At 37.5% G+C, this 1,153,433-nt stretch overlaps 7 protein-coding genes, 2 long non-coding RNA genes and 4 pseudogenes across 31 annotated transcripts; 5 read left to right on the top strand and 8 right to left on the bottom strand.

The window, feature by feature from the left end:
- Positions 1-1,590: 1,590 nt before the first annotated feature.
- ATP8B4 (ATPase phospholipid transporting 8B4 (putative)) lies at positions 1,591-259,250 on the top strand. Of its 3 annotated transcripts, XM_038009971.2 has the most exons (29): positions 1,591-2,182; positions 10,756-10,847; positions 14,254-14,316; positions 40,131-40,189; positions 67,777-67,890; positions 70,544-70,642; positions 76,047-76,108; positions 103,540-103,612; positions 112,251-112,321; positions 116,391-116,473; positions 125,448-125,606; positions 131,376-131,464; positions 133,984-134,180; positions 141,009-141,217; positions 151,771-151,814; positions 185,235-185,400; positions 188,091-188,279; positions 195,957-196,072; positions 198,769-198,933; positions 199,915-200,026; positions 201,760-201,865; positions 217,557-217,704; positions 220,561-220,744; positions 221,296-221,519; positions 239,680-239,763; positions 242,559-242,804; positions 251,059-251,197; positions 255,177-255,307; positions 257,036-259,250. In XM_038009971.2, the coding sequence occupies exons 4-29, from the start codon at positions 40,133-40,135 to the stop codon at positions 257,315-257,317; spliced, it is 3,549 nt and encodes a 1,182-aa protein (XP_037865899.2). In that variant the 5' UTR covers positions 1,591-2,182; positions 10,756-10,847; positions 14,254-14,316; positions 40,131-40,132; the 3' UTR covers positions 257,318-259,250. The 3 variants fall into 3 exon arrangements, with proteins under 3 accessions (XP_037865899.2, XP_072868268.1, XP_072868267.1); XM_073012166.1 differs by lacking the exon at positions 1,591-2,182 and having other exon boundaries at positions 10,656-10,847; XM_073012167.1 differs by lacking the exons at positions 251,059-251,197; positions 255,177-255,307; positions 257,036-259,250 and having other exon boundaries at positions 1,592-2,182; positions 221,296-221,410; positions 242,559-242,664.
- A 21,353-nt stretch (positions 259,251-280,603) lies between these two features.
- FAM227B (family with sequence similarity 227 member B) lies at positions 280,604-801,980 on the top strand. 7 transcript variants are annotated; one of them, XM_038009969.2, is made up of 19 exons: positions 280,605-282,355; positions 321,398-321,763; positions 324,818-324,912; positions 445,828-445,991; positions 506,859-506,981; positions 510,368-510,421; positions 516,965-517,196; positions 518,812-518,879; positions 531,991-532,026; positions 532,813-532,917; positions 534,220-534,318; positions 541,044-541,145; positions 564,198-564,324; positions 609,541-609,678; positions 749,923-750,020; positions 753,397-753,557; positions 793,984-794,061; positions 798,507-798,576; positions 801,686-801,980. In XM_038009969.2, the coding sequence occupies exons 5-19, from the start codon at positions 506,931-506,933 to the stop codon at positions 801,782-801,784; spliced, it is 1,518 nt and encodes a 505-aa protein (XP_037865897.2). In that variant the 5' UTR covers positions 280,605-282,355; positions 321,398-321,763; positions 324,818-324,912; positions 445,828-445,991; positions 506,859-506,930; the 3' UTR covers positions 801,785-801,980. The 7 variants fall into 7 exon arrangements, with proteins under 7 accessions (XP_072868260.1, XP_037865897.2, XP_072868258.1 ...); XM_073012159.1 differs by lacking the exons at positions 510,368-510,421; positions 793,984-794,061; positions 798,507-798,576; positions 801,686-801,980 and having other exon boundaries at positions 280,604-282,355; positions 753,397-753,570; XM_073012157.1 differs by lacking the exons at positions 324,818-324,912; positions 793,984-794,061; positions 798,507-798,576; positions 801,686-801,980 and having other exon boundaries at positions 753,397-753,679.
- Positions 317,831-497,642, bottom strand: DTWD1 (DTW domain containing 1). Of its 5 annotated transcripts, none has more exons than XM_073012164.1 (5): positions 497,525-497,641; positions 493,226-493,544; positions 486,249-486,392; positions 483,791-484,049; positions 317,831-318,452 (listed from the first exon to the last, which is right to left on the bottom strand). In XM_073012164.1, exons 2-5 carry the CDS (start codon positions 493,487-493,489, stop codon positions 318,385-318,387), a joined length of 735 nt encoding a protein of 244 aa, XP_072868265.1. In that variant the 5' UTR covers positions 493,490-493,544; positions 497,525-497,641; the 3' UTR covers positions 317,831-318,384. The 5 variants fall into 5 exon arrangements, with proteins under 5 accessions (XP_072868265.1, XP_072868266.1, XP_072868262.1 ...); XM_073012165.1 differs by lacking the exon at positions 317,831-318,452 and adding an exon at positions 455,314-466,148 and having other exon boundaries at positions 497,525-497,640; XM_073012161.1 differs by lacking the exon at positions 317,831-318,452 and adding an exon at positions 468,449-468,775 and having other exon boundaries at positions 497,525-497,639.
- LOC103245653 (E3 ubiquitin-protein ligase RLIM pseudogene) lies at positions 318,463-323,744 on the bottom strand (annotated as a pseudogene).
- Positions 630,417-695,542, bottom strand: FGF7 (fibroblast growth factor 7). Its single transcript, XM_008016651.3, has 4 exons — positions 695,124-695,542; positions 693,980-694,532; positions 632,631-632,734; positions 630,417-631,544 (listed from the first exon to the last, which is right to left on the bottom strand). Exons 2-4 carry the CDS (start codon positions 694,263-694,265, stop codon positions 631,350-631,352), a joined length of 585 nt encoding a protein of 194 aa, XP_008014842.1. The 5' UTR covers positions 694,266-694,532; positions 695,124-695,542; the 3' UTR covers positions 630,417-631,349.
- LOC103245648 (uncharacterized) lies at positions 718,589-741,856 on the bottom strand. 2 transcript variants are annotated; one of them, XR_012091489.1, is made up of 4 exons: positions 739,414-741,856; positions 730,489-730,624; positions 728,813-728,940; positions 718,589-722,710 (listed from the first exon to the last, which is right to left on the bottom strand). It is a non-coding gene; the product is annotated as an uncharacterized lncRNA (long non-coding RNA). The 2 variants fall into 2 exon arrangements; XR_502006.3 differs by having other exon boundaries at positions 728,831-728,940.
- LOC103245647 (signal peptide peptidase-like 2A pseudogene) lies at positions 754,696-755,892 on the top strand (annotated as a pseudogene).
- On the bottom strand, positions 779,984-795,210 carry LOC140710462 (uncharacterized). Its single transcript, XR_012091490.1, has 3 exons — positions 786,555-795,210; positions 786,221-786,431; positions 779,984-785,890 (listed from the first exon to the last, which is right to left on the bottom strand). It is a non-coding gene; the product is annotated as an uncharacterized lncRNA (long non-coding RNA).
- GALK2 (galactokinase 2) lies at positions 801,858-964,987 on the bottom strand. Of its 7 annotated transcripts, none has more exons than XM_008016647.3 (10): positions 964,744-964,987; positions 926,908-926,996; positions 905,272-905,395; positions 886,328-886,418; positions 882,924-883,070; positions 848,035-848,133; positions 846,393-846,545; positions 836,738-836,948; positions 809,976-810,177; positions 801,858-802,421 (listed from the first exon to the last, which is right to left on the bottom strand). In XM_008016647.3, exons 1-10 carry the CDS (start codon positions 964,761-964,763, stop codon positions 802,214-802,216), a joined length of 1,344 nt encoding a protein of 447 aa, XP_008014838.2. In that variant the 5' UTR covers positions 964,764-964,987; the 3' UTR covers positions 801,858-802,213. The 7 variants fall into 7 exon arrangements, with proteins under 7 accessions (XP_008014838.2, XP_008014837.1, XP_008014836.1 ...); XM_008016646.3 differs by lacking the exon at positions 964,744-964,987 and adding an exon at positions 950,583-950,925; XM_008016645.3 differs by lacking the exon at positions 964,744-964,987 and adding an exon at positions 950,566-950,744.
- LOC103245644 (NADH dehydrogenase [ubiquinone] 1 alpha subcomplex assembly factor 4 pseudogene) lies at positions 962,329-964,734 on the bottom strand (annotated as a pseudogene).
- Positions 964,988-965,009: 22 nt separating the features above from the next.
- Positions 965,010-996,522, top strand: COPS2 (COP9 signalosome subunit 2). Of its 2 annotated transcripts, none has more exons than XM_008016644.3 (13): positions 965,010-965,235; positions 977,320-977,433; positions 978,096-978,173; positions 982,573-982,698; positions 984,780-984,869; positions 984,991-985,068; positions 987,699-987,873; positions 988,104-988,282; positions 988,405-988,457; positions 991,164-991,261; positions 992,401-992,483; positions 993,206-993,264; positions 993,882-996,522. In XM_008016644.3, the coding sequence occupies exons 1-13, from the start codon at positions 965,182-965,184 to the stop codon at positions 994,024-994,026; spliced, it is 1,332 nt and encodes a 443-aa protein (XP_008014835.1). In that variant the 5' UTR covers positions 965,010-965,181; the 3' UTR covers positions 994,027-996,522. The 2 variants fall into 2 exon arrangements, with proteins under 2 accessions (XP_008014835.1, XP_072868257.1); XM_073012156.1 differs by lacking the exon at positions 965,010-965,235 and adding an exon at positions 971,284-971,443.
- Positions 996,523-1,001,710: 5,188 nt separating this feature from the next.
- On the top strand, positions 1,001,711-1,132,726 carry SECISBP2L (SECIS binding protein 2 like). 3 transcript variants are annotated; one of them, XM_073012154.1, is made up of 20 exons: positions 1,001,711-1,002,452; positions 1,014,888-1,015,005; positions 1,034,178-1,034,302; positions 1,082,030-1,082,208; positions 1,084,119-1,084,443; positions 1,086,761-1,086,896; positions 1,091,615-1,091,844; positions 1,092,120-1,092,144; positions 1,092,800-1,092,915; positions 1,101,168-1,101,302; positions 1,103,366-1,103,446; positions 1,104,005-1,104,172; positions 1,104,319-1,104,460; positions 1,108,337-1,108,506; positions 1,109,280-1,109,412; positions 1,111,764-1,111,926; positions 1,120,308-1,120,528; positions 1,121,411-1,121,565; positions 1,124,799-1,125,018; positions 1,128,437-1,130,055. In XM_073012154.1, exons 4-20 carry the CDS (start codon positions 1,082,093-1,082,095, stop codon positions 1,129,117-1,129,119), a joined length of 3,219 nt encoding a protein of 1,072 aa, XP_072868255.1. In that variant the 5' UTR covers positions 1,001,711-1,002,452; positions 1,014,888-1,015,005; positions 1,034,178-1,034,302; positions 1,082,030-1,082,092; the 3' UTR covers positions 1,129,120-1,130,055. The 3 variants fall into 3 exon arrangements, with proteins under 3 accessions (XP_072868255.1, XP_008014870.2, XP_008014869.2); XM_008016679.3 differs by lacking the exons at positions 1,001,711-1,002,452; positions 1,014,888-1,015,005 and adding an exon at positions 1,031,715-1,031,819; XM_008016678.3 differs by lacking the exons at positions 1,001,711-1,002,452; positions 1,014,888-1,015,005; positions 1,034,178-1,034,302 and adding an exon at positions 1,073,626-1,073,854 and having other exon boundaries at positions 1,128,437-1,132,726.
- A 15,185-nt stretch (positions 1,132,727-1,147,911) lies between these two features.
- On the bottom strand, positions 1,147,912-1,148,918 carry LOC103245660 (keratin, type II cytoskeletal 8 pseudogene; annotated as a pseudogene).
- Positions 1,148,919-1,153,433: the final 4,515 nt, after the last annotated feature.

The following is a 1,153,433-nucleotide window of genomic DNA, read 5'->3' as shown; positions in this document are numbered from 1 at the left end:
GTATGTTACTTCAAAGATTTGTTGGATCTGTTTCTGAATGGGAGGGAAATTGGTTTCAGTCACTCAAGAGAAGGGGGCATGGTGGGCCAGGAACATTATTAGTGTACTGTACTCCCATCACCTGCTGAGGTAAGCAGGTTCTGAATAGCTACTCTGGGGTGCAGGAAGAAAATACTAAAACTTTGAATTATCCTTATTGATCTCATCCCTTTAAAATGTCTGTTTATGCTGTTTTATGGCATATGGAAAGGATATGCTTGAGGAATACTGTCCTCGAGAGAGGAGGAGAAGGCAGGTAGTTGGATCAGAATGAAAAGAACTGCAGATGTGGAGTAGCTCAGAATTCAGAGGTCTCATAACTGCCCAATGGGTTCTCATTGCCTGCTGCCTAGACAGAGCCAATTTATTAAGACAGGGGAATTGCAACAGAGAAAGAGTTTAATTTACACAGAGGCAGCTGTATGGGAGACAGGATTTTTATTATTACTCAGAGCAGTCTCCCTGAAAATTTGAGGATTGGGGTTTTTAAGGATAATTTTGTGGGTAGGGGGTCAGAAAGCTGGGAATGCTGGTTGTAAGAGTTGAAGATGAAATCACAGGAGGTTGAACTGGGTTTTCCATGCTGTCTTCTGTTCCTGGTTAATTCTGTAAACCATTCAGAAGCAACATGGGGAGGTTCAGAATCTCACAGCCTCTGGCTGCATGACTCTTAAGCCGTTATTTCTAATCTTGTAGCTAATTTGTTAGTCCTACAAAGGCAGACTGGTCCCTAGGTAAGAAGGGGGTTTGTTTGGGGAAGGGCTGTTACCATCTTTGTTGCAAAGTTAAACTATAAACTAAATTTTTCCCAAAGTTAGTTCAGCCTGTGCCCAGGAATGAGAAGGACATCTTGGAGGTTAGACGCAAGATGGAGTCAGTTAGGTTAGATGTCTTTCACTGTCATAATTTTCTCACTGTTATAATTTTTGCAAAGGTGGTTTCAGTCTCCTATCTGTTCTGATTAAGAAAATGTAGTCCTCATTGGATTCTGGAGAGATAGCAGTTTCTTGTTACTGTGGAACCTTGGTAGGAAAAGGCTCTTGTTTCTGTGAAAACCTGAGGGCCCAGTGTGAGGATGTTCCAGGAGAGTGGAGTTGACAGTGCGCAGGGGATTAGCTTGCTCTGGTGATAAAGACATGATTAAAATCTATTTGATTTCAGTACTTAACTGGCAAATCTGATGCAACTTCTGGAAAATTCCTAGATGGCTTCAGGTATATTTAAAAGAAGCCATATTCTTCCTTTTAAAAATAGATATGCACCAAAATATTTTATTTTCATCTAATCCCACTTTAACGACCAGAACCCCCTTAAAAGCAATTCCAAACTAAAAAATGTAAAACCGTTTCCTATGGGCATTTGTTCTTTGGTATCATCAGGGTTAATGTTTGCATCCTCTGTGCTGAAATTAAGGATGTTGGGAAAGAAGTGTCATTGCTTTGCCTACTAAATGTCTCTTGAGTATGCTTAGCTTTCATCCATAAGAGAGCTGAACTTCCCTTGTGATGATTAAAAAAAAAAAAAAAAATGACAAAAACCCACTGCTGATTCTTTCATCTCTGCAAAAGCAGGTGGGAACTGCAAAGAGATTTGCTTATCTTGCACAGTCAAGGGCTAGTAAAAGTTTGGTAAGCAGACCTGGTAGCTGGTGTCCCCTTCCACAGTTCATTTACATCCTTCTGAATTCTTGATTCCCATAGAGGAAGCCATCCTCAGAAGCCAGCCTCTTGGGATTTTCCTTTTGTTTCTCCAAGATTAACCAGTTCTGTCCTGTCAGAGGAGCAGGCAACTAGGGAAGGAGAGGCTCTTCAGGGCTTTCAGCATTTTTGCAAGGAGTGCTTTTCTCCCTCAATTCCTCACTGGTAGTGAAGCTGCTTTGTTGTAACGTCTTCCTCTTCTTCTGATGAGATGCTGATTCTGATTGCCATCTAGCAGCTTCCGGTGGTGGTAAGTGGTCAAGAGTGTTTTTCCGGGACTTGATCTCAGGTTTTCAAGAATACCCCCTAGAGACCCAGTCTGTGTTCTGTATCATCCCTCGAGCTTTCAGAGTAGCCTTGCTTTTCCCCTTGACATGGTCATGTTTGATCTTCCTGCACTGCTGGGAAATCTTCCTTTTGGGGGAGAGGATTAGGTCTGGGTTGAGGTGAGTAGATGGGTAGCATTCAATGGTTAGTGAGATGAAGTGGAAATTTAGCAGTGGGCTGGTTGGAACGATCTGTTTCTTTTCTCCAGATCCCTATTTTTTTTTTTGCTGTTTTCATCTTGGTGACTAAGGTTTCACAAATATTCTTTATTATTCTCCTTTTGTGAAAAAATAAATTTGGGGGAGTTAGTTGGAAATGGGAGATAGGACATTTTCTTTTTTGTTGTTTGAAATTTCTATTTTTTATTCTGTTAGCATGCCTATTAAATGACCAATGACAGTAGCATAAATGTGCATTTCTTCTTGGTTTGTAGGTCTTGTTCACTTCCTTTGGTAGTAGTTGGTTTTATTTTTTTCATGGAGTTTGTATCCAGTGCACCTATTCAATATATTGTTTATGGTCAATTTATGCTTTAGACATGAACAGTTTGCACTGAGCTAGCCCTCTGCGGTTTGAGGGTTATGTTTTCAGTGCTAAAATTTGTCTGAACAGAAAAAGGTATCCTTCTAGTTGTTTTGTTTATAGGCAAGAGAGTGTCTCGGGTCCCTGGTTAACAATTAGCTGTTTTGAAGAAAAGAAAACTGGTGAAAAACATTAATTGGAAGCCGAAGGCTTGTTAGAAAGGAAATGAGGAAATAGAGGTGTTCTTGTGGGATTACCAACACCTGTGCCCATGAAGCATCCCCCCTTTTACTCAGCTGTTGCTCCATGCTGGCCTTTACTGCAAAATGTAATCTCAGAGTGATTTCAGTTTTGATTTTTAAAATTTATTTTTTATTTTTTATGTGATGTGTAATAACTGCACATATTTATGGGGTACATGTGATATTTTGGTATATGCATACGATGTGCAATGATCAAATCAGGGCAATTAGCATATATATCACCTCAAACACTTATCATTTCTTTGTGTTGGGAACATTTCAAATCTGCTAGCTATTTTGAGATACAATAAATTAGCATTATCTATTGTCATCCTACTGTGTTATCAAATACTAGAATCTGTTCCTTCTATCTAACTATATGTTTGTACCCATTAACCAGCCTGTCTTCATCCCCTTCTTCCTCTTCCCCTTCCTAGCCTCTGGTAACCACCATTCTCCCTCTCTACCTTCATGAGATTAACTTTTTTAGCTCCCACATATGACAGAGGATATGTAATATTTATCTTTCTGTGCCTGGCTTATTTTGCTTAACATAATATCTTCCAGTTCCATCCACGTTGCTGCAAATGATAGAGTTTTATTCTTTTTCATGGCTGAATAATATTCCATTGTATATAAATACCACATTTAAAAATTTTATTCCTCAAGAATAAACATAATTGCTTCCATATCTTGGCTATTGTGAATAGTGCTGCAATAAACAAGGGAGTGCAGATATCTCTTCAATGTACTTATTTTATTTCTTTTGGATATATTCCCAGTAGTGGGATTGCTGAATCATATGGTGGATCTATTTTCACTTTTTTTGAGAAACCACAGAGTGATTTATTTTAACCTATATTGTGTCTGTATATTGTCTCTGCAGAAGTCTTTAAAAATGAGGGAACAAATGATTTTTTTGTATCCCTGGAGGATTTTTTTGTGGGTGGGAGAATTTATTTTGTTCATATGTGGCATATTGAATATTTTCATTTAGTGGGAAAAAAGTTAACTCACCATCTAAAAGTAAATTGGAAATTGTAGCTCTCATTGAAATTAAACTTAATGTATGTTTGGCTGGATACAGTGACTCACGCCTGTAATCCCAGCACTTTGGGAGGCTGAGGCGAGCGGATTACTTGAGGTCAGGAGTTCGAGACTACCCTGGCCAACATGGTGAAACCCCGTCTCTACTAAAAATACAAAAATTTGCCAGGCATGGTGGCGCATGCCTGTAATCCCAACTACTCAGGAGGCTGAGGCAGGAGAATTGCCTGAACCGTGTGGTGGAGGTTGCAGTGAGCTGAGATCAGGCCACTGCACTCCAGCCTGGGTGACAGAGCGAGACTCTGTCTCTAAAAAAAAATATAAAATAAAAAAATAAATAAAAAACAAAACTTAATGTGTGTAATCTAGATTCTTGTATAGCATGAGTAAGAATTAGAAACAAGTATTTATTTTTAGAATTTCTCATGAAAAGATATTAAAAAATGGTAACCCCCTAGCAACATTATATATTTCAAATATAATACAAATTCTTGTTAAATATTACATATTGATTGTTATGTTTTTGGAAACATGTTCCTTCCTTTAAAGCTACCTTGCTTTTCTTTCTCCTTTTATTTGCTCAACTGAAATTTGAGTACCTACCCAGTGCCAGGCACTGTGCTAGATGCCTGGGGGAAGAGGTCACAGAGCGAGGGCCACAGCATTTCATTTCAATGGATCCTTCTCTGACCTTTCTTTTGCAGTTGAGCGCCCTCTAGAGTTCTGTCCTTGTTCCTCATCCTGTCTTTTCCTCACCTCTCCTTGTTCTTTCTGGGTGAGGTCATTCATTCCCCTTGACTTCACTCCTTCCTTATATGTTGATGATTCCAAGTCTACAAATCTGTTTGTCTTTTGTGCTGTGAAGATGTTTTCAATGATCAAGAGGTATTTTAAGCCTACATTTTCAAACTAAATTCATTATTCTTTCATCCCAAAAAAATTTCTTCTGCCCCTCCACCTTCTCCTCCTTTTCCCTTCACTGCTGTATTTATCATCATAGTGGCACCTCTATTCCCTCAGAGTCCCAAGGCAAAAACCTGGAAGTCACCCCAGATTCCTCCTTGTTCTGCATCCAAACACACAGACCGTTTATTTTATTTTGAAAAGACGGGATCTCACTATGTTGCCTAGGCTGGTCTCTAACTCCTGGGCTCAAGCAATCCATCTGCCTCAGCCTTCCAGCTGGGATTACAGGCATGAGCCACCATGTCTGGCCCATACAGATCATTTATCATTTATAAACTGCATATTTAACTATGGAAACATTTCTAGAATTCAGCCCCATTTGCCAGTTGTCATTGCTCCCCCATCTCCTTTTCTGCCAGCCCATACTGTGAGATTAACCTTCCTAAAATCTCTGACAGCCTGGACTGGCACAGAAAGACAAAAAGGAGCAAGGATAATGGAAAAGAGGGCTGAATTCTAATTGTGCCATTCTACTTAGATACCTCTTCTGTCTCCCTGCAACCTGCAGGAGCAACCACAGGATAACAGGAACCACATAAAATGGGGATAATGATAATTCCTGCTCATAGTTTTGGTGAGGACTGAATAAGACAACACACGTCAAGTGCTTAGCACAAGGCCAAGTCCCCAGTGAATGGCAGTGATGATGAGGACACTGATGAAGATGATCCTGTCTTTCAGAATCCAGCTCTTACCTTCCTTGCCAGCCCCATATCACTGCACATTCTTCCTGTGCCTGTATGATCTGCTTGCCATGACTATCACTGCTCCCCAAACCTTCCTTCCCTTTCATAACACTTGGCCTTTCCTCATGCTATTCCTTTAACTTGTCCTTGCCTTGTTTTGTTTAGCAAGCTCTTCCTTTCCTTTCAAAAGGACTCAACTCAGAATTGCCATCTGTGAGGTCTTCGCTGACTCTGCAAAGCAGGCTGGGTGACTGCATTCCCTCTGCCTCCATAGTTCTCCATCCCTCCTTCTACCATAGCCCTGCATTCATCATCCTTTTTAAAAATATTTATTTATTTATTTATTTTGAGACAGGGACTTGTGTGTCACCCAGGCTGGAGTGAAGTGGCGCAATCACAGCTCACTGCAACCTTGAGCTTCTGGGCTCAAGTGGTCCTCCCACTTTAGCCTCCCAGGCAATGGGACTGGAGGTGTGAGCCACCATGCCTGGCTAATTTTTTGTGTTGTTTGTAAAGACGGGGTTTCGCCATGTTTCCCAGACTGCTCTCAAACTCCTGGACTCAAGAGAGGAGATAGGGGGCATCTGCTTACCTTGGACTCCCAGAGTGTTGGGATTACAGGTGTGAGTCACTGCGCCTGGCCTACACTCACCGTTCGAATGGTCTTTTGTGTGTCTGTCTGCTCTCATCTTCCCCAGACTGTGGGCTTTCGAAAGACTGGAAATGAATTTTTGCCTCCCTCATGCCCAGCCCAGGTTAGATATAGACTAGGCACCTGATAAGTCTTTGATAATTGAATGTCAGTAGAGGGAGGAGATGGTTCTCAAATTTGGTAGGAGGTTTTCTCCATGTGGAGAGTTAAAAAAATACATTTTAAGAAAAATAAAAATAATAATCGCTTTCCCTTATTGAGTACTAACTTTGTGGCAGGAGGCGTTGAGCTAATTTCTTTATGGGAATGGATTGGTTTAGTTTTCCTAGTGATCCTATGAGTTGCTCTGAGTCCACAGAGGAGAAAACTGGAGCTTAGAAGGGAGGGGAACTTACTTGAGATTCTAGGGTTAACAGGAGCAAACTTGGGCGGCCTAACCCCAGCACTGGCGGAGCAAATAGGGAAGTGAGAAGAGGAAGGAAGATGGCCAAAGCAGGGTTGAGAGAAGAGGGACAGGATGAGGACAAGGAGGGGAAAATGAGAAAGAGACCAGCAAGAGCAGGCTAGGAAAGAGAAAAGAGAAGGAAAAGAGATTCCTAGGAAGGAAAAGAGAAAAGGAAAATAGAATGCATTTCTATAAGTGCTTCCATTGTTTCCTGAAGTTTTGATTGAAGTAACTCAGGAATAGAAAACCAAACATTGTATGTTCTCACTCTTAAGTGGGAGCTAAGCTATGAGGATGCAAAGGCATAAGAATGACACAGTGGACTTTACGGACTCAGGGGGAAAGGGTAGGAAGGGGGTGAGGAATAAAGGACTACAAATTGGGTGCAGTGTATACTACTCGAGTGATGGCTGCACCAAAATCTCACAGATCACCACTAAAGAACTTACTCATGTAACCAAACACTGTTTCCCAATAACCTATGGAAATAATAACAATAATAAAAAAAAAGAGGAAACCAGGAAACCAGGAGACCAAGAAGGAAAATGAACAGGGGATACGTGAGAGGAAGAAGGGCAGCTTTGAAATGTTGTGGCTGGGTAATGGCTGCATGACTAGAGTATAAAGAGACTCCTATATGGACATGACAACTCACAACAATTAACCTGCTATTTGTTATACAGGAAATATAACAATAATTTATTGTTGAGGCATGGTAATTGCATATACCTGTAGTTGCAAGCCATTTATAAATTTGGCCTTTTTTTTTTTTTTTTTTTTTTTTTTTTGAGATGGAGTTTTGCTCTGTTGCCCAGGCTGGAGTGCGGTGGTACGATCTCAGCTCACTGCAACCTCTGCCTACTGGGCTCAAGTGATTCTCCTGCCTCAGCCTCCCAAGTAGCTGGGACTACAGGCATGGGCCATCTCGCCCAGCTAATTTTTGTATTTTTAGTAGACATGGGGTGTCTCCGTGTTGGTCAGGCTGGTCTTGAACTCCTGAGCTCAGGTGATCCACCCGCCTCGGCCTCCCAAAGTGCTGGGATTACAGGTGTGAACCACCGTGCCCGGCCTTATAAATTTGACTTTTACACGCGCCCACACATACACACATACACAGATTTGCTTAATATTTTTTTTTACTTCTACTTTTGTACAGTTCCTACAATCTACAAGCACTGTGGCTGCTGTTGGCAGCTGTCACCAGTACCGAATAGAATTATCTCTAGTGCCCACCGTCACACTCACACTCAAAGCTGCACACGTTCAGGGCAGAAGCCTGGGCTTGTTCCTTTTCTCTCACTGGTCTTAGCTCTTAGGCTGAGATTTCTCTGCTTCATCTGGATCGCCAGTCTCTGGGGTCTCATAGCTGAGTTTCAGTTCCCCAATCCTACCTGATCCTCAAGGGACCAGCACTGGGGCTGCAGGTAGTATTTTGGGTTGGCAGGCAGGGATGCCTGTGGGTGTGATAGCAAGGTCACCCCTACATGGGTCCCAAGGTGGGAGGACTCTCTGAGGCTTTGCTCTTCAGGCTCTGGGAACCTAGGGCCAGAGGGAGGAAAGGGGAAGGGCTGGGCAGCTGGAGGAGAGACGGACTTGTTCCTTCCTCCTGTCATCCTTGCTTGCCATCCTCAGGCTGGGCTCCTGCTCAAGCCCACACTGGTGCAGCCCTCACAAGGAGCCTCTTCCTCTCCATGCTTCGTTGGGTTAGTCCTCAGAGAGATGTTGGGTTGGGATGGGAAGCAGGGGCCTTATTGAGAATTGTGAAGAAACGTTAGGGACACGGAAAGGAAACTGGGAGAGAAGGAGATGGAGTAAGAGGAGAAAAAGTAGACTGGGGAGGTGGAAATGAGGTGGAGGGAACACACTTTTACGGAGTGAACTGTTCATATCTGTGTACTTAACCTCACACAGCTTGGAGGAAGGCATTCCCATCTCCACTTTACAGATGTGGAGATTGAGTCTTAGGCAGGGTACGTGACTTGCTCAAAGTAATGCTAGATAGAAAGCCACTGAGCTGGGACTTGAACCTTGCTATTCTAAAAGTCTCTCCTGTGTAGAACTCTGTCTCCAAAGAGGAGAGGAGGCAAGCAGAACAGAACAGAGAAGGGAGCATAGAAAGAGATCTAGGGTTGGGTACATTGGGTATTGAGTCGGGGCTTGGGCATGTTCCATATTGGGTCCCTTTGTCTTTGGCCTGCTTTGTCCTGAGTCTTCAGAGAACTGGAGAACACCCACACCTAAAGGAAGTAGAAGATCCCCACCCTGGTGGGAACACTTCAGTTCCTCCCTAGGCTCTCAGATAGGAGACAGGCAGGGAGGGGCTCGCCTGGGCAGGTCTCCGGGCCAGCGAGGTGGACTGCCAAGGCTCTGCCTGTGCTTTTTCCTGGCCTCCACTGCTCCTGTCTCTTTCTCAACTGCCCTGGCTCCTTCCTTTTCCCGTTCTTTTCCAATCTCCTCTAATTCCTTTGCTTTTCTGTCACTCTACTTCATATCTTCAATCTTTCTCTTTCCACTGGCCCTAACCCCTCAGTTTACCACATGCCCCCTAGCTCCTCACTGCAAACACAGCTTCTGTTTAAGTCCCATCATCTGTTCACCCTTATGTCTGTTTATTTATTTATTTGTGTAGAGACAAATAAATAAATATTTATTTGCTCAGGCTGATCTAGAACTCCTGGATTCAAACAGTCCTCCTACTTCAGCCTCCCAAAGTGTTGGGATTACAGGCATAAGCCACCCTGCCCAGCCATTGTCTCCTTTCTTTTATTGCAGAATGTCTTAAAGGAGTTACACTCGCTGTCCTCATTTGTTCCTAATGTTTATGCAGAAACGTTGACAAAGAGACATCAATGGTCTGCCTTTAAGATAACTAATATCAAATGCACACTCTCATTATGTGCCCTGTCCCCAGGACCCACCCAGGTTGGCTCTGAGGTTTACAGAGCGTATTTGCCCCAGATTCTGTAATGAGTTAGTGGAAAAAGCAGGAATCCAAGAACAGGGTGTGTGGCCCCAAAGGACAGGCTTCTGACCACCATGTCCTGCTTCCCCATCCCCCTGAACAGCTCTGAGGGCTGTTCTCTTGGATGGCTTTTGGTGAGTTTACTATGGCCAGAGTGGGCCATTTGTCCTGTAGACTGTGGACTGTAATTCAATAGCACACCCAAAACAGATCTTTCTGGGGGCAGATTAACAGTAGCTCAGGAAACTGATGGTATAAAATAAGAATGACAATTTATTAATTTAAAATACATACTCTGTCAGGAGAACCAAAATGTTTACTCCAGCATGACAAGTGCATTCTTTCCCTGTGGGCAGGCTTCTGTGGGAAAGCAGATTATTATCAGCAGGTTGCTTGGTGAGCATGGAATCAGAGCAAGGGGAATTAGCTGTAATAACTTGATTGCTGTAAGGCCTCAGATCATTAAAGAGACTCTCCATTATAATCTTTTGCTTAAAGTGTTGCGTCACCTGCACCCAGATGTGCCCATTTTCACTGTAAGAAGAGACTTCCTTGTGGAAGGCTGATCTCTTCCTCACAGGATGCTTAAGTAGCAGTTCCAGCATGGAGGTCTTGTTAATCAATCTCAAGGTGTCTAAAACCAACTCTTTAATTTCCCTGCACAAACTGGCATCTTCTTTTGACTTTGCTATTTCTTGCATTAGAAAATTATTTTCCGTGACCAAGATTCAACACCTAAACCTGAAATGTAAAAAAAAAAATTATAGAAGTGCGAATTTCAATCTTTAAAACAAATATGCATTACTTTTTAAAATAAATTAATATATGTAAAGTCCTTAGCTATTATTTGCTACATTCCTCTCTCTACTTTCTCACTCTTCCCTTATTAAAAACAACCCTCTAGGATTTTCACATGAAGAAACTACCATTTTAATCCCTGGCATAAGATGAAGCTAAGGGAAAGATAAGACCCATCCAGCAGCTTTCCTTTTTCCATTTCCTCTACTTTGAGGCAGTTTTTAAGAAGGAGAACTTATTCTTGTAAATATTGTTTGCTTCAGTACTTGTAAAGGGTTAAATTTCAAAATCCTAAGTTCCTGCTTCTAGAGCTAGACTTGACTTTAGCAAACCTTTTTCTTTCAACTGATTTTGTTTACTCTATTTCCTTAGATCTTTACTGTTCCAAAAGTTCAACGAAAGATGACTTTTTCTTTACTCCGACAACCTTTAAAGGTGGAGCGAGTATCAGTGGTGGTATTTCGGTGAGTTGATAAATTTGCAAGAATGACAGGACTAAATGTTGCTTCTAGAGTTAAACTAGAATCTGCTACATTACTATGAGTCCTCTGTGAAGTATACCTGATTGCCATTGCTACTAGTAAAAGACTGGATTTGAGGAAACATGGACTTGAATGTCAATTCTTATTTTTTCGATGTTACTTTATGTTTTAGAGAGTGACAACACTTGACTAGGATCATTAATAAGAAACAACTTCTGGAAATCTTATAGAAATATTGTTTATTTCATGCAATAGTGATTATATAATTCCCATGACAGAATATTTTCTACACAAGGAAAAATGGCTAAAATTGAAAAATAGATTTATTCAGTATGTTCAAAATAAAAGGTTTCAAAGACACTTTGGAAGATGGTATTGGAGAAATTAACAATAGCAACATAGCTGTATGTTTTAAAAGTAATTTTAGGAAGAATATGGAAGAATATGACTTTGCTTTATGTTTGAATGTCTAGAAACTTTTAAAATGAGAAGTGCTAGCAGGAAGATCTAAAATAAGATAGAGAAGAGGTTACACGGATATTTTCTCCTTAGTTACCTTATATTACACAATTGTATTTAAGTTTGTCTTTGTTATCTGTTAGTACCAATCCCGCAAACCAATCTAGCAAACCGATAAGGACAAAGAAAGGATAAGCTGCCAAGTGCCTGGTACTTTGATTAGCTTTCTGAGAGATAAATGTCTTCTGTCTGCATTCTCATTGCCACTGTTTGGGTACAGAATCCCCTTTCTTTTTCATCTTGCTTAAAGGATTGTTCTTCTTTTCCTCTGCTCTGGGGACTCAGCCCATGAACACAGAACATGTTGACTTAGTCCCACTGGAGAATTTTCAAACCCTAACAAGTTGACTTAGAACTTGCTGATGAGCCTTTACCCTCTGGCCAAGTGGGGCCACCAGATACAGATGTCGTTGTCACAGAATTCATTCACCTGCCCAATACCATTTTGTATTTGTTGCTATGACTATTCTGTGAAACAAAAACAATTTTGTTTTTTGTTTGAGTATTTTGTGAAACAAAGAAATAACAAAGTCCTTCACCAATGAAAACTCACTTGTGTCTGTGGTATTTTTCACAGGAAGTCTTTACCGCCAAACATCCTTTTTGTGTATCTTCCTTTATAACTATAGTGCCTCCTCTCCCCAGATTTGCTCATTTTCTCTTCTTTCTTCTGCTCTTCAATTTGCCTGCAACACTCTTCCTATTGCTAACCCGGTTTTGCTCATGCTTTGAGGTTCTTCCCAGGCTGAAGATAAGGGTGTGTAAGAAGATAGGGACCAGAAAAAGGGAGGGAGCAGCCAAAAAAGCTGCAGCCACTCCAGCTTGAGAAGGCAGATCTGAAACATTTTGGGCCTGGGGACTGGGGTCTGGGATCCAGGGAGGGATAGTTACTAAAAGGAAAGTGTCTTTTAGCATTTGGAAGCCCTTCCTCCATTTCTTGTGGAAATTAATCTTTCATTCAACAAGTGTTTACTGAGCATTACTATGTGCCAGACAGGCATTAGATGCTAGAGATACAGCTATGGAGCCCTGTCCTAAAGGAGTTTGTGGAATAATAGAAAAATAGCCAATATAATAGAAAAATGTATTCTAGAGTGATCGGGGCTCTCACATGGGCAGTGCCAGGTTCTACGGGAACACACAGGAAATGCTCCTCCTATTTCTGATTTGGGGAGGTTGGAGAAGGCCTCCTAAAGGAAATGATATATGAGTTGCCATTGGACAGATGAAAAGGAGCTAGTCTGATAAAGGGAGTGGAGACAGATGGCTACAGGCAGAGGGAAGAGCATGTGTGAAGGCTCCCAAATGGAAAGAAGCTGAGTTGTATATTTCTAGAGTGCAGACATGAGGAGGTGCAGAGAAGCATGGGAACGGGGAAGGAGAGTGATGAGGAATCAGGCTGGAAAGATGAGCAGGGACCATGTTGCAGAAGGTCCTAGGAGTCATGTTACAGCTTTTTTCCTGAGGCCAACAAGAGGTGTTGGCAGGGTTTTTAGCAGGAATGTGACATGATGCCATTCTCCTTTCATAATGATGACTCTGGCTTTGATGTGGACACTGGTCTACAGGTGGCCACGCCTGGAACAAGGGAGGAACATAGCGGGAGAGCAAGCACTGGTCAGCAGGCATGTCCTGGAGATAACCCACTGCTTGGGGCTGGGGTGGGGGAGTAGACAGGTGGGGCTAGGAGGCATGGTCTTGGGCAGCCTTGCTGGCAGCTGATTGAAGGTGCGGAGGGAGCCACAGGGGAGTTACTGATGGAGTCATATATGATGACCTAGCCTTGCTTTTAGCAACATCTGGCAGCGACACCCCTATCTCCTTGCTTGGATTCATAAGTTTTAGTTACCTGGCCCCTATAAAACACTGGGTCCTGCAAAATATCAGTGACCCTGTTTGTCAGGCATACCCCAGGGGCCAGAAAAGGAAGAAATGGTCTCAGGCTTTTTAGACTTCTTGGTGATTTGTAGTGGAGAGTGCGTGTTGATGAACTTCCTCTGCAACCTCTTTTCTTGTAACTACTAAGCCATAAGTGTTGTTCTTCCCCTTCTCTGGTCACCATATGACTGACCAACTTCTTCTTTATGTACGTTGGCTGCATCCTGCCACACCACTTTCCTGAACAGGAAACAAACCAGTCATTTTTTTTTTCTAACTGAAAGAGCATGCGGTTAGTACCTCTGCCTGCACCGTCATGTGTTTGCAAAAGTGCGTTTATTTCCATGGTATTTTGGGTTTTGAATGTTTGAAATCACTTGTTTGCTCCTTCATTTCTCATTCTAAATCTCTAAGAGTTTACAGAATGAAGGAAATTAGACCACATGTAGGGAAAAATGAAATCTAATAATGATATTATTCTGGTTTTAAAAAAATAACTGCCCAGAGAAGACTACATACATGAGAATAAATTGAGGGAAAGTTTTGGATTGCATTTTGTTTCTCTAGAGCCTGGGCAGTAATTTCCTCTTACACATAGCTCTCGAAGTTCAGTTGTGGTTCTCAGCTATGGCTTGTGAAACAGTCACCTATGGCACTTAAATAAAAGGCAGATTCTGAAACCTCACCCCTGAGATATTCTGATTCACAGGATTTGAGATCTGTTTCACTCAATTTTAATGCCAAATTGAGTGGCATATTTGTGCTTACCTTGAGTTGTCTCATATGGCCTTTAAAATACAAATAGATTATTTTTGTACATAATTATTCTTATCTGGCTAGACTAAAGCCTGATAAATTCAATCTTTTGTTCCTTCCTGTGTCAGTGACTTCCTAGTTATCTAGATTTGTCTAGGAAGAAAGTTAAAGGAGGTAAATTTATAGTTATTGTGCATTTTTCAGATACTAATATTGCATACTTCTGTTTTGTTAGGTTGGCCCCCTATTGAGACCTGGTGAAAGATCAGGTAGTTCTACAGTAAAAAGAAATCGCTTGGTAAGTTTTGAGTTCTTCCAATGATGCAAAGTGATGTTTTAAAAATATAATTTTAATTTTTTCATGGAAGTTTAATTTATATACAAAAAGCACACAGGTCTAGGTGTTCAGCTCAATGAACTTTGATGATTATATACACCCATGTAACTACCAAGGGTGTATAAAACAAGATATAGAACATTGATTTCTATCACCCCAGAAAGTTCCCTTGTGCCCCTTTTCATTCATTCTTTCTACACCCATTGTGACTGTCTTTGGATTTCTGTCAGATCAGTTTTACCTACTTTTGAAATGAATATAAATGAAATCATACAGCATGTGTTCTTTTGTATTGCTGCTTTTGCTCAGCATAGGGTTTTTGACATATACCCATACAGTTGCATGTATTAATAGTTTGTTCTTCATTTTAAATCTCAAAGCAGTGTTCCATTGTGTGAACACACCAACATTTAAAACAGAGTTCATATAGTTAGAAATAATTTTGGTCATGATCGCAGAAAACACACTTTGGTTTTTTTGGGTTGAGTAATTTGGTAGAGTAATTAATAATATCATTAACACTTCAGTTTACTGAATCCAATTTCTTTAATATAGCATCCACACCAGAGAGTACTGATTTTCTCTTTTGTCTCTAGTCAGTCAGTGACAGGCTACTGTGTAATTTTTCCTTCAGTGGACATGAGTCCAACCTATTACGGCTGTTTTCTTTATTTTTGACCATAGACTCTTTAGAGACTAAAGGCTGGATTAGAGTTTACATAGTGCTCTGTCCCTCCTTCCAATATCGTCCCTGATAGGTGGTTAACCTACTTCCACAGGTAATTAGAGCATGATACATTTCATTGCCTTGTTAGATACTTATTCATTGCAACATTCAGTCTTATAATGAGCTGAACTCTGTCTCAATGTGGTTCCCACTCATAGGCCATTAGTTATGCCCTCTGGGGCAATATATTCATATTCCCAATGGTAATCAGGAGTCTAGAATTATTGTCACCCATTTTTTTCAAGTAAAATGATTTAATTATATTTAATCTTAATAGTGTAAAGATAAGATTAACTGACTTTAACACAAACAGATTTTCAACAAGACCCAGTGTTGCAAAATTTTGATATGTTCTAACATGATCTAAGATCCAAGTCTCATTCTCTTAAACAGTAATTCATATGTATATGTGTATGTATATATTAATGCATATATGTAAAAGTAGGTACTTTTTGGAAATAAAAACAAGAAAGCAGAAGTCACCATAATCATGCTGCCTAGAGATAAATACTTGAGGTTGCTGTGTTGCACAACTTTACAGGGCTCCAATTATAGTGACCTCTATTAATGTATTTGTATATATTGATCCAGATATATATCCCCAAATGGAATTATCCTGTACATTATTTTGAAACTTCCTCTTTAAACTTAGAATTATAATCAAAGACACCTTTTATGTCTTTAAACATTTCTCAATAACATTATTCTTACTTACATTTCCCCTAACTTTTAATTTTGAAAATGTTGAATGTTACATAATTGAAAGAATGATATGATGAACACCCATAACTTAATTCTACAATTATTACTGTTTTGCCACATTTGCTTCCTTACTGTCTGTCTCTTTTTCTATACAAACACATTCCCTCATGTGTACAAACACACACATGGGGTCTTTTTGTTTTTCAAATTTCAATAGGATTTTGGGGAACAGGTAGTGTTTGGTTACATGAATAAGTTCTTTAGTGGTGATTTCTGAGATTTGGTGCACCCATCACCTGAGCAGCATACACTGTTCCCAATTTGTAGTCTTTTCTCCCTCACTCCCCCTCCCACCCTTTCCTCTAAGTCCCCAAAATCCATTATATCATTCTTATGCCTTTGCGTCCTCATAGCTTAGCTCCCACTTATGGGTGAGAACATACAATGTTTGGTTTTCCATTCCTGAGTTACTTCACTTAGAATAATGGTCTCCAATTCCATCCAGGTTGCTGCAAATGCCATTATTTCGTTCCTTCTTATGGCTGAGTAGTATTCCATGGTGTATATGTGTGTGTGTGTGTGTGTGTGTGTGTGTGTGTGTATATGCCACATTTTCTTTATTTGCTTGTTGATTGATGGGCATTTGGGCTGCTTCCATTTTTTTTGCGATTGTGAATTGTGCTGCTATAAACATGTGTGTGCAAGTATCTTTTTTGTATAATGACTTCTCTTCCTCTGGGTAGATACCCAGGAGTGGGATTGCTGGGTCAATTGGTAGATCTACTTTTAGTTCTTTAAGGAATCTTCACATTGTTTTCCATAATGGTTGCACTAGATTACATTCCTACCAATAGTGTAAAAGTATTTCCTTTTTACCACATCTGCATCAACATTTATTCTTTTTTGATTATGGCCATCCTTGCAGGAGTGAGGTGGTACTGCATTGTGGTTTTGATTTGCGTTTCCCTGATCATTAGTGATGTTGAGCATTTTTCCTATGTTTGTTGACCATTTGTATATCCTCTTTTGAGAATTGTCTATTCATGTTGTTAGCCCACTTTTTGATGGGATCCACTTGTTTTTTTTCTTGCTGATTTGTTTGAGTTCCTTGTAGATTCTGGATATTAGTCTTTTGTTGGATGTATAGATTGTGAAGATTTTTTCTCCTGCATGTGGGTTGTCTGTTTGCTGACTATTTCTTTTGCTGTGCAGAAGCTTTTTAATTTAATTAAGTAACATCTATTTATGTTCGTTTTTGTTGCATTTGCTTTTGGGTTCTTGGTCATGAAATCTTTGCCTAAGCCAATGTCTAGAAGGGTTTTTCTGATGTTATCTTCTAGAATTTTTATAGTTTCAGGTCTTAGATTTAAGTCTTTGATCCATCTTGAGTTGATTTTTGTATAAGGTAAGACATGAGAATCCAGTTTCATTCTTCCACATGTAGCTTGTCAATTATCCCAGCACCATTTGTTAAATTGGGTATCCTTTCCCCCCTTGATGATTTTGTTTGATTTGTCAAAGATCCATTGACTGTAAATATTTAGCTTTATTTCTGGATTCTGTATTCTGTTGCATTGGTCTACATGCCTGTTTTTATACCAGTATTACGCTGTTTTGGTGACTAGGGCCTTATAGTATAGTTTGAAGTTGGGTAATGTAATGCCTCTATATTTGTTCTTTTTACTTAGTCTTGCTTTGGCTATGTGGGCTCTTTTTGATTCCACATGAATTTTAGGATTGTTTTTTCTAGTTCTGTGAAAAATGATGGTGGTATTTTGATGGGAATTTTATTGAATTTGTAGATTGCTTTTGGCAGTATAGTCATTTTCACAATATTGATTCTACCCATCCATGACCATGTGTTTCTGTTTGTTTGTGTCATCTATGATTTCTTTCAGCAGTGTTTTATAGTCTTCCTTGTAGAGGTCTTTCACCTCCTTGGTTAAGTATATTCCTAAGTATCTTTTTTATGACTATGATTAAAGGGTTTGAGTTCTTCATTTGATTCTCAGCTTGGTTGCTGTTGGTGCATAGCAGGGCTACTGATTTGTGTATATTAATTTTGTATCCTGAAACTGCTGAATTCATTTACCATTTCTAGGAGCTTTTTGGAAGAGTCTTTAGGGTTTTCTAGGTGTATGATCATGTCATCAGCAAACAGCAACAGTTTGACTTCCTCTTTACTGATTTGGATGCCCTTTATTTCTTTCTCTTGTCTGATTGCTCTGGCTAGGACTTCCAATACTGTGTTGAATAGAAGTGGTGAAAACGGGCATCCTTGTCTTGTTCCAGTTCTCCAGGGGAATGCTTTCAACTTTTCCCTATTCAGTATAATGTTGGCTGTGGGTTTGTCCATAGATGGCTTTTATTAACTTAAGGTGTGCCCCTTCTATGCTGATTTTGCTGGGGGTTTTAATCATAAAAGATGCTGGATTTTGTCAAATACTTTTTCTGCATCTATTGAGATTATCATGTGATTTTTGTTTTTAATTCTGTTTATGTGGTATATCACATTTATTGACTTGTGTATGTTAAACCATCCCTGGATCCCTGGTATGAAACTCACTTGATCATGGTGGACAATCTTTTTGATATGCTGTTGGATTTGGTTAGCTGGTATTTTGTTGAGGAGTTTTGCATCTATGTTCATAAAGGATATAGTTCTGTAGTTTTTTTTTGTTATGTCCATCCCTGGTTTTGGGATTAGGGTGATACTGGCTTCATAGAATGATTTAGGGAGGATTCTGTCTTTGTCCATCTAGTGGAATAGTGTCAAAAGGATTGGTACCAATTCTTTGAATGTCTGATAGAATTCATTTGTGAATCCACGTAATCCTGGACTTTTTTGTTGTTGGCAACTTTAAAATTACCATTTCAATCTCACTGCTTGTTATTGGTCTGTTCAGAGTTTCTATTTGTTCCTGGTTTAATCTAAGAGGGTTGTATATTTCCAGGAATTTATCCATATCCTCTAGGTTTTCTAGTTTATGGGCGTAAAGGTGTTCATAGTGGCCTTGAATGATCTTTTGTGTTTCTGTGGTATTGGTTGTAATGTCTCCTGTTTCATTTCTAATTGAGCTTACTTGGATCTTCTCTCTTCTTGGTTAATCTCACTAATGGTCTATCAATTTTATTTATCTTTTCAAAGAATCAGCTTTTTGTTTCATTTGTCTTTTTTGTGTGTGTGTTTTTTTTGTTTCAAATTCATTTAGTGTGCTCTGATCTTGGTTATTTCCTTTCTTCTGCTGGGCTTGAGTTTGGTTTGTTCTTGTTTCTGTAGTTTCTTGAGATGTGACTTTAGATCGTCTATTTGTGCTCTTTCAGACTTTTTGATGTAGGCATTTAATACTATGAAGTTTTCTCTTAGCACCGCCTTTGCTGTGTCCCAGAGGTTTTGTTAGGTTGTATCACTATTATTGTTCAGTTTGAAGAATTTTTAAATTTCCATCTTGATTTCATTGTTGACCCAATGATCATTCAGGAGCAGGTTATTTAATTTCCACTTATTTGCATGGTTTTAAGGGTTCCTTTTGGAGTTGATTTCCAATTTATTCCACTGTGGTTTAAGAGAGTACTTGCTATAATTTCAATTTTCTTGAAATTGTTGAGACTTGTTTTGTGGACTTTCATATGGTCTGTCTTGCAGAATGTTCCATGTGCTGATGAATAGAATGCATATTCTGCATTTGTTGGGTAGAACGTTCTGTAAATATCTGTTAAGTCCATGTGTTTTAGGGTATAGTTTAAGTTCGTTTCCTTGTTGACTTTCTGTCTTGATGACCCATCTAGTGCTGTTAGTGGAATATTGAAGTCTCCCACTATTATTGTGTTTCTGTCTATCTTGTTTCTTAGGTCTAGTAGTAATTGTTTTATAAATTTGGGAGCTCCAGTGTTAGGTGCATATATATTTAACATTGTGATAATTTTCTGTTGGACTAGTCCTTTTATCATATAATTTCCCTCTTTGTCTTTTTAAACTGTTATTGCTTTAAGGTTTGTTTTGTCTGTTATGAGAATAGCTACTCCTGCTTGCTTTTGTTGTCTATGTGCATAGAAAATCTTTTTCTACCCCATTTCCTTAAGTTTATCTGAGTCTTTGTGACACACAGGTTGCTGTTGTTTTTGTCAAATGTTGTAGACATCATGACACTTACCCCAAGTGCTTCAGCACACATCCCCTAAGAACATGGACTTTCTCCTGCATACCCACATTATCATCACCATATCCGAGAAATGTAACATTGATAAATAGCATATATCCCATTTTTTACTTTCCTCAGTGGTCCCCAATACATCTCATCTTTTGGAATTGGTTTTAATTTTTGGTACAGTATCCAATCAGTGTTCATAAACTGAATTTGGCTAATTCCTTTATTTTCTTTTTATTATTTTTTAAATTATACTTTAAGTTCTAGGGTACATGTACACAACATGCAGATTTGTTACATATGTATACATGTGCCATGTTGGTGTGCTGCACCCATTAACTCATCATTTACATTAGGTATATCTCCTAATGCTATCCCTCCCCCCTCCCCACAATATAATTTTTCATTATTTTGAATTTTGGGAAAGTCTAGTCTAACCATTTTATTGAATATTCTAGCATGGTTTAATTTCTTCTAAAGTAATTTGGGTTAAACATTTTTGGCACAAATACTATGTACATAACATTTGTTTTTTAATGAACAATTCTTTAATTAGTTAATTGACAGTTTTTTTGATGAGGAATGGAACTTGTTAATCCTTCTGACACAGAACTTCATTTTACAGACAAATAGTAATTGCTACGTAATCAGTCTAAGTTTTGGCTGTGTAACTGTGTCTGCATTCGCTTCCTGACGGTGACTGGCAGAGAAAGCTGAGGCCAGTCACTTCTTGGACTTATTACAATGGCCCATGACCTGCAAGACTGACATGTGATGAAATGATCACCATCATTTGTATCATCATGAGTGGGACTGACACATCTTTAGATGACATTGGTTTCTGTAGATCTGGCAATAGTCTGGAGAGCTTTTTATTTTAACCTAAAACATGCATTCATTTATTTAGTCACTCCACAAACATTTTTGAGTCCTTATAATTTGTGAGGTAGCACCAACCTTGACTTCAAATGGCTTTTTACATTTCAGTAAAATATATGTATTCTCACACAATTTTTAAGTTTTTGGTATCAAGGATAACTTAAAAATAGTTTATTAAGCATCACTGTAAGTGATATATTTGCCTACAAGTGGTATCTTTGCCAGAGGGGCACAGACTGAGATCTTCTAATCAGCCTGGAGTTGTCAGAGGGAAAAATCATGCAGAGATGATATTTTATCTCAGTGAGAAAGTTCATGTCTGCAGCCTTTAATAAAGGTGCACTTACATTTGTATGCTCTTTCACAACATCATTGGGATGCGTAGGACGTTGATGATGTGTTTGAAAATATGACAAGCTAGCCACGGGTCTTGTGGGGAAATAACAACTTTCTCCCAGATATGCTTTATTCTTTATTATCTCCATATTCAGATGTCTTGCATTCTTTAAGATGTAAAAAGTTCCAGCCCCTTGACTCAAATGTTTAAAATATTATTATTACAGTCTATTTTCTGTTTGTTTTTTGAAATTCACTCTTTCCTTATGGCTCGTATGAGATGCCTAAAGACAAATTGTTTTAAAATGTACGTGTGACGTGGTGCAGTGGCTCACACCTGTAATCTCAGCACTTTGGGAGGCTGAGGTGGGATGATCGCGTGAGGTCAGGAGTTTTAGACCACAGTGGCAACACAGTGAGACCCCTGTCTCTACCAAAAATTTAAAAATTAGCCAGGCACGGTGGCACGTGCCTGTAGTTCCAGTTCTTTGGGGGACTGAGGTGGGAGGATCACATGGGCCCAGGAGACTGAGGCTTCAGTGAGCTCTGATCGTGCCACTGCACTCCTGCCTAAGTGACAGACTGGGACCTAGTTTCTAAAAAAAAAAAAAAAAAAAAAAAAAAATTAGAAAAGAAAAAAAATTGTACACGTGCTTTTCCACAAAGCAGTCAGGAAGGATGTTGTTTATGGGTAAAATACCTAATTCAGATCTCATTAGTTTAGAAATATGGGAAGCAAAAGAAGTACATAATTAGAGGCCTTCTTTAAACCAGCTAAGCTGTTCTTTATTCCAAAATGTGGGGGTTATGGAGCCAGACACATTACTGCCTTAGTATGTTTATGGGGTGTAGGGTAGGATGAATCAGACCAGGGCCGTGTGTGTCTTCTGTGGGCCCAGGCACTTTTGCCTTTGTGGGTCCCTTCCTCCATAAAAACATATTAAAAATTATTTTTGATGAATATGTCAGTATAAAGACAAATACAATCCAGGCTAGATTCATTATTATGCATCCATTACTATTATATTCATTTTTCCTCTGGTTTTAAAATAAAGGAAAATTGAGACAGTTTTGTGGGCTCTTGAAAATATCATGGGCCCTAAGCACTCTGCCTACTATGCCTCCTGGATAAGTCAGCCCTGAATCAGATACACATATTGGGCTGAAGTAGCCTTCCAGAGAGCAACTCTGTATATCTTGGGGAGAAGAGAGACAGTTTCTTATGCTTATTTTTGTGAACCTACATATAGAAAGTAGTTAAATATGCTTTTATTGGCAGTGGTGCTTTCAAGTTATTATTGCCACTACAAGTTTAAAAACCATGTGGTAGACAGGGCTTGGTGGCTCATGCCTGATATTCTAGTGCTTTGGGAGGCTGAGGTGGGAGGATCACTTGAGGCCAGGAGTTGGAGGCCAGCCTGGGCCACATAGCAACACCCTGTCTCTACAAAAAAATTAAAAATTAGCTAGGCATGGTGGCATGGTTCTGTACTACTCGGGAGACTGAGGTAGGAGGATAGTTGAGCCCAGGAGGTCGAGGTTACAGTAAGCTATGATTGTGCCATTGTACTCCAGCCTGTGTGACAGAGTGAGACCCTATCTAAAAAAAAAAAAAAATCACCTGACAATACAGAACTGTATGGTACTCGTATATTTTCATGACACAACCAAAATCTTTAATTTTTTCTTGCCAACTTGTACATACTGTTTGAGTTTAGGTGACTGTGACATAACAGATCAGTAGCATAAGAATTTACTGGGTTTGGCCAGAGTGGGTATTATGGGTTTACAAGGCTCTGTTAATTTTCTGTAATTGTCCTTTGTGAACGCAGTTGATGCATGACAGAAACAACATGAGTCAGAAGTGATGGGAGTGAACCTGGTTCTACTTACCAGGCGTTGGTATTCAATCCTCTGAGCCTCAATTTTCACATTTGTAAAATTGGGACTAATGTTTACCTCTGAAGGTTACTGTGAATATGAACATAAAATGAAATACTATATGTGAAGTAATCATAAATTATAAAAGCACTATGTAAATGTTAGACAGTACTGATTTCATAGATATATGATACAGTTCATTGATTTCCATGTTTTTCTCCTGAAAACTCCTAATTTCTAAGTTTTACTAAAACAGTTTTGTCCAGTTTTATGGCTGACATGAGCATTATATATACAGGTGGGTTTCCTATTTACTGAGGTCACTTGTATGGGACTCTGATTTCCAAGAGGATACCCTGGAAGCCTCTTCTGTACCCTCTGGGACTCTTTCAAAAGGGTTGTTTACTTATGGTGACTCTCTAGAGGCCTGCCAGTGCAGTGCAAATGACAGTGGTCAGTTGCTTTGGTTGAAGTTTATATACCTGCTTCTCAGGCATTTACAACGACTTCTCTTACAATAAATTATCACGTCTGTTTAACAAACCAACAGGCTGTAATAGGACCTAGGGGTCATGAAGGTTCAATGCTAACAGCATTTTGGAATGTATTATTTTTGGTCTACAGTTGGGGAATAAAGTGTGTATTTTTTTTTATATATATAATTAGATTACATAATACCATAAACATTGCTTTGAGCATATATTATTTATCAGGTAATATGCTTTTCCTTTGATAGAAGGTGATAAAAAAGATGAATAAGACATGGAACCTACCCTTATAGGTACCTTATCAATGCATATAAAAGTATTTTTATTTGTATTAATTTATATGTTTAAAGAGTGTTATTTCTCATTGGATTTATCTCTTACAGAACAATAAATCCAAAAGCTGTTTTCTCAAGTAGATTTTCAGTTACATTTGTGAAGGAATTAGTTTTTGTTTGAACTTGCATTTCCTCTACCATAATAATTTATTTTGAATTGCATCATGTTTTTAAAAGTCATCTATTTTCTTAGTTTGATTGAATGAGGCTGTTGAAATGAAGTACCACATGGTGCTGGCCAGCTGGTCAGCTGGCTTCACAAAAGCCCTCTCATAACTTTGGGGTTCTATTTCCTAATGAGTTCTCTTCTGTGTTTTAATAACTTTTTGGTGTCCAGAGAGAAAGGGCATGGGAAATTATCTTTGGTTCCACTAGAGATGAGAGAGAAACACCTAATCTCTTCCATTTCAGTATACAAAAATTCTGTGCAAAAACATGATTGAAATTGTTGTAGAGACTGAATCCTTGCTGCTTGTTATAAATATTGCAGGGCATAAGCCTTCCATTTGTAGGTTCATCAACTTTTATGATTGGGAGCGATGGGAGGCAGTATTGCAGTCCTTAGTCCTAGGTATGGTCTAGAATTTATCCTGTATTTAAGTCACTTTGGAATAGAAGTTTTTTTCTCAGACAGGATACACTATATATTTTTAAGTCTTGCCCCATAGTTATAGTGCAGAGATATAATTAGAAGTACAGATAAGAGATGTCTTCTGCCTTTCAAACACTTTCCAAGTTTGTGTACTGCTCTAACTTTATTCACATAGAACAGTCTGTTTTATTACTCAGGATATGGGCTAGATTAGGATGCTGTAACAAACCACCTGGCACAGAGGACTTCCTAAAGAGAAGCCCCAGGGACTGTTCCTCCCCACCACCCTTCCCTCACCTCTCTGTGGAATTGGGGGAGAGTGGCTATTCTCTCCACGAAAAATCTTTTTTTCTTGGGTTTCATGACCTTCGTGCAGATTCTTCTTGCTTCTCAGTCTGCTCTGCCTCTGTCTCCTTCATTGCACCCTCGTGGTAGAATTTCCCCTGGTTCAGTCTTCTGTATTTTTCTCTCTGTTCATTTTGTTCCTCAGAGAACTCCTCCTCTGTCTTGGCTTCTGTTCATCTCTATGGAGATGACTCTTAAAACTATGGTGTTTATTGTGAAATCTTTCCTAAACATTATATGTTAATTCCAACTGTTGCTGATTTTGATTTAATAGTTTTATCAATATAGCTTTAGATTGCATAGAATGAGAAAACCTGGGAATTAGAAGAAACTTCAAAGTCAGTTTATCCAGCTTTATTTCTACTTTGATAATCTGTTTCTAGAGTGCTGATGAGTATTTTCCACGAATATTGCTCTAACAAGTAGCTCAGACATCTAATTTGGGAGCTGTCTAATTCTCTTTCTTTTTCTTTTTCTTTTTTTTAGAAACAGGGTCTCACTCTGTCACCCAGGCTGGAGTGCAGTGGTGATCATAGCTCACTACAGCCTCAAACTCCTGGGCTCAAATGATCCTCCCACTTCAGCCTCCCAAGTAGCTAGGTCTACAAGTGTGCCACCACACTTGGCTAGTTTTTAATTTTTTTGTAAAGACAGGGTCTCACTATGTTATTTAGGTTTGTCTTGAAGGCCTGGCCTTAAGTAATCTTTTGGCCTGGGCCTCCTAAAGTGTTAGGATTACAGGCCTGAGCTACTGCGCTCAACCTCATTCTCTGTTTTGACAGTAAATTCAACCATATGTCAACAGAATTTCAGATCCTTGTAAAGTTTACTTTCTGGTCTGAATTTTGGAATAACACAGAGTATTTGTTCTTCCATCTACCTTAAAAATAATCAAATATTTGAAGATCTCTCTCATTTTTCCACATGCTCTCTTTCTTTTGCTAATATTCTTTCTCTCTTTCAGTCTCTGATTTTTTGGGTAGACACCTGCAAGTTTTCTCTAATATATGATGACATGGTTCATAGTTTTTAGACTCTCAGTATGTTACCTATAATATGAACTTCACCAGGGAGGGGCTGCTGTCTTTCTCATTTTTGACCCTGCAACATGTAGTATGGTGTGTGTCACTTTGTTCTAGAACCTGGACATCTGTTGAGTAGATGTTTGAATGAACACATCATGATCACAAAACTTTTTGATGCTCTTGGCTTCTCCAGTGGCTTCTGCATTGCCTACAACTGGGTTCGATTGAACCCAGTTCTCAAGATGCAGTCTGACTTAACTTGGAATGGAGTGGTACAAGATTCTGCTGATCCGGAATTTGGTTTCTGCTAAGATTATATTAATAGCTTTTGGGAATTTGTACTTATGGCTCACTGAGCTCGCAGTGAAGGCAGAAAAACCATGAAAGGGTCTTGAGTCAGGTGTTATGTTTCTGTATTTATTAAGTTGATGTAGAGTCATTGAATTAGTCAGGATTCTCTAGTAAAACAGAATATATATGTGTGTATGTATGTGTGTGTATATATATACACATACACAAATATATACAAATATATGTGTATATATGTCTATGTATGTGTCCAAATATATACATATATGGATATGTGTATGTATTTATATATATTCATATATATTGTATATATAAATACTATATGGATTTGCCTCATATGATTATTGATGCTGAAAAGTCCTGATTTGCAGTTGGCAAACTGGAGACCCAGGAGAGCTAGTGGCATGATTTCAGTCCAAATACCAGCAGGCTTGAGACCCAGGAAGAGCCAATGTTTTAGTTTGAGTCTGAAGGCAAAAAAAAAACTGATGTCCCAGCTCAAAGGCAAGAGGAGTTCCTTCTACTCAGCTTTTTGTTCTAATCAGCCCTTGAGCTGATTGGATGAATCCCACACACATTAGGGATGGTGATCTGCTTTTTGCTGCCTGCTGATTAAAATGTTGATCTCATCCAGAAAGACCCTCACAGACACACCAGAACTATGCTTGACTAAATATCTGAGCACCCTGTGGCCAAGTCAAGTTGACACACAAAATTCACCCTCACAGACATACTTTAGTTTATCAAGATGTTTTTGAATTTGTGTATTTCTCCTTTTGGTTTGTCAGGTTTTTCTTTATATATTTTGAGGCTATGTTATTGGATGCATACAAATTTAGAGTTGTTGTATAGTCCTGGAAGATCAATCTTTTGTTACTATGGGATGACTCTATCTCTAGCAGTGCTTGTTGTATTAAAGTTTAATTTATCTGATATGAATTTAAAGAAATAAAAGGCCCTCAACCTGCATCGAGTTCACATTCTGGGGGCGGGGTGGTGCGGGAGGGGGAGCGGCGCAGGGCAGAAAGACAATCAACAAAATAAATGAATAAATAATCTTCTACATTGGGTGGGAGTGTGCTGCAGTTTCAAAAAGGATAAGCATGGAAGGCTGAATTGAGAAGACATATTTGATAGCAGATTTGAAAGAAGTGAGGCGGCAGCCATGTAGATATTTGAGAGATAAGCATGCCAGGCAGAGGGAACAGCAAGTGCAAAGGCCCTGAGACGAGAATGGACCTGGTGTGGTCAGGGAACAAGAGACCACTGAGACTGGAGTTGAATGAAGATGGGGGACAGTGGTTGTCAGGGCTGGATCCAGGTTTTTTTTTTTTTTTTTTTTTTTTTAAAGATAGAGTCTCACTCTGTCACCCAGGCTGGAGTGTAGGGATGCAATCTCGGCTGATTGCAACTTCTGCCTCCTGGGTTCAAGCAATTCTTCTGTCTCAGCCTCCTGAGTAGCTGGGACTACAGATGCCCACCACCACGCCTAGCAAACTGTATTTTTAGTAGAGATGGGGTTTCGCCATGTTGGTCAGCGTGGTCTCAAACTCCTGATCTCAGGTGATCCACCTGCCTCGGCCTCCTAAAGTGCTGGGATTATAGGTGTGAGCCACCGCACCCAGCCTGGATCTAGGTTTTTTGAAGCCTTAAGCTAATACAAAATACAAATTCAGGTATAATAAAAAATATTTATTTAGAGTGAGAAAATCTCTATAAGTTATAATTTTGAAAATATGAAAAATACCCCAAACATCCCAAAATTCAGAAAAATAACACAATAGCTTCATTTTGCTGAATGTGCCTTTATATATGTTTTCTTTCTTTATTTTTGGCCTCTTATTTTTGATTGCCTCTCATATAACAATTATTTTGTTACAAAATTTTCTAAAGAGAGACTTAGATAATACAATTTTCCCTTTGGTATAGTTAATTAACATTAATTTAAGAATTATGATAGCTTAGAAAAAATTTTCAGCTTTGTGACTTCACAATGTCACATAAACATTTAGAGTGGTCAACCTTGGAAAAACTTTCACCAAGTTTCTTTCACATATGAACTGTTACAGATATACTTGCCATAAGTAGTGCTGCTATAAGTAGGTTTATGCTGTATAGGCACAGGAATTCTAATGCATTTTATTCTGTGAAATCCACATGAAAAAAGAAAAATATGTTTATTATACTTACTAAGTATAATAAGCATATCATGTCACACATTAAGTATTCATCAACTCCTAGTCAAAACAGAATTTATCACCTCTCAAGAATTTGAGGAGTATATATGTAATATATAATATATACATTTTATATTTAATTATATTAATATATTAAATATTACATATTTAATATGTAATACATACATTATATATAATATATAAATGAAATACGTAATAAAAATGTTTTACATATGGATACGTACATATCCGTATCCATATACTTGATACTCCTCATATTCCTGATAGGAGGTAAATTCTGTTTTAACTAGGAGTTGATGAATATTAAATCTTACACATACAATTTTACACATCTGATGATTGGGAGAATTCTGCATAGGCTAACTTCTAGCTCTATATTTCAAACCTGCAGTCTCTTCCACAGTTCACACACTTCTAGTGCCAGTTGCTGTAGGATGTGATCATGTTGCCATGTGACCTCGGGCCCTGCATTCTTATGTTATGGCACTGCGTGGATCTGCATTCCTGACCACCAATAGCTTAACTCTATGTTGAAGTAACTGTGAATCACATAGATAGACTCCAGGAAACACAGACTCATGTAGTTGTAACCTGTTTGCTCCTTATCTGGATCCCAGCAGCGCCATCTGATATGAGGCAAAGTGCGATGGAAGGAACGTTAAAGTGGAGGAGATGAGGGTCTTCGCCCCCTGTGGCTAAAATATTTGACTTTTATAAACTAAGAAAAAAGGACTATGCAAACACATTTCTAGTGCTACTCCTCGGGATGAAATGTGCAAGTGAGGTGGGCTGAGGCTTGTTTAGCTTCATGGTAAGTCGCCCTCTGGTGGTGATGTGAGGCCAGGGAGGTAGTGGGGTGGATGTGTAAAGATTAGGCAGGACCGTGAAGGCCTTGGTCACAACTGGCTTCTGTGTCTTTAGATGAAGAGCTAGTGGATGGCCTTGAGTAGGAGAGAGAGATAAGACTTGCAGTAGGCAAAATAATACCCCTTGCTCCAGTGGCGTCCCAGAACCTGTGAATACTTTACCATATATGGCAAAAGGAACTTTGTGGATGTGCTTAAGTGAAGGGATCTTGAGGGTGGTAAGAATATCCTGAATAATGGAGGTAGGTGCAGTGTAACTGCAGGGGTCCTTATCAGAGGGAGGCAGGAGGGTCAAGGTCAGAGAAGGAGATGTGACAATGAAAGCAGAGGTCGGACTGCTGTGGGCCATGAGCCAAGGGATGTGGGCAGCTTTTAGAAGCTGGAAAGTCAAGAAATAGATTCTTCCCTAGGGCCTCTAGAAGAAACTCAGCCCTGCTGACACCTTAATTTTAGCCCTGTAAGACCTTTTTCAGACTGCTGACTTTCAGAACTGTAAGATAATGTTTATATTGTCTTATACCACTAAATTCATGGTAATTTGTTAGAGCAGCAATGGAAAACTGGTAAAATTCTGACAGGAGCATTCTGGCTGCTCGTTGAGAATAGATGGTAGGGGGAAGGGGCAGAAGACCAGAGGGGAGGCTGTTGCAGTATCCTGGGCAGAGGGGATGGTGGCTTGGACCAGGGTGTGTGCAGAGGAAGCCTGAGAAATGGCCGGTTCTGAGCATTTACCAGAATCTGAGCATTTACCAGAATTCTTTTCTGCCTCAAATCCTGGCCCCCTTGTGTCTCTTTTTAAAGCCTTATTACCTGATTGTGTCATGAATAGATAAATAAAGTGAAGCTCCTATTTTTTTGTTGGTCTTTTCACACTTGGAGTGATATTAGAAGGAACAGCTGAAATGAGACTGTGGTGATGTCCTCTTTTAGTGTCCATATTTTTTACCCCATCTCAGGTGGCAGACCGTCTCCACCAAACTGCTTTTCATTACATCACTGTGGTGCAGTTTGGATCAGGTGCCTGGCAAAATAACCCTGCACACCGCATGGTTTGTCTATGGCTACGTAAGCTCCTTTCAGAGCTGCCTGGGACAGGCAGGGATGCTTTTTGGCCACCCGTCTGGATATGATGTTCCTTTTCTCCAGTTGCTGTGGCTCTCTGGCCTCTCTTCTACATCCTTGCTATGCACATATCTGTGGGCATGAAAACACTTTGAAGGCAATCACTGTCTTATTTGTCTTTGTTTTGTCTTTGCTGACTAGCTATTCTAGCTAGATGAGCAGCTCTACTAGCCTTGCTCAAAGGAGCTCAATAAATATTTTCAGGATAACTCACTTTCCCTTGGCTCTAGTAAATTTTATTTGCCATATGGATTCAGGGAGCTGAGATGCAGAAACCAATATGTATTAAAGAAACTCGGTTTATAGCCTCATGCATCTTAAAATGACAAACACGAATTGAAAGCTTCCTGTGCGACCCCTTAGGTATCAAGCAGAGAAGTGTTCTCTTCAGAGCTCCTTCTTGCCTGTCTTTCTTTTATGCCTGGAGTTATTTCTTCTCATTTTATGACAGGAGGCTTTCTTGGCCAACCCTTAGGTGGCCAGCCTGTGTTTTACAAAGGAAAACAGCCTGTGTTTCACAGAGCCTTCTAGCTTCTAGGCTCTTATCATCTTTGGGACAGATGCTGATTTTTTTTTTTTTTTCTCTTTGAGTAGAGATGATACAGAAAGAAGGAAATGACTATTTCCCATCTTTAGAGAAAGCATTCTGTTATTGGTTCCGTCCATAAAAATACATTTTTTTTTTTGCTATAGATAATCAAATTGTAAAAGAATATAGATAGAGAATAACAGATCAGAACAGGCACATATAAAAAAAGTTTCAAAGAAAGCAGTCAGTTTTGAACAGAAGTATTCTCAGCGAACTGCCCAAAGTCTTCAAGGAGAGAGGAAACACGCCCTACAGGAAGGCCTTCCCGGTGCAGCAGAAACCAACCCTGGACATGATGAAGCGTAGGAAGTGTCTGGGCCATGAGGTTGTTTGGGATGGGGTATATGATTTGATGTACATCTGGAGTATTGCATTTGATGAGAGGCTCTTACCCCTATCTTTGACCTTTGGACCAAGGCACAAACCAAATTGCAGTGTCCCAGTCATCTATGCACAGTACCACCACCATCTCCTTATATCCAGAATCTCCTCCGAGCTTCTTTTATAAGGGACACAGTTCTGTGTTTGCATTCTGACTCTACTGCATAATCTTGCAAGGACTCTGTTTCTTCCCCTGTAAAGTAGGGCTGGTAACAGCATGTACCTAATGGGATTGTTCTGAGGATTAATAAACTAATGTGTGTGAAACACTTCATGTAGTATCTAGCTTGTAATAGGTGCTCAATTAATGTTAGCTATTACTATTATCATTATAGTAAGTCTTAAATCTCTAGTCGTGAATCTGTACTTATAGAAAGCTACATGCTGAGGGTTTATATGGAGATTGTATTAATTTTATGTGTAAGTTGTATAATCCAGCTTATGTATCCTAGAAGAGGAATGAATAATGAATTGTTAAAAATTTTACATTTCTTTGTGAAGCTATAGTGAGCCCTGGGAGGAATAAAGCTCTTAAATCAAATTTTCCAGCTATCTGGACTTGATGAGCAAATTGGCTTAGCCAAGAGGAAAACAAACCCAAAGCCCTTTAGTATTTGTTTGAATCCCCTAACTTTGTTTCCAAGCTCTCTTGTGAGGACAAGCATAAAAAAATTATGGGAAGAGTTTTTTTTTTTTTTTCCCTTCTATTCTCTTTGGTTTTCTGCTTAAATGTCAATATGTCCCAGAAGCTGCAGGTCACCACTGGGTTTCAATAGGAAACCCCAACTCGGGACACATATTTTTCAATTGTATCAGAATGTGTTCTTGGAGTCAACTCAGGAAATCTTGGAGGCTGAGGGACTCTTTTCTTTAAAGCTCTCCCCACTCATTGTTCTTTCCTCATGTCTTTAATGAATTGCTTTGGCTTCCAACTACATGGACCAGATTATGAAGAATGAAAGAAAATTAAGAAAGGAAGAAGCTTAAGTTATTGATTTAGCTTGAGGAAATTTTTCAGAGATTTCTGACCCAACCCCAAAAACCCCACAATCACCCTAAACCCCAAATGACACTTCATGTTTGGAGACATTCTTCAGCTTTTGTATCGGTACCAATCTTGCTCAGGAAATACCAGTCTATATCACTGAGTTTTATATAGGGACCCTGAATGCTCTGTGGTGCTTCATCATTTCATGATTTTGAGGGTCTACAGCCAAGTGCCTGAAGCTGTTTTCTAAACCACATTTGGTGAAGGACAAAATGCTCTGGAGTTAATTAAAGAAAGACTGTTGTATTTGTTAATTAGGGATACATACTTGCTATGATCGCTCATAGATCTAGTGGAAACTTGCTAACTCTTCGCTTTACTCTTGCTTTTATTAGCAGAGTTCATGCATTCACTACCTAATCTTAAATACTAAGGTGTTACAAATTGTTCACAAACTGATTTTTAGGAAAAGGTTGTAAATGGCTTGTTTTCTTTTGTCTACTGGAAGTGGAAGTTGGATAACATATAATTTATTATATTATGATGGAGAAGTGCTCAGATTAGGAGTTGGGTGTTGCCTTTGAGGACCTGGAGTAGAATCAACGGGTATTTGCCAATTTCCATTGAAAATATTTGAAACGTTCCTTCAAGATCTTCTTGGGAAATAATCATATTAGCAACTTTAAGACTGACTATTCAAGCTTGAGTGATTTCCTTTTTTGCCCATTTACTAGTTTTCAGGTTTTTTAAAAAAGGATTTTTCTGGTATTTTTCTGTTTACAATGTATTTTCCATGTATTTCCTCATTGAATGATTATAACACACAGAGGCATTATTTTACTGAGGAACCGTAAGTAAGAAGAGGTATGAGTTAAAACGTGCTTGTATAGGTAGTTGCAGAAGGATCATTGGCTCTTGTTGCCTCAAGGTCCAAGCGTCTTTTTATTTCATGAGGACTCTCTTTCTTTCTTTCTTTCTTTTTTTTTCTTGAGACGGAGTCTCCCTCTGTCGCCCACGCTGAAGAGCAGTGGCGCCATCTCCCTCACTGCAAGCTCCGTCTCCCGGGTTCACGCCATTCTCCTGCCTCAGCCTCCCGAGTAGCTGACTATAGGCGCCCGCCACCAGGCCCGGCTAATTTTTTGTATTTTTCGTAGAGACAGGATTTCACCATGTTAGCCAGGATGGTCTCAATCTCTTCATCTCGTGATCTGCCCACCTCGGCCTCCCAAAGTGCTGGGATTACAGGTGTGAGCCACCCTGCCTGGCCTATGAGGACTCTTTCATCAAACTCTCATTTTTATGGGTCCTAAAAATCTTCCTAACAGGGGAATAACACCTTAATTGAACTTAAAAATTTCTAGCAGAGGGCCAGACATGGTGGTTCTTGCCTGTAATTCCAGCACTTTGGGAGGCCAAGGTGGGAGGATTGTTTGAGGCCAGGAGTTCGAGACCAGCCTGAGCAACATAGTGAGACCCTGTCTCTACTTATTAAAAAAAAAATTCTAGCAAGATAGTATTATGTCCTCTCATCTTTTAAACTTGTTTCTTAGTGATCTGATTATAATTTTGGATGTTCTGTCTGTATCTCCCCTTTCCAAATGGAAAGACGAGCACAAGTAGATATAGTTTTGTTTTTAGTCATAAACCGGGAGTGACTTTAACAAACCATCAGCCCTATGAGATAATTCTTTTTTTCCAGGGAAGTAGGGAGGTATAGATTAATTATTCTGAAACTGAGTTATTCTTTTTGGTAAATGTTCCCTAATATTTAACTGGTTTATAAATGATTACTTCCTAAAATAAATGAGGTATCCTCATTTAATTATCTTTGAGAATATGACTGGAAGTACATGGCTTAAAGATAAGCATCCAATGAGTGCTTCATTGCTATCCTATTTGGTTGAGGAAGGCATCAAATTATATTGGGTTTTATGATTTTGGGGGATTTAAGGTTATTTTCATCATCCTATATGGAGTAGCAGTTTGAAGGCTTACTTATCTATTTTTCTATATTCTGGAGCAGATTCAAAACAAATGTCTAAGAGATTTCTGCCTCTGCTGATGGCTGTTATCTTGGATCACTAGAATGACAAAGGATGGCTTCCTTCCTATCCAAGCACATGTTTTTGTTAGGCTCCTCAGGTGTCAAAAAATGATGCAAATGCTATTACCAACTTGATCTTCTTTTGAGTCTTGTAGTCAGCCAGCAATACAGTGTAGCAGCATTCCAGGTATGTTCCAGGAAGTTCAATATCAAGCTCATGGTCACGTAGTATTTAGTACAGTGAAGTTGATAGAAATAAGAATGATTACTCAATGGACACATAGCTTATGCATTCTTTCAAATATCCCAAAATATATTCTTGGATTTAATCAGATCAACAGAGAATGAGTACAGAGACCCCATTGTAGGCCTCTCTCAATTGTGTCTTGGGATGATATCCTTAGGGATGTTGCAAAACATAGCTCCAAAAACCTTATTTTATGTTCTTTATATCAAACAATGACTTCCTTATGAGGATTTCTTAGGTAAATTAATGCCTGAGGCAAGAATTACTAATAGTTGTACTTTTCCTGAGAAACTGATTTATTATTAGCTACCAGAACTACTAATAATTGCACTTTTACTGATAAATTGACTTTACTATCTCACAGACTTTGTAAAATAAAGGGCAATAGACAGGCATTCCTTTATTCTGTAGCATTTGTGGCACACCTGGATCAGGTGTGTGGGTCATTGGATTAGCCATTTTTATTATCATTCTTGACTCTGGTTGGTTATCATTCTTCCTTCTGTATCTTCTTCCACCCTACTGTACTTTAAACATTTAAACAAATATTTTTCCTCTTGTACATTCTTTTTTGTAAAATTTTTTATTTTAATTTTTGTGAGTACATAGTAGGTATATATATTTATGGGTTATGCATGAGATGTTGATACAGACATGGTGTATATAATAATCACATCATATAAAATGGGATATCCATCCCCTCAAGCATTTTCCTTTGTATTAGAAACAACCCAATTATACTTTTAGTTATTTTTAAGTGTACGATTAAATTATTATTGACTGTAGTCACCCTGTTGTGCTGTCAAATAGTAGGTCTTACTGTTGTACATTCTTAAGTAGCTGTTTTGCAGATGGTCGTTGTCTGTAAACACTTTTGCAGAGATGTCTTTATTTCCCCTTCACACTTGATTATTTGGCTGGGTATAGAATTCTAAGTTTCAAAATATTTTTCTTTGAAACTGAAAAGAATCACTCCAGCGTCTTCTAGCATCCTTATTGCTGATGAGAAATGTCATATTGGTCTGATTCTTGTGTTTCAGGCTAACCATTTTTTTTCTTTTGGAAGCTTTTGGGATTATCTCCTTGTCCTTGGAGCTCAAAATTTTATGAAGGTTTGTGGGTTCATTTTCATTCATCCTGATTGGTACTTGGTGGCCCTTTCACTTTGAAGAGTTACTTCTTACTCTGGAGCAGGGCAGTTTTCTTCTGTTTACTTGATTGTTTTCACCTATCCATTGTCTATGTTCCCTTATCGTAAGTTTTTTTTCCCCCACGTTTTCCTTCTGTTTGTCATTTTGATATATATTTTGTGAGATTTATACAATCTGATCTTCCATCTTGTCCATTCTACTCTCTAGTGTGTCCAGTAAATATTTTTAATTCTAGGGACTTTTTCTTGTTCTCTATTTTCTTTGTTTATATTAGCTTGTTCTTGTTTCATGGATGCCATGTCTTCTTAAATATCTTTGAGGTGCTGGGTACGGTGGCTCATGCTTGCAGTCCTAGCTATTCAGGAGGTTGTGGTGAGAGGACTTTTTGAACCCAGGGATTCGAGACTGCAGTGAACTACAGTTGTGCCACTGCATACCAGCCTGGGTGACAGAGTGGTATGCAGTGGTACAATCTCAAAAAAAAAAAAGTATCTCTAATAAAACCTATATATCTATGTATATATATTCAAGGCACTAATTAGAATTAAAAAGAAAAACCAATCCCCTTTTTCTACCTGTATTCAGCATTATTTCTTCTTGTCGAATCCCTCTTTTTTGTGCTCTTGGTTTTTCTCAGCTGTCACTGATTTGTATTTATAAATAAAGGACTAGATAGATTAGTGCCATTGCAAGGGTCTTTTTCTCTGCCAGGCCTCTCCTTTGAACAGGAGTGAGCAGCCTGCTGACAGAGGCTTTTCTGTGGGTTAGTCAGGCAGTCTGGCAAATCCCACAATGGCCTCAGTCGGGCAAGGTTTACTAGGGGCCAAGTTGGCTATACCTGCTGTAGAGGGGCAGAGCTCTTCCTTCTCAGCCTGAATACCCACCCTTGGTTTCCCCTCCGATGTGTTGCCTACTCTCTTTGTGGGTAAAGAAGGGTGTGAGAGATCTCAATTGGTTCAGTTATTTTTTTTAATTACTCTGAGGTGGTAATATTATTTATCATCAAATGGAGACACTTTTGAGAATGAAAGGGGAACCTATCAATTATTTTGACAAGGTAATAGGCATAACCTGGGCCTGTCACCCTGTCCATAACATACTCTCAATCTTCGTATTTACCAACTCTGAATTTGGAGCTGCTCTGGGCTCACTGGGAAGATTACTCTTCTAATTCTTTTGGCTAGAGTTACTTCTGTCTTTTTTTTCCCAGTCAAAATGATCTCATCTGCTTTCTATTTTATTCTCTAGGCTTTCTTCAAAATTTATGAACCTCTGCTAGCCACTACTCTTGTTTTCCAGCACTGTTGTGTTTTTAATTTAAAAAAATGTTTTCTGTAATTTCAGTGGGACCTGAGAAAGAAGGGAGGAAAAAGACATACTCAACTTGCCATCTTAAACCAGAAGCTCTTTTATCTCTTTTAGTCTGCTTTAAACATGCTGGTTTACTATATTTTATACATCCTTATATATTGCCTTACTCCTTTTTGGAGGTGGACACATTCAGTGATAATTGTGCAGGTGTGAGCTCACACTGGTAGATCATCAACCCCTTAGTGACTAGTTTCCTTTCATTCCTCTTACGTATGGAAGGATCCCATGATGCCTATGAAGTATCAGGCATTAGGTCATTGAACCTCTGAGCCATTCTCAATTTGTTTTCAGCTTTCTCTTTTTCCAGGATGTGACTTATTGCCAAAAGGTCTTTATATCCCCTCATACACTATGGTAGCACAGAGAAGAAAGTTAATTCCTACAAAGATAATTCAGGTGTAGCATAGTCAGGTTAAAGACAGAAAACTGTAGGGATTTAGAACCAAAGCCAGTATTTTGCAGAACTTAATGAAGGGATGCTAAATTTTCTGCCAGAATTAATCCAGGAAGACTTAGTTCAGAAAGATGATAATTAATAGAAGTAACAGAGGTAACAATTCAGACTTACTAAGAAGGATTTAGAAGAAAAAGTGGGCTTCTTGGCTGCAATCAGGTTTTGTGGGACAAGAGCAATTTGGATACCTGAAAGAAGATCCAAACTGACCTACCATAGAAACTACTTGGCTGCTTTGGGAATGGGCTAGTCCCTATCCCTGTGGAGTGTGATTACATGGAGATGCTGGGCAGGATGGTTTCTTTTTTTTCTTTTTTGTTTTGAGACGGAGTCTTGCTCTGTCACCAGGCTGGAGTGCAGTGACGCAATCTCGGCTCACTACAACCTCTGCCTCCCAGGTTCAAGCGATTCTCCTGCCTCAGCCTCCTGAGTAGCTGGGACTACAGGCACGTGCCACCACACCCACCTAATTTTTGTATTTTTAGTAGAGATGGGGTTTCACCATGTTGGCCAGGGTGGTCTTGATCCCTTGACCTCGTGATCCACCTGCCTCAGCCTCCCAAAGTGCTAGGATTACAGGCATGAACCACCACACCCAGCCCAGGATAATGTCTATGTGGCTCACAGAGTCAAGATTCTGGTGTTTGGAGTGGGTAAAATTAGGTAGAGAACTATAGAATTCTACTGTTGGATGTGCTTCATATAAATGTGAAATTTTAGAAGGATCATCATCTGAATGTATATGAACTAAGCTAAATCCAATTAATATATAATTAGTATATCTGATTTTTGTTTTGCTGCTATAATCTACAAATTACACGCAGCATACCAGTGGTCCAGGTTAACCTTTTGCCATGCAGAAGGAGCTCTCGCTTCTACCATCCCAGTAATATTTTTTGCTTTCCTGACAGCAATTTTACTACTTCTGGGTTATGGTGGTATTATATAAATAAATTATCTAGCTTTTTAAGCATTTAGGTTCCCTCACCCTTCAAAGTACCACTTTGGGATTTGATGTTTTAATTCTTTGTTGGGGCATCAGCAAGAAAGAGAGGATGGTGCTTTTCAGCCAGGGTTTGAAATGTTTTCTTCAGGTGGGTGAGTGGTTGAGGGGTTGCTTTCTGGTGGGTTCTGGATTTCAAAGTTACAGATTAGGAGCAAGCCCATTCAGGTATCATCAACTATTGATGTCAGCCCAATATGATTCTTATCAGCAATTAGTTGAGCCATACTAGAAAACAGGAACTATCATAGGGAACTGGCTTTATTAGATAGGCAAGAAGGAAACCATGCAGGTGGTTACTGGACAGACAGAACACCCTACAAATAGTAGAAAAACAGCCATAACCAAAGACAGGGTGTCATTTGTAAGGGGCAGTCCTTAGAGGTGACCTTCAGTCTTGGGAGTTGAACTACCAGGGCTACAGAGAGATTCCGCCCGGACTTTTGGAAAAAATTTGTTCTTACAATTCATGGTGGGTGCTACAATATATTCCTTCCTTCCTTCTCTCCCTCTTCATCTCCCTCATTTTCCTCGTCTCCCTTCTGCTTCCAGCTCTTCTTTTTCACTTTCCTTTTGCTCTTCCCTGCTCCATCCCCAACATGTGTCTCCAAGTTACTTTCCACCATGCAGTCTCCTTTATCTCTCTGGTTGTGCCTTCTCCAAACTCAGACTCTTACTGCAGTCCCTCCACCTTTTACCACCTGTCACCTACCCAGTTGGAGAATTATGGGATTAAGGGAATTTAATGGTGAGAGGGTCAAGTCACTCGCCATGAGAGTCCAGCATTGACACCTTGCTGACTCTTTTCTCATAGCTTTCATCATTCCATCCTAAATCTTCGGTCAACTCTGGAAGTAACTCTTCAGTAAACATGGAGCAAGAATTTGCTACCCTTACTACAAAACTTGTTCTGCTGGTGTTTCTGGGGCACTGTCTTTTCTTGCCCTCTGCAAATTTTTATTCTGCACTGTCATAATCTTTGGATTTATTGTCCTTTTTATATTGTTATTTGTACTGGTGTTTGTGTTTGCTTTCAGAAGAGATTTTATTCTTTGGTCACTTCCAGCTAAGGGCAGGTCTCAGTTTCCTGATTATGTGTCATTCTTCTTAATATGCCTGGGCTGCTTACAAATATCACCTTTGGTTCTATGACCATAAAGTCAGTGACCTCACTGGCCCCTTCTGTATGGTTTTATTTGGCTATGTTATATTTTGTGACTTTGTAGCAAAAAACCCCACAAAACACTCCTTGCCAGGATGCATTTGACTTTGTCAGCTCCTTCTCTTAGGAACCACTTGAAGTTAAGAGAAAGGGTCTTTGCGGTGCTGGAGGGACATAGAAATTGGAGACGCATAATGTTTTGCTTTATGGTTGGCATCAGGAGGACAATGAGAAACATTGTAGCTTTCCATTTTGTGACTTTCCAACACATGTTCCAACATGTACACTGGAAAAAGCCAATGCCCTTCAAATTTGAAAGAAAAGAATTCTTGCAACCTTAACAACAAAGCAACCTAAGTGATGTTGTTTTAATGAGTTATTTGTTTCTGTCGGCCTACAGTTTAATTTCATACCTGATTTCTCTCTCTTTAGAAATGGAACGGATTGTGAAAGCCAATGACCGTGAATATAATGAAAAGTTCCAGTATGTGGTGAGTAAAACACACATAACACATGCATACTGGAATAGGTCTTATCTAAAGACAGTGGGATGCATGTCTTCTAGAACTGTATGACTTCACCAAAAACTTTATTCATTGGCCCATTTTAACAGCAAGGTGCCATATGTTTCCATAAATACAGATCTTAGTAATGTTTACAAACTAATTATCTCCCACTAAGAGTAGTTGGCATGCTTATTGTCATGGGAAGATGACAAAATCTCTTCTTTCTCAAGAATTGATGTTTAGCTCAATTTGGTACCCATCTGGTTAGTAGAATACATAGGAATAATATGAAAATGGACCTTTTTGGTAGCACTTGGGGATGGATGTAGTGACATTAGCTGGGGGTTGATGAATGGCATTTGAGTGATTTTCTCTAAGCAACTCAGGCTGAATGTGGAAAAATATGTGTAAGATAAAGTTCCACTCCCACCATTCTGGAAGACAGTATGGCAATTCCTCAAGGATCTAGAATCAGAAATACTATTTGACCCAGCAATCCCATATACCCAAAGGATTCTAAATCATTCTACTATAAAGACACATGCACATGTATGTTTATTGCAGTACTGTTTACAATAGCAAAGACTTGGAACCAACCCAAATGCCCATCATTTGGGCATAGACTGGTTGAAGAAAATGTGGCACATATACACCATGGAATACTATGCAGCCATAAAAAAGAATGAGTTCATGTACTTTGCAGGGATATGGATGAAACTGGAAACCATCATTCTCAGCAAACTAACACAGGAACAGAAAACCAAACACTGCATGTTCTCACTCTTAAGTGGGAGTTGAACAATGAGAACACAGGGGCACAGGGAGGGGAACATCACGTAGCAGAGCCTGTTGGGGGCTAGGGAGCTAGGGGAGGGATAGCATTAGGGGAAATTCCTAATGTAGATAATGGGCTGATGGGTGCAGCAAACCACTGTGGCACGTGTATACCTGTGTAACAAACCTGCACATTCTGCACGTGTCCCAGAAGTTAAATATATATATATACACACACACACACACATATATATATAAAATATATACAAATATATATATATATGAGGCTGGACTGGGTGTGGTGGCTCACACCTGTAATCCCAACACTTTGCGAGGCCAAGGTGGACAGATCACAAGGTCAGGAGTTCGAGACCAGCCTGGCCAATATGGTGAAACCCTGTCTCTATTAAAAATACAAAAGTTAGCTGGGCATGGTGGTGGGTGCCTGTAGTCCCAGCTACTCGGAAGGCTGAGCTTGGAGAATCACTTGAACCCAGGAGGTGGAGGTTGCAGCAAGCCGAGATTGTATCACTGTACTCCAGCCTGGGCAACAGAGGGAGACTCCATCTCAAAAAAAAAAAAAAAAAAAAAGAAAAAAACAGATAAAGTTCCCAGGTCCTGAATGATTGTATTTACAGAATGATTATATGTTGGGCTTTAGGCTTATACTGAACAGTTTATTTTAAGTGAGGATATTTTTCATTGACATAAGGAATATTTATTGAATGTCTACTAAGTGACTGGCACTGTCTTAGGCTACAGTGGTGAACAACTTCATGAATTACATCATGGGCCTTCATAAAGTTCTTATTCTTCTGTGACTCTATCTAAGTTGCTACCTGGAATCTTTTATAAGCTCAAAGATAGATAACTGGTAGAGTTGTTTCTGTAGGTGATATGTGGCCTGTAAGACCTGTTATATGATTGTGTTTACTAGCACATTTAATGAAATAAAGTCTCAATTCAAAGAGGGGTTTGACGGCTATTAAAGCATAGAAATACGAGAGTCCCAGGGCAAACTTTGGCAGTGTCCATTAGGCACCAGCTAAAGGAGAGAGAATGTTGGTAATGGAGTTTTTTGTGTGTTGTTCCTATTGGCAGATCTTTCCCATATATGGAGATGGGTGCATTGGGCTATTAAAGCTTGATTAGTTATTAATTAATCAATTATTAATTGATTAATTAACATTAATATGTATTAATATTTAGGAGAGGTAGCTAAAATTTCTCTTTTTTCATGCTGTGCTAGTCATGCAAACTTGTGTTTATAATTTGATTTTCAATGTAGGTTTCCCTGTAGTAATTCAATATGCCATCTTCATGATAGATTTCTCATTGTAGAACAGTATACTGACACACTCTGATTTTATTCATCAATCTTGTAAGCTTGGTTAAAGTAAGTCTGCTCTTGAGACAAGAAATCCTTCTCAGGAGGCTGATAAACATGCTTCTTAGCTTGGGAGAGGGAGGGGCTATAATTCCCCAAGGTGACAAATGTCACTCTGTATGGCCTCCTGACATATGGTCATTCAGCCCTCCTGGTGAACACCAGACTTGGCCCCATGCCTTTCCATCCATTCTACAGCCAGTCCTTTAACTGTAGAGAATGACCTCTGAAAGTCTTGACCATCAAGTCCCAAATCAGAGAACTAGATACATGTATATTTAAGACCTTGAGAAAAATACCCAGTAATAGCTAATCTGCTCTGGGATAATTATGCATTTAAGTACTTGGCTTCATTTACTTGTTTTCCAATATATAACAAGTATTTTCCTTCTGTGAGTCATAACCCTATAAGGAAAGCCTTATTATGTTTGTGCCTTGTAAAATGATATGCTCTTTTCAATTTGCAATTATTTTTGCTTAATTAATGGAATATTGCAGACTCACAGAGAAGCATGGGGAATAACAACATACCATTTGCCTACCACCCATATTGAATAGATGTTAACAATTTGCCATTGCTTCAGATCTTTCTTTCTTTTAAAAGTCATAAAATGCTAATGATATAGACATGATTTTCTCTTGAGCTTTCATGATATTGAACAAAAGCGTGCGCATGTGTGGCTGTGACTGTTTTCTGTTGGGTTTTCCTAATAATGACGAGGCAGTAGAAGAGTACCCCGTGGCCACAGCAGATTGAACAAGGTAGCTCTATCTCTGAGTTAAAACATACCAAGATGGGCTGGGCATGGTGACTCACGCCTGTAATCCCAGCACTTCGGGAGGCCGAGGCGGGTGGATCACGAGGTCAGGAGTTCAAGACCAGCCTGGCCAATATGGTGAAACCCTGTCTATACTAAAAATATGAAAATTAGCCAGATGTGGTGGTGTGTGCCTGTAGTCCCAGCTACACAGGAGGTTGAGGCAGAAGAATTGTTTGAACCCTGAAGGTGGAGGTTGCAGTGAGCCAAGACTGTGCCACTGCGCTCCAGCCTGGCGACAGAGTGAGACTCTGTGTCAAAACAAAACAAAACAAAACAAAACAAAAAAAAACCGAGATAAAAACAAAATCCACTATGGAGTAGCAAAACTAAGAGTGATAGCAAAAGTGGAGAAAGAAAAGCTACAGAGCAGAGAGGGGCACAGATATCCCAGAATAAAGGACTTCCATTGTGGCTTAGAGGGAATGAGTTCCTGCCATGCTTCTAGAAGGAGCATGGGACCCCCCACTACACCTAGGTGGTGTTGCCTTGATTCGGGAACACCCAAAAGGCTGACTGACTGTGCAGTCAGAGGGCTGCGGAGCCTCTCTCAGCTTCAGTCTATTCTGCTGTATGTTGGGGATAATCAAAGCACCTATTTAATACAGTTATTGTAAGGAGTAAAGTAGAATAAAATACGACAACCCTGTGAGCTAGTCTAAGTAGAGCTGGGATTTGAACCTATGCCTATCTGATTTTAAGCTTTTTTTTTTTTTTAAACCGCTAAATGGAATATCCTTTTAAGAAAGGCAGCGTTCTGGTGTCTTTTGCTCAGTCTTGCCCAGCTTTAAAGAATATCACTCCAAATGGAAATGAATTTGGAGACATATCCCAGGGAAAATGTTCATAATAATTAATAAAGATAGTGACAATGATAGCTTAAAACAGGTAGGGCTCACCATATGAAAGGTATGGTTCTAAGCACTGTACTATATTAAACTTATTTAATCTTATAACTAGTCCTTGAAGTACTCTTATTTCTTACTTTTTAATTATATTTTTTAAATATATGAAAACATTAAGCCATTGAGGTCTCACTTAAGTGACTTGCTCAGGGTCACACAGATAATAGCTCACATTCGTACAGCTTGAACCCAGCTGTGTACCAGGTACTTTGAACATATTTCAATCTTCCACAAAACCCACTGAGATGAAGATCGGGCTCCATTTAGTAACTTGTCTAAGTCATGCAACTAAAAGGTAGCAAAGCTGGAATTAAAAAAAAAAATTATACTTTGAGTTCTAGGGTACATGTGTACAATGTGCAGTTTTGTTACATATGTACACGTGTGCCACATTGGTGTGCTGCACCCATTAACTCATCATTTACATTACGTATATCTCCTAATGCTATCCCTCCCCACTCCCCACACCCCAGGACAGGCCCTGGTGTGTGGTGTTCCCTGCTCTGTGTCCAAGTGTTCTCATTGTTTAATTCCCACCTATGAGTGAGAACATGCGGTGTTTGGTTTTCTGTCCTTGCGACAGTTTGCTGAGAATGATGGTTTCCAGCAAAACTGGAATTCTAATGCAGATTGGCCAGATTCTAAAACTTGTATTTTTTTTCATGATGTCATGTGGCTCTTTTGAGCAATCTTGGAAAACAAACAAAATACAAACAAAACAAAAAACCAATCAACCAAACAACAACAAAACAAAACAAACCCCAATTACTTTGCCTTTCCTCACATAAATACTGGTAAAGTTCTTATATTCTAAAGACAAAGGTAGATAAAGGAGATACACAATTTTACAATGTGAGGCTAAGCATGACCTTAAATATTACCCTGGGCTTTTGTAGGTAAGAATTTAGGAGAAAAATTTACAGATAGCTCTGATAAGTTGTGCGATTTCCAGAAACATTAAACCTGGCCAACCAAACTTTTTTCCTGGAAGGCTGGCAGAAGATACCTCAATACCTCGAGAACCTTCACTTATCAACAAATTCTAAAGCTGCAAATCACATTTTAGGACGTAGCACAGGCTTAAAAATGATCAAAAGCACTTTTGAGAAATAAAAGGTTTAGAACATAAAAGATAAGGTTAATGATTCTAAGTCAAATTAATGTGTAAATTAGACATGGTATTGTGAGAACTAGAAGGTGAAAACATCAAATTACAAGAGGGATTTAGACTGCCAAAATGTGTAAGACAAAATGGGATTGAAGAGGGAGAGTAAGCCAAGTGCTAGAATTATAATTCTCATTAGAAGGGAGTTCAATGTTTTCTTGGTTAATAAAAGGAATGAATAATAGAAGTAGAAAATAGCTATATTAAAATATGTTAATGTTAATAATGGTTAAAAGAAAAATTGTGAGTGAGTCAAACAGACTCACTCCTGTTAAAAAGATTTCAGAGTGAATGGTAGAAGTGATGAAAACAGTTGAAGTTGTATTAAAATGTATTAATGTTAAAAGATGTCAGAAAAAGTGTTAGCTTAATTATAGCTATTTTCTGATTTTGTTTGAAAGTTCAAAAAAAATGATGGAAAGCACTGGTTCCCATTGATTCTTGTTCTCTCACTCTCTGTCACATAGGCCCAGGCATGATCTATCCCCATTCAATTCTCTTGAACTTTAGCAGAATTTGAGAAGGGAGATGAACTCATTTGAGTGATGAGGAACTTATCCTGCCTCAAACTCAGAAACTTCAGTAAAGCCAAAACACTTAATAAATTTTATCTGAATATATTTAATGCACAAAGGTAGATGGGCAGTTTTTAAAGGATTTTTTTCCTGAGTGGAATTATTGATCCCGTTTAGGAAGTGTATAGGCTTATGTAAATTGATGAAGATTTAACCAGTAGTTTTCATGCTTAGAAAGAAAGAGTCCCACCTAAAATTATGATTCTAATGCTATAATTTATTCCTAGAATCTGAAAACGCCTTGTTGATATCCTAGTTATTGGATGAAATCTATTGCTGCTCTCATGATGTTTCGTGGTTGGTAAAACAATGCCCATTTGGATTTTCCAAAGTGTTCGTTCAGTGCAGCCGTATGGTTGAGTGCCTCCGACTCCCAGCAGCCAGTGCCACAATCACACCACTAAGGCTCCTTGCAGCATGAACTCCTTGTATTTCCCTCCCGCCCATTTATACAGGACTTTGTACGTTTCCACAGTCAGCAAACTTCTCTCTCCTCTTAACTCAGAATCTAAGTGGTTGAGAGTAGAGTAGAAAAACATGGTTCACCATCATTCTCAGTGTGTGAGCCGAGATGGTCACTGGGCCTCTTTAGGCCCATGTCATAATAATGTATCTGTGTTTCTCTGAGAAAAGACTGGCTTAATAGGAAAATTTCCTGTTCCTGTGTGTGGGGTGCATAGACCATTCATTGTCCCCTTTTATTTAATAGAAATAAAAATAATTTTCAAAATTTAATATTCACAGAATACCTGCTCTATACCTAACAACATGTATGTTTGTTGCCTTTTCCTCATTTATTTTCCAAAGAATGTTTGAGGCAACGTGCAAAAAGCATATAAAGTTCAAAGGGATAACAATACATGAAGAAGCTAGTGTAGGCAGAGTATGTTTAGGTGGGCCCCAAAGTGCATGCTACAGGACCTGCCTGCTTAGACTAGCAGTGTATTGAGTGCTACTGGAGCTATTAAGAAAGGGGGTACAGGCCGGGCACGGTGACTCACGCCTGTAATCCCAGCACTATGGGAGGCTGAGGCTGGCGGATCATGAGGTCAGGAGATTGAGACCATCCTGGCTAGCACAGTGAAACCCCATCTCTACTAAAAATACAAAAAATTAGCTGGGTGTGGTGGCGGGCGCCTGTGGTTCCAGCTGCTCGGGAGGCTGAGGCAGTAGAATGGTGTGAACCCGGGAGGCGGAGCTTGCAGTGAGCCGAGATTATGCCATTGCATTCTGGCGACAGAGCGAGACTCCGTCTCAAAAAAAAAAAAAAAAAAAAAAAAAAAAAGAAAAAGAAAAAAAAGAAAGGGGGTACAAATTCTGCTTTCTACTTTCAAGGAGCAAATATAATCTACTCAGGAAGAGAAGCCCAGCACACTAGAATGAAACTAATAATAGTCAAGAATGAAAAGGTGCTGCAAAATTCTAATTTTGTGATGTGGCCTGTAAATGCTAGAGAAAGGAGAGCTCAAAGTACGTGAAAATGTTAGGGAATGGGAAATGATTCCTGCCTTGTTTGTTTATTTGTACCACCGGTGTTAGCAAGGAGAGGCAGGAGCAAAAGCCTGTAGTTGGACCTTAGACTACAGGCTAAGGGAGGTGAGAGAGTGTCATGAGGAATTATGGCTTGGGTAGGTGACACCATACTATTTAAAAGAAGAGTTTAAACATGAGGTAATTGGCTCTCAGGGGCTGGGAGTCACAAAGTGAAAAGGGATTTTATTTGTCCTCCATATAAAATAGGCCAAATCCCCAAATGGAAATGGCCAGGTTAATATGGAACAGAAGTTGGGTGTGGTAGGAGCTGTAGACTTAGGAATATCGGCTGGAAGCATATTTGACTTTAAGTTAGGAGAGAAGTGGGACTTGTTAAACAGTGAGGGAACTTGCTAAATGTGAGGTATGGGGTGGAAACTCAGTTTGTTAGAGAGTGGGAGGGAAAGAACTTAAGAAGGAACAGAGGACAGCAAAGATTGAGGTGAACGAAGAGAGGACAGTGGAGGAAAGTGTTAAGGAAGGGAACGTCTCAGGAAAGAGGGAGTGGTGAACAGGTCTAATGGTAGGTGCCTATGAGGTTGAGAACTAAGAGAAAGCATCTTTAATAGAAGGAAGTAACTGGAGGACCTCAAGAAAGCAGTTTTAATTTTTTAAGAAAGTTGAGGTTTGACTATCATTCTCAGCAAACTATCGCAAGAACAAAAAACCAAACACCGCATGTTCTCACTCATAGGTGGGAATTGAACAATGAGAACACTTGGATACAGGAAGGGGAACATCACACACCGGGTCCTATTGTGGGGAGGGGAGAGGGGGGAGGGATAGCATTAGGAGATATACCTAATGTAAATGACGAGTTAATGGGTGCAGCACACCAACATGGCACATGTATATGTATGTAACAAACCTGCACGTTGTGCATGTGTACCCTAGAACTTAAAGTATAATAAAAAAGAAAAAAAAGAATGAAATAATCGGAAAAAAAATCAAAATGCAGGTTTGCTTTAAAACATGAAATTCAGCTGCTGTTACTGTCCTATGTTATCACCCTAAGTTGGTATTGGGATTGGCTTTATGTAAAACTTGATTATGAAGAATAAAATCTTCAAAGAAAAAAAAAAAGTTGAGGTTTGAAAGTCAGAGGGCAGGAAAAAAACTGTAAAAAAAGAGGGAGTTGGGTAGAGCTAATTCAATTAATAGCTTGCAATAAAGAGAAGAGAAGCAGTGTAAAAGCTTTCAGGCTCACTGAAATTTGGTCAACTATTTTTTAAATCAATCTTTTCACATATTTTGGCTTTTCAGATATGTATTTAAAATCCATGGAAAGATAAAACTCTGTGAATATTTTCTTTGGGGGACTCTTGGGATATCACAGTGTTGAGACACATCCCCAGACTGATGGGACATTTGAGTCTGTATTCTTCTTGAGCAGCATAGCTGTACTGCCCACATGATGTGGATCCTCATCTATAGGCCTGATGACTGGACGCACCAACTAAAGAGTACAGGTGATGACAAGCAGTGTGACAAGTTGGAATTAGTCATGGAAAGCACCAGTAACTTGCATTTGTTATGGGTTTCTGGTTGTTAGTTGTTGCTTTTTTGTATTGGGGCCTCACCATAGTAACAGTGGCTTTTTAGCAAACATTGAAAATGGCTTCTGTTTTGTGTGCTGTTAATATCTGTGTATGTTATTCTAAGTTTGACATGGCAAAGGTTTGAATTTTTTCTTTATAAATAATTTACTTGTAGGAGAAAAGATATTTTTTGGATATGTCTCAAATTCATTTTCTTTCTGGATTCAAGAGCATGAAAGCATAAATTTTTTTTATCTTTTTGAGATCTGATTTGTTTAAATAGTGTTATTCTTTGGCTAAGCTTTCGTCTGATTTCTTGTTGCCCTAATTTAGTTTGCCTGTTTTAATCTTTTTTTTTTTTTCCTGGCCTCTGAATTTCTATTCCTAAATGTTCTAAAATGGTGCATTAAAGTAATTAAAGAATCTAGGTAAGTTCTCTGAGGTATTTGTTTGTTATTTACGTGTTCCAGGCTTGAGATAATTTCATAAACTAGTTCCCATTCCATCTGCTTTGAGAAGTAAATTTTAAGTAAAAAAAATACAGATTTGGCTTATTTATTTGTTTTTACTTTTACTTTGTTCACTGCAATGTTACAAAACTGAAAAGTATACAAGCAATACGTAACTGGAATTGTAAGAGTTAAAATAAGCAATTTTTGATGATAGAATTTTGCTCTATTATAGCTTGGCTATAATGGAATAAATGTAAGATTGAAAAATGAAAAGATGACATAGAAAGAAGAGTAAGTTACTTATGAAGAAGGAACTATAAATGCAGTTTCCTTTGCTGGCAAATAGTTCGTGAAAATAATCCATAAATCAACTGTGTGGATGAAATTGGGCAAGTTTAGTAACAATTGAGAGGTTAACGGAAAAACCACGAACCCCAACGGTTTCAAAGTGGTTTTTATCTTGTTTTGCAATCTTCTTTACTGGACCAAATTGTCTGGTTCTGGGAATCATATTGCTAAAAGATGGTAACAATCATATTGTACATTTTGTTGTTGAAAGGTCAAATGATTTATGTAACAAGGTAGTCTTACATTCACGTCCACTATTATGAAACTAGTGCCCAGATTACTGTCACATTTTAGACCTGACTTTCTATGTAGTTTCTCTTTTTTTGACAAATAAGAATTATATATATTTATAGTACACAACGTGATGTTTTGAAATATGTATAAATTACAAAATGGCTATATCGAGCTGATTAACATATGCCTTGTCTCACATAACTTATTTTTTTTTGTGATGGGAACACTTAAAATCTGCTCTCATAGCAATTATCAAGTGATATGATTTGGATCTGTGTTCCCACCAAATCTCATGTCGAATTGTAATCACTAGTGTTGGAGGTGGGGCGTAGTAGAAGGTGACTGGATTATGAAGATGAAGTTCTCATGAGTGGGTTAGCACCATCCCCTTGGTGTTGTTCTCATGATAGTGGGAGTGAGTTATCCTGAGATCTGGTTGTTTAAAAGTGTGTAACACCTCCTCCCTCTCTCTTTTGCTCCTGCTTCAACCATGTAAGATGTGCCTGCTTCCCCTTTGCCTTCTGCCATGGTTGCAAGTTTCTGGAGGCTTCCCCAGAAGCAGAAGCCTCTCTGCTTCCTGTACAGCCTGCAGAACCATGAGCCAATTAAACCTCTTGTCTTTATAAATTACCAGTCTCAGGTATTTTGTTATGGTAGCATGAGAATAGACTAATACATCAAGTATACAATTTGCAGGTTTACTTCAAAAGTAAGCTACTTAGGCATTAAACTTGAAAATACTTTAATACTTTAAAAATGATCCAAGACTTGGGCTATATATGTGTCAATAAATCTATGCCTATTGCATGAATGTGTGCACAGGGGTAAGGCTGTAGTTGTGAGGAAGTATATACAGTTTTGTAAGAATGTTTTTGCTTGAATAATGAAAGACTATTCTCAGAGGAATTAAGCAGAGGACAGCAATCAGAGTCACATGCCGAGATGGGTGATCTAAAGCTCTGGCTCCTGATACCCTTGACTTGGTGTCTCTAGCAGTCCTGATTGTATTGGGTTTTATGTGTGCTCCTTGGTTGTCAATTCACATCTTTACAGATCTGGCTGTTCAGGTGTCATCTAGGTATGTAATCGATGGTGACATCATTGTGTCCCAATTGTCCAAAAGTTTAGAGAAGAAGGGCTCTTTTTTTTTTTTTTTTTTTTTTTTATACAAAAGGAAAAACCTGATTTCTTAGGTACTGCAAGGAAATTAGCCTAACTATAATACACTGTGGAATTTCAGTGTGGAATTATCCTTTAAAGCTTTTCCATTCAACTCTCTTTACAGAATTCTAACCAACTCCATATCCTGTCTGGGCTTATATCCCTCTAGAAGAGGGGACCTCATTACCTCCCCAAACAGCCTTTTCTGTGTTTGGGTAGTTTTAATCATTAGGTAATTTTTCCATCAGTTGAGCCAAATTGATATTCTCTTGCTTTATTTTCCATTATTTTAGCTTTTCTTCAGAGACCAAAGCAGAGCAAACATGTCTTCTGTTTCATGCAATAACACTTCTGATATTTGTGTTTAAAATGATCAAACACGAATTCATTGAATAAACAGATCTCCAGGAAAATCACCTGCTATTCCTTTTCTATTCAAAGAGCCTCAGCTTTTCTGTAACTTCTTCAAGTGGGTTCCTCCAAAGTCAAACACAATAGTCTAGAATTTAGTTGACCATCTTGAAGTAGAGAAAGATGATTAATACAGTCTAAGACTGCACTATCTTTTCAGTGACTGTTGAATCTATTAATCTCAAATTATTTTTATTGTTAATGACAAGAACTGTGTCACATTTATCTCCATATCTTGCTTGTCATAGGGCTTGTTGGCACATAATAGGCACTTACTCTGTCATTAAACTATTCCTTTTATTATTGTATCTATGCAGACTTAGCATATCTCTGCATTGTCATTGATAGTTAAACAAATGGGTCAATTAAATCAGAGTTTTAGGGGTGGAGTCCAGGCATTTTTTTTTTTTTTTTTCTTAAAGCTCCCCTAGTGATTCTAATGGGCAACCTGGATTAATCACTGATCTAAGTTAGTAATAAAAATACTGAGCACAACACAATTAAGAACATAGCCATGCATCTTATCACTAGAGACCTCCCTATAGGTTGCTGTTGGGCCATTAATCATTACATCTTGTTTACTTAACTATTTCCAGTTTCTATAATGAACTGTCCTTGCTGGCAACCCAATTTTTGTTTAATTATGTAGTAATATTGTTCTTTGTCTTAATAAGCAGAAAGGCTTTTGTTTTGTTTTGTTTTGTTTTTAAAGACATCTATTATAGTAGTGGTTTAAATTACTTCTACATGTGTGGAAGCAGAAGGATAGAATGAATAACTGAACTTTGAAGATTCCTCCCCAAGTCGTATCCCTGTGATTCTTGCAAACCACTTAGTACCATGTGTGATATTTCAAAGATTCTTGTAGACCCAATACCACAAAAACGCCATTGTCCTAAGAAAGACATTTTTGAGGTTAGAAGCACGAGTGAGCTGAACTTCTTTACAATGCTTTGCAGAAAAAGAAATGCTTTTCTAGGTGAGAAAATTAGCTAACAGAATATTTGATTTTTTTCTCCCTTGCACTCTGATATGAGAAAATTAATAAACTGCATGTTGTGCTAAATAATGTGAAAAATCTATATTTATGCGAGTGCCTATCTTCCTTTGGCAAAAGAACTTCTATAGGTTATGTACTGAAAATTATTGTGATGCGTCATTAATTATGAAAAATTATATTAACTCATGTTATTTTCTCATAAGTGGAATTGCCTTCCTCTCATATATTATTTTGTATTTTTTCCAGTTGGGTTTTATCAGCCATGTTGTCTTAGACTGTTCTTGCATTGCCGTAAAGAAGTACCTGAGACTGGGTAATTTATAAGAGGATTAATTGGCTCGGTTCTACAAGGCTGTACAGGAAGCACAGCAGCATCTGCTTCTGGGGGGGCTTCAGGAATCCTCCAATCATAGTAGAAGGTGAAGGGGGAATGGGCACATCACATAGTGAAAGTGGGAGCTAGAGAGTGAATGGGAAGGTGACACACACTTTTAAATGACAAGATCTCACTAGAACTCACTATTGTAAGGACAGTACCAAGGGGGATGGTGCTAAGCCATTCCTGAGAAACCGCCCTCACGATCCAATTACCTCCCACTAGGCCCCACCTCCAACACTGGAGATTACATTTCAATATGAGACTTGAGTTGGGACACACATCCAAACTACATCGCATGTATTGAGTAATTCTTGCTTATCACTTTGTTAAATGCTCTAGACACTTAAAAACGTATAAGGTCTCAGCCCTTCAGGAGCTCTTGGAATTTTGAGATCATTTCACACACATAAATGAAATAACAGTATAAGACATTACAAAGTTAAGTAATGTTAGCTTATAATAAACATTTTCACTGTATCTGGGTAAGGAAGACAATTTTCTAGGAAGAGATAAATGCATTTCTTAAAGTTGTTCACATTGGTAATAAAGGTCTTTCAAAGAGAGTGAAATAATGGTAAAATACCATGTTTCATTTATGTAGTGTGAAAATGACCTGACTTGGCTTGAAAACTTCCCAATTTGCACTGTACTTTGAATCCCTGTCTGGATTTGGGGAACCATTTGGCTACTCAGAAAGTCATGTGCCAGTCACATTTAAGTAGATCTAAACCTAAACTGACTGAAGAAGATGATGAGCTCACTGAAAAGTACTTCCAGGGTATATTGGAATTGAATGCTTTAAATATGAAAAGCAGTTGATTTTTGTTGTTTCTTTAATTCAAATGTGAATTTTATATAGGCTTATTGAAATCAATAAGGTATTTTGACATTGGAATAGTTTTGAATTTATGTTTTGTCAACTAATAGTTATTACTAAATTCCTGAAACCATTCAGGGCCTATATGGTATTGCCTGTGCAAATGATGCCTATGCATTTTGGGATGTACATTTTTTAAAAATAAGAATTTCTTTGATCCCTATTCCTTCTCCTTAGCCTGCTATGCTCCTTCTTGCTTCCACATACCTGTGGAATTTCCTCCATGGTTCCTTTGTTTTCCAACTTGATGCTTGATCTGATCTTTTTATTTGCCAGAGCTTAAATTGAAAATGCAGGGAAAAATATCTGATTTTTCACTTATTTTTTTCCCCTTCCAATATACTTTTCTTAAAGGATTGAAAATGAAGTCTAGAAAAATATCTTCAGCTGAGCCAAAAGGGCACATCGTACTTCTAGCCTAAGTCCCGGAGTAAGGCATTTCAGTGTTTCACCTGTGACACTGATTCGACTCCATGGCCTACTGGGGGAATCCAGTACCTCCTAAGGTTCATAGCCTTTAGTGCAGAAATGGGACTCCCTTGGCTTTGTACTAATTTAACTTACATCAGCTTTTGAAAAAGCTGCATGCAACCTTTCCTATATCACAGCAATCATTGCGTATCAAAACTCTTAGAGCTCTTTAATACTCTGCTTCTTAAAGTGTGGTCCACAGACAGACCAGCATCATTGGCCTCACCTAGAGCTTGTTAGAAATGCAGACTCTCGGCCGGGCGCGGGTGCTCACGCCTGTAATCCCAGCACTTTGGGAGGCCGAGGCGGGAGGATCACGAGGTCAGGAGATCAAGACCATCCTGGCTAACACGGTGAAACCCTGTCTCTACTAAAAATACAAAAAATTAGCCAGGCATGGTGGTGGGCACCTGTAGTCCCAGCTACTTGGGAGGCTGAGGCAGGAGAATGGCGTGAACCTGGGAGGCAGAGCTTGCAGTGAGCCGAGGTCAAGCCACTGCACTCCAGCCTGGGCAACAGAACGAGAGTCCATCTCAAAAAAAAAAAAAAAAAAAAAAAAAAAAAAAAAAAAAAAATGCAGACTCTCAGGCCCCACCACAGAACTACAGGTGTATCACTGCATTTTAACAAAACCCCAAATGATTCGTATACATATTTGAGTTTCAGAAGTTCTGAACTGATTCTTTCTTCTTATTTTAGTTAGTAGTGCCTGGAAGATTTTGGCAAAAGCAAAGAGGTGGTGGTGGGGGCAGGACGGGGAAAGTATGTAATTATCAAGCACAGTGCTAGGCACTTTACATGTATTATCTCATTTCATCTTCACAACAACTCTGCATGGTAGGTGTTCCCGTGCAAATTTACATGGGGGAAATGAAGGATTGGAGGAATTAAGAGAAAGGTCACTTAGTTGATAAAACATGGAATCACTTTTCAGATTCAGGACTCTGAGCCCTCACTTTTTCCTAAATATCTCTTGGGAAAATTGTGCTCACTCAAGTATTATTTAACTGGATTGTTGTTTCATTGTGGTGAATATGAGTAGATTTTTTGGGAAAAATGTCTTCAAGAGGTTCTTGAAGCTTTTCTGAAACCGGGTTTGTGAGGAAGGTCTTTGTTCTTAACCTGTGTGTATTAAGTTTAAGGCTTGAGGTGATGTGTCTTGTTATATAAGTAGTTCCTTTCAGTACAGCATGTCTGCCTTCCCTCCCTCCTTCCCTCCTTCCTTCCCTTCTGCCTTCCTAGTGGCAGCTTTTCTTTAGTTCTGGAATCAGAAAATTTCCTAGAAACCCCGGGCATGCCGTGGGCCATGGCTCTGGCTCAGCCAAGGCAAGTGCCTTTTAGCCTTTCTGGGTTTCAGTTTCCTTACTGAGGGCAACTCATTTTACAGTACTGGAAATGACAGTTGTGGGAAGAGAATACCTAAAGCAGGCTTGATATCTTGTGGAGTTATAACAAGAAATATTAACCATTTGGGGAAAACCAGTTTCTAAAAAAGGGCTCAGGCCACAGACCCCTAGGTTTTGCCTCCTCCAGCCCTTCAAGTCCCTTGTCTCATTGATAGCACCCCTGGTGACCCTCAGAGGGAGGGATACAGGGCACAGTCATCTATCTATTCCTCTGACAAGCCTCCTGATTTTGTTCCTCCATACCCTCTGACTTCTCTGGCTTCTTCCTCCTGAAAAACTGACACACTTGCATAAGTGTCTGGATAAACTTTGTTTTCTAACCCTTATGCCAGATGGAGCGAATCAGGAAGAGGAACATGGATGAGGAATGCACTAGGGAAGAGGATTATGAAGGCAGTGAAATGAGATGGTAGAGGAGGTTCAGGAGCTGCAGCTAGAGCCATTCATTCATGGAACAGGGGAAAGGATCTGGTTTGCTTTGTTTCACAGTTTTGTACATTTACAATTATTCCTAGCTGGCCTTCCTAGTGATGCTCTGGTGGATCATTAACTATTAAACAACTAAGTCACACTGTTATTTGACCTGGAGCCTGGTACTTAGAGTTGTTCCCGTAGAAGTGGCTCAGCTGCAAATCAGTTCAGTGACTTAGAGGATCTGGCCTAGTGAGTTTTGATTGGAGACTCACTGTGCATCTTCTCACCGTGCAGCTCTTGCTCTGCTCAGCATCCACCTCGGCTTCTTATTGAATCTCCGTGTTGGTTCCTACAGAAGACAAATGCCTATTTTTGTATATGTAATCAGGGAACGTCATTGTCAGTCCCACAAAGCAAATTTATGATAGTCTTTATTTAACTCAGACTAGCTCAAGCGTAACCTCAAATTTGGTGAAAATTCATCAAATCCATTGTGCATGATATAATCACAAAAATTAAAGAGTGGCACTTTATTCATAGATTATTATTGATATGTTTTAATGATAGAAGATGCTTTAAAACTCTTCTTTTCCCTGCCCTCCCCTACCTGCCCCATGTAGAGAATTTTCCTTCTGTATTTCCCAGTCTTCTCTCCCTCTCAACACCTCTACTCCCAAACAAAAGCCACTCAGCAAACAAAAAACACAAAGCCAGGGGTTGTGGGTTTGTCTGAATGTAGATTTACTCCCCAGTCCTGGCTGCAAAGGGGCTGGAGACCAGGAAAGGCTAGGACTGTTGCGGGAGAACGCCTTCATGAGTGGATCAGGGTCCCAGTTGCTCCAGTACCCCCTGGGCATGGCAGAGAGTGCTCACAATTGCATGCACTTTTTCCATCTTATCCTTAGGGGTTCAGGAGAAAATTGCGTAGCTACCCCTGAGGTCGTGTTATTTATGTAGAACTCTAGTATAAGAAGTAGAGTGCTAGGGAGGATTAGACTGTGTATAGTGTGCTATTACAGCTCTTTGGTTCTTTGGGCAATTCTTTATGGGTGCCTTTCCTCATTAACTGGACTTTTCTGTTGTGTCTTTCTTATTGTTGTAAACATTGAGGTCTTGAAATTTGGTTTAGTTCCCAGACAGCAGCATGAATATGGTCTAATTTTCAGACCTAATAAACAGAGAAATCTACCTGTACTAAGTTGTCCAAAGAATCCCCTGTAGTTCAGGAAATGGGCTTGAACAAGCCAGCTCCCACCTCAACTCAAAGAAATGCCCACTCTGATCATGTAAGATCCCTAAAGCTCAGGCTGAGATGAATTTGTGGACCAAAGCTGAGGTCTGACTCCCTAGATCCCCAGCTGATTGAAAAGGAGGAGGCGTAGATGAGCTCTGGCCCAGCAGAGATAGGAGGCAAACAGATCATTAGCGATGCCCCAGGGAAGTCCCACTGAAACACAATTTTTGCTTTCTTTTCTTTTTCTCTTTTGTATGTCTTCTTGTTTTCTCTCTGGAGAAGGCATATACTAGGTCTTTTTCTCTCTCTTTCTCTTTCTGTCTGTATTTTCAGTCCTTTTTTAGATGTCACAAAAAGAAAGTAAACATTTTATTGCAACTATTTAAAATGTTATATGCCTCTAAACACCCTGGAGAAAAAAAAATAGTGTGATTAAATTAATCTCAGAGGGAAATTTAATTTGTTCCCCTGATAATTATCCAAAATTAGTTCTTTGTAGATAAATTACTATTCATAGGCCATTTACTAGCTGTAGAACTGCCTTTCAGACACTGGACCACTAAATTAAGGCTGGGGGATAGAAAAGAGAATAAAGTTTGTGACACTGTCAGACAGATTTGCGTTGTGGGGAGACGGAGGCCTGAAAGTTTTCCTGGCCACTATCTCTGTTCCTAAGGTCTAGATGGAAAATAAGCTCCCTAGACAGGCCCAGCAATATTCTCCCTAGATTGAAAGGACTGGAAGTGACTGCTCCGGCTGATTGAATTAATGTGAGCCCTTCACTGTGATTTAGTTTAGAGAGGTTCTATTCTTCACCAGAGTGAAGGATGTCAGATGAGGGCCAGTAAGTCCATTAACCAAAAGACAGTCTAGAGACTTCCTAGTTTCTGACTTGTTTCTCATGAAACACCATTTGGGAGAACACAGGATTGTACAAGACTTGCTTTTATAGGCAACCCTCACAACTGTTCTAAACTCAGTTTCCTCATCTGTAAAATGGTGCTGAAATAGTCACAGCTCATTGGATTTTTTTGAGGACTGCCTGAGATGATGTACTTACAGTGTTCAGCATAGACCCTGGAGATGGAAGGAGGCAACACCATTATCTGGTGTTACTGTATGACCCAGAGAAGCCATGACATAGAAAGTCATATGTTCTCCATTCTGTGCCCAAGTCTTGGTGAAACATGATCTAAAAGGTGGAGGCACAGATGAGCTCCTTTGTCCATAACAGTGTTTAGTCCATAGTTTTCAAAGGTTTTGAGCATGTTCCTCACTTGTAAAAGTAAATTAAATCTGACTGAATGTGGTGGCTCATACCTGTAATCCCAGTGCTTTGAGAGGCTGAGGCAGGAGGATCTCTTGAGGCCAGGAGTTCGAGATCAGCCTGGGCAACATAGTGAGACCCTGTTTCGGTAAAAAATTAAAAAAAAAGAAATTAATCTGTATGTGTGTATACATATAGACAATGCATACATTGTACTATTAATATTTATATACATGTGTATACACATATATGCATGTGTGTACTATATATTATTTTTACTATAGATAATGTGTATTATATTGTCTTTGTTATAGGTATATATATACACATACACATATATTATCTATAGTAATTAAATATTAGTAACATTAACATTTTTAGTTAAAATATACATGAAGTTCTTTTTTATTTTTGATAGCCCAAAGGATTCTTTTGGGCACCCAGGAAGCGAGCACCCTCTACGGGACATGTATTCCCACTGGTCTCACCAAGTAGGGTAATCTTGATACTGCATTAACCTGGAAAATCAAGCAAGAAGGCTTCCTGAGGGAGTCTTGGCAGGCAAGGTGCTCCTGCTCTATTGTTCATTATTTTTGTCATAGCATTTGATGATCACCTCCTTAAATTGTGTCATCAGTTTACAAGTTTATTGTCTGCTTGTTCCTGCCTCTGTCCCCACAACTAACATACCAACTTACTCGATGAGGGGAGGGTCTTTGCTTAGTCATGTCTATAGCCCTGGCTCAATAACATTATTGCCTGACATACAGAAGGACTTTAACAAAAATTAGTTGAATGAATGAATGGATGTTGGGGGATATGTGCCCTCTGCTCTTTCCTTCCTCATACACGTTTTCTGCTCAAGTCTGGGAGCCCAGACTCAGGAGAATGTTAAGATGATGGTGGTGGTGGTGGTGATGATGAGTGTAGTCATTATTGATTGACACTCTCTGCAAAGCCTCTTCTGTGGTTGAGGCTTCCTCAGCAGAGTTCATAGAAGAGCACTGTTGTCTTTCCATTGCCCCTATCCTGGAAAGCTGTGGACTCTGCACCAGGCAACAGTCAGCTGATACTGAGGAGCCTCCAGGGGTTCTTCCTGGTATCAGTGAGGTACCAGATGTCTAATCTCCAGGTCCCATACAGGCATTCTTTTGAGATCTTTGCATAAACATGGGTGATTCACATATTTTCTGAGTGGTACAAATGCCTTTTGGCTACTTCCTCTTTTATGCCAGTAGTTTGTGGACACAATCCCTTTTTGTTTTTTATTTTATGGCTTAGAGATAATCTCTCCCTTATTAGTCAGGATTATTTCTGTCTCTGGAATCTGGATCGTACCATAAAAATACTGTATCTGCCTCCTTTTGTGGCAAGAAAAGCTAGATGTTTTCCCCTTCAAGCTCTGGAAAGTTACTTTTTATAGTTGTCATGATGTACAAATGTCTCATCAGATGTGGGATGATGATTTGATAGTGAGGAAACTGTGGTACTCATTGCAAAAGCTCCTGGGGCTTGTGGGACTCATAGACGTAGGCAGTGTCCCTGGACAACTACTGAGCTCATTCGGGTTTAAGCCTTCTGGGATGCATTCTTTAAGACATAGAGATACAAGTAAGCTATTATTTAAAAAGCAAACTGATCTTGCATGTATTATGAATGCTCTTACCTGGTGTTTGGTTGGTTGAGAGTAAAAGAAAAACCAACTCAGATTGACTTAGTTTGAGTTGAATGAACAGATCATATAACTGAAAAGTCCAGAGATAGGGCTAGTCTTGGGAGAGGCTCGGTCTAGTTTCTTTCTCTGCATTTCTTGGCCCTGAATTTTTAGTGCAGTTTGTTCTTGGCAGTCTCCCCACTCATAGCCCCAAGTTGCTGTTAGTAATCTGTAGGGCTACTTGTTTCCAGATTGGAATGCAATAGAAAAGAGAAAGCTTACATTATCAGCAAATTTCGGAATTGACGTAGTTTATGTGCCAGTGTCTGAATTCCAAATTGTAATTAGGAGGGTGGGCCGTGTACTTGCCTTAAGCTAATTTGACCCTGGAATTATGGATGGGAGATGAATCTATACAGTTCAAGGGACTAAGGAACTTGGCACATTGTTTAGCTGATGGGGAGAGGAAATAGTCAAATGAATGTTACATATGTCATTAACAGGACTGAATTTAAAGTGCTGAGATTGGTTTTTGGTATATTTGGTAGTAGATGCGTCTCTTACTCTCAAGATACTAGGTTAGTGTCCATTACTGGTTGCAATAGCCATTAGTGACATCCATTAATGTTTCTAGCTTTCTGTCTTTTGGACACATGGTGACTCTTTTGACCAATAAATTGTGAGCATTTGGGTTGAAGCATTACATATGAGAGTGGGACTCTTCAGAGCTTCTTTTTCCTCTGGTAATATACCTTGAAGCATTGAAGATGGTGGGTGGTCCATTACGAGTATCTGATGAGCAGACTCATGTTGGGCAAGTAGCATGAGCAATAAATAAACTCTTACTGGGTTAAGCCGTGAAGATTTTGGAGTTATTACTGTAGCATAGCCGGTTATCCTGACTAGTACATTGCATTTATTGATACAGTTGAATAATTTGGGGGTCGCTCACAAAAATGCTATATTTGCATAATTCTTTCAATTTAGCAGAAATGCTTTTACGTCTATGCTCTCATTTCCATGATAGTTCTATAAATATATGAGAAACGTTATTAGTTCCATTTTGCCAGTGGAAAATTGAGGCAATCTCCCAAATGCTCCAAATGTTTGTTAATATAACAGAATTTGTTATTTTCTATTTGCTTTGTTTACTTAAGCAATACACTTACTTTGTATGTATAATGAGGATCTCTAGAAAAAATAATACTTCCCATTTTATTAATACTTTATTTGGTAGCCCATCTCTGAAAAATTTGTCATTTTTACTTCATTTTCTTTACTTTATTCCCCACCTTCACTCCTGCCCCCGCCCCCCACCAAGTAGTAAATGTTGGAAATACAAAGGACTTTGGCCATTGTGCTTGGGTTGAAAGCTAAAGTAAGGGAGTAGTTATGCATACTATTTGTCTGCATTGAGCTTTATTAGGGGCCAAGAGAATCACTCTTGAGGGGAACTGAAAGAGAATCCAAGGAAGCTGTAAGCATATATCAGGCAATAGAACAAGGGCTGTGCCTGAAGAGCTTGACTAGAGAAGAAAAGGTAAATATACTGAATTTCCTTTGGTAAGAAAGTGGCAGCAGGCTTGAAATGCAGACTGCAAGAGAGAGCAAGGGCAGATTACTCTGAAAGCAGAAGAGATAACTGCTTTGCAATGAACTGGGGCAGCACAGCGGTGAAGAGCGTAGGCTCTGGAGCAGAATGTCTATTACTAGATCCAAATCCTGGCTCTACCACCACTTACAAGCTGTATCACCTTGTGTAAGTTACTTAATCTCTCTGAACCTTGGATTTCCCTTCTACAGAATGGAAATAATAGTACCTATTTCATAAGGATGATGTGAGGATAAGATGAGCTATAAAATGTAAAACTCTTAGAACAGCACACATAGTAAGAACTTGACAAATGTCAGTTATTATTACTATTCATGATCGTTCCTTCTGCCACCACCCTGATCCAAGCTGTGCATCATCTCTCACCTGGACTAATTCAAAGACCTCCTCATCGCTCTTTTCATATCTGCTCTTGTGTCACTACTGATTTGTTCTCCACTTAGCTAGGGTGATATTTTAAAATAAAAATCTCAACAAGTTACTTCTTTGCTTAAGACGTTTCAGTAATTCCCCCTTCACTTATGATTTTGGTCTTTATTAGTCTTTATAATAAAGACTCTTTTGGTCTTGATAATAAGGACTAAAATCCTTAGTATGTATTCTGAGGAACTACTCCATCTAGCCTGTTTGTGCTGACCTGTGCAGTCCAGCCTTGTAGGCCCTCTTCTAGATCCCCAAGTGTACCACCTTTTGCCCACCTAAGGGCCTTTGCATTAAAATATTTTAGAGAAGCAATGACGTTGCCTTCCAGGTGGAGGGTTCTCTACTGGTGTGACACTTCTCTCCCAACTCCATTACCCACTCTGCCACATGTGAGATGAAATCATTGACCGGATGGGCCAATCTTGAAGGAATAACGGGCCTCAGCTCATCTTTGCCCTTCTCCCTCGTGGAAGCACATTTTCCACAGGGAACAGGTGCTTCCTCTCGTTCATTTATGGGGAGGCATTTTCCCACTATGTGGGATCATACCCGGGTCTGGCATCACCTGTGACTGTGAGCCCAAGCCTACTTCATCGTGGAATCTATGAACCTTCCTCCTCACTAACAAGCTAATGCTATGGCCTCTAGTTTGGCTTTTATCGGCACCAAAGAGGCTTCGTGGAGTCTCCTCCTTTTCTTCTGGATTGGGAAGTTTCTAGTCATTCATGGTGGGAAAGTACTTCTGAAAGGATAGTGGTGAAGATCTTTCTGTGCCTTATTATGAAATGAATTGGACTCAGATTGGACTGTAGGCCCATAGCCTATGAAATGACTAAATATTAATGTGCCTGATTTAAGGTCTTACCAATACAGTACTCATATGCTTGGACAGGGCAGTGGAAATGGAAGCGTGTTTTGCTTTTGGTTGAAAAACAAAGAAAAGTAGATTGGCCCAGAGATTTTCCAGGAGGGGGAGCCCTTGTTCCTTGTTCCCATTCAAAGCTGTGAGGGTTTGCATCATCTGTGACTAAGTTACAACAGAACAAAAACAATCATTGCTATATGTCAAGCTAAGCAAATAGGAGAATATTGTCATAATTTCTGTTTGGCATTATTACTTTATCCCACAGAATTAACTCTTTACCTATATGGAACTCTGTTTTGTAGGAGAGTTTCTTTATAATTCCTACCGTGGTTTTGGTGGTTATAGACATTGTATATGTCCTTTTGGCAAGATGCTAGGCTAACCTCTATTTTAGTTTTAAGTTAGAAGGAAAATATAAAACAGAATTAGGAATACGAGCTCCTTATTTAACTGTATTTTCTCCTTAGCTTTAATCTTCCCCATTCTTTTCTCCAAGTCCTTTCTTTAGAGAAACATGATTGACAGTACCCACACCCTATTTTGCAGTGTGTTAACTTCTTGAGTAGTTAACGTACTACAATACCATCATTATTAGCTTTCAGAACAGTTTTCAGTACATTAGTGTGCATCAGACCAACTAAGCTGGAAACTCTTCTCTTGACATCTCTTCTTATTTTCCCACAACTTGTAGCACAAAACTGGACACCTTGATTCCGGACAAATGTTGTATTAGTCTGTTTTCATGCTGCTAATAAAGACATACCTGAGACTGGGTAACTTATAAAGAAAAAAGGTTTAATTGATTCACAGTTCAGCATGACTGGGGAGGCCTAAGGAATCTTAGAGGCATGTTGGAAGGGGAAGCAAACACGTCCTTCTTCACATGGAGGCAGCAAGGAGAAGTGCTGAGCGAAAGAGGGGAAAGCCCCTTATAAAACCATCAGATCTCGTGAGAACTCACTCACTATTGTGAGAATAGCAGCATCGGGGTAACCACCCTAATGATTCAGTTACCTCCCATCGGGTCCCTCCTATGACATGTGTGGATTATGGGAACTATAATTCAAGATGAGATTTGGGTAGGGACACAGCCAAACCATATCAAATGTTAAAAATGATCGTTTAACAGATGACCGGATTTTAAAAAAACAGATAGGAGTGATGGCTAGGAACCAGGGTAGGTTCACCTAAAACAAGTTACCCCAAACGAACCTAATTCAAAAAATATTATTCTGGGCATGTTGATTCTGAATTTCAGTAATATTTGTCACCCCAAATTTCTCATGTTATTTTTGTGGATAGGATAGAATTAAGCCTCAAAGAATATAGTTATATGACTTTACAAATGGTTAAATAAAACATATTTAATACGTTTTATATAATACCTGAAAAAAGTATTAACATTAATTTGTAGAGAGATCTCTGGTAGTTTGCCATAGCTTTATTGGTTTAATTAAAAAAAAATTTTGGTACATTTAGCCTTTTTTAAAAATGTGTATTTGCCTACAGCTTTAGAAGAATATATAGAAGGCATGTGTTTGAAATTTTCTGATGACATAAAGCTGGGAGGAATATCTAATGCTTTAGATAGTACACTCAAGATTAATTTTTTTTTCATTAGGCTGGTGTAATAGGAAATATGAAAGATGTTATACAGAAATATTTTAAAAACCAACTATAAATGTATAGGAAGGGAAACATGATTTAATAGTGATTTATGTAGCAAAGATCTAGGAATTTTTGTTGATTAAAACTTAATATGAAGACATAGTGAGACACAGTTGCCAGAATGCCAATGAAATCTTTGGACATGTCAATATAATAGTTCAGAACACAGAACATCAAAGTCCTTACTATATATAGACTTGTTGAGCCTGCTCTGCAGTTGTGTTTGGTTCTGGGCATCATGTTTTAAGAGAGATGCAGAGAAGCTGGGATGGATCCAGAAGAGCCTGACTGGGAAGAAATGCCTGTAAAATAAATCATGGAGAATAGTTGAAAGGTTTGGGAATGTCCAAGTCAGCATAAGTATTTATGGGAGTCCTATGAGTGGTTTTCAAGTATTTGAAGTTTATCAACATAGAAAGGCCTTAGACTTGGTCTAGGTGACCCCAGGAATGGAATTTGCTATGTGGCAAGAAGACACTTCTCAAAAGAAGACATACATGTGGCCAACAAATATATGAAAAAATGCTAAATATCACTAATCATTAAATAAATGCAAATCAAAACCACAATGAGATACTATCTCACACCAGTCAGAATGGCCATTATTAAAAAGTAAAAAAAATAAAATAAAATAAAATAACAGATGTTGGTGAGGTTGCAGAGAAAAAGGAATGCTTATACACTGTTGATAGGAGTGTAAATAAATTTAGCCATTAAGGAAAATAGTGTGGTGATTCCTCAAAGAACCTAAAACAGACCTAGTATTTGACCCAGCAATCCAATTACTGGGTATACACCCAATGGAAAATAAATCGTTCCACCATAAAGACACATGCACTTGTATGTTCATTACAGCACTATTTACAATAGCAAAGACATGGAGTCAACCTAGATGCCCATCAATGGTGGACTGGATAAAGAAAACGTGGTACCTATACACCATGCAATACTACACAGGCATAAAAAAAGAATGAAACATGTCTTTTGCAGCAGCATGGGTGTGGCTAGAGGCCATTATCTGAAGTGAATTAACACAGGATCACAAAACCAAAGACTGCAAGTTCTCACTTATGAGTGGGGTTAAACAATGGGTACTCATGGACATATATGGCAGCAATAGACACTGGGGATTACTAGAGTGAGGAGAGTGGAAGGGTGGGGGTAATGGTTGAAAAACTACCTACTGGGTACTAATGCTTGTTACCAGGGAGAGTGGATGTCCCAGCTCTTGTCTAACTTGGAAGAAAGATTTCAACCAAGAGACAGTAGGAAGACAGTGAAAAATTTTATTGAAAAGAAATATAGTGTAAAGAGCTTATTGTAGGAAAAAATGGGTACACCTCAAAGGAGGAGTGGGATGATCCTGTGCGAAAACAGTTCCAAAGGTTCTGCGCAGGGAGCTTTATCATGTTGGATTTTTCTGCAAATTACTGCCCCTGTCTCAAGTCTCCACCTTTCTCCTTTGCCTCGTTTTTCCTGCTCCTGCCTTAACTCCTCACCTAGGCTTGTGGGACCCTCCCTTACTGTTGGTTAATGTGCATGTGTGGGCTGGTGATCAATACAAATCCTGTCTGATGGTGGCCCTGCTCATTGCTACCATCCTAGAAAGGTTGTATAGTGGTCAAATCTATACCTGTTGGGCCCGCATACCTCTTTGGAATTTCCTTATCTGTCCTAATTTGTACTTGTGGTGCCAGGTTTCTCTTGGTAATGTCCCCTTTGCCTGTCTTTTTCCTTTTTTTTTTGGAGGAGTCTTGCTCCATCACCCAGGCTGGAGTGCAGTGGTGCAATCCTGGCTCACTGTGACCTCTGCCTCCTGGGTTCAAGTGATTCTCCTGCCTCAGTCTCCTGAGTAGCTGGGACTACAGGCATATACCACCATGCCTGGCTAATTTTTGTATTTTTAGTAGAGAAGGGGTTTCATCATGTTGGCCATTCTGGTCTCGAACTCCTGACCTCAGGTGATCCACCCACCTCTGCCTCCCAAAATGCTGGGATTACAGGTGTGAGCCATTGTGCCTGGCCCCCTTTGCCCTTCTTATTAGCATGTTGCTAACGACATTCTGACATTTTAACTGCAGAATGAATGATTATTGGGGTGTCTTAAGAGGCATTCCGTGGTGTTTCTTTCTGTATGGCTACCTCCTCTCTCTCCTACCCACATATGATTAAGTGCTGCCAACCCCCACAAGCATTAGAGATGGCATTAATATGCAAATTTTGGGTGGTCCCTCAGGTGTCAGCCTTCCCAGAGGTTTCCTTTCCCAGGAGCTCCCCTCCTGTTCATGTCTAGCCCTCTACCCACTCTAACATGCTCTTTACCTGGTGACAGGATCATTCATACACTAAACCTCAGTGACACATAGTTCTCTCATGTGACAATCCTGCACACATGCCCCTGAACCTAAAATAAAAGTAGAAAAAAAATAGTTGTTAAAATTAAAAAAAGAAGTTACAGGGAGGCAGATTTGGATTTCTCATAATAAGGACCATTCCAGCAATTCCCATTCTGAAATGGAGACAGGCTGCCTTGTGAGGCAGTCAGTTTCCCATCACAGGAGACCTTCTAAGAAAGACTTAGGAGCCCCTTGTCAGAGGTATCTAAAGGGGTCATGCTTTGGGAAGGTGGACCAGATAATTTCTGAAGTTCCCTCCTGCCTTGCAAGCCCCAACAGGAAGGAACTCAGTACCTGCATACAGTAGGTACTCAAGCAATGACTGCCAAATAGTTGAGTGCCTGACTCAAAAATCTCAGGGGTAGACTTTTGCATTTGATACATATTTTGTCACAGGTGAATTTATGGCATGGACCAGTAATTTCACCTAGTATCAGGAGCGTATCATCTTGGGGAAAATGAAGGCTTTGAGTCACACAGAGTTGAAATTTCCTAGATAACTGGCTTATCTTTCTTACTCTGGCTCAGGCTTGTAGGTTTTAGAGCTATTTCTGATAATGAGCAACGCCTTGCCCCAAACTAACATGATGCTATTTCTTTTTCAGGATAATCGTATCCACACATCAAAATATAATATTCTCACCTTCTTGCCAATTAATTTATTTGAACAGTTCCAAAGAGTGGCGAATGCCTATTTTCTTTGCCTTCTGATTTTACAGGTAATATTTAGGTTGCATTTCTTTATTATCTGTTTGTTTAAAGTATTCATATACTTTAAAAAAGTAGGTCAATTTACTTAGCTAAGTGTTCGCGATTAGGTAAAATCATCCTTTATCAGATTTTTAATCTTGTTGTTGCTGTTTCTCTTCACAAATGTGGGAGGGGTAGGAATGGTTAAAAAGTAGTACATTCATCATTTTAAACACTGAGGTCACTTTAAAACACAGCCTTGCACTTTATTGGAACCAAACCAGAGCCTAATAATTACTGTTCATAGCCTCCCTCCTTTCTCTATCTCCCTCTCACATCTACAGGGTGGGGATTGCCAGAGTTGAGGCAAAGAGTCTTAGCTGACTAAGACTGAGTAAGTTGCGGAGCTTAATTTTGCACATTTAATTTTCATTTAAGAACAGTGACATATTTTTAATATATGTAAAGTAAGTGATGATGCTATATGTTATTTCACTGTAGGGTGACTACTTTTACAGTTTTGAATATTTAATTGGTAGTTAATAACCTTTGCTTTTTCTCCCGTCTGACTAAAATTTGCCCTTAAATGAAATTTCAGATTTTATGGATATTTTGGGAAGGAAAAAATATAAATCAAGGAAACTACATACATATATACACATACATACTGTACACACACATAAATAGTTCATGTTAGCCAGTTATTTACCTAGTATTTATGTTAGCGTACTTCAACCAGATCAAACTGGTAGGTCGAGAATGGCTAAGAAGTAAGAAGATGGATTAGATTAATAGATTTGAGTACTGTTTTCTCTTTAATTGAATATCTATTTAAGAATCTTTATGTTTTAAGTGACAGAAATCTTAGTTTAAGCAAAAGACGAATATATTCATGGGTATCTCATTTCAAGTATTACTGGATTCATGGGCACAGTTTCATCAGGATGTGGCTTCTCTTCTGTATTTTTTTTTTTTTTTTTTTTAACACATTGACCTTTGTTAGGTAGGCCCTTTCTACTTGGTGGCCCTGACAGCTTCCTAGTTCCAACTCAAGTCAGAGAGATAGAGAGAGCAGGGAGGGGAGGGGGAAGCGGAGGGAGAGAGAGAGAGAGAGAACGAATGAGGGAATTACTTTTTCTGTTGCTCCAGCAAAAGTCTTGAGATTAGTTCTGATTGGAGCTATATCTTCATTCCTAAACCTGTTACTGTGGCTCAAGAGTTTGATTCAGTAATTGGCTTAACCAAGATCATATGCCAAACCCTGGATCCATGGTAGAATCAGTTTCCTAAAATTATGTGGACAGAAAGTGAGGGGATATGATGTTTCCCTAAGAAATAGGAGTATATTTGAGAAGAACTGGGTGCTGATCAGGAAAACAAAAGCCAACAATGAATAAACACCTTACTATTTATTGAAGAAAGCTTAGAGTCCAAGATTTCTCCTCCCACCTCTCCCCATGAAATCGTTTTTGGTTTCTTCAAGTAACACTTCACACCATTCCAGAATTTTGAATTCATTTCTCTAATGGCTTTCTCATTTGTGGCCAAAGGCTCTTCTTCATAGAATATTATATATAGAAGGGAACTTTGGGATGATTCAGTCTAACCTCTCCTTTCTTTATTGATGAAGAACTTAGACCCAGAGAGATTAGGTGGTAAGGCTTTCACTGTGAGTTGATGATAAACTAGGACTAGAATTTAGCTTTTCTGACACAAACTCAATATTTTTACTGCTACATCAGAGGCTTTTGAGTTTTTTTTAAAAAAGTCTTATGTAGAAGCTACTGTATAAAATCGATTTAGAGTTGTTTTGATGGGGCCTGATCTTTAGCCACTGACCATCTGTACCCCATCCTTTCCTGCCTGATGGCCCTGAAGCAGCTCCAAAATGAATCCCATTTGAAACCACTTGTCTAAGAGATTTATGTCACTGTGTCTCTCTTATGTGAGTGGCTTTGGATGTATAGGCACAAGGGAATAGGCCCTGGAGTCCAAGAGACCTAGTTTCAAATTTTAACAGTATGTGATCTTGGCCCAGTTGCATGATCTCTTAGATTCTTCATTTATAAAATGGGGACATGATACCCAGGTCTACAACATTTCCTGACTCCTGGTCACCAGTCATAATGTAGTATTCTGTGTTGTGTGCTGGGGGTACTATTTATGTGGAATACAAACCTTCTGGGATTATACAAAAGCAATGCTAGTAAGAATCTAACTCAGTGAACTTTTCCGAGGATTAAATGACATAATAAATGGAAAGTACCTGGCACAGTGTCTGGTGCAAGGCAGATGTTCAAATAATCTCTCTTTGGGAATTGGTAAAAAGAGTAGTTAGTAAAATTGTTAAAAGTTGAGATGAAAAGCTGAAAAAGATGGGTGAAATTTAACATATTGGAGAAAGTGATCATCTGTGAAAGATTTCAAGAAGCTTCTTCCCTTGCTATAAAAATTTCAGTTTTCAGTTAGGTAGTTTGAAAACAAGTTCAATAATACTTCTACTTTATGTGTCTTACAACCAAATACAAACACTTAAATTATTGAAAGTCAATCTTCATTTGTAAAAATAAGTCAATATAACCCCATTAATTTCTGCTAAGTCTTATAAAATTAAATGACACAATTTGGAAGATATATTTTCTAACTTTAAAAGCCCTAAACTATTTGGAATGTTTGTTTCAGCTAATTCCAGAAATCTCCTCCTTGACCTGGTTTACCACCATTGTACCTTTGGTCTTGGTGATAACTATGACAGCTGTCAAAGATGCCACAGATGACTATGTGAGTATTTGCTCTTGAGCATTCTTGAGGTCTCAATTTCAGTTATGGCTTCTCAGAAATAGATAATGAAGATACATTTGAAATTTTGAATGAAGTTATTTTGGTCAATATCATATAAAGCTATTTTGCTATTTGTTTGATGATTAATACAGGTACCATAGAACCAGAGCCTGTTTAAAAGCAAGAGGGTTTCAATAACTAGATTCACTTTCTTCTTTTATAGATGAGAAAACTAAAGCCTAGAAAGAGCTAATGATTTGCTAATAATATGACCAATTTGTGGAAGAGCAGAATTAGAAATCAACCTGTATTCACTCAGTGAAGTGTTACTTATTCTTTATCACATGTCTTTGTTTAAGTTGTGAGAGTTGGTAAATATTAGGTATTCTCATACATGCTTGTCGTTACATTAGGAATTACAAAGTCAAATATAGTTCACCCTTGAATGATGTGGGAGTTAGGGACACCAATTCCCTGTGCAGTCAAAAATTCGTGTATAACTTTTGACTCCCTCAAAATCTTTACTAATAGCCTATTGTTGGCCAGAAGCCTTGCCAATAACATAAACAGTTGATTAACACATATTTTGTATATTTATTATGCACTGTATTCTTACAATAAAGTAAACTAGAGAAAAGAAAATGTTATTAAGAAAATTATAAGGAAGAGAAAATATATATGCTATTCATTAAGTGGAAGTGGATCATCATAAAGGTTTTCATTCTTGTCATCTTCATGTTTAGTAGGCTGAGGAGGAAGAGGAAGAGGAGTGATTGGTTTTATTGTCTCAGGGGTTGCAGAAGCAGAGGAAGGGGAAGCGGGAGAGCAGGCACACTCAATGTAGCCTTTAGAGAAAAAAAAGTCTGTGTATAAGTGGACCTGTGCAGTTCAAATTTATGTTGTTCGAGGGTCAACTGTAGCTTCAAAAGTCAGGAAACTAATGTAAATAAGTCAAGTATAAGGCAATAGATAGTTTTAAAGTCTGCATAACCCAAAGGAAGTAATTCTCAGTCAAAGACAAAACACAGTCTTGGGAAAACCAAACATTCTAAATCCAGACAAATTATATTTTCATCCTGAGTGATTACATGTGCCCCCTCAATAACTGTCTAAGCCAATGAGTTACAGGTTTATATTCCTAGCCCAAGTCACTCCTCTGAGCTCACACCTATATTTCCTGTTGCCTATTTTTAACCTATCTGTGTCTTTAAAATGGTTTTCTTTTAGACAGCATATATAGTAGGGTAATAATTTTTAATAAAATCTGAAAATCTCTACCTTTCAATAGGAATATTTAACCCATTTATATTTAATATAATTATCATTATGATTGGGCCATCTATCATCTTGCTGTTGCTTTCTATATGCCCCATTGGCTCTTTGTTCTGTTTTTCTCTGCCTACTTTTAGATTAACTGAGTATTTTTTTTTGTGATTCCATTTTATCTTTATTATTGGCTTAACAGACATACTTTTTCATGGTTGTTTTAGTCTGTAATAGTCTATCTCAAGTAATCCGGCTTCAGAACACTGGCACTTACTCACCACACCCCTCTGTGCTAAGCTATATAGATAATGCAAAAATGAAAGAGACACAAAAACTGAAGTTAAAAAAAGCTTAACATTCAATAGAGGGAGATGGATCATGTACATGAATAACAATAATATGAGATAAAAATGGTGTGAAATTCATAATTTAAAAGAACCAAAGTGCTTTGGTTCTTTGAGGAAGGAAGATGACCTTCAGTAGCTAGATTGATAACAGAGGTGGGATGTGTGAAAGAGAATTAGGGAAGACATTATGGAGAAAGTGGGAACCCACTCCTGCTAAGAGTAGTTGAGTATGGTAAAGACATATGGGAAGATTTGTACTTATCAAGTTGGTTTATGTGATGTTTCCTCATAGTTATCTTACATATAATTTTTTGATAAATCAACAATTTGATGCAAGTCATTTTAAAATAGCACACATACACACAAATAATGTACTTGTCTTCATATATCATTTTTTAAAGAATACACAGGATACACTTTTCATTTCTTAATGAAATTTCTAGCCTATTTCATGGTTCACATTTTGACTATAACCTTTGAGATTAGTTTTTTTTTTTTTGAAACAGAGTCTCACTCTGTTACCCAGGCTGGAGTGCAGTGGCATGATCTCAGCTCACTGCACCTTCTGCCTCGCAGGTTCAAGCAATTCTCCTGCTTCAGTCTCCTGAGTAGCTGGGACTACAGGCATATGCTGCCACACCTGTCTAATTTTTTGTGTTTTAGCAGAGATGGGGTTTCACTATGTTGGATTTTTTTTTTTAATTTTAATTTTTTTTTTTTGAGACGGAGTCTCGCTCTGTCACCCAAGCTGGAGTGCGGTGGTGCGACCTTGGCTCACTGCAACCTCTGCCTCCTGGGTTCAAGCAATTCTTCTGCCTCAGCCTCCTGAGTAGCTGGGACTATAGGCACGCACTATTACATCTGGCTAATTTTTTTGTATTTTTAGTAGAGACGGGGTTTCACCGTGTTAGCCAAGATGGTCTCAATCTGACCTCGTGATCTGCCTGCCTTGGCCTCCCAAAGTCCTGGGATTACAGGCGTGAGCCACTGTGCCTGGCCCTGGATTTTTAACAAACACATAGGATCCATCCAAAACTGATGAGTAATATCACATTAAAGTGGTTAGCTTCGAATGTTCCTGGAGTTCACTGATTCCTGTGAGGTTGCCATTGTTCAAGGTACTTTGGGAGCTCTTCTTATAGAATTGTCTTCTGAAGGTCAGTGTACAAGGTAGTTTTATGACTTAATGGCTTCACAGTTTTGGAAACAAATGCTACTTCTCAGCCTAATCAAAAACCTTATCAACCAGACATGCTTTCTAAGAGTGGCTTTCTTATATTTCAAAACATAAGACATCTCATTATGCCTTTTCAAATGACATAGAGCTTGATTCTCAAAGGATAGAGAACATTCTGAAGAATGGGCTATGAGCTCCAGAGGTAATTCTAAGAGAGGAAATTTCAACAATCATTTGAGCAATGGCATCTTTGGAGTAAATATGTGGTTTTTCCATGTTATCTGATTTTTCAGGGAAATGGCCTTAAAGGTCTTCATTATAGTCACACTTCATAGAAGAATAAATGGTAGAGTAGAAAGTATATTGGCTTTGGAGAAAGACACCTTACTACCCTACCAGCTTACCTTACCATGTACTGACAGTTTGACATGAAGCAAATGACTTAACTTCTCAAACATTTCCTTTTCTGTATAACATGGCCAATGACACCAGCACTGTTGGGAAGACAGAATGAGATGATATGGGTAAAGCATCAGGTATAGAACCTGGCTCACAGAGAATACACAATGAATGTAGCCCTCTACTCACTTTCTTTCCTGTGGAAGTTCCCCTCTATGACTTCATATTTAATTCTAGAGGAGAAATTGTCAATAATAGTCAGGCTGGGCTTGAAACTACCATTTCTAATCCTTCCAGGCTCCATCTACTCCAATATCAAGTCCTCTTGGTAAAACCTGAGCAGAAGTAGAAGTGGTTGCATCTCCCAGAGAGTGAACTGCTCAGCTTTTGGGGGATGAGCTGACTGGTCTTTTTCTGTGATGTTTAGCTGGTCAATTTAGGAGATTTACGTGACTAAACAAAAAGTCTCCTTTTGATTCCGTTGCAGTTAATGCTTGAATGTGCCTTCACTTTTGTGATGTTATGTGCCAGTTCATTAACTGGACACCTTCACCAGTCAGGGTCTTGGCAAAACACAGAAGTCACCCTGAAATTGGGTGGATTGGAGAGTTTAATAATGAAGGGATCATTTACAAAGGGTGTGGGCAAGGAAAAGCAGCTATGACAGCAACATGGGTGGCAATACTACTAGACCTAAAGAGGCAAAGGAAGGAAGCAGTGACCAGATATGGAGATGTATTTGAGGCCTGTTTGTAGCAGCTGCGGCTATCTGTGGAAGCAGCCATTGCTAACCCAGCTAGAAGAAAGCCAGGGGATAAATTCCCTCATTTCACTCTTCTCTGACCCTCGAATCTTCTGCCAGTACTGTCTGTTGGCCAAATCTTACCAGAAGTCAGAGGGCAACGACCACAGAGCCCAGCTTTTCATGGCACAGGGCAGAATAGAGAAGAATGCCATGTAAATATTGTGGAGGAGAGAATATTCAGCAACCCCTCCAAATTATGCACTCAGATCAAATGATGTTTCCATTTCTATTGTTCTACTAGTAGAAAGAAGTTTTCATGTCAATGGGTGACGTGACTTAATTTACTCCTTTATCAATATTATAAACTATTTTTATGTTAACAAATGCTAAATAACTTTGTTTTCTTATTTTTACTGGTAATATCTATTAACTTATACCTGCCATTCTGAGTTTGCACTGGGCATAGCATAATAGAAAGATTGGGATGGATTTGGGAATGCTGTAGAAAAAGGAAAAGAGCTGGTTGAAGCATTTTATATTTTGTGATTTTGACACAACATTTTGTATTTAAGAAAAAAAGAAAACATTCTGATGATTAAAATCTATGAAATCAAAGTTTCTGGCTCCTGAACAGACTACCCCATTCATCTGTGCACATAGGCTAATTTGCTGAAATAACTGTATTATAGCCTATTACTAATGGTATTACTATTTTCTCTATATTACTTTTGTTTCTCTTACAGCCTACTGCTACTACCTGATCATGACATTTCACATAGAAAGACTTACCTGAATGACTCCTAATTTATGAGCATAGTAGAGAGCTCTTAATAGATTCTTTCAAGCTATATAAGATACTTATATTTCTGGAGTATACAATAAGAAATACAACCATTTGGACATAAATCGCAAATCTGCACCAAATGTGTTTCAGTATTGGATTCTAATTTTTGTTTTTAAATGCTCAGTACTTCATAAGATCACTGTTAACAATTAGAATTTCTGGAGAATAAAAATTCATGTTGTTACAAATAACTTCTTGACTTCAAAGAAATCCATAAAACAGAAAGAATGATGTTCTAATAAAGCATTGAGTACACATGGGAGAGAAATGGAAGCCCCATTCCTTGTTAAAGACATCAAAATTAATACATGGTTTTCTCTGGGACTATAAGGTACAGTAGAGAGCATATTGTCTTCTTAGAAGCAACTAAACATGTGCGGAGATTGGAAGAGTACGTGGCTAGCCTTGTTGTTTCATTGGTGACATCCAGAGTGTAATGTAGTGAGAAGGGTTTTGATTTAGATTTAGAACATGTAGAGCTGGGTTCACAGTAAGCCAAAACAGTGTCATCTTAGACCAATGACAGCACTGTTTAAGTGGATGAACTCAAAGTATTGCCAGTGTGCTTATTTGGGCTGACAAAGTACCTTGTAATGTGTTTTCTCACAAACACTTTGATTTTTCAGTTTCGCCACAAGAGTGATAATCAAGTGAATAATCGGCAGTCTGAAGTGCTCATCGACAGCAAGTAAGACATACGTTTTTTGGGTTATTCTGAAAATTTCTAGGACCCTGAAACAGCTCTTGACAATTGGTGGCATTCTCTTTTAATTAGATATATGATTCTTTTTGCCCTTTATTAAAAATTGAACTTTAATTCCATTTTATCTTCATGGCTTTCTTTTATGTTTAGCAAATGCTTCTGCTACCCACTCAACTTTGACTTCAGATTCCTTTGGAGTACCTTTTGTGGAACACAGACATATCTTTGTCACTTTCCATTTCTAGATCCAATACTATTTAGAATTGGTGCCTGTGGGGTTTTGTATGTGGTAGATGTTTCATGAGTATGTGAATTATTTAATTTGGTAATCTCTGGGGAATATTGTAGAGAGACTTCTGACACGTTACTGTATCAAGTGATAGTGATAAGAATTTTGTATTCACTTGATAGTGGAATTTAGATGGACCACCTACCATAGTACAAATTTTTCATTGCTTTTATATTCATCCATCGATGAAGAAAAAGTATTTTTGGGAACAGTACTAGAATCAGAAATGCTTTGAAAACACATGTGTTTATACACAAATGATAGCAAAAACACCTCCAGAAAACTTAGCAGAGGTAATTTTAAAACTTCTTTCCATAATTTCTTACTCTCTTTTTCGCTATCCACCTCCTTATTTTTTTGCTAATGATAACATGTGGCAAAGTAAATTTTAATGATGTACTTAAACATGGCAGTCAATCATATCAGGCAATGATTTTGAATCATTTGTATACTGTGAAGAATGTAATTTTTAAAGAGAAAATCATAAAATGAATTAGCCATATGTGAGGGAAAATGCTAAAGATATCAAGAGGGGCTAGGTAGCCTAGGCAATCCATGGTGATATTGAAGTAATCTCTATAACTAAAATATTGACTGATTACTAATTACACAATGAATACCTACAGCTTTTCTTTTGACTTGTTTTAGAAAATGATGTAAAAAGGACAGTGAAGAAAAATGATCTTAATCTAAAACCATAGTTTTAGAGACAGAGCCTTGGAAAGTGTGATCCTGGTGTGACATGGATAAGCCATAAAGGTTCTTGGACCCCCATGGTTCAATTCCGGGTTAACGGGTTTTGAATCGTTGCCACCACAGTGTGGTGTTAAAAGTATGCATTTTGCACTGAGAGACCTAAGTATGAGTTTTGTCCTACTCTGAATAATTCTGTGGTCTTGGGAAAGTTTTAAATCTCTGTTAGCATTGGATTTCTCCTCTGTAAGGTGGGGTTATAATGGGTTCTCTCCTATGGATGGAGTTGCTGTGAAGGTTAAAGGAGTTCTGTAGAACGCTTGGCCCAGTGTCTTGTGTGTTGTTAGCATTCTCCATGTAGTCTTGTTACTTCTTTAAAAGGCTCTTTATAAGACAGAGTGTGTGTGGTTTTGGGTAGTACTGCTGCATATCTTGACTTTCTCAAGTCTGAAAGTTCTGACTGGGTATTAGATCTGATGTTAATATGTTCCTTTCCCAAGGAACATCTAATCATCAGTCTCATTACTTTGAAGTCTCATCTCATATAAAGTGTGTTAAAAGTAACTACACTTACATAGTGAATTTGAACTAATAACTCTAGCATATCTTTTATTGTCTCTCAAATTACCAGTCAAAATACCTGGATTGTGATAGATGTTGGGGCCTCTATTTGGAGGCCATGAGATTAATCCAGTAACTTAGATATTCAGAAATTTGATGACTATATGTCTCCCACACATGGTGGCTATAATTATCATTATCATTTGAAATAGTATTAGTGTACTTTCTTGTGGTTTTATTTATCTTTTTGTTAATTCCTTGTGAAATAGTATGTCTTTATAACTCAATATGGTGTGATGTTTTGAAAAGCATTGTTGCTGATCCTGTAAAGTTGAATTGAGAATGGAACGGAGTATTTTTTAGGATTCAGTGAAAAATCAGGCAAAAATGTCCATTTGAGAGATTACCCACAACCTTGAGCTCCTCTAGGGTAGGGGTCCTCTCTCTTGATGGTGTTTGTGTCCCTTGAGCCTATCACAGTATCTGTTGAATTTTCAAACTAAGCTGTAACAAGTGTCCTCGCAGAGAGGGCAACCTACAAGACAGGCTTGTTCTGTTAAATTTTGCTAAATCCCATCATTAGCCAATTCCAGTGCATAGGATGGTAGTTTCTGTAGAATGTGCTCAGGCTATGGAGACTGGCTTTTCACTTTTTGGATTTTGAGATATTGGGGAAATCAAATGGGCTTAGATCTGAACTAGTACAAGGAGTGTTGAGTCCTGTGGAGTTGGTGGTTATGGAGGATACTCTTGGGGTTCTGCCCAGATCTGCCTGTCTTCCTGTGCTCATCCCCAAGCACCCACGTACATTACTTCTAAGAGCTTGCACCTGCCACTTTCTTCATGGCATGGCCCTTGGGATATTGGACCCAGTGACCAACTGGGGCAGGCGTGTGAAACAGCAGCTCCCCTGCCTCAGGTTGGACCAACTCTGAGGTGTAATTTGCACTCCTGAGTGCCCCTCGAGCTTGGGCTGAGGACAGGACTTGCCTGCAATCATGTTCTTGCTTGGTTTCTTTCCCTTTCCTGTATCACTTCTCATCTCCTTTCCCAGTTTCTCCTAGAAATACTTTCTTAACGAACCACTTGCGTGTGGATACTCATCTCAGGATCTGCTTCCAGGGAAGCAGGTATAAGATAGTAGTTAATGCATAATTAAGCCCATGGCAATATTAAGAGAAAATATTTAAAAAGTGTTTTGGCCCTATCCTTGGCATCTGTGGGCCACAATTCAGGAATAAAGTAAAATGGCTGGAGGGGATCAGGGCCCTGGGAGTCCAGGTGTTACTGGGGTGGGTGTCACATTGGGTTGGGCACTGCCAGGTGCTCGTGGCTTCGCTTGTGTGTTCCCGGCAGATGGTCTTGGGCTTAAGGTCTTCAAACTAGGGCAGGAGCCATTGGCATGTCCTGGAAGGAGGCAGGGCATAGTCGGCTTTGGAGAGGAGGACCCTAAAGGGAAGAAAGTGGGATGAAAGTAGCAGTCAGGAAATCTGGGTCTTTGTAAGTGATTACTGTGTGACTTTGGGCAGTTGATTTTCCTTCTGGGCTTCAGGTACCCCTTCTCCTGTGATCAGGAGCCAGGAAGGTGGGTGGCTACATTCAGATTCAACACGTTTATTAACTACTGTGTGTGGGCCCCAGTACTCCTACACTTAAGTCTCATAAAACATTAAGGTGTGGGTAATAGTGCCCCAATTTTAAAGATGAGGAGATTAAGGCCCTGAAGGGATGACTAGCCCAGGGTTTCATGGCAGGTAAGAATCTACATTAGAGTTCTATCCATTCATGATGCAATGTGTCAAGTGTGGACTTTGTGGTCTGATCAAGTCTTCTCTATTTATTTTATGTTTGAAGGGCTTTGTATATAATCATAGAAATATAAACATCATTATGTAATATATATGTAGTTTACCTATATGTTAATATACATATGTAAATACACACATACCTCCACACTTTCAGTGCCTGGAGCATTACTAATTAACATTCTTAGCACCATGTGATTTATAATGTAAACCTCAGCCACGATATAATTATGGAAGTGAAACCCTTCCCTTATTAACTTTCCTTTACAATTGCACTTTTTTTGTTTTCTTACTCTATTCCTTTCAAATCAGGACAAATCTTCTGCCTTTGCAAACTGTTGTAATATGTGAAAGTGCTTAAGAAATGGGTGTTCTTTTAGCTTTTGGTAAAATCTTTTGATGACTTTTGTTTTAAAAGTAAGTAGCGGTGACATGATTCCTTATTGTGGAAGTTAACGTGACTGCTGCACAAGAAGTGCACATTCTCAGCCCTAGGCTACAAGATACTGTTGGCGAGTCTGTGAGTACCAATACATACTTAAATGTTTCATAAGAGGATGTTTCCTCAAGTCATGCTAACTATTCCTGGCTACCGTGGGAGCAACTGGGCAGGTGAGGGGCAAGTGAGAGGGATCCTGAAAGTTCCTGCAGAGGTCACCTAATCCCATGCTCCTCAAACTGGACATCATATTAGAATCACTTGGGGGAGTTAAAAAATACCCACATCCCATTTGCAGCCCAGAGCAATTAAACGAGGGTCTTGGAGATGAGGCCTTGGTGTTTCTTAAAGTTTCCAAGATGGGTCTAACATACAGACAGGTTTCTGAGCCTCTAATTGAAGCCATGTCTTTACCCATATCTGTCTGTTTATACTTATATTTTATGTCTGATTTTAAAAGACATTCAATATCCAGGTGTGGTGGCTCATGCCTGTAATCCCAGAACTTTGGGAGGCTGAGAAGGTGGATAACCTGAGGTCAGGAGTTCGAGACCACCCTGACCAACATGGTGAAACCCCATCTCTACCAAAAATACAAAAATTAGCTAGGCATGGTGTCAGGCACCAGTAATCCCAGCTACCCAGGAGGATGAGGCAGGAGAATCATTGGAACCCGGAGGGGGAGGTTGCAGTGGGCCAAGATCATGCCATTTGTACTCCAGCCTGGGCGTTTTTTTTTGTTTTGACACTCGAGGAAGGGAATTCCATTTAATCCAAAAATGGTAAGCATCTATACACCATTGGTGGGAATGTAAATTACTCAGCCACTGTGGAAAGCAGTGTGGATATTTCTCAAAGAACCTAGAACAAGACTACTATTTGACCCAGCAATTTCATTATGGGGTATACACCCAGTGGAAAATAAATCATTCTACCATAAAGACACTTGCACACATATGCTCATTGCAGCGCTATTCACAATAGCAAAGACATGGAATCTTCCTAAATGCCCATCAATAATAGACTGGATGAAGAAAATGTGGTGTATATACACCGTGGAATACTACATAGCCATAAAGAAGAACAAAATCAATCATGTTCTCTGCAGCAACATGGATGCTGCTGGAGGGTATTATCCTAAGTAAATTAACACAGGAACAGAAAACCAAATACCACATGTTCTCACTTATAACTAGGGGCTAGTTATTGAGTACACATGGATATAAAGATGGGAACAATAAACATTGTGAACTACTAGAGAAGGGAGAAGGGGAGCAGGACAGGGATTGAAAAACTACCTATTGAGTACTATGCTCACTACCTGAGTGGTAGGATCATTTGTATCCTAAACGTCAGCATCACACAATGTTCCCATGTAACAATCCTGCACATGTATCCCCTGAATCTAAAACAAAAGTTAAAATTATTAAAAAATAAAATAAAATGATAAGCCTAGTTTTTCACATAATAAATATTTTAAAAAGCCAAGGATTCTCTGTTCATTCTTCCAGGGTGCTAGAACCCCTTCTTTGTGTCATTATTAACAAATAGAGTCCATATCACTTCTTAACATTTTTGCTTCTCCAACGTCTTCTAAACTTAACATTTTGCATTAGAGCAGTCTGAGATCAGATGCTTCAGTGCAATTACCCTTTATTTAGTCGGGATATTTCCCTGACATTTTTAGATTTTAAATTGTACTTGACTATAAGCTTTTTGTGCAGCGTTCTACTTTATACTTTCCTGCACATTGATAAACTTTGCTTAAATCTCTGAAGCTCTCGTAGGCCTGTTTCCATCAATCTTATTCATTTTTGGAAACTGTGTGTATTATGGGGAAAGGAAGGAGCTTTCTTTTACTACTGCAGAATATTGTCTCTGCACTTTCCAAGTCTGGTATTTCCAGAAGCTGCATAATTACATGAACAAACATACTCTTTCAATAGGAACAACAACTTGTTTAATCAACTTTTCTAGTTTAATTGAGTGATGACTCCCATTGGATATTAGGATTTAAAATTCTGTTTCATTTTTTCTTTGGTGTATATTTTTTTCCTTTATAAAAGCAGCATATATTCATTAAGAGAAATTTAGAACAAACCTGCACATGTGTCCCAGAACTTAAAGTAAAATTTAAAAAAATAAACATTTGTTGAATCAAAAAAGTATAATACATATAAATCCCCAAACAGTAACAATTGAAAACAATTTGAATATGTTTTATATTACAATAATTAACTATATAGCATTTAAAAGTAAAGTATATAAAGTAGTAGTTCTGGTCTGTAGCATCTTGATAGCAAATTTGGGTATTGATTCAGAGGGGTGGCTAGCAGATCCTTCAGGCAGCTAGGAAGGACCTATTCCCACTTTCCTTGTGCTTCCAGGTTAGAGGCATGTAGACCTATGGTCAAGAGATTTATAATTTGTTACTATATTCTTGGAAACAACGTACCCCGGAAGGTGGTGGTAGCGGGGTGGATATATATGATATTGCCTTCTGGTGGATTTTATCCAGTGTGTCAGTCTTGGGTAAGAGTGAATTATTACTCTTATTAAATATTCTCTTACTTTTTCTATTTGAGCACCTGCAACAAAAAATCCCAAAGATCATTGAACTCAGTGTATTTGCAGCTGACACACATTTTGTGTGTATGTGCAACTTGTAAGGGGGAGAGTGAGATCTTGTTGATCACATGGGATAATTAATGTACCCTCAATTGCGTTATTCCGTTTCAATTGTGGGCTTAAAATTAGAGTGGTTAAACACAAGGCACAGGACCAACTGCCTGAGTCTTTTATCTCCAGCCCACCCAGATTATGTATATATTATGAGGGTACCATTAGGGGTAGGGGAAAGGTATTTTGGGTCTATAGGAGCAGACTTGCAGATTTGAAAGGAGATTTTGAACAGAAAAACTTGATTCTTTTTTTAAAAACCATATTAATAAAACACACTTTTATGGGTGTAACAGTGACACCCATAACAGTGAGTTCAGAAGCAAGCTAACAAGAGTGGTCTCAGTGCTTTTTGAACTCAGTGAAGTGGTTTAAAAATTAATATTCAACTCACAGTAATACTGCTTCAAAAACAATTTTGCCTTCAATAAGTTAATTTCAGTTTCTTAAGTCTTGGACTGATCATTTCTTGGGCAGTTTCTGGTTCTCAGCTTTGCAGATGGAAGGGTTCCTTTGCCAATGGGCTGGTTTCTGTATGTGAGCCGTGACATTATTGTCGTTCTTTTAAATGATTTTCCACTGTAATCAGTTATTATATTGCATGAATACAATTTTTAAGGATTGAATTTCTAAATGGTGACTATTTCCCCAAATGAGGTGCATCTTGACATAACAGGAAATTATAACACTTTCAAAACTGCACATGGGTTTTCAGTGGCATCTCTTAATTTCTTTTTAAAGTTTATGTGACCCAGATGTTTGCTGTTCTCTTTTTCTCTTCTTAAAGCTCCTTCAAAGAGTCCTCTCCCATAAAAGGCTTAGAGGGCAAGGTAGAGTTGACTGAAGAATCTGTGGGGGAGAAACTTGAGGAGCTTTATTTCATATACTCCTTAGCCAGCAACATGAAATCCTGTTTCAACATTTTTCTTCACCGAAGTTCTCCTCCTCAGTTTTTGACCTTTTTAATGTCTCCTTCCCCCATTCTGTGCTCAGTGTAGCTGGCTCTATTCTCCCCTCTCTCGGTGTCTGGGGCACCAATCAATTAGCTCTTCAATGACTGACCTTTGCTGGGGGGCCAATTCTATCAAAGGTTATCATTCTGAGACAATGATATCCCTGCCACCAGCCTCCAAAAACTGGTATTAGCCATCCCCACCTCATATGTGTGCACCCAGAGCACCCAGTGCACCTGGAGTACCTCATGCTTCCTTGCACCTATTGCTGTCAAATAAGAGTCTGTTTATTTGTTCATCTCTTCCCCTAGACCCCAGACTCCTTGAGGGCAGTGACATGGGTCCTAATAGTCCATGTGTCCATAGCACCTAGCACAGTGGCTGGTACTCAGAAGTGTTTCTTAAATATGGGATGGATGGGTAGGTGGATGGATGGGTGGATGAAAACCATGAATCCCTGCTGCTACTCTCAATGCTCCTATAAGACCTCTATCATATCCCTGAGGAAGCCCTAGCACATGCTGATTGACACTGAGCCAACTGGATTATTGGAATGAAATTCGTCCCCTGTTACCAATAGAGCCTCTTAAATCTCCACTGCTGTTTGTGTGCTGTCCTCCATGAAGCCCTCTCCAAACTCAATTCCGCTTCTCAATACTTAACTTTTCTTCTTTCCCCCTGCAACTCCATCATACTGGACTGAACACTGGACATTAAGCAAATTTAAAATCCAGTTAGTGTTTATTGTGAAGGAATGCCAAGATTATGGAAAATATACTTTACTGCACCATAGACAGTAAGTTCTCACTTAACGTCATGGATAGGTTCTTGAAAACTATGACTTTACGTGTAACAAAATGTAACAAAATCAAGTTTTTTCTCACCTATACTATAATAAAAGACTTTGAACTCAACAACGTTATTTGAGGACCTGCTGTATGTTGTTTCACTTAAAGTCACAGTTTCCAAGAACCTATCAGCAATGTTAAGTGAGGACTTACCATATTCTCCATTAGAAAATACCATCAACTTTCTTCACATCTTGAAAATCTATTCTTTCTCCATCATTAGAATCCATTACCTTCCTTCTTCAATATTCAGTATCACTCTCAATTATATTTCTCAGTCTTCCTCATCTCACAGCTCTTCCACAATACCACTGCCAGTCTTCTTTCCATATGTTACTGATGATGTTACTTTTTACAGTAACCCAAATTTCCCAGGTCCGTTTGAGTCCTTAGATCTGATTTAGACATCATTGCTCTTACTTTCTGTGCTGTCTACTTCTATCTTTTCCTTTTCCTTCCAGTATTGCACATCTAATTCTTATCAAAGATCAGTAAGTAGAGAGAATTAGAAAGTGCCTAACATGGAATAAGGAAATAGATCTCAGGTTTTTAGAAAACTGGTCAAGTTTAAAAACGTTCCAGTGCTCCTGAGTTATAGCTTCAAAGCACCATTCCCAACCAGGTTCCCAAAACCTACCAAGATTTTTTACCACCCAGCATTGTTTCATCTACAGAGCCTGTATACTGACAAGAACTTTTGAGAGCTGTACATTCCTAATGAGATGAGTCATTTTGCTCCGCACCTTACCCAGAAGTAAAAACAACAAAATGTGAGAGTATCCTGGCAATTCTACAGATAAACCTATCCTGTACCATATACATATGATTGCATTATATTTGGGGAAAACATTATATCTTATTAAACTCTGTATCCTCAGCATATTGTAGGTTGGTGCAAAAGTAATTGTGGAATCACTTTTACTTTTGCACCAACCTAATAGCATTCTGCCTGACACAGAGTAGGCAGAGAATAAGTGTCTACTGAGTGAAAGAATGAACAAATGAACAAACATAGACCCTCTCAAGTAAAAACTAAAAACAAGTGAATATTAGTCTTCTAGGGCTGCTATAACATGTCACCACAAACCATGTGGCTTAAAAACAAACCATCACGAACCAACTGCTTTAAAACAACTTTGACCGGGTGCAGTGGCTCACGCCTGTAATCCCAGCACTTTGGGAGGCTGAGGCAGGTGGATCATGAGGTCAGGAGATCGAGACCATCCTGGCCAACACGGTGAAACCCCGTCTCTACTAAAATACAAAGAATTAGCCAGGCTTGGTGGCGTGCACCTGTAGTCCCAGCTACTCGGGAGGCTGAGGCAAGAGAATCGCTTGAACCCAGGAGGTGGAGGTTGCAGTGAGCCAAGATCACGCCACTGCACTCCAGCGTGGCAACAGAGCAAGACTCCATGTAAAACAAAAAAAAAAACAAAAAAACAAAAAAACCCAAAAACAAACAAACAAAAAACTAACAAAAAAGCTCGGCAGAACTTTATTCTCTTGCAGTTCTTTAGGCAAGAAGTCCAAAATCAAAGTGTTAGCGAGGTTGTAAACCCTCTGGAGACTCTAAGGGAGAATCTGTTCCAGGCCTCTCTGCTAGCTTCTGATAGCTTTAAGCATTCCTTGGCTTGTGGCTATGTAATTCCAATCTCTGCCTCCACCTGCACATAAGCTTCTTTTCTGTGTCTCTTCTTTCCTTCTCTTCTCTCGTAAAGACACTTGTGGTTGGGTTTAGAGTCCACCCTAATCCAAGATGATCTTACCTCAAGATCTTTAATTTAATTATGTCTGCTAAGAGCCTTTTTCCAAATAAGATCATATTCACAGATTCTGTTGCAAATACCTTTGTACTATTCAACCATGACAGTAGGATGTAGTATAAAATAATCTCAATTATTTTTAAAAAGGAATATTGTGTAGAGAAGCAGAGAGGAAAAAGAAGAGGAGGAAGCAAAGATGGAGGAGAGGGAATCATAAAATTCAGCCACAAATTAATTGTAGTTAACTCTGATCTCGGTAGCAAGATCAAGGGCGATTTCTATGTTTTGTTTGTACTCTTCCAAGTTTTCTTAATTTACTACCGACACCAATTAAAAATGCATGGAAGAAATTAACCCATTGAAATCATGTCAGGAAGTGTGAAGCAAAATGCCCCTGTAGTAAAAATTTGCTGGGAGGAAAAATTGATGAGAAATAGCCAACAAATGCTGTTAAAACATTTGTTTGGTTTGGTAGAGACAACCTTTGAGCTCTGAATGAGACCACATTTCTTCACTATAATATTTTGATCTCTTTTAGCTTTCAGATTTTAAGATCCTAAGAAAACTTTACGTTTTTAAAATTAATGTTCTAACATCTCCGAGGCCTTTGTGGTTGAGGTTTGAGTTTGTTTGTTTGTTTGTTTTTTCAAAAGAAATTCTGGATCTCCTCCCAATAACAACTGAGAAAAGATGCATAAACCTATTTTTTTTTGAAAAGAGAAAGAAAAGAGTTTTAAATGGTACATAGAACTTGGTGTATCTTTAACTTCAATTATCATCTAAGTAAGATAAATGCATCCTGGTTACAAAAGACCCTGCTATTTTGGTGATTCGCTGCAATAGATTTGAGTTCAGAGCTGAGGGAGAATCAAACTACTTTGTGTAATAAGGGGGAGGTGAGAGGGTGGGGAGAGCATTGGAGAACCCGGGAAGAGGTCAGGCCATAGAGGATGACTAGGTCTTTACAGGCTTGTTGAAGAGGGAGGCTAAGAATATACTGGATGAAAAACGAGCCCAAATCCACCATCTCCTGTCCCTCCAGCTATGTGCTCTGGTGCAATGTGGTCCATCACAAGTACCATCTTCATATGCAGGCTGCTCATTGTAAGACTCTTGGGCAACATGGCAGTGAGAACCTCTGTTGTCTTTCTACCCCATAAGGCAGGAAGGTGTTGGGAAAAGTCTACTAGCCTGGTGTCAGGAGGCTGTGGTTCAGTCCTGCTCTGCCATGAATTGGCTACATGACTGAGGACCAAGGACTTGAGTTTTCTCATCTATGAAACAAAGATATTGGATACCAGTCATTTTCAAACATTTCTTTTTCCAATAAGCAGAATTCTTTTCAAATGAAATCTTATGTACAGTGCAGTTGCTCAGAGCGGGTGCCGTCGGCTGCCCTCTCACCCTGTGTGGTAGATCTTGAGGATCCCCCACAAGCATCACAGCACTGGATGGTACCTCTGCACATGAGGTCTGAGGACCGCCTGCATCTGAATCACCCAGGTGCAGATTCCTGGGCTCTTTCCCAGACCTCTTGAATTAAACTTTTTGGGTCTGGGACTGAGGACTGTATTTTTTAATGAGCACTTCATGGAATTCTCATGTACATTGAAGTTTGAGTACCATTGGGCCAGATATTTCAAGGTCCCTTTTAAGGTTTAAGTACTGTGACTCTGTGATCCTCTTCAACTTTGGTGTAATGGTGAGGAGCCAAAGAACGGAAGTCAGTGACTCCAGCTGGTAAAAAGATTTAACAGAAAATGGGAGATTTGAAGTATGAGGATGGATTTGATGGTAATAGTAATAGAGATGACAGTGGAACAGAAGGGTAGGATATAAAAGTTACAAAATGGATTGGGTAAGAAAGAAGAGCTTTAATCATAGAGTCTTCCAACAATGAAGATAAATCATATTCCAGATGGAAGAAATTGTAGCAGAAGGTGTCAGGAGACAATTCAAAGCATGGGGCTACTAGGGTAATGTCCTGACCATATTCCCACCGTCTTTGTTTGTCTTGATAATAGCACTCTATTATATCACGGCACATAGTGTCATAATGGTGTCCTTAGCTTTCATTTACTTGCCAATCTTTATGGAGTGCATCCTGTGTGCCAGGCATTGAGCTAGATTCTGCAAATACAGGTCAACCCAAACAGATATGTTCTGTGCAATCACAGAGCTTAGTATCTGGTCAGGGAAGTAGGCAATAAAATAGCCTTGCTAAGTAGTGTATAATTACAAACCAAGGCAAGTGCTGCTAAGGAAAAGAGTGTGGTTCTAAAGAAAGGTATTTTTTATGGGGGTTGGTAGAGGTGAGGTGAAGCAGTTTAGGAATGGGTTCTTTAAGGGAGTAGTACATTTGAGCTGAAAACATAATGATGACTAGGAGTTAACTAGGCAAAGGTGGTGATAGGAGTGGGAGCAATGGGATGAGAAGAATTCCAGACAGAGGGAAATCATGTGCAAAGGTCCTGTGGAGGGGAAGGAGGATGGTGATTATGAGGGACTGATTGACAGAAGTCCAGAGAATAAGGCGGAGAGAACAGCAGCAGCAGACAGGGCTGGAGAAGCCATCAGAGGCCAGACTCTTCAGGGCCTTCAAGCCTACATTAAGAGTTTGGGTCTTCTTTCTCATAACAGAGGGATTGTGTGGAAGGATTTGTCTTTGGAAAATCTCATACTTGCAAGGGAAGAAGCTAATGCAGAAGGGTCAAGATAGATATGGGGAGAGGCTAATTGCCTACTGCTATACTTGTCTGTCTGTCTGTATTACTGCTGTGACTTACTTGAGGCTGAAGCAATCTCCATATTCCCATGTAGGTGATATGCAATAATTACATGATAGTGGGCCAAATGCACTAAAGTGAATTAAATAAAGCCTGTTGGAGAAAAAGCAGAATATATTTTAGACTCCTCTTTTCTTCCCTGCAACTAATATGGGGCAAGGAGAAGTATTCATATATTGTATGTTTGTGCACATTGCTGCATGTGAGAGTGTGAGGTCCTTGAATACCAAGCCCATCTTTACCCTAGTGTTCTGTGTTACTGGGAGTCTCTTGGGCACTGCTAGAAATTAACATGTATGGGACAGTGTCTGACACTTAAGGAAAGGGTAGGGTTTAGGTCTGCCTGGACTTCATTTCTTAATTAGCAGAGCTTAAGATACGATTTGAAGCAATGCTTACTGTTTCATTCGCAGCTGCCCCCAGGTTGCAGCACGTTGGGCAAGCCAAAATGTGACAGGCAGCCCTAGACACCTGGTGGAGAAGCAGGAATAGACTTGCTGGGGTTTGCGGTGGACATTTCCCTCACAGAGGCACTTTTTGAATTGCCTGGATGACGAAGAGTGTTCACCCAGCTGGCCTCAGCTGGTTACCTTGCCCCTTTCCAGGCATTTGTGTTCTTACATGCTTTCCCCTTTCACACTGCTAAATTTAAGGCTTCATTTTCAAATCAAATGCTCATCTGGCTGACTGCCTCAGAAATCACATGTGGAGTGCTGAGAGACCCAGGCAGGGGATGGTGCCCTTGGTTTTGGAGAGTAGGTCTGGAAACCATATGAACTGTAAATAGTTTCAAAATGTGAAAAAAATTTAAAGCTCTGCCAAAAGGGAAGAGCTGAGGTTTTTTTCTTTCTAGGCTCAGTTATTAAGTATCTGTTGGAAATTACCTACCTCTATCATACAATCTGTTTACTCTCTCTGTCCGTCCAGGGTGGACAAATCCAGACTTAACCCCCATGAGAACTCAGCTCTGCAAATGCTTGCTTTATTAGAAATAAGTTTTGGGGTCACAGAACCATAGTTAAACTGCTAGATACATAATTTTTATGGGAATTTACTTTTTTTCATTTAATCCTTCCTTTGAAACTTGAGTAATACAAATATCTTAATATTTTAAAAAATAACAGAACCTAATTTTCCAGTAAGAACAAGACAAATAAAACATGAGAAAAGGTACATGGCTTCCTTAATTTGCACGCCATCAGATAACTAATGTGCTAGAGTATCACTTCTCATTTTGAGAAATATTTTTCAGCGTATGTCCTATTTTCTTTGTTGGACTTTCTCATTTTCACCTGATCCTTCATTATAGTTTAAAAAGACTTTTTTTTTTTTTTCTGCCTTTGGTCTCAATTTTTGTGGGTGCAGAGGCGAAGAGATGCTGTCATGCTTTCCACACTAGGATACCAGGGGCATTTTTCATTCTGTTTTGATGGTTATCTTTAGATTCTTTTTTCTTGCTTTCTCTGTATTCCAAATTTTGTCTTTGCTCTGTATCTCATTTCTTACTCTCCTTCTAAGGATGATGAAGAAAGAACATTGGAATTGAGATCTAAAGAGTGATAGGAAAACAATAAGCAACAGAGGCCCTATTAAATAGGGAACATTTTAGAGTATTAGATGCCCAAAAATGTAGGGATTAGAGTTTATGCAGACAAATATGCAAAGGACTGTGGTATAAATGCTTGTAATTGGCCTGCAGATTTTTTGGTGTTAAATTTCAAATCTGGTACTGATAATGTCAAACTAATAAAAGTTTTACCCAAATGTACCTAATTATGGCCACAATCACTGGCACGAAATCTCCTGATTAACCAAATTGAAAATATCGTTCCCAGTAGTGGCTCTTGCGATTAAGAAAGGAATTCAGAAGAGAGAAGATTGCTTATACATATATTTAGACATATTTTTACAGACTATAAATAAGACCATAAGGTCTTGAAACCCCTTGATAGCTAGAAAGCGGAGAGGGCTTGGAGGAGTGTGAGGCCAGCCTGTCATTGCTATTAAGCAGAAAAACTTCATCCTGGAGCTGGGTGGAGCATATAACTTAGAGTGTTTTCCAGAAAGTAATTAAAAGGGCAACTTTCTGGCAGAAAGTTTTCATCTTCCTAATAGAGAAAAATGGAGTCACTCCAGGCAAAAAATCATCATATAGATATATCCAGAGAGTAGAAAAACAACCTAGAGACTTTGGGGTTTAAGTAGTGCCAATGAATAATGAAGGCATTGCAGTAGAAAGTCTTTATTATTTATCTTATTACTAAAATATGAGAAATGGAACTGCCATTTGATATACCATCCCTGAACCCAAGGCTTTCCCCCGTTCCAGGGACTTACTGTGGTCAACGGAGCATGGGGAAACAGATTAGGACCTTTACTAGAGGCCAGGTTTACCCAGGCCTGATGGGTTTGGAAATAGAGGATTTTTGGGGGCACTCTAGTTCATGTCATAGGTTGGGCCAGCGGAGGGTGTCGCAGTTCCTGCTTACACTCTAATCCTATTGGCTCGAATTGGAGAAAGTGATAGGGCTCAATAATAGAGCCATTTTTCTTGGAGTCATTTGAATTATTGTCCCAGCATTGTTAAGAACAGACATAGCATGGATGCTCTGAACCACAGGAATCTTCAGGTCTATCTTATTTCTGCAAATACTGAGTATCTCCCATGTACCAAAGATGATTAACATAGCATTTCTGTTTTCACAACTCACAGTTTGTAGGAGAGGGAGACAACCAAGTTTTTAGTTTCAATATAATGTATAAGAGGATGGATGTGTTGATGGACCGCAATGGAAGCACTGAAGAAGGGGTACTTAGGCCTGTCTGGGGAACAAAGGAGGCTTCTGAGAAGTGAGTTTTTATCTAAAATTCATCAACTAAAAATGTGAAAAATTCAGAAAAGTAAAAAGGTCTGCTTTTTAGGGAAATGTATTATCCCTTGTTGTTGCATTTTTTTTTTGGCAAATATACATATATGCAAAAGAGCCCATGCAATATATGCAATCTTGTTTTCCACTTTTTTCTTTTGGAAAAAAGTTTTTCTTTATTTCTTTTATTGTCTAAACCATTATCCTTTGCCTTGCAATGATTCATGCTGTCCTTACCCTCTTCCCATACTTTGTCGTTAGCTTTGTTACACTTTCTTAGGGTCTTCCCAGGAGACATAGCCATGTGAAACTATTACTCATGTCAGCTCTAGAACTAAATATGCTATGCACACATTATGAGTGACCACATAAATAGCTAATCTGTTCAAATATTCATTCACCAATATGTATTGAGCCCCTACTATGTGCCAGGCACTTTCCTATGTACTAAAGGTACAGAAATGAGGAAGCCAGATAAATCCCTGCCCTAGTGAACAACATTCTAGTGTGGAAGACACATAATAAAATGTAAATAAATAATATGATTTCAAGTAGTTGTAAGTACAACAAAGAAAACAAAATAGGGGAATAAGATAGAGAGTGATGGGATGGGAGATGAGGAGATGATTTTAAAGAGGGTGGCCAGAGAAGGCCCCTTGAAGAGGTGATATTTGAGCTGAGAGGCAGCTAGCCGTGCCAAGATCTTGGGTAGAAGAAACAACAAGTATAAAAACTCCAAGGTAGAAATGAACCTGACAGTAAGATGTCTACTCTGGCTAGAGTATTGTGATAAAGGGGAGTGCTGAAGGGCTGGCAAGAGCCAATTCCTAGAGGTAGTGATAGAGAATTCCAATTTTATGTTAAATGTGATGAGAAGCCAATTGGAGGGTTTTCAGCAGGAAAATTATATGAACAATAAAAAGATTTCTCTGGCTTCTACGTAGACAGTAGACAGCAAAGAGAGACAAGAGCAGAATGACAGTGACAAATTTTGTTTTCTACTCTTGTCCAGGTATGATGGTGATGCCATGGACTTGAATCTTAGCAGTGAAGGACATAAACACAAGTAGAATCTTTTCTTTCTTTCTTTCTTTCTTTCTTTCTTTCTTTCTTTCTTTCTTTCTTTCTTTCTTTCTTTCTTTCTTTCTTTCTTTCTTTCTTCTTTCTTTCTTTCTTTCTTTCTTTCTCTCTCTCTTTCTTTCTTTCTTTCTCTCTCTCTCTTTCTCTCTCCCCTCCTCCCTCCCTCCCTCCCTCCCTCCCTCCCTCCCTCCCTCCCTTCCTTCCTTCCTTCCTTCCTTCCTTCCTTCCTTCCTTCCTTCCTTCCTTCCTCCCTCCCTCCCTCCCTCCCTTCCTTCCCTTCCTTTTCTCTTTTTCTCTCTTTCTCTCTCTCTTTCTCTTTCTCTCTCTCTCTCTTTCTCTCTCTCTCTCTTTCTTTCTTTCTTTCTTTCTTTCTTTCTTTCTTTCTTTCTTTCTTTCTTTCTTTCTTTCTTTCTTTCCTTTCTTTCATCATAATCACCATCACTCATGGATTTTCAGACACACATGCATACATAAATAGAACAGTACAATGAATCCTTTTCTATGTATTACCTAGCTGCAGCAACTTGCTATTCTTGTATACTTGTATACTTCTTGCTATTTTGTATCCATTTTTATTTTTTTATTTTCTGGGGTATTTTAAAAGCAAATCCTATATGTCATATTCTGTTATCCATCAATACTTTAGTATTTATCTTGAACATATATGGACTTAAATATATTTAGCCATACTACCATTACTACATTTGACAAAATAGCCATAGTTCTTTAGTAAATATCACCTAGTACCCACAGACTGAGATGTATTTTGAGGGCAGAGGCAATAGGAATGTTGCTGTACTGGGTGGGTTTGAAGAGAGGCATCAGGAAACCTAGTTGTTGGCTGAGGTTTCAAGATGGAGAAAACTGGGGAAGAAGCATGTGGTGGTGGTGATGGTTGTTTACTGCCTGGTCTAGGAAACCAGAATTCTATCAAGATATTAGTCATTCTGTAGTTGCATTATTGAAGCTTAGGAGAGAGATGTGGGCTGAAGAGATAATTTATAAGTCATCACACTTTGGGAACCTGAGGCAGGTGGATTACCTGAGGTCAGGAGTTTGAGACCAGCCTGGCCAACATGGTGAAACCCCGTCTCTACTAAAAATACAAAAAAATTAGCCAGGCATGGTGATGGGTGCCTGTAATCCCAGCTACTTGGGAGGCTGAGACAGGACAATCGCTTGAACCTGGGAGGTGGAGGTTGCAGTGAGCCGAGACTGTGCCATTGCACTCCAGCCTGCCTGGGCAATGAGAAGGAAACTCCGTCTAAAAACAAAAAAAACAAAAAAAAAAACAAAAAAAAAAACCAAAAAAACCTCATCCAAGGCTGATTACAGTGGCCTATGCCTGTAATCTCAGTACTTTGGGAGGCCAAGGCAAGCAGATCACTTGAGAGCAGAAGTTTGAGACCAGCCTGGGCAACTGGGCAAAACCCCATTTCTACTAAAAATATAAAAATTAGCCAGGCATGGTGGTGTGCACCTGCAGTCTCAGCTACTCAGGGGGCTGAGGTAGGAGGATTGATGCCTGGAAAGTCGGGGCTGCAGCAAGCAGAGATCATGCCACTGCACTCCAGCCTGGGAAACAGAGACCCTGTTTCAAAAAAAAAAAAAAAAAAAAAAAAAAAAGGTCATTTGGCCACCTAGGATGAAGATTCTGGGCCCTACGTAATGGGGAGAGGAGCTCTAACTCTCAGGCACTCTAAAGCTTGAAGATGGGCAAAAGAGAAAGGGCTGGCTAAGGGCATGAGAAGCAATGACTAATGAAATAAGAGGAAAACTAGTTGGATGTTCTGGAGTTAAAACAAAGAAAGGGTTTGAAGAAAGAGGGGTGGCCAACTGTGACAAATAAAGTGAAGACTGAGAACTGATCATTGGATTTAGTAACATAGGATGACCAGAGTGGTTGTAGTTGGAAGGATGGAGACAAAATCCTGATTGGAGAAAGCATGGACAGTGAAGAAGTAGAGAAAGTGAGTGCAGATAGCTCCTTTGAAGACTTGAAATCAAAATCAGAATGTACAATCCTTATAAAGAGGTGCTTCATAATAATAAAAAATAGCCACAATATTTTAAATGTATGTATTTTACAGTTTACAAAATGCTTTAATGAATTTATTTCATCTGAAAGTGTTTAAATGTTAGGTGGGTTATGGCATTTTAAAGACCTCGGTTTTCTGAATAAAGACATTCTGAGGGGTTGATAAGAGCCAGTTTTGGTAGGTCATGGCAGGGAATTCCAGTCTCAATCAATATCTTGCCTGAAGGCTGGTTGGTGCTGAAGCTTGGACTCCAGTGCACGTTTTCCAGTTCTACAACACATACTCTTCTACTATGCTGCATTATTTCCTTCATAAACAAGGGGGCCAATGTTCTCTTCTTTAAAGGTATAAAAGTTAAATTCCAATTTCTGGTCCATTCTGAATAGAATTTGGTTTCTGCAAGTGTCAAGATTGTTCCTAAAAATTCATCCTCAAAGAACAGAGTCTTACTATAAAATTTCTGGGTTTTTGTTGAAATGACCCATCAAGATTTGTCATTCATGGATTTACATTGCCTCGAACTCTGTTTCTCCTCATAATGAAGGTGCTGAGGGTACAAAGCTGACGGTCTAATGACAGGAAGTACTCTGGTAATTGTAAGCAAGAAGATTTATCCTGGTCCTGAGAAAACTATGAGTGACATAATGGTTGAAGCTTCAGCGAGTAGAGATGTTTTACCCATGATTATAAATAAATCCTGATTGAAATCTGTTGGCGTTGATGTTAAGCCATGATTCTGAGAAGACAAGCCTAGAGGGACCAGAGTAATACAGTCCAGACATATAGTTTTCTGATGAGCTCACCATTTATGGGGACAAAACTTGGAATATATTGAGAAATGAAAGTTAATATATCCTTTATTAGACAGTCTTTCTGGTCTATCAGTTTTCTCTCTGGACTTTTGATGACAGCTGTATGGCAAACAATCTAACACTGAGTTCATTCTGAAGTGCAGGTATTCTTCATTGTTGATGGGAAGAATATCCACATACTCCAGGTATCAGAAGACAGAGATAGTTTAGATGCGGTTATTTAAGAGCCAGACTTATATTTTTCCACTAGTCTCCAGGTTTTTTGATAACCACACTCTGTATCTAATACCACTTGCAGCTCTGATACTCAGCATAGTGTCTAGATTAGAGTGGTCATTTTGTACACATAAGAGTGGTCTTAAACTCATTAATGAAGGGTGATGATACAGCATATGCCAGTGATCAACTCATTAAGAATTCTAAGGCCAAGCTCGGTGGCTCATTCCTGTAAGCCCAGCACTTTGGGAGGCTGAGGTGGGCAGATCATTTGAGGCCAGGAGTTCAAGACCAGCCTGGCCAACATGGCAAAACCTTGTCTCTACTAAAAATACAAAAATTAGCCAGGTGTGGTGATGCATGTCTGTAATCCAGCTACTCAGGTCGCTGAGGCACGAGAATAGTTCAAACTCAGGAGGTCGAGGGTGCAGTGAGCCAAGATGGTGCCACTGCACTCTAGCCTGGGTGACAGAGTGAGAATGTCTTAAAAAAGAAAAGAAAAGAAAAAAAAAAGAATTCGACTTTTGTGCTATCCCATTTTTGAGGAACTAGGGATAATAAACATTACAACTTATTTTAAAGTGACATCTTGAAATTTTCTTAAAAAGAGTTTGGGACAATATTACTGCTAACCTAATAAGTAAATTAACTCCTGATATTCCAGTGATACCTTTAATTGTACTTTGTGCTATAAAATCAGAAATGCTGTTTCCAGAATGTTAGGTTTTCTGGCCAGAGCAAACCACATCACACCAACACTTTTGCTTTGTGTTGCTATGGCTTGTATTATTAGTTGACATGTAGGGCAGCCAATATTTTTTTTCTAGTTGAAGAGACATTAGGTTATCACTTAACTTGGCTCTGTATAGGAAAATTGATTGAGACTATCACTAGAGGCAATGAAAAAATATAACATAGACCTTTTATCCTGGAACTAAGATATCCAGGGTTTCTTCTCCATTGGAAACTATCTTCTTTTGGGGTATTTGTTTTTTTCAAAAAGAGGAGAATTACTTGTGGTTAAGCTTAGTAAGAGTGAATTCTCTGATTTTTTCAAAATAATGTGTGACTACTTAGATGAAGAGAATAGTTGATCTACTTGGCTAAGGTGGTAGTACATTTTTAAAATCAAAATATGTTCTTCATGTAAGAAAGATTTTGGGAACAGTGATTTTTTCCTATAGACATTATTCTTAGGATAGTTAGGTAGTCAGTGATTATCTGTAGAATATTTTTAATGGATAGATACTAGAAATGTATCTTCCAACTTTATTCTACTGTTGGCAAAGGAGGTGAATCAGATGACCTCAGATTTTACAGATTTGTTTTCCCCAAAAGTTTTAAACTTGGATGGGGGAAGCACAAAGATTCATGGCAACTTACCTGCATTAACTTTATAGTATTGAAATTGAAATGACAGAAAGGTGAAGCTTAGAATTAAAAAAAGGAATATTGGTTCACATCTGTCATCTCAGCACTTTGGGGGGCCGAGGCGGGAAAATCACTTGAAACCAGGAGTTCAAGACCAGCCTGGGCAACAAAGTGAGACCTCCCCTGCCCCCTGACCCCCAAGAAAATGTTATAAATACATGAAGATGTCAATAGTAAATCTGGGAATGGGCTCTCAGTTTGTAGTGGATGTTTTGCTGTGCCACCCATATCCCCCCTTAGGACTGCAGAACATGTTTTCCCAGCTGTCAGGAGTGCTGCCCACATATAACTTTCAGCTGGCAGCCCTCTCTGGGAATTGCCCTTGGCTGACTAGAGTGTTTTGTTTGACGACATTCCTCCTTTTTGGGGTCATCCTGTATCCAATGACTGAATCATGCCATGATATAAAGTCCTGCTCCCTTTGACCCTATTCTAAAGGCCTGTTGCAGCTCCAGAGCTCTCCATGGGTGTGGCTGTTGCTTTCACTGTGGCTGCATCAACAGCCCAACTGCTCCCTCTGCCCAGCAGTGCTTCCTTCCTCTCTTACAGGTGTTAATCCCAAGAGAACTTGCCAATTAACCTCTTATACACAAAGCTCCCTCTAAATCTACTACCCAGGAATCCAACCTAGACCAATAGCTCTGTTTTCTCCAAGGTCAATCTAAGATATTTCCTCTAGCTTTCATAAGTGAGAACAGATGGAATAGTCTTTCTCTGAAATCATTTTCTTTTGAATTCCTGTGGCTTCATAATCTATAGCCATCTATTCACAGAATCCTACTAAGAATCTACAGAAGATAGAGTCTTAGGAGGTTCATTTGGGCAAGGGTTTCAGTTTAGGAAAATGATGAAAGAGAATACATTTCCTGTACAACATTCAGCAGGCTTATTGTTCAGGTAAAACTTAGTGAGTTGATCATTTTTATTTTCAAAATAGGAAGGCTAAATTGTGTGTCTATTTCTGCATCTGAACAATGCACAATAGGATTTATGTAAATTAGGCAGGGCATCTGTAAGATTGATTACTTTTTCTCAGCAAATTGTTAAACTAAATTCTCTATGCTGTAGCACTACATCTTTCATCATCCCCTCTTATTCTCACCCTCCTCCCTGGCAAAATTGGTGAGAGAGCATCTTCAGCAGCTGACCAGAGACCTCCCTGTGTGATTTTTGCCTCAGCATAAGCATTTTGCTAAAATGAAGGGAGAAAAAGGGGAAACATCTGCATTCTTTAAAATAAATAGATTCCAAAGACATGAGCATTATGTTCATTCTCAGTGTAATGAGATCCTGTTCACCAGTCTGTTATTAGGGGATTAGGGCCAAGCTGTCTGTTTTCCTCTAGCGCAGCTCTGATGGTGCTGGTATTGAAAAGAACCAGAAACTGCTGCTGTCCACTGAGTGTTTGTGTCAGGGGATCATGATTGCAAGCTGTCTTTGGATTAACTGGTTTTAAATGCCAGGAGTGTGCACTGTTGCCGTGATTGGGTCCTTTCAGCTCCTTAGGGTCCAGTCTTTTTCTATATAGCTAATACATAATTACTCTGGGAAATAAAGTAAACAGGAACAATAAATATAGATTTATTAAGAGCATGAGCTTTGTAGCCAGATAAACTTGGGTTCTGGTCCTAGGCCTGCCACTTACATGTGACCTTGGCAAAGTTTTCTTCTATTACTTCTTCTTTTTCTATTCTTCCTTCCAGTTGGCCATTAAAATACTAATATGTGTAATGCCAAAAAATTTAAACAGTACAAAAGAGCATAAAATGGAAATGAAGTCTCTCTTCCACCCCAATTTCTCTCTTCATTTTATTTCTCTATTGTCAACCACAGTAGTTTCTTGTGTATATTTCAAGAAATTTCCTATGCCTATAAACATGTATAATATATCCTACATGCACTTACTTCTTTTTACATTACCCAATAATGTAACTAACAGCATATTTCATATTAGCACATATAGACCTACCTTATTCTTTTCAGTGGCTGCACTATATTCCATTGAGTGAATGAACCATGATTAAATAAGTGTTTCATGGTACATCTATCTAATTCCTCTTGATGGACATTTTCGTGGCTTCTAATCAATTTCTGTTACAAATAATGCTGCAGTAAATATCCTGGTACATTCATATTTGAGTACCTGTAGGATCAGTTTTCAAAGTGTGTGGTTATTTAAACTTTTGATAGATACTGCAAAATAAGGCAAAGATTGCATGAACCTCAGTGTCCTATTCTATAAAATGGGAGTCAAAACAATACCTATCTCTAGGACTGTTGTGAGAATTAAATGAGATAAGATACATGAATAGTGTTGCCAGATGTAGCAAATTAAAATATAAGACTCCGTTTAAATTTGGATTTCAGGTAAACAATAATAATGTTTTTGTATAAATGTGTCCCAAATATTACATGGAATATATACTAAAAATAATTTGTTGTTTATCTGAAATTCAAATTTAATGAGGTGCTATTTATTTTATTTGGCACCCTATACATGAAGGGATCAGTACAGTCCCTGGAATGCAGTAAGCACTAAATAAACGTTGGATGCTATAATTCTTTTTAGGCATTCAGGCAAATGCTATCATTCAACAAATGTTTTTGGAAATGATGATTCTATACTCCTTAGTTTATTTATCATTCATTCACTACATACTTACTGAGTGCCTGCTGTGAACTAGGCATTGTCCTCAGGATAAAGTCCTCAGGATGAAGTCCTCAGGATGAAGTGGTGAACAAAACAAAGTTTATCAGCAAGGGAATACTTTTGAATGTTATAGGGCCGACATATGCTTGAGATTAAAGAAGAAACCAAGCTCAGCGTAAGTGGATTGATTGGTTAATTAGGGGAGGTCAATTATATTGACCTTTATTATCTTCTGTCTCTAGTACCCCAACACTTCTGTAGCTTGTGAGGAAATCCCCTTTTCAGGAATCCATGTTGCTGGTGGGAAATCAGGAGCATTAGAACATGGAAAGGATGACCTTGATGAACCCATTGAAAATCCCCTCTTGTTTCTTAAGCTTTAGCAATACACTTGCAATATTGCTTCCAAAAGTGTAGCTTAAGGTCAACACTTGATTTTCAGCTTCGAAAAGCAATGGTCTAGTGACATGGAGCATGGTAGGTGCTGCCTCACTCTCAGACTTTCGTTTTCTCAAGGAGATTTTCAGCAAAGTCTAGCAGCTCTTACCTTGCTATGCCTCATCAGGAAGAAGCAGGTACAGACCAGTTTATCAAAAATTATTAGTTGCAGTTGCTATCTCTTACCTCCTTTTCTTAGAACTCAGAGTTCTGAAAGTAGATATATAGTGGTATATTTTTTAAAAAATTACTTCAAATAATTCTAGTTGCTGTTCTGTGGCAGTTAAACTCCATATGTTTTATGGCGCCTTTGGAATTTAAATTTTATGAATTTTTTACTTGGATTTTGGCTTATTTAGCAATTGGCTTGTGAGTTGCTAAGGTAAAGTCTATCTCATTATCCCATATGTATTTTTAAAAAAAACCTGATTCTAGGATGCATTAACTAGATTATGTCAGAGTTTTATACTCTGAAATAATTATATGATGCTGAAATTTGAGCCACATTTTAAAATCTTACAACTTCTCCTTTCTTTGCAGAATATTCATATACTGCAATTAATCTACAGGAGCTTTTACCTTTTGACAACGGCAAAAGCAAAGTTTGAAGGTGCTGAGTCTGTGGAGCCAGTATCACCTTCACAACCCAAAAGGCCATCCTATGTCCCTCTAGAAGAGCTGTGGTGCAAGATTGCTTTAAACACGAACCCTGAGAACAGCTGCATCACACATGTAGAGCCAGGGAGTGTCTGCTTTCATGTTTCAAGTTGGTGACAAAACCCAATCACCATACAGGCTAAAATTTTAGAAGTCTAGAAATATTCTGAAGATGAGTTTTAAAGCAAATAATTTTGTCTGCCCCTCCAGTGCTGCTGGGACATTTTTTATGTATTGTTGTCAGTGGTGGTGGTTGTAGGTAGGACAAGAAAAATGGTTGGATTCAAAATATAGATTATTTAAATTCATTTACAGGTCTTTATCAGTTTATGCTTATTCAGTAAGTTTGAGTACTTCTGTTGCTATGACCCTTAGTGCTCATTAAATGTATCTCTGAGTTCCCAGTTAAGTATAGTTACATATATCAATATTTAATAAGGTAGAATAGGGAATAACATAAAAACTCCTCTGATTGTATTCTACATACTGATTGTTCTACAGGGTTATATTCAAGTCAGAGGTTAAGCAAGACATCTCACACAGCCTGTGGCTTACCAATATCTCCAGGCTCTTTTTCTGTAAACTCTAGTTACATTTGTAGAGTGTTACTTTCTCCTCTTTAAAATAATCTGTTTTGTACTTCTTTTTCTTACTCTTTGTTCAGTTTCTGATAACTTTGTCAAGTCATAAGACACCTTCCTATCATGATCTTACTTTGTGTGGGCTGTGCTTTCTTCTTGTTAGGGTGCTGTCCACAAATCTGAAAAGTGTGTCCAATTGTCCATTGTACAGGTTATTGATGAAGTAGTTTGGATTGTGCTAGGCTCAGCGTCAACATCCAGGACTACTGCCTACTGTTTCTTGTATGATCCTTCCTAGAGCTTGTACTATACAAGTTGGAAGAATAAGAGTTTGGAAATAAAATGCAATATCATCTCAACTTCTTCCTGAGGCAGGTGCACTTTCAATAGAGACTTCAAGGCAATTTGGTAGCAGTGCAGTTTCCAAAAATGACACAATAGCCTTCTCCATCCACTCATGCCTATTTTTTCTGAGATACTGTTTGCTGAGAAGTGTCACTAAGGTGCCAGAGGAGGTGTCTCTAGGAGAAATTAACCAGCACGTAATTCATACCTGTAAAGATAAACGAGATTTAGAAGGCTTCCTAGGTTCTTCTATTGTTGTCAAATTAGATAAAGTTCAGAAAAGTGTAGCATTGGAAAAATGATTGAATTCTGGCTAGAGATGAAAATACTGCAACTGAAAAATTTCCAGAACAACATGTACTTGGATCTGTATTAAAGAAAAATTCTTTGAGTGTTTAAGTCAAATGATCCAGCAGAGTTGATAGTGTGAGGCATATTTCACAGTTGAATAAATATTTAAAACTATTTTCCAGGCTATAAAACAAGTAAATTAGGTTAATTTTTTTTAAAGTACAATGAAATTAACCTGTCCACCTCAACTTGTTGGGCAAACCTGCTCAACTCATCCCAACCTTTTCTCTTAGAAGGGAATCTCTGAGAAAGAAATGTGATGAAAACTTCCAAGTTAGAAAACAAAGCTGGTTTACATTTCAGGGAATTTCGGAAGGAATGATTAGCATCGTGGTATACTGACCCAAGTGGTCTGTATCCAGAGGGCCTGTCTGGTTTTGGGCAGCCCTGACTAAGTTGTCACCAGGGGCCAGATTCAATGGACACAATAGCTTTTCATAATAAACCCCTTTGAACTGGGTGGAAGGGTGGGTTTGGGGCTCCATCGTATACATGAGCTGCACAGAAAGCAGTGCAGTAGGTTGACCATGTTGTTCTCTATTCTGAGCTGCTGTCCTGTTAGAATGCCACCAAGCCTGTCCTTCAGCCTAAATGCTGGTTTGTAGGTGGTCCTTCTCATTCAGTCTTCCAAGGCTTCTTTTATCATGCTTTGTTGTTCTTGTCCTTTCCAGGCTTTAACATATTTTTCCTGTTGCATTTTAGCTGTTGCTCTGCCTTGCCACTGTCTCCTTCACTTTCTTGCCTCCAGTTAAATAGACTTCTGAGGCAATGGCAATGATGTTTCTGTATTAATAAAGAATTTGAAAAGAATGTCGATGACTAAAATTTATTGAGATTTCATGACTGCTGCATAAAGCTGGCACCATGCAGGTGGTGGAAAGCGTGCTCAGCCAAGAGTTTAGCATGTTGAGTTTAGCCCAGGAGTACCAGTAACTCACTGGGTATCTTTGGGCAACCACTTAACCTCTCTGGGCCTTTGTTCTCATGTTAATGTAAGGCCATTTTGAATTTAACATACTAGGAAAGTCTCGTCTGCTTCCTCTGTTATATGATGCTACATTGTGAATACATTCCCTTGGTTGTACTTCTGAGTCTTCATTCTTGAAAAAAATTAATTTTGTTTTTGTTTTTAGACTACAGAATGAAAAATGGATGAATGTCAAAGTGGGGGACATCATTAAATTAGAAAATAACCAATTTGTTGCTGTGAGTATTCAATATTGTTTAAAGAATTTATCGCAGATTAAAGTAGCCTATATATGTAAGTATTTACATTTGCAAATTTAGTAAATCCTTACTAATCTGGAATAATTATCTTCAGTATTAGTAAAAAGTCTCAATTATAAAATATTTTAAAAGACATTGATTTATTAGTTTCAATAACATGGTAACTCACATAAGGTTGAGTGAGTATCACCTTGTCTATTTCCCTAGGGATCTTTTAAATTAATAGGAACAAAAGATTTTAAATTAGAAAACCAATATTTGATGTAAATTAGAGTTTTTAAAATGCTCCTGAGTATTTTAAAAAGTCTGTTCTCACACATTTTGTGATTAGTACTGTTAATATCCTGATTAGTATTGTTAATTTACAGTATATTTATAAAAAAAAAAGCTAGAGAAAGAGAAAAGATATGTTTCTTCCTTAAAAATTAGAAAATGTGTATTGATTGTGCTGAATTAATAACGTGTTAATTAATGAGATTTTACTTAATCAAATATACTATAATTTATATACTCAAGTGGCCTATGTTATAATTTCCTTAATAAAATTCAAAGGATTAGTCTAATCACTAAAATATATGCAACTAACTATAGTTCAAATTAAATTTAAGGTAATAAAAGTTATTGAGATCAGAGATTAAAAATTCAAGTTATTATATTGTTTATGTCAAATATATATTAGATTACATATGAAATTTTTTGTGTTGAGTGCTATTTTGTGTATCAACTTGAAACATTTTACCACAGGGGAAAAAATATGGCCCTAAGAGTTATTTACAAGACTACTCAGTTAAGACTCCTAAACATTCACTTTCAGAAGCAGTCTTCTTTCATTAATGCACCATCTGTGTATACTGAATTCTCCAGGACAGCCCACACTAAGGAGACTACTCAGTAGACTGGTCATTCACAAAAGAGTTCACACTTTTAAGTAGAGAAGTGCTTATTTCTCTGGTAACTGCAATGCTTTGGAAAATAGCTGGGAACCAAAAATAAACAAAAAGGTGTCGGCAGCCAAAACAGAGGTCTCAAAGTCCACTCTGGGTTAAGCTCCTCATAAGTAGAACAGTTTGCCAGGTTCTCACTCGCAATCTATTTACTTTTATTTAAGCCGCAATTTAAATTTGCTTGTCCATCTTGTTTTTCAGCTCATTAAAGATTAGAAATAATACCCTGGAAGGTGGTGTCTGTTAGAACATACTGTGTGTGTGGAATCAAGGTAGATCCAGTGTAAGGGCACTAGATGGGGAACTGGGTGAGAACTGAGGCTTTGCTCTATTCCTTCAGTGACAGCAAAGACTTTATCTTCTTTGTCTTTGGTTTGTCCATGTGTCAAATAAGAAGCTAGAGCACTACAGGATCTCAAAACTCCCTTCCGTGCTGTGATTCTCTGTGTAAGCTGACACCAGACTATATGATTCTTGCAGGCAAAGCGCATATTGATTTGCCTGTTCTCCAACACTTGGTATCATGTTCCATCATCAGGGGCATTTGGTAAATGTTGGCTAAATAAATAAGTATTGATCTTTGTAAGAAAGAAGACAGGAAAAAAAAAAAAAAAGAAGTGCATATAAATTTACAAAAATTCAGATGTTCTGGGTCAGTGGGATACCAGTAAACAGTATCTGCCCTAATTAAAGATTGCATATGTTCAGGATTCTTTGTCTAAGAAGAAAGGACTCCAGGCAACTCATTCGAGTTCTACTCTCAGTTAAAATGATTACAATGAAAGAGTTTTGGTGCTTCTAAGTGGATAACCTTAACTTATAAAAAAGGGACGTGTGGAATTCTAAGATGTGTGCATTCAAATGTTTTTGGCAACGACTTTAGCTAGATAGTGTCATAATAGAGAGGAATTAGCATAAACCTATATATGCCACACACTTAACTATCATATTATTTGGAACTGAATATTTCAGGGGCAATGCTAGGTATGTTTTTTACTTCAGGTATTCAGTGAAAACAATGAGTCCTAGGAGCCCCATGAATGTGCTCTAACAAGGGGGATCCTCAGACCGGACTCAGTCTGCTCATTTCTCACATTTTTAGGAGTGGGTCCAGAAAAGAAGCAGTCAAATCTATGTCTCAAAGCTTTTAACTCTGTGGTGCCTCGTGGCCAGCATATCTAGACTCCAATCGGCACTCTAGCCTTTATATTTGAATTTGTATTTTCCTTGGACTTTGTTTTTAATTTAGTTATATTTTCTATATTATGGTATGTATGCTTACTTGCTATTGCAAAAGCATCAATGAAATGAAATACAGAAGGCAAGCACAAGTGCAATTGAAGAGCAGAATATTGAATTTTAATTAATTTAGATTTAAATAGCTACGTGTGATTTGTGGCTACTGCATTAGACACACAAATGTAGCCTTTTATGGTGGTTCCCATGATGGAGTGAGAATGCTTATTTTCCACTCTTCCTCCTGTTTTCATTTGGAGGGACGGCACCAAAATAACACTTTAAGTGTCTTTCATCCACTTGCTCACTCCTCTCTCCTAGGAGTGACTTCTCGGATTGGTGAGTTTGGGAGCCTGGAGTGGTACACATGACCTAGGTGATGCTTCCTTAATTCTTATTCTTTTTGAGCTGCACCTGTGTGCAGAGAGTCCGTTCTGCTCTGCTCTTCCATGCCATCAATGTTATAGAAACAAATCCCTGTGGTGGGGGTAGTGGGAGGGCCAGGGAAACTTAGAGCTTCCAGCATCTGTGGCTCGATAAGTTTGTCTAATAGGGGTGAAGCCCATTTGGGCCACAGACCTAAAGCCTGGTCTTTATCAATAATAACAGCTTTATCAAAAAAAGATGATATTTTTATCTCCATTGTTCTCTGTTTGACTCCTACAAATGTAGTTCTGTTGGCCTAATCTTTGAATAACCGAGGATGGCAGTCCTTCAAAACCACCTCACAGCACCTCTTGATTAGATAATTTTGTTCAAAGTTTTCCCATGACTACCTACTCAGCACCTACAAAACCATTTTCAAGGGCAAGAAAATTTTTTTTAGGTGAACCACTGGAATCACTTAGGAGTACTAATATATCTCCCTGCACTCTGGTATGAGCTGGCAGGGGCTTCAGAGAGCTTGTATTTGGGGGGCAAAACTTATGAGACCCTGAAAGAGTCCCACTTAGGAGTTATACTGAGGTGGATTTTGGGGGAAACCAGGTCATGAAGGTCATGAAAACAATACTAGCATTTATTGACCATATGTCACATGCCAGACAATATTAACAAGCACTTTCTGTGATTAACTCATTTAATCCTCACATTAGCTCAGTAAGGGTAGGTTATATAGTATCCTTATTGCTCTCACTTTACAGATGAGAAAACAGAGGCACAGTGCCATCAAATAGCTTGCTAGTGGGACATTCAGGAGTTAAGTCTATGTAATCTAGCTCAAGTGCCCCCACTTCTAACCACTACCATTTGCTGTTCCTGACTGCATTGGAAAAGTCATCCTCATTGACTTGAGTCTGGGCTACCAGCGTTAGGGGCTCTGGGCTTGGATGCTGGAAGCCAAGTGATCAGAAAATATGTTGTGCCCAATGCAGATGCATAACTTCTGGCTGTTCAAACTTAGAATTTGCAACCTGATTTATGTCAGTTCATCAGTAAACTTTTAAGCATGGAAAAAAAACTCACCAGAGATTGCCAATTAGCTGGCATATTCAGAAATTACTTACCTTTTTATTTTTATTTTTTAATGTAGCGAACCCTCTTGTTTTGCATTTGTATATACATTTTAAAATTCAAGAATACTTTTGGGCTGAATTGCCAGAATTCCTAGGTTTTTGGGGCGACCAGGAAAAATGCAGAGTATAATTCAGATACCATAAGGAGTTTGACTGGCATTAGAAGAACCAAATACATTTTGTTAGAAAAATATACTGCAGAATTCCTGATACTACCGGAACTCGGACCATGGGAGCCAGGTGTACCTTTCTCCTTCACTGACAGCAGTGCTCCTGTGTTGTTTCACTTTTCTTAGCTGGTGGTAGAAATAAAATCCTTACTGGGCATGAGTATATTTGAACATTACCAGAATTGAGTTGTTTAGCTTGTTTGAAAAGTCCTTCCTTTCCCTCCACAAAAAAGCATTCATAGAATTGTTGTTTTAAAACCAAGGCATTCTTCTGATACAGGAATTGATAGTTTTACCCTTTGGAAATGATAGGGCTAGAAAGATTAATTTGACCTAAACTCCAGGTGTGACTGGGTGGGCTTTTGCTCTTTCTTGACTCATCAGGGAATTTCATCTATTCTTTTTCAACACCTTTCTTGGATGCACTTCCAGAGAGGCCTTTTTTTTTTTTTTTTTTTTTTTTTTTTTTTGGTGGTCTCATTGCCCTCATTGCTCTTTTAAGTTTTACAGCTTCAAGTCAGTTACTTGTTGTTCCAACCTATTTGCTGTAAATAAACCATCTCTATCTTTCCATCTCTTTCTGTGTGTGTGTCTCTCTCTCTGATATATATCTAATTGTCATATTTATATGACAGTAGAAAGTGGGGGTAAATATTCAGGCAAGGATTTTTTTTGACCAGAGGAACAGCCTGCCTATTAATAAATTTTATGATGTCCATTATTATTCTCACACTTCCTTCTCTTCTTTATCACCATCTTTTTCTTATTCTTCTCAAATCACTGTAATTAGAAAAACAATGATATATCTAGTACATATTAGTAACCAATATGCATTTATTGGACCTGAAATTTAAATTTTAAATACAAATGTTACCTGTCACCATACAAACTTCATTTTTAGAATCTCATTCTCATTTTTTGACTCAATACATGAGCTATTTTGTTTTTTATTTTTATTTTTGGATTATAATAAAAGATAATGTTGTAGATGATAGAGAAGATAAATAACTCTATGTGTGAGAATGGCCTAAAAATAAAAGGAGATCCAAAAGTGTTCAACTTAATTCTACAAATTTATCTTTCCATCAGGTCATGGAACCACAATCCAAATATTCTTTCACCATTGTGGTTTTGATTTTTGAACGCCAACAAAGCAAAACAAAGCATAAAACAAAGTGAAATACTTTCTGTTTTTCATAGTTTTGTGTTCCAGTGATTTAGTAGCCCACCAGAGGAAAAGAGCATACATTTTGGGATCAGAAGTTCCGAATTCTAGTTCCAGCTCTGCAATTTAAGCTATGCGTGTCCATGAGGATTGCGTTAAGTCTCTTGGGCCCTTGGGTTCCTCAATGACTTTGGAAGGGTCATGGGCTTTACATGAGTTAATTTAGTTCTTCTGGTGGGTGTGGTAGAGTCTATTCCTCCCTCACTCCTGGGCCAGATATGACCTCCCCGGTTCCTCATCCATACAATGGGAAGAATACTACTCACAGGGTTAAGAGAGTAAAATGACACAATTATGAGAGAGGGTTTTATAAATCCTTAAATAATTGTATAGCTTTAAGGTGTTATCGTTGCTTTACATTTTACTTTATTCTTTAACTCAACAAACATTAATTATGACTAATAAACCTATGAAGACAATGCCTTTGGCTCTGAGGACCCAAATATGTTCAGTGCATTCTTTTCAGGTTCCCTCTAATGGGAATATTTGTTTTCTGTTGCCCATGGAAGCTGGGGAAGGGGCGTTGTATTGGAAAACACTGGTTCCATCATGGAGGACATAGCAGAGCCTCTCCTGGCAGAGCAAGGAGAAAAGGCACTAATAATTCACAAAAGAAAGTAAATATGGGGCATATAATAGGTGGTTCTGAATGGAATTAATGATATCCTGGCCCACCTGTGAGTTTGGATATTCATGCTTTTCCTTTCCACTTCTTTACTCCTGTTAGTCATTCTGCCTTGGGGACCTCCTTTCACTGCATCTAGAATCTTCCATGATGCCCTTCCTCAACTAGCAATCCAATGTTGCACTCTCATTTGCACTCCCTTCATAGCACTTTGTTAATAAGGCTCTTAGAACCCTTATATTCTGCCTTTATTAAACTATACAAATCCTTGAAGCAAAGAGGTTTTGAATCATTTTGGTATCCCTTGCAGTATATGCCTCATACTGCCCAGATTCAAATCCTGGCTCCTCCACTTACTGTGTGACCTTGAGGAAGTTACAGAACCCCTCTGGGCCTTACTTTGCTCATCTGTAAAGTGGAGATAACAATAGGACCTGCGCTATAGGATTTCTGTGAACATTAAATAAAATAGCACTTGTGAAGCTCTTAGGACGGTGCTGGACACATAGTAAACCCTCACTAAATATCAGCTACATTATTTGGAATCATAAACGCCTACATCTGGAACACAAGTTTCTGGATCAACTAGGAATTTGGTCCCTGTAGGATTTACTGGAGAAGTCAGTTTGAGGAGGCCTGCTGTGAGACTCAGAGTCCTGGGGAAGGTGGGCCCCGAAATCCATGTGTTGCTCCACTCCTGGCACAGCACCTCTGGAAAGGGGTGACAAGGGATGAGCAGGGCTTTTTCTGCAGCTCTCCTGCCCTTTCCTTTTCACAATTATGACTGAGTGCACTAGAAAATAGGCCTGCCTGCATGACGATGAGCACATTGACCGCTTATCCTCCTGGCCCCCCTGGGCCTTCCCTTCACACTCCCTCCTCAACCACAATGAATTAATGCCTTGAAGGATGAGGTTAACAAAAGGGAACAGCAGGCCTCAGCAGAGGGACAGGGAGAAGGGAGGATAGATGAAGGGAGTGCAGCATGGCGATCACAGAGTAGGAAAGCCGGAGGAAGGTTCACAGAACATCAAAGAGAAAGGTGGTAACTGGGGAGATGGGCGGAGGTGGGGAAGGTAGGCGTCTGGGTCCCAGAGAGTACAGTGAGCAGGAACAGTTACCCTGGAACCTGTGGGGGTCAGCCTGTGGGAAGCTGGGTCACTGCTCAGGAGAGAATCTGACCGCCAGATGGCAGTGGCGCCTCAGTCACATGTTCCTAGCCAGCTGTGTGCAGGGACTCCTCCCCTTGTTTACCATGGTGTGAGTGTCAATGCAGCCCTGCCCAGTCTTCAACAGTAACACTGGATTTGAGTTTCAAAGAAAAGCAGCTCTGGGTACAAATAGGCATCTTTCTCTATACTTCATAACTGTATTCAGTCACAGATTCTTAGGATTAGAGAATTTTGGATTTTGTTTCAAATGAGCCTTTTAAGCTCAGGGGAGGAGAGGCGCAGGCCCACAGACTGACTATTGAGCTCTTTTCCTGTTTAGTGCCTTGTGCCTGCTCTTATGCATTGAAATTTAAATGTGGGAAGTAAGATCAAGGTGAATTTTCAGAAAACTTTTTTTTCCCTTTAAAATCAGGATGGGTAGTTTTTGGTCCAAGAGCGACATTACTTTCTTTATGTGGCTTTGCTCTGTTCACAGTGTGACAAGTCAGAAAATTTCTGCCTCAACAAGCTTCTGTGGCTCTTTGATTCAGAGTTGTGTAAGAGTCTTGGTAATGCAAACCCGCTTATTCCTTTAGGGGCTGTCACAGGGCATTTTTCCCCAGCTCTGTTTTATTCCAATCCCAATTTGGACAAAACCACACACACATACACACACACACGCACACACACACACGCACACACGCACACACACCCTATTTTTGAGTTGCAAATTTAAAAGCTTGAGACTCAAGAAAGTAAATCGATTCTAAATTTAACCCCCAAGACTCAAGAACAAAGCATTTCTAATGTTTTGAAAAACAAAGGTAAGAAAATTTCACAGATTTGGAATACCAATCATAGATTCAGACATAGCTAGAAAATTGTTAGGCTAATGTCTCAAACTAAATTGCTAAAATTTAAGCCAATTCTTTTTAGATATTCAGACTCTTCAAAATTTTATAAAAACACTTATTTTTAAAATAAGTTTAGAAATTTGAAATGAAATCGATAAGCACTTTACCAATTTAGAGAGCTACCAGGATTCTGAAACTGAATTGTGATAGGTGATTTGCAAAGCTCAATTGGACGTCAGAATAGAACTGTTTATCTCTGAAAAACCCAAACTACTCAGTCTCTGATTTCTTCCCACTGCCTTTAACTACATTTTCTCTTCTGTCTTGCTCTCTTCCTTAGTCCCTACTGTATCTTAGCTCTCCTTTCTTACTTCCTACCATCTTTTACTTTTTTCTTACCATCTTTATCTCTTTCTTAACTTCCTTGCCTCTCTTATTTTTATTTTATTTTTTTAGTTTCCTCCATCTATTTCCCTTCTGTTTTGTCCCCATCTCCTTTGTCTGCTCCCTGTTTTTAACTGATGACAGTAGGTAATTAAAGTTTGTGCATATATTTCCAATTATTTATTGGAGAGAGTTTTATGTTAGTAATTATCAAAGCAAGAAAATAGAATTTATATGTTTCATTCAAAAAAGGTGAATCAAGTGGTTATTAATTCATAGAATAACTCCTTCTCTTATTTATGTTGTGATAGTCAAGGGGCATATAAAGGACGAACAGGGAAGAGGGAGGGTTTGGTTCAGGGCATATGACATAGAGGTAGAACAAGATCTCACTTCTTTTACTTTGTTTCTAAGGCTCTGTTGGCTCGTTAGTAATCAAGAGGAGATATACTCAAGAAGACTTTCAACCAATCTAACTTCTCAAGTATTATTTTGTTATGATTTTTGAAAATAGGCTGATTTACTTCTCCTATCAAGTAGTGAGCCACATGGTCTCTGTTATGTTGAAACTGCTGAGCTTGATGGGTAAGTTATTAAAATTGGAATAATTCAGTTGGTTTTCAATTTATTTAAAAGTAATGTCTTTAGAGATAAGACTTAACCTTGTTCAGTATCTTCTTGGGAGACATAGGAGTTTACATCGCAAAGTCCATAGTTAATTACTCTACAGTAATTTTGAAACTATCTTTTCTCTTAAATTTATTTTCTTGCAGAAACAGTGAGCTAAACTTATATACAGGAATAACTTTACACAGAGAATCTTCAGTAAGATTCCTCAGATGTTTTCAAAAACAGTTTCTGCTTGTTTTGATTTCAAGTGATTTTATAGGGAAAATGAGAGGGGTAGAGATCAAGATTCCCTGAGGAGGGAAGGAAGGACTGATGTTACTTTAAAAGGCAACCTTTAGGAACTGTGTCAAATGAAGACATAGGAAAAGAAGAGAGAAACAGAATATGATGCAGTTTTGATGTTGATATTAATTTATAATTTAGTTATAGACCATATAGCAGTTCAATTTCAGAGGATTTAATTTGTCTGGCATAAAAACATTTATTGAATGTTTACATTTTAATGATAGTATGTGTTTGTGTTCTTTAGGTGGAATTTATCATTTAATCCTGATATAGATGCTATATAAGCCCTATTGTACAGACAATGAAATCAAGGCTTAGAGAGCCTAAGTAATTTGCCCAAAGCATCTGAAGAGTGAAGCCAGGACTCGAACCTGGCAGTCTGACACCAGAGTCCATGGTTTTAACTGGTGCCTTCCAAATTATTGCCATACTGAGCTATTCAAATAGTGCTTTAGTCTGTGGGACCCTACTTTGGTCAGAACAGTTTAGACACAACTAAAACAGTTCTGAGAGGAACATTTATGGCATACATTTGAAAAGAGAAAAATTCTCAAATAATCTCATCATTCATCTAAAAAACCTAGAAAACAGCAAAATAAACCCAAAAGAAGCAGTAGGAAGGAGATAATAAAGAGCAGAAATAAATAGACTTGAAAACAAAACAAAACAAAAAAATAAAGACAATCAACAATACAGAGCTAGTTCTTTGGAAACATCAATACAAGTGACAAACCTCTAAGAATACTGATAAAAGAAAAAAAAGAAGACACAAATCAGCAATATTATGCATGAACAATGGCAATTTGGCAATTTGGTATAGATCCTGAAGACATTATAAAGGTAAAAAAGAAATACCACAAACAACTGTGCACACAGAAATTTGACAATTTAGAAGAAATGGACCCTCTTTCTCAAAAAAAACAGACTATACACTTAATATGACATAGATAATTTGAATAGCTCTATAAGTATTACAGAAATTGATTTCAAATGTAAAGTATAAAAAGCTTTGAGAAAAAAAATAGGAGGTAATCTTTGAAACCTAGGGCTGGCTAGTCAGATTCTTAGACTTGACACAGAAGACATAATCCATAAAAGGAAAACCTTGATAAACTGGACTTCATGAAATTAAAAATTTTTGTTCCACAGAAGTCCCTGTTAGAAGGGCTTAAAGATAAGTTACAGACTAGAAGAAAATATTTGTAAACCATCTATTTGACTAGGGACTTGTATCTTGAATATATTTTTTAAAAGCTTCTTAAAACTCAGTAGTAAAAAAACAAACCATCCCATTTGAAAATGGGCAAATGACATAAAGAGACGTATCACCAAAAAGGACATACAAATGGCAAAGAAGCACATGAAAAGATGCTCAACACCATTAACTACTGGGGAAATACAAACTAAAACTACAATGAGACCTCACTACAGACCTATCAGAATGGCTAAAATAAAAAAGAGTGACAACTCCAAATGCTAGCAAGGAAGTAGGGAAACAGGATCATTTATTTATACATTGTGGGTGGGAATGTAACATGCTACAATCACTCTGGAAAATGGTTTTGTAGTTTCTTAAAAACTGAACATGCAGTTAACATACAGCCCAACAATTTCACCCCTGGGCATTTATCCCAGAGAAATGAAGACATGTTTGTACAAAAATCTGTACATGAATGTTTATGGTGGCTTTATGCATAACATCCATAAATGAAAACAACTTGAATATCCTTCAATAAGTCAATGGTTGAAAAAATTGTGGTGCATTCATACCATGGAATACTACTTAGCAATAACAATGAGTGAACTACTGATACATGTAACACTGGATGAATCTTCAGAGAATTATACTGACTAAAAATAGTCAGTCCCAAAGGTCACATACAGTATAATTCTGTTTATAAAATTTTGTCTTTTGAAAAGGCAAAATCATGGAAATAGAGAGCAAATTAATAGTTGCCAGGTGTTAAGATGAGGTGGGAAAGGCAGGGAGGTGGGTATGGCTATGGAGCACAACCTGAGGGATCCTGTGGTGATAGAAATGTTCTGTATCTTAACTATTTTGATATCAATATCTTGGTTGTGATGTTATACTATGGTTTTGCAACATATGAAACTATAGTAAGATGCAATTCTGAGTAAGGGGGATACAGCATCTTTTGGTATTGTTTCTTATGCTGAAAATGACTTTGAAGTTTATCAAGATACTCAGGCAGATTAAGGAAGAGTGTGGAATGACAATGAAGGCATTAATCAGGAGTCTTGAAAAATACTTTTTAAAAGTGTCAAGAAGGCCTATGTGTGATTATTCTTACTCTTTTGTTTTTCGCATTTGAAGGTAGAAGTGAGATAGTGGAGAGGATCCTGAGGAAGTAATTCAAAATGATGACAAACTTTGATAAATGACATGATGTAGATTAGGGCTAAAGAACTAGGGCTATCTGTCTTTTTTGGTGTGACTATTTCAGTTATTTGAACAGTTGTTTAAGTGGATGGACATGTTGACCCTTTAGCCTCTCTACCACTTATCTCACTCTTGTCCATCAAGCCAGCTCAATTTCTGCTTCATCTATGAAGTTCTTGACTATCTCAATTCCTACTCATCTCTGCCTCCTAGGAATCAGCAGGTTTTGATGAATAAGATTACTTTTAAACAAACTAGCTTCAGTTATACATCCAACTTAGTCTTTCCTGAAAAAAGCTATTTTAACAATGAGTATTCCTTGAGTTGGACTCATATTGTCCTACATCATTGTGAAGTTCATTTACGGAAGGTTAAGATTGGATGCCTTGTTAGGTATCCGCTTTTTGGCTGTCTAAAATGAGTTATTTCATGGGTTTGCACAAAATTCCACACAGTGATGGTTGCTTTTTTACCTACCACTTGTTTTCCCCAAGAGGATGACTATCCTTTTGGGGGAGCATTGAGTATCTTGGGTGACTCGGGTATGTATTTAATCAATATTTGTTGACTGAATGAATGTATCACTAAACATTTCCATAAAACATAGAACTCTGATAACTGATCTTAAGCTACAGTGTAAGAGAATTAGGCTGAATTCAGTGAGAAAACTGGGATGGTAAGCCCTTAAACACAAGACATAAGTGATGGCCATAGAATCTTAACTGCTGGCCATTTATGAATATCAGAGAGCCATCTGTCCAAAGTATGTGTGGTCCCACCTATAAGAAGATGCACAACTCACTGTGATTTGCTAAGCTTGTGTAGGTTGTCTATTTTAGATGTATGGGTTTCTTGGATTGATTCTCCAAGAAAATGAAAGCTGTATTCCTTTTCCCATTTAAATTTCAGCTACTGTGAAATTAGCCATGACCATCTTTTGCAAGTAAAACTCCTATGTAGATAGTAGACTCTGGAGTGATATTAGCTTCCTTTATTTGGCAACTGTGTTCCTATTCCGAATGTGTTTTGTAACTCATGCATGATGTCTGAGTAGGTTCAAATGAAACCATATTTGTTATGTCCTCTGTTCTTTCAAAATGCAAAACAGATCAGTGTGTTGTTATAAAGATGTGCCATGGGTAGAATGCCAACTCTTAGGAGCCCAAGAAGCCCTGCCCACTTTCCTGAAACAGTGAGCGAAGTGTGAATGACATTCAAAGGAGAGTTTCTTGGATCTCTTGGGTTTGGCTTTGCATGTGCTACACCCACCTGATTGCTTTGGTCGGATGCTGTTGGCTGTTCCATATAAAAATTCATGTCATGTCAATAATTTCACAGGGAAACGAACCTAAAAGTCCGCCATGCACTATCAGTTACTTCGGAACTTGGAGCAGATATCAACAGACTTGCAAGGTTTGATGGTAAGTATTTTAAACAGATAAACAAACAAAAATCTCAAACCCAAAAAGCAAAACAACAAACTAATTATGTGAGATCCAACTTATGGTTCTTTTTATTTGGTGGAAGGACATAAAATTCTCCAGGCATCAAAGCCTGTAATTTATTCTCACGCTAAAGAGAGTAAAAATATTTGCCAAGGGGAGAATGGCTTTATTAGTTTATCGTTCATTTCATGCTTGTTTCCTTTTTAAATATCATTTACTTCAATCCCATAATATCCTTTACTTGCCTAATGTTGGCCTCCCTGGAGCCATATACAGACTTGCTGAGGAGGAATATTGGCCACCCTTGTATTTCTAGCTCTAGGTCTAACCACCCGTCCATTTCCTGGCTCCATAACAAAAACTACCGGACCTCAAACTTCATGAAGACAGTCATCCTGCCTCATATATTTCTGTACCTTGTACGGCGCTTGGTATAATGTCTTGAAGATATTAGGTGTTCAAGAATAATATTCTGATTTATTAATCAGTTGGTCATCTGTTGACTTTTATTTTAGACCATGGTTTCAGTATTTCCATCTTCATGCCATTCAGCTGGTCCCTTGATCTTCAGTATAATCTCTCTTGCCTCTCCTTTTCTACCTATATCTTGTTCTGTTCTAGTAAAGTTATTCTTAAGTTGTCATGGAACAACCGTCAGATGTTGTCCATTCTAGGGATATCTGCATTTATGATTAAGACACCACAGAGAAACGCAATACTTCAAGAGTCAAAGGAAAGAAACACTGATTGTAGGATTTTAGGCACCATAATAGACTGCAGAGAGAATCTTTGGAGTCTCTCTTTCACTCCTCAATGGTCTCCTGCTTTACCCACTTGTCAGTCTGGCCCAGAATATTAGTATATCCATACAGATTGGCTTTATTTACTAATAGATTTTCATGAGTTTGAGATAATTTTCCAAAATGTGTTTTTGGGGGATCCACTTATGGAAAACATGGATAAGGGTCTTAGCATAATCACATGAGTTAAAGCACAGGAAAGTTTATGTTGTAAAGTTTCTCCAATGCAGAGCTTGGAGCTTCTATTGCCTGTGCTTTGCAGTTGCTTGTAAACTCTGTCTGGATTCTGTTAATATTTTAATCTTTCTTAAATGAGTGCCTTTATAACAGATGTTTATAGAAAAAAAATTCCTCCAAATTGAGATTTAAGTCAGGGAGTAGCCAGGAAACTGAATGGTCCAAGAAATATTTTGATTAGAATAAAACAAATTACACATTTTCTACTAAGTAATTTTTTCAATGAAATTTTACTGTTATGTGAATCCAAGAAAAGTAAATTGTGTTCATGAATCAAAATACTTGCTTAAAATACCTCATTGAATATTTATGGAGTCCTAAAAGGGCCACCTAAATATAATTTACTATTACTCATTTCTTTCCTGGCAGAGTTGTACCTTTATACCTCTATTGATCTACGAAGAGGTAGAAATTCATGAGTTTTAGTGTTGCTAACCATCAAAAAGCAGAGCGTGATTGTTAACAATTATTTAGGTCCCATTCTTTCTTAGATGTTTGCCCAGATAGGCTACACTATGATGCAGTTATAAACAACCCTGCAATCTTAGTGGCATAAACACAGTAAAGGCTTATTCTTGCCCATGTCACATTCTGAGTGGGTTGGGTGGCCTTCTCTGTCATGGAGCCACAGTATCTGGACTAATGGCATCTGAGGTCCCTGCATCGGGCAAAGGGTAAGATGAAAGAGACACAGTGGTTTTTAAATTCTTCTTCCTCTTATAGTTCATTGGCTAACATTGTCACCTGGCCCTGACTTAACTGCAAGGGAGGCTAGGAAATAACAAATATGAATACTTGTTGAGCATTAACTGTCTCTACCACACCCTCCAAGAATCATGGCTCTGTAAGTTGATGCCAGGATAATGCATAAGGAGCCAGGCTGGATTAGGTGGATTTCTTACATGGAACTACAGGACTGGGGCTAAGTATCCCTCTCTTCAGCATGACTCCTTATACTCTCAATCCACCATACCCTGCTTGGCTTTTTCTTCTTCTTATAGCAGAAAATGAATAAATAGTTATAAATTCCAGTGTGGGGCAAAGAGGAAGACCAGCATCAGGCCCCAAAAAGACATGGGAGGGCAAAGGAAAGGCCTAACGTAAAGAGACTAGGAAGGGAGTGTGAAACGATGGGGTGAGGAGGAAGCTTAAGCTTCCTGAAGTGGCCTTGTAGGACTGAGAAGGAGTGCTGGATCCTCTCCTCCTGGAAGGCAGGTGTCTGGGAGAGGGATCAGCTGGCATGGTAGTTTTAAAATGTCTTTACTTCAGATCCTTTCTGATGTAAGAAACTGGAACACAGTAGCTCCATATTTAAACCAATACAAGGGGTTTTGCTCAGGCTGAAAACACCTTCCTCCTCTAAGATTTTACAGATGAGGTAACAGGTCTTGAGAAGTTAAAGGACTTGCTTATATATAAAAATAGCCATTTAAAAATACTTCACAAAATTTACTTTTAAGGTGTGTTAATAATTATTACTTACTAGATATGACTTGAATTTACTTCATACAGAATGGGCAACTCACCAAATCTCCAATGAATGATTATTTTCCCCAATAAAGGCAACACAGAGCCTCCCTTTTTTATGATTATATATACTTAAACTGTGGTCAGCTTTTCAGAAAACATGTAATGCCAAATTCATGAGGCTGGTACACTTCTGGGCTAAAATCCAGGTTTCTGTTAAGTTTACTTTTTCGTTTTAAAATCTTGGGCTGCATTTCAATCTACCTTAAAGTTCAAGGCAACAGGGTGTTTTATGGGTTTATTCTAATAAATAAAAAATATAATTTCCTGTTTCTAAGAAAGCATCAGAAGAATGAATAGATGAATTGAAGGAAAATAAATTGGAAACAATATACAAATTAGATTCCCCCCAGTTAGCAGCCAAATTTAAAGACCAAGAGGATGATGCAAGATGTGGCATGGAAGCCTTTGAAAGAGTTACGACAGTTAATAAACCCTAAATCCTTCCCATGATTGCTCTTGCTTTCCTTGACCTTCACTTATTTTCTCCATCCACTTCTTTCCAAGCCCTAATTTATGCATTTCAATTTTAATATCACACACACACACACACAAACACTCCACTATCCGCACATGGTTTTCTAACTACTCCATTTCACCATTCTTCTCTTTCCTTCCTGTATTCTTTTTTACTGTTCTCATCTCATCTTCCTCCTTCACTTTTTATCTTAGCTATTTTCTCCACCTGCGGTGTCACTTTTCTGTCGTTCTTTATCTTTGTTTTAATCACTCTCTCCATAGTAATTGGTTTAAGTCTTTATTAAGTACCTCCAAAGTACAAGATGCAAAACAAAGTATGTAGAATTATAAATGATCTCTCCATATATTATCCAGGTTCTTTTGATCCTTTGCTCCTTGTTCTTTTCCTACTCCCTTTTTTGTGTTTTCTTTATTCACCTTTGTCCTAATGAAATATCAGTAGATTACAGGTTTTCCTCTGGTGATTGGAAAAAGACTTTCTTGACTCATGGGAATCAAAACCAGATATTGCATCCTTTAGTTTAAATTAAAATAAGATATCAACATTGTGTATGTTTGACAATGACCTGGCTAGCTTTGGCAAAGTATAATAGATGAGACAGATATGTGAGGCACACTCTTTAGCATGTTCTATCTGTGCTAAGTATATGTTTTAATTTGTGACTTCTGGGCAAATCTGGGTATGGCATTATTTTTGCTTCTGGTTACTGTGTGTTTTTTCTTCTGAGACTTGCCAAATACTTTCTTTAGCACCAAATTACAGTTTTCTGTCCTTGAATCACAAAAGCACATCTTCCAAGTATCTAAAGACCTGAATTTCCCACTCCTATCCCCAGAGAAGTTCCCACTGGGGACTCCACGTTTCGGACACATAGGGTCAGAACTTAGATGGGTTGAAACCTCAGGATGTCTCTGGTAAGTCTCTCTGCCTCCTCACTTTTGCATCTATATTCAAAGATAGTGTCTTTCTGGTGGGCTGATTTCTTTCATCCATATGTGTACAGTCACCCATTATTCATTTAGCAAATGTATGTTTAACACAAGGCCAAGGGATTTGTTAAGACTAGGATACAGTGGTTAATAAGTCAGGCTCAGGCCATGCTTTTTTAGAGCTTATTTCCCAGGGGAGAAGACAGACTTGAAAAAAGTCTCATCCCTAAAGAAGCCTTTGATACGGTAAAGGTCCTAAAGTTCTCAGGCCCTAAACTTGATGTTGATATGTGAGCAAGAGCTCACTATGTACCAGGCACCATGCTGAGTAATTGCACACATTATCTTGTTAAACCCTTACAACTCTTGAAGGAAGAGATTATTGTTAGCTCAATTTATGGATAAAGAATCTGAGACCCAGGTAGACTGATTAACTTTCCCAGTGTCATATGGCTGTTAAGTGGAGAAGCCAGACTATGAACCCTGGACTTTTGGCAAAGCCTATTTTACAAAGGACACAAAAGGACACAAAACCCCAGGTTGTAAACCGAAGTAGAAAGACAGCATTGGAGAGTTAGGGAAAATTAGCACAAGAGCTTAGCTCCTGATTAGGGAAATAAATGAAATTTTAAAATATTCTAAACCCGAAGGTACAAAATTAATTACCAGAGATCAAGTCCATCCAGGACAAGGATGAGGTCATCATATTTTTAAAACGTAGCAATGTTCTCAGTGATTTTGAATGTCAAGATCCCTGACAAGAGTTTATAGAAGACTTGGCCAAATGTAGAGATCAGTGCACACGAGAGAGTTGGGTTTTGGCAGGTAAATCCATTTATTTGAAAAGTTCTCATGCAAATATTTTTATACATTTCAAACATCAGAAAAAAATGATTTATGGTCTCTTGAATTTTGTAAGAAAAGATACATAACTTGATCTAACATTATAGATCAAATATAATATAAAAAGAGATTGAGTGGGCCTTGATTTTCATGTTAAAGTCTTATGGGAATTGAAAAGCTTTTATAAACAAGTAACTGAAATACTTGTCAATTATTATTATGTAAACTGGACATTCTTATTCCTTGGGGAAATCCCCGGATGTAAATTGTCGAAATGTGTTTAAGAATCTTTTGCATATTGTTACTGACTGAACTGAGATCTGTTTTCTGCAACTCCTGACAAGTTTACATATTTTGTATGACTGTTAATGCTGAATTTTGAACCAGGGAAAGGTTGACTCTTTATTCAGGAATCCTTGTATATTTTGTGGTTCTTTCTAAAGAATAGCATGTGTGTAATTAAAACATGGAAAAATAAGCATCTCTTTTTGGTTAAAAAAATAAAATAGCTTGGTTAGCATCTTGTGAGTTTTTTTGCTTACCAGATAGCTTTCCTATTCACCTGGACAGGAGCACACCCCAACAGCACAGCTGATGCATGAGGCATAGATCCATGTAAAGGCAGAATCTTTACTGCTGGTGCCGACATGCCATTATGGTGGTAATGATGGATGGGTGAACCTTGACAGTTGAAGAGTAAAGAAGCTTTAGAAAATAGGAAGGTGACACTCTTCTTTCTAAGAAAATGAATAAATATTTGTCACAATCATCAGGGCAAACAGTAGTGGGCAATCTCTAAATGCTAAGAAACTCTTGGCTAGAGAAATTATTGAACAGCAATATTGATGTTTTATTTGCTGGATAATTTGTCTTATGGAAGAGTTGCAGTACAGATAATCAGTAACTATTTCTATTAATAATGTACGTGAAGAGATGAAGCCAGCTTCTCTGGAAAATCATAGAATATTGGGCACTGAGTTCCATTTTTATGATAAGCTGCAGACTTTCTCTTTGAGGTTAATACTTAACTCGAGAAGTCTGTCGAGTTGGTAATTAACCAACAATCCGGCTGACTAAATCTAGAATGCTTAGGAAGGTCCAGAATGAGATCCTGTAGATTTTTTTCAATGTGGGTCTAGAGCATTTCTGTGTGATTGTCAAATGGATAGATTGCAATCTGCTTTCATGTCTTCTCTTCAGAGGGGCAAACAGATATGAGCAGCTAGTTTGATTGTATTTACACTTCATTATTGATGTGATTTTCTTCCAGCTTTATTATTGCCCATTGAAGATGACTTTGTGCTCCAAATATGTATTCAATAAATGACTATGTGAGAAATGATGCGATTTTTTCCTAAACTGTTTCCTCATCGATTGTCAAACTGACCATTTACATCCTCTTTCTCTTCCCTGATTGAACTAGCAAAAGGAAGAAGGGTCCTAAGAGAGCTTCCCCCTCATCCTTGTTATGCTTCATGGCTAGGCTCTCATTTTGGTTGCTTCTAATGCATTTTAATGCTCCCACCTGTTTTCAGTACTCTCGGATCTACTCGGCTCCTGTTAGATTTAGGCCAGAAACTAAGCCCCGCCAGTTGTGCCTCGGCTATTTGGTTTTCTAGTCCTTCATTACTATCATGGAAATATACCTACTTTGTCCATTTTTCTTAGATCTGCTCTAATATCCATCTCATCTCTTAACCTCTCTCTTGAAATCATCTGAAATTTTTTCTATCCATCTCTTCAACAAAGATCCTATTATGTAGATAGTGTAATAGTTTATAGGAATACAAAGGTGAATACAGTGCTCCCTTCAAAGGAATCTGTTCATCCCTTTTGGAAAGTGGTACAAAAGAAATTGGGAAGTGTGTGTTTTATGCTAATAGAGCTTAAAAAGGGGAAGCCGAGCACTTCTGATGATAAAAACAAATGTAGTTTGGCTTTGTTCCCACCATTTTGTTTTGACTGGGGCCTGTATTTAGAACTTACATCACCGAGACCACACTCTTTGAGAAAGGCTGAATTGGGGCTTAGCCTCCAAGAACCCAGGCAGTACCCCTTGGCCCTACTGCCTGTTCCTGTCTAGAACCACACCCTTGGTGTGAGGCCAGCGAGGAGCGAGCCAACGTGTTTAAGGCTGTATTTGCCTCCATGTCAGTCTTTGCTTACGACAATAAAAATGATCAAATGAACCTGTTTTTTATATTCCTATTGGCAGGGATTGCATATCATGTTGTTTTTGCCCAAAGCACATTTTTTTTTTTTTTTTTTTAAATGGCTCAGTTTGAAGCCTGAGAAATTGAGTCTTGGGTCAAGAATCTGAAATAAACTTTAAGTGTTGCTGTTAACCTGTTATTTTATGTCGATTTTGCTGGTGATAGCCAATTCAAGATTTTATAATTCAGAGTGAAAATTGGTCAAGAAGAAAAGATATTGAATTCTGAAAATGTCTCCTCATCTACAACATAGTTGTCCAAACAACTTGAGCCAGTTTAAATCAGTTTTAATTTACTTTTTACTATCAGTGATAGGCCATAATTGAGCTAACCAGAATTCAGCCCCTTCCCTTGGCAAGGTTATTTGTCTTATCCAAATCCTCCTGCCAGCAGTCTCTATTTAGCAGTGGGAAATAGGGATGTCTGGGAAACTGCCAGTGAGTGCCTAAGTGGAGAGGCTTTAGGCAGTACTTTTGTTATACTGGGGAAAGACAGGTGGAGGTTGGAAAAGCGGCCCTGAGGCCGTGAGTGAGTCCCTCATTCCTTTCACAGTTTTATTTGCTTTTGCTTTTTTAATGCAAGGGCTGTTAGTGATCTGGTTGATCAGGAGTGACCAGTGGCCATGTGGCAACTGGTTGCTATTACCTCTGTTTAGTAGTTTTAAAGGGAGTATCCTAGGGAGAAAGGGGACCCACCTAAGAAGCCTCTTTTAAGTTCAGATGGCAGCTTGGAGAGTGGATGGAGTCAGTGTAATATAGATCTCTAGGCTTACTTGGTCCCCTTTCTCTTTAATCAGCGCTAAAGATACAGTCCCCTTTTTATTTTCCAAATGCTACGTTTTATGTTCCAACTTGCCCTTTTGACTTCTGATTAAATGTGAATGTATTTTTGTTTGTTTGTTTTTGAGAGAGAGAACTTTGTAAGTACTAATCTCACCCCCAACCCTGACTCAAATCCTGACTGGATCTAACCACAGCTTCCTTTTTCATATCTCCCCTCTCTTTTTTCCTTCCTTCCTCTGTTCCTCTCTCCCTCCATTCTGTTCTTTTGTGTCTTTGTACTCATTATGTATAAAAATTTTTCCTCACCTTTTGCAGTGGATATGTATATTAATCTAATAGTTATGTTTTGTGACAGGGTCCGTGAAAGATTATTTGTGGTTTCTTTTTCTATCTAGAGAACCCCCATCCTGAATGTATATTTTCATATTGAAATAATGGAACGAATTGATTCGTTGATTTGGAGTGGGCATGCCTTTGGTTTGGAATTAAAGAAACTAGAAACATCTTCTAGGGGCAAGTTATATGGTGCCTTTGAGAGTCCCCAGAACTCTGAATCTAATCAAGATAAGAAGCATAGAACAGCTGAAAGGAATCACACGCATTCTCAGACACATGTGGCAAACAAGGCCCAGGTTTCTTTCTGGTGGAATACAGTAGGACCTCTGAAATCCTGATTATGAGCTTAGAAAGATGGTTAACTTTTGTTGTGAGACTGGAAGTATGCTATTTTAAACTGTGTAAAAGTTCACATTTAGCTGAAAGAGATGGAATAAGAGAAACTTTTAGGACAGTCACTGCTTTATCTTTCCAAAAATTATTTGTTATAAACTGGAAGTAAAGATATGCTCTTTTTTTTTTTTTTTTTTTAAGGAAAAAATATCCCATGGCTCTTAAGGTTTCTGTTGTTATTTGTTTTTTTTTTTTTTTTTAGTTTTTATTTGGACAGTACAGAAAACTGTGTTTCAGAATAGTTGATGGCTTTCCATTTCTCTACCTCCCAGCTTATTTTTTCTAGCACAATTCTGTGTATGTAACCCCATGCTGTTAAAGGGAAACAGTGGTAAAACAGTGCTGTGGGCTTCTGAAGAGAATTTTGGGTGAGTCGTAAAGAGGTTTGTTTTGTTTTTTTATTTTCCAGGGATTGTTGTCTGTGAGGCGCCTAACAACAAGTTAGATAAATTCATGGGAATCCTTTCTTGGAAAGACAGCAAGCACTCCCTCAACAATGAGAAGATAATCCTGAGAGGCTGCATCCTGAGAAATACCAGCTGGTGTTTTGGAATGGTTATTTTTGCAGGTACAGCATGTCACCCAGCTCTATGGGAACCTTTCCTGCAACGTACACCAGCACAGTCTACAATTCTCCAAGTTCTGATGAGCACAGTGCTTTCATTCCATGCAAAGTAATGCCCTGGAGCTGGCTTCAGATTGTAGGACACCAGGAGAAAACACCATTGCTCTGAAAAGAGTCCAGGTGGCCCTGCTGTATGAGGAACTACTGCCATCTTATTCTTAAAGATGCTGGAGTTTTAACTAGACAGTGGAAGCTAGATACCTACTGCTTAATTTTTCTTTATTAACCCCATCTTAATCACCTTTGTCATTTTATGTATGAATCTGCCTTTAAAGTGGGTAAGAGTATGAAAGAAAGCCCCTGGCTGTGCAGTTAATTTTGTAGTTTGCAAAGGTCAAGCAGACCTTTTGGAAAAGGCTTCTTGATCCTGTAATCATTTCTGTTTATATTCCATAACTTTTTCCACTGTTCGTAAATAGGAGAGTGGGTTCTGGAAAGACTGTGCATGATGGAGGTGGGTGGGGTGGGGGGAGGTGCCTCTTACTCTTCTTGCCCACCATATTTCTTTTCTCTGCTTTATTTATTTAGGCCCAAGGTGGCCCTCTCTTGCTAAGAAAGCTTACAGTAGCACCATTTCATAAAGCCACTCAAATTGTACTCAAGGCTTCAATTACCAGCCCTTGATTTTAAAAGTCCTGTTTATTGTGACACCAAATTAAGATGTGTTTTGGGCCTCTTGACTATGTGCAATCAAAATTGGAATGTTTTTCTTAACTGACCTTCTTCAACAACAACAAAGTGTTCATTAAAATCTTAAAAGTGTTCCAAACCTAGAATTGTTCTCCCAATTCCTCTAAATATTGTCAGCTGTCAGTGTTATCAGTGCTCTTGCTGCTTGGGGCACTGCCGTTGTAAAGACCTGGGAAATCCCTAGAAATGAGCTTTTATGTTTTAGTTGGGGAAATAAACATATGATCATATATTTCGTTACACAGATAAAGAGAGAGCTAAGCTTGCCCATGAACATTCCTTTAACTTCCTACTTAATGATGGGGAAATTTCGTGGTCTTCTGATGGGAAATAGCCTCTTGACTTGCTTCCTGTCATCATAGAGATAGAAGTGCTTCATCCTATGGATGGGATAAAGCCCCAAACTTTGCATTTCTGTGATCTTGTTTGGAATGGCTAATTCAGGACTCAAGTTCAGCTACAATGTTTCATGCTAGGGCAGCTGTTGTGAACTACTGAGAGACCAAGTTCTTCTTTGTAAGGTTCCTTTATGGGAAAATGCTCTGAAAAACATGGAAGTTGGCTGGTAAGTTGAACAGGCCTCCCTCCAAGGAATTGTAACAGAAAGTTCACAGAATTTCGATTGGGCAGACCTGAGTTTGGATTTATTACTATTTTTTATTTATTGTTATTATTTTTTTTACCAGCTATAGGACTGTAAGCTTTGGTTACTTACACTTCCTAAGCTTTAGTTTTTTTCTGCTGTAACATGGGGATAATAATGAGTACATTAGAGTCATTTTAAGTGCTCAATGAGATAATGCATATGGAAAAGGATGCTTGACAAATGTTATTTTCCTTCCTTTTCTGCTTCTCCCTCCTTTCAAATTTAATTCAGAGCACCCAGCCTGCTCTCTACGCTGAGAATTGGAAAAACTTAGTGCTTTCTGGACTTTGGCAGCAGGCAGCAGGGAGAGAGGGAATATCCCCTTCTCTTGTGATTTGGCCACGGTATTCACTTGCAGGGGACCTTATCAAGTGGATATTTGTAAAGCAGAGCATGCCTGCATTGACTTTAGTCTGGTTACAAATGTTGGTAGAAAGCTTTATTAGAATGCTGGCAAACAGAAGAATTAGTGGTTGGCTTCGTCAGTGTCAGAGATGTACAAACGGATGTCGCAAAACCTCTAAGTCTTAAGACATTTAGTTGGGGAACTAGTTCCAGGTCAACACCTAGGTCTAATGAAAAATATCCAATGAATTATTAAGTATTCTTTCTGTATTATTACTCTAGTTATACCTACCACTAGAAATTGTGCAAGGAATATAGATGACACAGATATGGTTTGCTTTACAAACGTATTATTTATGAAGGTCTAATATATATTAACAGCTAGGCTACACTTCCCTGGTAATGCCTTCTTTACGCTTAAGAGAGGAGAAAATCTTGTTTCTGAGGGCAGGAATTATATTCATTTAAACAGTCTCTAGGAGTCTGTACCATCTTGAGTGCACACTGCATTTTTGTCCTAGATGTCTTCTGTTTGCCTCTCCAGATTTCCTCTCACCTTTTTCCACCCTTCTTTCTGCCCTAGGAGGCTTACTTGTGTGGTTTATATTAATAGGTTACCTTGTACTTCTGCTTCTGGTTGGGCTTTGTCTCAGGGCTCCCTAGGAGGAGATCAAAAGGAGAAAGGAGATTACAGTCAAGGTATTTACTCCTCCAGGCTGCATTCTTGTATGGTAACTTCAGGCTGGCCAGATCTATCAGCAGAAGGCCACTCTTACTCTAAGGGCTGCAAATTCCTATCACCTCTTTCCCTTAGGGTCCAGTAGCCATTCTTTCCCTTCGTCCCTTCTGGCTCAGATGGAGAAACAGCTTGATTGCTACATGCCCTTTGTTAATGCACTAACCTTTTATTTCCCCTATAATCCCACCTATGCTTTCTGTGAGGAGTTCCTTTATAAATAAACCTCCTCCAATTATCTTTATTCGATGTGTCATCTATTTCCTTTTAGGATCCTGAATAAGACACAGTCTTAAATATTGGTTGACTATTTCATATAGTTTTAGAAAATAGTAAAGACCAAGAACTTTAGAATTACTTATGTCGAGGTTCAAATTCTCACTCTGACACTTACTAGATGAGAAATCTCAGGCAATTTCAATTCTTTAAACTCAGTTTCATTATTATTGAACTGAGGATAATAGTCCCTAATTTGTTAGTTTGTTGTAAGCATTAGTTGAGATAATAGGTGAAATGTAGATGTTCAAAAAATTAATTTACTTAAAAATTAATTTACTTACAAATTATTTATTGAATATCTACTATGTGCTGGGCATTATCCTACTTACTCATTGGGGATTAAAAATGTGAACAAAAGCAAATGTAGTACCTTCACTCGTATGATTTTCAGTATGGTAGGAGAGAGAAAGAGGTATTCGTCTCAAGCCAAAATCATATCAATGGCCAAGGCCCTGTGGCAGGAGTAAGGAAAGTGAGGTCAAAAAAGAAGACCAGTATGGGGTATGGAGAACACATGGATATGGGACTGGAGACATGGATAGGGGCTAGATCACGCTGGTGGACCTTGTGGTCAGTATCCAGAATTTTTATCTTTATCCTAAGAGCTTCGGGACACCATTGTAAGTTGTCAAACAGGTGGGGTATATATGTGTTAATTGTGAAAGGCTTAATCTTGCCAAAACTGTTTGTAATGTTTGTAAATAGACAGCAGGTCCTGGGGTTGGGGAGGAGGAAAAATATTGGTTAGTTTTGGGGGCAGAGTGGATGCAGGGAGACAAAGTTTCTAGGTTTTTACAGTTGAGAGATGACGGTCCTTCAGATTAGGGCGGAGATTGTGAAAGGAAAGGGAAGTAGATAAATTCAGAAGGCTTTTAGAAAGTTGAATTGACAACCTTTGATGACCAGGTTTGAAGGTGAGGATGATAAAGGTATCCACTATGACCGAGGTTTCTTCCAATCTTCACAACTGGACGGATGGTGATGATACTGAGATAAGAAGCTTGGAGGAAGATTGTAAGCTAGATTGGACAAGGGCCACTTGAGAAGCCTTAGAAGAATCCAGATGGAAATATACAGGCAACACAATATGTAGATTTAAATATATGGATTTAGACCTCAGAGGAACAGCATGAACTGGGGATACACATCTTGTCTATATTATTAAAACTATTAGTCTTAAAGCTACGGTCTTAGGTGACATTGTCCAGGGAAGATTGAGTAAGAAGATAAGGTGACCTATGCCTGAGTCTTAAGGATTCTCAGTCTTTAGTAAGTGGGTAAAGGGAAAGGAGGGTAAGTATCACGGAAGACAGGAAAGGAGCTACCAAAGAGGTAGGAAGGAAAGCAGGAGAACATTATAACACAGAAGCTAAAGGGAGAGTATGTTTCAAAAAGATGGAATAGTCAACAGTGTCAAAGATTGCTGAGTGGTCAAGAAGTTATGGAGGATATTGATGATAACACCAGATCTGTTTTGGTGTTGTGATTGGCCCAGAGACTAGGTTGAGTAACGAGTGGGAGATAAGAAAACAGAGGCTGTTGAGTGCAGAAGATTCTTTCAGGATCTTTGACAATGAGAAGAAGAGATGTGCATATAAACACTTGTGGTTATATTTACTTAAGTGCTTAACAATCCATAAAGAGGATTCCTTATTAGTCTGTGTGCATTTGTGTGCTTAATGGAATGTACATTTTCAGCACCTAACTGGTCTTTCCATATTTCAGTTTTTAGCAACCACAAACTTTATGTGTTTTTTTTTAAAGCCTATGGCACCAAGTATCCCCAGGCAGTCTCCCATCCAAGTACTAACCAGGCCTGACCTGCTTAGCTTAGCTTCTGAGATCAGATGAGATCAAGTATGTTCAGGGTGCTATGGTTGCAGACTATTTGGCCTTTGTGATCTTTACCATAAAAGAAATATTTCCCATCCTCAATGTTCATATGATTTTAATAAATGATTCTGAGAAAATGTGGGTGGTCTCCTATACACAGCAGTAGCTAGGAATAGGACACTGGGGTGCAATTTCCAACTTAAGACAATGAATTGTTATGAAACCTCAATTATTGCTTCTGTTTTTCTCTTACATAAAGGAAAGTCTTTTAAGGATGTGCCTATCCTTCCCTGACTTCTGGAGTGGTATATAATTTTGGGTGTACCTCCTTTTTCTCCTTTCTTTAATTTCCCCCTTTCTCCTATATTAAATGGCTCTATGGATTGAAAATCATGAGAAGACTATGTGGAGAGGAATTAGCTTTAATTAAAAACTTAATTGCTTTTATTTAGCGTTTTCTCTGTCCACAAGGAATTTCTTTAACAATATTTTTCGGTATTTTTATTTGTTCATCATCTGATAACCCACTTCTAAAGCAGTTGATTATATGCTTAGAATTCTGGGAACAAGGCACTTATCATGGGATAATGTAATTACCTGAAATAAATCTAACACAACGTTTAAGACAGTTCTTGTCTTTGCAAAAATTACATATTATATACATGCAGTATACGATACACAATAAAGGTTTAAATTACTTGCTTATGTATTTTGGGGGCTATTCTAGTTTCTCCTTCAAAGGGACCTCAAATCTTTTTGGGAAACAGATCTAGAATTTGATTTCTTATTTTTCCATTTTTTACCTTAGTGTTCTGAATTGCTTTTTAATATTTCCAAATTATTCCTCACTTTTCTTGACTGTGTTATCTTTAACTATGTCAAACTAGAAGCCTATTTGTGCGTAGACTTTGAAATAATAGCTTTACTTAAACCTATCAACTACAAGTTCTGACTGTATTTATCCCGGTCTAAGAAGACCACATCTCTTGCAGTTTCCAGGATTGTTGTTAACCTAATTGTTGAGAATCGTATACAATTTAATGGCCCTTGCTCTTAATAAAAGTTAAATTATTGTGAAAAATATATATTTTTTTCTTTCAGAGACATTTGATGTGAGCAATAATAAGAATAAGAATACATAATCATATCATTTCAAAGTTATTTACTTTTTTTGTTTTTGCAGGTCCTGACACTAAACTAATGCAAAATAGTGGTAAGACAAAGTTTAAAAGGACAAGCATTGATAGATTGATGAATACTCTAGTACTATGGGTAAGTTACAAAACTAGGCAATATCACTAGTCATTGTTATCTTAATATATTTACTGTATCTTGCTGGGAATTCTTTAAGAAGCCTATATTCTCCTTGTGGAGTTTGTTTTTGGGGATTTTGCATTTGAGGCTCAGTCACACTGCCTTCTATTTTCTAGATTATGCTAATTTCTCAATCAGTGGTAGAATTTATCATGAGAGGTAGGTTAGTGTTTATGGAAGTATTCATGGTATTGCAAATTCCCCATATCCCAAGGATTTGTTTTTGGAAAACCAAACATAGTTTTTAAGGCAGTTTGGTGTTTTTGTTATCTTACTTTTTTCAGATCCTCTATACATAGCTTATGGTGAGCAGGGCTGGCTTCATGGGTGTGTAATCTGTGTAACCACACAGGGCCCCACACTCAGAGGGCCTTATGTTTGGTTTATTGAACTTCTGTTGCCATCTAGAAATTCTTAATACTTTTAGAACAGAAGGTCCCACATTTTCATTTTGTACTGAACCCTGAAAATTATGTAGGTGGTTCTGGTTATGAATCCTTTGAGCCCCACCTCACAGTTCTCCTCCTTCACAGAGACCTCTAACCTCCTTAGCTCGTGATTATCTTTCTCTTATGAATTTTTTTTTTGTTTTTTTTACTTCTGATTCTTTTGAAATGATCTTCTCTACCACCCGATTACCAAAAATATTCAGATATTCCTTACATTCCATCCTTTTGTCAGTTAAGCCTGTGCTACCTCTTATTATTGATATAATATCTAGTCTTTGTGTAATACTTTGTCTGCTTGTATAGGGGTAAAATTCGAAGACAGCCACTTTAAAATATAAAGACTGTGACTTCAAACCATGTTTTCACATGTACCCTATCACAGGTTCACAATCATAAAGAATCTGAGCTCAATATGTATTTGCTTACCTGATATGTAATAGTTGTACTCTGAATAAGGAAAGAAGGAAATTAGCACTTGCTGTGCACAAAATATTGGCCAGGCTTTGTGTTTTACTTTCAGTATCACCTGCAGACCTGGGGTTTTCTCCAGCAATACCAGTCACCTTCATACAGAGCCTATGAGACCAAGAAGACATGCCCATAAGGGTTTGTTACCCTTCTGCCCCCAAGGAATTTCTCATTTCAATAGCCCTGACTCCACTTCAGGGCATGCAGGGTGTGTCTACCCACCACAGAGCAAACTGACCCTATCTTTCATGCTAGAAAATAGGATGATCCATTGGGGAGTTATAAGCCAAATAAATTCTTAAATTATGGCATTTAATGTATTTTACATTAAATTTTAATGCTCTAAAGTCATGTTTAATTAATTTGTAGTCTCAGCCATTAAAGAGGATACTATAATATAGGTACCAAAGTCATAGAAGTTTTGGGGATTCACAGTCCTACTTTTCTCTCATATATGGTTTTCTAATATACTTTAAATCAGACTTTTCCCAATCTTTTCTTCTTATACACCTATTCTTACATGCCCATATTATGGAATAAGGAAGAAAGCAGTTCTAGAATTTCTGAATATTCTTTCTTGGAAGAAAAAGGAAATAGAGGAAAATCCATTTCTGTTCTCTAGCCCTACTCTTCCCTCAACATTGGCTGGTCTCAGCTCCCAACATAGTGTGACACTCAGCTGAACAAAGTCTCCGCAACATCTTGTTCAACTCAGGTCTTAACCATGTTCACTGAGTTTGTGGCCTTTCCTTTCCCAGGAAGGGTTTTAGACTCACTGTAGATTGACCTTGTTGTCTCTCTAGTTGTTATACCTACAAATATGTGTTTTTCTAATACTGTTACTAATAACAATGTAAGTGTCTGCTAATGGTTTTCAAGTTGCTTCCCACATTTTTATCCTAAAAGTAAAGTATACATGTCATGAAGTGTTTTAGTTATCCTTATATTTCTTGTTGACCTCAAGTAAGGATTGTGCAGCCAGACCTATAGCCAAGAGACTTGGTTAGTCTGAAATTGTTCTTTATCACTGATATTTTCTTTTGCATTTATGCATTGGGTGGCCATATAATTTATCATCCAAACAGGACACTTTTGAAGGTGAAATGCAACATGATTACTGTTACATCTGGACAATAGTTGTAAACTGGGGCCATCCAGGACAAATCAGTGCATATGGTCTCCTTTAATTAAGCCACCTAAATATACCTACTTACCACAAATTGAGGATGTGAAGTTGTTAACTATGTGAACATAGACAAGTTACATAGTCTTTATGGTGCTTCTATTTTATTTTGTTTTTAAACTGTAAAGTGGGAATAATGACTGTTCCCATCTTAGAGCATCAATGGGCAGATTCAGTGAGAAAATGTATGTAAAATATTTAGCTGAGTTCCTGACATAAAAATATGAAATTTTATTCATATGATTAATGGTAAGAAGAGGTTTGCATACTTGCTTTTCAAATGACTATTTCTTGGAGTTAGACGCATAATTAGATCATGTTGATATGACTAATTTTGGGTTCAAGTTAACCTTAACCAGACTTCTATCTTATTTCAGATTTTTGGGTTTCTGATATGCTTGGGAATTATTCTTGCAATAGGAAATTCTATCTGGGAGAGTCAAATTGGGGACCAATTTAGAACTTTCCTCTTTTGGAATGAAGGAGAGAAGAGCTCTGTGTTCTCCGGATTCTTAACATTCTGGTCATATATTATTATTCTCAATACAGTTGTACCCATTTCCTTATATGTGAGGTAAGATGAGAGTTTATATTTTAATGAAATAATTTCATCCAAACCTTTGTTTCCAGTAATCATTTTTGTTTGTTTTAAAATTTCAGCTGTGCAATAGATGTCTTGCTCTTAACTGCTTATGATTTGCGACATCTGTTTCAAATGGGACAGCTTAGCTGTTTAATCTGTTTAACTTTTATGTTTTCAAATTATAATAAATGTGGTTTATTTTCTTCTTGATTTGATTTGGTTTTTTAGAAATGTTTTTCTCTGTAAGACATGGACTACGATATAATCTCATGTAAGCTGATCAATTAGAATCGGTTAATTTTGAGTAAGAAAAGGAGGAACATTGGGGAGATCTATAGAGGGGGTGCCTCTTTGCCACTAGACTGGCTCTATGGATACATGGATTCAGGTCCTGTTCTACCACTTACTAGCTCCATAATCTTAGGCAGGTAACTTCGTCTTCTAGTGCCTCAGTTCCCTCATTTTAAAAATGAAGAAAATTATAGTTCTACCTCATAGGATTGTATGAGGAGTGAATACATGCCTATAAAGCTCTAAGAATTCCTAACACATTATAAAAGCTTAATGAATATTAGCTTTTCCTATTATTATTAGTAACTATAAGTACGTACATAAAGGAGTTAAAATATAGTAGGTGATGCTAGTCCATTGTAAGATAAGAAGTATGATTTATAACTTCTATTACAATTTGATCTGTCAGGATTAGATTTGATCCCATAAATTAGAGCTAAGGTGGTCTCTCTTTTTGCCTCTCTGTCTCTCTACATACACAAAGAACACACACACACACCTCTTTATTTAGATACATGTATATGCATATATGTATATGTATGTGTATTTGATAAGTCTTAGAAATTGGCCCTAGAATCTGTACCTGAGACATTCTTGATCCCGATCCTAACAAGACTGAGCCAGACTGTCCCAAAAACACTGAAGCCAAGATGGGACTTGGTTGTTTGACACTTCTCATCATCAGTACTTCAACAATACACAAAATCATCAGCTCTAAATCCCCACTTATTTTTATGCACCCCTTTTTATCTCTCTTCAAAAACCTAGCTATGATGAAGCAAGGGAAGTTTAATGCACAAAATCCACCCTTGTTTGGATAGTGGTCAGGAAACTGAAATGCCAAGTTGTGGGAAATTGACTTGAAGTAGTGGCATGTGGCCACAATACCACAAATTGCTTTGGGCTCTCTGGAGCTGTGGTCAGAGAGGCTCTATTTAAACTATATCCTACTGGCTCATCTTTGATTTTGAGGACCTCTCATGCTTGTATCCAATTATAAAGTCTGTAATAAATCCTGCTCTTTACCGGAAGAGCTACAGTCAGCTTTTATAGCATTCCTTTATGTCCTAAATGAATAATAAATGTGCATAGTGGCTTTCCATCTGCACATATGCAGTTTCATATGTCCTCACGAAGGACGTATATTCTGTATACGTTCTTTCTTGGAAGAACATCGGCATTTTCATTTAATGATTTGAAAGATTGATTTTTTTTTTTTTAAATACCAAAGGTAGATTCTCAGTTTGGCATTCCTTATACTTCTAATGTGCCATGGTTCATTAGACAGAAAACGTATTTGTAATAGTCCAAACCCAGTTTCTGGTCTTGGTACTGCCACTAAAAGCTGTGTGACCTTGGAGAAAGTGCTTGACTTCTCTGTGCCTTAGTTAGTTTGTCAAATATGTGCTTCCCCATTAAAAAAAGGGATTAAAAGATTAATTTCTGAGTTGCTTTATCCTCCACATAATGCCACCTTACCTTTAGGTAACATTTATATATATATATATATAAAGTGATTCAGCATGATACTTTATCACTTAAAAACTACTTTCTTATGCATTCTTATAATTTTAAAAATTATTAATGTTCTGTAATATACCATGAAATATGATACCTTAAAACTCTGTGAATGCTTTTCTCTTTTTTTAGTGTTTTATATTTTACACATCCACATACTTTATCTCATTCATGTTGCCCAACAATCTTATGAAGTAGGATTTGCTGAACTGCTTTCAAAATGATGAGAGGATTTGCTCAGGATCGTGAGCTAATGAGGGACAGAAGTCTTCTGAGAGTTGGGACAGTGTTTTCCTCTATCCCTAAGCTATGTATGATTTATTACTCAGTGAAGAAATCAAAAGAAAAAAAAGAGTCTAGAGTTCTGTCCTTGTTGTAAGACATGGACATTACGAAGATAAATGAGAGCCTTTCTCTCGCCAAATAAGTACAGTGATTCTGATCTTAACTCGAGGGAAAAAGCATTCCAAGGAATTTCAGGTTACGCAGTCCTAAAGATTGAGACATAGAAAAAGAGAACTCCCAGGTATTTCTGTCCAGAATGATGAAGACCTTCTGCCAAAGCTTCTATTAGGCTTTAGAATATGTACAAAGAGTAAATTAGTGCCATATGTCACTTGAGGATAGAAGTTCAGTATTTGCTTTGAATGGTTAACAATTCCAGGCGAGGAAAGGACATTTATTTTGGTAGGATGTTTCTATGTTGTCAATTTGTTTATCTGTTGTATTAAGGCGGACCCAGCTACAGTTTTTTAAAAAATACATAATCTTAAGAAATGCAGCCATTGTTTCCCCAAGGAATTAGCTTTTGAGTGTTCTTTCCAAAGTAATAGGAGTTCACTTCTGTGTTGCTTGTTTTGCCCAAGACTGGGTGAAATTATAAGCTCTGTTCTGCGAGTATTCAGGCAGAAAACACTAAGTGGCCAGAGTATGCTAACTCTGAATATTTTTCTCCTTTTCTCTGCTATTGTAAAAGAAAGAGCTGAATGTTCCACTGTGGTTCTTCTGAATCCTCTTTTCCCAAACAAAAACAATGCCTATTTTCTCTTCAGACTTTTAAGCTCTAGGAATTTGAATAAATTTTGAATACTTCCATTGGCTTGTACTATAACACAGAACAGTCAAATTCTGTTTCATTCACTTTGGTTTAAGATTACAGGGAACTACTCGATTTTCAGATAAATAAAAAACTTCATGGTTTGTATTGTGACCCTCATAATGCCATTCTTAAGACCTGGTCTGCACTGGCTTTCCCAAATCCCTGAGTTCTAGTCTTGGCTCTGTGGCTAATTATTGATGTGATGTTGGGTTAGTCACTTTGTCTCTCTAAGTCTTAATATCCTTATTGGTGAAATTAGAGTCTAAAGAGTTAAAATGCATACACCCAACACTGATTGACTGCCTCTGATGGGCAAGATACTACCCCAGCCCGTTGTAAGTGCTAATACTTTTTGAGTGAAAGGAATAAGGAAAATAAAGCTGAATCAGACTAGCTATCGAGGAATTTACTTGGAGGGTGGGGGTGGGGTGGGATGCAGACGAGTAAACCATACATGAATATAAATGAATAAATAAACAAAGAGTGTGAGTTATGTATCTTAATATTATATCACACTCTACATAGTCACAGTGTAATTTTAGGGAGAAAAAAAGTGCTACCATTCAAATAGTTAAAAATGAATTGGCCCCAAACCTCTTTTGGGGAGGGAAACGTAGGTATGTCATGTACTTTTAGAACTTGAAGTATAGAATTTAATAACCAGAAACGATTTGAGTGTCATCTAGCCCAACTTTCTCACTCTACAGATGAGAAAAACCAAGGATTAATTTCCATTAAGATCAGAAATAAGCTATGGTACCTGCTATTACCGTAACTATTTTCTACTGTTCTGGATATCCTTGTTAAAGTACAAAGACATGAAACTGAAATATCCATGAATGAGATAAGACGTGAAACTGAAATAAACCTATTGGAAAGGAAGAACACAGATCATAATATGATTATAAATCTAGTCAATCCATAAGAATAATCTGTAAAACTTTCAGTAGGATAATTTAGTTATGTCTAATTATGAAAGTAACATTACAAAAATTAAAAGCTTTATTTTAGTACAACAATTTAAAAACTTATCCTATCAAAAAAAAGTTTAAATTCTGCCCTTTGTATCCATGGGTTTTGTATCTATGGACTCTACCAACCATAGATGGGAAATATTTGAAAAAAAAAAGGATGGTTGTGTCTGTACTGAACATGTACAGAGTTTTTTTCTCGTCATTATTCCCTAAACAATACAGTATAAGAACTATTTACATAGCATTTACATTGTATTAGGTATTATAAGTAATCTAGAGATGACTTAAAGTATGCAAGAGGATATGGGTAGGCTATATGCAAATGCTATGCCATTTTATGTAAGGGACTTGAGCATCCTCAGATTGGGAGTCCTGTAACCAATCCCCCATGGATTCAAGGGACGACTGAACAAATCTATAAGGCTATGGTATGAACCTATGTGAAAAAGCAAAACTAAACTACACTAAAATTCCTTAACTAATTGAGGTACTTTAAAAAATGGAATTCCTAAAAAGATTTGACCTTCTCCTTGAAGTTGTATTTAAGTTTATAAAATATCAGTTCTTTTCAAATAATTAAGAGTTTAACATAGACCTAACCAAAATCTCAAATAAATTTTGTAGGAAAATTAATACATTTATTCAAATGTTTACTTTGATGAATACATTGATTCTATCAGGAAAAATAAATGGGTGATTATAGTTAAGAGTTTTTGAAGAGGAAGAGAATAAAGGTGATTTTGTTTCTTCTATGTATTGCCAGTTATTATAAGGCTACAGTAATGAAAACAAGAGATGCATTAAGTGTCATATCAATGAATAAAATTGAAATCCATAAATCAGATGGTAGTGAGTAAAATGATTTATTTGTGACACAGAAAGCATCCCAGCTTAATGGGGAAATGATTGATTGTTCAACAAATGTTGATGTAACATCATCTTTTTTGGAAAACTTGAAATTTGCTCCTCATATGTACATCAAACTTTCAATTTCAATCATAAATTTCAATTGGGATAAGTAATTATGAAAAAAATCAATAAAAACAAATAAAATATAGATATCTGTATATATAATATTGGCATAGATAAGGCTTATCTAAACAAAACTACAAAACAAAGTATAAACTTTTGATGAATTTGATCCTTTAGAAACAGAAAACTTCATATCAAAAAACTGGAAATAAAATGAAAAGACCATCAGCCAGCTGTAGTGGTACATGTAGTCCCAGCTACTCTAGAGGCAGAGGTGGGAGGATCGCTTGAGCTCAGGAATTTGAGGCCAACCTGGGCAACATGGCAAGACCCCGTCTCTAAAAAAAAAAAAAAAGGACAAGTGGCCAGGTGCAGTGGGGCACACCTATAATCCCAGCACTTTAGGTGGCCAAGGTGGGTGGATCACCTGAGGTCAGGAGTTTGAGACCAGCCTGAACAACATGGCGAAACCCCGTCTCTACTAAAATTACAAAAAAATTAGCTGGGCATGGTGGAGCATGCCTGTAATCCCAGCTACTCTGGAGGCTGAGGCAGGGGAATCGCTTGAACCAGGGAGGCAGAGGTTGCAGCGAGCCAAGATTGCGCCATTGCACTCCAGCTTGGGCAACAAGAGCAGAACTCCGTCTCAACAACAACAACAAAAAAAGACAAATGATAAATTGGATAAAATATTTGCGTTGTTTTTTTTGACAGAATTAATAGACTTAATAACTATAGAATTCTTACAAATCACTAATAAATACACTGGTATCAGAATAGGAAAAATAAAATAGGCAGATACAATTAGATAATTCCAAGAAGAAATGTCACTGGCCAATAAAATTTGAAAAAAGTGTTAAACTCATTGATAAGAAATGCAGTAAACAATAGTGACATAGCTTTTGAATTTGCATATGGTGAAAGATAATTCTTAATAATCTGATGTAGAAACTTACGCTGCTATGACGTTTTTGGAAATCAGTTTGACATTATGTATGACATTGAGCATTTGGAGAGTTCATACACTTTGCCATAGAAATTTTGCTTCTGGAGCTGGGAGGTCATAAATGATTACTAGAATGTAGTCAGAATTATATTAATAATTAATTATTGTAATAATTACCATAATTATGTAATTAGAATGTGACGCAACACTCTTTTCATGGTAAACGGGCAGAATGGTATGACAACACATGCTGTTTTCACTCAGTATCTGTTATGGTTTGGTTCTGCTTCGTGGAAATACTATTTTCTATCTCTTTTGGCAAAGTGAAGCCACATCAAACAATGTATTGGAGAGAAAGTTCTCAACAGCACATTTCTTTAGATCAGACATCAGACAAACATCTTCAATAATAATTAGTTTCCCCTACCACAGAGTTCCCCAACTCCCAGGCCACAGACCTGAGCTCCGCCTCCTGTCAGAGCAGTGGCAGCAGCATTAGATTCTCAAAGGAGTGCAAACCCTATTGTGAACTGCGCAGCGGTTTATATATTGCAATGTAATAATAGAAATAAAGTGCATATTAAATGTAATGTGCTTGAATCATCCTGAAACCATCCACCTTCCCCTGATCTGTGGAAAAGTGTCTTCCACAAAACTGGCCCCCAGTGACAAAAAGGTTGGGGACCACTCCTATCATATAGGAGGAGACACAAACTAATACGCTACACACAAAATCTCCACTGGGCCTGTTTAATGTAGAAAACCATGAAACATTCCCTAAAGCTTTATCCTAAGCTGGCTTATTGCTTTATGGTGTTGCAGGAAATGACTTGGAAAAGTTTATAAGCAGAGTCTGCTGAGAAGCTTCTGAAGATCCCTGTGACCTAGGGACAAAGCATCCACATTTTCCTCTAAACGCTGAAGACTTTGGCAGACTTCTTATTTTGGCAAAATATTGTATGTTCTGAAATTAATGGAGCATTTCTTTTTTTTTTTTTTTCCACTTTAATGGATGACAGTGTGGAAGTAATTCGTCTAGGACACAGTTATTTTATAAACTGGGATCGGAAGATGTATTATTCTCGAAAAGCAACACCTGCAGAGGCTCGGACGACCACGCTCAATGAGGAACTGGGGCAGATTGAGTACATTTTCTCCGACAAAACGGGTACCCTCACTCAAAACATCATGACCTTTAAAAGATGTTCCATTAATGGGAGAATCTATGGTAAGAGACACAATTCCTTTCTCTTAACGGTATTGTTAACAATTTCTTGAATAACTGACCCCGTTAAAAAAAATTTTAAAATCCAAAACAATCACTGGCTTTCTTATTAATACGGCACCATCAGCATCTACCATATAGATGCTGGTATGCTTGGCAGACAGTAAATTCTCACTGAATATGTATTGGATAAATGTTGAGTAATTTACATGAAACTTTGGATTTATTGCCATTTATGGATAAAGAAGAGGGTTAGATATGATAACTCTCTGAAGTTCTTTCCAGTGCTCTGTGGGATTCTTTATTATTATTATTATACTTTAAATTCTGAGATACATGTGCAGAACGTGCAAGTTTGTTACATAGGTATACATGTGCCATAGTGGTTTGCTGCACCCATCAACCTGTCATCTACATTAGGTATTTCTCCTAATGCCATCACTCCCCTAGCCTCCACTCCCCAACATGCTGTGGTGTGTGATGTTCCCCTCCCTGTGTCCTTGTGTTCTCATTGTTCAACTCCCACTTATGAGTGAGAATATGTGGTGTTTGGTTATCTGTTCCTGTGTTAGTTTGCTGAGAATGATGGTTTCCAGCCTCATCCGTGTCTCTGCAAAGAACATGAATTCATCCTTTTTTATGGCCGCATAGTATTTCATGGTGTATATGTGCCATATTTTCTTTATCCAGTCTATCATTGATGGGCATTTGGGTTGGTTCCAAGTCTTTGCTGTTATGAATAGTGCTGCAATAAACATATGTGTGCATGTGTCTTTATAGTACAGTGATTTGCAATCCTTTGGGTATATACCCAGTAATGGAATTGCTGAGTCAAATGGTATTTCTGGTTCTAGATCTTGAGGAATTGCCACAGTGTCTTCCACAATGGTTGAACTAATTTACACTCCCACCAACAGTGTAAAAGTGTTCCTATTTCTCCACATCCTCTCCAGCGTCTGTTGTTTCCTGACTTTTTAATGATTGCCATTCTAACTGGCATGAGATGTTATCTCATTGTGGTTTTGATTTGCATTTCTCTAATGATCAGTGATGGTGAGCTGTTTTTCATATGTTTGTTGGCCACATAAATGTCTTCTTTTGAGAAGTGTCTGTTCATATCCTTTGCCCATTTTTTGATGGTGATGTTTTTTTTTTCTTGTAAGTTTGTTTAAGTTCCTTGTAGATTCTGCATATTAGTCCTTTGTCAGATGGATAGATTGAGAAAATTTACTTCCATTCTGTAGGTTGCCTGTTCACTCTGATGATAGTTTCTTTTGCAGTGCCGAAGCTCTTTAATTAGGTTCCATTTGTCAATTTTGGCTTTTGTTGCCACTGCTTTTGGTGTTTTAGTCATGAAGTCTTTGCCCATGCCTATGTCCTGAATGGTATTGCCTAGGTTTTTTTCTAGAGTTTTTATGGTTTTAGGTCCTATGTTTAAGTCTTTAATCCATCTTGAATTAATTTTTGTATAAGGTGTAAGGAAGGGGTCCAGTTTCAGTTTTCTGCATATGGCGAGCCAGTTTTCCCAACGCTATTTATTAAGTAGGGAATCCTTTCTCCATTGCTTGTTTTTGTCAGGGTTGTCAAAGATCAGATGGTTGCAGGTGTGTGGTGTTATTTCTGAGGCCTCTGTTCTGTTCAATTGGTCTATATATCTCTTTTGGTAGCAGTACCATGCTGTTTTGGTTGCTGTAGCCTTGTAGTATAGTTTGAAGTCATGTAGCATAATGCCTCCAGCTTTGTTCTTTTTGCTTAGGATTGTCTTGGCTATATGGGCTCTCTTTTGGTTCCATATGAAGTTTAAAGTAGTTTTTTCTAATTCTGTGAAGAAAGTCAATGGTAGCTTGATGGGGATAGCACTAAATCTGTAAATTACTTTGGGCAGTATGGCCATTTTCACAATATTGAATCTTCCTATCCACAAGTATGGGATGTTTTCCCATTGTTTGTGTCCTCTCTTATGTCCTAGAACAGTGGTTTGTAGTTCTCCTTGAAAAGGTCCTTCATATCCCTTGTTCGCTGTATTTCTAGGTATTGTATTCTCTTTGTAGCTATTGTGAATGGGAGTTTACTCATCATTTGGCTCTCTGTCTATTATTGGTGTATAGGAATGCTTGTAATTTTTGCACATTGATTTTGTATCCTGAGACTTTGCTGAAGTTGCTTGTCAGCTTAAGGAGATTTTTGGCTGAGACGATGGGGTTTTCTAAATATACAATCATGTCATCTGCAAACAGAGATAATTTGATTTCCCCTCTTCCTATTTGAATACACTTTATTTCTTTGTCTTGCCTTATTGCCCTGGTCAGAACTTCCAATACTATGTTGAACAGAAGTGGCGAGAGAGGGCATCTTTGTCTTGTGCCGGTTTTCAAAGGGAATATTTCCAGCTTTTGCCCATTCAGTATGATATCGACTGTGGGTTTGTCATAAATAGGGTCTTATTATTTTGAGATACATTCCCTTAATACCTAGTTTATTGAGAGATTTTAGCATGAAGGGGTGCTGAATTTTATCAAAGGCCTTTTCTGCATCTGTTGAGATAATATGTGGTTCTAATCATTGGTTCTGTTTATGTGATGGATTATGTTTATTGATTTGCATATGTTGAACCAGCCTTACATATCAGTGATGAAGCCAACTTGATCGTGGTGAATAAGCTTTTGGGCATGCTGCTGGATTTGGTTTGCCAGTATTTTATTGAGGATTTTCGCATTGATGTCCATCAGGGATATTGGCCTGAAATTTTCTTTTTTTGTTGTGTCTCTTTCCGGTTTTGGTATCAGGATGAGGCTGGCCTGATAAAATGAGTTAAGGAGGAGTTTCTCTTTTTCTCTTGTTTGGAATAGTTTGAGAAGGAATGGTACCAACTCCTCTTTGTATTTCTGGTACAGTTCAGCTGTGAATCTCTCTGGTCTTGGACTTTTTTTGGTTGGTAGACTATTAATTACTGCCTCAATTTCAGAACTTGTTACTGGTCTATTTAGAGATGCAACTTCTTCCTGGTTTAGTCTTGGGAGTTTGTATGTGTCCGGGAATTTATCCATTTCTTCTAGATTTTCTAGTTTATTTGCGTAGAGGTATTTATAGTATTCTCTGATGGTAGTTTGTATTTCTGTGGGATTGGTGGTGATATTCCCTTTATCATTTTTTATTGTGTCTATTTGATTCTTCTCTCTATTCCTCTTTATTATTCTGGCTAGTGGTCTATTTTGTTAATCTTTTCAAAAAACCAACTCCTGGATTCATTGATGTTTTGAAGGGTTTTTCGTGTCTCTATCTCCTTCAGTTCTGTTCTGATCTTAGTTATTTCTTGTCTTCTGCTAGCTTTTGAATTTGTTTGCTCTTTCTTCTCTAGTTATTTTAATCGTGATGTTAGGATGTCGATTTTAGATATTTCCCTCTTTCTCCTGTGGGAATTTAGTGCTATAAATTTCCCTCTAAACAGCTTTATCTATGTCCCAGAGATTCTGCTACATTGTTCCTTTGTTCTCATTGGTTTCAAATAACTTATTTATTTCTGCCTTTATTTCATTATTTACCCAGTAGTTGTTCAGGAGCAAGTTGTTCAGCTTCCATGTAGTTGTGTGGTTTTGAGTGAGTTTCTTAATCCTGAGTTCTACTTTGATTGCACTGTGGTCTGAGACTGTTTGTTATGATTTCTGTTCTTTTGCATTTGCTGAGTAGTGTTTTACTTCCAATTATGTGGTCAGTTTTAGAATAAATGCAATGTGGTGCTGAGAAGAATGTATATTCTGTTGATTTGGGGTAGAGAGTTCTGTAGATGTCTATTAGGTCCACTTGGTGCAGAGCTAAGTTCAAGTGCTGAATATCCTTGTTAATTTTCTGTCTTGTTGATCTGTCTAATATTGACAATGAGGTGTTAAAGTCTCCCACTATAATTGTATGGGAGTCTAAGTCTCTTTGTAGGTCACTGAGAACTTACTTATTTTATGAATCTGGGTGCTCCTGTATTGTCTGCATATGTATTTAGGATAGTTAACTCTTCTTGTTGCATTGATCCCTTTACCGTTTTGTAATGCCCGTCTTTGTCTCTTTTTATCTTTGTTGGTTTAAAGCCTGTTTTGTCAGAGACTCGGATTGCAACCTCTGCTTTTTTTTTTGCTTTCCATTTGCTTGGTAAATATTCCTCCATCCCTTTATTTTGAGCCTATGTGTGTCTTTGCATATATCATGGGTCTCCTGAATACAGCACAGCAATGGGTCTTGACTCTTCATCCAATTTGCCAGGGTATATCTTTTAATTGGGGCATTTAGCCCATTTACATTTAAGGTTAATATTGTTATGTGTGAATTTGATCCTGTCATTATGATGCTAGCTGGTCATTTTGCCCATTAGTTGATGCAGTTTCTTCATAGCGTCGATGGTCTTTACAATTTGGTATGTTTTTGTAGAGGCTGGTATGGGTTATTCCTTTCCATATTTAGTGCTTCTTTCAGGAGCTAAGGCAGACCTGGTGGTGACAAAAATCTCTCAGCATTTCCTTGTCTTTAAAGGAGTTTATTTCTCCTTCACTTATGAAGCTTAATTTGGCTGGATATGAAATTCTTGATTAAAAATTCTTTAAGAATGTTGAATATTGGCCCTCACTCTCTTCTGGCTTGTAGGGTTTCTGCAGAGAGAACCACTGTTTGTCTGATGGGCTTCCCTTTGTGAGTAACCTGACCTTTCTCTCTGGCTGTCCTTAACATTTTTTCCTTCATTTCAACCTTGGTGAATCTGACGAGTATGTGTCTTGGGGTTGCTCTTCTCAAGGAGTATCTTTGTGGTGTTCTCTGTGTTTTCTGAATTTGAATGTTGGCTTACCTTGCTAGGTTGGGGAAGTTCTCCTGGATAATATCCTAAAGAGCATTTTCCAACTTGGTTTCATTCTCCCCATCACTTTCAGCTACATGAAATGTAGGTTTGGTCTTTTCACATAGACCCATATTTCTTGGAGGCTTTGTTCATTCCTTTTCATTCTTTTTTCTCTAATCTTGTCTTCATACTTTATTTCATTAAGTTGATCTTCAATCTCTCTGATATTCTTTCTTCCACTTGATTGATTCAGCTATTGATTCTTGTGTATGCATCATGAAGTTCTCGTGCTGTGTTTTTGAGCTCCATCGGGTCACTTATGTTCTTCTCTAAACTGGTTATTCTAGCTAGCAATTCGTCTAACCTTTTTACAAAGTTCTTAGCTTCCTTGCATTGGGTTAGAACATGTTCCTTTAGCTTGGAAGAGTTTGTTTTTACCCACCTTTTGAAGCCTACTTCTGTTAATTCGTCAAACTCATTCTCTGTCCAGTTTTGTTTGCTTGCTGGTCAGGAGTTGTGTTCCTTTGTAGGAGAAGAGGCGTTCTGGTTTTTGGAATTTTCAGCCTTTGTGCACTGGTTTTTCCTCACCTTTGTGGATTTATCTACCTTTGGTCTTTGTTGTTGGTGACCTTCGGATGGGGTTTTGTGTGGACATCCTTTTTGTTGCTGTTGATGCTATTCATTTCTGTTTGTTAGTTTTTCTTCTAACAGGCCTCTCAGTTGCAGGTCTGCTGGAGTTTGCTGGAGGTCCACTCCAGAACCTGTTTGCCTGAGTAACACCAGTAAAGGCTGCAGCCCAGCAAAGATTGCTGCCTATTCCTTCCTCTGGAAGCTTTGTCCCAGAGGGGCACTTGCCAGATGTCAGCCAGAGCTCTCCTGTATAAGGTGTCTGTCGACCTCTGCTGGGAGGTATCTCCCAGTCAGGTTACCCGGGGTGTCAGGGACCCACTTGAGGAGGCAGTCTGTCCCTTAGTGGAGCTAGAGCACTGTGCTGGGAGATCCGCTGCTCTCTTCAAAGCTGGCAGGCAGGAACATTTAATTCTGCTGAAGCCGTGCCCACAGCCACCCCTTCCCCCAGGTGCTCTGTCCCAGGGAGATGGGAGTTTTATCTATAATCCCCTGACTGGGGCTGCTGCCTTTCTTTCAGAGATGCCCTGCCCAGAGAGGAGGAATCTAGAAAGGCAGTCTGGCTACAGAGGCTTTGCTGAGCTGTGGTGGGCTCTGCCTGGTTCAAACATCCCGGCTTTGTTTACACTGTGAGGGGAAAACTGCCTACTCAAGCCTCCATAATGGTGGGTGCCCCTCACCCCACCAAGCTTGAGCGTACCAGGTCAACTTCAGACTGCTGTACTGGCAGTGAGAATTTCAAGCCAGTGGATCTTAGCTTGCTGGGCTCCATGGGGGTGGGATCTGCTGAGCTGGACCACTTGGCTCCCTGACTTCAGCCCCCTTTCCAGGGGCATGAACAGTTCTGTCTCACTGGCATTCCAGGTACCACTGGGGTATAAAAAAAATTCCTGCAGCTAGCTCGGTGTCTGCCCAAACGGCTGCCCAGTTTTGTGCTTGAAACCCAGGGCCCTGGTAGTGTAGGCACCCGAGGGAATCTCCTGGTCTGCAGGTTGTGAAGACCATGGGAAAAGCATAGTATCTGGGCTGGAATGCACCATTCTTCATGGCACAGTCCCTCAAGGCTTCCCTTTGCTAGGGGAGGGGGTTCCCTGACTCCTTGCACTTCCTGGGTGAGGCAACACCTCACCATGCTTCTGCTCACCCTTCGTGGGCTACACCCACTGTCTAACCAGTCCCAGTGAGATTAGCCAGGTACCTTAGTTAGAAATGCAGAAATCATCCCCCTTCTGCGTTGATCTCACTGGGAGCTACAGACTGGAGCTGTTCCCATTTGGCCATCTTGCCCTGGTCTCCCCAGCTGTGTGATTCTGTTCTGTAGTGCTCAATAGAACCATGTCCTAGGGTGGTCAAGTTCTTGATTATCTGAGTTATCTCAGTAAGGGCAGCATTTTATACTTGATTCCTATCAGCTCTGGGGTTTATGTAAGTGCACAGGGTTTTGGGAATCTACTATTCATTTACAGGGCTGCCTTGAATGGCCAGATAAGCTGTTTCATTAATACCCACTTCTTGTTTGTGTGCTTTTCTCAGAATACATGCTCTATATTTGGCTTTTCAAGCATTCTATTTATATGTGACCCTTGTCACCCCAACGCTGGCCGATTTGCATATTGTTCCTTCTGCTGAGAGCACAGAGGCTCTGCAGAACTTTCTGTGGATTCCTCTGGTCTCCCAATGTCCCTTCACAGGACTCTGAGTGTCCAGTTTCTCAATACAGAAATCTCAGGAAGTAAAGGAAATCCAAAAAAGAGGGAAAACCTTTCCTTTGTCCCCTGATGGGAAACTTCATACATTGCCAAGTATTTTAAAGCAAGATTTGACCCTGAACAAAACTAAGAAATAGAAGAAGTTGATGTTTGCAATCTCCTACTTTTTGACTTCCTTTGGTTACCCACACCCATATAACCCGTGGTCATTATGGTTTCCTCAGCTGTCTTCCACTCTCAGTTTCCTCTCCTGTCTTCTCTGGTAGTGGACAAGATGATTTCCAACCTGGATTTCCACAAGCCCACAGTGGTATTGTTATATCAATATATTAATCTTATATCAGTATCATAATGGCTGGTAAATAACAGAACCTTTCCTTAAAAAGTTTCCATTGGACATTATTTTCAGAGGCTTTCTAAAAATATTGCTTTAACCCAAAAAGTAGTTTAAATGGGAAACTTTTAATCAGAATATTGAAAATATTTTGAATTTTGGGGACCTTTGGGATTTTTTTTTTTTTTTTTGGCCACATATTGATCTAATAATACAATCACTTCTAGGAAGCAATCTTAAAGGAATTATCAGACATGTGGACCAAGATTCATTTGTAGAAATGTTTATCACATTTTGTGATAAAGGTTCTATTTTTGGAGAAGGCCCTTGACTTTCACAAGATCTTTGCAAATCTCCAAATTCACAAATCCCATGATAGCTTGTAATTCCTCTCATGAAATGCAGGAAAGTAACTTAAAGATTTAAGTGATCCTTTAGACTCTTATTTTATATGCTATTATAATTTATAATGCATTTATAATACCATTAAAAGAAATTCTTACTAAAGCACTCACAGAATGTTTCAGAATCATTTTTCCTTGTTTTCATACAAGTTGGGCATATTAATATCACAGATGCAGGCCTTGGGAAAATGTAACATTCGACTGTAATTTATCTAAATCTTCTATTTCCTGGGTAAGAAATATTATCTTCTTAGGCAATTTTTCTTCACTTTCATCACCAGCCCTGTAAATGGGCTTTTATTATAGGGAGGAGGCAGACCATTTAACACAAAGACACATTTTTTTTTCTTTTTCTTTTTTCCATCATTTTATTAGAGTGACTGCGTACAGGGTAACCACTAGAGCATAACACAGTGAATTTGAGATTTAAATTCCAGGTGCTAGGCCAGGTTCATTCACTAGCTCAGGGACTCCTCCCACACCACAGCCATACAGCATTCCAGATTCAGACCAATGCCCCAGAGAAACAACAAATAGAACTGCTTGTCGAGTGGTTGGTGCTCATAGCATTGTATAGCGAAGAGAGAGAGAACTTAGATTAAAAAACCCACTATACTTACTTTAGTTTTCATTTAGTCATGTCATTTTGAACCATTCTTTGGTTCTCTTATTCATAAAACAGAATGAAGAGCTTCACTTTGCAAGTTTATTATAAGGATCAGTGATAATTTAAAAGCCTGGCACAGGTTGATTCAAGTAACTCTTTTTGTTTTTTTTTTTTCAACTTTTAAGTTCAGGGGTACATGTTCAGGATGTGCAGGTTTGTTACATAGGTAAACGTGTGCCATGGTAGTTTCCTGGACAGATCATCCCATCACCTAGGTATTAAGTCTAGCTGTTCTTTTAGCTGTTCTTCCTGATTCTCTCCCTTCCCACATCAACAGGCCCCAGTGTGTGCTGTATCCCCCATGTGTCCATGTGTTCTCATCATTCAGCTCCCACTTACAAGTGAGAACATGCAGTGTTTGTTTTTCTATTCTCATATTAGTTTGCTGAGGATAATGGATTCCAGCTCCATCCATGTCCCGGCAAAGGATATGACCTCATTCCTTTTTATGGTTGCACAGTATTCCATGGTGTATATGTACCACATTTTCTTTATCCAGTCTATCAATGATGGGCATTAGGTTAATTCCATGTCTTTTCTATTGTGAATAGTGTGGCAATGAACATCTGTGTGTGTGTATCTTTATAATAGAATGATTTATATTCCTTTGGTATATACCCAGTAATTGAAATGCTGGATCAAATGTTATTTCTGCCTTTAGGTCCTTGAGGAATCGTCACACTGTCTTCCACAATGGTTGAACTAATTTACAGTCCCACTGTAAGAGGTTCTTTTTCTCCACAACCTTGCCAGCACCTGTTATTTTTTGACCTTTTAATAATAGCCATTCTGACTGGTGTGAGATGGTATCTCATTGTGGCTTTGATTTGCCTTTCTCTCCAATGATCAATAATGTTAAGCTTTTTTTCATATTTTTGTTGTCCTCATTTATTCTTCTTTTGAGAAGTGTCTGTTCATGTCCTTTGCCCACATTTTAATGGGAGTTGACAGGTTTTTTCTCTTGCACGTTTGTTTAAGTTCCTTGTAGATTCTGGATATCAGACCTTTGTCAGATGGATAGATCACAAAATTTTTCTCTCATTCTGTAGGTTGTCTGTTTACTCGGATGATAGTTTCTTTAAGTCACTCATTATTATTATAAGAAATATAATCCTGGCAAATAGTATGAAACCTTCCAATGCCAAGTAAAAATTAAAAAAAATTAATGCCTCACAATAGGGAAAGTGAAAGTAAATTATGCTACATCTATAATCATGGGCTACTATACAACGATTCAAAATAAGATTCAAAACAATTTGATTGATAGGATAAATTCTCATGGTTAAAAACTGTAAGAACAAGAAGTTTATGAACAATGTGGTGAATATATGTGTATATAAAAATACACAATGAAAATCATTCTACAAATACTAGTTATTTCTGGATGAAGGGAAGTGATTTTTATTTTCTATTGTAAATGTCCCCTATTTTCCATTATACCTGTAATAAGTACATATTAGCTTTATACTAAGAAAAAAGTTATTTTAAATTTCTGGCATATGGGGGGCTATGTTATCTGACTGCAGAAAGTACTGGCATTGTTTAAGGTTTACATGCTAATTTGACCTTGATATTACACAGATGTATCTGGCCCAGACCAAGATAGGCAAAGTTCTGCATTGCGGAGAATTGATCTGGCAAGGGTATAATTTTGGATTTCTCAACAGTGGGAATAACGTGGAAGAAATTTGCCTCTTGCAAATATCATAGATAATGTAATAACAGAATGATAACATTTACAGAGAAACATGATTGCTTCTTTTTTGTTTTAATGCCTACTGCATTTTAGTCCTATCTTGGGTAAACACGAATGTCTCACTGCATAATTGCCATATTTAGGGTTACAATTTGAAAACACTCCTAAAACCATTCCCCTGTTTAAATTCATAATGCCATTTGGTAATGGTGATATAATAAATAATAAGTGTATTCCTTAAAACTAAATGTCTAATCTAATTTCAATTTCACTTTTAATTCTCAATTTTTGTTTTGTCAGGTGAAGTACCTGATGACCTGGATCAGAAGACTGAAGTAACTCAGGTGTGGAAGTGATCAAGTTTTATTCTTAGTTTCAATTTCAAATTATATGTGGTTTTAAGAAAATGATAAACTTTTAGTGTCCTGATTTCCACTAAGACCAGATGAGATACTTAATGCATAACATTAAAAAATAGATTAATATGATTCAGAATTCCTTCTTATACTACTGAACCAACCACAGAGTTCCTCCTGTTTTTTATTCTTGAGATATTTATGCAGATACAAGGAATCATATTTCCTCACCTTTTACATAGTGGAGAAATATAATTACATAGGTGGTGGCATAATTTACATAATGTTCTTCAACTTTCTCAACAATATATCTTGGAGATCTTTCCAGATTAGTTTTAAAAAAGTACTTTCTCATTCTTTTTAATGGCTGAATGGAATTTTGTTATATTGATGTTCCAAAATTTATATGAAGACATTTAGGATTTTCAATATTTTTCTAGTAAAGAAAATGCAGCAAAAAAGCCCCAAAACTGGATACATATGTTATTTCACATGTTAGAGAATATAGAATCTGTTTCTAGAAATAGAATTGCTAAATCAAAAGATATATGCATTTGTAATTTGATAAATATTGCAAATTGCCTTCTTTAGAATTTATAACAATTTACCCTGACACAAACAAGTGTAAGAATGTCTGATTTCCCCCACTCTCACCAACACGTTTTATCAAAGTTTATGATCTTTGGTGAGATTATATGAAAAATGGGTACATCAATATTCATTCTAATTTTAACTTCTCTTATTATAAGTGAGGTTCAACATGTTTTCATATGTTTGAGAGCTAATTATGTTTCTGTAAGTTTCTGGTTCGTAAATTTTTTACCCATTTTTTTCTATTGGGTTGTCTATTACAAAAATTAATTTGTATATTTCTATACTGGGGAAAATAAGTATTTGTCTGTGAAATGAGTTTTATGTATTCTTTTCACAATTTGTCATTTGTCCCATGATTATTTTTTCTGGTATTTTTGCCATGAGAAATATTTTATTTTCATGTAATTGAGTTTATCACTTTTTCCTCCATCACTGAGTTTTATGTCTTAGATACAAAGCACACCATCATTATAGAGTTAATGTTTTACGTTTAAATCTTAGATTCATTTGGATTTTATCCTGGTGTAGAAGGTAAAGCATAAGTCCAACTATATTTTTCTCCAGGTGATTACTGACTTTACCCATTTATTTAAAAGCCTGTCCTCTTTTTCACTGATTTGGGATGTTACCTTTATAGCATGCCAAACTCTTGTGTACTAGATCTATTACTGAATTTTTGATGTGTTTTCTTTCTATGCATATGTTAGTATCATACAGTTTTAATTGTTGACAAAGGCTGGGTGTGGTGGCTGATGGCTGTAATCCCAGCACTTTGGGAGGGTGAGGTGGGAGGATCACGTGAGGTCAAGAGTTTGAGACTAGGCTGGCCAGCATGGTGAAACCCTGTCTCTACTACAAGCATAAAAATTAGCCAGGTGTGGTGGTGGATGCCTATAGTCCCAGCTACTTGGGGGGCTGAGGCAGGAGATTTGCTTGAACCTGGGAGGCAGAGGTTGCAGTGAGCTGAGATCTCACCACTGCACTCCAGACTGGGAGACAGAATGAGACTTCATCTCAATAAAAAAAAAAAATTATTGACATTGACAAGGCTCTAACATTTGGTAAGACTAATTGTTTTTCAGTGCTCTTTTTTTTTCTGTAGATTTCTCTGAACTGTTTTGCTTAAACTTTCCTCACGATTTTTTGTTAGAATGATGTTAAATTTATTGATTATCTTAAGAAGTGTTAATATGCTTATGATGTTGAATCTTCTTATCCAAGAACATAGCATGTATTTCAAGCTACTTAAGTCATATTTTGTGCCTCTCAGAAGCATTTTCAGGTTTTCTGCATAAATACGTTACTCACTAAAAAAAATTATTCCCAGGTATGCAATTAATTTTGGGGGGTTCTTTGAAACCAATGAGAACAAAGACACAACATACCAGAATCTCTGGGACACATTTAAAACAGTGTGTAGAGGGAAATTTATAGCACTAAATGCCCAGAAGAGAAAACAGGAAAGATTTAAAATTGACACCCTAACATTACAATTAAAATAACTAGAGAAGCAAGAGCAAACACATTCAAAAGCTAGCAGAAGGCAAGAAATAACTAAGATCAGAGCAGAACTGAAGGAGATAGAGACACCAAAAATCCTTCAAAAAATCAATGAATCCAGGAGCTGGTTTTTTGAAAAGATTAACAAAATTGATAGACTGCTAGCAAGACTAATAAAGAAGAAAAGAGAGAAGAATCAAATAGATGCAATAAAAAATGATAAAGGGGATATCACCACCAATCCCACAGAAATACAAACTACCATCAGAGAATACTATAAACGTCTCTACACAAATAAACTAGAAAATCTAGTAGAAATGGATAAATTCCTGGACACATACATGCTCCCAAGACTAAACCAGAAAGACGTTGAATCCCTGAATAGACCAATAACAGGTTCTGAAATTGAGGCAATAATTAATAGCCTACCAACCAAAAAAAGTCCAGGACCAGATGGATTCACAGCCGAATTCTACCAGAGGTACAAAGAAGAGCTGGTACCATTCCTTCTGAAACTATTCCAATCAACAGAAAAAGAGAGAATCCTCCCTAATTCATTTTATGAGGCCAATATCATCCTGATACCAAAGCCTGGCAGAGAGACAACAAAAAAAGAGAATTTTAGACCAATATCCCTGATGAATGTCGATGCAAAAATGCTCAATAAAATACTGGCAAACTGAATCCAGCAGCACATCAAAAAGCTTATCCACCATGATCAAGTGGGCTTCATCCCTGCGATGCAAGGCTGGTTCAACATATGCAAATCAATAAACGTAATCCATCATATAAACAGAACCAAAGACAAAAACCACATGATTATCTCAATAGATGCCAAAAAGGCCTTTGACAGAATTCAACAGCCCTTCATGCTAAAAACTCTCAATAAACTAGGTATTGAGGAGACGTATCTCAAAATAATAAGAGCTATTTATGACAAACCCACAGCCAGTATCATACTGAATGGACAAAAACATCCCTTTGAAAACTGGCACAAGACGGGAATGCCCTGTCTCATCACTGTTATTCAACATAGTGTTGGAAGTTCTGGCCAGGGCAATCAGGCAAGAGGAAGAAATAAAGGGTATTCAATTAGGAAAAGAGGAAGTCAAATTGTCCCTGTTTGCAGATGACATGATTGTGAACAGGCAACCTACAGAATGGGAGAAAATTTTTACTATTTACCCATCTGACAAAGGGCTAATATCCACAATCTATGAAGAACTTAAGCAAATTTACAAGAAAGAATCAACCCCATCAAAAAGTGGGCAAAGGATATGAACAGACAATTCTCAGAAGAAGACATTTATGCAGCCAACAGACACATGAAAAAACGCCCATCATCACTGGCCGTCAGAGAAATGCAAATCAAAACCACAATAAGACACCATCTCATACCAATTAGAATGGTGATTATTAAAAAGTCAGGAAACAACAGGTGCTGGAGAGGATGTGGAGAAATAGGAACACTTTTACACTGTTGGTGGGACTGTAAACTAGTTCAACCATTGTGGAAGAGAGTGTGGCAATTCCTTAAGGATCTAGAACTAGAAATACCATTTGACCCAGTCATCCCATTACTGGGCATATACCCAAAGGATTATAAATCATGCTGCTATAAACACACATACACATGTATGTTTATTGTGGCACTATTCACAATAGCAAAGACTTGGAACCAACCCAAATGTCCATCAATGATAGACTAGATTAAGAAAATGTGGCACATATACACCATGGAATACTATGCAGCCGTAAAATAGAATGAGTTCATGTCCTTTGTAGAGATATGGATGAAGCTGGAAACCATCATTCTGAGCAAACTGTCGCAAGGACAGAAAACCAAACACTACATGTTCTCACTCATAGGTGGGAACTGAACAATGAGAACACTTGAACACAGGGTGGGGAACATCACACACCGGGGCATGTCGTGGAGTGGGGAGAGGTGGGGAGGGATAGCATTAGGAGATATACCTATTGTAAATGATGAGTTAACGGGTGCAGCACACCAACATGGCACATGTATACATATGTAACAAACCTACACGTTGTGCACATGTACCCTAGAACTTAAAGTATAACTTAAAAGCCCTAAAAAATTTTTATTTTTCTAAAGTACAAGTTGAATACTGAATTTAGCAATACCCCTTTGTCACCTATGAGGATAACAAAATATTTTTTCTTCCATGGATCTATTAATATGATAAATCATATTAACAGATTCAATTTTATCCATATTTTCCTGGAATAAATGCCACTTGTCATGTTAAACTGTTTTTTAATGTGGTACTAGATTCTGTTTACTAATGCTTGGTTTAGATATGCACATTGATCTTTGTAAGAGACATGGTTCTGCAGTGTTCTTTTTTGGGGTAATAATTGTTTTGCTACCAATGTTATATTTGCTTTAGAAACACAGATGGGGATCCTTCCTTCTTTTTGTATTCTGTGGGACAGTTTACATGAAATCAAAATAATGTATGCCTTAAAGTTTTCACAAAATCCCCCTATAAAATTATGTTGACCTGGTGCTATTTCAGGTGGTAGCTCTTAGATAATGTTCTTATGTTCTCGTCTACAGTAGTTATCTGTTTAGAATTTCTATCTCTTTTGGAGTGATTTGGAAAATTATATTTTCTTAGACTATTGTCTAATTCAGTCAGATTTTCACATTTATTTGCAAACACTCATAAGTCTTTTAAATTCACATTTATTTACAAAGACTCGTAAGTCTTTTAAATTCACATTTCTTTTCACATTTATTTGAAAAGACTCATAAGTCTTTTAATTTCCTCTTTATCTGTGGTTCTTTTTATTATTTATCTTTTGTTTTTGTCCTTTCCTGTCTTGCTTATGTTAGCAGTTTAGTTGCCCCTTTCTCCCACAAAAAAGTATAGCTGTTGGATTTACTTATTTTTTTTCCTGCATTTTAATCAATAACTTCTGCTTCTTTATTAATGCCTTCTTCATTCCTTAAATTTTTTTTTTGTTTTGCTTTTTCTTACTTCATACTTGGATGCTTTATTTATTTTTATTCTTTCCTGTTTTTTAAGAATACAAATATTTAAGGTTAACAATTTCCCCCTGAACGCTGCTTTAGTTTTATTATGTATATTTTGGCATGTAGTTTAATAAGGTATTTTAATTTTATTTTTATATGATTATTTTATCTTTATTTTTGTCATATCAGTGAGTTCAAATTGAACCATTGAGTTTGAACCACAAATTTTTAAGGAAGAATTTAAAATTTGCAGATGGTAAGGGCTTTTTTCTCCCTAATTTTATTGCACTTTTAATGCAAGAATATATTTTTATTGTTTCTACCTTTTAGAATTTATTGAGGTTTTCTTTGTGGCTTAATAAGGTTAATTGTTATTAATGTTTCAGGACCCTTAAGAAGAAAGTACTTGTATTCTCTTTTCATAAGGTAGGAATTAGCTATGTATAATTTAGCTCTATCTTGTTAAAGATATAATTGGTCTTCTATATAATTATTTATCTTTTATTTATGTTAATCTGTTTGAGTTGAAGAAGCTAATTAAACTGTTCTGATCATACTGTCTGTCTATAGGTCATATATATACCAAAGTCTGTTTTATTGAGTATTGGTGCTAGTTTTTGGTAACATTGATGATCATAATGGTTTAACTTTTATTATGAATTACGGATTTTAACATTAAAAGTACTCTTTTTTGACTCATTCAATTCTTCTTGGCCTGATTGAAACCTCATTTGATGTTAAGATAATTATTTTTGGGTATTTTTCATTTATATTTGCCCACCTTTTATTTTCAAAGTTCCTGAATTACTTTGATTTAGGTATATCTTTTGTGTAGAACACAGGGCTGTAGTTTGCCTTTGCTTTAAGTTCCAATCTTTTAATGAGTTTGGCTCATTTATGTGGGGCTATACCTTGTCTTGGTTCTGTTACAACATTTTAGGTTATTATTTTTTGTCTTTATAATTCTTAATAATTATTTCCTTATATAGTCTCTTTCTTTTACTCTGTGTGTGTGTGTGTTTCTTGTAATATTTAAGGAAGTATTTTATTGTTTCTGTACTGTATACTCTCAAGTGTTTACATAATACTTTAAATTTTTTCTTAAGGCAGTGTTGATCAATTTCCTAATATGAATAATGATGAGATTATTATTTCTCTTTCTTTTCCTCATATTTTCCTAATATTTTTCTTAATAGTACTTTTAATCTGAAATGTATATTAATTTCTATGAGTCGATTTGCAGCTTTAAATGATATTTTTTCATTTTCAGATACCAAAATAAGGAAATCAGCATGTTCTTCCAATTTCTTTTAGCAATCTTTTCATGTAGTCAAGTGTGTAATATTTGCATTTTTTTGTCATCCTAATCTATTGGTTTTAGACCTATTTTTCCAGCTAAAGATATTTTATGTTCACCACTAACTAGTCCCTTTCTCAGTTATCTCAGTTTTTTTTTCAGTTATTTTTCCATTTGGCTGAAGTTTATCCTCTAATTTCAAGAATGCTTCATAAGAAATATCTGTTCAGGCCAAGTGTGGTGGCTCACACCTATAGTTACAGCACTTTGAGAGGCAAGGTGGGAGGACGGTTTGAGGCTCGGAGTTTGAGACCAGCTTGGGCAACATAGTGAGACACTGTCTCTACAAACAATAAAAAAACCCAATTAGCTAGGCATGCTAGGGCACACCTGTAGTCCTGGATACTTGGGAGGCTGAGATAGGAGGATCACTGGAGTCCATCAGTTCCAGGCTGCATTCCAGCCTGGGTGACAGAGTGACACTGTCTCAAACAAAATCTGTTCAGAACTATTTGTTGACTTTATATTTGAATGGCAGTTTGTCTATAAACTCTTTGGGCCAATTTCTTCTCTGGATGGTTTTAGGGAAGTCCAAGGCCAGTGTGTATTTTAGAACTTACTAGTCATATAATAATACATACACTTATTTTAAATATTTTAAAATTTAAAAACTTATAATGCAATTGTGTTCAAAATTTATTACACGAACAAAACAATCTGTGATTAAATAAGTTTCTATGATTCTGGGACCAACATAAGTAACTGAGTGTCTTGTATATAGGTGATCTCATATACCTGGATAAAGTGTATTATTCTACAATCTCTAAGACAAAGCATCTGTCGAACTTATTTCCCATCGAATGTTTTTGAAAAGACATTATTACAGGGATAGTACTTGAGTCATAAACTTTTAAAAGTATATAGTGTACATTCCAGAAGTCAGTAAATTAATAGGTATCTTATTTACTATTGGATCTTTTCCCACTATTTTATTCTGTTCTTTATTGAATTCCATTGTATTCATTTTGTTTCTATTTTTTACTCTCAACAAATTTTTAAGTGTTGAGTATGGTATTGTTAACTCTAAGCACATAGCAAATCTCTAGAATTTTTTTTTTTTATGTTCCATGTCTGAAACTCTACACTAATTGCACAGCAAATCACCTTATTCCCATTTACCCAGTATCTGGCAAAAACCATTCTATTTTATGTTTTGATGAGTCTGACTACTTTAGAGACCTCATAAAAGTGGAATAATTCTGTATTTGTCCTTCTGTGACCAGCATTTTTCATTTATAATAATGTCAAGAGTCATCCATATTGTAGCATGACAGGATTTCCTTCTTTTTTATGGCTGAATAATATTCCATTGTATTTATCTATCACATTTCCCTTATCTATTCATCCGTTCATGGACATTTAGGTTGCTTCCACCTCTTGGCTATTGTGAATAATGCGGCAATGAACATGGGAGTGCAAATATCTTTTCAAGATCCTGATTTCCATTCTTTTTGGATAGATAAGGGATTGCAGGATAGTATGGTAGTTTTATTTTTAATTTTTTGAGGAACTTTCATACTGTTTTCTACAGTGACTACATCATTTTACATTTCTATGAACAGTGCACCAGGATTCCAGTCTTTCTACATCCTCAACAATACTTGGGATTTTCTGTTCTGTTTGTGTGGTTTTTGTTTGTTTGTTTTCTTTCTCCCGCTTTTATTTTAGAATCAGGGTACATGTGCAAGTTTGTTACAAAGACATATTGCAGAATGCTGAGGTTTGGGATACAGTGGAACCCATCACCCAGGTAGTAAACACAGTGCCCAAGAGGTAGTTTTTCAGCTCCTGTCCTCCTCTCTCTATGCTACCTCTAGTAATTCCCACTGGCTATTGTTCCCATCTTTGTGTCCATGTGTGCCCAATGTTTAGCTTCCACTTATAAGTGAGAACATGTGGTATTTGGTTTTCTGTTTCTGCATTAGTTTGCTTAAGATAATGGCCTCCAGCTGCATCTGTGTTGCTGCAAAGGATATAATTTTGTTCTTTTTTTAATGGCTGCATAGTACTGCGTAATGTTTATTTACCACATTTTTAAAATCCTATCCACTGTTGATGGGCATCTGGGTTTATTCTATGTTTTTTGCTATTATGAATAGCAATGTGATAGGCATATGGGGGCAGGTATCCTTTCGGTAGAATGATTTATTTTCTTTTGGGAATATACCCAGTAATAGGGTTGCTGAGTCAAGTGGTAGTTCAACTGTTAGTTTTCTGAGGAATCTCCAAATGGCTCTCCACAGTGGCTGAACTCATTTAATTCCCACCAAGAGTGTGTAAGTGTCCCCTTTTCTCCACAGCCTCACCAACATCTGTTGTTTTTTGACTTTTTAACAAACATTTTTCTGACTGGTGTGAGATGGTATCTCATTGTGATTTCGATTTGCGTTTCTCTGATGATGAGTGATAATGAGCATTTTTTCATGTTTGTTTGCTACGTGTACACTTCTTTTGAGAAGTGTCTGTTCATGTCCTTTGCTGACTTTTTAGTTAGAATATTCATTTTTTACTTGATTAGTTAAGTTCCTTAACAATTCTGGATATTAAGTCTTTGTTGAATGCATAGTTTGTGAATATTTTCTCCCAATCTGTAGGTTGTCTGTTTACTCTCTTGATGGTTCTCTTGCTGTGCAGAAGCTCTTTAGTTTAATTTAATTAGGTCCTACTTATCAATTTTTTTTTGTTGCTGTATTAGGGTTCTCTAGAGGGACAGAACTAATAGGATAGATGTATATATGAAGGGGAGTTTATTAAGGAGTATTGACTCACACAATCACAAGGTGAAGAGATTGCTAAGTTTGTGCAGAAATCACAAACATTCTTTTACACCCACAATAGGCAAGCAGAGAGCCAAATCATGAATGAACTCCCATTCATAATCACTACAAAGAGAATAAAATACCTACGAATACGTCAAACAAAGAATGTGAAGGAGCTCTTCAAGGAGAACTACAAACCACTGCTCAAGGACATAAGAGAGGACACAAACAAATGGGAAAATATTCCATGCTTATGGATAGGAAGAATCAATATCGTGAAAATGGCCATACTGCCCAAAGTAATTTATAGATTCAATGCTATTCCCATCAAACTACCATTGACCTTCTTCACAGAATTAAAAAAGCTATGTTAAATTTCATATGGAATCAAAGAAGACCCTATATAGCCAAGACAGTCCTAAGCAAAACTAACAAAGCTGGAGGCATTGCATGCTACCTGACTTCAAACTATACTACCAGGCTACAGTAACCAAAATAGTGTGATACCAGTACCAAAACAAACATATAGACCAATAGGGCAGAAGAGAGACCTCAGAAATAAGACCACACATTTATAACCATCTGATCTTCGACGAACCTAACGAAAACTAGCAATAGGGAAAGGATCTTCTATTCAGTAGAAGAAAACCTCGGCAATACCATTCAGGACATAGGCATGGGCAAAGACTTCATGACAAAAACACCAAAAGGAATTGCGACAAAAGCTGAAATTGACAAATGGGATGTAATTAAACTAAAGAGCTTCTGCACAGCAAAAGAAACTATCATCAGAGTGAACAGGCAACCTACAGAATGGGAGAAAATTTTTGCAAGCTACCCATCTGACAAAGGTCTAATATCCAGAATTTACAAGGAACTAAAACATATTTCCAAGAAAAAGACAACTCCATCAAAAAGTCGGCAAAGGATATGAACGGACACTTCTCAAAAGAAGACACTTACATGGCAAACAAACATATGAAAAAAAACCTCAACATCCCTGATCAGAGAAATGCAAATCAAAACCACAATGAGATACCATCTCACGCCAGTCAGAATAGCAATTATTAAAGAGTCTGGAAACAATAGATGCCGGGGAGGTTGTGGAGAACTAGGAATGCTTTTACACTGTTGGTGGGAATGTAAAGTAGTTCAACGATTGTGGAAGACAGTATGACGATTCCTCAAGGATCTAAAACCAGAAATACCATTTGACCCAGCAATCCCATTACTGGGTATATATCCAAAAGAATATAAATTATTATACTGTAAAGACACATGCAAATATGTGTTTATTGCAGCACTATTTACAATAGCAAAGACATGGAACCAATCTAAATGTCCATCAGTGATAGACTAGATAAAGAAAATGTGGTACATACACAGCATGGAATACTATGCAGTCATAAAAAGGAATGAGATCATGTCCTTTACAGGGACATGGACGAAGCTGGAAGTCGTCATCCTCAGCAAACTAACACAGGAACAGAAAACTAAACACTGCATGTTCTCACTCATATGTGGGAGTTGAACATTGAGAACTCATGGACACAGAGAGGGGAACAACACACACCAGGGCCTGTTGAGGGGTGGAGGATGAGGGGAGGGGACTTAGAGGACAGGTCAATAGGTGCAGCAAACCACCATGGCACATGTATACCTATGTAACAAACCTGCACGTTCCGCACATGTATTTTGTTTTTTGTTGTTGTTTGTTTAAGAAGAAATAAATAAAATTATCCAGTCTGTGAAAAAAAAAAGAAAAAGAAAAAGAAAAAAAGTAGGGAAGCTGACAGTGCAGCCTTCAGTTTGTAGCTGAAGGCCTGAGAGTCCCTGGCAAACCACTGGCATAAGTCCAAGAGACCAAAAGCTGAAGAACTTGGAATCTGATGTTTGAGGGCCAGAAGCATCCCGCACAGGAGAGAAAGATGAAGGCCAGAAGAGTCAGCAAGTCTGCTCTGTCCCACTTCTTCTGCCTGCTTTATTCTAGCCTTGCTTGCAGCTGATTCGATGGTACCCACCCAGATTGAGGGGGGGTGTGCCTCTCCCAGTCCACTGACTCAAATGTTAATATCCTTTGGCAACACCCTCACAGACACACCCAGGAACAATAATTTGCATCCTTCAGTCCAATCAAGGTGACATTCAATATTAACCATCACAGTTGCTGTTATTTTTGAGGACTTAGCCATAAATTCTTTGCCAAGACCAGTATCAAGAAGAGTATTTCTTAGGTTTTCTTCTAGGATTTTTATAGTTTGAGGTCTTACATGTGTGAGATGGTGCCTCATTGTGGTTGGTTTGCATTTTCCAGATGATTAGTGATGTTGAGCATCTTTTCACGTATGTGTTGGCCATTCATATATCTTCTTTGGAGAGTATCTATTGAAGTCCTTTGCCCGTTGTTAAATTGGATCCTTTCCTTTTCCTTTTCCTTTTCCCCTTCCCTCCCCTCTCCTCCCCTCCCCTCCCCTCCCCTCCCCTCCCCCTTTGCTATGAGTTGCTAGGAGTTCCTACATATTTTGGCTAGTAACCCCTTATCAGATATATGATCTGCACATATTTCCTCCCATTCCATAAGTTGCCTTTTCACTCTGTTAATTATTTCCTTTGCTAAGCAGAGGCTTTTAAATTTGATATAGTTCCACTTATTTGTTTTGCTTTCATTGTCTGTGCTTTTGTTGTCATGTCTATGCAAGAAGTCATTGTCAAGACCAATGTTATGAAGCTCTTCCTCCATGTTTTCTTCTAGGAGTTTTATAGTTTCAGGATTATGTTTAAGTCTTCAATGTATTTTAATTTGATTTTTGTGTTAGATGTAAGGTAATGGTCCATTTTTTTTCTTTTGCCTGTGCATATCTGATTTTCCTCACTCTGTTTGTTGAAAAGTCTATCCTTTCCCTGTTGTGTAGGCTTGGAACCCTTGTTGAAATTCATTCAACTGTTTGTGTGTGGGTTTATTTCTGTGTTCTCTATTCTATTCCACTGGTCTGTCTTTATACCAGTACCCCACTGCTTTGATGACTGTAGCTTGTAACATGTTTGAAATCAGGAAGTGTGAGGACCCCAGCTTGGTCCTCCTTCCTCAAGATAGTTTTGGCTATCTGGGGTCATTTGTGGTTCCACACGAATTTTAGAATTTTTTTTTTTTTTATACTTCTGTAAAAGAAAAATGCCATTGAAATTTTGATAGGGATTTCTATGGTTCACTTTGGGCAATATGGAGATTTTAACAATATTAAGTCTTATACTCCATGACCATTGTATACATATTCATTTATTTGTGTCTTTAATTGCTTTCATCAATGTTTTCTTTCTTTCTTTCTTTTAATTTTTTTTTGAGACGGAGTCTCACTCTGTCACCAGTCGCCAGCCTGGAGTGCAGTGGTGAGATCTCAGCTCACTGCAACCTCTGCCTCCCAGGTTCAAGCGATTCCTCTGCCTCAGCCTCCCAAGTAGCTGGGACTACAGGAACGTGTCACCATGCCTGGCTAGTGTTTTGTGTTTTAGTAGAGACAGGGTTTCGTCATGTTGGCCAGGATGGTCTCAATCTCCTGACTTTGTGATCTGCCTACCTTGGTCTCTCAAAGTGCTTGGATTACAGGCATGAGCCACTGCACCCGGCCTCATCAATGTTTTCTAATTTTCAGTGTACAAGGGTTTTGAGAACCCTCATCTCAAATTGGGGCTTCAGCACCAGAGCAGCTAGCAACAGCCTTACCTTTATAGAAATGAAAGAGAGCTAGACATGGATGTTTACAGTGTGCCTTTCAGGGGATATTTCTTTTACCTGGTGGGTGACCTAATGCCTAGTTGTCCGATCATTTGCCAAGGAGTCCCTCACGTGGGAAACTTGCTTATATTGGCAGACACTCCTGTGGCTTTTGTCTGACCAGTGTTCAGTTTATGCCTGGCTGACCATTGTCCTGGTGCTGGGAGCTAGGCCTTGTGTTCCAGGAGCAACCCAGTCTGGGGCAGCCCCTGCTTCTTCAGATAGAAAATGTAAATTCAATACACCACCACGATAAGAAATAAGTTCAAATATTTTTACTTAGAGATCCTGGGCAAGAGGGTCTAATAGGTTAGGAGGGCAGTCCTTCATCCCTGGGTGACATGAAGCAGGAAGGAAGAGTCAGGCAGAGAGATTAAAAAAAAAAAAAAAAAAAAAAAAAAAAAAAAAAAAAAAGAGGGATATGTAAAGAAATGGAGTTTGAGTCACTTTAAGCTTACAGGCAAATGCTTGAATGATCTGTTTAAAGGAAGCAACAGGAAAGTGGGGAACCCAGTCTGCTAGGCAAGAGAAATGCCTGTAAGTTCTAATCTGTGGCTACTGCCTTAGTCCATTTGTATGTGGTATAGAACTGGGAAGTGTGTTAAGGATGACTGAGCCCTGCTTTTGTACTGAAAAAGTTGAACTTGTATTCAAAATGAATGCAAAGGCAGCATATAATTATAAGAATTTACTATAAGTCTTTCATCTCCTTCATTAATGTTATTCCTTAGTGTTGTGTTCTTTTTGATGCTACTTTAGATGAGATCATTTTCTTCATTTTTTGGGATTGCTTGTTGTTCCTATATAGAAATGCAACTGATTTTTGTATGCTGCAACTTTACTTCTTAAAATTTTTTATCTTGTAACTTTACAGAACTCATTTATTAGTTTTAATAGTTTTAAAAAATGGTGCACCTAGGGTATGTAAGATAGTGTCATCTTCAAATAGGGATAGCTTTACTTCTTCCTTTCCAGTTGGTATGCCTTTTCTTTCTTTTTCTTGTCTAACTGCACTGGCTAGGACTACTAGTATTAAACATTAAGTAGAAGTGATGAGAATGGGCATCCCTGCCATGTTCTTGATTTTACAGAAAAAGCTTTCAGGTTTTTGCCATTGAGTATGATGTTATCTGTGGGTTTTTCATGTATGGACTTTATTATGATGAGGTATTTTTCTGCTGTTCCTTTTTTGTTGAGAGTTTCTTTTTAAATCATGAATGGATGTTTAATTTTGTCAGATGCTTTTTCTGCATATTTTGAGATGATCATGTAATTTTATTCTTGTTCTGTTAATGTGGTGTTTCATATTGATTTTAGTATGTTGAATCATCCTTCAATCCCAGGAATAAATCCCACTTTGTTGTGGCATATGATCCTTTTAATGTGATTCAATTTACTAGTCTTTTGTTGGGGATTTTTGCATGTTAATTGGTGTAATCAGCTTGTAGTATACTTTTCTTGTGTTGTCTTTGTCTGGCTTTGTTGTCAGAATAATACTGGCCTTCAAAATGGGTTTGGAAGTGTTCCCTCTTGATCAATTTTTTTGGAAGAGTTTGAGTGGGATTGGCATTAATTATACTCTACCTGTTTGGTAGAATTCACCAGTGAAACCGTCTGGTCTTGGGCTTTTCTTTGTCGGGAGGTTTCAGATTACTGATTCAGTCTCTATACTAGCTATGGGTATGCTTAGGCTTTCTATTTTTCTTGATTTAGTTTTGGTCGTTTATATGTTTCTAGGAGTTTGTCTGTTTTTCTAGTGTTTCCACTTTGTTGGTCTATAATTTTTCATAAGTCTCTTAAGATTCTCTTAATTTCTGTCATCATTTGTAATGCTTTTTCTTTCCTTCATGGTTTTATTTATTTGAGCTTTTTCTCTTTTTTCTTAGTCTAGCTAAGGTTTTGTCCAATATGCTTCTTTTCAGAAAACCAACTCTTACTGTTGTTGTTTTTCTTATTGTATTTATTTCTTCTCTAATCTATGTGATTCTTTTCTTTCTGGTTACTTTGGGTTTGGTTTGTCCCTCTTTCTCTAGTTATTTTTTAAAATAATTTCAACTTTAATTTTGATTCAGGGGGCACATATACAGGTTTGTCACATGTCTCTAGTTCTTTGAGGTATAAAACTAAATTGTCTGAGATCTTTCTCCTTTTAATTATATGCATTTATTGCTATGAAATTCCTCCTTAGTACTCCTTTTGCTATATGCCATGAGGTTTGGCATGTTGTCTTTTCACTTTCATTTGTCTTGAAATATTTTCAAATTTCTTTTTTGAGCCAATGGCTATTCGAGAATATTGTTTAATTTCCACATTTTGGTAAGGATTCCACTTTTCCTTTTGCTATTGATTTCTAGTTTCATCACATTGTCATCAGAAAATATATTTGACATAATCTTAATCTTAAATTTGTTGAGATTTCTTTTGTGCTCTAACCTGTGATCTATTCTTGGCAAAAGTCTGTGCTACCTTGACACAGGATGTGCATTCTGCTGTTGTTGGGTGGAATGTTTTGTTGTATATATGTTGGGTTCATTTGGTCTATAGGGTTGTTCAAGTCCTCTGTTTCTGTCTGGATTTCCTATCTAGTGTTGAAAGTGAAATATTGACACTTGGATGATCTGATGTTGGGGGCATGTAAACTTATAATTGCTATATCATCCTGATGGATTGACCCTTTTATGAAATGTCCCTATCTGTCTCTTGTAATGGTTTTTGACTTAAAGTCCATTGTGTCTCTTTTAAATATGACCACCTCTTCTCTCTTTTGTTTGCTATTTTCATGGAATATATTTTCCATCCCTTCACTTTTAGACTATGTGTATCCTTAAATCTCAAGTGAGTTTCTTTCAGGCAGCATATGGTTGGGTGATGATTTTTAAAAAATCCATTTAATCACTTTATATCTTTTAATTGGTGAACTTAATCCATTCACATTTAAAGTAATTATTACAGGAAAAGATTTACTATTACCATTTTGTTACTCATTTTCTGTTATATAATAGTTCTTTTGTCTTTTTATCTCTTGCTATCTTCCTTTGTGTTTTGTCAGTCTTTTGTATTGAGATGCTTTGATTCCTTTCTGTTTTTCTTTTATATAAGTTCTATAGGTACTTTTTTCTGGTTGCCTTGGAGATTACATAAGACATTTTATAGTTATGATAGTTTAAGTTGATAACTTAAATTTAATCACATACAAAAATGCTATACTTTTACATCTTCCTTTTCTTATTATTGTTGTCACAATTTACATCTGTTCATATTATGTACCTTTAAGCTATTGTGGTTATAGTTATTTTAAATAGTTTTGTCTGTCACCTTTTATATTTGAATGAAAAGTCATTTAACTACCACCATTACAGTAATACAGTATTCCGTATTCATCCATATATTTACCTTTACCAATGACTTTCATATTTTTCATGTTATCATGTTGCTGTTTTGCATCCTTTCATTTCAATTTGAAAGACTTCCTTTGGCATTTCTTGTAAGGCAGGTCTAGTGGTTATTAACTCCCTAAGCTTTTGTCTGAGAAAGTCTTTCTCTCTCTTTCATTTTTGAAGGAGAGTTTAGCTGGGTCTGTTATTCTTTGTTGGCAGATTTTTTTTTCAGCCTTTTGAAAATATTGCCCCATTCCCTCCTGGACTGCAAGGTTTCTGCTGGAAAATCTACTGATAATCTTGTGGAGGTTCCCTTGTACATGATGAGTTGCGTTTCTCTTCCTGCTTTTAAAATTCTCTTTGACTTTTGACAATTTGATTATATTTTAGTGTGGATTTTTTTTTTGCTTCATTTTAATTTGGTGATCTTTGGGCTTGTTGAATATGGATCTCCATTTCCTTCTCCAGATTTGGGAAGCTATCAGGCATTATTTATTTAAATAGGCTTTCTGGTCCTTTCCATCTCTCTTGTCCTCAAACTCTCATAATGCATAAGCTATTTTGTTTAATGGTGGCTTATGAGTCCATTAAGATTTTTTCACCTTTTTCATTCTTTTTCTCTTTTTTTCCCTTAACTGGTTAATTACAAATGACTTGTCTTTGGTGAATTTTTTTTCCTCTTTGATCAAGTCTGCTGTTAAACCCTTGTAGTGAAGTTTTCAATTCATTTATTATATTCTTCAGCTCCAAAATTTGTTTTTAAAAAATTTAAAAAATCTTTTTATTGATATCTGTAAAGATAAAAAATTTTTTGTTAATTTGCTTATGCATCATTTTCTTGAGCTTGTAGAGCATCTTTACAACAGCTGTTTTAAATTCTTTGCCAGGTGATTCATATACCTCTGTTTCTTTAGACTAATTTCTGGAATTTTATTTTGTTCATTTCTTTTTTTTTTTTTTAGAGACAGAGTCTCGCTTTGTCCCCCAGGCTGGAGTGCAGTGGCGCGATCTCGGCTTATTGCAAGCTCTGCCTTCTGGGTTCACGCTGTCGTCCTGCCTCAGCCTCCTGGTTAGTGCCCGCCACCTCGCCTGGCTAATTTTTTGTGTTATTTAGTAGAGACAGGGTTTCGCCGTGTTAGCCAGGATGGTCTCGATCTCCTGACCTCGTGATCCACCCACCTTGGCCTCCCAAAGTGCTGGGATTACAGGCATGAGCCACCGCGCCTGGTCTTATTTTGTTCATTTCTTTGGGCTATGTTTCCCTGTTTTCTTTATGTGTCTTGTGAGTTTGTGTTGAGATATATGTACTGAAAGAACAGACCTCTTCTTTTCCTGTGGACTAGCTTTGGACAGTAGAAGACCTGCATCAGTCAATCAGATGGGAGAGTCTCTGTAGCCTTTTTTGGGGGGATGGGAGAGATTCATCTTTTCTGGGTCTGGCCTGCATATGTAATTTCTCGGTTAGAAAGTCTTGCCTTTTTCTTTTTCAGGAATTTATAATCTCTTTCTTTCCCTGGCTGTAGCATTGCAAGTTCTCTGGTTCTACAGCAGCAAGCTCCATTATTTGCTTTTTCTCAGCAGCCATCACCATCCTAAGTATCTTGGCTCCCTATTAGCACCTTGAGTCAGGTGAGAAAGATACCAGTTTCTTGGGCAGCTCTCCACAAAGCTGGAACATTAGGCAAATATTCTACTCCTCTTCTTCACTCCTGAGGGAAAAGTCTCAAGTTTTGCATCTTCTCCTTACTGTGCCAAACCATGTTAACTGCAAGAAGCCACCCTTTTGCTCCCTGATCTTCATTGTTCTCACTATCTCTCAGATATCCAGTCTCTGCTAGCTCTATCAGCACTTCGGATGGATGACACAGAAACCAATTCCTCTGGTAGCTCTTCAAAAAGTTAACATTGGATTCATATTCCACCCTCTTTTTCTTCCAAGGGAATTGTTGCAAACCAGGATATTCTCTTCCAGGTGCTGAGCTGTGCTGGCTTTAAAGTAAAATAGATCTCCTTATCTATTTCAATGTCGCTGTTTTTGGATTTGCACCCACCTGGGATATTGCAACCTCTTAAATGGATTATATAATTCTTATAAAGGTGTTTTATTTCACATATCGTTATTATTGGCGTTTTTGTGGGGAAACAAGGGTGGGGACTTCCTATTCTACCATCTTGCTAATGTCACTTGAGTGGATCTTTTTGCCTTTCTGTTCAAACATTTCTTTATCCTTGATAAATAAAAGCAATAACTTTATTAGCATATATATGAATATTGACCATTTTGTTTTTGTCTTCGAGATGGAGTTCCACTTTGTTGCCCCAGACTGGAGTACAGTGGCCCCATCTTTGTTCACTGCAACCTCCGCCTCTTGGGTTCAAGTGATTCTCCTGCCTCAGCTTCCCACGTAGCTGGGATTACACATGTGCACCACCACACCTGGCTAATTTTTGCATTTTTAGTAGAGATAGGGTTTTGCCATGTTGGCCAGGCTAGTCTTGAACTCCTTACTTCAAGTGATTTGCCTGCCTCTGCCTCCCAAAATGCTGGGATTACAGGCGTAAGCCACCGTGGTCATCCTCAATATTGACCATTTTGAATCAATTTTCCCATTATGTGCTCTTCCAATGTGTAGATTTGATTCTTCTTTTTTCACAAAAGTTTTTTTGAACAGTATTTTAAAATATTTGCTCTGTTTCATTTTTTTCTAGAACTCTATGTTCAAATATCATATTCCCCTTGTTTATAGCTATTGTTTAGAAGGGGGCAAATGGCAATTTAATTTATAAATATTCTCTCTAATCCTTAAGATTTTTTGATTTTTTAAAATGACTTTTCTTACTTCTATTCCTCTTTAAATCACTAGGATATGGGGAGATATGGGACTACTGTGTTTTCTGCAGTTTCTTTTTACCCCAGTGCTCTCTCCAATTTCACTTTGGTTTTTGCAGTAGCTCTATTTTTTTCTTCTTTTTTGAACACTGCCATATTGCTTTATTCTCTGCTGATTTTCTAAATACCTCCTCCCCGAGTTTCTGTCTTGTGTTATTGCTTTATAGGATTGTTGGCTTCATCCAATTTTCCTTTTTTAAATTAATGAGAAAATGTTTGGTCACAGTTTTCTTCTGCGTTATTACTAGTGAACGTACTTCATCTTTTATTATTTTTTTCTGTACATTATTTTTTTTCTTATGGTGTCATTGTATGATTCCTATAGAGGTTTCTTTTTATTTTATTTTTAACATATTTTTATTTCAATAGCATTTGGGGTACGAGTGGTTTTTGTTACATGGATGAATTGCAGTGGTGGAGTCTGAGATTATAGTGCACTCATCACCTGATTAGTGTGCATTTTATCTAATATGTAGATTTTTATCCCTTTCCCTCCTCCCGCCTCCCTCACTTCTGAATCTGCAATGTCTGTTATATCACTCTATATGCCTTTGTATACCCATAGCTTAGCTTCCACTTATAAGTGAGGACATATGGTATTTAGTTTTCCATTTATTAGTTATTTTATTTGGAATAATGGGCTCCAACCTCATCCAAGTTGCTGCAAAAAACATTTTATTTGTTTTTTATGGCTGAATAGTATTCTATGGTGTATATATACCACATTTTCTTTATTTCCTCATCAGTTGATGGGCATTTTAGCTTGGTTTTGTACCTTTGCATTTGTGCATTGTGCTTTGATAAAAATATGTGTACAAGTGTCTTTTTATATGATGACTTATTTTCCTTTGGGTAGATAGCTAGTAGTGGGATTGCTGGATTCAATGGTAGAACTACTTTCAGTTCTTGGAGAAATATCCATATTGTTTTCCATAAAGGAATTGTGTGTTCCTACCAGCAATGTACAAGCTGTGTATAGCAGTGTACAAGTGGTACTAATTTGTATTCCTACCAGCAGTGTACAAACCTTCCCTTTTCAATAAAGTTTTTTTTTTTTTAAAGTTATTAATTATTGTCAGAACTGAATTTTTCTTTGATCAGTTAATTACAGAAGGTTCATTTTGGAAGAAGTGTAAGGGTGATTTCTTTGTTCTGATTCAGGATTTCGTATTAAATGTGATTAGCTGTTACCTTACACCAGCCTATGGCAATAGGTCAAACTTTTTCTCTCAGTTAACCAGAGTCAGCATGTTTCCTGGAATTTTTTATTGTCTCTGGAATTCCTTGTTTAGTTTTGCCTTTTTTGTCTCTGGGATCAAACCAAGTCCAGGAACTTCCTTTTGAAAATTGACTCACACCCTTTACTATTATAGTAAATAAAGGTTATGTTCCTTCCCTCTAAGAATTGTGTGTTAGTGGGCTTTTTTTCCTGTGGGATTTTAACCACTGTGAGTGCTCTCTTTGTATTATCTTGGCTCTTCTCCCCTTTTTACTCCTCCCCTATAACTATCTACTCCCTATCCCCCACCATAATTCTTTCTTTTCCCAGTTTGGTTGCAATTACACCTAATTCAAAAAGGTGTGGCTTGGTTTCTCTTAATTTCCCTAAAAATAGAGTTTTATTTCTCTTTCTCTTTCTCTATCTCGTTCTCTCTATGTTTCTCTCTATGTCTCTCTCTCGAGGGTGAATTCTAGCAAGACAAGGAGGGACTCTGTTTTTATGTTGTGATGAGCAAGTCAAAAATCTAAATGTATTGACCAATTGGTGATCTTCCTGAAAATTCCTCCTTTTGTGATTTCAGATACTTTTAGAGTGCAATAGGCAAATCATCCAGAAGTGAGGAAAGAAGCCTTAGTAATTGTCTAGAAGAGTTTGGCCTCTTGTAGACAAAGTCATTGAGGACCTAGCCCCTTATTCTCTTTCCAGATTAATTTTTGGCCACATGAACCAGATACTTCAGCCATACGGTACTCCTTAGAGTCTTTCCAAATGAACCACACTCATTTTTGCTTTTCTATTTTGTTTGATTAATTTTTTAAAAAATAATTTTAACTTCAATTTAGATTCAAGGGATACTTGTGCAGGTTTGTTACATGGGTATATTGCATAATGTGGAGGTTTGAGGTGTGATTGATTCCATCACCCAGGGAGTGAACATAGTACTCAACAGGTAGTTTTTCAACCCTTACCCCACTCTCTACCTCCCTGCTGTAGCAGTCCCCGGTGTCTATTGTTGCAGCTTTATGACTGTGAGTACCCAATGTTTAGCTCCCACTTATTAGTGAGAACATACAGTGTTTGATTTTGTGCTCTTACATTAATTTGCTTGAGATAATGACCTCCAGTCACATCCATGTGGCTGCAAAGGGTGTGTTTTCATTCTTTTTTATGGCTGTCTAGTATTCCATGGTGTATATGTACCACATTTGCTTTATCTGGTCATTGTTGATGGCAACTGGGTTGATTCCATGTCTTTGCTATTGTGAATAACACCATGAAGTACATACAAGTGCATGTGTATTTTTGGCAGAACAGTTTATTTTCTTTTGGGTATATGCCCAGTAATGGGCTGTTGGGTTAAATGGTAGTTCTGTTTTAGATTATTTGAGAAATCTCCAGACTGCTTTCCACAGTGGCTGAACTAATTTACACTCCCACCAACAGTGTATAAGCATTCCCTTTACTCCACATCCTCACCAGCATCTGTTGTTTTTGACTTTCTAATAATGGCCATTCTGACTGGTGTAAGATGGTGTCTCAGTGTGGTTTTTGATTTGAATTTTTCTGATATTGGCCTGTAGTTTTCTTTTATCATTGTGTCTTTGGCATATTTTCTGTTGGGGGATGCTGGCTTTGTAGAATGAGTTAGAGAAGAGTCCATCCTGCTCAATATTTGGGAATAGTTTCAGGAGAATTGGTACTAGCTTTTCTTTATACATCTGGTAGAATTTGGCTGTGAATCCATCTGGTCTGGGGCTTTTTTTGACTTGTGGGTTTTTAAATTACTGATTCAATTTCAGAACTCAATATTGGTCTGTTCAGGGTTTCAATTTCTTCTTGATTCAATCTTGGGAGATTGTGTGTTTCCAGGAATTTATCCACTTACTCTAGGTTTTCTAGTTTGTGTGCATAGAGGTATTCATAATAGCCTCTGAGGATCTTTTGTATTTCTGTGAGATTTGGTTATAATGTCACATTTGTGTTTTTTATTGTGTTTTTTGGATCTTTTCTCCTTTTTTTTTCTTTGTTAATCTTGCTAGTGGTCTATCAATCTTGTTTATTCTTTCAAAAAAACCAACTTTTGGTTTTACTGATTGTATAGAGTTTTGGGTCTCAATTGTATTCAGTTCTGCTGTGACATTTGTTAACTTTGGGGTCAGTTTGTTCTGCTAGCTTTGGGGTTAATTTTTTCTTTTTCTTTTTCTTTTTTTTTTGTAGGTATGTGTTAGGTCATTAATTGAGATCTTTCTAACATTTTAAGGAAATTGTTTAGCATTATAAATTTTCCCCTTACTACTGCTTTTGCCTTATCTCAGAGATTTTGATATGTTGTATCTCTGTTTCCATTTATTTCAAATAATTTTTTGACTTCTGCCATAATTTCATTGTTTATCCAAAAGTCTTTCAGGAGTGTTTAATTTACATGTAATTGTGTGGTTTTCTGAGATCTTCTTGGTATTTATTTCTGTTTTTGTTCTACTTTGGTCTGAGAATATGGTTCATATAATTTTGATTTTTTTGAATGTATTGAGATTTGCTTTATGGCTGAGTATGTGGTTGATCATAGAGCATGTACCATGTGCAGAAGAGAAGTATATATATACTGTGGTTGATGGGTAGAGTATATTGTAGATGTCTATTAGGTCCAATTGGTCAAGTATTGAATTCAAGTCCATAATTTCTTTGCTAGTTTTCTGCCTTGATGATCTGTCTAATGCTGTTAGTGGGGTGTCGGAGTCTCCCTCTATTATTGTGTGACTAAGTCTTTTTGCAGGTCTAGAAGTACTTGTTTTATTAATATGGGTGCTCCAATATTTACTGCATATATAATTTGGATAGGTAAGTCTTCTGGTTGAGTTACATCCTTTATCATTAGGTAATGTCCTTCTTTGTTTGTTTTTTTCCTGTTATTGGTTTATAGTTTGTTTTATCTGATAGAAGAATAGTGATCCTTGGTCTTTTCTATTTTCCATTTGTGTGACAGAACTTTCTCCAACTTTTTACTTTGAGCCTATGGGTGTTGTTACATGTGAGATGGGTCTCTTGTTTTATCCAGTTTGCCTCTGTGTGCCTTTTAAGTGGGGCATGTAGACCATTTGCATTCAAGGTTAATATTGATATGGGCAGTTTTGACCCTATCATGAAACCGTTAGCTGGTTGCTTTATAGTTTCTATTGTATGGTAGTTCTATATGGCCTGTAAACTATGTACTTAATTGCCACACTCACTTTCTCACGTAGGCCTTTGCAAATTATACCCTTGGCTTGAAGCAATCTTTGCCTACCTTTCTATCTGGTTAACTCCTGCTCATCTCTTCAGTTTCGGCTTAGATATTACTTGTTTGGGAATATTTCCTGACACCTCTCTTCCTTCCCCCTCGTCCAATGTGCTTGCCTTATCATGGTACTTACCATATATGGCCTGTTTTTCAGTGTCTTCCCAAAATAGACTGGATTTCATTGAGGGCAGGAATAGCATTTGGTTTACCATTCTATCCCCAGCACTCAAAACATTGCCTGGCCCATAGTAGGTGCATAATAAATATTTGATGAATAAATCTTCACTGCCTATTTCAAAGTACACTCTATTGTGTATTAATCAATGAATGACTGATATGTACTGAAATTCTGGACAATATGTGTGTTCAGTACTGGAATTACTATTAAAATATTCTTTTTAGTATTTTTGTCTTTTCATAAGAGTTAAAGTACTCATATTTTGTGTTTCAAATATCTTAATAGTTGACTGAAAAATGTCAAACCATAGATGGTCTAAGCTCCATGAGGCTAGAGATTTTTGTTTGTTTTGTTCACTTTGAATCCCTATCACCTAGAAAAGTGCTTGGTACATACTGGGCACTCAATACATGTTTTCTGAATGCACAAATGAAAACATGGACTAAAAGTGCTTCCTTAAATATTGTGAACTATATCTGTCTCTTGTCTTACCTAGTCCTGGCCCTGTGGGGCTTAATTGAATATGTGAAGGTCTATTGAATTCCTCTCCACAAAAAGAGGACTTCAGTGTAAACATAGCACATATTTTCTGGGTAGAATTGGGGCAGCTAATGAGGGTTTTTGTGCCCTAGTGAAAAGTCTACTACAGCCTTGATCTTAGGGGCTTGAAATCACAAAGACCATTTTCCCTCTCACTCACCCTAAAGTGAAATGTGATAGCCTCTAAGTCCTGCCTTTGTGGAGTTTGATCAGTCTCGGTGTTAAAGATGCCTGGGCAATAACAAGTCACTTGTACATTAGGAAAATTTCTGTGATAAAATGTGAGAGATAAAAACCAAAGCACAGTAAACAATATGACCTAAGATAATTAAGAAAATAGAACAGAACCTACCAACAATTATAAACTATAAATTGGAAAACTCGAACATCAGCACAGAGATTTGGGAAGTTATAACATCCATGAAACAAGAACAAGATGCTCTGGAGAGAACACAGTCAGGAAAAAAGAAAAGGGTTCCTGGAAATAATAATAAAAATATCTGACAAACCAAAACATTCAATAGAACAGCTAGAAGATTAAGTCAAGAGACTCTCACAGAAAGTAGAATGAAAAGAAAGACTCAGAACATCAGAGACTAAAGATAAAATAAAGGGCCAACTGGCAGATCCAAAATTGAACTAAGACTATTTTCTAGATGAAAGAACAGAAAAAAAAAAAAAAAAGAAGAGGAGAAAATTATAAAGAAATATCAGGAGAGAACTTCCCCAAATCTTCCAATTGAAAGAGTCTCCTGAATACTCAGAAACAATGAATGAAATAAGATCAACACCTCTAAAATTATAAAACAGAGAGGATAAAGAGAGGAAGTTAAAGTTTTTAGAGGAGAGAAGTGAGCCACTTACCAAAAAATGAAAGACTAACATCAGATTTACCATTAGCAACACAGGATGCCAGAGGACACTGGAGTGATCCCTTCAAATAACTCTCAACCTAAAATTCTATATTGTGTCAAACCATGAGATAAGTGTGAAGGCAAGATAAAGACATTTTCAAGCAGAAAGCCTCATAACTTTTACCTCCCATGATCTTTTCCTTATTAAATATGTTTAAGATATGCTACAACAAAGCAAGAGAATCAATTAAGAAAGGGGGTGGCATGGGGTGAGGAAACAGTGACTCCAGTCCAAGAGAGTAATTAAAGGAAGTTCCAGGATGCAGCTGAGCAGCAGACCTGGCAAACAGCCTTGAGTAGGTGAGACCACGAAGCCCCATATAACAAAGTGCACATTTTCCTCTGCAGACTTATGTACATACCATTTATTCATTTTCAACTTTTAGAATCAATCTTTAGACAAATAAAAAGGATTTAAGTTTGGCTACAGAAAAGAACCCAAATGTTTTAAACCTCTATAGTGAAATAGAAAAAAAAAAATTCAAAGGATAGGTTGGAGGGCGAAGTGAAGAGGAGGTGAGGGATGGGTAATAACCTCATCGTACCAATTAGGGAGTGTTTATAATTGATGAACTGAAACAAAACAAAACAGCCTTCTGTATGTTACTTAGAGTTGCAGAAATAATAATTAAGGAAATTAAACTGGATATGCCTATATTTTTAGAAGGGGAAAAAGAAAGTGGAGAAGTGAAGTTAATGACTTAAATCTTCATCTGATTTGGAAAAGGTCTAATATTTATAAATCCAGAAATGGTAATATATATACATAATTTACAGTTTTTGAGGTAACCATTTGATGTACCTTCTGAAATTTGAGAGTAATTTTCTCTGGGGAGTGAGACTGCGGCTGTGGTGGTGGAAGTGGGGGCATGAAGAGTCTCTTGCTTTACTAGATAAGCCTTAATGTAGTATTTGATTTTGTAACTCTCTGCATGTATTGCTTTGATTGGAAACATTAAAGGTACTTTTCACATAGTCCCATATTTCTTGGAGGCTTTTTGTTTCTTTTTGTTCTTTTTTCTCTAAACTTCTCTTCTCATTTCATTTCGTTCATTTGATCTTCAATCACTGATACCCTTTTTTCCACTTGATCAGATCAGCTACTGAAGCTTGTGCATGCGTCACGTAGTTCTCATGCCATGGTTTTCAGCTCCATCATGTCATTTAAGGACTTCTCTACGTTGTTTATTCTAGTTAGCCATTCATCTAATCTTTTTTCAAGGTTTTTAGCTTCTTTGCGATGGGTTCAAACATCCTCCTTTAGCTCGGAGAAGTTTATTATTACCGATCATCTGATGCCTTCTTCTCTCAACTTGTCAAAGTCATTCTCCGTCCAGCTTTGTTCTGTTGCTGGCGAGAAGCTGCATTCCTTTGGAGCAGAAGAGGTGCTCTGATTTTTAGAATTTTCAGCTTTTCTGCTCTGGTTTCTCCCCATCTTTGTGGTTTTCTCTACCTTTGGTCTTTGATGATTATGACATACAGATGGGGTTTTGGTGTGGATATCCTTTCTGTTTGTTAGTTTTTCTTCTAACAGGACCCTTAGCTGCAGGTCTGTTGGAGTTTGCTGGAGGTCTACTCCTGACCCTGTTTGCCTGGGTATCACCAGCGGAGGCTGCAGAGCAGCAAATATTACAGAATGGAAGATATTGCTGCCTGATCCTTCCTCTGGAAGCTTCGTCTCAGAGGGGCACCCAGCTGTGTGAGGTGTCAGTTGGCCCCTACTAGGAGGTGTCTCCCAGTTAGGCTACTCGGGGGTCAGGGACCCACTTGAGGAAAAGACCAAATCTACATCTGATTGGTGTACCTGAAAGTGACAGGGAGAATGGAATCAAGTAGGAAAACACTCTTAGGATATCATCCAGGAGAACTTCCCCAAACCAGCAAGGCAGGCCAACGTTCAAATTCAGGAAATACAGAGAACACCACAAAGATACTCCTTGAGAAGAGCAACTCCAAGACACATAATTGTCGGATTCACTAAAGTCGAAATGAAGGAAAAAATGTTAAGGGCAGCCAGAGAGAAAGGTTGGGTTGCCCACAAAGGGAAGCCCATCAGACTAACAGCAGATCTCTCAGCAGAAACTCTGCAAGCCAGAAGAGAGTGGGGGCCAATATTCAACATTCTTAAAGAAAAGAATTTTCAACCCATAATTTCACATCCAGCCAAATTAAGCTTCATAAGTGAAGGAGAAATATAATCCTTTACAGACAAACAAATGCTGAGAGATTTGGCCCCACCAGGACTACCTCGCAAGAGTTCCTGAAGGAAGCACTAAACATTGAAAGGAACAAATGATACCTGCCACTGAAAAAACATGCCAAATTGAAAGACCATCAGTGCTAGGAAGAAACTGTATCAACTAATGAGCAAAATAACCAGCTAACCTCATAATGACAGGACCAAATTCACACATAACAATATTAACCTTAAATGTAAATGGGCTAAATGCTCCAATTAAAAGACACAGACTGGCAAATTGGATAAAGAGTCAAGACCTATCAGTATGCTGTGTTCAGGAGACCCATCTGACGTGCAGAGACACACATAGGCTCAAAATTAACGGATGGAGGAAGATCTACCAAGAAAATGGAAAACAACAAAAAGCAGGGGTTGCAATCCTAGTCTCTGATAAAACAGACTTTAAACCAACAAAGATCAAAAGAGACAAGGAAGGCCATTACATAATGGTGAAGGGATCAATTCAACAAGAAGAGCTAACTATCCTAAATATATATGCAGCCAATACAGGAGCACCCAGATTCATAAAGCAAGTCCTTAGAGACCTACAAAGAGACTTAGACTCCCACACAATAATAATGGGAGACTTTAACACCCCACTGTCAACATTAGATTCTGTCAATCAATGAGACAGAAAGTTAACAAGGATATCCAGGAATTGAACTCAGCTCTGCACCAAGTGGACCTAATAGACATCTACAGAACTTTCCACCCCAAATCAACAGAAAATACATTCTTCTCAGCACCACATCAGACTTATTCCAAAATTGACCACATAGTTGGAGGTAAAGCACTCCTCAGCAAATGTAAAAGAATAGAAAATATAACAAACTGTCTCTCAGACCACAGTGCAATCAAACTAGAACTCAGGATTAAGAAACTCACTCAAAACTGCTCAGCCACATGGAAACTGAACAACCTGCTCCTGAATGTCTACTGGGTACATAACAAAATGAAGGCAGAATAAAGATGTTCTTTGAAACCAATGAGAAGAAAGACATAACATACCAGAATCTCTGGGACAGAGTTAAAGCAGTGTGTAGAGGGAAATTTATAGCACTAAATGCCCACAAGAGAAAGCAGGAAAGATCTAAAATTGACACACTAATATCACAATTAAAAGAACTAGAGAAGCAAGAGCAAACACATTCAAAAGCCAGCAGAAGGCGGGAAATAACTAAGATGAGAGCAGAACTGAGGAGATAGAGACATCAAAAATCCTTCAAAAATCAATGAATCCAGGAGCTGGTTTTTTGAAAAGATCAACAAAATTGATAGACTGCTAGCAAGACAAAGAAGAAAAGAGAGAAGAATCAAATAGATGCAATAAAAAATGATAAAGGGGATATCACCACCGATCCCACAGAAATACAAACCACCATCAGAGAATACTATAAACACCTATATGCAAATAAACAAGAAAATCTAGAAGAAATGGATAAATTCCTGGACACATACACCCTCCCAAGACTAAACCAGGAAGAAGTTGAATCCCTGAATAGACCAATAACAGGTTCTTAAATTGAGGCAATAATTAATAGCCTACCAACCAAAAAAAGTCTAGGACCAGATGGATTCTCAGCCAAATTCTACCAGAGGTACAAAGAGGAGCTGGTATCATTCCTTCTGAAACTACTCCAATCAATAGAAAAAGAGGGAATCCTCCCTAATTCATTTTATGAGGCCAATATCATCCTAATACCAAAGCCTGGCAGAGAGACAACCAAAAAAGAGAATTTTAGATCAATATACCTGAAGAACATCGATACAAAAATCCTCAAATAAAATACTGGCAAACCAAATCCAGCAGCACATCAAAAAGCTTATCCACCACGATCAAGTTGGTTTCATCCCTGGGATGCAAGACTTGTTCAACATATGCAAATCAATAAACGTGATCCATCATGTAAACAGAACCAAAGACAAAAACCACATGATTATCTCAATAGATGCAGAAAAGGCCTTCGACAGAATTCAACAGCCCTTCATGCTAAAAACTCTCAGTAAACTAGGTATTGAGGAGACGTATCTCAAAATAATAAGAGCTATTTATGACAGACCCACAGGCAATATCATACTGAATGGGCAAAAACTGGAAGCATTCCCTTTGAAAACTGGCACAAGACAGGGATACCCTCTCTCATCACTCCTATTAAACATAGTGTTAGAAGTTCTGGCAAAGGCAATCAGGCAAGAGAAAGAAATAATTAGGAAAAGAGGAAGTCAAATTGTCTCTGTTTGCAGGTGACATGTTTGTATATTTAGAAAACCCCATCGTCTCAGCCCAAAATCTCCTTATGCTGATAAGCAACTTCAGCAAAGTCTCAGGGTGCAAAATCAATGTGCAAAAATCACAAGCATTCCTATACAAGAATAATAGTCAAACAGAGAGCAAAATCATGAGTGAACTCCCATTCACAATTGCTTCAAAGAGAATAAAATACCTAGGAATCCAACTTACAAGGGATATGAAGGACCTCCTCAAGGAGGACTACAAACCACTGCTCAACAAAATAAAAGAGGGCACAAATAAATGGAAGAACATTCCATGTTCATGCATAGGAAGAATCAATATTGTGAAAATGGCCATACTGCCTAAGGTAATTTATAGATTCAGTGTCATCCCCTACTCAAGCTACCAATGACTTTCTTCACAGAATTGGAAAAAAACTACTTTAAAGTTCATATGGAACCAAAAAAGAGTCTGCACTGCCAAGACAATCCTAAGGCAAAAGAACAAAGCTGGAGGCATCATGCTACCTGACTTCAAACTATACTACAAGGCTACAGTAACCAAAACAGCATGGTACTGCTACCAAAACAGAGATATAGATCAATTGAACAGAATAGAGCCCTCAGAAAAAATACCACACATCTACAATCATCTGATCTTTGACAAACCTGACAAAAACAAGAAATGGGGAAAGGATTCCCTGTTTAATAAATTGTGCTGGGAAAACTGGCTAGCCACATGTAGAAAGCTGAAACTGGATCCCTTCCTTACACCTTATACAAAAATTAATTCAAGATGGATTAAAGACTTAAATGTTAGACCTAAAACCATAAAAACCATAGAAGAAATCCTAGGCAATACAATTCAGACCATAGACATGGGCAAGGACTTCATGACTAAAACACCAAAAGCAATGGCAACAAAAGCCAAAGTTGACAAGTGGGATCTAATTAAACTAAAAAGCTTCTGCATAGGAAAAGAAACTACCATTAGAGTGAACAGGCAACCTACAGAATGAGAGAAAATTTTTACAATCTACCCATCTGACAAAGGGCTAATATTCAGAATCTACAAAGAACCTAAACAAATGTACAAGAAATAATCAAACAACCCCATCAAAAAGTGAGCAAAGGATATGAGCAGACACTTCTCAAAAGAAGACATTTATGCAGCCAACAGACACGTGAGAAAATGCTCATCATCACTGGCCGTCAGAGAAATGCAAATCAAAAACCACAATGAGATACCATCTCACACCAGTTAGAATGGCGATCATTAAAAAGTCAGGAAATAACAAGTGCTGGAGAGGATGTGGAGAAACAGGAATACTTTTACACTGTTGGTGGGACTGTAAACTAGTTCAATCATTGTGGAAGACAGTGTGGTGATTCCTCAAGGATCTAGAACTAGAAATACCAGTTGACTCAGCCATCCTATTACTGGGAATACACCCAAAGGATTATAAATCATGCTGCTATAAAGACACATGCATACGTATGTTTATTGTGGCACTATTCACAATAGCAAAGACTAGGAACCAACCCAAATGTCCCTCAATGATAGAATGGATTAAGAAAATGTGGCACATATACACCATGGAATACTATAAAAAGGATGAGTTCATGTCCTTTGTAGGAACATAGATGAAGCTAGAAACCATCATTCTGAGCAAACTATCACAAGGACAGAAAACCAAACACTGCATGTTCTCACTCATAGGTGGGAACTGAACAATGGGAACACTTGGACACAGGGTGGGGAACATCACACACTGGGGCCTGTCATTGGGTGTGGGGAGTGGGGAAGGATAGCATTAGGAGATATACCTAATGTAAATGACAAGTCAACAGGTGCAGCACACCAACATGGCACATGTATACTTATGTAATAAACCTGCACGTTGTGCACATGTACCCTAGAACCTAAAGTATGATAATAATAATAATAAAGTAAACATTAAAAGTACTTAAATAAGGCCGGGCGCCGTGGCTCAAGCCTGTAATCCCAGCACTTTGGGAGGCAGAGAGGGGCGGATCACGAGGTCAGGAGATCGAGACCATCCTGGCTAACACGATGAAACCCCATCTCTACTTAAAAAAAAAAAATACAAAAAACTAGCCGGGCGTGGTGGTGGGCGCCTGTAGTCCCAGCTACTCGGGAGGCTGAGGCAGGAGAATGGCGTAAACCCGAGAGGCGGAGCTTGCAGTGAGCTGAGATCTGGCCACTGCACTCCAGCCTGGGCGACAGAGCGAGACTCCGTCTCAAAAAAAAAAAAAAAAAAAAAGTACTTAAATAAAAAAGAAACTAGTATAATGTAAACACTTGATACATGACAGCCATTATTGTATTAGTAAGGGGGCAGGGAAATAATCCAGAATTATATTAGGTGTTGTTATGGCAAAGTATTTGAAGCATGGATTTTTGGCTAAGTTTGAGTCCTGGCTCATGGATGTATATGGTTGGCCTTGGCAATGCTCAGGTTCTTATCTATAAAATGGGGATGACAATAGTATCCACTACACATCGTTGTTAGGAAGATTCTATGTAATATTCCATATAAAACTCTTAGCATAGTGTCAGGCCTGTTATAAAGATAATAATAAATATTTCTTATTTTATTCAGTAGTATTATTAGTTTTAGAATAAATTTGATTTCAAGGAACAAAGGACCTACATGTGGCTCCAATTTTACTGTAGGTATTAACAAGCTTTGTGACACAGAATAGATAATTTCAATTGCTCACAGCATTGTTTCTCTTTAAAAAAATAGTTACAATCCTATCTGTTCCTATAACTTTAGAATCAATTGCAAAAGTTAATGGAGCCTTTAAGAATAAAAACTTTAGCAATAATCCCGGGGGAGGAAAGGTAGACTCTGCAGCTGATAAAGCTCTTATATATAAGTATTCAGAGTGGAACTTTCTGTAGGCTTGCTCCTGAAATAGATATGGGCTCACAGTCCCTTATCCAAAACTTTGGAGCCAGATGTATGTAGAAATTCAGAATTTTCTGGTTACAGAAAGACAATATGGTGTCTGCCACTTTATTATGTAATATCTCCAGTGACATCTGAGAAAGTACCCTGTAATCAAACACATTCATGTTTTTATATTAGAAAATATTAATTCACAAGTATTAGGTAGGCTTTAAGAAGCCATCATTAAATACATACCATTCCAGGTCAGATATTGCTGCACAAATGGGTTCAAGTCAGATCAGGTTTTCCCATCAAGTAGGTTTTGAAAAAGCTTTGCATTTTCTGTACTTTTTTGTATTTTGAAGTTGTATTGAGCATTTGAGGATCTGTCCAGCCATCCCGTATACTTTTGTGATTTTCTTTCCCAGATACTTTCGGAAAGTTCACTTCTTTGGTACATGGTTCTGAAATGAGAAGATTATATTTAACAGTAATGATGAAACAGCCATTTTAGTGCCAGACATTTGAGGCTGCAAAATCATACACTAAAAGTACTTGGGGGAACTATTTTTGAATTTTAAAAAATAATTGTTGGAATGAGGTTTATGGTTATTTTTGTTGTTGTTCTTCTACAGGAAAAGGAGCCTGTGGATTTCTTAGTCAAATCTCAAGTGGATAGAGAATTTCAGTTCTTTGACCACAATCTGATGGAATCCATTAAAATGGGTGATCCCAAAGTTCATGAATTCCTTAGGGTACTTGCTCTCTGCCACACTGTAATGTCAGAAGAGAATAGTGCAGGTAAGTGAAAAATATGTCTGAATGGTGAGCCTTGTTTTTGTTTTTTAAAATTGAAACTGAAATTAAATTTGAAGGATTTACAAATTAAGCATTTCAGCAGTGAGCTTTGTTTTTTGTTTTTGTTTTTTAACACAGAAATTGATGTTAAATTTGAAGGATTTTCAAGTTAAAGATAGGACATAGTTTATATCTCATATGTTTTCAAAAAATGTGGAGAGATTTAAATGAAAAAGGAAAGAAATAAGGACAATGGAAAAGTGAGGACCCAAATATGCTAGTCAAGGGATGACATTGTTCTTACAATTGAGCACCACATTTGACCGTGAGCTTCTGGGTAGCCAGGACAAATAGCGAAATAAAACTGAGTCACACATCTCTCATTATTAGTATGCATTTATAATAGATGCAGATGACCTTCAGGCATATGCTTAGAATGAATTTTTCCAGTAACAGAGATAAATTGACCTTGATATTAGAATAGTCTTATTTAGTCTCCATTATGAGAAAGTCCTCACACTTGTGAGATGGTTGTTTGGAACTCAGGGTTCATAGGATACAACAAAACCAGCTGGGCCACTTAACATTTTGAAGCTGTGAGACAGGTAGATAATGGTATAGTGAACTGGCTTCTTGCCCTAGTTGAACCTAATCTATTCCATTTACATGTTTTCCTCAGCCCACTAATTCTTCCTACAAGGTCTTTGGTTCTTTCTCAAATCTGTTTAATTTTATATCTCAATTTTGTTTCCTAAAATCTGTTAAATATATTGCATGTCCTGTTTCTGATACTTCCAATATCTAATTTTTTTTTCAGATCTTATTCTGTGTTGTTTCTGTTGGTTCTTAGGCTTTCCTTGTTGTTGTTTTATACTTTTCACTGTGAGCTGACCATTTTACTTTGAACTTAATTAATATAAAGTTTTTGAGTCCAGTCGGTTCCTCCAGAAAGGATTTACATTTGCTTCAATGTTCTAATGTAGGAACATTTTAAACTAAAGTTTCAACTTGATTTCGTTTAGGCCACCTAGATATTGTGAATTCAGAATACAAATTTAAATGAGAGTCAGTGTTTGATCATAAATTCTCGGCAGATATTTTTTTCCCTTCCAATTATAAGGAAGGTTCTAGTTAGGCAAGTTTTATTCCAAGCCCTCTTCAAGGGGGCATGGGTATCCAGTTTACCCTTATATTGAGAGCAGTCTTTAGGGTACCCAATTTTGAGAGGCCATCTTTCATTGGACTCTCACCTTAGACAGGTACTGGGCTATGCCTTTTTAAATTAAAGCCCAGAGACATTGAAAACCAATGATCAAATTCTCCTGGTTCAGAAAAATGCTCTCAAGGCAAATGCTGGATAATGTGCTTCTTTAATCCCATAAGTATTTTTTTTTTTCAGTCTCTGAACTGAACAGTTCTTACTTTCTTGCAAGTTCATGAATGTATTTAAGAATATTAAAGTGCTTTTATAGTTGTTTGTAGCAGATGAGGTTGGTCCTGACACCCAGTTCACCATGTTACCAGAAGTAGAACATACTATGTTATTTCATGGGTAGATCAAGTAATTGCTTTAAGTTTTTTTTCTTTTGTGAGTTTCAAAAATTCATTCATGCCTGTTGTATCAAGTGAAACAATACAATACAAAAATTTATAAATGTGAAGCTAATGGTAGCTTCCCTGAACTCCAGTCTCACCTCTACAGAGGCAACCAGTGGTAACATCTGGTGTGTATCATTTTACCCTTTCCTCTGGCTCATAAATATATACATATATTCAAGAATATATCCATATATTTAGGTGATTTGTTTCTTTTTAACAAAAAGAAATCATAGTATAGCCATTAATATGCAACTTGTTTAATTAACAGTTGATCTTGGACATGATTATAAATCAGGAAATATGGGTCTATCTCTGCCTAATTAATAGTTTTTAAACATTAAACTAATTAAATTTCAAATTAATTTTTACATATAAATATATTATAATTCTATATAAGGGCTTACTTTGTATATGCTGTTTTATAAACTCTATATATGTATATATACATATAACTTATTTTATTCTTTTTATCTCCTCTCCCCTCTTATGCCCACTCCAACTATACATAATATCAGGTAACAAGTATTAGCACCCTTGATTTCTTACATTTCAAGGGATTTCTTGTATGAATTCTCATAAAATGGTCATTAGTGGCAGACTGAAGTAGAATTTGGAGTATCTCTCCATCAGTCTTTAGCTGTGTGATCACATCAAACTCATGTAACCTCTTTCAGTCATAGATTCCACTAGTACAAAATGGAAAGAATAATTTTAATAATCTCTACCTCAAAGGCTGCCGAGAGGATTATGAGTTAATATATATTAAAATGTTTCAGTTTATGAAACATTCATGGCACATCTCTAGTCACAGAAAATACAAGAAACTGAGCACAGTGAAGAGGCAGACTCGGAAATGGATGTTTTCCTATAAGATGACAAGGGCTACAGCAGTGATATGCACAGAGTCCTTTGGTGTCCCAGAAGACAGATACCTGATTGAGCTGCTGGTAAGCAGAAAAGGTCTGAGGACAGGAAATATTTTTAGACCTGGTGCTTGAGTTGGTTGTTAAATAATGAGTTGGAGTTGGCATTGGAACTCTATGAATGTTAGCTATTATTGTCAGTATTGACATATTTGTTTCTTTACCTTTTAGGAGAGCTGATTTACCAAGTTCAGTCACCTGATGAAGGGGCTCTAGTGACTGCTGCTAGAAATTTTGGGTTCATTTTTAAATCCCGGACCCCAGAGACCATAACAATAGAAGAACTGGGAACACTGGTTACTTATCAATTACTTGCCTTTTTGGATTTCAACAACACCAGAAAAAGGATGTCTGTCATAGGTATGGTTGGTAGCTGAGACTATTTTTGATCTTTTCATACTGTTTTGGTTATGCTTTTTGAGGATTATTTCACTTTTGGCTACATGCTGAGGTTTGTGATAGTTTTGAAACTTTATGTATAAACTCTTGTGTTCCTCAACCTAGCCTCAATACTGCAGTGACATATAACTAACATTTAACAAGTGCTCATTATGTGCCCAGTACTGTTCTAAATGCCCTATATGAGTTTGTACAATATATCAATAAAAATATAAAATATTTTAAAAAATAAACCACAAAAGTGCTCTCCGTGAATTAATTTATTTATTTGTCCCAGCAATCCTAATAAGGTAGGAACTTGTATTTATACCCATTAACAGATAATGAAACTAAGACACATTGTATTTATACCCATTAACAGATAATGAAACTAAGACACAGAAAGGTTGAGTAACTTGCCCAGGTTCACATAGATTGAAGTAGAATAGCTGAGATTCAGACCTAGGAAGTCTGACTGCATAGCCCACTCACTTGTCCACTACACAATACTGGCTCAGGATGAGTTTCTAAATTGCTTGGCACATGATAGTTGTTGTGAACATCATCAACAGCCTCCTCATTATCATTCATTTTCTCTGTCCACCTCCATTGCTGGAGAGGACACCTAATATTGTATTTAGCACCACAACAAATCTGTGCTTTCCTGACTCAATGCTGATTCTTAGTGCTGTGTCAATGTCTCTCTCATTCATATTTAGTGCCTTTTTCCATTTTCACAATAGATATTGTAAACCTCGGCTATTTCCTCAAGTTCTCAACACTGCTACCATCTTCTTTACTCTTGAAAGCTAAATTCATCTCCTATTTCTCTAAGAAAATAAAGGCCCTCAGGAATGCACACCATTAACTCTTCTCCCCATCCTCCCCATTCATCCCCAAGCTAGATCTTTAATAATTTACTCTCCTGCATCAGAAAACAGTTGCTCTTCTTCCTTTTCAAAGCTGAAAGTTTTTTCAGTCCCATTCCTTATCCCTCCTTGCTTGCACCTTCAGTTTTTCAATTACTGGGTCCTTCCTTCAGTCCACAACTGTGTTATCCTCCTATTTCCTTAAAGATCTTGCTCATATTCTGGTGTCCACTGACTTTGCCACCATATTTTTCTGCTTTCCATCACAGATTAATTTCTCAGGTCAGTTTTTGCTTCTTGCCTTTCTTACTCTTTTCATCCCATTAGGGTTAAGTTTCTCCTTCCACTACTCAAGAAGAAATGCTTTCTCAGAGGTTTCCATTCACCTTGTAACTTCCAAGTCCAATGGATTTTCCTTATTAATCTGTTCATCTATCTATTTTTTAAAACAGTAGTATTTGAGACTGTTGGCCCTGTTTTCTTGACACTCCTGTTTTGGTCTCTGTAAACTTTCTGGCTCCCGATTCTCTTCTTGTCCCATTGTTTTCTTTCTCAAGCTCCTTTGCTGACTACTCTCCTTCATCCCATTCTTCAGTATTGATGTCCTTTTCTCTTTTTAGTTCCTGTGTTCTTCTTGGATGATCTTGACCACATACATGGTGGTAGCTATTGCTTATATTCTGTGATCTTCTTACACAGCTTTTTAGCTTCAATCTCTTGCTAGAGTCCAAACATACATTTTCAGTCTTCTGTTATGTCTTATCACTGGATTGTACTATAGTTACCTAAAGTTTTATGTCAAATATGGAGCTCTCTTTTTCACAACTATAGTTCTTTCTATAATCTGTATTAAAATTCATGGTTACCTCTCATTGTATGCCTGTCCATGAACTTTATCATCAATTATTTTACTGAATTGTTGCAACTGCCTGTAACATGCGTGTCCCATTTAAGACAAGAGGAGACTAAACACAAAGATTTTCAAGATTGCCAAAGATTGCCATACAGCTGTAACACAACTTGTTGCACAGTTGGTAAGAGGCAGATCAAATATGTGAACCCAGGTTTTCCAAAGTCTGGTCTTTTAAGCCCTGTTATAGCTCATTCACTTTTTTCCATAGCTTTTGTGCCCCTAGGCTAATGGTTCTCAAACTTTAGCTGCTGTCAGCATCACCAGGAGGGCTTGTTACAACACAGACTGCTGGGCCCCAGCCTCTAGTTTCTGATTCAGCTGGTCTGAGGAGGGCCCACCAATTTGCATTTCTAACAAGCTTGTAGGAGATACTAATGCCACTAGTCAGGGAACCACACTTTGGGGACCACTTCTCTAGACTAATAGATCCTCAAATACTATCCATTATTTTCCCCAGAGATGTTTGAGACATTTCTCTAACCCATCTCCTTCTCTTCCACTCTCAGGCCTTAACATCTCTAGAATACTCTGTTGTCACCTGTTTCTAAGTCTCTCCTCAGAGGCATCAGAATAATATTTATTAAAATAGCCTCATAAACCCCTTTTTAATAATAAAAGCTTTTTGTCCTTTTTTCCTAATTCCCAGTGCCCTGCCTTAGTTAAGGTTCTTGCCACTGCTTGCTTGTATTATTGTAATATCTTCAAAATTATTTGCTTTAAAAATAATCCTCTATGCTGTCACCAGGGTATTAAACATAGACCTGATTTTACTACCCCCTACTTAAAAAGCATAGGTGGCTTCCCAAACCTTAAAAGAAAAGTCATTAGTATGATGTGCAAAATTATTTGCAATCTGGTATCAACCTACTTTTCTTCTATTTTCCAAAACTTTGAGCTCAACTAGACTTCACCATCCCTGGATGTGTTGTTGCTGTTATACCCTTTGGACATGCTGTTCCCCGATCTTGAATATTCCTTTCCCCCACTTCTCTTCTTGGAAATGTTCTCTACTACTCATCTGGTAATGTCCAATTCAAATGTTACCCATTTTTCAATTCTTTTTCTCTTCTCCAAATAACCACGTTCTTCTGTGTTCCCCAGAATGCCTTGTTTATAATACCAGTGTCATATTAGTTCCATGACACTCACAACTATTCCAGTCATTAAACTGTGTGCTACCTGAGGCAAGTGCTATACCTTAGTCTTCCTAAACTGCCCAAGGCCAAGTACAGAGCTTGGCACATGATAGGTTTTCTTTAAATGTTTGTGAAATACTACTCAACCCAATACTTTGTAACTTATGAATATCCTACTCATTGTATTTAATCAATTTCTTACTATGTAAAAAGTATATATACATGACAGTAGGATTTTTGGTCTATACTAGAAACTAGTCTTGAAAGATGGCTCTCAGCAGGTAAAAACCAAACAACATCTGAGAATGTTTATTTTTATTTTTTTGACAACAGGGAAGTCCAGTGCCTGTTGGTGATGACCAGTGCCGCTGATGAGCACACATGCCGTTCTAGGTGATGGCTTAATGTTGTCTCAGCAGGAGCTATCTTCTATTTGTAGCCTCAGGGGAGGTGTTATCGATGTTGGTTTGTCCCAGAATTGGTTTCTTTTTGCTCTGAGGGTGTTGACAAAAACCTAAAATTGCTACACAGGGAGATGTTTGGCTTTTCCTCAGCATTGGTCACCATTACAGGCTGTGGAGAAATCGCAGCCTAACCGCAAACATCGGATGTTTGCCTTAATGGATCCCATATGAGGAAAGGTAGTGCTCTTCCACAGAATGCATGAAGGTTTGCTGGATTTATTTTTATTCTGTTTGGTTTTTAATCGGGAGGAATTTTAAAGGAACTCTGCAAGGGCAGAAAAGTCTTGGCATGATAACAAGGCCAAAAACAATCCTAGTCTCATGATCATCACATGGCTTGGTCTGCAGGAACAACACCCTGATGCGAAGGCTGAGGCATTGCTGCTGTTACTGCTGATCCTCCCCTTTCTCCTCCTCCTTCTTCTGCTTCCTTGTTTTGTGGGTGGGAGCCATTATTCACTAAATCATCAATGTATAATTTCAATACCAGTAGTACTATCATTCTGAAGAAAGAGCCCTGATTTAAGTCAGAAGTATCTACATAAAAATTGATTTCTATAAAGGATTTTTTTCCAGAGAGACCAGAATCTGCTGTATTGGTAAAAAATATAAATGAAAATATAAATCAAAAATATAAAAATAAAAAATACAAATAGTTTTGGAAGGATCAATTCTACTAATTCTGTAAATAGAAATACAGAGATAAAATTCAGAGATAGTTATTAACACGAACAAGTGACAGATAACCATTAAAGAAGAATAAATTACAAGAAGCTTCTTGGAAGGCTCTTACAAGATCTTACAGATAAAAGTTGCTCAACTCTAAACTTTTTCGAGATTATCAAAGTACACATCACACTGTCATGTGACAGGCATTTCTCTGTGTAGATGTATGAACAGCTGTGATATGGCAAAATAGAATTATTTACCACCCTTCACAGTGCTGCTGTTGCGATTAACTGGAAGCCATTTGTGACATTTTTCTTTCCTTTACATCACAAAGGCATAGCTTCTGCTTTTGATAAATTGTGCACAATGTTGGTTCATCTTAATTAAGTAAATATTGGTTTAAGTGCCCCCTATGTTCCAGGGCCTTCAGGCTAGGGGAGAATGTGAAAAATTGAAAGGTAGTTCTATGTGGCTGCATCCAAGAGAACATGGTGAAACAGACTGGATAGCCCAGCTCTTAATAAGCTCTATATGCCTTATCAAGGAGTCCAAACTTCATAGAAGGGAGAGGGAAGCTATTGCAGCATTCTAAGCAGCAGCGTGAAGATAACTGTAGCTGGAATATACGGAAGAGTCTGGAAGGAAGCAGTCCTGGAATGGGTAAAACCAGTTAGGTTAAGGTGATTTTCTAGGCAAGAGAGAAGTGGCAGAGAGAAATCCATGGCTTCCCTTAGATGTGTGGTTGGTGGAGGGAGAATTGCGAGTGATGCCCAGATTTCTGGTTTTGGAGACTGAGTGGATGGTGAAGCTGATTACTAAGACTGGGGATATAAGAGGAGTAGCTAATTATTGGAGGAGGGTAATATGTCTAGTGTGAGTTTGGTGTGACTGGGCATATCCAAAAGATGTTCAATTGGTGGTCGGATGTGCAGGTCAGAATGGAGTGCTAGAGATGGATTGGACAGGATGTAGACATTTGAAAACAGCCTGGTGATGGAACCTGAAGCCATAGAAATGAATGCAGTTGCCCAGGGACAGTATGAAGGATGGGAAGATGAAAAAAGACCCTGAGTAAATCTCTGAAGAACACTAATGTTTAAATGGAAAGCATCAGGAGAAGGTTTTATAACCTAAAAACTGTAATCTTTGTCCAAGTTCTGGCCATATGTTATTTTGACCATTTAAAACTATGTCCTTTTTAGTTTATTTAAGAAGTACTAACTTCTGAAATGACTTAGATTTAATTAACTTTGAACAGAAATGACCAGAAGACTTGGAAGGAAAGAGATATAAAACTTGCTGCTAAAGCAAATGTTTAATGAGTAAACTTAAGCAGGATTCTACAAAATTGGATTTACACAAAATCAAATTTAAAGGGACAAATACTAGGTTAAGAGAAAGTATCAGGGATGGAAAGCATTTATTGAATCAGAAAATTGTACAGCTGTAAAGGACCTTTGAAGTTAGATTGTTTAAACATCTCCTTTTTACATGTAGAAACTGAGATATGGCAATGGTAAGGGATTTACACAAATCACAATCAGTCTGTGATTCTTCCAGACCAGTGACTCTAAATGTGTGGTCCAGGGAACCTTAGGGAACTTTGTGAGTTTTTTGGAGGATGCACAAGGACAAAAGTATTTTCATTATAATATGACTATTATTTGTCTTTTTCATTCTTTTTCTCATGAGTATACCATGGAGTTTTGCAGAAGCCACATGACATGTGATGTCACAACAGAATGAATGCAGAAACAGATATGGGTATCCAACCCTCTTTTATTAAACTAGGTGTTACAAAGATCTGTAATCATGTAAAATAATGCCAATCTCCAAACTAATTTTTTTTGGAAAATATAGTTTTTTTGTATAAATGTTATTTATGTTTATATGTTAGATTTATAATAATAATTATAGTAACTAGTGTTATAAAACTTGATATAATAAAATTTCTCATTTTTAATTTCTGATATGGATATTGATAGATAAAACTCACTAAAAAACTTTTTAGAATCCTCACTCAGCATTGAAGAATTATAAATAAGGTCCTGAGACCATAAGTTAGAGAACTAATGTCCTAGTCTAGAATACAAAATACAGGCAAATGTGGATTATTCATCCTTTGCCTTTATACCTCTGGTGATGGAAGGGAGAAAATATAAGGGAAATTATTAAATTGGATTATTGTACAAGAAAATCAAGAGAAAGTCTTTCCCAGGATTAAGTTTTTCCCCCCTGGTTTAACAATTAGATAAATTGCATATGTTTTTCTCTCTCTTTTTCCCCAATGTAGGGGATTAGAGCTAGAGTACAAGAAAACCCAAATGAATCCTGGCACTTAGGCAAACTAACAAAGGCTCTTAAAACAGAAGACAAGACCTAGACAAGGCCCAGTCCTAAAAAAGTTTCTTGGGTACATTATTAGATCTATGCAAGCCGGGAGGAAACTAGAATAGATAAGTGTTGACTAGGGATAGAGGGGAGGATAACATTGTATTTTGGTTTTTATGTTTTTTTAAACTAAGCTCTAAATTTTGTATGCCATTTTCTATGGCATTACATTAATAGTAATTAATCGTAAGCATTTATGTTAACCTTTTTTGAGGCATCCTTTTCACAGAGAAAAGGGATAATTGAGTAGAAAGCGTGTAATGATCGTTGACTCAACCGATGAAGCCTACGAGGGTAAGAGTATTCAGATCATGAAGTTGTGACAAAGGCAGTTGTCTTAAGTTGTAGGCAGTCCTGGGAAGAGATACACAGCCATGCCATTCATTCATTCAATGAATAATTATTAACTGGCTACTATGTGTCAAGCTGTACAACTAAACCTACAAAGTTAGGCCAAGTGTTCTGTGGTTTGAAAGAAAGGTTTGTCTAACAGCAATATGCTGGGAGTTGTGGGGGGGAATGGAGTTGAGGGTAGCCTAGGAAGGGCTGTCAATCTCAAGCCTGTGGGGCAGGTTAAAAACACAGTACTACTGATATAGACTTCCAGTGGGAATGAGGTATAGACTTTATTTTTAAAAGCCCCTCTGTGAAGTGTGTTTTCAGCGAGAATTTGTGACCCAACAATGAACCACCAATAATTAATAGACTTTTCCAGAGTAAAAGGGATGAAGAAATATGTCAGCAAGGGCCAAGAAAAAATGTATAAACCATGACTTTGAATGACTAGAATTGCATATGGAGATGATTTGGCATAACACTGATATTGATTTGAACAGTAGGTCTTGAATTTCACACTAGGAGACGGGCAAATAAAGCTCTCAATTCTGCTCAATATGGAGATGAAGACTTAATTTAGATGTATCAACCCTTCAGAAATAGTAAGCAAGGGAAACAGGAAGGTCATATACTTCAGAATAAAAACACTTGTTTCTGAATTTGGGAAATCAAAGATTCCAGTAGATGGAGCATTTCTAAGTTAATAAATGAGAATAAAGCCAAGTGACTTAGGTAATGACCTAAGCAAAGGCACTGAGTGTCTTACTACTGGCTAAAACATTATGCCCATTTCCAAACTGCCAGGCTGGAGGTCTGGGAGAGTCTAATTTTGATGTATGTCATTGATTATAATCTGCTTTTCCAAACTTTTTTCTTTTCAGTTCGAAACCCGGAAGGACAGATAAAGCTTTACTCCAAGGGAGCAGATACTATTCTGTTTGAAAAACTTCATCCTTCCAATGAAGTCCTTCTCTCTTTGACGTCAGACCACCTCAGTGTAAGTGCCTCCGTCTTAAGGTTAGCACAATGGCCCTTTTGCCATCTCCTATGGTTAGGTCCTGTTTAGAAAAATAGCAGCTAAATGATTTGACTACAGAAATAGAAAGCATCTGGAGAGTGGTTCCACAGGAAGCTGTGCCAATGATTGTCTGGAAATTGGCACAAGGACCCCCGCGTTCTGCCCTGTTGGAAGTCCAGTCAGTCTCACTATAGGTGGAGGAACACACAGCAACTGAGCAGTAGCCACAGAGTGTGGGCATCTGGGGAACCTGCTGTAACTCCCCTGCAGCTTCATGTTGCTCCTCTTGGAAGACTGGACTAGTTCTGGAAAGAGGAGCCAGAGAGCTCCTTTTCCTTGGGTTCTGATGTGTTTGGTACCAGTGGAATATCTTATGATTACTCCCAGGGAAAGTTTAGGGCTGTGTTTAGATTGTGAGAGGAAAATAGTCTCTGGTGCACACTTTCTGCTCTAAGGGTCTTTTTATTCAGGTCGTAAATCATGATGAGTCCCTTGTGTGCCCTCAGACACCAACTTTGTGTATTCTGAGACCAGCATAATTTCTTTACAAAAGCTTTCTGAAAGAAGGAAGGGTGATTTTTGGCACTTTTCTGTTAAATGCCAAAAAGTAAGGGAATGTGAATTAATATGAGCATTACTCGTTTTAAACCTGAGATTCACGTGTGTCTCTAATATTTGTCTGTGGTTCCATTTAAGGCCATCTGGTCAAAACTCGCATTTTCTCATTGGTTTCTTTCCTTTAAGATGTTATTGAGTATTCATGTTCTTTGTCAGACCCTATATTTAATACAAAACATTCCCTGAATCTTTAAAAAGCAAATAAACAAATAAAATAAAAAATCCTCTGCTTTACTTTAAATTTAAAAAATGATGGTTTAGTAATATTGGTTACAAACATAGCTATTGTTTTTGTCTTTCCAATAGAGAATTCTTGATTTTCTTTTAATCTTTTCCAGGAGGCCAGCATGGTCTTTTAAATTTTTTTAATGAAAACAACACTGGAATCATAAGTATCTGACTTTTTGCCATTACTCAAACACCAAGGCCCTGGGTTTTCATATATTCTCCTTTGATACTAAACTATAGGAAGCCTAATTTAGTCTTTTTACATTTCTCTGCAAAATAATTTTTTTTTCAGGTAATATAAATTTAACTTGCTCTTTGCTTCATTCACTTTATTCATTTTGACTTCTAGATTCTGAGGCCCTAAATGTTTATTTAATTACTGATTTTGAATTGTTTAATGATAGGAAAAGACCTTAATCAAAGGCTCATTTAGGATTGAATTTGTGTTTCATGCACTAATTAAATAACTTAAATCATCTGTTTCCTTTTGTAATGTCATCTTATTGTTCATTCACTCTTGTGCAGAACAGAGGAAGGCAGTGGTAATGCCCAGTGGGGTTGCAAGTTAAAGGCAAAAAAGGGTTTGTGTGAATTAAGAGGACAAAAGATCATTACAAGACAGTAACTAGATTTTCAGATCAGTAGGGGATCCATGGTGGTCTTGAAAGGCAGGGCTTACAAAATGTGATTCCAATATCCAAAGTGCTACCAATTGCCTACTAAATAAATTTGGATTTTTCTCGAGATCTGTCTGGGGTAAACCATCTCATTGCAGTATGCATTGACTTTTCTATTTACCTAATTACAGTATGTTACGGTTTAACCTATGCCTGGTTATAAACCTATATGTGTACCTTAAGCCAAAACACCACAGAGGAGACATACTCAATGGCAATGCCCAAAGGAGCAGAAATGACCATAAAAATGCTTTACTTGCAGTGTAGAGGCCCATAAAATGACCACTGGAAGCACAAGCGGAATGGGAGTTTTTGAGCATTTCCCCCAAAGCAATCTACATATGTTTCTAGTTACCATGGCTGTGTGAGACACTTAGCAACTACCAGTCTCCTCTATTTCTTTTCCCTTACTGTTAGGATAAAGCACCAAAGGTGTTGTTTGAGATTGTCAGGATACAGGATAAAGGAAGAGTGTGGTTCCCTTATCAGTTTGACTAATTTAGTACTAACTTCATAGAATATAGCTTCTAAAAAATAATTTTTTGCACTAAGCTGACTTGATGATGGTGTCTTTAAAATTCCAAACAATTTGTTAGTATTAAGATAAAACTTTAATATAGCAAAAAATAAAAAGTTTCACAGAGGAGTCTAGAATGAAAAGTGAAGGTCACATGTTGTGGTTCCTGGGGAGAGCCTCCTGCCTTTGGTTTGAGAACTATGGCTTCTCCAAGGGTCCTTTCCTCTTCACTGAAAGCTGAGGTCCGTAAAACACACTGGGTCCCTCTCATGGCCAGAAATGCTTCCTTCTGTAGAGGACAGATTGGAAACAAATATGTATTGCCGTAAATGAGTATCTCAAGTCATGGGTGTCATTGATCACCTCTCAACTAGGATACTTCAGCGGGCTTTTCAACTGTCTTGAGGGGGAAGTCTTGCTCCCCTGCATGTTTTAACCTCATAGAAATAAAACGGAAAGTACATACATTATCTCCATTTCTGAGGAGACTAAACAGTTGAGAGTAAGGATAGCCAAGCAGTGCTCTTAGGACAAAAGGAATTTGAGTGGAACATTTCTTACCAATTATTTTTGTTGTTGTTATTCTGTGCTTATTGTTTCTTTGACGGTTCATGAGTCTATGTCATCTCTGGCAGGAATTTGCAGGGGAAGGCCTTCGGACCTTGGCCATCGCATACAGAGACCTGGATGACAAGTACTTTAAAGAGTGGCATAAGATGCTTGAAGATGCGAATGCTGCCACAGAAGAGAGGGATGAACGAATAGCTGGGTTGTATGAAGAAATTGAAAGAGATTTGATGGTATGAGTTTAGAAGCATGATGATTTGTGTTTACAGGAAAGATAGTATGTGTTTAGAGATTTACCATAGGAATAAGCCATTGGCTAAATCATCTTGCACACAGCAGATGTTTCTCTTTCAATTACTGAATCATGCTTTATATGTTGGCTTTGAGTTTTCCATGTATAGTCCTAGAGAGCCTAGAATTGTATTTCTATTAGCAGTAGCTTAAGCAGTTGGAAGCTTCTCAAGAGTAGAAGATGGTAGGCTCCCTATTCTTTGTCAACCTCTGTTGTGTCCTTGATGTTATGGGATTTTTATTTTTTCTCCTTGTTTTATGACCCACCTTTTGAGAGCAGAGAAATTTGCTGTGAAGAATGGGGCTACAGCTCTAAACCATCCTAGGCCATGAGATTCTGATGATATCTGTGCTATCCAGAGCATGGTCTATTCTAAAAACTACTCTTACCTGAAGCCCCAGTGGCCAGGAGCTCACCCACTGTGAGGTACTAGAGAGTATGCTTTGTTCGTCTTTCGATGAAAAAATCGTACAGGAACCTTCACTTTAGTTTATGGCATCTGCTGGTTTGTTAATGTAGAAGAATGATTAGACTTTTTGTGATCAGCTTCCTGACTATGGAATGAAGGCTATTCTTTGGACCCCTCTGCTGTTGATATAAGTGGGGAAGCAGCTGGGGAGTTCTTAAGTCCAAATAGCTTCTTACTGCTCACGCTAACATGTTATCTGAGCATATCAGCCCCTTCAGGTAAATAATAACTCCAAGGATCTCTGCTGTTAAGTTGGCTTGTTTTGGGAGCTTCCTTTTGGAGTCCTTCCCAACCCACTTTTGCACAAAATAGGTTGCCTGCTATATCAAAGTATCATAATTTCTGTCTTCAATTCATATTCTTTGGTCTGCAAACTCTGTGAGTGAAATCCATAGATGTTATAGATATTGTTTGCATGCATTAACATAAGTTTTTCTCTGTTTTTCGATAAAGCTACTAGGTGCCACTGCTGTAGAAGATAAGTTACAAGAGGGTGTTATTGAAACAGTTACAAGTTTATCACTAGCCAATATTAAGATCTGGGTCCTGACAGGAGACAAACAAGGTAACTTGAAAATGGATGATGATGATATTTTGAAAATGGGGAGATGACTTATATCACAAAATTTTGATTAACCAGAAAGGTTAATTGATTAAATATTCATCCCATCTTCCACATAAGAAAGACTTGAAATAGAGAAAAGAAAGTTAATGTATTGCAAGAATCTATTTTAAAACAAACCAAACTAACAAAATGCCTTCCATAGTATAAGCTGGGATCAGCTGAGTTTCAGTCCAATTGCCTCTTGAATATAGTTGTTATACCTAGAGGCAACAATGGTATTAAGAACGTTTAACAGTTGGTTTATATGAACACTGTCCCCAGTCAGGACAGATATTGGCACAGAACTGAAGCAGGATATTGGAGACCTTGGGTTACTCCTTTAGTTTCTTGATGGTGGGGAATTTGAAGGATCTTAGGGCAGGTGTTAGGGTGATGGGAACACTTTGAAGAAGCTCAGGGAAACAGCTGTTTATCAACTGTTTATATAAATATTTTGGTATTTTAATAAGGCTACTACGGCTGTAACAGTGCAACCTGGCTGAATTCCAGGACTATCTATACAAGGTACAGTGAGAATTCATTGATTTTCAGGCTTGACAGAATGCCAAATCATTAGTGAGTCATCATGTTCTACTACATTTCCTATGAAAGAAAAGGGGACCAACATGTTTTTGATCTACTGCTAGCAGTAATGATTAAAACAAAAATGATTTTATGCTTGGCTATTTGTAAACTGAAAATATTCAATTAACTGACACACACCTGTGTTAAAATTCTATCTACTTATTAGGTATTGTTTTACAGCATTAGGGGATTTGCAGATGTGATAAATCAGTTCTCTACGTCTTTATCCAAATCATTGGTCACAAAAAATAAACAGTAGAAAGTTGAGCACTTGGGTGTGTTACTAGATAGAAACTCTAGAGTTTGATTTCGGTCAGTTACAGCTGTTCTATTACTACAAATATCCATGAATTTACTATTATTTAGCTTTAATTTCTGTGGTTTATACAAGGTATATGCTGAGATTTTATCAATTACCTTCCTTAATTTAGGACAAAACTAATGATTCCACAGAATTAGCTAGAGTCTAATTATTCTGTACTGTTAGAGACAATCAAATAACTCTATTAGATAGAAGGAGTTATCTGATTATCTTAGGTTCCATTTCTATAAAATTAGAGGAAGAATTACCCAATACCATCTGATTCTCCAGTTCTCTAGGAGAACAGTGCTGAGTGGTTTTTGAGATGATAGTCAAATTCCAAATTTCCATATATTTAATGAGAAAATGGCAAGGTTGTGTTTGAGAGAACTATACAAATTTTGTAAGAGCGTTGTTTTTTTTCATTCAACTGAACATTTTGTGAGTTTTTTTCCTTCAAATTGTCTTCCATATCAGAATTAAATATTGGCTAAGTTTAGTAGTTTAGCTCTCCCAAGACAGTATTTGGACTTTTGGTCAAAGGTTTTATATTTGTACATGTTATGTCACAAGATCTTAAGGTATTTTCATGAGTGCTAATTTGGGAATGAAAAGGTTTTTCTGAAAACTAGATGAGAAGGCTGCACATTCGTTGCTGTTGCTACTTGTGCATGGGTTTAGCAAGTAGTAAATTTTAGAGGGCCTGTAGGCTGTAAGAAAACACAGCTAAGCCCTCAAAACTTTCATTAAAAGTGGACTTACATTATTAAGTAACATTTTAACTGAGTTGGGCTTTATTTTGTATTAGAAACTGCCATCAACATCGGTTATGCCTGCAACATGCTGACTGATGACATGAATGATGTGTTTGTGATAGCAGGGAATAATGCTGTGGAAGTGAGAGAAGAACTCAGGTAGGTGTTGAAGGAAGGAGGAAAGGATGGAAGGACGAAAGGGAGGGAGGGGAAAAAGATCTGAGAGATGAGAAAGTGGAAAGCTATGGTATAATTTCCTGTGGTCTTAAATTAGTATAAAGTTCTTTGTGCATGTTTCCTAAGCTGCTTCCATTCATTTTGGTGACAAACTGAGATAAAGTTGATATCAGTAATGAATTATTGTCTTCAGGCCTCCAACATTTCTCAAGTATTTTTAGGAAAGAATTTCAAATCAGCTATGTTGAGTTGTCCTTTAAAATCATGCTTTGGTCAGTACCTGCTAACTCTTGCGTGGTGATGAATGATCAGTATCATGAGATACTTGTTAAAAATACCAATTCCATAGCTTCATTCTGACCTACAAATTAAGAATCTACAGGGAATGGGATTTGGGACTTTGCATTTAATAAGCGCCTAGATGAAGCTCATGATCAGGTAAGTTTGGAAGACACAGCTGTAGTCGATGGCATATAAAGATGGAATAGTCTTTCAGCATTAAAGAAAGTAGATATTTTGACATAGTTACTATTGAACCCAGATATATACTGTTCATGTGAAATAAAATACTGTGAAATTTGTGTAACTACTGCACAGTGTCAGAAAATATATAAGCGCTGAAATTGGAGGTAACAGTGGACAGATATTAAAGTTTGAGAAATAATATTTCTTAAGATGTACCGATTTATTTCATTTCCTATTTCTTGTTACTTTATTTGGAGAAGAACATTTAAAAATCTGCATACATATTTTCCTAGAACTTTAAAAATACTGTCTTATAACAAGTTTTGCTTACTTGTTGCTTGTAGTAGCTTCTGTAAGCTCGGCTCACTTAGAGACTGGCCAAGCAGAATGATGACACAGAGGCAAATTGCTTGTTGCTTGCTCCATTCTAGATGGGGAGCTAACCTTCCTTCAATATAATAGTAGAGCACTGTGGCTTCCCTAATATGTCTCTGTCATTAAGCTATTCTTCCTGAACTTTAAGAAAAGGAGGTCTTAAAAGTCAGCACCACTAGTCAATGGTACTTGTACACGAATCTCCCAGCTTCTCTTTTTTACCTGCAGTTAAAAAAAACCCAAAAACCTGCTATATCATGCTGGTTAGAAACTAAGACTAGACACTGCATATGTCTTTGCCAAATAAAAATTGGGAAATGTAATTAGCTACTGCTAATATAATTTAAATATTATTATTGATATAATTTTAATGATAGACCCCATAAAGTCAATTGGGGAAATAATAACTTACTTAATAATCAATTAAAATTTTAAAAGTAGATTCTTTACCTTTTGATTTTTGGGTTGACTCTTTTTAAATTGATATATAATATGTGTACATATTTTGGGGGCACATGTGATATTTTATTACATTGATAGAATGTATAATGTTCAAGTCAGTATATTTAGGATATCCATCACTTTGAGTCTTTATCATTTCTTTGTGTTGGGAAAGAAAGTCCTCTCTTCTGGCTAACTTGAAATATACAACAATGGTTGCTAACTATAGCCACCCTACTCTGCTGTTGAACTTTATAATTTATTCCTTCCATCTAACTATACGTTTGTACTAGTTAACCAGCCTCTCTTCATCCCCCCACTCCCACCCATACAACCTTCCTAGTGTCTGGTATCTATCATTCTACTCTCTGTGGGATCAACTTTTTTAGTTTTCACATAGGAGTGAGAACATGTGAAACTTGTCATTCTGTGCCTTATTTGACTTAACATGGAACCCGTGGTTCCATTCATGTTGCTTAAAATGGTAGGATTTCATTCTTTTTTGATGGTTGAATAATATTCCATTGTATGTGTATACACCACATTTTCTTTACTGATTCATCCATTGATGGACACTTGGGTTGATTCCATATATTTGATACTATGAGTAGTGCTACAGTAAACATGGGGTGCAGATGTCCCTTTGATATAACAATTTCATTTCCTTTGAATAAATACCCAGTAGTGGGGTTGTTAGATCATATGGTAGTTCAATTTTTAGTTTTTGGAGAAATCTCCATAGTGTTTTCTCTAGTGGCTGTACCAATTTACATTCTCACCAACAAAGTGTAATAGCTCCCTTTACCAGCATCTGTTATTTATTTATTTATTTTTTAATAGTAGCTATTCTAGTTGAAATAAAATCACATCTCATTGTGGTTTTGATTTGCATGTCTCGGATGATTAATGATGTTGAGCATTTTTTTCATAGATATGTTGGCTATTTTTGTGTCTTCTTTTGAGAAACATCTATTCATGTTCTTTGCTTTTTAATGGGGTTGTTTTCTTACTGTTGAATTGAGTTCCTTGTATATTCTGGATATTAGTCCCTTGTTGGATGAATAGTTTGCAAATACTTCCTTCCTTTCAGCAGACTGTCTCTTCAGTGTGTTGATTGTTTCCTTTGCGGTGCAGAAGCTTTTTCATTTCATGTAGTCTCACTTGTTTATGTTTTTGTTGCCTGTGCTTTTGAGGTCTTAGCCATAAAATCATTGCCTAGAGACCAGTGTCTGGAAGTTGTTTTCCCTATGTTATCTTCTAGTAGTTATATCATTTGGGGGATTATATGTAAGTCTTTAATTCATATTGAGTTAATTTTTGTATATGGCGAGAGATAGGGGTCTAGTTTCATTCTTCTGCATATGGATATTCAATTTTCCCATCACTGCTTATTGAAGAGGATGTCCATTCTCTAGTGTGTGTACTTGGTGTCTTGGTCAAAAATCCAATGACTGTAAATGTTTGGATTTATTTCTGGGTTCTGTATTCTGTTCCATTGGCCTATGTGTCTGTTTTATACCAATACCGTGCTGTTTTGGTTACTTTAGTCTTGTCATATATTTTGTAGTCAGATAGTGTGATGCCTCTAGCTTTGTTCTTTTTGGTCAGGATTGCTTTGGCTATTTGGGCTCTTTTTTGGTTCCATATGAATGTTAGGATTTTTTTTCCGTTTCTGTGAAAAATAACATTGATATTTAGATAGAAATTGCATTGGGTAGTGTGATCATTTTAACAATATTAATTATTCCAATCTATGAGCATAGAATATATTTTCATTTGTTCATGCCCTCTCCAATTTCTTTCACTGGTGTTTTGTAGTTTTCCTTGTGGAGGTTTTTCACCTCCTGGGTTAAATTTATCATTAAGTATTTTTTTTTTTAAAGCTATTGTAAATGGGATTGCTTTCTTGATTTCTTTCTCAGGTACTTCATTATTGATGTATAGAAACACTACTGATTTTGTATCCTAAAACTTTACTGAATTTGGTCATCAGTTCTAAGAGGTTTTGGTGGAATCATTTGATTTTTTTCTGAATGTGAGATCATGTTGCTTGCAAACAGGAACAATTTGACTTCTATGTTTTAATTTGGATGGCTTTCATTTTTTTCTCTTGCCTGATTGCTCTGGCTAGGGCTTTCAGTTATGATGAATCAGAGTATAAAAGTGAGCATCCTTGTCTTGTTCTAGTTCTTAGAAAAAAGAGTTTCAACTCTTCCTTGTTCAGTATGATGTTAGCTGTGTGTGTCATATATAGATTTTATTATGTTGAGTTGTGTTCCATCTACACCTAGTTTGTTGAGAGTTTTTATCATGAAGGGATGTTGAATTTTATCAAATGCTTTTTCTGCATCGATTGAGATAACTATATGGTTTTTGTCCTTCATTTTGTTGACGTGATGTATCATATTTATTACATATGTTGAACCATGCTTGCATTCCTGAGATAAATTTCACTTGATCGTGGTATATTATATTTTTGATCTGTTGTAGGATTTTTTTTTTTTATTTTTTTGAGACAGGGTCTTGCTCTGTCACCTGGCTTTCAGTGCAGTGGTGCAATCATAGTTCACTGCAGCCTCAGCCTCTTGGGTTCAAGTGATCCTCCCACTTCAGCGTCATGAGTAGCGGGGACTACAGGTATAAGCCACCACCACACTTGACTAATTTTGTATTTCTTGTAGAGATAGAGTTTTGCCGTGTTTCCTAGGTTGGTCTCATATTCCTGGGCTCAAATGATCTGCCTGCCTTGGCTTCCCACAGGAGGATCATTTGAGCCCAGGAGTTTGAGACTAGCCTGGGAAACACAGCAAAACAAGGCATGGAGCCACCACACCCAAGCCTGCTGTTGGACTTAGTTTGTTAGTTTTTAGTTGAGGGTATTTATGTCTATGTTCATCAGGGATATTGACCTGTAGTTTTCTTTTTTTGTTGTGTTCTTCTCTGATTTTGGTATCAGGGTAATGCTGGCCTTGTAGAACAAGTTAGAGAGAATTCCTTTCTCTTCAGTTTTTTGGGATACTTAAGGATAACTTACATTAGTTCTTCTTTACACATTTGGTAGAATCTGGTAGTGAAGTCATCCAATTCTGGCTTTTTCTTTGTTGGGAGACTTTTTATTGCAGATTCAATCTCATTACTGGCTTTTGGTATGTTCAGATTTTCTGTTTCTTCCTGATTCAATCTTAGAAGGCTGCATGTGTCCAGAAATTTATCCATTTCCTCTAGGTTTTCCTGTTAGTTAGCATATAGTTGTTCTTAAAATCTTGATCTTATATATTTCTGTGGCATAAGTTGTAATGTCTTCGTTTTCATTCCTGATTTTGTGTTTTGGATCCTGTCTCTTTTTTTCTTTGTTAGTCTAGCTGAAAGTTTATTAACTTTGTTCATCTTTTCAAAAAAAAAAAAAAAGTTTTCATTTCATTGATCCTTTGTATTTTTTAGCCTATTTTATTTACATGTGCTTTGATTTTTATTATCTTTTACCTTCTACCAATTTTGGGTTTTGTTCTTGCTTTTCAGGTTCTTTCAGTCATTTCATTATATTGCTTATTTAAAATCTTTTTACTTTTTTGATGTAGGCATCTATTACTGTAAAGTTCTCTGTTAGCAGTGCTTTTGCTGTATCCCATAGGTTTTGGTGCGTTTTGTTTCCATTTTCCTATGTTTGAGGAAATCTTTTCATTTTCATCTTACTTTCTTCATTGGCCCAGTATTCATTCAGGAACATGTTTAATTTTCATGTAGCATATTGTTTCTAAGTTCCTCTTGATATTGATTTCTAGTTTCATTCCATTGTGGTCTGAGAAGATACTTGATATGACTTCAATTTTCAAAAATTTGTTGAGACTCATTTTCAGGCCTAACTTATGGCCTATACTGGAGAATGTTCCATGTGCTGGTGAAAAGAATGTGTAGTCTGCAACTGTTGGATAAAATGTCCTGTGGATGTCTGTTCAGTCCATTTGATCTAAAGTCCAGTTTAAATCTAATGTTCTTCATTGATTATCTGTCTAAATGATTTATTTGATGCTGAGAATGTACTGTTGAAGTCCCTTATTATTATTGTATTGGAGTCTACTTCTCCCTTTAGATCTAGTGATATTTGCTTTATATATCTGGGTGCTTCAGTGTTGGGTGCATATATATTTAGAATTGTAGTATCCTCTTATGGTAATATCCTCTTACTGAACTGATCCCTTTATCATTATAAAATGATCTTTTGGGCTGTTTTTACTATTTTTGGCTTAAAGTATCTTGTGCCTGATAAAAGTATAGCTATTCCTGCTTGCTTTTGGTTTCTGTTTGTGAGGAACATCTTTTCCTATACCTTTACTTTCAATCTATAGGTGTCTTCACAGGTTAAGAAGTTTCTTGTAGGCAGCATGTAGATCACATTTTTATAGATCCAGATCCAGGCCATCTGGATCACATTTTTAAAAAACCCATTCAGCCACTCTATATGTTTCAAGTGGAAAATTTAATTCATTTCCATTGAAAGTTGCTATTGATATGTGAGGTTTTGTTCCTGTCACATTGTTAATTGTTTTCTGGATGTTGTATATATCTTCTGTTCCTTTCTTTTTTATTATATACTTTTGTGTCAGTAGTTTTCTTTAGTTGTAACTTTGAGTCCTTTCTCTTCCTCATTTGTGTGTTTGCTTTACCAGTGAGTTTTGCACTTTTATGTGTTATTTGTAATAGTAGATATTGCCCTTTTGCTTCCAGGTTTAGGATTCCCTCAATTATTTCTTGTAGGGCTTTTCTAGTAGTGTTGAATTCCCTTAGTTTTTGCTTGTCTGGGCAAGACTTTATTTCTCCAAAGAGGGTAATTTTATTTCCCTACAATAAAGTAACCTTATTTAGAAATAACTTTATTTCTCCAAAAAGGAAAACTTTTAAGGGTATAGTACTTCTTGACTTCCAGATATTGTCTTTCAGCACTTTAAATGTATTATCCTATTATCTTCTGGCTTGTAAGGTTTTTACTGATAAGTCCATGGTAAGTCTGATGGCGACTCCTTTATAGGTGACTAGATGCTTTTCTCTTGCTATTTTTAGAATTTTCTTGTTGTCATTAACTTTAGACAGTTTGACTATAATGTGTCAGAGAGAAGACCTTTTTGCATTGTACTCGTTTGGGGATTGCTGGGCCTCCTGTATTTCAATGTCTACATCTCTTGCTAGAGTTGGGAAGATTTTATCTATTATTTCATCAATAGGCTTTTGAATACTTTCGTTCTCTTTTCACCTTTGGGAATGCTGATAATTCAGATATGTGGTTGCTTTGTGTTGTCTCACATGTCATGTAGGCTTTGTCTACTCTTGCTAATTCTTTTGTTTTACCTTTGTTTGACTGGGTTATTTCAAGAGACTTGTCTTCAAGTTCTGAAATTCTCTCTTCTGCTTGATCTAGTCTATTGCTGAAGCTCTCAAATATAATTTTTATTTCATTCAATGAATTCTTCAGTTGTAGGATTTCCGTTTGGTTCTTCATTGTGATATCTACCTTTTTGGTAAATTTCTCAATCATATCCTGAATTGTTTTTCTCATTTCTTTGTATCATTTATCTTTGTTCCCTTGTAAATCACTAAACTTCTTTCATATCATTATTTTGAATTATTTTTATGGAAATTTCATAAATTTCCTATTCATTGGAATCTGTTACTGGAGAATTATGGTGTTCCTTTGGAATTATATTTCCTTGCTTTTTCATGTTTCTTGTGTCCTTATATTGCTATCTGCACATCTGGTGTAATAGTCACTTCTTCCAATTTCGTGGATTTACTTTGATAGAAGAGGACTTCCTCAATATGTATCTATGGTATTTGTTGGGTAGGGCACTTTGGCTTTGATTCTGGATGTGTGCAGTAGTATAGTCTCCATATAATTTATTTGGCTTTTTTTTTTTTTGTAAACAAAGCCAGTGGTGTCTGTGACTTCCTCAGTGGCTTAGGGTATGGCTGTTAATGGAGGCTATAGAGAAGTTTTATTGGGCATGGGGACAGCAGGTGGAACAGTCTTGGGCACCAGTGGGAGCAGTGGCAGGCTGAGCCTGCCTGTCTTTGGGGCCAAGGGTAGCACATTTGGCACTGGTGTTAGTGTGTCCTGGTGGGCTGATTCTTGGGTCACCAGGAGGCTTGCTCAGGTGCCAGCAGTAGAAGCAGTGGGCTGAACCTTGGGCCCCTGGGCTGCAGGCATGGCATAGGCAATGGCAGTAGCAGTGGTTGGACAACTCTCTGGCTCCCAAATAGTCTGTGCTGGTGTTGGCAGTGGCTGTGGCAGGCTGGTCAGGTCCACAGGTGGTAAGTGCAGGTGGGTGCTAGCTGTGGTGGTAGTGGCAGGCTGGGTTAGCCTGTCTTCTAGTCTCTGGGAGGAGTGCTCATGATGGGGGATGGAGCCACGGTGGTGGATGGTGATGGAGCAGGGTGATCCCCAGGCCCGTAGGTGGTATGCTTAAGCACTGGGGTTGGGCATATGAAGGGTGGTCAAAGCCAGGCTGGACAGACCTGTCTGTATGTTCCCCTTCTCCTCGCTGTCCAGTGGTATGTATGGGTGCTGGCTGTGGTGGACAGGGACAGGGTTATCCCAAGGCCTCTGGTGGAATGCTCAGGTGGCGGTGCAGTAGCTGCACTATGACCCTGCTGGCTGCTGGGGTGAGTGGGATTGCTTTTAGTAGTTGCAGCCTTAGGCAGGTGACTTGGAAGGGTGTGCTTTGGCTGTAGGTGGCAGTTATCTGTCCGGTAGCCTATCCTTAGGGCATGTGAAAATGTGAGGAAGTCCTGTTGCTGGAAGGGTGGTGGGGTTGCTGTCAGTGTCTTGCACTTTGGCCATGGTGGCAGTGGTGGCAGTGGTGGTGGCTGCAGGTGGGGAATGTCAGTGGAGCTCCAGGAATGTGGAAAGGGAGGTACTGTTGGGCCTGCAGGCAGGTTGCAGTCTGGTGGGGCTGGGCTCTCAAAATGACACTTTGCTGTAGCTGCTTGGGACTTAGAGTGGTATGTGGGACTCAGTGTGAGCTCCCTCTCTGGGGGCAATGGCACTGCCTTGTCTTCAGGCAGCTCCCTATGTTAATTTCAGGGTCTGAAAGGGTTGAGAGGCTCTTCCATGGCTAGGATTAGAGTCTGTGGTGGGATTGTGGACCACCGGGAATCCCTCACTTATACTTTCCCTACATTGGAGAGCCCTTCTGGGCTCCCAGCCAGGCAGGATGCCTTGTTCCCTTCTTCTTTCTTTTAGGTGTTTCCTGTCACTTCTCTCTTGAATTCCAATGTTCTCTCTTAGATGACATATTAGAAGTATGATTATCTACTCTCTATCTTGGTGCTTCTTTGTGGAGGAGGCAACTGCCAGATGCCTTTAGTCGTACATCTTGAAGCACCACTCTCATTCAGAATTTGACTCTTGCTGAAGGAAGATAGATGCAAATGGATCTAGATTTTAATAAGCTTATTGCTAAATGTTTTGAGACAGTGCCTGGAACAGTATTGTAGGCAGTACACATGTATTACCTCATTTTGTTCTTAAGAAACTCAGTCATAGGTATTACTATTTTCCCTGTTGGACAGATTAGGAAGTTGAAGTATATAGAGGGTAAGGAACTTGCCCAAAGTGGTCCATGGTTCAGGTGGGATGTGAATTAGGCAGCTTGGCCCCAGAGCCTGTGCACTTGCCATGTGTTTCCCTAAGCATACCTTAGATGTATTCCTATTCCCTTTAATAATTAATTAATTAATCTAAAAAATATAGTTGTGAAGGCATCTCACTGCTTCACTTGAGTAAATGGTCAGACACCAGATTAGCCAGTAGAGTCAGCAGAAATTTGCAGCGGAAATAGCAGATGTAGGAGAAAGAGTATGGCTTCCTGTCAGCTGGATTTGAGGTGGAATCTCAGCTTCATGCTTAGACTGAGTGGGAAACTTTTGATATGTGAATAACCTCCCTCTGCTTGGTTTCTTCATTTGTAAAATGGGGATACAAATATCTACTCTATAGCTTATTTTATTTGGGGGATTAGATAAGAACTGAAAGCTTTATGACTGTTCCATGAGCATCTTTCTTGCCTTCCTCATTCTGTCTCTATTTCCTCCCTTCTCCCTTCCTTCATTCTTTCAGCCATTGATCCCAATCTTTCCACCAACAAGGTCTACTTTTGTAACTATTTCCCCAATAAGGGCAGTAGGCCTGGAACCGTGGGGGAAGGAAGGGGTAGAATAAAATAGACAGCTTTTTGGAGGTAGAATGAATAGGTCTTGAAATTTGATTGGATGTGAAGAGAAGTAATAGGAGGCTTTGTCACTGCTAGGTTGTCTAACTTTCACAGCCCAGAGTGTGCTCAGGCATGCAAGAATAGAAACTCATTAAATTTTCTAAAACTGAACTTGAACCTCTTTCTGTCTGATGACAGAACAGTTAAACTAGGCATTTTCAGTTAAATTTGGTTCAAGTCTGGGATGCACAATTGTCTCACCTGTCACTGTTCATCAGTGTCTACCCTGCTGGCACCCAGCACTTCCCATGTCTGTGTTCCTGTCTGGTCTCTGCTCTCTTAGGGTTGTTGTTGGCTTTCCCTCTTGGCTGACTTCCACACTCTGCTGGGGCACCACGGAAAGTGTGGCTGCTCTTCCTCACCTCTCTGTGCCCAAGAGGACTTGTGTTCTTATACGGCCACTTCAGTTCCTAAAATCCCTTTACTCTGCTGATTGCCCCAAATTTATCTGAGGATTCCATTAGCCACATGGTTCCTTCATCCACTACCATTCCAGATGCGGGTCAGGACCCAGACTTCTTTTAGCCATCACTTATCAGTTTCTTAACTCCTCCTCAAAGACCTCTATCCCTAGGCTGGGATGGGAAATGAAGGAAAGTAATTTCTTTCTACTCTGCTCCTTTTGTCATCATTTTAATACTTTGACTCATTTAAAGTTTATTCTTCTGATACTTAAAGAAATCCCCCCCCCTTCTTTTTCCAAAAGTCCAATTAGTGAAATTCCAGATTGCTGAAATTCAGACTAATGATGCTGCTATGAGTTTCAAAACCCTATTTTGGTGCTCAAAAAGCAAAAGTTTGGTTCTGTTTTTCTCCTTCTATATTTGACTCTGCAGATCCTCCTGAAGCAAAGCGTATTTCTAGTTAAATAGAGAGGGTCACTTGTGGTCCTAGTAGTAGTGGGAGAAGGAGTGATTGAGTTAATATCTCAAGATTTTATCCAACTACATTTGGTTGACTAGATGACATAACTGTCATTATGTGGAAAGAATATGGAGAAATGTGAACTACTTGTATACTGTTGTTGGGAGTGTAAGTTGATAGAAACTCCCCAGAGGACAAACTAGCGGTATATTTCAAAATTACACATATGCATAGTTTTTACCCAATGATTCTTCTAGAAATTTCCCTTAAGAAAATAAGTGAACAAATGTATGAATTTGTATAAAAAGGAATATCTATTGCTATATTGATTTATGATAATAGAGATAAGAAATAGTTCAAATAACCAGCCATGAAGGATTTTGTTCAATGCTATGATATATACATGCAATGGAATACTCTTCAGTCATTCAAAGTGATTTTGTATTTCTCGACATTGGAAAATGTCCATGATATTTTTGTTAAGTGAAAAATGAGATTAGAAAACATCATGCATAATATGATCTCTCTTTTTGCAAAAAAGTGTGTGTATATATATAGGTATATATATGTATAAAACATCTACCCATCTCCTTACCTCCTTGCCTACCAAGATCTGAAGGACATGAACAATGGTTCTCTCTGGGTGATAGAATTATGGATCATGTTTACTTTCTTCTTTTTGGCTGTTTATATTATCTGATGTTGTAATAGTGTTTGTGTAATGCTTTTACAATTAGAAAAAAGCTTAAAATTTGTCTTTTTTAATGAGAAGAAAAATATTCAGAAGAAAAAAATAAAGAATTTCCAGCTAGACTCAATATTTCAGAAGCCTTGGGGCCACCTTGCTCAGCTGAGTGGAAAATAATGTTATTTCCACTCAGACTTGTAGGTAACCCCATTCTTAAAGTATAAGACAGAGAGGCAGCATATGATAGAAAATTCTATGTAAGAGGAATCATTATATTTGTAGTGTGCATTTTCTTAATATTAGGACTTGGGGTAAAATGGCATCCAGGAAAAGCTGTTGCTCAAAGTTGCTTTCTATACTCCTAATCTCAGCTACTCATATCTAAGCCCACAGCTTTGGGATGAAATAATTGAAATCATAAATTTGCACCATTCCTTTTTCTTGTGTTATGCTTTTTGAGTTCAGTGGGAGTTCGTTAAAAAAGAAAGTGTAACCAAAGAACAGGATCTGAATGAAAGTAGCTATTGAAAAGAAGTGACCAAAATGCTTATATTTAAACCTGTCAAATGTGCTTAGATAATTTCATAAACATGGATATATAATTTTCATACATATCATACATATGGCTTGTTTCAAATTTAGTGTCGTGAAACCATTTTAGACACTTTGAGTCCCCGGTTAATTTTGCTGCTGTAGCTGCCTTATTATTAAAGGCATGCTTAGAAAGCTACAATTAAACCCTGCTATGGTTTCTCAGAAAATTACTACATTGAATACATTTCACCAATTCACATGTCTTCTGCTGAAAGGAAAACAGACTGAGAATTTTGATTAATCTGCGAGGAAAACTCATTCCGTATTTCATTTTTGTAGCATGATCACGTCTTTTGTTATTAGAAAAATTCACGTTCTTTAACTAAATCATAAAGTGACTCCACTGCTTCTGAGAAGTATCCCAGTGCTATAACTAGGAATTGATATTTCTTCTTTAATCAACAAAATATGTATTGGTATTTTTGAACATCTACTTGGTGGAAAATTATTGGTTTGAATGTGCAGGGTTCTCAAATGCAAATGGATTCAGGACCAGGCTTATAGCATTAATCACGTGATCTGGGCTATCTATTATACATCAGGGAGTGATGGGGCCTTTGGTGAGTGGGAACATCATGTTGGCCATAAAGTCATAGAGATTCTTTAAGACACTGTGTAGGCCAAACAAAATGCATCTTGGTCCTAATTCCTAACGCCTAGTCACCCAGGAAAAATGTTTTAGTAGATTAAATTTCTCTCATAAATCATACAATTTTAGAGCACTTACTTAGATAATCTTGTAGATCTTCTGGCACACATTGGTGCAGCAGCCCAAGCTTTCATGATCTATTTTGACTGGTTGGGGCATTAGCCAAACTGATTGGTTGGTCCCATTTCCTGAGCTCTAATAATGAAACTGGTTCAGAGGTTGAACATCTTAAAGGTCTCTCAGGTAGGGTAGTAAGGAATGGAACTGGGAATTCAAATCAAAATTCCATGTACTTTCTCCCTTTCTCTACTATTGGCAGGGTAGGGCTGTCCCTTAACTGTCCCTCTGGCACTGTATCTTAGTCCAATCTAGAGGCAAGCTGTGGCTGACTCTATGTGTAAACCAGCTTGCTACAGTAGACCAAGAACTGTGAAGGTGAAGACCTAGGTTCTAGCCGTGGGTCTGACACTAGCTAATCAAGTGGCTAGAAGTCAGATAACTCAACTGTGGAAACATGAGGTGTCAGGGGCAGTCCTTATGTCTGAATCCAGTTTACCAAGTTCCAAGCTCAAATCTCTGGCTTTCATATCAAAGTCCAGATTCTCTTCTTTTAAACAGGGTGTCATGGTTTCAATCTCTCTTTTTTTTTTTTTTTTTTTTTTTTTTTTTTTGAGATGGAGTTTTGCTCTTGTTGCCCAGGCTGGAATGCAGTGGCGCAATCTCAGCTGACCGCAACCTCCACCTCCTCGGTTCAAGCGATTCTCCGGCCTCAGCCTCCTGAGTAGCTGGGATTGCAGGCATGTGCCACCAAGCCTGGCTAATTTTGTATTTTTAGTAGAAATGGGGTTTCTCCATGTTGGTCAGGCTGGTCTTGAACTCCGACCTCAGGTGATCCGCCCGCCTTGGCCTCCCAAAGTGCTGGGATTACAGACATGAGCCACTGCGCCCAGCCACAACAGATCAATGTAACCTTTCAATATAGAGTGCCTTAAGAGGACTGACTAGACGACTCTTTTTTCCGACCATCCTCTTTTCTTTTTATAGGTTGTATGCAAGCCAGTATGTGCCTAACTATGCTTTGCTGTGCTTGTGGTGGCGTGGGGCTGTGAATGCCACAGTTGCCTCAACTCTTCATGCGATTCCGCATGCCAAGAATTGTAATAAACTGCCCTTCATTACACAGCTTGGAAAAAACAGGCACTCTTTTGTTTTAGCATTTGCTATTTGTATTATGTGGTTAAGCATTGTGTGTTACGCTTGCAAAAATGTATAGCTCGTAGTCATTGAAGGGAGTTGTGTGTAGCTTTTTCCCTTCGTAATAAATCGTTTTTGTGAGAACCAGCTGGTGTTTGAAGAGCTAAGTTCCAGGAAGAAAAAGAAATGACAGCTATAGAGCGTGGGCAAAGTTCTAAAAATATGGAAGCCCAATCTGGCCAAGAGACGTTGGCCTGTGCAGAGAAAGTGCAGTGACAATATCAGCAGAGCCAGAAAAACTGTCCCTTTTCTGCCTGGAAAAGGGTTCATGTGAGATGTTAGGAAGACAGTTTAAGGAGAAAAAAGTCCTAAGTAAATAGAATTTCAGCCAATACTTTAATGAACTTCACCCTTCTTTGGAATGTTTTCACTCTCTGAGGGGAAAACAGAGATTGAGTCATTTATACAGCGAGTGAGAACTTTACTCAAAATGAGTACTCAGGAGATGTTTTCCCTGTGGTGCTTTCTGAAGTCACAATTTATGAGCTCTGCAACATTGTCAGAGAAATGTTCATTTCCAAGGAACTTGTCTCCCTTGCTTTCTTTATTATTTGGCACTGTAAATTTTCATGACTGTGAGGAGGATTCCCTGACATAGTTATCTGATGGGAAAGTCTGATCCTCTCACTTAAAACAATGATTTTTCATGTCTGTTCTACCTCCCTCTCCCCTTTGTAACTCCCTAAATTTCACACGTAGCACTCTGACTTTATAAATCTTTTTCTTTGATTCTGCAAACTGATTGTTAAATGTATGATATCATTCTTGGAACCATGTGACCTCTGGGTTCCTAAACGCAGATGTGATTTTGGTCCTGGACAGCAGAAGGAGATATTGAGCTTGAAGTTAATGTATCTTTTTGTTTTGTTTTTGTTTTTAAACTTAGTATGTAAACAACTGGTGTTACATTTTCAAATAATTAGACAGCCGAGGGCTAAAATAGTTATTTTGGTAAGTGGACATTCTCTTCTTTCAGAGAAGACTCAGCATAAAACGATTTTAATAAATATTTTCTACACAGGATGAGTAATTTCATTTCACCAAAAGACACAGTATTCACTTTCTGGTCTTCTGTCACTCCCCATGTTCTCCTGAGCGCTCATTTTATAAATGCCGGTTATGACCCATGCTGGATAGTTCTCTGGTTGTGGTTGAAACTTCTGTAGGTATGTCAGCTTGCCTTACGTTACTTCAAAGCCTGCACTCAAGTGCTCTTGAAGAGGAAATTCCCTTCCTTTAAAGGCATCATCTTTCCATTTTGGAGAGAACAGTAGAATGCCACTTCTAAGGGTGCTCTGTCACCCTACAATCTTCCTCTTAGATGGCAGAGATGCATGGGATGTGGGCAGGATTGTTTTATAGCTACTGCTAATTAGATCTGGAGCATTTGGAGGGCGTTTCCATTTGGAACAAGCCTCTATACTTTGGTGTCTAGTTTTTCTCCTAGAAGATTTATTATATTTTTTAAGCTAATGAGTACATTTTTTGCTTAAAATGTTCTATTCTATTATAATGGCTATGCCCATTCAGTAAGTACCATCATTTTTTTTCTTGTTAAAATTTTTTAAAAATATATTTCTCAGAGGACCGCTATTTTAAGCTGGATCATATTACATTGTACCTCGAATTGATGAATTTATTTTATAGATAGATGCCCTGGAATTCCTAGAAGATTTCATCAATTGTCTTTAGTCTTGTGCTTTCCATTATTTAACAGTATTGCATGTCAGACAGTGGTTCTTAAGTCCTTGAAGCTCAGACAATCTTAAGTACCAAATCTATCAAGATCCCCTAGTTCAAACGCAGCTCAAGATGGTGATTTAGCTTTTAGGTAATTTGAAACGTTTAAGATGATTGTGTTTTCACTATGTTTACTCTCCTACATACTGGAATTTGGAAATTTGCTATGGTATTCCCATCACAAAGAATTATCCAGCTTGCTTACTGAAACTGGGTCTTATGCCATATTCTGTCTGAATAGTGGTGAAATAAATTTACCTCTAGGCGAGTTTCTTGTTAGAGTTAGTAGGTATGCTCTGTATGCTTTGTTATGTTTCACTTTTCACCCTCTCCTTTAAGGAAAGCAAAAGAAAATTTGTCTGGACAAAACAGAAATGTTTCCAACGGCCATGTAGTTTGTGAAAAAAAGCAGCAGCTGGAGTTGGATTCTATTGTAGAAGAAACTGTAACAGGAGATTATGCCTTAATCATAAATGGCCACAGTTTGGTGAGTTTGCCTAAGGTTTTTGTCCTTTCTTTTTCTTCACCGCAGTAATCATCTCTTTTGTGCTATCGTAATGAGACCTCCTTTGTCTTTTCCAGACAAATGTCACTACTAAATACAGGGCATACACGATGATTTCCTGATTGCAAAAGGAAAGGAAACTTCTAATCTATATCTCATACATTATTGTTTGGATCACCACAGTGAAGGGGAGGCTCCAAATAAATGCTAAATTCACAGAATATCAATCTTGTCTAAATGACTGTAGACCACTTAGCAGTATTATTTAAGTGCCTTTCTAGAGGGGAGTGTTACAGCTCACTGTTACTTAATTAAAATAATGCAACTGGGTGGATGTATTATAATTATTGCTCTTACTAATGTTTGTGACTTGTGGAGCACAACCTGACCTTCGTGTAATTACTATACCAAATTATTGCCATTAAGATACCTCTAGTGGTTTTTCTAAATAGCAGCATTTTACAGCAATGCCAAACAATTTGCTTTGATTAGGAAATCTGGTTCTTGTCCTAATAGAATGAACTTGCATTGTACTTTTAATGTAGTTCAGATTCCAAATCTTGAACAAACATGAAAATACTCTTCTGAGTTTCTAATTTAAAATACAAAAGCTCCAATTACACACCAGTGAAATTATAATTTATATGCACAAAGAATTAATCTCACATCTTTCTCTGGCTTTGATGATCATTTTTCACTTTGGAGTTTGGAAAATAAATATATCTTCTTGTAGACAGTTTCTTAGAGGACAAAAGAAGTTGGATATGAGGATATTGTGTTTTCTCCCTTGCGATCAGCTGTCTGTTGTTAGCTCTTAGTGCTTAGAGCATTATCCAGCTGGATTCCAGACATAATGATGTGTTGCCTTCTACACCATGGAAAGTTACAGAGCTCAGCTGCAGGCCAAACTCAGTTGAAAGTTTGTCCAAATGACACAAAATTCTCTTTTGCACAGAATAACAGTAACTGAAAATTATGACTGTCATCTGGGTCTTAAAGCTGGTGGCCCCCAAGCTGAATTGCCCAGAGACCACAATATAGAAAGGGGACCTTATGAGTTATACTTTGACTTTCTCTCAGGCTCAAAGGATCCAATGTGTGGTGGCATTAGAGTACTCAGGTGAAAATTTATACCATTTTCTCTCTCTGTCTCTAAGTGCATTGAAAGAAGGAGATAAGATAGATGCTCTTCAAGAACCCTGTCTGCTTCAAAGCCTGAAACTCATGGAACCATGAAATGTCATTTTTAATTTAAGGAGACTTGACTATGTTTTTGCTAGTATGGTCAGAAATCTTTTTTTTTTTTTTTTTTCCTAAATCATGATTCTAATTTGCTTAAATCCTGATGTTTTGCAGAATGTAATTGGGCCTTTGTTTTTGCTCAGAGTCCTAGCATAGTTTTTCACTTGCTGATAATAAAAAAAGAGAGAGAGAGAGAAAGAGAGGGGGAGGGGGAGAGAAAGAGACCATTCTAGGCAAGACAGGCAGTTATCTGTTTTCTCTTTCAGAAAGAGTGATAATATTTGAAAATGCCAACTCACAATTTCACCTAGGGATTATAGGTTTGAACATGAGAATTTTCTGTGTTCATGAAAAACATAACTCAGTGAGTTATGTTTTTATACTCATTTACCGGTCCAGCCATTCATCCACTGGCATTTTTATTAAGCCTGCCCAGTTCACAGTGCTGAAGTCTGAGGATAAGATTGTGACTAGAACATGGTTCTTGTTTTAGGGAATGCTGTCTAGTGGATGAGATAATCACACAGTGGTATGACAAATACTGTAAAAGAGGAATGAACACAATGCTTTGAGAGCACAGAGGGAGACAAATTTACTTCCTTGTGGGAGAATCAGGGAAGACTTCCTGGAGAGAGTGATATTTTCAAGGAGAGGTAATGGCAAGTACAAAGGCACAGAGGCAAGAAAGAGCCCATTCAATCATGAGGAACAAGCAATTTGGCATGATGGGAAAAAAGTGTAGACTTAAAGGTGATGCTAGAAGATAAAACTCAAAAGGAACACGGGGGCCAGGTTGTGATGGGCTGTGAATGTCTTGCTAAAGATTCACGCAAAGATACTGATGACTCAAAGTGTAAGTGGATTTCTGTTTCCTCTTAATGTGTTTATTAAAGAATTTACAGTAAAACATTTTCTAGGAAAAAAATTGCACAGTTAATTGGAAGGGATTGTGCTATCTTTTTTAGTAATTTCTTGGCATATCTAAAGGCTCTTATGCATTTGGATAGGAGCAAGAGTAGAAACGGTTGAGGAACCCTGTCTGTGACACAGCTTGCATGCCCCTCTTTTGCACAGGCCTCTCTGGGTTTCAGTCATTATGTTCTTCAAGGGACAATCCCCAGATCATCTGCTTTTCATCCTGCCTGCACATTAATAATCACAACAACAAACTAAATATACAAAACAACAATGCAAAGAAACAAAAAGCCCATCACATAGAATAAACAAATCATCATCATTTGTAGTTCATTCTAAACTTGGTGAGCTGGTAGATAGGTTCTGTCTTTTGTTTTCAGCAATTTTAATGGTTTCTAGAACTTCTCCAGCATTTAACTCTCTCTCTCCAGTGCAGCACTATATCAAGGAAGACATATAAATGGCAGTTTCTTTTATTTTTATTTTGAAATTTGTTAGTAGTATTTTTAAATTCGCTTGGTAGGAGTTCAACACTTATTTCTTTAGTTTTTGTTGCTTGTGTGATTCTGAATCAACAATGACTTTTTGAAGTGAATGAAACAGTTTAGCAAACAAATCAGTTGAGAAACAAGACATTTATTGTTTCCTGTTCTTTTTTGAATTTTATTTTTAATCACACAGGCTCATGCCCTAGAAAGTGATGTCAAGAATGATCTCCTAGAACTTGCTTGCATGTGTAAGACTGTAGTTTGCTGCAGGGTCACTCCACTCCAGAAAGCCCAAGTGGTAGAGCTGGTGAAGAAGTACAGAAATGCTGTTACTTTGGCCATTGGTGATGGAGCCAATGATGTCAGCATGATTAAAAGTAAGAGGATATTTGCTCAATGGGGTATGCTGCATACATGGGGTCCTCAGTTTCAGTGTTTGGCAATATATAATCACTAGATTGCATTAAAATTTAATTTTGCCAGTGATTCTAAAATGAATGATACTTCTGGGTCCAATGCTACCACCATTATTAGCATTCATAACAAAATTTCTTTGTCTTTAAATAAACCATTTGTGTATTTTTAGGCTAGAAAAGGACGTCATTCACCTTATACTATTTGAGGAAGTAAGTAGGTACAGTGCAGAGGAAAGAACACCAGGCCCACATTTGTAATATGTGACTTTAACCCCATCTTTGCCACTTAAAATTGTAAAAACTTCTGTAAGTCACTGAACTTTTCTGAGCCTGGCTTCCTCTTTTGTAAAACTAAGATAAATACCTATCATAAGCGTTTCATGAGGTAATACATGTGAAAATTTGTAATTGCAATGGCTGCAAGTTTTCCATAAATAAAAGAGGAATGACAAGTTTCTGAAAGAGATCGTGGCTTTGTTTTGGGAATGACAGTGTTCCTCTTTCCCTTGTAGGTGCTCACATTGGTGTTGGCATCAGCGGCCAGGAAGGCTTGCAAGCCGTCTTAGCCAGCGACTATTCCTTCGCACAGTTTAGATATCTCCAAAGGCTTCTCCTCGTTCATGGAAGGTGGTCTTATTTCCGAATGTGCAAATTCTTATGCTATTTCTTCTATAAGAATTTTGCATTTACACTTGTGCATTTCTGGTTTGGTTTCTTCTGTGGTTTCTCAGCTCAGGTTGGTAAAAAGCATATATATATATTTTTTTCATATGATATTACAAATGACTCTTCTTCATAGCTCGTTACTAATAATAATAAATTGAGAGTTTTTAATGACTGAGTCAAGTGACAGTATGACAATTAGGTAATTGATAGTTGACTTGAGCTTCGCACCCAAGAAGAATATGTATCTAGCTGGAAATTTATTTATTTATTTTCTTATTTAGATAGTCAACCAGTGAGTACTCCTTCCGTGCATACTTTAGTTTTTGTTGAAATGTTTTTGGTATGATGACAGGTAAGCTTGTAGAGTTTTAATTTAGAACAGAAGTCTGCGAATCACTAATAAGAAATGTTGAGGTATCTTTACTGGGAAGATGGTTTCTTATCTAACACACTAAATGTATCTGGGATGAGGGTAAATGTGTTTTATATTAGGGAGAAGTAATTGGTAGTCTGACACCAAAGTTGTTTAGACAGCAATTCATCAGCTAAAAGTTGATCTATAGATAATACTGGTAGGAAGAAAGCAAAATTAGCAAATTTATAAATTAGGATTCTGTTTTTATGACTTCTTATACATTTTAAAGGATAGTTATTTAGCCACACATCTTCAATATCAGAAAAGTTTTGACCCAATGAATCAACTGTAAAATATAATGTCTATATCATCTAAATATACTTATAAATTTTAAAAAAGTTTTACCAAAAACTTAAATGTAGATATGGCATTGACATTTTGAACAACACAAGAAAAAGATTGTCCTTGAGAATGAAATGGTAACCATAACTCTCAGAGATTTATCCAGTTGTTCTTCCCTTCTTTGGGTTTTATCAATGACACTGGATTCAACGATATGCATGAAGGTGATTTTTTAAAAAATCATTTTATTCCAAAAAGACTGAATATAAATGAAATCTTGGCATCTTCTGTTCTCTTACATGTACTGAGGGAGATTAGTGAATTCCTTTTTACAATGAAAATACGTTTTCAATATTTTTCCCTTTTTCTGGGAAGTTGAGATTCCTTAAAGTGAGGCACATCTGTTCCCATTCCTAATTTTCTGTTTTTTAGGATAACATGCCCCAAACTAAGAGTAGATTATGTTGATATTTTTGCCTTTTTTTTTTTGTTAATCTCTTGACAGTTGAAGTAAAGCAGAGTCTTGATTTTAGCCACTCAGAATTAGAACTTATCTTAGTGCTACTTCAGAGCAGGCATGGGGCTGGGGGTATTTACATGCTCGTAATTCCTCCTTTGTCCAACAAAGACAAGCATGGGAATGTGGCCTGTGGCTTCCTAGTCTGTTGATTTTCCTTCCACATAAGAACAAAGCAAGACCATCTGCTAATGGGTGTTTCTAAGAGATCTAATTTTCATATTCCAAAGGCTTAAGGCTGAAGAATCTCAAGACTATGAAGGGACAAACCCCATTTAAACCTCTTAGAACACAGAAGAGTAGTCAATGATTTGTATGTGCAGACGCACTAAGCTTGAATAGGCAACTGTTCCTCTAAGTTGTCTGTTAAAACTGTGAAGTCGAAACTAATGTTCAGTGACTTCTAACTTCTACATTTAGGTTATTTTCTGGGTTCTGATAAAATTGGTCAGAGCCAGATGTTAAGCAACTAGAATTTTTATTCTTTCATCGGTATTTGCATTTTAAAAGAGCAAGGGAGAATAATAATTGCCCCAAAGACATGAGCAGCTTGATGGTTGAACCCAGCCGTAAGGCACACCACCTGTCTGTGATTAGGTTTCTGAAATGTTTGATTTAACAAACATGTTTATTTTCTGTGTCCCTTTCTTTCCCTTTTGTTGTTTTACACTGAAAGCTCTAGTTAATTGCACAATCTTCGTTTTGAATCCATTGTTAGTCCCCATTGACCATCTGTGTTCTTTCCTAAGCCGGTGAAGTGGGCTGGACCAGTGGTTCTCAAGCTTTAGCGCGCATGGGAACCACATGGAGGGCTGGTTAAAGCACTGCCCGCTGGGCTCTAGACCCTAGAACTGTACTTTGAGAACCACTGGGCTAGAAAACCTAGAAGAATATCCCAAGTTCTGCTTCCTTGAACACAGACCAGAGTAAAGTCCAATCTGCTGACCTTTTGTTTTGTCCACAACATTAGACCCTATTCACCTTTTCAAAAGCAGAGGGGCCAGTTAAGCAAACAGCTGATCTCCCCCAGTTGAATTTTTCCAGAGGATTTAAAATCCTTTCAGCCCTCTTGCCAGGTCACTGTCGCTGAAGCATATTTTACCTGCAGTAAGACAGGGCAAGGTGGACAAAAGATGTCTGTTCAGGGTACAGGATTTCTTTCCCCAGTTTAGCCAGTCTATTATGAACTCACCTAGCTTAACCATTAGCTGCTTGAGGAAAAGAAGTACATCTAACTCATCAATACATCTATAATAAAATCTTGAATGTTACCTGCCATATAGAAGGCCTTCTAGTCATTTCATGTTGTTGGGTGTTTCTATAGCCCTTTCCCATGCTTGAGGCAGTTGCAGCAAAGAGAGCCATTCCGACATGCCTACAGTCACTCACACAGTTGCCACTTACTCTACCCACCCCAGGGGCCATCCCTGCAGGCTCTGGATCTGGTCTGTGTAAACGTGTGCAGCCTGACCATCACTGTGGCAAAGGGGCTCAGGGTCTTAAGATCTAAATGTGGTTATGGAACTGATTTCAGAATGTAGAATGCTGTTTTTCTCCGTTGTGTTAATATTAATATGATACAATAGTTAATTGGGCTACGGATGATACATTTCTTAGTTATTTATACATCCTTTCATTCTAGGAAAGACATAGAGTGGATTTTCCAGGTGTTTTGGCTGGTTCTTGGCTGATTTAAATAGGGCAGGATATATTTTTTTAGGCAGAGGAGGAATCACCATAGAAAAATAATTGGGCCTCTGAATAGGAGTCCTGGACTGCTATCTACTTTGCCGTAATTTGTATGATGACCTTATCAAACTGAGACCTAAGCTTATACTGGAAAGGATACTTTGGTCCCACTATTTAAGGATTTCACTCATTTAATAAATATTCACTAAGCCTTTGCTATGTGTCAGGCCGTGGTGCCTCCCGGACCTTATGTCCTGGGTATGTTAAAAAGTGTGCTCTTGATGGGCATGACGAAGTGTGATCTCACAAATTTTAGTAGCTATTCATGTTGTGGAAGGCTTAAGGTTTTATTTCCACACTTGTCAGAGAAATAGATGGGCTTTCCAGGAGAGTGACAAGTAGCAATTGCTTATCACCTGCTGGAGAGGACAGCCAGTCAGTGACAGTACCCACGTAGTGGCATCAATGTTGTGGGGTCAGCTTCTTTGTAGAATCATGATATTGTTGACACTAACAAGTAGGGATACAAACAAGTCATAATTATAGCTAACATTTAAATAGTACTTACTTTGCTTCAGGCATTGTCTAAATGTTTTACCTGTATTAGCTCAATAGTTACAATAACCATATGAAGTAGGTTTTACAATCATGGTCTATATTAGCTTAATTATGGTAAAAAACACATAACATAAAATTTACCAACTTAACGATTTTTAAGTGTAGAGTTCGGTAGTGCTAAGTAGGTACACATTGTTGTGCAACAGATCTCTAAAATTTTTTCATTCTGCAAAGCTGAAACTTTATGTCCACTGAATAACAATTCTCCATTTCTCCTAGTCCCTGGCAACCACCATTCGACTTTCTTTTTCTATGAGTTTTACTACTTTAATTACCTCATATAAATGGAATCATATAGTATTTGTCTTTTTGTGACATGCTTTTGTCATTAGCATTTAGCATAATGTCCTCAAGATTCATCCATGTTGTAGCATGTGGCAGTATTTCTCTTCTTTTTAAGGCTGAATTGCGTTACATTGCATGTATATACTACATTTTGTTTATCCATGTATGCATCTATGGACATTTGGGTTGTTTTCACCTCTTAGTCTGTATCAGTTCTTTGTTCAATATTTTCTAAATAATATTTGGGAGTTCTACTGTCCAGTAAATTCTATTTCTTCCCACTTTCACCTCCCCATCTTCTCTCTTCAGGCTTAAAAATTTACAATTCACATTAGTCTGTGAATTGTAGGCTCTGACAAGTCTGAATGTAAAGAAACACTACTATATTTGACTCCAGGATGCATATATATGTGTATTCTCACATCTGACATCTCTAAAACTTAGCTATGTCTTTACAGTCAAAAGTATATTACAATATCCTTTGATCTGGATTGAAGTCAGGTTTTCCAGAGAGCATTTGTGTGACTTCTTCCAGTTCCCTGTGGGCACTGCTGCCAGCCTAAGATCTTTCTCTTTCCATGTATTTTTTGAATTCAGATTGCAGATTCTAGTGATTAGCAGCTTGAGGTCCATGTTTTCAAGAGAGATTCTGTCTCTCCCTTTAGTTAGTGCAAAGCTGACACAGGCTAGTTTCCTTGCAGTCCCTTTCTGCACGAAGATTTCTCTTTTACACTGAGGTTGTAGCTCTTTGTTGCCCTACCTTTATGTAAATGTCAGATTCCCCATTTGGTCAAATTTTGGCATTGTTAATGGTATTTCTAACAATCAATCATGCTTTAGAGTCAGTGAGGTTTGGTATTATTACCCAAACTCATTTGGCATGGAATGCTGCTTTTTCTTTTGTGTGTGTGTGTTTTTGTTTTTGTTTTTGAGACAGAGTCTCACTCTGTCGCCCAGGCTGGAGTGCAGTGGTGTGATCTCGGCTCACTGCAAGCTCTGCCTCCCAGGTTCAAGCCATTCTCCTGCCTCAGCCTCCGGACTAGCTGGGACTACAGGCACCCACCACCATGCCTGGCTAATTTTTTTTTTTTTTTTTTTTAGTAGAGACGAGGTTTCACTGTGTTAGCCAGGATGGTCTCGATCTCATGACCTTGTAATCTGCCCGTCTTGGCCTCCCAAAGTGCTGTGATTACAAGCATGAGCCACCGTGCCTGGCTGGAATGCTGCTTTTTATAAGCAACACATATAATGTCCTGTAGAACAGGTGCCATATGGAACTCACTTTGGGAAATTCTGGAATAGATGCTTCTATAGCAACAATTTCAAAACTTGACATTGCCTTGCTATTTATCCCAGTTCTAGTGTTTTGAAAACAATAAGACGTACAAAGAGCAAAATGATGCCAAGAATATTGTCCCCATAGGAACAAGCTATTTATGTTTCTCCCTTTACAAAACCTTCCACTTTAATAATTAACTCTAGTCCAAGGGACAAAATACCCCTGTTTTATATACCAAAGTAAGGGTTTACATTTAAACTTCTGCAAAGTCTTTTCCATTATTCTCAAAGTTTTTTTCATATTATAAAAATATTTATATGTGAATATATCTCAACTTTTATGCTACTAAAATCATATTATTTTACAGCTTTCTTATTAAAAACACAACTTGTCACACTTTGAGAAAGTTTTCTTGATTTACATTCTTCAAACATGTTGTTTTTCTTAATGACATTCTGAAACACAGATTATAAATTATTTGACTATTCTGAGTCTCCAGACATTTAAGATTTTTTTTTTTTTTTTTTTTGTAGACGAGTCTTGCTCTGTTGCCAACCTGGAGTGCAGTGGTGCGATCTTGGCTCACTGCAACCTCCGCCTCCTGGGTTCAAGCGATTCTCCTGCCTCAGCCTCCTGAGTAGCTGGGATTACAGGCACGTGCCATCACACCCAACTAATTTTTGTATTTTTTAAGTAGAGGCAGAGTTTCACCATGTGGGCCAGGATAGTCTCAATCTTCTGACCTTGTGATCCACCTGTCTCGGCCCCTCAAAATGCTGGGATTACAGGCGTGAGCTACTGTGCTTGGCCCAAGATTTGTTTTTAATTTAATAATTTCTGTCTTCCTCATCTATGAGTCACATGACATTGTCAACTTGCTAATAGAAAGTCTTGCTTGCTATAAAGACAAAATAATGAAAAGGACAAACTCTTGCCCACCTGGAACTGGTTTTCTCATTGGGAAATAAAGAAGTGCATAAATAAGTCTAATAGAAATATTGTATTTAGTTGGATGCAGTGGCTCACGCCTGCAATCCTAGCACTTTGGGAGGCCCAGGTGGGCAGATCACTTGAGGTCAGGAGTTTGAGACCAGCCTAGCCAACATAGTGAAACTTCGTCTCTACCAAAAATACAAAAAATAGCCGGACATGGTGAAGCATGCCTGTAATCCCAGCTACTTAGGAGGCTGAGGCAGGAGAATCACTTGAACCTGGAAGGTGGAGGTTGCAGTGAGCCAAGATCACACCACTGCACTCCAGTCTGGGTGATGGAGCAAGACTCCATCTCAAAAAAACAAAAAACGAAAACAGAAAAAACAAAACAAAAAACAACTTGTATTTAAAGGTAATATGAGAGCATGGGGAAAGGAGAAATGTGTGAGGATCTAGGATGACTTAGGAGGATCTGGGATGACTTAAGCGCAATTAGTCTGAGATATTTTAAAAATTAAGTGGAGATCTGAAGGCCTGAAATTCTAGCTCCCTTCAGGGATTTGGGGCCTGATTTGCAGAAGGGTGTGAGACAATGGAGTAAAAGGAGGACATCCCTCCCCTCATACACTTTCCCACTGACCTGTAATTAGCTAAAATATTCTAATTTCTAAAATTGTATTTAACACCAACACATTCAGAAATACCTTTCAAAAATTGCATGGCATTGAAGGGGGAGCTTACTTAGCAGTGTTGTCTACAGCGAGAAGCCTGTTCTAGAGCAGGTGTTCTACCACTATAAAGATGGAAACTCCGGTGTTCCTCAGCCTCACCCCACATGGGAGTGCCCTGGCATGTTAGCGGTGCTGAAGACTGGCTGTGTAGGTGACTTGGATTTGGAATTGGGATGGGCAGGGATCATTGTCTCTTTTCCATTCCCTGTTTTTCCCTGGAAGGGCCTGATTAGCAACAGGTTTAACTGAAAAATGTTTTGGCTTTTTTTAGTCCTGTTTTTCTAACGACAATATGCTGTAAATGAGGCAAGTGAAAAGAAAACAACATATTTGTAAGAACATTAGTCCACAGAGAATGAGAATTTTTGAATGGGGGACAATTTCGCCATCATACTCTCTCACTCCCCGTGAAGATCACCCAACATGTGGCTTTGGCCTCCAACACCATGTGGCGGGTGATGAGGCTTTCTTAGCCCTTAAAGCCCCTTAGATAGCCACGTACTTCCAGTCTTTTAAAGAAAGTCAGCTGTCTGAGGTCTTCCCACTCCCTGCCACCCCTCTCCTAAACTGCTTTAACAGAATTGAAAGCTCCATAGTGAAATGGAGCCAGTAGTAATAACAACTCCAAGGCCTGGCAGAGTTGGTAATAGCTGGCATCTCTTTAGAGGCCATTCCCGGGTAGGCCCAATCTTCTGTCACTTTCTCTGTCCAGTGCAGTGAGAGTTGCACACATATTCTCCAATGCAGAACCTATGGTCTGAATGCTTGTTCATTTACCAACAATAAACTGGGTGCCAGTTTAGGACCAGGTCCACTGATGCCCCCCGCAAGGAACAACAGAGTGAATCAAAGGGATGCTGTTCCTGCCCTCAAGGAACCTACAGTCTGGGAAAGATTTTATTTTCATAAATGCGAAACAAATGTTGAATAACCCCATAATCTCCTTTCTCTTATTTCTCTACCAAAAGTTTCTTTTGGAATAAATTTACTATGGATAAGCCATGTCTTGGGGCCAACCCTGCCAAATCCCAGCATCATTCATAAGCACCTAAATATTCTTCCCTGTATCTCTCAGCAGATTGTTTGGAAGTAATCCTTTATTCAGCTGAAAACATCTGACCAAATGTAAACAGATTGTGTTTTTTAAGACACAATGTTGACTTTCTAAAACACCAGTTTAATTATTTAATGAAGTGACATGTGCTATTTCTTTACTACATCAGTCTGTCTTTGGTGCCTGGTGGATTTTATCCAGGCAATTATTCTCTGATGAGAGCTCCAGTAGATTCCAGCCAGTGCCCCATCCTGGTAGGTGGGCTGGGGCAGATGTGTAGGCAAATCCAGCTGTGGTGTGCAAGGCTTCAAGAGAGCAGATGGGTGGGAGCATCACTGCCTGTGGGATGGTGGCACTTAGGACATCTGTGATGGATGGTCTTGTGATGTAGGCTGGGTTGTAGTTGGTTTATGGACTTTCCTCTGGTTAACTTCAGTACGCTGCTTATGTTGTGATTGGCTTGGAATGTACAGTGAAAAGAACCCACAGACCAGACACCCTTTTGTTTCCTATATTGGGTGGAATTTCCTGGGAGAAGAAGTGGGAACAAAGAACAAAAAGTATGTATCTTGTTGAAACCTAGAATCTTTACTCTGGCAGAGAATTTCAGAGATACTGAGTCCAGTCCCTCGTTTTACAGAGGAGGAGCCCGATCCCCTCAGGAGCTGAGGATCAGCGGTAGGCAAGGCTAGGACCGGAACCAAGTCTTCTGGCTCACACTTCAGTGCTCTGCCTACTCTACCTGACGATAAGTGACCTCTTGGGTTGTCATAAATTTAGAAAAGCTAATGGCTATATCCTTTTTTTTTTTTTTTTTTTTTTTTTTTTTTTTTTTTTTAAAAAAACTGTCTTCCCTAAACCCCTAATCAGCAAATGTTTCCTTTATTTGGAATCTAAAGGAGAAACATCCAGAAACACTCAGTTCGATATGACTATGTGGAGGAAATGAGCCCTCTATTGAAAGAGACCTCATGTCTTGTGCGGAGTGTCATAGCTTAGCGCTGTGGGAGGGGCGGGCCTGTCCGTAGGCAAACTGTTTTGTAGAATCATCTGGAAGCTTGAGGACACCTTCTGCTGGCAAATGCTCCAACTCAACTGCCACTGAGAAACAAATTAAATTAAATTTGTTCTAATGAGATTTCCAGCCAGATTTTTGGACCAGAGACATTTGGATAAAGGAGACTAAGTCTCTAAACTGAATCATGGGTGCCTTTTAAGGACATGCCTTACCCAATCTATTATTGAAACTCATATGAGTTTTGTGGAGTTCACTGTGGGTTTGGAGTCACTATTTATACCTGTAACTTATTTTAAAAGCACCCTATGCCCTCAGGACTTTTCATAAAGAGGAACTGTCCCCCACCAAGGATACGGCTAAATTAAAAAAAAATTGGTTGAGGTCCTATTTAGAAAATTCATGCTCAAAACTATGCAACTACTGGTACTGTGTACTTGTGGGATGATATTGTCTGATAACAATTTATCATTGTCAGTGAGATACAGGGCTGTGTATGTTTTTTTTTTTTTTTTCTTCAATTCTACTGTGATATGGAAGCAATTATCTTGTCAAGGCTGGAAAAACTTTAGTTCTGTCAAACAGTATAATAAAACAACAAAAAGTTTGGAAAGTGACATGAAAGAGCGCGACTAATCTTAAGGCTTTGATGACTTCATGGATTTGGTTACCTGTGAGCCCATCTCCACCTGGCATGGCAGCTCTGCTCCCCCTCACCTTCCAGATGTGCTCTGGGGAAAGTCCAGAACTGGACGAGTGTTCAGGCCTGGGTCACTCCTCCTGGATGCCGCGAGCTGGTTTTTACTAATTACACAAATCAGTAACAGATGTGCTGAGGCTAAGCGCCTCGTATTTATTCCACAGTGTTTTCTTTAAATGACAAATGTTTTTTAAGGCCCCCAAATGGTCATTAGATAGGTTTTCTCTGCAACACATAGGAAAAGGGGGATATATATCTCCAAAGAGGTAGTAAGTTCATCTTGTTATTTGAACAAGGAGCTCGGCCAGTGGTCGAGCAGAAAGAGCAGAAAGCCTTTTGTAGCTGTTTAAGAACTTTATTAAGGTTTATTTAAATGTGTCATTCTATAAATCACAGGTTTTGTGTTCTCCAAGCTGTTTTTAGATTGTAATTTGTAGCTCGAGTATTTTTAACTTTATAAAATGGTTGATAAGGCTGATAAATTGCTCCCATAAAGAAGGGAGCAAGGAGAAGCTTTCCTTAAATAGAAAAACAGTGAAGTTGGAAAAATGAACTCTCCTCCCTCTTTTTTTTCTGATCTGTGAAGAGACACTTATAGGATTTTAAACAGACCTGTGACATCTTGTAGTAGCATGGCTTTTCTCTCTTGTTCAGAATATTGGAGATAGGGAACAAATATTTCGGAGGCAGAGGTGGCGTGGCTTCCCCTGTGAGTACAGGTGCCCTAGGGAAAAGAGTTTTTTGTGGGACTCCTTTCATAGAAACAATTTGAGTCACCCAAAATCAAAGTGTCAGCCTAGAAATCTGAAAATAATCCTCACCCCTCAACCCCCACCCTCCCCTCTCTTCAGGGCATCTGGTCAACCTGTATTGGGTAGATTGGGAAGGAAGAAGAGGTGGTAAAATGCCTGAGCATGCTCGGAAGGGGAGAAACAGGGAGGTTGATCGGGGCTCGAGTGCACCTCTCAGCTAGTCCTAGTCACCAGAAGGGGGACTTAAATTTTTTCCAAGGGGATTTAAGGACCGCAAGAAGAAGTGGGGCATTTACTAGAATAGCTATTTGAATAGCTGCAGATCTCTTGCAAGGATTCTTGAACAGAAACCTGTTTTAGAAGAAACATTGCTTGACCGGGACCAGTGGTTTATGCTTGTAATCCCAGCACTTTGGGAGGCCGAGGCAGGTGGATCACCTGAGGTCTGGAGTTCAAGACCAGCCTGGCCACATGGTGAAAGCCCATCTCTACTAAAAATACAAAAATTAGCCAGGCATGGTGGCAGGCGCCTGTCATCCCAGCTACTTGGGAGGCTGAGGCAGGAGAATTGCTTGAATCCGGGGGGCGGAGGTTGCAGTGAGCCGAGATCATGCCACTTCACTCCAGCCTGGGCAAAAGAGCGAAACTCCGTCTCAAAAAAAATTTTTTTTTTGCTTGTAGCCTTAATTTCTGTGAAAGACCCTGAAGTCTAAACTGTGCTAAGCCAATGCCCATAACTGGCAAATTTGGTTTCTAAGGTAAAGGACTCAGGTTAACACGTTTTGTTAGCTCCTGAGATAAAAACCATAATTAGAGTGAACAGTGATTGATATAATTAAGTATTCATGAAGAAAGTAATTGTACCAAGGTACTAATTTTTCTTTAAATCTTATTCTGATGTTATATTGATCTCATGGCTACCATAGTTTATTATAGAAATAAATATCTACGGTTAATTGTCTCAATAAAGAATTCTATTTTTGTAAAAATATAATTAGCATGAAAATGTACCTTTTTATTTACTCATTAAACACATCGCTTGAAACTTGGATCCTTGCATGCTCCCCCTGTCCTCCCTCCTTTCTTCCTTCCATCATATGGTGCTCACTTATTGAGCACTGTCTTTCAGGTGCTGTAGTGGCATTTACCTCATTTCATCGAATACTTACAGCCTCCCTATAATCCTGATTATATAGCCGAGGAAACCAAGACTCAAAGAGATTTAGTATCCTACTCAAGTCCACACAGCTGTCTGCTGACTCCTTTACCCTTAAGACACCAGCTTCCTTTTATTGAGCAGGTGCTGAGTTTGGTTCTTGGCCCCCATAGGTGAGTTAAATTACCCGCTCTCAAGTAGCTCGCAGTCTCGTGAGACGGGGCTGGGAACCAGCATATAAATAATTGTAAGTCAGTAGTTAAGAAGCAGTGAGGTATGGGGGCATCATGGAACTACCGATGAGTGGTCTGGAAGCCACTCACGGAGGTAGGGAGTGGCCAGGGCTCAGAAAGGCTTCCTGGAAGACCTGCCCACCCCCCCGCCCCCATCCCATGCTGACCCTTCCAGGATCAAACATATTGAAGCAGATGAGAAGTAAGAGGATGGGCATCCCAGCAGAGGGGACAACAGGAGGAAAGTTCCAGAAGTGAAGCATAGCTTGGGCAGGAACACAAGCCGTCAGGTATTTGGGGAGTGATTTGATATGGTGTGTTGGAGAGAGGGAGAAATCTCAGATTTCTGATTTGGATGCTGGGGTGGATGTGATGGTATCAGATACTGGTATAGGGAACCCAGGAGGGGCAACTGGTTAAGGTAGTATGAGGATGAGCTCTCATCTTGATATATTGAGTTTGAATCTATGGTGCATATGTGGGAAAATGTCTAGTAGAAAGTTAAATATGTAGCATTTACTAAAAAGTTGTAAAATAATTAATTCAACAAGTATTTATAGAGCACTTATGGTCAACAAATATTTGTAGAGTATCTACCAATGGCTAGATCCTGCTCTGGGCATTAAAATTGTAGTTGTGAGTAAATTTCTGTTTTCATGGAGATTATATTCTAGTGGGATGAAGACAGATAATAAAGAAATCAGTAAGATAATATCAGAATTGTTAAGAAAGAACTTGGTAATGTAAAAGGTCTCATTGAGAGGGTGAGGTGACACTGGAACTGTGACCCAAGTGTTCAGAGGAAACTTCCATATGAATACCTTGGGATTAAAGTGTTCCAGGCAGAGGGCAAAGCCAATGCAAATGTCCTGAGGCAGGAATGAGCCGATTAAGTTGGAGAAAGCCCATCAGCGAAGCCTCAGCTAGGTGAGGGAGGGTGAGAACGTTGGGAGGTGAAGTTGAAGAGGCTGGCAGGCAGGGGACCAGGAAGGGCTCTCAGGACATGATGAATAGGGAGTCTGGATTCATTCCAAGTAAAATGGAAAGCTGTTAGAGGGTTTTAAGCCAGGTCAATGCTAATGTTGTTATTTTAAATCAGTGGTCCCCAATCTTTTTGGTACCAGGGGATGGTTTCATGGAAGACAATTTTCCACAGACGGGGGATGGTTTTGGGATGAGACTGTTCCACCTCAGATCATCAGGCATAGAACTGGCATGCACAGTTCACAATAGGGTTCGTGATCCTATGAGAATCTTATGCAGCTGCTCATCTGATAGGAGGTGGAGCTCAGGCTGGCTTGCCTGCCGCTCACCTGTTGTGCCGCAGGTGGTGACAGGCTATGGACTGTTATAGGCTGTTGGGGAGCCCTGTTTTAAATGCCAAAAAACAGCATATAAAATTGTGTTTATTGTATGCTTTCAATTATGTTAGACAAGGTGAGGGAAAAAGCCTTCAAGAAAACTTTTTTTTTTTTTTTGGAGACAGGGTTTCACTTCTGTCACCCAGGCTAGAGTGCAGTGGTGTGATCTCGGCTCACTGCAGCCTCTGCCTCCCACGTTCAAGTGATTCTCCTGCCTCAGCCTCCCTAGTAGCCAGGACCACAGGTGCACACCACCACGACCAGCCAATTTTTTGTATTTTTGGTAGAGAGGTTTTCACCACGTTGCCAAGGCTGGTCTTGAACTCCTGAGCTCAAGTGATCCACTAGGCTCGACCCCCCAAAGTGTTGAGATTACAGGTATGAGCCACCATGCCAGGCCAAGGAAACTTTCCAAATGACACCACTGATTGAGAGAGGTGGTTTCATGCAGTGGTCAATGTTGTGGGCACTAAAGTTCATAGGCTTGGAGTTGGCTCTGACACTTGCTTGGCTGACAGTTCTCAAACTTTGTGATCTCAGGACCCCACTATCAATATTTATCATCTTAGGAATGAAAATGAAGAAAAAAATCTAAACACTTTTATTAATTTGTTAAAAAATGGTGAACCCATGACACGTTTACAAAAGGAACATATTTTTAAGAAAAATGCTTATATTTTCTGAAACAAAAACAAGTTAATGGGAAGAATGCCATTGTTTCACACTTTTGTGAAACTAGTTAACATAATAGAAAACACCTGGGTTCTCATATACCTGCATTCAGCCAGCTGTGATGTCACATATCATATACACTCATGAGAGAATGGGGTGAAAGGGTAAATACATAACTTTTTGTATTATTCTGAAAATAGTTTTGACATTATGGATCCCCTAAAAGGTTCTGAACTACACTTGGAAAACCTTTTTTTCCCCTTTGGGTTTTTAAAAATATAATTAAAAAATTGTGGGTACATAGTAGGTGTATGTATTTATTAGGTACATGAGATATTTTGATACAGGCAGGCAATGTGAAATAAGCACATCCTGGAGAAAACCTTTGCATTTAAGGTATGACATTGAGCCATCTCCTAACCTTGATAGCCCTCAGTTTTCCCATTTATAAACTGAGAACTGTTAACAGTACCTACCTCATGGGGTTGTTAAAATTTAATGAGACGCTATATGTAAAGCACTTAAAATGGCACAGAGTAGATGTTTAGTAAATATCAGCTATTTTTTTCTTTTTGTTATTGTGACACTGATTTCTGAGAATTTGCAGAAACTCATTGAAACCTTATTCTGATTTTTCCTTCCTGTCCTCTCTTGCTCCAGTTGTGAAATGAGGCTTCAAATCTGAGTGCCAGTTGACAAATGCTGATAGTGGTCGAATAAGTGTAGCTTGTAATGCGAACCTGTTTGTGATGATGAGGGCACGCTATGCCAGACTCAGCTGTCCACAGTTGAGTATGCCATAATTTCTCAGATTCTTTCTCTCTTCTTAATAGCTGAAACTGTCAGATGCCATCATCAACGGGTTGAAGATTTGTGTCAGCTGCTCTGATTTAAAAAAAAAAAAAAAGAAAGTGAGTGTAATTCCCAATCTTGGTGTCACATTGGAATTACCTGGGAAAAATTTAAAATGACCAAAACTTAGATCCTTCTCCCAGAGATACTGATTTAACTGGCCTGGGGTGTGGCCTGGGCATCAGGATTTTTGGTATCTTCCTACTTTCTGAAGTCCCACTGGGCTATAACTATAAAATAAGGTCACATGTTTAATTTTTAATTTTTTTATTATTTGCAAAGTTTAACAAATATATTAAAAAGTATGTAAATATCAGCTTAAATTGTTATGAAATGAGCATCCATGTACCATGATCCACTGCGATAAATATAACATTTCCAAACATTCAAGAGCTCCCCGGTTTTTCCTTGAGACCTCTTTTCCAATCCTCTAGAGGTAACCATTACCCTGCCATCTTACAGTCACGTTTCTTCTGTTTTATAATTTTACTATATGATTAGGAGTTCCAGAACAACATAGGAGTAGATTTTCATACTTTCGCACTGTATTTAAATGCAATTATGCCTTTGTATCTGGCTTCTTTTGCTCAATATTATGTGTAGTTTTTATTCATTTATGTTTTTGGATATAGTTATAATTCTTTGCTTTTCATTATTCTACAGTATTCTGTTGTATCGATAGGTGATAATATCTTTATCCCATACTTGATGTTTGGGGACTATTACGACCAGTAGCTGCTATGAGTATTTTTATGTGTATCCTGCTGCACCAAGATAGACATTTGTGAACATATGTATCTAGAAGTAGGGTTGGACACATTCACTCATCAGAAGGGAGATACAGAGGCTGAGCTGCAGTTTTGGTAGACTCTTGAGGATAGATAGGAATTGGATACTGGCACCCTGTCACAACTGCTGCTCTGGGCTGGGACCCTGTAGGGTCACACTGCTCTGAACCATGTACCTTGGGAGTGTTGATTATCTACAGGGGGCAATTCACAGACTGAGCTGTGCCTTCAGTAGTTTCCTGGGCTGAAGGGAGAAGGTTCAGTGCCCATCAAGGGTAGAGATCATGATGAAACCCTTCCTACTCTGGGCTAGGACCCAAAGGCAGCCTCCCAGCAGTGAAGTCACAGACTCTGTCATAGCAGGATAGTTGGCTAACCCAGAAAATATCAGGCCTTCATTCTATCCTCAACAGCTGGTATAAGGAAATAAATATAGAGTCTGGAGAAGAATAGCATTATCCTAGGCCTTGAGATAGTTATTAAGTTCTAATTCCCTTTTTGATCTTGACCAGTCATTCCCCACTGTCTTGTTAGTTCACTGATACTTTGATGAAGAGGCTTTTGTTTTTTCTCAACTTTTTTCGTTATCTTCAGCAGGAGGTTTGGTATGAATCAATTATTGTGGTACGTGCCCCCTATCATGTACGATAAATTCAGGCTTCTTTCAGATACCTCTGCTAAATACCCAGGGGGGTTCCAGGGAGTGCCAGCCAGCTTTTCCAGTCTGTTCTCATGGTTGCGTGACTAGTGGACTACTGCCCTGCCCTTCTGCAAGTTCTCTCATGCCACGTTGAGTGCATTATCTTTCAGGTGGCTTCTGCTGTCTTGTACCACTTTGCTCCCGGCATGGACCTAGGCTGTGGTATCTTGGAACTGGCCCATACTGATTCACAAGAACTGATTGTTAAATCTTAGGAATTTTGTGAGCCAGTGGTTAAATACAGCCATTATTAAAAGTTATATTATGTAAATGTACAATTTAAGTTATATTAAAAACAAAAGACAGTTAATATACTCAAAATGAATCCCTTCCTAATTATTTTCCCCTGTTTTACTATTTATGCTCTTGAGATTATATTGGGTCTGTGTTGTATAAATACTGTATAATGGTGAATATGTCTCAACTCCACATTCAGTGGCATAACTGCTTGAAATCAGTCATGGAGGAATATTTACACCATGGAAATTGGCAAACGCTACAAATCAAGGATTTTTGTTTGTTTGTTTGTTTGTTTGTTTTTAGTCTGTTGTTAAACATTTATCAGCATGCTATTGGATATAGTCCCTCTTTCTAAATCCTTACAGCTAGGTTTAGACCAGATGGAGGAATCAGAGAGTAACAAAGGGGAGTTACTATGCACAGAACTTAAAATTCGTTATTAGAAACGGTTACTCTGAGTCATAAGCTTTCCCACTTCCACCTTTCTCTTCAGTTTCTTCTCGGCATAGCATCCAGAGTGATCCTGTTAAAATGTAAATAAGACCAGGTTGCTCTGTTAAAATGTAAATAAGACCAGGTTGCTCTTTTGCTTAAAGTCCTCTGATATCTTCTACTTTCTCTTAGGTAATAAGCCATGTTTAGTTACATAGGATTGTTCTTCTTACCTCCTGACATCCATTATTCTTCCTACAAGTCACTCTGCTCTACCCAACCAGCCCACCTTGCTGTTCTCTGAGCGCAGTGGATGCTTTCTTGCCTTAGGATTGTTTCATGGGGCCTACTTGCAGTATGGAATGCTGGATGTCCCAGCATTTCCAGCTGTTTCAGAAAGCTGCATGTTAGGCCCATTTCCTTCAGATTTTATCTCAAATTCACTTCTCAGTGAGACTTTCTCCAGTCCCTGTATTACAATTACAGCTCTCCCACATTCCCTATCCCCTTTCCTCTCTAGCACTTACTACCTTCTAACTAATTTACTCACACAGTCCTCCTGCTCTCTGTAAATTTGATCTTGTTTATTGTCTTTCCCTTCCCTTTGCATTAGAATGTACATTTCGTGAGGAATTTTTATTTGATTGATCATGCTGAATTATCATTGACTACAACCTAATGCTTAGCACATAGTGGTTTATCAGTAAATATTGAATGAATGAATAAGTGAATGAATGATGGAGTGGTAAAAGGGGCATTGATTAGCAGTTGAAGACCTGGATTTTAATTTTTGCTTTTGTCCGTAATAAGCTCTGTAACTGAAAGGTTCTGTTTCCACATCTGTGTGTACTCATTGGCAAAATGGGGATATATGCCTGCTCCACATGCCTCATTGACTTTTAGTGAGGCCCATGCAGGGAATTCTTGTGTAATTACTCTACAAAGGTGTGAGGGGATATTTTTATTGTTTTGCTTGTTTATGCCCAGTATAGTGAGCATGTAGCTTCATGCCCATCTTACTTTAAACCACTCCCCCGCAAAAACCTCTCCATTTTAAAACAGGATAGAAATAACAGGCTCATTACTATATTTATCTCTGAAGATTTTAGTGAATCCTTTGTTTACCACTTAGGTCAGATAATTGGACTCATTACAAGCCACTGAAAGCCTGGAGAATGAAATAGCAACCCACCACAAGGTCAGGGGGCTCATACGTGTCTCGTACTATGTTAGGGGTACTGCATGTATTATTTTGTCCTCACTGCCATGCTGCAGGAAGGGTATACACCACTTTAGAGATAATGAAATTGCTATTTAGAGAGATCTAGTATCCCATTAAGGCAGCAGAGCTGATAAGAGGCAGGTCCAGGAGAGAACTCATGTTTGTCTGATTCCAAAAGTCAACTCCCACTTACCTCAGAAAACCTGGTTATTTTACCTAAAGGTGAATATTTTCACGACTTAAACGTGAATATTCTCACTACTATGGATGGTCTTTCTCATTTATATGTTATATTTCTTTTCAGACTGTTTATGACCAGTGGTTCATCACCCTTTTTAACATTGTTTACACATCACTGCCTGTTTTAGCCATGGGGATTTTTGACCAGGTATGTTTTTTCCATCTTTATAACTTAGTTTCTCTTTTATGCCTTTTGGTTTTTTGTGGGTTCTAAGTAGAAGACACAATTCTAAGTAGAAGCCTTAGGAATGCAGTTGTTTTAGTTGCTTTTGTATGGATCACAAATGCTTTCAGGTCCACTGTGCCTTCCTCACCCTTGAACCCTAGCTTCCCCGAAAGCATTATTTGATAAAAGTTGGTTACTCTCCTCTTAGAGATTCGTACCCCATATATTGTTCTAAAGGCTGTAGAAGTCCTGTACAAAGTAATCTCTTTAACTTCATTTTAACCCAGCATTTCCCAAACTTCTATGACTGTACTTTACTTTTTTTTGCTTTCATATAGCACCTATCAATTAATATGTTTTAGAACTAGTGTGTGTGGTTCACATACGGGGAAATGCTGCCTTAGCCTCTGAGAGCTTATAAAGAACCATGCAAGGATAGAATATCATGGAGCTAGGTTGGAACACAGGGGGCTAACATCTGCAGTGAGACTTCCTTGTTACACACAGCTCAGAAAGGAGCCACAGACCAGAAGAGCAGTCTGCCAGTGGGAGAGGAGGACGAGAAGCCCCATAGTCATGGAAAGAAAAAGCATGGATTTCTTTTGTCCCAGCATCAAAGTGCTTGAGTGGGGAGAAAGGAGAGAATCAATCACAAAAATGGTAGATCCTTGGCATACTCAGAGCCTTGGAAGGGACTTCCTGGAAAGGGGAAGAAGTCTGGCTGCCTGTGGGGAAGTGAAAGACTAGCCAGTGGAATTTCCGTGGCACAATTAGAGTGTCTTATTTTTAAAAAGGATTTTTGTTTTTTTAAAAAAAGTATTTTTAAGGAGACCAGATTTTCTCCAGGCTGTTGTTAGACCTGTTTGCTAGGCTTCATTTTCTGGCCCAAAGCTGTCTATTGCAAAATATAAATCTTCACATTATGAGCTCACTCCAGTCTCCCATTCGGCTGGCTTTGTAGTCAGTTGTAGTCTCTCTTCTCATACGTGAAAAGGGCAGTTTGCGAAAGGCATATTTTGTGGAATTATACAAAAAGTAATGAACTTCTGCAGACCTTAGATGTAAAGGATTAAGCACATTCATTTCTCAGTGCCCATGTTTACAAGTGTTTCTTTTCTTGGAGCTTTGTAGCTGCCCAGAATGCGGAATAAAATAATAAAAATAAAGCAGTTTCTGGGAAAAGATGGTGGTTGTGCAATTCAAAAAAAAATATATAATAAGGCCTCCTATTACCATCAAGTTGAGTGTCTGCTCCTCTCCTTTCCTGCTTTGTCAACCTCGGCCCTTAAACAGATCACAGGATTGTGGAATGCTATGCCGGACAGGCCTCAGCAATCGTCAACAGATCTGCTCATTTTTTAAGGCAGATACCAAGCCTTGGAGGGTCATTTCCCTAAAGCCACACAGCCAATAAGCGACACAGCTAAGCCTAGCACCAGGCCTCTTAACTTTGAGGTTGCTACATTATTGCTATTGTTATTATCATTATTTTATTAATTATTTATAGAAGCATCTGGCATATTTATTACTTGTGATGTGGCAAGAACTCTACTAAATACTTTACATACTGGTTTAATCATGGCGATAGTTCCATGAGGGAGGTGGTGGTGTTTGCATTTCTGGGCATGAGGAAACCAAGGCTCGGGTGGATTAAGTAACAGGTTTAAGATAACACACCAGCTAAACCCGCTACCAGGGATTGAGCTCATGACTGTCTTGTTTCAAAGCCTGCGCACGTAACCCTCAGTCACTGAACTAGGGGAACAAGCATCCAAAAACATCTCAAAACAGGACTTTCTAAAGAGAATATGCCAGTGTTTTTCCATGGGACTCTGTTTGGAGAGACCTGGGCCATCCCACAAACAGGAAGGGGAGTGTTCTTCTCCCACAATAGTTCACCACCTGTGTTGCTTCCACTTTGCCACTTCTCCTCCACCTGTGGTCCTCTGATGTTCCTGGTGGTTTTTTGGCATTTGGCTCTGGTGCTCACTGTGGTTATCAGCATTACTTTGAAGATGGCTGGAAATGCAGTCTTGGGCCCTCAGCCCTATTGAATCACAATCTGTTTCCCAGATGATTTGTGTGCACATTGGGTTTGAGAAGCATTTAGTTTCTCTTGGGACCTGGTTGGTGTCAAACCTTCTCATTCTGTCTATATTATTTCTTTGTCCTGAACACCTGGTAACTGCTGTTAAAATTCTCACTGGGTAGGATCCTCATCCCAGCCTCCTTCTCACTTGGAATCCCAAATGCAGTTTCCCCTTTTCTCTGCTCTCTTCTTCCTGCACACTTCCCTCCAAAGTCATGAGCTCTGATTTGACCGTTCTGACTCCACAGCTCTCTGCTGTCATCTCCTGGTCACTACCACTCACTACCTTGGCAATTAACTTCTGGGGCCCATTGGCTTCCCATGATGTGCTGGAATTCTGGGAGCATGAATGCTTCTGACAGCCTGCAGGAGAGTGTAGGAAAGAAACTTCAATTTGAAGCCAAATAGCTAGGCTCAAATCAAACCCTGGTCCTGCTACTTACGAGCTGTGTGACCTCTCATGAATCTCTCTTGGAGACTCAAGCTCCTTCTCTGTAAAGTAGAGATCATTTTATTATCTTCTGGTTTATTGTGGGAATACAAACAAGATAATGTCCTGTTCTGGCCCAGTGAGTAGTGCATATTAGGACATGTTTAAACAGGCATTTGCTATTTCTGAAGATAGGGAATACAAGGCCTCTCTGACTCTTTTTAATCCTTCTCCACTGAAATTACACTCTGTTTACAGGATGTGAGTGACCAGAACAGCATGGACTGTCCCCAGCTCTACGAACCAGGACAGCTGAATCTACTTTTTAACAAGCGTAAATTTTTCATTTGCGTGTTACATGGAATCTACACCTCATTAGCCCTTTTCTTCATCCCGTATGGGGCCTTTTACAACGTGGCTGGAGAAGATGGGCAACATATTGCTGATTACCAGTCCTTTGCAGTTACTATGGCCACATCTTTGGTCATTGTGGTCAGTGTGCAGGTAATGCTGTTGGTGTAAGCACCTTAACATGATGGGTTTACAACTTTAAAAATTCTATTTCATTGTTGATTGATTTTGTCTACTTGTTGGAGGGAAATAATCCTAATACTGGGGTTTTCTTTTTAAGTACACATTTTGAGATGAAAACAGGAAGCTTGAACATCAATTACCAGATGAGGAGAATTAACATTAGGTGTCTATAACCTCCATGTTAGTAGAAACCTCACAATGTATCCCATATTTGGGTTGTGCGTTGTATGTAAAGAGAAATGATTATACTATTATTTCCTTCTTGTATTTGAAGAAAAAGAATTCCAGTAACAGAAAGAGAAACTTTCCCATGATTTCTTTAAGACGTAATAACTGCCAGGCTTTAAAGTGAGATCTAAGGTTTGGCAATACATTTCTATGGAGTTATGCAAGAGGTTCAATGCTATGTCTGTGGCATATCCGAATCTCACACTCAGAGGAGCTCTTCTGGTGGGGATGATTTTTTGAGGCTCCATTGACTTTCTTCCATCTTGAGTTGTGTCTCTATTTCCTTTTTAATGTGAATGGTGGTCAACCATTAGATAATGAGTTAGAGTTCACAAAAGCTTCTATTTTTATTTCTTGAGAGGAGGTCTTGCTATGTTGCCCAAGCTTGTCTGGAACTCTTGGGCATAAGCAATTCCTCAGCTTGGCCTCTCAAGTAGCTGACATTATAGGTGTGCATCACCACACATAGTTAGAAAAACTTTTTCTCTATTACAATCTGTAGCTCTGAGTAGGTACAGCAAGCTATGTGACCTCTGTTTTATTTTGTTGTCTTTTGATTACTGAGCACACCTAATAATTAGGTGATCTTCTCTTTGTCATGAGGGTACATTTCCGATTCTCTGGATTATCCTTCCATAGAGAGGACCATGGGGGGGTGTACAGGGACATCTTTTTAGTGGTAATAGCTGATTCACTTCTGGATCAGGCCTGTTCCTTGGTACTCCAAGAGATTATTTGAAAGGTAGTAACTGAAATAAAAGGCCACTATCTGAAGAAAAAGCAAATAGAAATCATTCTTCATACTGTCCTTTACATGATCTGTTTATAAGTAAGGATAATAAATTACCTGGAAGAGTCATTGTAGGTATGACATGTAACAAGCATTAATTGTTTGTGTGTATGTGTGTGTGCATGTATGCGTGCGTGTGTGTGTGTTTGTGTGTAAGAAACTGGTGTTCACAATTAACCCTACAATTTTTGGTTAACTTAATCTTTCTAATTTTAGAAAAAGCCTGCTGTTATGCCCATGCATCTTTTTCTCTTTTTTCTTTTTGCTTGCCCATAATTTGTTTTACGTGCTATTACAGTAGTGCCAGTGCCATGTTTTTATATTAACTTTATGTTTAGAAACTGTTTTTCTCATAAATCATACAGTTCTTATTCCAGTTGAATGTTGGAATTACATTTCTACTTTCTCACAAGTTAAGAACCCATAGAAACTCTCATATTTTAAAAACGTTGTTTAGTCACAAAAAAATTACAGAATTTCAAAAGCTTATTTAAAAAGCTTCAAGTGACTTCTTGTCGCTTGAAGTTTTTAAGATAAACTTTTGAAATTTCTCACCCTTGATTATCCAAGTTTTATAAGAATGATATAGAATGATATGCATGCTTTTTCAGAGGGGATTCACACTTAGGCTCAAAGTAACCATTGGCCCCTCATTCAGGATGTTTTGCGAGAGGATTTCCAAATCCATTTGCTTCATACCTTAATGGCTATTTGTCTCTTCAAAATCTATTCTCTGCCTTCCATCTCCTCAAAGACAATGGTGGTCCTAGCCGTCCCTCCAATCCCATTACTCACAACGCCCCAGCCACACTGGGTTTTGTTCTGCTCCTGGAATTCATGAGTCTCTTGCTTGCCTTATGGGTTTGCACTTTCCTGCCTGGAACATTCTTCCCTCAGCTTCCCTCACAGGTCGTTTCTTCAGAGGGGCCTCTCTTAATCCATTTAAACTAAGGCCGCTTTATTTTCTCTAGTGGAATAGAAATCAATTATTTTATCTCGTAGTTGTCACCTCCCCTTGTAAGTAAAAATTTAGTTGTGTATTCCCTCATTTAATGTCTTTCTACCTCCTAGAGCGTAACCTTCATGAAAGCAGTGGAAATGTTTTTTAATCACTGTATACCCAGAGCTGAGCACATCACCTGTTAGTGTGACAGACACACAATGGATATTTCTTGAGTATTGAATAAATGAGGGAGATGTTGAGAGGAAATTCTCTTCTGTCATAACAAGAGAGTTCATCTGGGTGTGTCAAGTTCCTAGGAAAGAATCATTATAACTGATGTGTTTACAGACTGTGTTGACAGTTTTCAAATGTGTCCAAAGTTTCCAACCAGTCTGAGAGAGAGTCCTCCTGTGCTGAGTTCAGCAGAATGACCCAGCTGTGAAATGTGGTGTGGGAAAAAATGAGAGATTTTAGATGCCTTCAAAAGCAAGGCAGTGCAGGGAGAGTGAAGTACTGCATGGCCTCAGAAGGTGGCATGTGCTGTGGTCGCCACACCCCCTGCAGCCAAGCAGAAACTTAGGCCATGCATGCACCTGTGGTGCCTCTGCCCTAAAAACACAAAATCCTTTTAATCTCATTATAAAAGGAATACATTGCAGGAAATTCAGGAAAAGTATAAACATGCAGAGAAAAATTAAAATTCACACATAAACACAAATCAGGGTTAGCATAAAAAAATGGAAATCAGGTTATATGTATATAAATTTTATGTCTTATTTTTTCACTTTGTGTCACAAGCATTTATCTTATTTATAAAATATTCTTTGAAATATTCCTTTTAATGGCTGTAGTGTTCCACCATATGAATGTGCCATAATTTATTCAACCATGTTGCTGTTAGATTGCTTCTACATTTCACTGTGGCAAGTTATACAATGGCAAAGTTTCATATAGTACATAATTCTCAGCATGATCCTCTAGTTATTTTCTAAGGTTATCTCCTTAAAGGTGGGAATTCTGGGCTAGAAGACATAAGGAAGTTTAAGGCAGTTGACACATGACTTTTCAAATAGATTGTATCATTTTCAGCTGAAGGGTGCAAATTACTCTTCTCAGCAGCCCGTCACTGATTTAGAGTATTACTTTGAATTATTTTATAATTAAAACATGGATAACCTTTTGTTGCCTGGGAAATAACAACAAATGCATCTTGTTCAAACAGGAGTAATTTCTTAAAAACAATTTTTAATTTTGGAATAATTTTAAATTTAAATAATTTAATATTTAATAATATTTAATAATTTAAATAATTTTAAATTTATAGAAAAGTTGCAGATACTGCAAAGACAGTTCCTGCATACCCTCATGTAGCTTTTCTCTGATGTTAATGTTAACATCTTACCTCACCATGGTGCATTTGTTAAAACTATGAAATTAGCATTGGTATAATATTATTAACTGGGCTACAGATTTGATTCAGATTTCTCTAGTTTTTCCATTAATTACTCTTTTCTCTTCTAGGATCCAATCCAGTATCCCACATTGAATTTAGTGGTCATTTGGTTGTGTTGCCCACCTATCCCTCAACTCTGTGTTAACCTAGATGACCAAAGCAGGCCTGTCCTTGATGGCAGCTGTCAGAGACCTCTATCATCATCACCACCATGAGTGATACCATGCATTATACTTACTACTCACGATGCCATTACGCAGTAAATATTATGAATCCCTTTTATAGAGAAAGTTCAGAGAGGTTAAATGACTTGCCTGAGGTCACACAGTAAGTCCCAGAGCCAGTACTAGAACCCAGTTCTGTCTAATTCCAGTGTTATCTGGAACAAAGTCTACAGTGAGACTGGTTAAAACACAAAATTTTCAAGAAATATGAGAACAAACCTTACACTGAGCATAAAGGAAATACTGGATACTGTGCCAGATACTGGGATAATCCCATTATCTCATTTAATTATCTTTATGGTCTTATGAAATGTAAGTACTGTTACCACCTTTGAGAAAATAGACTTAGCAAGAAGGTTAAGTTATATTCCAAGTCATACAAAAAGTGGTAGGCCAGGATTTGAACAGAGGTCTTCTGACTCCAGATGCCCAGCTTCAAAGCTATGTGAACCTCCCTTCTTTGTAAAGAGAAGTAGAAGCTGTGGCCTCCCCAGTCACATAGTCAGTACAGGGAATTCACAGTCCCCACCTCTCTCATTCATGTGGGAACACCTAGGATACCAGTATCACCCTTGGCTAACATGGGAGACAAACTGTTAATAGGTGACAAGCACATAGATGTTTCTTTCAATGGCAAAGTTTCAACGTGAGGAACATATAGACTCCCAGTTTCTGTCATTTTAGTCTAATTATTTGGAAAAGATTATCAGTTGTTTTTATTTCTAGGAAACCCTGAAAATGTCTGTTTTACCATACAGTTCTTAGACCCAAGTATGTAAATGTTTGTAACCATGGAAGCTAGGCAATTTTGGCTTCAATCAAAAACTGTAGTCTTTAATATATAGAATAATAACTTACAGGAATTTGGTGAATAAGCTCACTTTGACAGCAGCATTAATATCCTTTCCTCACTGTTTAAGCTTGACTTTTCATTGTGGTAACAACCCCATGAAATTTCCATGGTCTGTAATTACAGTCATAAATCTTATGTCCTGCTGATGCTACAGGCCAACTTTAAGTAGTCTCTATTGTTTTTTAAAAAAGTATTTTTCACTTATTTGAATTATAAAATGCTCTTTTAAACATTCCAAAGAGTACAAAAGTGTTTACAATAAAATGAACCATCTTCCTTTCCTTCCCTTCTTTAACTACTATGATGACCATAGCTTAAATCCTTCCATACTTTTTCTGTACTTTGAGACGATGCATACACACATATTTAACAAAAGGGGATAAAAATTATGTATATTGTTCTGTAATATGCTTTTCTCGCTTAACTAGATATTCTGGTCAGCTTTCCCAATCAACACATTCAGATCTATCTTAATTGTTTTAATAGCTGCACATAAATTCATAATATGAATGTATAATTATTTACCATCTATTGATAAACATACAAGATGTTTCTATATGTTTTTTGCTATTGAAGCAATGCTACAATGCATCTATTAGTGCATATATTTTATATACTGTCAGATAAATTCCTAGAAATGAGACTTCTGGGGTTAGAACTCCTAATTTTTACCAATCTGCTGGATAAAGAATGGTATTTTGCTGTTTTCACCACTAGGTCAGAGTGTGTGTACATTTAACATTTTCATAAATATTGCCATAATACTTTCCCAAAAAGATAGTAGTTCCAAATGACAGACACTTTAAAAATTTAAGCGAAAAAAGAGGTTTGTTAAAACATATGAGGTATCTTCCCTGAAAATGCCGCTGTTATCACACCTTACAGTTTGGTTGTCATCACACTGCGGGCGGGCTGCCAACAGGTTGGCCACAGACTTCCAGAAGAGCCATCACCTTTGCCATCAGGTCTGTCAAATGCTGAGAAAAGCGTATTAAAGTTTGCCATTGTGATTATGATTCCTATTAAGTTTTCCTTGTGTTTCAAAGAGATTTTTACCTCATATAATTTAAGCTATATTCTTTGCCACATAATGGTTTCTGATCATTATTGTATCTGTATTAAATGGTATCTGATTATTTTCCTTTGTAGCTTTTATCTTTTTTCATAATAAAAGATTCTTAAGTTTTGTATTTTTATGTTAGTTTTCTTCTCTTGCTTTTTTTTAGTTTACATTTGCCTGATACACAATCTGGGCCAATTTCTTCATTTCCATTTATTTCTTATCTCATTCTATTAGTCTTCCTTGATAAGAATGTTTAAGCTACTCATTTTTATTGTAATAACCTGTATTTTATCAGGCTATATTATTTTATGATTACTTTTAATTCTGCTTTTCAATTTTTTTTTTTTTACTCTTTCATACTTGTATGCATTAATTATGGTTTTAAAATATCCCATTTCTGGCCAGGCTCAGTGGCTCACGCCTGTAATCCTAGCACTTTATGAGGCTGAGGTAGGCGGATTACCTGAGGTCAAGAGTTCAAGACCAGTCTGGCCAACATGGCGAAACCCTGTCTCTACTAAAAATACAAAAAAATTAGCCAGGCATGGTGGCGCCTGCCTGTAGTCCCAGCTACTCAGGAGGCTGAGGCAGGAAAATCACTTGAACCCAGGAGGCAGAGGTTGCTGTGAGCCGAGATCATGCCATTGGCGACAGGAGTGAGACTCCATCTCAACAACAACAAAAAATCCCATTTCTAATGAATAATTTACAAGTTTTACTATTATATTCTGATTTTACTAGTGATTTCTCTTTATTTTCATAGTTATTTAAATATATATATCTTTCCATATTGGCAGAATGGAATTCCACAGATAATATGAAATTCTATCCTTCATCAAATGTCTCACTATCCTGTTCTAAACCTTTCCTTATGCTTCTTCAATTAAACAGTTTCGGCAATGTTTTTATCTTACTTACCCTTCTTTTTCAGTGTGACAGTTTGATGTTAGGTTGATTCTTTTTCCTTCTCTGCATAAAAGATTATGTCACCAGAATCTTTCATTACTTTGGATAGGATCTAAAGGACCCTGTCAATCTGAAAGTCCATGCTATTTGTTATCACAGAGCCGTTTTCTGCTGTCATTTCTTTGATTGTTACTTTTCCATTGATTCCTTTTTCTCTTTCTAAAATGCCATTATTTGTATATTGGGGTCATAGATCTGAGATCTATGAATCTGCTCTTCATGTCTCATATCTTTTTGCAAATGGTTTCCATGTCTCCAAGTTTTTGTTCTCTATTGTGAGATATTATTTGTATTGTTTTGTCCAGAATGTTAATTTAGTTCTATTCATTGATTATTCTTTAGTTTTGCTGTTGAATTTTTAAATTCAGAAATAGTGTGTTTTTCTATCAGATTTTTTTCTGTGACCTAATTCCATCTTCTTAAGGGGTCTTATTATATTTTGTTGTTATCATGCCTGTCTGTCTCTTCTATTAGTTCTGCTTCAATAGGAGCCACCTAGTCTTGCTTTTTCAGCTGAATCCTTTTAAATAGGTTGTAATTTTTCTTCGCCTACTCTTACCCACACAGATCAGGCTATTGTTGTCTCTTGAGAATGTTAAACTAACAGGTGGTGGAAGGTAAAGTTGGAGATTTTGGTGAAATGTCTTGGCAGCCAAATGAACTGGAAAGCAGGCATGTCTTTGCTGAGGCATGGGAGGCAGGGCTGTTTTCAGACCTCTTGAGGAGAGGAAAGGCTGTACTTTTATAAACCCTGTAGTTCACATCAAAGGCTGCCAGCATCTTTTTAATGGGGACACATTTTAAGGGACAGTAAATTACAAGTGGGAAGAGAAAGTATCTCTCAGCATGCTGAGAGGGATTTATTTACTAAGCAGGTAGGGCCGCCTCAGACAGATGAGAAATCTTTCGTCTTGCAACAAACTACTAGAAATGCAAACCTTCACTTGGACCTGGATCACTTGGGCCCTATGAGATGCAAATAATACCAGAACCTACTTTTTTATTCTCTGAAGAACTCAGGTGTTCGTATTTACCAGTTCATATTTACTTGATTCTCCAATAGCAGACCACTCTTTCAGCTGAGCCGCCGCAATAAGTTACTAGAAGGAAGAAGAGCTCATGACCATGTTCCAGGCCATCATGAATCCCAGTTTCTGAATTTTATGCCAAAATAAGGCTGAAGAATTTTCTTTGTTATAAGTTGAGTAATTGAAGAGAAAGGATCATCAAAATGAGTTGGGATATTGGTGTAAAAAAGATCATGCATGTGTAAAAATGGTATTGTGAACATTTACTTACCGAGTATAACATGTTGCACTTGCCCATTACAGAAAGAATTTTTTTCCAGTAGAAAAGTTTCGAGAGGCATTTGGAAAGTAACTTAAAAATTATAAGCCATTGTATTTTCATATTTCTCACTTAAAAGAAGTTTAACATGTTTAACATCTCACCTCCTGATTCTGACTCAACCTTGGCAGATATAATGGCTTGCATATAGAAGTTGTAAAGTCAATTTTCTGCCAGAAATATGAAGTCAGATCAGTCCCCTGTGTGTGTTCAGAAAGTGGGGATGCCCATGGTTGACTTGGCAACTAGGCAGGTGCAACCTTCCTGCCACAGGGTCATTCTGGGGAAACATCACTAGATAAATGGTGCTCTTTTAGTCCTCAAAGACCTCCCCTTTGCATTTGATTTTATTTACAGATAGCCTTGGATACCAGTTACTGGACTTTCATTAATCATGTCTTCATCTGGGGGAGCATTGCCATTTATTTCTCCATTTTATTTACAATGCACAGTAATGGCATCTTTGGCATCTTCCCAAACCAGTTTCCATTTGTTGGTAAGTGAGTTATGTTTACTTGTCGTGCTGCTGTTTACTTGTCTTATAATTTATTTTTTGTGTTAGGTAGAGTTGGGGATGATTAGTGATCCTTTGTCCAGAAATTGATTGAGCCAGGCATCTGAAGGCTTCCAAGTTTAAAAGTGGCTCTAAAAGCTCAGTTTCTGCTGCCTCTACTGGATGCAGAAGAATCACTCACAGTAGCTTACAGGGTCTCAACAGTTTACATGTAGTAGGCTGTCTCCTTGCCAATGAGAGGCATAGCACATACATTAGGGCTACCTGAAGACCTGTAAAATGCTCATATATGGTAGAGAGAAGAAAAAGAAATACTAGACTCTCCTTTTATGCCACGTTATCACCAACATCTGCCAAAATTCACCCATAAAACTTATTTGCATTTAGATAAGAATGAAACAAAGTATAATTTAGAGCCTTCTAAAAATTCCTGGACATTAATCTGTAAGTGGCACGAGGAGTAGGCGTTGTAGTTAGACAGGGTTCAAGCGCCAGCTCTACCACTTAACAAGCTGTGTGACTTTGGACAAGTTTCTTTTTTCCACATGAGAATATATAGGAATAAACAAATTCAGTTTCTCCTATACTCTCACTCAGCAAGCAACACAGAAGACTTCTGTGACCTCTGGTCACTGAGAAGTGGGGATTTCGTCCCACCAACAACCAATGAGGTGTTTCTGCAGAGAACCCCAGCTGGATGTTCTCCAATTCAATTCCAACAATATCTACTTGGAGGTAGTGTCAGATCCTACAAGTTGAGGGCTAAGTTCTGTATGACTGCCCCCGCACTTCCAATGCTAGTAGCAAGCCACAGGATGTTTTACCTCTACTTTTGACCAGCTGGCTATAAATCGTGGTTCCCCTGAACCCCCTCCTTGAGTTTGATTAATTTCTAGAGTGGCTCAAAGAACTCAGGGAGACACTTACATTTACTGGTTTATTATAAAGGATATTACAAAGGATACAGATAAAGAGATGCATAGAGAATGTATGGGGGAAGGGGCGTGGACCTTCCATGCCCTTTCTAGGCATGCTGCCCTTCAGGAACCTCTGCATGTTTCGCTACCTAGGAACTGTTTGAACCCTGTTCTTTAAGGCTGTAATGGAGACATTTTTTATATAGGCATGATTGACAAAGTCATTGGCCATTGGCAATCAGCTTAACCTTCAGTCCCTCTTCTCTTCCAGGAGCTTAGAGGCTGGGGCTGCAAGTCCCAACCCTCTACTCCTACCTTAGTCTTTCAATGACCAGCCCCAATCCTGAAGCTACCTAGGGACTTCCAGCCATCAGTGAACTCATTAACAAACAAAAAGACACATATCACTTTGAGGATTTCAAGGAGTTTTAAATCTATGCCAGAAAACAGAGAAAAAGACTAAACATACAGCTCACAACATTATACTATGCATTAATGTCTTCACTTATAAACTGAGGATATTAATAAGCCTACTTTCATGGAAAATGTATGAGGATTAAATGAAATAATACACATAAAGCACTTAGCATATATCCTGGTACATAGTACTTTTTAAATAAATGTTAACTGTGATGATGGTGATTATTATTATTCATGCAAATGTGGCTTGATTACTGGTGGGAACATTGCAGAGGATTTGAACATCAGATGAGTAGCAAAGGACCCTCTAAAATCCCTTAAAAAATTCTATTATTCTACAAAGAGTGTACCTCTAGTCTATGTATGGGGTATACTATCATTGCACTCCACATTTCAAAAGGACTCCCAGCAAAGGCCACTGAGCTTAATAAAAGAGGGATATTAATATGCTTTCTCAGAGGTCTTGAAATCTCTAGTGTGTGTGTGAAATAAACTGCTAACCAAGTTCATCTAAACAAACGGGAAAAGAGAGATGCGCAGTGACCAACATTCTTGAACTTAATCAGGCAAGAGTGAGATTTGTATTCACTAATTGAGGAAGTAAATTCTTGGACTAATTTATGTAGAAAGCAAAATAAGACCACAAGGGCTGAAATAGGATTATAAGGTTAGTAAGGTTATAAATCCACATTGATGCAAAGGCACCTGAAATTGTAATTCAATTTAAATTCATGCATACACTTAAAACTGTTCTTCACCTTTTGCCTTTTCCTACATGTAAACAGAAATCTTTAAGTTGCACCACTCTTACTTAATACGTACTGGTAATACTTTGTTTACCAAAAGATTCCAACTATGTAGAGACATGTTGGTCATGAGTAAGAATAAGCATATTGGGAAACAAGGACACTAAAACTATTTTTATTTTATTTTTTTAAGATGGTTAGCCAAATCGAAAAGTTCAGTGTATTGACTGGAAGATTTCCGTCCTAAGAGAGCACTGTGATGCATAATGAGATGAGAATGCCTTAACTGGAGAAAGTAATTTGTGCAGGGACCACTCTTTCCAGCTAAGCACATGCCATTTCAGTAATTAATTACTGAGCTCCAATGAAATTTTTTAAAAGTTAGATCAACATTGGGGTTTCAGGAAAAATTTTTTTTTCCTTAGTAGCTAGCAGCAAGCAGGAGTGTGGTTTCAAAGTGAAGCTTGTTTTCCCAGTCACGCCTGAGGGTACCAAGCTTCAAGGAGCTCAAAGAGACATTTAATTTATTGAGTCAAGTTTGTTTCTGCCCATGGCTGAAGGCAACTGGAATCAGCTGCTCTTGGGCAGGCAGATTCCTCTCTCTAAAGCCAGAAAAAGCAGACATACCATTCAGTAGCCAAGCCCTCATACCCAAAGCCCATTTGAATGGTGGTAACATTTGAATACTGGCATAGGGGACCTGGATAATTGGGGGATGATGACAAATCTCTAGAAAATGAACAGGGACAAAAGTTTATTTTGGTGATATAAGCAGGGTTGTCATCTCCCCATGGAGCTTGTCTGCCTGCCTTACTGACCCTTATTGCCTTGTTTAAGCCTACATTGGGGTATGTGAGGTGTGAGTAAAGAGTAAGGAAACTGACTTCAGGCTTGGAAATGAGTTTCACTGTCCTGTTGCCCTAGCATGTTGGATGGCTGCATCAACAGTCTCCCGGTGAGGGAATGCTCTTTTCACAAACCCAGGAGCCTTCCTGATCTTGGAACTTTGAGGACCTCATAACCAAATGAACAATAAAGAAATAAGTCCCTCTGAGGCGAGTTTTCTCAGGCCATTGCCTGGAATTTAAAAGGTTGGTCCTGCAGTAGAAAAAGCTCCCCTTTTATGACAAGTCAATCAGTGCAATCATTATTTGAGACTGTATCTGCATCTGGAAGATTTTTTGTGTAGTTTTGATATGACATTTTTAATTTAAGAGTCCACAAGGGTAAAGGGTAAATGTGCCTTTTAAAAATAATGGCTGCTTTGTAACCACAAGATCTTGATGCTGGAAGAGAGAACTGTGCTCCATGAGTGATATTAGACTGAGCCTGGGTGAGAGAATGCTTGGTTCAGGCTGGTAATCTCTAAGTGATCAGGCCACTAAGCAATTCCTGAGGGTGATCTTAGCACTTCTGCCTTCTTATCATCATGGTGACATTAGGTGATCCAAATCCCACCATTTCAAAAAAGATCTTGGCCAGGCGCAGTGGTTCACACCTGTAGTCCTAGCACTTTGGGAGGCTGAGGTGGGCGGATCATGAGGTCAGGAGATCGAGACCATCCTGGCTAACATGGTAAAACCCTGTCTCTACTAAAAATACAAAAAAAAATTTACTGGGCTTGGTGGTGGGTGCCTGTAGTCCCAGCTACCTGGGAGGCTGAGGCAGGAGAATGGTGTGAACCCAGGAGGTGGAGTTTGCAGTGAGCCGAGATCGCGTCACTGCACTCCAGCCTGGGGAACAGAGAGAGACTCCATCTCAAAAAAAAAAAAAAAAAAAAAAGGAAAAGAAAAAAAAAGATCTTGTAGGAACAAAGAACCTGTTAATTAATAATTCAGTCCTACTTATAACCACAGTGCATGTTTTCTTTAATAATAGGTAATGCACGACATTCCCTGACCCAGAAGTGTATCTGGCTGGTAATTCTCTTAACAACAGTGGCTTCGGTTTTGCCAGTGGTGGTATTCAGATTTTTGAAGATGAATTTATACCCAACCCTGAGTGATCAGGTATGTCACAGTGCTGATGAATACTTGAAGGCTGGTTTTTGGCTCTTGAAATGGTGTGCTTTTCTGTCTTATTGGAAGCTCAGAGATGGGCTAATGAAATTGTCACAAGCAAACACCTACTGGTGTATTAGATCACATCAGAATAGATGGGACTTTCCGCATCTTGAATGTACTAGTCCTTAGTGCCAACGAAGAGAGGCATCTATACTAAATGTGGATGGGGAGTCATATATTACAAGTTAAACTGGGTATTTTAAAAAGCTGAGTTTTAAAAAGAAGCTCACAGGCCTCATTTTGGACAATTTTTCCAAGGGAAAGGCAAGCTATAGAAAAAGATACTGATTTGAGAGCAAGCACAAGCACAGTAAAAGAGACAAGCATGGTGTGAGTCAAAGGGGCTTAACATTTTTGTAGAAATCCAGTAGCAGATTCAGAAACATGGGTGAGATGTTACCTTCTGAACAGATTAAGAAGGGGAAGAGCAGCATGCTGGGTAGATTGGTAAACTTGGAAGGAAAGTAGGAAGAACAGGTTATAGAAATTCCTTAACTGGAGAATTAACAGAACATATTTCAGAATTTCACGGGAAGACAAGTAAGTAGGACAATGTCAACTTAGATCAGGACTCAGATAAAACATGAAAAGGAGAAAGAAAGGAAGATAAACATTCGTAGCCATGTCATGAGAAGGGGGAACATGCTGCTGTGGTGAGTGGGACCAGGCCAGTGATGCTGAGAGAGACCGAGGTAGACAGAGATAGACATTTTTTTCATCATCATGTCTCTGACATTTTGGGACCAAAGTCTAAAAAGATTCCTTCTGGAAGAATTCAGAGTCCCTTCTCATATCTGTCCTCTCTTCAGTTCTCCAAGCTCATTCTGACATAAACCCAGAAAATGGTGGATGAGTTAAGGAAGGAAGGCTGTGCTTGTTGGTCCTATAAGTTCGGTTGTGAACTTTTGTTCTCCAAGCTCATTCTGACATAAACCCAGAAAATGGTGGATGAGTTAAGGAAGGAAGGTTGTGCTCGTTTGTCCTATAAGTTCGATCGTGATGTTCTGCTTGATGGCTTTCTCCTGACACAAAGTCAGAATCCAAGTTATTTGCCAAACCGGAGAACAAGGTCGCTTACAACAAACCTCAGGTCTTTTTCTCCTTAGCTTTACAGGGAAATGAAAGAGTTGTAGGAAACCTACTCAGAAAATGTGGAACATTTAGAAAGGCCATGCAAACCTAAAATAAATCGAAACCCTGGAAGTCTCATGATCCATTGACCTACTGCAAGAATTGAGTATTTCTGACTCATTTTCTCAATTTTCTTCTAGTCCAGTTACTGACGACTGTTAGATCCAGAGAATCCCTGAAAGAGAGGAAAAAGGCTGTTTTGGGAGAATGAAATTATAAATTATTATGCTGACTTTGGGCGGTGCATGTTAGAAAATCTTTCTATGCAAAAGTATGCTTGTGTACATTGAAGATATATGAGAGACAGTAATGCAATTTGCCTGGTATTTCTTAATTACTTAATAGTTTCTCGATAGAAATAAAAATGCACGAGTGCCCCCAGTGTCATCTTTTGGGTGGAAAATTTTTTAGTTTTTAGATTTAAAACTTCCTTTTGCAATGTTGTTTTTACTTAAAAAAAGGCTTTCACTTTACAAAGTGGGCCACTGCCTGGAGTCTATCATTTGGATGCCTCAGCTCACTTTGGGTCTTGTTTGTCTCCAGATCCGCCGGTGGCAGAAGGCTCAGAAGAAGGCAAGGCCTCCAAGTAGCCGAAGGCCTCGGACCCGCAGGTCAAGCTCAAGAAGGTCTGGATATGCTTTTGCTCACCAAGAGGGCTATGGAGAACTTATCACATCTGGAAAAAATATGCGAGCTAAAAATCAACCCCCAACATCAGGGCTGGAAAAGACACATTATAATAGCACTAGCTGGATTGAAAATTTATGTAAGAAAACCACAGACACAGTGAGCAGCTTTAGCCAGGATAAAACAGTGAAACTGTGAGTCAATATGAATTTAAACCACATAGTTATCTTTTCACTTCAGGTGGAGCTGAAATTCTGCTGGCTCCAGAGTTTGAGATTTGAGGCAAGAGGTGGGGCAGGCAGATTGCCTCACTTAACTGAAATCTGCGGCAGACAGCTGCCAATGCCCATTAAACAGGAGTGTGTGCTATGGAAAACCAGGCCAGAGGGTCACTGTCTAGTTTGTGATTTGGTAGACAAAACACTCACTGTTACAAGTACAGATTTTTTTTTTCTTTTTTAAATCAATCTAGATACCAATTGACCTGAACTTTAGAATCTTATTTATGGAGAAAAACTTGTAAAGCTGCATATACATTGAATGGATCCTCAGGCAGATAAAAGGGTGCATTTTAAAGGTATATATATCCAAGCCGAAAAGCATGCGTGTTTACAGATAAACACATATATGTAAGATCAGCCTTTCCCGAGGTATACTTTTAAAATTTAAAGTGTGTACTATGGTGCTTTCAGACTGAGTTGCGTGTCACTCTTTAGTCTTGATATCTACCTGTCTGTTCAGCCAGGACAACAAATGGCTTTCACGCCTGAAGAATACAAAAGTGTGTTTATATTTCTCATTTTTCTACCAGTCTAGAGACAAAGGAGAGTGAACATCTTTGCAGCAGGGTAGGCTGGTAATTTAATCAAATTTATTCAAAAAGCTCTCAGTCTGTGTCATGTAAGGACATGCTTATGAAATGTCACAGAGGCTTGCCACTAAGTATTCTAAATACTTTTCAATGGCTTTTCTAACAACCTCAGTAGTAATTTGCTGAGCATCATCCAGACCATTAATGGAATCAGCAAAGCATTGGAGTTTCACACAATGGGCAAATATTTTCAACATTTCCAATTTTTAAAGCTTCAGAGTTGAAGCTAAACAAATTAATAAATAATGTTTTAATTATTATTTTAAAAGTCAGGTTTAGATCGTTTAAAGTTACTTGCTTTTGATGCTCAGCTGTCATGTTTATAATTCAAATGTGTAGTGAACATATGTGGGTAAGGTTGATTTTTTTGGAGATGTTGCAGCTCAAATGTTCAGTCCCCATGTGAATCATCAGTGTCTTTCCTGTCAAGTAATTTGGGCATATTTGTGTGAAAACCTCAGTTCTGTCACTTCTTATCTCTATAAACCTGGACGATAATGTGCCTTCTCTGAGGCTCAGTTTCTTCCTCTGTCAAATGAGGACATACTACCTACCTCATGTGGTTGTTTGATGGTTGTCAAAGCACAAATTCTGAAATTATTAAAAACATAATTATTTCATAAACAGATGAGTTAAGTTCCAGTTAACTTGACATCAGTATAGCAGAAAAATTGGAAGAGAATATGAAAAAACTGGAATTTAAGTAGTCAGTGGGGAAAGCTTTGATAAAATGAAATTGCCAGTAAGATATAAAACTGGTTAGTGTCCTACAGGGAAATAAAATTATAACCATGGGGGTACATTTCTCTACCAGAAAGCAAAAATAAAGCATCATGTCTTAATGGTTTTCTACAAGTCAATTTCCAATTCTACAGAGTCCTTAATCTGGTCCCTATTAAATTCTTGGTCAGACAAAGTAACATTTCCCAAGAGAGTTAGGTGACACTTGAGTGAGCTTGATGGATAATGAGCTAATGTGATATGTATAGGCCACAATTTTTTAAAATCTAAATTTCCAAGTCTGGGATAATTTTTCCTAAATGGGATCAAGTGACATAATATGTGTAAAAGAGTCAAATGCGGTCGTGTACCATAACAACTGCCTGTGGACGTTCTCTTTCCCTTACATGCCTGCCTACACTTACCCAGATGTTAGTTTTCAATGTCTAATTTGTCATTAGTTTCACCACGTCTGCTCGCTTTTTGTAATATTTTTGCAAGATTTGAGAACTTTCAGTAAATGTTTTGGCACTATTGGTACTTGATATTTTATCTCTTCTTTATGGGAAATTCATTGGGGAGATTTTTGTTACATTAGTCCATGGATATTTTTTTCTCTCCTTTACATGCTGAGGGAAATGTACTCATTCTTAGAATCAGAGTCAATAATAAAATGAAACAATTGGACCTACGTGTAAGGGATAGGAAAGATTAGAAATGGTCCAATTTTGCAAATCCAGTTTAAATTAAATAAGGCTGTTTATAAACAAATAGTGTGGATGATTGTGAGAGAAACATATTATCCGCTTACTTTGGCCCCATGAGATCCAAGTAAACTCACACACCCATTGCGAGATCATTCAGTTACAAGTGCCAGGGATTATTTTGAACCTGAAGATGAAAAGTGATGAGAGGTGAGTAGTGATGGTGGGGGCACTGGGGAATAATAAAATTTTAATTTTACATAAATGTTATCAAATTATTTGGAAAGAAAAACTATTTTCTTCTAGATTCAAGATTTAAGTTGATAATCTTGTGTTTTTAAAATCTCAGTCCAAGTTTTGAGCTGTTATAGGCAATTGCAAATCGAGTTTCCCTGACTGAGCTCTGCTATCTTTGGCTCTCTCCTCTGCCTCCAGATGCATATACCTATGAAGGAAAGAAAGAGAAAGAAAGAGAGAGAGGGAGGAAGAAAGTAAGATAGATAAAGCAAGAGAGAGGAAAAAGTAATGGAGGAAGGGATGGTGGGAGGGAGAAAAGAGTTTTCCAGTTATATGTTTTTTTTTTTTTTTTTTTGAGATAATCTGACTCTCTGAAAAATAAAATGCAATCCCTCAAAGAAAAAAAGTGGATTATATTTGACTCTTGAATGGTGAGATTTCCTTCACATCTTGTGTGAGAACAAGCAAAGCTTATCAGAATGGGGACCAGGAGCCCTGGCTTCTTGTCACAGTGATGGTGCTGCTTTGTGAGCTGGAGCATGCCACCTGACTTCTCCAGGCCTTGGTGTCCTCGTCCATTGACAGAGAAATTGGGACAGGATGGTCTTAAAGACCTTTTCTCATTTACCCAATCTGTGAGCTGCTCTTGTCAGTGATGTCTGTTGTGTATTTGCAATTGCCTTTCTGAGAGAGAGAGAGAGAGAGAGAGAGAGAGAGGGAGGGAGGGAGGGAGGGAGGGAGAGAGAGGGAGGGAGGGAGAGGGAGAAAGAGAGAGAAGAAACTGAATTGGGTGTTTTCTTGAGGGCAGGGCCTGGCTCTTTAGGCTCTTGTACTGGTTTGTATTTCTCTAGACTAGCCCCTGATGCACTGCTATCTCTGGCTTTTCTCTCAGCTTACCACAGAGCTGCTAAACCCTGTGGTGACATTTTACCTGGGTCATTTGAATGCTCAGTTTCTTGCTAATGATTCATGAAGATATCTCCACACCCTCCTTTCCTCTCTCATCATTTTGAGTAACAAAAGTATCCAGATGTGAAGGTAAGACACTCATGTCCAGCTAAGAAGAGGATCATTTAAAAGTCCTCCCTACCTTGAATCTGGGCTTAGAGGAGATTCTTTGAGCCTCTGTTCCCTTGGGACCCAAGTTGGCGCAACAGAGCTTGAACAATTTTCTTTATAGTTATAGAGCACTTGGCAGTTTGTGTATCATTCTTACATAAACTGTATTGTGTCTGTGTAGATTTAAAATGTGCAGGTCTAGGGAAGACGTGTAAACAGATGTAAAAATGTTCAGAAATATATGTTTCAAATGTTCTTTTACCTTTCAGTGCAAATAAAAATCTCCTCCCTTACTTCCTTTCCTACAGCATTTAGTGACGTTAGGTAGGTGTGGAAGGCAAAGGAAATAAAAATGTCTCAAACTATTTCTAAAAAGTCACTAGGAAATCCAACTAATCAGAAAAGCTCTACTTCTGATTTTTATGGTAAGAAATTGAATTACTCTGTTAGTGTGTGCACAAAATGCCTCAAGATTGATATGATCTAATTATCTCAGTTATATGACTCAGAATTATTATTTTACACTACAAAGAGTAGGCACAGTGGAGGAATCCAGGAATAATGATGACTTACAGACTTTGTGATGGGATTCTGCAGGCCATGGGTCAGATAACCATGTGGGGGTCACAATTTTCCAATTTTTACATTAACATCTGGTATTAAATGTCTGCAGTTTGCTCTACTGCGTCACATTTCATTCCTTGGTGAGAAATCATCAGCTTTTGCAATTCTCTAGCCTAAGCCTTTAGCTGAACTGCCTGGAAGCCAGAACTAAATGACCCATGTATTACCAAATGTGTATTGCAAAAGATTTGGAGGGACTTGCTGGGCTAATCTGTAGTTTGGGGCTCTGACTTAACCCTATCTGTCCTTGAATTTCAAAACTTCCTGGCAGATCTATTCCTGTAATTGGTGCAGAATGCAAATCAGCTTGGAGCTGCATACATAAACATCCAGATTTCAAGAAATAATAATGATTAATTTGCCAGATATCTCTGGCTATCTCAATTCAGATTCCCATAAGGTTTAACAAGGGCAAGTTAAAATTGTTAATAAACTGCAGCCCTAGACTTACACAGAAAATTCTTACTGGAGCAGGATGCGTGGAGAGATGATAGTTAAGTTAACTTGGAAATAAAGTAATGATCAAGAAGAAATCTAGTTGTTTCGCCTCTTGTCATAAATGTTTCTATACTCCCTGCCTTCTTCTAGGTAAATGTGAGCAATGATTAGGATGCTGCTTTGACAGCTGATGATTTTCCTTCTTGTCCCCTTTCTGTCTCTGCTCAGTATGTGACACTATAGAGATATAGAAGTGTGAGATAATGCACAAAGATTGGACAGAAATAATACTGACCCCAAAATATCCTCAGAAAAGGTTTTGAATAAAATTCCTGTTACTGAATTGCTCAAGATAATGTCACTTTCATTAAATAACTACTGAAAAAGAATAAATTAATTTGGGATTATGATTAGTGACTAGGGGAGATATTAAGCTTATTTAATAATCAGTTTGACAGGGGCACTGACCAATACGAATGAACATGGGCCATCAATAACTGGTCTTGTCCCACTGCTAATGGCAGTTGGCACTCTGACCTATTTGGACCACATGATAAGTCACATTTTTTTTTACGAGGTGCCTATTTGGTCTAAGCTAGATAAAAACAGTAAGATTTTTTTTTTTAACCAAATAACCTACAAAATTCTATAGGGCACGTCAAAATGTTTTCCTGGCATTGTTTTGCGTGGTAGCTAATAGTTTTCTGAAGCTACAAGATGATGTGTTTTGAACAACAAGAATGGTTTCTAACTGCATAATATTATTGACAAAATATGTTTAGGTATTGTGAATGGTTTTTGTCTGAATACTAACATTTTTCAAATATTTTAAAAAATATATATTTTACAAATATAATATAAATGATTGTGGTTCATAGTTTGGGAGCTTAGTTTAATACTTAGGGGTAGACAAGATTACTTGAATTATCTTTTTGATTGACAGGCAAGACTTTGTTTTATGGTTCCATTTCTTCCTCGAAGTTCTCATAGAGCTTATATCTAGTAGACATCTCAGATGAAATGTGCTAACAAATTTAGTTCTACTGGACTAAATTTAAAATTAATAAGTGAATCAATCACTTAATAGAACACTGAGTGTGGAGAGGACAAGGTACAAGATAAATAAGAAACAGTTTCTTTTTCTTGCCCTGGGAGAGGTTCTAACTCAGTATCTTTCAACCATGCATTATACATACCACAGTTGATGGAATCTAAAATGCCCCCTTGTAAATGATGCACCATTAATTTATATACCACTGGAAGACAAGAAGAATATTGCCACTTAGAGTTGTAAAGATGCCATTGGAGGCAAGATTTCTTTCTAATTTCAGAGATGTTAAATTATGAAATCTGGTAAGTATTGGATTATAGGAGGTTGAAAACTGATGAAAAAACATAGTTCATGGCAACTACTTTTGTTTTGATTGTGTATTTTGTTTAATACTTGAATTGTTTCTATAACGCAGTTATAGCAATCTTTAAATTTGCTTTCATTACAAATATTTGTCAAGTTTTGTTTCAGAAACATTTTTCCTACTCTCTTGCATTATGCACCCAGACACACTACAAAAAACTCATTCATAACACAGTAAGGGCAAACATTATTCATGTAAACATCTTTCATTAATTTCCCATAATTTAAAACAATCATAGAATTATAGATATTGAAAAAGGCTCATAGATTTAGTTCAAATTCCACAAGAGACCAAAGATGCTCGTTAACTGTGATGGGGTTAACTTTGGGTTGCAATAAATCCTGAAAGCATACCCCTGGCTTCTACTCCTTAAACATACCTCACAACCTAATAAATGTATTTCAGGATAAAGAGAGAACATAGAAAACCCCGGAGGAAGCTTTTGAAGAAGGGAGCTCAGAATCATGGACATAATTTTCCTACATGATAAGCAGGTCTGTAGCTTATAGTCCCTGTAGCTTCCTAATACATGAATCAAGGTTAATTATTGTAACCCAAAATATAACCAAGTAGATATGTTAAGATACATTGGCATGTGTGTTCATATTGCTACTATACATAGTGAAAATTTGTCATATTATGTATCATTTCATTATATCCAGGACCAAAGTGGAAAAAGCCACTCAAGTTGAATATCATCATAAAGGAATTTTTTTGTTTGTTTGTTTTCAATAACATAAGAGTCAGGAGAGTTGGGAGGTATGTCCTAGGGATGTGATTGGTCTTGATATGTAACAACTTTGAACAACTGTGTGCAAAGTCACAGACAGAGGAAGCAAAGATTTTCGTTATCAGAGGATATCTCTGTCTCTGGTTGGAAGTTTGGTGCTTGGGTGCATAGTCTTCCAGAGCTGAGACAGGAAATGTACTGCATGGCAACTACTTTTTAAAGATGCTTGAAGGGAATAATAGTTTCAGTATCTACTAGGGGATGGGGAATACGTATTTTTATTTTTTTAGGAAAAGAAAAGGGAACACAGTGAGCTCTTTTTGCAGGCCAAGGGAAAGCAGAGCCTGGAGAGGCAGGGACAAGGGGTACTCTCTCAGGGAGATGTTTCAGAGGGCCTCTTCACAGAGCATTCATAATGGCAAGACAATGAGGATGCTGTTACATTTAGCCTGGGCAGATGCGTTCTCTGAGAAGCCCACAGAGAGGATAAATAATGTCTGGGACAGTTCCCTAGGACCTCATGGGGCTTGCCGAATGTTGAGAGAGCATCACTTCCTTCTCAGAACCCAGCCTATGGTGTTCCTGGGATTTAATTGGTATCATTCTGGCAAGTTAATCTGATTAGTTTACTTGTATCTTATATTTTGCTGCAGCATCCTCACAAAAAAGAATCAGAAAGTTACTAATTGATTGATTAACTTATTTTATAGAGCAAGGCAGTGCAATGTGGTGATTTCGAGTCTGGGCTCTGGGGTTCAGCCTGAGCTCAGCTATCAGACAGGAATAGTAATCTTCCCTACCAGGGATGGCTCCTGTGATGATCACATGAGATGTTTGTTGCAAAACACTGCCATATGCCTGGCTCATAGAAAAAGATGAATAAATACAAGCTGTTTTTACCAGAAGAGTAACCACAGGTTTGTACCCCAGAGGGCTGCATTTCACTTGCCCCAGGGAGATTAAACAGGTCATTTTTGGAAAATGTTGGCTTACGGAGGCTAGATAGAGCTGCATACTTGGACACAAGAAGGAATCTGGGTGTTAAAGAGAAGCCTCAGTGATTGAATGCTAGAAAGATCTGAATTTTTGCAGACCTGGGGGATGAAGCGTGGTACGTTCTACTGAACAGCAGAGACCCCAATTCCACTTGCCCCCCAAACCCCATCCCCAGTACCCTAAGAGATGGCAGGTGGTTGGACATCTGCATGCCTGGATATGATCAGTAAGTACCAAGGCCTTCAAAGCAATGGCTTCTGTATTAGTCCATTCTCACACTGCGTAAAGAACTACCTGAGACTGGGCAATTTATGAAGAAAAGAGGTTTGATTAACTCACAGTTCCACAGGCTGTACAGGAAGCATCACTGGGAGGTCTCAGGAAACTTACAAACATGGCAGAAGGCAAAGGGGAAACAACCCCCTTTTTCACATGATGGCAGGAGAGAGAGAGCAAGTGAAGGGGGAAGTGTCCACTTTTAAACCATCAGATCTTGTGAGAACTCACTCACTATCATGAGAATGACATGGAGGAAATCTATCCCCGCAATCCAGTCATCTCCCACTGGGTCCCTCCCCCAACACTGGGAATGACAATCCAACATGAGATTTGGGTGGGGACACAGAGCCAAACCATATCAGCTTCTGTCCCCAGTAGCTTACCCTCTGGCTAGCAGAGGGGGAAGGGTGACTGTGTTGTGATATGGAAACCCAGATGTCAACAGTGGCAACATAGGGGTCCTGAAAATAATGACACATATTAGAGACTGTATTAGGCCATTCTTGCACTCCTATAAAGAAATACCTGATACTGGGTCATTTATAAGAAAATATATTTAATTGGCCTATGGTTCTGCAGGCTGTACAGGAAGCATATCAGCATCTGCTTCTGGGGAGGCCTTCGGAAGTTTCCAATCATGGCAGAAATGAAGGGGGAGCAGGCACATCACATGGTGAAAGCAGGAGTAAGGAAAAGGGAGAGGGGAAGATGCCACACACTTTGAACAACCAGATCTCCTGTGAATTTATCACCAAGGGCATGGCTCAAGCCATTCATGAGAGATCCATCTCCATGATCCAAACACCCCCCACCAGGCCCCTGTGCTCTTAACCCAATGCTATCTCTAGTTGACACTTAGTTCATAGATTCGATCTTTTTTTTTTTTTTTTCTTTTTTAAATTTCGACTTTTATTTTAGATTCCGGGGGTAGATGTGCAGGTGAGTTACATGGGTATATTGTGCAATACTGAGGTTTGGGATATGAATGATCCTGTCACCAAGGAAGTGAGCATAGTACCCAATAGTTACTTTTTCAACACTTGCTCCCTTCCCCTAGTAATCCTCAGTGTCTATTTTTGGTCATTTTTATGTCCATGAGTAACCAGTGTCTAGCTCCCACATATAAAAGAGAACATGAAGAATTTGGTTTTCTGTTCCTGCATTAATTTGCTTAGGATAATGGCCTCCACCTGTATCCATGTTCCTGCAAAGGACATGATATTCTTCTTTCTTATGGCTATGTAGTATTCCATAGTATATATATACCACATTTTCTTCATCTACTCCACCCTTGATTGGCATGTAGGTTGATTCCATGTCTTTGCTATTGTGAATAGTGCTGTGATAAACATACAAGTGCATGTATCTTTTTCGTAGAATGATTTATTTTATTTTGTGTATATACTCAATAATGGGGTTGCTGAGTTGAAAGATAGTTTTGTTTTAAGCTATTTGAGAAACCTCCAAAGTGCGTCCACAGTGGCCGAACTAATTTACATTCCCACCAACAGCGTACAAGTCTTCCCTTTTCTCCACAGCCCTGCCAGCATTTGTTGTTTTTTGAATTTTTAATAATAGCTGTTCTGACTGGTGTGTGATGGTATCTCATTGTGGTTTTGATTTGCATTCCTCTTGTAATTACTGATGAGAATATTTTCATGTTTGTTGGTCACTTGTCTGTCTTCTTTTGAGAAGTGTCTGTTCATGTCTTTTGCCTACTTTTTAATGAAGTTATTTGTTTTTTGCTTATTCTGTTGGTTAAGCTCCTTATAGATTCTGAATATTAGACCTTCGTCAGGTGCATAGTTGGCAAATATTTTCTCCCATTCTGTAGGCTGTTTACTCTGTTGATAGTTTCTTTTGCTGTGCAGAAGCTCTTTAGTTTAATTAGGTCACACTTGTCAATTTTGGTTATATTGCAATTGCTTTTGAGGTCCTAGTTGTGAATTCTTTCCCAAGGCCAATGTCCAGAATGGTGTTTTCTAGGTTTTCTTCTAGGATTCTTATAGTTTGAGGTTTTACTTTTAAATCCTTAATCAATCTGGAGTTAATTTTTGTTTATGGTGAAAGGTAGGGGTCCAGTTTTATTCTTCTGCATATGGCTAGCCATATAAACAAAAATTAAATACACCATAAACAAAAATTAAAAATAAAAATTGACAAGTGGACCTAATTAAACTAGAGAGCTTCTGCACAGCAAAAGCGTCTGTCTCAGTACTGTTGATTGAATAGAGGGTCCTTTTCCCATTGCATATTTTTGTTGACTTTGTCAAATATGATGTGGCTACAAGTGTGTAGCTTTATTTCTGGGTTCTCTATTCTCTTCCATTGGTTCATGTGTCTGTTTCTGTAGCAGAACCATGCTGTTTTGATTACTGTAGCCGTATAGTATAAAGTAACATAACGTGATACCTCTGGCTTTGTTCATGTTGCTTAGGATTGCTTTGGCTATCTAGGTTGTTCTTTGGTTCCATACGAATTTTAGAATAATTTTTTTCCAGTTCTGTGAAAAATGACATTGATACCATGATAGAAATAGTATTGAATCTATAGATTGCTTTGGGCAGTATGGCCTTTTTAATGAAATTGATTCTTCTAATCCATGAGCATGGAATGTTTTTCCATTTGTTTGTGTTGTCTATGATTTCTCTCAGCAGTGTTTGCAGTTTTCCTTGTAGAGATCTTTCACCTCCTTGGTTAGATGTATTCCTAGATATTTTATTTTTGGGGGCTATTGTAAATGGGATTATGTTCTTGACTTGATTCTCAAGGCTTGAACATTTTTGGTGTATAGAAATGCTCCTGATTTTTGTGTGTTGATTTGTATCCTAAAAGTATATTGAAGTTGTTTATCAGTTCCAGGAGCCTTTTGGCTGAGTCTTTAGGATATTCTGTGTATGGAATCATATCATCAGCAAAGAGAGATCATTTTACTTCTTTTCCTATTCAGATTTCTTTTATCTCTTTCTCTTGCATGATTACTCTAGCTAAGACTTCTGGATTCATTCTTCATAGTTTCTAGTAGCTTAGTTTTTGGTCACAAATGTGCACACTTCCTATTAAGGCTCTTCTTTTTTTCTAATTCCCTTAGACATTCAACACCCTTCACTATTTCTTAGCTGTTTCTTTATTTTCTCAGCTTCTAAGCTATGAGTCAGTTTAAGGAAAAAAAGAATTTTCTTTGAAAGTTACCTTATCTGCTTTTGTTTCCACAGGAGAAAGTCAGAACCTGACTTGAGCTAACACTAGGCAAGTGTCCATTTTCCATGGACCTCTGCTTTGGAACTTCTTCAGATACATATGCTGGAATCAATCACTGTAAATTCTACTAAGCAAGTTACCTTTTGCCTATAATAATTTTATAAATTATTCAGCATTCATACTATACTATATAAATATAAATATTTATACACACATATATAATCTGAATGTATTATATATAATATATAACTATAGTGTGAATATAGTATATTAATACTATATTTTTGCATGATGGCCAAAGTATTCTTTAGCTGGCTCAGCAAGAAGGGGATGCTTCAGATTTTTGAGTCAGGCATCAGAGGCCTGAAAGTTTGAAACACTTGTTCACCTTTGATTGCTGGCTTCCAGTTTTTGGTGCAGATCACTGGCAAACAAACCTTCCACTTTAAATCTCTCTTGAGATGCTAGATTTTTGTTTTAAATGTGATCATAGGTGGTTTGAATGGATGCACAGTCAGCCAGAAAGTTGATTTGGATCCTGAAGTTCCCTTTACCATATAGAGAATTGCCAAGAACAATATGCCTATACTGCCAAGAAATTCGTCTCACTAACCTGGATATGACAAAATACTTGCTACAGCATTTCTTCATACTCCTCTGTCCTATTCCTGCTGGCCGCCACTTTTTGAGATGGCACTGCTGCATTTGTCTGCCTTACTTCTCCACAGTATCAAATCAGAAATACAGAGATGTTTAGCAAGTCACAAAAGGAAGTTCTTTCTTCTATGATTTTATCAGTTCCACTCAATTAAGAATGCCCACCCCCACCCCGCCAACCCAGAAGCTCTGCATCTTTATAACTAGATGTGTTACAAGTTAAGATGTTAGATTAGAAGCTAAGACGTGCTTGCTAACCTCAGTGACGTGGTTGTCGCTATCCCTGCTTTAACAACTCCTTATGCATTCCTCTCCAATCATACTTGTTATGTTTTTACATATTGTATATTTACAAGCCTCTCTGCTCCTCCCGAGAGAGAAGTCATATAAGAGAGGGTCTGTGTCTTGTCTTTGAATTAGCAATGCATTGCACAGTTCCTGGCAGGTAATTTATTGTCACAGTATTTGTTGAATAAATAAATGGTCATGATTCAGACTTATTGTTGAAATATGAGTTCCATTCCGCAGAAAGCACTGACGTGGTCTTTTTGGCAACATAAGACTTGGAAAATACATCTCCTATTTAACCAAGGAGGCATGAATATTGTGTGCTGACCACATCCTGGAGATAAATTCTATAGTTTCATTGCTTTAATTATTCTTCTGGGTCAATATCTGGCATGGAGTAAAACCCACAGTAGCGACTGAGCCCCTAAAAATACCTCATCAACTAAACCTCATGCATGGAAGATCTATTTTAAATGCAGTGCAGTCTTTTGTGCTTTAGACAGTTTCCTCTCTAATAAGGCATTGTTCCTTGGACTTCACTTTTTATATTTACGTTTTCCTCAGCCTTGGTAGTCTTTACTTGTTTATATTTTATCATTACTTGTTTTTTTTTTTTTTTTTCCACATTGCAAGCTACTTTGAATCCTTTATGAAATGAGATGGGATATGACTAAAGGGACATTGCTGTGTCATAGACAGATAACTGGGATTGAGATTGGAGATTTTGTGGATTTAAATTGGAAACTTTTGGGGGAGAAGGAGAAAGGAAGTTGACTTTCTCTCTTCCATCGATCCATCCTTTGGTCGTGGGCAGGTCACTTCTTTCACTTTTGCTGTTTGCTTCTGTTAGTTGATAGAGATAGTTGATTTTTGTTTGTTTGTTTTTTTCTAGAATATAACTTAGTCATGGCACTAAAAAGAACCCACAGTTATGTCTTCTCAGCAGTTATTTTCAGCCCCCAAAGAATTGTTATGGTTTCGTTCTTCAAGTCCTTAGGGTCTGGCCGTGTCATGGGGACATTCTTGCTACTTCTTGGCAAATCAATTAATGAAGCAACAGGCTGCATATCTGGCATCAGTGGAAAGTACAAAAGCAGCAACAAACACAGGCTTTCTCTTGGGGGACTTTACATTAGCATGGAACAGAGCCCGACACATGGCATATGTGGGCAGTGACATGGCCCTGCACTTGGAATAGAACACCTGGGATTCTGGCCAGGCTATGGAATCTTGAGCATTTTATCTAATTTTTCTAGACTTAATTCCCTCACAAATAGAATTGATAGTGGGGTTGTAGTAAGAATTAAACAAGTGAATGAACAGCAAAGAAGTTAACAGTTTTCAAAATAATATGTCAGGAGTACATGCTATAATAAAGAAGTATTATTTGTACTTGATACAAAAATGACATGTTGAAAAGAACTCTAGAGACATGCAAACCTGAATTCATGTCTTTACCTGCTGTCTGGTTTGGGGCAAGGCACTTGACATCTCTGAGTTTCAGTTTCCTGATCTGTATAATGGGTATATTAATACCAGCATCATAGAGCTCCTGGGAGCATTGGTGGTGCTGTGTAGAAAACGTAAAGTGTGGCTGGCACATGGTATGCACTGAACAAGTAGAAGCTTTCATTTCAGTATTACTGTAGTGTAACATGAAAATAATATATAAATTGTTGCTACATTGTTTGCCTATGGCCTGTGGGTAGTGTACGAGTTTAGAGAAAAGGCATGCCAGCTGTTTTTGGAGTCTTATTAAAAAGGCCCATAGAAGAGGTGTGATTTGAGATAGGCCTGGAAGGTAAGTCAGCTTTGCCTCAAAGGAACAAAGAGTAGAGTTTACCCAAATTAGTCCTCTGGCCATAGACAGCATAGTTCAGTCAGGATCGCACATTCTTCTTGGACCTTCTATAGCACCTAGCTTGGAAGTTATTTATGTATTTGTTTGCCTCCTCATGAGATCCTAGAAACATGTCATTTTCATTTTCATCTTTATATTCCTATTTTATTTCTTAAGACTTTATCTTTTTTTTTTTTTTTTTTTAATGAAGTCTCACACTGTCACCCGGGCTGGAGTGCAGTGGTGCAATCTTGGTCCACTGCAACCTCTGCCTCCCGGGATCAAGTGATTCTTCTGTCTCAGCTTCCTGAGTAGCTGGGATTACAGGCACCCACCACCATGCCCAGCTGATTTTTTGTATTTTTAGTAGAGACAGGGTTTCACTATGTTGGCCAGGCTGGTCTTGAACTTGTGACCTTGTGATCCAACCACCTCGGCCTCCCAAAGTGCTGGGATTACAGGCGTGAGCCACCACACCCGGACAAGACATTATCTCTTTAGAGCAGTGTGAAGTTCACAGCAAAATGGAGAGGAAATGCCACTATTTCCCATATATATTCTTTAAAGTAATGGCTCTCAACTCTGTGACTATCAAGTGGAGAGTTCTTAAGAATGTCTAAGCTGGGCCTCACACTAGACCTATGAAATTGAAATCTCAGGGTATGAGGCCCAAGTGTTGGTAATTTTTCAAATATTGCAGAGGTTCACAACATGACTAGGTTGAAAACCATTGCCTTATAGCACCAACCACACATGAACAGATTTGTCAGTTGTTGAGACAGTGTGGTTGGATGAAATGGAGTACTTCAGAAAATACACTGGACTGAAATTAGGAGTTGCAGGTTCTAGCTTCAGCTCTGCCCTGACGGCTGTGTAAACTGGTCAGATTCTTCAGCCTCCCTGGGCTCTGTGTCCTCATCGGCATTATAGGGAGGAGGTTGCAGCCTATGTCTCTTCAAGCCTTGATGGCCTATGATGTAGCTAAGCAGATGTTATCCTACCCTCTTTAGTTTGGGAAGTCAAATCCAGTGATGGAATGGTGTGGGTGCTTTTCTTGCTTTCCTCATAATACACCTCTCTCTTCCCCATGCCAGCCCCACCTAGATGCACATCAGAGGAGCTTACAGAGGACATTTGAAGACTGTTTTCTTCTTTTCCCAAGAAACGCTATGATATTGTCACTGTGTTTATTTCTAATGAAGGAAATATGCCCCCTTTATTGGAAACACCTTGTGGATGAAGGCAAAGGCCTCTCTCTACAGTCTGGCAATTGAGAGCAGAGATACCAGCCTAGCCCCACCTGTTCCCACAGCCAAGGCAGACATGGCCCTAAATGCTTTCCATATGTAAACCTTTGTGAAGTTTCCTGTGGGCACAGTGCAGATTGGGCCTCAGTTGCTACTTCTGGCCAAAGTAACTCAAACCACATGCCTGGAGAGGAATCAAGGTGAATGTACTTGCACTAGAGGCAAAAAATGTAAGCAAGTAGTACCTTCTCACGTTGGTCATGAACGCCTCTCTCATACACCAGGCATTGGCCAGACCTGTAAAGTAACAGCAAATGCCAGTCCTGAAAATCACTGTGGACTTGAAGTAGGCTATCTGATGTTCCTTATAAGCCAGCCGTCCTTTTTCACTCAATAAACAACAGAGGGGACAGAAAATTAGAAGGAAGGTAGCAAACATGTGAGGAATTTCTTTTGGCACCCCAGCTTCTCTGTCTGAGCCTAGAGCCAGGAGGTGGAGCAGACAGAGCTCTTGTGCTTGGTCCTCAAGCTCGCTCTTCATCTCTTCAACCTAGGCTGGGTTGTCCCATATTTGTCAGAGTTTTGAGGAGGGGCCCTTGGCCTGTGAGTGTGTGGTGGCAATAGCCATTCTCAGAAAAATGCATCTTGCCAGAAGAAAATCAGCATCCTTAGAATCCTGTAGAAAACAGGCCTCTACGATGCTGCCCTTCTGGTGATTTGTAAACAGTATTTCCTATTAGACCTCAACTGAGCTTCACCTCAACATTGCCAGGTCTGTCCTGCAGACCCTGGCTGAGCAACAGATGAAAGGAGTACTCAGACACAGGTATCCCATGAAAGAGCAGCTAGAGGACTGCCTGGCACTAGGTGGCTGAAGAGTCAGCAGCCCCGATAAGCCAGAACTGCTTGTATTTATTCAGTACTGGTATAATGTCAAAAGCCTGGAGCCAACACAATCTGTGGGTAATTAACATTGTCGTCCCCCCTTGCAGGGAGCAGTCTTGCACGTGGATGATCAAAGGTCAGTCTCTGGATGACATAAGTAAATAAACTTATCTAAATAGATTTCTTTACACTCCCTTGTTACCTAGTCCTCACCCTTAGCCTCAGAGTAAGAGAATTAGCTGCCTTCAACTTTATTCTCTCCTGCAGCTTTTGCAAGACCTTCTGACCTTTCAAGAAAGTTTGCGTCTTTCCTTATAGCTTCTCCCACCACCGTGACCGATCTCCTACATCTCCCCCTTTTCTGTATTTTTACTTCAGGTTTTGTTGGTTGAAGAGTACAGATGTGTGCAGCAACAGGTTTGTCAGGTGTAGCGGTCACAGCTTGTTTTCTGGCTTTACATCCTAGAATTAGTAAATAACATGAGATAAATATGAGTATAATCAGAAATATCCTTTTCCAATGAAGGAGTGACTGCCAGGAGTGGGGGTCTATTCAGGAGAGATGTTCTTGTATATCCTTCCATATGGCTGTTTGTTGGGCATGTAGATCTATGGCATTTAGGGATTCTTGAATTTTAGTTTTAAGTTGCTTTATGTCTGCTGTTAAATTATCATGTAAGGGTCCCCAGAGGTGTTGTTTCACTTCATCCCAACTGTGTATTGATTGATTCCAAGGTAGAGAGGTGACACAGATATGCTTATGCTCCCAGTCACAGTTCAATTGCTACTGGAATGCCAGTGCATCTTGTCATTCCACTATATATTCCAAGGTAGCCTCAAGGGCTTGCAGACATGCAAGAATCTTGTGATCTATACACTGCTGTAAGAGAAGTTCATTAGTCATATTTCTGGCCAAGTTGTCCACAAAGGTAGCTGTTTGTACTGATTCAGTAATAGATACAACAGCAACACTAGCAGTGGCTAGGATGACTATGGTTGAGACTATAAAGGCTATAAGTGTACCTATGAATTTTTTATGTCTGACCTGGGACAGGGCACGTTCTAAGGTGGCAAGAGCAGAGGAACCTTGCCAGTCGCGTGTCAAATTGACTGGTAGGAATGCCTCAAATTGTCTCCTTAATACCATGACACTAGTAATATTTAAGTTAGAGATATTGTAATTAGTGATACATGACACGAACTAAACCTGTCCCTGCACTTGGGTCACAAACTTGGAGTTTTGGGGTATAATGGAAATATTGGTTCCCATAAGGAAAACATATGGATGTGTAGTGCAAATTAGGCACTGATCTGTATGATTATGAATAAAGGTCATAGTATAATTGTTACTGGAATTATGATGTATCCCATGCCAGGTGTTAAAGGGGTGCTAAGATGTCCCAGGTGCCATAAAGTGTCTTGGGGTGGCATGGAGTCTACTTGGGGTCTGGGATATCCCATCCCCCCATCAGCCCAAATCATAGGGGAATGGGATGTGCCTATGAAACTGTGATTGATGCCATGATTGATGCAGACAAATGGCTGTGGGGGCTCCAGGCTAAGATGTTATAATTGCCTAACTGGAGGCTACAGGCTTGTCCCCCGTGACAGACCTCCCAGCCAAAGTGGAATCCATTACTTTCCCAGCTTTGTTTTTTAGCACAGGGAGGAATGTTGGGGAAAGTGGCATTGGTTGCATTGCCTGGTTTGAGACTACCTGCAACCAAGAATGTTAAGGCATTTCCTTTGCCATAATGTAGCCATAATTGTGTTTGGACGGGTACACAGTAAGGGTTAGAACTTTTATAACTTACATGCAGTGGGAGGATTGTGGAGTGATACATAGTGTTACCTGGCACCTTAGTCCAATGTGTGCCATTAATGAGGGACACCACCGGGGGCAACTCAATCCCTCCCAGCCAAACAGTTATGTTATTAGAGGCTAGGAAGGGAGTGTCTGCCTAGGTAACAGGGTGGAAGAAAGACGGATCTAAGAGATGAGCCCAATAGAGTGCAGCAGATGTGGGTTGCAGGCAGAGTGAGAGAATAAGAAAGGTTATTACCCTATGAGACTTGCAATGTACAACAGAAAGCATAGCAAGGAACACATTATCTGGAGTGAATGGTGTCTGTGTCTGGAGCAAGATTTGCTCAGCCTCCTGAGTTGTCTTCTTCAGCATTCCCCAGGTAATGTCTGGGGACTGTCATCCGAGGAAGCTGCATCGACTGGGGCTGTGGGTCTGGCAGGGTCATTTCCTTCATTCTGGTACTGGATTGGGTCCTAGTCATGCCATGGTATGGTTTGATGCATCATTCTGGAATCCAAAGAGGGCTTGAGGGGGTGTGAACACAAGCATATCCTCTTCCCTATATTAGCAAATCATATGGACCACACCATACATTACTATTTACATCTTTCCATAAAACCGCAGGTTTTATGTTTTGAGGGCATTTTGCAAAATGCTTTTCTATGGCTGATTGAAATTTATCATCTACATTTAAAAATTTAAGGGTAAATAAGGCTTTTGCCAATAGTGTTGCAGGGTCCTTACTTGTATTCCCCCTTTTCTGTTTTTTGAGCATATTTTTGTTTTTTTTTTGTTTTTTTTTTGGTTTTTTTTTGTTTGTTTGTTTGTTTGTTTGTTTGTTTGTTTTTTGAGACGGAGTCTCGCTCTGTCGCCCAGGCTGGAGTGCAGTGGCGCAATCTCGGCTCACTGCAAGCTCCGCCTCCCGGGTTCACGCCATTCTCCTACCTCAGCCTCCCGAGTAGCTGGGACTACAGGCGCCCGCCACTGCGCCCGGCTAATTTTTTTCTATTTTTTAGTAGAGACGGGGTTTCACCATGGTCTCGATCTCCTGACCTTGTGATCCGCCCGCCTCGGCCTCCCAAAGTGCTGGGATTACAGGCGTGAGCCACCGCGCCCGGCCTTGAGCATATTTTTAATGGTGGAGTGGACACATTCTACTATGGCCTATCTTAGGGGTTATAAGGGATGCCTGTGGAATGTTGGATGTTCCACGTGTGACAAAATTGTTGAAATTGTGAGCTGATATAAGCCGGACCGTTATCAGTTTTAATTTTTGTGGGCCACTCCATAAATGCAAAAATTAAGAGAAGATGTTTAATGATATATCAGGCACACTTTCCAGGAAGAGCATGAGTCCTGATTAAGTGGGAATTGGTATCAATAGATACATGTATATATCTTAGTTTTCCAAATTCAGGGATGTGTGTAATATCTGTTTGCCATAACTGATTAGATTCTAGTCCTCTAGTGTTAACACCTGTTGAAGGAGGGGATGCAACTGTAAGCTGGCAATCTGGGCATTGTAAAATAATTTGTTTAGCTAGTCTTTGGGTAACTTGAAATTGTTTAGATAAATTTCTCCAATTTTGGTCGAAAAATTGATGTGTTTGGGTGGCTTGGTCAAGCAATGATGTCATAATCTGCAGGTCTGCTTAATTATTGTCATAAGCCGGTGGCCTGGGCAGTGAGGTGTGGGTCCAAATGTGTGTAATAAAAATAGGATGTGTACATTGATCTAGAAATTGCTGAAGTAAAAGAAAATGTGCACACAGGATGGGTTCAAGAGTGGACTTAATGAGGGCTGTCTCAAGGTTCTGCAATAAATAAATGGAGTAAGCAGAGTCACTAACTATTGATAGGCTGAGCGGAAAAGGTTTCTAGGGCCAATATTAGGGCTCCAACCTCAGCTCTCTGAGTGCTAGTAAATCCAGATCGAGTGAGGGAGTTATGTGGTTCCCATTAGATAGCCCCTTTTCCATTTTTCCCAGAGCCATCAGTAAAAAGTGTTAAAGCATTAGGTATGGGGGAGTGAACTACTTTTGTAGGTATAACTACAGCAGTACAAGATAAGAACTGAAGTAGTTTGGCAGCAGGAAGGGCATCTTCTATATGGCCTGCATAATCAGAGAGTGCTATCTGCAGGTCCAGAGATAAGGGCAAAACTGCTTTGAATTGTTTTTTACTCAAGGGAATTTTTATGACATCAGGGTCATAACCTAGCAATTGATTGCATCGTCTGCAGCCTGTATAGATAAGTTTACTAAGTAGCTGGATATAGGGAGATAGTGTTTTTGTCCCAATAGGTGAGCAAAAACCGATCCTAGAAAGGGCAGCCCTGGGGCCATCTGTCCCATTACTCCTGTTGAGGAATGTTTGATAGGAAAAACAAATAATTGGGCCTATGCTATCGTGGGTCTATGCTATCTAGTTGCCTCTGACAAATAGCTTGCTCTATTTCCTCAATTTTCCTTTGTGCTGTGGGGGTTAAATACCTGGGGAAGTCTAGGGGTGCATTGCCTTTTAGGATAGAAATCAGGTTTGTAACTTATCAATAGTTATGCCTAAGGTGGGGCAAAGCCAGTTAATATTACCTAGTCATTTTTGATATTCATTTAAGGTGTGTAAGTTGTTAGGATTTAATTTAACCTTCTGGGGTCTTACTGACCGGGAAGTTAGTATCTATCCAGGATATTTTTAAGGAGAGGACACCTGTACTTTTTCAGGTGCTATGATTAAACCTCTTTTTTTTTTTTTTTTTTTTTTTTTGAGGCAGAGTTTCGCTCTGTTGCCCAGGCTGGAGTGCAGTGGCCGGATCTCAGCTCACTGCAAGCTCCGCCTCCCGGGTTTACGCCATTCTCCTGCCTCGAGACTCCCGAGTAGCTGGGACTACAGGCGCCCGCCACCTCGCCCGGCTAGATTTTTGTATTTTTTAGTAGAGACGGGGTTTCACCGGGTTAGCCAGGATGGTCTTGATCTCCTGACCTCGTGATCCTCCCGCCTCGGCCTCCCAAAGTGCTGGGATTACAGGCTTGAGCCACCGCGCCCGGCCGATTAAACCTCTTAATTGTGTATTCTTTTTGACAGAGGCATATAAACTTACAAGTATTGTCTCTGTTGGAGATGCCAGTAATATATCATCCTTAGAATGAATAATCTTGCAATTACGAAATTATTTTCTACTGGAGAGCAAAGCCTGATTTACATGATACTGACACATGGTAGGACTGTTCAGCATTCCTTGAGGAAGTAGTTTCCAATGAAATTGGCAAACTGACCTTTCATTATTGATAGCTGGTATTGTAAACAGAAATTTTTCTCTGTCCTGTTTTGCAAGGGGGAATAGTATAAAGATAGTCTTTTAAGTCAATAATGACTACAGGCTAATCTCGAGGAATCGCCATGGGGAAAGGGAGCCCCTGTTGAAGAGGCCCCATAGGTTGCAAATTAGCAGTGATAGCACATAAGTCATGCAAAAGTCTCCATTTACCAGACTTTTGGCGAATGACAAAAATGGACTAATTCCAAGGGCTGTTTGATGGCTCTATATGGCCAGCTTTTAAAGGTTCCTCAACTAATTCATGGACCCTTTGTAATTTCTCTCCCTTTAAAGGTCACTGTTCTACCCAAATTGGATCTTGAGAGAGCCACATCAGGGGTAGGGGAGGAATTACAACAGTGGCCATTATTAAAAAGGGCTCTGCAGAGTGACCCCCCATTGGGCTAATAGGTCTTGTCCCCAAAGTTTAACAGGGATGGGCATGATTAGAGGTTGTATAACTGCTTTTCTTTCTTCCAAATCGCAACATGTCAGGGGATGTTTGCTCTGCTTGGCTGTGTGCATGTCCCTGATGCTAACAATTTTTTGTTTCTGAGTGACCCAAGGCCAAGTTTCTGGCCAGTTTTGATCACTAATGATCAAAATGTCTGCCCCTGTGTACAATAAGCCAGTAAAATTTTTATTTCCAATTTTTAAGGTAATCATGGGTCTCTGATCAGTGATTAATTGGTTCCAATATGCTCCTGTGGCTCCCATGCTTCCAAAACTTCCCTTTCCCCTTTCCTTTCCCTGAGTGTTGGGGACCCAGTATGGTAAGAGTAGTAACTGAGCTATCTTTGATCCAGGGGAAGAATATGCAGACCTTTACATTCCATCATAATATCTCACCTTGGTAATCACTATCAATTCCCCAGGTGAGCACATTGATTCCTCTACTGGATAGGCCTGATCACCCTAGGACTAATCCCACTGTTCCCTGAGGCAGTGGGCCCCAGATCCCTGTTGCAGCCCTTTTAGGATCTTCTCCTTCTTTTAGCACTAATTTGTTGGGGCAGAGTAAGTCCAGGCCTGTGCTCCTAGAGGTGGCTGCTCTGAGAGAGAGGACTGCGGGCTTTCCATCTGACCGAGGAAAGCTGTTGGCATTGCCCCAGTTTGGAGCGGGGTCTGGGGCTGACCCCTTATGAAGTTTCTCACCTGGGGGATTGCTGTTTTTATCAAATTTGTACTTGCATTGATTTGCCCAATGTTTCCCCTTTTTACATTGGGGATATACAGAAGGGAGTTTTTTTCCTGAGTTAACTTGGTCTCTACTATTGTGGCATTCCCGCTTCATATGACCTGGCTCTCTGCTTAGAAAACAATTTGGGTTTTTCTTCCTTTTCTCTTTAGGAGGCTTTAATGCCATAGCCAATATTTTGGCTTTGTGTGTTTCAGTCCCTACCAGTTAGCACACTCATACAAATTCCTCGACTATAGCTGCATTTCCTCTGATTGCCTGCATTGCCTGTTGGCAATCCACATTAACGTTTTCATAAGCCAGTTGCAACAATAAGATATCAGCGACCTGGGCATGACTAATTTGTCTTTTAATTGCCAGGGTTAACAGATTGACAAACAGAACAAATGGCTCCCGAGGCCCTTGTCGAACATTTATATAAGATCCCTGTTGAACTCCACTTTTAGGAATTCGGTCCCAAGCCCTAAGAGCAAACAAAAACACTTGGGTATAAGCTTGGGGAACAAAACTTAATTGTTGTTGTACACTGGCATAGGGACCCCTGCCCTGGAGAAGAACAGCTGTTATGTCTTGCCCAGCCAATTGATTCTGGTTGGCTTGTTCACACAACTCATCATATTCTGCCTTCCAGAAGAGGTATTGACTGGGCTCTAAAGTTGTTTTAGCTAGCACTGACGAGTCCCATGGTGTCATACGGAAGTTGTCTGCGATGGCTTCAGTTAATCCTTTCGTAAATGGGCTAGTGGCTCTGTTTTCTTTAATGCTTTATCTCTTTATAAGCATCAAAATAAATGGGTTCATATACCTGATTGCCTTGTCAATCTCGCATTACCAGGCAGGCCAAGAGCTGCCCTTCTAATGCTGCCTGCCTAAGACGGGTCCCATAGCTGCAGTGTGGGACCTTGTCTTTTTTCCAATTAATATATTCAAGGAAGGGGCTCAGGAAAAATCTCCATTTTCTCTTTTGTACCTTTCGCTGGTAACAGCGGGGCTGAGGGAGGAGGAGGTGGTGGTAAGGTAGGGGATAGTTCCTCTTCCCTTCCCTTTTTAGACTCTTCCATGTAGAGTGGGGCCAAATCTGCCCTGACTAAGGCCCATAACATTAAAGATGTTACCGGGACCTGTTGCCCTTGAGCATAATTGCGTTTAAGATTTCTCCCCACGTGTTCCCAGACCTCTAGGTCTAGTGTGCCTTCTTCCAGAACCATGGGTTATGGGAAACAACAGTTTGCATTACATCCCTTAATTGAACCTGCGAAACTGAGGCTCTGCTAGCTTTAAGGAGCTATTTCAATACTTTTATATACTGTTTTTGTTGAGCTGATAACTGTTGTCTCATGATGAAACCCTCAAACTTGGAAATCCTGAGTGGACACCAATGACTTACTGACTGCACAGTCTCTTCACTTTCATTTTTGAAGGTTCCATTGTGATCTGTTGCAGCATTCCTCACATGGGGCACCAGCTGCTGGATTTGTCCCACAGACCCTGGCCGAGCAACAGACGAAAGAAGTACTCAGACACAGGTATCCGATAAGAGCAGTTGGGGACTGCCTGGCACTAGGTGGCCGAAGAGCCAGCAGCCCTGATAAGCCAGAGCTGCTTGTATTTATTCAGTACTGGTATAGTGTCAAAGGCCTGGAACCAACATAATCTGTGAGTAATTAACATTGTTGTCCCCTCTTGCAGGGAGCAGTCTTGTGCACGGATGATCAAAGATTGGTTTCTGGATGACATAAGTAAATAAGCTTATCTAGATAAATTTCTTTACACTCCCTTGTTACCTCGTCCTTGCCCTTAGCCTCAGGGTAAGAGAATTAGCTGCCTTCAGTTTTATTCTCTCCCAAAGCTTTTTCAAGACCTTTCAACTGTTCAAAAAGGTTTGCATCTTTCCTTATAGCTTCTCCCACCACCCTGACCAATCTCCTACACAACATGATGCTATGGAAGGAGCTCAAGACCTGGGACAAGAATGAAATCACATTCTTCCTACCCCAGCTAATTGCTTCCTCATCTCACTCCAGTCATTGAACATCAGTAGAACCTCAGCTTCCTCATCGGCAAAATGGGAAGGTGGCAATCACCACAGAGGACTTGTAAGAATTTGTTCATATATTTTAATAGTTAAATGAATGGGTTCTCAAGCCAGGCTGTCTGAATTCAAACCTCCTTCTATCACATTTCAGCTCTGTGGCCCTGGGAAAGTTATTTCTTCTCTCCCTATTTCAGTTTTCGTATCTGTAAAATGGTGATAATAACAGGATTCACCTCATGGGGTTGTCAAAAGGATTAAATGAAATAATACTTGTAAATCTTCTGGAATAGTGGCTGGTACAGTGTAAGCACTCAGTAAACGGAAGAGTTAACATTTACCGTGCATTATAGTCCTCAGCACAGTGGCTGGCATACCACACATGTTCAGTGACTGCTAGTTATTATGACTACTGGGACTTCCACTCAGCTGAGGGAAGGAATGTCTGTCCTCACTTTTCATTTCCTTTCTCTCAATGTCTGGTATGAATCAGATGTGAGTCCTCTGAGGTGTCATTCTGGCCCTGGGGGAGGAGAAGGAGAGGATGTGAAGCCAAGTGAACAGATTAGTGACATCAGGCGAGCATCCCAGGCTTCATGGGAGAGCTCAGGCCCAGGATCAACTGACCTTTCCACAGGAAGAGGAGAAACCACAGCAGCCCTCACTTTCCCTGAGTTTTCCCTGATTCATGGTAAGTCATGCTTCCTAGGTCCAGCCCTGTGAAGAAAGATGTTTCTTCAGAAGACAGGAGTGTGTGACTAGGGTCCCAGGCTCTGCGTTCAGACAAGATGTTTTGATGAGGTTGCCTGGGCCATGGTGAGGGGAGGTTTTAGCTTTGAAGGGGCCTCCAAGTCCCTGTGGTAATCACTGAAGATGATAAGTACCTGTCTCAAAGATAAATGTCCTCTTCAGAGGTCAGCAGCAGAGGCGACTAAGCAGTCTCTGGTTGGCTTTTTAGCATAACTGCTATTACTTTCTCTAATATTAGTCCGTGCCTTATTCCTGGAATGGACAAATTACCTGTGCATCAAGGTAATTTCCAGAGAAAATTTCCAGAGAAGTTAATTTCTCTGGAAATTACCTTGATGCATATTCATTTTTTCTATAAATATTGGAGGGTTCACCATATGCCAGGCATAGTGCTAGGGAATACACTCAAAGAGGTTTTCACAAAATACTAAATAATAATTAATATTATATAATGTTTTTTGTGTTAATATAAATGAGTTCAGAGTCCAATGTGGGCATAGTAAATGGGTATATCATGCAAGGCTTTACAGATAAAATAACATTAAGGTTAAGCTGTTGGTTCCCAGAAATAGACTCACGTGAGTTAAAATTCTATCTCTATTACTTACTCTATATCTTGGAGAAGGTTTCTTAAACTTTCTGAGCTTTTGCTTCTCCATCTGTAAAATAAAGATAATGGTAGGGCTCTGTATGTGGATTGAGTGAGATAATACATATAGAATGGTATACCAGGAACACAATTAACAAATGGTGGCTATTTTTATTGGTGAAAATCTGTACATACCTAAAAATTCCATGTGGAAAGTTTTCCAATATTATGGCATATTTGGAATTTACTATTCAAGTTTTCATTCCATGGATGGTTGTGTTTGAGCCTAAAATCCTGCAGTGAGGGCTGCTGAAGACTGTCATGGTTGCTTAAGATCTACTGAAATTCTGAGTATTAAAGGCTGAGTTCAAGAGGGGATACCTGCATAGGTAGGGCCAAATAGAATCAATGAGTAGAGAGCTTTCCCTGGGGGACTCACAAACTGCCTCTTCTGCTCATACTCCTAGCCTTACAGGAAGTCTTGTGAGGCCATTCACACTGGCTGGCTGCATTCCAAAGCTAGGGGGAAGAGGAGAGAGAAACAGAGCTCTAAGTCACCTTGAGTTCACAAACTATTCAATTCCTTCTGTGAAAACCTCTATCACCCCTGTAGATGAAGGCATCCTGTATAATAAATGACCCTTCCCCAAATTGTTCCAAATGTGTCTATTATGAGCATCAATTTGCGCCAGGCACAGAAGTCATACGTGCTTGCCATCCTCTATCATTTCCACGTAACATGAGCAAAATGGCTGCAGCATCCCAAAGAGAACAGTAACTTTGAGCTATTCAGTACAGAGTTCTATAGAAGTAGCCTTGGTTCCTCTGTCTTCCATCAGTTTCATGGGTCTTTGTTTCCATTTCTATTTTTTTTTAAATTATACTTTTAAGTTCTAGGGTACATGTGCACAACGTGCAGGTTTGTTACATATGTATACATGTGCCATGTTGGTGTGCTGCACCCATTAACTCGTCATTTTCATTAGGTATATCTCCTAATGCTATCCCTCCCCCCTCCATGCTCCCCACAATAGGCCCTGGTCTGTGATGTTCCCCTTCCTGTGTCCAAGTGATCTCATTGTTCAATTCTCACCTATGAGTGAGAACATGCGGTGTTTTGTTTTCTGTTCTTGCCATAGTTTGCTGAGAATGGTGGTTTCCAGCTGCATCCATGTCCCTACAAAGGACACAAACTTATCCTTTTTTATGGCTACATAGTATTCCATGGTGTATATGTGCCACGTTTTCTTAATCCAGGCTGTCACTGATGGACATTTGGGTTGATTCCAAGTCTTTGCTATTGCGAATAGTGCTGCAATAAACATTTGTGTGCATGTGTCTTTATAGCAGAATGATTTATAATCCTTTGGGTATATACTCAGTAATGGGACGGCTGGGTCAAATGGTATTTCAAGTTCTAGATCCTTGAGGGATCGCCACACTGTTTTCCACAATGGTTGAACTAGTTTACAGTTTCACCAACAGTGCAAAAGTGTTCCTATTTCTCCACATCCTCTCCAGCACCTGTTGTTTCCTGACTTTCTAATGATTGCCATTCTAATTGGTATGAGATGGTATCTCATTGTGGTTTTGATTTGCATTTCTCTGATGGCGAATGATGATGAGCATTTTTTCATGTGTCTGTTGGCTGTATGAATGTCTTCTTTTGAAAAATGTCTGTTCATATCCTTTGTCCACTTTTTCATGGGGTTGTTTGTTTTTTTCTTGTAAATTTGTTTGAGTTCTTTGTAGGTTCTGGATATTAGCCCTTTGTCAGATGAGTAGATTGCAAAAATTGTCTCCCATTTTGTAGGTTGCCTGTTCACTCTGATGGTAGTTTCTTTTGCTGTGCAGAAGCTCTTTAGTTTAATTAGATCCCATTTGTCAATTTGGCTTTTGTTGCCATTGCTTTTGGTGTTTTAGACGTGAAGTCCTTGCCAATGCCTATGTCCTGAATGGTATTACCTAGGTTTTCTTCTAGGGTTTTTATGGTTTTAGGTCTAACATTTAAGTCTCTAATCCATCTTGAATTAATTTTCGTATAAGGAGTAAGGAAAGGATCCAGTTTCAGCTTTCTACTTATAGCTAGCCAGTTTTCCCCGCATCATTTGTTAAATAGGGAATCCTTTCCCCATTTCTTGTTTTTGTCAGGTTTGTCAAAGATCAGATGGCTGTAAATGTTTGGAATTATTTCTGAAGGCTCTGTTCTGTTCCATTGGTCTATATCTCTGTTTTGGTACCAGTACTATGATGTTTTGGTTACTGTAGCCTTGTAGTATAGTTTGAAGTCAGGTAGCATGATGCCTCCAGCTTTGTTCTTTTGGCTTAGGATTGTCTTGGCAATGCAGGGTCTTTTCTGGTTCCATATGAATTTTAAAGCAGTTTTTTCCAATTCTGTGAAGAAAGTCATTGGTAGCTTAATGGAGATGGCAATGAATCTGTAAATTACCTTGGGCAGTATGGCCACTTTCACAATATTGATTCTTCCTATCCATGAGCATGGTATGATCTTCCATTTGTTTGTGTCCTCTTTTATTTCACTGAGCAGTGGTTTATAGTTCTCCTTGAAGAGGTCCTTCACATCCCTTGTAAGTTGGATTCCTAGGTATTTTATTCTCTTTGAAGCTATTGTGAATGGGAGTTCATTCATGATTTGACTCTCTGTTTGTCTGTTACTGGTGTATAAGAATGCTTGTGATTTTTGCACATTGATTTTGTATCCTGAGACTTTGCTGAAGTTGCTTATCAGCTTAAGGAGATTTTGGGCTGAGATGGTGGGGTTTTCTAAATATACAATCATGTCATCTGCAAACAGGGACAATTTGACTTCTTCTTTTCTTAACTGAATACCCTTTATTTCTTTCTCTTGCCTGATTGCCCTAGCCAGAACTTCAACACTATATTGAATAGGAGTGGTGAGAGAGGGCATCCCTGTCTTGTGTCAGTTTTCAAAGGGAATGCTTCCAGTTTTTGTCCATTCAGTATGGTATTGGCTATGGGTTTGTCATAAATAGCTCTTATTATTTTGAGATACGTTCCATCAATACTGAATTTATTGAGCATTTTTAGCATGAAGGGCTGTTGAATTTTGTCAAAGGCCTTTTCTACATCTATTGAGATAATCATGTGGTTTTTGTCTTTGGTTCTGTTTATATGCTGGATTACGTTTATTGATTTGTGTATGTTGAACCAGACTTGCATCCTAGGGATGAAGCCCACTTGATCATGGTGGATAAGCTTTTTGATGTGCTGCTGGATTTGGTTTGCCAGTATTTTATTGAGGATTTTTGTATCAGTGTTCATCAGGGATATTGGTCTAAAATTCTCTTTTTTTTGTGTGTGTCTCTGCCAGGCTTTGGTATCAGGATGATATTGGCCTCATAAAATGAATTAGGGAGGATTCCCTCTTTTTCTATTGATTGGAACAGTTTCAGAAGGAATGGTACCAGCTCCTCCTTGTACTTCTAGTAGAATTCGGCTGTGAATCCATCTGGTCCTAGACTTTTTTTTGGTTGGTAGGCTATTAATTATTGCCTCAATTTCAGAGCCTACTATTGGTCTATTCAGGGATTCAACTTCTTCCTGGTTTAGTCTTGGGAGAGTGTAAGAGTCCAGGAAATTATCCATTTCTTCTAGGTTTTCTAGTTTATTTGCGTAGAGGTGTTTATAGTATTCTCTGATGGTAGTTTGTATTTCTATGGGGTCGGTGGTGATATCCCCTTTATCATTTATTTATTGTGTCTATTTTATTCTTCTCTCTTTTCTTCTTTATTAATCTTGCTGGTGGTCTATCAATTTTGTTGATCTTTTCAAAAAACCAGCTCCTGGATTCATTGACTTTTTGGGAGGCTTTTTTTGTGTCTCTATCTCCTTCAGTTCTGCTCTGATCTTAGTTATTTCTTGCCTTCAGCTAGCTTTTCAATGTGTTTGCTCTTGCTTCTCTAGTTCTTTTAATTGTGATGTTAAGGTGTCAGTTTTAGATCTTTCCTGCTTTCTCTTGTGGGCATTTAGTGCTATAAATTTCCCTCTACACACTGCTTTAAACGTGTCCCAGAGATTCTGGTATATTGTATCTTTGTTCTCACTGGTTTCAAAGAACATCTTTATTTCTGCCTTCATTTCGTTATGTACCCAGTAGTCATTCAGGAGCAGGTTATTCAGTTTCCATGTAGTTGAGCGGTTTTGATGACTGGCGCCCCTCCCCCAGCCTCGCTGCCATCTTGCAGTTAGATCTCAGACTGCTGTGCTAGCAATGAGGGAGGCTCCTTGGGTGTGGGACCCTCCGGGCCAGGTGTGGGATATAATCTCCTGGTGTGCCATTTGCTAAGATCTTTGGTAAAACTCAGTATTAGGGTGGGAGTTACCCGATTTTCCAGATGTTGTGTGTCTCAGTTTTCGTTGGTTAGGAAAAGGAATTCCTTTCCCCCTTGCACTTCCCAGGTGAAGCGATGCCTTGCCCTGCTTCAGCTCTCACTGGTCGGGCTGCACCCGCTGACCAGCACTGACTGTCCGACATGCCCCAGTGAGATGAACCCGGTACCTCAGTTGGAAATGCAGAAATCACCTGTCTTCTGTGTCACTCACACTGGGAGCTGGAGGCTGGAGCTCTTCCTATTCGGCCATCTTGGGTGCCCCTCCTCCATTTCTATTTTTTGAGATCTCTTTCTCTCTTCTCATGATATAGACTGTGCCACAAGACATCTTTGAGAGGCCTGAGACTGGCTAACCCAGGAGAGGCTTGAAAATGACTTGGATGAAGCCAAGACCAAGTGGGATATACCCCTTACTCAGCTCCTTTTTCCCCCTAGGGTTATTTAAATTGGAGTCCTCTTATGGCATTTAGTTTATGACTTTGTGTGCAGCCATGTTGTGATCCAGAGACTGTTAAGTTTTTTCCAACGTTAGTCCCCTACTAGAACACACACCCTTTGTGGTCAGGGGCTGGGTCTTTTCATATTTTCATGGTCACGATTTCTTTTAGTGGTGTCATCAAAAGAAGTTTCAAAAAGCAGCTTCCTAACAGGGGGCCAATGAATATTTCAGACCTGAGTGGCTGGAGTGCTACAAAGAGGATGTATTTGGAGTACAGAAATTTCTGGATAGTCTTGAATTTCTATTATTCAAAGTTGGCCTAGAATAAGACAGGCTCAGGTCTGGCCCTCACCTACCTATCCACTCATCTCACATCATATGTCCCTAGCCCTTTATCATCAAGACTCACTGGCTCTCTTTAAGAGCTGCAAACATTTCACGTTGCACATGATGGTCCCTCTGTCTTAGGTGGTTCCATCCTCATCAACCTCCCAGTTCACTTTTACCAGATTAACTCCCTTTATGCACCTTTGAGAGCTTACTTCAGTTACCACTTTCTCAGGGAGTCTCCTCTAATCTCCTTCACATGATAAAATCCCTTTATTTCTAGTATTCTTATAGCATCTTTTGCTCCCATTCAGGAAACTTAATACTTAACAACATTTGCTCATGTAATTCACTGGTATCACTATCAGCCTCCTTCTAGATGATAAGCTCCATGAAGGCAGGGCTTGTGTCTATTTTTATTCACCACTGCATCCTTTGTGCCTACTATTTAATAGGTACTCAGTAAATATTTTGAATGAATAATTTGAAATTAATGTTGACATTTAAATACATTCACAATAATTTACTGAGCATCTACTATGGGGAAAATGTGTGAGGCTTATTAGGAACAAGAAGAAAGAAAAATACTATGAATCATAAAGGTGCCAATAACATAAATGAGGTTGCGGGGTGAGAATTGCAGAGTAGACTAAGGAGCAGGCCAAGAGAATATGGAAATTGATTGATGTCATAAAGCAATGCACACAGGATAGAACTGGCTTCACTAATGAGGGTGAAGGAATGCATGTGGGGCTGATAAGATGAATTGATCTGTTGCAGTGTCAGATTTGCAGCATAGTTTAATAAGAGTCCATTAATTTTCTATTGATGTATAACAAGTTACTTTCAAACATAGTTTCTTAAAATAGTTATTACCTTATAATTTCAGTGAGTATGACTTCATTGGGTTCTTTGCTCTGGGTCTCTCATAAGGTTGAGTGCAATTTACTGAATACTTATGCCTCACCAAAATTCATATGTTGAAATTCTAGCCCCCAAGGTAATGGTATTTGGAGATGGAGACTTTGGGAGGTGATTAGGCGATGAGTGCAAAGCCCTCATGAATGGGATTTGTGCCCTTACAAGAGATAACCTAGAGAGTTAGCAGTGCCTTTCACCATGTGAGGACACAGCAAGAAGGCTCTGTCTATGAACCAGAAAGCAGGTCCTTATCAGACACTGAATCTGCCATCACCTTGCTCTTGAACTTCTCAGCCTCTAGAACTATGAGAAATAAATTTCTGTTGTTTGCAGGCTACCCAATTTATGGTATTTGTTATAGTAGTCTGAATGAACTAAGCTGCTGGGCTTATAGTCTCATCTGAAGACTTGAATGGAGAATTATCCATTTCTAAGATCACATGGTTGGCAGGATTTAGTTCTCTTGAGCTTTGGATGAGGGCTTTGGTTGCCTACTGGCTGATGACCAGATGCTTCTTTCAGTTCCTTTCTGTGTGGGCCTCTTCATAGGGTCGTGCACAACATGGTAGCTGACTTCAACAGAATAAGCAAGTGATAGGGCAAGAAGAGTGCAAGTGAGGGAGAGAGAGCAAGACAGAAGTCACAGCTTTTTTTTAACCCTAATCTTGGAAGTGACATCCTGTCATTTTTTGGCATACTCTGTTAATTAGAAGTAACTCACTAGATCCAAACCACCCTCAAGGTTAGGAGATTATACAGAAGACAGAGATCACTGGGGATAATTTAAGATGCTGCCCACCTCAGTCTATGATTGCTATTGCCAGTTAGAATTGGAAAGAAGAGCAATATTTTTATATTTCAAGGGTTATGAATTGTGTTATTTTTAAGTAGCAGGCATAAGGGACAAGGTAAACTAAGAGAGTATGACTCACACTCTTATATATTGTGGAAAGAAAACTGCTGTGATAAAACACTACTTTCTACTTGAATCTTGGCTTAGTAAATCTCTCCCAGACAGGAGAGTAAATCATGAAAAAGATCGAAATTTAGAAAATAAAGGCAGGATTTTACATATAACTCATGTTCTGAGACCAGGGATAAGATGTTAGAACAAAGTCAAAAAGTTCCTTGTTCCCAGCCCTCACAAGATTCCTCCCACACTCCAACACTCACCAACTCCTTGACCCTTTTCCAGCCTCACCTGGAAGTCAAGAACTGTGTCACATTAATGTTCATTTGGGTATTTGTTGTTTCACAAAGACAGCAAGACATACCTCATTTTATTATGCTGTGCTTCAATGTACTTCGCAGATATTGTTTTTTTTTTCCGTCACGAATTAAAGATTTGTGGTAATCCTGTGTTGAGCAAGTCTATTGGAGCGATTTTTCCAACAGCATGGGCTCATTTTGTGTCTATGTATCACATTTTTATAATTATTGTAAGATTTCAAGCTTTTTCATTACTATTATGTCTGTTATGGTGAATGTTATTGCTCATTGATAATGCACCTAGTCACTCAAGAGCTCTTATGGGGATGAACAAGAAAATGAATGTGTTTTCATGCCTGCTAACACAACATGCACTCCTCAGCCCATGGATCAAGGAGCAATTTTGACTTTCAAGTCTTCTTATTTACGAGATACATTTCAAAGTTATAGCTGCCACAGATAGTGATTCTTCTGATGGAGCTGAGCAAAGTAAATTTAAAACCTTCTGGAAAGGATTCAGCATTCTCAATGATATTAAGAACATTCATGATTCATGGGAGGAGGTCAAAATACTAATATTAACAGGAGTTTGGAAGAAGTGGATTCCAACACTCATGATGAGTTTAAGCGGTTGAAGATTTCAGTGGAGGAAGTAATTACTGATGTAGTAGAAATAGCAAAAGAACTAGTGGAGCCTGAAGATGTGACTGAATTGCTGCGATCTCACCATAAAATTTGAAAAGGGGAAGAGTTGCTTCTTATGAATGAGCAAAGAAAGTGGTTTCTTGAGATGGGATCTGTTCCTGGTTAAGAGGCTGTGAACATAGTTGATATGGCAACAAAAGATTTAGAGTATTCCATAAACTTACTTGATAAAGCATTTGCAGAATTTGAGAGGATTGCCTCCAATTTTGAAAGACGTTCTACTGTGGGTAAAATGTTATCCAACAGCATTTCATGCTACAGATAAATCTTTCTGAAAGGAAGAGTCGATCAATATGGCAAACTTAATTGCTGTTTTATTTTAAGAAATGGACATGGATGAAGCTGGAAACCATCATTCTCAGCAAACTATCACAAAGACAGAAAATCAAAGACAGCATATTCTCACTCACAGCTGGGGATTGAACAATGAGAACACTTGGACACAGGGCGGGGAACATCACACACTGGGGCCTGTTGAGGGGTAGGGGACTGGGGGAGGGATAGCATTAGGAGAAACACCTAATGTAAAAGGACGAGTTGATGGGTGCAGCAACCCAACACGGCACATGTATACCTAGGTACATGTGTACCTGCACGTTGCGCACATGTACCGTAGAACTTAAAGTATAATAATAATAATAATAAAAGAAATTGCCATAGCCACCCCAACCTTCAGCGACCACCACCCTGATCCATCAGCAGCCATCAACATCAAGGTAAGACTCTGTATCAGCAAAAAAGATGACAACTCTCTGAAGGGTCAGAGAATTGTTAGCATTTTTAAGCAATAAAGTATTTTAAAATTAAAGTATGTGTATTTTTTAGACACACCGCTATTGCACATTTAATAGACTACAATATAGTGTAAATATAACTTATATATGCACTGGGAAACCAAAAAGTTCATGTGATTTTACTTTGTTGAGAAATTTACTTTATTGTGGTGGTTTGAAACTGAACCTGCAATATTTCTGAGGTATCTCTGTATTCCTATTATCATAAAGGACTGTCTTAGTCCATTTGATCTGCTATAATAAAATACCACAAATTGGATAGCTTGTAAACAACAGAAATTTATTTCTCAGTTTGGAAGCTTGGAAGTTCAACATCAAGATGTTGGCAGAATTGGTGTCTGGTGATGGCCCACGCTAGTTCATAGAGCCTTCTCACTGTGTTCTCACATGGTGGAAGGGACTAGCTAGCTCTCGGGGGTCTCTTTTATGAGGGGGACCACTAACCCCATTCATGAGGGCTTTGCCCACCATGCTGCCCACCACATGACCATCCAAAGGTCCCACCTCACCACCTTAACATAATCTCCTTGGGGGTTAGGATTTCAACATATAAGTTTTGGGGGCACACAAACTCTCTGCTAAACATATGTGATTAGGAACACAATATTGTGGCCGAGACTAAATAGAACCACCTCAAAAAGACATCAGAAAACTCTTGGAAGAAAGCACTGTTGATTTGGCAGTGATTTGTTTCTACCTTGATTTCTTCTTGCTGTGGAAAGGAATTGTGTGTATAAATCTTTCTCCTCTAGCAGTGTTGTGGCTTCCCAGGGTTATCAGAGCTTAATCTGATTCAGATGAAATTGTATGCACTGCAGCTGTAAATGAACATCAAAGAAGGAATTCACAACGATTATAGGAAAATTGGGTTTCCTCCATTTGTCTGCCAACTAATACACTGGTCCTGTCCAAAGGACATGGATTCCACTCTGGAAGATGAGCCTGGGGATGAGAGACTGCAATCTGGCTTCTGTGATGAGTCGGTAGCCTGCAGGTTTTGAGAAGTGAACTAAGACCAAATTTATGGTTCATGTCACAAACTGTGGAGGCTCGGCCAGATCAAAGAGAAATCAAGTCTGGAAGACCATGCCTCATAGTTTTATAGCTTGAAGGAATTCAATTTTTTTTTTTTTTTTTTTTTTTTTTTTTTTTTTAAACAAGGAATTGGAACAATTCATATCCTGAATTCTGGTCTTCACCACGGAGCAGGCTTGTATGTCTCTCTCAGTATAAAACATACCAAACACCTGGAATTTTAGAAGCCCTGGCTTTGTCTAGATAGATCCTTGCCCTTCATTCTTCTTACCACAGTCCCTGAGGCTCTTAAGGACAAGAGTGTAGTATGTGGGGGAGTGGCTGGGAGCTCTGAGATCTCATTTTAGCTCTACACCTATTTACACTGCAATCCTGGGCAAATGATTTATCTGCTTTGATTTAAGTAATTCCTCATTCTGTAAAATGGGAAAAATAATATCTACCTGCTCACCTCACAGAATTACTATAAAGATTAAATAGATTAAATATCGATGTTATAGGTAAAATCTACTTTATAAATTATAGTATGTAAACAATACTTCCCCTCATCCCCATAGTCATCTTCACTTCTCTAGTTTCTTATTCATTCACTTATTTGTCCAACCATTTATTTATATTATCTCACTTGCTCTGCTATTCCTCTAGCTGGCATTTTAAAAAGCATTTTACTACTTCCTTCTCTCACATTCATATTTGCTTTTGTGTTTTCACTCTTCCTTATGTATTTTCTTTATTTATTAACTCTTCATCCTCTTTATCACTCAACCTCTCCCATCGTCTGTTCCGACATCTTGCTTAATTCCTGCCCTCAATTTCCTTACTCTATCCTGTGTCCATCTCACTCCTTCCCAATGCCATAGCCCATCCCAAGTTGGCCAGAGGCTGATTTTTGCACTAGGAAGCATCACTGAAGAACCCTGTCCCAATGTCATGATGATGATGATGATGAGTGCATCAGTTTCCTTGTCTGAGAAATGAGTATACTCACTAACAGATTATGATGCTATGACTTTATACCCACTTTTTGCTGATGAGAAGACCTACCTTAACTGTATTTGCTGAAAATGTGAGTTTAGTAAGTAATCATAGATAAATAATTATGGAACACTTATAATATGTAAACACAATTTAATTCACTTAATTATGTAAGTCCTGCACAGTAGGTATAACTTGAATTTTAAGTACAATAAATAAACTTCCCAAGATTATGCAGCCAGAATTAAAAGCCAGCTGCTTCAGATTCTAAAGTCAGCTCTGTGCGCTACATTCTGTCTATATCCTTACCTCTAAAATTGTTATTTTTGTGATGGACAAGAAATCATATGACAGGTGTGGGAACAGCGGCTACACAGATGAATCAATGACCCTGAGGCAACTTGGGTTGCAAGGGTTCTATAGGTGAAGAGGACTGATCTGTTTTTAGGAAGGTAAACGGACAACAGAGGATAAGCCCAAACTGGGATTTGTGTATCTTTCCCTGGGACTAAGGTCGTTAGATTCATAAAAATACAAGTTATCCAGTTAAATTTGAATTTGAGATAAAACAACAAATAATAGTTAATATGAGTATAATCCATACAATATTTGGGATATAATCTATTAAAAAATTATTCAATACTTATTTGAAACTCAACTTTTAACTAGGCAGTCTGTGTTTAATCTGGCAACTCTACATAGTTCTCCAAAGCATTTTGCCTTTTCTGCTATTGCAGTGCCTGTTGTTCTTTGCACTATTGCTAGTTTTTGGCATATTTCCAAAGCCCTTAAAAATCACATAGTAAGACTTAGGCTTTCTAACTATGACTTAAAAAACTTGATGCAATATAACAAAATATTGATAAATTTGACTACATAAAAGTAAAAGCCTTTTAAGTGGCCAAAAAAAAAAAAAAAAAAAAAAAAAAACCACCATAAACCAAGTCAAAAGACAAATGACAAACTAGGAGACAATACTGTAAAACATATCATAGATGATAGATCTAGTTCCTAAAGAAGATGATAGATCTAGTTCTTTAGTTCTTTAGGAACTAGATCTAAATTGAAGAAAAACAGAAAATACTATAGTAAAAAGGGCAAAATACATAGATAATTCATAAGAGAAATTTAAAAATGGCTCTTACACATTTAAGAAAATGTTCAATTTCACTTATAATAAGTAAAATGCAAATTAAAACTACACTGACATTTTTACCTATCAGATAGGCAAATATTTAAAAGCTCGACAATTCACTGTTGGCAAGGCTGCAGGGAAATAGGCTGTCTCATACGTTGCTGGTGGAGTGTAAAATGGCATATGTTCCTATGGAGGAGAATTTCAAAACACATACTAAAATTACATTGTGCATTCACCCTTCAACATAATGATGCTAATTTTAGGAATTTACACTGAATACATACTCCCAACAATATAAAAAAACATATGCATAAGGTTATTCCATGCAGCACTGCTTATAATTGCAAAGTATAGGAGATACTTAAATATCTAAGCATAGGGGCCTAATTAAAAGCTCCATTCACACAGTGGAGTAATACACAGCTATAAAAAAGAATGAGGAGATCTCTGCTAACTGGATAAGGAGTAATTTCCAGGAGATAATATTAAGTGAATAAAGCAAAGAGCATATAGTATGTTACTTTTTGTGTGCTAAAGCAGGAAAAATATTTTTTACTTAGGAAAGCATGTGAATGTTCTACATATTCAACAAATAAAATTAAATCGATACAGAAAGGAAGGAGGAAAACAATAAAAGCAGAAAGAAAAGAATAAACCTAATCATATTTCAGTAAATATGGTAACCATAGTGAACGAAAAATAAAGGAAGGAGGGAGGGAGGAAAGAATAAATAAATCTAAGTAACTTACAAACACAATATTTGATAATATACCTTCAATTTGGGCCAAGGTTGGGCATGAGGGGTGAGGGGAGAAGGATAGCAAACAAATCCTGAACTCTTAGTACTTTTTTTTCAGTTATAGAAATATGGGCAAAGCAGTTCTGAAACTATTTTAGATAAATTATAGCATGGAGTCAGTGAGTAAATGATGTGGAAAGGAGTCAAAGTTCTCTCTGTGGAAGAAGGAACATACAAATACAGCATGTGAAATCACACTACTGGGATTCATACCCATTATACAAAAAAGATACTTGCACACACATGTTTGTAGTAGCACAATTCACAATTGCAAAAATGTGGAACCAACCCAAATGCCCATCAATCAACGAGTGAATAAAGAAACTGTGGTATATATATATGTGATGGAATACTACTCAACCATAAAAGAGAATGAATTAATGGCATTCACAGCAACCTGGCTGAGATTGGAGACTATTAAGTGAAGTAACTGAGGAATGGAAAACCAAACACTGTATGTTTCATTCATAAAATGGAGCTAAGCTATGAGCATACAAAGGCATAAGAATGACACAGTGGACTCTGGGGACTCAGGGGGAAAGGGTGAGAAGTGGGTGAGGGATAAAAGACTACAAACTAGTTGCAGTGTGTACTGCTCGAGTGATGGGTGCACTGAAATCTCACAAATTACCACTAAAGAACTTACTCATGTAACCAAACACCAACTGTACCCCAATAACCTATGGGAATAAAAATTTTTTTAAAAAAAGAAATTGTAAATTATTATTGATGGTAGTCACACTATTGTGCTATCAAATACTAAACAACAACAACAAAAGCCACACACACACATACAAAAATACATAGCATGAGAGAAGGCAAGAAAGAACCCCCTGGGCATGCATTGGAATTGTAGGTATCAGTATGAACTGATGATTTCTAAATTATGTAAATGCATGTGATGTACACATGTAATCAAACATGTATATGTATGTTTGTGTTTGTTTTCATGTTCAATGTATGTTTGTATCTATATTTTATATATGTATATGTATAGGTATACATATATGCATTTCCTAGGCCTGTTGTAAGGGTCGAGAATCAAAGACACTCCAGTAGCAATGATCCCACCTAAAACCTAAATTTTGGTCTCTAATACCATTCTCCACTAAAATGAATCAAGGGTCTTTGATATGGCTGATTCCAGGGATGAGATAGGGTAGGTAAAAGATAAACCTGGAACATCTTGTTATGCTGGAAAGTAAGAAAGCACTTTTAAAAAATGATGGAGTCATGTCACAATTACCAAAGTGCTAGCCGGAAAGGGTTCTCAATGGCCAAATCTGGGACAATTTGAGGACCAAAATTCTTAAATACAGTGATAAACTATAAACAATTGAAAAAATAACAAATCATGAGTCCATACTGATAATAAAAAGATAAATAATGAATGAAGGAGGATGGAGGGCTTTTGCATACAGTATAATGCTGATAGCCAACTTGTAAACATTGAGGAATTATGGAAGTTGAAAAATTATTATTTGGCAACTATTACATTAAAGATTGCATCAGGCAAGAATCATCAATAATTGCTAAATCTGAAAGTTCTGATGAAGAGAAAAATATCCACATTGTCTTACAGTATCTTCTGTGAAGAAGAAAAAATAGTAATTCCATCGTGGAGAAACTGAACAATAACTTGACAGGGTAATCAAAATTCACTGAAGTAGATGGACATGGTGTTCCTCCACATTATGTCCTGAGGAGAACACACCATCATCTATGCAGTATTCGGGCTGAGAATACAGGACCTGAATCTAGCCATAAACATGCATCAGAAAACCCAGAATAAGAAACACTCTACTAGCAAAAAGGAGAGAGAGAGTGTAGTTTTTTCAAAAAAACAACAAAGAAAGGCTGTGGAAATATTTTAGGTTTAAGGAGATTACAGAGACATACCAATAAATGCAGTACCTGTCCCTAAACTGGGTCCTATACTAGAGGGGAAAATGCCATAAGGACATTAATGAATCACCTGAGAAAATGGAAAGACAAATGATAGATTAGATAAAATATTGTATCAAATTTAAATTCATTGGTACTGATGACTATACTGTGATTATGGACTATATATACGCTATATACTTGAGAAATACACACTGAAGTATTTAAAGCTCCATGATTTATGAAGCTTACCATAAAAGTTAAGAAAAATATTATGTAGATAGAACAAGCGATAAAGCAAGTGGGATAAAATGTTAACTACAGGTGACCTTGGGTCAAAGGCATATGGGTATTTGTTGTACTGTTTCATAATTGCAACATTTCTGTAAATTTGCAAGTATTTTCAATTACCAGGTGATCAAAGTTAACATTGCCGGTAAGGGAAAGATGAACATCATGCCTCCAGGGCTGATACTTTGAGGATACATCACCCATCCAGTATCGCAGCTGAGAATACATAACCTGAATCTAATCTCAAGGAAACACAAAACACACTCCAAATGAGGAATGTTCTATTTTAAAAATAAAGTTATTTTTTGTTTAGCACAGTGAGATTTGCATTTTACATGGAGAGCTTCAGTGGCTGCATGGAGGAATGGGAGAAGTTTCACCCAGAAAAGATCAGCTTTGTAACTACTTTGACAGCACATGAGAGAAATTATGAGGAACACATTAGACAGGAATGTAGGTATGAAAATTAATCTTCAGATTTAGGAGGAGTTTCAAAGGTACAGCCAGCTCTGCTCGAACACCGATTCAATTAGGTGGCAAAGGATGGGGAAAAGTCAAAATAAGCACAAGGTGATTAGTTTGGCTTAATCTACGTAGATAGATAGTGAGGCCACTTATTGAGATAAATAATCTTTTAAAACAGTAGTTTCAACTTTTATTTTAGATTCAGGGGGATAGATGTATGAGTTTGTTACCTGGGTATGTTGTGTGATGCTGAGGTTTGGGGTACAACTGAATCCTGTCACCCAGATACTGAGCACAGTTCGCAATAGTAAGTTGTTCTACACTTGCCCCTCTTCCTACCTCCCAACTCTAGTAGTCCCCAGAGTCGACTGTTGCCATCTTTATGTCCATGAATACCCATTGTTTGGCCCCCACTTATAAGTGAGAACATGCAGTCTTTGGTTTTGTGATCCCGTGTTAATTCTCTTAGGATAATGGCCTTTTTGCTGCATCTATGTTGCTGCAAAGGACATGATTTTGTTCTTTTTTATGGCTTCATAGTATTCCATGGTGTCTGTGCACTATATTTTCTTTATCCAATCTACCATTGAGGGGCATGTAGATTAATTCCATGTCTTTGCTATTGTGAATAGTGCTGCGATAAACATACAACTGCATGTGTCTATATATACCCAGTAATGGGGTTGCTGAGTTGAATGATAGTTCTGTTTTAAGTTCTTTAAGGAACCTCTAAATTGCTTTCCACAGTGGCTGAACTAATTTACATTCCCACCAACAGTGTATAAGTGTTCTCTTTTTTCCACAGCCTTGCCAGCATTTGTTCTTTTCTGACTTCAATAGTAGCCATTCTGACTGGTGTGAAATGGTATCTCATTATGGTTTTGATTTGCCTTTCTCTTATAATTACTGATGTTGAGAATTTTTTCATGTTTATTGGCCACTCGTCTGTCTTCTTTTGAGAAGTGTCTGTTCATGTCTTTTGCCTACTTTTTAATGGGGTTGTTTGATTTTTGCTTATTCAATTCTGATTTTAGCTATTTTTTTTCTGCTAGCTTTGGGTTTAGTTTGTTCTTGTTTTCTAGTTCCTTGAGATAGAGAATTTTGAAGAAAGAGTAGAGCTAAAGAAAGAAAACTTTCACTCTTACTATCTGGGGTCAAAAATACTGACCAAAATAAATGTGTTCCTCACTCTATTTCAACCATGATTTGTAGGCATTGAATACTTACTAGGTCCCAAGCATTGTGACAAACTATATACTGACATTATCTCTGTGATTCTCATCATGACACATTTTATAGATGAGAAAAACACTGCTCAGAGTTGTTGGAAAATTTTACCAGTTTCATACAGCTAGTAAATGGAGGAGGCATTATTTGAACCACAAATTATGCTTTTCCCACTACGTCATTCCACCTTCCAAAAGAAAAGTATAATTCCTGAATAAAAGCACCCCACAGATATATATATTTTTTTCCTTGCTCCACTTTCTTCCTAAGGGATATAGTAAAGGGCTGGAGATGATATTGGATTTCCATAGTCAAGATGATAAATTAAAATTATGATCTAATCATGATTTTAATTGGTTCTTTTGGGTTTACAAACCATGGTCCACCAACTGCTTACAGTCTCAAGGTGGAATTTCTAACTTTCCCCAGAAAGTGGTAATCATGCAACAGAGAGATCCCTGAAGCCAGAAGACTGTATTCCATCCCTGACTCTGGAGTTTACTAGCTGTAAAATGGCATCTCACAGGACTATTTTAGGATTAAATGAGATAGTGTACATGTAAGCATGTACAGATGTAGGTGTAAGTACTATTTCACTTGTGTCTCTATGCTCCTCAACTCTCCTCTGCCAAATAAATCCCTTGGCTTATTAAAAACAAAACAAACTTTAAAAACCAGGTCTATTAAAAAAAGACCAGTGAGATCCATTGACTCCCACTCCTTCCTCCATTGCCGTGTCCAGAGTATTCCTTTCTCATTAGGAGTAAATGAACTGCAATTGGATCAATTATTCTAAAGTAGCACAAAGAATAAGTGTGGTAGAGACTTGGTAGTCATTTTCTGTAAGGCCTACAATGCCAAACCTAGTATGTTTAGTCTGCTTCAAGGACACAGTCTTCATCTTGGTCCTGTCACTAACCACCGCATGACCTAAGTCATCCCTCTCCCCTCCATTACCTCAGATTCATCAAAATGAGTGGTAGGTGCTGAAATTCCTAAGTCAATGTTCATCATAGTCTTGTTTTTAAGTCGCCCATAGCTGAATCAACTGGGCTGCTTCTTAAAAGGTGCAGATTGCCCAGATTCCACTCACAGCTCCCAAATTAAAAACCCTTGGGCAAGGAACCTGGGAATCTGCATTTTAACTCTCTTCCCCCAAGTAATTCTAATGCACACAGATTTGAGAAACACTAACCTAAATTCCCTTTCAGATAAAAAATTCTATGGTGTAGGCCAGTGCTTTTTAAACTTCAATGAATTCCTTGGAAATGTCGTTAAACTGTAGTTTCTGACTCAGTTGACTTGCAATGGGGTTTGATAATCTGCATTACTACTAAGCTCCTAGGTGCTGCTGCTGCTTTATGTGATACTACATGGTCACACAGTGGGTTGACTTACTTTTGGGATGAAAGTAATCTAGGCAATGGCTCAAGGATCCATACACATGGATAAGGGAGAAGGACATACACATGGATAGTGACCCAAAATATTTGCTTGGCTTGAGTGAAGACTTAGCTGATTGACTACCTTTGGGTGATATAGACCATTATTATAGAGAAGACACATCTTTGGAGATAGCAGACTTCATGAAGTCCCCCAGTCTGCCACTTCCTAGCCCTGTGATCTGCAGGGTGTGAGTTAAACTTTTAGAGCCTTGAGTTCTGAATTGACAAAACAGAGACAATAAAATATCCACCTCATAGAGTTGCTGTGAGCATTAAACGTAATCTCATACATAAAATTCCCAGCCCAGTGCAACAATATCAGTCCCCCTAGCTTTTCTGGGGACCCTTCCAAAGCTACTACTTAATTCCCTGAGGAGGACTACTTATTGGGACCTACCCCTCTCCCACAGACATCACTACCTGGAGGGCAACAGACTCTCCACCATAAAAAAATAAAACTCTTGATTTTCCCAGGCTACAGAGTGATTTACCACACAGTTGTTCTCCCAGACTTGGAAGGCTGGCAGCAACCCTGCCAGAGACAGATGGGAGAGCTGGAGTCCAGTTACTTGTCAACGATGTTCACTGAACACATTTATAAGACTTTTCACACACTTTTCTGGCAACCTCCTGGATTAGCCATACACCAAAGGCAACCATATGCCAGGAAGGAAAACTGCATGCACACGTGCTGGCCGGGGCCCCCCAGTGCAGCTTCATTTTTCTTTCCTGTCTGCTTTCATTACTCATTTATATGTGGTTGTGGTCAACATACCACCCGAATTTTCATGCCAAGTTCTTTTAGTTTTTTTTGTTTTTGTTTTTGTTTTTTGACAGTCATTACTGTCTTTCCTTTCCCCCTAAATAGTTCACTAAATAAGAAATGAGTTGCAATAGTATGAACTTAATGTGAAGAATTTTCAACTCTTTTCATAGTCATTTGTAAAGGTTATCTACAAATATTTGGTTAGCAATTTTAGTGTGCTCAGCACCATCCCAGGTGCTTGAGGGATATATAATCAAATTATTTGTTAAGTCATTTGGTCAAGCTATAGGAAGCAAACAATGAAAGTGATTTTCTTTTTCCCTTAGGGCAGTTTCCTTTATGCAGCTCTGGCTGCATATTGTCATCACCTTAGGGAGCTTTAAAAACATACTGATGCCTGCACCCAAACCCCAGAAATTCGGGGTTAATTGATCTGGGATGCAGCTTGGAGACTGAGAGTTTTAAAAGCAGCCAAGATTGAGGAACATTGCCTTAGAAATTAATAATGTCTACACATAATTTTTGCATATTGACTTAATTTTTAATCACTATTTATTTTCAAGACTACCCATTACAAAACTTTTTCACAGAAACGATCTATTTTAGCCTCAAAAACAACCCCATAAAGCAGTTACTCAGAGTTTGTATGTTTGTGTGTTAGCCTCAATTTGTATACAGAAAAGTGGATCTCTGAGAGGTTAAGTAACTTGCTCTGCAACAGACCGCTGGTAAAGGCAGAAGTAATCTTTGAACTCATGGATCCTGGTTCCACTCTTTCTTCCACTACTCTGTAACTGCCTGCCTCAATTCAGTCTATCATTGAAAAACCATTCACTGGACCATAATACATCCTACTCTAGATTGTGTGAACTTTAAAAAATTTCTCTGATTTCTGTATTGGCAGATTTAAGTAATAGTCATAAGAAGGGCAGTGATAATGAGAAGACGGGTCCCTCCTGGTTTGGTGACACTTCACAAATACAGTGTTATATGTCAACAGACATTCAGTGCATGATGATACTTAATAAAGAAGTTGATGTATCCTGGCCAAAGGCTGGATACTCAAAGCTCATCTCTAAGAGCCATAAATCATCTCAGAAAACAGACCACATCCTTCTGTGATGACAGACGTTCTGAGTTCTCTGAAAGGCTGAACAGATCCTTGCTTGAAGACAGAATCCTCTTTTGATTCTCATAAATAGAGAGATTAGATAGAAGGATGACATATTTCTCAAGCTGGTGTGATAGTACACTGATGTGAAGCCTCCATCCCTGAGGTATTTTTCATGTGACAGGAAAGATACAAATTTTTTTTTTAATTATATTAACTCTTGAGGACATGAAGTTACCATATTATCTACAACTTCTTTCATATATTATTAACCTCACTAGGATGGAATGGGGAAAGATTGGCTGATAAGATGGATTCTCAGCAATCTCTTTGAACCTTATGAAGGAGCCTAGAGTTCAGGTGTCATGGGTCTGACTCAAGGCTGATGCCACAGCAAATGGGAAGGTGATGGTCAAAGGGTACCTACTGATCCACGAGTGAGCATGGGACAGCACATTAATTAGCATAGTGTTGCTCATGGGATTGGTCCAGTTAGGCTTCCACAATCATTTGTACTGCATAAAGACACCATCCAATCAAACCGCTGATCATTCTGAAAACGGTTGTTTAAATGAATTCCAACATAGAGTTTGCAATCATTCTCGTATTGTAGCATTTTTATATGTGTGGACACCATCATAAATGAAGAAAAGAGTGTGCATATTAACCTCACAAATGGGATTATAAGACTTACTGATATCATCCTGAAAGCCCAAGAGTATTGAACTTGGAAAAAAAAAAAGACCCTAAAGGGTATCCCTTAACCAGTCCTACCAAAATTATCCATTAATGGTATCCTTAAATGCAATTGAAATATTATTTATCTTTACAGTTTCTCAGTCTCAGAAACTCTGGAGATGGGTCTTCAAGTACAGAGTTTTCAAATCTTTTGAAATGATGACCTTTAGGCAGGACCAGCTAGATAATTTATGAGTCCCAATGCAACATGAAGGCAAAGGGCCTTTTGTTTAAAAAGGCTATTAAAAATTCCAGTATGGTGACAACAGAGCATTAAATCAAGCTCATGGCCCTGTGTGACTGCATAGATTACACACTCATGAAGCTAGACAGCCCTGTTCTCAGGGCAGGAAGACCCCAATAGTGCTATCTATTCCAGCTACCCATCTATTGAGTCATTGGAAGCAACTGACACTTTGTTGTTTGCTGCCAATTGTTATGTAGGCAGATGGGCCCAGCTGTCCATGGGAGATTTGCAGGGATAGCAACAGAAGGAAAATATGATGAAGAGTGAGGCAAGTATGTCCGTCAGAAGTAACAGTGGAAAGACAAAGGTTTTGTTCAGCTGTCAAGGAACTCAGAAAAAGAACAGTTGGCTATAGATGATCCACCTGGATGCCAACAATGTCCAAGTAGAGAGTACCTTGGGTATTCTCATACCTAGATGAGATTATGTGGCAGTGTATCATAAGATATTTCTCATGTGTCTCTATCGATCAATCTATCTGGATCTGCAAAAATCTATTAATTTTTTTGTATTTCTAGCTTTCCACCCTACCCCTAATCTAATGGTTGGCTCTGTATACATTATCTCAAGGGAGAGACCTGCCAGCATAAAAAGAAGAAAGTATCCTAATAGTCATCTTAGATTTAGGTACACAAGCCTAGGTCGAAGAGATAAGAGTGAATTTGGGACATAGAACTTGTCTTGACCAAAATCATGAAATTAGAAATTTCCCCTGTCTAGAAGAACAATTTTCCTGGTCTTGGAAGGGAGAGTGAGAAGGCCAATGTGTCTCTAAGCAAGAGGATATATACCCCACATCCCAGACAGAGCCATCTGGGAGGTAGTCCTAGCCCTACAGAGAGAATAGCTGTATAGGCAACTAGGCAGGTAGAATAATAGGCACCCTTGGCCCTAGGTGGGAACCGAGAGCACAGAAGCGGCAGGCAGCAAACTGGAAAGGGATAGAGGATATCCCACTGGCAAATTAGATAGCCTGGTAACGGAAGATCAAAGACCACACGATATGCAATGTGCTCTCCCCACCCCCACTCTGACATGCATAGCTTTGCACAGGATGGAGGAGAGGGAAGCAAGAAAATCACTGAAGCTATATTTCCTAATAGACTGGCAGGAAAAATATTAGAAATAAAAATTAAATCACAGTGAATAATTTTTCTTGTATACCTGTTTGTGCACTGGGATTCATCCTAACTATTCTGTGATATTTTAGATAGAATATTCACTCTAACTATTCTGCTATGATATTTTCTAAGCTCTTCCAATTCCCATTGGTCTTAACTCAGCATTCACTGAGCAACTTAAGAAAGAAAATACTTAATTAAAAAAAAAAAGCCTTTTAGGTTCACAGCAAAATTAAGAGGAGGAGGAGGAGGAGGAGGAGGAAGGAGAAGAAAAGAAGAAGAAGGAGAAAAAGAAGAAGGAGGAGGGGGAGGAGAGGGAGGAGGAGGAGGCGAAGCAACAGCAGCAGCTATATTAGTATAATGTAATAGTGAAGAGTGTAAAGACTATGGAATCAGATTGCCCAGGCTTATCAGAATCTGGCTTTGCCATTTATACAATGATTTTTAGCAAGTTCAAAAAAATGTCATAGTATTGGTATGAAGAATAAAGATGTTAACAAATGTAAAACATTTTGATTAGTGGTAAGTATATGTAAAGTACTTTGTAAATATTAGCTATTGTTTCTAGTTTTATTGTTCTTATTTAAAGTATTCCTTTCTAGCCTGTGTTCAATTGTATGAATATCTTCTCATGTTGCACCTAATAATTTATTCTCATTTTAATCTAACTGCATTATGTCATACATATTTTATATGTTTTTATGATCATTTTTAAATGTAAAATTTAACTCAGTAAATATTTCAGCACTTAACTCAAAACTGATTACGCTATATGACAGAGAACTGAAATGATAATAAATTGGAAAAATTGGCAAAGGTGACAAATAGTTGAAACACCGAAAAGAAATATGTATGGCCAAAGGAGAGGCTTACTCTAACAAGAGGTTGGTAAATGCGAATTAAAGTAATAGTTACTATTTTCACCTAGGAGATTGGAAACATTAAAGTTTGATAATATCCACTTTAGATGAGCGCCTGGGACATTGGATACTCCCCTCTTCTGCTGGCAAAACGTAAGCTGGTGCAGTCATTTAACATTTAAACTCATAGACCAGAACCTCTATATCCAACCATTTCACTCTTCTTTACATGCCCTCAAGAAACAGTTGTTAAAGCGCGTCAGGAGAGAGAAGCAAGAAGCAAGAGTTTTCATCTAAAAAACATCTGTCATTATGCAAATTGAAAGCTACATCAATATCTACCAATACTTGGAATGGTTAAATAAGCTGTGATATATTCATCCTTAAATTAAACACAGTGAGATATATCTATCAGTACTAACATGAAAATCTTCCAAGGCACATTGCTAAGTAAAAAAAAAAAAACAAATTACAGAAAAACAAGTACAGCCAAGATAGCATTTTTGTAACATACAGTAAACAAAATAGATAGCTCTATAGATATGTGTATGTAAGTGTACATATATGTATATGTAAATGTATCTGTGGGTGTTTGTACAAGTGTCTTGAAAAATGTCTCAGAGTGCACACTGAACTGTTAAGAGTGGCAGTTTTTAGGTGGAAAACTAAAATTGGTTAAGGAGAATTTTAGCTTTTTATTGCATTAATTTTTTTATAATGACAATTTTAAAAAGTGTTCCTTGTATAATTAAGGTTGAACTTTAAAAAATTAAAAGACGAATAAGACAAGATTCCTGAATTCCAAAGTTAATATTCTATATGGTGGCTATAAAACAATTTACTTAGCCATTGACCTATATTTGACAGTTCTGGTTGTTTCCATTTTTTAAGAATATAGATATTTATACACTGAAGTTTCTTTTTCTTCTGTTGATTTATTTTTCTAGGATAAATTCCAAGAGTAGGATTACTGGATAAAATGGTACAAACATCTTTCTGGCTCTTGTTATATTTTTCCACACTGCTTTCCAAAAATGTTGTGCTTTTCCTTCCCTATCATTACTGCAAAGTTTTTTTTTTTTTTTTTTTTTTTTTTAAATAATGAGCTCTCCCACTACCTGGCACCAACCTGCTTTCTATTGCCATCTCCTGGTTCTCAGGAATGTGTACTTTTCACTTCAGTTTTCACCCTGTTTTAGAACTGGAATCTTCTAGAGGACCTTCACTTCATAGTCTTTCTCTTATGCCTAGTGCATGTATATCCCTGGAAGATAGATATGATTAACATTCCCATTTTTACAGAGGAAATCACTGAGGCCAGAGGTCAAGTAACTTGCCCAGGGTGCCATAGCGAAGGAATAGCAGAGCCTATACTTTTGATTATGTCTATACTCTCTCCATATCTGGTATGGTTCTCCATCAATTTGGTATGAACAGCCTTGATTTGAACCCAAATACCTCTTGATTACTTACAGAGTCTCTATCTGTCATGGCTCTCCTACCCCACCTGGGAGCTTGGTACCAGCCCACGTCTGTGTCCTTACTACCTTTCTGCCTGTGCTCCTCTTCTTGGCCTAGTTCTCAGCTGTCAAGCTTGTTTCACATACTCATACTTCTTCCCTATTTGTTTCATCTACCTTAACCAAGATGTTAGACCAGTGATTTCTAATCCTGTATATATGCTAGAATCACTGGGGAGCTTAAAACAAAGGAACCAAACACACTGGAGCCTGGATTTCATTCCCAGAAATGTGAATTTAACTGATATGGGATATGGTGTGTATGAGTTTGCTTCTGGGATTTTTTTCGAAGTTCCGTAGAACTTTGGATTGAGAATCTCTACCTTAGATGCTATTCTTATGTTCCTCCTGGGTTTAGTGAGCAACATGCCTTTGTTTGTTTTTGTTTGTTTGTTTTGTTAGTAATAGCTGCCCTGCCTCCCTTGGCTGCCACCTCCACTTGCAGTGGTTTACTTATCTGCCCTGCTATCATTCTGCCTGTTCTGTTCAGTTCTGTTCTGTTCTGTTCCTCTGTGTCCTCTTTTAGCAAAAGCACATTGCTGATCTTACCTTCAAATTTTTGTCCTTGCTATTGCGGCTGCTTGTAATTACTCCTTTTTTCTCTATTGGAATCTTGTTGAACCAAAGTTTTGCCTTCTCCATGCAACTCTCTCTCATCACTACCCACACAGCTGGCTGCTGCTTCTAAACATCTGTTTGAATTCCCACCTGCATCATTCTAGTGGCTTTTCATTTAGCAATGAAAGGCGGTATGTGATTTTCATGTGTGGACAGGAAGATGTGATCTCAACAGTGGTTAAGAGCACAAGATTCAGAGTTGGGAAGATTGATGTTTCAAATTCCGAGCTGCCACTACTTACCTACTCTAAGCCTCAGTTTTCTCATTTATGAATTAAAGATAACAGTGTTGCATATTTCATAGAGCTTATCTGAAGCATGGAGAGCATTCAACACAGTACCTGCTACATGGTAAAATTTGATACAGGTGAACTACTGGAAACAGGATATATATGGTAATGAGACTGATTTCTTTTCATTAAAGTGGTAGAAATTAAGAATTTATGCATCCAAATTTCCCCTTATCATCTGCCCCATAAATATTGGGCAGAGAAATGGAAGATACCCATTTACTGTGATGATGTTGTATGGCCCAGATCTTTTCCAGAAATCCTCTTTTGGAATTGCCTACAGAGCCAGTTTATGTGTCAGAAAGAAAAAGGGCCCTATTACTCTACTCCCTATTTGTTTTTACCAAAAAAGGTAATACTCAGTTTCATTGCACACTGTATTCATCAGTTTTGGTGCCAAATGACCTTCGGCTCCTTTTTTTTTCCTTTTAAGTTCAATCTACCCCAGGAGGATAAAGATGCCACTACTAAAAAAAGTGTAATGGATTCTTAAGGGAATTTCAGAACAGAAGTTCCCAAAAAGTTCTACCCAGGAGACTGCAAATGCCTTGAGAATGGGGACCTTATCTACAAGCAGGGGTTCTTAACCTGGAGTTAACTGGACTTTGGCCTTACAAGTTTTCTGGTTTAGAGGGTCTGTAGCTTTCTTAATATTTTCAAAGGGATAAAAAAATGGCAAAAAGAGGGTAAGAACACTGCTTTAAAATATTTTATAGGTGCCACGGCTCCTAGGAGAGGGCTATTTTGTTAACAATAAATTTAAACGTTTAAGGAATAAAAATGTATTATCTTTCAAATATTACAATAATGATATTCATCTATTATTATAGCACACATTGTTATTTTAACAGTGAGGGATGAATTTGAATAAAACAATAAACATTCCCTCAACCACTCCCTGACTTCACTCGTGCATGTGTTCATAAAACAGCAGGCAGGATTCTAGTGTGTGGAGTGTAACTTTGGAACTTTTTAGAAGTATTTTATAAAATAGAGTCTAAAGGAAAACCCAGCTATCATGTTTCAAAAACAACAATTTCAGAATATGAAAACTGGGAGGAGGATTATTTTACCATTGTGTTTTTTTGTCCAGTGGTGTTCTGGTAAACCAGCTCTCTGGGAGGGGGGTGAAAAGCAAGCCCTGATTTGTAATGTTTGCCAATTTCTGTGGTGTAAATACTCCCACCACGGCCAATTTCAAACTACCAGTATGAGATCACTGAATAGTACTGGGAAGAGATGCACAGCATTTGTTCTCTAAGCCAGTACAAGCTGTCTCTAGTACACCACTGCTTGTAACCTCTATAACCTAGATACCCAGGAGAAGAGTTTCTAGAGGAGGTTCATTTTATGGCAGTGTATTTTGTAAGAAGCATAATTTAAGAGCAAAAAAGGAACTGGAAAGGAATTCTGTTGGAATGTATTGAAGGAGATTGAAACATATAGTTTAAAACACATTTCCCAAATATTGATAATATTCATCCTCCTCCACCCAACCCACTAAGGTTTTCTCTCCCATTTCTTCTTCCTCCTCTAATTATCCCAGTGTTTTTTGTTTGTTTGTTTGTTTTATTAGATTGACTAAATCTCCTAGTAGGAAAGAGTCCTATTTATGATCTGACTGCAGGTTTGGTGGGGAGAGATGGGCTACCCTTTGATGGACAGGGAAGGGGGAACTGAGGTCTGGGAATAGGAAGATATTAATAATTTTTATTCTATCACATTATTTGCCCACATTCAAATAAAAAAATCTGAGGAGGAAAAAGTATACAAGTGAAACTACCTTCTCTTGAAGTTTGTGGCTTGTGAGTCAACAAATCTTTATAAACAGTATCCTTTAAAGAAGAAAAAGCTGTGTAAATATAAATCAAATCTTTTTATATTTTTTCCATTTACATATGGGCATTTCCTAACCTGTATCTACATTTATAAACCAATTTGACTGATGAGCTTTGGGTTAGTAAGTTAAAAGCCAAGCCAATTGTTTGTCTACCCCAGCTGATTTTTATATCTGCTATCTGGTCAAACTTGCAATGTTACCATGAGCAAGTCATTTGGCCCTTCTGAACTTGAGTTACATCACCTGACATTGGGATTGAACTGAATGGTCTTTAAATTGCTTTCTAACCTTTAGAGCTTGTAGTACTTATATTGCACTTAATAACAAGCTTCACAGTTTTTCTTTTATGAAATAGACTAATAATCTCTACTTTTAAAATGTCATAAACCTGCTAGTTTGAATAAGTGGATTTATATCTAACTTGACTAGTTAACCAGAACTCTTCTGCCAATAGGAAGAAGAATTTGTTCTTGAGACTCCAGTTTTCTCTGCTGACATTTTTCTCTGCTGCCCTCTCTAGATTTTGAGGTTCACCAAACTAATCTGGAGGGAGAAACCCTCCTGAGGTTGGAAGGAATACTAACGATAGATCAAGGATCCTCCTCTAATGGGCATCAGCAATTCCAACTCTGTCCCTAGATCATTCTGAATCTTCAGGATTCATATATTTTTTTAATACACTTGATCTTCTCTGTATTTCCTTCTCTATTTCCTGCTCCTTCACACCCATCTCAGGACTTCTGGCAGAGGGAAAAGATACAGTGAGTGGGCAATAAGCATGTCTTTCTATCCTCTCTGGTATTATATCACTTGGTTCTTATCTATCAAATACCTGATGATTCATTTTGTTTAGAAGACTCCAGAAAGATAATTATGGCATTCACAATAGCTAATATTTATTGAAAGATTATATTTGCTAAGGACTTTACAGACATCGCATTTAGTTTCTAACAGCATTAATTCTAGCCCCATTCTATACACAAGGAAACTAAAGCTGAAAATGGTTAACCCAAGGTGAGAACGAGTGAGAGAAGCAAGACATGATGTGCAATCCCAGAACTGCCTGGACTAACTTCTGTGCTCTTGTGCTCCTAACCACTGACTCTTCTGTGGTTATATCTGAAGCTGCTAAAACAAAGCTTGGAGTGAAAAGCAGAAGGCCAAGTAAAAGCTTTAAGATGGGGAGGATTAGATGGAAATTTGATTTCATGTTTTTCAAGCTAAAGAGAGGACTTGGGCTGCTCGGGTGAACACACACAAGCTCTCAGGATATGCTCCCTTTACTTGACTCTCTATCCCACCCCCAGACTATCTGATGCAGGAAGCTACAGGCTCAGCCCTGAGCTCAGGTCATTCTGATGATCAAACCTAAGATGTGAAGTTAGTGGTGGGGGTCAGGACTCTCAGCTCTATTATTTTAGTTTCCTGCCCCTGTATCACTCATTCAGGTGCATGAAAACTCACCTTTTAATTAAACACTCGTGGAAGTCATCACAAAACTAGGCTGGGCATGATGGCTCATGCCTGTAATCCCAGCACTTTGGGAGGCCAAGGTGGGCAGATCGCTTGAGGCCAGGAGTTCGAGACCAGCCTGGCCAACATGGTGAAACCCAGTCTCTACCAGAAATACAAAAATTAGCTGGGCATGATAGTGTGCACCTGTAGTCCCTGCTAGTGAGGAGGCTGAGGCATGGAAATCACTTGAACCTGAGAGGTGGAGGTTGCAGTGAGCAGAGATCATGCCACTGCACTCCAACCTGGGCAATAGAGTGAGACTGTCTCAAAAAAAATCATAATAAAACTAGTCATATAGTACGTTCTTTACTGAGCAGAAAGACTAATCTTAAGATGATTGCTTTATGTTCATTACCAATGACTTTGGAACCTTAGTCCTAAGAAAATAAAGAAGACATGAGACAGCGCAGAAAGTGTCCCGCTATTTTGGGGCTGCAAAAGCATTTATCTTAAATTCAGCCTCCCTGCATTTTTAGTCTTCCATTTGGAGACTGAAGGTCTTTTGCTTCATGGAGGAAGGCTAACAACTGTTCACTGGCATGATTTAACTCTCTACATTGAAGATGATGAAGTGACAGGGAGAAGCAAAAGGGATAATTTTTTTTTTCAGTTGATAAGAAAACATGATGGCACACATAAATATGAAAGAAGAACTCCAGAAGAAAGAAAATATGCTGATATGGTTTGGCTGCATTCCCACTCATCTTGAATTATAACTCTCATAATTCCCATGTGTTGTGGGGGGAACCTGCTCAGAGGTGATTGAATTGTGGGAACAGGTCTTTCCTGATCTGTTCTTCTGATGGTGAATGAGTCTCATGAGATCTGAATGGTTTTAAAAACAGGAGTTTCCCTGCACAAGCTCTCTCTTCTCTTGTCTGCTGCCATGTGAGATGTGCCTTTCACCTTTTGCCATGATTGTGAGGCCTCCCCAGCCATGTGGAACTGTAAGTCCAGTAAACCTCTTTCTTTGGTAAATTGCCCAGTCTCAGGTATGTCTTTATTAGCAGTGTGAAAATGGACTAATATAGTAAATTGGTACCAGTAGAGTGGGGTGTTGCTGAAAAGATACCCGAAAATGTGGAAGCAACTTTGGAACTGGGTAACAGGCAGAGGCTGGAACAGTTTGGAGGCTCAGAAGAAGACAGGAAAATGTGGGAAAGTTTGGAATTGCCCAGGGACTTGTTGAACGGCTTTGACCAAAATGCTGATAATGATATGGACAATGAAATCCAGGCTGAAGTGGTCTCAGATGGAGATGAGGAACTTGTTGGGAACTGGAGCAATGGTGACTCTTGTGTTTTAGCGAAGAGACTAGCAGCATTTTGCCCCTGCCCTAGAGATTTGTGGAACTTTGAACTTGAGTGAGATAACTTAGGGTATCTAGTGGAAGAAATTTCTAAGCAGCAAAGCATCCAAGAAGTGACTTGGGTGAAGTTAAAGGCATTCAGTTTTATAAGAGAAACAGGGCATAAAAGTTTGGAAATTTTGCAGCCTGACAACGCAATAGAAAAGAAAATCCCATTTTCTGAGGAGAAAATCAAGATGGCTGCAAAAATTTACATAAATAACAAAGAGCCAAATGTTAATCCCCAAGACAATGAGGAAAATGTCACCAGGGGATGTCAGAGGTCTTCACAGCAGCCCCTCCCATCACAGGCCTGGAGACCTAGGAGGAAAAGTGGTTTTGTGGGTCAGTCCGATGGCCTTGTTGCTTTGTACAGTCTTGGGACTTGGCGCCTTGCATCCCAGCTGCTCCAGCCATGGCCGAAAGGGGCCAACATAGAGCTTGGGCCATAGCTTCAGAGGGTGGAAACCTCAAGCCTTGGTAGCTTCCATGTGGTGTTGAGCCTGCAGGTGCACAGAAGTCAAGAATTGAGGTTTGGGAACCTCTGCTTAGATTTCAGAGGATATATGAAAATGCCTGGATGGCCAGGCAGAAATTTGCTGCAGGGGTGGGATCCTCATGGAGAACCTCTGCTAGGGCAGTGCAGAAGGGAAATGTGGGGTCAAAACCCCTACACAGAGTCCCTACTGGGGCACCACCTAGTGGAGCTGTGAGAAGAGGACCCCAGACCCCAGAACGGTAGATCCACTGACCACTTGCACCGTGCACCTGGAAAATCACAGACACTCAATGCCAGCCCATTAAAGTAGCAGGAAGGGGGCTATACCCTGCAACGCCATGGGGGTGGAGTTGCCCCAAGACCCTGGGAATCCACCTCTTGCATCAGCATGAGACATGGAGTTAAAAGAGATCATTTTGGAACTTTCAGATTTTTCTGCCCTGCTGGATTTCAGACTTGCATAGGGGCTATAGCCCCTTGTTTTGACCAATTTATCCCATTTGGAACAGCTGTATTTACCCAATGCCTTTACCTACATTGTATCTAGGAAGTAACTACCTTGCTTTTGATTTTACAGGCTCATAGGTGGAAGACTTGTCTAGTCTCAGATGAAACTTTGCACTGTGGACATTTGAGTTAATGCTGAAATGAGTTAAGATTTTCGGGGACTGATGGGAAGGCATGATTGGTTTTGAAATGTGAGGACATGAGATTTGGGAGGGGCCAGTGGTGGAATGATATGGTTTGGTTGTGTCCCCACCCAAATTTCATCTTGAATTGTAACTCCTACAATTCCCACATGTCATGAGAGGAACCGGGTGAAAGGTGATTGAATTACTGGGGTGGGCCTTTCCTGTACTGTTCTTGTGATAGCAAATGAGTCTCACAGGATCTGATGGTTTTAAAAACAGGAGTTTCCTTGCACAAGCTCTCTTTTCTCTTGTCTGCTGCCATGTGAGATGTGCTTTTCACCTTCTGCCATGATTGCGAGGCCTTCCCAGCCACGTGGAACTGTAAGTCCAATAAACTTCTTCCTTTTGTAAATTGCCCAGTCTTGGGTATGTGTTTATCAGCAGCATGAAAAGAGAAAAATACAGATGCCTTTAAAAACTGCTTTGATGAATTGTCCATTTGATAGAGAGACTCAAAGACAAGCAAGTTTGGTACTTCTTTAATCATATTTTGATTTTTAATGGAGTATTGGGTAAGAAAGGGTCCAGGGGTGAGTGGAGACCAGGGATATATGTGGGCTTTGTGAGATCTGGATCTTGTATAATTTAGGGGAGGAATTTCAACAAAAATAATATAAATACAAAATTAGAGCCTTGGAATAAGCTCATGCAAGTGAAAAGTCTTGAGATGATGCTTTATTCACTTTGTTTAAAAATCCTTGTATGGTTGAGATAAATTTTCTCCATTCAGCTGGGAACACTGACACACCATACTGAGATACTCTGAACGGATAGACTACTGAAGGGTCAGGGAGAGAAATGGAAAGAGGAGGATACAAAGAGGTCAATAAAATGCTGAGGAATTACAGGGAGTTTACCAGGTGGTGTTGTGCAATACTCAGAGAGAAGGTCATGTGTGTACACAATTTTTACACATCAGGGCTGTCTTTAAGAAAACACAGAGGTGCCCAGGGCTACATGGACTATCTGTATGGTTTTCTTGCCCAGAATTTGACAAGAGAGATAAGGATCAACAGCTTCACAGCTGAAGTTACTGTTTGTTCTCCCTTCTGGTTTCTACTAATTTTGTTTTGTTTAATATGCATCTTCAGCATGGGCAACTCAAACAACCAGCACAGTTCATTTGCTGTCCATCTCCTTTCTTCTTTTTTTCCCTAACAATATGGATTGATTTTTTTGCTGTCAAAAAAATAAGTTGTCTCAACACAGGAATCAAAATACATGTAAAACATTTTGAACTTTGAAAACATTTGAACTATCATCAGATTTTTACAACTATTTTTAGACATCTCAGAATGTAGGGTTAAACTAAACTGATGATGTCTCTTTTAAATTCTGGGGCAATAGAGAAAAAGAAGGCCTGAGATAGGGCCAATTCTCCAGACTGACCAGGGCTGTGGAGAATTCTGATTTTACGGAGTGCAGATGATTTGGATGGTCTTGTTACTAGTCATAAGAATCTTAAACCATTCAGCAGCTGACAGACTGCATTTACATTGGAAAAGAAAAGTTGTCAGAAGTTTTTATGGTGACCACACAATCCAGGAACAAATTTCTCAGTATAGAAAATATGATATCTTTACAGGAAGAATTAATGAAACTCACAAAGGAGTACCTAAACAACAAATATCTAAGCTTTAAAATATTTTACCAGAAAATGAACAACAAAATATACTGCAGATCAAATACAGATGGGCAAGAGAGGAGATTTTAAAAGCACATTGGCAGGGGTGTTTGGCAGATATGGTAATAGGTTCTCTCTTCCCTAAAGGGAAGCCAGTAGAGGGTGAGAGGGCCAATATCTCTGAATACTGGCACTCAACTCCTCATAATAATCAATAAGAGGAATGTTGGATGCCTAATATCTGGCTCCTGTGAGATTGTCCAATGTGCCTTAGGCCAAGATACTCATGCAGCAGGAAAGGAATAGAAGAGGGGCGGGAATGCCTTCTGTCATCTCTGCCCTAATGCTGGGGAGAAGCAGTGTCTCTCAGCACACCTTCCAGTAAGCCCTCTTTCCATGTAGCCCAAACAGAGGTGAGTCCAACCAGGGCAAGGACATTTGCCAACATAATAGACACAGGTTGGACAATTTCAGCAGAAGAGGATTGAGCAGCATCCATAATTTTAGTTCACAAGGAGATTAAGTGACTCTGTGTATACTGGTTTGTACTTTTTGATGCTAAAATAGGAAGTAGCTTGCTTCCTTTCTTCTTTCTGTCTTCTGTTTATTTATTTATTTTTTGGATTCCAGGAAAATTGCTCAGTTTACTCACACTGGAGTCTTGATTTTATAGAGTTAAGAGGCTTTTTTTTCATCATCATAGAGTAAAATTTACTTTTCTTTTTCTTTTGGTATACAGTTCTATGAATCTTAACATGTAGATTTGTGTGACCATGACCATAATCAGGATACAGATCAGTTTCATCTCCCCCAAAATTCCCTTACATTATCTCTTTATAGCCTCCAATTCTCTGCTCTTCCAGTTTTATATAGGCAGACAGTTTGTCCCAAATTAGAGGAGGTAGTCTGTTTGTCCACTCATTCATTCCTTCTTTATGGACAGTCTTATGGGCATATGGTAGTATTTTTCAAAACATCATAAGACACAATTCCTGTCATTAAGGAAGGTATGGCCTAGTTCAAGGCTAAGATATCTCCACGGTAGCAATAAATTATCAAATGGCAAGTGAATGATACTGACAATATAAGAGATCACAAAAGGCTTAGAAAGGCCAGGAAAGGCTTAAAAGGAGAAAAGAAACTTGATTTATAGTCTGAATGGATGGAAGGAGTTTTGAATGTCATGTAGAAGGTAGGAAAAGCCTTTTGGTTAAAGCAAGGACATAGAGGCATGTATGTATATGAACTTGGGAAAACCCATGGAGGAAGGGAAGTGGGACTTTCTTTGAGTGGTAAAGGAGACTAAGTGCAAAAATGGTCACAATACTCTTTGCTTTCCCATATCCATACCCATTTCAACATGACTACAGCTCCTCTCATGAACAGATGGAATCTATTCCCTTACTCCTCAAATCCAGGTTTGCCTACTAATTGCACCGACTGACAGAATGAGGCAGAAGTAATGAACTGCCAGTCTTCAGCCTAGACTTGAGAGTCTTTGAACCCTTTTTCACTATATGGAAAGCTGCCAGGTGAACAAGTCCAGCCAACATGTTGGAGGATAAGAGACCATATGGCAGAGAGCCACATGGTTGTTCTAGCCAATTCTATCCTAGAGCACCGAAGAACCAGCAATCTCCAAACATGTGAGAGAACCTTGCCCACAGCAGCAGAGATGTCTCACTGACCCGCAACTGATATCAGATAGATGAGTGAGCCCTAAGGAAATGAAAAGTATCCAGCTGACCCATCGACTTGTGAGCAATAATAGATGCTCATTGCTTTATGCCACTAAATTTTGCGTGAAGTTTGTTAACTAGCAATAGCTAACTGATACAAGTGTCCAAGACACTAGGGATCTCTATCTTATAAGTAATGAAAGAATTATTAGTAGGTATTGTGACCCAACAAAGAAGGTACATTAGGAAGTTTCCTATTGACATTACAGTAGTGGAGATTAGTGATAATTTTAGTCTATCCAAAATTTATTTTTATTTTTATAAAAACAATAAATGCATAGTTTAAAAGGTTAAGTAGTACTATGAGGCTTATCAAGGAAAAATGTAGTCCCAAGCTATACCCTTACTCATGTCCCAGTACTGTTTCTTAGCTTTCTCTTCTGAAATCTATCTTCATATTTGTAACTACTATGTCTATACTCATCTTTATATTTACCTATTTTAGATATAATGTCTTGCCTTCATGTTATTGCAGATGAGAATTTTTCTGTTCTCCCTACTTCTCTTCCATACCTTACACCCTTTTATTACAATTTATCCATGTAATAATTGATATTATCAATTTAATATCACTATGTTTGTTAAATAAATATTTTACATTTGTATTATAATGTCTATGTAAATGTTCCTCACTATTAGGCAGGTAGAGTACTAAAATAGTTTCTTTTTATACAAATTTTGTTTTTCTTTATTATTACTTCATTCTTTTATCTGCTTAGCTTACTATGTACCAGTATAAAATAGATGCACAATTTTCTCCAAATATAATGATAGATATGAAAAAAAACACTTCATTTTCATTCCATTTTTCACATAGCCAGATGCATCAGTTTGTTTGTTTGTTTATGCAGGTCTCCATCCAGAAGTTCTTTTGTTCTAATCTTGACTGGTTTTCTTTAAAAAAAAAAAAAAAAAAAAAAAAAGATAAAATGTGTTACATAAGTGCCATAACAGTGAAATCTGCTTATATTTTTAAAAAAATAAGTGAAGCTTTGTTTGGACATTATTTCCTCGCAAGAGCAATACATATCCTTAGTAAACAACTACCATATTTACAAGTTAATTTCTTTGATACTTAGGCAGGATTGAAAGCCAGGAGAAATCATGAAAGAGTGAGCTTTGAAATAATCTTTACAGCTAAGTTGATAACAGGGAAGGTAGCCAGACAATTCCTGAAGCAGACTTGTTTATTTTGTAGAGTGTTTGACTGTGTCTGGGTAGCTAGCTTGCTTTTATAAAGACCAGGGACAAGTTCAATCCCTGTTTTGGCCTGTTAAAGCTTTTCCCAGAAGAACAAATATCTGCTCCATAGTCATTCTAATCCTAACCCCAACTAGCCTCAAAAAAGAAATTAGGCAAGATGGACTGGGGTAATCATGAAGTTACTCTTACTACTACGAAACTAACATAAAGTGCATGTCCATAGATAGTGAGGCAGCAGTCTCATTTTCACATACGGGCAGCACAATTAAAACGTGAATTTCAAATAACCCAACATGATTCACTTTCAACAAAAGATAAAAATCCCTTAATCTTCAACTGGTCTTTAAATTTGAGATGTTAGGTCTGTGTTAGAGATAGTAACGAAATATTATGAAGTGTGCACTGGTACCTTAAATGCCAAATCTCAAAAGCAACACAAATTCGAGACTTTCCTATTGACACACATGTGTACCAATTGCATTTCATATGCTGAAAGTGGTTTTATAGTCTATTTCCTCCATCTTTTCATTTTTGAGGAGCACACTTGTAAAAACACCAATTTAACTTGTGCTAAGTGGTAGGCGTTTGTTTTTCTTAAACCACAACTCTGCCAAACTTGTCGATCTTCTGCTTCATCTACTCAGGTAGAACACCAGATCAAGCTGCTGCTGTGGCTGCTCTCACCATATGAAACCAGTTTGTGTCTGCATTATTACTGTCTTTAGGAAAACTTTAAATTCTTCAGAGTGGTTTTCTTTACTCCTCCCATCTTTCACTTCCTGCCTAAATCCAAGTTAAATTATACAATTTCCACTGGTCTTCAACACAGTTTGATTCTGCACTGTCCTTTCCTTTGCACGTCACAGTAGTTGTTCACATATATTAAATATTATAGATATGTTCTGCTCTTGACATCTATACACTTACAAAAGCAGCTGTGTACTTTGGTGTGTTTGCTACTACGGTGGCTCACAGAAAGCAGTTTTCTCAGTTCTAAGCATGGTACTTTACAATTTTTAATGCATTCATACCACAGTGCATTGGAAAAGTACTGAGCCTCTACAAAATAGCTTTACATTTTTAAACAAATGAATGTGATTCTTTTTTCACTTACACAAGCATAGGCTTTTTAATATTTCCACAAGATAAATATCTCAAACTATAAGCTCACTCTACAGTGTACCACACTGATGGACTTAGGAGACAGTTAAACACTTAGAAGATACACTAAGTGTTATTTACACTGACATGTCCAGTATCACCAAGTCTGAAAGGCAAACGAACGATATTCAGAATGTGGCTTAATTTGTGTCAACTAATAACTGGGAATGGTATAGCTTTAATCACTTAAGAAACACATACTGTAACTTAGTCTAAACTGGTAATTTCTTTCGCCCCTCTCTCTTACGGTGTGGGAAAATTTAAAGATCAACATGAAACAGAGCCATTGCTAAGGCAGATCTTTTGATAACAAAGGAAAAATTGACTGGTGTATATGATAAATTATCAGTAACAGTGATACTACCAATTTAACTTACAGAAATCAGATTTTTATATCATAAAATGTGGCTTTTAAAATATTTCCTTTTATTCTGGAACAAAAACTGGAGAAAAGACGATGATTCCTTCAGAAAGCAATGACTCAATTCAGGTTGTTACTTTACATTTAAGTACCACTCAAAAAGTGGACATAAAAGCAAGTGATTCCTGTTTGCCCATCACTATAGCAGCTACATAGCTGAGAGTTCAGATCTTAATTACACAACACCTTCTCTGTTACCAGAAGCTAAGACAGCTGCAAGACTGCTCTGTGACAAATAGGACAGGTAGAATTATCAGATAACCAGTGATCGATGCAGTGGACATGGCACTCATGGGAACAAGGTAGTTTATGAAGTTTGTTGCCTTCTCTATATTCTGTAATGCAAACACTACAGGTTTTTAATGCATCACTTTCACCAAAACTTGTCATTGCCACGTTGTCAATCTGTTCTTTGATGAGTCCTCTAGGTTGGTCATCATCATCCTCATTTAAGAGGAAAAACTGAGCCAGGCTAAGGAAGGGCAAAGAGCCACTTTCATCAAATATGACTGGGGTCCTATGTCGACCCTCCCTCCTGGCACCTGATGAGCCTGATGATGAGCTTCCTTCATTACTGCCTTCAAATAAATCTGAGCTAGTTTCTGAACTTTCACCACCAGAACTGGAACTAGGGCAAACTGGAACTTGAACTGGAACTTGAGCTGGAACTCGAACTGGAACCAGAACTACTACCACCACCAGAACCCCCCTTCCACTTCGTGACTCTGCCCTTTCCATATTTTGATTTGGGACTGAGCCAGTAGGCTCTGAGTCGCTATCACTGTACATAAAATAGCTTAACCAAAACCTCTTATTATCTGCCTTAATATGGTCTGAATTACAACAGATGTAGTCTCACTTAGACCAGTATTTAAGATTCTACGACAGGGAATTCTGATGGTACTGACATAGGTTCTCACACCTCCTTGCTCAAAACGTGAAAATGTACACCTAAAACTTCCTCGTTCACTTTCGTAGGTGACAGTATTGTTTGGCGTCTGAGACCTAGACCACGTTTTGCTGACTATGCTATCTCTCTGCTGATATTCTCCAGGACGAACTCTTCTTACTTGAAGATCAAGGACTACGGTTGGTCTCTATCCTGATCCTGGAGATTCACCATTGGCAGCTGTGTCTGAAGAACCTGCTCCTTGAGAGGCATTTCTTGTCCCAGAAGCTGCAAAAATACCTCTACTTAGCAACTCAGGCCCAGATATTTGCTCTCTCAATGTCACACGGGGCTGGGTTCTAGAACTTCCCTCCGTCTCATTTACCAAAGATGTTCAAAAATCTGAGATGAGATATGATGATGAGATCTTCGTGGAATTTCACTCATTGGATGCAGGGGTGACCTCCTTCTCCCCTTGCTCTGGTTCTCCGATAGTCTAGCCTCCTGCTTCCTGCCCTCCTCTGACCTCTGGTAAGTGGAACTTCTGTTAATGCTTCAGCTGAATTTCGTTCTGATCTAGATGGCCTTGCAGATACTATTCAGGTCGTGGGTTTTCCACTTGCCTTTGGCTGTTGTTTTTCACATTTTCTCCACTAGAACGTCTTGCAGATGGCTCATTTTCATTCTCTGAATTTTGGCCCCCATTATTACTGTTAACATTTATCGCTAAACTGAATCTGAAATCACCACTGTTTGGATTAGTCCGGCTCACTGCTCTCCAAGATTGGTTTCCTCTTTTTCCACTTCTTGTTGTATTTCCCGTTTGTCTGACAGAGTTAAGCCAGTCTGTTGTAGAGTCACCATCAGACACATCATTTGAAGAGTCTCCTCCTCTATTTTCACCTGAGTTTTGCGGTGGTGGGCTTTCTTTAATTTGCTGTAGTCTTCTCAGCAACTCTTCCTCAGTACTTTCACCTGGGGTGCCTAGCAAACTGTTCTCTCTCCTAAGCCTATAATCTTCTTCACTCTCAGGTTATTTACAAATTGATAGAAAGCTTCTTCCCGATCTAATCGGTCCATCTGAATTCTGCGCTGTGCTGCAGACTGATCAACACTTCCTTTGTCGTTAGAATCTGAGTTTTCCATATTGATGAACAAGTGGAAAATTCCTAGGTTTTAGGATCAGGGTCCAACTCTGTTGGTTTGGCTGCTGTGGCCGAGGCTGCCCCGCAGCCCCCTGGCCACAGCTCTCAAGAGGCCTCCAATGGGCTGGTTGAGACCCGCCTCTAGCCCAGCGCCTGCCAGACGTTGCTCTGGCAGCCATTATCTTCCCCATTGTTACCAAGCAGCCACAGGAAAACTCTTGACTGGTTTTCGTTAGGCATTTCCCATGAATAGGCATTTTCTATGTCTCCGAGTATTTTCTCCAGGATTTCCTGCGCTGGGGCCATTCTCACATCTTCCTCTCTCTTGGTATAACCCCTTATTGTGATGAAGAATATTCTCCAGTATTACGTGGCTAAAATACGTTTATTCTATAGTATCTACTTCAAGCTTAATGGCATAGTCATGAATAGAAGATAACCTTCCCTCAGAATTTCTAATGCATTCCTTCACTGTTTTCTGGCTTTTAAAGTTTCGTGCCTTTCTTATTCACAATCTTTGGCTGTTGCCTGTTTTGGTTGTTGCTATTGTCCATTTGTTTAATTTATTTTTGAAATTTAAGCATTGAAAATTTCACTATGTTCCTTCATGGATTGTTTTATCCATTTTCATTCAAAATTGTAGGTAACACAATAGACTCTTTCATTCTGGAAATTTGTGTCTATGGATTAAAAATAAAAATTTGACCTGGTGTAGTGGCTCACATCTGTAATCCCGGCACTTCAAGAGGCTGAGGCAGGAGGATCGCTTGAGCCCAGGAGTTCAAGACCAGCCTGGGCAACATAATAAGACTCTGTCTCTATGAAAAATAAAAAGAAACATAGCTGGGTATGAGCTGGGAACTTGGAGGCTGAGACAGGAAGATCACTTGAGCCCAGAAGTTCGAGGCTGCAGTGAGTTGTGACTGTACCACTGCACTCTAGCTTGGGTGACAGAATGAGGCCATGTGTCTAAAAAAATAAAATAAAATATAAAAATTATACATTGTCATTTTCTCTTTCTGAAATTCCTGTTAGTTTTATGTTGGGCCTCCCAGGTGATTCTTTAATTTTTTAAAAACTTTTTCTTTTCTCTTTACTATCTCAGCTTTTTAAAATCCTGCTTTCTGGAAAATATCCTCAACTTCACATTCCAATACTTTATTGTTTTTTTCTTTTTGCTCAAACTTTATTTTTCCTAAAAATTCTTTTACGTACCCTGATTTATCCTTGTTTTCTTTTTTTATTTAGCAAGTGATTTTTTGTTCTTTAGCCACAGTTCTCCCACATTTTTGCATTATCACATTTTTTTTTTCATATTTTTAAACATTAGACACATAATTTGTTAGAAATTAAAAAGTAAAGCACAGTCTTTTTGCTAAATAATGTCACATATTTAACTTAAAGATTATTAACTTTTTGACTATCAAAAACTGAAGCTGCTGGGAATCACATTTATTTGTAGGTCCTAAAATAGCCCTGAGGTCTGAATAGGAAAATATCTTTTATAATCGGTAACGAAACTCTTACCTCAACATTAAACACTGTAAAATTTACACAATTGTATCTGTACTCAGTATCTGTACAATATCCAGAAACCTACTGGGGTTTTAGAAATAACAATGCAAATACGTTTACATTCAGAAAAGAGAGCTTATACTAAGAGAATCTAAGTTGAAACCAGGCATCCTGTGAAGGAATCTGTTCACTCCTTAGACAGTCACAAAGTCATCTTTGTTAAACACACAGGTCCTTGGATATCCTCAAATGCCAGGCAGAACAAAGATAATTCCAGTACATTGGTTTTTACTGTTCATCTGAGTGGAGTATAATTTTCAAATTATTGTTCCATGGATATAATATCTTCACTTATCTCTCTCCGAAGATATTAATTATACTTTCTTTACTCTGCATCTATTTTTTCAAGTTTTTCCTTGTTTTGATTTTGATCTTTAATTTTCATGTTGAGGCTCATCTCATGATTTTTGATTGTCCATTCATATTTCAGAATGGGATCTAGAAAGCCGGTTGCATATTCTTTGTGTCTGTGCAGGGCTTGTTAACTTGTGGGCCTTATAGTAGGGTAATCAGAAAGTGACTAACTTTTTGTTCAGGAACCCTAAAACATTGGTATCTGCAGGACTTTTCTCTGGGATTTCCAGTGTTTTCAGGGAGGAATCCTTAAATCTGCTGCAAAAAGCAGATACAACTGTTTAGAGTGTTCTGGGAGCAGAGTAGAGGAAAGTGCTACAGAGTTCCATTTATTGAATAGTCTGACTTTTGCTTAATTACTCATTTTACATTCTAACACTGCCCTTGTTGTCTCAATACCCAGAACACTCCTACTCAATTTCTGTAGAGAACAAGTCTTCATTTTCTGCAGTTTAGAAGAGAGAGAATCAGTCATTTGACTGCACGTAATAATTATTTTATTTTATTTTAGAGATGGGGCGGTCTCACTATGTTGCCTAGGCTGGACTTCAACTCATGGGCTCAAGCAATCCTCCTGCCTCAGCCTCCATGTAATCATTATTTTAAGTAAGTATGCAACCATAATATTAATAAGTATATGAATAGCTATCTTTGGCCTAGGGATCCTGTTTTCAACCTGTGTCATCAACAGGCCAGTTTAATTATTATATCATGTTGTTGAAACAAAGATTAATTTCCAAAATGGAAATTTGGTGAGTAACAGAGTTTAAACTGAAAGTTTTGAGGCTTGACAAGTAGATGATTCACATCAGAGATACCTCACACATTTTGCCATTACACATACCAATCTCTTCAAATTTCCTCCTGTACAGACAGCTCTCTCATCTCTGTTCTTTTTCTCAAATTACAGTTCCTTTCCAAAGCCTATTGTGTGAGCATTTCAGATCCAAGTCTTAACCCCAGCTTGCAGACCACACTCACCAGCCAAGCAACAGGATTTAACTTGAGATGCAGAGCAAAAAACAAACAAACAAACAAAAACAAAAAACAGACTGGAATAGCTTTTTCCCTAGCAAAAATAATTTAACTATTATTAAAAGTCATACTGATGAAACCTATCAGAAAATTGAGAATCACAGTAAAGTACTTAATCACAGTGATATTGTGCCTGATTTGTGATTCTATTTTCAGAAAACAAGAGAAGTTTAGTGTGAAGCCAGTGTGTGGTGATGGTTATGGTTGTCTTCTCATGTACTCATCAGCACACGCATGTGAGAAAACTACCTAAGGCTAGGCATGTAACCACCAAAAGAATTAAAGGAAAGAATACTTAGTGCTGCTCACGCAGGTATAGGACTAGTTCCTGGTTCCATAAACCAGATTAGTAGTGGGGAATAATTAGTCCTATGATATGCACAGCTCTGGTCCCACCTTGTGAATCATAAAAGCAAGACCCAAAAGGATTAAACAGTTTCCAAGTAACTTAAATGCATCCTAGAATAAAGCTCAATCATTATAGGAATACAAAAATACCCAGAATTCAAGAAAGAAAATTTCCCCATGTCTAGAATACAATAAAAAACTACTAGGGATGAAAAGAAGCAGAAAACTATAACCTTTGATAAGGAGAAAAAAAATCAATTTCAACAAGCCAAGAACTGACACAAATATTAAAATTAAAAGACAAGGACATAAAAACAGTTTTTATAACTGCATGTCATATATTCAAAAAGTGAAGTAAAGATATGAAAGATATAAAAAGACTCAAAATTTCCAGAAATAAAAAGCACAATATCTGAGATAAAAAGTACACTGAATGGAATTCACTACAGATTGGAAATTTGAAAGGAAAAAGTAATGGACTCAAAGACAGTTTAATAGAAACTATCCAAAATAAAACGCTAAAAGAAAAAATAAAATAAAATGAAATGAACAGAGAATAACTGAGCTGTGAGATAATTCAAATGGTCTAATGTATTTGCAATTGGAGTAGTTTCATAAAGGGGGGCAAAATATTTGCAGAAATAATGACCAGAAATTTCCCAAATTTGATAAAACTAAAATCTATGGACCTAAGAAGCTAAATTAACCCCAAGTACATAAACATGAAGAAAACAATGCCAAGGAGCATCATAATCAAATTGCTTAAAACAACTGATAAAAATAAAATCTTAAAAACAGCCACAGAAAAAGTAGAGGGATAATTATAAAGAATGACAGCAGATTTCTCATGGAAAACAATGCAGGTAAGAAGACAATAGAACAATATCACCAAGTAAAAAATACTAAAGACGAAAAAAAAAAAAACCCCTGTAAATGTAAAAGTAGAGCTCTGTATACCCAGCAACAATATCTCTGGAAATTAAAAGTAAAATAAAGATTATTGCAGACATACAAAAGCTGAAAGAATTAATCATTAGCAGACCCACACTATGGTAAGTATTCAAAGAAGTACTTCAGTCAGAAGGAAAATGCTACCTGATGAAAATATGAATCTATACAAAGGCATGAAAAGCACAGGAAATGATACTACATGAATAAATAATAATCTTATTATTTAAATATTTTAAAAATATACTTGACAGTTTAAATAAAAATAATGACAATGTAGTATGATATTAATAACATATATAAAAGTAAATTATGGGCAACAATAGGATAAAGGCCAGGAAGGGCAAAATGGAATATGTTGCTGCAAAGCTCTTATACTATGCATCTATACCTAAAGTGGTTTAATATCATTTGGAGATAGACTGTGATAGCTTAAAGATATATACTATAAACCCTAAAGCAACCAGTAAAAAAACAAGAAAATAAGCACACCAACAAAGGAGATAAATGGAATAACAAAAAAAGATTTTATAATGCAGAAAAAGAAAAAAGGTGAAAGAATGATGGAGCAAATAGAAAACAAATGGCAAGATAATAGTTGTAAACTTAACTATACTGATAATCATAAAAAATGTAAATTGTCTAAACACCATAAAAGGCAGAGATGGTCAGAGTGGTTACAAAGGAAGACCCAACTCTATGCTGCCTGCAAGAATGCCCTCTAAATATAAAGGCACAAAAAGGTTAAAAGTACAAAATGTAAAAATATACACCATTCTAACATAAGTCAAAAGACAGCTAGGATGGCCATATTAATATCAGATTAAGTAGACTGCAAAGCAAAAAATGTTACCAGGAAAATAAGGTCATTTCATAAAAATGAAGAGGTGAATTCCTCAAAGCAATCCTAAAAGTTTATATATATATACATAAAACTTTAAAACGCAAAGCAAAAACAGAACTGTAAAGATAAGTAGACAAATCCCCAATTAATGTAGGAGACTTTAATACTTTTCTCTCAATAATTGATAGGACAAGTAGACAGAATATCATTAAAGATATAGAACACTTAAATAGTATCATCAATCAACTCGACCTAATTGATGTTTATAGAACAATCCACTTAAAAGTCTCAAAATGTGTATTCTTTTTAAGTGCACATAAAACATTTATCAAGATAAATCATATGATAGACCATATTTAGATCATAAAACAAGTCTCAGTAGATTTACAAGGATTCAAGCCATATGAAGTATGTTCTCTGACAACCATGTAATTAAATTACAAATCAATAACAATGATTTCTGAAAAATCCCCAAATATTGAGAAATTATTAAACAAATTTGATTAGCTTAATACTCTTCTAAGTAGTCCAAGGGTTAAAGAATAAATCAAAAGGGCACTAAGAAAGTATTTTGAATAAAATTAAAATACAAATTCAATATATCAAATTTGATGCTACTAAAATGAGGTGCTACAAAAAAGTAATTATGGAGACATTTATAGCACTAAACACATATATCAGAAAAGAAGAATAATTTTATCAAAGATCTGTTTCCACATTAAGAAACTAAAAAAAGAAGAGCAAATTTCACCTAAAGTAAATAGAAAAAGAATTAAATAGAAAGAAAATATAGTAAGCAGAAGAAATGAAATAATAGAATAGAAAGGTAAATAGAAAAAAGAAAATAGTAAACACTGGTTCTTTGAGAAGATCAAAAAATTATAAAACATCTAGCCAAACTAATCAGGAAAATAAAAGAGATAATATACACAAATTATCAATACCAAGAACAATAGAGACATCACTGCAGATTCTATAGAGATTAAGAATATAGATGAATCTAAAATTAATTATGCTTAGTGAAAGATGCCAGAAAAAAGAAAGAATATACATTTTCATTCCCATTGCTTAAAATTCTAGAAAATGCAGACTAAACTGATAGAAAGCAGTTTGGCTACTGCCTGGGGATTAAAAAAAGAGAAACAGGGAAAGATGGGAAGGAGAAATTTCAAAAGGGCTCAAGGAAAATTTGGAGTAATAGATGTGTGCATCATCTCAATTGTGGTGATGATTTTACAGGTGTAAACAAACAGTACACTTAAATATATACACTCAATTGTATGTCAATCTTATCTCACTAAAACTGTTAAATAGGTGGGTCACTACAGATTAATATCTGTTTCTCAAAAAGTCTCAACAAATTACCAATTAAATCTAACAGTATATTAAAGGAGTTGTACACCATGACCAAGTGGGATTTGACCCAGTTGCACAAGACTGGTTCAACATTTGAACATAAATTAATGTAATTCATTATATCAACAGGCTGAAAAAGAAAAATCACATGATCATATTATTAGAAAAGGAAAAACATTTGACAAAATCCAGTACCCATTTATGATAAAAAAAAAAAAAAAACCCTCAATAAACTAGGAACAGAGGGGGACTTCGTTAATGTGATAAAGAATATCTGCAAAAGCATTTATAGTTAACATCATATTTAATGGTGAAAAACTAGTAGCTTTCTCACTAAGATCAGAAACAAGGTAAGGATGTCTCCTTTCACCACTCCTTTACAACACAGTACTGGAAGTCTTAACTAATAAAATAAGACTGAAAAAAAAGAAAATAAGAAATATACAGATTGGGAAGGAAGAAATAAAACTTTGTTTGCAGATGACATGATCCTCTGTGTAGAAAACCTGAAAACATAAACAACAAAAATCCAGGAAGTAATCAAGGTTGCAGGATATAAAGTTAATATACAAAAGTTCATTGTTTTCCTGTGTACCAGCAATAAACAAGTGGAATTCAAAATTAAAAATACACTATTTACAATAGTACCCACAAAATGCAACATACGAGTATGAATTTAACAAAATACGTACAAGATCTACATGAGGAAAAGCACAAAATTCTCATGAACAAAATTTTTAAAAATTACATAAATGAAGAGGCTGTCCATCTTCATGGATAGGAAGACAATATTGTTAAGATGTCAGTTCTTCCCAACTTCATCTATAGATTAAATGCGATGACAAAATCCCAGCAAGTTACTTTTTTAGATATCAACAAATTAAATTTAAAATTTATATGGAAAGGCAAAAAGTCCCAGAATAGCCAACACAATGTTGAAAGAGAAGAACAAAGTGGAGGACGGACACTACCCACCTTCAATACTTATTACACTAATCAAAGCAGTGTGATATTGATAAAAGACTAGACAAATAGATCAATGGAACTAAATAGAAAGCCTAGAGATAGACCCACGTATAGTCAACTGATCTTTGACAAAGCACAAAAGGCAAACAATGAAGTAAAGATAGTCGTTCAACAAATGGGTTTGAAACAACTGGACATCCACATGCAAAAAATTTAATCTAGACACAGATCTTACACCCTTCATAAAATTTAACTCAAAATGAATCATATACCTAATGTAAAACACAAAACTAAAAAAGTCCTGGAAGATAACATAGGAGAAAACCTAGATGACCTTGGATATGGTGATGACTTTTAGATACAACACTAAAGTCATGATCCATGAAAGAAATAATTGATAAGCTGGGCTTCATCAAAATTTAAAACTTCTGCTTTGCAAAAGATAATGTCAAAAGAATAAAAATGCAACCCACATATTTGCAAAAGACACATCTGATAAAGGATTGTTATTCAAAATATACAAGGAACTCTTAAAACTAAACAATTAAAAAAAAACCCCAATTAAATGGGCCAAAGCCCTTAATGAACATCTCACCAAAGAAGATATACAGATGGGAAATAAGCATATAAAAAGATGCCCACAGGGAAATGTAAATTCAAACCAAAACAAGATACCACTATACACTTATTAGAATCGCTAAAATCTGGAACCCTGACAACACCAAATGTCGGTGAGGATGTGGAACAAGAACTCTCACTTACTGCTAATGGGAATGCCACTTGGAAGACAGTTTGACAGTTTCTTACAAAACTAAACATACTCTTATCATGTGATCCAGCAATTGCACTCCTTGATACCCACTCAAAGGAGTTGAAAACTTGATATCCACACAAAATTCTGCATAGATGTTTATAGCAGTTTTATTGATAATTGTTAAAACTTGGAAGCAACTAAGATATCTTTCAGCAGCTGAGTGGATAACTAAACTGGTACAACCAGACAATGGAATATTATTCAGTGATAAAAAGAAATAAGCTATCAAACCTTCATTCCTCCATGAACAAACATGGAGATCTTAAACACATATTATTAAACGAAAGAAGGCAATCTGAAAAAGCCACATACTGTAAAATTTTAACTGTGATATTCTGGAAAAAGCAAAATTAAAAAGACAATAAAAGATCACTGGTTCCCAGGGGTTTGGGGTGGGGGATACAGAGATGAATAGGCAGAGCAGAGAGGATGTTTAAGGTAGTGAAAATACTCTGTATTATACTATAGTGGTAGATACTTGCTATTATACATTTGTCCAACCCCATAGAATGTATAATACTTAGAGTTAACTCTAATAAACTATGAACTTCCAGTGATTATGATGTGCTAAAGGAGGTTCCTCAATTGTAACAAATGTACCACTTTGTTGGGGAGATGTTGGTAATGGGGGAAACTATGCATGTGTAGGGGCATGTCCTGCTAGCAGTGGCTCTGGCAGAGATTTTGATTTAGTAAGTCTAAAGTGGAATTCAGGGATCTGTATATAAACCATAATTACAAACAAATGCATTAGGCAAAATTAGCATGCAAGCAAGTGTTTTACACTTGACTCTAACAGAGTCCTCCATCATCAGGCTGCTGTCCTCTCTTCCTCTCATGCCACGTTAACTCCTCTCTCACTTGCCTAATTTCCACCTAGGCAAATAATGGTGATATTTTAGAACCCATTTATCCCAAATTCCATGTCTTCTTTTATGATTAACCATGTCTTCCTACTTCATTTCTTCTCATCTCTCTTCAACCACTGTAGCCTTTCCAATCCCTGAGTCAAAATAACTTGAGGATCCCAGGCTAATACATAATCCTCTTCTCTTGGCTCCAGGTCAAGGATACAGAAGGAAACCCCTTCACTACATAGAATGAAAAGGGTTTCAAAATAAAGATGTATTTACAGCAAATGAGCTATTCTGGATTACACAAGTCACTGTATCAGGTTCTCTTACATGCCAACAGTTTTTCTTTACTTACTCACTGTGTTTGACTCTGTCTATGGACAACTAGTGCTATTCTATTCGGTTTTAAGAAAAATTATTAAGGCTAAGAACGAAGTTGTTTTATTTTTTGTCATCCAAGTTTCTGAGATGTTTTAGATAAGCAGTTCACCACTGTCTTTGATCTCAAACTATCAGCTTCAAAGTATAACATTTAAAAATAATTTTATGTGGTTTCTATTATTTTGCCTGTCTTGCATGCACTGAGGCTTATTTTAAGGTGTCTTTTCTGGTTTTGAGCATTTTTGTAAGATGGTCAAGTTAGATGTTTGTCCTTTGTGATAAAACTCAATTCCTTTATATAAATATCCCAGACTTTATTGATTATTGTATCAGACAGAGGTAACATGAATGCACAACTCTTCTATGCATGACATTTAATGAAAGTTCAGTTAGCCTGGAGTGGTAGCTCACGCCTGTAATCCCAACACTTTGGGAGGCCGAGGTGGGTGGATCACAAGGTCAGGAGTTCAAAACCAGCCTGGCCAACATGGTGAAACCCTGTCTTTACTAAAAATACAAAAATCAGCCGGGCGTGGTGGTGGGTGCCTGTAATCCCAGCTACTTGGGAGGCTGAGGCAGGAGAATCACTTGAAACTGGAAGGCGGAGGTTGCAGTGAGCCAAGATTGCACCACTGCACTCCGGTCTGGGCGAAAGAGCTAAACTCAATCTCAGAAAAATAAAAAAAGTTCAGTTAATGCTCACTCCCAATCTTTCCAGAAGGGCATGGGCTTTTGTTTTTCCTCTCTCCTTTGTAACTGCACTTAAAGAAAACATATTATACTTTGTGTATCTAATATATTTGGCTGGATGGGAGATGGTTAGCGCTATTTCTTTTGCATAAGCCTTTCTGTTCTTTTTGATCAGATACAGGAAATAAATCTGTGTTATAGACAATATGTTGCAGAAGGGACATAAATATACCTGAAAGGTTTAATCAAGGGTACTTAATTTTTTTGTTTTCCCTGGTTTATGATGTAAGAAGCAGTATAATATAGTGAGTATAGCCAAGAAGCAGCAACAGCACTAACTATCTAAAATTAGAGAGGCTGTTTTCTAAATTCTGCTCTTCCACCTATGTGATCTTGGGCAACATTCTTCATTCTTGTGTTAATTCATTCATAAATCCTACAAATATGTCTTGAATATTTTCTATATGTCAGATATTGTGGAAATCGCTGACAATGGACGAGTAACACAGCACTTGTTCTTATAAAGTGTGGCAGCCATGACAGTGTACCTCAGAGATCTCCAACTACAGGAGCAAAATTGATTGAGGGCTTCAGATTCTGTGCTCTGAAATCCAGTGTAACATTTGCACCAGGCTATGCTTCCCATGGGCTACTCCTCAAGAGTGACTGACTACAGTAGGGATGCTAAGGCATGTTCATTCCTGGGAGACACAGCTGGAAAACTCAGTGATGGTCTTGTTGAGCATTCTTTAGACTGCACAGCAGTCTAGTTCACTTCAACCTAATTTTCCTCTCCTCTGTCCTTCACTCAGGATCCAGCTTCCAGTACGTTTTCAGGGCTCTCTCAAACTTATGCTCCCTCCCCATTTTCTCTCTCAGGCATTTCACCCGATAAAAATCTTGGCACGTTTAATCCCATTTTAATCTTGGCACGTTTGCTTCTTGGAGAACCTAAGACTAACATATGGAGTACATTCTAGTGGAGGAGGGAAAACATAAACAAGTAAATAATAAGGTAATTTCAGAGGTGATAATTACTTAAGGTAAAAAGAAAAGTAGTATAGTGGAATACAGCGATGGCCATGGGTGGTGAGTGGGGACGAGGCACATTGTTCTTAGCTTGAATGGGCAGGGAAGATTTCTCTGAGAAGGTGACATTCTAGTTGAAAGGTGAATGATGAGGTTTAAAGATGCTGGGAAAGAGCAGTCTGTGCAATGTGAAGGGCTGGAGCCCAGCAGAAGCTGCCTGTTTGAAGAACGTGAAGACAGGGATTTTAACAACAACCCTCCAGAAGAATATGGCAGCAGGTAAGGTCAGAAAGACAGATAAAGGCCTGGTCATGGAAAGGAGTCTATATTTTATTCTAAGTGCAATGAGAAACTATTGGAGAGTGTAAGCAGAAGTGTAACATAATTTGATTTATGTTTTTGAAAGATGACGTTGGCTTCTGAGAGATGATGAACTGGGAGGCGGCAAGAGCGGAAACAGGCAGAGCAGTTAGAATATAGGCATCTAGGAGAGAGACGGCATAGGCTTGGACTATGGTAGTGATGATGCTGGTGAGAAAAATTAATGATGGATTCAAGATATGCTTCGTGTGTGTGTGTGTGTGTGTGTGTCTCTGTGTGTGTGTGTGTGATGGAGTCTCTCTCTGTTGCCCCAGGATAGAGGGCAGTGGCATGATCTCGGCTCACTATAACCTCTGCCTCCCAGGTTCAAGCAATTCTCCTGCCTCACCCACCCGAGTAACTGGGACTACAGCTGTGTACCACCATGCCCTGCAAATTTTTGTATTATTAGTAGAGACGGGTAGTACTCCTAATGGTATGAATCATTGAATGCACAGATGTGGAAAAGCAGGAAAGATAATTAAATGTTGATTTGACATATTTCTCATGCTCCTGAGAAATCTGTGAATTCGGAAGATCAGAAAAGGAATATGATAACTTATGTATGAGGAGAAGGTATGACAGAGGTCTAAAAGAGCCCTTATAAAAGAATGTTCAGTAACATCATGGAATACTGAGAATAACTGAAGTTTCTCAGAGCCTCATAATGCCACAAAGTTCAACGCTATGGTTTTACCTTCCCGGGCTGCCTATTCTTCCCTCACTGATAGGATGACATCAATAATCTCAAAGGTCAGCCGTGCAATGTCCCACGCCTGTAATCCTAACACTTTGGGAGGCTAATCTTAAGCTCAGGAGTTTGAGACCAGCCTGGGCAACGTGGCAAAACCCTGTCTCTACAAAAACTACAAAAATTAGCCAGGTGTGGTGGCATGTGCCTAAAGTCCCAGGTACTCATAAGGCTGAGGTGGGAGGATCACTTAAGCCCAGGAGGCAGAGGTTGCAGTGAGCCCAGATCATGCCAGTGCACCCCAGCCTAGGCAACAGAGTGAGACCCTGTCCAAAAAAAAAAAAAAAAAAAAAGAAAGAAAAGAAAAATCCCAAAGACCCCATACAGCTCTACTATTCCATGACTTTATAATCACCACCCCTTCCCAACATTATACTGGTAAGAAACTGAGGCCATATCTTGAGCTTATTGTGGAATTGAAATACAGCATAGATCTACTCTCTTCTACCCAGTACTCTTTTCACAATAAGAGGAGCTAATATTTATTGAATGTGCTGAGAATTTTATATATCATCATACCATATTTAATCCTTACTATAACCTACTATAAGGTAGGTATAATTATTATTTCCATTTTACAAATGATAAAATTAAGGCACAGAAAATTAAGCAGTTTATCAGATCGTCCTTCAAAGCATATCTTGAGGCCAGGCGCAGTGGCTCACACCTGTAATTCCAGCACTTTGAGAGGTCAAGGTGGGTGGATCACTTGAGGTCAGGAGTTTGAGACCAGCCTGGCCAACATGATGAAACCTGTCTCTACTGAAAATATAAAAATTAGCTGGGTAGGGTGGCGCACACCTGTATTCCCAGCTACTCAGGAGGCTGAGGCAGGAGAACTGCTTGAACCCAGGAGGCGAGGGTTTCAGTGAGCTGAGATTGCGCCACTGCACTCCAGTCTGGGCAACAGAGCAAGATTCTGTCTCAAAATAAATAAATAAATAAATAAATAAATAAATAACTCTTCAAAAGAACATGGTAGAATCCAGAGACTCTGCAATGTATAATTTATAATGTCCAGTTGCCATCAAAGATCACCACATACACAAAGACAACAAAAAATAATCTAGAGAAAAAAGGCATTCAATAGAAACTGATGCTGAGGAGGATCCAGGTAATGGAAATTCCAGATAAGGACTTTAAAACGGCCATAATAAATATGCCCAAAGACTCAAAGAGAAATATACACACAATAATTGAAAAGAAGGGGATAATTTCAGCAGAATTTAAGTCCTAGAATCCTTACCTGATTTGGCCTTGATATCTCTTCTAAGCCAAGCATTGGGTTCTAATTTACTCTCACTCAGTATTATGGAGCCATAATCAATACTGAGAAGCACCACATATTCCAGTTTAAGTAGGTATAATTGCAACTGGGAAGAGTGTGCATGGTAGTACTGGTGGTGCGGTGGTATTAATGATGTTGGTGTAGTGGTGATAGACAGAACTGAAATTCTAACCAAATATCAAAATGCAGGAGGAAAGTATTCTAGATTTTTGTTTTAATTAAATGAAATTATACATCTGTGGTATTTCCCATGAACTTTGTCATTTGATCATGGCTGAAATTATGTTTCTTCCAATGTTTTTTGAGGAAGAGATGGATTTCCCCAACTAGTAATATCTAAGAGTAAGAAGACTTACTTCTAGATTCTGATACTTATCAAATTTGGAGAAGTTAATTAATACCCCAGGAAACTCCAATTTTTTTCTTCTTTAAAGCAAGAAGATGGGGTAAAATAATCTTATTGTAGCTGTAACATTATATCATTTAATTAATCCTAGACTTGGATTGAGTCTTATTCAATCCCTTTATCTTGGTAATAATAATACCTGTTCAGCTTACTACACAAAGCAGCTATGAAGAACAAATAAGATGATAATAACAGCAATAACAATTGGTTACATTTATTGAGGGATTACTATTTTACAGGATGGATCTAAATGTTTTCTTGACATGTATTAGCTCATCTAATACAACAATGAGATGGGTACATTTTTTATTATTCCAACTCCACATAAAAGTAAACAGAGGTTGTTTTGCCTAGGTCTCTCAATTAATAAGAAGTAGAAGTGGGATTTCATCCTGGCAGTCTGTAGTAAAGATGTTTGGAATCAAATTCTCTCGACCCCTACTGTAGATAATGTAAATTAATACAATCACTAATTTACTAATGGATAACAATTTAGATGACAGTCTTACCAAATTGGTATCACCAATGGTTAACAATTTGGTAACAGTTGTACAACTAGATGCTCACTCCTATGAACCTGGCACTCCACTCACAGACAGTCATCAAAAGAAATTCTTGTTTATGCACAGCAAAAGACAAGACAAAAAAGTCCAACAAAACATTATTTGCAACAGGGAAAAATCTAACTTTGCATTATTATGTGAATGGTCCATCAATAACTGAATGGGTACATCTGTTATGGTAAATTTTACATATATGTATTTATTCTAAATATATATAATTATATATAAATATATGATAGATATTATAGTATATGTATTTAACAAGTGAATGTATATCAGTATGAATAAAACTAGAATTATACTATCCAATATGGTAGCCACTAGCCACATAAAGCTATTCAGCACTTGAAATGTGGCTAAGGCCATACATTAAAATAATATTTTCAATATATTTGGTTACATAAAATATACAATAAATTTGATTTTACCTGCTTCTTTTTACTTTTTATGATGCAGCCACTAAACAATTTAAAATTACATGTATGGCTTATATTATGTTTTTATCAGATCACACTAATCTATAAAACATAATTTAAGTGAAAATAAGCAAGCTTAAAATGATACAGCACGAAAGAATCTGTAAACACTTCAAGGCATGCAAAGCATGTTTATGAAGACACACACATGCAATTCAAATACAAAACTGTGGACTGAAATGGTACCATTCAAATTTATAATAATAGCTTCTCATAAAGAAAGAGATAAGGGGTTGGAACTTGAAGAAACAAAAGAAACTTGATTTCATTTATAGTATTCTGTTTTACACATTTAAACAAAATATCTGGAGCAAAATGACTAAATAGTAACGTGTGATCATCCTTGAGAGTGGGTTCTTTGTAGATTTTGGTATTTTATTTGAACATTTCAAAAATGAAACAGAGCAAAAAAGTTTAAATTAGACTAATAACTTTATACACACACACACACACACACAGAGCCACAGAGAGAGAGAGCGAGCGAGCAAGAGAGAGAGAGAAAGAGAGAGAGATTTATAATCTCCCAGTCATTAGGCACCATCATCGACCAGAGAATTCAGCAAAGACCACCTTGCAGGTAAGTGTGAGGAACTGAGTAGAGAGGCTAAGGTACATGCACTGTCATAAGACAATTATGTGTGTGAATATTTGTAAAAATAATGACTTTTTGTGACTATGTAAGTAATTTGTGCCCATTATAGAGTTTTTGAATTTTTGAAAAATATAAAGCAAAAAATAATTTTCTATAAGCCTATCACTAAGAGAAAGTCACTGGATATTTTGGGTTATTTTCTTTCAGTCTCTGAGTCTTTGTATTTTCCTTTTGCTAATATCTGACAAGATATTTTGAAAAAAACCTCTGAATGAAATATAATTGTTTTGTCTTTGGTGAAAAGAAGCTTTGCCTTGGGGCTCCAGATTGGGCTTATGATATGTCCTTTTTTAAAAAAAAAATTAAAACAAAAATAAAGTCAATAGCTAATATTTACTAAAAGATGTACCATGCCGGGAGGCTGAGGCAGGAGAATGGCGTGAACCTGGGTGGCGGAGCTTGCAGTGAGCCGAGATCGCGCCACTGCACTCCAGCCTGGTCGACAGAGCGAGACTCTGTCTCAAAAAATAAATAAATAAATAAAATAAAAAGATGTACCATGCATGCCAGGCATGTTACATGCATCATATAATTTAAACGAATAGTAAGAACTATTGTAATTCCCATTTTACAAAGAGAAAAATGATCCTATAGAGAGGTTTAGTAAGTTGCTGAGGAGTTGGGAAGAGGTAAGACTGTTAATCAAACTCAAAGAATTTGATAAATACAGAGCCAATATCCAACCAAGTCTCCATGAAAGACTCCCTAAGAGTGACTCTTTGGATTTATGTTAAATTTGGATATGTGTGTGTGCACACATGCATATGTGTGTAGGTGTGTGTGTGTGTGTGTATGTGTTGGCTCATATATCAGAGGCTCATATACCTCCATTACTCTGACCTCAGAATAAAAGGTATACCTGGCCCCTTCTAGGTAAATTGAAAGCTTGGATGGGACTAGTCCCAAGGCTAATGTGAATGTGCAATGGGGCTTAGGCTGTAAAAATATCGTATCTTCATATCTTTGAGGGGAGGCAGTCGATTCATCCACTCAGACATGCCTTGTGTTTTTATAGATTCAGAGATTCTCTCTGCAGCCATTGTCTAACCTACCCAAGCCTCAACAGGCTGCAACTGGAACAAAGAACCCCCGAGTCCCAGAAATCATCGGTGTCTGAGTACATGTACTTCTTTCTGTATCTGAGCACATGAACAGGTTTGGGTAAGCCAGGTGAACTTTGTTAATAAAAATATAATTTTATCTTACATTTACCATTTGCTGAGCCCTCATTATGTATTTTTCGCTAGACTAAGTACTTTATATGTTTTACAATGCATTATTTCCTATGAGGAAGGTTGTATTGAGATTCCCATTTCAGTGATAATAAAACTGAGGCAGAAAGAGGTTCAGGAACTTGCTTCAGTCAGAGATGGAGATAAGAATGATGGAGTTGCCCACGCTTTCAAACTGAGGACTACAAAGTACATCATCCATACTTTTTCTGTCTCCTTTAGCACTCCCCAACATTTAAAGGCTTTCTTATTTTCCTTTGCTAACTCATGTAATGCGACAATATTTAGGGCCAGTGGAGGAAATATATTTGATATAGAATCCATCAGATAATGATATAGCCAATCAGATGACTCTTATCTTTTGTAAGGACATTGTTTCCTTCAGTTTCTCCCACCAGTCATGCCAAATTTGGATTGGATCTCTTTTGCCAACTCCTGGTTCCACCCAGTTGGTGTTCAGGAATGGTTTATGACCCGAAGAAGCAAAGCTTTAACTGGCTTGTTCTGGCACTGCATGTTGCAGTCCTAGGAGGAAACTTAGATGGTTACCAGTTTATAAAAACAAGGAAATGAAAACCATGCTTAATGGCAAAGAGGACTACCAGTGATTGGAGCCAGCCATTAACCTTTCAAAATATGATGGGAGATGGGTGTGGGGCAAGGAATGGATCAGGGGAAGGATGAATCAGAGTGTGAAGGCAGCTTAAGCCAAAGGATTGTCCAGCAAATAGACTCTAGACACTTAAACTCTAGTAACTCCATAACAGATGGAGAGGAAGATATCTTTGAGTTAATTTTTCTTTAATTCCTGTTCATTGGAAGCTGAGGTACAGTCATCATTGGTGGCCTTGACGATTGAAATGACATGCTAATTAGGACAGACCAAAGTGGGTGTGGAAGTGAATGCACCTGTTGCTGGGGGGACCCACTCACTCCCTTGGCCTTAAACCAGCACTTCACTGTAATACCCTCCCCATTGTATTGTTGGTATGGCTTTCAAACACTGTCTTTGAGTTTTTTTCACTATTCCAGGTTCTACTAAAGGCCTGGATCTGCATAATATCGCAGACACATGATGAGTAGGAGTTAGCAAGAGAATAATGTTGTCTATGATGAGATTGTAGAACACAGTTCTTAAGAAAAGGGAGCTAGTGAATTAATGGCAGGGGTGGGAGGGAGGGATAACCCTCTAAGCACATTTCTGAGTCCTTGATTATTGATGCAGAGATAAAATGTGCACATAAGAAAAAGAGTAAAGTAAAAATGGAAGGGAATAAGTTCATAATTTTTCCACTCTTAAGATCTTTAACCTAGATTAAGGAATGGGTTTTAAGTGTGGTTAAAATTTTTCCTTTACCTTAATGTGTCTGTGATAGTTCTCTCTCTCACCAAGGGATGGGTATTGCAGAGAGAAGAATCATGTACTTTCTGGGAAATGACACCAATGCACCATTTTTTCTTAAGTTAAAAGAAAAAATTATGACAAGGCAAGAAAAAATAATTTCACAGTAGTGCCTTTGAAATTCCTCTGCATATATTTTGTCAGGCTCTAAGGGCAACACTTGTCTGGGGAAGATGGCCCTGTCCTTGTACTCCATGTGTAGGCCTAGAATTAGTCTCCATAGTCACCCAAATATCACAAAATGCTGTTCTTGTTATTCCCACCCTTCACAAATGGGCCGTGTAACAGTGGAACTAAGTAGTTAATCTGAGACAGCTTTACCAGTCATGATGCTGACCTCTTTCTTGACAGGATCTATTGGAACTTGCTGTGATTCCTTTTTATACAGACAGAAAAGTGGCACTGAACCTGTATCTCAGGCAAATTATTGTCATTGGCCAGGCTTCTATGACTCTAAAACAAAACAACTAATGATCGAAAAGGGGTATAAATTCTCAAAAAATAGGACTATTGGCCAAATCCAGAACTGACTGTAGAGTACTAGCAGTTCCTCTCAGTGACAACATGAATCTTCCAGAGATTCGGTGGTGATTAGCTTAATGGAGAACATGTGTTTCTGGGCTGCTGGGGCACCCCTGGATTTACATTTCTAAAGAATTAATGGGCCAGGCACGGTGGCTCACATCTGTCATCCCAGCACTTTGGGAGGCCGAGACGGACGGATCACGAGGTCAGGAGATCGAGACAATCCTGGCTAACATGGTGAAACCCCGTCTCTACTAAAAAATACAAAAAACTAGCCGGGCCAGGTGGCGGGCGCCTATAGTCCCAGCTACTCAGGAGGCTGAAGCAGGAGAATGGCGTGAACCCGGGAGGCGGAGCTTGCAGTGAGCTGAGATCCGGCCACTGCACTCCAGCCTGGGCAACAGAGTGAGACTCCATCTCAAAAAAAAAAAAAAAAAAAAAAAAAAAAAAAGAATTCATAGAGTCATTTTATATGTCAGAGTAAATGGCACTGGGGATAAGAAGAATGGTGAGTTTTTGTAGCGGTCTAAGGCTGGGCTTTACTCAGTATTTTCTTATGGGGGAATGTAGTCTGCACTATTAAAACAACCAGACTTTCCACTCATGGTTTGCTGTTCAGTGCTGAAGTTTCATGGCCATTCCTTCTGCCTTTGTGTTTGGCATTGTCATTCCTCCGGAACATCTCTGTAAGCAAACATAGGTTTCAATGACTTTGTCTCTCTGCTTTTATTAGTAAGATTATACATTTGCAATTCAGAGGATTTAAGTGTTTACTTATTGTCTTAAAAATCAAGAGAGGAGGAGTAACATCAACAAGGTGGTGGAGTAGGAATTCATAGTTCTTGTTCTTCACAGAAACACCGATTTAATGATACATGGACCAAAATACCTTTATAAGAATGTTGAAATCTAGTTAAGACATTTCAGTACTCAAGGCAAGCACAAAGAGTAGCCACATTGAAACAGGTTAATAGGGCAATTTCACTTTACCTACCCCCTTTCCCATGGAGAGAAAGTCCTGGCTCACAACTTCTTTCTTGAAGTGGGGGATACCTGGGGGATTTTCTGTCTCCCCTCATTCAAAGTGCTAATGAAACAGGCATAGTTTGAATGCCTGGAAGCAACTATGAGACACACGAAGAAACAGGGAAATATGGCCCAAAGAAGGGAACAAAATACATACATAACTGATAGTAAAGAAACTGAGGCACATGAGTTACCCAAAAATAATTAAAAATAACTGTTATAAAAATGCTTTATGAGCTAAAAAAATACATGAACAAAATAAGAATATCAATAGAGTTGGAAATATAAAAAAAGAACAAACCAAACAGAAACTGTGAACATGAAGAATACAATAACTGAACAGAAAAATTCACTGGAGGGATCAATAGTAGACTTGATCAAGCAAAATAATCAATAAGCTTAAAGAGAAGTCATTTGAAATTACGCAGTCAGAAATCAAACATTTTTTTAAAACTGGAAAAGAATAAAGAAAGCCTAAGGGACTTATGAGATATCATCAAGCAGATCAATATACACATTTATACATTACAGGAATTTCAGAGGAGGGAAAAAAAATGAGAAGAAAGTTTATTTAAATAAATAATGGCTGAAAACTTCCCAAATGGGAAGAAAATGGACATTCAGATTCAGAGTCATTTTATTAAGAAAATTGGTCAATTTATTGAAAGGATATAACAGTTGAAAATATATATGCACCCATCATTTGAGCATCTGGATATATAAAGCAAATATTAAGTGAAATAAAAGGAGAAATAGATAGCAATACAGTAATAGTAGAGCACATCAATACCCCACTTTTGACAATGAGTAGACCGTCCAGACCAAATATCAATAAAGAAATAGTGAACTTGAACAATACTTGAACAATATGACATAACAGACATAGGTAGAATATTTCATGTAACAATAGCAAAAAACACATTTTTCTCATATGCACATGGAACATTGTCTGGGATAGATCATATGTTAGGCCACAAAACAAGTACTAACAAATTTTAAAAGATTGTAATCATGTCAAGTATCTTTTCATACCACAGTAGTATAAAACTAAAAGTCAATAACAGAATAAAAATTGGAAAATTCATAAATATGTGAAAATTAACTAACAGGCTCCTGAAATTAGAAAAGAAAATCTTGGGATAAGTGAAAATGGAAGCATAACATACCAATATTATGGGTTGCAGCAAAAGCAAATTTAACAAGGCAGTTTGTAGTGATAAATGCCTACATTAAGAAAAAAGAAAGACCTCAGATACAATGTAACTTTACACCTCAAGGAACTACAAAAAGAGTGAACTAAGTTTAAATTTAGTATAAGAACATAATAAATACCAGAGCATAAATAAATAAGACAGATTAGAAAAATTAAAAATAAAACAATACAACTAAAGGCTGATTTTTGGTTTTTTGAAAGATAAACAAAATTGACAAGTCTTTAGCTAGATCAACTAAGAAAAAGGATGAAAGACTGAAATAAATAAAATCAGAAATGAAATAGGGCCCATTACAACTGATGCTACAGAAACTAAAGGATTATAAGAGAGTACTAAGAACAATTATATTGCCAACAAATTGTATAACCAACAGAAATGAATAAATTCCTAGGAATTTATTCACCTACCTTATTACCTTACCAAGACAGGATTATGAATAAACAGAAAATAGGAACAGACCTATAACTAGCAAAAAGATTAAATCCATAATCAAAGAACCTCACAACAACAACAAAAAAAGCCCAAGACCAGATGGTTTCACTGGTGAATTACTGCAAATACTTAAAGAAGAATTGCAGTTTTTCTCAAATTTCTTCCAAAAAATTTAAGGGGAAAGAATACTTCCAAACTAATTTTGAGGCCAGAATTATCCTGATGACAAAGAAAAGAAAACTAAAGGCCAATATTCCTGATGAATATAGATGCAAATATCTTCAACAAAATACAAGAAAACCAAATTCAACAGCACATTAAAAGTATCATACACTATGTCAATTGGGATTTATTTGTGGAATTCAAGGATGGTTCAGCAAATGAAAATCAATTTGTAATATACCATGTTAACAGAATGAAATATAAAAACCACATGACCATCTCAATAGATGTGTAAAAGGCACTTGGCAAAATTAAACACTCATTAATGATTTAAAACCCACTTAAGTTACTACCTGTAGAATGATATTATATTGACCTCATAAAGTTTATATATGAAAAACTCATTGCTAGCTTCATATTCAATGCTGAAAAATGGAGAGCTTTTCCTCTAAGATCAGGAATAAGACAAGGATACTTACCCTCACCACTTCTAATCACCATAGTATTGGAAGTACTAGCTAGAACAATTAGGCAATAAGAAGAAATAAAATGCACCCAAGTTGAAAGGGAAGTAAAACTGTCTCTGTTCACAAATGACATGATCTTATATGTAGAAAATCATAAGGATTTCACAAAAACAAAAAGCAAAAACAAGAATAAAATTGTTAGAACTAATAGCAAATGTATGAATAACAGGATGTAAAAATCAACATACAAAGATCAGTTGTATTTTTATATACCAACAATGAACAATCAAAGGGAAATTAAGAAAACAATCCCATTTAAAATAGCATCAATAAGAACAAAATATTTATGAAAAATCTTAACCAAGGAGACAAAAGGCTTATACATTGAAAATTGCAAAACATTTCTGAAATAAATTAGAGAAGATACAAATAAATGGAAGACATCTAGTGCTCATGGATTTGAAGATGTAATATTGTTAAATTTGAAGACAAAAATAAAATAAATAAAATAAATGGAAAGTTATCCCATGCTCTTGGATTGGAAAGATTAATATTATTAAAATGGCCATACTATCCAAAGTAATCTAAAGATTCAATACAATCTCTATCAAAATCCTGGTGGCACTTTTTACAGAAATATAAAAACCATAAAGACATATGCATTTGTATGTTTATTGTAGCACTTCACAATAGCAAAGACATGGAAGCAATCTAAATGCCCATCAACAGTAGACTGGATAAAGAAAATGTGGTACATATACACCATGGAATTCCACACAGCCATAAAAAAGAACAAGATCATGTCCTTTGTTGAAACATGGATGAAATCAAAGGCCATTATTTTCAGCAAACTAATGAAGGATCAGGAAACCAAATGCTACATGTTCTCACTTAAAAGTGGGACCTAAATAATGAGAACACATGCACAGAAAGAAGGGAACAACAGATGCTGTGGCCTGTTTGAGACTAGAGGTGGGAAGTGGGAAAGGTTTGCGGAAAAAAAAACCTATCAGTTACTATGCTTAGTCCCTGGGTGACAAAATAATCTGTACAGAAAATACCCGAGTTATGAGTTTACCTATATAACCAACTTGCACATGTACCCATGAACCTAAAATAAAAGTTAAAATTCTTTTTAAAATACAAAAACAATTCTAAAGTTTATAGAACCACAAGGATTCCAAATAGCCAAAACAACCTTGAGAAAGAAGAACAAAGATGGAAGCCCTACACTTCCTAATTTCAAAATATATTACAAACTTGCAGTAATCAAAATGATATGATACTGTCATTAGAGACAGACCAGTTATAGATCAGAATATGGTGATCAGAAATAACTTACACATATATGGCTTTATAAGTCATGGTTCTCCAGAAAAATAGTAACAGAAAGATATTTATTATGAGGGATGGGCTCACTTGATTATGGGGGCTGAGAAATTCCATAATCTGCCATCTGCAAGCTGGAGGTCCATGAAAGCCAGTGGTATAGTGCCAGTTCAAACCCAAAGGCCTGAGAACCAGGAGAGCCACTGTTATAATTTCTAGCCCAAGTCCTGAGGCTCAAGAACCAGCAGTGCTGGCATCCCAGGGCAGGAGAAGATGGATGTTCCAGCTCAAATAGCGAATTTGCCCTTCCTTCATCTTTCTGTTCTATTCAGGAATTCAAAGGATTAGATGATACTCACCCATATTGGAAGGGAGATTTTTACTTAATTTCCTAAGGTAAGCGCCTATCTATCCTGGGAATACACACACACACACACACACACACACACACACACACACACACTCACACTCAGAAATTATGTTTTACCAGTTTTGTGGGCATCCCTTAACCCAGTCAAGTTGACACATTAAAAGTAACCATCACAATGGTCAAACAATCTTCAATAATGGTGTTAAGACTACAAAATGGGGAAAGGATAGTCTCTTCAACAAACGACATTGAGAAAACTAGATATCCCCATGCAAAAGAATGAAATTGAACACCGACATTATGCCATATACAAAAATCAACTGAAAATGAATGAAAGAATTAAATGCAAGACCAGAAATAATAAAACTCCTAGAAGAACTTACAGGAGAAAATCCTCATAACATTGGTCTTGGCAATAATTTCTTAGATTTGACATCAAAAGGCCAGGGAACAAAAGCAAAAGTAGACAACTGAAACTACATCAAACTAAAAACCTTCTACACAGAAAAGGAAACCATCCAGAGAGTGAAAAGACAACCTACAAAATGAAAGAACATATTTGAAAGCCATATATTTGATGAGAGGTTAATATATAAGAAACTCCTATAGCTCAAAAGTTTAAAAACAGTAACTTGATTTTAAAATGAGCAAAGGACTTGAATAGACATTTCTCAAAAGAAAACAAACAAACAATCAACAGGTATATAAAAAGATGCTCAACATCACTAATCAGGGAAATGCAAATAAAAACCACAATGAGGTATCACCTGACACCTATTAGGATTTTCTTAAAAAAAAAAAACAAAAAACAAAAAACAGAAAATAGCAAGTATTGTGAATATGTGGACAAATTGGAACCCTTGTGGACCACTGATGGCAAAGTAAAATTGTTAATTGTCTATGTAAAACAGTATGGGGTTCCTCCCAAAATGAAAAATAGTACAGCAATATGATCCAGCAATTCCACTTCTGGGTGTTTATCTAAAAGAAATCAGGATCTCGAAGAGCTGGTTGTACTCTCATACTCATTGCAGCATTATTTGCAACAGCCAAGAGCTGAAAACAATGTAAAAACACATCAATGGATAAATGCACAAAGAAAATTTGATTGTGGTGCATACACACACACACACATACACACACACACACAATGGATGTGCTTATCCCGCCATCAAAAAGAAATTCTGTCATTTGCTACAACCCAGATGAACCTGGGGGACATTGTCCTGAAGGGGATAGGACAAATACTGCGTGATTTTACTTACATGAGGTATCTAAAGTAGTCAAACTGATAAGTAAAGAACATTGAATGGTGTTTCCTTGGGGCTACAGGAGATGGTGAAATAAGGAGCCGCTGTTCAATGGGACTAGAGTTCTGGTCATGCAAAATGGATATAGAAATATTTCAAAGTATTGGCCGGGCGCAGTGGCTCACGCCTGTAATCCCAGTACTTTGGGAGATCAAGGCGGGCGGATCACAAGGTCAGGAGATCGAGACCATCCTGGCTAACTCAGTGAAACTCCATCTCTACTAAAAATACAAAAAATTAGCCGGGCGAGGTGGCGGGCGCCTGTAGTCCCAGCTACTCGGGAGGCTGAGGCAGGAGAATGGCGTGAACCCGGGAGGCGGAGCTTGCAGTGAGCCGAGATCGCGCCACTGCACTCCAGCCTGGGCGACAGAGCAAGACTCCGTCTCAAAAAAGAAAAAAAAGAAATATTTCAAAGTATTTAAACCTTCCTTTTGAAATTTCCAAAATGATTTTTTTCTTTATCTCTAAATTATGACACACAAAAATATACTTTGTATCTAGTAATACTACATACTAAATAATTTTTAATTATTGCATTTCTCCCTCTAATAGTTTGTTTTTAATTTTTAAAACTTTCCTTTTGTTGTATACCCCTATTATTGCAACAGGCATCTTTAACTTATTACAATTTAATGTCAAGTAATAATTTTACAAACTTTCCATATCATGCAAAGACGTTGTAACACTTTAACTTCATTTAACTCTCTACTCGTTGTGATTTGGCTATTATGTATTTCAATTCTACATATACTTTAAAAGCAACAGACATTTGTATTGGTTTTAAATAATATTTATTTCTATTTTCCACTATAGTCACTCTTTCTTTTGTTTTTGTTCCTTCTTGCATTATTACATTTGTGTCTAGAATCATTTTTCATCTGCCAAAACAATCCCCTTTTGTATTCCTTTAATGTAAATCTGATAGTGGTAAATTATCAGGAGTTTGTTTTTGTCTTTGAAAAGTATACATTTTGTCTTCGTTTTCCACTGATACTTTGAGTATAGAATTCTCAATTAACAACTTATCTTTCACTATTTCAAAGATGTGATTCCATTTTTTAATGACTTCTGTTGGTTCTATTGAAAAGTTGGCTGTCATTACTGCTTATTTGAAGGCAATGTGTGTTTCTCCTTGCTGCTTTAACAATGTTTCTTGTCTTCCTTGGTTTTCAGCAGTTTTACTATGATGTGCCTATGTTTGGCTTTCTTTGAGTTTATTTGGTTTGAATCTATGACTCAATGTGTGGGGTTTTTTGGGGCAGTTTTGGAAAATTCTTAGGTAGTAGCTCTTCAAAATTCCTTCTTTTTCAATCTCACCTCGAATTACATTTATGTTAAGACTTTTAAATGGGTTCTCATATGTCTCTTATGATTTCTTTAAAAAATATTCTTTGTGTTTTTTCCCTCTCTGGACTGTATTCTGGACACTTTCTGCTGACCTATCTTCCAATTCACTAATCCTCTCTTCTATTGTGCCCAATACGTTAAGTCCATTCTTTAAATTCTTAATTCAAATTTTTTCTAAAATTTCCCTTTGATTCTTTTTCACATATTCTATTTTAGAAAATTCCCCATATTTTTATGCACTTGTCAAACATATTAATCATAATGATTTTAAGTTCTATATTTGATAATACCCATGTCTAAACCACCTGTTGGTCTGTTTCTATTATCTATCTCTTCTCTTATTGTTAAGTCACTTGGGCTTTTGCTGTGTTGTGTTGTTTTTGTTTGTTTTATGCTATGCTGAATAAAGTTTAATTGAATGTTGGACCTAATATCTGAAATGTTATAAGGGTTCTCTGAATAATATCATTATCTTAAATAAGATGATTTAATTTTCTTCTGGCAGACAGTTAACATAGGCACAGATCACCTTGATCTAGTCAAGGTTGGTGTAATTTGATCTGCTCTTATTATTATGTTATAGTCCTTTTAGAGATCTCTATCAAAAACCGAGGTGATCCATCTACCTTTTCTACTTGAAGGGTCTTGAACTCCAACTTTTATATCCCTACCTAGCACCATGGATTACCAAAATATCTGCTCAGCTATTTAGCCTGTTAGTAGCTTTTTTTTGCTTTGATTCTTGTTTTCTTATCTTGCAGATGCACAGCGTAGGAGTTAAAAACACATCAAAACAAAAATTGCCTGCAGAAAATCAGCCACACTTTTATTTGGTTCATCTTTTATCCAGGAACTTGGCCCCTCAGTCAAGTTCTGTAGCTTTTGTCTTTCCATGTCAGTGAGGCTACTACAAGCACTAGGCCCCCATTTTCTTCATGATTTCCCTGCCCCATGATTTGATTTGAAATGCCCTATGGGGGAAAAAACAGTGGCAAATATGGGACCCTCTCAAGCACGCCCCTGCTCTCTGGGATCTTGGCCCCTCAAATTCTGGTTGCCCTGCTTGCCCTCTTATCTGTACAGACTACTGTCTTATGATATTTTGCCTGACTTTTATAATTGTTCTCAATTATTCTATGATAGTCAGAAGTGGAAATGCATATTCTGCCTGGAAGTACTGATTTAGAATTTTAGGATTTTGTTTAGAGAAAATGCCAAATTATTTCTATACAAAACCTGGCCCTGATGTCTGGTTTCAACTTTCCCTGAATGGCAACATAAACAAATTCTAGTATTATTCTTTATCTAAAGCTCCAAATAGACTCTTTCTTTTATCTTTTTATCTTTGAAGCTTTGAGAAAGGTTTTTGTACTAACTGTATCTGAGAAATATATACTTAATCCTTTGAATCACAACCCTATAGTTCCTTTAAAGGTGCTTATGATTCCATCCTTCTATATATAAATAATATATATTAATAAGTGTATTACTTATTAATATAAGTGTATTATATTATAATAAGTGTCTTATTAAATAGTAATATAAATAAATAAGTGTATTGCTGCCACTCTTCCCTTCATCCTTACTCCTTTTCTAGCTTGAGACAACTGAAAAACAATTAGCCCCATATTTGGCACAAAATTGACACAAAATAAATGTTGATGAATGGCTGAATAAATGAATAAGCATATGAAATTTCTTCATTCTATAAAAATTGGTTGAGAAAGATTTTTGATTCTTCACTTTTATTGCTATTCCACCCCTTATTTTAATGAAAACTTAACTAAAGTTTATAATAACTTGAGGCTACTTCTAAGGGTCAAAATTTTGTGAGATACAAGGGACTGAATTTTACAGATTTTAATTCATACAAAGGTATGTCAATAAGTTCATCCATTTGTTCTGAATCATTTATTTGCTTGTCATGTAGGTGGTCACCCAGAAATGACTTGACAAAGATCTTGGCTGCATATACTTGACTAATCTTGACTGGTATAAACAGTTCTTGCCATGTGATTGCTATTTAGAGATACAGCTGGTGAGACATAGCTAGACTGATTGTTCATTGCCTTGTCTCATTTTTAAAAGGGTTTCTCTTAGAGTAAACTTAGAAGTGGGAAGTCACTGTGTTATGTACTGAATTTCTGTCAGGGCTTGCTCTGTCTGATTTCTCAGTCTTTGAACATATTTTTTTCTGATGCTTTCAATGTCTTCCTTTTTTCTTGTCTAGTGAACTATATGCTTCAGTGCACAAAATGTTCCCCTTTGTAAAGTTTTATCTAATATCTCAACAACATCGCATGCTTTCTCTTCTGGCTTCTCTTTGTTTTCTGATATTCTTCTATAGTGCTTGTCATGGCAGTGAATTATTTGTGTCTCTCTTCCTTACCAGAATCTCACAAGGGCACAAGCATGACCTCACTCTTCTCACTGTCTTCAGTGCCCAATATAGCAACTAACAGTTGTTAGATCCTCAGTACATTTTTTCAAATATAAAATTCAGACATCAAAATTCACCCATTTAAAGTGTACAATTCAGTGGTTTTAGTTTATTAATAAAGTTGTGCAACCATTACCACTACATAATCCCCTGGTAGTTTCATTGCCCAAACAGAAACCCCATACCTATTGTCAGACTCTCCTCATTTTCCACCCTCCTTAGTCCCTGGAAACTACTAATCTGTTTTCCATATTTATGGGCTTACCTATTCTGGAAATTTCAAATAAACAAAACCACACAATATGTGGCTTTTTGTGTCTGACTTTTTTTACTTAGCATAAAAATTTCAAGGCTCTTCCATGTTGTAGCATAAATGAGTATTCTATTGCTTTTCATGGGTGAATAATATTCCATTCTACAGATATACCATATTTTGTTTATTCAAACAGATGCTGATGAGCACTTTGACTGTTTCCACTTTTTGGCTATCAGTAATAATACTGCTATGAACATTTGTATACAAGTTTTTTGCGTGAATATATGTTCTCAGTTCCCTTGGATTATATGTGTAGAAGTGGAATTTCTTGTAACTCTATATTTAACTTTTTGTGAAACTGGCAACCTGTTTTTCAAGGTTTCTGCATCATTTTACACTCCTACCTGCAGTCTATGAGGGTTCTAGTTTCTCAGAATCCTTGCCATCACTTGTTCTTGTCTGTTTTATTGATGATAGCCATCTATGTGAATATGAGTGGAATCTCATATGGTTTTGATTTGCATTTCTCTAATGATTAATGATATTGCTCACCTTTTCATATGATTATTAGTTGCCTATTTTTAAATTGGTTAATTTTTCTTTTTATTATTGAGTGTAAAAATTCTTGATATATTGTGGATACTAGACTCTTATCAGATATGTTATTTTTTCAATATGTTCTCCATTATGTGGGTTGTCTCTTCACTTTCTTGATGGTTTGATGCACATAAGTTTTTAATTTTGATGAAATTGAATTTATCTATTTTTTCTTTTGTTTTCTTGTGTTCTGATGTCATATTTGAGAAATCCTTGCCTAATCCAAGGTCATGAAGATTTACACCTATATTTTCTTCCAAGAATTGTATAATTTTAGCTTTTACACTTTGGTCTTTGATTCATTTTGAGTTAATTTCTGTATATGATGTGTGATAAGAGTATAACTTCATATTTTATATGTGGCTATGAAGATGTCTCTGCACTATTTATTGAAGACTATTCTCTCCCCTAATGAATTGTCTTGACATCCCTTTCCAACCAATTAATCATAAATATATGGATTCATTTTTGGACTTTCAATTTCATTATATTGATTTATGTGGCTATTCTAATGACAGTTCCACACAATCTTGTTTACTACAGTTTTGCAGAAAGTTTTGAAATTTCATTTCCTGCTTTTACAGAACCTCAAGTTTAGCCAGATGTGAGTGCATTGGACCTTTACAGGTCTTTCTTGACCATGTGCATAGCCCTGGTCATGCTGACTGTCCTACATATGCACATGGCTTTCTACAGTTCCAGGAATGTGTCAGAGCTTTTCAAAGCCCTCTATGGATATCTCATTCTCCAGATTTTCCTTTCAAGCTGTGGTTAGCCTGTTATTTGTCCCACACGCTATACACCACCTCAGTCAGCCATGCTTGCCTGTAATTGTTTTTGACTAATGTCCTCAAAAATATTGTTTTCATTGGATAAGCTCTGTGTTGGATCTGTGCCAGATCAGGCACCCTTGAAGTAGGGCTTCCATGGAACCACCAGACAGGACAAATAATGACGCTTATCTGGGAAGGTGGTTTTATAGAAACTCCAGTCCCGTTCTGTTTCCTCCAGTGGCTGCTGGACTTCTGGCTTTCACCATACTTATAGGCTGTCGGTTTTTAAGGCCACCACAGAGCTGGAGTATTGGGGGCTGGGAATAGTATAAGTTAAATCACAAGGCTCATTTTTCTTATTGGGATTTGTCCATTTTTCTTGAATAAATTATCCTCAGGTTGCTGTAAGATTTTGATTTATTTTTTGGAATTCTAAAAATGTTGATTCTGACAATATTTCTTTTTTGCTGCTGTTCTCATTGCTTTTAGGAAAGAGAGGATTTTTGGAGGTGCTACTTCTCCATGTTTCCTTTCATCCTCAGTACATGTTTTTGAAGGAGCAAATTAGTAAATGAATTAATTGGAAATATGTATGCTCACTGAAGTGCGCTCGTACTCCCCAGTTAAGTCAGGATATTCATTTTTTGAGTTGATTTATCTGCTACAACCTGCAAACTCTGAGTTAACAGTCCTAGAATGGACTGTTATAGCAGGAAGTGAAATGAGATGAAAATTGTTCTCGGTATTGAGGTGCTGCATATTGGCTGTCTAGATTTTTTGCCCAAGTATGGATGGCACCACCTATTGCATTTCTTGTAGTGTAATTACTTCCTGTCTTCTTACCAGCTTTCAATTACGGTCTTTGGTCTTGTGTTTGGAATCATATACTTTGGTTCTTATTTTTTTGCTTAATTTTAGCAACTGTCTTGCCTTGAATTTAGAGGCTCTGAACCCCTTTGTTTGTTAATTATTTCACTTTTTGTACTCACTGAGTTTTTCTGATGCAAATATCTTAATCAATTTCAAGGTTGAAATCACCTTGTTAAAGTCTTTCTGATCCTTCTTGACCAGCCACCTTTGGGTACATTTATCTCTTCTTTGGCTTGACCACTACCCTGTATTTTTGCCCTGGATATGAAGCTGAGCTTCACACCTTATTCTTAGTGATCCGTTCACCAGTGCACTCTGCAATGATACCCCCTTAGCAAGATATAAAATCTCTAAATTTTATATCTTTAATTAGATGTGATTTTATATCTTAAATAGATCAAATTAAGTCCTTCCAGTTAATCCATAAAAGATTATGTGACTAACCCTTTGGAGATATGCTATCTCTTCCTAGCCACACTGGATGAGTACATTTTAAGATGATGTTTATAAGCAAGTATTTGTATATCAGACTATATTTGCCCACTAAAATGTATTCTAATTCTGGAGATAGGTTCCCATAGAGAAAGAAAAGATATGCATATATTTAAAAATCATAAAAGAATTCCACTTGAAGATCCTTGAAAATACTTTCTGTCCTTGCTTTTTTGTGTGTGTTAACTAAGACTGTGTACTTTCTTCTTCTTTTTTCTCCAACCTTCTCTTAGCTTCACTGTCCAACCAAAAAAAGTATTCAATTTAGTTAAATAAAACTGTTTATTTGGAAGTTTTTCTTTTAATTGAATAATTACTTTGCTTTTCAATAGCTATTAAAGCATGAAAAAACATAGTCTATGGCATTTAATTCACCTATGCAATCAAATGCCTAATGGAAAACTGTCTGCATCATCTTCATGGTCACATTAAGAATTCACATAGATTATCTACTTGTTTCTTTATCACATATTTAATTCTTACCTTACATTCCCTTCATTTTTTTCTTTATGGGATTTGATATTGAAAAAGCTAGATAGGCAATATTATTTTCAGTTTTTAACTCCATTATGAATTTTAGGTGAAAGGGTGGACAGCTATACAGAAATGCCTTATTAAATTGGACTCAAACATTCATTACTGAATGTCTAATAGTTAAAAACACTGCTACCTTTTTTCTGAGGAATCTATTCTTGCTTTTGTTTTAAAAGTCATTACCTGAATTCACTTCAATTTAGTACAGATTATTAATTGTTCTGGAAATTGTTTATAGATACTGCAAAAATGGCTTTAAAAGAGATACTGTGACCCCAGTTCTGTTTCTCTAAGGATTTATTTTGATTTCAGCCAAAAAGATAAGACTACAAGACCTAGGCAAAATCTAATAAGAAATTATTGCCTTTATATATTACATTTGTATAAAGTCCAAACTAGGCTAAATAAATGCAGTGTACAGGAGATTGCCCTGTAGTGAAGATTCCCCATGCTGTTCATAAATGAGTGATTCCCTCTTTTTTAAAATCCTTTGTAATCAGCCTCAGTAACTTTAGGAGATAAATAACCCATGCTTTCCAGATGTCGATACTGGGGCATAGAGAAATTGGGACCAGTCTCATTCTTTACAAGATAAATTCAGCAGGAAAAATGGAAAAGATGAGACAAACATCCTGCCTATGTGTCTTCCCTGAAGTTCTCACACAAATTCAACTTAAGATTTGCTACAGTTCATACAATTGGTAGGAATTCAAGTTTTAGTTTTCCTCCAAACATATAAACTTGTTGCCATGGGTGGTAGGCAGAAAAGTGACTTTTGGAATATTACTGCATTTTATCCATTGTGGTTCTTATTTGTTGAGTATTGTTGGCCAAATTAAATAAATGTTAAGTCTCTCTCAGCTCTCTAGTGGTTAAAAAAAGGATTTAAAAGCCCAAGGTGCTACCAAAGGTATTGAAACCTGTTTAGTTTGGACGATTCTAATTGCAATAAGAACATGAAAACTCTTCCAGCAAAGTCATTCTCTAAGGCTCTCAAAATGAATTGGAACACGATGTACAGATATCAGAATTTATATCTCTTGCTTTTTATATATGTTTTATAAAGGCAGACCTATATACTGGGTAGTACCTCCTTGACATCTGAGTTTTGTATTTGCATTTTTCCAGGATATGAAGAAAATATGCCAGCAATTGGCCTTCAGTTTTTGTGAAGATGTCCACACCAGCAATAATATCTACCATATTTGAGACATGTCATCTAAAGAACATAAACAAATCATAATAGCTTCTTCCTTGGATCAGATAGTTTATAAAAAAAAAAATTATGAGTTTGTAATGTAATGTGACCAGTACTCCCAGAAGTTTTCAAATAATGCCAGCAAGAGTCTATAGAATTTAATTGTGTAAACAACATAAGATAGTCATTAGGGGAAATGTACTTATACAGATTATTAAATCTGTATACCTCTGTCTTTTTTTATTGGAAATGAACTCAACAAGGAGAAGTAAATATTGTTATATGTTGGCTATGTATTTTAAGACAGCGTTGGTGTTTCACCTTTGACCTTCACCTAGAGCCACAGGTTGATAAAAAGCAAGATTATTTGATCACGATCTTATGGCTTTAATTAGAATCCTATCAAATATGTGATATAAATCTCTTTTCAGCCATGCTTGCAACATATAGAAGTACAGAGTAAGGCATGATGTCCATTTGATTGTCTTGGCTTACGCAGCTCATACAACTCACTTTGATATTTATAGAAACTAAAAATGGCAATCATTCTTTCTACATTTTAATGGCTTATTGAGACATTAAATGGTTCACACCCTAGTCGTAAAATAGAGGCTTCTTCTAATATAGAAACTACTCTTCAGACCAAGTACTAAATATCTGGTATATGTCTAACTTGCCTATAATCTCAGGTATCCAACTAATCATGTATCTCCCCCAAAGCTGTTTTCATGTCATTAAGAGTTTGTTATTGCTATAGAAGACAACCTGTTTTACACAGGGCCAAATTTGTTGCTTCAATTTTTTATGATAGCACTGATTATCACAAGACTGTGGTACCCTACTTGTACTGAGCCCTGCTGAATGTAGAACCCAGCCATTTTATAATTCTGTCTCATACAAATACAAACCCAGGCCTGGACTTGCTTTCCCTCTGTGAATGAAAAGTGTATGGGGAGCTGGAGACAAACTTGTTTCACTTTCTCCATTGGAGAGTCAGGATTAAATTTTACTGTGAGTCACAAGCAGGAACAGGCTCCACTTAGGGGATGAGTGACAACTCTGTGCTGGCTGGCCTGGGACCATTAGATTGTCCAGTTACCAAAGCCTTCATCTGCTGAGTGCTGGATGTGCAAGGATCCTACTGCTGCTCCTCTCCTGGCCCTCCTACATATATCTACAGGGCTCTATGAAACATCCACCTAACCCATTATCATTCATAAATAGTCACAGTTTGAATCCATTCAAATTTGCAAATGATTCCAGAGTCATTTGGACAAGGAACTCATTAAATGAAAATCATCTATGCTGGTTCATATTGCACCAATTATAGTCTGATACAAGCTACATGCTAATATGGTTTCAGGTTTGAATCACTTCAGACAATGATTCAACTCATTTACAATATAAAATATCATCAAAGTATTTGGGGAATAACAAGAGGTATCCTTTACCAATCTTCTCGTTGATCCTACTCCCATGCCTGTCTCTCACAGGCTTTCAACACATGGCTATGTTATCTCAAGGACACTCTGAAGCTGGTTTTTTTGGCTGATCTGACCTATCCCCTTGAATATCAGCTCCACCCAACCACTGACAAGGCACAAGGAACCCCCATTAGTTACTGGCTTTCACAAGCATCTCTTACTGGAAGGCACCAGATTTCAACTGGTCTTTCCTTGGATCTTGTTTGTGCATTTTCAGAGGCTGAAAGAATTCCAAGGCTTAAAGGACTCGAGACGTGAAGAAAAGTCATGGTCTCAGCCAGTGGAAACTAAGCCACTCCAAAAAGCTCTGCTCTTCCCTGAGGTATATGCTTGGGAGAGGAATTGTCTCATTTATCCCACATTTGGAAGGCCTTTTTCATTTTAATCTGCTTTTTCTGCTGTATTCCATTCTTGACTTAGAAGACCAATAAGGCAGGCCAAGTTAGCCCTTCAAGTGAAAATTGTTTGTAAGGATAAGCCCTTCTGATCACCGACCCTGTGATAAAATTGTGAGGAAGATGAAAGGCGCTTAAGGGCAGTGGTCCTCAAACTTGTTTGGCACATTGGCTCACTGAACTGTAGGTAGTATCCTTGGAAGAGGTTCTAGCATCTGCCTTTTTATTGTTGGCAAGGGCAGCTTTCTTTAAGACCTATTCACACTGAAGAGAATGCTTACTCCCTATCTCTTTGCAGCACCGACTCTCACCTTCCAAACAGACAAGATGGGCTCCATTCACATCCAGAAAAGCCAGAACTAGCTCTCTACAGCAACACAAAAAGTGCAGAGACAGCTGTGCTACTGCTTCTAGTTTGTTCCAGACAGCACTGGGAGAGAACTCTGTCTGCTAAGGCTGCTTCATGGTTCCCTGGCCAGTGGCTGTGGCATACCGAGCTGGGATGATGCCACTGCTGGGATGGTATCCCAAAGGACAGACTTATCTTTCTTGCTTTGCTAGCTGTCCCTGACTGCACTCCAACTTCATAGTTTAGGATCTCACTGGTTTGTGCAAGTTTCAAGTCTCAGTTATGCCAGCACAAAAAGGTTATGCACCTAGGCTTTCTTTTCTTTTCTTTTTTTTCTTGGTCACTATGTAAGGAGCTGGTGGGGAGGGGGGGAACCCAATAATTTATTCAAATGAAAGGAAAATGATGTGTTCCTTGAAATCCTGAAAACAGAGTGTATTTCTATTATTGGCATGCTGAATCCTTCCTTGCTTTTTGTAACATAATAGAAACAAAACAAAACAAAACAAACAAAAAAGCAAAACAAAACACCAGCTGCATAGTCTTAGAAAGTGAAAGGCAAAGCAGAGACCCTGGTTGAGGTATCTCTGATCTTAGGTGCTTCCAGAGATACTTGTCTTTTAAATCAGGAATAAGAAGAAGTCCAGTCCTGTTCTCTCTTGACTTGCCCTTTCAGCTAAGTCTTCCAAGGTACTTAGTGCTAGTTGAGATACTGTTCTCCCAGGAACTGGAGAGAGTCCAGGGCTGAGCTCACCATGACTATAGGAAGTTCAACTCATGCTAATGACTTGTGGTGCTTGTCAATCTGGATTAGATGCAAGTCAGATTCAAGAAGCCAAGGATTCAATATTCCTTCCACTGTCCTCTGGAGTCATCTTCTTTCTGCTTTGCAGTTTCACTTGATGGTTTCCAGACAGAGATAGCACATAGAACCTGAAGTCTTCAGCTAGACTTTAAGGTGAGACCGAGTTGGAGAATGTTGACTTAAATCTGGTATTCTCATCCCATACAATACCCTGCACATTGTCCCTTCATATCTCTCAATCTCTATTTGCATTCATTTTGCTTTCAGTTTATGGTGATTTCTTCTAAGAAAAGTCATCTTCAGGCTTCAAAGCTCCTAGGACTGACCACAGCTTGTTGCTTTATGTCTAAGGCTCCTGAACCTGGCTGGGCATCAGAAATGTTTTATAATTCTTAGGTCTCACTTTGTACTAGTATAGCAGAATCTTTGTGGTGGACCAGGTATCAGGGTTGCTTTCAGTGTCCTAGGAGATTATGACATGATACTCCTAGTACAATCCCACTAGACTAGTAATGACACAATTCATCTTTTTCTTGTTTGTGACTGAGAATTGGGTCTCCTGGCTTCTAATCCTTGATTGGCTTCTAAATTTGCTGCATGACCTTGCCCTAAGTCACTGGATTCTCATGGGCTTCAAGTTTTTATCTGTAAGGAGGTGGAAGTGGGTGGGTGTTGGGCAGAAACCACATCACTGTTTATCAAATCCAATTCCCCAATACGTTTGCTTTTGGAAATTTTGTATAATTTGGATATAGTGGTCCAAATTTGTTTCACTTCATTGCATCCTCCTCCAGCCTCTATCATCCCACAGATCCTTTCTGAGGTTTCACACATTCTGAAGCTAGGTTGACAGAAGGAGATAGATGCCTTTTAGCATAATAATATATGGAAACCTTTCTTGCAGACATTAATTTTGACAGTGTGAAAGGTCTACTAGCCTTTTAAATAATCACCCTGATGCTAGAGAGTGAATGCTTCTTCAGAGCTTCTTATCTGTCTCCCCTCCTCTCGCAGTATCCAGAGCCCTCCCAGCTCAACCAGACAGAGTTAAATGATTGAATTTGGATAGGAAGTAAAGGGAGGGTTGGCAAAACATATAAACTGAAGGGCCTTGGGAGAGGGGATATGAAAGAAGAGTGCCCAAAGAAAGATTTCTTTGCTGATCACAAGGGGGATGGCTACATGGGGGAGTAAGGGGTTGGGGCGAGGGACACCAGAATTAAGCCCCTGTATCTATTATTGAAGAAGATCAGAGTAGGGATATCCAGAATAGAGTGAGAAAAGCCATTCCAGACTCTCCACTGCTCTCTGTTGTTTCATGTGTTAGAATGTCCCACTCAAATTCAAAGAGCTTTTTGTATAATCTTCTGGATACTATGTAAGTGTGGTAAGATCTTAAGGTTTTTTGATGATGGAGTGTACAGTCTATCTATAAGTGTTAGGGTACACATGTGATCACTCTTGGAGGGTCTGACTTAATAGATCTGGAGTGGTGCCCAGACATGCATATTTTTAAATATCTATAGGTGATTTGATACACAGCTAATGCTCAGATTTACTTCATTAAGTTAATTTTTATGTTTTATTTTAACTTGTCCAATTTCTTACTGCTCTCTCTCTCCCATTACTCAAGTTCTCCCCTGCCTTTGTGGGAAAAGGCACCCTCTACCCAAGTCTGAATCCTCCCTGCCTCAGGGCACATGGTTTGACAAGCAGAGCACAGGTTAGAATTAATTTCCTAATTGTCCCGTTGCTTGGGTGCTTTGTGGATGGCACAGCTTGCACCTTGTAACCAAAGAGGGAAAAAGAATATGGGCTTTGGAGACAGCAGGTCTGTGTTTCAGTCTCAACTCCACTTTCTAGCTGTCTCTACTTGGGTAAATTACTTAATTCATTTGAACCTCAATTTGATTGTATGTCAAAGAGGGATAAAGATGCTTACTCAAATGACCAAACTCAATGGCACTAATCAATCTACCAAAACAATTATCGGGCCTCATTTGACCTATGTGCAGCATTTGCCATGTTTGATCATTTCCGTCTTCTTGAGCTACTGCCTCTGGTTAGCTTCTGGGACATTATTTTAGATTTATTTTTCCTTGCCCCTGTGGCTATATTTTACCAGCCACTTTCGCTGAATTCTTTGTGCCTTCTCAATTTCTAATCATTGGAGCACCCAAGACTCAGTCAGTAGACCTTCTGTCACGTGTTTACAACGATTTCCTAGGGAACCTCATCCAATTCTATAACTTGATTTATTTGTTTGTTTCAGGTGAAGTAAATTTTATTGATACAGTTTTGAAATGAACAAAAACAATTTAATATATAAAGTAATAATGACTAGACTGGGAATGGTGGCTCAGGCTTGTAATCCCAGCTCTTTGGGAGGCTGAGGCAGGAGGATTGCTTGAAGACAGGAGTTTGAGACCAGCCTGGCCAAGACAGTGAGACCCCTTTCTAATTAAATAAAAACATACATGTTATCAGAGGGACTGGTATTTCTGGAGCCTCATAAAGTTTTCAGGATAAAAGACTTTAAGGTAAAACTAAAATAATAATAACCTATCCAGTTCTATAACTTTAAATACCATTTTTATGCTGATGACCTTCAAATATGTATCTCTAGCCCTAAACTTTCCCTGAATTCTAACTCACATCAAATTACCTACTCAATAACTCTACTTGCATATATAATAGGCATTTCAAACTTACTATATCCAAAGCAATCTCCTCATTTTCCTCCCAAAATTTGTCCTTTCCACAATCCTCCCTACCTAAATGAGTAACATCTCCATTTGTCTCATTTCTCATTACTAAACCCTCATTATCTTATGACTAAACCCTCATTACCTCACTCCGTACTTCCAATCGATTAGGAAATCTATTGGCTCTACCTTAAACTATATCCAAATGTGGCCTCCACTGTTATTCTGTTCCAATCCTCTGTCTCTCTGAGCTATTGCAATAAAGGAGTAACTGGTCACCTCAATACATCTTGCTCCATCATAGTCTGTATTCCACATGCTATCCAAAGAGGTCACTTCTCTGATCAAAATCTTCGCATGCATTTGCCTCTCACAGAGAATTAAATCACAAGGTCTTTCCAAAGCCTTCCCATGAGGGTTTATATGACATGCTTCTCCTTTACTCTCCCTCTAATTTTCATAAATCATTCAGCATCTTGATCACTCATTTACAGACACAGTGGTCTCCATGTTGAGCCTCAAACATTCACACGAACTTCTGCCTCAGAGCCTTTGTACTGCCTAGCCCTCTTCCAAGAATTCTCTCCTTCCACATATCTACAGTTCACCAGGTTACTCTGTTTACTTTTTTTGTTCAAAAAACTACCTTATCACAAAGTGCCTCCTTGTTCCTTTATCTAAAATAGAACCTGCCCAACTTCCATAACTCTTTATTTTCTTACCCACTTTTATTTTTCTTCATAAAATACATTACCACTTGACATAATTATATACCTATTTGTTATATTTTGTTTGTTGTCTGTCTCCTCTCACTTGAAATTAAGCATGTAAGAGTAGCTGTATCCTTAACATATAGAACAGTGGCTGACAGGTAGTATAGGGCTAATATTTATTAAATAAATAGACACAAGAATAGATATGAGTGATACAATAAATGAAATAATGCATGTGAAGGGTTTGGTACATGGCTGACACTTATTAGATATTTAGTAACTGGTCATTTCCTGTCCACTTCTAGCTTTCCTCTCTCCTTTCTCAAGGAGTCTGTTGAACTCCTACTACAAGCAACTCAGTCTGCTGGATGATGGCGATACAAAGTGTCTCAGCTACAAGGAGCTCATATGCTAGTAGGTGAAATAGAGATATAAAGAACTAACCACCAAACAATGTGGTTAAGAGCTCCAAAAGAGACAGCATACTATGAGAACACAGACATGATGACAGAGGAGTCAACTCTGTCCTTATAAGTTCAATTGTTTTAAATTTTAGCTCCCACAAATAAGTGAGAACATGTGAAGTTTATCATTCTATGCCTGGCTTGTTTCACGTAAAGTAATGACCTCCAGTTCCATTCATGTTGTTGCAAATGACTGGATCTCATTCTTTTTTATGGCTAAATAGTACTCCATTTCATGTATATACCACATTTTCTTTATCCATTCATTTGTTGATGACGTAGGTTGCTTTCAAATCTTAGCTATTGTAAACAATGCTGCAGCAAACATGGGAGTGCAGATATCTCTTAGATATATTGATTTTATTTCTTTTGGGTATATGTCCAGCAGTGAGATTGCTGGATCATATGGTAGCCCATTTTTAGTTTTTTTGAAGAATCTCCAAACTGTTCTCCATAGTGGTTGTACTAATGAACATCTCCACCAACAGTATATGAGGGTTCCCCTTTCTCCATCTCCTTGCCAACATTTCTTATCGCCTGTACTGGGGTGAGATGATACGTCATTGTAGCTTTGATTTGCATTTATCTGATGATCAATGATGTTGGACACCTATTCAGATGCCTGTTTGCCATTTGTATATCTTCTTTTGAGAAATGTCTATTCAGATCTTTTGCCCATTTAAAAATTGGATTAGACCAAACTTCACACATTCTCACTTATTACAGGCATGGAGGCTCAACAACATGAATGGAACTGGAGGTCATTCTTTAAGTGAAACAAGCCAGGCATAGAACGACAAACTTCAGATGTTCTCACTTATTACAGGCATGGTGGCTCACGCCTGTAATCTCAGCACTTTGGGAGGCTGAGACAGGTGGATCACTGGAGGTCAGGAGTTCAAAACCAGTCTGGCCAGAATGGTGAAACCCCGTCTCTACTAAAAATACAAAAATTAGCTGGGTGTGATGGCAGGTGCCTGTAATCCCAGCTACTTGGGAGGCTGAGGCAGAATAACTGCTTGAACCTGGGAGGTGGAGGTTGCAGTGAGCGGAGATCATGTCACTGCACTCCAGTCTGAATGACAAGAGCAAGACTCTGTCTCAAAAAAAAAAAAAAAAAAAAAAAAAAAAGGATTATTAGATTTTTTTTATACAGTTGTTTGAGCTTTTTATACATTCTAGTTATCAATCCTTTGTGAGATGGGTAGTTTGCAAATATTTTCTACCATTCTGTGGGTTGTTGCCTCACTTTCTTGACAGTTTCCTCTGCTGGTAAAAAGCTTTTTAACTTTATGTGATCCCATTTGTCCATATTTGCTTTGGTTGCCCGTGCTTGTGAGGTATTACTCAAGACATCTTTGCCCAATACAATATCCTGGAAAGTTTCCCCAATATTTTCTTGTAGTAGTTTCATGATTTGAGGTCTTAGATTTAAATCTTTAATCCATTTTCATTTGATTTTTGTATGTGGTGAGAGATAGAAGTCTAGTCTCATTCTTCTGCATATGGATATCCAGTTTTCTCTGTACCATTTGTTGTAGACTGTCCTTTCTTCAATGTATGTTCTTGTCACCTTTGTCAAAAATTAGTTCACTGTAGATGTCCATACTTATTTCTGCGTTCTCTATTCTGTTCAAATGGCTAGGTGTCTGTTTTTATGCCAGTACCATACTGTTTTGGTTACTATGGATCTGTAGTATAATCTGAAGTCAGGTAATGTGATTCCTCCAGTTTTTTGTTTTTGTTTAGGATAGCCTTGGTTATTCTGGGTCTTTTGTGGTTTCATATAAATTTTAGGATTTTTTTTTCTATGTCTGTAAAAAAAGTTATTGGTATTTTGATATGGATTTCATTAAATCTGTAGATTGCTTTGGGTAGAGTGGACATTTTAACAATATTGATTCTTCCAATCCATGACCATGGAATACCGTTACATATGTTGTGCCCTCTTCAATTTCTTCAATCAGTGTTTTATAGTTTTCATTGTAGGGATCTTTCGCTTCTTGAGTTATATTTATTTAATTTTATTTGTAGCTATGGTAAAGGAGATTTCTTTCTTGATTTCTTTTTCAGATTGTTTCCTGTTGGCTTATAAGAAATGCTACTGATTTTAGTATGTGATTTTGTGTCCTGCAACTTTACTGAATTTGTTTATCAGTTCTGATAGTTTTTTTGTGGCATCTTTAGGTTTTCCCAAATATAAGATCATGTCATCTGCAATAAGGATAATTTGACTTACTTCTTTCCAATTTAGATGCTGTTTATTTCTTTCTCTTGCCTAATTGCTCTAGCTATGACTTCCAGTACTATGTTGAGTAACATTTATAAAATTGGGCATCCTTGTCATAGTCCAAATCTTAGAGGAAAGGCATTTGGTTTTTCCCTATTCAGTATGATACTAGCTATGGGTCTATCATATACAGCTTTTATTATATTGAGATATATTCCTTCTATACCCAGACTTAAAATTTTTTTTGTCATGAAGGGATGTTAAATTCTATCAAATTATTTTTCAGCGTCAATTGAAATAGTTATATGGTTTCTGTCCTTCATTCTGTTGATACGATGTATTGCAGTGATTCATTTACATATGTTGAACAATGCTTGCATCCTTGGGATAAATCCCCCTTGGTCATGATGAATGATCTTTTCTGTGTTGTTGAATTTGGTTTGCTGGCATTTTGTTGAGGATTTTTACGTCAGTGTTCATCAGGGATATTGACCTGCAGTTTTCTTTTTTTGATGTGTCTTTGTCTGTTTTTGGCCTTATAGAATGAGTTTGGAAGTAGTCCCTCCTTCTCTATTTTTTGGAATAGCTTGAGTAGGATTGATAGTAGTTCTTCTTTCAGTGTTTGGTAGAATTCAGCTGTGAAGTCATCGAGTTCCAGGCTTGTCTTTGCTAGAAGACTATTTATTACAGCTTCATTATTGTTACTTGTTATTGGACTGTTCAGGATTTGGATTTCTTCATGGTTCACTGTTGGTAGGTTGTATATGTCTAGGAATTTATCCATTTCTTCTGGATTCTCCAATTCATTGGCATATAATTGCTCACAGAAGCGTAATGATCCTTTGAATTCCTGTGGTATCAGTTATAAAGTCTTCTTTTTCATCTCTGATTTTATTTAATCGTGCCTTCTCTCTTTGTTTTCTTAGTCAATTTTGTTTACACTTTCAGAAAACTCACTTTTTGTTTCATGAATCTTTTGTATTGTCTTCATTTCAATTTCATTCATTTCTGCTATCATTTTTATTATTTATTTTATTCTACTAATTTGGGGTTTGGTTTGCTCTTGCTTTTTTAGTTCCTTAAAAAGCACCATTAGATTGTTTATTTGAATTTTTTTTCTTCCTTTTGATGAATATGGCTATAAACTTTCCTCTTAGTATTGCTTTTCCTGTATCCCATAGGTTTTGGTATGTTGTGTTTCTATTATCATTTGTTTCAAGAAATTTTTCAGTTTCCTTTTAAATTTCTTCATTGACCCACTGGTCACTTAGGAGCACATTGTATAATTTCCAGATGCCTGTATAGTTTTCAAAATTCCCCTTGTTAATAATTTTAGTTTTATTCTATTGTGGTCAGAGAAAATGCTTGATATTTCGATTTTTTGAATGTTTTAAGACTTGTTTTATGACCTAACATATGTTCTATGCTTAAGAATGATCCCTGTGCTGAGGAAAAGAATGTATACTCTGTAGCTTTGGATGAAATGCTCTGTAAATGTCTATTAGGACCATTTGTTCCACAGTGCAGATTAATTCTGATAACATTCAATGTTATTATTGATAAGTAAGGACTAACTCCTGCCATTTTTTAATTTGTTTTCTGGTTATTATATGGTCTTCTCTTCATTTCTTTCCTTCCTTCCTATTTTTTAGTGAAGGTGATTTTCTCTGCTCGTATGATTTAATTTCTTGGTATTTTTTATTTATTTATTTTTGTGTGTGTGTGTGTATCTGTTGTATGATTTTTGGTTTGAGTTTACCATGACACAAGCCCCTCTGTGGCCACCACCACTGGGACTGAGTTAGGTTAGACCTAAAGCCAAGATAGCACTGGGGCTCATTCAAGGCCCACTGTAACTACAACTTGACTACTGCCTATGTTGGCTCAAGGCTCTAGTGCTCTACAATCAGCAGGTGGTGAAGCCAGCTAGGCTTATGACCTTCTTTTTATGGCAGCAAGCTTCCCCAGGCTCTGAGTGGATCCATTGATGCCATCTGGGAGCCAGTGACTGGAGTCATAAACCATAGAAAACTACCTGGTATTCTATTAAAGTTCAGCTGGGCTGGCACTTAAACCATGAGATACAGCCTTTTCCACTCTTCCCTCCCCTTTCCACAGGCAGAGGAGCCTCATCCTTTGGCCACCACCACAGGCCCATAGGGATCATTGCCAGGCTACAGCCAATTTTCACTTATGGCCCAAGTGCAGCTTGTGGTGAAGTCTGCCAGGCCTGGGAATCACCCTTCTGGACAGTGGACTCTCTGGCCCAGGACAGATCCAGAAATGCCAACTGAGTCAACACTTGGAATCAGTAACTCTAAGAGCCTGCTTGGTACTCTACTTCTCTGTGGCTGAGCTGGAACCTAAGGTGCAAGTCAAAGTGCCCTTTTACTTTTCTCTTTTCCTTTCTCAGGCAAAAACAGCTTCTCACTGTAGCCACCACAGCTGGGAAGGTGCTGGGTCTCACCTGAAGCCAGCATGTCTCAGTCTCACCCAAGGCCTACAGTGTAGTACCTGAGTATCACTGCTAGATATTCAAGGACCACGGCCCCTTTAGTCAGCAGGTGTTGGGTACTTCCTGGACTGGGTCTATCCCTGAAAGGCAGTGGGTTCTATTCTAGCCCTGTTTATGTCTAGAAATGTCATCCAGAAGCTAGAGCCTGCAATGGGGGTCTCATGACTCTGACTTACGCTTCTGTGGCTGAGCTGGTATGCAAGATGCAAGACAAAGTCCTGTTTACTCTTCCCCCTCCTCTCCTCAAGCAGAAGGAAGAGATATCTTTTAGAGCTACAAGCTACACTGCCTGGGGATGGGGGAGAAGTGGCACAAGAACACCCTTAGCTGTCCCAGCTGGTGTCTCAGTAGGTCACATATCCCCCACATCCACTGGCTCTGAGCCCAGCTCAGCATTAGGACACACCTAGGAGTTGTAATTCTTGTGGCCTAGACTGCCTTGCAAGGTATTTAGTGCCCCAGAGCACTTTTCCCCACAGTGGTGATACTTGCTGGAACTCAAGTTCTGTCCAATGGGATGGACAATTCCCCTCTGACTAGGCCTGGACTAAATACTCTTTCCGTAGGTAGGTGTCCACTGAGTTCAGCCTGGATTTGCTTTCCACTATGACAGGGCATAACTGAGTTCAATGCAAAGTCTCCCAATTGCTGCACCCTCTGTCTCCCAAGAACACAGATTTTCTCTCTGTGCCAGATGGCCACGGCTGGGGCATGAGAGAAGGGTGGCATCAGCAATTCAAGACTGTCTTTCCTATTCTCTTCAATGGCTCTTTCAGTGATATGAAGACTGCTCTACTAATTTTTGGTTCGTATGAGGGTGCTTTTTTGTGTAGATAGGTAATTTGGTGTTCCAGGTGGGAGGGGAGTGTGAATGGTATAATCTTTTATTCAGCCATTTACTCCATCCCTCTCCTGCCTTCTGTATCTAAGGATGTTGCTTTTTGTATTTTTAAGAAATTCTATATTATTTTTGATACATAATAGTTGTATATATTTGTGGGTTACTGTGTGATGTTTCAAATCATGTATACATTGTGTAATGATAAACTCAGGGTATTTACCATATCCATCATCTCAAACATTTGACATTTTCTTTTGCCAAGTACATTGGAAACCCTCTTCTTCAGTTATTTTGAAATATATGATATTGTTAACTATAACCACCTTACTGTGCAACATAACACCATAACTTATTCCTCCTAACTAACTGTAATTTTCTATCCATTTACCAACTTCTCCATTGGCCCTTCCTCCTACCCTCCTCAGCTTCTGGTAACCACTATTGTACTCTATACTTCTGTGAGATCACCTTTTGTTTGGTTTTACAAATAGCTGAGATCATGCAGTATTTGCATTTCTGTGCTGGGCTTATGTCACTTAACATAATGTCCTTTAGGTGCATCCATGTTACTTCAAATAACAATATTTCATTCTGTTTTATGATTGAATAGTATTCCACTTTGTTTACATACCACATTTTCTTTTTTTAAAATAATTTAAACTTTTATTGTAGGTTCAGGGGGTATACATGCAGGTTTGTTACATGAGTATACTGCATGATGTGGAGGTTTGGGATACAAATAATCCCATCACCCAGGTAGGGAGCATGCTACCCAACAGTTAGTTTTTCAACCTTTGTCCCCTTTCCCCATTTCCATCTCTTGTAGTCCCCAGTGTCTATTGTTGCCATCTCTATGTGCATCAGTACCCAATCTTCAGCTCCCACTTACAAGTGAGAACATGCAACATTTGGTTGTCTGTTATTGAATTAATACATTTAGGATAATGACCTCCAGCTGCATCCATGTTGCTATAAAGGCAGTGATTTCATTTTTTATGGCTCCATGGCATATATTTACTACATTTTCTTTATTCAATCCACCAGTGATGGGCACCTAGGTTGATTCCATATCTTTACTATTGTGAATAGTGCTGTGATAAACATAGAAATGCATATATCTTTTTGGCAGGACAACTTATTTTATATTGGACATATACCCAGTAATGGGATTGCTAGGTCAAATGGTAGCTGTTTTAAGTTCTTTGAGACATCTCAAAACTGCTTTATACAGTGGCCAAGCTAATTTACATTCTCACCAACAGTGTATAAGCATTCTCTTTTCTTTGAAGCCTCACCATCATCTGTTGTTTTTTGACCTTTTTTTGTAATAGCCATTCTAACTGGTGTGAGATGGTATCTCATTGTGGTTTTGATTTGCATTTTTCTGATGATTACTGATGTTAAGCATTTTTTCATGTTATTGGCTGTTTGTATTCTTTTGAGAAGTGTCTGTTAAGGTCTTTTGTGCACTTTTTAATGGGGTTATTTGTATTTTACTTGTTCAATTGTTTGAGTTTCTTATGGATTCGGGATATTAGACCTTTGTCAGATGCACAGAGACTATTTTGTATCATTTTGTAGGTTGTCTGTTTACTCTTTTGATAGTTTTCTTTCCTGTACAGAAGCTCTTCAGTTTAATTAGATCCCACTTTTCAATTTTTGTTTTTGTTGTAATTGCTTTTATGAACTTAGTCATATATTCTTTCCCAAGGCTGATGCCAGAGTGGTGTTTCCTAGGTTTTCTTCCAGGATTCTTATAGTTTAAGGTCTTATATTTAAATCTTTAATCCATCTTGAGCTAATTTTGTATATGGTGGAAGATAAGAGTCCAGTTTCATTCTTCCGCAATGGCCAGCCAGCTATCTCAGCACCATCCTTTATCCATTGCTTATTTGTGTCAATTTTGTTAAAGATCACGTGGCTATAGGTATCTGGCTTTACCTCTGGGTTCTCTATTCTGTTTCATTGGTCTATATGTCTGTTTTTGTTCCAGGATCATACTGTTTGGGTTACTGTAACCTTACAGTGGTTTAAAGTCAGGTTATGTGACACCTCTAGCTTTGTTCATTTTCTTACTATTGCTTTGGCTATTCAGGCTCCCTTTTTGTTCCATATGAATTTTAGAATAGTTTTTTTCCACTTCTGTGATAAATGAAGTTGGTAATTTGATTGGAATAGCATTGAATCTGCAGATTGCTTTGGGAGGTTTGGCCATCTTAATGATATTAACTCTTCCAATCCATGAGCAGGAAATGTTCCTCCATTTGTTATGCCATCTCTGATTTCTATCAGCGGTGTTTGCAGTTTTCTTTGTAGAGATATTTCATCTCCCTGGTTAGGTTTGTTCTTAGGGTTTTTTTGTGTGTGTGTGGCTATTGCCAGTGAGGTTGCATTCTTGGTTTGGCACTCAGCTTGAAATTTATCGGTGTATAGAAATGCTACTGATTTTTGTATATGATTTTGTATCCTGAAAATTTGTTGATGTTGTTTATTAGAGCTATGAGCTCTGGGGTAGAGACTATGGGGTTTTCTAGGCATATAATCGTATTGTCTGCAAACAGAGATAGTTTGCCTTCCTCTCTCTCTATTTGCATGTTTTTTTTTTTTTTAAATTTCTGTCTCTTAACTAATTGCTCTGGCTAAAACTTCTACTACTATGTTGACTAAGAATGGTGACAGTGGGCATTCTTGTCTTATTCTGGTTCCCAATGGGAATGTTTCCAGCTTTTGCTTATGCACTATGATATTGGCTGTGTTTGTCACAGATCTCTCTTGTTAGTTTGAGGTATGTTCCTTTGATGCTTAATTTGGTGAAGGCTTTTAATATGAACGAATGTTGAATTTTATTGAATGCTTTTTCTGCATCTACTGAGATGATCATGTGGTTTTTATTTTTAGTTCTGTCCATGTGGTGACTCACATTTGTTGATCTGCATATGTTGAACCAACCTTACATCTCAGGGTTAAAGCCTGCTGATCACAGTGGATTAGCCCTTTGATGTGCTGCTTGATTTGGTTTGCTACTATTTTGTTGAGGATCTGTGTCGGTATTTATCAAAGATACTTGCCTGTAGTTTTCTTTGTTCATTGTGTTTTGCCAGGGTTTAGTATCAGGATGATGCTGGCCTCATGGAATGTGTTAGGGAGGAGTCCCTCCTTCTCCATTTGTTGGACTAGTTTCAGTAGGAATGGTACCAGCTATTCTTTATATATGTCTGGTAGAATCTGGCTGTGAATCTCTCTGGTCCTGGGCTTTTTCTGGTTAGTAGGGCTTTTTCTTACTGATTCAGTTTTGGAATTCATTATTAGTCATTCAGGAATTCGATTTCTTCCTGGTTCAATCTTGAGAGGTTGTATGTTTCCAAGAATGTATCTATTTCTTCTGGTTTTTCTAGTTTTTGCACACAGAGGTGTTCATAGCAGTCTCCGAGGGTTCTTTCTTTTCTTTTTTTTTTTATTTCAGTGAGGTCTATGGTAATGTCCCAAGTTGTCATTTCTACTTGTTTATTTGGATCTTCTCTTTTTTTTCTTTATTAGTCTAGCTAGTAGTCTATCAATCTTATTATATTCTTTCAAAGAACCAACCTGTATATTTGCTGATCTTTTGTATGGTTTTTCACGTCTCAATTTCCTCCAGTTTAGCTCTGATTTTGGTTATTTCTTCGCTTCTGCTAGCTTTGGGGTTGGTTTGCTCTTGTTTCTGTACTTCCTCTAGGTGTGATGTTAGGTTGTTAATTTGAGATCTTTTTAACTTTTTGATGCAGGCATTAGTGCTATAAACTTCCATCCAAAACTGCTTTAACTGTGTCCCAGAGATTTTGGTATGTTGCATCTTTGTTGCCATCAGCTTCAAATAAATTCTCAACTTCTGCCTTAATTTTATTATTTACCCAAAAGTCATTCAGGAGCAGGTGGTTTAATTTCCATGCAATAGTATGGTTTTGAGCAATGTTCTTAGTATTGATTTCTATTTTTATTTTGCTGTGGTCTGATAATGTGTTTTGTATAATTTTGGTTTGTTCAAATGCGTTGAGGATTCTTTTATGAATGGTTGTGTGGTCAATTTTAGAGTATGTGAGATGTGCAGATGAGAAGAATGTACATTCTGTTAGTGTAGGGTGGAGATTTCTGTAGATATCTGTTAGGACCATTTAGTCCAATATCAAATTCATGTTCTGAATATCTTTGTTAGTTTTCTGCTGCAGTGGTCTGTTTAATACTGTCAGTGAGGGTGTTGTAGTCTCCCACTATTATTTTGTGGTTATCTAAGTCTCTTCAGAGGTCTAATAACTTGCTTTATGAATCTAGGTGCTCCTGTATAGGGTACAGGTAAATTTAGGACTATAAGGTCTCATAGAACTCAACCTATTACCATTATGTAATGCCCTTTATTGTCTCTTTTGATTGTTGTTGGTTTAAAGTCTATTTTGACTGAAATGAGATTAGCAATCCCTGCTTTTTGCTGTTTTCCACTTGCTTAGTACATTTTTTCTCCATTATTTTTCTTTGAGCTTACACATGTCATTGCCTGTGAGATGGTTCTCTTGTGGATAGCATACAGTTGGGTATTGCTTCTTTATTCATCTTGCCACTCTGGCCCTTTTAATTTGGGGCATTTAGCTCTCTTATATTCAAGGTTAATATTGATATGTGCAGGTTTGATCCTGTCATCATGTTTCTTGCTGGTTACTATGTAGACTTGATTATGTGATTATTTTATAGTGTGAATAGTCTATGTAGGTGTGTGTGTTATTGTGGTGACCCCAATAATGGTCTTTCCTGTCCATATTGAGCATTCCTTTAAGGATCTCTTTTAAGGTAGATGTAGTGGTAATGAATTTCCTTAGCATTTGCTTATCTGAAAAAGATCTTATTTCTTCTTCCCTTATGAAGCTTCATTTGGCTGGATATAAAATTCTCTGTTGGGATTTCTTTTCTCTAAGAATGCTGGATATAGGCCCTCAATTTCTCCTGGATTGTAAGGTTTCTACCAGTGTCTGCTGTAAGTTTAATGGGCTTATACCCCTTATAGGTGATATGCCCCTTCTTTCTAGCTGCCTTTATCATTTTTTCTTTCATTTCAGCCTTGGAAAATTTGGTAACTATGTGCCTTGGTTGTGGTTGTCTTGTATAGTATATTACAGACATTCTCTGCATTTACTTGATTTGAATGTTGGACTCTTTAGCTTGGTTGAAGAAATTTTCATGGATGATATTCTCAAATGTGTTTTCCATGTTGCTTGCTTTCTCTCCCTCTCTTTCAGGGACACCAATGAGTCATAGATTTGGTCTCTTTACATTATCACATATTTCTTGGAGATTTTGTTCATTCTTCTTTATTGTTATTTATTTATTATTGTCTGTGTTATTTTGCAGAACTGGTCTTTGACTTCTGAGATTTTTTTCATTAGCTTGGTCAATTCTACTATTAACATTTTCAATTGTATTATGAAATTCTTGAAGCAAGTTTTCAGCTCTGTCAGTTTAGTTTGGTTCTTTCTTAAAATGACCATTTTGTCTTTTCTCTCCTGTATCATTTTACTGTATTCTTTAGATTCCTTGGATTGAGTTTAAACTTTCTTCTGCATGTCAATGATCTTCATTCTACCCATAATCTGTATTTTATTTCTGCCATTTCAGCCTGGTTAAGAAGCATTGATAGGGAGCTAGTGCAGTCTTTTGGAGGCAAAAAGTCACTCTAGCTTTTTGAGTTGCCAGAATTCTTGTGTGGGTTCTTTCTCATCTGTGTTGGCTGAAGTTCCTTCAATCTTTGAAGCTGCTGTTTTTTGGATGGCTATTTTTGCTTTTATCTTCTTTGATGCCCTTTGAGGTTTGATTGTGGTGTGAGGTGGGGTGAGTTACCGGGCTTCAATTCTAGTTTGCTCCTGGGTCTTGAAGGAACCCTTCCGATTATTGTTTCTGTGCCCACATTACTTTTATGCATGGGGTTCTGGTCCGTGGGACTCCCTCAAACAGGGGCTGAAGGTGGCAGATAGGCCATATTTTTGCCGGATCTGCCCTAATCTGTTGTCTGTGTGCTTTCCATAGCAACATATGGTTACACTTGCTTGCAGACTTCAGGCAGGAGCAGGACTGCTGGGTAGAATTCTAACCAGTGTGGCTTGTCTGGATTTGAGAAACAGGGGTTGGTGGAGTTTCCCATCCTGTCTTCCAGGTGTTTCCTGGGCAACAAGAAGCTATGGCCCTCAGCAAATTTAGGCAGAAGGAGGACTGCTGGTTTGGAAGTTCTAACAAGTATTGTTCACCTGCTTGTGACAGTTGGGGGTGGGTGGAGTCACCCACTCTGCCATCTGGGTGTTTCTCAGAACAACAGGAGACTGTACCCACTGGCTGAGTTCACAAAGAAGCAGGAACACTGGGCTAGAAGCTCTAGCTGCCATTTCTTGCCTGGTGACCAGCAATGAGGGTGAGTGGGTAATATGGTTTGGCTCTGTGTTGCCGCCCAAATCTCACCTCAAATTGTAATCTGCATAATCCCCATGTGTCAAGTGTGGGACGAGGTGGCGGTTCTCATGCCGTTCTCACGATAGTGAGTGAGTCTCATGAGATCTGATGGTTTTATAAGTGTCTGACATTTCTCCTGCTTGCACTCACTCCTTCCTGCCACCCTATAAAGAAGGCACCCACTTCTCCCTTGCCTTCCACAACGATTGTAAGTTTCCTGAGGCCTCCCCAGCAATGTGGAAATGTGAGTCAATTAAACCTCTTTGCTTTATAAATTACCTAGTCTCAGGTATTTCTTCATAGCAGGGTACAAATGTACTAATACAGTAAATTGATACCAAAGTAGTAGGGTGCTGATATAAAGATACCTGAAAATGTGGAAATGACTTTGGAACTGAGTAACAGGCAGAGGTTATACCCTGCAAAGCTACAGGGGCAGAGCTGCCCAAGGCCATGGGAACACCCCTCTTACATCAGCATGATCTGGATTTGAAACATGGAGTCAAAGGAAATCATTTTGGAACTTTAAGGTTTAATGACTGCCCTGTTAGGTTTTGGACTTGCATAGGGCCTGTAGCCCCTTGGTTTTGGCCAGTTTCTCCCATTTGAACAGCTGTATTTACCCAATACCTGTACCCTCATTGTATCTACAAAGTAACTAACTTGCTTTTGATTTTACAGGCTCATAGGCTGAAGGGACTTGCCTTGTCTCAGATGAGACTTTGGACTGTGGACTTTTTATTAATGCTGAAATGGTTAAGACTTTGGGGGACTTTGGGGAAGGCATGATTGGTTTTGAAATGTGAAAAGACATGAGAGTTAAGAGAGTCCGGGACAGAATGATATGGTTTGGCTCTGTGTCCCCAACCAAATCTCACCTTGAATTATAATCCCCATTAAGGGAGGAGACCACCCCTCATATTGTCTTATGCCCAATTTCTGCCTCCAAAGAAAGAAGAAGTAAAAACTAAAAGGCAGAAATGAAATCCACAGGCAGACAGCTCAGCACCGTGCCCTGGGTCTGGTAGTTAAAGATCGACCCCTGATCTAATCAGTTATGTTATCTAAAGATTCCAGACATTGTATGGAAAAGCACTGTGAAAAGCCCTGTCCTGTTCTGTTTGGTTCTGATTACCGCTGCATGCAGCCCCCAGTCATATACCCCTCCTTGCTCAATCAATCATGAGCCTCTAACACAGACCCATTTAGAGTTGTGAGCCCTTAAAAGGGACAGGAATTGCTCAATCGGGGAGCTCAGCTCTTGAGACAGGAGTCTTGCCAATGCTCCCGGCTGAATAAACCCCTTCCTTCTTTAACTCGGTGTCTGAGGAGTTTTGTCTGTGACTCATCCTGCTACACCATAATCCCCACATGTCAAGGGTGGGACCAGGCGGAGGTAATTGGATCATGGGGTGGTTTCCTCGGTGCTGTTCCTGTGATAGTGAATGAGTCTCATGAGATCTGATGGTTTTATAAGTGTCTGGCATTTCCCCTGCTTGCACTCATTTCATCCTGCCACCCTGTAAAGTAGGTGCCTGCTTCTCCTTTGCCTTCTGCCATGATTGTAAATTTCCTGAGGCCTCCCCAGCAATGCAAAACTGTGAGTCAATTAAACCTCTTTCCTTCATAAATTACCCAGTCTTGGGTATTTCTTCATAGCACTGTGAGAACAGACTAATACAGTGGGGTTACCTTCCCTGCTGGGTATTTCCCAGGACAACAGTAGGCTGCTCCTGCTGGCTGAGTTCAGGCAGAAGTGGGATTGCTGGGCTGGAAGCTTAAGTAGGAGTTGCCTGCCTGACTACCAGTGTGTGGTTGGGGCAGTGAGGTAGCCTGCCCTGCAATCTAGATGCTTACTGGGAAAACAGGAGGCTATACACATAAGCTGAGGCCCCAGAGAAACAAGACTGCTGGGCTGGAAACTCTAGCAGGCATTGCCTGCCTGGCTACCAGTGGTGGGAATGGGTTGGAACACTTGCCCTTCCATCTGGATGCTTCCTAGGACAACAAGAGGCTGCATCCTCTGGCTGAGTTCACACAGAAGCAGGACCACTGGGCCAGAAGCTCTAGCACGTGTTGCCTGCCTGGCTACCAGTGGTGGGTGAGGGTGGGTGAGGGTGGGATCACCCACCCTGCTATCTAGGTGTTTCCTGGGACAAGAGGCTGCACCTTCTGGCTGAGTTTACACAGAAGTGGGACTGCTGGGCCACAACATGGTACTGAGCACCACCTGGTGAGGGGTTGTGGAGCAATCTTACTGCTCCCAGGCACTGCAACTGTGGCCTCTATTGGGGCTATGGTATCTGTGCTGGTCTACTCCAGGGCCCAAGGCTTGTAGAGGTCCCCTTGGATTCAAGAGTTGCCCTTGGAAAATGTCTGGGAGGCTCTCTGCCTCAATCTAGAAGTGTAGTGAAGGCATACAGTGAGGCCAGGGGCATTTTCCTGTTCTCGGTGTGCATAGGTTCCTGTGGAGAGTGTGAATTCCTCAATTGGGCTCTCACTCACCCTCCCTTTTGCTTTTGGAGATATTCTCCTGGCTCCATGCTGGGCCAAAACAGGACAGTGCCAGCTTCGGTCCTCTCTGTTCTGTGTTCTTCTGCTGCCTCGATGGATCCTGATATGGTTTCTCAAATGACTGGCATATAGGGTCAATGACTACTAGCCCTTTTGTTTTCTCTCCGCAAGAACCATACACATGAGCTGCTTCTAGTCTGCTATCTTGACCTCCCCTCCCCAAATAATTTTTTAAATGAACTGTTAAATTCAGCTTGCTAGTATTTGTTGATTTTTACATCTATGTTCATCAGGGCCATTAGCCTATAGTTTTCCCTTTTTTTTTTTTTTTTTTTTTTTTTTTTTGTAGAGCCTTATAGAATTAATCTGGAAGAGTTCCCTCTTTAATTTTGGGGAGTTTTAGAATGATTGTTATTAGTTCTTTAAATGTTTGTTAGAATTCATCAGTGACTCCTTCCAGTCCTAGGCTTTTCTTTTTTGGGAGACATTTTATTATTGATTTAATCTCACTATTCAGTACTGGTCTGTTCAGATTTTCTATTTCTTATAATTCAATTTGTAAGATTGTATGTGTCCAGGAATTTAACCATTTTTTCTGTTTTTTTTTTTTTTCATTGGCCTATAGTTATTTATAATAGTCTGTTATTTTAAATATTTCTGTGGTATTAGTTGTAATGTCTCCTTTATCATCTCTGATTTTATATATTTAAATTTTGTCTGTTTTTGCTTAGTCTGGCTTAAAGATTTGTCAATTTTGTTTATATTTTAGAAAAACCAACCCTTGTTTGGCTGATCTTTGCATTTTTTATGTCTATATTTGTATTTCTGTTCTGATCTTCATTATTTCTTTGTTTCTACTTTTTTTTTTTTTTAATTTTGAAACACAGTTTTGCTCTGTCACACAGGCTGGAGTGCGGTGTGGCAATAATAGCCTCAAACTCCTGGGTTCAATTGATCCTCCTACCTCAGTCTCCTGAGTAGCTAAGACTACAGGTGCATACCCCCACACTTGTTTAATTTTTTTGTTTTTTTGTAGAGACACAGTCTCACCTTTTGCCTAAGCTGGTTTGAAACTTCTGGCTTCGAGTGATCCTTCTGCCTTGGCCTTTTACAGCACTGGGATTATAGGCATAAACCATTGTGCCTGGCCTGTTCATGTTTGTCTAATTTCTTGAGGTGCAATATTAGATTATTTATTTAGGACATTTCTAATCTTTTGATGTAAGTTTTTCTTGCTATAAACTTCACTTTTAGAATTGCTTTTCCTGTATCTCATTGATTTTGGTATGTTTGCATTCCCATTTTCATTTATCTCAAGAATATATAAAATTTACTTTAAAATTACTTTATTTATTGACCCATTTGTTGTTGAGGAGCATGTTGTTTAATTTCTATGTCTTTGTATAGTTTCCAGAGTTCCTCCTGTTATTGTTTTCTAGTTTTATTTCATTGTGGTAAAAAAAATACTTGATATAATTTCAATTTTTAAAAATTTGTTGAGACTTCTTTTGTGAGCTAAAATATGATCTCCTGGAGAAAGTTACATATGCTGATGAAAAGGATGTGTATACTGCAGCTGTTGGGTGGAAATGTTCTGCAAATCTCTGTTAGATTCATTTGATCTAGAGTGCGTTTTAAATCTCATGTTTCTTTGATGGATCTGTCTGGATGATCTGTCCATTGCTGAAAGTGGAATTCTAAGTACCCTACAATTCTTGTGTTGCAGTCTATCACCTCTTTTAGATAGAATATTATTTGATTTATATATTTAGGTGCTCTGGTGTTGAGTGCATATGTATTTACAATTATTATACCCTCTTGCTGAAATGACTCCTTTATCATTATATAATGACCATCTTTGATTCTTTTACAGTTTTTTACTTAATGCCTATATTTATCTGACATAGGTATAGCTACTCCTGCTTTTTAAAATTTCTGTTTACATGGGAAATCATTTTCCATCTTTTTATTTTCAGTCTATGTATGTCCTTACAGATAGAATGAATGTCTTGATGTCTTCTTTGCAGCACATAGTTGGATCTTATTTTTTAATTGAATAATTTAATAAAAAATATTCAAAGTTATTTTTCATAGGTAAGGACTTATTCCCACCATTCTGCTAATTGTTTTCTGGTTATTTTGTAGATCTCTTGTTGATTTTTTCCTCTCTTGTTTACCTTTGTGGCTTGATGGTTTTCTGTAATGATAAGTTTTGATTCCCTTTCCTTTCTAATTTGTGTCTCTGTTCTATTGTTTTTTCTTTGTTGGTACCTTGGGGATTAAAAAAAAAAAAAAACCTTATAGTTATGAAAGACTATGTTAAGGTGATAACTTTACATTGGTTGCATACAAATATTCTAGACTTTTACACTCCCCCCTGCAATTTGTAATTTTCTGCCTTTATGTATATCTTTTCATATCGTATATTTCTTAACAACTTATTGTTGAATTGTTTTTGTTCCCATTAATAATGTTTTCCTTTTAAAGAACTCAGCCCACCTGAGAAGAGAACAGTAAGATGGGAGCACAGAAATGTAGGCAAAAATTCAAAGATAAGATTTATTCCTGGACAATTTGGCTTGGAGACAGCCTGCAGAAGACGGCCTTACTTCCCCTGTTTTCTTGGCTCCCTGAAGCTTATCTGCCCACTTACAAATCCCTCCCCCCGCAACTCATTCCCAGTCTGTACTTCAGTTAATGCTAACTTGTAGACTCAGTTCCTAAACCCTGAATCATTCTGAGGGCTTCAGTAACAAGTCATCATTAATTTATTAAATCAACATTGAACATTGGCTTTGCCCTTAAAGAGCTCACAATTTCTTGGAAGAGACATTAAGAAAATAGAATAATTACTTTGAAACTATGTATTTTGTCCTACTAGAGAATTATTTTCAAAGGGCTGATGGAACTAAGAGAAAATATCCAGCAATAATTAGTGGGCACTCTGAAATTAGAGGAGCCTGGCTTCAAATACAGATTCTGATGTTCTCTAGTGGTGAGTCCTTTTCTTCCCCCTTCAACTTTTAAGTTCCAGGGTACATGTGCAGAATGTGCAGGTTTGTTACGTAGGTAAAAGTGTGCCATGGTGGTTGTAGTAGTCCATTTTCATGCTGTTAATAAAGACATACCCAAGACTGGGTAATTTATAAAGAAAAAGAAGTTTCATGGACTCACAGTTCCATGTGGCTGGGGAGGCCTCACAATCATGGCAGAAGGCGAAAGGCGCGTCTTACGTGGTAGCAGATGAGAGAATGAGAGCCAAGCGAAAGGGGAAACCTCTTATAAAACCACCAGATCTCATGAGACTTATTCACTACCAAGAGAACAGTATCGGGGAAACCACCACCATGATTCAATTAACTCCCACGGGGTCCCTCCCACAACATTTGGGAATTACGAGAGCTACAATTCAAGATGAGATTTGGGTGAGGACACAGCCAAACCTAAAGTGGTTTTCTGCACAGATCAACCCATCACCTAGGTATGAACTCCAGTGTCCATTAGCTATTTTTTTCTGTTGCTCTCCTTCCACACCCCCACAGGCCCCAGTGTGTGTATTTCCACACTATGTGTCCATGTGTTCTCATTGTTCAGCTCCCACTTATAAATGAGAGCATGTGGTGTTTGGTTTTCTGTTCCTGTGTTAGTTTGCTGAGGATAACAGCTGCCACTTCCATCTATGTCCCTACAAAGGACATGATCTCGTTCCTTTTATGGCTGTATAGTATTCCATGGTGTCTGTGTACCACATTATCTGTATCTACTCTATCATTGATGAGCATTTGGGTTGATTCCATGTCTTTGCTATTGTAAAAAGTGCTACAATGAACATACAAACATTTAAAATTTTAGCTTTCATACTAAAGGTTTGAAAAACTATACACCACCTAAATTATAGTAAGGGAGTATTCTGAATTTTATTATGAGTTTACCTCTACCAATGAGTCATACTTTTATACAATTTCGTGGTAGTAATTAATGTCCTTTCACTTCTGGTTGAGTCACTCCCTGAAGCATTTCTTATAAGGCTGGTCTAGTGCTGAAGTTCCTCAGGTTTTGCTTGTCTGGAAAATACTTTATTTTTTCTTCATTTCTGAAGGATAGATTTGCTGGGTATAGTATTCTTGGCTAAAAGCTTTACCTCAAACCCCCCACCCCCGTTTCAGCACTTTGAATATCTGAGCCCAGTCTCTCCTGGCCTGAAAAGTTTCTGCTGAGAAATACGTGACTTGACACTTTTCTGTTGCTGCTTTTAGAATTATCTCTTTGTCTTTGATTTTTGACAGTCTGATTGCCATGTTACTTAGAGAGGACCTCTTTGGTTTAAATCTAGTTGAGGTTCCTGAGCTTCATGGATCTGGATGTGCATATCTCTATCAAGTCTTGGGAAGTTTTCAGCTATGATTTTGTTAAATAAGTTTTCTGTGTCCTTTTAACCTCTTCTCCATGTGTAATTACCATTATGTGAATTTTTTTTAATTAATGGTATCTCATAGGCCTTGTAGGTTTTCCTTGCTCTTTTTCAATCATTTTTTTTTTCTTTTCCCTTGACTGGGTTATTTCAAAAGACCTATCTTCAAGTTTGGATTTTTTTTCTTCTGCTTCATCTAGTCTGCTATTGAAGTTCTCAACTGTATTTTTTTATTAGTCTTTGATGTCTTCAGCCCCAAGATTTCTGTTTTTTGATATCTATCTCTTGAATTTTTCATTCAGATCATGAATTGTTTTCCTAATTTCATTGAGTTTTTTATCTATATTCTCTTATATCTCATTAAGTTTCTTAAGGTAATTATTTTGAATTATTTTCTAGGCAATCTGTAAATTTCTGTGTCTTTGGGGTCAATTACTGGAGAGTTACTGTGTTTCTTTCATAGTGTCATGTATCTTTGCTTTTTCATATTTCTTGTGTACCTGCATTGACATCTGTGCATTTGGTGAAATAATCACCTCTTCCAATTTCACAGAATAGCTATTGTAGAGAAAGATATTTTGCTTGCAGATGTATCCTAGAGTTTCAGTTGTGTATGGTGTGTATAGGCTTTGGTTCCGGCTGGGTTCAGTAATATAGTCTCTGTGCTGTTTCTTCAGCTACAGTCAATGTCAGCAATGCCTATGAATACTTCAGTGGCTGGGGCTCCAGGAGTTTGTGCAACTGCTCTGCAGAGTTGGGTGCATCCTCCTCACTAGGGTCAGGGGTACCAGGCTGGTCCACATGTTATGGGTGCATGGGGGATGTTCTGCGAGGGTTGGCTGCAAGCTCTCAGCTGCACGCAGGGGCACTGAGCCGCTCCATGCACTGTAGGTACATAGGGGCTGCTTTACCATGGTTGGATGCGGCTTCTCTGCTGGGGGAGGGGATGCTGAGCTGTTTTGTGCACCATCGGTGCCTGTTCCTTGGGAGGTAGGGTGCCATGTGGGCTCAGGCACTGGAGTTATGGGTGTTTTATTGGGCCTAGGTTACAAGTAGCCAAGGTTGGGGTGCTGCAGCCACTGGGATGAAGAAGATGGAGAGCTTCTTAGGCAGTCTATTCCCACGGTGTAGGGATGTATAGCTGCTCCGTTGTGGAGTGGCACACTACCTTGTGTTGGTGCAATGTAGTGGTGGCAGAACTTCAGAGATGAGCAGACACACTGGCTACTAGGCCCTAGAGTGGGACACACTTTAGTAGTCCTTGAGACTCTAGTCTCAAGATGGTGCTGTATAGTAGCAGCTTAGATTGTGGTGAGGGAAGGGGCACAACATGTGCTCCTTCTTTGGAGTCATGCAGCTATGTGAACTCTAGGAAGCTCCCTAGACTGGTCTTAGGTACCACGTGGACTCCAGAGTTCTCCAACAAAAAGATTAGGTGTCCATAGTTTTAGCGGGGGCTGCTGGGGGCCTCCTGCTTACCTTTTCTCTGCAGAGAGAATCCCTCATGTTCCAAGCTGATCCTGACTGGGGAGATAGGATGGTAAAGTCAAAGCATTTCATTTTCATTTTTATGTGGCCATCGTGAGTCTCTATGCTCCACAGGTCCTCTGCCTCTCCTCTGTTGTACTTGATTGCCCACCTTCAGATACTCTAATTGAAATGTAGTTGTTTATTTGTTGTTGTGTTCCTTTGTGTGTGTGTGTGTGGGGGGGGGGGGCCGTGGGGGAGTGTTAGGTTCGTTTAGTCAGTCATCTTGCTGACACTGATTTTTTCTTAATTGGCCATATCTAACTGCCATTTATTGAGAACTTATCCTACTATGCATCTTGCTAGGTTTGTCATATATGTTATTACATTGGTTTTCATAGCAATCGTATAGTGGGTGACATTGTTAATGTTCTTTTGTTATAAATGAGAAAAACTATCACTTTAGTAGATTTTAAGTACCTAATTTGTTAAAACTTAATAAAACAAAGAGGCAGTGCTAAGTTTTAGAATTAGGTTTTTTTGATACCAATGCCCATGTTCTTTCAGATCTGTTGCATTTCTGAAATGAGATCTAACCAAGTGTCCAAGTCCATTTGTCTATTTCTGCTTCCCCTGAGGTATCTATGTAGCAGGGTATGGCATTCTTGGCCTTGTACATATTATGCAGAATTGTTTACTCACTGGAAATTTCATCTCCCATTGTAATTTTATATCCATATTTACACATTTCTCTAGCCAAGTTATATACCACATGTACTCATGTACTATTTTTCTGCTTTTGCTGTCATATAAGCAGGATCATATGAATCACTCTCATGTATCCAATTATAACACTGCTAGATAGGAAAAAATAACCACCAATGGTAAAGTTAGCCTAGTCAATATGATTAGTCTTTGTAAAACCATAAACAAAATCAGGAAGAACATTTTTTCAAGCATTTTTGCTGACAGCTCTTATATAATCCAATAATCATAAAAAAAATTAAACATTTTCTTAATCTACATATATCCTTCCTTAGATGAAGACAATATTAAAACCCTATTAACCACCATGAATTTTCTTTCGAATAGGTCCTTCTCCTGTGGTGAAGCTCAGCTATGCCCTCTATTCATCAGGATTTGTGTGTGTGTGTGTGTTTCACTTTAGAGATGTGGTGGTGACTTATCTCCTGCCTCTAAAGACACTATTGGTCAACAGATTTGTTGATAGTGTCCACAAGAAAGCAATTAGATATACTGTCCTTCTTTGAAGGAATATACCAAATAGATGGAGACTTTATTAATTAAATAGAAGGACTAAGCCTTTTTCATAGTGGTGACTATGCCACGATCACTCTCCTCCTCAAGAACATCATTCTACACAGAGTTGACATCAAATGATGGATTCGTGGCCATCTCCAGTGATCCTAATGAAAACCACATGAAATCCCAGATTCACCATGGATAAATTGCTATACTCTAAATAGTCCAGTGCTACATAAGATCAGATCAATTTGGCTACAAATGAACTTCCTCCTCCCTTTCCTCTTTCTACTTTCTTCCTAATGATAGTAAGAATAACAATCTTTATTGAGTCCTTACTACAAACCAAACATTATGCTAAGCTCCTAATACATATCAAATCATTTAATTCTCAAAAAAGTCCTGTAACTTAGCTATTACTGTGCCTCTTTTCTAAATCATAATTATGTTCTCATTTTTATAAAACACACACACTATAAAATTCCCTTCCTCCTTTGCCTGCTCTCACTTCCTAATATCCATCACTTAGGAGGTGAGAGAGGGAAAAAGTTTTAAGCTCAGTGTGATTTTGTCTTCTGCTGTGCCTCACTGCTATTTTGTGCCAAGCAGGGTCTCTAAGGCAATATCATCCACTTCGGGGGCAGTTGCATGCATGTGGATGTAATTTCTCTAATCCAAAGAATGTTGGACAGTCCCTTTGGAACTTTGATACTCACTTTAATGGAAATCTATGTCCTGCTGGAAGTCAAAAGTGAAGACATCATATGTCAATTCCTTTCCTCAGAGCGATTTGAGTTGCAAGTTGAACTAGCCACTTTTTTTCATAAAATAATGACTGACACACTGAGTCAGTTTGGGTGTTCAGGCTTGCATTTTTGATAGCATCTTTGAAAAATGAATGAAATGAGCCTGCCACATAAAAAAAATATGACTGGCAATATTTGTTCACGGCAATCAAATTTAAGCTTTCAAGAGAAAACTAGAACTTTTGAAATCTTACATTCACCACTGTGACTTGACGCCCTCTCAACATGGAAATACTTGTCTGATAATATTGGTGTTGATTTTAACAAGTCTGATTATTTTTTCATATGGCCTAATACATTGTGTCAATACTTAGAAGATTTATATAACTCAATAAACCAATATTTTCCAAATAAATAATCAAGCATACTACAAAATCATGCATGGGTTAAAAATTTCCTTCAAAGTGCAGAGGAAGTGATGGATTTCAAGGTAACAGAGTATTACCTTTGATAAACTAGCACTTCTTGATCAAAAAATATATAGAGTTATCCGGAAAGCTTTTAAAATAATTTACCTGTTACAACCCAAACTGTTTGAGGCCAGATTTTCTTCAAATACTTTAATCAAGACAATATATAACAATAGATGGAAAATAGACTGAAATTCCAGCTGTCTTCTATTAAGCCAGACATAAAAGAGATTTGCGAAAATATAACACAACACAACACTTCTCATTATCTTTTCTTGTTTTGGAAAATACAGCTATCTTTATTAAAATGTTTTTATGTTAACATGACATGGGGTTATTTTTAAATAAATTAATAAATTATTATTAAAAATACTTTTGTTTTTAATTTCTACTACAGTAAGCAGTATAGCTATAACTTATATTAGCAAAAGATCTTTGCAGTCCTCAATAATTTGTAAGAGTATAAACAAATCCTTAGAACAATAAATTTGAAAATCTCTGTGCTATGTGTGCAATATAGTAAAGTAAGTAGTACAGGAATGCAAAAGTAGAAGAAACAGTATGGGTTGGAATTGGCTTTGTTCCAGGGTGGGATGTAGACCACAGACTGCTAAGATTTAGATGAAAGAACCAGAGAAGGAACAGTATGAGAAAAGGCATAATAGTAAGAACAGTCATGGTAGATTTGGAGTTCTCTGAGCCAATCAGTAGTGAATCAAGCAGTGAGAGTGCCTCTCATGCTTGAAATCTCTTCTTCCACTTCACCTCTCTGACCTTTCTTCCATTATCACATTTTCTCTCCCTCCTCGCACTCTCTATCTCCACGTCTAGAAAAGGCTCTGTGCTTTTGAGAACATGTGATTATATTGGGTCCACCTGGGTAATAGGCCCTACTCTTCCCAACTCAAGGTCCTTTACCTTAATCATATCAACAAAGGCCCTTTTCCATGTAGGGTAACATAGTCACAGCTTCTGGGTATTAGAACATGGACATCTTTTAAGGTCCATTATTCTGTTTACCACACCACGGGACAGTTTTTAGCAAGAAAGTGGCATAATAACAGTGGTATTGAGAAAACATTCTCCAATAATTACCCATTATGAACTGATCTGGCGCCGAACTTAGAGCAGAGCTCTGCCTCTGTGGAAAACAGCTTCCATGTGTTTTTAGTACAATGCAGATGATGCCTCCAGAAGGACATCTGCTGATATTCTGGCAGGCTTATCACTTTCTCATTGCCATCCTGCCCACATTTGTCATTCAGGTCACCAAGGGGACAAACATTCATAGCTTCTGGAAGCAGCTTCTTCACTTCATTTCCTATCTCTAAAATGTTACATGAATAGAAAGGGTGCAGACTTGCCATAGTAGATCCTAGAAACTAACATTTCAGCATGGTAAGAAAGTTTCCCCTCTCAGGCACTGAGATTCCAAGGGTGACCTTTCACATGGAACGTTTCATTAAATAGTATGGTTGGGTTACCAAATATTGAAGTGAGAGGCCACATTTAAATAACAATTTGTTGGGTTACCACCAGTACTCTGGAGAACAATAAGCTTAAGTGATTTTGAGTATTAATTTATCAGGATGGCTAAATTATAAAAGAATGCTTGAATTCAATTTTTAAAAAAACCCAAAAGATGGATGTAGCTCAAATATTTTCCAGCATAAGCTTCCTTTTGAAAGTAATTTAAATGTTGGTCGGCCCTCCCATCACATTTATGTGTGATGTGTTTGGTAATTAAGTAAGGAGGACAGAAAGGGAATCCCTATGGTATAAATTCTAGGAACAACTATAGATTCATCCAAAGGTCACTTATAAATCAGAACAAACCCAAATTCATAAGCTAGCCTCAAACAGAATCAACTATCTTATAAAAATGAGACAAAATGACAAAAGCAATTATTTTCACCGCCCTAAACACATTTATAAAAAACAGGATGCTGTTTTTTCAGTCAGGCAAATAACTTACGCAGGGCATTCTTAACTATTGATGAATATTACAGCAGATGAATGACCTTCGGCATTTGCAACTTGCATTTTGCAAAGCATATCATCTATTCAATTCTCTTGGGTGTGTGTCACTCACTATTTTTGCCTACGCATGTTTTCTCAGGAAAAAAAAAAAAATGTTATAAAGTCAGAGCCATTCTTAAACAGAACAGACAGCATTTTCCCTAACACCTTCTCACTTTTATTTTGCAAGATTTTCTGTATTCCCTTTTGGACCCAAGGTATTATCCAGCTAATTATAGACAGATGTAACCTAATGGACTGTTTTGTGAGAATGCTAGGTTCTCTTTCAGTAACATTGTAGCCTACGCACCCACACCCCACCATAGTACTTTAGTTCGAAATTTGAGCAGGTTTAGTGATTAAGATGTGAAGTGGATAATGACATCTGAAAATTGGAAGACCAGAGAAAAGTGCTAAATTTGGGAGCTCCTGGGCATCTAACTGGGAGAATGCATGTACTATGGCTCCAGAAAATAGATGTAAGGAGAGTAGAGAGTTTTTAGGGGAAATTTAAACACAGGAAAGGAAAATTACATCTACTTCACAAGTTTGCCTTTGCTTCTCATCTGTCATTTGTGTGGGCTTTTTAGTCTCCAGCAATTGCACTGAGGAGACAGTCAGGGTCAGTCATGTGTCTAAATAATTTCTGCCCTATTATAGGAATCATGAGTACTTGGGCAATTTCCTTTGAACTCCCAGTTTTGTTTGAGAGTTCAAGAGGGAGAAACAGCCTAGAGAGCTGTCAGTTTGTGTCATGTCACATCTACATGAGGCAAAGGAAATCTTAAAATCTTTGGAATGCCCAACCTTGGAAATTCAGAAATGTTAGACTACTGCCTTGCTGACTCTAGAGAGACTCCCCTTCTCAGGGTTAATCAGTTCCTAGAGACAGTAAAGAAACTGCCCAGGAGCACACTGGCAACCAAATGAATCAATTCAAATGCAAACCAACCAATCAAGAGCCCATACCCCAAGCACTTCCTTTATTAGCGCTCTCATATTCTGAGCCTCTATCCACTTGCTCTAAGCACCCCAAGGCCAGGTACCAAACAACCAGGGATAGCACCTATGCCCCAGAATCTGCTGAAATTATTCAAACTAGCTAACCCTAATTCTGTTTCCACGACGTCACTTGTTCCTTCCCACAGAAACAAAAATAATAATGTTATTTCCTGCAGTTCCCCCCTCTCCCTCTGTCTCCTAACTGGCCCTGGTGCTACCCCATGTGTGCTTGTGGCATGCCCCCTTCTCTTGGGATCTGTGAATATAACTATCTTTCCAATGGAAGTCATCTCCTAATCTGTTGGCCTTACCATACCTAATAATAATAAAACCTGTATTAAACAATATGAAATAAAACCTATCTGGCTCCCTGAAGTAGATGATCTCTAGAGTCTCTTCTAGCTCTAATACTCTTTTATGCTTTTACTTTAAATAGGAAAGCATTTTACCATCTTTACAATAGACACTTCAGTTATAATAAGGTCTTGAGCTTCTGAAGTTACTCAGTTTTTTAATGCCAAAGGTTTTGTGAATCAGGACTTACATAAAGAGAAATTACACAGAAAGTCTTGTGTAAGAGTCATTGCTTAATCGGAAGCAAGGGAAAATGTTAGTTCTGTTTTGGGAAACCTTTCATTTTCCTCTATTATAGCTGAAGGGTGAAAATCATTCTAGTATGCTTTTTCTAGACTCCTGTTAGCTTTTCTACTTTCCTTTGCTTTTCTTTCTTCTTTTCTTTTGGATACAAAGTAGTGTAAGGTTCCCTCCTGATGGTGTGATTGTATGAGTTTGGGATGCATGTTGGGAGAATCAGGAAAATATTGGGATAAAATTGTCCCTTTAAAAGGCACATGGAGCATAAGGCAAAACACAAGAACTATATTCCAATATATAAAGAATTAGATTAGTAATGGGAACATTACTGAATGAATGAACTAAATTCTCATCTAGCATAAACAGGGATTCCCTGTGTAGTCTTAATCCATCACCTCACCTTTCTTTGCCTTTACTTTCTGTTCAAAAAACAATTATTCCAAATCCTCCACAAATATAATTAGTAGGACTGTTATGAGGAATCATTTGACTTTCAAAATAAATCTGAAAATTGCTTTCAGTTACTAAGATAAATTACAGAGGAGGATTATGTTCGAGACAAAATTATGCCTTATGTAAGGGAATAAACAAGGAAGTGCATTTCGGTGAGAGAATGAACATTTTGGTACACATTGTGATAAAAGGGTACCATAATTATTTGAAATCAAGAAAACAATTTATGGTATTTTTTTCAAAAAATTTTGTGTGAATTTTTAAATTTTTGTTATTATGTTTGTTTCTGAAAATGCACCCATTCATTTAACCTCTGGGAAGTCAGACAAAACAGATGTATAGCTCTCTGAAATGGGCAGGACTCAAACTGAAGTACAGTTGGCTGGATATTTAAGAGCACAGTGAGGAAAAGTCTCACCTTTCTACTCCACCTGAAGTTGTCAAATGAAACTTTTAGAGAAACAAATGTTTTAGAGAAACAAAATGCCTCTGGCTCACATTCTGTTCGCTTTTGAGTCTTGCTCAAAATATATTTTTTCAAATGAAAAAAGGAAAGATGAAATAAATAGACTAAAAGTCAAGGAATTAATTTTGTGCAGAAGGAAAATAAAACTGTGGAATCTCTGGGTTCAAAAGTTTGAAAAAAAATCAACTTATTTATGCTCTCTAATTTGAAGATGAAAGAATGGTTGGACTGAGTCGTTCCTTCAGAAAGAGCTGTTTCTCTGTGCCTCAAAGACATTTGAAAGATCACAAAACCTTCCTCTTGAACAATTTCTAAGGTCAGAGAAACTGCCTTTTTCTGCTTACTTCAGATCTCTCTGTCAATCCAAATTTAATACTCTCCCCACAAAAATACTAGCTTCCTATATACAGAGACAAAAATATTCACAGAACTTTTCAGAGTTATCAATTTGGCTGGCTTTGTCTTGCTTTAAAGTGAACCCAATACTGAAAATCTTAAAGACCTTTCCCTCAAATAATAAATACAGTGAGTAGCTCTCTCCCTTGCCTCCAGAGCTAAACCGATATCATCTGTAGGGTTAGGAATTGTGGGACACGAATGAACAGGTAAAAATAAAAATATTGGGTATACCATTAACTCTTCCATTTTGAAAATAAGGTGGCTGAGGCTCAGAGATAGAGGTGCACACTGGAACTTATCCTGAGACCACTTCTGAAAGTAATGTGGATCAGGCCTCAGACACAGGCCTCACCCAAGGCCTTATCCTTCCTCTTGCTACAGTGATCAGGAAACTGTGAAGTAGTCTGGCTCAGTAGCCCAGGCTGGAGTGCAGTGGCGCGATCTCGGCTCACTGCAAGCTCCGCCTCCCGGGTTCACGCCATTCTCCTGCCTCAGCCTCTCGAGTAGCTGGGACTGCAGGCCCCCATCACCACGCCTGGCTAATTTTTTGTATTTTTAGTAGAGACGGTTTCACCGTGTTAGCCAGGATGGTCTTGATCTCCCGACCTTGTGATCTGCCCGCCTGGCCCTCCCAAAGTGCTGGGATTACAGGCGTGAGCCACCGCGCCCGGCCTGCACTGGTCTTGGATTCCTTATCTGAGTGACCGAGTCTGACAGAAAGAGTTAGGGGGTCCTTAAGGACACCCCCTTACATCCACACCTCTGCCCTGTAGATTCTAAACCACCAGAGGATTCTGGGTACAGGCCTTTGAGCAAGCTCTGAAGGTGGTAACTGAAAATGCAAGGTGAGGAGTCAGGGCCTGGAATTCTCAAGGGCAAAACCAAATAATACAGTCTTTTCCTCCCCCATCTCCTATCCTTCATTTTTCTTTCCTTTTAAAAATGTTTTATTATGAGCAATACTCAACAGCAAACAAAATATGAATCAGAGGCATCTTCTTTGTCTTGAGAATTTGGAAGGTATCATTGGCATCTTCAGGTGTGGGAGAAAAGTGAACCTTACCCTCACTGAGTTCCTACATGTCCAGCCAATTGTACTTCAGCTTGAATAATGGTCCATTGTGGAAGACACTGTGTATATATTCATTTTGCCTAACTGCCCAGGGATTTTGTGTGTGGATCTATTTTCAGAACCAAAATGAATTCTCTACAGCAATATTCAAATTTTATTCTGAATGAAAATCACCAGGAAACCTCGTTAAAATGTAGACTGCTGAGCCCCATCCCTACCTTCTAATTCAGTAGATCTAGGATGAAACAAATGCTAACAAGTTCCCAAGTGATACTTAAGGCTAGTCCCAGGGTTCAGGGCTAAAAGCAATGGCTGCTTAAGACCCAGTCATAGATATGATGCTAATCGCCTTACAGTGCTACCACACACTCTGATAAGCCCTCTCTTTTCCCTGACTCAGCCAAAGGCTATATCCCATGTAAGGGGGAGATGGTGAAAATGATGCATTTCATCTTCTTTAGGAATCTTGCTGGTTTTATTCCAACCTCTTTAATGATTATTTTACACCTCTTTTTAGGCTCATTTATTTTACCCCTCACACATACATGACCACAAAATTCTATAGGTTCTGTATCCTAAATATCTGCAGAGGCTCTTCCTCTCCAGTCCCCTTCTCACCTCTTGATTCAGGTAACAATTATCTCTCACTCACAATTCTGCAAGAGCTTTCTATATTTGGTATTCTTTTCTTACCATCCTTCAACTCATTTTCATTCCACTATCACAGAAAGTTTCCTGAAACAGAAATGTGATCCTAAAACTGTGCTGCTCAGAATTTCTCCAGTGTATCCCCTTGGCCTTCAGCAGAGAGGAAGGAAGGAGGTGAGGTCTCAGAGACATTAATTTTCACTTTCAGTCATCCTCTTCCTTCCTCCAATCACACCAATACTCATAGCATTCTAGACCAACTTTGGCAGAAGAAGGAAGAAGTTAAATTGGACAACTTCCTCTACTGAAAACTGCTACTTTTCATTTCAGTTTAATAGCATTTATAGGTATCTGCTATTTGCAATGCTTTGTGCTTTTTCACCAATCCTCACAAAAATCAGGTGGTTTTACAGGGGGAAGGAATGAGACACAGCGTGAAGGAGCTATGTAAGGTTATACCAAGCTAGTTAGATAAATGTGCCTGTACAGGTTGCTTGCCATTGAACATCACAAGAATCGGTTCATTTTTCAAATGTATGATTTAGGCAGTAGAGGTTAAGAATAGAAGCCCTAACTTCAGACACTCTTGATTGGAAACCTGATTCTGCCATGAGGTAACCATGAGTAAGTTACTTATCCTTCTAATAATCCCCTTGTGATAATAGCAACCTAAAATAACCCCTGCAACCTCTGACTCCATGTATTCATGCCTTTGTGAAACAATCTCCTCTTGAGTATGAGCAGGACCTGTGACTTGCTAAAAGGATGTGATCAAGGTGATGGGATATCACTCCCATAATTATACTGTGTTATGAGTGAAGGGATTTTGCAAGTGAAATTAAGTTAAAGTTCTAATCTGCAGAACCTCAGAACCTCTGTAGAACCTCTGTTCTAATCTCCCCTAATCAAGTAGTCCTTTTAAAGGGGTTTATTCCTTCCCTAAGCTTAGAGATTCCAGATAGCAGACTACCTCTTCTGCCAACCCTAAAGAAGTAAGCCATTATTAATTTTACAGATATACAGAAATAAATTTTGCCAGAATCCACATGGACTTGCAAGAGGACCCCAAGTCTCAGATAACACTGCAGCCTTTTGCACATAGTCTTGTGAGAGCCTAAGCAGAGGAGTCAGATAAGTTTTGCCCAGACTCCTGATCCATGGAAACTGTGAAATAATAAATGCATATTGTTTTAAGCTGCTAAGTTTGCATTATTTATTTGTTTATTTATTATTACACTTTAAGTTCTAGGACACATATGCAGAATGTGCAGGTTTGTTACATAGGTATACATGTGCCATGGTGGTTTGCTGCACCCATCAACCCATCATCTATATTAGGTATTTCTCCTAATGCTATCCCTCCCGTTGCCCCCCACCCCTCAACAGGCCCCAGTGTGTGATGTTCCCCTCCCAGTGTCCATGTGTTCTCATTGTTCAGCTCCCACTTATGAGTGAGAACATGCGGTGTTTGGTTTTCTGTTCCTGTGTGAACTAATTTACACTCCCACAAACAGTGTGAAAGCATTCCTATTTCTCCAAATCCTCTGCAGCATCTGTTGTTTCCTGACTTTTTTAATGATAGCCATTCTAACTGGCATGAGATGGTATCTCACTGTTGTTTTGATTTGCATTTCTCTAATGCCCAGTGATGATGACCAGTGATGATGACTAGGCATGGGCAAAGACTTCATGTCTAAAACATCCAAAGCAATTGTAACAAAAGCCAAAATTGACAAATGGGATCTAATTAATTTAAAGAGCTTCTGCACAGCAAAGGAAACTATCATCAGAGTGAACAGGCAACCTACAGAATGGGAAAAAATTTTTGCAATCTATCCATCTGACAAAGGGCTAATATCCAGAATCTACAAGGAGCTTAAACAAATTTACAAGAAAAAAACAAACAACCCCATCAAAAAGTGGGTGAAGGATATGAACAGACACTTTTCAAAAGAAGACATTTATGCGGCCAACAAACATATGAAAAAAAGCATTCGTTTTTTAATGCAGCAGTGGTTAACTAACACATCCCTTCTTCCTGTATTTCACCACCAACAATCCTTCTCACACCTGCCAAAAAAGGGAAAGTGGTAGAGGGAAGGTAGGGACCAAACAGCACATGTGTACTGGGCCGAGCTGGTTTGGGAGCAATCACATCTTTACTTATCCCCAACCCTGGACAGTCAGAATGGCTTCAGTAGTGCTGCTCTGAGGAACCAGATAAAATACCCTAGAGGAGTGTGGCCTACCAGAGGGCAGAGGAGTGATGGGATTAGACAAAAAGACACTCTTCTTCTTCCACTTTCCTCACAGTTCTGCTTATTTCTGGAACTCAAGGAGGTGAGAGCTTTGCCAAGCAAAGAGGGTGGAGCTGGCTCTGCTTCTCAAGTTGTAGGCAGCCAGGAGCAGTCAGCTGTGACCACTCAAGCACTAAAGCACCTGAGTTCCTAGGAGGTGTAAATCCCTAGGCTGTGGCTCTGTGGGGTTGGGGTTTGTGTACAGACAGGTGTGACATGCTCTGCTCTTTAAGGCCTGTAAAAACTGGTGGGTAGAACAATATTAACATATGGAGAAAGTTAAGTAATAAAGATGGCCACATCAAATGATTGGCACAGGCAGTAATGCATGGAGTGGAGAAACAGAGCTAGGCTTGATGACACAATACCCATAGTCATAGTTTGATTCTGCCACTAACTGCCTTGGGACTTAAGTCTGTCTCAACACATCCTTGGACTTGGGTTTCCAGGACTGTAATATAAAGAGCTTGTATGTTTGCTGGTTTGTAATTTATTCAGAAATATATTGCCTTTCTCAAGTGAAATGAAGAAAAAAGATGAAAAGCAGAGCTGTTCTGGCTAAAGCAAGGGAACCAGCATAAACACAACTGCAGGGGATGAGCCCTAAAGTCCCTTCTGACTTTAACATCTTCTGATGATGTGGTGGTTCTCCAGCGGAGACTGCCTGGGATATGAACTGGGAGGATGCATGCAGGTTCAAGCACCCTGCAACTATCATAAGATCCTGCAAGTGTGGTAGTACTGATGAGAAGAGGAGCCAATACAAGAGCATACACCCTCTACTCCTGCAGGACTTCCAATGTATGCATCAAGAACAGACACAGCCATCTTGCTTTTAGCCATTCTTCTATTAGACTTGCAGCAGTCAATATCAGTCAGAACTTTCTGTAGTGCTCCAAAAACTGCTCTACTCTAAGTCTCAGTTAGAAAGGCTAAGCTATGTAAGTTCCATTCTCCTTATGTGAACTGTACCACGGAAGTCAGTTTTACTGCTTCAAGGAGTCACTGCATTTCAACTGTGTGTGGCATCAAATAGAAACTCCCACCCCAACCATGCTATTTTCTATTCACAAATTATACACCCCACAATCTCTACCAACCCTCACAACCAGCATTATAAACACAAACAATAGAAAAAAGCCTTTCCCCAGATCTTGTAGTTTGGGCCCTGGCCAGTTCCTTGAAGAAGAGCTTTTGTACTTGTGCATCAATGGCTGTCTCATATAGCTTCTGGTATTGTGTAGAGAAGACTAATAAATGAACAAAATATTCATTTTTCATCCAGTGCATTTATTGAACACCTACCATGTGTCTAGTACGGTCCCAGCCACTGTGGATACAGCAGTGAACTACATAGACATCCCCTAGCACTGGAGGAATGAGTGCATCTATTCTTCAGGGGAATAAGGGTAGCATACTGCAGAATTCATTATGCTTATAGATGTTCTGGCTGACTCAATGCCACCAGCCATCATTGAGACTCACTTGTCATCGGGATTTCTCTGCAGCTGATACCACAGCTATAAGGAGAAAATCAACTTACTATTTTCCATGGGGAAATTTGGCTCAATAAGATAAATGTATTTTAATTTTTTTCTGAGATTGTTTAACAGTATACTAAAGTAAGCATTTTCAAGGTATTCTCTGTTAGGCCTCCTGGCAAATAGTTTCTTTGAGGGTGAAATAGACAAATTGCAAAAGATATGTGTCCTTGGTCACCTGTGTACTATCCAGGCTCTCACAACTGGCCATGCCCCTGGCATCCTGCTTTGCTGGATAGATTTCAGAGAAGGGTCATCTGAAGGCCATGAAACCTGGTTTCTGGCTCTGAGGGTAGATTAGGGTAAAGTTCAAAGAAAGGGCTTCAGATTCCATGCACAGAAGCTCATGTTTCTATGAAGTTGTTTTATGACTGTGCAAATCCAGAATCCTGTCATTGGACAGAGTGGTCAAATACAGGATCACTATCAGAAGATAGAGGACGATGGGGTACACAGTCCTATTTTAGACAGGGAAGTTCAGAAAGGCCTCCACGAGAAGGTGATATTTGCATTCAAACTAGAATAAAGTAAGGGAATGAATTATAGACTTCTGGAAGTAGAAAATTCCAGAGAAAAAGAAGAAACTGTACAAACATACCAAGGGTGGTGAATGTTCAATTTATAGGAAGAAGATAAGTGCAACTGGACACAGTGAACAAAGGAAAGGTCAAAGGGCTGGATCCTGTGGGCCAGGTAAGCAGACTGAGGGAAGGACTTGGGATTGCTGTGTGTGTGCGTGCATGTGTGTGTGTGTGTGTGTGTGTGTGTGTGTGAAAAAGAGAGAGAGAGACAGACAGAGAGACAGAGAAAGGGAGAGATGGGAAATTATTAGAGAGTTGTAAGCAAGGGGTGATATAATCTAACATTGTGTGTTAAAAGGCTCACTCTGACCAAGGTTAGCCCCCATGGACCCAGTTTCCAAGCCCACTACAGTGCCAGGCCAGTCATCATGGTCTCAGGTTCCAGGTCCACCCCAACATCAGGTTGGCTCCTGTAGCCCTAGGCTCTAGACTAGTCCCTGAAGATCTAGCTTCTAGGCCTACCTCAGCACTAGGACAGCTCTTATGACCACAGGCTCCAGGTCCACCTCGTACCAGTCTGGCCCACTGCAGACACCAGCATCAGTCCCACCCAAGTGAACTCAGGCTCTGGGTTTCCTCCAGAGACAGTCTACTCCCTGAAGACACAGGCTTCAGGCCAGCCCTCACGGTTCAGGGATCCAGGATGTCACTTGTGAACCTAGCCTCCAGGCCTGCCCCATCACCAGGCTGATCTCACAGACAGCTTCCAGGCTGGCCCCTAGGGTCCTAAGCTCTATGGATCCAGGTACCAGGCCAGTCCCTGTGGACCCAGGTATTGGGATCACCTACCCACTGACCCAGGCACTATGCCAGTTGACCTGGAGACTTTCACAGCAAGCCTGTCTGCAGACCCTGCTGGCTACTCTGCTAAGAGTCTCTGGACAAGCTGACTGGTAAAGGACTTTCACTGAAGTTGTCAGTCTATAAAGACTGGAAAAGATGCCCACTTGTTCAAATGCAGACACTACTGCAAATCCACAAGGATCACAAATAATCAGGGAAATATGACACCACCAAAGGAACAAAATAAAGTACCAATAACTGACCCTCAGAAATGGAGACCTATAAACTTCCTGACAAAGATTTAAAAATAATTATCTTAAAGAAGTTTAGTAAGCTACAAGAGAACATAGACAACTAAACGGTATCAGAAAAAAACAATACATAAACACAATGACAAGTTCAATAAAGAAAAACAAAACCAAACAAAATCCAAATAGAAATTTGGAGCTGAAGAACACAATGACTGTACTGAAAAATTCCATAGAAACCTTCAGCAGCAGACTTCATCAGACAGAAGAATCAAGGCACACAAAGATGTGTTTTTAAAAATTAGCCAGGCAGAAGAATAAAAAGATAAAAAGTGAAGAAAGCCTATAGAACTTGGGACACCATTAAACAAATGAATATATGCCTTTTTTGCATTACCAAAAGGAAAAGAGAAAGAGAAAGAAGCAGAAAGCTTATGTGAAGAAACAATGCAGAAGCATTTTCAAATCTAGAAAAGGAAATGAACATCTGTATCCAAGAAGCTCAATGAATCCCAATAGATTAAACATAATGAGATCTTGATTGAAACACATTGTTATAAAATTCTTTTAAAAAAAGAATTTTGAAAGCAATAAGAGAAAAGCAACTCATCACTTACAACAGAACCACTACAAAACTATAGGTAGATATCTCAGAAGAAAACTTGCATGCCAGGAGACAGTAGGATAATCAAGTGCTGAAAGAAAATATCTTGGCAACCAACAATACCATACTCAGTAAAACTGTCCTTCAGAAATGAAGTAGAGATAGAGACTGTCCCAGACAAACAAAAGATGAGGGAGTTATCACCACTAGATCTGCCTTACAAGAAATGCTTTGTAAATCCTTCAAGTTGTAATGAAAAATGCTAACAACATGTAACAGTATAAAACTCACTGGAAAGTTGAGAGATAGTCAAATTCAAAAACTCTAATACTGTAACAATTGTGTGAAAATCACTTTTAACTCCAGCATAAAGTTAAAAAGACAAAATTATTTAAAATAACTATAGCTACAATAATGTGTCAAGGAATACACAATATAGAAAGATGTAATTTGTAATATTAGTAATATGTAAGGGAAGAAGAACTTAAAATACAGAGATTTTGTATGTTGAGTTGCTTACAACCTAAAATAGTCTGTTATAACTATAAGATAATTTATGTAAGTCTCATTATAATCACAAAGAAAAAATCCTGTAGCAGATACCCAAAAGGAAATGATAAAGAAGTCAAAGCATACCACTGCCAAAAAAAAAAAAAAAAAAAAAAAAAAAATTCCAATCACAAAAGAAGAGAGGAAGAGAGGAATAAAGAAAAGAGCCCAAATAGCAAAAAGAACAAAGCTGGAGGCATCACATTACCTGATTTCAAACTATACTACAGGGCTGCAGTCACCAAAACAGCATGGTACTAGTACAAAAACAGGCACATAGATTAATGGAACATAATAGAGAGCCCAGAAATAAGGCTGCACACCTACAACCACCTGATCTTTGACAAAGTTGACAAAAACAAGCAATGGGAAAAGACTCACTATTCAATAAATGATGCTGAGATAACCGGCTAGCCATATGCAGAAGAAGCTGGACGCCTTCCTTACACCATACACAAAAATCAACTCAAGATGAATTAAAGACTTAAATGTAAATCCCCAAACTATAAAAACTCTGGAAGACAACTTTGGCAATACCATCCTGGACATAGGAACAGGCAAAGATTTCATGACAAAGAGACCAAAAGCAATTGCAACAAAGCAAAAATTGACATGTGGGATCTTATTAAACTTAAGAGCTTCTGCACAGCAAAAGAAACTGTGAACAGAGTAAACAGACAACCTACAGAATGAAAGAAAATATTTGCAAACTATGCATCTAATATTCAGATCTATAAGGTCTAATATCAACATCTATAAGGAACTTAAACAAATTTACAAGAGAAAATAACCAATCCCATTAAAGGGGGCAAAGGAAATGAACAGACACTTTTCAAAAGAAGGCATACATGTGGCCAAGAAGCATATGAAAAAGAAGCTCAATATCAGTAATCATTAGAGCAATGCAAATCAAAATCACAATGAGATATCATCTCACACCAGTCAGAATGGCTATTATTAAAAAGTCAAAAATAACAGATGCTAGTGAGGTTGCAGAAAAAAGGGAGCTCTTATACACTGCTAATGGGAGTGTAAATTAGTTCAACCATTGTGGAAAGCAGTATGATGATTACTCAATGAGCTAAAAGCAGAACTACCATTCAACCCAGCAATCCCATTACTGGATGTATGCCCAGAGGAATATAAACCATTCTACCATAAAGACGCATGTGAATATTCATTGTAGCACTATTCACAATAGCAAAGACATGGAATCAACCTAAATGCCTATTAATGACAGATTGGATAAAGAAATTTTGGTACACAGACACCACGGAATACTATGCAGCCATGAAAAAAATGAGATTATGTCTTTTGTGGGAACATGGATGGAGTTAGAGGCTATTATCCTCAGCAAACTAATACAGGAATAGAAAACCAAATACCACATGTTCTCACTTACAAATGGGAGCTAAAAGATGAGAATTTACGAACACAAAGAAGAAAACAACAGACAATAGGGTCTAATTGAGGGTGAAGGGTGGGAGAAGGGAGAGGAGCAGAAAAGATAACTATTAGGTACTGTGCTTAATTCTTGGGTGATGAAATAATATGTACAACAAATCCTTGTGACATGAGCTTACCTGTGTAACCAACCTTCACATGTACTCCCAAACCTAAAATAAAAGTTAAAGAAAGAACTACAAAAGAGTCAGAAAACAACTTTTAAAATTAAAATAGTAAATACTTGCATATCAATAATTAGTTTAAATGTAAACGGATTAAATTCTCTGATCAAAAGGTAGAGTGGCTGAATGGATTATAAAACCAACATCTAACTATATACTTTCTACAAGAGACTCACTTTAGCATTAAGGACATAGATAGTATGAAAGTGAAGATATGGAAAAAGATATTCCATGCAAATGATATCTAAAAGATAGCAGGGGTAGCTATATTTATATCAGAAAAGATAGACTTTAAGGAGAACACTGTCATAAGACAAAAAGAAAGTTATTACACAATTTAAAAATGTCAGTTCATCAAGAGAATATAATGGTTATAAGTATATATGCACCCAACATTTTAGCATCGGAAGATATAAAGCAAATATTAACAGAGCTAAGTAGAGACATAGACAGCAATACAATCGTGGTAGGGTATATCAATACCCTGCTTTACAAAGGATAGATCAGCCAGACAGAAAATTAATAAAGAAATGGTAGACTTGAACAATACTATAGATCAAATGGATCTAACAGACATATATAGAACATTTCATCCAACAGCAAAATAATACACATTCTTCTGAAGTGCACATGTAACATTTTCTAGGATAGATCATATGTTATGTCACCAAACAAGTATTAACAAATATAAGAATATTGAGATCATATCAAGTATCTTTTCCAACTATAATAGTATGAAACTAGAAGTCAATAACAAGAGTGAAATTGGAAAATTCATAAACATGTGAAAATTAACCAATATGCTCCTGAAATCAAAAGAGAAAGAAAAACATCTTGAGACAAATGAAAATGGAAACAAAACATACCAAAATTATGGGTATAGCAAAAACAAATGTAAAAAGGAATTTTATAGTGATAAATGCCTACATTAAGAAAAAAGAAAGAACTCAAATAAACAACCTAACTTTATCTCTCAAGGAACTAGAAAAAGAAGAACAACTTAGCAGAAGAAAGGAAATAGTAAAGATTAGAGCAGAATTAAGTGAAAGAGAGCCTAGAAAAAAAAATCAATGAAACTAAAAATTGGTTTTTGAAAAAGATCAGTAAAATTGATAAATCTTAAGCAGATCATCCAGTAAAAAAAGAGAGAAAAGACTCAACTAAATAAAATTATGAAAGAGAAGACTGTATGATGCCACAGAAATACAACAATCACAAGAGAATACTATGAACATGCCAACATATTGGATAACTTTGAAGAAATAGATAAATTTCTAGAAACATACCAAGACTGAATCATGAAGAAATAGAGAATCTGAGCAGACTAATAATGAGTAAGGAAATTGAATCAGTGATTCAATAAAGCCTCCCAATAAAGAAAAGCCCAGGATCTGATGGCTTCTCTCTTGAGCTCTACCAAACATTTAAAGAGAAATTACTGTCTATTTTTCTCAAACTATTCTAAAAATTTGAAGAGGAGGCAATGCTTCCAAACTCACTTTATGAGTCCAGCATTACCTTGATATCAAAGCCAGACAAGGAAACTTTAAGATAAGCCAGGCAGAGAAAGATAAATATTACATGATCTCACTGAAATGTGGAATCTAAAAGAGTCAAACTCATGGAAGCATGGAGTAGAATGGTGGTAGCCAGCAGCTGGTGGTGGGTGGGGGAAGTGGGGAAGAGAAATGAAAAGATGTTGGTCAAATGGCACAAATTTCAGTTATGCAGCATGAATAATTTCTAGATATCTGGTCTACAACATGGTAACTATAGTTAATAATACCGTATTGTATTACTTGACATTTGCTAAGATAGTAAATCTTGAATGTTCTCATCACAAAAAAGGTAACTATGCGAGTCAATTGATATGTTAATTAGCTTGATAGTAGTAATGATTTTACAATATATTTGTATACCAAAACATGACATTGTATATCTTATGTATATCCAACTTTTGTCAATTATATCTTAATAAACTGGGAAAAATAAAACAAAAGGCTGACTCTGGCTACTCTGCAGAGAACAGTCTGTAGGAGGGAAGGGTAAGCAGAGCATGAGGAGGAGGCCATTGTGATAATAAGGACATGAGAATAAGACTAGAGTATCTTTGGAGGTGATTGAATTTATTGGATCCTGGATAAAGTTTGGAAGTAGAATTTGCTAATGATTTAGCTATAGTTGTGTGAGAGAGGGGAAGGAAGGATGACTCCAAGTTTGGCCAAGTTGGCAGGGTGGCCAGTTGCCTTCCTAGCAGCATTTCTGTGCACAGTCACTCCCCAACCCCCACCCCCACTCCTACTTTGTTTTGTTACCCTCTTCTAATTCTGAGGACTCTCACATTTAATTACCAAAGTACTATCTCAGTGTGAGCCTTCCTTCTTCAATGGTTCCTCATATTCTACTTCTAAATGTATTTTTACATTCCAAACTTTTTAATACTGTGTTCTAGCCTACAAATTCCCTGCATAGTAACTGACTAGCGATTTTGCAAAAGAAAATGAGGACAAAGTTGCTAATTTGAAAATGTCATACGCTCCAACAACCACCAGCCCATACATTTTCATTTTTAATGTATCACCTCTGCCTTATCCCATAGTCATGAGCCTTGTAGGAATTTTAGGCAATTTGAGAGTCAATAGTGACCAATCTGGGGAATGGGGACCTTATTTAGCTGGAGCTACTTCATTTATTTTATTCTCATACCAACCTGATTGATAAGTATTGTTATGCCTATACTATAGAGAGAGGAACTGAGGTTATGTGGACTTGTCATGGCTTGTTACTTACTAGTTTGAGGATATGGCTAGTAAGTAACAGAGAACTGGTATCCACCCAAACCAGCCTGACTCCAGGGTTCACACTCCTCCCTTCACCCTAGTGGAGCAGAAGGGTGTGCAATTAATTTCTGGGCTATGAAGACACCAAGAATGAGCTTGCTCCCTAGGTTTGGCAATTTTCTGTTATTTCTAAGCTGAAGCCCGGCAGGAGAGAACTCAAATTATTAATTACATATGTTTCCAGTGTTCAAGACAGTTTCATGAGTGCTATTCACTTCAGAGCTATATTCTGCCAGTTTATTACAACACCAAACTGCTTGCTTCAGAGTCTAGGAGCTCTACATGTCCTTTGGGTACAAGATCTGGGGCAGTTTCAGTCAATGGAAGTAAAATAAGGTTAGAAGTTGAAGTGAGGGTTGTTTCTCCCCCACCAACCCCTTCACTAGATTTACCATCTCCTGGCAAGAGTTTGGGGTTGACTTACATCTGTCTCATCACTTGTAATGTGACTGTATCACATTGAACTATCTGAATCCCTTTACCTTTCACTTCTGTCTACAGGTTCAGGGAAAGAGTGGGATATTTATGAGCCCATCAATTTAATAGACCATGTCAATTTCTCCATCTCAGTTTGTAAAGCATACCCACGTGGATTTGAAAACTGCCTTTCAAACATGAACTTTATTTTTCATAATGAGGAACAGAGACATTATTGGGGAAGTGAAATGGGGAGAGAGGAAGGAAATAGTAATAAATCTTACCAAGGCAACTTCCAACTCTAGATTATGTCATTCAATTAGGATATGCTTATGTAGGTAAAGATACTAGTCAGTATTTGCTTCCTTGCCTTAGAAAATCCTTCGTGTCACATTAGCTCACACTGGTAGTCCATTTATCCCTTAGAAAAAGCACAGAAGCAGAAATCTGTATTTTTTTTTTTTTAGGTATTTAAAAGATTATCTTATGCTTCATAAAAGTAACTTTTAGATTTATGTCTGCTACTGCTACTGTTAAACTTCAGCAAGCAAATAGCCATACATGACTAGTCACTACAGTTTGATGAGAGGCTACTAGCATTTCAAATCAATGGATTAAAAAGGTAGTAAGTAATAATTTTTTTTAAAAATGTATAGTATTTTTAAAGATATAAAAAGTTATTTTTGTTTCCCTAGCATATTAAAAAATCACACATAGGCATTTTATGATCTTGGCTATTAAAATAGAACAATGGCATATCAAAAGGGAATGAGGATGTAGTCAACCATGCCATGAATAGTTACCATGTATAACAATAATAACAGATGTGCTAGGGACTTTACATATGTTATATTTAAATATATGAATGAGTAAGTTCAATACCCTTAGAAAAAATTAAGATCTTCTGATTTTATTACATGATGAAGGGTTTGCAACAGTTAATTTTTAAATTTTATTTTGCTTAATTTAAAACTTAGTTTGCAATTCTAAGCATAGTTAAAGCTTATGGTGGGCACATTGTCCTGAAACTTAGAATTGTTATCCTTCTTTCATTTAGTTAATGAGTATTTACTGAGAGACTACTTTGTAATAAAGTCTGAGATGAATCAAATAGAAATTTAATTCTAATAAAATGATAAACAAATGCAATTCATATAAGAACTTTTCATGGAAAAAAGTTTTTTTCATGGAACTTTTATAAGTTTACTTAAAATTTTGATGAAAAAGCAAAAGGCCAAAAACTTCCAGATTATTTTGCAAAAAGAGAACAAAGTAAGACATTTCTATCTACGAGATACCAGACTTATAATACAGACAGTTTGTATTAATACAGGGAAAAATAAGTAGTCCAATGGATCACAATAGGAAAACCAGAAACAGACTTAGATATGTGTGTGTATATATATGTGTATATATATATGGAACATATGTGAAAGCAAAGACAGTATACAGGTCAGCAAGGAAAAAACAGGCTATTCAATACATGGTACTAGGGCAATTATTTATCTATATGAAAATAATCAAATAAAATTCCTATTTCACACCTTCTGCAAAAACCAATTTCAGTGAATTAAAGGCCTAAACGTGAAAAGAAAATCTGTAAAACATGTAGAAAATAGTTAATATAGGACACTGTCTTTGTATTGTTAGAATTTCTTAAGCAATACAATAGTAAAATTCATTAAATATATTCGTCAATTGCTTACAGTCAAATCTGGCTAAATTAGAAATTTTCTGAATGAAAAGACACCCTAAACAGATGGAAACTACAAGCCTCAAACTGGGACTAACAGGTATGTGGAACACAGAAAGAACTCCTGTTGATCAATAAGAAAGCAATCCAATTGAAAATGGATGAAGGAAGAGGAAATCCAAATAGCCAGTAAACTCTTGAAACCATATTGAACTTCAACAATGGCAGATTAAACAAAGGTGACACATTATATCATGACTATCAGAATGATGAATGCTTAAACCTGACAATATGAAATGTTACCAAGGATACAATGAGAATGTTCATGTATTGCAGGTGGGGATTATACAGACTGCAGAGCAATGCAGCAATACCTAATAAAGTTGAATATGCATGTGCCCTGTGGCCTAGCAATTCCATGAGAAATTCTGTCACATTTGCACAAGAAAACGTGTAAGAGTATTCTTTACAGCATTACTTATAGGAGCAGCAGATTGGAAACAATTCAAAAGTATATCAACAAGAAAATAGATAAATTATGAAATACACTACAGGAGTGAAAATGGACTAGGCTGGTATCTTTCAATATGAGTAATTTTCATGAATATAACATTAGATTTTAAATGCAAGTTTGATAAAGACATATAGATTATACTTATGTTTTAAATGTATATAAATTTTGAGAGCATGTAAGAATATTATACATCGTTATGGATTTATGCATATACATATAAAAGCATACAAAATTAAATGAAATATTATACCTAAAATTTATGATAATTATTAGCTCTGGGTGGTGGGGAGCACCTTAGGTCAGGCCCCAAAACAGAGCCTAATACAGGGATAAATATTGGGAGATGTGATCTCAAGGCAGCAAGAGTGAAGGAAAGGCAAAATGAGACAGGAAAGGATAAGGAAGAGAAGCACAGCAATGTGTTAACTGCACAGGTAGCACAAAGAACTATCCTCAGAACAGTCCATTAGAGAAAGGAAGGGAGAGGAAATGATTATTTTGGATCCTTCCAGTCTTTTTGCTCTCATTGGTCATAATTTACTGTCAGGAAACTAATTTTCCCACGCTTCTAGGTTCTCTCACCTGGCCTTTGCACAACTGCCATGGAAGGTATCTCCAGTGCTTTGTAGCATGATGCTTCATTCAAATCTGGAAGTAGTAAGAAGATGCAGAGATTTCTAGTGCTTGCCTGCTGGAACTCAGGCAGTGAAACCTCTGCCCTGAGTGTACTGCAGTGGCACTGGCAGCTCACATGGAACAGCCAAGGGTCCAGGAGACATGTGAGGGAGAGAGAATCTGAAAGGTTATGTATAAAATACTCAATATAAAGGGAGATGTGACTGGGAGGTATAAGAGGATTCAGCTGCATTAATAATGTTTTACTGCTTAAGCTGAGTATTAGGTTCATAGCTGTTTGTTCTATTTATACCTTTCAGATAGAGAAGATAGATAAAAATATAAAAACAGGTATACAATCACGTGTCACATCACAATGGGAATACTTTCTGAGAAAGGCATCATTAGGCAATTTTGTTGTTGTGTGAACATCATAGAGCATACTTACACAAACCTGCTGTCCTCTCCTATGATAACAATGCCTTCTTCTGGAATACCGCCCAAAGGACGAGTCTGAGGCTGTTTTACAGTTGACTTTTTTCTTTTCTAAATAGAAGGCACATACTCTAAAATAATGATATTTATAGTATAATAAAAAAAAAAACACTTACACAAACCTAGATGGTATAATTTACTACATGCCCAAGCTATATGATACAGGCTATTGCTCCTAGGCTACAAATGTGTATAGCGGGTTACTGTACTACATGCTGTAGGTGATTATAACACAGTGGTAAGTATTTGTGTATCTTAACAGAGAAAAGGCACAGTAAAAATCCAGCATATAGGATAAAAAATGGTGTACCTCCATAGGGCACTTAACAGGAATGGAGCTTGCAGGACTGGAAGTTGTTCTGGGTGAGTCCGTGAGTAAGTGATGAGTGAATGTGAAGGCTTGTGACTGTACACTATTGTGGTTTTTATATACATTGTACACTTAGGCCACACTACATTTATGAAAAATATGTTTCTTCAACAGTAAATTAACTTTAGCTTACTGTAACTTTTTCACTTTATAAACTTTTTAATTTTTAAAACTTTTTGAATCTTCTAATGACACAACTTTGAACGCAAAAGTGTACAACTCTACTAAAATGTTTTTTCCTTATATCTGTATTCTATAACTTTTTTCTGTTTTTAAGATTCTTTTTTACTTTGTAAACTTTTTTTTTGTTAAAAATGAAGACAAACACACATTAGCCTAGGCCTACACAGGGTCAGGATCATCAATATCGCTATCTTCCACCTCCATATGTTGTCCCAGTGGAAGGTCTTCAGGGGCAATGCATGATACTGTCCTCTCCTATGACAACAACGCCTTCTTCTGGAATACCTCCTGAAGGACTAGTCTAAGGCTGTTTTACAGTTAGCTTTTTTCTTTTCTAAATAGAAGGCAAATAATAATATTTATAGTATAGTAAATAATAAATCAGTAACATAGTTGTTTCTTATTATCAAGTATTATGTACTGTACAAAACTGTTTGTGCTAGACTTTTATACAAATGGCAGTGCAGTAGGTTTGTTCACACTAACATCACCACAAACATGTAAGTAATGCATTGTGCAATGACTTATAATGGCTATACCACCACTCGGTGATAGGAATTTTCCAGCTCATTGTAATCCTATGGGACAACCATCATATATGCTATCCGTCATTGACTGAAATGTTAAATACATGACTGTATATTACACATTAAACAACACCTGTAAAGATGTTTTGATCCAGTTCAAAGGGCTTTAAGGATGTTTAATGTATTAAATTGAGCTGCATTTTGAAACTTACAGGAACTAGTTTTTTTCCTACTCTTATGTTGGAAGTTGTGCTTAGTTTTATTTTATTTTTTCTTTTTCCTCTTATGTTGGGAAGCACAGAACTTGTGAGGAAGTATTGATCAATTACAAAAAAAAAAAACCAAAACATTTTATTTTCATGTTTGAGTGATGACTAAGTTAATTTGTACCATTCCTATAATGGAGGTTTCATAGAAGAGGTGAATTTTTAAACTGGCCCTAAAGATAAGAAAATCTGGAAAAAAAGTTGATAGGGAAGAGCCTTTCATAAAAACAAACTAAGCATGGGATGTAGAAAACTAGCTCAGGGAACAAGGAATAATTATTTGACCAGATCATGTGAAGGAAGAAATGGGATATATAGTTGGAAAGATACAATGAAGCTAGAATGCAGAGGAACTTGAAATGCCTAGTAGTATATATTTCATTGGCAAAAGATAAATTGAAAATTTTAAACTATATTTTCCAGCCTGTCAGAAGTTTGATATAGTCATGCGTCTGAATTTTGACCAACAGGACATGTAAGAATGGTTCTTCCAGGCCTGGACCATGACACCTCCCTTGCCTGCTAAACAGATAAAGAAAATCTGGTGGAGTTCTCTGAGGCCCCAAAAGATGGCAGAGTCACTCTGGAAGAAGCCTGGGTCCCTGGTTGACTATGTGAAGCAGAAACCCCACCATATCCTCTCTGTGTATCCCCAGTCGTTGGTGATGTAACCAAATAATAAATCTTTGTTGTGTTAAAACACTGAAAATAACTCTGTTTGTTACAGCATTTAACCTATTCTGACTAATATACTACATAATTGCATTTATATGCCTATCTCTTACTGCTAAATCGTGAGCTTTTGCGGGGGGGGGGGCAAAAACATATAGTTCTTAATTCACATTGACTAGCACAAAGATGATCAATAAGTATTTATTGAATTAATACAAACTCAACTAAGGCAGGAGAAAGGACTAATATATTTTATAATGTTCTCCTTGTACCCACCTTTTCTCTTAAAGTGATTGCTGAAACAAACATGCAAAGAAAAAAAAGCTCTTAAACATCAGAAAAACAAAATAGCAAGCCAACCAGATCTCACCATTTCTCAAATATTCTGAGTATCTGACATTTGTTGCAGTAGAAAATAAAGATTGGTTCTGAGGTTTCCAAAAGGCACAATCATACATCCTTCAAAGCAGTAAGGGAAAGAAGGCTTTCCATCCATCATTCTCATCATGAAAAGAGCAAAATTCTCTACATTCTATAAGTCTAAAGTAATTTCTAGCCCTAAGTTGTTACCTGTAACAAGGAAACTTGGAGTCAATTTTGCAAGGCTGTTTACTAGAAAGTCATTCTGATGCATTTACTTGAGGCAGCTATTTGTCATAGCTGAGTCAAAATGCATTAAAGTGACTCGAAATGTGCAAGTTTCCCCCCTTTTTTATTACCAAGAAATATCTGCAACACATTATTAACCCCAGACAATCTTAGGAGACTTTTGTTTTAAGGATATTGGCATATGGTTTTTGAGTGCTGAGAGAATCATTAAATATATAATTAAGAATTCCCCATGGAGATTGATGCTAAATTAGTAGATCAAATTACTACTACTCAAATATCCCCCCTTTCCCAAATTCCATATATATATATGTTTGTGTGTTTGTGTGTGTGGAAACATATCAGGAACTCCAAAATTTTCAAATTAAAAAAAACAGCTATCATTATTAAGCAGAAATTCTATGTATTCATTTAAAGTAAATTAGTATGGCCATTAAAACTTTAAAAGAGAAATCATGACAGTCGGAGCATTCATTCATGTAAATTCCTAGAGAATGGGCGGATGCTTATGTTAAGAATGACTGATGGCCTTCCGTGAAATGAGCGAGCTTGGTAAATACAGACCTCTTGGTTATCTGTAGTTTGTCTTTCAGATTGTGTCTAGGTGTCTCCTCATTCTTACTCTTCCCTGATCCTCAGCTCATGCCTTGCTCAGCCCTATGCCAACAGCAATAAGGTGAGGATGATTATATCACACATGTCTTAATACTAAAAACAGTTGATGAGGCTGGAGGATCACTTGAGACAAGGAATTAAAGTCCAGCCTGTGCAACATAGTGAGACCTCATCTTTAAAAATAAAAAAATTAAAATTAAAAAGTTGAAATTGTAATACGGTTTCTTTGGGAGTTGTGTGAAAAAGTCCATACATAAAATTGACTGCCTTAAAAAGCAACCTCAGAGTGCCTTTATCCCCCACATCCTTATTCTGCCTAACTCTCACCATCCTGTCAACCTCTATTTTGCCTCAATGCCTCATGCCAAGGCAACTTCTGGTACTCAGTTTGGTAATCTGGGTTCCTAGTTGTTGAACACCTTCTATCTCTGCATATGAATACAAGCACACACATCTTTTAAATATTCTCCTATGTACATTATTCATGTTATGAACTTTGTTCATGATTTTTCTTTCTTGGGCAAAAACCAACCCCTGCTTCAATTATAATGAAAGTTTCAAGTTAAATTTCTCAAGGAAAATAATAGGAAAATATTTTGAATTGAAGTGCTAAGAGGAAACTTAATGGCAAAGTACATCTCCAGTTCTGTTAACTGACAAGTTTAAACTCATGCTAAAGTCTCCAAAGTATTAAAATAGCCATACAATTTTAAATATTTCTAGTAATTCAAGACTAAGACATAGATTTTTAACATTTTTTCTAGGTCAGTGAGTTATGCAAATATATGTGGTTTCCAAGATGCTGGGTTATGGATGTCACAAGAAAAAAAGTCAACAGTCCTAGTCACAAAAAGGTAATGAGAGCAAGGAAAGAAGGTCTATAATCAGAAACTTGAATTAGATGCTAGTGCAAGATGTAGTGTGTTGAATTTAAAATGTCTGTAGAATCAAATCTGACTTTTTAAAGAAATAGTTTTATCAGAGAAAGTCCTAATAATGCCATTACTGTTTTTACCAAGAGGAAAGTAATAAACATCATAGAAGAGAAGCAGCAGTGTTTTTTTTCAGAGCCATTTCATGTCTGTTCACACAGTGCTTACACACAAGAATGAAGCACATTATGGTTCAGAAGAAATGAAACGGCAAACAAAATACTATCATGACACATGCCATCTCAGAAGGCTTAATGCTCTGTTGTTTTTATGAAGATTATTCTGTTCTGAATATCCCCATTCAGAAATGTCCCCAAGAAAATACCGTAGCCTTGAACAAAATAGAGGAACAACTGCAATCCTAAAATAGCAGGGCAGGAGACAGTGGAAAATAGAAAAGACCTCTCAGTGTGTTCCTTGATGAGATATGAAGACTGATGATGGATTGCTTTTACTATTTTCGCCCATGGTTTATTTTTATAATCATTTGATGAGAAATAGCATTTTAAAAGAAAAACACTGCTGTAAGGTTGATAAAGCATTGTTCTGAAAGAGAGGGAGGCCCCCTGAAAAATTTAACAGGGTAGTCATTCAGCTCTTTCAATTCTCAACAATCTCTCTGTGTGACTCCATGTATACCAACGCTTTCACACCATACAATAGCTCAAATTGTTAACTTTATAAATCCAGAATAGAGTTCGCTCTTGTTCTATAAACCCATACATCTATATATCCCTTCCTATCTGATATTTACTCCTGAACATCCTTCAGGAACTTCAGATCCACTGAACGTATCTTCATCATCTTCACTGTAATTTGTGGTCCTTTTGAGAAGCATTGCCATTACTGCTGCATTTGGAAACAGCTCATCCTTGACCTTCCCCTTAAAGATTCAAAATCTCCTTGCACTAAGAGACACAAATTACCAATGATAGTTTTAGTATGTGTTTCTCACAGTGGGTTTTGTTCTTGCAGCAAAGAATAGTATAATCTTCTATAACGACTATAGATATTAATCAAAAAAATGTTACCAACTCTTCTGATCTTGTTGGCAAAAATTCTACCAGCCTGTTAGGACTATCTTCTTTTAGAAGCAGCATTTCTTTTGTGAATAGGTAGGTAGAGAATGGTTAGATAGGTGGATAAAGGGACAGAGAGCTATACACATCAATGATTTATAACATAAAGGAGTAAATGGAGGAATGAGTCACTGATTCTCAGTGGGGTGAAAAGTGACCCAGAATGAAATGAGTGAATCTCTCTTCTGAGGGTTTTTTTCTTGATCTGCTGTAAATATGGCTCGAGTTTTAGAGATCAATCCTACTTTCAAATATATTGCTCCATTTTGACACCACTTGTATTAATTTTGGTATTTGGGAAATATGGTCACCAAACTTATGGTGAAAATGATAAATGTTTGCATCTCACATGTTTTCATTTGGGTCTTTTAAAATATTATGTAAGAGAAAATGCATTAAATGTTCAGCTGTAAGTATACTTCTATTTTTTACTTTCCACTTTACTTTGGTCATTTCTCAGTCCTCATCTTTCCTGATCTAACAGCAGCTTTCAATAAAATTGACCACTTCCTTTCTTGAATATTTTCTTTTCTTGGCCTTTGTGTACCACTCTCTCTTAGTGTTCCTTTTACATCACTGGTTGTTCTCTCTCATCTCCTTTGGTAGCTCCTCCAAATATACTTGACCTCTAGACCTTGTCCCACTTCAGGGGGCAATCTTTGAACATTTTTATATATCTACAATTTCCTGTGGTCTCATGGCTTTCAAAAACTATGCTATCTTTTAAAAGCATCTACCACTGATGCTCAAAGCCTGGACCTGTCACCTGAAGTCCTTTCTGTCTATTCAAAAATCTCCACAAAGATTTTTAATATTAATTTAAAGTCAACATGTTTAAAACAGAACTCCAAATTTTTCCCCTCAACTCTAATTCTCCTGCCTTCAGCTTCATCTCTACTAACAGCAATTCATCTATCCAGTTGCTTGGGCCAAAACCCCTGGACTTTCTTTCATTCCTCTCTTTTTCTCACACCCCTCCACCAATCTTTCAGGAAATCTTGTTGGCTCCACCTTAAAAATATATCCATAATACTACTAATTATAATCATCTCTTTCTGTTCCAATTTTCTTACCCACATCCACTGCTATGACTTTTGTCGAGATATCATCTCTCAGGCTGGGCACAGTGGCTTACGTCTGTAATCCTAACTTTGGGAGGCTGAGGTGAGTGGATCACCTGAGGTCAGGAGTTTGAGACCAGCCTGGCCAACATGGTAAAACCCCATCTCTACTAAAAACTAAAAATACAAAAATTAGTCGGGCATAGTGGCGTGTGCCTGTGCTTCCAGCTACTTGAGAAGGTGAGACAGGAGAATTGCTTGAACCTGGGAGGTGGAGGCTGCAGTGAGCTGAGATCGTACCACTGCACTCCAGCCTGGGTGACAGAACAAGACTCTGTCTCAAAAAAAAAAAAAAAAAAAAAAAAGATATCATCTCTTACCTTGATTATTGCAATAACTTTGTCTTTTTTTCTCTCTCTTTCTTTTTGACTTCCCTATAGTCTATTCTCAATAGCCAGAGTGAGCCTTTTAAAACTTGAGTCAGGTCATGTCCTTCTTCTGCTCAAAATCTCCAAAGGTTTCCTATCTTTTTCAGAGTAAAGCCTATAAAGCCTTAAATGACTTGGCCCCCCAATAGTTCTTGTCCTCTCTTCTGTCACTCTTTTCCTTATTCATTGTGCTGTAGTCTTACTGGCTTTTTTGCTTTTCTTTGAAGTCCTAGCGCTCTGCCATCTCAGGGCCTTTGCACTGGCTGTTCCCTTGATTAGAATAATTTTTCTTTAATACTTCCAAGTTTCACCCCTTATTTTATTCAATTATATGCTCAATTGTCACTTTATTAGAGATAACTTCTCTGACCACATTAATATAAAGTAGCAACTTTCTGTCCCCCTAATGCTGGTTAATTTTCCTCCAATGCATGTTAAAACTACCTCACATGCTATATTTTTTGTTAGAAGGAAATGCCTATCCTGTGTTAGTGGGTATGGAGACAATCTCCCAGCACATAATGACAGTCAGGAGGTAGCAGACTAAAAGAAGTAAGAAGGACTGGGCAGAGGCACTGAGGAAAGAGATTGTGGTTTGTAAAAAAGAGCTTTCTTTCTGTGGGCAGGGCTGATGTTGCTGGGCAATCAGCTCTCATGGCTTCCATATTGTCCTAATGATCTTGGGAGGTATTAGTGGAAAGATGGAGATTGCAGGCATACATTATTTGTACACATGAGATACCAGAGGTGGAAATGTCACCATTGTTAGCATCAGTTTCCTCCAGTCTTTGCCATATTGAAGTATATCAACGCTCCAACCACAAGGTTCCCATAATACAGCAGGTATCCCAATTATCTTGGTCAGTTCCCTGATAAGAATGACTCTTCACATGGTCATATTTCTTATCCCTTTATTTTAAGGCAATGGTATCGATAGACAATGGTGAGTTGTTAATGCCATAAGACATCATTCCAAGAGCTGGTGGCAGGCCTACCACAGCTCACCTCCAAATCCCTGGCTTCCCTAAAACTACATGTCTGTACATGTCTGGTTCTAGGGTTATAAAAGCAACACTCTGGCAAAGACCACCCTGAAAATTTGCACCCAGACTGCAAGTTCAGGGATTTGAGAAATCACAGAAATAGCTTTTTCTTTCCATTTTTAAAAGTGGAAAAATAGATGACATTTTTAAGGATAAAGAGATTTCTGATTGATTCCTTAATCAGAAATCAGAAATAAAGTGACTAAGCCCTACTAACTGCCACCCAGGCCAATGTTAACTGTCATAATCCCCAGACAGGATCACAAAGTAAGAGAAGTAAGTGTGTTTTGTGTATCCCTCCCTTCTGGGAGCCCTCTTTCCCTGCCTTTCCATTTCCAACCAAAGGACAGTCATCTTGTGGTCTATTCATTTCACTTGTCATTCTCCTCCCTAGTCAAAAGTTTCTTTCAGAAAATAATCTGATATAAATCATTTATTTCTCAAATACAAGGCTACTTGTTTTGTTTTGTCTCTGTGAAACATGTTTCAGCTCTGCAGCAAGGTGAAGGTCGCTGTGAGCTGTCAGGAAGATTGAAGTAAAAAATTAGGAGAAACTTATTCAGGCACTGGGAAAATCAAAACCCACCAGACAAAACTTTGTCAGTGAAACAAAACCAGGTCAGGGATTGTGCTGGAGTCAGAGCAAGAGGTAGTAATTTGAGGAAATGGCATACACAAAAATTATTCTAAGATCAAACAATGAATCCAGTCCCAATGTGGGTAAAGGGCTCAATATATTATGTTTTTTAGTAAGGCTTAAGAAATAGGGCATACATGCAGTTGGTCTGGATAAATTCCCAGCTTTGTCAGGACAGGGAATGGGCAAGTGGGGAGTGTTGTTGGGGATGATTCTCTTTGGGAAAGTAAAGACTCTTGGGGGCATAACTGCACTTCCATTGTTCTTGAAGAGAGAACTAACATTTACTAAGCACTTTTTTGGTGATAGGCACTGTGCTAAGAGCTTTGCTTGCATTATCTTATTGAATTATTGCGACAACATTATAATGCAAGTACTGTGTTTATCTCCATCACTTGTTAAAGCTCTCAGAGTAATAAATGTTGAATTCAGGCTGTGAATGCAGCTCTGGCTGTTTCTAGAGACAACACCCACTTGGAACAGCCATATGGCCTCCATGTGGTAGAATGTTGGACTAACACAGCCTGCATTTGATATACAGCAACACTCCCCGTGTCTAAGTGAATGGAATGGGACCTCCTCAAAACTTTCCCTCATATAATGCTGTTTCCCTGAGATTTCCAAAGATCCTTATGATTGTCTGGGTTCAATCATGATAATGTATGTGTTTTCACATCTCAAAATTTAATGAATTAGCAATGGCCTGCAGGATCTGGTCTCTGAATTACTAGCTTGAGATGGATCTCATATTCTTCTTGATCCAATCCAGATGTGCCTAATGGAGGTAGCCTTAAATAGGTATTATGATAAAGAAAATTCTTACAAAGGTGTGAGTGGTGACAATTATATTTTAAATTTTATCACACCTGGCAACATGTCAGGCTGATCCAATTCTTCACTAGGATTTCTGATTCTCCCATAACCGTGGGCCAGGGGACACACTGCCCAAATCCTTGAAGGGAGTTCTCCTAATAATTGGAATATGTTGCCTAACTCCATTTTTAATTCCCTAAACTCTATTCTGGAATACATAGATATTGAATCAATACTTGCTTTGTGTCTCTCATCACAGGGACTCATGTACTATCACACCATTTGCTGGCATTCATTCATTCTACACAGAATCACTAAGCATCTACTCTGGGCCATACTTTGAGACTCGACAGTGAACTGGACAGGCATTGTCCTTTGGGAAGTTTATAGTCCAAAAGTAGGAACCACATCTTAGTGTAATCAGATATTATCCATGAAAGAGTCCCACACCACTTCCCAACAAGCTTCACTTTCGAGATCTATTTTTCAATCTTAACAAAAATGCTATAGAGTTTTTGACTCAAGTTGAAACTGTTCTTGGGTCTCACTTAGGTGAAGATAGTTCTTGAAAGACTTGAGCTTCCTGACCATAATTCTAATATTCCACTTCAAATATGGAGTAAATTTATTCCTGCTTCTGTATATTCTTGCTATGTATACAATTTGCCCTTCCTAGAAAACTTTTTCTTTCTACTTTGTTTATCTAATTCTTGCCTTCCTTCAAATCCCAGCTCAGGTTCCCATATTCTCTGAAACTTTCTCTGGCACAAGGCAGTTCTTTGCCTCAAAATTCCCAGGACATTCATTATCTTGTTGTCATGACTCCTTGGATTATTTATTTCTTCTCATATCTACCCTCCAGGAGTTTTTGACTTTTTCATCTTTGCATCCTGTTGTTTAGAAAAGTGCCTAGCCACACCAGGAGATTATATCCCACACCTGACCGGGAGGGTCCCAGGCCCACTGAGCCTCCCTCATTGCTCCCACAGCAGTCTGTGATCTAACCGCAAGGCAGCAGCGAGGCTGGGGGAGGGGCGCCCGCCATTGCTGAGGCTTAACTAGGTAAACAAAGCCTCTGGGAAGCTCAAACTGGGTGGAGCTCACAGCAGCTCAAGGAAACCTGCCTGTCTCTGTAGACTCCACCTCTGGGGACAGGGCACAGTAAACAACAATAAAAGCAGCAGAAACCTCTGCAGATGCAAACGACTCTGTCTGACAGCTTTGAAGAGAGCAGTGGATCTCCCAACACGGAGGTTGAGATCTGAGAACGGACAGACTGCCTGCTCAGGTGGGTCCCTGACCCCTGAGTAGCCTAACTGGGAGACATCCTCCACTAGGGGCAGTCTGACACCCCACACCTCACAGGGTGGAGTACACCCCTGAGAGGAAGCCTCCAAAGCAAGAATCAGACAGGTACACTCGCTGTTCAGCAATATTCTATCTTCTGCAGCCTCTGCTGCTGACACCCAGGCAAACAGGGTCTGGAGTGGACCTCAAGCAATCTCCAACAGACCTACAGCTGACAGTCCTGACTGTTAGAAGGAAAACTATCAAACAGGAAGGACACCTACACCAAAACCCCATCAGTACGTCACCATCATCATCAAAGACCAGAGGCAGATAAAACCATAAAGATGGGGAAAAAGCAGGGCAGAAAAGCTGGAAATTCAAAAAATAAGAGCGCATCTCCCCCGGCAAAGGAGCGCAGCTCATCGCCAGCAACGGATCAAAGCTTGACGGAGAATGACTTAAACAAGATGAGAGAAGAAGGCTTCAGTCCATCAAACTTCTCAGAGCTAAAGGAGGAATTACGTACCCAGCACAAAGAAACTAAAAATCTTGAAAAAAAAGTGGAAGAATTGATGGCTAGAGTAATTAATGCAGAGAAGGTCATAAACGAAATGAAAGAGATGAAAACCATGACACGAGAAATACATGACAAATGCACAAGCTTCAGTAACCGACTTGATCAACTGGAAGAAAGAGTATCAGCGATTGAGGATCAAATGAACGAAATGAAGCGAGAAGAGAAACCAAAAGAAAAAAGAAGAAAAAGAAATGAACAAAGCCTGCAAGAAGTATGGGATTATGTAAAAAGACCAAATCTACGTCTGATTGGGGTGCCTGAAAGTGAGGGGGAAAATGGAACCAAGTTGGAAAACACTCTTCAGGATATCATCCAGGAGAACTTCCCCAACCTAGTAGGGCAGGCCAACATTCAAATCCAGGAAATACAGAGAACGCGACAAAGATACTCCTCGAGAAGAGCAACTCCACATAATTGCCAGATTCACCAAAGTTGAAATGAAGGAAAAAATCTTAAGGGCAGCCAGAGAGAAAGGTCGGATTACCCACAAAGGGAAGCCCATCAGACTAACAGCAGATCTCTCGGCAGAAACTCTACAAGCCAGAAGAGAGTGGGGGCCAATATTCCAACATTCTTAAAGAAAAGAATTTTAAACCCAGAATTTCATATCCAGCCAGACTAAGTTTCATAAGTGAAAGAGAAATAAAATCCTTTACAGATAAGCAAATGCTTAGAGATTTTGTCACCACTAGGCCTGCCTTACAAGAGACCCTGAAGGAAGCACTAAACATGGAAAGGAACAACCGGTACCAGCCATTGCAAAAACATGCCAAAATGTAAAGACCATTTAGGCTAGGAAGAAACTGCATCAACTAACGAGCAAAATAACCAGTTAATATCATAATGGCAGGATCAAGTTCACACATGACAATATTAACCTTAAATGTAAATGGACTAAATGCTCCAATTAAAAGACACAGACTGGCAAACTGGATAAAGAGTCAAGACCCATCAGTCTGCTATATTCAGGAGACCCATCTCACATGCAGAGACATACATAGGCTCAACATAAAGGGATGGCGGAAGATTTACGAAGCAAATGGAGAACAAAAAAAAGCAGGGGTTGCAATACTAGTCTCTGATAAAACAGACTTTAAACCATCAAAGATCAAAAGAGACAAAGAAGGCCATTACATAATGGTAAAAGGATCAATTCAACAGGAAGAGCTAACTATCCTAAATATATATGCACCCAATACAGGAGCACCCAGATTCATAGGCAAGTCCTTAGAGACTTACAAAGAGACTTAGACTCCCATACAATATTAATGGGAGACTTCAACACTCCACTGTCAACATTAGACAGATCGACGAGACAGAAAGTTAACAAGGATATCCAGGAATTGAACTCATCTCTGCAGCAAGCAGACCTAATAGACATTTTAGAACTCTCCACCCCAAATCAACAGAATATACATTCTTCTCAGCACCACATCACACTTATTCCAAAATTGACCACATAATTGGAAGTAAAGCACTCCTCAGCAAATGTACAAGAACAGAAATTGTAACAAACTGTCTCTCAGACCACAGTGCAATCAAACTAGAACTCAGGACTAAGAAAGTCCATCAAAACCGCTCAACTACATGGAAACTGAACAACCTGCTCCTGAATGACTACTGGGTACATAATGAAATGAAGGCAAAAATAAAGATGTTCTTTGAAACCAATGAGAACAAAGATACAACATATCAGAATCTCTGGGACACATTTAAAGCAGTGTTTAAAGGGAAATTTATAGCACTAAATGCCCACAAGAGAAAGCAGGAAAGATCTAAAATTGACACTCTAACATCACAATTAAAAGAACTAGAGAAGCAAGAGCAAACGCATTCAAAAGCTAGCAGAAGGCAAGAAATTATGATCAGAGCAGAACTGAAGGAGATGGAGACACAAGAAATCCTCCAAAAAATCAATGAATCCAGGAGTTGGTTTTTTGAAAATATCAACAAAATTGACAGACCGCTAGCAAGACTAATAAAGAAGAAAAGAGAGAATAATCAAATAGATGCAATAAAAAAATGATAAAGGGGATATCACCACCGACCCCACAGAAATACAAACTACCATCAGAGAATACTATAAACACCTCTACGCAAATAAACTAGAAAATCTAGAAGAAATGGATAATTTCCTGGACACTTACACTCTTCCAAGACTAAACTAGGAAGAAGTTGAATCCCTGAATAGACCAATAGCAGGCTCTGAAATTGAGGCAATAATTAATAGCCTACCAACCAAAAAAACTCCAGGACCAGATGGATTCACAGCTGAATTCTACCAGAGGTACAAGGAGGAGCTGGTACCATTCCTTCTGAAACTCTTCCAATCAATAGAAAAAGAGGGAATCCTCCCTAACTCATTTTATGAGGCCAACATCATCCTGATACCAAAGCCTGGCAGAGACACAACAAAAAAAGAGAATTTTAGACCAATATCCCTGATGAACATCGATGCAAAAATCCTCAATAAAATACTGGCAAACCAGATTCAGCAGCACATCAAAAAGCTTATCCACCATGATCAAGAGGGCTTCATCCCTGGGATGCAAGGCTGGTTCAACATTTGCAAATCAATAAACATAATCCAGCATATAAACAGAACCAAAGACAAGAACCACATGATTATCTCAATAGATGCACAAAAGGCTTTTGACAAAATTCAACAGCCCTTCATGCTAAAAACGCTCAATAAATTCGGTATTGATGGAACATATCTCAAAATAATAAGAGCTATTTATGGCAAACCCACAGCCAATATCACACTGAATGGGCAAAAACTGGAAAAATTCCCTTTGAAAACTGGCACAAGACAGGGATGCCCTCTCTCACCACTCCTATTCAACATAGTGTTGGAAGCTCTGGCTAGGGCAATCAGGCAAGGGAAAGAAATCAAGGGTATTCAGTTAGGAAAAGAAGAAGTCAAATTGTCCCTGTTTGCAGATGACATGATTGTATATTTAGAAAACCCCATTGTCTCAGCCCAAAATCTCCTTAGGCTGATAAGCAACTTCAGCAAAGTCTCAGGATACAAAATTAATGTGCAAAAATCACAAGCATTCTTATACACCAGTAACAGACAAACAGAGAGCCAAATCATGAATGAACTTCCATTCACAATTGCTTCAAAGAGAATAAAATACCTAGGAATCCAACTTACAAGGGATGTAAAGGACCTCTTCAAGGAGAACTACAAACCACTGCTCAGTGAAATAAAAGAGGACACAAACAAATGGAAGAACATACCATGCTCATGGATAGGAAGAATCAATATCGTGAAAATGGCCATACTGCCCAAGGTTATTTATAGATTCAATACCATCCCCATCAAGCTACCAACGAGTTTCTTCACAGAATTGGAATAAACTGCTTTAAAGTTCACATGGAACCAAAAAAGAGCCCGCATCTCCAAGACAATCCTAAGTCAAAAGAACAAAGCTGGAGGCATCATGCTACCTGACTTCAAACTATACTACAAGCCTACAGTAACCAAAACAGAATGGTACTGGTACCAAAACAGAGATATAGACCAATGGAACAGAACAGAGTCCTCAGAAATAATACCACACATCTACAGCCATCTGATCTTTGACAAACCTGAGAAAAACAAGAAATGGGGAAAGGATTCCCTATTTAATAAATGGTGCTGGGAAAATTGGCTAGCCATAAGTAGAAAGCTGAAACTGGATCCTTTCCTTACTCCTTATACGAAAATTAATTCAAGATGGATTAGAGACTTAAATGTTAGACCTAATACCATAAAAACCCTAGAGGAAAACCTAGGTAGTACCATTCAGGACATAGGCATGGGCAAAGACTTCATGTCTAAAACAACAAAAGCAACGACAGCAAAAGCCAAAATTGACAAATGGGATCTCATTAAACTAAAGAGCTTCTGCACAGCAAAAGAAACTACCATCAGAGTGAACAGGCAACCTACAGAATGGGAGAAAATTTTTGCAATCTACTCATCTGACAAAGGGCTAATATCCAGAACCTACAAAGAACTCAAACAAATTTACAAGAAAAAACCAAACAACCCCATCCAAAAGTGGGCAAAGGATATGAACAGACATTTCTCAAAAGAAGACATTCATACAGCCAACAGACACATGAAAAAATGCTCATCATCACTGGCCATCAGAGAAATGCAAATCAAAACCACAATGAGATACCATCTCACACCAGTTAGAATGGCGATCATTAAAAAGTCAGGAAACAACAGGTGCTGGAGAGGATGTGGAGATATAGGAACACTTTTACACTGTTGGTGGGAATGTAAACTAGTTCAACCATTATGGAAAACAGTATGGCGATTCCTCAAGGATCTAGAACTAGATGTACCATATGACCCAGCCATCCCATTACTGGGTATATACCCAAAGGATTATAAATCATGCTGCTATAAAGACACATGCACACGGATGTTTATTGCGGCACTATTCACAATAGCAAAGACTTGGAATCAACCCAAATGTCCATCAGTGACAGACTGGATTAAGAAAATGTGGCACATATACACCATGGAATACTATGCAGCCATAAAAAAGGATGAGTTTGTGTCCTTCGTAGGGACATGGATGCAGCTGGAAACCATCATTCTTAGCAAACTATCACAAGAACAGAAAACCAAACACTGCATGTTCTCACTCATAGGTGGGAACTGAACAATGAGATCACTTGGACTCGGGAAGGGGAACATCACACACCGGGGCCTATCATGGGGAGGGGGAAGAGGGGAGGAATTGCATTGGGAGTTATACCTGATGTAAATGATGAGTTGATGGGTGCTGATGAGTTAATGGGTGCAGCACACCAACATGGCACAAGTATACATATGTAACAAACCTGCACGTTATGCACATGTACCCTAGAACTTAAAGTATAATAATAATAAAAAATAAATAAATAAATAAATAAATAAAAGAAAAGTGCCTAGCACATCATGGCTACCCTGAAAATGTTTCTTAATGATAACACATATTTCTCTATTAACTTGACAATTATCAGGCCTAAAGAATAAACTTTTCCCAGGTAAACACTTTGTGACAATTATCTTTTGGTCACAGAAATTTACCCTTAGACTTAGGGCCTGCATTTTTCTTTTAGGTATCTGCATGGATCATAAGGCAAACTTTCTTTGTAGTTAGTCTCAAACATGGTGGCGTACTATGGAAAGCAAACAGAGAGCTAGAAAGAAGGCTCGTGGTTTCCAAGGCTGCTATAGTAGCTGATACTTTTAGGGAAGGAGCACCATATTTGGCACCATTAATTATATAGGCACTATAAATAACATAAAATGAGAAATTGGGTGAAAATTCCAAACAGACTACTAGGAATTAGGAAAACAAGATAAGACAATGGATTTAAATACTGAGAAATGTCAAAACATAACAAAGAACAGGGTGACTCTTTTGATTAATGTTCAGGGAAGGTGTTAAGTATCCAGATCACAGTCTAGGCAGTGAGGGAATCTGGAAACAAATCAAACAATCTCAACTTTAAGGGTCAGGAACTCCAAGCAATTCAGGGCAATAACTCTACAGGGCACCTAGAGTAAATGTCCTCCTATATTTGTCTCTCTAGCCCAGCACTGTCTAATAGAAACACAATGCGAGTCGCTTATATCAGTTTTAATTTACTATGGTCACATTAAAAAAGTCAAAATTAGGCCGGGCACTATGGCTCTTGCCTGTAATCCCAGCCCTTTGGGAGGCTGAGGCAGGAAGATCACTTGAGGTCAGGAGTTCAAGACCAGACTGGCAAAACTTCATCTCTACAAAAAATATAAAAATTAGCTGGACATGATGGCACCTGCCTATAATCCCAGCTACTCAGGAAGCTAAGGCACAAGAGTCACTTGAACCCAGGTGGCAGAAGTTGCAGTGAGTTGAGATTGCGCCACTGCACTCCAGCCTGGGCAACAGAGCAAGACTCCGTCTCAAAAAAAAAAAAGAAAAAAGAAAAAAGTCAAAATTAAAAAGTGAAATTAAACTACTGTATTTTAATCCAATAAATTAAACATATCACTTATCTGTATATTCAATACAAAAGTCATATTGAATATAATTGATGTATAAATGAGCTAGTTTATATTCTTCTTTTCACAGTAAGTCTTCAACACTGGTGTGCATTTTATATCAAGAATACAACTCAGTTCAGGCTAGCCACATTTCAAGTGCTGATAGCCAGGTATGGCTGGTTGCTACCATACTGGGCAGCATAATTCTAGCTTACTGGTGAGAGTTGTTTCCTAACACAGGTAATCTTTGGGTTGTTTCACCATCATCCCTTGTTTTGCTTTTTATATACTAAATCACTTGTGTAACCAATTCTCCAAGTAAAAACTTCACTGTTGTAAATACTTGAGGTAGTTTCTGTTTGTTTGTTCATTTTTTATTTCAGAATATGGCTAAGCCAAAAGTATTAACCAAAGAAAAAATACATACAGAAGGAATATCAGAGGGTCTGCCCTAGGAGATAGAAAAGGAAGGTCACAAAAGCAAACTTTAGCAGCAAACACCAAAGCACTTTTAGAAGGGAGCAATTGTTGGCAATCAGACTTTTACAATTACAAGAATAACATTACTGGCTGTGCTGAAAAAGGGGTCTCAAACTCTATTAGCAAACAAACACTTGACATTCAATTCTTCCTCCTTTTATTCCCTTGCTCCATTGCTGTAATTCTATGCACACTATGCAATCCTCATTACAATCTGGCTTCTCATGCAGGTCTGTCTACCAGATAAGAAAGCATTAGCTATACAGATTTAAAAATCTGGTCTCTTTGGGACTTTATCCAACCTTTGCATAAAGGTGTCTCCACTCTTTAGCATCTTGCTGCACATGGCAGATCCTGGCAGAAGTTTCCTATATTGCTTTCAGTCAGAGACCTGATCAGGCAGGCCTTAACTCTGTTTTTGGGCCTCCATCAGCTCTCCCTCTATGAAAGAAGAGCTGAGTTCTACTCACCATTGTATGATCATAGAATGCTGGAAGGACTTCTTGTCAACTGGTCCAAACTCATAATTTTTACAAATGGGGAAAGCAAGACCCACGGGGATTAAAAAAAATTGCCCAAGGTCATGCAGCAAGTTAGTAGCAGATTATCTCCAGATTATGACCCATGTTTTCTGCCTCTTGGAAAAGTGCTCTTTATACTGTGTCATATATTAGATTATTACCTTAGATCACGCAATATTGATTTTGTGGTTACAAATAAATTTTAGTAAGTAGGCAAAGTTACAAATACAGAATCCATGAAAGAAGATTGTGTGTGTGTGTATGTGTGTGTGTATAATGTGACATTCAGCCTCTGTGCCAAGCACTTTAGGTGTATTACCCTATTTAATCCTTGGAGTAACTCCATGAGGTAGGTACTAGTTTTATGACAGTGTGCAAATTGAGATTGAGTAACTTTCCCCAGATTTGAAAAGAGTAGAGCCAAAACTTCTGTCTTGGGGTCCCTGAATCCAAAGCCTATGTTCTTAGCCATTATGCTGAAATGCCTCCCTAAATATGGTGCATCCCATGAGCTTTTCTTGACTTCAAAATTGCTTCCTTTTCTGGGTAGAGGTCAAGGGATAGTCTGTATTTCCAAAGCATCACTTTTTTGGGAGTATAATCTAGAGCTGACTTATACTGTCAATCATAGCAGTCTCTCTTTTCACTTAACCTGTATGGCATAAAACACTGACTACCCATGAAATGAATTGGCAAGATGTTCAGCCCAGATATTTAGGTCTGAATTCTTTAATAGGAAGGGTGATCAATGCTATAAGGAATTCTTCTCAATTTAAGGTATGGGCTCCAAAGTTCAAATCCATGAAGTGTTTGGAGTTGTGGAATTGGTTTCCCACCCTCATTGAACCACAAATATCAATTTTAACATGATAGAGAATGTAACATTCTGTTTTAGGAATATCAAAAATACATAATTATAAAAGCTATCACTTATTAAAATCTTATTTAATGATCGAATGAGAACACAATTGACAAGGTACTCACTGCTAATATGTAAATGGTATTGGAAAAGCAATGAATGTTTTCAAAGCTTCAAATATTTTGCTCCTTTCTCTCCACCAAGTGGATCTACAGCTCAGTCCTTGAACAACTTCCAAAATCATCTGCTATTGGCTTATTGATAGTTTTTTAATAGATTCCACAACAAGCATTAGTTTCATGACTGAATATAAAGCTTATAAAACTAAGCAATTGGAATACTTGTCTGCAGCAGCTCAGTGTTATTTCTTTGCTGATTGTTCTGTATTCATCAAATATATTACATGTCAGTTCCAACTGCATGTCAGTTCCAACTGCATGTAAATGGACCATAATAGAATTTAGGAGTATGACATGAACCAATGGCTATTTCCATCCCTCTCCTACTTTCTCAAAAGGGTGTGGTGTCCACTATTTATTGCTTAGAGGGATTTGCCAAGAACAATGGCTACTCAGGCCAGTAGCATTTATTACAGCTACATCTTGAATTGATTAAAAACTCTTTCTCCATGCAATGACTATTTTTACCTGAAGCCAAAGGATGAGTTTTAATAAGGGATTTGATGGAATCATCAGAGAAACAATGATATGGAAAGTGAGAATGAAATGATAGTTGTGCTTATCTTGTCAGTTACAATATGAATACTGAATAGAATTATTCAGGTTTGACTGAACCAAATAGCCAATTTATGACTTAAAGATGGAGATGTCATTTTTTTATCCATTGGAATTTAATATTCAAGAAAAATCTGAATAAATTAATTGACAATAAAAATTGGGAGATTCATTTATTAAGACTGGGCACTCTATGCTTTATTTTCAGTTTGTGGTTGACACAAAATATGAAATGTTCCATTTAGGTACAACTATCAATATTCTGGGACAATTTAAGAAAGTATCAACAGATTTAAAAAGTACTGGTTTTGAGGGGTTGGGGAGGAGAAAGAGTATGTTGGCTATTTTGAAACAGTTTATTCATTCCAGGGAATGGGTAACTGTTGGAGCTGAAATAAATTCCAAAGAAAGAAAAACATCCCAGCTTAATTGACTGAGGAATAGGTATGCTTCAATAATACTAATATGCAGGAAAAGAGATACTTTGGTTACAGATTTCCTAACTACTCAGAATGGTTCCTAACCAGTGACTGGAAGACATATGAATTTAGATGCCAACGAATGGGTGAATGATCAAAACACTGGGAAAAAAACTTGAACTAGGTATATTAAAAATTGTATGTTTTCACCTGTAAAAGAAAACTAGAAATTTTCCAGTTCCTCGTGAATATCTTTCATAAGGAACAGTCTTTCTTGAAAAGCCTAATTATCTAAGGGACTTTGTAAGAAAGGCAGGAAGATTTTGTCCAAAGACCAGTGGGTTAGGGAAAATATGAAGTTGCAATTGATTACTGAATACCAGAGAGCTGGAGTTGCAACAGAGGGACAGGGGACTTTTTAATGAAACATTAAAAATTTAGCTTATACAGTACTCAATGAATGTCCTATGTTTCTAAGTATACATGATCACTTCATACATATGCACTAGTGTTTCAGTTATGGCTTTTTGTTTAGCAATGTCACACGGTAGGATTGATAGGTTACTTATGAATTATCCATCCTAATTCTCTCCTTGAAGATAGAGGGACATGCCATTTTGAGTCCTTGGAAAGGAATGCCTTTAACCAAGGAATAACAAATCTACTTTTAAAAATATTTGGCACCCTTATTCCTATTTTTAAAAATTTTAAATTGATACATAATACTTGTATGTTTTTATGGGGCACATGTGAATTTCGATAAATGCATTGAATGTGTAATGATCAAGTCAGAGTATTTAGGATATCCATCAACTTGAGCATTTATCATTTATTTGTGTTGGGAACACTTTAAATCCTCTCTTCTAGTTATTGTGAAATATGCAATACGTTGTTGTTAACTATAGTTACCTTACCGTGCGATCAAACATTAGAACTTATTTCTTCTACATGACTGTATGGTTGTACCCATTAACCTACCTACCTCTCTTTATTCCCCTCACCCCAGAGGCACCCTTCCAAGCCTATGGTATGTATCATTCTACTCTCCAACCCCATGAGATCCACTTTTTAAGCTCCCATATGAGTGAGAACACGTGATATTTGTTTCTGTGTCTGGCTTATTATACTTAACATAATGACTTCCAGTTCCATCCACGTTGCTGCAAATGACAGGATTTAACTCGTTTTTATGGCTGAATAGTATTCTCTTATGTATATTATATATACCACATTTTTCTTTATTCATTCATCTGTTGATGGACATTAAATTTGATTCCATATATTTGGAATTGTGAACAGTGATGTAATAAACATGTTGTGCAGGTATGTCTTTGACATATTGATTTTCTTTCTCTTGGATAAATATCCAGTAGTGGGGATTGCTGGATTGCATGGCAGTTCCATGGTTAGTTTTTTGAGTAATTGCTATACTGTTTTTCCTAATGCTTGAACTAATTTGCATTCCACTAAAAGCATAGAAAAGTTCTCTTTTCTTCATATCCTTACCAGCATCTGTTATTTTTTGTCTTTTTAATAACAGCCATTCTAACTGCAGTAAAATGGTAACTCATTGTGGTTTTGATTTGCATTACCCTGATGATTAGTGATGTTGAGCATTTTGTCATATACGTGTTGGCCATTTATGTGTCTTCTTTTGAGAAATGTCTATTCATGTTCTTTGCTCACTTTTTAATGGGATTATTTGTTTTTTGCTGTTGAGTTGTTTGTGTACCTTGTAGATTCTGGATATCAGTCCCTTGTTGGATAGTTTGCAAATATTTTCTCTCATTTTACAGATTGTCTGTTCACTCTGTTCGTTGTTTTCTTTGCTGTTCAGAACTTTTCAATTTAATATAGTCCCATTTGTCTATTTTGTTGTTGTTGTTGCTTGTGCTTCTGCAGTCTTGTCCATAAAATCTTTGCCTAGATCAATGTCCTGGAGTGTTTCCCTTATGTTTTCTTCTAGCAGTTCTATGGCTTCAGGTCTATACATTTAAGTCTTTAATCCATTTTGAGTTTATTTTTTTTAATGGTGGGAGACAGGGAATTAGTTTCATTCTTCTCAATACAGATATTTTACTTTCCCAGAACCATTTAATGAAGAAGGCATCCTGTCCCCATTGTATGTTCTTGGCACCTTTGTAAAAAAATCAGTTGACTGTACATATGTGAAGTTATTTCTGAGTTATCTATTCTGTTCCATTTTAATACTTTCACTGCTCTTTCATAATAGTGAGAGCATTCCTCTGAGGAGCTTTAGGCTTGAATTAACTCTTTATAACTAATATTGTTATAATTATTATATTCAATATAAACTTCTCTATGACTCTGTATGTAGAATCAAGTGAAGTACACGCCAGGTACAGTGTAAGAATAAGCATTGGCAAGCTACAGTTCAAATATTTCATAAAAATAAGTGTTAAGGTCTTTGTCTGCTACTCAGAAGGGAAAATACTATTTATAAACAAACTATTAGTTGATCATTAGTTAAATCTTATTTAACCAGCTCACTTTAACCTCATAAAGAGTTTTGATTATAAATTTCTGCATGTGTTCACCATACATTTCTGAAATACATAATGGTACATTCTTACTCTTTAGAGAGACAAAGGTACATTTTTTTGTGCTTTATTTATGTTTTATCTCCAATTACATGACATGCCCTGAATTTGGTACTGGGGTTATCTATGGAAACTCTAGCCTGGTAGAGGAGACAGGGACAGACAGACATTTATAATACAACGTGCTGACAGATGATGTGCTAAGTGCTATGAGAGCACAGAGAAAGGAATATCTAACTGTGCCTACGTTAGATAAGGAGAATGGTCCAGTGGATCAATGAATGCTTGGACTTGGTATTGGAAACCAAATAGGTTGGGCAACTTCAAATAGGAACCATTTAGAAGTCTGTTATACAAAGAGTCCAAGTGATTGGTAAGGATCTGAGGATGACACATAATTGAATTTATTACATGAGAATTTCCATAGTGCTAATGTGTCAAGCCATGATCTAAGCACTTTATAAATATTAACTCATCCTGTATAGCTTATAACATCACTATGAGGGTAAGTAGTATTATAATCATCCTCACTTTATGGATGAGGAGACCAAGTAACAAATACCAAGACTTTTGCTTAAGTTAACAAAGCTCATGAATGATAAGGCTAAAATTTGAACCTAGGCAGTTTGGCTCTAGCCTCCTTCCTCTTAACCACTAGACCACACTGCCTTTTTGTATTCCAGAGTAGGAGTTCATTCTATGACTTGGGTAAATAGGTGAATGGCATTCCATTTATGGAGACTGGGACCATAGAAGGAGCAACAGATGTCTTTCAGACACATGTGGAGCTAATAAGTTCAGTTTTAGGTATGTTGAGTTTCAGATCCTTCTGCTCATTATTTTGCCTAGACCTGAATCACAACAGACAATTGCTGACCGTAGCTGATTATTTCTAGAGCTCTAGAAAGTGGGCTAAGTGTCAGTGTCAGTGCTGGTCTAAAGCTTCTGGGGAACCTGGCAGGGTAAGCTGAAAGCAGTGGCACACCACAGGAGGCAAGACATGTGTACTCACAGTCCTTCTGCCTACTACCCAAATTCCCTTAAGTCAGACCCCAATATGGGGCAAATCACTGAGACCTGTACTACCCTGAGTTTTTTACATAAGTTCGGAAATCTGCAGTTCTTTTCCCCTTTTTGTCTCTCAAATCCACTGCAAAGGTAAAAGACCTTTTACATTTTATTGAGCATGTTTTGAACGGTCATAATCCAGAGGTTACTGAGTTAGGATCATTGTGACAAAAATGTCAAATAAGTAAGCATCTAGAAGATTTCACTTTAATTCATTAAGAGAAAGCAATGAAAATAATATCTACTTAAGAGAACTAAACTCAGCGAAACTTCTGCCCAAACCCTCAGATTCAACTTTCGTTGCTGTCAGCTGGAATTATTCAGAAATATTTAAAAGAGGCAACTCAGTCTATGATGTATCATTTTTCAAGTGCCTTTTATCTGTTGCTTATTGTTAGTTTTATTTTTTCTCACTTGCCAGGGTTTGGAATAGGGTACAAGATAAAACAAATTTTTGAAGCAGGTTTCAAAACTTTGGTGGTTGTTGAATTCCATTCCTTAATATTCTTGTCTTGGGAGAGGAAAGAAATAAAATAATTTCTCAACAAATAGGTAAAGTAAGTCTTGACATTTTGTCCTGTCGTGAAACTAGGGGATGGGACAGGGAAAGGCAAATTGTTTTATATTCGAAGAAGTGTTGTTTGATGTGCAATGGTTCCTCTGGGAATGTCTCTGAATTCATTCTCTGACTCTTAACTCTTCAATGTGCATACAGTTTTCTAAGTTTCCATGATATAACACTCATTCAATAGTTTTCCCATTGTCCTACAGCACAGTGAATTCTCCCTTAATTTCTCCCAGAAGTTCACAAGTCAGGAAGTCAGAAAACCATAGCAGACAAACACTTGTAAGTGTCTGGCAGAGTTTGTAGATTATATTAGGGGCATCTCTCTCCAAGTACGAGCTGTACCCATACAGAATGACAAGCATGTGAAACTACTCAAAACAGTGCTTCTAATACCAACACATGGGTTTGTATTACAGCACTATATTACTATACTTGGAGAGAGTTAGTGACTTTTTCTTTTAGGGACTCAGGATTTATATATCAGACTGCACATAAGTCATCTTTACTAGGATGTCATAGATACTTCAACCTCAACATACCTAGTATCTTCTCTTCAAGACAAATTCTTCCTTGTAGAGTTTCTACTTTAGTTAGTGGCATCATCACGTACCTAAACTAGGAAGCCAAGAGGACCTTCCAACTCCTACATTTCCCTGATTCTCCATACCGATCAACCAGACTTGGCTTTAGGTATGATCTTCTAAACATCTCTCAAATACAATCTCTCTTCTCTATCACCATTGCCACAACTATTGCCTTATTTCAGGTCCATATTACCTATCCTCTGGGCAATTGCAATTACCTTAAAACTAGTCTCAACCACTTGTAGTCTCTTTACCCATCCTACCTATTCTTCCTTCACTAAGCCATAAAAGTGAAATTTCTAAGTCACAATCTTATAATTCCCTTTCTTAACCCCATCTCCCAGTGGCATCTAAATTCTTACATATGAAAGTTCAAGCTCCTCAGTATGGCACCGAAGGCTCTTTATGATCTAGCCCTTTGAAACTGTGCTCTAGTTTTTCTTTATCCTCCAATAGTGAGGTGTCCTGAACCTTCCAAGGCATTTCATGCCTCTGTCCCTATTCAGACTGAGTTAGTGCCTTCACAGTTACTATTTGAGTAACACTAAAAGCATCTATAAAGACCCCATGCAGTACATCCTAAATAGCTGTATGGGGTCTTTATGGATGCTTTGGGTGTTATTCAGGGAATTATCCAGGAGTGCCTCTTATCTAGGTTCCATGACTGTCATGTTACATCTATATTTTCCTTCTCTGCCAAGTTCCTTTGGTTCTCAGTAGAGTTCCATGACCTACTTAGTTTTTTACCTAGTTTCTCTTTAAAGCTTTCCTCTTGTTTTCTCACATCTGGTTCCAAGCAGGAAAGCCCTCAGGCAAGTGATACTCCATCCCTACATCCTATACCAAGTTCCTCATGTTAGATCCCAACAAGAGTCCATCTTGGTGGTGGAATGAGTTTCTGCCTTTGTACAACAATGCTGTCTCCACTCTCTATTAATTACAGATGCCCTTCATTGTCCTTCAAAATCCAGATCAAGCCAGGCATGGTGGGTCATGCCTGTAATCGCAACACTTCGGGAGGCCAAGTTGGGAGATTGCTTGGGCCCAGGAGTACAAGACCAGCTTGGGCAACACAGTGAGACCTTATCTCTACAAAAATTAAAATAAAAATAAATTATCTAGGCATAGTGGCATGTGCCTGTAGTTCCAGCTACTTGGGAGGCTGAGATGGGAGGATCACTTGAGTCTGGGAGGTCAAGGCTACAGTGACCTGTGATCACACCACTGCACTCCAGGAAAGGGCTAGATCCTATCTCAAACAAACAAACAAACAAACATCAGCTCAAATGTCGCCAACTCTGAGAAGCTGTTCTTGTCTGGATTAAGATAGTCATTCTCGTTTATCTGCAGCTGTATTCCTTGTACACATTTGTATTTCATTTATTCCTCTTTATTGGGTGATCTTGGGCAATACTTTCAAGTTTGCTGTACCTGGTCCGTAAAAATAGGATAAACTCTCACCTTTGCTATCATATTGTAGATAGTGTGTACTAAGAGCTGGTGGGAAAAAAAAAAATGCTTCTAACTAGGAATAGAAAACCATGTACACTCCATGGCTATTTTAGAGATCAGAAATAGCATTTCTATAATTGTAAGTTTCAGTTATCCATGTGTAAATAATTGTGGCCCTGAAAAATTGTGGCCCATTGGCATAAATGGGTCCTCAATTTCACAAAATGCCTTACCAAACTTAAATAAAATTAGACAAAGAATGTTACTATTTGTCGACACAGATTATCTTTATACATCACAAGCAGTAAATGAAGTATTTATTCACACACTGGTCTCCTAAAACGAACTTATGAGTTGCCCTCGTTTGGTGAAGTGGTCTCTCATCTCTCCTCCCACGGTAAACTGAAGAGCTTATATTCATGATTTATAGATAGCATGCCTTTGCACAACTACATCCTTATATCAGGTCCTCCTATGTAATTCAAATATCAGGGAATCACACGAGGACAGCCCTAAGAATAATTCTATTCTCTAAATGAAACAGATTCAAACATAAGTTTTCAACCCTTATTAGATCATTCAGCATCCATTGAATGGTCACCAATGACAATCTCCTCATCTTTTTCTCAGTCTTTGTTCTTCTTGCCCTCTTTACACTATTTGTCATTCTTGAAACCCACCTTATTATTTAAAATATTTTCCTCTTGGCTTCTACAATTCTCAGTTCTCTGTTTCAAATCATGCATCTTCTGTTTTTTCATTTCTTCTACCTATGACTGTGGGTGCTTTACTTGCTTTATATCTTGAGCTTCTGCTTTTCCTTCTCTCTATCCTCTCCTCTACACTCGGAAGGGTGGATGACACCAAATCAGTATCTTCGGTCATGAACATCCCAAGACCCAGTTTGGAATTTCTTTCTCTCTGCTGGATATTTCCACAAAGATATGCCAACATCATTACTTTAAAGTCAATACTCTGTATCCAAAGCCAATAATTGCAACCATCTCAAGAATAGATTCTCCTACCTCTGCTAGTGATGCCCCATGTTTCAGTCATACAGATATCTGATTAATGAACAAAAGTTAAAGAAACATTGGAAGTACATTTTTTCCCTCTGGTCACATAGAAGGCAGACAGGATTAGAAGATGTATTTTTCATAACTTTTACTTTACTTTTTGAAATTTCTATCAGCAACAGGGTTAAGCTTATGTACAAGAATATTCAACCTAATAAACAGTTGTAAAAACATGTTTACAGAAAATATGTCTTGGCTTTTTAGCAACAGCAACAGGGTTGAGCTTATGTAGAAGAATATTCAACCTAATAAATAGTTATAAAAACATGTTTAAATAAAATATGTCTTGGCTTTTTCTTCTTTAAGGGGAAAATGAAAATTAGGAGAAATAAGGCACAAAGTTTTGTGCTCTTAGGTTTAGAATAGTATGTTTATACATTCCTTTTTTTTCCTCTCTTTTGCTGTCAACTTATTTATCAGTTAGGAATTCTTGGTTTACTAGGTCTCATTCTTAAGGAATAGCCTTTTGGGTTCCAAGATCTTTAACCAATGCCAATTTATAGATGAAGGTTTTCTAATACAAAGATCTCAAAATTTCAGTTTTACAAAAATTAAAAAAAATAATTTCCCTTGAATCCATACTTGTTAAAACAGTCAGACTCACTCATCATTTTCTCCACGATGCCTAACAATATCCTACAAAGCTACTGTAAGAAGAGAAACTCCTTTGTTGCCCCTGCTGGTAGAGGTGAGTGTTCAGTTCTGCTGCTGCTCCTTAGACCCATGAATATCAGATGTGTAAATAAAACTCACAATTGGCTGAACCTTCTCATCCCATTGTTTAAACCTCACCCATGAGATGATTCAGATTGTGTTTACTCAACTGCAAACTATTTTCTGATCTCAACATAGAAAATTAGTCAAGCCAGTTATTGGGGTTACAAGAAGATATGAAGCTCAGAGAAAGTCTACAGAAAGGAGGTAGAAACAAGCAAGTTCTTTCCAGAATCTCAAAGTTCCATGAAATAAGGCTTTAAATTATGCAAATTAATAGTTTTAGCACTACAAATGTACATGGTCTTAAAATGTTAGCAAAGATGCCAGGGTAACTGTAGAAGGTGATTATAGGTCTGATACAGAAAACTTTATTTTTCCTCCTTTAAAAAAAAAAGTTTTTCCTCCTGTTTTTCTCCTAACAATAAAAACAAAGGGGTCAAAAACATGCCAAAGAATGATGAATTGAAGGAGACAATGCCATTTAGGGATCATTTAAATGTTTGTGTGGTCTTTCTGTTTTAATAATATTCAGATGCTCAACAATTTTTTTTTCTTTCCTTGTAATTTTAAAAATACAGCAGTAAAAGATGTAGGAAGCCATTGGGAAATCTGTCTGATGGTCAGAACTTAAGACATCTACATTTGTTTTCTTCTTCTCTCTACTCCCCCTCGGTTTCTTTTGGTCTCAGGATTCTTTCAACATTTGCATAAAACAAATATTTTACAGTTCAGAGAAATTTTTAGTACAGTTTTCCTGTGCAAATTGCCAGAAAGCCTTGTCTGAGCAAACTGCTCAACCAAAAGTAGCACTATAGAGTGCTCCAGAATGTCAGTTACTATGAGACAAGGTCATCTACATTAAGTCTGTGGTTTCTAATTTCACCTGAAATGGAGTTTGGGGTTGTTTGTTGATTTATTTGTTTTTGTGATTCTGGATCTATATTTTATTTTTAGCCTACGAAAGCATTCAGGGTTGGAAATTTTCTTGTTTCTATCCAAGTAACACATGTGGCTATTTTTCTAAGAACCACTGATGCCGGATCAACTGAAGCAAGTCCATCAATAGTCAATCTCCATTTCAAGTATCAACATAGCTTCTGATAAAGATTATCTGTACATTACTAAACCTCTGCTTCTTATTAAAACTAGGAGTACCACTGAATTACAGATTCAAAAAGCTCCATGGGAGGTTATTTCTTCCATTAACTGTTTGGACACAAGATTAGTCACAGAAGTTTGAGTCACTAGATTATTTGATTTTAATACCTAATGCTATTTATTCATTTTGATTATTTTGTGGATCACCCCACTATGTCTTCATCAGGCATTTGAAACTCCTTAAAGCCTCAGGTATTTGGGTTTTCTAAAGTAAAAATAGCTAAAAGAGGCAATGTGTAGAATCTACTATTTTAAAAAGTAAAACGTTAAAGTTAAGCAAATGTATGTGCTACTGCTCCCAAGTTACTCTTACTAAAGCCATCAGGCCAACTCAGAGACAGGAAGCGTGCAAAGCCTGACACCTAGCAGTTTTCAGTATCCATCCACCAAGTGAGTAGAGGTTGGAATCTCAAATCCTAGAAACGAGGGTCATTTTTCTCCTCCTTAGTTTTTTGAAGTTTAAGAGTTGAAGCAGCCCTGAAAAGTACTGCTTAAGCAAGATAAAGCTATCAGAATTGAACTTTTGATTTATTCTGGGAAACTATACCTAGTTCATCTGAAGTGTTGTGTGAACTGCAGAAAGGTTCCACTGCTTGAAACTTCTCCCATACTGTTGTGCCTTACTACTTAGAAGTGCCCGTGCCCTCTTCAGCTGTGACTCTACTGACCTCAGGACCTCACTGAACAAGGCACGTGGGGACCCTTGCGGGAGCCCTGGTAATGGTGAAATGATCATATTGTTACACTATTTATGGAGCAACAACTTTGTACAGAGAATGACCTGCTTGGCCTCCAGTGCTGAGAATGCTGCTGATGCCACCGTGTAATGGCATCATTGGAAATTAGAACAAAGAACTTCACAGGGGAATAAATATTAATGACTGATGTGACTTTCTTTAAGGAAGAAGAAAATATGCCAGCGTTTATTCCCTCCCACATCATTTCCATAATTTGCTTTTTTACTGTGAATTTAGAGGAAATGTGTGATGCTGGTATTTTGTCTTCCTTGTTTGTTTGATGCTGGGGATTTTATGTGTTGTACACTTTACCCCTCACATTGTGTAATTTGCCTCAAACCTGCAGTGAAAGTCCTTTATTGGCATCTTAGAAAAAAAAAGAAACGTGCTCTATCCAGATAAATATCAGTTGATGAAACTGACTTAACAAATCATGTCCAGAACCAAACAATATTTGTTAAATCCTTCAAATTTTTTATTCTAATATAATTAGTTTGAGAACAAAATACCATACTAAACTGTTTATCCCATGCAATATTTAGGATACACTTAAATACTTAAAAAATGTTATTTATCTGAAATTCAAATTTAACAAGGCAGCCTGTATTTTATCTGGCAATCTTAGCAAGTGGCAAGCAGAACATGTTGCAAGTGGCAAAGAGGGGACTGTGTCAGGGGTGACTGCTGAACATCAGCCCATGTACCATCTTCAATACTCAAATCTTGGTGACTGATTTCCTATCCATGTTGAGATAGATGTTTAAGACCTGTTATTTATCAGTGTATAGACAATCTCATTTCTACAAATGTAAAGAACAACAAAAATACAAGCACCACTCTGAAAAAAAGTGAATCATTTTGTCTCAGTAGAAATAGTTGAAATTATGGTACCTTTCCCTCTGAACATATACGGGACAACTCTTTTAAAAACATGTTAATTTTTATTAAAGTGTTTGTTTTACTTATTTTGAGAAATCAAATAGCAGTAGAGTAATACAGGGGATTACTCTGCTGTAGAAATAGTTGAAATTATGGTGCCTTTCCCTCTGAACATATACGGGACAACTCTTTAAAAAACATGTTAACAAACCCCATCAAAAAGTGGGCAAAGGATATGAACAGATATTTCTCAAAAGAAGACATGCATACAGTGAACAGACACATGAAAAAATGCTCATCATCACTGGCCATCAGAGAAATGCAAATCAAAACCACAATGAGATACCATCTCACACCAGTTAGAATGGCGATCATTAAAAGGTCAGGAAACAACAGGTGCTGGAGAGGATGTGGAGAAATAGGAACACTTTTACACTGTTGGTGGGATTGTAAACTAGTTCAACCATTATGGAAAACAGTATGGCGATTCCTCAAGGATCTAGAACTAGATGTACCATATGACCCAGCCATCCCATTACTGGGTATATACCCAAAGGATTATAAATCATGCTGCTATAAAGACACATGCACACGGATGTTTATTGCGGCACTATTCACAATAGCAACGACTTGGAATCAACCCAAATGTCCATCAGTGACAGACTGGATTAAGAAAATGTGGCACATATACACCATGGAATACTATGCAGCCATAAAAAAGGATGAGTTTGTGTCCTTTGTGGGGACATGGATGCAGCTGGAAACCATCATTCTTAGCAAACTATTACAAGAACAGAAAACCAAACACTGCATGTTCTCACTCATAGGTGGGAACTGAACAATGAGATCACTTGGACTCGGGAAGGGGAACATCACACACCGGGGCCTATCATGGGGAGGGGGGAGGGGGAGGGATTGCATTGGGAGTTATACCTGATGTAAATGACGAGTTGATGGGTGCTGACGAGTTGATGGGTGCAGCACAGCAACATGGCACAAGCATACATATGTAACAAACCTGCACGTTATGCACATGTACCCTAGAACTTAAAGTATAATAATAAAAAAAAAATAAAAAATAAAAAAAATTAAAAAATAAAAAACATGTTAACTTTTATTGAAGTGTTTGTTTTACTTATTTTGAGAAATCAAATAGCAGTAGAGTAATACAGGGGATTAGCTTACCGTCCCTACTCTGCCTACAGTAATACAGGGGATTACCACCTCTACTCAGAGTAGGGACACTGTCCCTACTCTGCCCTCCCCTACTGTGGAGCCCCACTTCCCAGAGGCAACCCACTTCTAATTTGTTTTGTTTTTCCTGGAGTTTACTTCCATATTTCTAGGTTGCATGCATAAAATGTTATTACTATTTTAGACAATATCTGTTGATTTTTGTCTATAAAAATTAGGATCTAGCTCCTTACACAGACCAATGCCTTCCCCCAGCATACACACATTCTAAACTCCTTCTCTGAACTCCTACCCATTCTCTTAATATAACAATCTTTGATTGAATAAAAAGGAACATCATTATTAAGATATAAATATGGTTTATAGCAGAATCACGTAGTATATATTATCTTCCAGGTACAACTTATGTTTTCCCTGGAGTTAATAACAGCTTAATTTTTCAAAGCTTATTCTTCTATGTACTAACTCTAATTCACCCCTAAATTCTTCTAAAGAATTCTAAAACTCTTTTCAATATGTCAAAGTCAACAGAAAAGTTAGAAGTCCCATTCATCTTTTCATTAAGAGTAGCCTTTCTGAAGGCCTCTGTCCTCTTATTTTGATCTGGACTAGCTACTCTGCAGTCCTGCTATACAGACATTGGTCTATGATTTTTGTTCAATGTTCGCTTTTGGATTTCCCTAATGTTTCCTGTATTGACTTATCAATATCCTAGATCCTCTGTATTCCTCTTTCTTTAATTAATTCCTTATATTGGTGAAGCATATTTTTTAGAATTTTGGGAGGAAGGATGCATGGGTGGTGAACACAGACTCCTGAGTATCATGGAATCACATCATTCATCAAAAAAATCTGCACTGATCATAAGATTTTTAGAGTTGGAAGAAATTTTTTAAACTACCCATCATTTCACCAATGAGGAAATCAAGACTGATATAGGTGACACATTTATGAAACATATATAAGACGTGTTAAGGTTACACATTTATGAAACATATATAAGACTATTCAGAAAAATAATTTAACAAATTCTTTTTAACTTTGAGAGGAAGCTTGTGACACCCTAAGCTACCAGGTTAAGCATGGGCAGAGGTGAGAAAGAAAGAGGTAAGCGTAATTGTATCCCTATTAAAGCAATTCTTCCTAACCACTACTAGTACAGGGCACTGGCTTATTAACAATAATCCTGAGATAAATGTATTTACTACATATTGCTGTAACTCACTGACCTCCATTGATTAATAACTAAAGAGAGCTTAAGACTTCTAGTGATTCCAGCAAGCCCTTTCAATCTCTTTGAAATCACTTATAAAAGATATAAAATAAAAATTAAAAATAAAAATATTGTATTATTTTGAGGATTCACATAGCAAGGTTAAAGGGGTCTCAAAGTTTCTCTCCTTTAAGCAATAAAATACCTTCTTTTTTAACTTCTGACCTCCCTTTTCTAAGTACAGCTTTGATATCCTAGAGCTTCTCCCAACATAAGAAACTTTTCAGGAAAATTGGGGACCAGTCATTTCTAAGGATCACTCCATCTTTATGAAGGAAAGTCCTGACATTCACAGCAACAAAAATGGTCTCTATCACAGGTAGGGAGCATAGAATGGGAATATTGTTTCGGTTGAGTCTAATGAAAATAATGTTGGACAGGCAAATGCCTTTGTAATTACACCACAGACTGGGCCTGGGTATGAAAGTGGAGGTTTTACCTTAAGGTAACAAAAGACCTTTCACTATTAAGCAATAACATCAAATTTAAATATTAAAGAATTTTCAAAATTGTCTAATACAACAGTCACAATTGATTCAGAGGACTATGAGATGGTTTGCACCTAGTTCATTAAAACAGAACCACTTTAGCCATGTTAATTTTGGTCTGCGCTGTTATGAAATCTTTTTTCATCAATTCTTGAAGTGTTCCTGCCTCCATAGAATTTTCCCCACTTTTGAAATCATGTGTCAAATCATTTGTAATCTGTTAAAAGCTATTGGTGACCTTTCTTTAAGCTTAAAAAGAAATAATTCCATCTGTTGATTTCATCACCAGGGAATTCTGGAAAAAGAGAAATCTCAGAAGTAAAAAGAGAAGAAAGGCATTTTTACCTCTTGACCTTTGAAACTGTAATGTCATTTAATTGAATCTGATTTTTTTGTTAACAGCTATTTCATTGTAACATTTCTGGGAACTGTATTAAGTCAAATGCTCATAGACAAGCAGGTGTTTTCTCTCATTTTTGTGTGTGTTCATACTTTCCCTTTTTTTCTCTGAGTAATTCAGTCTTACAATGTGCTCCTCGTTTTTTACCTTGTGAATCTTCTTTAGTGAGAAGTTCCTTGTTTAACAAATATTTGTTGACTAAGTGGTAAACAGTTGAAGATCACTATTTTCCCCCTAGTAAACGCTATTTGTAGCTTTATTAGTAGTCATTTGAGCCACAAGACAAATAATGCTTATTTGTGAGATCTCCATATAAATATGGCCTTTGCATTTGCACTTTATTTTATTTTAAAATCTACAAAGTAAAAACTAGTCTATGTCTGTATTTTTTTAAAAACTAAGAAAAATGCCTTTTAATCTTTATATCTTTATATGCCTTTTTATCTTTATTTTAACCATTTCTTGGTATCTTTATTTCTTTGTGTAGACTAAAAGGAAAGGTGAGAGAAATGTCTTATGGCATTTAACATTCTAGGATTTTTTCTCAGTTGCCTTTGATGGTCTACTAGTAAATATTTTAAACTCCCTGTAAGTTGTCAAGTCCTTTGCCCCCTGTGAAGAAGCATTGACAATTATAGACCAATTAGTGAGTAAACAGACCAGCTATGCTTACCCAGAATGGGGTAGAGTGGGGCTGGGGAAGAGAAGCACCATTCTGTGAAGCTTCTCAGAAACATTAAGCTCCCCCTGGTTCCATCAGATAATTCAGCCATGTACAAGAGCTAGCTAGAGGCCTTCAACAGTCAAATCAACCAACCTTTCTTAATAAGGTTAGATGCCCATTTTCAGAAGTTAGCTCCTGGTGGGCACTTACCCGATGCAGTTTTGGTCCTAAGGGGCATCTCTGCCTGCAGCCTACATCCCTGTCCCAGGTTGTCTTCTTAGTATGACTGACACTGCCTCACGTCATACTCAGTCCCAGCCTAGCCTCCACTTCTTGTCTTGTTATGTGCTGGGATTCACATTCTCTGTCTGGATATGGAGAAACCTTGCTGGCTTTAGAGCATCACCCCCAGGGGTTGAGAGGAATGGCCAAAGAAGTTTAGGAAGGTCTACACTTTTCCATTAATGCTGAGCACAGTCATATGTAGCTCATATTTTCGGATAAAATTTACATATAATGTAATACACAGATGTCACGTAAACAGTTAAATGTTTTGACAGTGTATGCCTGTATAACCAGCTCCTCCAATGAAGATATAAAACAAAAGTACCCTTATGCCCCTTGGTAATCAACCCTGACCTCTACTTTCTGAGGCAACCACGGTTTAAATTTTTCCTATATTTTTGTCTGTTCTTGACCTCCTTAGAATAAAGTCACATGGTATGTCAAAAAGAAACAACAAAAACCATCAAAATGGTAAGCTGGGTTTGGTTTTTTTGAACCACAGAGATTGAATGGAACCAATCTTCAGGGTCACTGATGACTTGGTAGCCACAGTAAATCCTGTTCATTATCTTAGGGGAAGTGTTGCAAGATTCCAGAAATGAAATGCTTCCCTGGAACATATTTCTTCTAATTAATTGGGGTACTACAGGATTATCCAAGTGCAAATTTTTCTATAGGTTTTCTTTTAAATACTAAGCCTCTCTTAGGGTTTGTATGTCTCAAGAAGTTCAAGTAGAATCCCTTTATTTTTTCATAAATCATTCCCTAAGAATTCAACCTCTAACATAAATGGGTATAATAGTGAGTAGCCAGTAAAGTCCCCCAAATGTTTATTTTATCCCCATTATCAATAGTTCAGTGATTATCAGGGTCCACAATAACTTTCTCACTCACCTCCATTTTCATTTCCATGGCCTCAACTGAGGAATTAAAAGTAAATATGTATATTTTGGGAGATTGTTGATGCATCGTTTGTGGAATCTTTTGTGGACTAAATTGTTTTAGCTGTTGTGTCATCCTGAAAAATAAATTACATGTGTTTACAGTCTGGCATTTTTACAAAGCTGAGTGCTGGACAAACTATTGTTTCATTTTGTTTGATTTTAGTCTGAGCTTCTAATATCAGAATATTCTGTCATAGATATAAAACATGCTCTCACTGACTATATGCTATTTTATATCTCCATTCTGGCATTTTTGATACTATAGGACACATTTTTTTTTCTTCCCTTTTGGATGGTACTCAGGCATTTCAGCTTGGTGTAGGTAAATCCAGATGAGTCTCCCTGCAGAAAATATCTTTGTAATCAGCTATCGTGTTCTGGGCTGGGTTCAAGGAGTATGAAGCTATTAGGAAAGAAAAGTTAAGAATAACAAAATTCTCTTCCTTTTAAAAGAAAGCACTTCCAAAACTAAAGTTTAGTTAAAGTCACAGAGGATCAATATCAGAGGAGAAAAGGTGAAGTTATTCAACTAACCAAGGTAGGTGGGTAGCACCTTGGAAAGACTGTAGTCTTGAAAGGTGAGCCAAGTGAAAGTGCCACCTCCACGAAGGCCTCTGAGCCAAACTCTGCATCTGAAGTCTGTGTGTTCTCAATTATCTGCTCAAGGTCTGTGGGCTCCAGTTCTATGAATAGATGTTGGAAATGTGTTCATGAGAAAGATGCAGACCTAGAACCAACTGGAATATCTACTTATAACACCTTCCTCAAACAAATGCCTTATCCCTCTGGCCCTAGAGACAAACAGTTCACGCCTCTCAGTGTGTTGGCAATGTCATGTCCTACAATTACAAGAGTTTTAATGTCAAAATGAGGCAAAAGGGTGGAGGAAGGGAAATGGTCAGTTGTACTACTCACTACTACTCTCAGGTCCAGTCTGTAGGAATATCTGCAGGAAGGGCTGCTCAGGATTTTTAGGCACATGGTGATAATAAAAAGCTGACCAATAACTTTTAGTTGGCTTTATTACTGTTTTCAAATTCCCTACAGAAAATACACCCTCTAATTGCCTGTACCCATAGCAGACTGCTCCCACAGATCCTCCCACCCTATAGCCTCCCTTTGGGAAGCCACTGCTGGATTCTCATAGTGGGGGTACCCCAGAAAACTCCACCATCCTCTTTCACCAAAAATTCCTCTCACAGACCTGCTAATTTTGTCTTCTACTTGAGGAAAGCTGAGAAATATAATGGTTTTCTGCCTGCAGGAGAACACAGGAGAGGGATGGATATTGTTTCCTTGGTAGAAGGTTAGGTAGGATTAGTCAGGGAAAAGAGTGTAAGCATGAAGGCTTTGATCAAGGTCAATAAAGTCCAAATGCTATGTCAATAATCATAGTATTTTCTTGATTTAATGTCAAAAAGATGGAACTGGACACAGTGATTGTTGACTTGGATGCATTGCACTGACTTGTATAAAGTAGAAATTCTACATCAGGAACCAGTGGATCTGAGTCCTAATCCTAGCATCACCACCGACTTTATTAGTTTGAACAGATTATTAATAATTACATGCCTCAAGTTTGCGGGGAAAGAGGAACACTTATACACTGTTGGTGGGAGTACAAATTACTTCAGCCATTGTGGAAGACAGTGTGGCAATTCCTCAAAGACCTAAAGCAGAACTACCATTTGACCCAGCAATCCCATTACTGGGTGTATACCCAAAGGAATATAAATCATTCTACCATCAAGACACATGCATATGTATGTTCATTGCAGCACCATTTACAATAGCAACCTAAATGCCCATCAACGATAGACTGGATAAAGAAAATATGGTATATATATAGCATGGAATATTACACAGCCATAAAAAAGAATGAGATCATGTCCTTTGCAGGGACATGGAAGGAGCTGGGGAGGCTATTATCCTTCACAAACTAATGCAGGAACAGAAAACCAAATAATGTCTGTTCTCACTTACAAGTGGGAGCTAAATGATGAGAACACATAGACACATAAGGGGAACAACATACACTGGGGCCTATCAGTGGGGGAGGGTAGGAGGAGGGAAAGGATCAGAAAAAATAACGAATTGGATCTAGGCTTAATACCTGGGTGATGAAATAATCTGTACATCACACCCCCATAGCCTATGTTAACACATAGGTAAACACAAGTTTACCTATGTAACAAACCTGCACTTGTACCCCTGAACTTAAAATAAAAGTTAAAATAAACTATGTGCCTCAGTCTCCTCTTTTTAAAAGTTAGGTTGATTATATCTGCTCTGTCTTTCCCAAAGGGTTGTTCAGTAACAACATGAAGATGACTGAAGAAGAACTGGACAGTGGGCAACAAGAGCTGGAAAGAACCTTTCAAGCCTTTCTACTGACCGAGAAACAGGCCTCTTCAGCTGGTTTCTGGGCCTCCTGTTCCCAAAGTAAACAAACGACCTCTTACTAAAAGGTACATTCCACATACCTGTATTGACTTGAGAGTCTAGACGTAGACTTACTGGTCTTTATAGTCTGTGAAGACTATAAACTGATATCTAGCTGAAGACATAAACTCATATTTTGAACCAAACAAGGCTGATACTTTGATTATCATAATCATTATTATTATTTTATTGAATATATTATTTTTATATGTATGAATCATACATATAGAAAAGTGTATAAATAATAAGGTTATAGCTCAACTTTTTCCACAACTTGAACACATACATGTAACCAGCACCCAGATCAAGAAACAGAGCATAAGCAGCACCCCAGAAACCCCCCTTGTGCCTCCTTCCAATCCTTCCACTTAACGGTTACCACTGTCCTGACTTCCACAGCCATAATTAGTTTTCCTAGTAGTCCTTTAACAGGATAGATATGCTACATCCATGGAAACACTAATAGCTCTTAAAGATCAGACACTCATTTTTTGTCAAATGTGCTTCCCGATGACTTAATAAAGAATGGGAGTAAAGTGGGTAGAGTACAGGGGCAGATACAGAAGAAAGGACTGGAAATTATCTTCTCGATAATTTGCTGGTTACGACTAGTGTGTCATTTCCAGCAGGCGTATGATTTTATACTTTAATATTTTTGGAAAAGGAAAGGCTTCATTACATTGGAACTATTATGTTTCTTTTGCCTCGGATAAATTGCAAAATACAATTTGTAGAAATTTTTAAAGCATTTTCTGTGGCTTAACTCGATATTTGTCCACACTTGGTGAGAATTTGAGACATACAATATAATATTGTCATCTTGGATTTTATTTTGAGGCCCTTTACCATGATATTCCCAACAGTATAGAATCCAAGTGCTAGATCTTGGCAAGATTACCAATATATTTCCTGGGTAGTGATGGGGCGTCAGGAACAGGAGGCAGGGGCAGGGAAGGGCAGGGTCTATGCACCAACTGCCTTTGGGCAGAAAACCTTTGCTTTCCCCCATATCAAACCCTCAACTGCATTCCATCATCTGCTGGGCTGGCCACAGCTGTGGCTGTTTCCAAAATGAAGATGGAATCTAGCCACATTTGGATTTAGTATTTAGTCTAGAATTGCTGTTCCTTTGGATATTATTTTCAGAAGTACAACATTGCACAGGGGCTTAGTTTTTCTAACTAGCTCATGAAAAACAATTACAAATCCTCTTCTCCCCTAAATATAAAAGATTGATGTAAAAGTATTCTGTTTATTACATTTTCCTTTGGGGTATCCTTATTCAAATGAAAAAAAGAGATGATTGCTTGATCTAGCTTGATATGCCTAAAAATCTTTTTTCTCCCCTAGAGCAGATACATATATGCCATAATAGTGACAACACAGCAGTGTATTTGACATAAGAATCTACAAAGTGAAAGACTGTTTGGTGACTTCTTGTTATATAAGCTGTTTGATTTAGATCAAACAATATTCTCTAAGAGCCTACACTGTACCAGGCACAGTGTTAGATACATATGACAGAATGACAAAAAGACATTGACCAAGCCCACAAGGAGTTCACAGACCAGTGAGAAAACAAAGCAAAACCATAATAACCATGTAACAATTGCTTATTATAATGAAAATACTATATACAATGTTTCATGGGAGAACAAGTTATTAACTCTCACTGAATGCATGGTCAGGGAAGAGATCACAGAGCAGGTGTTGCAGAATAATTGCCCAGCGCAGAAGAGAATCACACGTGGCAGGCAGAAGGAATAAAAACCACAGAGGCATAGATGAATGACATAGCCTAGTGTTCTTCAGAAACTCAAAAGAAATCAAAATTGTCTAAACAAAAGGTTAAGGGTGGCAGATGGTGAGGCTAAAGCAGAAGTTTGGAATCAGATCATGGAGAGACTTCATTCCCTAAAATGTTTTAAGCAAAGGACCAATACAGTCACATTTGCAGTTTAACGATTGATACTGGCATAGGAGCAGAAGCTCAATTAAAGGAGGGTGGTAAAGAAGGCAAGAGGATGGATTTAAAAACAATGTTGTTTTCAGGTTTAAAATATACCAGGTCTTTAGTCTCATGCACACTCATTCTCACCCTCACCCATTCTCTTGCTCACCTCTCTCTCTTCTATTTTAATTACCGCCTTTCTTTCATACCTCTCTAACCCTTTCTTATATTTTATGTAATACTATAGAAATTTTGGGACAAATCCTTAAAAATATCCTGCATCATCCCATAGCCAATATGCCCAAGCTCCAAAACCAACTTATGAAAAAGTGAGAGGTTAATATGACCCATAGAAATACTATTGCATTTTCCATTATTATTAAGTATTTTGGAGAAGGCACCTGTTAAAAGAATAGATGTGTCTGGTAGCCTCTTTGATGGCTCTGATTAAATAATGGCAGAATTGGTAGCAGAGCCAAATATGGTTTCACTGCCATAATAAACAGCAAAGAAAGTTTTTCATTACTAGTGACCTGCTGGTGATGCCTAACCTTCCTTGGAGAACTTGCTTGGCCTTAGCCCTTGACCAATCAACCCTGACCTGTCACTAGTGTCCTCATGAGTTATGACATAGAAGATTCCTTTGCATACTTCTGCATGGGTTAGCAAGCTTTGTGGCCTGCTGCCTTATGGAAGGCATGGGTTTACAGGGGAAAGGATAAGGTTATCTATGATGATGGATCCATTTCGGAGCATACATATAAGCCACAGTGTGACAAGGTGAAAAAGACTTTGAGGAGAACAAGAAGACTGCCAAAGGATCCCCAGATGGGCAGCTCTAGATGAATCTGAATCTGGGAGGAGAAATTATTTGCCCTTCCAACATGGGATGTCATCCTTAGGGAGTATGTATGAAATTCAGGAGAGAGGGACATGAGAAATTTGAAAAAAATTAAAATGACTATTTAAAACTTTTAAGTAAAAAATGTTTCATTTATTTGTAAAATTTAAATGTAACAGAAGGAGAGTGTGGGATACTTATATTTGTGAACAGAGAATGTGGGTGTTTTTTTTTTTTCTTTTTCTTAAGACTAGAAAATACTTCTCTAATCTACCCCTCTAACTTACATGGAATAGAAGGAAGCAGGGAGAAGTGTGAGTGAAAAGTGAAGAAAAGCTCAAATTTGATACCTAATGCGGTGGTTTAAGATATTTCTTTCCTCATTATGCCTCAGTCTTTCCCTCTATAGTAAAAGAGAAGTAGCCCTTTGACTCCAAAGTTATTAACTTTTAAAAGAGATAGAAGGACATGCCTTTGAAAATTGAGCATACTAGAAAACAAATTTAAAGTCTGTTTCCAATGAGAAATGAAACAAAATATTTAATGTCTGTTTGTAAAGAACAAGAAAACTTGTACATTTCCTAAGTATGTTTTGACTTTTCCTCTTTAAGCAAAAAATAGAATTTTCTTGCAGCATAAAAGTAAATTTAGGATCAAGAATTATGTTTGCTACATAATACCTAGCAGATTTTAGACCTTTTAGGAGCTTTTCATGTTTCGTTGTGGCGTAAGGGAAAGAATATCAACTGTAGAGCCAGAAAAATCTGAGTTCAAAATCCAATTTAAACTTCTACTGCTGGCCAAGTGTAATCTCACTACAACCTATCTTTCCCATTGATTCTAGAACACTTGACTAACCCTATCAACCAACCTGATCTAACTGACACTTAAAGCAGACTCCAGACATTTTTTTTAATTGAAAATGGATATTCATGAATGCAGATAATATCCTGGACTATAACACAAATCCTAAAAATTAAAAATAATTGAAATCATACAAAGTATATTCTCTAATCAAATAGGTATTAAATTAGGAATCAATAACAAAAATTCTGGAAAATCCCCAAATACTTGGAAGTTAAATGGCACACTTCTAAATAACCCAAAGGTCAAAGGGGAAGTTTCAAATGAAATTGGAAATTATTTTGAACTGATTGAAAATGAAGATACAACATGTCAAAATTTTTGGGATGCAGCTACAGCTACGTCCTTCTCAGCAGTGCTTAGAAGGAAGTTTATAGTATTAAATGTTTATATTGAAAAAGCAGAAAAAACTCAAATCAATAATCTAAGTTTCAATCTTAAAACAGTAGGCAACACAGCTAGTTAAACCCAAATCAAGCAAAAAAGGAAAGGATAAATAGAATAAATCAATAAAATTGATAAAAAGTAAAGGAAACAAAAGAGAACAAAAAGCTTGTTCATTGAAATGATCAATAAAATTGATAAATCTCTACTTAGATTTATCAAGAAAATAGAAAACTATAGAGCGTACAGGCATTAAATGTAGAAGAAGAGAATCCTACAATCACTGCTTATAGATTCCACAGGTTAGATGAACTGAACCAATTCTTGAAAGAGACAAACTGCCAAACTCACTCAAGAAAAAAGTTAACCTAAATGTTTCTATATCTGTTTTAAAAAATGAATTTTAAGTATAAAGCTTCCAAAAATAAAAAAGTCCAGGCTGTGATGGTTTCCCTGGTTAATTCTACCAAAGATTTAGGAAAAAAAGAGTAAAAATCTATAAATACAAAAATTGCAAGCCTTCAAGAAAAAAGGAGATAACACTTCCCATCTCATTTTAGGAGGGTAGCATTACCCTGATACTACAACTACAGAAACACAGCACAAGAAAACTATGGCCCGATATACTTCACAAACAGAAATGCAAAAATTCTCAACAAAGTATTAGCAAATCAAATGCAAAAACATAAAAATGATAATAAATAACTAAGCAAAGTCTATCCCAGGAATGCAATATTGGTCCCAAATTAGAAAATACAATTAGAGAAATGTATTTTACCATATAAACATACTAAAGAAGAAAAATGACATATATGCAGAAAAAAATGATAAAGTTCAAATTCCATTCATTGTATATTTTTCTACAGCCTCTTAGCAAACTAGGAACATAAAAGAACTTTCTTGATCCCATAATGGGTAGCATGTGCACACATGCACGTGAACATCCTAGCATACTTAATGGTGAAGGTTTAAACTCCCTCCCTCCAAGATTGAGAACAAGGAAATGATGTCTGTTCTTATACATCTATCCAATATTCAAGTCTTTGCCAATTCAATTGGTCAAGAAAAAGAAACAAAAAGCATACTTACTGAAAAGGAAGAAATAAAACGTTGTCTACTCAGGGATGATGTGATTGTCTATATAGAAAATCCCAAGGAATCTAGTAAAATTTTCACAGAACTAAGTGAGTTTAGCAAATTCACAGGATATAAGTTCACTATATAAAATAAATCACATTTTATAAAGAGATGGTCCTCAGCTTACAAATGTTTGACTTGTAATTTTTCTACTTCACAATAGTGCAAAAGTGATGTGCATTCAGTAGGAACTGTACTTTGAACTTTGAGTTTTTATCTTTTTCCAGGCTAGATACGCTATAAGATGCTCACTCATGATGCTAAACAGTGGCAGCAAGCTGCAGCTTCCAGTCAGCCGGGAGATCAGAGGGGTAAACATCCTATACTCTACAGTGTATTGTGTTGCCAGATGATTTTATCCAACTATAGGCTAATGCAAGTGTTCTGAGCACATTTAAGGTAGGCTAGATTAAGCTATGATGTTTGGTAGGTTATGTGTATTATGTGCACTTTCGACTTAAAATTCTTTCAATTAACAGTGCATCCATCAGGAAGTAACTATAGTTAAGTGGAGGAGCATATGTACTAGCAATGAACATTTGGAAATAAAAAAGTTTTAAAAACAGTCACAAGCATGGTAGATATATCTGACATGTAGTGGATACTCTAATATTTACTGAATGAGTAATGCAATTGGACTTTCAAATGTATTCTATTTTTGTTTTTCAATACATTTACATTTCAAGATATGTTCTTCTAGGTATTATTAACATGGTCTGATATCCTTGACAGTATAACAATTATTCATGGACAATAGCACTGTAGAATTAGCTATATAGCTAGAAGCAGCCAAACAGGCTTAAAACATTATATTGAATAATCTACCTTAATTTTGATTGAATTCCCTATACCTGTGGTATTGAAATCGGTATTGTATCCTTCTTGTAAGATAAACTTCTATGAAAACGTTAGCCTCATGTACCTCTGTCATATGTTATATGCTGTGTACACTTGGGTTAATTAACATTTATCATTAAAAATTAAAAATTATATCTGCATAATCTTAGTGACCTTAATTACACTGAAGTTATTCACCTTTCAGTGCAAATGAAGAGGGACAAATCTCAAGACTAACATTTCTGAAAATGGCAGTCTCCAAGTTAGTAACCAGGTCCCCCCAAATTAGTATTATACACCTATTTCCAACCCTAATTTTAGAATGAAAATCACAGACAGGTGGTATCTAGTCAGACAAGAGGTGTCTAGTCAGACAAGATACCTCTTTGGTGAAGTCAATATATACTGGTTATTTGTGATTAATTTTAGTTTGTTGCATTATTATATTCATAAACTGTAGTTTTTTAAATAGTTGGAGCACATGTTCTATATTAGTGGGCGAAGTGGGAAAGTTTCTTTGAGACACCAAAAGGGAAACATAGCCTTCATTTTAAAGCATTCAGTAATAAAACTATTTTTATCTAACTATTCACACAGACAAATGTGCTCTAAATATATAAATTTGTTGTCTTTGCTTTGCTTTTCTCATTTCTTTCTCCCATCCCCTCCCCTCCCCTCCCTTCGCTTCCTCTCCCCTTCTCTCTTCTCTTCTCTTCTCTCCTCTTCTTCTCTTCTCTTCTTTCTTTTCTTTTTAGACAGAGTCTCACTCTGTCGCTCAGGCTGGAGTGTAATGGTGCCATCTTGGCTCACTGAAACCTCCACCTCCCAAGTTCAAGTGATTCTCATGCCGAGCAGCTGGGATTACAGGCATGCATCACCATGCCTAGCTAAATTTTTGTATTTTTAGTAGAGAGTTTCTCTATGTTGGCCAGGCTGGTCTTGAACTCCTGGCCTCAAGTGATCTGCCCACTTCGGCCTCCCACAGTGCTGGAATTACAGGTGTGAACCACTGTGCCTAACCCTAAATATATAAATTTTTTAAAAATAAGCTAAGAGCTTTAAAAAACTTCTAAATTATAACTGGCTCATCTATTGACATACAAAGAACCATTACTTTATTTATTAAAATTGTAGTCAAAGCAAAAATTTTTATAACTACCAAAATACTCATTTGGCCAATGACCTATAATCAGAAGACTGATAGAAGTACAAAAGGCTTATTGAAAAAAAAAAAAAAAAAGATTGATTGCACTATGTTCCTAGATCGAAAGACAATGGAGTTTGTCATTATTCTAGCATGGATTGGAAAATTAGACTACAAATAAGGATGCAGCAGAAGCATTTCTAAGATGGAAGTTTAAATCAATAAACACTTACATCAAAAAGAAGCTAGATCTGAAATAAACAACCTAAAGTTACACCTCAAGTACTAGAGAAATAAGAACAAAACCCAAAGTTAGCAGAAAGCAGGAAATAATAAAAATCAGAGCAGAAATAAATGAAATATAGATTATAAAAAAAGGATGATCAATGAAACCAAAAGTTGGTTTTTATAAAGATAAACAAAATGGACAAATCTTTAGCTCGACTAAGAACAAAAGAGAGAAGATTCAAATAAAAAAATCAGAAACGAAAGAAGAGACATTACAACTGATTCTATAGAAACAAAGTATCACACAAGAAGATTACCATGAACAATTATATGCCAATGATTTGAATTATCTACAAGAAATGGATAAATTCCTGGACACATACAACCTTCCAAGACTGAATCATGAAGAAACAGAAAATGCAAACAGACCAGTAACACATTAGGAGATAGAGTCAATAATAAACAAGTCACCCATCAAGGAAAAGCCAAGGACCTGCTGGCCTCACTGCTGAATTCTACCAAATATTAAATGAATAACGAATACCAGTCCTTCTCAAACGCCTCAAAAATTTGAAGAAGAGTGATTACTTCCAAAGCCAGACAAGAGCACTACAAGAAAAAAGAAACTACAGGCTGATATCCCTGATGAACACAGATGCAAAAATCCTCAATAAAATACTAGCAAACCAAATTCAATTAAAAGGGTCATTCACCATGACCAAGTGGGACTTATCCCAGGGATACAAGAATCATTCAACAAACGCAAATCTATAAATGTGATACACCACATTAGCAGAATGAAAGACAAAAAACATGATCATCTCAACAGATGCAGAAAATGCATTTGACAAAATTCAACATCCTTTCATAACAAAACTCTCAACAAATTAAGGTATAGAAGAAGTGAACCTCAATACAATAAAGGCCATATGTAACAAACTGACAGCATATAACAGAATTAATGACTAGATAATGAAAAAAAATCAGTCAAGTACCTGGTTTCTTGATATGGTGCTTATGTGTTATTCAGCTTAACTATTTTCAATAACTGCTTCAAGTGATGTTAGTTGGGGTTGCTCTTACGGCTGAGGTCACCCGTTGGGTAAGTTGAATGAGCAAGTTCATGAAGGCTTCTCTTACCTGGCTGGGGCCTTGGTGTTGACTGGGGTACTTCAGTTATTCCCCTTCTTTCCTTGGTGTTAATGACTGGAGTACTTCAATTATTCCCTTTTCTATGTGGCCTTTCTTTCCTTGTAGTGTCTCCAGGGACTTGCCACATGGTCCTTCTCTCCAGCAGGATAGCCTAGATTTCTGAAGATGCCATCTTCCAGCTTTAAATATCTCTGTGCATTGATTTGATCTTAATTTACTTTTGGAATAACTTCTTAATTCTCATTGTTCAAATAAACTGAGGTGCCCAAGCTTAAATTTGGAAAACATTTTTAACTTTCAAAAATAGTTTCCAAAAATAACAAAGACTTCTATTTTTTAAATTCAAACAACATGTTTTCAGGGAAATGTGTCTTGGAAGAAAAAAAAGAAATTATTTTCCCTAAGATTACAAAACATTAGGCCACTTGGTTCAGCCAGTGTATTGGCTTCCTCTCTCCTTCCCTCCTTCCCTCCCTCCTTTCCCACCCTTCCTTCATCCATTCTTTCCTCCCTTCCTCCATTTCTCACTACCTCCCTCCCTTCTTTCATTCCCTTTTATCTCCCTCCCTGCTTCCTTCCTTCTTGCTTTCTTCCTCCCTTCCATTTCCCTCCTTTCCTTCCTCCCTCCCTTCTTTTTTTCTTCCCTTCTTCCTTTCCTTCCTTCCTTCCTTCTTCCCTTCCCTCTGGACAAAGTGCATGAAAATCAGAATGTATTGTGCATTGAAGAATTAAAAATTTTTCTAGAGTTGCCTAAAACATTTGTGAAATATTTGCTTGAGAAACTGAAAGGAAAAAAAAATGTTACAATAGCAAATATTTAATAATACAAAAAGCGACAGAAATATATATCACTGTGACTGTGAAAAAATCCTCTATAATAAATGATAAGACTAGGTAATCTCAGAATATAATCAATCTAGATTTCCTTTAATTTTGGTTTTAGAATCCATTTTACTTAGACCTAAGAATCCTTGAAGGCAACAAAATAATTTATTTTTCAGAATCAGGGTGGTTATAAAATTTCAAAATATATGATCAATTAAAAAATAATAATCAACAATTAGAAAAATTGATTAAATAATTTAGATTCTATTTGCAGCATTGCCAAATATGTATGTTTTTAAAAGTTGACATTGATAATACAATTATAAACATTAAGGTCTTAGTGTTCAAGGTTAAATAAATATTCCTTTACAAATGTTTGAATTTTTATTTAATTTACAGCAGAGAACCAGGTGCAATCAATACTTTCACATAGGACAAACACAAAGTATTTCTTGAGCTAATAATTAGCCTTCGCTTTTAAAAGTAAAACCAGAATTTTTATTCATCTTTTTTTCTGCTTCAGATATTAACAGCTGCTCATTAAATATTCATCAACGCTTGTTATAATTGTACCGTATTTCACTAAATAAATGTTTATAATACATTTAACCACAAAGTAGATATCACCTCTAAGTTTAACTTATATTCATACTATAATGTAGTATTAATTTTTCAAAGATTTTTATGATGGGCCTAGAGAGGAAGGTAAGATATGTAGACAGCATATCTTACTATAGTGCATATCTAGAATACTCTTTGAAGTATTCTCTACTGTTTTCTATTCCCAGCTTCAGCCAGCAAAGTATTTTCCGCATCATAAATGATCTTAGGGAAAAGATGAGAAAAGCCGAACTTGCCAACAGTAAAACGTGGTCCCAGAGTGATAATAAAGCAAAGGCTGTAAGATCCTTTGTGAAGACGTTAGAATGACTTTAAGCAATACCTCATTGGCCCTGTAGGCTAAATAATCTTACGGAAATTTTCTATAGCACCCTGATCTTAGCCAAAGGTAGAAAGGGAATGTCTCAGTATTTATGGAAGTGGCTTTTTTTTTTTTCTAATGGGGTGGACTAATCTGATATAAAGGCTCACAGAGTTTTAAAGAAAATTGCATTGATGAAGATACCACCAGCATGGATTAAAAGAAACACAGTATGAAAGAAAAATAGAGGTACATAGGCCCCCGATTTTCTACAGGTCTTTTCTTCATAAGTCTTTTTTTCTTACCCCCTCTTCTACAAACAAAAAGACTGTTGTATCAGTTATCAATTGCTATGTAATAAACCACCCTAAAACTTAATTACCTAAATCGATTATTTTAAAATTTCTCATTTCTGTGTACTGGCTGGTGGTTCTTCTGCAGCAAATGGTGTTACCTGGGGTCACTTATGTGGTTGCATGCAGACAGTGGCTAAGTTGAGTTAGAAGGTTCAAGATCTCTCTAACTTGTCTGGGGCCTTGGTGCTTTCTATACAATGAAGTTCATATGTTGAAGCCCTAAACCTCAATGTGCTAGATTTGGGTGAGAACTTTGGAAAGTAATTTGGTTCCAAGAAATCATGAGGTTGAAGACCCTCCATGATTGGATTGGTGCCCTTATAAGGGGACAAAGATACCAGAGTGCTCTCTCTCTCCATCATGTGAGGATATAGCAAGAAGATGGCTGTCTGCAAACCAGGAAGGGAGCACCCACTAAACACCCAACCATGCTGACACCCTGATCTTGGATTTCCAGATTTTCAGTCTCCAGAAATGTAAGATATAAATTTGTTGTTTAAGTCACTCAATCTATGATATTTCTGTTACAGCAGCTCCAACTGACTAAGGCAGTGCTATTGACTGGGGCGTCTCAGTTCTTCCCTAGGTGGCCTTTCTCTCCACTCTTACTACACTGTATTTTCAGGTTCCACAATCTCATTTTTTTAAAGAAAAAAAAAGTCACTCAATCTATGATATTTCTGTTATAGTAGCCCAAACTGACTAAGGCAGTGCTATTGACTGGGGCATCTCTGTTCTTCCCTAGGTGGCCTTTCCATGTGGTGTCTCTAGGGACTCACCATGTCCCTAGAGATATGGATATCTCTAGAAGGATATCCTGGAATTCTAACATGAAGGCTCAGGACAGTGAAAGTGAAAACTGTCAGACCTTACTTTTACCACATTTTATTGGTCAAAGTGAGTTAGAAGGCCAATCCAGATAAAAAGGAAAAGGAAATGGACTCTACCCTCTGAAGAGAGGAGTCCAAGGAAGGGAAGGAATTGTTTGAGGGACATCTGAAAATGATCACAAATCTGCTCCCTGGCCACAATTTTTGTCTCACTAACATACAAAAATATACTCACTCTGTACCCTAAGAGTCTCATTCCATTATGGCATAAGTTTAAGTTCAGAATCTTATCATCTAAACCATGTCCAGATATAACAAACTTCCTCAGTTACTGTTTCTCAAGTGAAGATGCTTGAGTAGCTTGTCCCAGTTAAGGTTTTCTAGGATAGGAACACCACACAGAGACTATCATTCAAAAAAGGAGACAAGGAAACAGGAAGCATACAAGTAAAATTGTTTTCAGGGCTCCCCTACACCAAAGGAAGAGGCTACTCTTTGATTGTGGTTCAGTTCATCCCTCTGGTAGTGGTTTCCTAATCCATTGCTCTCCTTGCTTCTTGGCTCCTCCCTCTGGGGTTTTGGCTCCATCTTCCATTCTTTTTTCCTTTTCTGTAAAAAAATGACAAGTACTGGGCTGGAAAATTTCCTCTAAATTCTGCTTTCAAATTGAACAGTTCCTTCTTTAGTTCACTCAGTAGTACTGGGTTGGAAAATTTCCTCTAAATTCTGCTTTCCAATTGAACAGTTCCTTCTTTAGTTCACTCAGTAAATGTCTTCCTGTACACTGAGAAGCAGCTATAATAAGTTAGTCAGTATTTTCAACATTCACCTGGAAATCTCCTTAAGCCATCTACAAGCAATTAAGTTTCATTTTCTATTCCATATTAAGATAGCAAAATTATTGCCAAGCATTCTGTCAATGCATAACTCAATCCTCCATTTCCTTCAATAATTCAATAATTTATTTACTGCCTTGCCCATCCTCCAGTAAGAGTTTGTTCACTATTCTTCAAAGCTTAGCTGGTAGCTTCTTGTCACATGTATTATAGCATGCTTAAGCAACACAATTTATTCTCACAAAGTTCTGTAGAAGTCCAACACAAAAATCTCACTGATCTAAAATCAAGCTGTTAGCTGAACAGCATTCCTTTCTGGACACTCTGGAGAGAATCTGTTTCTTTGCTTTTTCCAGCTTCCAGAAGCTGCTTGGGGCTTGTGGTTCCTATCACTCATCTGTAAAGCCATCAATGGCAGGTTGAGTCCTTCTCATTTCACATCATTCTGACGTCCTCTTATGTATCCGTCTTCCACTTTTAAGGTCTCATGCTTATATTGAACCTACCTAGATAATTCAGGATAATCTCTACATTTCAAAGTGCTTAACTTAATGACAGAGGCAAAGTCCTTTTTACCATGTAAGGTTTAATCTTTTGTTATGGTAACACCCCACTCCTGATACCAATTTCTGTTATCTATTGCTGAGTAACAAACTACTCCAAAATGTCATATGCTGAAAAAAACTGATTTGCGATTTATCAAAATCCTCTGTTTAAACTTTTTGATTTTTTGCCTCCCATGTGCATTAAGGTAACTTTGGCAGCTACATTCAGCTGGACTTCAGTCACCAGACATGGGAAGGGTATGACCTCAAGCACAGTGTCCTTCTGCAGTTGAAGCAGACTCTGAAGGAGCTGACAGTTGGAGGCTGCTGACCTCATTCCTTGCAACTGGGAGGTCAGTCCTTTCTTGAAAGTGAATCAGGCAGTGTATCTCTTTGCTTATTACAATCCACCCTTTGTTCCACATAGATCTATGTCTCCCTGTATGTTTAGGGAGCATTTCCTAAAGGAATCAAGAGACATCTTTTCCTGACCCCTCAGAAACTTAGAAGATGGAGATTAATGAACAGATTACAGTCCTTGCTGCTGCAGTGGGGCTTGGGAATCCAATAGAAGATGGAAGTAAACAGATCAAACTACAGTGCCTGCTGCTTCAGTCAGGTTCAGGAATGCCATCAATAGTTGTCACATCCCCTCAACCTCCACTATCAATTCTAGATTTCCCTCAGCCTCTGCTACCACCTCTGCTGCTCCTGGTGGTTTAGCTGGTATAACTCAGACCCACATTCCTTGAGAGGCCTGAGTTCCAGGCCATCATGCCCTTTTAAGGATGGATTGCCACACCTACACATTACAGTCTTAAATTGGTAGGTTTATCACTTGGGCACCACACTTATTACTTCTGCCCAGATTGTGTAACCAGGATTCCAACCTCCTCTTGATCAGGGTCAACTGATCTTGACTCTTTTATTGGCTGCTGCTCTCTGGACACAAGGAACCCAAAATGTCCAGGTAGCTGCTGAAGCCTATGTTTTTCAGTGAGATTTTTGATATATCTCCCGGTAAAAGCATGTCCCCTTGTGGGCCCAAGACCTCTCACTACAGAGTTCAGAGTTACGAAGAGATGCAGAGTACCACATGTGTCATTAAAAGTGATGGCAAGGAGGGGAGGCACCTCTTTTTCCACCCTCTTTGCATCTACTCCCAGTAATAAATGGGTTCCAAGACCCATCTATTCTTCATATTGGGGCACATGCTATATAAGGATAATTGATCCAATATATATTCTGTATCTTGGAGAATGGCATCTTATACTTGTAGAATATTGCCTATGAACTGGTGTTCAGCTTTACCTTCAGCAGGTTGTTCCAATGTTCTATCAAGCTGACAGATTCCAAGTGGTGAAAAAAGTGATATTCGTAGTGGATCCTGTGGATATGGGTCCACTCCTGCACTTGCTTTTCCATAAAATAGGTTTCCCGATCTGATATGATATAATGTGAGATCCCATGCTGGTGAATATAATACTAAGTAAACTCAAACGGTGATATTTACTGAGGCTCTGGAAACAGGAAAAGCAAACTCCTATCTGGAAATTGTGTCTATTTCTATGACAAGGAAATGCTGGTCCTTCCAGGATGGAAGGTGCCCAATGTAACCAACTTGAAGAATGGTGTTATATCAGGGGTGCAGTATTGTCTCTGTTGCTCTCAGGTTGGACATTCAACAGCAGCAGCAGCTAAGGCAGCCTTGGTAAGTTGAATCTCAAGCTACTGAACCTATGGTTAGTCTTCATCCCTTCCACAGTGGATACTTCATTCATGTACCCACTGTGCTAGTACTGGGTGGCAAATAACTGAAGCAGGATGGACGATGTCAACTAGGCAATGTGCTTAGCTTGCTTTATTGTTTAGTGACTCTTCAGTACTGAATGCTCTCTGGTGAGCACTGCACGAAATACAGAGACCTTTACAGTTCATGTACATATCTGACACAAGTATGTCCATTTGCATGCCTCTATTCTAGACTTTCTGTGCTTGATCTTCCAGTATTTATTCTTAAGGACAAATACCAGCTTGGCTACTTGGACTATTAAATTCTAGATGAGCTTTATATGCAACCAAAGAAGCCCTCTTTCTATAGAGCATTAGTGGCACTTGGCCATTCAATTCTGTTGTTCTTAAATGTACTATTTCCTTCATAAGTCTCAAATACCTGATACACTGCACTCGCTGGCACATTCTCTTCCATGGGTAAATCTTCTCATTTTACCACTAATAAAAGTTACCACCTTGAGCCATGGGCTTTTTTTGTTCCATGTGCCACATGTGATGGGATCCTCACTGGAAGCTCAGATCACTCCTGCTAACAATTACCACAGGTTGAGTCCTCTAAAGAGAAATGTTGAGATGGAGTTTGGGGTGTAAGACACCAGTCAGGGGAAGGGGAGGAAGCAGGATTGGGCAGAAGAAGAAATTAAGCTGTAACAGAGGGAGCTCTGGGGAAGGTTTTGCCTGACAGTGTAATAAATGAGGCTGAAGTAGCAAGGCCTTACATCTCCATTGAGTGCAGCCCTGACATCCAAGGTGAAGGTAACCTCAGGTGAAGCTTTTTCTATAGCTGTTGCAGATGAAGTGCTGATACTGGTGGACTTCTGTTCTCCACACTCCCTGCAGCTAATTAGCAAGTGCTTTCTAGAATGGGGAATCTAGGCAGCACATTTTCATATCTACCACAATGTCTAACCTATCTGCAAATACTGTCTCTACCTTCAAAATATATGCAGGATCTTGTCATTCTGTACCACTCACCCATGATCACAACCCTTGTCCAGGCAAATATCATCTCTCAAATGGACTACTGAAATAGCATTCTAATTGATCTTCCTATTTTCTCTCCTGCAGTCTATTTTTCATATAGAAGCCAAATAATCCTTTAAAAATATAAGTCACATCTTGTCACTCCTTTGCTGAAATTCTCTGATGGCTTCCTATCTCATCACTCAGAGTAAAACCTTAACATCTTACTTACCATGGCTCTACACCACTATTACTCCCTATGATCTCATCTTCTATCATTTTTTTCCTCCCACACACTGTTCCAAACTGCTGTTCTTGTTATTCCTCAAACATGCCAAGTATACTGCTGCCTCAGTACCTTTGTGTGTGTGTGTATATATATACACATACTGTTCCCTATAATTAAAACATTATTCACTTACTTATGTGCATGGCTCACTCTCCATTTAGGTCTCTGCTAAATTTTACCTTATCACAGGCTTTCCCATCTGACCACACCATTTAAATTGGCACCCTATTTCCTGCACCAGTCACTATCAGTTCCTTACTCTGCTTTACTTTCTTCTCAGCACTTACTAACTTGGCATGCTATAGCCATCACCTAGATAACAATTTGACACATAGTATGCACCCAAAATTTTTTAGAATGGATGAATGAATGAATCCTGAAACCCTGAAACTTCCCTCTGCTGACTCTTTTTTTTTTTTTTTTTTTTTTTTTTGAGACTGAGTCTCACTCTGTCGCCCGGACTGGAATGCAATGGCACCATCTCGGCTCATTGCAACCTCTGTCTCCCAGGTTCTAAACGATTCTCCTGCTTCAGCCTTCTGAGTAGCTGGGATTACAGGCACGTGCCATCACGCCCAGCTAATTTTTGTATTTTTAGTAGAGACAGAGTTTCACCATGTTGGCCAGGCTGGTCTCATACTCCTGACCTCAGGCGATCCACCTGCCTTGGCCTCCCAAAGTGCTGGGATTACAGGTGTGAACCACCGCACCTGGCCTGCTGATTTCTGCTTAATGCTCTCTTTTTTGGTTTTTGGTTTCCTTCTCCATTTTACTGGAAAACATTCTTCAGTATTTTCCTAAGCATCTTTAGCTCAAGAATATATGGGAGGTAATACTTTTGAGACCTTGTATGTCTTTATACTATATTCATACTTGATTGATTATATGACTAAAAATAGAATCCAAATAGAAAATTATTTTCACTTAAAGTTCTAAAGGCATCACCCCATGTCTTCTAGTTTCCAATGCTGTTTTTAAGAAGTCCTTTAATATCCTGATTATTGGTCGATGTACAACCTATTTCTTCTGTTTGAAATCTTTTAGTATTTTCTATCTATAGTGTTCTGAAATTCCTTGATGATAAGCCTTAATGTACATCTTTTTTTTTTACTCTAATGACTTAATGTCCTCAATTTTAGAAATCACAAATGTTTTTTTCCATGCCTTTCCCATTCTCTCTGTTACACCTATTATTCAAATGAGGGACCTCTTAGATTGGCCCTAAATCTTAATTTTTTTTTCCTCCTATTTTCTTTGACTTTCTGAGAGATCTCTTCAAGTGAAAATAAACTTCAAGCTGGGGTGAGAAATGACCTTTCGAAAGAAAGCCAAAATAAGGCCTCGTTGTTGGACTAGCTAGTTAGTTCACACTAGTAATAGTGGCAGAATTGCTGAATAAAGAGTGAAGTCATAGTAAATTAATCAGCTAAGTGCTGGTATAAACATTATAGCACGAGTCAGTGAATTTTCTCCATCAAACAAAATATTCTATAATATATAATGAGATAAATATGATTCACTATAACTAACATATAAAATAAGATTATAATTATCAGTGCCTCAAGGGAATACAAAAAATGTCATAATTAAAAATAATTCAGGTTGGGTGTGGCGGCTCAGGCCTGTTAATCCCAGCATTTTGGGAAGCCAACGCAGGATCACTTGAGGTCAGGAGTTCGAGACGAGGCTGGCCAACATGGCGAAACCCCATCTCTACTAAAAACACAAAAACTAGCTGGGTGTGGTGGCACAAGCCTGTGATCCCAGCTACTCGGGGGGCTAAGGCATGAGAATTGCTTGAACCTGGGAGGTGGAGGTTGTAGTGAGCCTAGATCACACCACTGCACTCCAGCCTGGGAGACAACAGCGAGACTCTGCCTCAAAAATAAATAAATAATGATCTGGGGAGAAGCCCTTTGGCTCATCTCTGCAATCCAGCTAGAAACTCAATTTCATTATGATGATATGCAGTGTATATAGAGCTTAATATACAGTGTATGAATACACTTTGATTCCATCTACCTAATACTCATTATTTTTTGTAAACTTATGTAGTTGGTATACAAATAATCTCCAACCTTCTCCTTTACAACCAAGGGTAATAGCTATTACAAGCTCTATTGTCTTTCCCCTTAAGGTTTTTAAATACAATGTAACATGTAGCCTATGGTTGCAATTACAACTTTTAACTAAGATTGGCCTTAGGTATTTGGAATTCAGAATTTTCTATGCTTATGCTATATTTTATCTTCAACTCTTATATTTAAATTTTATTTCAGCAATCACTTTTTAAATTTCTGAGATCTTTTTATTGCTTGTTCTTATTCACACTCTCCTATTCTTGTTTTGTGAATACAATATACTCTCTCTTATTTTGAAGATAGTTGTTTTTTTGTTGCTATTATTCTCTGTTTGTCTATATCCTTTGGATTTTCTCCCCTCCTTTTCCCCTTTTTTATTTGAAGCATTTCACCAAGTGTCTAGTGATGTTTGGCTCTTATGTATGGGTGGTGATTTTTGGCTGGTGGCCTTCAATGTAGGGTCAGTGTTTGGCTAAAGTTTTCACTAGGGTCTTTCGATTGGCTTTACAAACCAACTAAACATTAACAGTTTAGAGGCAAAAGAAAAAAAAGCAAGAGACAGAGACAGTATTTGGAGATAAAAAGTTGCTATAATTAATGCTTCCAGTAACATGGAAGACAAAAAATGTACCTAATGCATTCATGGCATTTGGTGATATTCTGAGGCTCTTAAGTACCTTATTATACTTAATAATAATCAACTTATTCTTTCAAAATAAGAAATGTTAAGAAACAGACAAGCTCAAAATTAAGGCAACTGAAATGAAATACATAACCTAGGATATGCAGAATTGGAAAATAAAATGGTTTCTCATCAAATAAAATGTGATCATTAAAAACAGCCTAGTACAACGACCAAATCAAGGGGACTGCCATTAACATGGCCTCAAAGAAAAGAACTGATAAAAGGTGTGGCCATTTACTCCTTTTTAAGACTTCTGAAGGGATTTAGGGGGACCTTCAGGATGAACCAAAAGGCTTCTAGAAAGATTTGAGAATGAGATGCTTGATATGCTTAAGATATACATGTTTCTACAAATGAAGTCATGAGTACTTTGAGAATCTCCGGCTGACCTAGTTAGTCACTGCGTCTCTAAATCTCTCCTGTTGCGGCCTTCCAGACCTTTATTACCCCAGTAATTCTCACATTGGGGTGGGTAAACCTTTATTTACTAAACTTCTTTATTCATGTAATACTTGTAATGATGCTGCTTTTCTAACTAAATCCAGACTAAAACATCTGACTTCCCTAGAAAAGAGACCCTAAAGGAAATATATTCACTACTTTATTAAAGGTACAATCCAGGCTGGTAAGAGCGAGGAAGAAAGTAAGTGAGGATAGCAATAATGGGAGGCAAATGCAAATTGACAAATTACTGTGTAGCACTTGCTGCTGTTTCATGAAAAGCCATGAAGAGACGCTGCCAATCATGTAGCAAGTACACTTGCTGGGCCACACAGTACACTTCTGGACAGGCAAGATGAAAAGCAGTGTCTCTATACAGTCCATCAGAAGAAGAGCAATTTACCCAGCAGCTTTTTCTAGTCCATTGATCCAAGTTTATCAGACAGTTAACTTCACAAACCCACCAGACCGCATCACTTAGCCCTTTTAACAGTCACTGTGGCATGGGGTTTTTAAAGTCCAGAAGTGTTGGTATAGGCCAGGAATTCTGAACATATGGCTAACTGATCTCAAGCAGAGGAATCATACAAGCCTGCTGGTAATCTGTTACTATGTGAGGTGGTAGCTAAGGCAAAGCAAGTAGTCAAGAGCACAAGAAACACGAGACTGAGAATCTTCTAAGGTACTTGAAGATGATGATCTGATAATGCATCCAAAGACGAGGTATCTACAGCCACAATAATGCCACAATAAATAGCTATAAAACATTGGTGGCATAATAGACTCCTTGCGCACATATTTGGAATCAGGTAGGTGTCAGTCAGATGACTCTGCTGAACTTGGCTGGAATCACCCACATATCTTGGGTTTGGATGGCCATCAGCCAATCTAGACAGGATTCAGTGAGGGTGAGCAGGGCAACCTGGCTCTGCTCCATGGATGTCTCATCCTCCAGCAGGCTAACTCAGCCATGCATATTCTTATGTCAACAGCAGAAGCACAAGTATAAGTAAAAATGCACTAAATCTCTGGATGCAGATGACCCAGAATCACAGTGTGGGGAGTACTTCAAAGGAACCTGAAAAATGACCATGAATACAGGGAAAAATAAAGAATTAGGGCTATTGTTACATCTATCACACCAAAAAAAAAAAAAAAAAAAAAACAAGACAAGCATAGTCAATTCATTGTTCTAACAGGTATTACTAACTTCTTTTGAAAAGAACCTAAGATTTTATCTGGCCTTAGCTGTAAATTAGCCTCTTATGAAGTACGTGGGTCATCTTTCTTATGCCAGCTGAGAGATGGAGGCAAATGAGTGATAGAATTGTTCTCTGTCTCTCGCTTTTTTTTCTTTTCCCTCTGAACTGTTATGTTTAGTTGGTTTGTAAAGCCAGTTAAATGCAATAGATTTTGGCTCAGGGAAGTCCAAATTTAGCCTAGAGAAATCCAACTTTGGCCCTGCTTAAATCAATTCAAGCCTTCCTCTATTCCCAGGGCCAAGTTCTAAACATGAAAAAAAATCTATTTTAATTCCATTCTTGTAAAATAACTGCTATAATAAGCAAGCCAGTTAGTTTATTTGGCTAAGACTACAAGACTAATAATGTTCAAACCTTATATAATCCACATTCCTTTTTATGAATAGCATAATATAATGGTGGCCTTTCTGAACCAAACCAAATCAGAAGTTCCAGATTCTAGAACAGGCTCTGCTACTAACTAGGTGTATGATCTATCAACAATTTACTTACCTCTTTAATTCTCAGTTGCCCCATGTATATTAGTAAGAATTGCTCTTAATTACAATATTCCAAATGTCCTATTTCCATGGGATGTTAATAGGTGCTACATATTCAAGTAAGTTTAAGATATATCAGCTTAAATAAAGTTCAGAATGTTTATTTCAGGACTTTTCAGAACCTTTAATATGTTTTGCCTTCTGAATCCCTGGGAGGGAAACAAATTAATGTACAGCAAACTAATTTCACCAGGAACTCTTTCCCCCATAATACATGATGTGTCCCACTGTATAGACTTCAGGAAATGTGCTATTATTTCACCCAAACAAGTGAATTTATCAGAGTCCCCAAAAGAAATAGAAGGCAACTTCAAATGGGGACATTTGAGAAGACTGTAATAAAACGACTTCAGTATTACAAATGTATTAGCAGGGTTTAGGGAAAGCAACAAGTGGTAGTGAACTACCCTGGGGCTAGTCATAACTGTAAGCTATTACCAGCCCTAAGTGAAAAGGGGTAAAGGGAGGGAGCAGGAACTAAACCTAGTGAGGTAACTGGGATAACTGCTTGGGAACAGAAGGGATAGGATTCCTGATAGGGTACTATTTTGTAGAGGAACACAGTCAACTGATGATGACATGGCAGGAAAGGAGCCAGGGAAATAAATAACATCATTTCATTTTCCTTATAACTTCTAGTCTCCCACAGGTGCTTCCCATTTGTTGAACCCAACCAAAAGCAAGAGAGCAAGGGAATCTACCTCACAGAGCAGGGAGCAGAATAGAAAAGAGCAGACAAAAGCTATTCAGTACAGTAGGGCTCTATTCAAAAGCAGCTAGGTCTAGGTGAATAAATGATGTCATCAGGACTCAGTCTTTCTCTACTCTGCTTTCGTTTGCTGACTTCATTCTAAATCAGGCTCTTTTCATCTGGCAGCAGAGATGGCCACTAGCAGCTGGGCTTCAATTATTCTTAGTTCGCAATTCCAAATAAAATAAAAAGAGTAAAAAAAAATATATATATATATGACACTTACTATATTTCAGGTACTGCTGAAAGCCACTTAAGATATTAACTCAGTTAATTCCCAGTTAATCCTATAAGGTAGTTACTCAGTATCACCTGCTTTGTACAAATGGAAGAAAATGACATGGCTGATAAGCAGAAAGGCTGAGATTTAGATTCAGGTAGTCTAGCTCCAGAGTCTCTGCTTTTAACAACCTTAGGGCTTAAAGAAACAGCCCTAGACACTGGAACTCTAATTCTAGTTCTGCCTATGTTTGCTACTAACCTCAAGAAAAATCACTTATGACCTATTTTTCAGCCAGTAGATTGTAACCTCATTTACTTCTAAAGGTGGTCATGAGTACAGGTGAAAAGATATAAAGATTTTGAAATAAATAGCTAATTAGATCTAACTGAATATATCTAATCACAGAGACATAACACACTATATTAAAATGTAGTAATGAAACTGAGGTTTCACTGAGCAAATAACTTCTGAATTAAGTTTTTCTATCAAAAGTATCTCTGAAAAATTCCCCTAGATACAATTTCCTTCCCTTTAAGAAATATGAAGTAATATATATAAAACTGGAATTTTTTCAAATGGTCTTACAGGCATTATATATGATTATTTCTTAAGAAAAAACAAAGCACAAATATAAGTTTATTAATGTTAGCAAAATAAAAAGACATAAGTGGCTTGTTAAAAACTAATGTGTAAGTTTTGCTGTTTCCTTATCTCCAGAGCATTTGGCATTCTTTATCAACTGGTACATAAAAGAATAGAAAAATAAAAGATTGTCATATTGCCCTCTGTATTTCTCTTTTAATATATCAGTATGGTAGTCTACCAGAAAGTAGTAAATGGCTTCAATTGTAGAAAGGAAAGTATCTGGCTTTCCTTTTTGATGGCGCCAAAAGCAAGTTTTTCTTGTTTTCAACTCAACTTGTAACAACCCTGTCAAAAAAAAAAAAAAAAAAAAAAAAAAAAAAAAAAAGAAAGAAAGAAAGAAAAATATATAAATATGTCTTCTTAACCACAGGCTTGGTAGAATAATAATAATTTCTCTTAATTATTCTAAGGATTTTTTTTTTTAAAGACTACAGTTAACTTCCTTAATCCCAGTTTGAAACAAGACATTTTCTTGAACACCTTAAGGTATATACAGAAGCAACATAAAACAAATAATAAAATCTTACACATGACAGTTATACTGAGTCTTAGACCAATGAATTAAAAGTAGTTAACATTTAAGGTATTCATGTCTTCCAATCTTCTATGTATCAGCCTCTTCAAAAATCTGAATCTCTGATAGGACTACATTCACTAATTTTCAGAAGGGTTTCATTTCCTTGACAAACTGACTTTTTTGTTTGTTTAGAGATGAAGTCTCACTCTGTCACCCAGGCTAGACTGCAGCAGCGTGATCATAGCTCACAGTTACCTCAAACTCTGGACTCAGTGATCCTCCCGTCTCAGCCTCCCAAGTAGCTGGGACTACATGTGCACACCACCATATCCAGCTAAGATTTTTTATTATTTTTTTTTTTTAGCGATAGTATCTTGCTATGTTGCCCAGGCTGGTCTCAAAATCCTGGGCTCAAGTGATCCTCCTGCCTTGGCCTCTCAAAGTGCTGGGATTATAGGTATGAGCTACAGTGCTCAGCCTAAACTAATTTTTTGTTTGTTTGTTTGTTTGTTTGAGACGGAGTCTTGCTCTGTCATGCAGGCAGGAAGGAGTGCAGTGGCATGATGTTGGCTCACTGAAAGCTTCACCTCCTGGGTTCACACGCCATTCTCCTGCCTCAGCCTCCCAAGTAGCTAGGACTACAGGGGCCCGCCACCACGCCGGGCTAATTTTTTGTATTTTTAGTAGAGATCAGTTTTCACTGTGTTAGCCAGGATGGTCTTGATCTCCTGACCTCATGATCCGCCCACCTCAGCCTCCCCAAGTGCTGGGATTACAGCCTAAACTTACTTAAAATATCACTCTGAAATTCACTGAGAGATAGGCAGCTTAATGTTCCTTAATAGTGGTAAAAGTTTACTTCTTGATTATCACTTTCGGGCTATATTCATGAACAGAGTATCCTAAAGCTATGGTTTCTTTTGTTTGTTTGTTTGTTTTAGCTCTGTCACATGTATGCTGTAGAGCTCAATAACAGAGTCAGGTAGAATGTCTTGCTCTTGTACATTTAAAGAGGGAATAATTAATGCAATAACAGAATAGAACTCTCATCTGTTATAACTCAGCTGTCATCATACAAACCCAGAATGCTTTTAGCTCCTTAGGCCAGTAATTGGACTCATACTATATTTATTTTCTTGTTTTTGCAAATTTTATTTTAAAGTGAGAAATAAAAGAGAGAAGGTGGCATCAAAATTGGCCCAATGACCAACTGGAACTTCTAAGTCATTAATGATTTCCCACTGTCACATCCCACTTTTACTCAATGTAAAATGTAGCACAGACAAGAAATAATAAAAGAAACACAAAAATATTCAGAGATATGGAGATCAAATGACTGATAGGAGTTGGAGGAAGAGAGAACAAAGAGAATGGAAGAGAGGGAGCGGTTAAAGAGATAATGCCAATGACCTTTCCAGAAATTATTTTAAACAATAAAAAGCCACAGATACATGAAACATCATGTGTCTCAAGCAAGATAAACACAAACAAATCAGTGCCTAGATCTATTACATATTATGTAACTGCAAAACACCAAAGATAAAGAGAAGATTTTAAAAGAAGTCATGGAGAAGGGACAGATCATATACAATGAAAAGGTAATTAGAATGACCAAAGACTTCCCATTGGTAACAACAGAATATTGAAGACACTAGAATAATATCTTCCAAGTGTCAAACAAACAAACAAACAAACAAAAAACAGACTGGCAACCTAAAATTGTGAACCCACCAGAACAACATATCAAGAAAAAAGTGACAAACATTAATAGACAAATAAAAACTGAACATATGGCAACAAGAGACCAAATTAAAGGAATTCCTAAAGGATGTATTTGATAAAACACTGAGTAAAGAAAATGGTAAACATCTGTGCAAATCCACATAAATGTTGCCTGTATAAAACAAAAACAGTAATAGTAACTAATCTGTAGACTGACAATAAAGGACAGAACAAAAATAATGATATTAACAATAACATTGTGAACCAGGAGGAGGCTGAATGAAGCTTCAGCATATGAAGTCCATACAATGTAAAAAAGGAGAGGTTAAACATTGTTTGGCTTTGAACTTTTTAAGTGATATGGGCAATTCTCTAAAATAACTGAAATAGGAATAAAAATGGAATAAGAAAAACCTCATTCAATCAAAAAAAGAAACAAAAATTATAAAAAAGCACAAATAGAAATAAAAATTAAGATGGTAGAAAGTAGATCCAATTACATCGATACAGCAATTGTAAATAAACTAAACTTACTATTTAAAAGATATAGATTATCAGATTGAAACATGAGAAGGATGACTTCTACAATTAAATAATTGGGCTTCAATTAAATACTGCATTAGAGGTCTTAACATAGTAATAAAGAACAATAAATTAATTGGATGGATAAGAACTGGAAAGAAATGAAATTGGCATTACTTACACAGAAAATACAATAAAATCTCAGGCAAATCATTAGCCATATAGTATCTTGCAGAAGAGAAGGATTCAAACAAGACACAAACATATTGATAAATTCCACACTAAGAATTTTTTTCCTCAAAAGAAAACGAAGAAATTAAAAAGATGAACCACAAACTGCAAGAAGATATTTTACATTATCTATATTCTAGAATATATAAAGAATTTCTACAAATCAATTAAAATACTAGAAAAATGGGCATAGATATTTCACAGAATAGGACATGTATATGGCCAAACAAACATTGTAATTCTCAATCCAATTAGTAATTAGAGAACAGTAAATGAAGATGACAATGAGACACCATTTTAAAACACTAGATTGGCAAAAATCAGACATTTGATAATACCAAGGTAGGAGAGATTATGGATCAATGGAGAGCTTATACATTAATAATGGAAATATTCCTTTGTATGTCCACTTTGAAAAACAATTTGGCATTATCTTGTAAAGGTGAATATTCTCATACTCAACAACCCAGCAATGTGACTCCTACAAGAGGAGCTTGTATATGCACAAGAATGTGTGTAGTAGCATTATTTGTAATAGCAATAACTAGAAATAACCGAAATGTTTCATTAGCAGGAAACCAGATAAACTGTAGTATATTCACAGATATTATTCGGCAGTGAAATCGAATAAACTACAGCTACAGTGATATGACAATATAGATAAACCCTAGAAACAAAATGTGACTTTAGAAAGCAAACCCTAAGAAAACACCACACAGGTTAAAATAAAGCAAAACTAAATTATATATAGTTTATGAAAACACTATATCTAAAAAAGATAACACTATAATCTAAAAAAGCATAATTCAGGAAAATAATTGTCAGGGGAAGAAGGGGAATGGCACAAGGGAGAACATGGGTAAATGGAAGTTAGAAATACTGGTGCTTGCCTTCTTAATTATTCATTATATCATTATGCTTTATAACTTAACGATATGTGTGAGTGTGTGTGTATATATTTCATATGTATCACAATTTATTTAAAAATATAAAACAGTTAAAAACAAACAAGCAAAACCTCTTTGCTTATTTAGTGAAGGAACTGGAGCTTAAAGTCATGTTCCAGCCCAATACTTTCCATTAGACTTAAAATATAATCTAATCATGTCAATGACAAGCTTAAAATTTTTTAATGATGCCACAGCACTATAGATAAAAGAACAAATGCCCAGGCATGCTGAATAAAATAAGATATTTATCATTTGAATTTCTCCAGTCTCTTTTACCATTCTCATATATGTATGCATTCTAGACCACATTAAATATTTCAGTTTCTTGAATGCAAAATATTTTTATACCCTAGTATTTCTAACAATCAGTAACTTTATAATAAAATTATAGTAAAAATCATAAACATTTTTTCTTGAGGGATTTTGCTCTGTTGCCCAGGCTGGAGTTCAGTGGCATGATCATAGCTCACTGCTGGGCTCAAGCAATCCTCCTGCCTCAGTCTCCCAAGTACCTGAGACTGCAGGTGCACACTACCACACCTTGCTAATTACTTTATTTTTTGTTGAGATGTAGGCCTTGCTATGTTTCCTAGGCTAGTCTAGAACTCCTGTGTTCAAATGATACTTCCACCTTCATCTCCCAAAGTGCTGGGATTACAGGAATGAGCCACTACATCTGGCTCAAAACTAGTAAAATATTTTAGCAGTAGAAACTTAAAGTAGATAATTACAAATGGCTTTTCCTTCCAAAAGTGCTGCCTCAGTTTCTTCAATTGCAAAGTGAGGATGACATCCTTTACCTCATATACTCGATGTGAGGATTGAATAAGTTAGTATAGGACACAGCACTCACTGACACGAGGAGTGTAGTTTAGGCAATGCTTATAACGCGAACAAAGTTATCACTTTAAAAGTTGTATCAATACAGTCAAACTGAAGGGAAAGAGCTGGCTAATTTTATAACAAATTTCAGTATAATGCCATTTAAATATAATCTGGACTCCCACCCAACAAAAAGAAACGATGTCTCCCCCTACATTCTGCCAAGGCTTCCTATGACAAATCTTCAAGAATGTTATATCATTCTTCACTTGTAGGTTTAGGTTTACCTTTTGTGATTAAATTAGGCACTCTACCTTCAAACGTTTTGACATTGGTAGAACACACAGAGCTATTTTTCTGTAAAAATTTGGCAAAACAGTATGGTTTTACATTGTTAAGGGGATTCCTAACCTCAGCATTCATAATAAGATAATGGAAACATAACTTCCAATACACCTGAGGGTTTAACTGAGGTTTAGACTTAGTTTGTTCAGATTAATCCCATGAAATGACAAAAAGTTTTAAAGCCTAAAGCCAACAATTTATAAAAACCATGGATTGTTTCTTATGGAAGTAACTTGGTTTATTCAGAAATTAGTATTTCACATATACACAGGTTATAAATATCTGTAGAGCCCTAATTGTTTCCTGTGGTACAATGAGGAACCACAAAGGATAGGGGTTGAAGTAGGTCATGCAGAAAATTTGCCTCTAGAAATCTGTTCCTTTTATGATTTTACCCTTCAAAAATTTTTGATCTAGCACAGAACTGAAACATATGATACTTTCCATGTGAATTAGGAAGGAATAACAAAAATCTTTTGTACAAATCTGATTTTAGGCAAGCCAAATGTGGACACTGAAAAGAGATTTCGAATAATACCACAATAATTCCTTTTATAGTTTTGTCAAGGGTTTTTACGTATGTATTTTCATTTGATCTTTTCAATTACCATATAAGGTAACTATAAAGAAAAATGGCTCAGAAAAATCTTCGAACTGGCAAGTAACCTGCTGCTGTAAACATCCACAGGAATGTGGCAGGGGCAGTGTTCCCTTTCTCTTTTTCAAAGAGCACAGCCTTAGGGCTTAGGCATTTGTCTTTCTATCAAACATCAGCAACAAAATTTCTTAAAGATCCTATGCTCCCTAGTACCTGCCCTTTACTCTCTCCCACACACGTAAGACACAAAGCACACACAATTAGACTTTCAAAGCAACTTTACTAACGTATATGAAGATCTCAGATGCATAAACTACATAAATTAAGCTCATTAAATCTAGTGTTGTCACTCGCTTCAGCTTGGAATTAATGAACACCAGTCAGACTCCAAAAAGTGTCAAAATGTTCTTTTCCAGATAATGCACATTTTTAACAATAGCCTGAGAGAATCTCTCCCAGTTTGAAACAAACTGTTTTAGCAACTGCCTAATATCAACTGAACAGCTTTCTTGCCTTCTAATCATACATGGACAAGTAAAGTAACTGTTTTTAAATCACTATTATTAGGAATGAAGTTTTTCACTCTAAAAGAAATAAAATCCCTATAATGTTAAATATGAATTCGAACTATCTGTGTGAACTCATGACACATAACTGTGCATTTTTCCTGGCTCTATCCATTGAAGCAATGACATCCCAAAAGTAATGAATTTACCAGATCTTAGTTTCTAATACCATTTCCTATTAAAAGAAACTATAGCTTCTTAGAAAAACAATTGATTACAGGTCTGAGGCAGAAAAAAATACAAGTGAACTTGTCTGTTGTACCAAAAAGACAAAAGAGGCCATGCCATGAAGTACTTGAAGGGCTTCCACTGGCAAAATTTGAGAGAACTACAACGTCAAAAAGATTATTATCAAAAAGATTAGCATGAATATGCTATAATAAATTATAGCATATTGAATTAAAAAGAAAATCCATAAGACCATAGTGATCTCAAAAAGGGGTGGAAAGAGAGAGAAATAAAGAATAGGGGAAAAAGGAAAAGCTCTTCTTTACATAAGAATATTGGCTAACTAATGTCGGAAGAAACCATGTAATTAAAATTTCACCATTTTTCAATTCTCAGTGTAATTATTCGATTTATGCAGGGATCATCAATGAATACTAAAATCACTGGTGAAAAGTTTTTGGGAAACAGTCCATAGTCTGAAAACATCACCCCGTAGATTACTACTACTTACAAAGAGAAAAAATAAACCTTTATAATGGAGAGATTGGGCAATCACCACTTTAATCAAGTAATGAAAGTTATCACAAATAATAGAACGATTTGCATTATGTGCATCCTAATTTGATGCAACAATAAAGTATGAATTCACCTATGAATTGGTTAACCATACAATTTATCAGCTAAAAGGTTCATTTCTGAGAGTGAAATTACATGTTATTAATAATTATACCCAAATGATAGATATAAACTAGACAGACAATGCTGGATTTATCCTTACCTGTAAGTATCCTAGCCAACATATTTAGACTGAAACTAATCACAATGAAACAGACAACTGACCTGTCCTCTTCACAAAAGTCTAAGTCATGAAAAACAAAAACAGGACTACTCTAGATTAAAAGAGACTAAAGATACATAATAACCAAATTAACTGTGATGAGTTTAAATGCTATATGGGGGGAGGTACAAAAGGTACTTTTGGGTCAACTAGGGAAATTTGAATATGGACAGTATATTAGATTATATTATGTAATTTTCATTAATTTTCTTAGGAGTGATAGTGGTACCGTATTTATTATACAGGAGAACATCCTTTTTTTTTTTTCTTTTTTTTAACACAAGTGTCATAGCAACTTTATTTGAAATAGCAGAAAATGGGAAACAACCAGTGTAAATGTCCATCAACAGATAAGTAGATAATACTAATTGTAGCATATCCATACAACGAAATACTACTTGGCAATAAATGTATGACCTATTGATACATGCTACAACAAAAATGAGTGTCAAGTTATTTATTTTGTGTGAGAAAGCCAAACCAAAAAAAGGAAAAGAGTACATACTATATGATTCAATTTATATAATATTCCAGAAAATGCATCTAATCTATAACGATAAGATACAGATCATTGATTAGAGATGGGTTTGGAGAGTGTGGAAGTGTGCTGTGGGGAAAGCTGGATGAGAAAGATCATGAAAGGTCAGGCAGAAACTTTGGCAGGGGGTGGATAGGTTCATTTTCTAACTGGTAGTGATGGTCTCACAGCTGTACACATATGAGAAAACTTTAATACTCTTGAAACATATGTAGTTTATTATATGTTAATTATTCCTCAATAAAGTTATTTTTAAAAACTGTAAGGCAGGCTGGGCATGGTGGCTCACGCCTGTAATCCCAGCACTTTGGGAGGCTGGGGCTGGTGGATCACCTAAGGTCAGGAGTTTGAGACCAGCCTGGTCCACATGGTGAAATCATCTCTATGAAAATTTAAAAAAAGGGGCAGAGCAAGATGGCCAAATAGGAACAGCTCCAGTCTCCAGCTCCCAGAGCCAGCAACACAGAAGACAGGTGATTTCTGCATTTTCAACTGAGGTACTGGGTTCATCTCACTAGGGAGTGCTGGACAATTGGTGCTGGTCAGCAGCTGCAGCCCGACCAGCGAGAGCTGAAGCAGGGCGAGGCATCCCCTCACCTGGGAAGCGCAAGGGGGAAGGGAATCCCCTTTTCCTAGCCAGGGGAACTGAGACACACAACACCTGGAAAATCGGGCAACTCCCACCCCAATACTGCGCTCTATCAAGGGTCTTAGTAAACGGGCACACCAGGAGATTATATCCCACACCTGGCCGGAGGGTCCCACGCCCAAGCCCACGGAGCCTCCCTCATTGCTAGCACAGCAGTCTGTGATCTAACCACAAGGCAGCAGCGAGGCTGGGGGAGGGGCGTCCGGCATTGCTGAGGCTTAAGTAGGTAAACAAAGCCCCTGGGAAGCTCGAACTGGGTGGAGCTCACAGCAGCTCAAGTAGGCCTGCCTGTCTCTGTAGACTCCACCTCTGGGGACAGGGCACAGTTCAACAACAACAACAACAACAACAACAACAACAAAAAGGCAGCAGAAACCTCTGCAGATGCAGACGACTCTGACAGCTTTGAAGAGAGCAGTGGACCTCCCAACACGGAGGTTGAGATCTGAGAACGGACAGACTGCCTGCTCAAGTGGGTCCCTGACCCCTGAGTAGCCTAACTGGGAGACATCCCCCACTAGGGGCAGACCGACACCCCACACCTCACAGGGTGGAGTACACCCCTGAGAGGAAGCTTCCAAAGCAAGAATCAGACAGGTACACTCACTATTCAGCAATATTCTGTCTTCTGTAGCCTCTGCTGCTGATACCCAGGCAAACAGGGTCTGGAGTGGACCTCAAGCAATCTCCAACAGACCTACAGCTGACTGTCCTGACTGTTAGAAGGAAAACTAACAAACAGGAAGGACACCCACACGAAAATCCCATCAGTACATCACCATCATCAAAGACCAGAGGCAGATAAAACCATAAAGATGGGGAAAAAGTAGGGCAGAAAAGCTGGAAATTCAAAAAGTAAGAGCGCATCTCCCCCTGCAAAGGAACGCAGCTCATCGCCAGCAACGGATCAAAGCTGGACGGAGAATGACTTAAATGAGATGAGAGAAGAAGTCTTCAGTCCATCAAACTTCTCAGAGCTAAAGGAGGAATTACGTACCCAGCGCAAAGAAACTAAAAATCTTGAAAAAAGAGTAGAAGAATTGATAACTAGAATAATTAATGCAGAGAAGGCCATAAACGAACTGACAGAGATGAAAACCATGACACAAGAAATACGTGACAAATGCACAAGCTTCAGTAACCGACTTGATCAACTGGAAGAAAGAGTATCAACAATTGAGGATCAAATGAATGAAATGAAGCGAGAAGAGAAATCTGAAGAAAAAGAAATGAACAAAGCCTGCAAGAAGTATGGGATTATGTAAAAAGACCAAATCTACGTCTGATTGGGGTGCCTGAAAGCCAGGGGGAAAATGGAACCAAGTTGGAAAACACTCTTCAGGATATCATCCAGGAGAACTTCCCCAACCTAGTAGGGCAGGCCAACATTCAAATTCAGGAAATACAGAGAACGCCACAAAGATACTCCTCGAGAAGAGCAACTCCAAGACACATAATTGCCAGATTCACCAAAGTTGAAATGAAGGAAAAAATCTTAAGGGCAGCCAGAGAGAAAGGTCGGGTTACCCACAAAGGGAAGCCCATCAGACTAACAGCAGATCTCTCGGCAGAAACTCTACAAGCCAGAAGAGAGTGGGGGCCAATATTTAACATTCTTAAAGTAAAGAATTTTAAACCCAGAATTTCATATCCAGCCAAACTAAGTTTCATAAGTGAAGGAGAAATAAAATCCTTTACAGATAAGCAAATGCTTAGAGATTTTGTCACCACTAGGCCTGCCTTACAAGAGACCCTGAAGGAAGCACTAAACATGGAAAGGAACAACCGGTACCAGCCATTGCAAAAACATGCCAAAATGTAAAGACCATCGAGGCTAGGAAGAAACTGCATCAACTAACGAGCAAAATAACGAGTTAATATCATAATGGCAGGATCAAGTTCACACATAACAATATTAACCTTAAATGTAAATGGACTAAATGCTCCAATGAAAAGACACAGACTGGCAAACTGGATAAGAGTCAAGACCCATCAGTCTGCTGTATTCAGGAGACCCATCTCACATGCAGAGACATATATAGGCTCAAAACAAAGGTATGGAGGAAGATCTTTCAAGCAAATGGAGAACAAAAAAAAACAGGGGTTGCAATACTAGTCTCTGATAAAACAGACTTTAAACCATCAAAGATCAAAAGAGACAAAGAAGGCCATTACATAATGGTAAAGGGATCAATTCAACAGGAAGAGCTAACTATCCTAAATATATATGCACCCAATACAGGAGCACCCAGATTCATAAAGCAAGTCCTTAGAGACTTACAAAGAGACTTAGATTCCCATACAATAATAATGGAAGACTTCAACACCCCACTGTCAACATTAGACAGATCAACGAGACAGAAAGTTAACAAGGATATCCAGGAATTGAACTCATCTCTGCAGCAAGCAGACCTAATAGACATCTACAGAACTCTCCACCCCAAATCAACAGAATATACATTCTTCTCAGCACCACATCACACTTATTCCAAAATTGACCACATAATTGGAGGTAAAGCACTCCTGAGCAAATGTACAAGAACAGAATTTATAACAAGCTGTCTCTCAGACCACAGTGCAATCAAACTAGAACTCAGGACTAAGAAACTCAATCAAAACCGCTCAACTACATGGAAACTGAATAACCTGCTCCTGAATGACTACTGGGTACATAACAAAATGAAGGCAGAAATAAAGATGTTCTTTGAAACCAATGAGAACAAAGATACAACATACCAGAATCTCTGGGACACATTTAAAGCAGTGTGTAGAGGGAAATTTATAGCACTAAATGCCCACAAGAGAAAGCTGGAAAGATCTAAAATTGACACCCTAACATCACAATTAAAAGAACTAGAGAAGCAAGAGCAAACACATTCAAAAGCTAGCAGAAGGCAAGAAATAACTAAGATCAGAGCAGAACTGAAGGAGATAGAGACACAAGAAACCCTCCAAAAAATCAATGAATCCAGGAGTTGGTTTTTTGAAAAGATCAACAAAATTGATAGACTGCTAGCAAGACTAATAAAGAAGAAAAGAGAGAAGAATCAAATAGACGCAATAAAAAATGATAAAGGGGATATCACCACCGACCCCACAGAAATACAAACTACCATCAGAGAATTCTATAAACACCTCTACGCAAATAAACTAGAAAATCTAGAAGAAATGGATAATTTCCTGGACACTTATACACTCTCCCAAGACTAAACCAGGAAGAAGCTGAATCTCTGAATAGACCAATAGCAGGCTCTGAAATTGAGGCAATAATTAATAGCCTATCAACCAAAGAAAGTCCAGGACCAGATGGATTCACAGCTGAATTCTACCAGAGGTACAAGGAGGAGCTGGTACCATTCCTTCTGAAACTCTTCCAATCAATAGAAAAAGAGGGAATCCTCCCTAACTCATTTTATGAGGCCAACATCATCCTGATACCAAAGCCTGGCAGAGACACAACAAAAAAAGAGAATTTTAGACCAATATCCCTGATGAACATCAATGGAAAAATCCTCAATAAAATACTGGCAAACCGGATCCAGCAGCACATCAAAAAGCTTATCCACCATGATCAAGTGGGCTTCATCCCTGAGATGCAAGGCTGGTACAACATACACAAATCAATAAATGTAATCCAGCATATAAACAGAACCAAAGACAAGAACCACATGATTATCTCAATAGATGCAGAAAAGGCCTTTGACAAAATTCAACAGCCCTTCATGCTAAAAATTCTCAATAAATTCGGTATTGATGGAACATATCTCAAAATAATAAGAGCTATTTATGACAAACCCACAGCCAATATCATACTGAATGGGCAAAAACTGGAAAAATTCCCTTTGAAAACTGGCACAAGACAGGGATGCCCTCTCTCACCACTCCTATTCAACATAGTGTTGGAAGTTCTGGCTAGGGCAATCAGGCAAGAGAAAGAAATCAAGGGGATTCAGTTAGGAAAAGAAGAAGTCAAATTGTCCCTGTTTGCAGATGACATGATTGTATATTTAGAAAACCCCATTGTCTCAGCCCAAAATCTCTTTAAGCTGATAAGCAACTTCAGCAAAGCCTCAGGATACAAAATTAATGTGCAAAAATCACAAGCATTCTTATACACCAGTAACAGACAAACAGAGAGCCAAATCATGAATGAACTTCCATTCACAATTGCTTCAAAGAGAATAAAATACCTAGGAATCCAGCTTACAAGGGGTGTAAAGGACCTCTTCAAGGAGAACTACAAACCACTGCTCGGTGAAATAAAAGAGGACACAAACAAATGGAAGAACATACCATGCTCATGGATAGGAAGAATCAATATTGTGAAAATGGCCATACTGCCCAAGGTAATTTATAGATTCAATGCCATCCCCCTCAAGCTACCAATGAGTTTCTTCACAGAATTGAAAAAAACTGCTTTAAAGTTCATATGGAACCAAAAAAGAGCCCGCATTGCCAAGACAATCCTAAGTCAAAAAAACAAAGCTGGAGGCATCACACTACCTGACTTCAAACTGTACTACAAGGTTACAGTAACCAAAACAGCATGGTACTGGTACCAAAACAGAGATATAGACCAATGGAACAGAACAGAGTCCTCAGAAATAATACCACACATCTACAGCCATCTGATCTTTGACAAACCTGAGAAAAACAAGAAATGGGGAAAGGATTCCCTATTTAATAAATGGTGCTGGGAAAATTGGCTAGCCATAAGTAGAAAGCTGAAACGGGATCCTTTCCTTACTCCTTATACGAAAATTAATTCAAGATGGATTAGAGACTTAAATGTTAGACCTAATACCATAAAAACCCTAGAAGAAAACCTAGGTAATACCATTCAGGACATAGGCAGGGGCAAGGACTTCATGTCTAAAACACCAAAAGCAACGGCAACAAAAGCCAAAATTGACAAATGGGATCTAATTAAACTAAAGAGCTTCTGCACAGCAAAAGAAACTACCATCAGAGTGAACAGGCAACCTACAGAATGGGAGAAAATTTTTGCAATCTATTCATCTCACAAAGGGCTAATATCTAGAACCTACAAAGAATTCAAACAAATTTATAACAAAAAAACAAACAACCCCATCAAAAAGTGGACAAAGAATATCAACAGACATTTCTCAAAAGAAGACATGCATACAGCCAACAGACACATGAAAAAATGCTCATCATCACTGGCCATCAGAGAAATGCAAATCAAAACCACAATGAGCTACCATCTCACACCAGTTAGAATGGCGATCATTAAAAAGTCAGGAAACAACAGGTGCTGGAGAGGATGTGGAGAAGTAGGAACACTTTTACACTGTTGGTGGGACTGTAAACTAGTTCAACCATTATGGAAAACAGTATGGCGATTCCTCAAGGATCTAGAACTAGATGTACCATATGACCCAGCCATCCCATTACTGGGTATATACCCAAAGGATTATAAATCATGCTGCTATAAAGACACATGCACACGGATGTTTATTGCGGCACTATTCACAATAGCAAAGACTTGGAATCAACCCAAATGTCCATCAGTGACAGACTGGATTAAGAAAATGTGGCACATACACACCATGGAATACTATGCAGCCATAAAAAAGGATGAGTTTGTGTCCCTTGTAGGGACATGGATGCAGCTGGAAACCATCATTCTCAGCAAACTATCGCAAGAACAGAAAACCAAACACCGCATGCTCTCACTCATAGGTGGGAACTAAACAATGAGATCACTTGGACTCGGGAAGGGGAACATCACACACCGGGGCCTATCATGGGGAGGGGGGAGGAGGGAGGGATTGCATTGGGAGTTATACCTGATGTAAATGACGAGTTGATGGGTGCTGATGAGTTGATGGGTGCACCACACCAACATGGTACAAGTATACATATGTAACAAACCTGCACATTATGCACATGTACCCTAGAACTTAAAGTATAATAATAATAAAAATAAATAAATTTTTAAAAAAGAAAAAGAAAATAAAAAAAACTTTGCCAGGAGCGGTGGTGTGTGCCTGTAATCCCAGCTACTAGTGAGGCTGAGGCAGGAGACTCGCCTGACCCCAGGAGGCGGAGGTTGCAGCCAGCCAAGATTGTGCCACTGCCAGCCTAGGCAACAGAGCAAGACTCCCTCTCAGAAAACAACAACAACAAACCTATAAGGCAAAAAACAAAAAACAAAAGAGAAGATCTAACTGCTTAGGAAATGTGTTCACCATTAGGGTGTTTATAAAAGAGATGTCATTCTTTATTAATATAGGAGAATATTCTTATTCTTAGAAAATGTACACTTAGGCTGGACATGGTAGCTCATGCCTGTAATCCCAGCAGTTTGGGAGGCTGTGGCAGGAGGATCACCTGAGGTCAGGAGTTTGAGACAAGCCTGGCCAAAATGGCGAATCCCTGTCTCTACTAAAAACACAAAATTTAGGCAGGTGTGGTGGTGGGCACCTGTAATCCCAGCTACTTGGAAGGCTGAGGTGGGAGGATCACTTGAACCCAGGAGGAGGAGGGTTGCAGTGAGCCAAGGTTGCACCATTGCACTCCAGCCTGGGCAACAGACTGGGACTGTCTCAAACAAAAAAAGGAAAATGTATACTTAATATTTAAGGGTAAAGTGTTACAAAGCCCGAAACTTAACTGATCAATCAAAAATATATATAATATATAAATACACACTCACATATATAATAAAGAGAAATAGAGAAATAAAGTCAACGTGGCAAAATGTATAGGTATTCAATGCAACTCTTCTTTCAAATTATCTATAAGTTTGAAGCTTTTTCAAAACAAGTCTGAGGGAGGAACAGTCCAAAAAAACATTTTTTTTTTTTTTACCTTGAAGTCGCTCATCAGTGAATATTTTGTTTGTTTGGTTCCAGGTACTATCTATAAATATAATTTTTTTCAGTGGTGTGCCTTTGCACTTGCCGTCATTCAAATCACAGAACTGTTGTTCTTCAGTTCTTTTGCGTTTAAAAGATGGCTTGTCAGGGTCATCATTTTTGCCTCTAACATTATTTTGAATCCTTTTTTGCAAATGAAAAGAAATATCTTTTATTGAGATAGACTGAGGTCCAGGAAAAACGAGTGCAACCTAAAACAAAGAAAATTGGGTTAGCAGTGTGCTACTGTGATCTTCAAAATATATAAATTTTGATTGACTTAAAATTTTAAGAAAGCATGTTGCATATCTGAGAAACAAGCATTAGGTTGGTTCTATTGTATATGGTTCTTTAATATGTATGGTAAAGTTTTTGGCTCTCCCCTAGTAATTTATAATCATAATATACTAATTAAAACTATTATTTCAAAATAAGTTATTCACTGACTGATAGATGCCAAGTTAATCATACTTGAAATAAAAAGATTAAATTATATAATTTTTCATAAGATAAAAAGCAAGTACATGAAACCATGTACCTGTAAGAACCACTGAAAACTGTTCAATGATTAAATGCCATTTGCATCTATATCATAAGCCAAAGATAAAACAAATGATACAGTGAATGCTGGTGAGGAAATGGTGGTTTGAGGGCAGGATTAAATAGCATAACTCTTCATGGAAGCAATTTGACAATTTAAATCAAGAGTCTTAAAATTATTCATACCCTTTGGTTCAACCATTTCATTATGGGAATGTAATAAACCTAAACACAGACACTTACAACATCTAAGTATATTTATTACAGTGAAAAATTAAAACGAAAAAAATGTAACTTTCCAGGAAAAATTACATAAGTATGATACCTCTTTTCTTTCAGCACATTTTTACTGAGATTTATATTATTAGAGCTTCCAATGTCTGAACAGCTCCTGGCACAAAGCAGGCACCAAGTAAATATTTGTTAAATGAATAAATGTTGGAGAATCAAGGGAATTTTATCCCCATATGTTTCTTTATTTCCCAAATTTTCTTCAACGAGCATACAAATTTTTAAAACAAAAAGATAAAAACAAAATCATAATAAAATAAAATTAAGTAACAAAAAGTCTTGGTCGGGCACAGTGCCTGTAATCCCAGCACTTTAGGAGGCCAAGGTGAGAGGATCACTTGAGCCCTAGCAGTTTGAGCCCAGCCTGGGCAACATAGTGAGACTTGTCTCTACAAAGAATAAAAACATTAGCTGGGAGTAGTGGTGCAACGCCCATGGCCTCAGCTACTCGGGAGCCTGAGGTACGGGGATTGCTTGGGCCCAGAAGTTTAAGGCTACAGCAGGCTGGGATCATGCCACTGCATTCCAGCCTGGGCAACAGAGCAAAACTCTGTTAAAAAGCAAAAACCTTGAATTTTATAAATTTCAAAGTTGTCAAAGTTTTTAAATATTCATCATACATGTCTATATTTCTCCCTACATCCGGTTAGCAAAGTCCAGGGCTTCTGAATTTTCTTAGGTTATAAACATATCACATCTCCTTACAGAACATAGCACTACATTCTATTTAATCAACTTAAATGGAGTCTAGCTGACCAGAGAAGAAACATTTTCCTAGATCCCAAACTCAAATATTATTTACAAACATAATTTTTTATATAAACTCAACCAAAAAAAGATATATAGACATAAACAGAAAAGTAAAAATTTACCAAGTTCTTCCTGGAACAAATGAATGCACTAATTTCTAATTTTGTTTCTATATTAGCCACACCAACAAATGGCCTCCAAGAGACCAAAAGGCTTTTACATGCTTCTTTTAGTACCCAAGGCCTAATTTTTGAGACACATTGTAAAATTACTTTTCTCCAAGAAGACCCATAATATCTCACCAATGTGACAATTCCAATTGGGTGAAAACCAATTAAGAATCTAAAAATGACCAAGGAAGGCCTCTGAGCAGCTGAAAGAAATGTTATAAAGGCTATGCACTAAAGCTCTTAATTTAGGAGGATTCCTGAACATCCTAACTCAGTCTTTCTTCTTTTAGAGAAATTCCAACAATATTTGTAATCTGGTTGCCCAGTTTGCATCAAATTAGATCATCTATATGTAGCATAAACAGGAGAAGGAGAAGAGAAAAAGTAAAAGCAGGCACAATAATATTGGCAAGGAGTAAAAACCTGAAGAAATAAGGCAGAAGAGCTATAAAATGCAGACTCAAAAACGCATAGCAGTCTAGAATCACCTGATCTTTGAAGATATCAATGAAATAAACTGTATATTGTCTAATGCTACCTAAGCATAATTCTTTATTAAGAAAAATATTAAATTATGTTTGAGTAAGATCAGAAAGGCAATGGAGGTTAAAATTCATTTGTATATCCAATGTGAAGAGTCATAAAAACTAAGTTGCCTACTTCATGGTCCTTTTCTTCATATTCTGGAATACAAGGATACGTGTAAATGTTTACAAATTCAGGTGCTAAGAGTTTTGCATGTATAGCAGTACTTTTGCCATCTGTTTCGTTTGGATGTTTAATGATGTCAATCTTCAATGGAAGCTAAAGGTAAAAAAAAAGGACAAATAAAAAATATATAAACATTCTAATTTTTATGTTAATAAAAAGGGTCTTTAAAGCTAAATAGGAAGCTTACAATAAATTCCTATAAATACACATACGGTTTAAAAGATATACCAGAATATTAAGAATAGTGCTCGTTACAAAACCAACCCAAATTTCTTCCTTGGCATTGTTAATCATGTATTAGGACAACTATTTTCAACTCATTTAACATAGAATCGTCTCCTAAAGCAAAGCTCCAATGTCATTTTCATTTAAGTTATATTAACTCCAATTCTTTGCATTTCACTATATGTGCCAAGGACATTTTTATAAATCCTATAAACTCTAGGTTTGCCTATTTTATGCTATTTTATTTTATTTTTATTTATTTATCTTGAGATGGACTCTCACTTTGCCACGCAGGCTAGAGTGCAGTGGTGTGATCTCGGCTCACTGCAACCTCCGTCTCCTGGGTTAAGCAATTCTGCCTCAGCCTCCCAAGTAGCTGGCATTACAGGCACCTGCCACCATGCCCAGCTAATTGTTGTATTTTTTTAGTAGAGATAGGTTTTCACCATGTTGGCCAGGTTGGTCTTGAACTCCTGACCTCAAGTGATCTGCCTGTCTCAGCCTCCCAAGCATTCAGATTACGAGTGAGCCACCATACCCGGCCTCTTATGTTATTTTAAAAGGAAATGTAAGTTTGGGCAAAAAGTTTCAGATCTAAAATTCAAGTTGAAATTCTGTTCCTTATACATACTTTCAAGTCAAAACTGTTACCCTCTGCAGGAAACATCGTGATTTTCAGCATCACATTTTCAACAGCACAAATTAAATAATTATCAAATAAAAAATAGTAACAATAGGTCTAAGAGGTGTAATCTTTATATCACAAAACTCTCTTCAAAATCATGTTGCCTAAATAGTCCCCATTCTTTCTGGCACCAAGAAGGACTGCTTTTGTGAAAGACAATTTTTCCATAGACCAGGGTTAGGGGAGAGGGTTTGGGGATGATTTGAGCGCATTACACTTATTGTGCACTTTATTTCTATTATTATTACATGATAATATATAATGAAATAATTATACAACTTACCATAATGTAGAATCAGTGGGAGCCTGAGCTTGTTTTCCTGCAACTTGATGGTCCCATCTGGGGATGATGGGAGACAGTGACAGATCTTCAGGCATTAGATTCTCATAAGCAGCATGCAGTCTAGGTCCTTTGTATGCACAGTTCACAACAGGGTTCATGCTCCTATGAGAATCTAACACTGCCACTGATCTGACAGGAGGCAGAGCTCAGGTGGTAATGTGAGTGATGGGGAGTGACTGTAAATACAGACGGAGACTTCACTTGCTCTCCAGCAGCTCACCTCTTCGTGTGTGGCCTGGTTCCTTAGGACTGGTACTGGTCTATGGTCTGGGGATTGGGGACCCCTGTTGCCTAAGTATTTCCCTTAAAGTTTCATTATTTGTTATAGATGTTGTCTGTAACATGTCTCTATGCAAAAATAATATTCTCTTGGATTTCTTAAATTATATTTTTCTTATTTCACTTTGGCTTTTTGGTTTAGCTCTCTTTGTAATGCTTATACAAGCACTGCATTCAGCCATGATTATGAAAAAAATGCTAGGTCATATCTCCCTTACTATATATAAGAAACACGGTGAAACCCCGTCTCTACTAAAAAGTACAAAAAACTAGCCGGGCGAGGTGGCGGGCGCCTGTAGTCCCAGCTACTCCGGAGGCTGAGGCAGAAGAATGGCGTAAACCCGGGAGGAGGAGCTTGCGGTGAGCAGAGATCCAGCCACTGCACTCCAGCCTGGGTGACAGAGCCAGACTCCGTCTCAAAAAAAAAAAAAAAAAAAAAAGAAACCCTCTGGAGATGTGTTCTTGACTTCAGCTTTTAAATGACCTTTTGTTTTATTTAGTAGTTCCCACCATCTCCAAGTTCCCATCCCATACTAAATAAGTAGGATTCTAGGAATTTACCCTGGGCACACTATTTTACCCTGGAGGATAAAACTATTTTTCTTATGTCTTAAACTGTACATATTTAAAGTATACAATCTAAGTTTTAACATATGTTAAATCCTTGAATCCATTGCTACAGTCAAAATAATGATTTGCCACTATCAAGTCTTCTCATGCTCTTCTTCCTTCTCCTCTCACCATCAACCACTGCCCTCCTCAGGCAATCAGTAATCCAATGCCACTATAGTTTGTACTTTCTAGAATTTTATATAAATGAAATCATACAATGTACACTCTTCATTTGACTTTAGCTAAGAATATTTTGAGGTTCTTCCATGTTGTGTGTGTGTCATTAGTTCCAAAACTATTTTTGAATGGAGCAGCTACTAAATAATTCCAATTTCAAATTTTTTTCTTCCTGGACAATTATGTTGGGGACAGAACGGTATAAATAACACACCCCAGGAGGACCTTGGCCTACAAATAAATTCCCCAAATAGTTTTCAATTAGGGTTTCAAACACTGTATCTCCTACCCTCCCTGCTTAGGCCTAGTAATCATTTATAAGTTAAGCCCAATGATCATTTATAAGTTAGGTCCAATTGCTTCTAATCATCAAACCAACTTCTAATTACGGAAAATTTACCATTTAAGTAGGCAGTTCACAAATGATTTTACATCAGTCTACTTCTGGCTGAACACTACATCAGAATTTCCTCATGACGCTCAGTCTCAGTAGACACTACTTGCCCTCTCCCTACGGTCCCTGAGCACCATGTCAGTATTATCTTAACCCAGGAAAGGTAGGAAATAAGAAAAGAAAAAAAAGCAGATCATGACAAGAAAAGAAATAGAAAGCAGATCATAAAAGTGACCTTCTTATGTGACTGATGAGTAAAGTTGAAAATTCCAAAAGTTATCAATATTTCTGACCAGCTAGCTATCTTGGAGGGTATCATTTATATCAAGAACACAGGAGTGTTATTGACAAATTTTATAAACCATGTGCCTAGCCTATTTTTTAAATTATATGATAAAATAAAAAGCTTTATGAACTAAAGTCTGCAAGCATAATATAATTATGCAAAACCTGTACACAATCCGGGTATTGTTAGTTCTCCATGAGCATGACATCTCTCGCATCATAAAATCAAAGCACAGAAACAGATCAAATCATGGAAATCCATGTTTGTGTTCTAGTTCACACATGTTAACAGATTATTTCTTAAATAATGAAAAGAGTACAGAGTAACAATAATAGTGTTGACCACACAGGAACAGAAAATTAAACAACCAAACAACGCATGTTCTCATTCGTAAGTGGGAGTTGAACAATGAGAACACATGGACACAGGCAGGGGAACATCACACACTGGAGCCTGTCTGGAAATGGGGGACTAGGGGAGGGATAGCATTAGAAGAAATACCTAATGTAGATGATGGGTGCAGCAAACCACCATGGCACGTGTATATCTATATAACAAACCTGCAAGTTCTGCACATGTATCCAAGAACTCAAAGTATAAAAATAAAAAAAAAAAAGAAAGAAAGAAAAAACATTTTTGCTTTTTTACAAGCTACAAAAACATTGCTCTGAGGCTTCATATGGACATTAAAGCTTAACTATGTTTAAAAAAAAAAAAAATAGTGTTTACCAGAGGGCAGTCTTAGTAGAGGCATTCTGTTTTCAAACAAGTAAAGAATATCAATCGGCTCTCTAACACCTATGTTTTATAAAAGAGACTTACCACAAATCTTTCCACCCAAGTTTATCAAAATGCTACTGACAAGGAGACCTCGGCATTTTCCCATGGGATTATCAACTTTCCCCAAGAGAGCCTTTTAAATTCTAGGCTCTGAATTCCTATGGCCTAGTGAAGTGTAACCATTGTAACATTGTACCATAGTGCAGTACTCATATGCTTGTGATGATCCTGATGTAAACAAACCTACTGCACTGCCAGTCATAAAAAAACATGCTATACAATAATGCTTAATAATGATAATATAAATCTGTTACTGGTTTATGTATTTACTATACTACACTTAATTTTTTTAGTTTTAGAGTTACTCATCCTAATTAGAAAAAAGAAATGTTAACTGTAAAACAGCCTCAGGCAGGTCCTTAAGGAGGTATTCCAGAAGAAGGCATTGCTATCACAGGAGATGACAGCTCCATACATTGCCCCTGAAGAGCTTCCAGTGGAACAAGATGTGGAGGTGAAAGAAGACAGTGATATTGATGATCCTGACACTGTAAGCCTAGGGTAATGTGTTTGTGTCTTAGTTTTCAACAAAAAAGTTTAAAAAGTAAAAATAAATAAATAATAAAAATAGAAAAAAGGTTATAGGATAAGAATATAAAGAAATAAAATATTTTTGTTCAGCTGTACAATGTGTTTGTGTTTAAAGTTAAGTGTTATCACAAGTTTTTAAAAAAGCTTATAAAGTAAAAAAGTCACAGTAAGCTTATTATTGAAGAAAAATATTTTTCATAAATGTAGTGTACCCTAAGTATACAGTGTTTATAAAAACTACAATAGTGTACAGTAACATCACAGGCCTTCACATTCACTCACAACTCACCATTGACTCACCAAGAACAACTTCCAGTTCTGCAAACTCCATTCATGCTCAGTGTCCATAAAGGATTACTATTTTTATACTGTACTTCTACTGTACGTTTCTATGCTTATATTTGTTTAGATACACTAATACCATTGTGTGTACAACTACGTACAGTATGCAGTACAGCAACATGCTGTACAGATTTTGTAGGCTAGGAGCAATAGGTATAGCCCACGTGTATAGTAGGCTATACTATGAAGGTTGTGTAAGTACATCTAAGATGTTCGCACAACAGTGAATTTGCCTAACGACTCATTTCTGAGGACACATTTCTCAGGATGTATCCCTGTCATTAGGAGACATATGACTATATTTATCAATGCATTCCCTAGACTAAAACTGGGAGGGAATTACTCATTATATTGTCATCCTCCCTTTCTAAGTAGGCTATCTAAAAGCAAATGCTGAATGATTTGTTAAAATAAAAATAAAAATTAGAAAGAACATTTTGCAGAGTTGTTATTACCATTAATGTATATTAAAGTATCAACTTTCATACAAGGCCATTAAAATATAAACACTTTAGAAAACTCTGCACAGTCCAGACCATCTAGAGATGATCAAACACTAACGTCTTGAGTCACTTCTATTAAATGGTGTATATTAGATCACTGATTTGGAAAATACCCTCTAATATTAAATATCTATGAAAATATCAGCCCTGTAACTACATTACTGATTTTTATTATTATTATATGCAACCCATTTTTTAATATAATACACCTTAGGATAAAACTTTTAATGGAATCCCTTCTTTATGTGGCTATGAGAGAAATGTAAGATATAATAATTCTACGTATACTTCAAAAACCATACTTCAAAATGTAACATTCCTGTAAGATAATGGGAAACTTGAAAATAATTATTACCCTCAAGTTCTTGGTTTTTCTGAGCAAACTATGAAGCTTAAATTCCACACTTACTTATTCTTGGCCAGTAAACTTTCCATTAGCCTATATATGTGATTTTAGACGCAGAGGAGACCATGGACTGGCCAAGATGATATAGGCTAAATTGAAATTCAAATAAAATATGAGTGTCAAAGTACTTTTCTTACTTCAAATTTAAATGAAATTTAAAATCATCCAAACAAATATTTTAAAATATAGCTACAACTCATTTGTTTTACTGGAAAGTTCTAATGAGTCCATGTGTAGAGTTTAGTCTCTCTAAAGTGTTAATAAACAGTAGTCAAATTTTACACGTTAATTGATTTACTCCTAAAGTTTGGGATACTGTTAGACAAGTTAACATATATATAATAAATTCTTCTTTGATTATGTAGACATGATGTTCTACAGACCTTTTACCTATACAAAAGTAGTCTTGGTAAACACCTAAAAGTATAAAGGTAAGCAATCAATTCGAATGACCTTTTAAATCAGGCTTAAAATCACTCTAAAATCACACAGCCCAGGGAATTGGTCTTAGTTTTCAAATTTTACTTTATTTTCATTTTGGTCAATGAAATCTACTCCAGCCCCATGTATAGGATAAGTAACAAAATCCTAGGTAAAAATCAACTCTAATTCTACTAGAATAGTGTTTTCTCAAGAAGCAGTCCAAAGACATGAGTTTTTGGAGCTCCTTCAGGGTGTCTATAAACTTATTTTTTAGTATTCATATGTTTATATCACACATTTTTTTCTTATGTTGTAAATAAATTAAAATCATTAATGAAAAATTAATGGGTTTCATTAAAAACACCAAGAGGTTTAGTAGTCTGCAGGACTAAATTTTCCATAAATACACTTCGTTTTCATAATGTTAGCAATGATAAATTCCTCTTCAAAAGGTTTACTTGTGTGATGTTCTTGTTCTTTGTTCAGAAGCCCAAGCTCCTTGTACTCTCGTTTCTAGCCTGCAAGCAACCCTCCCACTCTTGTTGTGCCCTGACATGCCCAAACATGTCCAGAAATGCCTTATACTATAACGGACAGACCACTCCTAACTCCTCCTTTTACAAATCGTGCATTTACCCTATTTGGAAAAGTTTAAGTCTTAGCCAACTGGAATCAGTTTAGATTGTGCGGTCCAACTCTAGCCAATAAGGGAAGGACACAGGGACAGGAACTTAATAAATAATAACATTAGTATATTTATTTATAACATTTATAATAATAATGTTATTATTTATTAAGTTTATCAATTAGAGTAGGTATACATGAGATGTTTTTTAAAAATCTATTTTCATACTTTCAAACAATGAAGTTTCTTACTAACCTTCACAAGTGGAATCTGTTCAATAGGTACATTTTCAACTGGAACATAACATGTATAGCAGTAGAACATTCTGGAACCACCACATTTGAGACATTTTGATCTCCCACTTTGCTGAGCTTTTTGAAGAACTTCTTGAGATGCTAAACATAAGTTTTGAAGGGGATCTTCTGAAGCTATGGAAGTAGTTTGTGACTGTTTTGTTTCCACAAATTTTGAATTATTTTCTTCACTTCGTTTGAGAAATATAGGTGAATTGAGAGACATTCTTCATTCAAACCAAAGTTTAACAGCTATTTCTAAAACACATATCATAGGTGCACTGTAAAAAAAAAAAAAAGTGTCAAGAGAAGGCAAAATAAAAACAGAAAACATTTTACTCAGTCTACAAAGAAAATTATTCAACTTAAGTCACAATTGTGTGCTGTTTTAGTACTTATTAAACATGTTTTAAACCACCAAATTGGCATACTTTAAAACATAAGATTAAAAGCAATAAACTCAAAGGTATTTCAAATATAAAGTTCAGGTACTGAGAATCCATTTTTCAAGAACGCTTTTTTTGTTCCACAGATGGCAATTTTGTTTTCCAGATATTAGGAATGCAATGGTTTCATGTTAGTATCAGACAGGAATGTATTTAACCTGTTGGCTCTGACTTTGAACTGACATTAATGAAAAATAGAAGATTCTAGTGGGATCGGCAAAATTTAGTTGGTTATGTTCTAAAAGATATAGCCCTCTCCAACTTAAAACACACACTACATGTGTGTGTGTGTACAAGTGTGCATATACATATACAACTAAATACCCAATAAAAAATAAGAGGCATCTACTACTCATTATAATTTATAAAATATTCCATAAGGTAAAATATATTATCTTATAAATCTTAAAAATTTACAGAGTAACATTAATGTCCACTTACTCTAAGAATTTATGCTTTTTAAAAATATACATCATTCTGATTCTTTAGAACTAGAGAAAAACAGTAAAATAACTTCCCCACTTAATATTTTCTTCAAAGAAGGGTAATGGCTGCCAAAATTGTTATCTGCATACCCTGTAAGGAAGATATCTTTCAAGTGAGAAACAACACTGGTGCCCTATTGATTTGATATGCATTCCACAGCTATAAAATAATTCTCTTATTATAAAGCCTTCTGGCATTGTGGTTTAACTACGAAGCTCCAGGCACTTTAAGTAGAAACAGTGACAAGAGGAATGCTGTAACTCAAGCAGGACACGTTTTGTGGTCTCCCATATAGAAAGTGAACAAAAAGTCCAGAGGAACATAAAATACAACATAATTTGCTGAGAAGTTAGTGGCACTAATTTAATTACTCATCAAAGGAAATTTTTTTTTTTTTTAATTGTAAATCCCAGTGAGCTTGAGATCCAAATAAGGAGATGCAAAGATGCCGGTTATAGTAGAAAAAGGTACTAGCCCAATGTACCCAAGGGGAAAACCAAAATACAGTAAATATTTTTGCTGTGTACTGATTAGGTACAGATTTACATTTTGGGTAACAAAGCAGTATTTAAGAACAATGGTCCAAACCCTTCTTCCTAACACACAAATAGAAAATCTTACCTACTTCTGCCACTCCAAATCACCTGCCTAAAAATGGCTTTGATCTTTGTGACTATGCCCTAAATGACTAAAAGTGCAGGATATTAAGATGCCCTCTTTTCTTGAACCTCAGATTCTTCTAGGAATCACATGAAAATCATAAACCTCATCCCTAGATGAATATACAGACACAATATTTTGCACACAATTTCAGGAGGTTTGGAGCTCTCCTAGAGTCACCCAGGTAAAGAAGTTCCAAGCTTGGGAAGGGCCGGGCTTGGTGGCTCATGCCTTTAATACTAGCATTTGGGAGGTTAAGGTGGGAGGATTACTTGAGCACAGGAGTTTGAGAGTAGTCTGGACAACAAAGTGAGATCCCATCTCTAAAACAGAGAAAAAAAAAGTTTGGGAAGAGATCCTAATAGTCCCCAGAAATGAGAGTTGCAAATGCTCTGTTGGCATCTCTTTGCTGCACATAAGCAGCTAAGTTTCACCCAAACTCTCTTTGGGTTTGTCCTGGTGTGCCTGAGGTTCTTACAGAGAAACATTTTGAGGCTTTAATACTCCTGAGTTATTCAGATGATGTGATTCATCCTAAAAAATGAAATTTGATTGGACTAGCTTAATCTGACTTCATTTTCCTGGGTATTCCAGTAGCTATTTAGCAGGACTGCATGTGCCACTCAAAGGACCAGGCATAGTGGGATTGAAAAATGCAGTCCCTGTGGATGTCATGAAAGTTACTGTGGTTGCCTGACATTTAACAGAAAACTACTGGTGAGTTTTTGGAGTTATCCTAGGACCCTTGACATGCATTCCTCCTAGAGATATCTCAGAAATAACACTTTGCAGTTCACAGACCTGCTATCCACATAACTAAATGGATATTAGTGAAACCTTATATAAATAACCTTCCTCTACAAAAAATTAACCACCACAAATACCTGTAAGACAGTAAAAGAGAAATGTTTATGGCTCCACCTCCTAGTTCACCTACATTCTCTCACTTACGGCTGAGGTGGCCACGCAGAAGAGGCCAGCAATCGTAAATCATGGGCAGCTTCCTCCAATGGTCTCTGAAACTACATGATCAGGGTATCTGTCCTAACCTAGCCAACAACCTGTCTCGACTGTGAGTAAATCTTTTGTTGCAAATGGGGTTATTTAAAATCTTTAAAACATACTTGTTAACATCAAATATGTGCAAGGAAATACAATTTGAGTCATGGGGGCTAGAAATACTTAGAAAACATAAAGACTATTCCTAAGGAACTAACAATTTTAACACCTTGATGGTGCGTCCATCATTCTGGAACTTAAGGCTAAAAATACATTAATTTTTTATTCCTCCTTCTACTCAATTTCCACCCCAAATTAATTATACTCACCAAGTTGCATCAATTCTACCTTGTACGTAATCCTCTATCTTCACCCTCAAAGTCAGGCCTCTAATTCAGTTCCTTACTAACTCATAGATGGGTCACAGCAATGTCTTAAATCTCTTTATCTTTGAGTACTTATTATTGGTTCCACATATTTGACATGGAAAAATGCATTTATTGTGGAGGTACTTTAGCGAATCTATCCCCTCTACCATTCAACTCTGTAAGAGCAGATTCCTTCCCCGATCTCACCTATGTCACCTATTCCTGATTCTTATGCAACAGGAGGCACTCAACAAACACTAGTTAACTAAATCAAAACCATTCTGCAAAACACATCCAGGAAGCATCTCACTACTGAAGTATCTGACAAACTATCTTTATGGGCCATCTGCAGCCTAGCACAAGTGGCAGGCTGGCAATTTTTTTTTTTTTCCAAAATAATAACAGAAAAAGCTTCTACCTCTTCCATTATTGTAAGCTGACTCACCTCCCAATGGAACATTATATAGACTCCCCTGTCCTATATTGTGGACCAATTCAGTATTAGAAAAAAACACAATTTTTCTTTAGTCTAGAGTATTTTTAAGAACTTGGTCACACAGGACCTACAGGTCCAACATTCATTTTTCACAATCCAAGGTAGTACTCTTTTTTATACAGGATCAATGGCCCCTCCCACACCACCCGCCATATGGTAGCAGACTGTCTTGCCTTCGTTTTCGTGGTGCATTGGGTTAGTCCTTAAATGCTGCGATCTAAAGTATCGATTTTACCATCCAACTTTGTGGACCTGGTGACCGAAAAATGTTAATATACTTCCTTATTTGTCCTACATTCCCAATAAATAATTTAGATGTAAGAAAAGGCTCTTTTGCTTATTATGTAACCACAACCTCAATATTTTAACTACACTGCATGGCATCGCTAATTCTACGTCTGTACTACGCTTCCCCTTCCGTATAACCAAACCCCCACAAACCACTCCAAATACTAAATAAAATAAAATAAAATAAAGTATGGGGTTCCTAGGGAACTGACTTTGCCAGGACATATTTTTCGTTGGGGCGGAATACACCGAAAATCATTGGTAGGAAAAACAATTTTTTTTTTTTTTTTTTTGAGGAAAAATTTGGAAACCTTTTCCCCAAAGGGCCCGCAAGATCCTAAAAAAAGCAAGAGACCGCGCAGGGACCGAGGATCCCCCTCACAGGCGACACCCAGCGCGACCTCCGCTAGGGTCCTGACAAAGAATGTCCACTTCCCGCGGCCGCACCTCTGGGGCCAGACCACTGGTCTCCAGAGAGGCGCGGAGACCTCCACCAGGGATCGGAGTGGTACTCAGACCTGCACACCCGCGAGTCCTCGAACGGCTCCACGCGTCTCCAGCTCCCCCCGTGCCCGAGCCACGCACCGGGCCGTGATAGCGCACGGACCAGACGGAGCGCTTTCCCCGCAACACCAGAGGGAGGAGCCAGGCAGTTACTAGAGTCGTTGCTAGGGCCGGGGCCGCGCACAACGCAGACCGCGCGGCCTAAGCAACAGGCTGGGACGACAGCCGGGCGGGGTTAGACTGGAAGTTCCGCCTCAGCCTCTCTCTCAGCGGCGGTGTCGCACTTCTGAGAGGCTCTGGCGTGGGGCAGGGCCGCGTTCGTCTGGGACCCGCCTCAAGCCTCGCAGCCTTTCACCCGGTTTCCTCCCGATTCTGGGACAACATAATTGGGAAGCGGTTCTCGAAACATACTCTCAAGGTGTAGTTGCAGTGAGTTGTGAAGAAATGTTGATCCCAGAGAAAAGTTTGCATTTTGCCCACCTCAAAGATATTTTAGTTGTGAGAACTTGGTTATATTACTCTTTCGTGGCTGTATCAATATCATTATTTCGTGCGTTGTATGGTAATGAAAGCTATTAGAAGAATCGTTTGTATCTTTATGATTTAGTTTGCATAAAAACACGCATATAGAGTTAAGACTATTTTGTGTGTTTTTCCAGTTTGAAGTATCATATGTGGATGAGTTATTAGAACATTTGTCCCTGCCTCTCCCCAAAGAATGCCCAAACTGAAGTGCACTCTAACAACTAAGATTTTAAAACACAGTGGTCGAATGCTGAGCAATGTTTTATTGAGCACTCTGAATTTATCGAGTGGTAAAGGACTTTACAATTGCCTAGAAGTGCTCACGATATCAAGTAAAGCATGTTAAATTTAAGTACAGAAAATGCAATATTCTTACTACTGAGGTAAAAAATGCAACTGAATAAATTACAGGAATTTCAAGAAAGCTGAGAATGGAGTGGTCAATAAAGTCTTCTTTTTCGAACTTGGGTAAGGCCTTGAAGAATGATTTAGGTTTAGGATAGTGTTTTCAACTGGAAAGGGGATTGTGTGGGACCCCATTAGTGGAGGTCTTGACCCATTTGTAAGCAAGGAAATCTCTTTACACTTAAAAAAAAAATTGAAACAATATAGATTGGAAATATCAGCGCATGTAAGTAAATTTAGTGTTACTTAGTAAAGTGCTACTGTATGGAGCTTTTAATTATATATATGCATGTATGTGTGCACTAGGGCTTGTTTATAAATTGTATTTCTTAGTGTATTTCAAACTCTAAAAAGTTTGAAAGCCAGTGATTTAGGGAGAAAGGTGAACTTTCTGGGTAGGGAAAGTAGAATAGCAAGTCTATAAGCCAGGAATAAGTAATTCACACCCATTTTCCTTTTTAGCTTAACTCTAAGTTTTATCAAAATAGTTAAATTGCACAGATTAAAAAGTAAATGATACTATTTGTTAGATTGAGCATTGGGTTGCTATTGTATGTAATAAATTACTCCAAAATATGATGGCTTAAAACAACCATTTTATTATGTTCACAGGTGATGTTGTCAGTAGGGCACAGTCATCAGCTTTTCTTTGGTAACTCAGAAAGACTAGAGTAGGCATGCTAGCAGAGCTTCTGTAACTATATGGCCGGGGCTTCCTCACAGTATGGCAGCAAGGTAGTCAGACTTCTTAGCTTAAACTCAGAGCTCCAAAGGGAGTGTTGCAATGAACAAAGCAAAAATTGCCTGACCTTTTCTGACCTTGCCTCAAAAGGTAACACGGTGCTACTTCCCTCACTTTATTTTGCTTACAAGTGTGTCAAAGTCCTGTTCCATTTCAGAAAAGGAGACATAGATCCCTCTTCTCAAAGGATTGGCAAATCTTGTCGATGTTTTAAAACCAGCGTAGTGAATTTACTTCTGTAACAGAAAACCCCAAAATATCAACAGTTTAATACATGTTTTGGTTTTTTTTTTCCCTCACAAAAGATCCATTTTGGCTATTTCTAGTCAGATGAAATGTTAAATTCAAGGCCAAATGTTTTTATTTTTAATGGTTCTGCTGCCTTCTAGGACTAGCTTATCTGACAAGAAAGAAAGTATGGCGAATCACCCAACGTCAACCCTAAAAATGACATATATCAATTTGGCCACATTCTGTTGACCGGAATTTAGTCCCAAGGCCCCCACTTTAACTGCAGGGGATCCTGGGAAATGTAGAGAAACACACACATATTGGTGAGCACTAACAGTTTGCCACATTCTGAGGTTAAAGAAAACCCTGTAGTCTCCAACCCTTCTACTCTATTCTCAATTCTGCTCACCAAAGGAAAATTCAAGTCTTTTAAATATTTTGTCTATTACCCACTATGTCTAAATATACTTACATTGCAATTTCTTGGTTTTCCAGTTTCAGACATTACCCATTGACTTTCTCCTATGGAAGGCAGTGATATAGGTCTTTTATAACAGTACCACCTCCAAGTGTGTGAACATTCCCTCTCTACCTCGTACATTCTTCTTGTCCCTTTACCTATCAATATAGTGATATCATAGGCTTTGGCTAAATCAACATTTAGTGTTATCACTACTGTCTAGGTAAATGTCATTCAACCCTAAGGCACATGGCATATTAAGATCACATTCACTTTTAATACAACCTTTTACTTTCCTTTCTCTTAATAACTGCCATTTTTAACGTATTATTAATCTGTCCTCAAACACTTTGGCAAACTGCTAAAGCATCACAGTGAAATACAACAGTTAATCCGGTAGATTTTTTTTTTCCTTACAGATACTCTTCCTACAGCGTTACAACCTTTAGTTTATTCAGGATTGCTGGTTTCTGCAATGTAATACTGTTCTCCTGTGTGTTAGATCACTTGTTTCCTTTTTCTTTGTTTAATCCCTTTTTAAAAATGAACTACATCCTCTAATGCCTTCCTGAAAAAAGGTAAATAGGAGTGTAGTAGACAGAATAATGACCCCCAAAGATGTCTATATCCTAATCTTAAGAACCTATTGATATTTTATCTTATATGGCAAAAGGAACTGCATATGTGATTAAGGAGATGGGGAAAATTACCCTGGATTGTCTGGATGGCTGGACATAATCAAAGAGTCCTTATAAGAGGGAGACAAGATGTCAAGAGAGGGGAGAAGATTCTACACTGCTGGCTTTGAAGATAGAGGGAGGAGTTCTGAGCAAAGGATAGCAGGGGACTGCTAGAAGCCTCCTTTCTCACAAAAAGATCTTCTGGGAGAAAAAAAATTATGTGTATTAAACCATCAATATTTTGCGTTTTTTTGTTACGCAAGTAAATTTACTATGCTGGGCGACAAGAGTGAAACTCCGTCACATACACACACACAAAACATGAAAAGAGCATAGCCCTGTAGACCCATTTCAGATTCCTGACCTCTAGACCTGTGATATAATAAACTGTGATTTTAAAAAAATTTTTTTTTATTATTATACTTTAAGTTCTAGGTTACATGTGCATAACACGCAGATTTCTCACATATGTATACTTGTGCCATGTTGGTGTGCTGCACCCATCAACTCGTCAGCACCCATCAACTCGTCATTTACATCAGGTATAACTCCCAATGCAATCCCTCCCCCTCCCCCCCTCCCCCCTCCCCATGATAGGCCCCGGTGTGTGATGTTCCCCTTCCCAAGTCCAGGTGATCTCATTGTTCACTTCACACCGATGAGTGAGAACATGCGGTGTTTGGTTTTCTGTTCTTGCAATAGTTTGCTGAGAATGATGGTTTCCAGCTGCATCCATGTCCCTACAAAGGACACAAACTCATCCTTTTTTATGGCTGCATAGTATTCCATGGTGTGTATGTGCCACATTTTCTTAATCCAGTCTGTCACTGATGGACATTTGGGTTGATTCCAAGTCTTTGCTATTGTGAATAGTGCCGCAATAAACATCCGTGTGCATGTGTCTTTATAGCAGCATGATTTATAATCCTTTGGGTATATACCCAGTAATGGGATGGCTGGCTCATATGGTACTTCTAGTTCTAGATCCTTGAGGAATCGCCATACTGTTTTCCATAATGGTTGAACTAGTTTACAGTCTCACCAACAGTGTAAAAGTGTTCCTATTTCTCCACATCCTCTCCAGCACCTGTTGTTTCCTGACTTTTTAATGATCGCCATTCTAACTGGTGTGAGATGATACCTCATTGTGGTTTTGATTTGCATTTCTCTGATGGCCAGTGATGATGAGCATTTTTTCATGTGTCTGTTGGCTGTATGAATGTCTTCTTTTGAGAAATGTCTGTTCATATTCTTTGCCCACTTTTTGATGGGGTTGTATTTTTTTTGTTGTAAATTTGTTTGAGTTCTTTGTAGGTTCTGGATATTAGCCCTTTGTCGGATGAGTAGATTGCAAAAATTTTCTCCCATTCTGTAAGTTGCCTGTTCACTCTGATGGTAGTTTCTTTTACTGTGCAGAAGCTCTTTAGTTTAATTAGATCCCATTTGTCAATTTTGGCTTTTGTTGCCATTGCTTTTGGTGTTTTAGACATGAAGTCCTCGCCCATGCCTATGTCCTGAATGGTATTACCTAGGTTTTCTTCTAGGGTTTTTTATGGTATTAGGTCTAACATTTAAGTCTCTAATCCATCTTGAATTAATTTTCGTATAAGGAGTAATGAAAGGATCCAGTTTCAGCTTTCTACTTATGGCTAGCCAATTTTCCCAGCACCATTTATTAAATAGGGAATCCTTTCCCCATTTCTTGTTTTTCTCAGGTTTGTCAAAGATCAGATGGCTGTAGATGTCTGGTATTATTTCTGAGGATTCTGTTCTGTTCCATTGGTCTATATCTCTGTTTTGGTACCAGTACCATGCTGTTTTGGTTACTGTAGCCTTGTAGTATAGTTTGAAGTCAGGTAGCGTGATGCCTCCAGCTTTGTTCTTTTGCCTTAGGATTGTCTTGGCAATGCGGGCTCTTTTTTGGTTCCGTATGAACTTTAAAGCAGTTTTTTCCAATTCTGTGAAGAAACTCATTGGTAGCTTGATGAGGATGGCATTGAATCTATAAATTACCTTGGACAGTAAGCACTCCACTCCTCAGCAAATGTACAAGAACAGAAATTATAACAAACTGTCTCTCAGACCACAGTGCAATCAAACTAGAACTCAGGACTAAGAAACTCAATCAAAACCGCTCAACTACATGGAAACTGAATTACCTGCTCCTGAATGACTACTGGGTACATAACGAAATGAAGGCAGAAATAAAGATGTTCTTTGAAACCAATGAGAACAAAGATACAACATACCAGAATCTCTGGGACACATTTAAAGCAGTGTGTAGAGGGAAATTTATAGCACTAAATGCCCACAAGAGAAAGCTAGAAAGATCTAAAGTTGACACTCTAACATCACAATTAAAGGAACTAGAGAAGCAAGAGCAAACGCATTCAAAAGCTAGCAAAAGGCAAGAAATAACTAAGATCAGAGCAGAACTGAAGGAGATAGAGACACAAACCCTCCAAAAAATCAATGAATCCAGGAGTTGGTTTTTTGAAAAGATCAACAAAATTGATAGACCGCTAACAAGACTAATAAGAAAAGAGAGAAGAATCAAATAGACGCAATAAAAAATGATAAAGGGGATATCACCACCGACCCCACAGAAATACAAACTACCATCAGAGAATACTATAAACAGCTCTATGCAAATAAACTGGAAAATCTAGAAGAAATGGATAATTTCCTGGACACTTATACACTCTCCCAAGACTAAACCAGGAAGAAGCTGAATCCCTGAATAGACCAATAGCAGGCTCTGAAATTGAGGCAATAATTAATAGCCTACCAACCAAAAAAAGTCCAGGACCAGATGGATTCACAGCTGAATTCTACCAGAGGTACAAGGAGGAGCTGGTACCATTCTTTCTGAAACTATTCCAATCAATAGAAAAAGAGGGAATCCTCCCTAACTCATTTTATGAGGCCAACATCATCCTGATACCAAAGCCTGGCAGAGACACAACAAAAAAAGAGAATTTTAGACCAATATCCCTGATGAACATCGATACAAAAATCCTCAATAAAATACTGGCTAACCGGATCCAGCAACACATCAAAAAGCTTATCCACCATGATCAAGTGGGCTTCGTCCCTGAGATGCAAGGCTGGTTCAACATATGCAAATCAATAAACGTAATCCAGCATATAAACAGAACCAAAGACAAAAACCACATGATTATCTCAATAGATGCAGAAAAGGCCTTTGACAAAATTCAACAGCCCTTCATGCTAAAAATTCTCAATAAATTCGGTATTGATGGAACGCATCTCAAAATAATAAGAGCTATTTATGACAAACCCACAGCCAATATCATACTGAATGGGCAAAAACTGGAAAAATTCCCTTTGAAAACTGGCACAAGACAGGGATGCCCTCTCTCACCACTCCTATTCAACATAGTGTTGGAAGTTCTGGCTAGGGCAATCAGGCAAGAGAAAGAAATCAAGGGGATTCAGTTAGGAAAAGAAGAAGTCAAATTGTCCCTGTTTGCAGATGACATGATGGTATATTTAGAAAACCCCATTGTCTCAGCCCAAAATCTCTTTAAGCTGATAAGCAACTTCAGCAAAGTCTCAGGATACAAAATTAATGTGCAAAAATCACAAGCATTCTTATACACCAGTAACAGACAAACAGAGAGCCAAATCAGGAATGAACTTCCATTCACAATTGCTTCAAAGAGAATAAAATACCTAGGAATCCAGCTTACAAGGGATGTAAAGGACCTCTTCAAGGAGAACTACAAACCACTGCTCAGTGAAATAAAAGAGGATACAAACAAATGGAAGAACATACCATGCTCATGGATAGGAAGAATCAATAAACTGTGATTTTTTTAAGGCACTTTGCTGTTGTTACAGCAGCAATAAGAAACTAATATGAGGAGAATTTTTTTTTTTTAGTATCTTGCAAGTCTGAAAAATGTCACACACTTAATTGATGCTCTGTCTATATTTAAATTTACAGACTGAAAGTCATTTTCCTGGCATAATCCTCTAACTTATTGTTCTTTTATCCTCTGATTCTTGCTTACTTTAACATTTTTGTTCTAGTTTCTAGAAGATTTCTTCAGCTGTTTTTCACTAGACTGTTGTTGGATAATTTATATTATTATATTTGCACTTTGCATTTTCTCTTCTTCTGTATTCATTTATAACATGACGTTTTGGTTTCAGGGATACATTATCTTATTATAGCTCTCTAAGAATCTTAAAGACTTTTTTGAAGTTTCCTTCTGTTCCCTACATTGTCTGTACATGCCTAGATTTTATTTTTAGTCGTTTGTTTGGATTTCTATTTTTTTGTTTTTATGTTTTTTATTTTACAATTATTCCATAAATATCTAATAATCTTTAACTTTCTATCCGTTTTGAAATACAGGGATTAAAATGGTGATAGAAAGCCTCATGGTGTCTGAACAGGAATTGTCAAGCATTCAACTTCATGGTACAGCAGGGTTTATCATTAGAAGTTTCTCAAACATTTAAAGAAGGAAAGGGACAATAAAGATAAGAATAAATCAATGAAATTAAAAACAAATGTGCACTAAAGAAAAGCAATAAGGCTAAAACTAGTTCTTTGCAAAGATTAATAAAATTGATAAGCCTTTAGATAGACTGACCAAGATAAAGATAAGTACAAATTTCAGAAATGAAAAATGAAACATCACCACACACACTACAGATTGTAAAGATAATAAGAGGATATTAAGAATAAATATTTATATCAAAATACCTGACATTTTAATTTTTCTTGAAAGATAATTTACCAAAATTAAGAAGTAATAGAATAGCTGAATGAGCCTATATTAATTTTGATAGCTTATGTCTGTATTAGTCTACCTAGGATGCTATAATACAATAGCACAGAGTGGATGACTTAAACAACTGTAGTTTATTTTCTCACAGTTTTAAAGGCCAAAAGTCTAAGACCAAGGTGCCTTCAGTGTTAGTTTCTAGTGAGGCCTCTCTTCGTGGCTCGTAGACCACTGCCTTCTCACCACGTCCTTACAAAGCCTCTTCTCTTATATAGACAGAGCATCAGTTAAGTGTGTGACATTTTTCACATCTGCAAAATACTAAAAAAAAAAAAAAAATCACTCTTTCTCCTCATATTAGTTTCTTATTGCTGCTGTAACAGCAAGCAAAGTGACTTAAAACAACACAAAGTTTATTATTTCACAGTTACTAGATATTTTCACAGATAAAATATTCGTGTGTATATGGAGAGAGAGCATGAGCAAGCAAGCTTTCTGGTGTCTGTTCTTATAATGACACCAATCATATTAGAGCCCCACTCTTTTAGCCTCTTTTAACCTTAATTGTCTCCTCAAAGACTCCATCTCCAAATAAAGTCACATATTGTTAAATGTTAGGGCTTCAACATATGAATTTGGGGTGGGGGCATGATTAGGTCCATTACAGTGTCCTTAATTTAAAACTCCCCCATAATTTCAGGTTCAGGTTCAGGGAACATAACTAGCAGTGTCCACCAAACATTTAAGGAAGAAAGGAAGGAATAGTACTGATCTTTCAGATTTTTAAATTCTTTCAGATAATAGAAAAAACAGAGGCATTTCCCAACTCATTTTTTTTGAGACCATAATAGCCTTAATTCCAAATCTTCACATTATAAGATAGAAAAATTCAGACCAATTTTTCTTATAAACAGTATAATAGCTTATATTATTAGCCTTCCCTTGTCCATTTCTTGTTATATGCATGCCTTTTGTCATATGACATAGTGGAACCTCCAGCTTCATGAGTAGAATATATTTTCCAGCCCCTCGTCCCCTGCTGCTTTCTTGGTGCATTAGTCCATTCTCACATTGCTATAAAGAACTACCGGAGACTGGGTAATTTTAAAGAAAAGAAGTTTAATTGACTCATAGTCCCACAGGCTGTACAGGAAGCATGGATGGGGAGGCCTCAGGAAACTCACAATCATGGCAGAAGGTGAAGGGGAAGCAGACGCGTCCTACATGGCTGGAGCAGGAGGAAGAGGGTGAAGGGGGAGGTGCTACACACTTTTAAACAACCAGATCTCGTGAGAAGTCTATCACAAAACAGCACTAGGGGGATATTGCAAAATCTTTAGAAACCACCCCCATGATCCAGTCACCTCCCATCAGGCCCCACCTCCAACACTGGGGATTCCAACATTTCAACGTGAGATTTGAGTGGAGATACAGAGTTAAACTGTATGACTTGGTAAAAGTCAGAAGTGAGGTTTGGAGGTGAGGGGAAAGGGATTGTTTGGCTGAGTCATTTATTTTTGCATTTGGGTTTCTTTCATACCCCAGTTTGGTCGCCCAACTCACATTGATGCCTAAGACCCAGCTGATTTCTCTTCATTTCTGCAAAGTTACTGTACCATGGCAGGCCAACGAACATGTCAAAGGAAGAGCAGCAGAGCTGGCCCCAAGGTAAGGAAGCTTCCACAGCTTTATGTTCACTTACAAAATTTATATTTCTCTTGGAGTTTTAGGTAATCAGGGCTCCCAGGTAGAGCTGGCTTTGTTAGTGAAACACCAAGGGTTTGGTCTAGGTCTTGATGCTCGCTGCACAGATAGCCAATCACTGAGATGAGTATTGCCAAGGAAGAAAGCTTTAATAGGGTGCTGAAGCCGAGGAGATGGGAGATCAGTCTCAAATCCATCTCCCTGACTAACTAAAATTAGAGTTTTTTAGAGCAGGGAAGAAATGTAACCATGTGTGGGAAAACAGAAATTAGGGAGTGGTGGGGAGGAGGAGTTGGTTAACAGGAAACAGGTGGTCAGTTAGGCAATCATGATGGGCGATGGTAAGGAGTCTAGAGGCTAATTGTCAAGATACAGTGATTTGGTACGTTTTAGTTCCTTGACACTATCTGGGAGGCTTGATGGTTAGTTTTCTGGGAAAGGAACTCGGGTAAGACCAATGTAACTTTCTTAAGTTTTAAGACTAGAAGGATTAATTTCTATATTTATTTAAAGAAACCATAAACATTAGTTCTATAGGACAATTACGCTTGTTTTCAGCTTCATGGGTTTACAATTTCTGCAGTTGCACAGGGCCTTATGCTGAGAAGTACCATGCATTTGGTCTAATGCTCTGATGTTATTATCTTCAAACTCTTAATAATTTTGAACAAGGGACTCTGAATGTTTACAAGTTATTTAACTGGTCCTGCCTCCTGGCATTCACCACTTTTCACTAATCTCATAGAAAAGTATGATTTTTTTTTTGTCCAAGTTTGTCTTACTGTTATCATGGAAGTATAGGTGTTTTATATCCTTCTACATCCTACCAAAAGTAGAAATCTATTTAATTTATACTTTACCTTATTTTAATTTTACCCCAAGAGAAACATGGAATTTTTGAAATTAGAACTTCACTATGCAAGTTTCACTTTCTTAATCCACTTTTCTAATTCCCTTTAATTAAATGTGCATATTACTTGTGGTGCTTTGTACTTGGAGTGCTTTGACAGCCATTACAAGAAAAAAAAAGTCAATACTTAAATTGTTTTCATTAAGTTTAATTCTGTACATTTGTAAATGTATTGCAAGTTCCTTTTAGCCAAACTGCTATACCCACTATCCCTGAAGATATTATATCATGAGTATTTTTCTGTCTGTAAGCCTTTTGTGCACACCGTCTCTCATATCTCTCACTCTTTTCAATCTGACTAGCTCTAGAGTTCCCTGTTTCCCATAACATTTTCTTCACATCTCTATGCATCTTTGCTTCTGTCTAAACATTTGTTTTCCTTTTTTAAATCTTTATTTTTCATTTTTAAGGGTATATTGTAAGTATATATATATTTATGGCATACATGAGATAACTTTTGGTACATACAGTATATAATAATTATATCAGAGTAAGTGGGGTATCTATCATTTCAAGCATTTATCATTTATTTGTGTTGTAGACATTCCAATTATACTCTTTTATTTATTTCAAAAGGTACAGTAAATTATTGTTGACTATAGTTAGCCAGTTGTTCTATCAAATATTAGATCATATTCATTCTCTCTAGCTCTTTTTATTTGTCTGTTTTTTAGAGAGAGTCTCACTCTGTCACCCAGGCTGGAGTATAGTGGCACAATCTTGGCTCACTGCAACCTCCGCCTCTGGGGTTCAAGCGATTCTCCCATCTCAGTCTCTCGAGTAGCTAGGACACCTGGCTACTTTTTTTGTGTTTTTAGTAGAGACGGGGGTTTTACTACATTGGCCAGGCTGGTCTCTTGCACTGTTTACCTCAAGCAATCCACCTGCCTTGGCCTCCCAAAGTGCTGGGATTACAGATGTGAGCCACTATGCCTGGACACTCTGTTTTGTTTTGTTTTGTTTTACTTTTTTTTTCTTTTTTATGGAGATGGGCTCTTGCTGTGTTGCCCAAGCTGGTCTCAAACTCCTAGGCTCAAGCAGTCCTCCTGTCTTGGCCTCCCAAAGTGTGCTGGTATTAGAGGCATGAGCTACTGTGCTTGACCCTAACCTATATTTTTGTACCCATTGACCATACCCACTTTCCCCTCACTTCTCATTCCCTTCCCGGCCTCTGGCAACCATCATTCTACCTCTATCTCCATGAGTTCAATTGTTTAATTTTTTAACCCTCACTGAATACTCATTTTCTATAATGGTTGTCACATACACTGTTTATCTTCTTCTTATATTATCAGTTATATATTTTCTTATACTCATCATATATTTAGATGAATGAAATATCCCCCAACTCAAGTATGTAATTATTTTTTAGAAATTATTTTCTAAAACATGAACTTGTGATTCTGTAATCTTGACCACTTTATATATTGATATGAAATATGTGTTTTAATAAATAAAAATGTAATACAATCTTTTCAGTGATATCACCATGGATATTAGGGCATTAGACTTCTGAATTCTTCTTATTTTTGCCTTCTCACTGGATTTTCATTCTCTAGAAGTTTTTTTATTATTTTTCAAGTACCTATACATTTCTGACATTCATCTACTCATTTATGCTTTCATTTATGCACACTGCAAGTACTTATTATGCATTGACTATGAACCAGCCACTGTGTGAAACTGTGATTGCACCATAGTTTCTGTCCTCATAGAGATAATCTGCTGTATGTTACCATGGAGAAAACTTTGGGGGATAAGAAAGGCTTGATGGACAAAGTGACTTTTAATTTGTTATTTGAAGTAAGAGTTAAATAGGCCAAGAAAGGATTGGAAGAAGAGGGTTTGGGAAAGGGAGACTTCTAGGCAGAAGAAAGAATGTAGGCAAAGTCTCTAAGGCACAAAGGAGAAAGGTGTGGTCTGGATTAAAATTAGTTTGTCTAATGTTGAATACATTTGAAATCACAAAGAAACTACTAAAAATGTGACTTTTTTCTATTAGACTGGAACATCCAAACATTTAAATTTATTTTAACTATGTAACTAGTTAAGTTTTTAAAATACTTTATCAGCAAGAACATATTATATTTTTGGCTCTGGATTTATTATAGAGACTATCCATGATAGCCCAAAATATCTTGGAACTCTTTTAGGAATCTGAAATGAGAACCTTAAGCAAGATTCATGTGGAGTTTTTCTCTAGGGCTAGTGTATAAGAGGGAAGCCTATTATAAAATTTGGTTTGGAGGCTAAGAATTTAAGCATTTATGTGTGTCCCTTTTCAAAGTGGAGGGATGGTACAAAGTGAACATTTTATGATATCTTCCTGCTCTAAAAATGATAACTTAGAGTATTTTTTCATTTGAGTAAATTATTTGTAAATATTATGAATAGTCTAGTGAGTTAATGCCAATGAACAATATTGATATTACTTTATTAGAAAATGCAAGAACCTCCAAAGAGCATTGAAGAATTCTTAAAGTTTCAAAATTGGGTGAGTAGAGCATCTTATTTTCTGTGCCAGTACATCATTTTAAAATATCAGTTATGGAGATGTAGAGGACTTAGAACAAACTTTAAGACTAGAAATTTCTGAAATATGTTTCAATGTGGAAAGTGTGTATATAAATACTTAATATCCTTTGAGTAGGCTCTGTGTTGTAGTCTTTCCCTCTTGTCAACATTCTGTTCTCTTTTTCACATTAAAAAAATTCTAGCCCTATACAGACATTTCTATATACTTTTGTTAATGTAAGATTTTTGTCTTATGTATTTACACCTTAAAGAATATCCAACAATTATGCTTACTTACCTCATTTATTTATGCACCACACCTGAGACAGGTAATTTGTAGAGGTGTTACATCAGTATTCCCTGATTATTGAATCAGAGTGAAAAATTCAAAATGTGTTTTCCTGTTGAAAGTTCAGTTTCCATTGTTATGTTTAATTATTGACTTCGCCTGCAGTTTTTGGACTCGCTAAGTCTTCCCTTGGATCCATGCACCTGCAAGTGTGAAGGTCATATTTGTTTTGCATTGAGGAATGTCAAGTAAGGGTCAAAATAAACATGTCAGTATAGAAAACAAAGAAAAGATGGCTTTTTAATGAGGTATGTTTGTATTTTGAGTGGATTGGAATATAAATAATCTACATTTATTTATGCTTAAATATAAATAGTGTTTGCTGTGATTAAACTGCTAACAATGTAGTTTCAGAAATATCTACTTTTAAATATATATTTTCTGTTTTATATATTTATTTAGATAAGATTTTTTTTGTTTTGTTTTTTTGTTTTTTGTTTTTACTTTCAATGTTTTGGGAAAGGATTGCGCTTGGATGAAAACATTCCTAGTTACAAGAGTTTACTTCAGTCACATGGTGTAGCTAAGTATGTTGAAATACTTTTAGGACAAACTTTTTGTAACTACTTTTGATTTAAATAATGATGCAAATGTGCTGCAGCCTAATGACAATGTTTCAGGACTTTTTAATGTTTTAAGTTTTAAGTTAAAATTAAGCTAAATTCAGCAAATAATGGAGACTGTATTATTATACATGTTTGAGGACCTATGATTTTAAATAAAAAATTCTAATTATTTGAAGTAGTAAATATGTAATCCCTGTGTTTAAATTGAGAATGATACCAATCAAATCAAGATAATAGGTTTATGCCAGCTCTTCACTAAATATAGGATAAAACCAAATCAAACCATGTCTTATTAATAGTATGTCAGTAGTATCATCTTTGTATGCAAATGACATATTTATATTTGTATTCAAAGGCTATATTTATAGCCTTCAATTTTTATCAGATAGCATTTGATAAAACAACATATCCATTTGTATCATTTTGTCATTTATAGGTTTATCTGTAAATCTTTTCTTATTGTCTGAATTTCACAACGAAATACATTCTGTAGTTATTTTTTATGGTTTGGGTATGTTTATACATTGCCAAACTATTGGATATTTGAAAATATTCAGGAATAAAATGACTAGATGTTTAATTTTTTGTTTGCTATACAAAGTCTTTGTCTAATAGACGATGGTAAAATAGTAATGACTGCTGGCCGGGCGCGGTGGCTCACGCCTGTCATCCCAGCACTTTGGGAGGCCGAGGCGGGTGGATCATGAGGTCAGGAGATAGAGACCATCCTGGCTAACACGGTGAAACCCCGTCTCTACTAAAAAACACAAAAAAATTAGCCGGGCGTGGTGGCGGGCGCATGTGTGTGTCCCAGCTACTCCGGAGGCTAAGGCGGGAGAATGACGTGAACCTGGGAGGCGGAGCTTCCTGTGAGCCGAGATTGCGCTACTGCACTCCAGCCTGAGTGATAGAGCAAGACTCCGTCTCAAAAATAAAAAATAAATAAAAAAAGTAGTGACTGCCATGAATTCATTTAAGAAATATTTTTGAACACCTGCTATGTGCCAGACACATAGATGCTTCAGATACATCAGTGAATAAAAACAAGCGAAGATGCCTGCCCTCGTGGAGCTGTTGTTCTTTTAGAATTGAAGCATATTATTAAGCCAAGCTCTGCTATTAACTAGCATTATAACAGTACTTGCAACCTACATGTTAGCTACTGGTTTCTCTTGTCTTCTACTTAATCTTTTATCATATCATCTAAATTCTTCTCTTTTTTGCCAGTTCCTACCATTTCTATCTTTTTTGGTAATTTTAATATTTTATATCATCTACTCTTTTTCACCTCTTCCTATCTCCTGTTATACTTCCGTGTATCTTTTTATCTTCAATTGTTTTTATCCTCTCATTTCTCTGTTGATCATTTCCCACATTCCCTTCACTCCATCACAATTCTGTTTCTAGTTTTATTTTTATAAAAATATTTTTATAGTTTATTTTTATAACTTCTTTTTCCACTATTGTTGTATCAGTGTCAGCTCTCTTACTTATCCTATTCATTCACTCATTTAGTTATTTCTGTTCACTACCCACTATTTGTGCAATATTTTTCTGGACACTGGAGTTACAGCAATGAACAAAGACAAAAATTTCTACTCTTATGGAATCTGTATTATCTTCCTCCTTTTTGTCTCATTTCTCTTTACTATCACACTTTAAAAAACTCTTTTTGGTTCTTCAAGTACTAAAATGTTGATTCCAATTTCTTCCATATTTATTTATTATACTTTTTATTTTTCGTGTTATTTATTTCTGACTACCTTTTTTCTGTGTCCATGCAACTTTTATCTGGTAGAACTTTATAAAATTCATCTTCTCTTAGTTCATCAATGTTAATTTTTGTTAACAGGCCTGTTAGATTTGTAATCTGTATCTGGAGAGTACTCAGATCCATGCTATGATTTTTCTTAGAGGATCAAAATTATTTTATGATAGAGAAAATAATTATTTCAATCCCATTCTCTTTATTGAGGGAATAGCCTGATTTATTTGCTTATTTGTTTATTCATTTATTTATTCATTAATCCATTTAAATCCTTATATCAAAGCTTAATATAAGGGAAGAAGAGCTAAATAATAGTCACTTTTCCTACTAATTCTAGTTATGCTTCTTATTTCTTACCTTTTGTTTGATACTTCAGCATTGTCTCTTGGGCTTTGGGACATAGATGAAGACTTAACTATATATTCAATAAAAAAAATTCGTCTCTAAACTCCACGAGAGCCCTTTTGTCTGTCTACTCTCCCTTCTCCATCTCTAGTTTTGTATTAGCATATAATAATTTGTGCTTCTGCCACTGCCATAGTTAATTGCAGTAATTAAAATAAACATAACAAAGACATAGCCAGTTCTTGCTTCACTGACCCTGTTTTAAATAAGATAAATGTTCTTCTTACTTATTAGTAAGGACCACAGTGCTATAATGTAGAATTTAACTCCATAGGGAACAATAACTTCTAGTCCAATTCTTTTGTTCCTTTGGGATTTGAATACATTTATTTACTTTTAATTAATGTAATCACCATAGACTCTGGATGCTCATACTCTAGTAGTAGTGTTGATTTCCTTTCTGGCATTATGAGCTGCCTGACATCTCATCTGCCTGTTAGCTGCTAGTTGACTCAGTTTGCCTTTTTAGGTCTGGCCACAAAATTTATTTTTTAGATAACACTCTATTCAAGAGGTATCTTACTGAAGGCAAAATATAAAGGAATAAGGAAGGAAGGTAATAGAGAAATGAAATGGGGAAAATAGATTATGATCTGCTATAAGATATAATCTACTCCAATATAATCATCTGGTATCCATTTAATAATACAGCCACAAAGAATTCATTAAAAGAATTTAAAAATCACCTTCTTTGTATTAATGGCTTTGGGATACCAGTCAATCCCTTGATTACCTTGGTAATGTAGAGAAGACAGAGTCTCATCAGCCTTGTAAAATTTCTGGAAACTTTATTCAGCTCATAATATTTCAATATCTTGGGAAAAAGGATTGTGATATCTCAAGCCTGACATAAAGAATACATTTTCATAAAGATTTGTACATATTATAACATCTTTTCAAATTCCTTTTAGCCTCTTCCTACTCCCTCAACTCCCCTAACAACAGCAATACATGACTCATAAGGACTATGTTTTCGAAGTATCTGGCATTCTAAATTGACAGTGTTTGTCTTCAGGGATTTTACCCTGTGACCTTTTCTTATTCTTCAAAGTCTTTTAAATTTTTGATACAGTTTTCTACATTTCAATGCTGAAAAACTTTCCCAAGTGGCTATGCGTCTTATTTAAGATACACATTTACAGGATTTGAAAGAGGGCACTTACGTATTTATATAACACTCTTTTTTTCAAAATGACAGAGGGACCTTTTTGGAAAAGTTTTCCAGTGTTAAACACTGGGTATTATTTTCATATCTTACTGGTAGCACAGTTAATAAATGAACACGTGTATGATGAGTTTAGGATTGCTTTTAAAGGAAGAGAAAAGGAGATGGCACAGCCCTAGGTGGGTTTGAAATTTCTGATCTGCAGACTTCAGATTTCTTCCTCTTAAGCTAAGTCCCCAGTGTATTTTACCCAAACTCCATTGCAGAGTTTCATCCTACACAAGTCTCCCACCATTCCAAAACGTATTCTCTTATTCATAAGCTTTTAATTATGTTGACTAACTTTCTTTGTTTTGCTCTTATTTGATTATATTAAAAGATCTTATACTTAGATTTGCAAATATTAATGTTATGGTTCCACTTCCCTTCTTCTCTTCATTTCCTTTGTTTCCCTTTGATTCCATCTCCTTCCTTTCCTAAACAATTTAGTATTAAAGCCATTTGGCGGCCACACAAGGCAGGCTTCCACATTGAGAAAGAAGGGTTTGCTGTGGTGGCCCTGAGCAAGATTTCTGAGTCCAACAATGGTGAGGAGGATGTCCATGTGACACCACAGGTATCAGAATCCAAGGGAATGATGATGATATTCATACATAAACGGAGAAGAGGAAGGTAGCCTTCACTCTGATGTGGGAGGTCAGAGATCAAGTGGGGGTAAGGAGGATGTCCTCGCAGAATTGGCAACCTAACATGGAGTATTAGAGCCCAAGTAGTATGAAAAGGGTATCCACGTAGGGAAGAGTCTGGGAGCAAATATGAGAGATTGGTTACATAAAAGGATTGATCAAATGAGTAAATATATTAAAGATAATGGCAGCTAGGTTTTTAATTGTTAGGGATGGCAATTATAATATGGAAAGAGAGAAAGCTAGAATGGTTAGAATTGGAATTAGAGGCATCAGTGTGAACTCATGGCTTTGAAGATATAAAAGTAAAAAAAAAGAAAAAAAAAAAAAAAGGCGACGACTTAGGAGGAATGACTCCAGGAAGATGGCAAAATAACCTTTATCCCTTTGCAGAAATATCAATTTGAACAACTATCTTTGCAAGAAAAAGACCTTTATAAGAGCTAAGGAATCCAGCTGAGATATTACTAGCCTTCACTATATGGGAGTCCTAGGCGTAGCACAGAAATAAGAAAAGATACCTTGAAGAAGTTAGGAAGGACATTTTCAAGTTACCAAGCAAGGGCAAAACGTGTGGAGAGAGATACCTTTCATGTGGGAAAGGGAAAGGAGAGTGAACTGAGCACATAACTTTGCCATGGATCCCAGCTTATGTAAAAAATAAGCCAGACACCAAAAGGAAACTGTGGCATGATCTCACTTTTAAGTGGAATGTATAAAAATGGAACTCATAGGAGCAGAAAGTAGAATGGAGTCTTACTGGGGCTTGTGAAAGAAAAGGAGAAATGGATTAAAGGGTGGGAAGTTTCAGACAGAATAGATAAATTCTGGGGATCAATTGGTCAGCATGATGATCATAGTTAATAATAATGTATTGTGTACTTGAAAATTGCTAAAAGAGTGGATCTTAAATGTTCTCAATACACACGTTAACTGTGCGAGGTGATGGATATGTTAATTACCTTTTTGGCAGTCATTGCACAGTGTATACATTTATCGAAGCTTCACATTGTGCACCATAAATATTTAAAATTTTATGCTTTAATAAAACTAGAAAATAAATGAAAATAAATTAAAATTATCTCTTCTAATCTTCCCCCTTCGCATCCCCACAGACACTATGAAACAGTTGTAGACCGAAAGGGACCAAAGAGACATGAAGTCAAAACCTAACATTTTTATTCTGAACTAGATTCTTTTGCTATAAAGGGCATAATTGGTTCCACTGTAATTTGAGTAGAGTCTTTGTATTAAATATAAATAATGTATCAGTGCCAATTTCCTGATTTTCATGGTTGCATTTATTATGTAGGAGAATGTTTTTGGTTTTCGGAACTATACACTGAAGTTTTAAAGGATGATGGGCTATCATATAAGCAAATTATTCTGAAATGATTCAGGAAAATAGTTTTAGTAAAGCACTTGTAACTTTTATGACATTTGTGATTGTTTCAAATTTTTAAAAAGTAATTTAAAAACAATTGTGGAATAAAATCTCAATTATAGCTCATTGGTTTTGAACTCTATTATTTAAATTCATTAAAAATGACTTAAACTGTATTCTCTCTTTCACATTTTTTGCAGGATTATTGGCCAAGGGAAATCCATTTTAGAGATGATGATGAATGGTCATGCACTCTGAAAAAAATAAAAGACGATAGTTCATTTGTTTCAATTTATACACACCTATGGGAAAATGTTCCTCGAATATTTGAAGCACTTTTGATCATGGAATCAAAATTAAAGGAATATTCACTTATTTTGCAAAACCACACCTCTAAAATATTTAAGTGGAAAAGCATGATTTCTGAGACAAGTGAGCCTTATTTATTTTTATCTTTTATAGAAATGGAGTCTCACTATGTTTCCCAGGCTGGTCTCCAAATCTTGGCCTCGAGTGATCCTCCTGAGTCACCCTCCAAAAGTGTTGGAATTACAAGCATAAGCCAGTGCACCTGGCCAGTCCTTATTTTTTGTATTAGTAAAGTAATGGTTGGTCAGTTGTCTGTGTGTGTGTGTGTTTGTGTGTAATCTCATAAATAATGAAATTCCAAGGTATAAAATAAATTTTAAAAATATCTTATTTTAAAACCTCTTCATTTCAAAATGGTTCAATACAGATTTTTTTAGTTGAGCATAAATATGTGGTTTCAAAGGAAGTATTACTAAAACAAAGCCTTAAAACAGTTGTTAAACTGTTAAGCTTTTGTTAAAGTGGAGTGGAGGTACAGAGTATTACAAAAACAGGAGAGCAAGATTGCATCAATTAATATTCTTACTGGAAACAAACATATCAGCAAGGGTCAGGATAGAACAGAAATATCTAAAACTGAAAGTAAAAGGGGTGATAGTTAACCTATATGGGCTCGCAGGCTAGTTTGTAGGAGTCGCTGGTATTCACTATGGAATAACTGCATGAATGACAAAGCATACAGCAAGTAATGATAATTTTTACTTTTCGATATTTGTATAACATTTTTCTTATCTAATCGTATGAACATTTCCAGAATAGTTTTAAATACTTATTCTTGTCTTATTCTTGATTTAATGGGCAAATTTGTCATATAGATGTCTTGAAAATGATATTAATTGTACTTATAAAGTATTTTTAGATATCAAATTAGATTCATTATGTTATTTTGGTATTTAATATTCTTTTTTGGACTTAGATTTGTGTAATTCTGAAGATGTGTTTAAATACACTTCAAAATTAACTTTTTAAATTTTTGTATTTAAATTATACATTTTTAAAATTTTATATTTTTTAATGTATAAAAGTTATATATAGCTTCTGTGTATGTATATATAAATACACACACATGTATATATCTTGTATACACACATACAGACATCCATGTGTGCGTATAAATTCATCTCGTAATGAAATAAAATATCCACAAGCAAAGTGTGAACATATCCTTTTATATCTTCCTCCTGTTTTCTAAAAAAGGTAATGTTTTATATACGTATTGTCCTCAATATGTAGCTATCAGAACTTGGATTCAAGTCTATCTAGGTTATCTGACTTCAGAGCTCCCCCATATTGTCTCACTGGGCCATGCTCCACAGTACTGCACTTTATTGAAATTAAGGTGACCATGAAACAACCAAGTGTAAGTGGCTGAACTATTTGAAAAATGTGGATTTTTTTAGGAGAGAGGGGTTGACGTAAAACTTTAGACATAGGAGTAAGTGCCACAGACATGTTAGTTGGAACTTGGTATTTCAGAAAAATGAAACAAGATATACTTTATATAATAATTCCAATTATTAATTCAGCTAACAGTGTGTATTAACATATGCTTATCAAAATTGCTAATTGATTTCATTGAATAATTTTGTATATAATTTATTTAAAGTATTTAAAATTTTGTTTATTTTTAGAGGAGGTACATATATATAATATACTGTGAATTCTTGTTTTCTTAAAGGTTCTTACAGAAAATTGGAAAGATATGAGGAATTTCTAAAGAAGTACCATAAGAAAAAAAAGATAATGGTAATATATCTATGTTTTTATCATCTTTGAAAATTGGATTTTCACAGAAAATATAAACACTACATTTCCACAGATGAACACTGATAACATTTTTGTAAATGTCCTTTTAGTCTACTGTTACCAATCTATCATCTATCTCTATGTTTTAAAGATAGCTGTGCTTACCTTCTTTTCATACTCAGTATTATTGAGTATTGGCATCTTCACATAACTCCAAGTTATTTGAAGACTTATTTCAAGGTATACTATTCCATTTTTTGGCTATTTAATAATTTATAACATACTTAGTAGTGCAGGTCCCCTATCAGCCCTCTTCTTTTGAAAATTAATTCTTTTTGATGACCTTTAGATTAATTTGCCAATTTTAAAAATCTTTGAGATTTTGATAAAAATGGCAAGTCTTTTGAATTACTTTCAGATACTTAGTCTTTTTAAAAATATGTTCTAAAATTATATAATGTTAGAGCTAGAAAAACTGTGTGTCACCATTGGTCTAGCCATCTCATTTAATGCTTTATTTTTAAAAATTTAACTTTTATTTTCCGTTCAGGGGTACATGTGCAGGTTTGTTATATAAATAAACTTGTGACATGTGGGTTTGTTGTACAGATTATTTTGTCACCCAGGTGTTAAACTTAGTGGCCATTAGTTATTTTTCCTGATTTTGCGCCTCCCCCTGCCATCCACCCTTCAGTAGGCCCCAGTGTCTGTTGTTCCCCTCTATGAGTTCATGTGTTCTCATAATTTAGCTCCCACTTATAAGTGAGAGCATGCAGTATTTGTTTTTCTGTTCCTGCATTAGTTTGCTAAGGATAATGGCCTCCAGCTGGATCCATATACCTGCAAAGGACATGATCTTGTTGTTTCTTAGGGCTGCATATTATTCCATGGTGTATATATACCACATTTTCTTTATGCCGTCAACCACTGATGGGCATTTGGGTTGATTCCATGCTTTTGCTATTGTGAATAGTGCTGCAGTGAACATATATTTGCATGTGTCTTTATGATATATGCAAGATATCATAAAGATATGATATATAGAATGATATATATTCCTTTTGAGTTCTTTCAGAAATCATCAAACTGCTTCCCACAGTGGCTGAACTAATTTATATTCCCACGAGCTGTGTATTATAAGCATTCCCTTTTCTCTACAACCTCGTCAGCTTCTGTTATTTTTTGACTTTTTTTTTAATAGTTATTCTGATGGGTGCGAGATGGTATCTCATTGTGGTTTTGACTTGCACTTCTTTAATGATCAGTGATGTTGAGCTTTTTTCATGTTTGTTGGCTGCATATATGTTTTCTTTTGAAAGTTGTTAGTTCCTGCCTTTTGCCCACTTTTTAATGGGGTTATGTGCTTTTTTCTAGTTAAGTTCCGTATGAGTTTTGGATATTAGACCTTTGTAAGATGTGTAGTTGAAAATATTTTCTCCCATTCTGTAGGTTGGTTGTTTACTCTGTTGGTAATTTATTTTGCTATGCAGAAGCTCTTTAGTTCAATTGGATCCTATTTGTCAATTTTTGCTTTTGTTGCAATTGCATTTGGCATCTTTGTCATGAAATCTTTGCCCATACCTACGTCCAGAATGGTATAACCTAGGTTGTCTTCCAGGGTTTTCATAGTTTTGAGTTTTACATTTTGATCTTTAATCTATCTTGAGTTAACTTTTGTATAAGGTGCAAGGAAAGGGTTCAGTTTCAGTCTTCTGTATATGGCTAGCCAGTTATCCCAGCACTATTTATTGAATAGAGAGTCTTTTTCCCATTGCTGGTTTTTGTTGGCTTTGTCAAAGATCAGATAGTTGTAGATATGTGGCCTTATTTATGGGTTCTTTATTCTGTTCCATTGGTCTATGTGTTTGTTTTTGTACCAGTTCCATGCTCTTTGGGTGGCTGTAGCCCTGTAGTTTATAATAGTTTGTAGTTAAGTAGCATGAACAGCTTTGTTGTTTTTGCTTAGGATTGTCTTGGGTATTTCAGCTCTTTTTTTTGTTCCATAGGAATTTTAAAATAGCCTTTCCTAGTTCTGTGAAGAATGTGATTGGTAGTGTAATAGGAATGGCATTGAATCTACAAATTGCTTTGGGCAGTGTGGTCTTTTTTTTTTATTATACTTTAAGTTCTAGGGTACATGTGCATAACGTGCAGGTTTGTTACATATGTATACTTGTGCCATGTTGGTGTGCTGCACCCATCAACTCGTCAGCACCCATCAACTCGTCATTTACATCAGGTATAACTCCCAATGCCATCCCTCCCCCTATCCCCCCTCCCCATGATAGGCCCCGGTATGTGATGTTCCCCTTCCCGAGTCCAAGTGATCTCATTGTTCAGTTCCCACCTATGAGTGAGAACACGCGGTGTTTGGTTTTCTGCTCTTGTGATAGCTTGCTAAGAATGATGGTTTCCAGCTGCATCCATGTCCCTACAAAGGACACAAACTCATCCTTTTTTATGGCTGCATAGTATTCCATGGTGTATATGTGCCACATTTTCTTAATCCAGTCTGTCACTGATGGACATTTGGGTTGATTCCAAGTCGTTGCTATTGTGAATAGTGCCGCAATAAACATCCGTGTGCATGTGTCTTTATAGCAGCATGATTTATAATCCTTTGGGTATATACCCAGTAATGGGATGGCTGGGTCATATGGTACATCTAGTTCTAGATCCTTGAGGAATCGCCATACTGTTTTCCATAATGGTTGAACTAGTTTACAATCCCACCAACAGTGTAAAAGTGTTCCTACTTCTCCACATCCTCTCCAGCACCTGTTGTTTCCTGACTTTTTAATGATCGCCATTCTAACTGATGTGAGATGGTATCTCATTGTGGTTTTGATTTGCATTTCTCTGATGGCCAGTGATGATGAGCATTTTTTCATGTGTCTGTTGGCTGTATGAATGTCTTCTTTTGAGAAATGTCTGTTCACATCCTTGGTCCACTTTTTGATGGGATTGTTTGTTTTTTTCTTGTAAATTTGTTTGAGTTCTTTGTAGGTTCTGGATATTAGCCCTTTGTCAGATGAGTAGATTGCAAAAATTTTCTCCCATTCTGTAGGTTGCCTGTTCACTCTGATGGTAGTTTCTTTTGCTGTGCAGAAGCTCTTTAGTTTAATTAGATCCCATTTGTCAATTCTGGCTTTTGTTGCCATTGCTTTTGGTGTTTTAGACATGAAGTCCTTGCCCATGCCTATGTCCTGAATGGTACTACCTAGGTTTTCCTCTAGGATTTTTATGGTATTAAGTCTAACATTTAAGTCTCTAATCCATCTTGAATTAATTTTCGTATAAGGAGTAAGGAAAGGATCCCGTTTCAGCTTTCTACTTATGGCTAGCCAATTTTCCCAGCACCATTTATTAAATAGGGAATCCTTTCCCCATTTCTTGTTTCTCTCAGATTTGTCAAAGATCAGATGGCTGTAGATGTGTGGTATTATTTCTGAGGACTCTGTTCTGTTCCATTGGTCTATATCTCTGTTTTGGTACCAGTACCATGCTGTTTTGGTTACTGTAGCCTTGTAGTATAGTTTGAAGTCAGGTAGCGTGATGCCTCCAGCTTTGTTCTTTTGACTTAGGATTGTCTTGGAGATGCGGGCTCTTTTTGGTTCCATATGAACTTTAAAGCAATTTTTTCCAATTCTGTGAAGAAACTCATTGGTAGCTTGATGGGGGTGCCATTGAATCTATAGATTACCTTGGGCAGTATGGCCATTTTCACGATATTGATTCTTCCTATCCACGAGCGTGGTATGTTCTTCCATTTGTTTGTGTCCTCTTTTATTTCACTGAGCAGTGGTTTGTAGTTCTCCTTGAAGAGGTCCTTTACATCCCTTGTAAGTTGGATTCCTAGGTATTTTATTCTCTTTGAAGCAATTGTGAATGGAAGTTCATTCCTGATTTGGCTCTCTGTTTGTCTGTTACTGGTGTATAAGAATGCTTGTGATTTTTGCACATTAATTTTGTATCCTGAGACTTTGCTGAAGTTGCTTATCAGCTTAGTGGTAAAGGGATCAATTCAACAAGAAGAGCTAACTCTCTTAAATATATATGCACCCAACACAGGAGCACCAAGATTCATAAAGCAAGTCCTTAGAGACCTACGAAGAGACTTAGACTCCCATACAATAATAATGGGAGACTTCAACACTCCACTGTCAACATTAGACAGATCAACGAGATAGAAAGTTAACAAGGATATCCAGGAATTGAACTCATCTCTGCAGCAAGCAGACCTAATAGACATCTATAGAACTCTCCACCCCAAATCAACAGAATATACATTCTTCTCAGCACCACATCGCACTTACTCCAAAATTGACCACGTAATTGGAAGTAAAGCACTCCCCAGCAAATGTACAAGAACAGAAATTATAACAAACTGTCTCTCAGACCACAGTGCAATCAAACTAGAACTCAGGACTAAGAAAGTCCATCAAAACCGCTCAACTACATGGAAACTGAACAACCTGCTCCTGAATGACTACTGAGTACATAACGAAATGAAGGCAGAAATAAAGATGTTCTTGAAACCAATGAGAACAAAGATACAACATATCAGAATCTCTGGGACACATTTAAAGCAGTGTGTAGAGGGAAATTTATAGCACTAAATGCCCACAAGAGAAAGCAGGAAAGATCTAAAATTGACACTCTAGCATCACAATTAAAAGAACTAGAGAAGCAAGAGCAAACACATTCGAAAGCTAGCAGAAGGCAAGAAATAACTAAGATCAGAGCAGAACTGAAGGAGATAGAGACACAAAAAATCCTCCAAAAAATCAATGAATCCAGGAGTTGGTTTTTTGAAAAGATCAACAAAATTGACAGACCGCTAGCAAGACTAATAAAGAAGAAAAGAGAGAATAATCAAATAGATGCAATAAAAAATGATAAAGGGGATATCACCACCGACCCCACAGAAATACAAACTACCATCAGAGAATACTATAAACAGCTCTATGCAAATAAACTGGAAAATCTAGAAGAAATGGATAATTTCTTGGACACTTACACTCTTCCAAGGCTAAACCAGGAAGAAGTTGAATCCCTGAATAGACCAATAGCAGGCTCTGAAGTTGAGGCAATAATTAATAGCCTACCAACCAAAAAAAGTCCAGGACCAGATGGATTCACAGCTGAATTCTACCAGAGGTACAAGGAGGAGCTGGTACCATTCCTTCTGAAACTATTCCAATCAATAGAAAAAGAGGGAATCCTCCCTAACTCATTTTATGAGGCCAATATCATCCTGATACCAAAGCCTGGCAGAGACACAACAAAAAAAGAGAATTTTAGACCAATATCCCTGATAAACATCGATGCAAAAATCCTCAATAAAATACTGGCAAACCAGATTTAGCAGCACATCAAAAAGCTTATCCACCATGATCAAGAGGGCTTCATCCCTGGGATGCATGTCTGGTTCAACATTCGCAAATCAATAAACATAATCCAGCATATAAACAGAACCAAAGACAAGAACCACATGATTATCTCAATAGATGCACAAAAGGCTTTTGACAAAATTCAACAGCCCTTCATGCTAAAAATGCTCAATAAATTTGGTATTGATGGAACGTGTCTCAAAATAATAAGAGCTATTTATGACAAACCCACAGCCAATATCATACTGAATGGGCAAAAACTGGAAAAATTCCCTTTGAAAACTGGCACAAGACAGGGATGCCCTCTCTCACCACTCCTATTCAACATAGTGTTGGAAGTTCTGGCTAGGGCAATCAGGCAAGAGAAAGAAATCAAGGGTATTCAGTTAGGAAAAGAAGAAGTCAAATTGTCCCTCTTTGCAGATGACATGAGTGTGGTCATTTTAATGATACTGATTCTTCCTGTTCACGAGCATGGAATGTTTTTCCATTTGTTTGTGTCATCTCTGATTTCTTTGAGAAGTGTTTTGTAGTTCTTGTAGAGATTTTTCACCTCCCTGGTAAGCAGTATTCCTAGATATTTTTGTGTGTCTGTGGCAATCGTGAATGGGATTGTGTTTCTGATTTGGCTCTTGGCTTGACTGTTGTTATATAGGAGTACTAGTGATTTTTATACATTAATTTTGTATCCTGAGACTTCGCTGAAGTTGTTTATCAGCTTAAGGAGCCTTTGAGACTATGGGGTTTTCTAGGTATAGGATCATGTTATCTGAAAACAGGGTGTTATGACTTCCTTTCTATTTCTATTTGGACTTCTAAAAGGAATTCTATTGGACTTCCTTTCTTTATTTCTTTCTGTTGCCTGATAGCTCTGACTAGGGCTTCCAATACTATGTTCAATAGAAGTGGTGAGAGAGGGCATCCTTGTCTTGTGCCGGTTTTCAAGGGGAATGCTTCCAGCTTTTGCCCATTTATTATGACATTGGCTGTAAGTTTGTCATTGATGGCTATTATTATTTTGAGGTATGTACCTTCAATATGTAGTTTAATGAGAGTTTTTCACATGAAAGGGTGTTGAATTTTATCGAAAGCCTTTTCTGCATCTATTGAGGTAATCATGTAGATTTTTATTTTAGTTTTATTTACGTGATGAATCACATTTATTGATTTGCATATGTTGATCCAACTTTGCATCCCAAGGATAAAGCCTACTTGATTGTGGTGGATTGGCTTTTTGATGTACCGCTGGATTTAATTTGCCAGTATTTTGTTGATGATTTTCGCATCAATGTTCATCAAGAATATTGGCCTGTAGTTCTCTTTTTTTGTTGTATCTCTGCCCGGTTTTAGTAATAGGATGATGCTGGCCTCATAGAATGAGTTAGGGAGGAGTCCTTCCTTAATTTTTTGGAATAGTTTCAGCAGGTATGGTGTCAGCTCTTCTTTGTACATCTGGTAGAATTCAGTTGTGAATCTTTCTGGTCCTGGGCTTTAATAGGTTGATAGGCTATTTATTACTGATTCAATTTCAGACCTCATTATTGATCTGTTCAGGGATTCAGTTTCTTTTTGGCTCAGTCTTGGGAGGGTTATCAGTTTCTTCCAGATTTTCTAGTTTATGTGCACGGAGGCGTTTATAGTATTCTCTGATGGTTGTATTTCTGTGGGGTCAGTGGTGATATCCCCCCTTATCATTTCTTTTTTATGTTTTTGCAAAATGAAAGCAAGTTTATTTAAAAAGTAAAGGGATGGAAAAATGGCTACTCCGTAGACAGAGCAGCCCAAAGGACTGCTGGTTGCCCATTTTTATGGTTGTTTTTGATTATATGCTAAACAAGGGGTGGATTATTCAAGCCTCCCCTTTTTAGACCAAAAAGGGTAACTTCCTGACATTGCCATGTCATTTGTAAACTGTCATGGCACTGGTGGGAGTGTAGCAGTGAGGATGACTTGAGGTTGGTCACTCTTGTTGCCATTTTGGTTTTGGTGGATTTTGGCTGCCTCCTTTACTGCAACCTGTTTTATCAGCAAGGTCTTTATGATCTGTAAACTTTTGTTCTGACCTCCTATTCCCTTATCACTTCTGATTGTGTTTATTTGATTCTTCTCTCTTTTCTTCTTTATTAGTCTAGCTAGCAGTCTATTTTGTTTATTTAAAAAAAAAACAAAAAACAGGAGTTGTCCTGGATTCATTGATCTTTTTAATGTGTTTTTGTGCCTCAGTCTCCTTCAGTTCAGCTCTGATTTTGGTTATTTTTTGTCTTCTACTAGCTTTGGGGTTGGTTTTCTTTTGGTTCCCTGGTTCTTTTAGTTGTGATGTTAGGTTGTTAACTTCAGATCTTTTTTGACTTTTCGATGTCAGCATTTAGTGATATAAATTTCCCTCTTAACACTGCCTTAGCTGTGTCCCAGAGATTCTGGTATGTTATATCTTTGTTCTCATTAGTTTCGAAGGACTTCTTGATTTCTGCCTTAATTCCGTTTTTTTTTCCTAAAAGTCATTCAGTAGCAGGTTATTCAATTTCCATGTAATTGTATGGTTTTGAGTGAATTTCTTAGTCTTGATTTCTAATTTGATTGCTGTGTAGTCCAAGAGACTGTCATGAATTCAGTTCTTTTGCATTTGCTGAGGAGTGTTTTACTTCCAATTATGTGATCGATTTTAGAGTATTTTCCATGTGGGCAATAAGAATGTGTATTCTATTATTTTGGAGTGGTGAGTTCTGTAGATGTCTACCAGGTCCATTTGACCGAGTGCTGGGTTTAGGTCCTGAATACCTTTGTTAATTTTCTGCCTCAGTGATCTGTCCTAATACTGTCAGTGGGCTGTTAAAAGTCTTCCAGTATTACTGTATCGGAGTCTAAGTCTCTTTGAAGGTCTCTAAGAGCTTACTTTATGAATCTGCTTGCTCCTGTTTTGGGTGCATACATATTTAGGATAGTTCGGTCTTCTTGTTGAATTGGGACTTTTACCGTTATGTAATTCCCTTGTCTTTTTTGATTTTTTGGTTTAAAGTCTGTTTTGTCTGAAATTAGGATTGCAACTCCTGCTTTTTTCTGTTTCTCAGTTTCTTGGTAAATTTTTCTCCATTTCTTTACTTTGAGCCTATGTGTGTCATTGCATGCAAGATGGGTCTCTTGAAGATAGCATACTAATGCATCTTGGTTCTTTATCCAGCTTTCCACTCTGTGCCTTTTAATGGGGGCATTTAGCCCCCATTTACATTCAAGGTTAGTATTGATATGTGTTGATTTGATCCTGTCATCATGATGTTAGCTGGTTATTATGCAGATTTGTTTATGTGTTTGCTTTAGAGTGTCACTGGTGTATGTACTGCAAGCAGGTGCAGCCAGGCTGGGGCCCTGGGAGAGGCCAGCAGACCATGGGGTGCCCAAGATGGACTGGCCCCATCTTTTGGGCAAGGTGACCTTGTATAGCTCAGGTCTGACAGTTCCTCTAGGGCTGTCATCTTGTTATTAGTTGGTTATTATGCAGACTTGATTGTGTGGGTGCTTTTTAGTGTCATTGGTGTATGTACTTAAATAATGTTTTTCTGGTGGCTAGTAAGAGTCTTTGATTTCCGTATTTAGCACTCCCTGAAGGACCTCTTGCAAAGCAGGTATGTTGGTAACAAATTCCTTTAACATTTGCTTATCTGAAAAAGATCTTATTTCTCCTTCACTTATGAAGCTTAGTTTGGCTAGATAGGAAATTCTTAGTTGGAATTTCTTTTCTTTAAGAATACTGAATACAGCTGGGTACAGTGGCTCAGCCTGTAATCCAGCACTTTGGGAGGCCGAGGCAGGTGGATCACGTGAGGTCAAGAATTTGAGACCATCCTGACCAACATGGTGAAACCCCATCTCTACTAAAAATACAAAATTAGCTAGGTGTGGTGGTGCATAATCCCAGCTACTTGGGAGGCTGAGGTAGGAGAATCACTTGAACCCAAGAGGGGGAGGTTGCAGTGAGCCAAGATTGTGCCACTGCACTCCAGCCTGGGCAACAAGAGCAAAACTGTCTCAAAAAAAAAAAAAAAAAAAAAAAAAAAAGAGTTCTGAATATAGGCCCCCAATCTCTTCTGGCTTGTAGGATTTTTGCTGAAAAGTCTGCTGTTAGCCTGGTGAGGTTCCCTTTGTAGGTTTACCTGCCCTTCTCTCTAGCTGCATTTAATATTTTTTCTTTCGTGTCAGCCTTGGAGAATCTGATAACTATGTGTCTTGTGGATAGTCATCTTGTATAGTATCTCACAAGGGTTCTGTCTGTGTTTCCTGAATTTAAATGTTGGCCTCTCTGACGAGGTTTGGGAAATTATCATGGATGATGTCCTGAAATATGTTTTACAAGTTCCTTTTCTCTCCCTCTTTTTCAGGAACACTAGTGAGTATAGATTTGATCTCTTCACATAATCTCATATTTCTCAGAGGTTTTGTTCATTATTTTTTATTTATTTTTGTGTGACTGAGTTATTTCTGAGAAGCAATCTTTGAGGTCTGAGATTCATTCCTCAGCTTGGTCTATTCTGCTGTTAATACTTGTGATTGTATTATTAAATACTTGTAGTGTGTTTTTCAGCTCTGTCAGTTCAGTTTGGTTCTTTCTTAAAATTATCATTTCAACCTTCAGCTCCTGTATTGTTTTATTGTAATTTTTAGATTCTTTGGAGTCGATTTCAGTTTCTCCTAAATTTTCATGATCTTTATTTCTAGCCGTGTTCTGAATTCTTTGCCTGTTATTTCAGTCATTTCAACCTGGTTAAGCACCATTAGTGGAACTAGTGCAGTCATTTGGAGGAAAAAGACACTTTGGCTTTTTGAATTGCCAGAGTTCTTGTGCTGATTCTTTCTCATCTGTGTGGGCTGATGTTCCTTTAACTGTGGTGTAGTTTGAGTATAGTCACTTGACTTTGTTTCTGGATATTTTCAGAGGGCTGAGACTTTGTCTTGGGTGTTTTTTTGTAGCTGAATTATTGTCGTTAGTGTTATTGGGAAATGTATTTGCATAATATTTTTAGTGTTGAAGTTTGGGATGTGATTCAGTAGATGGTGCTTAAACATACTGGTTAGTAGCTAGGCACTTGCTCAGCCAAATGGTTCTTCTGTATTTCCTCACATTTACAAGGCATGCTCCTTTCAAAGAAGTTTTAAAATTCAGACTACTTAATTTTATCAAATGACTTTTCAAAATCTATTGAAATGGCCTTTAGGTAAATTATACTAACAAAAGTTTTAATAGTTATTCTTTTTGTTAATATAAAAGTTTTATTGGATTTATCAATCAGAATTTTAACATGTATTTATATTTTTGTGGTCTCATTTTTCAGGTTATATGACCAAAAACTATGGTTTTTGTTACTGCAACTCTGCTGCTTGAAAACTTCCACTGTTTCTTTTCCTCCTGCAGAATAAACCTTGGAGATTAACCTTAACATTTAATTAAATCTGACTTCATCTTTTTTATTGATACATAATCATTGTACTCATTTATAGGGTACATGTGATATTTTGATGCATGCATGCAATGTGTAATGATCAAATCAGGTTATTTAGAGTAGCTATCGTTTTTGTGTCAGGAATATTTCAAATCTTCTTTTATAGCTATTTTGAAATATATAAGACATTGTTGCTGACTATAGTTGCCCTACTATGCTATCAAACAGTAGAACTTAACCATTCTAAATAACTATATGTTTTTACACATTAACCAACCTCTCTTAATCCCCTCCACTCCCCCAACACCCTTCACACAGCCTCTGGTAACCACCATTCTACTCTATACCTCCACAAGATAAACTTTTTAAGTGCCCACATATGAGTAAGAACACATAATACTTGTCTTTCTGTGCCTGTCTTATTTCGCTTAACAGACAACCTCCAGTTTTATCCATATTGCTGCAAATGACAGGATTTCATTCATTTAATGGCTACATAATATTCCATTGTGTGTATATACCACATTTTATCTATTTATCCTTTGATGGAAACTTAGGTTGGTTCTATACCTTAGCTGTAGTGAATAGTGTTCCTGTAAACCTGAGAGTGCAGGTATCCGTTTGATTTCCTCTCTTCTGGAGAGACAATGAGTAGCGGGATTGCTGGACTAATTGTATGATAGTTCTATTTTTAGTTTTTTGAGAAGCCTCTGTGCTGTTTTCCATGATAGCTGTACTAATTTACATTCCCACCAATAGTATTATAAGAATTCTCTTTTCTCTTCATCCTTACTAGCATTTGTTGTTTTTTGGTAATAGCCATTCCAACTTGGATAACATGATATTTCATTGTGGGTTTGACTTGCCTTTCTCTGATGATTTGTGATGTTGAACATTTTTCATAGGCCATTTGTATGTCTTCTTTTGAGAAATGTATATTCAGATCCTTTACCCACTTTTTGATGGTATTATCTGTTGTTTATTTTTTCTGTTGAGTTGTTCTAGTTCCTTGAATACTAATATATTCTGGATATTAGTTTCTTATTAAATAAATGGTTTGCAAATACCATTACACAGGTTGTCTCATCACTCTGTTAATTGTTTCCTTTGTTGTACAGAAGACTCCTATTTTAATATAGTCCCATTTCTGACCCCATCTTTATTGATCTTTAACTTTCAAGCACATAGCCTTCTTTTCAATCATATTTGATCTCATTTTTCCTAAAAAGTCTCTCTTTCTTATTCCTGTGTACACTTTAAAAAATGAGAATAATATGATCCTCTTTCTGGAAGCAATACATCATTCTTTCCAATTTGTTTTATATGTCATATGTCATCTCCTTTCTAAAATATGTGTATGTGTAATATGTGTATATGTGTGGTATTGTGTGTGTAAAACTTACTTGTAAGCTTAGTTATTATTGGAGTAAGTAAGAATGTGGAAATTAACCTGCTATCTATCTATGTCTGTCTATAGTATATGTATATTATGTATGTTTTATATATATATAAACATAACTAGATGATGAAAAACTAATCTATGTGTATAAAGCAGTGTAGTAGACATTAAAATTTGCCACCCGGATTCCCTTTCAAAGAAGGATCTGTGCTCTAGGGGCTAAGAGTGCTGTTAAGGGACACCCTTCAACTGTCAGTCCCTTCATTGGTTTCCTGGCCTCCAGAGAACTTCCTTTTCTGAGGAAGCTTCTTTCCAGGAACCATCCAGTGACTGCTCAAGTTGGAGCAGAAAGGCTTGGCTATTTCAGTCCAGGGACAACTATGATCGGTACTTTCAGCTCTAGAACTCTTCTTCGAGCCAGTTGTGGCTATTAGGCCTCCATCATAGCTAATTTCTCCATCTGCCCAATCCTGCCTCTTCCCTTGACTGCCAAAGGCATTGATTCCAAAGGCATTCGCAATAAACATTCTGAACACTAAACTTCCCCGGAGAGTCTATTTCCCAGGAACCTAACTGTAATAAGTAGTTTGTTTATTACAGCCCTTATCTCTATTTGTTTTGTTTGTGTATGTATCTGATTCCGTTTTTGAGCCATAACTAGTTTGAGGGCAAGGGTCATCTTTGAATTTCTGGTATTAAACACAGCAATAGTATTTTAGGCCTCTGTAGAATATATATATACACACACATACACACACACACACACACACACACACACACACACGTATCTATATTTTTCTATGCATACTAATTAACTGAACAAATTTACTATATGTAAAATGTCTTTAATTTAGAGTTTTAAAGATTTTATTTAAAATGTTTTCCAGCTTTCAGATGAAATGGAGACAGAGAAGAATATAGAGGTACTTAAAATTTCTGTTCTGCCAGATTGTATATCAAGTGTATTATGTAGGACTAAAATAACTTTTACAACGATATAAATATAGCTCTAAATGTAGAGAGAGGTACCAGAGGAAAGGATTGGAAACAGGTATAGAAGCTTTCTCTTTCTGCCTAGTCTTTATTTATTTATGTGTAGTCTAGCTAAAATTCTTGATCATTTGAGTTTATGTCAAAATTAGTTCTGAAATACGATTTTGTTTTTATTTTAGGTATGGCATATGAATGTACCAGGGTTTTTAATTTCAGAGAAGCAGAACATATGAAGGTTTTTCTTTATTTTTTGCAGGGGGTGTGGGGAATGGAGCCTCACTCTGTGGTCCAGGCTGGAGTGCAGTGGTGCAGCGCTGGCTCACTGCAACCTCTGCCTTCCAGGTTCAAGTGATTCTCCTGCCTCAGCCTCCCAAGTAGCTATGATTACAGGTGCATGCCACCATGCACAGCTAATTTTTGTATTTTTAATAGAGATGGAGTTACACCATGTGGTCCAGGCTGGTCCCGAACTCCTGACCTCAAGTGATCCACCCACTTTGGCCTCCCAGTGTGCTGGGATTACAGGCGTGAGCCACCGTACCCGGCCGAAGGTGTTTCTTCGATGGGATATATAATTTTTAGTTAATTTAGTAAAAAGAAGTAAAATAATTATGTTAATGAATGATAGTTAAATGTTGGTCTTATGTAGTTATACAAGTCTACTATATTGAGAAGAGTGAAATATTTACTCTCCTGTTATATTTTCCTCTTTCTAGGGTTGCAGCTTCACAGGATTCAAAGCCAATGAACTTACTAAGCTACCCAGACATTTGGATGCTGAACGAATTTATCTTTTTATTTTAAAAGCCCATAATTTTGATGTATGTAAATATTTCATTTTATTGTAGGATAAATTTTGATAGTATGATTTAATGAATCAGACCTATATTTAAAGCTATGAGAAATTAAGTGTTTAGCAAGATTTGATCCTTTGGGCATTAAATTTGGCAGGAAAGACAAGTGATGTGTCTAACCCACTAATTACCAGAAAAGAATGTTTTAAACTCTGTGTTACTGCTTTGGGACCCTGAGGTTGCTAGTGTACACTGACTTGGCATGTAACCGTAACAGGTGTGTTTTCCTTCTTGTCTGTTCCTGCTCTGTCAGCTCAGGATGTTTTAGCCTGATCATTTTTGATCCTGAAATAAGTTGTGAGTGCCCTTCTTCACAACCCTTCTCGGTGTTTCTTTTGAGTCTCCAAGTGTCTGTGGGAATTTTTGGGTAGTATCCCTATAGGGTAACCAAACAATGGGAAACTGCAGGTGTTGGGAGGTCATTAGATCAATAACCAGTGAATACCAGGGCTAAAATGAGGATAAGATGGTTACCTGGTAAAACTGGTCATTTTGCCCTCCATGATTAAATTATCCATGATTAAATGGATACATTGCCATTTAATCCAATTTTGATTAATTGTTTGCTTAGAAAGAACACTAGATAGGCTCAGGATAGGGGCTTATTGGAATAGAAGTCCATGATTGTTTATATTTGTCCTCAGTGGAAAAGGTGGAAATAATGGCATGAATCTTACATGTTTGCTGTTCTTGGTTGTCCTTTCAATATCTACTAGCCAAATATGGTTATTGAGCATATGAAATGTGGCTAGTATGACTGAGGAGCTGAATTTTTTATTGTATTTCTTTTAACTACTTTATATATAAATCTAAAAACTAAATTTCATTTAGTTATTAAAATGCTTTTAATTATGCTTGGAACAAAATTACAAACATGTATTCTATGAAGTCTAAATATTAATCTAGTACTTCTGATGAAAATGTAGTGTTCAAGTTGAGATATGCTATCAAAAATATATACCATATTTCAAATGCCTAGTACTAAAAATGGAATGCAAAATATTTTAATAATTTTTATAAAAATTATGTGTTGAAATATTTTAAATATATTTGATTAAATAAAATGTCACTAAAATTAATTTCACTCTTTACTTTTTTAATGTGGCTACAAGAAAATTTAACATTATGTATGTGGCTCATGTTAAATTTCTGTTGGACAGTGCTGATCTGTAAGCATTGAAAGCATACTCTTTATAAAGCCTATTTACATTAACATGTTTTGTAATATATTTTAATCTCCATGCATCTCTCTTTTGTTTTTTTCCATAGGAAAGAGTTTTTAAAATCTGGAAGACTCATTTTCTCTCAGAAGCCTCCATTGCTCTTTTGCATGACTCCTTTTGGTGGTGGTTTCTCCATAAGTTCAGGGTATAGTGATTTTTTAAAATTTCTTTTTAAGTTGATTTTTGGCTTAATTAATTTTTCAGTAGAGATAAGTCTAGTACAAAAATGCTTTTCTGGATGCAACTACAGAGATGAGTTTTTGAGCATTCCACACATTAGAGATCCTATTTGAAGTCTAGAGTTCTTTCAGAGGAGTTAAAACTTTAATATAGATTTCAAAAGATTCTGGATCTTTGAAATTAGACTTCATATATTATATATATCATTATATATATCACATATTATATAATTAGAGTCTAAGATTTTTAATCAGAAGATCCAAAATTAGAAAGGTGAGAATTCTGATTAGGATTGAACAGATAAAGAAGGTGTATTAGTCTGTTTTCACACTCTTATAAAGAACCACCTAAGACTGGGCAATTTATGAAGGAAAGAGATTTAATTGACTCACATCTCCACATGGCTGTGGAGGCCTCACGAAACTTACAATCATGGTGGAAGGCAAAAGGGAAGTAGGCACCTTCTTCACAGGGAGGTAGGAAAGAGAGAAAGGGAGGGGAAAGTGCCACACTTTTTAAACCACAGATCTCATGAGAACTCACTGACTATTACGAGAATATCATGGGGAAAACCATTCCCATGATACAGTCACCTCCCATCAGGTCCCTCCCTCAACTTGTGGGGATTACAATTCAAGATGAGATTTGGTTGGGGAGACAGCCAAACCATATCAGATGTGGTATCTGGGAATCAATAAGAGAAGAAATAAGCAGCACATGAAACTGTGTTTTACTAGAAGAATTTCAGTAATAATATTATAATACCCTTAATGTTCTAAAAAATAGCTCTTGGGACCTTGACTACAAAAAAGACAAGTACCTGGGAAGTGCATCATTCCCCTCCAAACAACAATAAAATAAAGACATTTAACTTATAAAGTCAGTTTTTTTTTTTAACCCATCATATAAAGTAGATTTCAAAGCCAAGAATGTTACCAGGGATAAAGAAAGTAATTTTATAATGATGAAGTGGTCAACTCATCAACCTGACTTAACAATTCCAAGTATTTATGCACCTAATAAAAATGCTTCAAAACACATTTAATAAAACCTTGTAATACTTTAAAAAGAAATGCACAAATCAATACGTATAGAGACTTCAGTCCGTTCTTTGAATAGTTGGTAGAATATACAGAAAATTAGTAAGGATACAGAATGATATAGAAGGCTTAAACAACACTCTCAAGCAACTTGACATAATTGACATTTATTAAACATCTCTCCTGTATTAGTTGGTTTTGTGCTACAATAACAGAATATAACAGAATGGTGATTTATAATGGACAGAATGAATTGACTCACAGTAGGCTAGGAAGTCCAAGATAGAGGGGCCAGCATGTGGTGAGGGCCTTTTTCCTGCATCATCCCTTGGCAGCAGGTAGAAGATGAGAGAGGGAACAAGCAAGAGGGCCCCTCCTATGATAACAAACCCACTTCTGTGATAATGGCATAATCTGTTCATGAGGGTAATGTCCCCAAGACCCAAACACCTCCCATTAGGCCTCATCTCCCAACACCACTGCACTGGGGATCAAGTTTTCAATACATGAACTTTGGGGGACACATTCAAATCATAGCACCTCCCAATAACAGCAGAATACACATTTTTCTCAAGTCCACATTAAACATTTAAGATTAACTATATTCTGAGCTAGGAAAATATCCTAATAAGTTTATAAGAATTCAAGTCAAACACAGTATTTTCAGATCAAAATGGAATTATATTATAAAATAATAACAGATATCTAAAAAATCCCCAAATACTTGGAAATGAACACAATTCTCAGTAACCATGGATCAAATCAGGAATCAATAAGGAAATCAGAAATTCTTTTGAACTAAATGAAAATGAAAACACAGATTAAAATGTGTGAGATACAACTAAAGCAGTATTTAGAGAGAAAATCATAGAATTAAAATGCCTACATTAGAAAAAAGAGGAAGTTCTCCAAAAAGAGGAAGTTCAGCTTCTACCTTAAGAAAGTGGAAAAAGAAAAAAAAAAAAACCAAACCTATGGAAAGCAGAAGAAAATAAAATAATAAAGACCAGAGAGAAAATTAATAACATTAAAAAGAGAAGACAAACTCAATTAGGCCAAAAGTTGGCTATTCCAGAATTCTAAAAATGAGGTAGCACAAGAGCAAACTGAAGCCTCTGTTTCACTGAAAGTGACCATAGAAGAAACAAAACCCAAATACAGCTCGTTACTTAACTTAATTGAGTCAAACTCCTAAAGGCTTAGCAAAGGAAGAGGAATGCCTATTCCCAAGCATAAATATTATGTACCTCAGTTTCTACGGGCCTATGAAAGATGCCCAGCTCTCAAACAGAAGGTATAAGACATATAAAGAAGGAAAGGAATTGTGGGGTTGTTTGGTATGAAAATGATCAGCTTAATGAGAAAATGTCACATTGTTTTTCCAGGTGAATATACAATTTTATACTCCCGTTAATATATTGAGTTCCTATTGTTCCTGAACAACCAGTGGGTCAAAGAAGAAATCAAAAAGGAAGTCAGAAAATGCCTTGAGATAAATGAAAACAAAAACACAACATACCAAAACTTATGAGATGTAGCACAAGCAATGCAAAGAGGGAAATTTATAGCTGTAAATTCTTACATTAAAAAATAAGAAACCCATAGCAATTAGGCCAGAGAAAGAAATAAAAGTATCCTAATAGAAAAGGAAGAAGTGAAATATCTCTGTTTGTAATAACATCTTATATACAGAAAATCCTAAAGATTCCCCCGAAAAACTATTTGAAATATTATATGAATTAAGTTGCAGGATACAAAATCAACATTCAAAAATTAGTAGTATTTCTGTACAGTTACAATGAATTATACAAAAAAGAAATCAAGAAAACAATTCTGTTTATAATAGTAATAACAAAAAGTAAAATACTTAGATTTAAACTTAACCAAGGAGGTGAGAAATCTGTATACTAGAAACATAAAACACTGATGAAAGAAATTGACGATGACACAAATAAATGGAAAGTTATCCTGTGTTTATAGATGGAAAGAATTAGTTTAATTAAAATGTCTTTACTACCCAAAGCAACCTACAGAATCAATGCAATCACTAACAAAATTCCAGTAGTGTTTTCACAGAGATAGAAAAAAACAGTCCTAAAATTTATATGGAACTACAGAAAATCCTGAATAGTCTGAGCAATCTTGAGCAAAAAGAACAAAGCTTGAAGTATCAGACTACCTAACTTCAAAAATATACTATAATGCTATAGTATTGTAGTAAAAAACAACAACAGAGAATTGACATAAAAACAGACACGTATACCAATAGAACAGAAAAGAGAGCCCCCAAATAAATCTACACATTCACAATTAATTGGTTTTCAACAAAGGTGCCAAGAACACATGACAGAGAATGGCCAGTCTTCAATAACTATTGTTGGGATAACTGAGTATCCACATTCGGAAGAAGGAAATTGAGCCCTTATTTCACACCATTTACAAAAATCAAGTCAGCATGAATTAAAGACTTAAATATAAGATCTGAAACTGTAAAACTACTAGAAGAAAACAGGAAAAGCTCCATGACATTGGTTTGTACAATGATTTTTTGAATATGAAGCCAAACGTACAGGCAACAAAAGCAAAAAATAGACAAATGGAATTGCATAAAACTAAAAAGCTTCAGCACGGCAAAGCAAACAGTCAATAGATTGAAGAGAGAACCTGTAGAATGGGAGAAAACATTTGAAAACCATACATCTGATAAGGGGTTAATGTCTGAAATATATAAGCAATTTAAACAACTTAATAGCAGGAAAGCAACCTGATTTTAAAGGAAACAAAGTAAATTAGTAAATTAGTACAGTCATTTTAGAAAATAGTATGAAGTTTCCACAAAAAAACTGAAAATAGAATCACCGTAAGATCCAGCAATCTCGTTTCTGTTTATATCCAAAGGAGTTAAAATTCCTGTGTTGAAAAGATTTGCACTTTCATGTTCATTTTAGCATTAATCACATAGCCAAGACATGAAAGCAACCTGAATGTCCATCAATGGATGAATGGATAAAGATTTGGTATATAAATATATATATACTATATATATTTGGTATATATACTATATATATTAAAATATATATAGTAATCCATCACAAATATATTTCACAAATATATATACTATGTATATATAGTTTATATGGTTTATAGTTTATATGGATTACTATATGACCTTTAAAAACAAGGATATTCTGTAATTTCCAACAACATAGATGGAACTGGAGGATATTTTGCTAACTGAAATAAGCCAGGTACAGAAAGACAAATACTGTATGATCTCACATGTGGAGTCTAAAAAAGTCAATTTCATAGAAACAGAGAGCAGAAAGGTAGTTACCAGAGGCTGAGGGTGGGAGAAATGGGGAAAGGTGCGATGATCAAATGGTACAAAGTTTCAGTTACACCAGAGAAATAAGTTTTAATGATCTGTTATACTGCATGGTGACCACAGTAAATAATATGTTTCAAATTTGATAAAAATAATTCGATAAAATTTTTAAAATGGGCAAAAGCTCTAATCAAATGCTTCTCAAAGGAAGACATAAAAATAGCTATGTGAACAGTATGTGAAAAAATGCTCAACATCACTAATCATTAGGGAAATACAAACCAAAACCACAATGGGATGTCATCTCACACACCTGTTTGATGTATGAGATGTTATCTCACATGGCTATTATCAAAAAGATGCAAGATAACAAGTTTTGGTGAGGATATGGAGAAAAGGAAACACTTATATACAGTTGGAAATGTGAATTACTACAGCTAATATGGAAAACAGTATGGATTTCTCAAAAACTAAAATAGAACTACTACATGCTCCAGTAATCCCACTTCTGGGTATACATCCAAAGGAATTGAAATCAATATGTCAAATAGATATCTCTCTGTCCACATTCATTGCAGCACAATAGCTAAGACAGGAGATCAACCTAAGTGTCCATCATGGAAATCAGCCTAATTGTCTGTCAATGAATGAATGGATAATGTGGTGTAAATGCACAATAGAATATTTTTGGGCCTTAAAAAAGGAAATCCTAACATTCGTGACAGCCTGAATGAACCTGGAGGACATATTGCCAAGTGGAATAAGCCAGGCTTATAAAGATAAATATCACATGATTTCACTTACATATGGAATCTAAAAAAGTTGAACTTAGAGAAGTAGAGAGCAGAGCAGTAGTTACAGAGGCTGAGCTGAAGGTTGGGAATGGGCACATGTTCAAAGGGTAAAGAGTTTCAGTGAGACAGGAGGAATAACTTTGAGACCTGTTGCACAACGTGGTCACTACAGTTAATAGTACTATATTATATACTTCAAAATTGCTAAGAAAGTAAATTTTAAATGTCTCACCTCAACAAATTATAAGTAACTGAGATAATGGATACATTAAGGAGCTTGATTTAATCATTTCACATTGTATTCATATATCAAAATGATACATTGTACCCTATACATACAATTATGATTTATAAATTAAAATTAATAAAACATTAAAAATCAAAGAAGAAAGATCTGAAATCAACCACACCATCTCACATATTAAGTAACCGGAAACAGAACAAATTAAATCCTAAGTTAACAGAAGGAAGCAAATAATAAATATTGCAACAGAGAGAAATGAAGTGAAGAATAGAAAAACAGAAAAAAATTAACAAAACTAGGAGTTCTGTCTCTGAGAAGAACAAAATGGACAAACCTTTAGCTGGAATGACTATTAAAAAATAGGGAAGACTAATTACTAAAATTATAAATGAAAGTGGGGACAATATTTTCAGTTTAATGGAGTTAAAAAGGATTATAAGTGCTGTGAACGAATATATGCCAACAAATTGGAATAATGTAGTTGAAGTGGACACATTCTTAGAAACATACAATTTAACAAGATAGAATCACAAAGAAATAGACAATCTAAACATTGTAACTATTAAGGAGATTGAATCAGTAATCAAAAACCTCCCATCAAAGAAAAGCCCTGTACCAGATGTACCAGATGGCATCACTGGGGAATTCTACCAACATTTAAAGAATAAACACCAGTCCTTCTGAAACTCTTTCAAAAAGTTGAAGAGGAAACACTTTCTAACTCAACCTGTGAGTTAGAAGGTGTTACTCTGATACTAAAGCCCAAGAAAGACACTACAATAAAAATAACAGAAACTACCAATATCTTTTATGATGAATTTTGACACAAAAATCCTCAACAAAATACTAGCAGATCAAAAGCAACAGCATATTAAAAGGATTATACACCATAACCAATGGGATTTATTCCTGGAATGCAAGGATAATTAACTCATCAAATGTTTACATGCTTTTTGTTGTCAGATACTGTGCTAAGGCCTTGAAATACAAAGTTGCAAAAATATGATCCCTGTTCTTATTTAATCTTACTACACTCTTTTAAAATAAGTATATATTACCTACATTTGACAGATGAGAAACCTGGGACTTAATTAACTTGCCCAGGGTAATACAGCTAATGCAAAACAGCCAGTGTTAAAATTTGGGTCTGCATTATGCCAAAACCCATGCTGATTCTCCTATACCAATTGATCTGCTCATAAAAATAAATAAAATTGCTGTCATCATGTAAACAAATTCCAGTTTTAAATTGTAATATTGACTTTAATTTCACACATTTTTTTTAAGCCTGACAGAGAAAACCAAGATTGCTTATTCGATAGAATTTCAGAAAGTTATGTGACACTTTTCATGAGCATACCTGTAAGTCGAAAGGATGCATTCTTTCAGGTAAACATTAAAATTAACAGTTATGCTAATTATTTTTAAAGTGAATGAAATAGAAAAAATAGTTATTTTATTTAAACCTGTATGAGAATATATTGTGTTACTTTTGAAAGCAAAGTTGTCTGGTGTAGAGTATTAGTAATATTTTAAAAGTTATGTTCTTATTAACCCCTCAAAATATTGTATTCCCTGGCATCAAAGTCTTACTTAATCTCCCTAGTGACTACAGGTACTTTGTTTGCATAGTAATAATTTTAAAACTATTGACTCATTCTATGTATGTTCCTGTCTTTTTTCTGTTTACCTACAAAATTATTTATGACTTTTACTTTATAATGAATCTTGATCCATTTAGGAGGACTTTGCAAGTTTATTTTATGCCCAAGGACTAAGCACCTGTTACAGTAAAGTACAATGCATAAAATTATGAATCAAATGCTTGCCGTGCTTTTCTGTTATTGTACTAACTGATGGATAGGATTGACTCAAATAAGTAATGTCCCTGGGTAGTATGAAATGAAGATGGTAGGAATCTCACTGAGTATTTTTAAGTTTACTACTTAGCATTTCAAAACACAAGCCATATTCAGATATGTTGTTACATTAGCAGTTTATAAATCAGAAATCATAGTAAATACTTTGGAGTTTGTAAATGTTTTCATGAGAAAGCCATACCCAAAATAAAAAGGTAAGTGTCTTTCATGATGAAAATATAAACAAGCCTAAATTCACAAATTTGCCAAATATTTATATTTAATCTTGACCTATCTTACTCACAAACACATTTGTAAAGTATGATAGAAAGAAACTACCATTAGTAGACTGGAAATAAGGAGACTTGGCTTCATGTCCAGAATTTGCTACTGATTACCTGGGTGATTTCAGCAAGCCACTCAATCTCTCAGGTTGACAGCTGGGTTGTGTATCAAATGAAGAGGTTGATTAGATCTTGATTATTTTAAGACAGTGATTCTTAAATTTTTATCAAACAGTGATGTTCTGACAGGTTTTTACTTATTTGCAGCAAAAAGTTAATGATTAGGCATGTTGCAATTAAATTGTCTAAAGATCACAAAAGCACCTGTTTCTGCTACCCGTATTCTTTCAGTTAGTCTATTCTTCTATGGTTTTTATATTTTAACTATTTACTGAGAGTGCCTAGTCCACCTACATGATTTTATGAAATCAAGCATGCTTTAATACAGGGTCCTTAAGAAAAGGATAAGAGGCTTTTAAATATGGACAAAGAATAGAATGGTGATAACATTGTGTATCCCCCATTCTTTAGTTTCTGTTTCTGCTTTTATGATCCAAATATTCTTGCTTGTGATGGACGTGTCTTTTGATAGATTTTATACTTGCAACCTCTCTCAAACCATGATTTGACTTTTTCTGGGTTCTGATTTTCAGTAACTTTTTCTAAGAAGAAATTAGAAGTTGTTTGATTAAGTCACGAAGCCTCATTTGAGAACAGAAAAGATGTACTTAATGATTAGACTCCTTGACTTGCACTGTCTTCCTTTAAAACTCCCTGTCCATCCATTTATATGCGAGAGACACCTCCCTTCAGGATCTCATCTCTTTTTGACCATAATTTCAATTATTTTTAACTAATTCAAATAAGTGAGGGTTTTGTTACTATTAATGCATCTGATTTATATTTCCTAAGGAAGATAAATGTATTAATATTTAAGAAAGAAAACAAAAACTATCTTCTGGTCCACTATTTAGCACAAATTAATCTGAACCTAAATATATTTTGTATGGCTTTTACTTTCCTTTCTTCCAATGTCACACAATGATACTCTCTCAGAAATTTTCCAAATAGTTTGACACTTAATCTCCATCTCCTGAAGGCAGGATATTCATAGAAAATGTTTAGAAGTTCCCTTTATTCACCTTATTCAGCATTTTAATTTTAACCATTGGTATAATTTATGTATCACAAATAGAATATGTGATCATTTCTGGTAGAAAAAAATGCTCATGACTCATTTAATAAAATTAAATATGTCAACATATTATAGAGTTTTTCCTTTCTCCCTTCACTTCCCGAGAAAAACGATGGAGATCTTAAAAGAATACTGTCACTTACCAGCAAATTTGAGCACTAATAGATTGACTGTATTAGTCTCCTACTGATGTTGTAAAAATTATATATTTAGTGGCTTAAAGCAATAGAAATTAATTTTCTTGGCTATGGAGGCCAGAAGCCCCAAATGAGTCTTACAGGGCTAAAATCAAGGCATCAGCAGGACCAATGTCTTTAAGAGGGCCCAGAGGAGAATCTATTCCTTGCCTCTTCTGTCTTCTGGTGGTTGCCAGTATTCCTTAGCTTATGGTTGTATCACTCCAATCTCTGCTTCTGTTTTTGAATTGCGTTCTCATTTTCTATAGTCAAATTTCCCTCAGCTGCTCTCTTATAAGGACACTTGTGATTACATTTAGAGCCCATGGGATAATCTCCTTTTTTTAAGTGGAGATTAAGTTAAGATCTTTAATCTTAACCCCCACTGAAGATCTTTATCACATTTGCAATATGCTTTTGCCTTATAAGGTAACATTTACAGGTTCCAGGGATTAGAACATGTATATATTTTGCACCAATATTCAGTCTATCACAATGACTTGTAAGAGACCTTCTAATTCTAAAATTTTACAAAATGATGACCTTAATGCGTGATTATAAATACTTACCTGAATGCAGGGTATGCAAATAGTTGTATCAATTTGTCTTTAATGTAAAAATACTGTGTTTTTCTATATTGAGTCACTCCCTGAGAGGAATTTAATAGTTTAGGGAATTGAAAGCTAACAGGATACTGGTAGTCCCTTTTATTTGTTGATTTCTGATTTTTTTTTTCTTTTTTTTTTGAGATGGAATCTTACTGTGTCACCCAGGCTGGAGTTCAGTGATGCAATCTCAGCTCACTGAAACCTCTGCCTCCCAGGTTCAAGCGATTCTTCTGCCTCAGCCTCCCGAGTAGCTGGAACTACAGGTGCCCACCACCACCCCCAGCTAATTTTTGTATTTTTAGTAGAGACAGGGTTTCACCATATTGGCCACACTGTTCTCGAACTCCTGACCTCGTGATCCGCCTGCTTCAGCCTCCCAAAGTGCTGGGATTACAGGTGTGAACTACTGTACCCGTGGCCTCTGATTATGGTTTTAATATTGAAATAATACTGATCGCACTATGTAAACTCATGCAAACAACCTACAGTTACTTTAAAATGTACTTTTTATTGTTTTGGCTCATATGCATCATTTACAAAAATTGCTTTTAGGTTCAGGGAGTGCACATGCAGTTCATTACATGGGTATATTGTATGAAAGATCCTGTCATTCAGGTAGTAAGCATAGCATAGTGAGTTTTTCACCCCTCACTCCCCACACCTCCCTCCCCTATCTAGTAGTCCCCAGTGTCTATTGTTCTCATCTTTATGTCCATATGTATTCAATGTTCAGCTCCCACTTAAGAGAACATGTGGTATTTGGTTTTCTGTTTCTGTGTTAATTAGCTTAGATTAATGGAGCTGCAACTATGTTGCTGCAAAGGACATGATTTTGTTCCTTTTTATAGCTATATGGTATTCAATGTTGTTTATGTACCACGTTTTCTTCATTCAGTCCACCACTGATGGATAGTTAGGTTGATTCCGTGTCTTTGCTATTGTGAATAGTGCCATGATGAACATACAAGTGCATGTGTCTTTTTGATAGAATGACTTATTTTCCTTTGAGTAAACATGCCGCTATGGGATTCCTGGGTCTAATGGTAGTTCTGTTTTTTAAGTTGTTTGAGAAATCTCTAAACTGTTTTCCACAGTGGCTGAACTAATGAACATTTACACCAACGGTGCATGAGCATTTTTTTTTCTCTGCAGCCTTGCCAGCATCCATTGTTTTTGAATCTTTAATAATGCATGCTCAGACTGATGTCAGATAGTATGTCACTGTGGTTTTGATTTGCATTTCTCTAATGATTGGTGATATTAAGCATTTTTTCATATGTTTGTTTGCTGTGTGTATGTCTTCCTTTGAGAATTGGCTATTTCCTTTATCCACTTTTTAATGGGATTATTTCTTCTTTGTTGAATTGATTTAGTTCCTTTATATATTTTGGATATTGAGCCTTTGTTGGATAATTAGTTTGTGAATATTTTCTCCTATTCTGTAGGTTGCCTGTTTATGCTGTTGATAGTTTCCTACGTTGTGCAGAAGCTTTTTAGTTTAATTAGATCCTGCTTGTTAATTTCTGTTTTTGTTGTAGTTGCTTTTGCGGACTTAGTCACGTCTGCCAAGGCCAATGTCCAGAAAGGTACTTCCTAGGTTTTCTTCTAGGATTTTTATAGTATTACATCTTATATTTGTCTTTAATCCATCTTGAGTCAATCTTTGTATATGGTGATAGGTAGGAGTCCAGTTTTATTCTTCAGCATATGGCTAGCCAGTTACCCCAGCACCATTTATTGACTAAAGAGTCCTTTCCTGATTGCTTGTTTTGTCTACTTGTTGAAGATCAGATGTTTATAAGTGTGCAGCTTTATTTCCGGCTTCTCTGTCCTGTTCTGTTTGAATATGTGTCTGCTGTTGAACCAGTACCATGCTATTTTGGTTACTGTAACCTTACAGTATAGTCAGAACTCAGGTAATGTGATGTCTCTAAATTTGTTCTTTTCGCTTGGGATTGCTTTGGCTGTTTGGGCTCATTTGTGGTTCAGTATGAATTTTAGAATAGATTTTTTTACTTCTGTGACAAATAGCATTGGTAGTTTGATAGGAATAGCATTAAATTTGTGGATTGCTTTGGGCAGTATGGCCATTTTTAACAATGTTGATTCTTCCACTCCACAAGTATGGAATGCTTTTCCATTTGTTTGTGTCACCTATGATTTCTTTGAGCAGTGTTTTGTAGTTTTCCTTGTAGAGATCTTTCACCTCCCTGGTTAGCTGCATTCCTGGGTATTTTATTTTTGGCTTTTGTAAATACAATTGTATTCTTGATTTGGCTCTCAGCTTTAACATTATGGGTATATAGAAATGCTACTGAGTTTTGTACATTGTTTTTGTATTCTGAAACTGTACTGGAGTTGTTTATCAGTCTTAGGGACCTTTTGGCAGAGTCTTTAGGATGTTCTAGGTATGCAGTTATATCATTAGTGAAGAGAGATAATTTGACTTCTTTTACTATTTGTATACCTTTTATTTCTTTTTCTTGCCTGATTGCTGTGGCTAGGACTTCCAGTACTAGTTAATTAGGAATGGTGAGAGTGGACATCCTTGCTTTTTTTCAGTTCTTATGGGGAATGCTCCCAGCTTTTGCCCTTTTAGTATGATATTGGCTATGGGTTTATCATGGATGGCTCTTATTATTTTGAGGTATGTTCCTTCAGTGCCTACTTTTTTGAGGATTTTTATCATGAAGCAATGTTGAGTTTTATCAAATGCTTTTTCTGCATCTGTTGAGATGATCATTTTTTTTTTAAATTCTATTTATGTGGTGAACCACATTTGTTGATTTGTGTACATTGAGCCAATGTTGCATCACAGGAATAAAGCTTATTTGATCATGGTGAATTCACATTTTGATATACTGCTGTATTTGTTGGCTAGAATTTTGTTGAGAAATTTTGCCTCTGTGTTCATCAGGGATATTGGCCTATAGTTTTTTTTTTTTTCCTTTTGTCTTTTCCAGATTTTGGTATCAGAGTTTTTGAATTGAACACTTTATCATTATGTATGGCCTTCTTCATCCTTTTTAACTGTTATCAGTTAAATGTCTGTTTTACCTTATAAGAATAGCTACTCTTGCTCTTTTTTTGTTTTCCCTTTGCATGGTAGGTCTTTCTCCAACCCTGATGCTGGTTTGGTAGAATATGTGAGGAGAAGCCCCGCTAAGGTTCCTCAGTTTCTTTGAATAGTTTAAGTAGGATTGGTACCAGCTCTTCTTTGTTCAACTGGTAGATTGTACTATGAGTCTATCTGGTCCAGGGTTCCTTTTGGTACATAGGTTTATTATTATTATTATTATTTTTATTACTGATTCAACTTCAGAATTTGATATTGGTCTGTTCAGGGTTTCAATTTCTTCCTGGTTCAGTCATGGGAAGTTTGATATTTCTAGGAATTTATTATTTATTCTAGATTTTCTAATTTGTGTGTGTAGAGTTCATAATAGTCTCTGAGAATCTATTGTATTTTTGTGGGATTGTTTGTAGTATCTCCTTTTTCATTTCTGACCATGTTTATTTGTATCTTCTCTCTTTTTCTCTTTATTAATCTAGATAGTAGTCTATTGACATTGTTTATCCTCTCAAAGAATCAGCTTTTGACTTGGATGATGCTTTGTCTGGATTTCTGGGTCTCAACTTCATTAAGACCTGCTCTGATTTTAGTTACTTCTTGTCTTCTACTAGCTTTGGGGTTGTATTGTTCTAATTTTTCTGGTTCCTTTAGGTGTAATGTTATACTGTTAATTTGAGATCCTTGTAACTTCTCTATGTAGGTGTTTAGTGCCATAAACTTTGCTCTTAACATTGCTTTGGCTGCCTTACCAGAAATTTGGGCATGTTGTATCTCTGTTTTCATTCATTCCAAATATTTTGTTTATTTCTGCCTAACTTAGTTGTTTACCCAAAAATCATTTAGGAGCAAGTTGTGTAATTTTCATGTAATTTTGTGGTTTTGAAAGATCTTCTTGATATTGATTTGTGTTTTTATTCCACTGTGGTATTATTTAACTTTTTTTGAATTTATTGAGACCTGCTTTATAGCTGAGCATGTGGTTGATCTTAGAGTAGGTTCTATGTGAAGATGAGAATAATGCACATTTGTAGTTGATAGGTGGAGTGCTCTTTAGATATTTATTAGGTCCAACTGATCAAGTGTTGAATTTAGTTCAGAACTTCTGTGTCAGTTTTCTGCCTTGATGATCTGTCTAATGCTGTCAGTGGAGTGTTGAAGTTTCCCACTAATATTGTGTGGCTAAGTCTTTTCATAGGTCCATAAGTACTTGTTTTATGAATCTGGGTGCTTCAATATTGGATGTGTATATATTTAGGAAAGTTAAGGCTTCTTGTTGAATTGAACCCTTTGTCATTATGTAGGGCCTTCTTTGTCCTTTTTTACTGTTATCAGTTAAATGTCTGTTTTATCTTATAAGAATAGCTACTCTTGCTCTTTTTTTGTTTTCCCTTTGCATGGTAGATCTTTCTCCAACCCCGAGGCTGTAGGTGTCATTATATGTGAGTTGGGTCTCTTGAGGAAAGCAGATAGATAAGTCTTGTCTTTTAAGTCAACTTGCCACTCTGTTCCTTTTAAGTGGGGCATTAAGACCGTATACATTCAAAGTAAGTATTGATATGTGAGATTTTGATTTTATTGTGAAGTTCTTAGCTTATTGTTTTGTATCTTCTATTATGTAGTTGCTTTATTGTGTATGTGGGTTATATACTTCAGTTTAATTTTGTATTAGTAGGCATCTTTTTTTTTGTTTCTACATTTAGAACTCCCTTAATGATATCTTATAAGGCTGGTATAGTGGTACTGAATTACCTTAGTGATTGCTTGTCTGAAAAATATTCTATTCCTCCTTTACTTATGAAGCTTAGTTTAGTGGGATATGAAATTCTTGGTGGGAATTCATTTTCTTTGACAGCGCTGAAAATAGACCTCCAATCTATTCTGGCTTGAAAGGTTTCTGCTGAGAAGTCTGCTGTAAGCCTGATGGGATTCCCTTCATACATAATCTGACCATTTTCTCTAGGTGACTGTAAGATATTTTTATTAGCATTGGCCTTAGACACTCTGGTGACTGTATGCCTTCATGATATTCATTTTGTATGGTATCTGGCAGGTGTTCTCTTGATTTCTTAAATCTGGATGTCTATATCTCTAGCAAAATTAGGAAATTTTTCTTGAATTATTTTTTCAAATATGTTTTCCAAGTTGTGAACTTGTTCTCCTTCTCTTTCAGAAATACCAGTAATTCATATGTTTGGTTGCTTTACATAATCCCATTTTTTGATACTTTGTTCATTTTTTTTATTATTATTATTTTTTCTTTATTTTTGTCTGACTGGGTTAGTTCAAAATACTGGTCTTCAAGCTCTGAAAGTGTTTCTTCTGCTTCGTCTAGACTATTGATAAAACTTTCAGTGGTATTTTGAAATTTCTTCAGTGAGATTTTTATTTCTGGTGCTCTAATTGATTTCTTTTCATGATGTTTAGCTCTTCCTTCATTCCCTGGATTGCTTTAGAAGTTTCTTTGTGTTGATTTTTAATCTTTTCTTGAATCTCATTGAGCTTCCTTGCAATCCATGCTTTAAATTCTTACTTGTCATTTCTGAGTTTCTTTTTTGGCCAGGAACCATTGCAGAGGAACTAGAGTGATCTTTTGGTGGTATTGCAACATTCAGATATTTTTGGTGTCGGAATTTTTTTTTTTTTTGGAGACAGTCTTGGAGTCTCATTCTGTCACCCAGGCTGGAGTGCAGTGGCATAATCTCAGCTCACTGCAACCTCCACCTTTCAGGTTCAAGTGATTCTCCTGCCTCAGCTTCCTGAGTATCGGGGATTACAGGCATGTGCCACCACACCCTGCCAATTTTTGTATTTTTAGTAGAAACGGGGTTTCACCATGTTAGTCAGGCTAGTCTCAAACTCCTGACCTTGTGATCTGCCCACCTCAGCCTCCCAAAGTGCAGGAATTACAGGCGTGAGCCACCGCACCCGGCCCATGGTGTCAGAATTCTTATGCTAGTTCCTGCTCATCTGGAGAGGAGTGGGTGGGTCTTTTGGCTTTGCCTCTATTGCCTTACGGTGTTTTGGCTTTGCTTCTATTTCTTTATGTACTTCTGTGGGCTGGTTTTATATTGAGCTGTGCAGTTTGACCTACAAGTTGGTCAATAGTGCTTTCAGGTGAGAGCCAGTTGCAACATAGGCAGGTAGGTATGTACCTGATCTTTGTTTATTGAGGTGCTCTCTGTTGTTTCAAGTGAAGGACTGGACATTGGAGTACCTGGTGCCGTAAGCTAAGCTTTCTGTTCTGTGGGGTTGGAGAGACATAGCTGCATCAAGCTGGAGCCCCTTGCTTTCCCACAGATACACAAATGGCAAGCACAGGCACCTGCCCTGATGAGGGTTAGTGGGAGGAGTTCCTTATGAAGTGCACTAAAGACTTGCAGGGAGTTGAGATGGCTGCACCAGCTTCTTGTCCTACATAGGCAGGAACTTGATCTGTTTTCCTATTACACAACTGTTCCAGGGTTCATGACTCCTAGTTTAGATTCATATTCTAGTCTATCTCTGGACTTCAATGAGGTTGAGAGCCACAATAAATACCTATTTTGTGACTATCTGTGGGAGTGGTTTCAGGGCATAATTTAATCTCTGAACCTGTTCAGACAGTTTTATGGCTCACCTATTTGCCAGTGTAACAGTACTGCTGCTGCTTGTAAATGGTGGGTGGGGGGGGGGCCGTTTTCACCTTTGGGCCCACATGAGTGAGTTTTTGTTCTGGTGGTGGTGGCTGTATAGGTCAACCTGACTTCAGGCCCTGGGGAAGTGGTCCAGTGCCTGTAGAGTTCGAACAGGGTAGATAGGGTATAGGTAGGTAATTCCCAGGCTCCTAGATGGCTTGCAGAACAGTGGGTATGAGTCCTGAAAGGGCTGTGCCAGAATCAGGCGAACACAAAGTTCAAATGCTGGTTGTGGTGAAGAGTGGCGGGTTGGTCCCTGGATCACTGGCCAAACTCTTAGGTGATGGCAGGTAGAATGCTTAGATGATGGAAACCAGGGGCAGGCAGAACACTTAGTGGGTGGGAACCAAAAGGAGTATCACCAACCTGTGGGAGTTGGGTTTTCAGAATGGCTTGGGACTGCAGATTAAATGTTCAAGTAGGGTAAGGTTGGCTGTGCAGTGGGCCTTTCACTGAGGAGGGGAAGATCCCTCAGCTGGGGCAGTGGAGACTGGCAGCTGTGGGGCACATGGCACACTTGTACTTCACTCTTACCCAAGCAGTGCTGGACCTCACTGTCAGAACAATGCAAAAGTGTTAAGCCTTGTTTGTTACCTTTTGGAGTTTTGTCAGAGAAACGCAGACCTGTAATGGACAACAGGTGTTTAGGTGGATCCAGGGCTGCTGCACTGGGAACCCAAGTTGACAAGCCCTGCCTTGCAAGGAGCAGTGTGGGTAGGGGTCACACGGTCTTCAGTCTGGGTGCTTCCTGGAGAAATGCAGAGCTGTGACCACCCACAGTATTCAGGCAAAGTTGGGGCTGCCACATTAGGAGCCCAAGTCAGCAAGCCCTGCCTGGTGAGGAGCAGTGGGGATAGGTGGTCACATGGTCGGTAGCCTGGGTACTTCCTGGAGAAGCTCAGAGCCATGACCACCCAGGTTCAGGTAGGGGTGGGACCACTCTGCTGGAACCCCATGCTGGCAAGCATTGCCTACTGAGGAGCAGTGGGGCAGTCTGGCTGCTTCTTTGCACCATGACTGTAGCCTCTGTTGGGGCTACAGCAGATGGCACTGCACTACTCAGGGATTCAAGGCCTGTAGGGCTCCAGGTGGGCTTGAATGGTTCTTCTGCAAAGACTCTAAGTGGCTCTCTGTCTCAATCTGGAGGCTCCTGGGGGTCAGGAATATCTCTTATGTCTAGGATTGCAAAGGTCTATCACAGAAGTGTAGATCCCCTCAGGACTCTCACTCACTCACCTTTCCCTACATTAGGGAGCTTCCCCCAACTCTACATCAGTTCTGGGTGGGCAGCTGCCTGGCTTCAATCCTCTTTGTTCTTTGTTGGTCCTGTTGCTTCCTTGGTGAGTCTTCATGGCATCTCCATGACAATCCACTTGAGGAACTAGTATTTACTCACCAGTTTGTTTCATCTCCATAAGAGCAGCGTATACTAGCTGCTTCTGCCATCTTAAACTCCTTTATACATGACTTTCGCCATCTTAAACTCCTTCATACATGACTTTCTAAAAGAGGATAGCAACAGCAAAGTTAAGTGAAATGAATAATTATGAAGCCTTAATTGTTAATTTTATTCTCTATCTGAATTAAGTTTTTTTCACAAAACATTGTCAGATTGACTGGATTTTTAACTCGTACTTGTTTATGTCCCTCAATTAAAGGTACAAAGAAGTAATAAAATGGCCAAAAGCAAGTTATAAGAAAAAAAGGCATGTATGTTTCATAAAGTAAATAATAATTTCTAAGGTGGCTGACTAGATGCAACCACGAGGAATATCTGCTACCAAGGGACTGGGATATAGGGAAGACTGGTGCACTCTGAGCATGTCATCAGAGGGAAGGCATTGAGAGTGGATGTAGGGAGAACACATGTGCTGGGATGGAGGGAGAGGAATATGGGAACTCTGCATGGGGCTGTCATGCATGGGGACTTCTTTCTGGCCCCTGTGACTCCTGGGGAAGAGGTGAGGTGAGCAGGCAAGGGGCAACCCACTCTCATCAGGGACCTCTGGAATCCTGGCAACAAAGGACCAGTGACCCCTATGGACACTTGAGCTAGCAGGGAGAGCTGGTTGGAGATATGTTGGGGCAGAACTCTAGCCTGTGCAGAGGCCAGAGGGATTAGTGCGGGGATGTCTGTGATGGAGCACAACAGGAATGCCCATACCTGAAGGCTTGCCATGCTGCCCTAGGAGACTTTCGTTTTAGGGGAACTGTCAGACCTGAACAGAGCAGGATATCCTTGCCTGGGAGATGGGCCAGTCTGACCTGAGTGCCCTCTGTCTACTAGCCTCTCCTTTGGTCCAGCCTGTCCATGGTTGCTTGCAGTATGTCATTGGATGACCAAATGGGCTGCCTCCTGGGGGCCTACATTAAAGCTCTTGCAGTGACAAACAGTGCCTGGCCATCAAGAGTTCCAGCAGAATGGCCCTTGTCTGATGAAGTGCTTTCGCTGGCACCACACATCAGAGTGTTGTGGCCTGTGGCCCAAGAACACTTTGGCCCACCAGCACAGCAGGTTTCTAACCTCAAGGGGCCAGGGAACAAAGCTGGGGCAGGATACTAGCTCTCCAGAGTTGGAGCACCCTGCCCAGGAGTGCTGGGCTGAGCTGTATAGCTTTCTAATTTCTTTCAGAAACAAAGTCAATAAACTGAACCCACCTTATACCACAATTAACCCCCTGACAAAATCAAATAAGAGAAAAAAAAATCCAAAGAAAGTAACTTTAAAGACTGAAGAAACATCAGGTCACAAAGATGAGAAGGAGTAAGTGCAAGAACTCTGGGAACTCAAAAAGATAGACTGCTTACCTCCAAAAAACTATACTAGTTCCTCAGCAATGGTTCTCAATCAGGATGAAATGGTTCCCGGGTCACTTGCCAAACTCGATGAGCCGGTCAAATCTGCATATGTCAATAATAACCTAATTCTAAATATAGAATTTAGAATACAGATGAAAAAGAATTCATTGAAACTCAATCCAAGGATTCTAAGGAATGCAATAAAATTATACAGGTGGTAAAAGACAAAATGGCCATTTTAAAAAAGAAGCAGCACTGATACAGCTGAAAAACTCACTTCAAGAATTTCAGAATACAGTTGCAAGTATTAATGCAGAATAGACCAAGCTGAGGAAAGACTCTTCACAGCTCAAAGACTGATTCTCCAAAATCAACCAGTCAGACAAATATAAAGAAAAAACAATAAATATGAATGAGCAAAACCTTCTAGAAATATGGGATTATGTAAAGACACCAAATCTATGACTCATTGACATCCCTGAAAAAGGGAGAGAAAGCAAGCAGCATGGAAAACATTTCAGAATATTGTTTATGAAAAATTACCCAACTTCGCTAGAGAGGCCAACATTCAAATTCAGGAAATGTGAAGAACTACAAAATACTATACAAGAAGACCATCTCCAAGACACATAGTCATCAGATTCTCCAAGGTTGACGTGAAAGAAAAACATTAATGGCAGCTAGAGAGAAGAGGCAATCATCTACAAAGGAAACCTCACCAATTTACCAGCAGAACTTCCAGCAAGAGCCCTACAACCCAGAAGAGATTGGTGGCCTATATTCAGCATTCTTAAAAGAATTTCCAAACAAGAATTAATATCCAGCCAAACTAAACTTCATAAGTGAAGGAGAAATAAGATCCTTTTCAGATAAGCAAATGTTAAGGGAATTCACTACCAACAAATCTGCTTTATAAGAGGTCCTGAAGAGAGTGCTAAATATGGAAAGGAAAGATTTTTATTGGCCACTAAACCAACGACATTATAAAGTAATCACATAAAGAAGTCTGCATATAACCAGCTAAAAACACAATGACTGGATTAAATCTGCATGTATCAATAATAACCTTGAATGTAAATGGGCTAAATGCCTCAATTAAAAGGGACAGAGTGGCAAGTCGAAAAAAGAATACCCAACTGCATGCTGTCTTCAAGAGACCAATCTCACATACAGTGATACCCATAGGCTCAAAGTAAAGGGATGGAGAAAAATCTACTTAGCAAATGGGAAAAAAGCAGAAGTTGCTATTCTACTTGAAGATAAAACAGGCAGAGACAGAGCACAATGGCAGAATAGAAGCCTCACTGATTGTCCCCCTACAAGGACACCAAGTTAACAACTGTCTACACAGGAAAAAAAACCTTCATAAAAAACAAAAATGAGGCAAGTACTTATAGTGCCTGGTTTTTAGCTTAATATCACTGAAAGAGGCACTGAAGAGATAGGAAAAGCAGTCCGAAATCACCACCACCACCCCTCCGCAACCCCCAGCAGTGGCAGTGTAGTGCAGAGAGCATTTCTGGGTGCTGGGGAAAGGAGAACACAACATTGTGAGGCAGTTAATCAGTGCTGTCCTGTTAGAGCAGAAAGAAAACCGAACCAAACTCAGCTGATACCGGCCCACAGAGGGAGCATTTAAACCAGCCCTAGACAGAGGGGAATTGTGGATCCCAGTGGTCAGAACTTGAGAACCTGCAAACCTTGCCACAGAGGGCTACACATTCTGTGTCTCCAAGTAAATCTGAAAGTCTGGGCCATAAGGACTGCGACTCTTTTTTTTTTTTTTTTTTTTTGAGACGGAGTCTCGCTTCGTTTCCCAGGCTGGAGTGCAGTGGCGCAATCTCGGCTCACTGCAAGCTCCGCCTCCCGGGTTCACGCCATTCTCCTGCCTCAGCCTCCCGAGTAGCTGGGACTACAGGCGCCCACCACTGCGCCCGGCTAATTTTTTTTTTTCTATTTTTAGTAGAGACAGGGTTTCACCATGGTCTCGATCTCCTGACCTTGTGATCCGCCCGCCTCGGCCTCCCAAAGTGCTGGGATTACAGGCGTGAGCCACCGCGCCCGGCCAGGACTGCGACTCTTAAGCAAGACCTATTACTGAACTAGGTCCAGAGACAATAGACTGGAGTGTGCAAGCAACATATTGACACATCAGTGGGGGCAGCCAAGGGAGTACTGGCATCACCTCTCTCATAACCCCAGGCTGCACAGCTCGCAACTCCAAAAGAGACTCCTTCCTTCTGCTAGAGGGAAGAGTGGGGAGGACTTTGACTTGCATCTTGGATACCAGCTCAGCCCCAGCAGGATAGGGCATCAGACAGAGATGTGAGGCCCTTATTCCAGGCCCTAGCTTCCAGATGACATTTCTAGACACACCATGGGCAAAAATGGAACATACTGCCTTGAAGGAAAGGGCCCAGTCCTGGCAGCATTATCACCTGCTAACTGAAGAGCCCTTGAGCCCTGAATAACTAGCAGCAATACCCAAGTACTACAGTGAGGGCCCTGGGTGATACTCTGAGACTTGCTGGCTTCAGGTTGCAGCATGGCCACAGGCGGGAAGAGCACCAGGTGGGCTCTTGGGGTCCCTGATTCCAGGACTTGACTCTTGGGCAGCATTTCTCAACCTGCCCTGGGCCAGAGAGGAGCCCACTTCCCTGAAGGTTGTGTCCCAGGTCAGGCGGCATTCAGTAAGAGCTGATTTAAGAGGCTGTGGCCCTTAAAGAAAGATTGTCTGATAGTCTGGCAATATTACTTATGGCATGGTGTGGCAGTGGCTACAGGGTGAGATGACTCTGCCTTTGGAAAGGGGAGGGAAGAATGGGAAGGACTGCATCTTGTGGTTTGAGTGCCAGCACTAAGGTTGTTTTCTGTAGTCTCTGGCTCCCAGGCAGGACACCTGGACCTACCAGGGGCCTGGGGAACCTCGCCACCCTGAAGGGAAGGACATAGGCCTGGCTGGCTTTGCCACTTGCTGATTGTAGAGCCCCAGGACCTTGAGCAAACATATACAGTAGTCAGGGAGTGATTGCTGCAGGCCTTCAGTGAGACCCAGCACTGTTCTGGCTTCAGGTCTTACCCAATGCAGTCATAATGGTGATAGCCACAGGAGTGCTTATGTCACTCCACCTACATCTTTAGGTATCAGAAAAGAAAGAGAGATTCTGTATGTTTGGGAGAAAGTAAGAGAGGAGAACAAAAGTATCTGCCTGATAATTCAGAGAATTACCTCCACGAGTCTGCAAGAACCACAGTGTTACTGGGCTTGGGGTGTCCCTTAAAGTAGGTACAGCTTGTATCACAACACTCAAGTTATTTCAAGTATCTGGAAAGCCTTCCCAAGTAGGACAGCTACAAATAAGCACAGACAGTGGATATTATAATAAATACCTAACTCTTTAATGCCCAGACACGAAAGAACATCAACTGGCATCGACACATCCATGAAAAGACTTCAGCAATTAACTAAATAAGGCACCAGGGACCAGTCTTGGAGAAACAGAGATATGTGACCTTTCAGATGAGATTTAAAAATAGCTGCGTTGAAGAAACTCAGATCAATTCAGAATAACACAAGAAGGAATCAGAATTATATCAGATAAATTTAACAAAGAAATAGAAATAAAAAGAAGCAGAAATTCTGGAGCTGAAAATGCAATGGGCACACTGCAGAATGCATCAGAGTCCTTACATAGCAGAATGGATCAAGCAGAAAAAAGAATTAGTGAGCTTGAAGATAGGCTATTTGAAAACACACAAAGGAATCAAAAGAAAAAAGAATAAAAAACAATGAAACATGCCTACAGGATCTGGAAAATAGCCTCAAAAGGGCAAATCTGAGTTATTGGCTTTAAAAAGGAGGTAGAGAAATAGATGGGGTAGAAAGATTATTGAAAGGGATAATAGACAATTTCCTAAACCTAAAGAAACATATCAGTATCCAAGTACAAGGAGTTTATAGAACACTAAGCAGGTTTAACCTGAAAATTACTTAAGATGTTTAATAATCAGACTCCCAAAGGTCAAGGATAAAGAAAGGATCCTGAAAGTAGCAATATAAAAGAAACAAACAACATACAATAATGCTCCAATATATCTGGCAGCAGGCTTTTCAGTGGAGACCTTATTGGCCAGAAGAAAATTTAAAGATATATTTAAAGTGCTGAAGAAACAAAAACATTTACCCTAAAGTAGTATATCTGGCAAAAATATCCTTCAAACATGAAGGAGAGATAAAGATATTCCCACACAAAAGCTGAGGGATTTCATCAATTCCAGACCTATCCTACAAGAAATGCTAAAGAAAGGACTTCAATCAAAAAGAAAAAACATTAATGAGCAATAAATAATCACTTACATTTATAAAACTCACTGGTAATAGTAAGTACACAGAAAAAACACAGAATATTAAAACACTGCAACTGTTGTATAAACTACTCTTATCCTAAGTAGAAAGACTAAATAAAGGAGGAACCATTAAAAAATTATAATTTCAACAACTTTTTAAGACATAATACAGTAAGGATATAAATAGAAACAACAAAAAGTTAAAAAGAGGGGGGACAAATTTAAAACATTGAGTTTCATTAGTTTGTTTATGGAAATAGTGTTATGTTGTTACCAGGTTAAAATATGGGTCTTAAAAATAGTATTTGCAAGCCTCATGGTAACCTCAAACCAAAAAACACACAGTGGATACACAAAAAATACAAAGCAAGAAACTAAAACGTGTCACCAGAGAAAAATCACGTTCACTACAGGAAGACAGGAGCAAAGAAAGAAGGAAGAGAAGATCACAGAACAACAAGAAAATAAATAACAAAATCACAGAAGTAAGCCCTTATCAATAATAATATTGAGTGTAAGTGGACTAAACTCTAATTAAAAGACTGGCTGAATGGATGAAAAAACAAGACTCATTGTTCTATTGCTGACAAAAAACACACTTCACCTATAAAGATACATATAGACTGAAAATAAAGGTATGAAGAAAGATACTCTATGCCAATGGAAACCAAAAAGGAGGAGTTGCTATACTTATATCAGACAAAATAGACTTAAATACAGAAACTGTAAGAAGAAACAAAGAAAGTTATTATATAATAATAAAGGGGTCAATTCAGCAAGAGGATATAACAATGGAAAAATATATGTGCAAATCAATAACGAGAAGAAATTTGGAAAGCAAACACGTGGAAATTAAACAATATGCTTCTAATGACCAGTGGGTCAATGAAGAAATTAAGAAAGAATTTGAAAAATCTCTTTAAACAAATGATTATGGAAACACAACATGCCAAAATCTATGGAATAGAGTGAAAGCAGTACTAAAAGGCATATTTATAGCTGTAAGTGCCTACATCAATAAAGAACAACTTAAAAGAAACAGTCTCACCATGTGTCTTAAATAATTAGAAAAGCAAGAGCAAACCAAACCCAAAATTAGTAGAAGAAAAGAAATAATAAAGATCACAGCAGAAGTAAATGAGATTGAAATGAAAACAATTGATAAGAAAGATCAATAAAACAAGTTTGCTTTCTGAAAAGTTAGAAAAAATTGACAAATCATTAGCCAGACTAAGTAAAAAAGACAAGATACAAATAAAATCAGAAATGAAAAAGGAGACATTGCAACTGATACTGCAGAAAGTCAAGGGATTATTAGTCGCTACCATGAGCAACTGTATGCCAATAAATTAGAAAATCTAGAAGAAATTGACAAAGTTCTAAATATTACCACCTCCCAAGATTGAACCAGGAACAAATTCAAATTCTGAACAAACAAAGTAATGAGATCAAAGCCATATTAAAAAGTATCCCAGTAAGGAAAAGCCCAGCACTTGCTGGCTTCACTGCTGAATTCTACCAAACATTCCAAGAAGAACTAATACGAATTCTACTCAAACTATTTCAAAGAAAAAGAGGAGGAGGGAATACTCCCAAACTCATTCTACAAGGCAGTATTATTTGGATACCAAAACTAGACAAAGGCACATCAAGAAAAGAAAAGAAAACCACAGACCAGTATCAGTGATGGATATTGATGCGAAAATCCTCAACAAGATACCACAAACCAAATTCAACAATACATTAGAAGGATCATTCATCAATACCAAGTGGCATTTATTCCTGAAGTGGAAGGATGGTTCAACGTATGCAAATTAATCAGTGTGATACATCATATTAACAGAATGAAGGATAAAAACCATATGGTCCTTTCAACTGATGCTGAAAAAAAGCGCTTGATAAAATTCCATATCCCTTCATGATAAAAATTATCAAAAAATTGGTGATATAAGGAATATACCTCAGCATAATAAAAACCATATATGATAGACTCAGAGCTAGTATCATGGTGAATGGGGAAAAACTGAAAGTTTTCCTCTAAGATCTGGAGCATGACAAGGATACGCACTGTCACCAGTTGTTCAACATAGTACTGGAATTCCATGTGCTGATGAAGAGAATGTATATACTGAAGTTGTTAGTAGACCATTCTGTAAATATCTGTTAAGTCCATTTGTTCTAGGGTGTAATTTGTGTGCATTATTTCTTTGTTGACTTTCCATCTTGATGACCTGTTTGGTGTTGTCAGTGGAGTGTTGAAGTCCTCCACTATTATTGTGTTGCTATCTATCTAATTTCTTGTGCCTAGTAACAATTGTTTTACAAATTTGTGAGTTCCTATGTTAGATGCATATAAATTTAGGATTGTGACATTTTCCTGTTGGACTGATTGCTTTATCATTACATAAATGTCCCTCTTTGTCTTTTTTAACTGCTGTTGCTTTAAAGTTTATTTTGTCTAATATAAGGATAGCTACTCCTGCTCCCTTCTAGTGAGATCATATGGTAGGCCACAAAACAAGTCTCAATAAATTTAAGAAAATCAAAATTATATGAAGTACTCTTTCAGACCACAGTAGAATAAAATTAGAAATTACTCCAAAAGGAACCCTCAAAATGATAACAATACATGGAAGTTAAATAATCTGCTCCTGAGTGATCTTTGAGTGAACAATGAAATCAAGATGAAAATTGTAAAATTATGTGAACTGAACAATAATACTGACATGACCTATCTAAACTCTGGGACACAGCAAAAGCAGTGCTAAGAGGAAAGTTCATAGCATTACATGTCTATATCGAAAAGCCTAAAAAAGCACAAATAGGCAATCTAAGGTCACATCTCAAAAAACTAGAGAAACAAGAATGAACCAATCCCAAACCCAGCTGAAGAAAATCAACAACAAAGATCAGAGCAGAACTAAATGAAATTGAAACAAAAAAATATAAAAGACAAACAAAACAAAAAGTTGATTCTTTGAAAATATTAACAAATATGACCATTAGCATGATTAAGCAAGAAGATAGAAGATCCAAGTAAGCTCAATTAGAAACAAAATGGGAGATATTACAACCGATACCACAGAAATACAAAAGATCTTTTGAGGCTACTATGAACCCCTTTATGCTCACAAATTACAAAATCTAAAGGAGATGGATAAATTCCAGGAAATATACAACTCTCCTAGATTATATCAGGAAGAAATAGAAACTCTGAACGGAGCAATAACAAGTAATGAGATTGAAACTAATTTAAAAATTGCCAAAACATAATTTCAGGATCAGATGGATTCACAGCCGAATTCCATCAGACATTTAAAGAAGAATTGGTACCAATTTTACTGAAACTATTCCAAAAGATAGTGAAAGAGGGATTCCTCCATAATTCATTCTATGAAACCAGTATCACCCTAATACCAAAACCAGGAAAGAACATAACAAAAAAAGAAAACTACAGACCAATATTCTTGATGAACATAGATGCAAAAATCCTAAACAAAATATTAGCTCACCGATTCCAACAGCATGTCAAAAATATAATACAACATGATCAAGTAGGTTTCATAACAGGGATGCAGGGATGGTTTAACATACCCAAGTCAATAAATGTGATACATCACAAAAACAAAATTAAAAACCATATGATTATCTCAATAGATGCAGAAAGAGTATTTGGCAAAATCCAGCATCACTTTATGATTAAAACCCTCAGCAAAATTGGCATAGAGGAGACATACCTCAGGGTAATAAAGTCATCTATGACACATACACAGCCAACATTATACTGAATGGGGAGAAGTTGAAAGCATTCCCCCCTGAGAACTGGAATAAGACAAGGATGCCCACTTTCACCACTTCTATTTAACATACTGGAAGTCCTAGCCAGAGCAATCAAACAAGAGAATGAAATAAAGGGCATCCAAATGAGCAAAAAGGAAGTCAAACTGTCACTGTTTTCTGATGATATGATTGTATACCTAGAAAACCCTAAAGACTCATCCAAAAATCTCCTATATCTGACAAATAAATTCACTAAAGTTTCAGGATACGAAATCAATATACACAAATAAGTAGCACTGCTATATACCAACAACAACCAAGCTGAGAATCAAATGAAGAACTCAGTCCCTTTTACAACAGCTGCAAATATAAAATAAATAAATACATAAATAACCTGGGAATATACCTAACCAAGGAGATGAAAGACCTCTACAGGGAAAACTATAAAACACTGCTGAAACAAATCATAGATGAGACAAACAAATAAAAACACATCCCATGCTCACAGATGGGTAGAATCAATTTGTGAAAATGATCATACTGCCAAAAGCAACCTACAAATTCAATGCAATTCCCATAAAAATAACATCATCTTTCTTCACAGAACTAGAAAAAATCCTAAAATTCATATGGAACCAAAAAGCCCACACAGCCAAAGTAGGACTAAGCAAAAAGAATAAATTTGGAGTCATCATATTACCCAACTTCAAACTATACTACAAGGCTATGTTACCAAAACACCATGGTACTAGTATAAAAATAGGTATGTAGACAAATGGAACAGCATAGTAAACACTTAAATAAAGCCAAATACTTAGAGCCAACTGATCTTTGACAAAGCAAACAAAAACATAAGGTGGGGAAAGGAGACGCTATTTAACAAATGGTTCTGGGAAAATTGGTAAGCCACATGTAGAAGAATAAAGCTGGATACTTGTCTCTTAACTTATACAAAAGTCAACTCAAGATGACTCAAAGACTTAAATCTAAGACCTGAAACCATAAAAATTCTAGACGATAACATTGGAAAAACTCTTCTAGACATTGGCTTAGGCAAAGAGTTCGTGACCAAGAGACCAAAAGCAAATTCAACAAAAACAAATAGGTGAGACTTAATTAAACTAAAAAGCTTCTGCACAACAAAAGAAGTAATCAGCAGAGTAAACAGGCTCCTGAGTGGGTGCAAATGTTTGCAGACTGCATCCGACAAAGGACTAATATCCAGAATCTACAAGAAACTCAAACGAATCAGCAAGAAAAAACAAATAATTCCATTAGAAAGTGGACAATGGACATGAGTAGACATTTCTTAAAAGAAGATATACACATGGCCAACAAACATATGAAAAAACGCTCTACATCACTGATTATCAGGGAAATACAAATCAAAACCACAATATGATACCATTTTACTCCTGCAAGAATTGCCATAATTAAAAAATCCAAAAAAATGTATGTTGGTATGGGTGTGGTGAAAAGGGAACACTTTTACACTGTTGGTGGTAATGTAAACTAATAAAACAACTATGGAAAACAGTATGGGATTCCTTAAAGAACTAAAAGTAGAACTACCGTTTGATCCAGCAATACCACTACTGGGTATCTACTTAGAGGAAAAGAAGACATTATATGAAAAAGTCACTTGCACACGCATATTTATAGCAGCACAATTTGCAATTGCAAATATATGAAACCAGCCTAAATGCCTACCAACCAACAAGTGGATAAAGAAAATGTGGTGTGTGTATATATATATGAATACTACTCAACCATTAAAAGGAATGAAATAATGGCATTCACAGCAACCTGGATGGAGCTGGGGACAATTATTCTAAGTGGAGTAACTCAAGAATGGAAAGCCAAGCATCATATGGTCTCACTTATATGCGGGAGCTAAGCTATGAGAATGCAGAGGCATGCATATAATGGACTTTGGGGACTCAGGGGAAAGGATGGGAGGGGGATGGGAATGGGAGGGACATGAGGGATAAAAGCCTACAAATTGGGTACAGTGTGCATTGCTCAGGTGATGAGTGCATCAAAATCTCAGAAATCACCACTGAAGAACTTTTCTGTGCAATCAGACACCACCTGTTCCCCAAAAACTATTGAAATCAAAATAAATTTTTAAAACAACAACAACAATCCAACCCAATAATTTAATCATCTTCTCCCTCCACTGCCTGTGACTCAGACTTACTTTCTCAATAAATTGTACTAGTGTTTATAAAAAGAAATAATCTGTTCACAAAACCTCCTTAACGTGCAATTTGACTATATAAGAAACCTGCACATGTACCCTTGAAGATAAAATGAAAGTTAAAAATATTAAATAAGCGTGTACCTAGTTTTAAAAACTAAAATTTAAAATCATAAGGAAACCAAAGAAATTTAATTTCCAGGTGGTTGGAGGGAGTGGAGAGGGTGGCATTGCTCCTTACTGAAACATATTCGAGTTCAAATTTAGCTATCAGGCATAGTGATGTACATTAATTTATATAAATGTGATTTTAGAATTTAAAAAATGGCGAATTTTTATTTGGTTAATAAATTGTAAGGCAAATTTAAAAAATAATTTCTTTGGCAGCTGACATATATTAAAATTTAAAAATATAAAATTAATCTGATATGATTTTATTTTGGTAGATATATCCTGATTGTTTGGCACAAGCCATATATGCAACATTCCATGAAGCATTTCCAGAATCTAGTTACCTCTTTAATGATGAATTTAAAGAAGATCTAGGGAATACCATTTTTCTTTGGTGTTCAGGTATGAATATATCATTTAAATATTGATCATTGTTTTGGTTTCTAAAATTTTGGGGTTGCAGTATTTTATTTATTCCATCCAAAAATATTGGTAGTTCTTTTTCTCACAAAGCGTGCCATAGCAATACCCATGTGTTAAAATAAATGTTCTTTACTTTCTTCTGAAAATTTCATTTTACCATAATTAATTACTTATTAAATTTAGAAGCCAATATCTTATAAGCAATGGAATTATTATGGAAATATTATGGAAAATTATTATGGAAATGTCACAGAAATAAAGTCATACCATGTATATACTATATTTGGACCATACATGTTTTAAACTGCTTTTAGAATACTACTTATATTTAATTAGCAAATAATATTATTTAGGAAAAAATCTAGAAATAATTTAATTTCTCAGAGAACATTAATCAAGGAAAACCTGTTTTTTAATCACTGTGTAGGTGAAAATGGTAGGATTGAAAAGCTAAAGGAAAGTAAAACTCAATCCTAGAACATTTATCAAGAGATTTAAGTACTAGGGTTTAAAACTAAGGTTGAGAAATATAGTTTCATTTTCCTGGAATGACCTCCTGGCGTTTTTTTTTTTTTTTTTTTTTTTTAATTTATTTATTATTATTAAACTTCAAGTTGTAGGGTACATGTGCACAACGTGCAGGTTTGCTACATATGTACACTTGTGCCATGTTGGTGTGCTGCACCCATCAACTCGTCATTTACATCAGGTATAACTCCCAATGCAATCCCTCCCCCCTCCCCCCTCCCCATGATAGGCCCCGGTGTGTGATGTTCCCCTTCCCGAGTCCAAGTGATCTCATTGTTCAGTTCCCGCCTACGAGTGAGAACATGCGGTGTTTGGTTTTCTGTTCTTGTGATAGTTTGCTAAGAATGATGGTTTCCAGCTGCATCCATGTCCCTACAAAGGACACAAACTCATCCTTTTTTATGGCTGCATAGTATTCCATGGTGTATATGTGCCACATTTTCTTAATCCAATCTGTCACTGATGGACATTTGGGTTGATTCCAAGTCTTTGCTATTGTGAATAGTGCCGCAATAAACATACGTGTGCATGTGTCCTTATAGCAGCATAATTTATAATCCTTTGGGTATATACCCAGTAATGGGATGGCTGGGTCATATGGTACATCTAGTTCTAGATCCTTGAGGAATCGCCATACTGTTTTCCATAATGGTTGAACTAGTTTACAATCCCACCAACAGTGTAAAAGTGTTCCTATTTCTCCACATCCTCTCCAGCACCTGTTGTTTCCTGACTTTTGAATGATCGCCATTCTAACTGGTGTGAGATGGTATCTCATTGTGGTTTTGATTTGCATTTCTCTGATGGCCAGTGATGATGAGCATTTTTTCATGTGTCTGTTGGCTGTATGAATGTCTTCTTTTGAGAAATGTCTGTTCATATCCTTTGCCCACTTTTTGATGGGGTTGTTTGTTTTTTTCTTGTAAATTTGTTTGAGTTCTTTGTAGGTTCTGGATATTAGCCCTTTGTCAGATGAGTAGATTGCAAAAATTTTCTCCCATTCTGTAGGTTGCCTGCTCACTCTGATGGTAGTTTCTTTTGCTGTGCAGAAGCTCTTTAGTTTGATGAGATCCCATTTGTCAATTTTGGCTTTTGCTGCCGTTGCTTTTGGTGTTTTAGACATGAAGTCTTTGCCCATGCCTATGTCCTGAATGGTACTACCTAGGTTTTCCTCTAGGATTTTTATGGTATTAGGTCTAACATTTAAGTCTCTAATCCATCTTGAATTAATTTTCGTATAAGGAGTAAGGAAAGGATCCAGTTTCAGCTTTCTACTTATGGCTAGCCAGTTTTCCCAGCACCATTTATTAAATAGGGAATCCTTTCCCCATTTCTTGTTTCTCTCAGGTTTGTCAAAGATCAGATGGCTGTACATGTGTGGTATTATTTCTGAGGACTCTGTTCTGTTCCATTGGTCTATATCTCTGTTTTGGTACCAGTACCATGCTGTTTTGGTTACTGTAGCCTCGTAGTATAGTTTGAAGTCAGGTAGCGTGATGCCTCCAGCTTTGTTCTTTTGACTTAGGATTGTCTTGGAGATGCGGGCTCTTTTTTGGTTCCATATGAACTTTAAAGCAGTTTTTTCCAATTCTGTGAAGAAGCTCATTGGTAGCTTGATGGGGATGGCATTGAATCTATAAATTACCTTGGGCAGTATGGCCATTTTCACGATATTGATTCTTCCTATCCATGAGCATGGTATGTTCTTCCATTTGTTTGTGTCCTCTTTGATTTCACTGAGCAGTGGTTTGTAGTTCTCCTTGAAGAGGTCCTTTACATCCCTTGTAAGTTGGATTCCTAGGTATTTTATTCTCTTTGAAGCAATTGTGAATGGAAGTTCATTCCTGATTTGGCTCTCTGTTTGACTGTCACTGGTGTATAAGAATGCTTGCGATTTTTGCACATTAATTTTGTATCCTGAGACTTTGCTGAAGTTGCTGATCAGCTTAAGGAGATTTTGGGCTGAGACAATGGGGTTTTCTAAATATACAATCATGTCGTCTGCAAACAGGGACAATTTGACTTCTTCTTTTCCTAACTGAATCCCCTTGATTTCTTTCTCTTGCCTGATTGCCCTAGCCAGAACTTCCAACACTATGTTGAATAGGAGTGGTGAGAGAGGGCATCCCTGTCTTGTGCCAGTTTTCAAAGGGAATTTTTCCAGTTTTTGCCCATTCAGTATGATATTGGCTGTGGGTTTGTCATAAATAGCTCTTATTATTTTGAGGTACGTTCCATCAATACCGAATTTCTTGAGCGTTTTTAGCATGAAGGGCTGTTGAATTTTGTCAAAAGCCTTTTCTGCATCTATTGAGATAATGATGTGGTTCTTGTCTTTGGTTCTGTTTATATGCTGGATTATGTTTATTGATTTGCGAATGTTGAACCAGACTTGCATCCCAGGGATGAAGCCCACTTGATCATGGTGGATAAGCTTTTTGATGTGCTGCTGAATCCGGTTTGCCAGTATTTTATTGAGGATTTTTGCATCGATGTTCATCAGGGATATTGGTCTAAAATTCTCTTTTTTTGTTGTGTCTCTGCCAGGCTTTGGTATCAGGATGATGTTGGCCTCATAAAATGAGTTAGGGAGGATTCCCTCTTTTTCTATTGATTGGAATAGTTTCAGAAGGAATGGTACCAGCTCCTCCTTGTACCTCTGGTAGAATTCAGCTGTGAATCCATCTGGTCCTGGACTTTTTTTGGTTGGTAGGCTATTAATTATTGCCTCAATTTCAGAGCCTACTATTGGTCTATTCAGGGATTCAACTTCTTCCTGGTTTAGTCTTGGAAGAGTGTAAGTGTCCAGGAAATTATCCATTTCTTCTAGATTTTCCAGTTTATTTGCATAGAGCTGTTTATAGTATTCTCTGATGGTAGTTTGTATTTCTGTGGGGTCGGTGGTGATATCCCCTTTATCATTTTTAATTGCGTCGATTTGATTCTTCTCTCTTTTCTTCTTTATTAGTCTTGCTAGTGGTCTGTCAATTTTGTTGATCTTTTCAAAAAACCAACTCCTGGATTCATTGATTTTTTGGAGGGTTTTTTGTGTCTCTATCTCCTTCAGTTCTGCTCTGATCTTAGTTATTTCTTGCCTTCTGCTAGCTTTCGAATGTGTTTGCTCTTGCTTCTCTAGTTCTTTTAATTGCGATGTTAGAGTGTCAATTTTAGATCTTTCCTGCTTTCTCTTGTGGGCATTTAGTGCTATAAATTTCCCTCTACACACTGCTTTAAATGTGTCCCAGAGATTCTGGTATGTTGTATCTTTGTTCTCATTGGTTTCAAAGAACATCTTTATTTCTGCCTTCATTTCGTTATGTACCCAGTAGTCATTCAGGAGCAGGTTGTTCAGTTTCCATGTAGTTGAGCGGTTTTGATTGAGTTTCTTAGTCCTGAGTTCTAATTTGATTGCACTGTGGTCTGAGAGACAGTTTGTTATAATTTCTGTTCTTGTACATTGGCTGAGGAGTGCTTTACTTCCAATTACGTGGTCAATTTTGGAGTAAGTACGATGTGGTGCTGAGAAGAATGTATATTCTGTTGATTTGGGGTGGAGAGTTCTATAGATGTCTATTAGGTCTGCTTGCTGCAGAGATGAGTTCAATTCCTGGATATCCTTGTTAACTTTCTGTCTCGTTGATCTGTCTAATGTTGACAGTGGAGTGTTGAAGTCTCCCATTATTATTGTATGGGAGTCTAAGTCTCTTTGTAAGTCTCTAAGGACTTGCTTTATGAATCTGGGTGCTCCTGTATTGGGTGCATATATATTTAGGATAGTTAGCTCTTCCTGTTGAATTGATCCCTTTACCATTATGTAATGGCCTTCTTTGTCTCTTTTGATCTTTGATGGTTTAAAGTCTGTTTTATCAGAGACTAGTATTGCAACCCCCGCTTTTTTGTGTTCTCCATTTGCTTGGTAAATCTTCCTCCATCCCTTTATTTTGAGCCTATGTATGTCTCTGCGTGTGAGATGGGTCTCCTGAATACAGCAGACTGATGGGTCTTGACTCTTTATCCAGTTTGACAGTCTGTGTCTTTTAATTGGAGCATTTAGTCCATTTACATTTAAGGTTAAGATTGTTATGTGTGAACTTGATCCTGCCATTATGATATTAACTGGTTATTTTGCTCGTTAGTTGATGCAGTTTCTTCCTAGCCTTGATGGTCTTTACATTTTGGCATGTTTTTGCAATGGCTGGTACCGGTTGTTCCTTTCCATGTTTAGTGCTTCCTTCAGGGTCTCTTGTAAGGCAGGCCTAGTGGTGACAAAATCTCTAAGCATTTGCTTATCTGTAAAGGATTTTATTTCTCCTTCACTTATGAAACTTAGTTTGGCTGGATATAAAATTCTGGGTTTAAAATTCTTTTCTTTAAGAATGTTGAATATTGGCCCCCACTCTCTTCTGGCTTGAAGAGTTTCTGCCGAGAGATCTGCTGTTAGTCTGATGGGCTTCCCTTTGTGGGTAACCCGACCTTTCTCTCTGGCTGCCCTGAAGATTTTTTCCTTCATTTCAACTTTGGTGAATCTGGCAATTATGTGTCTTGGAGTTGCTCTTCTCGAGGAGTATCTTTGTGGCGTTCTCTGTATTTCCTGGATTTGAATGTTGGCCTGCCCTACTAGGTTGGGGAAGTTCTCCTGGATGATATCCTGAAGAGTGTTTTCCAACTTGGTTCCATTTTCCCCCTCACTTTCAGGCACCCCAATCAGACGTAGATTTGGTCTTTTTACATAATCCCATACTTCTTGCAGGCTTTGTTCATTTCTTTTTCTTCTTTTTTCTTTTGGTTTCTCTTCTCGCTTCATTTCATTCATTTGATCCTCCATCGCTGACATTCTTTCTTCCAGTTGATCGAGACGGTTACTGAAGCTTGTGCATTTGTCACGTATTTCTCGTGCCATGGTTTTCGTCTCTTTCATTTCGTTTGTGAGCTTCTCTGCATTAATTACTCTAGCCATCAATTCTTCCACTTTTTTTTCAAGATTTTTAGTTTCTTTGCGCTGGGTACATAATTCCTCCTTTAGCTCTGAGAAATTTGATGGACTGAAGCCTTCTTCTCTCATCTCGTCGAAGTCATTCTCCGTCCAGCTTTGATCCATTGCTGGCGATGAGCTGCGCTCCTTTGCCGGGGGAGATGCGCTCTTATTTTTTGAATTTCCAGCTTTTCTGCCCTGCTTTTTCCCCATCTTTGTGGTTTTATCTGCCTCAGGTCTTTGATGATGGTGATGTACTGATGGGGTTTTGGTGTAGGTGTCCTTCCTGTTTGATAGCTTTCCTTCTAACAGTCAGGATCCTCAGCTGTAGGTTGTAGCTGTAGGAGATTGCTTGAGGTCCACTCCAGACCCTGTTTGCCTGGGTATCAGCAGCAGAGGCTGCAGAAGATAGAATATTTCTGAACAGCGAGTGTACCTGTCTGATTCTTGCTTTGGAATCTTCCTCTCAGGGGTGTACTCCACCCTGTGAGGTGTGGGGTGTCAGACTGCCCCTAGTGGGGGATGTCTCCCAGTTAGGCTACTCAGGGGTCAGGGACCCACTTGAGCAGGGAGTCTGTCCCTTCTCAGATCTCAACCTCCGTGTTAGGAGATCCACTGCTCTCTTCAAAGCTGTCAGACAGAGTCGTTTGCGTCTGCAGAGCTGCTGCGTTTGTTATTATTTACTGTGCCCTGTCCCCAGAGGCGGAGTCTACAGAGACAGGCAGGTTTCCTTGAGCTGCTGTGAGCTCCACCCAGTTCGAGCTTCCCAGCAGCTTTGTTTACCTACTTAAGCCTCAGCAATGGCGGGCGCCCCTCCCCCAGCCTCGCTGCTGCCTTGCCGGTAGATCACAGACTGCTGTGCTAGCAATGAGGGAGGCTCCATGGGTGTGGGACCCTCCCGGCCAGGTGTGGGAAATGATCTCCTGGTGTGCCTGTCTGCTTAAAGCGCAGTATTGGGGTGGGAGTTACCCGATTTTCCAGGTGTTGTGTGTCTCAGTTCCCCTGGCTAGGAAAAGGGATTCCCTTCCCCCTTGCGCTTTCCAGGTGAGGCAATGCCTCGCCCTGCTTCAGCTCTCGCTGGTCGGGCTGCAGCAGCTGACCAGCACCGATCGTCTGGCACTCCCCAGTGAGATGAACCCAGTACCTCAGTTGAAAATGCAGAAATCGCCGGTCTTCTGTGTCGCTCGCGCTGGGAGTTGGAGACTGGAGCTGTTCCTATTCGGCCATCTTGCTCCGCCTCTTAAATTTCTATTTCTTGATTGATCTCATTTTGTTCAAGTATCTTTTTCTATTGTTTAGTTGTCTATCTGTGTTCTCTTTTAGTTCACTTAGTTTCCTTAAAGCAATTATTTTGAATTCTTTATCAGGAAATTATTGAGTATCCATTTATTTTGGGTTACTAGAAAATTATTGCATTCTGTTGGTAGTATCATGTTTCTTTGTTTTCCTTGTTTCTTTTTGCTTTGCATTAATGTCTGCACATTTGATGGTGCAGTCACCTCTTCCAGAATTTACATGTTGGTTTTGGTGGGGAAAGAGCTTCAACTATGGGTGGATGTGAAGGCATTGGCTAGGTGAGGTGTCATGTTTCTGGCTTGGTGAGCATGCAACAGCTTACACTCCGCATGCAGCTCTGTCAGATGAAGTTAGCATCAGTGAAAATTGCAGCATCCTCAGTCGCCAAGGCTAGCGGTGTTTGCGACGGCTGTGAGGGTTGTTAGGGTCTTCAGTTAGAAAGGCTGCTGGGATCTTACTAATCTCTTTTTCTCCCATAGTGGAATTCATGCCCACAGATATTCCTAAAAATGCCAGGTTCAGTTTGTGGGCATCCTCGTGGTGGTGGTGGCATCAGTGTCTGATGTCCAGTGCCCACAAAGTGGCCATGGTGCCAGGATTTGGAGTATGAATACACATGAAGAGTCAGTGGCTCCAGGGTCTGGGGCAGTAGGGACATTGGTGCCTATGGTGCAGGTTCCTTTGTAGCAGCATTAATAATGGTGTGTGAGGCATGTGAACTTTTGGAGAAACGAGAAAATGAGGTCTGGAGAATAAATTCATGCAGAGCTCAGGAATCCGAGGTGGTGTTGCAGTGGGTCCAGTGTCATGGGTGCAGGTGTTTGCCCTGGGATCTGGGGTCCAGAGCATGGGCATGTGCACATTTACTGTTGCTCTCGAGTCCACAATGCAGATGCAGCTGCTGCAGCAGTGGCTCTGGTGTCCATATGAGGTGTTTATAGAGCAGCTGTAGAGCTAGAGTTTAAAGCGCAGACATGTGTGGAGTAAAAGTGGTTCCATGGTCCCAGGTGCAGGCTAGCTTGTTGTGGAAATGACTTTGGAATATGAAACATGGACATGCATGCTCCTGCAACAAAGCTGAGGCCTAGAATGTGGGTATGCAAAGGGTGTCTGTGGCTCTGGAGTCTGTGGCATGCACGGTTTTGGATGCGAGTAGCCCTGGGTAGCACAACAGTGGCTTCTTATTGAGGTTGGAGCACAGCAGTGTCTCTCTCTCTCTCCAGGAGGTCAAAACAGCAATGGCTGTTGGTTAACCATCTCAGTGGCAAGAGCCAGCAGTGTCCTCAAGACAAAAAGGATGAACACTAAGGGGACATCTGATGTGAAAGCTGCACGGAGTGTGTGGCTGCCTCAGGAACTGTTGAAGTCCTTAGTAGAAAAGGCTGCTAGGATCCTTTGCAGAGCAGGCCACTGGAGACCAGAATGGTACCTGCCTCATGACTGATTCTGATATTCTCCACCTTTCTTTGTTCCTAGCTGTATCCAGATGTCTCACATATGTCAATCTCCCCAGAAATCCTTTCTGTGCAATTATTGGGTTTTGCTGTACTGTATTGCTGTAGGTTTTAAACATGATGTTTAAGCCCTTCTAGGACTATTTTTGTTCATGGGTAGCAGTCTAACTATTTTGTGTGTGTGTGTGAGAGAGATAAAAGCTGATATAACCTAATCCACCATGTTGCTCATATCATTTATCTCTCCCACTTCTTATAAGGACACCAATCATATTGGATTAGAGCCTACCCATGTAATGCCATTTAACCTTAATTACTTCTTTAAAGATCACACCTCCAAATACAGTCACATTGTGAAGTGTAGTAGAGATTAGGAATTTACTTCAACATATGAATTTTGGGGAAGATACAATTCAGTTCATAAAAGGTCTGTAGAACATTATTCTACCCTTCATCATGTTCTTTTCTTATAGTATCTTTGTATGAATGCTGTGGTCGTTTCATTTTTGTTTCTTATGTTTGAATTAATTTGATTTTTTATATAACTAGCAGGAGATTCTTACCTGTGTGTATTCATAGGTGGTTTCTCAGGGTTATTTTCAAGTCTTTACCTCTCAAAGCCTCCCTCCATAAGGTATAAAACATTTTCTTATAAAAGTGATTTGGTTAGGAAAAACTGACATTAAGCAGTTTTAAAAATTAGATAACATTTAGATCGAAATATTTACAAGAACTATGTGAAAACAGTTAATAGCTTCTGGTGGTTAGTAAAAATAACCTTATTAAAAAACGCCAGGGGGGGCGGAGCAAGATGGCCAAATAGGAACAGCTCCAGTCTCCAACTCCCAGCGCCAGCGACACAGAAGACTGGTGATTTCTGCATTTTCAACTGAGGTATTGGGTTCATCTCACTGGGGAGTGCCAGACGATCGGTGCTGGTCAGCTGCTGCAGCCCGACCAGTGAGAGCTGAAGCAGGGCGAGGCATTGCCTCACCTGGAAAGCGCAAGGGGGAAGGGAATCCCTTTTCCTAGCCAGGGGAACTGAGACACACAACACCTGGAAAATCGGGTAACTCCCACCCCAAAACTGCGCTTTAAGCAAACAGGCACACCAGGAGATCATTTCCCACACCTGGCCGGGAGGGTCCCACACCCATGGAGCCTCCCTCATTGCTAGCACAGCAGTCTGTGATCTACCGGCAAGGCAGCAGCGAGGCTGGGGGAGGGGCGCCCGCCATTGCTGAGGCTTAAGTAGGTAAACAAAGCTGCTGGGAAGCTCGAACTGGGTGGAGCTCACAGCAGCTCAAGGAAACCTGCCTGTCTCTGTAGACTCCACCTCTGGGGACAGGGCACAGTAAACAATAACAAACGCAGCAGCTCTGCAGACGCAAACGACTCTGTCTGACAGCTTTGAAGAGAGCAGTGGATCTCCCAACACGGAGGTTGAGATCTGAGAAGGGACAGACTCCCTGCTCAAGTGGGTCCCTGACCCCTGAGTAGCCTAACTGGGAGACATCCCCCACTAGGGGCAGTCTGACACGCCACACCTCACAGGGTGGAGTACACCCCTGAGAGGAAGCTTCCAAAGCAAGAATCAGACAGGTACACTTGCTGTTCAGAAATATTCTATCTTCTGCAGCCTCTGCTGCTGATACCCAGGCAAACAGGGTCTGGAGTGGACCTCAAGCAATCTCCTACAGCTACAACCTACAGCTGAGGATCCTGACTGTTAGAAGGAAAACTATCAAACAGGAAAGACACCTACACCAAAACCCCATCAGTACATCACCATCATCAAAGACCAGAGGCAGATAAAACCACAAAGATGGGGAAAAAGCAGGGCAGAAAAGCTGGAAATTCAAAAAATAAGAGCGCATCTCCCCCGGCAAAGGAGCGCAGCTCATCGCCAGCAACGGATCAAAGCTGGACGGAGAATGACTTCGACGAGATGAGAGAAGAAGGCTTCAGTCCATCAAATTTCTCAGAGCTAAAGGAGGAATTACGTACCCAGCGCAAAGAAACTAAAAATCTTGAAAAAAAAGTGGAAGAATTGATGGCTAGAGTAATTAATGCAGAGAAGCTCACAAACGAAATGAAAGAGACGAAAACCATGGCATGAGAAATACGTGACAAATGAACAAGCTTCAGTAACCGACTCGATCAACTGGAAGAAAGAATGTCAGCGATGGAGGATCAAATGAATGAAATGAAGCGAGAAGAGAAACCAAAAGAAAAAAGAAGAAAAAGAAATGAACAAAGCCTGCAAGAAGTATGGGATTATGTAAAAAGACCAAATCTACGTCTGATTGGGGTGCCTGAAAGTGAGGGGGAAAATGGAACCAAGTTGGAAAACACTCTTCAGGATATCATCCAGGAGAACTTCCCCAACCTAGTAGGGCAGGCCAACATTCAAATCCAGGAAATACAGAGAACGCCGCAAAGATACTCCTCGAGAAGAGCAACTCCAAGACACATAATTGCGAGATTCACCAAAGTTGAAATGAAGGAAAAAATCTTCAGGGCAGCCAGAGAGAAAGGTCGGGTTACCCACAAAGGGAAGCCCATCAGACTAACAGCAGATCTCTCGGCAGAAACTCTTCAAGCCAGAAGAGAGTGGGGGCCAATATTCAACATTCTTAAAGAAAAGAATTTTAAACCCAGAATTTTATATCCAGCCAAACTAAGTTTCATAAGTGAAGGAGAAATAAAATCCTTTACAGATAAGCAAATGCTTAGAGATTTTGTCACCACTAGGCCTGCCTTACAAGAGACCCTGAAGGAAGCACTAAACATGGAAAGGAACAACCGGTACCAGCCATTGCAAAAACATGCCAAAATGTAAAGACCATCAAGGCTAGGAAGAAACTGCATCAACTAACGAGCAAAATAACCAGTTAATATCATAATGGCAGGATCAAGTTCACACATAACAATCTTAACCTTAAATGTAAATGGACTAAATGCTCCAATTAAAAGACACAGACTGTCAAACTGGATAAAGAGTCAAGACCCATCAGTCTGCTGTATTCAGGAGACCCATCTCACACGCAGAGACATACATAGGCTCAAAATAAAGGGATGGAGGAAGATTTACCAAGCAAATGGAGAACACAAAAAAGCGGGGGTTGCAATACTAGTCTCTGATAAAACAGACTTTAAACCATCAAAGATCAAAAGAGACAAAGAAGGCCATTACATAATGGTAAAGGGATCAATTCAACAGGAAGAGCTAACTATCCTAAATATATATGCACCCAATACAGGAGCACCCAGATTCATAAAGCAAGTCCTTAGAGACTTACAAAGAGACTTAGACTCCCATACAATAATAATGGGAGACTTCAACACTCCACTGTCAACATTAGACAGATCAACGAGACAGAAAGTTAACAAGGATATCCAGGAATTGAACTCATCTCTGCAGCAAGCAGACCTAATAGACATCTATAGAACTCTCCACCCCAAATCAACAGAATATACATTCTTCTCAGCACCACATCGTACTTACTCCAAAATTGACCACGTAATTGGAAGTAAAGCACTCCTCAGCCAATGTACAAGAACAGAAATTATAACAAACTGTCTCTCAGACCACAGTGCAATCAAATTAGAACTCAGGACTAAGAAACTCAATCAAAACCGCTCAACTACATGGAAACTGAACAACCTGCTCCTGAATGACTACTGGGTACATAACGAAATGAAGGCAGAAATAAAGATGTTCTTTGAAACCAATGAGAACAAAGATACAACATACCAGAATCTCTGGGACACATTTAAAGCAGTGTGTAGAGGGAAATTTATAGCACTAAATGCCCACAAGAGAAAGCAGGAAAGATCTAAAATTGACACTCTAACATCGCAATTAAAAGAACTAGAGAAGCAAGAGCAAACACATTCGAAAGCTAGCAGAAGGCAAGAAATAACTAAGATCAGAGCAGAACTGAAGGAGATAGAGACACAAAAAACCCTCCAAAAAATCAATGAATCCAGGAGTTGGTTTTTTGAAAAGATCAACAAAATTGACAGACCACTAGCAAGACTAATAAAGAAGAAAAGAGAGAAGAATCAAATCGACGCAATTAAAAATGATAAAGGGGATATCACCACCGACCCCACAGAAATACAAACTACCATCAGAGAATACTATAAACACCTCTATGCAAATAAACTGGAAAATCTAGAAGAAATGGATAATTTCCTGGACACTTACACTCTTCCAAGACTAAACCAGGAAGAAGTTGAATCCCTGAATAGACCAATAGTAGGCTCTGAAATTGAGGCAATAATTAATAGCCTACCAACCAAAAAAAGTCCAGGACCAGATGGATTCACAGCTGAATTCTACCAGAGGTACAAGGAGGAGCTGGTACCATTCCTTCTGAAACTATTCCAATCAATAGAAAAAGAGGGAATCCTCCCTAACTCATTTTATGAGGCCAACATCATCCTGATACCAAAGCCTGGCAGAGACACAACAAAAAAAGAGAATTTTAGACCAATATCCCTGATGAACATCGATGCAAAAATCCTCAATAAAATACTGGCAAACCGGATTCAGCAGCACATCAAAAAGCTTATCCACCATGATCAAGTGGGCTTCATCCCTGGGATGCAAGTCTGGTTCAACATTCGCAAATCAATAAACATAATCCAGCATATAAACAGAACCAAAGACAAGAACCACATCATTATCTCAATAGATGCAGAAAAGGCTTTTGACAAAATTCAACAGCCCTTCATGCTAAAAACGCTCAAGAAATTCGGTATTGATGGAACGTACCTCAAAATAATAAGAGCTATTTATGACAAACCCACAGCCAATATCATACTGAATGGGCAAAAACTGGAAAAATTCCCTTTGAAAACTGGCACAAGACAGGGATGCCCTCTCTCACCACTCCTATTCAACATAGTGTTGGAAGTTCTGGCTAGGGCAATCAGGCAAGAGAAAGAAATCAAGGGGATTCAGTTAGGAAAAGAAGAAGTCAAATTGTCCCTGTTTGCAGACGACATGATTGTATATTTAGAAAACCCCATTGTCTCAGCCCAAAATCTCCTTAAGCTGATCAGCAACTTCAGCAAAGTCTCAGGATACAAAATTAATGTGCAAAAATCGCAAGCATTCTTATACACCAGTGACAGTCAAACAGAGAGCCAAATCAGGAATGAACTTCCATTCACAATTGCTTCAAAGAGAATAAAATACCTAGGAATCCAACTTACAAGGGATGTAAAGGACCTCTTCAAGGAGAACTACAAACCACTGCTCAGTGAAATCAAAGAGGACACAAACAAATGGAAGAACATACCATGCTCATGGATAGGAAGAATCAATATCGTGAAAATGGCCATACTGCCCAAGGTAATTTATAGATTCAATGCCATCCCCATCAAGCTACCAATGAGCTTCTTCACAGAATTGGAAAAAACTGCTTTAAAGTTCATATGGAACCAAAAAAGAGCCCGCATCTCCAAGACAATCCTAAGTCAAAAGAACAAAGCTGGAGGCATCACGCTACCTGACTTCAAACTATACTACGAGGCTACAGTAACCAAAACAGCATGGTACTGGTACCAAAACAGAGATATAGACCAATGGAACAGAACAGAGTCCTCAGAAATAATACCACACATGTACAGCCATCTGATCTTTGACAAACCTGAGAGAAACAAGAAATGGGGAAAGGATTCCCTATTTAATAAATGGTGCTGGGAAAACTGGCTAGCCATAAGTAGAAAGCTGAAACTGGATCCTTTCCTTACTCCTTATACGAAAATTAATTCAAGATGGATTAGAGACTTAAATGTTAGACCTAATACCATAAAAATCCTAGAGGAAAACCTAGGTAGTACCATTCAGGACATAGGCATGGGCAAAGACTTCATGTCTAAAACACCAAAAGCAACGGCAGCAAAAGCCAAAATTGACAAATGGGATCTCATCAAACTAAAGAGCTTCTGCACAGCAAAAGAAACTACCATCAGAGTGAGCAGGCAACCTACAGAATGGGAGAAAATTTTTGCAATCTACTCATCTGACAAAGGGCTAATATCCAGAACCTACAAAGAACTCAAACAAATTTACAAGAAAAAAACAAACAACCCCATCAAAAAGTGGGCAAAGGATATGAACAGACATTTCTCAAAAGAAGACATTCATACAGCCAACAGACACATGAAAAAATGCTCATCATCACTGGCCATCAGAGAAATGCAAATCAAAACCACAATGAGATACCATCTCACACCAGTTAGAATGGCGATCATTCAAAAGTCAGGAAACAACAGGTGCTGGAGAGGATGTGGAGAAATAGGAACACTTTTACACTGTTGGTGGGATTGTAAACTAGTTCAACCATTATGGAAAACAGTATGGCGATTCCTCAAGGATCTAGAACTAGATGTACCATATGACCCAGCCATCCCATTACTGGGTATATACCCAAAGGATTATAAATTATGCTGCTATAAGGACACATGCACACGTATGTTTATTGCGGCACTATTCACAATAGCAAAGACTTGGAATCAACCCAAATGTCCATCAGTGACAGATTGGATTAAGAAAATGTGGCACATATACACCATGGAATACTATGCAGCCATAAAAAAGGATGAGTTTGTGTCCTTTGTAGGGACATGGATGCAGCTGGAAACCATCATTCTTAGCAAACTATCACAAGAACAGAAAACCAAACACCGCATGTTCTCACTCGTAGGTGGGAACTGAACAATGAGATCACTTGGACTCGGGAAGGGGAACATCACACACCGGGGCCTATCATGGGGAGGGGGGAGGGGGGAGGGATTGCATTGGGAGTTATACCTGATGTAAATGACGAGTTGATGGGTGCAGCACACCAACATGGCACAAGTATACATATGTAGCAAACCTGCACGTTGTGCACATGTACCCTACAACTTGAAGTTTAATAATAATAAATAAATTTAAAAAAAAAAAAGAAAGAAATAGAAATTTAAAAAAACAGAACTCTGGAGCTTAAGAATACAGTGAATGAAATAAAAAATGCAATAGACAGTGTCAACAGCAGACTTGATCAAGCAGAAGAAAGAATCTGTGAACTCTAAGACAGGTCAATTGAAAGTATCCAGTTAGTGGAGCAAAGGAAAAAAGAATGAAGAAAGGCTACAGGGTTTATAGGAAACCATTGAAGGAGTTAAATTTTACATTGCAGCATTTGTAGATGAAGAGAGAGAAAGGGGCAGGACCTGAAGCCTTGACCCACTGGAGCATTTGCATCCCCTGGTACCCAAAGTGAAACAGCACCCCACCCCTTGGGGACCCAAAGTCTCAGCCTACCAGAGCATCCTCCTTCTCCAGTGCCAAAGCTGAGGCAATGCTCCACCTTCCAGGGACCCTAAGCTTAGGTCCCCCAGAGCAGCTGTGCCTTCTGGGTCCAAACTGATGAAGTGCTCCATGTTCCACGGAATCAGAAGCTTGGCTGAGGTGTTCTTGTCATCTTCATGTTAAGTAGGCTGAGGAAAAGGAGGAAAAAGAGGGATTGGTCTTGGCGGTGGTAGAGGCAGATGAAAATCCATATGTAAGTGAACCCAAGTACTTCAATTTATATTCTTCAAGTGTCAACTGCATAATCAGACTCTCTCCTGACTTGCAAAGTTTTTGTTGAATAATCCATTGAAAGCCACCACTTTCCCTTGTATGTGAGGAACTTTCTTTCCCTTATTGCTTTCAAAATTTTTTGTCCATGATTTTTTTATTAACAGTACAATTTTATTGACTAGTACCTTCATGTTGTACATTAGATCTTTAGACTAGTTCATCCTACGTATGTGCTCCTTCATAACGTCTAACCTATATCTTCCCATTCATGCTCTACCCCACCCACCTTGCCTGGTCCCAGTAACCAATGTTTTATTCTTTATTTCTGTATCTTTGATTTTTCTTATTTTCCAAATATCAGTGAGATCATGAAATATTTTTATTTCTGTGTCTGGCTTATTTCACTGGATTATTCCTTCCAGGTTCTACATTGTGGGGCAAATGACAGGATCTCCTTTTTTAAATTGCAGAATAATATTCTGTTTTACATATACACCAAAATATTTTTATCCATTCATTAATCAGTAAGCACTTAGGCTGTTTCTATACCTTGGCTATTGTGAAGAATGCTGCAGTGAACATGGGAGTGCAGATACCCTTATGATGTGGTGATTTCATTTCTTTTGGGTAATATACCCAAAAGTGAGATTGCTGGGTCACATGGTAGTTCTGTTTTAAATTTCTTTAGGAACTCTCATACTGTTTTCCTCAATAGCTGCATCAGTCTACATTCTTACCAATAGTGTACAAGGGTTCCCATTTATGCACACGCTTACCAAATTTGTTTGTCTCTTGACTTTTTTTTTTTTTTTTTTTTTGAGACACAGTCTTGCTCTGTCGCCCAGGCTGGAGTGAAGGTCGGGATGTGGGCTCACTGCAAGCTCCGCCTCCCGAGTTTATGCCATTCTCCTGCCTCAGCCTCCCGAGTAGCTGGGACTGCAGGTGCTTGCCACCACGCCCGGCTGGTTGTTTTTGTTTTTGTTTTTTGTATTATTTTAGTAGAGACGGGGTTTCACCGTGTTAGCCAGGATGGTCTCGATCTCCTGACCTCGTGATCCGCCCGTCTCGGCCTCCCAAAGTGCTGGGATTACAGGCTTGAGCCACCGCGCCCGGCCTCTTGACTTTTTAATAGCCATTCTATGTGAGGTAATATTCATAGTGGTATTAATTTGCATTTCCCTAAAAATTAATGATGTTGAGCACCTTTTCATATACCTGCATGTCTTTTCATATATTTCTATGTCTTCTTTGAAGGAATATCTATTCAAGTCACTGGCTTGTTAATTGGGTTGTTTTCTACTTTGAGTTGTATGAATTCTTTATAAATTATAGATATTACAGTTAGTAGATAGTAGTAGTTATATTATCTGTCAATATATTTTCTTAATTCATAGGTCGCCATTTCATTTCATTGATTATTTTCTTTGATGTGCAGAAGACATTTAGTTAGATATTGTCCCATTTGTTTATTTTTGCTGTTGTAGCCCAGGCTATTGGTATGATATCCAAATATTCATCACATCTGTCAGTGTCAAGAAACTATTGCCCTATGTTCTCATTTAGAAGTTTTATAGCTTTATGTCTTACATTTAGGTGGCCTATCCATTTTTTGTGGAGTTTTTGAGTGGCGTAAAATAAGGGTCCATTTCATCCTTTTGCATGTGGAAATTCAATTTATTGAAGAAACTATCTTTTCCTCATTGTATTCTTTTGGTGCGCTTGTCAAAAATTAGTTCACCGCATATGTTTGTCATTTATTTCTGGGCACTGTATTCTATACCACTGATCTCTGTGTCGGTGTTCGTGCCAATACCATAGTTTTTAAAAATTATTATTTCTATAGCTTTTTAATACAATTTTAAATCAAGAGGTTTATTGCCTACAACTTTTTTTTTTTTCCATAATTGCTTTGCCCTCTCAGGATATTTTGTGGCTCTATACAAATTTTAGAATTGTTTATTCTATTTCTGTGAAGAATGTCATTAAGATTTTGTTAGAGATTGTGTTGACATTGTATATAGGTTTGGGTAGTATGGACATATTAACCATATTGATTCTTCTGATACATAGCATGGGATATCTTTATTGTTGTCTTCTTCAATTTCTTTCTTCAGTGTCTTACAATATTCAGTCTGCAGATTTTTCACCTTCTTAGTTAAATTTATTCTTAAATAGTTATTTTTGACACTCTTATTAAATGGAATTTTTAAATATCTTTTTTGGATAGTTTGTTGTTAATATATAGAAATGCAATTGATTCTTGTATATTGATTTAGTATTCTGTAACTTTGCAGAAATCACTTAGTTCTAACTTTTTTGTGAACGCTTTAGGATTTTCTGCAGATACAATCATGTAATCTGTAAATACAGATAATTTTATGTGTTCCTTTCCCATTTTCATGTTTTTTCTTTTTCTTTTTCTTTTTTTGTCTGATAGCCCTTGCTAGTACTTGCAGCACTGTGTTAAAGAGAAATGCCAAGAGAGAGTATCCTTGTCTTGTACTGGATCTTAGTGGAAAAGTGTTCTGGTTTTTCCAATTGATTATAATGTTAGCCATGGGTTTTTCATAAATGGCCTTTATTACGTTTAGGAAATTTATTTCTACATCTAAACTGGTGAGAGTTTTTATCCAAAAAAAGAATGTTGAGCTTTATCAAATGGTTTTTTTTGCATCAATTAATATGATCATGAGGCTATCATAATTGACTCTATTGGTATGACGTGTCACATTGATTGAATTACATTTATTAAACCAGCCTTGCGTGCTAGGGATAAAACCCACTTGATGATGTATAATCTTTTTCATGTGTTTTAAAATTTGGTTTGCTAATATCTTATTAAGGATTTTTACATCATTGTTCATCAGAGAAATTGACCTGTAGTTTTCTTGTGGTATCTCTGTCTGGTTTCAGTACCAAGGTGATGCTGACCTCACTAAGTGTGTTTGGGAGTATTCTCTCTAGTTTTATTTCCAGAGTTTAAAGAGTATTGATATTAATTCTTCTTTATATGTTTGTTTAGTAGAATTCACCCATAAAGCCATCTGGTGTTGGGCTCTTCATTGTTGGGAGGTTTTTAATTACCTCTTCAGTGTCTTTATTTGTTATTGGTATGTTCCAGCTTCCTCTTTCTTCCTGATTAATATTAATAGGTTGCATTTTTCTAGGTATTTGTCCATTCCATTTAGGTTTTTTCAATTTGCTGGCATATGATTATTTATAATAGTCTCATAATTCTTTTATTTCAGAGGTATCTCTTGTAATGTCTCCACTTTCCTTTTTATTTGAATATTCTCTTTTTTTAGTCTCGCTAAAGGTTTGTCCATTTTATTTCCTCAAAAAATGAACTCTTAGTTTTATTGAGTTTTTGGATGATTTTTCTATTCTCTATTTGCTTTGTTTCTGTTCTGATTTTGGTATTTCCTTCCTTCTGCTAACTTTGATTTTAATTTGCTCTTGTTATTTTAGTTCCTTAAGGAATAATGTTAGGTTATTTATTTGGGATTTTTTTTTCATATAGGCATTCGCAGCTGTACATTTCCAACTCAGAACTCCATTTGCTGCATCTCACAGGTTTTAGTGTGTCATGTTTCCATTTTCCTTTGTTCCAAGGTTTTCTTTAACTTCCCTTTTGATTTCTTCTTTGACCCATTGGCCAATATTACATTGATTTCCAGATATTTTTTAATTTTCCCACATTCCTCATTGTTAACTTGTAGTTTCCAGCCATTGTGATTGAAAACAATACTAGATATGATTTCAAACTTCTTAAATTTATTAAAATTTATTTGTGGCCTAACATATGGTCTATCCTAGAGAATGTCCCATTTGCATAAGACAGAAAAGTGTAATATACTGCTGTTGGATGGAATGGTCTGTATATGTCTGTTATCACAGTGCAATCTAGTAATTTCATTATTAATCTTCTGTCTTCTTAGTTTATCCAATGTTGAAAGCAGAGTATTAAAGTCTCTTGTTATTATTGTATTGCTATGCATTTCTCATCTCATGTCAAATAATCTTTGGTTTATTTAGGCATTCTGATGTTGGGTGCATAGATACTTTTAATTGTTACATCCTCTTGATAAATTGATCCCTTTATCATTAAAAAATAATGTTATTTGTCCCTTGTGACAGTTTTTGGCTTAAAGTCTACTTTGTTTTGCTATGGTATGAGTGTTCTTGCCAAACTCATGTGGAACCTTATTTCTCAGCATGGTAATATTGAGAGGTGAAAGTTTAAGTAGAGTTTATTAGGAGGTGTCTGAATCATTTGGGCTCTACCTGCAGAGGTGACTTGCTGTTGGTCTTAAGGTAGTGAGTTCTTGCTCCCATGAACCTGAAATGGTTCTTCCTGTGAGTGTGTTATGATATCAAAATAGACTGTTGTAATTATAATAGGATTTATGTAAGTCACATGGTAACTACAAAGTAAAAACCTACAGTAGAACCGCAAAAGACAGACAGAAAAGAATCAAATTATACAGCCAGAGAAAATAATAAAATCACAAAGGAAGATAGCAAGAAAGTAATAAATGAGCAAAGGATCTGCAAAACAACCAGAAAATGAAAAACAAAATGGTAGGAGTAAGTCTTTATATGTCAGTTACATTGAATTTAAATGGATTACAATCTCCAGTCAAAAGATAGAGGGGCTGAATGGATTAAAAAACGATACCCAACTATATGCTGCCTACAAGAGACTAATTTCAGCTTTGAGGATGTGCTTAGACAGAAAGTTACAAGAGGAAAACAGATAATCCATGCAAATGGTAATAAAAGAGAGTGAGAAAAGCTCTGCTTCTATCAGATAAAATGGACATTAAAACAAAAACTTAAAAAAGAGACAAAGAGGTTATTCATATAATAATAAAGTGGTCAATTCATAAAGAGGATATAACAATTGTAAATATATATGCACTAGATATTGGAGCACCTAAATATATAAAGCAAATATTAACAGAACTGAAGGAAGAAGTAGACTACAATGCAATAATAATAGAAGACTATAAGACCCTATTTTCAAAAAATTTATAGATCATCTACAGAGAAAACTAATAGGGAAACAAAGGACTTAACAACACTCTAGACAAAATGGACCTAACAGGCATATACAGAACATTCCATCCAAAGCAGCAGAATGCACATTTTTCTCATGTGCACACAAAACATTTTCCAGTATAGATCATATGGTGGGCCACAAAACAAGTGTTAACCACTTTAAGGAGACTGAAATCACATCAAGCATCTCTTCTGACCACAATGACATGAAATTAGAAATCAGTAATAGGAAGAGAACTGGAAAATTTATAAATATATGGAAACTGAATACCCATTGGGTCAAGGAATAACTCAAAAGGAAAATCAAATTATCTTGAGGCAAAAATGAAAATGGAAGCAATATATCAAAACTTAAGGAATACAACAAAAGCAATTGGAGGATGCACCATTGATGGAGCAGTGGGGGGTCACATACAAATGTGCACCACAAACTGTTTTAAACATAAAAAATTTAGGGAGTTTTATTCACATGAGCCTTTCTTAAGCAATTACAAGTGGCCATATACTAGCCAAATAAAATATGAAAAAGATTATATGGTTTGTACATATGAAGATTTGTAAAGATAAATGTAAATATTTTGGTGAATGAGCATAAATTGTTTTTTCTTCTTATTTAACTTCGTAGTTAGAGCTATGTGACTCTATGATCTTAGAAAAATCATATCTTTTTTTGATCTGTTTACTTTGTAAAGTTGTTCTGGCTAAACAATAAAATGGTTTTTTGAGAATTCTAGTATTTTTAATATTGTTGAATATTAATTACTATTATAATTGGAAAAATTCTGTAAATGCTTTTTTTTTTTTAAGAAGATATGGGATACTTGATGCTTTTTGCATTATTCTGGAATGATTTTCATTCCTGTTTTCTCCAGAGTATTTTGTCTAATTTTCCACCAAAGAAGCAATGATTTTATTTGCAATTTTTACCTGACAAAAATATTCATGCATTAATTTTGCTTTTATTGTCATTACTTTCTCTCAGTCTTTTTACATGATTGTTTTCTGTTCTTTTTTAACTTACAGAGCTGAAAGCTTTGTACATTATTTTCATATTTATTGCTTAGTTTAAAAGATTCAAGGCTATGAGTTTACCCCTCAGTAAACCTTTATTTATATCTCATGATGTTTAACTATAATTTTTTCACCACAGACTTTCTTCATTATATAACTCTAATCCCTAAAAATGTGTCAAATAGCAAATTTTCAAATAGTCGCAACTAACATAATTTAATTGAGAGGAATATCAATGTGCTCCCAAGCCATTCAAAAACCCCAACCTGCTTCCCTTAATATCTATTATCATTTATCTATTATATATAGATAATCCCTTAAATATCTATATAATATTATGTATATTATATATAGATATTCCCTTAAATATCTATATAATAACCCACCAAGGATTTCTTCATAAGTCTTTTAATAGACAAAGTAACTACCTGTTTATCCAGTAACAAACGTATTAATGGATATGTTTTTTGGCAATATTCAACAACAATGTACAATAATGGCCACAAATTATATTTCCCTTCTTAAGGCAATGAATAAGTCCTAAAATGTAAATGAACAATGAAATATATAGTAAACGTATTGAGTATATTATCTAAATTGTGCCAGGGTTGCACATTCTCTCAGGCATTTGGCAGAGAGAAACACTGGGACTCTTCGAGGACTAAACCCACAGTCTAAAGACAGGCAAGATGATGGGAGTAATGAACAATGCTTTTAAACAGCAAAAGCATGAGACATGATCCTTTCTGGAAAATAGCTGATGTACAAGTGCAGCATTAGCTATATCTTCTCACCTAGGCTCCCAAGAAATCTAAACATTTTCACAATGAATGAGATATTTTGTGTTTTTATATTCAGAAATGGAATTTTGATTTTAAATATTTGCAAGTTGTTATAAAGAATATTCAAATCTTGAAGAGTTCTGATAGTGAAAGATATCTTATTTCCCTACACTTTAAACATTTTATTACTGATTTTTTAATTTTTGTATGATTATTTTTTAACATTATTTTACTGAAATCTAATATACATCCAGTACATTAAACAAATCTATAGAGTGTGCTTTGATACATAGTATATAACATATATAAACATACACAATACATAATATATATACACAGACATATATACATGAAATCAGCATACACATCAAGGTACAGAACATTTCCAGCATGTAGTTGCAATTTGGTTTGTATTTTTACCTATGAATCTTTCAAAATAGTGCTTTTAGTGGCAAATAATTTCATGTTTATAATTTAATTATTAGTTCACACTTATTAATATTATCTTAAACACTGTGGCCTGTGTATTATCCTTGTATTTTAGAATGTATTGAGTTGTTCTTGTCATGTAATAAGGCATAGTAAAACATTATAAATGGAATCTAATGACTTGAAAACTAAAGAATATTCTCTGTTGGAAATAGAATTCTATAGAATGCTGTACACTTGTGCTTCTGTAGTGTTTTCTTTATATTTATATTTCTTTATAGTAGTTTTAATATGTGTTGCACTTTTAATTAATACAAATATATTTTCTTCTATTAAAACTCAAATGAGTTTACAAATAAGAAAAATATTCTCTTTTATGTCTAACATGTATCTTTACTTGAACAGTTTAGATACATTTCTTACTCTTCTTTTTACAATAAATATGTTTTTGGTATTTTAGCTACTAATAATTTAACATTGGAGCAATTTTATAGATACATACAATTCAATTTTTTCTAGCCTTTCATTATAGTTCTATTACAACAGAGGCAAACAAATTGATTTCACTTTTACCCAATGGTATCTCAAAAAAAGTTAACTTTTTTTTTCTTGCAGAAAGAATCTCTTAGTCGCTTGCCATAATTATTTTGATATCTTCAGATTAATTCTACTGGTCATAACCTTATAAAACTTCCTGAAACAAGATCAGTTTTTGTTTACTTTAGTTAGAACTACCTATTCTGCTATTTAAGTAGTATAGATCATTTATATTAGTGTTCTTGCTAGGCAGTTTGTATGTGGAATGATTTTATTGATGCTTTGAAGTATGCTTTGAAGACCCATAGGAGTGGCCTAAAGTAAACATTCCAAACTGAATTTACCACAGGATTTCAAAACCATTCTGTGTAAATCTCCTAGATAATTGATATTACCTCATCTCCATCTGTTACATATATTATTTTCTAAATACATAATAGAAATCAATTAAAAGCATAATAATTGCAAAAAAGTATTAAAATTGTATTTGTAGATGATATGATATATCCATGCAAGACTCTAGACAGTCAATAGTAAAACTAATTTGAACAAAAGGGTTTCATAAGATAGCCACATATAAAAACTTAAGGGTGAATGATTAAACAAACTATGGTGCTTCTGTGCCATGGAAAACTACTCAGCAATGAAAAGGGAATGGATTATGGATATATGAAATAACTTGGATAAGTCTCTAAAGAATTATGCTGAGTGAATAAAGTCAATGCCAAAAGTTCATATACTATTTGATTTCATTTATATAACAATCTTCAAATTACAGAAATTGGGAAAAGATTAGTACTAGCCAAGATTAAGAGATGAGAGAAGAAACTGGGAAGGAAAAACAGTAAGTGTGGATATAAGCAAGCAATTTGAGAGATACTTGTGATGGATCTGTTCTGTATCTTGATTCTATCAATGTCTGTATCCTAGTGATATTGCACAATAGTTTTACAAGGTGTTACCATTGTGGGAAACTGAGTAAAAAGTATGGAGTATCTCCTTGTATTATTTCTTGCAACTGTATGTATATCTACAATTATCTCAAATAAGTTTAATTTAAAAAAATCAAACCTGCATTTTTTTGTGTGTGTATGTTGTCTTTTAGATTATTTTAGATCATTTTTGATACAGGTGCATGTGCGAGTTTGTCACATAGATATATTGTGTAATGGTGATATTTGGGCTTCTAGTAAACCCATCACCCAAATAGTAAGCACTGTACCCAATAGTTCATTTTTCAACTCTGACCCTCCTCTCAACCTCCCCTCTTTTGGAGTCCCCAGTGTCATTTTTTATCTTTATATCCATGTGTACCCATTGTTTGGTTCCCACTTACAAGTGAGAATATATAGTATTTGGTTTACAGTTTCTGGGTTATTTCACATAGAATAATGACATCCAGCTCCATCTACATTGCTGCAAAAACATGATTGTATTCCCTTTTATGGCTGCATAGTATTCCATGGTGTATATATTCCATATTTTCTTTATCTCATCATCCATTGATAGACACTTAGGTTTATTCCAAGACTTTGCTATTGTGAATAGTGTTGTGATAAACATGAGTGCAGGTGTCTTTTTTGTGTAGTGATTTGCTTTCCTTTAGGTTTATACCCAGTAGTAGGACTGCTGGACTCAATGGTAGTTTTATTTTTAATTCTTTGAGAAATCTCCATGCCTTTTCCCATAGGGGTTACTGTATTATATATTCCCATCAATGGTGTGTGTTATCTTTTCTCCACATCCTTACCAATATCTGTTATTTTTTGATTTTTTGATAGTAGCCATTCTGATTGGTTTGAGATGGTATCTCATTGTGGTTTTAATGTGCTCCTCTGATAATCAGTGATGTTAAGCATTTTTCCTTATGTTTGTTGGTTGCTTTTATGTTTTCTTTTGAGAAATGTCTGTTCATGTCCTTTGTCCGCTTTCTAATGGAGTGTTTTTCTCTTGTTGAGTTGTTTGTAGATTGTGAAAATTAGTCCTTTGTCAGAGGCACAATTTGCAAATACTTTTTGTCATTCTGTAGATTGTCTGTTTACTCTGTTTATTATTTCTTTTGCTGTGCAGAAGGTTTTTAGTTTACATCTCACGGGTCTGTTTTGTTTTCATTGCCTTTGCCTTTGAAGTCTTAGTCATGAATTCTTTGCCCAGGACAATGTCAAGAAGAGTTCTTCCTAGTTTTTTTTTCTGGAATTATTTTGTAGTTTCAGTTCTTATATTTTAGTCTTTCATCTATCTTAGGTTAATTCTTGCATATGATGAGAGATAGGGGTCCAGTTTCATTTGCTGCATATGGCTATCCAGTTTTCCCAGCACCATTTATTGAATAGGTGTTCTTTCTCTATTGTTTATTTTCGTAAAGATCAATTGGTTGTAGACTTGTGGGTTTATTTATAGGTTCTCTATTTTGTTTCATTGATCTATGTTTCTATTGTACCAGCACTATGTTATTTGGCTTACTGTAGCTTTGTAGTTTAACTTGAAGTCATGTGATGTGATGTGATACCTCCAACTTTGTTGTTTTTGCTGAATTGCTTTGGATTTACAGGCATTTTTTCATTCCTCATTAATTTTAGGATTGCTTTTTCTAATCCTGTCAAAAAAAGACATTAGTAATTTGATAGGAATTGCATTGAATCAGTAGATTGCTTTGGGCATCATGGTCATTTTAATGATATTGATTCTTACAACCCATGAACATGTGATTTTTTAAATTCATTTGTGTCTTCTGTGATTTCTTTCATCAGTGTTATGTATTTCTCTTTGTAGGGATCTTCCACTTTCTTAGTTAAGTGTATTCCTAGGTTTTTAATTTTTGTGTATATGTCTGTTGTAAATGGGACTGAGTTTTGATTTGGTTTTAGCTTGAACATTATCAGTGTACAGAAATGCTACTGATTTCTGTACATTGTTTTATTTCCTGAAACTTTACTGAAATCATTTATTAAATCTATGAGCCTTTTGGAGGAATATTTAAGGTTTTCTAGGTAAAAGATCATGTCGTAGCAAACAAATAATTTGACCTTTTTTCCAGTTTGGGTGTCTTCTATTATTTCTCTCTTGCCTGAGTTTTCTGGACAAACTTCCAGTACAGTGCTGAATAGGAGTGGTGAGAGCATGCATCCTTGTCTTATTTTGGTTCTCATGGGGAATGTTTCCAACTTTTTCCCATTTAGTGTGATGTTGGCTGTGTGTTTGATGGTTCTTACTATTTTGAGGTATGGTTCCTTGGATAACTGAAGGGGTGTTGGATTTTGCTAAATGCTTATTCTGCATATATTGAGATGATTGAGTGGTTTTTGTTTTTAATTCTGTTGTTATAGCATATCACAGTATTGATTTTCATATTTTGAGCCGTGCTTACATCACTGGAATAAAACCCACTTGACGGTGATGCATTATCTTTTTGGATGTGCTATTGGAATCAGTTTGCTGGTTGTTTTTTTGAAAATTTTTACATCCATGTTCATCAGAGATATTGGACTGTAGTTTTCTTTTTTACAGTGTCCTTACCTGATTTTGGTACTGGGTGATACTAGTTTTGTAGAATCAGTTTGATGAGATTCCCTCCTCCCTGATGTTTTGGAATAGTTTCAATAAGATTGAAACTAGCTCTTAGAACGTCTGGTGACATTTGGCTATGAATTTGTCTGGTCCTAGGCTTTTTTTTTTTTAATTGATTCAATTTTATTACTCCTTCTTGATATGTTCAGAATTTTTATTTCTTCCTGGTTCAATCATGAGAGGTTGTATATTCCCCCAAATTTTTCCATTTCTCCTTGGCTTGCTTTCTACTTTGTACCATAGAGATGTTCAAAATAATCTCTGATGATCCTTTGTATTTCTCTGATATCAGTGGTAAGTCAGTTTTATCATTTCTGACTGTGCTTATTTGAATCTTCTCTCTTTTTTGCTTGATAAATCTACCTAGTGGTCTATCAATCTTGTTTCTCCTTTCAAATAACCAACTTCTCATTTCATTAATACTTTGTATCACTTTCGTAATCTCAATTACATTTACTTCTGTTCTGATCTTTGTGATTTATTTTCTTCTTGTAGCTTTGGGTTTAGTTTCTTCTTGTTTTTTTAGTTCCTTGAGGTACAATGTTAGGTTGTTAATTTGAGATCTTGATATTTTTGATGTTGGCACTTAACACTGTAAACATTACTCTCAGCACAGATTTTACCGTATCTTAGATGTTTTGGAATATTGTGTGTGTGCTTCATTGTTTTCAAAAATTTTTTATTACTTTCCAAATTTCATATTTTACCCAAAAGTCCTTCAGGAGCAAGTTGTTTCGTTTCCCTGTAGCTTTGAGAGTTCATCTTGTGATTGATTTTTAATTTTATTCCACTGTGGTCTGATAAGATACTTGATACAATTTCAGATTTTAAAATTTATTGAAACTTGCTTTATTGTTAAGCATCTGGTCAGTTTTGGAAAATGTTCCATATGCTGATGAGAAAAATGTGTTTTTTACAATTGTTGGGTAGAATCTTCTTTAAATGTCTATTAGGTTCATTTGGTCTAGAGCCAAGTTTAAGTCCAGAGTTCCTTTCTTGATTTTCTACCTTGATGGTATCTAGGCCTGTTAGTGGGGTGTCGAAGTCCTCCACTATTATTGTATCGCTGTCCATCTCTTTTCTAAGGTTTAGTGTTCTTTGTTTTATGAATCTTTGTGCTCCAGGGTTGGCTTCATATATATTTAAGATTGTTATTGAATTGAACCCTTTAATATTATATAATGTCCTTCTTTGTCTTTTTTTTTTACCATTGTTGTTTTAAAGTCTGCTTTATTTGATTTAAGAGTAACTACTCCTGTTCATTTTTGTATTCTGTTATGTGTGTGTGTGTGTGTGTGTGTGTGTGTGTTTATATATTTCTCCACCCTTTAACTTTGAGTCTCTAAGTATCTGTACACATTTGATGGGTCTGTTATAGCCGGGTCCTGTAGAACTGGTCTAATGGTGACAAATTACCTTAGTGTTTCATTTCTCCTTCATTTAGGAAGCTCAGTTTGGCAGCATATAAAATGATTGGCTGGTTTATTAGTCTGTTTTCATGCTGCTAATAAAGACATATTTGAGATTGAGTAATTCATACAGGAAAAAGTTTTAATGGACATACAGTTCCACATGGCTTTGGAGGCCTCACAATCATGGCAGAAGGCAAGGAGGAGCAAGTCGTGTCTTACATGGATGGCAGCAGGCAAAGAGAGAGCTTTGCAGGGAAACTCCTGTTTTTAAAACCATCAGATCTCATGAGACTTATTCACTATCCCAAGAACAGCAGGGAAAAACCTGCCCGCATGATTCAATTACCTCCCACTGGGTCCTTCCCACGACATGTGGGAATTCAAGATGAGATTTGGGTGGGGACACAGCCAAACCATATCATTTTACCCCGATTCCCTCCCAAATCTCATGTCCTCACATTTCAAAACCAATAATGCCTCCCCAACAGTCCCTCAATGTCTTAACTCATTTCAGCATTAACTCAAAAGTCCACAGTCCAAAGTCTCATCCAAGACAAGGCAAGTCCCTTCTGCCTGTGAGCCTGTGAAATCAAAAGCAAGTTAGTTACTTCCTAGATACAATGGGAGTACAGGCATTGGGTAAATACAGCCATTCAAAATGGGAGAAAGTGGCCAAAACAGAGGGGCTACAGGCCCCATGCAAGTCTGAAATCCAGTGGAGGAGTCAAATCTTAAAGCTCCAAACTGATCTCCTTTGACTCCATGTCTCACATCCAGGTCACACTGATGCAAGAGGTGGACTTCCATGGCCTTGGACAGCTCCACACCTGTGGCTTTGCAGGGTATATCCCTCCTCCAGGCTGCTTTCCCCAGCTGACGTTGAGTGTCTGTGGCTTTTCCAGGTGCACAGTTAAGGCTGTCAGTGGATCTACCATTCCAGGAACTGGAGGACAGTGGCCTTCTTCTCACAGTTCCACTAGGCAGTGCCCCAGTAGGGACTCTGTGGGGGCTCTGACCCCATATTTTCCTTCTGCACTGCCCTAGCAGAGATTCCCCATGAGAGTCCCTCCCATACAGCAAACTTCTGCCTGGGCATCCAGGCATTTCCATACATCCTATGAAATCTAGGCAGAGGTTCCCAAACCTCAATTCTTGACTTCTGTGCACCTGCAGGCTCAACACTACATGGAGGCTGCCAAGGCTTGGGACTTCTACCCCCTGAACAAACCACCTGAGCCCCTTTATGCTATGACTGGAGTGGCTGGAACACAGGGAACCAAGTCCCTAGGCTGCACAGAGCAGAGAGTACTGGGCCCAGCTGACAAAACCATCTTTCCCTTCTAGGCCTCCAAGCTTGTGATAGGAGGGGCTGCCATGAAGACCTCTAACGTGCTCTGGAGAAATTTTCCCCATTGTCTTGGGGATTAACATTTAGCTCTCCGTTACTTATGCAAATTTTGGGGCTTGAATTTCTCTTTAGAAAATGGGATTTTCGTTTCTATTTCATCATCAGGCTGTAAATTTTTTGATCTTTTGTGCTCTGTTTCCTTTTGAAACTGAATGCTTTTAACAGCATCCAAGTCACATCTTGAATGCTTTGCTGCTTAGAAATTTCTTCTGCCAAATAACCTAATTCATGTCTCTCAAGTTCAAAGTTCCACAGATCTCTAGGGCAGGGCCAAAATGCCACCAGTCCCTTTGCTAAAATATAACAAGGGTCACCTTTGCTCCAGTTCCCAACAAGTTCCTCATCTCCATCTGAGACCACTTCAGACTGGATTTCATTTTCCATATCACTATTAGCATAAAAATGCTGATAGTGAAAGCCATTCAACAAATTTCTAGAAAGTTCCAAACTTCCTCACATCTTCCTGTCTTCTGGGCCCTCCAAATTGTTCCAACATCTGCCTGTTACTCAGTTCCAAAGTCTCTTCCACATTTTTTGTTATTTTTTTAGCAGTGCCCCACTATACTGGTACCAATTTACTGAATTAGTTTGTTTTTGTGCTGCTAATAAAGACATATGCAAGATTGGGTAATTTATACAGGAAAAAGATTTAATGGACTTAGAGTTCTACATGGCTGGGGAGACCTCACAATCATGGTGGAAGGCAGGGAGAAGCAAGCCATGTCTTACATGGATGGCAGCAGGCAAAGAGAGAGCTTATGCAGGGAAACTCCCATTTTTAAAACTATCAGATCTTGTGAGACTTATTCGCCATCCCAAGAACAGTAGGGAAAAACCTGCCCTAATGATTCAATTACTTCCCACTGCAACCCTCCCACAACATGTGGGCATTGAAGATGAGATTTGGATGGGCCAAGCCAAACCATATCAACTGGCTTTTTGTTTTCTTTAAGAAGTGTCTGTGTTTAAAGACACTTATTTAAACGCTGTAAGTGTCTTGAAGATACTTCTTTAAGAAGACTAACCCTAGGCCCTCTCTTCTAGCTTCAAAGTTTCTGCTTAAAAGTCTGCTGTTAGTCTGATGAGATTTTCTTTATAGTTGATTTGCTGCTTCTCTACATCTGCTCTCAAGATTTTTTCTTTCACATTGAAGAGAGTAAAAGAAAGACAGTCTGAGTACTGTATGGAGAGTAGAGACGGAGAGTCTTATTACTGTATGCTTTAGTGAAGATTGTTTTGTATAGTATCTCCCAGGTGTCCTTGAATTTCTTGTATTTGGATGTGTTCATCTGTAGCAAGATCAGGGAAATTTTCCTGAATTATTCCCTCAAATATGTTTTCAAATTCCTTTTTCTTCTTCTCCCTCAGAAATGTTTATAAGTCATAGGTTTGGTTGCTTTACATAATCCTGTATCTCTTAAAGACTTCATTCATTTTTAAAAATTATTTCTTTTTTATTTTTTGTATGATTGGGTTAATTTGAAAGACTAGTTTTTAAGCTCCAAAATTTTTTTCTTCTACTTAGTCTTGTCTATTGTTAAAGCTTTAAACTGTATTTTGAAATGGTTTCAGAGAGTTTTTTATTTTTAGAAGTTCTGTTGGTTCCTTAAAATATATATCTATTTCATCTTTCATATTCTGAATTTTTTATCTGTGTTGTTTTTCAACTTTATCTTGGGTCTTATTAAGCTTCCATACAATCCATATTTTGAATTTTTATGTGTCATTTTAGAGTTTTCATTTGGTTCATATACATTACTAGATAAATTAGTGTGATTCCTTTAGGGATGTCAAAACACTCTGTCTTATTTGCTTCCAGAGTTTTTGCACAGAATCCTTCTCAACTGAAGAAGCTATCACTTCTTATTTTTAAATTTGCTATCATTTAGATGGGACTTTTAAATTTTTTATTGTTTTTTCCTTTGTGAGTCTGACTGTAGTGTATGTTGTGTATGATCATTTTGGTTTGTTCCTGGGTGATCTCCAGGGACTAAGACACTGTTATGTGTTCCTTGCTTATAGATAGTTTTCGGACATGATTTTCTCAAATGGCTCTTGTTGTAGCTGTGTATTGGTGTGTGAGCTGACTCACTGTCTTCTGTGGGGCTGAAAGTGTGGACGTCTTAGGAAGCTTATCTCCTGCCCTAGCATGGTGTGCTTCAGCAGGTTATTTGGTGGTGCAGTTCAGTCCCAAGTACAGTAGGTGGTGCTTAAGAGTGGAAGCCAGATCACCCTCCAGTATCTTGATAATGAGTGGGAATGCGGCCCTGATAGGGGTGGTGGAGGGAGTTCATGGTTGAATGTGCTGAGGTCTGGGGTGGAGAAATTGGGTGGGGCTGCACCATCTCCTCATCTTTGGCAGGTAGAAATACAATTTGCTTTCCTATCATGCCCCTGTCATAGAGCTTGCAAGCTTCAGTTAAAATAGATTCTGTTCTTTATCTCAAGACCGCAATGTGACTAGATCCACAGAAAATGCCCGTCTGGTAGCTCCCAAAATGGCTTGGGGAGGAACCTCTCTCCTCAGCTCCAAACAGCTCTGCAGCTGGTCTGCACTCTGTTGCAGAAGGGGGAGATGAGCCCTCCCTTTGTGCAAGCTCAGGTGGCAGCAGGCACACTTTCAGGGAGGTGTAACTGACACAAATAGCATAGGAAAGGCTGTCTCCAAGTTCCTTTGCTTTAGTTCCCAGTGGGGAAATCTTTGGCTATGTCCATAGCTGTAGACAAGGGGAGTAAGAGATGAACCCCTCTCCATGTCCATTCTCAGTCACTGGTGCTGTCCTTTTGCTAGGCAGAACAACATTGCCCCTTTCAGAGATCACCACACACTCATGTTTCCTTTGTTTCAAATGGCACTTTAATAGGCTGTACTCCCCCTTTTCTTTGGGGTAGCCCATGCTGAGGGCTAGGTCTCCAGGAATCCCGCAGCTCCCTAGGGTCTTGCTGGTCCCCTGTGATTGCCAAAGTCACAGTGTGTTCCAGAGCATGTTTCCAGGTGATCTGGTGATGCAACAGCACAGGGCTAAGATTCCCTGGATGAGAGAGTGTCCCACAACAAGTGTACAAGCAGTATGGCACCCACCACCTCAATTCAGGTTTGAGGGGAGTGTGAACACACATGCACAATCTGGCCACCCTGTGCTCCACCCCCAGGAAGTTCCCATGTCACCTCCAACAGCATTGCTTGGGCTCACAAGGGAAGAGGGACTCTGACAATTCAGTGGTCAGCAGTCTGTCTTGGGGTGAGGGGAGCAAAGAAATATTTCCACCTATCCTTTCAGTGGGACTTCAAGTTCTCTAGGCATCAATCTTTACCCAACTCTTGCTGTCTTCCTTTCCTGCAGCCCAGCTTCTTCCTGGGGGTTTGATATGGTTTGGCTGTGTCCCCACCCAAATCTCATCTTGAATTGTAGCTCCCATGTGTCATGGGAGGGACTTGGTGGGAGGTAATTGAATCATGGGGATGAATTTTTCCCATGCTGTTCTCATGATACTAAATAAGTCTCACAAGATCTGATGGTTTAAAAAAGGGCAGCTCCCCTTGCCCATGCTCTCTCTTGCCAGCCATCATGTAAGATGTACCTTTGCTCCTCCTTTGCCTTCCACCATGATTATGAGGTCTCCCCAGCCATGTGAAACTGTGAGTTTATTAAACCTTTTTCTTTATAATTTACCCAGTCTCAGGTGTTTCTTCACAGCAGTATGACAACAGACTAATACAGTAAATTGGCACCAGGAGAGCAGGGTACTACTATTAAGATACCAAAAAATGTGGAAGCGACTTTGGAACTGGATAACAGGCAGAGAGGTTAGAACAGTTTGGAGGGCTCAGAAGAAAACAAACATATGGAAAAGTTTGGAACTTCCTAGAGACTTGGAGGGCTCAGAAGACAGGAAGATGTGGGAAAGTTTGGAATTCCTAGAGATTTGTTGAATGGCTTTGACTATTAGCATTTTGATGCTGATAGTGATACGGACAATAAAGTCCAGGATGAGGTGGTCTCAGACGGAGATGAGGAATTTATTGGGAACCGGAGCAAAAGTGTTTCTTGCTATGCTTTAGCAAAGAGACTGATGGTATTTTCCCCCTACCTTAGAGACCTGTGGAACTTTGAACTTGAGAGAGATGATTTAGAGTATCTGGCAGAAGAAATTTCTAAGGAGCAAAGCATTCAAGATGTGACTTGGGTGCTCTTAAAAGCATTCAGCTTTATGTATTCACAAATATATGGCTTGGAATTGGAACTTATGTTTAAAAGGGAAGCAGAGCATAAAAGTTCAGAAAATTTGCAGCCCAATAATGCAACAGAAAAGAAAAACCCATTTTCTGAGGAGAAATTGAAGCCAGCTGCAGGAATTTGCATAAGTAATGAGGAGCCAAGTGTTAATTGCCAAGACAATGGGGAAAACATCTCCAGGGCATGTCAGAGGTCTTCACAGCACCCCTCTCATCACAAGCTGGGAGGCCTAGGAAAAAAAAAGTGGTTTCGTGGGCTGGGTCCAGTGCCTTGCTGCTTTGTGCAGTCTTGGAACTTGGTGCCCTGTGTCCCAGCCATGGCTAAAAGGGGGGCAACATACAATGTACAGCTTAGGTCGTTGCTTCAGAGGGTGCAAGCCTTGGTGGCTTACACATGGTGTTGGGCCTGCGGGTGCACAGAAGTTAAGCATTGGGGTTTGGTACCCTCTGCCTAGATTTTAGAGGATGTATGGAAATGCCTGGATATCCAGTCAGAGGTGTGCTGCAGGGGTGGAACCCTCATGGAGAACCTCTGCAAGGGCAGTGTGAAAGGGAAATGTGCAGTGAGAGTCCCCACACAGAGTCCCCACTGGGGTACTGCCTAGTGGAGCTGTGAGAAGAGGGTCACTGTCCTCCAGACCCCAGAATGGTAGCTCCACTGATAGCTTGCACCATGTGCCTATAAAAGCCACAGACACTCAATGCCAGCCCATGAAAGCAGCCAAGAGGGAAGCTGTACCCTGCAAAACCATAGGGGTGGAGCTGCCCAAGGCCATGGGAGCCCATCTCTTGCACCAGCATGACCTAGATGTGAGACATGGAGCCATAGGAGATCATTTTGAAGCTTTAAGATTTGACTGTCCTGCTGGATTTCAGAGTTGCATGGGGCCTGTAGCCCCTTCATTTTGGCCAATTTCTCCCATTTGGAACAGGTGTATTTACCCAATGCCTGTACCCCCATTTTATCTAGGAAGTAATTAACTTGCTTGTGATATTACAGGCTCAGAGTCAGAAGGGACTTGCTTTGTCTCAGATGAGATTTTGGACTGTAGACTTTTGAATTAGTGGCAGAATGAGTTGATACTTGGGGGAACTGTTGCAAGGGCATGATTGTATTTTGAAATGTCAGGACATGAGTTTTGGGAGGGGCCAGGTGTGGAATGATATAGTTTGGCTGTGTCCCCACCCAAATCTCATCTTGAATTGTAGCCCATAATCCCGTGTGTCATGGAAGGGACCCAGTGGAAAATAATTGAATCTTGGGGGTGGTTTTTTCCGTGCTATTCTCATGATAGTGAATAAGTCTCCTGAGATCTGAAGGTTTTATAAAGGGCTGTTCCTCTGAACATGATCATTCTTGCCTGCTGCCATGTAAGACCTACTTTTGCTCCTCCTTTGCCTTCTGCCATGATTGTGAGGTCTCCCAGCCATGGGAAACTGTGAGTCCATTAAACCTCTTTTTTCTTTATAAATTACCCAGTCTTGGGTATTTTCTTCATAGCCATATCAAATGAACTAATACAGTGTTCTCCAACAGTTTTGAGCATAATTTCCTTAGCTTTTCACTCAGGTCATGACCATCAACCTGTAACTTTAATCTTTCTGAGGAATACTGGCATTCAACATCCATAGGCAGCCATCCTAAAAACCTATAAAAACACAAACCTATATTTTTTGAGATAAAAGATAACCGTGCTGGTGAGAGTGTAAGTTAATACAATAATTTTGGACAATTGCCAATATCTACTAAAGCCAAGCATTTGCATACTTTTGGCACAGAATATATATGACTCCCAGGTACATGCCCTACAGAAATGTGCATATTTCTGTACACCGAAAAAAGTGCAAAATGTTCATATCAGGCCTATCTATAATCATCAAGACAGAAACTTTTAAAATGTCCATCAGTAATATGAAGTTTACATAAATTGCAGAATATTCATACAATGAAATATTATCAAAAATAAGAGTGAACAAATTATATCTATATACAACAATATGGATAAGTCACACACACTTAGTTAAACAAAAAGAAAAAGCCAGACACAAGTGAGTAGATGCTGTATGAGTCTGTTTATATAAAGGTCAACATCTATAAAACTAATGTATTGTGTTAGTAGTGAGACTAATAGTTACCCTTGGAATGGGTAGTAACTGGAACATATGACTCCTAGGTGCTGGTTATGTGAGCACTATATTTTAAATTTGTAAAAAATTAATTGAACTATACATTTATGATTTGTTCATTTTTGAATATTTATATGAATTAATGAAAAGTTAAATTGAAAACAAAGGCAATAGTAGCTGCAGTAAAGCCTCTATGATTTATTTAATCATTAATGTGTTTGTATAGATTTCTCTTACACTGCTTTCTCTAACAGTTTATATCCATCAAGAATCAGTTTTCTGTGTCTAATTCTCATAAATGATTTTCTCAACTTATATTTGTGACTCAAATAGATTTTTATCTTTCATTTGTGACTATTTTGCACTGGCAAAAGCACTTGTTGAAAGAATTTTATAAAACATATTTTTCTTATTTCTTTGTTGCCAAAATGTTTGTATTATAGATCTAAAATACTATATTCAGTGTTCTCTTTAATGTTCTACCTCTGCCCACCACAGAGACACCTTAAGGTTTTGTATAACTGGCTAGACTATGTCACAAGCTTTATGACTCAATTCCACATCCTAGCCTTACAAAAAGCAAGATTAAAATCTGTGCCATTACTTATGGCTTCTGCCTAGGATTTAGAAAGCTAAAAATATATTGCTCCCTGACTTCTACCAAAAAACACTGAACTATCTGCAATTTCAAAACCTTTCCTGAACCCTTCAGAGGTTGTAGGCACCAATCCAAAATCTATTTTAAAAAAGTAGCCTCCAAGCAGAGAGGGGATGCAAGCCTTGTTTACCTGGAGGAGATGCAGTACTTTGCCATAAAATCAAGTAAGAACAATTTAGCAGAAATTTTTAGTGAATGCTAGAAGCTGAGCATAGGTTAGTGTGCAGATAAAAGAGAAGTTGCCCTACATTTATGTTTTTACACCATGGACCTCATAAGAAAGCTTAGGAATCGTGTGACGATCCCGAGAATGTCTGGGAGAATGGAAGAGCAATCACTGAAGGAAAGGGATAAAGCCCTTACTCTATGTAAAAAATAACAATAAAAAAAATTTTTTAAGTCGTGGCATGGGGACAGCATACCCTGTTGTCCTTAAAGAACTGGTGAAGACCTGATTTACCTACAAGAAAGAAGGAGAGAAAAAAACCCTTTACTTGTGAGGCCAGGACTACATACTAGGTCCAAAATATTAGAGGTGTGCTACAACTCCGACAAGTCTGGATCATTGAGAAGACCCCATTCCAAGACCCAGGAACATAGCCCATCACTGAGCTGATTCAGGGCAACAGAGGATATCCCACTGCCACCCATCTAACAAACTTCAACTAACAAATATCAGCAGTTTATTTCTGAGAGAGGGGAAAGTAGTATATTAAAATACTATTTTTGAGAAGAAGGCACAAAGAGAAGATCTAAAGTTGATAGACAAACACAACAAAACACTTCTGGAAAAATAGTTCCCATTCTAAGAGGAATTCGAAGCATATGCAGTACTAAAAGTAGTAATAGCAACAAGAAAACATAAACACAGTTCATTCTAGACTAGATTTGGTCAGTTTCTCACACTAAATTTGAGCAAAAGAAGAAACCCATTTTCAGGCATGAAAACTGCTTACCTCATCTTTACTATACTACATAGTATATTTGGTCTTCAACAAAAATTTTAAGGTATGCAAAAAAGCCATGGAAAAAGAAAACACTGTCAAGTAAAAAAGCTATCAACAGAATCAGTTTCAGGTAAGGTTCAGATATTGGAATATCAGACAGGAAATTTGAAGTAACCATAATTAATATGAGAAAGGTTTTAGTAGAAAAGGTACATAACATGCATAATTAGATGTGTAATTTCAGCAGAGACATTGAAAACTCTAAGAAAGGATCAAATGAAAACCACATGAACAGAGATGAAGAATGTCATTGACAAACTTATCAAATAAACTTTTCACACCCAAGGAAAGAATCCATTAACTTGAACATAGATCAGAGAAATTACCCAAACTGAAACACAAAGAGAAAAAAGAGCGAAAAACACAAAACAGAGAATTCAAGGGCTGTAAGACAACCTCAAACTGTCAGGCATATATGTAATTGGAATCCCTAAAGGAGAAAAGAGAGAATATATTATAAAAGAAGTATTTGAGAAGGTAATGGCTGAGATCTTCCTAAATGGAAAAGAGTAGTCTTTTCAAAAAATTGTCCTGGAGCTCCTGGATATCCATAAGTTGAAAAATAAACTTTGATTCAAATCTTCTAACCTATGCAAAAATTAAATGAAATGGATTGTAACCCTAAGTGTACAACTTAAAACTATAAAACTTTTAGAAGAAAGCATGAAAGCAATTTTTGTGACATTAGGTTAGGCACAATTTCTTAGCTAAGACACCAAAAGCATAATGCATAAAATAAAAATCTTGACAAACTGGATTTAATCAAAATTAAGAACTTCTGTTACTCAGAAGACACTAGTAATAGAAATGAAAAGAAAATTCACAGCCTGGAAGAAAACACTGGCATATCATATTTACAATAAAAGATTTGTATCGAGACATATGAAGAACTCAAAATTCACTGAAAAGAAATCAAACATCTCAATTTAAAAATGGGTGAAATATTTAAATGGAACAAGAAGAGAGGAAGTCATATTATGTCTGTTTGCAGATGGAATGACCCTATATTTAGTAAACCCCATCATCTCAGCCCCAGAACTCCTTAAGCTGATAAGTAACTTCAGCAAAGTCTTAGAACACAAAATCAATGTACAAACATCACAAGCATTCCTATACACTAACAATAGACAAGCAAAGAGCCAAATCATGAATAAACTCCCATTCACAATTGCTACAAAGAGAATAAAATACTTAGGAATACAGCTAACAAGGGACATGAAAGACCTCTTCAAGGAGAACTACAAACCACTGCTCAAGGAAATAAGAGAGGACACAAACAAATGGGAAAACATTCCATCCTCAGGGATAGGAAGAATCAATATCGTGAAAATGGCCATACTGCCCAAAGTAATTTGTAAATTCAATTCTATTTCCATCAGAGTACCATTGATATTCTTCACAGAATTAGCAAAAACTACTTTAAAATTCAGATGGAACCAAATAAAGAGCCCACATAGCCAAGACCATCCTAAGCAAAAAGAACAAAGCTGGAGGCATCACACTACATGACTTCAAACTCTCCTATGACGTTACAGTAACTAAAACAGCAAGGTACTGGTACCAAAAGAGACATACAGACCAATGGAACAGAATAGAGACCTCAGAAATAAGACCACACATCTACAACTATCTGATCTTTGGCAAACCTGATAAAAACAAGCAATGGGGAAGGGATTACCTATTTAATAAGGTGCTGGGGAAACTGGCTAGCCATATGCAGAAAACTAAAACTGGACCCCTTCCTTATACCTTATATAAAAATTAACTCAAGATGGCTTAAAGATTTAAATGTAAAACCAAAAACCATGAAAACCCTAGAAGAAAACCTAGGTAATACCATACAGGACACAGGCATGGGTGAAGATTTAATGATGAAATTGCCAAAAGCAGTTGCAACAAAAGCTGAAATTGACAAATGGGAGCTAATTAAACTAAAAAACTTCTGCACAGCAAGAGATCATCAGAGCAAACAGGCAACCTACAGAATGGGGGAAAATTTTTGCAAGCTACCCATCTGACAAAGGTTTAATATCCAGAATATACAAGGAACTTAAACAAATTTACAAGAAAAAACAAACAACCCCATCAAAAAGTGGGCAAAATATATGAACAGACACTTCTCAAAAGAAGATATTTATGTGGCCAACAAATATATCAAAAAAAGCTCAGCATCACTGATCATTAGAGAAATGCAAATCAAAGCCACAGTAAGATACCATCTCACACCAGTCAGAATGGTGGTTATTAAAAAGTCAAGAAACAACAGATGGTGAGGCTGTGGAGAAGTAGGAACACTTTAACATTGTTGGTGGGAATGTAAATTAGTTCAACCACTGTGGAAGACAGCGTGGCAATTCCTCAAGGATCCGGAACCAGAAATACCATTTGATCCAGCAATTCCATTGCTAGATATATACCCAAAGGAATATAAATCATTATATTATAAAGATACATGCACGTGTATATTTATTTCAGCACTATTCACAGTATCAAAGACGTGAAACCAGCCCAAATTCCCATCAATGATAGACTGGATAAAGAAAATGTGTTACGTATACACAATGGAATACTATGCAGCCACAAAAAAGAATCAGATCATGTCCTCCACAGGGACATGGATGAAGCTAGAAGCCATCATCCTCAGAAAACTAACACAGGAACAGAAAACCAAACACCTCATGTTCTCACTCCTAAGTGGGAGCTGAACAATGAGAACACATGAACACAGGGATGAGAAACACACACACCAGGGCCTGTTGAGGGAGTAACGGGTGAGGCGAGAGAAGGGAGAGCATCAGGACAAATTGCTAATGCATGCAGGGCTTAAAACCTAGGTGACAGGTTCATAGGTGCAGCAAACGACCATGGCACATGGATACTTATGTAACAAACCTGTACATTCTGCACATGTATCCCAGAATGTAAAGTTAAATAAATAAATAATTTTAAAAATAAATATTTGAATAGGCACCTCATCAAAGAATTTGTATGAACCTAAGAACATCATCTCAATTATTGGCATAGCCATAATAATTCTGGAAGATTGTGGGTAATGATAAGACAAAAAATAGTTCAGAAAGAAATGTACAACTCTTTAGTAATTAATAGAAGAAGCAAGCAAAAAAATGAAACCTAGGACAGGTATAAACGATTTAAATAACATGATTAACAAGCATGAAGTAATGTATACACATAGAACACTACAATTGAAAAATATACATTACTTTCAAACACAAAATATTTTTAACAATTCTTTTTATATTCAGTCAAAAATCAAATACTTCCAGCTTTCAAGAGATTTAAATCATATGGAATCGTTCATTGAATGCAATGCAGTATGTTAGAAACTATGACCAAAAAATAGGAAATGTCTTTATGTAAGTTGAAAATTTAAAATATATTCCTCTGTGTATAACTATGTAACAAGCCTGCACGTTCTGCACATGTACCCCAGAACTGAAAGTATAATAATAATAAAAAGAAATATGTGCCTAATAACATGCTCATCTATCTCAGCCTCCACCCAGTTCTGTTCCCTTGCTGGAGAGACATTGCGATCACTGGGTATATACCCAAAGAAATATAAATCATTCTATTATAAAGACATGTACATGTATGTTCATTACAGTACTATTCACAATAGCAAAGACATAGAATCAACCCAAATGCCCATCAATGATAGGCTGGATAAAGAATATGTGGTACATATACACCATGGAATACTATGCAACCACAAAAAGGAATGAGATCATGTCCTTTGCAAGGATATGGATGGACCTGGAAGCTATTTTCCTCAGCAAGCTAACCCAGGAACAGAAAATCAAACACTGCGTGTTCTCACTTATAAGTGGGAGCTGAACAATGAGAACACACGGACATATGCAGGGGAACAACACACACTAGGGCCTTTGGGGGATGCAGAGGGAGGGAGAGCATCAGGAAGAATAGCTAATGGATGCTGGGCTTAGTACCTAGGTGATGGGGATCTGTGCAGCAAATCACCATAGTACATGTTTACCTATGTAACAAACTTGCACATCCACACATGTTCCCTGGAACTTAAAAGTTAATGAAAAAATAAAATAAGAAATATGTGCCTACTAACTCAATCTTCAAAGAAGAAATCATAATGGAAATTAGAGAAATGGAAACTAGTTTTCAACAAGTTGACAAGAATAAATACTATGTCTCAAAATATATAAGATGACAGCTAAGGTTCTTGGAAGGTAATTTATGGCCTTTAATGTGTATTTTCAAAAAAGTATAAAGACTGAAGACCAGTGATCTATTTAAGCATCCATCTCAAATGGGAAGAAACTAACCCTTTAGAAGCCTTTTTGTTTTTGACATCTCAATTCTCTATATTACATTCAAATAGAGAAAACAGAGAGAAAGCAAAGTAAGAAATAATCAAAGAATTATTTCAAGAAGTTTTCCATGCTTGAAAATCTTGAGTTTCCAGTTTGAAAGAGATTATCTAGTGCTTAGGACTATGGATAAAAATTGCTGTATGCCACAGTAAATTGTTGTGAGTGCTCAGAACCCAGAGAACAAAAAGCAAAAGCTGAAGAAAACTTCCAGAGAACAGAAGGATTAAGAAACAGAATTGTATCGTCCTTCTTATCAGCAACTTTGAAAGAAGGAAGAGAATGGAACAATGTCTTGCAAATTCTAAGGGAGAACTATTTATAACCTAGGACCCTAGACCCAACCAATTTGTCAGGTAAGTGTAAGGATGAACTAAAGACATTGTTAACTTATATACATCTTTTCTCATCAAGTTATGGGAGAACAAAAACACCAAAATAAGGCACAAATTAACGAAGAGGTTAAGATGAGAGTCAAAGATTGGAGGCTTAAACACATGGGACATGTAAATTGAATCCCCAAAATAATGGTGAAGGGAGCTCCCTAGATGATAACTGCACAAGCCTAATGAAAAAAATTGTTCAGATTTGAGCACGTTGGCAGGCTTTGGGAGACATGTCTCCAAGAATATTAAACTGAAAGAATCTCTGATGCCTCTGAATATATTCAAAAGCAATTTAGACAATAGTGGGGGGAGTAGTTTGGAGTTAAGTTAATTATAAGTACATAGAACATAAGAAAACAAAAACATCCAACAATTATTAACTTCAGATAAAGAAATTTTCTTAAGAAAATAAGTATAGCAGATTCATTTTTAAAGTCTCAATTCTCCACATTATTCTATATATTCAAAAAGAGAGAACTAGTTTAGCTGTCAACAAGATTTTATGTAGTTATAATAATGTAAATGCTGATATTCACACAATGAAAATTTTAACAGTTGAAGCTTGTATGTGGTGATAATGAGATAAGATAGTGAAAGATCGTTAAATCTTTTATCTTCCCTAGTTGGACGTCAATAGATAATGCCTAAAATTAACACATCAAAATCTAACAATATAGCCCTTTTTTTGTCTGTTATGGTTATGGGTCCCAAATAAAGATAGTTGATTCTGGAAAGCAAGATGCAGTCTTGGGGATATGTGAGGAACTATGAGACTTTGGAAATTAAACAAATAGTTTGACATATAGTTTCACTCTTTAAATTATATGTCTGTATAAATTTTATAATATGAAAAATGAAAATTAGAATATATGTAAGTTATCAAATAATTGCAGAGACATTTTAGGTTTTTAGCGCCCTTATTTTATATGCCATTTGTTTCTAAATCCTGTAGGATAACGATTTCCTAGGAAATACTTGAATAGATCCTACTAGAGTTTAGTTTTTAAAAATTGGCAATGTGAAAATATAAATTTCAGGTGTTGTGTCTCTATATTAATGTCATTCTTTGGAACAATTCATGTTTTGTGACCAGTATGAATTAAAACTTGTAAATAATGTTGGAATGTAGTCAGATATCAACCAGTGGCTAATTTGCAAAAAAAAAAAAAAAAAAAAAGTAACAGTAAAACTGACTTATATTAAGTGCTTACTGTGGATCAGGCACTGTGCTAAATAATTTCACATCTGCCTTGATGGCAGACAGGGACTAGATTTAAATGAATTTTGTGCCCCTTGTGTCCAGCACATAGTTTGGTACATAGTACGGCCTCTCTCTCTTTATATATCAGGACCAAGTAGGGTTTATTCAGTACTGGACAGTATTAACCATGTATTTTATTTTCTATATTCTGATACTTGGACATCTGGGACCTTGATGACCCTAGAAGGACCGCACTTCCTTGGGTTAGTTAATTCCTAGAGGCAACTTGCCCATGAGCATGTTTTTTAAATGCTTTTTGATTTTTAAACCAACCAGTTCAGAGGTCACACACAACCATTTCCTTTATTTGGCTCTGGGACTAGGTACCAGACTAGGCATAGCTCCTATGCACTTAAGCCTGCTGAAATTATTAAAACTAGTCAACCATAGGCCTTCTTGCCTTGCCTCTTCCTTCCTAAGGAAAGCGCAATAAAGACTTACCCACAGTTATCCCCTCTTTCTCTGTCTCCTGACTGGCCCCAGGGCTTGCCCATGTGGCCCCCTGTGGCATGATATCCCCCTACTCTTGGGAACTGTGACTAATAAACCATCTTTACAAACTCAATCTGCTGATCTGTTGGCCTTGCTATACTTCAATTTTTCTCTTAATGCACAATATTTTAAAACATAGGCAGTCTATCTAGAAGCACTCAAGTGAATCAAACTGAAGTCTTCTGCTAAATAAGTGATAACTGTATCTAAAAACATTTAGAAAATTATAATTTGATGGCCCAGTCTAGTGAATAATCCTCATTGAACACTCACCGCTGAGAAAATATTGGCTACATTTATGAGCATGATAGTTTATAGTCATAATTATTAACATAATAATAATAATATTAGTTCATATTTGTGTAGTGCTTTCCCATTTACCATACTTTAACATATATTTAAAAATAATTTATATTATTCTTATTTTTATTGCTGAGGATACAGATGTTTAGAGTGGTTAAATGACTTATCTAATCCTACACAGCTTAAAAGGAACAAAAAAGGAACTTTTTTGTTGTGAGAATGAAATGTATAATTATCATAAAAATGCTTTGACAAATTAAAAGGTATTTTCAAAATCCGAATTTATTTGGCTAAATATGTATTTTATATTAACAGGTTTAAAACCTCAAAAAGGCCTTTGGACCCACTGGAAACTGAAAGAACTCTCCACAACCACCATTCATGGTAGCGAAAAAGCACCTGCAAAATCAGTAAAGGAAAGAATTGCAGACAGTCAAGAACGTATAACAACTAGTAAGTAAAGTTTTTGTATACTGCAAAATGGAATAGGTAGCAAAAATCAATTAAGTTATTTATTAGGCAGAATTTTCTAATGATTTACTTATTTATTTTTAAATGTTATTTTAATAACATTTGATTTATAGATTGATGTTATAGTGGTACACACTTAAGTCCTTTTTCCATTTACATGTTATAAAATAATGATTTTTTAAACTTTTTATCCTTTCTGTCTTTATGTATACTACAGATATTCTCACTTTTACTTGTATTGCTAACTGTTAATCATGTGTTGTCTCAATAGATAAATTTACATTTTTTATTTTGTTCATTTAAATTATGTTTTCTTTAGGGTTTCAGTTTTGTGGTGTGTTTGTCAAGACTTAACTAAGATTATAAAAATACCTATATTTTTTCTAGTATTTTTAAATTTCCATATTTAATTTAACTCTTTGTTATAAGCAGCATAGTTGTATTCCAATATGATGGGTTTTTTTTTTTTCCAAATGATCCATTTATTAAATAGCCCACTTATAACCTACTTGAAATACCCATTCATTTACATTTTAATATTCTTTTCTGTTTCTTTGAGCCACATGCCAAATTCTTGTGCCACAACCAAAGTCCTCAGTTACTCTACATTAATAAGCTTTATAAGGCGAGTTTATTTCCCTCCTGTTTATGCTATTTCTTTAATACCAAACATAAGTCTAATGCTCAGGTTTCATGTCTGACCAGTTAAATTAGAATCTAGGCTGAGTAATGTTTAAAGTTCCTCAGTGCCTCAGATGATTTCATGTGCAGGCAATGTTAACAAACCACTAATGCAGAGGGAAATAGCTTTCTAACCTATACCTTGATATAGGCCAAGGAAGAGGAGGAATTAACCTACCCAGCCTACTCTTTGGGAAATTATTCTTTAGTTAATCTCTGATTCTGGAATTATTTAATTAGTTAAATTCTTCAGATCTGAGAATTTTGAATTTAGAGCATCACTGTTTTAACTGTGGTTTTCTGTATTCTTATCCCAGTATATATCATCCAATATGATTTCTATCTTTTGTTAGTTACAAGAAATTTTCTTGTTTGCTGTCACCCTCAGTGGTTTAACAAAACTTCATACATATTTGTTCTAGGGGGTGGGGGGCTCATTTCTGGGATTTCTAATAGAAAGAGGAATAGTCTACTACCTTGAGCCAATTTTGTTTATCTGTTTTTGCTTCTCACCCTCACATGTGACTTACTAAATTAAGAGATTTTTTATGAACTTTCCATTTTCTTTTTAATTTTAAGTAACAGAAAAGTGATAAGAATAGCATAAAGAACTCCATATATCCTTTACCTACCAATTATTTATATTTTCCTTTTTCTTTAAATCATTTTCTTTCTTCTTTTTTCACGTAAGCAATTAAAGATTAAACTTCCCTAAGCACTGCTTTAAGTGTGTTGTATTTAGATATGTTGTATTTTATCACTTAATTTAAAATGTTCTAATATTTACTATAATTCCTACTTTGACCCATCAGTAGGTCAAAGTAGGGTTATTTAGAAAAGTGTTGTTTAATTTCCAAATGTTTGGGACTTTTCTAGATATCTTAAAATTACTGATTTCTAATTTTAAAAACTGTGGTCTGAGGACATACTCTGTATGATCTTTTGCAATGTATTGAGACTTGTTTTATGGTCCAGAATGTGGTCTGTCTTGGTGAACATTCCATGTATACTTGAGAAGAATGTATATCTGCAGTTAAAAAAAAATCTCAGATCAAGGTGGCTAATAGTATTATTCAGATCTTCTGTATCGAGTCAGCTAACTGTAGCCTGTGGATTAAATCTGGTGTGTAGCATGTTTTTATACATTCTATGAGCTTAGAATGGTTTTTACATTTTTAAGGGTTGTAAAAAAACAAAAATATAAAACAAAATAAAGAATATGCGACAGAGACTACATTGGTCTGAAAATCCTATAATACTGACTTGCCTTTTATAGAAAAACTTTGCTCACCCTAATTTTATGTCTTTATTGATATTTTATTTAGGTCTGTTAATTACTGGAGGGAATATTAAAATATAATTTTAGGATTATCTATTTCTCCCTTTAATGTTATTGATTTTTGCAGTAGCCATTTTTAAATTGTTGAGCAAATATACTTTTATTAAGTTTTTCCTTTAGTATAAAATGTTCCTTGTAACTATGACAATTCTCCTTTTTTTGAGTTCTATTTTGTCCGATCTTAATATAGACACTTCAGATTTCCAATGCTTATGGTTCACATGGTATCTTTTCTCATCATTTTACATATAACTAGTTCATGTTCTTATAAAGCATACTTTTTGTAAATAACCTGTAGTTGAGTCTTGTTTTTTTTTTTTATTCAGGATGACAATCTCTTCACTTTAATTGGGAGTGTTACTTCATTTACGTTTAAAGTAATTATTGATATGGTTAATCTTATTTCTACTAGTTTCTATTTGTTTAGAGATTTATTCCATCTGTTCTTTGTTTTTCAGTTATACTTTCCTGTCTTCTTTTGGTTAATTGAATATTTTTGTCATTCTATTTTAATTCCTCTGTTGGCTATTTACCTATACCACTTTTGTATTTTTTTGAGGCCACTTTAATGCTTACAAAATGCATTCTTAAATTATCAAAATACTATCTAAAGTTAATATTGTCCTACTTCACTTAAAATGTAGGACCTTGGAGCAGTATAGTTACATATACACCCCCTTGTCTTTTGTGCTATTGTCAAATATATCTACATAAATAATAGCCTCATGTTATATAGTGTCATGACTTTTGTTTCAAATAATTACATGTTTTTTTCAGCTTTTTTGAGATCTAATTGGTGTACAATAAACTGCATATATTTATAGTGTAAAATTTGATGAGTTTTGACATATGTATAAATTTTTAAAACCATTACAATTCGAACTAAAAAACATCTCTCTCTCTCTCAAAAGTTCGCTATGCTTTTTTTGTAATTCCTTCTTGCCACCAATTCCCAGGCAATCATTTATGTGATTTTTGTCACTATAGGTTAGATTGCAATTTTCTAAAATTTTACATAAATGAAATTATATAGAGTGCATGCTATTTTTCGACTAACATTTTTTATTCCACATAATTATTCTGAGATTCATTCATGTTGTTACATGTATTAATAATCTGTTCCTTTGTATTGCTGAATAGTAGTCCTCCATAGTAGGACTATAATATGATTTGTTCATTCATCTCTTGGTGGATATTTGTATTGTTTCCAATATTTGGCTATTATAAATACAGCTGCTATGAACATTTATATACAAGTATTTGTTTGGATATAGAATTTTATTTCTCTTTGATAAACATCTAGTAGTGGGATGGCAGAGCAGCATGGTTATGTAGTATATGAGGTCATTCTTGCATTGCTATAAATAAATACCTGAACCTGGGTAATTTAGGAAAAAAGAGGCTTAATTGGCTAATGGTTCTGCAGGCTTTACAGAAAGCATGGTGTTGGTATCTGCTCAGCTTCTAGGAAAGCCTCAGGAAGCTTGCACTCATGGCAGAAGGCAAAGGGGGAGCAGGCACATCACATGGTGAAAAAGAAGCAAGTGAGAGAAAGTGGAAGGGAGGTACCACACCCTTTTAAATAACCAAATTTTATGTTAACCCAGAGTGAGAGCTTACTTATCACCAAGGGATGGCCCAAGTCATTCACGAGGGCTCTGCCTTCATGATCCAGCCACTTCCCCCCAGGCCCCACCTCCAACACTAGAGATTACATTTCAACATGAGATTTGGACAGGGACAAATATCCAAACTATATCATTACACCCCTGACCCCTCCCAAATCTTGTCCTTCTCACATTGCAAAATACAATCATGCTTTCCCAACAGTACCCAAAAATCTTAACTCATTCCAGCATTAACTCAAAAGTCCAAAGTCTCATCTAAAACAAGGCAAGTCTCTTCAGCCTATGAGCCTGTAAGGTCAAAAACAAGTTACTTACTTCCAAAATACAATGGGAGTATAGGCATTGGGTTAACATTGCCACTCCAAAAAGGAGAAATCAGCCAAAAGAAAAGAACTGAAGGCCCAAATGCAAGTTCAAACCTGGCAGAGCAGTCACTAAATCTTAAAGCTCCAAAATAACCTCCTTTGACTTTATGTCCCACATCTAGGGCACACTGATGCAAAGGATGGGCACCAAACGCCTTGGGCAGCTTCACTCCTGTGGCTTTGTGGGGTTCTGCCCCCACAGCTGCTCTCATGGGTTATTGAGTGCCTGTGGCTTTTTCAGGTTCAGGGTGCAAGCTGCCAGTAGATCTACCATTCTCGGGTCTGGAGGGCAGTGGCCCCTTCTCACAGCTCGACTAGGCAGTGCCCCAGTGGGTACTCTGTGTGGGGGCTCTTACCCTACATTTTCCCTCTTTACTGCCCTAATAAAGGTTATCTATGAGGGCTCTGCCCCTGCAGCAGGCGTCTTTTTGGGCAACCAGGCTTTTTCATACATACATCCTCAAATCTAAGCAGAGGCTGCAAAACATTCTTCACTCTTGCATTCCGTGCACCTACAGGCTTAACACCATGAGGAAGCTGCCAAATTTTATAGCTTGCATTCTCCAAAGTGGCAGCTCAAGCTGTACCTGGGCCTTTTAAAGCCCCAGCTAGAACTGAAGCAGCTGGGATGCAGAGAGCAGTGGCCCAAGACTGTGCAGGGCAGCAGGTCCCTGGGCCTGACCCATAAAATCTTTTAGTCTTCCTAGGCCTCAGGGCCTGTGACTAGAGGGCCTGTGTCTTAGATTTCTGGGATGCTTTCAAAGTCTTTTTCCCATTGTCTTGGCTATTAGCACTTGGCTCCCTTTTTGTTATGCAAATTTCTCTAGCAAGCAATTGCTATAAAGCCTACTTGAATTATTCTCCCAAAAAAGCCTTATCTTTCTCTGCCACATGGCTAGGTTGCCAATTTTCTAAACTTTTATGTTATGCTTCTTGTTTAAATATGAGTTCCACATTGATCATTTCTTTGCTCCTGCATCTGAGTGTCAGCTGTTACAAGCAGCCAGGGTTACATCTTGAATACCCTGTTGCCTAGAAATGTCTTCCACCAGATACCCTAAATTATCACTCTGAAGTTCAAGCTTTCACGGATCCCTAGGGTAGGGAAACAATGCAGCCAAGTTCTTTGATAAGGCACAACACAGGTGACCTTTGCTCCAGTTCCCAATAAATTTCCATCTGAGACCTCATCAGCCTGGGCTTCACTGTCAGCATTTTGACCACAACCATTTAACTAGTTTCCAAGAAGTTCTGAACTTTCCCTCATCTTCCTGTCCTCTTCTGAGCCTTCCACACTCTTCCAGCCTCTGCCCATTTTGCAGTTCCAAATCTGCTTCTGCATTTTCAGGTATCTTTACAGCAATGCCCTACTCCTGGTACCTACTTTCTGTATTAGTTCATTCTTGTATTGCTATAAAAGAATACCTGTGACTAGGTAATTTACAACAAAAAGAGGCTTAATTGGCTCATGGTTCTAGAGGCTTTACAGGAAGCACAGTGCTGGCATCTACTCAGCTTCTAGAGAGGCCTCAGGAAGCTTACAATCATGGCAGAAGGTGAAGGGAGAGCAGGCGTGTCACATGGCAAAAGCAGGATCAAGCAAGAGAGGGGCAGAGGTGCTACACAATTTTAAACAACCAGACCTCATGTGAACTCAGAGCAAGAATTCACTTATCACCAAGGGAATGGCCCAAGCCATTCTTGAGGGATCTGCCCCCATGATCCAGCCACCTCCTACCAGGCCCCACATCCAACATTGGGGATTACATTTCAACATGAGATTTGGTTGGGGGTAGATATCCAAACTATATCATGTATGTATAACATTTTAAGAAATTGCCAATATCTTATCCAAAATTTTACATTTCTACCACTATACAAGTTATAGTTACTCTACTTCCTTACTAACACTTGGTATGGTCTTTTTAATTTTCGCTATTCTTGTGAGTTATATACTGGTATTTAGTTAGGTTTTATTTTAATTTCTCTAATGACCAATCATGATGAGCTTCTTTTCATGTGCTTATTTGCCATCCATGTATCTTAAAGCTCCAAAATAACCTCCTTTGACTTTATGTCCCACATCTAGGGCACACTAGTGCAAAGGATGGGCATCAAAGGCCTTGAGCAGTTTCACCCCTGTGGCCTTGTGGGGTTCTGCCCCCACAGCTGCTCTCACAGGTTATTGAGTGTCTGCTGAAATGTTGGTTCAAATATCTTGGCCATTTTTATTTGAGTTGTTTGTCTTCTGATTGAGTTATAAGAGTTCTTTATATATTTTATGCTTGTTTATTTATTTAGTTTGTTTTTTGTTTGTTTGTTTTTTAGTTTTTTTTAGTTAGCTCGTTTTTAAAGACAGGATCTTGCTCTGTCGCCCAGGCTGGAGTACAGTGGCATGATCATAACTCACTGTATCCTAGAAAGAAGTTATTCATATGTTTAGAAACAGCTCCTTTTTCAGATATATTTTTGCAAATGTTTTTCCCAGTATGTGACTTGCCCTTTCATTTCTTAATAACATCTTTTAAAGAGCAAAAGTTTATAATGAGATGAAACCCATTTATCAATTTTTTAATATGGTTTGTGCTTTTTGCATTCTATTTAATAATATTTGTAAACCAAATTTCACTAAGATTATATTTTATATTTTCTTCTAGAAATCTTATAGTATACAGCTTTATAGTTTACAGTTATAGCTCTTACTTTTAAGTCTCTAATTCATTTTGAGTAATTTTTCTTAATTATATGTATAAACATTAAGAATCACTTCTTTGCATATTGCTTCAGCACCATTTGTTGAAAAGATTTTCCTCTCCTCATCGAATTATCTTAGAAATCAATTGACCATATATATTGGTTTATGTCTGTTCTCTGTATTCTGTTCCATTGATGCCAATAACCAGCTACCTTTAAAACTGTAGTTTAATAATGTATCTTAAAGTCAGGTACTATAAGTCCTGCAGCTTTGTGCTGCTTTTACACAATTATTTTGATTATTCTAGATTCTTTTCATTTCAATATAAATTTGAAAAACTGCTAGTCAGTTTCTAAAATATATACTTGGTCATCTTTATTTTAAATACATTGTATTGATCAAGTTGGGGAGAATTGGTATCTTAACAAAGTGAGTTTTTCAGTTCACAAACATAGAATATGCCTATATTTATATAATGCTTCTTTAATTTCTCTCAGCAGTGTTTTCTAGTTTTTACTGTAAAGATACATCTTTTTCCAATTATACATGGCATTTTAAACTTTCAATTTTGATTATTCATGCTACTATATAGGAAAAAAACTATTTTTATTTTGCATTTTTATTGGGTGTATGTATATTTAGGACAGTTAAGTCTTTTTGTTGTATTGAATACTTTATCATTATGTAATGCCCTTCTTTGTCCTTTTTGAATATTGTTGTTTTAGAGTCTGTTTTGTCTGATATAAGAATAGTAACCCTTGCTCTTTTTGTTTTCCATTTGGCTGACAGATCCTTTTCCATCCCTTTATTTTGAGTCTATGGGTGTCATTTCACGTGAGATGGATCTCTTGAAGACAGCAAACTATTGGGTCTTGATTCTTTTTTCAACTTGGCACTCTATGCCTTTTAAATGGAAAGCTTGAAAGTGTATTGTATATTTTATTTATCCCTAAATATTTGAAATATACTTTTTGTATCTGATGCTAAAACATGACAAGATTTTTTTGTTTCTGGATGAAATGGTCTAAGCTGTGGGAGCAAGGGCCAGGTTATAGTGGCTGTTTCTTTTAATTTATTGCTCAAATTTTAATTTAATAATTCATGTTCAACCTGGGAAAATCTTCAGTTTGAAATATGTACTTGATAAAGTGTGTTAACTTAATAGAGCTAAGGCTGTATTAAATGCCTTACTCTCATAAATGAGTAATCTTTTTATGTGACAGGTGACTTTTATTATCATCTTCATTTTATAAGTGATGAAACCAAAATATAAGTTAAGTAACTTTCCCAAAACCACATAACTGATCAGTGCTAGAATATGAATTGAAATTCAAGAAATTTTGGCCATAGAGCTGAACTCATAACCACTTCACATACTGCCTATCAGCCATTTGAGTTTACAGGCTTGTGATTATATTAAGGTTTAAAATTATCATCATAGAATAAGTGTTGTAACTTATGAGAGTTACCATAGCCTTAATCCTTCATTTATGGCAAATGTGAATGAGTTTTTATGTCTTTTCCTGGATTAAATTTTAATAGGTGAGGGTGAATGAAGAAAGATGCTAGTAGAAAGGCCAGAAAGGCTAGTAGGAGGCCACACAGCCTCCATTGAGAATTACATGTCAACCACACACCACTGTTTCTGATGGTGGAATTAAGAGAGAAGTTGTTGTACCATTTCAGAAAGATAAAGATCACTAAAGAGGTATTTTTTCTGTAATCTTCTGCTTAGGTTGTGACTACTAGGAAATCTACTTAAGAAAGAAGTTTGTTCAAATTTATGAGTTTCTTTTTTGAACTTTGAGCATCTCATATTTCTCCAGAGCTTTGATCTACTTTTAAAACTATCTTCTGTGTTTTCATATCAGTTAGTGGTCAGTGAGTGCCTCCCCCCTCAACTCATTGATTTTGTCTTTGATAGCAGAGCAGGGTATGGATTGACAGTGAGAAATTAAAACATTCCTATCCTATAGGAAATCATTGCAAAGGGACTTGGCTCTGGTATCTGAGAGCTTCCCTATACTGCTTGTTGCTTTACAGTTTCTGTGTTCCTTACCCTCAGTCTGGATACAGTCATCATTGCGGAGAATTCTTTGAACATAAGATTCAGATCATGTATTTACTGGTGCCATAAGTATGTTTTTCTTTGGAGGCATTTCTGTACTATAGTCCCTAATGTTTCATCTGCTCTAATGTATTCAACTTGCACATAAAGAACTTGAATGTCTTTGAGCAGGTCATACAACCCCTCTGAGCTTTATTTTTACAACTGAAAAATGAGGTGAGTAGAATATTTCTATATTCCCCTTTTCCAACATTTTGTTGTTTAATGACTTCTATCCATAGGTGCTGAATAATCTTCCAAAGTGATTGCTGACTGTTCAGGTGTAATTAGTGATAGAGACTGGTGGTTTAGGATTCATGATCTGAGAACTCCTCCTTCTCTATAGCTGTGTGTGTGTGTGTGTGTGTGTGTGTGTATGTGTGTGTGTGTGACTCTGTGTATACTAAAACCTTATTCTGTGTGCTGGAGGAAGGCTAAGGCCGATAAAGAGCAGAACTGGGGTAAAACATTAGTATATGTACACATGAATGCATATACGTATATATGACTTAAAAGAAATACTCTGTGCTCCATATATACTGCTGTCTTAGAATTGCTTCTTCTAATCTAAAACATATTTAAAACATGATTTCTTTTTTTCAACATTTGAGATGCTTATTGTAATGTGAAGTTAACTTTTTTCCAGAATTTTAACAAAGAGGACTTTCTGTTTTGTTTTAATGAAATAAACACACCGTGGATAGTTAAAATTTGCCTTCCAAACAAAACGTCATGATATCTCCCTTTTTAGGACTGGAATGTAAGCAGTTATAGAATTTCAGTATCTGGAATGACTCATGATTTATAAGCCAGCTCTTCTTAAACAGTGTATTGTTAGATTATTTACAAGACTAAAGTTTTAATGTTAATTTCTTTATTGTGGTACAATGCCATTTAAGCTTTTGAACTCAAATAAATATCATTTTTAAAAACGATCTTTTTATACCTCTCCCCCATTTGCTAAATCCAATTTTTTCTCTTTGTCTGGATTTAAATGTTAAAACACTAACAAATCTCATTATTTTTGTAAACTATAGCTTAAACCACAAGCAATAAGAAAAATCCTTATATTCAACTAACATGTACTTTTATGTACCTAGTACACATTACTGTACTTGGCACTGTAGGGAGATAAAAAATAAAAACAAACACAGTAGTTACTCATACACAAGTACTAGATGATATTTAGCAAATGACATGTTATAGAAATATTCAAAGTGATAGCCAGATGGTTTAGGATTCCTTATGTTATAAAGAGCTACTTGGATTTTATTTTATTTTTACTTTATTTTTTGAGACAGAGTCTTACTCTGTCACCCAGGCTGAAGTGTAGTGGTGGGATCTTGTCTCACTGCAACCTCTGCCTCTTGGGTTCAAGCAATTCTTCTGCCTCAGTCTTTCAAGTAGCTGGGACTACAGGCATGCACCACCATATTCAGCTAATTTTTGTGTTTTTAGTAAAAACAGGGATTCTCCATGTGGATCAGACTGGTCTCAAACTCCTGACCTCAAGTGATCTGCCCACGTTTGCCTCCCAGAGTGCTGGGATTACAGCATGAGCCACTGTGCCCAGCCCGGATTTTAGTTTGCACCTCTAATTTTGCTACTTCTTCACTATTAGCAATACTCAGGGATAATAAAAAAGAAACCATTAAAAGTAGGATATCAAATAGCACTTTGAGAACTAAGCCAGTAAAATTTCCACATTATGCTTTTCATTATACATCATTAAAAGAAAACCAAGAAATTTGCACAGCTAAGGAGTGAGGAAACCCCAGAAATATGCTATTAAGATGGTCAGACATACAAACTCCCATTGTGGTAGCAATTTAATAGGTTGTATTGTTGTTAATTGTATTTTATACTATGTAGAGAAAGACTATATGAACAGAAGCAGAGTGAATAATGTAAAGCATAGAGTAGCCCAGAGAACCAGAAATTTGGTAGAAATTTAATGGAACTATTCAGATTATTATGAGTTAGATTTCATCATAATTTGGAGAATATGTATATTTCAAACGCATTTTGTCTCCTTTTGCTTTGATGCCATGCTCACCAAGCAATTTCAAGTTATTTAACTTCCAAGATAATTTTCCATGTCTACCATAAGATCACCTGCAAATACCTCCCCCAGATATATTGGTCTGTTTGTTGGTAGCAGTAGTCAGAGGGGCTGAGTTTAATTTTAAAACAGTGGGTTTCCATTATATTATGAAATGAATTATTAGCATATTATACTAAATGACATGAAAATCCTGTGTTATGAAGAAGTGAATGCTAAGAGTTTGACTACCTGAGAGATTTAGTTATCAGTTTGCACAAAACAAGGTGATATATTTCTATTCATTTGCAACAATCACATTTGTATCATGCTTAGGTATTAGAATGACTCTGCAGTGAGATGTGCCTATCATTCTGTCACTGAATTGGAATTGGTTTGTCCATTAGTTTAATAAATATTTGCTGAGTGCGATGAACATTTACTGAGTCCTTTTATTTCTTGAGTATTAAATATATTTACTGAGTGCTTAACAGATAGTCTTAAAGGAGCTTTGGATACATAAGGGAACAAAACAGACAGTATCCCTTTCCTTATGGAACTTATGGACTAGTGAGGAGAGACAGACAATAACCAACAAATGTGATTAAATAAGTTATATAGAATGTGTAGTAGGCATACATATACCTACCACACACCTCTCGACTGTGGTATGAATACTGTGTGAGGGGAAAAAAAAAGAGCCTCCAACTGAGAGGATTGCAGGGGAAGCAGTATCCTAAGAGGGCAGCTAAGTTTTCATTAGAGTAAATCAGCGCAATGTATAGATCTAGCAAAATGTTAGGAAAAGTTTTCACTAATAAAGTCCATCTTGTAACATGGACTTCCAGGACAATACTGGACCTTGTTAAACACAGAGTGAAGTCAATCAGAAAGTTTGCCACAAAGATGAGACTGAAATTGCAGTTCTTGACAATACACATTTCTCTATTCAATTAAATTTTTTGAATTTATTGCTGAGTCTATGTTCAGGGTGTGTGTGTATGTGTCTCCCACTAAGGCAATAGAGATGATACTGGTTTGGCAGTTGTTTAATATATGCATATTTATATATAAGACTCAAGCATTAAAATTGCTATAAGGGTCAAAGCACAATGGTAACTTATACATGTGCTCTACAATTGACATGCTAAAAACTTAGGAAGCTTTTTCTTGACAGTCTGTCAGCTATCACTTATGGTTCTTAGTGGTTCCAAAGGCTCATTTGTTCCAAATCTGATCTTCATAAAATTGGTTATATATCTATAGGTATGTAATTGTTTTAAATTTTGAGGCATAGATTTTATTATCACTATTACAGTGTCTGACACTGTACTATTGACCACACACATACACACACACACACACATATACACATACATACATACCCAGACCCCTTTATATATTTGTGTAACTGAAATAGATGTGGACATATATTTATATAACATAAGTATGTGTGTATTTGTGTTGCTTAGGTACATAAGTGTAGATGCATGGATAGACATATAGGTATGCCTATCCATCCTCTATTGAGATAGAGATAAAAATTCTCTAAATGCTAGATCAATGGCATAGATTGACATGCAGTGGGAATTTACAGAAGAGAAAAATCTTTGTAAGACAGGACCAAGTCTGGTAATAATTCATAAAGAGGAGAATCTTGATTTTGTTCTTGATGGCAGAGCAGGGTATTGGTTGATAGTGAGAAGTTGAGACATTCTGGATGATAGAGACAATATAGACAAATCCCAGAGACAGGACGAAGTATGGTGTGTATACAAAACGACATGAACAATGGTCTAAGCAGACTATAAAGTTTATAAACAGTGAAGAGATTGGACCAGATGGATGGAACCAATTTATTGATGGTTTTGATTTCCAGTTTAAAGAATTTTACCCAAATTCAGTGAGCCCTAGAGAGACCATGTGGGTTCTACAATTAGTAATTGACATAGTTTAAATGACGTTTTAGGAATATTAGGGAACTAAACAGGAATTGAGACAATGAGGACCTGGAACAGAAAAACAAATAGGATGCTATTGCTAAACTTTAGGTACAACTTATTGAGGTCATGAAAGTAGTGAGGAAGAGATGAGACAGGGACATTAGGTAAGAAGAGTTGAGCAATCTTGGTGATTACTGGAAAAAGGAACAGATTCAAGAAGAAGATTCAGGACACAGTCACCACTAAAATATGGTAACAATGACTACATTGTTATGAAATTATGGAGTTTCAGTGAGTTTAGTTAATTGAATGAGATGAGCAATGTGGGTACCAGGTTTGGTCATTCATGTAGAAGTCCATGCTATTTATTACATCATTGCGGCACCAACATCCCACTCTTCCAGCTCCATAAAAACTGAATGTGGAGAAGATAATTTTTAAACCACATTTGCCATTGTTATTCTGATAATAAAGATCATATGTATTAATGTAGAAAATTTGAAAATAAAGAAGTATTTAGAAGACAATAAAATATCACCTGTGATTTAACCTTAATAACATTAAAGCATGGTAAATATTTCTCTTCTGAAAGAGAATAAAAATCCAAATATTATTTTTGAAACAGTGAATGGAGCTAATTAGGAAGATTTATTAGCAAAACAATAACATTTTTCTTTTTTCATTATAGAGCAATATCATAAAAGTTGGACAAATGAGTAGCTAGTTGAGTGACATGTACAATACATGAGAAATATGAAAAATTAACAATTAACGTTGTTAACTGTAGAAACTTAAAGTTGAATTGAGATAAGCACTGTCACCTAGCAAAACAATGACAGAGAGGAATAAAGAACAGGGAGAAAAGCTGAAAAATGTTACATAATTGTTACATGATTCATTCTAAGAAGGCCTATGAGCATGAATTGCTGAACACACTAAGCTTTCAAGGATAAGAGATGAAGTACTTCAAAAGCAAAAAGTTTTGATCTCTTGCTTTTCCTAATGGATGCTATTTAAACTGTATACAGGACTAGCATCACTATCAATGCTATCAAATATTTTGTGCTCTCAAGCCTGTGACTGACAGAATTTTATAAAAATATAGATGTGTTTTTACCTCACATAGTGATTGCTGCATTTGTTAAATAGCATATTTTAAAAAACAGATTCTAAAGGAACTCACCAATATATAACACAGACCTTTGTATAGCAATAGATAAGATTATGTAGGCATGATGACAAGACTGGAAAGATCTTTGTATATAAAATTTATTATATATTTTATCAATAGATTATTAATATGGATCAATTAGTAAGCAAGTATTAATAGCATTAAGTACTTTTTGAGGTTCTATTTCCCTACTAGATTCCATGCGGAATTTTAAAAAGGCAATATTTTTACTTTTTTCACACTCAACATGTATTTATCATACAGTGCCTGATACAAACATGGTAGAATTGTCAATATATGCTTGTTTAACTGAAGTAGATGAAGACACATATACATAAACATTGCATATATATGTTTATATGTGTGTGTGTGTGTGTGCAATCAATTACTATATTAGAGTGCAATAGGATTCAGAGAAGGAAAAAAATTGTTATAAGGCAGGGGCAAGTTTGGGAATAGCTCATTAAACTTGAGCTTTGTCCTTAAGAGCAGAGCAGGGTATGGATTGATTGAAAGTAGGACATAGAGATGTTCTAAGCAGTGGGGACAGTATAGACAAAACTCAAAGGCAGAATCAATTTACAACTTGTGTAAATCATGATAAATACAATGAACTAAAGAAACTATGAGGTTTATATTGAACAGGGAGAAGATTGGACAGTCACGTTAGAGCCAATTGTTTGACAGCTTTGGGTACTAGTTTAAGAGATTTAAACTAAACCCAATAGGCAAAAAAGAGCCATTATGGGTCTTCAGTTGGCAACTGAAATAGTCAAAGCAGTATTATAGGAAGATTAAAGAATTAGGCAGCATATTAGATGGGAAGGAATTTGAAACAAGAAAGATTAAGGAACTATTGCTAAATTCTAGGCATGAAGTAATAAAGCTGTAGAAGGATGAAGAAAGAGATGAATCTGAATGGATGTTGAGAAAGAAGTTAGCTGAGTGTTGGTGATTTACCATATTCACAGAGTCAAAGGGAAGAAGAGACAAGAATAAGAGCTGACTAAATTTTGAGTATAAAAATAAGAATATTTACTCCCGGCACTGCTAATTAAAATGTACTCTGGAAAAAAATGTCAGAAAGTCGGTTTTTCAATTTTATTTCCTATAATCGTCCTAAGAAAATCAGAAATATAAAGAAGCATATATAAATTGTTCATATTTATCTTAGTAAAAAAATTGAAGTAACCAAAAACAATCAACAATAGGAGATATATAATAAAGAAGTAATAGTAAAGTAGAAGCCCTCTCATCTAGCCTAGTTGTATCTATTAATTTGTTGATTAATGGAAAAATTTCAGTCAAGTGAAGAATTATTAAGTTGATATGTACATGCCCTGAATATATTTACTTCAAACATAAAAAGGTACATTCATTTGTCATTTTTCAATGTAGAGCTATGCCCTTTCCTCTGAGTATGATTCTAATAATGATTGTACCCATTAAATATTGTCTATAGTATCCAATATTTCTTTAAAATGAACTGATAATTCAGGGATATCTGCCAAACAACTTAAGTGCATAATTTCTCTAGATTTTTATTACTTTTTCTTGTTATTTTGCCCACCTAATTCAGCAGCAAAGTTTTCAATTACTCACCTTCTTCCATTGCCACTCCTTAGCCACTATAAGGACAGGCTCCTATTCTGAAGAATATGGAAAACAATTGCAGTTTTAAACAGAGGATGCACGATCTGAAATATATTTTAACAGAATCACTCTGACTGTTCTGTTTGAAATGGACTGTGGTGGGGGAGGGAGAACTTTTGTGCACTTTGTATTCCATAATCACTCTGATGCAAAAACAATTGTAGCTCTCTTTCTAGTGTGTGCATTTCCTGTGAGCCCCAGTTGTGAATAGCAGAAAATACAGAGGCATCTAGGAAAACCTAGGGGCGGGAGGAACTGGGAGGGGGAAATAAGGCCTTTCAAGGTGTTTAAAGAAGAGACAAAGATGAAGAAGCAGGCACAGTTTCGGAAGAGGTTTTTTTGGTTTTTGTTGTTGTTTGCATTTACCTAATTAGTTCTCAACTGCAGAGGCACATTCGAATCTTCTGGGGAATTTTAAAAATACCACTGCATGGGCCGCCTCTCATATACACTGATGTAACTGGCCTGCGTTGGGGCCTAACTCTCTCTCTCTCTTTCTCTCTCTCTCTCTCTCTCTCTCTCTCTCTCTCTCTCTCTCTCTCTTTCTCTCTCTCTCTCTGTGTGTGTGTGTGTATATATATATGTGTGTGTGTATATATATATATGTGTGTGTGTGTGTATATATCCCCTGTTCTCTACATATGTAATCCAAGTTTATGACTTGGATTAGGCAGCCTATAAAATGGCTTCCAGTGATCCCTGCCTTCTGGTATGTATGCCCTTGTATAATACTCTCCTCATGAGTGCAGGCAGAGGCAATATATATATATATTATATATAGAACAGGGGATACCAGTGTGCACCTACCATTGAAATCAATTGTTTTCAAGTCTTTTTAGGTCTTGTTCTCAGATGGTCTTGGGTAAATTGTGGCTTATTGCCTTCATTGTGTAGAACAAAACACTCTATGGCCCAGAGGAATTCCAGCTGGCATCTATGATCTTATTCTCTTGAGGCAGGGCAGCTAAAGGGAGGATTATCTTCATGTTGAGTCTGATGGCAGGGTAATTTGCTTCATGTGGAGGCAAAGGGATATTGTTAGTTTTTCAGCTACATTGGGAGTTCTAAGTAGGCACATCTCAGGCTAATAGGAAGTCCAGACTGGTTCAAACCTTTTCTTGATTATCCTGTGTAGGAATGGACCACGCAGTATCCCTCAAGGAAGAATCAAGAATGTTTCTACAGAGAATATACATATTTCATCTCTTTCTCTGCTGAATGGATCTCCATTGAAAGCTGTGAATTACGCTTATTAGACCCTGTAGAATCCCAGCTTGTGGCAGTGACATTAAAAACATCTAGTTTATGACTTGGATTAGGCAGCCTGTAAAATGGCTTCCAGTGATCCCCGCCTTCTGGTATGTATGCCCTTGTATAATACCCTCCTCATGAGTGTAGGCAGAGGTAACATCACTTTTGAAACTAGGTTATGTATATTAAAACAAACAAACCTGTGGCTTCCATTTGGGGTACTTTGTCTCACACTCTCTGATTTCTTGCTGTGTGGGAAACAGACTGTAATGTTGTAAGCAGTGCTATGGAGAGGTCCACGTGGTAAGGAAGTGATAGGTCCTGACAACAGCCAGTGAGGATCTAAGGTGGATCCCTTTCTGAGTTGAATATTGAGGTAGATGACTACAGCCCTGGTCGACACCTTGATTGCAACCTCATGAGGAATTCTGACCAAAAACACTGTGCTGAACCATGCCCAGGTTCCTGAGCCACATAAACTATGAGAAAACAAATATTTGTTTCAAGCCATTAAGTTTTAATTTGTTACACAGCAGTAGATAACTAACACGTGGAAGGATTCATCAAGAGAAGGGTTTTTCATAAGTGAAATGTTATTCTCATCTCACATTTCAATTATTAGAATATAAATGAAAGAAAATACATTTGGGTAGGCTCTCATAAATTCAATGATAAGGATTTGGAAAATGCAACCACATGATAACCAGGAAGTAAAAGGAAAACATAAGAGGCGTATTCCTAGACGAGAGTAAATATCTGGTTCCCTGAGAAGTATAGTTTGAGAATGGAGAAATCAGATGTTACTGGAAAGAGGCTAGGACTGTATTATTTCTTGCTTCCTGTCAAGTCTTTTCAACTCAAGAGAAAGTAAATTTTCTCCACAAACCATTCAGAATTAAAGGATAGGTGGGAGTATATGTGTCCCTGAAGGAACAAGTGACTTTCACTGAAAGCAGCAGCTTGGTTAAATAAATACTGTACAGAAGTGGAATAAAGCTGACAACAATGCTGAAATAGTTACACATGAAGTTTTAATGAGCTATTTCATATTAAGATACATACTGAGAATTCAAACCAGAGAGATAAGTTAATAGATATTTTCCCAACTCTGTTTTAGGGTAATCATAGGAATGATACCCACAAGTTAGTCCTAGTGTCCTGCCTCCGTTTTGATAGATCAGTGGTGTATTCTGATTGGTCAGCAATCACCCATACTGACTGTTAAATATTTTTGTTATTGCTCCTATGCATGATGAATTTGAATTCTGGTTTTCTTTAGCCTTGTGTTATTTATGTATAAAGTTGGATTATGGGAGGCAAAGAATCTCTTGTGTCTCATTCATGCTCAAGTAAATGGCAGTGGGGTAGCGATGTAAATGAAACTGCATGATAAGCCCTGTAAGTCATTCTGATGTATCAATTTTGCTTACTGGTGTTTAATTGCAGACATTGTCATATTAACACAACCACAAATATATTATGGAGTAAGATGCAAAAATCACACTTAGGAGAAAAGAAATGTTCTGCCTGTGGTGGGCCCCCTTTGCATTATTCTCTAACCTCTTATTTTATACCTCTACTATTAGAGATATTTCAGTAGAAAATCGTGAGGGGCACTGTTTTAGAGTTTTTGTTGTTATAGGGTTGCTTTTACTACAGCTAGGTCCCCTCGTACATCTTTATGTTGTTTGGCAGTCTAGAGAACCAGAAGAGCAAACTCTATGAGATAGAAACCCTAAGAATTTACCTCCAGTGTCCCTTCTCTTCTGTCATTAAATTGAATATGTAGCCAGCTCAAAGGCTGACAATTTATACTATGGCTTTTATATTTTTATGTTATAATTTATATTATGGCTTATGTCAAAATGTTTTGTTCACTGCTTTGAAAGTATCTTTTGTTTACTTTTGTTATCATTTTGTATTTTGATTTTTTTCCTTTTTAATTGTTAGAAACTCATATATTTAATTTTATCTTTCAAAGAACACTTTAGAAAGTCTTACTCTGCTTATATGTATATTTTGCACAAAGCTTTCCGTTCGTAAACAAAAGACAGATAGGAATCAGAATTGAAAACTACATAATTTCTTTTCTCCTTTTGAGTCGAATCATCACAGTATAGATTAGTAATTCTGTATGAAGTGCATTGCCAAGACATTGTTACATTTGTGTACAAATGTATATGTTTGTGTACAAATGTATATCTCAATAGAAATAAAAAACAAAAAACCCAGAAGACCACTAGCTAATAATACTAATAGTCTAAGGGTAGAAAGCATGTGCTAACTGATCTAGACTCTTATGACAGTTGTGTATCTATCCAGCTGCGTGACTTTAGGTGTATCAAAATCTCAATTTCCTAGACTACAAATGAGTAAGAGGGATGGAGACCCCTTACAGTTTTAAAATTCTAGAATTCTAAGTGTGTGTAACTAGAGCAAATTTTATTTTGTAAAATTTGCATAATAAATTTAAAAATAGGAGAAAAACAAATAATTAAAGTACATGTTTCTAGAAGTCTTTTTTAGGTGACTTATACTACCAGGAATGAATTTACCACTAAATATTGGTTTTGCCTAATTCAGCATTGCTATGTCATTTAATGGAAGTATAACTCCATAGACAAAGAGCATTTGGTCCTAACATAGCTTGTATTTTATATGTATATACACTATTTCTATTTAAATTTCTGTATAGTCATTTTTTACCCTTTTAAAAAATGAAGATTAGTTTTATTATGTATTTTCTTTTGTCTATAAACATTCAGTGAATTCACACTGAAAACTGATTATGGACAGATAGTCTGCTAGGCACTAAGGAAACACATGTGAAAAACAAAGTCCTCCTCTGCCCTCAGTATGCTCACAAGACTACATACAGTTACTGAAGCCTGACCTCAAAACCTAGCTAGCAAAGTCCTTGAATCAGGTGATAGTTCAGAATACCATTCATGCTCTCTCCCAAGAGTATATCTGAGGAAGGGCAGTTCTTTCTAATTTCCTACATCCTGGTCATGTAGATGAACCACAGAAAAATCAAATGAATCTATTGTTTTTGTTGACCTAGTCTTTTCTTATAACTCTCATCTATAAATGTATTACCAAATACTGTTCATGTAAAGGGACTTGAATGACAAATATTTTGAAATTAAAACCACAATGGTTAGCATACCTTTTAAGTTAGGTAAATGTTGACCTCCCATTGGTGAACATATAAAGTGCTACCAAGATCTGCCGATGAAAGACTTTTGAAGTGGAAATTCATCTTTGTAATAATCCTGTTATCTGTAGGCTGACCTCAAGACTTCATGACATTCAGGGCCCCTTATTCCTAACTGTATCTTCTATTTTGGGCATTGTGCTCTGCCATCTAACAGGAAAACAACTTTCAGTGCTGCCACCTTTTGAACAGCAGAGATTTCTAGAGATTAGAAAATGACTAAATTTAAATACACATAGTTTGAAAATATGATACTTTTCTACTCATGCATTCAAATATATTCTAACTTTAAAATCCTGTAAATACTTATATTTGTAATGATTTTACTTATATGATCCAATTAATTGCAAGAATATGTGGCAAAAGATTTTTTACACATTTGTATTGTTCCGTGTGAGACATCTATTGTAAGCATTGCTTCAGGCTCTCATTTTTGTCTGCCTTCCAGGATTTGCTGGCCCAAGTGCTGTGTGCTAGACTTAGTGTCAGTCACAAAGGGGAGGGAAACTTGCAGTTGAGCCAGACAGTTTTGTTATTCCTTTAAAATTAAAAGCATATGAAACAGATACAGCTTATTAAGGTTTTTTTTTTTTATAAATAACATAAACTTAAATAACAAAACAATAAAGTTCAAAAACAACTTAAAATAGAGTTTAATGCTGTAACCATAGGAAAAAAGCATGATTATTTGTGGGAAGAACATTATTAAAAGCCATATTCCCAAATATGAATTATACAAAGATAGATTATGTTACTTGAAAAAAACTTAAAGATTTCTCAATTTTACTTTGAGGAATTATAAAATGTTATTTTTTGGCAAGTGAGATGAAGTACAGTATTATCATCAATCACTGTTGCTATTTTATATACAAGATTTTTGGAAACATCCTTTTAGCAATACCCTTTCCACTTGAGCAGCATTAGAAATTTTGTTCTTGTTAATAGGTATAAGCATGTTCTAATCCTGTACTTTTGTTAAATTATCTATTTTACTGACTTTCATAATAGATTTTTGAAAGAATATTCTTTTTTTCTGATTAGAGTTTAAGTAGATTATAATTTTTCACTAGAAAGCATTTAAAATGCTGCTAATTTTCCATAGTTAGTGTGGCTTGATTATCTGACAAATCCTGCCAGCAGCCTGTAGGTTTGATATACCTTATATAACATCATCTGCATCATCATTATTATAGCAGCCATTTTATAAGCAGATAGGAATATTTAAATAATCATTATCAGATAATCAAATCTAACATACTCTTAAGGGTAAATTAATTTAAGAAAAAAATTACTATTACTAACACCATGATTGTACAACCAGTTTTACAATTTTTTACAACCTTTAGTTACTAAATCTGATTTTTGTGTATACTTTTCAAATCTTTCTTTAATGCAGTGTCTTAAACATAAATGCACAAGTCCAGCTTGATCAGTTTTTCAGTAGTTTTCCAGCCTTTCTTGATTACTAAAAAGTAAAAGGAAAGAAAATTTTGAGAAGAAAGAAAACAGTCCACTTAAAGAAATCTCCCTGCTGGAACTGGTTCTTTATATACCATATACAATTAAGTTATTGCCATAGGAAGAAAGTGGGCTGTTTTTTGTTCTTTCTTCGTTTTTTTTCCTCTTACAGGAATCCCCTTTTGATTTAAGGCAACAAACATTTCCCCTCCATTGTGTGTCCATTTAGCTGATGCATATGTGTTGTAATGGTTTTCCAGAATTAGTTCTTTGAAGTTACAGTCTTCATTGCATTCTTTCTGTTAAAACAAACAGACAGACAAACATTATCCAAATGATTTTTAGAAAGGCTCAATTAAACGAAGAGTAAGCAGGTAAAATTTGGTAGAATTGAAACATACATGACTTTTTTTAACCCTCAGATTGAGCAGGCCAAATGTGGTTTATTAGCTATACTTATGTAGTATATTTGCATTAAAAGGTATCTTAAATTTAAAATAAAAACACCACGTAATACACAGTTAGTTATGAAATATGTGTAGCTTTTTGGCAGTTCATGTCAACTATTGTTTAAAATTAGGACCTATTTCCCTAAGTAACAGGCCTCATATTACTATTTCCACATCACTCATTCTTTAACCACTGGAAATTTGGTGTAATTAGCAGAACTTCTGCCTCCCCCAGGTGAGAGACTTGTTTCACAACTTTTCTTTATTTACTTCTACATTGTCTTCAATGGTAATGGGAGATAAAAGGTTAATTTGTTTGTTCATCCATGCAATCATTTGTTCATTCAATTAAACCTATATCATTATATAATTAGCCTGTCCCAGGCATTATGCTGAGCTGTGGGAATATAAAGGAAAGCCAGTTATATTTTATTATAGTGGGATGAACTGTTACATATTTTGCATTGTAGTGAAGTGGGAACAATGTGAATAATTACAGTTCAAAGCCCATGATTGTGAGATTGATGTTGATAAATGAACTAAACATTTCAAGATTTTTTTCCCAAGAATTTTCATGTCAGCAATGTGCAAATTGGGTGACCTTTAACAAAAAGAGCTTTAATACTGGCAAATGGAAATTTTGGATTTTAAATATCTAAAATGCACATGGAATTTTAGAGCTGGAAGGATGCTTAGAGGTCAGTTCATTCAACTCATTTTACAGATGAAGAAACCAAAATCCAAAGAACAAACCATTTGTCCGAAGTCACACAGAAAACATTTTTTTCTTAATGTTTGAGTAAAAAGTGTTTTAATAAAATCATTATATTAATACAGTTGGAGATAAATTAATTCCATTTTTACTTTTCAGAAAGGTGAGATATTTTGACAAAAATTAGTTTTAAAAATTAAGCCTAAGCTATCAATTATCAATACCTTTGCATAGAGTTTTCCTTCCTTGTTCATTGCAAGATAGAATTCACTTTCCACTCCTTTGATTGCCACAATTCCGACTGCCACTGTCCTGATTTCCATGATATCTGCAAGGAATCACAGAAAGACATGTCAAGTATTCATTCAGCTTTGCAGATGATCCAAGAATGGCCATTTGTTTTTATTTCTGTTTTAACTGGAAGTTTTTAAAATTTTTAATGTGATTATTTACTCAGCCCAAGACCCCTGACCAACAACAGATACACACAAACACCAGAATAGTCATTATATAAGGGAAGTACAAACTGATGGGTTTTTTATTTTGTAGAAAATGTGTCTGTATCAAATAAATAGTCACATATTTGAGTTCAGCTTTTTATTCTCTAGAATTAAATTTCTAATTTACTATAATAATAATAGCTAATGTTTATTGAACTCATACCACATGCCAAGGATTATTACATTGCTCTTATGTATTAACGCATTTACTCATAACCACAGACTGAGGCAGGTACTCTTGTTATCCCAGTTTTACAGATCAGGAAACTGAAGCACAGAGAAACTAAGAAATTTGCCCAAATTCTTATACCTGATAAGTAGCAGAACTGGAATTTGAACCCAGGTATTCTGGCTCTTAATCATTATATAATTACTTTTCTATTTGAATAAACTTTATATTAAAAATTATTGCCAACAGAATAGCTCTTGAATATACTGAAAGTGAAGAAAATTCTAATTAAAGCAATTGTAAATGATAGTAAATAAAGCCTACTGCCTTAAAAAAAGATTGTTTTAAACTGATAGTATTTTGATACATGAAAAGACCACTTAAAACAAAATAATGAATCCTGTTTCTATAATACTTTATAACTTTATACCATTATAATTAACTTTTAAATCTTTGTTGAAATTGTATTTACAAAACGTGTTTACACAAGAATGGTAACTTACTATTTTCCTTTATTATATATATCTTCATTAAATCCTGTGTTTTAATGACACACTAAATAAAGTAAAATCTCAAGAAATTTATTAAAATGATGTAAGAATTAAAATTTTAGTGTACTTTTATGCAATTTGCTATTAATTATATTTTCTACATGAAGGTACAGCCCTGAGTCATTCTCTTACCTATATCTAACACAGTGCAAAGAAAAGTCAAAGTGTCAATTATCTGTGTGATTGGGCCTTCAAAAGCTGCTTTCTAAAATATTGACTTAAAAAAAAAAACTAATTGTATTGCCCCATACCTTCAATTCATTCTCTTATTTATTTTTTGACTTCATTTTTGCTATCTGAATAATAAAATTTCTATTCATGTCATTGGGATTTAATGTAGCCTAGCTAATATTTGTCATTTACTTCACATATATGTTGCATATAGAAGCCTGTTTCCCAATATACTGTACTTAACACTAGTCAGAGCTCGTCCAGTTGAGAGTTTCACAGCTGCTCATCTAGAAATTGGGTTTTATTAAGAAAATGCAAATGAATGGATATTAATCTTTTTATGTATTTATTAAGCATTATCACAATGCATAGAACCCTACTGTGGTTTTAGGATACAAATTAAGAAACACAACCCTGGTTCTGAACACCAGAAGTTAAAACCTAATAGAAACAGCAAACATGTCCATATATATCATTTTAATTAAGATATATATATATCTTACATTAAGATATATATAATTATATATATTAATTAAGATATATATATCTTACTTTTCCCACATCACTCATTCTTTAACCACTGGAAATTTGGTGTAATTAGCAGAACCTCTGCCTCCCTCAGGTGAGAGACTTGTTTCACAACTTTTCTTTATTTACTTCTACATTGTCTTCATATATATATATCTTAATTAAGATATATATAATCTTAATTAAAAGAAAGCATTTTGAAGAACACAGGCCTGAATAGGCTAGAGAAAATTTAGTAATTGCTTACAAGCACATGAAGGATTATGATATTGATGCATTCATGTAACATTCAACAGATCTTCACTGAGAGCCAATTCTGTGCCAGGCTCAATTCACAGACAAGCCTTGCCCTTTTAGAGCACTCTGTTTGGTAACTATAACTTCACTTCATTAAAGGAAGCACAAAGGGAAATAACATGCAGAAGAATACTATTAGGTTAAATTTGTACTAATACAATGAAAAATACTGAAGAAATTCATTGATTCAACATATTTGCCTCCAAAATGGAATAAATATATCAATTAGGTTGGTGTAAAACTAATTGTGGCTTTTGCCATTACTTTTATGACAAAAACTGTAATTACCTTTGCATCAACCTAATATTTAAAAGACATATGGAATAGTTGGTTTCTAAAGATCTTAGCATTGTAAAATATCATTAAGAAGTAAATATTTTCTTTTCCTTCAAGTCTCTTTACTCCTGCCATTCCTCCCTTTATTTAATATATTTTCTTTTAGATAAAAAGAGAATGCTGATGCACAAGCTTGGAGTGTCTTTCATGATCAGTTATTAGGGACTGAAATCTGTAACGTTTGCTGGCTTTTCTTTGACAAAACAATTGTAAAACATAAATGTTGACTGATAGAGTTATTGTTAATTATGATAGGCAGACATCTTCCCGTTTAGGTCCAGTCATGACAATAAGTTCCTATTGCCCCACTCCCAAAATGTTTTCTTCTATCCCCTGCCTGTCTATTGCCTACTATTTCTTTACTGCACTTTACAAGAGGTGATGGCTGGGTGTGGTAGCTCACATCTGTAATCCTAGCACTTTGGGAGGCTGAGTCAGGCGGATCACTTGAGGTCAGGAGTTCAATACTACCCTGACCAACATGGCGAAACCCCGTTTCTACTAAAAATACAAAAAATTATCCAGGTGTGGTGGTGGGTGCCTGTAATCCCAGCTACTCAGGAGGCTGAAGAAGGAGAATGGCTTGAACCTGAAAGGCGGAGGCTGCAGTGAGCCAAGACAGTGCCACTGCCCTCTAGCCTAGGCGACAGAGTGAGACTCTGTCTCACAAAAAAAGAAGAAAAAAAAAAAAAAAAAATTAGTTGGGCATGGTGCTGCATTCCTGTAATTCTAGCTACTTGAGAGGCTGAGGCAGGAGAATCACTTGAACCCGGGAGGCAGAGGTTGCAATGAGCCAAGGTCACACCACTGCACTCCAGTCTGGGTGGAGTGAGGCTCTGTCTCAAAAATAAATCAATAAATAAATAAATATAAGGTGATGAACATTTTTAATCTTATCCCTCCACATATTAGGGTTAAGGATACCAAAAATTCTTTGAAAAGATTCTACCTTTAGCTGAGATTAGAATAGACGTATATTCTTAATTGCTTGACATATTTGAAAGATACCATTAACACTGGGAAATCAATGTATCTAAAAGACAATTGCTTGGGGAGAGCATTAAGCAGTGTTGTCAGAATCAATACCTTATCAACCCTGATTTTCTAGTCCATTTTGCTCCATGTCCTATGACCCTCTTTTATTCAAGAAAAGCTCAAGAATAAAGAAATTAACATTTTCACTCTTTTGTTCAGTTGCAGCGTGGGGAGTGATGTTCCTTTCAGTATGCACAAATATTTATAGAAGTATTCACTATGGGCCAGGCGCAGTGGCTCACGCCTGTAATCTTAACACTTTGGGAGGCCAAGGCGGGCAGATCACCTGAGGTCAGGAGTTCAAGACCAGTCTGGCAAACATGGTGAAATCCCGTTTCTACTAAAAATACAAAAATTAGCGAGGCATGATGGTGGGTGTCTGTAATCCCGGTTACTCGGGAGGCTGAGGCAGGAGAATCACTTGAACCTTGAGTTGGAGGTTGCAATGGGCTGAGATTTCACCATTGCACTCCAGCCTAGACAACAAGAGCTAGACTCCATCTCAAAAAAAAAAAGAAAAGAAAAGAAAAGAAGTATTAACTATGAAATTATGAAATCCTGCCCTCCAAATCAGAAGCCACGAAGTTGCTCAGAATACATAATAGAAAAATATGTAATATGCAGATATTAAGTTAGCTATGAATATAAGTTAATTATACTTGATCTTTTTGCCTACAGTGTATCTGTTGCCTCACATAAAACAAATAGAAGAGGCTATCTTTCTTTGTGGATTTCCATTTGTGCTTAAGAGAAGTTTGTTCACATAAGTAGCACTCAGTAAATTTATTCCCAAAGATTTAAAGCATATTACATAGATGCATCACATTGTGGACATGATGTCCATGGTAGCATAATGGTACAGTTCAAAAATATAAATAAAAGAGAAGGAGAGAATCAGCTCATGCAATGTAACATGAAAAACCAGGCAATGTGTCAAACTCTTTGACTATTTAGCCTCATCGGCAATATTGTCAACAATAGCATAAATTTATTATTTAGGATGTCACCCTTACACACTAGAGACTATGCCCTAAATGACTTCCCTATTTTTTATCCTCCAGTTCAATAATTCATGAATTTATCTAAACCTTTTTGTCTGTTTATTATTTAAACCTATATCACACTTGGAATGAAAAGTGAGGAATTTTGATCTAAATTGCAATTACTTTTCAAAAAAATTCTCTAAAATCTTTCAGAATTTTAGGTGTCCCTCTAATCTTGTATTTCAGAAATTGATACTAATTCTTTTTTTAATTACCAATAGCTTTGTGATTTTAAAGTGCTTTAACTTTTCTGTTTGAAAAATTACTTTTTAGTGTCTCACCACATAGAATCCATGCCCACCAATCTTAGCATCATGAATATTTCTTTTTCCTGAAACCTTTAAAGCTTTATATTTAAAGTTTTGAGGGGGAATATATTAATATGGCTGTGCTAGCATGATAACTAAATATTATTTTCAAGTTGGAAAAAAAAAGTGGAGGCAACGGTTTGATGGTTAGCCAATCAGAACTTTTAATCTTGTCCTTGATCAAATATACCCTCTTGGGCATGTTAAAACTAAGAACTAGTATCAACAAAGAAGAAAACATTTAAATTTAAGTAAATTTTATGATTTTCTGTCAAGCCTGGATTGTTGAATGGGAAATCTTAACCATTATAAATTTATATTATGTTTAAGGCTTTAGATTCCATTCATTTTACATCATTAAAACACGCCAACATACACATATATGCAAAAAATACATGAATATATCCAACATATACAAAAAACACTGAAAACACAACAATAAGAAAAAAAAAAACCTAGTTAAAAAGTGGGCAAAATCTGGACATCTCACTAAAGATACACAAAGGGCAAATAAGCATATGAAAAGATGCTCAATATCATAGATCATTAAGGAATCGCAACATGGATGCAGCTGGAGGCCATTATCCTAAGCAAATTAACACAGGAACAGAAAACTAAATACTACATGTTTTCACTTATAAGTGGCAGCTAAACAGTAGGTACTTAAGGACATAAAGATGGCAACAACTGACACTGGGGACTACTGGTGGGGAGTAGATGAGGGAAGGGTTGAAAAACCATTAGGTACTATGCTCAGTACCTGGGTGACGGGAGCAGTCATACCTCAAACCTCAGTATCACACAGTATACCCAGGTAACAGTCCTGTAATGTACCCCCTGAATCTAAAATAAAAGTTGAAATTATTTAAAAAGGAATTGCAAATTGAAACAACAATGAGATACCTCTATACAACTAAACTCCAAAAAACTGACAGTGCTGTATGCTGGCAAGGATGCAAAGCAACCAAAACTCTTCCATTACTAGTGGGAATGCAAAATGGTGCAGTCACATGGTAAGACAGTTTGGCAGTTTCTTAAAAACTGAACATACTCTTAATATATAATCTAGCCGTCATGCCCCCAGGTATTTGCCCAATTGAATTGAAAACTTATGTCCACACAAAAACCTGAGCATGACTATTTATAGCAGCTTTATCCATACCATCAAAAACTAGACACAACATATCCAACAGGTAAATGGATAAACAAACTATGGTACACGTATACATTGGAATATTATTTAGCAATAAAAAGATACTGAGCTGTGAAGCCACAAAAAGACAAGGGGAACTTTAAGTACATATTGCTGAGTGAAAGAAACCAGTCTGAAAAAGCCACATACTGTATGAGTCCAGCCATATGACATTCTGGCAAAGGCAAAACTTTAGAGACAGTAAGATCAGTGGTTGCAAGGGCCTTGAGGAGAGCAGAAAAAGGATGAAAAGCTGAATCACAGGGGATTTTTAAATCAGTGAAACTCTTCTGCATAATACTATAATAGTGGATACATAATATACATTTGTCAGAACTCATACAACTATACAGAGCAAAGCCTGGACCTTAGTATAAACTAACGGTATAAATAAATATTGGCTCATCTGTTCTAACAAATGTGCCACGTTAATGCAAGATGTTTATAATGGAGGAACTGTGGGGGGAAATGGAGATTGTTTATGGGAACTCTATTATCTGCTCTTTTTTTTTTTTTTTTTGAGATGGAGTCTCGCTCTGTTGCCCAGGCTGGAGTGCAGTGGCAAGATCTCGTCTCACTGCAAGCTCCGCCTCCCAGGTTCACCCCATTCTCCTGCCTCAGCCTCCGGAGGAGCTGGGACTACAGGCGCCCGCCACCACCACGCCCGGCTAATTTTTTGTATTTTTAGTAGAGACGGGGTTTCACTGGGTTAGTCAGGATGGTCTCGATCTCCTAACCTTGTGATCCTCTCGCCTCAGCCTCCCAAAGTGCTGGGATTACAGGCGTGAGCTGCCATGCCCAGCCTATCTGCTCGTTTTTTTTTTTTTGTAAATCTAAAAGTGTTCTAAAATACAAAGTCTACTAATTTTTAAATGCAGCTCTCTTTAATAATATTGAGTGTAGAGAAACTATTTGTAGTGACATTTTGCATTATTTATTTGTGTCCCGAATATATAGAACATATGGGATTTGTTATTAATTACTATTAAAAATGTCTTTGGTAATGGATTAAGATCTGCTTACCCAATGGATAACTTCTTTTTGTGAAATACAGACAGTAAGGAGGAGTAAGGTCATAATAAAAACACACTTTGGAAATTGTAGGATACAAATACTCGACATACAGACCACTGTTTCACTTGTTAAGTGTACAGTATCTCTCAGGTGTTTGGGAATGGAAAATAAGAGCCAGTAATATTTTAGAAACTTGATCTGATTACTTTAATTATGATATCACATCTGGATATTAATAAATATATACAAAAATTCAGTTAGTATTTTCTCTTTCCACAGAAAAAAATAAAACCTAGCAGTATATGCCAATTGCAAAAAAACAAAACAAACAAAAAACACACATACACACAGGAAAGTAAATAGGAATTCAGAAGAAAGAAGTGGTCAAGGGAGGATTTGAGGAACAGAGCTTGAATTAGATCTTGATGGATGAATAGAACTGACATAGGTAGAAAAGATGGAAACGTGCTAATTGAGAGATGAAAGTACTATGTGCAAAGCCACAGAAGCAAAGATTCAAAAGTCATGTTCAGAAGATTGAAATTAGAGCTTATATGTCTGGAATAGGAAGTGTAACAAAATAGTGAGAGGGTGGAAAAAGAGTTAGAGCCAAATCGTCAAGGGTCTTGAACCTCCTAGGTTCACGGAATTCTTGTTCCTCAGCCTCCCAAGTAGCTGTAATTACAGGCATGCGCTACCATGGCCACCTAATTTTTGTATTTTTAGTAGAGACCCGGTTTCGCCATGTTGGCCAGACTGGTCTCAAACTCCTGACCTCAAGTGATCCACCTGCCTCAGCCTCCCAAAGTGTTGGGATTACAGGTATGAGCCGCCGTGCCCATCTCTAGCTGTAAATTTTCTGCAAATTGTGTACATTCTTGGGAATTGTTACAAAGTAAAAAAAATCAAATTGTTTTTAGATGTCATGAAAAAAATTAATAAATGTAATAAATAATAAAGTTAGTGTAATATTTTGTTAAATGTCTGCTAATCTGTATATTTTATTTTCAGATTTTACTGTCACTATCTTAATATTAAAGTTTAAATACATTTGCAAGCCTTTGAAATTTCCACAGGCTCCCAGCTCTGTGCCTATGGGTCAAATGAATAAAATGTCCCTGTCCTTAACTCTGAAATCTTTTCAAAGGACTACCCTGGTTCCTTTTCACTAGCACCAACTTTTTTAAACATGTAGCTAGAATCTGCTCATTTTTCTTCAATTTAACTTTTGCATCCTAACTTCTGATCTCTTTATTGGCGTTCTCTCTTCAAGCTCATGAATAAACTCCTAATTGCCAAATCCAAGAGTGCTTTCAATAACGCTTTCTTTTATGCACTGTTTGGCTCGGTTGACATTCCTTATACTAGTCCTAATTCTCATATTTCACTAATCATGCCCTACCGGAGTGCAGGGTGAAAAGTTAATCAAACTGATCAATTTTTGTGTAGCCAATTCTATATAGATCTTTTGTGATAATTTATTATATTGTATCTATGCTTAAAAGTATGTTTTCCATACCATTGTCTGAAATATAGTTTATTCTAACTTTTATAGTTTGAATTTTAAATATAAATTCAAATTATTTTAAATTCATCTGGAATTAATTCTGGAGTATGGTGTGAGATGATACTCTAAACCAGCAGTCAGGGCCCGGGGGCCAGGGGGAGATTCAGGATGAAACCGTTCCACTTCAAATCGTCAAGCATTGGTGAGATTTTCATAAGGAGCACACAACCTAGATCCCTGGCATGTGCAGTTCACAGTAGGGTTCACGCTCCTGTGTGATTCTAATGCCGCAGCTAATCTGACAGGAGGTGGAATGCTTGCTCACCCGCCACTCACCTCCTGCTCTGTGGCCTAGTTCCTAACAGATCACAGAGGAGTACAGGTCCACAGCCCAGGGGTTGGGGGCTCCTGCCCTAAACTGATATTTTATTCCTTCAAATAGCAATCTAGTTTTTCTCAACATCATTTATTAAACATTCTATTCCTTTTTTTATTGATGCCTCTCTTTTACCTTTTATTGACTATTTTGTCCCATTGATTTACCTGCCTGTCAGCAATATAATCTCATTAATTTATTGTAGGTTATCAGTTTTCAGGTGGTTCATTACATTTGCAAGTAGCTTTGATTGTGTTACCAATTATACGTGAATATATCCTCTGAAGCTATGCAGAATAAATCATACCATTTCCACATAACAGCCCTTGAAAGAGGTGAAGACAATGATCATGCTTCCCATCATCCATAGTTTCTTTGGCCCTTTCTCATATGGTATGAATTCCAGACTCTTTACCAGCTACATTATTTACTTAAAATAAGTGTCTCAGCAAGAACTGGACTGATATAGAAAGCCTAAGACAGAATATTGTTCATTATTTTCCTTGATATAGACCATAAACATATTTTACAGTAACACAATCTCACCATCTCCTTAAAAATATTTTTAATTCTGTCATTATTTTAGAGTTTGAATACAATTAAAAGTACGCCTATCAAAAATTTTGTTTTAGGTTAGTATATTTTTCAAGGTTATATTATAAAGTTTGATTAAATATATTTTATATATAAAGGCAAATGTCAACTGTTCCCCTTCAACAAATGATGAATGTTCTTCATTTTCTTTAAATTAATTACACTTTTAAAAACCTCATGATTTTTGAAAGCATAAATTTCAAAATGACCTCATATAGCATGTGTAGAATTAAAAGTGAGTTAAATAAATATATGTTGAAATATAAATGTTATCGCATCAAAGATGACAAAATCTAGTTTTGGGATCTAATCATTAAAATTCTTTCTATGCTTTAAAAACTTAGCTCACTTATTTTTAAAATTTCTTTGGTTTCTAAATGTTGAAATAAGAGAAATAATATTATTCTTCTATTTGCAAATAATGCTCCATAAATAAAATATTGCAGGTGTAGAGAGTCGTTATACCCCTCCAAAACGTGAGACCAACTCCAATATGATTGTCAGAATGTTTTCTGTAACATACAAAGATATTTAACAAGTGCTTATTATTTATTTCCAGACCCATTCTTGGCACTAGCACTGTACTGATCTGAAGAAAATTATCTAAAAGTTAACCGTAAATTGTCAAATATATGTCGGTTTAAAAAATAAAATAAAAGCGAATTTTTGAGTTATTTTATGCTTCTAATAACTTATATTTAACTCAGTGTTCTTTATACTTTCTCTTGTTAACCAATGGTTTGCTAAGGTTATAAATTTAGCAACATATGACAATGAATGAACTTATTTATATAACAGTGAACATCATCATGACTTCATTAAATGACGAAAGAATGAGTTAACAAAATTGTGAGTAAATCTAGCTCATATTTCTAAATTCCAGGCATTCATATTTGATATCTTTGTGGAGGCAGTCAAACCATTCTTTTCTAAATTGAAAAAATACAACATTTTTTTTTTAAATTTATAAGTTGAAAACAGATTACAGTATGCCTTTAGTTAAATTAATCCCCCAAGTACCTTTGGAAACATTTGAGTGGTCCACATACAATTGCTTAAGAAATGGTGAGTTTTAATTCAGCCACTTCAATTCTGTTTATAATTTGGCATGGAATAAATCACAAATAACTGATACATGAATATATTAAAATGTATGGTACCCAAAAAATTAGCTACTCCTTTCTCTTATTTGTCATTGGCAAATTTGGGAAATGTCTTCGTCTATAATGTCATGTAACTTTTCCATCTACTATTTATCATTGCATCTGTGCTTTTTTTCTACCCATTTGAGGTTACACGTTTTGATTCTGGCCCTTTTCTTATGAGGCATAATAAGCTTTCTATTCTCTTCTTGTCATATCTTTGCCCATAAGTCTTCAGGCTTATGACAGTATAATGTCATTCATTATGATGTTCATTACTTCAATCATGTGTAGGCATTTTTCTCCCCAACTTTCTGAGTAAAGATTCTTAATTGTTCGCAACTTTTTTTCTCTCTTTTTTCCATGGCAATAGAATTTTTAGCTGACTGCATAAAATAAACTTTCCATTTTCCAGTCTTTTTTGCAGCTTAATGTGGCCATGTGACCAAGTTTTAGCTGATATGATTTAACTGAAATGTCCTATGGCAACTTCCAAAAATCTTCCATAAAAGATAGGCAGCAGAAGCCCTTTGTGCTCACTTTTAATCCCTTTATTCCATATGCCTGCTGGAATTTGGATTCTACCTTGGGTTATGAGAACAAAGAGATTGTGGAACAGTGAGCTAAATGGACCTGGAAACTTCCAGATGTTTTTGTGGAGCAGAGTTGTCACTCCTCCAGACATTTATTGCATGGAGATATAAACAATTTTTTAAGCCAAACTGAATCTTAACTAATGCACCCCAATTTCATTTTACTTCAAATGCATTCTTCAAAAAATGTACATACAACTCCAGGAGCCTATTTTTTCAGTTATTCTAAGCCAGCAGCCAGAAAGACAAGTCTTATTTTCAACACTGTTGTTAATGGCCAGGTGTTTACTTTCACAGCTTTTTTTTTTTCACTTCTAAAGTCATGAGATAAAACTAGAAGAAAAAATGAAAACAACACCTGTGCTGTCATGTCTTTCATTTTCCTATCCAGAACTTCACTGTCATGAGGGATTCCAAGTTTCTTCTGGTGCTGTCATTTATTCCTACATGTGTCAGCATTTAGTTAGCTTGATAAATCTTTTCTGGCTGCCCTTTACATCTTGATACACATGTCAGGAAGACCACAGCTCCCCCCTCAGCAAACTGTCAAACCTGTGTTCAGCTGCTTCCTAGCCAAGAAATTACCTAATGTCAGCTAGCTTTTCTGGATACTCGTTATTGTTACATAAAGCATGAGATGCTGTTGCCACTCTCAAAAAGACCAGGTTCACCATTCTTGATTAGAAAATCATAACTTTTCATTTTTGAATAAAACAAGTTATTGATTACTTAACTATGTTCAGTACTCTACATATCTGTCATCTTTCTTCTGTATATAAATGCATTACATTTGCCACATTCTTTTTTTTTTTTTTTTTTTTTTTTTTTTTTTTTTTTTGAGATAGTCTCATTCTGTAGTCCAGGCTACAGTGCAGTGGTGCCATCTAGGTGCACTACAACCTCCACCTACCAGGTTCAAGCAGTTCTTCTCCGTGAGCCTCCCGAGTAGCTGGAATTACAGGTGTGTGCCACCACACCAGCTAATTTTTGTATTTTTAGTAGAGAAGGGGTTTTGCCATGTTAGCCAGGCTGGTCTCGAACTCCTGACCTCAGGTGATCTGCCCACCTCAGCCCCCCAAAGTGCTGGGATTACAGGCACGAGTCACTGTACCCAGCCTTATATTTGCCATATTCTTTTTTTTTTTTTTTTTTTTTTTTTTTGAGACGGAGTCTCGCTCTGTCGCCCAGGCTGGAGTGCAGTGGCCGGATCTCTGCTCACTGCAAGCTCCGCCTCCTGGGTTCACGCCATTCTCCTGCCTCAGCCTCCCGAGTAGCTGGGACTACAGGCGCCCGCCACCTCGCCCGGCTAGTTTTTTGTATTTTTTTAGTAGAGACGAGGTTTCACCGGGTTAGCCAGGATGGTCTCGATCTCCTGACCTCGTGATCCGCCCGTCTCGGCCTCCCAAAGTGCTGGGATTACAGGCTTGAGCCACCGCGCCCGGCCCCTTGCCATATTCTTAACGATGGTTTGGATTCCCTAGCCTCTTTAGATTTTTTCTTCTTGGCTTCCTTTCTGAATTAGGTTTTCTACTCCCTCTAAAAGTACTTACCTTTTCTAATAAGCTGTAGCATAGAAAAGAGTATCAACAAGACTTTTCACTTTCACATCTAGTCAAGAAAAACAGTTTACATTGTACATGATTGGTGACCATCTCAGACACAAGATGTGGAGCAAACACAACAAATATGTTCCAAGTGGGCTGCAGTAGTTCCCTTGGTGTCCTTACATCCTGGAATTTCTCCCAGCAAGCTGTTTGAGTTCTTGGAAGTTATTTCTTTTCATTCTTTCTAGATGACACACTTGTCACTGCATTTCTACTTTGTTGATCTTCTAGGAAGTGATACATAATGCTGGAATGTACCACCTTAATGTCAAACTTCAGCAAACATGATAGATCACAAATACTCATTTTTACTTAACAGCAGTGATCCAAATTATTTCTATCACATTTACACATTCCTCTTGCTATGCCCATTTTTTCGACTTCCAGGCCCAATGGATGTTGAGGCTAAAGCAAAAGACGTTAAAGAAGTCAAGTATCATTTCAAACCCAGGTCATTTTGAGAATTAAGGTATGAGAAAGGTTAAGGGGATGCTATTTTTACTAGGTGGGAGTGATAATGTGTTGGAGTTTTTATAAAGATATTAAGTTTGAAGTCATAGTGGTTTTGTATATACTGGTCCTAAATTTGGCATAAGAAAATCACTTTGTGATCTAGATCCACAGTGAAATTGTAGCTGTACTAGATATGTAGGATCAACAGAATTGCTTATTGGTAATAAAGAAATTTGTTCAGCACCAAAATATTTCATATCTGACTTTTTAAAATATAGTGATAATGTTAGTGTTTTAATTTTAAAAATATTTAATATGTACTCAGTGTTCCCAGTGTTCCCAGTGTTAAAGAATTATCAGGTGTCACTGAAGGTATCCTCACATGTGGTTTTTCTACCCCTGCCTCCCTCTTTAATTTACAATCTACAGTAATATTTTAGAATTCCATCATTTCCCATGCTCTGATCATAACACTGTGCTCTTCAAAAGATGGAGCAACATTAGAATGTCCCATTTTGATTATGGTTGTATGCAGGGCTTAAATTTCACCAGAGAATTAAGAAATACATTAAAGCATAGCTACCATTTCTATTTAATGCCATCCTCTAATGAAAAGATGGAATCATTAAACTCTTAATTGTACTGTGAAGGTGAGAATTCTTCGGTTTGAAGTGGATTTACATTTTCTCAGTTCTATTTATCACCATTTCTCTTTTTGAGTTTGCATATCGTTATGACTTCTTAGAGTCATAAAAAATTGAAGGATAATGACAGTATGTTTCAGCCAGTCGCTTCTCAATCACGTTATTGCTATTATCAATCACTTTTAAAAGCATAGCTTAGTTGTAACCAGTATCTTGATAATGAAGATTATTTCATTCTCTGCCAACTACTAATTAGTTGTTGCAAATGAAGTCCTTGGCTACTTTTTGTCTGCCTCATAGTAAAATCAAGGAATTTAAGTAAACACTTTATTGAATTACTTCAATACTTTATTGAAGTGACACCTAATAATTTAATCCATAAGCCACTGTTTTGGTCTTGACTAAGAAATAAATTGTTCTTGTTCTGACTCTAAGAAAGGGGGTAAAAATTGTGCATGAAAAGCCAAGCAATTCATTGGTCTGAGATTTTAGAATGAAGTAAAGATAGTGCTTATAAGTCACATATAATTTATTAAAATTAAATATAAAATATTTTAATGATTAATTGTAATGCTCCATATCCTTCAAATAGAAATAGAGTTTAATTTAATTTAATTTTAAGAGTATCCCTGGAGTAAACAGCAGTTTTCTGTATAGACAATATTCAATGAGATAAGTGGTGTAATTATCTCTAATCAAGAAATGTTTCTCTAAAAGAAAATGTGTTTGAAAGCAGAGTAATATAAGTTTTATATCAACTGTTATAGACAAATGTCTTAGAAAATAAATGACTCAAGTACCATTTTACATTAATTTCATTCAGTCTTATGTTTATTTTACAGATGTTTTGTGAATCATTTATTTTCTTGTAAACCACTTGTATAAGTTACTTCCATCATGAACCAAGTCAAAATCATGTAAGATATATACATATACACAAAACATGTAGCTGTATTTTTTAAGGTGTCAACCTGAAACATAAACAAATGACCTTCAGTAATGTATGCATGTTATTCAGAATTGACTTTTTCAAAAGTGACAGTGAAATAGAAAAAGCCCAAATTATGAGCACTTAAGTTGAAATAAACTTGTTCCATCAATTAAGCAGAGTAACTGCTTAGCATGGAAGACAAACTGCTTCTGTCAGTGTGTTGGGGTAGGACCATTAATTGGATATGCTGTGTACGTGTTGGCTTTGCTGCCTGGAGGGAATGATTCAGTGTTTGAGTTAGGAAAGAACTGAGTTCACTTTCTCCACATTTCTTTATTGACTTTCACTTTGAAAGGACAACACAAAGGACTCTGTGGAGGTAGTGTCTTCCAGCAGGCTGGATACAGAACCTGCTTCCAGGTTCTTCTCTTTTCCCATGAACCCTGGAGTCCACTATTGTACGAAAACACAATGATACATATGGTTGATAAAACTAATTTTGTCGTTGGATCACTTTACCCTAAGAAAGCATGCCCTGTAGCTGTTAAATAACAGATTTAAGTCAGAACCTTGGAATACACTAAAAGAAATTAGAAAACTAATCGAAGCCTGCAAGAAAGAAACACAAGTAGATAAATTATTACTGAAACCCAGAAAGTATAATTCCCCTCAAACCAGCATGAAATTCAAAACGGTTCCACATGATTGCGTAATTGCTGGTATCAAGTATCACTGAAATGTCCTACAACAAGAGAACTGATTCCACGTCATCCTCGTTATTAGGGAATAAATCAAATATACTTCTTATTAATCCTGTATCTATTTTATAATGATAGCAAAAACCATTTAAATGGCTAAAATTTAAATATTTAAATATTTAAATGGCTAAAAATAATTATGTCATTCATTCAGGGATTTATAAAGAAAAACATTAGAAAATCTTTAGAAAGTACATCAGCATGTGGTACAATTATAGCAATATTTTCTTTTGAGAGAATTTAAGTTGCAGCAGCTTGTTTCAGCAGGGTTAGAACTATATCAGAATTTGAAGCAAACTATTCGGTTGTGCAATACACAGTGTGAAATTTATCCAGTAGCATATTACTGAAGAATGTCATGGGAACATCATTGCACTGTATTGCACAGACTTACGTTTCCATACCAATGTACTGATCGTTTTCCTTATCATTTATGGTCTCTCAGGAATGCAAGGGACCCACCTTTCTCCTTTGGGCCAGAGAAGATATATTCCCTGAATCAGACAGGAGGAAATACTCTTTGTTTACTCTCTAATCGCTAAAGATTCTAAACTTTTATCCACAAAGAATTATTTCTCTGATATTGTAGACTGTTTACATCTGCTAAATACAACACTTCACTATGTTTTTTCAAAAATGGCTCCAGAATTATCAGAATAGGTGTGGATATTATAGTCCCAGAACTTGTAAGAAAGTATCAGATTTTTATGTGAAATGGAAACAGTTGAAGCAATCTCTTCCCACCATCTAGAAAATCTCTTCCATTTTCTCGATTTTCCTAAAGTCTAAAATATCTTCAACAGGAAACCAGATTTTCATTACATAGGATGAGAGATAAGTTTCAAAATACAAATGTACCCGGGAGGAGTTAACACCTATGCATACATTTATACTGTGTATAAGTGACTATACCTTCTCTGAGAGCAGAATTTGATTGGGCTAGAAGGAAGTGATCACAAGGGCACTAAGAGTGAAATTGAAGGGGGAAAATGGTCAGAAAAAGAAGTTATAGAAACTTTCATTAACGCTTTGTTCATAGCTACCTCTAGGAGTCACAAAGCATGTTATGCTACACTTTATCTAATTCAGAGACACCAGCTTAAATGATAAACTACACATCCACTTTCTCCCTTTATTTTAAATACTTACATGCTCCGTGAAATTTACTATCCAGTAGGTATATAATGTAATCTCTCTTCCCTCCCTCTTTAACTTGTGTTTAAATGTTCTGCTACCCAGGCATAAGATAATTCTAAATATTTTAGTTTCAAATCATGCTGGTCATCAGCATGGAAAAATTAAAGCATGATTTAAAGTCATTTTGGTCATTGGCTTTCTTAGGACTTTTAAAGCATATGTTCTTTGCTAGCAGTCTAAACAAGGAATTCTTATGTGGAGTAGTTAATATTTTTTCACAGAAATGAAAGTGAAAGGAAAAAGAGGCAGAAATGAAAACATCTGAGTTTACTTAAGAAGATAATTAGAAGATTTTTAAAAGGTTGAAGACCCCCAAGCTCTTAGCAGAAACAATTATGTTTCCTCTCTGTATTACCAATGTGTATCTAGCAGTTCTCTTCTGTTTCCATTGCCATCACATTAGTCCAGGCCTTCATTTTCTTGTGCCTCACCTATTATTATAGTTTCTTAACTAGACCTTTGCCTCCAGCCCTTCTGACTTTAACCCTTTATGTATTCATAAGATATATGTTATAAAGGTTACTCTTCTGCTCCAAAAATTTAAGTGGTGTACTCTATTAAAAGCAAACCAAAACCTCTTTTATTTACAACTTAGAAGATCCTTTCACTTCAAACAGATTTATTCATTGTCTTCCTCTCCCGTGCAAAATGTTGGAGTGTTTACCTGCTCTGCCTACCAGTTCCTAGAATTACATAGAATTCTCTACTCAAATATTTCCCAAATATTGCCTCATAGACTGATTGCATGGAATCACAAGATGAACTCTAAAAGATTGTCAGGTTTCCACTTCCCATTCCTCAGAAAGTCTGATCCAACAGGTCTGAGGTACAGCTTGATAATTAGTATTTTAACAGCTTCCACCTACCTGAATAACCAAATTGAAATTCCAGTTTCTCCATAGTGATTAGTAATTTTCTAATCTGTTGTTATCTATTTTACTTTAAGAACATACTACTGTACTATTAATTAGCTCTATTTTACTTTAAGAACATACTACTGTGCTATTAATTAGCACCCACCTCTATTGTTCTCTTTTTATTTATAAATTTTGCCTATTTTTAAATCTAGGTTGTAAACTCTTTGAAGAGACTATCTTATGTTTCTGCTAACCCCCAGTATTGGTACAGGGATTTGTATTTGACACACCCTCAATAAATGCTGAAATAGATAGAGATACAAAAACACCATATTAAGTAGTGTGTCAAATTATAAATTGGCATATGAATGTTATTATTCCAAGATTAAAGAATTAACAAGTTTTCTAATCATACTGAATGTCTGAAAAACTAAGGTTAGATTGAATAACAAAATATTTGCTAAATTTCCTTCTAATTTTCATTACACTTTTGAGTTTAATTAAATAAGCACAAAATTCCATGGTTAATTTAAATAATACTTTATCTAAGATTGTATTTTATGATGCCAACTCAAAAAGGTTGAGAGAATCCCAAATATCTCTAGTTTTCCAATCAATTATAGCTCTCTCTTTTTTGATTTTGGCTAAATCTCTCTTGAATCTATTTATATTTTCAGCAAGCAACACTCATATTATGGGTAACAACTTACATATGTTTTCTATGTACTATGTAAGATAGTGTATCTATTTATCTATCTTGCTCCTAATACATTAACACTTTAAGAAGTAGGCCAGGCGTGGCGGCTCATGCCTGTAATCCCAGCACTTTGGGAGGCCAAGGTGGGCAGATCACTTGAGCTCAGGAGTTCGAGCAGCCTGGCCAACATGACGAAACCTGTCTCTACCGAAAAAAAAAAAAAGCCAGACATGGTGGCAGGCACCTGTAATCCCACCTCTTTGGGAGGCTGAGGCAGGAGAATCGCTTTAATCCAGGAGGCAGAGGTTGCAATGAGTTGAGATCGTGTCACTGCACTCCAGCCTGGCAACAATATGAGACTCCATCTCAAAAAACAAAAATAAAATTAAGAAGTACATTCTAGTTCTAATATTTCATGAGTTATCCAAGCCTCTGTTCTTATCCATATTATGATTTTATATACATTGAATACAGTCCATTGTAGTTTCTTAACTAGACCTTTATAACATTATAGTTTCTTAACTAGAAACTAGTTAAGGTGTTTATTATCACCTTAATAAACATTTATTATTCTAGATGATAGCCAAAATGTTTTTTAGGTATGTCATGTATGTCTTACATTACTCATTCATTCATTCTAATTGCAGGATGCTTCCATTGTACTGTATAGTTTTTATTAGTGCTAAGCAAGGAGAATGGCATCTGTCTTCCAGTTGTAGATAGACCACACTGTTTACACAGAGATATTATATGTTCTGTTTTGCGTCTTACGTTCTTCCTGATAGTGTCCATTATTTTATTGGTCATTTGGGACCAGTGCATACTAAGATAACATTTTTATGGGAACATCCAAAATGATTTATTGGTGTCATTTTTGCAAGGAAATCAGTATTCAGTGACTTTTATCTTGTAAATATAATTTAAATTTTATTACAACATTTAATACATTAAAAATCATCTGCCAGTTTTTTGCCTGCCTATATATAAATGTTCTGTCTTCCAACATTTAATCATCATTATCTTAGTTCATGAATTTAGAGATGTTAGCCTAACCTACAAACTTGGAATTTTCACTACACATACATACTTTTAGATCATTTATAAAAATGTCAACTAAGTTGGATCATTTTAGAGGAATTTCACTGTTAACACATTTTTATTTAAAATATTAATTCAATCTAATTCCTTTTCTGTTTATCTTTTAAGAACCAGTGATTCTCAACATGATAGACTAGGGATGGGGGCAGAAATTGTTGGGCAAAAAATATCCTTTGGGAAAAAAGTGTCAGAATCACTGCTTTTTTAATCTACACATACTCTGTGGAGATTCTGATTACCTACTCTCCCTACACCCTCATTTAGAAAATCCATCCCCTGCCTAACCCATCCCTCATGAGGCTTATCACAGTAGTTAGCCAATGAAACTAATAGAATTATTGTCCATACAACAGGTGTTTGGGGATGGAAAAAAAAATCACAACTTATTCAAAGCCAGGTTTTAAAAAGGGTCTCACCGCCAATGAAAAAAATCAGTTTATCCTAGGATAATAACAGTAACTCTAAAACAAACAAACAAGCAAACAAACAAAAACCTTGTTTGTTGAGCCACATCAAATCAGTTTGAAGTAGTCTAAAAAATGACATTTATGTGCTTACAAGAGCATTAGCAAATATTTACAATTTTCCCCTTACAGAAACTGCCTTGCCTTTCCTCAGAATCTATTCCATAAACATTATAAGTACTTTGTAGCAGCATAATAGTGAAACAGAGAAAATCAGACAGAAGGAACCGTATGAGAAAGGCACAGAAGCATAAAACACTGTGGCATTTGGGGGTTAACTTGGTGTGCTTGCAACTTATACACAGTGAACTTCCAGGAAAAGAAATAAGAAATATAGGCAGGGCTAGACTATTAAGAACTTATGCAGCTAGTTGAATTTGGATTTTTTTTTTTTTTTTTTTTTGAGACGGAATCTCACTGTGTCGCCCAGGCTGGAGTGCAGAGGCACGATCTCGGCTCACTGCAACCTCTGCTTGCTGGGTTCCAGTGATTCTCCTGTGGCCTCCCAAGTAACTGGGATTACAGGCACCCACCACCACACCTGGGTAATTTTTGTATTTTTAGTAGAGGCAGGGTTTCACTATGTTGGCCAGGCTGGTCTTGAACCCCTGACTTCAGGTGATCCACCTACCTCTGCCTCCCAAAGTGCAAGATTACAGCTGTGAGCTACCGTGCCTGGCTGAATTTGAATTTTTTATTCTGTAGGGGATGATAAGCCACTGAAAAGTTTAGAAAAATACTTCTAGCAGCAGTGTGGGAGATAAATTGGCAAGAGGCAAGACCAGTGAAGAGATTGTGGTACTGATCTAAGCAGGAGCTGTTGGGGGCCTACTCCAGGGCAATAATCATCAGGATTGGGAGAGAGTGAACTTGTTTCCTCAAACAGGTTATATTTCCATAAATGGTTCATATAGATCCTGAATCTATTTTGAGTGATTTAAGACACAACCTCTTTAAAGACCTCAAAGTATTGTTGATATTTAGAGAATCCAATAATGCTATACTTATCACGATACAGTTCCATTACGCCAAAATTGAATGTATAAAGTGCCTAAGTTAGGACCCAGAGAATAAAATGTATTTATTTATTTTGAATGTAATATCGTTTATAATTTATCAATAATCTTTCAGAATACAGTCATCCTTTCTATACATGCCAAAGTCTTCACTAATCTAAGCTGCTTTCATAATCTGATATATCTTATCTTTCAAAGTTATATTGTAACTTAATTGGAAGTAAAATGAATGAGAGAAAGAGAGAAGAGCAGTCATAGAATCCGTGAGCAACAGTGAGTTAGCTTTCCTCTTCTTGGTAAGAGTCACTGTAGCCTACCTACCCTTACCTCCCTACTCTATGCTTTCCAGTTCTGTGCCAAGGAAAGTGGATCATGCACAATGAATCAAAGAGATACAAAGTTAAAATAGAATCAGTAGAGACTTTTTAACAAATTATATTAGAAATTATATTTGCCCATGCTGGAAAAGAGAATTATGAGACTGGACTAAAAATATTGCTGGACTAAGGCTGGCTCTCTAGTGAGTACAAGGGGAAAAAGGGTTGTGATTAAGAAATATCATCTGAAAGCATCTATTTTTAGTAAATATATGTTAGGAGCTTACTATTTATCTTGCAAAATGCATGTTTAGAAATTATTTTCTGCAAGATATTTTAAATAATGAGAACATTTTCAGTGCACTCATATATGATTAAAGTGCAAAAAAGCAATAGTCAATCTTTTTTTCATCCCAGATCCTCCTAAGTCATCCCAGATCCTCACACATTTCTCCTTTCCGCGTGCTCTCATACTACCTTTAAATACAGTTTTTTTGGCCGGGTGCAGTGGCTCATGCCTGTAATCCCAGCACTTTGGGAGGCTGAGGCGGGTGGATCACCTGAGGTCGGGAGTTCGGGACTAGCCGGACCGACATGGAGAAACTCCGTCTCTACCAAAAAAAATACACAATGAGCTGGGCATGGTGGTGCATGACTGTAATCCCAGCTACTTGGGAGGCTGAGGCAGGAGAATCGCTTGAACCCAGGGGGCAGAGGTTGCAGTGAGCCGAGATCACGCCATTGCACTCCAGCCTGGGCAACAAGAGTGAAACTCCATCTCAAAAAAAATTGTATTTTTTTTTTTTTTTTTTTTTTTTTGAGACGGAGTCTCACTCTGTCACCCAGGCTGGAGTACAGTGGCACAATCTCAGCTCACTGCAGCCGCCACCTCCTGGGTTCAAGCAATTTCTGACTAATTTTTGTATTTTTAGTAGAGATGGGGTTTTGCCATGTTGGCCAGGCTGGTCTCGAACTCCTTACCTCAAGTGATCTTCCTGCCTCGGCCTCCCAAAGTGCTAGGATTACAGAGCCACTGCCCCTGGGCAATAATCAATCTTAAAGCTACATGTATTAGGTAAATCAGGATACCCTAGTAACCATATGTAGATAGGGAGCTCCCAGTTGTTTAATTCGAAATTAAATCAATACCATAATTAGCATAAGAAAATTCAACTTGAATTTCACATGGTATCTCTTTAAGTTTTAATGGAGTATAAAAATTTTTCCTCAAAAAAAATCAGGATTGCTGTTATTCTTTTTGATGCTTTGAGAATGTACATATTGTACCTGCACTATTTGAATACATAGTGTACAACTTATTCTAACCATTATCTGCAGGGATTAACTTCATATGCCTAAATTAAACAGAAGTACGTGGCTCTTTCAGAGATAAACAGGACATCTAGCAGTAAGTAGGAGAAGTATAGAGCATGAAATATGCAGTTTCTCAGATTAGCTAAAGTCTGCATTGAAAAATTGACGTGATGTCACATAAGCCACTCCTCTTTTCATAGCTTTGATAATGGCCAAGGAATGTGTATTTAATGTTTTTCAAATCTACATAAAATGAATCAAAGTTATTGACTGTATACCTACTCAGTATCTAACATTGCGCATGGATTTGTACAGGGAACACAAAAAATAAATTGTTAGCTCTCTATCTTTGAGGAACTTTGAGATAATGAGACTTGCAGTTAGCCCAAATGACAAGGAAAACTATGAGTGGAAAAGTAGTAAGGAAAAGATCTATGTCACTAGTGCAGTCAAGGAGGACTTCGACAGATAGGGAGAAGTCCATCAGGATGGAAGAGAGATTTGATTCAGAGAGAAACAGACTAGAAGGAAATAGACTAAGAAAAATGGCAGAGGTGGAATGAAGGGTAGTATTTTCAGGGAAAGGCTGGCCCCACAAGATGAATATCACTCATTCTTTATGGTCTACATGGATGCCAGCTATCAACACTGAACTTTGACATAGTGGAATTTGGCTTGGACAGTATTCCCTTAAGAAAGAAAAATTAAAAACAAACCAAACGCATTCTGAAAAAGACAAAACAAAGCACAATCAAACAAACAACGATCTTCTTTGATATGTGCCTCACACACAAAGATTTTCCCTCTAATATGTCTCTGCTACGGACAGAAAATTATATTGCCAAAACAAAGAAGCTGCACAGTTTTTACAAGTGCCACAGGGGTTTTAGGTTGTTTAATTATTATATACATGACTGGTATCAAGAGTCCTATTTTTTTCAGACTATAATGGATACAATGTGTGTGGGTTAAAATATTTGTTTTATGACTTGGCTGTTGCTAGAACATTTTTGGGATTGGCCAGTACTCCCACCTCGAATATTTGGTAATGATCGCCTGAACTGTGAAGAAATGTCAAAATATAAGTAGTAAAAACGTAGTCCTTCAAAAGGAATCCTGGTACCACAGATTTAGAATTTGAGCTAATTTGAGCACATGCATTCAGACTTTGCAGTGGAATCAGAGATCATATATGGACATCCACTACACAACTAAAACACTTAAATTATACATCATTCCACTAAAATCAAACTTCACCTTCCATAAGTATGACTATATGTTTGTCTCAACATATTGTTATCTGTGGGTGGATCAGTATTTATGTACTATGTAACTGTGCAGCTTACCTACTTCTAGGGGCACTGAGTTTTTTGGACTTTTTTTTTAAGGCTTCAGAAGTAACTTTAGCAGGTACTAGGAAAAATGATATCACTTTTCTTCCTCTCTTGTGGCTTGCCTCTTCCATGATACCTGATGCTCTGGCTTGATGTTCCTTGCACGGGTTGTCACAGTGCTAACAAAAACATAAAGTCTGTTGTTGGTAGAGACAAACTAGGCAGTGGTGAGGTGTGGTGTCAAGGGAAGAAAGTGATAGCTGTGGAAATTTCATCTACAGGCAGTGTGTGGGTGGATAAATATTTAAGAATAGACTCTCCAGAAGAAAAGAAAAGTCTCTAATGTGTGGTATTTGCCCATTTACATTGCGTAAATACCTCCACCATGGCCAATTTTATGCCCATGTCAAGATACCAACATAGTGTTGGGAAGAGATGAATGTGGAGTTGGAAAGAGATGCACTCAGGAGCCAGCATGAGCCATCTCCAGCACACTACCAGCTACAAATCTCAAGCACAGTTTATGTCATGAACTATAGCCTGGTTTTGGCCCCTGAAAATGTGTAAAACCATTTTTGAAAGCATAAAATAATAGTGTAGAGCACTATATAAATACTAGTTGTAATTCTTCCTCAAACTCTATGAATTTACATAAAAGCAATATTTGTAAAATGTAGAAGAGATAAAACAAGAGGACTTTAAGATATATTAATTAAGATAAAGATAGAGGATGGGGAAAGAAAAGCACTTAACACAATGCTGAAATGCAGGTTCATTTAAAAAATCTCTTTTCACTCTTCTATCTCAATAAAAAATAAAAGAAAACAGCACTGCAAGAATGTGCAACACATGGACTAGGAGGTTCAGAAAATTCGTGGAATGAATTTATTACAGGTGTTCTGATTCTAAGAGAATTTTTGAATTTGTTGCAGGCATCACGTGGTGTGTTGCTCCCCTAGAAAGCACCTAATGCAGAGAACCTATTGGGAGCCTACTCCTCCATGTTTGAAAGTAGCCAAATATACAAATCTCTCCTCCTCTGGCCAGGACAGCTGACATCTGCACACCAACTACAATGTGGTGTGAGAAACATACATACACACTCTTTCTCCTGGACAAATATTCAAAGCATTTTGAAACTTTCTGGGAAACTCAGAAGATACTCAGTAATGTTTGTATATATAGCACCAGAGAAGGAAGATGTATTAGTTGAGTATTAGCTATATGACTGTAGATTTTGTGTCTATTTTAATAGAAATTAAGGACAATCAAATGAATTGCCTTATTGTTCTGGATAGCAGATCAATATTTTTATACGCAGTGGTAATTTTTATCAACTAGTCTCATAAAAAATAATTATTACTAAAGAGAGTAGTAGATGTTGGTCAGTCTAGAAAAAATAGACAAAATACTGGTGCAGGGGGAAAATACTTCGAATTCATCTGCAAGACGTATTTTTTGTTTATAAATTGAATTTATAGAATAAATTTCTAAAAGACAAGATTTTAGGAACTTCAAAAATATCCACAACTATAACTAATCCTATTACTTTTATGAAACATTATTATGAAGTTGATTTTGAGTTTTGCTTTCTGATGTATTAGATTTTCATTTGTATGAAAGTCAGAAAATATGGGAACATAAAGTTCCCTCTGATTTCTATAAAGGCAAGAGCTTGGCAATGGTAAAAAGCAATTTTTAGTCATTCTGTTCTTAAAAGAGTTTCTTCTAGTGAGTATTATCTTAAAATGCATAAAGTGTGTTGAATCTTAAATTGGTAAAGAGGGAACAGGAAAACCTTGGATGAAAAATAATCCAAATAAAACCAAAACCTTTAAATGAGAATTAATTAGAAACACAAGTTAACTGTGCTGGAAGTGCATGTTTATGAGTTTAAGTGACCTTTAAAGATGACTCAAAGCCAAGTAATAGCTTATTTGTGGATTATGACTATTTAAACGTACTATTTGGCAGGTGGGGGGGAGTTCTTTTTCTCCACAGCATATTAATTCAGTATAAATGAATTACTATACATTGGAAATTTATTGTCAGTGAGACCTGAGGACCACTTTGAAAATCCTGCTCCAAGATCATACTCAAATCAATAGTTTATGTTGGTAATTATAAATACCTTCAGTTACCCATCTTATCAAACTGATGCCCTACCTCAGCACCTTTCACTAAGTTTTCAGAGAATTTTTATATGTTTTATCTCATTTGATCTCCCCAACAACAATCTTGCTATAAAGTGAATATTGTGCTTTTTGGGAAAAAAACATCATCAATCAAGAAAGTGATGCCTAACGAAAGATAAATAACATCAGTAAAGGCTTAACTGTTCTAACGTTAATTAGATGTTTAACTTGTGCTAAAATTAGCACAAAAATGATTAGATTCATTTAATCGTAAGTTTTTTATACCATTATGAACACTTTCCAAAAATATACCATTTAACTGATGACTATAAAAACTCCTGTTCTCTAATAAAATGCGTTAACCAATTCTCTTAATTTTAAATATACTAAATAAAGCCTCAAGACTTGCCATCTATTTTCTAAATACTGAATTAACAGACATTGGAAATCTATTGTCATTGGGACCTGGGACCACTTCAAAGATTCTGCTCTAAGATCACACCCATTTTATGGACTCATTTTTCAAGTCTGTACTCAAGTTTTCTCTCCTCTTGAGAAATGGAAGTAGAAAAATTTCTGTTCTCTAAGGAATTTGATAATACATTCACTCATAAAAAGTTATAGATTTTTAAGAAAAACTGATTCAGGTATTTATATTTTACCGAAAAATTCAGTCCTCTTTATTTTCCTGTTTTAGTTAATGGCATCATAATTTTCCAAACCATTCAGCCTTGAAATTTGAATGCTTTTAAAAAGAATTCTCCCTCATAACCCACATCTAATTATCGCTTTGTATGGATTCCACCTACAGGGTAGTTTACACGCTGATTTGATTTTTTTCCATTTCTATTACCAATACCATTGCTACCGCATTTGGAATACTATAGTATTAAATGAACTCTTTCTCTCTTGGCCTACTTTCTCCCCATTTCAATCAATCCAATACACTGCTTCCTGCTTTCCCAAAGAAAAAACACGGTTAAAAGTTTTAATAGTTCTCTACTGTTCATGAAATGAAACCCAGACATCTTGCTGTAAATTATGGAGTCTTCCTATTTTGGCAGGCATAGTGGTGTAGTAGTAAAAATGATACTGTCCTTGAGCCATGGCTTTAAATCTAGATTCATCCACTCACTAGCTCTGTGATTTTGAGCAAAGTGACTAACTTTTTCAATTCTGAGTTCCCTTCTCTATAATATGAAGGTATCTTTTTAAACATTAAATTGAATTGAATTGTAATACACTTAACAGAGTAAAAACAGTTGCCTTTTTCTGGTCTTATTTTTCATCAACAAAGTTGGACTGCCACTGGTTCTCACAACTTTGCATCTTTTGTTTATTTGTGACTTCCCATAACCTGTCAATACCCTGTTCATCTTTCAAAGCAAGGCTCAAGTTCCTTCCCTGATCCTTTCCCCTTTTTTCCTTTTCAGAAATTCACAAAATATAGTATCTCTCACTCTTTTTAGAAAGAACACTTATCCTGCCTCATTTTGTAGTTACTTATGTTAGTTATCTGTCCTTCTCAAACATTTATTCCTTGAGGAGAGAAAGTCGAAGAAAAAAAAAGTAATTCCTAGTTTTATTTTTATATATATCCAGTTGAATGCTTGCCTATAGTAGAAATGCTGAATTTATTGAATAAATGGAAATATAATGGTTGGGAAATTTTACTTCAAGTATGTTACCCACATAGCATTACATTTTACATTAACCTTTCTTAACCCTGTCAAGAAATTTTAATTGGCAGAAATGACTTGTCATATAAGACACTGTCCAGCTGCTTTCCCTTTCCATTATTTCTTTCAGCTTCTAAATAGAACTCTGCACTTTGTACTTCTTTCACAAAGCATTCTATTATGATCATCAAACACATTTTGGGAACTGGGGTAACAATTCAAGTCTCAGAGGGAAATAGGGTAAAAAATGAAATTCTAAAGAATTAATTCTGAAATATAGCATATCTAGAAAAAGAACTGAAAAAAATCTCAATCAAATATGTTTAACAAAATTATAATACAGAGTCTAGACTTACTTTTAACATTGTAGGATGTCTTGTAAGTTAGTAAAAGGCAGAAGTGACATCATTATGTGGTCACATTACAACACGTACCAGCATATTGAGCCAGTTCTTAGTGATTTATGTTAATAGAAAGCTCTTCTAGAGTGTTTCTGATACTCCCCTAAACAATAGTTCCTATTCTGTAGTAATTTCCAACACATTTTGAGCACTCGAGTGAAAAAGGAGTGTATTTCTGAGTACAAAAAGAAAAAGAAGAATAAAACCATGGCTCAATAATACCCAGTAGTGATAAGATAAGCTACTTGAGACACACTGAAAAATTTCTTCTACTGACTGTACCCAAAGTGGAGAACATTTTATTTTCTCCATTTTAAGCAAGAAAATAGCATACATAGATGTTTAAAACATCAAAACCACTTATTTGTTTTAAATGCTGCCATTTAAAAATGTGTCTGTTTAGAAATATAGGACATTAGATTAAAAATTGTTAAAAATATTTCTTAAAAGACTTTTGTCCAAATCCAAACTTTTGTATAACTGATGATGGACCTACCCAGAAATTCAGTAAAGAATATTTGTCTTATCTTTTTCAGAGTAGTGCAGTTGAGTACTCATGTGGTATCATGCCCATTATTTTTAAACATTGCCTTACTACGGTGTTTTTACTTAAGAAAACACACAATTTGTTTGAAAAATGCTGGTGTTTTATGCATTTTTTTGCACACAGTATTCATCATGAAATAGATACTCTTAAAAATGAAAGCTGTTGGCTGTATGAATATCTTCTTTTGAGAACTGTCTGTTCATATCCTTTGCCCACTTTTTGATGGGGTTGTTTGTTTTTTTCTTGTAAATTTGTTTAAGTTCTTTGTAGGTTCTGGATATTAGCCCTTTGTCAGATGAGTAGATTGCAAAAATTTTCTCCCATTCTGTAGGTTGCAAAAATTTTCTCCCATTCTGTAGGTTGCCTGTTCACTCTGATGGTAGTTTCTTTTGCTGTACAGGAGCTCTTTAGTTTAATTAGATCCCATTTGTCAATTTTGGCTTTTGTTGCCATTGCTTTTGGTGTTTTAGACATGAAGTCCTTGCCCATGCCTATGTCCTGAATGGTATTACCTAGGTTTTCTTCTAGGGTTTTTATGGTATTAGGTCTAACATTTAAGTCTCTAATCCATCTTGAATTAATTTTTGTATAAGGAGTAATGAAAGGATCCAGTTTCAGCTTTCTACTTATGGCTAGCCAATTTTCCCAGCACCATACACCATGGAATACTATGCAGCCATAAAAAAGGATGAGTTTGTGTCCTTTGTAGGGACATAGATGCAGCTGGAAACCATCATTCTCAGCAAACTATCTCAAGAACAGAAAACCAAACACCGCATGTTCTCACTCATAGGTGGGAGCTGAACAATGAGATCACTTGGACTCGGGAAGGGGAACAACATCATACACCGGGGCCTATCATGGGGAGGGAGGAGGTGGGAGGGATTGCATTGGGAGTTATACCTGATGTAAATGACAAGTTGATGGGTGCTGACAAGTTGATGGGTGCAGCACGCCAACATGGCACAAGTATATATATGTAACAAACCTGCACGTTATGCACATGTACCCTAGAACTTAAAGTATAATAATAATAAACATAAATAAATAAATAAATATGCTCATGACAAGTTTCTGAACACTAAAAAAAAAAAAAAATGAAAGCTGTGTATAAGTACAGGTTGACCTTGATTTTCATGCCAGATGAATTCATGACAAATATAAGCACTATACATTAGGGATACCATGGCCACTTTGTTAACACTGTATTCATCACCTAGCAGAATGCCTGACACATAGCTGAACAGGAATATCACCAGACTTGAGGTGCCTGTCACATTGCATGCATACAAATCACCTGAGACGCCAATTAACAACAGAGATTTTGACTCAATAGGTGAGGGTTGAAGCTTAGGGAATATGCTTTAAACAAGTAAAATAGGAGATCCTAATACAGGTGATCCCCCAACTACACTTTAAATCATACTGCTGTATAGGGGCAAGGTACCTGTTTTCCATCCCACCTCACTAAAATCCCTGGAATTGGCTAATGGAACAGGGTGAGACTGAAGGCCTGCAGAGAGTGCTTTAAGAATATATTACGGCCGGGTGCGGTGGCTCACACCTGTAGTCCCAGCACTTTGGGAAGCCAAGGCACGCAGATCACGAGGTCAGGAGATCGAGACCATCCTGGCTAAACAGTGAAACCCTGTCTCTACTAAAAATACAAAAATTTAGCCGGGCATGGTGGCACGTGCCTAATAATCCCAACTACTTGGGAGGCTGAGGCAGGAGAATCGCTTGAACTCGGGAGGCAGAGGTTGCAGTGAGCCAAGATTGCTCCACTGCACTCCAGCCTGGGTGACAGAGTGAGACTTCGTCTCAAAAACAATAAAATAATATAAAAAATAAAATAAATAAAGAGTATAATTATGGGGAATATCTAGATCTTGGAGACCTCTTCTAATCTTAAAGTACAGATAAGTTGAGTGGAACCAATGTTTTCTCGTTAGTAGGGAGTTCCACAGCAGAACTGAATTTACTTGAGGATATGCTAATAGGTAAATACTTTCTATAAACAGAGCAGGCACTCAATAAATATTGGCTCTTATTATTACCAGGACTTTTACCTAGGATGGTATTAGTGTTTCTTCCTTTACTTTATAAATCATGTGTTTCTGGAATTAAACTGGAAAGGGGGAAAAGAGAAGAAAATGCATAAGAGAGACCCAACAAGTGCCCTGCCCTCTATGAAACTTCTGGAAATCCATGGTATATTTCAGAGATTCCAGTGCAGTTTATTTAGTCTGTATTTCTGAGGATAAAATGCTAACTATATAATCTTCAATATGTCATTCACTTTGTATTTCTTTTATAAAAGTATGCCCCATCTATGTTATACATTAACTAGAGGTGAAGCAGAGTTTCAAATCTACACCTGTCTGACACATCTTTTCTATCACACCACACTGCCTCCCTAGCCATATAAACTTCCTAGGAGATTTGAGGATTCAGTTTAAGAGAATATTAAAATATTGTATCACATTTCAAATGATAGAATAGTAGGACTTGGTGACTAAAAATGGGAGCTAGAAGAGATGGAAGAATGCAAGGCTTTCGTTTTGGTCAAATGAGTAAGTGATGGCAGAACTCTTATGTAAAGTGTATAAGATAAGAGCAGGTTTGAGGGGGAAGATCATGAGTTCAATTGGGAACGTGCTGAAATTGAATTTCCTGGAGGTCATCAGGAGAGCTGTCTAGTGACCATTAGATGTATGTAACAAGAGCTCAAAAAAAGGAAAAGACATGAAATTTCAGAATTCAGATTAAACAGCATCTGGGTCATAATTGAAGTCATAAGTCTAGATACAATTACCTCGGAATGTATGAGTAGAAAAATATGGTTGTTATGAGCAGAGTAACACATGGTCCCTGACGGTCACGTGGTCTGCACTGCACTGTCCTGCATAAGAGCCCTGTGCCACATGTGGCTACTGAACCTTGCAATGTGAATAGTTGGAATTGAGGTGTGCTGTAAAGAAAAAAATGCATTGGATTTTGAAGACCCTGTACAAAAAGGAAGAATGTAAAATATCTCATCAATATTATTATACTGGGCCAGACACGGTGGCGCATGCCTGTAATTTCAGCACTTTGGGAGGCAGAGGTGGGCAAATGGCTTGAACTCAGGCACATGAGATCAACCTGGGTAACATGGTGAAATTCCGTCTTAAAATAAAAAATAATAATAATGATGAAAATATGTATGTATTTTTATACTGATTATGTGTTGAAATGATTTATTACATTAGATAGAACATATTCAAATTTTTAAAAAAGAAAAATACATTTGTTATTACAGAGAATATAAAATGGGAACCAAATATGCTACTACCACTTTTTGTTAACCTCAATGCAATATTTTAGGATGATTATCTAAGATTATTTATGAAAACCACATTTCCACAGTGGTAAGAGAAAGGAGAAAAGTGATTATTATATTAGCAGTACAATTTTTAACTAGAGTAATTTGTGAATTTTGGCCCTATGGAAGGAAAACCTTTTAAAGTGATAAAAATTTAAAGTGATAAAAGTCCTGACTTTGAATTATTTAAAATATTTAAAGAAATTTAGTTTTATCATCTTTTTGTTTATACCATAGTAAGCAAGGCATGTAACAGCTAACATTTACCGAGTGCTTATATTATTCTGTGCCCTGTGCTGTGATTCACATATACAGTATTCATTATTTTAATAATCTTGTAAGCACATAAATTAGATACTATCTCAGTCACCCAGTAAAGAAACCAAGATTCAGAGAGATTAAGTCATTTGCCCAGAAATGATAGGATTTCTGTCAAATCTCAGATTTGAACCCAAACTAAGGTCTTTTTATTATATTTCCTAAAGACTGCATCCAAAAGAGCTTTCTTTAAGGTAGTTGCTTAAGTTAAAAAAACAATAATAACTTGTAACTGCATTTAAAAATCTGCATAGATATTTTTATGAAGAACCAGAAAATAACATCCAGTTTCTCTGGCAGCTTTTTACTTATTAATTTGTTTACCAAACATTTTTTCCCACAGCAAGTATAGAAATATATGTCAACAAGGGTTCATTTCAATTTTCATAAATTTGAAATAGTAAGGTAACTAGCATTTAAAATTCTGGCTGGGGCCAGGTGTGGTGGCTCACACCTGTAATCCCAGAACAATGGGAAGCCAAGGCAGGCAGATCACTTTGAAGTTAGGAGTTCGAGACCATCCTGGCCAACATGGTGAAACCCCAGTCCAGTAATATTTGTACTAAAAATACAAAAATTAGCTGGGCGTGGTGGCGTGCACCTGTAGTGCCAGATACTCGGGAGGCTGAGGCAGGAGAAGTGCTTCAACCTAGAAGGCGTAGGCTGCAGTGAGCCAAGACCATGCCACTGCACATCAGCCTGGGCAACAGAGCAAGACTCTGTCTCAAAAAAAAAAAAATCTGCTTGGTATTAAATCGAATTTTGAATCTATGTCAAGTAGTGATGTAGGATATCATATTGAGAGAAAGTTTCTCAAATAGCATTTTTTCACTAGTTATTAAACACAGTCTCTCAAATTCTGAGAGCCTCCTGGATCCTGGAGTTACTGGAAGAACCGCATGCAAAATAATTCCTAGGAGATTACAAAGTGGGTCTTAGTTTTTTTCTCCTAGGCAAAAGATTTACTTGACCTCTCTTGATTGCTATATAAGTATTACTTTTAAAACTCACTTAATAAATGATTCTAAATAAAACTTAGGAGTATTAATCCCCAATAAAGCCTTCAAATTTAGAAGACATGTTTCATGATTTGAGACATGCATAAAAATTAGAGTTAAGTTTGGCTTGTGCTGTGTTTCACTTCATGTTTACTGAAATTATCAAGGTCGATGAATGTGTAGTCAATATATTTAAAGTTGAATTGAAGAGGAATTGTAACAAGCTTTAGAAAAAAAATATAAAGACTAAAATTTTAGTAATGTTGAGATTTCAGAATTTAATCTCATTGTTGATATTATAATCTGTATATACATATAGATTTCAGCAAACATATATACATGTTTCTCAGCAATGCATAGACTTCTCTGTAATTTTGAATGTTGCTTAAAAATATATGCTATTCATTGCAACACTTTACAGAAGAAAAAATACTTTATCATTGTGATACTAATTTTGTGTCTAATAAAACTTTTTTAGTTTTTATAATTTCTTCTTTCACAAAACCTTAGCCTCTATGATACATAAATATATGTAGTTGTCAAGTTTTCTGTAGAAATTGGCAAGTTCTAATTGGTTAAAATTTTAAATGACAGTATTATGTATTTTGTATGTAAGTATCCATATTCTTAGTTAATATTTGGAAACAAATACATATAAACCCTAAAGAAAATTGGTTTTTGATATACTTTTTCTAGGTCATGGGATTTCTATCCGACTTAAAATTTTGATTGAATTAAACTATCATTTAAAAAAAAAAAAACAACTGATTTTAGACATATATTTCCCCACTCACACACATGCAGATGGCACTGACCAGGGAAATATATTTTCGGGGGAAGGAGCATTTGAATGAGTTGATTAGCTGTAGCTATGCTAACTACATCTCTAGTTTAGTTTTTTTCCCAAATAGGTTCAGCCTACATGTGGAAAAGAATAACTAGGCGGCTTCAGACAAAAAACCTAAACTATCCAATTGCCTGTAACAGATTTTACAGTAAAACAGATGAGGTTTATTTTTAAATGAACTATCATAACAAACTCAGTGTTATTAATTTTGTTAAATTGGATTTAAAGATCAAGAACATAATTGAAAACCTATGATGTGGGAATCAAGAGGCATAAGGAAGTTTTTGTTCTCTAAAATGTCTTTCTTATTCGGACTCTTGCCGGCCGCAGCCCTTGAATTGTACCATTGGAAACTAATTGCTCTGCATTAAGCATCATATTTTCAGGGGCACATAACTAAAGAGTAAATATTTCTGAGAAAGTTTACACATTGAACTATTTACCATTAATAATGTCAGTTTATAAAATGGCTCTCTAATGGTGTGCTTGGCTAAGAAGGGGGGCTTAAAAGTGGCATTCAGGATAGTTTTGAAGGGTCAGTGTAAGGGAAAAATATTATCTGTAGCAACATAATCAGTGACATAGGCCCAGAGAAATGAACTCTAGACAGTCAGGAACACAATAAAAGTTCCAAGATTTGGAAGAAAGAGATAGCCTGTACTGACAGGAAACTGCTAAAAGATGATGAGGAGGGCAATGAACATACACTTCATCAGTTGTTCAATTGTCGGTTATTCTTCTGTCAGATGAGTCTTGACATAGAAACTAAATTCACTCTTCTGCCATTCTAATTCCATTATTGTTAATTTCTTTATAGTGAATTTCCCTGTAAGAAGGCATGTTTATTCCATAACTCTGTTTTTAATTTGTTTCTTCTCAGTCTTATGGATTTATACAACTTTGGCACATGCATTGCTGATCCATTCCTTATGGGCTCATGCAACCACATTTGTATGAATGGCAGTGTCACGGTCTAGTTTGTGATTGAGCATGACATTTTCTTTGCGTATGTCTGTGGAGTGTTCCCTCTATACATTTCTAAAAACCTGTTTTCCAACTCAGAAATTATAACATTAGAATTCACAGAATGACAATATCTCTAAAGTTAAGTAATCTTTATGGATATCTGATCTCATTTACATGTATCTTTATTTATAATTGCCTGTGATACTGGGATGAAGCTAACAAAATTTAAGAAAGAGAAAAGCAAGACACTATAAATACTAAAAGCAATTGCACAAGTATAGAAACAAAGGAGACCTAACTTGGCAGCAATTCATCTGAAAGGGAGCTGGACAAACTTAAGATGAGCTGACAGTATGGCATATTTGCCTTAAACTATATTAATGGGAAGGCAAGCTTGGCTGCCTTAATAGAAGTGTAAGGTTGCCAAGGAGGCAGTAATCTTGCTGATTCTGGCCCCACCCTGCGCAATTTGGAGCACTGCGTTCTGGATATCCTATTTTAGGTGGTATTCTTAAGAGGACTGGTGGGTGGTGAAAATCTGAGAAATCATGTTTAAGTGTAATGGTTGAGTGAATTTACATTACTTAGCCTAGAAAAGATAAGATTAAATAGAAATAAAACTGTCTTTAATACTAAAATCACTGTCCTATAGGGGACAATTTGTAGATATAGAAGTAAAAACCATTTACCGATTTATGGTCTTATTTTAGACTGATTTCATGATTGTTTTATTCCATATAGAAATAACTAGCAATAAATACTAGGAGCCCAATAAGAACCTATGCAGATGGAAATTAGGCACCAAGAAAAACTTAGACTTAGTAATGTAGTCTGAGATAGTTCTAGAGTGAGCACTTCTCTAAAGACTGAAGCTATCATTCAAGTCTCTATTCGAATTCCTATCTGTTAGCCAGACCAGCATTTGAAATAGCCAAAAATTACTTATCAACGGGATGAGTGCAGACAGAAAAGAATGTTATTTCCCCTGTGAAAGTGTTTTTTTAGTGGCATATCCATATTATTCTTATGCAAAAATAGAGTCTGAGGAAAGGGGCTTAAACTGAAGCAGGAGTAATTTCCCTAAATATAAGAAAGTATCCAACTGTTAGGGTAATACACTATTGGAATCGACTGCTAAAGAAAATTGTAGAGGGTTCTTTCTTGGAGAGCTTCAAGAAAAGTTTTTCCAGTTATCTGTCTTGGATTGCTTAGACTACTGGGTATTTGAGGGAGCCTTCCTCATCAGAGAGTGACTGAGAGGAAATTGACAGCCACATGTATTAAAAGCAACATAGTTTATTACATATATACACACACACACACACACACATATATATGGATGTTCATCAAAAAATAGTATATGCCCATCAAAGAATATTTGGAACTCACTGAAAAAAGTAAAGAAAATAACCAGAAATATCACTATTGTAATGTAGTATATTTATTTTTAATCATTTTTCTGTGAATTTTGATTAACTTATGTTAGGAGTTTTTTAAAACAATAAATATACTCTTTTAAAATTGCTTTTTAAATTTAAGCACACGGAACTTACCCAGTCACTTTAATGAACAATTAATATGCACTTCAGTTCTCTATTGTGGTTAGTTAAAGCAAAGAAATGGAGAAAAGGAATTAAAAGAGTTAGATGGAAAGAAAGGAGAGAAGGGAAGAGAAAAAAGAATAAGGAAAAGAGAAGAGGCAGAAAAGGTAACAGGAAAGGAGACAAAGTTGGAGGGAGATGTAGAAAAAGCAGAAGAGCTGGGGAGACAACAATAGTGAAATGTGAGGAAGAAGGTTGAAAAGAGTTCTAGTAATTTATGATAGAGATCCTGAGATAACCTTCATTCATCTGGCCCTCAAATATGTTAGCGGTAAATAGGAGCATAATATGTTGCTTCATATTTCTGTCTTTTGAAGTTCTGATAAGTTTGGTAATTACTGATTATAAATCTGTATATGCTCTTGGACATTAAAATAATTTTGAACTCTCAAATCAGTAAGATATCTGGAGCAGCTTTTTTTTTTTAATTTGTTATTATTATTATTATACTTTAAGTTCTAGGGTACATGTGCATAACGTGCAGGTTTGTTACATATGTATACTTGTGCCATGTTGGTGTGTTGCACCCATCAACTCGTCATTTACATCAGGTATAACTCCCAATGCAATCCTTCCCCCTTCCCCTCTCCCCCCTCCCCATGATAGGCCCCGGTGTGTGATGTTTCCCTTCCCGAGTCCAAGTGATCTCATTGTTCAGTTCCCACCTATGAGTGAGAACATACTCATCTGACAAAGGGCTAATATCCAGAACCTACAAAGAACTCAAACAAATTTACAAGAAAAAACAAACAACCCCATCAAAAAGTGAGCAAAGGATATGAATAGACATTTCTCAAAAGAAGACATTCATACAGCCAACAGACACATGAAAAAATGCTCATCATCACTGGCCATCAGAGAAATGCAAATCAAAACCACAATGAGATACCATCTCACACCAGTTAGAATGGCGATCATTAAAAAGTCTGGAGCAGCTTTTGAATGACGAAGTTCTTCTCTGGTTGCAGAAGTAAAAGCTGGGTCTTTAAAGGACAAGAGCCTGAGGATTCTACCTCTACCTTATGTTAATGTGCATGAAAAACAAAAGGCAAACCAATTGTTTATTCAATTCATTCTCGTTCTGTGAATCTTGGATTTTATGTTTTCTCCATCATATTGGTGACCAGTTAGTTGAATTAGTTTGGAGCAAGCAGTAATGAGGACAAAGTCATTCCACATAAAAATTTCCTTAAGCATTAACAATTATCCATGAATAGATTGCATGTTTTACCCAAATCATCTTCTTAAAAAATGAAGGAGATGGTTTTGAAATCTACCAATTTGCATAAATTTACCAGAAAATTCACTCCAAGCAAATACACTACTGATGGTGAACATTTATTTTAAACCTGACAAACAATACATCAATGCATATGCTACCAAGACTTAGTAATTAAATCACATTTAGATTGAGAAGCTCTTATTCTAGCATGATTTCTATACTAGCTGCCATATTGTTCACTTTGACTCTTTTAATGCACATCTGGGTATCTAGAAACATATGTTCCAAATCTGACTCTATCACTAACTAGCTCTGTAATCTTTGCTTACTTCTTAACCTCACAGAAGCTCAAAATGTATTTACATCTAAGTAAAGTTCAAAGTGATAAGAGAGTATTTTGGCAGCCATGTTACAGAGTTTCTTAGTTAATATTCTCAAGCTCTTACAAGTGTCAAAAGAAATAACAATATAGTGCAAGATTATTTACAATGGGCCTGGTGGATTATATAATAACACTTTGTCCACCTAAATTATTATTACAGGGATCACTTTTTGAAAGCCTTACATCAGTGTGGGAAACCACAGTCTTGTATGTTTACCTTTAATATGATTTTATTTAGTGTTTAGGGTAACATCAGTAGAATCACAGTTCATTTATTCAGGATGAATTCCCACACCCCCAAATTCCAGTGAGTGTTCTGGTTATACCTGTCAAAATCTCTAGAAACTTCAGAATTTCCAGAGTATCTCCCTGCCTTTTATCACTCCTGCTTTCTCGATATATCTGTATATTGCTTTTCCTTCTCTTTAGTGAGCACTCCTTCCTCACTTCTCCCCGTTTGTATCTTTCTCCATTTACTTCCTAACATCCTTCCCTTAATTCTGTCTCTCCCATTTATCCTTGTTTTGTGCTATCTTCTCTTTTTTAATACAAAGTTAAAATATGTTTTGAAGCATTTTATCTGTTCACTAGCTCTGTGTTACCACTTTCTTTGCACCATATTCTCTGGCTAGACAGGACAGAGATCCCCATTCCTCACTGTTGTCCTAATGCATCTGCACCTTTTTTTCACATTTTGTTCTCTTCTTTAAAAAAGCTCTTTACCCTCTATGAAATCCTCCTACCAATCCTCCCTTCAAGCAAATGCACCTTTACCAGGACATTTTTCTTTCCCAGTTCTTCTAGAAGAACTTTACTTCCCCTTTACCTCCTTAGGTGCACCCAGAAATATTCTCTTTCAGTCTCCTTATCACTCCTTTGTTCATATGAAACTTACTAGCAACTATCGTAACTTACCAAATTATTTCCTATAGAAGTACATTAAAGGTAAAAGTCACATTGTTTATCTTTGTATCCATTATTACACAATGTCACCTGTACATGAAAGGTGCTCCATGAGTACTGAATTGAACTGTACTAATTTAAATCTTAATAAACTAGATCTAATTGCCCTTTGAGTCCATGTAACATTCAGTTAAGATTTTCTAAGATGAGTGGTTCTTAACTTAAAAAGAAAAAAGTGTTCCCATATTTATCAATGAGTGAAGTCTTCCTCAGTGAAATTGTTGGCAACCTACTCCCAATTATAATACACTAATTTCTTAATCTTTACTTAAAAGGTAATGAATTATTTAATAAAACATTGTTACTTAGAAATACACCATAGTTTTAATGTACAAGAAAACTAACATTGTAAATATGTTTATTCCAGTAATGAAAAAAATCATGAATTTTTATAAAATGATAATGTAGATGGGAAAGTCTGATATTTGAGCATTTTTAACAAGAAAGTATTAATAATAGTATAGATATGTTTGTCTAGTAAACTTTCTAATGTCAAATGATCATATTAAATTTCAGTTTGAAATTATCTGGTAATTGGAATCTGATGATAAGAGAGTTTCAAATACACTCTCTTTTACTATTATTTCTTGGCTAACATGAGCAGGACTTTAAACAGATACTTGCAGTTTTTAAAAACTGGACAGCTATTATCATCTGAACTTGATGGATCATATACTTTTCTATATTTTGTTTTATTCTTTCAATTGATGTAATAAATCTACATATTTATGGTGTACACAGTGATGTTTTCATATATACAGTGTATAGTGATCAGAGCAAGGTAATTAGTATGTCCATGATCTAGACATTTATCTGAACCAAACTAGTAGAAAATTAACAAAATATAAAACAGCTTAAGCAAAAGGCCCATTTGTTTTGGATAAAAATGTTCTAAAGAAAAAATAGAAAACTTACATTTCAAGTGGGAAAAATGTCTAGAGAGGAAAATTTAGCATGATAAAAATAAGTTTGCCACAGGAACAGAAAACCAAATACTGCATGTTTTCACTTATAAGGATGAATTCAGGATGAATTCCCACACCCCCAAATTCCAGTGAGTGTTCTGGTTATACCTGTCAAAATCTCTAGAAACTTCAGAACTTCCAGAATATCTCTCTGCCTTTTATCTCTCCTACTTTCTTGATATATCTGTGTATTGCTTTTCCTTCTCTTTAGTGAGCACCTCTTCTTCACTTCTCCCCCTGCTTGTATCTTTCACCATTTACTTCCTAACATCCTTTAATTCTGTCTCTCCCATTTATCCTTGTTTTATGCTATCTTCTGTCTTTATAATATGAAGTTAAAATATGAGAGCTAAACATTGAGTAGTCATGGACATAAAAATGGCAACAATACAAACTGGGAACTACTGGCAGGAGGTAGAGATGTAGGCAAGGGTTGAAAACTTAACTATTGGGTACTATGCTCAGTACCTGGGTAGTGGGATCATTCATACCCCAAACCTTAGCATCACACAATATACCCAAGTAACAAACCTACACATGTACTCCCTGAATCTAAAATAAAAGTTGAAAAAACACCAACCTTTTTAAATTACAAAATTTTAGTCTGGAAAGAAAAGGATTACAGAGGATATGTCTGAAATTTATATGATAATTATGACTTTAACCATAATGAATATTAATTCATATATGAATATATGAATATGAATATGAATGAATATGAATACGTGAATATTCGTTCTAAAGTATCTTATTTAAATTTACACACAACGCTTCTAATTACCAGTATTCTGAGATGTGATAAACAAAAACAAAAAAAGAGAGGCCAAACTTTATGCATTAGGTTGTAAATTTATCTTTTTTAACTCAAAGTATATCACAAAAACATCGATTCAAGATGGCTTAAATTGATTCTTGAATGACAGATTCATGCAGAGTATTTAAAAAGCTGGAGATATTTGCGATTTATTTCTAGCCTTTGAGATAGACCACAGAAGATATTCACAAAGGGTCCTTGGTCTACAGTCAGGAACAGAATATTAGGCTAAGAAGATTCCTGATCCAACTTAAATCTGCTTCATTAGACTTCATTAGATATCAAGTCATTTCAGCTTGACATAAACCTTATGTTCTCTCACACACATAGCATTTTAACTGAATGTAATTAGACCCATGTACTACAATCTATTGATGTTTTGAAGCAGATAATTTCAATGGTATTTCTTTGTCTACTTACTTTTTATCCTAAAAAATTTTTTTAAAACAAACATATGATCGTCTATTTTCTTTATTTTTTACTTTTTCATACTATAAAACAGAATCTGTCACTGTTTAAACCAACTTTGGTTCCCTGCATTTTCAAATATTTTTGTAGCAGCGTGTTTTACTGAAATGTTAAAATGTTAAAAAGAATAAACACTGGGCTAAATAGCTGGATTGTGGCCTTCCATTCTCTGTTTTTTCATTGTCTTGAGAGCAATCATAAATTCTGATGAGGGAGAAGGGATACTATAATGAAAAATTAAACAGTACATATGGTTCTCATTAATGAGTTTTCTGCTATCCCAGCAATGCCACTGCCTACCCCAGCACTGCTTCCAACACTGCCCTAAGGTCCTTATAAGAAAGGTGACCTTGCATCCTTGTTTGCCCAGCACAGTCTCAGTTTACACCTGCTATCCTGATGTGTTTATTTACAGCACAATCTTTTACTCTCAAAAGTGTTCCAGTTTGGATGATAGATTATATGTAGAAGCATGATGTAAATGTTTAACAACTGACTCTCAGGGGGAAAAAAGTGTACGTATATATGCATACATAGCTCATTACAAATTCTACTGATATAAAGGAAGCATAGCACACAAGCATATAAATAATAAAATACAATACTCACAAAATGCTTTCACTATGTCCGTTTTTCTCTGAAGCCAAACCATGGTTGTAATAGAGGAACAAGTATAGTTCTGATAATAATATTTGTTGATATTTTCATCTATGTTAGTAAGTTAAGAAGAAGGTAAATCAATGAAGATGTATATTGGTACTTCACTCACTTTTCAATGATATGAGTGACTTCTTTGCTGAATTAGATCATAGTTTTTAGAGATACTAGAAAACTATTTTCTCATTTTTGTTCTATTCACAATGAAACAGTTATAGGCTCAAGACCTTAATGTACATTATTAACATTTTTGTTAATATGTGGATTTTGTATCATTCGCTTAAATGTAGAACATCAACAAAACAGTGAATCAAGCCCTGATTTGTAGCAGCGGCCAATTTATGTGGTATACGTGCTCTTATCATAGTTGGGTCCAAGCTACCAACAAAACATCACTGAACAGAGTTGGGAAGAAATATACAGTCGCATACCATTATCTAGTATTTCCATCATATAAATACATTAGAAATTACCTCAAAAACATATATAATAGTAAAGAAATTCAGTATTAAAGAGTTTGAGTATTTATTACTTTTGTTTTAGTGTTATTTATTTCATTCTAAGTTTATGTAATTAAATGTTTAATAATGGCTGTATTTAACAAGTTTACAAAATTTTTGAAAATTTAACAATTGGCTCTCATGGATCAGTACAAGTGGCTTCAGCAGACCACCGAATATGGTCACCCTACTTATAACTAATCCCATATGTTCAAACATTCATTGGCCACATATTTTCGAACACTTAATATGTGCCAGGAATTGTGCTAGTTTTGTGAGATGCAAAACAGCAGAGTTCGAGATAGAAACTATTTCTGCCTTCACACAATTTCCAACAGTCTTTGACTCTCCCACTTCCAATCTCTTTTTCCTAATCAACCTAATCATTAGTGGTGTGAGTAGCACATATTTGGTGGATTGTAGTGACATAATAGGGATATAGGTGTTGTGTGGAAGCCCAAACAGGGATTTAAAAAGAAGAAAAGCCAATGGTTGGGTATTTGAACTGTCTAGTGTAAATAGTAACAAATTAGAACTGAGCTTTCTCTGTTAAATGTTTAAATAACCATGCTAGTAGATTTCCTTTACCTGCAGCTTTATAATGGCAGGCAACAATAAAAGACACTACATTCTAATTAGTAACTGACTACTCTATGCAAAGCACTAGTCTAATGCTGAGATGGGAGGTGAGGGATAAGGAAAGGGAAGAGAGTGACAAGGAAATTGGAAAAGAGTTGATATAGTAGATGGAAAGACCTATAATACTTCCAACTCCTGGTTCTAAAGTCTAGGAGAATACAATAAGGAGAAAATCGTAACAGTAATGCCTTATATTTGTATACTGTTTTACAGTTCTCATATTTACTCTCACGAGGTACTCAGTAGTGCTCAGGGGTGGACTGAAATGGCCAAGGGGAGCTTCATGGAGAGTTGAGACTTAATCTGGGCCCTGAAGAATGGGTAGATACTGAGAAGAAAAATTCTAGTCAATATTGTCATGCAGAGTGAAAGAGTATGGATGTTTATAGTCTAGGAAAAAGAGTGAATAGATTGGCTGGCTAGAATAGAATCTTTCCATTAGCAAACAGTAGAAAATAAGGTAAAAGAAAAAAACGAGCCAATTGATAGAGTTTCTTAATGATGAGCTGAGAGAAGCCTTACAATACCTTTATTCACTCACGTTTTTATTGCTTCTTACTTAATTCAATTACTTGAATACATTATTTCCTAATGTTCTGGACACTATAATGGATCTTTTGATAAAAAGATGAAAAAGAAAAGTTCCCTGCCCTCAAAGAGCTCTAACCAGACAGACATACGCAAATAATTATAATACTTGAGCACTACACAAAATGATAAAAATAAATGCATAAGTACAATGAGAAGGTTGCTCCCTCCTCCTACTGACCACTGAGAAACATTGTATGCGATTAGACACGTGACTGATAGGAATTCAATGAGATAATACATTTTCTTTATAAACTTTATACAATACTGCTATTAAGAATAAGAATTATGAAGAATGTCTAATAAAATAAAGAATAAGAATTATGAATAAAATAAAATAGTATTATAATCATTATCATTGTTATTTGAGAGACTGAACATATGAAATGACGTGGAGCTCCTGAGAAGTACTGCTGTGGTGAATGAGAAGAAAATTATACCATGTCATGAAATGCCCTCTCCTTTTCTCTCTTTATATGGAAATCCTAACTAATCTTTATGTCCTACTTTGTCTGTAATGCTTCCTGGTCTACTTCAATCCTCTGGAGCTCCTGTTGGAACTGTGGCCAATACCATATGATTTAGCATTTAATGTCCCTCTAATTTTATTTTTATTTTACTTCATCTTGTGTTGATATTAGTTTTATTTTTAAAATTGGATTCTTAGAGGCTGGATCCAAGACATATGTTATGCTTCCTAATCGTTGTATCCCCTAATGAGCCTATAACACTGCAGACTTAAATTGATGCTAAATAAGTATGAATTGACTGTTTAATTTGAAAATCTAAGTCATGGGCACCTAGGCAACATTGGCAGTATCGATTGGTGAGGCCTCTGACCTCCTTCTTCTGCAGTCTCTTCCACTTCTGTATTCTCTTCTCCTTTTAAGGTGATTTCATGTTCTCTGTGTTCTACCCAATCAAAACTCACATTCAGGAAATTATCTTATTTACTCATTCATTTTAAAGGTGTAAGCTATTCATAAGTATTTAAACATTATGTTTTGGGGGTAATTTACACTTTGAAAAATAAAACATTAAGCCAAAAAGAATGAATCTCTATTTGTGGAATATCTGATATCAGTTAAGTAGGCAAGTTGAGTTTTCTTGTTACAGTTTTTTGAATCTAAACCAACTTATAACCAGTATCATCTTGATAGAAAACTTAAAATGTTAAAATATTAGAATGTTTAATAATACTTCAGTAATCAACTTCAGAATTTTATATAACAAAACAACTCAATGGGTGGAAAGAGCATCGGCTTTTCATTTTTTTAGAGCCCTGAGTTCAGATCCTGATTCTCCTGTTTACTGGCACCAAACCACTCTCTGACTGTCAAACTGAGCCTCATTTTCCTCATTTATAAAATGGAATTAGATGAGAGAAATCATGTAAAGCACCAAGCACTGTGCCTGACAAATAGTTAATACCCAATAAAAAGAAGTTTTTATTCCCCCATCTATTTATTTTTTAAATATTAATGCATTAATTTGGTTAATTTTATTTTACCTATATGACTGTACAACAACATGTCCATTTTAGATAATTTTATGTAAATAGTAGGACATTAAGTAGTTTCAATTTCAGTTTCAATTAAGTATTTGGTTTTATATTATAGATGGCCAACTATAATCAATTTGCTGATCTCTTTTTCCTATATATAAACATTGGTTTTTCACATTATAAATACTTTGGAGCAATATTCTACCCCTCTATGATGACTCTTTCACTTATAAGAATTATATCCGCTTTTTGACATTTGGTGGGGGAACAAAAGGGGAAATGATCCAAATTGCAAGAGTGTATAAACAGAAGGAAATCAGCTAAGCTACTGGTGTTACAAACCACAGTAATAATGCATATTGCTTACACAGTGGGTTTAACTAAAAGTGTGCTGAACTAAAAACTAGAAGACTTCAATTCCAGTCCAAACCACCACTGCCACTAATTCATGATGTCATTTTGGAAAGTTATCTTCTTGTGACTCATTTCCCTTATCAAATAAAATAAACATGATAGACTAGATCAGTGCTTCTTAAACTTTTATTGGAAACACAGATACTTTTGAGAATGTGATAAGCGGTTTGAATCCTGTCCCCAATATTTGTGCGTCTTTTTTTCCTTTCCAGTTTCCCTGAGGGCTATCGGCAATCTTCATGTCAAAATCTCTGGACTCTATGATCTCATGGCTTCCTTCCAGACCTATAACTCCAGAATGCAGTTGTCTTTGTTTCATACAACCATTAGTGTGATTTTAAGCAAGCAAATAATCCAGTTTCTTTCTCAGTGCTACAAAGTAGGGTATTAACACATGGTATAAGGTTTCTTCCCTGTGTCTGCAGTAAGAGAAGAGAGCCACATGCCTCCTCAGGAGACCCTAACCCAAATTAGCAGTTCCAATAAGGAAAGCTATCTACCCTTCAGGCCTGTTGAGAAACAAGCTTATTCCACAGACTTATTGCTCTGTTTCTCTTCTATTGTTGATTTAACTTAATTTTATGTGTACTTAGTATTTCAACTTGACTGAAAGTTCTTGAGATGCAAAAACTATGCATGGTAGTTAGTCCCTGGTTTGACCCCAATGATCCCTAACACTTAGTATTCACTATTCACTAGTTCCCTCCCTCAACGTTTTACTATTACTAGGGTTGGTCTGTGTGACCAATAAAATAAGGCAGAAATGATGGTATGTCACACTGCAATTTCCATCTTAAAGATTCTCTCTCTCTTTGCCTCCCTTTCTATCTCTCTTTCTCCCTCCCCCCTCTCTCTCCTACCCCTCGCATTGCTCAGTCTGAAGGAGGCCAGTTGCCATGTTATAAGGACACTCAGGAAGCCTGTGGAGAGTCCCACATAGCAAAGAGGAAGTTTCCGGCCAACAGCCTGATAGAAACAGAGGCCTGCCAACAACCTGCCAACAACAGCTTTATATAGATCCTTTACCCCAGTCAAGTCTTGAGAAGACTTCAGCCCTAGCTGACAGTTTGATTGCAACCTCATAAGAGTCCCTGAGACCAACCCACTCAGCTAGGCTACTCCCAATTTCCTGACCCTCTGAAACTGCAAGATAATAAATACTGTTTTAAGCTAGCAAATTTTAGGTAACTTGTTATGCAACAATAGATAACTAATTTTCTCTCTCTCTCTTTCTCTCTCTCTTTTTTCTCTCTCTCTCTCTTCTCTTTCTCTCCTTCTCTCACCTCACCACCCACTCTCTCTCTTTCTGTCTCAGTTGCTTAGCACTATTGGTAACATTTAACAACTGAAATCTATTCCAGAAATCTGACCTACCTCTCTTCAATTTTTATTTATAAAACAAAAACAAAAACTGAGGCTCAGGATAGTCAAATATTTGCCCAAGGTCATTCAGTTAATTACTGGAAGAAAAAGGATTAACACCCAGGTTCCATAATATATGATACAGTTTATTTCCTTGTCCTCGTGCTCCCTCTCACTTTCTTGTCAACTCAATCTACTCGTATGCTATATATAATGTGTATTAGTATTTATACAAAATAACACTATTGGTGTGATAAACTAAGACTGATAAACCATTGGTGAATTTTTCAAGCCTACTTTTCTCCCTTTTCTCTTCTGCAATTAACAATCTGGTCCATTTGTAAATCCCTATATCAAAGACTGAATGGATATTCATTATTATGAGTTAATTTCATTACTTTGTGGGTAGTTCTGGTAAAAGGATTTGGTAAGAAAGGTTAAATTTTTTAACAAAGTAACATTTGAGTTATTAATTGATATTAACTATCCAGGTCATTTTTGTGAATAATGTAAATGACTGTTTTTGATTAGTTACTGCTTCTACTATTCTTCAATGGCTCCTTATAGCCTATGGGTAAAGTTCATATTCCCTAAAACAACTTTCCAAGATATGAGACTTCCCTGCAGTCCTATCTCTTCCTACTTCCTATCTTGAACTTTGTACTCCTGAAACACTAATTCCCATACAAACTACTGACACACAACTCAGCTGCTTTTTCTTCATGTGCTGTTTTCCAAAAAGGGATACCCTTTCTTCTGACTCCCTTCCCCATTTTCTACCCTCTTCTCTAGCCTGATTCACTCCCACTGGCTCTTTGAGATGTGGTTAAAATATGTTTTTTTTGAGAGTCTTGCCTTTTCTTTCCCAGGTTCTGTTAGCTGGCCTCCACTAGAGTCCTCTAACTCCCTGAACCCATCTTTATCACAGTACTTACTATATTCTACTGAAATTGACTCTTTGGTGTTGGTATCCACACGTAGTCTGAATTTTTTCAATAGTGGGTCCTTGCACTGTGTATCTGTGCATGCACAGTACATAATATGTAATATATGCTCAGTAAATATTGCAATAAATAGTATTCTAATTGCTGGAAAGAGCCACTGCAACTTTCAGAATACAAACCCTCTAAGATATCCTTAAGACACTGAAAGAATCTAAAGTTAAGTCACAAATAATGCATGTCTAGTTTTCAGAAAAATATTGAGAAACAGAGATATGATTTACCCAGAATCATACCCCCAAAAAATCCTTAAAATAGAATTCCAGATATCCTATCTTTGCATTAATTCATCATTCTTATTCCCTTTCTTTTGCCTCTTAATTTTTGTGGAGCACAGTCCTAAAAGGATTAAAAATAAACTAAGGACATGGACAAAAGAAGGAACCTATTTGCCAGTAAACTGTTCCTTTTTCACTATCCTTCAGACATGCTTGTTAAAACAAACTCACTGCTGTTTCTTTTATTTGTTTTTGTGTTGCTTTGTATTTGGATTTAGTGGCTTTAGGGAAGGAAATTAGGCATTCCTAAATATGACTAAGTTATCTGAAATTAAACTGTATATATACAATTTAATATATAATATATGTAGCGTCTGGATAATTATTATTACGCATTCTATAATAATTTTCCAGACACTAAAGAACAGAAGTATAAATAGTTTTAATAAATGTCAGAAATGTGTTTAAAATACAACCAAGGTAAATTGTGTAGGATCTTTAGCAATGTGTAAGCAAAATAAACTGAAGGTCACTGCACCTTCTCAGGGGAAGACGCATGGGTATGTTTTGTACAAGGAAAGTTGGAGTAAGTTTTTATTTAATAAGACGAAGATAATGCCAAGTATTCATTAGGTCATATTACAGAGAAGAAAATTTCAGTTGTTTATGTTTCCTCAGATGCAAATTATCCCACTGCTTGATACAAATTAATATGCGATGTTTTAATAGTACCAGTGACAGTATAGTGATACATACGGTGATACTAAAACTATGCTTTGGAGTTAAACCTACTTGAATTCACATCCCAACTTTGACAGTTACTAGCTATGTAACCTAGAGCAAGTTACTTAACTCTGTGAGCCAAAGTTCCCCCATCTGCAAATGAGCATAAGTCTGGCCACCTAATAAGAGTCCTGGAGGCCGGGCGCAGTGGCTCACGCCTGTAATCCCAGCACTTTGGGAGGCCGAGACGGGCAGATCACGAGGTCAGGAGATCGAGACCATCCTGGCCAACACGGTGAAACCCCGTTTCTACTAAAAATATAAAAACTTAGCCCGGTGTGGCCGCGTGCGCCTGTAGTCCCAGCTACTCGGGAGGCTGAGGCAGGAGAATGGCGTGAACCTGGAAGGCGGAGCTTGCAGTGAGCCTTCAGTGAGATCGCGCCACTGCACCCCAGCCTGGGCGACAGAGAGAGACTCCGTCTCAAAAATTAATAAATAAATAGCCCTGTGAATATTAAATTTAATAATGTATATAAAGTATTCAACATGGTGCCAGGCACATAGAAACCACTCACACATTTAATTTTTGTTGTAGTAGTCATTTTTGTTATCTTAATATTAATAGCCCATGTTTTCATTGAGGGAAAAAAATGTTACTTAAAAATGTCTCATTTTTCCTCTTCAAAGTCTCTCAGTAACCAGCTTGTGTTGATTATAAGAAAGCTGGAAGGTTTAAAGCAGGATTCTGTATATCAACTTCTTGCTCCTTAATATACAATGATGTTAATCACACAGTAGAATCATCAGACCTACTGTGCAATATCTAATCTTTGTAAGTTAACTGACTACTCAAATATTTTCAGAAGACAATCAACATTGCATGCAAAGGTTCTCGATAGGATCATTTGAAACGCTGGCTAATTCTGAACACCTGTCTTCCTTCATTAAAAAGAACAACATCTAAATAGGAAGTAAAACAGGCCCTTGTAATTTCAAAACAGTTAGAACTTATATACCAGCAAACTTATCAAGCTGGCCAATTTCCTGAGGGTCTTTTTTTCTTCCGTGAAATGAAGTCTTCAACAGTGTAATTACAAGCTTATGGTATGGAGATATTTTGAGAATTAATCAGAATGGAATAAAGTACTCTGTACCAATTTCAATGTTGACATATGTATTTTTAAATAATTAACATTATTCTAATTATATACTTATATTTATTCACTCAATAAAAATGTTCCCAGTTGTACATTGTAAGATTTTGCATAGACTAAATTAAAAGATTCATGGCAACAGTAACAAATTTACTTCTATACAGTGCAGTAATTTTAGTGGTAATATTAATTTGAATACCTAATAAAGTACTAAATAGTACTTCAAAAAATCATAAATTTTAAATTACAACTTAGCAACTATGATATAGATTTATGCTCATCTTCTTTGGGATATCTATTATTATTCAATATCTGGCCATCTTCCAGCTAGTTAAGAGAAAATTTGAAGACCAAATTTGGCCAGAATCTTTTCAAAGCTGAAAGCACTTCTGTGTGCCTGTTAAACATCCAACATTATTTTATAACACATTATTTATACAAGAAAGGAGGTGAGCCTAATTTTTCAAAAACAAAGACTTATCAGTAGTTTTATGAAAGTAGCATACTTCATGAATTAGAGGGCATAAAACTATGCACAGCTGCTTGACTAATCAGTGTCTTGATTACATAGTTGAAACAGGTGATCCAGTGCTCATGGTAGTAAAAGTATGTCTTAAAGAATGTGGTAGATAACCTTCATAATTTTGTCCTTACGCGCCAAACATATGACTCAAAATTATTATTTTTCTCACGTTTTAGAAACTGTTAGGGAAAAAAACTCCATAAAAATAACTTCAATTTTACAGTGATTATTTGTCAACAACTGACATAGGCAAGTTACACTTGTGATCAAAGATTAAAAAGGCATTAAAAAGTGAAAAATATGCAGTTATTCAGAAAAAAAATATTATTCTAATTGAATTATGCCTTCAAAATTTCCCTTTAAAGGAACGTTGAGAAATTGGTTACCTTTTTTTTAATTAATTCAACAAATAATCTTTGATATTTTCCCTTGCCAGATTGAGTATACACAGTCAACAAATTCACAGTCTATGTTTTTAGAGACTTTAAGTTGCTGGTAGTTATGTTTTTAATAAACAGAGCAATCATTCAAAGCATGCAAATTAATAAATAGTAAATGTTCCTATATTTTTTATAGAAAAAAAGAAGTTTTACCTTGGTGAGTTTAACATTGATACTTGGAAAGATGCTAAATCACTTTTCATTTCCCAGTCTTGCAGTGCTGTTACTACCAAACATCTCCAAAAAGCATCTCCTCTGAGGATAATACATCTGTCCTCTATCTTTTGTCCTATTCATCCTTCAGGCCATTTCCTCTCCGAAAAGATTTCCAGGCCCTGCTCCTTGTGTTGGGTTAGACAGCCCACGATGTGCTCTAAACTTATCCACTCTGATTTGGAGTTCTTCCTTGACTCCCAACTGTGAATTCTGTAAAAGCATGGACTGTATATTTGTTTACTATTGTATTCTTAATCTAGCAAAAGGAGGTACAAATAACTTGGTTGAATTAATTTTAAAAAATAAAAAAGTCACTAGCCTTTAAAATTTTGCATATCTTCATTAGTCATGCAAACAAAGGAGGAAACTATGTAGCACCTACAAGTGACCTTCCTATGAGAGCTGCCTCGATATGAACCAGACAAACTAGGTCTCTGGTCAGAAGTACAGTTAGAGACCTCGTAAGATACCAAAAGACTCCTGAAGATCAGGCTACTGGCACTAAAACAAATTGAGAGTGGATTCACCAACTTTCTCGACTTCTTCCCAATTCTCTCTTCCTATACATATGCCCTCTCCTCCCTTCAGTGCAGATCACCAACTCCAGGATCCATATTAGTAGGCAGACCCCTTCCCCCAAATTATCAGTCCACTGCTTGTTTTCTAGTATAGCTCATTTAATTATTAAAGGCTTTGTCTCTTTTTGTCTCTAATGCAGATATTCCTTAAACCAATGTCAACTATGAATTACTATTTTTTTTTCTATTTATAGTTTTTGGTATGCATGGATTAGCTGGCATTCAGGTGGGAACAAGAATGGGTGTCATGGAGGCCACGGCTCCTCTAGAATTGGTCTTCACTATGCCCTGCCAATCAACCTTCCAGTGTCACCAGTGATAACTGTGTCTGCTTATATAGTTGGACTCTACAATAAACCAAAATTTCCACTAGTTCCTTGAAATCACCTAGAAAGACATCAAATCAAATTGGTCCTGGAGGCCAATTTTTTTTAATGATAGAGAATGAAAGGGAAGTGAGGTGTATTTCTCTTTTATTTCAGCAAGGCTTTTAATTCTTGCCCACATTAAATTTTCGTGATAATTTAGCAATCTATTTCTTATTTACAACTAATTTTAAATGTGTAATAAATTAAAGGATAAATATATTGCGTGATCACCAATCTTTCTCCCCTTTTTCACCCTTGCACCTCTTACATTGGGCTAAGTGCTGCTGCTTCTACCACTGGAAGATTAAAAAAAATAAAAAGTAAGATATGGTACTTATTTTCCCAGAACTGACATTCTAGTGACAGTGCCAAATGCAAACAGAAAGAACTGTAAGACAAGGCAGATGTGCTATGCACAGGTAGAAAAGCAATTGGAGCATAGGAAGAGAATAAGACCATTACTGGCTCTGTATTTAAAATCTCAAATAATTGATTTCTTCAGAGAATATGGAGATTAATTCATTAAATTTGTAGTGCTTTCATCAGATTATGTTAAATTTCTAAATAATTTTTAGCCAGTAAATGAAACTTATTTCTTTATTGAAATAATTGAAATGGCAACAACTTTTGCTCCAACTACTTTTTTGAAAAGTAAAAGTTTATTGTTTTAGGTACATACAGTAAGAATTTTCCAATCATATTAGGATCCTAAAGCATTTTAAGGTTATGGCATAGGAAATGTTTTTAGTCAGTTTATTGGTGGCCCAAATAATAGCTGTTGGGCATGATTTCTTGTTACAGGAGGGTGGTCCTATAAATCTGCTCAGAACTCAGAAAGAATGTTAAATTAGGCTTAAATCCCACTGCAAATCCCTGGATTTCTGTCCGGTATTCATGCACAAAATACTACTCTAATAGTCTGAAATCATATGTAATCTTCTGACTTTGGCATATGTGCTTAGTTGGTCATTATTAAAATGTTGATTCAGGTCAATTGTATAGTTTTTTTTTTTATATTTGGTTCAAACAATTTAGTGGCGACTTCATTTAGTTCTCAACAACGCTGAAGATAGATCCTTAGACAATAGCTCTCAAGTTGAAATTTAATAAAATTTAAATATCCTACCCAAACCAGGGACTGAGAATGGAGGTGAGGGAGAGGAGGAGTGTTATGTTGTCAAATAAGTTTAAGAAATCATGTATACTCTTTTACTAGAGTTTTTAAAATTCACATTAGTATAGTATAGACTCGGAGAAATTCTGCTGAAAAAAAAATTGTTCAATTTTATTTAACCTAGTATTTCCCAGTGGGTTAGTTAGAGAAGCCGTGCTGCAGCAAACAGCCTTAATATGTCAAGGGGCACTAGTGTTATAACGAAACACAGTTTGGAAATATTACCTTAAGAAAATTCTGCAAGCTGAGTTCATTCTAAATTTGGTCTCAAACCATTTTCTTAGCATTACTTACAGTTACATCTAAAATTCAAATAGCCAGATAAAATGGGAAATATTACAATAGAATATAATAAATATGATATTTGAGGATGTTGAAACATGTCTTATTTCTCTTATATGACATTAATCTTAAAAATAAATTCAGTTTCAGAATAATTCTGAATAATTAATAAGCAAAGATTATTACAGTTTTTGGCACAAAATCAACTAAGAGATTCAGACCTATTTGAGTTATACCTATAATAATCTATTATCTTTTCAACCCCTCTGTATTATTATCTGAAATTATTATTTCTATTTCTAGTTAAATCCAACCCCCAGCATTTTAGCGGTTTTGTTTTTTCCCTCTACTCTCTTGTCATTCTATTGTCCTCATTCTTTAAGTGCATCAATAAAGTTAGTGGAGCTATATTTTATGAGAAACTTTGCTTCATTTTAAGTTTACAGAAGATTTAAAATCCATAAATTTTTATATAAATTATTTTTCCTTTTCTCTTTTACTCTTTTTCCTCCTGTTCACAAAGATGTTTTCTTCCTCTTTATTTTTAGATGGACACTAGCTAATGACTCTATCAAGTACTCATGACCACTCCAGTAGAAGAGATTACTTTCTTCTGGAGGGAAGTTAACTAAGCAACTGGAGAATCTCTAGAGCCAGTTATCCCCAGTATATATCAAATTTTTTTCATCTGAGAATGATGTTGCCTGCCTAAAGACAAGGTTTTACCTGGGCAAGGATACTGAATAATTCTCCTCTGTCACTCCCCATCTTAATCACTTTGTCTGTGTGTATTACTACACACACCCATTCATACACATAGTTGAACTTTAATGACATTTTTGTTAAGTGAATTTGACACAACTTCTCTACTAAAGATATGTCCAGATATAATCTCAAATGTAGACATAAAACTTGGTCCAAAAGCAGTTAAACATTCAGTAACTCTTTAACATAGTTTTCCAAATCATTTGAAAGGCAGAAGATTTTCATTTACAACCTATTTGAGGGGTAAAAATGTTAGATATTGTTTAGTAAAAGAGTTTACATTGAAGTCTATTTCATTGAACAAGAATTATTTTTCTCCATATTACTTAAATATACATAATTTTATTGTGTGATATATATAAAATTTAAAAATGGAAAAGTATTGTATTCAAATAGTGATGTTAGAAAAGTTATTGTGCTACCAAAAATTGTCTGATACAAAGGAAGAAAGCTATTATCCTTAGAAAACAAACAAAAAAAAGCTTTGCCTTAATGTTGTGCATCATTCCAATCTTAAAAAGAGAACAATCCTCTAGCTTTTCGTCCTTTCTCTGATCTGGATAGACCCTTGCTATGGTTTGAATGTCCCCTCCAAAACTCATGTTGAAATTTAATTGCCATTGTGATGGTATTAAGAGATGGGACCATTAAGAGGTGATTAGGCCATGAAGGCTTCAACCTCCTGAATAATGTCGTTTTCTCAGAAGTGGGTTATCAAGAGAGTGGGTTGTTACAAAAAATTATTTCAGCCCTGTCTGTCTCATACTCTCTTACTCTCATACGTTCTTGCCCTTCTATCTTCCACCATGGAATGACACAGCAAGCAGGCCCTTGCCAGATGCCATTACCTTGATATTGGACTTCCAAGCCTCCAGAACTGTGAAGAATAAGTTTCTTTTCTTTATAAATTATCCAGTCTGCAGTATTCTCTTATATCAACACAAAGCAGACTAAGCCAACCCTCTAGAATTGTGGTTCCCTCCCCCTGGGTTTCCTCGGCTGGAGGTTGTCTCCTTAAATCTCTGCCTTTGAACTTGGTGGTGTGGCCATGTTCGTGAGATCCTAATCTGGGGGCATCTGAGTTCATAGTCATAAGGTGGCTCATTTAAGTGCAGAATAAGCAGACATTGAGGTCTGTACTCCAAGTACCCTGCTGCAATACCACTTTAAAGTGTCAGACCTGCCTGTCATTGTGAGACTATGGCACAGAATTATTCTTCCCTGCAGCTAACTCATTCACCAAAGCAGTCTTCTTAACATAGTAGCTACAGAGCTGTCATCACGTGCATTTCCAGGCCAGTTCACCAAATGCTGGAGCCACTAAGATTTGTCAGAGAGGTCAAATGAGCCCAGAAGAACCCTCTCGGTGCATGATTCAGAGATTTATGCCTAATCATGCCTATTTCAAAATCATCTAGGGTTCAAGTTAACTTTGAATTGCTCTACAGGGTCTGAAACATTCCCAAGACACCTGAGGTGGTCCAGGCTGAATTAGAATTCTTGGTCTCCATAAGCAGTGGTGTGCAACCTTAGCTGCACTTTAGATTAATCATTGGCGAACTTTGACAAATACTAATGCGTGGTCCTTCCGCCTTTGTGAGATTCTGACTTAATTCCCCAGCAATCTAATGTGATCCCCTTAGCCCAGTGGTTCTCATCCTTGGCAGCATGTCAGAATTATCTGGGGAGCTTTTAAAATTCCTAATGCCAAGACTGTACCTCAGATCAATTTAATGACAGCTTTTTTGTGGGTGGAACCTGGCATCAGTATTTTTTTTAAGTTCCCCAGCTGATTGTAATATTTAGACAAGGTTGAGAAATAGAAAAATCTAGAAAAGGCAACCCTTTCAATATATCTAAGAGCTGACTTCTTCCATTCTCTGTAATTCACTTGGGCCTCTGAATGCTCTAAAACTGTAGGCTAAAGAGTTATTGTACAGCTGAGTCATAAGGGTCAGTCTAGATGAGGATTTACAAAAGAGACAAGAGATGATAAGTGCCAGGCACTTCATAAGTGCCAGGCATATGTGATAGCCAAAAAGAAAAGATTACAAAATTAAAAACTAATCAAAGAATAGCTAATATTTCCAAATCTGCTCCCCAGCAATTTTATCCATTCTCCACCATTTAAAGCCGTAACAAGTTACTTAAGGGAATACAGGTCACCAGTTCTACAAGATTCTACCTTGTCCATAATTGCTAGGATTTTGGTTCGACTGCATAGATATGTTACTTATTATCTATTTTTTTAAAGGGAGAGATTGTCCTTACATTGCTATTTTTGATTCTGATAATGTGAATTATTGTTCTGTTAGATAACTTGCTAAGAACTGTTTCAAATATGAGCAAATTTACTGTCTCCATATTCAGAGGCGATATGTGTATTTGCTAGCTTCTAACAGACATTATTGTTAAGTAGGAGCCTATCCAAAGAATTGTTGACCAATGAGTCGCTGAAGGTTTTGTAGCCAAAGTCAAATTCAGCAACGCTGTGTTTATTTGCCTTTTGCCAATTGTTAGGCCATATCCCATCACAGTCTAACAGTCCAAAAGAGAATATTGCCAAATCACTGGCCAATTTTCAGAACGGCTAACCCTTTTCTTGCTATGGAACTAACAATGCTTCATTAAAACCAAGTGAGGCAATTTATGACTTCTTAAAAGGAGAAGATGATATTGCCTATTATTGGGAAGAGCACAACTTTTTAGTAATTAGATACCAAAAGCAAGAAAATTATCCTGAGGGATTGGATTCTGTCTTCCACATCTGTCTCTCAAGGCGGTCACTGAGTGCCCAGTGCACTGCTGCTGTCTCTCACTCGGCACCTCAGTACTCAGCTTAAACAGCAGTGTTATTTCTGTCAGGTGCAGAATGATAGCCTCTGTCTGCTGTTGGACTGCCTAGTGCAGCAGTTATCTAAATTCACCCTCTGATCTTGTCCCTACGGGGAGAGCTCTGACAACAAAAGTGGAAGTATTGACCATTCATTTCGCCCTTTAATGATGTTCTCAGTGCTCTTCTTCTGCAGAGAAAATGAACATTTACTTCATTTTGAATGTGTACTTCGGAAGGACATTTTATGCTTTTAGTATTCTTATTATTAGTTAAGGTTAGGTACCAGTTTCATCACCTGGAAACCTACTGTTAGGTTAAATGTGAAAGCACCAGAGAGACAAGTAAAGGGGAGAGACTTTCTGCCTCCTGGGTAACAGTAGAACGCAATCCTTATGACCAGTTCTCTCGTAACAGCTTCTATCCCCTCAAGAGTCAGAAATGTGGTCCAGTATCTCTTGGATTCTCATGAATTCCCCCATCTTCATAGTTCTTATTTGTATGTCTACTAATGTGTCTTATTTCCATTGGGTTCCTTGGTGCACTCTTTCTGTAATATATTCATTCACATCTAAACTTAAAGTATTTCACAAAACAACACAGTAATTAAGGTAAGACTAAAGTAAGTGACAACCTCACAATCCAGGATACTTAAGTAATTTTTTTAAATTCCCTAAAGCTATGAGACATGAGCAGTCACATCCACTTGCCCACCACTCCCTTTCCTTTCTCTGTGCCCTCCATCCATCTACCCCAGCCCAAAACATTCTGGAAGCAGAATTAAACATCTAGATATTTTACTTCTCTTGCTAGCTCCAATTCATATTTACTAGTATCTTAAAAACCACATTCCTGTGTGGAAGCTGTGCTTCTGCTGGTGAGGTGAGTAGTCCTCTGAAGCCTATTGACATTCTCAGGTCAGTTCTCTTTCATTCAAAAAAATGTCATGAGAAAAGATTGGGAACTTTCTGATGGTAACCAAAAGAACAATTATATTTTGCATAGCTGGCATATTACTTTTCATGTAAAACTTTATCTTCCAAGGCACTAAAATCTATACCAACTTAAAGGACCTCCAAAGAAAGGTGATTGACAACCTGTTGAAAAAATTTAAGGCATCAAAACATTGAAAATGAAATTCTGAGTTGGATTCTGATCTTTACCACTTTCTGAATCCTGCTGCATTTCATTCTAGTAGACAATCCAATTACCTTTTACTCTCATTTTAATGAAAATAGGAAGGATACATTCTTTCTTTCATTTATTTGTTCATTCATTCAATTAATGATTGAGGAATGTAAACAACCTTCAAATGTCGTAATTTCAAATTTCCATTCTTGTTATCTTAAACAAATTCTCGAGCATTTTTTTTAACCTGTATTTCCTAATATAGCAGCTTCAACTTCACATGTGTCAATTAGCACATTTATGTATGGACATTCACTCTTAAAATTATTATAGTAAGGCTACCCTTCAAATAATAGGAAATGGCTATCAGAATTTTCTTCTAACATGTTACTCTCCATATATTCTTCATTGTAGCATTTCCTTCTGTACCTAAGGACTTCCTATAGAAAAAAAAAGGGGGGGCTTTATCCTCTTTTTAACTTTGGAGAAATCTTACTGACTCCTTCTCCAATAAGATAGCCACATAACCTGACAACAGTTTTAGGGTTTACTTAAAGGATTCTGATGAAAGTTTTCTTTTCCAGGATAATTAATAGTATATACTGTATATACAGCCTATTAAAAAGTTTATAGAAGTAAAAATTATTTACATGATGTTTATCTTGTCTTTTTAGTACACTGGTATTGTGACATTCTAATTTATAACAATATAGGGTGACTGCCTTTTTTTTCTTTTGTATTATAGAATTGGTGTTAGAGGAGACGGTTTACAAAATTGGCTTTAGGCTTACTCAAAGTTAGCACTAAATTGTGTTTCAAACTATAAAATAATTTTAGCATTTTATGTATGTGTACTACCTGAGTTTCATCGTTTCAAGAAATTTTAACACAACAAAATAAAATTTACATATGTGAATGTATTCCAATTGAAGATACTGTTGATCCTAATAGTATTATGCATACTATTCACTTTCACTGGATTTTACATCAACTTTTTTACTTTTTCATTACTTGGTAAAAGGATTCAAAAGGAGTAGTCAGCATATAGAATTCCACAGTTAAGGTTTGGTAACCTTATTACTATAATTTGAAATTAGTTTTAACAGCTCATCCTATCACTTCCATCTTATTCATTGTGTGAGATAATTATGCAATGGGTATGTAGGTTTCTTTATATTTATGAAATATACTCTGTGGTTTAAAATAGAATAGACTATAAGAACTGGAAAGTATCTTGGAAATCATCTGTACCTATCCCACATTTTATAGATGAAAACTCGAGGGTCAGAAAAACTAAGAAATTGTCCCCACATCATTCACAGACAGGGAGTTGACCCACGTGTCATAATTTTCACCTGGGCTCTGTCCTCTCCACCAGGTTTTATCATCCATGATAAATCTGAGTAACTTTTACATTAATTAATTATAAGGCAAATTCTGTTGCTCATATAGAAGTAGATATCAAAAAAATTTTCTCCAAGTAGTCATTTCCTTAGATAAACTTCAGTATAATCAGAATGGTCTTCTAGGACTAACATGATACCTTTGTTAATCTCGGTAATAGTAAATAATAATAATAAAACCATAACTGTCCAGTCATTAAAATGGCCTTAACATTCTGTATCAATTGTGGTTAAAAAGAAGGTCTTGGAAACATAATTCTCTGAAATTCCCATTTATTGGTTGATTAGTTCAGAACCCTAAAAGTCATTCAGTAAACAGGCAACAAAAGTTTGAGTAATTGCTACAAGCCTGGCTCTGTGATTTGCACATGTTTACACCAGTCTCCCCATGCATTCTTTTTCAAATGACTTTAACATAATTAATATGAACTTATATATTAATAACAATGTTGCCTGAGTGGTAGTAATGTAAACAAAATTTATTTTTACTAAATATTTTAAAACCTTAATGTATATGTTGAGGTGTGTATCTTGTTCCATTACATTTAATACTATTGAAGTTGGTTATTAATCATAACCATTTAATGCAAAACACAACCCTGGTATTTTAACATAAGAAGAATAACTGATTCTTGGGAAAAATATAAGGCTGTAAATTGAAAAACATGGAATTATCATCTCTTCCAGCTCATTTTTTTCCCTCACATTTATGTTTTTCTTAAGGTAGCATAGAACTTTTATGACATAAAAGATTTAGTTAAGGAAAATGTTAGGAGAGATCTGTTTTTCTGCATAAGTTGATAATTAACCTAATACAAGCTCATTATGACTCAAATGAATAAGGATACCACAGATTCCCTTCTATTTTATCATTATACAAAGGAATAGATGTATTATGCAAAGGAATGCATATCTTAGCACAGATTAAATATTTTAATTTACATCATGAAAATATTATTTCAAAGAAAATCAAATTAATAAAAATAAATTCCCTACTCTTTAAACTAGTGATAAGTAGCTTTTAGTGATAAATTATGAAATTCTAAATTAGATATCTTAATGAGTTTTGCTAGACAATATTAAGTCACATTTTGGTGTGAATAATATTATTTACATTTTGCTTAACTTATGAGCATTTTCAGGACAAGGAGTATGTATTTTCAAATGGGCTTGGATTATCAGGTCCAACTATAATATAAGTAGATTTGTCGTGTTCCAAGAGATATTTTTAGGGGCATAGTTCAACATAGTTCAATTTAGAGAAATTAGGTGACATTTTATTTAATTTTTTTTCCAAGAAGCAAAAGGAAGCTGAGAAAACACATCACCTGAAAATTGATCCATTAACAGATTGCTAAGGTTCATAAGCAGTACTTAAAATAAAATTACTTACTGTAATTATTCTTCATCTCTTGGGTCCCTTTTACTTTGCCTCTTTTATCAATCCTCAGATACCACTGTGTTCGACAGAAGAGTCTTCTCACTCTTATATCCCCTCCTTCCATGTAATCATAACTTCTTGTGTGTCGCTCAGGGCTGGAACAGTTCACATTTGTAGCCATTTGCTCTGGAGTCATGTCATTGCAAGCTAAAGATATAGTACCCACTAGACAGATAATGTGAAAGCATGATCTGTAGAGCAAAGTTGGCAGGATCCATGTCAGTATCCATTTGTGCATTATAGTGTAGTGCTCCGGGTGTTCATGAATAACATAATGAAAATTGAATCTTGAGTTGATTGTTACTCCTAGGTCATTGACCTCTTCCTATCTGTGAAGTGTAGATTGATTTAAGAAAGAGTAGTTGCTCTTTCCAAATTGTTAGCCTAATCCTTTTAGTTCCTGATAACAACACAGGATTCCTCTTTAAATAACTCTGTTGATAAATCCTCATAAAAACAGTTCGTAGTAAGTTCAGTTGCTGTGACGCTGTTTGCTATTTGACTTCTGTTTGCAATGAGAGATTAAGAATAGGGAGGGGAAGAGAGAGGAAGATAAAAATTGTATGTATAAATTTTAGTGGGTAAGTAGTAGTATAATATACAGTATAGGTTATTCTCTGAAGATACATTTAAAATAGCCTTCATAGAGGATGTCAAAATCTTTACCACTTTATGTGTAGATTTATAAAATTTATGCCTGAGTAGAGACAAAACAGAATATGACTGTACCATTCATTCCAATTGCTGTTTTGTGAGAACCATACTGCACTCAGAACTATTGATTTAAATTAAGTTTTTACAATTACCACTAACAAAGTATAAGTGCTTTCTCCCTAGGCTTCTTTATTATATGCTTTTACATTTGTGGTTAATCAATTATTTTCTCCTGAACTGCCCAGGTTTTTTAAGTTAAATGTCAGGATTGCTCTGGAGAATTTCAACCTTATCTTTATGTTCTACAGCATAATTACTATAGATAGTTACATGACTCAAAAATCTTGTAACTTTACTTTCCTGCTCAGTACTAAAATCAGAGAAAGATAAACTTTTAGAAAACATTCAGCATTGTTTTTAAAGACAAATAACAGTAACTTACTTGTTTTGTTGATAACAGCTGGATGTATAAGAATTCCATGTCTGTTGTCTGCCTTGTGCAACTTGAGCCTTTCTACTGTAGCTACAAACTATTTCTCAGCTGAAAAATTCTCCAGCAGAATCATAATTGTTTCCATAAATCAACGGGCAGGAGGATTTTCTCTCTGTGTGTGAGCGCGTGTGTGCTTGTGTGTGTGTGTGTGAGCCTTTTATTCAGGGCTTTTCGATAAATACCTTTGCTGACCTCATTGGAAGCAATTAAAACTTAGCCAGTGAGCTGTTAGTTGAATACAACAGCAAGAATAAAAGGAGGCTTGTATAGTATTCAATGGTCATGAGAGGGAGCTATGAACATGTTTTATGCTTAAATCTACAAGTGGGTACCTACTTTGTAGAAACAGATCTCTAGTTCTGAAGCAGTTAGAAGGGGAAAGGGAATTTTTTAAACCTTCTTTGCAATATAGAAGTTGTATTATACTTGGAAAATTATTCATTTGAACATATATATAGGGTTTTTTAATACTTAGAAAATCTTTTCCATAGCTTTATGATACATGCATTTCTTCAATTACTTCTTTGTGCTCAGAATGTTAGAACAATATATTAACTAACATATGAGTGCCTTAAAGCACTGTGTAGATAAGTTGAGTATTATCACATCATACAGAGACAATTCATTGAATATGAATATAAGTACAATTTTTATGTATTGTATTCCTAGGCTGAAAGTGAGAAGATCTAGATTCTTATTTGAGTTGGACCACTAATAACCGATATGACTTTGGGCAAGTCACCTGCTGTTCCAGAGTCTCAGCTGCTACATTTGTAAAATTGGTGTATTGGTCTAATGACTCTCTAGTGCTTTATAATTCCATGATCTATAACTTATCCTCACTGTTAATATAAGGAACAGGGCACCTACTTTTAAAAGCTATTATTCTTAAAAATTAAAAAGGAGGAAATGGTTTCGCATTGATTATCAGTGTTTGAATTTTGCTTCAGTAAGAATATTGTAATAATAAATGTTAATTGAGAGATGGAATTATAAGATGTATTGCTAAGGTAAATAAGAGTAAGCTATTTTCCTTTCCAGCATGAGTTCTCTCCTTTACTTCCTGTTCTGGTTTACATGAAGTAGTGGTCAAGTGTTGTATTAGATTCTTGGTGTAGAATAATTATGTTGTCTATCTAAATCAGTGTTAAGAAATATATTAAAATTATCTTTTTCATGTTATATACACCTCAACACACACACACACACACACACACACACACACACACACACACACACACACATTCTTCTCTACTTGAAATGTACTACTTTACCACCAGGTGGTGCATGTAGACCAAATAGGAAAAGGAAATTAAATCTACTCAACTGGATTATAGTTTATGTGATTTCTCTTTGTATCTCTCCCTTTAGGGAACAGAATCAAAAGCACAGAATAGTTCAGATGTACCCAGTTACTCTTTATATGCCAAATGTTGAACGTTCCACATTTATTAAAGCAGAGGAGGACAGACTCTTTAATAATTGCATCTGTTGAAAGCTAGAAAGCTGAAAACATCCCATCATGTATTCTCTAAAAGGAGGAAGAGAAGGAGGAAAGAAAACATAATGTTACTGTGTTCTGAATCACACTCCACTAGTTTCAGAGGTAGCAATAATGAGCAGGCTCAGAATTCCTGGGACTTAGATATTGCTTCTAAAGAAATAAAAGTCATCATTAGTAAGTTTACAGTGTAAAGATACTCAAGAGCTACTAAATCCATTTGTTCCATACTGATCCCATGGATTTTAAACCAAGAAATCAGTAAGTTAGAAGTCAACATTTGCTAACTAAATGCTAAATACTTAAAATAAATGGATAGTTTGTTAGCAAAGAGTGCTTAGTTCCTCCTTAATATCTGCTATATAGGATTGACTGTAAAATGGGAAACAAAAGGATAAAATTGTGATCTATGCACTTAAAGTGCATTAGATACTGTTACACTCTGTAATTTGGAAATATGATCCCAGTAATATTAATGAACAGATTAATCTCAACAAGGGAACTATATCAGTGGTTTAAATTCTTTGATTATCATTTTTCTTATTGGAGAATTATTAATTCAGGATGGGCCCACAATTCATTAGGACCACAGCTATAATGGAGAACCAAACTTAGATTTCACTGTGCCCTTATTGTGCTTATGCTTCTAAAGGAATTCTCCAGGAACTAAGAATAACTTTGGGTAACTGTAGATGGGGTAACCCTCTGGATATTTTAAGTTATACATTGGCAACCATTTGTTGCTCTTGTTTTAATAGACCTATAGTGATAGACTAAGCACAGAAATACTTTGAACCATTGTCTTTCTTTCATTATTTGTAGATTGAATTTTCTTTTTTTACACACCATTGCTGACTTGAAAGAATTAACCAGCACGGTGGCTCATGCCTGTAATCCCAGCATTTTGGGAGGCCAAGGCAGGAGGATCACTTGAGGTCAGGAGTTTGAGACCAGCCTGACCAACATTGCAAAACCCCATCTCTACTAAAAATACAAAAATTAGTTGCACACCTGTAATCCCAGCTCCTCTGGGGGCTGAGGTGGGAGAATCACTTCAGTCTGGGAGGCAGAGGTTGCAGTGAGTCGAGATCACACCGCTGCACTCCAGCCTGGGCAACAGAGTGAGACTTCATCTCAATAAATAATAATAATAATAATTAACTTCATTTTAAATACCTACATCTCATGAGTTTTAAATTTTTAAAACAAAAGATTATTGCATCTGTTCCTAAATATTGGCTTTTTAAAATGTGCTTTGGAGTAAAGGGTAACACTGGTAATCCTTCAAAAGGAAATAATGCCTAATACTTGGATAGTTGATTTGGGGATAGAATGTATTAAACCAATAGAGAGAATCTATTTCAAAAAGTATCATGAAAGCAGGCAGTTGTTAAAGTAATAATTAGCCACCTAACTTTTCTTAAGCAACGTCCATTATATTCTTTATCCATGTAAAAGTAAATGAAATAAAATAACTTTTGTTTTCATGAATTTTATGTTTTGATAGTTAATTTTAAAACTTTGCCTCATTCATAATCATGTATAATATAATCAGTAGAAGGGAACATAATTAAATATTTTCATTACTTTGCATTCTTACATCTTATTTTGTTCCATATCCTCTCAGTTTTCTTTCTTCCCCAAAATATAGATAATTCTTTTTATTAGTTTCTTGTGTATCTTTTCAGAGTTTCCTTATGCTTATACAGGCAAACTGGATACATATGTTTGTGTGGACATACATATGATTTTTACTTGTTTACTTTTTTACTTTTCCCCTTTTTATACAAAAGGTAGCACGCCATATGCATTTTTCTATATGTTGGGTTTTTTTACTTAATAAAAATAGAAAAATCTTCCTATCTCGTTATTTAGGAAGCTTCTCACATTTTTGTTGCTGTTGTTATAGCTACAGGGTATTCTGCTGAATGGTATACCACAATGTATTTGAGCAGCCTCCTATCGAGGAACATTTAATTTTTTTCAGTAGTTTTCTATTACCAAAAAAATGCTGTAATGAATAAAGACATAAAATATATCATTTTATACTATGAAAATAAATCTATAGGATCAATTTCCAGAAGTAGACTGCCTGGGACAAAAGGTATTAAAAACAAGTTATTGCCAACTTATCCTCCACACAGGTTGTACTAGTTTTATAATCCCACCAGCAGTACATAAGAGTGCCCGTTTATTTCAAAAAATTGATTGTCAAAACATTTGGAGTTTTGTTAATCTGACAAGTGAAAATGCCACTAAATTGTAGTTATCCTTTGCATTTCTCTTCTTATGAGACAAGGTAACCATCATGGACAAGTGCTACAAAGAAAAGATACATAGTGCCATGAGTATCTATAATAAGTGGCAATATGTAAGCTTTCCCTGAAAAAAATTCCACTAATGCTGCACCTTTGCAGCATGAATGGGAGTTAACCAGGTGAAGAGGCACTGTACAAAAAAAACCAAAAAAAACAAAAAAAACTGTCCTTTTGACAGTGAAACACAGGTTTAGTCCTAGTAGAGAGAATGAGAAGGGACTGTGGTGCATGAAGAGGTTGGAGAGGCAGACAGGATCTCCATGTGCTTTATTAAGACATATGATCTGTATTCCAAGAGCAATAGGAAGCCATTATAGTATGGTAAGCAAAAGAGTGACATGATCAGAATTGTACTCTGCCTCTGTTGTGGTCAAAACTTAATTCCAGTTTTGTTGTGGTCAAAACTTAATTGGCAGAATGGGCTTATGAAATATTAAGTTGTGTTCATTTATCCCATTTTTTCTGTTCTTCGTATTTTCAAAAAGATATTGGAAAGGAAAGGTTGAGGGGAAAAAGTCATAAATGCTTCCTGACTAGGTTAAAACATGAATCCCTTTCAAAATGTCATGCCAAGTGCACTGAAAATAAAGGAAGCACTAGAGTGCATTTGAGAAGCAGCCCAGGGAAACTATCATAAAGTCCCATGGACCTAGGAGCATAGATTAAAGTTTATGGCCCCCATATTTGGGGAGCCACGCTTGTATATATATCTGTACCACAGCACCACAGCACATAGCAGAGGCAGCAGTACTCCAGAGAATCAGGGCTGCCTCATGTGTCTGAACAAATAGGTCCATAAGGACCCCTCATAAATATTTCCCATATTTTAAAATAATTCTGGAAGTAGCTGGGAGTTCAGACCTGTAGAAACTATGTGAACAGAGTGAGTGAATACCCCAGAAGAGGAATCAGGGTAGACAAATGACTCAGCCAGATACCCTAGCTTTGGCCATGCATAAAACTCTTGAAATCTATCCCATCTTGAAACAGAAGAGGGAAACCCAAGAATAACCGAGGTTAAGTTTTTTACCAAACTGGAAGAGCAGAATTCTCAAAATTATACCTAAGTTTATTTATATTTATAAATATAAATTTATATGTTATTCTTTGCATATCTGAAATTGTGGTCCAACACATATTTCTTTTTTTCTTTTTTTTTTTTAAATCTTTTAGGTTCAAGGGTACATGTGCAGATTTGTTATACAGTTTAAACTCATGTCACAAGGGTTCAGTGTACAGATTATCACCGAAGCACTAAGCATAGTACCTGATAGTTATATTTTCTGATCCTCTCCCTCTTCCCTCCCTCCACCCTCAAGTAGACCCCAGTATCTGTTGTTCCTCTATTTCTGTCCATTTGTTCTCACTATTTAGCTCTATTTATAAGTGAGAGAATATGGTATTTGATTTGCTGTTCCTGTGTTAGTTTGCTAAGAATAATAGCTTCCAGCTCCATCCATGTTCCTGCAAAGGATATGATCCTGTCCTCTTTATTGGCTGCAAAGTATTCCATTGTCTATATGTACCACATTGTCTTTATCCAGTCTACCATTGAGGGCGTTTAGATTGATTCCCAGTCTTTGCTATTGTGAATAGTGCTGCAATGAACACACACGTGCATGTATCTTTATGGTAAAATGATTTATATTCCTTTGGGTACATACCCAGTAATAGAATCCTAAATGGTAATTGTGTTTTTAGTTCTTTGAGGAATTGTCACACTTCTTTTCATAGTGGTTGAACTAATTTACACTCCTATCAGCAGTGTATAAGTGTTCCCTTTTCTCTGCAAGCTTGCCAGCATTTATTTTTTGACTTTTTAATAATAGCCGTCCTGACTGATCTGAGATAGGATCTCGCTGTGTTTTTTATTTGCATTTCTCTAATGATTAGTGATATTGAGCATTTTTTCATATGTTTTTTAGACACATGTATGTCTTTCAAAATTGTTCATGTCCTTTGCCCACTTTTTAATGGGGCTATTTGATTTTGCTTGTAAATTTGTTTAAGCTACTTATAGATGCTGGATGTTAAATCTTTGTCAGATGCATTGTTTGCAAAAATTTTCTCCTAATCTGTAGGTTGTCTGTTTACTTTGTTGATAATTTCCTTTGCTGTGCAGGAGCTCTTTAGCTTAATTAGATCTCATTTGTCCATTTTTGCTTTTGTTGCAATTGCTTTTGGCATGTTTGTCATGAAATCTTTGCTAGTTCCTATGACCAGAATGGTATTTACTAGGTTATCTTCCAGGGTTTTTATAGTTTTAAGTTTTACATTTAAGTCTTTAATCCATCTTTAGTTTATTTTTGTATGTGGTGTAAGGAAGGGGTCCAGCTTCAATCTGCTGCATATGGCTAGCCAGTTATCCCAGCACTGTTTATTGAACAGGGAGTTATTTCTTCATTGCTTGTTTTTGTGAGATTTGTCAAAGATCAGATAGTTGTGGGTTATGCAGCCTTATTTCTAGGCTCATTCTGATACATTGGTCTATGTATCTCTTTCTGTACCAGTACCATACTGTTTTAGTACTGTAGCCTTATAATATAGTTTGAAGTCAGGTAGTATGATGCCTCCAGCTTTGTTATTATTTTTTTAAGAGAGTCACCCAGGCTGGAGTGCAGTGGCATAATCACGGCTTACTGCAGCCTCGACTTCCTGGGCTCAGGTGATCCTTCCGCCTCCTGAGTAGCCAGGACTACAGGCATGCATCACCATACCAGGCTATTGTTTTGTATTTTTTGTAAAGACAGGATTTTTTCATATTGCCCAGGCTGGTCTCAAACTCCTAGCCTCAAGCAATCTGCCTACCTGGGACTCCCAACATGCTGGGATTGCAGGTGTGAGCAGTTGCACCCAACCAGCTATGTTCTTTTGGCCTAGGATTGCCTTGGATCTTCAGGCTCTTTTATGGTTCCATATGAATTTTAAGCTAGTTTTCTTTAGTTATGTGAAGAATGTCATTAGTAGTTTGATAGGAATAGCACTGAATCTATAAATTGCTTTGAGCAGTATGGCCATTTTAATGATCTTGATTCTTCCTATCCATGAACATGGAATGTTTTTCCATGCATCTGTGTCATCTCTGATTTCTTTGAGCAATGTTTTATAATTTTCATTTTGGAGATCTTTCACCTCCCTAGTTAGTTGTATTCCTAGGAAGCTATTTGTGTGTGTGTGTGTGTGTGTGTGTGTGTGTGGCAATTGTGAATGGGATTGCGTTCCTGATTTGGCTTTCAGCTTGACTGTTGGTGTATAGGAATGCTAGTGATTTTTGTACATTGATTTTATATCCCGAAACTTTGCTAAACTTATTTATCAGTTCAAAGAGCTTTTGGACAGAGACTATGGGGTTTTCCATGTAGAAAATCATGTCATCTGCAAACAGGGATAGTTTGACTTCCTCTCTTCCTATTTGGATGCCTTTTTTTTTTTTTTTTTTTTTTTTTTTTTTGCTGGGTGCTCACAGTTGCTGTTTATTACAATGAAAAGATCCAGATTTAAATCAGCAAGGGGAAAAGGTGCATGGGGGGAAGTCCAGGAGACACCAGGCTTCACCTTCCAGGTGTGCTCTCCCGGCACAGACAGATCTGTGGTTCCATGCCGTATTTCCTCCTGCTCTCACCCCCCTGCCTCTGAAATCTTGTCTTCAGACCTGTTATCAAACCCAGGGATGCTTCGTGATTTAGCATCCTCTCTCAGCTCACCTCTTAAAAATTCAGATTCATTTTGTCCCCATGGCCCCTATTTTTAAACATTTTATTTTGGACACGGGATCTGGCTCTGTTACCCTGGCTGGAATGCAATGACACAATCATGGTTCACTGCAGCCTAGAACTCCTGAGCTCAGGACATCTTCCTGCCTCAGCCTCTGGAGCAGCTGGGAGTCTAGGCATGTGCCACCACATTATTTCTTTTTCTTGCCTGTTAGTTCTAACCAGGACTTCAGGTACGATGTTGAATAGAAGTGGTGAGAGAGGGCATCTTTGTCCAAGACATATTTCTACTACATTCTCAGTGCTGTCCTTACACTATGAATTTATCTTCCTCTTTTCTTCTGTCCACCCCATTCCATAAATCAGCTTGAACCCTGGGTCATGCCATATAACCAATCTTACTTATTTCCTTGATTCATCCATCTAACAAATATTTATCAAATAGATACTTGGTGCCAGATGTTGTCCTGGCCTTTTGGAGATACAATGGTGAATATTCTGGAAGTGACCTCTGCCCTAACAGAGCATGCATTCCAGTGAGAGAACAAACATAAACAAGTAGATTTGTGGGGGGTGTGAGGTGGGCGGTGGATCTTGGTGTGTTCCAAGAACCGAAAGAAGGCTAATATGAATGAAAAGTGGAAAAAGTAGTGAGAGATGAATGAACCTGAAGAGGTAGGCAGGGACCAGATCATAATGAACTTTGTAGGTGACAGTAATAGGAGTTTGGGTTTATTCTAAGTATTAATATAAAAGGAGGCTGTAGTATGGACATGTCAACCCAAACCTGATAGGCCTGGTCAAAGACAGTAGTTTAAACTCTGGCATAAAATCCCAAAAGTAATTGAGCAAGCCTGAGGTCCCTGTAAATCCTCAATTATGTAAACTTGTGCTTACCCTTGGCATAATGCTCTAACATTTTAAAACTAACTGTATATAAGATACAAAGTATGAGTCACATGCTCAAAATTGTGGTGTGCCTGTGACTCAAATATATAAATATCTCAGTTTACGAAAGTTACTTGACTCTTGTATCTCTGAGTCTTTAAAAATTTATGCTTTAATTTTATATTTATAAGAAGTTATCTGAAATGCTAATCTAAATTTAAAGTTCTTAAAATTATATTATGAATTTACTGAATTATGATACAACTTTAGACCTGGAGCAAAATCTCTAGTCGGAGCTACTATTTTGGGTTTTTTTTTTTTATTTTCCACTTTTACATTTCTATATAATGAAAGCATATTATATAATTCATTCTTGATTGTCTTGATTTCCCTTAAGTTACTGCTTAACTTTAGGAAATAATCAATTTCCTTGAGTCAATGCTTTACATTGGTGCCTAGTTTTGACAGCTTCATGCCATTCTAAATGTTGAAAAATGTTCTAACAGAGAGACTTTTGCTTCATCCCCAGAAGAACATCATGACAAACAAAGACCCTGTGCAATTGAGGTTACTACATTGTTAGCTCTAAATTGTCATTATTTGGTTCTACATGAATTGTCTGTGTAGCAAGGCAGCAAAATGAGGGGTAAATCTAGCAATAGTAATTTTTCTTTTAAAAATGTTTCATGTTAGTAGCAATGTAGCAAAATGTGTTAGTAGCAAAACTGGCTTAAGTTTTAATTCATTAACTTTCAAAGCATGTTCAAAAGTGAGAAAAACAGGCAGAGTAAAAGTAATTATGATAGTAAAGAAGAAAAAGAAAGTTATGGAGTCCACCACCTTAATTATAGAGCTACATCCATGAAAAGCCAAGTATTCAGTAAAAATTTGTATTTGTGTAAAACTAGTGGCTATCACAATAACTTATGCACGAGAAAGGAGGTTTATACTTCTGCTTAAGCTCCTCTTCAAGCTAAACGTTCTTTCTATCCTCAGCTATAACTTATATTTTTCCTTCCATAGTTTTAAACATCAATTCAAACATAGTGAGTCCTCCTTATTCCTCTAATTAATTCCAAAAAATGTCAGTTCTACCACAACTTCTTCTACACCTGTTTCTTCCTATCAGTTATCACTTTCACATCCTAGATCAAGTTGTTGTTATAGTTCACATTAATTCTCCTCCTAATCCAACTCTTTGTATCTTCTCTCCCCAATCCCCAATCCATTTTAAATGTTGTTATGTTTCTAAAACATAATTGCAACCATGTTATTTCTCTGCTCCAAAGTCATCAGTGACATCCCCATTTTTCCTAAATAAAACTCTACTCTTCTTTCTCCAATATGCAGACTACTATTTCCAGTGTCCTCTGTGATCCTCAATATCCCCCAAACACTAGGCTTTCTCACTTGGTTTGGGGTGTAGGGAGATTCCCCCCTCCCTCCCCACCTCCAGCACTTCTCCTTTTGGTAGAGCAGTGGACTAAGAGAGAAGAAATTCCCCTCATAAATTTTCTCCCTCTCTACCTTCTCTCCCTCACTATCTCCCTATCTCTCTCTCTCTCTCTCTCTCTCTCTCTCTCTCTCTCTCTCATATATATATATTCAGTCTGCATGAGGAACCCAAGAGTCATGTAACCAATTATCAGACATTTCCTTTGAAATTTTACATATTGAGTTTTTAATGATGCAATAAAGTCCTTGGTGCTATTTAACTGATAATTCAGCTAATTATTTTAAATCAGCACTTATTCTGTATTCAGATAGTGTGCATTATGACATACTGTTCAATAAGATAAGCAAGGTCGCTGACTTAGAGCCTAAATTATTGGAGGAGGGGGCAGATAATAGACATTAAAAATAACTCTGATGGCTATTTCAGGAGGAAATAAATAGGTTACTATGAAATCAAATAACAGAAAGGAGAAGGATGTTTCAAATCTCATTACAAAATGTCTTTCTGTAGAATTGTCATTTAAGTTGAGATCTGATAAATAAAAAGAAATCCAAAGTGGAGGTAGAGCATTCTAGATAAAGGTAACGAGAGCAAAAGTTATGAGGTGAAAATGAGCTTGTTGTGTTCTAGAAACCAAAATGTAGTATAACTGGAGCATACTGAACAAAGGGAAAGTTGGGCAATGCAAGACCAATGTACCTAAGACCTTGATACCAACATTAAAGACTTTTGATCCTAAGCATAATAAGTTATAATTAGCAAGTATAATGGGTATAATCATTCTGAAAATTTTTTGGAGAATGTTTGGGAGATGGCAAAAGTTGAAGTAAGGAGACTGGTTAGGAGGCCATGATTGAAATACAGGTCAGAGATGATATCTTAGACTAATTATGGTAGGGGAGATGGAAAGGAGTAGGTAGATATATGCTGGAGACTGTATTAGTCTGTTCTCATGCTGCTGATAAATTCATACCAGCGACTGGGCAATTTACAAAAGAAAGAGGTTTAATCGACCTACAGTTCCACATGGCTGGGGAGGCCTCATGATCATGGTGGAAGGCAAGGAGGAGCATGGCAGGTCTTACACAGATGGTAGCAGGTAAAGAGAGAGAATGAGAGAGAATCAAAAGTGGAAACCTCTTACAAAACCACCAGATCTCGTAAGACTTATTCACTACCATGAGAACAGTATGGGGGAAACTGCTCCCATGATTCAGTTAGCTCCCACCAGGTCTCTCCCACAACATGTGGGAATTATGGGAGTACAATTTAAGATGAGATCTGGGTGAGGACACAGAGCCAAACCATATCAGGGACAAAGCCTGATTCAATGTAAGAGACAAAGAGGAGTCAAGGTTAAATTCCAGATGTCCATTATTTGTAACTAGATAAATGGTGATGTCATTTGCTGAGCTAAGGGAGACTGGAAGAAGACCATGATTAGAGGGGAAAATCAGACAACTGGAAAGTTTGGCTGAGAGAAATGCTATCACCCAAGGGCCAATTCATTCTGGATCAGAGAGATCTGGACCTTTTACTCCTTTGAATGAGAACCAAGAAGCATCTTGAAATTCAATTTCCACACAAGTGTGGAAGTAGAAACAATATCTCTTTTTAAGGATATCTGGTGCAAAAGGAAAGTTTTTATTAACTATGCATTTTAATGAAAATAATAAGTGCCATCCTCCCTCATTTTTCTAATTAAGGATGTCTCTGACAACCAGCATATCATAGGCCCCAGTAATGTAATACATGAAAAATATCAGAAGTCAAACTATATTATGGGACTTTATTGTGAAAACCTAAAACTGATTTATTCTTTGATTTCAGCTATAAATGGGTTTCAAAGTTGCCAAAATATAAGTTAATGTACTTAGTATTCAAATCAATTCTTGTGACATGGAGAAAAAAAATTGTAAGAATAACAGTGTTGATATTTTGAAAAAAGTTTAATCCTTAGTACCCTCTCTGGTTATTTTACCTGAAAGAAAATTGCTTTCATATTCCTGAAAGCTATACTTCTTTCCATAGCAGGATGTTAGCAGAGAAACATAGTAGCAGAGTTGCTCATATCAGATTATAACACCACCCTGTATTGCTCAACAAAAAGAATATGTTAAAACTAAAATCTTGTCTAATGCCAAGAAAAAATGGCTAATTTGGCAAAAATTATATTAGTCATTTTACAGTGCCCAGAAGAACAATAAAATAAGATTGATTTTTTTCTAATATAATTTTTTTGGCTACACATGATTATAGCTTTGATTTCTTAGCCTAAGTAGTTTGGAAGTTGGAAACATTGTAGCATGAGCTTAGAAAGCTGCTGAATAAGTAGAAATACAAAATTATAGCATGTTTTAGAAGAAATATTGCTTCTTAATGCCAAGTACTGTATGTGTAATAAATCAAACTGTCACACCTGGTTTAATTGAATCAATAAAATAATATGGAAATAGCTTATTAGCTTATCTGCAAATGAGGATGTAAAAGTACTGAAAGATGTTTGAAAATTGCTTTCTCTCTAAAATATTTAAAATTCTCCGTAACAATTGATATATACTATTATTTTTGCACAATTTTGGAAATGTCTGCAAAGCAAAAAAGACAAGTTTGAATTCAAAACCCAATTTGAATGGTAACAAATTCTGAATTGAGAGATTCCAAATATAAGAACTTTTGCCATATTTTAAATTATGCTAAAAATACATGGTTTATTAGGATAATATTTATTATTTTTGCCTTGAATAAATAAAATTAAAGGGGATAATTCTGGTTCTTAGTAAAACTAAAGGATTAAGTAAAAGTCTGCTTCAAAAATGGTAATGAAATTTTTTATATGTACTCCTCCTTTACCTTGATTGCCTTCTTTATGCCTTCCATTCCATTTTATGCCACTCAGCATGTTGACATATTGTGATAATAAATATACCTTATTTCCAATGTCATCAAATATAAAAGCAGAATGCAAACTCAGAAGTATCAAAAATATCATTGTTCATTTTATTTCTCAAAAAGGTGGACAAGAAAGAATGAAATATATAAAATTTTTGGATTATTTTAGCATACCTAGAATATATTTCGATTTTAAAGGGGACTTCTTTTCTTTCAACAATGTTCCTTATCTCTTTAGTACTTAATTTATCCCTTTTAGAATGAGAAATCATCTTTTTTTCTGTTTTTCACTTCCTTGGTTTACAGATAAAATTATATTGTGCTATTACCTTGGTGATACCAAATATTTACAAAGATTTGGGAATTTTTTACGGGGTTCTATATTCAATTCTGCAACTTTTTTTTATCCTATCCATCCTCCTTCCCTTTGTCTGCATTTTTATTTTCCACTTTGTTATAATTTTTTCCTAGCTCCCTCTCTCATTTGCTTACTTTCACTCCCTTTCTCCCCACATCCCCCACACACAGATACACACACACACACACACACACACACACACTCTCAAATGCTTTTTCTGTCACATCCATGCTTCAGGTTTCTAGAAAACTCCTTAGATCATTCTTATATTAATTTTCTACTCACTTTTTCAATCTAGTCTTGAAAAACACATCTGGCTTCCATTCTAATCTGTATTCCTCTGAGAGTAGCATCCTGTTATACAAGTCAAAGAATTCTCAAATAATAACCCATAATGATGCATCTTCTGGTAATTTAAACTTTTATCCAGTAACTTTAAAAGAGCTATTCATGTAGTCTAACTTGGCAGCCTTTTTTTTTTAAGATAAAAGTTTATGGAGGTGAGGTCTGTATGGGTAACCATTTAAAGAAACAATATTTGGAAACCTACTTTTTCAAAATGAGAAATTTTTGAAACTAAACATGGAAAATGATGTGCTATTTTCAGTAGCAATTCATTTCTGAGAGTTCACAATTGAAATGACACATACAACTTATGTGCTATGGAAATGAGGTGATAGTGAAGCCTATGTACTGAAAAAGGAAGACAAAAACATTATAACTACTAAGAAAGAGCAAGTAGATGTTAGTGAGAAATTATTGAAAACTACTTACAAAACATAAAGCTATGTGCATTATGAGAATATACAGTGTTCAGAGATAGTATGAAACAACGTGACCTATGGGGAGTTGTCAGGATTCAAACAATTTGCAGTCAGACATTCTACATTTGAATTATTGTTCTTAATAATTGTGTGACATAGGCAAGTTTATTTAACTTCTCTGAGTCCATCACATGTTACAAAAATAATAGAGGACAAATTTCCACTGGAAGAAGCCTAAAGGGCTGGCGAGTGGATGTAAAAAATAAATAGGGTGCTTTAGAAGATCTGAAGTGAGAATACAGTTCAAAAGAAGATAATTAGATAATTCCAGTGGCAGCATTATAGGTGAGATTGAGCAGAAACTCACGTAGGAACATCAGCCTGAAAAGAAGTGAGAAGAAGGGAAATACTAGAGCCTGAATGATCCTAATAAACAGTAAAAGCAGAGATGAATATAGTAGAAAACAGAGACTAATCTTCTGGCATACATCTATATTTTATATATTAAAGGCTTACATAGCATTTACTGCGTGCCAGGCAATTTTCTAAGCATTTTATAAAATTAAATAATGCAGTCATATTAAGTTGGCATTATTTTTATCCTCATTTTGCAAGTGATGAAACTAGTCTTAGGTATAGTTTGCCAGAACAGGAAAAGAAGTGGAATAAAATTTGAGGTGACATCAGTTCTCCAGCAAACATTGCTAGAAAGTTAAAGGACAGATAGTTCTGTCCAGGAAGAAAATAGTAATAACACTAATAATTACAACAGCAGCATTTATTGAGCCTTTACTAAGTGTCAGTCACTGTTTTAAGTTTATATATCTCTCTCTTTTGGCACATATATATTCCTATTTTTATATATATATATATATAAATATATATATAAATATATATATATATAGAAAGAGAGAGAGAGAAGGAACAGTAATAAAAGAGTTTAAGTACTCCTTTATCCTCATTTTCCAGATGAAGAAACAAGGCACAAGAGAGTTTAAGTAACTTTCACAAGTTAATAAAGTTTGAAATAAATTGGAATATTGATACAGATGGGCTAATCTGAAGCCTGAGCCTTTAGTCACTATTACTTTCAACATAGGATTTATTTTCATAAAGGGGGTGGGGAGGGTGTCCCTAACATGCTTCACTTTTTCAAGTATGTGGCATCTTAAAGTGGAATATGCTAGTTGACATGGTCAGCTCACACGTAGAGAACCCAAATAAGAAGCCCTCCAATACTGAAGGGAAACTTGCTAAGAAAAAAAAAAGTACTCATCTCCAGAGGACTCTCATGCCAGCCAGCCATAATACTAAACTTAATCTTTAATAATACATATGAACCAAAGATGACAAACATTTGGAGAAAAGAAGAAAGATCCAAGTGAAGGCACCAAGAAAACTGATCCTTCATAAAGGCAATCCAAGAAATATAAAATATGTATTTCAAATTCTTACTAGAATTTATATACTCATTCATTTAAAAAATATTCACTATACACCTCCTACTATGTTTCAGACTCCAAATTGTGGTAGTAAATGCCATGGTGATATAACCCCACCCCTCCACCTTCAGAAAAAACAACAGCAGCAACACCTGTTACTTGCTCCCATGGAGCTTATTTGAAATTATATTGCATTATTTTAAAAGCATAATCTGACAGAAAATGAAGCAGGAAAAAAAACGGGATTGGGAATCAAGAATATGATAGCAGAACAAATAATTTGGCAGAATGGTTAAGTAATAGACTGAATATGGCTAAAAAGCAAATAAATTATTTTTAATGTCCAGCATTCAAAATTAGAACAAAAAACAGAGAGGTAGAAAATAGAGAAATGTTAAAGGATATGGAGGATCAATTTAGATAGTTTGTCTTCACTTCAAAACAAATTCCAGGAAGAAAATATGGAGGAAAAGCGAGAGCGCAATGAACACTTCACAAAACTGAATAAGAACTCAAGTGGTCGGTTGAAATGACCCACCAATGGCTAAGCATAATGAGTAAAGAACTATGTCACGGTGAAATCTCTGAACTCAAACAATAAGTAGAAAATATTGAAAGTTTCTAAAAATAAAATTTGCCCAAGTTGCTTATAAAGGAACTAGAATCAGATTGGCATCAGATGATATCATTAGGCAGCACTCGATGCTGGAAGAAAGTACGGAATACCTACAAAGATTTGAGCAAAATGATATTAAGCTAAAATATATACCAGTTAAAATATCATTCACATGCAAGTATAAATAAAAACATTTTCATGCAAATAAAAACTTTAAATGTTTACCAACTTTAGACCCTCCCTGAAATAATTACTGTGGCAAAATAAAAAATGTTTCCAAGAGGAAGTGTGAGATACAAAACAAAAAGGATGAAATATTACTCAACAATAAAAATAAATGATTTACTAGTATGTAGAACATGTGCATGAATCTCAAATGCATTATGCTAAGTGAAAGAAGCCAGACCCAAAAGGCTACATGCTGTATGATTCCATTTTACATTCTAGAAAGGCAAAAACTATAGGCACAGAAACAGATTGCCAGAGGATGTGTAGTGGGGATGAGAGATTGACAACAATGGGGCATGAAAGGATTATTTGGGTGATGGAACAGTTCTGTATCTTGATTGTGGGGGCAGTTACACAATCATGTGCTTTTGGCAGAACTCACAAAACTAAAGGTGAAAATTACAGCGTATAAATGATACCTCATATATAAATACATATATATATGTACTAATGAGGGGACAAAACAGCAGAGAGTAAAGAAACTAGTTAAATATATATTTGAATCTCAGTGTTAAAATTTTAAAAACAGGGGAGAGGGCAAGATGGCGCACTAGACAAAGCCAGGTGGAACAGCTGCCACGGAGGGACTGAGGTGACTGGCGTACTCCTAACAGATCTTCAGAGGGAAGGCACCACGTGTGGTCACAGGGAAAACACAGAAGCTGGGCTGAAGTGGGAAAAAGCCGAGAACCCTGCCCAGGGCTATGGTGCACCAGGACTTGTTCCTGGTTCCCAACGACTCAAGGAGAATGGGCCAGTTGAACTGGCAAGGAGCAACCGGCTCTTACCACGGGCCTCAATGCAGGAGGAGACTCCTCAACCCCCACAGATACTCGAGTTGATAGGAAGACTGCTTAGAGAAGTGGTAGGGACAGCAAGCCAGCTGATGTGGAGCCCAGAGGGTTTGGCGTGAGAGCATCTGTAGCAGAACACCGCCAGGGACAGCCATCCTCCTAGGCTTGGCTTGCTCCCATAGGAGACTTGAGCCTCAGGAGAACTGTCAGACCTGAACTCTGCAGGTCAGTCTTGCCCATTAGACGGGGCCAGACCAACCTGAGCACCTCTTGGTCTGCTGGTTTCTCTTGCCCCAGCCTTGCCACATCTGCTTGCAGGGCATCCTCCAGTGTTCTGGTGGCCTGCCTTATAGCTCCTGCACTGGTGGATCATGATTGACTGGTGGAGAGCTCCAGTGGGGCAGTCCCCAGGGCCAACCCGGCCGCTCTGCCTGCTCCCTCTCCACAAGCGTCTTCCCCCAGGCCCACAGCAATCCCCCAATCATGTTACCGGCACACGTGTGTATGGGTGGGTTTTGCTTTCCTTGCCCTAACAAGGTGTGTGTGTCTGTGTGTATGCATCCTGCCCTGCCACTGCTAGGGCAGAAGTGCACTCCGCTCCCCCACAGCACTCCCCACCACTAACCATCATTGCAGTTGGAGCCTTGGCAGGCACTTACCCAGCTAGCCAGCCCCACCCCCGCCAGCACCCCACCCTCCCGCCAAAGCTGCTGCTGTGGGAGTGAAGCTAAGCATGGAGAACAGCAGACCATCCCCTGCCCTGAGTGACTATCCCTGCCTGCAGTGCATAGATCACACATGGTCCTGTGCCCTCCAGCACCCCAACCCCGTGCCAACACTGCCAACAGTGCAACCGCCTGCAATCACCAGCAGGGACCCCCCCAACCCATCAATCCTGGAGCCATATTGCCTCCGCCACTGTGATGAATGCCCATATGAAAACAGGAACCCTGGCATCCACTAGCACCCTGCTTCAGCCAATGAGTGTGCACCCCAACACATTGCTATTGCTGCTGCTGGCCTGTGTGAACAAAGATGGATCCTGCTGTCACTGCACTATGAAATGCTTTGACCGACACCATCCATCAGAGTGTAGTGACCAGTGGTCTGGGAGCAACTCAGCTCCCCCAGGACAGTGGATTGCTAACCTTGAGGAGCCAGAGAACAAAGTCAGGGCCCAATACAAGTCCCTCAGAGTTAGAGCTCACAGTCCAGGAGTTGGGAACTGAGCGTTGGCCCCCTAGAATCTTCCAGAAACGAAGCCAGTTGGCTAAATCTACCTTATACCACAATCAAACCTTCAAGGTCATCAAATAGGATAAAAGAAATAACCATTCAAAGGTCAGCACTTCAACGACTGAAGGAACATAAGCCCACAAAAATGAGAAAGAACCAGCTCAAGAATCCTGACAACTCAAAAAGCCAGCGTGCCTTCTTTGCTCCAAATGACTGCACCACTTCTCCAGCAAGGGTTCTGAACCAGGCTGAGATGGCTGAAATGATAGAAATAGAATTCAGAATATGGATAGAAATGAATATCATTGAGATTCAGGAGTACATTGAAACCCAATTGAAGGAAGCTAAGAATCACAATAAAATGATGTAAAAGCTGACAGACAAAATAGCCACTATAGAAAGAAACATAATCAACCTGATAGAGCTGAAAAACATGCTACAATAATTTTATAATGTGATCACAAGCGTTAATAGCAGAATAGACCACATGGAGGAAAGAATCTCAGAGCTTGAAGACTGGCTTCTGAAATAAGACAGTCAGAAAAGAAGAGAGAAAAAAGAATAAAAGCAGCAAACAAAATATCTGAGAAATGTAGGATTATTTAAAGAAACCAACTCTGTGACTCATTGGTGTTCCTGAAAGAGATGGGGTGAGTAAAAGCAACTTGGAAAACATATTTCAGCATAACATTCATAAGAACTTCCTCAACTTAGCTAAAGAGGTCAACATTCAAATTCAGGAAGGCAGAGAACTCCAATAAGATATTTCACACAAGAAGATCATCCCAAGACACATAGCCATCAGATTCTCTAAGGTCGCAATGAAAGAAAAAATTAAGTTAAAGGCAGCTAGAGAGAAAGGTCAGGTCACCTGCACCTACAAATGGAAGTCCATCAGACTAACAAAAGGCTTCTCAGAAGAAACCCTACAAGCCAGAAGAGACTGGGGGCCAATATTCAACATTATTAAAGAAAGTGAATTCCAACCTAGAATTTCATTTCTCGCCAAACTAGCTTCATAAGTGAAGGAGAAATAATGTCCTTTTCAGACAAGCAAATGCTGTGGGAATTAGTTACCTCCAGACCTGCCTTACAAGAGCTCCTGTAGGAAGCACTAAATGTGGAAAGGAAAAACCATTGCCAGCCACTACAAAAACACACAAACCAGTGACACTATAAAACAACCACATAAACAAGTGCCCATACGAACCAGCTAACATCATGACAGGATTAAATCCACACATAACAATACTAACCATGAATGTAAATGAGGTAAATGCCCCAATTAAAAGGCACAGAGTGGCATGCTGAGTAAAGAACCAAGACCCATTGGTATACTGTCTTCAAGAGATGCATCTCACTTGCAATGACACCCATAGTCTCAAAGTAAAGGGATGGAAAAAGAAACTACCAAGAAAATGGAAAAGTGAAAAAAATTGGAGTTGTAATCCTAATGTCAGACAAAACAGACTTTAAACCAACAAAGATAAAAAAAGAAAAGGACGAGTGTTACATAATGATAAAGGGTTCAATTCAGTAAGAAGACCTACCTATCCTAAATATATATGCACCCAACACAGGAGCACCCAGATTCATAAAGCAACTTCTTAGAGACCTTCAAAGAGACTTAGACTCTCATACAATGACAGTGGAGGACTTTAACACCCCACTGTGTACAGTATTAATACAGATCATTGAGGCAGAAAATTAACAAAGATACTCAAGACCTGAACTCAGCACTGGATCAAATGGACCTGATAGATATCTACAGAATTCTCCACCCAAAACAACAGAATACACATTCTTTTCATTGTCACATGGTATATACTCTAAAATTGATCATACAATTGAACACAGAACATTCCTCAGCAAATGCAGAACCGAAATCATAATAACCAATCTCTTGGACCACAGGACAATAAAATTAGAAATCAAGAATAAGAAATTCATTCAAAATCATACAATTACATGGAAATTGAATAAACTGCTCCTGAATAACTTTTGGGTAAATAATGAAATTCAGGAAGAAATTAAGAAGTTCTTTGAAGTTAATGAGAACAAAGATGCAACATACCAGAATCTCTGGGACATAGCTAAGGCAGTGTTAAGAGGGAAATTTATAGGACTAAATGCCCACATAAAAGAGATAAAAAGATCTCAAGTTAACAGCCTAACATCACGACTAGAAGAACTAGAGAACCAAGAGAAAACCAACCCCAAAGCTAGTAGAAAACAAGAAATAGCCAAAATCAGAGCTAAACTGAAGGAGATTCAGACACGAAAAAACATTCAAAAGATCAACGAATCTAGCAGTTGTTTTTTTAATTAATCAACAAGATAGACTGCTAGCTAGACCAATAAAGAAAAGAGAGAAGATCCAAACAAACACAATCACAAAAGACAAAGATGATATTACCCGGACCTCACAGAAATGCAAACAACCATCAGAGAATACTATAAACACCTCTGTGCACATAAACTAGAAAATCTAGAAGGAATGGATAAATTCCTGGACACATCCACACTCCCAAGACTGCACCAGGAAGAAATTGAATCTCTGAATAGACCAATAACAAGTTCTGAAATTGAGGCAGTAATAAATAGCCTACCAACCAATAAAAATGCAGCACCAGATTCATAGCTGAATTCTACCAAAAGGTACAAAGAAGAGCTGGACCATTTCTACTGAAACTATTCCAAAAAATTGCAGAGGGACCCCTCCCTAGCTCATTCTATGAGGCCAGCATCATCCTGATACCAAAACCTGGCAGAGATACAACTTCAGGCCAATACCCTTGATGAACATAGATGCTAAAATCCTCAACCAAATACTGGCAAACTAAATCCAGCAGCACATCCAAAAGCTTATCCACCATGATCAAGTTGGCTTCATCCCTGGGATGCAAGGTTGGTTCAACATACATAAATCAGTAAATGTAATTCATCACATAAACAGAAATAAGACAAAAACCACATGATTATCTCAATAGATGCAGAAAAAGGCCTTCAATAAAATTCAACACGCTTTCAAGTTAAAAACTCTCAATAAACTAGGTATTGAAGGAACATACCTCAAAATAATAAGAGCCATATATGACAGACCCACAGCCAATATCATACTGAATGGACAAAAGCTGGAAGCATTCCTGTTGAAAATCGGCACAACACAAGGATATCCACTCTCACCACTCCTATTCAACATAGCATTGGAACCTCTGGCCAGGGCAATCAGGCAAGAGAAGTATTCAAATAGGAAGAGAGGAAGTAAAATTGTCTTTCTGTTCAGATGACATGATCCTATATCTAGAAAACCCTATTGCCTCAGTCCAAAAGCTTCTTAAGCTGATAAACAACTTCAGCAAAGTCCCAGGATACAAAATCAATCTGCAAAAATTGCTATCATTCCCATATACAAACGATAGGTAAGCAGAGAACCAAATCATGAATTATGACTGAACTCCCGTTCACAATTGCTACACAAAGAATAAAATACCTAGGAATTACAGCTAACAAGGGAAGTGAAGGACGTTTTCAAGGAGAACTACAAAACACTGCTCAAAGAAATTGGAGGACACAAACAACTGGAAAAACATTCCATGCTCATGGATAGGCAGAATCAATATTGTGAAAATGGTCATTTAGCCCAAAGTAATTTATAGATTCAATGACACTGACATTCTTCACAGAATTAGGAAAAACTTTTACAATTTGTATGGAATCAAAAAAGAGCCCAAATAGTCCTCTCTCTGCAAAAACAAAGAAGAGCCAATATACACATCATCTCTGTGTGTTTCTATCACGCCCTTTGTCTGTCTTGTAATATTTTATTGTACACCAAGGTTATGTATGAAAGAACTGTAGAGTCTGAAGATGATGTTATTTGTCACCAGAGGTAGTTCTTCCTTTTCTCATTTAGGATGAGGAACTGAGACTATGATTTAATCAGTGGTTGAGCTGGATCAGAGCTGGAATGCAATTTTGGTAAGATTAATTCACATTTTGTTCTTTGGACATGGCATTCATGAGCCTTAAATTAAGAAACTGGAAGTTTCTGAATCCTCAGCCATGAAAATTGAGAGAGATTTAATTCTATCCTTTGAACGTGTTGAGCTTAACTCTTTATCCTTCGATACTACACATCTTCCAAATTTAATATATGTCTTGATGAGAAGACCAACCAGGTATTTGCGAGACTGCCTCGTAGTCACTGTAAGAACTGTAAAAGACTTCATAGAGACTTCAAAAGTTTCTGACCCAGCCCTGCCTCAGCCTTTCAAAACACCACATAACTCAGCAAATATCCTGTGGTAAAAATTAGCTGCCATGTATGTGATACTGCTTTAAATTTTTATACCTGCCTGCATAATCGTCCAAAGTTCTCATGGTTCATCCCTCCCATAGTAATGTACTTCTACCTATGCTAACCCTGATTCTCAGCAGTACTCAGAATCTGTAGATGCTTTCAAGGGATGAAAATAACTGAGAGTGACAGCTCACATAAGAAAGACTCTTCCCTCCCTAGAATTTTAACCTCTCCCTTGCCCGTTGTTTGCAGTATCCTTAAAATAGCATTTTTGTAGTATCTCTACTTTTTTCTAATTATTGAAGTGGAAACATTGCCTACAAGAACTACTATATCCTACTGAGAAGCAAAAGTGATTTTTTTTTTTTTTTTGAGACGGAGTCTCGCTCTGTCGCCCAGGCTGGAGTGCAGTGGCCGGATCTCAGCTCACTGCAAGCTGCGCCTCCCGGGTTCACGCCGTTCTCTTGCCTCAGCCTCCCGAGTAGCTGGGACTACAGGCGCCCGCCACCTCGCCCGGCTAGTTTTTTGTATTTTTTAGTAGAGACGGGGTTTCACCGTGTTAGCCAGGATGGTCTACGATCTCCTGATCTCGTGATCCGCCTGTCTCGGCCTCCCAAAGTGCTGGGACAAAAGTGATTTTTTAAACTGTCTTTATTCTTACAAAAAAAAAAAAAAAAAAAACTTAAAACCCCCTAGAAAAGTTGAAAACAAAGCAATAGAAAAAGAAAATACCACGTAACTATTTACCAAAAGAAAGCTAACATAGTAATATTCATGTAGAATAAATTAAAATTTAAGGAAGAAGGCATTGGTAAGTATTAATATGTATGTATCAAAAATATTGCATAGAAATATTATAAAGCAAAAATGTTCAGACTCTCATGGATTAACCGACAAGTCCGTAACAACAATATAATATTTTAATCCTCTTCCCTTAAATAATAATAGTTAAATCTGACAAATAGTTGTTAAAGAATATTTATTAGGAAAACATTTGTAAGTTTGGTGTGTGTGTGTGTGCGCGCGTGCGCACGTGCATATTAGACACTGCATTCAACAGTCAAGACTATACATTCTTTTCAAGTGAAGGTACAAATGGAACAATTACAAACATTTTCCACATGCTATCATAAATGAAATCTCAGCAATATATAGACTTTAGTACCTTCCTACTGCTCCTCACCGACTGATGTCCTCTCTTCCTTACCTAAATTAAACATGGCTAATCGTTATAGTTATTTATTCACACTCACTTTCATCTCTTTTGCAGTTCTTCACCTTTTCGGTTCACTGAAAAAGCCACAAACCTAATTAAAGATATTCTCCACATCTGAGTTTGTGCAGCTAAATGTATTCAGAAATTTATACAACCATGCTGAGTAGTCTCATTTTTAATTCATAATTATATAAGTCAAATCGGTCTTAATTCTGTCAGACAATCCTACTGCATTCCCTATTACTTTATTTCTCCTGTTCTCCTAGACAACTACTTCCTCCTTTATTTCTCTTCAGCTCTCCAGCACCACCTCCCCATCTTTAATCTCAGATGGTGACTTTGCTTTCTACTTCAATTAGAAATTTAAAGCAATGAGAACCTCCACAAATTCCCACCACCACATCTACCCAATTACCAGCATTATGTACCATATTCTCTGCTTTCGCTTCTTTGCTCCTACCTAAGGTCAACTTTTCCTAGCATTTCACAAATATAACTTCATTTACTCCTCCAATTATCCTATGAACTGGTGTTGATGGTATCATTTTACAGCTGGGGGGAAAGGTTCAAAGTCAAATCATTATAGAAGAACCATTCTAGCTCTGTGTTCTCTATCGCCTTGTTACTCAGAGGTAATTCTGCAGATCAGTAGCATCACCAACACCTGTGATGTTTTTGGGCCCCAGACCTAATTAATCCAGAAAAGGGATGCATTTTAAAAAGATTCTCAAGTGTTTCTTATGCTCTTTGATATTGAAAGAACACTCCTGTATACCAGTCTGTCCTTTCCCATGCACATTCCACTATAGTATAGTAGCACCAATTATTTAAAACATAAAATTCGTTCTTAGATTATGTTTTACCAGAACTCAGTCCTTCTCCAAGGTACTAATTCAAGCCCTCCGTAAATTCTATTAGTTTCTTGCAAACGAAGTTTCTGATGATGTTCCTTCTTTTGGTGTGATTGATTTGATTAAGTTTGGATTCAGTTAGTCTCAGTAGTCAGGGTAGGAGCTTGGTGGTAGCCAGATCAAAGAATTTGGAATTACCAGCCTTAAAAGAGCCAATCCTTATTGTATTCATTCATTTTAACTGTTAATTTCCCATTCACTGAGAAAGGACTTGGTTTAATTAACAACAGGACAAAATTTTGCAAATTTGATCTTGGTATATGGACTTATTTTAAGGCATATTGTTAGTGGTGAATATTGAGAATCCACCTATGGAAAAATTTTGAGAGCCTATAATTTATTTTTTAAAATAATGGAATTAAATTTTAGTTTTTTGTTCAGTGCAGAAGTCTGACTGACAGTAAACGTTCTGATGGAAATATTTTAGTGAAAGGGTAGGGAACTCACACTACATCATTAAGACTTCTGCTAACATTTTTCCCGTTAGAGCACAATGGCTCCAAACAAAGAGGAAATGATAGGAGTGAACCACAGCACCCTCCATTTACACTAAGAGGAAGACACTGAACTCTCATGGAAGTTTTCTCTCTTTTATATTTGAGCCCTCTCCCCACATTTTGAAATAAACCTGCATTTCAAATAAAGTATACATACGCTGACCTCAACAAAACATAAATTTTGTTATCACTTTGATGACATTATTTCAAGGTTTTAAATGTTTAAATTAAAAATACTCCACTTTATACTTCTACAGTAACAGGTAACTATGTACTCCGTGGCTCCTCTTTTCTTCATGATTTTCATAGGGGTAGGATTGGTCCATTCCTGTTGCTATTACAAAAAACTACACTCAGCTAACAAAAAGTTTCAAGCCCTTGGCAAACATTTCAAAATTCTCTCTTCCAATTCAAAATCTTCCAATAGACTATCATCTTTCTCCATTACAAATAATCTGTGAGGAAATTAAATCTATGACCATTTGAAATAGTTAGGCTCATTAACAACTTATGACTTAAGGGGTAAAGCCACATCACTCACGTCGTTCATTAAGCAACTATAATATTTAAATGAACTTATAATTACCCACCAGTTATTTCAATCATCCTCAAAGATTTGAGTTCAATGCATTATTTCCTGACAGACGAATTTTTAAAAGCTTCTTACACTTGGATAACCACTCCATCTTAATGTCCTTTGCTCTTTGTCTTCTTCACATTCTTAAAGGACACTCAGGGTGGTCTTTTCATTGTCTTGCCTTGTTAGTCAACTTCACTTTTATGTACACTCCACTGCCTGAATTCATTTTCCATGTTCGAACCCCTGAAAATCTAAACAGTTTTTGAGTAAGACCCCACTGACTACCTCATCGCACAGTCTCTTGCAACCTCATCGCACAGACATCTTTTGCATGTCCCTCCCCATGCACATTCCACTATAGTATAGTAGCACCAATCATTTAAAAAATAAAATTGGTTCTTAGATTATGTTTTACTACAACTCAATCCTTCTCCAAGATCCTAATTCAAGCCCTCCATACATTCTATTAGTTTCTTGCCAATGAAGTTTCTGATGGTGTTCACAGTCTTTTTTGCATCCTAAAAGTTTCATTTCTGATGCAATGTATTTGCCCCTTTATCTCATATTAACTTTATAATAGACGTTGAATTTTTCCCCAAGTATGATCTATCAACTCATTTGATCATAATTGGCTGTTGAAGGCTGTATTCTTTACTTGTCTTGAAACTTGCAGTGTTTTTCACATAGTCTGCTGTTACTAAACCAAATGTGGGTCTGCTTGCCTGGCACAGTGAAGCCAAACACCCACACCAAGGTTTGCAGTAAGAGTAAGGAGGGTGTTTATTTACAGGGTGCCAAGCAAGGAGAATTGCGCAGCTAATCCTTAAGAGCTGGCCTCCCCAATGGCCTATAAGCAAGGGCTCTTAAAAGCAGAGACGCTTCTTTTTAGGAAAGCAGAAGTTACAGTCAAAATTGTAAATCAATACTTGGAGGTTATATTAATACATTGGTTTGGCCCAAAATGGCAGGCTATCTTGAAGTGGGGGTTTACAGGTCATAGGTGGATTCAGAGATTCTTTTGATTTGCAATTGCTTAAGGAAGTCAAGGCTTTGTTTAAAAACTTGGAGTCATCAGAAGGGAAAGCTGAGGTTTGACCTGTGGGCATTACTCTCTCCAGGTCCTTCAGGAAAAAATTAAGAACAAAGAACAGCAATCAGATTTCATATATCTGAAGTCTACGTGACTGCGGTTGGACTTTTCCATCTGATGGGGGTCTGGGTTTCAGAAAAACAACTTAGGGACATGTGTCATCTTTAGTTTCTATAGGGAACCAAGCATCTTGTCCTCCTTGCTTATTGAGTTGCGATTTACGTCTCAAGGCTAGCTATATGCCTGGAATTTCTCTTGAAGGGACTCAAGACTTTCCCTTATTTTCATACTTGGGGTGTCGCAGCAAGCCCCTAAGAGGGGTCTCTGTTCTGTCTTGCTACAAGAGATATTTCTTAAAGAAATGTGTAAATAAATGAATAAGTGGCAAATAGCTGATTTAGGCTGGGGAAATAATACTTGAGGTTTTTTTCCTGCTTAATAGAGGTAGATTAATTTGATCTATTTCCTCATGTCTTAATTCATATAATCTAAAATAAAGGACATAATTTGAATATAAATTAAATTTTTTAAAAGGCCTCACTTTTACAAATGAAGAAGTTGAGACCCAACTGGAAAGTGAGTTGCTGGAAACTACATACATAGTCCGAAAAATTTAAACTAGAACTAGTCCTGAATCTTCATCCCATGGTCTTCCTAAGGACAATTCTTTCCACTGGAGATACCAGGTTAACAGCAGTGTCTCGGTTGTCAGGCTGTTTCAAGGAGGGGATAACTGAAAGATATGGCAAAGCACACAGGTCAGTTCATATTGGATGTCACATGTTTAAAACTTTTATTATTATTAAAACAATGGGCAATATATTTGTATATATATTTAATTATGTATATGCCCATTTTTTCACATAAGGTTTATTTTACATAGCTGTACATAAATGTGTTGAATACAATAGCATAGAATAATATTTTAAATAAGCAGATAAGGAAAAGAGGATTAAAAAGTGAGAGAGAAGGGAAGATAAAAGCCTGAAATGAGGTTAGAATGTGAAATTCTATTGAAAAATCTTTTACTTTTGTTAGACTTGGTCCATGAATTAGATTGGCTCTGAGCATTCTATCTGTCAGGGCAGAGGAAATGACAATGCCGCTTTGGATAATTGGGAAGTATCCAAAAACAAAACAATGTACACATCAAGTACACCTATTCCCTATACTAAGACAAGATAATATTGTTTTCTGGTGGATCCCTATATCAAACAGGATAGACAGAATTATGCTATAGTAACAAGCATTAGTAAAATCTTACTGGCTTATGCTGACAAAGGTTTATTTTTCACTCACACTGTGTGTCCATTGCATATAAGATGGGGTCTCTATCTACCACAGCAACTCATACATACAAGCCAAAGTAGACTTCATCTCATTTATAATCAGTGCAACAGGAGGAAGAGAAATGGGTGGACTGTATAGTGGTTCTTAAAGCTTCCACTTGGAAAGGACACATTTCATTTGAGCTCAAATTTCTTCATTTCATTTCCCAGAGCAAGCCCCATGTTCATACTTATCTTTAATGAACTTAAAGATAATTTGCAGTCCAACCCTGTGCCTTGGAAGGATGAAAAGGTGAATATTTCTGAACAGCCCAACTGATTACCACACTCTCCATAGAGAAGCACTGCATGAAGTAAAGAGTTATGTTGACATAGAAAATACAGCCATAACTGAGTCTATGACATTGCACTATGTTGACCAAGGGCATAAAGACAAGGCAAAAGCTGGTAAAAATGGTTCTACCAGTGGCTAGGAAAAATCAGTTCTGATATATAGCTCTTTACTGGTCTACCTTAATTCAGGAGTATATTTCAGCTTTCCTAAAGAAAGGGATAAAAGTTACTCCGAAATACATATTGCGTCTCTCAACAAAGCTTTTATATGTATGAACTAATAGTGAGTTTGCATTTATATCCCTAAGAAATAATATTAATAACAATACTTTTTTCTTCTTTTTAAAAATTCAATAGCTTTTGAGGTACAATGGGTTTTTTTTAACATGGATAGATGAATTACATAGTGCTGAATTCTGATATTTTAGTGCACCCATCACCCAAGTAGTGTACATTTTACCTAATGTGTAGTTTTGTATCCCTAGCCCTCCTCTCACCCTCCCCGCTCTGAGTCTCTAAAATCTATTATATCACTCTGTATGCCTTTGCGTACTCGTAGCTTAGCTCCCACTTAAAAGTGAGAACATATGGTTTTTGGTTTTCCACTCCTATGTTACTTCACTTAGAATAATGGCCTCCAGCTCCATCTAAGTTGCTGCAAAAGATGTAATTTCATTCCTTTGAATGGCTGAGTAGTATTCCATGGTGTGCATGTACCACATTTTCTTTATCCACTCATTAGTTGATGGGCACTTAGGTTGGTTCTACATCTTTGCAATTGTGAATTGTGCTGCTGTAAACATGCATGGGCAAGTGTCTTTTTCATATAATGACTTATTTCCTTTGGGTAGATACCCCGTAATAGGATTGCTGGATCAAATGGTAGTTCTATTTTTAACTCCTCAAGGGCCCTCCGTTATGGTTTTCCATAGAGGTTGTACTAATTTACATTCCCATCAATAGTGAATAGGTGTTCCCTTTTTCCCACATCCATGCCAACCTCTATTGTTTTTTGACTTTTTATTAATAATAATGGCCATTCTTTCAGAATTCATTGTGATATCTCATTGTGGTTTTAATTTGCATTTCCCTGATGATGACTGATGTTGAGCATTTTTTCATATATTTATTGGCCATTCGTATATCTTCTTTTAAGAAATGTCTATTCATGTCCTTTGCCCACTTTTTGATGGAATTATTTGTATTTTTTTCTTGGTAATTTGTTTGAGTTCCTTGTACATTCTGGATACTAGCCCTTTTTTGGATGTGTAGTTTGCAAATATTGTTTCCCATTCTGTGGGTTTTCTGTTTACTCTGTCGATTATTTCTTTTGTTGTGCAGAGAGTTTTTAGTTTAATTAGGTCTCATTTATTTATTTTTGTTTTTGTTGCATTTGCTTTTGGGATATTTGTTATAAATTCTTTTCCTAGGTTAGTGGCTAGAAGAGTTTTTCCAATGTTGTCTTCTAGAATTTGTACAGTTTCAGGTCCTATATTTAAGTCATTGATTCACCTTGAGTTGATTTTTGTATAAGGTGAGAGATAGGAATCCAGTTTCATTCTTCTACATGTGGCTTGCCAGTTTTCCTAGCACCATTTCATGTAATAAATTATGTCAATTCCCTAACGTATGTTTTTGTGTACTTTGTTGAAGATCAGTTGGCTGTACATATTTGGCTTTATTTCTGGGTTCTCTATTCTGTTCCACTGGTCTAGGTGCCCACTTTTATATCAGTATCATGCTGTTTTAGTAACTGCAGGCTTTTAGTATAATTTGAAGTCCGGTAATGTGATGCCTCCAAATTTGTTCTTTTTGCTTAGGATTCCTGTGGCTATTTGGGCTCTTTTTTGGTTCCATATGAATTTTAGGATTGTTCTTTCTAATTCTGTGAAAAACAATGTTGGTATTTTGATGGGAATTGTATTAAATCTGTAGATTCCTTTGGGCAGTATGGTCATTTGCACATCTTCCAATCCATGAGCATGAAATGTGTTTTCATTTGTTTCTGTCATCTATAATTACTTTTTGCAGTGTTTTGTAGTCCTCCTTGTAGAGATCTTTCACTTCCATAGTTAAATATATTCCTAGGTATTTTATTTATTTTTTCTTTTTTAGAGCTCTTATAAAAGAGATCACGTTCTTGATCTGATTCTCAGCTTGATGCTATGCATCAACAATGATATTGTTGTACATTGACTTTGAAACCTGAGACTTTACTGAATTCGTTTATTAAATCTAAGAGTCTTTTGGAGGAGTACTTAGGATTTTCTAGGTATACAGTCATATCATCTGCAAACAGTGATAGTTGGACTTCCTCTTTTTCAGTTTCAATGTCCTTTATTTCTTTGTCTTGCCTGATTGGTCTGGATAGCACTTCCAGAACTATGTTGAATAGGAGTGGTGAAAGTGGGCATCCTTGTCTTGTTTCTATTCTCAGGAGAAGTGCTTACAACTTTTCCCCATTCAATAAGATGTTGGCTATGGGTTTGTCATATATGGATTTTATTATTTTGAGATAGGTGCCTTCTATGCCTGGTTCTTATTATAAAGGGATGCCATATTTTATCAAGTGCTTTTTCTGCATCTATCGAGATAATAATATAGTTTTTGTTTTTAATTCTGTTTATGTGATGTATCATGTTTATTGACTTGCGTATGTTAAACCATCCCAGCATCCCTGGGATGAAACCCACTTGACCATGATGAATTACCTTTTTGACATCCTGTGGGATTTGTTTAGCTAGTATTTTGGGGGAGGATTTTTGAATCTATGTTCATAAGGAAAATTGATCTGTAGTTTTGTTTTTTGTTGTGTCTTTTCCTGGATTTGGTATCAGGATGATACTAGCTTCATAGAATGATTGGAATCATCTTTTGGAATAGTTTCAGTAGGATTAGTACCAATTCTTTGAATGTCTGGTAGAATTCAGGTGTGAATCCATCTGGTCCTGGTCTTTTATTTTGTTGACAATTTTTAAATTACTGATTCAATGTCACTGCTTCTTATCAGTCTTTTCAAGGTTTCTATTACTGATTTAACCTAGGAGGATTGTATGTTTCCAGGAATTCATCCATTTCCTCTAGGCTAGTTTGTGCACATAAAGGTATTCATAATAGTCTTGAATGATTGTTTCTGTAATTCTGTGGTGTTGGTTGTAATGTCTCCAGTTTCATTTCTAATTGAGCTTATTTGGATCTTCCTTCTTCTTGGTTAATCTAGCTAATGGTCTATCAATTTTGTTTATTTTTTTCAAAGAACCAGCTTTCTGTTTCCTTGATCTTTTGTATTGTTTTGTTTGTTTGAATTTTATTTAGTTCTGCTCTGTGTTATTTCTTTTCTTCTAGCTTCAGGTTTAGTCTGTTCTCGTTTCTCTAGTTCATTGAGGTGTGACATTAGGTCATCAATTTGTGCTCTTTCAGACTTCTTGATGTAGGTATTTAGCACTATAAACTTTCCTCTAAGTTCCACTGCTTTTGCTGTATTCCAGAGGTTTTGATAACTTGCGTCATTATCATCATTCAATTCAAATAACTTGTAAATTTCCATCTTGATTTCATTGTTAACCTAGATATCAGTCAGAAGCAGCTTATTTAATTTCCATGTCTTTGTACAGTTTTGAGGGTTCCTTTTGGAGTTGATTTCTAGCTTTATTCTACTGTGGCCTGAGAAGATACTTGATGTAATTTTGATTTTTTTAAATTTGTTGAGACTTGTTTTATGGCCTATTATATGGTCTATCTTGGAGAATGTTCCATGTGCTCATGAGAAGAATGTATATTCTAGAAATCTTGGGTAGCATTATCTGTAAATATCTTTAAGTTCATTTGTTCTAGCATGTCATTTAAGTCCACTGTTCCTCTGTTGACTTTCTGTCTTGAAGATCTGCTAGTGCTGTGAGTGGCACACTGAAGTCTCCCACTATTGTTTTGCTGTCTATCTCGTTTCTTAGGTCTAGTAGTGACTGCTTTATAAATGTAGATGCTTCAGTGTTTGGTGCATATAAATTTAGGATTGTAATCTCTTCTTGTTGAATTGATTCTTTTATCATTATAATAGGGACCATCTTTCTTTATTTAGTGTTGTTGCTTTGAAGTCTGTTTTGCCTGATAAAAGAATAGCTACTCCTGCTCGCTTTTGGTTTCCATTTGCATAGAAGTACCTTTTTACACACTTTTACCTTGAATTTATTTGAATCTTCCCATGTTAGGTGAGTCTCTTGAAGTAGATATTTCTATTGTGATTTTTTTTATCCATTCTGTCATTCTGTATCTTTTAAGTGGAGCATTTAGGCCATTTACAGTCAACATTAATATTGAGATGTAAGGTGCTGTTCTCTTCCTCATGATGTTACCTACATAGTTTTTTCTTTTCATTGTGTTATTGTTTTATAGGCCCTGTGAGTTTTAAGCTTTCAAGAGGTTCTATTTCGATGTATATTGGACTTTTGTTTTAAGGTTTAGAACTCCTTTTATTAATAACAATATTGATTACCATTTATACCACCTTTACAATATGCCAGACACTGTGTTTTTGCATATATATTCTCATTTTATCCACTTACCAAGTTTATAAGGTAATTATCATAATCCCCAAATTATGTTTGAAGAAACGGGCTTAAAGAAATTAATTTGCCTAAAGTCACTTAGTCAACAAATGGCAGAGCTGGCATTTAAATTTGTGTCCATCTGACTCCAAGGCCTATGTGCTTAACTAATACACTACTCTGCATCAGAAATGCAGCTCAAGGTTACATGAATGTACTTTAAACAATTGGTCAGGCCGGGCGCGGTGGCTCAAGCCTGTAATCCCAGCACTTTGGGAGGCCGAGACGGGCGGATCACGAGATCAGGAGATCGAGACCATCCTGGCTAACCCGGTGAAACCCCGTCTCTACTAAAAAATACAAAAATCTAGCCGGGCGAGGTGGCGGGCGCCTGTAGTCCCAGCTACTCAGGAGGCTGAGGCAGGAGAATGGCGTGAACCCGGGAGGCGGAGCTTGCAGTGAGCTGAGATCCGGCCACTGCACTCCAGCCTGGGCGACAGAGCGAAACTCCGCCTCAAAAAAAAAAAAAAAAAAAAAAAACAATTGGTCAAGAGGGAGTTAGATCCACTCTCCTCTTTAGGAGAGGAGAAAACCTGGCCTGATAAGAAACCTTGCCAAACCTTTCTCCAAACCTCCAAAACTCTTGAGTGAAATTGTCTTAGGAGATACCTTCAGAGAAGACTTAACTGCTTTTCGAGCACGTTTTACAGGAAGAGCAAGGTCTTGAAATTCTCTGCCATTGGTAGTCCTTTCACTTTGAGTATAACTGATATTTTTCATGGAAAGAAAACTGGAGCCTGAAAAATAGAATAGTGTGTATAGAATCATACATATAAAATATTGTTCCAATAAATGTCCCAGTCAATTAAAAAATCTTGTCAAAGTAACTGTAGAGGATGTATAAAATACAGCAAGAAAATAAGATAAGGAGAAATATTTAAGGGAATTATTAATACTTTAATACATATTGTTGTCATTTTAAATCTTGGATCTATAATCTTAACTATTACTAGTCACAGCAGAACAGTTTATAAGGCATTTTTACACCACAGCTTATTTGTACTTTGAGTGGTAGAATGAAAACAATGCCAATCTGGTAATAATATGACTGTTTAATTCAGTTGGTAGGAAAGACACACACACAAGAATGTTTTCCAATTCCTTGAAATTCCCAAGTGATCAACAACTAAGAGGATCGCTGTGTTCCTGTGGCACTTCCATCTTTTTTTCTACTATAGAGCTATTATGTAGCATTGCAACTACTTAAGAATACATCTGAGACTAGTCCCCACCCCATCCCCACAGACAGTGAGCCCTCTCTTCATCCTTGTCTCCTAGGCATTGAGCATAATTAACACTCAGTAGACACTTTTGTAATGAATGAATATGGGTAGAACGAGTGATAATATATAGCAGTTTTTGCTACTAGTGCTCAGAGAGTAAAATACCCTTGAGAAATTGGGGAGTTCATACAAGTTTCTTAGTCAAAGATTTTTTGGTTAGAACACAAATCCACTTGAACTGTGTAATGGATGTTAAAATGAGGCTGTTTCTGTTCTAGTTTCTTCTGAATTCTTAAAGCCTGATGACATTAATAGGTGCATCCTAAAGAGAAGTCCTACCTTGCAGGATATTAACCCACCTTGAACCTATAAAACATGGTAAAGAGGAGTGTTGAGGAATCAAGAGAATTCCTTAGGAGGACAGAAGTACCTTTGGAGTACTTTTTCCCTCAGTCCCAGTGAGGAACACATTGGGATGTTAAAGAAACCGAGAAACAGAAGCTCGGCCTCCTCATTCAAAGCCAGATGTCTCCTGTATTTGGGGGGAGTATGACAAATGGTAGAGAAAACTATGGCCCATCATTAGCATGTGAGATGATTTATGAGTCTCAACAGCCTGGCACATTATCTTTTTCTTTGTTTGTTTGTCTTTAAATAGCATATCAGCAGTTCTTTGATTGCTTTAGTTTCTGGTGAAATTAAACTTAAAAAATTATTTGCCAATCGTATTCCTTTTTTATTACTTACTTCTTATGCCCGTCATCTGTTATCTACTGAGGTTTTTGTTTCATCTGTCATTCTATTAGAAATTGTTTTGCCAGTTTTCCTTTTGTGGTACTGTACTTTTTGCCTAGCAGGACTTTTGAATTTTTACATAATAAAATGTAGGCATACCCCAGAGGTATTGCAGGCTTTGTGTAAGACCATTGCAATAAAGCAAATATTGCAGCAAAGTGAGTCACACAACTGTTTTGGTTTCCCAGTGTATATAAAAGTTATGTTTCTACTATATTGTAGTCTCTTAAGGGTATAATAGCATTTTGTCTAATAAAAAGTACATACCTTAATTTAAAAATACTTTACTGCTAAAAAATGCTGACACAGAGACAGGAAGTAAACACAGGTGTTGGAAAAATGGCAACAACAGACTTGCTGTACACAGAGTTCCATGAACATTCCATTTGTAAAAAAGCAATATCTGTGAAGTACAATAAAGTGCAGTTAAACAAATTATGCCTGTATATTAATGTTTTACTCTATAATCTTATCTTTTGTAGACTTCTCCACCACCTATACATATATTTTTTTCTAGTTTATATTATTGTTCTGCTTTTTTAAATCCAGATTTAATTTTCCAATCCATCAACCATTTATTCTTTGTTAGGGAGCTAAGATTACTCAAGAATGGATCACCTCAAAATGATTCTGCATAATAGCACAAAGTAGGAAAAAAAGACAAGAGAAGAAGAAGATTGAAGTGAATGTTAAATGAACCAATTTACATTTCTACCACAATGAGAATTCAAACCTTGCTTCTGAGTTTAATGTCTTTTTAAAATTGTACTCAGCATCTGCCTATGATTGTTACTTTTTAAAAGATTGTGAATTTCGTTCTCATCATGGTAAAGATATTCTCAAAACCTTTATCAACTACCCATAGAGTGTTTTCTTTATAAGGCCTCCATAAAAAAGAGAGCTCCATCTTACCCTAGTAACAAGAATAGCTAGCTGGGAATCTTCACAGTGATTGTTCTTTTTTATCTCATAGACACTGTGAGCAGTGTAATGAATAAGATGTCCTTGTTTATTAAGTTAGCTGTTACAAACAGTATGCATTTTGAGAATGATTCCTGGCCCATTTTGTTAGCACTTCTGCTTTTCTCTGTCCTTTCATTACACTTTAATTGCATGCTATGTTTACAATATTTAGGTACCTTTGTAAGTGGACAAGTCATTTCTACATGAATATGGGGAGAATAAGAAAAAAAGGGCAAGAAATTTCATTTCAATATGTGATGTGGTAGAGATCAAATTTATTTTTCCTAAAGAGTTAACACTTGCCTTATTTCTTTTTATTCAATGATTCATCTTTTCTTAATGATTAGGAATGTCACATTTGCTAAATAGTAAACTCATTAATATTTGCATGAAACTATAAATTATGTTACTCTTCCCTAATGATTGGTATACCTAATTTTATGTCCATACCATATTATTTCAATCATTATTATTTTATACATTTTAATATCTGACAGTATAATTCTTCTATCATGACTTTTTTTCACTACTTCCTGCATATTGTACCTATACTAAATTTTTTAAATTGCACTTTAGAATAAGTTTGGCCTGTTCCCCTCCCCACCAAACAATCATATATAGATTGTTTAGAATTGTATTTAATATTTATAAGTTATTTGGAGGAGAACTTATACCTTCATAATTTTTATTCTATACATTCAGAAATATCATATGTATCTTTAGTTTGTAATGTTCTGCATCTACGTCCTAAACATTTCTTAAATAATTTCTTCCTACATATTTCATATATTTTAAAATTAGGAATGAGATTTTAAAATATTTTATTGTCTAACTGGTCAACTGCTGACATTTATAACAGCCATAAATTTTTATGTATTTGTAATTTGTGACTAAACTCTCCTATTTAACAATGCTTATTAAAATGATTATCTTGTATTTGCTTGGAAGACCATAATATCACCTGTAAAAACAAAAAAAAATTAGTGTTGTCTTCCTCATTCTAATATTTACACCTCCTGTTTATTTTTATTGGCTTACTGAATTGGTTGGGATTTACAGAGCAGTGTTAAATAACAGTTGTGATGGTGGAAATATCTACTAAAATTTCAGCTATCGGCAAATACAAAGTACCTTATAAACATCACTGAAGCAAGTAAAGAGTTAACATTTTACGTAACAAAAAATAATTTTTACATGAGAAGAAATATAAAGGTAGCTATTACTTCTCATGGATGTCACCAAGGAACCATGTTTCTTATGTCTTCCTGCTTCAGCATCCTTAGCATGTAACTTTTATATTGTCACAGGATAGTTGCTGTATCTCCTGGTATTCCAGCCACACAGGAAAAAGGAGAAAAGACACCAGGCGTATAGTAAACCTTTTCTTTATCAGGTTTTGCCTTTTTATTTAGGAAATAAAAACTTCCCCAGGGGTGATATGATTTGGATGTGTGTCCCCTCCATATCTCATGTTGAGATATAATCCCCAGTGTTGGAAATGGGCCTAGAGGTAGGTATTTGGACCAGGAGGCAGGGGCAGATCCCTCATGAATGGCTTACCACCATCCCTTTGGTGATGAGTGAGCTCTTGCTCTGAGTTCACGTGAGATCAGTTGCTCGGTTGTTTTAAAATGCGTGACACCTCCCCTCCCCCTTGCTCTTGCTTTGTTTCTCACCAGATGACACATGGGCTCCTCCTTTGCCTTTTACCTTGATTGTAAGCTCCCTGAGGCGTACACCTGAAGCAGGTGCTGGCACCATGTTTCTTGTACATCCCGCAGTACCATGATCCAATTAAACATTTTCTCTATTAGTTACCCAGCCTCAGGTATTTCTTTACAGCAATTCAAGAATGGATTAACACAAGGGGCTTCTGCCTACATTTCATTGGCCACAACTGTGTTACAAGGGGCCAATTAAATCAAATCAAGTCAAATTCAGAGGAGTTAAGTAACTCAAGTGTTTAGCTTGAGTAGAAAAAAGTAAAGAGAAAAGGACTTTGAAGTGGATGTTAAATGAGCCAATTTACATAACTACCATAGAAAGAATCCAAACTTTGTCCCTGATTTTAATGGCATGCCTCAAATTATTCTGCATTTAAGTAATATTTTGAATTTTTATTTCAAGATATATATTCTTTAGCATGTTAGAGACATAACCTTCTTTTATGGGTTTGCTTAGTGTTTCATTTGGAATGAATATTACATTTTATTAAATATATATTTTTTAATCAATGCAAAACTCCTTCTGCTTGAGAAAAGCAGAGGGAAAGGTAAAGGGGACTTTGTCTTCACCTTAGGTACCAGGAAAGCAATGGCAGGGCAGAGCACCACGTGGGCTCTTGGGGTCCTTGATTCTAGGATTTGACTCTTGGACAGCATTTCTGGACCTGCCCTTGGACAGAGGGGAGCACGCCACCATGAAGGGTGAGACCCAGGGCAGGCAGCATTCACCACAAGCTGACTGAAGAGCCTGTGGGCCTTCAGGGAACTTAGGTAGTAGTCTGGCAGTACTTCCCATGGCCTTGGGTGTCAGTGGCTATGGGGTGAGACTCCTCTGCCTTTGGAAAGAGAGATCCTGTGGTTTGAGTCCCAGCTCAACTGCAATACAGTAGAACACCAGTTAGACTTCTAGGGTTTTTGACACTAGTTCCTGACTCCTGGATGGCACCTCTGGACCCACCCAGGGCCTGGGGTACCTCAACACCCTGAAGGGAAGGAAATAGGCCTGGATGGCTTTGCCAGCAGCTGATTGTAAAGCCCTGGGACCTTGAGCAAACATAGGCAGTAGCCAGGGAGTGGTTACAGCCAGCCTTGAGCAAGACCCAGTGCTGTGCTGGCTTCAGGTCTGACCCAGTACAATCATGGTGGTGGTGGCCACAGTAGTGCATGTGTCACTCCAGCTCCAGCTTCAGGTGCCTTAGAATGGAGAAAGAAACCCTGTTTGTTTGGGAGAAAGTAAGGGATGAGAAAAGAGTCTCTACCTTGTAATCCAGAGGATTCTGCTGGATTATGTCAAAAATCATCAAAATACAAATAAATAAAATTAGAAATGAAAAAGGAAGCAATAAAACTGATACCACAGAAATTCAAAGGATCATTAGGGGCTACTGTGAGCAAATATATGGCAATACATTGGAAAGTCTAGAATAAATGGACAAATTTCTAGACACATACAACCTACCAAGATTGAACCATAAATAAATCCAAAACCTCAACAGATGAATAACAAATATTGAGATCAAAGTCCTAACAAAAAGCCTCCTGGTAAAGAAGAGCCCAGGATCTCATGGCTGAATTCTAGCAAACATTTAAAGAAGAACTAACACCTATCCTACTCAAAATCAAAAACCAAAGAAGGAGGGAATACTTCCAAATTTACTCTACAAGGCCAGTATTACCCTGATACCAAAACCAGATAAAGACACATCAAAAAAAGAAAACTGATATCTCTGATTAATATTGATGTGAAAACCCTGAAAAAAATACTAGCAAACAATACATTAGAAATTCAACAATACATTAGAAAGATTATTCATCAGATCCAAGTGGGATTTATTCCACGGATGCAAGGATGGTTCAACATATGCAAATTGATCAATGTAATACATCATATTAACAAAATGAAAGATAAAAACCATATGATCATTTCAATTGATGCTGAAAAAGCATTTGAAAAAGTTTAACATCCCTTCATGATAAAAAAAAAACTCTCAAAAAACTGGGAATAGCAGGAACATACCTCAACATAATAAAAGCCATATGCAACAGACCTACATCTAGTATTATACTGAGTGAGGAAAAACTAAAAGCTCTAAGATCTAGAGCATGACAAGGATGCCCACTTTCACCTCTGTTATTCAACATAGTACTGGAAGTCCTGGCTAGAGCAATCAGACAAGAGAAAGAAATAAAGGGCACCCAAATTGGAAAGGAAGAAGTTAAATGACTGTTATTTTCAGATGAGTTGATCTTATATTTGGAAAAACCTAAAGACTCCACAAGAAAGCTATTAGAACTGATAAACAAATTCAGTAAAGCTTCAGGATACAAAATCAACATACAAAAATCAGTAGCATATCTATATGCCAACAGTGAACAATCTGAATAAGAAATTTTAAAAGTAACCCATTTACAGTAGCCACACATAAAATTAAATACCTAGGAATTATCAAAGAAGTGAAAGAACTCTATAATGAAAACTATAAAACACTGATGAAATAAATTGAAGAGGACACCAAAAAATAGAAATATTGGGAAAATATTCATTGTTCACAGATTGGAATAATCAATATTGTTAACATGTTCATACTAACCAAAGCAATCTACAGATTCAATGTTATCCCTATCAAAATACCAATGATATTCTTTACAGAAATAGAAAAAAAAATCCTAAAAGAATACCAAGAAAAACCAAAGCAAAAAGAACAAAACTAGAGGAATGACATTACCTGACTTATAATTATACTACAGAACTACAGTAACCAAAACAGCATGGTACTGGCATAAAAACAGACACACAGACCAATGGAACAGAATGTAGAACCCAGAAACAAACCCATACACCTACAGTGAACTCATTTTTAACAAAAGTGCCAAGAACATACATTAGGGAAAAGACAGTCTCTTCAAAAGTGATGCTGAGAAAACTAGATTTCCATATTCAGAAGACTGAAACTATACCGCTATCTCTTGTCGTATACAAAATGAAATCAAAATGAAATAAAGACTTAAATCTGAGACCTCAAACTACAAAACTACTTCAAGAAAACATCAGGGAAACTCTCCAGGACATTGGTCTGGGCAACAATTTTTTGAGCAATACCCCACAAGCACAGGCAATCAAAGGCAACATTGACAGATGTGATCACATCAAGTTAAAAAGCTTCTGCACAGGAAAAGATACAATCAACAAAGTCAAGAGACAACCCACAGAATGTCAGAAAATATTTGCAAACTACTCATCGGACAAGGGATTAATAACCAGGGTATATAAGGAGCTCAAGTAACTCTATGGGAAAAGAATTGAATAATCTAGTCAAAAAAATGAGCAAAAGACTTGAATAGACATTTCTCAAAAGAAGACATACAAATGGCAAACAGATATATGAAAAAGTGCTCAACATTATTGATCATCAGAGAAATGCAAATCAAAACTACAAGATACCATCTCACCCTACTTAAAATGGTTTATATCCAAAAGACAGGCAATAATAGGTGAGGATATGGAGAAAAGGGAACCCTCATACACTGTTTGTGGAAACATAAATTAGTACAGCCCCTATGGAGAACAGTTGGGAGGTTCCTCAAAAAACTAAAAATTGAGCTACCATATATATATCATATATATCCATCTTACTGCTGGATATATACCCCCAAAAGAAAGGAAATCAGTATATCAAAGAAATATCTGCACTCCTGTATGGTGCAGCACTGTTTACAATAGCTAAGATTTGGAAGCAACCTAAATGTCCATCAATAGATGAAAGAATAAGAAAATGTGGTATATATACACAATGGAGTACTATTCAGCCATAAAAAGAGTAAGGTCCAGGCATTTGCAACAACATGGAAGAAACTGGAGGTCATTATTTTAAGTGAAATAAGCCAGGCACAGGAAGACAAACATGGCATGTTCTCAATTATTTATGGGATCTAAAAATTAAAACAATTGAACTCATGGACGTAGAGACTAGAAGCATGGTTACCAGAGGCTGGAAGGGTAGTGGGAGGCTGGGGAAGAGGTTGGGATGATTAATGGGGACAATAAAAAAAAAGTAGTTAGAAAAAATGAATAAGACCTAGTATTTGACAGCACAACAGGGTGACTATAGTCAATAATAACTTAATTGTACATTTTTAAATAGAAAAGAAAACCACCCTATTTACAATACCATAAAAACAAATAAGATACTTGGGAATAGGTTAGCAAAAGATGTGTAAGGCTTATCCACTGAAAATTACAAACCAGTGTTGAAAGAAAGTATAGAAGACCTAAATGAATGAAAAAACCTCCCATGCTAATGGATTGGAAGATTTAATATTGTTAATACAATACTCCCCAAAATGATCTACAAATGCAACACAATTCCTATTAAATTCTAGCTACCTGTTTTGAGAATGATATAGAAATTCATATGGAAATGCAAGGGAACAAGAATAACCAAATCAATGTTGAAAAAGGAAGAACAAGGTTGGAAGACTCACAATTCCTCATTTCAAAACTTGCTACAAAGCCACATTAATCAAGACAATGTGGTACTGGCATAAGGGTAAACATATAGGTAAATGAAATAGAATGGAGAGTCCAGAAATAAATCTCACATTCATGGGTCATTGATTTTCTACAAGAATGTTGAGACCCTTCAATGTAAAAAGAATGATTGTTTCAGCAAATGCTGCTGTGACAACTGGGGTATTCACCTACAAAAGAATAAAGTTGGACTTGTACCTCATACAATACACAGAATTTAACTCAAAATGGATTATATACTTAAATAGAATAGCTAAAAATATAAAAATCTCAGAGGGAAAACAGGAGTAACTCTTCCTGACCTTGATTTAAGCAATGAGTCTTAGATGTGACACCAAAAAAAAAAAAAAAAACCCAACAAAATTAAAAATAAATAAATTGAACTTCATTCAAATATTAAAACTTAGTGCTTCAAAGGACTTCTTGATGATTCAAGAAATTAAAAACTTAATCCACAGAATGGAAGAAAATATTTGCAAATCAGGTATGTGATAAAAAAAAGATTTGTGGCCGGGCACGGTGGCTCAAGCCTGTAATTCCAGCACTTTGGGAGGCCGAGACGGGTGGATCATGAGGTCAGGAAATCGAGACCATCCTAGCTAACATGGTGAAACCCCATCTCTACTAAAAAAAATACAAAAAACTAGCTGGGTGAGGTGGCAGGCACCTGTAGTCCCAGCTACTCGGTAGGCTGAGGCAGGAGAATGGCGTGAACCTGGGAGGAGGAGCTTGCAGTGAGCTGAGATCCGGCCACTGCACTCCAGCCTGGGTGACAGAGCGAGACTCCGTCTCAAAAAAAAAAAAAAAAATAGGATTTGTATTCGGAGTATTTGAAGAACTCTTATAACTCAAGAAAGACAAACCAATTTTAAAATAGACAAAGAATTTAAATAGACATTTCTCCAAAGAAGATATACAAATGGCCAATAAAAACATTAAAATGTTGGGTTCAGTGGCTCATACCTGCAAATCCTATCACTTTGAAAGGTCAAGGTAGGAGGATTACTAGAGCCCAGGAGTTCACAGCCAGCCTGGACAACATAACGAGATCTTGTCTCTACAAAAATAAAAAAATTAGACAGGTGTAGTGGCACATGCCTGTGGTCTCAGCTACTCAGAAGGCTGAGGTAAGAGGACTGCTTGAGTCTTGGAGGTTGAGGCTGCAGTGAACTATGCTTGTGACACTACACTCCATCCTGGGTGACAGAGTAAAATCCTATCTCAAAAAAAAAAAAAAAAAAAGATGTTCAACATTATTCAACATCAAGCAAACACAAATTAAGACCACAATGAGATACCACTTGACACTCGTTTGGGGGGTTAAAATATAAAAGAGAGGTAATGGCAAGTATTGGCAAGAATGTGGAAAAGTTAGAAGCCTTGTACTTGTTCATGGAATTGTAAAATGGTGCAACCACTTTGGAACACAGTTTGGTAGTTCCTAAAATGGTTGCTTACAAAGATAATATATAACTCAGCAGTTCTACTCCTAAATATATACCCAAGGTGAATGAAAGCACATGTTTACTTAAAAAAAAAAAAAAAAAAAAAAAAAAAAAAAAAACTTGTACAGATACCTGAGACTGGGTAAATTATAAAGAGAAAGATGTTTAATGGACTCACACTTCCACATGGCTGGGGAGGCCTCACAGTCAGGGTAGAAGGTGAAAGGCACATCTTACATGGTGGCACACAAGACAGATTGAGAGCCAAGTGAAAGGGGAAACCCCTTATAAAACCGTCAGATCTTGTGAGACTTACCCACTGCCATGAGAACAGTATGGGGGAAACCACCCCCATGATTCAATTATCTCCCACCAGGTCCCTCCCACAACATAGGGGAATTATGGGAGCTAATTCCCATAATTTGACTGGGGACACAGCCATGCATATCATTCTGCACCAGATCCTCCCATATCTCATGTCCTCCCACTTCAAAATCAATCATGCCTTCCCAACAGTCCCCCAAAGTCTTACTTCATTTCAGCATTAACTCAAAAGTCCACAGTCCAAAGTCTTATTTGAGACAAGGCAAGTCCCTTCTGCTTTATGAACCTGTAAAATCAAAAGCAAGTTAGTTATTTCTGGATATAATGGGAGTACATGCATTGGATAAATACATCCATTCCAAATGGGAGAAATTGGCCAAAACAGAGGGGCTAAAGGCCCCATGCAAGCCTGAAATCCAGCAGGGCAGTCAAATCTTAAAGCTCCAGAATGATCTTCTTTGACTCCAGGCTTCACATCCAGGTAACACCGATGCAAGAGGTGAGTTCACATGGTCTTGGTCAGCTCCAATCTTGTGGCTTTGCCAAGTACAGCCTCCCTTCTGTCCTCTTTTATGGGCTGACATTGAGTGTCTGCAGCTCTTCCAGGCACACAGTGCAAGCTGTCAGTGGATCTACCATTCTGGGGTCTGGAGGACGGTGGCCCTCTTCTCACAGCTCTACTAGGCAGTGCCCCAGTGGGGACCCTGTGTGGTGGCTTCAACCCCACATTTCCCTTCCACACTGCCCTAGCAGAAGTTCTTTATGAGGGCCCAACCCCTGCAGCAAACTTCTTCCTGGACATCCAGGCATTTTCATACATCCTCAGAAATCTAGGCAGAGGGTCACAAACCTCAATTCTTGACTTCTGTGCACCTGAAGGCTCAACACCATGTGGAAGCTGCCAAGTCTTGGGGCTTGCACCTCTGAAGCAATGGCCTGAGCTATACCTTGGCCCCTTTTAACCATGGCTAGAGTGACTGGGATACAGGGCACCAACTCCCTAGGCTACATACAGCAGGGGGACTTTGGGCCCAGCCCATGAAACCATTTTTTCCTCCTAGGCCTCTGGGCTTGTGATGGCAGGAGCTGCCACAAAGGTCTCTGATGTGCCCTGTAAACATTTTTCCCATTGTCTTGGTGATTAACATTTGGCTCCTCATTACTTATGCAAATTTCTGCAGCTGACTTGAATTTCTCCTCAGAAAATGGGTTTGTCTTTTCTATCACATTGTCAGGCTACAAATTTTTCAAACTTTTATACACTGTTTCCCTTTTAACACTGAATGCTTTTAACAGCACCCAAGTCACTTCTTGAATGCTTTGCTGCTTAGAAATTTCTTCTGCCAGATACCCTAAATGATCTCCCTCGAGTTCCAAGTTCCACAAAGCTCTAGAGCAAAGACAAAATGCCACCAGTCTCTTTGCTAAAACACTGCAAGAGTCACCTTTACTTCAGTTCACAACAAGTTTCTCTTCTCCATTTGAGACCATCTCAGCCTGGATTTCATTGGCCATATCATTTTCAGCATTTTGGTCAAGGCCATTCAACAAGTCTCTAGAAAGTTCCAAACTTTCCCACATTTTGCTGTCTTCTTCTAAGCCCTCAAAACTGTTCCAAACTCTGCCTGTTACCCAGTTCCAAAGTTGCTTCCACATTTTCAGGTATCTTTACAGCAGCCCCCCATACTACCAATACCAATTTACTATATTAGTCCATTTTCACACTACTGATAAAGACATAACCAAGACTGGGTAATTTATAAAGAAAAAGAAGTTTGGTGGACTCACAGTTCCACGTGACTGAGGAGGTCTCACAATCAAGGTGGAAGGTGAAAGGCACATCTTACACAGTAGTAGTCAAGAGAGAATGAGAGCCAGGGAAACCCCTGGTTTTATAAGGGAAACTCCTTATAAAACCATCAGATCTCATAAGACTTATTTACTACCACGAGAACAGTATGGGGGAAACCACCCCCATGATCCCATTTTCTCCCACCACGTTCCTCCCACAGCATGTGGGAATTATTGGAGTTATAATTCAAGATGAGATTTGGGTGGGGATACAGTCAACCCATATTAAGTGGCTACTATGAAAAAAATATGCCAATAAATTGGAAATTTTAGAAGAAATGGACAAATTACTAGACACATACATACAACCTGCCTAGATTGAATGAGAAATAAATCCAAAACTTGAACAGCCCAATAACAAGTAATGAGATCAAAGTAATAATAAAAAGTTATCCAATAAAAAAAGACCTGGGACACAATGTCTTCACCGATGAATTCTACTGGGAACTAATGCCAATTCTATTTAAACTGTTCCAAAACATAGAGGAAGAGGGAATACTTTCAAACTCATTCTTGGTGGCCAGCATTACCCTGATACCAAAACCAGATAAAGACACATCAAAAAAAGAAAACTGCAGGCCAATATCTCCAATGATATTAATACAAAACCACTCACCAACAACTAGCTAAGCAAATGTAATGGTATATTAAAAAGTTCATTTATTACGATCAAGTGGGATTTATCCCAGAGATGTAAGGATGGTTCAACATATGCAAATCAATCAATGTCATACATCATATCAACAGAATGGAGGACAAAAATCATATGACCTTTTCAATTGATGGCAAAAAAGCATTTGATAAAGTTTAACATCCCTTCATGATAAAAAAAAAAAAAAACAACAAAAAACAAAAACTAGAAAAAAAATGGGTTTAGAAGGAACATGCCTCAGCATAATAAAAGCTTTATATGGCAGAACCAGAGCTAGTTTTATACTAAATGGGGAAAAAAACTAAAAGCCTTTCCTTTAAGATCTGGAACATGACAAGGATGCCTACTTTCACCACTGTTATTCCATATAGTACTAGAAGTCCTAGCTAGAACAATCAGACAACAGAAAGAAATAAAGGGCATTCAAATTCAAAAAGAAGTCAAATTATCCTTATTGCAGATGATGTGACCTTATATTTGGAAAAACCACCAAAAAAAAATTAGAACTGACAAATTCAGTAAAGTTGCAGGATACAAAATCAAGATACAAAAATCAATAGCATTTCTATATGCCAACAGTGAGCAATCTGAAAAAGAAATATAAAACGTAATACCATTTGCAATAGCCACAAATAAAATTAAATGGCTAGGAATTAACATAAGCAAAGTGAAAGACCTCTACAATGAAAACTATAAAACATTAATGATAGAAATTGAAGATGACACCAAAAAAAATTGAAAGATGTTCCATGTTCCTGGATTGCAATTATCGATATAGTTAAAAGGTCTGATCTATAGATTCATTGCAATCTCTATTATAATACCAATGACATTCCACACCAAACTATAAAAACATATATACAAAGCTATAGTAACCAAAACAGCATGGTACTGGCATAAAAACAGACACATAGGCCAATGGCACAGAATAGAGAACCCAGAAACAAATTCACACAGCTGCAGTAAACTCATTTTCAACAAAGGTGCCAAGAACATATATTGGGGAAAAGACCATCTTTTCAATAAATGGTGCTGGAAAAACTGGATATCCCTATGCAGAAGAATGAAACTTGATCCCTATCTCTCACCATATACAAAAATCAAATTACAATGAATTTAGTACTTAAATCTAAGACCTCAAACTATGAAACTACTGCAGGAAACTATTGAAGAAAACCTCAAGGACATAGGTCCAGGCAAAAATTTCTTGAGCAATACGCCCACAAACACAGGCAACTACAGCAAAATGGACAAATGAGATCACATTAAGCAAAAGAAGGAGAAGAAGAAGGAGGAGGAGGAGGAGGAGGAGGAGAAAAGCTTCTGCACAGCAAAGGAAACAATCAACAAAGGGAAAAGACACAGAGAATATTTGCAAAACTATCCTGACAGGGAATTAATAACCAAAATATATAAGAAGCCCAAACAACTGTATAGGAAAAAAATCTAATAACCTGATCAAAAAGTTGACAAAAGAATTGAATAGACTTTTCTCAAAAGAAAACATACAGATGGCAAAACACAAAGTGCTCAACCTTCTTGATTATCAGAGAAATGCAAAGCAAGACTATAATGAGGTATCACCCCAATTAAAATGGCTTATCTTCAAAAGACAGGCTATAACAAAGCTGGCAGATGGAGAAAAGGGATGTGGGAAAAAGGGAACCCTTATATACTGTTGGTGGGAATGTAAATTAGTACAACCACTATACAGAATAGTTTGGAGGTTCCTCAAAAAGCTGAAAATAGAGCTACTATATAAACCAGCAACTTCATTGCTGAGTATATGTACCCAAAAGAAGGGAGATCAGTATATCGAGGAGATATCTGCACTCCCATGTTTGTTGCAACACTGTTCACAATAGCCAAGATTAGGAACCAACCTAAGTGTCCATCAACAGATGAATGGATAAAGAAAATATGGTACATATACACAATGGAGTACTATTCAGCCACAAAAAAGAATGAGGCTTTGTCACTTGCAACAACATGGATGGAACTGGAGATCATTATGATAAGTGAAATAACATAGGCACAGAAAGACAAACATTACATGTTCTCACTTATTTGTGGGATCTAAAAATCAAAACGATTGAACTTGTGGAGATAAAGAATAGAAGAATGGTTAACAGAGGCTGGGAAGTGTATCGGAGGTCTGTGTGGAGGTAGGCATGATTAATGGGTACAAAAAGAAATAGAATAAATAAGACCTAGTATTTGATAGCACAACAGGAGGACTATAGTCAATAATTTAATTGTTCATTTTAAAATAAAACCAAAACAGTGTTATTGGATTGTTTGTAACACAAAGGATAACTGTTTGAGGGGATGGATATCCAATCTTTTATGGTGTGATTATTATACATTACATGTCTGTACCAAAATATCTCATGTACTCCATAAATATATACACCTAATATGTACCTGTAAAAATTAAAAATTGAAAAAGTTTGTTTAAATGTGATTTACCACTGAAAGAGATTTAAAAAAAAAAAAAAAAAGTATGACCATCTCAGTAGACAGGAATAAAAGCTTTTCATGAAATCCAACATCCATGATAAAAACTCTCAACAAACTAGACATCAAACGAATATTCCTCAAAGGAATAAGTATCATTCCTAGCAGAACCATAGTCAACAAGCATATTGAATAAGCAAAAGCTGGAAGTATTCCCATTGAGAACTGGACAAAGACAAGGATGCCCACTCTTCTCTCTTCTATGCAACAAAGTACTGGAAGTCCTAGCCAGAGCAATCAGGCAAGAGAAAGAACTAAAAGGCATCCAAATAGGGAAATAACTCAAATTATTTCTCTTCGTTGGTGATATGATTCTGTAACTAGAAACCCCTAAAGACGCCAGGCGCAGTGGCTCACGCCTGTAATCCTGACACTTTGGGAAGCCGAGGTGGGCAGATCACAAGGTCAGGAGATCGAGACCATCCTGGCTAACATGGTGAAACCCCATCTCTACTAAAAATACAAAAAATTAGCCAGGCATGGTGGCATGTGCCTGTGGTCCCAGCTACTCGGGAGACTGAGGCAGGAGAATCGCTTGAACCCAGAAAGCAGAGGTTGCAGGGAGCCAAGATCCCTCCACGGCACTTCAGCTTAGGCAAAGAGCGAGATTCCATCTCAAAAAAAAGAAAAAAAGGCTGGCAGATCACGAGGTCAGGAGATGGAGACCATCCTGGCTAACAGGGTGAAACCCCGTGTCTACTAAAAATACAAAAAATTAGCCGGACGTGGTGCTGGGCGCCTGTGGTCCCCGCTACTCGTGAGGCTGAGGCAGGAGAATGGAGTGAGCCAGGGAGGCGGAGCTTGCAGTGAGCTGAGATCTGAGATCGCGCCACTGCACTCCAGCCTGGGCGACAGAGCAAGACTCTGTCTTAAAAAAAAAAAAAGAAAAGAAAAGAAAAAGAAAAAAAGAAAAAAGAAAACCCTAAAGACTCTGCCAAAAGGCTCATGAAACTGATAAACGACTTCAGCAAAGTTTCAGGACACAAAATCAATGTACAAAAGTCAGTGACATTTCTATATACCAGTAACATTCAAGCTGAGAACCAAATCAAGAATGCAATTTCATTTACAATAGTCACATACAAAAAATAAAATACCTAGGAATACATCTAACCAAAGAGGTGCAAGATCTCTAGAAAGAAAACTACAAAACACTGTGGAAAGAAATCGTATGTTACACAAACAAGTGGAAAAACATCCCATGCTCTTGTATTGGAAGAATCGATAATGTTAAAATGGCCATACTTCCCAAAGCAATTTACAGGTAAAACACTATTCCTATCAAATTACCAGTGTTATTCCTATCAAATTACCAGTGTTATTTTTTTATGTCATATATGTTGTCTTTCATACTATTTGTCTAATGATTCTAGTTTTTCTGTAATCATTTAGCTTTTATTGGCGGTTTTAATTATTCTTTCCCACACTGAAGCACAGAATGTGCTGAGCATATCAAATATGTAAACACCCCATGAATGCTATTGCTAATAATTTAGATTTTGCTCATTAAATGAGATCAAAAGAAATAATAGAGAACAGTCCTACTGTGAAGAGTAGCATATGAAACCACAAGGATTGCAGACAAGTTTAAAAGAAAAATGTGGTACATGATAGAAAATATCCGGGGAAAAAAAAGTTGAATATTTGCCTTTCACACAAAGTATTGCAAATTTTCCTGGCCTTCTCTTTTAGGAGACATTTTTAGATATGGAACTGTGGAAACATGGTTTCAACGAGGAACACATCAATAATAAGTTCAGACAATCACTAATACAAAAGAGGAACACATCAATAATAAGTTCAAACAATCACTAATACAAAGATGGTTAAGAATTTTTATGACAGTACCAGTCAAGACTGTCAAGATTTGGTTATAAAATAAAGATAGTCTCAATTCCTTCTAATTTTATTATTCTCAATAAGCAGAGTTTGTACTCCACATACAATTAAATTAGTCTCAATTTTATATCATTCTAAAACTTCTTGTGTAGATAAATGTACATGTCATGGGAAAATAATTTATCAGATGGTGTGCTCTAAGATTTGCCTCTGAACCCATTTAGTGGTGGATTTTTAAAATATGTTTTTCATTCTACAGGAAAGATTTTTAAATGGGTCAATAAGTTTCTTCACCAGCACCTTTGATCAAATCTTAAGCTTAAAAGCTACTCTTTTATAAAACATATGTAATGTTTGGCTCCACAGAGCCTTAGTTCATAAATACATCAGTTTCTTATTCAGATACTTTTCACTTTGGTTCTTATAAAAAAGCAATAGAAATGCTTTAAAAACTAATAACTTGTGTCTTGCATCTATAACTTGCCTGAGCAGTGATTTGGTCCTTAGAGATACAAATATAATTCATAGTAAGAAATAATGGGTAAAAGTAACTCCCAAAAATGCCAAAATAAAGCAATAATAAGATGGCACTTTCCTTGGGAAGCAAATGTGATATGAATCACTAATTTATTATAACGTAAAAATCTTCATGTTCTTGGATATACTAAATTTGGTGCAAAGTTAGTGAAACATAAGGATGCTAGTGATCTACATATGCATACACTTTATAGTTAACAGTATATGTATAAATACTCAGACTGTATAATCTCTCTGTGAAGTTATTTACAATTATTATATTATGTTAACATAACATTACTAGGAGAAGCAATTCTAATGTAGAGCATTGTGAAGGTCCTTAATCTTTCAGTTTGCCAATTTGAACCATGAATTTTACACAGAGAGGTGGGAGGATGGATCTGTAAGTAGGTACGTAGAGAGGTATAACTCATTTGAGGTTTAATATCTATACAAACCAGTGAGTGGGCCTGCAGATGATCAGATTGAAAGGACTTGGAAATAGGCATATAAAGATCTGAAACAGGCAGAGAAGCGTGATCAGAAAATACACACAATAAGATATTAAGAATATACTCATGAGGCCAGGCACAGTGGCTCACACCTGTAATCCTAGAACTTTGGGAAGCCAAGGTAGGAGGATCATTTGAGGTCAGGAGTTCAAGAACAGCCTGACCAACATGGTCAACCCAGTTTCTACCAAAAATAGTAAAAATCAGTTGGCCATAGTGGTGAACGCCTGTAATCTCAGTACTCAGGAGGCTGAGGCAGGAGAATCGCTTAAACCTGGGAGGCGGAGCCTAGATCGCCACTGCACTCCAGCCTGGGCAACAGAGCTAGACTAGGTCTCAAAAACTCATGAGTATGCAATACTTTATTTGAAATACTCATCATTTTCCTATATTATTGGACAAAATTGCATTAACATTTTATTTTTTATTTGCTCAGATCACATACATTTTGCCAAATGGATACCTATATTTTCTCTTTATTTCTCCTGGCATTTCTTTTCTACCCCTCTCTCCAAGGTACATTCCAACTCTTGAGCTTCTAAAATTATTATTACTGTGCTATTTTGGTGCATTCTATAGTTCTTCTTATTTATGAGGGTTATTGGATTCCTTCCTAGACTTCGTTAGAACAACTAAAAATCTCGGAAATTCCGACCATTTACAGGATTTAAAAGTCTACTGTAAAATTATATCAGGCTTGAGTCTCAGGTATTCTCTTTGTAAAATGACTCGGAAAGATCTGATCTTGAAGTATTCTAGCCTCAAAAATTCTTGCTTTGATACCAACTATCTATAAAGTAGAGCTTTTATCTGGTGTATTTGGTTAATGCAAAAAACAGTTACCCAAATCAGGAATCATGGAAAATGATACTTGTATCTCTTACCATTTTAACTTAAAACAAATTAAATATTACATCATTTGTCTGTCTTTTAATGAAGGTGTAAGGCCTTTTCTTGAATTATCTTGCATTTCAATACCAGATTAAAAGTCTCTTTCTGAGAGTAGTTCTGATTTCAATTACATATATTCTAAAGTATATCTATCAGCAATACTTTTTCTGTTTCTATAGTCAATTATTGTATTAATATTTGTGGCCTACACTTGACCTTTCTTTAATTTTTCCAAGATATGTGAGTTATTTGCATTTCAGAAAGACTATTAGAATAAAAACTGCAAACGTGGATAGCAATAACCATACTTACATGTCTCCCTTTTAGAGGGGATAACACCTCAAAAATAAATAGGGGATAATTATGGAAATGAAACTTTCCCAACGCAAGTGGAGGAAGACTGGAACATTTTTTCACGAGTGAAATTTCTGGAGACTTAGTAAGAACAGTTAAGACATATTTTATCATAGTTTTATCAGATAGAGTCATTTTTGGATTTTCAGGTAATATTCCCAAGCTTTCAGAGATGCTGAGAACAGACAGGCACTGAAACTATAATCAGGGGGAATATTAACATTTTTCCCTAAAACTAATCAATGGGTTAGAGGGAAAAAAACTAATAAATACAGGCATTTTAATGTTATTGATTAGTCATCATATCTAGATGAATTTCTTTGCAATTTTTGACTCTTTTTGTGCTTAAATTGCTTTGCTTTACTATTTTGCCATTGCCAGTACTCTCAGCTTAGATATTTTACCTCATATTAATGTATACTACTATCTGTTAAACAGCAATTCCACAATTAAGCTCAGGTGATCTGAAAAGTAAACTTTTTATTGTGTGTACAGTGAACATGAAAGAGAGGTTCTTTTTTTTTTTAAATTATACTGGTTCATAGAAGACTAGAAATAAAGCAATATCATATACATTAAGTATTATATATATACTTAAGAATTTTCAAAACTGAGCAAGTTTTGAAGAAAAAAATACGGTTTATTACTTTTCTTGCCCATTCTAATTCTAAATCTAATATTTTTTCTACTCAAAATGTTTAAATGTAAGTTCCTTGCTAACCAATTTTTTTAATCCCTGGTGGACATAAATGCTTACCTGCCTTTCATATTTCAAGCTAATGCCTAATATTTCCTAATGTCTAATGTCAAAAATCAACCAAGTAACTTTCTTTAACTCTTAAGAGGTTTGTCATCAACATTATAATCACTAGATCTGATTAGTCTACCCAGTAACTGATAATCAGTGCCAGAGTCTAGAACAAACCTCTCAGATCACCTTTTTTCTCTGATGTTAAGATACACTTAATACCTAGCTTGTGCTTTTAGGCTGATTGACATGCCTGATTAAATCACATGGTTCTCTTTTCCTTTAAGAAGTGGCACGATTCCCTCTGTACCCTCATGCATATTCATGCAGGTTGAAAGGAAAGGTCACCAAGTCTCTTCTTATCTGGGTGTATTGTCAGAATATAGAAAAACAGGACTCTGAGGCAGAGGCTCAAGTTGTTTATTGCATTTAATTAGAGGGTCATCGCTCTGGACTTAGAAGCAAAAGACCTAGATTTGTGTCCTCTCCTTCTACTACTTAGTAAATAGTAGCTTAAACAAGTCATAGAACTTGTACTTTAGTCTTCTCAACTGTAAATTATGGAAAATGTTTCTTAGCTCACTGAATGGTTTGCGAGGATGACATAATGTAAATAAATGAATTTTATAAATTCTAAAGCCCTATTGAGTGAAAATACGAAATGTAATATTTATTTCCTCTTTGGGACAAGTTATAACAATGTCTTTACACTCTTTATCCATGTTTGCCCTTCTCCGCGTTCAGGGTGCATCGTTAAAAGGCGAAAGAGGTATCATGCTTCTTCTGTGAAGGAAAAAAATACCAGAATTTTTAAAAGTATTTTATTTTCTGTTTTAGCTATCGACTTCAATATTATAAAGATTCTAAACAACCCAAGAGCATATGTGTTGCCCATATCCAAGGAAGAATCAGGATTATCAAGACTAGCAACAAAGGTTTGGAGTATAATAATTATGAAAAAATTTCTTATTTGTTTAATTTGCAATTTGTGCTGTACACAGGCAATGCTGGTTATTACACTCTTAACATATATTTTGGAAAAGAATTTAATGGTCAAAAGAGATTTGTTTGAAAGTTTAATCTTAATATTAAAAAGTTTTATTTTCTTTTGAAAATATCCCCATCTCTAATGAAAAATATCATAATATTTATCTTTTTTCCTTACAACATGTCTTGTCACCCTTTCTCCTTTGGTTGACATACAAAGGCTCCATCTGGTGTTTGCATATGAATATGATCTCAATAAGCAGCAAAGCTGCAGGGAAAACTTCAAAGGAGTATCAACAATAGTTGACCTGTCCTTACTTCTTAAGCCATGGTCCTAGAATAATTGACCACATGTAGATACTGTTACTCTTAAGTCTTGAATGCTTAGTTTCTCGACATTCTTGAAGGTGCCTTGCAAGTAGAGATTTCATGGACTCACCACCATGTGTTGCCTTAGCCAAAATTTGATGAGATTATTGACCTGAAATTCTGAATTTGATATCTTAATTTGTTAGACAATTAAGTTTTAAGTTGGTCATAGTTTTTATTGCTAAAATGTTGTCTACATCACCTTATCAAGTCTGATAAGATAATTTATTTAAAATTAAAAATTATGCCTATATAAAAACCACTTTCTGAAAGTCAGTATTTATGTTTTTCCCAGTATTTAATAAGCCAAGCTTAATGAAATATCTTCTTACTTTATTCTGACCTTCACAGTGAGGCTAAGGATGGTTTGCAGGCACTTCAGATATTAACTGGTGACGTATAGAAGTCAATTTTGAATCAATAACAATGTCACACCATTTCCTTTGGGGCAATATTGCCAGATTTAGAAATCAGGGATAAGTAATAGAAATTATATATCTGATCTTCAGCAAACACCAAAAATGGTCTCTCGAACTTTGTTTAGTAATTGTTGTGTCCTCATATGGCAGAGAGAATGAGCTCTGGTATCTTCTTCTTCTTATAAGGACTCCAATCCCATCATTGACAACCTCATCTAAACCTAATTATGAAGAGCTCTGAAATAATACTGCTTGAGCAATGGCCAAACTATTTATAAGTATTTCTTCTGAAAGGAAAAGACTCCGAAGGCCACAAGAACTGTTTTCAAATATGTAGAGAGCTACTGTAGGAAAGCAGAATTAGAGTTTTTCTGTGTGGCTCCAAAAAAAGTATAACTTTTGCCAACAAATAAGCGAAAGATACAGGGATATAGATTTCAGCTCAACATGAAAAATTTTCCAGACACCAAAGTTGTCCAAATGCTAAATGGGTGCCTATGGGTTTCTAGTCCCTGAAAGTAACATTGGGTATGAGCATTGGCAGAACACATATTCAAGCCTCAAAAATCAGTGTTTAGCTTTCTATTCATTGTAGCAATTATCCTTCAATAAATTAACCGAGAAATTAGGCACCCAAATCACCCCTTGGACTTTCTATTTCATCCTTTATAATCGTTCTTAAGTTTATGGAGTTGCTTGATTCTTTGATTTTAGGGCTAGGTTGACTTGACAATAAAAGTCTTGCTTCATGGAATCTTAAAGTGCTCTGACAAATTTCTGCTATTATCTTTCGTGGGATGAATGGAAACATTAGGATTTCTGTTCATTGGCTTGGCTATTTGGAGTGTCTCTAGCAAGAGGTTTTTGGTCAACTTGCGGCATTCTGCTTTAAAAACCAGAACACCAGGCTAGGTGCGGTGGCTCACGCCTGTGATCTCAGCACTTCAGGAGGCCCAGGCAGGTGGATTACGAGGTCAGGAGATGGAGACCATCCTGGCTAACACAGTGAAAACCCATCTCTACTAAAAATACAAAAAAAATTAGCCAGGCGTGGTGGCGGGCACCTGTAGTACCAGCTACCTGGGAGGCTGAGGCAGAAGAATGGCATGAACCCAGAGTCAGAGCTTGCAATTAGCCAAGATCGCGCCACTGCACTCCAGCCTGGGTGACAGAGCAAGACTCCATCGAAAAAAAAAAAAAAATACCAGATTTGCATTTAATACCTATTTGCCTCTTACCTGGCTGAACTACTCTTAAAAACCATGAATTCTTATAGAGGAAAAAGGGCTGCAAACTGTGATTTTCTTAACTTAATAACTGATAACTGCAGAAAAATAACAGAAATGTCTATTTCTAGAATTTTAGTAAGATAGAATGTTTATCTTATAGTACCCAAGAAAGAAACAGGAAGGGCATTGCAAAACATCTATCTAGACAGGCAAACTTTTTAAAAATCTAAACTGAGCTTGGGCTAGTTTTGCATACATTTTGAAAATCGAGCTATATATAACCCATTGTGAATCATGGGAGCTTAAAATGAAGGAGTGATTTACATCAGAGAAAACATGTCTGATACTGACATTAACTTTTTCCTGGCAAAGAATTGCTATTGATTATGATAGTCCCATTATTTGAAATGATTCTGTAGCTGCTAGGAATTCTGAAACATATTTTTTTGCAAAAACCTATAGAATAAAAAAGTGACCATAAGCAAAAGAAATTCAAGAGAACTGTATGTATCAATAAAAGCAAATGAAAACAAAATTTTATTTCCCCACAGGAAGTGTAATCAATAAAAAATATCTCATAATGGTATTACAAAGATTGAGGAAAACTTAAAATATTAGTAGTTGCCATACTGACATTTCTCCCATAAGAAGGGAATAATAGAATCTTGGAGTAATTATATTTATGGTTGTATTCTTGACATAGGATTTTTAGTCAACAGGGGTTTTTTTTTTGTTTTTTTTTTCCATCAGCACCTTGATGCTATCCTACTGCCTTCTGGTCTGTTTTGTTATGATAAGAAGTTAGTTATTAATCTTATTAAAGTTCCCCTATATATGAGTTGCTTTCTCTTGCTGCTTTTGAGATTTTTCTCCTTGTCTTTATTTTTTAAAACTTTGTCTAGGATGTGCTAGGTGTAAATTTATTCTACTTAGAGATTGCTGAACTTCTTGGATGGGTTTTTCATAAATTTTGAAAATTTAGACCATCATTTCTTCAGATATTTTTCCTATGCCTTTTCCTGACTTTGTTCATTTTCTTCATTTTTTTTTTTTTCTGTTCTTAAGACTGAATAATGTCTATTGCCTATATACAAGCCTGATAAATCAAAAGGGTAGAAGAGCCTTATGGCGCATACTTATAGACTCTTACTTTGGTAAATTCCTCTAATTAAGAAGATGCTTTCTGGAATTTCCTTTATTTTAATATATCAAATTGTAACTTTATGCTAAATATGAAGTTATATTTTATTCACACTTTTTTAGAAACACAAAAGTAATCATCATCTTGATTCTTTTCTTCCTTACAGTCGCACTATAGTAGTAGTGGTCCAGAGTTTAATCGTGTTCTCTTCAATTTTGGAGGTCAGAGTCCATTGATTTTATATTATCTTAAGATGCATGAGCTGGCTGGTATTTCCAAAGCACCTAAGAAAACCAAGATTAAACTCACTAAGATATTCCACGAACCATATCCTTTTTAAAGCTTTGCTTTAATATGATTTGTTTCAAAAATAATACTCAAAACGTTTCACTGAATGTCTCAACTGAGAAAAAAAAATTGAATGCATGTTTTATCAATGCTTCTCTTTAGTATTAATATTTACTTATGCTTAAAACTTTTGGCTAAACTATCTTCTTTTTTAGATCTAATGCTATGATTTTGCATGTAAGAAAAGTAAAACAAACATTAACCCAAAGAACTTTTAAAACTGGTATACTTGATTCTCTGATAAAAGGCTATCTTTGCAACTTTACTGTTCAGTGACTGGTTTCAAACATTTCTCAGAATTATGAGGCATGGGCTTCTAGCCTTCTCCAAAGAGAGTTTTAGGCATGTTTTAGCTGTGGAATTCTTTGTTCCAATGAAAATTTATCAGAACAATTTTTACACATAAAAAAAGCTATTTTTATGTGTAAAATAAAAAATAAGTAAAAATCGGAGCTCTTTGGCTGAAGCAGGGGTAGGGCCCAGAGTTCTGTTTTTTACAGTCCTGTCTATCTTCAGTATAACTTTTCTTGGCCCAGTCCCCATTAAGGACTCAGGTGAACCCCAAAGGAATTAGAACACTAGCCACTAAATTGGAATGTGGGCTGCAGTGGCGGCCCCTGCAGCAGCGGCGGCCCCTGCAGCAGCGGCGATGCCAGCCTAGCCCGGCCGCCCGCGCCTGTCCGGTCCGGTCCGGCCACGGAGGCAGCGCAGTGGCGGGACTCCGAACCTACCCCGCCTAGTGAGCCGTGCCGCGCCACCCCACCCGGCACCCACCAGTCCGATGGGGCCGCAGCGGCGGCTGTCCCCTGCCGAGGCCGCCCTGCTCTGGGGCTTCCTGCTCCCCCTGACAGCCACTCAGGAAGCAATCTTGCTTGCGTCTGGAAATGGCACATCCAAGGACTACTGCATGCTTTATAACCCCCATTGGTCAGCTCTTCCAAATACCCTAGAAAATGCAACTTACATTAGTTTGATGAATCTGACTTCCACACCACTATGCAACCTTTCTGATGTTCCTCTTGTTGGCTTAAATTAGAACAAAGCAGTTGTGGTGCAACGGGGAAGCTGACATTTTCTTGAAAACACCGGAATTGAACAGAAAAGAGGTGCTGAAGCAATGTTAGTTGTCAATAAGAGTATCCTATTTCCTACCTCAGGTAACAGATCTGAATTTCCTGATGTGAAAATACTGATTGCATTTATAAGCCACAAAGACTTTAAAGATATGAAGCAGACTCTAGGAAATAACATTACTGTGAAAAATGTATTCTCCATCGTGGCCTAACTTTGATTATAGTATGGTGGTTGTTTTTGTAATTGCTGTGTTCACTGTGGCATTAGGTGGGTACTGGAGTGGACTAGTTGAATTGGAAACTTGAAAGCAGTGACAACTGAAGATAGAGAAATGAGGGAAAAAAAGGAAGAATATCTAACTTTTATCCTCTTACAGTTGTAATATTTGTGGTCATCTGCTGTGTTATGATGGTCTTACTTTATTTCTTCTACAAATGGTTAATTTATGTTATGATAGCAATTTTCTGCATAACATCAGCAATGAGTCTGTACAACTCTCTTGCGGCACTAATTCATAAGACACCATATGGACAATGCACGATTGTGTGTCGTGGCAAAAGCATGGACATGAGACTTATTTTTCTCTCTAGACTATGAATAGCAATAGTTATTGTTTGGGCTGTGTTTCGAAATGAAGACAGGTGGGCTTGGATTTTACAAGATATCTTGGGGATTGCTTTCTGTCTGAATTTAATTAAAACGCTGAAGTTGCCCAGCTTCAAGTCATGTGTGATACTTCTAGGCCTCCTCCTCCTCTATGATGTATTTTTTGTTTTCGTAACACCATTCATCACAAAGAATGGTGAGAGTAGCATGGTTGAACTTGCAGCTGGACTTTTTGGAAATACTGAAACATTGCCAGTAGTCATCAGAGTACCAAAGCTGATCTGTTTCTCAGTAATGAGTGTGTGCATCATGCCTGTTTCAATATTGGGTTTTGGAGACAGTGTGTGCATCATGCCTGTTGATTGCCTACTGTAGAAGAGTTGATGTTCACACTGGTTCTTCTTATATAGACTATGTTTCCTCTACGGCAGCCTATGCTATTGGCATGATACTTACATTTGTTGTTCTGGTGCTGATGAAAAAGGGGCAACCTGCTCTCCTCTATTTAGTACCTTGCATGCTTATTACTGCCTCAGTTGTTGCCTGGAAACGTAAGGAAATGAAAAAGTTCTGGAAAGGTAACAGCTATCAGATGATGGACCATCTGGATTATGCAACAAATGATGTCTGGTGAACATATTGTGCTGCGATAATATTACGTGGAACGCTATAATGTGTCATTGATTTTCTACAAATAGACTTTGACTTTTTAAATTGATTTTTGAATTGACAATCTGAAAGTCTTCAATGATATGTTTGCAAATATATATTTTTATGAGCTGGTACTGACAGTTACATAACGTTAAAGTTGTGCCTTCAAATTAAATAAAAGGATATGGTATGTGTAGTTTCCAAGATGTTTTACATACAGTATATTTTTCTAAAAAGAAAAACAAACAAACGAAAAAAAAAAAAAAACAAAAAAACATGCATTGACCCACCCCTATACTTTTTTACTGAAATGTTTCTTCCAACTGTAATGGTAGATAAAAGTATTACTATCAAAGTGAGTTTCTGAATGGGTTTTACTGTAAAGAATTATGCAAATTTTATCTGCTTTATAGAAATAACTGTTTAAGACCACGCAAGAAGGCGGTTCAACAGTGAATATTTGGACCTTATATCACTGCAGAGGTTAGAAATGTATAATTTTGGAATAAATATAAGTGCATATTTTTGTAGTATGTTTTTTTAAAACTCCTTTCATAAACTTGAGAGCTGAAATTACTTCAGACTGCATGTGTATTATATTAAGAACATTTTTTCAGGTGTAGAGAAACATAATATATAGAACTAGTCACTAAAAGGAGACAGAAACTGAAATCTAGTGGTCTGTTGGCTGTTTTTTTGAAAATGTAGCTTAAATTTCAATACTAACATTCAGTTTCACTTTGGTATTTCTGATCTTTGAAATTTGGTTCTGTTGATGTTAAGCTTTGATTTTTTTTAATTATTTTTCTTAAGAAATTATGTATTAATACATATGACTTACTGTGAGTACCACATTCCTAACATTATCCCACATTCCCCCACCCCCACCCTTTATCTTTTTTTTCTTCCTGATTCCCACCCCTTGCCCCATAGGTAGTGGCTGTTAATCTTGGTGGAGGATGTACAAAGTGTGGTTCAGAGAAAAGAACTGGCAAGAACAGCAAGAGACTTGGTGTCAGTCTCAGTTTAATTACAATACAAGAAAGAGCTGAGCAATTTGCCACAGCTCAAGACACTTGTATCTCAGCCTTCTCATCTGCAAAATTAAGTAGGTTAGACCAGCTAATCACTCTGGTACCTTCCAACTTGAAAAATTTTTTCTCTTCATTCTTTGGTAAATTTCAGATGTGGCTTGAACATTCTCCTGAGAGTCAGAGGTCAAATTATCTTTACATTTTCTTTTATTTTATCTAAGAAATTCCCAAATGACAAGTGATAACAAAAGCAGCAGGATTTTTCATTTCTCTGTAAATAATGTATAAAATATGTGAACAGATCTATATATTTCATCTAAAGCCAGTTAAACTTATTAAAAAAATAAACTTAATCCTTTTAAAATGGATCACACCTTTGATATTTGAACTAAATTTTGTATTAGAGTTGTTTTTTATACTTTTTCTTTTTTATTATTATTATTATACTTTAAGTTCTAGGGTACATGTGCACAACGTGCAGGTTTGTTACATATGTATACTTGTGCCATGTTGGTGTGCTGCACCCATCAACTCGTCATTTACATTAGGTACATCTCCTAATGCTATCCCTCCCTTCTACCCCTCCCCACAATAGGACCTGGTGTGTGATGTTCCCCTTCCTGTGTCCAAGTGATCTCATTGTTCATTTCCCACCTATGAGTGAGAACATGTGGTATTTCGCTTTCTGTTCTTGCGATAGTTTGCTGAGAATGATGGTTTCCAGCTGCATCCATGTCCCCACAAAGGACACAAACTCATCCTTTTTTATGGCTGCATAGTATTTCATGGTGTATATGTGCCACATTTTCTTAATCCAGTCTGTCACTGATGGACATTTGGATTGATTCCAAGTCTTTGCTATTGTGAATAGTGCTGCAATAAACATACATGTGCATGTGTCTTTATAGCAGCATGATTTATAATCCTTTGGGTATATCCCCAGTAATGGGATGGCTGGGTCAAATGGTATTTCTAGTTCTAGATCCTTGAGGAATTGCCACACTGTTTTCCACAATGGTTGAACTAGTTTACAGTCCCACTAACAGTGTAAAAGTGTTCCTATTTGTCCACATCCTCTCCAGCACCTGTTGTTTCCTGATTTTTTAATGATTGCCATTCTAACTGGTGTGAGATGGTATCTCATTGTGGTTTTGATTTGCATTTCTCTGATGGCCAGTGATGATGAGCATTTTTTCATGTGTCTGTTGGCTGTCTGAATGTCTTCTTTTGAGAAATGTCTGTTCATATCCTTTGCCCACTTTTTGATGGGGTTGTTTGTTTTTTTCTTGTAAATTTGATTGAGTTCTTTGTAGGTTCTGGATATTAGCCCTTTGTCAGATGAGTAGATTGCAAAAATTTTCTCCCATTCTGTAGGTTGCCTGTTCACTCTGATGGTAGTTTCTTTTGCTGTGCAGAAGCTCTTTAGTTTAATGAGATCCCATTTGTCAATTTTGGCTTTTGTTGCCATTGCTTTTGGTGTTTTAGACATGAAGTCCTTGCCCGTGCTTATGTCCTGAATGGTATTACCTAGGTTTTCTTCTAGGGTTTTTATGGTTTTAGGTCTAACATTTAAGTCTCTAATCCATCTTGAATTAATCTTTGTATAAGGAGTAAGGAAAGGATCCAGTTTCAGCTTTCTATTTATTGTATTAGAGACTTTTAAACAATTGTTCGCTTTTGCTGAATAAATTGCAAACAGAGAAGCTCCACTGACCATCAGTCCCTCTGCTTAATGCGGTCAGGGGTCCTTTTGTTTATGGCAAATGACTTATCTGACAAGAGTTAATTTTGCCTTCATTGTATCAAGTTTGAATTTTTTCCAAGAAATCTGATTTATTTGGCAGACTCTGAGAGAGAGAACACATTAAGTGCCACTTTAAAACTCTAACTATATTTTCATATATAATATTAATAAAGTATTTGCCAAAATACAGTTTTTTTTTTTTATCTGCAGCCTCATTCCAGCTTTATGATATTTAAAAGCCTCAATCACATTTTATAAAGAATGTTAAATAAAATTATTGGGTTTTTTTTTTTACTACATTGAAATAAGATAATTTCTCAAAATACTTGGTTTCATATGACTGGAGTAGTAATTAATATTTTAACTTCATTATTTAGATTTTGCTCCTCAATAGCATAGTTATGGTATATCCAGAAATCTGAAGTCTGAGTTATTTGATACAAATTCTACTTTATCCAACCATTAGTTATTATGGAGGTAAAATCTTGTTCTAATTTGCTATTAAAATCTTATTGGTTAAACAGAAATAAGAAAAAGTGTAATTACTCAAGTTTCTTTATCCTCAATGTCAACTTTATATTGTAATTAAATGTATAGCAACCAAGCTGACAATAGTGATTAAAAATTTAAGTACAGAAATATTTTATTTGGGGAGTCAAAATGAACAAAGGATAGGGGAGACAAAAATTTGCCTTAAAAAGCTGTCATCTCTTCCTCTCTTGCTGTCTTACCACCAATAACTTTAAGGGCAAGAGAAGCTGTTTTTTCCCCTACACATATCTTTAAAATAATGATACACTGTATTTATTAATTTTCAATGCAAAAAAAATGTTCTTAGTTAGAAAGTCCCTATGAACATTTTTGTGGCTTATCAACAGAAATCACAATCTCAAATTGTAATGTAGATTACTTTTATCTTGGTTTAGTTTAGCAAAAATAAATGTAAGGTTTGCTCAGAAAAGCCTTGATAGTCTAATACATTATAATTATATTTTCCTCTAGCTTGTAAATGTTTTTTAGATTAGCAATTCCTTGTTGTTAGAGTCTGCAATTTATTTCTCGTTTAAAGAAAGAGAATTTTAACTCATCTGCTATTGTCATTCGTATATTTTACTTACATGTCCAAAGAGATTTTAGTGAATTGATAAATTTATAGTAAATACAAATGAGCTTTCCAGTTTTCCTTGCTCTTTCGATTTATGCTTTAGTATAAGCAAAAATTATTATTTTTACATTTTTAAAAATTTTCATGGGTACATATTAGATGTATATATTTATGGGGTGCATGAGATGTTTTGATACAGGCATGCAATGTCAAATAAGCACATCATGGAGAATAGGATATCCATTCCCTCAAGCATTTATCCTTAGAGTTACAGACATATTTTACATTTGACTAAAAAATATTTGAACTAATTTATTTAAGCTTGAGCTCTAAAATTTCAGCCTGATCTTAACCAATGAAATTTCAAAAACAAAAACTGTACTTCAGTTTATAATTGAATTGAATTCAGTGTAGACCACTAAAAAGAAATATATCTATAATATATAGTATATATAATATGCATTTCATATATTGATATATATTATATAATTATATATAAAATATATAATATATAAATATTAATATATTTATAATATATAAATATATTTTATATATTATATATTATTATATATATTATATATAACAGAAACTGTACTTCAGTTTATAATTGAATTGAATTGAATTCAGTGTAGACCACTAAAAATAAATATATCTATAATATATATTATATAATATATAGTATATATAATGTATTTTATATATTTATATGTTATATATAATTATATAATATATAATATATAAATATCAATATATTATATTACATTATATATTATTATATATCATAATATGTAATATATATTACATTATTTATTATATATTATATATTATATAATATACTATATACTTTATATATTATATATTACATTGCTTTGCATCTATATATTATATAATATATATTGTTTTAGGTCTATATATATTACATATATATAATATACATAAATAACTTTATACATTTCCTGGAAGAAAGGTACCCTATAAATTCAAAAGATCTGAATCAAATTACTCAACCTTTTGGAATTTGATCCTCTACTGTAATACTCATATGTGAGATTACTGAATTTTCAGAGTAAAAAAATTATCAACAGGGTAATATATAGGCCATATTATAGTGAAGATCATAAGTATAAATTTCCTTGTTTAATGTTTCAAAAGTTAGGACAGTCTTTGTTTATAAATATGTTCATTGGAAGAAAAGTTATTTTTAAAACTAAATTTTTATATTAGTCCTCCATTACTGGCAATTAAGGAACAACCAAAAAAATGTAGAATATTTAATGTCATCATGTGGTTCTTTGATTAGGCATAAAAAGTATTGCAAACAGCTTTTCTGTTCCTTTGGAATATGAATCTTTTTAATATCTAAAGTTAACCTGCAACATTTTCTAGTAGAACAAGTCAATATATATTAAGTAATTTTTGCCTGTTTTATACCTTCTGTTGTATTTTGTTCAAATGAAAACATTTTTGAAAACACATGATTGAATTTTTACTTCTCAGATAATTGGCTTGGGTGTGGAATTTCTTAACACTTTGATATGTAAGTGTAAATTAATACTTTTATAACACTATTAGGCTTTATATTTTTATGGAATATGTTTTAAAATTTGAAATTTTTGAAGCGTTAATTCAGCAGTACTTTAAACTATCATTATGTGCCAATACTGACATGAAAAAAAAATTATGTATAAATTTACTATGGTATTCAATAAATTCTATTTTAAAATAAAAAATGGAGTGTATATAGCTCTGGGTATAAAAAAACTTAAAATTGTTATTTATATCTGTTTATATCTTCAAAAATGAAACAGAAGTTGTATCTTACAAATATTTAGTAAGCAGTTTCCCTCACTCAGCTGATATTTCATTCTGCACTCTCCTATGTTGAGCAATAACGATGACATCTTTTACTTGTGTTGTTTTCTGACTATCATAACATAGTGCTGTTTTCTTTGGGTAGTTAAGCAGATTTATGGATTATATCATCTAGTTCTAACCAAACTAACACTCACTAATGAGCCAATAGCTTTAAAAGACTCCTGAAAAGAAACAGCATCTTGATGATAATATTTAATAATACAAGAATACATTTTTAAAAACAAGAAAATGGCAGAATAATATTTCTTCTACTCCCTGAAGGAGATCTTTTTCAGCCATGCTATGAGATAAAATCAGTGATGACCTAATCAGTTCTGCCAAGATGTAGGTCAAAAAAATAAAAATAAAAATATTCAGAAAGACTTTTTGAAATATGTGTATACATTATTATTATAAGCAATGAATCTAATCCTAAGTGTACTTTATATTTTTCAATGTTCAGTGATAGTATAATGCTGGTTTAATTACCAAAGCATTTAAAAACAAACTGTCCAGAACATCAATACAAATCTCTATGATTTCAGGACAAAAGGGTTTGAGGTACCATTAATAAGTGAAATAAGTTGAATTTTGCTTTTAAAATATTTTTCTCGTCTCACTCTTTTCTATTTATAGATTGCTTATCTTTTATAATGTACATAATATATTAATACAGATTGATGTGAATATAATTTATAAATTTAAATTTATACCTACATGGGAGTATACTCATATCTTTAACTCATGGGATACATGATCAAGAGGGTGTAGAGATCACTGCTCTAGCTAATTCTCAGGACCCTTCCCAGGACATTTCTCCCATATTTCAGTCAAGACAACTTCCTGAGTGTCACTGACCACAAGCACATGGAAATAACATGGACAGCCCTGGAACACAAGGACGGAGGCAAACTACAGGGTTAAATCAGACTACAGGGCAGGTTCTCAGATTTGTGACTTGAGTAGTGATGGAAGAATTCTCATCGAGGTTGAATTATGTCCAAAGCAAAATTTTTTAAATGTTTGGAAATGAAAGTTGAAAGGTATCTAAAACCTTCCACAATAGATTACTTTTATTTTTAACTACTTTTTATTGTGATTAGGCTTTGATTGTGTTTGATTTTTGATGGGCATGAATTTGTCCAACAGCTATACAAGGATTCATCCACCAATTTACTGAGAATGTGGGAAGAGTGTGAGTATGTGTGGGGCGGGGAAGGGAGGAAGTGGAGACCTAAAGTAAGTAACTTAGCGGAGGATTTGATCCCATTCAAATTTGAAAGAAATCACCCTTTAGAAAGTAAAGAGTCGTTCTGAGCTTATAAAGTATAATGGCCACTGATAAGAATAAATGTTTCTAGACTTAATGAGCAACATGATAATGATAATGATGCCTCACTTACATCATCACTAGGAGTTTTTCAAAAAATGAATCAGATTCCCCCTATATATTATTGTTGGAAATGACAAGAGTCCTGTGACAAATGGGCAGAGCAGGCACCCATCACAGTCACTCTACAGATAAGAAAACCAGAGCACAGAGGTTAGGTGGCTTGCTCAGGTGATTCATGCAGCAGCGCTATCTGATTCCTGAGCCGTGGGTGCTTTCCTGACATCGCGATCCAGGCTAGAATTCTCCCTGAGCATGATATCAGTGGCTGCTGGCAGAGCTAAAAAATATTTCATCCAAGATACTGATAAGCTATTTCCAAAATTTGTGTAGATTTCCTATAATTACCTGTGGAGATTTTGATCATTGAATTTATCTCTATCTCACTCAAATTTTACATTGACGCTATTCAGCATATATAACATTCTTATTAGTTTTCTCTGAATTCACTGCAATTGTATGGTTTTCCTGAAGTGGAGACTCCAGACAACACGTTACAGCAAGTGTACCTACACAGAGTGAGAAAATGAGAGAAAGCAGAGATGTAGATGGAGAAAACTCGTAACAAAAAAGATAGAATAATCCATCATATTTGAGGTAGGCAGACTCTAAGATGGTACTCAATCAATGATCCCCACCTTCTGATATTCATGCATTTATGTAATTCCCTCCATTTGAGTGAGAGTTGAATCTATGACTTGCTTCTAACAAAGAGATTATAATAAACATAATGGGAAGTCTCTTCTGAGATTCGGTTACAAAAAGACTGATATCACTCCTGCTTACTCTTCCTTGCTCACTCTCTGAGAGCTCTCTGGGAGAAGCCAGCAGTCATGTTGTGAGCTGAAGGAAGCCCAGATGGTAAGGAAGTAAGGATGGCCTTCAGTCAACAGCCAGTGAGAGACTGAGACCTTTAGTCTAACAGTGCATGACAAAAAACATCTTGCCAGTAACTGTGTGAGTGAACTTGGAAGCAGATCTTCCCTCAGTTGAGCCTTGAGATGACTGCATTCCCTGCCCACAACTTGATTGCAACCTGCAAGAGACCCTGAGCCAGAAGCATCCAGCTAAGCCAGGCCCAGATTCCTGGTCTATGAAAGTAATAATAAATGTTTGCTGTTGAAAACTGCTAAATGTGGGGGTAATTTGTTACACATGAATAGAAAACTAATACATTGTATGAACAAACTCTGACTTAGATAACTGTCATTGAGATTTCTATAGCCTCACCACACATCTACAGCCATCTGATCTTTGACAAACCTGAGAGAAACAAGAAATGGGGAAAGGATTCCCTATTTAATAAATGGTGCTGGGAAAATTGGCTAGCCATAAGTAGAAACACAGGCATGGGCAAAGACTTCATGTCTAAAACACCAAAAGCAACGACAGCAAAAGCCAAAATTGACAAATGGGATCTCATTAAACTAAAGAGCTTCTGCACAGCAAAAGAAACTACCATCAGAGTGAACAGGCAACCTACAGAATGGGAGAAAATTTTTGCAATCTACTCATCTGACAAAGGGCCAATATCTAGAACCTACAAAGAACTCAATCAAATTTACAAGAAAAAAACAAACAACCCCATCAAAAAGTGGGCAAAGGATATGAACAGACATTTCTCAAAAGAAGACATTCATACAGCCAACAGACACATGAAAAAATGCTCATCATCACTGGCCATCAGAGAAATGCAAATCAAAACCACAATGAGATACCATCTCACACCAGTTAGAATGGCGATCATTAAAAAGTCAGGAAACAACAGGTGCTGGAGAGGATGTGGAGAAATAGGAACACTTTTACACTGTTGGTGGGATTGTAAACTAGTTCAACCATTATGGAAAACAGTATGGCGATTCCTCAAGGATCTAGAACTAGATGTACCATATGACCCAGCCATCCCATTACTGGGAATATACCCAAAGGATTATAAATCATGCTGCTATAAAGACACATGCACACGTATGTTTATTGCAGCACTATTCACAACAGCAAAGACTTGGAATCAACCCAGATGTCCATCAGTGACAGACTGGATTAAGAAAATGTGGCACATATACACCATGAAATACTATGCAGCCATAAAAAAGGATGAGTTTGTGTCCTTTGTGGGGACATGGATGCAGCTGGAAACCATCATTCTTAGCAAACTATCACAAGAACAGAAAACCAAACACCGCATGTTCTCACTCATAGGTGGGAACTGAACAATGAGATCACTTGGACTCGGGAAGGGGAACATCACATACCGGGGCCTATCATGGGGAGGGGGGAGGGGGGAGGGATGGCATTGGGAGTTATACCTGATGTAAATGACGAGTTGATGGGTGCTGACGAGTTGATGGGTACAGCACACCAACATGGCACAAGTATACATATGTAACAAACCTGCATGTTATGCACATTACCCTAGAACTTAAAGTATAATAATAATAATAAAAAAGATTTCTATAGCCTCAATTACTTAATCACATTCTAGCGTAACCATTTGTCTGTTTGTATTTCTCACCCCATAGAAAACAAAGACTAATTTGTATCCCTGACACCTGAGAAAAGTATCTAGTACCCAATAAGTATTAAATAAATATATGATGTATAGGGTTGCATGACTTTATATAAAGATAAGATCAAATTTTGTATTTTTCAATGAAACATGACACATAGCTACAATGAAGAAAACTAGAGGACAGAGATAGAGATAATCTTTGAAGTTATTATTATCAAACTGATGTTTAAAAAAAATCAAATAATTGCGTACCAGGCACTGTTCTAAGTACATTTACTAATCCATTTAATTCTCATTTAAACTTGTGAGATAGATACTATTATTGTCTCTATTTTACTGATAAGGAAACTAAGCACAGAAATTTAGGTAACTTGCCTGAAGATACTAGAATAAATGATAGCACTTGGAATCTCTCATTAGCAGACTAGTTTCAGATCTGATGCACTAACAACCTCTGGTACTTAATTGTTTACCATAGAGCAGAGGTCCCCAACCCCTGATACTGGTTCGTGGCCTGTTAGGAACCAGGCTGCACAGCAGGAAGTGAGTAGCAGGTGAGCAAGCGAAGCTTCACCTGTATTTATAGTCACCCTCCATTGCTTGCATTACCTCCTGAGCTCTGCCTCTTGTCAGAGCATTGGCAATGTTTGATTCTCATAGGAGCACAAACCCTACTGTGAACTGCACATGCAAAGGATCTAGGGTTGCACACTCCTTTTGAGAATCTAATGCTGGATGATCTATCACTGTCTCCTGTCACTCCCAGATATGACCATCTAGTGCAGGAAAACAAGCTCAGGGCTCTCACTGATTCTACATTATGGTGATGTGTATAATAGTTTCATTATATATTACAATGTAATAATAGAAATAAAGTGCACAATAAATGTAATGTGCTTTAATCATTCTGAAACCATCCCGCTCACACCTGGTCCCCTGAAAAATTGTCTTCCATGAAACTGGTCCCTGGTGCCCAAAAGGTTGGGGGCCGCTACCATAAGGGACTTTAGCTCCAGAAAATAAAGGCATATTATCGGCTTTTAAAGATAATCACAATTATGGCTTGGGGGAAGGGTGATAAGAGTCAGAGAAGTCAACAGAAGACAAAAAAGAAGGGATGCTAGAATAATGTCCCTCATATTTAAGGATACACAGTTAGTTGAAATTTCTACCATTGTTGCTGTGTTAAATCACTTTAGCACTTTTCCCTCCAGACCTTTAAGGTTACATAACCAGGCAAATTCTATTTTAGAATATTTCTATTTTAACAAGATATTTTTTAACTTACTTAAACAAACTCAAACACAAAATAATATCATATTTGATCATAACAAAGTCTTTAAATTAGAATCTGTGGAACAGACATATTTAAGAATAAATTTAACCAATCCCAAATCTAGCAGAAGATAAGAAATAACCAAAACCAGAGCCGAACTGAAGGAAATTGAGATGTGAGAAATAATACCAAAGATCATGAGTCCAGGATTTTGTTTTTTGAAAGAATAATACAGATAGACTGCTAGCTAGACTAATAAAGAAAAAAAAGTAGATCCAAATAAACATAATCAGAAATGACAAAGAAGACATTACTACCAACCCCACAGAAATATCAAACAACCTGAAGACTGCTACAAACATCTCTATGCACATAAGCTAGAAACCTACAAGAAATGGATAAATTCCTGGAAGATACAACCTACTGAGATTGAACTAGGATTAAACTGAATCCCTGAACAGACCAATAACAAGTTCTGAAATTGTATCAGTAATAAAAAGCTTACCAACCAGAAAAAGCCCAGGACCAGATGGATTCACAGCTGAATTCCACCAGATGTATAAAGAAGAGCTGGTACCATTCCTACTGAAACTATTCCAAAACATTTAGGAGGAGGGACTCAGTTTCCTAACTCATTCTGAGGCCAGCATCATCCTAATATCAAAACCTGGCACAGACACAATAAAAAAAGAAAACATCTGTCCAATATGCTTGAGGGACATAGATGGAAAAATTCTCAACAAAACACTAGCAAACTGAATCCAGCAGCATGTCAAAAAGCAAATCCACCATGACAAAGTAGGCTTTATCTCTTGGACACAAGGTTCATGCAACATGTGGAAATCAATAAATGTAATTCATCACATGAAACAGGATTAAAAACAAGCCCAAAAGATTATCTCAATACATGCAAAAAAGGCTTTTGATACAATTCAACATCCCTTCATGATAAAAACCCTCATCAAACTAAACATTGAAGGAACATACTTCAAAATAGTAAGAGCCATCTATGACAAATCCACAGCAAACAGCATACTGAATGGACAAAAGCTGGAAGCTATTCACCTTGAAAACCAGAACAAGACAAGGATACCCACTCTCAACACTCCTATTGAACATAGTATTGGAAGTCCTGGCCAGAGCAATCAGACAAAAGAAAGAAGTAAAAGGCATTCAAATAAGAAGAGAGGAAGTTAAACTATCCCTGTTTATAGACAACATGATCCTACATGTAGAAAAACCAATAGTCTCTGCCCAAAAGCTCCTTAAGCCGATAAACAACTTCAGCAAAGTTTCAGGATACAAAATCAATGTACAAAAATCAATAGCATTCCCACATACCAACAACATCCAAGCTGAGAATCAAATCAAGTCTGCATTCCCAATGACAATAGCCACAAAAAGAACAAAATACCTAGGAATACATCTAACCATGTAAGCAAAAGATCTCTACAATAATAATTACAAAACACTGCTCAAAGAAATCAGAGATGACACAAACAAATGGAAAAAAACATTCAATGATTGTGAATAGGAAGAATCAATACCGTTTAAATGGGCATACTGCCCAAAGCAATTTACAGATTCAGTGCTATTCCTATCAAACTACCAATGACATTCTTCACATAATTAGGAAAAACTATATTAAAATTTATGTTGAACCAAAAAGCTTGAATAGCCAAGACAATCTTAAGCAAAAAGGACAAAGCTGGAGGAATCATGTTACCCAAATTCAAACTCCACTACAAGGCTACAATAACCAAAACAGCATGGCACTGATATGAAAGCAGACACAAAGACTTATGGAACAGAAGAGAGAGCTCAGAAATAATGCTGCACCCTACAACCATCTAACCTTCAACAAAGTTGACAAAACAAGTAATGGGGAAAGGACTCCCTATTCAATAAATGATGCTGAGAAACTGGCTAGCTATATGCCAAAGATTGAAACTGGACCCCTTCCATACACCACATACAAAAATCAACTTAAGATGGATTAAAGACTTAAATGTAAAACCTAAACCTATAAAAAACTCTGGAAGATAACCTAGGACATTCTGAACATGGGAAATGGCAAAGATTTCATGATAAAGATGCCAAAAGCAACTGCAAGAAAAACAAAAATTGACAAATGAAATCTAATTGAAGACCTTCTGCACAGCAAAAGGTTTACTCTGTAAACAGACAACCTACAGAATGGGTAGAAATATTTGCAAACTATGCATGTAACAAAGATCCAATGTCCAGAATCTGTAAGTGTATTAGTCTGTTCTCATGCTGCTATAAAGAACTACCTGAAACTGGGTAATTTATGAAGAAAAGAGGTTTAACTGACTCACAGTTCTGCAGGTTTGACAGGAAGCATGACTGGGGAGCCTCAGGAAACTTACAGTCATGGCACAAGGTGAAGGGGAAGCAAGAACCTTCTTCACATGGTGGTAGGAGAGTGAAGGGGGAAGTGCCATACACTTTTAAACTAGCGTATCTCATGAGAACTTTCACTATCATGAGAACAGCAGGAGGGAAATCCACCCCCATGATCCAATCACCTCCCACCAGAACCCTCCCCCAACACATGGGGATTACGATTCAACATGAGATTTGGGTGGGGACACAGAACCAAACTATGTCAATAAGGAACTTAAATCAACAAGCACAAAACAAACAACCCTATTAAGAAGTGGGCAAAAGACATGAATGAACACATTTCAAAAGAAGACATACACGTACCCACAAGCATATAAAAACATGCTGAACATCACTAATAATTAGAGAAATGCAAATCAAAGTCACGATGAGGTACCATCTCAGACCAGTTAGAATGGTTACTATGGAAAAATCAAAAAGCAACAGATCCTGGAGAGGTTGCAGAGAAAAGGAATGCTTATACACTGCTGGTGGGAATGTAAATTAGTTCAACCATTGTGGAAAGCAGTTTAGCAATTTCTCAAAGAACTCAAAGCAGAATTACCATTCAACTCAGCAATACTGTTATAGAGTACATACCCAAAGGAATATAAATCATTCTACCAGGAAGATACATTTACGCATATGCTCCTTGCAACACTATTCACAATAGCAAAGACAAGGAATCAACCTAGATGCCCATCAACAGGACTAGGTAAAGAAAACGTGGTACATATACACTGAGGAATACTGTGCAGCTATAAACTAACAAGATCATGTCCTTTGCAGCAATATGGATGGAGCTGGAGGCCATTAACCTAAGTGAACTAATGCAGGAACAGAAAACCAAAACCACATGTTCTCACTAATAAGTGGGAGCTAAACATTGAGTACATGTGGACACAAAGCAGGGAACAACAGACACCAGGACCTACTTGAGGGTGGAGGAAAGGAGGAGGGTGAGGATCAAAAAACTGCCTACTGAGTATTATGCTTCTTACCCCGGTGGTGAAATAATCTATACATCAAATCCTTGTAACATCAATTTACCTAGGTAACAAACGTGCACGTGTACCCCTGAACCTAAAATAAAAGTTAAAAAAATAATTTTACACCATAGGCAATACTTTTTACTTTGTTTGTAAATTAATTTTTTAATTGACAAATTATAATTGTATATATTTGTGGGGTAAAAAGTGATGTTATGATGTATGTATACATTGTAGAATGACGGAATCAAGCTAATTAACATATTCATCACCTTAAATACTTATCATTTATCCCTCCTAACTAAAATTTTGTCCTCTTTAACCAAAACCTTCGCATTCTGCAACCCCACAGGTAATATTTCTATTGATAAGGAGTGATTTGCCTAAATCACAAGAGGGAGGATGACATTATTGTCAATGTGTAAGGATTCACATGTAAACATTGAGTAGATTGGAGGTATGTATGGAGAGGACTGGAGGGAGTCAATGAAATTTCACATCACAGGAGTGCTTATGTCTTCTGACATGATTTTAAATGTATATTTATAAAGTAATAAACTTGATTACTAGTTAATGTACACTAATTCATTAGCAGAACATTTAAATATAATTTTTGAATGATCTTTTGAGTTTTATTAAAAACTCGATCACTTAATATTTGAATTATGAGTAAAACAGAAGAAAAACTTTGATGTCTAGCTAGGATTTAGAGCTGAATGCATGGTGTATCTTTAAACTGCAGAATATTGGATAAAATATATTTAGAACTCTTAATTCTCCCTTTATACTTTGTCTATATTTTTATAAGCCACCTCAAGCCCTTTAGGTGTTGAGACTAAGCTAACCAAAGAATACCCAAAATTTTAATAACTTTTTAACATGCGAAATGAAAATTATTTAAAAAATTGAAAACTCAGAGCCAAAATGTTGGTGTAGTCTGCATGGGTCTTGTTAAAAAGAAAAGTGTATAAGCCATATCTGTATTTGTAACATGAGTTTTAAACATTCACATTTTGTTGCAGTTTATAAAAATCTGAACTCAGTGTAGTGTCATAATGAGTATATTGTTACTATAAACACATGCTTCCACTATCACACATGCATACGCAGACTTTTTAAACATGTAAATAGTGTCCAGGAATGATTTGTTTAAACTCAACAATTGAAAATAATGTGGGATATATCAGCACTTACCCTAGCATAAAAATAAAAGCTATGCAAAGAAATAATCTGTTGTGAATTATCTGTGATGTGGGAGAAGAAAATTGTCAACAGTGAAAAAAAGAACTCTGAGACTCCAGAAGCGTCACCAGCTCTGTATTCTTTTTACCATTATTTATATAATGATTTCCAATAATCTTCATCACATGAACACACATATTTTTCCCATTAACCAATATGTGAATAACAACTTGTAAGTTGTTACCAAAGTGACTATCAATTGTATTTTTCATTTCAAGTCAATGACTACTTAATTAATATATGGCAAGAACCTGGTAATGCAATCACATTTTTAAAAGGATAAATTAGCTGAAATGCAAATATCTGAAAAAAACATCAAATCCAGAACCCTCCCATCTAGTTATTTTTTCCAATATATACAAGGTAAAATATCTTTTTCCCCTCAGTCCTTCTAAAATACTCTGGGTGAAGTGAATAGGACAGCCTATACTGCAAGAAAGTTTGTTCCGTTATTTATGAGATTTTACAAAAGAAAAAACCCTTATTTTCCATTTTCCTTCAACTTCAAAAATTGGGTGTGAATGTCATAAAATTATCCGTTAATGAGATTTTTCAGATAATAGAAAGCACATGTTAGTTAACTTGATGAAAAATGAGATCTTTAAAAAATACATTTTTGTTCAAAACATACAGGCCTAAAAATCCTGTGGCAACACAGAGATAAAAGACTCCCTCTGCCAAAATATGATGGAGAATTGATACTTCCTCTAATTGTCTGAAAAGAGGAAAAATGGAGACACGGTGTGATCCCAAACAGAAAGGAAGAAGAAAGATGAGGATCAGAGAGGAAACATAAAACCTTTGATTGCACTGAAGAGGACTCTTCAGCAGTATAGGAAAATAATTTACTCTAATTTGAGCCCAAATTTGAGCCTCTTCTCCATTCATATTAAGCAGATGAATTGGACTAAATAAATGTCAAGTCCCTATGATTTTGTTGGAGGAATTTGACTTCCCACACTATCAGTGGCTGAATTGGCAACTATTTCCATTTTTCGCTGAAATGATGACATCCTCATTTTGTCAGCTCACCATAGAACCAAGTTCTTCTGAAGCTGCACTAAGAAAAAGAATACTTAGATACTGTTTTTGCCATTGTCTGCTGTTGACTCCCCTAAAAGACTACCAGAATAACTTGTTGACCAAGCAAAGCTAAGTTGAATACACTGATTGCAGTAAGACAGAACACCAATATAACAGAGCTTTAGGAATGTCTCAAAACCAAGAAATTCCAGGAGGATATTTATGGGGTTTTAAGACCTGAGGTAGGTGATTTTGAGGCAGGCTTTGCAAGATAGGGAACGGCACTTGGGATTCGGTAGAGGTTATGATATTATAATTTTGGATTGGAGGGACCAGTGGAGCAAAGGTCTTCAAGTGAACTGTGATGAGCAAGCTATTTTAGTTTGTTCGCAGTCTTATCTTCAGGGAAAAGGATGTTCTGGAGCAAGCAAGTAAGTTATTTTTGCTTACTCTTAATATTGTTAAACATAGAGACAAAAAATTATGCATAACACAGGAACAGGAAAATAAATACGGTAGATGCTCTGAAGCCTAGATAAAGAAAAATAAAAGACATTCTTCAGCTGCTGGGTTGGGACAATACTGAAGGCAGAAGATCCTTGGCTACCAATACCCTACAAGCATTTCCTCAGCTGATGATAGTGGACTTACTTAAGGTGAGTCCTATGGCAGATTATATTTTTCAAGAGGCCATAACAATATTGCCCTTCCCAAATGCTCCTGTTACATGTGACCTCACCAATTCTTCCATCAAGAGATAGCACCAATGTCCACTGCCCTTGAATTTGGACAGTCTTTTGTCATTTCCTCAACCATTAGAGTGTGACTTCGTAACTTCGAGACAAGGTGATAAATGGCTTTACAGCTTCTGCCTGTTTCACTCTTGCCCTTGGGATGCTTGGTCTTGGAACTAGCTGCTGTATTAGTAAGAAGTTCAGACCATATGGAGAGTCCATGTTCCGGTTAGCAGTCACAGCTGAGGATGAGCCACAGCAAGTATCAGCCCAAGACACATAAATGAGGAAATCTTTGAGATGACTCCAGTCCCAGCCAACAACTGACCTCAACTACATGATAGACTCCATCTTAGAATAGCCTAGCTGAGCCCAGTCAACACCTGGAACTACAGAGGTAATAATACAAATCAGAGTTGTTTTACACCCCTAAGTTTGAGGTTGTTTGTTATATAGCGGTAGACAACTAGACCATATTCCTTTCCCAAGCTAGCCCACATCCACTGATTAAGGTGAAATATAAAGATATGGCCCTTTGGCCCCAATTCAGAACAATTCTGAAGGGTCATCTGAGCTTCAGACCCACTATAGGGTCAGCTGAGACATCCATTGGAACTGTTATCACAGTTCAACTTTTCTGTCTGCCCGATGTTACTTTATTCCCTTGAAACCACAGGTGGTGATTCCAAGAGCACTCAAATAAGCGTCCTACACGCTGATCTCTGTCTCTAGGTCCACTTTCCGGAAAACCCAACTTGGGACAGTATGTGTGTTAGTTTCAGTTCTCACCACCACAGAGAAAACAATCCATTGATTGCTCACTACTTTTCTTCTAGATCTCCAGTAGTCGATTAGATGGAAGCAGATTTTAAAAAACTATATGGGAATTACATGTTTTAGAAAAAAATCAACATTATCCTATGGTAAGATCTCATTTGCTGTCATGACTTAGAGTTGCATGCTCTAGAGTTTGGACGGAATTGGCCATATCTTCTTTCCGTATCATCCGGGAAAGACTTTAACATGATCTAAAAGGAGTGGCTAAGTACTGAATTAAACTAACAATTCCATAGCTAGTAGTCATTTTTGCATTGTGTGGAAGACATTTAAAACTCTAAATATTTTATTTATATAGAACCAGTGTATAATCACACACTGTACCTATGCAGTTCTTATTTCTCTACTACATGAATTCAAATAATTGCAAACAAGGCTAACAAAAATAAATGATCTACACAATGGGTAATTTCTATAGGAGAGAATGAGAAAAATTCATTGATTATAGAGATCAAACCACAGCATATGGTTGAGTAGGTTATGCACTGGCCAGTGTGGTCCCTCTAAGAACTGTGTAGCATGTATGTGCTTAGCGGTACATGGTGGCCTTAATAACATGCTTTTAAGGGGGAATGTGATGCACACAGAGAAACCTGTTCCATGCAGTGGATTAGGATGAGCCTATCAGTAGTCTCTCCTTTGTACTTACTCACTCCCATTTATCCCTACTGTTGGCCCAGCTCACTTTGTCTTTGGCTTACATATCTCAGAGAGCACTGTTAGGAAAGGAAAAGTCATATTCACCCTGGAGCAAATCAGAGAGAAGCTTCCTGAGTGTTAGGGATTATAAAAGGCAAATGGTGCAGGAAGACCCACCAAAGTAAAAAATTAGATTATGGAAAAAGACAAATCACAGTACCCTCATAGGGGTTCTGAATCTGTTGTTTTAAGAGATGAACGATTTGTTCTTACTTTTAAGCTCAGTTTTGTGGAACTAGCCCATAAAAGACAGTTTAAACTATTTGCTTTCCCCCACTATTCTTATAACCTTGGTAGCATCTCCAAGTAAAAACTTAACAGTGTTTAATAGATCGAGAATTAGTATGTGATACAGTCAATGATACTTTTACAACATTACCCAAAATGCAATATATATTATTTAGAGGAAAATATAGAGATATAAGTATGCGCACACAGGTATTTATGATGTTTGTCATCATTCTAGACCTGCACTGTCCGGTAGGGTAGCCACTAGCCATGTGTGGTTATTTAAATTAATAAAATTAAGTATAAGTGCTCATCAACCATATGTGACTATTGGACAATGCAAACGTCAAACATTTCCATCGTCACAGAAAGTACTATGAACAACACTGCCTTGAATAAGAAGAAAAGTTTGATTTACTCTATAGAACTTGATATGCCACCTAGGGATATCAGACAGCCAACACACACAGAACTGTATTTTACTTTGTCACGTGCAGCCTTCTAATTTTAGAAGTTTAGGGGCTTAAGAGTTTACATATTACCTTATTCATCCATCCAACAAAGTTACCAACAAAGTTACTTTCCCATCTAAATTCTTAAATTCTCCCTCTCATTTTGTTTTGGTGAGATTTTTTTTTCCCCTTTCATTCTAGTTTTGGGTTATTCTGTGTTTTGTTTTGTTTTGTTTGTCGTTTTTGCTTACAGAAAAATACTTTCAGCAACATGCAGCATTTTGATCCATACACATGGTTTCAACCCATAGAAAAAAGCTAGTCACTGTCTGTATAAGCCCAGAGGTCACTAGAGGTCAATGACTATTAGTAACCTACCTCTGTCTAAAAGTCTGTGATTGCCTTTTTACAGTTAGAATATTTCTGATCAGTGAATCTCTGCTTAATTCCCATTGATGCTACCATATATCAAATACCTAAAATAACCTAATAACTCCTCTACTTGGCCCCCAGGGATTCCATAAAAGAACCAATTTCAGATTTTTAAAAATGCATTTAAAACTTAAGTAATAGAGTATAAGCATAAAAATATTGGGAAGGCATAGTAAAATAAAGGATATACCAAGTATTTAAATTTTGCTCTTAGAAAAGAGAAAGACATTTTATTTTATTTTTAGATGGCTTACACTTGAAGCTATTCTAAACTTTGATGAGTAAATTGATAGTTTATTCCTTTTATAAACTCTGCCAGTTAAGAGGGGAGATTGAGTTTTAAAATGAAAATGAAAATAATAATTTTATAAGAACTTGATGAACAAAGGGATTTTGTTTCACATGAATGAGTATGAGTATTGTAAGTATTGTCAGCCACCTTGAGCCAGAGACAATTTTAAAAATGTAATATCTGGCTATTTTTTCTTACAACTCAGTTTAAGTTCTGGTTAGGGATTTTATTTTAATAAAATACACAAGATACAGACTACAAATCACCAACTTGTTATTAACACTAACCAGTGAATTAAATCAAAGACTTAAGTTGCTTTAGGTAATCAGGTTCCAGGGAGTGAGTTACATCATTTTTTAAAGCACAATTTGGGCTTTAGATTATAAACATGACTCAACAGAAAAATAAGGGGGGAAATATGAATTCTCATTCTGGAGAGTTAGTAATAGCTTGGTTTGTTCAATTTAAGAGAAATGTGGTAAAGCCACATTTGTATCAAATAAGAGAAGAAAACTTCATTTTCAAATAGTTTAAATGATTATCAAAGGCTGGGGTAAAAACCCTCTTGCCATAAATATTGTTGGTCAATAACATCAGGTGGAAAAGCCAAACCTTTTGAATGCTTGGAATTTAGGACTCAAAAGCAATACCTCAAGTAAATATTGATCAGATGATAATTCTGTGTTCTCCCAACCTACTCTTCTCTTAGGAGGTGGACAGGCAAAGGAGAAAGTAAACAAAACCTACTCTATTACCATGCATTCACCCCACAAAAATCACTTCCAACCTCTGTGAGGTGCTCTAAAATTTCAGAAAGTAGAAACCTATATTCTAGTTTAGAGCTAAAGTCCTGTTTATTGAAGGAAAAATGAAATTGGCTCCTTTTTGTGGTTGCCTCACATGTATCTGTTTTCTGTTTTTTTAGTGATATATCAAATTTCAAAGTGGGAGTTCCAGAAATTCTATCTTTATATGAAGGACTTGTATATTCAATTAAGTTTCAAGCAGAGAGCTAAGGAACTTGTCTTGAACATGTATTTGTAAAGCAAACCCAAAGTTTGTATATTTATTTGGAATAGCTTTGTGGAGGGTAGAGGGGTTGAATGAAGCAACTCTTGGAGCTGTCTCTGTTAAAGGACATAAATTATGAAAATGCTGGAATTTCTATAAATCAACAACTTGTTTATCTAGCCTTACCGGGGAGTGAACTGTGGCCCATAATTAAATTTTCCAGATAACTAAAGCTGATCATTTGAAGCACTAAAACTTTTTATGTTAACCCTTTTTTTTTTTTTTTTTTTTTGAGACAGAGTTTCGCTCTTATCACCCAGGCTGGAGTGCAATGGCGCAATCTCAGCTCACTGCAGCCTCTGCCTCCCAGGTTCAAGTGATTCTCCTGCCTCAGCCTCCCAAGTAGCTGGCACTACAGGCACCTGCCACCGTGCCCAGCTAATTTCTATATTTTTAGTAGAGACAGGGTTTCACCATGTTGGCCAGGCTGGTCTTGAACTCCTGACCTCAGGTGATCCACCCACCTCAGCATCCCAAAGTGTTGGGATTACCGGCGTGAGCAACCATGCCTAGCCAATATTATCCATTTTAATGGAAGTTTTCATTGAAGGTTATCAATACTTCTCTGACTTCTTAAACAATACAGCAAAAACTAATTAATTTTGTGATAATAACTAAGCTTCTCAGGATGAAATCTGTAACTCAACTGCACCTAGATACTAATAAGAATACTTATTCAGTAGGCAAAGAACAGTAAACATTTGCTGTTTGTTTTACCAAATAGCTGTTACATACCAGCACTGGTACTAGTACAAGGGTGCTAAGCAATCCAATAGCAAAGACAGAAGTAGGGTCATCAGTAATCTGTCCTATGCATAGAATGCTATAGTAGAATGAAGAAGCACCTTCATCCACTTTTAAACAACCCTGCACTAAAAGCACAGATCACTAAGCTATTACAGTCTTTATTCCTAAATTTTATAGTTCTTCTGTCTCCTATTTCAACACTGTTGTCACTTCTCATTATTACTAATTTCTTAACAGCAAAACACTATGTCTCTACTTCTTTTTATGTCTCGATGCCTAATAAAATCCTGGCAATTTTGTTGAATTATTTTACTTGAACAAGTGTTAATGTTTTCAATTGCCCTGTTCCCTTAATTTCCTGAGTATACTACAAAACTGCTGCTAATGATGTATTAAATAGTGAAACTTACTAGAATTGCAATCCTATTTTACATATAATTATAGGCCATTTAGAATCTGGGTAAGATTCCAACAATGTTATTTCCTATAGAATAAGTCACGTGCTTATAAACTTAAAATAATTCTTTTTGATACATGGATGTTGGGTAAACTACGAATCTAACATTAAAATATTTTACATATAGGCAAAGGTAAACATTAAACAGAATATAACTGCCTTAAGATCAGATTAGGCCACATGCCAATAAGCTTATTTCAATAATTTAGTTTTTAGGATTAAAAACTAAGTGAATTTTAGTGTATAAAGTAGGAGATTCTGGCCACAGCTTTCTGCCTAGCTTCCTTTTACTTGTTATACAATTAGCATTATGTATATAATGGGCATTTCACCTTAAGCCTGAGATGCTCAGAAACAACTCTGAGAATACTCCAAAGACTATCTCTAGGGCATACAGGGTAGACAGCAAAGCCTCCTGAAGCTTCATTCTGTTATCACTGAGGTCCAGGTCTGTTCTGCCCATGCACAGTGAATCAATCACTGTGACATGGGTTTTGCAAAAGAGAAAAAATTTATTGGCAAAGCTGCCAAGCAAGGAGGCAGGAGAACAGCTCTCACATCCACTTCCCCTAAAATAAGGCTGAGGGATATTTCTGGGTTAGGGAAATGGGGTGGCCTAAGGTGTGGGGAAAGGTGATTGACGATGGGGAAAATGAAGTAACAGGTTCATTCTGTGCAAGCATAGTCAGGATTCATAGCATTTTGTAGGATATATGTATAGAAAATCGTGTTAGCACAACCTGAGGGTAAAGTTTTTGGCCCTCCAAGGTCAAAAGGCCACTTGTTGCGCACTTGCACAGTCCCAGCTCAAGGGTTGGTGGTCTCAACCAGTTTGAATTGGACAGGAGCTGGCCCAAGTTTCCGAAAAGCAACAGAAGTGTTGTTTTAGTGAACTATGAATGTTATCTATTAAGTAGCCAGTAAAGGTTAAGTTTTGCATTCAGCCGCATGGCTTTCAGCTTTATGGAAAAAGGAAAAGAAAAATAAAATAACAAAAAGCAAGTGACCAAAAGCAAGCAGGGCAGGCAGACCTGATCAAATTAACCTCTTGGTTTCAATTCTAGGACAATACTTTTGGCAAATAAGTACGAAATTTGTCACTGGGCCACTTTTCCTGAGTCTCTCACAGGCACTCAGTCTCTCAAAGGCAAGGTACTTTACTTCTAGAAGCTTCCATTTCTTCATTTCTAACATAATTAAATTTGATCCTACAATTTCTAAGACCCCTTGGTTTCTCCAATATTCTGTGATTATAAAGGCAGATGAAAGACCCCAGAGTCTTGAGTTGACAAGGTCTTAGTTTGTTACATCCCAAGCACTGTTGTGAAGTCCCGGAAAAGGGCTATGTTATTTGTCCCCAAATGAATCTTCCGTTCAGTGGCTAACCATGTAGTAATGCATGGGAATATAGAGTATGAGGCCAATTCAGGTGGTGGAATTGAAAAACATGTTGCCACATTCATCCCCAAGGAGTAGAATATAACCATTATTCATAATTTATAGGGTCTAAGTATTCTCTTTTTTCTAATTGGGAAAAAAGTATGGTTTTAAATGTCTAAAAAGAATAAAAGTTAAGATATTCATCAACACACATCAACAGATATCAACTGAAAACCATCACCACTGAGTTGTACAAGAAAATGTTAAGATTTCCGTGAACACCAACATCATACAGCCCAGAACTTCATTATACAGCACAGATGTACACCCGTGACCAAATTTTACAATTAGAATGAGTTTATAAGGAACATATGTCTACCCAGTTCATTTCAATAAAGTCATATGTTCAAAATTAACACTTTATAAGAAATAAAATGGTCGGGCGCGGTGGCTCACGCCTGTAATCCCAGCACTTTGGGAGGCCGAGGCGGGCGGATCACGAGGTCAGGAGATCAAGACCATCCTGACTAACACGGTAAAAGCCCGTCTCTACGAAAAATACAAAAAATTAGCTGGGCGTGGTGGCGGGCGCCTATAGTCCCAGTTACTCAGGAGGCTGAGGCAGGAGAATGGCATGAACCCGGGAGGAGGAGCTTGCAGTGAGTGGAGATCGTGCCACTGCACTCCAGCCTGGGCGACAGAGCGAGACTCCGTCTCAAAAAAAAAAGAAAACATAATTCTTGGTTTCAATACCAATAGTTTATAATAAATGTACAAGTCAAAGAAAATCCAAAATTTGTTCAAAGTGACAAATATATCACCTCCCTCACAAATAATCATGGAAGCGATACTCAAGAGAACACAATAACTTTGTAGAAAAATAAAATCTTTGACATTCTAACAGGCACCTGAGGAAGAAATTAAATAGTAGCAGGTAATAGCTGTATGCAAATAAGTTTAAGCAGCTCAACACCATTTATACTTTAGAAAAAGAGTATCACTGGTTGTATTAATCATTCTCCAAGAAGAATGATATTCAATTTTCTGCAACTTTTACTCAGAAAAGATTTTAGACATTCAATCACTTGATGTAGCAGGAGGGAGTAAGGCGGGCATTGAAAGTAACTTGATACCTTCAAGTTTCAGTCATTTCAGGAAGATTGCTGAACCTTTTATTTGAAGGCTGCCAGACTCCTTCACAGTCTGTGACAGCCAAAGTGAGGAAAAACGATAAAGATGGAAACCTGGCACGACGGAGATTGCAGGCTTCTTGTTTATGTAATGAATAGGACCACCACCTCTATTTTCAATCATGTGTATCACTCCAAGTCCTAGCTAAGCAAGACCAGGGCTATCTTTCCTTTGAATTCAGAGGGATTTCAGATAAAAGAATTACAGTCCTTCTTTGCTAGGCCCTTGTGGGGAAAGTATCATATTGGAACACACAATTGGGGATGAGAGGAGAAACTGGTGATTTCACATAAAGAAACACAACAAAGTTTGTACCATGCTATATTATCAGGGAAATAGAGCACCTTAGGTATGTACACTCAGTGTAACCTTTTGCAAACATTAAAATAGTTATTATAAAACTTGAATGCATAAAGAAATCATGGTAGTATGTTGGGTAAAGAAAGCAACCATACCGTTATAACAATATTGTAAAATATGTATTTGTATGTAACAGATGGAAAGACATAGAAAAATGAAAATAATTTTTTTTTTTTGGAGAATGGGATTATGGTAATTTTCTTTTGATTACATTAATGCCTTTATAATATTCTTTGTACAATCATATTTTTAAGTCATGCTGAAACATTCAATATGAGATTTCATAAGGTTTAGTTCTTCCCTGCTTCAATTATTTAAAATGAGGCTTCCACTACTTTCCTTTTAGATTTGAGGACTAATGTGTTAATATTGAATGTTTATTAAATGATAAAAAATAGTACTATGCAGAATGAAATCTCAAAGCCAAAATTTGAAAGTAACCTGGATTCAGCCTAAGGATATTTTATTTTTAAATAATACCATGCAGAATTGATTCACATCAGGAAAACTGTAGTTCATATGGACACCTATTCCAGCAATGTCATTTAGGAAATTCCTGAATACAGGGTAATTTGTGTAGTGTGATCAGATCTCATGGATATCATGTGATGCCTGAAGACAATGCTATCTTTCAGACTGTAGGTTGCCAGAACAATAAGTTGAAAGCAGGAAATTCCAGTGGATAAACTGGCCATTCAGTTAGTTACTGTTTGAATATACATACATCACTATTACATTTCTCTTCTGGAGTAAAGTGAGTTGCCCTCAGGAACACAATGGAAACAAATCTTATCCCAAAATGAGGCCTTAACTGGGTAGAAACTTCCTAGGATGGCCTATGCCAGGCAACAAATAAAATTGTACTGAGTAGAGCTATTTTCATGTAAGTGAAAATACAGTCACTCTTTCATCTTGCTCAACAGCCTTAACCACAGGCACTGGAGTGTGTTGAAAGTCAACACAAAGAAACTCTTAAATCAATTCAGGAAATGAAGTAAGAGATACACATCTTAGGAAATCAATCAGAGCTTCTGGAATTGAAAAACTCAATTAAAATTTTCAAAACACAGTTGAAAGTTTTATCAATCGACTGTGCCAAGCAGAAGAAAAAAATTCAGAGCTTAAAGACCAGTCTTTTAAAATAACCAAATCTGACAAAAAATTAAAAAAAAAACAAGAATTAAGAAAAATGAACAAAATCTTTGAGAAATACAGGATTATGTAAAGTGACCAAACCTATAAATTACTGGCATTCCTGAGAGAGGAGAAAAAGTATACAACACAGAAAACATATTTGAAGGAATAATTCAAAAAGTGTCTCTAGTCTTGTTATCTTGTTAGAGATGTAGACAACCAGATTCAAGAAATCCAGAGAACACCTGTGAGATACTATACAAAATGAACATCACGAAAGCACATACTCACCAGACTTTCCAAAGTCAGTGCTAAAGAAAAAATCTTAAAAATCTTAAAAGCGGATAGAGAAAAAAGCCAGATTTTGTAAAAAGGGAACACCTTCAGACTATAGCAGACTTCTCAGCAGAAACTTATAAGCCAGGAGAGATTGGGGGCCTAATTTCAGAATTCTTAAAGAAAAGAAATTCCAACCAAGAATTTCATATTCCACCAAACTAAGCTTCATAAGCAAAGGAGAAATAAAATCTTTTCTAGATAAGCAAGCACTAAGGGAATTCATTGCCACTAGACCTGTCTCATAAGAGATCTTTAAGGGAATTCTAAAAGAGAAAACAAAAGAAGGATACCTTCTACCACAGAAACACCCTTGAGTATATAGACCACAGATACTATAAACCAATGACACAGTAGAAACTACAAAGCAGCCAGCTAACAACTTCACAATAGCACCAAAGCCTCACATATTAATTATTACCTTGAATACAAACAGTCTAAATGCTCCATTGAAAAGGCACAGAGTTGCAAGTTGGATAAAAGAACAAGATCAGTCCATCTGCTGTCTTCAAGAGACCCTTTTTACATGTAACAACACCCACCCATAGGCTCACATTAAAGGATTGGAGAAAGTTCTGTCACACAAAAGGAAAACAAAAAAGAGCAGGAGTCACTATTCTTATACCAGATAAAACAGACTTTAAACCAACAACAGTCAAAAAAAGACAAAGGGTATTACATAATGATGAAGGGTTCAATTCAACAAGGAGACTTAACTATCCTAAATATAAATTCACACAACATTGGAGCACCCAGATTCATAAAACAACTACTTTTAGACATTCCAAAAGAAATAGCCACACAATAATGGGGTGGGGGAACTTCAACACCCTACTGACAATCTAAGGCAGATCATCCAGGCAGAACCCAACAAAAAAACTCAGGACATGATTCAGACACTTAACCAATAGGACATAAGAGATACCTACAAAATACTTCACCCATCCACCACAGAATATACATTGCTATCACCTGCACACAGAACATACTCTAATATCAACCACAAGCTCGGCCATAAAGCAAGTTTTGATAAATTCAAAAAAACCAAACTCTTACCAACTATATTCTTGAAATAGAAATAGGTGTCAATACCAAAAAGATTTCCCAAGACCACACAATTGAATGAAAATCAAACAAATTGTCCCTGCATGACTTTGGGGTAAGCAATGAAATTAAGGCAGAAAGGAAAAAAATATTTAAAAGAAATGAAAACAGAACCACAACATACCGAAATTTTTGGGATGCAGCAAAAACCACATTAAGACAAAAGTTTATAGCATTAATGCTTACCTCAAAAAGTTAGAAAGATCTCAGCCAGACACAGGGGCTCAAACATGTAATACCAGTACTTAGGGAGGTTGAGGTGAGCAAATCACTTGAGTTCAAGAGTTTGAAACCCGCCTGGGCAACATGATGAAATTCCATCTCTACTAAAAACACAAAAGATAGCCAGGCATGGTGGCGCACATCCTATGCTCATGGGGTGGAAGAATCAATACTGTTAAACTTGCCATACTACCCAAAGCAATTTACAGATTCCATGCTATTTCTATCCAATTACCAATGTAATTTTTCACAGAATTAGAAAAAACTATTTTAAAATTCACATAAAACCAAAAAAGCCCAAATAGAAAAAAAAAAAAAAAAAAAAAAAAAAAAAAAAAAAAAAAATCCTAAGCAAAAAGAACAAAGCTGGAGACATCACATTACCCAACTTCAAACTATACTATAAGACTACAGTAATCCAAACAGCATGATACTGGTACAAGAACAGCCACAAAGACTGATGGAACAGAATAGAGAACTCAGAAATAAAGTCACACACCAACAACTATGTGATCTCCAAAAAAGTCAACAAAAATAAGCAATGGGGAAAGGACTCCCTACTCAATAAATGGTACTGGGATAGCTGGCCAGCCATCTGCCAAAGATTGGAACTGGACCCTTTCCTTTCATCATATACAAAAATTAACTCAAAATGGATTAAATATTTAAATGTAAGACTTCATACTATAAGAATCCCAGAAGAAAACCTAGAAAACACCATTCTGTACATTGGCATAGAGAAATAATCTGTGACTAAGTCCTCGAAAGCAAATGCAACAAAAACAAAAATTGACAAGTGGGACCTAATTAAAGAGCTTCTGCACAGTAAGATAAAACATCAACGTAGTCAATAAACAATCTACAGAATGGGAGAAAATATTCACAAACTATGCATGCAACAAAGGTCTTATATCCAGAATCTAAAAGGAACCTAAAGAACTGAACAAACAAATAATAAATAGCCCCATTAAAAAGTGGGCAAGGATTTTGCTGGCACGATGACCAAATAGGAACAGCCTGGTCTGCAGCTTCTAGCGAGATTGACCAGAAGGCAGGTGATTTCTGTATTTCCAACTGAGGTACCTGGTTCATCTCATTGGCACCGGTTGGACAGTAAGTGCAGCCCAAGGAGTGCGAGGCAAAGCAGGGTGGGGCATTACCCCACCCAGGAAGCGCAAGGGGTTCGGGGAACTCCCTCTCCCACCCAAGGGAAGCCATTAGGGACTGTACCGTGTACTCCAGCCCAGATACTGCGCTTTTCTCATAGTCTTTGCAACCTGCAAACCAGGAGATTCCCTCCGGTGCCCACACCACCAGGGCCCTGGGTTTCCAGCACAAAACTGGGCGACTGTTTGGACAGACACCAAGCTAGCCACAGGAGTTTTCTTTCATACCCCAGTGGCACCTGGAACACCAGTGAGACAGAACCATTCACTCCCCTGGAAAGGGGGCTGAAGCCACCAAGCCAAGTGGTCTGGCTCTGGAGGTCCCGCCCCCACGGAGCCCAGCAAGTTAAGATCCACTGGCTTGAAATTCTTGTACCAGCACAACAGTCTGGGACCCTCAAGCTTGGTGCCGGGAGGGGCGTCCACCATTGCTGAGACTTGAGTAGGCAGTTTTATTCTCACAGTGTAAACAAAGCCTCCGGGAAGTTCGAACTGGATGGAGCCCACTGCAGCTCAGCAAGACTGCCGCTGCCTCTCTAGATTCCTTCCTCTATGGGCAGGGCATTTCTGAAAAAAAAGCACCAGCCTCAGTCAGGGACTTATAGATAAAACCCTCACCTACCTGGGACAGAGCACCTGGGGGAAGGGGCGGTTGTGGGCCAGAGGAGAGGAGAGATGTGGCCAGAGGAGATATGGTGGTAGAACTCCCTGGGCAGCTCCCTGCTCTCCCTGCTCAGAGCTTTTGCTGTAGGACTCGTGCTGCCCTTGCCTTTATCCTTCAGGCCACTGTGCCCGGATGTGGGTGCTGCTAGTGCCCCTGTTCGCCATTGAAGAAACAGAGGCACAGAGAGGTTAGGGGAAGGAGAGGTTAGCTTCAGCAGATGTAAACGTCCATACCTGGCAGCTCTGAAGAAAGCAGCGGATCTCCCAGCACAGCATTAGAGCTCTGATAAGGGACAGACTGCCTCCTCAAGTGGGTCCCTGAACCCCGTGCATCCTGACTTGAGAGGCACCTCCCAGTAGGGGCCAACAGACACCTCCTACAGATGTATCTTCCTTTTCTTAGCACCACATTCTTCCTTCTTCTCAGCACCACATTGCACTTATTCTAAAATTAACCACATATTGGAAGTAAAACTCTCCTCAGCAAATGCAAAAGAATGGTAATCATAACAAACAGTCTCTCCAACCACAGTGCAATCAAATCAGAACTCAGGATTAAGAAACTCACCAGAGCCGGCTGGCATCTGGCAGGTGCCCCTCTGGGACAAAGCTTCCAGAGGAAGGAACAGGCAGCAATCTTTACTGTTGTGCAGCCTCTGCCAGTGATACCCAGGCAAACAGGGTCTGGGGCAGACCTCCAGCAAACTCCAGCAGACCTGCAGCAGAGGGACCTGATTGTTAGAAGGAAAACTAACAAACAGAAAGGAATAATATCAACATCAACACAAAGGATGTCCACTCAGAGACCCCATCCAAAGGTCACCAACTTCAAAGACCAAAGGTAGATAAATTCATGAAGATGAGGAGAAACCAGTGCAAAAAGATTGAAAATTCCAAAAACCAGAACACCTCTTCTCTGCCAAAGACTCACAGCTCCTTGCCAGCAAGGGAACAAAACTGGACAGAGAATAAGTTTGATAAACTGACAGAAGTGGGCTTCAGAAGGTGGGTAATAACAAACTCCTGTGAGCTAAAGGAGTATGTTCTGATCCAATGCAAGCAAGCTAAGAACCTTGAAAAAAGGTTAGATGAATTGCTAACTAGAATAACGAGTTTAGAGAAGAACATAAATGACCTGATGGAGCTGAAAAACACACCACGAGAACTTCGTGAAACATACACAAGTATCAATAGCCGAATTGATCAAGCGGAAGAAAGGATATCAGAGACTGAAGATCAACTCAGTGAAATAAAGCAAGAAGACAAGATTAGAGAAAAAAGAGTGAAAAGAAATGAACAAAGCCTCCAACAAATATGGGACTATGTGAAAAGACCAAACATTTGATTGGTATACCTGAAAGTGACAGAGTGAATGGAACCAAGTTGGAAAACACTCTTCAGGATATTATCCAGGAGAACATACCCAGCCTAGCCACAGGCCAACATTCAAATTCAGGAAATACAGAGAATGCCACAAAGATATTCCTCGAGAATAGCAACCCCAAGACACATAATTCTCAGATCACCAAGGTTGAAATGAAGGAAAAGATGTTAAGGGCAGCCAGAGAGAAAGGTCAGGTTACTCACAAAGGGAAGCCCATCAGACTAACAGCAGATCTCTCGGCAGAAACCCTACTAGCCAGAAGAGATTGGCGGCCAATATTCAACATTTTTAAAGAAAAGAATATTCAACCCAGAATTTCATATCCAGCCAAACTAAGCTTCATAAGTGAAGGAGAAATAAAATCCTTTACAGACAAGGAAAGGCCGAGAGATTTTGTCACCATCAGGCCTGCCCCACAAGAGCTCCTGAAGGAAGCACTAAACATGGAAAGGAATAACCGGTACCAGCCACTGCAGAAATATGCCAAATTGTAAAGACCATCAATGCTATGAAGAAACTACATCAATTAATGGGCAAAACAAGCAGATAGAATCATAATGGCAGGATCAAATTCACACATAACAATATTAACCTTAAATGTAAATGGACTAAATACCCCAATTAAAAGACACAGACTGTCAAACTGGATAAAGAGTCAAGACCCATCAGTGTGCTGTATTTAGGAGACCCATCTCTTGTGCAAAGACACACATAGGCTCAAAATAAAGGGATGGAGGAATATTTACCAAGCAAATGGAAAGCAAAAAAAAAGCAGGGGTTGCAATCCTAGTCTCTCATAAAACAGACTTTAAACCAACAAAGATCAAGAGAGACAAAGAAGGGCATTACGTAATAGTAAAGGGATCAGTGCAACAAGAAGAGCTAACTATCCTAAATACATATGCACCCAATACAGGAGGACCCATATTCATAAAGCAAGTTCTTAGAGACCTACAAAAAGACTTAGACTCCCACAAAATAATAGTGGGAGACTTTAACACCCCACTGTCAATATTAGATCAACAAGTCAAAAAATTAACAAGGATATCCAGGACTTGAACTCAGCTCTGGACCAAGCAGACCTAATAGACATCTACAGAACCCTCCACCCCAAATCAACAGAATATACATTCTTCCTTCTTCTCAGCACCACATCGCACTTATTCTAAAATTGACCATATAATTGGAAATAAAACACTCTTCATCAAATGCAAAAGAATGGTAATCATAACAGTCTGTCAGACCACAGTGCAATCAAATCAGAACTCAGGATTAAGAAACTCACTCAAAACTGCACAACTACATGGAAACTGCTCAACTACATGGAAACAGGAACAACCTGCTCCTGAATGACTACTGGGTAAATAACGAAATGAAGGCAGCAATAAAGATGTTCTTTGAAACCAATAAGAACAAAGACGCAACGTACCAGAATCTCTGGGACATATTTAAAGCAGTGTGTAGAGGGAAATGTATAGCACTAAATGCCCACAAGAGAAAGCAGGAAAGATCTAAAATTGACACCCTAACATCACAATTGAAAGAACTAGAGAAGCAAGAGCAAACAACTTCAAAAGCTAGCAGAAGGCAAGAAATAACTAAGATCAGAGCAGAACTGAAAAAGAGACACGAAAACCCTTCAAAAAATCCATGATTCTAGGAGCTGGTTTTTTAAAAAGATAAAAAAAATAGATAGACCACTAGCCAGACTAGAAGAAAAAAAAGAGAAGAATCAAATAGATGCAATAAAAAATGGTAAAGGGGATATCACCACTGATCCCACAGAAATACAAGCTACCATCAGAGAATACTATAAACATCTCTACACAAATCAACTGGAAAATCTAGAAGAAATGGATAAATTATTGGACACATACACCCTCTCAAGACTAAACCAGGAAGAAGTTGAATCCCTAAATAGAGCAATAACAAGTTCTGAAGTTGAGGCAGCAATTAATAGCCTACCAGCCAAAAAAATCCAGGACCAGATGGATTCACAGCTGAATTCTACCAGAGGTACAAAGAGGAGCTGGTACCATTTCTCCTGAAACTATTCCAAACAATAGAAAAAGAGGGAATCCTCCCTAACTCATTTTATGAGGCCAGCATCATCCTGATACCAAAACCTGGCAGTGATACAACAAAAAAAGAAAATTTCAGGCCATTATCCCTGATGAACATCAATGCAAAAATCCTCAATAAAATACTGGCAAACAGAATCCAGCAGCACATCAAAAAGCTTATCCACCGTGATCAAGTCGGCTTCATCCTTGGGATGCAAGCCTGGTTCAACATACACAAATCAATAAACATAATCCATCACATAAACAGAACCAACGACAAAAACCACATGATTATCTCAATAGATGCAGAAAAGGCCTTTGAAAAAATTCAACAGCCCTTCATGCTAAAAACTCTCAATAAACTAGGCATTGATGGAACGTATCTCAAAATAATAAGAGCTATTTATGACAAGCCCACAGCTAATATCATACTGAATGGGCAAAAATTGGAAGCATTCCCTTGGAAAACCAGCACAAGATAAGGATGCCCTCTCTCACCACTCCTATTCAACATAGTATTGGAAGTTCTGTCCAGGGCAACCAGGCAAGAGAAACAAATAAAGGGTATTCAATTAGGAAATGAGGAAATCAAATTGTCTCTGTTTGCAGATGACAAGACTGTATATTTAGAAAACACCATCATCTCAGCCCAAAATCTCCTCAAGTTAATAAGCAACTTCAGCAAAGTCTCAGGATACAAAATCAATGTGCAAAAATTACAAGCATTTCTATACACCAATAACAGACAAACAGCCAAATCATGAGTGAACTCCCATTCACAATTGCTACAAAGGGAATAAAATATCTAAGAATCCAACTTACAAGGGATGTGAAGGACCTCTTCAAGGAGAACTACAAACCACTGCTCAGTGAAATAAAAGATGACACAAACAAATGGAAAAACTTTCCGTGCTTATGGATAGGAAGAATCAATATCATGAAAATGCCCATACTGCCCAAAGTAATTTATAGATTCAGTGCTATCCCCATCAAGCTACCCTTTACTTTCTTCACATAATCAGAATAAAATGACTTTAAATTTCATATGGAACCTAAAAAGAGCCCACATAGCCAAGACAATCTTAAGCAAAAAGAACAAATCTGGAGGCATCACACTACCTGACTTCAAACTATACTACAAGGCTACAGTAACCAAAACAGCATGACATTGGTACCAAAACAAATATATAGACCAATGGAACAGAACAGAGGCCTAAGAAATAATGCCACGCATCTACAACCATATGATCTTTGACAAATCTGATAAAACAAGCAATGGGAAAGGAGTCCCTATTTAATAAATGGTGTTGGGAAAACTGGCTAGCTATATGCAGAAAGCTGAAACTGGATCCCTTCCTTACACCTTATATAAAAATTAACTCAAGATGGATTAAAGACTTAAATGTAAGACCTAAAACCATAGGCAATACCATTCAGGACATAGGCATGGAAGACTTCATGACTAAAACACCAAAAGCAATGGCAATGAAAGCCAAAATTGACAAATGGGATCTAATTAAACTAAAGAGCTTCTGCACAGCAAAAGAAACTGTTAGCAGAGTGAACAGGCAACCTACAGAATGGGAGATTTTTGCAATCTATCCATCTGACAAAGGGCTAATATCCATAATCCATAAGGAACTTAAACAAATTTACAAGAAGAAAACAGCCCCATGAAAAAGTGGGCAAAAGATAAGAACAGACACTTCTCAAAAGAAGACATTTATGCAGCCAACAAACATATGAAAAAAAGCTCATTATCACTGGTCATTAGAGAAATGCAAATCAAAACTACAATGAGATACCATCTCACGCCAGTTAGAATAGTGATCATCAAAAAGTCAGGAAACAACAGATGCTGGAAAGGATGTGGAGAAATAGGAACACTTTTACACTGTTGGTGGGAGTGTAAATTAGTTCGACCATTATGGAAGACAATGTGGCAATTCCTCAAGGATCTAGAACTAGAAATGCCATTTGACCCAGCAATCCCATTACTGGGTCTATACCCAAAGGATTCTAAATCATTCTACTATAAAGACACATGCACACATATGTTTATTGCAGTACTGTTCACAATAGCAAAGACTTGGCACCAACTCAAATGCCCATCAATGATTGATTGGATAAAGAAAATGTGGCACATATATGCCATGGAATACTATGCAGCCATAAAAAGGATGAGTTCATGTTTTTTGCAGGGACATGGATGAAGCTGGAAACCATCATTCTCAGCAAACTAACACAAGAACAGAAAAACCAAACACCACATGTTCTCACTCATAAGTGGGAGGTGAACAATGAGAACACATGGACACAGGCAGAGGAACATCACACACCAGGGCCTGTCGGGGGAGTGGGGCTATAGGAGAGATAGCATTAGGAGAAATACCTAATGTAGGTGATGGGTTGATGGGTGCAGCAAACTACCATGACACGTGTATACCTATGTAGCAAACCTATATGTTCTGCACATGTATCCCAGAACTTAAATACTAAAAAAAAAAAAAAAAAAAGAAAAGTGGGCAAATGATATGAACAGACACTTTTCAAACAAAGACATGCAAGTGTCCAACAAACATATGCAAAAATGCTTAGCATCACTCATCGCCAGAGAAATGCAAATGAAAACCACAATGAGATATCATCTTACTCCAGTCAGGATGACTATTATTAAAAAGTCAAAAAACAACAGATGCTGATGGGCTGCAGAGAAAAGGAATGCTTATACATTGTTTGTGGGAATGTAAATTAGTTCAGGCACTGTCAAAAGTAGTTGGAGATTTCTCAAAGAACTTAAAACAGAACTACCATTCAACCCAGCAGTCCCATTACTTAGTATATACTCAAAAGAAAAATAAATTATTCTACCAAAAAGACACATGTACTCATATATTCATTGCAGCACTATTCACAATAGCAAAGACATGGAATCAACGTAGATCCCCACCAACAGCAGACTGGATAAAGAAAATGTCATACATATACACCGTGGAATTCTACATGTTCATAAATAAAGGACGAACTCATTTCCTTTGCAGCAACATGAATGCAGATGGAGGCCATTATCCTAAGTAAATAACACAGGAGCAGAAAACCAATTACCACATGTTCTCACTATAAGTGGGAGCTAAATATTGGGTACTCATGGACATAAAGGTGTCAACAGTAGACACTGCATACTATAAGAGAAGGGAAGGGAGGGGAGCAAGTGTTGAAAAACTATCGTGTTCTATGCGCACTACCTGGGTGACAGGATCATTCGTACCCCAAACCTCAACATCATGAAATATACCCATGCACCAAACCTGCACATGTACCTCCTGAATCTAAAAGTTGAAACTATTTTTTAAAAAGTACTTACCAAGCGAAAAATAAATTATTCAAATAAATAAATAAAATACTTAGTGAGAGATAAATAAAATGAGCATCAGCAACAGCCTTGAAACAGAAAATAAAGTTTTTTTAAAAATGGGCAAACTACATTCAGAGAAAGAGGTAATACTGAAGTTTCACAATGGAAGCGGGGCTGTAAGAGGACAGTTCATCCCCTATATCTTAGTGATGGCAGAGGTTTAAGAGCTCCTAGTGTTAACACTGAGGCTAAGGTCTTCATTTAACACAAGCAGAGGAGCTTGTCTCCTTGCTCATATTGGCCAATACTGGTCAATTGCCACTTCAAAAGGGAAGTGGCTGCTTTGCCAGATCAGGCATGGGTTAAGGCCAAGGTTAGGACATATCCACAGGCTGTACCAGAAAAAGACAGAACAGAGGAACCCAGCTTCTTTAGCAGCATACTTGGACATTCTGATTACCACCTTTCTTCTGGACAGAGAGCAGAAACCAGGCTAAGGCAGCCACACATGCTGCCAGTTACCCCCAAAGCCTCTTAGAAGTAAAGAGTCTTTAAGGTTCTCAGTATATGTGAAAATGAAAGCTGGGTGTTGTGGCTCATGCCTGTAATCCCAATACTTTGGGAGGCCAAGGCAGGAGGATTGCTTGAGCCCAGGAGTTTGAAGTTCAAGACCAGTCTGGGCAAGAGAGCAGATCCCGTCTACAAGTACTTAGGAAGCTGAGGCAGGAGGATTCCTTTGAGCCCAGGAGTTTGAGGCCACAGTGAACTATGATCATGCTACCACACTCCTGCCTGGGTGACAAAGCAAGACCTGTCTCAAAAATAAATAAATAAGAAAAAAATGAATTTTGGTACATTTTTAATATTTTGGTGATTTTTAGTATTTACATTTAACAAGTTGCTGCTTTTAAAACAAAGACACACAAAAGGTAAGGTAATTACAGGATTTATGAAACTATTAAATCATAGTGCCCTGTGGTTGCTATGGTTGAGATAATGGGACAAGTTTAAAGTGGTGTTGCCTTCTTTCAGTCCTCTGGGTGTAACTCCAGACATAATATTCATGTTTATACTTGAGACTCTTCATTACTGAAAAGTTAAGGTCACACAGTCCCCTTGGTCCCTCTGTGAAGGGTACTATTTACTTCCCAAATGTTCCTAATTGAAAATCATTCCTTAATAATAAGCCTAGCACACTACCTGCTCCAACATACCGTGATGTTATAAAGGAGGCAAAAAGACAATTTGCAAGGAATCGAAAGGATTTTAGGATGTAAGTTGATGCTATACTATTGTTAAATATAATACTTTTTTTAGAGCTGGAAACAGAGAAATCATCTAAACTAAGTTCCTTATGTTAATCATGAGAGTCATGTCTGAGCATCTTACAGACTCAGAGATTCTTTTCAGGTAAGTGTCAAGGGTGTATGTTGTAACCATGGAACCATGGCAAGTGAGAGGGACAGAAGAAAGGAAAGAAGCTTTGCTTGGTGTGACTGGAGGGGTGCACATCGTCCATTGACAAAGATAAGCCCTGGAAGACTAGCAGAAAGGTTCCCTGCAGTAGAAGGTATTCCCTGGAGCTGGGGTGGCAGCTGAGCTGGTGTCAAGCAAGGAAATCAAGACAGCAAAGTCCTTCCTGAAATGTTTTCTTGGGGGAACATTTTCAGTTATTTGTACTTAATTTAAATAATTGCTTGTGGTCAGTCATGGTAATCTTATGTGCTAGGAAGCTAGGAATGGGTTAATGAGAGAATATCCATCAATTTTTACAAGAACAAATTGGCAGGGTCCAGTTCTTCTGTCCATGCTATCAAGGTTACTGCCTTGAGATGTCATTGCCTTTAGGGGGAGAAAAGATGATCCTCCCTTTTGGGTGCCTCCTGCCGTCCAAGGAGCACCTCCAAGAGAGGTAAATGGAGGACCACCAGTTATGTCCTATCCAGTGGGCAGATCTAAAAGCCTGCACCCCCATTTTCCAAGGGTCCCCATTCCCCTCTCTCCCACCCACCCACCCACAGACACATGTGTACATCCACACACATACCCCTTAGACTTCCTGTGCTTAGTGGGAAAAACAGGGATGGACACTTTTCTAGAGGGTCCCCGTGGTAGCAGAAGGTGGAGTCCAGCTGTCCTCAGGCGTGGTGGGTGATACCGTCGGCACAAGTTTGTAAGAGGGAATGTGTTGAGGGATTCTTTACACTAAATAGTGCATAGGGAGGGAATGAATTGGTTTGTCGAGGGCTTTTATTAACACGTGTGTATCAGTAAATTGCTAATTTATTCTTTTCCAATTAGTAATGCCTGCATTATTTTAAAATTTAACTTCAAATTTTGACTTTATAGGGAAAAGCTCAGAATTAATGAAGAAATAAAACTTCTAAAATGGCGGCAGGAAAGAATTGACCAGGAGCTTGATAGGTTTGTCTCTTATTCAATTGGTAGTGCTTAAGATCATCTTTAATTGAAGAGATGTTACATAAAACCACAAAACTGCAAAAAAAGTTTTCTAGTTAACAGTTAATCTGGAGTAACATTTTAACTTGCTTTAATCACAAGATAATCTACTCTGATAATTTAATTAATCGCTAAACATTATCATCATCTACTTTTTCCTCTCCAGCCATAGGACTTAAGCTCAAGTCCTTTTCAAAATAAACCGATAAGCGTGCCCCATCCTATGAAAGTTGTAAACTAGAAAAACAACCGATTTAGCTGGTCTCTCTTGGGCTAGTTTTTTATTTTCCTTCTTCCTCTATGCATATAAACATTTTTCCTCAATGAAGGGACTCATTTGTTTATTTTATAAATTAAACCATAAGAAGAAAAACTATAAAGTATTGAGATTAACCTACTTCTTACAACACACCCGCAAGCACGTGCAGAATAAGAAGTATCAGACAAGTCCAGCCCTTCAAACAAGCCCCCTAGGGAGACGATAACTTTGTGCCAGTCACACTTCATACTTCGAAATACGATTTTAGAACTTACAAAGCTAGTTTTCCAGTCACATGAGAAAATTAAACCCACTACTTTAGGATCTTATCTCACTTTTCACCAAAAACTTTATCACCCAGCTTTCTGCTTCACAACACCTGTTACAAGGTTCCATTCCGGGTGACTCTTACAAGTTTCCAAAGATCAAATCCACACAGGACAAGAGTTTTCACCACTGAGAATATGCAGAGGAATGTAGGACAATTTTCAGAGTAACTCACAAGAAGTATTCAAATATGTTTAATGCAATGGCACATTGTTGGAAAATACGTATTCGGATATATAAATACCATGTGCTTGTTAAAGTTATAGGCACAGTGTATGAGCTTCCATTTGTAATCTTGAAAAGAGATATTCATGAGAGGAAAGGCAATCAGAAAGAGGGAGGATTAGTAATGTTATAAAACTTCATGAATATACTAAAACCACTGAACTGTACACTTTAATGGTTCAATTTTATGGTATGTAACATATATCTCAATAAAACTGTTATTTTTTTTAAGAGGGGAGATTGTAAACTAGAAGAGTGACTTGGAAGAGGGAGTGATTTTAACTTAGTGAGATGAGACAGATTCTAAGGATACTGTGCAGTTCAAGGAGATTCTAAGAAGGTGTTACTGAGAATCGACACCGTAAGAGCCAGATTTGAGACAAGCATGGAAGGAAAAATGTGAGGCCTAAAGAGCAATCAGTGAGGAGGAAACCCAGCTTGAGAAGACAAAACAAGCAGAGAGAATGAGTGAGGGGGCATGTGCCAGTCACAGAGCACGAATGCAAGAGAACCTCCGACTAAGTAATCCCACTCTGCCTTCAGGGGTGCGCTGGTCTAAATGCTGAAGGCACCTCGGATAGGCCTGGCAAGGGGTTAAATAGCTCATCTAAACTGGCTGCTTCAGCAACGTGTATTTGGGATTTGCAGAAAATTTTACTTCCTGACAATTTCATGGAAAAATAGTTTTTAAGTATTTCACTTGAAAATTGCCAGTGAAAGAACTCAAACAAATTTACAAGAAAAAAACAAACAACCCCATCAAAAAGTGGGCAAAGGATATGAACAGACATTTCTCAAAAGAAGACATTCATACAGCCAACAGACACATGAAAAAATGCTCATCATCACTGGCCATCAGAGAAATGCAAATCAAAACCACAATGAGATACCATCTCACCCCAGTTAGAATGGCGATCATTAAAAAGTCAGGAAACAACAGGTGCTGGAGAGGCTGTGGAGAAATAGGAACACTTTTACACTGTTGGTGGGATTGTAAACTAGTTCAACCATTATGGAAAACAGTATGGCGATTCCTCAAGGATCTAGAACTAGATGTACCATACGACCCAGCCATCCCATTACTGGGTATATACCCAAAGGATTATAAATTCTGCTGCTATAAAGACACATGCACACGTATGTTTATTGCAGCACTATTCACAATAGCAAAGACTTGGAATCAACCCAAATGTCCATCAGTGACAGATTGGATTAAGAAAATGTGGCACATATACACCATGGAATACTATGCAGCCATAAAAAAGGATGAGTTTGTGTCCTTTGTAGGGACATGGATGCAGCTGGAAACCATCATTCTCAGCAAACTATCACAAGAACAGAAAACCAAACACCGCATGTTCTCACTCATAGGTGGGAACTGAACAATGAGATCACTTGGACTCGGGAAGGGGAACATCACACACCGGGGCCTATCATGGGGAGGGGGGAGGGGGGAGGGATTGCATTGGGAGTTATACCTGATGTAAATGACGAGTTGATGGGTGCAGCACACCAACATGGCACAAGTATACATATGTAACAAACCTGCACGTTATGCACATGTACCCTACAACTTAAAGTATAATAATAATAAATAAATTAAAAAAAAAAAGAAAAGAAAATTGCCAGTGAAATTAATAGTCTTATATATCCTTTATTCCATTTCTCTTTCTCTCACCTGTGTTACTTTTACTAATGTTTCACCTTGTCTCAAGTTTCTGTCCTTCCTTGCCTAGCTACCATTGCTTCTCTCCTCATTCTTAGATCTCTGGAAAGGTTCCTGCTGCTTCCTAAATTAAACCATTCAAGTCCTTCATAAATATTTATTGAATGAATACTTGGTCATAGATATGATGAGATTCCTGGATCCCTGCTCACAATGAGCTTACAGTCTAGTAAGCAATCTCACCCACTGGCCTTTTCCATCTCCCTCTCTTTCTTCCCTGTATCTCTCCCTCGCCAGTCTCTTTTGCTCTTCTCTCCCCACTGTCACTCCTTAAAGTCTGGGCTAGAGCCTCATGAGTGGAATCAGTTAAAGCAATACTATGTGAACCATCTAACTGAAGAGGATGTGCCACTGCTGGGATGAGAACCACACAGTGGGTGGAATTGAAGGCCTGAGTCACAATGCTTGGGTTCAGACTGTCTCCTTGCTAGGTGTATGACTGGTGTGTGTGTGTGTGTGTGTGTGTGTGTGTGTGTGTGTGTGTGCATGCACGCACATGCAGCGGGGGTGGGTGTCCGAACCTATCTAAGCCTGTTTCCTCATTTACAAAATAGGATAATAGTAGCACCTACTTCAGAAGTTTTAAGGGTAATTGAATTAATATATGTAAAGTGCTTGGCAAATGCCCAGTATATTACATTCTTAATAAATGTTGCTTATTAGATGGTGTCAGTATAAGGACAATTAGTTTGGTTACTGATTTTCTTTATTCCATTATTAGACTCCAAGCAAAGGCTACCAAGAAACCTCACGAAGTGAAACAGGACTTTGAGAAGTTTCTACATGAACTGGTATGTTTTCTTTCTGAAAATAATTGAGAATTCTCTCTCTAGCTTCTTTTATATAGACTGGACAATATTTCATAAGAATGTATGGTGGCACATCCAAATTACAGTGGCAGAAGAGGATACATTCTTGTCATTTAATCATCCATATGCACATGTAAGAAAATCTCTGTTTTACATATTGAGTGACAACTCACGTTCACGTTCCCCATTTCCAGCTTCTGACCAGGAACAGTTTATGTAACTGAAAAGCTCTAAATGCAGTTAGAATTACAAACTAATAATCACTGATGTTTGAAGCTGTATTTTGTTTTTCATTAATAATTCAACAAAATCATATTGGGTACCAACAGCTGTGTTAGATGGATGGACCCTGCCCTCAATTAATGGAAACACAAGGCAGAATATCATAAGGTTCTAAATAGGACTCAAGTATGAGAAAGAAAGGAAAGAAAGGAGCCTGTTCCATCTTTCTGATTTTCCTTGTCATCTTCTCTTTCGCTTCTCTTTACCTATGGGCAGTCTTGTTAAGTCTGAAGGGCCTCTTCCCTACCAACAGACAAGAACATATAGAGACTAGTGTACAATATGTCTGAAGGTTGGACAACTGGAGGTCAGGAATAGAGGAGAGCCTTTTATTTTCAGCATGTCAAGGCTTCCACTCAAAAATCTAGAGCAATCCCATTGACTGCTAGTATAATGTCAAAAATGGGTCAAATCAAATTCCTACATGGGTCAGAAAAGTAAGAAAGTGGTGAAACACCTGGGTGTTGTATAATATACAAACAGGACAGTATAATAAGCAAATAGAACTATTATTTTTATTTTTTTGTTGTTGAAACAGGGTCTCACTCTGTCACCTGTCACCCAGGCTGGAGTGCAGTGCTGCAGCCTTGAGGTCCTCAGCTCAAGTGATCCTCCTGTCTCAGCCTCCCAAGTAGCTGGGACAGCAGGCACATGCCACCACTCCCAGCTAAAGACTATTTTTTACATCCACACACGAAAATATTCATTCTTTTTTTTTTTTTTTTTTTTTTTTGGTCTATCTTCCCTACTATTGATAGAGACATGGGCACAGAGAAATACCTAATTAGAATAGGAAAACAACAGTGCAAGTGTGCTGATAAAGGGCAAGTGACCCCAGCTGGTAAGTGGTAAATGATCTGAGTGCCAGGGAAATTATTATACAAGCAGTTGTGGAAACTGTAGCGCACTGGAAAGCCATGCCTCATCTAACAAGACAGCTACTATCTCAGCCCTATTTCATTGATGCCCTGCAGAAATGTAGGACAAGTAGTATCTGATATTCCACCACTCAGTAATCCAGATTCTGAGTAATCCAGAATATCTGATACTGCTTGTACAGTCTCCTGATTTGGAGCCCAAGTTTTTAGTCATTCTGTGGGTCAAACTATATACATCTGCAGACCAGATGTGGCCCGTGGGCTGCTGGGCTGTAACCCCTGATCTAAATGCTGCCTGGATTTGACTCTTCAAAAGCTAACTCCAGCCAGCATAGTCAATCTTATTCTTCACTATATACCAAAGCAAACCCTTCACTCTCACTGAGCCTCCTACATGCACCATGTCGGCCTGTACCCATAGGCTTTGCTCATCTGCAGTGTGCACTCCACAGCTTTTAAACTCTACTCATCCTTTAGAGCCATGCTCAAAATCCATTTACTGCATGATCTTTCTTCTAATGGCCCCAGCCCTATCCCTTCCAGGTAAGTTCAGCATCTCTCATAATGTCTAGAATACCACATAGTGATGGTAAGACTGAACTATAGTTCTTTTTTCAAGAGAGAAATCAAAACACATATAGAATAGATCCCTCGCTTTGATGACCATGTGTGTCCCCCAAAGAAGAGTGCACACTGGAAATTTTTACTCACCTTTTGTGAAGAAGAAATCACCTAGTGAAAATTTTAAATGGAACAGCAAAGCAATGACAAGCGCCTTTGGTTTTTGTTTTGTTTTGTTTTGTTATACTGATCCAGGTATCTTTAAAGAATTATATACCAACCAGAAATCCTTTGTGGAAAATGGCACATTATTAAAAAATAAAGGATTATAAATTTAAATAAATTCAGGTTTTGGATTTTTGGGTTTATAGAACTCAAAATTCTTTTAACAAATTTGACTCAAGCTTTCTCAAGCATTTACCTTTCTGCTAAGAATGAAAATGCATCAGAAGTTTATTTTAAAATAGAATATCGGCTTTCTTAGTATTCTATGTATGACTGTTATCCTTTAAGAAATAAAACCAGCTTTGCACAGGCCTCCCTTAAACTGAAATTCTAGAGGGTGATGCCCAATCTGTGAGTTAAACATTAATGAGCTAATGAAATCACAGAATCATAAGTAATTGTGATATTTCTGGATAATTCATGCCATAAAACCACTGCTATCTCAATTACCTGAGTATTTCAGCAAAATACTTTTTGGTCCAAATCATTACGTAATTCAGAAAGTGCTTCCTATAGTCCATCCACGAGAGAAAGCCAGTCATTTGCCATCACTAGCCAAACATTTCTGGCCACTCTTGATATACATACAGAGGTACCCATCAATACCGTTACAAATCCCAGAATTCATTAAGTCTTTTCATAGTCACTTTCACCCACGTACTTGCATACCTGCTTTATACTGGGGTGCATATATACAAACAAGCTTTTCTAGATAAACAAAAAAGGGATATAAGGAATGTGTGGGATTTCTTGGAAGCAGCTCTTGAATTAGAGAGGTATTTGAGAAAAAGTAGTAGAAAAAGAGTGATAAGAAAGTAAGTTCTATGAACAAACTGAATTATCTGAATTAGCATCTAGATAATTCTTTATTTCAATGTGAATAGAAGAGACTTAAAGTGTTCTTTATCTAAGTTTTTCTATTAAGTAATGGAGATAGCTCAGGGCCAAAAGAATTGAAAGTGGTTATTTCAATGATATCACATGGTTTAAAAATATTCAAATGAGTCTGAATTTTCTTCCCATATCCTCCTTTTGTCAGAAAAAAAAAAAAATCCTTACTCTCTTGATAATTGGAGGAATCTCACATTCAATTATACAATGTCCAAGAAAATCTGTGAAACTTTAATCATGTATTATTTTCATAGTGTTCTGAAGCTGAAATTGAGAGAGAATGTGTGGCATCACTGTCGTCGTCATCATCATCATCAACAGAGAACTACAACTTTGAGGAAGAAGAGTACTAAGAGAAACCGGAAATGAACTCTATTTAAGAATAATGCGTACAATTCAAAGAATAATGCGTACAATTCAATGGTATCAGTTTAATTTTAACAATATATTTAATTCAAGTCCAATTCATGTAATCAGTATTAAGAGTGTGTTTTACCATTCATCTTTAAAATCTTCAAATGAATAAATCTCAGTAAATTATTCTTAAAAGATCTGTCCAAGCATGATCTTGACTCTTAATAGTAAAACCATATTTTAAGATGGAAAAATAATCATTATGAAGCATAGAGAACTTTCAATCATTTCTTTGAAAATATATCTTGATATAATAGCAACCATTCACCATAATACAAAACAGAAAGAAGATTAATTTACTGTGGCATACAAAGTCCTGCCAATTCCTAAGTGTCCTAAATAGTTTCTCTGAGATTTTTTACATTTTTTCAGGCCTCAAGGAAAACCAAAGCCCCGCCTCCAGGTTTGGTAGCAAACAAACTCTGCTTCTCTGGTGCTAAGCTCCCATCACTCCTCTGGTAATAAGCTTTGTGCACATTGGCTAGGAAGCCGGGCAGCTTGTCCGCAGGTACTATTGATACTGCGCAGCCTCCCCATCCTGCTCCAGTAAGTCGTGACCCTTGAGCCCCCAACTTCCTAAAACAATGAGAAAAAAAAATATTAGAACCTGTAAATGAAAATGCAACTGATTTGCTTGATGTTTGTGGAACACATAGCCTATCTAAGTTCTAAGAAGAAAATACATGAGGGGTTTTTAGGTGTCATCAAACATTTTAGGACATTAAGACATTTATACTGTTTCAGAGAGTGATTAGGAATTTTTTCATTGTATCTAAATCTAGTCCCTGGTTTTGACTCCAAGTAGTAAGTCAACAGTACTCCTCCCATTTCATGACTGGCAATAACCCACTGTAATATTGATTCCATAAAGTAGCCACTTGAAGAGTTATATAGCAAGCTTACAGGTAAATCAGGAAGGAGGTGTTAAAATAAAACAGGCAATGGTAAAAGAAATGTAGGCAACCCTGAATCAGAAGGTCACTCCAAATGAGGGCAAATCAAAATTTAAAATGTACAGTCTTATACAAGTTTTCCCCAGTGGCGATTTCAGCTGCATTCTTAAGTCCGGGCTGTTTCACAAAGAAGAATCAGTCCCCTAGAACAGATAGCCTAGTTCACTGAATAAACTTATCAACAAAAAGCTTGTTATTAAACTCCAGGTTGGGTGGGTGATTGGTTGACTCTCTAATGGAAAATTAAGCAAACCTTTCCACAAAGAGGATGGCAGTCCCTAGAGTTCCACACCACCTTCCCTGTGCCTTCTGGAGCTGGTCTGATTACTGGACTCAGAATTTGACATCAGATGAGATGTATCTGATTGGGATGGCAACAACTATATAAAGGACCACACAGCAAGAGTTAATTTTAGTTACTGTAAACCAGGCACAGTTTCAAACCTAAGATTTTAACCAAAGTGAAAGGCCCTATCACAATGTACACAGATCACTTAGCTTTAAAAGATGCAATTTATCCTGACAAGAAAGTTAACATGTACTTATAATTAATTCTTCTTAATAAAATCCACTCCAAATTATTAGTGGATTAAAGGCTCTATGATTAATTTCGTACAATTTTGTCTCTTTTTTTCAATCTAAATGAGATACTTTACTTCCTGGACGTATCAATAGAATACTACCTCTACCCTAGAACATCAAAATTACTGCATGTCAGTAACTGATTTTCCCATCAATGATTCTTCTCAGTTGATTTCTTTTTATCACCTGCTTTATTATATATATTAAAATATGCTTTTCAAATGAAAATAGGTATTTAAGAAAGAAAAAAATGCTTACAAACAAATGAACATCATTGATCTCCTCCTATCCCTTAAACATTCAGCTTATGGCCCAGTAGCTGAACTAAGCCTGAAATCCCATCATCCAGGCTAAAAAATTTCTCTGACCTTGGGATCCTTGGATTATTCTAAATTCCTAGGTTGGCAAAGAGCCTGTTTACAGTTTGTTGGATTTTAAAAAAATGGTTGCCATATGCAGTCACATCAAACTCTTACAGTGGAAAACTAAGGTGTCACTCAAGTGTCTCTGGAAGACCCTAAAATATGGGCATTAAAGCCAGCCATGACATGGTCTAGAGAAGAACAGTGTGCCTTCTTATTTGATTTTCTAAGATCCAAAATATGCCATTTTGCTGCATTCAAATTATCAAGTCTTTAAGGGTCCTCAGTCCAACTTCTAAAAGGCCTATTTTATTATACTTTCTCATTTGAACAGTTTTTGAAAGCTGTGGTTTTTCAAAATTGAACCTAAAGCAAACTGAGAGTATTGTTTTTAATCTGGCTGTAAAACCTATAGGAATTGGGCCCAAGGTCTATTTTCCTGAGACTTTTAACAGTTTCCAGGGAGCAGAAGCTGGAAGTCTTTGTAGGTCAAGATATTCAATACTGAGTCTCCAGAGCTGCTCTGTCACCACCCTGCCTGCTACAGATGAAAATGGACTGAACTGCATCCATCACATGGTCTGAAATCACCAGGGCTCAAATTTCCCAAATCAAGAATGGTAAGTGCTATTTTAAATAGCCTTCTGCCCCAGAGTCAGTGGCACATCTGATCACAAGTCAGGGCTGCCCCAGCAGCTGGTCAGCAGCCTGCCAAGCTACATACACTTACAAAGGCAGAAAGGTCTGTCTGCAGTGTTCCCTGCTAGTACTTAATAGGCCCTTTGGCATATGCCATAGAAATTCTGAGAAGACCAAAAGTTAGGAGACCACTATACACTTTAAATAAAGAAAGAAAAGTAAGTGAACCAAGGGTGTTTAGTGAACTTTTCATGTTTGTGCCTTTTTCTGGAAGAACAAGAAAACATTAAAGATTTATCTTCCAAGCTATTGCACATCAGAGAGGCAATACAAGAATTATAGAACCCAAAACCCTAAAATCCCTCAGATCCCACTTTGATAACTGTGATGACTGGATTGGGAATAATGTGGAAGGGTTTGTTAAAGCAACAAAGGCAGCCTCTGCTTTATAAAGCATGATGGCAAAGGCTAGGGCAGATGAGGGATGGAGATGATGAGGAATGTTCTCTTTGAACCTTGTGTATTCACAGAATTAACTGTCCAGGCACCCAATATAGCCAAAGTCAAATTTCCTACTTTTAAGTGAACTAATTCGACCATAAAGCGCTAAGTTGCAAGATACAGAGCAATGGAGAGGGTGGGGAGGAGATCCAGAGAGACCCAACTGCACTACACACTTGAGAAAGACGGAAGGTAAGAAATTATGCCTTGTATTTAAATTCTGTGTCATTTCTTTCTAAATAAGTAAATATATATTATACAAATGGATATGAAATAAATTATTTCAGGAAATCTTGAATTTGGAACAGGTCACATCTATCTCTCTGAACCTAGCCCAGCATAATTCTAGGAATTTAATAGGTTCTAATAAATGGCTGGTGGACTACAATATTTCCCTTAAAATATTTTTAAAAATTATATGTAATATAAGCAGTCAGCAGTGTATTTTTTACTTGGGAAGACTTCTAGCTTCTGCTCTCTGGGAAATGGCAAGAATCACAGGTAAGGGACCTTCTAGCAGTTTCTATGATTTCTATAGCCAGGTTAGACACCGTACCTTCAAATTGCTTTAGAGTCAAGAAACCACAGCCTTCAGTGTTCAAATGAGAAAGGATAAGAAAATATGCCCGCAAGTCTACTTTAGAAATGTAAGCCACTTAAAGGCCATTGAAGAGCAGTGGGTTTGGGTCCTGCAAATGGCATATATATTTATAAGTCAAAGAGGCCCGAAGAGAAGTAAAGCCCTAAGGGGAGCTGAAATGGCTGGTTCCCTCTTTTTTTTTTTTTTTTTTTTTGACAGGGTATGCAGATTAGCACTTAAGGTCATGGAGAAAGAGCATGTAACAATGGATTTGCACTTCATTCTTCCCCACTATGACCTTGTCAAAGAATGGGTGCGAGAGGCTGAGCAGCCTTACCATGGAATCCATTGCAGAAAGACTTCTGAGGAAGACAAAGTAAATTAACTTTTGTAATCATAGTTAATCCACTAAAATTTGTCATTCATCTCCCTTAATAGCTTGGGCAATAATGCAGCAATTAATCCTCTCTAATTTCAACAAGTGTCAAAATGAAAATAAAAGGCATTAACTATTTTGTCTTAAGTAAAACTAGGGAACCAATAGTGAATGAGCTGTCTCACATATAACTGACTTGGTTTCAAAACTGTTTTGTGTTCTCCAGTAAATTCTACTTAAAATTTAGTCATTTCTTTCTGTTAACATTTTGTTTGGTTACAAAAGATATTTTATAATTCAGCAAACATTATCTTTTTCCTTCATTATTATACTTTGTTTCATATAATTTAAGTTCTAATATTAATTTAAAAAAAAAAAAGCCCCACTCTTTAAGTATAGTTTCTTTCCTCCTCCCTGCTCCTTTCTTTACATTCTAAACTGATTTTCTCTTGAAGAGCAGGAAAAGGTTCAACCAAAAAAGAGAGCTAGCAATGGTGCTCTTTCCCAAGCCCCCTTCTCCCCACTTGGGTCACAAAGTTGTTCTATACATTGTCCTATATGCTAACTAGGAGATGCCTTTTTAATTCAGTCTAGTTCAGATCACTCTAAGATTTTCTGCTTGTGTATAGCACCTTAGGTATTCTAGGTATTCAAGTCCTTAATCTACTCATTCAATTAGTTGTCTTTTCATACAAATAGTTTCCAAGAAACCCTTCGGAAACACTAAAGGAATTTTGAAGTGCCATAAATAAACCAGGGAGGGTGATGTAAAGATTATATTTGGCAGTGCTCCTCCTTGAACCCATTTCAGCTTCCCTACTCTTCCCTCATTTGGGGAAGACAAGCAACCTGCTCAAGCTGCCCAGTCTTAGTCATACCTTCCCTACTGATGTTAATATTTTTAATGGTGGCAGGGAATTGTGGGGGTGGTGGTGGTTTTTAAATAAAGCAGTACTTTGCCAGAGGTTGTGTCTGTGGCACCAGTGGCTCACACCAGGCCTTGCCAGGACCTTTTCCAGTATGTCCAACACCTTTTCTGCCTGACCCAGTGAGACAGTCACACGGTTTTAGAAAGAACTAGGGCTTATGAGTAGCTCCACTGTTCATTTATTTGAACCTTTCCCCATGTTACTACCTGCTACTCTTCCACCATCTGTCTTCCCCATCCTTTTTAAACATCCTTTATCCATCCTTTATCTTACTCCTACTAATTTCTGCATTCTTCTGAACCCCTCCTTCTTCCCTCATTGCTTCTCAGACATCTTCACAAGAGAAAGTCACAGCTTTTGAAAGTGGACAGTAGACTGCAATTTCACATGGTACACAGATACCCATGTGAAAATATGTATTGACTGAAGGAGGGAATGACATCAATGTCTGCATCAGCTTAACTCCCCTGGGGCTATCCTCCTCTGAGGTTGCTCTGCCACTTAGGACCTTTCAGTAAACTGCAACCAACTGAAACATTTGAAGAATATTATCTGCTGGTCACAGTGACAGAAAAGAAAAAAATAATTATCTAAGAAGCTTTAAGGACCAGACAACTATTCTGGCCAATATCTTCAATAAGCCAGAAGATAATCTTTCAATATGGAAAAGTTGAACCCTTTATAGTTATGGAATAAGTAGAAAATAACTTTCATACTTAGCAATTGTCCAAACAAAACAATCATGAAAAAGTGATGGAGCTCCTAAGTTTTTCACAGAGCTGAATTTTTCTCAGAAAATTAATACAGCAAATGAAAATGAAACACTTTAGCTGCCATTAAGAAAGGATTTTCCAAAAACAAATAAAATGAAAAGATAAATAAGAGGTACTCTTCCAAACCCCTGTAAGACATAGCCATAAACTTTTCCACTAGAGCCATATTTTTTAAATGTATAGATCTATAGACTGCTAGAACAGAAAAAGCCAATGAAGATCACAAAGTGAAGCAACAGTTCCAACTCACAGAGCACGGAATGAAAAGAGAGCCAGAATCCAACCTTCCTAACTTCCAGCCCACTTTTCATCCTACTCTACACATTACATTCCTGCTCAACATGACTTTGCTTAATGTTCAAAGGCTGGAGACTATGACAACAAAGGCCTCCATCATAAAGCTTCAAAGCTAGGAGATGAAAATAGGTTACAAACACACACATACACACACATATATATGACCGACATTTGAGTGTAATCACATCTCAGTATAACCCAAGGGGAGAGGCAGGTGTGGCAAAATCACTGGATTGGGAGCCAAGCTTTCCAATGAACTCATTATGTGAAACTTACTCCAATTATTTAATCTCTTAGTGCCTTCTTGGATCTCTAAGACCCCTTCCTGATCTAATATTTGATGGTACTCTAAGATAACTCTAACCCACAATGGTGAAGAGTGCTTTTCAAAAATGTGGCTTTTAGAGGCACAAGGAAAGTTTCTCAGGGCAAACACCCACCAGTCGTCTTGATTTCTCTCTTTTACCCACACAGCAAAAACGTCTTCCTTCCAAGCATATTTGGCATAGAATTGCCTAGCATTTCCATTGCCCTCTTTCTCTTCTCAAAGCCAGAAGCCTTCCAATGGCCTACACAGCCTATGTGGTATGGCTGCCGACTTCCTCCCTTACTTCATCTACTACCTCTCCTTCCTTCCTGGCCCTCTGCCATGCTGAGCTTGCTCAGCCTCACACCTGACAGCCAAGTATCCACCACAGGGCCTATGCACTTGCTGTTCTCATTTATTCACCCCCTTCAGGTCTCTGCTCAAATATCTCTTCCTCAGAGTGACCTTCTTCAACCACTCCATAGAAAGAGTACCCACGTAACCCTGTAGTCTCTACTCCTTCTCACTTTTTTCCATAGCACGTACCACTACCATTCAAATTATTTTTAATGGTCATTTCTCTCTTTCGCCACGAGAATGTAAGCTCCATGAGAACAACTACGGGTTGACCACTCTAGGAAGAAAAAGTTCATTTGAGAATTCCAGGAAGCTGGCAAATGCCCTTCCGCAGTTTTTCAGGTGGGATTCAAACCATCCCACTTCCTTCCAGGCAAAGACATTTCTTCCTGATCTGTGCACAAATAATTCCACTTCCTCTCATTTCCAGAACTGAACAATATTTGTCCCTTCCATATAGTAGGCCCTTGATATTTTCAGAAAAGAGTACTTAAAATGAAACAAGCTGGGGAAGGCTTTTGGCAATCAGTGAGCAAATATGTCAGCAGAGTGATCTTATCAATGCTGTGTTCAAGTCTTTTGATAAGTTGGGTTACCCAGGCCATTTGTGATCACTGGAGTTACTTGGTTTAAACTTCTCAGGCTGGGAGTGTGGCAATGACTGAGGCAAGCCACAAGTGCCAAGTGGTTAATTACGTTTCGTTACTAATTGTAATGTGGCATTGTGTTCTCACAGTGAAGTAACATCTAGCGTTTGAGAGCTCTCCCAGTTTCAGTTCTCCCCAGGTCACTGAGCTCCTTCCTGGGTAAGACGACTAACTCTATTATCTCCATTCTTTCACAATTTTAGGGAAGCTGTGTTTAGGTTTGTGAAAGAGTTGTCCTCTTTACATTTCTGCCTCAATTAACCATGTATCACCTAGGTTTCTTCAGCCCTTATTTCCTCAAAATGCCTAAACTTAACCTGGAAAGCAGGAAATGCTGGCTTTCTGGGTGATTCCTTCAGCAATCTCCCCACACACTCCCATCAAGCTTGAGATCCTCTGTCAGTTTTCTCCCTTCTTCTGAGTAGAACTACTAAACTTAACTAGGACACTGGACAGGAGTTTCTGGCAGAGCAGCAGTATAATAAAACATATCATGAGAAAGTTAACAGGGCCCAGCTCTGAGCAAAGTTACCATCCTGAAAGGCCTAATCATCCAAAGATGGAAAGGTCTTTCCCATGATGTAAAGAGCTGACTCCAAACTGACTCCAAACCCAGAGCCCCATAAAATCATGGAGCCAGGTATCAAATCTTTCATCCTACAGGCATTTAGAAGGGAACAAGTTTAGCTCTATATCATCGGAGACCCCTCATATAGGAAGTGGGGAACAATCTTCATTCCCATAGATTACGAAATGTTGCATCTTTTTCCATTTATTTAAACAATATTATTTGATGGCATCCCTTGGCCCCCACCAGGCTGCCTCACCGACAGATGTCCACCAGCTGGTCCAGCTCAGGGCAGCTGCACTCATACATGTCCCGGCAGCTCATGTGGCTCTGGTTCATCAACTCTCCCAGCAGCTGGACCATGTTTTCAGGTGCTTCTTCACATATCTTCTTAAACTGGAGCACTCGCGCAGCCTCGCTGTACACATGCTTTGCCCGCTGATAGAGTTTGAAGATAAGCACTGACGAAGGAAGGGGATGGGGAGGGAGGTTGGGAATAGTTACTGGACAACCCAGTATAAAGAAAAATACACTTTTGAAGACTTTCATTTCTGCTTTCATTATCAATATCTCAAACTGTAATAGGTCTCTCTTTCACTGAAAGGATTCTTTCCATTGAAATGTGTCTATTTGCAAGTCAGTTTTACTTTTTTCTTGATACTGAATAAAATCTTGTAATGAGATTTCCTTCACTTCACTCAACACACATGTGCATACACTTATGTGCAATCTAATCCATCCCAAATGAAGAGAGACGTAACATGTATTGAGTACACCCTACACGCCAGACACTTTGAAAGTACTACTTTGTGTAGGCCGGGTGCGGTAGCTCATATCTGTAAACCCAGCACTTTGGGAGGCCGAGGCGGGTGGATCACCTGTGGTCAGGAGTTCAAGACCAGCCTGACCAACACGGTGAAAACCCGTCTCTACTAAAAATACAAAAATTACCTGGGCATGGTGGTCGGTGCCTGTAATCCCAGCTATTTGGGAGGCTGAGGCAGGAGAATTGCTTGAACCTGGGAGGCAGAGGTTGCAGTAAGCCGAGATCACGCCATTGCATTCCAACCTGGGTGACAGAGCAAGACTCCGTCTCAAAAAAAAAAGTACTACCTCGTATAGTTCTCATCACAGCACTGAGGGATGTACAGTATGATCCCTGTTAACAGAAAGGAGGAGGCTCAATAGAGTGAAGTGACATGCTTAAGGTCACACATCCAGAACGTGGCGGAAGCCAAACAGATCAGGGATGCCTGACCCTACAGCCATGTTCTTTCCACTCTGCCCCAATAGAAAGGACCCCTGGAAATTCTTAACAGTGGCAATTTTTTAATAAAAATAATATATGTCCCAGATAAACACAATTATTTATATGGGATATATAATATTTATATATGTATCTATATATGTGTGTGTGTGTGTATATATATATACACTGCAGCATTATTTATCATAGAAGAAAGTAAGAAACAACTCAAGTATCTAATAACAGAGGATTTTAAAACATTATGCTATATTCATTTTTGAAATATTACTGCTATCAAAACTCAGATTCTAAGGCAATTTGATATATAGGAAATTATTCATTATTAAGTGAAAAAACAACCTGCAAAACTATATGTACAACTGATACTAATTTTCCATACACACATACATATATTTATGTACATTTTAATTTAAAAACCTGATAGGAAAGCACCAAAATGTTAATAGTAGTTATCTCTGTGGTCCATTATGGGTGCTTTTATTTTCCTTTTGACACATATATGTATTTTCCAGATTACCCACAATGACTCTGTAATTTCAGCTACAGAAATATGGCCTATTGCAATGGCTATGTCTATAATGCTTACACATTCCTGTGAATAACAACTTAGACTTCCTTACCATTTTCACCCATATTGAACAGTGGCTTAGCTGGTGTGGTGGGTCTGGGAAAATTTTGGAATATTTATGAAAATTCCCAGGCCTAGGGGAAAGAGACAGGGCTGAAAATAAAAAAGTTTATAATTTATTTGTTTTTTAATTTTACTTAATTTTTAATTTGTAATTACTACTTAATTTTTAATTTTACTGTAGATATACGCATGCCATGATGGTTTGCTGCACCCATCAACTCGTCATCTCTATTAGGTATTTCTCCTAATGCTATCCCTCCTGTACCTCCCAACCACCGACAGGCCCCAGTGTGTGATGTTTCCCTCCCTGTGTCCATATGTCCATTGTTCAGCTCCTACTTATGAGTGAGAACATGCGGTGTTTGGTTTTCTGTTCCTGTGTTAGTTTGCTGAGAATGATAGTTTCCAGCTTCATCCACGTCCCTGTAAAGGACATGAACTCATCCTTTTTTATGGCTGCATAGTATTCCATGGTGTATATGTGCCACATTTTCTTTATCCAATCTATCATTGATAGACATTTGGATTGGTTCCAAGTCTTTGCTATTGTGAATAGTGCCACAATAAACATATGTGTGCATGTGTCTTTATAGTAGAATGATGTATAGTCCTTTGGGTATATACCCAGTAATGGGATTGCTGGGTCAAATGGTATTTCTAGTTCAAGATCCTTGAGGAATTGCCACACTATCTTCCACAATGGTTGAACTAATTTACACTCCCAACAACAGTGTAAAAGCGTTCCTATTTCTCCACATCCTCTCCAGCATCTGTTGCTTCCTGACTTTTTAATAATTGCCTTTCTAACTGGTGTCAGATGGTATCTCATTGTGGTTTTGATTTGCATTTCTCTAATGACCAGTGATGATGAGCTTTTTTTTCACATGTTTGTTGGCCACCTAAATGTCTTCTTTTGAGAAGTGTCTGTTCACATCAAAAAGTCTGTAATTTCTTAACAGCTCTGTGACAACTAGCTATATACAAATTGCTACCTTTATAATACTCTATTTCCTCACCTCTAAAATGAGGTTGAGAGTCACTTCTCAGGATCCTTCCAGCCCTAACATTTTATAATTCTATGAAGGGCTTCTTCCAAGAGTATCTGTCATTCAACATTCCACCCATATTGTTATACTTTATAAAGATGCTGTTACTAGTAGCTTTTGTTTACATCCCCAGTTCTACTCTCTGCCCTTTTCCACCCTCCTATCAGCCCCAAAGGCTGACCTGTATAGACTACACCAGTGAGTCCCCTGCCATCTAGATTTGAGAGCAGGGAAAGATCAGCAACAGATGGGAGGGAAAAGAGTGAGGAGGATTTATCCCCTGGCTCTTCCCTTGCAGAGCCATTTAGAGCTGGCACTGTCCCTTCACTGAAGGACACTGAACATCCTTCAGAATCTCCTTTTCTACATGACTCTCTCCTCCTGGGTCTGCCTCTAGGTTCCTCTCCCCTAAACTATGATTACTTTTACGGAAGCACTTTTACATTTCTACTAATGAACCAATACATCTTATTAAAGTTTCAGGTTTCATTTTTTCCCCTCCACAGCACTGTCTTTATAACTCTTATTTTCTTAGATAACCACTATTATCATTATCACACCTAACAAAATTACCAGTGGTTCCTTAATATTGCCTCATATTGAGTCCATATTTAAATTTTCCCAATTGTCCACCAGTTCAAATTTCAATTGGTTTACACCAAGATCCAAACAAATTCCACACATTATATTCAGTTGTTATGTCTAATAAGTCTCTTTTAGTCAATCAAGAATTTAGTAGTTTAGTGATTTTTGATACTCTGGATTTGCAATATCCTATCCAAGCATATTTTAGGGCCATATCCTATAATGAAACTCAATACATTCCCTAGGGAGAGTACACTTTGGTTTTCCTTTAGGATTACATACTTCTTTAGGATTAAATATTTTCTTTTAGGATTAAATATTTTAAAATAGAAACTATCCAGAGAGATGTTTTCTATTAAACCCAGGACTGGTGCTTTGATTTTGACAAAAAACATTCACAAGACACCCACCAGACTACCGGAACTTCACAATCCTGGCACCTTCCTGAATCTGTTCTCTTCTTGCAGAGGAAGTGTTTCACAGTAGGACTTCTGAATACCAGTGTCTAACGAGGACTCTTGCTGGGCATTCTGAAGGTGCATGAGAGATTGCCATGGCTTGCAATCTCCTGAATGGTAGTAACTCAGACAACAAGGGAAAGGGCAGAAAGGGCATCTGTTTTCAATTGTGAAATAAAAATCCTGCCAAAAGCTACAACAGATTTGGAGACCACCCTTTGGGTGGGAAAGCAGTTCTGTGTTGGCTGAATGTCACAAATGCTCTCTGGATTCAGGGTTCTGGCTTGTTACGTACTGGCAACTCATCAGGTCTCTGTTATACAGATATCAAAAAATGCAAGAAAATCTGAAGCTTTATCCATAACAGCTTTCTTCCTTGTCCAGCTAACGTGATAGCCGGATGTTCCAGCTGTCTATAAGCTCTTGTAATCATTGGGAGCAATTATTACATTAAAGGATGAAGGAAGCTGTTTCTTACTATGTTCATTGTATGCATGATTACTTTCAAGGCAAATTCAATTTAAGAATATAACACTAGATGATACTTTCCGCCAATATTATTAATGGCCTATCCTATTCATGAGAAATCCGAAGCTTCAAAGCGGGATGCACTGCATAGTCTTCAGAACACTGATTTTCTCCAATGTGAATCTTACATAATCACTGAATTTAGTCATGAAATCACAGCACAAATTCTGAAATCTAAATGTTCATGGCCATATATACTTAAACTGCAAAATACATATTTCATTTTATTGCTAGTAATTTTGACTTGTATAATAAATTCTATTGGCTAAATTCCTTCTGACTGGCCTCCTAGCTGTGCTTCCAGCACACCACATGGCTCCTGCGATAGGTCTGTGGCAGTAGCTGTTTTGTTGTCCTGAAATGCTCTTCCCCATGATCTTCACATGGCTGGTTCCTTCTTGTGGTTCAAGACTCAGATGTCACAGCTTTAAAGAGACTCAACTCCAATCTGGAGTAGACCCCACCAGACATATTTTCTCCATTCTGTTTTACGCTCCCAACACCTATCTCCATCCAATATTTTCCTGTGTGTTCATTTGTTCATTGGTTTGTGGTTGTCTCCCACCAATGTCTAATTTCTTCACAACTATCTCTAGCAGCTAAAATAGGATCTGGCACTTAGTAGGGGTTCAATAAATGTTTATTGAATGAATGATTCCGATCCTTCTCCTTGTGACAAAACTGCACTGAAACTAGGCTAAATAAACAGTAGTGAAACAAGTACAATACAGAATATAAAGGAGACGTACTATTTTGACAATTTATACTCACTAGCATCCTCACCACAAAGTGGGGAAAGTTTGCTAAAATAAAGTTTGGAAACAATTAGTAAACTTCAGTGCCCAAAGTATACCCTAATACTCATTATCACAGATGACTGAGAATTGTTTATGTTGTATTTTGCTTTATAGATGTGAGAGTAAAAGAGATTTCTAAAACAAAATGTGTTTCAAATAAAAGAGAAAGAATACAAAAATAAATAATCGTCAACAGTTAAAATTAGTTTTTTTTCTTTTAGGCAATCTTTGTAACAAAGAGTTGCCTATTAACGTTTTCCTTTAAAAGATGGTTACATAGTTTATGATCAGAACACATCTCTAATCAAGGAATCTAAATCAGGGCATACATAATTGGTTATTTTGTTGGATCTCAGGTGGGAAAGGATGAGGGAAAGCCTTTGACAGGTGAGGCACACTGAGCACCATATTAAGCTCTGAGGACAGCAGGTCAATAGTAGACAGAGGATGTGTCTATTTCATCTCTGAAAGAGTCCCACTGATTTAAATTTAACCTCTGCATGCAAGAGCTAGTGGCCTCTTCTTTATTACCTCATTGTCTGCTAAGAGCAATGCCAAAAGCACTGAGTCATCTGAAAGAGCTTCACTGATTTAATTTTAAGTTCTCTATGCAAGAGCTGGTGGCTTCTTCTTTATTACGTCGTCTTCTGCTAAGAGTGATGCCATAAGCACTGAGTATGACAGTCATCTAGCAACAGTGAACCAACAGTTCTTACTGAGCACCTGCTATGCACCCAATACCATGCTCCAAATGACGGGAAAGCCACAGGAAGTAGAATCTCTGCATTAAGGGAACTTGTAACTTACTTATTCAGATAAGACAAACCATGACGCCACTAGACAGTGAGCAATTGCAGCAGACATCTGAGTGCTGGAAAAGCTGAAGGTGCACTAAGAAGACAGGGCTTGCTGAGGAAGGACCAGCAGTGGGAGATGTCACAGGAGAGGGGTCTGAGCCACACAGTGTCCCTGCTGTGAAGAGAAAATGGCCAAAGGCCCAAGGTGGGAACAGGCAGAGTGTGTTCATGGGCCTGAAGAGAGCAAGCTGACCAGAATCTGGCTCTCTAGAAAGCCATCCCCACATCTGAGGCTTTAACATCCTCGGCTACATCCACTATACAAAGATTACAAACTAACAACCCATGCGCCACAGCCAGCCACGGTGATGCCTTCTTGATTCAAACGTCTTTATGCTGGAAGATTTACCTAAGAATCTGGATTCTACTTACTTTGGAAAACCGGAAGGTCTGATAGTGCTAGATCTGCATTACTGTCTAGCAACTGTTGACTGGAGCTGAGGAGTACGTACCCCTTTGAGACAGGGTACACACACTTTATTCCACACAGTTCTCACCATTCCCAACTATGTGACCCTTAGCCTGCCTCACTAGTTTATATGCCAGGCTGGTCCTTGCAGGTATGTGCTTGTGGTCCCTGTTCTATAAAATTTTCTATAATAGAACTTCTCAGCAAAAGAGTGGGCATGAACCTTCCCTGAGTGGGTCATCATGCCATAACGAGCCACTGTTACTGTTACTATCAAATATCACCTCCCATAGGTGCACTGATAAACAAGGTGTTGAATTATAATCTGGCTTCCTGTAACCCCTACTCATTGGTCTTGGTTCTGTTCCCCAGACATATGTAAACACAAGGTAACCCTTCCGATATCTGAAGACAGCTCTCACGCACCGTGCCTTTTACACATTGTGGAGGGTCCACTATGTACCTGCAGGGACCAATAATGAATAAGTGTATTAAACAGGGTTCTCCAGTGGGACAGAACGAACAGGATATATAGGTATATAAAAGAAGGAGAATTGGCTGATATAATCACAAGGAGAAGTCTCCTGATAGGCTGTCTCCAAGCTGGGGAGGGAGAGAGGACAGTAGTATGACTCAGTCCAAGTCTGAGAACCTCAAAACCAGAGAAGCCAACAGCGCAACCCTCAGTCTGAAGCCAAAGGCCCTAGGACCCCCAGAAGGCTGCTGGTGTAAGTCCCAGAATCCAAGGCTGAAGAACCTAGAATCTGATGTCTAAGGGCAGGAGGAGAGGAAGCAAGCATCTGACACAGGAAGAGAAAGGGAGCAAGAGGACTCAGCAAAACCTATCTTCTTCCACCTGCTTTGTTCTACCCATACTGGCAGCCAGTTGGATGGTGCCCACTCACATCACAATAAGATAAGCTCTTTACTCTCCACAAGTAATAGTCTACTAGAAAGAAATCATTAAATGAGATCAATAAAGGGCGAGATATGCTAAAGCAGCATCTCACAGCTAAAATAGAGGCACACAGTCAAGAGGGTGTCTGGATCTAGATGCATATGAGAATAGAGCTTGAGATAAAGACTTGGATGCAGACAGCAGAAATCTAGGAAGCAGGGGTAAAAGAGGAAGGAAAGTGATTCAGGAAAGAAAGCAAGCCAAAAAAGGGGGCTTAGTGAGCAGATTAACTATGTGGACAGCTCCCGGCCTAATCTCTCAGGGATCTCTCTGAAGAGTCATGTTGAATGTGCCCACCATTGGCCCACAGGCAATGGGAGGGCTGGGGCATTGGCCCACTCACATTCTCATTGTTTGAGTGTTTCCCCCAAGAAGGGTTAACTTCTCCACAAAGATATGCCTGGGTAACACATCTGCCTTTAGTGACTGTGGAGAATGCACAAAGGCTACAAAGAAGAGGCACTCATACAAGCTGCTAGCTTAGCATGGGCTGCCAGCAATGCTGAAATCAGGTAGGCCAAGGGGATGTAGCACAGTAATCATTACATCCACTGAGGAATTAAACCAGTGAAGTCTAAATAGATGAGCAGGTGTTCCGCAAACCAATGGAACGGTGGGATAAGAACCAAAGAAAAGGGTTGGGCAGAAAGAACATCAAGAGCAAAGACGTAGAGACTATAAATCATTAGGTGCTTTTAGAGAACACAGAGTACTTTGACTACTGGAGCATGAAAAGAGGATAAAGAAATAGAAGCAGCAGAGAATGTAATGGGAGAGAAAATCAAAGCAATGGGCTGAGGTCAGGTAATGAGAACTTTGAATGTCATGCTAAGATGTTTAAATTGTATCCTGCAGATAAGTGGTTCTTGGCCCTTTAAGGATTATAGAACCTTTTGAGAAGAAATAAAACAATGGACCCTCTCCCCCATGTGAATGAACAAATAACCAAAATACTGCATATAACACAACAAACACACAGATTCCATAAAGCTATTGTTGAATCCAGGTTAAAAATTCCAGTTAGATTGAGAAAAGGATATGCTTGTCAATAAATGGTGCTGAGAAAACTGGATATTTATATGCAGAAGAAGACAAACAGACTTCTATCTCTCACCATATAAAAAAATCAACTTAAGATGAATTAAAGACTTAAATGTAAAAACCAAAACTATAAAACTACTAGAAGAGAACAGAGGGGAAATGCGTCAGGACACTGGTATAGGCAAAGATCTTATGGGTAAGACAACAAAAGTCACCAGTTACAACAACAAAAATAAACAAATAGGACAACATGAAACTAAAAAGATTCTACACGGCAAAGGAAACCTATCAACAGAGTGAAGAGACAACCTGCAGAATGGGAGAGAACACCTGCAAACTACTCATTTAACAAGGAACTAACATCCAAAATATACAAAGAACTCAAACAACTCAACAACAAAAACAAAAATGCAGTTAAAAAATAGGCAAAGGGTCTGAATAGAGATTTCACAAAAGAAGACATATAAATGGCTGACAGGTATATGAAAAAATGCTTAACATCATTAATCATCAGGGAAATGCAAATCAAAACCACCATGAGATATCGTCTCACCCAGTTAGAATGGCTACTATCAAAAAGACAAAAAAATAACAAGTGCTGGTGAGGATGCAGAGAAGAGGGAACTCTTCTACACTGTTGGTGGGAATGTAAATTAGTACAGCCATTGTGGAAAACAGTATAGAGGTTTCTGAAAAACTAAAAATAGAACTACCATGATTCATCAATCTCACTACTGGGTATTTATCCAAAAGAAAGAAAATCAGTATATCAAAGGGTATCTGTGCCCCATGTTTATTTCAGCACTATTCACAATAGCCAAGATATAGGATCAACCTAAATGTTCACCAACAGATGAATGAATAAAGAAAATGTGGCATGTACACACAATAGAATACTATTGAACAATAAAAAAGAATGAAATCCTGTCATTAGCAGAAATATGGATAAACCTAGAAGGCATTAGGTTATGTGAGATAAATCAGGCAGAGAGATAAAAAAAAAACCACATGATCTCACCCATCTGCAGGAGCTAAAAATAACTAAGCTCATGGAAGTAGAGAATAGAATTATAGTTATTAGAGGCTAGGAAGGGTAGTGGGGGAAGGCAGGTAGAAGAGAATGGTTACAAACTTGTAGCTAGATAGGAGGAATAAGTTATAGTGTCCTATAGCACTGTAGAGTGACTACAGTTAACAAGAATTTATTATACATGTTCAAAAATACTAGAAGAGGCCGGGCATGGTGGCTCATGCCTGTAATCCCAGCACTTTGGGTGGATCACCTGAGGTCGGAAGTTCGAGACCAGCCTGACCAACATGGAGAAACCCGTCTCTACTAAAAATACAAAATTAGCCAGGCGTGGTGGCACATGCCTATAATCTCAACTACTCAGGAGGCTAAGGCATGAGAATTGCTTGAATCCGGGAGGCAGAGATTGCGGTGAGCCAAGATCATGCCATTGCACTCCAGCCTGGGCAACAAGAATGAAACTCCACCTCAAAAACAAAAATGAAAACAAAAAACAAGCAACTAGAAAAGAGGATTCTGAATGTTCCCAACACAAAGCCATGCTAAGTGTTTGAGGTGATGTATAGCCTAATTATCTTGATTTGATCATTACACATTTGTATACCTGTATTGAAATATCACTCTGTACCCTATAAATATGTACAATTATCATATGTTAACTAAAAATTAAAGAAAAAATTCACTAAATAGTAAAAAATAAAATAATTCCAGTTAGAAATAAGAAATCATTATGTTTTTAGTAATTATATCAGTCAAGATTCTTGTTTGTGAACAACAGAAACCTACACCAACTACCTCAAGCAAAAGAGAAACTTATTTTGAAGATACTAAGAAGCTCACAAAATCTTTTAGGATTAGATATTTCCATTCTCTATTAGAACGTGAAACCAGGTAGGAAGAGGTTAGAAGCTACGGGAAGCAGCCAGTGAAGAACTGCCAAGAACTGCCACAAGAGCAGTCTGGATGTGACATTGGAATTTAGACACTTTATCAACTGACCTATGCCTGTTAGACTCAAAGCCCCAGCCATAAACACGTGCCTGGACACCAGAAGAAGCCTAGTACCCTTGTCCACATGCAAGTGTCAAGTGACTCAAAAGAGACAAATCTGACCCTTCAACTTCTACCATAGAAGGCAAGACCCTCCCCATCACCAACATACACATAGCAGATTTCCCTGAGATGGAAAATGGGCCCAGATGCTAGGTAGCCAAAACTATGGCAGCTGCTACCTGCTCCCTGCAGCAGTGAAATACCACAACTATTAGTCTTCTCTCCAGAGCAACCTTCCAAGTTCCAACATGATTGAATTTCCAGTCTCCTTCACCTGTTTATTCTTCCAAACACACTTTAGTCTGTGTATGCCCTTCTTGAAGGGTGGTTCCCAGGCCTGAATGCAGTTCTGGACGTCAGTCTGATGACTGCAAGGGAGAGCTGGACCATCATCTCCCTCATTCTTTATGCAGCGAGTTTCTCCACGTAGCCTCATATCACCAAACTGCATAAAGGTTTGTAAATACAGAGGAATGCAGAGCATTTGTTTTCAGCTATCAAGCTAAAACGTAGTATTTTAAGGATATTTTATTACCTTAAATGAAGGCTATCTCGGGATAATTAATCATAAAGAATAAATATGCTGGTCTGAGATAATTGGAAATCTTTATCATGTAAGTGTATAATTAATCTTTCTGAGACTTTCATACCCCAGAATATTTTCCCACTGTTTGAGTGAGGGGCTAAAAGTAGTTGTGGCTGTAGCTGGCTGTGCACAATCATATAACCACACATTACTGGTCAATTTCTCTAACAAATAGAAAGCTCCACTAGGCTAAACCAAGAGTTGGTCTCCAAGAAGAGCAATCCAGAGGTGGATGAGGAAAACCACTTCAGAACCCAGAACAGAGTCCTGTTTTCCTTTGCAGCAAAGTCATAATAAGGAGTCTGTGCTCTGAGGCAAAGACTCTTTGGAGTATTTAAGCAATATAATTGAAAAACACTTGAATAATCCTCAATGAAGTTGGAATGTGGTTTCAAATTTATTTTCCTAGTAATAATATTTTTTAAAAATGTTAAACTTCTGAAATGGTCAAACCCACATAAAATAAACTGCTGTTTTCAGCCACATTAGTATCCCATTCCCATGCAGCAAAGACTAAATTAAATTAGCATTTTACATTTAAAGGGAAAATATCTTTACCTGATTTTAAAAGCAAACCCGCTGGTGGAAAAAAAAAAAAAAAAAAAAACCACTTTCAACATAAAACACACTAATCCATGGAAAAGTACATTCCAAAAAGCATTTGTGAATATTTGAAAATCAACAGCATAATACTGTTTTATGGAGAGTAACAGTGCTCCTCGTGTTTATGGTTTCCCTTTCTCAGATTTCCAAAGTAGCAAGAGCCTTCAAGGTCTGTTCCGTAGTACATTTTACTCCTCTGATCAAAACTGTTGCCTCACTCCACTGTAGTCACCCTCACCTGCATTTTACACACTGGCATATGCTAAGCTCCTGTAAATAAGTCCAGAGTCATTCACGTTACAAGACAGAGTCCATCACTCTCTTCTTTCCATTCTACTCTCTACCTTTGTAGTTTGGATTCTTATCATCCCATGTCTGTACCACTGCACTACCTTCTAACTGGTATCCCTCTCCCCTCTAATCAACCTGCTCATACATACCATGACAAACTTCCCGAAGTGCTATTTTGATTGTGGCATTTGTGAATATTTCATTGCATCAAAATCTAGCATATTTTTCCATTGCCCAACAAATGAAAGCCCCCACATTTCAATTCATCAAGACACATCAACAGTCCCCCAAATGGTATGGTTGTGACACTATCCTCTCCCCGTTGACTTGAGATGCCTGCCCTGCACCATCATTGCCTGTCCACTGGCAGCATGCAGAGTCCCAGAATAAAGACACTGCATCAGCATCCTACCCAGTCTGATTCTGCAATCCCTACATCTCTTTCAGTATCAGCCTGGATGCCACCTCTTCTACAAAACTCTCACAAAACATAAGTCAGAGGCATCCCTACCTCCCACCTTGGCACACTTTAATTACTTTGTGTTCCTTTCTAATTATAGTTACCATATATTGCTTTAGGAGGGCAGGGACTGTGCCCTCTTTATATCTTTATAGCCCCTTTGGAACCTAATAGAGTGTCTTGAATATGGCAGGTTCTCAATACACATCATTTTGCTCTCGTCCTATTAGCAAGGGAAGAATCTGAAGCTGCCCCCTGGATAAGCCATATTTTTGTGTCTCACTCTCTTCAGGGAATTACTTTCCCATTAATTTTCCAGAACTTTCCTAAAACTTTATTCTTGGAAAACATGAAAAGAGGAAACAATTTCAAGCCATTTGAAAAGGAGCCTAGAGAGTTAAGAGGGAATCTTGGTCAATGCAGAGCTGCAAGAAGGACTATGAGAAACAGTGGTCATGCTTGCCTAGAGCTGGCCTGGCCTGGTATTTTTTACATGAAAGGGAATAAGATCTTGTCCTAGATTTCTTCTATTAATTGAATTACAGGAAAAATATATAAGGGAATAAAAAGGGATGAAAGAGAGGCAAAAGAAAAATCAGTGCCTACCTGTGAAATAAGTAGCATATTTCTATCAGGACACTTAAGTTATTGTTTTAATGTTGTCTTCCCACAAAATTAAGTAAGAACAGGGATTATGCTGGCCTTACTGATTCTAATACACAATACCTAGCACAGTGCTTAAATAGTTGGTTCTCAGTCAAACATTTGCTGATAAAGGAATAAAAATCTACCTCTATTTACTTATGTTATTTATTTCCCAATATGATGAAAAAGCAGCAGGTGACCAGATTATGTCAACAGTTTGTTATCTGGCATGTGAAATGACCCTACTAGACTACATAGGCTGTTGTCCGGAATTTGCTTTTGGAAGGCAGGCACTGGAGCAGAACAGGAAGAGCCACCTAGGGACTGAAAGTGAGGGAGCTCTGAATCATGTGCCAAATGTGGCCCTTCTCTGAATTTCCTCAAGGCAAGTATTGAAGGACAATACACCTGCTCTATACCTGAACTTTCCAAAATGCCGTGCAGCATTAAGAAGATAAAAATCTTTCACTTTCACAAACATCTAGAGATGTCCCTATTCTCAAGGTGTTTACACTACAACTGGCAATACCCTGAAAGAATAAATCAAGATGCTGCTATTTCACAGCACTCCATGATTACAAATGTGCTTATGTAGTTCTCCGGAAGCCAGTTGGGAAGTGAATGCATACAGGTGTGTGTGTTTGTGGTTTCTCTGCATTTATGTTTATGTGCTTTTCCATAAGCAACCTTCCCCCCTTTATCAGATTCTTTTTCCTGTTTTCTTTATTCATATGACTCTTTCCATTGTGATCTTCATCCTCTCTGTCCCCCTTCACTTTTTAGGCTAAAATAAGAGAAATGAAGCATATATCTTGCTATTTCTTGTGTTAATTAAGTAGACTTTTATATTGCTTCTACTTGGAATATTTTATAACTTCTCATTAAAAGACTAAATTATATTGCTTTCCGATGTAGGTGGTCTCTGGTCTTTTTTACTGTTCTATCAGCGGCCCTTGACAGAGTAAGGGTTTCCCAATATTAGAGAAGTCCTAATGGACTAAGGGTGTTAATCTTTGTGGTCTCTCCCGTTCTAATCCTTTCTAAAGACAAAACAAGAAACCATCTTCCTCAAACATTTTCTAAAACACTATGGAGCATCTCTACCCTGAATATAGAGTGGTGGCCTGTCATATTTTCATCTGAAACCTGCAGCATGAATGATGATCAAGTTAGATCTCATATAAACTGTTAGTATCTATACACATATAATAGGTCATTATTTTTGTTGTCATTACTATTGATATTTGGCAATAACCTGCTTAAGCCACTAGATCCATTCACGGTTACTCACCTCAGCTGACTCTCATGGAAACAAATGGCACAGTAGGTAGAAAGTAGCATACAATTTCTAATTTAGAAATTATTAGGAAACTTTCTCCCACCTGAAGTTAAGTACTTTGAAAGAAGACTACAGAAATTGAACAACTAATAAACAGAAGGAGATGTTTTCTTGAACTAGGATGTTAGAATGACTGGCTCCTGAAGAGACCATGAATTCTGCAAGACAGGGAAGAAAGTGACGAGCCACCATTACCAAGTAAGCTTTCACCAGATCACGTGCAGATAAAATGCCAGTATAAGAGAAATGTGCAACATAAAAAGAGATCACAGTATGTTTGTCTAATTCTTAAATGAAAATAACTTGAAATTTGATCAAGAGCAATATTCATTGTCCCAGATGTTTGGAAAGAATGTCAACTTCATATTTGTATATGAGGAAGTAAATTGGTTCTCATTGGTTCACCAAGATTTGATGGGATGAGACTCATAGCCACTCAACATGGGAAAGTACAGTTGTCATCAGGCTGCTTCCAAATATTCCAGCTCTCCTCACACATATTAAGACTGTACTTCCTCACCCTCACTGAAGTTCATCACATCCATCTGACTTGCTTTGGCCAATCGAATGAGCATCGGGGTGATGCTCATTTTTAAGAGCCAGAGAGCAATTAACAACATTACCTTCCTCCTGCCACAATGATTATGGACAAACGTGTTGAGATGGAGCCCTCTGAGCCTAGCTCCATAAGTGTCTTAGATGAATGAACTCTGTCGCTAACTTATGTCAGATATACAGAGTGAGTAAGAAATATACTTTTGTTTGGTCAAGCCACTGAGACTTTGAAATTGTTTGTTACTGAAGCACAATCAGTTTGAACTTACCAATACAGGAGAATCACTTTGACCAAAATAAATGAATTTCACCATAAGAAAAGCTGCTTTGTATACAAAGAGAACATTTACTTATGCAGAAACCTAAAAAATATAAAAATGAATGCAAAAAAGGAAAATAGGATGGCAAGATGTTGGCCTCTTAGGTAGATGATGACTATAGAAGATGCTTTCCTATAGATGTTTCCAAACCAGCAGAGGGGTGACAGAGGAGACAATGAGATGTCCTTATATCTGCAGAAGCCTCATTCTACTCAAAACATAGTATCTAATAACTTCACAGCTGATCCTTTGATAATTTCACTCCTGAAAGACAGAGATACATCCATGATAAATTTAAGCAAAGGGCATATTGGGTAACATTTCCTTAGACTTAAATACATATATTTACAAGTTTAGAAATTATACATTTTCCTTTCCTTTTCTTCCCTTCCTTCCCATTGAGGCAGCCACAAATGAGAAGACCAGCAAGACTATAGCCAAAGAAGCAGCTGGGGCTGAGGAGGTGTACAGGAACTACAGGGTCAGAAACAAAGAGGCCCGCAAGGCTGGACCAAGGTGGTGGTCAGAGCTGAGGAGACCAAGGGGGCCAGTGATGCCAAGGCCAAGGAGGCAGCTGTGGTGAAGAAGATAGTTAGCAGGGTCAGGAAACCAGGTACATACAGGGAGAATGAGCAAATAAGTAAATATACTAAGAATGATGAGATACATGTGTTTTTTATGCTTCAAAGGTCTACATAGGAGCAGCTGGTGCCACGGCAGTTCATGTACGTAGTTACTTCTCTGCTGGCCTCAGAAGCCAGAACCATGCCACCATTATCCTTGTGGGACAAGAGGCACACTGTGAGTACTGACCTACCTACCAGTGGCTGAGAAGCTGACCAACACACAACACAAATCACTGGTGTGATTCCAACACATATCCTAGGCTCTTCCTACAGAAGTTGAAAGTTTCATGATGCCGTGCCTTTAAATATCTTACTTAATAAGGTATGTTCACATTCATTTTTAGTTTTGAAGGGGGAAGGTGAACCAATGAATAGGGACATATCATGCACACATCTGAAAGAGGAAGTAGAATTCCCCGGTTATCTGCGATATCAGGTAAGGCCATTGTTTTCGCGAGGAAACAAGGTAGGAACCTTTACTCCTGGCATGAACCTGTCCTCCATAGCCAGACAACTGAGAAGTAAATAGAAGCTGATGGGCAAAAAGAAGTGACCAGGCAGAGAGAGAAACAAAAAAGGACTAATGAAAGCAAATTTTCTGCAAACTTGACTTCCAAAACAACTTAAAGCATAATATCTTTTGTGTGGAAGAAAAATCATTATTATTTAATTTATTCTTTTATACTTTGTTTTACAACAGTCTATTATTTCATCTTATAAAAACAGAAACAACAGACAAAACCAAAGCACCCATTTTATTGGCTTTCTCATTAGAAGTCCATCTCACAGATTTTAAGGATTTCTGTTCAACCAACATCTGTAAACTCTAGAAGGGTCTATAATTTCCTCTGGAGTTTCATCTAGCTTTTTATGGAAAACTTTTCTTCCAAAACATATACAAGAAGAACAATGGAATCTGTTGAGATCACAGAGTTTTTAGTGCTTGATACCTTATAAGCTACATTTAAATCAATTTTCTTCAAAATTGAAAACCCTTAATGGACATTTAAATTACTAAACAACTGACCCTTTTTACATTGTGAAGCACCTTTATACTTTTTGTTAGATAAAAACAAACTACTCTTCTTAGACTTAACCAAGATAATCTATGAGAACTGCATTTTTATTAAATGTGAAAATTCCATAGCACTTCTCATGGCTCTTCTAGAACACAACAGCTTATGCATATTATGGCCAAGTTGAGTTGTTCCTTAAATAAAGCAAGCTTCTAGATGCCACACAGTCTTATCTCTTCTAAGGCCAAAACACTAGAATGGGAAATAGCCATAAAAGAAACTCTTTGGACATAAAGCTACCTATCTTTATCACTACTGCTTAGTCTCAAGAAAAAATTAGAGCCAAGCAAAGTCAAAATTAGGTATCACGTCCCATAACTGGTGCAGGATTGCTAAGGGCAGCTTGTAAGTGTGCCAGAATTTAAAAAGTGATGGCAGAAAAAGTATTGGATTAAGTTAGAAGACTAGGATTTGGGATCTGGCTCCAGCTCGTACCACCCATGTGGTCCTGACAAATCACTAAATTCTCTCACCTCAGTTTCTTCATGCTGATAACCCTGTGCCCCAGGGTTGGTGTGAGATTCAAATTAGATAGTATGTGTAAAGGGTCATGTGGGAACTATAAAAGGTATAACAAGTTGTTTTGTTCTTTTTTTCTCTAAGTGTCTTCCTAAAGAGCAATCTATGTCAGGGCTTTGTTCTTTATTAAAAGCCATGATTATCACCCATGACTCTGGAGATCATACAGGGCAAACAAATGAGTCAGGAACTGACCAGCACTTTGTCAGCATGTGGTCACAGGCAAAGTTGGTAACTGAAGTAATGAAATTTGGGTCTACCCCAGCACAGTGTGGCTAAGCAGCTGGGCCACCCCAACCCAGAGCAGTTTGGACACTCCCAAAAGAAACGCTCCCAACAAATTCCTTTTTTTTTTAAAAGCTAGAATCTAAACTACCTGACCCATTCTCTCTACTTTACTGCCTATTTACTTCCTCACAAATTCTTCTGTCTGCCAGTGTGTGTTCTTGAGTTATGTGCGTGATACACGTGCCTAATTCTCCTCGCCCTGGCCACAGCTTCACATTTTCCTCTTGGGTCACACCATGGGAAACATCCCTCCCAATTACGTCTGGCCTCTGAGGCTCCAAGACTCCAGACCACTCTACCATACCCTTAGACAATTCCTACCTGTGGGTAAGGCCTGGCAAATAATCCTGAAACTATTCCTAAACAATTTCTAAACAACATCTAAAGGATTGAAGGATTTTGCTTTGTGTGTGTTTAATTTGAATGGCCACTGAGCATTTCTATATCTAATTATTAGAAATTTGGAAACAGAAAATAAGAACTGCACATGGCCCTTTGGAAGTCTGGCTGGTTTAACAGAAGCTTCAAGCCACAGCTTGATTTGAACATCTCTCCCTACACTGTCACCTCAAGGTCAACATCCTTAAAAAAAAGAAATTCCAACCAAGAGTTCCATATCCAGACAAACTAAGTTTCATAAGTGAAGAAGAAATAAAATCCTTTTAAGACCAGCAAAGGCTAAGGGAATTCATGACCATCAGAACTGCCTTACAAAAGATCCTTAAGGAAGTGTTAAACATGGAAACAAAAAACTGGTACCTTCCACCACAAAACACACTTAAGTACACAGCCCACCAACACTATTGGTCCATTCTCATGCTGCCAATAAGGACATACCAGAGACTGAGCAATTTATAAAGGAAAGAGGTTTAATTGACATAGTTCTGCATGACGGGGGAAGCGTCAGGAACTAACAATCATGGCGGAATGAGAAGCAAAATGTCCTCCTTCACATGGTGGCAGCAAGGAGAAGTGCCAAGTGAATGGTGGAAAAGCCCCTTATAAAACCATCAGTTCTCAAGAGAACTCATTCACAATCATGAAAACAGCAGCATGGGGATAACTGGCCCCATGATTCAATTACCTCCCAGGATCTCTCCCATGACATGTTGGGATTATGGGAACTAAAATTCAAGATAAGGTTTGGGTGGGGACATAGCCAATTATATAATCAATTCTACAAAAAAACCAGCTAACAAAGCGATGACAAGATCAGACCCTCACATGTCAATATTAGCTTGGAATTTAAACAGGCTAAATGCCCCACTTAAAAGACACAGAGTGATGAGTTGGATAAAGAAGCAAGAACCAACTGTGTGGTGTCTTCAAGAGACTCCTCTCACATGCAATGACACCTGTAGGCTTGAAGTAAAGTGATGGAGAAAGATCTATCAAGCAAACAGAAGACAAAAGAGCAGGGGTTGCTATTCTTATTTCAGACAAAACAGACTTTAAGCTAACAATGATCAAAAAGGTCAAAAATGGGCATTACATAATGATAAAAGGTTCAATTCAGCAAGATGACTTAACTGTCCTAAATATATATTCACCCAACATTAAAGCACCCAGATTTACAAAACCAAGTTCTTAGAGACCCACAAAGAGACTTAGATAACCAAACAATAATAGTGGAAGACATTAACTCCCTACTCAGATCATCCAGGCAGAAAACTAACAAAGATATTAGGGACTTAAACTCAGCACTTGACCAAATGGACCTAACAGATATCTACAGAATACTCCACCCAACAACAGAATATACATTCTTCTCATCTGCACATGGCACGTATTATAAGACTGACCACATGCCCAGCCATAAAGTAATTCTCAACAAATAAAAAAAACTCATAACAATCATGCTCTCAGACTACAGCACAATAAATAAATAAATAAATAAATAAATAAATAAATAAATCAACAAAGAAGAATGCAATACCAAGAAGATTTCTCAAAACCATACAATTCCATGAAAACTAAACAACTTGCTCCTGAATAACTTTTAGGTAAAGAAGGATATTAAGGCAATGAAATTAATTCTGTAAAACTCATGAAAACAAAAATATATCAGAATTTGTAAGACACAGCTAACGTAGTGTTAAGAGGAAAGTTTATAGCACTAAACACCTACATCAAAACATTAAAAAGATCTCAAATTAATAACCAAACATCACACCTAAAGGAACTAGGAAAACAATAGCAAACCAACCACAAAGCTAGCAGAAGAAAGTAAACAACCAAAATCATAGCTGAACCAAATGAAATTGAGACATAAAAATCCACACAAAAGAGCAACAAAACCAAAACTAGTCCTTTGAATGAATAAATAAGATTGACAGACTGCTGCCTAGATTAATAAAGAAAAAAGGGAGAAGATCCAAATAAACATAATCAGAAATGACAAAGGTGATATTGCCACTGACCTCAGAGAAATACAAAAAAACCTAAGACACTGTAGCAGACACCTCTGTGCACTCAAACTGGAAAACCTAAAAGAAATGGATAAACTCCTGGAACCCTAAAACCTCCCAAGACTGAACCAGGAAGAAACTGAATTCCTGAACAGACAAATAAAAAGTTCTAAAATTGAATCTGCAATAAAAAACCTACCAACCAGAAAAACCCCTGGAGCAGATGGATTCACAGTCAAATTCTACCAAACATATAAAGAAGACCTGTTACCAATCCTACTGGAATTATTTCCAAAAATTGAAGAGGAGGGACACCTGCCTAACTCATTCTTTGAGGCTAGCATGATTCTGATACCAAAACGTGGCAAAGACACAACAAAAAAAGAAAACTTCAGGTCAATATCCCTGATGAATATAGATGCAAAACTACTCAGCAAAAACTAGGAAACTGAATCCAGCAGCCCATCACAAAGCAAGTCCACCACAATCAAGCCGCCTTCATTCCTTGGATGCAAGGTTAGTTCAACATAGGCAAATCAATAAGTGTGATTTGCCACATAAACAGAATTAAAAACAAAAACCATATGATCATCTCAATAGAAATAAAAAGACTTTCAATAAAATTCAAGAACTCTTTATGTTAAAAACTACCAACAAACTGGGCATCAAAGGAACATACCTCAAAATAATGAGAGCCATCTATAACAAACCCACAGTCAACATCATACTGAACAGGCAAAAGCTAGAGACATTCCCCTGAGAACCAGAACAAAAAAGGATTCTCATTCTCACCTATTCAACATAGTATTGGAAGTCCTAGCCACAGCAATCAGGCAAGAGAAAGAAATAAAAGGCATCCAAGTAGGAAAATAGGAAGTCAAACTATCTCTCTACACTGACAATATGATACTATAGCTAGAAAACCCCATGGTCTCTGCCCAAAGGCTTGTGGAACTGACAAATAACTTCAGTAAAGTTTCAGAATACAAAATCCATGTACAAAAATCAGCAGTATTTTCATACACCAGTAATGTCCAAGCTAAGAGCCAAATCAAGAACACAATACCATTCACAATAGCCACAAAAAGAATGAAATACTTAGGAATATAGCTAACCAAGGAGGTGAAAGATCTCTCCCAGAAGAATTACAAAACATGGCTGAAACAAATCAGAGACAACACAAACAAACAGGAAAACACTCCATGATCATGGGCTGGAAGAATCAATATTATCAAAATGGCCACACTGCCCAAAGCAATTTACAGATTCAATGCTTTTCCTATCAAACTACCAATGTCATTTCTCACAGAATTAGAAAAAAAATTCAAAAACTCAAATCAAAAACGGGCCCAAATAGCCAAAGCAATCCTAAGGAAAAAGAACAGAGCCATTACACCACTCAACTTTAAACTATACTACAAGGCTACAGTAACCAAAACAGCATAAAACAACAGACACATAGACTGATGCAACAGAATAGAAAACTCAGAAATAAATCTATACACCTACAGCCATCTGATCTTTGACAAAGTCAACAAAAATAAGCAGTGGAGAAATGACTCCCTATTCAATAAATGGTACTGAGATAACTGGCTATTCAAACACAGAAAATGGAAACTGGACTCCTTCCTTTTACCATATACAAAAATCAACTCAAGATAGATTAAAAACTTAAATGTAAGACTTAAAACTATAAAAATCCTAGAAAAAAAAAAGCCAGTATATTCAGTTCTGAACATAGACCTTGACAAAGATTTCATGATGAAATCTCCAAAAGCAATTGCAACAAAAACAAAAATTGACAAGTGGGACCTAAACTAAAGAGCTTCTGTACAGCAAAAGAAACTGTCAACAGAGTAAACAGACAACCTACAGAATAGGATAAAATTTTTGCAAACTATGCATCTTACAAATGTCTAATATCCAGAATCTATAAAAATTATAAACCAATCAACAAGCAAGAAACAACTCCATTAAAAAATGGGCAAAGGACATGGACAGATACTTCTCAAAAGAAGACATACACATGGCCAACAAGCATATAAAAAAAATGCTCAACATCACTAATCATTACAGAAATGCAAATTAAAACCATAATGAGATATCATCTCACACCAGTCAGAATGGCTATTACTAAAGTCATAAAATAACAGATGTTGCCAAGTTTGCCAAGAAAAGGGAATGCTTATACACCGCTGGTGAGAATGTAAATTAATTCAGCCATTGTGGAAAACAGTTTGGAGATTTCTCACAGAACTTAAAACAGAACTACCATTCAACTCAGCAATCCCATTACTGGGTATATACCCAAATGAATATAAATCATTCTACCAAAAAGACACAGGTGGCCAGGCGTGGTGTCTCACGCCTGTAATCCCAACACTTTGGGAGGCCAAGGCAGGCGAATCACGAGGTCAGGAGTTCTAGCCCAGCCTGGCCAACATGGTGAAACCCTGTCTCTACTAAAAATACAAAAAATTAGCTGGGCATCATGGCGGGTGCCTGTAATCCTGGCTACTCAGGAGGCTGAGGCAGGAGAATCTCTTGAACCAGGGAGGCGGAGGCTGCAGTGAGCCAAGATCACATCACTGCATACCAGTCCAGGCAACAGAGTGAGACTCTGTCAAAAAAAAAAAAAAGACACAAGCACTTATATATTCACTGCAGCACTATTCACAATAGCAAAGACATAGAATCAAACTAGATGCCCAATGGTTGACTGGATAAAGACAATCTGGTGCAAATACACTGTGGAATACTATGCTGCCATAAAAAGGAATGAAATAATGTCCTATGTAGCAACATGGATACAGCTGGAGGACATTATCCTAAACAAATTAATGCAGGAACAGAAAAAATACCATATGTTCTCAATTGTAAGTGGGAGGTAAACACTGAGTACATATGGTGACAAAGAGAGGAAAAATACACACCAGGGCCTAACTGAGGATGGTGAGTGGGAGGAGAGTGAGAGTCAAAAAACTACCCTTTGGATACTATGCTCACTACCTGGGTGACAAAATCATGTGTACACCAAACCCCAGAAACATGCAATTTATACATGTAAGAAACCTACATGTGTATGCCCTGAACCTAAAATTAAGTTGAAAAAGAAAATAAATAAAAGTTCTGGAAAAAAAGAAGATGAAGCATGCCTCATTTTCATAAAAACTGTGAAGTCATTATTCTTCAGGGGGAAAAGCTTATGAATATATACATAGAAAGAGAGGCAGAGAGACAGAAATACATGTTGTATGATAAGCAAATTGTTCTTTGTATTTTCCAAAGCATTCTGGGAAATTTACTTATTCAAAAAAATTCTAAAAGAAGGGAAGGAAAGACAGGCAGATGTAGAAAGAAAGGAAGATGGATACAGAGAAAGAGAATAGGTTGTGGATTAAGAAGTATAAGCAAAAGATAAGAATTACATTAAGCTTTTAAGATAGGTAGAAACTGCATTTCAGAAAAGGGAGAAAATTCATTTATAAAAGCACAGTGGTGTTTAGGATTAAAAGCCCAGAGGGAAGACGAAGCTTCCAATTAGTAAGTGGAATGGCCCAACCAAGGTAACACTGTCCACATGGGCACATATGGGCTCCAAAGGGACACAGGACAGAATGTAGTTAAGACAGGACCAGAAGAGTTCAGGCAATTAGGTAATGGTAAGCTCTGAAGGCTTCTGAACTAAGTGACACCATGAAATGACACTTAAGATCATTTGAAAGTCAACATTTTCAATGTCTATTAAGACTTTCTCACCTTTTCAACAATAACTCCCAAATCTAATTACTATATCATTTGGATCTTTACCTGTTTTACATCTCCATTTAGATATCTTGCTATCACAGCAGACAAAGTCAATGATAGATAGATTGATTGATCTATCTATCTATCTATCTATCTATCTATCTATCTATAGAGAGAGAGAAACAAGCTTGTCATCTTACTGCCAAAATCACTTCGACACTATAATTTCCTAACGTTCCCAGTTATCCATACCTTGGACCTATTTACCTTATATTTCTTTTCTTCTTCCCTTCCTTCCTTCTTCCTCTCCCTCCTTCCCTTCCTTCTTCCCTTTCTTCTTTCCTTCACTCCTAGATACCAGCAATTGCCAAATGCAACTGAATTCCATTTTACAGTCTTGAGAATCTACCAGTTGAGCAATCTACCCTACTTCAGGCTCTTCTCATTCAGTATACAGTATAGAGCAATAGTTCCCTAACTGGCATCCTTTTACGCAGTCTTTTTGTCCTCCAACTCATATTGCACACAATATCTCTTGGTGCATGTTCTCCAATACTCCACTCCTTGTGCTACTATGTCTTCATTCAAGCTCTACTCTCTGCCTGGAATGGCTGGTCATCTCTCTTAAGTCTAGGAAATTCATAACTTCTCTAAGGATGCAGCTCAAAATGGAACCACCATCTACAGGACCTGAACCACTTTTCCCTCCATACTTTTAGGGTTCTTGATAAATACCTTTATTATAGCAGGTATTATTTATTGTTGTATGGCACTCTCCCCCAATTAGACACTAAGTCGCTATAAAGTAGAGACTGTGTCCTGCTTATCTTTGCATCCCAGCATCTAGCACAATTTCCAGTCCACAGAAGTCAATACATATTTGTTAAAGAAATCAATATCTTAGGTCAAAGGAGAAAGGCTATTCCCCTGAACCTCTCCCTATCCAATACCTTACCCAACTTCTTCATTCAATAAATATTGATTACCTCCCACATTACCTATACAACACACACACACACAATTATTTAATAAGCCCTTTGGTGATCTGGGTCTGTCTACAACCTTGGCCTGATACCATATCATTCTCTACTGTGTACATTATTTTCAAGAAACACTCAACTATCTGTAGTTCTCTGGACATATAATCTTCTCTCACTTCTTTCTGCCTCTGTATCTACTGTTTGGTCAGACTGGAATTCTTTTTGACTGTTTGCCTACCTAGGAAATATTTATTTATTATTTAATTTTTGGCTGGTTGCTAACTCCTTAGTTAAGCTGGCTGGCTTGCTTATGTATTTACTTATTTATTTATTTGAGACAGTGTCTCACCCTGGAGTGCAGTGGCACAATGTCAGCTCACTGCAACCTCTGTTTCCTGGATTCAAAAAATTCTCAGGCCTCAGTCACCTGAGTAGCTGGGATTACAGGTGCTTGCCACCATGCCTGGCTTATTTTTGTGTTTCTGGTAGAGACAGGGTTTTACTATGTTGGCCAGGCTGATCTCAAACTCCTGGCCTCAAGTGATCCACCCACCTCAGCCTCCCAAAGTGCTGGAATTACAGGCATGAGCCCCTGCACCCAGCCTTAAGCTGGCTTTGTCTTCTTTGTTTTCTGGTCTCCCTAGACCCAAATACAACTCCATCACCACATTCATCACTCTATTAGTACCTCCACTACCAAGCATTATTCTTAGCACATTATACAGATTATTCTTATAAGAGAAGCATCTTAACATCATAACCCTGTTATGCCTATTTTCATGGCAAAACTGAGGTAAATTTAGTCTACTGCCTTTCTGGAATGAGAGCCAGGAAACATTTTCTGCAAAGAACCAGATATTCAATATTTTAGGTTTTGTGGACTATTCAATCTCTATTGCAACTACTCAACTCTTATAGTGCAAAGGCAGCCACAGCTAATACATGGCCATGTTCTAGTAAAAGTTTATTTCATAAAAACAGATGGCAGGCCTGATTTGGCCAGTAGGCCATAGTTTGCTTATACTGGTTCTAAAGACTCAATCAAACTTCATCAAATTAAATTGCATCGACAGTGTTAGAAGCTAAAACCCAATCCCTGCTTCCAAATGATTCCCTTATCTCATCCCAAAGTTTTCAGTACATGAAACCTTTAAGAAATTACTTTGTAGGTAAATCCATAGTAGCAACTCAACGATCAGTTGTAGAACTGAACTGAATGAGACAGAAATGGGGCCCTGAGGCTGATGTTTGTGTTAATCTCCTACTTATCCCCCATAACCCTCCGCTAAGGGCAACTGGATCTTAACTAGATGTCCTTGCCCCCAGTACTGATTTCTCACCATTAGATAACCTTTAGTCTAAGAGGAACAGCCAGCCCAAGACTCCATCCTGTGCCTGCAACATTTACCTGGCCTTCATCTCAGTTTCTGATGTTACTGGTATAAAAATAAAGTTAACTGAAAGCAGACCACAAATAGAAATAAGCTTCCACACTAAAGTGGGCCACAAGTTTCAGCCTAAGAAGTGAACACTTTATAGTGTTCTGAGCATTGTTTCACAGAGTTAGAGCAGTTCTCTAACCTAGTCCATTTTTTATACAAGTAGCATAACAACCAGAAAAAAATGGATAAGGGAAAAAAAAGATAAAAAAGAGAAGCTTACTGAATTATAAGCCCCTGGAAGACAGGAATCATGTCTCATTCACCCTTACCTACCCAGCATAGTGATGAATGAATGAATGAATGAAAATGTATGAATGAATGAATACATTTATGAAGCTAAGATTCTAAATAATTAAGCTTGCTGAAACACAGTTTCCAAATTCCCTCAAGTATGCTGTAAAACCAGTGGAGAAGTTGAAACCTTCCAGCTGTGAGTGAGGGAATAACCTATATCTTACTTTCTGTAGCCAACTCACCATCTTGAGTGTTTGGACTCAGGATTTGGGTTCGGAGTTCCTCCAGGCTAATTCCCAGACACCTACAGATCTCCTCAGGGTTATAGGGTTCAGGATGAAGGGCATCTTCTGTGACCAACAACATTTCTTCTAGACTAATCCCTAGTTTAGCCTGCACCTCGTCCAGCCGCAGTATGTTGTCCCATTGCAAGTTTTTGTATTTAGCCAGGAGCTGCAAATTCAAACCGAGATAATGGTCAATTTTTATTTCAGAATTTGATATGTACTATTTTAATTAGCCAGATTCAACTTCAAGCTGTTTTTGTTGTTGTTGTTGTTGTTGTTTTCCATTCAACCTCTCTAAATTTCCCACCATTACTTGGAAATGCATACTGGCTTCAGAAGCCTGGAATTAAACATGTTTGTATGACACTCACTGACTAGTTAAGTATTTGTCCTGAAACACACACACACACACACATGCACACACACTCAACTAATCCCTCACTGTTTTTTTTTTTTTTTTTTTTTTTGGCCTGTCACCACTTTCCCTCGGGGCTATTTCTTTGAATAATTTTACTCTTTTATCCCTATTCAGTTCATGCCTACTGCATTCCTCCCTAGGAAGTCAAGAGAAAACTACTTACATCTCATGTGACCTGGGTCCTGAAAGGATACTGTACGTCCAATTAGGGTACTTCCTGTTTACTATATGTCTCTTTCAAAATGGCATTATATGGGCATTTGGGGTAAAGTCATAAATTTGAAATGAAAACTTCCTCGGTGACCTTATGTGAAGCACTTCATTAGGTCACTGGTGGTAGTAGAGTTGTATGTTCCTCTATCCTCAAGAAAAAGAATTTGGCTTCTAACTGCATCCTGAGGTATCTCCTCAATCTGACAGCAAAGGTTAAGTACAAACCAAATCTGTAACCACCCATGGGAACCCCAATCCAGAATATATTTCTGTCATTCTCCCCAAACAATATCAGAGTAGGTGGCAATCAAAACAGGGAAGATTTCTCTCATCCTGAGGTCTACAATATTCATGGCCTGGGTGTGAGGACAGAGGGGCAGTTTAAACAGCAAAAAAAAAAAAAACAAGAGAAGGGGAAATCAGTCTTCAAGAAAATGTGCATCTGATTTACTCTTCCATTATGTTGATGATTTTCTTTCTTTTTGACAGGAAGCGGGGTTTACCAAAAGACTATTGTACTCTGGTTACAGCCACTGACATCTGAAGAATGTTAATAACAGAAGTTCTTATATTAATTTAATCCTCTTTTTAAAACCCTGGCTTGTATATTTGAAATGAGTTAATGATTTTAAGGCCAAACTGGGAAATAAAACAACAGAACTATGATTTTTGGTTCAATTATTTCATGGAACATGGTGTCATTAAAGAAAAAAAAAGAAAACAAAAACATGAGCTAAGACTTCTTCCGACCTGTTTGCTTAGCACATTTAGTTCATTAGCAGTACTGGGTTGATAGCTCCACAGACTGACCCATTCATCCATTCATTCATTCATTCATTTCATTCACTCATTCATGTTCTATATTCCAATGTATTCCAAAAATAATTTGAGAAAACTTACAAAGATATACATAATACAAAAGAATAAATATATATTTATTTTATATGAAAAAAAGAGCTGAAGTCAATGATCTCCTACAATGATGCTTTCTGGCAACACATCCACAATCCAACTGAGATAAGCAATGAAGCTAACAAAAATAATAGTGCGATATAGTCTAAAATATGCCCCATATTTCTTATAATCTTCAACAATCCCGTGAGACAGATATTATTTCTCTATTTAGAAAATAATAGTAGGCTGGGTGTGGTGGCTCAAGCCTGTAATCCCAGCACTTTGGGCAGCCAAGGCGAGTGGATCACTTGAGGTCAGGAGTTCAAGACCAGCCTGGTCAACATGGTGAAACCCCATCTCTACTAATAATACAAAAATTAGCTGAGCATGGTGGTGCACGCCTGTAATCCCAGCTACTCGGAAGGCTGAGGTAGAAGAAACACTTGAACCCGGGAAGCGGAGGTTGCAGTGAGCTGAGATCGTGCCATTGTACTCCATCCTGGGCAACAAGAGCGAAACTCCATCTCCAAAAATAATAATAATAGTAAGTGACTTGTCCAAAGTCACTTAACAAGGCCAGGTGTGGTGGCCTCATTAATCCCAGCTTTGGAAGGCTGAGGTGGACAGATCATTTGAGGACATGAGTTCAAGGCAAGCCTGACCAACATGGCGAAACCTCGTCTCTACTAAAAATACAAAAATTAGCTGGGCATGGTGGCATGTGCCTGTCATCCCAGCTACTCAAGAGGCTGAGGAATGAAAATCGTTTGAACCCAGGAGGCAGAGGTTGCAGTGAGCGGAGATGGGACCACTGTGCTCCAGCCTGGGTGATGAAGTAAGACTCTGTCTCAAAAAAACAAAAACAAAAAAACAAAGTATCTCAACTAGTTAATAACAGAGTTGGAAACTGAATCCAGGTCTTATAACTCTTTCTTGCTTCCCCTAGGCCACATTCTCAATGAGGTATGGATGATGACTATATCATGTTACCCATATGAGTTCAAATCACTGATCAAGTCTTAGAAACGCATTTCAAAACACAAACCTAGATCTGTGCTAGAAGTGAACATTCCAGTAATTTAAAAACACTTTGATAAATGGGTTCCTTCCAAACAAAAAAAGAAAAACATCAGAGAACTGCCCCCAAGAGATAACAGTGGGCTCTTTCTAAGCTTTTGATCTCCAAGTTCCCATTCCCATTCTCTCTTGAACCAGTCACATTGCTCCAGGCACTTGATCCAAGAAAACTGGGCCAGTGATGTGTGGGGAGAAAGTCTGCAAGAGATGGCTGCAGCCCACAAGATTCGGTTTTCAAAGGCAGCCTCCCGATGTGCTCTTCTGCAGATTAAGGCAGTTCACATTCACTCCAGCAATATCCCACTTTACTGTGACATGAGTTGTCCAGTGAGCCCTCAGCTGGAGAATCCACACAACCAATTTGGTGTGTATTTCAATTAAGGATGAAATCTACCATATGCCCCCAATGACAGCTGCACAGCCCATGAGCTATTGAATTATACTACATTGAGGGAGTCAAATAGAAAAGCCTCTTAAGCCCTTTGAAATTTGGCTTGGAAAACAGAAAGATGACTTTTGGATGAAGGAAATGGGTGGATAAGATAATCGTTGCTCAAAGACAGAGCTTCGTGAAGGCACTTGTGGCCCAGGTGACTGACCTCCTTCACATTTGTGAAGCAAGGCTATGAGTCAGGGCTATGGGTTATTTTGTCACAACTTTCTCACTCAGTAGTAGGGCGGGGAAATAAGAGAAGGCAGTTCTTTGTCCACATTAAGCATTTTCTTTTCACCATGGCAAACATTAAGTATTCATATCAGATACCACTTCTGAGAGGTTCCTGAGCTCTGTTCCATGCTCTGTGGACAAGAAAGCAGGCAACAAGTGCTTTGTCCACAGTCATGGAAAGAGGCACTGATAAATAGTGCTAAAACTCTGGTTTAGGTTGGTTTCTCTCAGATGCAGGCCCTGTGACAAAAATTTGAGGGTAAGAATTTGAGGGGAAGGTGATCCTAAGAAACATTAATAGAGGAATGGAAAGTGAGACAGGAAGAGAAGTCAATATGAGGTATACTGATGTTGGCAGGTGAGTCTGGGCCTGCTGAGCTTCAAATCACAGGTCCTCTTGAACCTGTATGTGTAAAGCTCAGTCCTGTCCTACCATGGGCAAGAAAGCCAAAGTATTTACCCAATAACTCCCAGTTATCACTGATTGAGGCAGCTCTCAAGGATATTAACTCCTTAGCACTTTCAGGTTGTCCCAGACACAAACAAAAATACTAAGCCCTCTGCTCTTGGTCTGAGACTCCCTGGGTCTTCGGGTAAGAGGGTATGGTAGAGAAAGTGTTAACATATTCATGAAGAACTCTCATCATCTCCTACTTTTTGGTCAACTTCTAGTCCATCCTACCTTCTCAAAACCTATCAATGGCAGCACTATGCTTTTCACCAACCATTCATTGTGTCTTGAAGCTGCAGCCCTTATTGACTCAAAGCTTTTTCTTCATTTCCTTCATTCATGTGCATCTGCTCACAATGAGTGTTTACTGAGTGCCTATTACTTTCCAGGCCCCAGGCAGACAGCAGTGAGTAAGGCATACATGGCTCCTGACCACGTGCAGCTCACAGTCCACCAGAAAAGACAGAGGTTAAATTAAAACTATGTTTAACATAAAGAACTTAATCTAATTGTGATAAACTGCTATAACAGAAAAATACATGACATGGTAAGGGCACATAAAAGAGTGTTTAACCTAACTGAGGCCAGAAGGCAGTCAAGGAAAACTTCCTCAAAATAATGAAGTATATGCCAGAAGGAAAACAAAAATCGAATCAGAGAGAGCCTGTACCCAACCCTTACTAGGTCCAGTCAGAGCTTCTCTCATATCTCTCCCTTTTTATCCCATCCTCACTGATACTCTAGTACCTACTTCTCTTCAACCAAGGCAAAAGCTTCTGCTACCATATTAATATTTCTAAAATACCTATAACAACCACTGCTTTCAAAGCCAAGCCTGGGTAAGCCTGAGCATAGCACTGAAGGTCCTGCCACAGTCTGGTTCCACTAAACACATTACCCCTATTCCCCAGTATGTATGTCCTCTGCCATGCAGCTTGGACTCACCATTGCCTGAATACTCCATGCTAGAGTCTTGGCAGAGTGTGCACTATTGAATCAACTGGCTGAGTGAAATTGGCTACGTTCTTGAGTATTTAATTTTTCTCTGCTCAAATTCAAGGAAACTGCCAAAACCCTGAGAATATTATGCCAACTTCTCCTCACATTCTATCACCAGACAAAGAATAAGTTTCATACTGACTACTAAGTGACAGGAACTGAAAACTCATGACTGATGGACCCTGACCAGACAGGCCCTGTAAAGAATCACTATAAATTTTCCTTGAAGTGTCAGAGGATCATATGAAACTCTCTCCTTCACTGCTTCTCATGTTGTCACAAGGAGCTCAGGGTATACAAAAAGCAACAGTATAATTTCTCTTCCCTACTTGACTTCCCATAATACTTATTATGGGCATCACACATTTTATTATTCAATATAACTAAGGGATACTGTATAAGGAAAGCACTCTGGAAACATTTAAGCCCCAACTATGTGTAAAATATGAAAAATTTTGTACCTACTAAAGATCCCTGGTTACTTTATCATAAAAATGTGCTTCATTAAAATATCATTTATACAAGTAGTAATTATAAATCTCTATTGAGTTTGCTTTGAAAAAATTTTAATTTTAGTCAAATGCTCTACAAGGCTCTGACTTTTTATGAATTTGCATCAATTAGCTTTTGAAAGCTCGTGGACAGAGAGAAACAGAGATAGAGACAGAGAAACAAGGTGAGACAGAAGTTGAGAACAGAAGAAATTGCTAGCATTAAGGCAAAACAAAGAAAAATTGTCTTTATTGGTTTAGTGTACTTCTCTATGTTAACTTGATTTAAAAAAAAAAAAAAAAAAAAAAAAAAAAAAGGACTTTTTTTCCAAAAAGGATCTGAGAAAAATAGGAAGAAAGGAAAAATAAATGTTATTCATTACAACTTTGCCATGTGGAGCCCTAGCTGATCAGTCTCATTTTCAAAACTATCTTGACCTGGCCATTCTTGAACTGACACTTCATTATTATTGCTGGAAAGCAGAAAGTTTGTTCAAACTGAGATAAGCTTTTTTAAAAAATATTTTTACATGAGAGTTTATTTATTTAATGAGACCATCTTCAAACAAAAATCATATTCATTCACATGTTGCCAAAAATGGAAGAATAGAACCATATTGCAAAGAAAATATGCTTAGTAGAATTCCAGTCTATATTCCTAAGCAAAAGCATATTCCTAATATCAATATCTCTGAGTAAAGTGCACATTAGCAGTTTTATCTTCATTTCCCTTTTGTATGAAACCTGGGATTTTAGTGATTTGCAGCAACACGATTTAGAAACATTTTCCATCTTGATAAAGTCTTTCATTTTACTTTCTTCCACATTTTAAAAGAGAAAAATTCAGAGTATTTAAAACAATGTGTTTATCTACGTCAATTGGGAGGAGTGTGTAGCAAAAAGCCAAATTCAGATGCCAATTTTGCTGACCAAAGTACCTCTAAAATGCATATGGGGTTATGCAGTTAAACTGAGAAAACATCCTCAAGAACAGGAGGTTCTGCAGTGGATTAAGATCTTCAGCTACTACTGCTTCCAAAGGAGATGCCCTTTTTCTAGTTAACTCTCAGAAAACATTCCCACATCCCAGTAACTTTTACAACAGAGACTCAGCACCACAATTTCATCCGTCATTTTCTTCTTGTATCTTTGGGAGAGTAGTCACAACATGAACTGATTTTACATGTCTAATACTTATTTCAGCTCACCTATGGATCTGGTAGAGGATATCTAATTTCGTGATAAAACTTTGAAAACAATGTTGTGTATGTTTGAGGTCTCCTTAGGAAGGCAACACTTACTCATCAACCTCAAGATGAAAGGTCAACAAGACTAAGCCCTCAAACAAATAAGACACTAATTTCTTCCATCTCCTGAAAAAGGAAGTGTGTCGTAAAAGAAAAAAAAGTTCATCGAACCTTTGATATTAAAAAGTTTACAGCACTGTTTCTCTACACATATGCACTGATCAAATACTATGAAGAGTTCAACATTAAAGCACTTCTATTACATTATTTTTAGACATTATCTTAATAAGTAAATTTAAAAAATAAAACATTTAAATCATAATTTTTCAAAAAATGTATACCCCCCAAATATTCTAGAAACAAAAAGCTTTATTTTCCTGGCTCAGTATATCTCTAATTTCCTGAATTTCCCAACCTCAGAGGATAGAAGTAAAAGGAGAAGTGCTAAGTCAGTAACAAGGGAAAACTACACTTTACACACCTCCACAGGATCTAGTCCAGTGCTGAGCATATAATAGGTACTTGTAAAAAACTGCGAAATTGTGCAAAATAAAGTACAGAGTAGGTGATGCAGGGAGTAGTCATTCATCTATTCAACAAATGTTTATCCTGTGTCTATTCAGCTTAAGCACCACATCAAGCATTAGGGATATAAGAGTTAACAAGACAAACACCGCCTCAGTTCTCAGGTAAAACTGAATCTGAAAGAAGAGACAGACATTAAATAAATGATTGTGATAAGTGCCATAACTGAAAAATAAAGTGCTTCAAAATATAAAGGGGGCTCTAACTTAGTCCAGGAGTAAGCAAGTCAGGGAAGGCTTCCTTGAGGGACATTTAGACTAAGACTTCAAAGAGGGCTGAAGGAAGAATGTCCTGGGCAGGTGCAAAGTCTCTGAAATGAGAATGAGTCTCATGGCTGGAGTGTAAGGAAAGCAGGTGATGCTAAGAGATGAAGAGGATGAGGTGCACAGGTCTCAGATATGGTGGCTCTCCAGGTGGTGATATGGACTTTTTACTTTACTCCAATGAAATAGGAAGCTTTTGAAAGGTGTGAAGCAGGGGAATTTAAATTGCTTAGATTTAAATTTCTAAACTATCATGCTGTTATTTAAAGAATGATTGGGAAAGAGATGAGCATGAATTTAAGGAACAGTGAGAAGGCTAATGTGATAGTCAATAACTGATGATGAGACCCATGGAAAAATATAAGGTATGGGAAAGATTGAGTTCAATTTCAACATGCTCAGTTTGAGAGGTCTATGATTCATTCAAGTAAAGATGGTCAATAAGGCATTGGATATAGAGGTTTGGAGCTCAGCCAAGAAAGCCTTAGTTGAAGATGTTTATTAGGAAGTCATCATCATAGAGATGGAAGTTGAAGCTTAGGGCATGAGACCAACAGAAGAAAGACTACTAGAAAGAAGAAGACCAAGGTCAAGGCCTTGAAGAATACTGAATTTAAACTTCTGTGGGAGGAGGAGTGAATTCCTGCCATCCCTTCATCCCTGCCCAGGGCGGGTCAGTGGGGGGAATGGCTAAAACCCAAAAGAAATAGCAACAAAAATATAAGGGGGAAAAAACGGAAGTGAAGTATACTGGAAACCAAAGGAAGAGAATGTTTCAAGAGGGAAAGACTGGTTAACTCTGTTGAAAGGTAAGAAATAACAATGAGAAATAAGATGAAGACTGAAAAGGGTCCACTGGATTTACCAATGAAAAAATCTTTGGTGGCCTAAGAAAGAGTAAATTCAATATTATGGAGAAGGCAGAAGTGAGATTTTAGTAAATTAAGGAATAAGAGGGAGGTAGAGGAGTAAAGATAATACATATAAAGCAATTTTTGAGAAGTTTAGCTGTGAAGAGAATGAAAAAGTAGAAATAGAAATAGTAGATGGACAGAGTTGTGAGGCTTAGGGTAGACTTTTCTAATACAAAATGCTAGAATAGGTAGAGTCTGATAGAAAGGATTTAGTAGAGAAATAGAGGTAAGGAACAGGCTAAAGATGGAGTGAGTTCCCTGCAGCCACACAGGGAAGGGCTGGCTTTGACAGCAGATGCAGATATAGAGAGACATGCAGATATGATGGCAGGAAGCCAAAGTCTATGTGACTACATCTATTTCCAACATGAAATATGGGAGAAGATCACTTTTGGAAGTTAGGCTGAATCAAGTAATAGGTGTTTGAGAGAAGTAAAGAAGGTCTGAAATTATTACTACTGAGAAAATAGATTTCAGGCTGTATTTAGGACCTGGTAAAGGTTGGTAATCGTAAGTCTTAGGTGATATCTATCAGTATCCATCAGGAGATCAAAGCAAGAGTGGAAGAAAACACAGTGGAGCTCCTGACCCAGAATCCACTTCCTAGCCTCCAGCCTCAGTCCTCTCTCCAACTTTCTAGTCATATCATGAGCTATTCTGGATTATTTATAACATTCAATTCCTGTGTCACTTTTTGGATCACTGGATTACTTACTATGTGATCACATATTAACCATTTCCTGTTTCATAATCCCTCAACTTGAACTCAACTCTACTGTCCACTCTCTCTAGTCCCATGTCCTATGCCCCTTTGTATATCTTCATGCTGCTAGAACTACAATAGCTACCCAATGAAAACTACCTAAATAGATTTAAGGTTTAACTGTGGGGGTTTTCTAAAGAGAGACTTCCAAGACTCCCTGCTGGTTTGTGTTTCCCTAGTAGACATGGAAAAATCTTCCTGGGTACTGGGTGTGGGGAGAGTGCACCAATCCTGTATTTTTGGAGTGACAAATGATAACCCAATACAAAAACTGCATTTTAGAGGACCAGAAGGGGTGAGGCTGCCATCACTTTTGTTGAGGAAACAAGACCAGCTGTGGTCATTCCCATCAATTGTCTTTCTCCACCCATAGACCTAACCCATAACTCTGATTCACATATATAAGCTGCCCTTTTCTTCCCAGTGCCACCCCAGAAGACTCAACTGGTTCGTCTGTCTTCTGAGTTAGAAATCAGATTTCTCTGTACCCAAAGACCTTCAGTTGGAATTTTGCTGCAGTCAGAATGTTGACCGAAAATTTGGGGAAAGAGATAAAGTAATAGAGAACAATGAAAATAAAGACAAGAAAAACCTTACTTCAAGTTTCGCTAGCTTGCCAAGTTCATACCTTCGCAGCCAGCCGACACTCCATCACCCTGATATTGTACTGAGAAGTTGCTGCCTTATTCATCTCCACACAACTGTTGGCAATCACAAACACTGCTCCACTTGGGAGTTTTACATCAGTTGCCCTCAGAGGACTAAATTCTATCAACTTGGCCTGTTAGAAGAAAAATGAAAGGAGAAATATAATTTATTAGAATGCAGAAAATGTTCAAGTGTTTATGTATGTATTTATCTTAACAAAGCATTTTCTCAAAAATGCATTCATTCATTCAAATATTACTTATTGACCTCCAGGTGCTGTACTAGGCACTGGAAATACAATGAACAAGAAAGACACTGCCACTCCTCTCATAGAGCCTACAGTCAAGTGGGAAAGACAGTCTAGTAGACAGACAAATACATTTCCAAGTTGTGTTACAATGGTAGCAAAGCACAGATGCTCTATGGACACAAAGCTGAAGCATCCGATCAGATACAGCCTAGTGTAGGCTCCACTCAGTTGAAAAGAGAAGTCTAAACTGAGTCCTAAAAGATGAGCAAAAGTAGGGCAGACAGAGGGTTTCTTTCCTCAAAAAGCATGTCAAGAAGAGGGAATAACTTAGGCAAGTCCTGGAGCAAAAAACAACATGGGATGTTAATGGAGCTACGGGCATGGAAATTTGGTCTGGGGCTTACAGTTTGAGGGGTGAGAAGTGGTAAGAGGTTAGGATAGAGGGGTAAAGCAGGGGTCAGATGGTAAAGTGTTTTGTAAGCCCAAAGAACTTGGACTGTGTTCAGATTTTATAGCTAACTTACATTAATATCAGGACTCTGGCCCTCATGTCTGCCTGTTGAGTCTCATCCAAAACACCCAAAGTATTTTCTTAGTATTAAAACAAATTTCCTCATGCCTCATGTCTTTGGCTTAGGGGAATCAATAACAAATATTCTTAATAAGAAGGAATCCAGGTGTTCTTGGAAAATAGCCAAGCCTGTAGGAATCTGATGAAAAACTAAGAAAATGTTTTAAAGAAATGTTTGCTCTATTTTGGAAATGAGCAGCTTATGGGCAACAACTCAAACCTCTGCTCTGCCTAAAGGAGTTGATAGCCAAGGGGAAGTGGTATCCAGCTAAGGAATTCATTCCTGGCTTACTGTCAACATTCTTTTTCCCACCACTGAAGCCCCAAAAATGTTGACAAAGAAAAATGATACCAAAGGGTAAATTATAAAAAGAGGGACTATGAATATATGTGGTAAGAGAACTATGATTTGGGTTTAAAACCAACATGAGATTATAAAAATGCCATGAGATGAAATGATTTAGGACAGGAGCGGGAAATGAGGTTCCAATAACTAGGGAATTGAGAAAGCTCATCTTAACAATGAAGAAAAATAGAAGAAGGGAAAAAGCTAGACACATGAGAAAAACAGACCTGAGGTATCATTCTGGAAGCGTAAGAGAAAGGCAATCAACATGAAATAGAGTAGGTTAACTGGTGGCAGGCTTGAGTTACAAGCAGCTGGGAAATAATATCCTACAATAGAGCCTAATATAGGAGGCTGTCCATAACCAAGCATCCTGGGGCTCTCAGGGCCTTCCTCTCCATGTAAATTTTTCCACTAGGAATTTCCAAATGGTTTCTATTTGGAATGCTACCTACAGTTCCTTCTTCTGCAAGAAATGATATAGACTGGTCCATGCCTCCTCCTTCAGTACCAATGTAACGCTCACTCTTGGCACAGATTTCTGCAAGTTCCACCTGGAAAGGTAAAAACTGATTTGTACTGTGAGTAGTCATAACCCATTTCTCATTCATTTCTTACTACAGCCATGACAAATAGGTTTGAATTTCAGTGCCAACTCTGATCAACTAATAGTAGCCTGCCTGGAGCACTGCATTGAAAAGGGCTCCAGACTATAGGAAAACAACAAAATCAATTAACAATGTCGGCTATGGGTATGAAATAAGATACTGACTGTGCACGCTATGTTTTTGTCATCCCTAAAAGTCTCCACAGAGCAAGCAGTTTCTACCATCTTTCTATTTACTCTATCCTTCCCTAGACTGGTATCACTGAAAATCTCATATGGGCAATCATTCATTTTTGCCTCAGCTTCCTTTGTCTCCCAACAGTGAACTATTCCACAGTCTACCCATAACCAAAGTGGGGTCATTAAACTGTATTTTCCTGCCCAAAAGTAATGAAGTCTCTCTGGCATTTCCATTAAATGTAAGAATCAGAACTGGTGTCATCTCATCAGACTCATCTTCCTCCAACCAAGATGAAGAGACCCAATAGATGCACACAGTTCTAACCCAAACTGAAAATCTTGAAACATCTGTTTAATAATCTTTAATGGTTTCTTACTGATTAAGAAATAAATCTAAACTCCTCAACCAGGCATTTTGAAGGCTTCCAAAATCTGGGACCATCATGCACATGAAATTGCATCATTTACCCTTCTTATCGAGTTAGATTTGTCTCTTTGACCATTTCACACATGTTATGCAACTTGGTATTACTTCCTGTCTTCTCTCCTGTATAAATTGTACTTTTGTTCAATATCCAGTTTATTGGCTAGGTACTATAGATAAATCCCTGGGCTGACCACTCAAATCTTTCTTCATGGCCGGGCACTGTGGCTTATACTTGTAATTCCAGCACTTTGGGAGGCCGAGGCTGGTGGATCATAAGGTCAAGAGATCAAGACCATCCTGGCCAACATGGTGAAACCCTGTCTCTACTAAAAATGTAAAAATTAGGTGGGTGTGGTGGCCTCAGCTACTCAGGAGGCTGAGGCAGGAGAATCGCTTGAACCTGGGCGGCGGAGGTTGCAGTGAGCCGAGATTGCACCACTGCACTCCAGCCTGGTAACAGATTGAGACCCCTTCTAAAAAAACAAAAAAATCTTTCTTCATTATGGAGTCTTCTTCAAATATTATTCCCATCGTGGTGTCCCCTGTTTCTAAACTCTTAAAACATTTATAGTTAGTATCATCTAATACACTACTATTCATTCATTCATCTATTCAGTTTTTCTTTCTTGTAAGACTTTATTCAGGCCCTTATTTCTGTTTTACTATATGATGTTTCTAGAATAATTATTCTGAAACACTGATATAATCATCTCTTGCCTGCTTGGTTGTCAACACCTTAATGCTCATAGTCCTCAGCATGGTACACAAGGTCTCTAATGACTTAACCCTAGCGCACTTCTCCAGCCTGCTCTCCCACCACTCCTCCTGTAAACCTTACTAAGCTCCAGCCATAAGGGATACTAAACAAATGCTGTTCTTTACCACCCCAGGCTTTTTCACATCCCATTGTCTTTACAATATGATTTTCTATTCTCTTCACTCAATACCCCCCTACCCAGCATTCCCAACTACTCAACAATTCAAGCAGCACCTTGCTGTGGAACCTGCAACACCACCCGAATGCACACATACCACATAACTCCTCCTCAGCACTCCCTGTTAATAACTCTATTATCATGTATTGAATATGCTTTAAGTGTGGATCTACCTGTCTTTTTATCTACATGTCTGTGAGAGTCCATGCAGGACCTAGACCAGAGCCCACTTAATATGAGCTGAATCACGGTGTTATTATTGTTCCTTGTTTGACGTTTCTATCACATCTGTTTGTTGTGAGAGATGAATAAAGTACGGTGTTTCTTTTGTGTTCCTTACTTCACATAATGCCAAACGCATAGTAAATATTAGTAAACACCTGCTGCTTTCAATTTCTGAGAATAGTTACCCAAACACCATCTGACAGATTCTGCAAGTGTCACATTCCTTGTTGGTCATGTGGATTCACTAACATTACCTTTGTCTTGTGACATGAGGTAAACTTAGGATTTTGATGCAATAGGCATTGTTCACAGCCTGCTGACACACAGAGCCAGTGTCCATAATATGTACATTAAAAATAAATTAGTAACCAAAAGATCAAAACACTTGGATTTAAAATGTAGAGAAACAACATACCCAGATGAAGCAGTACATTCATCATTACGTAAGAGATGATGGAGCCTGGGTGCCCATCTAACTGTGACCCTGGGCCAGTGTCAAAAGTCCCCTCCCCTCAACAGCAATAACAGCCACATTTACTGAGTGACAGTATGTGGTAAGTATACTCAGTACCTTGCAATATTTCTTTTGTAAGCATTATCTCCTTCAAACCTCCAAACAATGTTCTGCTTATCCCCATTATAGAGATGAAAAAAATGGAGTTTAGAGATATATAACCAGAAGTGGAGAGCCAGGATTTGAACCTCATCTGTCTGACTCCAAAGCCTGTATTCTTTTCTCACTGGACTTCAACTACTCCCTGCACAATGGAGATGATGCAATCTATTTTTCACTACCTCAAAGGGATATGAAAAGACAAATGAGATTCACCAAAATTTAAGTATCGTCCCTCTTAAGAGGAAAAAACCAGAACATCAAGAAGTTTGAGAAGTTTATGCTTAGTAATTATTTTTTCCATTTATTCATATTCTATTAACAATGCTAATGGTTTTAGTAGTTAAGGTTTATTGAGCATTTATTATGTGCTAGGTAGTGTTCTAATTGCTTTGCCTGAATTATTTATTTCTCACACAACCCTATTGATATGGTTTGGCTGTGCCCCCACCCAAAAGTTCATCTTGAATTGTACTCCCCATAATCCCCACGTGTCAAGGGCAGGACCAGGTGGAGGTAATTGGATCACAGGGTTGGTTTCCCCCATGCTGTTCTCATGAGAGTGAGTGAGTCTCAGGAGATCTGATGATTTTATAAGTGTCTGGCATTTCCCCTGCTTGCACTCACTCCACCCTGCTGCCCTGTGAAGAAAGCACCTGCTTCTCTTTTGCCTTCTGCCATGATCGTAAATTTCCTGAGGCTGCCCCAGCAATGTGGAACTATCAGTCAATTACATCTCTTTCCTTTATAAATTACTCAGTCAAGTATTTCTTCATAGCAGTGTGATAACAGACTAATACACCTATAAACTAGGTCTCTGCGGTTTACAGATTAGGAAACTGAGTGGGTTTATTAGTTGAGACTAGGCTAGTAATTATTAAAGATATAATTCAAACTCAAATTATCTGACTCCAGCACCCATAATCTTAACCACCACCATATATCACCTCCTATCCGTAATAAGGAGAAAAATACCCACCTCCCTAGCCATAGTATTATTGTAATGATCCAAAAAACTAAAGTTTAAAACTTCAAATAAAAGCACCTCATAGTGCTCTAAAGTACTACACAGTTGTTGTTATCTTTACATGACGAATAAGGAATCATCTGATTTACACAAGAAAGCAGCTAAGTCCCAAGCCAAACGTAAAGACAAGTTATAATTACTATAGAATATAAGACCATTTTTTAAGTGTTCAGGGAGATAGAATTTAAAGAATCTGAATGCCCCTAAAACATTCTGCTCTCCATCCCTTCCTTCAAAATCCTAATGACTGAGAATCATTACGGAAGACAATTTGACTGCATGGGAAACTTTTCCAAAGTGTATAACCAATAGGCTTGTATCTATTCAGACTTCTGCCCTCTGGACAGTTAGAAGAAACCTGACATTATTTACAGATCTTTTAAAGCTACTGAAGATAGTTAATGAAGCTACTTTAGTCCTTTGTGTGGTTCTCTTGAAGCAGACTGGGAAGGAAACAAAAGGCTGTTGGCTTCCTAAATTAAACAGTTTGTCCATCTGCACACCACCAGAACTCCACGTAAGAGGAGAAATGAAATAACAGGGTTCAATTTAATAGAGAATCTAATTAAATCTAACTGATTAGAACTGAGAAGGGCTAAATATTTATGAATGTTATGCTTCGCTAAACCTGGATATCCACCAAAAAAACAATAATAAGGATACAAAAAGACTCAAGATATTAATACAGTGACCTGTTTTTGTTTAGCAGTTTTACTAATGAGACCGTTAAAAGTTGAATTACACTGGAAGGAATATTTCTCTGAGTTAGGTAACCATGCCTAAGGGAAGCCTAACTATTCAGAACACAAGGCTCTAACCAAGACAAAATTACACTGTTATAGTCGGCTGCCATAAGTGTAAGTCAAGAGAAAGGAAGGAAATAAACAGACCCATTCATTCATTCAACAATCATTTAAATAGTGACCTAACAGATAAGTGAATAAGCCAGTGTCTGCCTTCAAGGAGCACACAATATTGATAGTGTCTTTAGGTGAACAAGTCTTCCAAAAGAAAATGTAAACCTAGAGTGCCAGACAGCTTCTGGTTGTCTCTCCAGATCTGTCCACTTGTCTTCATCCTGCTATCCCAGAAGGCTGCCCAGGATGAACTACAGTCGTGTGCTGCACAAAAACATTTTGGAGTGGTCTCCTAAGAGTAAAATGGAGCTGAACAATTCCTATCACCTAGTGACACCATAGCTCAGAGCAGTTGTAACATCACATTACATCTGTGGTAATGTTGACGTAAACAAACCTACTGCACTGCCAGTCATATAAAAGTGTAGTACATATGATTACGCACAGTACATAACACTTGATAATGGTAATAAATGGCTATGCTACTGGTGTACATATTTATTATATTTTTATCATTATGATAGAGCATACTCCTACTTATTAAAAAAAAAAAAAGTTAACTGTAAAACAGTCTCAAGACAGGTCTTTGGGAGGTATGCCAGAAGAAGGCACTGTTATCACAGGAGATGACGGCTCCATGCATGTTATTGCCCCTGAAGACCTTCCAGTAGGAAAGATGTGGAGGTGGAACCACAGTGATATTGATGACCCTGACTCTGTTTTAGTTTTTAACAAAAAACTACAAGTTTAAAAAGTTAAAAAAATTAAAATTTTTTAAAATAGAAAAGAGTTCATAGAATAAGGACATAAAGAAACATTTTGTACAGTTATACAATGTGTTTATGTTTTAAGCTAAGTGTTATTACAAGAGTCAGAAAGTTTTTTTTTAAGTTTATAAAGTAAAGTTACAGCAAGCTAAGGTTAGTTTATTACTGAAGGAAAACATTTTTGTATAAATTTAGTGTAGCCTACGTGTACAGTGTTGATAAAGTCTACAGTAGTGTACAGTCATGTCCTGGGGCCTTCACATTCACTCACCACTCACAGACTCACCCAGAGCAACTGCCAGTCCTGCAAGCTCCATTCATGATAAATGCCCAATATAACTGTACCATTTTTTTCTTTTAAACCACACTTTTACCTTTTTTATGTTTAGATACACAGATACTTACCATTGTGTTACAACTGCCTATAGTATTCAGTACAGTAATACGCTGCACTGGTTCTATAGCCTAGGAGCAGTAAGCTGTACCATATAGACTAGGTGTGTAGTAGGCTACACCATCTAGGTTTGTGTTAGTACACTCTGTGATGTTGACACAATGACTAAATCACCTAACAGTGCATTTCTCAGTCCATAACTCCATTGTTAAGCAATGCATAATTGTGCATCAACAGGCTCCAGTGCTCTCCGCTTCCCATTAGGTTCTTCTAACAGAGGACTCTGGCAGGAAATGGGGAAGGGAGGGAGAGTGAAGTCAGGTCTCGAGTGTACCTTCAGGCCCGAGGGCAGTAACAGCACAGCTACAACTAGTCCTGGGTGTCCCCTAAATCCACATCTTTGTAAACAGTCCCAGTGAAATAAACTGTCCTTTCATATTGAGTGTGCCATCTGTTTTCTGTTACAGCCCTGACTGTTTCATCTAGACAAGGTAAAAACATTAATGGCTCCCCTGACTTTACCTCAAATATTTTCTCTATTTTCTCCCCCTATAATCCTTCTCCACCCTAACTTTCAAAATTTCTGGGTTCTTACCTGGGGCTATTTTCAAATTCTTCCCCAAGTTGGCAAACATATTAGGTAGAGCCCAGCCAGGACAGAGGAAATTCTCCATGAAATGGCACCAAGATAACTCTAAAGAGACTGAAGCAGACTTGCTTTGTTTTGAAACATGGCTGATGACCAAGCTCTAACTTATAGACACTTTGTAAGGAAAAGAAAAAAAGAAAAAGAAAAAAGCCTGTTTTAATATTTTTTTTTCAAGAAGGAGGCTATTACTACTTCTTCACATCTCTAACTCAAAGAGATGTAACGCAAAGGAATTAGTAACTTTTCCATTTTTTACTTCAAGAAAAGTTGCCTGAGGACAAAGACAGCCAATTCCCAAAATGGGCATAGCAGATGCAAATGACCCTGATGGTTCAGGCTGAAAAGTTCCTGTAAATAATACAGGAAAGAAAGGAAGGAGTTTAAATATCAAAACAAGCAGAAACTAGAAAAAAACAACAACAGTGAGGAGGTTTCTAAGAAACCTGCGAAAATGTAGAAACACCACAGAGTTTGCATTAAGCACTCACACTTTTTCACACATAGCTTGTTTTTAGTTCTTAGGACTGGATATCGTATGTTCCTATAAAAGCTCAATGGGCTCAGAAAGTGTGTATCGCAAAAGAACAAAAGTGCACTCTCCTATCTGTGTACCCTGGAGAGAACATGATCTAATGAACCTGGAGAAAGCTAGTAGTTGGGATATGTGGCTCTAAAAATATCTCAGGTGCTCAGTGAGGGCAGAAACACAGTCTTCCAGTGGCTCCCTCCAGACTCGTCGACAAGAGAAAGACAAAGACCACTTCCTTAACCTAACTGACCTGCAATCCAAGTCACAGAGGGACCCAGATTCTAAGAAGGGCCTTCAACAATGAGGCTGGAGCAAAGTATTTTATTCAAACACTTTGCGATCCTAGGCCCATGGGAATCCTGGGGAAATGTCTATGATAGGTTTCTTCTAGACCTCAGCCATCACGGCCTGTACTGGATGAGGAGGAATCTTATTAGTACCTAACAATGTACAAACTTGGATGTTTCTCCAGATGATGATTCTGGATGTGCAAATGTGTGTGGTAAAACTGTTAAAATATTAACATGAATCTAAAAGGTAATAATGAGATGCAAAGGGAGAAAAGAGTACAGTATACTCTGCTACTCCAAGTGCGGTCTTCACACACAGCATTGGTGTCACCGGGAACAGGTTAAACGTGCACAATCTCATGCTCCATCCCAGACCTACTGAATCAGAATCTGCAGCTTAACAAGATCCCCAGGTGATCTGCATGCACATGAGATCTGAAACAGCTCTTTAAATTATTTCCTACATGACAAGACCTTCTTGATAAATTAAACAAATTTGGAAATAATATTAATAAAAAAGTGAAGAAAGCTGACAAATACCAAATGTCTTCTAAGGCTAGACACTGTGTAGGGTATTTTGTACATCTTATTTAATTTACAAAACAACCCAGAAAAAGAATTATAAAGTTTTATAGAATTGTAACTTCTCTATTTCATAGAGAAGGACAATGAGACTCAAAAACGTCAATAAACTGACCTAAGATAAGATTCAAAGCCAGAAAGGCCTGGCTCCAAAGTCCACCAAGCTACCTTGTCATTCTCCTTCACGAAACAGAGGCTGTGCCCAAAATTGGGCCCTGGTGAGCCAATGGAGCACCATTTATGCATATCTGGACTGAAACTCCTTTTCATTAGAATGAACAATGAAGTTGACTATAAGTTATAGGAAGCAGACATTTCTGATTCATCACAGTGTTCCTCCATTTTCTCTTCAAGTTAAAAAACGTGTACCTTGCTGGATGGTCTGAGGCTTGGAGGGCTTTGCCATTATCCATCTCCAAACACAATTCCCAAATACTTGCCTCCCAAAGACCCCAATGTTCTTCATTGTTTCGCAACCCAGAGTGATCTCAGTATAAGGTTAATATCTTGGTATGATTTCTATAGCCTGATAATAGTAATGCCAGCTAACACAATGCCTCAGACATTGTTCTAAGCACTTTTTGTGTTCTATCTAGTTTCACATCTGTGACGGAGGGAGTTTCAAATCTATTTTATAATGAAGAAACTGAAGCATAGAGAGGTTGAGTAAACTGCCCAAGATCATTCAGCTAGTAAATGGCAAAGCCAGAATTTGAGCTCAGAGTCTTGGTTCTATGCTTTTAAGCATAACACTATACTTTATCTCTCAGGGAAAGGTTTCAGGAGTAGACCAGGAACCCAAAATTCAGGAGCCCCCAAAGCCTTCCCTCCATACTTATCTCTCACTAGCACAATTGACTGAATCCCTTCCACTGTTTAAATTCTTAAAAAACACAGGGTGGGAGTTGGAGGGAACAGTCAGCAAACACATACCAAATAACTACTACTGGGAAGAGGAGATGAGGGGAGGAAAAAACTGCCTAAAAAAACAGTTGTTGGGGAAAGCCAACAGGAGGCAGGAGTCTGGCCAGCCTGATGGAATCAGACAATAATTGGACCCGAGTCACTGCTACTAAATACCAACGGGGCCTCCAATGCCTGTGGTAAAGGCTGGTGTCGCTCCTTTGGCTGGCAGAGTACTTATTTTGGCGCTGACCTTCTAAAAATGCTAAATAATGATAATAATGGATGGGCAGCAGGCTTACAATCTCTGTGGTTTGGCAAACGTGTCCTGGAATTGCACGTTCCTTCCCATGGATAGAGGAACCTCCTAGTCCCTGGAGGAAGGGTTCCTCATACTGTGTTGTGAGCAGAACAGTCCTGTCCCACCCTTGAGGTCCTAACTGCAGGATTTCTAGTGGTAAACCAATCTGGACTGTCCTAGAGAAAGAAAGAAGAGATGGGTATTCGATGACTAGTTATTATTTCTTTCCCTAGCATAATAATAAGTATGAGAATACTTGCTAATTTTCCTAATATGGATCTGATCATACAGATATAGACACAAACCAAAGAGAAAGAAAGAACCTCTATGAATCATCATCTGAATCAACCAAATACGTAACTCAGTGTACATATTTGCCTTGGGGAAAGGGTTTTATGTATACAGTAGCTAATTCGCAAACACTTTGACATGTAGTGGGAAGCATCTTTAGGGTCAGGAAATGATGAGGGTGTTCCAAGAGTTGTTACATGAAATAAATTGATTTTACTGCATTGTGCTCAAATGTTATGCTCAGAGCATCTACTGAAGGTCATTATAAGAAACAGTCATGTGAACACCACTTTTGCATTTGTTTTCAGACATTGCAGAGGTGATTTTCATTATATTTTATGTGCTCTGAAGAATCCATGTGGGAAATGCATTTCAGAATTTAGCACCCCCAGGGAAAATACTGCCTCTTCTGAAGAACTGGAATGATTCCTCTATTCTGATCATGAGACCTCTGTAACTTAATATTGCCCTTTTTACCTTGGCCTCCAGGAATCTCAGTAAGATTAAACAAAACAACTACATTAAGTAATTAACAGTTGGTATGTTTTTATTCTCCTTTTTTTGTCCTAGTTTTCTACTTCTAATTTATTAACCTCATTGAATATTTTGGGTTGTATTAATTCCTAGACACTTTAAACATAAAGAAAGTAGGCACTTGGTACAAGTAGAATAAAAAATTGAGACATAGCAGACGGGAGGAATAGTTATGTTAAGGTAGTGATGATAAACAAGAGTACACTCTAAGAAGGGGGAGTAAGAATGGTGAGGAGGTCCAGTAGCCATATTCCATGAGGAATAGTTGAAACAACACTGGATGTGTGGCTTACAGAAAGAGTAAGAGGACCCACAAGCAGTTCCTTCAAACTTCAAAGGATTCTAATATCAAAAGGAGACAATTGGGGACACATAGGTAGAAAAGGTAGAGTTTGATTAAATAGAAGGAAAATCTTTCCAATGACTAGAGTGGTCCAAGAATGAGAAGGGCTAATTTGTGAAGCAGTGAGATCACTATGGTAACAGAGGCTAGAAAATGATTTCCTATTAATATCTCAAGTTGGGAGGTGACTGGAATAAAAATTCAAATAGGGAGAGGGCTCCTGAGTTCTGGGGTTCAGAGACAGCAGTCTCTCAACTTCAGTTCCTAGGGAAACTACACTTCCTTGTCCTCCTCCAAATTTTAAAAATTTATAAATATTCTGTTCTACAAAAGATGAAAATGAATGTAGAAATGCTGAAACAAAAGGGTTAAATTCCTTGCTCTTTGCAAAATAGGAGAGGGAAGTAAAAGGAAAACTTCATGAAACAGTAGAGAATTTCCATTTTGTCCTGTCTTCCAACATGTGGATTCTTGGGCACAACTCTACTCAAAACGGTGTTTGTGAGGCCTATGCTAAGTTGAGGCTACCACAAGAGCTCACCTTCACCCTCCATGCAATCTACCAGGACCCTCACCTTGCACTGCACAATATACCGTATGGAAGAATACCTCAGGGGCAGATTCACTGGATCTCTTGTATAGCACTTTTTAAATATATATTTGCAGGTCTAAGCTACACGCCATGGGAGAACCAAAAGAAGTGCTGACAACCAATAACGTTCATGAATAATCTAATTACAAATCACAGCCCAAGTACAGTCTAATCCATAAGGCAAAAAACTGACCTAAAAGACTTATCCTTTGAAAAGTAAATGATTGTAATCTCTTTCTCTAGATTTTCATTCCTTGAGTACCTATGTACAGTTACTCCTGATACTCTCCCAAATTATAAATGTTATAAATACTATGCTTAACAGAAGACTTAGTTAAAAATAGAAACAATATTGCAGATGATGTTGCATAATCACTATCTTGGATGTAAATATAAAAATGTCATTTAGTTTAGCACACTATTGGTAGAAGGGCTCAAAGGAGAGGGAAGTAATTTCTAATGGAACAAAAACTAACCTAGACCAGGAGATGTACCCAATTGGTAAGGTAATTTGCTAGAAAATAAATCCATTTTATACACTGCCAATCCATGGAACAAAAGACGCTAACATTGTCTAAAGAGAGACAGTAGAAGAAGGAGAGAAAAAGAAGATTGTCATTTCAAGATATACCAGTAAGGATAGAACCCTGGCTGGCTGCTTTGCCAGGTGGATAATGGGCTCATTGCCATTGGACCAAACAGCAGCCTGCAACATCAGCCACTGTCCTTACACCACCTGTGCCTCAGACTGCAGCTCTGCTCACTTTCTCTCTTCACTTCATGATTTTTTCTATCCATGCATTTCAGAGGATATATTACTTATTTCTATAGCTGAAGTTTTAGCTCTGCAAAGCACTCTAGAACACTCTGCATTTTACACTGACATATGACATAGTGACTTTAAAAAATGAGTAATTTTTGGCTTGCACCTGCAACTCAGCTTCTACATCTCAACTGACACCACAAAGCCTTTCCCAAAACCTCCCTTCCCCATTTAAATTGGGTTCTCCCTGTTCTTTCTCATAATCTGTTTCCTTCATAACATTTATCACAATCTGTGTATAGATATTTGTGTATGTTTGTTTAATATTAGTCTTCCTCCATTAGTCTAAGCTCCATGAGGGGAGGAGGCATTCTGTTCACCTTGTATCTCTAATGCCTAAACTGTTTGTTGATAAATGAATGCTGACTGAATGAATGAATGAACAAATGAATATACAATGTTAACTCCCCACTTCCCTGCTAACCCACCATATTCAGAGACAAAAATCTTCCCCTAATAAATGAATATGCACCAAATTAAAACCCTGGAACTATGCAGTCATTACATGACATTGGCACATCTTGGAGAGTGAAATGTCACTTTCTTCTCTACATTTAGAGTTTTATAATAGAAAAATCTATCTCATTCTTCTTTATATGTTTATGTGCTGAGATACAGAACAAAAAAATCCAGAAAATTTCATTATAGTCAATATTTTCCAACTTCCTTCTTTGATAACAATATGAAAGAGGTAATTTTACTTCTTTCCATTTTTCTGATTTATTCAAGAAAAATGTGCCAATAACTATCAAAACATCTATAATATGACCAACATGAAAAGGAGGAAATAAAGAACTAGAAAATTCCACTAAAACAGAAATAACATGTTATCACAGAAATGGCATTATGTGTAGAAGAAAAAGGGTTTAAGTGATAAAACCATCCAAGACATTCCCAAACAGGTTTCCCAGTCTGTTACTAGAAACACTACTGCCACTATTGAAGGGATTCCCCATTGGACTGAGACTCTGGAGACAGAAGACCTTGACAAAGATTCTTTGCTTCACCAAACTTTAGTCATGCTCCTGAACCAGCTACTAGTCCTATCTTTCACCCTGCTAAATCAGGTTAGTGAGAACACCCCACCCTCAATATCTGATCACCCTTGGTATCTGATCAGGTTCCTCATCTTCCACCATCCCCCAGGTAATGACTGATCAGCTTGGCCTGCATTAAGCAAGAATCCTTTTAGGTCAGGTTATCTGGAATCCTCATTACTCCTGCTGTTTAATTTCCCATTCACTGGCTCCCACCCTGCTCCTTGGCTATAACTTCCCACTTGGCCATGCTATATTCAGAGTTGAGCCCAACTTCTCTCTCCCATTGCAAAATCTCATCACAATAGTCCTTAAGAAAGCCTGTTTTGCCGTGCTTTAACAAGTATCATTAAATATTTTTTTCTTTAACACCCTTTACCCCTTTACTTTGCTCAAGTTCCTCCCTTCCATACTGGTTTTTAGTTCATCATCTGTTGTTCTTCCAAGGTCCCAGCCACTACTCTCAATCCCCTGAAATTAATACAATAGTTATAAAACTCACTGTAATGGACCCATGTGAGATGTCTAGCCACCCTCTTCCCATCTCTACACTTTTCTGGGGACAGTGAACTCTTTTTTCTCCTTCTTAGCACTCTACCTCCAACTATTAATGCCACAAGGTTATAACAATATAACTCATAATTGCCAGATTCACACACTGTAATCCCCCCAATCTCCCATCCACCCAACAAAATGCTTTATCACAGTTCATAGATCCAGGAGTGGGTACCTGACTGAAGACACTAACCAGATTCCCTTCTAGAGTTCCTTCTTCAGAAAAATCTTCCCAATGGGGAAAGAGTCAGTTTTAAGTGATCTATGTCTATCTCATATGATCATAGAAGCTGTCAGCAGCCGTATTTTCTAAAATGGAGACCAGAGAAGTAGATGAAGCTGGTCTAAAGATTAAGAAGAATGAAACAGACAAGCAAAACAGAGAGCAAGACAAGCGAGAGAGGCAGTCTTAACAACACTTAGGTTTCTGGTTTCTGTGCATTCCTGAAACCTAGCTCCATTATATTAGATACCAAAATGACCACAAATTCTTCCCCTCTCTGTTTCCATTCCCTTGCAATGTGACTTTGTAGCTCCTCCCATCAAAAGATGAAATCTGTTTCTCCACTCATGAGATCTGTGATAAAACTTGCTTTGCTCAATTTTGATAGAGGCATATGAGATATAAACAGAAACCTGAAAAGCACTTTTACATTGGAGTTTGCCCTCTACCTGCTCCTGGAAGCTGGAGATCTCCACTTAGATAAGCCTGGACTAGCCTGGAGGATGACAGACATGTGGCCCAAGTCCTCCTATCACGTCGGCTGACAGCCAGCCAATCCAGAAGCACAACTGTCAACCTGACCAGCAGCTGAGATCAGATGTCTTAATAAGTCCAGTCAAAATAGACAGAATTATTGTCAAGCTGAACCCAGTCCAAGTGGTGGTTGTCTTAAGCCACTATATTTTGAAAAAATCTGTTACACAGCAAAAGCTAACTGACATACCCTCCTTTGCATTTTAGGACACATACTTAAAGCAAACATTCCTTTTTTAATGAAATTGGCTTGAGTGGGCTATTTTTCCTTGCTAGCAAGAATCTTAAAAACTTACATGGGCTTTTGGAATATTTTATCTTCACAGAAGCCCAAAGAATATTCAAACATTCAAACAATATAAAACACTTTGTTCCATTCAGTTAAAAAAAAATGGAGCTACTCACTTTATCTTCCCTGAGGTCTATGATCGTCTTCTCTATAGCTTATCAATTTTTAGTATATATATATATATGCTTCCAAATAAATGTGCTTCTGGGGATATAGTGACAGGAGAAAACAGACCGGAATTCTAAACCCTTCTCATTTTCTACTTGCTCTTTCACTACAACTAAATTCAAGGAGCAGCTCCTCTGGGGAACTTTTCCTGGCATCCTGGGATCTGAGTTTCATACTTTAACTCTCTGCTCTATTACATCACGTGGGTGTATAGCACAGCGGTTAAAGCATGTAGGTTTCCTCCTCTGCAAAATACAAATTATAATAATTACCTACTTCACTGTGTCATTGTTAGGATTTTAAAAACCTAGCACACATATAGTTAGTGCATCAACATCCCACCACTTCAGGATCTTTATATCTACCATTCCTTCAGTCTGGAATGCTCTTATCCTAAAATCTCTGCTCAAATGTTACCTCATCAGACAGACCTTCCCTCACTTCCTTAAAATATACTAATACCCCCTGCCACTCTCCATCTCAAACCCTGCTTTTTCTTCAAGGCTTTTACCACTTTAGGTTATCTTTTCACTTATTTATTTTCTATCACCCTTCTTTCCCCACTTAAATGTAAGCTCCATGAGAGCAGACACTGCATTTTAGTAATTGCTCCACCCCAGTGCCAAGAATAGTGCCTGACACAAAATAGATATGTTATTAAAAACTGTTAATTGAATCAACATATGGGCTAAATGTAGTTTCTTTGAGTTGTAATATTTGAAGATACAAAGATTTTATTTTCCTCAAAATACTTAGGGTGACCGTGAGTCCAATATTTGGTTGTATAAGGTTATGGATAATTTTCTTTAATTTCTAATTAAATAAAATTTTATTTTATTAATTATAATTATAATTATAATTAAATAAAATAACCCCTAATCTTATACAATAGAATATATTGCGTTTACAGCTAAAAAAATTTTAAGGAACATATAATCATTTCTAATGAGATCAGGAAAAACCTAGGGTTATTAAGAAATATAGTTTCACCCATTTAAGATGTTCTGCTGTATTTCCCACTTCTACCCATGGCTTTGGGAACACCCAGCTCATGAACCAGCCCTCAGTGCTAAAATTCACACTTGAAAACTGTATTCTCACTGCCATTGCATTCAGTCAATATTTATAATTTTTAACTATGACACTGTAATTAGAAAATATTTAATTGATCTTAAATTTCTGATAAACAAAAACTCTAACTTTACTAGTTATAATAGCTATGTAATGCCTATTCTTTACACTAACGAACACAATTAGGGATAAAAGGGAGTTTTCCACATGCATCAAGAGATATTCGTGCCTTAAACATTTCCATTTTGGCTAGCCAATTATGTATTATAGAAGTGCATCCCATTTTCTTGCCTCTGTTGTTCCTTTACCACCTCCCTGTGTGATAACTCCTTCACCTGAGAATGTAAGAGGCAGGTGAAAAAATTCAGCAAGTTCAAGTGTGACATCCAAGAGGAACAGTCTTGACTAGTACTGTTACTATGACAGCTTTACTAATTCACATGCTTAAATTTATGGGATTTATTTCTGTATGTAACAGACAAAGCCTATTAGCAACTAGGCGGAACCCAGCACCTAGCACAAATGCCTAAAACTAAGAATGACAGTCATCAGCTAGTGTGGTAGAGACACCAACAAATCAGAATAGACATCAGCCATAAGAGAGGCAGGAGAGAGACCAGTGGATCAACCCTGCCTGAAGCATAATAACTCCTCAGTAAATGTGGATAAATGAATAAATCCTCTGAATTAAACCAAATTGTAAAATTGATAGAATCTCAAGTTAAAACTCAAATAATTATTTATGTCATCACTAGGAAATTATCATGTTGCAAATTAGATTACATTTTTTAAATTAATTCAGTTAGGCACCATACTGCCTGATCTAAATCAGTTGTGATTTGAGTCTATGGTGATCCAAACATTTAAAAAATAAATAGTCTCTATGCTTGAAAACCCCATGATGGTCTAGAGGGAAACATCTTTGCAATACAAAGTGAGAAGTGCTATAGTGAAGTTAAAAGTTAATAGGATATTGACATCTTACAGGCCAAGGAGCTTTAATCAAGGGGGCAACAGGGGATAATCTATTTAAACAATTACATCTGGCTAAAGCTTGCAAATTGACATGGATGGTACTGAGTAAGCAAATATACGTGAATGGTTCAGTACTAGCAATACAACTACCTGTCTGCCTCCTATAGATGAGGAAAGGACTGCACTGTTTATCTTTTCTTTCTTCTATTGTGCTAACTACATGACTAGAGAAACCTGAAAAAATCAAATAACAATCAAATGATGGTTCCATCACCACCACCCATCCAGAAAGAAAGAAAAGGCTAAAACACATAAGAAAGCATGCACATGAAAGGCAGCTATCTGCCCATGTCAGGGCTCTCTTAAGTCCACCTGTTCCCTGCAGAAGCTCTGGCTTATACCAATTTATCTAGACGGGCTACAGTATCATTTTTACAGTTATCTATACTACTGATCAGCCTCTTTTAATCTAACACAGAGCTCCAGAGAATTAAGCCTGTGTAGCATAAACCCCTTAAAAGATTACAATAATTACAGACACAAAGACATGTAAATATTTGTTAGTCAAACCAAATTCGTGTTGCCTGGTATTTTCTTTGGAGCCTGCCCATGTCATTATACTGAAATGTGATATATACAAACCCTAAGTGACTGCAAGTGAAATAATGTAACCCTATATACACAGTGGCAGTTTAAAATTACATCTGCTTTGGTTATTTTTATGTTAGACATTTCAAACAGTTTATTCCAAGTTATTCCTAGTTTATTCCAAGTTATTCCTAAACAAAACAACGAAGAACGTGAACAGACTTAAATAGCAGTGCAATAATGAAGAATTGAAATTCGTTGACAAAGTTGAGAATTTGTGATTTTTAAGTCATCGGTATTTTTCACTCATTTGATAAATATGCATTATTATATTTATTAAAACGTAATAGAAGACTATGTTATAGTCTCTATCATCACTTTTAATACACTTTTATAAGAACTTTTATTAACAAAAACTCTGCCTTTATAAAAGGAAATTCATATGACATACCTAAACTATGGCATTATTTTGATAGGCAGCAGATCTTTACCTATCTCTGTGTATTAAATAATGTTAAGTACAATTGGAGAAACAGAAACCATGTGATGCAATTCACCAGGAAGGACATCCATCACCTATACAGTATTCTCGGGGGAAAAAACCTTAGTCTCAATCTAATAATAAGGCAACAGTCTGACAAATCCAAATTCAGGAAATGTGAACAAAAACATTTGGCCTGGACTCTTCAAAATCATCAGTGTCATAAAAGACAAAAAATGTTGGGGACCTGTTCTAAAATAAACTAAAAAAATGAAAAAAAAAAAAACTAAATGCAAAGATGATATTAATTAAATCCAATTATTGGTAAAACCGAGTATTATTGTAAGTAGTAATTAATTCCTTTCTCTTTAATTTTTCTGATCCAGAATGTATTCAATTGTCTTGAATAAGTAAATTCTCAATCTGAAAAATTTAAAAGAAAGAAAAAGAACAAGAAAAAGAAGTTCTAAGACATTACTATTGAGACAATTGGAAAATTTGAATATGAACTGCATATTAGATAATAATATTATATCAATGTTAAGTGTTCCAATGAGATAGTGTGGCATGTTAAAGAATGCCTTGCTCTGAGGGGATGAATATTGATGTACTCAAGGTGATGTCTGCAATTAATTCCCAAATGGCTCAGAAAAAAAAGTAGAGAGAAAGATAAAGCAAATGTGGCAAAATATTTCCACAGATCTATGTTAAAGACATACATGTTCATTGCCTATTCTTGCCTCTTCTATACTTTTGAGATTTTCTCATAATTAAAAGTTGGAAAAAAAATTTTAAGTGGTACATTAACAATACATCTAATCATGTGTGTGAGAGAGATGTAACATTGCTGTCAATAGGTAACAATATTATCCCAAATAATTGAAGAAAATCAATGAAAACTTCTAAATATAAAAGCATCCTGCATTAACACATAGGTTTCTGTGAACTATCCCTAAAAAAATCTACATCTTTTAAATTTTTCCAATAAATTTCTTCCTTTATCACCAAATTTAAACCACAGTGACATTATTTGAAGAATTATTTATAAAACCTGATGAGAATTAAAACATTTTGTCATGAAAATAAACATAAATACAAATTAAATTATAAAAATAAAAAGGAGCACTTTCATTACAATGAAAAGGTCTTGACAGCATAAAGAGTCCTGATTGCTTAGATTTTTGCTTATATTTTACAAAGCAATAACACAATTTTATCAGAAGAAGAAATAATCAGATAATCTCTGAATACCTTTGTAACCATAGGACACATCACCAATTTTACTTTCCCTGTAACTTACTTAAAATATAAGAGATTTGTGGTCTTTGATGGTCATAAATAAATTCCACAGGGTCTTGCTTCCCTTTAAATAAACACTGTCAAAATTAATAACTGGTTAACAGCCCAGAATGTTTTCTTATGTGAGATATTACCCAAGATCTTTGAAACAACTGTATTTCATTTGCATGCTTAAAATAATTAAATCGGCATATTGGTCAAAGAGTAATCTGAGTGGCACTCATTAAAATTTATCATTTGAGGGCTAGGCCTGGTGGCTCACACCTGTAATCCCAGCACTTTGGGAGGCCAAGGTGGGTGGATCACCTGAGGTGAGAACTTCGAGACCAGCCTGACCAACATGGTGAAACCCCATCTCCACTAAAACTACAAAAATTAGCCAGGCGTCATGGTGCATGCCTGTAATTCCAGCTACTCTAGTGGCTGAGGCAGGAGAATTGCTTGAACCCAGAAAGTGGAGGTTACAGTGAGGCAAGACTATGCCATTGCACTCCAGCCTGGGCGACAAGAGCGAAATTCCGTCTCAAAAAAAAAATCTATCATTTCAAAGTGATACCAAACAAGGCCAATCTCCTATGCTGTCCTTAGTAAGTCCAGACTGGTATTGATACAAAGCAGGGCACCTGCGTGTAAACAGCACAACCTGGGTTCCTAAAGTATGAATTGTATAAACTTTCCCTGTCCTTTATAACAAAATGAAACAAAAAGGGATCCTACTCCTGCTTCCACTATTGCTCCAAGAAGTTATAATGTTCCATGGGAAACAGCTTAATTGCAGATAAAGACTTTCCCAAGGTAAATTATTTTACCATGTCTGATTGCCAATCTGACTGTGTGAATAGTCTACACATGTGAAAGGAAACATTGGCAAATGCCAATTTTACCATTTGGACACCTGGACAACAAATCCTTTCTGCTATGAAGGATTTATTCTTTAAAAGATTTATTTTTAAGAAAATTAACAAGAAAAACAATAGGAACTCCGGCTTTTATGTTAACCCTTTTTAGTCATTTATAGTGGGGTCTCTTGCTGTATAACAGTGAAATTACAATAGAGAAAAATGACGAAGTCCTGAGAGAAGGGTAAAAAGCATAAATTTTACACACTGGACTATAGAATAAGATTTGATCATAAAAAGTAACTCAAAGCAACTGGCAGTATTTACACGCCTAACTGTAACAAGTGTCAAAGAGGCGGAACTTTCTCAGGCCAGCTCCAGAAAAGTAGCTTCACAATCCAGGATTTTATACTAGCAAGTCAGATCTTTAAAATACTAAGTAATAATTTGATTGGCATACACAATAGGCATAATTTCTTCTCTCTAATTTTATTTCTTTCCCTGGATGTTAATGCTATAATCTAATAATGACCATGTTTGATTCCCCAGGCTGGTTAAGGGAAATGATATTTTTGTCCCCAGTGTTCAGCTCCAAGAGGAACTCCCAGGAAAACTGGAAAGGAAACATGACAAAGCAAAGTTTGGAAATCCACTAGAAGATCCTTACCCAAAGAAGGCTGCCCTTGAGGCTGCCATTCCCATTGACTCTACTTTCACTAACCTCAGATATCCCACACAAAGAAGGGAGAAGCCCACCACCACCAGGGCCTTGGAGTACTCCACTTACCATGGCTGCGTACCAACAAGATGGCACTGGGTCAGGAGAATCGAGAAGACTACATCCAAGGAGTATTACCAGTCCCTTTAGGAGGAAAACTTTGAAAACCAGCCAGGTGGACATTATCAGTGAAGAAAATTTCAAAATAACTAATAGTTAAATGTTTAATATTCACTTAAATGTCATTTCCTACATTCTCATGTTATTAGCGATGCACAATACTCAGTTTTACCAATAATTGGTTACTGTTTTCATTGGTGATATTTTCTCTTCCAAATTTTTCTTACTTTCTTTGTGCTTATAACTTGAAGTAGCCCTTCCTGAAGTCATTCCATCATTACTAGGCTTCATTTTCCTTACATAAACTAACTCTATGTGAAAGTATCTTGCCTATTTACTTTTCTCTTATATATGTCTCCCCCATTCAAAACATAAGCTCTTTGTCTACCTTCCCACTCCACCTTAATTCTAGAACAGTGCCTGCTCCAATAAACATTGTTTAATAAAGAAATGAAAAGTAAAGTTATTTTTACTATGCTAATCAATTTGCAGTTCATGGTACCCTGGATTTCAGGGTTAGAAGGAAAACAAAAAAGCATCAGGTGAAACTAGTTTAATCATTTTCAGTGACCAAGAATTCCTCACCTGCAGAGAAAAATCTACCTTTCAATAGCTGAAATGAGAATTATAAATTGTTTTTTTGTTGCTGTTGTTGAGACGGAGTCTCGCTCTGTCGCCCAGGCTGGAGTGCAGTGGCGCAATCTTGGCTCACTGAAAAGCTGAGATTGAAAGCAAGTTCCGCCTCCCAGGTTCATGCCATTCAAAATGCGAATTATAAATGGTTAATACTATTATTATCATCATTATTATTATAATGTGATGATAATAATAATGATCATTACAACTTATTATAAGTTAGGCCCTATACTTTACGCACATTAATCCTTGCAACATTACTGAGTAAACATTATTCCAATTTTACCGACAAAGAAACAGCTTCAGAGAGCTTAAGAAATGTGATCAAGTTCACACAACCCTTGAGGAACTAAGCCAGGAGTCTAAGGTCTGGTTGACTCCAGAGGCCATTCTTTTCCCACCATAACATCCTGTGGATTGCTGAACTAAAATAATCTCCTTTTAATTCCATGTTTCAGTCTTTACGATGAGGCCAAGTTGCTTTCCTGTCTCCTGATCCCTTACCAATTCTACTAGTTTTAAAATCAAGAAGTTATATCCATTCATCTAAATTCTAAATCTCCAATAGTACTTCTAAAGCATTTGATATATTACTAACCAAGGAAAAATTAAATTGTAAAATATTTCTTTTTCTTGGTCATTCATTTGAGGAATATATAGATAAAATATTATTACATTATTTGTATATGCCTAGATTATTCTATACTGTAGTAAATAATGTAGGCACTGGCTTCACTAAAATCTTCCATAAATATATTATTTTCCTAGTCTCACTCCTTAGCATTATAACCTAGAATTTGAACCCCAATCTCATTTTCAAAATCATCAAAGGCCTTAGAATGACGGAATTGAAAGTCACAATATGCTTGCTAAAATGCTTCCCAACCTGAAAAAGTATTAATACATATAGATTGTTCAATGTGCTTCTAAGAGAGTGAACTTCTAAAAATTTAATAGGAAAAAGTCCTCAAACGGGAAAATAAAAATTACATCTATAAAGACTAACCCTAAAACTGGAATTTGAAAAAGAGGCAAATTTGATAAATGATACTTTCTTATGAGTTATTACTAGATTTTTCAAAGATAATCAATTGAATACAATCATTTCATAGTATGGGTATTTGCAAATTAGGTTAATAGCATAATTGCAAGAAATATGAAGTACAGCTTCAAAATGTTTCACAATGATTTATAGTATTTGCAGCTTTCGTTAGAGCCACTGGAGACTAGGTTTCATTCTCAGTCCTCACCCCCACTTTTTTGTTCTTTTTCTTTACCTTTTTTTACTTATTCATTTATTTTCATTAAAACTAAGAGCATACCTCAGAAGTAAAAATACATGTCGTCAAGTGTTTGCCCCAGTATCTCCATCTAGTGGGCATTGAGATTATAAGGTTTATTTTATCCAATAAATTCCTGATTGTTAAGTTTATTAAGCAAAATAAATGTGAGCAAGATAAAAAGAAAGGCAGCAGGTGTCTTTCTAGGGATGAAACTCTTAATGGGCAATACTAGGAGAGTCATGTTACATTATTACATTATAACAAGTACCTAATCCAGGGTGTTCCAGTTTTGTTAAAATGTGGATATAGCTGTCCAGTTTTTTTGTTTTGTTTTGTTTTGTTTCCAATTACAATTTTCTTGTCATTAGGATCAAGAATCTTGAAAAATCCATTAGAAAATTTAGATATAAACATAAGTTTAATTGTTTTCCAACTCTTCAAAAAATTATAGTCTTAAGAATTTCTTCATCTCTTAGAGCACAGAATCTTAATGCTAAAAGGGACCTCAAAGATTTAGTAGTCTAAATTTTCTTATCTTACTAATGAGGAAACTGAGACCCAGAAACAGTAACAGATTTCCCCTCGATTATAAACCTGGAGAGTAACAAAGCTAGAATTCAAACCAAATCTGTTTTTAAGTCCCACCTTTCATAGTAAAAATCAAGGCATCCTACTAGGAAAAGATACTGCTTTCTTTGGGGAGAAGTATTCATTTTATGATTTTCTTTAATTCATCCAAATATAGTACTAACACTAGGGGAAAATGGCTGTTTTACAGATGAAGGTAGTTCGCTAATTCAATCCAATCCAATTACTTGCCTCCTTTATGTCAGGCATTGTAAAGATGTTCATAAGAAAGTGATACAATCATCTCTCTTTAGGGAGAAAAGTTTTAAGGTTATTTACAATTTGCCAGACTAACTGCACTTCTTTTATCCTTAATGAATTTATATGTCCTTCAATGCTTGAAAATTCATCCCTATTGTCAATACCAGTGGCTGCCCCAAGATACAGAAGGGCTGAATGAACTGAAGCCTATCCACCCAGTGACTGTGCCCCTCAACAATTCTGTATAGTTGTTATGTTGTTGTTGTTGATGATGATGATGATGATGCTTGGTGTTTTAAGGTCCAAAGATGAAATGGGGACAATATTATTATAAAAGTGAAATCTTCCATATCTCTTTGATATAACATAAAGTCTAGAGTCCTAAGTAAACACTCCTATAGCTAGGCTTCAGGGAGTCTCTGAGAGGCAGGGCTCTGGTTTAAGAAGTTGGCAGTCATACCTCACTTAACAGAGTTAAATGGCCTACCATATGGATGATGGTACAGTTCTTTGAAACTTTCCAAGTGCTAAACAGATGCTAATTTACATTATTCATGATTCAAAAGTGTATCTCTTACTGCACAAATGCTATTGGAAAACATATTCCTGCTGGCTGTTCTGTCTGTGGAGTAGTGATTCTTTCATTCCTTTACTTTCTTAATAAACTTGCTTTCACTATTAAAAAAAAAAAAAGAAAAGAAAAGAAAAAATATTCCTGCTTACAATACAAATCAGTCATAGTTTTGGTTCCTCTGAGTAAGCTTCTAAAGATAAAAGGTCACACATTTAGTGGAGAAGGTGGCTTACTCCTGAGAGATCCTAAATAAAATCCCTGAGTCTATAAGGCTCCCTGTGTCCAAGTACTTCAAAATGAAATGAGAGATTGTGGTGTATTTTCAACTCAAGGAAGATAAAATTGAATGCACATACAATGATCCTATGCTATATGTGATTAAATATGACTAAAGCGACTTTTGCTTCACAATTGTTAGTTTAAAAGAAGTCAAACAGAAAATTAGTTTGAGTAGGGATAAATACCTGCAGCATATAATAGATGAATGGTTAGCATATAAAGAGTTCTTATAAAGTAGTAAGATGATTGATAAATACTCCAGGAGAAAATGAGTTGAGTTGATATACAGCCAAATCAAAAAAAGCAAGTGATCAATAAAAGACATGGAAAAGATTAAACATCTAAACTATCTAATTAAACTATCTAATAATTAAAGAAATGGCCACAACAACATCTTTCAGATCAGGAAAGATTAGAAAGATTGATAGAACTTTAGTAGTGGGGAAATAGATCCTCTCATGCAATGTTGTTGCATTGCTGGTAAAATCTTTCTAGATTGGGCAGTGTATTTCAAAAGTTAAAATTATCATCTTTTAACCCAATAACTTTATGTTCTGGGATTTATGCTAAGAAAAAAAAGTGAACAAGTATGCAAATCATTGCCCACAAGAATTTCATCAGAGCCTTCTTTATAATAGTGGAAACTTGAAAAACACCTACGTTTCCATTATACAGGTCTAGTTAAATAAATTATAGCATATCCTTATAAAGAAATATTATTAAGTATTAAAACTGATGTTATACAAAACCCTGGAAATAACTGAAATATCCAGTAATCAGGACAATTTTAGAACATTGCCATCACACCAAAATCTATAACTGGGCACTATAGTATGACCATATATTGAGAAACATTTCTGAATTTGGTAGGGGGGTTATCTATCCTTGTATTTTCACCTTTAAGTTATTTTCAATGCATACAACTGATGTAGTAGGTAAAGGCTATGCACATATGTGTAGTACTTAACATCACTTGCATTGTTCCAGTTAATTCTTTAAATACTGTATCATACTTAACTTACTGTGGGGTGCAAGTCAAAATCTGGAGGCCTTGAAACACAGTCACTGAATAATAATGATTTAAGGATCACAACAAAAGTTCAAAACACAGCCAGGCATACATATCAGTTTGTAGCAACAGTGGTTTCACTTGAAACCACTTGCAAACAGTGACCCATACTCCTCAAATCTGCTGTTCCCTAATTATTCTTGTTTGCCTTCGTTTATGCTAAAGGTAAACATGTATTTAGCCCAGAAAAGGAAACGGAAAAAAACCAGAAGTGACCCAAACAATGTCTGCAAAGCAGGGGTTGTAATCTGCAATCAAATAGCTTAGTCACATCACCCAAGTGAATCCAAACTACTCAAAATCATTAAATAAATGATTCAGTCTCCAATCCTACTCCTAAAAAAGAATACAACCAGAGGATCTCCTTTAATTGACAAAACTACGTGAATGGTTTTGTATTGACATTATTAACTAAAAACTTAAAACACATTTAAACACAGGCCACCCAGAGTTAACACTATAGCTTCCTGGTTTTTGTACCAGTGAGCACATGGCTTCAGTCCATGTTCAACACTTAATTAAGAGATTCTTTTCAAAGATTGTATTCTGGATTTACCATCTTTTCAGAGGCCATACTGCTGCAGTTCATTAGCACTCAACATCTGGCTGGAATGTTTTAAACTACTATTTTCCTTAACCATTATATGGATGAGGTTTCATTATTCTAAGCAAACTGAAACAATGTCCTTGTGTGGACTTCTAAGCATAATAATTAGTGACAGTGCAAATTGGTTTCTGATTTTTCTTATACCATGTAGCAAACTATTAAAACATTCAAATCATGGTTTATATAATTGTGAGATCCTTTTCATTTTATAACATAGACATGTCTTTATTTTTCAGGCACAAGGTCTTATTCTGAAGGCCAAGAAATGTTTCACTGAAATGCAGCTATATGTGAAGAAAAATATAGTCTTGTACTTTCTCAAGGAAACAGCACTTATAAACTCAGAAAAGGGAAAATGTGGACATATTTGGCACAGAACTTTGAACATTCCACTTACTCTGTTTATGAACCTTAGAGGGCTCCAGTACAGTATGGATTTCAAACTTGAAAAACACTCCCCTGAAAAGAGTATCAACCCATGTCTATATAACTAATTTGCCCCTGAAATGAAATTAAGTAAATCTGTTCAGGGACTTAAGCAACGAGAAAGCAACCCTGTAGTCAAAAAGTTTTTAAACTGAATTTCATGAGGCTGCATAAGAATTTTTAGGCCTTGGCTGACACATATTTATAAGTCTGGCTCAGAGAACTGTTAAAATACACTTATGGGTTCACTCTGCCTGAAATGCCCTTGGGCCCCTCCCAGTGCTTTCTTTCCCAGCCTTTCCTTCCTTTAACATTTTCTTAGAACTCACCAATTACTTGAAATTGTCCCTGTTTAACTTCCCCAAGGAGCCATTATTTCAACCTCTTTATTCATTTACATATAAAATACCTTACACTTTGTATGAGATAGATAGTCAGTTAATAAATCTTCTGTTACTATTCCACTATATGCATTTAAGTTCCATAAGGGCATTGACCATTTGTCTTCCTTCCTTCTTTTCTTTTTTCTCTTCTCTTCTCTTTTCTTCCTTATTGTTTCCCCTCTTGCCACTGTCAGGGGTATGGTATAGTAATCCCAGGTAAAAGAACTTAATCCTTGTAAATCACATCTTGCCATCCCCAGCTCACAGCCCTCCAAAGGTTTTCCATTACACTTAGAATGAAAGCCAAAGAAGACACTACACACCCTTGACCAACTCTCTCAACTCACCTTCCACCTCTTCCCGCTTCTCTCTCACCACACCCCAACCACAGGGACCTCTTATTCCTGAGACACGACAAACTCACTTTCACCTTAGGGCTTTTGCACTTGCTGTTCCCTCTGACACTCTTTCTCAGCTGCTCACTCCCTAAGGTCTCTGTTCAAATGTCCTCTCCTTGGAGAGAACTTCTCCTAACTCCCTAGATACAATGTAAGATTTCCCTTAACTATGGCCTAGCTGATATTATATATTTATTTGTATAGCTCTTCATGATCTATCTCATACCATCACTCCCACCACCAGTATGGAAACTCCATGAAAGCAGGGGCACTTCACTGGTTTTATTCACAGCTGTATTTCCAGTGCCTAGAACAATGCATGGCATATAGTAGGTATTCAACAAACACCACTGAATCCACTGCTTTCAAGTGGTATAATAGGAAGTTTATACTGTCTTCTCTTGAAAGCACTTCTCACAAATCCAGTATTATACATGTTATTCTGGGCTTCCCAATACATGATTCTTGATGCCATCCGAGAGATTCCCCAGCTTCCTCAGTGAACTATAACTCAAAGGAAGGTTTTATGTCCAACTCGTATTCTGGGTAACTCAGAATCATGTAAATTGTGTTTTTGACAAAATGCCAGAGATACCCACGTACAAGAATTCTCCCTTACCCCACTATTCCCAGCTGGACATTTCAGTCTTCATCAACCAAGACAATATGGGTTTTCTTTTCCTTCCTTAGACTTCAGTATGGGGCATGCAGCTCAACCCTATATTTCTCTACTGTACCTCCCAGATTCTCCAAAGTGGATCTTCTGAATATCACTTGAATATTACAACCTCATGAATTCAAAATCTACTCCCAACCCCACACCAGAAGGAGCAATTTGTGGATAGATGCTAGTCTAACATACCTTACTACCCAAGACTAGCTTTTAGAGTTGCAACCTGTTTCCCAAGTAGGCCAGCTATTTCTGTTCTAACATTCCTAAGAGGTACTTGGTCCTTTCTTCTTGGCCTCCAAGGACAACTCCAAGAACAGACAGAAACTGGACAGTAGAGCAACCCAAATCCCATTCTTACAAAATACAGGCATACCTTGTAGAACACCTCAGCAACTAATGTTTTCTTGGTGAAAGACTTCTTGATTTTTGATACCCAAACTTCATAGAATGTTCGTATCTCTCAAAACAACACTTTCCGAAAGGTGTTGATGTAGGAAAAAATACATATTTACACCCTAAAACCTAAACACAATATCGTTAACAAAATAGTATGCAGAGTACTGAAATACCAGGTGTCACTACAGAAGACATACAGGTATTACTATATAAAGTAACTGCTTGTTAACAACCATATTAATTGTTTAACATTCAAGAAAATTGGTTTAAGCATTTTTCATGCTACTTCTGTGTGACTTATATAAAGAAAGTTTTACTGTATTTTTGTAACATTGTAGGAAATTAGAGGTTTTGAGTTGAGGAATAATGCATTATACTTTTTCCTATTTAAAAAAAAAAATAGGCCCCTGCTTAATAATTTTGTGCACAACATCTGATTTGTTGGAATGGACTACAGCCACTAAATGGAAGATGCCTGTATTTTCTTGGATTCTTCCACCCAAAACCCATCAACAGGCCTCACCCTAAACCGTTGATTTGGTCACATTCCAACAGGTCATCTGTTCTCAATCTCTAGCCTTGACTCATTGAATCCCTTCTCATCTCTTCATCTTCCAGGTTCCCCCAGGTGTGCTCATACAGGTCATCTAACTTTTCATCCTATTTGCATTATTATTTTTCATTCTATTCACTTCTTCTCTCTATCCTTTATTTTACTTTCTAAAAGATTAAATAGAGGTAAAAGGCTTAACAACAACAAAAGCAGCCCTAGCACACTCCGTCATCCCTATCCCCAATGCAATGTGTACAGCGGCAAATACTTTTGATTCTTTGCTCTTGCTTCCAATTCCAAATAACAATGGTAAATGTTATTGCCTGTTGTTTCATTTTAAACATTATTTATTGCTTTCCTATTATGGTAAGTGAGGATTTTAGCTCTCTTATGTCCACCTTTCCTTTACCCTCCTCCACTTTTCTCAATAAAGTTATGCCAAAAATTTTGTTTAAATTCATATTCGGTGGGTTAATTACTGAGATTATTGTTCACTTATGAGCCAAATACTGAAAAATGATTGATTTCATTTCTGTTACAAACTTTTTTTGTTTTTCCTATATTTAATAATTGCCCCATTTCCTCATTTGCTTAGATTTGTTTATCTAGCTGAGCTTTGTCGTATCCTACAACAGCTCTGTGAAATTACTCTGAATCTGTTTTCCACATGATTGAACATATCAGATTTATCAGCTTTTTTGGCTTTTTTTTTTTTACTGATAAGATTTATAAGTTCCATTTTTCTCTCTCCTCATTTTAATCTGCACTGCTTTCTAAGCTGCCGGATATTATGGGTGTTATGTTGGAATTTCCCTTATGTTCTATAAATACCCAACTCCTCTCTCCTGTATTGGATTTCTCATTTCCTAGTTCCCACGCGATCTTCTTTCTTGGTTTACTCCCTAGTTTTAGTGGATTACATCCTCTAGACTTTTACACTTTACATGTTGAAAATGTTTTACTATATCCTCACATTTGATTAATTCATTTAAACAGATATCCTAGACTAAAATGTATTAATATTTTAGAGACACTTATCAACTGCCTTTATCTTCCAATACTGTTTTTGAGAAATTCGTTTACATTTTTGATCCTTTGATTATGATCTCTTTCCCTTCTTTTCTCTTGCTCTGTCAACTAGCTTTTAGTGTCTTTTCTATAAACACTCAAGTTTCAGAATTTCCAGATGATATTCTTTGGTTTGGCCTTTTACATTTATTACACCAAACACCCAGTGAGCCCTTCCAATCAGAATTCACATTTTCACTTTGGAAAAAATAATCTGGACAGACACAGTGGCTCTCATCTATAATCGCAGAGCTTTGAGAGGCCAATGAGGGAGGATCACTGGAGGTCAGGAGTTTGAGACCAGCTTGGGCAACACAGGCCCCATATCTATTTTTTATAATAATAATAATTTTCTAATAACTGCTTTTTCTGTTTTTCCTTGCTAGTTGGATATGGATTTCTGGAATTGATCCATAAATTTTCCTGCTTTTCTCTCTTATTGTCCAGCTCTTTTATTCCCTACTATATCAGAGAGTTCTTCCAGTCTGTTCTCTTTTTTTGAGAAAAGGTCTCACTGTGTTGCCCAGGCTGGTCTTGAACTCCTGGGCTCAAGTAATCCTCCTGCTTCAGCCTCCCAAAGTGTTAAGATTGCAGGCACGAGCCACCATGCCCAGCAATTGCAATCTTTTTGCTAAATTTTGTCTTGCTATCACATTTTTAATATGCAAAAACTCTATCTTATTGTTTGCTCCTTTTTTAAAAAAGTAACACTCTTACTTTTTAAGGACTTAACATTTTCTTTTATCTCTCTGAGGACATCATGTCTTTGAAGCATTCTTCTGCTCTCAGCATTGTCTCTGTTTCCTCTAGGTTCCTGTTTTCTGTTTTTTTGTTTGGTTGGTTCATTTTGGAGGTTTTCTTCCAAAATCTTACTATCCGTTGATGCCCTATCATATTTAAGAGTGAGTCACTAAAAAGCTTATTAGAAGCTTTATAAATGGGCTTCTAACAGGGTCATAGAGGAGCTGGAGAAGGGGGTCACCAAATGTCCGTATCTGTATGAACCATCTCTGGGATGGTTCAGTTTCCTTTGAGAAGGATCCTCCAACATTCCTGCTGGAGTGTAGGGTGGTGAGGTTGCCAGTGTGCCAGTAATGACTAGAAGAATGAAGCTAAGGATTTCACTGTTCAGATGCAGAAGTCCTCTAATCTCCCGGTTTTCAAGTCTTTCTCGTCCTGCCTTTCTCAGTGCTCAGTGCCCCCAAGTACAAATGATCTCTGGTGGTTTCTCTAGAGACTCCTGCAACAGTAGGGGGAAATGGTCCCAAGTGAAGAGAGGCCTTTTAGGATCTAAATAGTCCTCATAAAGGCTTTCAGATAAATCCTCACCCATCATATTACCCTGCTTTCTTCCTAAGGCTTGCCAGAGAGCTGTGGGATGAGTCAGCTGCCTTTCCATCTACAACTCCCTCCACAGGCACTTGGCTCTGACCTTTCTCCATTCTGCTAAGTCATGTACCATTCCTCTATCCACTTTCCATCTCTGTATTTTGTGGTTTATGGTTATTTATGTCTCCTTGGTTTACCGAAGATAAAGCTTGTGTTTCCTTTTCTTATTTTCCCTGTTGTTTGGAAATTATTTTTGAGAAAAGAAGATTAATAAGATTAATTTAGGGACACAGAAAAAGACTAGATAAGTCTTATCCTGACATCTTGAAATCAGAAGTCTCTAGATTTTCCTTTTTCATAGATCTTTTACCACATCATACTCTCTTGTACCAGCAACATTCTGATTCATAATTTCTGGCTTCCAGATTCTCTGGGTGATTAGTCATACTGTTCTCTGGTTTCAGATATGCAACATTTAGTGTATTAATGAATTAACAAGTTCTACATCTACTTATCATATCCCATCTGCAGTAATTATTGTCTGCAACTGAATGGGGTTTACTGAGTATAAAATAATAGGAAAGGCTTTAGTCACCAATCTGTTGTGGGACTTAGTGTCCTTATCAAATAGGCTGGTTATTTTCGGTTGTCCCTCTGTCCCTCTATTCTCACACTTCCCCTACCCCAAGAGGCTGACCTCTATAGAGAATTCCCCTCAACTATTCCCACTCATTGCCATTTTCACCTGTGTCATTCTTTCTCTCCTTGCTGCATTTCTGGCAACATTACTCTATATCCGCAGCTCCTAAAGTATAATGGCTTCCAGCTTCACAAGAGAACCCTTCCTAGTTAGTTCTCTTGACCTTACCCACACCTCTGTAAAAGTCTCTTTATTAAACTCTCTTCCGTTATACCTAACATGTCATTTGTTTCCTATGGTAACACTAATACATCAGTAAAAGGAGCATTTTGAACTAGCTCATCTCTAAAGTCCCTTGAGTTCTTAGATTCTATGATTTTTACAAGAGTAAAATCACATGGCATTTAAATTAAAGACTCTGAACAAATTACAGACTTCCTTTCATTCAAGATTCTGTCTCACTCCAGAAAAAAATAATTCTCCAAATAATTATGCTCAATCCTTAGAAAATATAAATAATGTTAGTACAACTTAGACTAGCTGAGAAAGCCAGAATATACATATTGTTCCCTTTTTGCTTAGGCACTGCAGTAAGATAGCTCTGATAAAAAATGTATTTGCTATTTCTGACTTTGAAAACAGACAATCAGAATTAATTCCAAAGGTTCAAGTGTTTCTCTTTATCTTCTTTCCTTCCTGTTTCTTAGATATGTATATTATCAAAACACCAGAAAAATAGAAAAACTAAGTTTCACCAATCCTCCCATTAAAAGTGAAATGAATTCCTTGACTTCACACCCTCCTCCAAATACCAAATTATCTTTTTCCATGCATCGCCAGACTTTTTGTATCCACTGAGCTTTACCACTTTCTTACCCCTTATAGACCCTTCAACTCATTTCCATCTAAAACTGCTCTTGCCAAAGTTTTGTACAACTTCTTTGTTGTGATAGTCAACGGATACTTCTCAGAACTTGTGGTAACCTCTCAGAAGCATATGACAACACTACCACTCCTTTCATGAAACATTATCTTCTTTGTCTTTGCTGTTGCCTCACCTTTCTGGTTTCTCTCATACTTACTGGACTACTCCTCAATCCCTTCAGTGGACATCTCTTACTCTGCCCATTCCTCAAATGTTCATGTTTCTTGGGAGTCTGTTCTAGTTTTCCTCATCTTTCCGCCTATATTCCACCACCAGGTATCTTGATCTACTCCTATGGCTTCAAAAACGATGATAAACTAATGATTCTCAAATGCACCATCTCAAGTCCAGATCTCCTCCTGACCTTCATATTTTTTTCATAACTAAATACTAAATAACTCCATCAGTATGCCCAATGATTCCTCACACTCAACATTTCAGCTTCCGCTCAAACCTATTTTTCCCCCATATCTCTTATGCCAATGAATCATACCAAGCCAGACACCAATATAATCTTTGAGTCTTTGCTGTTCCCCATTCCCATGCCCAATCAATGATCAAGTCCTACTGATTCTGAGATCTTGAATCCATCTAATTCTAACCATTCTCATTGCTACTTCTCTAGACCAAATCATCTCCCTACTGCTAAAACCCTGAAATGCAGACTTTGTAATATAGCCAGGGAGATCTTTCTAAAATACAGATATGAACACCTTACCCTCTTCCTAAAATCCTGCAATGGTTTCCCACTGCTATGAAGATGATGCCGAAACTCCTTAACAAAGTTTACAAGGCCCAGCATCTGATCTCCTGCTCTGTTATCCAAATTGCTGTATGCTTCAGCCATACTGAGACATTTTTTAGTTACTCCAAAAAGCCATGATTGCTTTTACTCTGGACATTTCCACATGATGTTCTCTCCACCCAATACATGCCTATCTGATGTCATCAGTGTAATGCCATCAATATCCACAATTCATTGAATCGTTGGTGGCTCCATTTAGATGTCCTATGCTCTCTAAATCTGGGTTATATCTGCTCCCATAGAAAACTACTTATCCACTTACTATATTCTATTGCAGTTGCCTATTTACTTGTCTCTTTTCCCTTTTAGATTATAAGCACAATGAAAGTTGAGACTATACCTATTATATCTCCAATGGCTTGAACATTATCTGGCACAAAATAGCCACTAAATAAATAATGGTTGAATGATGAACAAACAAATGAGTAAATAAATCAGATTAAAAGTTGTACCAGGGGAAACACATTTTACATATGGACTTCCTGTCCCTTGCTTCTTCTCTTCTCAAAAAATAATAATAATATGTAAGCCCCCTTTCCCTCCCAACCAGCCATTGCTTACTAAGGGCTAATTAATGTATACTTACACAGGACAGCTAAAAAGAAGGATTCTGTCTGAAACTTTGCGTTCTCCTTAATTTCTGCCTTTCCTCCTATATATAAAATTTTCAAACTGAAAGTTAAAACATGCTTAAAAGAGACTAAGCATGTGGCTGCCTTTCTCTTGATCTGCCCAAACCATCTGTAAACCTGGTAGTGTATGTACATGGGGTAAAAAGAACCTATGATAACATTTTATTTGAACCAGAATGCTAAAGCATTAATTAAAGCTAAGCACACCTGCTCTAAACTGCAGAGTCAGAGATTTATGTGAACTTATAAACTTGAGGCTTTCTGACGTCTTGTACAATTTATATTTCCTTTAAATAAGCATTTCCTCTTTGTAATGCAATATTTTAAAGTTTATTTCTGTGACTAATCTGCTAGCATATTCAGTTCCTTTATTACCTAGTCTTTACCTTTGTAACCCACTACTTGTCAAATTTTTAATTTAAGGTTTTGGGTGAAAATAAGCAGTCTCAACCATGAGGGGAAGAATTTCTTGCCCTAAATTTAACTTGTTAATGAGGTGATCTAAAACTATATCCATACATTCAAATTCCATATTTAATACAAAATATTTTTATCTTTTTACTTTTTTTGAGACAGAGTCTCGCTCTGTTGCCCAGGCTGGAGTGCAGTGGCGCAATCTCGGCTCACTGCAAGCTCTGCCTCCCGGGTTCACGCCATTCTCCTGCCTCAGCCTCCCGAGTAGCTGGGACTACAGGCGCCTGCCACCTCGCTTGGCTAATTTTTTTGTATATTTAGGAGAGACGGAGTTTCACCATGTTAGCCAGGATGGTCTCGATCTCCTGATCCGCCTGCCTCGGACTCCCAAAGTGTTGGGATTACAGGCGTAAGCCACCACGCCAGGCGAATACAAAGTATTTTTATATAGTTATTCACAGATCTATTCATGCACTGTTTGGAGGGTATAAGCTACTTTATAGTGATTTATCACTTGTTAAGTTACAATGCTCGCCCACATGTGCAGTCCTTTTAAAGAAGACAGTTTTTCAGTCAAGGAAGGCATTCTGATCTGAGATTTGGACGCTAATGATTTTAGAAGGAGAGGGTTCTACGAGGTTTCCTATCAAACATAGTTACCTTGGATAGATTCCTTCCTAGCACTGTGAGCGTCACCAAGCCAGCACAACAGACCAAAGCACTGGAGCTGGAGAGGCCAGAACTTGGTGGGATATTTCCATCTACCAGGCAGTTCATTCCAGTCAGGTTACTAAGACCAAAGTGTTCCTAAGAATATAAGGAAAAACAGCAACAGTAATTCAGTATTGAATTCAAGGAGTAGTGAAAGCTTCCTTCATTCCCCAGAGAACAAAAGTCTATCAATAGACTTATAATAATTATAGAAACTACTTGCGCAATTCAATCGTGACATTTTATTTAACAACTCTTGGCCACAGGGTAATTCCTTTAAATGCCTTTAATTTTCTTGCCTTGAATGTTCTTTTTCTTGAATATTAATTGATTTGAATATGGACAAAATATAAAATTGCTTTGAATGTTCTTTTTCTTGAGTATTAATTGATTTGAACAAATAAGGAAAAAATATAAAACAATTATAATTCAACTTGCCAAGTAGCAAGACAAGAAATATACAATTATCTATGAGGTAATTTAAATCTCCGTGCAGCACATCTCCAGCATTCTGTTATTACAAAAGTCCAAGCCCCAAGCAGTGACTTGTTTCTAAAGAGTGCCTTACTTTAGAAGATTCTCTGAAAAAAAAGAGTTCCAAACTTTCTCAGTTCTGTTTTACTTATGAAAAAACCTAGGCACCAAGAGATGAAGAAATTTTCCCAAGATGACCCACAGGGAGATGAGAGTAGGGCCCAGGTCTCTGATTCCTGTTTGAAAACTTCTCCATTGCAGTTAGAAACCTGAGCCAGCAAACTGTCATTGTGATTTAATATGCCAGCTAGATGAGAAAATCCAGATTTTTACTACAGTTTATAGATACAGTTTAGCCATATGGTAGCTTTAAAGATAGTGAAATTAGAATTCAGCCACAAATGAGAATACAGACCCTAAACAAGTCAAGGAAACTCTATTTCTACAAATAGGAAAGCTCAAAGAAATAATCAGATTCTGATTTAAATATGGAAAGCTCTAGCATACTTACACAAATTTCTAACACTAGGACACTTTGGAATGATATTGTATCATAACCTTTGTGGTTTAAGTTTACAAATAAATTCAAGTCTATCTCCTTCTCAAGAAAAAGTACCATAGTCTTTGCAAATTACTCAAATGACTAAAGATTAACATATGAAATACTATTACTTAATTAAGCATTTCATCTACATATTATACAAGGGAGAATTTCAATAAGCTAGCTAGAATAACTAAAATAACAAAAAAATTCTGCAAATAAAATTTTTCCTTAATGTTTCATCTGTCTGTCCTAGCTAGCAAAACTCTCATACCACACTAAGAAGAAATTTAGCTGAGTATACTTCTCTTTCTGATTTCAAGTCATCTAAAAATTTCCTTCCAGAAATACAAATTATAAACTGAAACTGTACTGTTGCCAATGCCCTTTCATACAGAATATCAGACAGTTTGTTTAAAAAAAAAAAAAAAAAAAAAAACTTGAAGAATACAATATATTTAACTATAAACTGATCAAACATGGGTGTCTTGAGTGGGAATCATACTTAAGAACTTATCAGCCAGGTGTGGTGGCTCATGCCTGTAATCCAGCACTTTGGGAGGCCAAGGCGGGTGGGTCATGAAATCAGGAGTTCAAGACCAGCCTGGCCAATATGGTGAAACCCCGTCTCTACTAAAAATATAAAAATCAGCTGGGCGCGGTGGCAGGCGCCTGTAATCCCAGCTACTCGGGAGGCTGAGGCAGGAGAATTGCTTGAACCCAGTGGGCAGAGGTTGCAGTGAGCTGAGATCGTGCCACTGCACTCCAGCCTGGGCCACGGAGCAACACTCTATCTCAAAAAAAAAAAAAAAAAAAAAAAAAAAAGCACTTTATCATGCAATGTTTAAATGAAAACGTATAACAAATTCAAAATGCAAATGGGTATATGCCACATTCTGTAATAGCTCTATCCCAAAAGGATAACATGTTCAATTTAATATAAACGAATTATCCTCTGAAACTTTCTAGTATTTGAATCTGAAAGTTTCTGAACAGGCTAGCATTTAAATTATCTTTCTGCCAAAAGCTTATTGGATAAGTTTGCTTTTGCACATAAGTTGTCAAACCAAACAGGAAGGCTTTAAAACCTGAAATGCTCAAAAATAACACAAAGCAACATGCATTATTTAGGCCACTTTACCCATATGCTGCAAAAAGGCGTGTTGTTACAAGGAAGATTAAAATTGCATTTGCCAGGCAAATGCTTCCAAATACTGTAATTCCTACTAATGTATATAAGCCAGATGATCTGAAGATTTAAAACCTGCCAATAACTTTTCCTGTAAGTTATTACCATGTGTCTGAGAGGAAGGAAAACACAAAAGAAAGAAAGAAATGAATTCATTAACTTTAAGAACAAAAACCACCACTGTTACAGTATAGAACTACACGTTAGAAATAAATTTGATGTATTTCCGTAATGGACGTGCCACTAAGTCCTAGCTGCTCATTACAAAGTTTCAAATAGGACTGCCAGGCAGTAAGGAACACAAGCTCTCTAAAACACCGGTCAGTCTGTTTGTTTACTTTTAGCTCACAAAGGCAAAATTTACTGCTTATTGTCCTACCTGTGATTCTATACAAGTCACTATATCTAAAATAATTATTGCAATATAAAAGTGGCTCTGAAAACAGCAAATATCAATTTTCTTTTGGTCCTTGATACTTTTTCAACTATGAGAGAGAGTGAAAACATTTTATTTTCTTGTTGTTCTAATGTAACATTAGACATTTTCAAAGTAATTATTCAATGTTTCTAGGAAAATACTTACACTAATACATTTCATTACGTCTTTTTTTAATCCCATCTGAAGTAGCAATAACAATACTAGCTACCATTTATTAAATGGCTACTATCAAGCCTTATGTAATTCTTTTAACAACTCTTCATCAGGATAGCAATGACATCATTTTACGGATAAATCTGAGACTTAAGAGGTTAAATTACCACAGCTGGGAAGAGCCCAGATTCAAACCTGGGCTGACTCTAAATCCTATTACAGTATACCCCTATATATCCCAAGTATACATGTAAATAATAGTACTAAAACATATCCTCAAAGGTATGTTTAAACAAAGATTTTAAAACCAGACAGATGTTTGTCAAATGCACCTATTTATGAAAAGCCAGCTATATGAAAACCACTACTGCCCCCTGTGAACACTACCCCAAAAACAGTCATATCTTCCCCACTCTCTGAAACACAAACTAGCAAAATAGAACAGAAGCATCGGTTAGTACTGTAAGGAGATGAAAAAGATGTAGTAAATAAAATAAATCTGACAGAATACACATGATAATCTCAACTGGTAGTAAGTGTCTTATAAACCAATTTACCTGAATTCCTTTAAGTCCACATAAGAAATAGTTGTGCCACAAAGGCTTGGTTTTATCAATCTGAATGTTATTAGCACTAGTACTGAAGTCCCTGTGAAGACAAAAGACACCATTAATTTAAAATCTGTAGGCCTTGAGCTGCAAAATCAATGGCTGACTGCTGCCATCTTGTGCCAACATAATGACACTGACTCTCCTTTCCCATTTATGTTCAAACTGTGTCTACAGCAAAATATCTCCAGCTGCTAAGAGTTAAGAGAGGAAGTTGTAGTGGCCTTAATGACTAAACTACCTCCAACTGACCCTTTTTATTTCCTGAAACAGAGAGGAAACAATATATTTTAGAGTAATCTACAACTATTTTCTCTTTCATGTTGGTCCTTGTTAAACTGGTGTAAACCACATGAATGCTTATCCTCTGGGCCTGCTGTTTGGCACACCCTCAAACTGAAACAGGAGTACTCAAAGCCATCCCTGCCACCCATCCAATTTTACCATCTGCACAATTTAAGAAAAAAACAAACAAACAAAATAATGATTCTGATGCGTAATCAATTTAACAAAGTAAGATTCCATGAGTCTATACTAATGTAAGTTAACAAATGAATAAAAAGCTAAATGAAGAGGAAGGAAAAACTCTTTATTACGGTAAAATGCCAACTAATAGATATAGAAGAAATGATGTGACTAGAAAAGTCACTACACGGTAAACTTTATGATAATTTGTTTCAAGAAACAATTATCAATGGATGCTAAACTTAAGAGAGCAAAAATGTGATGAGAAGTAAGATATTTACAGTATTTCCCCACCAGACACTTATGAACTACAATGGAAAAACATAGTATCTGGGCTGGGTGTTAGCGGCTCACACCTCTAATCTCAGCACTTTAGGAGGCTGAGGCAGGCGGATCATGAGGTCAGGAGTTTGAGATAAGCCTGGCCAATATGGTGGAATCCCATCTCTACTAAAAATACCAAAATTAGCCAGGTGTGGTGGCACGTGCCTATAGTCCCAGTTACTCCGGAGGCTGAGGCAGAATAATCACTTGAACCTGGGAGGTGAAGGTTGCAGTGAGCTGAGATCATGCCACTGCACTCCAGCCTGGGTGACAGAGTGAGATTCCATCTCAAAAAAAAAAAAAAGTATCTGATATGGTTTGGCTGTGTCCCCACTCAAGTTGCATCTTGAATTGTAGCTCCCATAATTCTCACATGTTGTGGGAGGCACCCAATGGTAGGTAATTGAATCATGGGGGTGGGTCTTTCTTGTGCTTTTGTCATGATAGTGAATAAGTCTCATGAAATCTGATGGTTTTACAAACAGGAGTTCCCCTGCACATGCTCTCTTTGCCTGCTGCCATGTAAGATATGACTTTGCTCTTCATTTGCCTTCTGCCATGATTGTGAGGCTTCCCCCGCCATATTGAACTGCGAGTCAATTAAACCTCTTTCCTTTATAAATTACCCAGTCTTGGGTTTGTCTTTATTAACAGCATGAAAATGAACTAATATAGTATCTTTATGGTAGAAAGATCTGGCAGATGGCACCTTAATCAAATGATCAAAATTAACACCACCAGTAAAGGGATGTTTTGTGCCTCCTTGATACAATGTACTAAGCATACATCCATGGAATGTGGGATTTCCTTATGCTAGTCTTGTGACTTCTTTGTAAATCAAAAAAATACTTCAAAATGAAAAATAGATAAATAAATAGGCTCCTAAAATCAGTCAAAGAACAATGTATGTGAAATGGGAGAATCAATTAAAGAGGAGGAAATGAGGTAAAATTCCCCATATTGACTGAGTGCTCTAATATAATTAACTAAATATCTACTATATGCCAGTCATTGTAATAGAAGCCTTCCATGGATTATTTTAACTTAACAACATGGATACATTATCTCTTTCAAAATATATTAAGTGACTAACCACTTAAGCATACAAAGCATGCATGGGAATATAAAGGTAAGGCAGAAGGCTTGCCTTTTAAAAGTTCACAATCTAGCCAAGATGATATGAACATAAATAACTACCAGACAGCAATGGCATGTGATAATAATACAGGGTGGGATATGTGGCTGAGAGAGTATTATTTCTAAAAGTCTGCATTTGATAGAGAGAGGATGTCTTCCTGGAGGCTCAGAGAGGATTAGTTGCTTTCCAAAAACGCAGTCTGACATCAGCTCATCACAATTTTCCTCTACTGTCACTCACAGAAGTTAAAATATGTTGCTCACAGTCAATAAGAGGTCACAGAATTTGAAAGCAGATAAAGTTATGTTAGCATATCTGACAGGTTCTGCTCCTAGTTAAGAGGACATCTTGAAAGTCACTAAGAAAACCAGAAAGAGATTCTGATGGTGAAGTATGAACAGAGGGGGTAGGCAGACATGAGGAGAAAAAGAGGAAAGTTCAAATAGTAGGAAGCTACATGAGTCACATTTCAGAAAGAACTATGATATAATTTGGATTTGCATCCCTGCCCAAATCTCATGCCAAGTTGTAATCCCCAGTGTTGGAGGTGGGACCTGGTGGGAGGTGATTGGATCATGCAGGTGGATTTCCCCCTTTGGTATTGTTTTCATGATAGAGCTCTCACTAGATCTGGTTGTTTAAAAAGTGTGTGGCACTTCCCACCTCTCTCTCTTCCTCCTGGCTCTGGCCATGTAGACATGCCTACTTTCCTTTTGCCTTCCACCATGCTTGTAAGTTTCCTGAGGCCTCCCTAGCCATGCTTCCTGTACAGCCTGTAGAACTGTGAGCCAATTAAACCTCTTTTCTTTATAAATTACCCAGTCTCAGGTATTTCTTTATAGCAGTGCAAGAATGAACTAATATGGAAAATGGGTAACAAGGAAAGGGGCATTGGTATAAAGATACCTGAAACTGTGAATTTGGGTGTGGAACTGGGTAACAGTTAGAAGTTGGACCAATTTGGAGGGCTCAGAAAAAGACAGGAAGATGAGGAAAATTTGTAACTTCCTAGAGACTTGTTGAATGGTTGTTTCCAAAATGCTGATAGTGATATGGACAATGAAGTCCCAGCTAAGGCAGTCTCATATGAAAATGAGGAACTTCTTGGGAACTAATGTAAAGGTCATTTTGTTATGCATTAGCAAAGAGCCTGGAGGCATTGTGCCCCTGCTCTAGGGATATGTAGAACTTTGAACTTGAGAGTGATGATTTAGGATATCTGGCAGAAGAAATTTCTAAGCAGCAAAGCATTCAAGATATAGCCTGCTGCTTCTAACAACCTATGTTCATATGCATGAGCAAAGAAATTACCTGAAACTGAAACTTATATTTAAAAGGGAAGCAAAGTGTATGAGTTTGAAAAATTTGAAGCCTGGCCATGTGGTAGAAAAGAAAAGGCCTTTTTGGAGGAGTTCAAGCCAGCTACAGAAATTTGCATAAGTAAAGAATAGCCAAATGCTAATAGCCAAGACAAAGGGGAAAAGACCTCCAAGGCATTTCAGAAACCTTTGCAGCAGCTCCTTCCATCACAGGCATGGAGGTCTAAGAAGGAAGAATGGTTTCATGAACAGGGACCAGGGTCCCACTGCCCTGCGCAGCCTCAAGACACTGCTCCCCACATCCTGGCCTCTCTGCCTTCAGGGGTGGCTAAAAGGACTCCAGATACAGCTCAGGCTGCTGCTTCAGGGGGTGCAAGCCATAAAACTTGGTGCTTTCACGAGGTGTTAAGCCTGCCAATGTTCAGAGTGCAAGAGTCAAGACTTGGGGAGCCTCTGCCTAGATTTCAGAGGATGTGTAGAAAAGCCTAAATGTCCAGGCAGAAGCCTGCTGCAGGAGCAGAGCCCTCATGGAGAATCTCTATCTCTACTAAGGCAGCGTGGAAGGGAAATCTGGGGTTGGATCCCCCACACAGAGTCCCCACTGGGGCACTACCCAGGGGAGCTGTGAGAAGAGGGCCATCATCTTTGAGACTGCAGGATGGTAGATCAACCCAGCAGCTTGCACCATGCACATGTAAAAGCCACACGTGCTTGAACACCAGCCCATGAAAGCAGCCTCAGGGGCTTTACTTTGCAAAGCCTCAGGGGTGGAGCTTCCAACGGCCTTAGGAGCCCACCCCTTGCCCCAGTGTGCCCTGGAAGTGAGACATGGGGTCAAAGGAGATTATTTGGAGCTTTAAGATGTAATGACTCCCTTGCTGGGTTTCAAACTTACATGCGGCCTGTAGCCCCTTTCTTTTGGCTAATTTCTCCCTTTTGGAAAAGAAGTATTTACCCAGTGTTTGTACCCTCATTGTATGTTGGAAGTAATAACTAACCCATTTTTTATTTTACAGGCTTATAGGCAGCAGGGACTTGCCTTGTCTCAGATAAGACTTTGGTCTGTGGACTTGTGAGTTAATGCTGGAATGAGTTAAGACTCTGAGGACTGTTGAGAAGGCATGACTGAATTTTGGAATGTGAGGACATAAGTCTTGGGAGGGGCCAGGGACAGAATAATATGGTTTGGATTTGTGTCCCTGCCCGAATCTCATGTCAAATTAAAATCCAAAGTTTTGGAAGTGGGGCCTGGTAGAAAGTGATTGGATCACAGAGGTGGATTTCCCCCTTTGGTACTCTTCTCATGATACAGTTCTCACTTGACTTGGTTGTGTAAAAAGTGTGTAGCTGCCCCCAGCCCTCTTCCTCCTGCTCCACTCATGTAAGACATGCCTGCTTCTTTGCTTTCCACCATGTTTGTAAGTTGCCTGAGGCCTCCTTAGCCGTGCTTCCTGTACATCCTGCAGAGAATCACGGGCCAATTATACCTCTTTTATTTATAAAATTACCCAGTCTCAGGTATTTCTTTATAGCAGTGTGAGAATGGACTAATACAAATTGAAAAGTGCTAACTCCCACAGAATTAGAAGTATAGCTTAAGTCTGTCAGAAAAAAAAAAAAAAAACAAAACTGCGTTTTGATTAGTTAATGATCTTTGCTCTTTTCCGCATCCCTGTCTCACCTCTCTGCCTAGCCTTTTCCTGAGATTCAAAACCAGACACTCATTTTCCCACCAAATCTCTACCCTGCATTACATTATCCATTTGCTTTCTCTAACCCCACTTCCATGTTGTAGAATTCTGAGAAAAGAATCCTGAAAATGAGCAGACATGACCCATTATTACATTAATACTTTCCATTTACATATTTTATTCATTTACTTGTTCTTGAAAGAAACATCTGCCCAGTGTCTACCCTGTGTGTGTCTGGACCTGGGATAGGTAGACCATTGTAAGACACCTGCATGTGTCTGGATCTGGGGCAGACCATTTATAATAAGAGTAGCATCAAAAAAAATATGAAGTTGGAGGCACAGAGGAATGTCTATAGGCATCTGGTACTTGCCTTCTCCACAAAGAAGAACCAAAATAACAAGTTGACAATCATAGTTAGAAAAGATCACGTAAGAGAGAACACTGAATTCAACAAGAAGTGACAGGAAACACTTAAGGCAAGGAAGGAGAGGAAATCAGGGCAGCCTGCTCAGCTAGAATCAGCTGGGAGCCTAGAGAGGCTCTCTAATGTGGGTAAAGGGCAAAAGAAACACCCCAAGTGGTCCACATTACTATTAAGGACTCCTGCAATCCTAGCCATAGGACAGCCCCTCAACCCTTGAGGTCCATGTGACTGACAGAGAAACTGCTTGGAGATCACATGATGGCATTGCTCCAAAGAGGAAATTCATGCTGGGTTCCACACACCCCCAAGTCCTAAACAATTTGCACGTCACTATACTGAGATCCCAGACTCTACTAGGCTGCATTCTGCCATGGGGACCAACAGCTCCTGTCTCCACATCCCTGCAACCTCTCTGATATCCCCTACCCACAGACAACACGAGTGCTAATTGCTGTTGTCAGAGCCAAAATGCAAGCCACTGGCAATAACTACAATACTCCCAGCAGTGGGGCTGCTGTGCATTTTCATGAGCCCTAAAACAGACTCCCTTACTCAAAGAAACTGCCATTGCACTGCTGGGGCCAAACCACGAGCCACTGGCAGACCCCTCGTATTCGCAGCAGCGGAGCCACCATGCACTTTCATGTGCCCCGAGGAAAGGCTACCCCACCTGCAGCCACCACCTGAAGCCAAAGTGCATGCTCCCCAGCCAGTTGTCTACGACTGCTGCCAGTGAAAGCAACCCCACTCTCCCCAGCAGCTGGGCCACAGCATAGCCCCTGCCACTACCACCTGAGCATTCCACTAGGTGGCTTGGTTCACTCTACTCCTGCCTACCACTTGCACACACCACCAGGAGACCTGAGGATAGGCCCACCCTGCCAGACTCCAGGCCTATGCCTAAGCATACTATCCAGGGTACTAAGAATGGCTGTGTCCAATCTACCACCACTGGCACCTGAACACTCTCCCAGGGACCTAAAGATGAGCCCACCCAACCTACTACTACTACCACAGCTAGCTTCCACCTGCATGCAACACCTGCGGCACTGAGGACCAACTCACCCAGCCTAACATAGCCACCAAAAACAATGCAGAATGCTTGGGAGCCAGAGGGTTGTTCTACCACTGCTACTGCCATCACACAGGTGACACTAACTACCCAGGGGTCCAAGGACCCAGCCACTCACCCAGCTCACTGCTACAACTGCCAGGATCCACAGTCTCCAACAACAACCATATCCTAAGTCACTGAGGAAATCAGAGACCACTGATACTGTTTATGGCCAAAGGAATTATACAGAGCCTACAATACTACAAGTGCCAAGAATCAATGCCAATATGCTAACCCAACCAATACCATAGGTACCTCTTTGAGAAGAAGTCATCCTCTATAAAAGCAAATTCAAAAACTTGGAAGAAGCAAAATCATTCACCAGCAACAGATTCCAATGACAAAGAAATTTATTAAATTCCAGAAATAGAATTCAAAGTAATGACATTTAAAAAGCTCAGTGAAGCCAGGTGTAGTGGTTCATACCTGTAATCCCAGCACTTTGGGAGGCTGAAGCAGGCAGATCACTTAAGGTCAGGAGTTTGAGACCAGCCCAGCCAATATGGTGAAACACCATCTCTACTAAAAATACAAAAATTAGCCAGGTGTGGTGGTGAGTGCCTGTAATCCCAGCTACTCGGGAGGCTGAGGCATGAGAATCACTTGAACCCAGGATGCAGAGGCTGTAGTGAAGCAACATCATGCCACTGCACTCCAACCTGGGCAACAGATTGAGACTCCATCTCAAAAAAAAAAAAAAAAAATCAGTGAAAGACAAGAGAACACAGATACAAAGAAATCGGAAAAAAAAATCCAGAATATGAAAAAGAAATTTAACAAATAGATATCATAAACAAAAATCTTGGAACAGAACAGAACAATTCACTGAATGAAATAAAACATACATTTGAAAGCTTCAACAATAAACTAATCGAGCAGAAGAAAGAATTTCAGTATCTGAAGATAACTCTTTTGAAATAATACAGTCAGACAAATATAAGGAAAAAAGGATGAGAGAGAATGAAAAACCCTTATGTAACTTATGAAGCATCATAAAGCAACCAAATATTTGAATTTTTGGTGTTCCAGAAAGAAGAGAAAACCAAAAGGATAGAAAACCTACTTAACAAAATAATAGTTGAAAACTTCCCCAGTCCAGTAACAGATTTACATATTCTGATACAGGAAGCTCAGAGATCCCCAAACAAATACGACTTTAAAAGGTCTTCTCCATGGCACATTATAGTAAAGTGGTCAAAAGTCAAAGACAAAAAGATAATTCTTAAAACAGCAAAAGAAAAGCATCTAGACACTTATAAAGGAGCCCCACCAAAACGACAGTGGATTTCTCAGCAGAAACCATACAGGCCCTGAGAAAATGGGATGATATATTCAAAGTGTAGATAGATAAAGACTGGCAGCCAAGGATACTATACTCAACAAAATCATCCTTCATAAATGAAGAACTGAAGTCTTTCCCAGAAAAACAAAAGCTGAACGCATTTATCACGAATGGGCTGAACCTACAAGCAATGCTTAAGGGAGTACTATACCTGGAAGCAAAGAGATAATATATACACCAACAGGAAAATACATAAAAGTATAAAGCCCACTGGTAGAGCAAACTCATGAATAAGGAAGAGAAAGGACTCAAATGTTACCACTACAGAACACCACCAAATCACGATAAACAAGAGAGAAATTTAAAAAAAAAAAAAAAAGATATATAAAACAACCAGAAGTCAATTAACAAAATGACAGGAATAAGCCCTCCCATATCAATAATAACATTGAATGTAAACAGATTAAATTTTCCAATTAAAAGATATAAACTAGGATAACTGATTTAAAAACATGACCCTATCTATAATAAGCCCCCTACAAAAATAAAACCTCATTTCATCTGAAAAAAACACATATATATTGAAAGTAAGGGAATGAAAAAAATATATTCCATGCAAACAGAAACCAAAAGCAAGCAGGAATAGCCATGCTTGTACCAAACAAAATAGACTTTACGTCAAAAACAGTAAAAACAGACAAAGAGGGGTATTATATAATGACAAAGCGATCAAATTGGCAAAGGATATGACAATTCTAAACACATACGCACTCAACAACAGAGCACCCAGATATATAAAGCAAATATTATTACAACTAAAGGGAGAGAGAGATCACAATACAATAATACTTGGGGACTTTAGCAGCCCACTCTCACCATTACAGAGATCATCACAACAGAAAATTTAAAAAGAAACACTGAATTGAGACTGCACTACTGACCAAATAGACCTAACAGAAATTTACAAAACATTTCATCCAGCAGCTACAGAACATACATTCTTCTTACCAGCAGATGAAACATTCTCCAGGATAGACCGTATGTTAGGACACATAACAAGCCTCAACAAAGTTTTTAAAATGGAAATTATGTCAAATATCTTCTTAGATACAACAGAATAAAACTAGACAGTACGTATCAAATATCTTCTTAGAACCAATGGATTAAAATTAGATAGTAATAAAAAGAAAACATGTGATACTGTATAAATAAAAGGAAATTTAACAGCATGATTCTGAATGACCACTGGCTCAAGGAAAAATTAACACAGAAATCAAAAAATTTATTCAAATAAATGAGAACTGAAACACAACATATCAAAATCTATGAAATATACTAAAAATAATGCTAACAGAGAAAATCATAGCAATGAATGCCTACATCTAAAAAGAAAGAATTCAAATAAGCAAGCTAATGATGCATCTCAGGGAATTAGAAAAGCAATAAAAATCTAAACTCAAAAATAGCAGACGGAAAGAAATAATGAAGATCAGAAAAGAACTAAATAAAGTAGCTACTAAAAGAAACACAAAGGGTTAAAGTTTTTGGAGGGATAGCAGACAAGGTGGCTGACTAGACACAGCCAGGAAGCACCACTCCCACTGTGAGACTAAATATTAAGTAAACCAACACACTTTGAGCAAATCTTAGAAAGAAAACACTAAGAGTAGATAGAGAAGCAACATAGACACTGAGGCTGAAAAGAGAAGCAGCTGGGAACCCTGTGTGGGGTTGATGAATGCTAGGGCTCATTCTCAGCCCTGAAAGCCTCCTAAGGGAGGGGTTAGTGAATGGATGGTGGGCCAACCCACTCTTGCTGCAGATCTCCAATCCTAAGTACAAGAGATCCTATGACCCCCATAAACATTCAAACTGGCAAGGGGATCTGCCTGCAGAGTAGGCAGAAAAAGTACTCCAGCCTATATGGAATGGAGGTTTGGCACACATGGCAGCTGCAGCAGAATACAACCATAGGTGCCCATCCCCCAAGGCTCCCCTTCTTCTCTGAGTAACTCTAACCCCAGCTGACCACTGGGTCAAGAGAACAAGGCTGACTTTCCAGTGGGAACAGGGCATGTCTGTTCTGTAGGCACTCCTGTCCACCAGCCCATTCCAAGGCCTCTGTGCGGCTGCTCTAACAAGAGCATGTGTACAGTGCAGCCTCCACTGCCCAGTACCGGTGCTTTACCAAAAAGCCAGCCTAAGTACTTTCTCAGAGGTCTGGAAGCACTTGGAATCCCCCAGCACAGTTGGTGTTGTGCCAAAGTGAGCCAAAAGATGGAGCTGTGGGCTAGTCCCAATGGCCCAGGGCCTGGGAATCATGAGCCAAGATCTTTAGCCAGTGCTAGAGCAGGGAAGGAGTCCACACGCTCAGAAGACAGAGAGGAGTGAGACACACAAGCTTGTGAGCCAGCACCAGAGAAGGGCATCTCTCCCTCTACAGCAGCAGTCCCCAACCTTTTTAGCATAGGGACCAGTTTTGCAGAAGGCAATTTTTCCATGGATGGTGTATGTTAGGGAGGAGGGGATGGTTTCAGGTTGAAACTGTTCTACCTCAGATCATCAGGCACTGGATTATTGTAAGGGTCCGCGTGTTTCCTAAACAAAGGAATGAACACACAAGACAACACAAGACAAGACAAACATGGCGGCCGCCTTGAATGGCGTGCTCTGCTTTATTTTATACAGTCGTTTGTGGAATGTTGCCAAGTCACAAGACACATTGTTGTTTTTCTGACCTTTCCCAGACTTTCTGGATTTTCAAGATGTTTACACATAAACAAGCCCCCAGGGTCTGCTGTTAGCAGCTGGCTCCTTTGTCCTCCCTGTTTGCAGGGAAGGAATGCCCTGCTTCGTTTGCAAGAGCAGGACTTATCAGGAACGCCCTGCAAGAGCAGGACTTATCGGGAACATCTCGTTTGTGAGCACGTAGTCCTCTACAATTATCATAAGGAGCATGCAACCTAGATCCCTCCCACATGCAGTCCAGAATAGGGTTCATGCTTCTATGAGAGTCTAATGCCACTGCTGATCTGACGGGAGACAGAGCTCAGGTGGTAATAATGCTCCCCCGCCCACTACTCACCTCCTGCTGTGTGGCCCAGTTCTGAACAGGCCAGGGAGCAGTAACAGGGATTGGGGTACCCTGCTCTACAGGACCAGTCCAAGAATGGTGTGGCCTATCTGCAGGTCATAGTCTCTGCCTAAGGGAGCCCTGCAGCCCAGAAGACCTAATAAAGAAAAGACAGGATCAGTGCCAGCGATCAGAGGGAGCTTCCTCAAAGCTCAGGAACAGACCTGGTGAGAGTGTCATCTGGCTCCCTCTACCTCACTACAGAGCACTACTGCAAATGCACTGAAATACAAAAAAAGCTGTGCAGTTTATTAAGAGCTTATCTGCTGGCCACCACTCTTAAGCACCATTTACTGGATCACAGCCCAAATTACAACACCGAAAATAATCTGCCAATATACATCACTTGTGAAACCAGGGGCAAGAATCCAGCCACAAATAAAGATCCTGTACAGAGCCTTGGCCCTCTGAAAGCAACCAGAAATGAAGCCAATTGACTATCCTCAATTTAAACCACAGCTAAAAGAACACCAGTTCTCTCAGAGGAGAATCAGTGAAAAAACTAAAGGAAAAGGAAAAAAGTTGGAGTTAACACATTACCCAACTTCAAATTATACTACACGGCTATAGTAACCAAAACAGCATAGTATTGGTACAAAAACAGATACATAGACATAGACTTATAGAACAGAATAGAAAACTGAGAAATAAAGCTGAACACCTACATCCATCTGATCTTCCACAAAGTCAACAAAAATAAGCAATGAAGGAAGGGCTCCCTATTCAATAAATGGTGCTGGTATAACTAGTTAGCCATATGCAGTAGAATGAAATTGGACCTCTATCTTTCAGCATATACAAAAATTTATTCAAGATGGATGAAAAATTTAAATATAAGACCTCAAGCTGTACGAGTCCTAGAAGAAAACCTAGGAAATGGTTAGAATTTGGCAAAGATTTTATGGCTAACTCTCCAAAAGCAACTGTGACAAAAACAAAAATTGACAAGTGAGACCTAATTAAAGAGCTTCTGCACAGCAAAAGAAACTATCAACAGAGTAAACAGATAATTCACAAAATGAGAGAAAATTTCCACAAACTACACATCCGACAAAGGTCTAATATCCAGAATCTGTAAAAAATATATATATATAAACAAATCAACAAGCAAAAAACAAATAATCCCATTTAAAAATGGGCAAAGTATATGAACAAACACTTCTCAAAGGAAGACATACAAATGCAAATCAAAACCACAATGAGATACCATCTCACTCCAGTCAGAATGGCTATTATGTAAATGTCAACGAGAAACAGATGCTGGCAGGGCTGTATAGAAAAAGGAATGCTTATACACTGTTGGTGGGAGTGTAAATTAGTTCAGCCACTGTGGAAAGCATTTTGGAGTTTCCTCAAAGAACTTAAAACAGAACTATCATTTAACCCAGCAATCCCATTACTGGGTATATACCCATAGGAAAATAAATTATTCTTAAAAAAAAAAAAAAAAAAAGACACATGCATTCATATGTTCATTGAAGTACTATTTACCATAGCAAAGACATGGAATCAACCCAGGTGCCCATCAATGGTGGGTTGGATAAAGAAACTGTGGTATACTTACACCAGGGAATACTATGCAGCCATAAAAAGAATGAAATCATATCCTTTATAGCGACACGGATGCAGCTGGAGGCTATTATCCTAAGCAAATTAACACAGGAACAGAAAATCAAGTACTGCTGCATGTTCTCACTTATAAGTGGGAGCTAAATATGAGTACACAGGGACATAAAGATGGGAATAATAGACACTGAGGACTAGAATGCAATGGCGAGGGCAGTAGGGAGGAAGGAAGTGTGGGCTGAAAAACTGCCTATTGGCTGCTATGCTAACTACCTGGGTGATGGGATCATCTGTACCCCAAACATCACCATTACAAAATATACCCAAGTAACAAACCTGCACATGTAACCCCTGAATCTGAAATAAAAGTTGAAATTATTTTATTGAAAAAATACAAAGAATCAAGAAAATGGAAAGTTGATTATTTGAAAAGAAGAAAAAAATTAATGAACTGCTAGCCAGATTAACCATGAAAAAAAGTGAGAAGACCCAAATAAACAAAATCAGAATCCAAAAAGGAACATTACAACTGATACCATGGAAATACAAAAGTTTATCAGACACTGTTATGAATAACTGTACATACACAAACAAACCAGAAAACCTAAAGGAAATTGATAAATTCCTAAACACACAACATACCAAGATTAAATCAGGAAGAAACAAAAAACATAAACAGACTAGTGACAAGTACCAAGATTGAAATAGTAAAATGAAAAGGCTTCCAACAAAGAAAAGCCCGAGACTGGACAGCTTCACTGAAAAATTCTACCAAACTTACAAAGAACAAACACCAATCCTCTTCAAACAATTCCAATAAATTGAAGAGAAGGGAATTAACCTAGTCCCAAAAGGCAAGCATCACTCTGATACTAAAATCAGACAAAGGTGTAACAAAAACCAAAACTGCAGACCAAGATCCCTATTTAAATATATGTAAAAATCTTCAACAAAATTGCAGCAAACTGAATTCAACAGAACATCAAAAATATAAAACACCATGATCAAGTGGGATTTATCCCAGGCATGCAAGGATTGTTCAAGAAACACAAATCACTAAATGTGACACATCACATCAGTAGAATAAAGGACAAAAACCATACAATCATCTTAATAGACATAGAGAAAGCATGTAATAAAATTCAATATCCTTTCACGATAAAAACTCTCAATTATCAGGCATAGAATAAATATACCACAACACAATAAAGATCTCATATGACAAACCCACAGCTAACATCATATCAAATAAAGAAAAGTTGAAGCCTTTCCTGTAAAACCTGGAACACAGCAAAGATGCCCAAAATCACTACTCCTAGTTAACATAATACTGGAAATCTTAGCCAGAGTAATCAGGCAAGAATAAAAATAGAAGGATCCAAGTTGAAAAGGAGGAAGTTACATTGTCCCATTTCATAGGTGACATGATTTTATATCCAGAAAAAGCTAAAGACTCTAAAAAAAAACTCTGATAAACAAATTCAGTAAAGTTGCAGTATAAAAAATCAACATACAAAAATTTGCAGCATTTCAATACGCCAATAATGAACTAGCTGAGAAACAAATTAGGCCAGAAATCCTGTTTACAATAGCTCCAAAACAAAAAAACATCTTAAGGATAAATTTAACCAAGGAGATGAAAGATCTCTAAGGAAGACTAGAAAACACTGATGAATGAAATTGAAGAGGACACAAATGAAGACATCCCATGTTCATGGACTGAAAAAATTAATATTGTTAAAATGAACATACTGCCAAAGCAATCTGCAAATTGAATGCAATCCCTATGAAAATACTCCTGTCATTTTCACAAAAATAGAAAAAAATCCTAAAATATGTATAAAACCAAACAAAAAGAGACCGAATAGCCAAAGCACTCCTGAGCAAAAAGAACAAAGCAAGAGGCATCACACTATCTGACCTCAAAATACATTACAAGGCTATAAAAACCAAAACAGCAAGGTATTGGTATCAAAACAGACACAGATACTAATGGGATAGAAGAGAGAACCCAGAAATGCATCCATGTATGTACAGCAAATTCATTTTCTTTTTTTTTTTTTTTTTTTTTCTCTGAGACAGAGTTTTTTGCTCTTGTTGCCCAGGCTGGAGTGCAGTGGCGTGATCTTGGCTCACTGCAACCTCCGCCTCCTGGGTTCAAGCAATTATCCTGCCTCAGCCTCCTGAGTAGTTGGGATTATAGGTGCACACCACCACACCCAGCCAATTTTTTGTATTTTTAATAGAGACAGGGTTTCATCATGTTGGCCAGGCTGGTCTTGAACTCCTGACCTCAGGTGATCTGCCCACCTCAGCCTCCCAAAGTGCAGGGATTACAGGCATGAGCCACCGCGCCTGGACAGCAAACTCATTTTCAACAAAGGTATCAAGAAAATACATTCAGGAAAGAAAACCCTCTTGAATAAATGGCGCTGGGAAAACTCAATACCCATACACAGAAGAATGAATTGAACCCCTATTTCTCACCATATACAAAGTTCAATCCAAGATAGGTTAAAGACTTAAACATAACACCTACAACTATAAAACTACTAGAAAGAAATATAGGGGGAACACTTCAGGATATAGCCAAAGATTTCATGGCTAAGATCTCAAAAGTACAGAAAACAAAACAAAAATAAATAAATAAAACTATTTTAAACTAAAAAGCTTCTGCCCACATAGGAAACAATCAACAGAGTGGGGAGACAACCTGTTGAATGGAAGAAAATATTTGCAAACTATTCATCCAACAAGGAACTAATATCCAGAATACACAAGGAACTCAAAACATTCGATAGTAAAAACTAATAATAATCCCACTTAAAGGTGGACAAATGACATGAAGAGACATTTTTCCAAAGACATCCATACAAACGGCAGATAGGTATATGAAAAACTGCTTACGATCACTAATCATCAGCAAAATGGAAATCAAAACCACAATGAGACATCATCTTACCCAAGTTAGAATGACTATTACTAATAAGACAAAAGATAACAGATGCTGATAAGGACACAGAAAAAAGGGAACACTTATACACTGTTGGTGGGAATGTATATTAGTGCAGCCATTACAGAAAACAGTAGGGAGATTTCTCAGAGCACTAAAAACACAACTACCATATGATCCAGCAACCGTAATACTGCGTATTTATCCAAAGGAAAAGAAATCAGTATATCAGGAGGATACCTGCACTCCATGTTTATTCCAGTACCCTTCACAATAGCAAAGACAGGGAATCAACCTAAGTGCCCACCAACAGATGAATAAATAAAGAAAATGTATATATACGCAATGGAATACTATTCAGCCATAAAAAAAAATAAAATAAAATCATGGCATTTGGAGCAATGTTGATGGAATAAGCCAGGTACAGAAAAAACAAACATCAGATATTCTCACTCATATGTGGGAACTTAAAAAATTGATCTCATGAAGGAACAGGGTAGAATGATAGATAAAAGAGGCGAGGAAGGGTCAGTGAATGGGGGATAAAAAGAAGTTGGCAAATAGGTAAAAACATAAGGTTAGATAGAAGGAGTAAGTTATAATGGTCTATAGCGGAGTAGGGTGACTGTAGTTAACAACCATGTATTGTATATTTCAAAATAGCTAGAAGAGAGGACCTGTAATGTCCCAATACAGAAATGACAGAGCAAGACTCTGTCTCAAAAAAAAGAGGCTTATATCTATAAGAAACTCAAAAATAGGAAAATGATTTGAAAAGACCCTTCAACAAAGAATACACCTACGTAGCAAATAAGTAGATGAAAAGATGTTCAACATCATTAGTCAGAGAAATTTAAAAACTTGAAATATACTACTACACATTTTGGAGAAGAGCTAAAATTTTAAAACATGCTGGTAACACCACTGATGAAAATGTAAAATTATACAACTTTGGCAAGCAGAAAATTTCTTTCTTTTCTTTTTTTTTTTCTGAGACAGAGTCTCGCTCTGTCACCCTGGCTGGAGTGCAGTGGCGCAATCTTGGCTCACTGCAACCTCCACCTCCCAGGTTCAAGCAATTCTCCTTCCTCAGCCTCCTGAGTAGCTGGGATTACAGGTGCATGCCACAATGCCCAACTAAGCTTTTTGTATTTTTAGTAGAGACAGGCTTTCACCATGCCGCCAAGGGTGGTCTTGAACTTGCAGGCTCAAGCAATCCAACCACCTTGGCCTCCCAAAATGCTGGGATTACAGGCGTGAACCAGTGTGCCCAGCCAGAAAATTTCTTTAAAAGGCTATATTAGTTCATTTTCATGCTGTTGATAAAGACATACCTGAGACTGAGCAATTTACAAAAGCAAGACCTTTAATGGACTTACAGTTCCACATGGCTGCAGGAGCCTCACAATCATGGCAGAAGGCAAGGAGGAGCAAGTTACGTCCTATATGGATGATGGCAGGCAAAAAGAGAGCTTGTGCAGGGAAACTTCCATTTTTAAAACCATCAGATCTCATGAGACTTGTTCATTATCACAAGAACAGCATGGGAAAGACCCGCCCCCATGATTCAATTACCTCCCATCAGGTTCCTCCCAGGACACGTGGGAATTGTGGGAGTTAAAATTCAAGATTATATTTGGGTGGGGATACCACCAAACCATATCAAAGGCAAACCAGGATGGATGCAGTGGCTCAAACCTGTAATCCCAGCACTTTGGGAGGCTGACGCAAGTGGATCACTTGAGGTCAGTAGTTCAAGACCAGCCTGGTCAACATGGTGAAATCCCATCTCCACCAAAAAATACAAAAATTAGCCAGGTGTGATGGTATGTGCCTGTAGTCCCAGCTACTCAGGAGACTGAAGCGGGAGAATCTCTTGAACCCAGGAGGCAAAGGTTGAGTTGAGCTGAGATCACCCCACTACACTCCAGGCTAAGCAACAGGGTGAAACCCTGTCTCAATAAATAAATAAATGGCAAACCAGACACTCCAATCTTAGGTATTTACCCAACAGAAATGAAACATGTCCACACATACATTTGTACATAAATATTTGTAGCAGTATTATTCATACAGGCAAATACTGGCAATGATCTAAATGTCCGTTATTGGTAAATAGATAAACAAGATATACCTACACAATGAATGCTAAAACAAATGGACAATTCTAGGAGGCATACTACATGCTTCCTAGGGGTCCTAGCAGATTCAAGCCTCCTGCCTCTAGCAGGGACTATGTATCTTGATAATTCACCTCTAATTGCCCAACTCATTCTTCATGCTCTTTCCTACTGCTCCTGGGACCATTTCTCAAATATACTACCTGCATCTAGGTCTGTCTCAGGATCTACTTTTGTGAAAAATGAAACTGAAACCACACATTCATTATTGTGGGAATGATTAAGTACATTTTACTAAATCAAGATGACAAAATATTATGCACTGGTTTTTAAATGTTCATAAACAATGACACAAAAATATGTTTGAGATAATGTGAGCTTTTCAAGGGTCCAAAATGCACACAAGATATCAGACATGTGAAATGAAAAGGAAAAAAAGATCTCCTACAATAAGTTCCATATAAAAGTAAAAAACTTCTACATCTTGCACAAGCTGGTATAGAGTCTTATCAAAAATATTTTCTGAATAAATGAATGTTATTGCAGATAAACTAACCAATGAACAAGCCAAACATATAATATGCCAAACATAAGCCAAAATCTTTTTCTGTATGATCAAGTCAAATCCGTTATAATACATTAAAAGCAAGTAGAGTTTATCCTAGAAATGCAAAGGGCTCAACATTAAAAACTTCATCAGACTAATTCACCATATTTTTAAAAAACTGATCTTCAATACTAAATAGACATTTAATTAAATTCAATACCCATTAGTAAACTTTTTTAATCTTAGCAAACTAAGATTTTTTTTTTAAAGACTTTGTTAACTTGATAAAGCATATGTACTAGAAAGTTACCTTTGTTAGGCATCAGACTCTGTTTTATATGCTAGGGCACTGAAGAAGAGAGGCAACAGTGCCTGAAGTCACAGAGTTTACTGTCTACTGGGTGACACAGGTAAATAAACAGATAATAATAATACAGCATAGTAAGATGCTATGACAAGATACTTAGAAGCTGCCATAGTAACATAGGAAAACATCACCTTACTTTGCTGGAGATAATTAGATCAATAGATGATAAGTACCTATCCCATGAGGACAGAGTTATTTATCTTTGTATCACCTGGTATCTAAGACTATGTCTATCACATGGTAAGTCTTTGGTAAATATTCCTTAAATTAATTGACAAATGAACAAAATGAACAAACAATAAATAATGGCCTTAGAATTTTTTTAATGTCAGGTACAAAATATCAACAAATTAAATGACTTGTTATAAATCTGATGTCTCCTAAAGAGTTCATTTGGGTACAAACAGAACCATACAAACACACAAATTAGCAATTTTAAATACTCACGGATACAAGGGATTTGTATTGGCCAGTTGGAGAGTATATGTTTTCACAGGTTCTACAGCTATTAGCACATCTTGTTCTATAGCCATAGGAAGAACAGAATATCCACAGTAATCTATATGCTCTCCTAGAAAAAAGAGAAAGCTTTTTTAATCATTGCTAATATATAAAACAAAAGCACCTCAAGAAAGTTTACATACAGGAAAAAACTGATCATGAGCCAGGTTTTAACAGTAAATAAAAATAAAGGAAAGCAGAGTAAGATGGCCAAATAGAACCCTTCCATGATCTTACACCAAATTGAACAACTATCTATGCAATAAACACTTTCATAAGAACCCAGAAAATTCAGGTGAGTACCTGAAAATCACAGTACCTGGTTTTCACATAACATCAGGGATAGAGGAATTGAAGAGCACAGGAAAGACAGTCTTGCATTGCCTACAGGATCCCTCCCAGTATGGAGAGAGAAAAACTGTTTGGGGGAGGGAGGGTGAAGTGAGTGTGGGTCTTTGCACTGGAACTCAGTGCTGCCATGTTACAGCAAAACACAAAACAGAGAAGAATTCTGCTAGCACCCAAGGAGGGAGCATTTAGATCAGCCCTGGGCAAGACAGAATTCTCAGTCTCAGCAGGAAGAACCTGAGTCCCAACTGACCTCACCTCTGGCTAACTAAAGTGGCCTTGTGCCCAGAATAAGCTTAATTGGCTGTCAGGCCACAAGTACTGCAGTCCTCAGGCAAGCTGTGGTGCTGTGCTGGACTTGGAGGCAGTAGACTTGGGATGTGTGACCAAGTGTGACACCAGCTGTGGCAGCCAGGGGAGTGGCTGGATCACATTGCACCCAACTCCAGGAAGTACAGCTTGGGGAGAGACTCCTTTAGCTTAAGGAAAGAAGTGGGAAGAGTACAGAAGACTGTCTTGCAATTTGGGTACCAGCTCAGCCAAAGTAAAGCACCAAGGAGATTCCTGAAGCTGTCAATTCCAGGACTTAGTTCCTGAAGGGGATTTCTAGACCCACCCTCATTCAAAGGGAATCCACTGCCCTGAAGAGAAGGACCCAGTCTTGGCAGGATTCACCTGATCACTAAAGAGCCCTTGGGCCTTGAATAAACATCAGCAGTAACCAGGCAAGATCCAGTATTGTACAGGCTTCAGGTATGACCCAGCACAGTGCCAGCTGTGGAAGCCACAGAAGTGCTCTAGGTAGCCCAGTAGAGAGACGACTTCTGATTGGAAGGAGTAAAGGGAAGACATCAAGAGGACTTTGCCTGACAACCCAAGGAATTCTCCTTTACCTTACCCAAACTCGTCAAGGCAGTGCCTCTAGATGTCAGCAAGAACTGCAGTATTCCTGGGCTTAGAGCACCTCCTTTAGCCCGTAAGGACCACATTCTTAGAGCACAACACTCAACCCCATTTGAATACATGAAAAGTCTTCTCAAGAATGAAGGGTACAAATAAGCCCAGACTACACAGACAAATAAATACCTAATTTGTCAATGCCCATAAGTGATGAATGTCCACAAGCATCAAGAGTATCCAGGAAAACATGACCTCATTAAATGAACTACAGAAGACACCAGTGACCAATTCCGGAAAGACGAAGATATATGTCCTTTCAGACAGAGAATTCAAAAGAGCTGTCTTGAGGAAGCTCAACAAACTTAAAAGATAACACAGGGAAGAAATTCATTATTCTTCCAGAGAAATTTAACAAAGAGATTAAAATCATTTTTGAAATTTCAAACAGAAGTTCTGCAGCTGAAAAATTCAACTGACAAACTCAAAAATGTCTCAGTCTCTCAACAGTAGAATTGATCAAGAAAAAGAAATAATTAGTGAACCTGAAGACAGGCTATATAAAAATACACAGTCAGAGGAGAGAAAAGAAAAACAATTTAAAAAGAATGAAGCTTCTTTACAAGATCTAGAAAATAGCCTCAAAGGGGCAAATCTAAGAGTTAATGGCTTTAAAGAGGATGTAGAGATAGAGAGGTAGGGTAGGAAGTTTATTCAGTGAAATACTGATAGAAAACTTTCAAAACCAAGGAAAAGATATGAATATTAAGGTATCAGAAGATCACACAACACCAAAAGGATTCAACCCAAATAAGACTAACTCAATTAATATATTAATCAAACTGTCAAAGGTCAAGGATAAAGAAAGTATCCTAAAAGCAGAAAAAGAAAAGAAGCAAAGAACATATAAAGAACATACAAAGCAAAGAACATATATAAAGAACATATAAAGAACAATATGTCTGGCAGGAGACAACTCAGCAGGGAACTTAGAGGCCAAGAGAGAGGCAGATGACATAGTCAAAGTGTTTAAGAAAAACAACTTTTGAACTAGAATATTATTTCCAATAAAACTATCCTTCAAACATGAAAGAGAAATACTCTCCCAGACAAACACAGCTGAGGGGTTTCATCAACACCAAATCTGTCTTGCAAAAAATGCTACAGAGAGTTCTTCAATCTGAAAGAAAAGCACATTAATGTAAAAAATATATATCACATGGTGGTATAGAACTCAGTGGTAGTGGTAAATGAACAGATGAATACAGAATAACACTGTAACTATAGTGTTAAAACACTCATATATTAGTAGGAAGATTAAAAGACAAACCTATCAAAAATAGTAACTGAAACAGCTTTCTGAGCATAAAAAGATATAAATAGAGACAATCAAAAGTGACAAAGCAGCCGGGCACGGTGGCTCAAGCCTGTAATCCCAGCACTTTGGGAAACCAAGTCAGGCAGATCACGAGGCCAGGAGATCGAGACTATCCTGGCTAACATGGTGAAACTCCATCTCTACTAAAAGTACAAAAAAAAAAAAAAAAAAGTCGGGCCTGGTGGTGGGTGCCTGTAGTCCTAGCTACTTGGAAGGCTGAGGCAGGAGAATCACTTGAACCTGGGAGGCGGGGATTGCAGTGAGCCGAGATCACGCCACTGTACTCCAGCCTGGGTGACAGAGTGAGACTCCGTCTCAAAAAAAAAGAAAGAAAGAAAAAAAAGAAGTGACGAAGTGAAGAAATGGGGTGAAGGTGTAGTTTTGGGTTTTTTGTTTGTTTTCTTTTTGCTTATTTCTTTTTTTATTTTCATTGTAGTCAGAGTTAAGCTGTCATCTGCTTGAAATAATTGGTTATAAGATGTTATTTGCAAGCCTCACAGTAATCACAAAACAAAAACCTATATCGGATACAAAAAAAAGTTGGGTTTTTTGGGGGTTTTTTTTTGAGACGGAGTCTCACTCTGTCACCCAGGCTGGAGTGCAGTCGCGCAATCTCGGCTCACTGCAAGCTCCGCCTTCCAGGTTCACACCATTCTCTGGCCTCAGCCTCACGAGTAGGTGGGACTACAGGAGCCCACCACCTCACCTCGCTAAATTTTTTTTGTATTTTTTAGTACAGATGGGGTTTCACCGTGTTAGCCAGGACGGTCTCTATCTGCTGACCTCGTGATCTGCCCACCTCTGCCTTCCAAAGTGCTGGGATTACAGGCGAGGGGCAATGCGCCCGGCCCAAAAAAAGTTTTAAATAATAAATTAAAACTTGTCAGAAAAAGTCACTTTTATACAAAGGAAGACGAGAAGAAAGGAAGAAAGAGAGAACCAACAAAACAACCAGAAAATAAATAACAAAATGGCACTAGTAAGCCTGTACCTTATAACATTGAATATAAATGGACTAAATTTCCAGTAAAAGACAAAGTGGATGAATGGATTAAAAAAACAAAAACAATACGCTAACCTCATCTATAAAGATACGCAGACCAAAAAAAAAAAAAAGAAAAAGATATTGCGGAACACACACCAGGGCCAATTGTGGGTTGGTGGGGAAGGGGAGGGAGAGCATTAGGACACATAGCTAACACACGCAGGGCTTAAAACCTAGATGATGCATTGACAGGTGCAGCAAACCACCATGGCACACGTATACCTATGTATCAAACCTATACATTTCTGCACTTATATCCCGGAACATAAAGTAAAATTTTTTAAAAAAGAAAAAGATAATCCATGCAAATGAAAACCAAACGAGAACAAGAGTAGTTATGCATAAACAAACAGGATTCCAGACAAAAACTATAAAAAGAGACAAAGGTCATTATATAATATCAAAGGAGTCAATTCAGCAACAGGATATAACAATTGTAAATATATATGCACCCAATGCTGGAGCACTCAGCTATATAAAACAAATATTATTAAAATTAAAAAGAAGGATAGATGCCTATACAATAATAACTGGGGACTTCAAAACCTCACTTTCAGCCCTGGGGTATTCATCCAGGAGAAAATCAACAAAGAAACATCAGACTTAAACTGCAGTATAGAACAAATGGATATTTATAAAACATTTCATCCAACAGCCCCAGAACACACATTCTTCTCATCAGTGCCCGGCATATTCTCCAGGATAGATCATAAGTTAGACCACAAAACAAGTCTCAAAAAGTTCAAAAAAATTAAAATAACGTCAAGTATCTTCTCTGATCATAATGAAATAAAACTAGAGATCAATATGAAGAAAAACTTTGGAAACTAAGCAAACACATGGAAAGTAAAAATATGTTCCTGACTGACCAGTTTGCCAATGAAAAAATGAGGAAATTTTTAAATTTCATGAAACATGTGGGAGTGAAAACACAATAGACCAAAATCTCCATGACACAGAAAGAGCAGTACAAAAAAGGACATTTAAAACAATAAATACCTATATCAAAAAGGTAGAAATATGTCAAATAAGCAACCTAAAGATGCATCTTAACAAATAAGAAAGACAAAAGCAAATGAAATGCACAATTGGTAGAGGAAAAGAAAGAACTCAGATCAGTGCAAAAAATAAGTAAAATTGAAATTTAAAAATACCAAAAAAAAAATCAATGAAATTAAAAACTGGTGATTTGCAAACATTAAATCAAAAAACCTTTAGCCACACTAAGAAAAAAAGAGTCCAGGCACAGAGGCTCACACCTGTTATCTCAGCACTTTGGGAGGCCAAGGTGGGTGGATCACAAGGCCAGGTGTTCGAGACCAGCCTGGCCAACGTGGTGAAACCCCATCTGTGCTAAACATACAAAAATTAGCTGGGCGTGGTGGTGGGCACTTGTAATCCCAGCTACTCAGGAGGCTGAGGCAGGACAATCACTTGAACCCAGGAGGCAGAAGTTGCAGTGAGTTGAGACAGCTCCACTGCACTCCAGCCTAGGCAAGAGAGTGAGACTCTGTCTCAAACAAAAAAGAAAAAGAAAAAAATAAAGAAGATTCAAATAGAGAATTTTTTTAAAGATATTGTAACTGATAGCAGAGACTGAAGGCATCATTAGAGACTATCATGAGCAACTATATACCAACAAATTAGAAAACCGAGAAGAAAGGGATCAATGCCTAGACCCATATGATATGGCTTGGATCTGTGTCCCCACCCAAATCTCATGTTGAAATGTAATACCAAATGCTGGAAGTGAAGCCTGGTGGGTATCGATTGAATCATGGAGGTGGTTTCTAATGGCTTAACCCAGTCTCCTGAGTGTGGCTCTCATGATAGAGTTCTCAGAAGATCTGATTGTTTAAAAGAGTATAGCACTTTCCCTCCCTCTCATCCTCCTGCTCCAGCCACGTAAGGTGTGCCTCCTTCCCCTTTGCCTTCCACTATGCTTGTAAGTTTCCTGAGGCTTTCCCAGTCATGCTTCCTGTACAGCCTGCAAAATTGTGAGCCAATTAAACCTCTTTTCTTTATAAACTATCCAGTCTCAGATACTTCTTTATAGCAGTGCAAGAGCAGACCAATACAGAAAATTGGTATCAGAAGTAGGGTATTGCTATAAAGATAACTGAAAATGTGAAAGCACCTTTGGAACTAGGTAAAGTGGCAGAGGTTGGAACAGTTCGGAGGGCTCAGAAAAAAACACAGGAAGATGAGGAAAAGTTTGGAACTTCCAAGAAACTGGTTGAATGGTTGTGTCCAAAATGCTGATAATAATATGAACAATGAAGTCCCAGCTAAAGAGTTCTCAGATGAAAATACAAAACTTATTGAGAACTAGAGTAAAGGTCACTTTTGTTATGCTTTAGCAAAGAGTCTGGAGGCACTGTGCCCCTGCTCTAGGGACCTATGGAACTTTGAACTTGAGAGTGATGATTTAGGTTATCTGGTGAAAAAAATTTCTAAGCAGCAAAGCATTCAAGATGTAGTATGGCTGCTTCTAACAACCTATGCTCTTATTCTTGAGCAAAGAAATGACCTGAAACTGGAATTTCTATTTAAAAGGGAAGCAGAGTGAACAAGTTTGAAATACTTGAAGCCCAGCCATGTGGTAGAAATGAAAAGGCCTTTTTTTTTTTTTTTTTTTTTTTTTTTTTTTTTTTTTTTTTTTTTTTTTTTTACTGTAGCTAACTTTGGGAAACCCCGTCTCTAGTAAGAATACAAAAATTGGCCAGGCATGGTAGCACGTGCCTGTAATCCCAGCTACTCAGGAGGCTGAGGCACAAGAATCACTTGAGTCCAGGAGGTGCAGGTTACAGTGAGCCAAGATTGTGCCACTACACTCCAGCCTGGGTAACAGGGCAAGACTCCATCTCAAAAGTTAAAAAAAAAATAAAATAGGCCAGGCGCGGTGGTTCACACCTGTAATCCTAACTCTCTGGGAGGCCGAGGCGGGTGAATCACCTGAGGTCAGGAGTTCACAACCAGTCTGGCCAACATGATGAAACCCCATCTTTAGTAAAAATACAAAAAATTAGCCAAGCATGGTGGCGGGTGCCTGTAATCCCAGCTACTTGGGAGGCTAAGGCAGGAGAATCACTTGAATCTGGGAGGCAGATATTGCAGTGAACTGAGATCGCACCATTGCACTCCAGCTTGGGCAATAAGAGTGAAACTCTGTCTCAAAAAATAATAATAAAAATAAAATAAAATAAAATAAATGCTCAGCCACTAAAAAAAAAGTAGAAATTTTGCATATAAACAACCTAATGGTACACCTCTAGCAAAAACAATCCAAATCCAAAATTAGTAGAAGGAAAGAAATAATAAAGATCAGAGCAGAAGTAAATTTGAGACAAAAATTAATGAAATGAAAAGGTAAACATAATAGCAAATCTTTAGCTAGACTGAGAAAAAGAGAACATACAAATAAATAAAACAAACAAAAAAAAAAACAGAAAAGGAGACATTACAAGTGACAACACAAAATACAAAGGATCATTAAAGTCTATTGTGAACAACTATTATGCCAACAAATTGAAAAAACTAAATGACATGCATAAGTTCCTGGACACAGAAAACCTATGAAGATTGAACCAGGTAGAAATAGAAAACGTGAACATACCAATAACAAGTAACAAGATTGAAGCAATAATAAAAAGTCTCCCAACAAAGAAATGCTCAGGACCAGAGGGCTTCACCCGTGAATTCTACCAAATCTTTAAAGAAGAACTAACACCACTTCTTTTCAGACTTGCAAAAAAATTGACAGGCAGGGAATTCTTTGAAACTATTCTATGAGGCCAGTATTACTCTGATACCAAAACTGAACAAGGACACAACAGAAAAAGGAAACTACAGGACAATATCTCAGTTGAACATATAATCAAAAATCCTCAATAAAATGTTGGCAAAATGAACCCAAGAGCCCATAAAAAGATTATATGCCATGATCAAGTGGGATTAATCCTAGAGATGCAAGGAAGGGGTTCAACATACACAAATCCAAAAATACGATATATCACATCAACAGAATGAAGGAAAAAAAAACATATAATCTTTACAATCAATTCAGAAAAAGCATTTGATAAAATTCAACATGCCTTCATGATAAAAACTTTTAACATATTAGGTACAGAAGGAACGTGTCTCAATATACAATAAAGGCCATATATGACAAACCCATAGCTAACGTCATACCAAATGAGGAAAAATGGAAAGCTTTTTGTATAAGCACTAGAACAAGACAAGCATACCCAATTTCACCACTCATATTCAAAATAGTACTGGAAGTCTGAGCCAGAGCAACCAGGCAAGAGAAAAATATAAAGGGCATCCAAATTGGAAAGGAGAAAGTCAGATGGTCTCTATTTGTACACAACATGATCTAATGTAGAAAAACCTAAAGACCACAAAAAGCTTTTACAGCTGATAAATTCTGTAAAGTCACAAGATACAAAATCAGTATAAAAAATAGCTAGTGTTTCATTGAATGTAAATGGCCCAAATGCTCCATTTAAAAGATAGAGAACCACAAAAAGGATAAGGACTAACCAACCAACTGTCTGCTGCCTTCAGGAGACTCACCTAACACATAAGGACTCCCATAAACTTAAAGTAAAGGGGTGGAAAAGGGCATTTCATGCAAATGGACACCAAAGTGAGCAGGGGTATCTCATCTTATATCAGACAAAACAAACTTTAAAGCAAGAGCAGTTAAAAGAGACAAAGAGGGACATTATACAATGGTAAAAAGGCTTTGTGTAACAGGAATATATCACAATCCTAAAGATATATGCACCTAACACTAGAGCTCCCAAATTTATAAAACAATTACCAACAGACCTAAGAAATGAGATTGACAGCAACATAATAACAGTGGGGGACTTCAATATTCCACTGACAGCACTAGACAGGTCATCAAGACAGAAAGTCAACAAAGAAACAATGGATTTAAACTATACCTTGGAACAAATGGACTTAACACATATATACAGAACATTTCATCCAACAACTAGAGAAAACACATCCTATTCAACAGGGCATGGAACTGTCTCCAAGATAGATCATGTGATAGGCCACAAAAGATGCCTCAATAAATTTAAGAAAATTGAAATTATATCAAGCACTCTCTCAGACTACAATGAAATAAAACCGGAAATCAACTACAAAAGGAACCTTCAAAACCATGCAAACACATGGAAATTAAATAACCTGCTCCTGAATGAGCATTGGGTCAAAAACAAGATCAAGATGGAATCTAAAAATTCTTTGAATGGAATGACAATAATGACACAACCTATCAAAACCTCTGGGATACAGCTAGGACAGTGCTAAGAAGAAAGTTCATAGCCCTAAACACCTACATCAAAAAATCTGAAAGAGCACAGACAATCTAAGGTCACATCTCAACAAACTAAAGAAACAAGACCAAACCAAATGCAAACTCAGCAGAAGAAAGGAAATAACCAAGATCAGAGCAGAACTAAATGAAATTGAAACAAACAAAAATACAAAAGGTAAATGAAACAAAAAGGTGGTTCTTTGAAAGATAAAATTGGGCCAGCGCGGTGGCTCACGCCTATAATCCCAGCACTTTGGGAGTCTCAGGCGGGTAGATCACCTGAGGTCGGGAGTTCAAGACCAGCCTGACCTACATGGAGAAACCCCGTCTCTACTAAATGTACAAAAATTAGCTGGGCATGGTGGTGGGCGCCTGTAATCCTAGCTACTCAGGAGGCTGAGGCAGGAGAAGCTTGAACCAGGTGGCGGACATTGCAGTGAGCTGAGATCGCACCACTGCACTCCAGCCTGGATGACAAGAGCGAGACTCCATCTCAAAAAACAAAACAAAATAAAAGGTAAAATTGATAGACCATTAGCAAGATTAACCCAAGAAAAGAAGAGAGAAAATCCAAATAACCCCGCTAAGAAACAAAAGAGGAGATATTACAGTTGACACCACTGAAATACAAAAGATCATTCAAGGCTATTATGAACACCTTTATGCAAATAAACTAGAAAACCTAGAAGAGATGGATAAATTCCTGGAAAAATACAACCCTCCTAGCTTAAATCAGGAAGAATTAGATACCCTGAACAGACCAATAGCAAGCAGTGAGATTGAAATGATAATTTTAAAAATACCAAAAAAAAAATACAGGACCAGACAGATTCACAGCAGAACTCCATCAGACATTCAAAGAAGAATGGGGACCAATCCTGTTGACACTATTCCACAAGATAGAGAAAGAAGGAACCTTTCCTAATTCATTCTATGAAGCCAGCATCACCCTAATATCAAAACCAGGGAAGGACATAACCAAGAAAGAGAACTACAGATCGATATCGTTGATGAACATAGACGCTAAAATCCTTAACGAAATCCTACCTAACCAAATCTAACAACATATCAAAAAGTTAATCTACCATGATCAAGTGGGTTTCATATCAGGGATGCAGGGATGGTTTAACATACACAAGTCTGTACATGTGATACACCACATAAACAGAATTAAAAACAAAAATCACATGATCATCTCAACAGATGCAGAAAAAGCATTCAACAAAATCTAGCAAGCTTTATGATTAAAACTCTCAGCGAAATTGGCACAAAAGGGACATACCTTAATGTAATAAAAGCCATCTATGACAGATCCATAACCAACATAATACTGAATGAGGAAAAGTTGAAAGCATTCCCTCTGAGAACTGCAACAAGACTAAGATGCCTACTCTCACCACTCCTTTTCAACATGGTACTGGAAGTCCTAGCCAGAGCAATCAGACAAGAAAAAGAAATATACGGCATCCAAATTAGTAAAGAGGAAGTCAAACTGTCACTGTTTGCTGACGATATGATCATTTACTTTGAAAACCCTATAGACTCCTTCAGAAAGCTCCTAGAACTGATAAAAGAATTCAGCAAAGATTCCAGATACAAGATTACAATTCCAGATACAAGATTAAGATTCCAGAAACAAGCTATACAAATATAGCTCTTCTGTATACCAACAGTGAACAAACAGAGAATCAAATCAAGAATTCAACCCCTTTTGGCTGGGCACAGTGGCTCATGCCTGTAATCCTAGCACTTTGGGAGGCGGAGGGGGGCAGATCATGAGGTCAGGAAATCAAGACCATCCTGGCTAACATGGTGAAATCCCGTCTCTACTAAAAATACAAAAAAATTAGCTGAGCGTGGTGGCAAGCGCCTGTAGTCCCAGCCACTTGGGAAGCTGAGGCAGGAGAATGGCATGAACCCGGGAGGTGGAGCTTGCAGTGAGCTGAGATCACGCCACAGCACTCCAGCCTGTGCGACAGAGTGAGACTCCATCTCAAAAAAAAAAAAAAAAAGAAAGAATTCAATCTCTTTTATAATAGTTGCAAAGGGGGCGGTTCCAACATGGCCAAATAGGAACACCTCCAGCCTCCAGTTCCCAGCATGAGCGACACAGAAGATGGGTGATTTCTGCATTTCCAACTGAGGTACCAGGTTCATCTCACTGGGGCGTGTTGGACAGTGGGTGCAGGATAGTAGGTGCAGCCCACTGAGTGAGAGCCAAAGCCGGGCGAGGCATCACCTCACCTGGGAAGTGCAAGGGGTAAGGGAATTCCCTTTCCCAGCCAAGGGAAACCGTGACACACAACACCTGGAAAACCAGGTCACTCCCACCCTAATACTGCGTTTTACCAAGGGTCTTAGCAAACAGCATACTGGGAGATTATATCCCGTGCCTGGCTTGGAGGGTCCCACACACACAGGGCCTCCTTCATTGCTAACACGGCAGTCTGAGATCTAATTGCCAGGTGGGAGCGAGGCTGGGGGAGGGGCACCTACCATTGCTGTGGCTTGGGTAGGTAAACAAAGCAGCCAGGAAGCTCGAACTGGGTGGAGCCCAACACAGCTCAAGGAGGCCTGCCTGCCTCTGTAGACTCCACCTCTGGGGACAGGGCATAGCCAAACAAAAGGCAGCAGAAACTTCTGCAGATTTAAATGTCTCTGTCTGACAGCTTTGAAGAGAGTAGTGGTTCTCCCAGCACAGAGTTTGAGATCTGAGAATGGACAGACAGCCAGCTCAAGTGGGTCCCTAACCCCCGAGTAGCCTAACTGGGGGACATCCCCCAGTAGGGGCAGACTGACACCTCACACCTCACACGGCCGGTACCCCTCTGAGACAAAGCTTCCAGAGGAATCATCAGGCGGCAACATTTGCTGTTCAGCAATATTCACTCTTCTGCAGCCTGTGCTGCTGATACCCAGGCAAACAGGCTCTGGGGTAGACCTCGAGCAAACTCCAACAGACCTGCAGCTGAGAGTCCTGACTGTTAGAAGGAAAACTAACAAACAGAAAGGACATCACACCAAAACCACATCTGTACATCACCATCATCAAAGACCAAAGGTAGATAAAAACCACAAAGATGGGGAAAAAGCAGTGCAGAAGAGCTGAAAATTCTAAAAATCAGAGAGCCTCTCCCCCTCCAAAGGAATGCAGCTCCTCGCCAGCAATGGAACAAAGCTGGATGGAGAATGACTTTGGCGAGTTGAGAGAAGAAGGCTTCAGACGATCAAACTTCTCCAAGCTAAAGGAGGAAGTCTGAAGCATCGCAAAGAATCTAAAAAAACTTGAAAAAAGATTATACAAATGGCTAACTAGAATAACCAATGTAGAGAAGTCTTTAAATGACCCGATAGAGCTGAAAACCATGACACGAGAACTACATGACAAATGCACAAGCTTCGGTAACCAACTTGATCAACTGGAAGAAAGGGTATCAGTGATTGAAGATCAAATGACTGAAATGAAATGAGAAGAGAAGTTTAGAGAAAAAAGAGTAAAAAGAAATGAACAAAGCCTCCAACAAATATGGGACTATGTGAAAAGACCAAATCTACATCTGATTGGGGTACCTGAAAGTGAAGGGGAGAATGAAACCAAGTTGGAAAACACTCTGCAGGATATTATCCAGGAGAACTTCCCCAACCTAGCAAGGCAGGCCAACATTCAAATTCAGGAAATACAGAGAACGCCACAAAGATACTCCTCAAGAAGAGCAACTCCAATACACAAAATTGTCAGATTCACCAAAGTTGAAAAGAAGGAAAAATGTTAAGGGCACCCAGAGAGAAAGGTCAGGTAACCCACAAAGGGAAGCCCATCAGACTAACAGCGGGTCTCTTGACAGAAACTCAACAAGCCAGAAGAGAGTGGGGGTCAATATTCAACATTCTTAAAGAAAAGAATTTTCAACCCAGAATTTCATATCCAGCCAACCTAAGTTTCATAAGTGAAGGAGAAATAAAATCCTTTACAGACAAGCAAATGCTGAGAGATTTTATCACCACCAGGCTTGCCATACAAGAGCTCCTGAAGGAAGCACTAAACATGGAAAGGAACAACCGGTACCAGCCACTGCAAAAACATGCCAAATTGTAAAGACCATCAATGCTAGGAAGAAACTGCATCAACTAACGAGCAAAATAACCAGCTATCATCATAATGACAGGATCAAGTTCACACATAACAATATTAAACTTAAATGAAATTGGGCTAAATGTTCCAACTAAAAGACACAGACTGGCAAATTGGATAAAGAGTCAAGATCCATCAGTTTGCTGTACGCAGGAGACCCATCTCACATGCAGAGACACATATAGGCTCAAAATAAAGGGATGCAGGAAGATCTACCAAGCAAATGGAAAACAAAAAAAGGCATGGGTTGCAATCCTAGTCTCTAATAAAACAGACTTTAAACCAACAAAGATCAAAAGAGACAAAGAAGGCCATTACATAATGGTAAAGGGATCAATTCAACAAGAAGAGCTAACTATCCTAAATATATATGCACCCAATACAGGAGCACCCATATTCATAAAGCAAGTCCTTAGAGACTTGCAAAGAGACTTAGACTCCCACACAATAATAATAGGAGACTTTAACACCCCACTGTCAACATTAGACAGATCAATGAGACAGAAAGTTAACAACAATATCAGGAACTGAACTCAACTCTGCACCAAGCCAACCTAATAGACATCTACAGGACTCTCCGCCCTAAATCAACACAATATACATTCCTCTCAGCACCACATTGCACTTATTCTAAAATTGACCACATAGCTGAAAGTAAAGCACTCCTCAGCAAATGTAAAAGAACAGAAATTATAACAAACTGTCTCTCAGATCACAGTGCAATCAAACTACAACTCAGGATTAAGAAACTCAATCAAAACCACTTAACTACATAGAAACTGAACAACCTGCTCCTGAATGACTACTGGGTACATAACGAAATGAAGGCAGAAATAAAGATGTTCTTTTAAACCAATGAGAACAAAGATATAACATACCAGAATTTCTGGGACACATTTAAAGCAGTCTGTAGAGGGACATTTATAGCACTAAATGCCCCCAAGAGAAAGCAGGAAAGATCTAAAATTGACACCCTAACATCACAATTAAAAGAACTAGAGAAGCAAGAGCAAACACGTTCAAAAGCTAGAAGACAAGAAATAACTGAGATCAGAGCAGAACTGAAGGAGATAGAGACACAAAAAACCCTTCAAAAACATCAGTGAATCTAGGAGCTGGTTTTTCAAAAAGATCAACAAAATTGACAGACTGCTAGCGAGACTAAAAAGAAGAAAAGAGAGAAGAATCAAAAAGATGCAATAAAAAATGATAAAGGGGATATCACCACTGACCTCACAGAAATACAAACTACCATCAGAGAATTCTATAAACACCTCTATGCAAATAAACTAGAAAACCTAGAAGAAATGGATAAATTCCTGGACACATACACTCTCCCAAGACTAAACCAGGAAGAAGTTGAATCCCTGAATAGACCAATAATAGGCTCTGAAACTGAGGCGATAATTAATAGCCTACCAACTAAAAAAAGTCCAGGACCAGACGGATTCACAGTAGAATTCTACCAGAGGTACAAGGAGGAGCTGATACCATTCCTTCTGAAACTATTCCAATCAATAGAAAAAGAGGGCATCCTCCCTCATTTTATGAGGCCAACATCATCCTGATACCAAAGCCTGGCAGAGACACAACAAAGAAAGAGAATTTTAGACCAATATCCCTGATGAACATTGATGCAAAAATCCTCAATAAAATACTGGCAAACCAAATCCAGTAGCACATCAAAAAGCTTATCCACCATGATCAAGTGGGCTTCATCCCTGGGATGCAAGGTTGGTTCAGCATACGCAAATCAATAAATGTAATCCAGCATATAAACAGAACCAAAGACAAAAACCACATGATTATCTCCATAGATGCACAAAAGGCCTTTGACAAAATTCAACAGCCCTTCATGCTAAAAACTCTCAATAAATTAGGTATTGCTGGGACGTATCTCAAAAAAATAACAGCTATATATGAGAAACCCACAGCCAATATCATTCTGAATGGGCAAAAACTAGAAGCATTCCCTTTGAAAACTGGCACAAGACAGGGATGCCCTCTCTCACCACTCCTATTCAACAAAGTGTTGGAAGCTCTGGCCAGGGCAATCAGGCAAGAGAAAGAAATAAAGGGTATTCAATTAGGAAAAGAGGAAGTCAAATTGTCCCTGTTTGCAGATGACATGATGGTATATTTAGAAAACCCCATCATCTCAGCCCAAAATCTCCTTAAGCTGATAAGCAACTTCAGCAAAGTCTCAAGATACAATATTAATGTGCAAAAATCACAAGCACTCCTATACACCAATAACAGACAAACAGAGAGCCAAATTATGAGTGAAATCCCATTCACAATTGCTTCAAAGAGAATAAAATACCTAGGAATCCAACTTACAAGGGATGTGAAGGACCTCTTCAAGGAGAACTACAAACCACTGCTCAAAGAAATAAAAGAGGACACAAACGAATGGAAGAACATTCCATGCTCATGGATAAGAAGAATCAATATCATGAAAATGGCCGTACTGCCCAAGGTAATCTATAGATTCAATGACATCCCCATTAAGCTATCAAAGACTTTCTTCACAGAATTGGAAAAAACTACTTTAAAGTTCATATGGAACCAAAAAAGAGCCTGCATTGCCAAGACAATCCTAAGCTAAAAGAACAAAGCTGGAGGCATCATACTACCTGACTTCAAACTATACTACAAGGCTATAGTAACCAAAACAGCATGGTACTGGTACCAAAACAGAGATATAGACCAATGGAACAGAACAGAGCTCTCAGAAATAATACCACACACCTACAACCATCTGATCTTTGACAAACATGACAAAAACAAGAAATGAGGAAAGGATTCCCTATTTTATAAATGGTGCTGGGAAAACTGGCTAGCTCATCATCACTGGACATTAGAGAAATGCAAATCAAAACTACAATGAGATACCATCTCACACAAGTTAGAATGGCGATCATTAAAAAGTCAAGAAACAACAGACGCTGGAGAGGATGTGGAGAAATAGGAACACTTTTACACTGTTAGTGGGACCGTAAACTAGTTCAACCATTGTGGAAGACAGTGTGGCGATTCCTCAAGGATCTTGAACTAGAAATACCATTCAATCCAACCATCCCATTACTGGGGATATACCCAAAGGATTATAAAACATGCTGCTATAAAGACACATGCACACGGATGTTTATTGCAGCACTATTCACAATAGCAAAGACTTAGAACCAATCCAAATGTCCATCAATGACAGACTGGATTAGGAAAATGTGGCACATATACGCCACGGAATACTATGCAGCCATAAAAAAGTATGAGTTCATGTCCTTTGTAGGGACATGGATGCAGCTGGAAATCATCATTCTCAGCAAACTATTGCAAGAACAGAAAACCAAACACCACATGTTCTCACTCATAGGTGGGAACTGAACAATGAGAACATGTGTACACAGGAAGGGGAACATCACACACCAGGGCTTGTCATGGGGTTGGGGGAGCGGGGAGGGATAGCATTAGGAGATATACCGAATGTAAATGATGAGTTAATGGGTGCAGCACACCAACATGGCACATATATACATATGTAACAAACCTGCACATTGTGCACATGTACCCTAGATCTTAAATTACAATAAAAAAAATTAATTAATTTTTAATAAAAGAAAATGGTATATATACAATGGAATACTATACAGTCATAAAAAGGAATCAATTAACAGTATTTGCAGTGGCCTGAATGAGACTGGAGACTATTATTCAAAGTTAAATAACTCAGAAATGGAAAACCAAATATTGCATGTTCTCACTGATATGTGAGGGCTAAACTATGAGGACGCAAAGACATAAGAATTAGGAAATGGACATTGGGGACTTGCAGGGAAGAGTGGGAGTGGGGCACAGGATAGAAGACTACAAATGTGGTGCAGTGTATGCTGCTTGGGTGATGGGTACACCAAAATCTCACAAATCACCACGAAAGAACTTACTCATGTAACCAAATACCACCTGTACCCCCAATAACTAAGGGAAAAATAAAATTTAAATAATAATAAATAAAAGTACTTTGAAAAAATTTTTTTAAATCACTAGTGTTTCTAAACACCAGTAACAGACTACCTGAAAAAGAAATGAAGCAAGCAATCCCATTTGAAATAGCTATTAAAAAAATGAATATCTAGGAATAAATTTAACCAAGGTAATAAAAGACCTGTACAATGAAAACAATAAAACACGGATGAAAGAAATTGAAGAGGATACAAAAAAATGGAAAGACATCCCACATTCTTGGACTGGAAGAATTAATATTGTTAAAATGACTGTACTACTACAGATTCAATGCAATTCCTAGTATGATACCAATGACATTCTTCACAGAAATAGAAAAAAAATTCTAAAATTTGTATGGAACCACAAAAGACCCCAAATAACCAAAACAATACTGAGAAAAAAGAAAAGAAGAAGAAGAAGAAAAAAAAAAAGCTGGAGGCATTACACTATCTGACTTCAAATATTCTACAAAGCTATAGTAATACTATGGTTTTGGCGTAAAAACAGACATACAGACTAATAGAACAGAATGGAGAACCCAGAGCTAAATCCACATATTTACGGCCAACTGATTTACTTATTTTATCTTATCTTATCTTACCTTATCTTATCTTATCTTATCTTATCTTATTATATTTGAGACAGGATCCTGCTGGAGTACAGCAGTTTGATCTCGGCTCACTGCAGCATCTGCCTCCCAGGTTTAAGAGATTCTTATGCATCAGGCCCCTGCGTAGCTGGGATTACAGGTGTGTGCCACCACACCCAGCTAATTCTTATATTTTTAGTAGAGACGAGGTTTCATCATGTTGGCCAGGCTGCTCTCAAACCTCTAACTTCAAGTGATCCACCCGCCTTGGCTTCCTAAAGTGCTGGGATTACAAGCGTGAGCCACCAACCCTGGCCAAGACCAACTGATTTTCAACAAAGTTACCTTCATTCATTGGGAAAAGGACAATCTGTTTAATAAATGGATGATGGAAAAACTAGATATCCATATGCAAAAGAATAAAAATAGGTCCCAATATCTCACCATTTATAAAAATCAATTTTAAATGGATTAAAGACTTAAACATCATAACTGAAACTATGAAACTACTAGAAGAAAATATAAAGGAAACACTTTAAGACGTTGGTCTGGGCAAAGATTTTATGAATAAGACTATAAAAGCCAGACAAAGAAACAAAAATAGACAAATGAAATTATATCAAACTAAAAAGGTTCCGCATAGCAAAGGAAACCTGCCAACAGAGTGAAGAGACAACCTGTTGAAAGGGATAAAATATTTGTCCAACAAGGAATTTACCTCCAGAATATATAAAAAACTTAACAGTAGTAAAACAAATATTCCAATTTAAAAATTGGCAAATGGTCTGGGTGTGGTAGCTCACGCCTGTAATCCCAGCACTTTGGGAGACCAAGGTGGGCAGATCATCTGAGGTCAGGAGTTCAAGACCATCCTGGCCAACACAGTGAAACCCCGTCTCTACTAACGCTACAAAAACTAGCTGGGCATGGTGGCACGTGCCTGTAGTCCCAGCTACTCAGGAGGCTGAGGCAGGAGAATTGCTCGAACCCAGGAGGTGGAAATTGCAGTGAGCCCAGATGGTGTCACTGCACTCCAGCCTGGGCAACAGAGAGAGACTCTTTCTCAAAATAAATAAATAAATAAAATAAAATAAAATAAAATAAAATAAAATAAAATAAAATAAAAATTGACAAATGATCTAAATAGACATTTCTCAAAAAAAGACATAAAAATGACTTACAATCATAGAAAAATGCTCAGCATCACTAATAATCAGGAAAATGCAAATCAAAACCACCAGGAGATATTATCTCACTTCAGTTAGGATGACTATTATTAAAAAGACAAAAAATAATAAGTGCTAGAGAGAATGCAGAGAAATGAGAACTCTTCTACACTATTGATGGGAAAGTATAGTATAGTATAGCCATATGGAAAACAGTGTGAAGGCTCCTCAAAAAACTAAAAATAGAACCACTATATGATCCAGCAATACCATTACTAGGTATATATCCAAAGGAAAGGACATCAGTATGTCAAAGAGATATGTGGCTCTCTTGTTTATTGCACCACTATTCACAATAGTCAAGATACGGAATCAACATAAATGTCCATTAACAGATGAATCAATTTTTAAAATGTGGTGAATGTATGCAATGGAATACTATTCAGCCACCTAAACGAGTGAAATCCTGTTATTCACAGCAACATGGATGAGCTTAGAGGACATTATGTTAAGTGAAATAAGTCAGGCACAGAAAGACACATACCTCATGCTCTCACTCATATATGGAAGCTAAAAGAGTTGATCTCATAAAAATAGAAGGTAAAATAGTGGTTACTAGAGGCTGGGAAGGATAACATGTAGGGAGGACAGAAAGGGCAGGTAGGGAAAGGTCAGTTAGCAGACACAAGAGGCCAGGTGTGGAGGCTCACGCCTGTAATCTCAGCACTTTGGGAGGCCAAGGCAGGCGGATCGCTTGAGGTCAGGAGTTCAAGATCAGTATGGCCAACATGATAAGATCCCGTCTCTACTAAAAATACAAAAATTAATAAGGTGTGGTGGTGCACACCTATATTCCAGCTACTTGGGAGGCTGAGGCAGGAGAACCACTTGAACCCGGGAGGCAGAGGTTGCAGTGAGCCAAGATGGAGCCACTGTACTGCAGCCTGGGTGACACATCAAAATTCTATCTCAAAAAAAAAAAAAAAAAGGTCAAGAAAATCATAAGTTGAGCCATCATTAAGTCAGGGACCTTCACAAGTTGGTAGTTGTAAGCTCAGTACCTTTTTGTAGAAAATGAGCAACTTACTAAATCTTATGAAAGGGAGTACATCCTCAATTCTACTATATCTAGTTTCCATCCTTGAAAACAAGCAAACCAAAAAAGTAATACTCATTGGAAATAATAAAATGATAAAATGAACCTAAGGTATCCTTTTATGAAATTACCTGCTATAATAGTAAAAACAAAAACAAAACCTGGAAATAGCTTTAGCTACAATGAGAGAAAGTTGTTAAATAAATTACATTAACTTAGTAAGCTATCATGAAGTCATCAAAATAACTACGAGCACTACACAGAACCACAGTGCTGTGGTTTGAATGTCTCCTCCAAAACTCACACTGAAATTTAATTGCCATTGTGACAATATTAAGATGTGGGACCTTTAAGAGGTGATTAGATCATGGGAGCTCTCCCCTTAGTAACAGATTAATGCCACTATCTCCGGAGCGGGTTAGTGACCTCAGGAGTGGGTTCCTGATCAAAGGATGAAATTCAGCGCACATCCTTTCTATATCTTGCATGATCTCATGCCCTCCTACCCTTCCACCATACAACTCAATAAGAAGGCCAGGCACGGTAGCTCATGCCTGTAATCCCAGTACTTTGTGAGGCCGAGGCGGGCAAATAACCTGAGGTCGGGAGTTCGAGACCAGCCTGACCAACATGGAGAAACCCTATCTCTACTAAAAATACAAAAAATTAGCCAGGCATGGTGGCACATGCCTGTAATCCCAGCCACTTGGGAGGCTGAGGCAGGAGAATCACTTGAACCCAGGAGGCGGACGTTGCAGTGAGCCGAGATTGCACCATTGCACACCAGCCTGGGCAATAAGAGCAAAACTCCGTCTCAGAAAAAATAAAAAGAAAAGAGAATAACGCAGTAAGAAGGCCCTCGCCAGATGCCAGTACCATGATCTTGAACTTCTCTGCTTCCAGAATCATGAGCCAAATAAACTTCCATTGTTGATAAATTACCCCATCTGTGGAATTCTGTTATGCCAGCAGAAAATGGAAATAGATACATAGAAATATTTATGATATATTAAATGAAAGAAGATAAAAATGGTATGGAGTCTAAGTACAACTATGTCAATTATTATATACATGGACATTGATAAAATGATAGTAAACAAAATGTTGAAAGGCATGTTATTTACCACTAAAAGGTAGTAAAATTCAAAGTACTTCATAGGATAAACAAAGGAAAAGATAAATTCATCTAGAAGACCTGCAAAATCTGGACCACACTTTTAGTAGCAAGGAATTGTAAGGTTTCCCTGTGCCTCTCTAACCCAGTGAGTAAATATAAAACCATCAAAACTACTTACCACAGTCTAAAATTTTAACCTGTGGCCTAGAAAAATATTTTCACTTTTTATGAAAACAATATTAACAACTTGGTTTCAACAAATTTATACATTTAAAAAATGAATGAACAACACTAATAACATGGATTGGGAAAGATAAAAGTAAAGTGTGTTCCTTATGCAAAGACACATCTTACTATTAGTAGATATATGTGAAATATTCTATTTTGGGAAAAATTAAGAAAAATATATTTTTTAAAATTTAGATCTTACCAAAGGATGAAGAAAAAAATTAAGAGAAGGAACTTTTGAAATACCTATTATGTTGACTCTTCCTGGTGCTCGAACATAAAACTTGGGAATAGATCCAAACTTGGAGTTAAACATCTCCTTTAGCTTCAGTAACCTGAAAATAAAAGTACAATATTTCAGATTATCATATAACAGAAAATTCATAACATACACACACACACACACACACACACACACACACACTCCATATGCCTGCCACCACTCATTATTCCTTAAAAGAATAAAAGCAAAATTTCCTAGTGACATACTTCCTTGAAAATCCCAAATGAACAATACTGTAATCTCTAAATGGCACAAAAGTATAGCTAAGTACACTGAAGAATTTAAACGTTAAGATTGATATACCCAACAGAAAAAGCTACTTCCTTCCCTTTTGAAGAATCTAGTTTCTGTATACTTTTTTGGTGACATTCAGGGCAGAATCTCTCTCATTAAAAGGTGCACCATGCGGTAGTATATTTAGTTTCCTAAGGCTGTCATAACAAAGAACTATAAACTGGATGGCTTAACACAACAGAGATTTATAATCACAATTCTGCAGCCGAAGTCTAAAGTCAGAGGTCAGTAGTACCTCTGAAAGCTATAGAGGAGAATCCTTTCTTCCCTGCCTCTTCCTATCTTCTGGTAGCAGTCATCAATCCTTGGTATTTCTTGGCTTTCAGCTTCATCACTCTTATCTCTGCTGTATCACCACATGGCATTCTCTCTGTTTTTCCTTCTTGTAAGGACACCAGTCATATTGGATTAAAGTCCATCCACTGTAATTGAGTATGACCTCATCTTAATTGATTACATTTGCGAAGATGCTAGTCCAAATAAGGTCACATTCTGCAGTTTCAATTAGATATGAATTTGGGGGCTTATACTGTCTAACTCAGAACATGTAGTCAAATAAAAACTAGACTGGACATCAGGAAACCACAGTTCTAATTCTAATGAGATCTCTAATTCAATGTCGAAGTTTGGCAAATCATTTTCTCCTGGCCTCTCTTCTCTAAAATTTGAGAATTTGAACTAGATATTCCTCATAGGTCCCTTCCAGACCCAAAATTCTTGTAATATATTTAATAACTTGATACTCTCAAATTATCTCAAGTCAATTCTGTGAATAGCCCTCATTATTTGTAGTCCCACATCATATTGTATCTGGGTACTAACACCGGGATAATAAACATTTATTAAAGCATAATATATTCAGGATATTAATTAATTAAGAAACAGAGACCCACACCCAAAAAAAACTCAAGAAAATTTAATATAATAATATAAAAATATGTGGAATATTGTTGGAAGTTATTCAAGCTCATCTCTTGGGAATTGAATAGTCATCAGAAACTGTTTATATCAGTTTCTTTGGCTCTCTTCCTGCCTCATTCTCTTATTGCTCCAAAGACACCATTATAATTTCTCTCTGCTCAGTACTTTTTGCATTCCACCTGCCTCTGTGAACCTCTTAGTTTCTACTCCTCCATACCTTCAGTTTTCATGACACTGTGGCCTTGACTCTACAAGACTTAACAGCTCCAGTGTCCTATACTAACTGATTACATTTCTGTGTCCTTTCATTCAAATTCTCGAAAGATATAATCAGTTTGGCAGAGTTTAGGTCCTGTATCCATACAGGTCTAGACATCTGTGGCCAAAGGGTGAGGTCATTTAATACAAATAAGGTCACTTGTTTTAGTTACAAATATGATCACTTGTGCTTACTCCTTCAGCAGAGGCTGTGGAAGAGAACAAAAGATCGCAGCAGGGAGACAATAACAGAATCTCTAACATATGACTCAAAATACATTTACTGGACTACCTGGTAGACGTGGCTGCCTAAATCTGAGTTTCTCTATATATCCTCAAAAAACAAAACAAGAACAAATAAAAGTATACAAAAACTCTGTCTTCAGTATAACTAGAAGACAAAAATGCCAGACTTCAAGTTACCTATAATAGGGGGAAAAAAGAAGAGAGAAAAGAAGACCACAGTGAACTACTAGAAACAAAAATTGAGCAAAAAAGCCAGGCACCCTGGGTGTGCCTGTAGTTCCAGCTACTCTGGAGGCTAAGGCAGAAGGATCGCTTGAGCCTAGAAGTTCTGGGCTGCGGTGCACTACACCGTCCAGGTGTCTGCACTAAGTTGGGCTTCAATATGGTGACCTGTGGGGGCCAAGGGATTACCAGGTTGCCTAAGGAGCAGTAAACCAACGTAGGAGGGAAATGGAGCAGGTCAAAACTGCCGCACTGATCGATGGCAAGATCCTGTCTGCAAGTAGCCACTGCATTCTAGCCTGGGCAACATGAGACCATGTCTTTGAAAAAAAAAAAAAAAAGGAAAGAATGAAAGAGAGGGAGGGAGGGAGGGAAGAAGGGAGGGAGGGAGGGAGGGAGGGAGAGAGGAGGAGGGAGGGAAAATTGAGTAAAATAAAGAGAAAAGAAGGGAGCCACCAAAACTAAAATTAATCTAAAACCACTACCAGAAAGAAAAAGTCCACCTATTAAAAAGCAGGAGGTGTGGGAAAGAAAAAGAGGAAAGTAGAATAAGTTCATTGATTACTAAATAGGCAAGAGGTAAAAGTTAAAAGATACAAAAAAAAAACTGATAAAGCAATGATTTTTTTAAAATTATAGTACAGACATATACAAGGATATTATTAAAGAAACAAAAGTATAGAAAGAACAGGTCCTGTACAGTCAGGTAGACCTGGGCTTAAAACTTTCCTCTACACATGATGAAATTCATTAATCTAATTCACCTTTAAACTGGATAGAAATATGTATCCCATAGATTTGTTGGGAAGATTAATAAGGTCATTTGGAACAGTGTCCAGTCCAGCACTGGCATGAAATATATGTTTAATAAATGGTAGTTATGATTATATCTTAGTTCCTGGGTTCAATATCATTTCCACTCTGTAGCAGGTGAATAAGAATACATCATAAGCAATGAGAGATGGTAGGTGTGTTTGTGTCAGGATAGGAAGCAATGTTAGTGCACTGGGTAATTTTAATGATACTATTGACAAATCTTGGTGCTCTCTGTCCAGCTTCTTCTATTTTATAGAGAAGTTTGTTGAAGCAACTGAGGTTATTTGTCTGGATTTGAGATAGAATGACATAAAATTGGTGCTTTTCAACAACCACCACTGGAAAAAAATTAAAAACTGACAAAGAAGATAGTAGAAGTTAAATAAGAAAATAGTCCCCTGTTTTCTAAGGGTGTTTTAAAAATGTAAGTACAAAGGTAACCAATAAAACAAAAATATAAATCTTCCTAAATACCATACAAATTTCAAAAATAAAGGAGAAGAGAAAAATATCTGGTAGAAAGGAAAAACATAAAATGTACCATAGCATACAATTACAGGTTGAGCATCCCTAATTCAAAATTTCAAAATCCAAATCATTCCAAACTTTGAAGCTTTTTAAGCACAGCCACAACATCATAAGTGGAAAATTCCACACCTAAGTATTTAACACAAACTGTTTCATAAATAAAATTATTTTAAATATTGTATAAAACTACTTTCATGCTATATGAATAAGATGTATATGAAACAAATAAATTTCATATTTACATTTGGGTGCTATCTCCAAGATATCTCATTATGTATATGTAAATATTCCAAAATCCAATAAATCTGAAATCTGAAAAACTTCTAGTCTCAAGCATTTTGGACAAGGGATATTCAACCTGTATAAAATAATATGACAACTGAAATCAAACATATTAATCACATTAATAAATGTGAATGAGCCTCAACTATTAAAACAAAAAGATTTGCAATTTTGCTCCTAAAACAGGACTGAATGTATTATGCTGTATACTAGACACATAACTAAAACAAGGTGATTCTGAAAGACTAAATATCAAGAAATGGCCAAAGATATTATAGGCAAATGAAAACAATAAGAAAACAAGTAGTAATCCTGATCAAAATTGTAGAATTTAAGCTTACACACTAAATGTACATAGAAGGATACCTTTCTTTAGAGAGAGAGAGATAGGGTCTCACTCTGTTGCCCAGGCTAAAGTGCAATGGACAGTGGCATGATCATGGCTTACTACAGCCTAGAACTCCTGGGCTCAGACAATCCTGCAGTCTCAGCCTCAGCAGAACTACAGAGTCATGCTGTCATGCCTAGTTAAAATATTTTTTAATTTTTTGTAGAGGCATAGTCTCACTATGTTGCCTAGGATGGTCTCAAACTTCTGGCTTCCAGTGATCCTCCTGTCTCAGCCTACGAGAAGGATATTTCTTAATGCTGAGAGCCACAAATCAAAATGAAGATATGGCAGTTAAGAAATATCCCAAATGAAACAGTAATCACTTGTATAAGGCAAAACTACAAGGTAATTTAAGGAAATACAGGTAGAAATACATTAGCAATAAGAGATTATAAGACACCTTAGTACATCAAGGAGGCCAAATCACATAGAAAAGACTCAATAAATTTGATAAAGTAAATTTTATGGATATATACATATATCAAACATTGTAACCTCATAATAGGCAATAAAACTTCTCAAGAGTACGTGGAACATTCACAAATACTGATCATATATTTGGTTACAATGAAACATTAGTAAATTCCATAAAGTAGAAATAATACAAACAACACTCAATGCAACAGAACTAGAAATTATTAACAAGAAAAATGACAAAACGTCCTCGTACCTGCAAATTTCTTAAGGGTCTTTTAAACAACTCTTGGGTGAAAGGGGAAATAAAGTGAAAGAATCTAAAAATAATAACAACATTAAAAGCTCTACTCATTAAAAATATATGGGATACATTTAAAGCAGTCAGAAAACTCCATAGTTCTAAACACTTTAGCAGTAAAAATGAAAAAATGATAATAAATTCTCATCTCCATAGGCTAGAAAATAAACAAAAAGAATGACACAAAAAAGATAAGACAGAAAGTAATGATATGGGGAGTAGAAAACAGCAGACCTAAGTTAATAAATTCAAAGCCTGGGTTTTTAGGAAAAAAGTTAACAAAATTCTATGTGTGGATCAAATTCACACATAACAAGGTCTTTAAACTGTTAAAATAAAAACTTCAGTCTAGTTAAATTTAAATGGGTTTAACTGAGCAATGAACAATTCATGAATTGGAGAGCCCCCAGAATCACAGTAGATTCAGAGAGACTCCAGCTCCTGATGGAGCTGAAAACCATGGCCTGAGAACTATGCGAAGAATGCACAAGCTTCAGTGGCCAATTCGATCAACTGAAAGAAAGGGTATCAGTGACTGAAGATGAAATGAAGCAAGAAGAGAATTTTAGAGAAAAAGGAGTAAAAAGAAACAAAGAAAGCCTCCAAGAAATATGGGACTATGTGAAAAGACCAAATCTACGTCTGATTGGGGTGCCTGAAAGTGATGGGGAGAATGAAACCAAGTTGGAAAACACTCTGCAGGATATTATCCAGGAGAACTTCCCCAACCTAGCAAGGCAGGCCAACATTCAAATTCAGGAAATACAGAGAATACCACAATGATACTCCTCAAGAAGAGCAACTCCAAGACACATAACTGTCAGATTCACCAAAGTTGAAATGAAGAAAATACGTTAAGGGTAGCCAGAGAGAAAGGTCGGGTTACCCACAAAGGGAAGCCCATCAGACTAACAGCAGATCTCTCGGCAGAAACTCTACAAGCCAGAAGAGCGGGGGGGGCAATATTCAACATTCTTAAAGAAAAGAATTTTCAACCCAGAATTTCATATCCAGCCAACCTAAGTTTCATAAGTGAAGGAGAAATAAAATCCTTTATAGACAAGCAAATGCTGAGAGATTTTGTCACCACCAGGCCTGCCCTACAAGAGCTCTGGGAGGAAGCACAAAACATGGAAAGGAACAACCGGTACCAGCCACTGCAAAAACATGCCAAATTGTAAAGACCATCAATGCTAGGAAGAAACTGCATCAACTAACGAGCAAAATAACCAGCTAACATCATAATGACAGGATCAAATTCACACATAATAATATTAACCTTAATTGTAACTGGGCTAAATGCCCCAATTAAAAGACACAGACTGGCAAACTGGATAAAGAGTCAAGACCCATCAGTATGCTGTACTCAGGAGACCCATCTCACATGCAGAGACACACATAGGCTCAAAATAAAGGGATGGAGGAAGATCTACCATGCAAATGGAGAACAAAAAAAGGCAGGGGTTGCAATCCTAGTCTCTGATAAAACAGACTTTAAACCAACAAAGATCAAAAGAGACAAAGAAGGCCATTACATAATGGTAAAGGGATGGATCAATTCAACAAGAAGAGCTAACTATCCTAAATACATTTGCACCCAATACAGAGGCACCCAGATTCATAAAGCAAGTCCTTAGAGACTTACAAAGAGACTTAGACTTCCACACAATAATAATGGGAGACTTTAACACCCCACTGTCAACATTAGACAGATCAATGAGACAGAAAGTTAACAAGGATATTTAGGAATTGCACTCAACTCTGCACCAAGCCAACCTAATAAACATCTACAGAACTCTCCACCCTAAATCAACACAATATACATTCCTCTCAGCACCACATCGCACTTATTCCAAAACTGACCACACAGTTGGAAGTAAAGCACTCCTCAGCAAATCTAAAAGAACAGAAATTGGAAGGGTGCAGTGGCTCAAGCCTGTAATCCCAGTACTTTGGGAGGCAGAGATGGGCGGATCATGAGGTCAGGAGATCGAGACCATCCTGCCTAACACAGTGAAATCCCGTCTCTACTAAAAAATACAAAAAACTAGCCAAGCAAGGTGGCGGAAGCCTGTGGTCCCAGCTACTCGGGAGGCTGAGGCAGGAGAATGGCATGAACCTGGGAGGCGGAGCTTGCAGTGAGCTGAGATCCCGCCACTGCACTCCAGCCTGGACGACAGAATCAGACTCTGTCTCAAAAAAAAAAAAAAAAAAAATGAACAGAAATTATAACAAACTGTCTCTCAGATCACAGTACAATCAAACTAGAACTCAGGATTCTGACACTCACTTAAAACCACACAACTACATGGAAACTGAACAACCTGCTCCTGAATGACTACTGGGTACATAACAAAATGAAAGGCAGAAATAAAGATGCTCTTTGAAACCAATGAGAACAAAGACACAACATACCAGAATCTCTGGGACACATTTAAAGCAGTCTGTAGAGGGACATTTATAGCACTAAATGACCACAAGAGAAAGCAGGAAAGATCTAAAATTGACACCCTAACACCACAATTAAAAGAACTAGAGAAGCAAGAGCAAACAAATTCAAAAGCTAGCAGAAGGCAAGAAATAACTAAGATCAGAGCAGAACTGAAGGAGATAGAGACACAAAAAACCCTTCAAAAAATCAGTGAATCTAGGAGCTGGTTTTTCAAAAAGATTAACAAAATTGATAGACTACTAGCAAGACTAATAAAGAAAAGGGAGAAGAATCAAATGGATGCAATAAAACATGATAAAGGGGATATCACCACCGATCCCACAGAAATTCAAACTACCATCAGAAAATACTATAAACACCTATATGCGAATAAACTAGAAAATCTAGAAGAAATGGATAAATTCCTGGACACATACACCCTCTCAAGACTAAACCAGGAAGAAGTTGAATCCTTCAATAGACCAATAATAGGCTCTGAAATTGAGGCAATAATTAAAAGCCTACCAACCAAAACAAATCCAGGACCAGACGGACTCGCAGTCGAATTCTACCAGAGGTACAAAGAGGAGTTAGTACCATTACTTCTGAAACTATTCCATCCAATGGAAAAAGAGGGAATCCTCCCTAACTCATTTTATGAGGCCAGCATCATCCTGATACCAAAGCCAGGCAGAGACACAAGAAAGAAAGAGAATTTTAGACCAATATCCTTGACGAACATTGATGCAAAAATCCTCAATAAAATACTGGCAAACGGAATCCAGTGGCACATCAAAAAGCTTATCCACCATGATCAAGTGGGCTTCATTGCTGGGATGCAAGGCTGGTTCAGCATACGCAAATCAATAAACGTAATCCGGCATATAAACAGAACCAAAGACAAAAACCACATGATTATCTCCATAGATGCAGAAAAGGCCTTTGACAAAATTCAACAGCCCTTCATGCTAAAAACTCTCAATAAATTAGGTATTGCTGGGACGTATCTCAAAAAAAAAACAGCTATTTATGAGAGACCCACAGCCAATATCATTCTGAATGGGCAAAAACTGGAAGCATTCCCTTTGAAAACTGGCACAAGACAGGGATGCCCTCTCTCACCACTCCTATTCAACAAAGTGTTGGAAGTTCTGGCCAGGGCAATCAGGCAGGAGAAAGAAATAAAGGGTATTCAATTAGGAAAAGAGGAAGTCAAATTGTCCCTGTTTGCAGATGACATGATGGTATATTTAGAAAACCCCATCATCTCAGCCCAAAATCTCCTTAAGCTGATAAGCAACTTTAGCGAGGTCTCAGAATACAAAATCAATGTGCAAAAATCACAAGCATTCTTATACACCAATAACAGACAGCCAAATCATGAGTGAACTCCCATTCACAATTGCTTCAAAGAGAATAAAATACCTAGGAATCCAACTTACAAGGGATGTGAAGGACCTCTTCAAGGAGAACTACAAACCACTGCTCAAAGAAATAAAAGAGGACACAAACAAATGGAAGAACATTCCATGCTCATGGATAGGAAGAATCAATATCATGAAAATGGCCATACTGCCCAAGGTAATTTATAGATTCAATGCCATCCCATCAAGCTACCAATGACTTTCTTCACAGAATTGGTAAAAACTACCTTAAAGTTCATATGGAACCAAAAAAGAGCCCGCATTGCCAAGGCAATCCTAAGCACGTAGAATAAAGCTGGAGGCATCACGCTACCTGACTTCAAACTATACTAAAACGCTACAGTAACCAAAATAGCATGGTATGGTACCAAAACAGAGATATAGACCAATGGAACAGAACAGAGCCCTCAGAAATAATACCACACATCTACAACCATCTGATCTTTGACAAACATGACAAAAACAAGAAATGGGGAAAAGATTCCCTATTTAATAAATGGTACTGGGAAAACTGGCTAACCATATGTAGAAAGCTGAAACTGGATCCCTTCCTTACGCGTTATACAAAGATTAATTCAAGATGGATTAAAGACTTAAATGTTAGACCTAAAACCATCAAAACCCTAGAAGAAAACCTAGGCAATACCATTCAGGACATAGGCATGGGCAAGAACTTCATGTTTAAAACACCAAAAGCAATGGCAACAAAGGCCAGAATTGACAAATGGAATCTAATTAAACTAAAGAGCTCCTGCACAGCAAAGGAAACTACCATCAGAGTGAACAGGCAACCTACAGAATGGGAGAAAATTTTTGCAATCTACTCATCTGACAAAGGGCTAATCACTTCTCAGTGGAGACCTTACAGGCTAGGAGAGAATGGCAAGACATACTTAAAAGTGCTGAAAGAAAAAAAAAATGTTTATCCTAGAATAGTATATCCAGCAAAAATATACTTCAAACATGAAAAAGAAACAGACTTTCTGAGACAGACAAAAACTGCTGTCACTGACAGCAGACATATCCTACAAGAAATGCTAAAGAAACTTCAAACTGAGAGAAAAGGATGTTAATAAGCAATAAGAAATCATCTGAAGAAATGCAAATCAAAACCAAAACCACAATGAGATACCCATCTCACACTAGTCAGAATGGCTATTACCAAAATGTGTCAAAAACTAAGAGACCTTGATGAGGTTGCAACGAAAAGGGGACATTTATAATCTGTTGATGGAAATATAAATTAGAAAGTGTCTGGAGTTTCTTCAAAGAACTTAAAACAGACCTACCATTTGACCCAGCAATCCCATTACTGGGTATACATCCAAAGGAAAATAAATCATTCTACCAAAAAGACAAATGTACTCATGTGTTCACTGCTGTGCTATTCACAGTAATAAAGACATGGAATCAAACCCAGGTGCCTATCAATGGTAGACTGGATAAAAAAAATGTAGCACATAAACACCCTGTAATACTACATAGCCATAAAAAAGAGTAATACCGAATTCTCTGCAGTAAAATGGATGCAGTGGGAAGCCATTATCCTAAGCAAATAAACACACGAACAGAAAACAAAATATCGCATGTTCTTACTTATAAGTAAGAGCTAAACATTGAGCACACATGGACATAAACATGGAAACAAAAGACACTCCAGACTACTAGAGGGAGGAGAGGAGGAACGGGGTACGGGTTGAAAAACTATCAGGTACTATGCTTATTACCTGAATGACAGGATACAGGCCCCAAACCCCAGCATCACACAATATTCCCATATAACAAATGTGCACATGTACCCACATATCAACAGTAAAAGTTAATTTTTTTCAAAAAAGAAATCATCTGATGACAGAAAATTCACTGGTAATAAGAAAGACACAAACACAGAAGATTGTAACACTATAACTGTGGTGTGTATACTACTCATATCTTGAGTAGAAAGACTAAAACATGAACCCATCAAAAATAATAACTACAATAACTTCTCAAGACATAGACAATAAGATATGAATAAAAACAACAAAAAGTTAAAAAAGAAGGTAGATGAATTTGAAGGTTTTTTTTAGTTTTCTCTTTTCTTCCTTGTTTCTTTTTGTAATTGGTGTTAATATCAGTTTAAAAAAAGGGTGATAAGATGTTATTTGCAAGCCTCATGGTAACCTCAAATAAAAAACACAAAACAGATACACAAAAAATAAAAACCTAGAAATTAAAAACCAGAGAAAATCACCTTCACAAAAAGCAAGACAGGAAGGAAGGAAGAGAAGACTACAAAACAACAATAAAATGGCAGAAAAGTCCTTACTTATCAACAATAACATTGAACGTAAATGGATTCAGCTCTCCAGTCAAAGGACATAGAATGGATTAATGGATTAAAAACAAAACAAAATCCAATGATCTATTGCCTACAAGAAACATACTTCACCTCTAAAGACACACATAGACTGAAAAAGAAAAGGGATGAAAAAAGATATTCCATGCCAATGGAAACCAAAAAAGAGCAGAAGTAGCTATACTTATATCAAACAAAATAGATTTCAAAATAAAAACCATAAGAAGAGAAAAAGAAGGTCATTACATAATGATAAAGGGGTCAATTCAGCAAGAGAAGTAACAGTCGTAAATATATATGCACCTTATACTGGAGCATCCAAATATATAAAACAAATATTATCAGAGCTAAAAAGAGAGGCCCCAAAACGATAATAGCTGGAGACTTCAACACTCCACTTTCAGCATTGGACAGATCATCCAGAGAGAAAATCAACAAAGAAACATGAGATTTAATCTGCACTATACCAAATGGACCTAATAGTTATTTACAGAACATTTCATCCAGCGGCGACAGAATACACATTCCTCTCCTGGGCACATGGTTGAGTCTCAAAAACAGACCATATCTTAGGACACAAAACTAGTCTTTTTTTTTTTTTTTTGAGACACAGTTTCGCTCTTGTTACCCAGGCTGGAGTGCAATGGCGTGATCTTGGCTCACCGCAACCTCTGCCTCCCGGGTTCAAGCCATTCTCCTGCCTCAGCCTCCCAAGTAGCTTGGATTACAGGCATGAACCACCACACCCAGCTAATTTTGTATTTTTAGTAAAGTCAGGGTTTCTCCATGTTGGTCAGGCTGGTCTCAAACTCCCAACCTCAAGTGATCCGCCCGCCTTGGCCTCCCAAAGTGCTGGGATTACCAGCATGAGCCACCACGCCCAGCCAAAACTAGCCTTTAAAAATTCAAAAAAATGAAATCATATCATGTATCTTTTCTGACAACAATGGAATAAAACTAGAAATCAATAGGAGGAACTTCAGAAATATACAAACACAATTAAACAATATGTTCCTGAATGACCAGTAGGTCAATGAAGAAGTTAAGAAGAAAATTTTAAAATTTCTTGAAACAAATAAAAATGAAAACACAACACAGCAAAACCTTTGGGTTACAGTGATGGAATGCTAAGAGGAAAGTTTATAGAAATAAATGCCCACTTCAAAAAAGTAGAAAAACACCAAATAAATGACCTAATGACGCATCTTAACGTAGAAAAACAAGAGAAAGCCAAACCTGAAATTAGTAGAAGAAATAATAAAGATGAGAGCAGAAATAAATGAAATTAAAGCAAATACAAAAGATGAACAAAAGGAGAAGTTGGTATTTTGAAACAAGTCATGCACAGAAACAAGTCATGCACAGAAATACAAACTTCATACATTATCACTCATCTGCAGGAGCTAAAAATTAAAACAATTGAACTCATGGAGAAAGAGAGTAGAATGATGGCTACCAGAGGTTGCGAAGGGTAGCAGAGGTGAGGGAGTGGGGATGGTTAATAGATACAAAAATATAGTTAGATAGAATGAGTAAGATCTAGTATTTGATAGCATAACAGTTATTACAGTCAACAAAAATTTATTTTACATTTTATAATAACTACAAGATAACTGGAATGTTTATAACACAAAGAAATTATAAATGTTTGAGGTGATGAATACCCTATTTACCCTGATGGGATTATTATACATTGTATGCCTGTATCAAAATATCTCATGTACCCCATAAATATATACATCTATATTATGTACCCATAAAAATTAAAAATTAAAACAGAGATAGAGAATGATAAAGCAAATGTGGTAAAATGTTAAGTTTGGGGAATTTGGGAGAGGAATATACAGTAATTTTTCAACTATTATTTGACTTTTCTATAAGTCTAAAAGTATTTCAAAATAAAAAACTTTTTTCTTAAATACAAAAATTAGCCAGGCCTGGTGGCGGGCGCCTGTAATCCCAGCTACTCAGGAAGCTGAGGCACAAGAATCGCTTGAACCCAGGAGGTGGAGGCTGTAGTGAGCTGAGATCGTTCCACGGCACCACCGCACTCCAGCCTGGACAACAGGTTAAGACTCTGTTTCAAAAAAAAAAAGTCTTTTTTTAAAAAAAGAAACATTTACTGATGCTGTACTAAGTACTCTTTGAAAGGAGATGAATAAGAATCCTTGGTCTTAAGAAATTTAAAAGTTGGCTAGGTGCGGTGGCTCATGTACGTAATCCCAGCACTTTGGGAGGGCAAGGCAGATTACATGAGCTCAGGAATTCCAGACCAGCCTGGGCAACATGGCAAAACCCCATCTCTACAAAAAATACAAAATATTAGCTGGGCACCATGGTGCATGCATGCCTGTAGTCCTAGCTACTCAGGAGGCTGAGGTGGGAGAATCACCTGAGCCCAGGAAGTCAAGGCTGCAGTGAGCCATAATTGTGCCACTGCACTTCAATCTGGGCAACAGAGTGAGACCCTGTCTCAAAAGAAAGAAGAGGAGATGAGGGGAGGAAGAGGAAGAGGAAGGGTCTAGCAAAAGAGGAAAATAGGTAAGCCAAAATTCACAATACAGGGAAACAATACAGAGTGACAAGTTGGCCAAACACAGTCCTTTGGGAGCACAGAGAAACATCATTTAGTCCCTGCTATGAGAGAATATGAGTGGTAAGATAAATCAAAAAGAGGGAAGGTACATTAAGGGATCCCCAAAGATAATAATGTTTGAAATAAATTTTAAAGGATGATGTCAGACAGGTTGCGTAGGGCGAAGCATTCTAGGCAATTGGCATGAAAAGGCCCAAGCATACTGCATTCGGAAAACTACAAACAAGGTTCTAAAAACATCAGAAGAGAACAGGAGGGGAGGAGGTTGGAGGGTATAAAGCCTCAGATCTTAAAGGGCCTTATCATGCCATATTGAGAAACCTGGCTTTCAACATACAGGCAATGGATGTGAACAGACATTTAAAAATGAAGTAAATCATCAATTTTGCATTTGAAAAAGCTCACTGGGTAGTGTGTGGAATTTGGATTGTAGAAATAAAGAGATCTAATAGCAGTTCATTGTAATATATCTAGAGAGAAATGCTGAAAATACTTTAAAGCTATATGTAGAGAAGGGTGAAATTAAGGTGTTATTTAAAATGTCAAATCCAAAGGAATTGGTACAATTAAATGTGGGAAAGAGCGATTAAGTATAACTCCCACTTTTCCGGTTTAGGTAATACTGCTAGCCTTAATAGGGGTTAATGTTTCTGCCTGTGAAAATCATATACAGATGAAATTCAAGTTATCCTGAACTTGAATCCTTATTAGTTTGTTTTTATAAGGACTGCAAACACAAATAACAAGAAGTGCTAACAGCAGAGTTAGAATAAGTCTCCTAAAATGTGTCTTAATGAAATTATTTTGAATTATAAAACTTTGTCATTTTCCTAGACTTCCTTGGGAAGACAGTCCATTCATGGCTTATAACTGCTTCATCACCAAGAGGCTTACTATACAACATTCCTACCTTTGAAATTCAAATGCATGGAGGCAAACAAGGAAAGCATTTTTCTCTAAGAACAGAAAGAACTGAAGTGAACAGTGTTTTTCTAAACTTCATACCTAATCCTCTAATAATGAATGGTGGGCTGTAATTGGGGTAAGTAGCTGTATTTTACCTCTAGGTGAGCTACCAACAAGACCTTGTGTCTTAATGCAGTCACTGAAAGTATGCCCCCCAAAAAAATACAATGAGCATTTCAATATGAAAATAAGAGCTTCTACAAAGATCATATTGTTAAAGGGGGAATTGGCCAAAGTACTGCAGCACGAATTGCTGACTCTGGTGCTCTGAATGCTCTTTTGACTTAAAATCTTAAAAAAAAAAAAAAGAAAAAAGAAAAAGAAAGAAAAAAGAATAGCAGTATTAGTAACAGAACTTGAGAAACAAAGCTATGACTGTCATGAATGAAATGGACTTTACTAAAAGGACTAATTCTCTCAGACCATGTGGCTAACTGCAGAAATGAATGAATTAAAATTTCAGGAGCTATGACATGTATTTTTAGTCTTCCACTGTGACCTTGGGCAAGTCCCCCATCCTGTCTGTGCTTGTTTTCTCTTCAATATCAGGATATCGAGGCATGGCATTATAGAAAATGTTAATTTTTAATACTAATGTAAGAACGATTGGTTATAACATTAATTATGTTAATTTGTATGAGTTGCTCTACGCCTCAAATTTCCTCATCTACAAACTGAGGCTAATACTAGAACTCACTGCAAAGGTTTGTTTGAGGGTTTTATAAGTATAAAATAATTATAGTTATTACTATTATTACTATTATATTTGAGAATTTAATATATGTTATAGATGGAATTTCAAAGTATGGTAATTACCATTGGGAAAGGAGGGTGAATTTGAATCTCTGTTTTGTTCTTTCATCACAATAAATTTCTCCAAGATCAAAAATTAAACATAAAAATAAAACTATAATTATATTAGAGATCTTAGAAAACAAGGTTATGATGGTGAAAATAAAAATAGTAGGTTGAATAGAAGAATGAAAAGAGTTGAAGAACAAATTAGTGAGCAAGAAGTTGAAGGAAAGTGGAAATTAAGGCCACAGCTATAGCTATTTTGAAAATAATGAGAGGTCTACATATCAAAACCCATGAGACACAACTATAATGGCACTCAGAAAATTTTCTAGCCTTCTATCCATATAAGAAAATAAGTCATGGGGGAGAAAGGCGCTTTCCTTTCTGTCTGGCAAGAGCCATCAGGTAAGCCAAGAGAGCTGCATACAAGTACATTCAGGAGCTATGGAAGAAGCAATGCACTTTCTTCTGAGAGTCCCTGCTAGCAGTATTGACAGCTCTCTGCTCTACCACAGGGCTCCACATCCCACCCAGCCCAAAACAGTGCACTGACTGGGCTACAAGGTCAAGCAAGGTTATGTTATATATAGGATTCCTGTGCACCATGGTGGCCGAAAATGCCCAGTTCCTAAGGGCGCAGCTTATGGCAAGCGTGTCCATTGTGGTGTTAACCAGTTAAAGTATGCTTGAAGTCTATTGAAGAGGAGAAAGCTGGACTCCACTGTGGGGTTGTAAGAGTACTAAATGCATATATATATACACACACATATACACACACACATATACATATATACATGTACATATATATTTTTATTTATACATATATACAGACATATTTATACATTTTATTTCTCTCTATAATTTCTTTTCTATTTTTTTTGGAGACAGAGTCTTGCTCTGTCACCCAGGCTGGAGTGCAGTGGCACAATCTCCACTCACTGCAACCTCCACCTCCTGGGTTCAACCAATTCTCATGCCTCAGTCTCCCGAGTAGCTGGGATTATAGGCATGCGCCACCACACCTAGCTAATTGTTATATATTTAGTAGAAACAAGGTTTCACCATGTTAGCCAGGCTGGTTTTGAACTCCTGGCCTCAAGTGATCCACCCACCTTGGCCTCCCAAAGGGATGGGATTATAGACATGAGCCACCATGCCTGGCTGAGAGTCCTGAGTTCTTACTTTGGTGAAGATTCAACACACAAAATGTTTGAGGTTATCCTCATTCATCCACTCCATAAAGCTGTCAGAAAAAGTCCTGACACCCAGTGGATAACCAAACCAGTCCACAAGCAAAGGGTGATGCATGGGCTGACACCTGCAGGCCGAAAGATCCGTGGCCTTGGTAGGGTCATAAGTTCCACCACACTCCTGGTGATTCTCACCATGCATCTTGGAAAAGGCGCAATACTCTCCAACTCCACTGTTGCCACTAATGTAAGTAATGCTTGTAAAATTGATACCTAAAAAACAATTTAGGACAGTCATGGCTGCTTACAAGTGTTATTTGTCTGTTAAAACTAGTCTGTAGATTGTTTCATGAAATCTTTGTCAAATTATGAAAGTTAAAGTGCAATAATGTTTGAAAACTCTATAAGTGATGATGTATCTTGTTTCTAATAAGATAAACTGTTTTGTCTTTATCTAATTAGGGGGTTATATGGCAGTGTTTAAAACATACTGTGTGGTATAATAGGTTTAAAATAAATTCTTTAAAAGAAAAAAAAGAAAAGAAATAATGAAAATAAAGTATGCATATAACACAGGAACCTAGCAAAAAGAAATCAAAGAAATTAGAAGATACAAATTAACAGATAAAAGCAAAATTTAATGAACCAGGGGAAAATAGCAGATTGGATAAAAAATTACAAGGTGTTTCTTAATTAAAAAAACAATAATATAGAAAAAACTTTGTGTCATTAAACATAACCAATACTAGAAATAATAGACAAACATAAATTTTAAAAGGATTTTAAAATTTTTAAATCCAGATGGCTGATTTGTCTAGAAAAAATACAAATTTCTAAAATTGACACAAGAGGTTAAAAATAAAGAAATAGAAAAGTTGTCAGAAACAAAGCCCAAAAAGTGTTATAAAGTTAGTTGGATCTTCAAGGAAAAAAAATGGTCTTTTCTTTTTATAAATAATTCTAAATAATAGAAGCTGTGGAAAGTTTCCCACCTTATTTTAGGAGGCTAGTCTAACCCAGATGCTTAAACTTGACAAGAATGGCTAATCTCACTTGTGAAAAGAGATAGAAAAACTCTAAATAAAATGTTGGTAAATTTAATGCAGTAATTACCTAAAATAACCTGTGTGACCAAGCAGAGTTCATTCTAGGAATGTGAAGGTAATCAGCACCAGAAATCTGTTGATTAAACGCACTATGCTAACAGAATAAAGAGAGGAAAATTCTATGACTTCACGATCCTCTCAAAAAACCCAAAGAAGAAACAAATGTATTTTCATAACCATTCCTTATTTTTTAAAATAAAATAAAATAATTTTTAAATCTCTGTCATGCATTGATCTAAAGACAAAAAAAGTGAGGCAAACTTAACATAGAGTTTATTTGGGCCAAATTTGAAGACTGCAACCCAGGAGCATAGATTCAAGTTAACATGAATATACCCTCTGATTAGCAGTAGTTACTAGTGGTTTATAAAGGAAAAAAATGGGGTGGTTCCTAATTTGTTTACCAAGAATTTACATTAAAATAGCATAACCTATTGATCAGCTGTACGTTGTTCTTTGTATCACAGATTACAGGAACATGAAGATAACAGGGAAGCAGCTAGTCAGGAAGAAAAGGCCTTTAAATGACTGGCCCCTGGGACATGGGTGCAAGGAGGGGGAGGGATGTGACTAAAGTGCCATATTCATGTCTCTCTGGGCCTGATAAATTTTTGCACATCTCACATAGCTCAGATGGCTCAGAGCTATTTTTCTTTTCTCACTTACTAGAAAAGGGCATGTCCTTAATTTAATAAACAATGTTTACCAGAAACAGCAAACATCATATTTGATGGTAAAATATTAGAAGCATTCCCATTTGTGATCTGAGAAACTAAAGTAGATGCCCCTTTATCAAGTAAGGGGGACCCTAAAGTTAACGTAACAAAAGTTACAGGTTGAGGCATGACAACTTCTTAAATTCTCATGGCTACAAGTAAAACAACACTCTGGCTAAATCCCCTAGCAATATTGGACACCTCCTAACTCTGACTTATGATCCAGACCACTACAACTCTGATCAGACAGAGGACCAGCCTTACAAACATTCTTTTCTGATAAACAACTGCAGACCTTAAGCCAGTTTCAGCCAGCCTATAGAGGCTGTGCACTAATTGTCTTTGTGTCCTATAGTTCACCTTTTGATGTAAAGAGCCAAATTCCATCTCATTTTAGTGGTAAAACCTGCCACAAAGTGAACATGGGATGTATGTTACATATATGTTTACCCACTGCCTATGTGCTTGGCTCCCCTCATAAATATGTATAGCTTTTCCCCAAAACCTGCCAAATATGTATGATTCTATTTTATAAGACAGACTCTGTGGAGCCTAAAACCCAAACTTTCTCTTCCCTACTCGAAGTTACAGCACCTTCAGTCCACACTGGAGACTCTCTCTTCCTGGTCTACAAACTGATATCGCCAATAAAGCTCTCCTTTCTACTGTCTCGCACCATCATGGTGGTCATTTGGATGACACATTAAAATAAGGGTGAAGACAAAATGCTATCATCATTATTATTCAATAAACAACACTGCATAAATTATAAAATGTCTACACAACAAAAGGTGTCATAAAGTCAAACTAGAAACTCTATTAATAATATATATAGAATGGTTTCTATTGAAAATACATATACATACAAAAACACATGCATATAAAAAGAGTTTCTAAAAATAACAAGAAATAGGCCAAGCACCATGGCTCATACCTGTAATCCCAGCACTTTGGGAGGCCGAGGCAGGCAGATCACCAGGTCAGGAGCTCAAGACCAGCCTGGGCAACATAGTAAAACCCCGTCTCTACTAAAAATACAAAAATTAGCCAGGCATGGTGGCACACACCTATATCCCAGCTACTTGGGAGGCTGAGGCAGGAGAATTGCTTGAACGCAGGAAGCAATGGTTGTGGTGAGCCGAGATCATGCCACTGCACTCCATTTGGGGCAACAGAGCGAGACTCTGTCTTAAAAACAAAAGAAACAAACAAAAAAAAACAAGAAATAGACAATCCAATAACATCCTTTTTGCAGGGCCATTTGACAATAGCTATCAAAATTTTAAATGTTTATTACCTTTGGCTCTGCTTCCATTTTTATGAACGAGCTTTAAAAAATTCACACAAATGCTCAGAGAATATATATACACATATATATTTCGTGTGTGTATGTGTATATATACACATATATACATACACATGTACACATATATATGTATATATGTGTATATATGTATGTATATATGTGTATATATGTGTGTGTGTATATATGTATGTGTATATATACATATACACAGACTCTGTGGGGTCTAAAACCCAAACTTCCTCTTCCCTACTCAAAGTTAGAGCACCTTCAGTCCACACTGGAGGCTCTCTGTGTGTGCATACATATATACACACACAAGGATGTTTGTTGCAGCATTGTTTACAAGAGAGAAAAATTAGAAATCTAAGTGTACTAAATGTTGAGTGGTTAAATAAATAATAGTATTCATACTACAAAATACTCTCAGCCCTTAAAAACAGTGAAATAGTCCAGGGCACAGTGGCTCAACCTGTAATCCCAGGGAGGCCAAGGCGGGTGGATCACTTGAGGTCAGGAGTTCAAGACCAGCCTGGCCAATATGGTGAAATCCTGTCTCTACTAAAAATACAAAAATTAGCCAGGCATGGTGGCACATGCCTGTGATCCCAACTACTTGGAAGGCTGAGACAGAAGAATCTCTTGAACCCAAGAGGAGGAGGTTGCAGTGAGCCAAGATCACGCCACTGCACTCCAGCAGACAGAGCGAGACTCCATCTCAAAAAATAAAATAAAATAAATAAAAATGAAATATATCTGTATGAACTGATATACCAGGATATCTGAGAAAGATTAAATGAAAAAAGTAAGCAAAAAACAACAAATATCATATAATTATTGGACTTATGTGAATATATCATTTTTATAAAATATAGTAACAATGATATAAGGACATAATGATATTATAAGGATACAAACCAAATGGATAACTTCTAAGAAAGGAAGTAGAAATTGGCAGTCTAGGGTAGAAATCAGAAACAATCAGGAAAGAAACTGGGATTTTCAGACTTTACTGAATATACTTTTAATTACTCCAAATTTTTAATATTAAGAATGTGTTCAGTGTCACCCTGCTAGCTCAACTGGTAGAATAGAGACCAAAGAAAGTGTTCATACAGCAGCATTATTCATAAAAGCCAAAAGGTGGAGGCAACCCAAATGTCCATCAATTGTTGAATATATAAACAAAATGAGTATCCACAAACTAGAATATTATTTGATGATAAAAAGGAATGATGTACTGATACATGTTAAATGACGTACTGATACATGAATCTTCAGAACATTATGCCACATGGAAGAAGTCAGTCACCAAAAAAACAAACATTTTCTATGATTCCGTTCATTTGAAATGTCCAAAGTGACTAAATCTATAAATACAGAAAATAGATTAGTAGTTGTTTAAGGCCAGGTGAGGGGAAAGGTAATGGAGTTCTGGGGTGTGATAATACAAGGGATGGCGGGGTTCTTTCTGAGATGAAAACATTCTAAATTTGATTATGGTGATGTTTGCACAGCTCTATGACTATGCTAAACTCATTTAATTGCAAACTTTAAATGAATTAGTTATGTGATACGTGAATGTCAATAAAACTGCTACAAAAATAACAATAATCCAACAAGTTTAGAAACTTAATCCAAAAGAGAAAGTAAAGAGATACAGCTTGCTAAGAATGCAAAGAAAGCCAGAATAGAGAAATTTAGAGTCTTACAGTACAGGTACCACACAAGAGTGGGACACAGAAAGAAAATATTAGAACTTCAATTTCTATTTGATTTTTACATAAAAATAAGAAAAAGGAAATTAAGTTTTACTAAAACGTATAATATGGTTGACCAGTGCCTTTACTCAAGGGATCACATGCCTTGTGAGGTTGAAGAGGCATCCTGAAAAAGAACAAGAGTTCCACAAGGAGGCAGGCTGACCATTTATTCTTTTTTTTTTTTTGACTTCTCAGCATATTGCAATATTTGACCAGTTAGGTGAATTTATAGATTATACTATTTAGATTTAACAAAATACATCCCTCCTAAAATGAGTAAGTGGCTGCAAAAGATTGCTGCAAATAAAACATTGCATGAAGCTAATAATTGCATTTTGTGCACAAATGAACAACAGGAAAATGGCAGAGCTTACCTATTATGATCTCTTCTGTGGATAATATAGATAAATATTAACAATATTTATATTTATATTTGTTGCATGAATGAATAATATGAAAATTATGAAAAACAAGAAGGAACACTAAGGAAATTCAGTAAGCAATTCTTCACTTTGAGTACATGTACCTATATTGTTACACCATCCTCTCCCAAACAGAGTAAATATAGATAGAAATGTTGATCTTTATTATTAAAATCACATAAAATGGAAAAACATTAGGAATTTACACATGGATGTGTTTTATGTAAAAGACTAAACTACGGGCTGGGCATGGTGGCTCATGCCTGTAATCCCAGCACTTTGGGAGGCCAAGACAGGCAGATCACCTGAGGTCAGGAGTTCAAGACCAGCCTGGCCAACATGGCGAAACCCCGTCTCTACCAAAAACAGAAAAAATAGCCAGGTATGGTAGCGGCACCTGTAATCCCAGCTACTTGGGAGACTGAGGCAGGAGAATGGCTTGAACCTGGGAGGTGGAGGTTGCAGTGAGCAGAGACCGTGCCACTGTACTCCAGCCTGGGCAACAGAGCAAGACTCTGTCTCAAAAAAAAAAAAAAAAAAAAAAAAAAAAGCAACAACAAAAAAAAACTACAAGGGATCAGGTTATTTTCATGTAGCAAATTTCTCATTAATCTTATTGGAAGCATGCCTTTAACACTGTTTTAACTCATTCGAATATATAAGGGCAACAGTGCTACACAAGAACCTCTAGAGTATATTAAAACATTCAAAGACATTGGGAAGTAGACCAAAACTGTGCTGGACTCTATAAGAAATTATGTTTCTTTCTGATAACTAAAGACACCCTGTTTGCTGGTTTAAGGATCAAAGAACATTTTCAAGTTGTAGTAAAATATATTATCATCAATTGACACATGGTGGTAACAAACCAAGTAGGAAGAGCTTAAGGACTTGATGTCAAAGAAAAAAGTTAACATAAAAAAGGCTAAAAACAGCAAAAGTAGAGGCCGGGCACGATGGCTCATGCCTGTAATCCCAAAACTTTGAGAGACCGGGGCGGGCGGATCACCTGAGGTCGGGAGCTCGAGACCAGCCTGACCAACATAGAGAAACCCTGTCTCTACTAAAAATACAAAAGTAGCCGGGTGTGCTGGTGCATGCCTGTAATCCCAGCTACTCGGGAGGCTGAGGCAGTTGAATCACTCGAATCCGGGAGGCGGAGGTTGCAGTGAGCCAAGATAGCGCCATTGCACTCCAGCCTGTGCAACAAGAGCGAAACTCCGTCTCAAAAAAAAAAAACAAAAACAAAAACAGCAAAGGCAGAGTCAGAAAAGTTCTTGGCTAAAGTAGCAGGTGAGAAACTTCATTTTATGAGACTTCAGCCCCATTAGTCAGAACAAAGTATTTCTACAAAGTACCTGTAACTGAAAAGATCCTCCCCGAGACATCACTAAACGATTACTCTGTAGCTAGGGACTGCCATCAAATTAATTCTCTAAGTGACAGTTCAGAGATCCTCGTGGTTTTTTTGTTTGTTTGTTTTTTGTTTTTTAAAGAGGATGCAGAGACCAAGAGGGTTTTTGTGTTTGTTTTCAATGAATATTTAGAAAGAAGGCTTTTAAAAAGCAGTATCAACTGGCATGTAAGACAAAGAGAGGAGTTCAGTGTGGATTTGGGCATTTCTGCTGAAGCCCAGTAGAAAGAGCGCACTAATTACAGCAAGAAAAGGAAAACAAGAATCAGCATGGATGAAGCAAAAAACATATAACCCATGGTAGTATGTGCGATGTGATCTTTTTTGCAAGCCCAGCCACGTGTCCTTATAGAATCCCAAGGGTTCTACCTGCTCCCCGGGACCAAAAGCAGCGCCCCAAAGGAGCAGCCAAATGCTGTGGACCCGAACATGACCTAGCCAACCCACGAGATCCCAAAGCCCGGCGTCTCCTCTCCCCAACCTGGGATGTTCTGCCACCTGGACCCGACGCATAGCAGAGCTCTCTGCAGCCATATTTCGCTAGATCCTTCTTTCTTCTGTAGTTCCAAGTGGTTAAGCAAAGCTCCCAGAGCAATCACGAGACTTCTGTGACACGAGCCGTTTTCTTCCGGGAGATAACCAGCTCCCGCCCTGCGGAAATCCTGCAGCTCCGCTGAGGTGGCTGCTTCCAATCGCCCCGCCTCTGGCTCCTCCTCCCTGGACTCAGCCAGGGTTCCCTTCAAGCAGCAGTTGGCTACAGCCTCCGTTCCGCTCTGAGCTCCCAGGGAGGGACTAGGACCTCGCAGGAGCCCCTACGCCGAGCACGTGCGAAGCTGCCTAGTGAGGTTTTCTTTTTGCGCCATGTGGATGTCTGAGAACAGTGTCATAACCTGGCGCCCTGCATACACCTAGTTTCTGATCTGTCTTGGGCTGTGTGTTTTTTTTTGTTTTAAAGTTATGTTTTGGTCTTTATTTTGGTCTTTATTGTCAGCAGCTACTCCCCAAACAACACTAAAATGTTTAGCTATTGCTTCTTTTGCGGATTATTTCCAAATCAAGCAACGTAAAATTGATGTATCACTTGATTTAAATAGATTTGCATTTATAGTTAGAGGCATTCGTAGGCCTTCCTAGAACACAGTACTGAAAAGACGGAAACACATGCCTTTTAATGTGCAAGACCCCTTAGCATCCAGTTAAACCTCTTCATTTTTCACTTACCTAGAGAAATCCTAGATGCCCTATTTTAAAAAGTACACTATCCCCAGTATATCATTTACTTTTCCTTCCTTCATAGTTCTCCTATTTGCTTACGTATTTATTGTCTCACCACCTCATCATCACTACCACTAGAAAGCAACTGGAGGCAGGCAGGCAGATTAGTTTTTAATGAATAGGTAAGATAAACTGAATGAATGATGAAGGATGAAGTGATGTCCCTGAGGTCACAGTGATCATTGGGAGCAAAATTGGAATTAAAATTCAGATCTATTAACTCTCAATCTAGTGCACTTTGCACCTCAGAAATGTTGAGATTAAACCCAAGTGAAGGCCGCTAGCAATACACCTATCCAAAGTTTCCTGATTAAGGAAGTTTGGGCCAACATGCCCAACATACTAGTGGTAGTAGCATAACTCAGAGAGATTCTGTAAGTTGTATACATCAGTAAGCTGCTGCTCCAGAATTTCTGTATGTATATGCATACTTTGTCTCCATGTGTCCTTCCCTCTTCTGTATACATGTATACAGGAGGAAGGGGGAAGGACACATGGAGACAAAGTGTGAAGGGACAATAAAGCATAGCCAAAGAGTGGCAGCCCCTTGGCACCCCTTTGGGTTATTACTGTAAATGGTACTTCAAAGAAACAAAGTTACTCTGGTCTCAGGGCAGCTTTCTCACTACTATTTCAGTCCCTCTTTATCATTTTCAAATGAATAAATTATATCTTCTTGTTTCTGAGCCCCAATAAATCCCAGTTTGATGTTCATTTTGATTTAATTTTGAGTAACAGGAGTCATCACTGTCACTTGTAAATAGTTTCAATAGGAAGGTAACCTAAATTTTTAAAAATGTAAGATGTTTGAGAACATCAGTAAATACAGAAAAGAACAGAATCTTTTTTTTTTTTTTTTTTTTTTTTTTTGAGATGGAGTTTCACTCTTTGTTGCCCAGGATGGACTGCAGTGGCACGATCTCTGCTTACTGCAACCTGCACCTCCCAGGTTCAAACGATTCTCCTGTCTCAGCCTCCTGAGTAGCTGGGATTACAGACACCCACCACCACAGCCGGCTGATTTTTGTATTTTTAGTAAAGATGGGGTTTCACCATGTTGGCCAGGCTGGTCTCAAACTCCTGACCTCAGGTGATCTGCCCACCTCGGCCTTCCAAAATTCTGGGATTAAAGGCGTGAGCCACGGTGCCCAGTCCAGAATCATTTTTTATTCAGATATTTCTAATGTAATATTTTGCATTAGTTGAAAAATAATAAAGTTTAAAGTTTCAAAATTTTTTAATAGTCCAAAATAAACTCATTTTATACAGGGTTTAAAAAAAATGACTGTAGGAACTGTTTCATAAAAGAATACTTCCTGTTGAATGTGTATTTGATGACCGAACATTAACTTTGCTAAATGAAACCAGATGGCAAATCATTAGTTTGGATCTTGGATACATTGCTATTGCAGTCTCAACAAAACTGATGCAGACTAGAAAGCACCTTACAGAGCAACTAGTAAAACATCCTTTTTTGAAATGATTGGTCCAAAGTACAAAAGGATAACAGAGCTGGAATTAAAACTTAGGTCTCTAGACTCCTAGCCTAAAGGCCATACCACTTCTGAATGTGTGACCTTTGTTGAGACCCCAGTAAACTGTGCTTAAATTATTGAAATTATTAGAATCCTTGTCAAAAATTAAAATGTGTACCTTATAATTTTCATAAAGTATTGCTATTAAAATAACCTGTCCAAACTACTAGATAACCCAAAATAGACACTAAAAACAAAACTAACATTACTTTCTTATACTACCTTCCTAATGCTAGGCATCTTGCTAAGTAAGCGCTTTGCATATATTATTTTCTCTTTAAACCTTTCCGACAATCCTTATGGGATAGAAAAATATTATTTCCTTTTCAATTTCAAGAAGATATTCCTTTAGTTCTTATTAGACATATCTAATAGTGAAAATATTTAAACATTTTGCTGGGCGCAGGGCTCATGCCTGTAATCCCAGCATTTTGGGAGGCCGAGGCAGGCAGATCACCTGAGGTCAGGAGTTCGAGACCAGCCTGGTCAACATGGTGAAACCCCATCTCTACTAAAAACACAAAAATATAGCCAGGTATGGTGGCGGGCACCTGTAATCCCAGCAATTCGGGAGGCTGAGGCTGGAGAATCACTTGAACCTGGGAGATGGAGGTTGAGTAAGATGAGATCACGCCATTGCACTCCAGCCTGGGCAACTAAGAGTGAAACTCCGTCTCAAAAAAAAAGAAAAGAAAAGAAAAGAAAATATTTAAACATTTCTATTTTACAGTACTTTTATTTTCACAAATCCTGAACCTCTTGGTTCTTTGCTTTTAGTAGGCACAGTTACAATAGGTTTAGAATCTGAATTATAAACTAATAAATGGTATATTATGATGGAGTCTTAAACAAATACCTAATTAATAAACTTCAAATTGTTTATCCTCAAAGGATATTAGTCTCCATTCAGATAAATTATTATAGCAAACTAAACAAAAACAAAACAAAGACTAAAATGACATAAAACAAAAACTTGATCCAAAATATGAGTTAAAGCATGGGTGTTAAGGGTCTTAAGACCTGGCTAATGCCTACCGATGTTTCTCAGCTTAGAAATCACTTCCTTCAGGAAGTTTTCTATGTTCCTTGGGCCTATCTCTACCCAAAACTAAGTGTCTAAGACCATAGAGGGATTGACCATTTATCTGGAATAATGTCATTTCTGTGGTTTAATCTGTTTGTGCAATCCCTGGAAAATATTTCCTGTTTTGACTTATAATAAAAACTATTGTTCACAATTGGGAGACTCTACTTCAGTGACCTATTTTGGATATTTTCTCATTATAGTAAATAATATGTAATACTTCTTTATGTCTTCTTTATAATGATGTTACATTCCATTCCTTCTTCTTCTTCTTTTTTTTTTTTTTTTTTTTTTGTGAGACAAAGTCTTGCTCTTGTCGCCCAGGCCAGAGTGCAATGGCGCGATCTCACTCACTGCAACCTCCGCTTTCCGGGTTCAAGTGATTCTCCTGCCTCAGCCTCCCGAGTAGCTGGGATTACAGGCGCCTGCCACCACACCCAGCTAATTTTTGTATTTTTAGTGGAGATGGGGTTTCACCATGTTGACCAGGCTGGTCCCAAACTCCTGACCTGAGGCCATCCACCCGCCTCGGCCTCCCAACGTCCTGGGATTACAGGTGTGAGCTACCGCACCTGGCCCCTTATTCTTCTGTATATAGAATAGATACTGCTCTCTAGTGTATATAATCATTAAATGGCAAAAAATAAACCCATGAATCAGAGAAATCTGTATTTATGTAGTTATGGAGGAAATAAAAATTGTGCAAAAATGCTTTAACTGAACATAGATTGTTTTGCAGAGTGAAAAACAAGGCAAAACAAAATGAAGCCTCTAAGCACCTTCTGCTTGCCCAGTCATACAAAGCATCACATTAGTCCTCTAATTACTTGTGTTTTCTGTCTAGTCTAAATTTTGCTACTCAGAGTGTGGTCCTCAGAACAGCAGCATCAGCATCACTTGAAAGTTTTTAGAAATACATTATCTTGAGCTCAGACCTACTGAATCAGAATCTACAATGCAAGTCAAACATGTCATTTTAAATTTTCTAGAAGCCACTTTCAAAACAGTAAAAAGAAATGTTGAATTTAATATTTTATCTAATATGCCAAAATATCATTTTAAATATTTTAAATTATTCAGAAATTTTACTTTTTTATAATAAGTCTCCAAATTCCAGCATATCTCAATTACAGCATATCTCAATTCTGATGAGAAACAAGTAACTGCTATTTTAGATGGCACAGAGCTAGATTATAAGCTCCCTGAAGGCAAACACTGTTTTACTCTGATTTTACAGACTCAGGCTCAGTGTTGAGCAGGCACTCAAGGAATGTTTAATGAAGGAATCAATTAATGAAACTGGATTTGTGTGGTTCAGCTACTTTGCGACCCTAGGTAAGTCTGAAATTCCTCTTCTCTAAAGGGAGATAAAAACAACTACTTCATAGGGTTATTATGAAGATTTTAAAAACCATCCCAACATTCTCTCCAGTTATTCTCTATCACCTAAATCTGGTTTGCTGTCTTTAAGGCTATCTGAAATTACATTATGTATTGATTTTTATACATATTATCTGTCACCTCCACTAGAATTCATATTCCGTGGTTCATCCATTATTCTATCATTCATTCATTCATTCAACAAAAGTTTCTCTATGCTACTATGTTCTAAGCACAATTCTAGGCACTGGGGACACAACAATAAACATAAACAAAAAGCTCCTGCTTTATGGCAAATTAAAATTAGTTAAGCAAATAAATGAATATGTTACAAAAATTTATGCAAACTCTGCATCTAGTATGTATTCCATGATTAAAATGAAACTGAATAAACAAAAATTTAGATTCTGAAATTAGAAGTTTACATTTCAAGCTTACAGTGTACATTAGCCTGATCAAATTACAGACAAATTGCCCCAATTTAAAACTATATTTTGTCTTTTCCTTTTTATTTCTTTTTTTTTTTTTTTTTTTTTTTTTTTTTTGAGACGGAGTTTTGCTCTTGTCACCCAGGCTGAGTGCAATGGCACAATCTCGGCTCACTGCAACCTCTGCCTGCCGGGTTCAAGCAATTCTCCTGCCTCAGCCTCTGGAGCATCTGGGATTACAGGCATGCACCACCACACCCGGCTAATTTTTGTATGATTAGTAGAGATGGGGTTATAGCACATTGGCCAGGCTGATCTCGAACTCCTGATCTCAGGTGATCCACCTGCCTCGGCCTCCCAAAGTGCTGGGATTACAGGCGTGAGCCACCATGCCCAGCCTTCCTTTTTATTTCTTAACCCAGAAACTAAATATAGTACCAAGAATCTTCAAACTAGACAATTCTTTCCTCACCTTGTCATAATCATCCAATATTGCCCACCTCAATGCGGAGCTGATTATGGTTATTATCTTAAGCAATTTTTTTTTTTTTTGGAATACATTTGCTAAGGCTCTCCAGTGACTGACATAACTGCATCTACTGGTTGTCAATTGGCTTCAGCTCAAAATAATACTTAGGCCAAAGTAGCAAACTTTGGGGTGGCATATTCTGAACCCCTTCAATGCTTAATCATACTTTATCAGCATATTCTTCCTATGTTAACTATAGAGATGAAAGATATAATTGCAGTCTGGAGCATTCTGAAGGCTTAGTGTAAGTAGTTGTTGGTTCCCTTAATCCTGCCTCCATCTCTATAAATCGTCGCTTCATTAAACACTTTTCTGTTAACTCCCCTGAGTATGCTCTGAGTTTTCTTTCTAGACCTTTATTAATACAAAAGGAGTCCTCTTGTTCTGCTCTTCTAACACAGTGTTCAGTTTCCCCAAATTAATATAGCAAAAAAAATTGAAAAGATGATTGGTCTGAAAGGATGCCAAATCATAAACCTGTTTGGTATGACTCAGCCAAGGCCAGTGAAGAGTCATGAATGCTAAAGTGTACTTAAACACATCACATTTTCACTGAGAATCTTCTATAAGCAAGGCATATGCTGCGTTTCAGAGGATTCAGAAGTAAGAAAGACAGTTGTGTCCTCAAGGAGTTTTCTGTTTAATAATGAATGAATGGAAATAATTGTAATACAAGATAGCATACAATTATGAAAAATATATTTTTAAAGGATCAAATTATGCTGGCAATTAAACTGTCATTGGATTTTTGACAAAGATGCCAAGACAACTCAATATAAAAAGCATATCTTTTCAACAAATGATGCTGGAACAATTTGATATCCATATGCAAAATAATGAACCTCCACATTCATTCACACTATATACGAAAATTAAATTTGAAATGGATCATAGACCTAAATATAAGAGGTAAAACTATATAAAACTTCCAGAAAAAAACGTAAGTGAAAATCTCAGTGCCCTTGAGTATGACAAAGATAAATACAACACAAAAAGCATAAAGAACTCTTACGACTCAACAGTAATAAGATAAACAACCCAATTTAAAAAATAGGCAAAATATATTTAAAAAAGATTTCACCAAAGAAGATACGTGGATGACAAATAAGCACACAAAAAATGTTCAACATTAGTCATTAAGTAAATGGAAATTAAAACTACAATAGTATACTGCTACATTCCTGCTAGAGTAGCTAAAGTTAAAAAGACTGACCACACTAAATGTTGACAAGGACGTGGTGGAGCAACCAGAACTCTTATGCACTGCTGTTGGATATGCAAAATGGTAAAACCACTTAGGAAAACAGTTTGAGCGTTTCTTAAAAAGTTAAATATATACCTACCATATGACCCAACCATTTCACTACAAGATATTTACCTGTATTCACATCTATTTCTGCATAACAATATTACTACAAATGTAGTAGTATAAATAAATATACATTTATTGTCTCACAATTTTCTGTCCTGTTTTAGAGTCTCACAAAGGCTTATCTGAGGCTCAACTGGGGAAGGATTCACTTTCAAGAGCACATGGCTGTTAGCAGCATTCAGTTGCTTGTGGGTTGTCAAACTAAAACCACTTTCTTTTTTTTTTTTTCTTTTTTTTCTGGCTGGCTACTAGCCAGATGCCACCATCAGTTCCCTGTTGTGTCATCCTTCCCAACACGGGCACTTGCCTTCCTCAAAGCCAGCAAAGGAGATCATCTTTCCTATCATGATTGACTTAACAATCTTGTATAATGTAATCATGTATGTATAATCATGTTTATCACCTTTGCTGTATCTTATTTAGAAGCAAGTCACAGATCCCACTCACGCCCAAAAGGCAAAGAATTATTCAAGGAAATAGAATGGGTTAGCCACCATAGAGTCTGTCTACCATAAATTACCCAAGAGAAACAAAACACATGTCCACACAAAAACTTGTAGACAAATATTCTTAGCAGCTTCATTTATACTAGTCACAAACTGAAAAAAACTTAAAATATCTATCAACAGATAAATGGGTAAGATGAATTGTGTAATATATCCATGTAATGAATATTCAGCAATAAAAAGAAACAACCAACTGATACATGCAACAACCGGGACAAATCTCAAATCTCAACATAATTATACTAAGTGAAAGAAATCAGGAAAATGAGAGTACATATTGCATGACTCCATTTATACAAAATTCATGAAAATGTAAACTAATCTATAGTGACAAAAAGGAGATCAGCAGTTACCTAGGAAAAGTTAAGGGGGAGGAGAGAAATTTCTGCAAGGAATCTGTGAGGAAACTTTTGCAGTGATAATATGTTCATTATCCTGTGTCATGATAGTTTCACAGGTGTATACATATGTCAAAGTTCATTAAATTCTATACTGTAAGGCTGGGAGTGGTGGCTCATGCCTGTAGTCCCAGCACTTTGGGAGGCCAAGGTGGGTGGATCACCTGAGGTCAGGAATTCGAGACCAGCCTGGCCAACGTGGCAAAACCTTGTCACTACTAAAAACACAAAAATTAGCTGGGCGTGGTGGTGGGCACCTGTAATCCCAGCCACTAGGGAGGCTGAGGCAGGAGAATCGCTTGAACCCAGGAGGCGGAGGTTGTAGTGAGCCGAGATCGCACCACTGCACTCTAGCCTGGGCAACAGAGCAAGACTCCATCTCAAAAAATAAAATAAAATAAATGAATAAGTTGTGTACTTTAAGTATGTGTAGCTTAATTTACCTTATTGAGGTAAATGAAGCTACTGAATAATACCTCAATAATGCCAGTTTATGAAAATATGCTTTAAAAACATAGGATCAACTTTCAACAAGGGCACCATGTCACACAAATGCACTCTGTTGAAATTACAATTTTCTATTATTCACCATTGAATAAAATTAATGTCAAGAAAAAAATAGAATATCTTAACCATATAAAGTATTCAGGATAGGCTATGTGAATGAGGTCACATTTACATGGATTTTTAAGGACAGAAAAAGATTTTGATGTGTGATACAGAAAGATTAATCTATTAACATGTTTATTTATCCAACAAGCACTTATTAGCACCTGTGTACTCAAGCAGCATGTTCAGCACAATGAAGACCTTTTCAACTGCTGTTACTAAATTTCCAGGCTGGACTTAATAAATTTGGTCATGGCCAAGGAAATTCTATTCAAAATTTGGCTGCCATTCACCCAGTCTTCCTACTTACTAGCTTATTTGCATACTTATTTTCCCATTGTAGGAATAAGGCACTACATTTAAAAGCAGCAAATTACGTAATATATTTACATGTAAATCAATATGCAGTTACATGTATGTGATCAGTATTCATTTGTTAAGCATATTATCCATTTTGCAACTGCTATCTTGAGTACAAAGTAAAACTATGAAACTTTGATTACTCTGAGCAAATAAACCTCTTAACTACCTCGGGATCCTATTTTCTCTTTTGAACAATTACAAGTAGAATAACCATGTGATTTATTGTCCAACTTCTGAAAGTGATGGGTGCTCTTAACTATTTTTTTTCTGAGATGGAGTCTTGCTCTGTCACCAGGCTGGAGTGCAGTGTCACAATCTCAGCTCACTGCAACCTCCGCCTCCCCGGTTCAAGCGATTCTCCTGCCTCAGCCTCAGGTAGCTGGGACTACAGGCGCACGCCACCACGCCCAGCTAATTTTTGTATTTTTAGTAGAGATGTTTCACCATGTTGGCCAGGATCGTCTCAATCTCTTGACCTCGTGATCCACGCACCTCGGCCTCCCAAAGTGCTAGGATTCCAAGTGTGAGCCACCACACCCAGCCTGGGTGTTAGTACTATTATGATGGGTCAACAGTACTAAACCAGATCTGTCCCAGGAAAACAGGGATGTACAGTCACCCCAAGTTTAGGGAGTTTTGTTTTGTTCTAAAGTTACAAGTATAGGTTTCTGAGCTCTACTCAGAACTACTGAATCAGAATCTCTACTGTGGGATTTGGGAAGCCTTAGACTGTAAAGTGATATCATTAAAGACTCTTCCAATTCTACGTTCTACACTTAATATGGTAATTTTGAATATAAACTGGATATTGAATGATAGGGAATTATTATTAATCCTTTTTTTTTCTTTTTTGAGACAAACTCACTCTGTCGCCCAGGCTGGAGTATAGTGGCACAATCTTGGCTCGCTGCAACTTCCGCCTCGCAGGTGCAAGCGATCTCCTGCCTAAGGCTCCTGAGTATCTGGGATTACAGGCATGCGCCACCATGCCTGGATAATTTTTGCATTTTTAGTAGAGACAGGATTTCTCCATGTTGGCCAGGCTGGTCTCAAACTCCTAACCTCAGGTGATCCACCTGCCTCAGCCTCCCAAAGTGCTGGGATTATAGGCACAAGCCACCATGCCTGGCAAATATTATTAATCTTTTATGTAACAATGATGTGATTATATAGGAGAATGTTCTTATTTTTAGGAAATACACATAGCTGCATTTAGGGGTGATGTGTCATGATATCTGAATCCTCCTTTCAGCTGATACAGGGAGCACACACATACATACAATCAAGCCTGATAGTGGGTATATACATGTCCACTGTACTATTATTTCAATTGTATGTATGCTTGAAATTTATCATAATAAAACATTGAGAAGAAAAGACTGTTAGGGAAAAATATTTGTATTTATAGGTGAGAACACATTATTGTCGCGAATACAACTTAAAAGAGCTATGACCAAAAAGATCTCAATTTAAGTAATTACTAAAAAAGAATCAAGCCTGTAATTTCTCTTCTTGGAACTTGGAATTCTTTCTTTCGGTTTTTTTGTTTGTTTGTTTTATTTTTATTTTATTTATTTTATTATTTTTTTTTTTTTGAGACAGAGTCTTGCTCTGTTGCCCAGGCTGGAGTGCAATGGTGCGATCTCGGTTCACTGCAACCTCCACCTCCCTGGTTCAAGAGATTATCCTGCCTCAGCCTCCTGAGTAGCTGGGATTACAGGTGCCTGCTACCATGCCTGGCTAATTTTTTTTTTGTATTTTTCTTAGAGACAGGGTTTTACCACGTTGACGAGGCTGGTCTCGAACTCCTGACCTCAGGTGGTCCATCCACCTTGGCCTCCCAAAGTGCCGGGATTACAGGCGTGAGCCACTGCGCCAGCCGGAATTATTTTTTAAAGAATAAAATTTCAAAGATATTCACTGCAGAATTGCTTAAAATAGTGTTATTTCTGCAATACTCTGAATGTATAACAATAATGGCATGAATTATGGTGCACTGGTACATTCAACGAGGAATTATTACACAGCCACTAAAATAATTAGTATTAGGCATATATTTTAAGACTGGGCAATGTGGTTCACACCTGTAATACCAACACTTTGGAAGGTTGAGGTGGGAGGATTGCAAGACCAGCCTGGACAACATAGTGAGACCCCTGTCTCTACAAAAAAAATTTTAAATTTGTCAGGAACAGTGGCAAGTACCTGAAGTCCCAGCCACTGAGGAGGCTAAGATGGGAAGATCACTTAAACCAAGGAGTTCAAGGCTGCAGTAAGCTATGATGGTGCCACTGCACTCCAGTCTGGGTGACAGAGCAAGATCTTGTCTCTAAATATAAACAACCAACCAACCATTGACCTATGCTGCTATATAGATGCAAAAAGAATCCAAATCTATATCTATGCTTAACTACAAAACATTTGTGGATTCATGTGGACAGAACTGGAAGTTTACATGGAAATGCTACCTATTTGAAAAGCGGTTTTTCCCCTTTATTTCATTTTTTCTTTATTTTGAATTCTGCCAATGATTTTGCGTAATAGTAATGTGTTTTTTTAATGGTATGGGAAGAAATCCTTTATCATCTGACACCATATAACAGCTGCCTAACCACACAATGTAGAAATGAATAAAGATGGCTCAGAAATAGAGTGTACTAGTATTAGTGACTCAACTAGTGACCATTATGACAAATGGAATAAAGTTTTGACTGATTTACAGGAGTTTTAAAATGCATTTTATATTGAGTAGTTATTTGTTTTCTTAAAACAATTATTGTATTGAACTAAAAATAAACTAGGTAGTTTGTTCACATAACAAATCTATATTCAAAGACATGCTTACAAATTTTCCACTTAGTCCATTTTTCTGTTCTCAGCATTACTACAAATGCCTCATTCTGTCATCACGTTGAATTCTTTAGCATCTTCTATATCATTTCCAGGGGCATCTCTGGGAAGTAGTGATGCCTATCTTCCCTCAGAAGCAAACTGATAACCCCAATGTACCCACAATTCACACTTATTCCCTTCTCTGAGGTGTGCTGCTTTTTGGCACATCAGAAAAAACACACTACTAGGATTGGAAAAACTAAGTTCTGGGCCTGGTTAGGTCATAAACTACAGAAACCTTATGTCATATATCCTTCCCCAGTTTGGGGAAGTTTGTTTCTCCACTACAAAAAAAAAAAAAAAATCATATTTCCTTGGTCTTTTGTAGTCCTTTACTATTTCATTTATCTTTATGATAACCCTTAAATTCAAGCAAGGCAGCATTATGCTCATTTTATAGAAGAAATTCAATCTCAAAAAGGATATAGTCTCCCAAAGATCCCACAAGTAGTAATATATCAGGCAGAGCTAAACTCACACACTCTTACTCAAGATCCTAGTACTGGTACATGCTGTACTAATAAGTTTGCTAAAATGGATGAAGCAGCAATTTCTCAGGTCCCTTCCAATGATCCTGTTCTCTGCTTCTACTTGCTATTTTTTCTCTCTTCTCTCAACTAGTATTAACATCTGAAACTATGTATAAAATCCCCAAATTTCATTTACCATGGTTTTTTTATTTAATTATTCTTTAAATTTTTCTAGTTCCATGTTAAATCCAGAGAAATTACTTTTTCGAAAGTTTCCACTATTGCCTCCCTCTCTGAAGGCCATGGGACTTACCTATTTATCAAAGCAGAAATTCCCAACATTTTGTAAACGCCACTAATTATTTTTTATAACTGTAAAGGCAATTATTCCATACTTAAAACCAATTCAAAATAAAATAAATCCTCAATACTTCTTATTCCCTGAGGTAGTAATTTTAATTAGATTCTATTGATTCGTTATTTTCTCCTATGTGCCTTTATTTGGGAAATATTGTTAGTCTACCTTACGATTGAGTCTCTTTCCCTAACAACAAAATGTCAGTCTTAAGAGTCAGGAAAGCTTTTACTTTCACTATCACATATGAAGAATGAACTAAACACCTAACTTGGAAAGGAAAACTTAAATGAGGGATTCAGGACACTTCCCAAGGGGTCTTATGACCAATTTAAAAGTTGGTGTGATGTGTCTAAAATAACAAATTAACTCTTTTACTTAAAATAAAGGTACAGATGCGTTGATAGTCATGGTAACATGTACATATGAAATATGCCTAAACCAAATTAAAAGAAAACAAAATACGGTCCATGGCAATCTTGAAAATTCAGGGAGCTCAATAAATATTAAGAGTATGCTCTCACAATGAGAGCATGAAACACTTGGTAATTAACATAATTTAATATGCAAAAATGAGAAAATATACAGGATGAGGGATAAGGAGTACACATAGGAAATTTTTGTGATTTTCTTCATTTTGATTTTATTGCTTTCTTGTCTTCAGGAGGGAAGATTTTGACTTCAAAAGTAACAAAATATTTAAGAAGGGAATTCACATCTTTCTGTTCTAAATTATATTCTTGCACTCTTTTCTCAGCAGTTCATGTTTCTGGATAAAGTTTATGATTACTGAAAAGTGTCATTGTTTCTACAACAGAAATTTTGCCTTTGGGAATGCTCTTAATATTTATCATATCAAAGTGATGGCCTTTCGGCAATCTGAACTCCTTTGGCTCCTGACGTGTTTCAGTAGTTTCCACCTGCACGGAAGACAGAGGATCTTTGGAATCAACATACACATATTTTAGAAATGACAGCAGCTTGTCATCTTTACGAGCAATCTCTCCCTTAATTTCTTGATAGACTCTAATCCGCTCTGACAGGAGGCTGTAGGTGGAGGGGTGCCTGGGAGCGGGAGAGGGCTTCTTGTTGCCGATTTCCCGTTCGCTCGGTTCTCTTGAAATTCCTATCCCGCGAGTCACCGCAGCCCCCATCTCCTCATAACGTGGTGCCCTCGGTTTCACAGTAACGTATTTTTTTAAAAAACCAGTCGTTGTTACCTTAATTTGGTCCCAAGGGTTGTAAAGTTAAGTTTATAATTCGTTGAACAACTAAGTAAGATTTAAGGCAACTCAACTGATAGCTGCATACCTAATTTCGGATATCCATAGAATTGTTTTGTCAACTACAAATACAAGCATTAAGTGTAAACTGTGTTGCAGAAAAGTACTCCAAGTATCTTAGGAACACCCACCGCAATGTGTGGGCTAAATGCACACGTACAATGATAGCAGAAATAATACCTGTCATATAGGACGGGCATGTCAGCCTTTTCTCCGCGAAAGGCTTCTGAGCCTAAGCTGTCTCTTACTTTCACCGGAATGAGACGCTTCCGGAGTCCCAAGCAAGGGAAGAGACTGCTCCCTCACCCAGGAGGTTGGAAACTGCTCGCTACGAGCGCAGTTTCTGACGCCCTTTGGCTGAGACCCGCAGCACCTGACAAAGTCTCAGTTGCTAAGTTTAGTTGCTAAGGCACCAACCGCTTCGGAGGAAAAGGGGGGTGGTGCAGTCTCTTTTGGAGTCGTAGCGAATCATCTAGAGGTCGAGATAATTGGTTCCGGCAGGAAACAGCTCCTCTAAGAGGGACGGGAAGGCGGAAAGAAGCTGAGACTGACGCCTCTGAGCCGCGGAGGATTGTGGGAGGAGGTTGTCTCCAATTTCTCCTCCCCCTCCCGGCCAAGATGTCTGACATGGAGGATGATTTCATGTGCGATGATGAGGAGGACTACGACCTGGTGAGGCGCAGGGAATGGAACTCTAGGGGTGGAGATGTGTCTAGTTTTCGGGTTCCGGTCTGGACCGGCCGCGGCCTCTCCCCGTAGAGCTGTGCCGTTTCCAGCCTCTCTCAGTGCAGTGACAGGACTGGTTTACCTCCTCCCCGTTCCCGCACCGGGCCCGGGCCCTGCTTCTCCAGCATGGGGGAAGGGAGGTCAAAGCAGGCAGCGAAGAGGGTCCCGGGCCTTGCGCTCCGAATCTGAGCGCCTCTTCGGTTTACACGGATGCCCCGGCCCCAGGCGTTCGGTCTCTGTGCCTCATGCCTCCCCACGGCGCGAGCCGCCTCGGTGACCATGCTGCGGTGTAGGCCCTGGCTTTGCGCTTTTGGGCCCAGCGTTTGGGCCCCCACTTCTTCACACTTGAACTGAGCGTTCAAATGTGCGAAATGCTAGGAGAAGTCTGAAAACTGGGGGGTCCTTACTGCTCCCAGGCCTGACCGCGAAACGCAACTTGTGAGTCTCCTGGAGACGTAGCTTAAATAGTCTTGTCCAGGGCCAGTTTTGGTCCGAGGTAAGTGTGTAATGGAGAGTTCAGAGCAAGGATAACTGAAAAAAAGGTAGTTGAACTACTTTTTCAGTTCTTTATAAAGAAAAGCTGGGGAGGAGGTTTTGCATGTGGTGTTTTTGGGGGACGGGTGTAAGGTAATTGAACCCATAGCTTTTCCCTTAGAAATTTTCCAGTATACAAAGTTTAAAACAGCAACAGCATAGAAATAAAAGAATTTATCTGACTGAATGGAGATTTTTAAAGATTCAGAGCTTCATTTATTAATGGATTTACAAGTTTGAATAACGTTTGCTGTTCAAAAACATCGTGTGGAAACTCTGAAAATTATCTTGACCCAGAATTCACGTCAACTTTGCTTTTTTTATTTTGGGGGTATTTCATATGGTTCTTTTATGGTGATGCTGCATTATCATAAAGTTACAAAATAGATGTTTTGGGACGTCTGACTCATTTTAAGTGCCAGAGATTGTCAAAATATTAATACATTGTTTTGAATTAGTCTATAACTTCCTGTGTGTTTTCAGTTTTTTGCATTTTAAAAATAAGGCACACTTTGCAAAAGGGAGAACGGAAATTCTCGCTGTTATCTGAAAGTCATAGTAGAGATTTTTATAATTTTTAAAGTTAAATGTGGTTTCGCTAATAGTTATGGTCTCTACCTTACATTTTAGTTTGTGCAAGCCAGCTGTAGGCAGTGACTTCAGTTCATTAATATGTATCTATCCATTTTTACTTATTACCTGTTTATTCATATTACAGGTGTTTTGTTATTATCAAAATGTTTCTTTTAAATGTGCTTGTGTTTTTTTCATTGGTTCATAGTATTTTGTACATATTTATGGGGGGTTTTGTTACATGCACAGGATATGTAATGATCAAGTCGGTATTTAGTATATCCATCACCTTGTGTTTTTATCACTTCTGTGTCTTGGGAATATTTAAAGTCATCTCTTCTAGATATTTTGAAATATAAAATACGTTTTAACCATAGTCACCCTCCCCCGCTATCAAACATTAGAACTTATTCCTTCTATCTAACTGTTGGTTTGTACACATTAACCAATTTCTCTTACTTCCCCACTCCTCTTTCCCCCCACACCCTTCCTATCATTCTACTCTCTACCACCATGAAATCAACTTCTTTTGCTCCCACATCTAAGTGAGAACATGTGATAATTGTCTTTCTGCGCCTGGCTTATTTCACTTAACCTAAATCTCCAGATCCACGTTGCTGCAAATTGACAGAATTTCATTCTTTTTTATAGCCAAATAATATTCCATTATGTATATATACCACATTTTCTTCATCCATTTATCCATTGCTGGACACTTAGATTGATTCCCTGTCTTTGCTGTTATGAGTAATGCTGCAGTGAACATGGAGTGCAGGTATCCCTTTAATAGACCTATTTTCTTTCCTTTGGATAAACCCAGGAGTGGATTGCAGGATCTTATGGTAGTTCTACTTCTAGTTTTTGAGAAATCTCCATAATGGCTATACTAATTTACATCTCCATCAACGGTGTAGAAGAGTTCTGTTTTCTCCACTTTCTTGCCAGCATTCTATTATTTTTGGTCTTTTTGATGAATAACCATTCTAATTGTGGTTTTGATTTGCATTTCTTTGATGGTAGTGATATTGAGCTTTTTTTTTTTTCATGTATATGTCGGCCACTTGTATGTCTTCTTTATTTATTTACTCATGTGTATATTTTTAGAGATGGGATTTTGCTGTGTTACCCAGGCTGGGCCCAAACTCCTGGGCCCAACCAATCATCCCGCCTCAGCCTCTTAAGTAGCTGAGACTACTGGCACTTGCCACTGTGCCCAGCTGTATGTCATCTCTTAAGAAATTGCATTTGTATTATTAGTTTGTGTTTGTAGATGTTTCTGCTTATCTCCTTCCTAAACAATAGTCTGTTGGATACATAACTTATTAGCGCTGTGATTAAGTTGATCATCTTTGAGAATGTAATATAGTAATAGCAGTGAGAATCTTTTTGTCTCATGAAGTACCCGATTAACTTTTGCAAGATTTTTTATTAAACATACGATGTTTTAACTTGGCCATGTTTTCCCAGCCTTTTAGGGCCTACACTACATGAGCAGTATAATGAAGTTGAATATATAATTGCTTTAACTTTTTTTTTTGAAACGGTGTCTCACTCTGCTGCCCAGGCTAGAGAACAGTGGCACAATCTCAGCTCACTGCAACCTCTGCCTCCCAGGTTCAAGCAATTCTCCTGCCTCAGCCTCCTTAGTAGCTGAGATTACAGGCGCCTGCCACTATACCCGGCTAATTTTTTGTGTTTTTATTAGAGGCGGGGTTTTACCATGTTGGTCAGGCTGGTCTCGAACTCCTGACCTCAAATGATCTGCCCCCCCCCCCCCCGCCCCCGCCCCTGCCTTCCAAAGTGCTGGGATTACAGGTGTTAGTCACCACAACCAGCTGTGTCTTAACTTTTTTATGTCTTACAGTAAGATTTTGCACTATTACATAATAAAATGAAATGTTGGAGTTTTCTTTTGGGTTTTTTTTTTTCTTCCCCTAGCTTTCTATTAAATAACTCTTCCTCCACGATCTGTCTCTCATCAGGTGTCTAATTGTAAAATTATTTATGATTAATTTACTAACAGTTAAAACTTTTGGTGGCATAAAATTTGTTTAGTAATTTTTCATTTCCTTAAATCATATATTTAAAAAAAAAAAGATTAATGAAGGAGATTACCATTTCCTGCTTACCTTTTGCCAAAAGAGTTTTTCTTTTTTAAAAATACTTATTTTGTCTGGGATTTTTTTTTTTTTCTGTTTATTAGTATTTTTAAAAATCTGCAGAATTGACTTGCTTTCTCAAGATTTATTTTTATAAAATATGTATTTTTTTTTGGAAAATTGATTATCACCTCGTTTTAGTTGAAGTGTTAACTGAGAGCCATGCGTATTGCTGACCACAGTGATACTCAGCATATCTTTATTGGTCGTCCATTGATATATTTTAACACCCTAAATCACTTTGTTCTTCCCCAATCTGGTAGAAATAGGTAGTTAGGATACCACCTGAAAAATTAACTCTGTTTCTAAAACTGTACTGTTTTCACCCAATAGAGTAAATAATGATTTCTGCCCAAGAAGGCTCTAAAATAAAACAAACTTTTTTTTTTTTTTTTTAAAGAAAGAAGAAATGAATGTAAAAGAAATTCAACATAGATGTATGGTCATGTATTTTCTAAGATCTGTTTGATTTTTAGAGGCAGAAGCAGGCATTTCTAAACATAGTAATCTGTGGTAGGCGATGGTGCTAATAAATTACATTTAATGCAGTGCTAATTTTACAGGTTTATAGATTATTTGGTGATCCATGATACTAAATAGTAAGCATAGTGCCATTCATTAAGTAGTTAAGGCCATTGATAAGCTGTTTTAATTCCACAGTCCAATCGTTCTACCATGAAACTTCTAATAATCTTTTTAGAAAGGATTTAAGACAAATTGACTTTATACCAAAAATTATTCTTCAGTAAGTCCTGTTATATGTAGGGTATTATATATTTGAATATATATATATGTTTTTTTGAGGTGAAGTTGTGCTCTGTTGCCCAGGCTGGAGTGCAGTGGCATGATCTCGGCTCACTGCAACCTCTGCCTCCCGGGTTCAAGTGATTCTCTTGCTTCAGCCTCCTGAATAGCTGGGACCACAGGTGCCCGCCACCATGCCCAGCTAATTTTTATATTTTAGTAGAAACAGGGTTTCACTATGTTGGCCAGGCCGGTCTCGAACTCCTGACCTCAGGTGATCGACATTCCTCGCCCTCCCAAAGTGCTGAGATTACAGGCGTGAGCCACCATGCCCAGCCTGTATTTGGATATAATTATTTAAATGTATTACAAGGAAAACATTGTCTAAAAGTTAGAATAATTCCACTTGGTTAAATATATGACCAGCTGTGAGCCTCATTATATTCCCCTAGTCAAGCTCATAGTTGGGATTAGGGAATAAATGTTTCCTAGTATTGTTTTTCTTGTCTTAATATATAGCAGTTTTATTTATTTTTTTAACTTTTAGGTTCAAGGGTACGTGTGCAGGTTAGTTATATAGATAAGCTCTTATTACAAGAGTTTATTATACAGATTATTTCATCACCCAGGTACTAAGCCAAGTACCCAATAGTTATTTTTTCTGCTCCTCTCCCTCCTCCCACCCTTCACCCTCAAGTAGGCCCTGGTGTCTGTTCCCTTCTTTGTGTTAATGAATTCTCATCATTTAGTTCCCACTTGTAACAGAGAACATGCAGTATTTGGTTTTCTGTTCCTGCATTAGTTTGCTAGGAGTAATGGCCTCCAGCTCCACCCATGTTCCCATTATTTTTTATGGTATAGCAGTTTTAATGCTCTGCATTTTTACTACTTTTTCTTTTTTGTATGTGTAGTGGGGAGGAAAATGAATCTTAGCTACAGGATCTCTTATAGACTCTCATATTTGTCACCCTTTTAATAAGATCAGTAGAAAGATGGTGGTCAATTGCCAGTGCTATGTACATAGTGAACATGTATCCAGTATAAATGTTAAGTTCCAGAAATGTCAAAGACAGTATAATCCATATTATCCCAATTTTGTTAGGTGGGAAAAATATAGAAAAATGTCTGGAAATATCAATGGTTTTAATTTTTTTTTTTTTTTTTTTTTTTTTTTTTTTAGACAGAGTCTTACTCTGTTGCCCAGGCTAGAGTGCAGTGGTGCAGTTCTCTGCCTCAGCCTTCCAAATGACTGGGATTACAGGCGCAAGCCACTACGCCTGGCTGATTTTTGTATTTTTAGTAGGGACGGGTTTCACCTTGTTGGCCAGGTTGGTCTCGAACTCCCGACCTCAGATGATCCACCCACCTCAGCCTCCCAAAGTGTTGGGATTACAGGTGTGAGCCATCGTGCCCATCTGGTTTTAATTTTTTTTAATTTGTTTTTGTCTGGCAGACTTTTCACAGGGAACCTATATTGCTTTTGTTACTGGGGGTGGGCAGGTTGCAGGGTGTAAATGATGAGCAAAAATGTTACTTTAGAGGCCAGAGAGTGACTCTATCACTCTTTTTAAAATAAATAATACATGCACATGGTTCAAAACCAGAAAATATAAAAATATGTGCATCAAAGTTTTTTCCTGCATTCTGTTCTTCATCTGTCTGGTTCCCATTCTCGGTAGATAACCAAATACAGATTCTTATTCATCCTCTCTTTTTTTTTATTTTTTTAACATTGATATAGCATATTATAAATCTTGCTCTGTGCTTTTTAATTTATCTGAGAGATTATTCTGTATTAAGTATGCAAGGCGCTTACTTTTTTTATGGCTGCATTGATTGTATGGATGTACCATCCTTTATTTAAACAGTTCTGTATTGATAAGAATTTGGCCTGTTTTCAATATTTTGAAAAAACAATGTGCAGCTTATTTTTAAAAAATAAGCTAGCCAGATTTTTTCCTTTTTGTAGATGTAGTTGAAAATTAAGAGTCAGGTTTGATAAATAAGTTGAGCCATTAAATTGTATGCTGCTGTTTCAGAATACAAACACACGACTCTGGTGAAGTTGGTTTTCTTGAGGATTTCAGAAGCATTACTTGTTGTAATCCATGTCAGTATCATTGGAATTTTACTGCACCTTAAAGGTACTACTTCGAAGAAAAATATTGATTTGGAACTTAAATTGGCAACTTTTCAAAAAGGCCTGTTGTATTACCTCATTAGTGTACCTTGTATAATGAAATTGGAGAGGTTCAAACAAGGATAGCTAAAACAATGGGAGACAACTTTTACATGCTAAGAATAAAATAAAGTTATATACATTTAAGTAATAATAAACTTAATGATTATTTAATAAGCATAAATAAATTCAATAAAAAATAAACTTAAGACTTCACTGGCAACTTAAATCTGTAAACTACAACTATCCAACAAAGTGAATTTGTACTTGTACATTATATCCCGAAATGAACATATGGACCTTAGTGAGAATTAGAAACTTCCTACAGGGTTCAACCCCCAAATTTGACACAAGAGGAACTAAAGCATAGAGAATGAGTGATTACCTAAATTTACAGGACAAATTGGTGGGAGAGTCAGAACTAGAGCCCAGGTTTTATAGTAGCTCTTTTAGGATGCTAAAACACAAATGTGACTTTATGATAGCTCTACTTGGGAAATATAATTTGAACACTGAAAATTTAGGACAACTTTTTTTTTTTTTTTAAACAGTTTAGCTCTTGTTGCCCGCGCTGGAGCGCAGTGTCACTATCTTGGCTCACCGCAACCTCTGCCTCCCGGGTTCAAGCGATACTCCTACCTCAGCCTCCTGAGTAGCTGAGATTACAGGCACGCGCCCCCATGCCCGGCTAATTTTTTTTGTATTTTTAGTAGAGACAGGGTTTCTCCATGTTGGTCAGGCTTGTCTTGAACTCCAGACCTCAGGTGATCCACCCCCGCTTAGCCTCCCAAAGTGCTGGGATTACAGGCGTTAGCTATCGTGCCCAGCAGACAGTTGTTTTGTTTTGTTTTGTTTTGTTTTTTTAATTCTAACTTCATAGTTAACAAATCAGCACCCATTAACTTGTGTGAATTTTTTTAAATGGATAACTTTTATCAGTAGCTAAACCATAAATGGCTACCTAGGATTCGAATCATGTCTGGTTTTTAAGGATAATGAAACACTGCCCACACCTCTTAGTGTGCCCAGCATCTGGTCAGCTGTTAGACAAGGCTCGGAAAGCATTGTTAATGGTAAGTGTTGTTTTCCTCAAGTACATTTCTTAGGACTTCTATTGGCAATAGATACAAGAGTAAGTAAATGAACTATGGAACTGATCCTGTTCAGCAGTAGCTACATACCTGATACAGTCAAAATTGACCCTGGCTGCTGTGTGTTGTGTTATTTTGGAATGTTTACCCATCTTTTAATTAACCAAACACTAAGCCTTTTGTGATATCCCAGGCTGTCGGAATACACAGATGAATAAGAAAGTTCCTGCTTCTGAGAAGTTCACAATTTGGCCTGTTTTAACATACAGAGCTCTATGGTAGAGAGATGCATGTCATATGGAAGCATGACGAAGAAAAAAAATTTAGTTTGCTAAGAAGAGTGATGCTAAGATGAGTTAATGAACACATTTCCCAGCAGTATTAGGGCAGGGAAGTATCTTAGGAGAAAAGCAGAAAGGTTGTTAGGAGGGAAAATGGTTTAGAATTCTAGCAAAAAGAGCAGTTTATGCCAAAGCAGAGATTTAAAATTGTGTGATATGTTTGAGAAAGAGTAGATTTTGGTTGTGTGGATGGATCACAAATTGCTTGGGGGAATTATCAGGACATGAGTAGGTTGAAACTATTATTGACCTTTAGGGGTTTTTTTTATTTTTAATCCTTTTCCAACTGTTCTTGTAAAACAAGTGCTTGTTTATTTTTCATATATTAAACTCTTCATTTGTTTTTAAAGCATTCTTTATATACTAATTAAAATTTCACTTTCTCTTCTGTTAAAAAAACATTTAAACTTTTACAAATTATTATCTCTTTTTCATTTGACGTAACTATTTCAGTTTAGCAATACTTACTCAATACTTCTAGATTTCCTATTCTGAGTGATGGCATCATGTGTTACCAAGCCTTTGATAGTCATTATGGATCACTTTATTTTCCTTTATCTTGTGCCCATATGGGCACTTTTATTTTACCTCCCTAACATTGTTTAACATCTTCTGTGTTTATTCCATCATTTATTGTGTCCCCTGCCTTTTCTCCTCATTCTACTTCTTGGGATCAGGCCTTCACAGCTCCTGGCCAGACTTAAGATTATACAATGGACTACCTCATTGCTACCAGAGTACTCTTCCAGAAACACAAATCTGATTATTTCCTTGTAAAATCTTTTAGAGGCTCTTTATTGAATCTAATCTCCTTGCAAGATTTCTGTTGTCCTCTTCCTCTGTTCAATACCAGTTCATCTTTCATCAACCCTTTACATAACATCCTGTGCTTCAGCCCAAACTGTTCATACTGTTTCAAGCTTCCTTGCATTTACAGATTAATTGCTTTATTTCAGCTGCCCATCCCCATTGCTGGCGATTCCTATTCATACTTCTGTACCTGACTCGGGTATCTTTTTCCTTCCTCTCACTCAGAAGTAGTTGATTACTCCTTTTATACCTGACTCGGGTATCTTTTTCCTTCCTCTCACTCAGAAGTAGTTGATTACTCCTTTTATACCTGACTCGGGTATCTTTTTCCTTCCTCTAACTCAGAAGTAGTTGATTACTCCTTTTTGAGATGCCAGTGGACTTAGTATGTGTGTCTATTATTTATTATATTATATTACAGTTTTGTTTGCATATCTCTTCCTTAATAGACCATGAGTACCTTGAGGGGAAGAGTTGTTAATTTGAATTTGTGTGAGCAATAATTAATTGCTGGCATGTTTTAAAGATCATGATTGTTGAGTATAAATAGTAGAAGCACCTAAACAATAGAATTTTTCTTCCAAAGACTTCAAAACATTAGTTTGAAAAATTATGCCTGTGTAATAACTGAAGAATAATTTGCAGTAGTGCACAGCTTGTGATAATTGATGCAGTGGGGTGCAAATGATGGATTAGTGATGTCATGATGGCTGGTTCAAGCCATACGAACATGGCATTGCAGATCATAACAAGGGACTGCCTATTTGTAGTCTATCAGTAGAATATCAGTTGTGCCAATTCTCATGTTTTTTTATATTGTAGCAGTAACATTTGTTTTAAGAGTTGAATTGCAATTATGCAAGAACATTATACATGCCATTTCTTAATCCATATGATATGAAAAACCAAAAGAATATAGTCACAAAATGTAGAGGGCTGAATCAAATCTTGTCTCAGTCATTGTTTTGTTTTGTTTTTTGTTTTTTGTTTTTTGGAGTTGTAACATCTGAAGTTTAGAAATCTCTATCTGAAATCTACCAGGTCCCAGAAGTTACAGGTAACTAGTCTTATTATAAGTATTCCATGATTGAATGACAAGACACTGTGTGAGAAATGACAGGAAATGTCAAGGATCCTGTTTTTAACAGTGTTATAATTGGTTCAGTAATTTCTAGATAATTGAAGTTAATCTCTTCCCTTTCTAAAATACTGTTTCTCATTTGCTAGGAAGCTCCAAAACACTAGTCCTACTGTTGTCATGTATACTGTTCAGCTTCTACTTTCCTCTTCTCAAAACCTGACCTAATTGTTTTTTCTAATTTGTTTTGAGCCAAGAAACCAAAAATAAATGGACTCTGAATTTTTACTTTGTGATCAACATAAATCAGGAATACTTTTCATTTTACTTCCAGGTTCAAGGCTGCATTCTGAAGGTTTAGGTTGCAAAAAAAAAAATAATTCTCTGGTTCAGCGAGCTATTCCTCTATCTTTTTCAACAGTGTTAAGTGAAGTTTTTATTTTAGTTATTGTATGATAAATCATATATGGTAAATCCATTTGTATTTGTTCCAACTTAATAAAACAATTAGAAAAGAGCTGATTTCCAAAAGCATAGAGTGGGTTTTATAGCTGTGATTCTTTACTCCAAGTCTTCCCTAAAGATACTTAGGCTGAGATCTGAAATGATATGCAGTAGTTAACCAGATGAAGAGAGGTAGAGGTAGAGGTGGAAAGAAACAGGAATAACACATAGAAGTGGGAGAATTTGGCACTTGTTAAGGCCATTGAGTTAAGGCCAGGATGGCTGCAGCAAAGTGAATGAGGGAGAATTTGATAGGATATAAGGCTGGACGCTGGAGTCAACTTTTGATTATTTCGCTCTGGGTTTTAAGAGGAATGGGAACCATTTTTGAGGAGAGGAATAAGATAATTTATATTTTGTGAGAATTATTTCACCTGCTTAACCATGAGGATATTAGAACTTAAAAAGGAGAATGAGAAGGCTGTTAAAGTTTGTGGAGAGATGAAAGTAGTTGGGTAGGGTAGGGTGGTAGCAAGCAGGGGGTTTGGGAGTGGATAGATTTGAGGTTTATTTTGAAGGTAGAGTCAATAAGGACTTTTATGTTCCAACAAATAGTTGCCTTCCATTGTTTATGTTGTTACTACATGTACTATTCTCTTTATCCTCTCTCGTTTTGTCTAGCGGGCAAACTTCCATTTATCTTTCAAAACCCAGCTTTGAAGCCATCACTGTCACAGCATCATTCTGTGTATGGTTGGCTTGTTCATTCTTTACTAATTTCTCTTTTTTTAGCTTGATCAGTTTCTTTGTTGTCAAGCCTAGATTACAAAGGTTAAGAAGTAAATGAGTAATTATGAAACTTACTACCTAGTTTCATCAAGTGATTTTCATATGTTAAACACAACGGAATTCCAGGTCTTAAATCTGTAAGACTGACAGACTCATGTCTTCACACGAGGAAGGAATTATCCTCCAGAGGGCGCACATTACAAAGCCACTCTTGATTACTGAAAAATTCATCTTGTGTTAATGTATTTTTGAGCTTTCGAATAACTTATACACAGCATACCTTTCTTCTCTCCTATGCTTTTATGAGACTGTAACATAATTTTTCATAAATATCTCATAAAGAAATTTGTTACCTGTATTTGGATTTAGAAATAACTATAAAACTATTCTTGTCTTTTTGTGTTTGTTTCCAGGTACTATTCTTAATTTGATATAAACTTGCCCTTTGTAATGACTTATAGCTGAGAAGGAAATAATCTTTATCTTATGACTCATAAGATAATGATTTCCATTACACCAATCCATGTGTATTTTGTAATCCTCGTTATTAGACTGAATGTCCTGGAACTGTGTAAAACTCTTGTTTACGCTACAAAATAGTTGTTTTATTCCAGTTTTCCCTTCTGCCTCGTTTTTTTCCACTAAGAATTGAACTCATGTAATGGAAAGTGTCATAAAATTATATAAATCCATTTTGTTTTATTTATTTTGATTTGTTATAAAGCTGATTAACATTAGTATAAACAGCTGTTCTATAGTGCACATAAAGCAAATATTCTTATTAACATAATTATATTTAGTGCTAGATGACTTTGCCATGTGTAGATTACCATCCTAGCTAGTTTTAAACCATGTTACAATAAGGAAATTTAGACTTGGGGAATAGAAAAAATTATAGAACCAAAGATTAATAGTTAGAACACATCTACATTAGGTTTCCCTCAGATTTCATGACCAATGAAATGACCAATGTAGCTTAACCACTACAGAATTGGGGTCATTAACCAATATTAGGTTTTTGCTTTCTTCTTTTATGTTGATTCTGTAGAAATTTTAACTTTCATCTGGAAGAAAGAAATGATTATATTCTGTTATACACCCTCTTCCTTTCTTCAACCCCTGGTTTTATATAACTGTTGAATATCAGTGGCATTTTATGTATGTATTCAAGGTTGTTTTGTTTTGTAAAAATACGTGGTCTTTCTGTCTTAACAGCATTCACTTTTTACATTGCTATGTGTGGGGGTTTTTTTTTTTTTCTTTTAATATTTCTTTCTTTCCAACACAGGAATACTCTGAAGATAGTAACTCCGAGCCAAATGTGGATTTGGAAAATCAGTACTATAATTCCAAAGCATTAAAAGAAGATGACCCAAAAGCAGCGTTAAGCAGTTTCCAAAAGGTTTATATTCTTTTCCGTTTGATTCTGTGTGTTAATTTTTTTTAATGATATACTAGAACAAATAAGTCCAGGTGATTTTATCTCAGAAATGTGTTTTGAATACTTAATTATCCTATCAGTTAGCAGTAGGCAGCACAAGCAAATGTTTCAAAAGGGTTATCCTGATGTTTTTTCCAATCAAGCTGTCTATGGAGCAGGGCCATTGTCCTGAAAAGCTAGAATGGTTCTGGCAGAAGAACCACCAACATGGTTGGTCAATAGGTATTATCACTGCAGTCTTGTTTCTTTTAGGGGTGAATCACACAGTTGAGGTTTCGTTATTATAAATAGCTTGATTTCTTGACTTACTGTTACACTTACGGATTATTTTTACCATAGGTTGATTATTCGGGGGAAAAAATATTTCAGGAACTGTATAGTAATCAAGAAGTAGCTCTTAATTTTCCTGATGAAGGAACTTTAAGCTTGCTTAGCCTTATGTAAGCATCTTACAACTTGTTTTTTTTAGAGACTTAAAAATGACATTGAGAAATGGTGGTATCCTTGGGGAAATGTTTTTTATGTATATAGTATAAAATTAATTCAATACTTACACATTGGACATCATTAGAAAATAATATGTTAATATTAAGATAAACTAAAAATTTCTTCCTCTTTTTTAGGTTTTGGAACTTGAAGGTGAAAAAGGAGAATGGGGATTTAAAGCACTGAAACAAATGATTAAGATTAACTTCAAGTTGGTAAGATTTGTTTTGAGGGGAATTAAACTAATGAAATAAATTTTTTAGGTAAAAACCTCATTACAACAAAGTACTATTGTATCTTCTTTTCTTAAGTACTACTTTGGGTGTGTTTTTATATTTAGTCTACTTTGCAGTTAGAGCTATAGTAAATACTAAGTTAAAAAAAGAAGATTCTTCATAGGATACAGGAGTTTTCTATTTAAGAAAACTTATTCTTTTAGATGCATTTACAGTATTGGGCTGCTTTTTTTCCCCCCATTCTGTCACCCAGACTGAAGTACAGTGGTGCGATCTTGGTTCACTGCAACCTCTGCCTCCTGAGTTCAAGCGATTCTCCTGCCTCAGCCTCCTGAGTAGCTGGGACTACAGGCGTGTGCCACCATGCTCAGCTGGTTTTTTGTATTTTTAGTAGAGATGGGGTTTCACCATGTTAAGCAGGATGGTCTCGATCTCCTGACCTCGGGATCTGCCCGCCTCGGCCTCCGAAAGTGCTGGGATTACAGGCATGAGCCACCATTATTAATAGATTGACTTTTCCACAAAGGATTAGTGTTTACTTTGGAGTTTTAAAATTCTCCTGTGTATTATAAAGGGTTTCTCTTCCATTGACTAAGGCCAAAACATTAGCATTATGCTTATCTCTTCTCATTGTCTCTTACCCCACAAATAATCCATTGGCAAATCCACGTGGCTTCATATCCAGTATGACTGCTACTTACCGTTTCTACGTCTACTACTCTGGTCCAAGGCACCGTGATTTCTTACCTGAATTATTGCGATAGCCTCTTAACTGGTCTCCTTACTTTCATCATTACCCTGCTACAGTTCTCCACAAGTAGCAGAGTGATCCTTTTAAAATGTAAGTCAGATTGTGCCATTCTTTTGCTCCATATCTTCTAGTGGTCCCCATCTCCCTCAGTAAAATCCAGAACTCTTACCATGACCTACAAGTCCCTATGTAAGCTCATCCTTTGCTGCTGTTTTATTTGCTCCGTCACTGGCCTTCTTGCTGTTCCTGAAGTCATCCCAAGCACAATCCTGTGTAAAGATTTGTACCTGCTGTTTCTTCTGCCTCAGAAGCTCTTTGTTGTAACCATACAGGTTTTTTCTTCATTTGATTCAGGTGTCTGCTCAAATGGCACCGCTTATCAGGATGGCCTTCCCATGACCACCCGATATAAAATAACATTCTTCCCATCATCACTTAAATTTCTTCTTTGCTCTTTTTCTTCTTTGCATATGTCACCATGTGATCTATTATTTTTTGCCCCTCTTCACACCACCCCTCCCCCCAAGTAAGTTGTAAGCTCCATGAGAGCAGAACTTTGTTTTATCTGTTGTTATATTCTTAGAACCTATAATGGTTATAAGATGATAGGACTAGGTACAAACATGAATCTTAGATCACTAAAGGAGAAGAAGAACTTTTAAGAGAAAGATAAAGTTGAAGCTCAGATTAGCAGGGAGTGAAGCAGTTGGAAGGTTCAGAAACTATGGCAAATAGAAGAATAGCTGATATGTTGCCACTTTCCTTTTCCCCTATTTTTGTATTTCCCATATGATATGTTTCCTGTTCCTCCCCATTAGCTTCTCTATCCTATCTGACTAGTACTTGTTTCCAGGTAACATCTATTAATCTTGTACCTCCTCTTTTTGAGGTATTCACTCTGGTATCGTTTATCTCACCTTTAATAGGAGGGGCAGTCCATGGCATCTCCTACAGAAGCTGTTCACAAAATGTTTTTGTTCATTTTTTCCCCAAAATATATCAGAATAATTGAAAACACGTTAAATGTTATTAAGTATATTGTATATTGCATTTAAATCTAGTTAAAGAATGAAAATTATCTGCATTATATTTACCCTTTCTACTCCTACTGCTCTGATACTCTCAAAACATTTCTATGTTGCCCAGAGCCCCTGTGCTTTCTTTCCATTTTTTGTTTGCAAGAATATTAAACACAAACATTTACTGTATTCAGATTAATAACTTAGAAGGCTGTGGAAGAAGCACCAAGCGTTTCAAGGAACAGAAATTTGTGATTAAGCAATCATAGTGACATTAAGGGCTGAATGTTTAACTCGTAGGTTCTGTGATTTGAGATAATACCAAGAGTCCCTATAGAAATTCGCTATTTTAATGTACTAGCAGTGGTTTCGTTTTGTATCCATTTGAACACTGTGTTACCCTTAAGACTTGGTTTTGCCATTTTACCTTGAGCAGAGTGGGTAGGAAGGAAGGGAGAGGGTTTTTTGCATTTAATGTTATTTTGTCTACCTTATCTACGTTTTGTTTGCTGTAGCAGCATCTGTGAATAAGTTATGGTTCACAAGAGTGATTTCAGCTTCTGTACCTGCCCCTCATTTTCTGATTGGACTCAGAGTAGGACCTATGTTGTGTGTAGTGATTTTAGATAGTAAAAAGTTGGAAGAGTTTACTATCAACTGCTCTGGGACCAATTTACCTACTCTTCCTTCAGTCTTTAATTATAATGTAATTGTTTTTTGAATGAACTATAAATTAACATAAGGAGATAAATTCAAAACTGCAACTTTTTTTTTTTTGAGATGAAGTCTTACTCTATTGCTCAGGCTGGAGTGCAGTGGTGCAATCTTGGTTCACTGCATCACTGCAACCTCTGCCTCCCAGGCTCAAGCTATCCTCCTGCCTCAGCCTCCAAGTAACTGGGACTGCAGGCGCATGCCACCACACCTGACTAATTTTTGTTTTTTTTGTAAAGACGAGGTTTCACCATGTTGCTCAGCCTGGACTTAAGCGATGCTCGTAGCCTCTCAAAGTGCTGGGATTACAGGAGAGAGCCACCAAGCCCAACCAAAAACTGTAACTTTTTGCAAAACTCCTATTTCAGTGCCAAGGTACAGCTTCAAAGTTAGGATAGTCGTATTTCTCTGATTTCCCTTTTGCTACAAGATATGTACTGTAATGTGGATTTAGCAGCTCACTGACAGGATGTTACCTATCATTTACCCCCACATGAAACTTGGAAACAAAAATGGTTATATATCTATATATATTTCCATAGTTCTATCCTTTTTTTTTGTCTCATCCACCTCTACTGTTTTCTTTATTGTAATTCAGTTCTTGCTTAGAAGGTTTCAGGGATTGTTCTCAAGTTTTCTAGTTCTTCATGCTGTGCCTCCGGGCAGAATATATTGTCATAGGCAAGATAATTACAACATTATTAGTTTATTCCTCACCCTAATAAATACATATGTTTAATTAGTCAAGGAAAGGAGCATTTGTATCTGCCAGTGCTTCATGTCTTTGATTAAAAAAAATAGAATAGAACTCAGGAAAAAAAGAGATTAATAGCAGTTGCAGATTGTGAGGATTGTGGATGCAGGTTATAAGGTTAGACTCATAAATTGACTTACAGGATATACTTAGGACTGGTAAACCTCTCCCAGAATAAGTCTCAGTACGCCTTTATTTTTTAGACCATTCTTGTTTCCTGGAACAACATCAATAGTACAAATACAAGGAATAACAACATTAACTGTATCTACTGTTGAGTAGAACCTTAGATGGGGAGACTTTTCTTGATATGAAATTAGTATTGATGCTTGAAAAGATTGTTTAATTTCACATTTTCATATATAGCCAGCCAGTTATAGGGAGAAAAGAAACAAGTAACTCTTACTGCAGAGCTTCCTGAGGAAGGGATAAAATTACAGGGGAGAATATAGCTAATAACCTGTATAGCAGGTACCCAAGGCATTTGAAAACTTGGATTTTGGTCGAGTGCAGTAGCTGACACCTGTAATCCCAGCACTTTGTGAGGCCGAGGTGGGCAGATCACCTGAGATTGGGAGTTCAAGACCAGCCTGACCAATATGGAGAAACCCTGTCCCTACTAAAAAACAAATAATAATAATACAAAATTAGCCGGGTGTGGTGGCACATGCCTGTAATCCCAGCTACTCGGGAGGCTGAGGCAGGAGAATCGCTTGAACCTGGGAGGCGGAGGTTGTGGCGAGCCAAGATCGTGCCATTGCACTCCAGCCTGGACAACAAAAGTGAAACTCTGTCTCAAAAAAAAAAGAAAAAACTTGGATTTTATTTGTGTGTTTTGGCTTATGAATATTTTAGTAGGTTTATGTTGTACAATGACAACTTCTGAAATTTGGAAAATTTAACAGTTGTACTTGTTTTATAAGCTAACTTTATACATTTGGTTTGAGTAATCTAGTCATTTCAAATTTAAGATAATGTTTATAATGTTCCTGTCATACATAGTTCCTCTTTTACAAAACTATATTAGGAACTATATGAACTACATTTCATTATGTAGTAGTGTATTCTATAACCTTAATCATGTGTACATATTTTAGTACCTAAATTTGCATCTGATAATTCATTTTTCTTTTCTTACAGACAAACTTTCCAGAAATGATGAATAGATATAAACAGCTATTGACCTATATTCGGAGTGCAGTCACAAGAAATTATTCTGAAAAATCCATTAATTCTATTCTTGATTATATCTCTACTTCTAAACAGGTTAGACTCAATTTTCCCCTCTTAGCACTGTCAGTATGTTTATTATTTATAGTAAGGGCTTTGTTCTTTACAAATGAAAAGACCTAGAACTTCTATTTAAGTAGTTATGCTAGTTATTAGTGTGCTTTAAAAATGATAAGTACTATTTTCCTGGTTATATTACTGATTATATAAAAGGTAATAACTCCAGCTTGATCTCTTTAAATAATTGCTTCAGATACTAAAATCTGTAAACAACTTTTCAGACTTTTGTTAGACTCCTATACAGTTGCTACCACGGGTCCTTCTAGTGAATTCCATTAGCACTTCAGCTAGCCATTCCGAGGTGTTAAATACACTGAATCACAGGTTATTTGTATGGATTTGGATATATTAAAATCTTTGAGAAGTGCCTGTGCTCTTATCAGTTAGTGTTTGGCATTACTCAACAGGTGCTCAGTAAATGCTTCTGCAAAGGATGGGTGGATAATGAAAGAAGAGCTACTGATGAAAGAAACTAAAGAAGGTATTGGGAGTGATAGTGCTTTCATTATGAGTCTAGATTTTGGTTGTTAAGAAAACCAATGATTGTTTTATATATTTTTTTGCAAGATAATTTTTAATTGGGTCATTTGGTCTTATCCTTGTAAGCAGTATAGTCCTCAGTTTTAGTTTTTCATCCTCGTACTCTGTGATATTTGGGTACAAGATATAGTCTCTATATCATTTAGTATTTCTTAGAATATTTGATTTTTTTGTACTCATGATCAAAGAATGTTCAGATCAAAATCAGCCTCATTTAATGTCTTTTCTACTAAATGTCATTTTTTTCAGGCAGTTTCTATTCTTTATATTTAAATTTTATGTAATGCAAATAGAGGAAGGTAAACTTACATGTTTTGTTAGAATATTAACACTTAACGACACTAATTCTAGAGTTAAGTTATATATTGTGGAGCTTTCCTAAAGTGGGGAAATGTTTTCCAACTCTTAAAAACGAGTGTCATCAAAACATATTTGGTACACTGTTTATAAATACTATGCCAGTAATTGGAGCAAGGAGAGGGAATCGAGTGATTTTGAAACTTCAGGACTGCATGCTCTGTGTGCTGTTATATGTAAGGTTTTTGTCTTTTGAAAGTAACAACAGATACTGGGTGGGCGGTACTCAGTTCTATTCAATATGCCATCAGTAGTCATGCATAAATACATGGTGTTTTCTGAAAATGTGAAATTTTCCTGCTCTTACAGTCGTCTTCTTGATCCAGTTAAGCAGAGAATTAGATATTCAAACAAAGGCAAAGCCAGAAGTAGGGAAAGAGGGTGGGCAGGGGAACTTAACAAGATGTAAAACAAATAATGATTTCCATGAAAAAATGCCACACAGATTGGTGAATTGGTGGTGATTAGACATAGCTAAAATTATACTAGACTTTTCTTTCCACACACCTCCATGGTTTACCAGTGACTTAAAAGCTATGCAGTTGAGTTACTTAGACACATTTATAGAAGAATTTTGAGGGAAGGAGCTTATTTGTTTCTTCACCAGCATGCTTAGTGTTTGCCACATTGTAGGCTCCAGATAAGGGTTGAGTGAATAAGATATACACTGTTAATAACAATGCAACTAGTTCTATGTACATTTCGTTTACTGCTGTTAATATGAAATGAGTAGCTGATCTGAGTGGAGTGGTATTTACAGCTAATTGAGCACAACCAGTTACAGATTACTTTGTTCCTTCTCCACTCCTCTGCTTCATTTGACTAGCTTTTTAAAAAGTAAAATAAAATACAGAATGAATTATTAGTTTGGGAAGGACAAACGTATACTATTACAGCATGAGAACTTACCGCAGTATGTTTATATGGGGAAATATTTTCTGGGTTTTATAAAACAACCGATCATGGCACTTGTAAATTTGGTCTGTATTTTGCTTCAGTTTGTTAATTTTTTGGACTGTAGAAGACATTCAGTAAGATACAGATAGTGTATCTTATGTGTATTAAAGTTCAAAGATGCACTTTTAGTTTGTTCAAATTAACTTTATTAACAGGTACAAATTTGCTGTTTACAATTATAGAATTCTGATTTTTTATGTCAGATGGATTTACTGCAGGAATTCTATGAAACAACACTGGAAGCTTTGAAAGATGCTAAGAATGATAGACTGTGGTTTAAGACAAACACAAAGGTAACAATTATAATTACTTACACTTTTCTTTTGAAAAGTGGGTGGGTGTTTTTAATAAAGTCTCCTGAAGATACACATCTTCTGTTGAAATCTTGATTTTAATAAGTTTGCTTTCTTGCAGCTTGGAAAATTGTATTTAGAACGAGAGGAATATGGAAAGCTTCAAAAAATTTTACGCCAGTTACATCAGTCCTGCCAGGTAGCTTTCCCTTATTTTTTTCTGAATATTTCTTCATAATAAAAGTATAATGAATAATTGTATTCAAAATATTGTTTAGGGATGTTTTTGTTTAAGCATTATCCCAAAAATAAAATTTAGAAAATAAGTTATAAAATTACCTTTTTTTTTTCTTTTTTTTTTGAGAGAGGGTCTAGCTCTGTCACCCAGGCTGGAGAGTGTAGTGGCGCAATCTTGGCTCACTGCAACCTCTGCCTGCTGGGCTGAAGCAGTCTTCCCACCTCAGCCTCCTAAGTAGCTGGGACTACAAGCGCACACCACCATGCCCAGCTAACTTTTTGTATTTTTTTGTAGAGGTGGGGTTTTGCCGTGTTGCCCAGGCTGGTCTTGAACTCCTGAGCTCACGCGATCCACCCACCTCGGCCACCCAAAGTACTGGGATTACAAGCGTGAGCCACCATGCCTGGCCCCTCAATCTTTATTCTTTGTGTAATGAGGTACCAAGTATCAATAAACAAACAGGCCTGTTGTAATACTTGACTATTATATTGATATGTAGTTATATACCCTATGAAAACAGAGCCAGGATATTATAAGCATGTGTAATAAAGATATTTTTATATTCCGATTTATATGAATCCTAGCAGCATTGTCCAACAGAACTTTAAGTGATACTGAGAATGTTCTATATCTTTTGTCCAATATGGTAGCACCAGCTATGTGTAGCTATCAAGCATTTGAAGTACGGCTAGTGTGACAGGTACTGAGTTCTTTATTTTCTGTAATTAATTACTTTAAATTTGAAAAGCCATATGGTCAGGACAGAATGGCTCTATAACTTTTTAACCAGGCTTTCATTTTATATTCCCTGTTTTGTCTTAACCAAATACATCATTTCATACTAGTTTAAATTGAATGTGGAAATACTGCTTTAAGTATTTTTAAACTCTTCCAGTGCCGTGTACTATTTTTTTTCCAACCCCTCCCCACCCCCGCCACCATGTAGTATTTAAATGATATATGTGTCATTTCTGTGAATGGGAGAAATGATCAAGAGACTGTTCTAAATGAATCACCTGCAGATACTCAATAGTTTTGTAAAGCGGATTAGTCACTTAGGAATTATTTCTTGTCTACACATTGTTAGGATGCTTTAGTCTGATTCATAACCAACTGGAGGTTCAGTTCCCTGTGAAATGGAAATGTTGGAGCAGCCATCTCTGAATGATGGAGGGTCTTTCAGTATGTATATAAGGAATTTGAGAAAATCCTTTGAAGAAGTTTTGCTTTAAGAACGTAAGAAAAATGCTATCAGGATGGTAAATAGCATTATATTACTTAGTACTTTGGTGGAAGTATGTTCAGGGAAAGATGAAGGATACTCTAGATATATAAATTGTTTTGTATATTGTATCTTTTACTCTGGTTATGATTCATTAGTAAATAATTAAACAATTTTAAGTTTGAAGACCCAATAAACAATAAATTTTGGCTTAGTGTATGTCAGTGTGAGATATTTATGAATATCTTACTGCTGATCATATTGCTATTTTTCATGGCCCACATTTCGTGGGCTGTTGGTCAACTTTAAAGGCATGCTCAAATGTCAGCACCTTTTTGTGATTCGTGTGACGTCCTCCAGGAAAGTTAGTCCCCGTTTCATTCTCCTGGGCACTTGGTTTATGCTTCACCTAGTCATTGTCATTTATATTGTAATTTATCTACTGACAGATTAATCTTCTACTAGAGTGTGAACTTTTTGAGACCAAGAACCTTGGGATTTTTAACTTTGTATTTCCCGATGATAGACCCAGCGCCTGGCATGTGGAAGGGACTTAGGAAGGGCTTTTTACTTGAATAAGTGGTTCTAAAGCAGTTGTGAAGATTTGGGGAAGACAATAATAAATCTCCTAGATAAAAACATAAACATTAAAACATTTCATACATACAGCAGTCCCCCCACCCCTTATCCACAGTTTGCGTTCCTCAATTTCAGTTTCGTGTGGTCAGCTTATTTCCTGTGGTCTGAAAATAAGATATGTTGAGAGAGAGAGAGATCACATTCACATAACTTTTATTGCAGTATATTATTATGTGTTCTATTTTATGATCAGTTCTTGTTAATGTCTTACTGTACTTGATTTATAAATTAAACTTAATCATAGGTATGTATGTACAGTAAGTTTTCACTTAACGTTGTTAATAGGTTCTTAGAAACTGTGATTTAATGTTGTTTTGTTCAACACCACATTGATGAGGGGAAAAAATGATTTCATCGTACATTGTTTTGCTTAAGGCCATGGTTTCCAAGAACCTATCGACAGTGTTGAATGAGGACTTACTATATAGGAAAAAACATAGTACTATACATAGTTTCAGACATCCACTGGAGGTCTTAGAATAAGGAAGGACTACTGTACAAAAAACCTTTGGCTACTTTTTCCTTATCTAATAACTAAAAAGTGGAAAGGATGTGTTAGTTTCTTTTTGGCCATTACAAGTGGTATTCTTAGTACTGTAACTTCCAATTAAAATTTGTGTTGCCTTTTCACATGGAAATAGTATTATAAATGTAAGATTTCCAGGCTAATGCAAGTAAGAATTACTGTCTGAATTCTATCTTGTCTAAAGTTAAGTATTTGCTTTCCTAGACCGATGATGGAGAAGATGATCTGAAAAAAGGTACACAGTTATTAGAAATATATGCTTTGGAAATTCAAATGTACACAGCACAGAAAAATAACAAAAAACTTAAAGCACTCTATGAACAATCACTTCACATCAAGTCTGCCATCCCTCATCCACTGATTATGGGAGTTATCAGAGGCAAGTTTGGTTTGGAGAGGGTGGGCAGTGGCATGGGGAGATATCAAAGTGTTTAATTAAACTCTTGCTTTTTAGAACTTCAGTGTATACCTTGAGGCCAGTACTCTTCAAGTTATAGAATTTAAAAACTGAGAGGCACTGAAATAGTTTTCATTTGGCCTTTATGAGGTGGTCAATCTTGTTATTACAGAATGAAAATGTCCTATTTTCTCGTGTCTTATTCTTCACAGAATGTGGTGGTAAAATGCACTTGAGAGAAGGTGAATTTGAAAAGGCACACACTGATTTTTTTGAAGCCTTCAAGAATTATGATGAATCTGGAAGTCCAAGACGAACCACTTGCTTAAAATATTTGGTCTTAGCAAATATGCTTATGAAATCGGGAATAAATCCATTTGACTCACAGGAGGTACGTATGTTTTAATTGTTAATTTCTCTTATCAGCTATCTGGAAATAAATGTTATTTCTTTTTTAAAAATGTTATTTCTTTGTACATATACTTAGTTAATTTTTTTCTTTACTATGTTTAGGCCAAGCCGTACAAAAATGATCCAGAAATTTTAGCAATGACGAATTTAGTAAGGTAAGATTTTATATTTCAGTTAAGGTAAATTTCCTTAAAGCAGTTCATAAAGGAGCGAAAGATAAAACTTTTCAGAACTCAGTTGATATTCAACATTTGCCCTTTTGTATTTTCTTAGAAAAGTTAGTAGAATTTTTATTTTCTGAAGTTATTTACATGCTATTTTCTGTAGCCACAAGATTTTATAAAGTATCTACTACTTAGTTTTCCTATTATCTGTGTGTGTGTGTGTGTCTGTCTGCGCACACACACATGCACCTGCGTCTTTCAGTGGAAAATTGATTGTGGATGTCTTAAAATGTTATTTCACAATGGTACTGCCTATACCTCTCTTAATCCAAAATGAAATTATGAACTAGTCCAAGATGAGTCAAGAATTTTCAGTAAGACAAGACAGCATAAGCATATTTCTTTACTCATATATTTTCTCAATGACAAGATGGAAGTATTTTTAAAAATGTTTACAATGGATAATTTTCTGAGGTGGAGTGTGGGGTGGCAGAAGGGTCGTACTGGTAAGAAACCCAAGATTTATTGAATGATTCGTAATGATGGTTAACCACTGAAGAACCTACCATAGTCAATTAATACTCAACAAAATTATGGAAGATAAGACCAAACAAAAAACCTAGAAGAAAAGGCCCATTTTTGCAAAAGGAATTAGTGAGTAAGAGAAACTTTCCTCCAGGCATAGAATAAATGGAACCCAGGGTTTTTGTGGGTTTTATTCATTAAAAAAGTATAAGAAATTTACCAAGTTTCTTCAGGTCTTTTATTTTAAGTTGTACAGCTGAGTTTTACCACAGCTGGAAAAATGTAGTTAGGGACATGAAGCAGGGCTTTTTTTTTTTTTTCCAGATTTATGTAAATAATGTAGGTGACCAGAAGTTCTATTTATAGTACTTTTTCATTGAACAGAAAATACTATTAGACTGCAAATTATGGGTCACCTACATATAAATTGTATGTACTTGGAGAAAATAACTTATTTCATGATATTAAAGTTCCTGTGTAAAATGTCCTCATTTAACTTTTAAACCTTAATTTTGGCTGCAAAAAAAAAATAAAAGGGTTTTTTTTAGAGGGACTAAGAACAGTTGGGAATTAAAAACCTAAGTTACCACATTAAATCAGTTTCTTTATTGTTTACTAGTTTATTTTAATTTGGTTGTTGAATTAGTTTACTTTTAATTATGATGCTTTTAATAAAGATGAAGAAAACTTCATCTTTATTTCAGGTAGTTTATTTCATTCACATTTGGTCACATTAACTAAGAACCAAAGTTGTTTATAATGTTAAATTGCTGAGCATCAATTTAGAAAGAAATATTGAGGAAAAGCTTTACCCTAGACATTTATATTTTATATAAATTAAATTGGCTAAGTACGTTAAAATTGGTTAAAGGACTGATTTATCAGAACTTTATCTGACTTACATCAGAATATATAATGATATTTATATATTTATTATATCCAACTACTCCAGTGAAGCCACTGTATTGGAACTCAAAACTTATTTTAATGGTAAATTTTGACCCACATGATGTGACCCATGGTGTCCCACAATTTTTATAAGATGTTTTTTTTAAAAACCCCGCTTAAGAAATGGAAGAATGTCTTACAGTTAAAATACGTATGTATACAAATATAAATGTTTATGCAAGTGTTTTCAATGCTTGAATATGTCCTCCTATATAGTATATTACAGCAGTGTATTTGGGGTGGGTAAGAAAGTAATGCTTCCTAATTTTATCTTCCTAGTCAGTTGCCAGGAGACTAGAGGAAAATAATTCCTGTTGAAGCACTTGAATCACCTGCCCCTAACATGAAGTTACATTGGGACCCAACAGATGGAAGCACTAGCAGAGGGCGTGCAGAATAGCTGATGATACATATAAAGCAGACAGTGGTGCCATATCCAGAAGGTTGGATTCTTCCTTCTCAGCACCTTTAGCAATCCCCATAGAGCTTTACAGAATTATTTCAAGAGGAGATACTAGATACCTCAGAGAATTATGACTATAAATCAGCCTTTGGCCTTCTGCAACAGAGGATTCCATCACTCTTGACTTTATGTGTACACCTAGTTGGCACTAATTATCTGCCACTGATGTCTCTGCTTTATAGCTCAGTGGGATTTTAAGGTTAGAGAGATTTGAGAAATGTTCCTTTTGAAAATTTTGACAGTTGCTGGTAGCTTTCTAGAATATAAAAGTTAGGAAGCTGCATTTTCTGAATAACCTACACAGAGGATATACTTTCTTATTTGAAAGACACGGCTATACCCGTTCATGTAGTAGTGTACATGAAACCCAGTTCCTTTCATTATGAACAATTAGGAATTAAATGCACAATTTCATTTGGAAACATCAAACATTAAATAGTCGTTAAATGTTTTATTGCCAACTTTTAACAAAAGTAAGATATTGAAGTGATTTTAATTAACTATGTATGAATATAGTATATAACCCCAAAAGAAGATTTATTTAATCTATCTTTTAAAAAACCAAAAGCATGAAAAGGAAATTTATATTTTTTTGGCAGAAGGATATGTGTGCTTGTTTAACTCTGATTTCCATGACAGAAAGTATAACATTATTTAGATTTTTGCATATGAAAATTGAGAAACAGGCTCTTTGAATTATCTGATTTAATACATAACTTCTTCATGTTTGACATAATTTACACTTTTTGTTTTTCTATTAGTGCCTATCAGAATAATGACATCACTGAATTTGAAAAGATTCTAAAAACAAATCACAGCAACATCATGGATGATCCTTTCATAAGAGAACACATCGAAGGTATGTTCTTTCTGCCAGCTGGATTCTATTACTTTCTTTGCCATTGTCAAACAAATGCTTCTTAATGAAGCTGCATGGCATTAAGCTGTTTTTCTTCTGTCTATTGCAAAGTATAGATATGTTTCTAAATGCTGTCATTGGCTGGGATATTCCTCAAAATTATGAAGCTATTTAAAGAAATTAGCCAATTTCATATTAATATAGTCAAGTTTACATATAATGTCCATTTTGTTTAAGGTAACTGTCCCTTTTTAAAAAAATCTAATATAGATGCTGTTGCATGTTTATTATTGATGCTTAGGTTCAAAGTTAATTTTTAGGGTTTATTTTTGACAAATAAAAGTTTTGAAAATATCCTGCTATAGATAATGCTCAGATGTATGTACTGTGAAAGATAAGGTAACATTGTGAAGGTTTCATACCAGTAAGTGAATGAGGTTTTTAGCAAGTTATGTCGAATTACCAAAGACTACAATCATCTCTTTGTTCTTGAATCTCTTTTATAGCTCCAATTTTCCCACCTATTATTGAGCTATTTGAAGGTTTTTAAATGACCATTTGGAACTAAATTTCAGATGCATCAGAAGTAATGTTCTGTTGTTCCCCATCTTCCTTTCTCTTTTAATCAACAGACATTTGAAAAGTTCTTACATGAACCTAGAATGATACTGCAGTTTATAGATATAGAAAAATGTAGAATCTTTGTACATGAATTTCAACCTGGTTTTTAAAAATTTTAAGACAAAACTGGAGGAAATTGTAAACACATTATATGAAATATAGTACTCTAGGTTTTGAGAGAGTCTGAAACAAGGAACTTGGCTGGCTGATATAAATCAGAGCTTCTTAAAGTATGTTAACTGTTGAGGACAAAGTAGTGTAATATTGAGAAGGCAAGATAATATTTTAGTAGACTGTCAACATCAACAAAATCAAGGAGGTGGGAACAAGAAGTTATGGGATAGGCAGTAACTGATCATACTGTGCATCCATTGACCCAGGTATTTTAAAATCTAAACACTTTATATCCTTGCCAAGCAGGAAAATGTATTTTGAGAAGATAATTAGGAGTACATAATGATTCATAAAGATATCATACAAACTTAAATAAAATGTTACTTTAATTTTTTGTCTTTCAGAGCTTTTGCGAAACATCAGAACACAAGTGCTTATAAAATTAATTAAGCCTTACACAAGAATACATATTCCTTTTATTTCTAAGGTACTTACATTCATGGATTTTAATGGTGTTTATAATTTATAGTTATAAATGCAGTATACCAGTCTTCCATTTATGAGTCCCTCTAACTTGGTAACATTTTATTATAATAATACATTTTTAAAATTAAACATAAGGGCTTTACTTTTAATTTTTTATTTATTTTTATTTATTTTTTAAGAGACAGGGTCTTGCTCCATAGTCCAGGCTGGAGTACAATATCTGTTCACAGACACAGTGTGGCACACTATAGTCTTGAACTCCTGACCTCAGGCAATCCTCCTACCTCAGCCTCCTGAGTAGCTGGGACTGGGTTTTACTTTTAATGTGAATTTTTCTGTTTTCTTGGGATAAATTGAGTTAACAGAAAAGAGCCTTAACATTGTAACAAAGAAATTAGGGATCACTAAATTTCTTTTTAAAGATACTTTCACCCTCAGAGAAAATTTGTAGGGGAGAGTAGTGGCTAAAATGTATAATTGATGAAGGATTAACTTCAACCACAATAAAATTGTTGTAGGAATATACTTCAGAAGTTAAAACTTTAAGTCTTTATCAGAACTGTGTTCTTGGAGATATTTTGAAGTGATAATGTAATATGTTTAAAAATCTTCTTTTCACTAATTTTCCTTTAAGTGATAGAAATGAATTAAAATTAGAATGATTATGTAAAATTATGAAGTCTTTAAAGTGTTAATTAGTATGTAACAAGTCTTTTGTCTTAGGAGTTAAACATAGATGTAGCTGATGTGGAGAGCTTGCTGGTGCAGTGCATATTGGATAAGTAAGTACTTTACTATTTCTTATCACAAAATGTTTGGTACCATAAGTTTTGAATAATAGTGACAAAGGTAGCAATTGGATTATTGATTATTCATAAAAAGCACCCTTGTATTATGGTTTTCTATTAGAAGAGTTATGTATGTGTGTGTGATGATTTTTGATGAATGGGCATATTAAACACATCTCAGAAAAAGTTCTAAATGATTTTTTGGAAGAATTTCTTATATACAGCCAAAGAATTATTTAATGAATAGTATTTGTGTATGTTTTTAAGTATAGGGTATGTGGTACATAACATTTTTGAAATTACATCTTTCTTAAAAACAGTACAGTGCTTAAAGCTTCACAGGTGATATTTGCCTTTGATTAATTGGATAAATCTATGCCTCATGGTTCTTTCAGTGAAACTGATGAAAAGTATCTGAAATCTGGTTTCTGTCTGGAGTTTGAATAACACAGTGAAGTTAAAACTAACACTGAACTCATTTAATGTAGGCAGCTGGTTTTTTTTTTTTTTTTTTTTTTGCATTTGTTGATACTATATTTTATGAAACATTAGTCCAGAAACTGTGCTTGATGAAAGTCTTTTGTAGACACATCTTATTTATTTATTTCTAGCACTATTCATGGCCGAATTGATCAAGTCAACCAACTCCTTGAACTGGATCATCAGAAGAGGGGTGGTGCACGATATACTGCACTAGATAAATGGACCAACCAACTAAATTCTCTCAACCAGGCTGTAGTCAGTAAACTGGCTTAACAGAGAACAAGCTTTTACAGACGTCCTTAAGGCAACAGTGCAGAGATGTAATCCTTAAAAGAACTGGGAATGGCAAAACTACTGTCGGTTGATGTGTCCTGAAAATTATTGGAGTTATGGCAGAAGTGCTTTTTTGATCAACTGGTTTGTGTTTTGCTGCTGCATTTATCCCAAGAAAAACAGCTTTAATCTCCAGAAGAAAACCAAAATACCATGGGATTTATGCTGTATTGACATCTTGCCCTAAACATACAACATCATAGTAATTTGTCATGGGCAACATGACCAGAGAGAAGATTTTTGTCATGATTTTAAATACACTGACACGCTACTGTTGGTTAAATTTAAACATGTTTTACCTGCAGAAATTCTCTCACAAATAACCTGCAATAACTTGAAATGCATACCCTTTTGAACACTTCCTTTTCTCATGTATAAATTAAAATGTTTGCTGCATTTTGCAAAATGTCAATTCTCTAAAAATGTGTCCGTATATTTCTGTACCTGCAGTGTAGTAAAGGTTTAGACGAAACCCCATAATTATAGTGGCATACTGTCACTTAGGTTTCAAGCAGCAAAATAAACAGTGCAGCTCAGAAATTGTAGTTTGGTTCTTGATGTGTTTTTATTACATTTGGAGTTGTTATTTTGTTTTTTAGTACCTTCGAAATTTCAAATTATTTTATCTTCAGTTAATGATTTTAAAAAGCCTGGGGGCAAATAAGCTGGTTATTTGCTTTCAAGTTTTTAAAAGTAGTCTTTATCAATACAGTAAGGAGAACTACTTTCTAACAAAACACTTGCATAGTTATGACAGTGATGCTTTAAAGGAATAAAATTCTTTTTTTTTTAAAGAGTGATATTCCTTTTCAAAAGAATACTAACTCTCAGAATGTTCACTTTAAACAAATATGCCAGAACATAGACAGCTAAATGAATGTTACTCTGAATAGTGATCATGCCGGAAGGTTATTTCCTAATGCCAGCAATCTACCATTGCCCAAAACCTGCTGGGTTTACTCTTTTAGAATTGCATTCAAAGTTAATTTGTCACAGACACTATTTACTTTATGATTATACGTTGTTTTAAAAAATACAGTATTAGGAAGCTTGATTATTTTTAGTTACCATTATTTGGCACCAAGTGAAAGTTTCCAAAACTTCCACCTAACTTTGAGGTAATGCAGAAAGTATACAACTGTCTTTGAAAGCAATCCCAAAAGAGTTTTAAAGGTTTTTTGAGCAGTGCAGTATACTTAGGAGAATGAACTGTGGCCTTCCAAGGTAACAAACTACCTTAAAGGAACTCAGCTCATTTGAATGTATTGAGTTTTGGATGTATTTGTTTCATTTTTTAAAAAGTTCACATTATTTTATAGTGTCGAAAGGAAGAACTAAGATTAACATAATTTCTTTGGTTTTTCTATTGCTTGTTATTATGTAAAAACTGGGTGGCAGTTCAGAAGGAAGATTGTTGTAACAGAAGAGTGACAACCAAGAATTTTTTGATCATTAAATCAGATTTTATAAACAGTGGAAGGAGCATGGACTTAAAACAAGGCATGCTTATTCGGTTTTGTCAAAATTTTACGAAAATATGTGATATATATTTATACTAAAACTATATAATCCTTAGATTTAGAAAAGCAATCAGTTAATGTCTTTAGCAGACTAAAGCAGTATTAAACACAGGTACAAGTTGGAAATTGTAGAAAACGGAAAGAAAACAAAAGACAAAATGTCTATGGTAGGGAATAAAAGAGTTTAAGATATTATAAAATTATGTGTATTTTCTTCTCTTTTACATAAATCATTTGTGAAAAGTGTGCTAAACTTTTTTTACAAGAGTGATATTAATTAGGATTTATTTTTCAATATAATTTGGAGACCCTTTGTTATCCAAATAAAAATGATGAGTTTCTGTGCCTGTATTCAAATATGTATGCATGTGATAACCCTTGAAAGCTAAAGCCCTTCTTAACTTTGAGTTGATGGAATTAGAATTCGAAGGATTTGAATGAAATGATTTGACCTTTATCCTCCAATTCTTGCAGTGCCCAGTTCTCCTGTGCTATCTTTGCTTTGTACAATAGTGCATCTTCCACTTTCTAGAGAGAAAGCATGCACTTGTTATTCTGTGGAAAACTGGGCTAAATATATAACAGTATCCAAAGTTATACCGTAATAATTTATTGTAATTGTGTATTACGTAGCTTTGTTTACCCAGATATAGGTGCGTTCTTTTTTTTCTGTTAGTCATCTGTGACTTCTGTTCTGGAATACAGGTTTTTAAATATATCTTAACATCTGACTAACTTAAAATAATTTATTCTTCCCTTAAAACATTTTTCTGTGTTTTTGTGCATCAAATATTGTAGAGTTGAAATCTTAGAGATTGCTTATCAAAATATAAATTTAGGGGAAGTTAAAAATCGATTGGCAAATTTGTTGCATTTATTCACTGATTAAATCTTTTCCACTTTTGTGAAAACCGTACCAGTGGTTTACATCATATTGTAATGTGTTCATCTCATTTTTCTTTTTATCCCTCAACCTAGCTAAAAGTTACTGCAAAGAAGTCTTTGGCTGCCACAAGTAGATGCTGTCTACTACAAGAGCTGGATTTCCATTACTCTTTCTTGCTCTTACATTAAAGTTGTTGATTAAATACTTTTTCTCCACATCTTAATGTAACATAACTGATTTCTTTTTAAAGATGAGTGTATATGTACTAAGTAATGCTCTCATTACGTGAGTAGCTTCTAACTACAGGCTGATACATCTTTGAAGAAAACTGAGAACCTAATATTTAAGTGAGGCCTGTTTTAAATGAGCTATGCTGTGGGTGGTACTGTTTGTTACCTTATGTAAGACTTAGGTTTGTCTTAGACTGAAAAACTCTTAATATTTAAAATATCCATGATGGTAGAAATTTTGTGAGAAATTTTCCTAAAAAGGAAATTCTTCAGTAAACACAGGTATGTATACTTTTGTGGTATCAGTGTCAGTCTACATCTATGGGTGAAGCAGTTAGTCCATAAGACAAAAAATTATCTGCCTAGTGGATTCCCTTTACCTCTTTTTAAGAAGCTCAGAGATCTGTAATCATTAATTTACTAAGGATTTTTTGAAATATTATTTTAGTCACTTTTAAACCTGAAAATTTCTCTTTTAATTTACATTGTTGAAGTGAGGCTTGAGCATACAAAACAAGTAAAACTGGGAGTTTCATTCTTCGTATGGGATTTATGACTAAATATTTCTCCCATTTTGAGGAAGATAAACATTTTGAACTGAAATATATAACAAAAAATAAAAAGGAGTTTGACATTTAACTATTTTGTTTCAAAGTGTTTAAGAACACTATCCAGAACAAAAGGTGGAGTATCAGGTTTCAAAATGTGACACAAAAGGCATTTGGTCTTCATTTATGTGACCAAAATTAAAATTTTCCTCCTTTTTTCTTTTTCTGGAGGGTTTCTTTTTGTTTTCATTGTTTTAGGTCCCCCCACCCCGCCCCCCGCCAAATCAGCATCCTATTTATATTTGTTTGATATGGTTTTTTTGTTTTTGATATGGTTTTTTTGTTTTTGTTTTTGCTTTCTTTGGAAACAGTTTCGCTCTTGTCACCCAGGCTGGAGTGCAATGGTGCAATCTCAGCTCACTGCCACCTCCACCTTCTGGGTTCAAGCGATTCTCCTGCCTCAGCCTCCTGAGTAGCTGGGATTACAGGCACCTGCTAATTTTTGTATTATTAGTAGAGATGGGATTTCACCATGTTGGCCAGGCTGGTCTCGGACTCCTGACCCGGGTAATCCACCACCTTGGCCTCCCATAGTGCTAGAATTACAGGCTTGAGTCACCGCGCTTGGCCTGGTACATTTTTTAAAAAGTAGGAGTTTGGCAGAAATTTCATAACGAAGACAAATCGGAGGTTCTCTTTAACTCGAGATTATTAAATTTATAGTAACTTCTTGGGCCATTAAAACTTGAGTTTAAATGCCATTTGGAGGATTTGTGTTATATTACGCACCACAAATTTAAACTGTCAGTAGTGATTCTACATGTTTCTCAAAACACTAAAATTTAGCGTCACTTACTTGCTTTTGAATTTTAAGGAGATTTATCTTAGGTAATGTCTCAGAAGAAATCAGTGTGTGGTTCTCTAAAATTTTACTTTTTTAGTGTCACGTATAATATCTAAATTACCTGTAGTAGTTAAAAAATATTATGGCATCAAAGGTATATGCCAAGTCTAACTTAAAACCCTGTGACAGGAAAAAAAAAATTATTTCTTGAATACTATTTGGGGGCAACTTTGTTCTGTGTTGGCAAAATTATAAGCTTTGCTCAGAATTTACACATGATTAGCTGGCCAAAACTTTTTTGTGTGCATATGTATACATATGTTATAAGTGAAACATACTGTAGGAGTACAGAATTCATCACAAGTTTATCACAGTAATTTTCCAGTTTTCCATTTTACTTAATATCACTTATTTCTGACACAGGCAAATGTCATATGCCATGAAAAGAATTACCATTGTACCAGTAACTTGCATGTTATGACTAGGTTTCATGTGGAAGACTGTCCAAATTTACATAATCTAGAGTAATTTTTTAATTCTGAAGTAAGGACATTTTAAAATTAATTGCTGTCAAAAGTTCTGGCATGCTTATTAGCAACGTATTAATGCCAAGTATTGAGTATCTAATTTCTGTTAAAAATGTTTGCCTATCCCCTACTGTTTACTACAGTAATAAATTTTTGTGCATCTATTTTAAATAACACTGAAGAAAATTATATTTCAAGAAATGGAGCAGTGACATGGAAAATAGAAAATCATTTGGTTTTGCAATGTGTTACATAATTGGTTGCATTAGGAATTTTCTCTCTTTTGTTTATCATAAGGTAATATAAAAGGTAACAAATTCCTTGAGCTAACACTGGTTGGGAAGGAAGTAGTAGGTGATTAGGAATGTAACAGGATGTCTGCCTAAAATGGTCAGTTCCACCAGTTAATACTTGAGAACTGATTATATGTGCAGGATGTGTCATAAGATGCTATAAGGCTTAAATACTCAAGGGTTTTTTTACTTATCTGGAAGTGCACATTCCCTTATTGGTAATAAAAAGTACTTCATCTACTTAAGTATTTACTGTGTTACATTAGTTACAATGCCCAAGATCAGCACAGTAACTTTAAACTACAATATATATGCTTGATCAAGTACTTCAAAAATGTATACTTCTCTAAAATAGCTGTTGAATGTTTTAAGAATATTTCTCTAAAGTACTGAAAATCTTGTTCGTTTGGTTTGAAAGGGTTTTAGTATTTTCCATGTTTAAGATTACCTTTTTATTAGGCTTTGAAGCATTCATGAAGGAGCTAGTCTCTCCTGAGCTGTTTAATTATCTGACCTGGAACAATTCATGTTGCAAACGAATGTCTCTTAGGAATTATTCCTTCAGTATAAAATTAAATACTTTAAAGCAGGAAATTAAGCCAAGGAAAGACATGGGGTAAGAAATGTTCTCTCCCAAGCTTTGTAAGCCTTGTTATGGTGCTTTAAAATGAACTATTTAAGGACTGCAACATCTAAGAAACCACTTGTTAATTTATTATGTATCCAAAAATAGTGTTCTCAGATGTAACATTCACCTGGTGGAATGGACCACCCTAATCTCAAAGTACAGTGATAACGCAATCAAACAGCTTTTGAAAGTCAAAAGAACTTTCAGACTAATAGCCGTGTAACCCTGTCTAAAACTAATGTCACTGCAAATTGTCATTGCAAATCCTTTGGCCTTCCAAGTTGTGGGAGTAGAAGAGGAGTGAAACAGATTAGCTACTTCTGTTTCAGCTGCATTTCATACAGCAGTGGTAGGTGGTATTATGTTGATAGTATTTGCCCAGCAAGAAACTACATAAGCAATATACATCTGACATTTGAGTTATTATTTTGCGATACTTAATAGTTTTATATTCCCAACTCAATTTTTAGAGTAATGAATGGAATTTTTTTCTTTCTTTCCAGAAACCTATTTTAAGCTTCGGATTATGAACCCCTGTAGGTTAGTGGTCTTCACCTGAAGAAGAGTTACCTAACTCAAAAAATAAGTTTTGTGGCCAAAGTGGCTCTCTTCTGTAATCCCAGCACTGTGGGAGACCAAGACGGGCAGATCGCTTGAGCCCAGAAGTTTGAAACCAGCAACATGGCAAAACCCTATCTCTACAAAAAAAAAATAGAAAAATTAGCCAGCATGATGGTGTGGGTCGCAGTGCCAGCTTATCCAGAGCTATTGTGTGAGGATCACCTGAGCCCACAGAGGTTGAGACTGCAGTGAGCCATGATCATGCCACTACAGTCCAGCCTGGGCGACAGTGAGACCTTGTCTCAAAACATTTGGGGACTAAATATAGATAATAAACTAATGTACTTTTTTGGGTAAGGTAGGGTTGGTTCGTAAAACTTAGTCACTGTCATTGTTACCGTCTTTACCACCAACAGGTAGATAAGAAAGGAATTCACACATGCTAGAATACTAAAAGGGTTATATCCTTTCTCTAACCGCTCAATCTGTTGAGACAGGTGTTTATTGTACCTACCATGTGCTAGGCACAATAAAGTTGAAGAGTACCATATGGAATAAATTATGCTTGTGCTCAAAGAGCTTAGCTGTATGGGAAGAGGCAGATACACAGTTAATTGTAGAGAAAAATTCTATCAATAAAAGTTTATTTCACACTTGAATGAGGAAAGAAGCTGGACGTGCAGATCTAGAGGAAGAGCAGTTCAGGCAGAGGTTAGGTGCATCTTCATAGGGATGGGTATCTCAGATTCAAATGAGGTAGGGTATGATGTTAAGACTTTAGAAGTGGGCAGGGACCAGATTATGTGTAGTCTTAGAGATTTTACTCTAAACACACTGGGAAGACTGGAAATTTAAAAGACGATACTTGCTATTATGTGGAAAAATTACTGTATGGGGCAAGAGTGTGGGCCGGAAGACAGTAGGAACCCATTGCTGAAGTCTGGATGAAAGATGATGGTGATTTTTGGACTAGGACGGGAGAAGTGGGTAAGATCAGGGTAAGGCCAACAAGGATTTGCTTATGAGTTGAAATTGGGAGTTATGAAGGAGAGAAGCATCCAGGATGGCTCTCGGATTTCTTACTGAGAAACTGGTAGACAGTGGTATCATTAAATGAAATGAGAAGACTAGGAAAGTTTTTTTTGGTAAAAGAAACAGTGGACTAGGAGCTTGGAGATAAATGAGAGTGGTATCACAGAAACGGGTATTTCAAACAGGAAGTATTAACTGAATGCTGCTGAGAGGTTAAATAAGGGCAGAGAAGGGCCCTAGGATTTAGCAAGATGCAAGTCTTTGGTAATGTTAATAAGCATTTTAAGTGGAATGATGGGAGATATTCCAGCTCTTCTGTTGAACTATCAGTAATTTCATTTAAATAATTATCCTTATTTTCTCATTATAAATTAAAGATTTTTGGGTTGTTTTTTTTTTTTTTTTCCCGAGACAGAGTTTTGCTATTGTTGCCCAGGCTGGAGTGCAGTGGAATGATCTTGGCTCACTGCAACCTCTGCCTCCTGGGTTCAAACGATTCTCCTGCCTCAGCCTCCCGAGTAGCTGAGACTACAGATGTGCACCACCACGCCCAGCTAATTTTTGTGTTTTTAGTAGAGACAGAGTTTCTCCATGTTGGCTAGGATGGTCTCGATCTCCTGACCTCGTAATCTGCCTGCCTCTGCCTCCCAAAGTGCTGGGATTATAGACGTGAGCCACTGCACCCGGCCTAAAGGTTTTTTAAAAAGTCCTTTATTTGGTGGTTGTGGAGGTAGTAAGAACACTAAACATGAGATTTTTAAGGGTACAATAGAGTATTGTTAACTACAGGCACATTATGCAGCAGACCTCTAGAACTTTTTCATCTTGCATAACTGACTTTATACTAATTGATTAGCAACTCCCCATTTCCCCAACCCCCAGCCCCTGGCAACCATTTTATTCTTTGCTTCAGTGAGTTTGACTATTTTAGATGCCTCACATAAATGATCATGCAGTATTTGTCCTTACCTGAAAGTTGTTTCTTTTTTCCATCTTCTGAATGTTAAGTAGAATAACTTAGGAAATTTTGAAATAAAGCCAACTATAACTCCAGACATTAATAACAAACAGCTTTCTATAAAATGTCTTTTCCTATAAAATATTTTAAAACCAGTGTGTTTACTAACACTATGTGTGTGTGTGTATTTATATATATTTTATTATTATTTTTCAGATGGAGTCTCGCTCTTGTTGCCTAGGCTGGAATACAGTGGCGCGATCTGGGCTCACTGCAGCCTCCACCTCCTGGGTTCAAGCGATTCTCCTGCCTCAGCCTCCGAAGTGGCTGGGATTACAGGTGCGTGCCACCACGCCCAGCTAATTCTTTAATTTTTAGTAAAGACGGGGTTTCACCATGTTGGCCAGGCTTGTCTTGAACTCCTAGCCTCAGGTGGTCTGCCTGCCTCAGCCTCCCAGAGTGAGCCACTGTGCCTGGCCTAACACTGTATATTTATAAGCGTTTAACTTTAAAGTTTTTCTTTGATGCCTATTAACTATAAAATGGTTGAAATCCATGGCTTTACCTAACATTTGTATATCCCCACAGAAGCTGTCAATTTTTCCTCGTTGATGAAGAATGAGTTTTTTATACGTAAACAAAGCCCTTTTGGTTTATCAACTTTCATGATATCTCAGAATATCATTATAACTAGATGTTAATATAAAAATCATGAATTATAGAAAAGTTTGGGTTTGTCTAGAAGAAATGAACCAGTTCAAATATAAACAATATTGAAAGATTGTATTTTGAGTAATCTCAAATTCACAGTTAGAATAACAATACATCTGAAATTACCATGTTTTATTAGGTTGGTGCAAAAGTAATTGCAGGTTTTGCCATTGAAGGTAATGGAAAAACTGCAGTTACTTCTGCGCCAGCCTAATATCTGAAAGTACATACTTGGCTTTACATATTTGAACGCTCATGAAGCAAGAATAACTGAATTTACAGGCAATCATATCTGAGAAGTAATGGCCATTTTTCCTCAATAGAAAATCAGGAAACAGTTGAGTGAGATTGTACTTCTGTGGAAAAAATAATGAATTCTAGGAATTAGGTTGCTATCTTTTTTTTTTTTTTTTTTTTTTTTTTTTTTTTTTTGAAAGAGAGTCTCAGTCTGTCACTCAGGTTGGAGTGCAGTGATGCAATCTCGGCTCACTGCAACCTCCGCCTCCTGGATTCAAGCAATTCTCCTGTCTCAGCCTCCCAAGTAGCTAGTATTATAGGCATCCGCCATCACGCCTGGCTAATTTTTGAATTTTTAGTAGACAGGGTTTCACCATGTGGTCAGGCTGGTCTCAAACTCCTGACCTCAGGTGATCCACCTGCCTCGGCCTCCCAAAGTGCTGGGATTACAGTCGTGAGCCACTGTGCCCAAGGTTGTTATCTTAATAGATGCCACTTTCAGCTTCCCGGGAAAGAGGAGTGTGGTAGAGTAGAAAGACCTGGGAAATAGGCGACCTGCATTATATAGTTGACTAAGAATTGAGATCTTGCAACTTAATCTCTCTGGGGTTCATTTTTTTTACTTGAGTGATTCTTTTTAATCTCAGGTATATGAAACAGAAAATCATAATCCTTGCCACCTGGCATACTAGCATGTCTTTTCTGTTTACTTTCCATGTATTTAGTTACATGTATATTTTGAAAAAATAATATACATATGCCTATTTTTAACTTTTTTTTTTTTTTTTTTTGAGACAGAGTCTTGCTGTGTCACGCAGGCTAGAGTGCAATTGCACAATCTTGGCTCACTGCAACCTCCACCTCCCGGGTTCAAGTGATTCTTCTGCCTCAGCCTCCTGAGTAGCTGGGATCACAGGCATTGGCTACCATGCCTGACTAATTTTTGCATTTTTAGTAAGACGGGATTTCGCCATGTTGGCCAGGCTGATCTCAAAATCCTGACCTCAGGTGATCCACCTGCCTTGGCCTCCCAAAGTACTGGGGTTACAGGTGTGAACCACCACCCCCGGCCTTTAATTTTTATAAATAACAAATTTTATTGATAAATAATACTTGTACATATTTATGAGGCATATGTAATTTTTTTTACATGCATAGGTTGTGTAGTGATCAAGTCTGGCTATTTAGGGTATGCTTCACCTTGAGAATTTATCATTTCTATGTACTGGGAATGTTTCCAGTCCTATCTTCTAGCTATTTTAAAATATACAATACGTAGTCACACTACTCCACTGTGGAGCATTAGAATTTATTCCTTCTGTGTATTTATACCCATTAACCAACCTTTCTTCAACCACCCCACATAAACACCCTTCTCAGCCTCTGGTATCTATCATTCTAATCTCTGTCTCCATTACATCAATTTTTTTAGCCCTCACATGTGAGTAAGAACATGTGATATTTGTCTTTCTGTGTCTGGCTTATTTCACTTAACATAATGACCTCTGGTTCCATCCATGTTGTGGCAAATTGACAAGGATATCATTATTTTCTGTGGCTGAACAGTATTCGTGTGTGTACACACCACATTTTCTTTCTTTATTCATTCGTCTGTTGATGGACACAGGTTCTTTTCATATATTTGCTGTTTTGAATCATTCTACAGTAAACACGGTGCAAGTATCCCTTTGATATACTAATTTTTTTCTTTTTGATAAATATTCAGCAGTGGGATTGCTGGATCATATGATAGTTCTCTTTTTAGTTCTTTGAGAAATCACCATACTGTTTTCCATAATGACTCTACTAACTCACATTCCTATCAACAGTATGTAAGAGTTCCTTTTTCTCTGTCATTCCCAGCATCTGTTATTTTTGTCTTTTTGATAATAACCATTTTAACTGGTGTAAGATGATATGTCATGGTGGTTTTGATTTCCATTTCTTTGATGTTTAGTGATGTTGTACATTATTTCATGTACCTGTTGGCCATTTGAATGTCTTTTGAGAAATGTGTGTTCATAAATCCTTTGACTACTTTTTAATGGGTTTTTTTGTTTTTTTGTTTTTTAAAAACTCAACTGTTTAGTTGAGTTCCTTATATATTCTGGATATTAGTCCCTTGTTGGATGAGTAGTTTGCATATATTTTCTCCCATTCAACAAGTTGTCTTTTCACTCTGTTGATTGTTTCCTTGTTGTGCAGAAGCTTCCTTGTTTAATATAATCCCATTTGTGTATTTTTGTTTTTGTTGCCTGTGCTTTCAAAGCCTTAACCATAAAATCTTTGCCTATGCCAATGTCCTGAAGCATTTCCCCATGTTTTCTTCTAGTACTTTTAAAATTGTATGTGGTATGTTTTAAGTCTTTAATCCATGTTGAGTAGATATTTGTGTATGGTGAGAGATAGAGGTCCAGTGTCATTCTTCTGCGTGTGGCTATCCAGTTTTCCCAGCACCACTTATTTAACAGGGTATTCTTTCCCCAACATGTGGATTTATTTCTGAGTTCCCTACTTTGTTTCATTGGTCTTTGTGTCTATTTGTTACCAATGCTGTGCTGCTTTGGTTGCTATAGCCTTGTAATATTTTTGAGGTCAGGTAGTATAATGCCTCTAGCTTTGGTGGTTTTTGGTTTTGCTCAGGATTGCTTTGGCTGTTTGAGCTCTTTTTGGTTTCAAGTGAATGTTAGGATTGTTTTTTTCTATTTCTGTGAAAATGACAGTGGCATTTTGATAAGGACTGCATTGAATCTGTAGGTGCTTTGTGTAGTATGGTCATTTTAACGATATTCTTTAATCCATAAGAATGGATGTCTTTCAATAAGTTCTTTCCATTTCTTTCATCGGTGTTTTGTAGTTTTCCTTGAAAAGGTCTTTCGCCTACTTGGTTAAATTTATTCCTATGTATTTTATTTGATTTTTGTACCTGTTGTAAATAGGATTGCTTGGTTGATTTCTTTTTCAAATAGTTTGTTGTTGGTGTATAGAAACACTAGTGATTTTTAAAGTTCATTTTGTATCTTGCAACTTTACTAAATTCATTTATTAGTTCTAAGAGTTTTCTGGTGGAGTCTTTTCTATGTATAATATCATGCTGTCTGCAAACAAGGACAAGTTGACTTCCTCTTTTTGAGTTTGGATATCTTTTATTTTTTTCTCTTGCCTAACTGGTATGGTGAAACTTCTAGTACTATGTTAAATGACAGTGGTGAAAGTAGGCATGCTTATCGTGTTCCAGTTTTTAAATAAAAAGCTTTCCATTTTTCCCCATTCACTATGATGTTAGCTGTGGGTTTGTCATATATGGTCTTTATTATGTTGAGATATTTTCCTTCTGTACCCAATTTGTTAAGAACTTTTATCATAAAGAGATGTGAAATATTATCAAATGCGTTTTCTGTGTCTTTTGAGGTGATTGTATGGTTTTGTCCTTCATTCTGTTGATGTGATGTTTCACTTTTGTGGATTTGCATATGTTATACCATCCTTTCATCCCTGGGATAAACCCCACTTGATAATCGTGTGTTATCGTTTGAATGTGCTGCTGGGTTTGGTTTGCTAATATTTTCTTGAGGATTTTTGTGTCTGTGTTTATCAGGGATATTGGCCTGTAGTTTTCTTGTTTTGTTGTATCCTCTTCTGGTTGTAATATCAGGATGATGCTGGCCTCATAGAATGAGTTAAAAAGAATACCTTCCTCAGCCAGACGTGGTGGCTCCCGCCTATAATCCCAATACTCTGGGAGGCCGAGGTGGGTGGATCACCTGAGGTTAGGAGTTTGAGACCTACCTGGCCAACATCGTGAAACCCCATCTCTGTTAAAAATTCAAATTAGCTGGATGTGGCAGCATGCACCAGTAATCCTAGCCACATGGGAGGCTGAGGCAGGAGGATTGCTTGAACCCAGGAGGCAGAGGCTGCAGTGAGCTGAGATCACACCACTTCACTCCAGCCTCAGTGACAGAGTGAGACTCCAGCTAAAAACATATATGTGTGTGTGTATATATATATTTTGTATCTTGTATATCATATATATATATATGATGATGATGCCGTTGCACTCCAGCTGGGGCAACAGAGTGAGATTTGGTCTCAAAAAAAAAGAAAGAATACCCTCCTCAATTTTTTGAAGTAATTTGAAAAAAAAATAGTGTTAGTTCTTTTTTTGTAAATTTGGTAGAATTCAGCAATGAAGCCATTCAGTCATGGGCTTTTTTGTTGTTGTTGGGAGACTTTTTATTACTGATTTATTACTCATTACCAGTCTCTTCAGGTTTTCTATTTTTTCCTGATTCAATCTTGATAGATTGTGTATGTACAGGAATTTATCCATTTCCTCTATGTTTCCCAGTTTGTTCATGATAATCTCTGACAATCTTTTGTGTTTTTGTGGGTATCAGTTGTAATGTCTTCATTTTCTTTTCTAATTTTATTTGAGTCTTCTGTCTTCCTTTTTTTTTTTTCTTTAGACTAGCTAGTACTGTATTGATTTTGTTTATCATTTAAAAAAGTAAAATTTTTGTTTTATTGATTCTTTGTATTTTTTATGCTCTATTTTGTTTAGTTCTCTAATCTTTATTTCTCTCCTATTAACTTTTGGGTTTGCTTGTTCTTACTTTTATAGTTCTTTGAGGTACATCGTTGGATTGTTTATTGAAATCTTTCTTCTTTGATGTATGCATTTATTGCTACAAAATTTCCTCTTAGCAGTGCTTTTGCTATATCCCATAGGTTTTGGTATGTTGCGTTTGATTTTCATTTGTTTCAAGAGCTTTCTAAAATTTTCTCCTTAGTTTCTTTCTTGACCCAGTGGTCATTGAGGAGCATGTTGTTTAATTTTTATGTATTTGTGGAATTTTTAAAGTTCCTTTTGTTATTGATACCTGGTTTTATTTCATTGTGGTCTGAGAAAAAACTTGGTATGATTTCTGTTTTTCAAAAATTGTTAAGACTTGCTTTGTGTCCTAGCATATGGTCTGTCCTGAAGAATGTTCCATGTGCTGATGAGAAGAATATGTATTCTGGAGCTGTTGGATGAAATGTTCTGTATATGTCTGTTATGTCCATTTGGTTTATAGTGCACTTTAAATCCATGTTTCTTTGTTAATTTTCTGTCTGTATGAGCTGGTTAATGCTGAGAGTGATGTGTTGATGTCCTCAATTATTATTGTATTGGAGTCTGTCTCATCTCTCCTTTTAGATCTAATAATATTTGTCTTATATATGTGAGTGCTTAGGTGTTGGGTATATATATGTTTAAAATTACCCTATCCTATTGCCAAATTGATCCCTTTGTCATTACATAATGACCTTCTTTGTCTCTTTTTACTATTTTTGACTTAAAGTCTTTTTTATCTGATATAAATAAAGCTACTTCTGCTTGCTTTTTTAACCCATTTGCATGGGTGGATATTTTTACATCCTTTGACTTTTAGACTATATGTGCTTTTATAGATTAGTTTTTTGTAGGCAGCATATAATTAGGTCATGGTTTTTAAAAAAAAAAAAAAATCCATTCAGCCGTCTATATCTTTTAAGTGCAACATTTAATCTGTTCAAATTCAATGTTATTAATATGTAAGAATTTATTCTTGTCATTTTATTAATTGATTTCTGGTCATTTTATATATCCTTGTACCTTTCTTCTCATTTCTTGTTTGTCATTGTGGTTTAGTGGTTTTCTTTATTGGTAATTTTTGAGTCCTTGCTGTTCCTTATTTGTGTGTTTACTCTACCAGTTCATTTTATATATTTATGTGTTTCATGATGGTAGATAGTATCCTTTCACTTCTAAATGTAGGACCCTTCAGAGCACATTTTGTAGGACCAGTCTAGTGGTGATGGATACCCTCAGCTTTTGCTTGTCTGGGTAAGACTTTATTTTTCCTTCATTTATGAAGGATAACTTTGCTGGGTATAGTATCCTTGGCTGATGGTTTTTTTTCTTCCAGCACTTATATATCATCCAGTTTTCTCCCGGCCTGTAAGGTTTCTGCTGAGAATCTACTGTTAGTTGATGGAGGTTCCCTTATAAGTGACCAGATGCTTTCTCTTGCTGCTTTTAGAATTATCTCATTGTTTTTCACTTTGACAGTTTGACTATAATATATGGAGGTCTTTTGAATTGTATCTGCTTGGAGATCTCTAAGCTCTCTGAATCTGTATGTGTAAATCTCTTGCTAGATGGGAAGTTTTTAGCTATTATCTTGTGAAATAGATTTTGTATCCCTTTGGTTGACTCTTCACCTTCTGGGACACTGAAATTTTGAATATTTGTTTGCTTTATGGAGTCCCATGTGTCATGTATGCTTTCTTTTTTATTCCTTAAAAAAAAATTGGCTGGGTTATTTCAAAACACTTGTCTTCAAGTTCTGAAATTCTTCTGCTTGTTCTAGTCTATTGTGAAAGCTTTATATTGTATTTTTTATTTCATTCAATGAATTCTTCATTAATTTTTGTTTAGTTCTTTTGTATGATACCTATCTCTTGGCTAAATTTCTCATTCATATCCTGAATTGTTTTTCTTATTCTTTATATTATTTATCTGTGTTCCCCTGTGTCTCACTGATACTTTTAATATCATTTTGAATTCTTTTTCTGGGATTTCATAAATTTCTTTTTCATTGGAATCTGTTATTGGGGAATTACTGTGTTCCTTTGCAGGTGTCATATCTCTTTGCTTTTTCGTGTTTCCGTGTCCTTACATTGATGTCTGTGCATCTGGTGTAATAGTCACTTCTTCCTCTTAGAGGAGGACTTTTTCCTGATGATGTATCTATAATGTTTGTTGGGTAGGACACTTTGGCTTTGATTATGAGTGTGTGCAGCAGTGTAGTTTGTGTATGATTTATTTGGCTATAAATAGCATCTGTGGTGTATGTAGGTGATTTTCTCAGTGGCTTAGGGTGTGGTTGTTAGTGGAGGCCTTGGTGAAATTTTACTGGAAACAGAGACACCAGGTAGACTGCTCCTCTGGCCCCAGTGGTGGCCATGGAAGGCTGGACATTCCTGTCCGTGGGCCCCAGGACAGCATACACTGGCACTTGTGTTAGTTGCTTCAGGTGGGCCACTTCTTGGGCCTTCCAGTACCTTGCTTGGGTGCCAGCAGTGGCATTGGTGGCCTGGTGTGTGGGCAGGTTGTTGAGCTCCTGGGCAGTGGGTGGTATGTGAACAAGGCAGTGGTAGTGACAGAACAACTCCCTGGCTCCCAAGTAGTTAAAACTGGTGTTGGAGGTGGCTGCAACAGGTACTCAGGCCCTCAGGTGATGCATTCAGGTGGGTGCCAGCTGTGGTGGTGGCAGGTTGGGTGGTCCCATCCTTAGGACTCTGGGAGGAGTACTCAGGTGCCAATGATGATGGATGAGGCAGGGTGATCCCAGACCCCAGATGACATTCTCAGGCACTGACCAGAGGGTGGAGTTGGGCTGGGCAGGCCTGTCCTCAGGTCCCTCAGTGGTACATGTGGGCACTGGCTATTGTTGGCAGAGGCAGAGTGATCCCCAGGCCCCCAGTGGAATGCTCAGGTGAGGGTCACAGTAACTGTGGGGATGGCAGGGTTGCTTTCAGTGGTAGCAGCAGAAGGCAGGTGGCTGAATAGCACATGATTTGGCCTCAGGGTATGGCTGTGGATAGGATAGCCTGTCCTCATTGGCACTCATAAATATGCCACAGCCCTGCTTCTGGGGACAACAGGATTATTGCAATGGCTCCCACTTCAGCCCTGGCAGCAATAGCCAGCAGTGGCAGTGGCTGTAGGCGGGGCATGTCAATGGGACTCCAGGAATGTGGAGATGCAGACTGTTGGGCCCCATGGCAGGATGCAGTCTAGTGGAGACTGGGCTCTCAGTATCCAGCCATGTTGTAGCTACAGCACATAGGGATGCGTGGGACCTAGCATGAGTTTCCTCTTCGGAGCAAGGGTGTTGTATGGTATGGTCTCCAGGCAGTTCCCTATGTTAGTCTCAGGGCCTGTGAAGGTAAGGGACTCTCCTTTGTCTAGGATTGTGGGAGTCCTCCATAGGAATGTGGACCACGGGCAGTCTCTCACTTACCCTTTCTCCACATTGAGCAGCCTCTTTAGGCTACCAGCCAATCCTAGCTCTGCCTTGATTCCCTCTCCTTCTTTGCCTTAGGTGTTTCCTGTCACTTCTATGTTGAATTCTAGTTTTCTTTCTTAGACGATCCATTCAAAGTATGATTATCTGCTTGCTATTTTTGGTTCTTTGTGGAGGAGACAAGTATCAAATGCCTCTACTCAGTCCTCTTGAACCTGTCCCTCTGACACTCTACCTTTTTAAACTATGCTTTTATCCATGTTATTTTTAAATCTAGTTTATTATTTCTGACTGTTGTTTTGTCACTTATATCTCATATACATGCCACAATTTACCTATTTATCCTGTGATAGACTTCTGTGGACGTTCCTTCCAAATCCTTACTACATAAATAATTCTGTGATGAATACTTTATCCGTATCTCCTTATGTACCTGTGGAAAACTTATTCTGGTGTGTATATCTGGAAATACTGGGTCTTAGGGCATAGTACTTAATTTCACCAAGTACTGCCAGATAACTCATCAAAATGGCTGTACTGTTTATGTTCCCACCAGTTGTGCATGAGTCCAGTTTTCTTTTATCCTTGACAGCCCTTGATAATATCTAACTTAACTTAGGTATCTTATTGTTATTTTTAATGCACATTTTTATTACTCTTGAGCTTGTACATCTCTTCATACATTTATTAGCCGTTTAGTTGTCCCTTTCTATGGACTATCTACTCTTCACAATCTGTTATTGTTTTTTTTTTTTTTTTACTGATCTATGTCAGGTCATTTGTACATTCTAGATATTAAACTCTTGTCTGTCTTATTTTAGATTTGCAACTATTCTCCAAAGCATTGTCTCTTATGTCCTTATTGAACATAAAACTTTCATTCTAAAGATAAGTCTATTCTTTTTCCTCCTCATCACCCATACTTTTTAAGAACTCATTTAAGAAATCTTTTCCAACACAGAAGTGTTCTTTTATAGTTTCCCTTTTATATTTAGATCTTTATTTGGAGTTTATTATGGTGTATGATTTGAGGTAAGCATCAAACTTTTCATTTCTTTGTAATGAAGCACATTTTCTCAATTTCATCTACTAAATTATTATTCCCCACTGATTTGTGATGCTACCTTTTTTAACGACCATTTCTACAAAGGCAAGGGGTATATTTCCGGGTTCTCTGGTCTAGTTCTATTTGTTTCCTCACCGGTGCCACGTTGTGTTTTTATTACTGAGCTGAGTGATGTCTTCAAAATAGGAGAATCTCTCCACCCAATTTTCTGCTCATTTTGAAAAATTATTTTAGTATTCATGTATCTTTATTTTTCTGTATCAATTTTGCCATCAGTTTGTCAAGTTTCTTTAAGGTACTGTGGAGTTTTAATGGGAATTACATTAAATTCAGAGATAGATTTGTTTCCTTTTATGTGACTTGAGAATTTTTAGGTTTTTTCACTATAAAGATTTTGAGCATTCTTTCTTATATTAATTTCAAAATCTTTATAGCTTATGGTCTGTTATTTTCTAAAATATTTTCTAGTTGGTTATTATTGAAATAGAAGAATGATATTGATATTTACATACTGATTTTTATGTTTACCAACCTTGCTGAACCTTATTTATCAATAGTTGATCTTTGATTCACGTGTGTGTGTGTGTGTGTGTGTGTGTGTGTGTGTGTGTGTGTTTGAGACGGAGTGTCGCTCTGTCGCCCAGGCTGGAGTGCAGTGGTGTGATCTTGGCTCACTGCAACCTCTGCCTCCCGGGTTCAAGTTATTCTCCTGCCTCAGCCTCCCAAGTAGCTTGGATTACAGGCACATGCCACCACGCCCAGCTAATTTTTTGTATTTTTAGCAGAGACGGGGTTTTACCGTGTTAGCCAGGATGGTCTCGATCTCATAACCTCGTATCCTCCCACCTCAGCCTCCCAATCACCTGTGTTTTTAATGTGGATAATCATATCAAAAATACACACACACATTTATTTATTTATAAGCATCTCAAGTTTCTCCAGTAGGCGTGAAGTTCGTTACCAGTTTTGAGGAGTTAGCATTCATTAAATTATGAAAATTCTCTGCTGTTTTTTGTCATCTAAAAGCCCTTTAAAAATCAAAAATAGGTTTATGAAAATAGGTTTTATGAGCTATATTAAATATTTCTCGACCTAGTAAGATGAACATGTATGTTCACATAGTGAGTTATGTGATGTTAAATCATCCCAACATTCTGGGAGAAACTCAGACTGATGATTATATCTTCCTTTTCAATACAATTTTGCATTTAATAGCCAATATTTAATTTAGAGGTTTGCCACCTATGGTTTTAAGTAAAATTGGGCTATAATTTTCTCTTCTTGGGCCATCTTTAATTGGTTTAGTTATCAAGGTTATTTTACATCATGAAATGAATAGGCAGCTCTCACTCTATTTCTGTTTATTACAACAATATAAACAATATGATACATTATTATATTTACGTATAATATGTAGCATGTTATACACATATGTATAATATGTTCTTGAAAGAACTCACTTGTAATGCTGTGTGGACTGAGACATTTTAAAGATAGTAAGATTTTTAAATTAATCTTGCGATTTCTTTAATGATTATTCATGCTTTCAAAAGCTTGTGCTATTTTGGCATTTTATTTGTTTTCAGAAATATACCTGATTTACATCAGCCTTCAAATTTATTAGGATATAGTTTGTGATATTCTTTTTATTTTTAATATCCATTATATTTATTCCCCTTTTTTGTTCTGTATTTGTTTATTATGTCTATCTAATTAGTCTTTCTAAATTTCCAGTTTGGGGCTCATCTTTGTTACGTTTTTTGTTCTCTTATTGATTTTTGCCTTGATCTGTATGACTACCTTTATTCTCATTTCTTTAAATATATATTCTATGGCTCCCTTTCTAGTTTCTTGAATTGAATCATTTAAAAATTAAATTATAGTAGATTTGCTCAAAACTATATGAAAATTCTCTTTGGTATTTTCCTTACATAGATCTGCTGATAATAAATTCCTCTGGTATTTATTGGTCTGAAAATGTCTTTATTTCCTCTTCATTTTTGAAGGATATTTTCACTGGGTATATAAATCTAAGTGTGCTGTTATTTCCTTCCAGTGCATCAAAGATATTTTACTGTCTTGTGGTTTTTATTGTTTCTTTTGAGAAGTCAGCTGTCAATCTAATTGTTTTGCCTTTGAAAATTAGCTGTCTTTTTAACTTTAGCTGCTTTGAAGATGTTCTCTTTGTCTTTGGTTTTCCACAATTTTACTGTGATGTACCTAGATGTAGACTTTTAAAAATGCATCCTCTTGGTATCCTTTGGGTCTCTTGAATCTAAAGATTGATATTTCTCACCGGTTATAGCAGAACATCAGATATTGTCTCCTTGGGTATTGCTTCTGCCATATTTTCTCTCTTCTTTTTTTCTGAAACCCCAAATAAGCATATATTAGACCTTTTCATTGTATCCTATGTCTCTAACCTTAATTTTGATTTTCTTTTTTTTTGCCTTTATATGCTTTATTTTGGATTTTCATTTGCCTTTTTTTTCCAGGTTTTATATTGTCACTTAGCTGTGTGTAATCCATTAGTAAGCCCATTGTAGTGAGTTGAATAATGTCACCCAAAATTCATGTATACTAAGACCTCAGAATGTGACCTCATTTGGAAGCAGGGTCTTTGCAGATGTAATTAAAGATCTTAAGATGAAAGCATCATGGATTTAGGATGGGCTCTAAATTCAATGATTGATTTCTTTATAAGAGAAAGGAGAGGAAAATTTGGACACAGACACACAGAGAAGAAGTCAAAATGAAGACAGAAGCAGAGATTGGAGTGTTGCTGCCATAAGCCGAGAAACCAAGAGCCAAGAAACACCAGAAGGTAGGAGAAAGGCAAGCAAGAATTTCCATTGTAAAGCCTTCAAAGAAAATGTAACCCTGCCAGCACCTTGGTTTCAGACTTCTGGCTCCAGAACTGTGAGAGAATAAATTTCTGTTGTTTTAAGCTACCAGGTTTGTGGTAGTTTGTTCTAGCAGTCCTAGGAAACAAATATCCCTATCCATAAAGTTATTTTCCAACATTTACAGGAAATTCCTGTGAGCCAGTTTGTCAATCAGTCATACATACCTTTGTTTTGTGTGTGTTTCTGTTTAAAAACAACTTATTTAATGTATATTATTGATTCATTAAGGTTGACCTCATGGCCGACAGCACTATAACTCAATGCCTGAACATAGCTTACCTAACACACATATTTTCTCCCTAAGATACAACCTTCCAACACTTAGGAACACTAGACAGCACTGTAGCACTGTGTTTTCAGGGCCGTTACACAGCTAAGTCACCAACACAAAGCCCAGAAGTGCAAAAACTGTGGCACTAAATAGATCACGAGAAGAACAGTTGTGTATATTCTGAGAGCTGAAGCTAGAAGACAAAGCATCAGTCCCAGCTCGGAATGTGCACTTTGGGTTACTCAAATTTTTCATTGGTCTGTGCAAATGTATGTTCATGAATGACTGTGAAAGCACCAGAAATATTGATTTTCTGGTTACGAATACATTTTAATGAGTAGGTGAATTTGCAGATATGAAATCTGAAAACAATGAGAGTCAAGTGTACAACCAATCCAGGTATGCATTAAACTTCCAGCTGGGAACTGAAAGTCAGATTTTATATAATGTCAAACATGAAGCTATGGTACTATATGGAGTTTGAATACCATTAATTGCAGAAAATGATCTAACATTTTCAACAAATTGACATTCCATGGTTTCTCACAGCTAGCTTCCTAAAGCCCCCACTTTAATGTGTCTTCTACATTGTACTATCTGTTTTTTTGTTTTGTTTTGTTGTTTTTTGTTTTGAGATGGAATTTCACTCTTGTTGCCTAGGCTGGAGTGCAATGGCATGATCTCAGCTCACCACAACCTCCGCCTCCTGGATTCAAGTGATTCTCCTCTCTAAGCCTCCCAAATAGCTGGAATTACAGGCACGCACCACCTTGCCCAGCTAATTTTGTATTTTTTTTTTTTTTAGTAGAGATGGGGTTTCTCCATGTTGGTCAGGCTGGTCTAGAACTCCCAACCTCAGGTAATCCGCCTGCCTCGGCTTCCCATGGTCCTGGGATTACAGGCGTGAGCCCCCATGCCTGGCCTACATTGTGCTATCTTAACCCCAGTAAAAGGACACCTCCCTTCTTTCCTTACTTGTTTATCACCTTTCCCTGGTAGGCTGTACCCTTGCCCTACACACTTTTCTTTAACAGAGTCCCGGCTCTCTCTCCTTGTCTCCAGTGACACAGGTTTGGGGTCTGCCGTCACCACCACCATTATAACTTACTTGCTTATAATGCAGCAAAAAAAAAAGGGGTTGAAGGCTGAGCAGATAGCTTGGCTTAGATGAAATCTGGAACATTTGTTATAATAGTCAAAAGCTAAAACTAATCCAAACAATTCAATAATCTTAACATTAGTCTTCTCTCTTGTTTTTTCTCCAGGTACTTGTTAATAATGTGTATTTTATACTTGTGCCAGGGACAGAATCCAGCCAGTTTTCTCTTTCCTGTGACTTTGAATCAATATATTTAAGGGTTTGGGTTTTTTACTACTTACTCTTTTTTGTTTTCTTTTTTTTTTCTTTGAGACAAGATCTCACTCCGTTGCCCAGACTGGAGTGTAGTGGCATGATCATGGCTCACTGTGACCTCGGCCTCCCAGCCTCAAGAAATCCTCCCAACTCAGTCTCCTGAGTAGCTGAAACTATAGATGCACACCACCACACCTGGCTAGTGTTTGTGTTTTTTTTGTTTTTTTAAGAGATGGGATCTCACTATGTTGCCCAGGCTGGTCTCGAACTCCTAGCCTCAAGCAATCCTCCCACCTCAGCCTTTCAAAGTGCTGAGATTATATGCCTGGACCACCGTGCCCATTGCAAGGGTTTGGCTTTTTATAGTGCTTCTATCTGGGAAATCAGGTGTAGAGGAATAGATTATAAAATGGTTTTGAAAAACACAGAGAAACCCAGATGAGACCTACAGATTCACAGTGACAGAAGACATATTTTTGCAACTTCCTTTTGAATCTCCTCTGCAGAGTCCTGTCCTCATTTAGCCCAGACCATAAGAAAGGATATAACAGACACTGTCATGTTAGTTGAAAGCAGGAAATTTATATTGGCCAGTGATTTCTTTCTGTAAGCTTGAACAAAGTAAAGCCTCATGCTCCATAAACTCTTCTCATGCTACCCATATATATAGGTTCACTCACTGTCCATAGAGCAGTTAAAAATGATCGTTGTTTGGGCAGAGAAGCTACAAGTTTTTGGATTGTTTTATTTTGTAGAGCAAAATATTTACTGAAGACACCTGCAGGAGAGGTTACAACAATCTCCATAATTTAGAGAGGACTCTGTCAATAAAATGGCATTTTGTCTTGTCTTCACCAAAACTCCTATTTTTGGAAGGTGTTGCCTTAATTTTTAGAAAGCTTTTCTTACCTTAGTTTGAAGCTTTTGGGAGGGTTCTTAGTGACTTCATTCTCTGGTTTAGGTCACTTATGGCTATACCCCCATATCAACAGACTTCTTATCAAGATATTTTAATTTTTCACTAGTTAAATGTCCATTTTTGTATAAGAGTGCATGACATTTAATTATGAGCAAGTTATTTGGCTTTTTTATAATATCCAAGAGTCAGAGTGAGGGCGCAGGACAAAAAGCAAAGTGCTTAGAAATGTGCTTTCAGTCAATATAGGGGTGGGGGTTCCATGACTACTATGATACAGATGCAGTCCTAGAGTCATTATTCTGACTCAGTGAAGGAAAGGTGCTGAGCAGAATTGGGTGTAGCAGCATAGATACATCCAGATACTAAATGTGGCTAGAACCTCTGAGTCAGAAGTTTCTTCTGGATTGAGCTCCATGGGTTCCCTCATTTTAGCAAAAATGCTGTAGCTCAAACCCCCACATTTATGGAATAACCCTGGGAATACTTGGAGGTAATTCTTCATGGGATTACCCATGAAGAGATCCTGGTTCTCTATATGAATTAGCCTGTAGGTTTCATAATGTGGTGTTTTGTTTTGTTTTGTTTTGTTTTGTTTCTGAGATGGAGTTTCACACTGTCGCCTAGGCTGGAGAGCAATGGCACGATCTCAGCTCACTGCAACCTCCGCCTCCCAGGTTCAAGCGATTCTCCTACCTCAGCCTCCCGAGTAGCTGGGATTACAGGCATGCGCCACCACGCCCGGTTAATTTTGTATTTTTGGTAGATACGGGGTTTCTCCATGTTGATCCGACTGGTCTTGAACTCCTGACCTCAGGTGATCTTCCCGCCTCAGCCTCCCAAAGTGCTGGGATTACAGGTGTGAGCCACTGAGCCTGGTGTGTCATAATGTTTTAATAGCTATGTGCACACACATATATTTATGTTTTATCTGTTATGTTTGTCTTTTATCTTGAAAGACAATCTCAGATGACATTTCTTATGCCTTCTCCTTAAATTACTTCTATAGTTTTGAGGCCTACTATTAATCTGGCAGTGTAATTTTTTTTTTCTGTATGCATTTTCATATGGCTTAGAAAATTATTCTGCAAATAATACATATTTATTGTTAAAAAAAAAAAAACAAAACTCAAGGTACACAGGATATATCATGAAAAGCAAAAGAATCAGGCCGGGCACAGTGGCTCACGCCTGTAATCCCAGCACTTTGGGAGGCTGAGGTGGGTGGATCACCTGAGGTCGGGAGTTTGAGACCAACCTGACCAACATGGAGAAACCCCATCTCTGCTAAAAATACAAAATCAGCCGGGTGTGTATGCCTGTAATCCCAGCTACTCGGGAGGCTGAGGCAGGAGAATCGCTTGAACCCGGGAGGCGGAGGTTGCAGTGAGCCAAGATCGCGCCATTGAACTCCAGCCTGGGCAACAACAGTGAAACTCTGTCTCAAAAAAAAAAAAAAAAAAGCAAAAGAATCTTGACCTTAGATATAATCATTATCAGTAGATTTTTTTCTGTCCTTCCAGAAACTCTCTGTGCATATAAAAACATATAATTTTTGCATAAACGGGGTCCAACTAAATGTTCTGCCACTTGCTTTGTATCTAATGTGTATATCTTAAATAGATATAAAGAAGGCACAGCAAGACAGGGCCCATCATACAGTATGACATTTCACAACATTGTATTCTTTTATTCTTGACTACAGCATAGTGTGCCTTTAAAGTGACCTTTTGTTTTAGTATGTATGGCAGGAACACAAGAGTTTTACAATAAACAATATCTTACAATAATGACTCATTATTTGGAGGAAAAAAAAACTAGCAAATATCTTGGGAAAATGTCATCGTGCATCTGGTGGTCAGCAAACTTGGAGTGAGATTCCTGTCTAGTTCTGTGGCATTCCATATTCAGTCTCACAAAGAATGGGATTGTGAGAAAACTCATTTTACCAGTGGGATGTTTCACAAAAATTTTTTTGACCAAGATACTCCCACCATTCTCAAGACCTATAATCTAGTTAGATTTGTAAACAGAAAGCTTAATGCTTATTATTTTTAGCACTGCAAATGTTTCCACTTTGGGCTTTTAGAAAAACAACTTCCATCAGTTAATTTTCATGCCTACTGTGTGCCAAGCTATGATGAATGCTTTTGATATGATATGTCATTTAATCTTCACTGCAACCTATGAGGTAAATACTGTTCTTTTCTGATTTTCTTTCTGTTAACAAAACAAAGGCACACAAAGGTTAAATAATGTGTTCAAGACCACATCACTAAGTGGAGAAGCTGAGCTTGAGACCAAGATCTGTGTAACTCCAAGGCTGTATGCTAACCTCTGTGCTACCTAGCTTCTCCTGTGCAGTATTTTGTCCCTTCCCTTCCCACCTATTGCCCTTGCACCCTACTCAGCACATCTGCAGTGTTAAACAGCATATTGCCTTTACCTTCTATTTGTTTCTTTTGAATCTCCCTTTTAGAAAACCCTGTCCTCATTCAGCTCAGACCACCCTAGTACAAGAAAGGTCAGCAGACACTAGCTATTAAACTGAAAGTGGGGAGTTCACATCGGTCAGGTAGTCTCTTTCTGAAACTAGAACGAAGATAACCATCAAATGAATGCCAACTCTGTAGGCAACGTATGCCTGTTTACAAAACACTGACTTTTAGTATGACCTACATCCACAAAATAGTGGAAAATGAGTGTAACTCAGTAGCAGAATATGTTACAGAGAAACTCACCTTACCTGGTGAGTTTGACTCTTCTCCTGGGCTTAAGAAATTTGAATCTCAATTCTCTCTCTTAACTGTCATACTCCCAATTCTCCTTCCTACCTACCCAGTCTTTTCTCTCACAAACTTATGTTGTAAGCGTGTTCTTTTTCTTCTGCAATTTGCATCCTTGAAATACTGTTTCATAGATGCTCATAGGCATGTGCAAGTGGGGAAGGGTGAGTGAAAGTACATATAGTGGAGTGTCTTGGTGTGTATGTGTATGGATGAGCACACGGCATATTTGTGTGCCCAATTCACTCTGTGATATATGCTCTGGTATATGTTCAATAAATGTGATAAATAAGTGCTAATAAAGACACAAAATTCCTTTTCTGTAACAGAAATGTGGTAGTAGAGCTAGGGAATTTCTCTAAGGCTGTCTTTCTCCCTCACTAGCTAACCTGTGCCCTAGTCAAGGCTTGCAATATCTCTTGTCTTGATCCTTACATACAGCTTCCAGATTAGTCCCCTTAACTTTTCTCTTTCAATTCATCCTAGTAGCGAATATCAGATTTGTCTCCCCAAAATTCTCTAATTGATAACCTACATATTATGAGCTGAATTATGTTGCTCCCCCTACCCCCCCTCCCAAATTCATACGTTGAAGCCCTAACCCTTAATGGGAATGTATTTGGAGATAGGGCCTCTAAGAAGATAATTAAGGTTAAATGAGGTAATAAGAGTGGGTTCCCAATCCAATAGTGGTGCCCTTGTAAGAAAAGAAAGACAGACCAGAGCTTTTTCTCTTTATGCCATCCCAGGAAAGGCCATGTGAAGACACAGTGAGAAGCAATTATCTATAAGCCAAGAAGAGAACCTTCACCGGGGACTAAATTAGTTGGCACCTTGATATGGAACTTCTAGCCTCCAGGACTGTGAAAAAATAAGTTTCTGTTGTTTAAAGCATCCAGACTATGTTATTTTCTTGTGGCAACCCTACCAGACTAGTATACTAGGGTAACTCCCTATTTTTCTGACTCTAGACTCCTTTATACCCCCTACCAAATCCAATCCTACCATAGTTACCCATCATCGCCAACTTGGCATTCTCTGCAGTCAAGTATGACTCTTCAGTGTTTCCTGAATACTAGCTTTTGTTTGTGGTGGCTCCTGCTTCAAAATAGGACCATGCCAACAGATTATTTCAACAGCCTCCCAGTTGGTCTCTGTGCCTTTCCCCTTCAGTTTATCTTCAGTCTACTCCTAGCACAGCTGTCAAGTGATTCCATTAACGCATGTCCAAATATCTTACTCCCCTGTCCAAAACCTCCCCATTGGATTCCCATCTCACTCAGAGTAGATCATATTCTTAAAACGGCCCCCAAGACCCTGCCCAAAAAGTTCCCCTATTGTCTTTCTGACCCGATCACCTGCTACTTACTTCCTTGTTCATTTCGTCCCCGCCATGTTCGTCTTCTTGCAGTTTCTCCAACCTGCCAGGCATATCCCTCCTCAGGCTGTTGCACTTGCTGTTTTCTGTCTGGAATACTATTTCCCCTGGACAGCCACGTGACTGCTTCCTTCATTTCTTCAGCCCTTTGCTCATATATATCACCTTCTAAGAGACATGGTCCCTGACCAACCTATTTTAATTTGCACGCGCACATCCCACTTTCTGCTTTATTTTTCCATGGCCACCATCTGTCATACTATTTATTTTACTTTATTTTTTCTTATTTTCATGTCTTTAGAATGTAAGCTCTCTGAGGGTAGAGATTTTGTCAACTTTATTCATTGCTGTATTTCCAGTGACTAGAACAATGCCTGACTGTTCAAGAAAAACAAATTAAATGAATCCCAGGGCCTCTGCCTTTCTTTTCCTGTCTGATTTAATTTTTCTGGTTTACTATCCCAAACCTTAGTACTGTCACCTTCAATCTGTTCAGACGTCAGTTGTTCTGTTTAACATGTGCTTGTTTTTTAAATCTTCCCAGCCAAATTGTAACTTTCTTGAGGGCAAAGACAACAGAGGATTTCTTTTCTGCAATCCACAGCTCCTAGCAGAGTGCTGGGCACGTAGTCAACATTCGTTAGATTCTTGATGATTAGATTCTATCTACAGTAAACTAGAGTCTTTCAAGGTGAGGCTGCCTATTGGATAACTATAAAAAATTTCCAAAGGGGCAGAGAAGTAGGCTAAAGGTATACTTCCTTCTTGAACACTCAAATTCTTTATGATAGAGATTTTCATAGCCCGGAAAAGCCAAGCAAAGGGTCTGTTGTTTATTGGAAGCTTAAGGAAATATGAAGGATGCACAAGAATCATCAATAATTTCTCAGGTGATGTCTTAGGACCATACAAGTATGGTTATTTCTTTTGTAATAGTCTTGTCTCCTCACTCACCAGTTAAATCTGCTGAGAAGAGGATGAAAAAGCCGGATCTAGCTGTCTATCTAAATGCCAAGAGGTACACTTTGAGTTCTAGGGTGGAGTTCTAGAAGCTAATATATACTTACAGAAAAGGGTCAGAAAAAAATGTTAATGTAGCCACTTTGGAAAACAGTTTGGCAGTTTCTCAAAAAGTTAAACACAAAGTTGCTGTATGACCCAGTGTTTCACACCTGAGTATCTACAAACAAGAGAAATGAAAACATGTACACACAGAAACTTGTACACAAATGTTCATAACAGTACTCATAATAGCCCCCAAATGGAAACAACCTAAATGTCCATCAATGGAGGAATGAATAGATAAAATGTAGTTTGTTCATATGCTAGAATACAGAGCGATAAAAGAAAATAAATTGATACATGCTACCTGGATGAACCTCAAAAACACTATGTTAAGTGAAAGAAGCCAGATACAAATAACCACATGTTGTATGAATCCATTACATAAAATATTCAGAAAAGTAATGAGACAGAAAGTAGATTAGTGGTTGCTTGGTGCTGTGGCTGAGGGGGAGGAGTATTAACTATAAATGAGCGTGAGGATTCTTACTGGGCTGAAGAGAATGTTATAAAACTGATTTATGATGATGGCTGTGCCACTTGAGAGAGTTATTAAAAACCATTGATTTGGCCAGGTGCAGTGGCTCACGCCTGTAATCCCAGCACTTCGGGAAGCAAAGGCGGGCGGATCACTTGAGGTCAAAAATTCGAGACCAGCCTGGCTAACATGGTGAAACCCTGTCTCTACTAAAAATACAAAAAAATTAGCCAAAGATGGTGGTGTGCACCTGTAATCCCAGCTACTCAGGAGGCTAAGGCCCAAGAATCGCTTGAACCCAGGAGACAAAGGGTGCAGTGAGTTGAGATGACGCCATTGCACTCCAGCCTGGGTGACAGCAAGATTCTGTCTCCAAAAGAAAAGAAAAGAAAAGAAACATTGATTTGTACACTTGAATGAATTTTATAATGGAGCCTCACTCTGTTGCCCAGGCTGGAGTGCAATGGAGTGATCATAGCTCCCTGTATCTCCTGGGCTCAAGCGAGCCTCCCGCTTCAGCCTCCCCAGTAGCTATAGGTGTGTGCCTGGCTAATTTGAAGAAACTTTTTTTTTTCTATAGACAGGGGTCTTGCTATGTTGCCTAGGCTGGTTTCAAACACCTGGGCTCAAGTAGGCCACCTTGGCCTCCCAAAGCACTGGAATTACAGGTGTGAGTCATAACGCTTAGCCTAAAATTGTTTTTTTTAAGTTAATATTACCTTTTTTCTGCTTGTAAAAGGAATGCCTACTCAGAAAGTACAGAAAAGTATAGAAAAGTAAATAATACCTATCCAGAGATTAAAAATTAGCTATTTCTTTCTGGTCTTTTTTAAAAAAATGTGTGTGTTTTACATAGTTGATATCATTCTGTGTGCAATTTTATATCTTGATTTTCTGACTATTATACAATAAGCATTTACTGTCATCAGTGCCTTTTGATAAATATCAATTGCTGAGCAATATTTCATCATGGGGATATATTATAATTCATTCAACTACCCTCTATTGCTAGACATTTCAATTTTATAAATAACACATGCTGAATATATTTGTACAAAAAAGTCACTAAGGCTAAACTAGATTTTTCAATCTAGTTTATTTCTGGTTCTCAGTCTATCTTACAAGTCTTGAATTTAGAAATATGACCTTGGTAATAGGTGCTTCCTTATCTTCAGCTGGTGAAGTGAGCCCTGCTGAAGTGCAGAGAATCACTCATGATTTCAAAATAGGGCAAGGGTTACAATAGAATGAAACTGGCTGGGCCTGCTTGCTCTGGTGAGAAGGCCATACCAGTGTCAGGGACTGGGATCTGCAATAGAGGGTGAGGACTCCAGTGCAGCAAGAGGTCAGGAACAAGGCCAAGAGCCCTAGGAAAAGTGGCCAAGGCAATAGAGCAGGCTCCAGGGTGTCAGTGGGTAACCTATAGTCAAGAGTGGGCTGGAGTCTGGAAGCCAAAGGGTCTGAAGCAGAAAGAAGTCATCAGCTCTCCCAACTCCTGGCAGAAACAAAGGTAGATTGAAACACAGCACCGGGAACCAGAAGTGAACCCGGCCCTAGGGCAAAGACTGTGCTAAATGCTCTCTCACATGGTGACCCAAAGGAACTGTGTGCTGGTATATAGAAACTCTAGTTAACCTTCCTACCTATCCAGAGGTAGGACTGGAGTTAGAGTGTGTTAACCCATCAGTCTTGGTGTGAGAAACGTCATTTTAAATAAATAATTGTATAAAGGTAATGAATGGGTACAGATTTCAAATGCCTTGTGAAATAAAAGTAGTCACTTTCTCATCACTCATAGAAATTGACCATGAAGGTCATAAAATTGACTCTGGTGACGGCTGCACAAACTCAGTTACTATACTAGACATCACTGAATTGTACCCTTTAAATAGCTGAATTGTATTATACATGAATTATATCTCAATAAAGCTATTTTTAAAAAGAAAGAAAAGAGAAACTGACCATGATGGGCTAGTCTTTTAATATCTAGAGGATGGGGCCTATGAACTTCTCCCCATGTTCAAAATCTCTACCCTGTCTGCCTCCCAGTGAACATAAGGTTTCAACAGTGAGAACTGATTCCTCTGTATCATTCTATTGCTTCATCTAACCGTCAGGCTACTCTGAGATACCCAACTCCCAGGGCTAAGAAAGAGAAATGGTGATTAAGAATACATACTACTTGTCCCTGAAGGGTTTCGTGCATAGGCATTAAAGGCTGTGGAATGGCCCAGGCCCAGTGGCTCACGCCTGTAATCCCAACACTTTGGGAAGCTGAGGTGGGTGGATCACCTGAGGTCAGGAGTTCAAAACTAGCCTGGCCAATATGGTGAAACCCCATCTCTACTAAAAATATAAAAATTAGCCAGGCATGGTGACTAATCGGGAGGCTAAGGCACAAGAATCACATGAACCCAGGAGGCAGAGGTTGCAGGGAGCTGAGATCGCACCATTGCACTCCAGCCTGGGTTAAAGAGTGAGACTCCATCTCAAAAAAAAAAAGTCTGTGGAAAACCAAGTTGTGGAATCCATATATTATACACATAGAAAAAGCCTAAGCAAAGGAAAAATCTTTAGCAGAAATTAAAATGCTAACAGCAGTGTAAGAGAAAGGGGAGAATGATTTTTCTCTAACAACGTGTATTCTAATGTTTCTTTGCCTGTCAAGAGATGCCATTCTGTGGTTTTTAATGATGAATTATTCTGGAGAGGCAACACATTCAGCTCGGTTCAGAGAACTTGCTCTGTGAGACGTGCTTTTCTCCTGTGACAAAAGGAATCCAGGGAAATATGAAAACTCAGGGTGCTTGTAAAAGCTAAAAGAAGAGAAAAAAATAGCAGGGGCATAAGGGAGCAATGAAAGTTACCTTTTGTTGTTCTTGTTCAGAGTTTTTGTCTGTTTTTTCAATTATATCCCCAAAAAAAGTCAATTTGAGATTATAGCTATGTAGGACAACCTGACTTATCTTCTCACATCTTGGCCTCTTCTACTGGAAAATATTTTCTTTGTGAAAATACCAAATACAGCTGCTACTCTCTCCCTCTTAACTAGAAGTGACCTTAAAGATTATGTAACCTAATCTGCTTATTTTAAAAGTGCTTTTGGCCAGGCATAGTGACTCACACCTGTAATCCCAGCACTTTGGAAGACCAAGGCAGATGGATTGCTTGAGCTCAGGAGTTCAAGACCAGCCTGGCCAACATGGTGAAACCCCATCTCTACAAAAAATACAAAAACTAACTGGTCATGGTGGTGAGTGCCTGTAGTCCCAGCTACTCAGGAGGCTGAGGTGGGAGTATCATGTGAGCCTGGGAGGTCCAGGCTGCAGTGAGCTGAGATCACATCACTGCACTCCAGCCTGGGTGACAGAGTGAGACCCTGTCTCAAAAAAAAAAAAAAGGTATATTAGTATTGTTTGGAAAAATCCTAAAGCATACTCTTCACAACCTAAAGATAGATGGACTGGGCATGGTGGCTCACACCTGTAATTCTAACACTTTGGGAGGTAGAGGCAGGAGGATCGCTTGAGGCCAGGCGTTTGAGACCACCCTGGTCAACTAGCAAGGTTTTGTCTCTAGGAAGGAAGGGGAGGGGAGGGGAGGGGAGGGGAGGGGAGGGGAGGGGAGGAGGAAAAGCTAGAGGCTCATGCCTCAGGAATTCAAGGTTGTAGCAGCCTATGATCACGCTACCGCACTCCAGCCTCGGTGACAGAGCAAGACCACGACTCAAAAAAAAAAATTGTGTGTGTGTATATATATATGTGTGTGTGTGTGTATACATATATCTAAAATATATATAATATATATAAAAGATATATATGTATTTGGAGGTTTTATTTAAAGCCATAATATAGCATACTTCAAATTTGTATCACTGAAAAATTGAACTTATTTTATTATTTGACAAACCAAACTAATATTTATGAAGTTAAAAGAAATCATCTCTAATTCATGAGCTTAATCTGATTATTCTGGAAATGTTTTTAGACAGTAAAACATCTGTCACTACTTACATTATCTAATTAGAATTTTAAAAATCTGTTTCAGATACTTAAAAAACAAAACACGTGTGCATATATATGACTTTTATGTGTCATTTAAAAAAAGTTAAATACTTCAGATGGGTTCACATGAGAAATGTTTGTTTATTTATTTATTTAAGACAGGATATCACTCTGTCCATCAGGATGGAGTACCATAGACCAATCATGGCTCACTGCAGCCTTGAACTCCTGGGCTTAAGCCATCCTCCAGTCTCAACCTCCCAAGTAGCTGGGACTACAGGTATGCACTACCAAGTCCAGCTAATTTTTTAAATGTTTTGTAGAGATGGGGGTCTCACTATGTTGCCCAGGCTGGTCTCAAACTCCTGGCCTCAAGTGATTCTCTGACCTTGGTCTTCCAAAGTTCTGAGATTATAGCCGTGAGCCACCATGCCCAGCTGAGACATTTTTTAAATAGATTAAATCATTTTATCTTCACTATCCTATTTTTTTATTATTATTTTAAACTGGAAAAGAAAGATGACTCCTACTGTTAAAATTCTTAAATGTCTTTGGGAGGCCGAGACGGGCGGATCACGAGGTCAGGAGATCGAGACCATCCTGGCTAACACAGTGAAACCCCGTCTCTACTAAAAATACAAAAAAACTAGCCGGGCGAGGTGGCGGGCGCCTGTAGTCCCAGATACTCGGGAGGCTGAGGCAGGAGAATGGCGTAAACCCGGGAGGCGGAGCTTGCAGTGAGCTGAGATCCGGCCACTGCAGTCCAGCCCGGGCTACAGAGCAAAAACTCCGTCTCAAAAAAAAAAAAAAAAAAAAAAAAATTCTTAAATGTTTTCTCAGTATATTTCAAAGACAGGAAGATAAACTTAAAGAGGTGTCTAATACACGGAATCTAGAATAAATATTTCAGTATTTCCATAAAGTGGACTAGCTGATGAAAGCAATAAAGTAAAATTTAGCAGTAATTGATATAAAATTTTATACTGGGTTCCAGAAAATTTTGCATCACTTGGAATTTTTAGTGTAGACGAGAGAAGACTTAGCAGGGAGAAAATAGCAGTTTTCAAGTTTTAAAATGTATTCAGAGAAAGAGAAATTGGCCTTGCAAGGTGTTACTTTAAAAATTAAAATAGGAGCCCAGTGGGAAGTAGATATTGGGCCATAATGAGAAATAACTTCTTTTAATTACTGCTATAGGCAGAGGAATGGGCTGCTCTGTAAATGGCAACCTTTGCATAAGAGATTTTTTTTGGTAGCAGTTGTGTTACTATCTAACTCCCTATGATTTAAGGAAAGTAAGCTAACCATTACCCCAGCACCCAACCCTGCTTTTCAAGGCCAGCATGGTGCCTTGTATATAATAGACCCTCCACAAATATTTTTGAGTAAGTGAACTGATTATGGCCTAATTATTGCTACATATCAGTAAAATTATGGAAATATAACAAATTAAAATCAAAGTATGTAGTTAATCTGATAAAAGACATTTTTAAAAACTAATGAAGGCTGGGAGAGGGGGCTCACACTTGTAATCCCAGCACTTTGGGAGGCCGAGGCAGGCAGATCACTTGAGGTCAGGAGTTTGAGGCCAGCCTAGACAAAAGGGTAAAACCTCGTCTCTGCTAAAAACACAAAAATTAGCCAGGTGTGGTGGCATGCACCTGTAATCCCAGCTACTCAGGAGGCTGAGACAGGCGAATCACTTGAGTCCAGGAGGTGGAAGTTGCAGTGAGCCGAGATCTTGCCACTGTACTCCAGCCTGGGTGACAGAGTGAGACCCCACCTCACAAAAAAAAAAAAAGAAAAAGATGAAACATTTATAATCTTTTTAACATAAGCATTTCTTTTAATGTTGAAAATTTTTTTTTTTTTTTTTTTTTTTGAAATGGGGTTTCACTCTTGTCGCCCAGGCTGGAGTGCAGTGGCACGATATTGGCTCACTGCAACCTCTGCCTCCCAGGTTCAAGTGATTTTCTTGCCTCAGCCTCTCGAGTAGCTGAGATTATAGGCTCCCACCACCACACCCGGCTAATTTTTTGTATTTTTAGTAGAAATGGGGTTTCACCATATTGGCCAGGCTGGTTTCAAACTCCTGACCTCAGGTGATCCACCTGCCTCAGCCTCCCGAAATTCTGGGATTAGAGGCGTGAGTCACCGCGCCCAGCCAATGTTGAAAATTTTTTGACTTTTATTTATCCACATTACTTTGAACTTAAGGCTGTGTGCAGATTATTAAATAAAAGTCTTACAGCAAATTCCTGCTGGACTGTGAAAGAATCTGTTTTACAACAAAGCCATATTTAGTTTTAGCCCTGCTAAGAAACCAATCAACCCAGAGCATCACATGACATAGTTTAAGATACGCTGTAGCTAGGGATGGTATTTTTACTACTGGAAAAACATAACCATGGACGTCATCTGTTTCTTTTTTTTTTTTTTTTTTTTTTTTAAAGACAGCATCTCCCTCTATTGCCCAGGCTGGAGTGCAGTGGTGCAAACATAGTTCACTGCAACCTTGACCCCCCTGGACTCAAGTGATCCTCCCCGCTGAGTCTCCCCTGCAGCTGGGGCCACAGGTATACACCACCAAGCCTGGCTATTTTCTTTTTTTTTTTATGTAGAGATGTGGTGGGGGGTGTCTCAGTTTGTTGCCCAGACTGATCTCGAACTCTTGGGCTCAAGTGACCCTCCTGCCTTGACCTCCCAAAGTGTTGGGCTTACAGGTGTGACACCCCGTACTCAGCCCTGTTTGAATTTTTTGAAAGCAATCCTTTCCTTCCAGACCATAGAGGAGGGAAAGTAACTCAGGTTCACCAATACATACATACTTAAATAAGTATTGGAACCATAGTAAAATAAGAAAAAATAGAAAGTGAAGTTCTAGAATTCTTCCACCCAGAGCATATTCAAAACAAGCAAACAAAATATTCAGTTCTGACTCTTGCTTCTTTTTAACCTATATTCTTGGTTAGACCTTCGACATTTGGTAAAAAGAAGCATTCTTTCCTGTTCCTTTAGTTCTTTGTCCTACAGTATTAGGGTCTTCCTGACTTCATCCCCCATGCCACCTCTTTAAATTAAACATTTGAAGGCATTTGTCCATCCTACTTGAATGTCATTGTTTAAAATTATAAACCGAGGATTTGCAAATTCCTTAAAGTGGAATTTAAGAAAATCTTTAACATTTCATAAGTCATATCCTAGTCAATGTCCTATTTTCAGGACATTGTCTCCTCTTTTTTCCAGAGCAGACAAATTCCCTAGAGTTATGCCGCGTGCCAGACCATCCTCCTTTTTATTTAATTATTTCAAAGGATGAAAAGCTTTTTCATAGCACCCCCACAAAATCTGTTATACCAAGCACCATAAGAAGTCACACATAGCATTGAGCTCAACACAATGCCTGCAATTGTAACTCCCCTCCTCGGCTTCTTGTCTCTCCACTCCTCAGGCCTGTAGCTTGTACACGTTATCTCTTCTGAATGCAGGCTTAACACTAACATACCCAGCAACCACACACAGCTTCCTGCACCCACCTCAAAGTGGTGGGCTGTTGTTCCTTCAGCATGAGTATCCAGCTATGGAAGACAGGAGATTACATTTTCTTCGGTTGCATATGAACTGGTTCTGTTGTGAGATGCTAGGCAGGGCCATGCTTTCATAGAACTGCCAATTATTCCAAGGCCAAAGTGGTCCATTTTGGTAGCTATCTCTCAAAATACAACTGGCTGAAACTTAATGACTGCGTTCAGCAAGAATTTCATTCAGGTACCTACCCAGGGATACCTTTGACAAACAATTTAATCTAAAAGCTTCACCAGCAAATCTATTGCTAATGGTTAGGCTTTCTATGGGTGTTTATGGAGAGTTTTCTTGTGTGTTCACTTTTGTAACTTGGTAAAACGTGCTTTAAAATTGCTCCTGACTGGGCACAGTGGCTCACACCTGTAATCCCAGCACTTTGGGAGGCTGAGGCGGGCAGATCACCTGAGGTCAGGAGTTTGAGACCAGCCTGGCCAACACAGTGAAACCCCGTCTCTAATAAAAATACAAAACAAAATTAGCTGGGTGTGGTGGCGGGCGCCTGTAATCCCAGCTACTCAGGAGGCTGAGGCAGGAGAATCTCTTGAATCTGGGAGGTGGAGGTTGCAGTGAGTTGAGATTGTGCCATTGCATTCCAGCCTGGACGACAGAGCAAGACTTCATCTCAAAAAAAAAAAATGCTCCCCACCAGTGTTATCTCAGCTGTGCTGCCATGGCATAGGACATTTGGCCTTGGATCACTGACGTGTCCCAATGTTGACTGAGGGTCATTCAGTCAACCTATCACGTCCGATTCGAGCGAAGTGTCAGCCTCCCAGGCAGATCTGTGTGGCTGTGTTTCACCAGTTTCTGTCTCACAGATCCTGTGAATCAGGTAACTGACTTTGGCCCCTCGATTGTAAGAAAGATCAGACTCACGTTTGTGACCCAGCTCTGGCAAGTATGTGGGATTTTAAGGCACATGTACTAATCTCATAGCTGGCTTTATTAATTTTTTTACTGTATTTCTTTGTTACAACTCTGTCATGGGAATTTTATGTATTTTTGCAAACCACCTAAAATTCTGGTGTAAGTCAATAATTTAATCATTATTATTCTTATTAGTAATCTGATCATTTTAAATCAATTAATTTATCATTCCATACTGAACAGAAAGAGTTCTGATTTAGTGCTGTCACATTGAAGAGCTATTCTTATTCATGGACATCTGTTTAAAGTTATGTAGACTGGGCTGGCGTGGTGGCTCATGACTGCAATCTCAACACTTTGGGAGGCCGAGGTGGGTGGATCTCCTGAGGTCAAGGGTTGAAGACTAGCCTGGCCAACATGGCGAAACTCTGTCTCTATTAAAAATACAAAAATTAGCCGGACGTGGTGGTGTGTACCTGTGATCCCAGCTACTCGGAAGGCTGACACAGGAGAATCGCTTGAGCCTGGGAGGTGGAGTTTGAAGTGAGCCGAGACCACGCCACTGCCCTCCAGCCTGGGCAACAGAGCAAGACCCCATCTCAAACAAACAAAAAAAGAAGTTATGTAGACTGCTGCTTTCTGGGATATTTAAAAGTCCATCATCAATTACCTCCTTCTGCTACTCATTTCTTACTTTTTGTTGAAGGAGAATTGAAAAGGCAATCAGGAGAGTCCATGTCAAAAGGAAAGAAAAGATTACATTAGGAAAGAAAAAACTATGAACTCAAATTCATTTAAATGTATTCAGAAATATGTCATGCATATTTAAAATAATATACACATTGTTTTACTGAAGTAGGATTCTATTGTTCTCGATGAATTACTAGAATTCTTACACAAACTGATAGGAACTAGAGGCTGAGCAGACTTGATATGATATCTAGTAAATAAATTAAAGATATTAAATTATACAGAAGAAAGTAGGTTATGTCCTATATGAAATTTAATCTCAAATTATTTTCTCTTTTAATTGTCTAAGCCTTTTACAATATTATTTTGTTTGGTGAATGGCTTGAGAGTTTAGATCTGCTTTTGGTTGGGAAGTGACTGAGATGGTTAGTGGAGAAAGGGGGAAGAGTAATAGGTCATTGCTACTTGGTAGTGGAATAAAAGAATCGTGATGAGCTCATCACCATCAGGCATGTTTAGATAGAAAAATCAGCCTTTTGTAAGACAATTTGCTAGCAAAATTATCATTGGAAAGAATTTCTTATAGCCAGTTCAACAGAATAGTATTGTTGAAGACTCTCTAAAACTGTATTCTTTTGTATATAGAAGTGAACCTTTCTTATAATGTTGTGCAAATATACATATTTTTCTAAAACATATTAATAATATATAATATATACTTCTAGGTATACAAATATATACTTAGCATTTCCTCACTTCTATTGACAAACACACAATAAGTTAAATAAAAATGGTGACAGTTTGGTGGAGAATAAAATTTCAAGGTGAATCTCAATCTGTTTCCACCATAGCCTACCTTCCTGTGGGTCATGTTGAATGATGAGGCCCTGGTGGGTTTGAATTGAAAATGGATTGACTCTCACCAATTGTTTTGAGATGTTTATACAATCTTCAAACTCTTTTGATTAACTGACATCTATCTGGTCTTCACTGGGTAGACGTAGCAGAGCTAAGACTAGAATTTGCCAATCTTGGTAGTTGTTGCTTTCTGTTCTTGATTGATTATCCGGGAGGAAGCGAATCTTGATCCTTCACCTTACTGTTTATTAACAAACATTATATTTTCAGCTTATCTCTAGTTTTCTATACTTTCTCTAGTCTAATTACTTTAGCTTTTCCCCTCATTCCTTGCTTAGAATTAAAAACTTTAAGTTGGTTGTGTAAACTGACATTGCACAATTTCTTCTATTTCACAAAATAAATTCTCTACAATCTTATCTTGTTATCTATTGCAAACTTTGCTAAAGGTAAAATAAACATCTCAAAAAGTGCTTGAGTACAATGCTCGGTCTCCTCATGCATTTTAGTACATTCTAATTTTATTACAAACTATTTTTCACACAAAATCTCAACTACTATTTCTCGCTCAAGAAGCTCCAGTTATTCTTTCACCTGTAGACTCTGCGTTTACTTTTAATAAAAAGGCAGCATTTTGTTGGCTGTAATTAGGTTTGGCTCAACCCATTAGCTTTGCTAACAATAAACTAATTGTCAGCGAAACTTGTGTTTTATCTGTTACCCTCTCCCCTCCTCCATTTTCTAGCTTAGTGTAGTGACAGGAACAGGCGCAGCTGACTTGAAATGAATTATTTTGTCTTTCTGAACCTCTGTTTTCTCATTTGCAAATCCACCATCTTAGGATTGCTGAGCAAAATTGATCCAATTCCTGCAAAAGAATCAGCACTCGATAAATGTGAATGTCCTTGCCCTCAGAGAAGGATCTTGTAGGAAATTTCACCAGCAAAGCAAAGTCACTGGAAAACAGTAAGTCACCTCTTCATCTGAGTTTTACATCCAGGCTTTGACACACAAAATACGGTGGTGGTGGTAGTGGTTGTTTTTTAACTAGTCAAGTGCAGCAGTGAGAAGTGGGGACAGAGTAGAACAAGGAGTTCGAGTTGTAGCTGACTGCAAACAACTGACAGGACTCACTACCTGTTCTACCTTTAGCTCACAATACACATTTTAAAAAATCACTCTCCCAAACCATTTTCAAAAACTTAAAGAAGAAAGCCCACATTGAAGCTTGGGGAAAATTGTTTAAATTTGTCCCCTCATTTAGATTAACCTCTGGCTCAATATTGTCATGATGACAAATTCATTCTCAAAGCATTTTGCACTCTTCCTTTATACTATTTATCACAATTATAACTAAATGCCTTGATCGCTGGTATTATGAGCTCTATCTTGAAGGGAGGAACTGTGTGGCTGTCTTGGCAACTTCTGTATCTCCAGTTGACATACAATAGGCGACCTTAATAAACATTTGAAGAGTCAGTGAGTGAGTGAAGTAGTCTGTGTTTCTATTTAAAGCAGTGCTTCTGAAAGGCTGTAGGTGAATCCACTTTAAATCCATTTTTCCCCCCAGTGATTTGTGGTAAAATTATCACCAATGCCTTCTCCCCATTTCAGCCTGCTCTTCACTTGACATTATCTCATTAAAAGAATCTGTTCCTTATTGATCTTCCTTCTGCTCTGTAAATAAATGCTTCTGGGAGATAGGCTAAAGGTCAAAGAAGAAATTTAAAGAAATGCTATTGCTGAATTATTTTATTAAGGCAAAATCTTTTCACTTAACGAAAAGTGTGTCCTTATATTTTTGTGTAATAATGTTAGATTTTCACTTGTTGCAACTTCATTAAAAAATATGCACTTATATCTCCCCGGGACACTCTGTAAGGGTGCTTAAAACATTTTCCTAAAAGAGCAAAAACCATATTTTTTGCCTAAATTTCATTTTAGCCTCTTTCTAATTCTAAGCAAAAAGTACTTGCTACAACTATACCTCACATGTTTTACTCATTATTTAACTAAAAATTTATTGTAAAATCTGTCTTCAAATCCATCGGTAGAAAAGGAGAAAAGATTTAATATTTCAATAAAACTGTGGACTTGGAATGGAAAAAATGTATCATGAGTTTGAATTCTTCAACTGCTTATTTTTCTGGGGGAGGGCTGGAAGGGGTTGCAGATGGGAGGCCTTACTCTAAGAGTTATTGTGATAGGATCTTTTGACAAAAGAGGCTCTTTTTAAATGGTTTTTCAGGCCCTTATGGGTTGGGATAAGGACCTATGGGCTGGAACTTATGCAAACAGAACACTTAAGCTGGGGTTTTTTATATTTCCAGGAAATTTCTGAAGAACATGAGAGTCTTTAGCTTTGCAAAACATAAAATTTCAAAAACAGTCTTCTAAACCTGCATATAAGTAGTTCCCACCTTACCTCATGCTTTAAAACAAGATTTTCAACACATTTAAAAATTACCTTAGAGTTTGTGAAGAATGCACATTCCATAGTTATGGAGCTGAGCTCTGGCATTGCATGTTAACCCACAGGTTATGAGATTCTTACGTACATGATCAATATAAACTATGCTTTGAAAAAGGTTATTTTCAGATAGAAGTGGGCAACTAGGTTTCAATGACCTCCCCATTTTTCCTGTTTTTCCTTCTCCACTTCCACTCAGTCAGTGCCTCAGATTACTTTCTTAGACATTCTCCTTCCACTTCTCAACAGAGAGGCAGCCTCTCCGGAGAAGGCCCATGATAGAATCAGGTCTCCAACTCATCCTGTCCTCAATCCACACTCCCATCCTGCACTTCCTTTTTCAGCTCACTTGCTTATGACAGTTTCAGAATGGTTTTTTCTCCCACTTTGTTCCTTTGTCCACAGGTTCACCATTAATATTTCCCCAGGCATTTTGTTCTGGACCTCTGTGAACCACAATGACAATCTGAGAATGCATCTAGAATGAGGTAATCATGGAAACCATATCCATGAGGCCCAGAAATGTGAACTAGGGTGTTTAGCTTAGAGGGAATGGATGTCTTATGGAAGTTAACTTAGACTCATTCTGTGCAGTTCTATGAATCCTAACTACAACAACTAAGTAAAAGTTATGCAAAGCAGATTTTGGTTGAGGATCAAAGAAAACTTTCTAATGAAATGGTAGTCTTGCAAAGTTATAAAAATCCAGTCACCATGAGTGTTCAAATAGAAGATGGAGAATTTCCTGTAAGGGTTTGGGGAAGGAAACATTCTATTAGTGAAGATCGTAGCACCCACTGTGTGGATGGTGCCCCAAACAGTGGTGATACAAAGTTAAATAAGACTTATTTCAAGGTCTAGCAGAGAATTGGACATTTAAGCAAAATCATTGCAATGTGGTGTGTTGAGTGTAATAGAAGAATGCACACAACTGGCATCAATCACAGGCATGTGTGTGAGCAAGATTCAGATTTCAGCTCTCAGACTGTAAGCTGAAAGTCAGACTTTGTCACACTTTGACACCAAGTGGAGTAGCAATGAACTCCTCTCAACCCCTAAGCTTTGCCCAAGCTGCAGATTTGGGAGCAAAATATATATTGTGGTTGTTTTAAGCACTAAATTGTAAGGTGGTTTGTTTTGAAGCAACAAATAACTGGAACAAGGATGAAATGAATTAATTTATATAAAGAGCATAGAACAGTTATCTAGCACATGGTAAGTACTCAATAAATACTGACCCACTATGGTTATTGTTTTATTATTACTTATTGTTACAAAAATGGTATTATTTAAAAAAGCATTAGTATCAAAATCTCTATCAATTTATTCAGCTTTGTCATGCCATGAACTGTCTGCTCATATTTCATGCCATTTCCACATGCTTTTCCTCTTTCTTTTGCCACTTCTGCATTGCCCATAGCCACTTGGAGTATGTCTACAAAGAGCTAAGTATTTTGCATTTTCTATTTACCTTACCTGGAATATAGCAATACTCTCCTCCCTGGTCAAGCCACTTTCAGATTATCCCTTCTGATCCATTCTGATCCAGGGTTGTTTTTTGTTGTTGTTGTTGTTGTTTCAGTTCAAACCTGACCACATCAGTTGCCTACTTAATATCTTTCAATGGTTTCCCACTGTTCTTAGGATGCAGCCTCCAACCATAATTGTGGCTTCAAACCCTGTATGGTTGTCCCTCTGCTCACTCTCTCCCTGCTGAGTCTTATCACCTTTACTTACTGTATTCCAACTAGCCTGGTCTGCCTGCACCTCCTCTCCTTTCTGCCTTGGGGTCCTGGAACATACTGTTCCCTCTGGGCCCTAGGCTCTTTGAAGAGCCTTTTTATTGAGTTAACTCCTCCTTGGCCTTCAGGCATCACCTGAAATTTTACTTTCTATGGAAGATCCTGAGCTCCATAGCACTTCATCAAATGTATATAAATAATAATAATTATTAGTGGTATTGTATAATTATTTGTTTAATGTCTGCCTCTACAAAGGCAGGGATGATTTCTCCACAGACACATTCCCACTGCCCTAGCACATAGGAGGCAAATGAGTGTCAAATTGACTCATTTCAATGGGTTGTGCTTAGGTTCCTAATGTTTATACATATATTAGATACATAAAATATGTATATAGTCGTGGACCACTTAATAGTGAGGATATGTTCTGAGAAATACATTGTTAGGTAATTTTTTTTACTGTGCAAACACCATGGTGTGTACTTACACAAACCTAGATGGTGTAGCCTACTATGCTCCAGGGCTATGCCCTGTAGCCTATTGCTCTTAGGCTACAAACCCATACAACATGTTACTGTTCTGAATACTGCAGGCAATTGTAACACAGTGATAAGTATTTGTGTGTCTAAACATAGGAAAGTACAGTAAAAATATGGATAAAAGATAAAAAATGATATACCTGTATAGGACACTTATTATGATTGGATCTAGGAGGGTGAGTCAGTGAGTGAGTGGTAAGTAAATGAGAAGCCCTAGGAAATTATCGTACACAACTATAGATTTTATAAACTACCATACGCTTAGGCTACATTAAATTTATGCAAAATGTGTTCTTTCTTCAGTAATAAATTAACCTCAGCTCAATATAAATTTTTTTTACTTTATATACAAACTAAACTTTTTTCAACTTTTTGACTGTTTTGTAATAACACTTATCTTAAAACACAAACATTGTATGGCGGCACAAAAATATTTTCTTTCTTTATATCTTTATTCTGTAGGCTTTTTTCTACTGTTACATTTTTAAATTTATTTAACTTTTTAAGTTTTTTCCTTACAGACAAAGACACAAACATACACATCAGCCTAGGCCTACACAGGGTCAGAATTATCAACATCACTATCTTCCACTTTCATGTCTTGTCCCACTGGATGGTCTTCAAGGACAGATGACGCATGAAGTTGTCATCTCCTCTGATAGCAATGCCTTATGGAATATCTCCTGGAGGACCTGCCTAAGGCTGTTTTACACTTAAGTTTTGTTTTGTTTTTTTTTTTTTTTTTTTGTAAGTAGAAGTAAAGCTTTTCCAAACAAAAAAATCAATGCAAGTGGTTTTATGGAAGTTAGAAAAAGAAAAAAAAAAACATTTTTTTTAAACCAGAAACTGTGCTAAATGCTCCATGTATTTGATTGCATTTTGTCCTCACAATAATCTTGGCAGAAAAGCACTTTTAACTTAGGCACAGAGAAGTCACTAAGCTCATAAGGAGCAAGTTGGCATTTGACCCCAGTGACTCTAGGTCTGTGCTGTGAGAGTAACCTTCAGAATCTGTGGTAATTCAGGCGAAGATAACAGTGGTCTCTCCTGAGACAAGGGCAGAAGGGTTGAGAACAGTGGATAGATTTGAGGACTCTTAAGGAAATAGGAATGAAAGGACTTGGTGATTGGCTAAAAGAAGTGAGAAAGAAGAAAGAAAAAGAAAGAAAGAGAGAGCCAGAGGAAGGAAGGGAGGGAGGGAGGGAGGGAGGGAGGGAGGGAGGGAGGGAAGATGGAAGGAAGGAAGGAAGGAAGGAAGGAAGGAAGGAAGGAAGGAAGGAAGGAAGGGAGGGAGGGAGGGAGGGAGGGAGGGAGGGAGGGAGGGAGGGACGGAGGGAGGGAGGGAGGGAGGGAGAGAGTATCAGTCAGGACGCTTTGCAGTGCAAGGAACAGAAGCTCAAGACCAGCTGAGCAAGACCCTGTCTCTACAAAAAAATTTAAAAAGCAAATTAGCCTGGCGTGGGGGAGAGGGCCTATGGTTTAAGCTACACGGGTGGCTGAGGCAGGAGGATCGCTTGAGCTCAGGAGTTTGAGGCTGCAGTGAGCTATGATCGTGTCAAAGCACTCCAGCCTGGGTGACAGAGAGAGACTCTGTCTCTAAAAACAAAACAAAAATGATATAAACCAGAGGCAAAGCTGTTGGAAGGGAAGGTTTGGGGGATTCCGGGGTGTCTCTAAGGACAATTCTCAGCATACTGGTGGTGCTGTGCCCCTCGTAGCCTCGGAATATCTGTTTCACTTTCTGGTGTCACAAGCAGACTTTCTGCTCCTAAGAGTATAGGCAGAACTCTCCCAAAACTTTCTCCACACGGTGCAGCAACCTGCGCCATTAGGCACCTTACACGCATGCGTGTGACCACCCTAGCGCATCTCCTCCTGCAACTGGCCTCCCTCGGTGTCTAGGGATAAGCATGCCAGCGGCAGGGCCTGCCGTCGGTCGGGGAAAGGACTGGAAGAGGCCCTCTGAGTCCCTGGCAGGGGTCGGGGCGATAAGCCTAAGGAGTTCTGCGTCCTGGGTACGCGGAGAGTGGTATGGATGGGGGCCACAAGCTCCGCATGGGAACGTCCCCTTGGTTCCAAGACACCACCTTTTACAGGGAAGGACGCTATTAGAGGAGTGCCAGGGAGTCCTTCTGCTACATCCCCTCGTGGCTTCTCGGAACCTCCCTCTCCACCCCTCACTCCCAGCGGAGTTTTCTTCAAGTATCCGCAGCCAGGTGCAGCCACATGCCCTGGCCACAGATGCAAAGGGTTCTGGGAAAGCAAATGTCACCTTTTCTGCTTCTGCAGTGTAAGAGACAGTGACAAGTAGAGGATGGAATATGAGATGGTTGCTGGAAAGGCAGCCAACTAGGACTGCCACAAAAAGTCAAGAGTAACACCCAGAAGTTTCTTTAAAAGTTAACACAAAATCAATGTGACCTAGACATTCTGCTCCTGCAAATTTAAACAAGAGAAATGAAATCATATGTACACACCAAGGCTTGTACATGAAATAATAGTTTTATTTGCAATAGCCAAAAGCTAGAAATGACCCAAATGGCCATCAACAAGCAAGTGAATAAACAAATTATGATATATCCATATAATGGTATGCTACATGCTAATAAAAAGGAATGAACTATTAATACACACATCAACATGGATGAATCTCAAAAGAATTATGCTTAGTGAAAGAAACCAGACAAAAAAGTACATGCTGCATGACTCCATTTATATGAAATTCTGAAAACTGCAAATTAATCTATACTGACAGAAAAACAAATCAGTAAATATGTGCGGTTTATTGTGGTCTATAACATACCTCAGTAAAGCTGTTTAGAAAAAAAGCAAAATGTTGCCAGGGTTTTTGTTATTTGGGCAACTGGTTATTCACTGAAAGGACCACAGGTTGGGAGGAAGACGATGAGCTCTGTTTGGACATACAGTGCTGAGTTTGAATAGAACCATACAGTATCCAAATATAGAAGTCAGTAAGTTTTGAATACTAGAGTCTCTTTAAGGAGAAGTATTTGGGCTAGAGCTGCTATTTTACACCTGAAATATGCACATGAAATTTTGTGACAGCAACCATTAAGTTTGAATGGTGTGGACAGAGCCAGACTCCAGTAGATTGAGGCGGAAGCAAAGAAATGTAAGAGAAAAATAGGTAACTCTTTGGATACGTTTGGCTGTTCTGGATAAAAGAAAAATCAAGCAATCGCTGGAGGAAGTGTCTGAGCTGAGGGGATGGGATGTTTACCTGATTTTTAATATTGAAGATAATTGAGTTATATTTAAAGTCTGAGTGTAAATCTCCAGACGGGAGGTAGACATTGATACAGGATAGAAAGAGATAACTGATGTCACTAAGTGCATCAAAATGTAAGAAAGATTGGGATCCGGAGTGTTCTTCTACTGTAACCAAAAGGAACAAGAGACATGTACCCAGGAGTTGGTGACAGGTGTGACAGCCATGCTGTGCTCATTGGGAGAGCACCTGCTGCTGACGTGAAGGTTTTTTTTTTTTTTTTTAAAGAATAATACAATCATTATTCTATTCCTTATAAATAAATATATGTATGTATTCAATTTGTATTCATTATGAGCCCCCATGTACTGGAAAATGTTTTCACTTTCCCGGCCTCAGCAATTATCAACTGATGGCCTATCTTATTTGATCTATACCCCAATTCTTCAACTCCCCTATCCAGATGATTTTGAAGCAAATCCTAGACTCTTTTAAAACAGACATATAATTACTATGCCATTATTCAAACTAAATAAAAATTAACTAATTCCTTAGTATCTTCCATTATTGAGTTGTTGTAGAACCAGATTATTGACCCTGCCTACTGAAAGGTCATAGGTAGGGTCTTTTGGAAGAAAGAAATGAACAAAGGTTTGTGCTGAAATGCATACCCAGCTCCTTACTGCACTACTATCATGAGTGTCTTCCCAGTTGAGACCTGGGCACAAAGTAGAGCCACAGTTATAGCCCTGGGTAGTCAAAAAGCTCAAGTCCTAGAGCATGAACTGTAGCAAATCCAGACATAGGAGCTGAAGCCTCACCAGCATTTGATTAATCTGTTTATTCATTTAATATTTTCTAAGTGCCTGTTCTGTGTCAGACACCATTGAAGACACTGGGCATACAGAAGTAAGCACATTGGACATGGTCTGTGGTCTCATGGCTATTCCAGCCTACTGCAGTGGGCTCCCTTTACCCTTTATGGAGAATCCATCCCTCCCTCCCTTCTTTAGTTCACCTAACATTGTTCTCTCTTCCAATTTGTATTTATTGTTAAAACAATATTCTAACATTGGAGGAATTTTTTAAGAAAAAAATTTATCAAAAAATAGCTAGATCTTTTCATAATTGTTTTTATTTTTCCATGCACACTTCTAGTGTTTGTTCATGTATTAAAATTGGAAGTTGGCTGTAATCTCAACACTTTGGGAGGCCGAGGTGGGCAGATCACTTGAGATCAGGAGTTTGAGACTAGCCTCGTTAAAATTAGCTGGGTGTGGTGGCAGGAGCCTGTAGTCGCAGCTACTTGGGAGGCTGAGGTGGGAGAATCACTTGAACCTGGGAGGCAGAGGTTGCAGTGAGCCAAGAACACACCACTGCACTCCTACCTGGGTGACAGAGCGAGACTCCATCTCAAAACAAACAAACAAACTAACAAAAACAAAAATTGGTAGCAACCTAAATGTCCATGAGTATGGAATCATTAAATTCATACAACCATTAAAAATGAAGTAGGATCTCTATATATGTGCCTATTACAAATACATAAACTCAAAGTTTGCCTAAGTCAGGGGTTCTCAAGCTTTAGCATGCATCAAAATCACCTGGAGGGCTTGTGGATGGGCTTCGCAATCAGTAGGTCTATGGTGGGACCTGAGACCTTGAAATTCTACCAAGTTCCCAGGGGATGCCATTGCTGTTGGTTGGGGGACTATAAGAATCACTGCCTGATCATTTAATCTTGCTAAAGCAAGCACAAGTTGTAAAGTCTCTACAGGTACTTTGTGCTGTTCAAGTGTAGTGTTCCAAAGCAAATGGCTATTTATTTATGAGGCCATTTTGGTAAGTACAAAAGTTGGTCAGTAGCAGAATTTGAGGTAGAAGCAAAAGGTACTGAGCTCTGCATAATAATAGAGTGGGAGGACATTTGAGTTCTGGAGAAAATTAGGGAAGAAAAAAATAGAAATGGGGAAGAAAAATGACTACAGATAAGTGGACAAAAGGACTTGGAACATACTGAAATATTCCATTTTAAATTATTTGCTTTCCTTTTCTGCAATAGAAACCATTCCATTGTCTCCAAGTATTTTGATATTGCTTAGTCAATAGTATTTTGGGAAATGGAGATCAGAAGTGTCCAACATGCGTTGATGTGGTGCAGAAAAGGAGAAGCACGTACAGAAGGTGAGACCAAGAGCAAGGATCAATAATTCAGCAAAAACAGGATGTCAGAAGAAGTGACTAGCAGAAATGAAAGCCCCAAGAGTCCCTGAGGAAGAAGAGAAATGAGAGATGGTGCTCAGAGCCGTTTGTACTTGCTATTATGAAAATGGGTGTGCCCATAATGCTGGAGGACTTGTAATATTATCAGCTGATATCCAGTTAGGGACTGATATTGAGCATAGATGACAAGGTCAAGTGTGACAACACTTGTATGTTGCAAACAATGGGGGTAAAGTCATTGTTGGAGCAAAGAGTTGAGACAGAATGTAATTAAGAGACCATGTTTACTCTTAGAATAGAATCCCCCCCAGAGCCTGTGGTGAGTTTAAGCTGTTAGAGTTTAGTCAGATAGAATAACTCCCACAATGCCAGCAAGAATTTCCTGGTCAGTAACTGTGTAGTTCCACTCAACAGGAAACATTATCTTTAGGAACAATCTGTACCTTAATGCCACATGGCACTGGTGTCCAAACAGAAACCAGCAATGTAAGGAGAAAAACCTATGGTAACAGTGCTCTCTTTTTCTGATAATAAATTAGCACAGTCTCTGAAGCCAACAACTGTTTCACATTCTAAAAAATAGTGCTTTGTGATGCATAAAATTTGCTTTTCCACTAACACTGCAATAACTTGTTATTTTGTGGAAGGCAGATAGAGTACAGATGCTCTTTCACTTAGAGTAGGGTTACATCCTAATCTATCCATCATGAGTAGAGAATATTCTAAGTCAAAAATGCATTTCACATACCTGACCTCCCAATATCATCGTTTAGCCCAGCCTGCCTTAAATGTGCTCAGAACACTTACATTAGACTACAGTTGAGCATAATCATCTAACACAAAGCCTATTTTATAATAAAATGTTGAATATCCCATGTAAGAGTATAAAACTGATTATTGCTAGCCCAGGAAAAGATTGAAATTCAAAATTCAAAGGATGATTTCTGCTGAATCCCTATTGCTTTTGCGCTATCATAAAATCGAAAAATCTTAAGTTGAACCATCATGTGTTGGGAACATCTATATGAGGACTGTTCCTACAATGCGTCCCGTGGGGCTGGATAGCTTCATACGTGCTCTCGCGGCACCCTGTGCGTCATTCAGTCACAGCACCTATGATATCGCATTTTTAAAATTATTACTATACTTTAAGTTCTCAGTTACATGTGCAAAACGTGCAGTTCTGTTGCATAGGTATACACGTGCCATGGTGGTTTGCTGCACCCATCAACCCATCACCTACATTAGGTATTTCTCCTAATGTTATCCCTCCCCTAGCCTCCCACCTGCCACAGGCCCCGGTGTGTGATGTTCCCCTCCCTCTATCCATGTGTTCTCATTGTTCAACTCCCACTTATGAGTGAGAACATGCGGTGTTTGGTTTTCTGATCTTGTGACAGTTTGCTGAGAATGATGGTTTCCAGCTTCATCCATGTCCCTATAGTATTCCATGATGTGTATGTGCCACATTTTCTTAATTCAGTCTATCACTGATGGACATTTGGGTTGGTTCCAAGTCTTTCCTATTGTGAATAGTGCTGCAATAAACATACGTGTGCATGTGTCTTTATCGTAGAATGATTTATAATTTGGGAATATGCCCAGTAATGGGATTGCTGGGTCAAATGGTATTTCTAGTTCTAGATCCTTGAGGAATTGACACACTGACTTCCACAATGGTTGAACTAATTTATACTCCCACCAACAGTATAAAAGTTTTCCTATTTTTTGACAACCTTTCCAGTATCTGTTGTTTCCTGACTTTTTAATGGTTGCCATTCTAGCTGGCTTGAGATGGTATCTCATTGTCGTTTTTATTTGCATTTCTCTAATGACCAGTGATGATGAGCATTTTTTCATATGTCTGTTGGCTACATAAATGTCTTCTTTTGAGAAGTGTCTGTACATATGCTTTGCCAATTTTTTAATGGGGTTATTTGCTTTTTTCTTGTACATTTGTTTAAGTTCCTTGTAGATTCTGGATGTTAGCCCTTTGTCAGATGAATAGATTGCAAAACTCTTCTCCCATTCTGTAGGTTGCCTGTTCACTCTACTGATAGTTTCTCTTTTTTTTTGAGACGGAGTCTCACTCTGTCGCCCAGGCTGGAGTGCAGTGGCCGGATCTCAGCTCACTGCAAGCTCCGCCTTTCGGGTTCACGCCATTCTCCTGCCTCAGCCTCCCGAGTAGCTGGGATTATAGACGCCCGCCACCATGCCCAGCTAGTTTTTTGTATTTTTTTTAGTAGAGACGGCGTTTCACCGGGTTAGCCAGGATGGTCTCGATCTCCTGACCTTGTGATCCGCCGTCTCAGCCTCCCAAAGTGCTGGGATTACAGGCTTGAGCCACCGCGCCCGGCCATACTGATAGTTTCCTTTGTTGTGCAGAAGTTCTTTAGTTTAATTAGATCCCATTTGTCTATTTTGGTTTTTGTTGCCATTGCTTTTAGTGTTTTAGATATGAAGTGTTTGCCCATGTCTGTGTCCTGAACGGTATTCCCCAGGTTTTCTTCTAGATTTTTTTTTTTTTTTTTTTTTTTTAAGACGGAGTCTCACTCTGTCACCCAGGCTGGAATGCAGTGGTGCGGTCTCTGCTCACTGCAAGCTCTGCCTCCTGGGTTCACACCATTCTCCCGCCTCAGCCTCCCAAGTAGCTGGGACTACAGGTAACCACCACCATGCCCAGCTAATTTTTTTGTATTTTTAATAGAGATGGGGTGTCACCATGTTAGCCAGGATGGTCTCGATCTCCTGACCTTGTGATCAGTCCATCTTGGCCTCCCAAAGTGTTGGGATTACAGGTGTGAGCCACCGTGCCTGGCCTTCTTCTAGGAATTTTATGGTCCTAGGTCTTACGTTTAAGTCTTTGATCCATCTTGAGTTGATTTTTGTATAAGGCGTAAGGAAGGAGTTCAATTTCAGTTTTCTGCATACGGCTAGCCTGCAAACAGAGACAATTTGACTTCCTCTCTTCTTGAATACTCTTTATTTCTTTCTCTTGCCTGATTTCCCAACACCATTTATTAAATAGGAAATCTTCTCCCCATTGCTTGTGTGTGTCAGATTTGTCAAAGCTCAGATGGTGGTAGATGTGTGGTATTATTTCTGCGGCCTCCGTCCTGTTCCATTGGCCTATATATCTGTTTTGGTACCAGTACCATGCTGTTTTGGTTACTATAGCCTTTTAGTAAAGTTTGAAGTCAAGTAGTGTGATGCCTCCAGCTTTGTTCTTCTTACCCAGGATTGACTTGGTTATAGGGGCTCTTTTTTGGTTCCATATAAAGTGTAAAGTAGTTTTTTCTAATTCTGTGAAGAAAGTCAGTGGTAGCTTGATAGGGATGCCATTGAATCTATAAATTACTTTCGGTAGTAAGGCCATTTTCATGATACTGATTCTTCCTATCCATGAGCATGGAATGTTTTTCCATTTATTTGTGTCCTCTCTTATTTCCTTGAGCAGTGGTTTGTAGTTCTCCTTGAAGAGGTCCTTCACATCCCTTGTAAGTTGGATTCCTAGGTATTTTATTTTCTTTGTAGCAATTGTGAATGGGAGTTCACTCATTATTTGGCTCTCTGTTTGTCTATTATTGGTGTGTAGGAATGCTTGTGATTTTTGCACACTGATTTTGTATCCTGAGACTTTGCTGAAGTTGCTTATCAGCTTAAGGAGATTTGGAACTGAGACAATAGGGTTTTCTAAATAAACAATCATGTCATCTACAAACAGAGACAATTTGATTTCCTCTCTTCCTATTTGAATACCTTTTATTTCTTTCTCTTGCCTGATTGCCCTGGCCAGAACTTTCAATACTATGTTGAATAGGAGTGGTATGAGAGGGCATCCTTGTCTTGTGCCAGTTTTCAAAGGGAATGCCTCCAGTTTTTGCCCATTCAGTATGATATTGACTGTGGGTTTGTCATAAATAGCTCTTATTATGTTGAGATACATTCCATCGATACCTAGTTTATTGAGAGTTTTTAGTATGAAAGGCTGTTGAATTTTGTTGAAGGCCTTTTGTGCATCTATTGAAATAATCATGTAGTTTTTGTTGTTTTTTCTGTTTATATGATGGTTACGCATATTGATTTGCATATGTTGAACCAGCCTTGCATCCCAGGGATGAAGCCAACTTGATCTTGGTGGATAAGCTTTTTGATGTACTGCTGGATTTGGTTTGCCAGCATTTTATTGGGGATTTTTGCATCAATGTTCATCAGGAATATTGGCCTGAAATTTTCTTTTTTTGTTGTTGTTGTGTCTCTGCCAGGTTTTGGTATCAGGATGATGCTGGCCTCGTAAGATGAGTTAGGGAGGATTCCCTCTTTTTCTGTGATTGGAATAGTTTCAGAAGGAATAGTACCAGCTCCTCTTTGTACCTCTGGTAGAATTCGGCTGTGAATCCATCTTGTCCTGGACTTTTTTTTGTTGGTAGGCTATTAATTATTGCCTGAATTTCAAAACCCGTTATTGGTCTATTCAGAGATTCAACTTCTTCGTGCTTTAGTCTTGGGAGGGTGTATGTGTCCAGAAATTTATCCATTTCTTCTACATCTTCTAGTTTATTTGCATAGAGGTGTTTATATGGTAGTTTGTGTTTCTGTGGGATTGGTGGTGATATGCCCTTTATCACTTTTTATTGCTTCTATTTAATTCTTCTCTCTTTTCCTCTTTATTAGTCTTGCTAGTGGTCTATCTATTTTGTTGCTCTTTTCAAAAAGCCAGCGCCTGGATTCATTGATTTTTTTTTTGAAGGGTTTTTTGTGTCTCTATCTCCTTCAGTTCTGCTCTGATCTTAGCTTTTTCTTGTCTTCTGCTAGCTTTTGAATTTGTTTGCTCTTGCTTCTCTAGTTCTTTTAATTGTGATGTTAGGGTGTTGATTTTAGATCTCTCCTGCTTTCTCTTGTGGGCATTTAGTGCTATAAATTTCCCTCTACACACTGCTTTAAATGTGTCACAGAGATTCTGGTACGTTGTGTGTTTGTTCTCATTGGTTTCAAAGAACATCTTTATTTGTGCCTTCATTTTGTTATGTACCCAGTAGTCATTCAGGAGCAGGTTGTTCAGTTTCCATGTAGTTGTGCAGTTTTGCGTGAATTTCTTAATGCTGAGTTCTAATTTGATTGCACTGTGGTCTGAGAGACAGTTTGTTGTGATTTCTGTTATTTTACATTTGCTGAGGAGTGCTTTACTTCCAATTATGTGGTCAATATCAGAATGAGTGCAATGTGATGCTGAGAAGAATTTATATTCTGTTGATTTTGGATAGAGAGTTCTGTAGATGTCTATAAGGTCCACCTGGTCCAGAGCTGAATTCAAGTCCTGAATATCTTTGTTAATTTTCTATCTTGCTGATCTGCCTAATATTGACAGTGGGGTGTTAAAGTCTCCCATTATTATTGTGTGGGAGTCTAAGTCTTTTTGTAGATCTCAAAGGACTTGCTTTATGAATCTGGGTGCTCCTGTATTGGGTGCATATATATTTAGGATAGTTAGCTCTTCTTGTTGCATTGATTCCTTTACCATTATGTAATGGCCTTCTTTGTCTCTTTTGATCTTTGTTGGTTTAAAGTCTGTTTTATCAGAGACAAGGATTGCAATCTCTGCTTTTTTTTTTTTGCTTTCCATTTGCTCAGTAGATCTTCCTCCATCCCTTTATTTTGAGCCTATGTGTGTCTTTGCACACAAGATGGGTCTCCTGAATACAGCACACTGATGGGTCTTGCTTCTTTATCCAATTTGACAGTCTGTGTCTTTTAATTGTGTCATTTAGCCCATTTACATTTTAGGTTAATATTGTTATGTGTGAATCTGATGCTGTCATTATGATGATAGCTGGCTATTTTGCCCATTAATTGATGCAGTTTCTTCATAGCATTGATGGTCTTTACAATTTGGCATGTTTTTGTGGTGGCTGGTACCAGTTCTTCCTATCCATGTTTAGTGCTTCCTTCAGGAGCTCTTATCAGGCAGGCTTGCTGGAGACAAAATCTCTCAGCATTTGCTTGTCTGTAAAGGATTTTATTTCTCCTTCACTTATGAAGCTTAGTTTGGCTGGATATAAAATTCTGGGTTGAAAATTCTTTTCTTTAAGAATGTTCAATATTGGCCCCCATGCTCTTCTGGCCTGTAGAGAGATCCACTGTTAGTCTGCAGAGAGATCCAGTGTTAGTCTGATGGGCTTCCCTTCATGGATAACCCAACCTTTCTCTCCGGCTGCCCTTAACATTTTTTCCTTCATTTCAACCTTGGTGAATCTGATGATTATGTGTCTTGGAGTTGCTCTTCTTGAGGAATATCTTTGTGGTGTTCTCTATATTTCCTGAATTTGAATGTTGGCCTGTCCTGCTAGGTAGGGGAAGTTCTTCTGGATAATAACCTGAAGAGTGTTTTCTAACTTGGTTCCTTTATCCCCATCACTTTTAGGTACACCAATCAAATGTAGATTTGGTCTTTGCACATAGTCCCGTATTTCTTGGAGGCTTTGATTGTTTGTTTTCACTGTTTTTTCTCTAATCTTGTCTTCTTACTTTATTTCATTAATTTGATCTTCAATCACTGATACCCTTTCTTCCACTTGATCGAATCGGCTATTGAAGCTTGCGTATGCTTCACGAAGTTCTCGTACTGTGGCTTTCAGCTCCATCAGGTCATTTAAGCTCTTCTCCACACTGGTTATTCTAGTTAGCCATTCATCTAACCTTTTTTCAAGGTTTTTAGCTTCCTTGCAATCGGTTAGAACATGTTCCTTTAGCTCAGAGAAGTTTGTTATTACTGACCTTCTGAAGCCTACCTCTATCAACTCATCAAACTCATTCTCCATCCAGTTTTGTTCCCTTGCTGGCGAGGAGTTGTATGCCTTTGGAGGAGAAGACACATTCTGGTTTTTGGAATTTTCAGCCTTTCTGCTCTGGTTTCTCCCCATCTTTATGGTTTTATCTAACTTTGGTCTTTGATGTTGGTGACCTACAAATGGGGTTTTGGTGTGGATGTGCTTATTGTTGATGTTGATGCTATTCCTTTCTGTTTGTTAGTTTTCCTTCTAACAGACAGGCACCTCAGCTGCAGGTCTGCTGGAGTTTGCTGGAGGTCCACTCCAGACCCTGTTTGCCTGGGTATCACCAAGAGAGGCTGCAGAAGAGCAAATAATGTTGCCTGATCCTTCCTCTGGAAGCTTTGTCCCAGAGGGGCACCTGCCTGTATGAGGTGTCTGTCCACCCCTACTGGGAGATGTCTCCCAGTCAGGTTACATGGGGGTAAGGGACCCACTTGAGGAGGCCATCTGTCTGTTATTGGAGCTCAAACGTCATGCTGGGGTCCCACCAACTGCTCTCCTCAGAGCTGTCAGGCAGGGATGTTTAAGTGGAGAAGCTGTCTGCTGCCTTTTGTTCAGATATGCCCTGCTCCCAAGGATGGAATCTAGAGAGGCAGTAGGGCTTGCTGAACTGCGGTGGGCTCTGCCCAGTTTGAGCTTCCCTGCCACTTTGTTTACACTGTGAGCACAGAGCCGCCTACTCAAGCCTCTGCAATGGCGGACACCCCTTCCCCCACCAAGCTCCCATGTCTCAGGTTGATCTCAGACTGCTGCACTAGCAGTGAGCAAGGCTCCGTGGGCATGGGACCTGCCATGCCAGGCACAGGAGGGGATCTCCTGGTCTGGCGGTTGCAAAGACCATGGGAAAAGTGCAGTGTTTGGGGAGGAGTGTACCACCTCTCCAGGTACAGTCACTTATGGCTTCCCTTGGCTAGGAAAGGGAAATCCCCCAACCCCTTGTGCTTCCCGGGTGAGGTAATGCCCCGCCCTGCTTCAGCTCACCCTCCGTGGGCTGCACCCACTATCCAGCCAGTTCCAATGAGATGAACCAGGTACCTCAGCTAGAAATGATGCAGAAATCACCTGTCTTCTACATTGATCTTATTGGGAGCTATAGACTGGAGGTGCTCCTATTCAGCCATCTTGGAAGTGACCTCCCTATATATTGCATTTTAATGTCTGATCATTTGTCTTTTTCCTCCAGTGGACTGTAGGCAGCTTGAAGTTGGGGACTGTGTCTTTCATTAGGCACTAGAACATTGTACAACCTCATAAGAGGAACTTTTAAAAGTAAGCACATCAAGGGTTGTATGTGTCTTACAGTAGCCAAAGAAAACAATATTATGCCTCAAAGTCCTTCTCTATAAAATGACAGGGCTGAACTGCATGATTGCCAAGATCTATAGATCTAAAGGGCATCCTTTGTCTCAGATACTTGATATATTCAAATAATTTAGAACTTCCTGAAGTTTTCCCAAGAACCCATCCACTGTTGATTCAAGTACTTTATTAACAGAGGACAGAATCTGAGGTCCTGGAGATCAGAGTCTCCATTAGAAGCACTGGAAAATTCCAAGCCTATCAGAGATGAAGGGATGGAGATTCTTTTGGGAGTCTGCAGCTTCATCTTCAATAATAAGTCGCTCTACATGAAAAGAAGCCAGAAACAAAACGTTACATATGGTATTATTCCATTTACATGAAATGTCCAGAATAGGTAAATCCATGGAGACAGAAAGCGTTTTGGTGGTTGCCAGTGGCTTGGGGGAGAGAGGAATGGAGAGTGGACTGCTTAAAGGATAGGGCGTCTTCCTCAGGCGTGATGAAACTGGTCAGGAACTAGATAGCGATGATGGTTGCAAAACATTGTGAATGTGCTAAACGCCACTGAATCGTACACTTCAAAATGGTTAATTCTATTAGCCAGGCACAGTGGTGAATACCTGTAGTCCCAGCTACTTGGGAGGCTGAGGCAGGAGGATCACTTGAGCCCAGGAAGTTGAGGCTGCAGTGAACCATGACTGCGCCACCACGCTCCAGCCTGGGTGACAGAGCAAGACCCTGTCTCAAAAAAAGAAAAGTTAATATTATGTTATGTGAATTTCACCTCAATAAAAAAAAAATCACTGACAACCTTGAACTGGGTCAAGATTTATACCAAACTCTATTCTCTAAAATTACAAATAGTATAGTGTTAACTGACTGCAGAAACTTGATGATGGGTCTACTTAAGTATCTTATTTGTATTGGATCTATGGTTCCAACAGTCTGTTTTCCAATAGACTTTAAATTAATAATGTTCATCATCGTCATAATAATAGCGAACATTTATTGTGTTTACTATATTCTAGATACTCTACTAATCTTTCTGAGGGTATTACCTCATTTAATTCTCATAACAACATTATAAGGTTGGTACTATTATCATTCTAATTTTACAGTAACCCAAGTTTACCCACCAGAGCAATAAGTGGCAGGCTGAATTCAAAACTCTAATATCACTGATTGAAAGCCTATGCCTTTGTTAATAATGCCAAGGACACAAATGACACAGTTCATGGTAGTACATGCAACTGATGTAAAGAAACCTTGTTTGATATGATAAGCAAGTTTTTACATATTTTTGTAATTGCGGAAATATACCTGTCCAGTTTCCAAGTGAAAGAGTACAATGATGAGGTCTTGCTGGTGAACAGCAACCTTGGTCGAGGAGATGCCAAATAGACTTGACCCAGTTAAATGAGACAAAGTCAGAGTCAGAGTGAGCCTTATAAGCTTTCAATGTCTGGAGAAATATCATGAGAAATCTACTGACACCTTCTTCAATCAGACTTTCTCATGGTACAGATGCTGTGTACCCAGGTTTCTATGTTCCTTCTCAGAAGGTGTTACCTCTAGAAAGGATAGATGGTACTGTCTTCACAAAGGAGTCCTTGCAAGATCAGCTATGTGAGCATTATAACGTGAAAGGAGTTTTGGCTAATTTGGTAATTCTGGCAAAACATCTCATGAAAAAATATTGTGAGCAAAGCCTGTATTGATTATTGAAATGTCATGCTATGCTTCATTTATTCACTTATCCTGTTATATACTCTAAAGTATCCTAAGGCATATATCCTCAATTTTTCTGAGTATGATGCAACTCTTGGATCTCAGTGCCCTGTCAACAATCCAGTTCATCATGTCAGGTGATGTGACCCCATGGCATAAGTTCTGGGCTTCCATCCATCAGCATTTGAATAGTATGCTCTTTCAAGGTGGCCTTTCCTCATTCAGAATCAACACTCCATATCTTTAAATCTGTGACTCACCACATCCTCTGAAAAAGGTTAGGATGCCTGAAACTGATCTGCAGGTATTATGGAAGAGGCGTTCCTTGTGTTCAGTTGCCTCTGTTGTCCAGAGTTTCTGCCTAGGTTAGGGACAATATTTAAGGAGCACGTAGTCTCACTAGTTTAGGCTCTTGTTGTTGTTGTTGTTGTTGTTGTTGTTGTTGTTGTTGTTGAGACAGAGTCTTACTCTGCTACACAGTGGGGAGTGCAATGGCATGAACACAGCTCACTGCAGCCTCAACCTCCTGGGCTCCAGTGATCCTCCCACCTCAGCTTCCCAAGTAGCTGGGACTACAGGTGCTCATCACCATGCCTGGCTAAGTTTTTTGGTATTTTTTGTAGAGATGAGGTTTCACCACATTGCCCTGGCTAGTCTCGAAACTCCTGGGCTCAAGCCATCCACCTGCCTCAGCCTCCAAAAGTGCTAGGATTACGGATGTAAGCCACCATGCCTGTCAAGGAGCCCTTCTTAAATGTCAGATTTTAATTGCTCAAGAGGCAGTATCAGAGGATAGGATTGTGAACCCCATAAACCAGGTGATCCCTTGACATCTCATCTAACAGTCCCTGACCTATAGAATTGAAACAGAGAACAGGGCTCTGCCAGATAGAGAGTGCAGTGCCCTTGCCAGGGGCTGAATTTATTTTGTGTTTTAGTTAGTAAATAGCATCTCTCAACGAGCTTCAGAATTGCTTTACAACTGCCTACTTGGCATCTCCACTTGGATGTCTTAGGCCATCTCAAACTTAATATGTTCAACACTGAGCACTGGATTTACTACCTTCCTCCCAAACTTTTCCAATCTCAGTAAACGGCTCCATCATTCACCCGTCGCTCAGGCTAAAAACCTAGGGGTGATTTTGAATCTTCTCTTTCCCTCACACCCAAAGCATCGTCATGTTTTTCTAATTGCAGAAATATACCTGTCTAGTTTTCAAGTGAATGAGTGCAATGATGGGGTCTTGCTGGTGAACAGCAACCTTGGTGGAGGAAATGCCACACAAACTTGACCCAGTTAAAGGAGACAAAGTCAGAGTGAGCCTCTTGTCTCTATTTACAAAATATATCCCAATCCTGACAGTTCCTACCCTCTCTTACTTTGGCTACACTAACAGCCTTCCTGCTTCTCTCTCTGCTTTCTTATGTCTACTATTTAATCAGAGGCCAGAGTAATCTTTATAAAACATAAAGCAGATCATGTCATTCTCCTGCCCAAATCCTCCGGTGATTTCTCATCACATTTACAAGACATTCACAATTATGAAATAGAGCCTACCAAGCTCTGCATACCTTTATGACCTTGCAAGTACTGCTTTTTTCCTGAGTCTTTTCTAACTTGATTGGCCCTCTTGCTAGTCTTCAAATTAATCAAACTCGTGTCCACCTCAGGGCCATCACATCTGCTGTTCTTTCCACCCGGAACATTACTCTTCCGCAGATGTTTTCGTGGCTCACTACCTTACTTTTTCCAGAGCTCTGTTTAAATGTTACTTTTTCCAGGAAGGCCATCGCTGTCCACCTTATCTAAAATAGCCTTCCCTACATTTTCTATCCCTTTACCATGTTTTATTTTTATTCATAGCATATATAACTTCTGATATATTTAAGTATTTGTCCAATGAATGAATGACTTCCTAATAGTGCTAGAAAGTGAATTTTCACCACCTAATGTTGTGCAACTTTATATATAAAGGCATTGCATCTTATCCCTCTGAATATATTCCCTCAAAACATACTTTCCTCTGGCAGTAAAGAGATTATCTTAATGCTCTTGAAACTGAGTCCAAACTAATCACACCAATAAACAATTTCAAGAACACGAAAGTGCCCAAACACCAGCAAAGATCTCAGAAGAAATCAGAGTAACAGCACTGAATCACAGATTCCCATTGCACATAAACATCTTTCCCCTACAGCAGTGGGATTGCAAAATGTTACATGTGATAAAGATCAAAAGCTGTCACAGGGACCTGGGTGGAGTAGGCAAGGACTTCAGGACTGAGTTATACCATTGAAAGTGTTAGGATGTTATCAAATTCTGACCTAGGACCTGACCGCAATGAGAATAAGGGTGCTGAATGCTTCGCACTTGCTTGATTTCACTCAATCCATTTCCTAGTACAACAACATAGCAATGAGCCACACGCCACAGCCAGGGCTAGCAGCTCTTTCAGTGCTGCCTGCTTCTGAGTAGAGCATTTACAGGGTGAGAAAATAGAGAAGAAAAAAGTAAGTGATTGAGAGATGGAAAAAGGAAAGAGAGTGGCAGAATGGGGAAGGAAGAGCAGGAGAGAAAGAAGGAGAAACTTAATGGGCTGGGACAGAGCAGCAGAGAAGGGTCAGCATGTGAGCAATTCCATCAGAACACCTCCCTGGTGCTGGCGCTGCAGTCAGGCTTTGGTAACGGGTATGTTGAGAAACGAAGAGCTTCACATACAGGGCTCTGCCCTATGTGGCTTCTCTTTTGTTTCTTCTCCCTTGTCGCTCTTATTTCTCCTCTCCTTTCTTTATTTCCTCTGCATATTCCTTGTCCCTGTGCTTTCCTCCTGACAAACACCCCGTCTTACCATCACTTGCAATGGGCACATTTATTGCCTGCAAAGGAGACACTAGATTTTTCTTGGGCCCTGGGAAAATACATGAACAGACATAGGGACATCCATACCTTTGGAGCAGCTTTGCTGAAGCAGCAGCTGCTCTTCTCTAATCCCAGCTGATTGGGGCATCCAAAATCATTTCCTCATACTGTAATCAGGTTGCGAACTTGTCACAAGGACCTTTCTCCTGGAGGCTTAGTTCCCTTTCCTGTCCCACACGAATCACACTGATACGGAAGGGGAGCGGGGAAGTGCTGGGAAGGGAAGGGGGGGGTCCCTGGCTAGGGCTCTGCCCACCTGCCGGTGCTCATGAACCTTGGTGAGGACAGGCACTCCTGCCTTTGTGCCCAAATGTTGCATTTCCCAAGACCTCCTTGGCCCGCCATGCCCCCATCCTGTGCCTATAATCTGTGTGACCTGGAGGTTCTCAGGCTTGTGCATGGAGTGTCTGCCCATTCTCTAGAAATGGGGTAGGAAGAAGCCACTGCCCCCTGCTCTGGAACCTGTAAAAATGAGATGGAAAGCTTAGGAAGAGCTCTAAAATAGTCAAAGGGAATGTGAAAGATAAGGCCCAGGACAAGACCATAGCAGGCAGGCACACAAACCGCTGGACCTCGAGAGGAAGACATGGGTCAAAGAAGACACAAGCAGCTGGACTGCGAGAGGACGTGGAGGGGAGCATGCTGGTGGAAGAGCACATGACAGATGGCACGTGGGCAGGCTATGGACTGGAGGAAGGAGGAGGAGTTTGACTGGGGCAGTCGGAGGAGAGCCGGGGCTGCCGAGTGGCCCAAATCCAGGGGAAAATCATCTCCCTTCTGGCTCCCCCATTTGCTGAGAGCTACTTCTACTCAATAAAACCTTGCACTAATTCTCCAAGCCCACACGTGATCCAATTCTTCCTGTACACCAAAGCAAGAACCCTGGGATACAGAAGGCCCTCTGTTCTTGCCATAAGGCAGGGGTCTCTTTGAGCTGACTAACACAAGCTACCTATGGACAGCTAAACTAAAAGAGCACATGGTAAGACATGCCCACTGGGGCTTCAGCTGTAAACATTCACCCCTAGACACTGCCGTGGGGTGTCTGTATGCTCCCCTAGAGGTTTGAGCAGGGGGGCACTGAAGAAGCGGGCCACAGCCCCATCGCATGCCCTACAAGGGAGACGAGGGAACTTCTCCCATTTCACCTTCACGAGGTTTGTGGTTATTTTCTACGCCAGGGCATTTCTGGCTGGCATGAGGAGCAAATAGTACAACTCAGGGCACACATGATGAGATGAACCATTTAGGAGGCCTTGCCCAGGACCTAACAGCCTGTGAGCTCCAAGCTAAACTATGAAATGTCTCCTGTATTAGTCTCACCAACAGGAAGGAGTTGTTTCCTTATGTACAAGTTCTTTTGCTTGCTGTATTCAAATTCCAGCCCTGCCACTTCTATCTACACAGGAATTTTGTGTAAGCTAATTACCATATATACATGGTAATTGTACCAGGTATATAACATATATATATATTCTCAGTTTCTCCTGGAGAAAAAAGGACAATAGCTTTTTTACCTCAAGGATGCTTGTGAAGGTTGAATGAAATGTTTTCTGTAAAGGGCTCAGCACTGTTTCTGGAACAATCAGTATAAGCTATTATTCCTACTTGGTAAGAGGTCATTGTGAACAGCCTCTTATCATTCGTTGTTCTCGATGGCCAGGGGCTGTAGTTCCTATTGTTTCTTTTAGAGTCCTTGACCAGTTCAAAGGCTGTGAATTATAACTTGTTAGAGTTTGGCACAGCTGGAAATCTAGAGACCCCATGGTCAGCTGGCGAGTGAATGGCTTGCCTGTTACAAGTCAATGTGAGGAAGCAGGGCAGGTCAGGCAGAAGCAACAAGACCAGGATTGCAACAGTTGTCTTCCTTGAGAGCTCTGCCAACTCTGATTAAGGAAGGACTGGAGAAGAGGCTGGGGTTTTATAAGTAAGTATAGTTTCTGGTTGACTTTGGTATCGATGGGACTTTTAAGATTACAGCTCCACAGGATAGTATTGGTGCCCTTCTCTGTATCTCCAAAACAATTTTAGGGTTTTATATTATTATAAACAATTTCTTATTTCCCTCAATATTTATCTTATACGACCTACTACCTCCAGGACCCAGATAACACAGGGCCTAGATAGTTTGGCAAGGGAGGATTTAGTTGATATAATTGTCAACATGAAGATTCCAGCTATCCTTTAAATGGATGGAAATGATATTCTCCTGGGTATACCCTGTTCTGTCTTGGAGTCAGTGTTGGATCTCTGGAGCTCCCACATCATGCATCAAGCCAAGTGATACATACCGTCAGGTTAGTTCTGGGCCTCATCTCTCACATTCCCCTTGACTATTTTAGGCTCTTCCGAAGCTTCCACACCTCATTTATACAGGCCCCAGGGAAGGAGGCAGTGATTTCTTCCTCCCCATTTCTAGAGAATGGGCAGACACTCCATTGCACAATAGGCTGGAGAACCTCCAGGTCACATAGATTAAAAATCATGTCACACGCACATAGATGAACAGAAACTAAGAAATATGTTTCTTATGTTAGAAAGTTAAGTTGGTGGATTTTCTTTCCTTTTATTGTGTTGTTATTGCTCGGATGCTATTTATGCAAAAACATTTAAAACTCATTCTTTAGAAGAAAAAAACAAATTCTGTCCTCTATAATGCATGCTTCCTGTCATAGTATTCTTTGAAGCAGGAATGTTTTCAGAGATGGTATCTCTGCTAGTTTTAGTTATTTAGCACTTGTTATTTTCCCTCTGAAACTGGCAATATCTTGCTTATCATTGGAAGCCTGAAGGAAACTTGATGACACATCACGGTTAACAAGAATTACACATTCACAGGTTGAGCTTTATACATTTTGATTCTAAGAATCAGGGCCTGCTGATGAAGAAAGCGCCTACTGGTTTAGAAAGGACATTCCAGAAAGAATGTTAGGTCTGGGGAGCTGTGGATATGAGTCACTGACATGAAAAATCTAGATAGCTTGTTTGCAAAGGTTTCTAAAGACAGAGTAAAAATACATTGAGGTTTTTTTTTTTTTTTTAGTATTAAAAATAGAGACGGGGTTTCACTATGTTGGCCAGGGTGGTCTAGAACTCCTGGCCTCAAGTGATTTGCCAGCCTAGTCCACCCAAAGTGCTGGGATTACAGACATGAGCCACCATGCCTGGCCACAAAACATTGAGTTTTGAAGGAGATTTTTCAATTTCAGATTGTACAGTACTTCTAAGTGATTTATAGTTTTCACTATCATAAGACAGCATCCTCTAGAGAAAGACTGAGATTTGGAATAGTTCATGAAAATAATCTGATAGGCCAGGCACAGTGGCTAATGCCTGTAATCCCAGCACTTTGAGGGGCCAAGGCTGGCGGATCACTTGAGCTCAGGACTTTGAGACCACCTGGGCAACATTACAAAACCCTGTCTTTACCAAAATACAAAATTTAGCCCAGTGTGGTGGCATGAGCCTGTAGTTACAGTTACTGGGAAGCAGAGGCAGGAGAATCACTCGGGCCTAGGAGGTTGCAGTGAGCCAATCTTGGCTCACAGTCTCGAGCTAAGATTGTGCCATTGCACTCCAGCCTGGGTGACAGAATGAGACTCTGTCTCAAAAATAAAAAAGAAAACAACCTCAAGGACATCATAATAAATTTGAGAAGTTATTTCCTGTTTTTAGCTGGAAAGGTCTGAAGACCTCACTGCCTTAAAAATGAATGTCATGTCCAATTTTTTCTGGTTCTCCAAGTCCATTTATGCATTTATTCATTCTTTTTCAACTTGCTATTACCTAAACTAGATTGTTCACAAGACAGCTAATTATGTAGTTGATCTTACCATCCAAAACTCATTTCTTGATGTTATCATCTTCTGTTTTCATTTTACTTACATGCATCTAATATTCTCAAAAGAGCTAGGGAGTTTTCCATTTAAACCCATCATTTAATTACCTGTCTTCCTTTTTCTGGTAAATATGTCTGACTCAGCTCTAAAGGCAAGCTCATTTGTTCATTCAAAAAACACCGGTGAGTAATTTCTCAAGTAGTGTACACTCTTAGAAAGGAAATAATTACATAAATAATTATACACAGTACACTAATTTCAGGCAGGATATGGCACAACAAGCTAGAGGAATTTTGAGGAGGATATGTTTCATCCAGGAAATGGAGGAAATGATTTTCAATATAAAAACGACACACTAATTAGAAAAAAAAATGTATGAACAAAGTCAGGGAGATGGGAAAGCACAGAATACATGTGGGATAGGCAGTGACCAATCAATGAAGTTTGTAGATTAAGGTGAATGCTCAGAGCTTCCATTTGGAATAGCAATAATAAAAGTGTTCTGAGGGCTTGCTATGTGCTAGGCAGTGTCCCAAGCACTGGAAACACCGAGCACTGGGCAAAACAAACAAACAAAATGCCTGCCTTCCTGGAGCTTATATTTGAGATGAAAATGACAGTCAATAAACAAAAAGACAAATATACAACATTTTAGATGATGATAAGTGCTATGGAAAGGAGAGGGAGTGTGTGTGTTTGCATGCTGTTTTTATTTTTTTCTTTTTTCTTTTTAAAAAATTTCAATAGCTTTGGGGGTACAAGTGGTTTTTGGTTACATAGATGAATTATAGAGTGATGGAGCCTGAGATTTTAGTGCACACATCACCCAAGTAGCATACATTATACCCAATATGTAGTTTTTTAAATCCCTCATCCCCTCTTCCACCTTCCTCCTGCTGAGTCTCCATAGTCCGTTATATCACTCTGTATTGCATGCTGCTTTAAAGAAGGTGGTCAGGAAAGGCCTCACTCCAAGGTCACATTTAAGAAAAGGCCTAAAGTGAGGGCTTGAGCCATGTGGGTTAACTGGGGGAAGAGAGTTCCTGCCAGTGGAAGCAGCAAGGCCAAGGGATCTCAAGATGAGAGTGTGGTTAGAATGACAAGGGAACAGCAAGGAGTCAGCAAGTGAACAGCAAGTGAGTGAGGAATAGGAATTAAGGCCAGAGGCATGGTAGGGGCTTGATCACAGGGACTTCAATGGCCACTCTAAGGACTTGGGCATTTACTCTGAGATAGGAAACTCCTTTGGAGCTCCTTGGAAGAGAGGAGTGACATGATCTGACTTAAAATTTTATGGCCGACTATGGCTGATTGGGAGATTATCTGCTCCAGAGATTCTGACTTAATCGGTCTAAGAGGGGACTGAGCATTCTAGCTTTAAAAGTGCCACAGATTGAGAACCACTTCTCTAGGGCTTGCAATGTGTTCTCGCATTCGCTTCCTCAACTTGAACCCCTGAACAACCCCGTGCATTGTGCAGATGAGGAAACTGAGGCCCAGGGAAGCATACCTGACTTTGGAGGGCACATGGTCTGAAATGGGTATAGATAAAATTTAAACCTACATTATCAAGTCTTAGTCTAGTAGTGCTCTTTCCATCATAACACTTATACTATCAATGGAATCTTTTTTCTTATCAGTTTGCCACTAGTTTATAGGAATTTTGGTGGATTCATCTTATATGCTGAAAACATAAAGATACTATCTCTAGTAATTTTGATTCATACTATCTATACTCAGGTTTGATTCCATGGTCTGTTCTGTCACCCTAACCACCCTCTTGCCATAAGATCATGTTACGCTCCTGCAAATAATGAGAGATATATACTCCAGTTCAGCTGTGTCCTGGCCTCAGTATTTGGCCAAAGTTTGCTTTTTAGTTTCACCTTCAGCTTTGGCTTTTGGAAGGTCATATTGTCAAATTTCTATTTCACCTTCTGGCAAGTCTAAACTTGGTATGGCCTCCCCATCAGGTGATCTCACTGGGTAACCATTATATCTAATCAGCATAACTATGTAAATTATAAGAACAAAGTATGTTAGTCAGAGTTAGTGTTAATATATGAATATGCACTTTCAAATATGGGTAAGCATTTTGGATGTATTTCCTCATGTTGAAATTCTATTAATGGTTTAATATAAACTTCAGTAATAATGGTAATTGTGAAAATTGTTAATTTTATGCAAAAATGTAGAACTTTCAAGTAGTTAGATAAGAAAATAATTGAAAATTAATACGATTATACAAAAGATGGGCTACATAAATTTAGAAAGAAAATTACATCCTTTTGAACCACCAATATACATACAATTTAATTAATAATGAAAGGCATGTAGAAGAAATAAACACATATTAGAAATTAAAATTTTAAATGAGAATAACAATCTTAGGTGTGCATCTGAAAATATCCACAAAGCATCTTCTTCAAGCACAGCACAAATTTCAGTTTCTAGGAGGCTTCAGTGAAAAGGAATCATGTCCATTGGCCAAATCTTCAAGTCCAGCAGTGGAAGAGAGGATAAAACTTATTTTCTATTAGAAAGAAAGGGAAGCTTAATAACAGACGATGACATCACCATCAGAAGTATCCTATACTAGCAGAGCTAGCCAAAAATAATCTTGTTCCTCATCTGACTTTGGTTAATAGTGGACTTTAATATTTAAAATTGCAATGTGCAGTATCATGACTGTAGGAACACTAGTAATGCTGAGAAATTGTTCCTGCATTATTTCAAGCTTCTGAAGTTTGACTACTGCCGAATAAGAAATGATGTTTAACCTTCTTCATGTTATATTTTTAAGGATATGTTATTAATATATGTTCTGAAATTGTATGAGACTCCTAAAATTCTGATGTGTCTTGGTATATGTTATCAGTCATAGTTGCAGTTAGTATGTTTAATAATTGTAGGTCACAGAAATAACCAAATTTCCTTGTCAATCGTGTCTTTAACCATGACCATTTTAAGTCTTGCTTCCAGTTAATTGGTTAATTCTGGTGTATTTTCCAAAAGCTATTTATAAGCAAGTAAAATCCTAGAGTATTGCGCCTTCAAGGAGGCTCGTGAAAAGGATAGAAAGGACCCTGAGAAGCATTCTTGAATACAGGGTTCTGATAACTTTAGGATCATATCATTTGGATTGGGTAAGAATTCCTGGAACTCTCATGAAGAGACTGACTGATGCATAAAACTGCTAACCCAAGCAGGACAAGAATTGATTGACTATCAAGAAAAAATGTTGCCAAATGTTATGCAAAATGAGCCAGTACTGAAATTCTTAAGAAATTCTACTTAAATGAACTCCATGGCCCAAGGCAAATTACCTATAACAGATTTAACAAACAGTGCTGTGCAACAAAATTGCTATTTAAGAATGATAAAAATCCAATGTTAAGTGTGAACTCATGGAGAGCCTGGATGGCTGCCTGGCCTTTCCTGAGTCCTTTTAGCTTCCATTATTAAGAGCTGTATACTCTATGACTCATTAGGAAAGAGATAAAATGATTCAAATTATATGTGTGTGTGTGTGTGTGTGTGTGTGTGTGTGTGTGTGGTGACTATTTTAAATTGCTAAAATGGCTTATGATCAATGTTTAGTTTGTCAAATTTGTAATTAAGGGAAAATATCAAAATTTCAGGTACATTTCTGCTACATGATGAGCCATTTGAACATTTATGGGGGCATTTCATTCAATTGCCATTTTCTACACACGTTTTCTGATTACATAGAAGCTTTCCCATGCAAAAAGACCAATGCTGTAACAGTAGCTAAAAGGTTGTTTTAAAATGTGTTTCCCTCATGGGGAATTCTGAAGAAATCTCCAGTGATGGAGGTACTTGTTTCACTGGACAGGTTGTAGAACAGTTATATAAGGTATTGTAACATTAGGCAAAGCTAAATGAATCGACTGGATTGCCTTGATCCAAAGTATTGAAGATTGAGGGAAATCAGATCCACTTCCAGAGGAAAACATAAGTTGAGCCCTTTTGAAACAGTCACTGGAAGGCCTATCCCCCTAATAGTAGAACATTATATCTCTTCCACTCCTATACTCTGATATGACTAATTGCTACAAGGCTTTAATGCATTATGCCAAAGTGTATTTTAGTCAGGCAAAGGAAATTTTAATGACCCATTGACTCAGGATAATTAAACCATTGATGATATAGAATCGAGATATTGGGTCTTCTGGAAGTGAAGAGAAAGACTGCCCTTGCCACCCACACTGCAGCAAAACTTTGGGACCGCAAACCTTGAATCCATAGCCTCATAACTCTAAACAGTCTTTCCAGACTCTTAGGACTGCATACCAGGAGTCCCCCTAACAGGTACTGGTCCATGGCCTGTTAGGAACCAGGCTGTACAGCAGGAGGTGAGCAGTGGGCAAGCAAGTGAAGCTTCATCTGTATTTATAGCCGCTCCCCATCTCTGGCATTACCGCTTGAGCTCCACCTCCTGTCAGATCAGCAGCAGCATTAGGTTCTCACAGGAGTGTGAACCCTGTTGTGAACTGTGCACACGAGGGATCTAGGTTGCACGCTCCTTATGAGAATCTAATGCCTGATGATCTGTTACTGTCTCCCATCACCCCCAGATGGGACTGTCTAGTTCAATGGTCCCCAACCTTTTGGGCATCAGTGACTGGTTTCATGGAAGATAATTTTTCCATGAACGGGGGAGGAGAGGAGGGGGCGGATGACTTTGAGATGAAACTGTTCCACCTGGGATCAACAGGCATTAGATTCTCATAAGGAGCAACAACCTAGATCCCTCTCATAGGCAATAAGGTTCACTTTCCTAGGAGAATCTAGTGCTGTTACTGATCTGACAGGAGGTAGGGCTTAGGCGGTAATGCTTGCTTGTCTGCTGCTCACCTCCTGCTGTGCAGCCCGGTTCCTAACAGGCCACAGACCGGTACCAGTCCACAACCTGGGGTTGGGGACCCCTGGTTTAGTTGCAGGGAAACAAGCTCAAGGCTCCCACTGATTCTATGTTATGGTGAGTTGTATAATTATTTCATTATATATTACAATGTAATAATAACAGAAACAAAGTACACAATAAATGTAATACGCTTGAATCATCCCAAAACCATCCCCCACCCCCAGGTTCATGGAAAAATTGTCTTCCACAAAACCAGTCCCTGGTGCCAAAAAGGTTGGGACTGCTACTGTATACCTTAAGGTAAAGCTAACTGGGAATTTTCTCCCCAGAAGCACACAGAATCCTAGACATGAAGAACTTTCTCAAGATCATGGATCAAGGCCCTGCCATCATGTGACGCTTACATCTTCTTGCTTATGCCCCTACGAACAATAGAACTGGAAAAGGTGCTTTGGGTGTACCCGTAGGGTATACTTTTATGTGTGGAGGATTTTATGGCTAACTTTACACAGGGGAAACCTTATGCTTTAATGCAGTAGTCCCCAACCTTTTTGGCACCAGGGACTGGTTTCGTGGAAGACAATTTTTCCACGGACTGGGGGTGTTGGGTGGTAGGGGTGATGGTTTTGGAATGAAACTGGTCCACCCCAGATTACTGGGCATTCAGTTCTCATAAGGAGTGTGCAACCTAGATCCTTCACATGCACAGTTCACAGTGCAGTTCTCATTCCTATAAGAATCTAATGCTGCCACTGACCTGATAGGAGGCGGAGCTCAGGTGGTAATGCTTGCTCACCCACTACTCACTTCCTGCTGTGTGACCCAGTTTCTAACAGGTCCTTAGCTGGTACAAGTTCATGGTACAGCGGTTGGGAACCCCTGCCTTAAGAAATGGAAGATGAGGGGCCAATGTGTACTAGGGATCTTTTTTTTTTTTTTTTTTGAGATGGGGTCTCGCTCTGTCATCCAGGCTGTAGTGGAGTGGTGCAATCATAGCTCACTGCAGCCTTGACCTCCCAGGCTCAAGCAATCCTTCCACCTCAGCCTCCTGAGTAGCTGGGACTATAGGCACGCACAAGTATACCTGGCTATTTTTAAAAATATTTTTCATTTATTTGTTTTTTTGTAGAATTGAGATCTCACTATGTTGCCCAGGTTGATCTTGAACTACTTGGCTCAAGCAATCCTCATGCCTTGGCCTCCCAAAGTGCTGAGATTACAAGCATGAGCCACTGTGGTCAGCTGGACTAGGAATTTTAACGGTACCTTTGTTGCTCCGCCACCAGTTAAAAACAGAACCTTGGTCCACTCTTCGTAACATATATCATAGGTTAAAGAGAACATTGCCAGGAGGACTTCACCTTTCTGGATGGGTGTCATTGTTAGGTCTTCTTTTCTGTGGCATGGGGTAAATATAAATCAGACAATGATTAGAAATGTGAGCTTTGTAATAGACTTTATAGAAGATTTTACTGCAAAGGCTATGGTTGCACAACAGAATTTAAAAATTCTCTTGCTAAAGTTGTGCTAGATGACTGAATTATTCTAGATTATTTTCGACTGAACAGGGAAGGATCTGTGCGGTTACTGACACTTCTTGTTGTATGAATACATCAGGTTTTATAAAGACTCACTTGCAGGGGATTAACAAATGGACTGGTTGGTTAAAACAAGATTCTTTATCAGGCTTATTCTTAGATCTATTTGATTTTAGTTGGCTTCATTCATGAGGACCCTGGCTAGGGAGCATACTCCTAACTCTTGGTATCATCCTTCTGATAATTGTAAGAGTAGTATCCCTGGTGCACTGTATTTTCTCCAAAATTTTAAATGCTTGCATATAGCCATCTATAGAAAGTCAAATGATCTCCCTTTTATTGGAATGACAAAAACTCAAGAAATGAGTGGTCATGAAGACACTGTAACCTATGAATGACGTGCTGTGACTAGAAATCCAAAATGATGGCAACTGGGAGTGCTAAACCCTAAATCTTGGTTACACTCACTTAGGTAAGAACTTGAGCAAAAGGGTGGAATTATTATTCAAAATTATGGGAAGCCATTGTTCTAGACAGAGCTCCTGCAGTAGGCCCCAACACACCAAACCAAACCAACACGGAGTCACTCATGCTAAATGCTGCATAATCAAAGTGAAACATTATGGAAGCAGATCGATCCCAAAACAGATCAGTTTTTTTTTTCCCCCTGAAAACAGGAGATTCTAATAAGGAAGTCCTCTCTGCTCTAACCCTTGACATTAATGCCTAAAGTTTTGGTCACCCTCTGTACTGAGATGGTGACCAAAAGGGTGAATTTTAAGTTAAAGCTGCCTCCTTACACATATAGTAAACTGTCATCTAACAGGATGTGTAAACAGACTGTAACTTACTCTTGTACTAATCATGCAGTTTCAGCCAATCATAGGTGGCCAACTGTTCAAACCATATTCAAATAAGACAAGTACCAAGCTGTAACCAATCAAGCTGTTTCTGTACCCCGCTTCCATTTTCTGTACCTCACTTTCTATAAATATGATTGGATCATGTGTCAGCCCCAGAGTCTCCCTGAGCCTATTCTGGTTCTGGGGACCTGCTCAATTGGCAAATCATTTTTTGTTTAATTAAATTCTTAAATTTAACTTGTCTAAAGTTTCTCTTTGAACGCTACTAAACCTTTTAATAATAAAATTGTAATAATCCAATTTTTCAATAGTCATTTAGATGTGTTTTTATATTCCAGAAGTATTAATTTTAACATTTCACCTATTCACATTCAGACAAAATGTGAATTCAGTGCACTTCTTTAAAATTCTCCAAATGGCTTTTTGACTTAAAGTTAAATCCAAATTCTTTACCATAGCTTGCAAATTAGTACAAAATCTGGTCTGGTCTAGACTTCCATTCTATCTATTGTCCATACTACTCTCTCCCTCCTGCCATTCACTATTTACACTGGTCTCTCCTTTCTGTTTCCACAATTTAAGAGTTTCTCCTCCTGGGGCCTCTGCTTGTCTTTCCCCTATCTTTTTGTATTTCTCAAATCTCACGTCAGATATCACCTCTTCAGTGGTCAACCACCTAATGTCGTCCATTTCTTCCTCCCAGGGACTTTGTGCCCTGCATCCCAGCCACTCCAGCTGTGGCTAAAAGGGACCAAGATACAACTTGAGCTGTGGCTTCAGAGGGTGTGAGCCCCAAGATTTGGCAGCTTCCATGCAGTATTGAGCCTGCGGGTGCACAGGTGTCAAAAATTGAGGTTTGGGAACCTCCGCCTAGATTTCAGAGGTTTTATGGCAATGCCTGGATGTCCAGGCAGAAGTTTGCTGCAGGGGGCGGGGCTGCTTATGGAGAACCTCTGCTAGGGCAGTGTGGAAGGGAAATGTGGGGTGGGCACCCCCACACAGAGTCCCCACCCGGTTACTGCCTAGTGGAGCTATGAGAAGAGTGCCACCATCCTCCAGACCCCCGAATGATAGATCCACTGACAGCTTGCACTCTGCACCCGGAAAAGTCGCAGACACAACACCAGCCCATGAAAGCAGCTGGGAGGAAGGCTGTACCCCGCAAAGCCACAGGGGAAGAGCTGCCCAAGACCATGGGAACCCACCTCTTCCATCAGCATGATCTAGATGTGAGACATAGGGTCAAAGGAGACCATTTTGGAGCTCCAAGATTTGACTGCCCTGCTGGATTTCAGACTTGCATGGGTCCTGTAGCCCCTTTGTTTTGGCCAATTTCTCGCATTTGGAATGGGTATATTTACCCAATGCCTGTACCCCCATTGTGTCTAGGGAGTAACTAACTTGCTTTTGATTTTACAGGATCATAGGCAGAAGGGACTTGCCTTGTCTCAAAAGAGACTTTGGACTGTGGACTTTTGAGTTAATGCTGAAATGAGTTAAGACTTTGGGGGACTGTTGGGAAGGCATGATTGGTTTTGAAATGTGAGGACATGAGATTTGGGAGAGACTGGGGCAGAATGATATGGTTTGGCTGTGTTCCCACCCAAATCTTATCTTGAATTGTAGCTCCCATAATTCCCTTGTGTTGTGGGAGGGACCCAGTGGGAGATAATTCAATTATGGGGCAGTTTCCCTCATACTGTTCTCATGGTAGTGAATAAGTCTCATGAGATCTGATAGTTTTATAAGGAGAAACCCCTTTCACTTGGGTCTCTTTCTGTTCTCTTATCTGCCACCATGTGAGATGTGCCTTTCACCTTCCACCGTGATTGTGAGGCCTCTGCAGCCAGGTGGAACTGCAAGTCCATTAAACCTCTTCCTTTTGTAAATTGCCCAGTCTTGGGTATGTCTTTATCAGCAGCATGAAAACAGACTAAGACAATGACTCAGGAAGGGTACTGTTTTGTATACCTTATACATACCCGCACCTCCCATGGGTAAAAGGAGATGCTTCTGCTTACCTTAAACTATGTGAGAGAAGCTTTCTGGGAAACACTTGGAGAACTTGATACATGTTGCCTGGAGTGTGGTAAAATGCAAGGATCTGAGAGAAACAGTGGGAACAAGCTGCATTTTTGCCTACTGTGTCTATATGAATTTTTCCCAGGGCAAAGTGTAATGAAGTCTGCAATCTACTTTGACATGCACCAAAAATAAGAAGAATTAATAGCTGGATAAAGGCAGGGAGGGATGGATAGTTATATGATAAATCAAGGGTAGCAAAATGATCCCAGGGATTGATGGGATCCCAGGAATTCTGCCTGAAGCCATTTTAAAAGGGAATCCAGCAAATAAGGCTGCCTTGCTGTTCCCCAAAGTGATCAAGTTGAGATTTAAACCCTCAGAAGTCCAAGGGCTGAGGGCTAGGATCATAAGTGATTCTCTGAGATGACTTTGCTGCATGTAAACATGCAGGAAAGTAGTAATTAAACATCTGAGAAGCTCTGCCATCCTCCCCCTCAGAGTCCAAACCTGGAGAAATCTAAAAGCCTAATCAGAGAGTGTTTAAGGTAGAGGAGGTGGAGACATAAAACGTAGAAAACAAAACTGAAGTGGACCAAGCCACGTCCTTCACCGCAGGCTTCCAGCCTGAAGCAGGACTGAGCTGGGGAAAAGGAGAAGTTTTGACGTGGAATAAAGTTTGTGTGACCTTCATGAGATTTCACCCAAGGCAGAAAAAGAAATAGTCTTCAGGTAATTTGAAGGTACAGGACAATAAATAATAATTCTACTTCCACCCTAGTGAATCCTGCTCCTTCAATAAAATGCACATGCCTAACAAAACCCTAACCCTGGATGAAAGAATCCTGATTTAATATAATATTACAGTTCATTTATTCAATAAATATTTATTGAGCACCTGCTGTATGCTAGGCTTTGGTACAGCTAGTAAGAATAACAACGTCTGAGACAGGCATTTGATATAAGTAGAGAAGTTTTAAATATCACTGGATGTAATGGTGACACTATGTTTTGATAGAGATTGGAATTACATAGGTGTATGTATTTGTTAAAGCTAGAATTCAATATTTGGTTACACTTTTTTTCTTTTGAGATAAAATGTACATATAATGACACGTACCTATCTTAACTATATGTTTGCTGAATTTTGACGAGTGCCTAGTCATCACAACTCCACTTCTGTTTATTGTCAGCAGGTAACCTTGCCTCCTGCATCACTGAGAAAACAGAAGCCATTAGGCATTCCCTCAACTTTCGGCACCAAACTTATAAATGTATATAATCTGTAGCCATATCAGTCTTTTCTTCCTTTCCTCTGTTACAGTAGATAACATGCCCCTACTCCCATCAAAGGTCTATTTCTTCCCTCTGGTATTTGTATTCTATCCCCTCCAAGCTTCTCAGAGGCCTTCATCTATTGGATTATCCCTCACATTCTGAACCCTCATCTCAAGGGATGAGCTTGTGTGAGTACTAAAGGCTGAATTTTCTCTTTCCTCAGAACGCTAACATTCGCCATTTCCTCTTCTTGAAACAATTTTCCTGCTTCTTCTCCTTTACTAATCATAACTCCTACTCACCCTTCAGGTCTTTCTGTGGATGCTATTTATTCAAATACGCCTTCCCTGACCTTCCATCCCTTACCATGGTAGCACCTATTGTACTTCCTTTTTCATGACACTCATCTCACTTATAACAACTTGTCCTATGCATGTCTTGCCCACAAGACAAACATGGTCTCAGCCCTCACGGTGTCTCATAAACTGCTGTATCTCTAGTATTTAGCATAGTACCTCGCACATTAAATATTTATTGGTGAATAAAATAATTTGCATTCATTTATATCTGTAAAATGTAGTATTTTTAAAATGCCTTCCTTTTTTCACAGATTTTAATTTTTTATCTACTAGATATTGCCATCTTTTTAAAGATTACGTTAAATGAGAAGGGCATTGTGACATTTCTGTTCTTATAATTCTTATGACTTTGTTCTTATAATTTTAATGAATGTCTTGTATGTAGAAGATTCTCAATGAAAACAATTTTACAGTCATAAAAAATCCGACAATGTGGACAGATCTTTCGGAATTCTATGTTTAAATTTCCTCAGATCATTCCTCAGAAGAAGGAAGAAAAGCAAAAGTACTATAGTATTTTTATGAGTACATTGCTATTATCTTTTTACTCAGATGAGGGTATATTATGGCTATAGACCAGCAGTAGGAAGACAATCTGAAAATTCAGAGTTATTTTATCTTTCAATTGTGAAGAAAAATAGTCATCTGTTAGTTTACATAACTACTCCTTATAAATAACTTAATTTTTCTGAGCAACCAACCCTAAATTCATTCAGCATTCATTGAATCCCAACTAGGTGTGTGATAGGCACTAGGGACCTAACATTACTTTAATTGCACATATATGTAAAAATGTTATGTACATTTGCAATTCAAATACACATGCATTTATATTAAATTTGAGGAGGTAGAAAAGTTACTAAAATTAAATAAATATATTTAAATCTAAATATAAATGTGTAAATATGAATGTTTCTCCTTTCAAACTGTTTCTATTGCCAGCCTTGATATAAGTCTTGCTGACACAATATAGTTCCTTTCAGCAGGCCAATATATAATACAGGTTGAATGTCCCTTATCTAACATACTTGAAACCATAAGTGTTTCAGATTTGGGATCTCGGAAGACTTACACTATACTTACTGATTGAGCATCTCTAATCTGGAAGTCCAAAATCTAAAATGTTCCAATGAACATTACCCTTAAATGTTATGTCCTGTGCTCAGAAAGTTTCTAATTTTTGAATATTTGGGATTCAGGAGGGTTTGGGATTTCATAGTTTCCAATTAGAGATACCCAACCTGTGTCAACATAAGTACAGCAAGGGGCCTTCACATAACAAGCCTCATATTGGAATCTAATAACGAGACTAATAACCTAGACTAATTGAAAAGGCAATTAGTCTTTACTGATGTCTCCTGAAGCATGACAAAGCAAATTTCTTAAAAATCTCTTTCCCATTCCTAGCTGTGGATCTCCACACCAGTGCCCCAAACAGCAGCCACCTGAACTCTCTTCCTTCACTGAAGTGTAATTTAGCTTATATAGTTGTCCCTAAGCATCCCAGGGGGATATTGGCTCCAGGATCCCTGCTGATACCAAAATCCATGCGTGCTAAAGATCCTTATATAAAATGGTGTAGTATTTGCATATAATCCATGCACATCCTCCTATATACTTTAAATCATCTCTAGATTACTTATAATACATAATACAATGTAAATGCTGTATAAGCAGTTGTTAAACTGTATTACTTGTATTTTATTGTTGTACTTGTTATTTCTTTTTTCCCCAAAATATTTCTATCCGCGGTTGGCTGAATCTTCACGGAGGGTGTGGGTGTTGGAGGGTGTGTCTGAGGAGATGCCCAGAAGGTATTTGCCATGCTAACGGTAGTGCCCAGTTTCAAGATAGTGTCTGCCCTTAAGGAGCTAAGGATCTGAAGATAAAATAATTACCTGTTGGGTGGTGTTATACAGATCCTGCATAAAATTAGGAGTTCTGAGATGGGCGAGGTCAGCCTGGATGTGAGCCTAGAGGTGGGCATGAACCTGGACAACGAATTAACTAATCAATAAATATTTGTGGGGAGCCCTTTCTTCCAATCATTCTGTGTATGCGTTTTACATATGCATTTTTCTAGGGCAAGACTCCATTATTTTCAGAATATTCTCATTCCTTTATAGTCATGACTCCCTTTATTTGCGTAACATAAGGAAGGAGCAGATGTACGGTGGGCAGATGAAAGCTTTTCCAACATCTCTTAAGAGGTGGTTTCAGATCCTGAAGAGGTCTTTGAGGGCCCGTGTGACCTGGGTCCCAGGTGGTCTTCTGACACTTCTCGTTTAACAGTCGCAGGGGTGGCGTGTGGTTCGGGGCACCTGCTCCTGGGCGCCTCCACCTGGCCTCAGCCTCTAGGCCAGGCCGGGTTCCTGCTACCCTTGCTGAGGCCATTTGCTGTCACTCCGCCCACTGCCCCTCTCTGCCTCCTCCCCATTCCTTTCCCTTCCGTGCGCCTCCATTTCTAACTACGCCTCCCGCCCATTCGGGCCCTCCTCGGCTTCCGTCCCAGATGATCCCTCCCCGAAGCTGCCACCGCCTCCTCCATCTACCGGAGCTGGAGCCGCCTCCTCGGCCAGTGGCGTAGCCGAATCGGTGTCGCGGCCAGCCAGATAGGGGCGGAGGTCCGGAACCCAGTCTGGACCCGAGCGGGGGGCCATGGAGAAAGCGGCCCAAGGCGCTATTTACACCGACTAGCGCGGGCCCGTTGCGGCTGCAGGCACCATGGACCGAGCCCCTACAGAGCAGGTACGCGGGTTTGGGCTGGGCCCGCCGAGCCGGGGGTTGGGGTCGCCGCTTCCTTCCAGGCCAGGCCCAGGTCTCCGAGCGTGCGGACCGAGGGCCGGTCCTGCGGTCGCAGACCCCTTTACCTGGGATCCTGGCAGCTGCCGGCTCTCCTTCATTGTTCCAGCTGCTGCCTGGGACTTGGGGGCTTTTCCAACCCTGATTACTTCTCTGATGGAGGGCTCGCCGTTGCCGCTTCTCCCCGGCTTGGTGCAGGGGTCAGAAGGCTCCAAGTTGTCCCTGCTCTCCTGGGAGGAGGGCTTATAACTTCCAGCAGTCTCCCCACTTTCCGCATTCCCTTCAGCTCTGGAATGTGTTTTCAAGGTGGAAAGGCGTTTGAAGGCTTCTCACCCAGAAAGACTATAAGAGAATGTGTGGTAATTACAGATGAAGGGAAGTCACGGGCCTTTTAGATCTATGTTCAATGGAGCGAAGCATTGTTTTTGCAGTGGTTTTACGGAGGTGTTTCTTTTAGGAAACGATACTACGATTTCCCCTTGTCCTTTTATCCAGTTATTTTGCAGAGAATGGTAATTAGTGGTTTTTTTTTTTTTTAAGCTAGTTTCTATTTTAAGGGTGTAAAGCATAAGCTTATTTTCAAACCCGTTTTCATATTCGCAAAGTAGTCCCATCAGTGTTCTGTTTTGTTTTTAATTGCATCAAATTCCTGATTATCCATGCTAGTAGGTGCTAGCCAGCAGGGATAATAACAGTGTTAAAAGTAATCGAAAACAATAGTTTTCCCCCAGTATTTTCCACTCTTAAGATCTCTGCGAAACGACTTAATTTGAAGCCCAAGTTTATTCACTCTATTCCCTTCTTCGAAGGCCTTGCCCATTGATGACTAGATGACGGAAGAAGAGAGGCTAGTAATTTCTGCCTTTTAATTTTACAGATGGATAACTAGCCCCTGAATTAATGAGATAAGATTTCCCAAATTCCTGTATGTGTCTGTATGTAGTTGAAGCCGGTTTGTATTTTGAAATCGGACTCTTAGCAGGCAAAGCACAGCTTCCTAGTTGTGTATACTTGTTTTTACACAAGACTTATTTTTTTTTTTTTTTTTAAAAAGCTTTATGTGAATATAACTCTGAAGACACAAATGAGTTTTGTAAAACAATACATGGAATTACCAAAGAGAAATTGATATAGAGCCTCTTGGCAAATACACATAGGCGTTTATGTGACCCAGAAGTATTCTGTATACAACCTATATCTAGTTTGATTTAAAAACATTTTTGAAGGGATCTATCAAAAATACCTGAGATTTCAAAGCCTGACAAATGAATACGAATTTTCCTTGAATCATTTCCTTGTATGTGTGTTACTAATGAAAGGGTTCAACATTTTGTTCCTTCACTAGGATGCCAGGACTAAAACCAGTAATGCTACCTTATGTATACTTAGAGTTCCTTTCATCCTAGAGGAAATATAATTAACTATTTAGATGGTAATTTTTAGCATAGCTGTGATTATCCTAGCAGCAAGTGCTGTGAGCAAATTATTTAAACTAGAGAGACTTTTCCTCTTTCATCCCACATCTTTCCGAAGTCCACGACCTATTAAAACCTTGTAGAAATTTAAGAACTAGGAAAAAACATGGAAGAAGGTTTTCTGTTGACTTTTTTTTCTTCCAATACCTCTTCCCTCTTCCCCAACCTAACCCTAAATGAAAGAATAATTTGAAAATCCTCCACTCCCCTATACACTCAGAAAATAGATATAGAAAAGTGATGTTTTCACCTCGTTTATGTGATAGGAAGTTAATTCAGGGGTCCATGAATGACCTGGAAGGAGTATGCTTCATTATATGTCTTTTTCTAGGGCAAGAATCCATTATTTTCATCATATTCTCAAAGGACGGCTAAGAACCATTAACTTAATAGTAGATTGGGAACTGAGATTTCTCAATTTTGTGGAATTCTTGATTATACCATAGAGTCATGTAATGGCTTTTCTAGGATATTTGGATTATACTTTTGTATTTCTACTATTGAAGTGAATTTAGGTAGATAAAAGTCATTGGAAAGTATAGTAATATGTGCCGATTTCCATTTTTCCTCACTGAATTTTTTTTCCCTTTTGACCAGTGTTGACATACCCAGAATTTCCCTAAATGCCTACAGCATTAAAACGTACTCATTATAGTATTGTAGTAGTTAGCAATTCATAGAAGTTTGATTTTTAAAAAGTAGTACTTAATATAGACTTTCTGTATTTTATCTTAACCTAATTAAATCCTTGTGTACTTTACAAGTGTAACTAAAAAAGAAAATAAACTTTCTTTTTGCCTGAAGGCATTCATGTTCTTGTTCTTGTGAATTACCTTTTTTAAATATATAAAATCTTTTTATAGAAAAGGTAAATTGTATGTGTGCTGATCAAGATTGTAAAAAGTAAATTACCGGGAATACGGTGCTAGATGGATAATCTTAATTGCAATAATGATTATTTGAAAGAATTTTATAACTGGAAGAAAATCTCAGGAGTATCCTCTTTCAGCACTTTTTATAGGGTATTCTCTGTATTTAATCAAAATAGCTAGCTTAATTTTAACTGCCAGAGTTAAATATTCTAAGAAGATGTGTTGCTTCATATATAATGCATTTTTTCCCCTTAAAAAAAAAAAAAAAAAAAAGCTTGCATTATGAGATGTGAAGAATAAATCACAGAGTTTGTTTTGTTTATAAAGGCTCACTGTTTCTATTTTTAGAAAATGTTTTGAGATTTTAAAAAATAAATAATGGGCTTAGAAGTGACAGGACACTTGAGGTTAACAGTCTCTTTTCTGTTATCACAAATAAATTAAATGGTGGCTGAATTTTTAGTACATTAGCATTAGATAGTTCTTTTAAAAGAATTTATAAAATTACTGGTTATTAATGTCTTTAATTTTTGGAAAAACTAACGAATACATATGATTTCATGCAACATGCTTTTGACAAAATTGTAAAGCTTTTGTAAAGGATACAAAATTGTCTAGCTTTTCATTGTTTCCTTTAAATAATTTATAAACTTTAAATAATGTCAGTACTCCAAATGAAATGTATTCTAAATAAGTTATTTTAAAATGTTTGTTATTCAGTAATACATATAGTTGGCCCTTACGTAAGGATATAAGTAAATGACCTGTCTTATCAGATTTAAAAAATAATATGTTCATAATAAAAAGAAAGTGTTAATATATACATTCAGGGAAAATACCATTTGGAAATTTAAAAAAGCATTTTCTGTTTTTTCTTTTTGAGACGGAGTCTCACTCTGTCACCCAGGCTGGAGTGCAGTGGCAGTGTCTCAGCTCACTACAACCTCGCCTCCCCGGTTCAAGCAATTCTCCTGCTTCAGCCTTCCAAAGCTGGGATTACAGGTGTGCACCACCACACCCAGCTAATTTTTGTATTTTTAGTAGAGATGGGTTTTCACCATGTTGGCCAGCCTGGTCTCAAACTTCTAACCTCAGGTGATCCACCCACCTCAGCCTCCCAAAGTGGTGGGATTACAGGCATGAGCCACTGCACCTGGCCAAAAAGACATTTTCAAGCTCTTAGGTCAAAAAGGAATAAAAAAATAGAATGACAGGTTATTAAAAATGTGTTAATAATAAAATACCACATATGAAAAACTTGTGGGGCCCAGCATGGTGGTATACACCTGTAGTCCCAACTGCTAAGGAGGCTAAGGCAGGAGCATCGCTGACCCTAGCTAGGTGTTCTGGACTGTAGTGTACTATGTGGATCAGGTATCTGCACTAAGTTCAGCATCAATATGATGACCTCCCTGGAGTGGGGAAACTCCAGGTTGCCTAAGGAAGGGTGAACTGGCCCAGGTCAGAAATGAAGCGTGTAGAAACTCTGGTGCTGATCAGTAGTGAGATCACACGTGTATATTGCCACCGTACTCTAGCCTGGACAACATAGTGTGACCCCATCTCTAAAACAAACAAAAAACCTATGGAATGTGGCTGAAGCTATACTCTGAGGCAAATGCATAGTCATAAATGCCTTCGTTGTTAAACAGTTTACAAGGAGAATGAAAATTAAGCATCCAAGGCAAGAAGTTAGAGGGGAAACTCCATCAAATCAAAAGAGAAAATAATAAAAACAAAGTAATAGATAATTCAGAAACTAATATTAAATCTAGAAAGCTGTTTTTTAAAAAAAGTACCATCAGATTTAAAAAACATTAGATTTGGTCTGTTTTTTAAAAAGGAAAATATGGGTTGCAAAACATTCTGCCCAGTATGGGCAGAATCTAAGTTAAATTCTTTGATTTTTCTTCCTCATTATTGTCTGGAGCCTGTAAAACTTACACGTATAAGTACTGTGTTTTGTTTTGGCATTTTAGTCAAAAAGCAGCACAGCTAGTAGTTATCTCTTAAACATTAATCATTTTTCGCTTCAGAGGACATTTATTTTATCTTTTGCTATGAGAGAGAAAATATCTTAAAGTTTGAGATATCCTATTTTTACTTTAACATAGAAAGAATATGGAGGGTTTCCATGGTCATATTTTTTCTGTGGGTGTGTGGTACATACTCTGGAGTTTCACTGTGGGAGAGTGTCTCGTTATGTTCCAACTTCTGTTTTGATTTTAAGTGGGTGTCAGTTTTTTATTGCTTAATCTGGGAAAATTATTTGCATTCATCTGGAGGTTCCATCTCTGAGGAATTTAGTGTACATTCTCTGCCGACGTGTGCTTTGTGGTAATGTTTGCCCATTTTCCCTAACCCAGTCCAGCACAGCACTCTTTCCGGAATGTATGCTAAATGCACATTTGTTGAATTATATAGGCTCTCAATGATCTGAATACATTTGTCTAATAAACTCTTTTAAATAATATTTTTGTTTCATACTCTGACAGAATCTTGAACTTTCTAGATTATTTACATCAAAGGCATTTTGTTTGTAGACATTTACGTTAATATACACAAAATTAAAAATGAACATGAAACTGCTTAAATATTTTTACAAAGATGATTCTGGGACTATGATTTTTTTCATTAATTGGGAAAATTCTGAAATAAGTTCTGAAAGATGATAGTTTTACTATATAGATAGTCGTGCTTTTTTGTGAAGCAAATAATACAAGAATGATTAGACTTTGTTAAGTGTAGTTAACATTTATTCCATATTTATTTCCTTTATGAAGACAACTCCCTGCTATGAACGTTCTTATTCCTAAAAAATAGATCTTGGTGAAAGTAGAGAGACAAAACAGAAATTCAAACTGAGGAATAACGTTCTATAATGTATCCAGTCTAGTTTTTTCATACATTTTGTTGTTCACTATGCAAGGCATTTTTCTTTGATTTCTATACTAATATAATTAAAATACTGCCAGAATTTGTTATTTATTTAACATGTTATTTATATGGGCTTTAGTATGTGGACTTTTAAGAATAGTTTGGGATCTTAACACTCCTTTTCAGTCCTGAGAACAGCAGATGCCGCATTTTGATGTATATTACTGAAGGCCCCAAAGTCACAATAAACAGCTTTTGAAACCATACAGAGTTGTAGCTATAGGAGAAAGTTTGCCAGTCTGTTCCTACTAGTGACATCTTCTGTTTGTGCAGCTGTTGACTATAGCAGCTTCTCTCTCTTTCTCTCTTTTTTTTTTGTGCTAAAAACAAAGGATCATTTTAGTGTTTGTGAGTTTTATTGTTGAGCTCTGATATCTAGAATTGCACTTAGAATATAAGCCAATACAAACTTTAATATTTAAAGGCACATACTGTATGTATGTACAGACATTAGTTTTGAATTATACAGAATACCTTTTAAACAGTAGGTTGCCTAAGTTTATAAAACTTTTTATAAAGTATAAATGAAATGGGGTGTAAAAATTTTTTGCAACTTTCGACCTGAGCAAGAATTTGAATTTATTGCTACCAAAGTAATTTATGAGTTGATATTTTTTGGGGGGGGGAGAAGTCAGGAAAAGTGTTGTTAATATTATTTATTTATAATTATATTAGTGTGGTTAAGACTGATAATTTGATGTACCCATATACCTTGCTGGAAAAAAACCCTGAAAGTCTACTAGCTCAGATTTATAAAACTGCTTAGTGAGTTCTCATATGTCGTAAAGGACTTTTTCGTTTTTAAAAGAAATCCTGGCCAGGCTCATGTGTATAATCCCAGCACTTTGGGAGGCCGAGGTGGGAGGATCACTTGAGCCCAGGAGTTCAAGACCAGCCTGGGAAACATGGCAAAACCCCATCTCTACATTAAAAAGTTTGCTGGGTGTGGTAATGTGCACCTGTAGTCCTATTTGGGAGGCTGAGGCAGGAGGATCACTTGAGTCCAGGAGATTGAGGCTGCAATGAGCCACGATCATACCACTGCACCCTACCCCCACCCCCACCCCGTGGCAGAGCAAGACCCTTAAAAAAAAATCCTAAAAATTATATTTTTAGTGCAGTTAAAACATGATTTCAGTTTCTTTTCTTCGGCATATATGTGTGAACTGTATAAAGCAAGCTTCCATTATCTTTATATTATTGCTGTAAGTCGGCTTCTCTTTTTCCTAATTGGGGAAATATTTATTGTTTTGATATATTGTGTCCTATATAAGTGAGTTTGGGTTCTAATGAATATCACAGAGTGAAAATTACTAGCTTGTATCATTAGAGTTTGAAGATGTTTTTGCCTCTTATGTTAATCTTTAAGAAACCAACTTCAATTCACTACTATTTATATTATTATTATAGCATATCTACTTCTGATTTGGTTAATTGTACAAATGTAAACCTCAAATCAGGTGGGGAGGAAGGTTACTGAATTAATACTGCTGTACAGTTCAGATTTTACCATCCCCACCCCATCCCTTTTAACAAGCATTTATGAGTATTTACAGTGAACTTTTTAGAGAACTTAATTTTTCTGAAACAAATGAGCATATCTCATCTTCACATTTTTTACTTGGATTCCTTACTAACTGCTTTTGTGAGAAACTTGAAATGTATTCTTAAAGCTATGCTTTGATGGGAGCTTCTAGTAACTATCACCCTAGTGGGTTTGTTGGGGAAGAGTTCTGGCTAGGGCCGGGGCTTTTAAGGTAATTTTTTAGAGTAGTTAAAAACATTAACTTGCATTTCACTTACTGATTTCATTAAAACATGTTCATATCATTTGATATTGTATTTTATATGATTTTTTACAGAATGGACTTAAGAATTTCAAAAAATAATTTAAAATGTTAACTTTGTTGTTAACTATAGCATATAGAAACTGCATAAAACCAATGTACAGCTTGATGAATTGTTACAGGACAAACACCTTGTAAATTTTATCCTGGTTAGGATATAAAACTTTGCCAGACACCCTGGAAACTCTCCAGATGCCTCTTAATCACAACTTAAGAATAAGTCCTATCCTGACTTTTATGGATTTTATTTACTTTTCTTTACAGTTTTGTCGCCCATGTGTGCATCTCTAAATACTACAGGTTTTTTTTTGGTTTTTGGTTTTTTTTTTAATGTCTTTTAAAGCTCTATAGATTTCTTATAAGAAAAGATACAAAGTAAACTAAAATGGATTACATATCTTGGATTACTTTAGTTTACTCAGATGTGTACTGGGAAACTGAAGTACTCATATTTTCCCCAGTGTAACTGTGCAGATTTTTTCTTCTTAATGTTAAGTATTTTTTCATCTTAGACATTTTCTTTTCTTTTAATGATACCGATCTAATTTCCAGAAATGGACAGAAATAGTCAACTTTTAAGACTATTGAAACAAATATAGAGTATTAATTATCCTTCATAATTTTGTTCAATTTTTCCCCCAACAAAATGAGTTAAAAACACATTGTCTGAAGAGCTACATCTCTTACTACCAACTTTATTTTTAGACCCTGATGTATGACTTCTGTGTTTTCTTGATTGTTTTAACAGCTTTAATTACATTGAAATGTAACATTTGATTTATTTTCCTTATTTGGTGGCTTTGTCTAAATAACTTGATCATTATTCAGTTATTTTAAAATTGACATTGCTCTTCCTTTTGGATGTTTTATGAATGCTGAGAAGAGACCTAATTACTGTTTATAAGGACTGACTCTTCTGTTGTTAAATTGTGAATTTGTAGGAAGTTGCTTGCTCGCTTATTATTAATGTATTCTACTTTCTCTTTGAAGAATGTCAAGCTGTCAGCTGAGGTAGAGCCATTTATTCCCCAGAAGAAGAGTCCTGATACATTTATGATCCCGATGGCTCTCCCAAGTGATAACGGAAGTGTTTCTGGTGTAGAACCAACTCCAATTCCCAGCTACCTGATTACCTGTTACCCATTTGTGCAGGAAAACCAGTCTAATAGGTAATTTGTTTATTTTTATTTTCTTTTTTGTGGGGGTGGCTATAAAAGCTGACAGAGGGCACTTCATATTTTTCTTTTGTAACTTTTAGACTTTAATCATTTCTCTATTAAGGGGAGTAAATAAAATTATATTGAAATTTGGAAATTGTTAATATAGAGTAGTTTCTTATTTTTTCTAAGGGAAAATTGAATTCTTAGGCTATGTCTCCTTCAGTAAGTCATTGAAATTTATTTGAAGTAAGTCAGCTCAAAAGGAGAAATAAAATATTCAGAGGTGAACAAAAACCTTTTTTTTTTTTTTGGAGATTAAACATCTAATCTCATAGCTGCCAAGACAGTCTCTGGTGTAAAAGAAAATACCAAGCAATAGTCCTTAACTTTGAAGCTGTCATGGTTAGTATATATTAATATTTCTAGACTCAGATTTTAGTTTAAATTTATGTCTGTGCTATAGTTACAGGATGATTTAGCAAAATTGCCCGCAATTAGGTCGTGTGTAACTTAGTGGTTAGGGTGTTACTTATGATAGTCATGATAGCCATTCTAACCCTGCTTATACTGTCTGAGTGATGAGCACTTCATTGGTAGAGTTTATTTTATTGCTGTATAAAAGTACTTTCAGCCTTTTTGAAGTTATGTCACAGAAAATTTTGTTCGTCTAGGACTATACATGGATGAGACAGCTGGTGACTGGCTATAGGTTCTGTCATTCCTGAGGGCTGAGGCAATCAATATTTCCACCCCATCTCTAAACCATTGTCACACACTAGTGTGCCAGTGCACATTCTTTGAGAAATTGTGGATGTATGGTATATAAGGCCATTCAACTACTCAGATATTAAGTGTTCAAGTTAATATTCTGAGACTCTTAATAAAGAGTCTTGAGGGTTAGACAAATAGGAACTAAGGAATCATTTTCAACTGAAGTTAGTATTATATTAAATATCTTTGCCTATATTGGATAATGTGCAAACTGATTCATGAAACTAAATTTAATAATACTATTTTTCTATTTGAAAAAATGGCCACGTATACAGTATGATAAACTTAATTGATTTTCTTGGTTTACCAAATGATCTTTCATAAGTAAACCAGCCAACAGATTATTTAAAAAATATTTTTAGGAATATGGCTGTGAACATTTTACTGTTTTGCTTTGTCATGGGAGTAATGAGGAAAAGCTCTATGCTTCAGCTCCCTACTCCCTAGGACCCCGTATTGATTTGGTGGGGGGCTGCTGGGATAGGAAGAATTTTGCTAGTGTTTTATATGAACATTAGAAGCAGCTCCACCGCTGAAGATGTCCGTGAACAGATTTGCCTCTTCTCTTCTTTCCCTTGGACCCAGAGCCTGCTTCTGTTGCCAGGAGGGGAGCCAGGAAAAGAGCTGGACTTGGCCAAGTGATTAGGGGAGTATGAGAGGAGGAGGAGTAGGCTCTGGGATTGAGCTGAAGAATGAGAGGTGGAGGAATTAAATCACCCTATGTAACGGTCACCTTACACAATGGTCACTTTACTCTGTTCTTTACAGAAGGCTGTCACAGTTGTTTACCTTGAATGGGAACTTTGGACTGCCATTGTTGGTAGATCCAGTAGCTAGGTGTTTAACTTTTAGGCAGAAATATCTTGAGGAAGTTGAAGGCAGAGTTACAAACAATACTGGTACGTGGAATACTGTAAAACCATCAGGTTGGTTTCGTTTATACTGTTGTTTACATTGTTACTACATGTACATAATGATCTCTGTAGCAAAAAAATGTATAAGATGATGATAGTTTTGTCTCCTTTCCCAAAATTATCACAAAGCCACTGTTCTGTACTGTTTTGTCTTTTATTAGTATAAGAGATTTTGCTTTAGTGGATTTTTTAGACTTGTCAGTAGATTTGTTCTTCTTTGATTTGGTTTTACAGACAGTTTCCTTTATATAACAATGATATACGATGGCAGCAACCCAGTCCAAACCCTACTGGACCATACTTTGCCTACCCCATTATATCTGCTCAGCCACCTGTTTCTACAGAGTATACATATTATCAGCTGATGCCAGCACCATGTGCCCAGGTTATGGGTTTCTATCATCCTTTTCCTACACCTTACTCCAACACCTTTCAAGCTGCAAATACTGTAAATGCTATCACCACAGAATGCACTGAGCGTCCAAGTCAGCTTGGGCAGGTCTTCCCGTTGTCCAGTCATCGAAACAGAAACAGTAACAGAGGATCAGTGGTCCCAAAAGTAAGTGTCTGGTCTTGATTGGCTTTTAAATTTGATATTACTTATATTAGTATAAGTAAGTTGCTACTTGGGTTGATTGACTGTTAATGCTGAATTTGCTATAAAACATACTGTTCCTATTGTGAAATGGTAAAGGGTATGTAATTCTTAAAGTAATTTTCTTTGTGTTGTTTATTCCTCATTCTTAATCGTGGTGTGATTGATAATCATTTTCATGTTCCCTTTAGAGAGTTTTACAAAACATAAGGCAGAAATATTTACAAATTAATTTAGGGATAAAAATTGCATGGTGACACCAGCCTTCATAAGTGATTAGTGTGGATCTTGTGCTAGCTGTGTTGAATGGCTAATTCATTTCGAGATATTTCAATTGGCCAGGTGCAGTGGCGCACACCTATAATCCCAGCACTTTGGGAGGCCAAGGCAGGCTAGTCGCTTGAGCCCAGGAGTTTGAGACCAGTCTGGGCAACATGGTGAAACCCCATCTCTAACAAAAATACAAAAATTAACTGGGCATGTTAGTGCATGCCTGTAGCTTCAGCTACTTGGGAGGCTGAGGTGGGAAGGTCAGTTGAGCCCAGGAGGTCAAGACTGCAGTGAGCTGAGATAGCACCACTGCACTCCAGCCAAGGTGACAGAGTGATACCCTGTCTCAAAAAAAAAACAAACCCCAAAAGCTATATTCAAAAGTTAGCAGGAGACATTATGGAAAAGAACATTTGTGATTCATTAGATCCCTTCAACTTTATTGTTTTTAATCTGTGAATTTTTAGCAGGAATAGCAGTTTATTATTTAAGAGATGCTTTACTTTTATATGAACAAGGGTCTCCTAGGACTGAAGAAAATGAAAGATAAATATGTGAAACCAGTTATTCAGTACCAGCCTTTTGACTAAGTAAAAAAAAAAAAGAAAAAGCAATGAAGGCTTAGACTCACAAAAGAATTAAGATTTAATTTTAGTTAACTTTTTTACTTGAAAGGCTATTTTACAGTTGAAGCCTTATTGTCAAAGCTAATGGGAAGAAGGAACATGTTTCTAAGTTAGCACTTTTTAGCTGATAGAAGAGGTACGTCTTAGACATATCTTATGAGTACATCATCAAGGAATTGATTCTTTCCCTAGATTCCATTAGCCCAAATTCTTCAGTGAAGTCTTTGCTGCCTCCTTGTATAATTTCTAAAACTTGAAATACAAGCAGCAGAGATTGCTTTAAAAAGCTTTTAGTTTTTGTTCATGGAAACATTCTTGGTCAAGGAATATCCTTTTGGGAACTCAGAATTAAAAAAAAAAAGTGTTGGAAATAAGATAGTAGTATAAAATTTCCAGATGTTGAAGGAACATGATTTCTCAGGATACATTCCCAGCACGTCAGTTTAGGAAGTTCAAGAAGTTAAATTCAGAGTTCTGTTGTGTAAGTTGCTATTAAGTGATGAATACTTATATTTTTAAAAGTAAAGGAAGAGATCAGTTTTTTAATATTGATTGATTGATTGACAGGGTCTCGCTCTGTCAGCCAGGCTGGAGTACAGTAGAGCCATCATTGCTTACTGTAATCTCAAACTCGTGGGCTCAAGTGATCCTTCTGCCTCAGCTTCCTGGGTAGCTGAGACTACTGATGTCTTTTTTTTTTTTTTTTTGTAGCGATCGGGGGGTCTGTATGTTGCCCAGGCTGGTCCCAAACTTCTGACCTCAAGTGATCTTCCAGCCTAGGAGCCCAGGAGTTTGGGATAATGGGTGTGAACCACTGTGCCCTGACAGGATCAACTTTTTTATATTTTCTTTTTGAATTCTGAAGCAGAAATCATTTTTCATGTCATTGCTTTTCTGAAACTAAAATTTACTTTGCAATAAGTTACCTTTTTAAAGAAATTTACAACCCCTTATATGACATTATTATACCCCTGCTGTTAATTACTTTTTGACTGAGAAAATAAAAAATACAAGTAGCAGTTAAAAATGAATTTGTTTATTAATCATACTTATATGACATTATTATACCCCTTATATGACATTATTATACCCTTGCTATTAATTACTTTTTGACTGAGAAAATAAAAAATACAAGTAGCAGTTAAAAATGAATTCATTTATTAATCATACTTAATGTTGTTATTTGAAAAAGTGTATAAATGTGTGTATAATACATTGTTTAGCCTATTAGGCTTTGCTGCAGGTATTTCATGAAACCCTAATACTATTGCCCCATGGAAGCCAAGAATTTTGAACATATACTTAGCTGTATTTTGTAATAGATGTGTATTTTGTAATGTTTAGTACATTGAATAGTTGTGTGTTTTTTGTTTTTTTTAAATCAGCAACAACTTTTACAACAGCATATAAAAAGCAAAAGGCCACTGGTGAAAAATGTAGCTACTCAGAAAGAAACAAGTGCAGCAGGTCCCGATAGTCGATCAAAAATTGTGCTTCTGGTAGATGCTTCACAGCAAACTGGTAAGGCAAGGGTTCTTACATGTGCATCACCGATTTTGATCTTTTTTCATTCGTCACTTTATAATTGTGGTCTGTACCACTTGTCAGAATTGTAGACTTTCATCCTTTCATTTGTCCTGCCACTTTGTGAAATTCTCTAGGAAGGATAAAGCAATCTGTGTCCTTAATGTTCTTTCAATTTGCTTGCTGGCCTTGTGTACAATTTTGGGTGGGTTTAAGGTGTCCTTTTCCTTTTGTAATAATAATGGAGCAGTTCAGAAACCAGAGATGGAATTTTGCAGATACTATAGAAATTTGAGGAACTCATTTTGGTTGAAATTAAAATTGTACATGTTTTTATAACTAGATTAAAACCCTTTATAAAACATCCTAATATCCTATACATCTTCATAGAAAGAACTTAGCAAATTTTCTATGACATATTTTGGCGTAGATCTGAACCAAACCTATGTATGTCATCTATATCCTGTTAAGTACAAATTTTGAACTAGTCAAATATCATTTTGTCAAACATTTTTAGAGGACTGTACAGGCATTAAATAAAAAAGCTTTCACCTGGTAATAGACAAGAATTAATATTCTTACAATGTGCTATTTTTTGCAGTTTATATTATGAAATTTCGCTTTGTATCCTTGATCTCAGTTTATTATCTGTAGAGTAGATGTTTATCTCCTCTTATCCATAGTCAGTGACACTAGTAAACAGTCTTTGTTCATGATCCAAGACCAAGATCCATTCAAATTCATAATTAGCTTTTCTATCTCTGTACAGCCTCCATTCAAATGAGGTCTGAGTTGAAATGAATAAGATGGCTTATGCTTTTTTCACTTAGGTTATACCTTTTCTTTTGGAGATCTATTTATCTTTTTACGGTTGCTTAGATCTATTAGGAGCAGAGAAAGGATCTGAAAATCAGTTTAAAAAGTCTTGCTGATAGTACAGTTATTGTGTGGTTAAAGCATAAAGGCATGCATCTTTGAGATTAACAGACTGACAAAGTGGCTTAACAGTCTGGAGTGGCTATGGAAAAGAATCACAATGTAATATATTACAAAGTTTTCTGGTTTGGTTGTCTTTAGTCATAGTGACCCATTGCTATGTGCTTTTAACCCTGGGAAGGCTTTAAAATATCCTTACTTCTTTATGTTGCTTGTTATTTTAACCACAAAGACACTCTGAGGCATAGGAATTAGAAAATGAAAAGATAAAGGTGAATTTGGATAGAATATTACATATTGTACATCCTATTAGTATTTTTATTTTTAGTTTTCAAGTTCAAGGATTGTAATTCTATCAGTATTTTTATTCTTCAGTTTTTAATTTCTGAGGATTAATTGGTATCAAGCAGAGATCAAATTAAATATTATAGTTTATTAGGAATGTCTTTCCATTTGTAACAGATTTTTACATTTGAACACAAGCTCATTATTTAATGAGAGTTTATAATAAGATGGCTGGATCTAATATAATATACAAAAGTTAATTGCATTTCAGTTTGCCACCCACAGAATTTAAAAAAAAGATGTCATTACCAATAACACTGAAAAAGAGAGTTTCTGGAAATCTTAGAGAAGACGTATGGGATGTGTAGGCAGAAAATAGTAAGACTAGGCTGGGTGTGGTGGCTCACACCTGTTATCCCAGCATTTTGGAAGGCCGAGGCAGACAGATCACTTGAAGCCAGGAGTTCAAGACCACCCTGGCCAATATGGTGAAACCCCATCTCTACTAAAAAATACAAAAATCAGCTCTGTGTGGTAGCAGGTGCCTGTAGTCCAGCTACTTGGGAGGCTGAGGTAGGAGAATCACTTGAACCTGGGAGGCGGAGGTTGCAGTGAGCTGAGATTGCATCACTGCATTCCAGCCTGGCAACCAAGCAAGACTCTGTCTTGAAAGAAAAATAAAAAAGAAAGTGATAAGTCTTTATTATGGGACGTTAAGAAAATCCTATATCCCGGCCCGCGGGATCGTCGAAGCAGGCCCTGGAGGAGGGAGTGGGAATTTGGGGAACAAGAGACACGAGAAATGGAGACAAGACAGTGCTCTGATCAAGTCTCGTTTAATGGCGGTAATGCAGTGCCTTATATAGGCTTGGAGAGGAAGGGGTTGGGCCAAGGTGGAAATGATCTCATTTCGGAGGGCGTGGCCAGGCAGGTTTCGGTTTCAACGGTCGGAGGTCATGTTGCGCCTGTGCTATAAAGTAACAATTTTCGCGCGCGCGGGAAAGATGGGTGAAGAAGAAGCAGGAAGAGCGCCATCTTGTGTGAGGTATTTAATACAGGGGAAAAGGACAAATCTAGGAAGGAGGTGAGAGGTGGAAATGAATAGCGCTCAGGCGTTTAATCGTCAATAATTACTTGCCATGGCCGGGGCGCGCAGCTCCGGACAATCCTAAATATCATGTTCAAAGTAATTTTGGGGAAGCTTGATAAACTAATTCTAAAATAAAGGAACAGTGGTCTCGGAAGACCTAAGGCATCCCTGGAAAAGAACTTTTCCTCTAGATATGGAAACTTATAAAGCCATCTTAATTCCTATAGGTTTATTTTGTCGATGCAGTATACAAACAGAACAGAGAGCCTAGAAACAGACCCCACATGTATATGAAAACACATATATGGAAGAAGACAGAGAGAGCATTGCCAATTTGTGCCCCATGCAAATCTATTTCAGATTGATTAAGGACTTAGGGAAGCCCAATGGTAGAAGAAAATATAGGCAGATAACTTTATGACTGCAGGGAGGGAACTGTTTCTAAAATTAAGAATTTCTGTTTATTATAAGTAAGTGAAAGAATAGGCCCCAACTTGGAAAAGACTTTTACTGTGTATATAACTGACAAAGGATTAGCATGAGATGTATAAAGAATTAACATGAATCGATAAGAGAATGATCCCACCCTGTCCTTGGGGCCCGTGGAACACTGTGCCGGTAGGCTAAACAATTTTGCAGGAATATAGGAATTTTTCTTTGGACCCAGCCATCTCATTCCTATGAATGTGTCCAAATGGAGCCTCCCACTAGAAAGAGAGGGGGCTATTTGATTAAAGGTGCATATTGCCCCAGTGCAGCAAAAGTACTGAAGCTTTCATAGTGTCCACTAGTAGCAGGTAACAAGTCCTGCTTGGACACTACTCTAAGTACAGAATACCCACTCAGTGGAATAATATGGAGTCATCTTATAATTATGAAGACTTGTCATAACATGACATCATATTAAGCAGAGTACAACTCAAAATTAAATCAGTGTTGTATAAAAATTATGAATAGGCAGAAATGTGGAAAAAGGAAAACTTGTAATTTGTTCATAAAAAGTCTTTTTTGTTTTTTGGAATGTCTTGCTGCAATTATAATTTGTGAAATAAGAAATACAACTCAGAAAAATGGCAGAAGTCAGATAATTCAAAAGTAATATTAATAAAAATTTCACAGAAGGGAAAACACTTGTGGCTAAAAGCAAAAAAGAAAAAAAAAAAAAGATCAGCCTCATTATTAAGCAGGAACATACTAATTAAAATCCACAATGAGCCACCATTTTATACCCAACAGATTAGGTACAGTCTGGATGATAATGTAAAGTATTTAATGAATATATGGATCATTGGGTGAATATACTATTGTTGGAGTATAACTGTCTATTAAGTACCTTTGAAAATGATTGGGCATCAAGTAAAGTTGGATATGTGCATCCCCTAAGTTCTGGCAGTATTTACTGTAGAGAAACTTACATATGCATGTATGCACATTCATGTGTCTGTGTATCAGTGTCAACAGTAATAGTGTCCTTAGTAGCAAAACTCCGAAACAACTCAGGTGTCTCCTCAGTGGTACAAAGGATAAGTACACTGAGGTATATTCATGTAAAGGCATTCTAGATTCCAGTGACATTAGTGAATTATAACACATGCACCACAATCTCAAAGCCAGTATTGAGGTGTGGCAGGGGTGAGAAGTCACATGGGCAAAGTGGTGTTTTAAAATAAAGTTGAAAACTGGAAAATTATATGATTTAGGTTTTAGAAATACAGAAATCCATGGTAAATCTATAAAGAAAAGTGAAGGAATGATATGCACAGAATTCAGAATAGATGGTAAGCTCTGGGCTAAGAAAATGGTATAGTAGTGGAGGGGAACACACAGCAACCTTCAAAAGATTGATGACGTTCTCTTTCCTAAATGGTTGATGGTGATTTTAGTATTTTAGTGATATATTTTAGTCTGTCTTCGTAATAAAAACATACAGGCTGGGTGAGGTAGCTCATGCCTGTAATCCCAGCATCTTGGGAGGTCACGTCGGGTGGATCGCTTGAGCTCAGGAGTTTGAGACCAGCCTGGGCAACATGGCGAAACCCTGCAAAACCCTGTCTCTACAAAAAATAACCCCGGTGTGGTGGTGGTGCATGCCTGTAGTCCCAGCTACTTGTGAGGCTGAGATCGAAGGATTGCTTGAGCCTGGGAGGCAGAGGTTGCAGTGAGCCAAAATGGTGCCACTGCCCTTCAGCCTGGGAAACAGACTGAGACCCTGCCTCAAGAAAAACAAAAAACATTAACCAACTTACCAGGAACATCTTACCTTTTAATGAACTTTTCAAAAAGTTGTCACCTATTTCCTCATTTATGAAGTTTGGTATCTATTTTCTTACAATCTTGATGATTTAATGAGAATTTATCAGTTTGCTCATCACAAAGAATTGTCACACTTTCCTTGCCTTTGTAGATTTCCCATCAGATATCGCTAACAAGTCTCTCTCAGAGACCACTGCCACAATGCTCTGGAAGTCCAAGGGCAGGAGAAGAAGAGCATCCCACCCCACTGCTGAATCTTCTAGTGAGCAGGGGGCTAGTGAAGCTGACATTGACAGTGACAGTGGTTACTGCAGTCCCAAACACAGCAACAACCAGCCTGCAGCAGGGACTGTGAGAAATCCTGATTCTGGGACCGTGAATGTATGTGGCATCGTCTTGATTTCTTTATTGGTCATTGATATCAGTATTATTATTTTGCATCCTCTGCTAAAGCTTAAGTATCTGTTTTCATTAACAATTACTATAGTAATAGGATCGTTACAAATGTATTTTGTATTTTATTAATAAAAATGTTCATTTATGAATAAGTATGATATTGTGATATGCATGCTTCACACTAAATTATAAAACATTTAGCAAAGTACATAATGTTGGTTCTCAAGTGAGTATAATTGTCTTTTTGTTTCTTTTTTTAGCATGTGGAATCATCTATGTGTGCAGGTACTTATTTTCTGCATTGTGTTTTTGCTATACTTTCTACTTTCTCCATTATCAAACTTTTCCTTTTAAGCATGAGGCGTGATGATATTGCAAACAAAACTGAGAAATCTTGCACAGATTCAAGGTAATTTGGAAGTACAGTTTTGCTGATCAGCTTGAGAAAATGCCAGCTGGAGATATTCTGTAAGAGGACACTTGTATTACTAATAACTGTAGTACTACTTAAAAGTTTATAGGGCTGGGTGAGGTGGCTCACGCCTGTAATCACAGCACTTTGGGAGGCCGAGGCAGGTGGATCACCTAAGGTCAGGAGTTTGAGACCAGTCTGGCCAACATGATGAAACCCCGTCTCTACTAAAAATACAAAAAAATTAGCTGGACGTGGTGGTGAGCGGCTGTAATCCCAGCTACTTGGGAGGCTAAGGCTGGAGAATTGCTTGAACCCAGGAGGCGGAGGTTGCAGTGAGCTAAGATCTCGCCACTGCACTCCAGCCTGGTAAAGAAGAGCGAAACTCGGTCTCAAAAAAAAAAGGTGTATAGAAAAGTTTTCAGTATTGCATTTCTAGTGACTGAATTTCAGTATATGAAGTCAGGTCAATTTAAGTTTTCCTGTCTTTTATAAGTAAATTATAATTTAAAATTGTATTTGTTATAGGTGGTGTAAATTGGTCCAATGTAACTTGCCAGGCAACTCAGAAAAAACCTTGGATGGAAAAAAATCAGACATTTTCTAGAGGTGGAAGGCAAACTGAACAAAGAAATAATTCACAGGTAATTCGAATTAGGGTGGAGAAAATTAATTGGATGTGAGATGAGTCATTTTAGATTTGTTAGTTACAGTGGTGTAGTGGATATGCACATTGAGTGATTTGAAAGTGAACCATCGTGTAACTTTAAAATGGCTTAGCTAATAAACTTACTTAAATAATGAAACAAAATGGCAAAGTGTTGAGTGGGTATATATGGTACCATTTTTCTACATTTCTATATATTTAAATATTTTATAATGTTAAAAAAGGATGCCCTTTAATCCTGTTTCATTTGCCATGTCTTTTTCCCACATAAAAATTCAAAAACATTTTGTGCTTTAAATATTGATTCTTTGATCTTAGGGATTGTAGCCTTGTCCACGTGTCTTTACCTGACTGTAAATACCCTTTTGTGCTAATGGCAGTGCCATAGGGATGGCTTGCCATGAGGTAGTCAGGGCAGATTCCTGAGGCCCAGAGGAACAAGGTGTAACTGCAGTAGAGGAGAGGGGGCTGTGCACTGCCATGAACTACAAATAACTGTATCTTCCTGCTTTGGTTGGCTGTAAAATCAGGGAGTTGTTTAATGGTCATTATTTTTCCTTTTCATTTTTTTAGATGGCCTTGGATTCCTTAACTCTATTAAGGAATTAAAACTATCATATGACTATATGGGTATATTCATCTGTGAATAAACTTAAATAGGAGCAAGTTACTAATGGGTTAAATATGCCAACTATTTGCCTGTTCCTTTGCCTCCCTGGAATGGAATACAGGTTGAGCATCCAAGAAAAAGTTTCAGATTTTAGAGCATTTGAATTTGGGATTGGGATCCCTAATCCAAATCTAAAATCTAAAACTTTTTTCTTTTTAGTTGACACATAATAACTGTATATAGTTATAAAGTATAATGGGATATATTGATATATGTATACAATGTGTAATGATCAAATCAGGGTGATTAACATATTCATCATCTCAAACATAGATCATTTCTTTGTTTGGGGAACATTCAGAATCCTGTCCCCTATTTGAAAATATACAATAAATTATTGTTAACTGTAGTCACCCTACCAGTGCTATAGAACACTAGAATTTATTCCCTCTTTGTAGCTGTAATTTTGCATTCATTGACCAACCTCTCCCTATCCCTCTCCCTCAACCCTTCCTAGCCTCTGGTAACCACTATTCTACGCTCTAATTCTGTAAGATCAACTTTTTTAGCTTCCACATGTGAGTGGCAACGTGTGTTCTTTATCCTTCTGTGCCTTGTTTATTTCACTAAACATATTGTCCTCTAGGCTCATCCATGTTGCTGTGAATGACAGGATTTTGTTCTTTTTATGGCTGAACAGTATTCCATGCTGTATATATACACCACATTTTCTTCATCCATTCATCTGCCGGTGGACACTTAAGTTGATTTCATATCTTGGCTAATGTGAATAATGCTGCAATAAACAAGAGAGGCAGATATCTCTTTAACATACTGATGGCCTTTTCTTTGGCTCTAGTAGTGGGATTGCTGGATCATGTGGTAGTTCTTTTTTTAGTTTTTGAGGAAACTTTATACTGTTTTCTATAGTGGTCATACTAATTTACATTCCCAAGATCAGTGTGTATACGAGTTTCTTTTCTCTGCATCCTCACCAGCATACCAGCATTTTTTTCGAGAATAGAATAGGCATTCTGAGATGAGAAAATACCTCATTATGGTTTTGATACACATTTCCCTGATGATTAGGGATGCTGAGCATTTTTTCATGTATGCCTGCCTTTGAGAAATGACTCTTCAGATCATTTGCCCATTTTTTAATTGAAAATATGAAACTTTTTTAGTGCCATGACACCACAACTAGAAAATTCTGTACATAAGTACTTAACACAAGTTCGCGTAATGCACACAGTTATTTAAAATACTGTATGAAATTACCTTCAGGCTATGTGTATGAGGTATATATGAAACACAAGTGAATTTCGTGTTTAGTCTTGGTTCCCATCCCCAAGATACCTCAGTATGTATATGCAGATATTCTAGAATCTGAAAAAATCTGAAATTCAAAACACTTCTGGTCCCAAGCATTTCAGATAAGGAATAACTCAACCTGTACTTCATATGTACCTTAACATTAATTAGGCTGTCAAAAAAACAAAATTCATTCTTCCCTGTGGTTATTGCAAAAATAAATCATTTGTGGCAAGCTTGTGAGGCAGTCTAACTTTATTTGATTAAAAACAAAAGAGCTAAAAGAGGAATCATTTATACAGATTAGATAAACAAATTCTACGTAATATTTACATATGGGCTGAAATTTTCTGCTGAGACTGTAATTGCTAGTCCTACCCGTGTTTACAGTTTCAGTACTATTGGTTTTGGTATCAGTAGCTCACTAGAGAGGAAATAATACGGAGATGAAAAACATTTTATCTCTTTCTCAAAACTGATGAGGAATGTTAAAAGAACAAAAAAGAAAACTTTGCAAATATATGTGGCACCAAAGAACTGGAGCCAAATGTTTGACAATGTATTTGCTTTCTACTTCTGATGCTTTGTTATCCTTGTACTTTACTTAAGTATATTTGTTTGATTTTTGAGATACAGAATCTTTTTAAGTCAAAATGTTTTCCCTGTTTGCAATTTCTGATTGTTTTTAGACTCTAAACATCTTTTAGAAATCAAATAAATATTGACCTGGATGTTCTGCTACTTTTTGTAATGAAATATTTCAGGGCGTTTTTATCTGAGATTTATTTTGTTCCATGGTAAAACAAAATGGAGTGGATTTTCTTTTTTTTTTTTTTTTTTTTTTTTTTTATAATTTATTTATTATTATTAAACTTCAAGTTGTAGGGTACATGTGCACAACGTGCAGGTTTGCTACATATGTATACTTGTGCCATGTTGGTGTGCTGCACCCATCAACTCGTCATTTATTGGAGTGGATTTTCAAAGTAGTTAACCAGTTGTCCTAACATTCTTTCCCTGGTTTTTGTTTCCATTTTAGTGATTTGCTGATTTCTTTTATTCTTTTTTTTTTTTTGCGACAGAGTCTTGCTTTTGTTGCCCAGGCTGGAATGCAGTGGCATGATCTTAGCTCACTGCAACCTCCGCCTCCCGGGTTCAAGTGATTCTTGTGCCTCAGCCTCCTTAGTAGCTGGGATTACAGGTGCCCACCACCACGTCTGGGTAATTTTTGTATTTTTAGTAGAAACAGGATTTCACCATGTTGCCCAGACTGGTCTCAAACTCCTGACCTCGTGGTCTACCCACCTCGGCCTCCCACTAAGTGTTGGGATTACAGGGGTGAGCCACCATGACCGGCCTACTGATTTCTTATATGCTATTTTGGGGCTATTTGTTTTGTTCAGTTTATGAGATTTTTGCACCTGTACCATGCTGTTTAATTACAGGAGTTTTAAACATCCTTACCAGTGTTTTAACATTGAGTAACATAGATCATTTCTTTAGTCTGGTATAGGTGTAATTTTAAATGATGGAAAGAATCCAAAAACTTAAAATCTTTTAAAACGGCTTTATTTTATAGAACAGGTTGAAAAGTAAAAGAGATTTTTTTAAAAAGATTATATACAATGTAAAAGTCTCATTTCACTCCTGCTTCTCCTTGACTTCTCTCCCCCATACCTCCACCACTTTGAGTAAATTCTTGTAGTCTTCAGAGTTTTTTCATTTCATTATAAGTAAATAGATGTATATATCTTATTTTTGTTCTTTCTTTACATAAAAGAGCATATCTACTGTGTTCTCTGCTTTGCTCACTTAATAGTGTATCTTGGAGACATTTTCATGATTTCCATATTACCATGTAAAGGGCTTCCACACTTTTTCCTTTTAGACAACTCGTAATATTGTGTGGATATACCCTTGTTGATTTCTGTAGTCTTATCAATGGATACTTGAGTTGTTTGCAAACTGTTGCTGTTGTAAACATGCTGCTGTGTCATTTAGAAATGTGTATGTATAGAATCAGTTTCTAGATAAGGGACTACTGAGTCAAAAGGCAAATTCATGTGTTGTTTTGGTAAATATCACCAGATTGTATCAGTATGCATCCTCAACAACAATGTGGAAAGTGCCTAGTATCATACGGCTTCAGATACAGTGTGTTTTCAGGATTTGGGGTGTATGCCAGTTAGATAAAAATTATGTCTTAATATAGTTGATCATTCTTCCATGTGTTTAAGGAGCATTTGTATTTACTTCTTTTCCTGTGAACTTACCTGATCCTATACTTTGCTCATTTTTTGAATCTTGATCTATTTCTTTCTTTTTTGAGGTACATTTTAAAATCAGTTTGATCAAGTTTTTATCAAGTTCCTGAAGTTACTTGGAGTCTTTAATATGTAACGCAAGTTGCAAATATTTTGCTAGGTTTTCCTTTTTATTTTTTACTTTGCTCATTATTATCATGATTATTGCCATGCACAGTTTATTTTTAAAATAACATTAAGGCCGGGCGCGGTGGCTCACGCCTGTAATCCCAGCACTTTGGGAGGCCGAGGTGGGTGGATCACCTGAGTTTGGGAGTTCGAGACCAGCCTGACCAACATGGAGAAACCTCATCTCTACTAAAAATACAAAATTAGCTGGGCGTGGTGGCACATGCCTGTAATCCCAGCTACCAGGGAGGCTGAGGCAGGAGCATTGCTTGAACCTGGGAGGCGGAGGTTGCAGTGAGCCGAGATTGTACCATTACACTCCAGCCTGGGCAACAAGAGTGAAACTCTGTTTCAAAAAAAAAAAAAAAACGTTAAGAAGTTTGTATTTATAAATTGACTCTATTGGTCCTTTTTTTTTTGATGGCTTCTAAAGTGTTTTAAATCATAGTTGGAAAAGCTTTACCCCTACTCCAAGGCTGTAAAGGAATTTGCTTGTTTCTTCCTCTAGTGTATTCTTGGCTTTGTTTCTTTACATTTAAATCTTTATTCCATTTGGAGTTTTTCTTGGTATATGATGTGAGATATTATCCTACTTTGTATTTTCGAAGTGACTTTAAAATCTTCCAGCACCATTTGTTGAAAAGTTTGTCCCTTCTTCACTGACTTTAATTACCTTTATCACTTATTAAGTTCCCAAATATATTGGAATCCATTTCTGGACTTTCTATTCTGTTCCATTGGTGTTTAAATTAATCTATAAACTTAGAGAGAATCAGCTACCTTTTATGATGTGTCATCTTCCTATTTTTGAATCTTTTTTTTTTTTTTTTTTGAAACGAAGTCTTTGTTGCCTAGGCTGGAGTACAGTGGCACAATCTCAGCTCACTGCAATCTCCACCTCCTGGGTTCAAGTGATTCTCCTGCCTCAGCCTCCTGAGTAGCTGAGATTACAGGTGCCTGCTACCACGCATGGCTAATTTTTGTATTTTGGTAGAGACCAGATTTCACCATGTTGGCCAGACTGGCCTTGAACTTCTGACCTCAAGTGATCCACCCGCCTTGGCCTCCCAAAGTGCTGGGATTACAGGCGTGAGCCACCGCACCTGGCTTGAATCATTTTTTGGTGTTCTTTAGAAAAGTGGTGTAAGGCAGGCATGGTGGCATGCACCCATAGTCCTATCTACTTGGGAGAGTGAAGTGGGAGGAACGCTTGAGCCCAGGAGTTTAAGGTTACAGTGAGCTATAATGGTGCCACGGCACTGCAGCCTGGGCAGCAGAGAGACCCCGTCTCAGTTAAGCAGTCAATCAATCAGTCAGTCAACAAATGGAAGTGTTGTAAAGTTTTCCTTAAATAAGTTTGTACATGGTGGTAATTTTTAATATTTTTTTCCTTGTTATTATTGCAAATGGGGTATGAAAACTTTAAAATTTTAAATTTTGTGCTACTCATTTAAGAATCTTAATATATATTCAGAGCTGTAGCTTCTGCTTTGTTTTGTTCAGTATACCCTCTTTCTATCAACAAAACTCTTTTTTAGAAGAACTGACAAAAAGTATTTAGATGTCATGAGGTTATTGATTCATTAATGAGTTTATTGGGATACTTGCACATTTGGCTCACGTGAACTTTGTTGGGACCATTAGTTTGGGGGTTTTAATTTAATCCTGGTGCTTTATGTCTCGAAGTGTAAGAATCAGATTGCATTTGTTTTTAAAGGAAATAGTTTTACTATTTGTAACACCGTTAATCCATATATACTAATTCTGGTTTACAACAGCAAGCGTAAGAATTCAGGTGGTTCCAGGTCTTTGTGTGCATCTGTTTGATTTCAGAATCCAAGGCCTGTGTACCAGCACCTTCTCTCCAGGTCTGCTTCCAATTTGCAGTTGTTAGAATTTTGGAGTAGCTGTTACTGAAGATCATACTTTTCATATCTTTTAAGTGTCCTGGTTAAGAGAGGCATTTTCTGTTAGCTGCATTTGGTACTTAAGAGAGGGAACTTGAAATGTCTTAAGAGTCTTAGAATGCGTAATGTTTTTTTTCTTGCCCACATGAAAATTGAACATTTTACAGATTTGTTAATGGGATTTTTTGGTCTGTTTTGGCTGCTATAAAATAATGCTGTAGACTCAGTCAGTGGCTTATAAACAACAGAAGTTTATTTCTCTCAGTTCTGGAGGGTGGGAAGTCCAAGGCACTGGCAAATTCGATGTCTGGTGAGGGCCTGCTTCCTGGTTCCTAGGTGACTGTCTTCTAGCTTTGTCCTTACGTGGTGGAAGGGGTGAAGGAGGTCTCTGGGGTTCCTTATATGAGGTCACTAATCCCATTTATGATGGCTCTGCCCTCATAACCTAATCACCTCCCAAAGGCCGCCCTTTCAAATACCATCTCATGGGCAGAGGGAGTGTTAGGATTTTAATACATCAATTTTGGGACATAGAAACATTTTAGTTCATAACATACAATAATAATACTAATTTATGTGATTGAATGAAAAGCTTATTCTCTTAAATCTTGGAAACAAGATTTTTATTAAATAATTTTCCTAATTGTTTTATCTACTTTATAAAAAAATAAACTGCAAGTATGAGAAAACTTACAGTAGTTAAAGAGTAACTGGGCACCGTCACTCATGCATGTAATCACAGCACTTTGGGAGGCGAGGCAGGAGGATCCCTTGAGCGCAGGAATTCTAAACCAGCCTGGACAATATAGGCAGACCCTGCTTCTACAGAAAATAAAAAAATTAGCTGGGTGTGGTGGTGCACACCTGCGGTCCTAGGTATTTGGGAGGCTGAGGTGAAAGAATCACTTGTGTCCAGGAGGTTGAGGCTACAGTGAGCCTTGTTGGCACTACTGCACTCCTGCCTGGGTGACAGAGTAAGATCCTAACTTAAAAAGTAATATAAAAGGCCAGGCATGTGACTCATGCCTTAATCTCAGTACTTTGAGAGGCCAAGGTGGGAAGATTGCTTGAAGTCAGCAGTTCAAGACCAGCCTGGGAACATAGTGAGACCCCTGTCTCTACAAAACTACAAATAAAACAATTAGCTAGGTATAGTGGCATGTGTTTGTAGTCCCAGTTGCTTGGGAGGCTGAGGCAAGAGAATCACTTGAGCCTAGGTGTTCAGGCTGTAGTGAGCTATGATCAACCCACTGCACTCTAGCCTGGGCAACAGAGCAAGATCACGTCTCTAAAAAAAAAAAAAAAAAAAAGGTAAGTAATATGCAGTTCCCCCCCAGTGGTAATATCTTGCAAAACTAAAGTACAATATCACACCCAGATATTGGCCTTGATACAGTCAAGACACAGAACAGATTCATCATCACAAGGACCCTCCTGTTGGCTTTCATAGCCACACCAACTGCTCCTTATGCCCTAGAGTTCACTGACTGTTCTTCCTTTCTAATTCTGCTGTTTCAATAATTTTGTATGCCTTTGTACAGTCTTTGGGATTGGCCTTTTTCACTTCCATGGTTCTCTGGTTGTTGAGTTTATCAGTACTGTAGTTTATTCCCTTTTGTGGTTGATACAGACTTCTATACTATGATCTGGATCTGCCGCAGTTAGTTTAACTGTTCACCCACTGTAGAACATCTGGTTTGTTTCCTATTTTCACTTTTATGAATAAAGCTGCTAATAAATATTCATGTCGAGGGGAAAAAAGTAATGTGCATTAATCGTCTCATTTTTCTATTTTACTTATAAGTACCTTATTTGTCAGAAACTTGATCTTTAAAATAAGTGATGCACTTCGTGAAAATTTATTGAGTTGTACACTTGTGCGTACTTTTCTGCCAGTATGTTATATACTTGAGTGAAACATTTATTTTAAAATAATTAGATTTTTTTTTCCCCTCTGGGGTTTACTTAGGTTGGATTCAGATGCCGAGGACACAGTACTTCCTCAGAAAGAAGACAGAATTTGCAAAAGAGACCAGATAATAAGCATTTAAACTCTAGTCAATCCCATAGAAGCGATCCTAATTCTGAGTCTTTATATTTTGAGGTATTTTTTTCAAACTCTCTTTGTAAACTGTTATAGGAAATGTTCCCATTAAGAAATTAAAGTGTTACATTGTGAACATTATGAATACTTTTTATGTCTTAACATGTGATTCTAGTATTAAATTATAAATTACTCAGAAGTATTAACTCATTTTTGTCTTGGTTATATATATTTAACATTAATTTTACTGATGTTTATTTTTATAAGTTTTTGTCCTGTGTGTTCACCGTTTTGAGGTAATGTGTAGAGGCAGAACTTGATTTCATGTGGACTTTATTTAGTATGGAGCTTTTTCACTTAATTTTTGTTGTTACTCAATTCATTTGAAAGGCTTTTCAGATTTGAGTAGTTCAATCTAGTTAAGTTGTGCTGTCAGCCAGGAGAGTTTTAGAGAAGGAGGAAAGATGTTTTACTTTCTTTGATAGACAGTTCATATCCTAATTGCCCTGTTATTCATCGAACAGATTCTTATTGGTGGTCTATATGTGTGCAGTAAGGTGCTCTGAATGATACATAAAGGTGAATAGACCTGCTATCTTCGGGAACGTTGCTGTGTAGTAGGAGAACGTAGGCAGATACACACCTAATACTTAGTTGAGTGTGGTTAGAGTTGAGCGCAGAGACAGGTCACTTTGGGTTTGTGGCAGGGTAGGTAACATTTGAAATGAATTTAAAGAACAAGTAGAATTTGTATGTGTCAAGATGTTTTTCACCACATATCTCTGGAAACTCATTTGAGTAGCTCATTTTGGTTGGATCATAAATTCTATTAAATGAGTTAATAGATGGAGATTAAACTGGAAAACTTACTTGAGGTCAGAGGATAGAAATGAATAATATGCCGGGTGTGATGGCTAATGCCTGTAATCCCAGCGCTTTGGGAGGCCGAAGGTGGGGCGGATCACTTGAGGTCAGGAGTTTGAGACCTGGCCAACGTGGTGAAACCCCATCTCTACTAAAAATACAAAAAGTTAACTGGACATGGTGGCAGGTGCCTGTAATTCCAGCTACTTGGGAGGCTGAGGCAGGAGAATCACTTGAAGCCAGGAGGCAGAGGTGGCAGTGAGCTGAGATTGTGCCATTGCTCTCCAGCCTGGGCAACAATAGCAAAACTCCATCTCAAAAAAAAAAAAAAAAAAATCGATAATATGTTAGATAAGTTTAGTAATTGAGTCAAAGGACTTGAGAGTATCTCAATTACTCTATCAAGAATAGTTTCAATATATCCAGATCTGTATTCAACTGTACTATTGGTTCTATACTTATATTTAAAGATACTAGATATAATTTTCAGGATAAAGGAAGATATTAAGAACTTAATTTCAATGGAAAATTTTTTTTAACCTTATTGACAATCATGTGGAGTAATGCAGAACAAGGAATATATTAATAAAGTTTACATGAAGCTGTCTGTTAAACACTTTTTCAAATTATCTGAATGTGATAAAATCCAGTTTGAATTTCTTTTCAATTACCCACCCATCTGAAGGTAGAATTATTAATAAAAATGAGGCCGGGCGCGGTGGCTCAAGCCTGTAATCCCAGCGCTTTGGGAGGCCGAGACGGGCGGATCACGAGGTCAGGAGATCAAGACCATCCTGGCTAAGCCGGTGAAACCCCGTCTCTAGTAAAAAATACAAAAAAATAGCCGGGCGAGGTGGCGAGCGTCTGTAGTCCCAGCTACTCGGGAGGCTGAGGCAGGAGAATGGCGTAAACCCGGGAGGCGGAGCTTGCAGTGAGCTGAGATCCGGCCACTGCACTCCAGTCTGGGCGACAGAGCGAGACTCCGTCTCAAAAAAAAAAAAAAAAAAAAAAAATGAAATAGTAGGTGCAGAAATCCAAAAAATGGAGATGTGTGGATATGCCGCCATCCTTTAATAATTAAATTGTTTATGTTTTAGCATGTGAGAAATGACATTTCCTCTTTAAGACCGACTTTGAATAATTCAGTAGTAGAATACAAGAAATAACTTCCTCATTTTTCAATACTTCTAAGCATTAGAAAAAGTTTTTTTTAGGAGTTTGCCTTGAACTCTTTTTACTTAAAATGTGAAATATTTCAGGATGAAGATGGGTTTCAAGAACTAAATGAGAATGGAAATGCTAAGGATGAGAATATTCAACAAAAACTTTCTTCTAAAGTTGTAAGTGACTCTTTAAAAAGAAAAGCAAAATATAACATCTTTTGAACAATGGCTATGTTGATGGGAAATATTAAAGATAAGTGTAAAGGCACGTGGAGCAGCAGAGTGTGCAGGAGATGGTGTTTAGTACCTATCCTTAATATTTCTTTCCAGTATAGCCTGCACAAAGATAATTCTATGAAATCCACAGTTCTGACTAAAGTACCATTAATTAAATGATATCATCATGCAACATACAGTCTGTACTGAAATTTTCCCAATTGTTTCAAAATTTTACTTTGGAGATATTTTGTTTTATTTCATTCAAGGATCCAGGCAACCATCACCCTCTGCATTAAGCTGTGTTGTCCCTTTATTATTTCCCAGTCTGAAATGGTCCCACTGTCAAATCCTGTTCTTTATGACATTGAATTCTTTCTTTTTTTTTCTTTAATGACATTGAATTCTTTGAAAAGTCTAGTCCAGTTATACTGCAGAACGTCCCACATTCTGGATCCTTTTTCCTTATGATTGACTTTTACGGGGTCACTAACAAATGTTTTTTTCTGGTTATCATAGTTGGATGATTTACCTGAAAACTCACCAATCAATATAGTTCAGACTCCAATTCCCATTACCACCTCAGTTCCGAAACGTGCAAAAAGTCAGAAGAAGAAAGCTTTAGCAGCAGCCCTTGCCACAGCTCAAGAATATTCAGAAATAAGTATGGAGCAAAAAAAATTACAGGTACATATTCCTTTTTATGAACAAATGTGATACTTTACTTGCTAGGTTTGATGGAATAAATAGAAGGAGTGATAAATATAGTCATCTTAAAATGCCACACTTTGATACTGTAACAAAAAAATTAATTTTTTATATTTATTTTGTAGGAAGCTTTATCAAAAGCAGCTGGAAAAAAGAATAAAACACCTGTGCAGCTAGATTTGGGGGACATGTTAGCTGCTCTGGAAAAACAACAGCAAGCAATGAAAGCACGGCAAATTACTAACACCAGACCTCTGTCATATACAGGTGATGTCATTAGTCTGAGCAATTTGCTGTTTGTCTCTGGTAATATATGTTAGATGTTGTTAATTGAAATTTTAAAAGTTTTATATATGTATGTATATATGTATGTGTGTGTGTGTGTATATATATGTATGTGTGTTTGTGTGTGTGTATTTTAAGTAAGTCAGCTTAAACCACAAACCTTGAAATTCTCCATGCTCCTTTTCTTTCCACACCTAGTCCTTTAACATATCCTGTCTGTCCTGCCTGCAAAATATATCCATACCCTAACTACTCACCAGATTTCCTGCCACCACAGTAGCCCCCATTATTGTATAATACTATACTGAGTAGCCTCCTTACTACTACCTGTTTTTCCCTCCCCTCAACCTCTAGTCTGTGTTAAAAGAAGTGACCTTTTTAAAATGTAAGCAGGATTATATCACTTCACTGCTCAGAATCCTCTAATAGTGCTTCATTTCACTTGGCATGAAGCCAGGCTCCTAACTAAAGCCATATTTTAGCTGACCCTATTACCTTTTTGCCTTCGTCACCATTTTCTCCTAACACACTCTGCTGTAGCCATGTTAGCAGTCCTTAGACACACCCAGCCTGATCCTAGCTCAGTATCTGTGGGCTTGCTATTCCCTTTACCTCGGACTCTGTTTCCCCAGATATCAGCATAGTTTGCTTCCCTCAGGTTCTTTAGATCTCTGCATAAGTGTCAGTTGGTATGCATTTTGACTCACCCAAATTTTTTTCTTTTTCAAAATTGAAATTAAAAAAATCACAAGTAGTCTGGCTTTCTTACGTTATCCAGTTTAAAACTCACTTGCAAGCAAGGGTTTTTATCAGATTGTGTGTGTGTGTATGAGAAAATGATCTGGCTTTCTACTGAAGCAGTAATTTCTATTTTAACAAACCTTGTCAGATTTAGAGCTCAGCTTTTCCATGTTCCCTCATTTCTTTTCATTGTCTTTTTAGAGGGTGAGGAATAGAACAAAGGAACAGGAAAGGTACCAATGTACAGTACCAGCACCAATGCTGAGAGGCAAAATTGAATTTTGTGTTTCTTCTGATCCTATGTGAAGGGACTATTACTTATTAGAAAGATAAATTACCATGTATAATTTTAACCTGTGTGCAAAATGTTTAAACCTATCTAGTTACCAGTCCACTATGAACCTTTGCTTTGAGTAACTATTATTACAAATAGTACTGAATGTATATAAAGCTTTGGACTTGCATGTTGAGCTGGGGAGAGTGGCAGTAATCTCTCACTGAAGAGGAAAAGTAGGGAATAAAACTGAGTTAGCAGTGTTCTGGAGGGGTATGGCCTAGTAGCTAAAAGCAGGGGCTCTGGAATCCAGTTGCCTTTGTTTGAATCCTGTTCTTCCATGTGTTTCATTGGCAAGTTACTTAACCTTCCTGTGCTTCAGTTTCCTCACATTAATGTGAGAGTACCTGCTTCAGGATTGCCTTGAGAATTAGATGAGATGATATATGTAAAGTACTTAGAGTATCCGGGTTATAATCACTCAATAAATGTTTAATATTATTATGGAGACGAGATTGTTAACCTGTGATACCTCAGATGGCTTATTACAACTTTGATTTATTTAGTAACTGTTAATGTATTTGTTTATATAGGTACATATATACGGTATATATACTGTATATATTATATACATATATACAGTGTATGTACCGTATATATTATATACATATATGGTATATAATGTATATATGTTAGATGTGCAGTATACTATATATGTTATATAATATATATGGCATATATACTATATACAGTACACTATATATGTATGTTATAATATACATATATACAGTATATACTGCTAAATATATGTTTATATACACATACTGTTAATATACATATATAAACATATTTAGCAGTTGCTAAATGTTAATATTATATAATTATTAGAAATTATATAACTATATATTGTTTTTTATATATCTTTTTTAATATATGTATACCCATATATACACATGTTCAAGAAAAGGATGCAACTGATCATGATGAAGAAGGATTATAGGGATATGATGGATCTGGAAACAGGTCAATGATGACTCCAAACTCTCTGTCTTGGATGACTGTGGTGGTGATAAGGGCTGCGATGTTACTACACAAGATAGGGATTATAGAAGAATTTTGTTGGGAAGAGCAGATGCTGCCTATTGTATTTTAAATGCTAGCACGGGAGATTCTGGTGGTTCCTATTTAGCATATGGTTATGAATGTATAGTTTAGGTTACAAGTCAGTGAGTTTCAAATACAGATGATTGTTGAAGCTGTGGAAATCAGATTGTTGGGGGAAAGAAAAATTAGGAAAAAGATGTTCACAGACAAAGCCTTGTGGAATGCTCACATTTAAAGGATGAGAGGAAGAAGAACAAGAAACATAGATTTGAGAAAGAATAAGAAAAATAAAGGAGTGTAATGTTACAGAAGGCAAGGATAGAATTTTGAGGAAAAGGATGTAGTCCTTGGTACAAAATGCTGAAGAAAACTAGAGTAGAGTGAAGAGTCAGAGAATTATATTTGGCAATTGCAAGATTATATGTGACCTTGACAATAAGTTTCAGGAGAATGGGTTGGGCAGAGGTCAAATTGTAATAATTTGAAAAGTGATAATGAGAGAAAAACTGTTTAGAAGTTTAATAGGGAAGGAAAGGGGAATGATGGCACCTTAGCTTGAAGGGAAGTCAGTCAAGGGAAGGGTTTAGTTGGTTTGTCTTTTTAAAAAACCCTTTCTTAGTTTTAGGTAGAAGATTTTAGCATCTTATTAGGGGATCAAGAAAAAAGTCAAGGGTCGGGGAGGAACTTGAAAGATGCAAGGGTATAGGAATAGAGTTAGATCCTAGAGAAACTGAGATAGGATATTAAGAATAGAGACATTCAGTGAGCCTTGGACACGAGTAAGGATGTCTGCCACCCCCTTTCAGGTGGTTTGTAAGTTTGTATTGGATAGCATCTTCTCAGGGAAGTGGCAAGAAAGCTCTGCTAGAGTTAGAGGATTGAGGTTGGGGATTTAGGAATAGTGAAGGATTGGAAGAAGCCAGTGTAAACTGAGGGTATCAGCCAGACATAAAAGAATTACTGAGGCCAGGTGCAGCGGCGCACACCTGTAATCCCAGCACTTTGGGAGGCTGGTGCAGGTGGATCACAAGGTCAAGAGATTGAGACCATCCTGGCCAACATGGTGAAACCCTGTCTTTACTAAAAATATGAAAATTAGCTGGGCGTGGTGGTATGTGCCTGTAGTCGCAGCTACTCGGGAGGCTGAGGCAGGAGAATTGCTTGAACCCAGGAGGCAGAGATTTCAGTGAGCCGAGATCGTGCCACTGCACTCCAGCCTGGGCGACAGAGTGAGACTCCGTCTCAAAAAATAAATAAATAAATAAAAATAATTACTGAATGGGACTGAGTACAGCTGAGTGGGTAAAATCATCATTCTTTACTGACCAACTGAAATAAGGAGAGAAGTGGTAGATAAGATGTCTTACATAAGGACAAATACCAGATTCAGTAGGAATAAGAACGAGTGCAGCATTGTGAAGTTTCAAAGGTAGAATGGTTCTGACTGAAGACCAGTTGCAAGGAATTGCCATGTTTGAGGGTTGTACAGTAGAGTAGAACTAATTATTTATCCCTCTAATGGACCTCTAAATTGGTTAATTGCATTGGCTTAGTCTCTAAAGGATAGGTAAAAGCTGTATCTGAGGGACACTGCCTAGCCATGTGTAGCGCTCCTACTGTTATGATGTCGTTTTTTCCATGGGAGGAGGATGTTCTTGTTTTTGTAGTTATCATTGGAAATTTTGAAAGTATGTGGGATTGGCCCTAATGGTGAAACTAATGTTCCTCTTTGTTTTTAGTGGTTACTGCAGCTTCTTTTCACACTAAAGACTCTACTAATAGAAAACCTTTAACCAAAAGTCAGCCCTGTTTGACATCCTTTAATTCTGTGGACATTGCTTCTTCTAAAGCAAAAAAAGGAAAAGAGAAGGAAATAGCAAAACTAAAACGACCCACAGCACTTAAAAAGGTAAACCAAAATCTGGTGGGATATTTATTTTATAAGATGAATAAGGATTTTAATCTGTTTTGTAAAAGTAGGTTGTGGTGTCTTAGCTAACAGATTGTTGTGAGAAGTATTCATACACATTAATCTTGACGATAATGTGTTAATTAGAAGCTCAGGATATCATCAGTATCATGACTGTCTCTCTGTGTAGAACAGGACCCTGGAAAATGAATTATTTCTATAAAGTTAAAAAAAAGTTAAATATTTAGTATCCCAAAACATTAGACTCCAGGAATCAGAAGCCCTGGATTTCAGTACTAACTCCAGTGCTATATATCATTTTAGGCAACCATTTTACTCTCATCCTTCTCATCTATAAATTGGGCATCATATTTTATTTAACTCACTATTGTTAAGAGGTTCAAAATGAGATAATTTGGTTCCAGATAATTGAAAACTGTAGAATGTCAATCAAGTGTAACTGTATGACCTGGGTTCTAAACTTTTTAATTTACCCTTTTTTTTTGGAAACTAGTTTTTCACCCAGGATTTAAAGAATCAGATGGGTATGGTTTGATAGCTGTATATTCTATAATATAATTGCTTTTCTTTATTTTGTATGCAGTACTTCCTTCAACTTACAGTGTCTGAAATTACATTTGCCTTTTTGCCAGTTAGCCAAACTTCTCATGTTCATGTTTAAGTGAACTACTATACCTGTGTTTAATGTATATTGTCATCATTTGTACATAGTTGAAGAGTTATCAGTAATTAAAGACTGGTATAACTTTTAGGTTATTTTAAAAGAAAGAGAGGAAAAGAAGGGGCGCTTAACTGTGGACCATAATCTTTTGGGATCTGAGGAACCAACAGAAATGCACTTAGATTTTATTGATGATTTGCCACAGGAGATTGTTTCCCAGGAAGGTAAGGAGGTCCCCCTTTCTCCTCTTCTCATGGAATGGTCTGAAATATTTTAATAGATACATAAGCTATCACTAGTTATGCTCCTGATTGGAAGATGTGCTCCGTATTTTACATAAATCTCTTTATTTTTTAGAGTGGTTTCTTTTAAAGATGCTTTTGTAGGGAGATGGTTAAAGAGAAGGGGACAGATGTTATATAGTAGGCCTATGACATTTTTGAGGCTTGAATCCTGAATTTGTAGTGAACCCTCAAAATTAAGATCTCACAAATGCATGAGATCTCTGGAATTGTCACAAGTATTTTCATTTTGTTTTCTTTTACGTCCAGAACACTGTTGGCTATCTTTCTTTGTGGGACTATTTTTCATCGAGTCATTTTTGTTGATTTTCTTGCTTTTGTGGAATTAATACATATGCCACAATGCCACAATGAATGCAATTGCAAAGCAGAATCTAGTTGGTCAGTAAGATTCAGTGTCATACATTAAGTAGCAACACATGATTCCAATTGGTAACTTAGCAAAACCACAGATTTCTTCTAATATTTATACCACCACAGAAGAAAGATTTTTTTGCTAGTATATCTTTATTGCCCAAGTTTTTGCAACACATTTAAATCTGGTTTACATGTAGATTAAGCAACAATGTTTCATTGTTTTTAGAAAAATGAGTTGATTTCTAAGGATTGTTCACCAGGGAAGTTTGTTTAGGGTTCGCTTTTATTCTCAGTTTAATGATTCCCTGTTTTTAGGCGTAATCATAGGTCCATTCATTCAGCAAATGTTTACTGAATGCTTACCCCATGTATTTTAGTAACTAGAGTAGCAAGAGGACGTTGGGGAATGTAATAAAGATATATATAGTAGACAGGTCCTGCTGTTGAAGAACTTACAGCCTAGTAGGAAGGTAAGAAGATACATGTGGGCTGGGCGCAGTGGCTCACGCCTATAATCCTAACACTTTGGGAAGCCAAGATGGGCAGATCTCTTGAGCTCAGGAGTTCGAGACCAGCCTGGGCAACAAGGCAAAACCCTGTCTCTACAAAAAAAATAGAAGAATTAGCTGGGCGTGTTGACTTACGCTTACAGTCCAAGCTACTTGGGGCACTAAAGTGGGAGGATTGGTTGAGCCCAGGAGGTCGAGACTGCAATGAGTGGAGATCATGCCACTGCACTCCAGCCTGGATGACAAAGTGAGACCCTGTATCAAAAAGAAAGAAAGAAAGAAAAAAAACCATGTGTAACTTTGCTAATTAATGGACTAGATATACAAATACGAGCTAATTTCCTGAGTTTGGCTGTTTGGGAAAGAAGCAGTAACTAAACGAAGGAGACAGTAGAGTCAAGAAATGGCATTTAATAATGTGGCTTCTTGAACACAGAAGCAAAGACCAAATAAGAGAGAAACCGGGGTGGTGCCTGGAGAATCAGGAGTGGTGTGGAGAGGGTGAGGTAGAATTTGTCATTGCCAGCAATAATGGGAAGTTTTAGATTGTTAAAAAAAAAAAAAAAAAAGATTTCTAAGAAATAGATGGAAAACTAGAAATGAGGAAGTGAGTAATGTGATCTGAAAAGAGGTATAGATTTTTTTGTGTGTGTACGTGTGATAGAATCTCTGTTGTTGCCCAGGCTGGAGTGCAGTGGCGCGATCTCGGCTCACTGCAACCTCCACCTCCCGGGTTCAAGCTATTCTTCTGCCTTAGCCTCCCGAGTAGCTGGGACTACAGGCATGTGCCACCATGCCCAGCTAATTTATTTGCATTTTTAGTAGAGACGGGGTTTCACCATGTTGGCCAGACTGGTCTTGAACCCTGGACCTCAAGTAATCTTCTGCCTTGGCCTCCCAGAGTGCTGGGATTACAGTCATGAGCCACCAGGCCTGGCCTAAGAGGTGCAGATTTTTGCTTTTTAATGTAAATTCTCTAGGAATACATGTTTTAGATAATGTATATTCTTCCTCGCCCCTGTGGAGACTTCTGGGCTATGCTTAACTTTTGAGAGGGAGGGAATTTTTTTTTTTAAAGAGATGGAAGTCTCACAGTGTTTCTCAGGCTGACCTGAAACTTCCAGATTCAAGCGATTTTCTCACCTCACCCTCCCGAGTAGCTGGGACCACAGGCATGCACCACCTCACCTGGCTAAGAGTATACTTCAACAGACAATAGGAGAATTTAATTTTTTTAGTGTATGGAACATGTTTATTTATGATATGAAAAATGCCCACTTTATTAGCTTCTGGAAAATTTGGAAATGAGCCAAAAGACAACGGCCATTCTAAATTACATTGATCAACGTAGAGCTTTTCAGCATTTAAAGTTTCTAAATTTTTTCCCTTCACTCCATATCTCCACAGATACTGGACTGAGCATGCCCAGTGATACTTCACTCTCTCCAGCAAGTCAGAACTCTCCGTACTGTATGACACCTGTGTCACAAGGCTCTCCAGCTAGTTCTGGAATAGGCAGTCCAATGGCTTCTTCAACAATAACCAAAATCCACAGCAAAAGATTTAGAGAGTAAGTTTTATACTCATTATTGAGGTTGAATAGTTTAAGGATCTTGATTGTAGTTGTGAATTTAGTATTGTCATTGTTACTCAGTGAGTCGAGCAGACAAAACACTAGAGATCTTTAACTCCTTTCGGATTTTGTTTAACAGCTGAGTTTATTTAAAGCATTGCCTCTGTCTGCTGTTAGTATTCACGTGACAGTGATTTGACAGTAAGTATATTCTCTTTATATCAGATAGTATTTCTATTCTAGAAATCTAGACTCTTAACATCTTATATATTAAATGTTGTACTATCAGTTTTCCTCCTACAAATGCTTTTGCTTTTTTGTTTATATTATTGTCCCTTCAAAAGATCACTCTAATCAATTAATAATAGGTTTCTAAGACCCTGTTATATGAAATGAACCTATTACAAAAACTATTTGTGCAAGTATTTCTAGGTTCTTAAATTAAGATAACTGGGGGATCACGGAATATGATACCCCATCTGTGGATAGCTTTAACAGTTATTGCTGTGAAGGATTTTTAAGATTTTAACATTTCTGTTGATGAATTAATTTTACCTTTAGAAATGACATATGAGGGGCCGGGTGCGGTGGCTCAAGCCTGTAATCCCAGCACTTTGGGAGGCCGAGACGGGCGGATCACGAGGTCAGGAGATCGAGACCATCCTGGCTAACGCGGTGAAACCCCGTCTCTACTAAAAAATACAAAAAACTAGCTGGGCAAGGTGGTGGGCGCCTGTAGTCCCAGCTACTCGGGAGGCTGAGGCAGGAGAATGGCGTAAACCCTGGAGGCGGAGCTTGCAGTGAGCTGAGATCCGGCCACTGCACTCCAGCCCGGGCGACAGAGCCAGACTCCGTCTCAAAAAAAAAAAAAAAAAAAAAAAAGAAATGACATATGAAAGAATCCCAGGGTGAAAGTATAATCTGAGTCCAAATTACTTTGGTTTATTCTGTTCCGTTTCCTTATACCATTGTTTTTGAGCGAATACTTCTTGCCTAGCTTTGGAAAGCTAATTAAATGTCAAATCACAGATGTGGAGCAAATGAAACACTTGGGGGATAAAATGTTATGTATGAAATGAACAGCTTGAAGGAAAAAAGGAAAAAAAGAATGAAGAAAATTGCATTTTGGGATGTTCTAGTCTGATTGCATTCTTGAATTTGGCATACTTTGACAGTTAAATGTTCCTCAGTCTCTCCATTTATATATATTCTTCTGAAGTAGTGTCATACTTGTACTTATTTAACTATTTTTCACAGAAATACAGAAAATTCCACTGCAAATTTTTTTTGCACTAAAGAAGAACAGACACAGATTTTCCCACTATATAATACAATTTAAAAGTAGAAATTTGCATGCCTTGGTTATTCATAGGTAAGAAACACCAGTTCTCCCTATTAAGTACCTGCTTATGGTAGACATGAGGGACGATTACTAGAAAAGATGGAAAGAGCATACAGGAGAAGTATATACTTAGATGACTTCTCTATCCTAGAAATTAGGTACTGTAGTGGCCTCACTTCTGACTTTCTGTTTCTCATGTTATAGTCATACATAATTTCACAGAGAGCCCTATTCATTTGCTTTGTCTGATGTAGAGGCATGTGATTTTTACCTCATGACCTCTTTGGTTTTGGCTTCAGTTTAATTATTGAGTTCATCCTCCATAGCCATAAATTTTCGGAGCTCTAGGGACCCTTGAGGCCATTTTACCTAGCTCCTTATTTTTATGACTGAGAAAGCCAATGCCCAGAAATCTATCTGAGCCCAGAGGAGGAATTGTTGGTAATAGGACGTGCGGTTAGAAATCGTGTATCTTTCCTACTAGAAGCATCTTTAGTAACTCTTTACCAAAATCATTTGTTTTTATCTAATAGCAACTGTCATTTGGTTTATATCCTTAGGAATTTAATAATTAGTAATTCTGATAGTCCTTAGGTTCACTTATCCTTTACATAAAATCTATCCAAATCAAGCTTGGCAAAGCCACTGTAGCCAGCCTGCCTCTCTAGATCCCTCCTCTCTGGGCAGGGTATCTCTGAAAGAAAGGCAGCATCCCCAGTCACGGGCTTACAGATAAAACTCCCATCTGCCTGGATCAGAGCACCTGGGGGAAGGGGCAACTGTGGACGCAGCTTCAGCAGACTTAAGTGTTCCTGTCTGCTGGCTCTGAAAGGAGCAGCGGATCTCCCAGCACAGCACTTGAGCTCTGCTAAGGGACAGACTGCCTCCTCAAGTGGGTCCCTGACCCCCGAGCCTCCAAATGGGAGACACCTCCCAGCAGGGGTTGACAGAAACCTCATAACAGGAGAGCTCCGGCTGGCATCTGGTGGGTGCCCTTCTGGGACGAAGCTTCCAGAGGAAGGAACTGGCAGCAATTTTTGCTGTTCTGTAGCCTCTGCTGGTGATACCCAGGCAAAAAGGGTCTGGAGTGGAACTCCAGCAAACTCCAGCAGACCTGCAGCAGAGGGGCCTGACTGTTAGAAGGAAAACTAACAAACAGAAAGGAATAGCATCAACATCAACAAAAAGGATGTCCACACAAAAACCCCACTGAAGGTCACCAACATCAAAGACCAAAGGTAGATAAATCCACAAAGATGAGGAAAAACTGGCGCAAAATGGCTGAAAATTCCAAAAACCAGAACGCCTCTTCTCCTCCAAAGGATCACAACTCCTCGCCAGCAAGGGAACAAAACTGGACGAAGAATGAGTTTGACAAATTGACAGAAGTAGGCTTCAGAAGGTGGGTAATAACAAACTCCTCCGAGCTAAAGGAGTATGTTCTACTTCAATGCAAGGAAGCTAAGAACCTTGAAAAAAGGTTAGAGGAATTGCTAACTAGAATAACCAGTTTCGAGAACATAATAAATTGCCTGATGGAGCTGAAAAACAGCACGAGAACTTCGTGAAGCATACACAAGTATCAATAGCTGAATCAATCGAGCGGAAGAAAGGATATCGGTGATTGAAGATGAAATTAATGAAATAAATTGTGAAGACAAGATTAGAGAAAAAAGAATGAAAAGGAACGAACAAAGCCTCCAAGAAATATGAAATATATGAAAAGGCCAAACCTACGTTAGATTGGTGTACCTGAAAGTGACGAGGAGAATGGAACCAAGTTGGAAAACACTCTTCAGGATATTATCCAGAACTTCCCCAACCTAGCATGACAGGCCAACATTCAAATTCAGGAAATACAGAGAACACCACAAAGATACTCCTCGAGAATAATAAACACAAGACACAAAGCATCAGATTCACCAAGGTTGAAATGAAGGAAAAAATGTTAAGGGCAGCCAGAGAGAAAGGTCAGGTTACCCACAAAGGGAAACCCAGCAGACTAACAGCAGATCTCTCTGCAGAAACCCTACAAGCCAGAGTGGGACCAATATTCAACATTCTTAAAAGAAAAGAATTTTCAACCCAGAATTTCAAATTCAGCCAAACTGAGCTTCATAAACAAAGGAGAAATAAAATCCTATACAGACAAGTAAATGCTGAGAGATTTTGTCACCACCAGGCCTCCCTTACAAGAGCTCCTGAAGGAAGCACTAAATATGGAAAGGAAAAACCAGTACCAGCCACTGTAAAAACATACCAAATTGTAAAGACCATCAACACTATGAAGAAACTGCATCAACTAAGGGAAAAAATAAACAGCTAGCATCATAATGACAGGATCAGATTCACACATAACAATATTAACTGTAAATGTAAATGGGCTAAATGCCCCAATTAAAAGACACGGACTGTCAAATTGGATAAAGAGTCAAGAGCCATTGGTGTCCTGTATTCAGGAGACCCATCTCACATGCAAAGACACACATAGGCTCAAAATAAAAGGATGGAGGAATATTTACCAAGCAAATGGAAAGCAAAAAAAAAGAAAAAAAAGCAGGGGTTGCAATCCTCCTCTCTGATAAAACAGACTTTAAACCAACAAGATCAAAAGAGGGCATTACATAATGGTAAAGGGATCAGTGCATCAAGATGAGCTAACTATCCCAAATATATATGCACCCAATACAAGAGCACCCAGATTCATAAAGCAAGTCCTTAGAGACCTACAAAGAGACTTAGACTACCACACAACAATAGTGGGAGACTTCTTTTTTGAGATGGAGTCTTGCTCTGTCACCCAGGCTGGAGTGCAGTGGCGCTATCTCGGCTCATTGCAACCTCCACCTCCCGAGTTCAAGCGATTCTCCTGCCTCAGCCTCCTGAATAGCTGGGACTACAGGCCCATGCCACCACGCCTGGCTAATTTTTGTATTTTTAGTAGAGACAGGGTTTCGCCATGTTGGCCAGGCTGGTCTTAGTGTTCTGACCTCAGGTGATCCACCCACCTTGGTCTCCCAAAGTGCTGGGATTACAGGCGTGAGCCACTGCACCCAGCCAATAGTGGGAGACTTTAATACCCCACTGTCAATATTAGACAGATCAACAAGACAGAAAATTAATAAGGATATTTAAGACTTGAACTCAGCTCTGGACCAAGTGGACCTATTAGACGTCTACGTAACTCTCCACCCCAAATCACAAATTATACATTCTCAGCACCACATCGCACTTATTCTAAAACTGACCACATAATTGGAATGTAAAACCCTCCTCAGCAAATGCAAAAGAATGGAAATCATAAAAAACAGTCTCTCAAAACAAGTGCAGTCAAATTAGAACTCAGGATTAAGAAACTCACTCAAAACTGCACAACTACATGGAAACTGAACAACATGTTCCTGAATGACTACTGGGTAAATAACGAAATTAAGGAAGAGATAAATAAGTTCTTTAAAACCAATGAGAACAAAGACACAATGTACTAGAATCTCTGGGACACAGCTACAGCAGTGTTTAGAGGAAAATTTATAGCACTAAATCCCCACAGGAGAAAGTGGGAAAGATCTCAAATCAACACCCTAACATCACAATTAACTAGAGAAGCAAGAGCAAACAAATTGAAAAACTAGCAGAAGACAAGAAATGACTGAGATCAGAGCAGAACTGAAGGAGACAGAGACACAAAAAAACCCTTCAAACAATCAATGAATCTAGGAGCTGGTTTTTTGAAAAGGTTAACAAAATAGACTGCTAGCCAGACTAATAGAAAAGAGAGAAGAATCAAATAGACACAATAAAAAATGATAAAGGGGACATCACCACTGATCCCATAGAAATACAAACTACCATCAGAGAATACTATAAACACCTCTATGCAAATAAACTAGAAAATCTAGAAGAAATGGATAATTTCCTGGACACATACACCCTCCCAAGACTAAACCAGGAAGAAGTCGAATCCCTGAATAGAGCAATAACAAGTTCTGAAATTGAGGCAGTAATTAATAGCCTACCAGCCAAAAACCCAGAACCGGATAGATTCACAGCTGAATTCTACCAGAGTTACAAAGAGGAGCTGGTACCATTCCTTCTGAAACTATTCCAAACAATAGAAAAAGAGGGACTGAGGGACTCCTCCCTAACTCATTTTATGAGGCCTGCTTCATCCTGATACCAAGACCTGGCAGACACACAACAAAAAAAGAAAATTTCAGGCCAATATCCCTGATGAACGTCGATGCAAAAATCCTCAATAAAATACTGGCAAAACAAATCCAGCAGCACATCAAAAAGCTTATCCACCACGATCAAATCGGCTTCATCCCTTCGATACAAGGCTGGTCCACCATATGCAAATCAATAAACAGAATCCATCACATAAACAGATCCAGTGATAAAACTCACATGATTATCTCAATAGATGCAGAAAAGCCCCTCGATAAAATTCAACAGGCCTTCATGCTAAAAACTCTCAAAAAACTAGTTATTGATGGAATGTATCTCAAAATAATAAGAGCTATTTGTGACAAACCCACAGTCAATATCATACTGAATGGGCAAAAGCTGGAAGCATTCCCTTTGAAAACCAACACAAGACAAGGATGCTTTGTGTTACTCCTATTCAACATAGTGTTGGAAGTTCTGGCCAGGGCAATCAGGCAAGAGAAAGAAATAAAGCGTATTCAAATAGGAAGAGAGGAAGTCAAATTGTTCATGTTTGCAGATGACATGATTGTATATTTAGAAAACCCCATCATCTCAGCCCCAAATCTCCTTAAGCTGATAAGCAACTTCAGCAGAGTCTCAGGATACAAAATCAATGTGCAAAAATCACAGGCATTCCTATACACCAATAATAGACAAACGGAGAGCCAAATCATGAGTGAACTCCCATTCACAATTGCTACAAAGAGAATAAAATACCTAGGAATCCAACTTAACAAGGGATGTGAAGGACCTCTTCAAGGAGAACTACAAACCACTGCTCAAGGAAATGAGAGGACACAAACAAATGGAAAAACATTCCGTACTCATGGATAGGAAGAATCAGTATTGTGAAAATGGCCATACTGCCCAAAGTAATTTATAGATTCAGTGCTACCCCCATCAAGCTACCATAGACTTTCTTCACAGAATTAGAAAAAACTACTTTAAACTTCATATAGAACCAAAAAAGAGCCCATATAGCCAAGACAATCCTAAACAAAAAGAACGAAGCTGGAGGCATCACGCTACCTGACTTCAAACTTTACTACAAGGCTATAGTAACCAAAACAGCATGGTACTGGTACCAAAACAGATACATAGACCAATGGAACAGAACAGAGGCCTCAGAAATAACTCCACCCATCTACCACCATCTGATCTTTGACAAACCTGACGAAAACAAGCAATGGGGAAAGGATTCCCTATTTAATAAATGGTGTTGGGAAAACTGGCTAGCCATATGCAGAAAACTAAAATGGGGCCCCTTTCTTACACCTTATACAAAAGTTAACTCAAAATGGAGTAATGGCTTAAACATAAAACCTAAAACCATAAAAAACCTGGAAGAAAACCTAGGCAGTAGCATTCAGGACATAGGCATGGGCAAAGACTGCATGACTAAAACACCAAAAGTAATGGCAACAAAAGCTAAAATTGACAAATGGGATCTAGTTAAACTGAAGAGCTTCTGCACAGCAAAAGAAACTATCATCAGAGTGAACAGGCAACCTACAGAATGGGAGAAAATTTTTGCAATCTATCCATCTGACAAAGGGCTAATATTAAAATCTACAAAGAACTTAAACAAATTTACAAGAAAAAACAACCCCATCAAAAAGTGGGCAAAGGATACAAACAGACACTTCTCAAAAGAAGACATTTATGTGGCCAAGAAACATGAAAACTCATCATCACTGGTCATTAGAGAAATGCAAGTCAAAACCACGATGAGATACCATCTCATGCCAGTTAGAATGGCAGTCATTAAAAAGTCAGGAGACAACAGACACTAGAGAGGATGCAGAGAAATAGGAATGCTTTTACACAGTTGGTCTGAGTGTAAATTAGTTCAACCATTGTGGAAGACAGTGTGTCGATTCCTCAAGGATCTAGAATCAGAAATACCATTTGACCCAGCGATCGCATTACTGGGTCTATACCCAAAGGATTCTAAATCATTCTACTATAAAGACACATGTACATGTATGTTTATTGCAGCACTATTCACAATAGCAAAGACTTGGAACCAACCCAAATGCCCAGCAATGATAGACTGGATAAAGAAAATGTGGCACATACACACCATGGAATACTATACAGCCATAAAAAAGGATGAGTTCATGTTCTTTGCAGGGACATGGATGAAGCTGGAAACCATGATTCTCAGCAAACTAACACAGGAACAGAAAACCAAACACTGCATGTTTTCACTCGTAAGTGGGAGTTGAACAATTAGAACACATGGACACGGGGAGGGGAACATCACACACCGGGGCCTGTCAGGGTGGGGGGTGGAGAGGGATAGCATTAGGAGAAATACCTAATGTAGATGACAGGTTGATGGATGCAGCAAACCACCATGACACGTGTATACCTATGTAACAAACCTGCATATTCTGCATGTGATCCCAGAACTTAAAGGATAATTTAAAAAAAAAAAAAAAGAATACAACGTGGAAGACAACAAATATATTTGTTGATTTATCAGATATTTTTGAGTGCTTATTATGTGCCTTTTTCTAGGTGATGGGGATAAAGTGATGAATAAAACCAGTTTCATAATAAAAGCAAGCATTTATTGAATACTTAAAAAAAATTTCGGAATCAAATCTGCCTATTTGAAATGCAGAAACAAGGAATATCTGTATCACCCTTCTGTTTTTGTAATTGACTGAAGAATTTAAGAAGTTTTAAACACTTCTTTAAAAGACTTTTCATGAAAACTTCTTGCCAGATATATTTTCTCTTAGAAATATTTCCTTAATGTAGTTTTATAACTATAGGGGAAAAATTAGGATGGAGTTACCCATTTTGGTTTTCTTTACAGGTATTGTAATCAGGTTCTTTGTAAAGAGATTGATGAATGTGTGACTCTTCTTCTCCAAGAGCTTGTCAGTTTCCAGGAACGCATCTACCAAAAAGATCCTGTGAGAGCAAAAGCAAGGAGACGACTCGTTATGGGTCTAAGAGAAGTTACCAAACATATGAAGTTAAACAAGATCAAGTGTGTTATAATTTCTCCAAACTGTGAAAAAATCCAGTCAAAAGGTATGCGCTTTTTGCTTTTGAAGTGTTTTGATAGTATAGCTGTAGGATATTCAGTGAATATAAAGTGGAAGCCATATGTCTTTCTCATCAGAGTTTAGGTATAAAGCAGAATGTTGGAGCATGAGAAAAGAAAATGCAGTCTTTCAATACCTGAAATTAAGTAGTAGAATTGAGACTGGATTGTAAATAAAATCCTCATGTATGAACACCAGTGGAAGATTTCAGTTTGGCCCACCAACTGTCCCTTCTGTTGTGATCAGATGGAGGTCTAGCCAGAATGCATTTCTTCTGCAAATATATTCTGCTTTTAAAATTTTATGGTGGTGATTTGTCTCTCAGCAGCAGTTTCATTTAGAGGCACTTATGCAAACCAGCACACAAGTACTTTGAACTACATCATGCATCCTTATTTGTCCTTTTTGATGGGCAACTTTAGGTGACCATAGTAGACCGAGCAGGTAGAAGTAGTAGGCATATGCATGGCGAGGAATATCAGTGAGACCAGTAATGTATAATCGATCTCATTGCATTGTGAGAGATCTTTTCTTGAACTGAAAGATTTGCGAGTCAGCCATTAACAATTTTAATTAATTTATTTATAATAAATATTTGCTGAATTGCAGTTTGATTGCTGCTATGCTAATCCCTATGGAGAAAGAAAAACACTGGATTTGAGGGAATTTGGAATTTAATAGGGGAGAAAGAAAATACATATATACTTCCATATGTAGTATAAAATCAAATATAACGTGTGTAACAGCGTAAGTGCTACAAGCGTTCATAGAATTCTTTGCTGCAATGTTTTATGCTTTAGCTGTCGGGTGTGCAATTAGCTCCATGTAGGCAACAACTAAAAGCCTTTGTGTGTGTTGATTTTCTCAGGTGGTCTAGATGAGGCTCTCTATAATGTTATAGCCATGGCACGGGAACAAGAAATTCCTTTTGTGTTTGCCCTTGGAAGGAAAGCACTAGGACGCTGTGTGAACAAGCTGGTTCCTGTTAGTGTAGTGGGAATCTTCAACTACTTTGGTGCTGAGGTAAGAATTTAGAAGACACACACTCTTGCTCTCCAGCACATCCCCCAGATAGCACATTTTTCAATTGACATATGCCAGTGTTATGTTTAAGCATTTGAAGGAGTGAGTTGACAACCCTCAAAGAATGAGTGGAAATTTTTTGAGTATTACATTTCCTTTTTTAGTGGTGGAAAAGATTTATGTAGATGAATCCTAAAGCATTTTGAAAAGGTTTTAGTTCCTATTTCTGCCAAAGTGGTTTTTTTCTTCCGGGCTCAACTGCATAGTACTTGGTAATTTATTTTACTGCTGGTTAAAGATATCTGATATTATGTAATGTAATTTCTTCAGTCTCTAGATGGGTATATTTTGTGCTACTAGGAATCAGGAGACAAAAGAATCCTTTAATTGGAAGGGATTTTCCTTTAGAAAATGAAACTTCTAAACCAATTGTCACAATAGTTGTACCCATATACTATCAACCATCATCTCTCTGGCAATCTGCTAATATTGATCTTTATCTATAGGAGCTGATAATATAATGGTTATTAATTTAGCATAATGCTCATCAACTGTAGTGTTTAAGACTGTTTTTTTACGAAGGTGATCCTAAAGTACTTTGTGATATCATTGACAGACTGTTTTTGCCAACCACACTATTTTTGTGTGTCTATCCAGTCACCATGTTTGCATATCCTACATTCCCCTGTCCATTCTGTTTCTTTCCCACCACCCATGAAATTCTCCACCCACCTGCTCTATGAGCATATAAATAATATTTGTGCTCCCACAATAGCCCATGCTTTTGTCACGTTTAGCATAACACACTGCCTTGCTGTAGGTTATGTATGTTTCTTTCCCTTTAACTGTGAATTCCTTGGTGACAGCCCCCTTCCTTTGTCTTTATATTCCTGACACCTTTCACATTACTTGAGTATAAGCAGGCAATAAATGTTTGTTGAATGAAATTATGAGATAGATGTATATCTGCCCACTATGCTAGACTATATGTGAGAATTTCTTGCCTGTTAGCCCAGTCACTTGGGAGGCTGAGGTGGGAGGAGCGCTTGACCCCAGGAGTTCCAGACCAGCTTGGTATATTATCAAGTATGTCTATTCACAGTGAATGGTAGTGCACCTGTTACTTTTACCATCTTATACAACTAATCTTTGAATTAAGCTTCCAATCTTTACCTTCACATTCAAGGCTTTTATTCCTTGATCTTAGCATCTCTCTTCAGTTTTTCTTCTCTTTCCTTATATTATTTTATTCCTAACAATTTATTTCTTTTTTTATATTGTAAAACCAATGTTAAACTCACATATCCATTTGCATATTTTCTTTTTACTGTTTTCACTTCAATGCGTGGTTTATTAAACACTGCAAATATTTGTCAAGCCTGTTACATGTAACCACACAGGGGCTGTCATTTTTTTTTTAACAGAATCTGTCTTCCTTTTTAAAAATAATAAATCCTGAATATATTTTTTTACACTACCAGTAGGTAACACCCACCACTCTTCAAAATTAATACAATTAGCAGCATCCTGTATTATACCTGCTATTTTAAACAGTTTAAAGTGCAGCTGGATAAAGGATGCTACTTATATTTTTCCTTCTTGAGATGAATTTTCAGAGACGTATTATTCTACAGCAATGCAGCACTTTTTGCCATGCTTTCATCTCAAAGTTTATACTTACTATAAAATTAAACAGATTCTCAAAAATGTCCAGGTTATGTTTAATTCTTTGAAATTCTTTACTTAATGTTGTATGTTGCATTGTGATACTAAATTGGTCATTTAATAGGAGTGGGATGCTGTAGAATTATGGCATAACTAAAGTCATATAGATTGGCCTTCTGCTGGCTGTGGAAACTGAAATCTTTGGACATCATTAGGTATCATAGTTATTGAAGTACAACTTAATGCTATATGAATTTTGCCATCTTATTATTATTAATTTTTTGAGGCAGAGTTTCACTCTTGTTGCCCAGGCTGGAGTGCAGTGGCATGGATCTCAGCTCACTGCAACCTCTGCCTCCTGGGTTCAAGTGATTCTCCTGCCTCAGCCTCCCGAGTAGCTGGGATTACAGGCATGCACCACCATGCCTGGCTAATTTTGTAGTTTTAATAGAGATAGGGTTTCTCTTTGTTGGTCAGGGCTGGTCTCGAACTCCTGTCTTCAGGTGATCCACCCAACTCGGCCTTCCAAAGTGCTGGGATTACAGGCGTGAGCCACTATGCCCAGCCGAATTTTGCCATCTCATTAAATGTGAGTATGCTCAGTGTACCTACCACTTCACGGAAATTATTTATTTTGTTCCTATTTTTGTTTCAGCAATGAAAGAACTTCTGGTTTTTTTAGCTCCGTATTCTACTTCCAGGCTCTATATTCTAATTTGCATTTGGCCCAGTAGTCATGCTTTTCTATCTTGTGTTATCTTTTCATCATCTTCAAGGTCCTAGCTATCCATATTATCACCAGCTTACTTTTGTCATCTAGTTCTTCCAAAAAATAAACAATACAGGAAAATTTAATTCCTGTAGAGATTGCCATCTCCTTCTACATTCCTGAACATCACTCAGAATATACTCATTCCCTTATATTGTAACCCAGATAAGATTCTTTACTGCTCCCCTAACAAGCCTTATACTTTTCTTATGTCTGTAGCTTTATTAATGATTTTGCATATTTGGCTTTGAAGGCCCTGATTTCACCCCTCAAAATTGTACCGTTTTCCAGGCCAATGCTGATGTCATCTTCCCTTCATGACTTCCTCAGTGATGCCCAGCAGTTTAGAGTTGATGTCTCATCTAAAAGCCGTAACACTTTACACCTCTCAAGGCATTTAAGGTATTATGCCTTGGATTATAGGTGTCTCTTACCATCTTTTTCCAGCCACATAGAAGGTTCCTTGAGAGTAGAGTTGATGTTCAGTCATCTTTGTACCCCCTGTAGTGGCAGACACTAAAGGAAGAGTGCACTTGTTGAATGTTGTAAGAACTTTTAATATATCACATTTAGTGGCTAGTGTTGGAATCAAGAAACTTCCTCAGACTTGTGAGAATTAAACAGTAAATGTAAGTTATAGAGTAATTTCATAAGGTTCTGTGGTTTGCATACCATTTGGATTTTATCCTCATTGAAAGTATGTCTGACCCTGAAACAAACAGTAGAGATATTTATTATCCATAATAGGAATAAAAAGTGTAACAAAAAATGGATTAATCAAAATACTCTTTCTTTTCAGAGCCTGTTTAATAAGTTAGTAGAACTCACTGAGGAAGCCAGGAAAGCATATAAAGATATGGTTGCAGCAATGGAACAGGAGCAGGCTGAGGAAGCCTTGAAGAATGTGAAGAAGGTGCCACACCACATGGGACATTCTCGGAACCCCTCTGCAGCAAGTGCCATTTCTTTCTGCAGTGTTATTTCTGAACCTATCTCTGAAGTAAATGAAAAGGAATATGGTAAGTTGTTGAATACTATTTTAAATGACCTAAACTATGAGATGATTTCTGTTCTACCTTTTATTTCTATCTTTATTCTTGATTAGTCAAATGTTGCTCGAAATTTGGTTTAAAACATTGCATTAAACATGTTCATTAAAAATCCGGAGAATATTTGGGACTGAGACTTCTTGTGAGACACTGGAATTTAATCACAGTTCCAAATTTTTAAAAAAGCCTTAGGGGCCTTAAAAAGCAAAACACACCGTACTTGTGACCTGTCATTAAGTAAACACTAGGAAGTTTTATTCCAGTACTTTATGCTCAGTTACTAAAATTTTATATTTCCTAAGGGCTGGTCTGAAGGTAGTGAGTTATTTAATTTGTTCACAGTGAGTTATAGATTGATCTCCTTGTTCTGCTCTTTCCCCGCTTCTCACTACTGCACTAATCTTAAAAAGAAAAAAATATAAAAAAAAATTTTAATGTTGTATTTACTAAGTAAACTACAGACCTGAATGTTATTCACTCTAAGCTTGTAAAACCTGGACATGATATTTGCCTTAAGTAAAGTCTGATTGTAATCAAAAAGAGATACAGACTAAAAAATAGTACTTAATGTTTAACATTTGTTTATTGAAGTCTACATCTCAGTCATTTCTTTGCCTTATAGTCTATAATACTTTGAGCTCTTTAATTCTCTTTCTTGGTTTAGTTTATGATTTGTTTTCCCTATGTAACTTTCTTTGTTCTTCTTTTCTTAAAATTTAAATAGTATAGCCACCTTCTTTCATTTGACTCTTTGTTCGTTCTTTTTTTCTTTTCTCTGGGAGGTTATCAAATAGCTTGTTGCCACCTAAAATTTAACATGTAATAAGAGTGAGTCCTCATTTTCTTCCCATACTCCCCTTCCTGGCCTCCCTGTCTGTGATTGTAGTTAGATGTTTGGAATGCTTTCAATAAAGCTTCAGAGCAGGGGCAATTTACAAGTTGTTGTGGGCCCTTAGGAAACTATTGGCCAGGGACAGGTGATACTGGTTTAGAGGCAGACATGCTTCTTTTGCAGGAGTGATACTAGTTGAAAATTAAGAAGATAAAGGGAAAGTGCTAACATAGTAAATGAGCGCGATCTTCTCTATATAGTGAAATGCCACATCTCAAAGGCAAGCCATAAGAGAAACCTATAAAGCTGTGGGTTTGGACAGATGACAGAGTAACAAATAATATTCATACGGGCACAAATAAACACAGGTAGTATAAAAAGAAAGTCTCAGAGATGGAGGTGCTGTTTACAAAAAGCACCAGATTCAAAGTGTTCAAAGATTGAAGCCTTGGTTTTTCTATATTCTGCCTAAAGGTTTTAGGTGTGATCAGTTAATCTCGGGGTCTTGGATTTTTCTTTAGAAAAAAAACTGTTGAAAGGAAATGTTAATGTGCATCTAAAATTTTAAAACATTGTATGCCTTTCGGAGTTTTTTTTAATATATAATTAAATATATGTGGGAACATTTTCACTTACTAGACTTTTTGTTTGTTTGGGTTTTTTTTTTTTTTCCCTAGCACTTACTATATGCCAGTCATAGGGACACAGAGATGAACTGGAGTGGAAGTGAGGAGGGATGAGGAAGGTGAAACGGCAAACACAAAACGAGAGCTTTTGACTATATATGTAAAAAGTGCTGTGGGAGTTCAGGTTAGTGATTGCCTGTCTCAGGAGTCAGGAAAAACTTCATGAAGGAACTAACATTTAAGAGTAGTTTAAGATGAATAGGAGTCTGAAGGGGAAAGGAGGAAAACACATCTACAGAAAGAGTATAGCTTATGTTCCAACTTTAGGGAACAGTGAGAATTTAGATGACACTGAGCAGGGAGCGTGTGGCCCATGGTTCAGGGTCAGAATGAAATAGGACCAGAGTGATAGATAAGGGCCAGATCATGGAGGCCTTTGCTGTGCCACGCCAAGGATTTTGGATTCTATCCTAGGGTGATAAAAAGCCAGTTAGACAATGATATAATCAATTCACAAAACTGGTTAGGAAGATACTACAAATTAACAGCAAGGAAAAGAAGGCCTGAGCTAAGGCAGTAGTAAACAGATTTAGTAGTTTTTGAGCTACCAGTGTCATGGTATAGTGGTGAATTCAGTGGACTAAAGGGATATAATATTAATAGGAGAGAAAAGTAGAACCAAGGGTTACTATAAGGTTTCTTCTGCTTTGAGATCGTGTAAATGATAATGTCATTAGCTGAGAATGAGAATATAGGAGGAGGTGTTTTTTGTTTGTTTGTTTGTTTTTTCATGAGGTAGAAATTAGAGTGGAAAGGACTCATTCTATGCTAAAGAAGGTTCAGGAAAGAAATTTTTTCCCAGACAATGTATCCTGACTTGAAGTGCCCAAAATACACTCTGTATCAATATATGGTCCATAGATGGTAACCATAGTGAACGTATTAATGTGAATAGGTTTACTACAACTGATACCTATAAACTGCAAATAGTAGCTGTAATGTCAATATGATAGAATTTTTATTTTTTAAAAAAATTGAAAAAATAGAAGGGTGAGAGATCTTTACTGATTCTTGGTATGTTTTTTGCCTTCAACTGATTTCCTATCATGAGAAATAATTTAGTTTGTCACCACTCTAGTATATAATACTTTGTCTTCCAAAATCACTTTGTAAGCCAAGCTATATATATATGTTATAAAACAACCTTTCACAGATGTTAGAAATGCATAGATGGATTCTTTGCTTATAATTGGAAACACATGTCCCATTACAGGCCAAAAGATGATTTAAATAACTTGCTGAGTGAGCATGGTACAAACACATGAAATCAGAACTATTGTTGCTGGACATCTTGGCTCTTCTATCTCTTGGGTTGTGGGTCCTTGAGCCCAGTTCACCTCTAGGCCACCAAAAAGTTAGGCAGTTCATTGATTTTCATGAATGTGTGGATTTTATTTATGAGTGCCAGTGAGCTCCTATTGGTATAAGATCTCTTGCATTCTGAAGCATTAATATACTTATTTTTACCTCCCTGTTTCTTTATCTTTAATGTACATTTTTGGGAATTATTTTCCCTTTATAACATTTAAATTAGGTTGGGCACAGTGGCTCACCTGTAATCCCAGCATTTGGGGAGCCCAGGAGGTCAAGGCTGCAGTGAGCCAAAATCATGCTGCTGCATTCCAGCCTAAAAGAGCAAGACCCCATCTGAAATACACACACACACACACACGCATGCATGCGTGCACACACTTTCTCTCTGTCTCTCTCAAACTAGTACTAAACAAACTAAATTTGTAGTTTTTCCAGTTTCTAAGTCAACAAATTTATATATTTTGTTGTTCTTTCTTATTTGGGGGTTTTTAAAGAGTTGCATGATTTTGAAACAGTGTTCCAGAACGTTTTTTAAAAATCTGCTTGATATTTGTAGAAACAAATTGGAGAAACATGGTGGAAACTTCAGATGGACTGGAAACATCAGAAAATGAGAAAGAGGTATCCTGTAAGCACAGCACTTCAGAAAAACCCAGTAAACTTCCATTTGACACACCCCCTATTGGTAAGCAGCCATCATTAGTGGCTACAGGCAGTACTACCTCAGCTACAAGTGCTGGGAAATCCACAGCAAGTGATAAAGAGGAAGTGAAGCCAGATGACCTGGAATGGGCCTCACAGCAGAGTACAGAGACTGGCTCTTTGGATGGCAGTTGCCGAGACCTTTTGAATTCCTCCATCACCAGCACCACCAGCACTCTTGTACCTGGCATGCTTGAAGAAGAAGATGATGAAGATGAGGAGGAGGAGGAAGATTATACTCATGAACCCATATCTGTAGAAGTGCAGCTCAATAGTCGAATTGAGTCTTGGGTCTCAGAGACCCAGAGAACTATGGAAACCCTTCAGCTTGGAAAAACCCTTAATGGTTCTGAGGAAGACAATGTAGAGCAAAGTGGAGAAGAGGAAGCAGAGACGCCTGAGGTGCTGGAGCCAGGGATGGACAGTGAGGCATGGACTGCTGACCAGCAGGCCAGTCCTGGGCAGCAGAAGTCCAGCAACTGCAGCTCGCTCAACAAAGAGCACTCTGATTCTAATTACACAACCCAAACTACATAACTCAGGAAATGTCGGCTCTCTATCTCCAGCTGTGGAAGGGTTGCAGCCATTACCATTTATGCTTCATCTCAACATTTTGCACTGTCCAGTATTTAATATACATATTTAATTCCCAACAAATATTTTTGTAGCTTTTACTTGTTTTGTTATGATCTGTAGCTTAGCTTTTGATTAGCATCCAGGTGTCTTTCTTTCTAAGAACTGTGTGGAAAATTCAGATCTGTTTCAGCTTATTTTGTAATCAAAAATAATGATAAAAAGAAGACCAGATCTTAAAGAAAATAAATTTCAAATGCTTACTTAAAGTTATTTTGAAAATTAAAGAACAAGGTTCTCAGGATAGAAGCAGTTATCAGTGTTTGCTTCAGGACTCCACCTTCTCTACTCTAATTTGACCAAAAAGTTGTTTGGGCTTCTTTAAAAAAGAACTGGGGGTGGAGTCAGAAAACTAAATAAAAGGCTGAGGGTAACTAAGTCCACCAGTGTTGTATGTTAAAAAATCGATGCAACTTTTATGTGGTCCACAAATGTTTAGTCAGAAGTCACTGATTATTGTAATTAATTAATGTTGGGATGTGCTAAAACAGAATCTTCAAAACTTCGGCTAGCAGTGGAGCCACCATCTTAGATTATAGCTAGCTAGCCTCATTTGTGGAAAGTGATAGATGCTGTCTATAATAGTGAACAGTCACCCGTGATAGGACCTCCAGGTTCTCTCATATTTGCTTCTTACTTACCTCAGGAATGCTCTTGTACATAGACTTATTTACAAAAGTTAGGCACATTTTGACAGGTGAATAACTGTAACCGATTGTATGACTGCTGCACTTACATGTAAACTCTTCAGAAACAAAGTCTTATACTGGTGTGTTCTCTTGCATGCTTCTGGTTCAGGACTCTTGATTTGAGATATGGATTTGATTGAGTATCCAAACTTGTCCTGAGTGCAAAACCGTTTCACCTTTTAAAAAATACCTATTTTGCACCTAGCCTTGAGCACCTTCCACATAGCAATGACCGTAGTTACTGTCAGGAGGTCAGGGAAAGGAACTTTGCACAACTTGTGACATGTATCCTGATAATCAAGGCTTAGATGAGGAAGTTTTAGAAGATAAGAGAAAGTTGTTCTAATTGTGCTGAAACTTAGATGATTTAGAGTATACAGATATGTAGGTATTAATTCTCTATTCACTATTATTTATCTCTGCCCTTCTCTAGGAGTTTGTACACCTGCTTAGGAGACAATAAATGAGCTAAATGTTTTATTTGCTAGTCAGTCACCACCTGGACTTTAGTGACTTTACAAGTTTATGTAATGGTGGAAGAATGACAAACTGTATTTTTTGTGTCTCCCATCCAACTCCCCACCACCCCCAACTGCCCCCCCACCCCACCCCCACATGCACACGTGTGTGTGTGTGTGTATGCCAGTTTCCCACTTACAAGCTTCCATAAGCAGGCACACAACTGAGAAGGAAGGGGTATTTTCCCTGCCCTGATTATCTGGGGCAGGGCTTTGCCTCACAGAGGCAGGAGAGAAGAATTGGGCAGATTCTTTACTGAACTCATTGGGACTACTGTGCTAGTTTTGATGTTTTATAATGCTGGCATTTAATTACTGGAGAGATTGGATTCTTGGTTGGTGATTTAGTATTTGTGAATTGTGAAAGTTTAGGAGCATTGCTGTGTAGAAAATGTTAGTCAATCAACTTTATTATTGTGCTAAAAGGGGACATTATTATACTGTCCTGTCTAAACTGTTCTCCAGTATAGACTTCCTAGGCACTAAGTATCCAATACTTAGAGGAACACAGCAGGTAAGGAATGAAGCCTCTGAAATAGTACTCATGGATTTATACATGGCAGATCTTACTGTCTCTACACATTTGGAAGTGTTCATTGATTTAAAGAAATGATAGAGGTTTTGAACTACTGACAGTCTTAAAAGTGAATTTCAAAACTTTCATACTTTTTATGATGTAAATTTCCTTTGCTCGATGTCAGTGATTCAGATAACTCTTGACCTTGAGATGATGGCTTTTCACAGGTTTCTTATATTTTATATCTCTTCTGAACATGAATTGTCGTTTTAGATTTTTGACATTTGTATCAAAAGAGAAGTTGAGGAAATCTTCAGAACACTGGTAACTTTTAATTTTGCTATGGACTTCAGAAGTGTTTATTTCTATGTTCGGTAAATGCTCTCGCATATGCAGTACCTCTTCTGCCAGCAAATCCAAGGCACCATCGCCTTTTTATGAGACAGGTCACCTCGAGAGGACAACCCAAGAATTAGTAAAGGCAATGTTGCCATTTTGAGAGCATGCTTAAATAAATATTAATCACGTCTTTGTAACTTGTTTCCTTTAAATTTTGGAATATTGAATTACAGACTTTGGAGGAGTTGTGAAAATCAGGAAAGTTTTTCTGTATTTTTTGAAGTGGGCGTGCTTGGCTCTTTGAAGACCTATAAAGAGATCCAGTGGAAAGAGTAAGGGTTCATCATCACAAGAAATAAAAAACATAGTGATTCTTTTTCTTAATGTGTAGAGGTGGTTTTACTGGCAATAATTAACAATAGATTTCTATTTCCGTATATAAGTATATTAACTAAAATATGAATTACACTTCCAAAGTTAGATTTCTGCGTTAGTAGGTTTGTTTGCTGTGAAGATTACTTCTCAAAAGACAAATGTTCATATTAGCTTAATTTTTGGTTTAAATATGTTTGTAAATGATGTAATATATTTCTTTTGACTAAACATGGAAAAGTAATGTGTGTTATACATTGAGAAGTTTTTACTGGCTTTGACTGGAGGTTGTTTTTGCAGAGATGGTATTTTATATGATTCCAGTATTTCGAAAAGAATTAGTCAAAAGGAATTCACATAGTTTAAATACTGAGAAATTAATATCCAAATATGTACTTGTCTGATTTCTAAATAAGCTGGGGGAGGAGGGAGGGGTGGGAATTGAAATGTGCAAATGAGTAGTGAATGCTACATTCATTTTCAACTCTTTAACATACAACTGTTCAATCTTAACACATTGTTACTTTAATATATGTATAAAGAAGTATTACTGTTTGTAAAGCTGCTGTTTGCTTAAAAAACACCCTTGTCATGTATTTTCTGTATGTTGGGCCAACAGGTTAGAACATTAACCCATTTAAAAATGTTTATCTTTTTTTGATTTAAAAAAAAATTCTGTGAAATAATTTATTTACAGACATCTTCCTCCTCCCTCATCCCTTCCAACCTTTACATACATCACAGAATCAACCAAACTGTTTGTGTAATCTGAAATCTGAATCCTAATGAGAAAAATTTAAACTTTGTTGGCACATCACACCTTGAAAGTATTTGTATTATTTTATAATTTAATTTCTAAATATACCACATAAGTTTATAATTTAATGTCTTAATTGTAATGCTCTAATAAAAAAACTAGCAAAATTAGTGTGAGTTATAACATGAAGGGATTTTCATCTTTTGCTCTATGAAGGATAATTGTTATATCACATTTGGGGGGTAATAACAGCTTTTTTGCACTATGTAAATACTAGTGGGGATTCTTCTGTACTAATAAAATGATTATTGAAATGAAATCTGTCCTTTCAGAAGAGATACTTAAAGAGTTCATGACTTTCCCCACATGTGGAAGACAGAAAAAAGAGTCCAGCTCAAGTATTGATTGGTGGTCACATGGGGTTCCCAGAAAAGGCTTTAAAATCGGCACGAAGGAGTTAAGAATAAAAATCTCCGTCTGGGGTGGTCGGTGTGATCTGTGGCATGGGCCCAGGCATTTAGCCAGAAACCATCCTGGTGTTAGGAGAAGGCTTCTGTAGATTCTTTCACCATTTTATATTAGTTCCCCTGTGCTGGGCACTGTCTTTTCCCAGTATTAACTCATTTAATCCTTACAACAATCCTGTGAAGTAGATTCTGGTTACTATTTCTCAGTTTTCAGATGATGGAAGAGTCATGGAGATGTTAACCCAGCCGCATGTGAGAGCCCATGCCCCAGTCACTGTGCTTTGTTATGTCTTGGCACAAAGTGCATAGGGTGTGCAGACCAAACATGCTTCCTTCACCTTCAGGTGTCTTCAGGAATGTGGAGCAGGAGGACTGAAGATGGCCTTGGGGACTGAAGTTATTGGGCCTTACCTCATCGCTCTTTCCCTAAGTAGCCCCAGACCTTGTCACTGTGTCACAGTGAAATGCAAGGAATCTGAAAAAGAGTACATTAACCTGCCAGAAAATAGAAATGATACTAATTTTCATAAATGAATTTTTTGGTGATCACAAAGAAAAGGGGGATGCCTCATCAGTTGTTATCAGATACTTCCTTTTTAACCAGTACATGTACCACTCCCTAATTTTTTCCCGATAGTGATCAGTTTTTCTCCTAACTGACCAGAAGAGGGTGTGCGTCACACCTGAAAACAGTCAAAAGCTACATGTAATATTAATACTTTTTTTAAAGCAGGAAAAGGCGAAGGAGAAGTAACGTGAACTATGGGCCTTGCCATTAAAGGTGCTTAGTTGAGTCTAAGCTCAGAACTGGGAACCGTGCCTATGCGTGTCATTTCATTTTAGAAAACATTTAAGACATGGTGAATAGGTCATGTGAAATTTCTAGGTTAGCAATTCAGTCAGTACTTTTGGCTTAATTTGGGTTCTTCTGATGTTATTGTCATGAAATATTACACTTGGCTTATGTGTTAGGCATCAGTGGCAGCCTTGTGGTTGCAGAGCCAAATATGGTTTGGGAAATGGGAGGTGTTTCAGTTCTGGACCCAGTCTCAATCTCTGTATGTCTCCCTTCCCACTCCTTCCATTTTGACACTTTGAGTAATTATTTGGCAACCGTGTGGCAAGCAAGGTGACCCTTACTCTTGAAGAAATGGGTTGGATAATTGTGCGACTACAAACTGGCTGTACCTGTATCTAAGGTTTCAGTTGGAAGCAGAGGATCAGAGGAAATAAGATAATGAGCTGTGTGAAATTTGGAGCTTCTGGCTGAGCATGATGTTCTTCATGTAATTGCTGAGGAACCAACCAAAGAATGGAATTGTGATCTGGTGAGCTATGGTTTTGGAGGCTGGTGTAATAGGTTTCTGTGGAAGGAATGAGTGCTTCATCTAGCCATGGCTTTGAATTACCCAGAGGGAGCAGATAATAGCCACAGCATTCCCGTGGTAGGCCTCTGATTAGAGGCAGTGTCAGTTGCATCCTCATCTACCAGGAGATGAGTGATGTGAGTAAGGCGGTTCCTACTTCCTTGTACAGATTTCTCCAGGTAATTGTTTTCACCCTTCACTTCTCAGTCTTCTCTCTGTTTAACTGAGTTAGAGAATTTCATTCCCTTCCCTCAGCTTGAGAATGGAGTAATGAAATTAAAGCAGTTAATGTTTGTTAGCTCTGGATAAAAAGAGGGAAAACTTTTAAAATACTGGCTTCTCAATCACAGAAATATTAGAGGTCATCATCCCTCTTATTGTTCCTTTTCCTTGCTTCCCCCTTCTTAAAGCCAATATTGTAAGGAAAATGGTGAACTTCTAACAAATCCTGTAACATCTGTAATTAGAAAGGTAAGAAATTACTGTGTTCCTATTTTACAAATACTCAAACACCATGATGACCAAGAAAGATAAAACTATTTTCTTAATTTTCTCTTTTCCTAATAAAGTGTACCAATTAAATGATGTAATCTTTTAGATAAGGTGATCAGCAAACTATTGCCTTACAGCCTGTGGGCCAACTCTGCCCAGCAGCCTCTTTTTGTCAATAAAGTTTTGTTAGAACACAGCCACACATTATTTACATATTGTCCATGGTTGCTTCAGTGCTACAATGCAGAGGCGAGAGATTTATATGGCCTGCAAAACCTGAGATATTTATTCTCTGGACCTTTACAGAAACGGTTTGCCAACCTCTAAAATTGAGATGATGTCCAACATTTTACACTCATGTGATTCCCACCCCCAGTTCTTTTATCTCTAGAGAGGATACATTTATTGTGGTTTTACACATTAAAAAACATACCAAGCTCTGCCTAGGGGTAGAAGACATGCAGCTGCATAGGAGGAGCACCACCAGAAGCAAGCCTGGATGGTTTGACAGCACTGGGGTTTGGGAAGGCCTGAATTCTTGTTTCTCTATTCTCTAATATTGGGCAAGGCCCTGGAATCTCTGGTTCTTGATTTCCTCTTCTATCAGGGGATGTACTGGGTGAATCATAACTTGGCTCTTTAGAGAAATGGTGAGGCCATTTTTTGGTCAAGGATGGTCATGAGTTGGATGTGAGCTGGGCACTTTCCTAAGGCTACCATAGCCAAAGACTGTCAGCACCCTCAAGGTGGCCTGGAAGGGTCCTGTCCCCAGAATGGGTCATGGCAATTAAGCTGATCACCTTAGTTCTTATTGCTCCAACCCCTGCTAAAATTTGAACTGGAGGCCGGAGAAAGCAGAGTGGCGCAGGTGCGCCGTATGCAGGTATGCAGAAAGTAGAGAGGCTATGAAAGTAACAAAGCAAGACTGACCACTTTGCATTTTTTTAGCCCATGCTGTGCTTTAATCAACACGACTTTTCCTTAATTGTGTAGAGCTTTTTATGTACTTAAAATATTTTATAAGGATAACCAAAAGGAATGGGCCAACTAAAACGCAACTATTTTCTATCCCATAACTGACTTCCCAGACTTTGCACTGACTTCAATACATTGACAACAAAAAAATTAGTAGTGGAAATGGAACTGGAAGCCAGATTTAAACCCCTATCTTGATTGGTTTAGCAAATAACGACTATTTGTTAAATAGCCAAGAGCTACAAATTTTATCTTCTTCCCACGGATGAAAAACTCTTCATCTTTTCCCTGGCCTAACCCTCCCCCACGTAGTGAGAAATATGGGTTCCATCCATGACTCTCCCATCTGCTCTTTAGCTAGAGCAAAGTGCTTTAATCTTCATAGAAAGTTCTAAGATTGTGTTAGCAACCCACTTATTTGGTTTCCTTAGCAACCAGAACACAGTATTTAAAGTAATGACATTCCTTGCTCGAAATAGAAATTGAGTAAGCTGATCATGGTGCTCCTGGTCTGCTCAGGGCTGCTTCACCTCTTCAAACACTATTTTTCACCTGCCAATTCATGGTAGCAAACCTATAAATGGTAGCAAAGGGGCAACTACCTGGAATACAACATAGTGAAAATTCTGGACCTGTATCCACAGCCACCTTCACCCTGGCCAGCTGCAGTGGCCCCTGCAGTGGCCCGGTCTGTGGAATTGACAAAACAAACTGTCTCTTTTAATTCCAGAATTTAAAAAATGTTTCCATGTCCTTGTAACTTTTGCAGCAATTTAGGTTAGTTGCCACCAGCTTCCAAGAAATTCGAACACGAATCAAGATGATGAAGCTGCTCAGGCATTTAGAAAAAAAGCATAAAGAAAGAAAAAAGAACTTTTAAAGGAAATCAGTACTAAAGTACTGTCAACTAGGCATCTGCTGTTTTGTCTGGTTAGTACATCCATTCTTTGGGGAACAACACTTCATGCCTCACACACCCACCAGCGATATAATCTCTTAATTGCAACAGGAGCAGGCAATTAAATGACCCTGAAGCCATTGATTAGTCTGGAAATCCTGAAACAGTTGATCTACGCTGGGCCAATGAGTTTTTTCCTTGGAAATTTTGGACTTGGGACTGAGAGAGCTTGGCTCAAATGGTTTGGGGTGCCTGGCTTTTAAGAGAGGAATCTCTGAAGTCATTTTTGGCCCAAAAAAAGCTAAATCTGGGTTAGGCAGTGTTGAACAGGTTTCCTTACTGTCAGACATTCTACAGCCTCCAATATCCTAATGTATTTTGACTCTCCATGAAGGAAAGATTTATTATATATCAGGCTGCATTTCCTCAACATGTTGGACCATGGCACACAGAGTTCTCCAAATTTAGTCACAGAGCACTTTTTCTGTGCAGGAACTATGAACATCCTGGGGAACTAGTTTTTCATGTAATGTGCAACAAAATCTATGTGGCATGAACTCTGAAGGTCCAGGAGGATGAGACACATAAGGAATACCTGGACTGCTGTAACTCGGAGATTCTCAACCAGGGGCGATTTCGCCCCCAGGGGACATTTGGCAATGTCTGGAAACAGTTTTGATTGTCACAACTGAAGAAGGGGCTACCGTCATCTAGCAGGTCAAGACCAGAGATACTGCTAAGCACCTTACAGTACACAAGAGAGCGACCCCACCCCACAAGAAAGAAGTATCTGGCCTGAAATGTCGACAGTGCAGAGGTTGAGAGGCCCTGCACTAATTCAACCCTGGTAGACTGCATTAGTCTCGTATAGGTTCAGGGCCCCAAGCAGGTGGGCATGTGTTCATATGGTGAGTTATCAAATGCTCTTGACTTCTGTTTCTGGCACATGTTTATACATTCTCTAATGTTCCAGAGTTGGCTTAGCCAGAGACATCCAGGTCTTCCTGATACAATAGGCCTTATTTTTAAAAAGTGCTTTTCCAAACCGCCTGGGGAAGAGAATGAAGAGAGTTTGACCTGGAGCTTCTGATGATGTGCCAGCACCTCCTCCCATGTCTCCCACTTGTTTCCTCCCATCATGTGGGCAGGCGTGTGAGGAGCAAAAGGGCAAGGAGGCACCTCTGGCAAGGGCTGCTCAGTGAACACTCCAAGAAAAGCACAACTCAAGTGTGAACAGGAGGCCTCAGGAATTCGCTGGTCTGGCCCCATCACACAACTGAATCAAGCAGAGGTGGCAGGGACTGAGTTTTCCAAGATGCGGTGACATGGAGTCCAGCTGCCTGCCCTGCTGAGTAGCATCCTTGAAGCAGACACAAGAAAGCCTCTGCAGGATACTCCAGCCACCTCTCAGGGAATGGCTGCCCTGGAACCCAGTTCCTCAGGAGAATCACTGGACAGGGGCTTGGAAATGCCTGAGCAGCTCCTGTAATTCTGGAGAGCATGGAACACAAAGCCCCTGGCTACAAAGAAGAAGCTCCCTTCTTAAGGTCCCTCTACTGTTCAAAGACATAGGGAGACTTACTAAGCCACAATCTGTGGACCCTCTATTACATTTTCATCAAATCAGTGTTGGTTGATGCTGATTCTGGGTCAGGGTTGAGTTAGGTGCCCTGGCAGAGTTGATAGACACACAGGCTGCCCCATCTCACACATGGCTGTGTAGTGAGAGTTCCTAAATTGCTTGAAACATAGAATGTTATTCCAGAGTAGCCATATTAAAGTGCTCATTATATTCCCAAGCTAAGTCCTAGAAACCCTTAACCGTAACTCACGCTGGAGCTGAAACGATAGGGAAAACCCACAGTTAGAGGAAACTATGCTGCTACAAATGCGTTTCAGCTTCATACATTGAAATTGTTGTTGAATTTCCCTTGTTTCTAGGAGAAAAGTGTATAATTCAGGAAAATAAGTACACATTTCCAATTACCTGGCCCCTCCTACTCACACATATAAATACACACACACACACACACACACACACACACACACACACACACACCGTCTTTCTCTTACCCAAACTCCAGTAGCGCAGTGTGAAAATCAAGGACCAAGGTTTCCCGGTGCAAAGGCAGGTCAGGAGCACTTTCCTCTGCTGGGGTGCTGATGTCTCAGAACAGACACTCTCCCGGCTATGGCCTCCGGATACAACGACAGGGGTAAGAAAACACAGCACACTCCCCAAGTCTGTCAAATAGAGACACAGGGCAGACAGCATGTTTCCCCAACACAGAGTTCCCAGGTTAGAGGATCTTTAATATGGAGGGAATAGTAAAGATGATTCAGTCCAAGCCCCTCATTTACAGATGGGGAAACTGAGGCCCAGGGAAGTGAAAGAATCTGGCCAAGACCACTTAGCTTTGTGGAGGCATATTAGGGCTGGGATTCCAGATCCACCAATCCCCAGGCTGTGCTCTTGTCCCTCCATCCTGAGACTCAGAAACTAGAATTCCCCTCGGGCTCCTTCCAAGGCCCAGTTCTACTTTTGCAAAACACATTCTCTAAGAGAAGCTTTGTTTCTGGCTAAAATAGCTGTGCTTGCTGAGTTGAGGTCATAGAACTCTTGAGGCAGATATTGCTAAACTTTGCCACCCCATGATACCACAGATGCTGCGCTTTCTCTGCACCTAGAATCTTCCTTCTCCCAAGCAGAAATCAGCAATTGGCAGCACCACTGACCACCAGCACGTGTCTCCCATCCTCACCATGCTTATCTCCACTTGTTGGAAAGGAGCTGCCCCGACTCTGGCCATCTTCTGACCAGAATGTTCTTAAATCTCGAGAAGAGAGAGACTGCTCTTTGTAGGTGTGTGATGGTGATGGAAAAGGAAATACAAACACTTTGTCAAAAGATGTAACACTGGTGCTCCACGGCCCTCTGTCTACAGATGTCTGAAAAGCCTCCAAACCTCTTTTCTAACTTGGAAACGCCCATTATCTTGCTCAAAGCCATGCTGCTCTTTATGAGGTCCTCAGGCTGCCAGAGTGGGTGGAGCAGGGAGTTGACCATAATGATCCAACAATGGTATAATAATGTATTCCATGTGCAAAGCTGTTCACACCTTGAAAAATGCTTTTGTGTAAATGATCTCAGGTGGCCCTGTGAGGGAGGTAAGAGAAGCGATTCTTATACCCATTTTATGGATAAAGAAACTGAAAATAAATCTGATTCTTCTTCAAATGTATCCAGTGGCAGAGACAAGATCAGAACCCGAGTCTCTTGGATCCAGTATCTTTTCCAACAAACACAGAGCAGTCTATTGAAAATTTTTTATTGTTCTTGAATATACAATATCTACACATGGTTCATAATTCCAAAGATACCAAAAGATGTACAATGAAAAGCAAGTCCCTTTCCTGCTTCTCTGCTTCGTTCCCCAAAGGCAGCTCCCTAGAGATGCAGCCTTCCAGAGCCCATCTATGCACATCCCAACAATAGATATGTGAATGGAAATACATCTGTATGTGTGCATGTGTATAAACACAAATGAGAGAGCTTTTATTCTCTTAAACATATGTATTTTCCACTTCAGCCCATGTGGAGTTACATTCCAAAGGGATCAATAATGCTTATTTGGGTGGAAGGTGGGCAGTGGATCTTACAGTTAAGTGCACAGGCACTCTGCAGTCAGGCAGATCTAGGACAGACTTAACACTGATCATGTACATGTGACAAAACCTCTCTGGGCTTTAGTTTTCTCATCTGACAAATGGACATAACGATTTCTAATACATAAGTGAGACAGTGTCTGTGACATGTTTAGCACATAGCGTGTCCAGTAAATGGTGGCTACTTAACTGTATGCCTACGATGTGCCAGATACTCTCCTGGGTACTGGAGAAAAGAGGTGTCGGCTCTTAAAATGCTTACAACTGAAGATTGGAGAAGGAGATCTAAACAAACAAATTTACTTTATTTATTTTTATATTTATGTTATACTAAATATTTTGTATTTTATATATATTACGGCAGAACGGTTGGGAAGTCGTTCACAAAGAGGGTAAGAGCATACATAGACTCTTACCTGCAGGTAAGACATTCTTGGGGTGCAATCTCATCTTGAATGAGTTATTCAACTTGTCGTGAGCATCAGCTTCCTTGTCTCTAAAATAGGCCTCATAATATAGAGTTGTGAGCATCAAGTGAAAGAATGCACAGCACTTAAAACAGTGCCCGGCACGTCATAGACATTCAATAAAGGGTGATTTTCAGAATTGTATAGAACAAATGCCACTGTAGAAACATGTACAAGGCACCAAGGTGGCACATGGAGAGGGCAAGCCTTGCAATGACATGAGAACGGCCATGTACCGGGCCCTGTAGTTGATGTTTCACACGCATCCTCTCACTGAATGCTCAAACTCCCTCTGCGAACTGTGTTACCCCCTTTTCACAGAAGAGAAAATCAAGGCTCAGAGAACTTCTTCCAAGGCATAGGCAGAAATGGCAATTCCCTTCTCATTCTCCTTTTATCACCTGGCTCCCCAGAGAAGAGTCACTGAAACCAAGACGTCAAGGACCTGGGGCGCTTCGTAGGTGACATTCACTCACTTGCTCACACATCCTCAGATGTATGCTGAGCCCTGTTGTGCCGGAGCCTCTATGCTACACCCCGGGACAGAACAGAGGCAATTCTGGTCCTTGAGGAGCTTCTATCCCCGTGGCTGGACAGACCTCAAAGTCTCACTACACATCTGATCATTCATTCACAGCCATGATAGATAGAAGGGGATGTGCCTGGCTTCGGATCTGATCTGGTTCAAGAAGATGTGAGGTTCCATCTCCATCTGCTCTTGCCTTCCCAATGTCTCAGTTTATGAGGGAGATTGGAGGGTAGAGAGGAAGAGACAACGAGCAGAGGTAGATGTCGTTGGGCCTGTTATTGCATGGAGGGGAAGAAAGTCTCTTTTCAACCCAGAGATCACAGGGCAGTCCTCTTGGGGGGCCTCCCATTGCCACAGCTGTGATGAGCACTGACCTTGGCCAGGCAACGCCTCTCACACCCACAGCAAGGAGGGTGTGGAACTGACAAGATGCTGAGTGTGTAGCTTCTACTGCTGTCATCGGTGGTGTTGTTGAAGATATTCTTTACATCTAATGGCAGCTTCTAGTCTACCCAGCACTTTTGACATCCACCATTTCATTTTATTTGTTGTACATGATATTTATATACAATATTTATGTACAATTGGGGTGGGTGGGCCAGGAGAGATTGGGAATTACTTCTCACGACTGCTACTCCTCACTGTATCTCAATTTTTACCTTCTGAGGTAAACTAGGTAGGTATTATCAGTCCCATTTTACAGATAAGGAAACTGAGGCCATGAGCATTTAAGTGACTGGCCCGAGGTCACAGAGGTCATTTGCTTCCGAACCAGGGATTTGGTCAGAAGGGTCCTCACGTTGACATGCAGTGATGCCACATGTTGGCCCTTTGTCAGACTCTGCCCAAGTTTCACCCTGTGACAAAGAGCCTCTTAGCTCTCCACATTCTTTACCAGGTAGAATTAGGCTGTGTCCTGAGGAAATAAGGTCCTCATGGCAGGTGTGGACTTCTCTCCTTCCCTATGTTCTAGTGACACTCCCCCATACCCACTTCAGCTCCTGTTATGGACTGAATTGTGTCCCCTGCCTCTGTTCATATGTTTAAGCTCCCACCTCCAATGTAACTGCATTTGGAAATAGGCCCAAGGAGATAATTAAGATTAAATGAGGTCATAAGGATGGGGCCCTAATATGACAGGACCGGCGTCCTTATAAGAGAGGGAGGCACCAGAATTCTCTCTCTCTAAGCATGCTCAGAAGAAAGGTCATATGAGGACACAGCCAGAAGGCGCATCTGCAAGCCAGGAAGAGAGGCCTCACCAGGACCCAACCCTGGCACCTTGATCTTGGACTCCAGCCTCCAGAACAGTGAGAAAATGAATTTCTGTGGTTAAAGCCACCCAGTCTGTGTCACTTTGTCATGGTAGTCTGAGCAGACGAATAGAGCTACTATGTCCTAAATCTCTACCCTCCACCTTCACCTAAAGGCATTGAGCACAGGTATTTTACCCAAGACTTTCTCTTTGGGGTTCTCCTCAATTAACTGCTTAAAGTAATCTCTCTTGCAGTGTTTATTTTCACAAAAACTTTCAAGAGAGATTTCCAAAGAAATAGCTTGTGACCCTGAGAAACAGGTTTGGTTTCATCAGTGAACAGCATGAATTGTGAAACTGGTCATGTTCCCCTGTTTGACATGTTTGCTTGGGAGCTCAGAATTAAATTGACAGCCTAAACTTTTAGAAAGTTTACTTGCCCTCCTGTGAAACACTTTATATACTATCACCACTGCTTTCATCTTAAGTTCCTTCTTGTTTTTTCCCATCAGTTGCTTCTTACATTCATTTATTTCATAAGTTAATGGATGAATAACACATTCTTGTTGTAAATACTGAAAAGAACTCAGAAGTATACAGAACAAAACTTGAAAGTATTCATTTATTACATCATAGTACTCTCTGTATTTGTGTAAGTAGCCTCAAATCCATTTGGAACAATATTAGGAATAATCAAAAATTTTAAAACAAATAAAAGATATCTTTATCTGAAAAACAAATAAATAGGTACCTTTGTTTGAAAGCTTACTACCATGCTAGGGATGTTCACATATGCTTCCTCTTTTGATTGTCACAGCAACTCTATACGGCAGATTTCATATGCCCGTTTCACAAACTAATGCAATTGAATGAGGTTAAGTTAGTTGTCCAAAGTCATAGTAAGTGGTAAAGTGAGAACAAAACTCAGAACAAGAGTTCAAAGTTTGTGTGTTCAATAGCAAAGTCATGGAATCAACCTAAATGCCCATCAATGGTGGACTGGATGGAGAAAATGTGGTATATATACACTATGAAATACTACACAGCCATAAAAAAGAACGAGATCATGTCCTTTGCAGCAACACGGACGAAGCTGAAGGCCATAAATTCTAAAAGAACCAACGCAGGAACAGAAAACCAAATACTGCATGTTCTCACTTAGAAGTGGGAGCTAAACATTGAGTACACATGGCCATAAAGAAGGAAACAAAAGACACCAGGGCCTGCGTGAGGGTGGAGGGTGGGAAGGGGAAGAGAATTTTTTTAAAAACTGTCTATTGGGTACTATGCTTTTTACCAAGGTGATGAAATAATCAGTACACCAAACCCCATGACAAGCAATTTCCCTATATAACAAACCTGCACATGTACTCCTGAACCTAAAAGAAAAGTTGAAAAAAAAAGTTTGTGTGTTTGATTTTGTTTGTTGTTGTTGTTGTTTTAACTATCTTGACCCTCTATAACGAAGAGTAGGATTAGGAAATGCATGTACAACTGGGTTGTGTGGATGTGCGTGTGTTGCGGGGCAGCTGTTGTGAATTGTTTTTCATCACAGCTACTCCTCTGTCTGGTGCAAGCCGTTGGAATTATTTAGGCAATTCAGCCAAGAGCCAGGTTTTGTTTTCCGTTAAGTAGCAATAGAGACCTGACCCCAGCCAGCCGATCTTGTGTCAACTCCAGGAGAAAACTTGGCCAAGGCCAAGTGTAAGGACCGTAGCCTAAGTCACCTTCCACCACTGGTCAGTGGGCCGCTGCTATCTGCTAGAATACAGGGCGGCCTCTCTCTCTGGGGAAGAGGCAGTAGCCGAGTCTGGACAGCAGATAGTTGGTGGGAAGAAACTTGCCCACCTCCCACCCGCTAGTTCTCCACAACCAGGGCAAGTTCGCATTGCTATACAACACGTGTGCACAGGCGCCTTCCGGACCGCTGGCTCCAGTAATTTGTACTGGCGTCCCCCTCCTCGTAGGTCCTGGCCAGAGGACACAACTTTCGACAAAACACTGACCGCTGTCCCAGCTAGCAGGCAAGCCCATTTCTATTTTCATCTGAATTCCCAGCATCTTGGGGAAAGAACTTGGCCCTTCCTATCAAACAGACCCATGACGAGGGAGGAGAGCCTGCAGGCTCCTTCTTTAGCCTTCTTTGACTTGGACTCTGAAGACAAAGGTGAACTTGAGTGCTGCGGAGACACAGCTTCCCTTTATGCTCCCACCAGGCCCCCGGGCCGCCTAGTATCCAGCACTGAGGCCCTATTGTCCCGACGGAGCACCAGGGGCCTGACTGCCCACACTGTGAAGGCGCAGTTCCAGCCCCCTCTCCTCTCCCCCTGAGTCGCTGTGCCTGGAGAAGGGCTTTGGAGTTTCAGGGAATGCACACTGGCCCTTTTCTTCTCGGGGCGCCCGCAGCTTTGATGCTGCGCGCCTGGCAGCCGGGTGCTCTGTTGGTCTTTTTCAGGGAGACCGTGCGAAAGCGCGGACCAGACGCTCTTCCCGCCGCCAGCCGGGGCTTCTCTAGAGGGGCACAGCCCGGGGCGGCCGCGGAGCCGGCGTCCTGCAGCTCCCTCCGCCGCACCGAGGGGGCGCTGCGCCTTCCCGCGGGGAGCCCACGCAGCAGGAGCTCATCCGGGAAACTCATCCCTGGCCCGCCTTTCAGACGGAAAACAGGCAGCCGCGAGCCCGGCAATGCTACCTCTGGGAGCTGATTCTGAGATAATTAGATTGGGATCTGTGAGAGGATATGTCAAAAAAAACTTCTTCAGCCAAATCTTTCTATGAAAAATTGCAATCATGCTAAAAAGTTGGAAGAATGTTACAACAGACACGTATATACCCGCTATCCAGCGTCTGCAATTAGCATTTTGTATCGCAGGATTTAGCAACAGTGGCTATCACTGTCCTATTGTATGTGTGTGTAGGAATCTAAATCCCCCCTCTCCGATTTGTAAAATTATGCCACATTTGCACAATGGTACTATATAGCCGTTTTAAAGGAACATCGCGTATTCAGTGATATGAAGATTTTTTAAGTTAAAAAAAAGCAGGTAGAAAACCGTATGCACAATATGATGATATTTTTGTTTGAAAAAGCAATTATTTATAGGGGAAAAAGCAGCCTGAGGTGCTTTTTGTTGCTAAAATGTGAATAAGGATTGTGGCTAAATTAGGATATGGATGAATTTAGTTTTCATATCTGACTTATGAAGTACTTCTATGCAAAATGAAAAAGAGAAATTTAAAACATGTGGTCAACTCAAGAAGCTGACCAGGCTCTCTGGGATTATTTCAGCACTATTTATCATGATAGAAGTCCTGTGCTCTCCCAGCCCACATACAAACACTACTGTGTTGCCCCTTTTGGCCATTTCCAGCTCCACCAACCCCACACAGGTTCCCAAATTTGCACTAGATCCTTACTTCTCTTATCCCTGCTTTCCTGCAGCAAACCGCATTCCTCCCTCTCATCACTTACTCTTAAGCCAGAGAGGTTCCTTAGTCTCTATAAAGACAGAATCCCACCATGCTATTCACTTTTCCCACTAAAAGCAAAAGTCTTGTAAAATAAATTTCCTCTTCTTAAAAAGAAGCCTGGGGCTTAACCCAGAGGCAGACCCTGATGTGTCTCTCTGTGAGAGGCCTGTCCCAGTTAGACTCCCAGGAAAAAGCATTTTTTTTTTTGGTGTGGGTTCTTCAGGAATCTTTAGGACCAGCTGGATGATATTTTCATCACTACACAAGCAATGGCACTTTGGGAGACTACAGTAATAATAGCTCACTTTGTACATGTATTTTCAGTTCACAAAGTAAATCCACAGACTCCCTTACAGTGATTCCCAGAGCATATCCAAAATCATTTGGAGATAGACATAGGGTTGCTAACTTACGTTTTGCCACATAGAGCCATTTAAATACTACCTAGTATACTACCTAGTATCCTAGATACTACCTGGTATACTACCTCATATCCTAGATACTACCTGGTATACTACCTAGTATCCTAGATACTACCTGGTATACTACCTAGTATCCTAGATACTACCTAGTATACTACCTCATATCCTAGATACTACCTGGTATACTACCTCATATCCTAGATACTACCTGGTATACTACCTAGTATCCTAGATACTACCTAGTATACTACCTCATATCCTAGATACTACCTGGTATACTACTAGTATCCTAGATACTACCTAGTATCCATGTTTGCCATTACTTCATAACAGAAAAGACATTTTACCACACACAGAAAATAGGAAGGACAATCTCAAAACTTTTTTTAAAAAGCCGTATTTAAATATAACTTCACTATAAGGTCCTCCTTTCCCCCCATGTATTTTATGATTATTACCATCTCTATATAAACTGGAGAAAACTTTTTTACTCCAGTTTTCTGTGTTTTGGGAATCAGTGGTTTGGGAACAGTGCTCCATTGTTTTTGCTACTTAGAGTTACCCACTTGCAGGTGAAGAAGCCAAGGTTTACACACCATTGGCTGATGGAATGGTTAGAATCAAATTCAGGTCTGTCTGCTCCCAGTGGCTTTTTCTTATTCCAGATTGCTTCTGTCTAACCATGTTGCCAGTGTGATTCTACCAAGAGAAAACCTAACTAAAAAGCAAATGAAAGTCTTGGCTATGCTTGGATCACCAGACTACACCCAGTGGGTCAAATTTTATTTTTGATTGAAAAATCACTGAGCTCATCAGATGGAATTAGCCTTTCAGGAAAGTTCCTCTCTAATTTCATTATTTACTTTATCAACAAAGCCATTCATATAGGTGGTTTCTAGGGGAGAATTATATACTAGAATTCTAATATATCTACTTGTATGTATCTATCCATATACATCTATTGACTGGTGCCTGAAATTCCTTCATTTTGGTCTCCTTTAGTGATGTTTTTAAAAATCACTAAAAATTTAAGAATAAGGCAAAATGGTAGACAGTATGTCCTTTCAATGTAATACTGAAGCGTTGTTTAACAAGCTCAGTCAATTTTTTTTTTATCTTTTATATTCTGGGGTACATGTGCAGGGTTATTATAAGGGTATATTGCATGATGCTAAGGTTTGGTTGGGGTACTAATGATCCCATCACCTAGGTACTGAGCATAGTACCCCATAGGTTTTTTGTTTTTTGTGTTTTTTTGTTTTTTTTTTTTTGGGCAGAGCTAACTGAGGTTTTATTTTGGGGGGGAAAATGGAATTGTAACTGGAGGCATGGGCAAGGCAGGTCCCCCAGGCAGTAAACTTCCCCACGGGTGGGCTGAGGGCCAGGGCTGAACCTCAGGTGGGCCTCCTGTTCCCTGTGCTCCCCTGCATAACGGCCTGCCTCCCAGGCTCTGAGGCAGCGGCAGGAGGGGTAGGCTGGGCGGGGCTGCCCTGGCCATTCACTTGGGCGGGACATCAGAGGACTCGGACACCAGCTTCCCATCGCGGGTCTTGATCGTCTTCACAACCACGGCCCTGAGAGAGCTGGTGCGGCTGAAAGAGCTGGAGGCCCGGCCAGAGCCAAAGCTGGAGCCCCAGGCCTTAGCTGAGGTCAAGTCTTGTGACACACCGGTAGCAGAGCTCAGCGCACCTGCTTAGCCACGGGTGGTCTTCCTGTATATGCAGATACTCATATTCTGCATCCCAAACTCCAGCCGGCTCTCCTCGCGCTCCAGTAGCTTCCTGTAGGTGGCGATCTCGATGTCCAGGACCAGCTTGCCGTTCGTTCATCAGCTCCTGGTACTCAGGCAGCTGCCGCGCCATGTGCCCTGTCCTGGTTGGCCCACTGCTGGGCGGCCTCCAGCTCGGACAGCTTGGCGTTGGCGTCCTTAACCGCCAACTCCCCGCGCTGCTCAGTATCTGCAATGGCGGACTCCAGGGAAGCCCTCTGCTCTGGCCTTTGAGGCAGGTCCTCAGTCTCAGCCTGGAGTCGGCTGATGTTTCGGTTCATCTCAAAGATCTTCGTCTTTGTGCGACGCCAGTCATCCCAGTGCTTCCCAGCCAGTGTCTGCAGCTCCTCATACTTGATCTGGTACATAATCTCAGCCTCGGCCCGGCTGCAGTTGGCGATCTCCTCGTACTGCGCCTTGACCTCCGCGATGATGCTGTCCATGTCCAGGGAGCCGCTGTTGTCCATGGACAGCACCACAGATGTGTCCAAGATCTGGGACTGTAGCCCTGGGATCTCCTCTTCATAGAGCTGCCTGAGGAAGCTGATCTCGTCCGTCAGCCCTTCCAGATGAAACTCCAGCTCTCCCTTGTTCATGTAAGCTTCATCCACAGCCTTCTTGACGAGGACAAATTCATTCTCCATCTCTGTACGCTTATTGATCTCATCCTCGTACTTTTTCTTGAAGTCCTCCAGAGCCCCTGCATGTTGCCAGGCTCCGCCTCCAGTTTCAGCTTCTCCTGGCCCCGGGTCTCCAGCTGCCGCAGAAGGTTGTTGATGTAGCTCTCGAACATGTTGTCCCAGAACATGTTGCTCCAAACCGTCTCCTGCTGCTGCAGGAGGCTCCACTTGGTCTCTGGCATCTTGTTCTGCTGCTCCAGGAACCGTACCTTGTCAACGAAGGAGGCAAACGTGTTGAGGGTCTCGATCTGCTCTTTCTCCTGGGTGTCTGTGGCTTGCATGTTGGGGTCCAATTCCAGGTTAAGGGGGCTCAGCAGGTTCTGGATGACTGTGATGGATGTGATGCCTCCCATATGCTGGCCCCTCATAGCCTCCACACAGACCCATGCTGGTGCCCAGGACATCTCGGAAGCTGCTGCTGCTCACTCGGGAGAAGCTCAACAAGCTTAGTCAATAATTTTTTTTTTAACTTTTATATTCAAGGGATACATGTGCAGGGTTGTTATAAGGGTATATTGCATGATGCTAAGGTTTGGGGTACTAATGATCCCGTTAGAAGGCCTGGGGCCCAGAGGTGGACACCTTGTAGGACTTCTGGGTCACCCTGATGGACATGGTGGAGGCAGGAGTGGAGGTAGGCTGGCTGAACCAGGCAGAGATTCGAGAAGGAACGGAGAAGCTACTTCTAGGTCCCGCAGTTAGTTTTTCAACCCTTGCCTCACTCCTGGCGTCTCCCCCAATAGTCTCCAGTATCTATTTTTGCCATATTTATGTCCATGAGCACCCAATATTTAGCTACCACTTATAAGTGAGAACATGCAGTATTTGGTTTTCTGTTCCTGCATCAATTCACTTAGAAAAATGACCTCCAACTTCATCCATGTCAATGCAAAGGACACGATTTTGTTTTTTTTGATGGCAGCATAATATTCCATGGTATATTTGTATGACATTTTCTTTATCTAATCCACCATTGATGGACACCTAGGTAGATGTAATGTCTTTGCTATGGTGGATGAAGTGCTGCAATGAAGACATGAGTGCATGTGTCTTTTTGGTGGAATGTTTTCTTTTCTTTTGGATACCTACCCAGTAGTGAGATTGCTGGATCTAATGGTAGTTCTGTTTAAAGTTCTTTGAGAACTCTCCAAACTGCTTTCCACAGTGGTTGAACTAATTTACATTCCCACCAACAGCGTGTAAGCATTCCCTTTTCTCTGCAGTCTTGCCAATATCTATTGTTTTTTGACTTTTTAATAATAGCCATTCTGACTGGTATGAGTGGTATCTCATTGTGGTTTTGATTTGCATTTCTCTGATGATTAGTGATATTGAGCATCCTTTCATGTTTTTTGGCTGCTTGTATGTCTTCTTTTGAGAAATGTCTGTTAATGTCTTTACTCACTTTTTAATAGAGTTGTATGGATTTTTTTGCTTGTTCAGTTGCTTAAGTTATAGATTCTGCATATTAGACTTTTGTCAGATGCATATTTTACAAATATTTTCTCCCATTCTGTAGGTTGTCTGTTTACTCTGTTGATAGTTTCTTTTGCTGTGCAGAAGCTCTTTAATTACGTCCCACTTGTCCATCTTTCTTTTTATTGCAATTGTTTTTGAGGGCTCAGTTATAAATTATTTCCCAAGGTTGATGTCCAGAATGGTGTTTCGTAGGATGCTTATAGTTTGAAGTGTTAAATGTAAATCTTTTATCTTGAGTTAATTTGTATATGGTGAAAGGTAGGGGTCTAGTTTCTTTCTTCTGAATATGGCTGACCAGCTATCCCAGCATCGTTTATTGAACAGGGAGTCCTTTCCCCATTGCTTGTTTTTGTCAACTTTGTTAAAAATCAGATGGCTGTAGGCGTGTGGCTTTATTTCTGGGTTCTCTATTCTGTTCCATTGATCTATGTGTGTGTTTTTGTACCTGTACCATGCTGTTTTGGTTACTGTAGTCTTATAGTATAGTTTGAAGTTGGGTAGCTTTGTTCTTTTTGCTTAGGGTTGCTTTGGCTATCTGGGCTCCTTTTTGATTTCATATGAATTTTAGAATAGTTTTTTCTAATTCTGGGAAAAATGATGGTGGTACTTTGATAGGAATAGCATTGAATCTATAGATTGTGTTGGGCAGTTTGACTATTACAATGGTATTGATTCTTAATTTAGCCTTTTGTGGTCATACTCCTCAAAATTTTTCCAGCCACTGCCTATTGCCCAATTTTGAAACCACTTCACGTTTTATATTTGTTATAGTAGTACTTCACTTGTGGTGCCAAATCTGTATTAGTTTTCAATTGCTGCCATAACAAATTACCACCAATTTAGCTTAAACAACACACATTTATTATCTAGCTACTGTAAGGATTGGGGTAGTTGTTTGACACAGGTCTCTCCAATCACCTGCTTAAATCAAAGTACTGGCAGGGCTACATTTCTTTCTGGAGACTTTAGAGAAGAATCTGGTTTCTTGCTTACTCAGACTTTCAGCAGAATTAAATTCTTTACAGCTCTATGTCTGAGATTCCTGTTTCTTTGTTGGCTGTCAGCTGAGGACCCTGTCTTCATGGCCCCTTCCGTGGCTCATGATCCCTTCTTCCATCTCCAAAGTCAGTAACAGTAGGGTGAGTCCTTCTCATGCTTCAAATTTTTCCTCCTTTTTTTAATGTCTCAAATCTCCTAGCTCTTACCACAATGAGGAAATGTTCTCTGCATTGAAAGACTTGTGTGTTTAGATTGGGCCCACGCAGATAATTCCCCCATCTCAAGGTCTGTAATCTTAATCACATCTGCAAAGTTTCTTTTGTCATGTTCCTGGGATTAGGGTGTGGACATCTTTGGGAGTATTTAGTCTGTTTACCATACTGTCAACATCCAGAGTTGAACCCAGGTTGATCTGACTGCTTTTGGACTTTTCCCACCAGACTCCATAGTCTCCTCTCATAACTGTGCTTCTGTCTCATGCCTGGAGGCCCTGTTCTTCTTATGATCCTGTTCTTGCCATTGTATTTTTGTCAGGTAGCAATGTGTTGGGCCGTAAGTAATAACTAACAGCTAACAGCTCCTTGAGTTGCTTGAACTATTGAGGTTCATTTTTCTCACATAACAAATCTAGAGGTGATTGCTGGTCTTGGTTCAGGGATTCAGTGATGTCAAAGCATTGGCTTCATAATTTGGTTGGTCTTTCCCTCATGGTCGCAGGAGGAACCACAGTTGTATGTGTGGCTACCACAACTCCAGTTATCATATCTACATTCAAGACAAGAAGACATGGGGTGAAGAGAGTGGGCTCCAGTTTTGTGTGCCCCTTTAATTAGGAAGCAGATGTTTCCCCAGAAGTTCCCATCATATTTTCACTTGCATCTCATAGATCAGAACTGTATCAAATGCCTCTATTCCCTGCAGTTGCAAGGAAGCCTTTCCCTGGCGGAAGTGGGCAAAGGAAAAGAAAGTTGGAAAAGGATTGGATTAGCCAATTCATAGTGTCAGAGTTTCAACCTATCAGGACTCTATCTTTGCCTTTTTCTCTTGCCAGAGACAGTTAGAGTGGAGATCCTGCTCCTAAATCAGACACCTGATGATTGTACTTGGACTGCATTAATACCCACTCACTCCTTATAAAATATTCCTGGCCCCAATTAACTACTTGGCCTGCCATCTGACATGGCCTGGATGCACTTTCTGTTGCTTCTTGCTGCTGGCCCCTGGAAGCACCTGACCACCTTTCAGAGGCAAGGCCTAGAGACTCCATCAGTCCCCTGGCTATGCAGAGGTAAGCTTCTATTCTGACAGTGCCTGTTTTCACTTGGGTCATTTATAAGCATCGTGTGTGTGTATGTGTGTGTGTGTGCGCGCATGTATGAAAAAGGGGGAAATTGGACCTCATTGGGCAAGAACATTTTAATCCTATGCTAGGTTTAAATTTAATGAAGTAGAAGGTTTTCTAAAAATATTACCATGGCAGATAATATCTATTTTTATCTTCTTCCCCCCAGTAACAGAACTGTGATTTTTTTGTGCAGCAACCATGCACCCAGACAAAAGACTTTTTCATTCTCAGATGAAGAAGACTTTATCTTCTTTTATAGCTAGGTACAGCATGTGATTAAGTTCTGGCTAATGTAATATAAATTAAAACATTGTATAGGGTCATCTAGAATGTTTCTTTAAAGAGAGAGAGCATATTATTCTTTGTCCTTTCATCCGTTTTGCTGCCTGGAGTGCAGATGAAATATCTGGAGCTCCATCAGCCATTTTGGGCTATGAGGAGAAGGACTATACTTTAGGGATAGCCAAGAGCTGACACTGCCCCTGGATTTCCCACCTCCAGAGTAATAAACTTTCTATTTAATCCATTGTAATTTTTAATTTTAATTTTATTTTCAACTGAACCTGACCCTAAGTAATTCATCTACTTTTCATCTGCATGCTGTCTAACTCTTTACATAGCCTTTCCAGGTACATTATTTTCTTTTCAACAGATAGGAAAATATCCATTTTCCGTACATTTTTTTTTAGCTGGTTCGAGTTTTAGGAGTGTGAGATCAACAGCAACTATCAGAAAACTGTCGATCTATA

Source organism: Chlorocebus sabaeus, chromosome 26, assembly GCF_047675955.1.
Source record: "Chlorocebus sabaeus isolate Y175 chromosome 26, mChlSab1.0.hap1, whole genome shotgun sequence".
Lineage (NCBI taxonomy): Eukaryota > Metazoa > Chordata > Mammalia > Primates > Cercopithecidae > Chlorocebus > Chlorocebus sabaeus.
The sequence above is the reverse complement of the archived record's forward strand: the minus strand, read 5'-3'. Positions and strand labels throughout refer to the sequence as shown.

Coding starts and splice junctions, on each gene's coding strand:
- FGF7 (XM_008016651.3), bottom strand. CDS start 694,265: ATGCACAAATGGATACTGACATGGATCCTGCCAACTTTGCTCTACAGA. Junction 632,735..693,979: donor AGAGATGAAGAATAATTACA/GTAAGTAATTTT, acceptor GATTCCTTGCAG/ATATCATGGAAATCAGGACA. Junction 631,545..632,630: donor AAGGAAAACTCTATGCAAAG/GTATTGATAATT, acceptor TTGTTTTAACAG/AAAGAATGCAATGAAGACTG.
- GALK2 (XM_008016645.3), bottom strand. CDS start 950,618: ATGGCTGCAGAGAGCTCTGCTATGCGTCGGGTCCAGGTGGCAGAACAT. Junction 810,178..836,737: donor GAGTCCAAACACTCAAGATG/GTGAGTTGGCTA, acceptor TTCCTTCGTCAG/TGCTTATCTTCAAACTCTAT. Junction 802,422..809,975: donor CAGCTGGTGGACATCTGTCG/GTGAGGCAGCCT, acceptor TCATTGTTTTAG/GAAGTTGGGGGCTCAAGGGT.
- ATP8B4 (XM_038009971.2), top strand. CDS start 40,133: ATGGAACGGATTGTGAAAGCCAATGACCGTGAATATAATGAAAAGTTC. Junction 70,643..76,046: donor AAGATGCCACAGATGACTAT/GTGAGTATTTGC, acceptor TTGATTTTTCAG/TTTCGCCACAAGAGTGATAA. Junction 255,308..257,035: donor ACCCAACCCTGAGTGATCAG/GTATGTCACAGT, acceptor GTTTGTCTCCAG/ATCCGCCGGTGGCAGAAGGC.
- SECISBP2L (XM_008016678.3), top strand. CDS start 1,073,831: ATGGACCGAGCCCCTACAGAGCAG. Junction 1,082,209..1,084,118: donor CAGGAAAACCAGTCTAATAG/GTAATTTGTTTA, acceptor TTGGTTTTACAG/ACAGTTTCCTTTATATAACA. Junction 1,101,303..1,103,365: donor CTGAGTCTTTATATTTTGAG/GTATTTTTTTCA, acceptor GAAATATTTCAG/GATGAAGATGGGTTTCAAGA.
- COPS2 (XM_008016644.3), top strand. CDS start 965,182: ATGTCTGACATGGAGGATGATTTCATGTGCGATGATGAGGAGGACTAC. Junction 977,434..978,095: donor CGTTAAGCAGTTTCCAAAAG/GTTTATATTCTT, acceptor CCTCTTTTTTAG/GTTTTGGAACTTGAAGGTGA. Junction 988,283..988,404: donor ATCCATTTGACTCACAGGAG/GTACGTATGTTT, acceptor TACTATGTTTAG/GCCAAGCCGTACAAAAATGA.
- DTWD1 (XM_073012161.1), bottom strand. CDS start 493,489: ATGTCTCTCAATTCACCTATATTTCTCAAACGAAGTGAAGAAAATAAT. Junction 486,393..493,225: donor AACAGATTCCACTTGTGAAG/GTTAGTAAGAAA, acceptor TTTTACCTTTAG/CTTCCATTGAAGATTGACAT. Junction 468,776..483,790: donor CACTGATGAGCGACTTCAAG/GTAAAAAAAAAA, acceptor TTTTTTTGACAG/GGTTGTTACAAGTTGAGTTG.
- FAM227B (XM_038009969.2), top strand. CDS start 506,931: ATGGCAGGCCAACGAACATGTCAAAGGAAGAGCAGCAGAGCTGGCCCC. Junction 510,422..516,964: donor TCTTAAAGTTTCAAAATTGG/GTGAGTAGAGCA, acceptor CATTTTTTGCAG/GATTATTGGCCAAGGGAAAT. Junction 518,880..531,990: donor ATAAGAAAAAAAAGATAATG/GTAATATATCTA, acceptor AATGTTTTCCAG/CTTTCAGATGAAATGGAGAC.